General features: G+C 42.6%; 7 protein-coding genes, 1 long non-coding RNA gene, 2 other non-coding genes and 3 pseudogenes across 18 annotated transcripts; 10 read left to right on the forward strand and 3 right to left on the reverse strand.

Moving 5' to 3' along the window:
- The first annotated feature begins 507 nt into the window (after nucleotides 1-507).
- Nucleotides 508-191,912, forward strand: SVEP1 (sushi, von Willebrand factor type A, EGF and pentraxin domain containing 1). The gene is made up of 48 exons (XM_061163442.1): nucleotides 508-1,059; nucleotides 34,055-34,310; nucleotides 37,928-38,104; nucleotides 66,170-66,328; nucleotides 67,281-67,460; nucleotides 73,254-73,433; nucleotides 80,768-80,965; nucleotides 84,425-84,543; nucleotides 85,199-85,328; nucleotides 93,458-93,565; nucleotides 94,532-94,663; nucleotides 95,304-95,498; nucleotides 96,682-96,803; nucleotides 99,489-99,597; nucleotides 102,380-102,544; nucleotides 103,384-103,617; nucleotides 105,468-105,629; nucleotides 106,943-107,104; nucleotides 115,951-116,112; nucleotides 116,857-116,948; nucleotides 118,036-118,132; nucleotides 119,842-119,955; nucleotides 120,795-120,908; nucleotides 121,715-121,916; nucleotides 125,031-125,188; nucleotides 127,393-127,594; nucleotides 129,451-129,626; nucleotides 132,798-132,922; nucleotides 134,104-134,227; nucleotides 135,022-135,192; nucleotides 138,321-138,494; nucleotides 138,921-139,040; nucleotides 140,923-141,099; nucleotides 141,518-141,602; nucleotides 142,657-142,848; nucleotides 143,853-144,020; nucleotides 153,097-153,769; nucleotides 155,543-158,334; nucleotides 160,223-160,448; nucleotides 163,154-163,309; nucleotides 168,797-168,860; nucleotides 170,396-170,569; nucleotides 171,731-171,907; nucleotides 176,804-176,974; nucleotides 178,174-178,269; nucleotides 180,036-180,131; nucleotides 186,006-186,099; nucleotides 190,522-191,912. Exons 1-48 carry the CDS (start codon nucleotides 523-525, stop codon nucleotides 190,541-190,543), a joined length of 10,719 nt encoding a protein of 3,572 aa, XP_061019425.1. The 5' UTR covers nucleotides 508-522; the 3' UTR covers nucleotides 190,544-191,912.
- Nucleotides 191,913-216,294: 24,382 nt separating this feature from the next.
- Nucleotides 216,295-248,995, forward strand: TXNDC8 (thioredoxin domain containing 8). The gene is made up of 6 exons (XM_061163983.1): nucleotides 216,295-216,467; nucleotides 219,390-219,494; nucleotides 226,313-226,372; nucleotides 230,236-230,301; nucleotides 247,807-247,872; nucleotides 248,730-248,995. The coding sequence occupies exons 1-6, from the start codon at nucleotides 216,444-216,446 to the stop codon at nucleotides 248,790-248,792; spliced, it is 384 nt and encodes a 127-aa protein (XP_061019966.1). The 5' UTR covers nucleotides 216,295-216,443; the 3' UTR covers nucleotides 248,793-248,995.
- Nucleotides 248,996-270,148: 21,153 nt separating this feature from the next.
- Nucleotides 270,149-282,226, forward strand: TXN (thioredoxin). Its single transcript, XM_061163444.1, has 5 exons — nucleotides 270,149-270,289; nucleotides 274,451-274,555; nucleotides 274,933-274,992; nucleotides 281,426-281,491; nucleotides 281,959-282,226. The coding sequence occupies exons 1-5, from the start codon at nucleotides 270,266-270,268 to the stop codon at nucleotides 282,019-282,021; spliced, it is 318 nt and encodes a 105-aa protein (XP_061019427.1). The 5' UTR covers nucleotides 270,149-270,265; the 3' UTR covers nucleotides 282,022-282,226.
- Nucleotides 282,227-327,461: 45,235 nt separating this feature from the next.
- C16H9orf152 (chromosome 16 C9orf152 homolog) lies at nucleotides 327,462-334,018 on the forward strand. The gene is made up of 2 exons (XM_061163985.1): nucleotides 327,462-327,654; nucleotides 332,310-334,018. Exons 1-2 carry the CDS (start codon nucleotides 327,462-327,464, stop codon nucleotides 332,819-332,821), a joined length of 705 nt encoding a protein of 234 aa, XP_061019968.1. The 3' UTR covers nucleotides 332,822-334,018.
- Nucleotides 334,019-354,459: 20,441 nt separating this feature from the next.
- PALM2AKAP2 (PALM2 and AKAP2 fusion) lies at nucleotides 354,460-851,605 on the reverse strand. 5 transcript variants are annotated; one of them, XM_061163445.1, is made up of 12 exons: nucleotides 851,547-851,605; nucleotides 718,439-718,484; nucleotides 639,929-640,009; nucleotides 633,927-634,057; nucleotides 582,765-582,879; nucleotides 581,677-581,698; nucleotides 575,907-576,008; nucleotides 564,949-565,647; nucleotides 500,703-500,788; nucleotides 386,615-389,015; nucleotides 369,192-369,370; nucleotides 354,460-358,449 (listed from the first exon to the last, which is right to left on the reverse strand). In XM_061163445.1, exons 1-12 carry the CDS (start codon nucleotides 851,549-851,551, stop codon nucleotides 358,351-358,353), a joined length of 3,966 nt encoding a protein of 1,321 aa, XP_061019428.1. In that variant the 5' UTR covers nucleotides 851,552-851,605; the 3' UTR covers nucleotides 354,460-358,350. The 5 variants fall into 5 exon arrangements, with proteins under 5 accessions (XP_061019428.1, XP_061019430.1, XP_061019431.1 ...); XM_061163447.1 differs by lacking the exon at nucleotides 369,192-369,370; XM_061163448.1 differs by lacking the exon at nucleotides 564,949-565,647 and having other exon boundaries at nucleotides 851,547-851,601.
- On the forward strand, nucleotides 445,182-445,284 carry LOC133071524 (U6 spliceosomal RNA). Its single transcript, XR_009696466.1, has one exon. It is a non-coding gene; the product is annotated as a U6 spliceosomal RNA (small nuclear RNA).
- On the forward strand, nucleotides 672,463-672,569 carry LOC133071503 (U6 spliceosomal RNA). The gene has a single exon (XR_009696447.1). It is a non-coding gene; the product is annotated as a U6 spliceosomal RNA (small nuclear RNA).
- Nucleotides 688,767-689,408, forward strand: LOC133071385 (ATP synthase subunit d, mitochondrial-like; annotated as a pseudogene).
- LOC133071386 (signal peptidase complex catalytic subunit SEC11A-like) lies at nucleotides 758,030-759,014 on the reverse strand. Its single transcript, XM_061163986.1, has one exon. It carries the CDS (start codon nucleotides 758,988-758,990, stop codon nucleotides 758,490-758,492), a length of 501 nt encoding a protein of 166 aa, XP_061019969.1. The 5' UTR covers nucleotides 758,991-759,014; the 3' UTR covers nucleotides 758,030-758,489.
- A 31,167-nt stretch (nucleotides 851,606-882,772) lies between the features above and the next one.
- On the forward strand, nucleotides 882,773-883,960 carry LOC133071014 (surfeit locus protein 6-like; annotated as a pseudogene).
- Nucleotides 883,961-954,977: 71,017 nt separating this feature from the next.
- Nucleotides 954,978-968,448, reverse strand: LOC133071117 (uncharacterized). The gene is made up of 3 exons (XR_009696355.1): nucleotides 968,218-968,448; nucleotides 959,224-959,424; nucleotides 954,978-955,197 (listed from the first exon to the last, which is right to left on the reverse strand). It is a non-coding gene; the product is annotated as an uncharacterized LOC133071117 (long non-coding RNA).
- Nucleotides 968,449-995,713: 27,265 nt separating this feature from the next.
- Nucleotides 995,714-1,111,236, forward strand: PTPN3 (protein tyrosine phosphatase non-receptor type 3). 5 transcript variants are annotated; one of them, XM_061163451.1, is made up of 27 exons: nucleotides 995,714-995,796; nucleotides 1,031,042-1,031,196; nucleotides 1,036,742-1,036,849; nucleotides 1,036,926-1,036,968; nucleotides 1,039,309-1,039,387; nucleotides 1,044,113-1,044,157; nucleotides 1,047,601-1,047,653; nucleotides 1,052,222-1,052,342; nucleotides 1,053,437-1,053,524; nucleotides 1,060,354-1,060,442; nucleotides 1,061,605-1,061,668; nucleotides 1,063,057-1,063,229; nucleotides 1,066,257-1,066,391; nucleotides 1,068,716-1,068,892; nucleotides 1,074,970-1,075,065; nucleotides 1,077,562-1,077,748; nucleotides 1,077,914-1,077,988; nucleotides 1,079,265-1,079,321; nucleotides 1,080,380-1,080,536; nucleotides 1,083,015-1,083,175; nucleotides 1,093,709-1,093,799; nucleotides 1,094,073-1,094,134; nucleotides 1,096,073-1,096,219; nucleotides 1,103,637-1,103,765; nucleotides 1,104,790-1,104,935; nucleotides 1,105,394-1,105,529; nucleotides 1,107,655-1,111,236. In XM_061163451.1, exons 1-27 carry the CDS (start codon nucleotides 995,727-995,729, stop codon nucleotides 1,107,730-1,107,732), a joined length of 2,922 nt encoding a protein of 973 aa, XP_061019434.1. In that variant the 5' UTR covers nucleotides 995,714-995,726; the 3' UTR covers nucleotides 1,107,733-1,111,236. The 5 variants fall into 5 exon arrangements, with proteins under 5 accessions (XP_061019434.1, XP_061019437.1, XP_061019435.1 ...); XM_061163452.1 differs by lacking the exon at nucleotides 995,714-995,796 and adding an exon at nucleotides 995,939-996,083; XM_061163453.1 differs by lacking the exon at nucleotides 995,714-995,796 and adding an exon at nucleotides 996,505-996,605.
- LOC133071494 (U2 spliceosomal RNA) lies at nucleotides 1,045,468-1,045,563 on the forward strand (annotated as a pseudogene).
- Nucleotides 1,111,237-1,153,433: the final 42,197 nt, after the last annotated feature.

Here is a 1,153,433-nt window from a genome sequence, read left to right on the forward strand (position 1 = left end):
GGATCAATCAGGGCTTCGGCGCTGGTGCGCTTGCTGCGGGAATGTTGACAGGCTGACAGACGCGGGGTTCTGGTGTCATGGAATCTCAGAGAGTCTTTGGCTTGAACCTGGGAGGAGAAGGAGAAGGGGGAGGAGAGAGATAGAGGCAGAGATAGAGGAAGGCGAGGGGAGAGGGAGAGACAGAGGAGGGAGAGAAGGAGGGAAGCGGGAGATTCTTCTTGACTGCCCCCTTGCCTTCAAACATTTTATAGGCTTCAGGGAGAGCGAGGAGGAGGAGGAGGAGTGAGGGGAGAGAAGAGACGGGAGCGAGAGGGGTAGCGAGCGCGCGCCTTCCTTCCCTAACCCTCGGGCTGCCGGAGGAGTCTGGGCTGTGTCCCCAGTGTCAGATGAGAGAGCGCTGAGGCTCGCGGCCGCTGTCCCACGCCCCGCGCCGCGCACGCCCCTCGGCGACCCCGGCGCCCGAGCATCTCTCCGCGCCCGGCAGACGCCTGCGCTCAGGTCGGCCGCTCCGTCTCCAGCGCAATGTGGGCGCGCCTGGCCTTTTGTTGCTGGGGTCTGGCGCTGGTTTCAGGCTGGGCGACCTTTCAGCAGCTGTCCCCGTCGCGCAATTTCAGCTTCCGCCTCTTCCCCGAGGCGGCGCCCGGAGCCCCCGGGCGGTTGCCCGCGCCGCCCGCGCCCAGCGAGGACGCGGCGGCCGCGGAGAGCAAAGTGGAGCGGCTGGGCCAGGCGTTCCGGCGACGCGTGCGGCGGCTGCGGGAGCTCAGCGAGCGCCTGGAGCTCGTCTTCCTGGTGGACGAGTCGTCCAGCGTGGGCCAGGCCAACTTCCTCAGCGAGCTCAAGTTCGTCCGCAAGCTGCTGTCCGACTTCCCCGTGGTGCCCACGGCCACGCGCGTGGCCATCGTGACCTTCTCGTCCAAGAACAACGTGGTGCCGCGCGTCGATTACATCTCCTCCCGCCGCGCGCACCAACACAAGTGCGCGCTGCTCAGCCGCGAGATCCCGGCCATCACCTACCGAGGCGGTGGCACCTACACCAAAGGCGCCTTCCAGCAAGCCGCGGTAAGGTGCCCTTCCCACCCACCACCGCCTGCCCGGCCTTAAGCCGGGCTCAGCCTTGGGCCAGCAGTAGCACCCCAAGTCAAGCGTCCCCATCTCCAGAGTCAGAATCATACCTATCCTGTTGTGGGAGGGAGGGGGTTCCCTTGGAAGGATGAATTCTAAAGGCTTAAAGAGATGTCAGGCTCATTAAGTGGTCTTTGAGAACTCTATTAGGAAGGAGTCCTTGAGATGCTGTTCACATTCACTGCCGTAGGAACAAACTGTGGGCAAACTGTAACAGGTGAGTATGTTTTAGGAAGTGTCGCTAAAGGTAAGAGGTGGAGTGACCTGAACATTTCATTGGGATGTGATTTTATACTTTCAATATGCACTTCGTTGCTCTGAGTCCTTTACCAGACTTTTAAAGGAAGGAAGTCAGTTTCAGATGCTGGATTTTTTACTTTGCCAAAATTTAACTTTTTCTGATTACAGTGTAATGCATGTTCATTTGAAGAAAATTTAGAGCATATAGAGATGCTGGGCACACGATCGCAAGCCAGTGTGTGTGGAATGAATGAAACCAGAGGAGGAAAAGGGGGGGAGACCCTCTAATCTCATCACCCTTAAAAAGCCACTGTTTAGATGTGATTGAATATTTGCCCAGTATGCACATCTGCTCATACTTTAAAACAAACTAGTGTCTTGCAGTTTTGTAGCCTACATTTTTCACTTGTTATATCATGAAATCATCTATATCATTGTATATCTAATATAATGTAGTTATTATGTGCCTACCTTACTTGCTAGTTTATTATAGTCTCTAATCTATTTGACCTGTCACCTCTTGTTGAACACAGGTTTTTGTAAACACAAATATTTATAGACCCCTTTGATTACTTCCTTAGGAAGAATTTCTGTAAAATTGCTAAATTAAGAGATGTGAACATCTGTGAATTACTTGATACATTTTGTCCAGGTCTGCCTTGAGTTGTATAGATTTGCATTCCCATCAGCAGAGTTTCCCTCCCCCGCACCCCCACCCCATAGCTCAGTTTGTAAAGAATCTGCCTGCGTGCAGGAGACCCGGATTGTATTCCTGGGTCTGGAAGATCCCCTAGAGAAGGGATATGCTACCCACCCCAGTATTTTTGGGCTTCCCTTGTGGCTCAGCTGGTAAAGAATCCGCCCGCAATGCGGGAGACCTGGGTTCGATCCCTGGGTTGGGAAGATTCCCCTGGAGCTGGGAAAGGCTACCCACTCCAGTATTCTGGCCTGGAGAATTCCATGGACTGTATAGTCCATAGGGTCCCAAAGGATTGGACACAACTGAATGACTTTCACTTCACTTCAGCAGAGTACCACAGCAGTAATTTTGCCACAGGGTCACCAGTAACATGTGCCAATATATTTAATGTCTTTGCCTATTTGGTAGGTGAGCCGAGGTATCATTTTAGCAAATTCAATTGTTTTCATTTTTATTATGGAATGAGTATTTTCTAATACATTTACTGGACATTTGTATTTTTCCTTTGATGATTACCTGGTCTTTGTTTTTGACCATTTTGCAACTATGTTTGTTGGTTTGATCATTTGTAAATGCTCTTCATGTTAGTAAGACTGGTAGCTATTTGTGTACATGCTGCAAATGTTTTTCCAGTTCACTGCCTTTTGCTTTTGTTTATCACAGTGTGGTTAAATGGATGGTTTAAATTTGTATATAGTCAAATCTATCAAACTTTGTCTTTAAGATCCTACATTTGCTTATATTCTTAGCATGGCTTTCTCATTTCCCATATCAGAGAAGTATTTTCCCATCTCACAGTTTAATCTATCAGGAGCTTATTTTAGTGTATGGTATGACAAAGATATCTAATTTTATTTTTTAATAGTTAACCAGTTTCGCCAGCATCATGTGTTTACTAGCCATTCATCCTTTTCCAATTTAATTGAATGCCTCTTTTGTCATACACTAAAAGTTTATGGGTATTTGAGCTTCTCCCGGCTTTCTATGAATTTTTTATTATCCTGGAGATAGGATAGTTCATCCTGCTATCTATTAATTTTAAGCTTTGCAAAAGTGATTTAATTATTATAAGTTTACAATCTACTTAAATACCATATCGTGAGAAGTCTCCATTTTCTTATTTTTTTCTCTTTAAGTCAGTTCTTATATATTTATTACTTAATATGAAGTCTTAATTCATTTTCATATATTCCAAATGAAACCAACCAAGATTTTGATTTCAATATATAAAATATAGAATTAACTTGGGCATTATTTACATTTTATAATTATAGTCCTTCCAGGTCAAGACTATAGTATGTCCATTTTTAACCAGTTCTTTTCATACCCTTCAATAAAGTTGTAGATTTCTAGTAATTAAATCCTGCATATATTTTTCAAATTTAGACTTAAATTTATTCTATTCAATATTGCTATCATGAATAGCATCTTTTCAAATTAAATGTTAAACAATTATTTTTTAAAATTAAAATTTATTGAAGTATAGTTGATTTACAATGTTGTGTTAATTTCTGATATACAGCAAAGTGACTCAGTTATACATATATTTTCATATTCTTTTCCATTATGGTTTATCACAGGATATTGAATGTAGTTCCCCATGCTATGTAGTAGGACCTCATTATTATTCCATCCTATATATGCTAGTTTACATTTGCTAATCCCAAACTCCCAGTCCTTCCCTCCCTGACTTCCCTTCCGCATGGCAAACACAGTCTTTCCTTTTATATCTGTGAGTCTGTTTCTGTTTCACAGACATGTTCATTTGTGTTGTATTTTATATTCCATGTATAAGTGATATCATATGGTAGTTGTCTTTCTCTTTCTGACTGACTTCACTCAGTATGATAGTCTCCAGGTCCATTTATGTTGCTGCAAATGGCATTATTGCATCCCTTTTTGTGGCTGAGTAATATTCCATTGTATACACGTACCACATCTTCTTTATCCATCGATCTGTTGATGTTTAGGTTGTTTCTGTGTCTTGGTTATTGTAAATAGTGCTGCTACTAACATAGAGGTGCATGTATTTTTTCAAATTATAGTTTTGCCTGGGTATATGCCCAGGAGTGGGATTTCTGGATCTTACGGCAACTCAGTGTTTAGTTTAAGGAGCCTCCATTCTGTTCTCCATAGCACCTGCCCTGACTTAGATTCCCGCCAGTGGTGAGGGAGGGCTCCCTTTTCTCCACGCCCTCTCCAGCACTTGTTGTGCTGTGCTAAGCCACTTCAGTCATGTCTGACTCTTTGAGACCCCATGGACTGTAGCCCACCAGGCTCCTCTGTCCGTGGGATTCTCCAGGCAAGAATACTGGAGTGGGTTGCCATGTCATCCTCAAGGGGATTGTTCCCAACCCAGGGATCCAACCCACATCTCTTATGTCTCTTATGTCATGACAGATGTGCAACCCACATCTCTTACCACTAGTGCCACCTATTTGTGGATTTTTTGATGATGGCCATTCTTATTGGAGTGAGGTGTTACCTCATTGTAATTTTGATTTGCATTTCTCTAACAATTAGTGATGATGAGTGTCTTATTGTGTGCCTATTGGCCGTCTATATGTCTTTGGAGAAATACCTATTTAGGTCTATGGCACACTTTTCAATTGGATTGGATTTTGTTTTGTTACTGAGTTATATGAGCAGGTAAATAATTATTCTTGATGTAAAGAAACTATTGATTTTTTAAACATGACTTCTATATCTAGATGCTTGTTTTTCTCTTTGATTCATTTTTTAAAAACACATTTTGTTTTACTTATAATCAGTGTTTATCTTAGAAGATAAAATAATCAGAAAATTTTCTGAAAATACACTGTAATATTTTGGCACATATCTATCTTGATCTTTTTGCAGTTGTCTAGGTAATAGGTCAGACATGACTGAGCGACTTCACTTTCACTTTTTACTTTCATGTGTTGGAGAAGGAAATGGCAACCCACTCCAGTATTCTTGCCTGGAGAATCCCAGGGACAGAGGAACCTGTTGGGCTGCCATCTATGGGTTCGCACAGAGTCGGACACGACTGAAGTGACTTAGCAGCAGTAGCAGCAGCAGGTAATAGGTATATATTCATACATATACATATATCATGTATAAATAATGTTTACCAAAAAAAGCATCATATTGTATATTCTCTTTTTTAACTTAACTTTTCCATCATATTTTGCAGTCTTCTTTCCACAATAAGAAATACGTTTCTACTTTATCATTTTTCATGGCCACACAGTATTCCATTACAGGATGTGCATTTATTTGTATCATGTAATTACCTATTATCATGTATTTAGGCTGTTATAGGCTTCCCTGGTGGCTCAGATGGTAAAGATTCCACCTGTTGCAAGAGATCCTAGTTCGATCTTTGGGTTAGGAAGACCCCCTGTAGGAGGAAATGGCTACCCACTCCAGTATTCTTGCTTGGAGAATTCCATGGACAGAGAAGCCTGGCAGGCTACAGTCCTTGGATTCACTGAGTCAGACACCCACTGAGCGATTAACATACACACAGGCTGTTAAGAGCAACATGGTGAGACCAAATCTTTGCTCGTATCTCTAATAATTTACTGAATACAAATTTCTGAACTGGTGGGTATTATTCCTTCAGAGAAGATGCCTGTTTTTGAGGCCTTTGATATCTGTGCCAAGTGGCTCTGCAGAAAATGTGTACCAGATTATACTCCTACATGCAGTGCCTAGGTCCATATCTAGGATGCAGCCAACACAGGTTAGTATCATTTGAACATGACCCTCTAATTTATATGTGAAAAATAGAATCTCATTTTTATATTGCCCTTTCTTATTAGTGAGGTTGAACACTTTTTTCATATACTTTTTTAATACACTGGCCATATATAGCTTTTTTGAAAAATTCCTATTAAAGTACTTGGGGATTAGTAACCATTTTTTATTTGAAAGTGGTTCTTTTTCTTAGTGATTTGTAAATACTCTTTTAAATTTTAATAATATTAACCTTTCTGTCCCCAAGTCTGCGGCAAGTATTTTTTCTCTGTGCTTCACTTGCCTTTGAATTTTGTTTATGATGACAGCATCTACCATTTTATCAGTGTATTGAATCTACTTTTCATTTGTCTTTTTTTTCCCCTGTCTTGCGACGATTGAAAGGCCTTTATGAGAGAAAAGAGCTCACTAAAGATGCCCTCTGTGTATTGAACTATTAATAGTTGCCCCAGACAGGGTTCAGTTTTATAGGCTTAGTTTTCTGCTGGCCTCTACTCCTAGTGGAGAAGAACCTCGAAGCATCAGGAAGAATTTGCCATAGACCAGCTCCTCTGTTTGGCTTGGCCAGGTCTGCCCAGGGCCTCTCAGTATTGTTGATCCAAAACAGTTAAATGCATAATGAGCTGAGTACGAACTGCTCTCCTCAAAACCTACTCTGTCTTCAGCCTTCTCCTTCCAAATACTACATCCTGTCTTGGAAAGTAAAATTGCCAAAGGGGTCCCAGTGCCTTTCTTCAATCTGGATCCATTTGTAATCCAACAAGCAGGGATTTCTCAAACGTTTGTGTTAACTGAACTTTCCCTTGACTTTATTTTCCTTTTCTCATTTTGGTTGGGTTATGAGAAGGTGCAGGAGAGGGTCAGCTGGACTCAGTTCCTGTCTGACCTGGCAACCTACATGTCATTATTGTAACTTTGCCAGGCCTCTGATGAGCATGCTTAGGTTTAATTAAATGAGATATTCATGAAGAAATTTGATAGAAGATGATCAGTGTTTAGAAATGGCATTAGAAGAAGTTTTAATGGGAATTTTGGCAAAGGAATCAAAGTCTGTTTTATCACAAGATTAGTTTGAAAATGATAAGCTGTGCAGTTTGATTTGGGAATTGAGACATTTCTTTCATGGAGATGAGACAGTTTTTTAGGTTCCCCTGTGTGCATAGAATGGTGATATTGGAACTGATTGTGATTTAGCCTTGATGTGAAACTGGAAACCACAGGTACATTTTTGAGGTTTTTCAAACCTTAAAACCCCAGGAAAATTAGCTTTTCAGACCTTTTCCGTTTGAAAGTGAATGACCACACAGCTATCCACAGCCACAAACACAGGCAGACAAATATGCAAACACATAAACATACACATACTGACACGCTTGCAAGTACATGACTACCCTCCCAATTCAGACATCTTATTCCTCTTATATAAAATCTCGAGATGGAGAATTTTCTTTACCAACTTGAAATTTACTGTTATCTGTCAGTACATATGATTGACAAAACAAAAAAGATAACAGTGTTGCTTCATTTTTTATAGGGTGTCAGAGTTGTACCACTTAATGAGAGAATATATGCTTGGACGCACTTTATTTGAATGGATGAACTGCAGTGTAGATATTTTTTTCTTGGGGACCACACCCAACACTTATCAAAGAGTACAGGACAAAAGCAGTGAATTTGGCAGTTAGTACAGATCTTTCCAGACACACAATCAATAGAATAGGGGAAAGATTTAGCACCTTGAACTTAATTACATGAAAGTCTTTTAAAAAATAAACGAAATGCTCTTCAGCTTTTCCTTTCCAAGGGATGACTATTTCAGAACAACCTTTCTTCTTGGTTTTTCTCTCCATCATGCATTTATAAATTGCCTTTCCTCAAGTGTGTATTTTTTGGGTTGACCCCTTTCTGCATGCAAAACTCTTCATCATCTGAGCATTTCACATTATAATAAAATCAGAGCCCCTCCTTCCACTTCACTTTGGCTATCTGTTATACAAACATAGTATGGAGCTTCCTTTGAAAAAAAGTTCTTTTTTTGCTCCAGAGTTCCAGAAATATGATCCTCTGGTGGGGAATAGCCTGCCTCTCCAAAAATCTGTGCTTTAGAGGGACAGAAGACTGGGAATAGATAGGCAGAGACTCCTTCTAGCTTCAAGGAAAGGAGATCATCATTATATGTCCACACTGGTGTATGTTCGCGTCTTTACCTGGGGAGTATTCCACTCTCAGCCTCGTAGGAAAAAAGTATCTGCTTTTATGTTTCTGATAAAACCTGGAGTTGTGTGAGAGGCTAGTAGATGAAAACTCTGATGAATAAAATTAGAACTATTTTATTTTCATGCAATGAACCAATAATAGTCTGTGCAGCAGTCTTTCTGATGACCTGAATGCTGAAGGAATAAGGAAGGTGTAGGTTCTCCTTCCCTGTTGGAAAGGGTGGGAGGGAGTCATTCAGTTTACAGTGGATTCAGCTGCTCCAGAATCAGAGACCCTTGCTTTAAATGTCATGAATTTCTCACTGTTGAGGGAGCTAAGTTCTTTTCTGATGCTGGAAAGATGATCTTTCTAAATGGGCCTCTGAAAATGGTCTCTCTTTTGTGCTTCTTAAACTTTTAAACAGTTTTCATATTGCCTTGGCCTTCTATAGGAACTTCTTTTGTAATCCCGTCAGTACGTTAGACATGTGAATGAATGCATGAATGGAGCCTCAGTGCTTAAACTGACCCAGACCTCTTATATATTTCCCAGGTAAAGATGGTGCTGAAAATCATGAGAGGGGGAGGGACACGTGCACAAATAATGATCAAATATGAATTCCAGTTTCTTCTTAGTCTAGTATCTGCATATTTTATTAGTTTTCTTATTCCCAGCATACAGGGCACTGTGAAATGTATTCAGAAGGTGTATCTGTGTTACTGTTAAAGACACATCACTATTGGCTACCAGTATTCTATGACGTTTGGTTGAAATGCATCATGAAGATACTTGGTCAATGACTTAATAGTTAAACACAGAGGAAGGGTAGGCTGCTTTTTCTACTTCGCTTCTGTGGTCAAAAGATAGGAAAGCCTCCCCCGGTGTCCTCGTGGTAAAAATGTGCTAGAGAGGATTTCTTGTAACAATGACCATGAAGGAGAATTGTTAAATGTATTCATTCTTTTTTTTTTTTTTTTTTCCAGTGGGTTTTGTCATACATTGATATGAATCAGCCATGGATTTACATGTATTCCCAATCCCGATCCCCCCTCCCACCTCCCTCTCCACCCGATTCCTCTGGGTCTTCCCAGTGCACCAGGCCGGAGCACTTGTCTCGTGCATCCCACCTGGGCTGGTGATCTGTTTCACCATAGATAGTATACATGCTGTTCTTTTGAAATATCCCACCCTCACATTCTCCCACAAAGTTCAAAAGTCTGTTCTGTATTTCTGTGTCTCTTTTTCTGTTCTGCATATAGGGTTATCGTTATCACCTTTCTAAATTCCATATACATGTGTCAGTATGCTGTAATGTTCTTTATCTTTCTGGCTTACTTCACTCTGTATAATGGGCTCCAGCTTCATCCATCTCATTAGGACTGATTCAAATGAATTCTTTTTAACGGCTGAGTAATACTCCATGGTGTATATGTACCACAGCTTCCTTATCCATTCATCTGCCATTCTTGACCAGATATACCTTTAATTTGTAAAGCAAACTGTAATTTACAAAGCACTTTTATGTTAGGATTTAACAGAATTAGTTTTACAGAAAAGACATGGATACGAGGAGAGGTTAGGTAGCTAAATGCTACTTACAAGGCTATGTAAATGCCAAAGGCAGAGTCAGTTGAGACATCTGATTTGTCATCTGGTCTTTCTCTTCCCCTCCCCCCACCCCCCACCCACATCTTACTATATTACCTTCATGTGTTGAGTTGCATCAAAAGCCAGGGGGAAGCAGGGAATTCCATCTCCAGAGCTTTGAAAGTGTTACAGAAGATATAATGCCAGTCTAACCCAGAAGACAAACACTGTGGCTTTAAAGCTATATTCATTCCATGGGTGCTTTTCAATTGGCCTTCAATATGTGTGAGATATATATATATATATGGCCTGTGTGTGTGTGTGTATGTATTTGTGTGTTTTAAAATATACATGCATATTTAATATATGTTTTAATTTTGGCAGGCATTTTAAAATCAGGAGCTAGCATTTTTTAAAACTCTGAGTTTGGAGCCTTACTCTTGACAGACTGGAATGTGTAACGACTCTGGGTGTGATTTCTCACAACTAATCAGCACCGGACACTTGGGTTTCCCTGGTGGCTCATTTGGTAAAGAATCTGCCTCCAACGCAGGAAATCACCTGCAATACAAGAGACAGACCTGGGTTTGATCCCTCGGTCGGGAAGATCCCCTGGAGAAGGAATTGACAACCCACTCCAGTATTCTTGCTTGGGAAATCTCATGGACAGAGCCTGGCAGGCTATAGTCCATGGGGTCACAAGAGTCAGACATGACTTGGAGACTAACCACCCCCACCTGATACTTAGAATTTCATTTTGTGATCCTTGATTGTGTTCCACACTGTAACACGGACAAATCATTGGCAGACCCTGAGATGGCTTAATCCCTTCTAGTTTGTCTTCTGAGCTTGCTTTTTAACCAGTAAATTAGCTAAGATTAAATTTAGCTGGATGTAGTAGAAAAATCTAAAGTACCACTGGCTTAAACATGATAAACAGTTGGTTCTCTCTCAAATTAAGTCTTGAGTAGAAAAGTCAGAGGAAATATGGCAACTCTCTGTCTTCAGGGATCCAGAATTCTTGCTCTCAGCCCTCTGCTCTATCATCTTCTGCTTACCTCATGGTCCAAGGTGGCTGTTGGAGCTCCTACCATCAGGGGCTCATTCCACACCCCAGAAGGAAGAAAGGACAAAGATAGTCACATTGCTCTTTAAGAAGACTGTAGCAATCCACACAATACTTCCATGGAGATCTCATTAGGGGGAACCTGGTCTCAATCCCATCCTTAGCTTTATGGAGTTTTATTACTGAAGAGGAAGAAGAATGTGGATAGTCAGGAAGTGATGAGGGGTTTTCACCAAACCGGTGTGTCAGGAAGAGTGTGTGTGTGTGACCAAAGAAATGTCTGGAAATCCCTCTTTGTGTCTTCCTCAAATGGCCTAACCCAGCTCAAGATGGCAGAGCCAGGCCTTGCCTAACTGCAAAATACCTTTGTCCTTGTGCTAGATCATACTTTTTTTCCTTTAGAAAAAAAGCTATCAAAGTTCCTGAGCAATCCATTTAAATTTTGGCAACAGAAACTTCTTATCTTAGTTTCCCAGAAGCCTCTAAATAATACGGCATTCACCCCCAAATAAAAGATTATACTGAGCATCACGGGGAAACAAATGCATCCCACAAAATATAATCAATATTTTGTCGTCAGTTTAGTAAACCCAAATGAACCTTTCGGGAAAATGTGGTTCTCCTTTGACTTTTCAGAGGAAGCTGTCAGGTTAAGAGACTTCTACATTAAAAGGAATTTCCTGTTCTGTATTATCTCAGTCTTTCCCATAGATTTTTAAGACTGTTCTCTAAATCTTCCCCAGCCGTATGAAGAATGTATTTCTGGCATAGGATCTGCTTACATACAGTAACCTGCTTTAGCTTGGGGGCTAATTGTGGATAGGAAACATTCTCTGAGATGTTGTTGTAGCCCATGAATGTTGTTTCAGTGCTTCACTTGAAATGAATGATAGTGGGAAGAAAATGAAGTCTGCAGTCCATTAGGAGGTGCATTTTCTTAATCTATTTTGATGAAAAGATTTTTAAAATATTCATCTTCCTTGCTATCTGTCTTTGTCATGAGGTCATTTAAGCAGTTGCCATTTTCTTTGTGTAAAGGGTCAAGCAATAACAATTTTTCAAATTCAGAGCATACTTTCTTCTTAGCTTCAGTGAATGTGAAAGCTGTAACCTTGAGGAGAGGGTCTGATAACTAAATATGTTGACAGCTACCTTGTTTTGTAGCTTGATTTGCAAATAGATGTCATTCAAAATTAAGGACAAAACTTCCTATGAGATTAATAGAGAAAAAAACATTTGAAAGAAAGTTCTTAGCAGGGCTTATTGTAAGACTGAATCGTTTATGGAGTAAAGTTTATAGAGTAAATGTACTTAGTCATTGTGTGTGTGTGCACGCATGTGTATCTATCTGTGTGCATGTGCCTGTTCTCAAATCACTTGGTCACGTCCAACTCTATGACTCTGTGGACTGTAGCCCTCCAGGCTCCTCTGTCCATGGGATTTTCCAGGCAAGAATACTGGAGTGAGTTGCTATTTCCTCTTTCAGGGGATCTTCCCAACCCAGGGATCAAACCCATGTTTCCTGCATCTCCTGCATTGGCAGGCGGATTCTTTACCACTGAGCCACCTGGGAAGCCCACTTAGTCGTTTAATAAGTAAAATTCAAGTTGGGTATTTTTCCAGTTCAAGAGTGGGTATAGAAAATATATTTTGAGGTACATGAGTTTGCTGCACTATTAGTTCCCTCTGAAATGGTCCTGGAAGTTTTCGTTATTTAATGTCCATCCTGCTCTACTGGTTATAGGATATCCTGGTTGCTAATGTAAAACACAATTTTATAAAATTTCCAGTGATATTTAAAATGTATGTAATGTGTATACAGTTAGTACACATACTTCTAATTTTCTCAGATATGAAGTCTCAAATTTCTAGTAGTTCCATCTCTAAACCTAAGAGCCTCCATATTTAATCATACTTCCTTACCTTTATTAGAGTAAGGGTCTCCTCCCTCAGTCAAGGAAGATTTTCTGCAGAATATTTCTTTCTTCTGTCTTCAAGATCTTTCTCTTAATAGCTGCATTTCTCTTCATGTAGAACATTCACAATACATCTGTGTATTTAAACATTGGCAGTATGTTTCCAGAGCAATATGGGAAACTGTCAGTATGTTTGCAGTCTTAAAAGTATAAACAGTAAAACTAAGTTATTACCCATCAAAGAGGTAGCTTCTCATAAGAAATCATTCAGTAAACATACCGAGATTCCTGTAAAAGGATGTTCATCCCAGCATTGTTTGGAATAGGAATTTAGAAACCGTTTGACTTTGATTTGGGAGGGTTTAATAAATGACTCACCTTTATTGAATTCTAAATAAGTTAAATTATAATAACAACAGTTCTAAATCAGTTGAATTATAGTACAATTTGGCTATGATTTGGAAGAGTTTAATAAATGACACCTTTTCCCACCTCTCCTGAGTTCTAAATCAGTTGAATTATAATACAACAGTTCTAAATCAGTTGAATTATAATACAGTCTGGCTGTGATTTGGAAGGGTTTAATAAATGACACCTTTCCACCTCTGAGTTCTGAATCAGTTGAATACAGCAGAAGGCAGGTGGAGAATCAAGAATGCCTTCATCGAGTTAATACAGAATGTGGCTCAGGTGCCACTCCCTAATAGTGAATCTTTGAATTGGATTGACTTGCATCCCCAGAAGCAGGCAGTGCTCGACACATGGAGCCTATCTTTATAAAACGCAGACAGGCTGCCAGAGGCCAAAGAAAAGGGGAGAGGGGGAGGCTGAGGGAGCCCCCTTCCCAGGGGAAGGAAGGGTGAGAGTGGGGGGGTAGGGGGATGGAGGGTAACTCTGATGGCTGACGCTACATCCAGAAACTAGAGGCAGAAAAAAACAAGTTCCAAGTTTAACAAAATAAAAACATATTCACGGTGAAATATATTCAATAACATCCTATCTTTAAAGGCTATTTAATGGCCTTGTAAATTGGCCAAATATTAAATGAGCCAAAACTTTCTATGTGTTTATATGTAAAAGTCTAGTTTCATAAAATAAATGCACTCAATAAAACAACTGGGAAGAAAAATGTCAAAATATGCACCATAGTTATCAATACGTAATATACTTATTTATATAAGTCCATTTCTTCTGCCTTTGAAAAACTAGTTATAATGAGCATGTGTTACTTACTGGGAAGTGACATATCATTGCTCATCTGGACACATGATTGAAGACATGCCTTTGGGGCATCTAGAGGTGTAGCCTGAAGCGATTGGTCTCAAGTATAAAAATCCTTTTAAATCTCAGCTTTTACTAAATTGCCGTGAGAACTTTATATTCCATCCCACATTACAGCTCATATTTAAGAAATAAAAATGATACTTTAGCGGATCACCAGGAAATTGAAGTGAAACAGTTCCAATCTTTTTTTTTTTTTTTGTCAAGCACCAAATGCTGTTGCGCTGAACCCATCCGAACAGGAGAATTGTCCTGGGCTGAAAGCACAGACCCTACAGATTCTGTTATGCCCCCCAGCTGTCCCCTTTCTCCTTCCTCATGTGGCATTGTGTCTTGAGGATCGAAACTCACATAAAAATCTGCACACAGATGACAGCGATTGTTTCGCCGTTTGCTCAGAGGAGTTCGGATGGCTGGCCACGATGTGACATAGAGCAGAGTGCTGAGGGTGCAGATGGTGGAAACTGACTCCATCACGTGCTGAGAGGTTAGGGGAACATGGCCTTCCTTTTGGCTTGTCACACAACGGAGAGGGATGCTGACCCACTACCCCATCCATCCCTCTTACTTTCACTCATCAAAGACAGTCTTGGCAGTAACTGAGGCGCTAGCCTACTGTGCTCCCCCTTTGCCTGGCAAAGAAATAAAGCCACTCTTTCCTTCTCCTTCATTTAAAAAAAAAAAAAGACATTCTCAGTGCAGAAAGATGTTCTCTAATCCGTTAATTTCCTTGGAGAAGGAAATGGCAACCCACTCCAGTATTCTTGCCTGGAGAATTCCATGGATGGAGGAGCCTGGTGGGCTACAGTCCTTGAGGTTGCAGAGAGTCAGACACGACTGAGCGACTAACACACACAATCCATTAATATCATCACATGCAAATAAATGCCTCAAAGGACCCATTTTCCATAATCCATTCTTCCCTAGCTCTCAAAGTTCATTTTTTTTAATCATAATTTTTGTCCTATGCAGAAACAGGCAGCCTGTTTGCTTGCTGTTGTTGGTAAAGGGTGTTTAGCCGCATTCAGCTGTGTTATTTGATAGACTGTTTTGATAATGGCATCTCTTTCAATTTGGCTCACTCATTTTGACCTACACCAATCAAGTCATGTCTGCAAATACAGCCTCGTCTTAATTCTGTTTTGTTGGTTTTACCTTTCCAAATGAATCTGTCATTGACTTTGAAAGAAATTAGGCAATTTTTACTTGCTTATTTGTGTTTTTCTCAGTACTTTTTCTAGCCAAGTTTTCTCTTTAGTCACAATTTCCTTCAAAATATGCATGCTTGGCTTTTAAATGTTGCTCCCAAAATGGTGATTCCAGCCAGTTATTGTTGGAAGTTTCTAGCAATAAAGATACCAAAGTTTAGGCTGTTTGTATCTAGTGAGTAGTAAAAGTCTACATTTTAAGTACTCATCGGCAACAGGATGTGATGTAGGACTTTCTCTGTGGTCTCAGATTTGGCCCTGGGACCCATGGTTTAAAGTAACAAGCACTGAATAGTCCACATTTTAAGGAGAGCCACCCACCAGCTGTGAGTGATACAGTCCTCGGAGTTCATGGATGCTCTGCAGTCCTCCAGGCTTCCCAGGTGGTGCTGGTGGTAGAGAACCCACCTGCCAATGCTGGAGATGGAAGAGACGAAGGTTCAATCCCTGGGTTGGGGAGATCCTCAGGAGGAGGGCATGGCAACTCACTCCAGTCTTCTTGCCTGGAGAATCCCCTGGACAGAGGAGCCAGGTGGGCTATAGTCCTTAGGGTCACACACAGTAGGACACGACTAAAGCGACTTAGCACGCACGCATGTGCAGCCCTGCACAATCTCCTTCAGCCCCTGCCTAGCACCCTCCTCTAGTTTATACCATCAGAGAGCTGAGAATCAAGTGAAAACCTGAGACCCGGAAACGGGGCAGGCATTGGAACCTTTGCCTTTGGGAAGAGGACAGTTCCTACTGAAATGCTGATCTCTCCTGGTCCATTTTTTTAGTCCTAGATTCTTCTACACCGTGTCTCAAAATGTCATAATGTGTAAACTTCAGTCTATAAATTTATTTGCCAAGCCTCAGTATAAAACTTGGTCTTCCAACTAAATTAATTTATCCTGATCTGGGATACTCAGTGTTCCCCTGCATAATTACATTCCTTTTTTTTTAAATATGCCGTTCCAGCTCACAAAAGAAAAACAATCACCCGTAAGACTATTTTAGTAGTTTCTTCAGATAAGAAAACCTCACTTTAGCAATCGGCTCCATGATCGTCAATGCTTAGACAAATCTTTCTTCAAGTACCTTAGGTAATGAACTGGATTCATTTATGTATTCAGTGCATATTTAAGGAACATTGTCAGTGTTCTAAGCATGTATTTATATGAATTGTTTAGTTCACTAGAGACTATACTATAGTGATTTTAAAAGTCAACACCTTTGAATGATGATGGATGTAAATATGACTACAGTCTTTGATTAATCACTTAAATATATACATATGATAAGTCTTCTATGCAAACTCAGCTGTAAACCATTTGGGGCCTAATTACAGTTTTTTCTAAGATATGAAACACTTACATGATAACAAGTGGGAGGCTGCATAGCACAGGGAACTCTGCTCAGTGCTCTGTGATGACCTAGAGGGGTGGGGGGGAGGTGGGAGGGAGGCTGAGGAGGGAGGGGATAAATGTATACATACAGGTGATTAATTTGGTTGTATAGCAGAAACTGTACAGCATTATAAAGCAGTTTTACTCCAATGATTAAAAAAAAAGATTTGCAAAAACAAAAAAATGAAACACTGTAATGGCAATTAATGTAGCTCTTCATACAAATTGAAATGCAAAGCAAAACAAAAATATTAAAAAAAAAAACCAAAAGACGAAATAAACTTCCAAATGTCATTTATTTAGAATGCTAATAAATGTTACAATTAAATGTGTTTTTTTTTTTAATAAATTTAGGCTAATTATACCAAATACAATACACAGTAAGTTCATGAACTGAAAATCTCCTCTCAACCTCCAACCTCTTGGAATCTCCCATGCATCAGCGCAGTTCATGTAAAATACATCTGGCTTTTTGAAAAGTTGGGTTGTTCCTGAAGCCCAGATATTTACAATAGAATGGTTAGAGTCTCTGTGTTTTTAATATATTCTGAACTCCTGCTCAGGGCTTCCCAGGTAGCTCTAGTGGTAAAGAACCTGCCTGCCAATGCAGGAGATGCAAGAGATGCAGGTTCAATCCCAGGGTTAGGAAGATCCCCTGGAGGAGGGCATGGCAACCCACTCTAGTTTTCTTGCCTGGGGAACCCCATGGACAAAGGAGCCTGGCAAGCTACAGCCCATAGAGTTGCAAAGAGTCGGACAGAACTAAAGTGACTTAGTACGCACACATGTACAAGCTCCTGCTGAACTTTCCTTCATAGTTACTATTGAAATGCCTGGTAAAAAGACATCTTCTTTCCTGACAGCTTTGGATCATAAATAACTTGTTTCTACTTTCTCAGTTACGTGTTTACACTTGAATTCTCTACACCATGTCTCCTAGCATTTGGTGTTTTTTTGGAAGGACAGTTTGACCTGATAAATTTCCAAAGCAGTTTTTCTGCTGGACAGGTCCAGGCACAGCGTTGAATTCTTCCTTTCCCTTGTAGCTCATTTCTTCCGTAGTCCATGTCAACATCCATTTTCCCCCGAGACTCACACCCGTCTTCCTCCTCAATCCTTTGTCCTCCTGTGGAGTTGCCCCATTCTGGATAGATTGTGGGTGGCAAGCCAGCGTTTCAGATGGATCATTTGTAATCTTTCTCCTGGGAATTTGGACTCAGGCCCAAAGAACTCTGAGAGAGTAGAACTTTTTTCCCAGTAGGTAGGAAACAGAGGTAAGACTATGCAGAGAGAACCAGAGGAATCCTGTCTGTGTGACAGGAGCTGAAACGTGATGCAGCATGGCCCCAGAAGGAAAGAGATGGAAGGTTGAAGACAGCATTGATCATTCCTGGTTCTAGTTCTTAAAGCCCATTTCTTCTCCTTGCTCTTAGGTTTGGAGAGAGATTTTTATATACTTCCAATAACCCCCCTGCTTTTCTTAAGCTAACTCAGTGGGTATCAAATCTTTATTGACCACCAGGCATGGTTAAAACACCCTTCATCAATTTTTATCTTGAAATAGTCCATATACCTTTAATTCAAAGATAACCATTCAGAGATTTTACTGACTTCCATTTGCAAGTGCTTCTCTACAAATAATTTTTGCATCTTTTCCTTATTATGTAAATAATAGATCAATTAATAGTTTTAGGTGAAACAAAAATATAACTATTATAGTTTTTATCTTTTACTCTTTTTTATATGTATATAAGTACATATATAATTATGTAGTGAAAGAATGTTTTTTAAGTTTTATTTTTAAAGCTGCATATTGAAAATTTCCCCATACAGTAAAATTCTCCAAAAATTGCCTTCCTATTTTATCACAACTGAATTTTTAGGTATTACCAGTCAGTTGTCATTACAGAACTTTGTAATTAAAATAGTCATCCCATGCATGACTCTTTCTCAACATTTCTCAGTATTTCCTCACAATTTAATTCTCTTTCATCTGAAAAAATATAAATTTTTTTAATTACACATTTCCATTTCTTGCCTCATTATATTAGCTAGACTTTCCACATAGAAGTAATGAGACAGTCTAGCCTTGTTATTAAATTTAATGAGAATGCTTCAAGCATGTTTTTGCCCATTGGTTTATTCTTTCTGTTATATTAAGTCAGTACCCTTGTATTCTTTGCCTCAGTCATTTGTGAAACCATAAACTGATACCCAGGTATCATTCGAGGTTGCTTTCTCCTTTGACCACTTGATGTGAGCAAAAGAATAGACTCCCTAATATCTCTGACTTTACGGGCTAACAGCTACTCAGTTATATTGTATGGACATTTAGCATGTCAGCTGAAATATTTTATATTGATTGATAACAATGTTAATCATCAATTTGAATTTTTACCTTATTATTTTGTAGTAAATTAGCAGTTTGAGTGACATGTCATTTAGCCCTCTTTCACTGTCATTTGGATTCTCATAACTGCACTTTTTGCTATCCACATTTTCTTTATTCCTGGAATATTTTTAGGATGGATGGTGGAATTTGGCATTACTGCAAGATTGTTTGGTCTTTTGCGTGTTTCTTCTGTTGATTTTTTTTACAGTCTGGATTAAGTCTACTACTCATCAACTCCCGTGCACACCATTTCTCAATTTGATGTACTGTCCCAGTGGGTCCACTTTAGAATGTTTTGTGTCCGTGTTTAATAACTAAAGCATGTATGTGGGTGGAAAAACTCTGTGACCATAAATCTGAGATCAAGTTCTTCTTTGACCCTTGGGGTCTTTTCTGATTTGGCTGCTGCTGCTGTTGCTTATAAGTCACTTCAGTCGTGTCCAACTCTGTGTGACCCCATAGAGGGCAGCCCACCAGGCTCCCCCGTCCCTGGGGTTCTCCAGGCAAGAACACTGGAGTGGGTTGCCATTTCCTTCTCCAATGCATGAAAGTGAAAAGTGAAAGTGAAGTCGCTCAGTAGTGTCCGACTCTTAGCGACCCCATGGACTGCAGCCTACCAGGCTCCTCCATCCATGGGATTTTCCAGGCAGGAATACTGGAGTGGGTTGTCATTGCCTTCTCCACTGATTTGGCTAGACTTTTAAAAAAATAGCCTAAATCTTACTCAAGCCAACATTTTTGTTCAGTCTAGAAAGGCTGAGTAAATAAGACTTACTATATATAATTGATTTTATATTACAATATGGATAGGAAAGCTTAGTTACTGCAGAATACTCTTTCTACTTGTGCTTTTGTCATTGCTTTACTTTTGGCTTGTGTGTTTTTAGTGAGTGGTTCTGTTGTATCATCAAATAGAATGATTAAAAGTCTGTAGCACAGTGCTTGGTTTATAGTAGAGACTCAATGTAGGTTTGGTGGATTAAGTTTAAACTATAACATTCATAAGATTTTTTCATTTCACAATTGCATAGCAAAATTACTGTACCAAAAAATTTGGCCTATAATTTATTAGCTTATTTTTCATGTTGGACATATAGCTAGTGAAAATAAAGGCATCTGCTTGTTTATTGTTTAATCCACATATTTCATAGTTATTTTTTGATCTTCAGTAGAGTAAAAATATGAGTCAGCCTTGCAGTAGAGTATCTTGCTAGCTTGGGATATGACCAGATGTATGTGACTCATTAGAAAAGACCCTGGTGCTGGGAAGGATTGAAGGCAGGAGAAGAAGGGGATGGCAGTAAAAGATGGTTGGATGGCATCACTGACTCAGTAGACATGAGTTTGAGCAAGCCCCAGGAGATGGTGAAGGACAAGGAAGCCTGGCGTGCGGCAGTCCATGGGATCACTAAGTGTCAGACATGACTGAGTGACTGATCAACAAATGTGTTAACTGTAATTATGATGGGATTGGTGTAATGGAAGGTAGTGGGGGACACTGAGGTGGGTTTAATGTTTGGGAAAGTTTCACTGAGGAGATGAACTTTGATCTGGCTTCCAAAGAGCTGGTACAAGTGGAGATATTCATAGTGGGAGATAAGAAAGAGTTGTTAATTTCCAGACAGAACAAACAGAAGGAAAGCATGATATGTCTTAAAACTTCCTAATAGAATGGTGTAGCAAGAGTATGGTGTAAAAGGTAGGTTGGGGAAGTAGAAGATAGGGATGAGGTAAGGAATGTGACTAGGAATGTTATTTAAAACTAGGTGATAAAAAGATTTGTAAAGAAATTTTGACTTTATTTTGTAGATGGAGGGAAAAATCATGGAATTTTTAAACATGATTAGTTCGTATTTCAGACCGAGAAGTTGGGCGGCAGGTCAGACAATGGATTTGAAAGAAGAGCAGCTTCAGCTCGAGATGCTGAAAAAATTGGTGTTTTTTAATAATCCAAACAAAACCAATATCTGGTACCTACACCTAGCTGGGGACACTAGGATCGTGAGGCAGGTAGATGATACAGAGATAAATAGGTCTGGATAGGTTACAATAGGCGATGGATCACAAAGAGGGCATCACAGATTACTCCAAGGTTGCAGATTTATAAAATGGGATAGATTATGTTGCCATATTTGAAAAGCAGGATGAGGGAACCATTCTTTGTTCATGGAGAGGATATATTGAGTTTGAGCGACATATGCCATCTTCAGGTAGAGGTGTCCACTGGGCCACTCAAACTTCACATTAGGAATATGAGTTTATTTGAATAGATTTAGGAGTCCTTAGTCTATAGATGAGACTCAAAATTCTGAGTTCACATGACATTCCCTAGGGAAAGAATAGAGAAAAGAGAAAGAGAAATTTTGGGAATGATACAAAAGTAAAAAATAGAGGTAAGTGAAACCCCGTAAATATACTACCAAGAGAGAGTTAACATTTTGATGTACACGCTGGTAGTCATTCTCATAGATTCTCTAAGGGCCATTAAGCACTTAGACATGTGTGTGTAGTCGTGTGTAGTACCTTTACACACACATGCACACTAATGTAATAAAACCATTATTTTTGGTTAGCTACTTTTTACATTTAATATTATTCAACAATATTATTATAAGGATATTTCATGATTGCCCTGTAATTTATAAACCAGTAATCTTTTGTTGAAATTTCATGTTGTTTGTATGTTCTGTTTTTCAAGTTATTCTAGGATATTCATCCTGTTGATCACTTTTTATGAGTTTCCATGGTTATTTCCTTAAGCTATTCTTAGTTGTAGAATTGTAGTTCAAATCACATGGCATTTTTGCAGCTATGGTCACTTTGTCACACTGTACTCCCAAATACTACCAGTTCAGGTGGCATTCTCAATAGAAGTACTGTTTCCCACATATTTTACAACTTAAATTCTTTGACCATTTGAGAAGTGAAAAAATAGTGTTTCTATTATTGAACTTTATTTTGGTTGTTAGTAAAGTTAAATGTTTTTCACATTTTCTGACAAATATAATTCATTTTTGGGGTCCTTATTTTGTTTAAAAAAAAAACCCTTTGTTTCTGTTATTTTCCAAAATCTTTTTGTTTAGCGATATAGAGAAGTTTTCTCTTATATTTGAAAGGCCTTAATACTCTATCTGATAAGCTTGATTTGATGAATATATTGTCTAGTCTGTCCCTTGCTTTCTAATTTTGATTTTTTTTTATACAGAACAGAAACTTTAAGAAATGCAATATTAATTATGGTTTTGTCTTATTGCTTTGGCTAGAAATTTCAAAAAGATTTTAAATAAGAGTGAAAATGCTTAGAATTACTGATTTGCTCCTTATCTAATTGGGAAATATGCTGGGCTTTCACAGCTGAGCATGACTTACAGTGTTTCTTTGAGATCAATACTCTACATATTACTGAGTTATCTTTTTATTTCTAATTTTTATTCATAAAAAAGCAGAAAATGTTATTGAATGCCTTTTTAGTGCCTTAGATTATTATTTTCTTCTAATTGGCACAATTATTGTGTTGCATAATAGCAAAAGACTTAATTTTAGTCTACTTTTGCATTTGAGAAATGAGCCTTATTGAATAAAGGACAAAGATCTTTTGAATCTTATTTTTTATATAGATTAACTTTATTTTTATTGAATTATATTTGATTTACAATGTTTCAAATATACAGCAAAGTGATTCATTTATGTTGTTGCTGTTAAGTCACTAAGTCATGTCCGACTCTTTGTGACCCTATGGACTGCAGCACTCCAATCCTCCCTGTCCATCACTGTCTCCCAGAGTTTGCTCAAACCCATGTCCATTGAGTCAGTGATGCCATCCAACCATCTCATCCTCTGTCATCCCCTTCTCCTCCTGTCTTCAATCTTTCCCAACATCAGGTCTTTTCCAATGAGTCAGTTCTTCGCATCATGTGCCCAAAGTATTGGAGTTTCAGCTTCAGCATCAGTCCTTCCAGTGAATATTCAGGATTGATTTCCTTAAGGATTGACTGGTTGGATCTCCTTGCAGTCCAAGGGGCTCTCAAGAGTCTTCTCCAGCACCACAATTCAAAAGGATCAATGCTTCAGCGCTCAGTCTTCTTTATGGTCCAACTCTCTCATCCATACATGACAACCAGAAAAACCATAGCTTTGACTATACAGACCTTTGTTGGTAAAGTGATATCTTTGCTTTTTAATATGCTGTCTAGCTTTGTTATAGCTTTTCTTCCAAGGAGCAAGTGTCTTTTAATTTCATGGCTGCAGTCTCCATCCGCAGTGATTTTGGAGCCCAAGAAAATAAATCTGTCACTGTTTCCACTTTTTTCCCACCTATTTGCCATGAAGTGATGGGTAGGATGCCATGAACTTAATTTTTTGAATGTTGAGTTTTATGCCAGTTTTTTAACTCTCCTGTTTCACCTTCATCAAGAGGCTCTTTAGTTCCTCTTTACTTTCTGCCATTAAAGTGGTATCATCTGTGTATCTGAGGTTATTGATATTTCTCTCAGCAATCTTAATTCCAGCTTGTGATTCATTCAGCCTGACATTTCACATGATGTACTCTCTATATAAGTTAAATAAACAGGGTGACAATATATAGCCTTGTCATACTCCTTTACCAATTTTGAACCAGTCAGTCACTTTGTATAAGGTTCTAAGTGTTGCTTCTTGACCCACATACAGGTTTCTCAGGAGACAGGTAAGGTGGCCTGGTACTCCCATCTCTTGAATTTTCCACAAGTTGTTGTGATCCACATAATCAGAGTCAGTTATACATGTATATTTTTTCTTTTTCAGATTCCTTTTAATCATAGTTGATTGCAAGATATTAAATATATTCCCCTGTGCTATACAGTAGGACCTTGTTGTTTATCTGTTTTATATGTAGTAGTTTGTATCTGCTAGCCCCAAACTCCTAATTTATTCCTCTCCCCCTTTCCCCTTCGGTAACCATAAGTTTGTTTTTTCTGTCTGTGAGTCTATTTCTGTTTCATACATAGATTCACTTGTGTCATATTTTAGACTCTATATATAAGTGATATCATATGGTATTTGTCTTTCTCTGTTTTGAATATCATTTGTATTCAGTTTGGAAGTATTTATTTGGAATTGAGCGTCTGTGTTCTTAGGTGAGACTAATGAGCAGGTTTTTACTCTAAAGTTTGTACTAAACTTTATTAGTTTGGGTTTTTGACATTTTATCTCACTACCACCAAGGTAGATTTCTAAGTTTTTCATTGCCTTTTTGGTTTCCTGGCTTTCCCTCTTCTCCTGCATATTTCTGTTTTCCTCTTAGCCTGCTCCCTTTCTGTGACTTTCAGTTCCTGTTTTCAGGATGCTAAGGCTTTCTAATTCCTACAGGTGCAAGTGCTGTTCTATCATGTTACTTTCCTCTTTTATTTTTTTTTACTTTCTTCTTATTTCAGTATTAAATTTTGTATGCACCTGAATCTTCAAGTTGATTTTGCAGTTCTTGAGTTGACAGAATATTTTTATGGGCCTACTTAGACTTTCTGTGTTTTTTTCCTTCAGGGGTGAGTCTGTATCTAGGCTTGACCTACATGGTCCGGCATTGCGGACACGAGCTAGATGTGGCTATTTAAATTTATACTAATTAAGATTAAACATATGAATCATAAAATTCATAAGATTCATAAAATTATGAATCTGGTTCCTTAGTTGCAGTTGCTTCCTTTCAAGTGTTCCGTAGCCATATGTGCCTAGAGGCTACTTTATTGAACAGCAAAGGCAACATGTCAGTTATCACAGAAAGTTCTATTGGACAGTGCTGATCTAGACCCTCTGTTTCTAGGTACAGTATGTGGTTTATTTTTAACCCTTAATGGCAACCCACTCCAGTATTCTTCCCTGAAAGAATCCTGTGGACGGAGGAGCCTGGTGGGCTACATACAGTCCATGGTGTCACAAAGAGTCAGACACGACTGAACAACTAACACTTTCTTCTTTCTTTCTTCACTAATCACTTCAATTTGTTTTATCAGTAATAATAATAGCAAATATTGTAGCCATGTATTCCAACACGAATTTTACCCATTTGATCATTTGCTGCAAGCACTTTGACTGGATATACCTCTTCACTCATGGATGAGGAAAATGACAAAAAATTCCTATCTGGTTTCTTTGAAATTTTTTGCTAAGTAAAATAAAGATAAAGTGTAAGATACAGATAAAGTTCAGGAATTCACTATGAAAAACAGAACTAAATCCTAGAAAGCATTTGTTATGTGTACTTACTATATGTAAATAAAACACTGAAATAGTGATGAGAAATGAGATAAACAAAGGGCAGAAAAGAAAGCAAAACTGCCTGAGAAGCTAAAAGGAATTAAGAGAAAACTATGTGGAACAAAGAAATATTGTAACAAGAAAAATAAATGCAATGCTAGGATTCTTTTTTTAAAGTGCCAGTTTTTAGGTGATTTTTAAGGAGTTTTTTTTTTTTTTTTTGAAGTACAATTAATTTACAAGGTTGTATTAGTTTCTGGTATACAGAAAAGTGATTCCATTGTATGTATCTGATTTTTCAGATTACTTCCCATTATAGGTTATTACAAGTTATTGAATATAGTTCCCTGTGCTATACAGTAGGTCCTGTTGTTTATTTTATATACAGTAGTGTATATATTTCAATCCCAAACTCCTAATTTATTCACCCCCTCCCCTTTGGTAGCCATAAGTTTATTTTCTATGTTTGCAAATCTATTTCTATTTTGTAAGCAAGTTCATTTGCATCATGTTTTTAGATTCCACATATAAGTGATGTCATGATGTTTGTCTTTATCTCCTTACTTCACTTAGTGTGATATCTGTTGATCCAGGATTAATTCTTAATTGGAAGTAGAAGAGAAGCAACACTGCATAAAACCGGTGATATGGAAGAAAAGCTTGAGACTTTTCCACCAAATTCAGAAGGAAGTAGGATGAGATAAAAATAAAAGAATAGAATGTGTCCAGAAACATGATGAACCAACAGATGAATAACTTCTTTTCCCAGATATACTATTCATCAATGTAAAGCAATAAATATTCCTTGAACTGAAGAATATTTGAGTATTCAAATTAAAAATGTTAACTAAATAACAGATGAACCTTGGTGAAATTTTGCAATTTGAAGGATAAGGAAAGTAGTATAAATAGATTATGGTATTTTTAAAAAATTGAAGTATAGTTGATTTACAATGTGTTAATTTCTTCTGTACCCCAAAGAGATTCAGTTATACATAAATGTATGTATATGTGTGTGCATTCTTTTAAAAATTCTTTTTCATTTTAGTTTATCACAGGATATTGAATATAATTCTCTGTGCTATATAGCAGGACTTTGTTGTTTATCCATTCTATATTTATTTCTGGTTTGCATCTGCTAACCCCAAACTCCCAATCCATCTCTCCCTCACCCCCAACCCCTTGGCATCCACAGGCTTGTTCTCTATGTCTGTGAGTCTGTTTTTGTTTCATAGATAGGTTTACTTGTGTCATATTTTAGAGTCTACATATAAGTGATATCATATGGTGTTTGTCTTTATCTTTCTGACTTACCTCACTTAGAATGGTAACCTCCAAATACATTCATATTGCTGCAAGTGACATTATTTTGTTCTTTTTATGACTGAGTAGTATTCCTCTGTGTGTGTGGGGGTGTGTGTGTGTACACACCACATCTTCCTTATCCACTCATCTGATGAACACATAGGGTATTTCCATGTTTTGGCTATGGTGAATAGTGCTGCTATGAAAACAGGGGTGCACATATCTTTTTGAATTACAGTTTTGTCTGGGTACGTGCCCAGTAGGACTCCTGAATCACATGGCAACTCAAATTTACTTTTTTGAGGAACCTCTTTGCTGTTTTCCATAGTGGCTGTACCAATTTACAATCCCTAGGGCGTCTTGTTTGTACTTAATGTTTCCTAACATGGAAGAGAAACGTACATGGAAAACAAGTTGAAACACTGGCATAATTTACTAATTTTCTGCTCCCTGGAGGAAAGTGCCTTTGATAGAATCATAATACGTATTGATTCACAGAATCAAATTTTTATTAAAAGATGACTTATGAGTTTCCCCAGTTGCTGTCTTCAGTCAAGGTTGGCCACAGTGAGTAATTGCAGCTCAGGTTGTGCTGAGGTTGGTGTTATATCTACGTGTAGTTTAATTAATGGAGCCCAAGGGCATATATCGTACCCACGTCTGCATTGTTGTAACCTCTCTTTTTCTTTCAAGATCATTTTTCAAAGCAGTTCTCTTGTGGTCTAACTTGGAGGGTAGGGGGAGAGGGGATTGCAATCTTGTGTAATGGTGATGGATCTCGGGTGTTAGAACAGCGTTACACAACCCTGCATTTTTATCATTCTAGTGACTCTTACTGGACAAGGGAAGCTTACTTCCCTGCCAGATATTTATACAAACTAATCAGAGCTTGATACAATACAGATGGTGATAACCTTTCGCTATACAAAGTTCACATTGAGTTTTTTGTTGGCCACAAAGGGTTTGCCTCATTCAGTATTCTGGACAAAAAATTCCATTTCTTAAATGCTTTTCAAAGGATTGCAGATGATATAAACTATTTCAGGAACACTAAGAGGAGAATCCAGAGTTGGTCCTCTACCACATTCCACCAACATTACCACAGATCTATTTACTTCTTAAATCTGTGGGATGAAAAAATGTTTCTATTGAATTATGTCCTTATTCAAGTATGATGAAGCCCAGAGATTGGGGGAGGGGTAAATTATTTTCAGTAAATCATCCACTCCCCCACCTCGACTGTTAAAGTGCATTCCAAACCCAGATCTTGTGTAATTCTTTGCTTGGACTTCTAGTCCTGCTATTCTTCTTACTATTTTAAGCTTAATATATTGTCTTGCCAACAGATATAATGGTTCCCGTAACAGCAGTTCTGTGCAAGACAAGAAAAAATAGAATCACAGCTTAAAGGGTTTTCTATGTAGTAAGTAGTACAGCCAGAACTCTCTGCAAATCCTAACCTGGATATTAAGGAATGTTATTGACAGGAGTTGAGATTAATATTGCAAGGTGGTATTTGTGTCAGAAGGATGATAACAGCACACAAAGAAAGCTTTATCTTTTTTGTGCAAAACAGTACAACATGTAGCACACACACACACACACACACACACACATGCTGTATATTCCCACTGCTCATTTAAGACCAACCTACTCAAGTAACTCTCTCCAGCAAATCCTCAAGTTTATCTGCTTCACTTATTCATTCATTCATTCATTGAATAAATATTTATGAGCATATACTCTGTGCCAGGCACTGTCAAGAATATCATACCAAAAAAAAAAGTTTACATTTTTTCCTCTTCTCCTCTCCATCACAATTGTCACTCTTTCAGTGTCTTGCTTACCATTAACTGCCACGGCCTTATAGAAGGGAGAAAGAAGATGAGCAAAAGCTTTTAGGGGATATCCATAGAGTTTAGGTTATAACTTCCAAGTCGAACAACTCAGAAAAACTTTATCACTTTAAGTAAAGGGCAAGGGTGGTGTAAGCACAACTTGCCCACATCTTGACGTACTAGAACTAGGGGTTACCCTTTGAAACATGTGTATAACTTTAAAGACACATAAAATAATGTCTCACTTCTTGCCATCCATAACAGATAATTGGATTTTTCCTCAGAGGTAACACTGAACTAAAAAATGTGTGTGTGTGTTTCAGTTTATTTCAGTTATTATTTATATTGAGAGGATTTTTGCTTGAGTTGTGTGCTAAGTGAAAATGTAAGTACACATATTCACACACACATATATGTATCATAATTGATAACTCCAGTTATTACTTTTACTGATATACTTCTTTGGCCAGAAAGATAGAAGGAATCGTTCTTCAGACTGGCTTCTGATTCACTTTGTTGTGTCTTTATAGCATTTAAGAGCTTCTTTGCTTTCTGTCATAACAGGATATTCCAAGCTCATGTTGTATATTTCCTGACCTGAATCAATCATTTGTTTAAGAATTCTTGGTTCCTCTCAGTGGTAAATGGTATTTGGAGATAGTGGTCAGGGTTCTAAGGATGGTCATTTCTCATGAGGCTTGATTCTGGTCCTTGATTCTGTCTTTTTTCTTTTTGGCCTCTGTGTATTTGAAGAATTTGATAAACTGACTCTCAAGCTGTATTGGAGAAGAGAGTTTTCAAGGTTAACCGCAAGCTTTTTAAAAGTGAAAATAAAAGGATGTTAGACTTTCCTCACCAGATATGAAAAAAACACTATGAAGGTATGGTAACCAAAACTATGTGATATTGACCAAGAGTAGGCAAATAAATCAATAAAACAGGGGAAAAAAACAGGTCAGTTAATAAATGATTTGAGGAAAATGGCTTCTGAATTTGGATAAAAATAAAGGAAATATCTTACTTCACATCAAAGAAAAGTATATGGATTTAATAATTTTTTTAAAGAAAAAAGAAATATTAGAGAAAAAAATATGAGAATATTTTAACAGACTTCGGGAGGGGAAGCTTTCTAAAGCAAGAAGAGACAACAGGTAAGGTTACACCAAGGATTTTGGACCAAGCGCTGGCTGCACCATGGGTTTCTGTTTATTGACTGCTATTCACTGAGTGTGTACCATTTGCCAAACAACATGCAAGACATTGGGAATTAAAGAATTGAAAAAATAGACAAAAGTACCTGCCTTCAAGGAAGTTACATCTGGGGACCAGACTAGGCTTTTGTCTGAAGTTGTCCTTGACTTTGTCACCTCTGAATACATTTGAGCTGGGCTGTAAGGAGGTTGGATCAAGTGACCTCCTTCTCTCCCTCCCCCTGCCCTCCATCGTCAATCTTTGTCTCTCTCTCTAAATAAGGTGTGGAGGATAGAGTTCCAAAGAGTTTTTTTCTGCCTGTTTTCTAAGATATCACAAGGTTCCATCAGGAAGAGAAACTGTTTATTAAAAAAGAAAATATTTCCCTATCCACCAATGAAGATCTTTTTCCAGTCTTTTTTTTCTTTTCTAATACCAACTGTCATTTCTATTTGGAGACTCCACCCGATGACATAAAACTTCAAGCAAACTCAAAATGAGACATTTCTCAAGCGCTGCACTGTTGGAAACTGAGCCACATTCAGGAAGGTTTTCCTCTTCCCTTTCACGTTCTAGTTGAATCTGCGCTTTGGAAAGCTTCTGCAACGCTGCAGCGTGGGAGGAGTTGTCCACCTCTCAGCCCTGACATGCTCTGCATGTTCATCCTCTGGAACTGTCTCAGTTCTCTCCTCAGTGGTCATGATGATCATCGTTGGTCATCTGCATATGGGTTTGTCATCTCTGTCACCCTTGGTACAGCCGTATCCTAGGGCTTCCAGGATTTCTTCCAGGATTTCTCCTCTCAGGCAGTCTGAGAGAGGCATGGCTTCCGTGGTCCATGCTGTTAGCCACTCAGTTCAGTTCAGTTGCTCAGTCATGTCTGACTCTTTGCGACCCATGGACTGCAGCATGCCAGGCCTCCCTGTCCATCACCAGCTCCTGGAGTTTACTCAAACTCATGTCCATTGAGTCAGTGATGCCATCCAGCCATCTCATCCTCTGTCGTCCTCTTCTCCTCCTGCCTTCAATCCTTCCAAGCATCAGGGTCTTTTCAAATGAGTCAGTTCTTCGTATCAGGTGGCCAAAGTATTGGAGTTTCAGCTTCAGCATTAGTCCTTCCAGTGAACATTCAGGACTGATTTCCTTTAGGATGGACTGGTTTGATCTCCTTGCAGTCCAAGGAACTCTGAAGAGTCTTCTCCAACACATCCTCAATATTGCAGGGCTGCTCCAGAAGTCTTCATATTGTCCCGAATCTCTCTTCTAAGTCTCTCCAGGAATATACAAGACTCTTCAGATCCTCTTCCCTTGAACATCCCACATAGTTACGTTCTATTGCCTCATATCACTGTGACTAGTGGCACTTCTGTGGGACTTAGCACTATCCCAAATAAGCACATGGAATGAGGACTCATATATCCCTATGAGTGAAGTCGCTCAGTCGTGTCCAACTCTTTGCAACCCCATAGACTGTAGCCTACGAGGCTCCTCCATCCATGGGATTTTCCAGGCAAGAGTACTGGAGTGGGTTGCCATTTCCTTCTCCAGAGGATCTTCCCAACCCAGGGATCGAACCCAGGTCTCCTGCATTGTAGGCAGACGCTTTACTGTCTGAACCACTAGGGAAGCCATGCGTCTCTATGCCCATCCCCATAAAGGGATGGCAGTCATGCTCCTCCTGTGACTGAGCTGGCGGATGTGGAGAGTTTGGTGTAGAGCAGAGAACCTCACAGCAATATCTAAAATCTCTTGTTCTCCTAGAACTCTCTTTCTCTCCTTGGAGTTCTTTTCTTTATTATTTTTTTACTTGTTACACAATTTTTAAAGGTTACATTCCATTTACAGTTACTATAAAATATTGGTTGTGTCCCTATGTTGTATAATAAATACATCCTTATAGCCTAGCTTACACCCAGTAGTCTGGACTTCCCACTCCACTAACCTTATATTGTCCCTCCCTTTGTCTCCTCACTGGTAACCACTAGTTTGGTTTTTAAACTAGTGGTTTTAACCACTCCTCTATATCTGGAAGTCTGCTTTTTTTTTTTTTTTTGTTATATTCACTAGTTTATTATACATTTTAGGTTCCACATAACACCATATAGTATTTGTCTTTCTTGTCTGACTTATTTTACTTAGCCTAGTGCCCTCCAAATCTATCTGTGTTTTGGCAAGCATCAAATTTTCTTTCTTTTTTATGGATATGTAGTATTGCATTGTGTGTAGGTATACCACTTCTTTTTTATCCATTCATCTGTTAACACTTAGATTGGTTCCTGATCTTGGCATTTGTGAATAATGCTGCTGTGAACTTTGAGGTGCATGTATCTTTTCTATTTTTTTTTCTTTTATTCTTTTTTTCTTTTTTTTTTTTTGCTTTCTTCAGATAAAGACCCAGGAGTAGGGTTGCTGGAACATATGGCAGTTCTGATTTTTTAGATTTTTGCACAACCTCCATATTGTCTTCCACATTGGTTGCACCAATTTACATCCCCACCAGCAGTGTACATGTGTTCCCTTTTCGCCCCGTTCTCACCAACATTAGTTACTTCTGTTTGTCTTGAGGAGAGTCATTCAGAGGTTCTTTTCTTCTCTGGAGTGAGGAATTAGCTCTCATGTACTGAGTATTCATTCCAAATCTTTTGTCACTCATCAAGAGGGTAGATTTTTAAGCTTTAAGAGCCAAGAACTTTGATGTAGACAGTAAACAGATCTTATTATGATTAGCTTATGCCAATAAATTTGAAGCTAAATGGGGGGAAAAACACACTGAGAATTTTGAGACTGTCGATTGAGCCCCTTGATGTGTGTACTTGGTAAATGTCTCCATCAGTATCCCACGTTATCCTGCATCACACACCTGTCCTCAGGTCCTGCTTCAGTATGGTCCCTCAACACTATTTGTTTTTCTTTATTTCACGTTTTTTTTTTAGTTGAAGTATATAGTTGATTTACAATGTTGTGCCAATCTCTGCTGTACCACAAAGTGACTCAGTTGTACCCGTGTATGCATTCTTTTTTCATATTCTTTTCCGTTGTGGTTTATCACAGGATATTGAGTATAGTTCCCTGTGCTGTACATTAGGACTTTGTTTATACTTCGCTTGGTTTTTGCAAAGGAGTGGATTGAAGTGTTTGAATACCTTTTCTCAAAATGCTGGCTTTCCAGATGTTTTCCAGAGTAATTTTTAGTTTGTTTATAAATTCAGATTTAACAGCATTATCTTTTGCTCACAGACTCTAAAACAAATTGGCAGCAATGACTGAATTAGAATAAATACTTCTTGATTATGAACCAATGAAATATGTTTTCTGTAGACATGAATCTTAAAATCTGAGAATCTAGAGCTTATAGTTGAGTCTGTCCCCTAAAATAAATTGAGGCAAAGTTATTTTTAAAATCATAATATCTCCTTTTAACATTAATAGAACCCTAGGTTGCAATGTTGCTGTTCTTGAATCACTGTCTAAAAACATGGAATTCTGTCTAAGAACTTGCCAGAAAATGTCCCCTGGTGCTTCGTTACCTTTCTGACCCATTTCTAGTGAATAGCAACAACAACCAGTTTAATTGTAAACCAGGTTCACCATTGGATCTTCTGTGCCTCTACAGTATGATATTACAAAACATCAATGGCAATAAAATATACACCTTTTTTAAGAGGTTTCATTTTTTTCTTTTTATCTATGAGAAGAAATAGCATATAACACTATAAAGCGTAACTCACTCATCCTAAAACATTAAAGCCCTACTGACAAATTGAGTGAAGCGGTAGTATTTTCTCATGAAGATAGGACATCACCGAAAAAACAGCTGATTTTTGTGCTAATACTGGGTGGTCCAAAAAAGATGAAGTGTTGAATCAATTCTCCAATTTTGGAAGAGCAGTGGAAAAACAAATAGAGGAAGCAAGCGAGCCATTGTTAACTCTGGAAAAGAGGTATTCTGCTAAATTTTCTTCTGGTCCAGCTTTTAGTGTTTGCTCATGAGGTGGTTCAGCTAGGTAGGTAAGTGAGTAACTAGCTAGATATGCTAGGAAGTAGATAAATAGGACTCAGATTTGGTCCAAATTTTGAGCCTGAAAAGCAATTTAAAAATAGTTTAACCACAATTGATAATATTAATACAAATTCATTCCATAAACATTTGTTGCTCTTTATTAGCAAGCTCTATGCTAAGTAATTTTTATGGACTTCCACAGTGGCTCAAACAGTAAAGAATCTGCCCTCAATGAGGGAGACCTGGGTTCGATCCTTGGTTTGGGAAGCTCCCCTGAAGGAGGGCATGATAATCCACTCCAGCATTCTTGTCAAGCGAATCCCCATGGACAGAGGAGCCTGGCGGGCTACAGTCCGTGGGGTCGCACAGAGTCGGACATGACTGAAGCAGCTTAGCATGCATGGCAATAATCATCATGATGATGAGGACGCTGATGATGATACAAAATGCTTTTGAGTTTTATTATGGTTCTGTGAGAAGACCGTTGTAGGTGCTTATCTGTGCCTGTTTGTTTTACCCTCACTGATGGGTGTTCCATTCCCCACGCTTGTAGAATGTCAATGGTAACACAAGCACTCCATTGCCTAAAAAGGGAGGCACAGAGTAGGACACACAATACAGACTCATGCTAATTTTCTCTATTTTATTACAGCAAATTCTTCGTCATTCTAGAGAAAACTCAACAAAAGTTATATTTCTCATTACGGATGGATATTCCAACGGGGGAGATCCAAGACCTGTTGCGGCATTGCTGCGAGATTTTGGGGTGGAAATCTTTACGTTTGGCATATGGCAAGGAAACATTCGAGAGCTGAATGACATGGCTTCCATCCCAAAGGAGGAACATTGCTATCTGCTCCACAGTTTTGAAGAATTTGAGGCTTTAGCTCGCCGGGCATTGCATGAAGGTAATGGAAGCTTAATGGCACACCACAGTGTCTTTATATGGGGGTTTCCTTCTTGCTTACTGCCTGAAACCCACCCCGTGGGGAAGACAATACCAAGCCCTATGGGGTCTTTGCTGAGCATGATAGCCATGTGTCTCTTGTGTATTACGAGATGTGTTGAACTTCATAAGTAGAGATGACCCTCTGACCTTGCGACAGGAGTATTTGTTTTGTTTTTTAACAGCTGTGATATATTTTCACTAAAATATCCATATGCTTCCACCTAGGACCATTAGAATAAGTGGAATGAATGGAGGTGTGTTTTAAGGCCACACACGGAGTCAGACACCTTGACTTAGATTTCATCTACAGTTATCTGGAAGGATGAAGTAAACATTGAGAGACAGACTTCGTGAATCTCACCATAGTGTTTCCAGAAATATTCATGAAGATTAGAGAGATAGTAAATACTTAACACGTATTTATTGACCTGACAGTTTGAAGACTGATATGATATGCTTATGGTAAACTGAAGAGCAGTGAGAGCAACAGAGGATGGCGTCAGTAAATCCATTCATTAAGTTCTTTGGACACTGTTCATAGTGATGTTTAGTTGAATGACTTAAGTCAGATGATGAACTTCCAGGTGTAGTATGGGCATGTATGTTGCTGTGATCCAGAAGAGAAAGTGTAGATTGGGAGTAGGGGGTCAAGGATATAGCCTCAGACCAAAGCCATGGAGCAAATTAGGCTTGATCTTTCAGATATCCACGTGAAAGATTCAGTTTGATGGGTAAATCATGGCAACACAAGATTTCCTCACAATTAGTGATAAGCTTCCCTTGTGGCTCAGATGGTAAAGCCTCTGTTGCAATGTAGGACACCCAGTTCAATCCCTGGGTCGGGAAGATCCCCTGGAGAAGGGAATGGCTACCCACTCCAGTATTCTTGCCTGGAGAATTCCCTGGACAGAGGAGCCTGAGGGGCTATAGTCCATGGGATCACAAAGAGTTGGACACGACTGAGTGACTAATATACACACAAAAGAAGTGAGTCAGCCCTACTGTAATTCCAGCAGAAGAGTTTGGAGCAGCATCTCAGGCTACCTATGGACATAGCAAAAAAAGTCCCAGCCAGTCAACTAGTAACTGAGCGGCTTTGACAGATTATTTGACTTTTGTACTCCTTAGATTTCTTGTTGATGAAATAGGATACAAGATGAGTACCTACTTCATAGGTTTGTTCCAAGGATTACATGGATTAACACATGAAAACTTACTGAGGGTTTATAATACTAAGCTGTCAGTAACTGTCCCTTATTGCTGTTACTTTAGGCAATTTATCTAACATCTATGACCTTCAGTTTCATCTGCTTTTAAAATGGAGCTATTATAACATGTGCCATATAGTTTTGTCAAGAGGACAAAATAAAATATTTAAATTTCACCAATGTAATATTTGGCACTTGGCAGAAGTTCACTACCTGGGAGTTTTTTCTGTTTGTCCTATTCTCTGGGAAAAGTGATATGTTGAGTGGGAAGACAGAATGGCTGTTGCACTAGATGGGATTATGAAATTATGAGTGTTATTAGCTGTGTCGTCGAGGACTTTTTTCCAGTCCTACCAGCCTTCTGTCTTATAGGACAGGGCCCTTCTGCCCTGATGTGAGCCAGAAACTGGATGGGACAAAATCCTTCAAGGAAAGGATTTTGGTTACCATATTGCAACAGGGTTTTGAAAGGCATAACTTTTATTACTGTAAACTGGTATCTAAAAATGTGTACTACTCTGATGGAGTTTCCAGATTCCATCAGAAGAGATCTTATTTTTTTCTGAAAAACATTATCAAAGCAAAAGAAATTAACCTCATTTCCCCTGTCTTGATGTTCTCTGAAGTTGGATTCTTTTTTTTTTTTTTAATAGTTTTTTATTTTCATACAATTGTTAAAGGTTACTTTCCATTTACAGTTATTGCAACATGCTGGCTGTATCCCCCATGTTGTACTATACATCCTTGTGGCTTAATTCATATCCAGTAGTTTGTGCCTCTTGGTCCATCACCCCTCTATTGCCCATCCTCCTATTGGTAACCACTAGTTCGCTGTATTTTTGGGTCTGCTGAAACTACTTTCAATTTGGATGGATCCACTTTTTAGATTCCGAGGGTGGCTCCAGTGGTAAAGAACCCACCTGCCAGCACAAGAGACTTAAGAGACACAAGTTCAATCCCTGAGTCAGAAAGATCCCCTGGAGAAGGAAATGGCGACCCACTCCAGTATTCTTGCCTGGAGAATCCCATGGACAGAGGAGCCTGGCGGGCTACAGTCCACAGGGTCGCAAATAATTGGATATGACTGAAACAACTTAGTGCACTTTTGGCCTCAAGACTGTCCGTGTTTGTGGCTATTCTCAGAGGACGTAAGTTCCAGAATAATAGCTTTCCCGATATGCAACTTATTCATTTATCTCTCCCAGACCTAAATGCCAGTGCACCAGTCTTATAGCTACATTTTCCTGCTCCCTAGACTGCCAGATCAACCTGTGTCCCAGAGCTAATTCCTAGGTGCCGGTGTTGCAGACCTTGTACCCATACCACAATCTATTGCATGAGCTTTAATAGGGTATTTGGTTGCACTAGTCTCTTTCCCTTAGTGCTGGAATCTTCCCTTTACTTAGTCCCTATTATTGTTCAGGTCTTAATGTGTTGAGAGAGATGTTCCATAACTGAGGCCATCACCTGTCTCTTTTCTGGGTATTCATTAGCAGTTCATGTATGTTGCTGAAACTCACCCATCTGAGTTCCTTCTGTGATCCCATCACTGTATCTGGGCCTAGCACCATGGACCTAGTACTAAAATTTAGGCTGAGACTTTTGAACCTCTTCCACAGGGTACATAGAACTTACTGTGTGCCTTATTCTAGGCCATCGATTCTTGGTAAGTCGCAATCAACTTTACCCTGCCCTGTTAAGTCACTTTCAGAACAGGACAGCTCTGCCTGAGTTGTTGAATTCCCAGCATGGCTCACTTTAGAGCATGGCTTGAGTAAGATTAGTAATGGTCACCTTTTACATGTGAAAATTTATTTAAAATTGAGAGACAAAGCAGATCCTAGTTCTATGATTCAACTTGTGTGGTGCCATTGTTTCAGTCTTTAATCAAATAATTATAGAAGTAAAGATAAGTGTTTTAAGTCAGTTGCCCGCAATCAACACCCTTAGGCAGCAGTCAGGGCTGCAGCTTTTTGTTTATTTGAGCAGGGACTCTAGAAATCTGGTTTCTGCTGCCTGACCTCATGCTGGTGGGGAGGCCAGGAGACTGACCTGGAGAACCGACTGCAGAACTTCCTGCTGCATCTGGAGATTGCTCGCTGAAACGACTCAATTTCTGCCTGACCCTGCCTGGCCTGGAGAACTGAGGACGAGGTCCCAGACTGAAAGAGCTGAACCGGCTGCCCCAAATCCCCAGCCTGTACTTGTGCAAATCACACACTTTCCTATTCGGATGGGAGTGGGGAGCGATTGGGAATTTGACGGAAATGAAAAGATATTTCCTCGTAACAAGAGAATGTAACATTCCACTGCTCATTCCTTCTTTTTTTTTTTTTTTTTATGACCTCCCTGTCATATGTGCTTGTAGATCTGCCTTCTGGGAGTTTTATTCAAGAGGATATGTCCCATTGCTCCTATCTATGTGAAGCCGGCAAAGACTGCTGTGACCATATGGCAAGCTGCAAATGTGGGACTCACACGGGTCAGTTTGAGTGCGTCTGTGAGAAGGGGTATTACGGGAAAGGTCTCCAGTACGAATGCACAGGTGAGTGTCTGGTCTGTGGCAACTATATTGGTTGCCTTGTTGCTCTGTAGGAATGGAGCCCCATGCTCAATGGCTTAACCACTAAGAATTTATAGTTGTTTTTTTTTTTTTTTTTTAGATTTCTTTTTTTAATGTGGACCACTTTTAAAGTCTTAATTGAATTTGTCACAATATTGCTTCTGTTTTATACTTTGTTTTTTTGGCGAGGCATGTGGGATCTTAGTTCCCCGACCAGGGATGGAACCTGCACCCCCTGCATTGGAAAGCAAAGTCTTAACCACTGGACCACCCAGGAAGTCCCGAGAGTATTTGATATTGCTCATGAATCAGTGAATCAGTTTGGGCAGCACTTTTGGTCCTCAGCTATGGTGACTGATTACATTTGTCATTGACCGTGAGGAGGGTTGGCTGCCCTGCCGATCTTACCTGAGTTCTCTCACGTGTTTGGGCATGAGCTGGCTGGAGGCTAGTCTAAAATGGCTTGCCCAGGATCTCTAGGGTGTTGTTCACGTGGCCTGTCAGACTCCATGAGGCCAGCCCAGTCTTGCTCACGTGGTGGGCACAGAGTTCCAAGAGGATGTAGAAGGCTTCTAGGACCTCTTGAAGCCTAGAGCCAGATCTGGGAAGGGGGAAGGTTTGGAGCTTTTTATTTGTAATCAGTCAATAGCCAAATCATCAAACTATGCTTCAGCCTCTGTAAGAAACTGAAACAAGTGGGATTCTGGTCCTCAGGGCACCTGGAGCTTGTGGGATTGTCACAAAAAAATGTAAAATTCACTTTATGGTCTTTTAGCGCCTCATAAGTCTCCACGAAAGAACATCAAAAAGCTCTTAAAAAAAAAAAAAGCTTTAAAAGTGACGTCACTTCAAAATGGAATTCACTTCTTTGACATCTGTAGTTTTACCTCCTATAGGTTTCCTTACCACAATATCTTTGTCATTTTAATACTTTGTTAGAAAAACAACTTAGGATTCTTGTGTTTTAAATTATATTTTAGGAAATATCAAATATTTAGAAGTAGTGTGTGGTTTTTCTGTGACAGCATTTTATTTGTTCTGTTTTACTTAAAAAGCAGCATGGTTTTTAGAGGTTTTATTGTTTTTTTTTAAAACAACTCTTCCATGGTTTGCTGCTTGGGAAAAATGTATTCCCATGGAAGTTAACACCCACCAGGAGAATTTCCGGGCAGTAGGTTTGCTTTATACTGTCCGGTGTGGTCTTTCACTGTTGTTTCATGTGAACATTGTTTCATTTTGACATTTGGAAGGTAGGTAGGTCTGCTCTGTAACACAGAAACGTGGTTCTTCCAGGGTTGAACTTCCCAGCTTTGACCTGATCTGTTTTTCTCTTTTCTTCTCCTTGTGGAGCATTTCTTTTTGCTTTTTCTACTTGCTGTTACTTCTTTTTTAAAAATTGAAGTGTAGCTGATCTACAATGTTGTTAGCTTCTGCTGTCCAGCAAAGTGATTCAGTCATACATATGTACATTCTCTTTTTTAATCCCCTTTTCCATCGTGGTTTATCACAGGGCACTGAATATAGTTTCTTGTGCAGTACAGTAGAACCTTGTTGATCCTTTCAATATATAAGTGGTGGCATCTGCTAGTCCCAGTCTCTGACACTGACTTTCATTCTCATTGCCCCTCATCTCCCTTCCCCCAGTTTCTTCTCCTCCTCCCCTACCCCCCTCCCACTGGCGCTGATCCCATCTGGCGAACACCCTTCCTGGGTGCGAGCATCCACGCTTGCCCAGCAGAATCACTCCTTTCTTGGCCCCGCTCCCATTCCACCCAGCAGGATTTCTCATTTAAGCGGGGGAAAAAAGTGGGGGGTGTAGAGAGTCTGCCCAACTGCCTCTGAGTTGGCAAAACGCCTCCCCTTGAGTCTTCCCACACTTCCATGAACAGCGCAGCTTGGCAGCCTCCCCGACGCCCCCTCCTTCCCTCCGCCCGCCCGAGCCCACCAAACACAGTCAGAAGCTCTGGGTTTCTTTGCTGCATGCTGTAGTCAGCATGTCTGTTTCCGTGTGGTCCGAGACTGAGCTGCTCCCTGCCAATAAACCACTGCCGAGTGGCTGCCCAGCAGCTTCGGCCACGCTGCGCCCAGCCCCTGCCGCTCCTGGGCACTGTATATCTTGCATCCCAGGGGACAGGCTGCACGAAGAGAGGGAGGCAGATCACAAACCCACTGCCCCCAGTTACCCAAGTCGCTGTGGCTGCCACCAGTTGTGCATTCCAGGCTGAAAGGCACAGCTGTCTTTAAGATGTATGCAGTGGGTGGGCTCATCAGTGGAGACTCAGCAGAGGGGACAGAAACACTTTGGCTGCTGGTTCCAGCCAAGAACACCAGGCACAAAAGGATTCATTTATCCATCCCTTTGCTTCAGTTAGTAAGCCTTCCTTATGTGCAAGGTTTCAGCTAGATCCAGTTCATTGATATAAAAGTTGCTGTTATCATCTTCGATATTTGTTTCTTAGGGATGGGAGAAAGTGGTATTGGAACTCCGAGTTGTGCTTTGCACACTTGTGGTAGGCTCTGCTCATCACTGACTTCTCCTGAATGCTATGAACTAAGAAAATAAATTATAACCTTCCCATGACCTGAAAGACTCATTACTAGACTCTTACCGCTTGGAAAGGTAGAAAGAAATATTAGCTCTCCATCACCCAGTACTGAAAACCTGGAAGCCGTGAGCCCCTTTTAAAATACATTTAGTTGAGAGATGTTCCTGAGCAGTTTCTCTGTGCCAGGCAGGGGTTCAGTGGTGGACCGATAGACATGTTCCCTACCTGCTAGGAACTTACAATTTAGCTACACAAAGCAATTTGTAATCGCAGACTGTGCTGTGTTGATACAATATGAAGAAGGGATCCCAGGGAAGGTTAGACTAATATCCTAGTCTCTAAACCAAGATCTGAAGGATGGCTCAAAGATAGTTATTTAATTGCTTCAGGAGAGAATGTTACCTTTCGTTCAGAATAGTTGGAATTCTGAGCATTTATCCTCATGTAGAAACAATGCCTTTCCAAAGCAAATCATTTCTCTTTAGAGCCGAAAGAAACCTTAGAGATTATCTGCTCTAAACTCTTCTTTCTACAAGAGGAAATTGAGGTCTCAGGGAAAGATGAGTATTTTGCTCAAGAGGGCATATCCCACCTGCAATCAGCAGGACCCAGGAAGGGACCCAGGACATTTTTCTCTAAATCCTGTTTCCAAGATATCAAACTGCTTATTTTGCATTTTTTTTTTCTGAAAAACTTCTTGGATTCATTGCTTTTCAGAAACCATAAACACTGAATTGTACTCAAAGTATTTAGAAATCCAGAAAGACTGGCTCACATTCAGCCTCCGACACAAACTATGTCACTTTGAATGATTAATTCCTTCTAATTCTCTGTTTCTTCTGTAAAATGGGCTTCATAATGGTATAGTTTTATGCGTGTGTGTATATATGTGTGTGTGTATGTGTGTGTGTGTATTCTTTATCATCTGAGCCACTGGGTGTATGTATATATACATATGATAAAAAAATGTGTATGTATATATACACATGATAAAAAATCTCCCTGGGTCAGGAAGATCCCAGTGGAGAAAGGAATGGCTACCTACTCCAGTACTCTTGCTTGGAGAATTCCATGGACAGAGAAGCCTGATGGGCTACAGTCCATGGGGTCACAAAAGAGTCAGACATGACTGAGCAACTAACACTTTTAGTTTCACGTGTGTGTGTGTGTGTGTGTGTGTGTGTGTGTATATATGTATATATGTATATGTACATAGTGGGTTAGCCAAAACATTCATTCAGATTGTTCTATAACATTGTATAAAAAAACCCAAACAAACTTTTTGACCAACCCAATATTTATGTATATTTAGGTATATCTGTAGATATGTGTGTGTATACATATTGATATATATCTGTAGATAGACAGATGGTTGGGTAATTGAGACAATACACCTAGAGTGCCTAGGACAGTATCTGACTTGTCAGTTCTTAATCAGTGATAGTCATTGTTATGATATAATATTGTGAGAAAACTAATGAATGAACACTAAAATGCTAATCTCAAGAACGAGATACTGGAAGATAAAGGACAGCATCTCTTTTGTAAATCCTACTCTTCTGGGTGAGACTAGTGGCCTTAACCTGAGAAATTGGGCTGTCAGGAGGATATGGAGAATCCCTGCATGCAGGTGAGTACCATCAAGAAGCATTGCAGCTACTAAAGGTGGACAGCCTATATTGACCTAATGAGTATCCAGTGAAAAGCAAGAATCCTGGGTGAGAAAAGGCAGTAGGATAATGTGCCATTGTATACTGAAGAAGAGATTGTTGGCTTGACTGGGGAAAAGTTATATGCTGAGGCAAACTGTATTTGTTAACTAACTTCATGGAAAAGCAGAATACTAGAGCTAGCTATAAGGGTCTTTCTCAACATTCACTTGGGAGATGAGGAAAGTGCATCCCACGAAGGAAGTTTTTATTTTTCTTTTTTTTAGTTGTAAATCAGTGCTTTATGAAAGGCTGTTTATATTTTGTCTTTTTAAATAAACTGACATAACTCATTTTCATTTACTGCAGGTATTTTGTATAATTCAGAAATTCAGGTATGGAATTTTAATACTACATGAGCAGGTTTAAAAGGTTAGGGAAATATCCTTCTAGGATTAGTTATTGAACTTAAGCTAGGGGAAGAAGATTGAAAACCTATGGAATCTAACAAAAAGAAGGTGCTTCCAATTTCTAGCTCTAGGTTTACTTTCTCATTCTTCACAGTTAACAAAGGCATTTGAAACTGATGAAGAGGCCAATGCTGATGATAGCAGTAAAAACTGATGATGATGATAATAATAATAATAGCTAATATCAATATTTTAGTGGCACTTACTATATCTCGGGCTTTCCTGGTGGCTTAGCTGGTAAAGAATCTGACTGCAATGCAGGAGACCTCGGTGTGATCCCTGGGTTGGGAAGATCCCCTGGAGAAGGGAACCGCTACCCATTCCGGGATTCTGGCCTGGAGAATCCCAGGGACTATACATCCATGGGGTTGCAAAGAGTTGGACATGACTGAGTGAGTGACTTTCACTTTACTATATCTCAAATATTTCAAGCATTGATATATATTAATTCTTTGATGTTCAAATAACTCTCAGGAATAGTGTTCTACTTTAGAGACAAGGAAACTAGAAGTCTGAGAGGTTAAGTAACTTATCCAGAGTCACACAGCTAATAAGAGCTGACTTATGAACCAAAATCGTCTGGCTGTGGAGTCTACCATCTAGCCACAGAAATAGACATTTAACAGATAAACACAATTAAAAATATAATTGCAAAATGCTGTTAAGTATTAATTTGACCCTCTTGAGATCATCAATATTTGTTTACTTTCAACCTACGAGGTGGCAGCTTCATGCAGTTCAATCTAATACAAGGCAGGAAAAGAAGAGAATGAATGACAGAAAGGACTAACCCGATCTTGCCACTGCTTACAGTTTTTTTAATTATTACTCATTTATGGAGTGAGCTGGGCTTCCCTGGTGGCTCAGCTGGTAAAGAACCTGCCTGCAATGTGGGAGACCTGGGTTTGATCCCTGGGTTGGGAAGATCCCCTGGAAAAGGGAATGGCTACCCACTCCAGTAGTCCAGCCTGGAGAATTCTGTGGACTGTATAGTCCATGGGGTCGCTAAGAGTCTGAGATGACTGAGCGACTTTCACTTCATGGAATAAGCTACAAGTTCCTTAGCAGAGCACAAAGGTTATATGATTTGACCTTTCTTTACCCTTTGAGCTAAAAGCTGGAACTAGTTATAGTTTCCCCAAAATACCACATGATTTCATTGCTCAGACCTTTTTTCCTGCTTCTTCGAGTCCCCTTTCCCACCACAACCAACCATTTGCCTTGTTCCTACTTCATCAGACTAGTGATTTAACGGGCAGTGATTTTCTAGTTCACTGTGCATCTCCATTGCCTGCTTTAACAGTGCCCATCAAGAAAACAGATGTAAGTATGAGGCCAAGTTTAATACCAGAACCTTAAGCGAACAAAGAACTCATTATATAAATCAGAGGCAATTGCCTGGTGTCCACGTCCGCCTTGGGCACCATGGGATCCTTAGCATAAGACTTTTTAAGAATGTACTCCGTTTACTTGAATGCAAAATATTGACATTTGGTTAACTTTTGTCAACAATTAATCAAATACAGTGCATGGTAATGGTTAATTCCCTAGATGAGTCATTTTAAAAGGCTAGTTGTGCATAGCCAATGAACTCCTGCTGTAAATCCAAGCAGTTGCAGCTGTTGTGAATTTCCCCTCAAGGGATTCGAGAGACAGAGTATGGAGACAACAGGCATCTTGAGGACACTGCTTTGCAGGCATCAGCTCCGTTTCAGTGAATTTGGAATGGTGAGCAGGTTGAAAATTATACCTGGATGGGGGCCAAGGCTGAGGACCAGATAATGAGCCAAAGCCCCAGTTATATTATTTTTCATAAAAGGAGGATACACAATAGAAATGGAAACAGTGACATATTTATGTGGCAATATCTTATTACACATGTAAATATATGCACACAAATCCCCACCTTCACCCTGCACACACACTCATTTTCTTGCCTAACTACTGTATCATTTCTTTGGAAAGAGAAAGGACAGAGAACTGTAGACATTCTTGAACAGAAACCAGAACATTTGGAAACCTTGTTCTCTGAGCAGAGCAGAGCTATTTTTTTTTCTCCCAGAAAACTTCCCTGGCTGTGCCTAATATTGGATTTGTAAGGTGTAAGGAATTTGTACAATGTATTCCTACTCAATTTTTTATGAGGGAATGTTGCTGGCATGTTGACAGTGGTTCTCATCAGCTTAAGGAGGATGGGTCATTGCTGCCTGGACTGGGCTAGTTAGTTTGGTTTGCCACTGAACGAGGTAGGGATTCAGTCCTGATGGTGTGTTTTCCAGCCCATCATAATTTTTATAACAGGACAACATGTATCATTAGACTGTCAGTGTGAAACACTACCCAACTTCAAAGTCAGAATACTGTATTTCAGTTCAGTTATTATCTTCTTCAGCTCTGTGGCTTCTATTTGGTACTTTCCTATAGTTTCTATTTCTTGTTGAAGTTCTGTGTTCCCTCAGTTTTCTTCCAGTTTGGTGAGCATCTTTATGACTATGACTTTGAACTCTTTATCAGGCAAATTACTTATCTTTATTTAAGGTGTTTTTTTTTCCCCCTGAAGTTTTGTCTTATTCCTTTGAATAGAATATATTTCTCTGTTTCTTCATTTTCCTTGACTCTCTACATTGCTTTCTATGAGTTAGATATAACAGCTCAGTCTCGAAGAAGTGGCCCCATGTAGGAGATGACCTGTATCTTTCAACCCTCCCCAGCTCTTGGTTGTCTCTTAAACTTTTGTGATTGTCCAGGCAGCTTATTTTGTTGTACTTTATTATTTAAAAAAAAATTTATTGGAGTCGAGTTGCTTTACGATATTGTGTTAGTTTCTACTCTGCAGTAAAGTGAATCAGCTGTACCTCTACATATATCCCCTCTTTTTTGGATTTCTTTCCCATTTAGATCACCATAGAGCATTATTGTGGAGAAGGAAATGGCAACCCACTGCAGTATTCTTGCCTGGAGAATCCCAGGGACAGAGGAGCCTGGTGGGCTGCCATCCGTGGGGTCGCCAGTCGGACACGACCGAAGCCACTTAGCAGCAGAGCGTTATTGGGTCGAGTTCCCTGTGCTATATAGGACAGCCTTTTTAAAAATTTTTAATGGCTCCCATTAGCTGAGGGTGTGCCAAAACCTGCAGGTGTTCCAATGGGGAGGACCTCAGTCAGCGCTTAGATGCAGGCTGTTTGGAATTCATACCTTCAGGCAGCGGCTTTTAAAGTATGCAAATACATACAGTCTACAAGTGGAAGACTCACTGGCTGCCAGAGCCGGGCCATCTGGAGGTGTCCCCAGGGTGGTAGTCACAAAAATTGGGGCTCCAGATGAGCGTCTAAACTCCTCTCCAGGAAGTATCAGCAAGGTGTGGAGAGGAGGAGAGAGCAAGTAAAGATGGCATCCAACTGCCTGGGTTCCCCGAGAGCACCTCTCTAGGCCTCTGTGCGCTTGGCAAACCTAAGGCCACCCCTCAGGCTCCAGAAGAAGCAAACAGGCCTCTTTGATAGGAAGTCAGAGCAGTGTTTCATTCTATAATCTGTGCAGTGCCCTGGGGGTGCTAGCCTGCCAAGAACAGTCTCTCTGATTGTTACAAGGCCCAAAGGACTCCAAAGCACCCCCACCACCATCTCCAGAGCCAGGCAATCCAGGAGCATCTTCTGGGTAAAACCTGGCCACCAGAAACGTGTGAAGCCTCCCTCTGGGAGACACTGGCATTTTGGTTTGTCCAAGGAGAGCATGAAGTTAGCACCTCCCCTTGGAGAGCTCTGGAAAGGATTGTAATTAGCACTTACACGTGGGTTTAATTAGAAACCTGCCCCTGGGGCTGCAGCTAGAGCGGTTAATTAACATAGAAAGTCTGTGTTCCCAGGGGCTATTGCCTCTTCCTGTCTCTTGGGGGCCGAGGTGGTTTAAGAACTTTTTCTCCAGTGGTTGCTCTTTCTCCCTTGGGGAAGCATAAGCCCCACCCACTTCCAGAGCCCAGCGATCTATGGGTAGTGGCTGCTGAGCAGCCGCGAGAACTGGGGCACCGGCCTCGTTTGAAAGCTCCCCTTTTGGAGGTGATGTGGCCCTAGAGCATAGCAGAGGGAGAGAATATAGATGGTGCCTGTTGGGAGAAAGAAGGAAATAAGAAAAAAAGATGGTATCCACTGTCCAGCGTGAGGAAGAGAAAGAGGGTAAAAGATGGTGTCCGCCAGCCAGCAGGCCCCTGTGTGTGTCTAAACTCAGACGCTTTAAGATGAGCAAATGAACTTGAGTCGTATCAAATTTGGATGCCTCCTGACCCTCTGCCTCTGCGTTGAGCCCTGGGGCAGGTGAGTCATGAAAGACCCCATTAAGAGGCTTTTCTCAGTTCCTTATAATCTGTGGGTTTCTTGGACTTGAGCCCTGCTGGATTTCAAAGCTAAATGTTTTGGGATCTTGTCTCTCAGATGCAGGTGTTACAAGTTGGGAGCCTACTGTGGGGTTCAACTCCTCCCTCCTCAGGGAGCAGCTCCAGGTTTTGAGTTCTCTCTGATTTGTGGGCGGCCATGCAGGGATGGGGTTCATGATGAGGTTTTGTCCCAACTCCTCCTGTCTGCTTCTATGGGGGCTTTGTCTCTTTGGCCCAATGTTTGTGTCTGCATGCCCGGTGGTGTCCGACTCTTTGCGACCCCATGGACTGCAGCACGCCAGGCCTCCCTGTCCATCACCAACTCCCAGAGCCCACCCAAACTCATGTCCATTGAGTCGGTGATGCCTTCCAACCATCTCATCCTCTGTCGTCCCCTTCTCCTCCTGCCTTCAATCTTTCCCAGCATCAGGGCTTTTTCATATGAGTCAGGTCTTTGCATCAGGTGGCCAAAGTATTGGAGTTTCAGCTTCAAAATCAGTCCTTCCAATGAACACCCAGGACTGATCTCCTTTAGGATGGACTGGCTGGATCTCCTTGCAGTCCAAGGGACTCTCAAGAGTCTTCTCCAACACCACAGTTCAAATGCATCAATTCTTCAGTGCTCAGCTTTCCTTATAGTCCAACTCTCACATCCATACATGACTACTGGAGAAACCATAGCCTTGACTAGACGGACCTTCCTTCTCTGGGGAATCTTCACAAACTAGGGATGGCGCCCGCATTGGCAGGCAGATTCTTTACCACTGTGCCACCTGGGAAGCCTTGCCCAATGTGTTGTAGTTGCTTAGACGGCCTTTAGGTTTTTTTCAGAGGAAGTTGTACCATATATATTATAGCTGCAGATACATTGCGTGTTGTGGGAGGAGGTGACCCGGGAATCCTCCTCCATCACCGTCTTGAACGGAGACCTCCCAAAGTCAGTGTGTTGTTTTCTTTAGAAATATTCATAAAAATATACTCAGTATTCTGAAATTGTCAAAGAAAAAAAGATTATGAACAATTCCTGCTTCTCATTGTAGAATATTCCTCGTTTCCTTCTCCTTTCCCCTAGTCACACTATAAGTAACTCTTTCCTATAGCAGTGAAAGGGAGACAGGGAAAACAGTTAACACCTGCTAAATAAGTAATCTTCAAATATTTTTGCTCATGTAAACACCGAAGAAAGATTGAAAATGTATGTGCCCCTCATTGCTTTTTAAGAGGCCATCCAAACTTTTCAACAGGGTTTTTAAAGATGGCATTTCCATAGTACTGTATTGATGTTTAAAAACCATTGTGCAACTATACTCCAATAAAACCGTTAAAAAGAATTCATTTGAATCTGTTCTAATGAGATGGATGAAACTGGAGCCCATTATACAGAGTGAAGTAAGCCAGAAAGATAAAGAACATTACAGCATACTAACACATATATATGGAATTTAGAAAGATGGTAACGATAACCCTATATGCAAAACAGAAAAAGACACACAGAAGTACAGAACAGACTTTTGAACTCTGTGGGAGAAGGTGAGGGTGGGATGTTTCGAAAGAACAGCATGTATGTTATCTATGGTGAAACAGATCACCAGCCCAGGTGGGATGCATGAGACAAGTGCTCGGGCCTGGTGCACTGGGAAGACCCAGAGGAATCGGGTGGAGAGGGAGGTGGGAGGGGAGATCGGGATGGGGAATGCGTGTAACTCTATGGCTGATTCATGTCAATGTATGACAAAACCCACTGAAATGTTGTGAAGTAATTAGCCTCCAACTAATAAAACAAACAAACAAACAAACAAAAAAAAACAAATGCAAACAAACAAAAAGAAAGAAAAGTACATGGTGCTTTTGAAAAGTGAACTAAGGGCAATTGTGTCAAGGTGCAATAGATGCTTTCTCTGGCACATCAGTTTAGGTAAGAGTACATAAGGATGCTGAAGTCCTGGAAATTGGCTAAGATAATTCATGCCATACCCACATGTCTCTCTTTTTTTTCCCCCATTTATTTTTTTATTAGTTGGAGGCTAATTACAATATTGTAGTGGTTTTTGTCATACATTGACATGAATCAGCCATGGATTTACATGTATTCCCCATCCCGATCCCCCCTCCCACCTCCCTCTCTACCCTCTTGCAAAGTCTTCGCCTTCTTATGTTCCTCATTTGCAGAACAGGAGGCAGTGTGAAAGAATGTTAAATTTTCCTAATGTCATTCATTTCTGAAGATGTTAGTGTGCAGACCCAACTCTCTGGGAGCCCAGAACCCAACACACTCTCTGCTCCATTTTATTGCCAACAGTCATTCCATAGCACTCATTGCACTGTCCTTATCTGTCAAAGAAATGATTCAGAAATATTTTGCTGCTCTTTCCAGACTACATTTAAATAAACAGTTGCTTCTCAGTTGTAGCTTAGCATCTCCCGTGTTTTGTTCCCCGGGCTCTGCATGGAGTTGGTACTCACTAAATATGAGATGATGAGCCATGTTTGGATGGTAGCCAAAGTTAGCAATTTGAAAATGATAGCCCAATCTAGACAAAAGGACTGATGCTGAAGCTGAAACTCCAATATTTTGGCCACCTGATGTGAAGAACTGACTCATTGGAAAAGACCCTGATGCTGGGAGGGATTGAAGGCAGGAGGAGAAGGGGACGACAGAGGATGAGATGGTTGGAGGGCATCACCAACTCAATGGACATGACTTTGAATAACTCTGGGAGTTGGTGATGGACAGGCAGGCTGGGCGTGCTGCAATCCATGGGGTTGCAAAGAGTCAGAAACGACTGAGCGACTGAACTGAACCTAGACAAAAGTCACGCTCAGAGAAATAATGGACCCGGTGAGCTTGCTAAATGCTGGCAATGCTGAGATATGTGATTGAGTCGTGTGCGTGTGTGCTAGGTCACTTCAGTCGTGTCCAACACTCTGAGACCCCATGGGCTGTAGCCTGCCAGGCTTCTGTGTCCATGAGATTCTCCGGGCAAGAATACTGGAGTGGGTTGCCATGCCCTCCTCCAGAGGATCTTCCCGATGCAGGGATTGAACCTGTGTCTCTTATGTCTCCTGCGTTGGCAGGCAGGTTCTTTACCACTAGTGCCACTTGAGAAACCCTTATACAACCTTGTAAATCCATAAATCTATAAATAAATTGTTACAGATTGCAGTTAGTGGCATGAATGCTAGGGATGAATCCTAGTTCTGTCACTTCCTTGCTGGGTTTTTCTGGGCAAGTTTGTTGACCTCTGTGAACCTTAGTTTCTTAGTCTATGAAGTGGGGTTAATAAAGTAGGATTGTTACAAAAATTCAAGGAGATAGTATGTGTAAAAAGCATATTACAGTGCTTGGCGTATAGTAAGTCCTTGATTAATTTAAATCATGATGCTTTACCAGTGGTGGTTCTGAACAGAGAGAGGTTTTGCTCTTTGGGGACAGTTGGCTTTGTCTGAAGACATTCTTGATTGTCCCAGCTGGAAGGAACTACTGCTATCTAGTGACTAACAGCCAGGGACACTGCTAAATAGCCTATAGTACACCAAACAGCTGTGACAAGTTCCAAATGTCCCCCTCTACTGAGGTTGAGACATCTGCTCTGTATTGACAAAGTGAATTAATGGTTTCATGAAAGACTGAGAAAACATTATCTCTTTTGAAAGTTTGATAAAAAAAAAATTAAAGCCATGCGATTCTATCAGGCTTAAATAATATCTTGGGTATGAACATTACAGTATTTTATGCTCCAGCCTTCCTAGGCTTAAAGCCCTTTCATGGCTCCAAATTTATCCTCCTTTGCTTAGAATAGTCCATGTCTGTTCAGTTTTTACCAAGTCCATCAGGATTCTCAACAAACTCACATTTCTGATGAAACTTCCCCTTCCATTCCTTGTTGTCCTGGCACACTTTGATCTAGATTTTTTTGGTTCTCATAAATATCTTTTTTCTGTTAACACTTACCACACAGTATCACCATTTTTGGTATGATTTTTTCCTTTGATATTCTCTGAATCTCTTTAGGGGAGGATTATGTCTATGTCTCTCCCCACCCCCCCCACTTTATTGCCTCTGCTACATGGCCATGAACTTGGAGTAAGCATTAATAAATTTTGAGTGAATGAATGAATGAGTAAATAAAGTAATTTGCATGTTAAGATACTAGAACACAGCATATGGAAACTCTGCTTGGTTCCCAACTTCCTGGGAATTTTCCATTCCTTTTTTAGAGAAATGAAGGTGAACAAGTCTACTGACCCTTAGAAGCACTGGCTAAGAATCAAAGTCAGCCATCTGGAAGCTCAAGTGCAACAGTAGGAAGTGGCTAATCACACATTTATGCCTTTCATGTTGTTTAGTTACACCAAGGTTACTTTACAAATTTAGTTCTAAAACCGTGGTATTGTGTATCTATGTCTGTTTGTATGTGTAAAGCTATTTGCATGTATTGATAATTGATAGTTTGGGTAGTATTTTAATTCATAGCACAGTCAAGAGAACATTCCAGGATATTGTGAAGTTTTACCACTTAAGCATTAGTTAGCAAATACAAAGCAAACCATTATTGCTGAATGTAACATATGTTATTGGTGGTTGAATCCCTAAGGTGTATGTGACTCTTTGTGACCCTGTGGACTGTAGCCCTCCAGGCTCCTGTGTCCATGGGACTTCCCAGGCAAGGATACTGGGGTGGGTTGCCATTTCCGTCTCTAGGGGATCTTCCCAATCCAAGGATCAAACCCAGGTCTCTTGCATTGCAGGCAGGTTCTTTACCAACTGAGCCACCAAGGAAACATATGTTCATGTTTGGGAAATTTTTCATAAAACCTTGACATTTATAGATTTTGTCAAAATACAGAAGCAGTGTAGGAAAATAAATCATGAACTATAGAATAAGTATGAAAAAGGTAATGAAATACACATTATATGTGAAATGTGGAACATGTAAAGGCATAGCCATAAAGGTTAATAAGGCACGGTTACTCCTTTTCACCATCAATATTTAAAACAAAAAAGAGTTGTTTTACTATTTGCATATGATGTTATTGCTAACCTAGAAAATCCAAAGAAATCCATGGAAAACCACTAGAATTAATAGAACAGACTCATAAGGTGGCAGGATAAAGACCTCATATCAATGAAACATTAAATTTAAAAAATGTCATGAAATCCAATTTATAGTAATAAAAAAAAAAGTGTTTCCTAAGAATAGTTTCAAAGAGAAATGTGTGACCCTCATGGGCAACTGTAAAATTTTATAGAAGCTGATAGATGCATAAGAGGTCAAATTGTAAATTTCTATAGGCCGAATACCTCTTTCCAGTCATTCTAATACTCGTGCACAATCTTCTTCATATTCTGTTCCATGTATAAAGCAGTATCCCTTGCCTGCAACCAGGCATACCTCTGTAGTGACCCAGATACTGCAGGCTCCAAGGCAAAGTTTCTGTGTCTTGGGTATTTCTGAATGCACCCTGAAATTTTTGCTTCTCTGCCTTTCACTTTTAAAATTTTTATTACACCTTTTGAGATACTATTGTCACATACAGATTTAAGAACTAATACAGAGAAGTCCCCTATTACCATTTTCCTAGTTTTTCCCGATGGTATCATCTTGCAAAACTGTAATATAATATCACAACCAGGATATTGACATTGATACAGTCAAGTTATAGAACAGCATCACCACCATGAGAATCCATAACACGTCGTTTTAGAACCACAATCACTTCCCTCCTACCCCTGATTGCCCCTGCTTTAACCTCTTGAAACCACTAGTCTGTTCTCCGAGTCTTTGATTTTGTCATTTTGTGAGTGTTATATAAACAGTCCTCCAGCAGAGGGAAGAGGGAGGAGCACCAGCAGGTAAATATAGAAACCCAGGTTCCTCATTTGCCCTGTTGATTGACACTGACATGTATGTGTGTGAGGGGATCCTCATTCCTGCTGGATGGGGATGGAAGTCCATGCTCTTTGCTAGCCTCCACTGGTTCCCCTGGGATGGAAGGGGTCTGGATGCCTGCTGATTGCTCTCCATGTGCCCTCCATTGACACTGCGAGGAGGGAACCTCTTCACTGCTTGGGTGTCGTGCAAGTTCTCATATACCAGAGAGTACTCTGAGACCCACTCCAGTGGAGCAGGGAAGGACTCTCTGTTACTTCTGGGTGAGTATGGAAGCGAGACACCATCCTCACCCCTATGGTCTCCATTGATCTGAAAGACCCATCTCTGTTCTTGGCCTTCTCTCATACCAACCCTGGCAGACATGTGGAGGTGCCTTTCTGGATCTTTGCAGGAGTGGAAATTAGGCTGTTTACTTGGCCTCTGCCTGGTAAGGCTCAGCTTGGGCCACAGGTTTTTCTGTGGTGTTTGGCTAGAATAGGGTTGATTGATTATTGTCCGGAAGTGATCTGTTTTGCTAGGCTGCCCTTTTCTTCATCCTTTGGCTGAGAGAAGTGTATTTTGTTGTTTGGGGGCTTTTATGTTCACCCTTGTTGGTGTTTTGAGGTTTCCAGCTTCTTCAGCTCTAAGTCGGGGATATGTGAGGGAAAAGTAAACCCAGGGAACTTACCAGCATGTTGTTCTTTGAATCTTGAGGTCCCTGGCAGGTCTGCCTTATCAGTGTCATTTCATGTCTATTTTATATATAACATCTACAGGTTTTAGCTGTACTTTAGCAGAAGGACTAAGGAAAAAATACATCTACTCCATCCTCCCGGAAACAGATGCCTCTCCTTTTCATGTGCATCATCTCTTTCTTCTCTGTTGACACTTTTTTCCATGATGGCTGTATCAATCCAGTGGTATTGTTCTTTACATGTTATGTCTTTAGAATGGGTGATGTCAGTTTTCTCATATTTTATGCCCAGTGATGACTTATATTTCTAGAAAACTAGAAGTAGCCAAAAGGGAAATGGGAGTCATGGAGAAAAACAGTAAGTCAGTTAAGCAAAAATTAAAAAAAAGTTAACTGTAATTAAGTTCTTAAATTATCCTTATGTATAGAGATATATGGGAGTGAGTAAGTCTTTCCATGTTTGATGTTTGAGGATGAATATTATTGTCTTTCAAAATCATTCTCCAGAAGGCATCCAAGGTGATCTTGTCACAAGTCCTAACTTATTGTCATTTTTCTCATTGTTTTAAGAATAAATTCCTAGCTTTTGAAAATGACCTATTCAGCCCAGTGGTTCTTGCACTCACCTTTCTAACCTCACCCCTCTTTCTTCCAGCCAGAGACAACTCTTAATATTTTCAAGCTTGTCCTCTCTTGCCTTTGAGTCTGCACATGTTGATCCCTCTGTCTGAAATGCCATCACCCTGTTTCTGTATCCCCTCACTTTTATGCATGGTTCTGGTCTCACCTCTGAAATCTCTTTGACCAACAAAGCTTACCTGACCACCCACCCCTGCCTCAAGTCTGGGTAACATCTCCCTTATGTTTTATTACATAACATGGTACTTTGCCCCTTTATAATCATCTGCTGAAGACGTCAGGCAAAGCTCTATCTTACTCTTCTATCTTAGGAATTCCATTACCTGTCATATCCTTTTCACCCCTAGAGAGGCTCATAGCATTTTAGTTTTACAATCACTTGGCTGTAAACTTGATCACCCATGTGTCACGATGGAAAAAAACAGTTCTCCAATTGATTACATAACACAGAGAAGGTCAGACAGTGTCATAGCCAGTAGTAATTAGCAGAATTCTCATCCAAGATTCTGCCTTGTGGCTTTTGCACCACACCCTCCTTTAAGGGATGATAAGGGAGAAAGGTGATGACATGGTGAAATTTAACATGTTGAAAGCATTGTAATTGCCAAAGTAAAATACTTTCAATTTTCTTTACACGCAGATTAAAATTCAGAAAATAATACAAACATTTAAATATGGGAATCTGGAAGGGAAACAGTGACTAGATGAGTGGAGTATTTCAAGGTGCAGTGGATAAGACCACACAGATCAGAAAGAATGCCAGGCAGAACGGGTCATTCTGAATCAGGTTTTATGGAAATTACAGAAGGAAATCTTTTCCACCTGTCCATTGACTCCCTTAACTATTTATTGAATATCTTTTAGGTATTTCAGAAGGTTTGATTATTGCATAGTACTTGCCTTAAGGGAACTTAATATGAATTAGGCCTATAATTATTACAAAGAAGTAAGAATGTGTGCTATGAACCAAAAGTTACATTTAATCCAGTTCTAAGCAATTGAGATCGAATAAAAATAAAATGTGATGCATAAAATATACATATGTGATATATAAAATGCTATGGCTGTTCAAAAAATATTTACTGTTAGTTGTGAAGATGAACTGGGTTTGAAAAATAGGATTAGCACCATTAGAAAGCAGATACTATTGTGGACAATGAAAAGTGCAGACTTGTGATGGGACTGAAGTTAGCTTGTACGGATGGGAAAGTAGGTTAAATCAATAGAACAAGTGGGATTTAGGTCAAGAACAGTAAGGAGGCACTAAATTTTCTGGGACTTGAATTCCAGGCTATAGAGATAGCCTTTGGTCAACTGGCAAGTTTAAGCTATGAAGATTTTTGAGCAGGAATATGGCATGGTGAGGGGCATGTTATAAGAATATTAATTTGGTATCTGTGGCAGAAATCACTGACTCTGTGTATCCTAGAATAAGAAATATGTATATAGAGGTTGTAGCTAAATGAAGTCCTAAAATAATAAGGTCCAAAATTAGCACAGCAACAGGGGGCATAGCACCTGATATTTATCTGTACTTCCAAACCCCCGAAGTCCTACTGAATTGAGGTAGAGGAGATGAGGAAAGGAAAACAGGAAAGGCAGCTATGGCCTGTGACTTTACTCATACCTCATCACTCTTTATTTGACCCAAAGGGAAACATATTCAACAACACCAAACTATACTCAGAATCTTTCTTCCTTTCTGACTACTAAGACAAGTGTTACTAGGTCCAAATGTGTATCATTTATCTTGTTCCTTAGGACGAGCTAATTCATCACATGTGCATCAGTGCAGTTATAAAAGTTGTCAAAATGTTGAAGTACACACATATTCGTTGGTAAAAATAGTGTTGCCACCAAGTCCCTAAATGCCCTTTTACTGATCTGACCCCTTTCCCTAGGCTCATTTATCTCTCCCACAATCCAGCACCTAGAGAGGTCTCATCTAGCATATTAGGGGTGTGTGTGTGTGTGTGTGTGTGCGCGTGCACACATGCACGCACTAAGTCGCTTTAGTCATGTCCAACTCTTTGCCACCTTATGGACTGTAGCCCTCCAGGCTCCTCTGTCCATGGGATTCTCCAGGCAAGAATACTGGAGTGGGTTGCCATCCCCTCCTCCAGGGGATCTTCCCAAGCTGGGGATCAAACATGCATCTCTTACGTCTCTTGCATTGGCAGGCAAGTTCTTTACCACTAGTGCTGCCTGGGAAGCCCAGCAGATGAGTGGGCATGCCAGAACTCTGCTTAATGCTATAGCTTATGTATGCTCTTGTTGATCAATGATCATGCCATTTTGGTAACATTTTAAATATTACCCTTACCACAGATAAAGTTTCCACCCAGAAGGTTCTCAACTTTTGTAAGCAAATAGATGTCTGTTGGGCCTCTACATGTCTGAATCTCAGAGAGAGAGGCGCCCTAAATTTAAGTTGAAAGTCTGTTGCATTAAAATTCATGGGACTTCACATTTTTTTAAACTTTAAAAAATTGTATGTGTTTGTTATTTATTTTTGACTGTGTCGGGTCTTTGTTGCAGTTTGTGGGCTTTCTCTAGCTGTGGTGCACAGGCTTCTCAGTGCAGTGTCTTCTCTTGTTGCAGAGCACAGGCTATAGGGCATACGGGCTTCAGTGGTTGTGGTACATGGGTTTAGTTGCCCTGCAGCATGTTGCCCTTAGCTGCCCTTCTTGGACCAAATCTGGGTGCCCTGCATTGGCAGGTGGGTTCTTAATGGCTGGACCACCAGGGAAGTCTGGGACTTCACATTTAAATAATGATTAATTGGTAATTTAAAAAACTGTTAATACCCAGTGGTAATGAGATGACAATAAAAGATGTATTTTTATTCTTGATGATGGGAATATACAATAATTTGACAATGCTGCTGCTGGGCTTAGTTGCCCAGTCGTGTGTGACACTTTGCAACCCCATGGACAGTAGGCTAATGAAATACTTCGTAGTATAGTATGAATTTACTATCTGAAGATCAGTGATTTTCTAGATAATCATGAAATTGTAGCTTAAAGAGAATTGTCCCTATGTTGTAGTCTGAGATATAAATGCTAAGGCTTTCGGGTTTTTTGGTAGCATTATGTTGAACACCAGGCCAGTTGACTTGTTTCTCGGGTCCGATATCACAGGTTGCTCTGTGGTCAAGAATCACCTGCAATGCAGGAGACTTGGTTCAATCCCTGGATTGGGAGGATCCCCTGGAGAAGGAAACCTACTCCAGTATTCTTGCCTGGAAAATCCCATGGACTGAGGAGCCTAGTGGGCCAAGGTCCATGGGGTTGCAAAGAGTTGGACATGACTTAGTGCCTAAACAGCAACAGGCTAATGAAAAGTTAATATTATTTTGCTAAGAAAAAAATATAGTGGATGAAAATTATAAAGAACAAGGTGATTGTAGGAAAGTTGTTTTTAATTGTAAACACTTTGAATCCAATTAAATATGAAACACTTAAAGCATAGTTAAACCAGAGTAGTATAGCTTATGGTAAATCTTATTTTCTTCTTTATACAAGTCTGAGTTATTAACTCAGGAGGAATTTTAGGAGGAATAAATAAAATTAAAGATAATTCTAAAATCTCCAGCTGATTCATGTCAACGTATGACAAAACCCACTACAATATTGTAAAGTAATTAGCCTCCAACTAATAAAAATAAATGAAAAAAAAATTAAAAAAAATAAAAATAAAATCTCCAGAGGTTTTTCCTCAAAGTGATTAGACACGAGTTTTTGTTATAAAACTCAGAATGATCTCACATTTCTCACGCAGACAGTTCATACCTTAAAACAATTAAGAAGACAGAGTTTTCAACTAAAAAGACTTTGCATAAGTGTTATGTACTCATCCAGGTTATATTTGTGTGTGATATATGTGTTTATGTGTGGTATGTATATATTATGTCTATATGTGTATGTATGTGTGTACAGATATATTCATAACATGACGCTTACTTCACTGTCTTCTTTTGGACACGGTTTTGAACATTTTGCTTTTTGTTTTTGTATAGACTTGTTCTAATCCTTCACTAATCTCCTTTCTAGTCAGAGCAGGTGTTTACATTGGCAGCATGGCCTCCTGCAGCTAGGGTGCCATTTGCTGCCATGGCACCACGCAGTTGCCCATAATTTTGTCCAGATAACCTGTGTTCCAGCCAAATGAGTTAACCAATCACAGGGAGGTTGGCAGGATGCGAATTCATTTTACACAGATTCAGATGTGCAGAATCCAGGGCAGTCAGTAGTCTCCTCGTCTAATCCTTGATGAAAATGGGAAGGATCTTGACTGTTTAATAAGAAAGTCCCTCGTATGTATGCCTAGGTCCTTGTCTGGTACTTGTGACAAGGATTGACTTAGCATGGGGAAAGCTGGTTCTTTTCTAGTGCAGTGGGTCCCTGTGTTCAAAACCCTGGTACACTATTTATAGAGACACTTGCTTATTCAGAATGAATCCATAAAGTTGAGAAGAAGCATGATATTGTAGTAATAAAGAACTTTCTTCCAAGGGCCCCCTACTTAGATATAGCTGAAATGAAAGCTTTTGGTTTCCACAATTCCTGGGTATATTTTCATCTTCATGAAAGGTCACTCTTGGAGGTGTGTACTTCACAGCCTGAAGGCAGCTGATGCAACTGCCCTAAAACTATATTCTTTAAAGAAATTCATTAAGCTTTAAAGGTGAATTGTGCAAAGAACAGAGGCTCTTAATATTTATGGAGAGTTTTAAAATTAATCTTAGGTTATTAATGAGAAGGAATTTTATAAAGTATAAGTTACTGTATAATAAATATTATTAACTGAAATAGTCATCTAAAGAATTGATAATTAAAGGATGGAGACGTCTTTAGATTTTATGAATTGCAAACTGGTTGATATTTTCATTTACTTCAGTCAAAAATTGTGTTGGCAGAAGGAAAATCTAATCTTAGCACATGATATCTTCAAGAAGCACAGTTCCAGTAATCGTAGCTGATAACGGCTAAGATGTTTCTGAAAGGAGAAATTTTATTTTGACAACAAAAAGAACAATTTAAAAAAATATTTGGTACATTTCCAGAAAGGAATCATTTCATATGACAAAGAAAAAGACTGTACCCTAGTCTTTACCATCACTTGTGGAACTTTTTCAAACCACAGTTAATTTCGTCTTTTCAACTTTTGCTTGGTTTTAGATGAGGAATTTTCTCCTTTGGGAATCAAAGAAGTTGATTACACCTCTCCCACTAGAATTGTGCAATGCCTTTAAATAGTTCTTCTTAAGTCTGTTTCTGATTATCATTATGAATTTCACAATACACTTCCAAATGTACTTTTGGATATTTTTATCCAAAACATTGTTCTCCAATGTTGTAAATTCTTTATTTCTTAAAAGGTTTTGAGGAGTAACAGTGTAAGATTAACTCATTTTTGTGTAATACCATTTTCAAATAAATTATAAAATCTGTAGATAAAATCTGACTGCTCATGTGACAGGTTTCTTTAACTTACTTTTTAGTGTTAGTCTATTTATATAATTATTAGCATCAGAATTAGCATCAGTATTAGCATCAGTATTAGCATCAGAAAGGTCACAGCCATCATTACATGTAACTTCTGTATTTTGTAGGAAAAGGAAAAAAAACAAACAAACAATTGGCAGCGACCCTGTAGCTTGTTAGTGGAGCTGCCAAGATAGCAACTCAATTGTCTTGACTCAGAGTCTGACGTCCTTTCACTTTGCCCTGGTAGTTAGTCCCTCTGACTTCGGTCCTTCCTTCACACTAACCCATCCTCCACCTTCTGTCCTCCTTTGTCTGAGTGACTGCTGGCTCAGGGAATGGGATGAGCAAAGGCTGAGTCAGATGACCAGAAGACTCCCTAAACTTACAGGAGTGTGTTCCCCATGGCGGGACAGAGACAAGTGTGTGTGTTACATACAGTGTGATAGGTGCCAGGGGAGGTGAGAGTAACATTCTCCGGGACCCAGAAATGAAGGTGACAAAATCCATCTCAAAGAGTTGGGGAAGCTTTGAAGAACGAGTCATTGAGGGATGCAGGAGGTTCACTCAGAGAAAGGACAGCATATGCCAAGGCAGAAGCTAAGTGGAAGATAGGAGAGGGGAGAGAGGGAGATAATATTTACCAAGTACCAGAGCATCTACTGGGCACAACAAGCCTATAAAAGAAGTATAATTATCGCTTTCATGGTTAAGAAGATTAAAAGTTGGGGGCATCATTATCACATTTACTGAATGCCAGCTACATGCCTGGCATATTTCTTACATTATTTTGATTAATCCTAGCAACAAATTTATGAGGGAATTGCACACTAGAAACTAAATCTCAGAAAAATTAAGTAAATTGGTCCAACTGCCAAGTCCAGTAAACTGAGGTGGGGGAGGTGTGGTGCAAACTAATCTCTGCTTGAGACTTCCCTGGCGGTCCAGTGGTTAGGACTTTGCCTTCCAACGCAGGGGCGTGGGTTCGATCCCTGGTCTGGGATCTAATATCTCACTTGCCTCATGGCCAAAAAAATGAAACATCAGACAAAACAGTATTGTAACAGTATTGTAACATCAGACAAAACAGTATTGTAACATCAGACAAAACAATATTGTAACATGTCCAATAAAGGCTTTTAAAATAAATAAATTAAGAAAACAAAAACAACTAGTCTCTGCTCAGTTCTGAAGCAGCTTCTGATCAGGATATGGAATTCACCCGTTCATTGTAGCAGACTGACAGGATGGGTACAGATGGATCAAAGATGTCTTTATAGATCTAAGTAAAGAGAGAAGACTTCATCCTGTTGGTGCAGTTTTTGGTAGAAAGTGATTTGCTCAAATTTATATTTTAGAAAAATGTTCAGGCAGCAACATCTAAGATGGTTTAAAGAGTAGAGATGAAGGCCGAGGGACCAGTGATATGATTTTGTGAAAACCTGAAAGAGAGGTGATGAGTTCAGATCTAAGATAGGAGAAATGCAGGTGGAGAGATAGGCAAAATTTGGAGGGTTTTTATGGAGTAAAATCCAAACAACATGGTTTTCATTTCAATATTGAAAGAGATGGAAGGAGAAGGAGGAATCGAAGTGATCTCTGAGGTCAGAGAAGTAGTAACTGTGAAATGAAACATATGTGTTTGAGATAATGACTTTCTCTTAATACATAATTTTCATTTACTTTTAATGTTTTGGCACAGTACCCATTCAGTGTAACAAAACAAGAAAATGTAGATCAACAAAAATAAACAACCTTGGAAACCTTGTAATTCTACCATGAATAGATACCATGTGTGTTAGTTGCTCAGTCGTGTCCGACTCTTTGTGACCCCGTGGACCACCAGTCTACTCTGTCCATGGGATTCTTCAGGCAAGAATACTGGAGTGGGTTGCATTTCCTGATCGAGGGATCAAACCTGAGTCTCCTGCAATGCAGGCAGATTCTTTACTATCTGAGCCACCAGAGAAACAAACCATGTGTACATAACCTTGTAGATTTCTATGCATTTATTAGCCAAAAGATCATACAACATATATGGTGTTTGAGACATGCTTTTACTTACACTTGACCACACGATTTTATTGACTTTCCGTGTCAACAGTTGTATTTTTATGGCTAATATGCCACTGGATGGATGTGTCATAAGAATTTAACAGACCCTTCATGTCTTGACATTTGTGTTATCTCCAATGCTGTGTAATGACAAATAATAACTATACATACTTATGTATATAATTAACAGTTATTCATACTTATATGTGTAGGTAAAAAATGTTGACTTTCACTTGGACAGATTCTTAGAAATTAATTGCTGTATCAAAAGAAGGGCTCCATTTGAGGGTTTTAGTGTCTACCCTCAGGTTTCCCTACAAAGTGGGAGAAAGCCTGTTTGCCCACATGCCTGCCAACAATGGGAATGGGTATTAATATCCTTTAATTTTTTTTCAAATTAAAAAGTAGTCATCAGTTTGCATTTCTTCATTATAGTGAGGTTAGACTATGTATGCAACAATTACTCGTCATTGTCATTTCTTTAATCTCCAGCTTTTGTTCTTTGTTAACTTTTCTGTTGAAGTTATCCTATTTTTCATATATTAGAAAAAGCCCTTTATGTGTTAAACTTTTATTTCTCTTTAAGGTAGTAACTTGTTTGCTTCTTGAAGATTTTTTGAAATATTTAACATGTCTTGGTAGATCCAGTTATTTTTAACCTATTTCTCTGGCTTGTTTTAAGTTTATATCTTATCAACAGGGTTAAATTAACCCTTTACTCTTATTGATGGTCAATGATATGTTTGGTTTTACTTCCATTACCTTAGTTTATGATATTTTGTTATTTATTCTCTCTGCTATTTTCTTGTCCTGTGTTTTTATATCTTTTGTTATTTGTGTTTTTTCCTCCCCCACTGATTTGATGGTTGTACATTCTTTTTCTATTTATAGTTTTGTGTATTCTTTGTGTCCAAATTTAAACCTGTTTTTCTTTCAGTTTTATCATATTGGAGTATATGAAATGAGAACTTCACCTTTTCCTCTTCCCAACCATCTCCCGTTTCTCTCAGATTTTAAATCTTTTTTTTTTTTTTGTAATATGTAAAGATTTTTTTTTTTTTCTCGGATGATATATCTTTTTAAGAAGGGGCTTTATCTGACACTTGTTTTCATTTTTGCAATTATTTTAGTAATATACTACATGTTCCACTGGTTTCTTAATCTCAAACAATTTTTTCAATACATTTTTCTCAAGTATGAGTTCTTTATTTTGACTTCTTTTCAGTCAATGGAATACATATTGATTTCCAGAAGCCATGCACATTCTCAGATGTCTTTCTCTTTCCTCATATCTGCCAATAGTTTGCGCAAATACAGAATTTGGAGCTCAAAATATTTTTTCCACATAGTTATATATCTTATTCTTTTTCCTGACATTTGTTTTTGCACAGGAGAAATGAAATGTCAGTTTGATTTTCGTTTCCTTCTTTTTTTTTTCTTTCTTAGTTGCTTGTAATACTTTTCCTTTATTCTAGATGTGAAACACTATTAATTTTGCTTGGAACTTGATGAGTTTTATGGCACTAAAACGTCAAGTAAAGGGTATTTTCTGACATTAATATCACAACTTATCCAAGGTCTACTCAATTCTGTTAATTTGGAATTTTATGGCTACTTTTTACTGCCTCCAATGACAACTTTAATTTTGCTGTTACAGTTTATGTTTTCTTTTCCATCTTTGTATTTCTCTTAATCATTTTCTCCTACAGCTGCTGACTCTGTTTAAGGGAGACAGTGTTGTCTTGCATCTTTGTGAAGATCTGTGCAAATATTTACTGAACTTTTTATAGAAACGAATATTAAGAAATATGAATAATTCAATATTTAATGTTATGATGCTTTGAAGTCATGTTCCCCTTTTTCCTGATGAAGTACTTTTCATAAGTCACACATCATTATAACTATTTATAAAATAGTTATAAATTTATAAAAACATTTATAAAATGTTTCTTTCATTCTTAAATAGCTACAGATTTATCAAGTTCTGGAATTTTCTACTATATACATGGGAAAATGTTCTCTTTCATTTTTAAATATAATCAAGAATGTTAGAAGCATGAGTACTTTTTCTAAAAATAACATTATGAGTCTTCTATCTCAACATTGATTGTTTCTGGTTTTAGCATTATAGTTGTTGAAACAAGGACTTTTGCATCCAGGATACTGGGGTGTGAGACATAGAACATGTGGTGATAAAGAATGTGGCATCTGGATCCAAATTCTCCTAGTTCAAATCTCAGCTTTGTCATTTACTATATAATTTTGGCTAGTTATTTAACTTCTTAGTGCTTTAGTTTTCTCATCTGTAGTATGAGATAAATGATACTTCATAGTATCATTTCTATGATACTTCTTAAAGAGATTAAGAAGATAATTTACAAAATATGTGGAACAGTCCCTGGGACATAGTGAATGCTATATAAACATTTGCTGTAAAATTCTAGTACAGATTTTCATCTCAATTTTGTTGTAAACCTTAAAAAAAAAAAATCTTTAAAAAAATAAGCCAGAGCTTATCTACCTAGAAACAGGCCTTAAACAAATGATAACAGGAAGAGGAAAAGTTTATATGTATTTAATTTAAAAATATTTTGCTTGCCAATTACAACCAAGATAAATGTGATTTTGAATGTTCAATATAAAAATATAATAAGCCAATGTTAAGTACTAAAAAAAAAATAAATAAACTCATAGCTCTATCACCTTTTAACTGAGTAACTTTAGCCTAATCATCAGGTTACTCTAAGCCTCCATTTTCTCTTTAAAATGGACACAGCACTAATAAAAATAATGTACTTATTAATACAAATATTTGCAATTATTAATACTAATTAGTACTGTGAGTATTAAATGAGATCATTTGTATCAAATAGCATCACACATAAGTGCACATTCCTTGGTTGTTACTTTTTAAAAATGATCTAATGCTTACTTGACTATGCTACATTTATTTGGCTTCACTAGGCACTACAAGTTCTATTTCCACAATTTCTTCTATTATTGAATTCTTAATTTTCAGTTATTTTACAGAAGTGTAACTCTAGAGAGAGTAAATACAGGTTCAAAGCCACATTGTTGGTACAAAGGGAAGATATGAAGCAAGGTCAGTTAGATCCTGCTTTCATCTCCGCCCGCCCCCGCCCACCCCCACTCCGGGCCTGGGGAAAGCAGAGTCTGTGATTCTCTTTGCTTCAAAGGGCCTATTTCTCATCAGTAGGATCATTTCCCTCAAGCCCTTTACTTTCTCCTCATCCTTTGTCAAGTACTTTGAACCAAACCAAAGGACACAGTAACTTTTGCATGTCTACAGTCATTCTTCTCCATTGAGAGTGAGTGTTAGGAGCGCAGTGCAGGAGATTCAGCTGCAGAGGTTGGGGTGGGGGTTGTTAAAATATGGGTGTACAGTCTTTAGAAGATTTTTTTTTTTTGATAGTGAGAAGTGATTTATTAGAATAGGACATTTGTGAGGTTTACAAGTTGGACAGGTGAAAGGATGCCACATCCCAAGAACTTATTGGGCTATAGTTGTGTAATCAAAGGAAAAGTGGGGAAGGGAGATGTCACGCTTCCATCATCAACCCCTCCTCCAGGTTGGGCAAGAGAGTTTCCTTGTCCCTACATGGTCAAGCTAGGTCCACAAATTTATTGTTTTTTATGTTTATAGAGAGCATGTTCTAGGGATCATTAACTTACTGAGCTCACTGAACAGGATATGGGTCATACCATCATTGTTTTATTGTTTTGGGGCATGTCTCATGCTTCTGTTGCATGGTTTTGTTGCTAAGCAAGCCTGCTTAGTTTTGTGGTTAAGCAAACCTGTTTTCTTTTTCTTTTTATTTTTTTGCAATCATCTTTTATTTTTTATTTTTTTCCCCTTTATTTATTTATTTATTTTTTCAGTGGGTTTTGTCATACATTGATAAGCAAACCTGTTTTCTTGAGTAATCATGCTGAGCATCATCGATTCCTTTTAGTCCCCTCAAGTACACTGTTTTGAGTTTTCCCACAAATCAGCCCAGCCATATCATGCTGCAGTGTGTTGTGATTGTAACTAATTGTGGGACATTAAGAGGCTACTTCATAACCTGAAAACTACAAACTACATCACTCTAAAAAAAAAAATCTTGATTTCTCTCCTTGCTTGAATTGTATGATTATTTCTGTGGAAAGCTATTGTTTGGGATTCTTTTTGCCCCAATCAGTTTCCAGAATGTTGTTCACTATCCATTGACATATCACATAAAATGGACTTCCCTGGCTTACCCACAGCTTGCCCATCTGGGACATACAAACCAGAAGGTTCACCGGGAGGAATCAGCACTTGCCTTCCATGTCCCGATGAAAATCACACGTCTCCACCTGGAAGTACGTCCCCTGAAGACTGTGTCTGCAAGGAGGGGTACCAGGCCTCCGGCCAGACCTGCAAAGGTAAGGATCCCACCACTGGCAGATAGGAAATGTAAAAGCTGATCTCTTTTAGGGAGGTAAGGCCAGTGCTTTCATCCAGTTCGCTGGGCATGATCCTCTAATCTTATTTGGGGAAAATTCTTTATTTTTATTATCTAGCATTTCTTATCACTGAACATAGCCATATCTTGTTTCAGAGAAAGGAAGTCTAAGACTCCAGAAGTATCGTTAACTATGAAAACAGACTTGTAAAAGATTTAAAATGAATGTTAAGAGAGGAGTCATAAGGTTTTTTTCAGATAAATATTTTTGGTGGGGCCATAGGATGTGGCATGAGGGATCTTAACTCCCCGACCAGGGATCAAACCTGTGCCCCCTGTGTTGAGAATGAGGAATTCTCAAACCAGTGGACCACCAGGGAAGTCCTGAGAAGTCTCAAATTTAATGCAAATTTGAATAATAAATGAGCTATTTTGGACCCTGGTGATGGTTAAATCCATTTAAAGAAAATATTTTTATAAGTAATGTGCCTTGAAATTATTCATACCAAAAATTAAAAATATTTACTTAGCCAGTAATTTGTACAAGAAGCTGTGGGTCCTGGGATTGTGACAGACATGTTTTGCTGGCCTTACTCATTCTTTATTTTATGCTGCTTTAATTGAGAAGGAAAATAGCTAATGACACATGAAGGTCAAGAACTAGAAAATTTCATATTCACATAGATAAAAAGATTTTTCAGGCTTAAATGTTTAGTCTGTCTTTAAATTTAATTAGAAACAAATACCTACTAAGCATGAGATGTAAGTGTTCTTCCAAATATGCACTTACAAATTCACATGCAATAAATGGGAATGCTGGAGGTAGTTTAGCTCTGTGTATAAAATGTCCTCTTAAACAGGAAAAGTGGGAGGAGGATGCTTTATAGACAAAGGCTAGCTTTGCTTTTTAATTTTGTTTCTGTAAATGTTAGTTGTCCACTGCCCTGCCCTGAAGCCTCCTGAAAACGGTTACTTTATCCGAAACACTTGCAACAACCACTTCAATGCAGCCTGTGGGGTCCGATGTCACCCTGGGTTTGACCTCGTGGGAAGCAGCGTCTTCTTGTGTCTCCCCAATGGTTTGTGGTCCGGTTCCGAAAGCTCCTGCAGAGGTATGCAGACTGCCAGTTCACATTGTTTATTGATTGTCTTGCTCGATGTCCTTGATTTAAACTCTAATGGACCAGTAAATTCTTTGTTGCTTTTGAGTTCATGGACCACGGAAAGAGAAAAAATTATAGGAAGTTTAGTCAGAACTACTAAGTTCAATTGACCACATCGTCATAAACTGTGCCTCCTGTGTTTCTTTTATGAACAAGCAGGGGAAAGGCCTGCCTGGGAAGGAAATGGACAGGTTACCTTAAACCTCAGATTTCAAGCAGCCAAGACAGGGTCCAGGGAGAGTTAGAGGATGGTCAGCATGGGGCTTTGATGTCTGTTTTGATGGCAGGATTTGGGGAACCATGCCCGTATCCTGTGCCAAGAGTAGTTAGCCAACATGTACATCCCCCGCCTTGACTTTGAATAGACAGCATGCCGTAAAAGTTTTGCTGAGGCCTTGACTGCTCCAAGACCCCCATATCACCTTGCTTACTGCAGTAAAGTGAGAAGTTCTGTCTTCTTGGCTTCTCTCAGCTCCCACACCCATAAGGGAAGCCAACCTACTCACAACTTCAGGGTCACTTGTGAACCCCAGGAGACAGTCATCTTTGTATTTGTCAGCTACCAATACTGAACTCATCTACAGATTTGCTTAAATCCAGGTCCTAATTCAGACTCTTACCTATATTTACAAAAAGAACAGATTGAACAAAGGAGAACTGAAAGTAAAGGTGGGGGGTAATGGAATCACTGAGATTCAAAGGCAGTTACAACTGCATTGGTAAAGTAAGATTAGGATTCCAAGAAATGGGATAAACCTGAGATCGTAGTCAAAAGCCAAATTAATAAGTTAGAAAATCAACTCCAGAAATCCTTCTGAAAGTAGAGCAACATTTGAAAGATTAGAAAAAGGTAAAAGAATAAAATGACATGAGAACAGTCACAGGAAATAGACTCTTCGCAGACTAGGAATCCAGAGGGAAAATGGAGCCGAGGAGAAGCACTCCTAGAAGATCAAAGAATGTATCTGCAAGCTGAAATCTTGAAGATACACATGACTGAAATCTTTGATACTGAACTTAAAGTCACTTACTGAGTGCCAGAAAACAAATTATTGCAAACAGATCCATGTCTGGAAATAATCTTGCTGAAACTTCTGAAAGCCTTGGAAAAATTAGAAAATTGTGCCTGTTTCACAGTTAGAAATGTTTAATAACATTACCTATGAAGGAAGGGGAATCAGACTCGCCTTGAGCCCGTTACCAGCCACTCTAAATTTTAGAAGATCAGTGAATATTTCCAAAATTCTGGAAGAAAAGAATTAGACCCTAGATTTCTAAACTTTGACAGGCGATCGTTTATGTGGGAAAGGCAAGACCTTCTCAGTCACATAGTTTCAAATGGTAAAAAGCCTGTTCCTGAAAAAGTTAATTGTAAGAACCTCTTAAATATATTCCTGTATAGTTATTAAGGTCTATGTATAATCTCTACCCCTTCTCCTAAACACCTCATGGCAAAAGGTGGAAAGCCTGACATTTTAACTTTCCCCTTACTGGCCTTCCAAAGGAGAGTGAGAAAATCAGGCAGACAATCCCTTTAAGATAAGATCTAGCCCCTGCCTCTTTGACTCTCTACAATCTCCATCCTGAACCTTGAATCCTGTGCTAAAGCCTTAATAAGTGACCACACCTGTCAGGAAGCCATCCCTTTGTAAGTTGTTGGAACAGCCTTGATCCTCTGATCTACAGGGACCTGTAGCCCCTGTAGATAAGCCCACCCCATCACCGACCTCCCGCTGGGATGTGATGACCTCTAACCTCCACATGTGCGTACACAGACCTCTTGTGCCCTCATTCTAGCCCTTATGCTCCATGTGTCAGGATTAGTCAGGAAAACCCAGGAAATACCCCATCTGTGTTATGGGACAAGGAACTTATTTTAAGAATCAGACCTTATACAATTTTAGAAGGAGCTGGAAAGTAGAAGTTTCAGAAAGAGAAACTGGAGCCTGAGAAGAGATACTACAAGCCCAAGAATCCAAGCCCAGGCAGCTGCTGTAGTGGAATCGCAAGAGAAGTGTGTTGGGAAGCCTAGGAGAAGCTTCATTTCTGTGTGACCCCGCCCTGATGTTCTATACCCAAGAACCTAGCAGTGAGCTTGGGCCACCTTGGGTCAACAGGGTTAGCAGTTGAGATGTAGGGTGGAGACAAGTAAAGAAACATGAATTGGAACCTATTGTACGTCTACATTTGTCCATCAATGAGTCTGCCTGCAATGACTACTGCTTCTTTTCCATCTTCCACAATCAAGTGCAGGTTCTTTGATCAACCCTAAACTGGCCCACTGTAAGGAGATTCTGACAGCATTTGCCAGCTTAACCAGCTTGTTACAATACACACCACCGTATTTTTATTAATTAGCTCGTCTGTCATCTCTGCTAGTCTGTGAACTCATTATGAGCATAGAATGTATCTTCTCCTACCCCAACCAATCCTTGGTTATACCTCTGCTGAATGACTGAAAGTCTGAATTTAACAAATACACGTGTTGGTAAGTATTACACTGACAAATACATTGACAAATTACATTGGTGGTCTTCTGTGTCACTTCCCATCATGCAGTTTCATTTTTACAAAGCAGGGTTATTGCCTTTTATGCAATTTGCATAATATAAATAAAATAAATTTAGTCAAAGTAAAAGCAATGCTCAAGAAAGTGAATTTTCCTAAAATTCTTTCCATTTCACCTCTAATGCTGCTTCCTAACTTATCAGTGAACAAGGTTGTCCTGAAGGAAGGTACTAGTTCAGGCTCTTCCTCTTGCTCCTCATTAATAGATTTTTATAGGCATACTTCATTTTACTGCACTTTGATTTATTTTGCTTTGCTGATATTACATTTTTTTACAAATCAAAAACCCCATATTGTCAGGTTATGGTGAACATTTTTAGAAATAAAATTATTTTTATTTATAGTATGGAGAAAGTAGCATTTTAAAGATCTAATTTAAAGCTGATTTTAAAGACAGAGGATAATTTTAACTGTTTTTTTTGTTTTCTTAAAAGTCTTTCTCAAAGTGAGACAGAAATGAAAGACCAGTATAAAATGTAAAACTTTTTACAAATTTCATGTCACATCCTAATGTTTTGTAGTGTTAGATAGTAACTAATAGGCTTGATTCTTGTTTCTCTAATACATTCTTCATTAAGGCTGTCACAATTGGGAGATGGACAGAAACTGTGAGTCTGAGAAAAAATATAGCAATTCTTTCAAATGAGAACCAGAACATGTTGTTAAATTGCCTGCTACCAAGTAAATCGTTCTCTTAAAATATTAAATTGCTGTTTTTGAAAGGCTTAATAAATATTTAAGGATTGTTTTAATATGAATGTCAAACACTTATTGCAGAATTTTCCAGCTTATTGAAATAAAAATGTTTTTGAAGTTGAAACTCATATATAAGCATGTTCCTATCCAAAATGATGAAAATGATCATTCTTGGTTGAAAAGGAACATAAAATATTTAAGAACTAAATAGGATTTATTACATATGCTTTTGTTTTCCCAGAGGAGCAATGAAAGTTTATTAAAACTAACACTTTTGAGAAGCAGTATAATTTGCATGTGTATGAAACACCAGTTCTCATTTACTATCATTTCTCTTGAGACATGTTGCAAGTTCGTTTTGTCCCTAATTGGAAACCTGGAATCATTTCAGCAGTTTATTGAATCGAAAAGCAGTTGTTTAATGTGGTTTTCTAGATTTTATATATCTTGATCATAGTAATTTATCTTATTCACTTTTAATCCTACCTGGCATTTGGCGTTGTGCTACCCCTGATGATTACCTCAAGAAAAGCCAAAATATGGAAGGCAAAATATTTTCTATGCACTTGATGGACACACTTAATAAAAATTCTACTTACATGATGGACACACTCAATAAAAATCAAAACATAGGAGGCAACATAATTATACTCATTTGTCATTAATAATTGACTTCGTTTCAAACTAATTGAAAATCTAGGGCTTATGGTTTAACTTCTAATTCTTGAGTTTTCTCTAAGGAGTAATCAATCTTAAATATATCTTTCATGAAATTGGAATTTATATTCTGTCAACTCACATAATTTGAATGGGTTTCTTTGAGTAGATTCTGTCAAACCATGACTTCAGTTGAATATGCACTGAATATTTTACCCCACCTTCCTCTCCTATTATTTTAAAATTAAACTTTCATCAAAAGCAACTACTTGCTTGGTAAGAAAAATTGACAAATTCATAAAAGAAGGAAAGACATTTTACCCAGAGTCCCAACAAAGTTCTTGATTACTACGTGGTCTTCTGGCCTTTAGTGTTGCAGGTGTGTTACGTGAGAGCAAACCGAAATTTGTTCTTTTGCAGGGGTGGGTTTTGTGCTTTGTACAGTCCCTGATGCTTTTAGGATAAAATCTGTAAGCTATTAATATGAGTGTATGTGCCCATCTGCTGGCACATTCAACAGTAATCCACCTTGTTGTCCTGTATGTATCTCTGGGGTACATAGATGGGATGTACGTACATTTAAGACTGGGATGTACATGCCATCTAACTGGAAGGGTCACAGCCATGGGTGTGCAGGTCTCCCCTTCTCCTTCTCCCTTCCCCATACTGTCGTTTCCAGTCTTGTTCCATGTCTCCCCTCCCCTCCTCTTCTTCTCTATCGCCTGCCTTTCCTCCCCCTTCTCTTCTCTTCCTTCTCACCTCTCCTTATTCTCCCCCTTTCCTTCATCCTCCTCCTGATTTGAAATGCTATTGTAGTGAATCTAAATTAGAACTGGAGACAAAGAAGCATGAAAAGAGTTTAAACTCTTTAGAGATGGTTTTATCTGAATAAGAACATGTAATGGATCAGAGGCTGCAACAGGGTGTAGAGTTTGCTGGAGTTGAAGCTCTTGCGGGAGTAATCTGGGAAGACAGGTTGTTAGAGAGTGGGGTGCTTGGTCATGGTCAGGTCTGGAGGATTTAAGGCTTGGAGGGGGTGCTGAAATAAGGGAAAGGATGTGCTTATTGGAGAGGAAGTGAGGAATATGACTCTAGGGTACTGGAATGATCATCTATATAGATAATGAAATCACCATCGTGTGTGTGCATATGTATGTGAAAGAGAGAGGGGAAGAAAGAAAGGGGAGAAAGAGAGAAATATAAAATCATCAAAGAATGAGAAACGGCCTAGAAGCCAGCAGACAGTTAGGGGAAAGGGATGTTGGGTATATGATATGATACTTGAGAGGAGCTGGAGAAGGGAGAAGAGAAATGAAGGGAGAGAGAATGACCTGGGAAAGCAATAAGGAAAAAAAATGACCACTCTGTTACCTTCAGCTCTGTCTGTAAAAGATGACAAGATTTTTTTTTTTTTTTTAACCAGGATAGGAAAGTAAGGAAAAGTTCATAAGAGGTCTGAAAACTGAATTGAACCTGAACTCTGCCCCAGAAAAGACCCTTTCCTTTTGTTAGAACGTAGTCTGGAGAATCACAGCAAAGGCCCATTAAGAGCTGAATGTCCCTCCCTTAGTCAGCCATCAGTCTTCAGCCATCCAGGGCCAAACTCCTTCAACAGCTTAAGTTTCCTACCTGTAGGCAGAGGCAGACAACAGGAATATTATTTAGGCAGTGCATTTGATAAAATACATACCTGTAATTATCCCATTCTAATTAAAAAAAAATAGTGTGTTATTTACTGCTTGCAATGTGTAGGCATTATTAAATTTATAATTTTTTCTTTGTCTTTATTGAGTGAAATATTATCTAATCGTTTTCATGTAGTGAGAACATGCCCTCGTCTCCGCCAGCCCAAACATGGCCGCCTCAGCTGTTCAACTGGAGAAATGTCCTACAGGACCGTGTGTTTGGTCACCTGTGATGAAGGGTACAGACTAGAAGGAAGTGCTAGGCTTACCTGCCAAGTAAACGCCCAGTGGGATGGCCCAGAACCCCGGTGTGTGGGTAAGTTCTTAGGGCATGGTGCCTTGGATGGGTCATTTCTGTAGCTCTCTGGTTTCTCCTATTTTCTGTGAAGACCTGGAACTAAAAACTAGCCCATGATGAGTATAAATACACATCCATCCTGAATACCTCCAGCTCCCTCGAGTATCAAATATGTATATAGATAGATATACATTTATACTCATGAGTGTAAATACACATGCATATGTACATAGATATACGAGTATAAATACAATGCATATGTATACAGATATATGAGTATAAATACACATCCGTATGTACATAGATGTACAAGTATAAACTCACATGCATATATATACAGATACGAGTGTAAGTACACATCTATATGTATATAGATATACGAGTATAAATATACGTCCATGTGTATATAGATACACGCGTATAAATACACATCCATATGTATACAGGCATATGTGTATAAATACACATCCATGTGTATATAGATATATGACGTGTACATACATGAACAAGTATGTGGTTTTACTCCTTCCCACTGGTAAAAAGACTTCTACACCAGAATCCAATCTTCCAACTCCCTAAAGTGTACAGCTTCTAATAATAATGAATTTTGTTATGCTTGGGGCACATTTGGAACAGATTTGTTTTAAAAGCAAATGCCGTGTAATTCCCTCACTTTTGAAAACAGTTTACTTTTACCTTGTTATTGAAATGATGAAATTATGAACCAGTGAATCTTGGCTGTCGAATTCTGTTTCATCAGAAGATTTTTCTTCATTGTCCGTCACTAAGAGCTGTGACATCTCACTCCTGTAGCTGGGTCCAGGATGAATGCAGCTTTTCCACTTTGCTGCTGCTTATACACCACAGACACTTCAGCAGTGGTAACAACAATGATCATGATGAAATCATAACCGCCATTTAGTGAACCCTTAAAAGGTGGAAGATACAGTAAACCTGGGAGCACTAACAGCTATTTCATTAAATAACCAACTTCCAAAATAAAGAGGAGAACTTTATGTAGGGAATAAGTTACAGTATGCCAGGATCCTAGATGGGAAGACTTTTTAAATTGGTTTCTAGGTTTATTCTAGTATGATCTAGTGATCTAGTAAGATCCAAGGCTAAGAGAGGGTGTCTCCAGGAAGGATGTTGGGCTTTACTGAGGGATTCAAAAACAGTTGTAGCATTGACCCTCATTGTGCAGGCTCAGAAAGCTTATAGGGGCGTATAAAATATTAAAAATAATAAAGTTTATTAGCAATGAGATAGCTGTTATGGCCTACTGAAAGATGTAGGCCTGACAGGCATTGTATTTCCCAGGAGGCAGAAGCTACAATAGACAGACTTAGCTGTAGTTCAGTTCAGTCACTCAGTCGTGTCTGACTCTTTGCGACCCCATGGACTGCAGCACGCCAGGCCTCCCTGTCTATCGCCAGCTCCCGCAGTTTACTCAAACTCAAGTCCATTGAGTCGGTGATGCCATCCAACTATCTCATCCTCTGTTGTCCCCTTCTTCTCCTGCCCTCAGTCTTTCCCAGTGTCAGGATCTTCACCAGTGAGTCATTTCTTCGCATCACATGCCCAAAGTATTGGAGTTTCAGCTTCAGCATCAGTCCTTCCAATGAATATTCAGGACTGATCTCCTTTAGGATGGACTGGTTGGATCTCCTTGCAGTCCAAAGGACTCTCAAGAGTCTTCAACACCACAGTTCAAAAGCATCAATTCTTTGGCGCTCAGCTTTCTTTATAGTCCAACTCTCACATCCCTACATGACTACTGGGAAAACTATAGCTTTGATTAGATGGACTTTTGTTGGCAATGTAATGTCTCTGCTTTTTAATATGCTGTCTAGATTGGTCAAAAGTTTTCACCCAAGGAGCAAGCGTCTTTTAATTTCATGGCTGCAGTCACCATCTACAGTGACTTTGGAGCCCAAAAAAGTAAATTCTGTCACTGTTTTCACTGTTTCCCCTTCTATTTGCCATGAAGTGATGGGACCAGGTGCCATGATCTTAGTTCTCTGAATGTTGAATTTTAAGCCAACATTTTCACTCTCCTCTTTCACTCTCATCTACAGATTCTTTAGTTCTTCTTTGCTTTCTGCCATCAGGGTGGTGTCATCTGCATACCTGAGGTTACTGATAACCTTAGACTTAATTGGCATAAAACTAAAACAAAGGGAGTTAGCTTCTCCAGATATTTCACAGAATTAAATGAAAATGATGGATCTGTCCACCATAAAAAGGATGGGTTAGCATTGGAACATTAAATTTTAATAAATCCCTTTTGTTGGAAAGTTGTCTCCCTGCTTTAGAATTTGTATCTAGATATTAATGTTTACTCCCAGGAGTCATCTATGGTTCCATAGCTGAGCAGCTTTTCTTATGAGGGACCCAGTCTTGAATTAAAAGTGGTAATATATTTAATAAGGTTGCTCTGGAGTTATTCTTTAAAACTTTAATTCTTAAGTTTAACTTAAATTTTTAAAATTCTTTAAGCTTTAAGAATTCTCTTTAAAATTTTTGTACCCATCCTTGTAATGATTTAAAGCGGATGTCAGTCTTGGTCGACTTGAAGTATAACCATCCTTATTTAATACAATTTATTGGGTAACAACTCACTGTAGCCCCCAAATTCTGACAGTAACCATAGTTACTATGAAATTCTCCACTTAAACATTGATGGACATGAATAGAAAGTGTATTAGGGACTTCCCTGGTCATCCAGTGGTTAAGAATCTGCCTTCCAATGCAGGGGACTCACATTCAACCCTTGTCTGGGAACTAAGATCCCGCATACCTCAGGGCAACAGAGCATGCAGGCTCAATAGTTGTGACAGACTCTGGGGTCCACAAGCCACAACTAGAAAGAAGCCTGTGCACTGCAATGAAAGATCCCTCATGCCACGACTAAGACCTGATGCAGCCAAGAATAAATAAAATAAAATAATTAATTTTTAAAAAGTGTTGAGTAGACAGTTGCAAAATAAGAAAATTCTGAACATGAAGTACGATGAGAGAAATCTTATTCTTACCATCGTAAGGCCAATTATGAACACACAGTAATTAATACGGTAGATTTATGGTACAAGGATGCACAGAACAATGGAAGTAAGCATGCCTCAGAAACAAACATTAGTTTGTAGAAAAACATAGTATTCAATAAGGGAAATTTTAGATATCAGTAGGGGAAAAGCTTATCTAAAAATTAGTTTGGACTCTTGCTTCATTTAAAAAATTAAGTTCAGTTAATTTTATTAATTAAATTTAGGCAAATTAAGGAGTGAAATGTAGGAAAATGGGCAAACTATGGATTTTAACAGAGCATAACTTCCTAAAAAGAAAAGGACAATAGATCTGAATATATAAAGCTTTAAATTTCAGTACTGCAGACATATATTTTCTATATTTAAAATGCAAACAAGAAAAAGGAAAAGTTATTTGAAACACATATAAAAAAGTCAAGGTCCTTAACATTTTCTGACATATGAAACTAGACCAAAACACAAAAATATGAAGACTCAAAGAGGGATAAAAGAAATGAATTAAATGGGCAAAGGAGACATTTTAAAAATACAATTAAAAAAATAACAAAATTGAGAAAATTCTGAAGCCATAGTTATGAGACCTAAGTTAAATTATATACTGATGTAATTTCACAGATATAAATATTTTCGTTAAACAGAAAGAATGAAAATAACTAAACATTAAATTAAATACTAGGAAAAGAGTGATTGTAAGAGAAGTTGAAAGAAACGCATAATAATGTAAAGATGAATTATAAAAGGAGATGGGATGCAGTAGAGTGGTTGAAAGGAAAATCTTTGAATAAAGTCATAGATTGTAGAAAGAAGAAAGAAAAATGCAAAAGTGGAATTCTTCTAAGAAGCTATACCAAAGGACTATATAGAGGTCTGAGGTTTTTAAAGTAATGAAACACCATTTATGATGCATGATTTTCTAAGAAAATGAAAACTATTAAATGAACCAAGAAAAAAAGTAGAAAAGCAAATAAATACTTAGCTATGAGTGATTTACAAAGTAATGGAAATATCAGAGTTTGCTTAGTTGTTGCTCTTGCTGTTTAGTTGATAAGTCGTGTCCGACCCCATGGACTACAGCAAACCAGGCTTCTATGTCCTTCATTATCTCCCAGAGTTTGCTCAGATTCATGTCCATTGAGTCAGTGATGCTATCTAACTATCTCATCTTCTGTCACCCCCTTCTCCTCCTGCCCTCAATCTTTCCAAGCATTTGAAAATGACTGAGGAAAAAATGAAACTCTTTCAAACTTTTAAGATGAAACAATTATCATACCATCTAATTTGGCCCAAATAGTGGAAAATTAATCAGTTCATACTATTGAGCTATTGTTATTCTGTTGCCAATCTGACAACATTTACCAAGAGGAGAAAATAGAACTATGACAGCAAATATACTAGCAATCCATACTCAAAAGATTGGTCTGCCAGGATGTGTAAAGGTTTATCCTAAGAATGCAAGAAGGGTTTAAAATTAGATATTCTATTAATATAATAAATTACTTCATAACAAATAGGAAAAATTCATATGGTTGCTCAATATAAGATAAAAATGTATTCATTATCATTTAAAACACATTTTTGATAAAATTCTTAGAAACTCATTGATAACTGACATTAAAAAAAGTTCATCTTACATCTGTATCTACTTAAAGAAAAAATGTGGACAGTCTTATTAAATCTGGAAAACGAAAAGGATGCTAGAATCATCCATGTTATTTGGTAAGATTGTCTAAGATTTAGCTCTTGTAATAAATCATAATGTTAGAGCTTAGAGGATTCAAAATCATCATTTGTAAACTATGTGTTTACCTCTAAAATAAAATGAAACTACTAAAAGACTGAAAGTTCATTAAAGTCTTAAGAATACCAAATAAACAACTCCTCTGTATAAATGATAAACAGAATATATAATGAAAACCACAGTCAGAGATCTATATAAAATATAAAATATGTAAGAATAACCTCAAACAAAAATATATGGAACCTATATTACACAAACTACAAAATATTGCTTAGATAGAAAGAACATTTTAATATATTTATAAAATTTTGTCAAAAGGCAAAGTTCTTTCCAAATATATGTATAGGTAAAATGCAACCTATTCAGTAGCCCAAAAGAGATTTTCTTTTTCCCCCTTCTTGGAACTGGGGGGTGATTCCAGGATTCATCTGGAAGAATGTGCAGGCAAAACTCACTAAAATAAGATTGAAAGGGAAGTGTAATAAAGAATAGTAAAAAGGAAGTAATTCTGCTGGGTTTTAAAATATATACTAAATTACAAAAATGAAAAGTATGTAAGAATTGCCATCAGATCAGTGGGACTTGATAGATTCCCAAACTTATGAGTTTCATATATTACTAAGGAAGCATCATAGCTCAGTTGAGAAGATAAGATTTATTCAACTGATAATATAGGAAAATTGGCTCGCTCCTTGGGAAAAAACAAAATGAATCAAAATGAAGTTTTCATATGTCTTTAATACACACCAGACACCAATGTAAATACTTTATAGTTTTAAAATATACATTAAAAATAAAGCCATTAAAAGCTAGAAGAGAGTATAGTTAATATACATAAAGTAAGTATTATTCCATTTCAGAATGTATTAAACATAAAAGCAATGGGAAAAGATTCTCCATTACATTAGAATAGATTAAACTGCCAGTGCAGGAGATGTGGTTCGATCCCTGGGTCAGGAAGGTCCCCTGGAGAAGGAAATGACAACCCACTACAGTATTCTTGCCTGGGAAATCCCTTGGACAGAGGAGCCTGGTGGGCTCCAGCCATGGGGTCACAGAGAGACAGACATGAGTTAGCAACTAAACAACAATATAAAAATTCAAACAATAAGAAACAAACAAACAATAAGAAAGAGAATATTAGTAGGGAATAAAATCTTGATACGAGAGCTAAAAGGATAATTTTCCTAATTTATAAACAACTGTCCTGAAATAAAGGATTTGAAGTCCCATATGTTGTTTATATTTGAACCACAGATTTGTCTCTGACAGTCCTCTTGATCAAAGCAGAACAGGAAATCTGGACTGTCATCTGGTACGTTTGTTCTTTTTTGTTCAGTCGCTAAGTCATGTCCAGCACTTTGCAACCCCATGGACTATAGCACACCAGGCTTCTCTGTGCAAAAATAAAGAAACATAGCAATTGTCAGGAAAAATTACTTCTGTTGACAGAGAGGTTTGAAAGCAGTCATTTCAGGGAGGAGGCTTGATTGTAGAATATTTGGGGGGCACACGGGTTCTGCCATTTACCTGTTGGTAACTTCAGGAAAGTTAACTACAAGAATTACTATTATGTTCCAGCGCTCTTGTTTGTAAGTGAAAATAATAACACTAGTCCTTCCTGCATTGGATTAAATGAGTCTATCCATGTAAAGCACTTAGAATAATGCCTGGCACGTAGTGAACACTGGATAAATTAGTGATTATCACATGGGAAATACAGACTAAAGATGCTGGCTACCACTAGAATCACTACTACAATAAACAAATGTGTATGTGGGTTCATGTGCGTACACACACATAATCTTGTATTAAGTCTTCATCTGATTTTCCTTTCTTTCTCCTTTCTACTTGATTCACCTGCTGTTCTTCATCAGTGCTGAAAATAACATCAGTAAGAGTCTGGGCCCTAACATGACACAGTGATTCTAGGGAGAGTATAAAAACTTTTCTCAAAATATGCTTGCTTAAAGATGCCACCATAAGCTCATAAAAATGGAAACTGGTTGTTGAATCATCACTTACCCCATGAAAGATAGAATCTAATTCACTATTTTACACTTCGGAGCCATAACGTAATATTCTGCAAACTGAAGGTTCTCTAAGCAAATGATAAAAGTCACAATCAGCATTGATTTAAATACTAGTTAGAAATCTTTTAAAGTTTTGATACATTGGCAGAAAACATGAGGTAACTAAAGAGATGTGTATGCGCTTAGTCGCTTCAGTCATGTCTGACTCTTTGTAACTCTGTTGGCTCCAGTGTGGCCAGGGTCCTCTGTCCATGGATTCTCCAGGCAAGAATACCAGAGTGGGTAACTATTCCCTTCTCCAGGGGATCTCCCTGATGCAGGGATTGAACCCATGTCACGTCTGCCTGCATTGGCAGGCAGGTTCTTCACGACTAGCACTACCTGGTTGAGCATAATTAACAATACAATATTTGTTCCGTGTCATATGCAGACATCTGCATGCAGACCAATTGTATTTTTCTTGAGTAAAGTGAATCTGTGGCATTTTGTAATTTGTGAGAATGCAAATAATATTTGCTTGCTCTCCTGCAATAGAACGCTACTGTGCCACCTTTCAGAAGCCCAAAGGTGTTACCGTATCACCTCCCAACTGTGGCAGGCATCCAGCCAAACCTGGGACGATCTGTCAGCTTAGTTGCCGCCAAGGATTCATTTTATCGGGGGGCAGAGAAGAAGTGAGGTGTACCACCTCTGGAAAATGGAGTGCCAAAGTTCAGACAGCTGCTTGTAAAGGTAGGTCCCCACGTCGGTCAAAATGAAAACCAAGTTCTATATAATGGTGTGTTGGTGTAGTGTTGGACTGTCCTTCTTTGCATCTTTTGCTGCATACCTATGGTAAAAGGGTAGATGTCACCCCAATACATGCTATGAGGATTTTGGCTTTGGGGTGGTGAATTTACAAAAATCCAGTACCACATGCCAGGCAATGATAGAAAAGATAGAAAACTAAGGATGATATTAGGGCCAGAAATCAGGTTAAGTTTTCCATTGGGAATTGAAAATCTTAGAAGAATTTCTGACTCCTATTAAGCAAGTGAGATTAAATTAATTTTTTTCTTATAAAAGCAAGTCATCAGCGCTTTGGAACCTGCATCTCAGTACATTCACAAGAGAACACTGCCAGCTTCCTTACAGCAAGAGCAGACTGCTATGAAAAAAAGAGGTCTGGAGAGCAAGAAAAAGTTCTTAGAAGTAAAAATCTCTCTCTCTAAGAAAAGGGCAAAACAGTGGAGTGGAAGTTGTTGAAAACAGGATTAACGATTTGAAGAAGCAAATTGAAATTCCTTCAGAAGGGAGAACTTCTAAACAAGGAACTTGAATATCCCAGTGGATCAAGTTCAAAAAGATAGAAGTTAAGAGAGATACCCAGGAGAAATCGAGAAACACCAGTGCCCTTTAATAAGGAGCATAGAGAGAAAAAGGGATGGAGGAGAAGAATTTTCCTACCAGTAGAAGAACGTTTCCCTGAGCTACAGAAAGGCTTGAACTTTTAGATCGAAAATAACCTCTGACCTTGTTGGTTATCTATTTTATATAAAGTAGTTATATCTGTTAATCTCAAGCTTCTAATTTGTCCCTCCCCCACCCCCAACAATACGGTCCTACTGTATAGCTCAGGGAACTATATCCAATATTTTATAATAACCCATAATGGAAAAGAATCTGAAAAAGAATGTGTGTATGAATCACTTTGCTGTATACCTGAAACTAGCACATTATAAATCAACTCTGCCTCAATAAAAATAAGAAGTTCCATTATCAGAGGAAAAGAGTTCGTTGGTCCATATGCACATAAACACTGAATAATGTGAGTCGAAAAGCCTCTGAGTGTTGGACAGGTATACTTTCACTACTCTGTGAAATCTTTAAGACCCAAAGGTAAGGAGAAAATCTGGTTTCCAGAGAGAAAAGAGGAACTTCACAAAGGAAACAAGATTCAGACTCACATTACACTATGCTTTTCGTTTGCAACTCGAAATGCCAGAAGGAAATGGAGCAGCGTGCTAAGAATACAGAGGAAGGTACCATTTCACGCCAGTCAGAATGGCTGCTATCCAAAAGTCTACAAGCAATAAATGCTGGAGAGGGTGTGGAGAAAAGGGAACCCTCTTACACTGTTGGTGGGAATGCAAACTAGTACAGCCACTATGGAGAACAGTGTGGAGATTCCTTAAAAAACGAACTAGAACTGCCATATGACCCAGCAATCCCACTGCTGGGCATATACACCGAGAAAACCAGATCTGAAAGAGACACGTGCACCCTAATGTTCATCGCAGCACTGTTTGTAATAGCCAGGACATGGAAGCAACCTAGATGCCCATCAGCAGATGAATGGATAAGGAAGCTGTGGTACATATACACCATGGAATATTACTCAGTCATTAAAAGGAATACATTTGAATCAGTTCTAATGAGGTGGATGAAACTGGAGCCTATTATACAGAGTATTATACAGAGTGAAGTAAGCCAGAAAGATAAAGACCAATACAGTATACTAACGCATATATATGGAATTTAGAAAGATGGTAACGATAACCCTGGATATGAGACGGCAAAAGAGACACAGATGTATAGAACAGTCTTTTGGACTTTGTGGGAGGGGGCGAGGGTGGGATGACTTAGGGGAATGGCATTGAAACATGTGTATTATCACATGTGAAACAGATCGCCAGTCCAGGTTGGATGCATGAGACAAGTGCTCAGGGCTGGTGCACTGGGATGACCCAGAGGGATGGGATGGGGAGGGAGGTGGGAGGGGGGTTCAGGATGGGGAACACATGTACACCCATGGCAGATTCAAATCAATGTATGGCAAAACCAATACAATGTTGTAAAGTAAAATAAATAAATTAATTAATTTAAAAAAAAAGAATCTAAAAGAATACAGAGGGAGAGTCCATATAAACCTGAAATTCCAAGTTCATTCAAGCTATTATTCAAGTATAAAGGAAAAATGAAATGCTTGTTTAGATTTTAAGGGTCGATAGGCTCATGCACCTTTGTGGGCGGAAAATTGTCTACATATTAGCCCCTCTGAGAAAGGGAAAATAAAAATTGAATAAAACTTTTAAGAAAGAAGAAAGTGAGACACAGATTAATCCGGATATATTCAGCTGCAAGTTGCAGAAGACTTAATATAACTGAAGAGGATTTATTATATAATAAGAACTTAGCTCTACAGTGACTGTTGCAGCTATGTGGAATGTTACCACATCTAATGCAGTATCTGTACCGCAAAGTTTCACACTGCAAAAAATATCTTTGGCTTTAATTTGTTGTTTGCTTTGACAGTACATTTTAGCATACTAATTAATTCTACTTGACAGTCTGTTTTCAAGTACAGTCCCTTCCTACCACACTCAGCATTCATTTTTTCCTATTTATTTCATTCCATAAGTATTAATCAAGTTCATATTATATTCCAGGCACTATATAATACAATGAAATAAGAAATCATGGCATTCAAAGAACTTCAATTTTTTGGGGGGAGGAAATTCAATTTAAAAATGGCAAGGTGCATTATGGCTGGGAAGGACAGAGGGCAATCAGAACTTGTGCAGTGAGCACCTAAAATGGACCAGTGGGTCAGAGAAGCTTCCTGAGGAGCTTGTGTCTAAGCTGAGAATTACAGGACAAGTAGAGTTTACCTGCCTCAAGGAAGAAGAGAGCATTGATTCAGGCAAATAAAAGAGCATGAACAAAGGCCCAGGTATAAGAAGGATCATGGTGCTCTTGTGGGACATCTGATGTGGAGACTGGGTTCTGACTGGGGATCTGTAAGTGATGAGGCTAAGAGAGAAGCAGGTACCAGTTCAGGAAGAACTTTGGAAGCCATGCTGAAGTACATTAGAAATCCTCTATGATTAGATTAGGATTAAAAATATTTCTTACCTGTCTCTTGTGGCCTTCCTTGATTGCTCAGATGGTAAAGAATCTGCCTGTCAATGCAGGAACGTGGGTCGATCCCTGGATAAGAAAGATCTCCTGGAGAAGGAAATGTCAGTCCACTCCAGTATTCATGCCTGGGAAATCCCATGGAGAGAGGAGCCTGCCAGGCTACAGTCCATGGGGTCACAAAAGAGTCAAACACGACTTAGCTGCTGAGCATGCATGCCCCAGTCTCTTAAATGACTTAGAATTATATCACTGCATCAATATGTTAACTGCTATGTGAATTTTCTGAATTAGACGTGGAAGCTCCTCAGATCAACTGTCCTGCGGACATAGAGGCTGAGACTCAGGAACAACAAGACTCTGCTAATATCACCTGGCAAATCCCAACAGCTAAAGACAACTCTGGGGAAAAGGTAAGGTTTGAGCAAATATTTGTATCCTTTTTCAAATGGACTCTAAATTCACTGTAAATATGTGTGCTATTGAAAACTTTCCAGTACTCTAATGATTGCACTGTCTCTAGCTGTACTCTACTCATAAATGCAAATGCCCCATCTGATAACAGAATGATCAGCCTTGAATTTTTCATTAGAAATCTCAGATGAAAATCTCTAAAAACAGAAACTTTTCATTCCGTGGATTTTTTTGTGTTGCGTATCCTCTAACATTACTTGGCTAAAAATTCTTGGCCCTTTACTATGCTCTGAAGATCTTTTAAGAAAAAGAAAGATGAGGAATCAATCTTAGTTCCTATTTATAAACATATCTTTTAAAATATGATCCTGAAATGGTAGTCTAAAGAAGATAACAGTGTTTCTTACTCTACTTTCAAAAACCAGCATTATTATATTATCTATCCAAACTCTATAAACTGCCTAGGTAGAATAGCCTAGAAAGGAATACACCAAAGGCTATGCCTGATTTTTTTTTTTCCTTTTTACTATACATAAAATATTGTATCATTTTTAACTTCACTTTGCTAATAATATATTATAAACCAAAAAGTAATAAAAGTACCATTAATGTTAACTTTAACTTCCCAAATATTTGGAAATTTCTTTCCAAAAGGTATCAATCCACGTTCATCCAGCTTTTACCCCACCTTATCTTTTCCCAATTGGAGATGTTGCTGTCACATACACGGCAACTGACCCATCCAGCAACCAAGCCAGCTGCACCTTCCATATCAAGGTTATTGGTAAGTCTTCAGATTACTTTGGTAAGTTTGTGAAAATAATCCAGAACCCCCAAAAGCTTTGCCTCTCCTTTATCTTCAGCAACTCCTTTTTCACTGATTCTTCCTTCTGTCATCGAAGCTGCTTCCTCTTTGAAACCTATGTACCCTTTAACTATCACTATATCTCTTTGATTCCTTTCTATCTGAGCCTTTTGAAAATTCCCCAGTGGTTGCCATATCTTTTGGCTTAACTGCCATTTATTCTCAAAGTCGCTCAATTCTGGCTTCTGTCTCCTCTACTCATAGAAATCAAGGTCACCAGTAATCTCTAGAGTTAACCCTACTGCACACTTTTTAGTCCTTATTTTATATAATGTTTCCATGGATTTTACATTATTAACAATGTTCTCTTTATCAAAACTGCCTCCTTCCCTGTCTTCTCGGACACCAGTCTTTCTTGTTTCTTTCCCCCATTTTTCTCATTTTTTCCACCTTGATTGCTTTTTTAGGTTTCTCTTCCTTAGACCAACTCTCAAATATGGATCATCCCCAGGATTCCAGTCTTGACCCTCTTTCTTTCTCTCTAGTTTTCCTGGTAATTTTGCTAACTGACAGCTCCTGGATTTCTGTCTCCAGCTCAGATTTCTCTTCTTAAATTCAAATTTATATATAAAACTGCATACTAAACTTTCCCATGTGAATGCCCCATAGGCATTTCAAATTCGCTCAAACTTAAGATATTTCTTAGCTCAGAAAACAGAGTGAAGACCTAGCTACCAGGCAAGAAATCTGGAAGTCATTCTTGACTCCTCTCCCTCTGTCACCAACATTCAATAAGTTATCAGGTTCTACTGGTTTCACCTACTTAATATCTCTGAAATCTGTCCCCATCTCTCCATCCTCACATCCCACTGCTATAGATCAGTCCTTCTTTTTAATTTCATTTTGTTGACCTGGTTTACTCCATCATCTCCTAACTGGTGTTTGTACTTTCAGTCAATTCAGTAGATATTCAGTAGATACCAGATGCTACTTGGAAATAGCAACCCACTCCAGTACTCTTGCCTGGAAAATCCCATGGATGGAGGAGCCTGGTAGGCTACAGTCTGTGGGGTCACAAAGAGTCGGACACGACTGAACGACTTCACTTTCACTCTCCAGGCAAGAATACTGAAGTGGGTAGCCATTCCATTCCCCAGAGGATCTTTCTGACCCAGGGATCATACTCAAGTCTCTTGCATTGAAGGCAGATTCTTTACCACCTGAATCACCAGGGAAGCCCAGATAGATAGCCACCAATAAGACTTAATATGTGGGGAATATATGAATGAGGTGGTCTGTAGTGCTCAAAAGTACAGACTGTGAGCTGAATTCTACCAAAAATTTAGAGAAGAACTAACACCTATCTTACTCAAACTCTTCCAGAAAATTGCAGATGAAGGTAAACTTCCAAACTCATTCTATGAGGCCACCATCACCCTAATTCCAAAACCAGACAAAGATGCCACAAAAAAAGAAAACTACAGGCCAATATCACTGATGAACATAGATGCAAAAATCCTTAACAAAATTCTAGCAAACAGAATCCAACAACATATTAAAAAAACCATACACCATGACCAAATGGGCTTTATCCCAGGAATGCAAGGATTCTTTAATATCCGCAAATCAATCATTGTAATACACCACATTAACAAATTGAAAGATAAAAACCATATGATTATCTCAATAGATGCAGAGAAAGCCTTTGACAAAATTCAACACCCATTTATGATTAAAACTCTCCAGAAAGCAGGAATAGAAGGAACATACCTCAACATAATAAAAGCTATATATGACAAACTCACAGCAAGCATCACCCTCAATGGTGAAAAATTGAAAGCATTTCCCCTGAAATCAGGAACAAGACAAGGGTGCCCACTCTCGCCACTACTATTCAACATAGTGTTGGAAGTTTTGGCCACAGCAATCAGAGCAGAAAAAGAAGTAAAAGGAATCCAGATAGGAAAAGAAGAAGTGAAACTCCCTCTGTTTGCAGATGACATGATCCTCTACATAGAAAACCCTAAAGACTCTTCCAGAAAATTACTAGAGCTAATCAATGAATATAGTAAAGTTGCAGGATATAAAATTAACACACAGAAATCCCTTGCATTCCTATATACTAACAATGAAAAAACAGAAAGAGAAATTAAGGAAACAGTACCATTCACCATTGCAACAAAAAGAATAAGATACTTAGGAGTATATCTACCTAAAGAAACAAAAGACCTATACATAGAAAACTATAAAACACTGATGAAAGAAATCAAAGAGGACACAAACAGATGGAGAAACATACCGTGTTCATGGATTGGAAGAATCAATATTGTCAAAATGGCTATTCTACCCAAAGCAATCTATAGATTCAATGCAATCCCTATCAAGCTACCAGCGGTATTTTTCACAGAACTAGACCAAAGAATTTCACAATTTGTATGGAAATACAAAAAACCTGGAATAGCCAAAGTAATCTTGAGAAAGAAGAATGGAACTGGAGGAATCAACCTGCCTGACTTCAGACTATACTACAAAGCCACAGTCATCAAGACAGTATGGTACTGGCACAAAGACAGAAATATAGATCAATGGAACAAAATAGAAAGCCCAGAGATAAATCCATGAACCCATGGACACCTTATCTTTGACAAAGGAGGCAAGGATATACAATGGAAAAAAGACAACCTCTTTAACAAGTGGTGCTGGGAAAACTGGTCAACCACTTGTAAAAGAATGAAACTAGAACACTTTCTAACACCATACACAAAAATAAACTCAAAATGGATTAAAGATCTAAATGTAAGACCAGAAACTATAAAACTCCTAGAGGAGAACATAGGCAAAACACTCTCCGACATAAATCACAGCAGGATCCTCTATGACCCACCTCCCAGAATATTGGAAATAAAAGCAAAAATAAACAAATGGGACCTAATGAAACTTAAAAGCTTTTGCACTACAAAGGAAACTATAAGTAAGGTGAAAAGACAGCCCTCAGATTGGGAGAAAATAATAGCAAATGAAGAAACTGACAAATAATTAATCTCAAAAATATACAAGCAACTCCTGAAGCTCAATTCCAGAAAAATAAATGACCCAATCAAAAAATGGGCCAAAGAACTCAACAGACACTTCTCCAAAGAAGACATACAGATGGCTAACGAACACATGAAAAGATGCTCAACATCACTCATTATCAGAGAAATGCAAATCAAAACCACAATGAGGTACCATTACACACCAGTCAGGATGGCTGCTATCCAAAAGTCTACAAGCAATAAATGCTGGAGAGGGTGTGGAGAAAAGGGAACCCTCTTACACTGTTGGTGGGAGTGCAAACTAGTACAGCCACTATGGAAAACAGTGTGGAGATTTCTTAAAAAAACTGGAAATAGAACTGCCATATGACCTAGCAATCCCACTTCTGGGCATGCACACTGAGGAAACCAGATCTGAAAGAGACACGTGCACCCCAATGTTCATCACAGCACTGTTTATTATAGCCAGGACATGGAAGTAACCTAGATGCCCATCAGCAGATGAGTGGATAAGGAAGCTGTGGTACATATATACCATGGAATATTACTCAGCCGTTAAAAAGAATTCATTTAAATCAGTCCTAATGAGATGGATGAAACTGGAGCCCATTATACAGAGTGAAGTAAGCCAGAAAGATAAAGAACATTACAGCATACTAACACATATATATGGAATTTAGAAAGATGGTAACGATAACCCTATATGCAAAACAGAAAAAGAGACACAGAAGTACAGAACAGATTTTTGAACTCTGTGGGAGAAAGTGAGGGTGGGATGTTTCAAAAGAACAGCATGTATATTATCTATGGTGAAACAGATCACCAGCCCAGGTGGGATGCATGAGACAAGTGCTTGGGGCTGGTGCACTGGGAAGACCCAGAGGAATCGGGTGGAGAGGGAGGAGGGAGGGGGGATCGGGATGGGGAATACGTGTAAATCTATGGCTGATTCATATCAATGTATGACAAAACCCACTGAAAAAAATAAATAAATAAACAAAGGAGAAATTGAACGAAAAAAAAAAAGGAAAAGGAAAAAAAAAAAGGAACAATAAAAAAAGTACAGACTGTGAACACAAGCTGCTTGACTCCAGAGCCATCTCTCCTACTTAAAACAGTGTGACTGGCCACTGCTCTGAGTGTGTTTCTTCATCCAGAAATAGAATTAATAAATATATTACCTTATAGGGTTTTTGTGAGGTTTTTAATTAGTTAAGATATACAAACTACTTGAAGTAGTGTCTGACACATTCAGTTCAGTTCAGTCATGTCCAACCCTTTGCGACCCCATAAACTGCAGCACACCAGGCTTCCTTGTCCATCATCAACTCCCAGAGTCTACCCAAAATCAATGTCCATTGAGTCAGTCATGCCATCCAACTGTCTCATCCTCTGTCGTCCCCTTCTCCTCCTGCCCTCGATCTTTCCCAGCAGCAGGGTCGTTTCAAATGAGTCAGCTCTTCACATCAGGTAGCCAAAGTATTGTAGTTCCAGCTTCAACATAAGTCCTTCCAATGAACACCTAGGACTGATCTCCTTTGGGATGGACTGGTTGGATCTCCTTGCAGTCCAGGGGACTCTCAAGAGTCTTCTCCAACACCACAGTTCAAAAGCATCAATTCTTCAGTGTTCAGCTTTCTTTATAGTCCAACTCTCACATCCATACATGAATACTGGCAAAACCAAATCCTTGATTAGATGGACCTTTGTTGACAAAGTGATGTCTCTGCTTTTTAATATGCTGTCTAGGTTGGTCATAATTTTCCTTCTAAGAAGTAAGCGTCTTTTAATTTCATGGCTGCAATCACCATCTGCAGTGATTTTGGAGCCCCCCAAAATAAAGTCAGCCACTGTTTCCACTGCTTGCCCATCTATTTGCCATGAAGTAATGGGACCAGAAGCCATGACTTTAGTTTTCTGAATGTTGAGCTTTAAGCCAACTTTTTCATTCTCCTCTTTCACTTTCATCAAGAGACTGTTTAGTTCTTCTTTGCTTTCTGCCATAAGGGAGGTCATCTGCATATTTGAGATTATTGATATTTCTCCCGGCAATCTTGATTCCAGCTTGTGCTTCATCAAGGCCAGCGTTTCTCATGATGTACTCTGCATATAAGTTAAATAAGCAGGGTGACAATATACAGCCCTGATGTACTCGTTTTCCTAACTGGAACCAGTCTGTTGTTCCATGTCCAGTTCTAACTGTTGCTTCCTGACCTGCATTAAGCTCTATGTAAATATACTAACATTTTGCTCTTTTGGTTTCATATATATTTTTAATGTTTATTTTAAAATTCAGTACATTGAATTCATTTTAAGAATTTCACATAACCTCTTGAATAACTAATATGTATCAAACTGGCTTCTTACCCTAGAAATGATAGGTTTTGGTGAAAGTAAATAAACTGACTTATATAAAAACCTATGTTTATGTCCTAGCGCTTAGTGTCTTTAATTGCTTTTTGAATGTTTTAAATATGAACATCACCAGTCACATGAAAAATATGCTGGGTTTATTTTTATGGTGGTGTGATTTTAAACATGGACATATGAGTCAAGAGTTTGCCACATTTTCATTTTTCATGATGAAGAGTCAGCATGGTGAAATATAAAAAGTATACTCGAGTGTCTAGCTAGATACTAGCTGAATTTTCAAATTCTGAAAGAGAGCAAGGAAATGGGAGGGAGCAGGGAACGGAAGAAGGGGAGGTAACGAGACCGGGAAGGCAGGGGGAGAGGGAGACCGAAAATATTCCAAAGCCTACATTTTCTTGTTTTCCTCAGATGACAGAGTGTTGGTGTCTTAATGATAAATGAGAGGGAGTAGGAATGCTTTTGCTTAACATTCCACAGAATGCTGTCTCATGTGCTTTGAAATGGACTTTCTTTTTCTGGAGATGCTGCATCTGCTGGGACCTCCAGTTATTTGACAGTCATTGGCCTCTGCAGACTGCTCTCTCTCATCCCCAAACTGCAGTTTTTAAATGTTTGGCTAAAATCAGATAACTTTAGAAAATCTTGGAACTATTTCATTTGTACTTTCTTTGGGGAACACAGTGAATACTGTTAGATTTATAAATTTAACTATGTGTTGGCTTGATTCCGAATTCTCAAAGTGCACTGGCCTCCTACGAGCATTCCTTCATTCTTTTCTTCATGCAGCAACTTTTTCTGAGCATCTGTTATGGCCCAGGTGCTGTGCTAGGCCGTGGAGACCTGTTAGCCAAAGAGGCTCCATTGCTGGTTGACAGAGTTCACAGCCTAAGAAAGCAGTAAATCAAAGATCCTACACTGAGGAAATGCAAATACTAGGAAAAGAGAAAAACTGAATATTTGTTCACAAGATTTAGCTTCAAGCAGAAATCTGTATATTCTTATAGGTACAGCTTGTTTCATTTCAGGATATGTGTTTCCATATACATAGACAGTATATCATCCTAGTCTTGATGCCTATGACTGTAATTTACCAGCTTACTGACCTCGGGCAAGTCTCATAAATTTGCCTGGTTTGAGATTTCTTACCTATATAATAAGAAAAATATTATTTGTCCAGTCTCCCTCAAAGACATGTTACTACAGATAGAAGGACATTTCATATATGTAAAAATCAATAGTTATGTGAAAATATCCTCCTTAACTACTTCTTGGTTGTACTTTTCTGACCTCCTCAAATTCCACCGCATTCCATCAGAGTTTGAAACCTGGCTCACCCGCACCCCCCTCAAACCCTTCCTTCAATGTAGATTACAGTGCCCAGCAACAGACTCACAGTTCTTTCATTTCTACTGTGGCTTTTACCCCCTCTCCATTGCAGCCCCCTATTCCCATGTCCACATGCTGTTCTTTGTCTTTAACTGGAATTTATCAACCTAGGCATCTTAGACCCCATAGTCCCACCTATGGACATAATCTCCTGGCCTTTCAGCAATATCACATCCTCACTTTTTGCTGACAAAGGCTCGCATAGTCAAAACTATGGTTTTTCCAGTAGTCATATGCAGATGTGAGAGTTGGACCATAAAAAGGCTGAGTGCCGAAGAATTGATGCTTTCGAACTATGGTGCTGGAGAAGACTCTTGAGAGTCCCTGGACAGCAAGGAGATCTAACCAGTCCATCCTAAAGGAAATCAGCCCTGAATATTCATTGGAAGGATTGATGCTGAAGCTGAAGCTCCAATACTTTGGCCACCTGATACAAAGAGCTGACTCATGGAAAAAGAGCCTGATGCTGGAAAGATTGAAAGCAGGAGGGTAACAGAGGATAAGATGGTTGGATAGCACCACCGACTCAAAGGACATGAGTTTGAGCAAACTTTGGGAGATAGTGAATACCAGGGAAGCCTGATACACTGTAGTCCATGGGGTCGCAAAGAGTTGAACATAACGAGAAACTTAACGACAGTGACCCTTAAATGCCTTATATATTCTGCAGCACGACTCAGATCTCTGCCCATTGGTCTTCCATGTAGCATCTGTCAACCCTTCAGTTAAGAGGAGGATGATTCAAGAGATCCCTGTGAAATGACTGCTTTGGTCATTTCACGCCTTTTGATCATCTGGGAATGTTTTCTTCATTTCTGGGTGAATCAGCTCAACTACCACTGGCAAAACTCACAAATTAAATGCTCACCACATCCCGAGTTTACCGTTTATACTGCTGTGCTCATGGTGATTTTAGCAATCCAGTATTTCTTCAACAAGTAGAGTGAAGCACAGCAAGAATCAGCTTTTTCTTGTGATGTTGAGATCAGGGATGAAACATGCATGTGTGCTCAAGGACTATAGCCCACCAGGCTCCTCTGTCCATGGGATTATCCTGGCAAGAAGATTGGAGTTGGTTGCCATTTCCTCCTCCAAGCATCCTCTTGACCTAGGGATTGAACCCACATCTTGTACAGTTCCTGCATTGGCAGGTGGTTTCTTTACCACGTCATCATCAAAGGGATCCCAGGGCCAGCCTTGTGTCAAGGTCAAGGTTCTCCACCAGCACAAGTAGACTTTGATTCTCTCTTGCAACCCTCCTCATCAGTGTTGAACATCAGTTGTGACTTCATCCTCTGATTTAATGTATTTTAGATGTAGAACCACCTAGCATAGACTGGTGCAGATCCCCGCCTCCAGTCCAGGTCTCTGAGAAGGAGCATGCTGCAACCTGGGACGAGCCTCAGTTTTCAGACAACTCAGGTGAGAATGCGGGTATCTTGTTGTCAACATGTTACCACCAAATAAAAAGCTTTTAAAAAGATAAAAAAGGCATGAGACAAGTGCTTGGAGCTGGTGCACTGGGATGGCCCAGAGGGATGGGATGGGGAGGAAGGTGGGAGGAGGGTTCAGGATGGGGAACACATGTAAATCCATGGCTGATTCACGTCAATGTATGGCAAAAACCACTACAATATTGTAAAGTAATTAGCTTCCAACTAATAAAAATAAATGAGAATTTTTAAAAATTAAAAAAATACCAAAAAAAGATAAATAAAAAGCAAATTACATCTAAATATAGTAGCATGGAGAATTACCTAAGATGTTTTAATGCTAGGATAATTCTGTGTATTTTAACATTGTTATTCTTTCCTGTCCATGGCTTTTCATTCATTATTCAGTGGGGATTTATTAAACTTGTACAGTGTATTTTATTTGAAAGTGTTCTAGTAAATTCTTTGAGCCTCTAAGCTTCCTTTATCCTAGAGACATAAGCTATGCATCCTATTGGCAAATCTAATGCAGTTCTATGTATTCATACTCAGTTCTCAAACATTTGCCAAAAATGTTACAAAAGCTCATGGGAAAACAGACAAAAGTGAGCAAGTATAGCTGAAGTTCACTTTAAAGTTTTCACAAACACCCTGAAAACAAGAATGCAAATGAAATAGGCTTCTAATTCAATTTCCAATATTCACAGAGACTGACCTAGTAAAGGAAAATAATCTATTTAGCAAGAATGCCTTCATTTAATGAGGCTTCTGAGTCAACGATTTCTATAGTTTAGTGTAAGATTTTATAGTTTATTTTCTGTTAGCAGCCCAGTTAGTACCAAAAGAATGTTCAGCTGGTTTGTATAAAGAGTAAATGAAAATTCAAATCAAATAAAATGACTGCACACAATAAACCCCACATTGGATTCCTTCTTTCCCCTTCTCTACTTTGTAGGGGCCGTGTTGACCATCACCAGAAGCCATACACCAGGAGACCTTTTCCCTCATGGGGAGACGATAGTGCGGTATACAGCCACTGACCCCTCAGGCAATAATAGATCGTGTGACATCCACATTGTCGTAAAAGGTATACTCTGCGTAAGCCTCCAAAATCTAGCTGACACTTGAGATATGTAATCACTATGGCACTCTCCTTTGTGAAAGAAAATAGACTATGAACATAGCTGTTTAAAGTTAGAATACTGACAAATTGTATTGAGGTTTCCAATTATTATTACTTCACTTCATGGTAAATACACATGCTTTCTTCTGAGCTAGTCTGTAACCACTTATTAATATTTTCTTCAAAGCTACAAAGTATTGTCATAATCCTATTTTAAATGCTTGAGGAGACAGATTCCGAAAATGTATTTGTTATGTAACATTATTTGGTTTTCCTTTTTATTAAAAGAATGCCGAAAATATCAGTTGCACATCAGAAGTACTTTTAGCTTTTCATAAATTATGCACACTTATGCATAGATCATTAATTACACATTGGTACAGCTTTTTGGCATACCCACCTAGGAATCAAAAAGCAGAAATTGCAGTAACCTCACACTATGGATTTATTCTGAGAGTTTTTCTGGGAGTAGTGGTGGACAGGAGGAATCCTTTTCAAAATTCAGCTTAGACACCTAGATTTTAGTTGATATTTTTATGCCGTTGTATATGAATAATTCAATTTTTTTACACAGGTTCCTGAATAATTCAATTTTTTTACACAGGTTCCCCCTGTGAAGTTCCATTTACACCTGTAAATGGGGATTTTGTATGTACTCAAGATAGTACTGGTGTTAACTGCACATTAAGTTGCTTAGAGGGCTATGATTTCACAGAAGGATCTACTGACAAGTATTATTGTGCTTATGAAGATGGTATCTGGAAACCACCATATTCCACTGAATGGCCAGACTGCGCTAGTAAGTTCTAAATTTTTCTGGGCTTCTTTAGTATGTGTAAATATGTGTTCGACTACCTATATGTGTAAATTTCTTAACATTAAAGAATAAAATTGCCTCAATACAGGGTTTAGATTTGGTGAGTAGAAAATGGTGCCATGAATTTGAAGTGTTTATAGATAGGAGAAATGTCCATCCTTCAATTTAAAATATTAGCCCAGAATCTTATTGCTGATTGGATTGCTATAGGACAAGATTCAGTTTATGGGAAAAACATCTTGGCCCCCTCATTATTATTTACCAGAATTGTCAGAAGAGTCAAGATGTCATTCTTGAGCTGTAAACTTGAACTAACGTATAGTCTGATGTCTGGAGAAGAACTTATATTTAAAGTAAGAGCCTGTATACATGATGCAGTCAGATCAGTCATACACTTTTTAGAAGTGATTTAGATCTATTCTGTAATCTTGTGTATTATTCTAAAAATAATCCAATGTCTTTATCTTGTGTAAATGATCATCTCTGGAGTGGATATTTGATCCACTACTATAGATAAAGTTTAAATGCCAGTGTCTTAGAAAGTAAAACCCACTTACTTGAGCTGTATTGTTCCTAAATTTGGGAAATACAAGTGATATTACTCACCTCTATCAAAGATTTAGACCGTAGGATTTTAATGTTGATATTGTTAGGAGACTGTGAATATCTCAAGACATCTTGCTGAGTCTTAACTTCTAAACTTCTGATCCAAGGAAAAGTTTATCTCTGTGAAATTATACTTTTAAGAAATATAACTTCACGTACCATTCAGAAATCATTTAGTGTCTGTTGGTTGAAAATATAATATAAACATATACATTATAAACTTATATAATATCTTTGCAACCAGAATTTTTCAAAGATTCCCAGGAATATAATGAAAAAAATGTTTATATCTCTTTTTCCCTTAAATGTTCACTTTGTCACATGATTGGAAAGTAAAGAATAATATAGAAAGCAAATATATCACCAGGTAACTGGGTACACGGCTGCTTGGCTGGTGGTTTATTATGATCGATTAATGCCTGGAAACATTCCTTAACTGCCAACTTTTGTTTTTATAACAATCCCACAAACCATGTCGGGATGAAAATACCAATTTAATTCCACAGAAATTAAATTTGTGTTTTGAAAACACTAACCAACTGAAACTAATTTTTTCCAGTAAAACGTTTTGCAAATCATGGGTACAAGTCCTTTGAGATGCTGTACAAAGCAACTCGCTGTGATGACACAGATCTGTTGAAGAAATTTTCTGAAGCATTTGAGACCACCCTGGGGAAAATGGTATGTCAGTAGCATTCCTTGGTTGTGCGCCATATTTTAAAGGATGCTGTTGAGTTTTCTGTAGTTTCTCTGAATCACCTGCAACAGAAATTCTTTGTCTTGATGATTTCCTTTTTCTTTGTGACCCAAACTTGCTCCTCATATTTAGCATTATTCATAGGTTTTGGTCTCCTGGAGTGAATTATAAGTAAATCTGTGTTAAAGCACTTTGAATTTTTTAAAACACTCAGAAAAACTTAGAGTCCCTTTGCTTTGAGAATGTCTGCTTTGTTATTTAAAGCATGACAAAAATGCCCTTGTAGTCTGTTTTTTTTTTTTTTCTCCATTTATTTTTATAAGTTGGAGGCTAATTACTTTACAATATTGTAGTGGTTTTTGCCATACATTGACATGAATCAGCCATGGATTTAAATGTATTCCCCATCCCGATACCCCCTCCCACCTCCCTCCCCATCCCATCCCTCTGGGTCACCCCAGTGCACCAGCCCCAAGCACTTGTCTCATGCATCCAACCTGGGCTGGCGATCTATTTCACCCTTGATAATATACATGTTTCAATGCCATTCTCTCAGATCATCCCACCCTCGCCTTTTCCCACAGAGTCCAAAAGTCTGTTCTGTACATCTGTGTCTCTTTTTCTGTCTTGCATATAAGATTATCGTTACCATCTTTCTAAATTCTGTATGTATGCATTAGTATACTGTATTGGTGTTTATCTTTCTGGCTTACTTCACTCTGTATAATGGGCTCCAGTTTCATCCATCTCATTAGAACTGATTCAAATGTATTCTTTTTAATGGCTGAGTATATGTATGTATATGTATATGTATATGTATATGTATATGTATATGTACCACAGCTTTCTTAGTCTGTTCTTCTTTTATGATCACTGAACATTTAAAAGGTTTTCTTTTTCATGCAAGTTTAGGACTCTTTTGGGATTCCAGGAGAGCAAAGCAATGTATTTAAATGTATTGAGCATCTTGAAAGCAGGAAATGTTCTATATGCATGTGGGTATATAAATGTTTTATATATGTTTTTTATATATTTATATTATATATATGTGTGTATGTACGTATAACTTCTGTGAAATCATAGTCCTCTAAGCAACTTAATGTGTAGTTAACTCCAGAGCTATCTTGAGTACATACAAAATATATATATATATATTTGTATCCCTAACAGAGCTGAGTGGCTTAGATTTTGGATAGATTCTGAAAGTAGATGCAATAGTAGTAGATTTGATATAGAGCGTGAGAAAGAGAGGTGTCACGAAGGGGTGGCGTACATGAGCACAGGTACAGGAGTTAGTCCACATGTGATACGTTGTGAAAGAAGGATCTTTTGTGACTATCTGATCTGTGAAAAAAGATGCAGAATGATCAGTCTGGAGTAAGGTTGGGGAGGAGTTGTTGGAGGTTTGAGAAAAGAGAATGTGGTACAAAATGATTTTCTAGGAGAGCATAAATGAATATACTAGAGAAATGTAGGCTTGGCCGTAAGCAGGGATGTGTTTTCTCCCAGACTATAGTTGAACATGTGGGCACAGATGTGGAGAAAGCAGAGCAATAAATTTAACTGGGGTTAAAGTTCTCCAGACAAATTGAGGAGCGTGCATGCAAGGGAGTATTTCATGGTGATAGACCAAGGAGGGTGCGTGCAAGGGAGTAGGTAATTTATGGTGATGGATCAAGATGGGATCCAAGATGGGTAAATAAGGAAGTGAGACATCAGGGGCTGAGGGACAGTGAAGAGGGGACAGTGTCAGTGAATTACAGGTTCTGATGAAGTCAAAGAGTTGTTGGATTCCTGGGTCTAAGAGAGGGTGCAGTGACTGGTAATGATAAGGTCTGAGGGTATGACTGTGAGAGTAAGTGATAAAGTAAAGCTGGAAGATGGAAGAAGTGAGAATTCAAGGTGATGGAAGGATCAGCTGGGTGAATATACAAATCACCAAGGGCTATGCCAGAGGCACTTACTAAGATTCTTGGAATGAGGGAGTGACTCGGAATAGAGGAGGGCTGTAGGTGAAGGGCACAAGGAGATCAGCTTATTGCAGGAGCTTCAGAACTCTGAGGCTTCAAGGAGGGTCATGGGAGTATGATCTAGAAACAGCACTAAGGAGTAAGGCGGACACTTCCTCACCTCCATGACCACCACCTAAAAAAACAAGGAAGTCAGGTTTCATTGAGAGCAAAAATGAAGAGAACATAGAGAGACGAGGTAAATACTAATAAGGGTTTGACTGGTAATTGACTCTGAACTTCAGAGGGCACCAAAGAAAGTTTTGAGGACTTTACTTGGAAGAGGATGGGAGATGGGCTCAGAGAAAAGGGGTCTAAAGAGTCATTAATATAGAATTGTAAATCAGCTATACTTCAATTAAAAAAAAAACTCAATTGGGGTGAAAATTCAGAGATAGATATCCCAGGTGTCCTGAGTTTCTTGCGATAAGTGATGTAAACAGAGAGAAAAGGCTTGAGACTGATCTTGGTGGTCCACTGTGCTGAGAGGAGGTAGGGGAGGGCAGGGAGGAGGATCAGGAGCCTTATTAAGGACAGGGGGCACTCTGGGGTCCTTTCTTCCTTCCTACTGATGGAGACATGAAGAACAGGAGCATAGAGCTTATCCAAGGCACACCCAGATGTGAAGCAGAGTTTGTCCTCTTCATTTTTTATTTGCAGGTCCCATCATTTTGTAGTGATGCTGATGACATTGACTGCAGACTGGAGGATCTGACCAAAAAATACTGCCTCGAATATAATTATGACTATGAAAATGGCTTTGCAATCGGTAATGAAATTATTTAGTGTGGGTATTTGGGAAAACTGTTGTGCAAACTAAGAAAACCATTACAGAAGAGTGGGGCAAATTAGAAAAAAAATGACCTTTCACTTATTTATTCATCAAGAATTCTAGGATGACTAGATAACCTGATCCTATACATAATGATCTTTATGGATATGTAATTCTTTCAAAATGTTAGCCAGAATGCTTCAGGATGATAAATACTAAGAAAACCAAGTCACATTGTGATTGTAAAATTCAAATCTTTGTATGATATCTTAGAATAGTAATAGTTATAAAGTACTAACAGCAATTTTTATATGGCATTTAACTTAAATTGCAAGTAAGTCATTTGTTCAAAATAGTAAATATTTCTATTTATGAATGTAAAATATTCACATGCCTCACTTATAATATGTTAAGACTCAATCTATTCAAGTCTGATATACCTTCAAGTAGAATTTGGATGTTTTCTTCATGTAGATGCTGAACTTTTTTTCTTCTGTTTTTTTAAGATATAATTGACATACAACTTTTATTAAGTGTACTCCAAAGTGTGTTATGGGATTTCTTTGTCCTTTTCCGTAATTATACTTGTTTTTATTTCATTCTTATAAAACTGTCTCTACAGAACTTGCAGAGTAATGTTTTAGAACACAGTGGTGATACCGTCCCGTTTAAATACATGAACTCCACAACCAACTAGTAAATGTCTGAATCCTGGCTTACCCACCTACTAGGAGGCAGGGGAAGAACTTAAGTTCTCAAATCACTCTGTTCCTCAATTTTCTCATCTTTAAATTGGGCATATAAGAGTGCTGAACTCATGGGGCTCTTGTAAGGATTAAATGAGGAAGTACAAGAATAATAAAGTGCTTAGAAGATTATTTGAAGCAGTGTTAATTCACATAACAGTGGACAGTGGACATTCTTTTTGTTTCTGACACTAATCATATTTCTCTTAGCACTAATCATATTTCTCTTTAGCATTAAGAGTGATATTGACTATTGCTTTAGAGTTTTTAAATTGAAAAATATTATTTCTGCATATGTTTTTTGCAAATATTTGAAAAATAAAGAATGAAAAAGAATTAAAGAATTAAAATTAAAAATTAAAAAAAAGAATGAAATTAAGATAACCTGCAGTTCCAGAAATAATTGTTACTATATTAACAGTATATTACTGTACTGCATTTGTGTGTAGACCCATACTATTTCATAAACATGAATTTCTAGTTAATATTTTATTGAGGATACTTTTATGTCATAAATATTATACTTCAATGCAATTTTTTGAATTTTTTATTTTCTATTGGGGTGTAGCTGGTTAACGATGTTGTGATAGTTTCACATGAACAGTGAAGGGACTCAGCCATCAATATACATTATCCATTCTCCCCCAAACCCCCGCTGCCATCAAGGCTGCCACAGAACATTGAATAGAGTTCCCTGTGCTGTATGTGGATCTTCGTTGGTTATCCGTTTTAAATACACCAGTGTTGAAGTTCAGTGCAGTTTTAGTGGCTACATATGTTATCAATTTGCCATAATTTATATAAACAGTTTCCTATTGGTAGACTTTAAGTTGCTTTCCAATTTTAACAATTATGTACAACTTCTCAGTGAACATAATGGAAGTTAAAGTTTTAGACAGAAGAACACAAAGTGGCTTTGGCGGGGGAGCTGGCAGTGGCATGTCTAGAAGAAGAATGCCTAGTGGCACATCTAGAATATCAGTGCCTCTTCTGTCACACGTGACCCAGGTCCCCACTGCCCCCGGATTGTTGAGGTAGGTTGCAAGGGTCCAGGGCTCCACAGAGCGAGTCAGCTATCATCATGAGACTTTGTGATGGGTGCTGTTTGTCATCCTCTAAGAATCTGAATGCCGTATGGTGCAAGTGATACAAGTGATCCTAAGAGGCAAACCTCTTCCTCAAGTGTCTTTACACCACTCACAAAAATCAGTAATATTTATAACACCTTGGCATGTCATAATGTTTGGAAAATAAAGGGCCAATAAACATACCAAAATGGCTAGATCTTATACTAATCATGTAATTCAAATTAAAACTAAAATGAGATGCCATTTTTGATCTGTGAGATTAACAAATTTGAGTAAAAATCTCAATACCCAGAGTTGGCAAGGGGGTCATGAGATAAAAATCATACTCACATATTGTGTGTAGAGAAGAAATTGAAGGGCATTTGGCAATATGTAACTAAAGGGTTAAAAATGCTCAGACCCATCTGAGGATATTTCTCAAGATAGAAGTCATACTAATGTACAAACATGTATCATATTTTATAAATTCTAAGATGTACATTTTTCATTTGGGTATTTATGGAGTTGGGTAATGTCTTCTCACTGATGGTGTCTTATATTTTGTGACATAGTGTATGCACAAGGATGTTCTAAAATTTTGAAATAACCTCAAAGTCTGAAAATAGAAACTTGGTTAGTTTGTACTATAGCTATAGAAAAAGATATTAAACCATTTGATGCAGAAATATTATATTGTTGAGAAAATTTGAAAAGTAATTAGCAAATAATATATACATATAGTATGATCTTATTTTGTTAAAAGTACAGTATGTGTATATTTATTCTAGCTGTATATATATATATATATATATATATATATAAAGAAAGCAAGTGAAGTCACTCAGTCATGTTCAACTCTTTGTGACCCCATGGACTGTTGCCTGTCATGCTCCTCTGTCCATGAGATTGTCCAGATGACCAAGATGCAGCTCTACAATCTTTTATTTCTCTATTCCAACTTTTCAGGACCGGGTGGCTGGGGTGCAGCCAATAGGCTGGATTACTCTTACGGTGACTTCCAGGACACAGTGCGAGAAACACCCACGGGTGCTGGCAAAGCCAGATCTTCACGGGTTGAAAGAAGTGCCCCATTAACTGACCACAAAATTAGGTTAATTTTTAACATCACAGGTAAGAATAGACTGTCTGTTTGAAAAGGTTAATATAATAGGAAATTCTTAGTTGGAGATCTATTTTCAAACTTTCTATGTGTTGTCATTATTAGGAAATTACCCTGGAACTGTATATTAGGGCAAGCACAATCACCTGTTCTGTTATTTTTCATAATATCACAGATATATTTTATGATTCTCATAGCAACAGGCCCTCAGCTTCATACTCGTCTCGACATGATGAACTAAGGCCTGTTTTTAAAAAATGAGAGTTAGCAGGAACTAAATATGTAATCATTAAGAACTCTACAAAACAGTGATATAGATCCAGCATAGGAGAGAAGGATTAAAACAAAACATGTTGTTCTTAATATTCTCCATGTACTAGTTACTCAGTAAATAATATTTAAATTTGTGTGTATCTTTCCTAGAATGTTTTTTTTAATTGTGATTGAAAAGTCACATAATATAAAACATACTATTTTAACCATATTTAACTGTACAATTCAGTGGCATTAAGTACATGCATCATCTCCCACCATCATCTATCTCCTGGATTTTTCACTTTCCTAAACTGAAACTCTGTCACCATTAAACAGTAAGTCCCCATTCCCGCTCCCCACCCCAGACCTGACCCCAGGACCTACTACTACTGTCCTTTCTGACTTTGAATTTGACTCTTCTAGGTCCCTCGTATAAGTGGAATCAAACACTATTTGCCTGCACCTACTGTATATTGGAATGCGTTTTTAAAGTTAATGCATGTCATTTTTTTAGGGTAGAAACTCACTCCAAATGGTTTGCTGCAACACAGCCTGTGTGTGTGTTATGTCTTCTTTTGTTTTGTTTTTATCTCAGCTAGTGTGCCATTACCCGATGAAAGAAACGATACCCTTGAATTGGAAAATCAGCAGCGGCTCATTAAGACATTGGAAACTATCACAAATCGACTGAAAAGGACCCTTACTAAGGAGCCCATGTATTCCTTTCAGCTTGCCTCTGAAATGCTTGTAGCTGACAGCAATTCCTTAGAAACAGAAAAGGCTTTCCTCTTCTGCAGACCAGGCTCCGTGCTGAGAGGCCGAATGTGTGGTAAGATTTCTCTCTGTCACCAAAAATATTTGGTGCCTATTAGGTCAAATGACACAGCTAGAGTATTCCTATAGCTGTAAAGGGGTATTATCATGAAACCAACATTTTGTTATTGTTACATGCCTTTTGTCTCAAAAGTCTAGATAACCACTGTTGGTCAGGATAAGATTGCTTTAGGTAAAGGACTAAAATCTTAGTTTTATTTATAGATCTTTAGACCTGACAGCTTTCAGCAGCAACACCAGTAACAAAAACTAAAACTTTTCTGACCACCTCTGTGTGCTGACTGAGACCCTGTCTTGTTTAATCCTGTTTAGCTACTGTATGAGGTACCATTATTATTAAGTACATTTTATGCATGAGAAAACCCAAGCTAAGAGGCTAAGAACTTAGTCTTTTAAGACAATAAGTGATTTAGCTGATATACCCACCTAGGCAGCCAACACAAAATTCACATAGCATAAAATGAACTGTTTTGAAGTATGCAGTTTGCGGTATTTAGTATAGTCACAGTGACATTCACCCATCACCTCTATCACAGTTCCAAAACATTTTCATCACCCCAAAGGAAACCCCAGACCCATTAAAGTGCCGGTCCCCATTCTCCCTCCCCACCCAGTCCCTTAGCTTTTACTCTGACTTTAGACTGTCACATCTGAGTCAATTCCGGTCTCTTTCCTAAGTGAGTCATCATTTATAGACAGCAGAGTCTCCTCCAAACAAAATCTGTGTGCTCAAACAGAACCAAATGACATGAGGCTTCTGTTAATCTCTCTATAGTGTGGGATATTGTGTCCTGGTCAGAAAACCTTCATCAGCAGTTCTCATTGCTGTTCCCAGAGCTCAGCTAGATTTTTCACACTGAAATAAACCCAGCTCATCAAAAGCACATTAATATTGTCATTCTGAGCCTCCTCTCATTTCTTTCTCAACTTGTGAGTAAAAATCAGGAATTGCCTTGGCCAGCGTTTTGCAGTTCTTAGTGTGGCCTTCAGACTACCTGTGTTAGCATCCCCTGAAGTGCTTGTCAAATCGCAGCTTGATTCAGGTCCCAATCCACAAGGGATGGCTCTGACCCTTTGGGGTCAGGTCCTTGGAATCTGAAATTTTAGTAAGTTGCCTGATAATTCTTTCACACATTAACACTTCAGAATCACCCAACTGATTCTTTCAGGTGTTCTCTCTGTAAGAATACTAACTTTGATAGCAACCTCTCAGGGAATTTAATATCCCACTTTGATTTCAGAAATTCTTCACTCCAAGCCTGCCAAAATAGTAGACCAAATCTCCAGGGGAGGAAGGTTTTGAAACTGGCCAGTTTCCACGGGGTGTTTGGGTCTAAGGATGCCTCAGACTTGCACTTGGCTTCAGTGCAAGCAGTCTGAGCAGGAAGAGGGGTCGACTTAACTCATTTGTTTTAAGCTCACCACCCTTGTCTGTTTTTATTTCTAGAAGTGATGCTATAATGGACAGTTTCAAAAGGGAAACCATTCAGAACAGCGAAGAAACCATTTTTTAATATCTCAAAGGCCCAAATTAACTGCTTTATTCTTTTCTTCCATTAGCTGTGTGTTTCCAGAATGATCTGTTGTATGCTTTAACCCACACTTCAAAGCCCCCATCCTATAAGCTGTAAGCTTGGTCGGTTAAGAACTTGCATTTTCTCAAAAAAAAAAAAAATCTGCTTGTGTAGAGGACTGCATTTATGGAAGGTTTATCTTGTGAATAAACCTCTGACAGTAAAATTTAAATCATAAACAATAGTAGCTGGAAGCAGGCTTTATTAGTCTCATACCTAGGGGAAAAAAGTATGTTCCATACAGTATTCAGTGTTTCCTGCTTATTTTCAGTCAACTGCCCTTTGGGAACGTACTATTCCTTGGAGCATTCTGTCTGTGAGAGTTGCTTGATGGGCTCCTATCAAGATGAAGAAGGGCAGCTTGAGTGCAAACCCTGTCCGACTGGAACTTACACGGAATATCTCCATTCAAGGAGCAGCTCGGAATGCAAAGGTAGAGGCTTAGACCAGAAGCCTGAATTTTATTTCCACTTAGGAAATCTCGCTAGCAAATAGGATTTCCACTTAGGAAATCTCACTAGCAAATAGGATTAAATTAATTAAAGCAATTTTGTTAACTGATTTTTTTTCTTTCTTTCAATTATAAGCTATTACTTGAATGTTTCCCTCACTTAGAGAAGTCCATTTATCTTCCTTTTGGAACAGCCCATTGCTGTCTAAATCAGACTCCACTGTCAAGAACTTTAACCTGTTTTCATCAATTAATTCCATGTGTTTTAGTGAATCTCACATTAACTGGTGGAATGGACTTTCATGACTCTTAGCAAGCATTGGGCTGCTTTTTGTTTGAATAATATTTGATATGACGAGATTAACTCCATTTGCTTGGAAATGAATAACCACAGACCCATATGCACATATTCTTGCTACTAAATTATCCAGTCTTTCCAAAATACTGTTACTGTTATTCTCAATGACCATTCCAAATGGAAACATTCTCTTTCACATTATGGTTAAGATGCACCTAAAAGAAGGAATTGCAGAGTGGTTCCTCCTTGCCTGTCGCTGCCAGCGCAGGTGTGGGTGCTTTGTGACACACGTAAGCTTGAGAGCAGTGCTGGGTGACTGCAAATGCCCTGAAAATGTTGGCAGTGCTGAAAGTGAGGTTAATCTGGAGGAAAAGGGCAGAAGAAGAGGACAGTGCACTGGGAGTGGAGGAATCTGGCCCGAGGCCCACTCTACTACAAAACCATTGCTGTGCGTTTTGGAAGGTTGCTTAATTCACCTCTCTGGGCCTGATGCCAAGACTGCTCTTACTTCCTCCTCTGCCAACCCTCAAATGAAATGGTGTCTGTAAGCACGAGGAGGTAAGAGGGCCAGTTCTTATTTAGTGTGAAAATGGTACCAACATGGTTACGAAACAAAAGGCCAATTGTGGGTTTTGTTTCTGTCACTCAAGAGAACAGCGTACAAGCTGGGAACTTGTACAAGAGCAAGTTTCCCTGTAACAGCTTGACCTTGTCAGATGCAGATTTCTAACTTCACCCCAAAACTATCGACATTTTCTGTGTGTCCAACACCATGCTAGGTCATAATAGAAGGAACTGGAAATGAGCCTATAACTTATTAGTATACAGAAGTATGAAGAATCTAACGTGTGTCACACATTATCGTGTCTGCTTGGAGTTCTTTATGACCCTCATTTTATCCTAAATAAATCAAAATATGGAAAACCCTATTGTACACAGTGTTACTTTTGTACAGTTGATGTCATTATTATTAACCATATTACATTTTTCATTGTAGCTCAGTGTAAACAAGGCACCTACTCATCAAATGGGCTTGAAACATGTGAATCGTGTCCACTGGGCAGCTATCAGCCAGCATTTGGTTCCCGGGGGTGCCTCTTATGTCCAGAAAACACTTCAACTGTGAAGAGAGGAGCCGTGGATATTTCTGCTTGTGGAGGTTAAGTGTTACACATTGCTTTTTTTTTTCCCCCAAGTCTGTGCAAGCCTGTGCATGGAAGAGTGGAATCTTGTTAGGAGAGCCATATGTCTGCTATATGCAAAGAATGTAAATAACTGTCTCTTCATAGAGCGTTTCCTTATATTCAGCCAGTCGGTACTTAAGTGTAAACACCCGTAATATAAACACCACCCTGGTACTGTTAGGGACACACAAGAAGCACATGACTTGGTCCCAGCCCTCAACACCAGTAAGCATGTGACCACATGGTATGAGAGAAATACTTGTCAACCAGGAACTTAGATTTTTCATGTATAAAATGAAGTCTTATCTTATGTTCCTTGAAACTCGAAAAATACATCTTTTGGATTGTGACCTTTGTTCCTTACAGTCTGAAGATTTTCAGCAGTGGTTATCCACTCTGGCTGCCTACTAGAATCATTGCACATTCATATCAGTATTGTAGCCACTTATTGACTAGAGACATGTTAGTACATCTTTTGTTACCTGAACATTGTTGACCAGAATGTTTCAGTATTCACTTACATAACAGATCACTGGGCCACAGGTGTTAATTTCTGCAAAAAATGCCCCAGTCAGTAACATGTTAAAATTCTGAAGCCCAATCTCCACCCCCCAGATAATTCTGGTGTAAGTTTACTGGTTTTCTTCTGAAGATCCCCCTGTCTCCCATGTTGTTGTTTAGTTGCTAAGTTATGTCTGACTCTTCTGTGACCCCATGGACTGTAGCCCACCAGCGTCCTCTGTCCTTGGAATTCTCCAGGCAAGAATACTGGAGTGGGTAGCCATTTCCTTCTCCTGGGGATATTCCCGACTGAGGGATCAAACCTGTGTCTTCCTCATTGCAGGCAGATTCTTTACCACTGAGCCACAAGGGAAATCCAAAGTTCCCCCAGGTGATTCTAAAATATGACTAATTTTTGGTTCTCAACAGTCACCATGGAGGGTTTGTTGAAACATGGGTGCCTAGGGCCACCCCAGAGTTTTTACTTCAACAGGTCTGGTAAAGGCCTTGAGAATTTGCATTTCTAACTAGTTCTCAGGCTTCCCTGATAGCACAGTTGGGAAAGAATCCGTCTGCAGTGCAGGAGACCCTGGTTCAATTCCTGGGTTGGGAAAATCCATTAGAGAAAGGATAGGCTACCCACTCCAGTATTCTTGGTCTTCCCTTGTGGCTCAGCTGGTAAAGAATCTGCCTGCAATGTGGGAGACCTGAGTTCAGTCCCTGGGTTGGGAAGATCCCCTAGAGAAGGGAAAGGCTGCCCACTCCAGTATCCTGGCCTGGAGAATTCCATGGACTGTATAGTCCATGGGGTCACAAAGTGTTGGATTTTCTCAGGTGGTGCTGATTCTGCTTGGTCCACGGACCACACACTGAGAGCCACTGGTTAGATAGAAATATGAAGATTAGAGTTTCAAATAGTTCTACCATCCTTACCAGGTACAGCTTTCCAGCAGTGTAAAAACTGGAAGACAGAAACAAAAGTAAAAGATGAAAACTTAGAATGATGGTGGGACTCCATCTGACAAATCAATGTCAGCCTATTGCCAGAAACTCAAAAAAAAAAAAAAAAAAAAATCCTGCAGTGATGTTGCAAATTCAGTGTAATTTTTTTTAAATAAATTTATTTATTTTACTTGGAGGCTAATTACAATATTGTAGTGGTTTTGCCATACATTGACATAAATCCACCACGGGTGTATATGTGTTCCCCATCCTGAACCCCCCTCCCACCTCCCTCCTCATCCCATCCCTCTGGGTCATCCCAGTGCACCAGCCCCGAGCACCCTGTCTCATGCATTGAACCTGGACTGGTGATCTGTTTCACATATGATAATATACATGTTTCAGTACCATTCTCCCAAATCATCCCACCCTTGCCCTCTCTCACAGAGTCCAAAAGGCTGTTCTATACATCTGTGTCTCTCTTGCTGTCTTACGTATAGGGTTATTGTTACCATCTTTCTAAATTCCATATATATGCATTCGTATACCATATTGGTGTTTTTCTTTCTGGCTTATTTCACTCTGTATAATAGGCTCCAGTTTCACCCATCTCATTAGAACTGATTCAAATGCATTCTTTTTAATGGCTGAGTAATACTGCATTGTGTATATGTACCACAGCTTTCTTATCCATTCGTCTGCTGATGGACATCTAGGTTGCTTCCATGTCCTGGCTATTATATTATAAACAGTTCTGCGATGAACATTGGGGTATATATGTCTCTTTCAATTCTCATTTCCTCATTGTGCAAGCCCAGCAGTGGGATTGCTGGGTCATATGGCAGTTCTATCTCCAGTTTTTTAAGGAATCTCCACAGTGTTCTCCATAATTGCTGTACTAGTTTTCTTTCCCACCAACAGTGTCAGAGGGTTTCCTTTTTTCCACACCCTCTCCAGCATTTATTGTTTGTAGACTTTTGGATAGCAGCCATTCTGATTGGTGTGAAATGGTACCTCACTGTGGTTTTGATTTGCATTTCCCTGATAATGAGTGATGTTGAGCATCTTTTCATGTGTTTGTTAGCCATCTGTATATCTTCTTCGGAGAAATATCTGTTTAGTTCTTTGGCCCATTTTTTGATTGGGTCGTTTATTTTTCTGGAATTGAGCTTCAGGAGTTGCTTGTATATTTTTGAGATTAATTATTTGTCAGTTTCTTCATTTGCTATTATTTTCTCCTATTCTTAAGGCTGTCTTTTCACCTTGCTTATAGTTTCTTTCATTGTGCAAAAGCTTTTAAGTTTAATTAGGTCCCACTTGTTTGTTTTTGCTTTTATTTTCATTAATCTGGGAGGTGGGTCATAGAGGATCCTGCTGTGATTTATGTTGGAGAGTGTTTTGCCTATGTTTTCCTTTAGGAGTTTTATATTTTCTGGTCTTACATTTAGATCTTTAATCCATTTTGAGTTAGGGTTAGGTGTTAGAAAGTGTTCTAGTTTCATTCTTTTACAAGTGGTTGACCAGTTTTCGCAGCACCACTTGTTAAAGAGATTGTCTTTTCTCCATTGTATATCCTTGCCTCCTTTGTCGAAGATAAGGTGTCCATAGGTGCGTGGATTTATCTCTGGGCTTTCTATTCTGTTCCATTGATCTATATTTCTGTCTTTGTGCCAGTACCATACTGTCTTGATGACTTTGTAGTAGCTTTGTAGTATAGCCTGAAGTCAGGCAGGTTGATTCCTCCAGTTCCATTCTTCTTTCTCAAGATTGCTTTGGGTATTTGAGGTTTTTTGTATTTCCATACAAATTGTGAAATTATTTGTTCTAGTTATGTGAAAAATACCGTTGGTCGCGTGATAGGGATTGCATTGAATCTATAGATTGCTTTGCGTATTATATTCATTTTTACTATATTGATTCTTCCAATCCATGAACATGATATATTTCTCCATTTATTTGTGTCCTCTTTGATTTCTTTCATCAGTGTTTAATAGTTTTCTATGTATAGGTCTTTCATTTCTTTAGGTAGATATTTTCCTAAGTATTTTATTCTTTCCGTTGCAATAATGAATGGAATTGTTTCCTTAATTTCTCTTTCTGTTTTCTCATTGTTAGTGTATAGGAATGCAAGGGGAACTTTGCAAAAAATAAAAAGTTGTTGACCTCCATCTGTTATACCACTGGGAACAGAACAAGCATGCCTGGCAAAAGATGACTTTTTAAAAAATTGTATGTCCTACCCATTCTGTATATCCTTATTGAAAAACCCAAGACCTGTGGCAATCTGGACTTCCCAGGTGGCACTAGTGGTAAAGAACCCACCTGCCAATGCAGGTAGACTTAAGAGACATTAATTTGATCCCTGGGTGGGGAATATCCCCTGGAGAAAAGAATGGCAACCCACTCCAGTGTTCTTGCATGGAGAATCCCATGGACAGAGAAGCCTGGCAGGCTGCAGTTCATGGGGTCACACAGAGTCGGACACAACTGAAATGACTTAGCAAGTATGCATGACAATCTGAAAGTGTAAAAACTTCCCTTATTGAATGAGTGATGTTTTTAATCATCATTGGCTTATTAGCCAGTCTGGTGGTTCCTGATTTCCCCAAGCTACACACACATATATACATCTGTATCCAGTTAGAGACTGAGCTTCCTAGAAAATAAATACTTAGGATGTTTTGAGTGTAGATGTGGTCAGGGGGCAGGGGATGTCCAGCATTGTGTTCTGGGAGTTGTAGTCCCCGTAAGTTAAGTGCTACCCTAAATATATGTTTTATATGCTGCATCTGTTTGAATCTCAGAACCAGAATCACAGAATCTTAGACATGAGGAACTGGGCACAGAATCTTAGACATGAGGAACTGGGCAAGAAGTGTTCATCAACCTAATGCTTCACTGAAGAAATGAGAAGAAAGATTAGCTAGGAACCACTTGAAACTCATAAACCATGTGTGTTGTGTAATACCAGCTGTGGATTTTTTTTTTTAATTGAAAGTCAGACAAAACCTCACATTATGGTTAAAAGAGATCTACTAAAGACTCTCTTATTTTGTCAGTATACAGTCTAACTTTGGAACAAAGTCTGCAGGAAAAATAAGTGTTCTCTCTTTCCCTTCCTCCCTCCCTCCAACTGCAGAAGCCAACTGGGATTTTCACAGTGAAATAAGTTCATATTTGACAATTTTTTCCTTTAAGTTTCCGAATAAGCCTTGAGGTTTTCTCATACCAAATTGCTACAATTAAGAAATTGTAATTCCCAGAAAATCTTTAAACTTCTGGTAACTTCTCTATTTCTAATATTCCTAGCATATGTTTAACCATATTCTACTTGTCGTGAGTGGAATATAAGTAGTAATTGGTAATGACACTTTGCCCTGTGGTGCTGGATAAGCACCATTTTGTTTTTACTTTAAGTGTGTGTGAGTTCTAGAATAGTCCCTCATATATATTTCTGTAGTTTTCAATCAGCCCCCTTTCTGTCCCCACCCCTTCTTTATCTCCTTTTCCTTTTTTTTTTTTCTGTACTGGTTTATTTTTATGGGCATGTTGTGCAGTTTACCTTATTTTTTGCTGACATATCACTTTATGCATTATTTAGCCTTTGAACTTAAAACATCATTAATAAATATAATGATTATATTTAAGTATATTACTATGTTGGGCTACCTAAGTGGCTCAGTAGTCAAGAATCTGCCTGTGGTGCAGGAGACCTAGCTTCAATCCCTGGGTCAGGAAGATTCCCTGGAGAATGAAATGGCAACCCACTCCAGTATTCTTGCCTGGGAGAATCCCATAGCCAGAGAAGCTTAGGAGGCTACAGCCCATGGGGTCACAAAAAGAGTCAGACACAACTTAGCAACTAAACAAGTACAAATATAACTGTTAGTATAACGTAATATTCTTTATACATTTCACCTGTCATCATGTATTAGGATATTAAACAGTTTTGAGTCCTTGGTTAACAGTCTTGAGTTTTGGTTACAAGAGTCTGAAATTTTTCAGTTTTTAGAAAGATTTTTACCAAAACAATAAGTTCCACAAATGGGTTTTTGGTGATGGTGTGGTTTACATATGGTCCCAATAGAAGGAAAGATTATTTGTGGAACAAGATAACATCACGTCTTACCTTGACCCTCTAGGATGAAATTAAAAGGAGGCTCAAAATGAGAGGCTTTGACTTCTGGCTTTGTCATCAGAAACTAGTGTCTCTAAGACTATATTTTTCCCTTTATACCATCAGGGGACAGGCGTGTGGAGTTACATTTTTTCCTGTTCATTTCAGTGCTCTATTTTTAATTCTATTTTTATATCACTTTTGGCATCTTTAAATATTTTCTCTCCTTCTCTGCCATAGAAGAGGTGAAAAGGATTTTGTTTCATTTTTCTCGACTTAGAAACCATAGTTTCTTTGTCCAAGATTCAAAACGAAAGCTTTCTCCCCTCTTTCCTTATGATGTTAATCCATTGGGAACTGTGGCATGCATGTGTCGTCTGTATATTTAATACGGTAGTAGATAGTGCTATTATTATGTATATGTGTATGTTTATACATTCATATGTTGTATGAGTGTGTGCTAAGTCACTTTAGTCGTGTCTGACTCTCTGCAACCCTGTGCACCGTAGCCTGCCGGTTCCTCGGTCCATGGGATTCTCCAGGCAAGAATACTGGAGTGGGCAGCCACATCCTCCTCCAGGCGATCTTCCCTACCCAGGGGTGGAACCCGCGTCTCTTACATCTCCTGCATTGGCAGGCGGGTCCTTTACCACTAGCACCGCATGTGTGCATGTGTATGTACTAACTACATACATAAAGTATTTATTAAATGCTGATTATCCACTCTTAGAAAGTACATTTGTGATGACACCTGTTTGCCCTTGGAATGTAATTTAAACTAATTTCCACATGAAAGTTTATTTTGCACTTTCTGGATCAAAAAGCATAGAATATACAACACAGTACCATGTTTGCTGTTTTGAGATGCCAACTGGCTTACTGAGTTTTAATCTTAAGATTTTATTATTATGTTTCAGTATAATTTTTGAATGTTATAGTATAATTATATACTACAGCTGACAGTATAATTCTGTCAGGTTTTAGGGCACAGTCTTATTTTCTTTTTAAGAGTGAGGTTGTACTGAAAAAATTATATGAAAAAAATAGTTTAATTCATTATAGCATCTTGAGTTTTACAGGCAGCATTTATGTTTCTAGCACATGATACACATTCACAGATATCTTTTCAAACAGAAAATTTATGCTTTTTCCAGTGGAAGATTTATGCTTTCAGTTAACTATTAATAATTAGTTTTTTGGCAAGTATTAATACCTCTTCTAAATAGGCAATCATTTTTGGAAGTTTGAGAATCAGGAATTCTTTATAAACTCCTGTTAAGTTTATGTTTTGTGCAAAGCCTCTGTTACCTCTAGTAACAGAGAAGATTATTTTATTCCTGGTGAAACAAAGATAATTTAGCGTTTAAAACTCTTCTTGAATGTGGCAAATGTATCCACCAGAATTTTTTTTTCTAAATATGCATTAATATCTATGTTATCTTCTGCCATCTCTTGATTCAACTCCTGAGTTTTTGTTAGTTGGGTATGTAAAAGAGATCTTTTGCAAAAGATTTGGCTGGCTGTTTTTGCTTAAGAAATTTGATCTAAGCATCTTGAGATTATGACAGATGTGTTGTCATTTATTTAATGTTTATTGTCCTACCGATAAAGAGATGCCACCACTTGGAGTATCCTGCTCCCTTGAGCCTCAAGTGTGTCTCTAAATCTTTCAACCTTGTTGGTAATTATTTCTGCTAAACTGATTTTTGTTATCAAGAATCCAAGACCTAAAGGGTAAGTATGCTGATAACACTGAGTAGCTGTTTCCCTGTGTTCTATCTTCCATGCCTAATTTTATACAGATAGGTCTTAATAGTTACAGTGGTTTTCTCAGCTTGTAATGACTTTCATGCTCACCCAAATGACTCCAGTTCACACACTCCACCTGTATTTGTCTTTGGATCATTGTCTAAAACCCCAACCCACAGATTTAGTCATGGATAATCTACCTCACTGCCCCTCCGCCAAATGTAACCAAAATTTATTGAAGAAAATCCATGTTAGGTTTTGAGCCCTTTTCTTTTTAATTTTATTTATTTATCTAATTATTTTTTGGCTGTGCTGGGTCTTTGCTGCTTCACTGGGCTTTTCTCTAGTTGCAGTGAGCAGGGGCTGTTCTCTAATTGTGATGCTTGGGCTTCTTATTGCGGTATCTTCTCTTGAGCACAGCCTCTAGGGTGTGTGGGCTTCAGTAGCTGTGGCTCCTAGGCTCTAGAGCACTGTCTTAATAGATGTGATGCATGGGTTTAGTTGCTCTGCGGCTTGTGAGATATTCCCAAACCAGGGATCAAACTCCTGTCTCCTACATTGGTAGGCATGTTCTTTACCACTGAGCCACCAGGGAAGCCTGGGGATCTTTTCTCATATTCCACCAAAGGTTGGCAAGAGAATTTCATACTTGGTTAAATGACAACATTCAACTGCATGTAGTATATGAAAAGCATTTAAAACACAAAATAACATTAAAAGGTTTAAAAATAAAAGACCCCCCCAGTACATAATAGACAACTATACAGGAGCAATAACCATTTCAGATAAACATAAAAATACAACTTCATGTATCACGAAAATACAAATTAACAGAGCAGTTCCATTTTTACCTTCAAATAGAAAAAAGGTATCATTTTCAATGCTGATGAGCATGCAATGAGAAAGGTAATTTCATACACTGCTGATGGGGCTGTAAATTACATTTCTTTAATGATTCAAGCGTGGTATATTTATGGCTTTAGATTTTCATATCTTTAGCTTTAACTAAAGCCAAGTGTTATCCCAATGAAATAATCAGTTATATAAAAAATTTATATAGAAAATTTCATGTCAGCATTATTTATAATATTAGAAATTATTAGAAACAAATAGAACTAGTAGAAACAACTGTAATTATTCAATAGTAGGGGAAATACAAGATAATTATGGTCTGCCAGTGAGATATAATATATATTTCATTTATTAAACATCATGTTATTTAATGATTTGGGGAATGATTTACTTGTTATAAAGTGGAAAAATTGGAGTACAATATTATATGACCAATTCTGATTTTTATTAAGTTAATGTGTGTTGTTAAAGATGGGAAGGAAACAACAAAATATTTACTTAAGTGGTCTGAGTATTATTTAATGACCTAGGTATTAAATACGTGCAAGAGAAAATATCAGCAATGTGATAGCTTTCTTACAACCAAAGGTTAATGCACTTCTCTTAGAAGGTAGGGTATATTACTTTATAAGCGCAAATGATTTTTTCCTTCTTTTGCAGTGCCTTGTCCAGTGGGAGAATTCTCTCGTTCTGGGTTAATGCCCTGTTATCCATGTCCTCAAGACTACTACCAGCCCAATCCAGGGAAGTCCTTCTGTTTATCTTGTCCCTTTTATGGAACTACAACCATTACGGGTGCCAGATCCATCACAGATTGTTCCAGTAAGATGATAATATTTCATTTCTCATCTTATCCTGTATTGGAGAGTTTTGTTTATCTCTGTGGTAACTTTGATTGCGAATATTATTTATTTTCAGTGCCTTTGGGTGTCTGGATGTGTTTAGCTGTCCTTTTGAAGGTGTTTTTGATGACAATGACTCGATGCTTCACTCTGGGAATGTCGAACTTGATAACCTCCAAATTTCTAAGAGTCTAGAATTTAATGACATATCACATCTGTCTCTTATGTTCTGTCTTTTTACATGACTAAAGGAAAATATATGTGGCTTTACTGACTCTGAGAATCAAAATCTTGACCGTGGCATTTAAATAGAGTCTATTCATAGAGAACAGACTTGTGGTTGCCAAGCGGGAGGAGGTTGAGGGGGGAATGGAGTGGGAGGTTGGGATTAGCAGATATAAGCTATTATATATAGAATGGATAAACAGCAAGGTCCTATTGTATAGCACATGGGACTATATATTCAGTATCCTATGATAAACGATAATGGAAAAGAATAAGAATCAAATATATAAAAATATATATTATTATATATTCATTATATATATATATATATATATATTTAAAACTGAACCACTTTGCTACCCAGCAGAAATTAACACAATATTCAAAGACAACTGTACTTCAATTAAAAAAGAAAAAGGAAAAAAATAGAATGTACTTAATTGGCAATATCTAATACACCAAATACTTTTCTCAGATATTTTCCCTTTAACTTTATTAGGCTTTAGTTCAACTTTCTCCGCAGCAGAGGAAAGTACAGTACTTCTTGCTTCTTCTGGCCATGTCAAAAAGAAGTATGAAGTCAGCAGTCAGGCAAGTCTACTTTGTACTTATAAAATTTTCTCTAATGGAGTGCTTGGAAAACAATTTGTCATTATACATGTCACACAGAGGAAAACTACCAGACTTGAAACTTCAACTAATCAAGGCTCATGAATATTATCAATGAATAATTATATTTGCGTATGACTTATAATAGGAACTTTCCAAGAATGTGCCATTAGAAGTCCTAAGTACCAGAAATTGGAATTTTTCCCTGTGATGTCTGGTGTAGAGAATTGTGGATGTGGAGAGTCTTTTGATTTGCTAATTATTAACATGTACCATGAGCATAACCCATCATTTGAGTAAGCATGTTGGGATTAGCCAAAGACTTTTTCTGATTAGCAGGACAAGTTACTCAACTTCCATGAAAGATACTTAGATTTTTTGCCAGCGGGAATGGGGGAAATCATTTATTGGAGAAAACTTGTGACTTTTCTAAAAATTAAGAAACATAACTCATAATTGTTCTCCATTTATTTTTTAAAGACTAGTAAAGACCAATTATTTTGAGTGATTCAGTCATTAGTCTGAATGCACCTTGCCCAATGTCATAATAAATTCCAAGGCTTGAAGTATTTTTAAGGAGGATAATGAAGTTATATTTCTTATTTTAACTTCCTGCTTCCAAACATTCTCACTTGTAAGGGCTTCATAAGTGAAGCTTTGAAACTGAGCCCAATGGACATAGAACCTCTAAAGACATGGCTGTCACCTCTGGAGACATATTAGAATCCACTGGCTAACTTTTTAAAATAATGATGCACAGATGTAACTTCCAGAGATTCCTGATTTAACTGGTCTGAGTTGGGACCCGTCCTTAGCAAACTTTTTAAATGCCTTTAATGAAGTCTGACACGCAGCCAGCGTTGAGTGACACTGCCTGGGTTTAGCAGAGCATCACTCAGGAATAGTATACAGCATTTGTGCCCGCATGTGGCGGGTACCAATGTTACGCTGGCAGCAGTCCTGCTGGGCTCACTTGGAAACAGGAACCAGCTAACGCTGTGAATCTTCTAACTCCCTACTCAGAGTTGCTCTGAAATGGACTCGTCTCTGATGAATTTTCTTTTCACAGGTTTTCCATGAATGCTTCTTAAACCCCTGCCACAATGGTGGAACCTGCCAACAACTGGGCCGTGGTTATGTGTGTCTCTGTCTGCCTGGATATACAGGTAACAGAGGAATGCAAATTTCCATGTATCTTTCCTACTGCATCATTGTAACTTGAAGTATCAAACTTTGAAACTTTAAAGATGAATGCCATAAGATACATCAGACTGGGGACTTCCCTGGCAATCTAGTGATTAAGATTTAAACTTCAAAAAGACAGGGGGTTACAAGTATGATCCCTGTTTGGGGAGCTAAACATCTCACATAACTTGTAGCCAAAAAACCAAAACACAGAAGCACTATTGTAACAAATTTAATAAAGACTTTAAAAATGGTCTACATAAAAAAAAAAACTTAAAAAGATAATGATGCACAAAAATTTGGTTGAACAAGACAAACCAATATATGAAAAAACTATACAGATCTTACAAATGACAATTTTCTTTGTATATTTTGGAGGAAGAATAAAGAATCATCTTCTCTGTGAAAAAATCACATCGTAACTTATAATTTAAATTTGAATACGGTTCCAGAGGTCATGTCCAAGGTTGCATTCTGACACAAATTAAATGCATGACACTCAACCTAGAACAGATTGTCTAGCATAAACATTTTTAAACAAACTCCAGTTTCTCTCATTTGTTTCACACAAATGGAAGTTCTTATGGCCATGATGTGTTGTTTATTTCTGTCTTTCTGCAAGCTGTGCTTAGGAAAACAGTATGGCTTTGAACTTGATTATGTAGGAATTATGTAAGAATTGTGTTTTCTTGCAGCTTGATTCAAATTCCAGTTCAGTACAGAAAGATAATGTTTTTTTTGAGGAGAAATGAACTATATATTAAATGTTGCAGCTCATTTAAAATAATTTCCTGTTTTCTTCTAGAAATGCAGTTTTTCCTTTTTGAGTTTTGTGTCACCAGCATGAAGTATTTTAATGCGAAAAGTGGTATTTAGATGAAAGAATTCACCACAAAAGAGAAGTTGGAAGACAAAATACAGAATACTGTCATTCCACTTATTTCAGCATGTGCACACATGTATGTGTGTGTATGTTTCAATTTTTATAGGAATTTTTGTCCCAACATTCCATAAGAAATAATAATCTTGTCCTAGAATTTTATAAATGGGAATTTGTTGAGAAAAGCATAGTATATGACAGTGATTCTCAAATTTTGATGCGCATCAGAATCATCTGGAGGATTTCCTAAAACACAGACTGTGGCATTTCTGTCACATTCCCAGGGGATTACTGATGCTATTGATCCAGAGACCATTCTTTGAGATCTCCTCATGTAGAAGAACATGGGTTTCAGCAGAATTAGTCCATAGAAAGACTGTGTGTACCCTATGAGAAGTTAAACCCTATTCTAGGACACATGGCATATGAGTTGAGATCTGGCAGGATCTAGCACCACCCCCATTCCTCATCCAAGTGGCCTTGGTAACAAGTACATATGACTTTTTACTTTTCACTTTGAAATCAAACTAATTCCTGGCTCCATTTTATGCTTCCAGATTTCCCTCTTTCCCCCCTACTTCTGACTTGGGATCTTTTGCTGTCTTTTATGTATCCTTGTAAGGAGAGCTTAAATCTATTTAGAAAGAGGTAATACCTTCATGAAATACTTAAATAGATGGTAATTCCTAAGATAGTGCCTTTTTCTTTGTCACTGCCACTCCTTATAAATTCAGGTTATTGGGGTAATTACCTTTAAAGGACAGTTCTGTTCATCCTTTCTTTGACTGACCTTCAGTGTTTGCATTTTAGGCTTAAAATGTGAGATAGACATTGATGAATGCAGCTCACTGCCCTGCCACAACAATGGAATTTGTAAAGACCGAGTTGGAGAATTCATTTGTGAATGCCCATCTGGTTACACAGGTAAGGAAAGAGTGTCTCATTCTTACAGTATAAACCTTTGAAACCTTAAAATAATGAGTTACCATCTCACACCTGTTAGATTGGCTATCATCAAAAGGTAAGAGATAACAGTGCTAGTGAGGACATGGAGTAAAGGGGACTATTGTACACTCTTGGTGGGAATGTAAATTGCTTCAGCCATGGTGGAAAACAGTATGGAGCTTCCTCAAAAAATTGGAAATAGAATTACCATACAATCCAGCAATCCCTCTTCTGGGTATCCATTCAAAGAAATGAAATCACTATCTCAAAGAGATATCTGTACTTCCATGTTCATTGCAGCATTATTCACAATAGCCAATGGCCAAGATATGGAAACAAGCTAAGTATATATCAAGAGATGAATGGATAAAGAAAATGTGAGGTAGGTAGGTAGGTAGATATCCTTCAATGCTATGTCGCTTCAGTTGTGTCTTAACTCTTTGTGACCCTGTAGACTGTAGCCCACCAGGCTTCTCTGTCCATGGGATTCTGCAGGCAAGAATATTGGACTGGCTTGCCATGCCCTTCTCCAGGGGATCTTCCTGGAGGGAAGGGATCGAACCCACATCTCATTATGTCTTCTGCATTGGCAGGCAGGTTCTTTACCACTAGCACCACCTGGGAACCCCTATGTATAACATTTATTGGAATATTATTCAGCAAATAATTATATTTGGCAAAGTGCATATTTTTTCCACAAGCATATTAGCCTTGATTTCCAATTTCTCTGCTCTTACACTTGAACAACTTGCTTGAAACTATTAGTCTTAAACTCCTTTCAGTTTTGTCAAGTGCAAATATTCTGTGATTCTTTACAGGTCAGCTATGTGAAGAAAATGTAAATGAGTGCAGCTCCAGTCCTTGTTTAAATAAAGGAACTTGTGTTGATGGCCTGGATGGTTATCACTGCATGTGTGTGAAAGGATACATGGGTAAGATGTTTTCATTCTTCCTAGTTGTCTTTTAAATAGTTCTATAAAGCCTCATAAATCATTATATTTACTGGGTATATATGTGACATTATAAAAGTTAATGTTAATTTTCTGATTTTATAACTGTGCCATGATTTTATAAGTGAAAGTCCTTATTTTTGAGGAAATTCACTCTGAAGTATTTAGAGGTAAGAGAGCATTGGGCCCCAAAATTGACTAAAGCAATTCAGAAAAATAATATGTTCTTGTACATGTCTGTGTATATATGTATATATAGAGACAGAAAGAGAAGACTTGAGTTTATATGCTAAGACAAACACTCAAGAAGTAACTGGAGATGAATTATATAAAATGTTATTGTAAGTGAATGCTAAATAATAGAATGTATATGTGTATGTATATATATATACACACACATATATAACTGGTAAAGAATAAGTCCAAAACAGAAAATGATCAGTGATAGAAAGAGGCAAGATCAAAGATACAGATGAACATTTTGAACTATATGTGGTAGTTTCATTTTTATTTAAACAGTATCTCAGTTAGATGTTCATTGCTAATGTTAGTTCCAGAAAAAGGTAAGATTAAAAGAGCAGATTATCAAAAATACAGTCCTAAAATGATTTAGAAAAGCCAGAACTTATTTAGGGATAGGTCTCAAACCTGTTTGGTCAGCCAGTGGCTCTGCAGCCTCCCTTTCATCCTTTCGAAGCAGCATCCTCCAAGGAGTAAGTCCTCACCTTGATTCCAGTTTTCCAAAGGGGTTAACCTTTGGGCTGTCTCTCATCCTCATCCATCCCCAGGCCTACACTGTGAAACAGAAGTCAATGAATGCCAATCAAGCCCATGTTTAAATAATGCAGTCTGTGAAGATCAGCTTGGGGGGTTCTTGTGCAAATGCCCACCTGGATTTTTGGGCACCCGGTGTGACATAAATATGGATGAGTGTCTCAGCCAACCATGCAAAAATGGAGCTACCTGCAAGGATGGTGCCAATAGCTTCAGGTAATAATAGACTAAGCCTGACTCTTTTTGCTGTTTTTCTTATCTTAACTGTTCAGTCATTCTGCCGTCTTACAGAGTATTACTTTGAATCCCAGGCCAGCCCTTCCCAAATCCTAGCCCAAGGATAAGCTATGGTAGAATCTGACTACCACCTGATGTTCTGATTTCCTACCTCTTGGATAAAGTCTGGAATTTTATAATAGACAATCTGTATGTTTTAAGTTCTCCTGTGTTTCTGAAGCACAGCCAGACTTTGAAACCATTATTCTATATTTGGGAAGTCATAAAAGATAAAAGGAAGGACATTTATTCAAAAGCAAATGCAGAATCACTATTCAAAACCCAGTTTTAAATGTTTTATATTTTAGCTGGAGTTTTCCCACCAACTAAAATCAGAAGGAATAGTGCAATTCTACTGTCACAGTGCCGTTCTATGACCATGGTTTTCAAGCTTTTTTTTTTTAGTTTAGTGTCCCTTGTTTCCAGGGAAATCAGAGTGTAAACAAATAAAAAAAATTAAAGCTAAGCTTTTGTGGTTGAAAATAGTGGTGTTTTTGGGGAGAAAGACTGGCTTCCTGAGGCAGGTCTTAGGATATCAGTAGAAAGCAGTTTGAAAACCAACACTTTTTTTTTTTAATCACTATCAAGTCTGCTCTGTTCCATTCACGTCCCCTTGCAGGATCTGTGGCTCCTGCAGTACAAAAAGACAGGCTGGCTTTGCTTGCAGAATTTTAGGGAACTTTACTATCCTCAGCAAGCAACTGGTTCTGCAAGTTTTCAAAAGTTAAAAAAAAAAAAAATTTCTACCTCAGTTGCAACATTTCCTAGCCCCCTTCCATTACCATTCCCCAAGAGAGCTAGAACACTATCTGGAAGAAATAGGGAGCCAGTTCTGTCAGTGAGACTTTCACTCTTAACATGAAAATGAGATCTTAGTGTAGCATAAACTTTTCATAGGTTTTTTTGGTATCTTCAAGCATATAGCAATGAGACATTTCCAGATGAACAGCAAGAGTTCCAAACTCTCCCCAGGGTCCAAAACAATTGATAAATACCAAATTTGTCTAAATCCTAACTAGAGGAAAGGTGAAGAAGGCAAACTCTCCTCCTTCAAAAGGAATACTAGTTGCCACCGACGTGAATCTATTTCACAGAGATACTGAACTACTATAATGATATCAAACATGGACAGATATACATCAGAAATTAAAACAACATTGTAAATCAACTATACATCTATAAAATTTAAAAAAACAAATATTTTTAAAGTATTGCAAAAAAAAAAAAAAAAAGCACGGACAGATAAAGATGAGTAAAATTCTAGCCAAAATAGGTTTACCGTCAAATACACAGAACTCCGTAAAGATGCCCGCCAATTCCAACTGAAATTTTCTTTTAAACCTCCAAATACCATTTATTTATATTATTACCAATATCAAAGAGGTCCCCATATAAAGATGCTAGTAGTAATATTAACTATATTTATTGGACAGATCCTTTTTAATTAAAGATATTTCAGATATACTAAAAATTACAAAGAATAATAAAAGTCATACACTCACCACAGTAGTGATCAATCCTTAGTCTTTTGCTGTATTTGGTTTATATCTTTCATTTTTACAAAAATAAAATCTAAAGATAGATTTGGAGTCCCTCCAATAAGTGTGCACATACACACACATTCCTCTTCTTCACTAGTAGTAACCACTGTCTTGAAGTCGGTTTATAGCTTTCTCATTCAGACTTTGCTTTACTACATATATGACTTCATAAACAATAAATAGTATAGTTTTACATATTAATATAAGTAGTATCATTATATATATGTATATAATCCTTTTGTATTTTATTTTTCCTTTCAACACTGTGTATTATCAATGTTGGTATATTTGCCTCTAGTTTACTCATTTCAACTGCCAATTAGTATTCCATTGGATAATTATATCATAGTTTATTTTCCCATTCACTTCTTCATGAACATGTAGAATGATGCTGTTGTGAACATTTGTTATACGTGTCCTTGCACACCTGGACGGTCATCTCCTAGAATTCGTAGTAGAAGTGGACATACAGGGCTCTGAAAGTGCAAACCCGCCACTTTCTTTGACTTTGCCACATGGTTCATGCCACTCTGTCAGTATTTGACATCATCCAATGTATTTTCCATTTGGAGGAGTTTAAATGGCTTCTTGCATTCCCCCAGAGACTGTATGGCATCCTGATTGTGATCAAAGTCCCCCCGCCAACTTAGTATCAAGAGGACTTGGGCAACTTAACCTTTCTGAGCCACAATTTACTCATTATAAACTGGGAATGATAATATTCTTCATCGTTATAAGGATTGAATTAATGTATGTGGGGATTCCAGGTGGTGCTAGTGGTAAAGACCCCACCTGCCAATGCAGGAAGACCATAAGAGACACAAGTTCAGTCCCTAGGTCAAGAAGATCCCTTGGTGGAGGGCATGGCAACCCACTCCAGTATTCTTGCCTGAAGAATCCCATGGGCAGAGGAGTCTGGCGGGCTACAGTCCATGGAGTCACAGAGAGTCAGACACAGCTAAAGCAACTTGGCATGGCATATATAAGTGTTTAGAAGAGTGTGTGAACTTTTTATATTTTTTCCTAGCACTTCGTGGTGAGAGAAATTGCCAACGTGCCAATACTTCACCTTGACCTGAACTAATTTCTACTCTATTTTTTACCACTGTAACATTTCAAGTATATGTTGTCTTAAATAGGTTTATTTGAATGAACTTTAAAAAGTAATAGTTAAAGCACCGTTTTAATGTGGAAAATGTGTTTCAGCATGTCAGGATTTTTTAAAAATTCAGGTAAACTGAAAAAAAAGAAAAAACAAAACAATTCACCCATTTTTCCCACCCCATGCCTCTGGCAACCACCAGTCTATTTTGTAGGCTGTGGGTGTGTGTGCAGGTGTGTGTGTGGGTGGCTGTGTATACACATATGTATATTTAGATTCCACATACAAGAGAGCTCATATTAGCACTAAACTTTCCAGAGTCTTTTGAGACAGTGCTGTCATTAATGGGAGGCTGCTTCTAATGCCTTTCTGCAGCTATGCTAATTGTTACAACATTTTGTATTCTTTCAGGTGCCACTGTGCGGCAGGCTTCACAGGGACTCACTGTGAGTTGAACATCAACGAATGTCAGTCTAACCCCTGTAAAAACCAGGCCACCTGTGTGGATGAATTAAATTCATACAGCTGTAAATGTCAGCCAGGATTTTCAGGCAGCAGGTGTGAAACAGGTATATGTGAGCTTAATGTTGTTAAGAACGATACCAAGTATAGGGATACAATAACGACATCAATCTTTACCTGCGCTAAGCACAGTCTGTATACCAAAAACTATGTGAAGCATTTTGTACTTATTTAGTCTTCACAGCCATCCAGTAAACTGGCTCATGTTATCTCCAGGAGCACAGAGGAGGAGGTTGAGCTTAGAGATGCAAGGGTGAAATGGAGAAAATCGAATTTAACAGAACTCTTCACATTCTACGTGTTTAGAAAGGACACTTGGATAAGTCACTTGATTTAGATTGTTCAGAGTCCATGGATATGTTTAGAGAATTAATGCTCAACTGCTTTCTCAGAGCATAGGAGTCTTCTAGCTATAGGACTTTTGTTCTGTTGAGTGGGATATGCAGGATTGGGGCTCCTGAAATGGGGAAGAGCCAGGGCCCTCAGCAGGAATGGACTGTTGCCCTCGCAGTGGACACCCCCTTCTCTCCTGCAGTGTCAGTTACTTAAGTTATTCCCATTGAGTTACCCCACTCCCTTGAGTTATTCCCATCAGCCCACAGGTGCTTAGTCTCTCATCTTGAATGACTCCCCAGCCCCACCTCTCCTTCCAGCTATTCTGTTTCAAAGCTTCCTTGCACTGCTGAGTGCTTCTCCTGTCTTGGATATGCACTGTTGGTTTTATTTCAAACAATTTGTTGAACAAAAAGGAAACAGACTCACAGATACAGAGAACAAATTAGTGGTTACTAGTGGAAGGGGGAAGATGGGAGGGTAGGGTGGGTGTAGGCGTAGAAGAGGTACACATTACTATGAATAAAATAAATAGGCTGCGGGGATGAGCATAGGAAAGGCAGTCCGTATTTTATAATAACTATAAATGGAATGTAACCTTTAAAATTGTGAGTCACTGTGTTGTACACCTGAAACTTATTTAATATTGTAAATCAGTTATATCTCAATAAAAATAATAATAATAAAAGAAGTACAAAATACAAAAGAAGGAATATGTTATTTATTTTGTAAGCAATATGTGTTTATTTTGAAATTGCTTCTCAGATAATCACATTTACTGAAATGAGCTTCTTTGGCGATAGTATTGTGTACTTGCTACTATCTTAGACAATTGAAAAATGCTTCACAACTGCCATGATATTTTCTTTTTATTAAAGTGTAGTTGATTTACAATGTTTTGTTAGTTCCTGGTATAACCAGAGTGATTCAGTTATATATGTTTATATATACATGTATATATATTCTTTTTCATATTCTTTTCCCTAGACTATATTACAAGATATTGAATACAGCTCCCTTTGCTAAACTTGTTCATTTTATGTACAGTAGTTTATATCTTCTAGTCCCAAACTCCAAATTTATCCTGTTACCCAATTTAGTAACTATTAGCCTGTTTTTTACGTCTGTAAGTCTGTTTCATAAATAAGTTCATCTGCATCGTTTTTTTTAGATTCCGCAGATAAGTGATACCATGATATTTGTCTTTCTCCATATGATTTACTTCATTTAGTATGATAATCTCTAGGTCCATCCATGTTTCTGCAAATGGCATTAGTTCATTCATTACCAGGCTTCCCCGGTAGCTCAGAGGGTAAAGCGTCTGCCTGCAATGCAGGAGACACAGGTTTGATCCCTGGGTTGGGAAGATCCCCTGGAGAAGGAAATGGCAACCCACTCCAGTATTCTTGCCTGGAGAGTCCCATGGACGGAGGAGCCTGGTAGGCTACAGTCCATGGAGTCGCAAAGAGTCAGACACAACTGAGTGACTTCACTCCACTTCATTCTTTTTATGTCTGAGTAGTACTCCATTTGTGTGTATATGTGTGTGTGCCGCTATGAACATTGAAGTACATGTATCTTTTAGAATTAGACTTTTCTTCAGATATATGCCCAGGATTGCAATTGCTGGGTTATATGGTGGTTCTGTTTTCTGGTTTTTGAGGAAACCTCCATCCTGTTTTCTACTGTAGCTGCACCAGTTTGCCTTCCCAACAGTAGAGGAGGATTCCCTTTTCTCCACACCCTCTGCAGCATTTATTATTTGTAGACATTTTAGTGATGACTCTCCTGACCATGTGAGGTGATACCTCATGGTAGTTTTGATTTACATTTCTCTAATAATTAGTGGTGTTGAGCATCTTTTCATGTGTCTCTTGGCCATCTGTGTGTCCTCTCATACTTCTCTTATTTGTTGCAGAACAGTCTGCAGGCTTTAACCTGGATTTTGAAGTTTCTGCCATTTATGGTTATGTCATGCTGGATGGTGTGCTTCCGTCCCTCCATGCTATAACCTGCACATTCTGGATGAAATCGTCTGACGACACTAATTACGGGACGCCGATCTCCTATGCCCTGGAGAATGGCAGTGACAATACCTTCCTCCTAACCGATTATAACGGGTAAGCAGAGACATCAGGAAGGCCATGTTAGGACTTATCCTGGCACCAGGTTAGAACTGACATGGGTGGGGATGGAGCGGTAGGAGGCTCAAGTGTTCCAACAGGACAACAGGGTGACGAGTCAAACAGAGCATCGGGACAGGTCCTATATGAAGACAGCGTTTCAGTGGCAGTACCTTATACGTGTATTGTGTTTTGCTATTTGCTAAATATTACCATCTGAACCACCAAGTAAGCCTGGGTATTTTCATGTGTATTATTTCATTTGAGCTTCACAAGGACTTGAAGAACTGATGCCCCTTAACAGGTGAAATGAATGAGAAGCTAAATGCTTTACCCTCCCAAATCTCACACCATGGAAGTGGCAGAATTGTCAAACTGACTGTTCAGACCAGTGCTCCTTTATTTGCATATCAGAGTGGCCAAAGGTCAAAGGATTTCCGTGGCACTGTTGGTCCTTGGAAGACCCTTGTATTGAATAAGAATCCATTTGAAATCTCCAGTGCGCAAGGTGACATTTTTTGGTGTCTTTTTAGATCAATTAGTTCCAGTTCGGGGCCCCATCCCTCTGGGCTGATAGGAAAGTCAACTTCAGCTGTTTCTCTGATTTCTTTCACTAGTGACTGCTTCTCCTGTCTTAGATACTCATGGATCATCTAAAACCCACAGAGTCTTGCTAAAGAGCCACCAGCTAGGCAGGACTTCCATCACTGGTTGTCTGTCCACCCTGCCGAACACTGAGCTGTCCACTACCCCCGCCTCTGTGGTCCTTTCAGAACCTCTGCTGTTTGCCACGTGTGGAGTCCTTGGCAAGGCTGCGAGTTTATGCCTTTTGATTAAGAGAGATGCTGTGGCACGCCACATGGCCTTTTCCTCCCAGGTCTACCCAACCGTGTGGCCTTTTGCTCCGGTTGCAGGCCTCAAGGACAACACATTGAGCTCTCCTTCCTTGCCTCAGTCCGTGAGATTCTCACTATTCTGGTGAAAATCTTCGCGTCCTCAAACCCTATCCTTCTTAGTGGACTTGAACATTCAGAAACAAAATGTAAGAAATTTCAAAATCCTCCCCCAAGACAGATTGCATAGGAAGAGAAAACCTGTTGCCTGCTTGAGTTTGGGGAGGAAAAACAGTGGGGAAACAATTTGTGTTTTAGAAATATCTTTTCATAATCATCTTTGAATAGGGGTTTAGGAGCTGCTGATACAGTTACTTAATGACTTCTTCTCTATCAGTTTCCCCCTAATCTTTTCTTTTTCTCCATTTGCTTTTGAAGATACTCCACTTTCCACTGCTTCTTAACTTGAACATTTCTCGAAGTGACATGGTTGTTGGAACCCTTTTGTGGCTGGTCACCTAGTTTAGTGCTAATGATTCTTTCTCTTGCATCAATGTACTTCATCTGCCAAGTGACTGTTCTGGCAACAGAGAGATAGGACTGACTTCCTAGGACATCTCTGAAGTCTGTTCCAAGTTGTAGGAACATACATCCTAGAGAAAAGAAACCAGACTGACATTTGCGAAACTCTCATTCCTTCCATTCTTGACTCATTCTCTCTAGAATAGACAGTTGGTGAATTATCTCAAATTGGGCCAGTTTGTTTCAGCTTGTCCTAAGGCATTTTCCCTACCCCTCAGTGTTTAGGAAACACAAACCAGTTTTCAATGAGCTACAGAACAATCAAAGGTAATTAGTAATCAACTCTGCTTCTATGAAACATGGCTCAAATGGAGAAAAAGAGGTAATGGTTGGACCCAAAGTCCTTTACCCACAAAAAAGGAAGAAAGATCATAACATGCCCCACATATGGGATTACAACATATGACTGATGATTGTATCCCTTGAATCTTTGTGCAGCTGGGTTCTTTATGTAAATGGCAAGGAAAAAATAACAGACTGTCCCGCTGTGAATGACGGCAATTGGCATCACATTGCCATCACTTGGACGAGTACTGGTGGAGCCTGGAAAGTCTACATCGATGGGAAGTTATCCGACGGTGGCATGGGCCTCTCTGTTGGATCACCCATCCCTGGTATGTCTTAGCAAACAGAATATAATTCCATCTGATGCTAGAGGCGGTGGTGCTTTGATGAACATCAAGTTTGCTGAGTCATCACTCCCATTTACCACCTCCTAATTATCCAGACTGTGAATTATTAGAAGCTTTTCCTAGGTGAACTGTATGACTTTGTATAAGAAATGCCTTTGGGATCGAAAATAAGACTACCAAGATGCATGCTGAACTGACTGTACATGACTACTAAATTATCTTTCAAGAAGGAGATTAATTGCTGGTGTTTTATTTGTTGGTTTTGTCTGTTATTTTTTTTTTAGGTGTGGTTTGTGATCAGTATACACACTAGACAAGTAGATTCAGAATATAAGCTGGAGCACTGCTAATAGTTATCTATCTTTTATGCCCCTTTTCTCATAGAACTCAGACTCTCTTCTAAAAATACTTTTAAACAAATATTTAGAGAGTTGAGTTTTGAAGGAATGCAGAAGTATTAAGTGTTCCAGGGTTCTCAGCATTGTACCTGGCAATAAGCCTGCTCTATCTAGGTTCTTCTGTGACGTATGTCATGTGAGCAGGAACAGCTGGAGGCTCCCTGTAGTAAATAAGGAAACATTAAAAGTGTTTCTGCAGGAAGTGGTGTTATCCTCTGAAGGGAAGTGCTGGCTTCTTTTTGTGTTGTTGTTTTTAACTCGCCCTTCTCTGGGTGGTGAGATTTTAGGTGGCTTTTATATTTCTTCTTGGTCCTTTTCTGATATTTTTATAATAAGCATTTATTTCATTTATGGTAAAAAAAAAAAAAAGTTTCTATCTTAAAAGAATTGGAACTATAATAGTAGCTACCCATGGGGACAGTTCTCTGACCACAGTAATAAGAATGAATTATAGTCCATAACTATTGCAGAACTCCATTTGACCGACCCTAGTGAATGACTGACTGTGGTTTGGTTGACCAGATTTATTGAAGACTGTATTAGGTGAAATAGAAATTCTTGAGAAAGGACCATTATTAGAGCAAGAATTAGGGATAGAGGAAGATTCTGTGTTTGGTTTTAGACATATTGAGTATGAATTTTAATCCCACGAATGTAAACATAATTTGATACCATTTTATATCAAAATTACAGAATTGTCTTTTAGTGATAGGTTGTTTGTCAAGAATTCAGCATGGTGAATGCTCTTATAGAGTCCTGGGGGGTGTGAAAATTGATCCAGACTTTCTGGGAAGCTATTTAGAAACATTCATCAACAGCCTTAGAGAAACTCTTTACATGGAACCAACAGTTCTCTACCAGGAATTAATCAAAAAGAAAGAATCAGTGATCTGAACAAATATCTATGTTATCTATATATTTAGCTCAGCATTACCTTGGTACCAAGCCTGGAAACAACTCCAGTATCCATTAAGAAATACTTGTTAACTCAGTTAATTAAGAAAATTATGTATTGTTGTGCATTCACATAATAAAGTAACTATTAAAACTCATGAAATGAAAATATGTTCAAGAAAAGCAAGCTTCCAACATCATGTGTAGTAGGATCCTATGCTGTGTGTTTTAAAATCTCTCTCATACACACATACTAAAAAAAATAATTTTAAAAACATATAATCTAGAAAGAAACACACAGAACTGTTAAATGATTTTTCCTGAGTAGGAAGAATTCCTTATACTTAATTTTTAAAAATGTTCTTCCATGTGTATGTATTCATTTTTAATTGTTAATTTTATAAAAGAAAGATATAGATTGGGAAATCATGAATGAGGGTTCTACAGACATGGAGTGGCAGGCATGGGAGAATAACTGAAAGAAGAAGAGAGGAAGCCAAGGGTAGAATCCTGGGTTCATCAGAATCTAAGAGGCAGGTGGAGAAGGGAGAGTGAGGATGAGCAGAAAGGTTCAAGGAGAATCAGGGGAGGATGCTATCATGGAAACCAACTGCAATCAGGAGGGCTCCTGGCAGGAAACAAGTGACACACGCAAGAAGGATAACTGAAGAATTTCATGAAAGGACTGTTTTCAAAGATGTGGGCTTCCCAGGTAGTAGTAAAGAACCCTCCTGCCAATGCAGGTAAACATAAGAGGCGCAGGTTTGATCCCTAGGTTGGGAAGATCCCTTGGAGTAGGAAACGGCAACCCACTCCAGTATTCTTGCCTGGAGAATCCCATGGACAGAGGAGCCTGGCAGGCAGTGGTCCATAGGGTCACAAAGAGTCAGACACAATTGAAATGACTTAGCATGCTGTCCTGGGCAAGGTTAAGAGAACCAAAATGTAGTAAAATACCCCATGACTAGTAGCGATGGAAAGTCACAAGAGATGCACATGAAGTGACAGAGGGTGGGAGTTGTCACCAGAATGTAGGCAAACCTGTAGTGATGGTTTGCCTACAAACCATCATGCCTACAAACCAGTGATGCAAGAGAGAGGAAAGCAGCCCCTTCCATCTGTTGCCTGGGCGGAAGTTATCCAAGAAGTTAAACTTGTCTCTCATCCCACTGAGAGACAAGGGCTGGTCTCTTCATTGGTCAGACAAACAGAGGCCAGAGGACTGAAGAAACCAGGAGGTATAGTCCATGGGTGTCGACCGTGTGGCCACAAAGCAGAGTGGAAAAAGGGGGAGGGTGGCTCTCGAGGGGTACAGACCTTCTAGAGTGCCAGGAAGGGCAGGTTAGTAGAAGGAAATGCTTCCAAGAAACAAGTGATACAGAGAGGTCACCAGAGGTGAATATTGAAGAGTTTCCTTTGGATCAGGTCATTAGGTGGCTACTGGAAGGAATGTTCCTTGGAATTGGTAATAGAACTTTAAGCATTATAGGCTAAAGAATAAGATAATGAAGAGCAGCTACTGGTAATCTGTCACAGAGGATAATTTCCTAGAGCAAAAGAGGCAAAAAAGGACTTAGCTACTTTGTTGACATAAAATATTATATGCATATATATATGTAGTTTTATAGGTAAATATTTATAAATCCAATCTTGTGTTCCAAATCGTCTTTGACTGATTTTTCAGTTGCTGTATAAAATGTCGAACTCATCTTACTGATAAATCATGCAGTGAATGTAGATAATTTAACTTCTCTATAATTTCCCCTGATACATTTGTATAGGCTGTGCCCTCATTAAGTTAGCATTTTAGAAATAACAGCCAGGCCACTCTTCTTCCTTTTTTCTTTCCGTTTCTCTTTAGGTGGTGGTTCATTGGTTCTTGGGCAAGAACAGGACACAAAAGGAGAGGGATTCAACCCAGCTGAGTCTTTTGTGGGCTCCATAAGCCAGCTCAACCTCTGGGACTATGTCCTGTCTCCACAGCAGGTCAATTCCATTTTCAGTGTATGACAGTAATGACATGCAAAGGTACAAACCTAGTACAAATGTGCACAGCCTAATGCTACCGTATCTATGCCACCGCTGAGTTTTCAGAAGTTACCGGCAGTATCATTTGATGCTATGGTAGTAGACTAAGCTAGGCAGAGGTTATTTACAGTGTCTTGGTGATGTTTTATAATTTTATTGGACATGACTGTTTCATAAAATCTTGTGATTTCAGAACTAGAAAGAATCATAGAGAAGAATATTTCCAATCCCTCTGACTCAAGAAGCAGAAATTTAGGGCTGGCACAAGATCACACATACAGAGTAACAGATGGGCTAGTGGTTAAAGCCAGCCTACAGTCCAATGGCCTGGGTTCAAGTTCCAGTTTCACCATGAACTCACTCTGAAGATTTTGAACATGTTACCCCATCTCTCTATGCTTCAGTTTTCAAATCTATTAAAGATAAACAAATAGAACTGCATAGTGGAGTTTTGGCAGAATGGAACCAAGTCCTGCATATAACATTGAGGTATCGTTTGGCACATAGTAAGGGCTTGACAGGCTTCCCCGGTAGCTCAGTGGTAAAGAACCCACCTGCCAATGCAGGAGACGTGGGTTCAATCCCTGAGTCAGAAAGATCCCCAAGAGAAGGAAATGGCAACCCACTCCAGTATTCTTGCCTGGGAAATCCCATAGACAGAGGAGCCTGGCAGGCCGCAGTCCATGGGGTTGCAAAGAGTTGGATACAACTTAGTGACTAAAGAACAGCAAAAGTGCTTGATAGATGTTTACTCTTACTATTATTGTGGCAGAACTTGCCTGAACCTCAGCTTTCTCACCTCCAGGTCAGACATAGGAGGCCAGAGAAGAAGCGCCCCTACAACACCTTGACAAACTGCAGAATTTTAGATGAGAAATTCTATATGTAGAATTTCAGAATTTCCAGTGACTATGAAATATTTGGTGAAGGGAATGGTGTGGGGGGAGAGGGGAGAGAGAGAAAAGGAAGAGAACTTTCCTTTGCCCCTGAAATCACACCCTACATCCAAAACTCTGCTTCCCGCCCCCTGCCCCTCACAAGTATGTGAATGTTCTCAGCAGGACCAGATTAAGATATGATAACTCTGTCTTCCAGAAGCAAGTGAGGTTTGTCTAAAAGATGGATTTGTAAATTTTCAGGTGAAATCGCTGGCCACCTCATGCCCAGAGGAACTCAGTAAAGGAAACGTGCTAGCCTGGCCTGATTTCCTGTCGGGAATTGTGGGGAGAGTGAAGATCAATCCGAAGAGCATATTCTGTTCAGGTTAGCTTCCTTCTTCTTTAGACTCTGCTGTCTCTTGATTACTCTGGGATTTTCTAGCAAAAGGAGACATTTGATTCTCTACTGGTCAAATAGTGTGTGCTTGTCAGTTTACCTAATAATTCATGTTTAGCCTACCTTATCTAAAGGGTCTGTTATTTTTTAATACTTAAATACACAATACTGCACAAAATACTGTACAAAATAATTGTGCAGGAAACCTGAACAAAGGTAAAATAAGGAAAATAGGATGAGCAGAGCGATATGGTTAATTTTTCTTAAATGCCTATTGAAGTCCTGTCCCCCAGTTTGACATGGGGTACTCTCTTGGCTCTGTAATTCCTAGCCGTCATCCACGTGCAGGTAGCAGAGAGGGAAAAGAAATAGATATAATAATATACATACTGAGTGGTCAAACTCTGCCCTCTGGTCCCAGCTCCCTTCTAAAATTCAATATATAATATTTAAAGAAGTTCTGAAGATATCCTAGAATTCATGGCTTTTGTTAACTCATAAGGACATTTTATTAATTCTGAAATACTATTTGTAATTCAAAAATACCATTTTCCTTAAAAATATTCAGCAGACTTCGGCTGAAAGAGGAAAAGTTGTTTGTTGAATCCAGTAGTTTTTTTCTAGAATTTTTGCATGCCAGAGATCTGGTTACATGTTATCTTGTTTTAGTATCAATAGAGTGGCTCTCAAATGCTGGTACAATATATGATTTGAAACCCTTAACCTGGTGATGTTGCCTGTGTGTTTCTGACAAGTTCTGAACCAGTGTTCTTTGCCCTCAGATTGCCCATCTTTAGAAGGATCGGTACCTCATCTGCGAACTGCATCAAGAGACGTAAAGCCAGGCTCCAAAATCAGTCTGTACTGTGATCCAGGCTTCCAGATGATCGGAAACTCTGTGCAGTATTGCCTGAATCAAGGACAGTGGACACAACCACTGCCTCACTGTGAACGTGAGCAGCCTTTGTTGAAGGCATTTCAGTAGCTCTTGAAAATTACTGGAACCCTAAGAACACTTTTTGAGGAATGCTAGATAAAAGTGGAGTACTTCTTAACAGCCAATATAGCAGATACTCATTACTTTCTTTGTGTAATGAAGTGTGCTGGGCACCGTGAGGGAGGTGGGAGATGAGGATACAGAGAGCCCACACCTGTGAAGGCACCCAAGTGGCCCAAGGAAATTAATGGAGGGAAAGACAGGTGTGAAGCCTGGAGCCCAGAGGGAGATGGGTCGTTGCTGGGTGGGAAAACAGGACTATATCTCTTTAAGTTGGATGCACCCATTCATTTATTTATTCAGCAATTTTGAAAGTACCCAGTATGTGCTAGTGGAGAAGGCAATGGCACCCCACTCCGGTACTCTTGCCCGGAAAATCCCATGGACGGAGGAGCCTGGTAGGCTACAGTCCATGGGGTCGCGAAGAGTCAGACACGACTGAGTGACTTCACTTTCACTTTTCACTTTTCATGCGTTGGAGAAGGAAATGGCAACCCACTGCAGTGTTCTTGCCTGGGGAATCCCAGGGACGGGGGAGCCTGGTGGGCTGCCGTCTGTGGGGTCGCACAGAATCGGACACGACTGAAGCGACTTAGCAGCAGCAGTATGTGCTAGACACCGAACTAAGTTCTGGAGATACGGCAGTTGGGGGAAGTCTCTCTTCTTGTGGAGTTTACGTTGTGGGTAGGAAAGGCAAGAAGTAACAGGTAACATTATTTATTTACAGTAAGTAAGAACAGCAAAGGCCAGAATAAAGGCTTTGAAGAAAACTAAAGCAGGGTGGTGGTGGTGGTGGTTTAGTCGCTCAGTTATGTCTAACTCTTGGGACCCGTGGACTGTAGCCCTCCAGACTCCTCTGTCCATGGGGTTTCCCAGGCAAGAATACTGGAATGGGTTGCCATTTCCTTCTCCAGGGGATCTTCCCAACCCAGGGATCAAACCTGTGTCTCCTGCATTGGAGGCAGGTTCTTTAGTGACTGAGCCACCAGGGGAAAAGCAGGATAGGGAGATATAAAGTGAGAGGGTTGGTTTCACTTCTTCTTTTCCTATCTGGATTCCTTTTACTTCTTTTTCTGCTCTGATTGCTGTGGCCAAAACTTCCAACACTATGTTGAATAGTAGTGGTGAGACCTATGGACACCTTATCTTTGACAAAGGAGGCAAGGATATACAATGGAAAAAAGACAACCTCTTTAACAAGTGGTGCTGGGAAAACTGGTCAACCACTTGTAAAAGAATGAAACTAGAACACTTTCTAACACCATATACAAAAATAAACTCAAAATGGATTAAAGATCTAAATGTAAGACCAGAAACTATAAAACTCCTAGAGGAGAACATAGGCAAAACACTCTCCGACATAAATCACAGCAAGATCCTCTATGACCCACCTCCCAGAATATTGGAAATAAAAGCAAAAATAAACAAATGGGACCTAATGAAACTTAAAAGCTTTTGCACTACAAAGGAAACTATAAGTAAGGTGAAAAGACAGCCCTCAGATTGGGAGAAAATAATAGCAAATGAAGAAACAGACAAAGGATTAATCTCAAAAATATACAAGCAACTCCTGCAGCTCAATTCCAGAAAAATAAATGACCCAATCAAAAAATGGGCCAAAGAACTAAACAGACATTTCTCCAAAGAAGACATACAGATGGCTAACAAACACATGAAAAGATGCTCAACATCACTCATTATTAGAGAAATGCAAATCAAAACCACAATGAGGTACCATTACACGCCAGTCAGGATGGCTGCTATCCAAAAGTCTACAAGCAATAAATGCTGGAGAGGGTGTGGAGAAAAGGGAACCCTCTTACACTGTTGGTGGGAATGCAAACTAGTACAGCTGCTATGGAAAACAGTGTGGAGATTTCTTAAAAAACTGGAAATAGAACTGCCATATGACCTAGCAATCCCACTTCTGGGCATACACACTGAGGAAACCAGATCTGAAAGAGACACGTGCACCCCAATGTTCATCGCAGCACTGTTTATAATAGCCAGGACATGGAAGCAACCTAGATGCCCATCAGCAGATGAGTGGATAAGGAAGCTGTGGTACATATACACCATGGAATATTACTCAGCCATTAAAAAGAATTCATTTGAACCAGTCCTAATGAGATGGATGAAACTGGAGCCCATTATACAGAGTGAAGTAAGCCAGAAAGATAAAGAACATTACAGCATACTAACACATATATATGGAATTTAGAAAGATGGTAACGATAACCCTATATGCAAAACAGAAAAAGAGACACAGAAATACAGAACAGACTTTTGAACTCTCTGGGAGAAGGCGAGGGTGGGATCTTTCAAGAGGAATCGGGTGGAGAGGGAGGTGGGAGCGGGGATTGGGATGGGGAAGACGTGTAAATCCATGGCTGATTCATATCAATGTATGACAAAACCCACTGAAATGTTGTGAAGTAATTAGCCTCCAACTAATAAAAAAATTAAAAAAAAAAAAAAAAGTGAGAGGGTTGGGTGGGAGCAGGACTGCTATTGTAGACAGGGTGATTGGGGAAGTTCCTCCATAACATCTCTTTCCACCTGGTGCTTATTTATCTGTTTCATGTATCTCATCTCTGACTAGACAGTATACTTTGTAAGGCAGGGATTTTGTCTGCTTGGTTCAACCTAAGCACCCAGACAACGTCTGGCAGGTAGCGGGGTCGCCATAATTATTTTTTTTTTTTTAGTATTTATTTATTTGACTGTGTTGGGTCTTAGTTGTGACACTTTAGATCTTTACTTGCAGCATGTGGGATCTAGTTCCTTGACCAGGGATGGAACCCAGGCCCCCTGCTTTGGAACCGTGAAGTCTTAGCTATTGGATGACCAGGGAAGTCCCTCCATGATTATCTTTTAAATGAATGAATTGCATGCCCATTGTGAGCCAGACACTGGGCTTGATGCTCTGGGCACAAGAGTGGCTGCAGCCTGCCACCACTCCTATAGTATTCTCAGTGTAATGTTTGTGTGCATTGAAGAGTTCATGTTTAACTCAACTACAGGTTTAATATAAATAAGATGTCCGTTGAGTATTTTGCTCCTAACATAACTGTCACATTCCAGGCATTAGCTGTGGGGTGCCACCCCCTTTGGAGAACGGCTTCTATTCAGCCGAGGACTTCCATGCTGGCAGCACAGTGACCTACCAGTGCAACAATGGCTACTATTTGTTGGGCGATTCAAGGATGTTCTGTACGGATAATGGGAGCTGGAATGGCATTTCACCATCGTGTCTTGGTGAGATGGATCTTGGCAATTACTGCATGCCTTTATTCTGACTCTGTGGGAGATAATTATCCCAAATTCCTGAGGCTCTTGCGGCGTGCCTTTGTTAATTTCATCTTGTCCTAGTCAGCTCTGGGCAAGCCATAGTGACAAAGCAGCTGTCCATGGACATGCCAAACATGTTTTAAATTTTTACCAGGCCCAACATAAGAATAGCTTTTTCTTTCTTTCTTTCTTCTACTTATCCACCTATAAACTGTGGAAATAGCTTTTGTTGTAGATCTGCAATGTGATTATGACTACTAAATCTAAACTTCATGAAAAATATATATAATGTGATGCATTAAGTGATACATAATGATTTAAAAGTAAAAACAAATGTTTGCTCCATAAGACAAATCCATCAGCCTTATGGCCTGTAAATGATCTCTATTTTAGATGTTGATGAATGTGCAGTTGGGTCAGATTGTAGTGAGCACGCCTCCTGCCTGAATACAAATGGATCCTACGTCTGCTCATGTATCCCACCCTACACAGGAGATGGTAAAAACTGTGCAGGTAACTAGTCTATGTGTAATTGAGAAGTCTCTTTCAATTTTTTAATTCAAGTATATAGTTTAAATGTATGTCATATAAAAATAAGACAGTATTTTCAACTTCAAAGGGGATATGGAGAAGAAAAATCATCTTTAAAAAGATACTTAAACAGAGAAAGACAAATACATGATATCTCTTACATGTGAAATCTAAAAAAAATGACACACATTACCTTATTTAGAAAACAGCAGCAGACTCACAGACATACAAAACACACTTATGGTTATCAAAGGGGAACGTGGAGGGAGGGGTAAATTAGGAGTTTGGGATTAACATATACACACTATAAATGCTATATGTAAAATAGATAATCAAAGGACCTACTGTATAACACAGGGAGCTATATTCAATATCATATAATTATGTGTAATGGAAAAGAATCTGAAAAAGAATAGATATATTTATATATGTATAAGTGAATCATTTTGCTGTTCATCTGAAGCTAACACAACTTTGTAAATCAACTTATACTTCAGTAAGAAGTGTTTAAAGATACACAAGCAACAGTTGGAGGTGCTTTAAACTAGCACTGTGCTTTTCCTAACTTTACCAATTCTCGCATCCAAGTACTAACCAGGCCTGATCCTGCTCAGCTTCTGAGACCAGACGAGATCTGGCGCGGTCAGGGTGGTATGGCCATAGATCCCAATTTCTGAAAAACAAAACTGAGAGCCGACTTTATCACATGACTGTTGAAGAAATGTCTCCATAATAGAAGAATAATAGAGTGAATCTAGAAATATAAGCGGTGGCCTCTGCTGCCTTCAGGCAGAGCAAAGAGGTTACTTCATCACCTCTTCTCTTTCAGAATTTTTCCTCTGCCTTAGCCACACAGAATCATTGGGAAAAAATAGACATCTTGCCTTACCACTTGCTTTACCTGTATTTTGTGGTAAGGTCGATAATACTTAACCCATCAATGTCTTTCTATACTAATTGTGAGAAAGCAGCTACTAGAAAAATTAGAACTTAATGAGGAATTCTCAAAATCAGTCTTATAATTGCATTTACTTTTTGTGAGGGTTCCATGTAAAGTCCAAGAGATCTTCAGAAAGACTGAATCAGTATATCTCCCTTTTTTGAGAATTTCAGTGTTCATTTGGTCCCATTGTTCAACTCTAGCCCTAAATCTCCCTTTCTATAATCCCCCTTCCTAGAAGGGGTGACTGACCCTGGATTTGCACACAGCAGCCTTATGATCTGGGGGCTGTTTGAAAGGGGAGGCGGGGAACTTCCCCCCAGTGTGCTTTGCGGCTGCCTCTGTATCATCTTGAGAGAAAGTCAGTTGCACTGAAAAAGTGGTCTTTTCATTGGAAAAGACCCTGATGCTGGGAAAGGTTGAAGGCAGGAGGAGAAGGGGACAGCAAAGGACAAGATGGTTGGATGGCATCACTGACTCAGTGGACATGAGTTTGAGCAAGCTCCAGGGGATGGTGAAGGACAGGGAAGCCTGGCGTGCTGCAGTCCATGGGATCACAAAGAGCTGGACACGACTGAGCGTCTGACCAACAACAGATGAGGTTGGGAGGAGCAGGGGCTGAAGCCCTTCTGAGCCATGCCCTGGCACCACCACCAATTCCTCCCTAAACAGCTTCCTTTGGGGACAGAGACATTTTGTTTCTTTTTCTTATTCATTTGCTGTTTCAAAATACTGTTTTTCAAATGCCTATTAAATGATCTGGTCTGTCCTTGGAATTCATGCCTTTCCCTTCAGAAGTTTTTCCTCCCCCCCTTCAAGATTTAATTGGTACCTTAACTGCAGTGGAATTCTTTTGCTATGAGACCTCATGCGGTTAAGTGAAAGACCCTGTTGACCCACAAAAACTGTTTTCTCTCTTTCAAGAACCTATAAAATGTAAGACTCCCGGAAATCCAGAAAATGGCCACTCTTCCGGGGAGACTTATACCGTGGGTGCCGAGGTCACATTTTCATGTGAAGAAGGATACCAGCTGGTGGGGGCGGCCAGGATCACATGTTTGGAGTCTGGAGAATGGAGTCATCTGATACCATATTGTGAAGGTATGTTGAGTAAGTTCCCCCGTGTGTGTGGTGTACAGCAGTGCTAGAAATTCAGGGTGGAGAAATGCCAAGTGTGGTCCCAATATTTTTTATATTTAAAGCCCAATATTGGACTGAATATTTTTTTAAGATTTTTTTTGATGTGGACCATTTTTAAAGTCTTTACTGAATTTGTTCCAGTTTTCTTTCTATTGTTCATGTTCTGGTTTTTTGGCCACAAGGCATGTACATCATAGCTCCCTGACCAGGGATCAAACCCACACCCCCTGCATTGGAAGGCAGAATCTGAACCGCCAGACCACCAGGGAAGTCCCTGGGCTCATATTTAAACATGACCAGAATCTTGGAGCTGCCCTTAAAGAGATTTTTATGCATACTGGCTATGAATAGCAATGCCTGTTGGTTTTCCTTCTTTAAGCTGTTTCCTGTGCTGCACCAGCTAGCCCAGAAAATGGTGGCATTGATGGATCTGCATTTACCTATGGCAATAAAGTAATATATAGGTGAGTGTCTAAGATTAACACTGCATGTAGATGTTGTTGATAACATGCTGGCAGTGAAAGAATACTCATGAAAAAAAAAAAAGAGTAATCCCAGAGGATGTTTTCAGATTAATATGGAATTAATTGAATTCTATATTTGGGCTTGGATCCAAAGCTCCAGTTTATAACCAAAAATATTCATTAGCTTGTAGGGCCTTCAAGCATCTTAAGGCCTTATTTTAGATAGGACCATTATCAAACCAGGAATTTTCTGTTTACCAGGAACAGACTCACAGACATGGAGAACAGGTGTGTAGTTATTCAAGGGGGAGGGGAGGAGAAGAAGGAAGGATTGAGAATTTGGGATTAGCCAGATGCAAACTACTATACATAGAATGGATAAACAAGCTCTTCCTGTATAGCATAGGGAACTATATTCAATATCCTATGATAAACTTTAATGGAAAAGAATGTATGAAAGTGAAAAGTGAAAGTGAAGTCGCTTCACTTGTGTCTGACTCTTTGTGACCCCATAGACTGTAGCCTGCCAGGCTCCCCTATCCATGGGATTTTCTGGGCAAGGATACTGGAGTTGGGTGCCATTTCCTTCTCCAGGGGATCTCCCCAACCCAGGGATTGAATGCGGGTCTCCCACACTGCAGGCAGACTCTTTACCATCTGAGCCACATATATATACGAATATACATGTGTATAACTGAATGTGTACATGCATATAACTGAATCACTGTGCTGCGCAGCAGAATTGGCATGACATTATAAATCAACTGTACTTCAATTAAATTTTAAAGAGTGAACTTTCTGTTGGCAGATGCTCACCCATGACACAAACTGGAGGCAAGCCGAATGCTTAAATCCATCCTTCTCTTTATTACCCAGCAGGGTCCCTGTGGGCAAGATGCATAGTATTCAATGTTGAAAAAAAATTTTTCAAAGCATTATTTCAGTAGGAAATATTCTAGTAATATGTATAAATTTTTAGTCTTTTGGAGGTTTTGGTACAGATGAAATTATGCAAAGTGAATTCCATTCTGTCATTTTCTTTTATCTGCTTTAGGTGTAATAAAGGATATACTCTGGAGGGTGAGAAAGAATCATCGTGTCTTGCTAGTGGTTCTTGGAGTCATTCTCCTCCTGTGTGTGAACTGGTCAAGTGTTCTAGCCCCGAAGACATAAATCATGGGACCTATATTTTGAGTGGGCTTACCTATCTTTCTACTGCATCGTATTCATGTGAGAATGGATACAGGTACAGTCGTAGACAGCATCCCAGCTTCCTGTAGTACCCTGTTATTCATTATTTACTCAGTGGCTTTCACTTCCATGTGATTGGCTGGCTGTAAATACAAGTTTCTAAGTGTAAAAGATATTCTTAAACATGTTGCTTCTTAAAGCTCAGCCTATAGTAAATGCTCAGGGAGATATTCCATCTAACTTTGAGAGCTCCAGTTCAATACTATAAACATTTAGACACTAAACATGAAAGCAAAAAATGTTTATGAAGCATAACGTAACACCTAATAAAATGCTTTGATGATTTTCTTTTGGTAAACAAAACATTGTGTAGAATTTTGTTATCATGTCAAGGGCTGGGTCTTTAATACTGTTAAGAGGTATTAATTGATTAATTGATTAATGTTGTGTGTGTGTGTGTGTGTTCAAAAAGAAGTGAAAGAGTCAGGCTGTGATCAAAAACTTGGCTAACAGATCAACTGAATGGAAAATGGAGTGAGTTGTACAATCAAAATCTGGTTAGCAAGTGAGGCTGGGTAAACCATGCCGTAGAGCTCCTAGGTTTTTAAATTCAAAGGCAGCCCAGAGGTCAGAGTGATGAGCAACACTGTTCAGATGCCCAGGCTCATGGCAAGGATGGTGCCCTTTGATTTGAATTACTCTGACTTCTGGGTGTCTGTCTCCCTTGTCACTGGACCCTAACCAGCCTAATACTGCTTCTCATCCAAGTAATCTGCTAATCACAGGATTTGGAGCACCTGACAAGATCACCAATGAGCACATTAAACCATTGTATTTTATACCCCAGTTGTTGCTATGTTGTTTTAGCCTACTCATAGTTTCAAATGAATCTACAGCCAAACTCGGATCTCCTTTGTTTTTATATAAAACAGTAAAATAGAAAGAAAGCTCATGTGTTAAAATTCCCAAGTGGCCCCTGTTCTCTAAGTCCTTCCTAGTTCACTTCTAGAGCAGTAAGTCAGCAGCCAGTGAAAGAAGCGGCACCTTTCTTTCCTGCAGTTTGCAGGGCCCCTCAGTCATCGAGTGCTCGGCCTCGGGCAGCTGGGATAGAGCGCCACCTACCTGCCGTCTGGTCTCCTGTGACGAGCCGCCGGCCATCAAGGACGCTGTCACCACCGGGAGTAACTTCACCTTCGGGAACACTGTCACTTACGCTTGCAGAGAAGGGTGAGTAAACCCGAGGAAGGAAAGGATTATTGGGAGAGGGTGGTCCCAACTGCAGATGGACTCCATTGAACACTAAATTAAATTTCCTGGCAGCCAAAGCCAGAGAGAGCTTGATGTTCTTTTCTTGTACGAAAGGGAGCATATTCTCCTGTAAAAATAGTGTTTTCCTGGAATTAAAGTAATTTATCCAATTGGGCCTTGAATAATGGACATTGGGCAGTACAGTGGAAAGCATTTTGATATTTTAGTTACAGATGCAAAAAGCACATTTAAATAATCATTTGTGTCTTGTCCCCTGCAAAACCAAAGGTAAGACTTTAGGTCACAGCACAAAGATGCCACGTCTGCATGAAAAAAAAAAAAAAGATAATAGAGTTCAGATTTTTACATTTTTACTGGTCTCATTTCATTTAGAGATGTAAGCAAATAGGAAGCAGTTTACAAAGTGCCTTCCTACTCCTTGTCTCATTTTATCCCCACAGAAACCATGTAGGACACAGAGAAAGGAAAGGTTCCCTCTGGGACAGTGATCTGCCTAAGGTCTCAGGCAAGGAGTAAAGAACTGAAGGGTGATTAAATCCCAGATCATCTGGCATTTAATTGCTCGTTTTTTCCCGTGCTTCCTCAGTAAATGTTTTAGCAGTGACAGTTGATAGCGTTCACACTCCAGATTTACAGTTGCTTTTCACACAGTTGTAACGAGGAACAGCAGAGGGGTTGCCGTTTTCTGGTGTGTGTCTCAGTTCGGTCGTTTGCTTACTGTGTAGCCTGGGGAAAGTGGTATAACCTCTTTGTGTTTTTTCTACAAGTTCATTAAAGGGTCGTACTCCTTATGGCCATTGTGAGGATTAAAACTATATAAGGCATGGACTAGCCAGAAGACAATATCTCAGCAAACTCTGCCATTATTATGACGTCAGAAGAGAGGACACAGTTTCTAGAACATGATTGTTGAAGTTCATTTCACTTAGTTAAAAAGACCATCCCACAAGAGTTCACACGCCACAACTAAAGATCCCACATGCCACAACTAAGACCCCGGGCAGCCAAATAAATAAATAAATATTCAAAAGAGAAAAGAAAAAAAAGACCATCCCACTAATACGGGCCGCCAGAAGGTGGCGACAACATTTTCTTGCAAAAAGCTCTTGAGTGTCAAATACTCAAATAGTTGACAGAAATCCCAGATCTTAACATCACTTAACGCTTGTTAAGTGGTCTTAACACTTAACAAGTGAAAAAAAAGAAATCTTGAATGTTAAAATGTCAGTGTAGGAATTAGCTTTTCAAAACTTATTTTATTAAAGTATAGTTGATTTACAATGTTGTGTTAATTTGTAGAAGTTAACTTTTGATGGCCTCATCTCTCCCCTGTGGATTGACTCATTTAAAAACTGCTTCCTGATGAACTGCATAGTACTATATAAGATTAGTTATTTAAATGTTTGTGAAATCTTTTCAAATATAAATGTTTCAAGTAATAACTAGATATTGACTTACTTCTGGGTTTTTTTCTGATTACAAAACTAATCTATTGCCACTATGTAAAACTAGAAAATAAAAATATATTTTTTAAATTGCCCAAAGATAAACACTGGTAATATTTTACTATATCTCCTGCTAGAACTTTGTCTTTGCATATAGTTTTAAAGTTCATCTCTTATAAAAATTTCTATATTTTCTTTTTTTCTTGTATAAATCATTCATTTGTATCATAAGAAGAGTTCTGTACCCGCCTAATGTTAAATCCGTATATTATGAAAAAAAGATTTATTAAAAAACGAACTAAAAATAACATTGAAAATGATGATAAATCCCAGCCTCTGTAGACGGTTTTGCATTCTTCAGAGGACTTTGCTGTGAATTATCTCAGGTGTTCCCTTCCACAAAGAGGGGGTTTTGGCCAAAGAAATATTATTCCCATTTTATAGTTAAAACAGAAGGTGTTGGGGCCATATAGTCATACAGACTCCTTCAGCTCTAAGCAAATAGACACTCTGTGGGAGCTTTCTTCTCATTGGAAAGATGGAAACCAAGTCTGCCCACCTAAATGATAAGTTGTTAAAGGGCATGAAGCCGTTTTTATTAAAGTGCTTTATATATGCAAGAAGTGCTGTGGCTTTATCAGTTTTTCTGTATCGTTGTTGGGCATCCCTGGTGGCTCAGTGGTAAAGAATCTCCCTGCAATGCAACATTTTTGAAGATGTTATTCCATTGTTCCATGACTTCTAGTGTTTCTGTTGAAGATTCCATCAGTCTAATTTAGTGGTCCTTAATCAGGTACAGTATTGCTCTTCAGGAGCATTAGACAAGATATGGAGATGTTTTTGATGTCCCAGTTGAGGGAAAGATGCTATTAGCAGTGAGCGGATATACTCTGGGGATGCTACTAAAACATACTGCAATGCATAAGACAGACCCCCACAAAATAGATTTGTCTGGTCCAAAATGTCGGCAGTGCTGAGGTTGAAAGAATGGTTGAATTGTTCCTTTATACACAATGTGTTTTCCCTTTGATTTTTTTTTTTTTTTTTGTCTTTGTTGTTTTGGTGGTTCTCTGTGTTATGACTAAAGCTGCGTTGATTGTCATTCATCTTGCTCAGGGCTCACTGTACTTCTTACATCTGAGGATTTGTATCCTTCACCAGTTTTAGAATAAACTCTCTTTTACTTCACTCTTTTTCACTTTCACTTTTCTCTATTTCTAGATATATATTCTATTCATTTTATTGGATATATACTAGAGCTTTTATTTCTGTTTTACATGTTCATTTATCTGTCACATTTTCCATATCTTTAAACACTTGGGTTGCATTTGGGTAACTTCTTAATTTATATCTTCCAGTTCACTCGTTTTTCTGTCTTCTGTCTATAATCTGCTTTTGAACTGTGTCCATTTTTTAAAAGTTTTATTTTCTATATTTTTATTTTTAAAATTACTCTTTGTTTATTTTTCAAGTGTCCTTTTACATAGTCTCTTCTTTTTAAATTGAATTTTGAGGCTTTTGTCTTTAATTATTTGAATATATTTATTTCATATTATTTTTTAGATTCTAGACCACTTTTTTCTATTATCTCAATTTATTGGTGCCCTCATCTTGCTGTTTGTTCTGTCTACTGACCCATTCATGATGAAAAATATACATGTGTTTTACAATTTATATTGTATCCTTACAGTATTGGGGCTTGTTTTATCTATGACAGTTCTTTAGTGGTCTGAGTATATGGGCTATTTTTTCTACTGCGTACCCCGGGAATATCACCAACCAAAACCCAGTTTTACATTTATTTATCAGTTTGAAGGCTTTCCACATGAAATGATTGGTATAAAGTTGCTCAATCGTGTCCGACTCTTTGTGACCCCATGGACTATACAGTCCATGGAGTTCTCTAGGCCAGAATACTGGAATGATAGCCTTTCCCTTCTCCAGGGGATCTTCCCAACCCAGGGATCGAATCCAGGTCCCCCACATTGCAGGCGGATTCTTTACCATCTGAGTTACAAGGGAAGCCCAAGAATACTGGAGTGGGTAGCCTAACCCTTCTTCAGCGGATCTTCCCAACCCAGGAATCAAACTGGAGTCTCCTGCTTTGCAGGCCCATTCTTTACCAACTGAACTATCAGGGAAGCCCGATTGGTATAAATCCTACCCTCAAATCCACATGAGATGCAGCCTGGGTTCTGCTACCTTAGCTGCAACTTTTTTTTCTAACCAGATTCCCAGCAAGTGCAGGGATCTCACTTGTCATACCACTGGGCCTCAAGGTGCAAATTTTCTAGTGAATATCCTTTCATTGAATGTCCTTCCAGGACATAGAATCATACCAGAGGCTCAACTTTTACCCTCTACTTCAACTCCAAGGTTATATTTACTGCCCTTACTTCTTTCCTTTCCTGGCCAACCCAAGGGCAACCATGGCATTCATTCACAGACTTTTCTGTTTTTAATTTCCTCTTCAATTCTGGCACATTTGTTGTCAGCTTAGCTATGCATTTAAAATAATTTTTGTTGTATTTCATCAAGTGTTACAGAGAGACGGTTTTCAGATTATATTCTAGCCAGAAGAAGAAGTCAGTGCTTGTCCTTATCACTTCACTTCTTTTCCATCTCTTCCCTCACAAGGGAGAGTGCATAGAACATGCCCTGTGTCTGTTCTATGCCAGGATAGAATCACTGTGCTCATAGCTTTTGTGTAATGTGTGTCATAGCTTTTGTGTAATGGCTTTTGTGTGCTGTCATCTCCTGTTTCCTAAAGTGCTGTTGGCCTGATAAGAACCTGTTCCCTCTCTAACCCTCTCAGCTTTCTCTTCTCCCCTGGGCTGCCTGACACGGGTCACTGCCCTGCACAGGGTGTGAGCTACCCACTCCTGCTTATTGGGAGCACATACACACTTCTTGCTTTGGTCTCAGTGCTTTTGTCTCCTTATACCGGTATTGTGCTTTGCATGGGCCTTTCCTTGGATTAAGAAGGGACTATATACTCTCTCAAGATAAGGATGGAAGAGCAGAGACTTTAGGAGCCTAGAGCAGTAAGATGAATGGCAGAAAAAGAATGTCTCATTTCTGTCTCCTGCCCTGAAATTGGCCTTCCAAATCCATCTTTTATCAAAACATTACCCTGGGGGTTTTTAGCTTTCTGCCCCAACTTATAGAATGATCGCTTATTTCCCATTTTCCTTTTCATCCTTATGTAGTCTCTCTTGGTAAGAAATTCAATAGGAAGGAAGGATTATTGACAGCCTTACATTCTGATAGAATGTTTCCCTTTTGAATCTTCTCAAATAAAGACTTTTAAAATGCAATTACTCTATATACTATGATAACATTTTTATAATCTTTTTCAATTGAAAACAATTACTTGCTGATACAGATTTATACTTTCTGTTGATCTAATTAAATTACAGCTCTTTAAATATCTAGTATGCTGCTCTTTTAAGACTTCTTAAGAGAAGAGCTAATAACCCACTCATAAACCCACTCATAAAGTCTTCTCATAAAGCTGCCCCCCCCCCAAAAAAAAGCTGCCCAGGCCCATTAGTAAGTGTTCATGCCATGAATCAAACCACTGAAAATTGCATCTGGAGATTACTCTGCCCATTTTCAAAGGATTTTTTTAATCATTCTAAAAGTATGATAATGCATTACAGCCAGCTCATCCTAAAATGTTCCTTCTATGGCATCACTGTAATATCAGTGGGACAGTTTTCTTTGGAATTACAGAAATTTTTCCTTGTTTTAAAATATATATGGCCTGGTTTTAAATAACAGACTTCAAGGGTGTCCGCATTGTTTTTTGAATGAGACTAGAAAATGTCACACAGAATAAAATTAAATATTTCAACGTTTCAGATTTTTACCAATTCCAGTTTTTCCTGTTTTGGTAGCCAACATTTATAGGCCGCATCTTATCATCAGTATAAAACTTCATCATTTTTAAATGATTCTTTTACATAAGCAGGTTAACTGTATCCTCCAGAAAGCTTAGCACTCATTTAGATTCCTAACATAATGGAATGATGTGGCAGTTTGATCAAAGACTGGTTATAATTCTATCTAGGCAGTAACTACAAATTAATTCCTCTTTTTGCCGTTCAGCGAACATATGCTTCTTTAGCATCTTAAAAGACTAACTGATGTATCTTAGAAGGCAGTTATTTTTAATAAGCTCCTGTCCTCATCTTCATTGAATATTTTATCTAGTCTAAAGCACTGGCTTTATTTCCACCTTTTGAAGTGATTCAGTATAAATTTCTCTGCTTCTCTGAAATGCCAGCTATTCAAGTTTTGATGGCTTGGTCCCAAGGTTCTCCTGCAAGTGGATCATTGGAGCTAATTGATAGGTTTCAGAAAGGGATCACAGCCTTTCATACATTCCCATGACTGAAAAACAAAAAAAGATCCTACACTCTGGTTAAGATGTCAAGCTCGCAGCGTTGGAAGTGAAGGTATCGGGAGACAGACATTTCAGCCAGCTCAGCCTCAAATCTGCCTCTCTGTTTCTCATAGATGGAAGTGATTCCAAGTCTGTTCAGTCTCAGAGTCACTGTCCTCTGAGCCTATTCCAACAGGCCTATAGCCATTTTTGAACTGTGATACCCAGAGCTGAATGTACACTGACACATGCAAGTTAGAACATAACTGCAACAAAAACCACACTAAATTTAGGGACTGGTGCATGGTACTTAAAACATAACTGTTTATTTCATCTCTCTTCTCTTTCTGAGTAAATGAGTTTCTAGAGATACAGTAACCCTTTTAAGGATGTCACCATTGACTCACTCAATTCGTTTGATGAAACTAAAGTCTTTGGCACTGGTTGCCTCTAAGCCGGCTTTCCCTCCGCGTGGTTGTTCTTTGTCATCTATATACAGGACCTCCATTTTATCTTTGTTAAGTATTCCCTTGTAAGATTAGAAACATTGAACTGGACTATAAAAACCCTCATCCTTCACCCTGCAGTTATGTGTTGCTTACAAACCAGTGGGCTAAGGACAGAGTTTTGTGGCATTCACAAGATAGGAAATGCCCAGCTAGCTTACTTCTGTTAACCAGTACTCTTTGGGTCATCCAGTTAATAAACCACTTAAATATCTTTCTGTTCTAGCAACATTTTGTCAGCTAAAATCTTATGAGACGCCTTGTCAGAGCAACTGTCAAATACAGTTTCCAGTTCATTTGTGCCTGCCACACTTTCACTCATTAGCCATCAGAACCTGTCAAAAACACACTAGATCCTAGAGACCGCTGCTTCCTTTTCCAGTTGTTCACACGCCATTCCTGTTTGTAAGTCCGCAGAAGGCCCTGGCTGTACCACACTCCCATTTCTTTGCTCCTGTTACTTTTCATCCTTTCCTACTTTTTTCATGACTCCTCTCAAAAGCTATTTCATCTGAGACACAGATGTGTAAACAAGTATAGGCACTGGTATCGCCTTGTGCACGAGGGGAAGGGACTCTAGCACGCAGCATCGCCTCATTGTCCAGTGAAGGACTAAATGTTGATTGAGAGTGATAAAGAAAAGTCAAGACAAAGGGATGGTGTCCATTCTAGGAAAGTATGGATAGTATCAAAAATGCATTCTTTAAATTCATTTTGTTCAAAATACAAGTATTTAGTGGTAATCTCCTACTACATTACAGAAGTGTTTTTTCGCTGTGATTTTCCCATTAGGAAAGAGTAGTTAGTGGGAGTAGTTAGGGGAGATTTTCCAGCAGATCAGAGGTCAGAGGCCTAACAAGATGCTGCCAGATTACAAAGCACCATTTTTGTGTCCCTGAGAGGCCTTCAGGAATAAGGAAGGTTTTGGAGGCAGAGGTTTCTGCCTCAAAGCAGCTAGTCTCATGACATAAAGGAAACAGTTTATAGATGGCACAAAGGATCCTCGTAAATCAGGGATGTCTCAGGTGATGTCTGTAAACTTCAGCCAATGAAATATAGTAGCAGCATTAAAGGACCTTGTGAAAATGATGATGCATGGTTCCAAGGATGTAAATTGTGTCATGAAAATAGAAAACATTGAGAATATCTACAAATGGAGCACATTCTACATAGTAATAGCTGAAGCTAGGCACTCAGACCTTGGACAATGGATTTTTAATAATAAAATTAAAGTTTTAATATACTGCCTTTGTATATCTTCCCTGACCCTTTAAGGTGGAAGCCACCTAACAGTTTATTAAGTTCAGATTCTTATACAAAGAACTGAGCTAATTCACAACCTTGAGCTCCAGCAGACCCCAACTGGAGACTCCTTAGCTATTGAGTACAGCTATGAGTGTTTGCTTTGAGATCATTTCTACCCACAGCATAAAAATATAATATGATTATTATAGATAGGGAGGTTAGAAACATCTCTGATGTTGCTCGATCATTTTTTACCTGATCTCTGTTTTCTATAGATTTCATAAATCTTACCAACAAAGATAAAGGAATTCCAACCTCTCTATCATAATTGAAATTGGAGGTGTTTACTAGCTGATGATTTGAGAATCTGCTGAAGAGTTGGTCAGATAATTTGTACTAACAACACTGACATACAGTTTCCACAGGATACCCACCATCTGTGATGTAACTGACCTCATTTTAAGGAGAGAAGGAGAGAGAGAAGACAAAAGTTAGAATTCAGTAAACCAAAATCACATCCTAACTCTGCTGCTTGCATCTGTGTGATTCTCAGCAGATTATGTAGCCTTCTGAACCATCACTGTAAAATGAAGAAATTAATATTTCTAAGCAGAGTTCAGTTGCTACCAAATTATTTCAGTCCCCTTACCCATCATTAGTATCAGAACGACGGACCGATTGGATGTTAGGCATTCCTTTCAGTCTCCCCATCCTCTTTATCTTCAGTAAGAAAGTGAAAGTGAAAGTCACAGTGTAATTGTTGTAATACTGCATATCCTAATATTGTGTTCTACTTCATTGAGAGAGTACTCGAGAATAATTTAAGATTTTTATAAGTCATCAGTCTGTCATCATATGGTGAAAAGCCTTGTGCGTAAAAAAGACAGTTATTAAGCAAAATGTATTTGTGCTGGTCAAATAGCCATATTCAGACACAGCTTTTAATGCTAACAGTGTGGTTATGGCCTTAGGAAACATTGGAGACTGAAATTATAATCTCTCCTTTAAAGTTCATTAATTATAAGTAAGAGAATAACTAAGAGTTACATAGAGGCTACCTATGGTTCATCAGAGCTTTTAGGACTAATGATCAAGTCAAGCAACTGAAACCTCTGTAGATAGATGAAGTTCCAACTAAGTTTAGTCAAACAGAATCATAACTTATTCCTCATTTTTATTTGTAAGACAATGTGTAACATTTTTAGAGTTTCTTAAATAGCAAAAATCCATTTCCCTTCTGAACAAGCCCTAGTATTATTACCAAGATGTGTATCTTAAATGAAGCTGATTTGGTCAATAAGCTCAAATTCAAGCAGTAAATATTGTTTTAAAAAAGGATAAAAGTAAAGTCATTGTTGGAAAGATCAAAAATAAAGACAGAATAAGAAGATGCAAACAGCTTTTCTCAAATAATATACTTGGTTACTGTTTCTTTCTCCCCAATCTAACAGCTACACCCTTGCTGGTCCTGATACTGTTGAGTGCCTGGCCAGTGGCCAGTGGAGCAGAAGTGACCAGCAATGTCTGGCCGTCTCCTGTGACGAGCCGCCCAGCGTGGAACACGCCTCCCCAGAGACTGCCCATCGGCTATTTGGAGACATCGCGTTCTACTATTGCTCAGACGGCTACAGCCTGGCAGACAACTCCCAGCTCCTCTGCAATGCCCAGGGCAAGTGGGTTCCCCCGGAAGGTCAGGCCATGCCCCGTTGTATTGCTCATTTCTGTGAAAAACCCCCTGCTGTTTCCTACAGCATCTTGGAATCTGTGAGCAAAGCAAAATTTGCAGCAGGCTCAGTTGTGAGCTTCAAATGCATGGAGGGTTTCGTCCTGAACACCTCAGCGAAGATTGAGTGTCTGCGAGGTGGGCAGTGGAAGCCTTCCCCCATGTCCATCCGGTGCATCCCTCTGCGCTGTGGGGAGCCACCCAGCATCCTGAATGGCTATGCAATTGGGTCAAACTACAGTTTTGGAGCCATGGTGGCTTATAGCTGCAACAGGGGCTTCTACATCAAAGGGGAGAAGAAGAGTGCCTGCGAAGCCACAGGGCAGTGGGGCGGCCCCCTGCCCACCTGCCACCCTGTGTCTTGCAGTGAGCCCCCGAAGGTCGAGAACGGCTTCCTGGAGGTAAGAGACTGGTTCACAAGTGTCCCTGGCTTTCATCGCTGACAGGGCCAGCCCACTGTGTGGCTTACTCAGAAGCAGGGGTGTGGAGGGAAAGCCACAGAAGAGGGGATGTACTTATACATGTGACTAATCGACCTTGCTGTACACAGCAGAAATTAGCACAACGCTGTAAAGCAACTCTACTCCAATTTTTTTTAAATGCTGTTGAAAAATAGAGAAGCAGGGGCGTACAACTGAATAACAAGAGACTAAATCTGTAGGCAGTAAATATTGGAGAGAATTTGATAGAGGTTATAAATCCTTTTAATCTATAGCTTTCTACCTTCTGCTAGCATACAGATACTTGAAATACTTTTTAGCAATATCTTAGCCCTAACCATGAAGTTACAATAAAACCGTTTTAAGAAAATATCATTTTGCTTTATAAAAGTTGTTGCAAGATGAATGTATTATTTATTTTTATAGAAGTCAAGGTCGAAAAGGAGCCTAGAGAAATCTGTTATCATCTCTAATTTTTAGACACAACGGAGGGCGGTAAACCATCCATTCACTGTAGGACAGCTTTTGTGATTTTCTTTTAGGGCACCTAAAGGTAATTTTATCAGGGCAAAGCATTATGTCATATCCACAAATGTCCTCCTTTCTCATTAATATGTGTCTGCTCATTAAATCTATCAAAAAATCTCTTCCCCCAAATCAAGGGCCATTTTAAAGAGATTATATTCTAATTAAATACTTTTTAAAAATTCACACATGCATATAGCACCGTTTCTCCTTTATATTTTAAAACAGTGAAAGCCTTTGTCTGAGACCTTTGCTCAGATGTATTAACTTTCCATTGAAATGAGAGTGTCTAGTATATGTAAGAAGGCTTTCTTCATTTATTCATTTAACAAATATTTCTGGAGCTCCTGCTAGGTATCAGGTAAGCAATCGAGATCTAGTATTTAATAATTTGGAATAGATCTGTGATTAGGTCCATAATGGTATTTATGTGTATGTGGGGTACCCAAGAAATAAGTAGGTAAACAAAGTAAATAATTATGTCCAAATACTGGGAAGATTACTGCAGCACAGAAGCTACACTTTACCGTGATCACTAAAGAAAGAACCATTGTAATGTTTTTAAAGTTTTCATAACTCATTCATCTTAGTATTGCCCAAAATGATTATTAATATATTTATGTATCTGAATGTTGAGATCATGAATATTGTATTTTTTGTTTAAAAGAGAAAATACTACTTTTTATTTTCCACCCTTATGACAGCAATTTTTTTAAAGTGCATTGAAAATGGATGCAAAACTCTGACAATAGGTCCATACCCATTAAAAAAAGTTTTTTTTAAACAACACAAACAGATGTATCTTTGTGTTGTGTATGTTTTCTTTTCTGTGAGTAAAACAACAAACTGCAGCATTGTGAGATTTTTTTAATTTACCAAGCAGTTTATAATTTTTGGTATTGCTCCATCTTCTCATCAATCAATTTAGAGACTTGATTTTTTCCTTATTATGGTCTTACCACTGTGACTAGTATTTCTGCTGTAGGGACTGATTACTTAATTTGACCTTCTACCATCTTTTTCATTTATTTAAATTGAAAAAATAGAGTGGACCTATTGGAAAAATATAAGTCCTCGTTTGCTTATGTTTTAATTGATTTATTTTAACACAGACATTTTAGTTTAGTTCTTTCCTATGATTCATTGTATTTTGTCAGTTATATTATCTGTTATACAAACTGTGTTTAATTGTTTCTCCCTGTTACCCAGCATACAACTGGCAGGACCTTTGAGAGTGAAGTGAGGTACCAGTGTAACCCAGGCTATAAGTCAGTCGGAAGTCCTGTGTTTGTCTGCCAAGCCAATCGCCACTGGCACAGTGAATCCCCTCTGTCGTGCATCCCTCTCAACTGTGGGAAACCTCCCCCAATCCAGAATGGCTACACAAAAGGAGAAAATTTTGAAGTAGGGGCCAAGGTTCACTTTTTCTGTAATGAGGGTTATGAGCTTATCGGTGATCATTCTTGGACATGCCTGAAATCTGGCAAATGGAATAAGAAGCCAAACCAAAAGTGTGTGCCTGCCAAGTGCCCAGAGCCACCCCTCTTGGAGAACCAGCTCGTGTTGAAGGAGTTGACCACGGAGGCGGGAGTGGTGACGTTTTCCTGTAAGGAAGGGCACGTCCTCCAGGGCCGCTCTGTCCTGAGATGCTTGCCATCCCAGCAGTGGAATGATTCTTTTCCTGTTTGTAAGATGGTTCTGTGCCTCCCACCTCCCCTCATTTCCTTCGGTGTCCCTGCTCCTTCTTCTGCTCTTCATTTTGGAAGTACTGTCAAGTATTCTTGTGTGGATGGGTTTTTCTTAAAAGGAGATCCTACCACCTCCTGCCAAGCTGATGGTACCTGGAGCTCTCCACTGCCAGAATGCGTGCCAGTAGAATGCCCGCAACCTGAGGAAATCCTCAACGGCATCGTTGATGTGCAAGGTCTTGCCTACCTAAGCACAGCTTTGTACACCTGCAAGCCAGGCTTTGAGTTGGTGGGCAATACAACCACTCTTTGTGGAGAAAATGGTCACTGGCTTGGGAAAAAACCAACCTGTAAACCCATTGAGTGCCCAAAGCCCAAGGAGATTTTGAATGGCAAATTCTCTTACACAAAGCTCCATTATGGGCAAACTATTACATACTCTTGCGACCGAGGCTTCAGGCTCGAAGGTCCCAAAGCCTTGACTTGTTTAGAGACAGGTGATTGGGATGTGGACGTCCCGTCTTGCAGTGCCATCCACTGTGATCCCCCACAACCCATTGAAAACGGGTTTGTAGAAGGTGCAGACTACAGCCACGGCGCCGTGATCATCTACAGCTGTTTCCCTGGGTTCCAGGTAGCTGGTCATGCCATGCAGACCTGTGAAGAGTCTGGATGGTCAAGCTCCATCCCAACATGTGTACCCATCGACTGTGGTCTCCCCCCTCACATTGATTTTGGAGACTCTACTGTGGTCAGAGATGGTCAGGGATATTTTAACCAAGAAGATGATATGATGGAAGTTCCGCATGTGACTCCTCACCCCCCTCATCATCTGGGAACAGTGGCTAAAGCCTTGGGAAACACGAAGGGGTCTCCTGCTATGCATTTGGCAAAATTTCGGTACAACACCCTGATTTCATACAGCTGCAATCCGGGCTATGAACTCCTGGGGAACGCTGTGCTGATCTGCCAGGAAGATGGAACTTGGAATGGCAGTGCACCGTCATGCATTTCAATTGAATGTGACCTGCCCATTGCTCCTGAAAATGGCCTTCTGCAAGTTACAGAGACGACCACGGGCAGTGCCGTGCGGTATAGCTGCAAACCTGGGCACACTCTGGTGGGCTCCGACATCAGACTTTGTCTAAGGAACAGGGAATGGAGCGGTGCTTCCCCACGCTGTGAGCCCATCTCATGCCCCAAACCAAATCCAGTTACGGATGGCTCCATCCAAGGAAGCAACTACTCGTACCTGAGCGTGTTGTACTATGAGTGTAATTCTGGGTATGTGCTGAATGGCACCAGCAGGAGAACGTGCCAGGAAGATAAAACGTGGGATGGGGACGAGCCAGTTTGTATTCCCGTGGACTGTGGTTCACCTCCAAGCTCAGCCAACGGCCAGGTAACGGGAGAGGAATACACATTCCAGAAAGAGGTTGAGTACACTTGCAACACGGGCTTCTTACTGGAGGGGGCCAGCAGTCGTGTTTGTCTTGCTGATGGAAGTTGGAGTGGAAACACTCCCACCTGTGTGCCCGTCCAATGTGCTCCCCCATCACAGGTGGCAAATGGGGTGATGGATGGCCTGGACTATGGCTTCGGGAAGGAAGTGGTGTTCCGCTGTCAGGATGGGTATGCATTACATGGGGCCCCCAAACTCACCTGTCAGTCAGATGGTAACTGGGATGCCCAGGTTCCTGTGTGTAGACCAGTCAACTGCAGCCCTCCTGAAGATCTTGACCGCGGCTTCACTAATGGTTTTTCCTTTTATCGCGGGGGACAGATAGAGTATCAGTGCCTTCCCGGTTACAAGCTCCATGGAAGTCCTTTAAGAAAGTGTCTCTCTAATAGCTCCTGGAGCGGCAGCCCACCTTCCTGCTTGCCTTGCAAGTGCTCCCCACCAACCATTCAGAGTGGAGCTGTTAATGGGACAGATTTCAGTTGTGGAAAGGCAGCTCAGATTCGGTGCTTCAAAGGCTTCCAGATCCTGGGACCCTCCGAGATCACCTGTGAAGCCGATGGCCAATGGAGCTCTGACTTCCCACGCTGTGAACACCCTTCTTGTGGTTCTCCTCCAACGATACCAAATGCGTTCATCATTGAGAGGGGTTCATTGGAGGAAAATGTGATCACTTACACCTGCAAGCCTGGCTATGTCATCCGAGGCAGTTCAGATCTGATTTGTACAGAGAAAGGGACGTGGACCCAGCCTTCCCCAGCCTGTGAGCCCCTGTCCTGTGGACCTCCACCATCTGTCTCCAATGCAGTGGCAACTGGAGAAGCATATACCTATGAAAGTCAAGTGAAGCTCAGGTAAGACCGTGGCTCTAGAGTCTCCACGGGGCAGGGGCGCAGACAGGAGGGTTGTAAAATGAAAGGTGATAAATCAGAAATTAAGCTAGTTGGGAAGAAAACATCTTCTCTGGGCTATTCTCTGAAAACTGAAGCTTTTAACACTTGGCCTTATTCTGCCCATAATTATCCATACATTGGCTTGTAAAAGTAAATTTCCACATTTTCAGATTATAGTTTCTAATACAGTTATCATAATTAATGTGTTCTGTTGAGCTTCTTGGACCAGCAAGATCCTCTAACCAGCTTTAATACCTATTAAATCATAGGCTCTTTTTTGAATGATACACTGATAAATTTCTTTGGTATCACCTTAGAATTATATTCATCTATGTAAATGTTGGGGAAATAGGGCAAAAACTGAAGAATTCAGGTCAAAAGTCACATACTTTCAATGGGCAACATAAATAAGGAGATAGTCTTAAGAGGATGTCTAAACTATGCTATCTGAGCAAACTAAGCATTTAATGCACAAATGGTGATGTTTTGCTGAAAAATTCTCTATTTAAAATGTACTATTAAAAAAAGATGAGAAAATATGGAATGAATTTATAATTTAGATTTTTATTGGAATGAATGCCTGTAATGTGCAAATATATCTCAGCCCTCTAAATCAATTTAGATTTTATTGGTATCTCTGAAGGAATTAGGGATTATTCTTCCCGTATTGGCTTCTTAAGTTTTATGAATAATAACTCTTCTTCAGCCTGTCTGTTGTAGACATTTTAGCCCTTCATTTTCTCTTACTTGCAGTAAGAAACAGACCCAAGGGAAGATTGTTAGTGAAATGAAAGCTAAGGAATAGTGGTTTATGCACCAAGAGGAAAAACAAAAACTATTCCTTACTTTTGAAGTGCATTTGCAGTTTTCTGTGTGGATGTCCATGTGTCAGACAGCTGGAGAAATCTTCCTAAGACTCTCCTGTTTGTTGTCCCTTGTGTGTTGACTGTCTTCAGATCTTCACTTGTTAGTAAACCAATCATTCCAAGTTTGCAAACCTGTGACTGTTACCTAGCCTGGTGGTTTGTGAAATTTTGAAAATATACCCACCCAATAAATGTTAATTAAATGGTTTCAGTATAGTGGTAAAAGCAGGGCCTCTAGAGCCAGATTCCCTAGGCAGAAATCTCAGCTCTGCTGCTTCCTGGGGAAGTTATTTCATCTCTCTGGTGTGTTTCTTCACCTGTAAAATGGGAATAAAAATAATCACACCTATTCAGAGAGTTGACATGAAACTGATTTAGTATCTGTAGAGCAATTAGAACAGTGAGTGGAATTTAATAAATATTCTTTAAACATTTGTTGAATGAAAAAAATGCAAAATTTTCAAAATTATTGAGAGTTTAGCGTCAGATTGACTTGAGTTTAAACACCAATACTACTGTTACATGATAGCTACTAAACAAGATTAAAAGACACACTCTATGTAGAGGACTTAGAACAATGCTTGGAACAAAATAGATTCCCAGTAAATACTAATTGTGCTGTATTCTTACTCGTATCTGAGTTTATTTTGAACCTTGTCTAGAATTTCTTGAACTGTTAGGTATTTTCAGAATAAAAATGAGTTCAATAATGGTATTATCCAGAGCAAAGGTAAATCATGTCAACAAAACTTAATGCAAGTTTAGACGTGGCTCCTCTTTAATGTGAATAACTGAGGATTGATCTGATTATCATTGTTATCCTGGTGTTTTTGCATGGCAACACCATCTCCCTGACATTTGAGTCAGTTTTAATATGTCATATAAAATACCTGCTGAGCTTTGTAGCAACTTCTTGAACCCAAGAATAAGTCACCAAATACATTGCACTCCATTTAAGGCACTCACTTTCTTTTCCATTGCAGGTGTCTAGAAGGTTATGTGATGGATACAGACATAGACACATTCACCTGTCAGAAGGACGGTCATTGGTTCCCTGAGATAATTTCTTGCAGTCCTAAAAAATGTCCTCTGCCAACAAATGTAACACATATACTTTTTCATGGAGATGATTTCAGTGTGAATAAGCAAGTGTCTGTGTCATGTGCAGAAGGGTATACCTATGAGGGAGTTAATATATCAACATGTCAGGTGAGATTTTCTTTATTGGAACATGTACGGTATAACTCATCTATATATATATTATACTATATGTGTGTGTGTCTGTGGATATATATGTAAGTGTGTATTATGCTGTGTGTGTGTGCATATGGATATATGTGTAAGTGTATAAGTAACTGTGTGTATAAGTGTGTGGATATAGATATAGCCACACAGGCAGTATCTTGCTATCCTGAAAAGAGAAAATGCCTCAAGTTTCCAATCCTGTCAAAGACTTTGAGAAGTTTTTTTCATAGAAATATAAAAGCATATATTTCTTTCCAATATTCTCATTTCTAAAAATAAAGTGCCAAGGGTAGGTGAAAAGTATCAAAGATAGATAAAATGTTAAAATATCTATAACAAAAGATTCCATGACAGATTAACCATGTGAATGCTTTACACACAGACACTCTGTGTGTAGAAATGAGCCCTGATTGTTACCACATATGTTTCTGGTTTTAGTAGAAGAGCAGAGGCAGAAGAAAGAAATTGGAGTCAAATTCTGCCTCTGCTTATGTCACTTTATAAAGTTACTTAGAATTGCTTAGCTTCTGTCAGCATAGCATTCCTAATCCAGTGTAATTAGGAATTTTCAGATGACTGCAGCCATGAAATTAAAAGACACTTGCTCCTTGGAAGAAAAGCTATGACCAACCTAGTTGGCATATTCAAAAACAGAGACATTTTGCTGACAAAGGTCCATATAGTCAGAGCTACCGTTTTTCCAGTAGTCATGTATGGATGTGAGAGTTGGACCATAAAGAAGGTTGAGCACCAAAGAAGTGATGCTTTTGAATTGTGGTGCTGGAGAAGACTCTTGAGAGTCCCTTGAACTGCAAGGAGATCAAACCAGTCAATCCTTAAGGAAATCATCCCTGAATATTCATTGGGAGAACTGATGCTGAAGCTGACACTCCAATACTTTGGCCACCTGATGCAAAGAGCCAACTCACTGGAAAAGACCCTGATGCTGAGAAAGATTGAGGGCAGGAGGAAAAAGGAACGACAGAGGGTGAGATGGTTGGATGGCATCACCGAGTCAATGGACATGAGTTTGAGCAAACTCCAGGAGATAGTGAAGGACAGAGACATCTGGCATGCTGTAGTCCATGGGGTTGCAAAGAGTCAGACACGACTTAGTGACTGAACAACAACGTATCAGCATGGCATTAGTGTGAAGTTTTTTGGAAGGAGAAATGAATGAAATGGAAGAAATTGTCAAAAGCAGATCCAAATAAAGGAATCATGGCAATTTTTCCCACTAGGGGAAAAGTTAATACATGCTAAAATAAACTCCATATACATCAAAAGAAAATAATACTGTGTAGCTTTTAAAAGTTAATAGTAATACCTAGGATAATCTGTGCAAGACATATATTTATTGAAGCATAATTTACAGCATTGAAAAATTAGATATAATGTATATTTCCAACATTAAGGGAATGGTTAATTATGTGACAGGTGTATATTAATATATATAAAATTACTTTTGGCTCATGTGTAGAATAAAATGTTTAGTCTCAAGTTCTGTTTCGAATGCTATTCAACTCATATGCTATTTCCTCAAAGAAGACAATATAATGTTAGCAGAGAATAACTGTCTTCAAGGGAAACATCTGTATGCACCTCTTTGTACACCCCAAAAGAAGACTGGAAAATGTTAATACTAATTGTGGTGGTGGGGGAATAAAGTAAATGTGTGTGTGTGTTTGGTTGTTCAGTCGCTTAGTCACGTCCAACTTTTTACAACTCCATGGACTACAGCACACCAGGCTTCCCTGTCCTTCACTATCTCCCAGAGTTTGCTCAAACTCATGTCCATTGAGCCAATGATGCCATCCAACCATCTCATCCTCTATCACCCCCTTCTTCTCCTGCCCTCAGTTTTTCCCAGCATCAGGATCTTTTCCAGTGATTGGCTCTTTGCATCAGGTGGCCAAAGTATTGGAGCTTCAGCATCAGTCCTTCCAATGAATATTCAGGGTTGATATCCTTTAGGATTGACTGGTTTGATCTCCTTCCAGTCCAAGGGACTCTCCAACACCGCAGTTTCAAAGCGTCAGTTCTTCGGTGCTCAGCCTTCTTTATGGTCCAGCTATTGCATCCATGCCTGACTACTGGCAAAACCATAGCTTTGACTCCACAGACCTTTGTTGGCAAAGTAATGTCTCTGTGTGTGGTGGTGGTTTTTTTTTTTTTCAACTTTGTGACTTGCTCACAATATGTCATAGAATGTTTTCAAGTATTCATGTTGACATGGAGAAAAGGAAGCCATCTTTTTAAACTTTAGGTGATATGCCTAAACGTGACTATTTCTTATCAGCTTTAGATTAAAATGTAGAATTATGTAAAATATAAGGGTGTATTAAGTCATGGAATATTTGTATCTACCATACAGTTCTCATCATAATGAAGACGTACTTCTTGGTGTTCTTGATTTTTTTTAAAAGGATTTTATTAGGAAGAAAATGCTTGTTTTATGAGTTTTAGAAATGTCTAAAATTGTTTACTGATGACCATCTGATAATTAACGTGTGTTTCTTAAGGTCAAAGATAATAAGTAGCAGAAGTAGTAGCAAGTTCTAGATCCTTTGACTATCATTTGAGGATTATTCTGTTATATGAGCAGTATTTGCAGACGTCTTCATTCATGTGCACTAATTCCTAAGTGTAACTTATAATTTGTTATTTAGCTTGACGGCACCTGGGAGCCCCCATTTTCTGATGAATCCTGCAGTCCAATTTCTTGTGGGAAACCTGAAAGTCCAGAACATGGATTTGTGTTTGGCAGTGAATACAGCTTTGAAAGCACGATTACTTATCACTGTGAAACTGGCTATGAATTAGAGGTAAGCAAACAAATTGTTTAACTAGAATTAATTTGTTTTTCCAATATACTTAGGAATATTTTTAGTATTATACCATTTTACCTCATTGATTTGGGTCCTAAAAGAATTTTTTACACTTTTTTATACATTGTTGCCTTATAGCTTAATCTTTTCTTAGAAATATTTAAAGTGACTTATAATTTTAAAAAGCAGAATAAGTTTCAAATTAAAAAAACAAAGCCATGAAAAAAACGGAGTTTACATACCCACCCCAAAACTGCTATTGTTACTTTAGTTGGTCACTTAAACCTATGTTTTGGCCTCCTGTTAACCATATGGGGCAGTGTCTACAGGGATTTAAGTATGCACAGCTAGAATTTCCTCAAGCCATGGGCTCAAATACCTTGGAGGGTTTTTTATTGAGATGCCAGGTTCCCTTAAGGTAGGTATAGCCTGAAAAAAACTTCTCAGAGCTGTTTTAACCAAATGATGGGTCTCAAGATCACACTTGCCTAGTTTGTAATATTAAAATCCTATTAGCAGGACCAATTTACTCTGGTGGGAATGCTGCCATCAAAACATGATCACATCATCAAACTTGAAATGTAAGAGGCCTTTTTTATATTATATAATGTTGCCCTTTGGTTTTTCAGGAAAGTTTCTTCCCTGTTTTTGTTGTTATAATGGTATTAAATGTAGGTTTTTCAGAAGTGTTCATTGCCAGAGATTTGTTAAATGTGAATGGTGTGTTCCATTATTTTCCTGCTGACCATAGAATCAGAGAATTTTCATAAGCAAGGTCCATGAGAGATGAAACTAGGCTTATGTGGATCTTGTTTTATTTCCTCAAAAGATTCTTTTTTAGGGGAGAAAAGGATGATAATGTAATGGTTGATGGCAATTGGAGAGCTTTTCTGTTTTTGAAACTCAGTTGTTCTTCATGTGAGAGTACTAACCTTGCATTTTGTTAAGAAGAAAAGTGGTATAAAATCTAGAGAAAACTGATGGGTCATTAAACTTGAGGAAGTGGATAATTTACCTTAAAATTTTTAGGAATATCCCAGTGGTAACCACAAAATCGAAAGAGATGTTATAGCATTGTTATTATTCCAAGCTACATGCTTGAAGCACCTAAGAGGCTATCTCTAAATATTTATGTCCTGTTATTTACAGAAGTAATCAAATCTAGGTCTAGAACGTGGTATGTAAAAGATTAGCCTAGAAAATCTTTATCATATGAGATAGGAGGAATCTATCAAGGACAATATATTAAAAAAAAAAAAAAAAGAAAACTCAGGAGACGGACTTCCCTGGTGGCTCAGTGGTAAAGAATCCACCTGCCAACGCAGGAGGCATGGGTTCAATCCCAGGGACAGGATGATCCCACACGCTGCTGCCAAGTCGCTTCAGTCGTGTCCGACTCTCTGCAACCCCATAGACGGCAGCCCACCAGGCTCCCCCGTCCCTGGGATTCTCCAGGCAAGAACACTGGAGTGGGTTGCCATTTCCTTCTCCAATGCAGGAAAGTGAAAAGTGAAAGTGAAGTCGCTCAGTCGTGTCCGACTCCTAGCCACCCCATGGACTGCAGCCTACCAGGCTCCTCCGTCCATGGGATTTTCCAGGCAAGAGGACTGGAGTGGGCTGCCATTGCCTTCTCCGGATCCAACATGCCGGGATAGCAACTAAGCCTGTGCGCCACACCTACTGAACCTTTGCTCTAGAAACCTTTGCTCTAGAACCCAGGAACTGCATCTGCTGAAACTCTCACTCCAGAGGCCATGCTCTGCAACAAGTGAAGCCACTGCAATGAGAAGCCTGTGCACCACAAGTAGAGAGTAACCCCTGCTCACCGCAGCTAGAGAAAAGTCCATGCAGCAACAAAGATCCAACAAAACCAGAAATAGTAAATAAAGTTTTAAAAAAAGACCTCAGGAGCCAATTGGATGAGGTTCCAAGATGGCCAAAATGAAACCTTTTTAGCGTAGTTAAGGGTAATAACTTTAACGGACACATCAAATACGTCATGAATGACAGACTCATAATGATACTAAAAGATTATTTGGTGACTTTTCGGGGATTTCCATGAGCAAATTCATTATTTTGAAAGTACAACAAAAGGAGGAAAAGTATCTTTTCAAGGCTAACTCAATGACTCTTTGAGACCCCATGAACTATACAGTCTCTGGAATTCTCCAGGCCGGAATACTAGAGTAGGTAGCCGTTCCCTTCTCCAGGGGATCTTCCCAACCCAGGGATCAAACCCAAGTCTCCTGCATTGCAGGCAGATTCTTTACCAGCTGAGCCACCAGAGAACCCCAACTAAATGACTAGATAACCAAATAGTTAATGAGCTCCAGTCAATAATGATAGAATTCAAATCTCAGAATTTGCAACTCTTATGAATTAATGGATTTAGGTTTTCATCAGCACGGCTACTGATGTCAAAAATAATAATAATAATAGAGCCAGACATTATGCCTCTCAATGGAAAAACAAACCATTAGGGGAAAAGTCTTACCATAAAAAGAACTTTTGAATTTTTGCATTTTTTAACAAGTTCCCCCAGTGCCAAAGGTCAGTGGCTGGGAAGGAATAGGGACTCAGTCCCAGCAGAACTCTGTTGCAGGCTGTCTGCTTTTGCTGGATGTAAAGATGCTGGGGAACTGACTGAACCTCTCCAAGCCTCTGTTTCATCCTGTCTGCAGTATGTAATAACCATCTTTGCAAAGTTACTACAAGGATTAGAGATAAAAGAAAGTGGCAAGCACTGCACTTTATACAATGTCTGAGCTCAATAGAGGGTAGTAATTGTCATTACTCCTAGTATTCATATGATTACCAAAGTCAGACAAAGCAATTAAAACAACTAATGTAAATCATGGTCAGTTTTTCTACTCTGTAAATGTTATCATTTTTATATAAGGATTGCCAACCTTTTTGAGACATCTAAATCCCCCAAATGTCACTACACATGTGATCGTCTCAAAATATAAATCCCTACAGGCAACTGAGGAATAAATCAAAATAAAGAACACAAAAATGGGATAATCATGCTCTAAAATTGCTGTTAATGAGCAGTAAAGTGGTTTCTATGATTCTAAAAATTAATATAGCTATCTAACTTAATTGCTGATTAAGCAGATATATTATGTCAAAAATAGTAACTTGATGCTAATCTGGATTTAAAACTCCAGCTTAATCATCAAAAACAAGATATGTAAAGGAATAGGGAGAGAAAAAGAGAGGAAAGTAAATAATAAATCATAAAATAATAAATAGTAAAATTTGCAATTTGCTAAGAGGGTAGGCAACAGAGAGTGTTTGATTTTCTTTTTACAGCAATAGCTACAGAAAATAGAATTTTATTGGAACAAAAATTGACATGATTGAAACAGAATATTTATTATGCAAAATATTAAAGAATGAAAAAAATTAATGAGAAAAATTCTGTTGGCTTAAATTAACTACTTGAGTGTAGTCCACTCTGGAATACCCAAATAGGGAGCTGACTTCAAGAGCTTGTCATATACTTCCTCAAAATTAATAAATAGTTTAACAAACTAGAATGTTTATTTTCCTTTGCATATGTAAGTATATAAGCACAGGAAAAGTACAGCAAATATTAACAGGGTTTATCTCTAGATAAAGAATTCTAGAAAACTTTTTAATTCTCTTTCATATTTTCTAAGCCTTCTGTAATCAACACATATTACTTTTTCAATAAGAAGAAAATAATATATATTTTTTAAAACATTTATTTTTTTTGGTTCAGTTATTTTTTGGAAGATTAGGTGAGTATCCTTCCATAGACATCAGTGGAATTTTTGTAGGTGAAGCTTTGTCAGTAATTAAACTCAAAGAAAATACTTTTGAGTAGTAGAAGATTAAGGATAAAAGACAACAGTTGAGCAGATAAAAATCAAAGTAGAGGCGATAGCTCCTTTTCAGACATATTGCTAATTTAGAACCAGCTCTGAGAATGTGTATCCAAAGAGCTCTGAGGATTGAAAAACTGTGAGACAAAAGCATATACTTAAAGCCAAGTCCCTTAACACACTACCATAATGTTACAGAATTTTATTTATCTTATTAATTGTTCCACAGCAAATTAGGAATTTAAAACATAGGAAAAGGTTATCATTAGAAACAGTTGTGATTACAAGAAACGATAAACCACAAAAAAAGAGGACACATAAAAATTGTATCCAGAAATAAAAACCCAGTAATCTTAGCCTAGCTCAGCATATAGTAACTCTGAGGGGCAAACAGCTGATATCCTCCCCCTACCCCCTACCCCACCCCCACTCCACACCAAAGGGCTGTGGGATATAGGAAAATATATCAAAAGTCCATCGAGGATAACAACTATAAATGATTTTTCAAATAAATTTATATTATTTTTACTCTATTTCAGAAGGCAGGGAAATAAATTTTTATTACTCAGCCATTAAAAAGAATACATTTGAATCAGTTCTAATGAGATGGATGAAATTGGAGCCCATTATACAGAGTGAAGTAAGCCAGAAAGATAAACACCAATACAGTATACTAATGCATGTATATGGAATTTAAAAAGATGGTAACGATAACCCTATATGCAAAACAGAAAAAGAGACACAGATGTATAGAACAGACTTTTGGACTCTTGGGAGAAGGTGAGGGTGGGATGTTCTGAGAGAATAGCATTGAAACAAGTATACTACCAAATGTGAAACAGATCACCAGCCCAGATTGGATGCATGAGACAAGTGCTCAGAGCTGGTGCACTGGGAAGACCCAGAGGGATGGGATGGGGAGGGAGGTGGGAGGGGGGATCAGGATGGGGAGCACATGTAAATCCTTGGCTGATTCATGTCAATGTATGGCAAAAACCACTACAATACTGTAAAGTAATTAGCCTCCAACTAATAAAAATAAATGGAAAAAAAAGAAAAAGAAAGTTTGGAAACCTAAATAAATAAATAAATTTTTAGAAAGATTTTTGCTCAAAATATTTAAAATTTTACTTGCTTGGGCCCTTAATAGAGTAAGTTTATATATAATGGATAAGTTACATTGTCAAAAAATTCAATCCTGATATCAATAAGATATCTTGACCTAGTTCATGTCCAAGGGTATATATAAACAAATTCACTTCTTTGCTGTACCTCTCAGATACTGACAAATGAACTCAATTCAAAATAGTTTTTAAAATCCTAAGCAAATATACCTCTCAGACATTTCAGACACATTCTGCTACTGGTTATAATTAGTTGTCATTTAAGCAGAAAGTCAAACAAAGTTTGTACCTGAATTACCCTGGTCAGCCAGAATATGAATTTTGAGGTAATTTGATGAAAACATTTTTGAAAGTCTAAACCTACTTCTTAAACTGTATTTATTTAATGAACTCATTTAGCATCCCAATGCCAAGAATTTCAAGTTCACAGCTTAGTTGGCTTTGCATTCTCGTATTTTTTCATTATAGAGGAATCGTCTTGTCAGTAACCTGTTTTTATTGATTCTCAGGGGAACAGAGAACGGGTATGTCAGGAGAACGGACAGTGGAGTGGAGGGGTGGCAACATGCAAAAGTAAGTCAAATGACTTTTAGTCCCAAAATGATACTAAGGACACAATAAAAATGTGGCCTCATTTTCTTTGCAAGTTGTTTCCGTAATTAAAAACAAATTTTGACTCCATGAACTATAAGAAAGTCTTTTATGGGCTTTTGCTCACAGGCACCAAACCAATAAAACAGTGGAAAAACTGGTAGAGATTAATGATTAGATTGGAACAGAGCAGAAGATTGCTGACTCTGGAATGGCAAACATTTTGTTTTGAAACTAGTTAATTATTGAGTTTACTTGCCTTCTTTTTGTGGGTTTCCCCCCAAATGATGATAATTTAGAAGACTTAGAACTGTTGCCTTGGTAACAATAGTGGGCAAAACTGACATCTTCTTAAAGTAATGCTGACACATCTGTCCAACAAATGAATATTCACATTTTTGGTGGAATTTTGCATTAATTCATCATATGAGAACAGCCAAGTTTATTTAGCAAGATGTGGGTGAATTCAAGTGACTCAGTTCCTAGGATATGGCTCATATGACTCCTCTGCCAAAAAGCAATGTATTTAAATGCAGTAGTTACAAACCAGTCAAATGGCAAGTTTAAAATTTGTTTTCTCAGTAATTCTGGAGGAGTCATCAAATTTTCAAACCAGAAGAGACCTCTAGGATAATCTAGCTCTACCCGCTTCAGTTAACCAATGAGGAAGAATGAACTGGGAGAGGGGATGTGACCTGCCCAGTATCAGAAATGAAGTTAGTGGCAAGCTAACACTAGGACTTGGGGTACCTGAGTTTTGTTCACTTTGTTTCTAATGTAGATTAATGAGCTGATTTTGTATGCAATAGGAATCTTAAGTCTTTTAAGCAATATTATATGGCTAAAATTCAATGGAGAGTATGACTTTGTAGCTCTGAAAGGGAACTCTGTGTGTGTGTATACAGAAAGACATAAACATTGAGTAACATCTCAATATTCACATCAATGGGCATTCCAGATAATAGCAATTTTTTTTTTTTTTTTGGTGCATGATCAAAAGTGAATGTATGTACAGAGGAGGGAAGAGGGGACCAAAAAGGAAACATGTCTGAAGTAGGAAACTGCTATGGTGGGGGCTTCCCTGGTGGCCCAGAGGGTAAAGCATCTGCCTGCAATGCGGGAGACCTGGGCTCAACCCCTGGGTCGGGAAGATCCCCTGGAGAAGGAAATGGCAACCTACTCCAGTACTCTTGTCTGGACAATCCCATGGACTGTAACCTACCAGGCTTCTCGCAAAGAGTCTGACATAACTGAGCTACTTCTCTTTCTTTCTTTCTTTATGGAGTTGGTGAGGGGATTGTTTCCATTTTGCAGTAGGTTTAATTCAAACTACAGTGAGAATGGTTTGTATAGCTTCTATCTCTGGAATGCAAGATAGTAATAGAACACTCTATGTGAATCCTATTATTCTCTGTGGGTTTTTCTTTCTAAATTATCAAATAGGTGATATAAAATCCTTGTATAAAGAAGAGGGTTGGGAGAATCATTTAAGATGAGGCTTTGCTTTTTCTTCTTAGAGATCATGTGTGAAGCTCCACTTGAGTTTCTGAATGGGAAAGCTGAAGTTGAAAACAGTACCGCTGGGCCCAACGTGATATATTCCTGCAACAGAGGCTACAGCCTTGAAGGGGCGCCCGAGGCTTCCTGCACAGAAAATGGGACTTGGAGCCACCCTGTTCCTCTCTGCAAACGTGTGTGTTGACCGTAGGAGGGGTTTAAATCAGATTCAGTTTCCCTGGATGTCTAGAACATAGTAGAAACTCTATTGACAAGTGAGATTGGCCCAGAGAAAGAAATCTGTGCATATCCAAGCCGAATACTATGGGGTGTTTTAAAAATCAACTGTATTATATAAAATAACCTGTCTGAGAATCAGCTTTCATAAGATTCCTTGGATGAGTACAAGTCTAAAACACTCACAGAAAATGCAACTTAATTTTAAAAATTGACATAAATGTATAATGAATTACATGGTAGGAGTGATAAAAGAAAATATATTTAATGTTCAACATTAATATAATAAAGTAAACATAAATATAGAGTATGAGGATAATTAGCTATAGCCACTGGAATGAAAACAGTATTCCCAAGCAAGGTATAAATTGAGAAGACTCTAGCTATTGTTTTAAGTATTACAACACATTAATCAAACCTTTAGAATTCAGCTGACACCCTTCTTACTCACAAAGTCTTCATTTGTGCCCATTGAAAATTAGAAAAACTGAAATTGCGTGAAATTGGTGTTGATATGTGCATCACACTCTTACACTAAAAGCAGCACTTCCTGTATTTCCTTCAAACCCATAGAAAAATGAGTTCATTTTTACCAAAAAGCCTGAGAAACTCTATAATTTAAGCGCTGATGCTCTGATAGAGTAGTTTGGGTCTAAAGTTATATTCAGCTCTCTGAGAAATGTCTGACTTTTCTCTGGCCCATCCTTCTGAAGGATGTTCAGTAAAAGAAAGTACAGGGACAATAGGTAGCATTCATCCCACGTTCCTAATAGGCTTCAAATATGAAGGGGATGTTTGATATACTCCTTGGTTTCTAGCACAGCTTTGGTTTCCCTGGGGAAGGGCTGCAGTTGTGAAGCATTTAATTTGCCATCTTAGAATTTTAGGACCATGCATTAGTGTTTGAAGAGCTTGATGTTTTCAGATCTTACCTATTTTATCCTGACAAATAATTGCATGGGGATGCAAAATAAGTCTATTTAATGTTTGAAGTTCTATGTTTTGAAGCCTCATATGTCATCACTGGGAACTCTGGCAGAGTTCATGCTCTGCCTTCAAAGAAACAAACTAAAAAAGGAGAGAAAATATCAGTAAGAATTTTCCTTTCTTTTTAACAGCAAATCCATGCCCTGTCCCATTTGTGATCCCTGAGAATGCTGTGCTTTCTGAAAAGGAGTTCTATGTTGATCAAAACGTGTCTATCAAGTGTAGGGAAGGCTTCCTGCTCCGGGGCCAGAGCACTATCACCTGCAACCCTGACGAGACGTGGACGCAGACAAGTGCCAAATGTGAAAGTAAGTGGACACGTGGGAGCCAGTGAGTTTACTTAGTGGGGAATGAAATTTTCTCATCTTCCTGAGATTATTTTCAATCAAGTAACTTACATGTATTTCAATCAAGTAACTTACAAATATTTAGATCTCTGTCTTATCAGGGTCATCAACTTCTGTGTTGCTATTTAAAAAAAATTTTTTTTATTTAATTTAAACTCCAAACATAAAGAGAAACTTACCAGAACTAGACTAAAACCTGCCTGACCAGGATTCAATGAATAGATTTTCAAATCACACTTTTCTAGGAATGGGCAGGATGTTAAATCTAAAATACAAATTTTTCTCTGCATTGTTGAGTCTCTAAACTATCCATTAATGGGCTTTGGAATACAAAATTTATTTCATAGTAGTTCTCCAACTTGAGCAGATAGCAGAACCACCTAGCAGGCATGGTACAAACAGGGCCCACCCTAGAGTATCTGACTCAGTAGGTCTGGAGTGAGCCCTGAGAATTTGCATTTAACAGTTTCCCGGGTGTTGCTGATGGCAATACTGCTGGTCCTAAAAACACAACTGGAGAACCTGTGGGCTAGCACTGTGTTGATACATAACAGTCTGGCAGCATCTCTTGCAGCCTTGTGACAACTCTTGACATATCTTTGTGGGTTTTTTTTTTTTAGTATTTTAATATATATAAGCATTTGCTGTTTTCTTTTTTCTTTTTCTTTTACTTATACATATCTGTATATAATCTTTTAAAAATTCTTTTCCATTATAAGTTATTACAAAATATTGAATGCAGCTCCCTATGCTATTATATATATATATATATATTTCTGTGTGTCTGTTAATCCCAAACTCCTAATTTATCCCTCCCGCTCCTTTCCCTTGATGACTTGGATAACCTTGATTAACCCTGCCTTGACCTGGATAACCACAGTGCTATGGTCATTCACCTAGAGCCAGACATCCTGGAGTGTGAAGTCAAGTGGGCCTTAGGAAGCATTACTATGAACAAAGCTAGTGGAGATGATGAAATTCCAGGTGAGCTGTTTAAAATTCTAAAAGACAATGCCGTTAAAGTGCTGCACTCAATATGTCAGCCGATTTGAAAAACTCAACAGTGGCCACAGGACTGGAAAAGGTCAGTTTTCATTCCAATCCCAGTCTTCTTGGGCAATGCCAAAGAATGTTCGAACTACTACACAATTGCACTCATCTCACATGCTAGCAAGGTAATTCTCAAAATCCTTTAAGCTAGGCTTCAGCAGTATGTGAACTGAGAACTTCCAGATGTACAAACTGGATTTAGAAAAGGCAGAGGAACCAGAGATCAAATTGCCAACATCCACTGGATCATAGAAAAAGCAAGAGAATTCCAGAAAAACATCTGCTTCATTGACTACACTAAAGCCTTTGACTGTGTGGATCACAACAAACTGTGGGAAATTATTAAAGAGATTATTAATGAGAATTATTAAAGACCACCTTACTTACCTCCTGAGAAACCTTGTGTGCAGGTCAAGAAGCAACTGGACATGGAACACAAACTAGTTCAAAACTGGAAAAGAAGTTTGTCAGTGCTATATACTGTCACCCTGCTTATTTATATGCAGAGTACATCATGTGAAATGTTGGGAATGAATGAATCATAAGCTGGAATCATATGCCAGAACTATCAACAACCTCAGATATGCAGATGATACCACTCTAATAGCAGAAGGTGAGCAATTACAGAGCTTCTTGGTGATGGTGAAAGAGGAGATTGAAAAAGCTGACTTAAAACTCAGCGTTCAAAAAACTAAGATCATGGCATCTGCTCCCATCACTTCATTGCAAATGGAGAAAAAATGAAAACAGTGGCAGATTTTATCTTCTTGGGCTCCAGAATCACTGAGGACAGTGACTGCAGCCATGAAATTAAAAGACACTTGCTCCTTGGAAGAAAAGCTAGGACATGCCTAGATAGCATATGAAAAACCAGAGACATCACTTTGTCAACAAAGATCCATATAGTCAAAGCTATGGCTTTTCCAGTAGTCATGTATGGATGTTAGAGTTGGACTATAAAGAAAGCTGAGTGCCAAAGAACTGATGCTTTCAAAGTGTGGTGCTGAAAAGACTCTTGAGATTCCCTTGGACAGTAAGGAGAGCAAACCAATCAATCCAAAGGAAACCAGTCCTGAATATTCATTGGAAGTACAGATGCTGAAGCTCAGTACTTTGGCCACTTGATGCGAAGAGCCAACTCATTGGAAAAGACACTGATGCTGGGAAAGATTGAAGGCAGGAAGAGAAGGGGATGATAGAGGATAAGATGATTGGATGGCATCACCAATCAGTGGACATGAGTTTGAGCAAATTCCAGGAGACAGTAAAGGACAGGGAAGCTAGGTGTGCTACAGTCTATGGGATTGCAAAGAGTCAGACACAACTAGCAACTGAATAACAATTCCTTTCCCTTTAGTGACTGTAAAATTGTTTTCTGTGTCTGTGAGTCTGTTTCTGTTTTGTAAATAAGTTCATTTACACCCTTTTTTTAGATTCCACATATAAGCAATATCATATGATATTTGTCTTTGTCTGGCTTCACTTAGTATGATAATCGCAGGTTGATGCAAATGGCATTATTTCATTCATGGCATTATTCCATTATTAATAATAATGGCATTATTTCGTTCATTTTTTTTTAGAACTCTTGATACTTCTTAACACATGTAATGCATCTTTCCTGTCCAATATCCTACCCTCCTGGGTTTGAATTCTATCCTCAAAATGTCCTAATCCTCAACTTAGGCTGGTGCCCTAACTTCTTTAATTTTGGAGTTCTCATCTGCAAATAGCACCAGAAATTCATATCTTACAGGTTTGTTTTAAAAAAATAAATTAATTGATATATATTTATGATATTGCTATCTCCTGATAGAAAGCATAAAATAATCCCGAAACCCTGAATTTCCCACTAGCAGCCTACTGCAGCATTAGAATTTTGATTTTACTTCAGCAAAGTGTTTATCATACTTTTAGCTGGAGTTTTGGGTCCCAAATCCTTATGAAATCTATCCCCAGTTAAGTGAAAAGAACTAAGTATGTATAAGCCAGACTGTCTAGGCTACTTTAAAGCCATTAGCCTAAACTAAAGTGAGCCAAGTGGCCTGATTCTACCCGCATATCCTCACGTTGGTCTTGGCTCCCAGAGACTTACTACTCAGAGCACCGGAAGCAGCAGCAAGAAGGGACATGCCTTTATTACAAATGTCCTTTCAGTGCATGCTTAATTACTCCTCAATATTCTTGAGAAGATCAGGGGTTGCCTAGGAGAGGAGACAGTTTCCACAGTTGTTTGTTATCCTCAGTCCCTCTTTTGCATTTTCTATTAGACAGGAGGTCTGTGGCTTAGAACAAATATCCTTCCTGAGACCGAATTAGCCACCTTCCTCATCCTTTTCACCTCATCCTGCTATTTGTCACTACAAATCAGTGATTAAAATTCAGTGGGCATGACACTCTCCTGGGGAGAGTATGTAAGATACAGACTCAAAAGCCAGAAAGCCCAGAAGTTTGCATTTTTAATAAGAATCCAAGCTGATTCCCATATAGGTGGCCTGAACCTCTGCTTTGATAACCACTTCTATAAACCATCCCGCAGCTCACTGTTACCTCTGTACCTACTGTTCCTCTAACCTGGGAGCCATAGTCCTCTGATTCACTCAAGCTTTACAGTCTAGTCCAAAGACCATTGTCACTGACAACCGCCTAAGCATAATTAGTTACACTGACCTCAATTTTCTGCAGTATGGTAACCAGGCCTCTGATACAGCTGTTTTTAAATTATATGACTATATTTCTTTGTCCATCTTCACCCGTTTGTTTGAGCAAAGGTATAGCATTTTCTTGGTTTATTTCTTTCTAGTTTCTTGTACACAGTAGGCATGAATACATGTTTATTTGATATGTGACTGATTGAATTAATGTTTTTAACTACCTTAGAAGGAAAAGAAAATTTAGAAGAATCAGAAAAATTGATCATGGCCTCTGGCAAGTTTTTAAATAGTATTATGTCCAGAAAGTGGCCTTTTAAAAGCCAGTTTATGAAAACTCATCTAAAAGTTAGCCTTGTACAAACTGAAAATGGATGAGAATCCTGGCTCCAATCCAGCCCTTGTTGTGTGAGGCAGTACAGAACAACTCTGGTTATCTAGTTTATCCCCATAAAATTCTCAAAGCAAAATTAGTTATAAACATTTTTATTTAAATATTCAAAGCATACACTTTTAAAAGAGAGGATTATCCTTCAGTCCTACATATTCCAAAAGAAGAGGGTCACTGCTTATAGTCTTGAAAAGAGGGAAACTAATGTGGAAGCTTGAATTTCATAAACCCCGTCAAGCTGTGTAAATGGAGTTATCTTTAGGTTAGAGACAATATTCATTCCTTTACTCATTTTTCAAATATTTATTGAGAGCCCATTGCACCAGGCACTGTTCTAGGCACTGATAAAACAGCCATGATGGTATCTGTAGTCTTGATATTCGTGATCTTTAAAGTGATAAGCTGTAAATAATCCGCATGCTACGACTCTTCTTATTTGATAAGCTAAGCATGCTGCATTGAAATTCTTATTTCTCTATGGTGAGGTATAAGAAGACAAGACTTCCTGCCTTGAGTATAAAATACCTCAGCTTCAACATATGAATCAGAAGGCAAAACCTTTGATCTTGTACATCAGATTTTTCTAGAGAGCAGCAGGTGATGCTTTTAGTCTCTGGTGTCTTTTAGATTTAATGTAGTTAAAAAGGTTACCTTTGTGTATTTTATCTTTCTTCTTTAAGTCTTAGAGGTGAGACTATGCTCTCTCCTCTCCACTGGCTGGGTTAGTATCGCAAGCTTATTTTTTGTTTGTTTATTTTCCTATAGAAATCTCCTGTGGTCCACCAACTCACGTAGAAAATGCAATTGCCCGAGGCGTACATTATCAGTATGGGGACATGATCACCTACTCGTGTTACAGTGGATACATGTTGGAGGGTTCCCTGAGGAGTGTTTGCCTAGAGAATGGAACCTGGACATCACCTCCTGTCTGCAGAGGTAAGGAGATATTTGAATGGTTAGTTATTAGTGAAGCTGTAGGAAAATGTATATGGAAGTCTGATGTGGCCAACAACTAGTAAGCATGCTATTTTATCTTTCCTTGGCTTTCAGTTTTCTCTTATCATATGTGTTATTTTCCTTAACTTTACCAGTTGGAGTTTTGAAAGCTTGCACATAGACCTTTGGCCCAGTACCTGGCCCCTTCCTGAGTCAATCATGGCTCCTTAAGCAAGTCTCCTCTCCAGATCTTGGGAGTGTTCTCCAGTCCCTAGGCAGAGCTGTGTCGTGACTGAGTCATGAGGTCAACCTCCTGGACACTCAGGTGTTTCAATACAGATACCAGTTCTAACCAACCATCCTTAGCGGACCCCTGTGCCCCACAGGGAATGAGGCCCCATATGGGATCCTATCGTGACTAATATAGTACATTTTAAAATCTTTTAAGGAGCTTCCACATTGTTCTCTATTGTGGCTGTGGCTGTTTACATTTCTACCAGCAAGGTAGAAGGGTTTCCTTTTCTCCACACCCTCTCCAGCATTTATTATTTTAGACTTTTTGATGATGGTCATTCTGACCAATGTGATACCTCATTATAGTTTTGATTTGCATTTTTCTAATAACTAGGAATATTGAGCATCTTTTCATGTGCCTGTTAGCTCAAAGGTTGTAAGAAAATATGCAAACTCCTCTTGAGAAGGGTGCTGAGGAGCTACCTCCTTAAGAAATAGCTCGTATCACTTAAAGTCAGAAGTCAAATGAGAGTTGTGTGTCTGTTTACCTGTTTGTTTCTTCACTTCTTTAAGATAATGTGGAACACTGGCAGCACCAGAGAGCTATTAGCTATCAAAGGCTTCCTTTAAGAGAATTTTCAAATCTCCTAGAAAGGCATTTCCCCTGTCCAGATAAACGGAGACAATCTTTTATATAAACCACTTTGTTCTCTTTTGCCCTGAATCCCCAAACTACTAAAATGTTTGATAGTTATAATCTCAGAACTACCCAAACTTGTTTATGTCCCTCCTGAGCCCCTCATGTTCATCCCCAACCAAATCTTGAAACTGGGTTTTGTTTCTCTTCCTTAAGACTTGATTCAAGGAAATAACTCTGAAATGTAAATGATCAATCCTATTTTCTGACAACCAGCCTTGCCTTTCCTAATTCCCTAGATGTATGACCCATCCTGCTTGTTTTCCAGCTGTCTGTCGATTCCCATGTCAGAATGGAGGCATCTGCCAACGCCCAAATGCTTGTTCCTGTCCAGACGGCTGGATGGGTCGCCTCTGTGAAGAGCGTGAGTCTGTCCTCATATCTTACAAGTTGTGCCCTAAGATTTTACTTTGAGTTCCGATGGTTTGCCTGGAAGCTGCCAACTTAGGGGCATTACTAGGAACTGGCTTCACCAGTGGCAGGAATTCTCTTGCTTAAATCCCGTGACAGACCAGACAAAGGTCTGAGAGCTGATTTATAGATGTCATTTAGTTGCAGAAGATCTAGAATATTACAGACCTTGAAAATAACAGTTATCAAGCTCCATCTAAGGCCATCTCAACCTGCCTACTGGCACAGATTTCCAAGAACTTTCTTGGGAAGGAGCTTATAATAAAGGGTTGGTTTCCCAACCTTGGTCTCCCTTTATCTCAAGTCCATTTATGTTCTGTGCTGCTTCTTGCTAGATTAGTATAAATTCATGGCGTTGCATAAAATTGTACTTTGCAGGTAAGATAGGGAGCCCATCATTCATTAAGGGTAGCTCTTTCCAATTAAAAAAAATAAATTGGTACTCCAGTAGCTATACAATGCTTGATACTTTAATACAGAATTTCAGTCCTCAGGAAAAAATACATTTAAATTTGAGTTTCCAGGAGAATGTGAAAAAGTGGTTTTAATTTTTTTAATGTCTAAACTATACTTTGTTTCAAAATCTCTAAAAATACATACACATGGATAAGATTATTGGGAGTATATTAATCACATTGAGTCATTGATATGATGGCCATTGGTCTATATCAGTTTTTCCTAAGGCCAAGCATTTTATTAGAAATTCTGAAACTTTTTAAAGTGTAAGTATTTCAACTAATGTAGAAAGGAAAATATACAATGGAAATCAGTTTAGGCTGCTAATAGCTCACCAAAACAAGTGTTCTCACAGTCATTCAGAAAGAAGAGAATTTTTCCTTCTACTTCTCCCCAGTCTTACCTTCCTACTTAGGGCTTCCACATGTGACCTGCTAGAACACCAAGGATCACGACAGGCCTGGCTTAGTTCGCTGAACATGTGCCTGTAGTGCATTAGATCAGGGCTTCCCAGGCTTTCCTGTGCTTACAGACCCCCTGGGAGAGGGTCAGTACAGCTTCTGATTTGGTAGATCCAAGACAGGACCTGAGATTCTGCATTTCCAACTAAGTCCTATGTAATGCCAGTGCTTTGGTTTTGAGAACCATGCTTTGAATACCAAGTCAGTAGACAGTCTCACTTCTTTTAAACAGATAATGCCTCTTTACGGGAGCTCAGTGATTTCTAGTAGGAGAAATGATTGCCATGGAGAATGTCAGGGAGGCCAGATTCAGTCACCATTAGGCCTCGGCTCCAAGGAAATAAAGGGTGGCAGCTACTAACGTGTTACCCACACCAGCCCACGGAAGAGCTTATCTGACTGCATTTTCACGTTTAATTACAGCCAAGAAGAGAACCTCAAGGCAGCCAAACCCTCTTAGATCATTTTATGTAATTTGTAATGGAAATTTGAAACAATAATAAATGAAAAACATTCTGCTTATTTTGTGAAGAGAAAGCAAAGCACTTAGCAGGCATCGATTTTGGTGTGTCCTCTCGGAAGAGTGCATTTGGCATTGGAGTCATTACACGAGGCTGAGGGTCCAGATTGACTTTCTGGATTGTGTTTTCCCAATAATACTGATTAATAAACACAGCATATACGGGAAAGTTATCTAGTGGGTCATCTAAGGTTTTACTCCTCCTGGAAAATATCTTTTGAAAACTCTGATCATATCTGAGTGTGTGGGTTTTTATCCAGTCCGTTTTGATCTCCTTTCTAGCGATCTGCATTCTTCCCTGTCTGAACGGTGGTCGCTGTGTAGCCCCTTATCAATGTGACTGCTCGCCTGGCTGGACAGGGTCCCGCTGTCATACAGGTAGGCATCCTGTCAGAGTTGGTTTTCTTGGTGACTGGACTCCATGAAACCCTAGAGAACACCAGTGAGTGTGACTCAGATTCAGAGGTGGCAGTAAGTCCAAAGGGTATCGGGGTTTCTCACGAATTCCTCAAGACGGTCCCTTGAATGGTGGTCTCAATGCTCAACCTATGTCTGCCTCAGAGACACCTCTCAGGATTGTATGACAAATAAGCGCATCAGAGGTGACTCTTTTGTCAGCCTTCTTCATGTCATTTGCTCTGTTTTGCAGAATTAGAGAAAAAATAATGCAGAAGTTCAGAAGAATATTTATTTACATCTCTATGAAGCTAAATCACTAAATTGGTAGTAACTATTTAGAATGAACAGGCTCTAAAAAAGTACAATTGAAGTTAAAGTGAAATAACTCAACAAGAGATGGTTCCTTATCATGGAAGACAGTAACACACTGTTGTTGATTTAATTGGTGATAAACCTGTCCTCATAGCAACCCATGCTCAAATACCTGCCTATCCACTATACTTTGCTATCTGTTTAATTGCTTAATTTTGATCTTTCCCTGCCCTCACTAGATTATATGCCACTGGTGGGCAGGGATATTTGTGATCTTTATATTCTCAGAAGCTAGCATAGTGCCCACATAGGACAGGTTTTTCAGTAATTGTCTAAATAATCCAGCAGTCTAAAATGATAGATTTTTTTACCTTTTTAATGTCCTAATTGTCAGGCAACTGTTAAAAGCATAGAACTCACTGTATTTATTTTATGTTAACTCTAACCCTTATTGTTCCTATTGTAAATAATATTTATACCACTTCCTAGTGAGGTTAATTGTAAAACAGAGCAGGCCAACTGACACCAGAGCTTGTCACGAACTCTAAGGCTCAAATGACTATATAATTTAGCCTCCAAACTGGGAGATTTTGGAGGATGAAAGGGGCACTATTAAGAAGCAAGTCAGGGAAATGGGAGTCAAAGTTGTAAAAATGCCAAAGCAGATGTGCAGCCACCCCACATAAAGCTGAAAGTGAGCCATCCATGAGTATAGGGAAGGAAAAATGTAATACTGGAGGCTAAATTTGAAGCTTTTATTTGAAACTCTTTTTTTTTTTTTTTTGCATTTCTCCATTTTTATTTTCATCAGAGAAAAGGCAGACTTCAAATGAAATGGTACAGTGGTTGACTCCTGATAGTATTATCACTAGTGCTCTATTGTAAACCTTGTTGATTTTAGAGTACCATAGGTGAGCTTTGGGTGGTGTAGGAACCCGTGACATTTCACTCTTGTATTAAAAGTTTAATATGTTATGTATCTTGCTGTATAAGTGGGCTCATAACTTTCACTAAAGTCTCAAGCCAGTAACACCCCTTAAAATCTGATATCACCATCCCATGTCCTCACTCATTATTTAAACTTTTTATGGAAAACACAGACAACTTTTAGATTCTTTTAATGCCTTACATTGGTTATGACTGTTGTATATAGAGGAAAGGAATCAATCTGAAATACCTCAAGAAAAATTGGGAAAAACAAAATGAAATAAAAATAAAAGAAAAAGTAGGGCTAGGGCAAGGGGTATTTGACAGTCTTAAAGTAATGTTTGGTATTTCTTTATCACAAATCAACCTTGATTTTTTTTTAACTTTTTATTTGTTTGTTTATTATTTTGCTACGCTGGGTCTTGGTCACTGTGCGGGCTTTCCTTTAGTTGCCGCAAGCGGGGGCTACTCTCTAGTTGCAGTGCTCCGGCTTCTCATTGAAGTGGCTTCTCTTCTTGCGGACCACAGGCTCTAGTGGTCTACTTGGGCTTCCGTAGTTGCAGCTCCCAGGCTCTGAAGCATGGCCCAGTAATTGTGGTGCACAGGCTTAGTTGCCCCTAGGCAACTTCCCAGATCAGGGGTGGAACCCATGACTCCTGCATTGGCAGGTGGATTCTTTATCACTGAGCCATCAGGGAAGCCCCAGCATTGATATTTATCTATATTTCTCATGCATACAAAATTGAACCTATCTGCAAACCAGCTTTGCCCTTTCCCAGGCATCTTATCTCTGTAGGTGTTGGCAGCATGCTTCCAGACGGAGACACTCTCAATTCTCCCTCCCCCTTCATCTACCAGTATCAGCACTCCTTTCTGTTCCTTCCCACTCCATATCTCTTGCATCCTACTCTATCTCCACTATCACCAGCTAGTAGAAGACCTTTCCTTTGGATCACTACCAGAGTCTACTACTTAACCTTCCCATTTCTATTTCCAAAATAACACCATTACACATAGCTCTGGGCATATCTTTGCCCTGTTTAAGAACCTGAGATGGTTGCTTGTTGGCTCCACATCCAGCCCAGATTCTTCTGCCTCCTGAGGTGCTGCGTGGACTGGCACCAGCATACCTGATACACTTACTTCCCTTCCTGCCAGTCACATCTTGTCCCCTGCAGACATGGCTATTGCCTATTCAGACTCACCTCCGAAGCCCTGCCTAAGTTTCCTGTTATCCCTAAACTTGCTCTCTACCATGAAAATCTGTTTTCTAACATTCCATCTCTATAGATATTACACGGTTAGCTAGAACCATGCCATTTAAGGATCTTTCTCAGTCACTCAACAGTAAAGAATCCACCTGCAGTGCAGGAGATGCAGGTTTGATCCCTGAATCAGGAAGATCCACTGGAGGAGGAAATGGCAACCTACTCCAATATTCTTGCCTGGAAAATCCCATGGACAGAGTCCAGCGGGCTAAAGTCTAGAGGGTCACACAGAGTCAGACACGACTCAGGGACTAAACACACACAGTTGCCATTTAAAGCTCAATCTGGCTGATTTGTATTTCTTTTAGTTCCTTAGCTCCCTGACATTAAGCACCTTACTGACATGAGCCCTACAGTCTTTTATGTTTTTCAATTTTGCTGCAGCTACCTCAGCAAAGATCCCATTTATATGCATTAGGTATTAAACCTACAAAAGGGTATAAAACAGATCTTGCTGTCCAGAATCCAGCCTAGAAAAGAAGAAGGGATGTAGTAGGCCTATAGCAGAATGGCCTATAAGTATGGAGGTATACTATATAATGATTGGAGTCATTAAGTATAATAAGTGTAAGTATATACTTATATAAGTATATACTAGTATATACTTATAAGTATATACTCCAGTCATAAGTATAATGACTGGAGGCTAATTGAACTCTCTACATGATCAAGGGTAAAATGAGTAAACCACCCAAATGTAAAGTGAGGTTGCTCAGTCGTCGACCCAGGGATCGAACCTGGGTCTCCCGCATTGCAAGCAGGCACTTTATGGTCTGAGCCACCAGGGAAGACCCAGTAGATGTTCAAAAAAGGCTCCACAAGCGTAGAATCAAAGGAAGACCTAGAGGAGTCCCCAGGTGTAGCTCATTCCAGACAAAGGCATAGAAGTGTAACACAAACTTGATCAGCTAACTAGAGCCAGAGCTGAAGCCATAGAGGCAGTGGAGGGGTGTGGCCGGAAGTGGAGTATAAAGCTAGGCAGAGCCAGATGACGAAGTGCAGTGCGTACTTAATTATGGCTTCTGAGCCACAGAGGGCTGCATCTCCTGCATTGCAGGTGGATTCTTTACTGTTGAGTGACTGAGAAAGATCCTTAAATGGCATGGTTCTAGCTAACCGTGTAATATCTATAGAGATGGAATGTTAGAAAACAGATTTTCATGGTAGAGAGCAAGTTTAGGGATAACAGGAAACTTAAAGGGACTTAAGCAGGAAAATCATATGATTAGATATTCTTTTAGAAAAATTATTTTGGGAACAGTACAGAAAAAGGCAGAAAGCAAGACTTAAAAATAGACTTGTTAGAGACTTATCCCAGCCTGAATTGGCAAGAGGTAAAGAATCTGCCTGCAGTGCAGGAAACCTGGGTTCGATCCCTGGATTGGGAAGATCCTCTAAAGAAGGGAGGGGCAGCCCACTCCAGTCTTCTTGCCTGGAGAATCCCATAGACAGGAGCCTGAAGGGCTACAATCCACAGGGTCCTAAAGAGTGGGACATGACTGAGTGGCTAACACTTTCACATTCAATGAAGTCTAGAGAAATGGTGACCGAAAAGGATAGATTTGAGAGAAGATAGATGAATCAGCACTACCTGGTTATAGATTTATTGTGGAAATAAAGGTCTAAGGAGAGTCATGGTTGATATTTCCAGTTTAGGCTTCTGAGTGGAAGATGGTGCCATTTGCTGAGACAAAGAACCCAAAAGGAAGAGCTTTGAAGGTACAGATAAGGAGTTAAGTAAGGACAGGCTGAGTTTGAAGATACAGATAAAGAGTTAAGTAAGGACAGGCTGAGGTTGAAGGTACAGATAAGGAGTTAAGAAAATACATGCTGTGGAAGAGGAACTGGCGACCCATTCCATTATTCTTAGGTGAAAGTACCTTACTGTCCATGAGGTCGCAAAGAGTTGGACATGACTGAGCACGCATGCATGCATGCACAAAAACACACTGAGTTGGAACACACAAGGGAGAGGTCTGACAGGCAATTGGATGATGTATCTTCCCAGAAGATACACTACATTGAAGATAGATATCAGTCATCACTGGAAAACTTTCGTGGAGGGAAAAAAAGAAGTCTGTGCAGAAGGTGGCATGAGAAGGTGACCAGAATGGAACGTTGGGGTCACCCATGTTATAGGGAAGGAGGAAGGTGTTAGGCTTTTACATGGAGAAGTGAAAAATAGTAATGTAAAAAATTGTTAGTACAGTCAATTACTGCTAAATCATCATGCTCTTGAAAAGGAGTGATTTTTTAATATTAGCAAGCAGCTATGGAGAATTAGTTGTAGACTATTGAGTTTTATTTTTGCTATTCTTGACCCTGCTTCATTTCATAATTTCCTTCTTGTTATATTGCAAATATGTGCATTTTGTTGGCTTGCTTGTCAAGAAAGCTCACCAAGAGCAAAGACTGGTGTGTTTTCATTCTTATCCTCTCTCAATGCTTATCAAGTGCCTGGATTGCTGATGTTTTCCCTATATTTTATGAATGAGTGATAAAGAAGTGATATTTCTTTCTCTCTCACCAAAGATGAGTTTTTCATCTGGGAAAGCCTGCATTTCCAAGTTATAATGAGACTGAAATGTTTCTCATTTCCAGCTTTCTCCCAACAGGCATCTTATTTTTTTCTTTGGCTGGTCTTCATCTGATTTTAGTGTCCATAGGATTTTTTTAACAAGTAGATTCATGGAGAAGAGTTTGACCCTGAGACTATGGACCTGTGAGAAAGATGACTGTACAGTAAATCTCCCAGTTTTCACTCAGGGTTACATCAGTGGCTCATTTTTAACTCTACCCCAGGCTCTGTAATTCCAATTCAAGTTGGTAAAATCCATGAAATAAATTTCCTAGCAAGCACAAAGGGCTTTTGAATCATTTGTTATGTTAGCCAGTCTGTGTGCCTGATCTAGTGTCATAAGAATTAACATCTGATATAATGACTTCATCAGTCTTAGAGCTCATTGCTGGCTCTCTCAAGAGCTTGACAGTCTCAATGAGCATATGAATAATTTTCAGTTCAAAACAGTGTCAAATTAGTTACCTAAATAAGGATTAAAGAAGAGAAAAATTAGTGGACTCGGAGTTATCAGCAAAGGTTTCAGTATGCAGATAGAACTTAAGCTGGGATTTAAATATAAAGATCAATTCTTGCTTGGAAGGACAGAGGGAGGTGGTACCACATAATAATATAATATGAGATCGAACAAACTGGCAGGATGCAGTCCATGAGGAATGGTGGCAGCTGGAGCAGAAGGCAGAGTCAAATCTTATTCTGCGTGTCTTCATGAGCATCTTCATGATTGCTAAGTATTCATTAAGTAAATGCATGAATTTTTCATCCCAGCTGTCTGCCAGTCTCCCTGCTTAAATGGTGGAAAATGTGTAAGACCAAACCGATGCCATTGTCTCTCAGCATGGACAGGACATGACTGTTCCAGGTAAGACAACCAAAAACTACTGTTTATCTACAACATGAGAAGACTGAAGTTCAAGTTAAGTTGTCCCAATAGCCAGAAGATATCTCAGGTTTGAAGGTAAGCATTTTGTATCCAGAAATATCCATTTTGAGATTTGAACCAAAGCCAAATGAAGAAGTATTAGTTAATATTTGACAGATAAAACAATGATTTCTCAAAAACATTTATTACAGCACAAATAATAAAATTGAAACAACATAATTTTAGAGGATTAGCATAGCCTCTGCATGAGGAGGACGTGCAAATTTGTGAAGTTTTTTGACAAAGCAAAGAGCTTAATTAAACAAGTTAACGACTTCTTGAATGGTAGATTGAACGCTTCATAAGAAAGAATGCAAATGATAAACTCAGTATGTTTTACTGATATTCATTTGCATTCCTATTTATAATAAAAATAGTACTGAAATTGATGATAAGGAACATTTATTTTTAAAGTCAATTATTTTTGCATATTTTTACAGTATATACAGTCAGTATTTAATGGACTACAAGAAAATTTATGTAAAAATGTGTTCTAGGAATTGATTTCTCATTTGTAACCAGATAAATATCATAGTTGAGAAAAGATTATCCCAAAAATAAATCAAAGGAAAAAGTTCGAAAGTTTAAATATCATAAACTTTTTATTGAAGTGTAATGGACATACAACATTATATTAGTTTAACATAGTGATTCAATATTTCTATATGTACATATTGTGCAGTGATCACTACAGTATAGTTAACTATGTAAGTCCACATATGTAGTTATAAAAATTTTTTTCTTGAAATGAGACCTTTTAAGATCTACTGCTCTTGGCAACTTTCAAATGTGCAGTACAGTATTATTAATTATAATTGCCATGTTATATAGTCTATTCCCATAACTTATTTATTCTGTAACTGGAAATTTGTGCCTTTTGACTCCTTTCACCCAGTTAGCCCAATCCCGCACCCACCTCTGCCTCTGGCAACCATCAACCTGTTCTCTGTATCTGTAAGTTTGGTTCTGGTTTTTGTTTTAGATTCTACATATAAGCAAAATCACACGGTATCTGTCTTTCTCTTTCAGACTCATTTCACTTAGCCTAATAACCTCAAAGTCCATCCATTTGTCACAGTTGACAAGATTTCATTCTTTTTATGGCTTAATAATATTCCATTGTGAGGTGTGTGTGTGTTTATAAAGAAAATTTTCTTTATCTGTTCATTCATCGATGGGCATAGGCTGTTTCCATGTCTTGGCTACTGTAAATAATGCCAAAATGAACATGGAAGTGCAGACATCTTTTCCAACTAATGTTTTCATTTTCTTCAGGTAAATAACCAGAGAGTTGCTGGATCACATGGTAGTTATATTTTAAATGTTTTGAAGAAACTCCATAATATTTTCTACAGTGGCTGCACCAATTTATACTCCCATCAGTAGTGTACAAGATTTCCTTATCTGTACATCTTCAACAATGCTTATTATTTCTTGCCTTTCAGATAATAGCAATTCTAACAAGTTTGAGATGACATCTCATTGTAGTTTTAATTTGTATTTCCTAATGCTGAATGTCTTTTCATATACATCTGTAATTTCTTTATGTAGTTTGAACATTAATCCTTATATATGGTTTGCAAATACTTTCTTCTATTCAGTAGATTGTCTTTTCATTTTGCTGATGCTTTTCTTTGTGGTGCAGAAGCTTTGGGGTTTGATGTGGTCCCACTTCTTTATTTTTACTTTTGTTGCCTTTGCTTTGATGGCAAATCCAAAAAAAAAAAAAAAACCATACCAAGGCTGATGTCAAGGAGCCTACGACCTATGTTTTCTTCTAGGAGAAAGAAGTAGTTATGGTAACTTCTTTTACCATAAGTTAATTGACCATATATATGTGGATTTATTTCTGGGTTCTGTATTCTGTTTCATTGATCTGTGGTCTGTTTTTTATGCCAATACTGTATCATTTTGATTACATACTGCATCATACCATTGATAAAATATTTTCAATATTACACCATTGTCCTCATAAATATTGCAGTGTTGGAATATTACCATCTCTATTTTTAAAATTTTAATATACATCATTATATTACATCACTTAGATTTGCATTATGTACATTTACTTCTATATTATAGGAATCATTGGTAAAAATGGGTATTTCCATATTCATTTTTTAAAGTGAAAAATTCAGTTAACTGAGAAGAATATTTCTTTTTTTCATGTCCTTTTACTTAATTTTGATTGGACAATTAAAGTCAACTTGCCAAGACAAAAATCTATTTACATATAAACTTAATTGATGAAAATATCTGTCTCATGCCAATGAATTTCTTCATATCATCTCAAGTATATGCATCTCTGCAGAGAGAAAAAAAATTGAACCCTAAAGGACAAATTTGGATTGTACAAGTAGATTTAGAAGTTTCTAACATAAAAATGATAGTTTTACCTGAGAGCAGAGTTGCAAGAACTTAAGAAAATGAGAATCAGACTGGAGAGGATTTCTGGGGAAATAAAGAGAGCAAAGAAAAGAAAAAACAAAATAGAAACAATAAGGACAGTGACTCAAAAAGGAACAGGAAGTATTTGTAACATTATTTAAAGCTTTATGTTTCAACTACTTCATCTTACAGATAAATAAAGGAAGCGCAGAGTTTGTGTGGTTCCCTAATATCAAAATACAATTGACCCTTGAACAAAATGAGTTTGAACAGCATGAGTCCACCTATATATAGATTTTTTTCCAATAGATCCATAATACAGATCTACACAGTCTTTAGTTGGCTGAATCTGTGGATGTGGAACCACAGATACAGAGGACCAACTGATTGTAAAATCATCCACCAATTTTTGACCACTCAGAGTGTCCACTCCCCTGACCCCCACATTATTCAAGAGTCAACTACCCCTATAGGAATTTTGTCTTGACCAGAGGATGTCAAGAAAGAACTTACTTTATAAACAATAAAATGCTATTAATAAAGGTAATAAAATCTAGATTTTTTTTAAATTCAAAAGCTTGATAAAGGAATCCAAAAATAATAATAATAATAATGGCCAATTCGAGGAAAGGTCAACCCAGAAGACCCAGCAGCCCCCCTCTCCTTATACTGTGATGGATTTTTCTAGGAGACCTGTATTAGCTAGGACTCTCTTATTGCAATTCCAAGTGACTTAAGCAAAGAAAGCAATCTGTTATCACAATAATGGGACCTCACATAGAACCCCATACATGGGTTGGCTGAGCATGAGGGCAAACAGACTGAGGACTTGAAAGACATCTGAAGCCTCTCCCCTCCCATCTCACGTCCTGTCTCCAATATCTTCTCCATCCTTCCGCTGCAGAATGGTTTCCTTTGCTATTCATTTCACATGGAAGGACCCCACTGCCCACAGAAATAGTGTGCTGACCCATTTTAAAACTGCAGGAGAAGAACTCGTTAGCCCAGATTGATTCAAGGGCCCATGATGGATCAATCAGTGGTGACCCTAGGTTGGGTTATTCTCATGTGAAAGTTCATTTTGCTAAAACTTTTACCATGCCTTTGGGTAAAGAGTGGAAGAGACTGGCAATTCATTGATGAAAAGAGATGGAGAGAAAGCTTTTCTGAGAAATCAAAACAATAAATGTTTACACATACTTTCTTTCTCTTCCACAAGATTGAGTGCCTTAAAGATTGTCTCCCTCATACTTAGTAAAGACAGAAAAATTGATGCTCATGGTAAAGAACCCACTGCCAGTGCAGGAGACGTAAGAGATACGGGTTTGATCCCTGGGCTGGAAAGATCCCCTGGAGGAGGGCATGGCAACCCACTCCGATGTTCTTGCCGGGGGAATCCCGTGGACAGAGGAGGCTGGCAGACTGCTGTCCGTAGCGTCTCACAGAGTCAGAGACGACTGAAGCAACTTAGCACACACAGCGGGTTGACCGAGCACTTTTCAGGCATCGTGACAGCTGGTGGAGAAATGCCCTGTGGCATTCCATTAAGTCCCTCGATCTGTAGCCTTCTCTCCTGATGAATCATTCCCAAATTGTTCAGTCCTCAAGGAAGATACTGTGTTTCCTCTGACTATGCACAGAAAATGGATCCTAAACAAATACCATAAATAAAAACCATAGACAGTTCATGCTGTAGGAGACCTTTAGGTTCACGAAGTCCAAAGCCCTCATTCTGCAGATGAGCAGGTTGTCAGACAGAAAACTAGTGACAGAGCCAGGACTCAAACTCCAGTGTGCCGTGTACATTAGTACTTTTTCTCCGTGTCCCTTCGTTTTCTCAAGGAATGACCCCCATCCATCCAAACCACATCACAGATGATGCCCAGGTATCTGAGACTTTCAGTTGTGTTTTAATCAGCCCCCATACAGCTGTTCCCCCTTTCTTTACTGTTGAATCTTTGTTTTTTGTTCTAGGAAAAGGAGGACTGGGTTTTAACCACCGCACAACCAACCAGCTCTCCTAAAATGCAGGATCATCTCTTCCTGGCAGTCCTGGACATCGCACAACTTACGTGAAGACTTTCCAACACGGTGCTGGGTCTTGTCTCGTTTCAGTCAACTTGTTACTTTGGGTTGACCTTTTTATTTTGTGTTATAGTTTGTTATTTCTTGTGACATACCTTCTTACATGTTTCCATTTTTAAATATGCCTGTATTTTCTATATAAAAATATATTAAATAGATGCTGCTCCACTCTGACAAAATGTACATACTCTGCTGTCTATTGGAAGGTTCCTGGTATACATTTTTATTCAGTTACTTAAAATGATTTTTCAATTAAAATATATTTTGCTACTAAATAATGTTTTGCCAGTAGTGCCATTTTGTGAGGGAAAAGAGGATTCATGATTGGTGCCGCTAGCATGTTATGAGATTACATGCAATGTACAGTAATTACAGTACAGAAATTACAGTAAAGGAGACACCTTCATGGTAGATCCATCATGTCTACAATATACATAACAGTAGAAGTTTCCTTTTATTCAATCAGAAAGTAACTACTGGACCTACTGTCCTCCATGCAAAGCACTATTCTGGTGCTGAGGGCAGCCTGACTAATTCCTTCTCCAGCATTTGGAAAGCTGTGGGCATCAACCTAGTGGATGGGGGAAAAAAAAATAATGACCATGGTTCACAAAATAAAGTGCTTCACTTCCTTCTCTAAGCTGGAATAAGAAATACAAGAACTGGGAGATTAACAGAGAGCCCATTTCTGGGTCATAAACCCACCACTCACTCCTTTGGGAGAAAGGAGATTGGAATAACACAGCAGAAAAGGGGAAAGGAAAAGGCAAATGGGGAAAATTGCCACAATTGTGCTCCTGGCTCCACCTGCAAAAAAAAAAAAAAAAAAGAACTCAGTTTGCCTAAGGCAGAGCTGAGCTACCCCTCAATTCCCACTGCTTCCCCCTAAGTCCATCACCATCCTTCTACCAGGATAAAGATTTTCTCAGACTTTGGGGGGGGTGGGAAGCCACAACACTGGATTTTGTTTAAAATAGGAAAATCGCAGTCAGCTCATCTCATCCTTTGGAGAACTGCTTCCACACAAGGCATAGCCCACAGTGTAACACTTCGTATGGTAAAGATCTTGACTGTCCGAGTGGTTCTCTTCACCGTCTTCTCTTCTGTCAGCCACTGACTCCTCTTCTTTCTTCCGACAGTCATCCTCTGGACCAGTCTTCCATGCTTATGAGTATTCCTTTTATTTAATTGATGCCCCCATCAACTTCCAAACTATGTTGATTTTTGTCATTTATAATCATAAAACTATCAAATAAAATCCAAAATCTAAATAATAAAAAGCAAGGTGGTACCAGAAATTTTAAGCTAGGGAAAGCTACTACACTTGAAAGCAAAACTCAGTTCTGAAAATGAACCTACCATGTAAAATTTGTATTGGGTTAGTTTGAATAGATTAAAAGATCTATACTTGACATTAAGTTATATTAGTTGCTTTATGCAGACAGGACAAGGAAGTAAAGCACCATATGAGTGAGGTTTGCAAATGATATGAGGCTCTACATAACTAAAAATGTGATTCACAGGGAAATTTAAAAGCAGTTAAAAAAATCTTTTTAAATTTATTGTGATATAGTTGATTTATAATGTGTTAATTTCTGCTGCGTAGCAAAGTGATTCAGTTACGTGTATGTGTGCGCGTGCATGTGTGGGCACGTGTGTATGCATGCTCAGCCATGTCCAACTCTTTGCGATCCCGTGGATTGTACCCACCTGGCTCCTCTGTCCAAGGAGTTCTCCAGGCAAGAATACTGAAGTGAGTTGTCATTTCCTACTCCGGGAGATCCTCCTGACCCAGGGATTGAACCTGTGTCTCTTGCGTCTCCTGCATTGGCAGGCAGATTCTTTAGCACTGCACCACCTGGGAAGCCAATATATATTTATGTAGTATATGTTTACATGTTGTATATATATGTATATACTATATATATATATATACATATATATATAGTGTATGTATCTTTCATACTCTTCTCCATCCTGGTTTATTACAGTATAGTGAATATAGTTACCTTTGGTATACAGTAAGACCTTGTTGTTTATCCATTCTGTACGTGATAGTTTGCATCTGCTAGTCCCAAACTCCCTGGTCATCCCTACCCCACTCTGCCTCACCTTGGCGACCATAAGTCTGTTCTCTCGTCTGTCTGTGAGTCTGTTCATTTGTGTCATGTTTTAGATTTTACATATATGTGATATCATAAATTTTTCTTTTTCTGACTTCACTTAGTATGATAATCTCTAGGTCCATCTGTGTTGCTGCAGTGGCATATTTCATTCTTTTTTATGGCTGAGTAGTAGTCTGTTTTATATATACCACATTTCTTTATCCATTCATCTGTCGATGGACATCTAGGCTGTTTCCCTGTTTTGGATTTTGTAAATAGGCTGCTGTGAATGTAGGCGTGTGTGTATCTTTTTGAATTATAGTTTTTCCTGGGTATATGCCCAGGAATGGGATTGCTGGGTGATATGACAACTTTATTTTTAGTTTTTTGAGGAACCTCCATACTATTTTCCAAAGTGGCTGTACCAATTTACAGAACAATGTTATTTTTTAAACCTTTAGTACTAAGTATATTCACTGTGAATTCTTCAATTTCTAAAAAAAAATGAAGTAAGGGTGTTTGTCCAGTATTAAAATCTGTAGGAATTAAAATGGTACATTCTGGATTGAGAAACATGAAAACAGCAGTGTGAAAGTGTATACCTACAAGTTTGAATATTCTACTTAAAAACTCAGAAGTCATCAAGAAAGCATCAACAACCAGTGAAATTTTTGTTGTCTTAGAAAGTTAAGTTACTGGCATTAGATAGTTGGTAAAAATTTGAAAATCTTTTAATTTGTATTCTCACCACATAAAAATAAATTCAAGGTGGATTGGGGGTTAAATATTGATAATCTAAAAAAATTTAAAGACTTAAAATAATCTTCTGGTTTAGAAGTTACAGAGAAATTATGGTCGGAATAATAGATTTGATAGCATAAATAAATAGGAAGTTTGGGCTGTCATTCAAAAATCATAACCAACATGGAAAGATAGAGAATTGATTGGTGGTCCAGAGGTTAGGATTCTGCTTTTTTTAATATATTTTGGCTGCACTGGGTCTTTGTTTCTACCTGGTTTTTCGCTAGTTGCGGTGTATGAGAGCTACTCTCTAGTTGTGGTGCTCAGGCCTCTCATTGAGGTGGCTTCTCTTATTGTGGAGCACAGGCTTAGTTGCTCTGAGGCATGTGGGATCTTCCTGGACTAGGGATCGAACCCATGTCTCCTACATTGGCAGGCGGATTCTTTACCACTGAGCCACCAGGGAAGCCCATGGACTCTGCATTTTTTACTACCAAGAGTTTGGATTTGATCCCTGACCAGGAAACAAAGATCCCGCAAGCCAAGCAGTCTGGCCCAAAAAAGAGGGAAAAAAGTACATAAAATGGAAAGATATATTTTTATGACAGACCAAATAGTAATCTTTATTATAATGGTTTTATTATATAAGTTGAAAAAAATTTATGGAACTGCAGAACTCAAACAACTCACCAAAGAAATGCCGTATATTCACATGTGTGTGAGAAAAAGTTTAATGTCACAAATACAGAGAAAACATTTTTTATATCAGATTAGCAGTGACTTATTTTTAGTGTTAATAAACAGTGCTGGCAAGCATGGGATAAAACAGGACATTTTATATATTGTCAGTGAGAGTGTAAATCAATATAATAATTTTAGAAAGCCCTATGATCTGTATCTCGAAAAGTATTTTTATATGCTTTGAGCTAATAAAACATAAGTGTTAAACATAATAAAGCTCATCACAGAATTATTACTGGTGAAATGTGGACATAGATGAAAGGCCCAATAAAAAACTCTATGCTACCTCAAGCACAATTCTCAATCATATATTATACCAGCCTTCAAAAAGAATGCAATAACATGGAAAATGTATGTAGTGTAAAAATAAGTGAGGAAAAGAGGAAGATATAAGATTTTCTATATTCACCTGGTCAAAAATCTACAAAAATAATGCAAAATGAGGATGAACAGGAAAATGTCCGAGGTCACAAAATTTTACGTATTGTAATTTGAATTAAATCTCAGATATGCTGGCCTTAAATACCTGTGTTTTATCACTGTATTCAAAGACTGCTTCTTAACTTTGGAACATCCATATGGCAAACATAAAACAGTTAATGATAACAGATAAAAACAAATTCAACAGTCCATGATAGTCAAATGGGATATGGTTTTTTGTAGCAAGAATGAACAATTTGTCCAACTATAGTAAAATTGCTCCTACTGTATATCATAGGAACATCAATTACTAAAAGCTATATGATCATTTCAATAGATGTAGGAAAACCTTTCAGAAAAATTTAATATCGTTTTTTTAAAATATTTATTTATTTATTTGGCTGAGCCGGGGTGTGCAGGATCTTCAGTCTTTGTTGTGACATGTGGGATCTTGAGTTTTGGCCTGTGAACTCTTAATTGCACCACGCTGGGTGTAGTTCCCTGACCAGGGATCAAACCCGGGCCCCCCTACGTTGGGAGCATGGCGTCTTAGCCACTGGACCACCAGGGAAGTCCCTCTATTTTTAACAATCTCTAAAACTCAGAATAGAAAGATGATGTAAGAAGCAGTAGAAGCCGAATAGTAAATTAACCAAAGTCAGTGGATTAAGGTATACTATGAACAGATAGATTTTAAGTTCCTGTAGTTTCTCAAAAAAGACAAAGTATGTAGCAAAACCAAATGTGGTCAAAAGGAGACAAAAAAGAAAGGCTAACCTTGGGAACCTTGAAGATATTATGCTAAGTCAAAGAAGCCAGACACAAAAAGCCCTGTAGTATCAGATTCTTTTTATATGAAATGCCCAGACAGACAAATCTATAGAGAAGATGAGGGAGGAGAGAATGAAGAGTAATTGCTAATAGATACAGGACTGATGAAATTCTCTGCCATTAGGTAGTGGTGATAGCTACACAACTTTATGAATAGTATGCTAAAAACCTCGGAAGTATATACTTGAAATTTTTTTAAGTAAAATTTTAAAGGACCCACACAATAAATATGTTTCACTGCAAAAATGTGGAAGCTTCTCTCATAAGTTGAAATTTAACACAAACTGCATTGTAAAACCAAGCAGAAATATGGATGACAAAATAATAATGCTCTAAAATATTGGTCCCACCACTTCATGGGAAATAGATGGGGAAACAGTGGAAACAATGTCAGGCTTTATTTTTGGGGGCTCCAAAATCACTGCAGATGGTGATTGCAGCCATGAAATTAAAAGACGCTTACTCCTTGGAAGGAAAGTTATGACCAACCTGGATAGCATATTTAAAAGCAGAGACATTACTTTGCCAACAAAGGTCCATCTAGTCAAGGCTATGGTTTTTCCAGTGGTCATGTATGGATGTAGGAGTTGGACGGTGAAGAAAGCTGAGCGCTGAAGAATTGATGTTTTTGAACTGTGGTGTTGGAGAAGACTCTTGAGAGTCCCTTGGACTGCAAGGAGATCCAACCAGTCCATCCTAAAGGAGATGAGTCCTGGGTGTTCATTGGAAGGGCTGATGTTGAAGCTGAAGCTCCAATACTTTGGCCACCTCATGCGAAGAGTTGACTCATTGGAAAAGACCCTAATGCCGGGAGGGATTTGGGGCAGGGGGAGAAGGGGACGACAGAGGATGAGATGGCTGGATGGCATCACCGACTCAATGGACATGGGTTTGGGTAAACTCCGGGAGTTGGTGATGGACAGGGAGGCCTGGCGTGCTGCGATTCACGGGGTCGCAAAGAGTTGGACACAACTGAGCTACTGAACTGAACAGATAACTATAAGAAAACTATGTTTTGGGCAGAGAGATAAGCAAGCAGCTCACTAGAGGAGAAATACAGGTAGAAAATGAGCAACTTCATTAATTATAAAAGAAATGAGATGAATTTTCACCTACCCCCTTGGCAAAGATTGTGGTGGTGGCAGTGTTTGTTTAATGACTGTATGCAGTTGGCTGTTAGATAAAATCATTTTCTTGAACATTTGTAGGGAATATAAACGGGAACAACCTTCCTTCCAAACGATTGGCAACTTGTATCAAAAATTTTTTAAATGCATGACATTTACTACAGTAATTCCTTGCCTAAAACAGTCTCATTTAAAAAAAAAATTCCAACCGAAAGGCAAACATTTATGCACAAGCTAATTATCACAGCATTTTTTAATGTTTTATCTATTTATTTATTTTTGGCTGTACTAGGTCTTCAGTGCTATGCCTGGTCTTTCTCGAATTGCGGTGAGCAGGGTCTTCTCCATAGTTGCAGTACACAGGTTTCTCATTACAGTGGCTTCTCTTGTTGCGGAGCACAGGCTCTAAGGCACTCAGGCTTCGGTGGTTGTGGCTTGCAGTTTCCAGAGCACAGGCTCAGTCAGTTTGTGGCGCAAGGGCTTAGTTGCCCTGTGGCAGGTGGAATCTTCCCAGACCAGGGATCGAACCTGTTGCCCCTTGCATCGTCAGACAGATTCTTTACCCCTGGACTACCTGGGAAGTCCAGCATTTTTAATATTAAAAATCAGCAACCATTTATATGACTAAAATTCCTGGAGTTGGTTATGGAATTCATGGTACTGGTTATGGAATTCATAAAATTAAATATTATTAAGCCATTAAGTATTACATTTACAAAGAGTTTTAATAACAGGAAAAATCATCATGGCATAGTGCTCAGTGGAAAAGTGGAAAACAGTATATAAAATGTGTTTATAATGTGCTTTCAATTGCCTAGAATATGCATATGCAATATTCATAGAAATTTACTAACTTTGTTAATAATGGTTTTCCCTAAGATAGAAAAATGGTGATTTTTATCTCATCCATCCAATTTTCCCTTTATTTCTATTTTCAATGAAAATGTATTACTTTTATATTCTTAAATATACTTTAATATTCATACAAAATAAACTTAAATTCATGAAAATGAATTGAAGTAAAAGTATAATATCAATCTTTCTGTTTTCTCTAATTAATCTGGTATATGCATTGGCGTGTATTGTATAAGTTTAAAAACCATGCCTCCGTATAATTTAAACTCTCCTTAGAATGAAACTTCAGAGAAAAGTTCAGAGCAAGATGGTTAGTAGGTTAACATAAAAATGGAAACTGTTACCAAGAGGAAATATCAGTCAATTGTGAGCTGTTTATATATACACCAAAGGGAAATATTTGCTGATGATCAAATTAAGGAACTTAAATCAGTTACTACAACTCTCAGTGTGTTTATAGAGTATATGCTTGTGCTTTATGCTCCAGGGAACATAAGAGACAGACACTTACAATACCTGAAATTTACCAGCCAAGTTACATCAGAATCATACTTCCTTAACAACCAACATAGCAACAGCATTGCTTTTTTGTTAGGAGGAATTATACTTAATTGCTCATGATTCTGTCCTAACTCTGACCTTAAAACAGTGACAGTAACTTCAGACTTTCACTCCCCCCACCACCCACCCCACCTCCCCCTCGCTAATTATCTTATCAATCAGCTCTTCAAGGTCACCTGGGTCAAAGTGTGGCATTGCATAGCGCCTGAAAGAAATGCACTGTTTTGAAAATAGTAAAAAAGCTGCAAACATATTGTAAGGGCCACATGTCTTCAGCTGGTACTGCAGCTACCTCTTCCAGCCACAGTAATCAGCAGGCAAAGTCACTTAAAATATATGATCCTCAGTGGAATATTTCTGGGCGGTTAAATTTTGTGCACACAGCCAAACTGCTTAAAAGAGACACACATAGACTGAGGTGGTTGGGATGTCTGTAAATATCACAGTACAGACCGCTGTTTCCTTCTCTTCGGAGAAAATTCTGATCACACCCACTCCTCACAGAAACCACTCTGAAGTGTGTTTGCTCCACCCACATGAGTCCTGACCTGTCTAATTACACACCTGATCCTCGCCCTTCTGAATCATTAAAGTTCTTGCTTTCATTACATCCACTGTATCTTTTACTTTCCCAGCAGTGTTCAAGCTCGTTTATGCTCCTCTAAGTTAAAGTGTGTTCGGTCAGCAAGGGTAATAAACACTAACCAACAAACTAGAAAAACCTGAAAGAACGGAGTAAGATTAGGATCACAAAGAAGTGGCAAAAACCACTTGTGTGCATTTCTAAGTTATGCCACTTTCTTCAAAGAAAGCTGAATCCTTTATTGAGAGTCTATGAAATGTATAGTCAAAAGGGAGATGTTTCCAAACTTTTTTTTGCACACCTTAGAGTTTGTATTCTGCTTTGTAATCTCAACTGTATTTTCTTCTTCATTGTCTCATAAAGTTGTGAGAACGGCAAGTCACATGGGTGCCTGGCATTTAGCAGTGGCTGGATACATAACTGCATCCCTCATGCTTTTTAGGCCATCCCCACCGCATTTCAGCTAATTCTGCAAAGCTCCCTCCTTACATTTAAGAAAACTGAGGCAGTGAAGCAATGTCTACAAGATCTAGAAATTATTGCCTGACACCTGAAGACTAAGGTTCAGAGTTACCAGTCACAGCACATTCTAAACCTTCAGGAACCTTTATAACTATGGTACTTTATTATTACAGCCTGTGTTTCTGAGGTTTATGAAAGAAAATGCTCCTAATCACAAAGCAACCTTGGTTTTCGTAGGAGTCCCACCAAATAACTCCAGGCTATGTTTAAAGGACAGCTCAAAATGTTCCATAAGTCATGGCTGCATCATTGAAAAGCTATCATGACGAATGACTTTTGGTCCTCTGAATATCCATGGGCTCATCTTGAAGCCTTTACACAGACATTTCCTTTATCTGTGTCACTTTTCTTTACTCCCAGTTCTCCCCCAACCCCAGTATCAGCAACAGCATTTGTTTTTGAGCCTTCAGGTACTGTTCTAAACCCTTCTGCCTCCATCCCATTCTCACTTTTCGTCAACATTGCCAGTTAGCAGAACAGACAAACCAACATTGTTATTCAAGCATAGAATGAATATACTCTGGGTGTTTGTGGGTATGCGTGTGAAAGATGTAAGATTCAGGGGGAGAAACAATAGATCAGGTATATCTGGAAGTGATATTACACACAAGTGCATGCATACCACAAACCATTTTATTCCTATCAAAGTAGTTCACAATCTTGGTCCTAAGACTCTGGCTAACTTGCTACACTTGAACCTTGAGTCTACCCCAAAATATAGAGATGGCCCCCAGAAGCCTGTAAGCATGGTGTGAATATGCCTATACTTGAACAGAGTAGACTCTTGGGTGCTAAAGGTGTCTTCTATCAAAGTGAAAGAACAGGCACTGAGCTCCAGTTGATTCCTCATTGCCCAGGTTGTCAAGATGATCAAACTCTGATAACTCCAACAAGTGGATCAAAGGAGTCCACGGAAAGGTCCACCCACTCATGTGTATTATTATATGAGTATTTGACTAATCCTCCAGTAGGTTGAAGGAAAACAGATCTACCTAAGTCACAGTAACCATCATCCTGCTCCCTAAGAAGCAGAATCAGTCATTGTGTTTTCTCCTCATTTCACCTTCTGATACATAAAACACTTTAATTTGTCAATTCAACTCTTTTTCTGTCTACTTCTAAACTTGATACGTTTTCTCTCTCTCATAGAGGAGATTACCCTTCTTATTTTTCTCCTGACCAATAGTTGCCCTCTCCAATCTGTGGTTCTGAGGCTAGGCCATGGCACATAGTATCATTTGCCAGCCTGCCTCCCTCCATGAAGGCAGAAATTATGTCTTATTTATCGATTTATCCTTGGTGATATTTGCCATAGAATAGATGCTAAGGAAAGAATGAAATAGTAAAGACCACTGGGGAAGAAAAGCTTTCATACAATATAACAAAAAAGTATTTAGGGGGAGCCTGGGATATAGTATCATAAAAATATAACATGATATTTTAGACAATATGTGTGTGTGTATAATTTTTCCTCAGAGGCAAACAACCCAGTTTCTCAATCCTTTTTCATAATTTGCCTTTCCAAAGTCAAAGAAGAAATCTGAAAGGTGAAAATGGTGATAGCTGGATTGATTCAGAGGATGCTGAGAAAGGTCCAACATCCTGAACAGTTGGTGCCCTGAAGAGGTTTGGAGAGACATTTGATAGTGACAAAAGTCCTTCTGATAAAAGCATGTTTATTAATCAGGAAAAATTAGACATCGACTGGGTATTAGATGAATATTTGGAATTATTGTCCAAATTTGACCAATTTCACTGGTTGGCATAATGGCATTTTGATTATTTTTTAAGCCTTGGTAGTTTAGACAGTCACACCAAAGTATTTACTAATAAATTATGTGCTTGCTTAGATTTGCTTTCAAATGCTCCAGAAAAAACAGGTGGGGGGAAGGTGGGAGAGGAAAGATAGGTATAGTTAAAGCAAGAACAGCAGAGTGTTGATAATAGTTGAAGTTGAGTTAGAGATACTTGAAGTTCATTATTCTCTCTTCTCTACTTTTGTGAGTGTTTGAAATTTTCCACAATCAAGAAAAACATGTTTACATCGCATTTATTGGCTAGTATCCGATGAATCTCAGGTTTAATATTCAGGAGTCTGGGAGTAAAAGCATTGTGATTTGAGCCACAAACAAACAGATGCATGGTACTTGGAAACCCATAAGCTGAAATTATGAAACAATAAGATGTATTCCAGGAGAAGGCAATGGCAACCCGCTCCAGTACTCTTGCCTGGAAAATCCCATGGACTGAGGAGCCTGGTAGGCTGCAGTCCATGGGGTTGCTAAGGGTTGGACATGACTGAAGCAACTTAGCAGCAGCAGCAAGATGTGTTCCTTCTTTTATTCTTTAAAAATATTTATTTATTTTTGGATGTGCTCGGTCTTTGTTGCTGCATGCAGGCTTTCTCTAGTTGTGGTGAGAGGGGGCTACTCTCTAGTTGCAGTGCAAGGGCTTCTCATTGCTGTGGCTCGTCTTGTTGCAAAGCATGGACTCGAAGGTGCTCAGACTTCAGTAGTTGCAGCTTGCAGGCTCACTAGTTGTGTGTTCCTTCTTTAAAAAAAAAAAAAGATAGGTAACTCTTTCTCATGCTTAGTTTTCATATTAATATATAAGATACATAAACTTAGTTGCTTCATTCCCTGGGCTTCATAGCATTCCATACATATGTCGATTAAAGCACTTTTGTCATTCTATCATGGCTGGTTTATGTCTGAATCTCCTTAATGGCTAGATTGAGTTCTTATTTATGGGTGAAGTGAAGTGAAAGGTCACTCAGTCGTGTCCGACTCTTTGCGACCCCATGAACTATACAGTCCATGGAATTCTCCAGGCCAGAGTATTGGAATGGGTAGCCATTCCCTTCTCCAGGGGATCTTTCCAACCCAGGAATCTAACCTGGGTCTCCTGCATTGCAGGCAGATTCTTTACCAGCTGATCTACCAGGTGCAGTTGATTAAAAGCACAAGCTCTGGAATTTAATCAACCACATTCAAGTGCTAGCCTCTTCTGTTATAAGCCGTGTGGATTGAACAACGTGCCTGTCTGTCCTCATCTGCATAATGAAAGACCTGCTCCAATTGTTGTGAATTGTTGTGAAGATCAAGTCTCACAAATAAGTAGATACTCACAGAATTTACTGAGTCAGTCCATCTTTGTCAATCAAGTACATTTCTTTGTGAGTTTCACTACTATGCTAACAGTCAGTGGGTCGGTAATCTAGGTTCTTTTGTCCCCTAACCTCATATTCAGTCTGAGCAGCTGGGCTAGACTATAGGAAACCTGGACACAATACTGAAAGCCAAGCCCTTCAGTGGAAATTGCAGGCAAATTAGTCCCAATGCACCATTGCTGATGCTCTAGATGAGTAAATAAGACATTTTGTGGATCTTACAGATTTGATGCCTGGATGACTGCAAACCTCTTCCACTAAAGAAGGGACAGTATTTGTGTGTGTGTGTGTGTAACTCAGTCATTTTGCTGGACAGCAGAAATTAAATTGTAAACCAACTATACTTTAATGAAATACTTTTTTTAAAAAAAAAGAAAGGACAATATTGAGATAAGGGCACTGTCAGCATTGGGAAGTAGAGTTGAAAAGCACTCTTATCCTTGGTCTGTCATGCCATGCTATCAGTTTGCCAAGGCAATCAGTTTTCCTGTTACTATCCAGCACCCCTGCTACCAACACACTACCATGACCCTCCCCACTTAGTTCTCCTGGCTTGATGTATAGAATTCTGACCCAGGTATCACAATAAGGTCCTGAGAATTAATAAACTCTCGGCCAGAGTTGCCTCACCATATCCCTAGAGAGTATAACAGTGCTAGGGTAGCAGTTAAAGTTAAATAGAAATCACAGTATTCAACAGGATATTAAATATGCTTCATTCATCCTAAATGCATGTTTTTTTAACATCTTGGAACTAGGAATACCTCTTAAAATGGCATTGTGTGGTTGGCAATTTAAGAGTATACTTTGTCATCATTGTAGCTTAGACTCTATAAGAAGTGATCAAATGACATCTTCAGTTCCTGGCATTGTATCAATATAACATTTGACATATGGAAACTTACAAGCTTAGAGCTCTAGAGATATTTCCTGGGTCTGTGCAAAGCCATACTGAATCTGTGTTCTCTAAACCCTGCTATTTTTAACTAAAAAAAAAAAGTAAGCATCAAGATAGGAGAAAAACATGTAAGTTCTTTGAAACCCTGAACTTAATTTGAGAAAGGCTTTTTCCTAAGCATCATTGTTAGTATGAGTCATTGTGGAAGATCTCTCTAGACCCTGACCCGAATCTACCCTGGCCCTCAATTCTGTCAGTTTTTCTTACAGCTAAGTGGAAGCTATGGGAAAAAGGAGTTGGCTAAATCCACCTTCTTTCCACTTAAGATGCCACTTACAATAGTCATTGCCTTTCACGTACTTGAAGTACCTTCTCCGCCCAGTATCTTCCTTGTCATCAAGTTCCTGGGTGATTCACATTAACATGCACTGGAGGGCTTGTCCGTTTGGCAACAGTATCTGGACTACACCCTTCCACCCTGAAGAGGAACAGTTAGTCTTCCTTTTTTTTTCTTTTTGGTTGCACTGGGTCTTCCTTGCTTCCTTACATGGGATTTGTCTAGTTGCAGGGGCTACTCTTTGTTGAGGTGCATGGGCTTCTCGTTGCAGAGCACAGGCTCTAGGTGTGCAGGCTTCCGTGGTTGCAGCGCACAGGCTTAGCTGCTCCGCGACATGGATCAGGGATCTAACCCATGTCGCCTGCACTTGCAGGCGGATTCCTATCCACTGTGCCACCAGGGAAGTCCTGGTCTTCCTATTGCTGATATGGTCATTTTTCCCTTTTCTCTTGGTGTGCTGACCTTGAGCTTTATATTCTTCCTTCCTGCTTCTGCAGTCACAATCACAACCAATCAGTCCTGCTAACAGCTCACCTCTCTGTAATGTTATTGTTACTGGAAGGATACAGACTTTAGTGGAGTTCTTAAGGTCCTTGAGAGTCATGGACTCTCTTTACTTTTAGATTTTTAAACATGAAGCTCAGGGCTGAGGAACTTATACAGAGTGACATCATCACTGTCAACAGAGTAAGTAATAGAACCTTGGCGACCACCGCTAGGGAATAGGTACCTCTTCCCTGTGTTTAGATGCTCTCCAACTGCAGTTTAAGAAGATCAGATAGATTGCAGTTTTGAATAGCTGTCATCCTCTTTGTAGACATTCTGGATCATAAAAGGGTTTTTTTTTTTTCTCATAAAAGGGTATGTGAATGCCCTGGACATCACTGTTATCACCCAGAATGTGGTGACTTTATAGATGCGGCAGTATGGTTGGGAAATGGAGCTTGATTTGCATAGGATTCCATTGAAGATCAAGGAAGAATCAGTTGTCCACATCAAAGAGTAGAAGGTGTATGGAAAGGGTTAAAGCACATCCCAGACTGTATTCTTGGCACCCTCACCTCAGTCAGGCAATAGGTCCCTAATCTTTGACCCCTTAAATGCCTTCACCACTTGAGGATCTTCCCTGGTTGGATCCATTCATGATCATTCTTTCTTTACAGTAAAATTATTTAACATGGACTTGGGGATGTATTCTTCTCCCCATGCTATTAAAGATCTTGAAAGCCTACATTCCTTCTCGAACAAAAATACACAGGAACAGACACAAAATTCAAAGAAGATTCATTTCTTTTGTCTCAAATAAAGCTCCGACCAAGCTAGACAGCATATTAAAAAGCAGAGACATTATTTAACCGACAAAGGTCCACATAGTCAAAGCTATGGTTTTTCCAGTAGTCATGTATGGATGTGAGAGTTGGACCGTAAAGAAATCTGAGTACTGAGGAATTGATGCTTTTGAGCTGTGGTGTTGGAGAAGACTCTTGAGAGTCCCTTGGACTGCAAGGAGATCCAACCAGTCAATCCTAAAGGAAATCAGTCCTGAATATTCATTGGAATGACTGATGCTGAAACTGAAGCGCCAATACTTTGGCCACCTGATACAAATAACCAACTCATTAGAAAAGACCCTGATGCTGGGAAAGATTGGAGCCAGGAGGGGAGAATGAGGTGGTTGGATGGCATCACTGTCTCGATGGACATGAGTTTGAGCGTGCTCTGGGAGTTGGTGAAGGACAGGGAGGCCTGGCATGCTGCAGTTCATGGGGTCGCAGAGTCGGGCATGACTGAGTGACTGAATTGAAAGGAGATAAAAATCCCTTCCCCGATGGCTCAGATGATAAAGAATCTGCTCACAATGTGGGCAGTGCCATTGTTGCAATAATCTAGCATAATGATTGCCAAAGGGCACTGCCCGCATTTCCAACATATTATGAAATTTATGTAAGAGGTCCAGTTGTTTTGTGACAAAATTCCCCAGGGTCAGCCAGAAGACCATTCTCTGAGACTCTGCTCCCCAAATCCTCCTGAATGTTTGGACCATGAACAGGGCTGGAGCCTCTGGGTTCCTACTAGTTTTGTGATGGTCAAACAGAGAACCAAAATCAGCCCAAAATTCAAGACTGAAGACTGAAGTAAGGTCAGTAGTCATCACCTTATATTCTGATGAGATGGGCTAGATCACCCTGGAGGGCTTGTCTCCAAAACCTAGAAGAAAGATGAGAGCAGTTTGACCCTTTTCCTCCTCCTGCATAAACTGATGATAGGGACCTCGCAGGTGGAAAACCCCCATTACAGTTTGTCCTGCATGGGACCTGGGGAGAGGGGAGGGAAGCGAAGATCACCTGTAAGTCAGAGCACATGACCAGTAATCACAACTGGATTCTCCATCCACGGATTGATGGACAAAAAACAAAACAGAAATGTTTGGGTTCTCCTTGGGAATTATTGTAGAGAAAAATAATGAGGACAGAGTCTTTTGGGGATTAGTTATGATGAGTTGAGTGAAAAAGGCGTATTCCTGTAGCCTACACAGTAGGAGAAAATGTTCCCATTTTGATCAGTGGTATTACTAGTATAAGGCTTGTAATAGTGGCATTCTCTCTTTCTTGTCCCTTATAGACCTAGACTATATAGAAACAGTAAATATCTGTTGAGCCAGTGCCGTCATTTCTATTTTACATATGGATGCTACATTGCCTTCTGCTCCATTGCACTCTTAAAAAATTTCTAATTCTACTATAGATGAATTTCTATAATTCCCAACATGCTTCTCTGAATCAGTGTCTCTGCCTCTACCTTTGTATAGGACACATGCTCAGTCACTTCCAACTCTTTCTGACCCTGCGGACTGTGGCCCGCCATGGCGGGGTGGGGGGGGGGGGGGTGGGCGATGGGATTTTTCAGGCAAAAATACTGGAATGGGTTGCCATTTCCTCCACCAGGGGATTTTCCTGACCCAGAGATTGAACCCCTGTCTCCTGCACTGGAAGGTGGTTCTTTATCACTGAAGCCACATAACATTAGTATAAAAATCCTTCCTAAAGCATGCCTTTCCGCCCTCGCTGTTTCTTCTCAAGAACCTGTAATGTTTCTTCTTAGCTGCTTATTAACATCAGACTCTTCTCTGTAAATTCCCTTTGTAATCTGACCACAGTCTACCTATCCAATAAGTTTTCTTACAACTCATCTCCAAATTGCTCTACATAGAGGGATATAGTGTTCAAACATTCAACCTTTATACAACTCACATTTCCACGTCATGTATTAACACTCTATTGTCCTTCATGTGCGAAAGCTGTTTTGTTGCTTTCTTTTTATTTAATGGAATATAGCTGATTACAATGTTGTATTAGTTTCAGGTAACAGCAGAATAATTCAGTTATACATATTTTTTGAAGATTCTTTTCTATTATACATTATTACAAGACATTGAATGTAGTTCCCTTTGTTCAACAGTAGGTCCTGGTTGGTTATTTATTTTATATGCAGTAGCACGTTTATGTTAATCTCAAACTCCTAATTTATCCCTCCCCCACCTCTTTCCCCTTTGATAAATGTAAGTTTGTTCTGTTTGTGGGTCTGTTTCTGTTTTGTATATAAGTTCATTTGTATCATTTTTCTTTAGATTGCACATATAAGGGATAATATGTGATATTTGTCTTTGACTTATTTCACTTAGTATGATAATGTCTAGGTCCATTGGTGTTGCTGCAGATAACATTATTTCATTCTTTTTATGGCTGAATCTTAGTCCTTGTATAAATATGCCATGTCTTTTTTATTCTTCTTTATCCACTTTCTGTTGATGGACATTTAAGTTACTTCCATGTTTTGGCTATTGTAAATAGTGCTGCAGAGAACATTGATGTGGATGTATTTCTTCATTATAGTTTCCTCTATATGTATTCCCAGGAGTAGGATTGCTGGATCATATGGTAGCTCTATGTCTAGTTTTTTAAGGAGCTATTTTTTAATATAACTTAACAGCACAGATTTTTTTCCAGACATGTTGTTTTCTTTTTCTTTCTCTTATTGATTTACAATAGTTGATTTACAATATTGTGTTAGCTTCAAGTGAACAACAAAGTGATTCATTGATTTTTATATATACACACACACACACACACACATATATTCTTTTTCAGATTCTTTGTCATTGTAGGTTATTATAAGATATTTAATATGGTTCCCTGTTCTGTACACTGGGGTCCTTGTTGTGTATCTGTTTCATATGTAGCAGTGTGTATCTGTTAATCCCAAATTCCTAATCTCTCCCTACCCCCCCTTTTATTCATATCTAAGAAAAGTTTGCAGTGGAAAAGTAATATGAGTTTTTATATTTTAATTAAATGTGTGATGAACACATATAGGTCTGGTACAAGAATAAATACGTAAAGCAGTGGTAGGAAAATAGAAAAAATAACAAAAAAATAGAAACAAAAAAAATAACAAAAACAAACAAAAAAGAAACAAACAAACAACAACAACAACAAAAAAATAGACATGCCCTGTCACATGAAAGATTGACATTCCCTAAATCGGATCAAGGAAAATGTAACTATATCCTCATCTGTTCCTCAACAACAAAAGAAATGGTGAAAGTATTAAAAAGTAAAGTGTGCATGGGCACAATGGGGGAGGAGTATATGTGATATTCTGTTTTTTGAAGGATGGGGACATCCTTAGTCCTTTGTGTATTATGATTGTCCTAGGTTTTTATAATAAGTGTTTTAATCATTACCAAAAAACAGTTTAAAAACTAAAATTACTTTGTTATCAGGAAAATTATGAGTATTCACTAATAACCACAAAAGGAAGGTATCTTTCCTAGTATATAGTCAGTGGAGAAATGGCAAGATACATAATCAACAGATTTGACTAAAAATTTAACTTCTGTGCCTAAAAAAAGTATTAATTACCAAAAAACCTAAAACATAAAGAGACACTCACAAATTAAAAATCAGACATCCTAATAAAAAATTAAATACTGAATGATTTCATATAAAAAATAGAAATATGTTCAACCACATTAGTAATCAAGGAAATACAACTTTAAACTATAATGATATAACATCTTACCTATCAGTTTACCAAAAAAGTAAAGTCATAAAAATCAATACTAATAATTAAAAAGTGGTGAGATGAGCAAATTCATGGACATGGTGGTGTAAGTAAATTGGCACAAGCACTCAAGAAGGAAGTTTTGCATAATACATCAAGATTCCTTAAAATAGTACCTTCCTAGGAAATTACTCTCAGAAAATAAGAGTTTCCACAATTATTGGAAAGACACTCATCACAGTTTTATGTGATGCTTTGTGACTGTGAATTTGTAAAAAACGTAAGAAAAAGTCAATGAAGATACAACAGAAACTAGCACAACATTGTAAAGCAAGTATACTCCAAAGTAAATTTAAAAAAAAACAAACAAACCAAAAAACCCACAATGCACCCAAATGATAGAATGGTATGCAACAATTGCAAATTATGCAGTCTGAGTTCATTCGATAATCAGGAAATGTCCCTAGCATAACATTAAGGGAGAGAGCAGAATGCAAAAGTACAAAGTAATAAAATGGTGATTTGATTAAACTAAACTGTGTGTGTGTGACACATCAAAATATAAACAATGGTGGTAATACAATCTTGGAAATGAAACCTCCGTTAATTATTTTTCTAGTTTCCTGTTCTCCGTATTTTGAAATTTTTTTTTTTTAATAAGAAAGCAATCAGAAACACATGAGTAACTATAGATTTTACAAGAAGCTTTGGGAACCGTGGGAGGACTGTAAGCCACCTGTGGACAGGAGAGACGTGAATGAAGACCCCAGTGTTCTCTGAAATAAGGAAAACAAGGGCATCTTCCAGTAGGAAAGAGGCTATGGCAAGGTTTTAGTCAGTTCTTTTCCTTGGCGATCCCCTATGCCTCAGTTTATCTAAGGGCACACTGACTTTTCTTTTTTTTACAGAACGTTTGCTGATTCAAGCAGATGGTTTTCTAAACTGACTCCCATGTAACTTCTCCCTCACTGCAAGTAACAGGCATTTCCTTGACCTCAGCTTGTGTTCCAGCTCTTTCCATGCCCAAAGGAAAATCCAAGGACTTTTAGGATCCAAATCTAGGAAGCTTGGGGGTAATGATGTACATGTTTCTCCTTACCATTACCGCAGTGTTCCATCATCTCACAGCCACGTACTGCAGCCACAGCCCACAGAAGTCAGAGGCACACGTTTGCCCCGAGCTGGCAGAAATTGCCCTATGATGGTTATGTTAATAATTACCCTAATGCTAAACAACTCACCTTTGTGAACACTTTGCCTTTGGCGCAGTGTTTGATACCTACAATTTCTTTCACTTCCCTGAAGGCTTGTTGTGGGGCTGGTTGGGAGATGCTTGAAAATTTTCTGTCTTGGTGTTTCCGTGAGTCCTTGGCCTCTTGCCTTTCTTTTCCTCCCCACTCTCTGAGCTCTGTACTATTCGTACGACCCGCCACTGTGGCTCTGGCCCCATAACCTTGAGCCAGGGCCAAGCGCCTCTCAAGTAGCACAGCTCCTTCCTGCTCTGTCCCATAGACTAGCCATCAGCCTAGGGACCTAGCCGAGTTTTGCTTCCTTCTGGGAAAGGGATCAGGCTCCCCTGGTGGCTCAGACGGTAAAGAATCTGCCTGCCATGCGGGAGACCTGGATTGGGAAGATCCCCTGGAGGAGGGCATGGCAACCCCCTCCAGTATTCTTGCCTGGAGAATCTCCATGGACAGAGGAGCCGGGCGGGCTACAGTCCATGGGGTCACGAAGAGTTGGACACGACTGAGCCCCTAAACACAGCACAGTTAAGGGATCCCTGAAGGTTTTATTCCCATCTCAATGTGAAAACTCCAAGCAAATATTTTTCTTGGTAAATAACAACTTGTGAATGTTACCGTTGCCCTGAATGTCTGGAAAGAGCAGTTGTTGCATTTTTCATCAATATCAGGAGGCTGATCCTTAGTTGATAGGTGCGGGAATAGCTAGCTGAACCAGTTGTTAAACTATTGGAATGTGTAGGCTAATAAGCAGCCTCGGTGCTCCTGTCCCACCTCATTGAGGCTGCCCCAGTCCCTCCCCTGGGACACCCTGGATCTCCCTACAGTCCAGCAACTGAAGGGGTTAACACCTGGCCAGCCACCAGCTAAGCTGATACAAATTTGGATTGATCAGTGGCCAAGGCACTCTGGGTGTAAGTTTCGTTTGTTTCCGTTCTTGTCGTTTGTTTTGTTTTGCTGCCTCTGGCAGCTTAGGACCCTGATAGAAGTCCTAACCACTGGATAGGCAGGGAATTCTCAGGGTGTGATTTTGACTCCTGCTACTTCATCATCGGGCTTCTCTGGTGGCTCAAACTGTGATACATCAGGTGCTTGGTTAGTCACTTGGGTGTGTCCGACTCTTTGTGAGCCCAGGGACTGTATCCCTCCAGGCTCCTCTGTCCATGGGATTCTCCAGGCAAGAATACTGCAGTGGGTGGCCATTCCTATCTCCAGAGGATCCTGGATCCTGACCCAGGGATCGAATCCGCATTTCCTGCATTGCAGGCAAATTCTTTACCAGCTGAGCCACCGGGAAAGCCCAATACACCAGATGAATGTATAAATCAATCCCTTTGTTACAAAGAACTTCTAGCCTTGTGGTTCCCCAACTTGACCACCCAGCAGAATCACCTGGAGGGCTAGTTAAACCACACATCTGGGCCCCACCCTCAGAGATGCTGATTCGTTAGGTCCAGGGTGGGGCATGAGAACTGGGATTTGTCACAATTCCCAGGCAGCCCTGAGGCTGATGCTCCTGGTCCTCTGTTCCACAGACAGCTCCCTGATCGAAAAGGAAATCTAGAGCAGCTTCTCAAATACCACTGTGCATAAGAATCACCGGGGGCATCTTGTAATCCAGATTCTTACTCAGAACATCAGGGGTGGAGCCTGAAGTTCTGCTTTTCCTTTAAGCATCCCAGGTGATGATGCCACTGTCTGTATGACCTTGAAGAGCAAGGTCTTCTAAAGAGAATTCATGCTTTTCATCCACATAATGAAAGTCCTCCCTTACAAATCCTTTATCCTCTCTGTACACAATTCCCTTCCCATCTTTCTTTTATTTATTACTCTTTGTTATTGTAGTTCCTGTAGCTTCTTTCATTCTTTTTTTCTTTAATGACAAATTCACAGGTGATGCTAATACTGTTAGTCTGCGAGCATCCTGGGTAGTAAGACCCTAAAATGGCTTTAATTCTAGGCCTTGGTTGCAGAGTGCTTCAGAACAACCCCTTCTTCCTCTCATTTTGTTGTTTAGTTGCTAAATTGTGTCTGACTTTTCTGTAACCTCATGTACTGTAGCCCACCATGCTCCTCTGTCCATGAGATTTGCCAGGCAAGAATACTGAAGCAGGTTGCCATTTCCTCCTCCACGGGATCTTCCCGACCCAGGGATTGAACCCAGGCAAAAAAAAGAAGTCACTCTTTCTCGCAAATATATCCTTGAACTTCTGCTTCTCAATACTCAACTAAAGCGTAAGTCAACTCAAAGAAGATGTCACCCACTGGAGTATTTGGTAAGAAGAATCTGATCTTTTTTTCCTTAGGGTAAAACTAATCATGATCTGAATCTTATATTAGTACTAAACAGTCCTTCACATGTTGGTATGTCTCTGTAAGTTCTAAGGTGGATTGCAAGTCATATATGTCAATGATTTATCTCTTTATTCTTGTTTTTTATTCTTTTAAAAATTGTTTTCTCTTGGCCCTCTTTTGCTTTTCCTCACTCCCTTTTCCTCTCATTGACTTTCTTTTCTTCCTTTCTCTCTTTACTTTTCTTCCCACTCTGGTTTTTGTTGTTGTCGTTAATATTTTTAAGATTTTAAATTCTCAACCCACGCTTAGGATTCCATCCCTGGATAATTTTTTTTTTTAATGCAACCCCAAGTACTCAAAAAGAGACTCCACCCAAACTGTTTTGGAGCTTCATGATTCCAACAATGAGGTCAGAAATGGATCTAGGAAAATACATGTGAGTGCATGTTGGGGAAACAAAGAACACAGTCAAGTACAAAAGGAAAAGCTAGAGCACCCTTTTCTAGAAAATACTTGACTGAGAGCTTTTATCCAGGACTAGAAACTTGTACTTCTTACCAACTAAGCACTTTTTCTGCAAAACATAAAAAAGATAGGTTTTTATGAACTTGGTCATTTGTTTCCTGGACCTCATAGTAGTGCTTAATTCCAGTTGGATATAAACAGACTTCTGAGATCCGTCATCTACTCTCCCTGCCCTTGGGCTGGGCAAGCTGCTTTGCAGCAAATTATGTGGAAAAATCTGCAAGCCTAGTACCTAAAGGCAGATGTCCTGGCCCAATCTTGCTCCACTTCTGGGAACCCAGGGACATGGCAGAAGTTTGTTGGTTTAGTAGCTATGCCTAAGAGTTAAATCTGTACCATCTCCTTTCCAAGTGCAGTGGAAGGAAGTTCAAGAAGAGCTAGTTCCATAAGCAAAAGGATAGTGGAGATAGTAGATACCTTATTGTTGTGGGGGGGAAAAAAAAGGAATTCACTGCATTCAGTTCATCCAGTGCTAACTAACTCACTAAGAGACCTGAAGATTTGTCAGCTGACCTGTCTGACAGGTGACCAGACTCAAATTCAAAATTAATTCTGGCTAGGATAACTTATCTAAACTTGCTGCTGCACCTTGATCATCTCATCTGTAGAGTGGACACAGTCACCTTAACTAGGAGAGTATTTGTAAAATAACAAAGTGATGCCAAGAACAGAGTCCATACTTTGAAACTGCATTTCTCAACAGGGGGCTTAGAAGATGTTCAATATGTACCAACATCTATCTTTCCTTCTTGAATGAAAAAGGAAAAAAAAGAAGGAGAGGTGAGGGCAGGATCTTCAGTGGATAACCATGAATAAAATTCCTGGCTGTGATGCTAAAAGCATCAAAGTCAGCAGGCTCAAACTCAAATGCCAATAGAAGCCAGGCAAGTAATATTAATAAGCACACCACCCGCATGAACAAAAAAAAAAAAGAATACAATAGATACTGGACAGAGACATTAGAAATGCTTCAAGTACCTATTTTCATGGTAGAAGACAAATAGCTGCACACCCTCAACAAAAATAGCATCTTTTTACTCCACCTTGGGTTCTTAGAGCAATGGAAGATGATGAGGACAGGACCCAGCTGGAAAGAGCATGCTCCTTCCAGCAGGGCAACCACTAGGCTCCATTTGACAGGCATCATGCAACACAGAAGGAGAGGCCCAGGGTTGCCAGATCTTAGGACTCCTTGCAAGATGAATAAGAGGCTTTGTTTATTCCTAAAATATTCCAGTTCGTAAATGTTAGTGGGCCATCAGGGGCTTGTGGACATTAGTTTACAACCTATGTTGCTTCTCCTTTTCAGAGATCTGTCAGCTCAGAAGGGAGCATGTTGACTTGCAGTTTGCCTTTTGTCCACTAAGAGGTAAGAAAACCCTTTCTGAAGTAGAAACTTGGAAAGTCAGAGTGATACATGCCTTTGCTGACTTGAGCTAGAAGCTCTTTTTCATATCTGTTTATATCTGTTCATTATCTTTTATCATTATGAAAGTATATATAATTATAACTGATATAAAGAAATAATAATTTTAAATATACTTCTTTATATCTGTTAATTATCATCATATCCCTAGGAGATGTACACTAACTCCATTTTACAGATAAAGAAATAGAAGCTTAGATAAGCCATCATTTGCTCAAGAGCTCACAGTAGCAGCACTCAGGTTTGAAACCAAGTTGTTTCATCCAAGTCTGGTGACCCTCATGTATCACAAAGTGGAAAAATAACATTTGTCTGAGTCTAAAGCTTGTTTTCCTTCCACCTTCTCCCTTGATAAATATTAAGCAGTTAGGGAAGCCCAGAAAGAAACTTAGATGACTGGAATGCCAGTTGGTAAATAGTTATTTCAGAGTAGTAATGAATATTTTGAGTCTGGACGTATTGCAGGACAGAAATTAGATTTCTCGGTCCTAAAGTTAGATTTTGCTCTACTGTTGTGTATCTTGAATGAGAGATTTTTTAAACAGCAGTGGCAATGTTGAGTCATAGTTCTTGCAGTTGTACCCAAATGGAGAAATTTCTATAATACTGTATCTGAGTGGTTACCAGGTAATTATTAGAAACTCCAACTTAATTTGGTTTAAACTATAAAGGGATTTGCTATCTGTGGAAACAAAAATTCCAGGCTTTGATTGAACTTCTGGCAATATTTCATCCTGTGGACCAAGAAACCAAAAATCCAGGTTTCCTCTCTGCTTTCTGAAACAGTAGTATTAGTGTTGGTCACTCAGTCATGCCCAACTCTTTGTGACTCCATGGACTGTAGACCTCCAGGCTCCTCTGTACATGGGATTCTCCAAGCCAGAATACTGGAACGGTTAGCCATTCCTTTCTCCAGAGGATCTTCCTGACCTAGGGATCGAACCCAGGCCTCATGCACTGCAAGCAGATTCTTTACCATCTAAGCTACAGGGAAGATCTGGAACATTGGTATTCTACAAAGACTGGGTTCCTGCATGTTTTATAGTAGCTGCCAATCAGCACCTTATTTATAGCCAAATAAAGAGGAAATTTCAGTAACTGTCACAAACGCTAGGCATTGCTTTCTCTTGCTTTCTTATCCTCTTTTGGGTAACCCTTGGTCTAAATATAGGATTGTTGTTTGGATTAAGATCATTAGGTCAAGGGAGTTCCCCGGTTTCCCAGTGGTTAGAGATCCATGCTTCCATTGCAGGGGCATGAGTTTGATCCATGGCCAGGGAACTAAGATCTCCTAGCCCCGTGGTGTGGCCAAAAAAATAAAAAATCATCAGGGCTGAACCTTGGATTTAGGGTTAGAGTAAGCCCATACAAACTGGATAGCTGCAATAAAATGGGGGAGGAATAAATTTGCCCACAGAAAATCAGGGTATTTTTGGTAGAAAGAGGAAGAAATGGGTACTGGAAAGCAATGGACAAATATCCGCTACAAAAAACGATTTGGCTGAAGCTATACAAGAGATATTCATAGTTTTTCATCTAGCACACACACACAAAAGAAAGGCAGATAATTTATTCCTGAGAGGTCTGAATGGAGGAATGGAAAAGCTAGAAAGAATAATTTTGCTGGGAATTCAGCTGGTAGTGGTGGTTGCTGTTGCTCTGAAGAAGGTTTGAGGAGTTGCTGCTGTTTTTATAAAGCCCAGCAGTTAAAAATGTTTACATTTTAAAAGATTGTGAAAACAAAGAATATGAACCAACATGTTGTCCATAAAGCCCCCAATATTATCTGGTTCTTGACAGGAAAAGCCTGCCAACCCCTGGTCCAGTCAGTCCGTAAGAGTGAAATTTTACTACCTCCTAAATAATCAAGGCAGAATAACAAAGTTTAGGGAATCTGGGACCCAAAAAACCAAATTTACAAGAAGCATTATTTTAAAATTAAGGCTTTAGTATCTTTCTCAACTGCAAAATAATTCCTTCAAAATCCTAAGTGAAAATAACTTTCATCTATTTAATAGATGAATGCCTTGCTTATTTCTCATGTGGTGGTTGCCAGGACTGGGGGAGGGAGGGAGGTGCGTGGAAATAGGTAGTAGGAGATTAAAAAGAGACAGACACATTATTGATTCTGCACACAAGGCCAGCAGTTATCTGTTCTTACTGACCACATACTGACCAAGTAGTCATGGCATAAAAATGAAGTTAGCTCCATGTCTTCCAAAGTTCCAGGTTCTAAGATGTCATGTTCAGTGATGTCATAGAGAAGGTACCCTTATACTCCAGCTAGGATCCTATAATTGGTAAGAGACAGCTACAGTCTGCCAACTGAACCAACAGAAGAGTTTTGTCAGCAATTCCCAGGTGTAAATCATGGTGCAGAATATTAGAGACATGGCAAGTATTTATTTGGTTTCAAGGAGTATTTCAAAAGAGACCGTCTTGAGAGCAGATTTGATTAGCTTTAAGAAATATTTCCTCCATCCAGTACTCCTTTGTAGCTCCAAGCCAAGAAGAGTTTGTTTTCTTAATGCTTTTTCTTTATGCTGTTTCTTGAAGGATGGCATTCTCTGGAGAATAGCCAAGAGCAAAGCTGATCAAAAAGAGTTCTATCCCTTCCTTCTTCTCTTGTCTTGATTTTACTCTAGCTGGATCCAGACCAGCTTGTAACAGATCCCATCCTGTATCTGATCCCACCGATTTTACCTTGCTTGTAGCTGGAAATTTTTCTGGAAGTAAAATAGTCCACATTTTTCTCTTATCCTAGGAAAGGGAACCCCTAGACATGCCTGTAGGATGGAATGGGGGCATTAATAATTGTTGAGGTGATATTTCATAAAGCCACTTTCCATCCATTGTCCAGTGATACTGCTGCAACAGATCTCAATAGATGTAAAGGCCAGGGATAATTATTTATAAAGAAGAAAATTGCCTTTAAAAGAGTAGAGAGGTGAAGCAGGCATTAGCATCCAGACATTCTGATACCCACTCATTTCAGGGGTACCAGGAGCTAGAGGGAAGGGGGACGTGTAGGGCCTGGGTCTTCCCTCCACTAGCACCTTCAGACTTAGACTTTTGATACTTTCCCAAACATGCTTGTGTTTAAGATCACAAATAGGAGACCAACCAGATTGAAAGAAGGTATGGCCATTTAACTTGGGCTTAAGAAAATGTTTTAAAAATAGCATACACTTGCTAATGATTTTACTAATTCTTTTCTTTTTTTTGGTTTCCTGGGAATCTCATAGAGAAGCCCTCTCCATCTCCTTCTTAGGTACCTACTCTGAGGACCTATTGTTTCCTTTATGCCTTTATTCGTATATTACATAGAGGTGGTCCTTGGCCACCCAGACTGTAATTGTAATCCCAACTCTCATCCTTCCTTCTTATTTTATTCTTCTCCTTTTTTTCTTTGGGCTTCTCTGGTAGCTCAGCTGGTAAAGAATCTGCCTGCAATGTGGGAGACCTGGGTTTGATCCCTGGGTTGGGAAAGATCCCCTGGAGAAGGGAACGGCTACCCACTCCAGTATTCTGGCCTGGAGAATTCCGCTGTATAGTCCATGGGGTCGCAAAGAGTTGGACACAACTGAGCTACTTTCACTTTTTTTCTTTACTAGCAGTGATTACAAATTTACTATATATTTCACTTATCTTACCATTGACTTTCCCCTAAATGCAGACTTCATGAAGGGAGGGGGTGTAATGTTTTGTCTTTTTGTCCATGCTGTATCCTAGCAGTGTGTCCAGTACCCAGCACAGAGTAGGCCTTAATTGGTACATGTGGGATCACTCTGTACCATGGGAGTATTACCTACAGAGAACTTAGCCAAGTCAAATTCATGGGACCGACTAGGTCAGTTTATACCCTAACAACTACTGGGAAGTGAAGAATTGAGGGGTTCTGAGGATGACATCTAACTTACAACTTCAGAAGCAAGTGAGAAGTGGAGGTGTCGTGGCTCTCTGAAAAGTCAATCGCCCCTCTCTTGGAGGCATATTATTAAAGGGAGAATGTGTCTTGAGTCATCAGTTTCACCTCCTGAAAGTAAATCAAATGACAGTGTAATTGTCAGGATCCCCCTGTTATACAGTGTATTCCATCTGGATGGAATAAATCCCATCCCTATTTCCAGTGATCGGCCCCAACTGATTTAACTCAATTACTGATCCCATCCCTCCATCTTAATTAGTGGTCCAGGGATGAATGAATGATGGCATTTGGGCTAGAGAGAGAGAGAGCGAGCTCCGTTACCATAAAGAACTCAGGAGGCAATTTTCTATAGTAGTTAAGGAAATGGACCTTGGAGTCAAACTAGTAAGGTTAGTAATCCCAACTATGACATTCACCAGCTGGTTGACCATGAGAAAGTTTAAAAATGTTATTTTATGCATCTGTGAAATGGGGATAATAATAATAATACTGCATAGGGTGGTTGTAAAGATTAAGAACGAGAATACCAGCCACCGAGTAAATTAGATACTATTATTGCAATTCCAGTGAGAAAAGGAAAAATAAATCCTGAACAGACACCACATATTAGCGGATTATTCATTTAGTCAACTAAATGCTCCCTGAGTTTACTATGTGCTAGTTAGGGGCCATGAAGGCACTGAAGTGAATCAGGATTGGGTTCTGTAGGGGACTTGTTGGAAAGACAAGTTGTGAATGAAATAATTAGTGTAGGATATTGTTCACAAAGCAATCAAGCATAGATACCATGACATGAGGTCCCAGAAGGAAAATCTTACTTTATTTAGATGATACAGATAGCTGATAGAAAATTCACTTAAGACATTCAGCAAGAAGCATGTCTAATCCTTAAATGTATGGTTTTAACTATAGCTTTAATAATGATCAGCGCCCCCCCCAAAAAAAGAAGAAATGATTAAAGGTGCTAAATTAGCTCTCTGTTTTGATTTCTCTGTTAATGCATGTCTAGGTCCTTGTTTTAAAAAATTAGATGTAGATGTCCACCTTGAACATCCATTCATCAGTCTGTTGCCAGAAGTATCCAGCCATTATCAACTATCATTACCAACCCATCTGGTAAATAGAATCCTAAAGTTTTTGTGGGGTGGCAAAGAGTTGGACACGACTGAGTGACTGAACTGAACTGAAAGTTTTTGTGTGGGTTTATCATCATTTATGTATACTTAGGAAGATAAATATATATATGCCCTCAGGGACATTTAGGAAAGATCAGGTCCCCTGGAGAACAGTGGGATGGGGCACCATAACTATGCTGTCATTTTATGCCTTGCATGACTAGATGAGATTCAGTGACTGTACACATTTCCTAATTTATGTTCTCGTCTCAGGATGAATTTAAAGCGTTTTTGAAAGCTGCTGGAAACAAACTTGTGGTAATTGAATTCTCAGCAAAATGGTGTGGTCCTTGCAAAAGGATTTATCCGGTTTTTCATGTAAGTATCATCAGTGTCAATTTCACAGTTTTTTAGAAGGAATTTAAAGTCCTCGAACAGTTTTCCCAATAAATATTAAAAGTTTGGTAGTTATGAGCCATTATGGGTTGATAGTTTTTCCCCCACTTAGTGCCTAATTCTTTATTACTATTGTTATTTTAATTTTTAAAATTTTATTGATGTATAGTTGATTTACAATGTTGTGTTAGTTTCAAGCATATAGTACAGTGATTCAGTTAGATAGATAGATGGAGAGATAGATAGGGAGATGGAGATAGAGATAGTTTTTTCAGATTCTTTTTGCTTGTAAGTTATTATAAAATATTGAATTTAGTTCCCTGGTCCTTGTTGGTTATCTGTTTTATGTATATCAGTGTGTATGTGTTAATCCCAATAAATGATCCCAACACAAACTTTCTAATTTATCCCTCCCCCTCCTTTCTCTGTTAGTAAGCATAAGTTTGTTTTAAAATACTTGTGGTACCCAAGACAATCTACAAATTCAATGCAGTCCTCATCAAATTGCCAATGGCTTTCTTCACAGAGCTAGAATAAAATTTTTTTTAATTTGCATAGAAACAAAAAAAGCATATAGGAATCTTGAGAAAGAAAATTGGAGTTGGAGGAATCAGGCTCCCTGACTTCAGACTATCCTACAAAGCTACAGTAATCAAAACAGTATGGTACTGTCACAAAAGCAAACATGTAGATCAATGGGACAGGATAGAAAGCCCAGAAATAAACCCACATACCTATGATCAATTTATCAAGATCAGTTTCAAGAGGCAAGACTATACAATGGAGAAGAGACTGTACAGTCTCTTCAGTAAGTGGTGCTCAGAAAACTGGACAGCTAGATGTAAAAGAGTGAAATTATAGCATTCACTAGCACCATATAAAATCAAAATGGATTAAAGATCTAAATGTTAAACCAGATACCATAAAGGAAAATATAGGCAGAACACTCTTTCATGTAAATTTCAGCAATATCTTTTGGGATCCATCTTCTAAAGTAATGGAAATAAAAACAAAAATAAAAAACGGAACCTAATTACACTTAAAATCTTCTGCATGGAATCATAGTTTTTCTGGAAGCATCATGCTTGACCTGCAGATAATTTAGAGATCTAATTAGATCATTAGTACACACACCAGATTCATACTGTTTGTTTGCGGATAATTCTACAGGGATCATCAAAATGTGCAAAAGAGTACAGCTGTATAAAGGAATGGATTATTCATAATAATGACATTTTACCGAAGTTCTAGAGTTCAGAACTTCCAGATATTGGAATAGATTACAGATGAACATGGTACTTTTTTAAACTATAATAAAAAAAGAATAAACTACCCCCAATCCTTCAACCCTATTATCAGAAGAAATCCTATGTCTTACTTATTCCTTTCATATCTGAGCTCCTTTATAAAATTTCTTTGTAAAATATTCCACTTAATTGTAATCATATATTTATATTCAGGTCTTTTTCCATATACACATTGGTTTATGTTTTTATCAACTCTCCAGATTATAATTTTCATGTCTATACAGTGTTTCATCTAGTTAATTTTCCTATTACCCCATTTAAGTGTTTACACCATTTGGTGGGGGGAGTGTACAACATGCTGCAGAAAGAAACTCAGGACATTTTCTTTTCATTTCTCCTTACTGCACAGAGTTTCACATTTACAGTCCATTTTGTGCAATCTCCTACTTCAGTTATAAAGTTCAGATTTCTCTACACAGCTGAAAATATATTATTATTCAGCAGGGTTTCTAACATTTCAATTTTTGACTTAAACTCTTAAATCTACTTGAATTCATTCTAACCAGTCATAAACTTTGATATTTAAAAGAAACATATTCAAATAAAGAAATTGGCTACATGACATCAGTTCAGTTCAGTCACTCAGTCGTATCTGACTCTTTGTGACCCCACGGACTGCAGCACACCAGGTCTCCCTGTCCATCACCAAATCCTGGAGCTTACTCAGACTCATGTCCATCAAGTCAGTGATGCCATCCTACCATCTCATCCTCTGTCGTCCCCTTCTCCCTCCACCTTCAATCTTTCCAGCATCAGGGTCTTTTCCAATGAATCAGTTTTTCACATCAGGTGGCCAAATTATTGGAGTTTCAGCTTCAACATCAGCCCTTCCAATGAATATTCAGGACTGATTTCCTTTAGGATGGGCTGATTGGATCTCCTTGCAGTCCAAGGGACTCTTAAGAGTCTTCTCCAACACCTCAGTTCAAAAGCATCAGTTCTTCAGCACTCAGCTCTCTTTATAGTCCAACTTTCACATCCATACATGACTACTGGAAAAACCATAGCTTTGACTAGATGGACCTTTGTTGACAAAAATGTCTCTGCTTTTTAATATGCTGTCTAGGTTGGTCATAACTTTTCTTCCAGGTAGCAAGTGTCTTTTAATTTCATGGCTGCAGTCACCATCTGCAGTGATTTTAGAGCCCAAGAAAATAAAGTCAGCCACTGTTTCCCCTTCTATTTGCTGAAGTGATGGGACCAGATGCCATGGTCTTAGTTTTCTGAATGTTGAGCTTTAAGCCAACTTTTTCACTCTCCTCTTTCACTTTCATCAAGAGGCTCTTTAGTTCTTTCACTTTCTGCCATAAGGGTAGTGTCATCTGCATATCTGAGGTTATTGATATTTCTCCCAGCAATCTTGATTCCAGCTTGTGCTTCGTCCAGCCCAGCATTTCTCATGCTGTACTCTGCATATAAGTTAAATAAGCAGAGTGACAATATACAGCCTTGATGTACTCCTTTCCCAATTTGGAACCAGTCTGTTGTTCCATGTCTGGTTTTAACTGTTGCTTCTTGACCTGCATACAGGTTTCTTGGGAGGCAAGTCAGGTGGTCTGGTATTCCCATCTCTAAGATTTTCCACAGTTTGTTATGATCCACACAGTCAAAGGCTTTGGCATAGTCAATAAAGCAGAAGTAGATGTTTTTTGGAACTCTCTTTGCTCTTTTGATGATCCAGTGAATGTTGGCAGTTTGATCTCTGGTTCCTCTGCCTTTTCTAAATCAAGCTTGAACATCTGGAAGTTCACAGTTCACATATCAGCATCTATTCTGTGCCTAAAATTATTGGAATATCCACAGCGAATATTTTAATATCTGGCAGGCCTCTCTATTCAGACACTTAAAGTTAAGTGTCTTCAATGTTTAGCTTTAGGCGTGTAAATATCCTCACCCGCCACAAAGTCAAAGCTGATCAAATTTCATTGGCCAACAAGGCATTTTAGGCTCAGGCTTAGTAACCCCTTCTTCCCTTCATACCTTCAGGCCCCAAGGATGATAAAGTCTCTGCCACTGTTGTGTCCAGGTTCTCACAGCTCCTCCACACCCATCCTTAACTTTACAGTTATTTTTAGTTAGCCTGTTGGTGATAAATCTCCCTAAATTATCCTAACTTGAATGTGCTGTTTTCTGTTGGAATCCAGACTAATGCACACACAGTTTGTTGTTGTTTTTTTTTTAATTTGGGTGTATCCACACTCTGAAATACTATTCAGATGTTAAAAACAGTCAAGTAGACCCATACATAATGATGGAATTCTCTCCAAGACAGCATAGAATTAAGTAAAAAGAGGACAATATAGGAAAATTTATGGACGATAGTACCATTTATGTAAAGCAGAGATAAATATACATATATATATACACCAGGGTTTCCCAGGTGGCTCAGACAGTAAAGAATTCGCCTGTAATATGGAAGACCTGGGTTCGATCCCTGGGTTGGGAAGATCCCGTGGAGGAGGGCACAGCAAACCACTCCAGTATTCTTGCCTGGAGAATCCCCATGGACAGAGAAGCCTGGCAAGCTATAGTCCATGGGGTCATGAATGAGTGACTAAGCATGCAGCACATATCTGTGTATGTATATATCAGTATATATCTATCTATCTATATATATATATGTAGACAAAGAGGAGCAGAAGGTGCATAGCAAATGATTTTTTTTTTCTGTGAAAGGGAGTGAAAATTGGAGTAGGATTGAGAATAGGGAAATTTCATATTTTGCTTTATTTTTCTTGTGATGTTTGAACTTTTACAAGAGAATGTATTTATGTATTCTCTGTCATTTTTTTAAAACCCACAGTATATAATGGATTTGGAGAAAAGGCTATTATTACTCTAGGGCACTTTATCAGTCAGAGTCAAAAACAGGAAACAGGGACCAAATTAGACAGAAAGAAAACTTTAATACAAGGAATTAAATGCTCATAAAATCATCAGAAGGCTGGATGAATGGGCTCCAGACTGGAACCCCAAGAATGACTCAAGAGCACCACAGACCCATTTGAGGGGATCCTAAATTTGCCATAATGAGATATGAGAAGAGATGAGAGGCCACTACTGGGAGAAAAAAAAAAAAAAACAGCAACAACAGAGAAATAGCAGTTGGAGAGTCAGAACCAGAATCTGGAAGCTGATGCTGGGGCACTGGATCCCTTAGTATACCTGCTGCTACCTCCAGCACAGAAACACTCATGATCTTGCTTTCCAGTAGGAACATCCAAAGACAAAAAGAAAGTAGCTCTGTTTCACTTCTGCCTTCCCAGTCTTACCTGTATGCATCTCATTGGTGAAACCAATTTGCATCCAGAACTCTAGCTGCAAGGGAATCCGAGGAATCTTTCCCTTTTCCAGGCTCTGCAGGAAGGTGGAATGGAAGTGAGCTGACTACACCGTTACTCTAGGTGGGGAAGAATCCAAGATATTTTCAAATACACAAAAACAGAAAGTTGACCACCCCGAGTCTCTACTAAAGGATGTCTGGTAATAAGAAAAAAGTAAATCACAAGCAAAAGTGGTTTTTAAGAAGTGATTTAAAGCTTTTAAGTGAGTTCCACGGTCCCATTTGATCTGGGCCTTGATGACTGAAAGCAAGGGCCAGCAACCTTTTCTGTAGAGATTAAAGATAGTCAATATTTTCAGGTTTATAGGCTATGTGGTCTATATTATATACACTCAGCTTTGATGTTGTAGCACAAAAGCAGGCAATGGCAATATGCAAATGAATGGGCAAACATGTTCCACTAAAATTTTATTTCTGAGACCATGTGGAGTCCTGGATTTGGAGTATAGAGTGAAGATTGTTGACTCTGGGCTAAGAGAATCACCAGGCATAGATTCCCAAAAAGAGCATTTTTGAGAAAAGGGGGATTATAAATTTGTTGAGAAATTGCATGGTGTGATCATGAGAAGGCAAGTAATCTGTGAGGCTAGCTTTCAGTTTATACAGTGGAAGTGGCAACCCGTGAGCCTTCAAAAGGAAGCTGAGCCCAGAGGGAAAAGACCCTTGTGTTATAGCTTAATGAGTTGCTGTATTTTGGCAGTTTGTCTAAGAATGGGTTGAAAAGCCTGAGGCAGGTTTAACAACAATGTCAGTGCTGGGTTTACCAGAACTAGGGTGGTGGTTTGGGGAGAAAAAGGAAAGATCAAATTCAGGAGACAATTTAGAGTTGAGATCAGGAGAATAGGTGACTAGATGGTAACAGGTTGTATGGGAGGAAGAATAGAGCAGAAGGAGGAGTGTTTGTTGAGGACAGAGGATGGTCCTTTGTGGATGGTATGGAATAGAGAGGGAAGGAAGTGTTCATAAGGGACACCTGTCAGCCTAGCAAGGAACCCACAACTGGGCCAGATCTTCTGGCTACTCCTCAATACAAAAATAACAACTTCTATAACCCTATCCATTTCCTGTCAGACTTGGGAGACTCTGAAAACTTCATGAATAGAACCTGACTCTGGAATCAGATGTCCATATCTGTCAAATCCATTTCCCTGCCTGACTGCTACCAGGGAACATCCATATATCTTAAACTTGAAAAGTACAAGTCAGTTTCCCCAGAGTTCCTGGGCAGCCCCATCTTCCTGCCAGGCGTGGAGATGCTGCCAGTCAAAATCAACATCTTTTTTTTAATCTGAAAAGTACTCTAAAATACCAAAGGCCTTCATGTTTATTTTCCAAGAGTTTTCCCCCAATTTCCCCATCTTGATGAACCACTGAAGAAAGAACTCCCACTTAGGGCACATTCCATGGACATACAAGTGGAGAGAATCCCTTCAACAGAGCTCCGCCCCTGCTGTCCACCTAATCAGTTCATGTCATGCTGCTTCCTGCCTGTCCATGGGAGCAGTCCCCACGGACAGCTCCATTTGTTGTTGCCTCCACTTGGCCATGCTCCGGACACTTCACACCACCGGGGAAGAGAGGTTTCATCTGAAACAGGTTGGTTTGGAATGCTTGAGATAAGATGTTAATGCAAACAAATCAATATGCCATTAACTACCTTTAAAGAATAAGCACAGCTGTCTGGAAAAAAAGAATATCCCAGGAGCTGACATTTACAGGCTGCTTCTGCATCCATAACCGTACACCCATTATACCACCACCATTATCTCCACCACTGTCAAAGATTCTTCCAGAATGTCTGGAACAGAAGCAGAGAAGAGTTGTTTTTCCCTATTCCCATTTTCCATTTTCCTGCAAATGCTTCCCATTGGCAGAACCTAACAGGAAGACAACTGGCAGAGTATTCTGGGAAATCTAGTTTTGATACATAACACAGACTTTAGACTCTGGTTCTGCCATTGATCTTTACTTGACTTTGACAACACCCAGCCCTTGACTTCTGTCCTTAAGATTCTAGGCAGTAGTGCCAGGATGATGCTTAGCTCTCTTTCTCAGCTCTTTTGTTTGGTTCTTGCTTTTGCTAAAAGACACTGCTAGTGTGTGATTTAATCTTAACATTAAGCTAATGGGAAATTTTTATTCTTTTGAAGGCAATGTCTGTGCAATACCGAAGCGTCATGTTTGCTACTGTGGATGTGGACAATGCTCGGGTAAGAATCTTAAATCCCTCCTTGTAGATTCACAAAATCCAGTGTGATGTTGAGATGCTGTCTCAGTGATTATACAAACAATTTAAAGTGTAATGAATGGTAGTTAACACCCTCATAAGGTTCTTATATGTTTTGCATTCTTTTAAAGGAAATAAATATGTGGCTCTCCTGCTATGTGCCCCCCTCCCATACTATGGTAGAATTCACTGATGAGTCCAGTGTTGTTCATCAATGGCTCTTGACTCTGCCCCACAATCCTGCCCAACAGAGTTGCTCTAGACAGACAATACCAGTTGGTTAGAGTTGGGCTCAAAGTGAGAAGTTATTTTCACCCCTGTTGTTGTTGTTCTTCTTCAGTTGCTAAGCGGTGTCTGACTCTTTGTGACCCCATGGACTGCAGCACACCAGACTCCTCTATCCCTCACTGTCTCCTGGAGTTTGCTCAAATTCATGTCCATTGAGTTGGTGAGGCTATCTAATCATCTCATGCTCTGCTGCCCTCTTCTCCTTTTGCCTTCAATCTTTCTGAGCATCAGGGTATTTTCCAATGAATCTGCTCTTTGCATTAGGTGGCCAAAGTATTAGAGCTTCAGCATCAGCCTTTCTGATGAATATTGGAAGGGTTGATTTCCTTTAGGATTGACTGGTTTGATCTCCCTGCTATACAAGAGACTCTCAAGAGTCTTCTCCAGCACCACAATTTGAAAGCATCCATTTTTCATTTTTCAGTGTTCAGCCTTCTTTATGGAAACCATGTGTGGTTAGTTGCTCAGTCATGTCTGACTCTTTGCGGCTCCACGGACTGTAGCCTACTAGGCTCCTCTGTCCATGGAGATTCTCTAGGCAAGAATGCTGGAGTGGGTTGCCACACCCTCCTCCAGGCAATCTTTCCAAGCCAGGGATTGAACCCAGGTGTCCTGCACTGCAGGCAGATTCTCTACCATCTGATCCACCAGGGAAGCCCAAGAATACTGGAGTGGGTAGCCTATCACTTCTCTAGGGGAAACTTCCCGACCCAGGAATCGAACCACAGTCTCCTGCATTGCAGGAGGATTCTTCACAAGCTGAGCTACCCGGGAAGCCCAGGCCTTTGTCAGTAAAGTGATGCTTCTCTATTTAATATGCTGTCTAGGTTTGTCATAGCTTTCCTTCCAAGGAGGAAGCATCTTTTAATTTCACCCCTGTGATAGATTATTAATAAATTTCTAAAATCCAATTCTGTGCATTACAGAAATTTTTATGTACCTTTCTTTCCCCTTTCTATAGCTTATGCTTTTTGTGGAGTTGTGTGTGTGTGTGTGTGTGTGTGTGTGTGTGTGTGTGTGTGTGTATGTGTGTGGAGTTTTTTAAGAATCACAGGGAATCCCAGGAAACCTTTCCCTTTTTTCTCTAGAGTCTTTCTTCCTCACCCCAACACCCACCCCAAATAATCAGCCTCATGTTTTCAATCAACATGTGCTTATTAATACATACAATGTGTCTAAAAATTTATTCTTCCTAGTACTTGTTCTTTTAAAAGTTCAAGGGAAAAGAGCAGTAATAAGTGGCCTGTGCATACATTGGATTGAATTTGAGCTTTATAATTAAAAAATCAATTATTTACCCATTCTGCCCTCTGCCCAGTTTTGTGACTGCTTATCTGTTAACCTGTATAAATGTCAATTCCTTTATATGTAAAACAAAGTAATAATATTTAACAGAATATGAAAAAATAAAAGACACAAAATATATGGCATTATACCCAGAATGTAATAAAAGTTTCATTTTTCTATTTCCCTCAAAGTTGACAGTGTTTAATTGTCCTTTAAGCTGAATCATGTACCATGCATTCAGAATAAACAGCTAGGATTATTACCTGTCAGATATTCAAAGATTTGTGCCGCTATCAGTACAATCAATTTTCGAAGGTATTTACAACTCCAAAAAGAAATACTGTCCCCTAGTAGTCATCCCCCCTAGTTCCCTCTATCCACCACCTCAACCCTAGATAACTGCTAGCCTAGCTTGTCTGTAGACTTGCTTATTCTGGCCATTTCACATAAATGGAATTATAGAAAACATGGTCTTTTGTGACTGGCTTCTCTCACTTAACATAAGTTTGCAAGATTCATCCGTGATGTAGCATGTATCAGTCCCCCATTCCCTTTTATTGCTGAATAATTTACTACCCCTTTTTTTATCCATTCATTCTTTGATGGACATTTGGTTTGTTTCCAACTTCTGGGTATTATGACTAATACTGAAATAAACATTTAAGCATATATTTTCATTTCTCTTGGCTATATATCTAGGAGGGGGGTTATTGGGTCAGATGATAACTCTATATCTAACTTACTGAGGAACCTACAAATTATCATACAAAGTGCTGCACCACTTTGCATTCCCACCAGCAATGTAAGAGGTTTCTTATTTCTCCATATCCTCAGCAGCATTAGTTACTGTTTTACTCTTTGATTTTTATAGCTCTTTGTCTCTTAAGGTGAAACAAAATGCACAGTTTTCTTTTCTAGTAATGTATTTATTGTTGTCATTACTGTGGTCATGAAAATTATAATTTAGTGTGTGTTGGGAGTAGGGGTGGGCAGCAGGGGAAAGATTTGTTTTGATCCTGTGGGCAACCATGAAATTAAAAGATGCTTGTTCCTTGGAAGAAAATTAATGACCAACCTAGACAGCATATTAAAAAGCAGAGACATTACTTTGCTAACAAAGGTCCATCTAGTCAAAGCCATGGTTTTTCCAGTAGTCATTTATAGATGTGAAAGTTGGACTATAAAGAAAGCTGCTGCTACTGCTGCTAAGTCACTTCAGTTGTGTCCGATTCTGTGCGACCCCATAGACGGCAGCCCACCAAGCTCCTCTGTCCCTGGGATCCTCCTGGCAAGAATACTGGAGTGGGTAAAGAAAGCTGAGTGCCAAAGAATTGATGCTTTTTAACTTTTGAACTGTGGTGTTGGAGAAGACTCTTGAGAGTCCCTTGGACTGCAGACAGATCCAACCAGTCCATCCTTAAGGAAATCAGTCCTGAATATATAGTCATTGGAAGGACTGATGCTGAAACTGAAACTCCAATACTTTGGCTACCTTATGCGAAGAACTGACTCATTGGAAAAGACCCTGATGCTGGGAAAGATTGAAGGCAGGAGGAAAAGGGGACGACAGAGGATGAGATGGTTGGATGGCATCACCGACTCAATGGACATGAGTTTGAGTAAACTCCGGGAGTTGGCAATGGACAGGGAGACCTGGTGTGCTGCAGTCCATGGGGTCGCAAAGAGTTGGACATGACTGAGCGACTGAACTGAACTGTGGGTGGCTAATTTTCACTTGACTCTTAAACGAGATAAACAAAAAAGTGATACTTGAAATCAGATTGTAATGGATTAGAACAGTTGGGATTCTGATATATTGTCTTATCTCATGGCTACAAAATCTTTTACAGAAATGGGCAGTGAAAAGGTATAAGGCATATAAGAAAGAAACACATAAGCCTTACTTAAAATGCATGATATACCACTCCATGTCTAAGTGTGAGTTGTAAAGAGACCTTTATTCATTCTTATTTTTTTTGCAGTATGCTCTTTCCATATTGGGTTCTGCTGGGGCCTTCTGCAGTCTTTCACAAGCTCTTTTAAATAGAGCTCATTTCGTCCTTCAGTCCATGCTGAAAACAGTCACTTTATGTTTTAACATTCCTGGAGGCTTTGAGGATATGTTAGCAAAGTTCTTGGCAAGAGAATCTGTAAAGTATCAGCTATCCCTGGGCTCTCAGACATGCCTCCTGAGACATCACCAAGTACCATTCTTGGTCCAAAAAGAGGATACAAAAATAATGACTTCATTCCACTTCTTTTCTTTTCTAGGAGTTGGCCCAAACTTACCATATCAAAGCAGTACCCACATTTCAGATGTTCAAGCAAACCAAGAAGGTATGTTTCTATTGTAACTGGCAGGTTGAAATAGATTATAAAGCCATCAGAGTCTACAAAAGGCCTGAGGTATCCTGGATGGATAAAACAACTGTACTTATTTTTATATCAATACAGTTCTTAGTTTCTGAACTTACATATTGGCAAGGAGTTAAAAAAAAAAAGGGGGTGAACTGTGAGAAATCTCCCATTCAGACCATTTGAAGTATCCAAATCTATACGAAATACCCCACTCTTATTTCTCTCTGGGGACATGACCATTAAAAAATAATCTTACAAGAAAAGACATGATGAAATTCTTGCACAAATGTGTACGCATTTTTAAGAACACTTGAATGAATGTCAGTCAAAAGCAGTCACATGGCCTACTGGTAGACCAGGCAGGGCCTGGATTCAGATTTCTGTGGTTCAAAAGCCAGTTCTTCCATTTCCTAGCAGTTTACTTAATATGCTCTTGGTATCTTAGTTTCCTTATCTGTAAAAACATCAATCATAACAAGTTTCCCCTTCCCTTGTAGGATTGTTTTGAAAATGAAATCGATTAACACAACTAAACTTTTAGACCCATCCTGACACACAAATATGTTATGTTAGTTGTTATCTTGAAGATATTAATGGAATGAAGTGTCTCAAATACTTTGTGTGATGAAACTAGTAATAATGTATATGACTGGGAGCACAGACACCTGTGTGAACCTTATGAAAGGTGATTTTGCAACATACTTAAGAGGAATAAACTGTTCATTCCCTTTCATACAATACCCAGTTTTGGGGAACTTTTGCTGATGAAAATACCTCATGGGAAAATAAACATCTAAGTGCCTGGTAATTGTAGCATTATTTCTAACAAAATATGGAAACAGTGTAAATCACCTTTTTTTAGTAAAGTGGCTAAGTGACTTATGATACATCTTGTCTATGTGTGTGCTAAGTTGCTTCAGTCATGTCTGATTCTTTGCGACCCCATGGATGGTAGCCCACCAGGCTCCTCCGTCCATGGGATTCTCCAGGCAAGAAACTGGAGTGGGTTGCCATGCCCTTCTCCAGGGGATCTTCCTGACCCAGGGATCAAACACGCATCTCTAACGTCTCCTGCATTGGCAGGCGGGTTCTTCACCACCACCACCACCTGGGAAGCCCATCTAGTCTATGAAAGAATATACAACTAAAAAGAGTTATAAACAGAAAAGAAGAGACTCACAGATATAGAAAACAAATTAGTGGTTACGGGTAGGAGTGCAATATAGGGGTAGAGGAGTGGGAGGTACAAACTATTGGGTGTGACAGGCTCAAGAATGTATTGTACAACATGGGGAATATGGCCAATTTTTTGTAATTACTATAAATGGAAAGTAACCTTTCAAAATTATAAAAATGTTTTAGAATTTTTTAAATGAGTTAAAAAGATTCAATAAAATAAGAAGAGTCATGAGGAATATACGTAAAGTAAAAAAAAATTCATACTTTACTTTTTTAAAGATTATGTCTGCCGTATAAAGAATCAGAGCATTTGAGATGCTAGCTGTAGAATTTTATTTTCAATTTCTGCTTATTCATATGTGCTTGCTGTAACATAATTGAGGCAATAGATTTAAGTAATTCTTCCCCCAAAAGATAACACTACCTGTTTCTTCTCTTGAGTTTTTACTTGAAAACTGAAATAGTTTAACACATGCCTTCTCAACTCCGCGTACCTACATTATCAAATTGTTTGTGTGTCATCTTTTATTATCTTCTCTTCTCTTCCATCTCAGAAATGAAGATGCTTCCTCCTTTGAAGTCAGTTCCATCTGTCTCTTGACCGCACCCCTCCCATCTTTGTTACCCTATTTCAAACCTGGTCATTGTACTCTTACTGTTTTTTGTTACCCAGCTACCATTCTCCATTCCCTTTTAGCAGTTCTCTGATTTTCCTCCAGGAAACCAAGCCCTTTCTAGTCCTTAGTCCATGTACTTCCTTAGGGGTTCATCTCTAGGTGTAGACCAATCAGTGAACTCCATCACCTTCACTCCAGTCAAGCCAATCCAAACCCAACCAGAGCTAATTCCAGGATTTTGCTTAAGCAGCTCGGTAAAAGTCTGTTACTTTGATTGCACTGACTTTGAACTTGGAAAGATATAGTGCTAAAGCTCTTTTAGCTGGCTTGCCACTACAGGGAACCTAAAAATGAAGCTACCATACAGAGGAAAGCAGAATCAGGCCAAGAAGTGCCCATGGCATTGATGGAACCCTGAATCTATGTATGTCTGAAGCCTGAACTACCCCCATAAATTCTTCAGTTATATAAACTTTGGGTTGCTTTTACTGTCATTTGCAACTAAAACATTTCTAATGAATATATCTGTTCTCTCAGACTATTCTCTTTTATTCATAATCTAACTCTTAAAAGAATTAGATGTATTCACTGCTTCCAATTCTCATTTTCCACTCATTCTCTCATCTATGATCTTCTTGCACCTAATTTAGATTCCCATTTCTCAATCCTAGTATCCCTTGCTTACACCAAAGTGCATTAACTGGTCAGCTTCTATACCCTGGAAGCTTCCTCCTCTTTTGGCTTTGACCCCTGATTCCTCCCCAGGTTTTCCTCTGGCTTCTTTATCTCCAGCTGTTCTCACATGTAAGTGTTTTTCCAAGGCTCTATCTTTTTTCCATTCTACCTCTCTCCATTAATAATTTCATCCCCCAATTCTAGTTCTAGCTATAAATACCTCTAACTTAAACAATAGCCTCAGGTTCATACCAAAGCTCTTGTTTTCTTTTCCAAATAATTCCTTGCTCCATGTATGCCATCCTCTTATTTAAATTTTTATACCCCTCCTCTGCCGTTACCTATAGAATCAAGACTAGATCCTTGTATTCCAGTCTGACTCGAATTTCTCCATGATTTTAACCCGGTCTATGTTCCAAACCCTTTTTTGTGTGTGACTCAGGTCTTAACTTTGTATATTATTCTCATTCTCTTCCAAGTACTTGGAGTTGTTCATGTCTGATTTGAAACCCCAGTGCCTAGGGGCATCTCCCCTCAATAAAAAACACACACTTTGTGTTTGATGGTGACTCAGTTGGTAAAGAATCCACCTGCAATGCAGGAGACCCAGGTTTGATCCCTGGGTTGGGAAGATCCCCTGGAGAAGGAAATGGTAACTCACTCCAGTATTCTTGCCTGGGAAATCCCATGGAAAGAAGAGCCTAGTGAGCTACAGTCCATAAGGTCACAAGAGTCAGACACTACTTTGTAACTAAACCATCACCAATGAGTGAACAAATGAATGAATGGGTGAACAAGTGAATCTTGCTGTCTTTCCCCTGCATCCCCCCACCAGCTTTGCCTCCCTTCCTGATTTTATCCTTGTATTAATCAGACTCAGAGAAAGTTTCTCGCCAGCTCAGAACAGCTTTCTGGTTTCCTTCTTTTTACAGATTATATTGCTTGGTGGCTGCTGATACTCAACAGTTTGTTCTCTGCTTTACAAAAGTAAAACTTTGGATTCTCAGTTGATTCTGTATCTAGGCTCTGGAGCAAATCCATAACCATGCTTTTGAGGAAAGACTTGGTCCTGTTTGGTCTTGGTTCTATCTGGAGGTAGAAGAGCCCTGCCCTAGGGGTGGAGCAACCTCTTATCATCAAGTATTTAACTGGTGTCTGTAGGGTACGGATCCCTTTTGAATTAATGGAGCAAGATACCTGTATTCTGGGGATCACTAAGGAACTTAGATTTGAATTTTATGCTGATTAGCTAATGGAAAATAAAGTCAACTGAACTGATGACCCTGTCCATTAAGCTGATCTGCCTCCCTGTATTCTAACTGCAGAGTCATCCAGCAAGCCTTTGATTATCACATGGATATCTATCTCCCAAGAAATTTTCTTGAGACTAGAATTTCTTGTTGAATAGCACTAAATTAGCATGCTGGTTATGGAGTTATTTTTTAAAACTTGGCATGTTTATGTCATGATATCAAATGTTCAGATGCTAAGTCATCTTTGCAACCTCATAAATTGCAGCATGCCGGGCTTCCCTGTCCTTCTCTGTCTCCCGTAGTTTGCTCAAACTCTTGTCCATTGAGTTGATGATGCCATCCAACCATCTCATCCTCTTTTGGCCCCCTTCTTCTCCTGCCCTTGATCTTTTCCATCATCAGGATCTTTTCCAATGATCCAATGATCAGCTCCTCGCCTCAGGTGGCCAAAGTATTAGAGCTTCAGCTTCAGCATCAATCCTTCCAATGAATATTCATGACTGATTTCCTTTAGGATTGGCTGGATTGATCTCCTTGCTGTCCAAGGGACTCTCAAGAGTCTTCTCCAACACCACAGTTCAAAAGCATCAATTCTTCAGCGCTCAGCCTTCTTCATGGTCCACCTCTCAGATCATACCTGACTACTGGAAAAGCCACAGCTTTGACTATATAGACTTTTATTGGCAAAATGATGTCTCTGCTTTGTAGTATGCTATCTAGGTTTGTCACAGCTTTTCTTCCAAGGAGCAAGTGTCTTTTAATTTCATGGCTGCAGTCACTATCCACAGTGATTTTGGAGCCCAAGGAAATAAAATCTGCCACTATATCCATTTTATTCCCCATCTATTTGCCATGAAATGATGGGACCAGATGCCATGATCTTAGTTTTTTGAATGTTGAGTTTTCAACCAGCTTTTTCACTCTCCTCTTTAACCTTTATCAAGAGGCTCTTTAGTTCCTATTCACTTTCTGCCATAAGGGTGATGTCATCTGCATATCTGAGGTTGTTAATATTTCTCCCAGCAATCTTGATTCTAGCTTGTGAGTCATCCAGCCCAGCATTTCACATGCTGTACTCTGCATATAAGTTAAATAAGCAGGGTGACAATATACAGCCTTGACGTACTCCTTTCCCAATTTTGAACCAGTCCGTTGTTCCATGTCCAGTTCTGTTACTTCTTGACCTGCATACAGATTTCTCAGGAGACAGGTAGGGTAGTTTGGCATTCCCATCTCTAAGAATTTTCCACAGTTTGTTGTGATCCATACAGTCAAAGGCTTTAGCATAGTCAGTGAAGCAGAAGTAGATGTTTTTCTGGAATTCTCTTGCTTTTCCTGTGATCCAGTGGCTGTTGGCAACTTGATCCCTGGTTCTTCTGCCTTTTCTAAATCCAGCTTGTACCTCTGGAAGTTCTCGGGTCATGGACTGTTGAAGCCTGGCTTGGAGAATTTTGAGCATTACCTTTCTAGCATGTGAAATGAATGCAGTTGTACAGTAGTTTGAACATAGAACATTGCCCTTCTTTTGGATTGGAATGAAAACTGATCTTTTCCAGTCCTGTGGCCACTGCCAAGTTTTCCAAATTTTTTTGTGTATATGTAATCATATCTCCAGAAGGATTCATATCTGTAGCAATTGAGATATCATTTGAAAACCTGTGGAAAAGATTTGTGATGCTGGTTCTGACTGACAGAAAATATCAATCTTCCATGAAAAAGACAAAGCCACCAAAAAAAAAAAAAAAAAAAGGGGGGGGGTAGGAGAAATATATAGACACAGTATTATAAATCTTTTGGGCTTCCCCAGTGATCCAGCTGGTAAAGAATCCACTTGCCAATGCAGGAGATGCAAGAGACTCAGGTTCGATCCCTGAGTTGGAAAGATCCCCTAGAGAAGGAAATGGCTACTTGTTCCAGTGTTCTTGCCTTTCTTGCATGGAAAATTCTATAGACTGAGCCTGGATGGCTACAGTCCGTGGGATTGCGGAGTTGGACGTGACTGAGCATGCCCGCACACAAGTTATGACTCTTTTACCTCTTTTGGCTCCACCCCCAGCACTGGGTAACTGAGCAACCCTGCAGGGTTTCTATAAGGCTCTCATTCCTAACCATCACATCCAGAGATGTGGGCAAACCATGAGACCTCTGAAATTCTCCCCAGGCTCTACCTGGTAGTGATCTGCACAAGAAAATCACTGGAACCAGAGGAAGTTTGGAGTGGCCAGGCAAAAAAAAAAGTCCCTGTGAATAGGTCTTCTGTCCTAGCTCAGTCGGTAAAGAATCCGCCTGCAATACAGGAGACCTGGGTTTGATTCCTGGGTCCAGAAGATCCCCTGGAGAAGGAAATGGCAACCTACTCCAGTATTCATGCCTGGAAAATTCTATGGGCAGAGGAGCCTGGTGGGCCACAGTTGATGGGGTCGCAAGAGTCGGACACGACTTAGCGACTAAACCACAACCACCACCACCAGTGAATTTGCCCCCACCTGTCAATAGGAAGGCTACTGTAACATTCACCATTTTCCTGGGATAGCGAAAAATTAAGTTCATTTCTCTGAGACCACTTCCATAAATTTTCTCCTCTTTCTTCTGGGACAGCACAATTGAAAATTGACTTATTGAAGCAGTTAACTGCTACTTATCTAGTATTTTTAAAACCCCTAGAGTTGAGCTTCTATGAAGAAATGTTTTGAGAAATGTCTTTACGTTTCTGGTAAAACATTTGGCAAAGAGCCACTGTCCATTAATGCCTTTTAAAATGTACACTGTATAAAAAACCTTATGATAATTCCTCATAGGACTGAGAGTTAGGGGAATGTTCGCCTCCCTTGAAAATATGATCAGCTTCCTCTCATTAGACCAGAAGACTTAGGGAATCCCTTGGGTTTCTCTCTTTTCACTGCTGCCAAAAATCTCAGGATTACCTCTTCTACTCAAATACAATAGTCTCCCTTACCTTCAGTTTCCTGGTGTTTCCTAACTGCCAACTCCACCCTGGATCATCCTTTAATGTTATATATTTTTTAATACTTTTATTTATTTTTGGCTGTGCTGAGTCTTTGTTGCTGTGCAGGTTTTTTTCTCTAGTTGTGGCAAGCGGGGGCCACTCTCTAATTGCTGTGTGTGGGCTTCTCGTTGCAGTGGCTTCCCTTGTTCTGGAGCATAGACTCTAGGGCAGGCAGCCTTTGGTAGTTGAGGCATGTGGGCTCAGTAGTTGCAGCTCCCAGGCTCTAGAGCACAGGCTCGATAGTTTTGGCACACAGGCTTAGTCCCTCTGCTACATATAGGATCTTTCCAGATCCGAGATCGAACCTGTCTCTCCTGCATTGGCAGGCGGATTATTTACCACTGAGCCACCAGGAAAGTCCCTGGTTTTATTATTTTAGCCCCTTGAGTCTTGCTCATTTAAAATATTCGCAAAGCGCATAGACTATACACAAAATAAAACTTTAAAAATCTAAATCAAATGAAGCTACATAACCATGACCTAGGGTTATGGTGGATAATGGACCTTCCCTGCTGCTGGAAGTTTTCATGCAGAGGTTGGATGAACATATGGCTAGGATGCGCTGTAAACAACAGCTCTAATTATTTCACAGTTTTAGGCCAAAGGCCAGCCAAAGCAAATTCGAGGTAATAAATACGGTGGGATTGTTCTTTCCTTCTCTGTCCCCGAGTGTTTCCATCTAGGCCATCATAGTGTGATCCAGTAAGATTCACTGTGGTTAAAAAAAGAAAGAAAGCCTGGAAACATATACACTACAGTGTAAAATAGATAGCCGGTGGGAATTTGCTTCATGACTCAGGGAACTCAAACTGGGGCTCTGTAACAGCCTAGAGGGATAGGGTAGGAGGGGGGAGGGAGGTTCAAAAAGAAGGGGACATAGGTGTACCTATGGCTGATTCATGTTGATGTGTGGCAGAAACCAACACAATATTGTAAAACAATTATCCTTCAATTAAAAATAATAATTTTTTTAAAAAACTAAAAAGAAAAAGAAAACAAAAAATAAAAATGCATTCCTCTGGTGTCTTTCAGATGGGACACCCAAAATCTTGGCTGATTTTTGTGACCACAATATTATACTATATTCTGTTAAGAGTAGTTCATAAACTTGGTTTATAGACCCTCTTAAAATCCAATAGAGGCTATAAACTCTTTCCAGAAGAATATATGTATGCACCTAAATCAAAATGTGCATATATTGCTAGGCTATTCAGTGAGCCTCTGAAGCCAATCACTAGATCCCCTATGTTCATAACATTGGTTTCAGATTAAAATTAGTAGAAGTCTATGGAGTAGAGAGAAGGAAGAGTAACAGAGATTTGCCAGGTCTTAGTCAACTGCTTAAATATGGGCCAACTCTCAGAAATTGGCTCCATCTTTTCATCTTTTGGGCTTCCCTGATAGCTCAGTTGGTAAAGAATCTGCCTACAATGTGGGAGACCCTGGTTCAATTCCTGGGTCAGGAAGATCCCCTGGAGAAGGGATAGGCTACCTGCTCTGGTGTTCTTGGGTTTCCCTTCTGGGTCAGCTGGTAAAGAATCCGCTTGCAATGTGGGAGACCGGGGTTCAATCCCTGGGTTGGGAAGATCCCCTGGAGAATGGAAAGGCTATGCACTTGAGTATTCTGGCCTGGAGAATTCCATGGACAGTCCATGGGGTCACAAAGAGTTGGACACAACTGAGCGACTTTCACTTTTTCATCTTTTGATATGAGAGTAAGATGGTTTCCCAAAGCACTTAGGAAAGATAAGAGCGACTGGATGTAAATACATAGATGCCAATAAACGAGTTATTCACGAATGAATAATTCAGAAGAACTGAGCTCTCATTTTAAGTGAGAGGAAGCTCTTGCCCTTATGGGCGTGAATTGTGGGCTCCAGCTGAGGACAGGGACATCATTTCCAGCAAGTGCCCTCCTTGAAGGAGGCACAGAGATGAAAAGAATCCCAAGTGGGCGGCACTGTTGGGTGCTGGAAAGAAGATAGGATTGGAAGCAGCGGTCACATACTCAGCATCTTCAAGGGCCAGGCAGGGACAATAGATGAGATAGTAGGAAGTGAGGAGAATGGTGGTCCCTGGAGAATCACCCTCCCAAATGGTCTTTGCTCATGTTCATAAAAAACAGCATTTGACCCACCACTCCAAAAAAGTGTCTGTGGCTGACTTGCCATCTCTGGAGTCAAATGATCGTAAGTTGAATTCCAGGTCTGCTGCTTATTAGTGAGGATCTTGGGAATGTACCTTGACCACCTTTAGACTCAGTTTCATCCTTCATAGCAACAACATCATGTGTCTTTGAACCTTGATCATGAAAATTTGTGACAATGTAAATAAAGTGCCTCACACTAGACTTGGTGTATATTATGAAATGTAGCTATTATTCGAGCCCCAGGACCTAGCTGTGTACCTATCTCCATGAAAATTTATAGGTAAATAGAAATAGAGAAATAAAGGTTATCAGAGACCTCTAAAGCTCTTTAAGTAACTACAGTATGCATTTAAGCTAAGTCATCTTAGCATTCTGGAGTTACCTACCCAGTGGTTTTCAGTCTTAATAGATTGTGGCTTCCCAGGTGGCCAGAGTGGTGAAGAACCCACCTGCCAATGTAGGAGACATAAAAGATGCAAGTTAGATCCCTGCGTCAGGGAGATCCCCTGGAGGGGGGCATGGAAATCCACTCCAGTATTCTTGCTTGGAAATCCCATGGACAGAGGAACCTGGTGGGCTCCTGTCCATAGGGTTGCAAAGAGTTGGACACAACTGAAGAAACTTTTATTCCGCACAGTTACAGAGGCATTCTGTGTGAGCAGAAAAAGAAAAGAGCTTTCACGTGGTCTTCATGGCTCTAAGAGGTATCAATACCTAGAAGGGGTTACATATCAGCTCCATGAGCATCTAATGTGTTGGCAGAGAGATTAATTGACTGGAGGAGGCAAGGACTAAGTGAACATGAAGGGAAAGTCAGAGAAGTACAGCAACTATTTACCACCATTTAGCAACCTTGCTAAAGATTGCTAAAGATACAGCTCTCAGCTTTAGCAACTTAAAGGCAGTAATTACTTGTGTATGTCTTTTCTCCAGGGCAGGGTTTCGGGTGAGGCAAGATACTGCACTTGCTGGGTGGAAGCGTGTCTTCATTTGAATTTTTGATGTTTTGTTTATCATGGTTTTTTTGCACTAAATTTTAATACTTTTTTAAAAAGTATTTTTTAATACTTTTTAATAAATTTTAATACTTTTTTTAAAGTATTTTTTTAAAGTACTAAGATATTATTTATCTTCATTACTAAAATTTTTTGGCATCCCTTAAATTTTCCACCCTAGTCCCAGCCCTGTTCTTCTCTGAATTTTAAACTGTTGAAATTATAGGAGTGTTTCATTCAGTGATTCACAAAAGGATTAACAAAACTTGATAGCATGTTATATTCATAGCTAAGATTTATTACAGCAATAAACATAGAGTTAAAGCAACAGGGGTGGGGTGGGGGGGGATAGGCGTTCTTGCAGTCTAGAAAGGTCCAGCACAAATTTCTGATGTTCTTCCTTGTCCAGGGCTATTTAGCAGTACCTAAGTTTCTAAGTTCTCCTGGACAAGCACTCCTTAGCTGGAACTTCAAGGATATGTGTGGAATGTCTCTGCCTAGGGATGCCTTTTTGAGTCTCTGGGTCTGAGTTTTTTTACATGGCAACTGATCACATAGACATACCTTGCTAAGCAACCATTGCTTCACAACCAGCCATAATGATGGAAACTCAACAGTAAAACTAGGTGCACATCACCATTATTGATGTTTATGCAAAGCAGCTTAATAAGCCAGCAATGGCATAGTCCATTGCTCCAGAGATATATACAACAAAATCATCCATCGCTAACACAAGGAACACTTGGAGGACCACAGTCCCTCCAGTCACTTGGAGGACTTAGTGAAGTCATGGTTCTCTTGGAGACACACCAGGAATAAGCAACCAGACCTGTTATGTTAACCTTTTCTCTCACGTGGATTCATGTGGAAAATTGATGTGTCACCTTTATTAAAAGCAGCAATAGTGCTAAATTGCGGTAGTTGAAGAACATGGCTTAGATCCATGTCAAAAGATTTTCCACTAGATTTTGGAACCTAGACCTTGAGATGAGCCATCTATGGGAGAATCTGGGACTGCAGAGGACACACTTACCCACCCAGGTGGAGGAGATACTACTGTTTTTGTAACGGTGAAAAAAAAAAAGTGTTAGTCACTCAGTTGTGACTGACTCTTTAAGACCCTATGGACTGTAGCCTGCCAGGCTTCTCTGTCCATGGAATTCTCTCGCCAAGAGTACTGTCATGGATAGCCATTCCATCCTCCAAAGGAAACTTCCCGACCCAGATTAAACCTGGGTATCCTGCCTTGCAGGCAGATTCTTTATCACCTGAGCCAAAGGGAAGCTGCTTTTTCTAACTATTTAACCCCCAAAGGGAGGGTGATGGCTTTCCAGAGTTATCTTTAAAAGGCAGATATTAGGCTTACTTCCAATATGCTTTCCAGAAGGAGACAGACCTATCCCTTGAGCAGACACTCCTAAAAGGAAGAGGAGGACAGGCATGAGCTCATTCCTTTGTCTAGGCTCAGCTGATAAGCTTACCTTTGAACTTAGGGAGGAGAAAGTGAAGGGATATAGCGAACAGGTATATTTTCCCAATACTGGACAGTTGAGCAGATTGCTTAATGGAAACATAAAAACAATAGTATATGCCATTGAAAGGAATGGGTCCAAATTATTTTTATCTCCGAGAACGAAATTCCCTCCCACTCTTCCAGTAATGGGCAGGATAACATTTTCTCTGGCCAGAGTCCAAAATCACTTGTCGTACTCTCAATGCAGCTGACATAAGTTCCTACAACACTAGATTCATGCCTCTTTTTTCCCTCCAACAGAAAGCCCCTTGTCCTGAGTGACTGACTTTCAGGCAGCTTCAGTTGATGGCCATACTTATTCATAGTTGGCGAACTATGGCCCCAGGGACAAATCTGACCCTCAGTTTTACTGGGACACAGCCATGCCCATCTGTTTAAATGTTATCTACAGCTACCTTTGCACTACAATAGCTGTTTCTGTTGCAGGAAGGGGGACCCCTTCCAGGGCCTGAGAGTGGCCTCTTGTCTAACACTCGGAAATGAATTGTCTGAGGAGATGCACGTGTTGAAAAGCAAAAGATTTGATTGGGAAGGGGTGCCTGAGCAGAGAGCAGGAAGGTAAGGGAACCCAGGAGAACTGCTCTTTCATGTGACTCTCTGTCTCAGGTTTTATGGTAATGGAGTCAGTTTCTGGGTTGTCCCTGGCCAATCATTATGACTCAGGGTTCTTCCTGGTGGTACACGTATCAGCCAGCCAAGATGGATTCCAGTGAGAAGGATTCTGGGAGGTTGGTAGGACATATGAGCTGGCATCTCCTCTCCTTTAGACCTTTCCCAAATTTTTCTGGTTGATGTAGCTTGTTAGTTCCACATTCCTTACCGGGACCTCCTATCATAAGATAACTCACCCAAGTGGTCACTATCATGCCTAGCCAGCTTGGGTCGTTTTAGTCAGTGGTTCTCCTAATAACTTGAGTAGATTTTTCTTTAGTAAAAGGAAGTTTATTACTGCATTATCATTATAAAAAGTATACTGTATTTTCAATACTGTATAACTTTATAGATTTTTTTCTTTTTTTTTTCCATTTATTTTTATTCGTTGGAGGCTAATTACTTTATAGATTTAAAGAGAAAAAATTTAGATTTACGTAAAAGTTGCAGATAGTACAGAGAGTTGATTTGAGTAGTTTCGACAGAGACCATATGGCCTGTAAAACCTAAGATGGGTATTACCAGGTCCCTTACCAAAAAAGTATTTATGCCACCAGAACACTGAGAAACAGGTGTCTAGGCAGTTTCTAACTCTACTACAGGAAAATGAAAGTGAATTAGTAGGTTATCGAAATCTCACTACTGGAACAAGTTGAGAAAAGGGCCAGTATAGATTAAGGAAAGATTAGCTAACAGATTGCTCTATATGCTCTTTTCTTGAATTCAGGTGCAAGTAAATTCAAGTTGTTTGAAACAGACTACTTCAAAGAGGCCGTGTCTTCTTGGTTAGATTTTGCTCAGCTCCAAAAACCTTAATTTCCCTGCTTGCATCTGCAGAGTCTGCCCTGGGTGTTGTGAAAGTGAAAGAGGAAGTGTGCAAATACCTGCAATATGATGCAGATGGTTCTGAGGAAAGAATGAGTGTGGCTGGAGGCAGAGAGTCAGAGAAAAAAGCCAAGATAGGAACCAACTGTAATTAACACTGTCCACCTCTCAGTAGAAGGTTGAGGTACTTTTAAATGTTCCCTTGTTGGATATACACCGTTCATCTTATTAATCACATATAATGTCTTAGAAGAAAAAGAATATCATACTATTTCAATTATAAACTTGTATTGTTCATACAAGTATTTCCATAGCCCATCCCCCAAGAAGTATCTTCGGTGGGTTAGTTTGGTTGGGCTTTTTGGTTTATGATGGTTGCTGCTGTTGCTTTGAGAATTTTATTGCTGCTCTTGTTGTTTCTAACTGCAGATGTCTGAAAATTGTTGAACTTTCACACAAGTGGTCCAAATGTAACTTCAGTATTCACTCAGTTGTATCAACTGACCAAAGCATTTTATACTTATTCTATAAGGACATCATTAGTCAGACTCCTGGATGTATAGTCTTAGAAGTCACTGTCTCACCAGCACCCTTGCATTTTCCCAGTGGCAGGAATAAACTCTTTATTTATTTATTTATTCGTTTATTTATTTATTTATTTTTAGGAATAAACTCGTTATAGGTGATTGCATGTCTTTGGCATAAAAAACTGCCTCTGGTTGCACCTGGGTGGTGGGTAAATGGGGGGATGGTGTTCATGTTATTATTCTCTATTTTTGTGTATGTTTGAAAATGTCCATAATGAAAGTTTGGGTTTTCTACTTATTTATTTATTTGGCTGTGCTGGGTCTTAGTTGCGGCACGCAGGATCTTTAGCTGTGGCAGGCAAACTTTTATTTATTTTTTTTTTATTATGTTGTTTCATTACACTTTTTTTTTTTTTTTTTAATTTTTATTATTATTATTTTTTTTTCCAGTGGGTTTTGTCATACATTGATATGAATCAGCCATGGATTTACATGTATTCCCAATCCCGATCCCCCCTCCCACCTCCCTCTCCACCCGATTCCTCTGGGTCTTCCCAGTGCACCAGGCCCGAGCACTTGTCTCATGCATCCCACCTGGGCTGGTGATCTGTTTCACCATAGATAGTATACATGCTGTTCTTCTGAAATATCCCACCCTCACATTCTCCCACAAAGTTCAAAAGTCTGTTCTGTATTTCTGTGTCTCTTTTTCTGTTCTGCATATAGGGTTATCGTTATCACCTTTCTAAATTCCATATACATGTGTCAGTATGCTGTAATGTTCTTTATCTTTCTGGCTTACTTCACTCTGTATAATGGGCTCCAGCTTCATCCATGGCAGGCAAACTTTTAGTTGTGACATATAGAATCTACTTCCCTAACCAAGGATGGAACCTGGGCCCTCTGCATTGGGAGGATAGAGTCTTAGCCACAGGACCACCAGGAAAGTCCCTGGGGTTTTTCTTTTCACTGATTGTTGGACGTGGTTCATGGTTCTCTAATGCATAAACAACCACCACATAATCCACTGGTCTTTGCAAACTGGAGCTTGAAATTTTCATTAGCAGTCATTACTAGGATGGCAGCTGTCCAAGAAAAATGAAGACATTGAGAAGAGCGAGGTTAACACTACTCCTTCATGCTTCAGAGTGGAGCATGCTTTGAGAGGTACAACTAAACATTCAGGTTAAAGTGAAAAAATATTTGGGGCAGAAATTAGATATTGCAAATATATCCCTTCAAAAGAAAGCTACCTGTGAAATGAGCCCTTATCAGTAAACTGCTCCTCATTTGTTACCTACATTCATTAAACTCCTGTATGCAAAGACCTGTGCTAGACAGGAGACATAAATATAATGTTTGCCCTTGTCAAACTGGACAAAGAAAGAATAAGATAGATAACACCTAATCCCCAAAACTTAGCACTGAGTCTTGGACCCGTCCCTCAATGACCAGGATTCAACTTAGCTCAATTCACTTCAGGGTTAATACCATTCTAATAGAGCACCTACTCTGGGTAAGGTTCTGAGCTAGATACTAAAACTGTGGAGGGAAAAAATATAGTCCCCATCCTTGGTCTAATAGGGAAGATGGGTAATAAAATCAACTCTTAGATTATGGAATTGCACTGGGTACCATGAGATGACAGAAAAAGACTTTAGGGAAGTCTTCATGAGTTAAATCTTAAAGGCTTATTAAGATTAGCAAGTGATTAAGGTGAGCAGAAGCAGAGAGTTTATAAAGTGTCTGTGGTATGAGAGGTTAGGAATTATTTGGTAATCATACACCAAGAGTATTTAATTATCACTAGAATGTGAGCTCTGTGGTGGGATTTTGTCTTGTTTTGTTCACTGTATATCTGGATCATGTAGGCACTCATTAAGTATTTATTAAATGAACAAACAAATCCAGCTATAAATTGTTGCTTGAGTCCAGAGTTTATGGTAGAGAGCCACAGTGGAGGTTGAATCAAGGAATCCTGTAAGAAGCTTAAATTTTATGATGATGGAAAAACACTCAAGAATTTCACAAAGAAAAATAGCATGACAGGATTTGTGTTTTTGAGCTTTGAGGGGCAGAAGTCTCAGGGGCATAAGACTGGAGAAAGAATGTGTAAGCTGTTGCTAAAATCCAGGGGGAAAGTTGATTGGGTAAAAGCCATGGAATTCAGACACAAATTTAATGTCATCTAAAGCCACCAAATGGTTAGCATGAAGAAAACTGGCAGTACCAAGTGCTGTCAAGCGTGTGGAACAAGCAGAACACTTATCCCCGCTGGTGGAGTTTACACTGATGCAATCTCTTTGAAAAGCTGTTGGGTAACTCCTTCAAAAGCTGAACTCAGTAGTCCCCCTTTCAGGTAAACTGTGCAACAAGAACCCAACAAGAATGGGTGTTCATATGCCCCCAAAGATGTCTGCACAAAGGATGTTCCTAGCCGCACTCTTGGTCATAGCCCAAATGGATAAACTGTGTTACAGTCATGCAATAGAATACTAAAAAAAAAAAAAAGCTGAAAATGAATGTATGGCCATTACACAGATAAATCTCAGAAACATCATGTTGAGTAAGAAGCCAGATGGAGAAGAATACACACAACATACTATAGGATTCCATTTATAAAAGTTTAAAGACAGACCAAACCCATTTGTGGTGAAAAATCCGGAATAGACTTTGGCTTTGAGCACAGGGTAATGACTGGGAGCGAGGAGCTAAGCTATATCTACATCCTGATCTGGACATGCTTATATGAGGAGCCTCTCTTTTGTAATAACTCGCCAAGCTGTATGCTGCCATCTGTGCAATGTTCTGAATATATATGAATATTTTAAGTGGCCTCAGTTTCCTGGCTCAGGTACCTGGGTGGGTGATGGTGGCCCTGTATTAGATTCAATGTACCTAGAAGAAAGAGGAGTCAGATTCCACGGTTGCCAAGGCTCTTAGTGCATTTGTGGCTTCTGGCTGCCCAAGTCACAGCATGGGCATACCACAGCCCCTATGGTCATGGAAATCACCCCTCCCTGGAAATCTCCCTTCGAGGTGAGCCCTCCTGTTTCTCACACCCTTAGAGATTGTGCCACCCCTCCATTCAGGGAAGTCTCATCCAAGAAGAGAAGCCCATTTTTTAGGGGCCCCCAAACTCTGGCTCCATGCTGCTTTTTGGCAGTGGGGGAGATCCTAAGATAAGGAGTCAGAATCAGATCCACTAGAATCATTGCCATAAGAATGATCAAACAGCATCTTCTAGACCACTGGGGGTGCGGGGGACTGTCTAGAATTACGTGCAGTGGTCATGGGGAACAGACACACCTTGGGAACTTCTCATCCCTTCTTTGCCAGTGCCTTTCTTCTGCTCAGCTATTACGTGCCTTCAATGGAGTCAAGCCACTCCTGAAGCAGAGGAGTAGAGGATAGAGACTCAGGAGGAACCTTGGACAGAAGCCACAAGGAAGGATAAGTGGGAGCCACTGCAAACATAGTCAAAAACAGGGGGAAAGACAGACTGAGACTGGAGTGAACCCCAAGCCTCTCCCACCCTGCTTTCCACCCCAGCCGGTTAGAGACCAGGGACAAAGTTCCTTTCTGACCAGATTGAGCTGTCTAGGAAGTCCTAATATCCCCAAGTGAAGAGAGTAAAAAAAAGCATGCCCAAGCTCCCAGCTCCCAGCCCCCAGCTTCATGGAGCATGCCAAGCAGGCAAAGGCTTGCTTCCTTTGCCTCATCTTGATCAGGAGTTTCCTGGCAATGGGTTCAGCACTTTGGTCAGTTGGCTAAGCTTACCATTCTTTTGCTACCCCTGGCCAAGCCTGGTCATTCAGGTGACCAAGTCCTACCTATGTTACTGCCAAGACTTCTTGGCTTGGTACCTCCCCTAGCCTGAGAGGAGCATGAGACTCCCATCATGCCCTAGAGGCTCCATCCAGCTGCCAGTGACTCTTAAGAAAGAGCCTTTTGCAGATCCTTTCTGACACCTTCCTCCCCTGGTGGCCAAGGCCAAGAGAACTAGTTATAGAGGAGATGGCTGCAAACCAGACAACCCAGATAAAACATGAAATTCTGCACCCACACTTAGGTAACCCTATTCTCGAGAATCAAAAGAGCAATTTGCTGTTATAGAAGTGGATCCCTGAGCGAGCCGGTAAGTGAAATGGGATCAAGACAGAGGCACAAGAGTGGGGTTGACTTTCAAGAAATAGAACGAACCATGATGCTCACAGGCGCCATGCTGCTACCTGGGGAGGCAGAATCATTAGTTGTGGGCGTAGTGTCTTCCCTGTTGTACACTGAGCACTGAAGGTAGTTCTAGATCCTTCTAACCCCTCCCCCCAAAGTCCTAACACCATTTCTGGCTGCTGAAACCTCCCTCACTAGAAACTCAGGTCTTCACCAAGTCTCAGCTTCAGTTTACCCACACTCTTCCTTTTCTCCAACCCACCTCATACAGTTGGTACTAAACTGATCGTGAAGAGTAAGGGTCTTTAACTTCCATATTTCATCAGATAAAAGATGTTCATTGATAGATGCACCATCCTAATTCAGAGATGTGAAAAATTGAAAAGAAAATGTGCTTCTTAGAATCATTACTATTACCTGAACTAAAGTCAGGGCATGGGAAATCACAAGCCATTTGATTTTAGGGGATCATGTATATGAATTAGCAAGCCCTCAAGATCAGTGTATAAATGCCCTGAGAAGTTTCGATGATTGGGTTTCCTCATTTCCAACAACATGATATGTTTTAGATCTTAGTTTAGAGGAATATCATGGAAAATTACATAAATCTGTTAAAATATTAGCATAAGCAATTTTGAAAAGGTGCCAAATAATTAAAACATCAGAAATTTAGTGTGTTAATGTGTATTTATATTTGAAGTATCTTGCAGACGATGGAAATGAGTAGTGGATACATTTATAAACAGGAACAAAATTCCACAAAGCTTCATCTTTGCCATATTTGAACCAATAAATATTTCACCTTTGTGTATTTGTGAACAGATTTTTGAACTTTGTGGAGCTGATGCTAAAAAACTGGAAGAAAAGATTCGAGAATTCATGTAAGCTGATCTCCAAGACAAAATACACTTGCAATGTTTTAAAAGGCCACAGTGAATGTGTTGTGTTTTTATTTCCAGCAAACATTGTGGTGTCCTATTGATCTCTCTCCTGATGCTTTACAGGTTGCATTCCATATTGCAATCTCACTGCAAAAACTGTCGAAACTCTTGTTCTGTCAGAGATTGTGTCATTTCCATTTCTTAGCCTTGCGCAGCTAAGTAATACCAGTTCAGTGAGAAGGTCTTCCAGAGATTGCAGAAGATGGGATCTATCATAGCAATCAAGAAACATATAGAAGTCTTATTGGCTTGGTGCAGTCCAAATATATAGCAAACTCTTCCTAATTGAGCCATTGTTTGTGGTACAAAATTCTTCTCCAGTGCATCACCTTGTAGTGGAACCATATCATTGGATAAAAGAAAGCATGGTGTATATAGCTATGGTTACATGTATAAATAACTTACTATGTGCTAGGCAATATGCCAAGCCTGTAGCTGAGATTTGGCCTCTGTACACCAATACGAAATGGAACCTTAGAGACAGAGTTTTGGGTGAAGTAGAAAAAAGAAACTGCTTTATTGCTTTACCTGGCAAAGGAGGTCATGCCCTCAAAACTGTGTGTCCTGACCTGGAGAGGGTAGTGAGGAATTTTATAGTCATTGTTCAAAGAGGAGGGTGTGATTAGCTCATGGACATTCTTCTGATTGGTTGGTGGTGAGGTAACTGGGAGTCAGCATCATCAGCCTTCTAGTTGCAACTGACCTGGGGTCTTTGTGCTTGTAGGCAGCATACAGTTAACTTTTCCCACCTGGTGGGGTTTCAGTATCTGTAAAACAGCTCAAAGATATTGCTGTGTATACCACTTGAGGGGGAACCAGGACCCTGCCCCAAGACTGCACTGTCGTTTCTTGGCTGCTCCTCCCTTGTCTCTTTCCATTATTAGCAACTATTTGAACCTGCCGTTTGGAACTCAGGACAGGGCATGGAGGGTGAATGAAGCCTATTTCCTACAAACAAGAAACAGGGGACACAGAAATGTTTTTGTGCCCAGGAGCCCCATGGGATCCTGCTCAGTTTCAAGTCCTTTGCATCCATCGCTTCATTTAACATTTGCAACAATCCTGTAAGTAGACATGTATGGGTAAAATGTATAATGGGCTCTCTGGGTGGAAAGAGTTTGTAGTGATCGCCAATTTCTGTGGTGTAAATACTTGGTAGATTTCAAGCTACCAACATGATGTTGAAACGGTTTAACTATGTTTGGGACTTGAACCCACAGTCCTTTAACTGGGATACGGACTTAATGAATCAGGTTCTTGGTGTTTCATCACAGAAGGAATTCAGTAAGAGACAAAGTGATAGGTAAGAAGTGGTTTTATTTAGAGAGAAACACTTCACAGACAGAGTGTGAGCCATCTCTGAAGGTGAAAGCAGCATCAGGGTATAAGGCTGTCAGTTTTTATAGGGCTGGGTAACTTCACAGGCTAATGAGTGGTAGGAGTATTCCAGCTACTTTGGAGAAGGGGTGGGGATGTCCAGGAATTGGGTCACTACCCACTTTTTGATGTTTATAGTTGACCTTGGATCTGTCATGGTGCCTGTGGGTGTGTCATTCAGCTTGCTGGTGTGTTACAATGAGCATATGCTGAGGCTTACGGTCTGATGGAAGCTATTTACCATGTTTTACCTATTTGGTTCTAATCAGTTTATGTCATGTCCTTGGGCTATGTCATTCTTAAGCCCTGCTTCCTTCCCTCCTGTTTCACCCTCATGGGTCCCAAATGTGCATCCTCCTGCTGTGTGTTCAGGTCATTCTGCATCTATCATAACTTTTCACTTCAATGCTGACAGTGTATTCTTTTAAAAGACATTTTAAACTGCAATTAAAAACTTCTAGGGCATCAACAGTGCTTCTAAATCGATTCAGGTGACCACACATGAACAGCTCCGGCCAAGTCTGTGCACATATGGGGACAACCAAGTCAGGGCTGCCATCTGGTCCACTGAGATTATGAGAGCCCACTTCTTGTCAGAGGCATCTCAATTTCAAAGATGTTAAAATGTGAGATAATGTACACCTGGAGTATTTGGCCTCCTTGATCTCCCAATTAAATGTTAGCTCAAGAGCAAAAGGTTAAAAGCAGTCATAAAAAGGTGGTTGTACTTCTTCTGAAAGATAAGTTGATCTCAGTCCCTTGAAATGCAAGTACCGACCTGAAGCAAAGCTTCACTAAGGAAAGGACAAACAGGAGACGCACAGCAGCAGGGAGCGGTGAGGGGTACCAGCTCTCTTGATCTCTGTTGAGCCTTGAGTTGCTTTTCTTGACCCTTACAGTGTTTAGGCTGAAACATACCCATAGGGTGGGAGCGTGTTATCTTTCTCATCTCTAATTCTCTGGCATCCAGCCCAGAGCACAGACCAAAGGAGACCCACACAATACGAAGCTAAATGCAGCATGGTACCCTGAATGGGAGCCTAGGGCAGAAAAGGGGCATAAGTGGGAAAAATGATGAAGTGTAAGTAAAATCTGGTGCTTAGTCCACAGTAACATACCTGTGTTGGTTTCTCAGTTTTAACATCAGTTCAGTCGCTCAGTTGTGTCCGACTCTCTGCAAACACCTGGACTGCAGCATGCCAGACTTCCCTGTCCATCACCAATTCATGGAGCTTGTTCAAACTCATGTCCATTGAGTCAGTGATGCCAGCCAACCATCTCATCCTCTGTCGTCCCCTTCTCCTCCTGCCTTCAATCTCTCCCAGCATCAGTGTCTTTTCAAATGAGTCAGTTCTTTGCCTCAGGTGGCCAAAGTATTGGAGTTTCAGCTTCAGCATCAGTCCTTCCAATGAATATTCAGGACTGATTTCCTTTAGGATGAACTGACTGGATCTCCTTGCAGTCCAAGGGACTCTCAAGAGTCTTCTCCAACACTGGACAGATACCATACTAGAACATGAAAGCAACCTAGATGTCCATTGACAATGGATAAGGAAGTTGTGGTACATATACACCATGGAATATTACTCAGCCATAAAAAGGAATGTATTTGAGTCAGTCCTAATGAACCTAGAACCTATTATACAGAGTGAAGTAAGTCAGAAAGAGAAAGATAAATATTGTATTCTAATGCACATATATGGAATCTATAAAAATGGTACTGAAGAATTTATTTACAGGGAAGCAATTGGAGAAACAGACATAGAGAATAGACTTATGGACATGGGAAGAGGGGAGGAGGGGGTGAGATGTCTGGAAAGAGTAACATGGAAACTTACATTACCATATGTAAAAATAGATGGCCAATGGGAATTTGCTATATGGCTCAGCAAACTCAAACAGGCCCTGTATCAACTTAGAGGGGTGGGATGGTGAGGGAGATGGGAGGGAGATTCAAAAGGGAGGGGATATGTATACCTATGGCTGATTCATGTTGAGGCTTGACAGAAAACAACAAAATTTTGTAAAGCAATTATCCTTCAATAAAAAAATAAAATAAAAACCTATATTTTTAAAATTACTATTATTTTTTTACTGCACTGGGACTTCATTGCTGTGTGGGCTTTCTGTAGTTATGGCAAGCAGGGGCTACTCTTTGGGGTGCAGGGGCTTCTCTTGTTTTGGAGCACAGGCTCCAGGAATGCAGGCTTCAATAGTTGTAGCACTCGGGCTCAATTATGGGCTCATGGGCTTAGTTGCTCCACAGCATGTGAAATCTCCCGGGACCAGGAATTGAACTCATGTCCCCTGCATTGGCAGGCAGCTTCCTAGCCATTGTGCCACAAGGACATACTGCCTATTAATTTTTCAGTTCAGTTCAGTTCAGCCGCTCAGTTGTGTCCAACTCTTTGTGACCCCATGAATCACAGCACGCCAGGCCTCCCTGTCCATCACCAACTCCCAGAGTTTACTCAAACTCATGTCCATCTACACATAAAAATAAAATTAAGGGGTTTAAACTGAACAGCAAAAAAAAAATAGCATTCTCCCTGTGTCAAAGCTCTTTAATACCACATTCCCCATACTACCCCAAATCATCAGAAATTACTACTGGAAATTCTCTCTCATGGTCACATGGGTCTGTGGCTTACATTTTGTGAAAATGTAACCAAACTCTGATTATATGAAAGAAAGAAAAAAAAACAAGTAGAAGTGGAATGGTTTCCCGTTGACGGCAGAATGAAATTGTGAATCATTCTTCTTTCTGCCAGAGCCTTTCATGATCTGGCCCTCATGTTCATGTTTGCCCTCCTCCCATTGTCCATGGACTCCAGGCATTATCATTATGTCAAGCTCTGTAGTCTTCCCTGCATTTGAAATTGCCTCCTCGCATCTCTGCCTGCCAAACATTCTTCAGCATCACTAGCAAACACACCATTCCTTCCAGTGAGTCTGCACAGTCAGGCGAAGCCTCCCTCCGCGGTCCCAGACAGGGAAGAGCATTCCTTCTCTTGAGTGTCTATGGAGCTTTGTACGCACAACCATTAGGGTGTGGTAGATTTTTTTTGTCTGCCTAGGTTGCCAGATAATATACCTGGTGCCTAGTAAAATTTGAATTTCAGATTTTTTAGTGTAAGTATGTCCCATGTAGTAGTTAACTGAGTGCCCTGTATTTTTTATTTGCTAAACCTGGCAACCCCTTGTCTGTCTCCAGTGAGACTTAGCTTCCTAAGACAAAGGTAGTGGCCCTCCATCCCTGTATGTGCAGCGCAGCTAAGACCAGGAATACATTTTTATTCCTGCCTAGAAATGCAGGTTTGGAAGAGGGAAAGATAACATGCTCAAATCTAATACGTTCATAATATACAGACTAGACCCACTGTTGACACTACTCTCTAGCTTGTCTTTAACACACGTAATAACAAGTTACAGACTGCATGCCTTCTACTGACGTTTCTAGTCTATAGGTGTCTCCCACACAGATCACATTGTGAGGGTGAGAACTTGGTCTACTGAATCCAAAGACAGGCATGATAAATAGCAGCTGCAGCCAAGGACAAATCTCCTCCATGTTGGGGCCAGTTCTGTCCCTATTAATCAGGTAGGCAATGAATCACAGTGTTTTGCTTTCAGGCATTCCTGTGAGGGCAGTGTGCAATGATAGAAGAAACCACAGGCTCTAAAGTCAAATAAACTTGCATTTGCAGGTCTGACTCAGCCACTGCCCGGCCAGAGGCTTCTCTGGAGCTGTTTTCTCATCTGTAAACAGGGCCATCATGGATACCTCCAAAAGGTCAATGTGAGTATTAAATATAATAATATACATGAAGCATCTCTATGGCACCTCTCCACAGCATGTGTTCATGATGGGATAAGGATGATGATGTTTTATGTCTACTATTCCAGCCAGAATATAATCTCTTTGAACATATGAACTGACTTATTTATAAACTTCTTTTGTATTGTCCAACAGCCTCTAGTACCATAAGCAGTATTTTTTCCTCCAGTAGACATCCAAAGAGACCAGAGTGTTTCAGATGTTCAGTGTTTTAGTACCTTTCAGAAAACTGACAGTATTTAACCACAGTACGGTGGAGTAGGGTCAAAAATTAACCCAGGTGACTCGTGGACTACACACCATCTTTTATAAATCCTTGATAGACCAAGTTTGGGCAAATTAGTACTAGAGACATGGAAGAAGTAGGCATTTCTTTCTTAAAATAGTAAAGAACAGTTTTGGCATAAAAACTGCCATTCCCATATTTCCTGCCAAGATGTTCTATTGGACATGTACCCTAATCCCAGACACTCACCATCAGGAACACACTTCCATGAGGTCACCGCCTCACCAGCTGTCCTTCTCACCGGCTGCTCAAGAAAATGAGTTCAGAATGATTCATAATCTACTCTCAGCAAACGTATATTCACCATTTAGAAGGCCTTCTCCCATCTTAATTTTTATGTGTTCCTAGCTTCATTTAACTATGCTGCTGCTGCTGCTAAGTCGCTTCAGTGGTGTCTGACTCTGTGCGACCCCATAGACGGCAGCCCACCAGGCTCCCCCGTCCCTGGGATTCTCCAGGCAAGAACACTGGAGTGGGTTGCCATTTCCTCCTCCAATGCATGAAAGTTAAAAGTGAAAGTGAAGTCACTCAGTCGTGTCCGACTCTTCGAGACCCCATGGACTGCAGCCCACCAGGCTCCTCTGCCCATGGGATTTTCCAGGCAAGAGTACTGGAGTGGGTTGCCATTGCCTTCTCTAGCTATCATTAAACTTGTATTCCATATTAAGACACCTTGAGTTAAACCTAGCAAAGTCCTCATTGGCACCTGCCTTTATAACCATGTCTGTCTCTCTCTGTTACACATAAATACATACATATACATACATATATACCATCATCTTCTTGGAACTCTGTGGCTTTGAACAGTTTACCTGGGATGGAAATTTTCTCACCTGTACAATGAGAAAGTCGGAATTGTGTGATCTCTAAGCTCCCTTTCGGCTCTGTATCCTTAGGATTTGATCCTGTTTTGTCACTGCTTCTCCTTTAGCTGATCCAGAGTCCAACCCCTCCCCCTCCTCACCTTTGGGGAGCGAGGATTTCAATATATGGAGGCAACTGCCCAGAATTCTCTGCTGGTGTTGCAGAGGGTAAGGAAAGCCCAGAAGCAGCTGTTGTTTGGGAGCTTGAGAAAGAAACTGGCTATAGAGGTGATAGAATATTTCTCAGTCATAGAAAAGAATGGAATAAGGCCATTGGCAGCAACGTGGATGGACCTAGAGATGATCATACTAAGTGACTTAAATCAGAAAAAGACAAATATCATATGGTATCACTTACCTGTGCAATCTAAAAAATAATACAAATGAACTTATTTACAAAACAGAAACAGACTCATACACATAAAAAACAAACTTATGACTACCAGAGGGGAAACACTGGGGCTGGGGAATGGATAAACTAGATGTTTGGAATTAGCATATACACACGATTACATATAAAACAGATACTCAACAAGGACCTACTGTATAGTACAGGGAACTCTACTCAATATTCTGTAATAACCTATATGGGAAAAGAATCTGAACAAGAATGGATGTGTGTATTATGGAATCACTTAGCTGTGTACCTGAAACTAATGTAACATTGTAAATCAGCTGTACTCCAATAGAAAATAAAAACTTTAAAAAATACCACAGGCTAGGTAGCTTGTAAACCACACAAATTTCTTTCTCACAATTCTGGAGGGTGGAGGTCCAAGATGAGGGTGCAGATATGGTCGGGTGAGAAACTTCCCTGTGGTTGCAGACTTCTTGTATCCTCCCCTGGCAGAGAGCTCTGTGGGATCTTTTTTATTAGAGCACTAAGCCCTTTCATGAGGGCCCCACCATCAGGGCATAATCACCCCCCAAAGGCCCCGCCCACTGGTGGTTCAGAACTGCTTCACCAGGACTACGCACTTAACGATGACGAGTTCTTTACAGCTCAAGGAAAACAGCCACAGTCCTTTCCTGGTTGTCTGCTTCCCAGTCTCCCAAGTTCCTGTTTTACCAGTAGGATCCATGTAAGTTTTTTCAAACTTGATCCATTTTCCTTCTGAAATTAACTCCTCTGAAATAACTGACTTGTATTTTGGGAAGAATCTGTTTGTTCTTGGTTTTCCATTTTCAAATGAGTTGATCTTCATAGTCTTTAGACAGGAAGTTCACATCTAAGATGTGGAATGAAGGGAGGGGTTCACCTTTGGGAAGAGGGCGAAAAGTAGAGAAGATGAACCCAAGGCAGCAGTTTCAGGAGATGCGACACTACTGCTTTTAGAGCTTAGGTGGTTGTGAGAATTATACTTGAGAATACAGAGTGCATGGTTCATTCATCTGAAATCCTGGACAGACAATAATGGATCATCATCATCTCCCAGCAGATACGATCACCTCTCCCAGGCAGCCTTTAGCCTCAGTGTCCTTCTTTGGCCACCTCTGGAAGCACCAGGCCAACTGATAATTGCACAGCCTCACACAGCCCTCAGATGAACTCATCTTTCATTCATTACAGTAACAGAAACAGGAGCTGGGAGAAAGGCCTTTTCAACTGTACAGCTGGGGAATTACACCTACCAGCACCATGAAGGCAAGGATTTTCATCTGCTTTTCACCACCGTCATCCCAGGGCCAGACAGTGCTGAGCACCTAGCAGGTATTCAACACTTAGTTGAATGAGTGTGTAAATAACTTCATAGATATTTACAAGAGTTAATAATAGTGAGATGAGAGAACTCACCTCATGGAGGAGATGACTCACAGCTGAGTCCAATGTGAAAAAGGCTTTAGTCTTTTCTCTAAAGTCTTTTCTTTAGAGTCTTTTCTCTAGTCTCCGCTTTTCACTAACCACCTTTAAAATACTCCAGTTTTATGGGGCATTTTACTGGAGATAAACTTAATAAGTTAAAGTTACATAATTAGTTATACTCAGCTTCCATTATAATTACTTATTGATCCAAGGCTGCTCATGGAGCACCTGGCAACAGTGAAAGAAAAACAGTAGCAGGTGTTTGGACTTAGTTCGTGCTTGCTAACTAATTAGATGAGGATTTTTTTTTTCCCCTGGAAACCCTAAGTGATCTTCATTTTGGCTCCAAAATTGAGAGTCCAAACCCAGAGGCTTCAGCCAACTCTGTTTCTCTCTCTCGCTTCTGGACTGGAAGACATTCTAGTATTAAGATGCTTTTGCATAAAACTAATGTTGTTCATTAGAAGTTGATTTTATAGTTTAAGTCTCAGCATTCTGATGATGCCAGATTTTACACAATGGGTGGACTGGAGTCAGAGTGTAAAGGTTTGAATCACAGCTCTCCCATTTACTGTGTGTCCTTGGCCATACTTAACTTTTCATTGCTCCAGCTTCAAAACCTATAAAATGGGAAGAACGATGATATTTACATCACTAGATTATAATGACAAATAAACAATGCCTTGGACACAACAGATGCTATATATGTGTTCCTTCAGTCATAAAACTACTTAAATTTCTAATGCTTTAGTTCCCAGTAAAGTTTTTGTTAATAATTGATCATCTGATCATTTAGGCACATGATCAAAGTTGTTAATAAACAGGTTTATAGCTGACTTATATTCATATATGGCTAATAAAAATTAAAAGTGTAACTCCTCAGTGAAGGGTTGGTTGTATTCAAGGGTTGTTTAGGCAGAGAATGTCAGCTAAGGTTTTTGACAACCTGTAAGAGAAAACTCAGGCTGACTGCTTTAAGTAAAGCTACTGGGGAGGCCCCCAGTATTAAGCCTCAGGAAGGACAGGAATTGGGCATTTCCAGGCATCTCAGGAACATAAATTCATGGAGAAGCCCTCTAAGAGTGACTCCTATTGATTTTTCCCTCTTGCATTACTCCTTGAGTAATCATTAGCCTTGAGAGCTAAGCTCTTCTGAGAGAGTTTGATTAGCCTGAAGTCAGCTGCCCATGCTTGGGCCTAGTGGTAGGGGCAGGTGTGGTATTCCCTGTTGGTATTCCCCAACAGAATTACAGGGAATGGAGGGGAGAGAGTTATCCAAAGGAAAAGATGGGTGTCATTACCCAAAGCAATGGGGAGGGTTGTTAGACAGGCCAAAGCAACAGCTGTCCCCTGGATGAAGAAAGAAGAGGAAGGGAGAACAGTGTTTTCTAAAATAGTAGTTACGTTTGTTTTAGAGGCCTTTCCAGGAATTTAAATGCATCTCTCTCCCTCAGAGGTTGGCTCATCCTCTCGGGGCATTCATGCAAAAAAAGCAAGAATCTGGCAATAATCATTCATGCAAAAAAAGCAAGAATCTGGCAATAATCATAAACTATTTCTTTCCCTGGCCTAATGAAGCAGATCTTTAATTGTTTGTGTTGCATTCATTTAAATACTAATCTTTGCCTCACAGTTTCATAAGAGCAACAGTTCCTAGTTCAATCAAAACACACAATGCTGAACTTTCAGAATTCAACAGATGATAAGTTTATGAAAATGGTTTACATATTCATGAATCCTTTTCTCAGTCAAGTTTTTTTTGGGCTGTAAGTGCCAGAACACCCAACTTGAAGTTGCTTAAGTCAGACAGAAATGTATGTTAACACAGAACTGAATGTCCAGATACAGGAGAGGCATCAGGTGGTGGAGGGGGTGGACGGGTTTCATCCAGTGGTTCCATCCTCTGCAATTACCATGATGTTTTCTGCCATGGTTTCTCTCCATGTTCTTCATCTCAGGGTGGAAGTAAGATGGCTCAGAATTTCCCAGCCTTACAACTACAGAAAACAGTATCTGGAGGGGAAATGAGATCATTTCTCAATGCAGATCTCAGGAATAAGGTAACTTTCCCCAGAATCTTCTAGCCAGCTTTCCTCTCATCTCCATGGTCCAGATTGTTTCACATACCCCATCCTAAAACAACCCCTGGTGGTCAAGGAGAGACCTAGATTCTTGAACCAGTCAAAATGGCAAAGAAAATGATAGCATCATGCCTGGTTCCCAACTCACCAGACAAGAAAAGGAAAGATTGTATGTTAAAGAGAAAACAGAGTAGGCATTTCTCTTTTTTCTCCCCAAATATCTGAACCTCCCTGCTGCCCCACCTGTATGTCTGAGAAATTTAAGATTTAGTGGAAGACAGAGGCCACTTTGAGGTATCAAAGTATCATTTATTTAAAATTCAGCTTTAGGCATCCTACATTTACCCTAGACCTAATTCAGTGGAATCCAGTTTCCAGGGGCAACCAAGTGTTCAGGGGCAATGGCAGAGGGGCCTCACCCGACTGGGTTTGTGACTTGGTTGGGGTTGCAGTCCAGCCTTCTGTCTCCCTCCCTGACTCCTGCTCAGTTTCCAAGCCTAGTTCTTCATGATCAGAAATTCTGTGCAAATAAATCATACTAGGTAAGCTTTGGTTGCTTGCCACTCTAAATTCTGATCATCCAAACCTCAACATCAACTACCAAAATGTGAACCAGTCCTTTAGCATTGATGTCAGTATGAAACACAAAAGGGGGAAGGACATTTTTAAAGCAGAAGTAGCATGGTATTGCCTTCTGAAGTCTGGGTCTTAGAATAGTAAGCTTCTGCTTAGTCAGTGCCTTAAGGAATTTCCCAACAACACCTCCTGTGTCAACTAACCTAAGGGTAAAATGGAAACAATTCTGGAATATTCAGTGACTTAGAAGTTAAGGCTAACAAAATTCTGGCATAAACAGGCTAAAGTCCCTTACTAGGACTTTTCCTTTCCTTTTGAAAGTGAAGTGAACGTGAAAGTCGCTCAGTTGTGTCCAACTCTTTGTGACCCCATGTGTCCGAGTCTTTGCGACCCCATGGACTATACAGTCCATGGAATTCTCCAGGGCAGAATACTGGAGTGGGTGAGATCGAACCCAGGTCTCCCGCATTGCAGGTGGATTCTTTACCAAATTAGCCACAAGGGAAGACCAAGAATACTTGGGCTTGGGAGTCAGTAGCCTATCCCCTATCCAGCGGGTCTTCCCGACCCAGGAATTGAACCAGGGTGTCCTGCATTGCAGGCAGATTCTTTATCAACTAAGCTATCAGGGAAGCCCTCCTTTAGCCTATCCTGACTAATAAAATGAAACTATTTTCATATATCATAATCTAACTTCTACTACATTTAGCAATATGAAGATAACAAAAACCTGTAGCATGAAAAACATAATACTTTAAAAAATTATTTTCCAGTGGAAAAAAAAGAAAAACATAACACTTTTTGGCTCCTGAATTAAACTGTATTCTTATTAACCTTGTTACATTCTCAGAATAGGACTTATTTATGATCTGAATTCTGTTTGGATTGAGGGCTGATGCTAATTTATCCACTGTCATTGGGTAGTATAATAGAGCAATTTAATTACACTATTAGTTATAGACTGGAAACACTGCCCTCCTTTCTTCTCTAGACTGTGAAAGAAGCATCTTGGTTCTGGTTGGTGACATTTGCTACCCCACACACATCCCAGGGGACAATGGGGTGCTTGGGCTGCTGACTCATTAAATGATGATAACCTTTTGCTGAGGTTGAACATGGTGCTCATAAGCTAGGCACAGCCTCTCCAGCCTTTTTCAGCTTCACTCCCTCACAGTTGGCATAGTTCTGGAAGCCAAATATGAAGCAGAGGTTCTCTTGACAATTCCAAACATGAACAAGCTCCTAAAACACAGGGATGGTGGTTTTTTTGTTGTTTTTTTTTAACCCCTATTCAGCAACCATTTCTTTTTTCTGACATCCCCTGATTCCTCCATAGAAAAGTATTGCTCCCATACAATGTGAAATCTAAGAGACGCAGTGAAACCAAAGTCTGCCATTTTACTGAAGAAGCTGAGGGGGTTTCTTCTACAGGATTCTACCTCTTATAGTCCTAGCCTAGCCAAAGGGGTAGAGAATGTAACCTCGGCCTGGCCCAATATGTGGCCACGTTGACTGGTCCACTCAATCTGAACTAACAGGACATAATAAAACCTGAATATTGACTCCTGAGGGGGGGATTTTCTTTTCTTTTCTTTTTTTTTTTTTTTTTTTGTCTTTTGCACTGGATTTGAAGGCCTAGGAGGTTACGTTTGAAACTATAGCAACCAAACTGCTACCAAAGGGAAGAGGCTTGTCTAGAAACAGGGCTAATCAGAGGCTGAAGAATCAAAAGATCAAAGAGAAAGTAGGTCCTGGTGACATCACTTGACCTTCTTCAGCAAGTCTTAACTGAAGCCAGACCTACTACCCCTGGAATTACCAAGTTCCCTTTTTTAAGGTCCATGTGGTTCCTGTCCTGGGGACAGAGTTGAAGTGATCCAGTTGGTTTTCCCTCTGGCAGGTGTAAGATTGTCCAGCGTGAAGAATAGTCACGGCCAGGCTTCAGACCAAGGCCTTGGACCTCTAGGCAGAGTCTCATCCAGGGTCTCCTGCTGTTAACTTCAGGCAGATCACCTTGCCTGTCTGTGTCTCTTCCCTATCAAAGGAATGTTCCTACCTGCCCTAGAGATTCATGTGGCCATGGCAGGGAAAGCAATAAGGAAACAACGAATATGGAAAGGCTACAGTATTATTTTGCTATAATATTATAGTATTTGCTTTCCAAGAAATCTGAGAAACTTTACCAAAAGAAGCAACTCCGGAACCACACTTCTTCGTGTCTTTATTTTTCCTGTAGGGCTTAATTTCTTCCAAAATCAGAGAGTTTACAAGATCAACTGCCTTTTATTTTTTTATTTGTGTTTTTTGAGGCTGTGCCATGCAGCATGTAGAATCTTAATTCTCCGACCAGGGATTGAACCTGTGCCCCTGAAGTGGAAGCTTGAAGGCCTAACCACTGGACCACCAGGGATGTCCCTCGACTGCCTTTTAATTCAGTTAATTCAGTCACCTTGCAGTTCATTTTTTGCTTCGTATTAAAGTGTTGTGGTGGTCAGACCACATTTCCGCTAAGAGTTCATAGCTTGCTTTCAGGAGAGAATGGCTAAAAGTTCAGTATAATTGTATGTGTTTGAGGTCTATGAGTACTTGTGATAAAATGTTCAGAAAGTGAAAACGCTGCCCTCCACTCAAGATTAAATGGAGTTGACACAGCTGGTTTGTTTGATTTGGGAGTGGGCAAATGGGGCTGTGCTAGATTGTATATTTCAGGTATCAGATTTCTGTAGAAAAACGAATGGATTTCTAAGTGAGTTTCCTGAGAAAATGACTAAGTGTGAGTAACACTAAAATAAGATTCTTGTACATTGTGAAACGAAAATTGAAGGGAAGAAAAGGCTCAGCGTGTCATAGTAGTTTGGAAATTGTTTTAGCGTGGAAATGGGTACCATATACCATGCCATTTTGTTATTTGACAAAGTAATTACTGGTTTCTGCCATCAAGAAAAAGACAAAAAGGGATCTAAAGTAAGTAGAGCTAAAATGCCTATTCCCCAGTCCTTGTATTTTTATGAGGAAATACTGGCTCCTGACAAGGTCTGATCAGAGCTGCAAAGCAATCTGTTTTCCCATTTTGTAACCGTGGGTGGTATAAAGGGTTTCAAGCAGAGGAAGGACTTGCTCAGATGTACATACTGTTGTGTAAGGAATGGGTCATAGGGGAGCAAACGTGGCCAGAGTGGGATGAGTCCCGAGTGTATGGCTGTGGTCCAGGTAGGAGATGAAGTGGTCTGGAGGGCAGTGGCCATGAAGTAGAAATGAAGAAAGTGCTTTACTGGAGTAAAGATATCCTTTATGAGCAAAGCAAAGATGACCTCACACCAGTAAATGTTACTTACAATGATTTATTTTTAAATATTGTGATCTCTTTAGTTACCTTTGCTGATAAACGTTCTAATTAAAGACTAACCCTGTTTTTTTAGGAGGAGGATCATGAAAGAACACGGGCCTCACAAACGTGTGCCAAGAGACAATGATAAAAGGTAAAGGCCAATGTAACAGAAAAATCCAACTTTTCAGTTGTTTACATCTTTGTAAAAACACACAGATGTTTGTATAAAAACACAAAGATGTGTCTACATCTTTACTTGTGATACCTTGACTTGTACCCTCAAAGCTACCAATATCAGGAATAATTCTACATGCATTTGTTGGACCATTAAATTACTTATTTTTAGTCAAGTGATTACTGAAGAGTTCTAGAATTAGACAGCCTAGACAATCATGTGTTTCAAATGAAATCTTATTTCTTTTATGTCTTGAGCCTTCAACCAAGTAAAAGTCCTTTATGCCTTCAGTTTTCTTTCTTTAAAGGTTACCTGCTGGTAAGGATGCTTGTGCATATTGTCGTTGTTGTTCAGTTGCTAAGTCGTGTCTGACTCTTTGCGACCCCCATGGAATGCAGCACACCAGGCTTCCCTGTCCATCACCAACTCCCAGAGCTTACTCAAACTCATGTCCATTGAGTCAGTGATGCCATCCAACCATCTCATCCTCTGTTGTCCCCTTCTCCTCCTGCCTTCAATCTTTCCCAGCATCAGTGTCTTTTCAAATGAGTCAATTCTTTGCATCAGGTGGCCAAAGTATGGAGTTTCAGTTTCAGCATCAGTCCTTCCAATGAATATTCAGGACTGATTTCCTTTAGGATTGACTGATTGGATCTCCTTGCAGTCCAAGGGACTCTCAAGAGTCTTCTCCAACACCACAATTCAAAAGCATCAATTCTTCAGTGCTCAGCCTTCTTTTTATGGTCCAACTTGCACATCCACACATGATGACTGGAAAAACCATAGCTTTGATTATACGGACATTTGTTGGCAAAGTGACATCTGCTTTTTAATCTGCTTTCTAGTTTTGTCATAGTTTTTCTTGCAATGAGCAAGTGTCTTTTAATTTCGTGGCTTCAGTCACCATCTGCAGTGATTTTGGATCCCAAGAAAAAGAAAATCTGTCATTGCTTCTACTTTTTCCTGATCTATTTGCCATGCCAAGATCTTCGTTTTTTGAATGTTGAGTTTTAAGCCAACTTTTTCATTCTCCTCTTTTACCCTCATCAAGAGGCTCTTTGGTTCCTCTTCACTTTCTGCCATTGGAGTGCTATCATCTGCATGTCTGAGGTTCCTTGTAACATAGTTGGATTGTTAATAGAGTGCCAATGAACAGAGTGGCACACAGCATTCATGTAGATAAGGGATAAATAATCAAAAATATGCACTTCTGGTTGTTTGGTGCTTATAGATAAGCAAGCTGTCCTCCACACAAGAGTCAGGATCACTTTTAGCTCTGGACCAGTTGTTAATGGCACTGGGCAAAGATAATATACCTATATTTTCTCTCTCTGCCTTTTGAAGATATAAAATTTCCAAAGTAAGGAACTGGATTCAGCTGGTTTCTATAGGAAGGGTTGTTATTTCTTTTTCTTCTTTTATAATCCACAAATTTATTTTTATTAAATGATTTGGTGAAGCCATAATGAATATCTTTATCCCATTTTTGTAGTATTTGTTATTTAGTCACACTCTTTGCGACCCCATGGACTACAGCATGCCAGGCTTCCCTGTCCTTCATCAGTATATTCACACCAGCACTGAAAATGTGGAGTGTATTTATATGTTCATTAGTTTTAAACATTTAAACAGTTAATAGTTGAAGTACCTAATCAGGAGTCCACTCCTGGTGTGTCTAAATCAGCACCTGAAAATCCCCAAGTATGATGTTCTAGAGGGTGCCTCTGCAAACTATTCAAATATCATTAGAGTTTATAAATTAGCATAAGAAATGTTAGATATTTTTCACTGGTGACATGAAGGATATTCGAGATACATAGATGGGCTGTGCTGGCACTTCCTTTCTTTCATGAACAGAGTATAAGAATTGGTACACATTTGTTGTGACCAGATTGATTCACAAAGTTGTGTAATTATCACCATTCCAGAACATTTTCAAGATTTCAAAAAGGGACTCCACACCCATTAGTAATCACTCCCCACCCCCTACTTCCTCCCACCCCTGGGAACCACTAGTGGACTCTGGATTTGCCTGTTCTGGTCATTTCAGATATACTAATGGCCTTTTTTGTCTGACTTCTTTCACTTTGCTTGTTTTCAAAGTTCATCTATATTGTGGCACGTATCATATCATTCCATTTTGGGTTTAGTTTGAGGCTATTTTGAATAAAGTTGCTATAAATATTCATATTCAAGTCTTTGTGTGGATTTGTGTTTTAATTTCTTTGGGGTAAATATCTAGAAGTGGAATCACTAGATCATATGTTAAATATATGTTTAACTTTAAAAAAAAAGAAAAAGGGAAAACAAAACAAACTTACCAAACTGTTTTCTAAAGTACTTTGTATAGTTTTACACTCCTGTCAGCAACATATCAAAATCATTTCCAGTTAATCTACAATCTCACCTCCATTTGGTGTTACCAGTCTAGTGGGTGCAAGATTGTCTCATTGTGGTTGTGAATTTCCCTAATGACTAATGATGGTGAGCATTTTTCTGTTTGTGTACTTTCGATCACTTAGATTTCTTCTTTGGAGAAGTGTGGTTTCCAGTCAGTGCCATGTTTTCTACCAGTTGTTTAACACTGCTTTTCAAAGAGCAGAGGTTTCCCATTTTAATGAAGTCAAATTTATTAGGTTTTTCTTTTTTAGTTAGGAATTTCTGTGTCCTGCCTAAGAAATATCTGCAGGTTGCAAAATTTATTTCCAACATCTTCTTCTAGAAGTTGTATAGTAAATTTTGAGTTATTTTGTTGTATGGTGTAAGGTAAAGGTCAAGTTTCTTACTTCTTTTTTTTTTTTTTTTTTAATAGAGATATCCACTGGCTTCTAGAAAAACAGAGAGTCTGAAAGGAGAAAGGAGAAGTGTTTGCTTGACCTCCTGGGCTCCTATGTACATGGAGCCCACACTTGAAAAGAGCAGTAGTCTCAGGTAAGACAAAAGAAACATCTGAGAAGAGGTTAACAGTATATTGGAGCTGCTGAATCCAGCTAGTTCCAGCAAGGTGCACAGTGAAAAGGGACACAGGGAGGGGGACAATTGCACCAGATTAAGGAATGTAAAGAGGGTAGGCTACTCACAGGGGTTATTATACCATTTGAAATTTACATGAAAATACTTAGCATTGAAAACGTGGGATGTAGTTATATGTTTGTTAGTTTTAAAAATATAAACAGTTAATAGTTGAAGTACCTAATCAGGAGTCTACTCCTGGGGTGTTTAAATCAGCATCTGAAAATCCCTAAGTAGGAACTGATGTTCTAGAGGGGATTCCTGCAAACTATTCAAATATCCGTATAGAGTGTGTAAATTAGCATAATGAATATTAGATATTTTTCACTGGTGACATGAAGGATATTTCAAGATCTGTAGATGGGCTGGCTTGAAAACTGTGTTGGCATTTCCTCTCCTTCATGAACAGAGTATAAGAATTGGTGCACGTGTGTTGTAACCAGATGACCTTGGATCTTGATTTTCTTCTCTGTAAAATGGGAAGAATTAAATCTATCTCCTAGGGCATGTTGAGAAGAATGATGTGATATACCCAGCTCCAGGTCTGGTACTGAATGACCGTTCCACACTTGTATTTGTTTCTTTTCCTTTAACCATCTTCTTTATCATTATATTTTGAACTCTCAATTTTAGATCACTTTTGTGTCCTTATCTCAACTCTCTTGCTAGACTCAGTCTTTACACATCACTAATTGCTGGCCTCTCTTTGGAGATCCCAGGGCAAGTTTGATATTATTGTACCTAATCACCTGGAATGCTGCTTTAAAATGCAGAGTCCAGAGATCTACCTCAGAAGATCGTGGTTCTATAAAATCTGTCCGGGTGTGATCCGGAAATCTGCAGGATCATCAAGTACCTTGAGCTGTACTGAATGATGCAGTCAAGGGCCACACTTAGGGAAACCTGTGATCTGAGAAAAGCTTGCTCAGAAGCCCCAGATCTGCATTTTCTTCAAATTCGAACTTAGACAAAGAAAGCAAACCTAGTTTTCCAGTCCCCCAGGAAAACTCAGACTGAGCTGACCCAGAAACCTGAAGCAAGCTACTCATTTCTGCTCTTCTTGACAATGAAGAAATACCATTTTAGCCTGTCCGAGGCACATTTCTCCTTTCTCTGGCAACCCCTCGAATTTTCCTCACTCCTACTAGTCGAAACAAATGGTCCAAGCAAGGCTGATGCCCTCCTCCCCCCTCCAACTAAAGTCAGATAAGGTCAGCCTCCAGGGCACTAACTAGAACGAGGGAGAGGAGTGTCCTTTCTTCTGGGATACTAAATCAGTAGGGACCTAAGCCCGGAGGGGCGAGTCTTACATTAGGTGGAGAACCCACGGAGAATTAAACAACTGTGGTGCTCTTGTGACATCTTTAGGCCCCTGGAGTGGAATGAGTTACTAATTCTTTTTACTTTGAACTGGAATTTCTCCTTACACCTGAGAGTTCTGACTAATACACAGAACCAACCCCCGCTCCCCCAAGTGAAGGCCTTCATGACACCCTTTCTGTCTTCTCACTCCTGCCTTTCTGCACAAACAGATCCTCCCTTACTGGACTGTCCCAACAATTCCCCAGCACCTCCCTCTCCCCACAGAATGTTACCACCTTGTCCCAACTGAAATACTGAGGACTTGAGTGTCCCATGAGCTTGTAAGCAGACCTTCCTCTTTGGGTAGAGACATGTCTAACCTATATTCTTTCACCCTCTGAGGGGAGAAAATCCTTTTCCTTTGAGATTCATGTTATAGAGCTTAGTCTTCATTACGAATTTCCTGACAACTTAATTCACTTAAGACTTTGACACCTGTTTTACAGTCTTGCCTGCCACCTCGGCCATCATTCCACAGGGATGTCACCATTCCATTAATAGCCTGTAATCATAGTTTATATAGAACTTACTCTGTACCAGTGGAGAAGGAAATGGCAACCCACTCCAGTATTCTCGCCTGGAAAATCCCATGGACAGAGGAGCCTGGTGGGCCACAGTCCATGGAGTCGCAGAGTTGGACATGACTTAGCAACTATACCACCACCACCACTGTGTACCAGGCATGGTTCTAAGCACTTTTCATGTATTTTAGCTCACTTGACCCTTCTAATAGCATGGGGGTATTATTGTATCCATTTTATAGATAAGGAAACTGAAGCAGAGACTGTTTAAACTTGTCTAGAGTTACCCAGCCACTAAATGGTAGAGTGGGGATGAGAACAGGGAATCTAATTGCAAAGTCCAGGCTTTTAATGCACATGCTAGACTCCCAGTTATCTGCTCCCTTGTAGCATCCCCCGTATCCCCATCTATATTGGTCCTGGACATTGGAAAGGTCCTTGAAGAGGTGTCAGGTGGGAGAGGTTTGGATAGTCAATGGATATCTGTACCTCTGTTTCCTACAGCTCAGTTATTTATTGTCATCTCCTAAGTAAATGTACCAACTAATAGGCCCCAAAGCTGAGATATATGTTGGGTTGAAGATACAGCAGCAGCAAAGCAGATTATGTAATGTGCTCTTGCTACTCCTTAAGGCCGCTTCTCTGCCCCACTGGCCCTTATTCTCTACAGCAAGTTTGCTGCATTCAGACCAGCCTATCCTCTCTCTGTTAGGGCTGTCCTTAGAATTTGTCCCTTGTCTATATCCTTACCCATGGCCCTGTGTAACTCAACCTTCTAGAAACTTTGCACAAGAGAATCAAAACCTCTGGTTTCCTTCCCTCCTCTCTGAAAGATCAGATAGAAGGATGCCAGGGGGCTGTTTCACCATCCCAGCCGATCACACCTAGACATAGCCGCGTCCAGAATGCTCCATCTGAAAAAATCATGCTCCGCTCTCCTGCTCCAACATCATTCCACTCCTGTCCAGTCTCCCCACTTCCATTCCCCTCTCCAGCTTAACAGCTTGCCCACTTCCAGCTGCCCTCCTGGCTTCACATGCTCACCTTCCACAATGCCCAATCCTGCCAACCCCAGCCTGCCACAGGCAACAGCCTACTTCTCTGTTCCAGGCTTTATCACTGGTAGTAAATACACACACGTGTATTATTATATTATTATAAACTCTTCAAGCGTGCCCACCCCCATGACACCAAGCAGGACTAATGACTGCTCCCATCTTGAATTAATTGTAACTGTTTTTTGAGTGCCTACCGTGTGTCAAGCACTCTCCTAATCACCTCTCAGGAATTTTGTTTAATCCTCAAAACACCACCGCCAGGGGTCAGGGACCATCCTGATTCTCATCTTACAGTAAGGAAATCGGAGGCACCGGGAGGGAGGTCAGCACCTGCTCAGGGTCACAAGTGTGTCACTGCCGCAGGACTTAACACCAGCATCAACTCCACCCGGCGGGAGCCCGCTCAGTTCACAATGGCACCAAACTGCTGCGTCATGATGGAGCAGCAGGTTACTGGGTGAAAGTGAAAGGACAGGAGGAAGGGACGAGGATTACCGTCGCGGTACATTCCGGAAAGGAGGCGGCGAGGGGAGTGGGGGGGCACACCAAGAGACACTTCCTGGTTACCGTTACTCAGCATTTTGTGGGGGTTCGCGGGGCTGTGGGGCGGTGGTACGGCGGGCCTTTCCGAGAAACCGTAAATGGCCTCGTCTCTGGGCGCGTCCGATTAAGGCCTGCCTGGCCTCTTCCGAGGTGACCCTCTAGATCAGGGTGTGGCCGCCGCGCCCCCGCCCGCCTTGCACAGTGCGCGCGCCCTTTAGATCACCTAATAGCCCTTCCGCCTTCCCACTCGCAGGTGGGATACAGGTGGGCGGCGCCGAAGGTTTCGAGCCCAGACGACGCCCAGGAGCTCCGCCCCGCGTCCGCCCCTCCCCTCCGGCCCCGCCCCTGCCGGCGGTCCCGCCCCCACCCGGCGGCTCCGGGAGGCGGGGCCTAGCCTGGACGCCGGCGCGGGCGCGGGAGGCCCGAGCGGGCGCGCCCCCGCCGCACGCACGCCGCGCGCGCCCGCCCGCCCCGCCCCCCCCGTTACTATAAAGGGAAAGCGGGCTGCGAGCTGGCCAAGCTCCGTCCGACGCCTTGGATCCGTTTCCATCGGTTGCGCCGTCAGGTCGTTCATCAGATCCCCAGCTGCCAAGATGGTGAAGCAGATTGAGAGCAAGGTACGCGTTCCGGGGCATGCCAGGGCGCGGCACGAAGCCGCGGGCAGCTGGGGTAGGCGGTGGGCCGAAGGTGGGCACTCCACCCCTCCGCATCCCTCGGGGAACAGGACGCGGCGGCTCGGCCTGGGACTGCGGGAAGCCCGGGCCTGGGCGCGCCTGGGGCCGTGGAACTTTCCCTGGAGGAAGGGAGGAGACGGACAGGTTTCCCTGGAGAGTAAGGTCCGGGTGACCCAGAGTGTCTGGAGGATGCACGCGCGCGCAGAGCGCCCGGGAGTCCTCCACTGCGCCCCCGCCACCCCTCTTGCCGGGAATCCGCGATTGGGTAGAGGATGGAGGGAGTCTGCCTTAGGCCCCCATCTTTACCCGGACACGGGCCTGGGCAAGGAGGTGGAGGGCTTCTTGAATAAAGCCCGGGCTTGCTGGCCGCCACTCCTTCCTCGTGGAGCCGCGTGATCCACCCACGCTTTTGGGTGCAGTGAGCTCCCTGGGGAGCGGGTCTAGGCCGGAGACACCCCCTCCCCGGCTGCCGGGCCGTAGAGGTGACGCGTGCTGCAGCCGCGTGAAAGGGGCGGTTCCGGGCTGGAGACACCCCCACCCCCAACCCCGACGAGTCCGGCGTTAGTAGCCCAGGTGGCGGCAAGGAAGTGAAGTCCGGGCCGCGCCCTCGGGACTCCTCCTCCGGCGACGCAGGGCGTGTTTCCGGCAGCGCTGGCTTTGGAGTGACTCAGTCCACAAGACTGGGCCCGGGGGCCTCCACTGCCCTACCCATCTGGGATTCTTTCTCAGTCTGTGGGGTTCGCTGGAGCCCGGAGTCCCCTGGGTGCGGCCGCGCCCGGCTGTGTGCTTGACCGCGGTTGTGTCCTTTTAGGAACGCCCAAGGCAAAAAGTGTTGGGTATATCGAGAGTTATTGCAAACTTAATACTCTCGTGCTCAGAGAATTCAGAACCTAAGAGTGTCCGGTGTACTGTGACCCCTCAAGAAATGGATGCTAATCCAGAGTCAGAAAAGTCCGTGGGAGAAAATTGATGTTGCTCAAACAGCGGGACGGAACCGTTTACCCTCCTATACTCCCCACCCCAGGAAAGCTGGGAAAGGCGAGTGGAGCGCCCGTACTTGGTTCAGATCTGGGGTTGGCTTTGAGGAATGGAGGTTTCAATGTTAATGGTTCCTTGTCTTTTTTTCCTTTTATGATCAAGAAACATAAAGATCATTGTAGGAAATCTGGGAAGAGAGATCTGTTTCCTAGAAGCAACCACAGATAATTGACATTTTTATTTCTGAGGTGTGTGTTTGTGGTCTCGTTTAGCCTGAACTCTTTCTGTGTAATTAGAAGATTTTGGAATCATTTCAATAACTGAAGACATTGCTGGATACTTTAGGCAGTTTTCCGTGCTTCAATGAATGTTTCTGTTACTGACGCTTTATACAGCGTTGAGGCTGTTTCCTCAGGTTAGGGTCAACATCGGTTGTGTGTTTAGTCGTGAAGTCGTGTCGACTCTTGTGACCCCATGGACTGTAGCTCGCTAGGCTTTTCTGTCCATGAGATTTCCTGGGCAAGAATACTGGAGTCGGTTGCCATTTGCTTCTCCAGGGGATCTTCCCAACCCAGGGATCAAACCCACATTTCCTGCATCTCCTGTGTTGGCAGGCGGGTTCTTAACCATGAGCCCCAGGAAAGCCTGAGGTCAGTATCTACTGTATTCAGCCTGTAACAGTATCTACTGTTATTAGGTGACTAATAACAGTCTAGGGGGGGAGTAGGGGGTGATCCTCTGTGGAGGCTGGCGACTTCATCAGTAGAATCTCTGAAAACCCATGAAAGGAGTGAAAAATCTTTGGTCTAGCTGAAGTGTCTCAGAATCCATACAACTATGAACCAAAAATTGATGGATGCCTGGAGCACAGTCTTTTCAAAATTCAGCCTTTTCCTCTTTTAGTTGTCGTATTTAGTTTTCTATTTAGTTGTGGCACTTTCCTCCCCTCATTAATGACAAGATGTAGAAGGGTGACAGGAAGTCTATTACTCAGAAAAAGCACTGATCTGGGGTTGTAATCAGTGGGTCTTCAAAGCTGTGATCCAGAGTCAAACAAAAGGTAAGCTGATTTGAATGTTTCTTGTAAATATTGAGTACACTTTCGATTTCCATCCTGATGGACTACAGTTGGTGCCATTTGGTCATCCAAGACAACTGAGGTTTTGGTAGTTCAGAGCCACTGGGGTCTATTTCAGATCCAAGTGGGATACCTAGACTGTAGAAGTGAGGTAGAAGAAATCAACAGTTTGTTTTAAGAATGGCCACTGCCATTTCTTGGACTCCTAATTTGAACACACGGGCACTTTAACTGAATGCTTTACAAACCACTCTTAGGCTTGTTGATTGCCTTTGGAATGGGTGTGTTTAGGAAAAGAGATGCTGGAAGCTACTCTTACTTATCTGCCCCAAATATGAATGCATTGTTTTGTTTTCAGAACCTTTGTGTCAGTGATGGGGACCTTTATCAATCCTCACTGGTAGTTTCTAGAAGCTAGAGATTATGGTTTGCTTCTTAGTAAGAGGATATTGACTCATTTTCAAACTGATGTCTGTTTTAGGCAAACTTAAGTGGCCAGAGAATAGAATTTGTCATGAAGTCTTACCTGGCTCTGTGACTCATGTTCAGTGAAGCCAAAATTTATTGCCGAAAGATATTCTAGATTGACAGTAACCTCCCCAGTATTTACTGAAAGCCAACCATGTTCACAAAACCATGCATTCATCTGAGCAGACACACTGTCATTCCTTATTTTCTTGTTTTACCTGGATCTTGCAGTAAAGAATGGCTGGTTTGACCTAAAAAAATCACAGGGAAGGCTTTGAAGGAAATTCATCTGGAAAATATAGGTGATGGTTTGGAAAAATAATTTCTATACTTTTTACCCTGTGTGCCCCTCCGCTAAACACCACTACTTTGTCATACCCAAAGGTGTGGTGTGTTTTATTTGCATGCAGGTTTGTACCTGCATAACTGCAAACAGAAATCATGATCTACCATCCCAGGGAAACACCATTTGTGAATTGTTTCCCTAAAACATGAGGTAGAAATTAGAAATCTAGAGTAATAACTTCAGAGAAATTCACTTAAAAAATTTTTTTAATGGTGTTTTATTTACTTTCCTTCTTTAGTGGACCAGATCTGACCTGATTCTTGGCTTTCAAAGCAAGGGGGTGGTGGTGGTGGTGGTTTTATTAAACCAATGTGACTGGCATCTTTTCCCTTGAAGGAAACTGAGACTTCAGATATAGATGTTTGTGTTTTGATTGCTCTTCATGGCCGTGGCTTTGGTCAGCACCAGCTGACTAATTGTGGTTAAAAATGAGTCCCTTGTTAACTAGAATGTTACGTTGCTAGGGTTACAGTATCAAGACCATTGGTAAATAATTCAGGGAGGTTGGTGGTAAGGAATTTCTTGATCATTTCTGATGGTGGAATTCTATTCAACAAGCATTGCTTATGAAAAATAACAAAATTCCCTTCATGAAGAACTAAAAACTTTTTTAGTTGGTCAACGATGAAAGCAGAAATTAATGATAAATCAAGAGTATGATATCAATTCTGGAAACTGCATTAAAAAGAGTATAAGGATATATGCTTAAAAGTCAACAGTAATTGAGTGTAAGGGTGTGGAGAAGTTACTTTCTTTTTCTTTTTTGGTTGAGCTTTTGAATGTTATAGGTAAAATTAGCTTAATCAAGAAGTTTTAGTTTTGAAAGCAACTTGTTTTAGTTGCAAAATTTTTTGCGTTTGTGACATTCAGTTGAAGAGTGACTCCTTGCATCAATCAATAAGCATTTAATGAATGTCTACTATATACCTAGATTTGATGTGGAAGTACTTTTAATATAAATGTGTTTATTTTCATTTACCTAGTTTGGATGTGGATTAACCAAATATTTTGATTTGTGAAGACATGAATATTGATACACTGTATACATCATATTTGTTTCATTCTCAGGAAGTAACACTATACACCACAGTAGGATTTCTTCAGTTTATTTGCTTGGTTTTCATTTTTTTTTTTAATTTGAAAACAGGACCTCCAAATTGTGCTTTGTGTCACATTTTATCAAGGCTTTTGGAAATAAATAATTTAACATCAGCTTTCCTCTTTCCCTTCTTAGTACGCTTTTCAGGAAGCCTTGAACAGTGCAGGAGAGAAACTCGTAGTAGTCGACTTCTCAGCCACATGGTGTGGGCCTTGCAAAATGATCAAGCCTTTCTTTCATGTAAGTATTAGCCAGCTTATGCTTTTGTAAGCTGTTTGTTTGGGGTTGGTGGTCCCAGCACTAGGAAAGAGGGTTTTGTTGTTGGATCTTTCATCTAAAGTCATAGCATAACAACTTAATTTAGAACGTAAGTTTTATCCATACAGCCCATGGAAGACAACTTTCAAGTTGAAACATGGGCCCTACTTGAAGTTCAGGAATCAAAATCAGTGTTCTAAATTAAATTTGATTCAGAGAAAGTGTCCTTTATGCTTACCTGTCCCTGAATATCTGGATCTTTAGTCCCTACTTTTAAGTTTCCATTTAAGAAGCTTAAGTGTGTTGACTGCCACTAGCCAGTGATAAATCTTTGTGTCTTTTTTTTTTTAATTCTCCAGTCTCTCTCTGAAAAGTATTCCAACGTGGTGTTCCTTGAAGTAGATGTGGATGACTGTCAGGTATGTGGCTAGAAATCTGGAATAATGCTGAACTTTTTGCCTTGCCCTTTTTCTCTGAATTGCACATTGCTTGTTCTCATAAATAAGAAAAACACTAGAACTACCACCCTAGCTAAAAAGTTACTTCAGAAGAACAGGTACTTGTGCTAATTTAATTCTAGCTGTCAGGAGCTATGTATATCACATCCTAAAACAAAATCACTGAGGCATTTATTACCTGACTTTACTAGTCTTCTTTCTAAAAGCCTTCATAGTCTACCTAACAAGCCAAGATGCTCAACAAATAGAAGTTGAAAAGACCAAACACCAGGGTACCTTGATAGAGAGCTGAGAAAAGAAATACACTTAACACTTTAGGTCAGGCAGACTGTTCTGTGTGCATTGTTGTTCGGTCGCTCAGCCGTGTCGGACTCACCACGAGCCCGTGGACGGCAGTGCTCCAGGCCTCCCTGGCCTTCACCACTGCTCAGAGCATAACAAGTATGAATTCATTTAATCCTTGGTCCAGTCATAGTGCCCATTTTACACATGGGAAAACAAACGGGTTGGCTGTAGAGTTACAGTAAGTAGCAGAGCTGGGATTGAAGGTGTGTGGGCAGGTTCCCCTGACCTCAGAGGGACAAGAGTGGGTTAGGTACAGAGCAGCAACAAGGGTGCTAGACCTGGGTTCAGTCCCGGCCCAGTGACCTCTGCTTTAGGCTCATCCTTGTCTCTGTTGAGCTTTGGTTCCGTTGTCCATGACCAGATCTTAATACCTGCCCTACAAGGTTGCTTACTCACTGAGCAAACATGGAAATTCTAAAGGTCCAGAAGGGTCTATAAAAAGGGGGATGTGGCAGTACTGCCTAAGCCAGTGGGCTCCAGCCTGTACCACACTGCTTATTCCCAGCACATTTCTCACCTCTTGCTGGACAAACTCCTGGGTGTAAACTTCACATCCTCTCCAGGAATTCTCCAGTTTCTGCCTTCTATGCCCAGACCGGGTTAGTTCCCTCCTCTGTGTTCCCCTGGTGTGTTCTGCCCTTCTTTTTCTTGGATTGATTGTTGTGGGACGGGAGGGTCATGTCCCTTGTTAGCTGTGTGGGCTTGGTAAAGCTGTGTTCTGTGCCTTGGGCTGAGCCTCTGTAAAAATCACAAAGTCGATGCAGCTTCGTAAGGCAGTTGTCAGTATCTTAGAAGACCTTTGGGTGTTCAGAGTCGTCCCTGGTACATGATACGCTCTTAGTGAGCTTAGCTGTTACTACACTGATCTTTGTGTCTGTCCTTCACTATGGTCTGTCAGTCTTTTTGAATCAGAGACCTTGTCTTAACTTTGTTTTCCCCTTAACACAGCACACCTGTCGGGCTATAGTAGGTACAAATTGAAATGAATTTATATGGTTTTCAAGTACAGTTATTCCGATGTGTCCTGGGTTTTTTAAGAGCAGACAGTATGTGTTTATGAAAAAATCTTGCTTCCTGTTTTAACCTAATTCTTTTTCTCTTAAGCTGGTCACTTTAGCCAGGTACAAATGGCACCTGGAAAGGGCTAGAGAAACTGGTTCTAATCCTATCAGACATCAAGTGAATACATTTTTATTTGAAAGTACTAACATATACTAGATGCTGCACTAAGCCCTCTACCTGTATTATGTCATTTCATCCAGATAGTGACCATGAGAAGTGTTTTTTATGAGCACCCCAGAAGGAAGAAAGGTCAGAGGCAGAGCCTGGGGATCTGGCCCCTGCAGTACTGTGCCAGGCCCAGGGCAGATGCCCTCTGCCTCAGTCCAGAACCTCTGGGAAGTAGGTGTGCGGAGCAGGCCAAGATGTCCGTATGACAGTCCCTCCTTTAGGCCTGGTAGGCATCCTCATCGTCACCATGAAAGTGTCTAGACCTTAAAATGACCCTCTCATAAGTTGACCTTTTGCTTTGAGCAACACGTAGTTGTGTTTTTTTTCACACTCTTAGTGACTGCTACTCTACCATTTAAATAGCCTTATCAATCTTCTGCAGCATTAAAAACTGAATTCCAGAGCTCTTAGGTTGTCCTATACACACAGTAACAGTCTGTCTGTTCCTACACACCTTGGTCAGTCAGCGGAATTAGCAAGGGAGGTAATGCAAACAAAAAGCAATTCATTGTCAGTCCACGAATTATTCCCCATGGAATTTACAGATTCCAGGAGTGGATCCTCTGCTTGCTTTGGAACACTGTAGATAAAACCATCTCCTTATTTTGGCTCTAAAAGAACGCAGATGAAGGATAATGGGGACATCATCATTTTGAACATTAGATTATATCGTAGATGGAATGTTTTAGGAATGAATTTTTGTTTTACATTTTTTATGCAGGTAATTGCTGTCCATGAACTCCAAACCCAGGGCACTTAACGTTTATAGTATTTGGGGGGCAAACAGCACCTAGTTTTAATAGAAGAATCTCTAAACACTTGAGGTGGAAGAGATTATCTTTCAGGTGTGATAAATTCAAATGGACAGTCAGAAGGCATGGACATGTAATGTGGTATACAGACAAAACAATTCTGTATGCATAGTGAAGTACGAATACTACTTTTGTAAATGATAGACTGATCTTATTTCCTTAAGAGCAGACTCTACTCCCAGCTCTACAGAGTATGATACTGGTAAGTTAAAAGAAAGTAACTTAGATTGCCGTGTGTCTCCATTTTGATTAGAATAGCCAGGAGTGAGTGAAAAAAAGGTGACAAGAGCAGGTTTAAAGGTATTTTGGTCCTCTGTGCTCAGTTACTTAGTAGTGTCCAACTCTTTGTGACCCCATGGACTGTAGACCACCAGGCTCCACTGTCTTGGGATTTTTCCAGGCAAGAATACTGGAGTAGGTTTTTATTTCCTTCTCCAGGGGATTTCCCTGACCAAAGGGTTGAACCCACCTCTCTTGTCTCCTGCATGGGGCAGACAGATTCTTTACCACTACACCATGTGGGACAAAAGGCTAAGCTAGAAACCACCAAAAAGAATTTTAATAAGGTAAAATGTGGCCTTATTACACTTGGTACATGTGTGCTCAGCCATGTCCAGCTCTTTTGTAACCCTGTGGACTGTATCCTGCCAGACTTCTCTGTCCATGGGGTTCTCTAGGCAAGAATACTAGAGGGGGTTGCCATTTTTCCTCCAGGGGATCTACCCACCCTAGGGATTGAACCTGCAACTCCTGCATTGGCAGGCAGATTCTTTACCATTGAACCACCTGGGAAGCCCTGTTATACTTAACTAGTAAAAACTAATAAAAAGCTGAGATTGGGTAAACCTATGGTGATGGAGAACAGATCAGGGGTGGGTTGGGGTGGGACAGGGTTTGACCATAAAGGATCCACTGAGGAGGTTTTAGGGGAATGAGGGAAGAGTTGTGTATCCTGATTATGCTGTGACTACATAAATTCCAGATTGTTGTGTTTTTTTTTTTTTAATGGCAGGAAGTTGGGGTGCCATTAGGGATTGGCTAGCTTTCTGTTTTTAAATGAGGGAACTGATCAACTCAGGATAAAGGATATTTTTAAAACCTCAACAGTAACTCCTTAAAGTGTAAATGTCTTTTCAAATCCCCACAGGAATGGGCAAATTAGTGCATAGAACAAATAATAGAAAACAAAAAAAAAGTGAAACATTCACAGAGGTAATAGAGATCAAATATTATTAGTTACAGACTGACTAACCTTTTGGGGCTTCTCTGGTGGCTCAGTGGTAAAGAATCTGCCTGCCAGTGCAGGAGATGCAACTTTGATTCCTGGGTTAGGAAGATCTCCTGGAAAAGAAATGGCAACCCACTCCAATATTCTTGCCTGGAGAAAGCCATGAACAGAGGGGCCTGGTGGGATACAGTCCATGGGGTTGCAAAGAGTCAGACACAACTTAGCAAGTAAACAACAACTAATCTTTACTGAGGTCATTAAAAATCCAGTAAAGCCCATGCTTTCAATGATTGGAGTAGGGAAGGGCTGATGGATCTGATTACATGAAAAGTCAAACTGGATGTCAAAAATCATGATACATACTGATAAATTGATACATTCGAATTAGTTTAACCATGTGTATCTAGGGGCTTTAAAATGAATATTCTCATTCCCTTAGCAGTGCTTACTTTCAGGGATGGGGATTGAAGAACAGTGTCATATCACTTTCATACCCAGTGAGAGAATTCTTTATGCTTTAACTAAAAATTTGTCATGTAAAGACTTAGACTGCAATTTTAAGACATAAAACGTATGAACATGATTAAAACACTTGGAAGTTTTCTCAAAAGCATTACTGTTTTCATGACTTAAAATAAGCCAAGTTAGGCAGTTGTACCAATGCAGGAGTGCCAGGCTCTGCCTGGGTGAGGTATAAAGCACCCAGTATCTCAGAATAGGAATGAGACTATCATTTCCATTGATTGGGACGCTGTATTTTCTGCTCGTAAAGCTTTGGGAGTCGCCTTCTCACCTGAAACTTGTGGTCATTGTCTTTGGATGTAGAATACCTTTTTCGGTAGGTTCCAGTCTTTCTTGATGGCTGTGTTAGCTGTGATTCTGATGTGCTCAGGAGAGGAGGTCCTTCTGCTCCATCTCCCTTACCTCCAAGTCCTGTCGTCTTGCTGCTCCTTCTCTCGTAGGGATGAAGGTCACTTGTACCACCTGTACGTCTCTCTGATTAGAAGTCCAGGAGAGGGTGGCTCATCATTTCGACCCCGTTGCCCTTCTAACACCCACCTCTTCTGAGGCTTCTGCCAACTGCTTGCATGAAAGATGATATCCACCTGGCGACTTAAAAGTAAGAGTGAGGGAACTGCAGTAAACAGCTGCTTTCACAATGCTGGGAGGAGCCAGCCAATGTTCCCAAATATTCAAGCAATTCAGAGTTTGTTTTGTTTTTTTTTAAAGCACTTACATAAACCAAGCAACCTATCTGGACCAGATTGATCCCACAGACAACCATTTTTTAATCTTTTAGCTAAATCAGTCCCCCTACCCTTCTAACTAGTCATCTTCGGGTCTCCTGGTTGTTTATGCATGCTAAGTCGCTCAGTCGTGCCCAACTCTCTGCAACCCTATGAGCTGTAGCCCACCAGGCTCCTCTGTCCATGGGATTCTCTAGGCAAGAATACTGGAGTGGGTTACCAGGTCCTCCTCCAGCAGACCTTCCGAATGCAGGGCACAAACCCACGTCTCTTGTGTCTGCCGCAGGGGCAGGTGGGTTCTTCACCACTAGCACCATCTGGGAAGCCTGGTCTCCTGATTACTCACCTCAAGGTCCCGAACCTTGACATGTGCAGCTCACTATCTTCCTGTCAACTCTCCACCCCATTTTTCATACTGAAGTACTGGAATTGGTACAATTAAAATGTTAGGATCTTCATTTTGGTTTTAAACAAATGTTCTTGCTAATTTCCTTATAACTCTTGCTTTCAGTAAGTATTTGGTGCCTGGAATGTACAAGGCATTCAGTACATTCCTAGCCATTTTATTGCAGCCATCACTGCCCTGTACTGCTTGGTGTGCAGTGTTTGAAGAAAAAGTAAAGGTTATCAGGAAAAGAGCAGCAGTTGTCTGCCACCCTTCCTGCCCAAACTAGCAACAGTGCACGTGCAATTTCATAAAGATGTAAAACCACACTTTTCTTCCAGTCTCAGAGGGAGAGATGAAGTTAGGCTGCTTCCGTTGCCTGGTGGCTCAATCTCGGGGCCGCTCCATTTTTTAATTCCCGTGTTCCTCATTGCCAAGTCCCTGACTAGAAGACACCACGGTGTTTGTACCAACCTTGCTTTCCTGTAAAATTCTTTGGTTTCTGTGATCTGCTTCTCAGGGTTCTTTCTGCCTCCTTGGTTGCTGTTCTTCACAGCTTTTGCTAACCACGCAGTTTCAGACGGCACGGTTCCTTCTGCATCTCTCTCCCTACCCTGAGTGCTGAGCTGATGTTTTCAATCCCTGATGGATCTGTTCACTTGAAACTCTCGTCCAAAACATTTTCATGGAATCTGCCCCCCCAAACCTGGTGTGAATAAGGTGTGGAGAGTGAGGGGTGGTAAAAGCAGAAAAGTCTGTGGAGCTGTCCTGTAGGTTACCATGACTTTTCTTCTTGAACAAGTCCTTTGTAAACAAGTTGGTCTCTCTCGCAAACTCTGAACTTTAGCCTATGATCATCATCTACGTACGTCACTTCAAGAAAACAGAATAATTCTGTTAAACGGTTTGAGTCACTGTATAGTAGCTGAGGCTAGTATCTCTCAAAGATGAGAGTGCATATTAAAATTTTAATTAAGACTATAACCGATTTGGCTTTTGTGCCACTGTATCATTGTTGAGGCATATAAACATTGGCAGAGCCCTGATGTTGAGTTCTGAGCATGGTAAGAGGAAAAATAATCACAGGTGTCAGCACTCAATACTCAGTCTTGTTTTCATCTTCTTCCTGTACCTCTCTTCCCCTCAGGATGTTGCTGCAGAGTGTGAAGTCAAATGCATGCCAACCTTCCAGTTTTTTAAAAAGGGACAGAAGGTAGGTACACCTGACCTTGAAAACCAGCTGGGTAACAGGCCAGCGTGGCATATAAAGAAACAAGCGACTTACCTTTCACACTGGGAAGCACATCCCATTTTTTCCTTTTAAGAATATTTAAATGTGTCATTCTTCATTAAGTACATAATGAGACATCTCATTGTTAATTAATCTCTGTTAAGTCACAGGGATTTGCTGATTAATCCCTGTGATTGGTACTTCATATTTATATCACAATGCATTTATCTTTGTTCAGAGGTATTTGTGTAGAAAAACTGAGCCTTGACTTTTGAGGGTGGGTTTTTTGTTGTTGTTGTTTTTAAACTTAACTGAGTATTATCCATGGGTATAAATTTTAAATAAGTATATACTTCCTGTCTTCCCCGGACCCATTCTGTTTTCATATCTGATACACAAAATAGGGATGCAATGCTACATCTAATGGCAATTCAATATTCTTTCAACAGGTGGGTGAATTTTCTGGAGCTAATAAGGAAAAACTTGAAGCCACCATTAATGAATTAATCTAATCATGTTTTCTGAAGACATGGCCAGCCATTGGCTGTTTAAACTTGTAATTTTTTTTATTTACACAAAGGAAAGATCAAGTATGAAGATTATATACCTTACTGCCATCTGATAAGTGACAATAAAATATTAACTCTACACTTTTTAAAACTGTCTCATGTCTTTACCTAGTTTTCAAAATAAATGAAAACTGGCCATTTGATGGAATTTAATGTCCTAGTTATTTTCATATGTTCTTGATTCTTTTTTGGTGACCTTGTAGGCCACTGTTTTAAGGTTTTTGGTGTTTTTTGTTTTTTTTTTTTTTTTTTTCGTAATTCTAGAAAAATCTTATTGGGGGCAATGCAGATAACAGTAGTATGTTAAAAAAAATTTTTTTTTAAACTTACGCACAGAGAAAGTATTTTATATCCTGTGTTCTCTGAATGATCCTTATGACCAAAATTGATGTCTGCCCAGGAAGGAATTTCCTGTCTCAGGTTACAATGAGTTGCCAACTTTGGTAACAGAGTCCTATTACCAGTTAGGAATTTCTCATAGGTGGTTCACAAGGGAGCTCCTTGTGAGTAAACTTTACAGTGGGAATTTTGATTCTAAGTAAGAAACTGGTTTTATAGGCCAGATAGAAGTTCCAACCTAAGTGGCAAAGAGTGTAGAAGTTACTGTTTATTTCATTCAAAGAACACTTGTTTCTTTGTTCTAGACACAGCAAAGGGCCGAGAATGCTTGCAGAAACAGTTTTCAAATTTGTGCAGTAAAAAGTAATCATAGAATTAAATCATATGCCTCTTACCATCCTTATAATTTAATCTTTGCAACAATCCTATGAAGTAGGCAGTATAATCCCCATTTCCCGGTGAGGAAACCAGCAAAGAGATAGAACAGGAGCACCACACTCGTCCGTGGATGATCAGAGACTGAAACCAAACAAGTCTAGGGTACAAATGCTCAACTATCACCCTGCCACTCTGTACATTCTGGAAGGCAAACTAATGACCAGTTTGTACTATGTGTGCGTGCTAAGTCACTTCAGTTGTGTCTCTTTGCGTCCCTGTGGACTGAAACCTGCCAGGCTCCTCTGTCCATGGAATTCTGCAGACAAGAATACTGGAATGGGTTGCCATGTCCTCCAGGGGATCTTCCTGACCCCGGGATCAAACCTGCGTCTCCTGCATTGGCAGGTGGGTTCTTGATCACTAGCACCACCTGGGAAACCTCATACTATAAGGTCAAAACAAATGGGCACAGATGGTGGGGAGGTGAGAGACAAAAGTGACTCAACATTTAGGAAAGACAATCCAAGGACTCCTACAAGCAGGATTCCAGGGTAAAGTACCAGGTGTTTGAGTTGAACAAATGGGTGGTTGGGGTGCCAGGTAATGAGTAAGGTGGGGATTGGAGGAGGCAGGACAGGTTCTCTTGGGACATGTTAAGACATGCTTTTGTGGTGTACATTTAAGATGAATGATTTCATGCAGACTGCTAGGTACTAGTCTGGACTAGAATAGGAATTTGAAAGACATCATAATGTAGATGGCTAAGAACAGATGTATGGGAACATGCAGGATAGAGCATCCAGAAAAGTCTCAAAACATCTTGAGCTCTCAACATTTAGAGACCAAGTAGAGTGGGAACCAACAAAAGAGACATAAGCCAGAGGGAAAGGAGGAAACACAAGAGGGCTATTTTGTTGGTGTTGTTTTTTTCTTTAACCCCTAAAGCAAAAAGAACATTTCAAAAAGGAAGGCGTGTTAACTATCAAGTGCTGCTGTGAGCCTAAGATGATTGGAAAACAAAATGCAGAGTGATGGTGACAATTCTTACAGGAGAACAGGGATGGGAGCCAGGGTGGTGAGACCTGGAAAGTGAGTGAGCGGAAGTGACTTTTAACAGCCATCCTGAGCAAAGTAAGGAAAATGCCCAAGGATGATTGTTGCAGCAGCGTCATTTACAGCAGCATGAGATTGGATCCCCATCAGTACAGAAATTGTTAAGTCCAATATGATAAACCCTTCCTAGGTAATAGAGGATGTGAAATAAAGTCCATATTTATGGCAAGGAGAATTTTAAACATAACAATTCCCGGACCTTTGGCCTCCCCTCCCCTCTGCATCACGCATTGGCCAAACCTCCCCCATCAGTAGAGATACCTGCTCAACTGTAAACAGCAACATTCAGCATCAATTAGACAACTCCTAAAAGATAACATTCCTTCTTATCTTGTAAAGAGTCACATGACCCAACACTTATGGGTCATGTGGTACTTAAATCTGAATTATATAAACTATCAATAATCATTTAATACAGCCTCTTCAATAAGTGGAACTAGGAAAACAACTGCTACATGTAAAAGCATATTAGGACACTTCCTAAAACACCACATAAAAAATAAACTCAAAATGGATTAAAGGCCTAAGTGTAAAGCCAGAAGCTATAAAAACTCTTAAAGGAAAACATAGGCAAACACTGACATAAATCACAGCAATATTCTCTTTGACCCACCTCCTAGAGTAGTGGAAGTAAAGAGGAAAAAAACAAGCAGGACCCAACTAAAAAAACTTGCACAGCAAAGGAGACTAAACAAGATGAAAAGAATGGGAGAAAACAATTGCAAATGAAACAACTGACAAAGGATAATCTCCAAAATATACAAGCAGCTCACGCAGCTCAATACCAGAAAAACAACCCAGTCAAAAAAGGCAGAAGACCTAAATAGACGGTTCTCCAAAGAAGACATACAGATGGCCAACAAACACAAAAATACGCTCAACACCACTAATTATTAGAGAAATGAAAAAACTACAATGAAGTATCTCCTTACACTGGTCAGAATGGCCATTATTAAAAAAAATCTACAAACAATAAATGCTGGAGAGGGTGTGGAGAAAAGGGAACACTCCTGCACTGTTGGTGGGAATGTAAATTTATACAGTCACTATGGAGTGATTGACACAGTTCGGAGATTCCTTTAAAAACTAGGAATAAAACTACCTTCTGGCCCAGCAATCCCACTACTGGGTACAGGCACTTCAATGTTCATACAGCACAATTTACAACAGCTCAGACACAGAAGCAACCTAGATGTCCACTGACAGATGAGTGGATAAAGAAGTTATCCATATATAAAATGGAATGTTACTCAGCCATAAAAAGTCAGTTCTAGTGAGGTAAATGAACCTAGAGCCTGTTACACAGAGTGAAATAAGTCAGGAAGAAAACATTTTGGATGTTAACACAGCTTCCCTGGTGGCTCAGACGGTAAAGAATCCGCCTGCAATGCGGGAGACCTAGGTTGGGAAGATCCGCTGGAGAAGGGGATGGCATCCCACTCCGGTATTCTGGCCTGGAGAGTTCCATGGACACACGAGCCTGGCGGGTGACAGTCCATGGCAGTGCAGAGTGCACGTGGCTGAGTGCACTCACTTGACTTCACTTCATGGAATCTAGAAAAAATGGTATTAATAAACCCATTTGCAGGGCAAGAATAGAGACATAGACATAGAGAACAGACTGGACACAGAGAAGGAGAGGATGGGACAAATGGAGAGAATAGCACCGACATGTGTACACGAGCACATGTGAAAGTGAGACATAATGGGAAGCTGCTATGTAACAGGGAGCGCAACTCGGGGCTCTGACAACGGGGGCGGGGTGGGCATATGTGTGCCTGTGGCTGGTTCCAGTTGTATGGCAGAAGCCAATGCAATATTATGAAGCAGTTATCCTCCAATTAAAATAAAATTTAAAAAATATGTCATTTAACGTACAACCTTCTGTCTCAAAAACCTTACAAACTATGTCAACTTCTAACTGGTAGAACAGTCTTTGGCACTTTCTCAGCTGCTCTTTCTGGGTTGTAAGTCTCAAATTTGGCTCAAAAAGTTTTCCAGTTGTTTCTTAGATTAACTGATTGATTAATCAATTCACTGATTTTTTACCAGCAAAAATGAAATATTAATATGAAATAGGAAGATTTCAGAGTCAGTGGGTGGGAAAAAAGTTACAGAATATGAACAATACAGAACAGTACAATTTTATTTGTGTAAATAATAAGACATGCTAGATATCTCTAGGTCAATCTAAATGTAAATTAACATGAGATCTTGAAGGAAACATTTCTAACTAATCACAGCAGTCAGTTCTGGAGAGAATAGGTAGAGATCGATGGATTTTAGTTTTATCTGTAAACGTCTTTTTCATAGTAAGAACATACTCATACATTACTTACAAGTTAAAATAATTTAATAGATTGTAAAGATGAGGAAGCAAGGTCTTGTAGAACTCATGCAAAAATTTCTCTAAAGGCAAGCGGAGAGACACAGTTAATGCGTTATTGACCAGAGATGTTTCAAAATTCACGTACCTAACAAATTGCTGGCCACATGTGTTAGTTTCTGCAAAAATCCTCTAGTCAATAGTGTGTTAATAGACATTTTGCGTATAAGACAGTGGGTTGCTAGTATGCAAATGGAAATAATACCAAAGTAGAGATCAATTTTATGGGGAAAAGGATAACTGAGAAAGGGAATTCCTTGTGTAGTCAAGAAAGAACTGGGGAAGGTAGGGAGCTTTCAGAAGACAAGATGGGAAGGTTGGATGACCCTGAGTTCACTTCCTTCCTCTCATGGGTACACCAAAATCACAGCTAACTGCTGAACAACTATTGATTAAAAAGATTGAAATCTACCTAAAAAAGATATTCTACCTCCAAAGACATAAAGAAGAAACCATGAGACAGTAGTAGGGGTGCACCTGCAATATAATCGAATCCCATACTATCCAAGTGGGTGACCCACGGTCTGGGGAATTACTATAAAACAGAACTTCTCCCACAGAAGTGAGAGCAGCACTTCGCTGGTGGTGCAGTGGGTAAGAGTCTGCCTGCCGGTGCAGGGGACACAGGTTCGATCCCTGGTCTGGGAAGATTCCACATGCTGCAGAGCAACTAAGCCCGTGCACCTTAGAGTTTGTGCCCCACAATAAAAGAAGCCACTGCAAGGAGAAGCCCACTCACAGCAACTAGAAAAAGCTCTCATGCAGCAAGACCAAGTACAGCCATAAACAAATAATGTTTTAAAAAAATAAGTGAGAGCTCTGAGTCCCACACCAGGCTCCCCAGCCTAGAAGTCTGGCATCAGGAGAAGGAGTCCCCAGAACCTTTGGATTTGAAGGCCAGCAGGACTTGGAGGAGCTGCACAGGACTGGAAAAAACGGAGACTCCTCTCTTGGAGGACACACACACAGTCTCATACACCAGGTTCTAGGACAAAGGCAGCAACTCCATAGGAGCCAGGCCAAGCCTACCTGCTTGTCTGGGAGAATCTCCTGTGGAGGTAGGGGGGCCTCTGTGGCTCTCCCTGGGGTCAAAGTCTGGTGGAGGACACAGCAGGCACCTACATGAACTCTAGCTGGAGGCAGACGTTTTGGGCAAAGAGACCTGGCCCCATCTAACAGCCTGTATGACTCTACACATGGGCATCACCAGATGGTCAACACCAAAATCAGATTGATTATATTCTTTCCAGCCAAAGATGGAGAAGCTCTATACAGTCAGCAAAAATGACCGGTAGCTGACCATGGCTCAGTTCATGAGCTCCTTATTGCAAAATTCAGACTTAAACTGAAGTAAGTAGGGAAAACTACAAGGCATTCAGGTATGACCTGAATCAAATCCCTTATGATTGTACACTGGAAGTGACAAATAGATTCAAGGGATTAGAGCTGATAGACAGAGTACCCAAAGAACTACGGATGGAGGTTTATAACCTTGTGCAGGGAACAGTGGCCAAAACCATCCCCAAGAAAAAGAAATGCAACAAGGCAAAATGGTTATCTGAGGAGGTCTTACAAATAGCTGAGAAAAGAAGAGAAGTGAAAAGAAAAGGAGAAAAGGAAAGATATATCCATCTGAATGCAGAGTTCCAAAGAATAGCAAGGAGAGATGAAAAAGCCTTCTTAAGTGAACAATGCAAAGAAATAGAGGAAAACAATAGAAGGGGAAAGACCAGAGATTTCTTCAAGAAAATTAGAGCTATAGATGGAACACTTCATGCAAAGATAGGCACAATAAAGGACAGAAACAGTATGGACCTAAAGAAGCAGAAGATATTAAGAAGAGGTGGCAAGAATACACAGAAGAACTATACAAAGAAGGTCTTAATGACCCAGATAACCATGATGGTGTGGTCACTCACCTAGAGCCAGACATCCTGGAGTGTGAAGTCAAGTGGGCCCTAGGAAGCATTACTATGAACAAAGCTAGTGAAGGTGATGGGATTCCAGCTGTGCTATTTCAAATCCTAAAAGATGCTGCTGGTCAAGTGCTGCACTCAATATGCCAGCAAATTTGGAAAACTCAGCAGTGGCCACAGGACTGGAAAAGGTCAGTTTTCATTCTAATCCCCCCAAAAAAGGCAATGCCAAATAATGTTCAAACTACTGCACAATTGTTCTCATTTATGTAAGAGCAAGGTAATGCTCAAAATCCTTCAATTTACACTTCAACAATATGTGAACTGAGAATTTTCAGATGTACAAGCTGAATTTAGAAAAGGCAGAGGAACCAGAGATCAAATTGCCAACATCCATTGGATCATAGAGGGAGAGAATTCCAGAAAAACATCTGCTTCATTGACAACACTAAAAACTTTGACTGTATGAATAACAACAAACTGTGAAAAATTCTTAAGAGATGGGAATATCAGACTACCCTACCTGCCTCCTGATATACCTGTATGCAGGTTAAGAAGCAACAGTTACAACTAGACATGGAACAACAGACTGGTTCCAAATTGGGAAAAGAGTATATGAAGGCTGTATATTGTCACCCTGCTTACTTAACTTCTATGCAGAGTACATCATGCAAAATGCTGGGCTGGATGAAGCAAAGCTGGCATCAAGATTATGGGAGAAATATCAATAACCTCAAATATGCAGATGACACCACCCTTATGGCAGAAAGTGAAGAGGAACTAGAGACTCTTGATGAAGGTGAAAAGGAGAATGAAAAAGCTGGCTTGAAACTCAACATTCAAAAAACTAAGATCATGGCATCTGGTACCATTACTTCATGGCAAATAGAAGGGGAAAACATGGAAGCAGTGATGTTTTATTTTCTTGGGCTCCAAAATCACTGCAGATGGTGACTGTAGCCATGAAATTAAAAGATGCTTGCTCCTTGGAAGAAAAGCTATGACAAATCTAGATAACATATTAAAAGCAGAGACGTCACTTTACCCACAAAGGTCTGTCTAGTCAAAGCTTTGGTTTTTCCAGCAGTCATGTACAGATGGAAGAGTTGGACCATAAAGAAGGCTGAGTGCCAAAGAATTGATGCTTTCAAACTCTGGTGCTGGAGAAAACTCTTGAGAGTCCCTTGGACAGCAAGGAGATCAAACCAGTCAATCCTAAAGGAAATCAACCCTAAATATTCACTGGAAGGACTGATGCAGAAGCTGAAGCTCCAATACTTTGGCCACCTGATGCAAAAAGCTAACTCACTGGCAAAGACCCTGATGGCTGGGAAAGATTGAGGGCAAGAGGATGAGATGGTTGGATGGCATCATCAACTCAATGGGCATGAGTATGAGCAAACTCCAGGAGATAGTGAAGGACATTGGAAGCCTGGCGTGCTGTAGTCCATGGGATTGCAAAGAGTCAGACATGACTGAGCAACTCTACAATAACAACAGCCTGCAAACTCTGCCGCTGGGAAGCCTCAGACCAAACAACCAACAGAGCAGGAACATAGCCCCACTCATCAGCAGACGGGCTGCTTAAAGATTTATTGAGCCTACAGCCACCTCTTAGATATGCCTCTGCCCATCAGGGCCAAAACCCATATCTACCTACCAATCGGCAGGCACCAAAAGCAAAGAAACTATGATCCACAAGCCTGCAGAACTGAGTCTACAAACCCAGATCACTATCTACCCTGGGACCAGCTGGTTCCTGGCCCTTGCGTGACAGAATGGGAGTGTACTGCTGAAAACAGGACATTCCCTATGGAGGGCCACTTCTCCAAGGTTGAGAAATGTAACTAAGCTACCACATACATAAAAATACAAACAGAAATTTAAACAAGATGAGATGGCAAAGGAATACATTCTAGATGAAAGAACAAGATAAAAACCCAGAAGAGCAACTTAGTAAAATGGAGAGAGACTATCTTCCTGAGAAAGAGTTCAGAGTAATGCTCAAGAAAATGATCCAAAAACGGGCAAAGAACGGATGCACAGTGTAAGAAGTAACAAGTTTTTAATAAAGAGTTAGAAAATGTAGAGAACCACCAGAAAGAGTTGCAAATACAATAACTGAAATAAAAAACACACTAGAAGGAGTCAATAGCCGAAATAAATGAGGCAGAAGAACAAATCAGTGAGCTACAGTGTGATGGAAATCACTGCCACATGACAGAATAAAGAAAAAAGAATGAAGAGAGATGAGAACAGTTTAAGAGGCCCCTAGCACAATGTCAAAAGCACCAATATTTGCATTATAGGGGTCCCAAAGAGAGAAGAGGGAGAGAAAGGGCCTGAGCAAATACTGAAAAGATAATAGCTGAAAACTGCCCTAACATGGGAAAGAAAACAGTCATCTAAGTCCAGGAAGTGCAGAGAGTCCCACACAAGATAAACCCAAGAAGGAACATACCAAGACTCATATTAATCAAATGGACAAAAATTAAAGACAAAGGAAATATTAAAAGCAACAAAGGAAAAGTAACAAATAACATACAAGGGAACTCCCATAAGGCTAGCAGTTGATTTCTCAGCAGAAACTCTGTAGGCCAGAAGGGAGTGCCACAATATGTTTCAAGTGATGAAGGAGAAAGATCTGCAACCAAAAATACTCTACCCAGAAAGGCTCTTATTCAGATCTGATGAATCCCAAAGCTATGAGATTTAGAAATCAACTAGAAGAAAAAACTGCAAGAACAAAAACATATGAAGGCTAAACAATATGTTATGAAACCACCACTGGATCACTGAAGAAATCAAAAGAGGAAATGATTTTGATAGAGACAAATGAAAATGAAAACATAATAATCCAAAATGTATGAGACACAGCAAAAGCAGTTCTAAGAGGGAAGTTTCTAGTATAAGCTTATCTCAGGAAAGAAGAAAAATCTCAAATAAACAAACTAACCTTACAACTAAAGCAACTAGAGAAAGAAGAACAAAGAAAATGTAAAGTTAGTACAAGGAGAGAAATCACAACCGTCAGAGCGAAAGTAGAGACAAAAGAAACAACGGAAAATCAAAGAAACTAAAAGTCGGTCCTTTGAAAAGATAAGCAAAACTGATAAACTTTAGCCAGACTCACCAAGGAAACAAGTGAGAGGGCTCAAACCAATAAAACTAGAAATGAAAAAGGTGAAGTTACAACAGACACCACAGAAATACAATAAGAGGACCCTAAGGGACTATAAGCAACTATATGCCAGTAAAATGGACAATCTAGAAGAAAAGGACAAATTCTTAGAAAAGTGTGATCTTCAAAGACTGAGCCAGGAAGAAATAGAAAATATGAACAGACCAATTAAAACTTCTGAAATTAACACTGTGATTCAAAAACTCCCAAGAAACCAAAGTCCGAGGTCAGAGGACGTCACAGGCAAATTTTATTGATCACTTAGAGATGTGTAAATGCCTATCCCTCTGAAACTACACCAAAAACTGCAGAGGAAGGAATATTTACGAACTCATTCTATGAGGCCATCATCACCCTTATTCCCAAACCAAACAAAGATACCACACACACAAAAAAGTATAGGCCAATATCACTGATGAACAAAGACACATCTGCAGTCAATTAATCTACAATAAAGAAGGCAAGAATATAAAATGGAGAAAAGACAGTCTCTTCAATAAGTAGTATTGGGGAAACTGTATGGTGACATGTTTTAAAAAAAAATGAAATTAGAGCATTCTCTAACAATATGCACAAAATAAACTCAAAATGAATCCAAGACCTAAATGTAAGGCTGGACACTATAAAACTCAGAGGAAAATACAGGCAGAACACTCTTTGATATAAATCAAAGTAATATTTCTTATGATCCACCTACTAGAGTAATGAAAATAAAAGAAAAAATAAACAAATGAGACCTAATTAAATTTAAAACCTTTTGGACAACAAAGGAAACCATAAACAGAATGAAAGGACAACCCACACGATGGGAGAAAATACTTGCAAACAAAGCAGCTGACAATGGATTAATCTCCAAGATATACAAATAGCTCATGCAGTTGTATTTCCAAAAAATCAAACAACTCAATAAAAAAAAATAAATAAATGGGCAGCAGATCTAAACAGACATTTCTTCCTCTAAAAGACATACAGATGGCCAAAAGGCACATGAAAAGATGCTCAACATCACAAATTATCAGAGAAATGCAAATCAAAACTACAATGCTGGTTAGAATATGACCATCAAAAACTCTACAAACAATAAGTGCTGGAGAAGGTGTGGAGAAAACCAAACCTTCCTATAATTTTGGATCCAGCAATCCCACTCCTGGGCATATATCCAGAGAAAACCATAATTTGCCAAAATACATGCACCCCAATGTTCATTGTAGCACTATTAACAATAGCCATGACATGGAAGAAACCTAAATATCCACTGACAGAAGAACAGTTAAAGATGTGGTACATACGTGCCATGGAATATGACTCAGCCACAGAAAAGAATGAAACGCCATTTGCAACAACATGGATGGACCTAGAGATTTTCATACTAATTGAAGCAAGTCAGAAAGAGAAACACAAACACCACATGATATCCCTTATATGGGGAATCTAATTTTAAAAAATCATATAAGGGAACTTATTTTAAAAACAGAAACAGACTCAGATTTTTAAAACGAAGTTATGGTTACCAAAGGGGAAATGCTGGGGGAGGGATAAATTAAGAGCTTGGGATTAACATACACACAATACTATATATAAAGTAGACAAGGGACAAGGACCTACTGTCTGGCACAAGGAACTCAATTCAATGTTCTGTAATAACTTATATGGCAGAAAACCTGAATCACTTCTCTGTATATCTGAAACTAATATAATATTGTAAATCAACTCTACTCCAATAAATTTTTTTTAATTCATGAGGACCTAAATATATAAAGCAAATATATATTTTGGAGAAATAGATAGCAATGCAATAATAGTAGGGGACTTTAATACTCTGAGTATGTCAGTGAGTAGAATAGACAAAAAAATAAGGAAACATTGGCCTTTACTGGCATATTAGACCAGACAGACCTGACATATAGTAACATTCCATCCATAACAGAATACATGTTCGTAAAGGGCACTTAAAACAGTCCCCAGGGTAGATAACATGCGAGGCCACAAACCAAAGCTTTTTAAATTTAAGGAGACTGAAATTTATCAAGTATCTTTTCTGACTATAATGGTATGACTTTAGAAATCAATTACAAGAAGGAAATCAGAATATTCACAAATACACAGAGCTCAAACAACATGCTACTGAACAACAATGAAACAAAGAAATAAAAAATTACCTTGTGATAAATGAAAATGGAAATACAACACACCAAAACTTACACGATGCAGCACAAGCAGTTTTAAGACAAAAGTCCGTAGTAATAACACCTACTTCAAGAAACAAGAAAAATCTCAAATAACTGTACACCTCAAACAAAGAATAAGCAAAGCCCAGTGTTAGTAGAGAGAAGGAAATAAAGAGCAGAAATAAATGAAATAGAGACTAAAAAGACAATAGAAAAAAAGAAAAGGAAACCAATAGATAGTTATTTGAAAAGATAAATTGACAAAACTTTAGCTAGACACAACAAGGAAAAAGAAAACTCAAAATCAATAATGAAAGAAGAGACATAACAATTGATGCCACAGAATATAAGGTGATATAGCCACTATGGAAGACAGTATGGAGATTTCCTTTAAAAAAACTAGGAATAAAACCACCGTACAACCCAGCAATACCACTTTCTAGGCATATAACCTGAGGAAACTAAAACTGAAAAGGACACATGTACCCCAATATTCCTTGCAGCACTATTTACAATAGCTTGGACATGGAAGCAACCTAGATGTCCATCAAAAGATGAATGGATAAAGAAGTTGTGTTACATATATACAAAGGAATATTACTCAGCCGTAAAAAGGAATGCATTTGAGTCAGTTCTAACGAGGCAGATGAACCTAGAGCCTATTATACAGAGTGAAGTAAGTCAGAAAGAGAAACAAATATCATATATTATGGAATATATGGAACATATATACGGAATCTAGAAAGATGGTACTGATGAACCTATTCGCAGGGCAACAATGGAGAAGCAGACATAGAGAACAAATTTATGGACAAGGGTGGGGGAGTAGGAAAGGGTGAGATGAATGTAGAGAGAAGCATGGACGCATATACACTAACATATGCAAAACACCCCTTCAAAGATCACAGCCTTGTCATGGCGAAAGGGTTTGGGTAACTCAATGAAGCCATGAGCCGTGCCGTGCACCCTAGATGGACGAGTCAGAACAGAGAGTTCTGACAAAACGTGGAGGGAATGGCAAACCACCGCAGTATACTTGCCATGAGAACCTCATGTACTGTATAAAAGACCGAAAAGATATGACACTAAAAGATGAGTCCCCCAGGTCTGAAGGTGACCAACATGCTAGTGGGAAGAGTGGAAGAGAATTACCAGTAACTCCAGAATGAAGGAAGCGGCTGGGCCAAAGCAGATACGATGCTCAGTTGTGGATGTGTCTGGTGATGAAAGTAAAATCCAATGCTGCAAAGAACAGTACTGCATAGGAACCTGGAATGTTAGGTCCATGAGTCAAGGAAAATTGGATGTGGTCAAGTAGGAGATGGTAAGAATAAACATTGACATCCTAGGAATCAGCGAACTAAAATGGATGGGAATGGCCAAAATTAATTCAGAAGACAATTTTATATATATATATATATATATAATTCAGAAGACATTATATCTACTACTGTGAGCAAGAATGCCATAGAAGAAATGGAATAGCCCTTATAGTCCTTATAGTCAATATAGCCCTTATAGTCAATAAAAGAGTCTGAAAAGTCTTGGGTGCAACCTCAAAAATGACAGAAAAATATTTGTTTCCAAGGCAAGCCATTCAACATCACAATAATTCAAGTCTATGCCCCTACCACCAATGCCGTTGAAGTTGACCAGTTCTATGAAGACCTAGAAGACCTCCTAGAACTAACACATAAAAACGATGTTCAATTCATCATTGGGGATTGGAATGCAAAAATAGAAAGTCAAGGTATTCCTGTAACAGGCAAATTTGGCCTTGGAGAACAAAATGAAGCAGGGCAAAGACTGACTGAATTCTGCCAAGAGGATGCACTAGTCATAGAAAATACCCTTTTTCAACAACACAATAGACGACTTTACACATGGACATCACCAAATGGTCAATACTGAAATCAAATTGATTACATTCTTTGCAGCCGAAGGTAGAGAAGCTGTACACAGTCAGTAAAACAAGACCTGGAGCTGACTGTGGCTCAGATCATCAGCTTCTCATATCAAAATTCAGGCTTAAACTAAAGAAAATCAGGAAAAACACTAGGCCAGCCAGGTATGACTTAATCCCATATGAATTTGAAGTAGAGGTAACGAATAGATTCAAAGGACTAGATCTAGTTAACAGCGTGTCTGAAGAGTTATGGACAGAGGTCCAAAATATTGCATAGGAGGCAGTGAACAAAACTACCCCAAAGAAAAGCAAGAAGGCCAAGTGGTTATCTGAGGAGGCTTTCCAAATAGCGGAAGTGAGAGAGTCAATTCCTAGGCAGGTTGATAAGAAGACCAGGGTCAGAAGAATGGAGAGAAGTGTAAAACAAGGGAGAGAGGGAAAGATACATTCAATTAAAGGTAGAGTTCCAAAGAATAGCTAGAAGAGACAAGAAATCCTTCTTCAATGAACAGTGCTTAATAACAGGAAAAAAAAGGGGGCGGGGGGAGAAAGACTAGAGATCTCTTCAGGAAAATTGGATATATCAAGGGAGCATTCTGCCCAAAGATGGGCACAATAAAGGATAAAAATGGTAGAGACCTAGTAGATGCTGAAGAGATCAAGATGAGATGGAAAGAATATAGGGAAGAACTGTATCAAAAAGATCTTAATGAACCAGATTACTATGATGGTATTGTTAGACATCCAGAATCAGACACTCTGGAATGCAAAGTCAAGTGGGTTTTAAGAAGCATTGCTGTTAATAAAGCTAGCAGATGTGATGAAATTCTGGCAGAACTATTCAGATCCCTAAAGGATGAAGCCATCAAGGTTTTGCATTCACTATGTCAGCAAATCTAGAAGACCCAGCAGTGGCCAGAGGAATGGAAAAGGTCAATCCTCATCCCAATTTCCAAGAAGGGTAGTACCAAAGAATGTGCTAACCATCAGACAATCGCACTCATCTCCCATGCTAGTAAAGTGAAAGTGAAAATTCCTCAGTCGTGTCCAACTCTTTGTGACCTCATGGACTTTACAGTCCATGGACTTCTCCAAGCCAGAACACTGGAGTGGGTGGCCTTTCCCTTCTCCAGGGGATCATCCCAACCCCAGGATAGAACCCAGGTCTCCCACATTGCAGGTGGATTCTTCACCAGCTGAGCCACAAGGGAAGCCCAAAAATAGTGGAGTGGGTAGCCTATCCCTTCTCCAGGGGATCTTCTCAACCCAGGAATAGAACCGGGGTCTCCTGCATTGCAGGTGGATTCTTTACGAACTGAGCTATGAGGGAAGTAAGGTCAAACTTAAAATACTGCATTCTAGGCTTCAGCATTATGCAAACCAAGAACTTCCAAACGTCCAAGCTGGGTTTAGAAAAGACAGAGGAACTAGAGATCAAATTGCCAACATTCACTGGATTATAGAGAAAGCAAGGGAACTTCAGGAAAACAACTATCTCTGTTTTACCGACTATGCTAAAGCTTCTGACTGTGTGGACCATGACAAACTGTGGAAAGCTCTTAAAGAGATGGGGACACCAGACCATCTTACCCGTCTCCTGAGAAATCTGTATGCAGGTCAAGAAGCAGCAGTTAGAACCCTATATGGAATAACTAACTGATTCAAGACCGAGAAAGGAGTATGACAGGGATGTCTGCTGTCACCCTGTTTGTTTAATCTATACACTGAGCACATCCTGAGAAACGCCAGGGTGGATGAATTACAAGCTGGAATCAAGATAGGCGGGAGAAACATCAACAACCTCAGATATGTGGATGACACCACTCTAATGGCAGAAATCGAAGAGGAACTAAAAAGCCTCTTGATGAGGGAGGAAGAGGAGAGTGAAAGAGCCAGATTAAGACTATATGTTAAAAAAGCTAAGATTATGGCATCCGCCCACATTGCTACATAGCAAATAGAAGGGGAAAAGGTGGAAGTAGTGACAGATTTCTTCTTCTTGGGCTTCAAAATAACTTCAGTTGGTGACTGCAGCCATGAAATAAAAGACAATTTTTTCTTGGCAGGAAAGTTATGATAAACCTAGACAGTGTGTTGAAAAGCAGAGACATTCTTCTGCTGACAAAGGTCAGCATAGTCAAGGCTATGATCTTCCCAGTGGTCATGGACGGTTGCGAGAGCTGGACTGTAAAGAAGGCAGAACACCAAAGAATTGATGCCTTTGAACTGTAGTGTTGGAGAAGATTCCTGAGAATCCTTTGGACAGCAGGAAGATCAAACCAGTCAATCTTAAGGGAGATCAATCCTGAATATTCTCTGGAAGGACTGACGCTGAAGCTGAAGCTCCAGTATTTTGGTCATCTGATGCAAACATGACTCGTTGGAAAAGTCCCTAATGCTAGGAAAGATTGAGAGCAGGAGGAGAAAATGGTGTCAGAGGATGAGATGGCTGGACAACATCACTGGTGCAATGAACATGAACTTGGGCAAACTCTGGGATATGGTGAGGAACAGGGAAGCCTGGCATGCTGCAGTCCATGGGGTTGCAAAGTCAGACACAACTGGGTGACTGAACGACAACAACGTGCAAAATAGACAGCCAGTGGAAATCTGCTGCATGACTCAGCTAACTCAAACTGGGGCTCTGTAACAACCCAGAGGGGTGGGAACTGGTGGGAGCGAAGTTCAAAAGGGAGGGGATATATGAACACCTGTAGCTAACTTATGTTGATGTATGATAGAAATCAAACCTGTATTGTAAAACAATCATCAATCAATGAAAAATAAATCTAAAAAAGAAAAAAAATTGATTTTTTTTTGCCACAGAAATATAGAAGATCATAAGAGACTACTATGAACAATTATACATAAATGGGACAACCTAAAAGAAACGAATAAATTCTCAGACAGGAAACAAGGAACTGAATCATGAAGAAATGCAAAATATGAACAGACTGATGACTAATAAGGAGATTGAATGTGTAATCAAAAGCCTCCTAATAAGAGTCCACGACCAGATAGCTTCCTTGGTGAAATCCATGAAACATTCAAAGAAGAATTAATAGCAGTCCTTCTCAAACTCTCCAAAAAAAGTAGAAGCGAACTAATTTTACAAGGCCAGCATTACCCTGGTACCAAAACCAGAAGAAGACACTGCAAGAACATTACAGGCCAACATTCCTGATGAATACAGATGCAAATATTCTTAACAAAATATTGGCAAACCAAATTCAACAGTGCACAAAAGGATTATAAACCATGATTAAGTGGTATTTATTCCAGGGACACAGGACTAGCTCAACATCTGTAAAAATCAATGTGATACACCATAATAACAAAATGAAGGATAAAAATATATGATCACCAATAGAAACAGAAAAAGCATTTGACAATATTCAAGATCCACTTATGATTTAAAAAAAAAACCTTCCAAAAAGTGGGTGCAGAGGGAATATACCTCAATATAATCAAGGCCATAAATGACAAGCCCACAGCAAACATTATACACAATGGTGAAAAGCTGATCAGGAAATAGACAAGGATGCCCACTGCCAACAGTGGAGTATTGGAAGGGTAGAGTATTAGAAGACCTAGCCTGAGCAACTAGAGGTGGGGCGGGGGGGACCAAGGGCATACAAAAAGGGAGAAGAAAAACCGTCACTATTTGCAGGTGATATTTTTTATATACAGAAATCCCTAAAGACTCCACCAAAAAAAAAATCTGTTGGAATGAATGAATTTAGAAAATTTATAGGATACCAAAACATAGAAGTCTGTTGCATTTCTATACACTAATAAACTAGAAGAGAAATTAACAATCCCATTTACAATTACATCAAATAGAATGGAATACCTAGAAACAAATTTAACCAAGGAAGTAAAAGACCTGTACACTGAGAACCATAAGACACTGATGTAAAAACGGAAGGCACAAATAAATAAAGATATTCTGTGCTCGTGGATTGGAAGAATACTATTAAAATGTCCATTTTAACACCACCCAAAGCAACCTACAGATTCAATGCAATCCCTACTAAATTTAAATGGCATTTTTCACAGAAATAGAACAGACAGTTCTAAAATTGATATGGAAGTACATAAGACTCCAAAGAGCCAAAATAATCTTGAGATAGAAGAACAAGGCTGGAGGCATCACACTCCCTGATTTCAAACTATATTAGAAAATTATATTAATCAAAACAGTATGATATTGGTATAAAAACAGACACATAGTTCAACAGACCATAACAGAAAACCTAGAAGTAAACCCATGCATAAAGATGCATGCAAATTTAAACAGGATTGTGGGTTTGGTAATAGGAAGATAGAATTTTCATCTAATAGCTTCTATTTTTTAAGATGGAAATTTGAGGAGAGTAAGAAGGCAATTGTAAGGGAAAAGTATGAAATAGTTTTCAAAATGAGGAAGCAGAGCACCGTTTCTGGGCAGGGTTGAGTGAAGGATAGAAGTTAGTTCGCACTTCAAAGCCCTGTTCCGTGCCTCTCCAGTCACATTCAGCCGCTTCCATGCAGCCAATCAAAGGTGGCGAGTCAGAGTGCAAACAGGAATGTGTCCTAGGTGATTCCAATAGAGGGAGAAAGCAAAGGAGTTGGTAGCATTTTCAAGAGATTGACTATACAGATACAGTATAGAATCAAACTTAGATGAGTAGAGAGGAAAAACCAGAAGGAAGCTGGTGGAGATGGAAAAACAGTGATGGGTCTGGGGAATCAGAGATCTCAACAAATCAAAGAAATGTGGCAGTGGGAGTGATGAGCAAGCAAACTAAAAAGACAGAAGATGGTGGGCAGAGGGGGATTTAAAAAACAGATTTTAGAGATAATGCGTTTTCTAATGAAGACAAGGATTAAGGTGACCATCAGAGGGTGGTGAGGTGAGGGTAGGGAAAAATGGTCAGAACTCAGTCAGTCAAGGATCCGAGACCAGGAGACTGGATTGGTTGCTGAGAATATGGGAAAAGCGACAGAAAGCATCTTTGAGGTAAGCTGTCTTCAATGAATGAGGAGGGTGATACTCAGCAGATGGCACCAATAAGGATGGTAAGAATGGCATGAATGAGTCTCAAAGGAGTAGGAGATTTCACAAGAAAAAGTGGTTTGTGTGGGGTATTGGGGACAAGCAAAACCCCAGTCACCTCCTGATCTGAAGTACATGGGGTAAAAAAGTCTGGGGAGGGAGAATCTTTGGGTGATTCCTGTTAAGGAGGAGGTGATGGATTCCAAGAACACTCTGAAGATATGGAGAGAGGTCCTGATCTGGATTCCAGGAGATACCATCAAAGGGACTGGCAGGAAGGAGAAAGCATGGGGCAGGCTTTGGTAGATAGGGCTGTGGCTCTCAATCTTGGCAGTACATTGAAATCAACTAGAGAGCTTTAAAGAAAATAAGTAGGGTTCAACCCCCAGAGATTTTAACCTGGGTCTTGGGTGTTACCTGGGCACCAGGTGATCAGATATGCAGCCAAGGCTGAGAATCAACAGTTGAGGAGATGTACAATACAGCCAGGGGATGAAGGGGGACTGCCTGAAGCTCAGACTTCTGACCATGATTGTGGTCAGTGGGTTTCATTCTGATAGTCTCTTAGAGTGAGATGGGTAAACAGGCAAAATGTCACAGAAGATCATTAACAGATAACCCTTTAGCTTCAGAAGCATTTCAGGAGATAAGCATATCAGGGTCTTTTTTCCCCCTCTTCGTAGAGTTTTATAGATCTTTTCTGCCAGCCTCCAAACAAACTTTCATAGTTGCGAAGCTTGGTTGCTTTACCACGGACCAAGTGGGTATATGCTTCATAACTGGAAGTAAACATTGTCAGCTATTTAAAATATTAAAGATGTTAGAGTTCACTAAAGACTCTATAAAAATCTCAGTAACTGGACAGCATAATTGTCACATAAGATGTTTCCCTGATGTGGATAACTAATAAATCTAGAGATAATAGCAAGCATTTTGCACTTGTTACCAAACTCATGTAATAATGAAGGTGAATATATGATTTGCAGTTCCATAGGATATAGAATAACTAATGTCATGAAAAGAAGGCAAATGCAGTATTCCATTATATGTATATACTGTAATTTAAGTATAGGACACTGCTCTAGAGTTGTTCATGATCTGGCAGAGGAAAAAGGTCAGAACAACACACCATCTGATTTAGTTGGTCATCAAAGGGGTCTGGATGGAGTAGGAGATGACAACCCACTCCAGTATTCTTGCCTGGGAATCTCCATGAACAAAGGAGCCTGGCTGGCTACAGTCCACTGGGTTGCAAAGAGTTGGACACGACTGAGCCCACGCGTGTGTGCGTGCTCACACTCACACATACACAAACATGAAGGGTCTGGAAAAGAATGAGTTACACTGTCTTGGAATAGAGAAAACCCTTTCCAAAGGAGGTTGTATTTGACTAAAGCCTAAGGGAAAGAAAGAAGGGCATCCCTTGGGACGGCTTAGTAGCATGGTGGTAGCATAGGCTTAATGGCAGGGTGGTGGCTTTGAAGAAGGGCAAGGAGTCCAACTGGAATGTGGAGCAAAGCAACAAATGAAGCCATGAGGAAAGGCTGGAACCTGGAAGGCCTTTGAAATAATTTGGCTTCGAGGTCTCTGCATTGCAATGTGTTTTATGTCACGGTACACACATAAACAATAATTGAATAGCCCACTGGGTTAAAGTACGTAAGGTCTGGGGACACCTCCATGTGTGATTGCTCAGTGGGTAGAGATGGCTCAGTGGGTAGTGAATCCTCCTGCAACGCAGGAGACACAGGCTCCACCCCTGGGTCAGGAAGAGGCCCTGCAGGAGGAAACGGCAACCCACTCCAATATTCCTGCCTGGAAATCTCCATGGACAGAGGAGCCTGGTGGGCTACATTCCACTGGGCTGCAAAGAGCTGGATTCAACTGAGCACACATTCCATGTATCTTAGTGAAATACTAATATTTTACTTGGTTTAATACAAAAATCAAATACAAACTATTAGGAAGGATATTAAATATTGAATTCATATAAAAATTCCACAAATCATCTTCGTTTAATGTGAAACTTGGAGCTTATTTTCATGGAGCCTTTTCAAGATTCACTTGTAAAATAAGACACGTGTGCAAATATAAATGGAATTATTCTAAATGTATTATTCTGAGATCTGCTCCTTGCACTCAGCCTAATGCTTGTGAGTGTCACCCATGTTAATATGCCAAACTGTTGATCTTTGGTTTTCCTGACTATATAGTATTCCATTATATGGCTATACCATTATTTGTTTGTTTCATTCTGCCATGAAAGAAGTTCTTTAAGGCAGAGTTCCCCAACCTCTGGGATCTAATGCCTGAGGATCTGAAGTAGAGCTGATGTAATAATAAAAGAAATAAAGTACAAAATAAATGTAATGTGCTTGAATCATCCTGAAACCACCCTCCACACCAGTACGTGAAAAAACTGTCTTCCACAAATGCTGTCTGGTGCCAAAGGGCTTGGGAACTGCTGCTTTAAGGTATACGTGTGAAGGGGAATCCGTAGATCATGAAGCAGTGCTTCTCAAACATAAGCATGCACATGAAATCAGCAGGAGATCTTAAGATGCTAGTAGGTCTGAGACAGAGTCTGCAGATTCTGCAGTTCTAACAAGCTCTCAGGGGATGCCAATGCTGCTGACCACACACCCTGAGCATGAATTTGCTCAATTTTATTAGGTAATGCCAGTTTTACCAGGTACTTATAGAAATAAGAACTCTTGTTACTTCACATACTCACCAATACAGTATTCTCAGATTTTAAAATTTAAATGAGAATAAATCCAATTCACTGGCTGTGTAATCATATTTTCTGGTTTTCCTTTGTATTTCTGTGATTTCTAATAATGTTGGGTGTTTTTAATATGTTTAATGACTGCACAAAAGATGTTCTCTTTTGTGAAGCACTTGTTCAAGTCTTTTCCCCTCTTTTTCTACTGTTCATTCTTTTTATTGATTTTTCAGTGTCCCTTTTCCATTCTAGACACCAGCTCTTCATTGACTTTATGTTGCAAATACATTCCCAGCTTGTGAATTTTCACCTACTTGTGTTGCAAATGTGTTCCAAGCTTGTGAATTTTCACCTACTTCATAGAGTTTTTTGAGTAAGCTGTAATATTTTTGTAATATTACAGCAAACTGTAATTTTTTTAAAAGTTTTGAGTAAAACTGTAATATTGTTGAAAACTTGAGGTCTGGTAGATAATTGCCTTTACTATTTAGGAACATTTTTTTGCTAGGTGTGCTACACATAACAATTCTTAATCACACTTTTCTAAGTTATCCCTTATTACAGCTAGTAACCATCAACCAAAAACAAAAAAAAAACATTTTAATCGCATAAGCAGGTGCTAAAACTTTAAACAATGGAACAACCAACATCTGAAATACTGTTTAAAAGAAACACTTTTTCCTCTTTCATTGCACAACAGTGTTCAAATTGACTGAGATAAGGCCAAGAAATTTCAAACTCATTTTCAAGCCCTCAAACCAAATCTTTCAAAATAGCAATGCAACTTATTTCTCTAACACACATGCACAGTTGGAGTAGTGACCCTGTAACCATGCAGACAGCACATCAACAACCAACCAGGCCAAAGAACAGAATACATGTAAAGACAAACATCTGGGGGCTGCCACCGGCAGCTGGGCCTTCCACCCACCCCACGCCCTTCCCTAACCAGCCATACCTTGGGGTTGAGCTTCCTTGGCACCCGGGCCATGTTCCCTTTCCGCATCTTGATGGGTACCTCTCTGCCACAGGCAGTGGTGAATACAGAGTGAGGAGAGGAAGACAAACGCAACTGAGCTCGCCCTACTATCCAAGGAGCCACAGGAAACACTGCTCGTACGGCGGCCCACAGGACCCTGAGCAGCCTGCTTACTGGTCCATCAGTGTCCTAAAGAGCCACACCTGTAGCCTGTCTGCCTTCTCTTCGATACAGGCTGGGAAGCTCTGCTGGAGGAAAGAAGAACTCTTAGAATACTTTTGTTTGTTGTGTAGTGGCTAAGTCATGTCTGACTCTTTTGCGACCCAAGGACTGTAGCCCACCAGGCTCCTCTATCCTTGGGATTTCCCAGGTAAGAATACTGGGGTGGATTGCCATTTTCTTCTCTAGGGCATCTTCCTGACCCAGAGATTGCACGTCTCTTGCCTCGGCAGGTGGATTCTTTACCACTGGGCCACCAGGAAAGTTAGAATACTTTAAGGCAGGGTAAAGAGACCATGGGAAGCAGTGGATGGATTGGAATAGTCCTTCTCAACTCTGACTGCAGAGTCAAATCTACTGGGTTTGCTTTGTAATTACTGAGGAACCTGAGGCCCTACTCCCAGAGAATATAACTTAATTGCTGTGGCTGAGGCACAGGCATCAGTAAATTTTTTAAAGTTCTCCAGGTGATTTAAATGTGTAGCTGGTAGTGAGGATCACAATATCAGCATGGCTCAGGGCAGGGATATTAGTGGGGAACCTATGCAGGGGGAAGCTGGAGGACCTGAAATGTTCCTGTGCATGAAATTGGAGAGGTGCTGGTGTAGACCAGTAGTTTCTTAGAGTGTGGTCCCAGGAATGCCTCACAAATGCAGATTCCTGGGCTTCATCTACAGAATTAGAATTCCTGGAGGTCAGACCCAGTGATTCTGCATTTTAAATAAGCTCTTTCTAGGTGACTCTCAGAAGGCTAAAGTTTGAGAAATGATAGATGTTATGGATGTAGAACCAATAGGACTCTATCATTACCTACAGGTATGAATATAAAAAAGATGAAAAAACTGACTTTAAGAATTCACCAATGTTAAACTCCCCCAAATATGTGCTTATATTCACCAAAATGCATGCATTGGAATGACCCTCAGTGTAACCAGTGAAGAATATACCTGGCCAGCTTCTGAGAATTAATATACCACTGTTCTTGTAAGCCTCCATTTGTTTGATTTCAGGCATAGTCATGTGGGATCTTAGTTCCTCAACCAGGGATCGAACCTGAGCCCGCTGCACAGGAAGCTCAGAGTCTTAACCACCGGACCACCAGGGAAGTCCCCAAGCCTCAATTCTGAGTTTGTTTGCTTTGTCATAATCTGAGCAGAGCTGTGACATATTTGGGTTGCTGCTCATGCAGGAGATGGTTCACTTTAGAACACAGGGAGGAATTGGGTGAAAGAAGCAATAGGAAAGAGAAAAGAATGATGTATATTGGCTCTTCTTCTAATTGAACTATCGTTGATTTACAATGATATGTTAGTTTCAGTTACATTATTTTTCAGATTCTTTTCCCTTATAGGCTATTACAAGATATTGAGTATAGTTCCCTGTACTATAAGGTAGGCCTGGCTGTTTATATATAGTAGCATGTATCTGTTATTAACTCAACTCTTCTCAGTCTTGAGGTGGTTGGTTCTTCCATTGTAACGTATCACTTACCCATAAAGCTAGAGATTTCTTCTTCTTGCTCCCCTTTATGATTTAATTCTCACTACCTGAGGACCTAGATAGCATATTAAAAAGCAGAGACATTACTTTGCCCACAAAGGTCCGTCTGGTCAAGGCTATGGTTTTTCCAGTGGCCATGTATGGATATGAGAGTTGGACTGTGAAGAAAGCTGAGCACCGAAGAATTGACACTTTTGAACTGTGGTGTTGGAGAAGACTCTTGAGAGTCCCTTGGACTGCAAGGAGATCCAACCAGTCCATCCTAAAGGAGATCAGTCCTGGGTGTTCATTAGGACTGATGCTGAAGCTGAAACTCCAGTACTTTGGCCACCTCATGCGAAGAGCTGACTCATTGGAAAAGACCCTGACGCTGGGAGGGGTTGGGGGCAGGAGGAGAAGGGGACGACAGAGGGTGAGATGGCTGGATGGCATCACCAACTCAATGGGCATGAGTTTGAGTCAACTCTGGGAGCTGGTGACGGACAGGGAAGCCTGGCGTGCCGCGATTCATGGGGTCGCAAAGAGTCAGACACGACTGAGCAACTGAACTGAACTGAACTGAACCTGAGGTTCTCACAAAAGAATGTAATGTTTGCACCAGTTGCACATGGCACCCCAGGAACATTCTGCAATATCACAGAATTCATATTGCTCTTGAATTTATATAAATATATGGGCCTACATGTAACATATGAGTGCATATTCAGTCGCTCAGGCATCTCTGACTCTTTGTAACCCCATGGACTGTAGCCCACCAGGCTCCTCTGTCCATAGAATTATCCAGGCAAGAATACTGGAGTGGGTTGCCATTTCCTACTCCAGGGCATCTTCCTGACCCAGGGATAGAACCCTAGTCTCCTGCACTGGCAGGCAGATTCTTTACCACTGAGCCGCCCTGGGTAACATATGAACTGTGACATTAATGATAATTCTTTACAAGTAGATAGATATTGACTAAGAGGATTGAGCAGTGTTGTTTTTGACAAGGGCTTCCCTGATGGCTCAGTGGTAAAGAATCCGCCTGTCAGTGCAGGAGACATGAGTTCGATCCCTGATCTGGGAAGATCCCACATGCTGCGGAGCACCAACTAAGTCCAGGTGCCACAACTATTGAGCCCCTGCCCGGCAACAAGACAAGCCACCGCGATAAGATGCCTGCTCCCTGCAACTAGAGAGGAGCCCCCACTCACTTCAACCAGAGAAAAGCCTCACAGCAATGAAGACCCAGCACAGCCAAAACTAAATAAATAAAATTAAATCGACCATACTCCAACTTAAAAAAAATATATTTGACAAGATTTAATTTCACAAATAAGTAAAAATTTTGCCTTTGATAATTCCTATATTTTTGTCCCTCACTTTTGGAGGCAACTGTGACTATTTAGAGAGAAAAATAACTTTTGAAAATATGAGGCTATTCTAATTTTTTTATTTTCTTACTCTTAATTTATACTTTTAGATGAACATATATTCAAATTTTGAATATTTGATAACAATTACACATCATTTTTAAAATCCTTTAGATCACTGAAATCAATACAAGTCAAGATCACACTAGAAATAGATAATACAAAAGAAAAATACTAAAAGGGACAAATAGAAAATTTCTAAAGAAGGCTGCTTACATTTTAAAAACTGGCAACAAACAGAAAAAGAGACACAGAAATACAGAACAGACTTTTGAACTCTGTGGGAGAAGGCGAGGGTGGGATGTTTCAAGAGGAATCGGGTGGAGAGGGAGGTGGGAGCGGGGATTGGGATGGGGAAGACGTGTAAATCCATGGCTGATTCATATCAATGTATGACAAAACCCACTGAAAAAAAAAAAAAAACCATTAAACAAAACTTGACTCCAAAAAAAAAATAAATAAATAAAAACTGGCAACAAAAAGATTAGAAAATTTTATTAAGCATAATCATGTAAAATCCAGAGATAAGGCATTATAAATTATTTATTAACCAATACTTAACTACCCATGAAAATGAATAGAACAGTTATTCTTATCAAATTCACACCTTGAACTTCAAGTCAGATTAAATCCTTGCAATTTCATATTATTTTCTAAATGATTCTTTGGCTACAAATTAAAACATTGAGATGGAAAACAGAATTATTCAGGTCAAATGCATAATTCAGAAATCACAAATGTAACCCTGGGTTGTTCCTTGCAAGATAAAGAAAATATATCCATGAAACCAGCAAAATCAGTGAGGACAAAACCTCTGGAATGTTACTATGTTTGCTGGATGATGATATTGGAAAGTAACTCCAACCCTTTTGATAGCATAAAATTATTTCTAGCAAAACACAAATATGCTTCAGATTAATGCTAATAATTTCCAACTGGATAAACGTAGTAGAAAATACAGTATTTCATTAACACAAAGTCTTCCAAACAGAGTGTATTAAGCATGTCTTTTTATTCTGACGTTTTAACATCTGAGGGCTTATTGACCCTGGAGGGACTGCCCCTTCCAAGGCCAGACAATTTCTAGAGCTAGGACAGGCCTCATCTCCAGCCTGCAGGACTCACCAGAGCCCACACAACCCACAGCCTCCTCTACCAGGCTCTCACACGCAGAGCCACTACCAACCTGCCCTAGCTACCCCAGAGCCAAAAAGAAAAACAAATACCGTATTAAAAAGCCAGGGACTTCCCTGGTGGTCCAGTGGTTGGGAGTCAGCCTGGTGATGCAGGGGGCTCAGGCTCCATCCCGGGGTCCAGGAAGATCCCACATGTTGCAAGGCAATTAAACCCATGCACCAGAATGACTAAGCCTGAGGGCCTAGAGCCCATGCTCTGCAAGAGAAGCCCCCACAATGAGAAGCCCCCGCTCGTTTCAACTAGAGAAAGCCTGCATGCAGTAACGAAGATCCAATACGATCAATAAATAAGTAAATAATTTTTTTAAAAAATCCATAGTGTGACTTCTTACCATGTGTCACAAGCACAGAGGACTAAGGTTTCCCCACAGCTTCCCCAGCTGTGTCTTCCACCAGTATGATATCTGTTCCCCTGGCTGAGAACTGAATCCATGGGATCCCACTACCCAGCCGAGCTGAGCCCAGAGCGAGGATTCTGAAAATCCAGATCCAAGGCTTGCCATCACCAGGCTGTGATGCCAGGTACTGGGCAACCAGGGATGGTCCCTTTGCCTCTGAACCCACTAAAATCACTCAAACCAGCCTTCCCGAAGCCTGTTTACCCTGCCTCTCCTCTTCCTTCCTGCGGAAACCCCACTAACAGCTCTGGTCCACATTTCTTCTCGCTCTTTCTGCCTCCTGACCCTGGTGCTTCCCTGTGTGGTCCGTGCGGGACATGGTGTGCCCCGCTCCTTGGGAACTGTGACTAATAAGCTACCTTTTCAATGAGAGATATCTCATCTGCTGGCCTCACCACATCTTACTGTAGAAATTATAAAACTTAGATTTAAAAACTGTAGAAACTGGCTGCTACGATCAAAGTTCAAGGGAAAATATTTTATGACTCCTGTTAATGTGTTTTACAACCAGTCTTCAGGAGTATGTCTGGCCAATGTTGGTATTTATGACTGTAAACTGGATTGTACATTAAAGGGAATGAAACATCATTTGTGCACAAAAAGAAGCACATACGCAATTATTAGAACTGATGAAAAAGATGAGTAAACAATTGATGATACTGAACAAAGACAAGTCCATGCTGACATGGAATATTGGCTCAAAGTTCTTAAAAGACAAACCAATGTTAACCAAGAACTCTGCGTCCTGTTTAAGAAATCTTTGCTTAACTGATTGCACAATATCTATAGAAAATAATGGAAAGTAGTATGAATGATTTTAAAATTTGGTGCTAGAATGACCAAGTAAAACACAGGAAGACAAATGATTATTATCCCAGATAGAGAATTCAAACCGGAATTTGTATCAATAGATAGAAGAGGTGATCATAGTTTGAAACAAAAAATTTATATTCAGCTCAGTTAGATTATGGCAGGGACAAATTTCATTTCAACTAAGAGTTATTATATGTATTGTTGAACTACCAGACAAAAACAACAAAGTTGAGGTGACTATTTCATTCATCTTACACCTATTATAAAAAGCACAGCTACTGGACTTCCCTAGTGGCACAGTGGATAGAAATCCACCTGCCAACGCAGGGCACATAGGTTCAATCCCTGGTCTGGGAAGATCCCAGATATCACTTGGCAACGAAGCCTGTGCATCACAACGATGGAGCCTGTGCTCCAGAAGGGGGAGCCACAACTACTGAGTCTGCAACTACTGAAGCCACAAGCCCCAGAGCCACCGCCAAGAGAAGCCCGTGCACTGCAGTGGAGCGGAGCCCTTGCTCACCGAAGCTAGAGAAAGCAGAAGGCGAACCTAAGTTAGAGAGATATCAAGTCATCTTTACCTATATCAAAACAAAATTCCCTTGAGATACAACAGCTTAAAATGTTTATAACAAAGGTAGCACTGCAGAGTGGTGGGGGTGGAAGAGATGATCTTTTTAATGAACAGTGTTCAGTCAAATGAATATCCAGGTCCAAATATAAAAAACAAATCTTCTGGAAGAAATCAAAGCAAAGAAGACCCAGTGCAACAAAAAATAAAATAGCATATACAGCCAAAATTAGAAAATAAAATCACAGCTACTGACTTCAGTGATGTTCAGTGACTAAACATTTTCTATAAGCTTATTGGCCTCTTTTTTTTTTTAAGTACCTGTTTAAGTCTTTTGATTATTTCTGTATTGGATCTCTTTTTATTTTTTTAATTTTTATTTTTTGATTTATAGTTCTTTATATTTTCTAGGTATGTATTTTACTGGCTGATGTTTGTATATCCACTGTGTGACTTGCATTTTTACTTTTAATGGCATCTCCAATAAGAAATCAAGAATTTCTTAATTTTAATGTAGTCCATTTTACCAATAATATCCTTTATTAGTAGTCATTTTTATTTTTTTCTGTCCTGTTTAAACATTCTTTGCCTTCCCCAAGTAAATAAATATTACTCTATGATTTCTTCCAGAAGATTCGTTTTTTATATTTGGACCTACAATTCATCTAGTATTGAGTTTGGGGTATAATTTAAGACAGAGGTCAAGATTACTTTTTTCCCATGGGATATTCATTTGACTGAACACTGTTCATTAAAAAGATCATCTCTTCCACCCCCACCACTCTGCAGTGCTACCTCTGTTATAAACATTTTAAGCTGTTTTATTTCAAGGGAGTTTTGTTTTGACATAGTTAAAGATGACTTGATATCTCTTTAACTCAGGTTCGCCTTCTGCTTGGACCCCCTAAGTGAATTCAGCACAGGAACTTTCCAGGGGGAATATGACTATTATCAGTAAACAGAGGGTGTCTTCAGGTAGTATGTCAATTAATTAGCCTTCGAGCAAAGTACAAATTCCAGTTTCTGGATGGACCAAAACTTTTCTCCAACCTCTTACCCCATGCCTCCTTGCTTCTACAGATGGCAAGTAGGGAGAAGTCAGAGCTATAAACACCTGGTGATCTCTCCCTCCATATTCACAAGCTTTCTAAAGGCCCAAATGATCTACATTTTAAGTCAGAGACTGTTTCACTGCTTTTCTCCTTCTCCTTTGACCAGTGAATGAAATGCCCCCTCTCCCAGGAGAGCAGGGCTAAATTTAGGGGCACAGAAGCTAATTAGAGACTCAGAAAAGGCTTATTCCTTCATGATTCACCAGTGAAGAAGTAGGAAGGCTGCTGGGTCTATCTCCACGCAGAGCTTCTGGGGAGAAAGAAACAAGCAGCCTGGGACAAATGGAAAAATAACTTCCAGAACGTTAAAGCTTCAGCCAGTGTTTAAAACCTGACTCCAATCCTCAAACGCCCTTATGTTCTTGGGCTCATTCCATCTCCAAATCCACATAATACACAAAAATAGCCCATCGGTATATCCAAAAGTCAAGTTAAATTTTAAAACATCAACAGGAAAATTATGCCAAATTGAGCAACTCTCAAGTTGGGTGATTTCTATAAGCCCACAGGGGCTGTTAACAATACCTCCTGGGATTCAAAAGACAGAGATGCAGTTGAAATCTTGGTAAAAACAGACTCAGAGAATGACAGGATTTTCCATGCACTTCCCTGGTGTTTGTGCATACATCTGGATCTGTGCACAAATGAACATGCTATTCAGCCATCTATCATGCATGCAGAGCGGAGCCTGCGACTTGGATAACACATCTGAGCAGAAACTCATTGTCAGGGTAACAAGACAAGGCAACATTTACAGGTCAAACAGCTGTGGGTAAAGTCCAGACTATCAGTCTGTGAAATGAGATTTGCTGTTTTCCCCTGAATGTGTAAGAGGAAAGTGCGGGCAGCAGTGCGGAGGGCCTGGGCCACACCTGTGTTAAGATGAAGCCGACAGCTCAGGCCCACAGCGCATCCCTTCTTTCATGCCACCCTCCCTGCCCCATCCCTTCATAAAAAATGCATCTTGGCAAACAGATTATGGGGCAACAGGTCAAACTGTTCCTAGATGTCAGCATATTTTTAAAGCTTGTACAAAAATATTATCTGATGACCTGATTGAAGCTGTTTAACCTAGTTATTTTTAAAAAAGAGCTTTGCTAAAATCAAACATGGGAGAACATGTAATCTTATGTTTCCATTTAAGTCCAGTTTCAACACGGTGGAATATGGGTTATGGAGTAGTTGGAATCAACATGAACTTTGATAGCAAGGTGTGAATTCTGTGCTGCTAGTTCTTAGCTGTGAGACCCTGGGTAAGTAACTCAACCTTTCTGAGCTTCTAAGACAGCGATGATAATACCTGCTTCTCAGGAGGTTGCAATGAAGAAATGGGTTGGATATTTAAAGCGTCTCTGTTGGGTTCTTTAACACTGGAACTACCTGGGTTAACTCAGTGACAGTAAAAATGTTCTGGGAAGGTAGGAAAAAGGCAATAGTCTTAACTCCACCTGGACTTGCCTGGGGGTGAATGCAATATCTTTGAGATGGGAGGCAGCCCTGGCTGGTTAATAGCAGGCATTCTTTGCTCTGACACTTTGCCATCCTCATGGTTCAAATACTTTCCATCTCTTTTCTCTGACTGGATTAACTGGCTCTGTCTTTATATGTTTTGAAGGCTGATTAGCCAGGCCTATCACCCTCCTGTAAAGAAAGCCCTATTCAGTAGAGCTTTTATCCCATGCCACTTCATAGGCCACTGACTAGCTGTAGATGGTTCCCCTGGAGGATGGTGAGGTCACATGGCACCTGGCATGCATGAGGAGGCCCTCTGGAGGAAGTAATGTGCATGTGGGTCCCTGTGGCTGCCAAGAGTCTTGCATGGTTTATCCAGTACCGCACTGGGCATCTCAACCAGCAGAAGAAGCTCATTAAACAGCTGCTGAAACATCAAAAACACTCAACTTGAGATCCTCAGCTGCTTGTGTGGCTATGACTCAAAGTCCCCACTAGAGGGCAGGAAACTTTAAGACGATGGATTTTTTTTTAAACAGGTGAATACACTGGTAAAATGATAATAATTATTGGAATAATAAATAATCATAGATAACCTCTATGTATGTATTCAAATGATCAGAAACTCCTAAACACTATACATGCATTATTCATTCCTAATATTCTCTTCACCTAGTTCTTCTGAGAAACTGTAATTACACAATTGTTAACTTGTTTTTCATTTCTATCTCTACCACTAGATTAGAAATTCCATGAGGATAATGTCTCCTTAGTTTACTCTTTGGTACTGAATAGTGAGTCTTGAACATGGTAGTTGCTGACTAAGTACTTTGAATAAACAGTGAATGAATTGAATCATGACGTCAAAACCAAAGGTGCGGGTTGTTATTATTATAGTACCTGGTGTTTTGTCATTAGTAAATACTTTTTTTAAATTTTGTAATATCTTTTTAGGTACTTTAAGTCAGTTATTAGGTGACTGTTCCATAATGTTTCTTCAATAACATTTGTATGTTATATTTTGGGGGAATAATGTTTTTTTATAGGGAATGGTGAAAGTGAAAGTGTTAGTCGCTCAGTCGTGTCTGATTCTTTGCGACTCCATGGACTGTAGCCGCCAGTCTCCTCTGTCCATGGAATTCTCTAGGTAAGAGTACTAGAGTGGGTTGCCAGTTCCTTCTCCAGCGGGATCTTCCAGACCCTGGGACCGAACCTGAATCTCCTGCATTGTGGGCGGATTCTTAACCATCTGGCACTGTTAAAATTAAAATCCGTAAGATCACCTAAAAAACCCAGAAATAAACCCATGCACCTATGATTAATTAATCTATGACAAACGAGGCAAGACTACACAATGTTGGAAAGAGAGTCTCTTCAACAAACGGTGCTGGACAACTACACGTAAAAATATGATTTTAGATCATTCCTTAGCACCATACACAAAAATAAGTTCAAAATGGATTAAAGACCTAAATGTGAGACTGGACACTATAAAACTTCTAGAGAAAAACAGAGGCAGAACACTCTGGCAAAAATTGCTGCAATATTTTTTCATGATCTGTCTTCCAGAATAATGTAAATAAAAACAAAAATTAAAAAAAAAATGGGACCTACTTAAACTCAAAAAGTTTTTGCATAGCAAAAGAAACAATAAACAAAATGAAAAGACAACCCACAGACTGGGAAAAAAATATTTGCAAATGACGCGACTGACAAGCAATTAGTCTCCAAAATTTACCAACAGCTCGTGACACTTAGCAGCGTCAAAACAAACAACCCAGTCACCAAATGGGCAAAGACCTGAACAGACATTTCTCCAAAGAAGATGCACAGATGGCCAAGAAGCATGTGAAAAGACATTCAACATCGCTCATTATTAACAGAAATGCAAATCAAAACAACAATGAGATATCACTTCACACCAGCCAGAATGGCTATCATCAAAAAATCCACAAACAACAAATGCTGGAGAGGGTGTAGGGAGAAGGGAATCTTCCTACACTGGTGGTGGAAATGTTAATGGGTACAGCCACTATGGAGAACATTATGGAAGTTCCTTAAAAAACTAAAAATAGAACTACCATATGACCCTACAATCCCATTGCTGGGTATATATCCAGAGAAAAACATGGCCCCAAAAGAGACATACACCCCAATGTTAATTGCAGCACTGTTTACAATAGCCAAGATAATGGAAGCAACCTAAATACCTAAATGTCCATAGACATAAACACATACACACACATACAATGGAATAACACTCAGCTGTTAAAAAGAATGAAATAAGGCCATTTGCAGCAACACGGATGGACGTAGGAAGTGTCACACTGAGAGAAGTTAAGTCAGGCAGAGGAGAAATATCATATGACATTCCTTATATGTGGAATCTAAAAAGAAATGATACAAATGAACTTACAAAACAGACTCAAGAGACTTGGAGAATGAACTCATGGTTGCCAGTGGGATAGTTAAGGACTTTGGGAAGGTCAGGTAAACATTGCTATATTTAAAATGGATAACCAACAAAAAACTATTGTATAGCACTTGGAACTCTGCTCACTGTTATGTGCCTGCCTGGAGGGTGTGAGGATTTGGAGGAGAATAGATACAAGTATATATATGGCTGAGTCCCTTCACCATTCACCTGAAACTATCATGACATTGTTAATTGGCTACAGCCCAATACAAAATTTAAGATTTTAAATTAAAAAATCCACAAGATCGTCCTTTAAGAGAAGCTGCACTATTATCTTATTATATAAAAGTACTGTAATTATCTGGACCAATTTGTGAATGTGCATTCAACAAGTTTTTTCAATGCAGACCTCAGGCCGGGTACTGCTCTAAGGACTTCACATCCTTACAAAGGCGCTATTATTAACCCCATTTTACAGATGGGGAAACTGGAGCACAGAGAGATAAAGAAACAAGATTTAAAATTATTAAGCAAATAAATACATAAATAAAATTATTAAACAGTAGAGTTAGGATTCAAACCCAGGTATTCCGACTGAGGACTTCAGGCACATAATCACCACACTGCCGTACAATTCACTTAATGATTTGATACAATCATTACATAAAACAGTAATTGCATAGGTAGGTGGGCCACCTCAAAATATGCTGCAGTGGCATATCGATTATTTTGCATAGGGCTTCCCTGATAGCTCAGCTGTTAAAGAAGCTGCCTGCAATGCAGGAGACCCTGGTTCGATTACTGGGTTGGGAAGATCCCCTGGAGAAAGGATAGGCTACCCACTCCAGTATTCTGGCCTAGAGAATTCCATGGTCAGAGGAGACTGGCAGGCTACCGTCTATGGGGTCACAAAGAGTCGGACATGACTGAGCGACCTTCACTTCTCTGTGAGCCTCCTGTCTCCCCGAAAGCCGGAAATAGACCTCTCCTGTGAAGGGTGTACTCTCTGTATCTGGAGGTAGAAAGACTCCTTTATCACAGAGAGAGGAATTCAGGCTGAGGAGCTTCTTGTTACTTCTTTACATTATTACTCCAAGCCCAAACTCTGTTTAGATTCTTCACTAATGAGCACCCAAAAAAAACCCAAGTTCCTTTGTCCTCTCAATTCCTCACAAATTTATTGTTTCTTTGTCTAAAAAGTAGAAAGGTTGCCTGCTTTGCTACTTCTTGGATACCATTTCTATGAGACCTCTGTCTACAATAATTTCTTTTTCTCCTGCTAATTTATTTCCTGTCAATTTTATGACGAGTTCAGCCACAAGGACTCAAGAGGTGTAGAGGGAGAAATGCAATCCTGCTCCCAACAGTAATAATTCTGACAGGCCACAGCAGAATAAATTTGGGAAAACTTCTGTGCATTTTTCACAATGAAATTTTAATCTATTCAAAATAACATTGTTGGGGAAAGAAGGACAAAGAGGTCAGAAAATGTCCTTGCCTCCCAAAATCTTGTTTCTAGACAGGGAGTTATTTTGTCACTGCATGATGAAAAATTAGAGTCTCTTTTAGGAAAAAAAAAATAAAAGCCAAACGCACAAACCAACTAACAGGCAAAGATCAGCCTGCTACAGCACAGAGCTCTTGACATAGCAACAGGAAAGCCAAAGCCTACAATGCAAAAAAAAAAAAAAAAAACCCTTTTAATCTCATCAAAAGGCAAGACATTTTTAGGCAAGGAAGTTTTGCAATGAAAACAACATGCTACAACCATATGACTCAGCAATTCTACTCCTAGGTGAAGGACCCAAAGGAACTGAAAAGAAGTATTCAAACAAAAACCTCCACGCTGATATTCATAGCACTATTCAAAATAGTGCCATTCACAACAGCCAAAATGCCCATCAACAGATGAATGGATAAACAAAAGGTGATGTTTTCATACAATGGAATATTGTTCAATCATAAAAGGAATGAAGTGCTGATAACAGGCTATAACAAAGATGAACCTTGAAAATATTATGCAGAGTGAAAGAACCAAGTGAAAGTTGGTTACTTTCACCAGAGTGAAAGTAACCCAGGGTTACTTATTGTATGGTTCCATTTTCATGAAATATCCAGAAGAGGAGAATCCATAGAGATAGAAAGCAGTTAGTGATTGGGAGGAACTAGGGATACAGGGGAAGGGAGAGTAACTCCCTGGGTATGGAGTTTTTGTTTGGGGTGATGAAATGGTCTGTAACTAGATGCAGAAGGAAACAGCAACCCACTCTAGTATTCTTGCTCGGGAAATCCCATGAACAGAGGAGCCTGGTAGACTACAGTCCATGAGGTTGCAAGAGTCAGACACGACTGAGCAACTAAACGACAACAAATTACAACACTGTAAATGTACTGCTGCTGCTAAACCCCTAAATTGTTCACTTTTAAAAAGTTAAAAATGTGAGCTTTATGTTATATGAGTTTTACCTCCATAAAAAGTACACGTTGAAAATAAATTTTAATTTGCCCTAAATGGGAAGGAAATCCAAGGAAGAGGGGATATATGCATATGTGTGACTAATTCACTTTGCTGTAGAGCAGAAACGAATTCAACATTGTAAAGCAACAAGACTCCAATAAATAAATAAATTTTCTCTGTTGTTTCAAGACTGTAAAATATTCAATTCTGTCTGTACCATGCACCCTACCAAGACATCTACATTCTTTTGGTTAAAATACAACCAAGCATCAAAGCTCTATCATTTGTTTCAACTGCTTTTTGTATTTGCTAAAAACATAGCAAAGATCATAAAACTCCCAGAAGAATATAAATACTCAGATACTGATAAGATTTCTTTGAACACTGTAATAATTTAGTGTGATGAACTAACTGTGCCCCAGTGGGCTATGGGGTAATGAACGCAAAAGATGTTTTGGTTGAAAAGACAGCTTGAATTATGCAGCATACATTTAAAAAGCATTCTTTTTCATTTCTTGAGTCTTGAAAAAGTCATTGAGAAATTAGGATGGGTGGCTCATACTGTGGATTGCTTTTCTCAACATCCAGTTCAGTCCTCCGTTAGGTTAACAAACCCTGGGAAGCTTTAAAACAACTATATTTCCCAGGCTTCCTTGCAGCTAGGATGCTCTTCACCTAGTACAGATGCTTTGGGTTCCACCAATCAGATGCACTTTCAAGAATTTTTATTGGCACAGAGGCAGAATGCATGTGTCCATTTGGAAGTGTAGTTCATGGAAGAGATGGTGTGACCTGAAGTCTAGAAGTTGTCCTGGCAGCTTCCTAATTTAGCAGGTGGTTTCCCAATTCAGTAGTTTGAGCAGCAATAACAACATATTCAGAGTCAGGATTGTTTGGGTTATCTATTGCTGTGTAATGAACCATCTACAGACTTACTGAATTAAAACAACTGCTTATTATTATTTCTCATGGATTTATTGGACTCAGGTAAGCAATTCTCCCTTGAGGTCTCTTATGAAATTACATTTAGATGGTGGCTGGGATGCAGGTATCTGAAGGCTCAACTGGGCTGGATGTCCAGGGGGCTCACTCACATGGTTGACAGTTGATACTGGCTATGGGCTGGTAGTTCACCCGGCAATGTTGACTGAAGCACCTCCATGATGCTTTTGCGGCTTTTCCACGTCACTCAGGCTGCTCACAGCATAGCCTTTGGGCTCAGAGAAGGAGCAGCCCAGGAGCAACATTTCAAAAAAGCAGGAAGCCAAAGTTACCAGAAACTAAGGACGAGGACAACAACAGGCACAGCATTACTTCCACTACTCTCTGTTGGTCAAATGATGTCACACAACCAACGCACCTTCACAAGGATGAAGATGCAGTCTCCATCTCTTTGTGAGGGAGTGGCAAGCAAATGAGCATGTAGGATGGGAGCTATTCTTTATGCCTTCCTTGTAAAATACAATCTGTTATAAGGATAGAGTGATTTGGTGGGCTAAAATGGCTCTTTCTGCTTTTCTAAGCACCTACGTCCCTATGTGAAATCTCCTTCTGCTTAACTTAGCCAGAGTGGGGTCTGTTGACTACAATATGATCCTGACCAATACTGGAGGGTAAGGCTTCACTGTCCCCAGGCAAACAACATTCCAATAAATTACTCTGTACATAACTGAAATAGGACAATGATGCTTTGGGCTTTGAGCATCTGCAATTCGAAAGTCTTGATCTTAGCTAAGCCATGTATCAGGAAGTTGCTTATCCTCACCAAGCCTCAAGTTTCCCATCTGGAACATGGAAATACAGATGATAATAATATGGCACCTAACTGCATATAATTACTGTGCAGATTAAATGAACCCAGATGGAATATCACCACAAAGCCTAGCTCATAAGAGGTAACGCTAGGTAAAGTTTGTTTTGGTTGTTTACTTAGCTCATACTGCCTCCCTCTCTTTGGGAACTGCTCTATCTGTAAACACAAAGAAGAAGCTGGCCGCAAGGCATCCTGCTAAGAGTTGGGAAGACAAGCTACAAATCCACATAGTGGCTCCATAGTCTATGCTCCTAACTCTGAAGCTGAAAACTGAAGCTGATTGTAAGTCAGCTAGGAAAGAAGCGAGCACTGCAAAGGGTGGGGATGCCATGACATGGGGCTGGAGATGAGGGTAAATAGATGAATATTTTAGAAGACAGAGAGAATGGTGCACAGCAAAGCTCCAAGGAGGAAAAGACATCAGCGGCATTCAAGAAAATGAGAGAGGGATAGCATGGCAGAACTTTCTCCCCTTGTTCACACTGTGGCCCACCTAGAAAATGTTACTTTTTGAATGGGCCATGGGATTAGATGGATGAGCTGCTGGTGACTGGAAGCACTTTCCCTGGGGTCTGTAGGTCTCCATCTCAGGCAAGTCTGTATAATATATTTGTAGGAAATATGGTCTAGAATGTAGAAAGCAAGAGGAAAGTCAACCAAGAGATGTGTGGTAAGACAGACCCAGGATATGCATGACCTCACAGGCCGTGAGAGAGACTTGAATGTGAGTCTGAGGCTGCTGGGAAACTATGGATCAATTTTAACTAGGGGGAAGACATAAGGCAATTTGCCTTGTGACTTCAAGAGGACACACTGATTGCTGAGAAGAGAATGGATGTGAGAGCATGGTATATAGAAGCAGGGAACCAGTTACAAGGCTGTTGAGTGGTCCTGGAGAAAGAAATGAGGAAAAGTGAGACCAAGATCGTGGCTGTGGAGGTCCAGGCAAGTGTACAGGTTTGGGATATATTTCAGGGAAGACTACCTGGGCTGGAGATGAATTAAATATAAAAGGTGAAGGAGAAAGGCTGGTGATGTTGTATCTCACAGCGTTCTCAAGAGGGATTAAGTCTGATTCCAAACACATTCCTCAAAAAGTTAAACAAAGATTTACCATATGATCTAGCAATTCTGCTCCAAGATACATATCCAAAAGAACTGGAAGAAAGGATTCAAATACTTGTGTACCCATTTTCACGGAAGTATTATTCACAATAGAAAAAATATGCAAATAAGCCAAATGTCTATCAAAGGACAAATGGATAAACAAAATGTACTATATTCATAAAACAGAATATCATTCAGCCATAAAAGGAATGAAGTACTGATACAGACTCCAATATAGAAGAACCTTAAAAACACCATGCTAAAAGAAACAATCCAGACACAAAGGGAAAAAATAATATATGCTTCCTCTTCTATGAAGTACCTAAAGTAGGCACATTCATAGAGACAAAGCAGGATAGAGGTTGCCAGGGACAGGGGATAAGGGTGGGGGGAAAGGAATGAAGGGTTATTGCTTAATGGGTACAGAGTTTCTGTTTGATGAAGACTCCTGAAAACGGATAATCGTGATGGCTATACAACTTTGTGAACCTCCTTAATGCTACTGAATTGTATCCTTAAAATGGTTCAAATGGTGAATTTCAAGTTATGTATATTTTACCATAAGAAAAAACTGATTATGTAAATGGAGTGATTAGCACATATCTGGCCCACAGTCGTCTGGACTCAATGAATTAAGCCACTGTTTTCATTGGTCTGATACACACTCTCCTTTTTCAGAGAGGAATGTCTCTCATTCCATAAAGCTGAGAACCTCGAACTTAAGAGTCTGTCTGCCCTGGAGACGGCTTCCCTGGCAGCTCAGTCAGTAAAGAAACCACCTCCAATGCAGGAGAGTCAGGTTCTATCCTGAGCCAGGAAAATCCCCTGGAGGTGGGCATGCCAACCCACTCCAGTATTCTTGCCTGGAGAATCCCATGGACAGAGGAGCCTGGTGGGCTACAGTCCCTGCAGTTGCAGAGTCAGACATGGCTTAGCGACTAAACGACCACCAGCTGCCCTGGAGCACTCTTTGACATCCTGATTCCTTTCCCATCTCACCAGGTTTCCCGCCTGTCCACATGGAACCCCAAGTCACAGTCCACTAGATAGGTTTGAGAGAGTCAATTTCTAGGTAGGTTGATAAGAAGTCCAGGGTCCCCGAGGAGAGAGGGGTCTGGGGCTCTCAAGGAGGGGACAGGAAGTCTGGAGTTCTCATGGAGGAGAAAAGGACTTTTTTTTTTTTTTACATTCCTTAGTCTTAGTCACATAAAACATTTTTTTCTTTAAGCCGGGAGCTGATGATTACACAACAAAACAACTCAGCTTAAACTCTGTACTAAAGATTATATAACAACAATGTATCCTGCTTGAGGACTTATTTCTCTTTCTTGAGAACCTTCTGACTAATCCTGTTACCTTAAAATGTATAATATGGGAGTGGGCTTCCCTTGTGGCTCAGCGGGTGAAGATTCCGCCTGCATTGCAGGAGACCTGGGTTCAATCCCCGGGTTGGGAAGATCCCCTGGAAAAGGGAAAGGCTACCCACTCCAGTGTTCTGGCCTGGAGAATTCCATGCACAGTCCATGGGGTCAAAAAGAGTCAGACAGGGAGTGGATCTGGTAAGATCTTTCTATTGTTAGTTCTAATCCTGTCATCTTAAGTGTAAATTGTGGGAGTCCGTCTAGTAAGACCTTTACAACCTTAAGACAGTCTGTTGATTTACTGTAATAACCAATTTAAAAAGTATATAGCTCCCTTGCTAAGACTAGTGAGACGGTACTCTCTGTCTCCCTTCTGATATCTGTGTCAGCAGCTTTCCCTGTCCCTTTTAATACTTTAATAAAATTCTGCTACACAAAAGCTCTTGAGGGATCAAGTCTGGTCCTGGTCCCGAAGCTAAAGCTGCTTCTTTGGAGATCATGAATCCATCGTTCACCATAAGCTATCAGGCTGAGCCTCCTTCTCACTGGAGCCAGCAAGAAGACACCCAGGGAAGATCCCATCCATCACCATCTTGTTCTTTTGGTCTAAGGCTACATCACCAAGCTGTGGGGTGGGATAATTTTAGAGTGAAATTAGTACAGAGAAGAGGAAAAACTAAAGATCAGGGTATCATAAGCTTTTCGTAGAGTCTCTAGCAGAAAGGACTCGAAACAAGTCCTGCACCAAGATGGAATCCACTCCTGTTGACTACCCACCCCTACACATACCTGGCTCTCCTGGCCTTTGGCTCACAAACCACAGTCTCTGAATCTCCACCCACCCTTGGCTGACCTTTATAGTGCCTCTGGAATAGTATTCTAGTGATAAGTGACACCTTTGTCACCCATGTCTTATAGAAGAACTGGGCCCTTTGAACTGGAGTGGACTTGGATCCTCTAGGTCTCATTTCCTTTACTATAAGCTTTCCTGAGAGCTCCAGGGAAAGCAGTTCCTTTCATCAGTGACCCTGTTAGATTACAAACATGCTTATCTCTCAACATGGACTTTCATTTTCAGCTTCAGTACAGTTTAAACCATATGGAAAAAAGAAAATATTTTTTTCAAACAACAGGGCATCTCATCCCTCTCTGGTGTCTTGAACCCTAACCAAGCTTTTTTCTTGCTCCACTGGTGAGTCCACCCAAATAATAAATCATGTCCTTCTAGTGGTAGCTGTCATCATTTTTCAAGAAGGGCTACAGCTCAATCATGTTTTTTATTTATTTCAGAGGACTCTCTGGGATGGGATACCATTGCCAATTTTTTTCTCTTACACTATTATTACTGTTATTGCAAATCATAGGGAAAGGGAAGCTTATTCAATAAGTGGTACTCTGCAACAGGGCAATTATCTGGAGGAAAAAATAGCTAGATTCATGCTTTATCTAAAACTCTAATACTAAAATCAATTCCAAATAGATGAAAGATTTGGGTATTAAAAGAGAGAGAGGAATCATATGAATTAAAGAAAGAATTTAGGCTTCTAACAGGCAAGCAGCCAGCAGCTGGTAGCCTCTCCTAATTCCCATTGGAATACCTACAAAGATTCAACCAAAGAAAAGGATAACAATTACTATTAAAAGATGAAGACTGACAGATGTCAAATGTAGTAGAAATTGAGTCCAATTTTACGGGAGATGCAACTGGACTAGAATGGAGGGGCCTGTATGATCTTCAGCTGCGAGTAGAGAAAGGGAAAGTACTGGTTGCTCAGTCATGTCTGACTCTGCGACTCTATGGATTGTAACGCACCAGGCTCCTCTGTCCATGGAATTCTCCAGGCAAGAATCCTGAAGTGGATTCCATTTCTTGAGAAGGAAAAGTGCCATTTCCTTCTCCAGGGGATCTTCCTGACCCAGGGATCGAACCCGAGTCTCTTGCGTCTCCTCCATTGTGGGCAGATTCTTTACTATCTGAGCCGCCAGGGAAGCCGCTGCTAGAGAGGCTCCCTGATAAAAAAAGGAATGAAGAAGCTTGGGCTATTTCCCACCACTGTCTCTCAACCAGTAACCCAGAGACTCAAGAATCTGGGCAGTTAACTCTCCAGAGCAGTGGAGAATTTTAGACACACACCAATATCCAGACACCACCCCAGACTAGGTGAATCAGAATATTTAGGGGAGGCGCTCCAGCATGGGTGTTTTTTTAAAAACTCCCAGGGTTGGGGACTTCCCTGGTAGTCCAGTGGTTAAGAATCCTCTTTGCAATGCTGAGGATTTGGGTTCAATCCCTGGTTGGGGAACTAAGGTCTCACATTCCATACAGAAACTAGGCCTGCACACTGTAACTACCAAGCCTGTGCACTCTGGAGGCTGCATGCCTCAACTATAGAGTCTGTGTGCCACAATGAAAGACCCAATGCCGCCAAATAAATAAATGAATACTGAAAAAGCAAAAAAACACTCCCAAGGCGGTTTTGGGACTTCCCTGGTGGTCCAGTGGCTAAGACTCCATACTCCCAAAGCAGTGGGCCGGGGGTTCAACCCCTGATCTGGGAACTAGATCCCACATGCCAAAAGAAAGATTGAGGATCCCTCATGTCACAACTAAGAAACAAATAAATAAGCACAGCTAAACAAATAAATATTTAAAAAAACCAAAAACCTTCCAAGGTGATTTTATTGTGTAACCAGACTGAGAACCAGTCTTCTGCATATATCTCTCAGATGCTATTCTATAGGGCAGGAAGGGAGATCAGGAGATTCTGTCTCCCCAGTTTTGGCCAACCTGGCTCTTTGGTGACATTTCTTTCCCTCCTGACAGTCTGGGATGTCCCTCTTCACTGCTTTTTCTCCTATTGTTTTGATTTTACTTTTTATGTTTTTCAACATTACCTTCTTACTTCTACCTGTCCCTTAAATACTGGTCTTCCCAGAGCTTGGTATCTTGAAATAGCCTCCTAAATTGGATATTTCATTCAATTCTAAGACTTCAGCTGCCAGATATGCGCTGAAGACTTCCATTCTTAGGAGGCAGGGTGAACATTTTCACCTTCATAACCCTCCTCCTGGAGTATATACTCTCCTACTGGGAGAGGAGCCCTCCCCAACCCAAGCCAGGATAATTGTGGAGGTCTTGAGGAGGTGGGGGAAAGACAGTGAGACCATTTAAACAAAACAGTAGCACAGAAATTATGTTAAGAAGTAATCTTGTAGAAGCTCCACTAGCCTAGACCGTTCATCCCCCTCTCTCAATAGCTAGAACATAACGACAGAACAGAAGCCAAGAGAAAGAAGTTAGACACTGGGACAAGAAGGCAGAAGCGCACAGGAGAGACCTCTCTTCTACCATCAAACATGAACTTGAACAAGCTAACGGGGACTGAAAAGGGACAAGAGAGCAACTTTGGACCATCTCTCAATTCCCTGTATGCATGACTGTCTAATGATAAAACTTTTCTGATAATGAACTGTGTCTTTTTCACAAATGATGACATCTGCACCTCCCTACCAAGCTTCCAGCTCCCACCTGACAACGCAATGACTTCAAACATCACATCTAAAACAAGTCCCTCCTCCTCTCCATCACTCCAATCTGCTCTTCTCCTGTGCCATCTCTATGACAGGTCTACCACTTCTCTACCCAGTAGCAGTTAAAGTGTGTCCCCCCCAAATCCAAATGTTGAAGTCCTAACTCTAGTACCTCAGAATGTGACCTTATTTGGAAACTGGATCATGGCAGATAGAAACATTGACTTAAGATGAGGTCATTAGCATGGGGTCCTAATCCAATAGGACTCATGTCCTTATACAAAGGGTGAGTTGGACTCAGAGACACACATACAAGAACATCATGTGAATACAAAGGCAAAGATCAAGTGATGCTTTTACAAGCCAGGAAATGCCCACGGTTGCCAGCACACCACCAGAAGCAAAATGAGAGGCCTGGAACAGATTCTCTCTTAGATCCCCGAAGGAACCAACCTTGCTGACACCTTGATCTTGGACTTGTGGCCTTCAGACCTGTGGGACAATGAATGATTGCTGTTGAAGCCAACCCATGTGTGGTACCTTGTTAAAGCAGCACATACTACCCAACAAAGCCTATGTGCATATGGTATATGTGTGCTGTGTGCGTACCCTCAGTCATGTCCGACTCGTTGCAACCCCATGGACTGTAGCCCGCCAGGCTTCTCTGTCCATGGAATTCTCCAGGCAAGAATACTGGAGTGGGCTGCCATTCCCTTCTCAAGGGGATCTTCCCAACTCAGGGCTTGAATCTGCATCTCTTATGTCTCCTGCACTGGCAGGCGGGTTCTTTACCACTAGCACCATCTGGGAAGCCCATATGGCATATACCACTTAACAAAGATTTACGTTCCATCTCTTGTCCAATGTCCTATGGCTAAATACCATCCCACTGCTTTCCAAAATGTCTCTAAATTCAGCTGTGACTGTTTCCACTGCCTCTGCAGATACTTTGGGTAACTATGTTAGGAGAATATAGAAAGCTAATCAGCCAAATGGAGCCCAGGGTAGATCGAAGCTGATGTGTGTGTGAGAGAGAGACAGAGTTTAGGATTCAAACCGGATGTAGGCATGGCGGGGCTGCCAAGCAGAGGGGGAGGGTGCACCCAGTTGTGGGTAAAACAAACACCAACCTGGCTGGTTGGGAAATGCTGAGACCACAGAGGCTACACTGAATGTCAAAGGGGTGGGGCTGGCTGGAGGCCACGGCTCGCTGGGGCTGGGCTTTCTCCTGAGTTGCATACCGTGGGGGTGAGTGGAGGTCTCAGGGTACCTTTGCTGGTGGGTCGGTCTCCCTCTGCCCAACGTCAGTGCATATCCCCTGGGCACCAGCTCCTTCACCAACTACCAACCAAACTGGCAGGTCTGCTGACAAGCATCCGCAGTCCAGTCCGAGAAGCGTGAGCCAAGTTGGGCACTTGGCCTCCACAGCACTAGCTCCAGCTCTGCCAGGAAACAGGAGGCGTCACGGTAGCTCCTGGATTCTGCACTTTAGGATCAAGCAGTGAAAGACCTGGAGTAGGACATCCCTTGGACCCTAAAAGGATCTGAGCAGCTGGGCTTGTCTTTTGCTCTTTCCCCAGCTCCTCAGTTCCTCACTTTTATTCACTCCCTGCCCTCCAGTCCTCACGCTTCTCCCCCATCCATCTGCTGTCACCTTCTTCCTCCATTCTGTATCCCCTCTTTGGACCCCCTCCTTCCCTCTCCCTCAATTTCCCTCTTGGAGCCCCACCCCAGACTTTTCCCTTCTCCTTACCACCCCTTTCTAGCGCATCTCCCCTCCTCCATTTCTCTCTCCCCTACCTGGTTCTCCACGGGATCTGGCTACCTTCCTCCTCACTTCCGAGCCCTACCACCCCCTGGGCCCCGCCCATCCGTGTTTGCTGTCCTCCCGGATCCGGATGAAGGGGTGGCCCTGCCCGTGCCCCGCCCTGCCCCACTTCTGGCAGCTGGGGTCTTGCTACATGGCCGAGGGCTCCGGGCCTCGGGCCCCCCCGAAAGGGCCCCTGCTTAACATCCAGCTCCTTCGAGCCCAGTATGAAGGCCTGAGACGGAAGCAGAGGACCCAGGCCCACGTCGTGGTGCTCCCGAAAGGTAGGGCTGGGCAGCTGCTGGGGGCAGAGGCAGGGAGGACCTGGCTGTGGGCAGAACGGGTGGCAAAGCTGTGGGCAGCGCAGGGCCAGGCCTCTGCAGGCCCTCCCGGTGGACAAAAGCAGGGAGGCAGGGTCAGACAGAGGGGCTGGTGTGGGTGCCAGCTGAGCCAGGGGGCTCCCGCAGGGGGCTGGCAGGCAGCATGCCACCGTTCCTGGCCTCTGCTCTTAGATTCTGATCTTGCTGAACTGGTCTGCCTGGTGAGCCGGGCTTGGCCCTCCCGCTAGGCCACGTGGAGAGATGGGAGCTGTGCTTCCTAGCTGGGTCTCACTCGGGCACCTCCTGCAAACCAGGGAAATGGGCTCTGGAGACAGAACACGTGATATTTCCAACAGCTTGGGCACCGGCCAGAGGAAAGACGGCTCAGGGACCCAGGAGGCACCCAGGCTCACCCACCAGCCGGAGAAGCCTTGAGATATAGAAGCCCCTCCTTCAGGGGAGAAGCCTCCCTTCCATTAGGAACTCAACTTTATTCCAGGAGGAAGTTAGGAGCACAAGACTCAAATCTCAGCCCCTCATCCTCTAAACCCAGAGGAACAAGTCAAGAAAAGTAGGAAGACCCTCTGAAAAGTATAGTCTGTGCCCAGGGAATTTCTGTGGTTGTTTTCATCGTTCACACTCCCTGGGAACACACCCCAGGCTGGGCTGGGAGGGAATCAGGGGCCAGAGGGACCTCACTGCCTGGGAAGTGACAGGAAGTGTGTTGCCACAGGCTAAAAGCGCCCCTCTCGCGCGACTTGGGCCAACCAGTGGGATCTGTCTGCGCTGACCTGGCACAGCCAAACAGCACCCCCATCTCTGCAGGGCAGAGCTGATAGTTCCCTAAAGCTTTCCCATCCTCAAGGGTGTTTATTCATTCAGCCACTCAACATTCATTCATTTAACCCATATCAAGTGAAAGCAGGTTTAACACACCTGTGATTCAGACTCACAAAACTATGTGATGCGCATGTCCCAAAGACATCACAAACTCAGCACAGCGCATAGGTTTACCACCCCTGCCCCAACCTTCCCTGCTGGCCCTTTCTCCTGCATCCTGTAACTCAGAGCTCCTGCCTCCATCATCACCATGTGATGAGTTACATGTCACGAGTTACGACGGCTTAAGGCAAGGGGTAGTGCTCGGTCACTGCTTCCCCAGGGACGGTTTCTGACCCGCAGGCTCGGTCAGGACCTTTCGGGGTTCGTCTTTCACAGCGGTCTGCGAGTTCACATTCCCGCTCTAACTGAGAAACAGTGAGCTGTCTGATGGGACGCCCCCGTACTTGGTCTCTGGAGGACAGCCTGAGCCTCAGCTTTGCCGCTGACTTGCTCTGTGCGGCTTTGAACAAATCCTATAAATTCCTCTGTGACTCAGTTTCCTCATCTGTCAACCAGGAATAACTATAGTCCCCAGAGTATAAGATCATGGTGGGAACGAAATAAATGACTATGGATAAAGCTCCTTGGGACTTTCTGTGCTGATCGGCTAAGGACCAGGTCATAGGTCACACGAGACTGAGTTGGAAGGATACTTGAAGAACTTGGACTGGGTGTGAGGAGTGGAGTAAGGTGTTCCCCAGGGAGAAACCAGAGTCCGATTACAAACTGTGAACGTGTGAGCTCCACAGTCGTGTCCGACTCTGCAATTCCATGGACTGCAGCCTGCCAGGCTCCTCTGCCCATGGAATTCTTCAGTCAACAGTCCTGGAGTGGGCTGCCATTCCCTTCTCCAGGGGGTCTTCTGACCCAGGGATTGAAACCGAGTCCCCCGCATCGCAGGCAGATTCCCTGGGGGCTCAAACAGTAGAGAGTCTGAGCAACTAACATGTTCACTTTCAGATTACAAAAATGAAATGAAAAAATGATGGTAGGGGCAAGAAAACAATTCTGCCTGTACATTAGCAATAAGGTGGATGGTGATACCACCCAGTGAGATAGGGAATATAGGAGAAAAATATTTCTGATAGGGAGAGATAAATTTGTGAATATGCTACATTTGAGGACTTCCCTGGTGGTCCAGTGGCTATGCCTCCCAACACCAGAAGCCTGGGTTCAATCCCTCATCAGGGAAATACAGCCTATATGCCATAACTAAAAATCCTGCATGCTACAGCTAAAGATTCCATGTGCCACAACAAGGACCCAGCACGACCCAAATAACATTTTTTAAACACACTGCATTTGAGGGAACTATCTGTAAAACTTCCAACCAGCCTGCATCTCAGGAGAGTAATTTGGGCTGGAGATATAGGTTTGGGGTCATCAACAAATTGTTGAAGTCACAGGCGTGGATAAAATTGTGGGGGAACCAATGCATAAACTGTTAAGAGGCTGGGAGGACAATTAGAGGTACAGAACGCTAAAGTATTGAAGGCACAAGCAGAAGAAGAAAAGTCAGAGAAGACAGCAGTCAAAATGTTAGCAGATGAACAACAGCCTGAAAAAGCAAGGAAATTCACACATGCGGGATCTTGGATGAACCCAGATGAATCTTGAGGACATTACGCTAAGCAAAATAAGCCAGTCATAAAAAGTCAGTAGATCATGAGTAATCATCTATTCAAATGAGGTACATGGAGTGGTCAAACTCAGAGACAGTAAGTAGAAGGTTGCCAGGGTGGGGGTGGAAGAGATGAAGAATTGTTGTTTAATGGGTATAGTGTCAGTCTGGAAAGATGAAAAAGTTCTTGAGATCAGTTGTATAACCACGTGACTGGACTTAACACTATTGAACTGTACACTTCAAAATGGCTAAAGGTGGTAAATTTTATGTTGCATGGGCCTTGCCACAATTCATTTTTCTTAAATGGAGGAGAAAACCAGGAGATGTTAATGCCATGAAGCCAAGCAAGTAGAGGGAATTTAGAAGACAGGGATCTTCTGTGTCCAGCACATCTGAGACCCAGGAGGACAGAGTGGTGGTTAAGACTGGCTCCCTCTAAAACTAGATTTCAGCACCTCAAGATACAGAGTTGTATCCGGAGGGGCAGGTATTCTGGGCGCTTATTAATGGAAGGAAGGCTCTGGAATTAGCTTTCCTTTTAACATTATGGAATGTACGCAGGTTCTAGAAATGGCAGGTGTTTTGGATTCCTAGCACTGGAGTTCAAGGGCTCCTCCCAGCTTTACTCCTTCAACACCATCTCTCTACTCCCACTGTGGACGTTGTTACCTACAGGACCTTCCGCAGTGACAGATATCAGAATGCTCAAGGGAGCTCTGCCAACATTTCAGAGGCAATTCCAGGCTTGTCACAGGCCTCCTTTCTGTAGGAAAATGACATTCAGTCATCCCTCCAACCCTCACCGCCACCAAGAGTTGACCAGAAACTACCATGTTCCACAAGATGGTAAAAAGATGCCCCTGAGAAGGAACAGAGGCATCAGCCCACCTACTCATCCCTGAAGCCAGGGCAGGAAAGCAGACGGTGCTACAAACGTGTTTCCAAGACAGTGGCCATGAGATAAAAGATAAAGACCAGTCCTCCGAAAGGAGGTGCTTCAAACACAGCCCCTCCTCCTCTGCCTTGGATGCTAAACCCATCATTAGCATCCCATAACACAAAAGAATAACCCCTTTCCAATGGCCAGAGTACATGAATCACACCTGTGGGTGGACATGTGTGTGCCCTTGCTCCTGGTTCTTCTCTCAGCCTCAAATGTGAGTTTCCCAGCTCTCCCTAGGACTCACTCCCTCACTGCAAAGACTGAAGTCTATTATTAAACTCTTTCATTCTTGAATTTTTTTCCACAGCACTGCTTACCATTGGAATTGTTATTACCATGTTTGTTTGCTTATTCCTTTTCTATTCCATTGTTTATTCCAGGACTTGGGAATACAGTAATGAACACTGAGACAAAAACTACCCTGTTATGATGTGGTCTGCTGCTGCTAAGTCACTTCAGTCGTGTCCGACTCTTTGTGACCCCATAGACAGCAGCCCACCAGGCTCCCCCGTCCCTGGGATTCTCCAGGCAAGAACACTGGAGTGGGTTGCCATTTCCTTCTCCAATGCATGAAAGTGAAAAGTGAAAGTGAAGTCGCTCAGTCGTGTCTGACTCTTAGAGACCCCATGGACTGCAGCCCACCAGGCTCCTCCGTCCATGGGACTTTCCAAGCAAGAGTACTGGAGTGGGGTGCCATTGCCTTCTCCGTATGATGTGGTCTAGTGGAGTAGAAAGTGAAAGGGTTCGATCCCTGGGTTGGGAAGATCCCCTGGAGAAGGGAATGGCAACCCACTTCAGTATTTTTGCCTGGGAAATCCCAACACAGAGGAGCCTGGTGGGCTACGGTCCATGGGGTCACAAAGAGTCAGACACGACTCTGCAACTAACACTTTCACTTTCTACTTCACTAGACCATATCATGAAGGGGTATATTTTGTCTCAAGACCTCAAATAAATAATGCCTGGCACGCTATAAGCACTTAATAATGGAATGAATGAATACTGTTCGTGAATGGGTGTGTGTTAAGAGAGAGTGCAGGGCACTGGGTATCTGGCCTCCTTGATGTACTGGGCATGGCCTTTCTCAGCTTCAAAGCTCTGAGAACCCCCCAAACAAGGGCTGCCCCTGCCCCTTCCAGCGGTGACCCTGTTGGTGCCTTGCTTTCTCAGGAGGGAACCTGCCCACCCCAGCCGAGTCCATGGTCAGTGCTGTTTGGATTAACATGGAGAGAAGGCATTCCTTGACCCCAGAAGAGGCGGCTCCTGAGGCAGAGGAGACGCCGGAGGAGGATGACAGGGGCTGTCTCCAGACCCCCGAGTCTCCCTGGCACACGCACCTAGAGAGGCACCGCCTGGTCCAAACCTTCCACCCGGGAACCAGTCTTCACGTAAAGCACAAGGACAAGTTCACGGGGTCTGGGCAAAGGCTCCCAGGCTTGTTTGAAGACACGCAGATGACTCAGCAAGAAACCACCAGCCCAGGACCAGCCCAGCCTGAGTGCCAAGCAGACAAGTCACAGACAAAGGCAGTGGGATCTGGCTTCCACGTGGGCACTCAGGGCCCTCCTGCCATAAAAAGGTCACACCGGGCTGGAAAACCAGTTCACTATCCATTTCCCCAGAGGAAAACTCCCAGGATCTCCCAGGCCGCCCGGAACCTGGGCTTATATGGTCCAGCCTGAAGCTCTCTACTCAGAGGTCTCAACTTTGAGGCCATGTATGGCCTCATAAAGGAACCTGGGAGGCAAAGGCACAACTAAGGCCTGGAGCTGTGAGCAGAGCTGAATGACATCATTGTAGGTCAGACTGTGGGAAACGAACTTCACAGCGGGCACAGGGTCTTGTGCCTCAAAAACAAAAAGAAAGACTGCCCAGACCAGACTGCTCACAGCTCAGGAGGAACGAGTGCTGTTCCATCAACACAGCCCCATTCTGCTCACATAAGACGACAGTGCTGTGGACATCGGCTCGGTCCCTGGATCTAGAGAATTCTGAAACAGAGACCCTAGTGGATGGAAGCCTCAGCAGTGCCCTGGAGTCAACAGCATGGGCAACCATGTTTTCAGTAACTTCTGGGACTTTCTCACATGTTCTGGAGAAGAGGAGCTCTGAGAACTGCCTCCTTCTGGTTGCTATGCCTGGAGGCCAGCACACTAAGTCACTCCCTTCATTCATAGTGACCACAGCATTTCCGCCCCCGCCTCGCAGAGTATAGTCACCCTAGGTAAAAAGGGTCAAAACGATGCTACCTACTGTTCTGTGTGTTGAAGGGTCTTTAGGAAGAGTTGGTCATCTCTCCCCTCTCACTGAGACTGTACATTCCAGCCTCATTATAGATTTATTTCCTTTTACCCTTCTCCTTCCATCCTTCCCTTCCTTCCTTCTTTCCTCTTTGACTTCTCTCTCCTTCCCTTCCTCAATCTCTCTCTCTCCAAATTAAACATTGCCCACCACTGAAGATATATACTAACAGAAGCCTCAGAGAAGAAAACAAAGAAATGTTCCTGCTTGGAAAGTATATGTTCCTCAAAAACGGCTCCCTTTTCAGCCACATTTGAATCATTGAGATACTTCCTGGTATATTTTAAACCAAAGTGAAATAATACTGTTACTTGGTTATTGGGGAAGAAAGTATCTTACCTGGTTAACTTTAATCAACACACTTAAACACACCTAGGGTGACTTTTCCTCATGCTAGATTCTCTCTCTGTAAAGTTTTACCCACATCTTCCTTTTTTCCCAATGGTGATTCAGTCTTGCCCACCCACATGGAGAGTTGTTAGCTAGGAGTGTCATTTTCTCTCAAAAACACGTATGTGCCTTCTCCTTGAACCACCCAGAAACTCCCTCCAACTTGGGGATTCATTTTGATTCTTTTTGTGAATAATTAATGAGTCAGTTGTTAATTTTTTACAGTCTAATAAAAAACAAGACATTTTGCTGAAAACGAAACTTTATCCTTTGCTTTTATTTTAAAGAGGCTTCCCACGAGTCAGTCCTCTTTCTACCATAGTAATCAGGATAGGATATGTTTTGCTGAGTTACAAACAAGCTCCAAATCTCACCATAGAAGCTTATTTTTGTTCACTCACAGACATCTCACTGTGGATTTGGGCGAACTTCCAGCCCAGCTCTCCTACAAGTACTACTAATAATTCAAGCTTCTTCAATCTTATGGCACCACCCTATTAACACTGGTTTCCCTAATTACTGTAGCAGGAGAAGAAAGTGCATTAAGAGTCACAAAGCAACTCTCAAACCACTTTGCTTATGTTTCATTGTCCAAAACAAGTAACACAGACATATTTCCACTTCATGGGTATAAGGAAGTGCAGTTATTCCATGTGCCCACAAGGAGAGAAAGAATGGAAATATGGATGAGTAAAAGGAAATATGGATGAACAAAAGTAATGACTAACACTGGTAGAGAGGGGCTAGGTCACAATATTGCTGCTGCTGCTGCTGCTAAATCACTTCAGTTGTGTCTGACTCTGTGCGACCCCATAGACGGCAGCCCACCAGGCTCCCCCATCCATGGGATTTTCCGGGCAAGAGTACTGGAGTGGGGTGCCAATGCCTTCTCCAAGGTCACAATATTAGGTTCAATCAATTATTTTGAGTATAGTAAGTAGCTGTTAAAGGATTTACAAATGAGACTAAAATGATTTGACCTGCAGTTTAACCAGATGACTCTGGTTGTTCGTGGAGAATGAACTGATGGTCATGCTAAAGAGCAATGCCAGGGGTAAAAATGACCAGGGCAAGTTCAGTGGGAAAGACACTGTTAGGTAAAGCACGAGTGGGAACAGAGAAAGGAAAGAAAAGCAGACACATTTGACATAAATATATTTTGGAGATAGAATCAACAGGATTTACTGAAGTTACTAATTATAAGTTAAAATTGAAGGATACTGAGTTTGAGATGCTCAGAGACACACAAATGAAAATATCAAATAGGCAAGTATTTAAATGGGACTAGAGTTCTGGGCTAGACGTAAGAACTGAAGTGTCATGAGTATGTAGAGGTACTTACAATGAGAAAGGTACACCTATGCAGAGTGTAGAGAGAGAAGACAGGGTCCAGAATGAGGTCCAGAATGAAAACTCCCAATTCACTTAGTTGAAAAATCTCTAAGGGTTTTTCCAATCCTTACTCAGAAGAAGTGGGGTAGAGGAGGAGACAGTGAAGAGAAGTGACCAGGAGAGAAGGGGGCTCCCGGATGTGGAGTCTCAGACCTCAGAGGCAAGAGATAGAACAAGATTTTGCACGGGTCACTCCCCTAACTGCAAACCTCCAAATGCCCACTTTCTAGAGTCCACACTCTTTCTCTGTCTGCTTTAAGAGGCCAGAGTCCAAGAAGCATCACTGGATGTTAGCAAGTTCAAGCCAGAGCCAACTGATGTCCACCAAGGCTGACAGCATCTTTGCCCCAGACGCATGGCCTTCTCCTGGGATGGGGTCATTCTTGTGCCCGGGGAGGAGTTGAGGATTAAGTGTTCCCCGTGGTAGAGCTTGAAGGGAGAGGGGCAAGAGGAAGGCTGGCTTTGAATCCTTCCACTCTTTCCCACAAGGCTGCTTCTGCCAGGAGCATTAGACCAGAACAATCTTTGTTGCTCAATTATAGGCACACCACTTCTCCTAACCCACAGGCGGTCAAACCCGTGTGGCAAAGGGCTCCAATGACCTGTGGGCTGTGGCCACCCACTCTGATTTTGTCTCCCCTGACAGTCAGGGCTGGAGCTAACCTTCTTTTTCCACGTTCTCCCCAGGATTGGCAGAAGGTTTTCCTAAACTAGAGACTAAATCCTGCCTCCAGTCACTTAGCTTAGGGCTGCTGAGTCTTCCAGCCCACGTGCTTGCCATCTTCAAGGGCTTGGAGGGAGGTGCATCCGGGCTCCAGTATCAGCACTACCATTGGCAGGCCTGACCTGAGCTCAGTTATTCTCCGAGCCGCAAATTGCCCAGTTGTAAAATAAAATAAGGTGATAAAAGGCCCTGGAGTGTGGGAGGTGGGGAAGGAAGTTATGTGTCACATTAGCAGTCAACTCTAAGCTATCCCCGCTAGGGGGCAGGCTCCCCTCAAACCCGCCCAGCCTGATTCCCTAACTTATCCCGTGGTGGTTGTTCAGTTGTTCAGTCCTGTCTGACCCTTCGCGACCTCACAGACTGCAGCACGCCCTGTCATTAAAGCTCTTTCATCCCAGCCCTTAAGACTTGAAACGATTCGAATGTAAAAGTCTACCGCCATCCAGCTCAGATCCCACCAACCTCCCCACCTCCAGCACAGCCCTGATTTACACCTTTAAGATTAGAGGGAGGGGCGTGGTCATCTTGCTCACACACCCCTCCCACCTTTTTGGCTTTAGGGTAGAACACCGGCCACAGAGGGCCCTTTGTGTGACTGGCTGAGGTGCCGTTTGGGTCTCTTTTGCCTTGACCTTTACACTAACCTAACTCGGGGTCTGCAGGTTGGTGTGGACAGCTAGTGGCCGCCAGAGGCTCCTGCAGAGGAGAAACTCCACTGCAAGCCGCCCCTGTAATTGCATCAGAGGTCCACATCTCTTTGTCCCTCCATGGCCAGGGTCTCATCTGCCCTCTGCTGGCCCACTTAGGCTCGTAGACACAGAAGAGGTATTCTCTGCACCTAGATGCTGTAACCATCCTTACACCTTATCCCCTGGAGGTTCATACTGACTTTTTCCCTCTGAGGTTTCTCCCCTTCTCTTGGGGCAAGCCTACTTGCTGAGCAATCATCCAATTGAGGAATAATGTGTCACCCCGCCCCCTTTCTTGCAAATACTAACCTAAAAAGAAAAAAAACCTCTCTGAACTTCCAGCCTCTCTCTCTCTCTTGTGCTCACTTCCAGGGATAGGGAAGAGGGAATGGCCTTTATACAAGGAAATGTAAACCCACTCCAGTATTCTTGCCTGGAGAATCCCACAGATGGAGGAGCCTGGTGGGCTACAGTCCATGGGGTCGCAAAGAGTCCGACAGGACTGAGCAACTTCACTTTCACTTTCAAATACTGAATGTCCTGAAAAGGTCGACACAGCAGGACACTAGTTAAAAATGCTAAGCACAGATTTTCATCACTAGTACACTATTGCAATAAGGGACTGAAAGCTTCCATTTGTACACCAAAGACTGAGTGTTTTAAGGGGGAGAATGAGGAAGTAGGGAGGTGGGTAAGTAGGGATCCAGTGGTCAGGAAAATGAAAAAACTACAGAAAGGAGAAGTGTAGGATTGGTCCATATAAAACCCATCTGGGTCTGCTAACTGGCACCTACCAAAATTAGGTTGCTATGGGCTTCCCAGGTGGCACAGTAGTAAAGAACCCGCTTGCCAATGCAGTGAGACATAAGAAACTTGGGTTCGAGCCCTGGATGGGGAAGATCCCCCTGGAGGAGGGCATGGCAACTCACTCCAGTATTCTTGCCTGGAGAATCCCATGGACAGAGAAGCCTGACCTGCTACGGTCCATGGGGTCGCAAAGAGTTGGACACAACTGTGGTGACTTAGCAGGCAGGCACCCACCCTCCCACAGAGATCAGGAGACAAGGACCCTGTTTTCCTCCAGGTGTTGGCTGTAACAAAATAGTAAAATAAATTCTTTTGGCGTCATTGTAATTTCTCAGGCAGGCATTTTAAGGGGGGCTTGGGTCCCTGAGGATGCTGCCTTAGAGAACATGTTCACATTGGCTCAAGTCTTCAAAGGCCAAAGCTGAGGGCCAGTCAGACAGAAAGGACTCAGAGGAGCCTAGCTAGGGTTTGGTCAAGGAAAGAATCTTTGTCAGTCCTCAAGGACAGCCTCCTGCAGTCTCAGATCCCTGAAGAAAAAGGGTCATGCCCAGTCCATCAAAATATTAAGAGCATCTGTCACCCAGGGCTGGGCTTCTCAAATGCGGGCAGGCATCAGAATCACCTGGACGGCTTGTTCAACCACTGATGGCTGATCCCCACCCCATCACTTTCTTAAGCAGCAGCTGTGAACGGGCGGGGCAAGAATCTGCATTTCTAACAAGGTCTCTGTTGATGCTCATACTGGGAAACACATTTTGGAAACCACTGCTCCTGGGACTACGGCTGACCTACAGACCTGGCAATCCTTAACACGCGGGGGTTCTGTGTGCCTTTTGTTTTCAGCTGTGGATTACAGACACCACTGGGCGGGGGAAAAAGGACGATTCCATGGGCACCACGACTCTCCTATTGCAGCAGCTGTTCAACAGGGCAGCCCCTGCCCCCACCCCACCTCCTGGCTGTATCAGACTGAGGGGGGCTGTGAGCAGATGTGGGACGCTGTTGCCACCCTCTGTGTCTCGACTGAGATGACTGTTTATTCCTAGTAGGAAATTATTCCTGCAGTAGACCCCTAGGCAGCTATGCACACACAGAACCCTAGGTGGAATGGAGAATTTACCTCCAGAAGCTGAGTTGTTGATTGGGCACACACACACAAAAAATACCCAAATCCCCAGCCATTTCCTAAGTCCAGAACTTCCCGGGCATCTGAATTCCAGGCAAACTCACAAGAAGTACAGCATCCTGTCCACGGCCCCCTCCCTATGCACTCAGGCTCCCCCGGGAGGTGCCTCCAGCACTCTTGCTGCCTTGGCTCACACCAATTTAAGAAAAAGGCTTTCTTCCACAGCCCTGCTCCCTCATAAACTAGGGCTTTGTTATATTACTACTGACCAGGAGAGTTTTGTAGAAACTAATGCCTGTAGCTGGCGATTTTTATTTTGGCCAGTCAAAAATTATTCTGTTATTTCACAAACATTTTGCGGGTTATTACATTCAATTGTTGCTTTTGAACTGTGGTGTTGGAGAAGACTCTTGAGAGTCCCTTGGACTGCAAGGCGATCCAACCAGTCCATCCTAAAGGAGCTCAGTCCTGGGTGTTCATTGGAAGGACTGATGCTGAAGCTGAAACTCCAATACTTTGGCCACCTGATGCGAAGATCTGAGTCATTTGAAAAGACCCTGATGTTGGGAAAGATTGAAGGCAGGAGGAGAAGGGGATGACAGAGGATGAGATGGTTGGATGGCATCACCGACTCAATGGACATGAGTTTGGGTAGACTCTGGGGGTTGGTGATGGACTAGGAGGCCTGGCGTGCTGCAGTCCATGGGGTCACAAAGAGTCAGACATGATTGAGCAACTGAACTGAACCAACTGAGCTGAACATTCAGTTGTTACACCTGACACATCTATAAATTCTTCTCCAGCACTGGGAGTTTCATCTTCACTTTCTATATCAAATCAGTCACTAAGGCTTTCTGTCTTCTTATTGATCTAATATCCACACTGTCTGAATCAGAACTATCTTCTGAAGAACTCTCATCTTCTGAGACACTAAGCCTCTATGTCAATCAGAGAAAGTCTCTGCTTAAAATTCACTAAAAATTCTTCACTCACAATCTCACGATGCATCACTTTTGAAAATTTTACGGTAATAAAGTTGCATTGAAAATATACACGCGGCTGGAACAAAAACCTAACGGTGCAAGGTGTGAATGATAACGACAATCCTAAATTGTATAAGTGAACCCTTGATCAAGCTTAAGCTCTAACGACTTCACACGGTGGTGGTAATTATATTGCTCTCTAGAAACGTATTAATACAACTCTGGTCAATAATGTGTTAGCACCTCTGTGTGTGTATATGGTGAAGGGGTTCCCCCACCGTGGCTGATGGAGGAGGCTGGTGGGGATGATGGAAGGAAGGGCACTGAGAGTCCAGTTCCTCCCGTCCTTGGGAGCTAGAGTCAAATGCTCCCTCTGAATGTCACACCCTCCACCATGTGTCCCACTGTCTGTGCGAGAAACAGTGCCCCAGAGAGGCAGCGCATGACCAGTACCTCATACTTCGTGCCTGGTCTCTTTTTTTGACCTTATATATTATTTTGGGGGTGGGGAAATGGTTTTAAACTTGATTTTCTTGGGTTTTGAGAGAGGCATTCGAACAATTCTTTTGGCTTTCTGGAATTATTAGAAATATTCTATGGTGCTACCTCTAGGATCAGGTCCTTCCTGAGGGAATCTTTCTTCTTTGGGGTGACTATCCTGTTTAAGATCTCTGCATCCCAGAAAAACCATATATTAAACACATATATGTGGAATCTATATATGTGAGAAATGTACAGATGAACCCATTTCGAGTGCAGGAATAGAGATGCAGATGTATAGAGGGAACATGTGGACGCAGGGCAGGGGAAGGGGAGGGTGGGGCGAACTGGGAGCAGTACTGACATGCGTGCACGACCGTGTGTAAAAGAGAAAAGCGAGTGGGAAGCTGCTACCAGCAAGGGAAGCTCAGCTTGGTGCTCTGTAATGATCTAGAGGGGTGGGATGGGGGTGGTGGTGGGAGGTCTAAGAGGGAGGGCATATCTATACATATAGCTGAATCACTCTCTTGTACAGCAGAAACTAATGTAACATCGCAAAGCAATGATACCGCACTAAAAGAAAAAAAATAAAGACCTCTGCATCCCAACTTGTGAGTGGGGTACCCTAGATTTAAGGCCAACAGTTCTAACACGGTTATAGAACTTGCTCAAGGGGGTACAGTTAGCAAACTGCAGAATGAGAAGCAACCTCAGGCAGCCACATTCCAATATGTTATGTACATTGTTGTGCGCAGTCCTGTCTGACTCTTTGTGACTCCATGGACTGCAGTCTGCCAGGCTCCTCTGTCCATGGAAATTCCCAAGCAAGAATACTGGAGTGGGTTGCATGCCCTCCTCCAGGGGATCTTCTCGACTGAGGGACTGAACATCTCTTGTATCTCCTGTACTGGCAGGTGGGTTCTTTACCACTAGCACCATCTGGGAAGCCCTAAAACTACCATACAATCTAGCAATCCCACTCCTGGGCATACATCCAGATAAAACTATAATTTGAAAAGATACATGCACACTCAATGTTCATAGAAGCACTATTTACAATAGCCAAGAAATGGAAACAATCTAAATGCCCGACAGATAAATGGATAAAGAAGATGTGGTAGCTATATACAATGGAATAGTTCAGTTCAGGTAGGTTTAGTCGTTCAGTTGTGTCTGGCTCTTTGAGACTCCATGGACTGGGAACATGGAAACATGAACATGGAAATTTCATGTTCAGTTCAGTTACTCAGTCGAGTCAGATTCTTTGTGACCCCCATGAACAGCAGCACACCAGGCCTCCCAGTCCATCACCAACTCCCGAAGTCCACTCAAACTCATGTCCATTGAGTTGGTGATGCCATCCAGCCATCTCATCCTGTCGTCCCCTTCTCCTCCTGCCCTCCATCTTTCCCAGCATCAGGGTCTTTTCAAATAAGTCAGCTCTTCACATCAGGTGGCCAAAGTATTGGAGATTCAGCTTCAACATCAGTCCTTCCAATGAACACCCAGGACTGATCCCCTTTAGGATGGACTGGTTGGATCTCCTTGCAGTCCAAGGGACTCTCAAGAATCTTCTCCAACACCACAGTTCAAAAGCATCAATTCTTCTGCGCTCAGCTTTCTTTATAGTCTAACTCTCACATCCATACATGACCACTGGAAAAACCATAGCCTTGACTAGACGGACCTTTGTTGACAAAGTAACGTCTCTGCTTTTTAATACAGCAGATACTAAAACACTGTAAATGAACTCTACGTCAACTAATTACCAGTTGTCTGGTAAGAATTGTGATCAACTCTGACAAAAGTCAGAAAATATTTGTCCTTAAGGAATCACAAGTTCCTTTTGGGTAGGGGTTCTATAAATAGACCGACAGGAGTTATTTCAGACTAAGGGTCTGATATGTACTCTGAGTTTCTGGCAGGTGTTTGTATGATCAGGTCAAAAGGTCAGATGCCGCACAGCTGAGCCCCGTACCAGTCATACTCCCTTCACGGCCTCCCAGGCCCACTTCAGAGGGCTCTTGTAGCCATATGAACTGCCATTTTGATTTTCTTTTCCCATGAGAGACCCCGACCTCACTCCTGCCCCAGCCTTGGGTTCCTGTCCCTGCCTCCGGCTCCACCTACCAGATCCCCCAGGAGCCTTGCAGTCCTCTTACGATGCTGCCCTCAATATGTGAGGCTAAACTCACAACCTGAGGCAAACTGCCCCCTCAACACCAGGCTTGTCTCTGCTGACCACCCACCACAGGCTGGCAAGATCCACGCAAGGACCCCAGACCAGTCAACCATCACCACCAGGCCCCAAAGTGTGTGCGCGTCAAGGAAACTGAAGCGCGCAAACCCCAGTGGGTTGGACCTTCCATTGACTGTGCGGTCCCTGTGACTCGTCTTCCCTCTAGCCTGAGGTTCACACCAACGTTAGTCCTGGCCTCCAAGACAGTGCTTCTCAACCCTGACTGCACAAGAGAATCATCAGGAAACTTGGAGAGCATTCCATTAAATGACAATCTCTGGAGTAGGGCCTGAGCATTGATCATCGATATTTTGCATATTGATCAGGCATAAAATATGAAAAGTATGGGAAGTGAATTAATCTTATATTTAGTTTAAGGGTCCCCTTTCATGTATATATACACTTATTGTCACAGCTACAAATATATATACACACTTGTGTGATGTAGATCAAAAAATACCATTTCCAGCATTCTAGAAAGTTCCCTCTAGCCGCTTCCCACTAATTAGTCACAATTTACTTTTTCGTTGCTCTCTTTTTTTTTTTTGCCATTGTGAATAAAGCCAGTATTATTTTTTACAGGTCCTTGGGTAGACATTTGTTTTCATTGGTTCATTTCCTGCTCCCCTCTTCTTTTCACATTTGCCTGTCTAGGTGGGCTGGTCTTGAGGATGACCTTGAAAGGGTCCCCTGGATCTGCGCGGGCAGCAGTCAGACCCACTGCCTCAGGACCACACAAGATTGAAAACTAAGCTGCTCAAGGGGCAGAGGTTTCTGGGGGCTGAGCGCCAGCTGCGCTCATCAGAATTTTCATGGATGATATTCATAAGGAGGCCTGTCGCTTTTTTAAACCTTCAGAGAAACGGAAAGCGCTCCTTCTCTAAAGTCACAAACACGGAATACATCCTGTCTGGTGTAATTTACAAAACAAACAAACATGCCTGGCTTCCTTAAAGGTAACATGTCTTTCTCCGCAGGCCTGGGGTTGGATGTCCACAGTGGGAGCGGGTAGGAAGCTAAGCGAACTGCTCTCCCACTGCGGCTCTAGCCCCCGTCCCCTAAATTCCTAAGAGAGTGTCCTCTCTGGGTTTGGGAGTGGGTAGAGGCTGGGAGGGAGGGAGGAAGGAAGGTGAAGTACGACCTCACTTGATTAATATTGTCATGAGATGAGCGGAGACGAATTCAACGCGGACACTCTGTCTTTCTGGTTTTGGAGACTCACCTCAGTGTGGGGATCTTCGCTGACCTGGAAGACGCAGGTCACCACCAATGTCTGCTCCAATGTCTGCTCACCACCCATCTGCAGCTCATCACTCACGCACGGCACGCACACACGCAAGGCACGCACGCACGGGTACATTTCCACCTCCTTTCTGCCGCTTTCCCCTCCCGGCTGCAGGCAGCCCTCGGGTACGTGATGCACGCAGACCTCACTGGCCATCCCTCTTGCACGGGACGCCCAGCTCTGCTCCTGGGGAAAGGGGCACCGTCTCTTGTGCTCACAGCTCAGGAGCGGGAGACAAACTCACAGCAACCTCTCTTTGCTGTGATGGTTGGGAAGCTGCCTGCTCCAATGTGGAGCCCTTCCAAATCCTCAGGTGTGCTGCGTCCTCCTCGTTTCCCTTGCTCTCCAGGGAATATTTAACAAGCTGTTTGAGGATTCTTTTAAATCCCCTTTCCCTCAGCTTGAGGAAAAGCACGCTCCTCCTACCCTCCTCTCTGGTTGGGGGTGGGCCTCTGAGCTCTTTTAATCACTGACTCGGGATTTTAAAAGTTAGGTATGAATACAATGGAATATTACTCAGCCATAAAAAAGAATGAAATAATGCCATTTGCAGCAACATGGATGGGTCTAGAGATGATCACATTAAGTGAAGACAGACAGAAAAAGACAAAGATCATATGATATTGTTTATATGTGGAATCATAAAAAATGATAAAAATGAACTTATTTACCCAACAGAAATAGACCCATAGACATAGAAACCAAACTTATGGTTACCAAAGGGTAAAGAGATGGGGAAGAATAAATTAGGAGTTTGGGGTTAACATATACACACTACAGTGTGTGTATACAATAGGTGACCAAAAGTGAAGTGAAAGTCGCTCAGTCGTGTCCGACTCTTTGCAACCCCATGGACTGTACAGTCCATGGAATTCTTCAGGCCAGAATACTGGAGTGGGTAGCCTTTCCCATCTCCAGGGGATCTTCCCAATTCAGGGATTGAACCCAGATCTCCTGCCTTGCAGGAGGATTCTTTACCAGCTGAGCCACAAGGGAAGCCCAGATGACCGAAAAGGACCTACTATATAGCACAGGAAACTATACTCAGTACTTTGTAATATCCTATAAGGGAAAAAAAAAAAATCTGAAAAAATTATATATATACACACATATATCTAAATCACTTTGCCATACACCTGGAACAAACAACCATATTATAAATCAACTAGGTTTTGATTTTTAAAAAGGGGAAAAAAGTATGAAAGTAAACATAGAATTACCATATGATCCTGCAATTCCACTCCTAGGTATGTGTCCAAAGTAATTAGAAACAAACTCAAACAAGTACCTGTACATGCATGTTCAGAACAGCACTAGTCGCAAAAGTCAGATGCTGAAACAGTTCACACAGTGAATGGATGGATAAACTAAATGTGATCAATCCATACAATGCACTATTATTCAGCCTCAAAAAGGAAAGAAGTGCTCATTTATGCTATGGCATGGATGAACTTTGAAAACATTCTGCTCAGTGAGAGAAGCCAGTCATGAAAGGTCACCTATTGTGTGATTCCATTTATATGAAATGTCCAAAACAAGAAAATCCATAGATCAGTGGTTGCTAGGGGCTTGGAGAAAGTAGAGAGAGAGAGTTTGATTCTGGGGATGATGATTCTGTTTATGATGAGGAAAATGTTTTGGAACTAGCTAGAGGCAGTGGTTGTATAGCACTGTGAATGTCCTAAGTGTGCTGACTTGTTCAGTTTAAAATGGTTAATTTTATATTATGTGATTTTCATCTCAATACGTTATAACGTTTTAACTTAGGTATTGCTTGTCCAGCTAACCATCTGGTTCCTCTTTGACCTCTCAGACTGATCCTCTCTCATCCACATGGCTCTGCCCTGGGCACTTGGCCCTTTTCAGAGCTGCCTTCCTCCTCAGAGAGCTGGCCCAGCCCACACATCCCTCCTTACTTCTGTACAAGTGCTTCAGTCCCTGTGGGCGATCTAGCCGTACTCACCTGAAGCCCAGGATTCGTTCTAAATGGGCTTCTGGGATGGTATATTTTATTCTGAAATTTTATAATTTAGTCTGAGAGTAAAATCCGAGATGCTCTTGCTCCTCAAACTTATTTTTTCCTCCACTTTCAAAATAGGTTCAGGGGACCCGGCAAAGTCTCTGAGGGATGGGACTTGAAAAGAGAAGTTCTGACATTAGATAACTGGTACTTGCCTCCACCTGCCCAGTCCTCAATTTCCTCTGTCTGCCTCGAGAGGGCTTTATGCCGTTACTTCTCACTTGCAAGTAAAGATCACCTGAATTCTTTTTGGTAACATTTAGGAAACCCAGAGAGTTACTGTTGAGAACCCTCCTCATTCCCCTTACTGTGAACCTTCACCTTTCCGAGTCCCTGGACTGATCGCTAAGGACCAAGTGCACCCGGCAAGCATGGTTTACGTGACATTAGGATTAGGAGCAGGGGCTTACCTGGGGGCTCAGTGGTGGAGAGCCTGCCTGCCAACGCAGGAGACATGAGTTCAATCCCTGATCCAGGAGGATCCCACATGCTACAGGGCAACTAAGCCTATGTGGCCACAACTACCGCGCCTGTGCTCTAGAGCCCGGGACCCACAACTACTGAAGCCCATGCATCCTAGAGCCAGCGCTCAGCAACAAGAGAAGTCACTGTAATGAGAAGTCCACACACTGCAATTAGAGAGTAGCCTCTGCTCACCACAAGTACCATGCAGCAACAAAGACCCAACACAGCCAAAAATAAATTATTTTTTAAAAAAAGATTAGGAGCATGAAGCTATATCAAGAAGATATGTGTAAATTACACATTAATTACCTTAAATGTTCTGCTGCTGAAAGGACTCATAGTTCAGTTTATACTCAGACCACCTTGTTACAGGTCAAGGGTGCAATACAGGAGAAAGCCTCGTCAGAGGGGTCTGGCACTCCCAGGCCCAGGCTTCTTTTTCCTCTCAGCACAGAGTGGTACAGGTCTCACATCACCACCATCAATGCACCTGCAAAGCACCTGAGAACCAGAAGCCTCAGGTCTACTAGTGGCAGGGGTGTCTTATCATGAGCTACCTGGTCCTCTAAGCACATTCCAGTTACCCGACCAGCTCCTCAGTCCAAAGCCCCGGATTCCGTCAACACCAGATGCATATCATAAACCCAAGTATTATTATTGCAGAGCACCGCCGGCCAGCTGGTCCACCCTCCCTGGAACAACTCCTGAACCCATGGGAAAAGAACACCACTTATCTTGAGTTAGTGCAGCTAACGGTTGCCGCCACACTCCAGCAGCTCCGGAGATAAGCATGAGGTCATTCCAGGTCAGCTGAGGTTAACCCAGACTAAACAACATGGCAGCCACCAGAAAGTTCTCCAGGTCAATTAGTATTTGCAACCAAAGTCAGAGAAACCAGCACAAGTACAAGCAGCGGCATGACCTGGGAGGCTCGGGAAAGCCCTCCCCAGCTGCCCTTGAGTGAGATGCAGGTCACGTGACTGACAGACATCTGAACACTGTTGACTTATTTCTATCTGTGTGTGTCCTTGTGGCTTCATAGCCTAGGCTAAACACCCCTTTAGTCCCCTTAAGCATGCCAGTTCTGCCCCCATCATATGCAGGGCTTGTGGAATGTGGGTATTCAGTGTGATATTTGGGAAGCATAAGGAGACGTCCATTAGCCTTTGTGCTAAGATAGAGGGGCCATCTCAAGCCATTCAGAGGACTTTTCAGGACTAAAGGGTAGTTCTATGTTAACCTGACCTCGTAAGTATTCTTCCTGTGGTTTGTGCAACTATAATTATGGGAAGAGATAAACTAGATGTGGACTGTGTCATGAAGGAAGATGTGCAAACTTAAGCAAGTTTTAGCAACTTATTTAGTCCTTATTCCTTTGGACTTCATTTGAGCTGTGGTTGCAGTGGAAATCCTAGAATTAATCAATCTTTAGAAGCTGGTGTGCTGTCTTAATAGATGCAGGGAAGCCATGCCTACAGCGGATCCAGGGAACAGGCACACCTGGGTTTTCAGTAAATGGCTTTACTGCATCTTACCAGTTCCAAAGGCTGGACCACAGCGTCCACGACAATAGGTCCTGAGGATGATGAAGAATCAGATGGAAAGTGTTTGACTCTAAAAGACGGCTTAAAACAAAGAGTACTTGGACCTCAAATGCTCCCCTTGGATTGTACTGTGAGAGAGAAATAACCTGCTATCTTCTTTCAGCCACTGAATTAATTATTGGTTCACTTTGTTGACCGTCTACCTGTACCCTACCTGAAAGGGAAACAGACACTTAGAACTTGGGGGGGGGAAGGGAATAAAAAAAAAGAACTGGGGGGATCCCATAAAATATGTGACCACTAGTAGGAGCCAAGGAAAACAGATGCTTCAGGCTGGAGAGCTGGAGATTGTTACTGTGACACTCCGAAATATTTACATAACTCAGTAGGTATTTGTGATAACTCGGAGGGCAGACCACTCACCTAGTGCTCAGAGAAGAAACTGGGAAGGGCCACATTTTTGTTGTGTGTTGGCTTTTAGTGACAGCGGCTGCTTTTAACAGAGACTGTCCGTGTCTCACTCATATCCCCACACTTCTGCCACTTCCATGTACAAGCCCAATTTTCAGCTGTCATCGTTCCATCTGCCTCTTGATGCAGATCTGTGCTGAAGACAGGCTCTACTACGAGAAGGCAGAGCCAGCTCAGGACCACGACTGGAGGTCTGTTTGCTATTGAATCAAGTCGGTGAGAAGGAAAGTTGGGGAGGTCAGTCAGACTCAGGCTTTGGTGCAGACTGCCTGGGTTTGAATTCTCCTCTCACCTTGATCATATCCTCCAGAGCAAGTTATTCAACTACTCATTTGTAAAATGGAGCTAATATTAATAGGTGTCTCAAGGAAGTGTTTTTTTAAAAAAACAAAACTTCAGGAAATAATCCACATAAAGTGCTCAGCACGTTGCCCTGTGCAGAGCTCGCCCTTAAGAACCACCGGCCCTACGCCCATGACTGATTCACGTTAACGTATGGCAAAAGTCACTACAATATTGTAAAGTAATTAGCCTCCAATTTAAAACAAACAAAAAAAGAACTACCGGCTCTGAGTGGAGGAAGCATGCCGGAGTCTGCTGCCATCTGGTGGCAACCATCAATTTTCCACTGAAGTGTGAATGTAAATGAAAGGCCACATTTGACCTCCACGTATTGTGCAAGTGGTGTCTTCATTGCAGTGCTTTTGGAGTAGCTGTATGTAAATCTCAGCAGATTTCTGTCTTGTGTGACAGGAGGAAAGCGCCTCCTGACCCCCTAGGAAGGTTCTTGGCTATGGAATCTGGTTTTAGAGACCATTGCCACCTAGTGACCACCTTGCACACTTGCAGCCAAAGGTGAGCATCTTGAATTGAATGGAAAACATTGAGAATACTGAGAGGAATTCCACCAACCCCGCAATCTGGTTCTGCAACTTTCATGTTCATCTTGGGAAGTTCCTTCCTAAATCTCTCCTTGTAAGCTCCCAGAACCCTCTGACTCTCCACTGATGACTCCTGGGACCTTTGTGGGTTTACAAAACATCTTAATCACTTGGATAGTTCTCTCTTGTCCAGAATAGAAGAATATGGGTTCCTCCCCATGTGAGAAGGAAAATTAAAAGCATCTGAGGCACTATAGGTGGCCATGGGGTGGCCTTATTAAGTAGGCAGGTGTGGAAACATTGCTTGACCTTGGAAAGAACTATAGCATCAGCCAGTGACGTTCAAAGCTTGCTCTGTGTTACAGTCCCCTGGGATGCTTTTAATTTCTACTGATGCCTGGGCTCCAGCCCACACCATTTGTGCAAGCATGCCAAGTTGCTTCATTTGTGTCCGACTCTGTGCAACCCCATGGACTGTAGCCCACCAGGCTCCTCTGTCCATGGGATTCTCCAGGCAAGAATACTGGAGTGGGTTGCCATTTCCTTCTCCAGGGGCGCGTCCCGACCCAGGGATCAAAACTGTGTCCCTTATGTCTCCTGCAGTTATTTTTCAGTTTTAATTTGGACTTCCCTGTAGCTCAAATGGCAAAGAATCTGCCAGCAATTCAGGAGACCCGCGTTTGATCCTGGGTCGGGAAGATCCTCTGGAGAAGGGAATGGCAATCCACTCCAGTATTCTTGCCTGGAGAATCGCATAGGAGGGCTCGAGTTCATGGGTCATAGAGAGGTGGACATGACTGAGCGAGTTACAGACACACACACAGAGGCAGGCACGTTCTTTACCACTAGCGCCCCCTGGGAAGCCCCTACACACACGCACACACACACACACACACTCCGGCAGGCAGGCAAGCCCCTACACACACACAAACACACACACACACAGCAGGCAAGCCCCTACACACACACACAGCAGGCAAGCCCCTACACACACACACACACACAGCAGGCAAGCGCCTACACACACACACACACAGCAGGCAAGCGCCTACACACACACAGCAGGCAAGCGCCTACACACACACACACACAGCAGGCAAGCGCCTACACACACACAGCAGGCAAGCGCCTACACACACACACACACAGCAGGCAAGCGCCTACACACACACAGCAGGCAAGCGCCTACACACACACACACACAGCAGGCAAGCGCCTACACACACACAGCAGGCAAGCGCCTACACACACACACACACACACACACACACACACACACACACACACACACACACACACACACACACACACAGCAGGCAAGCGCCTACACACACACAGCAGGCAAGCGCCTACACACACACACACACACACACACACACACACACACACACACACACACACACACACACACACACACACACACACACACACACACACACACACACACACACAGAGCAGGCAAGTTCTTTACCACTAGCGCCACCTGGGAAGCCCCTACCAATTGAATCCAAACACTAAAGCTCTCCAGGTGAGGCAGATGGAGTCAGAATTGAGAGGAGCTGTAGGAGATCAAGCCATCCTGACCCCTCATCTTGCGTCTCATCTTAAATTACGCAACCATGTTATTCAAACAAATTCATGTCACCGAGTCCTGATGTTGTTATCACTCTACAAAGTAAGACCTTCTTCCAAAGCTCTAATGAATCCCTCGATCTCACCCTGAAATTAAAGTCAGAACATATGAGAACAGAACTGTTCTCAGCCCAGTTAGAAGGTTCTCACTCAAACAGTCTAAGTGAAACTCAGATCCTGCTTCACCAAGACCCACAAAGTGGTAGGTGGCTATGTTGGGCAAACAGTGGCCCCAAGAATATTCAAAACCATCCCCAAACCACATGTATCTGCAGCTTATAAATCCTTCATCAATTCCCCAGTTTTCAAACATAAATTGTTTGCCCAGACCCTATTCATTACTTACACTCCAGACCAGTGATTTTCAAAGTGAGGCCCTTTGGACAAGCAGCAGCATTCCAGAAAAACTAATGAGAAAATTCTTGGGCTGCATACCCAGCCCTTCAGAATCAGAAACTCTGGGTACAAGTCCAGATCTCTGGTTAACAAGCCCTCCAAGTGTTGCAGAGGTCCACTCAAAATTTTGACAAACAGCACTCCTCCTCAGAGGTGAATCACAGGTACCAGCTGAAGGCCACGGCAGAGGCAGCTCTAAATGGGAAGGCAGGGGAAAACCAAAGAAGGGGAAGAAAGGTTTTTGACTTTACTTCTCTAGGGGACCAGTGGATCCACTCCACTTCTTCAGAGCCCACCACCTGTGGATTTGGAGCAAAGCATCTGGTTAGTCCTCCTGTAAGGTTAATTGACACTGACAGCACTCTCTTGGTGGAGTCAATTTTTAAAAGTCTCTATCGGGCAAACATTTCATCTCTGAGAGAAAGTGTCTGAAATGCTTGGGTGATATTTAGGAATTGCTGGTGTGGACCCTGGAATTTCCCAAGGTCCCTTCTTTGTCTTAATGTCATCGGGCACACTTCAAACTTTTTGAATTCCTCCCTTTAATTCCCGACTTGTTCTCTGTTCCCCTAGGAGCCCAATTCTGAGTTCTAAGTGGGTTGTGTGCAGGGAGGGCTATAGTCACCACCCTCTTGTGGCTGAAGGAGCTCATAATTAAAAGGGGCAGTGCTCCAAAGGAACCTCATTATTCGTTTCTTTGCACCAATAAAACCAGGGGAGCTGATGCGGAATGTAAAAAACAAATGGTACTGATGAACCCATAGACAAAACAGAAATAGACCCACAGGCAAAGAAAACATGGCTTTGGTTACCAAAGGGGAAAGCATGGGTGTGGTGGGGGTGGTTAAACTAGGAGTGTGGGATTAACATATACACACAACTATATCTAAACTAATCAACAAGAATCTACTGTATAGCACATGGAACTATACTATTTTGTAATAAGCCATAAGGGAAGAGAATCTGAAAAAGATAGAAATGTATGTACAACTGAAGCACTTTGTTGTACACCTAAAACTAACACAACATTGTACATCAACTGTACTTCAATTTTTTAAAAAAAGAAAAAAAATAGAGGCGTTGAGCCCAGGGTGGTGGCCATAGGTCCCCTCCAGCTTCCCACTGATGCCCTAACTAGAGTAAAAGGCCGGCACACCTGCCCTCTGCTCGTGAGAGGATAACCCCTCACATCAGTGGGTTTTCAGGAAGAGCCTCGTCAGTAAAAATCACCCCAAATTCCTTTCACTCTGACTGTATCAGGCTCCAAGTTCCACCCACTCCCTGGCGCTACGCAGCCTGAGTGCCCAGCAGCCCTGCCCACCGGATCTCAGTTGTGTTTACCTGAACTCACCTGGCGCTGCCTGCTGCCCTCAGGTGTTAGGTGATGGATGGAAAGAGGACCAGGATGCTGAATCCATGGATGACGACAATTCTTCTGCTCCTGGTTCCTGGGGGGTACCTCAAGGACAGCAAGCTTTCTTCCTCATTAGCTGGTGGCTGAATGTTGGCCTGAAGGACTCCTCTTTTCAACCTCAGGCTGTGTGACCTCCTTGGATCTTTTGCCTGAACTTTTCTTCCAGTTCCTTGAGTCCCCCATCCTTTTTTTTTTAATGTGGCTTTCACTGTGGTATAACTTACATACCATTAGATGTACTCGTTTCCAAGTGTACGATTCAATGAGTTTTAATAAATGTGCAACTATCATAATTCAATTTTAGCACCTTTTGATCACCCATTTGCAGTCACTTCTGGTTCCTTTTTGGCAATGGGAAGCCTGGGTCATCTTCTCCCACTATCTCCTGGGAGAGCTGACCCCAAAGGAAAGAGCCTAGAGGGAGTTCATTCAAATAAAGAAACTTTATCTGAATGAAGTGGGCTGCCACCAAAACTCTGCTCTCCCCCAAGACTCCAGCTCCTATCACAGCTTTGGCCTTGGTTCACAAGAGCCCACAGCAGGAAGAGGTGTGGTAAGGTCACCCAGACCCACACACAGCATCAGATCTACTGGATCTTGCATGTGAAGTTGCCAACGTGCGTTTTTATGGGAAGAGTAGGTAAGAGCAACACTTGAATCAGACTGCCCAGGTTAAAATTCAAGCGCTACTATTTATGAGCTCTGTGGCATCTGTTTTCTAACGTGTCAAATGGATATCAAAATAGTTCAACCCCAGGGAATTTCCCAGGCATCTAGTAGTTAGGACTTCCCACTCTCAATGCCAGGGGCCTGGGTTTGATACCTGGTCGGGGAACTAAGATCCTGCAAGCTGCGTGGCTCAGCCAAAAAAAAAAAAAAAATGCCCCAAAAGACAGACAAACAGAAACCAAAACAGAATACCCTATGGAATTGTTGTAAGAAATAGATTACATTTGTGGAAATTGTAGAAAACGCCTGTCACTTTCTCAGTGCTTCATAAATGCTACCTATTCATCTACCATGTGTGAAATGGATCTCAGCCTGGTGCTCTGTAATGAATGACCTGGGAGTTGGGGATGAGGGGTGGAAAGGTGGTTCAAGACGGAGGGGATACATGTGTACTCATAGCTGATTCATGTCGTTGTAAGGCAGAAACCAACACACTGTCAAGCAATTATCCTCCAATTAAAAACACATTTTAAAAGATGTTAATACGTTCCTGTTTATTATAGAGTTTGATCAAATTTTCAAAGGGGCCTGATTCTGCCCCCTTCCCCTCAAAATTGAGAACTCCCATCACACAGAGACTGGACATGATGCCGTAGGGAAGAGCAGGAGAATATGACTGCAATCCTGGGTGGGGTGGGGTGGGGGTGGGGGAAGACCGAAAGAAGTTACATAAATGGGGAGATGAAGAAAGCAGCAGCTGAAAGGAGACCCCAGAAAGAGAGAGAGGTGCTCAGGAAGAACAGGCAACTGGAGGTCTGGGTGCAGGTTAGTTCCAGGGTCTAAGATGGAAGACAGCCCAGCGTGGCTACAGATGAGGGCTGGGGGTGATGAAGTGGAGGGAGGGCAGGAGGGAATCAGGGCAGGAAGCTTTCTGGTTCACCTGTGGTCTCAGACACTCGGTAGTCTGAAATTCTCTATGCCTCAGAGCAGAGCCCATAGCATTGAAAAGAGTCGAACACAACTGAAGCGACTTAGCACCCAATCAGAGCCAAATGTGGGTGCGGGGAATGGAACAGATGATAACAATGAGGACCTACGTGCAAAGTGGGAGCGTCACTGTTCATCCTGCCCTTCGCCCCATCATCTCTGACCTTGGAATCTGCCTACCTCCTCTAGAGGCACCCGTGTCATTTCTGTCGGTCCCATCGGAGTTTCCAGTCTAGCCAGGGCAGCTGGGGCATCGCCAACAGCCTGTCAAAGGTCTGCCCCACCAGCTCGTGTTGCTTTCTTGGTTCCAAACATGCAAGCAGCAGATGTTCCCCCCATGGAATTAGAGGCAAGGGCACTGGCATGCCACCCTCGCACAGCACGGTCCTCCAACACCCCCACCCCAGTCAAACAAGTGGCCATCATTTATAAAAACACCACACACACTGGGTTTTAATGAGAAAATAACTGTATACTTGCATTGAATGCCTCACAATCACTATAAAACCAAAGCAGGATAATAACATTGAAGTGGTTAACATACACAGGAGAGCCAGAGGATCATATTCAAACACAGTATTGCTGCTTTTTGCCCCCTCCTCCAAAAAAGGGGGGAAAAAAAAAGTCATTTGGGTAAAGAGCAACACAAAATCAAAATTGGCAGCTCACTCACTGAATGCTTAAAATTCAGGAAATTGGTTCTGTCACTAAAACTGGATATAGTCACCATCTCTAAACACGTAGGTTATTTTTTTTTTCAATACATAGTTTAATGACATCCATTCTTCAGTTGGAAAAAATGTTAAAATTATTTGTCTTCAGAGACAAGAGTCAACACTGTTTTTAGTGTTCCTTGTTATGCTGTGTGTGTGTTGTGTATATATGTGGACACTGAGCTATATACGGCTTATACATCACTGTCTACGGTGGGCAGCATGCACAGGTGTAAAAAGGCAAGGAAACTGCATGTGTCCTTTGCGTTGGACACAGCCCAGCCTCCTGCCACTGACAGACCCTGTTTCCATAATTTCTGGATGAGAAAGCCAAGGAATGTCAGTAGGTAATCAGTTCCGGAGGAAAGTGGACATCTATAAACACTGTGGGATGGAATACTTTCAGGAAAGCTTTTAACATCTACGGAATCTAAACACTTGTTCTAGCTGAGATTAACAAGCTTGCGTGCTATTTGGGGGCAGGGACGAGCATCAGAGGCCAGCCAATGTGTGGACAAGCCTCTTCCTCTCAATGGATGAGGCAGGAGTGATTTTCCTCCAGGTCTGCTGCATCTTCACACAGTTTTAAGGGGTTAATTTGGAATCCCAGAGCCTAGCATAGTGATATGTACAAAGCCATGGCCCAATGTTTCTTAAATGAATAAAAAAACTCAAGAGCACAGAGAAAACCTGGCTCTTCCAAGGGAACTGTAATGTACATTTTAACAGGGTTGTAACTGAGCAGTCATCAGAAGGCAGCAGACGGGAACAAGCAAAGGCTGGAGATGTGGAGGCCACAGTTAAACGGCTTTGAGACTGTGAGGGGGTCACGGAAACGCTGGATTTGTTGCCTACTCAAAGCATGGACCAAAGGATCCCAACTCTGTGACTCTACGCAATAAGTGTGTCTGATTCAATCAACTGTAGTCAAAGACCGATTTATCTGCCTCCACAGCAACTGCAGTAATTGCGTGGCCTTCTAAGCTTTCTTTTCAGCTGCCCATTCTCTTCTCAAATGGAGGATTAAAGTGGGTACACAGTTTCCTTCAAAACAGAACCAAACACTTCAGGCAAGTCCTGAGGACTCTTTCAAAAGATGGGGAGTCCATCTGTATCTAGTCTGCAGTCATGACCAGATCCAGAGTTAGTCCAGAAATCATGAAGCATAGAACGCTCTGCTCTCCAGGCATCCAAGCAGCCCGTGTCCCTGGGCCACACAATGCTACTGTCCCATCAGTGGTCACTCCTGTGCCTGTCTTGGGAACAATGCTAGAAATCCTCAGGGTACTCCCATGTCACCGGTCAGGACTCCTCATCTCATTTTCCTGGGAACATCTGTCTCTGTGCCAGCCTCTCCCACTTGAAAAAAGAATTCCTAACAACAGGGATCTTATTTGTCGCGTATCTCCAGTGGCTAGCACATTTTGTTGACTCTTCGTTTGGAATGTTCAGGGGCATGAACCATTTGAAGATGGCGCTAATTACCCATCTGCAGAATTTGGCTTCAAACTGCAGGTTCCCTTGGCAGTTTCAAAGTTGTAAGTTATCCGACAGTTCCATTTCTACTTTGTGTCCACCACTTATTTATGAATAAACTTTCCCCTAAAGTCGACATTAGTCTAATAACAGAAGCAAAGATAGTGTGCATGACATCTACATACAAATTTTGTGGAACTGCTACTTGTCAGAATAACCTATTAGCGCTTATGACAGAACAATATAAAAACAAAAAGGAATTTTAGTGAGGTCTAACTTACTTATTGCTTTTTTTAAAAAAAAAAACACACAGCTGTAAAACAAAGGGCACAATATTGTAAAGTAATTATCCTCTAATTTAAAAAAAAAAAAAAAAGAATGCTGGTCAGTTTTTTTCTCATGGCCAGAGTTAAAAAATTTCTCATCCAGAAATTGAGGGCATTCCATGATTGAATACCCTTATCATATTGCTTTAAAAGACAGAGTAAAGCTGGCATCCTTTAGCCTATACTAAGCATGAATACAAAGCGTGAGAATAAATATGAAACTTTCCTAAATGTCAAATTACAAAACTGCTCAAAACTTTGCCATTGTGACTCATGCAAACACCATGTTAGGTCAACTTGATATTACAAATACTGTATCAGCTCGGAGCCTCTATATCCTTTTCATAAAAAAGAAATTCTCGCTCACTCCTGACGCTGGCAAACAGCTTTGGAGGAAATAAGTGAACACCTTTGTCCCATGACCATTCTGGAATTTTAATTCTCACACACACACATACACACACACCCTTACTCATGAGCACTCATGCGCTTTGTGAAAATACACAAAGGCATGTGTGGGCACACAGGCGCACACGCACGCACGCACGCACGCACGCACACACACACACACACACACACACACACACTTTAGGATTTGTAGCTGATCCTAAGCCTGTACTTAAATTTCTATATTTTTCTCTGTATCATCCTGAAAAATACTGGTTGCTCAGCAAAAATAATCTCTCTTACTTCCTCATTTTCCCACTCTTTCTCCCTCCCTTATTCTCTACCTTTCATGAGCTTTCTTTAACTGTTTCCTTTCCTTCCTGACTGATCCAAAATAATCTATCATCTTCCTACTCCCTTGAAGGTTCACTTTATATATAAAATATAGTTATAAACACCTCTTTATTTCTCATCTACCTCTCCAAGGCAGAGTTCGCCCTTTTTTCAATTATTGCCACTCTAAAAATACCCCTCCCCTCTTGAACCATGCTGTTCAATGTCTACAGGTTTTATACATGGATAGATTCCCCCACCCCATCATAAAAATAGTTGTTGCCCCCTAAATATAGTCTTCATATAAAGAAACAGAATTGTGAAAATGTGTTCTCATAAACTGTAGCTCAGTCAGTATCATAAGCAGACAAGATCCTAAAGCTAAAATAATCTATTTGGTTTGGCTTTCTGCCCCCACTTCCTCAACCTCCTAATGTAGAACAGATTGTGTTTGCAACAGGAAGAAATCTTGTCTTCAAAATACGGATTGTGATCATTCACTGCTCCTAATTAAAAACAATTAAATGAAAGAGATATGGGACAATAGTTGCCTCTTCTGGGCGAATAGAGAGAAAAACCTTATTTTATGGCTGCTGGAGTGGATGGAGTTGGTCCGACACCCGCGATGTGGCCGTGGGTGGGAAACCAGTGCAGGCACAGGGAAATACCCTCTGCCAGGGGGACAGCCCCAGCTTCTCAGATTCTCCAAATGGCCACATCTCCACTGTTTTCCTCATCACCCAGGCAGCCTGGTCTCGGTTCTGCCTGGAGCAACCATGTTGGTTTGCTCATAATTTCTTTGTCCTTTGGGATCAACTGTGGTCCAAACCCAGGCGATCCTTTGAGTCTCACACACACACAAAATCCTTTTTCTTTTGACTCCCAGGAGTTCGAGTTTGATGGGTGGACTGCTTTTTCACTTTATTTTTTCATCACTGTAAATTAACTTCTGGCCTGCATAAGGATTGCTGAGTTCGTTTGCACTTTAATAAATATTCTATTAAAATGCTTTGATGAGTTGATTTCTTGGTTTCTTGGGAACCCAAGCACCAAAGAAGCTTCCTGGGTGGAAGGAAGTTGATTATTCATTGTCTTCTTCCTCTTGGTTGGCATAGATCCCCGCCTCCCAGCGCAAAGCCAATGCGCTCTTTCTTCGATTAACCCGCGTGGCCTCAAGGACCTAAGAGAGAAGGAAAAAAATTACTCAGAGTTCATGGATATCAATCATGTACACAAACTGAGTTTTCTGTTTCTTTCGTCCTTTCCCTCCCTCAACAGTATCTAATGAATGAGGAGAGCGGGAAAGTGTCTGAACCAGCTGGAAGACCGGAGAGAATGAAAGAAAAGGTGGGCGGTGGGAGGTCCTGGGGGATGCCTTCATCTCACAGCCAAAGTTCACTTGCCATCTGACCCATCATTCTCAGTGCAGAGAGATTTAATTTTCCTGAAATGTTCTGCACGTTTCGTTGAACTAGACTTGACCCTGCATCAAGCTTCTTGATGACAAAGTGGATCGCTACACGCTCTAGATGAGTGCAGTCTGTTGGCAATGTTCTGCATCTGCACTACCCAATATGGCAGCCACCAGCCACATGCAGCTACTGAGTGCTTAGAACATGGCTTGTGTGGCTGAGAAACTAAACACTTGATTTCAGTAGCCTCCTGGAACTAGTGACTACCACATTAGCACAGCTATGAATGGTCTTAGTCTCCAGAAAAGAATTTCAAACCACTGAACCAGTGTGGATTCATTCCATCAAGCTTTATGGACCTATGCAAGCTGTGATCTTATTTATATCACAAAAATCTACTTTGGTATAATTAAGCTTGCAAGAGGAATTAAGTGGAAAGAAAATGAGCTTCTGGAGCCAATAATAAAGGAATCTGAGCATACTGATGTAGCACCAGGGCCATAGGTACTCATAAAGGAAATGGAAGGTGACAACATCGAGGACAAATTGGCTCATCACCACCAGGGTGAGACCACCCTCCCTCTGGTTCCCTAGAAGAGCCTTGGACTCCAGGGGAAACCTTCAGCCAGTCAGCTCCTGCTTGAGTTTGATCCAGATGACATCCGCATGAATGACGTAACACAGGAGAAACGGTTCAATTTCACAATACTACACCAAAAGCAAGCCCATGCACACCAATCAAGTCAATTATTGTGGTGCTGGCTTAGGATGCGCAGTTTCTGAATTTAAAGAAAAGTCCAGTAGAGCCAACACTGGTTGGTTATCCAACCAATATGGAATGAAGCTTTTGTGTATGTAAAGAACAATCATTTTGGCAAGCAACAGAGATGCTGGCAACTCCAGAGAAGCAAGGAGATGCACGTTTACAGGCAGTGCTGGGAGCCCAGACATAAGCAGACTCTGGACAGATTAAGGTCTGGGCAGGGCATGGGAGAGCAGGGGGAGGCATCTCAGTTTGCTTCTCTGCACCTCTGATAAATTGATGGACTTCCCAGAGCTGCAGTGCACTTTTCTATGGGAAGGCTTCCCTAGTCCTCCTAGCAGGGACGGCTGGACAGGACACATGGGACACAACTCAGTCAGGTCTCCTGAAGGGATGTTCATCGTGAAGAACATAAACCCTAAAGTGTTCGTGTATAAGCATATCATGGTCACTTAGTCAATACCTAAGAGTAAGACATCAGTAGAAGGATGCGTCCAAGTCTGGCAGAGTTAAATGGCAGCCTTCAGGTCAATGCATGGTAGCATGGTACGGGGAGGCAGTGCGGGACGGGAATGGCAAGTGCTGAGCTTTACTTCTAGCGCTCTACCTGGAACGTGCTGCTGCTGTTCATGGCATCTTGTGTCTCTTACACTTTATGTATAAAGAAAGTTTACCTATAAACACAACACCTGCCCTATTTCACAGGCTCTTTCAGGAAGAAGGGTGGACTCTGGAGTCCAGGCAGATCTAAGGTTAAATAAATCCTAGTAACTACATGACCTTGGGAAGGTTTATTATTTCTGTGCCTCAGTTTCCTTATATGTAAAATGGGGATAATAAAAACTATAGTACCAAGTTGGTCTGAGGAATAAATGAGGCAAAGCATTTAAAGCATTTAGCATAGTTTCCAGGGCATAGTAAGTTCTCAAACAGTAGTTATGCATTTCTCTCATCATGTGAAAGGGCTTTATAAGCAATCAAGTGGTATTCTAACATAAGGCATTTTGACAAGGAGCTCTCATTGTATAAAACAGTCATATGTTTGCCTTGCAGACTGCAGATACAAACCGAATGGTTTACCTAAGAGCTAAAAAATCAATCTAAGGTTCTGAAAAAAAGTGTCCCCATCCATTTCAGATGGCCTTAGGCCCCGTTTTAATTCTCAATCATGTTAAATAGATTTACTTTACTCTGTTCTTTGGGAACCCATATCAATCCAACTACCCAACCATTTAACAGATATTTCTTGGGTTTCTACGAAGTGTCAGGCATAGAACTTCATGTTTAGGACAGAAGAGTCTCTTCCTCCTGGAGCTTAGTCACCAAAAAGTGCAATGGGCAGAGAAATGATACTTATAATTATGGTAACATTCAGTACAGCTTGGGTTTGCACATCTACTTGTGGCAACCCAAATAATTCAACTGTACCAATAATGGGCCCTCTTTTCTTCTTTCATTCCCCTAATTTATATGCTACTTATCATGAGCCTGGATTTCTAATGAAATCTATAAAGTCTCGAGTAAAGGCACAGATCAGATAAGCAGCAGAGCATAACTAAAAGAGCCAGTGCCCTTGCTATAAAATTGTCTTCAGGTCCATGAGGCTTATGATCTAGGAATGGCTCAGGAGTGAAGCCATCCTACAACTGGCCTTTTGAAGATTCAAAAGCCAAGCCATTGGGGAAGGTATGTAAATGAGCCTCTGCTGCCCGATTAATACAGAGTACTATGTGTGTATATGTGTGTGTGTGTGAATAAAGCTTTAGCAAATCTAGAACCCTTGTTCTAGATTTTTGCATATTAACTTTATTTCCTAAAGTGTGTTCCTTTCCGTTCTAGTTTAAGAAAAGCACTTGCCTCCAGGGCTCTGATAATAATAAACACATACATCACGGGTACCATGAACCAGCTGAGGTTTTAATCCTTGCTACTGTTCTATGGGATTCATACTATTACTACTTGCATTTCACATATGAAAAAACTGAACCAAAAGGAGGTTTAAATAATCAGACTAGTAGAAGGAAAAGTTAACATTTGACCCCAGAACTCTGGGTGTGGAGTCAATGGTCTGGAATACCATGTTCTACTTCTGTTCAGTTGCTGGGAGGAATTTGAAGGAAGAAGAATCAGAAAGGACAATATACATTCTCCATAGAAATAGAAAGAAAAAAACATTAAAAAAATAGAAAGACCTGATTTAAGGTTTTACCTTCCACAAATTAATTCAGATTTAGGTCTGGTGGGAGAAAGAAAAAAAAATCAATTCTCTCTGAACAATCTTCTAATATTAATTTTTCTCTCCAATGCTTAGAGAATTCAAGTGAATCACTTCACTTTGAGTAGCAATCAGCCTAGACAATTTTATTTTGGGGATGTGAAACAAAAGACAGATGTGTTAAGTAATGTTTGTATTAATATTTTATCCCCCATCTCTTCCACTGAAGGTAGACAGGACCCAGTTTTATCTTCCTTGGATGGATGAGACCAGATTTTCATCAATCTTATGTTGACTCAAAGGGAATGTGGGCTTAGGGTCTAATTCTTAAACTACCTTCCCCCCACTGAGAACCACAGTTAGACAATGAAGAAGGTCCATGTAATGATATTTGCAGTATTCATTTTATACTTTCTGGAAAAAAAAAAAAAAACCACTGATAATCATCAATTCATATCTATAGTTAACTACATTTATTTTGCTAAACATGGAGATATAAAATATATTGTGTTGGCCAAAAAAATTATTCAGGTTTTCTGTAAGATGGTATAGAAAACCCAAACATTTTGGGTCAACCCAATATATTGTGCTATAGGTTAGCATAGCCAATTTGAAGAATAATTTGCAATAGGTAGTGAATATGAGCCTGTATAAGCCCCAGAACAAGTACTTTTACTTCTAGATATATTTGTAGACCTTCTTCCATGGGTCACACAAAGAGCTATGTACAATAACATATTCATTGATTCATTGTTTGTAATGGCAGAGAAAAGATACAACCTACATTTCCGTCACTAGAAGGATGAATCAATACATATGTACTCATTCAATGGAACACTATACACGGTAGCTATGATGAGTAAAATAGAGCTGTAAGCATCAACACGGACACATTAAGAAATGATGCAGACAGAATAAAGCTTATTGGACGCTAAAATATGATATATTTATGGAAAGTTCTAAAACATGCAAAACCATTAGATATAATTTATGTATACAGACATATATAGTATATAGTATAAGGATAAAAACATGCATGGAAACAATCAATGCCAAATTCCAGAGAAGTTATCTCTCAAGAGAGAAAGAAATTAGAGCTGGGAGAAGTAACAAGAGGGCTTGGATGGTATTGGTAATATTAATTTCTTTATAAAATATTAAGCAAATATTACAAAATGACAAGAATGGACAAAGCTGGCTTCATTATTTAACTCTGTCATATACTTGGCACACAGGCACATTCTTGGCTCCATGGGATCATGGGCATTGTTCAGGTGACTTCTATCTTCTCAGAACCTATAAAGTGCCTGATGTGTAATAGGTCCTGGATAAATTGTTAACCAGGTGAATGAATAAATGATTCTCTACAATTCTGTACATCTGCAATAATTCTTTTAAAATGAAAATGCTATAGAAATAAAAAATATAAAAACAAATATGCTTTCTCATAGCATATAAATAAGTCAATATAAATGTGGAAAAAATGGAAAACACTTTAAAATGTGCTTTTTCACAGTACAAGTTTGAGAAATTTGTGTAGAAGGAAGTTGTAGGGTCAAGGAGGAGGCTTTGGGGGAAATTTAATGCTTGCAGGAACGTCCAAAACAAAAACACAGGTTTAAAGATGGCAGGGAAGGGGAACTGGATTGGTTCACAGTTGGAGTAAGTTATCCTAAAGCGATGGCGTGGAGCTCTCTGGGTTTGAGCCAAACCAAGGACTGATCCAACCCAACAGGCCCCGTTCTCTTGAGCTACATGATTTTCTAAACAGACCAGAGGAGATTTGTTATCAGCTTCTAAAAAAAAAAAACAAACAAAAATCCAAATAGCTATTTCCCTGTTGTTTGCCCTCTAGTCCAAACATCTTCCAGATCCACGAGCAAGGCAAGGCCTTGTCCAGCCCAGCACACAGCACAGCAAAGCACAGTCCCGTACACCACTGCTGCATACACGCCAACATCTCAAGGCAGTCATCCCATTCACAAAAGGTAGGGAGGAAAAAAAACCCATCAGGAAATGGCAAACAACGACAGCATGCACTTGGCTCAGGCATGCAGGAAGACCAAGACAAAACAAGCGGAAAAGTACCTCGGAAGTCACCTTGCAAGACAGTAACTTAGAGGTGTACTGGCAGAGAGGGAAAAACCAGGGTTAGTAAATGGCAGAGACACAGGGGACACCCCTCAGCTGGGGACCAGCACCACGTGGGGGGAAGGGGTGGGGTGTGGGGGGGACAGGAGGGAAGTGGCGTTGGGAGACCAGGACACACCCACACCAAGACTTGCTTCATCTGATATCAGTTTATTTAAAAGTGTATCTTTTGCAGCAAGCAGATACCCTATTATTCCTCCATAAAAATATCAGATAAGCCAGACTTTGTTAATTCAAGATTTGTCACTTCCATTTGCTATGATCTGAATTAACAAGATTCTTTCCCCTGTTGTTTATGCAACCAGCTGCCCCCCAGCAAGATCCTTAGGGTCCAAGGGTCACGTTGGACTCTTGAGAATCCGTAGTCATCTGTAGACAAATAGCCCTTTCCTCTTCCTGTAGGCCTCTCTGAGCCTGAAGCAGTCTCGTCATCTGCTGTCCCATGAAAAGAAGACCCTAACCATAGACAAAGAATGGTTTGAACGCAAGGTTTGTGGAGGCAGAGTCTCTGAACCTGATCTGAGGATGGCGTTGCCAAGAGACAGCAAGCAGCCTGCTTCATCTCTACCTTGGCGGGGCCAAGATAGGTTCCTGAGAATGGGTGATTATGTAGGAACTAGAACGATCCTTTAGTTCCTCTAGGAAACTAAAGGTCGCTGTAAAGAAAGCTCAGCGAAAATATGTCCTGGCTGTGGGTGATGAGTTAGAAGGACTGACTTTTGACAGCTCCCTCCAGACTTGTGGTCATGACCTTGCATTTACACTGCATGGGACCTTGAAGGCACTGACTAGTTGCTGGCAGGGTGACCATAGGCTGGATGGGGGATAATATGACTGTGATCACCGACTGCTTCTTAGGCATTGCACTTGAAAAACCATGTTGCATCATGATCAGACTAATGACCAGGGGCTGATGGATGCGGAGTGCTCCCCTCCTCTGCACGCTCCTAGGGTGTGTGTGAGAACCTGAGAGAGCTGGGGGCACGGAGCATCACTGAGGGTGATTGAGCCTTCAGCCTGCAGCGTGGGGGCATTGGAGGCAGACAAGCTTCCTCCGCCCCCTGAGCAAGAGTTCAGCTAGAATTCCCCAAAGGTGTCATGGTCTGGAAGGAAGAGTGTGTCAGGAACTCTTGGAAAAGTAGTGACTTCTAGCCCAGGAATTAACCCAGGAATCAAAGAGACCTTGGTTTAACCCGGGAATCAAAGAGGCCTGCTCTTATTCCAAGACAGGCAGGAAAGGCTGGAAGCCCTCTCAGTAACTACCTTGGGGGCAAAAGAGAAAGAAAGAGAACAGAGGAAAAGCCACCAAGGGCAGATTCTGTGCGAGGCATGAAGATGGGGCTGAAAGCCCAGGAGGCTGTACTTTAGACTCAGCACAGTATCCCTTCCACGAGAAAGGGAAAGCAAGTCTACCAAACAAGTTCAAGAGCACTCCTGACTCAAGAACTCATTGCCTTCCAAGACTCAGGTCAGGTTGGAGGAAAAACTGGCCAGAAAAACAGTGTTGCCTCAATATCCTTCCTTTGCAAGGTACCAAGAAACCCTACAGAAAATGATGATTCATTAGGACCTTATGAGTTGCATGACTGACCAGAGACAGCATCAGGCCCAGATAAAGGGACATTTACATGTAAGATAACATTTCCGGATAGGAGAAACCTATACTATGAGCAGGATGGCTGCTCTGCACAAAAACACCAGGTGGGGGGATGGGTGAGGTTGAACTCAGTCCCCCAGTCTCCTCCCCAGCTGTGTAGCCAACTCACAACTATATCCTCACAGAGTTTTGGAAAAGGGTGCCTTTTCCTAATTCTCACAAGACACCTGTATAGGCTGGTAAACAGCCCAGGGTAAGTGAGTGGGGTTGGGGTTAGCTATCCTCCTACCCCTAAATTAGCCAAGGGGTCCACCAAGAGGTGGAGCCTGGTTGTACCTCAAGCATGGTGACACTCATCAGTGACCATGCCAAGCAGGAGGCCCCAGCCCAGGAGGATGAAGACCATTGCTATTGAAGGATTATCCTGCTCCAGGTCTGAGATGGGGAACAAGGATGGCCATGCGGGGGGTCACTTTCTCAGAAAAGGGTTTTTTTCTGGTTCCTTGTCACTGACTTCATCCCCAACTGCAAAATGAAGCAAAACATCCACAGATGACTTTCACATCACCGAAACAGTGACTCCTGGGCAGATGTTCCCAGAGAGAGAGAGAGATTCATGATTTCATATTTCATCTTCTGTCATTCTCTGAGCCCTCACTTTGGTTCTAGCAGGAGAGAGGCTAGCTGAAGAATATGAAAAAGAGCACCACATACTGCACAGCTGCCTCGGTGCCACTGCCTGCCAGGGATTCCTTGAGCCAGAGGCTTCCCTCCTAGCCCACATGTGATATTTTATCAAGCGGGGAAATGGAAGGTCCTGAACCAGGGACAGGTCTCCAGGCGCCAGCGCTACTCTGGGGTGAAGGGACGCTATACCTGTTTTGATGGTAAGGATCAATTTTTTCCCCCAGGTAGGTTGGCAAAAACTACTCATGGAAACTGTAGGCACAGCTCCATTTGTCTTCTCTTTCTTCTCTCCTCCCACCCTCATTAACATCATTGTACCCAGCGCATCACTAGGCACACGTGCCAATTTTGTTTTTAAGCCTGCCTTCTCCTTGGGAAGTAGAGTATGTGAGAATTCTCTTCATTCGGTTCAGAAAGAGCTTGCTACTTCGAAGGGTGGACACTTGGTTGGGTCCTGATCACGTGTGAGGGACTCACAGCTGCCGAATGGCTTTGGGGAAGAAATGGAGGCAGGCCCAAGTGGTGAGTCACAATGGACCCAGATGAGTTAGGATGATAGCAGCTGGAGGAGCTAAGAAGCCACATCTTGCCCCGAGGATCGTGTATGTGGATGGAGCAAGGAGAAAAGAATTACCAGCTTCTGGGACAGGGAAGCCAGTGACAAAATTCAGGCTTCAAGCCATCCATCTGATCCCTATGGTTAATATTTTGGTATGAGAGACAATTAAAGAAGGGCCACAGATCAGCTAGGAAAAGAGATGAAGGCTTGTTTAGTCCTACAGTTAAACTTCAACGTATTCTGCAGTGATTGATGGTAACACAATAGAAAGATTCCCTGAATCAAAAGGACTAAGACAGGTTAACAGGTGGCTCTGAGATGAAGTCTCACTGATGATCATTCATTTGCTTTAGAAGCAACTGTAGTATACTGTTCTTTTGTTTCTTCCAGACTTGGGTTTCTTAAAAGAGATAAGGGTAGGTTGGATAGATTTTTTTTTCTATCCCTAAGAACTTCCAACAGCGAAAAGCTTGGTTCTCTTGCAGTGTCAATGACAGTGCAGAACACTTGGCCTTGCCTTTAAGATCTGGGAATATGAACAGTTTGCTTAGTAGGTTTCTTCCTTATCTAAAACGTTGATATACTTGGGGGAAAAAATAACAAACAGAGATAGGAGTGTGTAAGTGAAGGGCAATCAGTGTTAAAAGGCTGATTCCAAGCCACTTCCTTCATGCAAAGGGGGAAATCCAACCTGAGTGGTATATGTCAGGTGGCTGCCTAAGTGTCAGTCTGTTCGCTTCTGCCTATGACCTGAGTACGAGCAAGCTCTTTACTTCTAGGTATGGCGTTTTCCCCTGACACCTGCCCTTCAACACAAAAGGCATGCAAAAGAGATACAGAGAGGGTGCATCAAAATCACTCGTCTGGGTCACATGCAAAGTGATCCATCAGTCCCTCCGTATCCCCACATCCCAGCCAACTCCCACCAAGGTTGCCGATATATGGTGTGAAATCGTACGTACAGCCCTAAGCTTCAAGACGGTCACAGGCTCCAGAAAATACCTAAAGGTTAACTCTGTAATTTTAAAAAGGGCTCAAAGAAGGGCAGAAAGGGTCTTACAGGCTCAGAGAAGGAGCCCCAGGGGTGGAAACCTCAGCAGCAGCCATCAAGGGCCAGGCCCATCCCACTGTACAATACAAGAAACAGTCCAGAAATATTCCAGCCCAACAGCGGAGCTGGGTTAACTTTCCAAGCAATTGAGGTACAAGCCCAGGGAAGAGGAGGCTGAGAGACACCAAGTGGGTCATTCGGCTGCCACAGGCACTTTCGCTTTCTTTCTTTACCACTAAAATGTTCAGTATCTGGCTTCAACCCCAGAAATCCTTTAACTCAGCCAACTAGAATATGAAAGGCAGTTAATCAGCATGGAATTCCTACTGTGAGCCCGATCGTGTTCAAGTTTAAGGTGAGCAAAGAATTTATCATCCAAACTGGGGCACTTTTAAGAAGGAAAGGGGATGCTATTAATAATTACAGGAGGATAAGAGGCAGAAACCAGGACTGTCCTGGGTCAACTGAGGCATATCCTCAACCGACCTGAGCTATTTCAGGGGAGGAGGTGGTTACCTCAATAAATGCTAAGAGACAGAAGCCAGCAGACTCCGAGGAAGTTGACACGGACCCCTGAGGCTGATCCCCAGGCTTTTGGGTGTGCAGGCTGTTGGGAACAAGGGCTCTTAAGTCTGTTACTAGAGAAAGAAACCACAGAGCAGATGACTTCCTTCGCGGTTGATGGGAACGTCACATGCAAAGTTTTCAGAGTTGAGGGTTGCAAGGTAGTTCTGTGGTTTTTAACTGTCATTCTAAAAGGCTCTTTCCTGCCAAACTGTACACACGGGCTTGGTAACAGCCCAAAACATACTGAGTCTTCCGAGCACTGTGTACCTTTTATAGGGATTGCCCAGGACAGACACTGAAGGATCAGCCTTGTCATAGTTCTCTGCAGCGATCCCTGACTTTTTTGGCACCAGGGGCCAGCTTCACAGAAGACAATTTTTCCATGGACCAGGGTTGGGACAGGGGGATGGTTTCAGGATGATTCCAGGGCATTACATTTATTGTGCACTTTATTTCTATTATTATTACATCAACTCCATCTCAGATCATCAGTCATTAGATCCCAGAAGTTGGGGACTCCTGCCTAGAGGAATAACATCTATACAGAGCAGGTGAGCAATGGTTGTGGTCAGCTCCCTGGTGTCTGTGGGTGATTTCGGGGAGCTTACGTCCTTCTTTCTGTGTTCCCCCTGCATGGTATCTTTCTACACATCCCATATCTCATGCACAAGCCGTGCCAATAGATTCAGACCAGAACTTGGCAGCAAAAGGACCCACTCTTTGCATGATCAATGTTTTTGAGAAGCAAGACAAACCCCAACCCAACTCCAGGCATGTTAAACCACACATGTGAAAATTGGTGCTGGTACCATGATGCTGGCCAGACAACCGCACACACATCAGAGCCTGATCCACGGTACCATACACCAGGCCGATGTTCACCCTTGGATGCAGGAAAGAGGAAAGGAAGAGAAACTTACACTACTATCATCCATTCTCTCGCGCCTTTTAGATTTGTATGTCTCATAGTCTTCCATGAGGGTCTGCATCAGATTCTTGGGCCGCTGCAATCCGGCAGCCTCTTCGGGGGCTAAGTCAGGCTGCAAGCTGGGACCTTCAGGTGTGGGGGATGGAGGAGGTTTGACTTTCTCTATTTTCCCTGAAACAAACAACACGAAGAGAACACCCTTTCTAATAAGCTTGTCTGCTCATGACGGCTTTTGGAAAGAAGAGAACACTGGCAAAAAAGCAACCTGTGACATAGAGCGTGGGTACCAGAATGATGGTTAAGTGCAGGTCATTTTATTACAAGGATCCAAGTGCTTAAGGATTAATGTCACAAACGCATCCAACAAAGACCTCAAGGAAACTGGTTCTAAAGTCAGTTAGACCAAAGAGACCTGTCAAGCATTTCGCAAATATATGTCAGACAGATAGACAGATAAGACAGACAGACAGACAGACTTTGGCTCTGGCTGTTTTGGGGACATGTATTCTATTCGAATCTTAAAGACCCATTTCTTACAGATGAGGAAAACTGAGGCTCTGCAAAGAGAAGGCTGAGTCACCAGGAGGCTGGCGATGGTATCCAGGTCTCCTGGTTTCCTTCCCAGGCTCTTTCTCTTCTATCAGAGGTCACCGATGGTCAGATGACCAGCCCGAGATTTTTGTATAAACAGCATGTGTTGTAAAACCCCTGAATGAGAACTAAGCCTGTTCTTCCCGGTTTTACACTTATCAGCCAGCTTCACTTTTTACCTTACCTGCCATGGTCCTGAAAGCATTTAGGTTTGAGTTCCCAGATCTTAAGGAATGAATGCCAACAACCGCAGGTTCAATGTTGTAGGAAAGGGGTGTGCCAGACTTGAGAAAGGTGAGGTTTCACCTTTTGAGATACCAAACAGGAACTCTCAGGATGAGATCAGGTCCACAGTCACAGTGGTGTGGTGATGTCAGGCACTGCCGCTAAGACTGCCTGCATCCCACCGTCTTGGGAAATGCCTGGCCCTGACTTCTGGCCCAGGTGGGAGTGGGTTTTATTGCCAGAGCCCCAAACGTACCTCTGAGAAGTACCTTTAGGTGCAACAGTCATGATGTTTCCAACTATGCCCCTTGTGGGAGACACAGGGACTATAAATAAGGAATGCAGAGAAAACACACAAAATATACGGGGCCATTCAAGCACAGAAGTTTGGAAGCTACCAGGGGAGGTTCAAGACCCACTTGACCCCCTGCTGCAGACCCAGGAGAGAGGTAGCTCATCTTTCTCTGCCTTACTCCCCAGACTGCCTGATGCAGCCAGCCAGAATCACAAGTGAAGCCTGGGGACTGTGTCTCCACATGGGTGGCTCTAAGACTTTACCAGGCAGAGCTCCTTTGATGGGAGGTGGGAAGCCCCTCAGAGTTCAGGCAGCTTGGGTTTTAATTTCTGCTCTCTCATGAACCAGCCATGAGGTTGGCTGAAGACAACCATGTTATGTTCCCACTTTAATCTTGGGTTGATCACTTAGGTTCTCCAAGTTTCAACTTCCCTAGCAAGGAAATGAGAAAACGGGGAGATGCTGTCTTGGAAGTCCACTCTAACTCAAACATTTTGCTATTCTATCAAGCATATTTGGCAAGAAGATCAACCTTCACCGGTTAAGAAAAAAAAGTATATGACCAAAAAAAAAAAAAAAAAGTATATGACCAGCCCGTTTGGCAATTATGTAGGAAATGATTTTTAATACATGGGCACCATTACATTAGTAACTTAATGAAACTCATTGCTTTGATCTCAATTACTCAGATCACTGGTAAAAAGTCTTTTGATATTAACAATAAGGGTACAAATATTTGAAGGTCTTGAAATCCTCTGGAAATGATTTCTATTTTTTATTATGAAAATTAGGGAATGCTATCATGATGCCAATGGACTTATCAACTATATTAACATTTATGAAGATCTATCCTACCTGCCTGCCTTCTTCCCACCCCTCTGTATGAAAATATTTGAAGCAATCTCAGGCCTCAGGCAATATAATTCTGTAATACTTGGTATGTATTTCTAAAAATTTTTATTAACTTTTATAATGAAGCTTTGAGAAATAACACAGCCCAGTGGCCAGCACACATTCCTAGAGCCAGTCTGCTTGGTTTGAGTTCATTACTTAGCAGCAAAATACCCTTGGGCAAGTTACTTTTTTTTTTTTAAGTTTTTCTATCTCCATTTCCAAATCTATAAAACTGGCATGTTGATAGAGGTACTTACCTCATACGGTTGATACAAGAAACAAATTAATATTTATAAAAAAAGTTAATCTTTAGAACAGTAAGCATCCAGTGAGTCTAGTTATTATTTACTTGGAATCTCAAAGAATAATTATGTCTATGGAGTAACAATGAGCAATTTCCTGGGAAATTCTGCATAAAAATCTTGCAACTCTTTTAAATCTAGAAACAGATACCAAAAGATCAGGTTGGTCACTTTCCAACTGATCTCTCAAGAGGTCCCAGTCATCTCCTACTAGCCATTCCCCCAGTACTAAACTCCTAGAAAGACAGTCTGTATTCACTGCCTCAAACTTCACCCCTTCACACATACCACAACAGGACCCCTGACTCAGAACACTTTGTTTATACTTCTGTGAAAGCCTTTTTCACACATTGACTTGTGTCACATCTGGTTGTTTAAATTTTTCTTCTCAGTTAAGCTATAAAGTCACCTGAAGATAAGAACCATTTCAATCGGAGGCTAAGAATCCCCCTAACTCATCTGAATATACACTCAACTAGAGCAGGACCCTATCTGCCCTGGTCACTGCCGGATCCCAGCACCAATCGTGGTATTTGGCAGAAGGCAGGAGCTTCGTGGTTGTTGAATTCACAGTAAGTCCATTGTGAAATACACATAGCAGTCACTAATTAAATAACTTGTGGATTGGGACAGAATTCCCAATACAGAATCTGAGGAAAGAGTTTAAATGTCTTTCCCAAAGCACATGAAATAAAACAACTGTGGTCTACAGAACCACAGACACGAAGAGCTTTGGGGTAACAACAAACACATTTATACAGCATTTCAATGATAGGTTTCTTCATGTCATTTGATCCTTAAAACAACCCTGGGATGTAGTAATCAGGGTGGATGTCATGACATCTCTGAACAGTTTAGACCCTGGAGCCTCAGATGCTTAACATCAGTCCAAATTATATTAGCTAGCAACAATCAGGGTTAGGTCTGGAACCCAAATTGTGTCGATTGTCACTAAATTATATAATTGGGTGTGTGCTGAAATGGTTCCTATCTTCAGGTGACTTTATAGCTTAACTGAGAATCACAGAAGGTGAAAAGTTACTACAGAGAAGTGGTCGGCTACTAAACATTAAAGCCATTTCCTGTTTCTTTCTTAGTATTCCAGCAAATCCATCCCTGAAGCCAGTTTTACCGGTTACAACCACTAGAGGTCACATGGGTAACAGGGACCAAAGACTGCCTTAGCAGGTCTGCAGTGACGGCTTCCAGAGAAGGTGGCTGGGACATCTGGGAGAGAACAGGTTTCAGATAACCAAGCTCATGTCTGAGCCTCAGGAGAAGCAGTCACAGGTCCCCAGAGAAAGGAGACACTGCACCCCACCCCCAGACCTCTGGTCTGGTTGATACTGGGGGCAGTCAGCGTGGTGGGGCTTCTCTGCTGTGATCTCCAACCACCCTGCCTCCAGTACGGTTCCAACTAAGCCTGGAATTCTCACACCAGCTGAGGAATCACACAGGTCATCAAAAACCTAGTTTGCAGCCCAATCAACTTTTCCCCTTGATTTGTTGTTATTGTTCAGTTGCTAAGTCAACTCTTTGGGACCCCATGGATTATAATAAACCAGGCTCCTCTGTTCATGGGGTTCTCCAGGCAACAATACTACAATGGGTTTGCCATTTCCTTAAGGGGATCTTCCCGGACCAGGGATCGAACCCATGTCTCCTGCACTGGCAGGGAGATTCTTTACCACTGAGCCACCAGGGAAGTCCCTTTCCCCTTGGTCAGGATGGTGAAAAATGTCTCATGCTCATCCCCCAGTAGTAGACGCTGCAGACACCACCATTTGGGCCTCATGACACAAACAAGGAAACAAGTGATGCAAGTAATTTGTGGTCAAGGCCTGAGGAGCCTCTCTCATCCTTGTCTACAGTCCTGGAGAGCCTCTTGAAATTCCTTGGCCCTTAGGACACTACCCATCAGAATCTTCAAACAGTGATGGTTATCTCTGGTGTTTGCTGGCATGTACCCAGATTCCACTGCCCTCCAGTTCCATCTCCACTTGTCTCAACAAAACTTGTTCTCAAGTCTGTTCAACTGGAGAAGGACTGACTAGCTGACAGTAGCTGAAAGTGGCCTCTATTTCAATGATAAACATCCTGTTATCTAGTTTCCTACCTGGGAAGAATACTCTACAAAACATTTCTCTTAAAGAAGCCCAGTTGGTGTCATGTAGACCTCAGGACAGACCTGTGTTGGTCTTGGCCAAGAGCTGGTACCTGACATTTACAGAGCAGGGCTAATGTGAGTTTTACGGCTGACATAGGAACCAAAAGAACAAAGCTAGACTGCATAATAAAAATAAATGGATAAAAAAAAAAAAGGTAGATTGCAATTCGGAGTGGAGGGTAGAAAATGTTCTCAAGTTTACATCATACACATGATTTTGTCCAAACTATTCCATCTACAGTAATTTTCGATTTAAGCATTTAAAGGTGTTTGAGGATAAGCAGCTTCACTTGGCAGGATGATGCCAAAGCTGTGTTTCTAAAATCATGACCTATTACCTCAGCTTTGTAAGATAGTACTCATGCTGCAAACAGTCAAAAAGTCATTGGTCAAATAAATTTGAGGCATACTCAACTAAAGAAAGTTTTAAAGATAAAACAAGATAGATTTTTCTTTACCAGAGGACTTCTCTGAAGTTTTAGTGCTAATATGATTGTGAATCCCTAGTTTTAAGGATGGGTGTACAGGACTTCTCAAATTTATTTAATTAGAGAACCTCATTTCATAGAATCCCTATTAACATCTCAAGGAAAACAGTTTTGGAAATTACTATTCTATACTAGTTAACCATTAACCACCAATTGTAGGCACAAGTTCAGCTAATAATTAAATATGGGCACAAAGCTTATGTATAAGAACTTTTATTACTGTTTGTTTCTTTGTTTATAATTACATATGTGGAACAACAAAAGCATCTGACTATGGCACAAGGGTTAAATTAGTTATGGCTTATTCAGATGTTGGAGTATTATTTAGCCATATATAAATCATGTTTTAGTCTCTCAAATTTAAAGGAATAGTTACAGTCATGGGAAGATACTCAAAATACATTAAGAGAAAAAGCGGATTACAAAAGCAGAAATATTGCAGGGGTTTAAGTGTGCAGGCTCTACAGCCGGACTGCCTGGTTTAAATCCTAGTTCATTACTTATTGGCTGTGTAAAAGTTAAAAAAAAAAGTGCATACATGACAAATAGTAAAAACTAAATCAGGGTAAGATGAACAGTCTATGGTGGGCAGAATAAAGATTTCCTCAAGCATATCCAAGCCCTAATTTCCCAAACTTGTGAATATATTACTTTACATGGCAAAAGGATTTTGAAGGTGTGATTAAGTTAAGGACTTTGAGATGGGAAGACTATTCTAGATTATTCAGTTTGGTGAGATGTAATCACAAGGGTCCTCATAAAAGAGATGGAGGAGGATCAGAGAGTGAGATTTGAAGATGCTATGTGGCTGGCTTTGAAGATGAAGGAAGAGGTCACAAGCCAAGGAATGCAGGCAACCTGCAGAACTGGAACAGGGAGGAAAATGGTTCTCCCTAAGAGCCTCTAGAAAGAACACAGCCCCACCAACATCTTGACTGCACCCCAGAATGACTATATTTTAATCTGTTTGAAATGCTAAAACATAATACCACAGATTTTGTGCCTTTAACAGCAGAAATGATTCTCTTATCCTTCTGGAGGCTGGAAGTGTGAGATCAGCACGGGTACCAGCATGCTCAGGTTCTAGTAACAGTATCCCTCCTATCGTGCAGATGGCTAACCTTCCTGCTGTGACCACACATCACAGAGAGAGAAGGGGCTCTCTGGTCTTTCTGTATAAGGGCACTAATACCATCATGAGGGGCCTCACCCTCAGGACCTCATCTAACTCTAATTACTCACAAGGGCTCTGTCTCCAGCTACCATCACATCAGGGTTCAGGCCCTCAACAACTTGAGGGGGGCAAAATTCAGTCCACAGCTAACACATTTCAGATTTCTGACCTCGAGAACTATAAGATAATAAATGTGTCTTAAGTAACTATGTGCTGTGCTGTGTTCAGTCTTGTCTGACTCTGTGGCCCCATGGATAGTAGCCTGCCAAACTCCTCTGTCCATGGAATTTTCCAGGCAAGAATACTGCAGCACATTGCTATTTCCTACTCCAGGGCATCTTCCAGACCCAGGGATTGAAAACCAACTCTTGCATCTCCAGCATTGGCAGGTGGATTCTTTACCACTAGTGCTATCCAGGAAGCCCTGTTAAGTCACTATATTTGTGATTTGCTACAGCAATCGTAGACTAATACACATATAGACCTAGTGTTATCTTCCATGCACCTAAGTGCATGAGAATAATTAGACAGGTAGTGGTTAGGATTACAAATCAGTTTTACCTTTATTCCTTGTTCTCCAAGCTTTTTCTGCAATAAGCATGAATTAATTTTAAATTATACAACATGCCAGAATTTTTCTCCTTTAGGTATTACTACCCATGCTAACAAGAGTAGATAAAGTTGAGGCTTTAACCTTCATGGATTAGGCATATCCAGACATTCTTGTGTCTCACCAGGCAGCACAGGCCTAGGGGAACCCCTGGGCTAACCCCTCCTGGGGGCCTCAGAGAAGCACTGGTCTTGTCTGCGTGACATGGGAGACAGACTGAGGAGCAGAGCGAGGAGCAGAATTTCACTCCCAATTCATAAATGCTGTCTCCCATGATGAGTGGAAGAAAAAACCAGGAACCATGAATTTGTGTTTCCTGTTTATTATAAACAGTTAAGACACTTTCTGGTCCAGAGAGAGCGAGCCACACTTTGACTCACTTCTGGCTTTTGCAAACAGATGGATTTCCCTGTGCTGATGGGGGAAGAGAGAAAACCCCACAATTCCTCCCACTCAAGGGAACCAGAGTGGAGGCTGCATGTCCTGGGTACACAGTTGCTGCCTTTCCTGATGGCCCACACCCTCCCTATTCAGGAAGAGGACTAACTTCTATGAAGCCAAGAGGGTGGATTCCTAAAGTTTAGAAAATTATTTCGGTCAAACATTAGCATCCTGGTGAGTATTATATTCTATATACATGGCATCTGACATCTTAAAAATCAAAGATCCTTTGTTTCTACATTTCTCAAAAGAAAAGAGAAAGCCATCACCCACTCTTATTTAAAAACCAAACCGAACAAAGACGCCCACCAAATAACATGCCTCCTTCAATGATCTCCTTTCTTCACGGGGCCTTGGGTTGCGCTTGCAAACATCTAAATGACTCGCACATCGCCAGAAAAGAAAGGAGTCCGGACTTAACATTTTGCAATTCCATTTCCTCCCATTACAAGGGAATATCCTGCCTGTTGAATCCCATGGGCTTGTATGGTTCCAGCTGTGACCCACACACCCTTGCTCCTTTCATCTCTTCCTTTGAAGGCCCTAGGAGTGGGAGAATGCGATGATATGAATCTTCAGACTATAAGTCTAGCTCAGAAATGAGAAATATCCCAACCTGCTGACACAAGTCTCAGAAACTTCCAAATATTACTACTTCAAGGTAAGGAGGGATGAGTTGTCATTTCTCTGAACAGAGCTCAAAAATGAAAACTGGAGAAGAAAAGAGTTTTGCATCTCCAGGGCAAATATAGTTTAAGACCAAAAAAAAGCAAAAAATTTAACTAAACTAGTAAGAATGAAAATCATGGTAAGTAGCAATTCCTGGACCAAGATCTTCTGGTTAAACACATTTCTACCAAAATGGTAAGCCTGGCTCTATGAAGAAGATCACCCCCACCCTCTAAAAGAAAATATTTTCACAGTGATTTGTAATTTCATTCTCAACCAACACCCTTAATAATGGCCTTTGTTTTTTGAAATCACAGGTGACTATCGAAAGCTAATTGTGAACTCAGATGTTATGAGAGAAACTAATTCTAAGGAAGTAACAGTGAATACTTCTCAGGACTAGAAAGCAACTTTATAAAGCATGCTGTGCCATTTATGTCAGGCTTCCTTTCCAATAGCTACTGAATAACTCTTAAGTAACTCTGCTAAAAGTTTCCTAAGTCTTTTCCTAAAACATAACAAAAACTGCAATAACAACAAAAATAATAATAACCCTAATGGGAAGCCTTTTGTGCACTGACTATATTAACTTGTTGATGAGGCTGATGCTATTTTATTCCCATTTTACTGGTGAAGAAACTGAGATGGTGAAGTAGAGAGGTGAAGTAAGTAAGTTACACAGCTAACAAGAAGCGGAATCAGGATTTAAACTTTAGAGATGAATCCAGAGAAATGACTGTCACATTTAAGCACATAATTCTCCTTGCCCATCTTTAGTATGAATTTATATTTGAGTAATGAGAAATAAAAGATGGACTGAGAACAATGTGATGTCAGATGCATACAACTTTTGGGGAAACTTGATGTTTACCAAGGCCATGAGAAATAAAATACCATTACAGGTGATAAGGATGTATTCCCCAGGGCTCTAATGGCCTGTCCTGCATACACTTCCCATGACTGCCCCTGGTCCTCCACCCTGTAAGAAGTAAGTAGTTTATTCATAAACATGAATTGGATCGGAAATACCAGTCTCCCTATGGAAGCACATGGCAAGTCGCCACGGTTAGTACAAGACTGTCATACCCTGCCCTAAATGCCAACAATCATGATGGCTATCTTGCTCCCAGGCCTGGCTTAGATGAAATTTAGCTCACATTTCTTATGAGGCATTACAGCAGGAATTTTACAAGAATTAGGTCCTTTGATTCATCTCTTCATTCTCAGCTCATGACTGCATATTGATTTGCATGTGATTGAGTCTGAATTTTTGGAAGCAGCTCTCCTAACTTGGAGCACAGAGTAGCCAGACTCAGGAGAAGGACCACCACGTGGTATCCCCAGCAAGGCAGGGGACAACCCACACAACCCTGGGTATTCCAGAAGACCCAGCACAATCAGCGGTGACAAGCAGAATCTGTTGCAGAAGGGAGTGGTGGGAAGTGTTGTTCTTTTCCAAAGTTCTACGATCCAGAAGCCATGACCACAGGCTTGTCACAGAAGAAAGACCAGAATCTGTATCTTCTCAGAAGTGAGGCTGATGGATTTAACCGTGGCAGTGGCCTTTTTAAACCACTGAAGGCAATGTCCAAAAAGAACTTTGAATTCTGTAACTTGAGAAGTCCTGATTTCATCGCATACCTTCATCCCTTGCCAAACACTATTTTGATCTAAACTTTCTTACCAATTCCTTACAAATAGCATGCATTTTTTTTTTTAAATGAACCTATTTGCTGAGTTCAGATACATAAAATACAAAGAATTTCTGGTTCAAGGCAAAAGGAACAATCTTACCTTAAAGAGCAAAAGGGAACAACAGCAGAGAGCAGACATGGTGTTCAATGAACACTAGTAAATGAATTTGGTCAGCTCTGGCCCCACTCTGCCAGAAGTGTTCAGGCAATGGCGTGAACACTTATTCCCACTCATCCTCAGATTAAGAAATAGATTCCTTGCTTGAGTTCCCATTCCTTTCAGGCAATGAGCCTCTCTCTGGAGTGAATGACTGAGTTTCCTCCTGGGCATAAACGTTCAGGAAGAACTCATAAGAGCAGCCAGGTTAGATGGCTGACGTGGACGGTTAGTCCCTCGGCCTTCTGCTTAGATCTTGGGACAGTACCAGCAGTTTTCCCTACTGTAACTTGAAGCACTGGAATTAAGTTCTGAAAGCACAAAGGAACCATCCTACATCACTAGGGTAGCACTGTCTCATGGCCTCTGCAAGAAAATTCATCCACCTAGACCACTGGGAGCAGAGGACTCCAGAGCAATTGTGGTTCTAAAAAGCAGGAGGAGGAGGACCCAAGAGAAAGCAGGGGCTAGCCCTGAGGCTGGGAGAGGGTAGAGGGAGACTTGAGTGGAGAGAGGGGCTGTTATCATGCACCTCATAGACCTCAGAGGCAGACGAGCAGGTCCAGCAGAGGGCGAGAAATGGTGTACAAAGACTATGGCCTTTGAAGTCAAATAAGCCTGAGCTTGAACCTGGCTTTTCCACTTGCCAGCTGGGTGACCTCAGGCAAGTGGCCTAATCTCTCTGGGCTTTGTTACTGAAAAGGGAATAATACTACAGGTTCATGATCTCTTAAGGGACAATTCCAACCTCCTCCCCGCCCCCACCCCACCAAAGAGCTCTAAAAACAAAATTTTATCATAACTTCTTTGGCAACAAAACCTGATGTGAACCAGTATGAGCTTCTTCTTGGTCTTTACTGATTCCACTTAATAGAACTAACTCTTCCTAAATTTCACAACAGAAATCAAATTTGAAGACAGCTGTTGCCCTGGACCTTATTGGGTATGTTAAATACTATTTATATTCATTGAACTGCTTTTCTAAGTAATAGTATGTACACTTTCCAGCCTTTCTAAAATAAGAAAACTGTGGACTATATCTGGAAAAATATGGAATATACTCTCAAGAGTTTGGATAATTTGGATTCTATCTTAGAGGGCTGTTGGGAGGATTAAATGTGGAAATGAAAAGGAGTAAACTGTGTATGAAGAAATTAGAATAGTACTCAATGTTAAGGTCTTGGTGAGTTGTAGCTACCATGATTAGGCTTGTGTCACCTGCAAATGTTCAGGGAACATGTTGGTAGATATACCTGTCTGTAGGACACCACATTCAGCTTTAGAACCTTTACACAAGGACTTCCCTGAAAGTCCAGAGGTTAAGGCACTTCCACTGCAGGGGACATGGGTTTGATCCCTAGTTGGGGAGTTAAGATCCCACATGCCTGGTGACATGGTCAAATAAACAAATAAAATTGTAAAAGAAAACAAAAAAAGAACCTTTACACAGTCAGCTGGGCCCCTGCAAGTGGCACAATCTGTACCTGCCAGCAGGCCAGGGAAACGCTAGGCATTCCTGAAGGACAGCCCTCTTGGCTGGACCTGGGAGGGAATACCTCCATCAGTCACCCACACCAGGTCTTCCACTCTGTGGAGGACTGGGGGCATCTCAAGTGAGAGTCATACAAGGAGATCAAATGAGTCAATCCTAAAGGAAATCAACCCTGAATGGTCAGTGGAAAGACTGATGCTGAAGCTCCAATACTCTGGCCACCTGATGTGTAGAGTCAATTCATTGGAAAAGACTCTGGTGCTGGGAAAGATTGAGAGCAGGAGGAGAAGAGAGGGCGGCAGAGGATGAGATGGTTAGATAGCATCACCAACCCAATGGACATGAATTTGAGCAACTCCAGGAGACAGTGATGGACAGGGGAGCCGGGAGCACTGTACTCTATGGGGTTGCAAAGAGACATGACTTCACAACTGAACAACAACTGAGACTCAACCTAATCCAGCTCTATTTATCGTGGAACAAGGCCACCAAGCTCTGCTGCGTGAATACTGTGCTGATGTAAATATTTTTTTCTACCTCAGACTTTTTCTTTGTGACAGTGGAAGATAATGAAGGGAAAAGAAAAACACCCAGTCCAAAAACTTAATATAGTGATAATCACACATGCAATCTTAATTCAAACTGACCACAGAAGTCAAAAACCCTTGGAGATCTTATTTTTGTAAGATGTATAACTATTACATCTTTCTACATATTAAAAGACCTCAACAGACAAGTTATGGGACTCAATATTCAGATCTTTGCCTTGACCGCTATCCAGAATGTCCCACTGGGCAAACTGTCTGACTTAGTAAATCAATTCAACACCTGGCATGAAAATGCAAACTAGTTCAAAAAACTATGCTAATCATCACCTAACTAACTGGGTTTCTCTGGCCTGCCAAGAACTGGGAAGTGAAACCAGGATATCTAATAATAGACACAGCCCTAAAGAGAAAACTGTCTGTTGACACCCTTCCTATGAAAAGACACTTTGAAAAGGTCTTGATTGTAATTTGAGTAAAATGTTTGGGTTTCCCTCCCAAACTCATTCCTCAAGGGTGTTTTACAGCAGTGTGGGGGTTACACCTTCAAATCAGGCTCCAGTACCTGCTGAAGAGCTTCCTTTATTCTCTAAGTACCGTCCCACATCTTGGAAGCATGGCTTCTCTCATAACCCAGGGCACTCGTCAAAAAGGCGGCAGGCCTTTAGACCTACGTAGAAAAGAAGCCAGTGGGACAGACTCAGGAAAGCTGAATGATTTTTAAAATCCATCAATTCCCGGATGAAGGCAGGATAGCTTTAGTGATGTGGAGATAATCACCCCTTTGAAAAATCCTCCCTGGCTTCCCACTGACCACAAGATAAAGTGTAAAATCTAAAACCTTTAACATGATTCACATAGCTCTTCACTGTCTGGCTCCAAATCAACTTTCTTTTGTTTTGTTTTATATCTCTTCCTTTAACCCACCCTAACTTTATTTAAGCACCTCAAACGTGCTCTTCCTTTGGGGCCTCTCTAAAGGCCCTAACTTGTGACTGGAACATCCTCTCCAATTCCCCGAACCCAACTTCTACGCCTTCAGTTCAAAGCTTAGATGATAGTTTCTAGAGAAAAGCAGACTTTTGTTACCCTCCCCCTAAGGTGGTCTTCCTTGCCCCACGCTAACACAGGTCTCCACGCTTCTCTGTGATCAAACACCTATCTTTGTTGGATGCTTCTATTACTGAACTAAGTTCCCTGAGGGTGGAGACTTTACCTGCCTTTTTCATTTCTGTATGAATAAATGCCACACAAACCCTGTTTAAACTCTTCTTCCCTTAAAAATCCCACAAGAGGGACCTTCCTAGTAGTCCAGTGGTTAAGACTTTGACTTCCACTGCAGGGGGTGGGAGCTCCATCCCCAGTTTGGGGAGCTAGATTCTATAGGCCTCATGGCCAACCCCCCCCCCACCCGCAACACAGAAACAATACTGCAACAAATTCAAAAGACTTGAAAATGGTCCACATTAAAAAAAAAAAAAAAAAGCTTTAAACAAAAAAATCACATAAGAACCAGTGAGACTAAATTTCCGTAAAATTTCTCCTAATAATTCGTCTTTGAAGATCATTACCTACTTTTGAAAACAGAATCCCATCATCTTCCAGTCTCAAAAGGCAAGAGAACCAAATGCAATAACAAGTATCTTTTCAACACCCGGGAAATATTTGGAAAGCACTTTTCTTTCCTTATCACATTTTGGCTCTCAGTGAATTTTACTTGCCTTAAGATTTTAGGATTCCAACATGTCACCAGCATAGGAGATGTTAAAAAGTGTATTTTTCATCACTTTATATCAAATTGTCACTATGAGTCATGCAATGAACTGGCTGAATCACCTCTAATGGCATGAAACACGGAGTAGTAGAGTAGGGACTCAGCAACATCTCCATTCACAAAACCAAACTGGAGCCAACAGTTCTGATCCTGACCATGAATGGTCCAGTTTGGTGGCTCAGAGTGACGTGTCAGCCTCCTTCCTGATCACGAATTAAGAAGCTGGCTGGCCAAACAATCATCTAAACATTTCGAGGCATGGATAGAAAAAAAATCGCCTTTTGCATTCAGTTTCTTTCAATCCGTGTTGTAATTCTGGGAAGTCCTGCCACCTACTTTCAATGTTCTAGAGATAAACATGAAGAAATGAGCTGCAAAACAGGTCATTATCATGACTGTGCTCAGTGTGACAATCAGACCCAAGCAGGCTTGCAGGGATGAATTACCATCTTACTAAAGGAGCAGGAATCAACCCTGCAGGGATGGAATATGGGGGGAGGAGATTAACATTAGCATGGGGGGGGGGGGGAGGAGATTAACATTAGCATAGGGGGAAGTACAAGAAAATCAATATGGGGCTGCCCAGGGCATACATTAGGATTCTGTCTTGTTTAAAGTCTGGCGAGAAGCCTGACAAACCACAGCAGGTCAGGAAAGTATTGAAATGTCTTAATTTTTGTGTGCTAGAAAAATATGGAAGCAATAGGGTAAGGGGTTCCGTTAAGAGGTGGAGAGGGGAAAACTGAAAATATCACTGAGCATATGCAATGCAGAGAAGGTTCTAGGTAAGTGGAACAGCTGTAACTGATCAGAGAGCCATGGAATCTGCCTGCCCTGTGAGCAGAAGTTGCTGAGATAACTGCAAAGACTTCCTCCATTAGTGAGACTGCAGACTCTTATGGAGGTCCTTTACAATCACACCCTTGTGAGGGTAGGCTCCCCAGATTGGGCTGAATTCAACTGGTACCAAAGCTTTTTCCAGGATACCATACAGAATGCCTAACTACCATCTCTGTGCCAAGCCAGCCCACAAGAATTTGAAGTGAACTTGACAAGTAAGGACCTTTGGGGAAAGCCAGCAAGTCACCAGTAAGCAGAGACCAAAAAAAACCTCCCCTGAAAGTCTTCTTTGCCTCACTCACTCACTCAGTTGCCTATTACCCTGTAACCTGAAGGAATTAAAAAACATATCAGGAGAGAGTCACCATGTATCCCTCTTCCTGCTCCCTCCCCTTTCCTTCCTGAACAATTTAGTTCAAAAGCCATTAGGTGGGGCTGACAGAGACAGGTTTCTGCAAGGAGTGGGGGAGGAGCCACAGTGGCCCAGCGTGGGGTGCGGGAGCCAGAGCAAGGTGGGCAGGGAGACGGGTGACCCAGTATAGGGTGCTGGAATCCAAGATGGGTGAGGAACGTGCAGGGGACAGCAGTGGCTACCTAAAAAGTGACGTTGGAGTCGATGTTTGGTGAGGAAAACAGTAGATTGGTTCCATAGGGGGAAACTGATTAAATAATAAATATATGAAGGCTAATAGGAACCAGGTATCTTGTTGTCAAGGAGAAGATTACAAATCTGCGAAGAAAGAAAATGGTATTAGATTAAAATTAAAGGTATCAGGGTGAGGTCATGGTTTTCAGTAGGTAGATAGATAGGTAAGATAGATAGGTAGGTAGATTGATTAATTGATAGATCAACAGATAGAATTCTGACCATTCAGAGTGCCTGGGAGCAGTGCCTATCCAATAGCAGTGAGCACACCAAGCACTCAGATCTTGGTTTCTAAATACCACTAAAAATACCACATTCTAAATACCACCATTCTCCACTAACAAGAACTAGTGCTCTCTATTGAAAGGGCTGATTTCAGGGTTAGGAAAGTTTAAGATGAGACTGGAACATTTTGCAGCACCAGATAGTAAAGATATGCCCAAAGAATAATGGAGACATGTCAAAAGGACACTGAAGTTAGCTTGAAAGGGCCCCTGTGAACTATATTTGAACAATCAAGGATAAAAATAATAACAGAAATGAATTACAACCTACTAAATATAACAGGAGTCCACAAGACCATCTATTATGGAGAGGGATGAAGATTACATACACAGCACCAAAGTATTTCCCCATAGAATACTTGTTAATCACAAAAAGAAAAAGTAACTTTACTGTGTAGAAGCCTGGCAAACACTCCCTCAAATCAAGCCATCAAAATTAGTATTAAGCGAAAAAAGTTAACATCTGTCCCTATAATGGGACAAACTTGACACAACGTACTACCTGATTGAATTCTGTGAGAAGAATAAGCATCAGCTCTGTGGTATTCCTACCAAAGATGCATAACCTGAAATTAATCATGAGAAAATATCTGACAAACCCAAACTGAGGGACATTCTATAAAAACGGGGGTGATCGAGCATCATGTTGGCAACTTACTCGTAAATATTTCTGAATAAAAACGATATTGGTACTTCACTAGGGGACTTTCCTTTAGCTTTGAGATTGTTTCAAAATTTAAAGCTTAACATGGAAAGAGTTAACTTGTGTCATTATAGATTTGATCTTGATTAAGGAATCAAGATGGGATTAAGGTGTGGAAGAAGAAGAAGAAAAGGAGAAAGATAGCGCTAAGTTGTGTACGACTCTTACGACCCTATGGACTGTAGCCTGCCAGCCTCCTATGTCCTTGGGATTTTCCAAGCAAGAACACTGGAGTGGGTTGCCATTTCCTTCTCCAGGGGATTTTCCCAACCCAGAAATCAAACCCAGGTCTCAAGCAGTGCAGGCAGATTCTTTACCGACTGAGCTACGCAGGAAGCCCAAGGTCTGGATAGACCAAGCTAAATACAGTAATTATACAGTAAGGCAGCACTTCTGAAATTCTCTCCAGTGAAGGAATAGTTTTTCTGCCCAATCCACTATGGATCAATACTTTTTAAAAAATACAAAATCCTGCACTTGGATTTGAAGATAATATCAAATTGCTCCAAGAGTTTTCAAACTCTTTACCAATGTCTGGACTGATCTTATCATGGACCAAGAATAGTCATAAATGAGCTCAGACCACACTTTGAGCAGCCCTTCTCTGTGGCAGGATGTGCAGTTCCCCAAGTAACATCATATCCAAATGGGAAATAAAAATTACTGGTCACACTGTTATCTATAACGGTAGTAACAATAGCTATCAGTGAAATTAACATCAACCATCTATACAAAATATTCAAGATAGGGAACTGTCCAAGCAATGGGAGGAGATTAGAGGCTTGTCTTTTACATGGAGAACTCAACTTCTCCAAAAGGGTCACAGAACACAAATAGATGTGATGACCTTGATTCCTAAGTAATTGCTTTACGGTGATTTAAAGAAAAACAAATCCCATTATACAGAAGATGGACAGAAACATCTTCTATGGGTCAATCTGCAATACCAACCCATAACTGTCATTGCTGGGAAGAGACTCAGCATCCAGAGGGGGCTAGGAGAAGACATTCCCAGACCAGATAGGCTTGATTTAACTGCAGGTACCGAGGGTCAAGTTACTGATATCAACACAGTCCACACAACAGCCGACTCTAGGTCAGCACCACACATAGCCTAGCTCAACCAAGAGAGAACAATAAACAGAGAACAATTCTCCATATTACATGAAGACCAGAGCAGAAGGACAAGAAAGGAGCCATTACACCCTCTGGAAAATGGCGAACACCATCCAGGCTCAAGATTCTTCCAGAAGACGCTCTGACATCCCCATTGTGTGTCTCTGAACACTGGAATCCCCGAACCAGTGTCTCCCTGACACTGAGCTAGCCACGCATAGAGGTGGCTCCACATAGATATCTGTTAGCTGGAACCAACAACACCGATTTCTGCAGCATCTGTCTCTGGTCTGCGACATTTCACTTACCTGGAGCTGTTTTGTAGCACGACGTTCGGGAGGGCAGTGATGGGGCGTTCTTTGCCTTGGGGCTCTGGGTAATCTGCAAGACTTGTCTCTGCCGCTTCAGCTCCTCTTCCCTTTCCTGGGCTGCTCGGATTTCTTCTTCAATCATGGACAAAGTCCGCTGCTTCCTGGACCTCAGCTTGAAGGGCCCAACCATTACATCAGACTCTTGAGTGGCCAGGAGCGAGGCTGTGCTTCTTAACTCAGCCGCTTCCGAGTACTTGCTGAAGTAGCTCCCTTCCGGTCTGGTCTCCTCCATGTTTATTGGGCCACTGGGCTGTACCGCCGGCAGTGGCTGGGAGGGCCCCCTTTCCCTGAGTGCCCTGTCTTCAGTAGACAGAATCTTTGGCAATACATCCCTTTTCTCTTGAACAGGGGAGGACACCTGAGGTGGTTCAAACATGCTCTGAGGCTTCTCTGAGCTTGGAGCCCCAGGGCCAGCTTTCTCTTGACTTGCTTGAGGTCCCTGTTGTTCTGCTCCGCCCTTGGTGGTTTCAGACCCAGCTCTGTCCACTTGCTCGGCGATGGCTTGTTGAATGGCATTCTGCACCAGGAGACCAGCCTGATATTCCAAGGGGTCATCAACCGACGGAGAGTCTCCCAGTGTGGACAAAGGGGAATAGAAACCCTGATCACTGAATGACTTGGAGACCCCTTCTCCTCGGCCCTCTGAGGGGTTGTCAGTCTGGGGAGTCTGGGGCAGAGAAAAATCGGCCAGTGAATTCTCCTGCAGGGCATTGGTTGTCTCATTGGAGGCCCCACTGTCACTGATGTTGTCCATGCTGAAGTCATTGGACAGGGTCTCCAGGACGGTGGTATCCTGGGATCTCACCGACAGCTCGTCCAAACCAGAGTCCAGTTCCTCTTGAGTCAAAGAGACATTGACTGACCTTGAAAACTGATCCAAGATTCCAGGGTCGTCGTCCTTGACCACGGTGAGGACGGCCCGAGCACTTGTGAACTCACCATCCTCTGCCCACAGTTTGGATAAGGGCCCGCGTTTGGAGGGCTCACTGTACGGCCCTTCCTTTCCCTGGAGAGCTGTGCTGCCCTGGCCCCCTCCTCCAGAAGACTGACTCTCTGGGGCACAGTGGGCTTTCTGCCCCTTGGCTGCTGAGGAGTCTTCCGGAGGTGCCCCGACAGAAGCTGGTCTGGAGATGGTCAGTGTCTTATCTGAGTTGATGGACCCCAGAGGTTTGTAGAAGGGCTTGATGGAGAAGAGCCTGGGTGTACTCTGGCCCCTGGCCGCGGTCTGCCTGGAATTCTCCATCTGCTGGAACTGTTTGCGCGCCGCGGAGAAGTCTATCTGCTCCGTGACGATGTCCTCCTTCGGGTGGTCGGTCACACCGGGCCGGTCCCGTGAGGAGGCGGGGGCCATGCAAAGCTGCGGCGGGGGCGGCTGCTGCTGCTGCTGCATCAGCAGTTGCTCCTGCTGCGCCCTCCTCTCCTTGCGCTCCTTGTACTTTTTGTGCGACTCCAGATGTTCCTCATCCAGTTGCTCCTCGATGGTCTTCTCCTGAGGAGGGTTCCACCATTTTGCGGCAATGCCGGGGTTCTTCTTCACGGCCTGACTCCGGATGAGTTCCCGCCTCTCCTTTTCCAGCTCCAGCATCTCCTCCGAAGGCCTCACTTTCCTGACACGGTACTGTTCTTTCTCACTCTCGTCGTCCTCGAAGAGCTTGGAGGGCTTCTTGTCCTCATGGAAGGCACGCAGCTCGAACTTGGCTTCCTTCTTGAGCGTGGTGAGCGTCATCTCCCCGTCCCGGGAGGAGCACCGCGAGCTGGTGGAGGAGCTGGGGCTCACGGGCACCTGCAGGCTGTCCCCCAGTACGTCTCGGGGCTGCTCAGGGGGGTGGCCGTTGGCTCTTCTGCCCTCAGCCATGGTGTCAGAGTCGCTTTGATGGAGCTCAAGGTGAGGAGGAGCCTGTCTGCCGGCTGCCCTCTCGGTGGCTTCCGGCTGGACAGCCGCGGGGGCGGGCGGGCTTGCGCTTCCCGCCAAGATGGCTGCTCCAGGCTCCGGGGAGGATGTGCCGTTGTAGGTTCCGTCCACAACAGAATCACAGCAGTTGGCCTCCAGCACCTCGTCTAGATACCGGATCTCTCTGGCCACGTCATTATCCAGAGATTCGTGGTGATCAGCAAGGAGGCCATTGTGAGGGGTTGAGTAGAAAGGGGAGGGGTGGTCTATGGAATGTGGAGTCGAGGTGATTCCGGGAACACTCTTACATTCTGCAACAGAGACCTCAATTTCCATGTTTTTGTGATCTGGGGGAAGAGAGCTGGTGATAGACTCCAGGGATTTGGCACTACAGTTGTCTCTCTCGTGTTTTAGCCGGGTATCATCCTCAGAAAGCTCGGGAGGCTTCTGGAATAAAGAGAAAACAGAAATCAGGGTTAGCGACCTCATTGCTTATGGATGTGAACCTGAGACATGAGCTGATAATAAACTGGAAGGAAAACGTAACAACAATGGCAGAATCTTTTGAATAGAGGTTTCTCTTCTAAAAAGACCTTCATATATTCATTTTGTTACAGTAACAAGTACCTAAACTTTCTTAATTTTACAGATTCCATTTTGCTTACCTGGTGTCCAGAAATTTTTCATTAAATGCTAGTTCCATTTTTACATTTAAAAGTAAATTGGGATTTGGATCACCTGATGACATTGCTCAAATAATTTCTGAAGTGGAAGAGATTACGTATCAATCATATGAGAACTTTTCAAAATATTTCATGGCAGATTTCTGCAGAAATGTTAATAGAACTATTTGTAACGTCCCCAAATATAAAAAAGAAGGCCCTTTTGCAGGAACCAATCTTGAAAACATGATTCTCTGCCAGATGTAATGCAATTTTTCTGTAGACAGGAAACTTTGAGGAAAATTTTTCCAAAATAAAATACTGGAAAACAGTAAATCTCTTCAATGGCCCCTTGAGAGCTACAGTATCCCACTGCATGGCTGTAATTGACCATGTGCATTATAAACATAGGACCAAAGCCACTGATTCACACAGTTCTGTTCCCTGGAACAACATCAAAACAATGCTCCTTAGTTAAGGAGTGAATGTTGCTTTGAAAAGCTAGACAACAGCACCTCCCATCTAGTTCCTAAAATGCCTTACATGTGACAGCTCCAATTTTGTGGTTAAATAAGAAAACTGTATCTTTTTAAATGTTTTTAAATGCATCATATTTTTCATTAGTTATCTATTGCATGTCAGTTTATTTGGCATTAGTTAAGATTAATTTTCAAACTCTAGGATGATTTTTTTTTCATACCAAAGGTCTCTGGTTTATCTCAGAAAATTCAGTGGTAAGTTGTGAGCTTAATTTGAGTTCCCCTCAAGTATTTCACTAACACTTTTGTCAGCTCTGTTTCACGTCTTAGGTCTACAGGGTACCTAGTATTATTGATATAATACAGTGCAAATTGCAATGTTGTATAATTTTCCTTTATTTAAACATTATTAAAGACTTAGAACATACTATTAAAACACCACCTAGGATAATCCTCAGGGGATTAATTTCAAAATTCTTTCAAGAAAAGTCAATGATTATGGATCTGTCCATAATATCTAGAAAAACATGGAAGTTCATTCTGTGTGCTCTGCCTTGCTGTCAGAAAATTGAGAAACTCTCATGGTCAATTATGAACTGGAAGGTTATCCATGAACTGAGGAGGGCCTCCTTCACTGTTTCCCACCTTCTTCTTTACACTTAATCAATCAAGTAATATATATTCCTTCATCAGTAATAGACAATAATAATAAATATTCCTTCTTTGTCAAAATCTTCTGGTCTCAAAGGACCTTCCAGTCTTGATCTGGTCTTTGTCAAAGTCTGATACTTAAGATTTATAATCTCTACTATCTTTAATTTTATTTGGGACCACCATTAACTAGTGGCTCTTTTATCTTAGCCTGTGTGCTCACTCACTCAGTCCTATCTGACTCTTTGTGACCCCATGGACTGTAGCCCTTCAGGTTCCTCTGTCCATGGGATTCTCCAAGACAAGAATACTGGAGGGGGTTAGATCTTCCCGACCCAGGGATCAAACCTGTATCTCCTGTGTCTCCTGCATTAACAGGCAGATTCTTTATAACTGAGCCACCCTTTAGAATGAACTAAAAAGATATGACAAAGACAACTGCTGCTGTCCTTTAAAGAACATTAATTAAACATTCTTCTGTTAAAGTGATTATCAGTAACTTCTACGTCATTTAAGAATTACAGGAAATTTGAATCCGTGAAACTTATTGGCTGCCATTCAAATGTCAAGAAAACCTAGGTCAAAATTAGCCTACTCCAAGGAAGCTGAGCAACAAAAAGAGACACAGTACTGCTATGGTGAAAATCAGAATGCCCATGATGCTCCCACCTATGGCTTCATCTGGCCAATGATTCACTGCTAATATTTTCATGGGAGTAAGTAGAGCTTTCCTTCTATCCCTTTGGCTTTGGGGAGGGAAAATAGGTAGGAAAATAGTAGGAAGCTGCTGGGACTGAAATATGGTGAAAAATATTGCTCTACTAAAACAGAAAACACTTTCCAATAGTTGACATGACAAGAAAAAGGACACTGTGATATTGAAAGAAGCAGAAAGGCATATAATTAATTCTGTAGTTCAGTCAGTCATGGATTCATTCATTTAAAATGCAGGAGGCTTATTTTGTAGGGCCATGATGAAATTAGCAGCAACAATAAGTTCCAGGAGACAACACCCTTTTCTTAACAAAAACTGGATTTCCCATACTTCCTAGGAAGTCATAAACCTATTTTGGGGTTTACTTAGTCTGGTCAGGTGAAGTGAAACACTTGCCTATATTAACCTCTTGTTGCTGATCACAGAGATTGGAGTGACTGGGCCTGTCTCCACAGCATCCCCAGGAACACTTTGTCAGCATCATCCCCTTCTCCTGGATGCCTCATGGTTTTCATGTTGGATAATGAAGGAGCAGATGCCCTACAGCTTTTGTTTTTTTTTTTTTTAAGAACTTTAAAAACTCTATCCTTTTTCCAAGGATATATTCTGAACTAGCAACAACTGTCCCAATTCAAAAGTTTAAATATCTTGAGAACATCGTTTGACAGTACATTTTTGCAATATCAAAAACAAAACAAAACAATTTTAGCCTTGAGTTGTAAATAACGAGTCTCACCAATTATGTCTGAGATGTGTCAGACATTTTTAAAATGCTAATTACAGGCAAATTTGGAGTCTCAGTGTAATCTGAGGTGATGGCTTTCCAATACTGTCCACAAAAATCTAGACACTGTGGAGTATAAACAGGAAAGAGGCTCTCCTTCCTCTTAGTCACACGAGGCCTCAGCCCCTTTCCACAAATTCAGAAAATTCTTCCTGAGACTTGATTCTGTCTACCTCAGGGAGCAGAGTTCTAAACCCTAATCAGGGCAGAAGTCCTTAAAGAGATAAACAACTCTGCATTGCTGGCTTACAATTCTGCCTCAGAGTTCCTGAGTTTTTATAAAGTTAGGGAACAATTATAACCAAAGAGCAAATTCCTGAGTTCTGTCTCAGCAGGCAGAATTTACCTTTGTGTTGGATGGCCTGATGTGATCAAAGCCACCACGTAATTATATCAGGTGAGTGGCAGTGGCCTAGGAACCCCTCTGTGCAAGGATCTGGCAGGAGTCTGGGTTTGACGTCATTAAATGATGTCATGTTTAAACCAATAAATACTCACTGCTCCTTTTGAAGATAAGTGAGACCAGAATTTTCTCCATGCTTCAGATAAGGTGAGCCTGACTCCAAATTCAGATAAAATGAACATTCATTAAATGGACTGTTAAGTCTTTTCTGAAATAGACTGTGCATGTGTATGTGTGTGCTCAGTCACTCAGTTCTAACTCTTTTCGACCCCCATGGACTGTAGCTTGCCAGGCTCCTCTGTCCATGGGACTCCTCAGGCAAGAATACTGGAGTGGGTTGCCATTGCTCCTGCAGGGGATCTTCCAGACCCAAGGATCGAATTGCCGCAGGTGGAGGGGGACCACCACCTCTAGGTGGAGACCTAACAATCTGGCATGTAATATCTGCCTGCCCTGCTGGCCTCCTGGTTTCCCAGAATAGCTAACAGCTGGTCAGGATGTCTACAATTTACTTTAAAATACTCAGGCAGACACAATATAAAATAGCTGTGTGTGTGTGTCTGAAGTTAGCTTAAATTACATTCCAGGAGCAGACACCCTAATCTGGAGCACATATGCCAACAACGGTCAGCCAGGATCTAATCAGAAATCCCACGTTCCATAGGCACCTGCTCTCCTCCAGGAGTTTAGCTCTCTTTAACTCCCAAGGGCCCCTGAGGCTTGTGCTAATTGGCATAATTAAGGGGAGAATAAAAGGTTTAGATCAAGTGTACTATATATCCTTTTACTTCTCTGTATATTCATCCTATTAATTTTTCAGAGTTTGATATTGAAACTCCCAACTAATTCCCAGGTGGTGCTAGTGGTAAAGAACCCATCTGCCAATGCAGGAGACAAAAGAGATGGAGGTTCCAGGATCCCCTGGAGGAGGGCGTGGCGACCCACTCCAGTACTCTTGCCTGGAGGATCCCATGGACAGAGAAGCCTGGCGGGCTACAGTCCATGGGGTCGCACACGACTCTAGAGACTGCACACACACACATACTGGACTATATGTAACCTTGTTCTGCTTTCTCTAAGTCTCATGTAAATGTGTTATCATACTTTCACAATTTAAAAAAGTAAAAATTAAAAAAAAAAAAGAGGTCTAGAGAGATTGTCCCAGGATCCCCTGGCTAATAAATGGCACAGCCAGGACCTGAAGGAAGGTCAGTCCTTCTGAATTCTATCCCAGTACCTCAAAAAGGTATTCTCCATGACTGGAAGCTTCCAAAATGACAAGGGAAGTCGTATGAAGGTGTATGGATCTGAAGATCATTTGCATGACTCTCGGGCTGATGGTTTGCACACCTGAATCTCTAGAAGTCATAGTATACAACTTGGCTTCACAAGTCGAGGACCCCTTTCAAAACCAACCAGATGCCCTTGAGACCGAGTTTCAGCTCCTATCTTCTGCTCTACCTGCAGGACCCTCTGGCTAGAGTTGGGTATGCAGACCTCCTGCTCAGCCTGGGGATCTGGCCTCTGAGGCGGGTCCTCTGCTTCCTCTGATGACGTCCAGAGGCAGAATTTGAAATCCCACATCCCAGTCACGGCAGTGGACAAGGCTGCGACTTCTCCCCAGCACCAGAGTTAGCAGCACAGGTGAGATGCTAGGAAAACACATCAGCGCCCCGAGGCCTGCTCAGCTTAGGTCACGGATGACTCTCTGCTCTTTCTTCCCGGACACCTGGGCCTGTGGCCGGGGGCATCAGGCACAGAAAGAACTTGTGAAGGAAATGCATTTTCCTTAGCAGATCTGGCTGGGCCCAGGAGGACGCCAGAAAGGTGTCCTTTGCTACAAGGTCAAGTGAGAAGCAGATGCTTCTACTCACTTCCCAAGTCTACCCTACTCTCGGGCTTCCCTGGTGGCTCAGACGGTAAAGAACCCACCTGCAATGCAGAAGACCTGGGTTCAATCCCTGGGTTGGGAAGATCCCCTGGAGAAGGGAGCAGCAACCCTCTCCAGTATTCTTGCCTAGACAATCCCATGGACAGAGGAGCCTGGCAGGCTACAGTCCGCGGGGTCGCAAAGAGTTGAACACAACTGAGCGACTGATACAACACCCTACTCTTAACGATGTCTGTCACCAGCTTCCCAGGCGCCTAGCCTAAATGCACGATGTGACCCAAATTCACTCAAACATCAGGCGCCTGCTGCACAAGCAGGTGTCTCTGCTCTGAATAACCCAGATTACTTCCTACTGAAGCCACGATATTTAAATTAGAAACATGTTTCCCCAGGTAGTAAGTGACCTGATCCTTTAATCTAGTTATTTTTAAGTTCCACCAAAAATATGAACTCGTTCTTGGCCTAGGAAGAGGGGCACAGTACGAAGAAAAACTTCATCATAGCTGTGAAACCAGAGGGCATCTCTGTTTCCTTTTCTTGTCCTCCCTCTCTTTCCTAAGTCGAGTTTTTAAGACACAGGGCACATCTGCTGTGTTCCATAGGCCATGAGCGGCTGACTTCAATGGTTTATTCAGGGCTCTTTATTTTCTGGTCAAAGTTTCCATCAGGACGGCAAATGGGAGGAGAGGATGAGATCTGGCAGAGGGATGATGCCCAGACACTGGTAAGATGTCCGCCCAGGTCTGCTGAAGTTGTTCAGCCTTGGAGGCATGGGGTGGAGCCACAGTCGGGAGGTCTGGGGGAGACAGACCGAAGACCAAGGGAACCGAAGGAGCATGGAAGGGGACCACAGAGGCTGAATAGGTAACAGTGGATCCCTGCGGCGTGTCCTGAGAACCTAAAGAGTGACAAGCCCTGTGCCGGGGCCCTGGGAGGACCCTCAGGCTCTGGGGTGCTCCCCACGCTGCAGCAGGGAGCTTACAGCCTTGGAGAGAGAGAGAGAGGACAGATTCACATACAGATAGCAGAGAGAAGTGGAGAGAGTGCTCCAACAGTAACTAGAAAGAAACTGCCTGGTCTGTTCAAGGTGGCAGATGGGGCAGGCTGAGAAGAATGGATGAAGGAAGCTGGGAGCACCAGGGTTCCTCAGGAGCTGGCCTGCACCTCCCCTCCCACCCCCACCCCCACCAGGGAAGCCGCTGGGACTCTGAGTGGCCCCTTCCACCCACTCTGTGAAGGTACAGAGAGTGGGAATGTCCGAGGATGGCTTGCTTCCTGGTTGGGCTCCAGGCTTCTGGGCCAGGAAGTGGAGGGGAGTGACCCCGGAGTTAACCTGGACCACATTCCAGTCCCAGGCAGAACTTCCTCTCCCCCCACCCCACCCCAGCAGAGCCTCTTCCGGCCTGTAACACCAAAGGCTGGTGTTGACCGTGGGAAGCCAGGAGGCGGGCCACTCCCCAGGGAGGCCAGAGACCCAGCTCCTGGCTGACAAGAGGCAGATTTAGGACCCCCCAGCATTCCGGGGTACTTACAGCTAAATTTAGACTGGATGGGCCCAGGGATAATGACATGACCCCTAATAGAGGGGGCCAACACTAACAATGCCTCTGGGGTTTCCTGCTGTGCGTCCCCCCCCCCCCCCACCTCCTGCTATGAAGCCGTTATGGCTAAATGTGACTCTGACAGTCCTAAAAAGAGCTTTCTGTTCCTACAGGCTCAGCTTTTCTTTCTGAGAGCTTCTATGGTCTTGGTCAACTTAGCAATCACCCTCCTGCTATTCTCTCTGGCTCAGGTCTCAGGTCTCAGGTCTCAGGTCCAGGCCTGCAGAGTACAGCATGAAAACATTTCTGGACCCCCCCTTCCACTGGAAACAAGCCTGGGCTATGTCTTGACTCGATGGCAATCCTGATAAAGAAGTGGTCCCTTCGTAATGTAAGGGGAGTCTCCCCACCACTGCAGCCTGCCCTATTAATAGCATCCCCTTCACCCTGCTGAAAAGTCAGTGGCTCAGATGTCAGGCTGCACATCTGGAAGATGTTAAGGTGTGGTTTGATGAACACATTTACAGCTTGGGCTCTCTCTGAAAGAAATGAAAGTATGTGTGTGTGATGGGGGTGTGATGGGAGGAGGCGAGGAAAGAAGCTGTTGCCTCTTCTGCAGCTGCTGGTGAAAAGCTTATTTTCTTCAGTCACTTGGAGACCCATTCCCTACCAAAGGGATTGAGAAGCACTGGGAGATTTCCCCTGAATGAGGCGAGATGCCTTATTTCAGCTCTAAGAAAGGCAAGTTTTGCTTCTTCCTTGATGGGATACAGTCCAAGCTTTGTATCAAGGAGTCCTCAGATGCTCTTCCCACCAAAGACCCTTTTCACTGTGAAACTATCTTATAGAACATTCCCCCACCTCCAGAATAAAGCAAGGTCAAGGCCACAGAGTGAACTTGGCTCCTGCAGCCTGAAATTTCTAGGGTAACTGATTCTGCTGAAAGCAAGTCCCTGGCTTCAGTCCTGTATAACTTAGCTGTGTCCTTCTTAGTTTTAAAATAGTTCGGGATCTTGGATTCAGGCCTGGCCAACCAGTAACGGCAGAGAGCAAAAGCTGGGCTCCACCGTGGACCCGGCAAAAAATCCACTGTGTGAACTCAGAGCCAGGAGAAAATGGTGCCAGAGGCTTTCGAGATTAACTCTTCGTCCACAGCTGAGTCCTGTACTTAGGAAGAGAGCTGCTGCAGTTTTCTTTACATAGCCCTGGGTCTCACAGCAGACGGGCATACGTGTTCCCCCACAAAGCCTCAAGTCACTCTATGAATGTGGCACATCTACAACGTGGGCTTGTAGGTTAAATAAGAGAAGCAGTCACCAGGGCTCGTGGGCCACTTGGTTCTGATGTGGAAAAGGGGATACACACACACACACACACACACACACACACACACACACTCAAGCATGCACATGCGCACACTCAAGCACCATCTTCAAAGCATTACCTGGCAAGGAGGAGATGTGCACCTATGCCTGCTCTGTATGTGTACTGCGGAGCTCTTGCTCTGCGGATCAGCATGAAAGCTGGGAGTCTGACAAGATGAGTCAGAAAAGAAGCAAGTCTCCTGTCCAAGCCCGGCTGCCCACTCTCTCTCCAGCAGGAAAGGCGTCCACAGCACAGCGCCACAGTCCCCACCCTGAGTCCCTCCTCCATAAAGACTCTGGCCTCACGAGGGAAGCCTCTCCTTGGAGATCAGAAAGCAAAGGACAGTACGTTAGGTCAGCAGACTCGGCTTACCCTGCCCAGAGTGCCCGCTTCACACGTTCCCCGCTCAGAACTGCCTCTTTTTCCAGGCAGTTTCCTGCGCCCTGGCTCAAGCTGGACAAATTCCTTCTGAGTCTCCTGACAGAAGACTGTGAGGTCACGGCTGGCCCTCCCTCCGCTCCCTCAAAGGCCATTCACACAAAGAAGGACTTTAACCCCCTTCAAAGAGGCCTGGCCCGCCCCTAGCTGGCCCGAGCCTAGAGGGCAGCAGCCAGTCAGCCAGAGGCCACGCTCGTCCACTCCCTGCGTCCAGGGCTGAGTGGGAAGGTGGGAGGCTAGTGATGCTGAAAGGAACCAGTTAGGGCTGTCTTCTTGGAAAGTCAGAGATGGGCCTTGGGCAGGCAAGGAATGAATATCTCAGTGACGTTAAAGGCAGCAAAAAAAAACAAAAATAAAAACAAAACCTCCCAGATCCTGAAGATCCAGGTAAAGAGACTGCATCCAGTTAAAGGAACTTTTTAGGACAGTTTATATATGTGTGTTTGAGAAGGAAATGGCAACCCACTCCAGCATTCTTGCCTGGGAAATTCCATGGCTGGAGGAACCTCGTAGGCTACAGTCCATGGGGTCACAAAGAGTCGAATGACTGAGCGACTTCACTTTAGGGTTTATATATGCATGTATAAAATAATAAATGCTCACTGTAGGAAATTTGGAAAATAAAAGTCATTCATCTTCACTCCACTCAGAGGAAGGGAGCTAATGATTTATTGCAATCATGCAGTCTCCTTTTTAGAAATAGGTATTTCATAGAGTTGAGACCACGCTATAGGCAATCTTGTGGCCAAATTTTTTTTCACTTCACATTATCTCACAAGCAGTTTTTATGTCCTTTAAGGGTCAGGGTCTGATATATTTTCAGTGGTTACATTATATCCCATGTTGAAATGGGACAGAATTTGAAGACAGGAATGAGTGCTAAATTCATGGGATGTCTGGGGGGAGTGGTTTCCCCTTTCTCAGGGCTAACTAGTATCTTCCGCCACGAAGGAAAAAAAAAGAAAAGATCCACTGGTGCCTTGGGGAGACACAACTGCCACAGATAGGTCCCTCATTCTTTCACCAGAGAATCAGACCCTTACCACCACACACTAAGGCTCATGCTTTGTTAATGACTGGTTCCCAGCACTGCCTCAGGGTGGACAAATTTCCACTCACCTGGTCGCCCAGAATCCTGGGTTAACCTGGACAGTTTGGGGCATAATTTAGGGTTTTGGCTGACTGGAAAGCCAATCAGAATTCCAGGGCCATGCAGAACTCCTTTTCTTCTGTAAGATTTTAGAAGAGATGAAGAGAACAGAGATTCACAGTGAACTAAATAGAAAGAGGAAGACAGATACCAAGCATGGTCCTGTGGGGCCATCTATTTGAGGTCAGTTTTGGAGCAGTCATCCTGGTGAAGCAGCGAACGGTGCTTCCAAAGACGGTGGCAGGTCAGCGTCGCAGACCCCCTGCGACTCTCCCGGGAACACAAGTCTGGGAAGGAATCACCAGCGTGGATGGAGCCCAGGCAGTCTCTTCTGACAAGGAGGCTAAATGTATAGTGTACTTTACAACTGTTTACAACATCCAAATGACATTTTTAATGAGCTGAACTTTATTAAGAAATATCCGGGAGTTTCTCGATGACTGACTGGGTGATGCCCAAGTCTCCAGGGAGCACTATGCTATGGAAACTCTGAAGTTAGGCTGCCCTGCCCTTTGGAATAACTGGAATGTTCTACTGTAGGGCCAAATGCATTTTAAGATGCTACTTACAGTCTAAAGTAAAATGTGGAGGAGACATCCCACACCCAGGGTGCCACTGCTCTGCTCAGGAATGAAAGAGCAAGGCACGGCCCTCCAAGAAGAGGTGATTTCGAGCCAAGAGGCAGGAGTGGTACCCAGGACCAACTACATACTCACACCTGCCCCAATGTACCCACGAGGAGGTATGTAAAAAATTGTTTTAAATCTGCCCTGTTGGGGAAAGAGGAAATCATATGTGCTCTTGCAGCCTCAAGAGCAAGTGGGCTTCAGCAGTGGTGAGGTGCGGGCCTGGCTGCTCCATGGCATGTGGCATCTTCCTGGACCAGGGATTAAACCCATATCCCCTGCACTGTATGTGCTCTTACAGTGCTATTACCTAAGTAATAGATACATTTTTGACTGGAGTCTGAGATGTCATAGTTTATTACATAAACACACAGACACGCCTGTGCGCATGTGCGCACACACACACATACATGCACACTGTTATGAGCTGAATTAGGTTCCCTCAAACCCAACTTCGTAAGTTAAAGTCTTAACATGCAGGACCTCAAACTGTGACCTTATTTAAAGACAAGGTTTTTACAGAGGTAATCAAGTCAAGTGATGTCATTCAGGTGGGCCCTAATCCAATGTGACTAGTGTCCTTATAAAAAGAGGAGCTTTCGACACAGAGGCGTGCCTAGAAAGAATGTGAAGAGGCCAGGAGAGAAGACAGGGGTCCGTCAACCAAGAAGAAGGGTTTGAACAAGCCTCCCCTATAGCCCTCAAAGAAGCCAACTCCACCGACACCTTGGTTTGACATGTCTTATCTCCAAACTGTGCAACAATAAATTTCTGTTGCTTCAACTGCCCACTTTGTGGTATGCTGCCACAACAGGCCCAGCAAAGCAATACCCATGCTCACACATATGCACACCTGTGCACACACACACATGTACACGCATCACTCAATATTTGTACACACCACACCCCTCCCTCTGGCTGCAAAAATATGGTGCAATTAGGAAACATGGTCTATAGCAAGATGCTCCAGAAAAATGCTTTGTTCTCAGAGGCAGAGGGAGAATTGAAGTCGGCAAGCTAGATGGAGACCACAAAAGTACAAACCCAGTCACCTGAGTTGTTGACAGGGGATGATTCAAGAGGCAGCAAGGTGGGTGGGTGGGAGTGTGTGTCTCCCGACAGGAAGGAACAGAGCAGAATCCAGCAGTATCTACACTTCGAGGCCATGTGTCCATCCTCCACCCTCTCATCACAGACTCCAAGTTTGGGGGTGGTTTTCTGACTTTATGAAAACAAACTATGTACTGCCAGTTTAATTCTCCACCTGCTGTAGCCTGATCTGTTTTAGTCTCTGAGGTGCCTTGCACTGGGAGCAAGGAATCGCTTTGGAAACTTGGTCCTAGTTGGCTGGGAAGCAAAGGACAATTTGTGAGGACCCAGCAGCTGGGGTGGGAAGGTCATCAATGCTCCTGTGATCTCCACTCAGCAAAGGTCTACTGCCCGCGTCCTGGGGACAGCCCTGGGTCACACACCCTCACATAACCTCTCTCTACCCTCCTTTGACCAGCTGCAAGGTGGGGATCCTCACCCATTCCACCAAGGGGCAGGCCTCAGCCTCAGGAGCCACACCCTCCCCAGGGTCACACAGCTGGTTGGAATCCACAAATCCCACCCATGAGGCAGGGCTCTGTCCCCTGGAAGGCACCCATGGCAGTTCAGGATGGAGCAGACCCAGGAATTATGCTAAGAATCAAAGGGGGAGTTAAAAAGTGAATTCCAGGCAGCAAAAGACTGCTTGTGAAACCACGTGCCTGCTTCTCCATGACCCTAGGAAGTCCAGGCTTTTCTTCTGGGTCTGTTTTCTGCTCTGTAAAATAAAAGAGCCAAGCTAGATGAACCCCTCCAATTGCATCTCCTTTCTGCCCCTAACTTCTGTTTTCTCTGATATTGGCATGGCCCCTGGACAGAGGTGAAGCCCAGGATTGTTGTGAGCCTGGTGACCATGCAGGCAGAGTCAAGAGAAAGCCAGATAGCAGATGGGGGCAGCTGCTTTCTTTGAAACTGCTCGAAACCTTTGCCAAGAGATTTCAAGAATTCCAGGAAGGAACTCCGCTCTGTCTCTGACATTCCCCTGGTCAGAACTTTATCTCTTTAGGTGATGGAGTTTATTCTGCTAAATAGAGCCATCCCATTTATGTACCTTCAGTGTGATAGAATGTTCCAAACAGACTTGCTGAGATGTAGCAGACAATGGAGGGAGAGGCTGGCTTCAAATGGTCCTACCCAGCCTGCTGCCTGGAACTGTAAAATAGGGAGGGGTGAGGTCAGCATGGGGAAGGCCCCCTCTTCATGGTGCAGGGAAGATGGAAGTTGGCAGCTTTTCAAATTGCTCCAAGACCTAATTCAAGCAGCACGCTGAAGGAAGCTTGGGCCTCAGCTTCCTCAGATGTCAGCTGGGACATCTCCACGTGTCCTTTCTAAATGGCCATGGCCACCTCCTCCTTTCCAGGCTGCTGCCCTCCTCCCCTTCCTGTGGGTGCCTCCTTCCAGTCCCACCTCCAAAAGGTGCCACATCTCAGCATGGAGCCAAGCGGTTTAAAGGAATTTGCATGTAGATGTAAATTTGATGGGAATATTTACAATTTAAAATAGGAGCTTGTTTACCCAGGAAAATCTCTAATTGGCTTGAAGTGTGGGGAACTAAGGGGCTTCCCAGGAGGCTCAGTGCTAAAAGAATCCACCTGCCAATGCAGGAGATGCAGGTTCTAGCCCTGGCCCTGGGTTGGGAAGATTCCCCTGGAGGAGGAAGTGGCAATCCACTCCCGTATTCTTGTCTGGGAAATCCCATGGACAGAGGAGCTGGTGGACTACAGTTGATGGGGGTCGCAGAGTCAGAGATGAACTTAGCGATTAAAAAACAACATCAAATGCAGGTTCATTCCTGGGTTGGGAAGATCCCCTGGAGGAGGAAATGGCAATCCACTCCACTATTCTTGCCAGGATAATCCCACGGACAGAAGAGAGCCTGGCTGGTTACAGTTCACAGGGTCGCAGAGCACGGGCATGCAGGAAACTAACATAACCAGACCTTAAATTTATTGAGGGAAAAGGGATGAGATGGGAACAGAAGAGTAACTTCCCTTAAAAGGCTGCAGGAAATCTAGACTCAGCGGCACCTCCTCAGTGTTCAGGACCCTGAAAGCCACAGAGCAGGGGGTATGAACACACGAGGATGTACAGACCACCCAGCTATGTTATGTACCATGATCACATTTATTCCTGGAAGAAATATTATTCTACAGAAAAAGAAATCGCTCACCAACTTCCATCCCCTTCGCCTCCCCACTGCGCCCTCTAACCTGCCTCCAGTGCAGATCAAAAAGAAGGCTTTAGAATGGAGGAGAATCTGGAATTGTACTACATGGTATGCTTCATTCCACAACCAGAGGAAGCTAGTGGTGACCATGTATGGGAAAGGGGCCGAAAAGTCTAGAAGGCCAATACAGTACCGCTAAGCTGTGAACCTCATTTCTGCCCTGAGTCTGTTTTGGGTCCCTCCATCAAGGATCGTAGATTCCAAAGGTCCCTCTGTTAGCTACTTCAGACACTGTCCCCTATCTCCTGCAGGAATATTGGTGCCATTATGGTGCATCTTGGAGAACAAAGCTTTGGGAGAAATGCATCGATTGCAATTTTGTCTAGAAAAGTAAAAACCTGCCATCAGTGAAAATGTGTAATCATTAAAATCAGTACCTGAAAACTGCAATTTGCTGAACTGATGGAATCCTAGTCAAACTTTAGAAAGGATAGTTCCAAAAGTGCCTGGCAACCTGGAATGATGCTATATTAATATATTGTGCATAGAGGGGTACAGAGTTCTGGTTAAGAATGGGCTTTGGTATCCAACACACCTGGGCCTCTCTCTGTAAAAAGGATACAAAAACTACTGCTACTTTAGGGAGCTGACATGAAGTACAATGACCACTAGGGGGTTTGTCCTACAATAAAAGGACTCAGTAAATAAACTGAGAAAATAGTTACAACATATCACAAAAGTTTAATATTCATGATATAGAAGGAATTTGTACAAACCCTACATAAAAGACTAACAACCCAAACACAAAAAATGGACAAAAGACATGGAAAATAGCTGACACACAAAACATATATACATTATTCTTAGAAAAAGATTCCTAATCCCAGTCACATAAGAGAAAAGCTAAATTATGAGATAAATTTTTCACCAAGAAAATTAGTTATCAGTATGGGAGGAAAAAGGTACCCTCGTCCAATCCCATGAAGTTGTACGGCAATTTGGCATATGTATCCAGCTTTAAAATATGAATGTTCTTGACTCAGTAATTCTACTTTAAAGAATTCATACCCAGGTATAATGGCACGTGTATAAAATGATCTCTATGCAAAGATCTTCAATGCCACACTTCTTGCAATAATAAAAAACTACAAATAACCTAAGTTAGAGGCCTGGACTATTCATAAAATGAAATATTATATGCAACCTTTAAGAGTGAGTACAGCTCCCAGCTCTCTGAGAATTGGTATAGAACAATCTCAGCGATCTACTGTTAAGTGACAGCTGGTACAGGACAGTGTATATGCTATGCTACTTTAGTTGTTAACAAAAAATGAAGGTGAATATATAGTCGTATATATATTTGTATTAGTTTCTAGGTGTATGTAATGTATATGTAATAGATGTGTGTATGTGTGTTAGTCACTCAGCAGTGTCCAACTCTTTGCAATCCCATGGGCTGTAGCCCACCAGGCTCCTCTATCCATGGAATTCTCTAGGCAAGAATACTGGAGTGGGTTGCTATTCCCTTCTCCAGGGCTACTGCTGCTGCTGCTAAGTCACTTCAGTCATGTCCGACTCTGTGCAACCCCATAGACGGCAGCCCACCAGGCTCCCCCATCCCTAGGATTCTCCAGGCAGGAACACTGGAGCGGGTTGCCATTTCCTTCTCCAAGGCATGAAAGTGAAAAGTGAAAGTGAAGTCACTCAGTCGTGTCCGAACCCTAGCGACTCCATGGACTGCAGCCTACCAGGCTCCTCCCGTCCATGGGATTTTCCAGGCAAGAGGACTGGAGTGGGGTGCCATTGCCTTCTCCCTTCTCCAGGGCACCTTCCTAGAAAGCATAACTGTGAAAGAGACAATGGTAACTGTGAAACAGACAACAATGGTTTTCTCTGGAACGGGGTGGACTGGACATATGAGGTAGCTGTTAACAAAAAAATGAATGTGAATAGAATCGGACACGGCTTAAGTGACTTAGCAGGCACACATGCACATATTTGTATAAGTTTCCAGGTATGTATAATGTATAAGTACTTTTTTCACTGTGTTCCCTTCCACACCTTTTGAATTTTCAACCACGTGCATATATTAACTTGTAAAAAAATTAAGTACTTTAAAACATAGTGATATGGGCAAGAAGCTAAAAGGAAATATGGGACCATGAGGGAAGATTATACACCTGAAGATTAATCACTGTCTCCAAGCCAAGGATACCATTTATACACATATCTGAAAGAATCACATCAATATATTAACTGGTTAACCCTGGAGAATGGGGGGAACTCAATGCTGAGGGCAGAGTGATAAGCTGAAGTGAAACCTATAACTTTTATAAAGGTTTGTATTATTGAGCATGTATTAATTTTATAATTAGAAAAGTAATCACTTAAAGTAATCATATATCAATAAATGTTACAAATTTGACCTTTAAATACACACAGACTTAAAAAAGACCATCTTGTCTACTTGTTAGATATTGCAACACCTCTCAATCTCCAATTTCCATCTCCATGGTGAGAAGGGAAGCCTTTACTCAGCCATGATGGACAACTGTGCTTCCCAAGTGACCCTCCCTGGAGGAAGTTATGCTTTTGTGCTATAATATATCATATGCTCACACTACACAATTGTGTGACACTATAATCTGTTATAGATGGACATTTTCCTTCCATGAGCTGTCTATTCCCAGAAAAGTTGTGAAACACTCTATGAGTAACCAAATTCCTCTCTGGGAGTCAAATGTCATAGAGTTTCATGAACTGTGTCACAGACAGGATATGTCATAGGAAAACCCCATTAAAAAGTTTTCCAAGCTCTGATTAGCAAGCAGAGAACAAGAATTGGAGGCTGACCTGATTTGTTATTCTAAACTCTCTTATAACTCTGTTATTCTCTCTCTCTCTCATTTTTTTTTTAGCTCTGCACTCAATTTAATTGTGCAGTGGAGTCAATCAAGTAGCTTCCCACCCACCTTCAGACAGACAGGTGGACAGATACACAAATAGGGACTCAGTGAATTTGAATCAATTTTTTCCGTTCTTGTAAAGTAGTTCAAAGCTTTTAGTCGAGTTTTAAAATAATATTTTGGGTTTGCTAAGTCTAGTCTTCTGTAAGAAAAACACCACATCTCACTAATGTTTAAAGTACATGCTGCTGGGACTTTCCTGGTGATACAGTGGTTTAAGACTCTGCTTCCAATGCAAGGGGCGAGGGTTCGATCCCTGGTCAGGGAATCAAAATCCCACATGCCATGGAGCATGGCCAAAAAAAACCCATTTTTAAAAAGTAAATAAATACAGGAGTGTTGGGAAGGTGGGATGCATGATAATTCTGCAAGGCAATCCTGAACCCTGGACTCAGGTGCCATTTCTGCCTTGGGATCCCCTCCCTCTGTCACCCAGTTCCAGCCCTCAGGCCAGGCCTGAGCATCTGAGGTCAGCAAGGGGACTCAGCATGGAGCCAGGTCCTCTTTACAGGCTCACCCACCAAGTTCTTCTCCGCTCAAAGGCAAGAGATGTCCCACAGGAAGGCTTTACTTCCCCCCAAGACAACACTCACAACACTGGAGAAGAATGAAAAGCCCAACAATCAAAGGTACCCCTTCCATGAAATACCTGGTGAGCTTGAAAAACACTCAGCAAAAGGATCTACCACTTACCAACAGAAAAGAGGTCTGATCATATTGAGTCAGGACCTGTGGATTGCAAGGGAACCAGTGGAAGGCTCTAGAAGGTTTAGACTCTCATCCACACAATAGGCCTCATCATCATGCTTATCAGTGTCACTACGAACTGCCAGTCTGAAAACTCACAAACGGTACCTTCCTAGGCTTCTTCAAAAGCACAAAGTCAGGCTACACAGCAAACAGACCTCCGATCCAGTTCACTCTGACTTGCTTGAGCAGGAAGAGAGGACCCCAGGACAGTCCAGATGATCAATTTTGAGTGTACTGCCCTGGATTGGCCCATGCGCTGGGGACACTGGCCTGATGAAGAGCAGGGTGTAAGCAGGTAGCCAAGGAGCACTTTGAAAAGCTCAAGCCAGGCCCACAAAATCTTCTGACTCCACCTCCTGCAGTGAACCAATGCCATTGATTCCATGGGATACTGAGCCCAAACCAAGAGAAACTTGCCCTTGATTCTGAGGACCTACCCTGGTTCTGACTCTGCTCTAGGCCAATGCTTTAGCCAGAAACAGGGAACACCTGTGATATGACCCCCCCCCCCCACCAACCACCACCACCACCTTGCCCACAGCTCTGTGCTTCCCCAGTCTTGCCGGGGGCCAGCTATGCTGGACCACATACTGGGAAAGCTTTGGGCAGCCTGACCTGGCTCTGTGGGCAGCTGAGGGCCAGTCACCTGCTTCTGTGGCTCTGATTGCCAGGAAGGAACCTCTCCAAGAGAAGGAGAGTGTGGAATTTCTCCATCCACCAAGGGGATGCATGATAAACATTGGCTAGCAGTTAGTCGGGGCAAGGTGGCGTCACAGAAGGTATCTGGCTTTGCACAAAGAAATGTGCACCCTTCCTTGGCTTACTGTCACCACTTCAGGTCCCATTTCTGAGGATTCTCTCCGCAGGGCTGCGGAATCCCAGGAGCAAGCACTGCACTTGAGAGCCAACAAGTTATACTGACTATGGAAACAGGGTAAAGTCTGAGAACCAGAAACAAAAAAGGGGGGAGGGGTCTCCAATCACTTGCACAGTCTCTGTTCTTCCTGTTTACCCTGCCGAGCCCCCCTTTGATCCAGTGGCCAACTGCTGCTCACCAGTTTGCTGCCTTAGTTTTTTTTTATCTCCTTATTTTATTTTCTACTTACTTGTGAGTGGCAAGATGATCCAATGGGGAGAACTCAAGTCTAGAGAAAAGAAGGTCACAGTTTGAATCCTCTGGTATCACACAAATTGTGTGATGCTATGTAAGGGATTTTCTCCTCTCTGAAACTCAGGTTACTCATTTATTAACAGTGTATAATGGGCTTCCCAGGTGGCTGAGTGGTAAGGGACTCACCTGCCAATGCAGGAGACGCAGGAGATATGGGTTAGATCCCTGGGTTGGGAAGATCCCCTGGAGGAGGAAATGGCCCCCCACTTCAGTATTCTTGCAGGAATAATCACATCAACAAAGGAGCCTGGGAGGCTATACAGTTCATGGGGTTGCAAAGAGTCAGACATGACTGGGCAGCCGGACAGGAAAGGAGTATACTAATTACTGCAGTGGCTTAAAGAGTCTCTCCCCCAGAATTCACATTCGCTGGGATCCTCAAAATATGACCTTATCTAGGAATCAAGTCTTTGCAGATGTAACTGATTAAGATGACATCATATCGGATTAGGGTGAGGCCCCAGTCGAGTGACAGGTGCAGTGTTCTGATAAGAGGAAAGAACATACAAAGACATACACAAAGGAAAGCTCCATGTGAAGACAGAGACGGAAATTGGAGCGATTCATCTACAAGCCAGAAAGTGCCAAGGATTGTTGGCAACACCCGGAGCTAGGAGGAGACATGAAACAGATTGTCCTTATGTGCCACCAGAAGGAATCAAGACTGATTAAATTTATGGTAATTCATGACGGCAGCAAAGGGAAACACATCTCCCTTCTAAGGCTGTAACACAGATTCCCTAAGAGATAGCATGTGAAAGCAGCTTGTCACCTGCCCAGGGCAGGGGAGGCCCTGGACACAAGGCAGGCAGGTCACTCTTGCTCTGTCCTCTGGCAGCAGGCCAATAATAGGATTTTTCAAGTTTTGCCAGAGAGGGGTGGCCACAGGGTATTTGCACTTTTGAAAATTCTTGGACAAACTGGGGAGAGCAAAGAGATACTTGTGGAATCAGGGCATTCTCAGGTAGCATGCCTGCAGGCAGAAGCGCTCAGGAATGCTGGTGACCAGTGAAGACTGAAGCTGCAGTCCTGGAGCTGGCAACGCGCATGCACCTGTCAAACCAGGGGGCCCAGAGACCTCAGGGGTCGGCATTTATGATATACCAGGCATCGGACTAAGCAATCTGAATGCAGAATCACGTTTATTCCTCAAAACCCACCCTAGCAGGCCAAGCCTCTTCCTAGCGCTATTGTACAGCTCAGGAAACTGAGACTCAGGGACTTTTAAGTGACTTGTCCCCAGACATACAGCAGTAAGTGGTGAAGCTGCTCATCTCAGGAATTTTATCTACCATCTCGCCTCTTGAAGAAGCTGGAACAGTAGGACTTATCACACGAGAAAGATGAGCCCCAAGATTCTTTGTCTACCTCATCACGTACCCTAAATGAATCCTAGAACACTTCCCATGAGCTCACTGCCTCAGCTGTGTGCCAGTTTCCTTTACAGGAAACAGAACTGATATGAATGACAATGGTCACAACTATTAATTGAACATTACAATGTCTAGGCATTTCACTATGCCTTTTATATACATTATCTCAAGAGATCCACACAGCAATACCCTGAAGTAGGGTATAATCTGTTCTGCGGAGAAAGATATTGAGGCTCAGAGCTTCAACAACTTGCCCAAGGACACAAAGCAACTAAGTGACAGGGTTGAGCTTTAAGCCCTGGCTTGCCCACCTCTTTTTTAAGTTCACTATAAAGAAGCAAATGTTGACATCCTTTTTGCTGTCCCAAGACACAGGATGTTCCGTGGCTCACTGAATCTAAGAATTCACTCTGAGTTCTTTGGCATGTCTCAGATGTAGTCTTAATGAGCTGTGTCTGCCACCTGCCCCCACTTCAGATGCTTGGACTTCTCTTCTAAAGGCTCAAGGTGAATGACTTTCTCTTCAGTGGAGTGGTTGGAATTCTCTAGATAATGTCTGGCCACTCCCAAGAATGTCTCTTTGTCTAGTACACAGTTTGGACCACAAGAGCAAGGATCTGAGAGCAGCCAGTCCATTCCGGATGCGGACCCCTCCCCAAGCGAGCAGGGGCTCCCAGTCAGGAAATAACACGGACTAGGTTTGGGGTGGAAGGAGCATTCAATGCCTTGGGAACACAACCAACAAACATCTCAAGCTGTGAGATGCTAGAAGGCTGATGGAACAGAGAGATTGCCTTGAGCCAAGATGTTGCTTTGCTGTATCCTAAAACATTCAGTCTCCCGTATTTTTCCCCTAAGTTTTTCTGAGCACATCTTATGCAAACTGAGCAAATATAACATCAAGCCATGCTCCCTCTGTTTGTGATTTCAGGGTGAACCTTAGAATTGGTACAGACACTTAAAACTCCTGTATCTCCAAATGAACTTACTTACAAAACAGAAACAGACTTACAGACATAGAAAACAAACTTATGATTGCCAAACGGGGAAGGGCGGGGGGGATAAACTAGGAATTTGGGAGTAACATGTGTACACGACTATATATAAAACAGATAAACAAAAAGAACTTACCATATAGCATAGGGAACTCTACTCAGTATTTTGTAATAAGCAGTATAGAAAAAGAATCTGAAAAAGAATTCACTTATTTATTTATAAAGCTAAATTGCTTTGCTATACACCTGAAACTAATATAACACTGTAAATCAATATTTCAATTTTTAAAAAAATTTTTTAAGAGTTAACACCTGCAAAAAAAAAAAGCAATTCCTGTATCTCATCTTGGCAGGGCATAGTGGACGTTAAGAGGATGGGGAAGGGAGAGAGAGCAAGGCTTTACCTGCAAGAAACTGCAGTGGCACCAAGAGGCTTGTCACCTCCTCACCAAGTCAGCCCCCCTCCGTATCAGCATGCAATGCTGACATGCTTCCTTTCAGTAATGTGGCTGAGCTTGTTTTAAGAAGTACTCTTTAAAATCACTGCTTGATTTCACTCTTATTCATGTCTAACAAATCAGGTAGTAGGCCAGTTAATTTCAGAGACTGGGATAGGAACACAAAGGAAGCACTTGAGAGAGTATGAGCTATTTAAAACATGGAGCCCAGTTAGGTTCACACCACTAGCTTGCCTTCCTCTTTGTAAGCCTGGATCCTTCTATGCAGCACCTAAGAATTCAGGAGCATAAATGTACCGTAACAACCACTTCTGGGACTGGAGGCTCCCAGGGGCAAAGGAAGTCAGGTGTGTGGTCCAGAAAGGCACCCCGAGTCAGGGATCTGAACCCCACCCAGTGGGTGCTGGAGCTCAGGAGTGCCACTGTGGTTTGTGTCTGGATCCTCCTTCCCCCACCACAGCTTGGCCCAGCTAGGGCTGTGATCAGTGTCTCTTGGACTATTTTCTAATAGAAACCTTTGAGTCTGGAATTAAGGGCCCGCCACCCTTCCCAAACCTGATCTGCTTTCCTTACTCATTTATTTTTTGGGGCAACGTTGCTTGGTACGTGGGATCTCAGCTCCCTGACCAAGCACTGAAGCTGTGCCCCCCCAGGCTGGAAGCGCAGACCACTGGGCCACCAGGGAAGTCCCCACCTTCCTAAGTCCATCCCTGGCTGGCCCCTCAGACCTGGCCCTTCCCTCCCTCACGTCCAACCTGCTCCCCGATCCATCCCAAGTCTCTGGATGTGAGAAACAGCCTTGTAAATGAATGGCTCTGTGCATCTCCACTTCCTTCTAGAGGACTTGCTGGGTCACTGTTGGGGCTCCCTGAGGCTAGGGTTCTCCCCACCTGAGCCTGTGAACCTCACTATCAGTCATTGTCAATCAAGGACTGTCGGCACTGTCCTCAGAGGCCTCTGTCCCTGGGAGGGTTTTAATGACCTCGACCTGAAACACCACCTCTCAGCCTCCAAGGTTTCTGATGTTATAATAACATGCCATCCCACCGCTGAAACTTTCCCTCCAAATGACAGGTTTATCGCAAATCCTAAGCAGTATCGAAAAGTTGAACTTTTTGACTTCTGTGAAAAATACACTCCACACTAAAATTTCCTTCCAGCCCATTGCAAACTCTGAAATCTGTCAATGTCAGAAAAAAAAGAAAAAGAAAAATCAATCTGGAGGCATATCTTCAAATCTTTCATATACCTTTTTTTATTGTGATAAAATATTTATAAGTTGCCATTTTTACTATTTTAAGGATACAGGCCATTGGCATTCACAATGTTGTACAACCATCACCACAGATTTTTTCATCACCCCAAAGAGAAACTCTGTACCCACTAAGCAGTTAGGGAGTGTAATTTTTAAAACATTCTGTGAAGCTAACCACATTGGAAGCAGAATCTAGGTAGACAGATTATATCTTTGTAGCAAACATAGGGGGAAAAAGACTAGAAGAAAATAAAATAACTATTAATTGCATTAATATTAGGTTAGTGGAGTGACCACTCTAGTTTACTTTCTAAATATCTGCAATTAATTTTTATAGCCCCTTGTTGGTCTCATAAACATGTTAGAAAACTAAAGGCACAATGAAAAAAATAACAGTGATAAAGCTTAACTTATTTAAATGATATTTTCCTGAAAAGTTGTAAATCAACACCAGTTTGTCAGCATTTGAAAGCATCTGGGGGAAGGAGAAAAAAAGCCTTGTTCTGACTTGCAAATCCCAAGCACACAATTATAGGTTTGCTGCATCTGCACAATGCTTAAATTCACAATATTGCTAATAGAATTCTAAAAATAGATGGTTCTGTTACATTTTGTTTTTAAAAAAATAACACCCTAGTAACTTAACAGTATTAGGACCAATTCTTGAAGGAATTAAAATGCTAACTTCTTTGGGAAAGACTATGGTCACCTCTACCCCAGCCTCAAGCGATCGAAGATCCAATTTCTACAGGGACTTTAAAAACAAACCAAATAACTAGAATACTTTTGCACCTTTGTTATATAGGTGGAGATTTAAGCCTTGGCATAAGAATATATCCCAGACAGATAACTTCAATCAGTAGTTAACAACTCAGAGATAATCCCTTCTTTGAAAAGTCTGTTTTCAGTTGAACCTTCCAGTTGGGTTAATTGATGACTTATCTTCCACTAGGAGCACCCTACACATCAAAGCATTGTTTAGGGACACAGCAAAGCAGACAGGAAAGAGAGGGGGCTGTTTAACCCTCAGGGCTAACGGCTGGAATTGAATATTTCCTAATGGAGATAGCAGTTTGTGGCTTAATAAACTCACCATTTGTTTGAAAGCTGAATGGCAACCAATTTCTGGGCTGTTGATGGATGTCTAGGAGCACACGTGCTTGTGCTCACACACAAAGCAAGAACCTCGGGGCACCTGCGCTGGGGCTGAACAAGCGCTGAGCACCCATCGCCTCTGTCTTCCCAGTAACTTCCCTTTAGCACACACCCAAAGCGAGGCTTCCCTTCTCCCCTAAGAGAGGTTGCAGGCTTACATGTCCACCGGAGGTGATGCTGGGAGGAGCCTTGAGGTGGTCAAACATAGGGTCCCTCCCCTTTAAACCTTACTTCACACTCCCAGAAGCTGCCTTTCTGGGTTAGAATCTTCTTCCTGCCAGCCACCTCTGGATCTGGCTCTCAGGACTTCTGGTTTCCTTTGTAGTCAACTCTCTCAGACCTTAGCCACAAGGTCTCATCATCTGGGGGTCAGAGTTGTGAGCCTGCTGTGACCCAGAGGATTCCACCAGCATCTCTACCACAGAGAAAACCAGCCTGATGGACCCGAGGTTTACCTCTTCAAAACAATCTAAACCATGCTTGCCAAAGAAACACAGTTGTCAATGCAAAAATATGCAATGTAGCCACTTGATAATTTCTCAAATCACTAAGGCCCTTGGTGACTTGTAATAATTTGTGTGTTTATATTGTACATAAGAGGGGTGAGGGAGTTTGAAAGAATCTGGAGAGGTAAAAAAGAGCATTAGACTAGAGAGGGAAATATATAAATAAAAAACAACTGGACCACACTGCTTCATCAAGCAGAGCCTTCTTACAGCATTATGCAAGAAGCTTTGGAATAAAAACCAAACAGATGATTGCACAAAATTAATTAACTAGCTGAGGGAATTTGCAAGTCTAAAAGGATCCTCGTAATAAAGTTAGTTCCTCATGGATTTGCCTGCTGATAAATTTTATGTCTACCTACATTAAAAAAAAAAAAAAGACCAACTCCCTAGAGTAATGAGCTGTGAAACATAGCAGTCTTTAGGCATTTCATTAGCCTTGCTGTTCACCACCAATCAAGGGCAGGAAATGAATAGGGGTCAAATAACAGGGGTTTTAAAACATATTAATTTGTAGCTACCAAATGGACATTATTAAAAATTAACTCCTAATTATTTTTTTTTAACGACTGAGTCCTTTAAAACAACTACCACCTGTTAATGACAAAGAGAGAAAGAAAGATAGTGCTAAGTCGTGTCTGATTCTTGCAACCTGCGGACTGTAGCCTGCCAGGCTCCACTGTCCATGGGATTTTCCAAGCAATAATACTGGAGTGGGTTGCCATTAATGACAAAACCTCCCCAAAACTAGAGAAAAAGCAGAAACTTTGGTCAAGTGCACTGAAGTTGATTCAACTCCCATGCAGGAGTTACAAAGCAACCAAATTTTAAGTTGCAATAATATCAACACTTAGATGCTATAAGGGAACCACAAGCATAGATTATTGCTATTGCATGGGAACTACAATGCAAGCATTTACATCACATATTCAGGCTATGTGCCCTTTCCTGGTATAAGTAACCCAAGAGGTTTACTGCAAGCCAGTCTCAAAAGAGCCACAGAATACATGTGTATTCAAGCTTCTGACTTATTATCTTTCGAGGTGAAACTCCAGAAAACTAACCATTAAGCGTTATATAGACCCTTGCCTGAATTTACAGTGTAGAAGGAAGGGATTCTAGCCTTGCTCCTTCCGCCGTCTTTATTTCTCCTGTAAAATGGGGATGCTGGGTACATCACTTAAGAGACAGTATCACTAACTTGAGCAAGTTGATCCATCTGTCAACTAAGATTTCAATAGAGAGAAAGGGCCCAGATAGTCTCAGAATACCATTTCATACTTCTGAAGCACCAGGAAGATACAATCAACATTTTGAAGATCTCAACAGCAGCCTTATGAGATAGCTTGGAACTATGTTATGTTTCACAGGTAAATCCACAAAGAAGCGTTATTCCAAGGTTCAAAACATTCCAACCAGGTGCAAAAAATCTCAAGGGAGTCCAAGTGTTAAATATTACGACTAAGCAGAAGAGTCAGGTTTAGAAACTGGCTTGATTTCACACCTGGGAGGCTTGGCTGCTCTCTATCTTGATTCTGCCTTCTTGGAATTCCTAAGCTGAGCACACTCTGCTCATCCCAAATATTCAGGTCTAAGGCATTTCCAGACCATTGGAGCTGATAAATCCAGCCCTTGTATCAACTATGAAAACCAGCCTTCAGACCTTGATAAAAAAGAGGCTTCAGAAGTGCTGATGCTTAGTTTTCAAGTCACTAGAACACAAGCGGATTAATTGTTAACTGTTTCTACCGTGAGTGTTTACTGGGAACACAGAGATGGAAGATTCAAGAACTGCACTTAGGAGAGCTTCAAGTGAGGGACCATTTGTGCTCTGGGAGGAATCTCAAACATTAGCAGATCTGGACCTGTTTCAATATAAATCTCAGTTTGTTTGGGGCTAAACATCTGAAACCCAAACAAGAAGTCTGGACAGAATCCAGTTTGAGACTGAACTGAACTCAAGATATGACACCTTACTCTTTAAAAAAAATAAAAAAGTTGAACTCTTGTAAATTTCCTAGGTGGCATTCAGATTACAAGCAAGGAGAAAAAAAGGAGAACTGTGTCCAAGTGACAAACATACAGAAACATGGAGCTTCCAGGGTGCAATTCAAGAGTTTCTACTGATTCAGGATGGAGACCCTTGAGAAATTATACAAGATGGCACCCCTTTAGATGTTCAAGGGATCATGACACAGCCATAAAGGAGAGGGGGACAATGGATCCAAGTTCATAAAGCCAAAAGAGAAGGCTGAGCAAGAAAGAAATAAAAATTTTAAATGGATCTTTTGCCAAAAAAAGTGAATAATTTCTCTCCATTCAAAGGGGCTCAGTTCTGACTATAGAGGTCTTGGTTCCAGTGCCTCTATATATAGCAGATCAAATTTCAAACAAAAATAAACCTGTTAGGGCAACTTATATACACAACATGGATTCATGAGAGACATTTCAAGATAAAAATTCAAGACAAAGTAGAAAAAACAGCCAGAGGGAAAACTGCAAAGAAGAATCTCCGCAACAGCCATACTCTTAGGTTCTACCTCCTTTCTAAGCAGAATTTGCATGAGGTGAAAGATCAAGGCTTTATCAAAAGCTGCATCTTTGGAATTCCCTCCTCCCCTAGAGGAGCTATTTAAGCCGAGGTCTAGAAGTCTGGAAATTTGAAGTGAGACATGGCTAGCTCTCCTTTTATATTCTTTTCCATTATGGCTTATTACAGGATATTAAACATAGTTCCTTGTGCTATATATATATACTAAGACCTTGTTGTTTATTTTATACCTAATAGCTGTATCTGCTAATCCCCAACTCCTAATTTGTTCCTCCCCCACTTGCCTCTCCCCTTTGGAAACCATAAATTTGTTTTTTGTCTGTGAGTCTGTTTCGTAAATAAGTTCATTTGTATCATTTTTTTTTTTAGATCTCACATGTAAATGGCATCATTCTTACTATGATAATTTCTTTCTTACTAGGATAATCTCTAGGTCCATCCATGTTGCTACAAATGGCATGATTACATTCTTTTTTATGGTTGAAGCTCTGTTTCTAAATTTAACACCACTATTAAGACATGTGAGCTGTTCGCTTACTTACTGTCTCCCTGGCTGCAACTTTATCATGGACTCCATAGTCTCCATGAGCAGGAGAGCTGGATACGGGGGTGGGGAGGGCCCGGTGTGTGTAGGGGGTGCTTAGCTGCACCCATTCACTTGCTCTGGCAAGCGGGTACCTTCTGTGTCTCAGGTGCTGGGCTGGGCACTGGGACACATGGGGAGAACCAGGCATGGAGCTGCCCTCTGGAAATTGATGGGAGTGGGAGAGCAAGATGTTTTTCCTTCACAAATACATGTGAAGCTGCATCTGTTACAGATACTTGGGGAAAAGGCACTGGGTTCTTTGACCCTCTCTAACAAGGTAATTGACCTGGTCAGGGGGGCTAGGGGAGGCTTTGGTGAGGAAGTGACAACTGAGCTGCCATCTGAGAGATGACGAGTTGACTAAGCCACGGTGAAAACCGAAGCTTGTTCCAGGAAGATGTGAAAGGCCCTGGGGTGGGGGCAAGAGAAGCAAGGACAAGAAACGGCAGGAAACATCGGCAGCTGATAAATGGTATCAGGATTGCCACCCCAAAGTATGGTCCTTTGGCATAAGCTTAGTTTGAACTGAATGCAACTGTGAAAAAGCAGATGTTTAAAAAAAAAAAAACCTCTCTCTGCTTTTCCCTTATTTGTCCAGAAGCAGGACATCAAGGGTTTCCCAGGTGGCACTAATGGTAAAGAATCCTCCTGCTAACACAGGAGATGCAAGACTCAGGTTCTATCCCTGAGTCAGGAGGATCCCCTGGAAGAGGATAAGTCAGACATGACTGAACACCTATCAACAGCAGCAGCAGGACATCATTTGTAAAGGTGTCCCCCTTCTTCTCTCTACCAGGAGCGACAGAAGTTAATTACCAGAAGCAACCCTAGACCCTCATCAGCTCAGAGATGGCCCTTAACAATTCTTAGCCCTGATCTATCATTGTGTGTGTGCTCACTCAGTTGTGTCTGACTCTGTGCGACCCTATGGACCATAACCCACCAGGCTCCTCTGTCCATGGGATTCTCCAGGCAAGAATACTGGAGTAGGTTGCCATGCCCTCCTCCAGGGGATCTTCCCGACGCCCCTGACCCAGGGATCGAACCCATGTCTCTTGTGTTTCCTGTGTTGGCAAGTGGGTTCTTTACCACTAGCACCACCTGGGAAGCCCGATCTGTCACTAGTCTCCCCATGTAGTTGCCATCTCACAATCTGCTAACCCTCGAAGCTCAAAGTCCTTTTCTTTTGTCTTGTCACTTCTCTACAAAAGAACTGTTCTTTGCTAAGACAATACAGAAATTCAAGGTCTAACCACCCCTTTGAGTTACTCATCACTGAGTACTTCCATGTGTATTGCACGGAATGCATGCATTAAAAAATATGTTTGCTTTTCTCTTGTCTTTTCTCAGTCTAATTTGCAAGACTGCAGTCAAGGAACCTAAGTTGGATAGAGGAAAAGCCCCCCTTTCCCCCCTTCCCTGCCTTGGGATGGAGTAGGGGTTTTATGTTGGAAAAGATGTCTAGAGAGGTGGATTGGCCAGACCATACAGGCTTTGGGTCTTAAGTTCAGGTGCCATTGAAAAGACAAATGCATGGAGCGCAGGAGTGGTTTATGATGTACCATTTGCTTAAACAGCCTTGATTTTCTGTCCTGATAAGAGGCCTGCTTTCTGGCTAACCCCCAACAAAGCCAGGAGTCTGGTGAGGGAATGGAATCCCAGCTGCGGCCATGCTGTCCTGGGCCTCCTAGAGGCAGGGGTCCAAGGACTTCAGGATTTCAATTCCATGGTCCCATAAAACCAATAAATTTGAACCCAGGCATGAAGTAACACATTTACTGTTAAATGTCTGATCTTGTTTTCTTAACTTAATCTTTCTGATCCAGACCTGAAGATAATACAAACAAAAAATATGTGATGCCAGTAACACTGGACGGCAAATTTACTCTCATTTGATAAAATTTATACTCTAATACAGAATAATAATCTCTGTATTATTTCCAAACACGTTGCATTTTTCTATCAGTTCAGTAAACACTGTCTTGATTACAGAAGTAAGCCTTTAGGCACTATTCTGTTAATAAGAATGTTCCTGCCCTCAGATGGTGCCAGATGAGCAGTTGAGGCTATAAGTGCTAATACAAAGCAAACTGAACTTCAGAGGTAGAGAGTATGAAGTGTTAATCGCTGAGTCATATCTGACTCTGAGACCCCATGGACTGCAGCTCACCAGGCTCCTCTGTCCATGGGATTCTCCAGGCAAGAATACTGGAGTGGGGTAGCCATTCCCTTCTCCAGGGGATCTTCCCGACCTAGGGATTGAGCCTGGGTCTCCTGTATCACAGGCAGAGTCTTTACCGTCTGAGCCACCAGGGAAGCCCTAGAAAGAGCATGGGGTTCAGCAATAAACAAAAAGTTTTTGATCCTGGTTCTGTACCTGCTTGCTGAAGGAGAAGCCACTGGACCTCACTGAGCCTTGGTTTCCTTATCTGAAAATGGGATTTGGTCCTTAGAGAGATGTTGTATCCAAGGAGATCCCACACATAACATGCACGGGGCGGGGGTTCGGCTTGCAGGACTGTCATGGTGGCAGGAAGGCTGCTGCCAGTAGAATAATCTGGAGAAGACAGCCACAGCTCCCTGCGGGCCAGCAACCCACCCAGCTGCCTAGTAAGTAGCTTATATATTATATGCCAAGGGAAACGGAACCATGAAAAGGAAAACATTTCATACAGAGGGTTTCCCAGCTTAACCTCTGCTGAAATGCCTTTATTCTCATCTTGAAAGCATGCAAGCAGCTGCAGATGATTTCAGGCAGGCCTGCAGAAGTCAGCCGTGTTCTCTCTCTGGGGAGGCCAGTGGGAATGATAAGAGCAGCTGCCAGGGGGTTTCACATGGAGAGCCGCTCACATCCAAAAGTGGCCAAGGGCAAGTGGGGCTGCCTCCGCTGGCCCCGCCCTGGCCCGTAACCTTGCAAGGCACTGAGAGATCTTCCTACCCTCGATCTCTCTTTCAAACAGATCCAGAAAGTGGCCATGAAAGATGATTCCCTCCGGCCAATGTTCAGGATACAGTGGGGGGGGGGGGGGGGGGGGGACGGGCTCCACTTCCGGACCTACAGCCTTGGCCCTTGGGGCACTTAGGGACTGTGTGCAGGACTGTGACTCCCAGGGGCAACCCTATACCCTGCCTGCCTGGTTTTTGTTTTGCTTCACATATTTATTTCCTTATTTTATTTATTTGGCTGTGTCGGATCATAGTCACATCATGTGGGATCTCTCGTTGGGCCTCACCAGCTCTCTAGCTGTGTTCCCCCCGCTCAGCAGCTCCGAGGATGTGAAATCTTAGTTTCCCGACCAATGACTGAACCCATATCCCCTGCATTACAAGGCGAATTCTTAACCACTGGGCCACCAGGGAAGCCCTGCCTGGTTTTAAGATCTTTATTTTAGCAAGGTTTGATCTCTAATTTGACAGAAAAGCCTGAAAAGTCACCCAGTCACATTAGGGACCTTCAGTTGCTTGATGAAGGTTTGTTGGCTCTCAAAAGCTTCAACTTCTGTAAGATGTTCTTCATAACCTCCATTCCCATTTCTTCCATTCTAGATTTCCAGAAAAGGTCTACTGGAACATCATTTTGACGTCAGGAGGCAGCATGACTTGGTTTCCGGGCACAGCCACCCTTGGCTCACTCGGCAGAGTGCTTCTGCCTCATGGAAAGTCCTCAGGCTAGCGCCTTCAAGTCATCTGTGAAAATACACTCCTTTTCTAGGCTGAGATGGGTCTGCACCAGCCTCACGTCTTTTTATCATGTGTCCAAGATAAGAACATCATAGGAATCTTTGGAATTATTCAGTCTCTCTAAAAATATTCCTTGAGATAAATTCTAAAAGCCATCCCTCCTTCTGTAAGAGTGCCTGGGTGGCGTTCAAGGGGCTGGGGAGCAATATGGGGTGTCCACATATCAGAAGCTAGGTGACATGGTCTTCTGCCAATTTGGGGTAAAAGGAGCTTCTGTGTGGGACACAGTAAAAGAATAAAAATTAAGCCATCCATTTCCAGGCCTTTCTCAGGCTCCCCACTCCTGCCCGTGTAATCTTGAAGGGAATCACCCTATTCTCTGAACCAAAACCTCAGCCCATTTCTTATAAAATGATTCTGCAGAATCCTATGATAAACTGCCTCAGTTTCCTCCATGTGATTGAGAAGAGATTAGATCCAGAGACAAACAGAGAAGCAAGTAGACAATTATCAGCTTCTTCTACATGGGTGGAGGGCTGCTGCGTGACCTTGTTCATCACTAGCTCATCTTTCTAAAACAGCAGCAAGGCAACGTCTGCCTCCCTCTGGGCCCAAAGATATCAAGCCTGCTCTTTCAAACCTCAGTTTAAGTCAAGGTCAATGTCTAACCCTTGGAAAAGAAAGGAAGTGTTGGTCTTTGTGACCTCATGGACTGTAGCCCACCAGGCTCCTCTGTCCATGGGATTCTCTAGGCAAGAATACTCGAGTGGGTAACCATTCCCTTCTCCAGGGGATCTTCTCGACCCAGAGATCAAACCCAGGTCTCCTGTATTGCAGGCAGATTCTTTACTGTCTGAGTTGCCAGGTAAGCCCAACCCTTGGAAAGTCAGATTTATAAAAGGCCTGAGATTGCTAGCTGAAGGTAAACCCAGTTCTCTGTACCCTTCTTGATAAAATAGCTTAAGTTAAAAAAGAAAAAAAGGGTGCTGTGTGTTGTTGTTTGGATGATTCTCTGCTATCATCCTCATTCCCACCCCCTTCACTCTTTTCCTCCAGCTCTCAGCTTTCAGGACTAAATTATATGCCTCAGAGGCTACAGTCCTAGAAAAAAAAAAAGAGAGAGAGAGAGAGAGAGAGAAAAGGGAGATGGGGAAGGGGAAAGGTATTTATAATCGGTTTTGCTCCTCCCCATAAGAAATGGAATTCAATTAAAAGGCCTCTCCATCACAAAAATGCAAAATTACTCTGCCCATCGCCTGCCAAGTCAGAGCAACCTCAGAGCAAACCTGATTTAGCTGGGTAGCCCCAAATGACAGGCCTATTTTACCATTTTTCGTCTTTCAGATTTGGTTTTCTCAGAACTCCTGAATTGATTCATGCAAAGCAAATGAGATTTCATAATAAGACTCTGGGACAATTCCACCCCCTGGGGGCAAATCTATTCACAAACCGTGGGGTGAGGTAATGCGGCCCATCTGCTCTCAGGAAAGCCGGTGCCCTCCGAGCCACTAAAGGAAGAAGGGCTTCAAGCCCATCCTGGGGAAATGGGGGCGCTGAAGGCTTGTACCTTCTCAGGTTTCCTTCCTCAAGACAGCTTCTCGGGACACTCAGAAAAACATCTCATTCATAACTGCCTGGAAACTTGAGCCATTTTTTTTCCTGATAGTCATTTCACTAGTTTGGAGGAAGTGACTTTCCCTTATCCTGCAAACCAGATGTCAGGAGGAGGAAGAGATCTCAGAACAAAGCAGATGGCAGAAAAAGCAGGAGACTGATGCAAGCCGAGGGCTGCGGGGAGGCTCCGGATCTACGACGGTTTCTATTTACTTTATAAATGGACTCTGCAGGAAAAAACAAAACCATCTTTTTTCTTTTCAATTTATTTTTTAATTGGAGGAAAATTGCTTTACAATGGTGTGATAGTTTCTGCCATATAACAAGTCAAAATCAGCCATAATTATACACATATCACCTGCCTAAGCCTCCCTCCTCTCCCCCAATCCCAGCCCTCTAGGTCATCACAGAGCACCCAGCTGGGCTCCCTGTGTTATATAGGAACTTTTCACCAGCTATCTATCTTACACATGGTGATGTATATATGTCTATGAAAACTATCTTATTTCTACAACACTCCTCTCTTCTTAAACTTCTTAAACTGTCTGGATCTTTAGACTTAGCTTGGAAATCTCAAAAATGAATAAAGCTTTCTTCACCATGGGGACACATTTGTTATTAGTTTTTGTTAGTGGTGGTAAGTGGGGGTAATTTTTAAATGCTGTCCTTGTCCTGCAATGAGACAAGCAAGGCAGGGACAGCATTCCTTCCTGCCTGCCTGCCTTCCTTTCCTTCTTTCCTCTTTTTTCTTTTCTCTTTCTTTCTCTCCTCCTCCTATCCTTCTTTCCTTTCCTTCTTTCTTTTTTTTTTAAGAGGAAGATCTAATTGTTAAATGTCAAAAAGTGGTTATGAAAGCAATAGTTCATTGAAAAACCTAACTGAAAAGTCTCCATTCTATATATCCAGAGCTGAGGTGGGGCGAATGTTGGAATCTTTTCCATAGTGTATATAGGTATTTAAACCTGGCTGAAATCTTGGAAAGCAGAGAGGTGTGTGCAGCAGGTAAGGGGAACTGCTGCAAAGATCTGGTGACCGTAGATGGTCTAAGGTCATACTACTTTCTTTTTTCTTTTAAACTGAAGTACAGTTGATTTACAATGTTATGTTAATTTCTGCTGTAGAGCAGTGATTTATTTTTTAAAATATGTATTTTTTAAAATATTCTTTTCTTCTTTCTTAACTGAAGGTCTGATTTTGCAAAAGGACAGAAATTCAGCTTCTAATCTGAATTGTGATCTTCGTGCCATTCCTGACAATAGTTTGAAAAAAGCTTGGCTTGTGTGCCAGGAACCTGAGCTCTAGAACCGTCTCTGTCACTCACCTTCAGCAGGTCACTGACCTGCTCAGTTTTAAAAGGCAATGCAGGAGACGTGGGTTCTATTCCTGGGTTGGAAAGATCCCCTGGAGAAGGAAATGGCAACCCACTCTAGTATTCTTGCCTGGGAAATTCCATGGACAGAGGAATCTGGCAGGCTATAGTCCATGGGTCACAAAGGGTCAGACACAACTTACCATGAGGCTGCGTATAGTAGGTACTCAATTTATTTTATTTTTATAACAGCATCATTGAGATGCAATTCACACAGCATAAAATTCACTCTTTTAAAGTCTACAGTTCAGGGAGTTTCAGTATATTCACAGACTTGGGCAACCATCACCACTACTCATTTTTTGATGGATGCATAAATCAGAGATTTAAAGGTAAAATGGCTTTAAGTGCCAGGCTGTATTCTGAGCACATTTTGTAAAATAATTATGTGATCTCCCCAACAAATCTATGAATCTGGTCCTATGACGACCCCCACTTTATAGTAAAGTCAACTGAGGCGCGTGCCCAGGCAGTCCAGCTGAACAGCCAGCATTCTGAACCAGTCTGAAAATCCTACGATCCTATTAAAAGAGTCTGACATAGTGAAGTTCCTTATTTATTACATTATTGCGTGAGTGTTCAGTCACTTCAGCTGTGTCTGACTCTTTGCAACCCCATGGACTGTAGCCCGCCAGGCTCCTCTTTCCGTGGGATTCTCCAGGATACTGGAGTGGGTTGCCATGCCGTCCCCCAGGGGATCTTCCTGATTCAGGGATCAAACCCTAGTCTCTTATGTTTCCTGCATTGGCAGGTGGGTTCTTTACCACTAACGCCACCTGGGAAGCTCATTACGTCATGAACACTATAAATAAAAATAACAGCCTTCCTTTTTCATGTTTATGACAAATTTGCTGTCCTGAACCAAAAGATATCTCTTTCCCACGAAACAGCAGGAGCGTGGCTACACCCTGCTGTGGCACATCTGACTGATTTTGGGTCTCTACATTTGGAACTTAATGAAATCTCAATAAATTACTGACAGGTTAAGAACTGTGCCTGCCATGCATTATACATGGACCACCTAGAAGTTTCCATTTAAGCTAGTCAGAAGGAAGAGTCAGGTGCCTATGGCAGGCTTAATATCCAAACCCAAATCACATTAGCCATCACCAACTGGTGCCCAGAGGCCCTGGGACCTCAAATTGGCATTAATGCTGCAGAGTTTTGTTTTTTTTTTTTTTTTTTGGAGCAGTAAGAATGAATCAACTCTGCATAAACCAAGGAGAAACATATCACCCTTCACACACAGGAAGAGTAGCATGAAACTGCCTGGTTCTCTCCAATCGAATTGAAAATCAGATTTGAGCGTTTGATTTCAGACATCACAGGTTCACTGATGCGAGAGGCTTGTTTGAATAATGTTCTATCAATATATTTAAGCTGGCTGGGAGGAGGGGAAGACTCAGAGATGGGCTAGTTGGATGCCATGCCCAGCCCTACTCCAGGATCTCAATTCTCCTTCCTTCTAAGACTGCAACAGCCACCACTTTGCCGCTGCTACGGCTGACCGCTGTGATTCAGCCCTAGGAAAAGAGCAAATGCCCTGGTGTCAGTAAAGAGCACAACACGGGCAGGGGGTGATGGAAGGGAAGAATCACAGTAATGCATTTTCATGCTTAAAAAAAGGTTTTCTTCCCGCTCTCCCACTCGCTTTGTGAAACTTCTCACGAACAAAAGGCTTTTCTTGTGCGTGACGGCTGGCCATATGTGATCTGCTTTCAGAGCTCCGGGTCCATGTGAAATCCCAGGGTGAAAAGGAAACTCAGCCGGAAAGCCTGGGGTGGCTGAAGGGAGAGCTGGCTCCTTTCTGCTTCTAAGGCACGCCACCAACCCAAACACAAGCAGCTGGAGTTCAAAGCGGGCCTCCTCGTGGGATTCTCCCCTGACAGAACTCAGAGCTGGCAAGTCTGTGCAAAGAAAGACTGCCAGAGTCCTCTAGGTCTGCAGGATTTAATAACTAGGTTTCTATCCTGCATCATCTATTCGGGATGACCCACTTAGACAATGTCCTCCGTTTACAATGGCCCTCAGAGAGGTCTCTGGGAAGATGTCATGAGGCTTCCTGACATCTCGTTGCCCCTCGGTACAAGTTCCAGGGAAAAGCAGAGCTGCTACCTTACAATGATGTTTACAAACAGCCAGCAGTCAGAACACTAAAGATTCACTATTTCTGTTCTCAGAACTGTTGCTTCCTGATTTCTCTGCTTTCCTATTGAAGTTCATCAATTCAGATCCCCACACGTATGGAAGGAAAAAGTGTAATTGTCAGAAGTAAACATCAGCAGAAATCTTTGGCCAGAAGTAGCTAAAGGATGTGGTCAGGCAAGATATAAAACTGGACAGTAATCCAGGTTACCCAGAAGAATTGAAAGGGAACCCAAACTGATATTTGTACATTAATGTTCATAGCAGCGCTATTCACAATAGCCAAAAGGTAGAAACATCCCAAGTGTCCATCAAAAGGTGATTGGATAAACAAAATGTGGTACACACACGAGTATTATTCAATCACAAAAAGTCATGAAGCTCAAATGCATGTGTGCTCAGCTGTGTCTGACTCTTTTCGTCCCCATAGCCTGCCAGGCTCCTCTGTCCATCGAATTTAATTCCAAAACATGCTACAATATGGCAAATTTGAAAACATTTTGCTATATAGAAGGAGCCAGACAGAAAAGGACAATTACTGTTTGATTTTGTTTGGGATGATCGAAAAGGTTTGGAAAGATGGTGGTGATGGCTCCATAATATTGTGAATGTACTTAACACTACTGAGTTTTGCAGTAACAGGTGGTTTAAATGATGAAATTTTATGTTATGTATATTTTACCACAATTTTTTTTTTTTAATTAGATGGTAAGACTCTCAGAAGCTGAGATTCTGTCTTAGACATCTTTGTACCTCTAGCATCTAGTATATTCCAGCTCAGAGGGGCTGGAATCACGGACATCTGCCCAACAGACCACATTTGCAATAGAATGGTTTTAAAGTTAATGCCATAGCAGTTTATGATGCACGCCTACCCAGGTCTCTCACATCTCAGGGTCCAAACCACATCAGAGCTATCATTCCAAGAATTCACAAAATGGTCTCATTTGCAGAAATAAAAATTCATCCAGCTATATTTCTCCGAAAGCTTTATGTCCATAGAGATTTCTATACCCATTCACAGAGATTTTCCTTCTCATCCCACAGAGGTGAACATTGGCATTATATTCCAGGTCCTTAACAGTAACATTGAAATGGCCCGAGACCCACATCTACTTGGCATGAGACAGAGGCAGCTCTTGATAAGATCTGAAAGTCATCTGTGCAAAAATGCAGTGATTTGGAAGGGGTCTACTGAGTAATTTTCCCCACAATCCTCAACTAAAGCACAAGGACTGCATTTATTCAACACATATTTATTGAACACCTAATCTATGCTGTGCATGCACATGTGGTTAGTTACTCAGTCGCGTCCGACTCTTGCGACCCCATAGACTGTAGCCTGGCAAGCTCCTCTGTCCATGGGATTCTCCAGGCAAGAACACTGGAGTGGGTTGCCATTTCCTTCTCCAGGGCATCCTCCCAACTCAGGAAACGAACCCAGGTCTCCTGCATTGCAGGCAGACTCTTTACTGACTGAGATGCTAGGTGCCCACCATTCAAGGATATGGTGTTTAGTGGATTTTCTCAGATTCTCAATCTGTGACAATCAATCTAAACAGTTAGCTCATTTCTAAATCATTCCTAGCCAGAGGACATATTACTTAAAAAAAAAATGTTCTGCTCACCAATTCCAATGTGTGTGTGTTTGAGTGGGGAGCAGAGGGCCCTTCCACCACCACCCTCCTCCACCAACAAGCAATTCTAGGACACCAGCTAGACATCCTGCAATTCAGTTCTGACATTAACTACCTGGAGATAGCATCAGATGCCACATGTTAAGGGCTCGGTCCTACAAGATAGTCCCTGCTCCATTTCAAATGTCACATTTGAAAAACACAAATGTGTTTTTCCATTTCAAAAACACACTTATCTGTGTTTTTCACCAACCAGCTATGGATCTGAGATTCCATGACCCCCCACCCTTGCGCTCAATTAGATTGCTAAGGCAGCTTAAAGAACCCAGGAAATCTACTCCCTAGATTACTGATTTGTTATAAAAGGATCTAACTTGGGAACAGGCGGATGGCACAGATGCACAGGAAAGGGCAAGGTGCTTCCATGCCGTTTCCAAGTGACTATTCCTCTGAATCTCCATGCATTCACCAACCCAGAAACTCTGAGAACCTTGTCTTTGTGGTTTTTTAAGGAAGTTTCATTACATACATGTGTTATCTTGATTTGTCTGCCGTGTGTGTGTGTGTATGTGTGTGTGTGTGTATGTGTGTGTGTGTGTGTGTGTGTGTTCATGCACTCAGTTGCTTAGTCATATCTGACTCTTGGTGACCCCATGGACTGGAGCCTGCCAGGCTCCTCTGTCCATGGGATTGTCCCAGCAAGAATACTGGAGTGGGTTGCCACTTCCTCCTCCAGGGGATCTTCCAGACCCAGGGACTGAACCAGCATCTCCAGCATCTCCTGCATTGGCAGGAGCCACCTGGGAAGCCCTTGTCTGCCTCATGATTCCCCTTAAAGAAACACACCTCTGCCACTACCTTCTTCTGCCCTTTGGTCCAGAGGAGTTGACATCCCTTCGGCTCCAAGAGTGTGTGTGACCCAAGCCTGGCCAATCAGAACACTCTGTCTTCCCCCCACATCCTCCCTCTGGAGCCATGAGGGGTTAAGAGAACCAATCAGAGCCAGAGAGACTCCATCCTGAAACTGGTTGGGACTGAAAGGAATTGAGAAAAGGGGATAAAAGCCTGGAGTTGCTGTCATCTTGACACCACAAGGAAAAGGGCCTGCCAGGAATAGAGTCAACACAGAGGAGAACACAGCTGAATGGGGATGGCAGGACACTGATGATGTCATCTGAAACCCTGGATTCTGCCCTGCCTGAAACCCATCCTTGAACTTTTCAGTGATCTGAGCTTTTGATCCCCTTCATAAGCCAGTTTGAGTTATGAAGTCCTTGACTTCTAGCAGCATTTCACTTCCCTTAAAAACACACACACACACACACACACACAGAACTCAATTTACATTAAAAAAAAACCTAAACTGCAAAAAACATGAACTTTTTTCATTTTTACTATATTACTTTTACTAATTACCATACTTATTATAAATTTCAGTTATTTTTAATATATTGTACCATTCATTATGACATTCTAATCCATTCATTATAACAGGACAAAGCAAGTCATTAGATAGTGCAATTTTCCTATTTATAACTCTTTGAGGAAAGAATCAGGAAATGAGACCTTGCTTCTAATATCTCACCCAACCTTAAGCCGGGAAAGTGTCAGATACAGCTGTGTTATTTACTACAAAATGGTTTGGCTCCATCTTCAGAAGTAAGAGTAAACTCAATACCAAAACACGCCAACAGAAATTCAAAACAAAATACAGAGAAAACTGTTCTGTACCTTGTCTGCAACTGTATGCATTTGTCCAAACTCAACGATACAGCAAAAACAGAGAGTTTTTACTGTGTGTAAATAAAAAGTGAATGAATCTTAAACAATATATATGTATATATATACACACATAAGTATATATTTATATATCAACAACACAAAACTGTCCAGGATCAGAGAAACCACAAGGATCACACACATTGCTTTATAATCAGCACACATGAATTTGAAAGAGTTCTGAAAATGAAGTCATCTCTCTAGAGTTAAGAGGATATTTTTAAATCTGTATTAATCACGGACAATATCTGATCTTTGTGAACTTGTGTGCAAATCCATGCTTCCTCTCTTTACTTCACTCTCACTAGAGGCGATATACAGATATTTCCCTTCACTTTTTGACTTGGACTGGGAGCAGCAAACAAATAAGAAAACTGTACCCCCAAGCCCTGGAGGGGACAGGATGCCTCGCCAGAAGTGGTTCTGAAAAGAAGCTCCTCTAATAGTTTTCAAACCCTCAGTTTTCAAATCCTAAAGTGTATTCTTGCCCTTGACCCCTATGTTGACCTACCTAGCCAACAGGTTCAAGATCAGTGGCAAATAATTTGATCAGATTTGAAAGCTGGGCCTGTATAGCTTTCACGTATCCAAAGCTCATGAGCTGCATACTTAGCTTTCTGGCAATGCGTCCGCAATCATTACTAACTAGTTTAGAACTAATTATAGCATTAAATCATCAGGTTAAAAGCCCAGAGAACGTTCCCACTTAAGCATGCCTTCCTGAGAAGAAAAGTGCTATATAAATGGAAAGTCCTAAGGTATTACAGTAATTATGAGAGAAAGAGAAATAATTCACAGAAAGAGAATTATTTCACAGCAAAATTGGAACCTGACACCAAATAGCATTTTTGCAGCTGTTCTGATTTGGTTTGCTTAAAGTCGCCCAGAGAAACACACCTTCAGCTATTTAGAACTTTCCAGTGTCTGAAACGTCAGAGATGTGCCTTTTTCTTTCTGGATGACTCCAGTGCCTGGAGTTCAGAAAGGCAATTTTCCTAAAGAATAACAGGAAATGTGCCTTTGTGAGTTTGAGGCCCTAAAGGTGTTAAGTTCCCTGAGCGGGCACCCAGCAGAATTCCACAGTGAAAGCAAGCAACCCAGGAGACCTACCGTAAAGAGAGAAAAGAACATCCAGGTGGCAATCATGACCCCGACTCTCTCTCAGTTACGACCTGATCTTGGGAACCAGCTGCTTCTAAAGCTTCACCCCGGTTTCCCTGTCCTCAGTCGGACGTCCGACTTAAGGACACAGCCCTCTGCAAGGTCACAGCATTTCAGGTGAAGCGGCACGGAGCTGGCAACCTGTGTGTACACGTACCTGGTAGACACCGCCCCAGAAGAAGCATACACACTGCAATGTGAACCGGCCCGACTTCTCCGGTTCAAAGGTACCATTTGGAACCGTGTTAGAGCCTTCAAGGGCAAATGAAACAGGAGTGTATTTATTTGTACACAGCTACTAATTATCGGATTACACTTTATCAGATCAATTATGATTCAACAAATTCGAGCTATGAGTTGCATTCAAAGGCAATGGGATAACAGAGCCCTAGAGAGGCAAGGGATAGTTCCACTGTTTTGTTTTGGTTTTTTAAGTTCTGATGACTTACTTTATAATACAGACACCAGAAAGTGACCTTTAAGACGGTTTCCGTCCTGCAAAGCCACTGGCTCTGCACAATAAGAAGAGTCACTGGACACTTGTTTACAGTAAAGACAAGTAACTCTTATTAATTCAAACAAAGGAACCTTCACAAAGAGAGGAAGAAAACCCGTTTAGCAAAGTGGCAGGCACAAAAAGGGACGAGCCCTTCATGAAAAGTGAGACAAAATGAAGTCAAGACACAGATGCTCCTGTTAATGGGACAGGAATATTATTCTTGCCAACTGAGACACAAGAGTAAAAAATCCTACGTTTTAATCAGCTATACCCCAATACAAAATGCTTTTGGTATTAAAAATAATACAATAAAAATTTTAAAAAACCTACTTTTACTGAGAACTACTATTAAGAGGATTAAAAATAAACAACAAACAAAAAAACACCGTCATCCTGTTTTTAAGAGATTTGGGAGAACGACACGGGAAGTTACATTCTAGGCCTCAGTTAGAATGGCTAACTCCCTGCTTCTAAGGCCAACGGGCTGCCCCTCACCCACAGGCCACCAGAGTCAACCAGTATTTCCCAGAGTCAGGGCTTGCTATATTCTTGCCCAATTTTTTTTTAATTGGAGGATACTTTCTTTACCGTGTTGTGCTGGTTTCTGCCATACAACAGTGTGAATCAGCCATAAGGATACATATGTCCCCTCCCTCTTGAACCTCCTCCCCAGCCCCTCTAGGTTGACACAGAGCACTGGGTTATGCTCCCCGTGTTAAACACCAATTTCCCACTAGCTATCTAGTCTACATATGGTAAAATATCTGTTTCAGTACTACTTTCTCAATTTACCCCACCCGCTCCTTCCTGAGTGTGTCCACAAGTCTGTTCTCTATGCCCGAGTCTCTATACCTGCCCAGCAAATAGGTCCATCAGTATCATCTTTCCAGATTCCATATATATGTGTTAATATACAATATCTGTTTTTCTGACTTACTTCACTTTGTATAAGAAGCTCTAGTTTCACCCACCTTAACACACTGACTCAAATTTGTTCCTTTTTATGCCTGAGTAATATTCCACTGTATACATGTACCATAACTTCTGTATCTATTCACCTGTCAATACCGTGCCCTATTCTTCAATAAGTCTTTTCTCACGCAGTTTTACCTGCTTTATAACATCTCTAAGATCATTTTCATTCTCCTTTAAAAATTCTATCAGACAAATCCTGTCTTGACTTCAGCTCCAATTTCAACAAGTGAAATTAAAAGAGGCACTTCTTTGAAACAGATACACACGCTCTTCTGCCACTAATCTCTTTTCCCTTTCTCCTCAGACATCACAGGTTCACTGATTTGAGGGGCTTGTTTGAATAATGTTCCATAAACACATTTAAGCTGGCTGGGGGGAGGAGAAGGCTCAGATGGGCTAGTTCGATGCCACGCCCAGCCCATGGTGGTCCTACTCCAGGATCTCAATTCTTCTTCCTTCTAAGACTCTAACAGTCCCTCTCCCCTGAATGTTCTTGCTCTAGCTCAGCTCTGTCCAATAAAATGTTTCTGCAATGATGGAAAAGTTCTATATCCGCTCTGTCCAATATGGTAGCCACTTGCCATATTCTGGCTATTGACTACTGAAATGTGGCCAGTGTGACTGAGGAACTGACCTTTTAATGTCATTTAATTTAAATGCAAATTTGAATAGCTATGTGTGGTCAGTGGCAACCAGATAAGACTTCGCAGCTACAGCTCTTCACTTGAGCAAATTCTTTTCATGATTCAGACTTCAGCTCAAAGGCTGGGAGGGCCTCCCCTGATCACCCCCACACTCCCTTTTCTTCTCTTCTCAGCACTCATTAACACCTGAAATGACTCTGCCTGTTTGCTTTTTATTGTTTGCATCCCCCCTTAGAATACAAGGTCCCTGAGGGCAGAAACCTTGCCTCTCTGATTCTCTGCTGCCTCTCCAGAACTACCCAGAACAGTGCGTGGCATACAGCAGACCCTTTGTAAATATGTGCCGAGTCAATTAATGAATGAATCAATGCACTGCCCCAGGTGCTTCCTTCCTTGAAGGAATGGAAAAAGAAGGAAGTCCACCTACCTTGGTGAGTGAACTGTGAACTGCTTTATCAGAACTTTGACCTATGGAACCATGTTACACAGATCATCCAGAGCAGCCAGCTGTGCATTCAAATGATAAAGAGGTAAAGGAGCCTCCAACCAGGATCACAAGGTTGGAGACCTGGGAGGCCACAGCCTTGCGATCCTTCAAGGACAGACAGGAAGCTCCTCCCAATCGCTTCTCGGCCTTTTGGCTAAGATCAAGTGTAGGAAGCTCCTCCCATGGAGAAGAGCCACCTCTGACGAAATGGCTGCAACCCTGAAGATCCACACCATTAGTGCCAGTCCTTGTGGGAATGAGCTGTGTCAGCTACTGAGCAGAGGGTACTGATCAAGACAGACAGGGTCCCCCTCCCGTGGGCGCTCACCTCCTCTGGAAGAGGACACATGAGTAATACTAAGATGGTGCATTACCTCTGAGACTCCATGAGGAGGGCTTGGATGAAAGCACACAAGGAAAGGAGATACTTCACTCGGTCTGGGGTAGTCAGGGAAGGCTTCCTGGAAGAAGATTTGATTAATCTAAATCTTGAAGGGGGATAGAGTTAGGGGTGCCATCGTGGTATGGGTTAGGGGTTAGATGTAACAGGTTACTGGGGAATGGCTATTCTAGGCCGGAAGAACAGCAAGAGCCAAGATACTTAGGTGTGCAATGGCAAACTATTCATACAGAACTGTAAACACTCTGGTTTTACTGGTGTGTAAAGGGTAACAAGAAATAAGACTAGAGAAATGGGTGGAGGGTGACATCACAGGTCATACAGGCCTTGATGTCAAGGACTGGGTTTTATTCTTAGGGCAATGGGCAAGAGACTTTGAGGAGAAGGATGAAATGACTATCCGCTCTTTAATGATCTTCATGATCCTAGAGATGTATTGGTAGCGAAGGAGTTGGAAAGGAGTGTGACACTTGAGACATATACTATGTAGAACAGGGTATGGAAAATACTGCCAGTGTGTCCAGAAGCCTGATACTGTCAAGCGGGCCAAAAGACAGGCTGCCAAGATAGGCTGATGCAGTCACAGCCTTTGGACTGATTTTACAGCCTAACGCATGTGCATGCAAACACACACGTATATGACCATGGTACGGACACTGATAATCCGCCCAGCAAGAAGCACCCTCTTGTCGGGTCAAGAAATGGCCAAGTTACTCTCTGCAGCTTTGCAAGGGACTGTCTCTAAGTGGGACTGGTTGCTTCAGATTCAAATTCATCTACTTAGATAAATAAATCTTCTTATTGAGAGCTGACTGTGTGCTAGGTACTCTTCCAAACACAATCTCCTTCAACAGTCACAATAATAAATGCATCTCTTAACAAGACTAAGATCCTTTATACTGCCCACACAGCTACACAATGATTGTTTTCCTTTTTGCTATTTTTAAATATTTTTAATCTTCATTAGATAAAAAGGCACAGAACAGGAACAGGGTCTTTAAAAATCAAATGGCAATAGAAGGGTTAGACTGTTCAAAAAGTTGTTTCACTGCCTCCCATCCCTTAGTCTTGTATGATTGTCAACTCTTGAGAGTTATTTCTTATGTTATTTGCCAAATTTTCTATATGTTTATCTTATGTTGCTGTTTTATATTTAAATTTATTTTCAACTGGAGGATAACTGCTTGACAATATTGTGTTGGTCTCTGATATACATTACCATGCAACAGCCATAGATATACATATGCCTCCTCCCTCTTGAACTTCCCTCCCATCTCCCATCCCTCAGGTTGCTTATTTATCAGTTTGAAGCATTATCCATTGACTTCCCTCGTGCTTGTTCTCCCGATATTTTTATTTACTTTACAAGTTTTGGTTAATTCTTCCTCAGTCTTCACATTAGTACTAGCGTCATGTGAAATGTGAAACTCTTCCCACAATTCCAGAAGTTCTGTAAAGCCTCCCAATAGCATTTGCTAAATAGCTGAGTGGATCAGAAAATGTACCCACTTCACCGTTTTCCACAGCCCTTCAACCTCCTGCCCCTCTCTTGCCTGGCTGATGGCTAGACTTCCCTTTGCAGGATCCCTTGTTTTCTGTACGCTGCCCGCTTTTTAAATTTGCTCCCTTGTTTTACTGGAGCATATCCTCCAGTACCTTTCTCCATACTCACTATAATTTTAGTCACTATTTTATTACAGTTATATAAGCACATAATTTAAGGTGCCTAACAGTTCTATGGATTTTACTCAATGCCTTAACTCCATCCCTCCACTTCCCTCTAATTCTTCCTCCCAAGAAGTAAATGTTTTAATTTCTTCTAGATAATTTTCAGTAACAATTTTAGATTGCTTCTTTGCAGTTTCTCAGTTGCTGGCACTATTTATTGACTTCTGAATACGGAAAATAAGGATCTATGTCCTCACTACACAAGTGTACCTTTCCCATGTCCCTATTTGCCCATTATGTGCTCAGTTGATCAGTCGTGTCTGACTCTTTGTGACCTCACAGACTGCAGCCTGCCAGGCTCCTCTGTCTATGAGATTTTACAGGTCAGAATACAGGAGTGGGTTGCCATTCCCTTCTCCATGGGATCTTCCCGAGACCCAGGGATTGAACCCACATCTCCTGCGTCTCCTGCATTGGCAGGTGGATTCTTTACCATCTAAGCCATCAGGAAAGCCCATCCTTCCAAGATAATTACACTGAAAATTTTAAAGATCAGTATTATTATGATTACATAACACTACTTTCAGGTGAACCATGTGGTAAAGTATAACGACTTTTCTGAATATCTTACTGCTTTCTCCAAAACTGATAACAATCCTTTGCCCCCTTTATTTAGTATTTTATATATTTCTCAGTAGTTAAAGCCCCAAATTTTAACCATATCTTTATCAGATATTCTATTAATTCCACCTTGGGAAAGAAATCACTTCCTGAGTCTGCTGACACATTTTGGGAGCAGAGCTGCGATTTCCCACAGACAGCTTCTAGAAACTTCCTTTGCTTCTTTCATGCCGGATCTCCTATTTCCTGCTTCACTTGTAGTTTTCTCTCCTGGCTTACTCTTTTTATTTCAGTGAACCATCTCCCTCCAGCTGGTTCCTGAAAAACTTGTATATCTGACAATGTCATTATTCTACCCTCACACCTGATTAAGAGTTTGGCTGGATAGAAAGTTCTAGCTTTTATTTTCCTCCAGACTATTGAAGGCAGTGCTCCCTAGCCGCCTAACTGCCAGCATCGCTGCTAAGATGTGAAGACCCATCCCTAATCATGTGATCAACTTTTTCTTTTTCACCCCCGGAAGACTATAGGATCTTCTCTTTGCCATCAACGAATTCTTAAAACTTTGCAGGACAGAAAGCAGACACGTAAGTAATAAAAAAACAAAAACACAAAACGTTGCAGACCTGACAGGATCCTAAGCTGTCATTGGGGAAGGCTGAGAGCCAAACAATTCATATGAAAGACTGCAATAGATTCAGGAATGTTTAGACCTTCTCAAAACAGACCAGTCCTCCTATTTTAACTATACATCTCCTTCAACTTGGTACCAAAAACTGTATTCCTACCGTCTCCTTTCCTGTTGTCCTCATGCTTGTGGATTTATGCCTTCACAAAAATTGCCTTAAGTGAAAGAAGCCAGCCACAAAAGGACAAATACCAGTGATTCCACTTACACGAGAGACTTGGAGGAGTCAAACTCACAGGAGACAGAAAGAAGCTGATGGTTGCCAGGGTCTGGAGGGAGAGAGGGATGGGGAATCTGAATATAATGGATACAGAGCTTCAGTTGGAAAAGATAAGAAAGTTCTAGAAAAGGACAGTAGCGATGCTTGTCTAACAATGAGAATGTACTTAGTGCTAAACTGTACACTTCAAAATGGTTAAAATGGGAAACTTGATGTTACACATGTTTTACCACAATAAAGTAAAAATACAATAAAACCTCCCTTTGAAATGTTTTGTTTGGTTGGGAGCAAAGGGAGATGCATGAGTTCAACCCCCCTCATTATGCAGAAGTCTTTTGCAGATAATTTTTTTTTTTTTTTTTAACAATTCCATTCTTTAGGGCAGATCAGTAGTTCCAAACCTTAGGATAATAAGAATTTTTGTAAGGGCTACAGACACAAAACCTTGTGTTTCTTCTATAGATTGTACTTCATGGGTGATTCCAGGGGTGACCTTGATTTACCACACAGCACTTCTCCCTTTAGAGTCTGACCCTCCCATGGTAAGATATCACCTTCGGCTGTATTAACAAAAGTGTAAAACTAAGAGCCAGAAAAGTGATGTTCTGGAGTAGGACACAGGTTCCCTTCTCGATTCCATGTATTAAGAAGGTTCAGGTTGGTGGCAAAGGGCTTTAGCTACCAAATGAAATACAGATGGAAGAAGTGGGCCATGATGGAGAAGGCTGGGTGGGCTGGAGGTAGTGCGGGCATGAAAACGTTCCTTCAGATCTCTAGTATCTGAACTGCACAGACTCGGTGAAACTCCCAGCATTGATGAAGCACAAGAAGAGAAGGCAATGTGAGGTTCCAGTTCATACAGGGGAGGATTTTCTGTCACCTGGGCACCGGCCAAATAAAGCCTGGATGACCACTGGAAAATCAGGCTCTAGTTGCTGGCAGAAAGACTGCTTGGGAAGGGGAAGCTGGGACTGGACTAGTTGACCTTTAAGAGCCCTTTCAGCCCTGGGATTGTCTGTGAAAAGGTTCATGTCCACAGACCATAAGCCCAAACTGTAAACAAACGCTGTGCCCCACCAAGCCAGGTAGTAAATGTGGTGTGCCCTATTTTAAGAACATAAGCCACTAAGAAAGACAGGTTCCTAAGAAAAGAGATATATGATTACAGGCAATATACAAGCCACAATTCGAGTCCACCCTTGCCTTTCCAAAATTTCTCTTTTTAACAATGTGAACCTCCAAATGCAAATGACAGTAATTCTCGAAATGCTCTCACGCAAGTAGTCAACATTTCCCCCTGAGAAAAATATCACTGGCTTCATTACTTCCCATCAAGAGGGAAACCTTCAACCTAAGCTAGTATGGTTGATTTTCCAAAACAGATATCTTCTAGAAGGCTTTGGAAAAGTAAGCAAACAGAGTGTCACAAGAATCACCTTTTCTTGCTTATGAGAAGGTACACAGCCTTTCTCCAACACTCCCAAAGCACTTTCTGCATGTTACCAGGTTGAAGCAGTATTTCCTTCTACTTACTGCATTCACTTTATTTTTCAGTTATTTTTAAAATTTTAGTCCCTTTTAAAAACTGAAGTATAATTGAGTTACAGTGTTTATTAGAAGAATTCCCTGGCGGTTCAGTGGTTAGGTCTCTGCACTTTTACTGCAAAGGCCTGTTAGTTTCAGGTGCACGGCACAGTGATTCAGGTATATATATAAATATAAAAGTTTTCAGATTCTTTTCCCTTATAAGTTATTATAAAATATTGAGTATAATTCCTTGTGCTATACAGAAGGTTGCATTCACTTCTTTTTGTAATGGACCTTCCATTTTATCTCTAGCAAGATACAAAATAACACCACCACAGACTCTTGAACTTTCTGTTTACTGGTTTCCTGAGCTCAAAATACTTTCAACATTCAGCCTATGCGATTCTTTCTAAGTTACCAGTGGGTACAGCTTTTGCAAACAGAGGGATCAGAAAAATGACTGGGGAAGACAGTGCTCTAAACACACGCCTCCCACATCCAATCATAACCACAACGTGTGCTAAGTAGACAGGCTATACTGTGCTCCCATCTTTTACCCTAGCTGACATCACATCTCTGTGATTTTGATTATCTAAAACTATCAATCTTCTTGGCAACTTCTATAGAATCTTTTCCTAATGGTATAAAATGTAAAAATGAAAACTGATGGATTACATGACTTCCCCACCCCCCCAATTTTTTTTTTTTTTTCTTTTCAAAAAACAAGTCACTGAAGACCTTGCCTGCCAGTATGCCAGTGACTCACACTGGTCTCTCTACTGGGAGGAAGCAGGTTAACACTAGTGATGAATTACGTGTTTATATCCCCAGGGCTGCCTAGCACAGTGCCTTGCATGTGGTAGCTGTCAAAATGTTAGGTTCATGAAACTGAATGATGAAGAGAGAGAGAAGAAAGGTACTTTTTGAGATAGGGAACCTCAGCCTCCTAATCCAAATCGTCATCTATCTCTCCCCGTAGGCAATAAGTACAGAGGGACACGCACAGTGAGGTGCTGTGCATCCCCCTAAAATGCAGCAGGATGATGCTGTCCATTCAACGGCCGGATCAATGATTCTGTCCAAGTCTTTTCCATACGATTCCTCATGAGAAAACCAAAAGAAACTGGCAATTAACCTAACATCTCAGTTTGAAGATTAAAATAAGCTACGTAGAGGAATTCCCTGGCAGTCCAGTGGTTTAGGACTTTAAGCTTCCACTGCAGGTGGCACAGGTTTAATCCCCGGTCAGGGAACTAACATCCCACAAGGCGCATGGCCAAAAATAAAATTTTAAAAAGCTACATGTTTTCACTCCCTGCTGTACAACAGAAAGGTATTATTTGCTGCCTTTCAGATGAAATGTTGACTGCAGCCAGGAGATTCTGTGAGACTTCATCAAATTCTACAAATGGGAAATAATAATTCTTGGCAGGTTGATACAGAATAATCACTGAAGGCAACAAAGGAGTGATTTTGAAAGCAAACCTCTTTATTCAGCCATGGTTGGACTGCCCAGGGAAATATTTCAAATTAAGTATGCAAATTTCCTAAAACTAGTTGTCATATGGGGTTGCTTTCATGGATCAAATAAAAATAAATGCACTGGCTGGAGGGTCAAGAGGCTGCCACTACCATTTTCCACATCACAAATAATATTCTTGGAGCAAACCCCATGTGTATCCGCAGGCTGGTTCTTATCTCAGTTACAGAGTAGTTGTTTACTTTTGAAAGAACAAATGTGTCCTCAGCCCTTACTTTTTAAATTATTTGAGTCAACAATAATGTAAGAGTGCAAATGAGACAGGCTTCTAATTAAAACAAAAGCAGTCTAAATCCCCAAGGAAAGTTTTTATTAAAAATCACCGTCACTGCAAGAGAATGAAAATCAAATAGCCAACTGATGCCTAATACTATGAATATCTAAAAAAATTTTGCATGAATTTGCAGCTAAGAATTCTTTTCCCAATCTACTTTTTATGTCATTTCAGAATGACATGGTACAAAACCAAAATTAAAAATTCACAGATGCTAAATATACCATGATCTTTTTTAAAGTATAGGAATATATAACTTTAGAAAAATTCTCCATAGGAAAATATGGACTGATAGAAGAAATTCTCATTGTATTTGCCAAGCAGTGGTGGCCCTAGTGGTAAAGATCTCACCTGCCAATGGAGGAGACATAAGAGACTCGGGTTCTATCCCTGGCCCCTGGAGGAGGGCATGACAACCCACTCCAGTATTCTTGCCTGGAGAATCCCATGGACAGAGGAGCCTGGTGGGCTACAGTCCATGCGGTCTCTGAAGAGTCAGACAGAACTGAAGCAACTTAGCACGTATGCATGCATGCACGACCATACCTACTAAGTGCCAGGCCTAACCCACTGGTGCCTTTCTCAAGATATCTGAGGATTCAAAAATAGATTCTTGTGTGGCCAACATAAGGAAATCCCCTTCCACCACCACCATCTCCAGAAGTATACTGACTGTCTAAATCAGAGGTTGATTAAGAAAAAACAGCCCATGCAGGAACCAAATCTGACTGCCACGGGTTCTTGTAAATGCCATTTTATTGGAACAAAGCCACACCCTTTTATTTACATATTGTCTGTGGCAGTTTTCAAGTTCTAGAGGCAGAGCAGAGGCCTGTAACTACAACATGGACCACACGGCCAGCAAAGCCTAAAATATTTACTGCCTGCTCTTTACAGAAATGTTTGCTGGTGCCTGGTCTATATCAAGACATATCCTGGGGTTGATTCAACATTTGCCCGAACAGGCTCGGACTTCCGGGTATAGTTATGAAACAGGCAGCGGATCTCAGGAACAAGAGCCCTGACCTGCGAGTCAGAGAACAGAGATGTTCTCCCAGCCTCGCACACACAGCCTGGGCAGCTCAGTTTCTGAGCCTGGGGTTTCCCATCTATCTAAGGGAAGGACTAATACCTGCCTGACCCACCTCACAAGATGTGGAAGTGATTTTGCCACTGCATAGCACAGCCTCAAGGTGAATGTAAGGTCACAATGAACATAAAGGTGAACACTGAATTCAGGCTTAGAACGAGCCCTGCTAGGAGCTTTCTATGTTATTTCATCTAGTCCTCACAACTACCCTATTAGATGGGTACCGCTATGATCCCCCTCTTACAGAGAGGTTAAGGGATTGCCCATTGTCACAAAGTAAGTGGTAAGCTAAGACTCAAATCCAAGAGTCAGACTCCTGAGTTTATGTTGTTAATTACCAAGAGCACTGTTTCTCAAAACTCTGACTGAGGGCTCGCCACCAAATCTATCCACTTCATAGAAAGAACAAAGATCTACTAGCATCGTTTCTGAGACAAGTGCCATCATACCGTCTGTGTGACTGCCTTGAAAGTGCAAGTGAAAGTCGCTCATTCGTGACTCATTGCGACCCCTTGCACTGTACAGTCCATGGAATTCTCCAGGCCAGAAGACTGGAGTGGGTAGCCTTTCCCTTCTCCAGGGGATCTTCCCAACCCAGGGATCAGACCCAGGTCTTCCACACTGCGGGAGGATTCTTCACCTTACTCGTGTGCTAAATGTTAAGAATTGTCCATACAATAAACATTCAAGCTTTATCTATACAGGCAGTGAAAGGGAGCCCCAACAAAGATACAGGTATCTTACCTCAATAGAGGCCAGGATCAATTTCAAATGAACAAGCAATCCAGAACAACTGGCTTGCCTACACACTCAGAAGCAGCTTTGGTGACCCTGCCTTCTCCATACTTCTAACATGTGCGCATAATTTAGGACCCTGCATTTTTACGTAACACAGCCCATCTAACAGAAATATAAGAGAAAAACTTAAAAACCAGTAACAACATAAAATATATTCCATAGGTACCTGTGTGGTTTTTTTATTGCCCTTTTCACTCTTCTGAAAAGCAGTTTGGAAACACGTTGTCATACCCAAGCCAATTTACCCAGCATTTTCTTTTCTTTTTTTTAAAAAAGAAACCAAGCAGTTTTTTGTTTTGTTTTGTTTCTATTAGAGGGTAATCTACCCAGCATTTTCACTTCCAGAATTTCATTAGACAAAAATAATCAGGAATGCTTATAAAAGCTTTAAGTGTAAGACTGTTTACTGCAATATTATTTATGAAGGCAAACATCTGGAAGCCACCAAACCATCCAACATAAACCATTATCTAAATAAATTTCAACGGGATGTTTCGTAGCTACCATGACCATGTGTAGGGGACACTGCCTGTACTCTCCACAAATGTCAATGTCAAGAGAAGGGCTGAAAAACTTTTCCTGATGAAAAGAGGCTAAGGCAACACTACATCTAAATGATCCTTAATTGGATCCTGGTTTTGAGGTTAAAAATATTGCTATGAGGGGCATTTTGGAGAAAAATTGGCAATATATGAAAAAGGAGTTTATATATTAGCACTGTATCAGTATCAAATTTCCTGAATTTTCAAACTTTATTTTGATTATATAAAATAACATAAAAGAGCATGAGGTCTGCAACATATTTTTAAATGGTTCAGAAAAAGGAGTATTAAAAATAACATCTAAATATGTATAAAAAAAATAGTCACTCAGTCATGTCTGACTCTTTGCAACCCCATGGACTATAGCCACCAGGCTCATATGTCCATGGAATTCTCTAGGCAAGGATACTGGAGTGGATTGCCATTTCCTTCTCCAAGGGATCTTCCCGACCCAGGGATCGAACCTGGATATCCCCCATAGAGGGGCAGATTCTTTACCGTCTGAGCCACAAACTTCCAAATATGTATAACAATACATGTATATAAATTCATATATACATGAATATGAAGAGAAAGCAACTATGAGAAATGTTAACCATTGGTGAAAGCAGCATGAAAATTCTTTATACTAGTCTTGCAACTCTTTTCTAAGCTAAAAATTATGTTAAAATGAAAAACTTAAAAAATGTCTGACAAACCTTTGAGGTTTGACAGAAAACAACAAAATTCTGTAAAGCAATTTATCCTTCAATTAAAAAATAAATTTTAAAAATATCTGAAATTTTATTAATGAGAAATTGCTTATGCTAAAATGAATAAAAACAGAAAACTAATGTTTGTTTATATTTAATATTTTTGAATTTGTAGTAAAAACTATATATTCAGGAGGACATCTCAAGAATGGGTACAGTTTAAAAATATATATATTAGAAATCAATAAGCCTAAGTATTACCAGTGGCCTATGGTTTCTGAGTGGTGATATTCTATTTGAACTTTATTTTCTTCTTCTTGTTTTATACTTCTTGTGTATCTACAGTTTTTATAGTAGTTATTTTCATAATCAGGAGAACCAGTATTATAGATAAATTATAAGCTTATATGAATCACATACACATCTAATTTAGTCTTCAAACACTTCTATGTACAGGCTTAATACTTCATGTCGGAGGAATTTGAAGATAAGACCTCTAAGCCCTAAACAGATTAAATACTGTTTACAGCAGCAATTTCACATTAGTAAATTTCACAACATATTTGAAATTACTTTCCACTCAAATCTCAGAAAAGCGGGGGCAGACTACAGGATCGGTGCATGAAACACTGGCATTCCGAGCCTCAGCTAGAACTTTCTCAAGCTTGTGAAACTGACCACAGAAATCACTGTCCCCGTATGAAAGAGCATATCCTTCTAGTTCATCTTCTACAATAATGTCTTTTACCTTAAGACATTATTGGAATGCATGTGCATATATATTTTTTTCTAAACCGCTGGAGCCAATTGTAAACCTAAGACTCATTATTCCTAATACTTCAGCGTACATTTCCTAAAAATAAGGACTTTTTTTTTTTTTAACCTACCTAGCCACAGTACAGTTTCCAAATCAGAGAATTAACATTGATAGAATCTCACCATCTAAACTTTAACAGGTATCTCAGTGATATTGTTACCAACGAAATGGTTCAATCTAGGGTCCCATGTGGCATTAATTCTCATGTTTCTTTAGTCCCCTTCAATTGGGGGCACTTTCTTGGTTTTCAAGATTATCAAGCATAATCTTGATGCTTAAAAAAAAAATTACAAGCCAGTTATCTTGTTGAATGCTCTTTAATTTGGCACTATCTGATATTTTCTCATGGTTAGATCCAAATTATTGGTTTTTGCAGGAATATCACAGAAGTGATGCTGTGTTTTTCCCTTGCTCATTTCATTGGATGGTGATCAATGTTAGCTTGCCTAATTACTGATGGTGTTAATTTTTAATTTGTGACTAGGATGGTGTCTGCCAGGTTCCTCTACTTTGTATTTACTCTGTTCCCTCTGTAATTAGTAAGTATTTTGTGGAGAGATACATCAAGCTATATAAACATCCTGATGGGACAATAGGACAGTTAAAAGTTTATGCTAAGTACCAATCAATTTACTATTCAGAAAAAAGTTAATACATCTGTATAATATATTTGCTACTTACATTTAAGAAATATAGTACTCCCCAAATTGTTTTCAGAACCTACATAGAGAAAAGACTCTTAAGGGAAATTTTTTATACAGAAGTAATGATGTCTGGTTGTGAACCTGAGTCTCTGGAGAAACTGTGAAAACTTAATATTACTTGCCCTTTAGTTCTATCCTTGGAGCTGGCATCTAAAATACATTCTTTTAAAAAAAATAATTTTATTGAAATATAGTTGATTTACGATGCTGTGTTAATTTCTGCTGCTGCTGTACGGCAAAGTGACTCAGTTAGACACATTCTTTTTCATATTCTTTTCCATTACAGTTTATCACAGAATATTGAATATAATTCCCTGGGCTATACATTAGGACCTTGTTTATCCTTCCTATATATAATAGTTTGCATCTGCTAATCCCAGACAGAGGATGAGATGGTTGGATGGCATCACCGACTCAATGGACATGAGTTTGGGTAGACTTCGGGAGTTGGTGATGGACAGGGAGGCCTGGCGTGCTGCGGTTCATGGGGTCGCAAAGAGTCGGACACGACTAAGCGACTGAACTGAACTGAACTGAATGCCAAACTCCCAATTATTCCCTCCTCCATTTCCATCCCCAGTGGCAAGCACAAATCTGTTCTCTACATTGGGGAGTCTATTTCTGTTTCATAGATAGGTTCAATTTGCGTTGTATTTTTTATTTTACATATAAGTGATATCATATGGCATTTGTTTTTCTCCTCTGACTTACTTCATTTAGTACGATAATCTCTAGGTCCATCCATGCAGCATGCAAATGGCATTATCCCATTCTTTTTAATGTGTTAGTAGCTCATCGTGTCCAGCTTTTTGTGACCCCATGGACTATAGCCTGCCAGGCTCCTCTGTTCATGGAATTCTCCGTGCAGAAATATTGGAGTGGTTAGCCAGTCCCTTCTCCAGGAGATCTTCCCATCCCAGGGATCAAACCTGGGTCTCCTGCATTGCAGATAGATTCTTTACCGTCTGAGCCACCAGGGAAGCCCTCTTTTTAATGACTGAGAAATATTCCACTCCAGTTAAAGTCAGACATGGAAGAACAGACTGGTTCCACGTTGGGAAAGGAGCACATCAAGGCTGTATATTGTCACCCTGCTTATTTAACTTCTATGCAGAGTACATCATGAGAAACGTCAGACTGAATGAAGCACAAGCTGGAATCAAGATTGCCGGGAGAAATATCAATAACCTCGGATATGCAGATGATACCACTCTTATAGCAGAAAGTGAAGAGGAACTAAAGAGTCTCTTGATGAAAGTGAAAGAGAAGACTGAAAATGCTGGGTTAAAACTCAACATTCAAAAAATGAAGACCATGCTCACTTTGGCAACACATATACTAAATTGGAACACAGAGAAGATCAGTATGGCCCCTGCACAGGGATGACATGCAAATTTGTAAAGCGTTCCACATTTTTAGGTTTGACAGAAAACAACAAAATTCTGTAAAGCCATTATCTTTCAATTAAAAAATAAATAAATAAAAACGAAGATCATGGCATCCAGTCCCATCACTTCATGGCAAATAGATGGGGAAACAATGGAAACAGTGACAGACTTTATTTTCTTGGGCTCAAAATGACTGCAGATATAGACTGCAGCCATGAAATTAATAAACGCTTGCTCCTTGGAAGAAAAGCTATGACCAACCTACACAGCATATTAAAAAGCAGAGACATTATTTTACTGACAAAGGTCCATATAGTCAAAGCAATGGTTTTTCCAGTTGTCATGTATGGATGTGAGAGTTGAACCATAAAAAAAGCTGAGCACTGAAGAATTGATGCTTTTGAACTGTGGTGTTGGAGAAGACTCTTGAGAGTCCCTTGGACTGCAAGGAGATCCAACCAGTCCATCCTAAAGGAAATCAGTCCTGAGTATTCACTGGAAGGACTGATGCTGAAGCTCCAATACTTTGGCCACCTGATGCGAAGAACTGAGTCACTGGAAAAGACCCTGATGCTGGGAAAGACTGAAGGTGGGAGGAAAAGGGTACAACAGAGGATGAGATGGTTGGATGACATCACTCACTCGATGGATTGGACATGAGTCTGAGCAAGCTCTGGGAGTTGGTGATGGACAGGAAGACCTGGCATGCTGCAGTCCATGGGGTCGCAAAGAGTCAGACCTGACTGAGTGATTGATCATGACTGAGTGATTGAACTCAACTGAACTGAATATTCCACTATATATATATGTACCACATCTTCTTCATTAAAATACATTCTAGACTCATGTAAACTTCCTTGTTTGTTCTTTCAACAAAAGTCTTTTAACTGAGATAAAGCAAGCTAGGCTAACCGTCACCCAAGTCTGTGGATCACAAATAGGTCTTTGTAGAACACACTATACATGTGTCAGCCATGGCAATGCTTAGGCCAGGTCATGAGACTTGTTTCAAATGTTTCAGTTGAGAGAGGCTTCAGGAACTCCCATGGGAGATCAACCCTTAGTCTTTTTACTTAAGCATTTTCCCCCCAAAGCTTTGTGTTTTATCTGAAAACATAAGACCAGCAATGACGCATTCTTGCTCAGAACAGGGACTCTGTCATTAAGATGGGCTTGCAGATAGAAGCTTCAGGGTTTCACACAAAGGCTCATTCTGTGCTTGAAAATTTATGATGAGGTTATTCTGAAAGCAATACAGAATCAATTGTAATTTTCCTTTCTTGTACCTGGCAAGCACAGTGGTAGAAATCTTTCCTAAGGCAATACTTAACAGTTTGCATTGGTCGCTTGTGTGAATTCTTGGACCTAAGGATAAACAGGGATGTATTCCTACTCGTCCTGATGTCTCAGATTTCCATTTTCTAATGAAATGTTCTCTTTAGAGTCTCACATTGAAGTCGACATGCTAAGTTAAGCAAGGAATGAAAGAGGGAAGCCAGCTGGGTGAGCATAAGAAAGAGGGTCATTTGTGGTATCGACCAAGGTGAAGTTGGGGCCAAACTCTAGAGGGGAAATGAATTAAGTAGCCCACAAGATGAGAGCAAGATTTAAGGAAGAGTCAATGAATCAAAGTGGTCTAAGAGCTGGCTGCTCTCTGAGGAGGGCTACCTGGGCAGGCATCAACATGGATAGACTGTGCCTCCTGGTGGTCCATATACCTCTAGAGCATTTACATCATATAAACACTGCTTCCCCAAACAACACAGGGCTCCTGCACATAAGGAGGACTGTTTCCTAATTCTGTCAACCAACGTCCTCCCCATCCTCCTCCCTTCCTTCAAACCCTTGGTGCCATTCTCAGACCATGGAGACAGGTCATATCTCCTGGACATGTCATGACCATGGACAGGTCATGTCTCTCAGGTCCACCTCTGGTTTTTTTTTTTTCCCCCCCACAAATGACACCACAGGCAAATTCTGTCAGCGGCATGATTCTAGAACAGTCCAAACTTAGCAGCAGACAGTTTTGGGAGACCTCTCATCAATCAGGGACTGTCCCACTCTGCTTGGTGACCTGCCGGGCAAGATGTGGAGCTGGTCCAGAGTGAGTCCATCACTCCAAACCATCCCAGCATGGCTGCAGGGTGTATGGAGAGGCTCCTTTTGCCCTCGTGGTCTAAGCTCAGCTCTGCTCCGTCCTTCACACACAGGCAGAGAGCCCAGGGCTGCAATGAGCCCTGCTTCAGAGCTAACAGCCTGGTCCTGGACATCCCGGCCTGGTCCTAGACATCTCAGACTGTTTCTCTTATGTGCCACCCTGGCTGATGGGCATGGGTTACTATTTACGAGAAACAAGAATTCACTGGGTAAATTCCCAGAGCATAAGCTAAGGGCATATCTTGAAAGGCTGCCATGGAATCCTGCCCTCACTCACAGCAGAGAAAAAGACAAAAGGAGGAAGGGTGGGAAGGGAGCCAACGAGGGGTCACGTGAAAGGTCAGGGAAGAACAGATGTGTCTCTTCCTTGTGGCCCCCCCTCTGCCACTGCCCTCAGAAGTCCTCACCGGCCCTGGACCACCGGCAAGCACCCCCAAATCCATTCTCTAGTGGCCACCTGGGAAATGTAACTAAATGATAAAACTTCTTTAAAAAATTTGAATGTTACTACCTTAGATCTGGTTTCTTAATAGGGCATCTAAATGCATGCACGTATGGATGACTGTTTCCTAATTCTCTCTCAACCAACGCTGCTCTCCATCAACCAGATCCTTTCATATTTCAGTATTACTGACAGTCACTGCTGCACTGGAGGTGGTGGAATTTATTCTTCCAATTTTCCCATTTCTTCTATTTCCTGTTTTTACCTAGATTATAAGACTACTAAGCTGCCTAATAATAAAACTACATAGACAAGTAAAACAGATGACATATGTCTGCAGTTTTAATGAAACAAGATAAATCCTGAAAATGTGTGCAGAATGACGTGTATCACCACCAGGCATCCGAAGTTGTTGACTGAGTTAAATTTTACACAAATGTCAGCTTCCTTTTTCTTAATCATTCAAAGGCAACAAACAAAAAGGCATAGCCTGTCACTTTAGGGAGTAGAAAATTGGGCTGAAGTCTATGGGAAATGATGAAGATTAAGATTTTCTCATTTTTCTCTTCTATTTCTCCACCTCACCTCTGCCCATGTCAATGGTTTGTTTTATAATGAAACATGGTTAAAAGTTCTTTTATCAACCACCTTAAGCGATACACTTCCCTGAATGTAGTATTATATTGGTTCAAAGAAAATTTATGACAATAAAAAACTGGAATACAATACAATTAAATGATAATATGAACTAATAATAACTCACCCCTCAGTGTTTCCCTCCGCTCACTCTCTGCACTATCTATGTATATTGCCAAGAAAAAATCATAAGTATTTTTTCTTACTTATAATGATCTTATAGATCTTGTATATTATTAAATGAATCATATAGAGTCCAAGGCAAAATAGTTAATATCACAGTGATATCCAGAACACAGGTATCCCAAAAGTCATCCACAGGTTCGTAGAACTCAATAATATTACTGCAGTCTAAGTGAATTTTATAGAGTTTTAGCCAAAATTTACCCAACAAGAAATGATAACAGTACTAAAAACCATGAAGGTATACTCATTTTCTATGCATCAGTGAGGCAGGGCAGCTGTTGTGCAGAAAAGTTTCTAACCTAAAAATAATTGATCATCAATGAAAGAAAACCAGAAGGAGGAATTATACAGGACCTGACCCCACGAGCAACAGAAGAAAGTCAACTGAGCCATGAACTGCCAAAGACATCAAAAGATGAAACACATCCTGTGGGGGGGGTGCTCAAGTAAGAAGGCTTTCCAAAGTCAGTGAGCACTTGTAAAATTTAACAAAATGCAGAGCCATTTTCATCTTTATAGTTTCCTTGAGAAAAGAAAACATTTGGGACCACTCCATAATATCCATAAAAATTCTATTTTATCCTGTATTACAAGTTGAACAGTTACTATTTGAGTATCTATTAGACTCTTTATATTTTCTTGCTGTATTTCAGTCTCTAAGTCATGTCCAACTCTTTTGTGACCCCATGGATTGTAGCCTCCCAGGCTCCTCTGTCCATTGGATTTTCCAGGCAAGAATACTGCGGTGGGTTGCCATTTCCTTCACCAGGGGATCTTCCCGATCCAGGGGTTGAACCCCAGTTTCCTGCATTGGCAGGCAGGTTCTTCACCACTGAGCCATCAGCAAAGCCCCCTTTATATTTTAGGTTAAACTATATGAAATTTCTAATACCTGCCCATCTTAATCTATAAAAATGGTAATTTCCAATGGATTCTACTAATTCACTGCATCTAATGTCTAATTCAAGCTTTGCAAGGTGGGAATTAAAATTCCCATTTGCAGATGAAGAAAAAGAAGGAAGAAGGGCCATTGTCCCAAGGTCAGGAAGGTACCAAGAAGCACCAAGTTCCCACCTGGGTCTCACAGACCCCAAAGCCAAAGGTCAGGAGCCGTTCTGTCAGCAGTACAGCCAGAGTCATCTGGGCTAGTCCAGGCAGTTAAACATGCATTTAGTAGAATATAGAGCTTAAATAATCACACTTAGTCTACTAAGTTTTTGAAATATACTTTGTACCACATGTCAGTTTATGTATCACTTTGACCAAATTACTTAACAACACAAGTCTTCTGATCTGTAAAAATGAGAGGACTGAACTAATAAAGGCACATAAAGGATAGAAATGGCATGGACCTAACAGAAGCAGAAGATATCAAGAAGAGGTGGCAACCAGAAGAACTATACAAAAAAGATCCTCATGACCCAGAGAACCATGATGGTGTGATCACTCACCTAGAGCCAGACATCCTGGAATGCGAAGTCAAGCGGGCCTTAAGAAGCATCCCTAAGAACAAAGCTAGTGGAAGTGATGGAATTCCAGTTGAGCTATTTCAAATGCTAAAAGGTGATGCTGTGAAAGTGCTGCACTCAATATGTCAGCAAATTTAAAAAACTCAGCAGTGGCCACAGGACTGGAAAAAGTCAGTTTTCATTCCAATCACAAAGAAAGGCAATGCCAAAGAATACACAAACCTACCACACAATTGCACTCATCTCACACGCTAGCAAAGTAATGCTCAAAATTCTACAAGCCAGGCTTCAACAGAACGTGAACCGTGAACTCCCAGATGTTCAAGCTGGATTTAGAAAAGGCAGAGAAACCAGAGATCAAATTGCCAACATCCGTTAGATCACTGAAAAAGCAAGAGAGTTCCAGAAAAACATTTATTTCTGCTTTATTGAATACACCAAAGCCTTTGACTGTGGAAAATTGTTAAAGAAATGGGAATACCACACCACCTTACCTGTCTCCTGAGAAATGTGTACGCAGGTCACGAAGCAACAGTTAGAACCAGACACGGAAAACAGACGGGCTCCAAATTGGGAAAGGACGACGTCAAGGCTGTATATTGTCACCCTGCTTATTTAACTTATATGCAGAGTACATCATGCAAAATGCGAGGCTGGATGAAGCAAAAACTGGAATCAAGATTGCCAGGAGAAATATCAATAACCTTAGATATGCAGATGACACCACCTATGTGGCAAAATGCGAAGAGGAACTAAAGAGCTTCTTGATGAAAGTGAAAGAGAGTGAAAAGGTTGGCTTAACACTCAACATTCAGAAAACAAAGATCGTGGCATTCGGTCCTATCACTTCACAGCAAATAGATGGGGAAACAATGGAAACAGTGACAGACTATCTTTTTGGGCTCCAAAATCACTGCAGATGGTGACTGCAGCCATGAAATTAAAAGACGCTTGTTCCTTGGAAGAAAAGCTATGACCAACCTAGATAGCATACTCAAAAGCAGAGACATCATTACTTTGCCAACAAAGGTCCAAATAGTCAAAGCTATGGTTTTTCCAGTAGTCATATATGGATGTGAGAGTTGGACTACAAAGAAAGCTGAGAGCTGAAGAATTGATGCTTTTGAACTGTGGTGTTGGAGAAGACTCTTGAGAGTCCCTTGGACTGCAAGGAGATCCAACCAGTCCATCCTAAAGGAGATCAGTCCTGGGTGTTCACTGGAAGGACTGATGCTGAAGCTGAAACTCCAACACTTTGGCCACCTGACGTGAAGAACTGACTCATTTGAAAAGACCCTGATGCTGGGAAAGATTGAAGGCGGGAGGAGAAGGGGACGACAGGGATGAAACGGCTGGATGGCATCACCAACTTGATGGACATGAGTTTGAGTATGCTCTGGGAGTTCATGATGGACAGGGAAGCCTGGCATGCTACAGTCCATGGGGTTGCAGAGAGTCAGACATGACTGAGCAACTGAACTGAACTGAACTGAAGGATTGATTAGGTCTTTTTTCATTTCCTTAAAGTTGAATAACAAAGATAAATATAACACATTTTTAGTTTTTAAAACAATTATCATAACTCTTTGGAAGCTATTCAGCCAATAGAAAAAAGTTTAAAGTAGAAAGAGAACGTCTTTCTAAATTTTCCTTTCTCCTTTATCTTTGGTGCTCTGCATCCATCTGAAATATCATCAGATCTAAGTGTGGGATGCTAAGCCATTCCCTTAGTGTCTCTGAGACTCAGTTTCTTCTTGTGCAAAATGGGATGGGGTGATGTCAGCTCAGCCTCCTCTCAGGGGAAGATGAGTGTATTAAAGCAGGTGTATTAACACAGGTGTTTCCACAACGGGTCATCTGCAAGGTTTTAGTAAGGCTTCATTGGAAGTCGTGTCACATGCTCCCCTCCCTGGAATTTGCCAGGATACCCATCAGGTGGGAATGCCTGCCAACCCTCTTCCTCCCCAGGGTCTCCCCATTCATGAGCAAGCAGCTTCCCTCAGTGAGTCAGGACAATAAAGTCTGGCTCCCTTGAGCTCATCAGATAACATTAGAAAAATGGAAAAAGCCACCAGATATGATTCAGCCACAAGAAAAATTCTCATAAAACCATTTCTGAATCATGTTCACATCATTCCTGATGTGGAAACCAGTGAGTGGGAGGGGACCACTGGAGTCACTTCATTATGGCTCTAGGTCTGCCTCCCTTGTCTTCCCAGAGACACAGGTTCTGTGAGGCCAACAGGCTGTTTAGAAGCTGTCATGTCATCACTGCCTCCCAGTCATCCTACAGCTTTAGAGTGAAGTCAGAAAGAACACACACACATCATTTAGCTTGGAGCCAATAGAGACCCACTCACATGATTACCTCATAATGATAATCTAAGAACCTAACTTGATTAAAAGAGCTGAAGGTTCTGTGCCATCGAGAACATGGAAGGGTTGAAACTACCCACATTAATAAGCCACAAGAAAGACAGGCAGTGAATTTAACATACTGAAAATGGACCTGTCTCATGATCAAAGGATATTTTTCTCTATTCCTGGGACAAACAAATGTTTAAGTCAACTAAGAGTCAAATAATAATTAACATCTATAGTTTCCAAAACACTTCTACATGGCAACTTACTTGATCCTGAATGGTTGAGGGAGGGAGAGAAATTTACATTTATTAAAAACATATTATTGAAAATACGCCAGCTACTCTGGATTGGTTCCTGCACAGAAACCACCAATCATTAGCCCCATTTTGCAGTTTGCAAAACCAAGGCTTTGGGAGGTAGAGTAACTTGATCAAGTTGTTCTGAACGCCTCAGTTCTACAGGATTCTTTCCCTACAACCTAGCCCTTTGACTAGGATTACTAGTGGATTACTCATCTGTGGATTATTCTATGGCTTTAGAGAACATAACAGTTTGCAAATTAAGTCGAGCTGTCACTGAAAATTGCCAACTTCCTTCCTACACTCTATTCTCGTTTCTGTACTCGAAGGCCCCTCCATGGTGGGCCGTTCTACACCCTGTTAACCAAGGGCAAATATTTCTGGTACCCAGGAGTAAGACAGTCAAGAGAGGAGTATCTCTCCACCACCGGAGAACACCCCAGATCCACAACTGGAGCAGCTCAACTATATCGCTTTAGTATCACTATCAGATAATATCAACCCCAAAAAACCTCTCAGTAACTGCACCACCACTCAAAATCTTTACTTTGACCCTATTCAGCTGCCCACTTCAAGGGGGTGTTGGAGAGAAGTCTGATCAGGAAAGAGGGAAAAGAACAAAATTAGCCAAGTGAAACCTGCTGGAGACTTCATCCTATTTAGACAACCCGTCATGAAAGTTTATTTGAGTGAAATATACAACCCCAGAGGATTACACATTCCATGAAATATGATCCGCCCCCAGTTCTGCTGATACTCAAAATTATGGCATTACAGGAGAAAAAAGTTTGGAACATAAACAAATATGAATCTAAATCCAACCTGGGAAACGCACTTGCTAAATCCTCCCTTGGTAAAAGCCACAGAAGCATTTCAACCACTGCGGCCTTATTCTTCTCCAGAGGTTCTGGCAAAAAGAAAAGTCTCCAAATTTAAATAAAGAAAAGAAATCTCCAAGTTTGATTTTCACTTGTAATAGCAAATAGATGAGTACATTTAAAGGTAGCACAATATTCCTTACCCACCCCAGCACACTGAATAAATCAGTAAGTAAATAAATAAGCAGACTGAATAAATAAATAAATTCTTGATCCGAAAAGCTGATTGAAAGACACCAAGGAGTAAATAGAACTCCAGGAAGGGTGGAAGAAGCCTGGGAACCTTTAGCTAATTGAAGCAAAGCTCCCTAGTCTGGAACCTAAGGACAAACCGGTCAGCTTTAACCAGCATATGATGGAGGGAAACCTTCATTAACACTAATAAACAAAAATACAAAGTGGTATGGCAAGGAAAGTTGAGACCTTGACTGTTTTTCTCTCTCACAATATTAGCTTACAGCTTAGCAACAGCGAGGGTGGAGGAGGAAATTCCTATGTTCGCACCCACTCCTCTCAAATGCCTTTTTTTTTTTTTTTTTAAAGAGAAATCTATTGTTGGGACAAGGGAGACTCAGATGTTTTTTTTCTCATGGGTAATAATGGATTCAATTGCCTTGAAGTCAGTGGACCTCTGGGTAGGAAATCCTAAGCAGACAAACAGGAACAGAGTAATGCACCAGCCAGATGATGTGTCCTAGACCTATATTCTAGAATACCTTAGGGCACCCTTGTATAGAAAAATATTTAATTTAGCAAAATTATCAATTTAATTTTTTAAAGTTTTCTTGTGCTCAGTTGTGTCCGACTCTTTGCTACCCCATGGACTGCAGCCCGCCAGGACCATCTGTCCAGAGAGATTTCCTAGGGAAGAATACCAGAGTGAGTTGCCATTTGCTTCTCCAGAGGGTCTTCTTGACCCAGGGATCTTGAACCTGCATCTCTTGCATCTCCTGCATTGGCAGGAGGCTTCTTTACCACTAGTGCCACCTGGGAAGCCCCCAAATTTTAAGCATTACTAGAAAAAATAAGAGTATTTCAATTCAAGATTAAAATAATCTAAACTTGAATTTTTCAATTGCAAGAATCACCACAATAGCATTATCTACATGGACAATGTTATCTATCAGACCTACATTACCAAGAGATGGAACCTAGCCTCCCCTTCTAACAGGTCCAGAGCTAGAGAAAGCCAACTTCCTCACCAGTTGGATGAAGGTTATCTACTAACGGTCATTCCTTTCCTCATTCTATATCCTCCTGTGGATAAGAAAGCCAGGCCACATCCACTTTTATTATCAGTTATCTGGTAAAAACAGTTTATTCTTACTCAATAATCTGAGAATCTCTAAAATCAATTGCCATGCAAACTATCATAATCTTAAAGGGAAGTGAAGAGGAAAGACAGAATAGGAAACACAAATACTTGCAAAATTGTGGCAAATGCAGATACCACTATTTAGTTATATTAAGAGAACAAGAACAATATATTAAAAAAAAAACTGACTGGCTATTACTGGGTAATATGTATGTTAGTTTTGAATGCTAACCACATGTCAGGCTCTCTGTTAAAACTCTTTTTCAATGTTTTCCCATATAATCCTCTCAATAATTCTATGGGGAATGTACTATTATCCCTGTTTCATAAGAAACAGAAGCTTAGAGATTCAATAATTCACCCAAAGCAACATGGATACTAGCGACAAAGCCAGGATCGGGGCTCAGGCTATCTACCTCTGGAATCCACACTATAGCATATACTCCCTCTAAGCCATCTGTTGTGCAAATCCACACCCACTCATGACACATCCTGGTCGGATGGCTCACGTTATATGCCTTTTGCTCTGTGATTTCCTTTTTCCTGTAGCTGTACTTCAGTACTTGCTAGAGAAGTGAACTCCTTGAAAGTAGGGACTAGGGAATTCTTTTGATCTCTAGAGGACTTCACAGATAGACAATGCCTCTTAAAACAACAAGAGTGAGAGAAAAGGGGAAAGTAGGTCCCCAGGTGTCCATCAACAGATGATGGATAAACAAAATGTGGTATAGACATATTCTGGAATATAATTCACTGATATTAAAAAGGATGGAAATCCTAATCCCTGCTACAACATGGGGGAACCTTGAGGACGTTGTTGTTGTTCAGTTGCTAAGTTGTGCCCAACTCTTTGCAACCCCAGGAACTGCAGCACGCCGAGATTCCCTGTCCTTCACTATCTCCCGGAGTTTGCTCAAACTCATGTCCATTAAGGACATTATGCTAAGTGAAACTGCCAGTCACAAAGGAGAAATACTGTGTTATTTCACTTAGATGGGTTACCTAGAGCAGTCAATCTAAGAGGGACAGAAAGTCGACAGTGGTTGCCAGAGGCTGGAAGGTAGAGGGGAAAGGGAAGTTGGTGTTTAATGGGTTAAAGCCTTTTAGTTTTACAAGATGAAAAAGTTCTGTGGATGGATGGGTAAAGATGGCATCACAACAATGTGAATACACTTACTGCCACTGAAAATGGTCAAAATGATCAATTTTTTTTTAATCTTTTTACTTTAGTGTTTTTTGGTTTTTTTTTTAAGGTTTCAAGAAATTTATTTACTTGCTTATGCTGGGTCTTAGTTGCAGCATGTGAGGTCTTAGTTGCAGCATGCGAACTCCTAATTGTGGCACTTGGGACCTAGCTCCCTGACCAGGGTTCAAACCGGGCCCCCTGCCCTGGGAGCATGGAGTCTTAGCCACCGGATCACCAGGGAAATCCTAAGATGGTCAATTTTATGTTCTGTGTATTTTACTACCATGAAAATGAAAAACAAGCAAAACAAGAGGAAGAGCTAGGCGTGTCCATCACAGAAATGCCCCCAGCACACTTCTCAGGCCCGGCAGGCAGAAGGGACCCGCTGTTGTGAGAATCGGGGAGCTGGCCCTCCGCCTGGAAGTCCCCTGCTGGGGTGACGGTGAAGCCCACTGACAGGGAGGAGCCATCCAGGGCTGCCCCCAGCGTTTCCACAGCCTCGCAGCCCCCGGGTCACTCTTGGAACATGCCCCTCTGACAGCCTGGGGAGCGTGAGGAAACAGCAACTCTAAGAACAAGTGTCTCTGAGACCTTGACAGGTACCTCTTCCTGTTTCAGGGACTGCGCAGACCCAGACATGCGGTGCCCTGGATATGCCGGAAGACAAGTCCAGGCATCCATCATTTCCCTCCTCATGGAGCCAGGGTGGGAAAAATAAAGCGGGGAGACATAGTTTTCACCTTGGCAATGTGACAAGCCAGGAATGAACTGCAAAGAAAACAATACTGAAAAATGTGACGACTCGGGATTCCTTGGATGACAGAGGGATGGTAATTATGGAGCTGCCCTCATCCCAGGGCCAAAGAGCAATGTAGACAGTAGGACAACACAGCCCTGCTCAAGTCCTCCTCTTCAAATCTGTCCTGCGGCCTCCGATGAGGGCACCATGAACCACAGGTCCATCCCAGAGTGTTCATCAAGGAAACGCTTGGACCCTCAAACCACTTGGAGCCTCAAACCTTCCCTGAGTCAACTCACTGGATGTTTAGGTCCCACTGTCTTCAAGACCAAGGTTCTCCTTCGGCTTTCAAAAGATAGATTCTCATCATCTTTTTGTTGGTGGTGGTGGTGACATTTATCTTCTATTTCTGCCATATGGATTTATTTTTTGACTATTTTTTTTTAAGTTAAAGTTAATACAAATGAAACAAAATTTCTCTGTGGATGCCTGATTTACTGTGGTAAAATACACAAACTTAAAATTGACCATTTTAACCATTTTTAGGTGTACAGTCAGAGACACTAAGTATGCTCACATTGTTATGCTACCATCACCACCATCCATCCAGAGAACACTTTTCAATTTTGCAAAAATGAAATTGTACCCATTTAACACTAACTCTCCATTCCTCCCTCCTTCCAGCTTCCAGCTCCTGGCAACCACCACTCTAGTCATATTTCTAAGATCTTAATAAATAGCTTCTCCTTTTACTTTCTCTCCACCTTCCTTCCCCTTAGGCAGGCAGGCTGCCAGAAGGATGCTTTGCTTTGGGGATCTGGTGTCAAGGAGTCAAGGTTCTTCCTGGCTTTTGTAAAAAAAGCTGTAACAAACTCAGCATATTAAAAACAGAGACATCACATGGCCGACTAAGGTCCATCTAGTCAAAGCTATGGTTTTTCCAATAGTCATGTATGGATGTGACAGTTAGACCATAAAGAAGGCTGAGTGCCAAAGAACTGATGCTTTTGAACTGTGGTGTTGGAGAAGACTCTTGGGAGTCCCTTGGACTGCAAGGAGATCAAACCAGTCAATCCTTAAGGAAATCAGTCCTGAATATTCACTGGAAGGACTGATGCTGAAGCTGAAGCTCCAATATTTTGGCCACTTGGTGCAAAGAGCCAACTCACTGGAAAAGACCCTGATGCTGGCAAAGATTGAGGGCAGAAGGAGAAAGGAGCGACAGAGGCTGAGATGGTTGGATGGCATCACTGACTCAATGGACATGAGTTTGAGCAGACTCTGGGGGACAGTGAAGGACAGGGAAGCCTGGCATGCTGCAGTTCATGAGGTTGCAAAGAGTTAGATGGGAATTAGTGACTGAACAATAACAACAAGCTACTGACAAGATTAAATATTCATTATCATCATCTCAGAGTAGCTGCTCTTATGGAAGATTCAACTCACTAAAGAAATATGAAGATTTGAGCTTTTTAAAGTTATACTCTTTGGAAAGAAGCTTCATTACAATTTGTGGATGAAAATGGGTCCACGTTAAAGGCTCAAGGTTTTCTTCAATTGTACATGAATTATTTCTTCTTCTGTTCTTACAAACTCTGCCCTTGGTTTGGAGGTATTCTTCATAAAGTGCCAGTAATTGTTACTTTGAATGGGTCCAAGGATTTGCAGTAGTCAATTCTGTGATGATTTTTACCAGCAGTTTCCAGACCAATTTTTGAAAGGCATAAATTGCAGCCCCAAGAATTTGGTGGATCTTGCAAAAGATGGCATATATTATCAAACCCAAGAGGGCCCTGGAGGCATTCATGAGATGTGACAACACACGTAGAGGGTGTGTGCCTGAGTCAGGAGGGGCACCTCAGGGGACAAGGGCCTCTAAGGTTTTCTTCCTCTCATTTATATACCTTTAAGACTGATCTTAAAGACAAGTTTGTTTCTAATACTGATTTCCCGGTTATTTCCTCAAAACAATTACTAAGAATCAATTACCAGGTGTCAAATCTCCCCTTTTTGTGACATAAGTGATAATCCTCCACAGTAAACTGATCTCCTGTGCTCTCATTTCCAGTATTCCCTGTAATTCCACATTTCCCAATTTAAAGCCCTCTGGAGCAGATCAGGTGGTCTGCTGGAAAAAACACAGGCTTCCCAGTACTGGGAAGATGCATTCCCCTCTGGTTGGAAGCCCAGCTTCATCTGCCCTGGCCTCTGGGTCCAAATGCTGGAGCTGGACATTCTGTGTAGCCCACTAGTCACTCCCCAAGGCCCTCCCCCTTTTCATTTGCAAAGGATCACAAGAGTCATGAAAGGAAAGTACACAGAAGTTGCAAAGACATTTTCTTCTCCTTGGAATGCCTTGGTGATAACTCCAGTTTGGTTCCAAAAGTTGTAGAGAACAATCTACCTCATGGATTATGTTTATTAAAAAGGACAGGAGAATGACTGTTATAATACCAACAGTGAAAGAAAACTGGAAAACACACCCAAGCCCATAAAGAACTCTGTTTTCCAATTCCAGAGCTCGAAAAAAAACAGCAAGTTTAATCAGCATAAAACAAGAAAGTAGGTAGAGGTGTTCATAGCCATTCTGAAGGAGATGAATGATAGGGATTCGTTATTGGATAGAATTTCAATTCAAAACTTATTTCCCTCTTATTACCCATTGGACATGCTAATTTCACTTCCCCAGTCATGGTTCAGGTTGATTTTCAGCTGACAAATGGAGAACAGAGAGAAAAGAAGGGAGGGAGGCAAAGGGGATGGAGGGAGAGAGTTCCAGATGTTCTGGACCAAGAATCTAGAGAGGGAGAGAGAGAGAGAAAGGGGAGGGGAGAGGAAAGTTTGTCAGCGGAGGTGCTGGAATTACAGTGAGTGCGAGTATGAGAAATGAGTCGTTTCAGTTGTGTCTAAGTCTTTTCGACCCTATGGACTGTAGCCCGCCAGGCTCCTTTGCCCAAGAGATTCTCCAGGCAAGAATATTGGAATGGGTTGCTATTGTCATCCTTCAGGAGATCTCCCCAACCAAAGGACAGAACCCAGGAAAGGGGGAGGTGAGTAAATCTCAGTAGGCTGGGAGGCAAGGTGATGGGCAAGAGGCTTTGCCTCCCTGCACCAATCTTGCTGTTTATTCCCTTTCCTCCCCTAGCCTCCAGGTGGCACAGCAGAACAAACACGGCAAGCCTGGGGGCTGTGAGCTAGCTAGAACAGAGGCCTGAGCAGGTTTAGGGAGTAAAACAAAGAAGCAAAACGCACTGCTGCCAGGCAGGACTGGGGAGTGGGGGTGTGACCCCCAGTACGGCATACTCAGCACCTGCTCAGAAATATTTCCACTGCATCCTGGGTACCACTGCCAGGCACTGTCAAAACCCTAATGGAAATCTATCATGCTGCAATTGCAGCATGAAATTTACTCTGCAAATGCCAGTGAAGAGAATCACATCTGCAAAGCAAAATGCAATCAGTATCATCTCATTTAAGTTAGGCTTGCTAGAGAGCTCCACTGTGCCTCTGAGGCTATGGAAACATATCTACAGGATGTGAATTCCAGATCTGGACAACTAGATCTGAGTTTCTCAGCATCAGCACTACGGACGGGTGGGGCAGGATAATTCTTCAGTTGAGAGGGGAGGCGGAACATCCTGTGCATTTTAGGATGTTGAGCTGCATCCTGCTAGATTCTAGTTGCACCCATTCCCCCTCCAGAGACCAAGCCCTCAAGTCAGCCTCCGGATTGCCGTCCTGAGGCTTGGCTAGTTTTCACAATGGTATCCGCCAGACCTTCCTCCTCCAGGTCCGGGGTAGCAGAGCGTCATACACTGTAATGTGCACACAAATCCCTGGGGGTTTTTGTTACAAATGCAGATATCAAACTGGCAGGTCTGGGATGGAGCTGAGGATGCTCTAGTTTCAACACAGACCCTGGATGATGCCGATGCCTCAGGTCCTCAAACCACACTCGAGCACCAACGCCCCTTAGCACCGGTTTAGTAACAGGAGGAGGGAGCAGCATAGGAAAACTGGCTGACATCCCATAACTTGGCTGGTTACCGGGTAACCTCTCAGTGCCTCAGCACCCTCACTTGAAAACCCAGGGTGATTGCAAGCATTAAGTAACAGGGTCGAGACAAAGCAACTGGTTTGGCATCTGGCACTCGGAAAATGTTAATTCCCTCCCCCTTTCTCTGAGCTCCTCCCAGCACCGGTGCCTAGAAACCTCAAGGTCAAGGCATCCCCGGGGATTACAGGGAATCCCCTAGAAGAAAAAACTCAGTTTGATTCTGAGTGCTGGTTGGCGAGGGAGGGATTTCTTCCCTTTTCTTTCTTCCAGCTTACACACTCTCTGTTGGTTACACCATAACATCTGTCACTCTACGGAGGCTGTAAATTGTTGAATTGTTTTCATAATGAAGCATACGATGAAAAGAATATTTAAAAACAATGTACACATTGTGATTTCATGCAAAAGCAATCTCTCCCACTCTCTGGGCCCATCTCCGAGCTGCATTTAACACTGATTTAAACTCTTCTCAAAAGGAAAAATTGATCTCAAATAGGGATGCACTTTGGATCAGATCAAAATTTCCAAAACCATTTGTGCATATTCCTCCCCAAATGCATGAAGTCTTTTCATCTGGAATTGTGTTCAGGGAGAATCCTTGCTATCCTTTGCAAGGATAAAATGTTCTGATGCAAAAATACTACTCTGCCAGGCTAAATATAGCCTTTTGGGTTCACAGAGCACATGGTACATGGACCTTGATTTTAACACACATACAGAGAGAGCTTTTGAATTCAGAGTTGTGCAGATTTTTCTAGAATATTAACTAAGATGAATTCCTTTGGGAAAATCATTCCCTCAACCGCCCCCCTGCCCCCCACACATATGAAAAGGTCTCAACAATGGTGTCTTTCTCTATTTGTAGGCTGTATAAAAAAAAAGTATGTGAGGCATCACTCCAAACAAAGTAAGTTTCTGCATTATTCCACTATGCAAATGACATCATGTGAATAGAAGCCGAGAAAGTCAGCTGCCCTGGTAGTTAACTGCCTACAGGAAAGTGTGGTTTGGCCTTCCTCACACTTACACCCAGGTGCAGGGCTCAGTCAGCCCTGCATAGCTCTGCATTCGAGCCCGGTCAGGCTGGGTGGGAAGAAAGGCAAGCAGGCGTCCTTCCCTCTCTCCTATCTGGGGGTTGGGGCTTCCCCCAGAGTCTGCAGGGCTGGTCTCTGCTAAAGGAAACCCCAGCTTCCGTCCTGGACCCACAGGATCAGCACACACACCTTGGGGAAATCACAGGGATGGACAGACGGTCACCTAAAGAACTCCTCTCTCTTCACAGAACTTGGAATGGTACGGGTAACCGGGTCCACACACATGCGCTCCTTCTAACCAAGAAAAATTAAAAACCCTGGAAGGCCTGGCAAAATTCTCTAAACCTCAGTAACCCAGGGCATTCTAAGACCTGTGGGGTAACGTTCAACCCAGTCCCCTTTGACAACCCAGGAAAAACTGCTCTAGCATCTCTGTTTATCCTTGCTCAGCACAGTAATCATCCTTTCCAAGACTTCCTCACTAAATCATATATAGAGCTCATGAAAAAAACATCTGAGCAGAGAGCTTAATAGTTCCAGGCTGGCACTGGTATACACTGATTTGATTGCTCACCAAACCTATCTAGGAGATATGGAGTTTGGGGCACTCAACAGAATAGAATGCTCACCTAGAATCCTGTTGATGGAGCCCCAGGATTGCCATCATCACCTGCTCTTGGCATCACCAGCGGAACTGGTTCAAAAGGCAGCATCCAGGCTCCTCCCACAGGGATGAGGCTGACAGTCTGTATCACATAGACACTGTCGGCCCCTTCCGTAGTCACCTGGCTAAAGAATCACATGTCCAGATATATTGCTCAAGTGAACAGGCAAATTCCCTAGGAAACTGGGTCTTCATGTGGGGCTGAGGCCCCTAGACTGAGGACAGACACTGGAGAGTCACTGGCCTGAGGTGAAGAGTCCCCACCTCCAGAGACGTTTTGAGGGGGAACTTCCCTCCAGCAGACAGTGATGAAAAAGAAAACTTCACAGGGGCATTGTAAACTGGGTTAGGTGCTACAATGTTCTGCTTTTTTAACCATGTTTTTTGTGAATCCCCAATTGCTTTTTTCTAACTGAGTCACTTCCTTAAATACGTACAGGCTTATTCCAGTCCAGACCCCCAACGCTGGCTGGCACCCTGAATTTGGTGGAAAGGTCTGGACCAAGGGTGAAGGTCACCTCTTATTTATTTTACAATTTTTACTGGAGTCTAGTTGACTTACAATGTTGTGTTAGTTTGGCGTGTACCGCAAAGTTAATCAGCTATACATACACATATATCCACTCTTTTTTTAATCATTCTTTTCCCATGTAGGTCATTATAGAGTGCTGAATAGAATTCCCTGTACTATATAGTAGGTCCTTATTAGTTATCTATTTTGTTTATATTAGTGTATATATGTCAATCCCCAATTTTCCAATTTATTCCTCCCTACTCTTTCCCTCCTGGTAACCACAAGATTGTTTGCTACATCTGTGACTCTATTCTGTTTAGTAAATAAGTTCATTTGTACTGTTTTTTTTTTATTTTTTTAAGATTCCAAATATTAACAGTATATTTGTCTTTCTCTGCCTGCGTTACTTCACTCGGTATGACAAAATCTAGGTTCATCTATGTTGTAGTAGATGGCATTATTTCATTCTTTTTTATGACTGAGTAGTATTCCATTTGAATGCAGAGTTCCAAAGAATAGCAAGGAGAGATAAGAAAGCCTTCCTCAGCGATCAATGCAAAGAAATAGAGGAAAATGACAGAATGGGAAAGACTAGAGATCTCTTCAAGAAAATTAGAGATACCAAGGGAACATTTCATGCAAAGATGGGCTCAATAAAGGACAGAAATGGTATGGACCTGACAGAAGCTGAAGATATTAAGAAGAGGTGGCAAGAATACACAGAAGAACTGTGCAAAAAGGATCTTCACAACCCAGTTAATCACAATGGTGTGATCATTCACCTAGAGCCAGACATCCTGGAATGTGAAGGCAAGTGTGACTTAGGAAGCATCACTATGAACAAAGCTAGTGAAGGTGATGGAATACCAGTTGAGCTATTTCAAATCCTAAAGATGATGCTGTGAAAGTGCTGCACTCAATATGTCAGTGAATTTGGAAAACTCAGCCCTGGCCACAGGACTGGAAAAGGTCAGTTTTCATTCCAATCTCAAAGAAAGGAAATGTCAAAGAATGCTCAAACTACCGCACAATTGCACTCATCTCACACGCTAGTAAAGTAATGCTCAAAATTCTCCAAGCCAGGCTTCAGCAATATGTGAACCATGAACTCCCAGATGTTCAAGCTAGTTTTAGAAAAGGCAGAGGAACCAGAGATCAAATTGCCGACATCTGCTGGATCATTGAAAAAACAAGAGAGTTCCAGAAAAACATCTATTTCTGCTTTACTGACTATGTCAAAGCCTTTGACTGTGTGGATCACAATAAACTGTGGAAAATTCTGAAAGAGATGGGAATTCCAGACCACCTGACCTGCCTCTTGAGAAACCTGTATGCAGGTCAGGAAGCAACAGTTAGAACTGGACATGGAACAACACACTGGTTCCAAATAGGAAAAGGGGTACATCAAGGCTGTATACTGTCACCCTGCTTATTTAACTTATATGCAGAGTAAGTACATCATGAGAAATGCTGGGCTGGATGAAGTACAAGCTGGAATCAAGATTGCCGGGAGAAATATCAATAACCTCAGATATGCAGATGACACCACCCTTATGGCAGCAAGCGAAGAAGAACTAAAGAGCCTCTTGATGAAAGTGAAAGAGAGTGAAAAAGTGAGCTTAAAGCTCAACATTCAGAAAACTAAGATCATGGCATCTGGTTCCATCACTTCATGGCAAATAGATAGGGAAACAGTGGCTGACTTTATTTTTTTGAGTTCCAAAATCACTGCAGATGGTGACGGCAGCCGTGAAATTAAAAGACACTTACTCCTTGGAAGGAAAGTTATGACCAACCTAGATAGCATATTAAAAAGCAGAGACATTACTTTGTCAACAAAGGTCCATCTAGTCAAAGCTATGGTTTTTCCTGTAGTCACGTATGGACGTGAGAGTTGGACTATAAAGAAAGCTGAGCACCGAAGAATTGATGCTTTTGAACTGTGGTGCTGGAGAAGACTCTTGAGAGCCCCTTGGACTGCAAGGAGATCCAACCAGTCCATCCTAAAGGAGATCAGTCCTGGGTGTTCATTGGAAGGGCTGATGTTGAAGCTGAAACTCTAATACTTTGGCCACCTGATGCGAAGAACTCACTCATTTGAAAAGACCCTGATGCTGGGAAAGATTGAGGGCAGGAGGAGAAGGGGACGACAGAGGATGAGATGGTTCGGTGGCATCACCGATTCAATGGACATGAATTTGGGTAGGCTCTGGGACTTGATGATGGACAGGGAGGCCTGGCGTGCTGTAGTTCATGGGGTCGCAAAGAGTTGGACACAACTGAGCGACTGAACTGAACTGAGTATTCCATTTTGCATACACATCTTCTTTATCCATTTATCTGTCAATGGATATTTCGGTTGCTTCCATGTCCTGGATATTCAACACTGCCGCTATGAATATTGGGGTGCATGGATGTTTTGGAATAATGATTTTCTCCAGAAATATACCTAGAAGTGGGATTGCTAGATCATATGACAGCTCTATTTTTAGTTTTTAAGGAATCTCCATGCTGTTCTCCATAGTGGCTGTACCAATTTACATTCCCACCAACAATACAGGAAGGTTCCCTTTTCTCCACACCCTCTCTAGCATTTACTGTTTGTAGATCTTTTGATGATGGCCATTTTGACTCGTGTGAAGTGATAGCTCATTGTAGTTTTGATATGCATTTCTCTAATAATTAGTGATGCTGAGCATCTCTTCATGTGCTTTTTTGACCATCTGCGTTTTTTTGTTTTTTTTGAGAATTATCTATTTAGAGCTGCCCATTTTTTGATTGGGGCTTCAAAGGTGGTGCTAGTTGTAAAGAACCCGCCTGCCAATGCATGAGGTGTAAGTGATGTGGGTTCGATCCCTGGGTTGGGAAGATTTCCTGGAGGAGGAAATGGCAACCCACTCCAGTATTCTTGCCTGGAGAACCCCACAGACAGAGCAGCCTGGTGGACAGTCCATGGGGCTGCAAAGAGTCAGGCACAACTGAGCAGCTTAGCACACAGCACATATACACATTTTTTAATTGGGTTGTTTGTTTTTTTGTTATTGAGCCACATGAGCTGTTTGTACACTTTGCAGATGAATTATTTGTCAGTTCCTTCATCTGCAAATACTTTCTCCCATTCTGTGGGTTGTCTTCTCATTTTGTTTATGGTTTCCTTTGCCCTGGGAGGTTACCTTTTATGTGGGTTTGTTTCAAAGAAAGATTTGCAGCACTTAAGAATAAACTTATAAAAAAAAAAAAAGAATAAACTCAAAATTATGTCCCTGGTATGTCTCCCTCATCCGGGTGCTAGATAATCTCTACTGCCAATCCATGAGAAGTTCAATGGTAAGACAAAAAGGACTGAATTTACCAGGCTTTCCAGGCACTTCTAAAAACCTTTTTTATTTTACCTCTCATGGCAAATCTTTACTTAATACATTCATCCACATTCCTCCTTATGACAGAGTAAGCTTATCAGAGCTGACAAAAAGTCTTGCAGGAGTTGGTAAAAGGGGATCTCAGTGACCTGCATCCCACTGCCAGTCACCGGTTAAGCTGAAAGCCTAGGATTCTGGTCCTAAAAATTTGGGTCCATTTTCCGATTGAGAAACAACTTCTGATCTACTCAAAGTATCACAAGGGAGCAAGCAAAGATGACTGGAAGAAGTCTCAATACAACAGCACAAGTGCTTTGTGGGGAAGGGAGGGAGAGGGATGTCAGTGAGATTCTCCAAGTCAAAAGGAGGGGCTGTGGGTGGCATGGAGGTCGGGCCTGGAGAACCTCCAGGAGCAAACATTCTTTATCTGATCAGTGTAAAGGATGAACAATTGATCTGCTACACAATTGCTGGAAGTTTTAAAGTTAACTTTAAAAACTGTTTACTTATTTGTATCTGCCACAAAAATGAAAGAAGACTCTGGTTAATTTAAGAAAACAACCAACTTGGGGAGAAATACATGTGCAAGGTGCTTCCATTTCTATCTCATTTAACACAAGTTTTGAAGCAGGTAGGTTTTGGTACCCTCGTATTTTACAGATGAGGGAACTAAGACTGTTCCTGTGATATGCTCTAGACCTCACAGAGAATTTGGCCAACACACTAATGAATCCCTGGTGACTCAGTGGTAAAGAATCCTCTGGCAATGCAAGAAACGAAGGTTCAATCTCTGGGTGGGGAGATCCGCTGCAGAAGGAAATGGCAACCCACTCCAGTATTCTTGCCTGAAAAATCCCATGGACAGAGAGGAGCCTGGGGGGCTACAGTCCATGGGGTTGCAAGAGTCAGATGCGACTTAGCGATTACACCACCACCACCCAATGAGTGTGAGCCCTGCCAGGACTCTGGATAACTGGGGTGGTATAGTATGTGCATATTTGGCTCTGCTCACCCCATCTGCTACAGTCAAACATCAAACCAACCATGAAATCCCTAAAAGGGGGAGCTCAAAGGACTGTGACATCCCCACCAAGTTCTACAGCTGTGTCCCCTTCCCTGGCATTCATGCCATGACCCCCTCAACTCAGACATGGATCCTCCAAGGCAAAGAAACCACCTAAGGGAAGCTCCATCATTTCATCCCTACCCGATCCTCTGCCTGAATAAGGAAAGCCTCATCATTCTACCTCCAAAGGGTACCTTTTCCAATTGCAAGGACCATGGGGTCTTTCTGAGATTCCAACCAAGAAGGGAACAAATGCCACTTACATGTCCTTTGATCCTACTCAAACGTGACCCCCCCACACACATCCTGGTAACACTCCTTGCTCTTAGGTTTGAAAGATAAGTTCCAAAGAGAAAGAGGTCAGTGGGCCCAAGGATGCTCTCAGTCCCTCTGCCTATGATGTCTGTCCTCTTCTGCACCTCCTCAGTCTCAGAATTCACTTCAAAAGGCAAAAAGAACCTCTGGCTGAACCCTGGGAAAAGCACATCCTGCTTTACTGTAGGAAGAAGGCAAGATCTTGATTAAGTCATTTTTCTGGTGCTCAACTTTCATACACTGGGGCAAAGAACAGGAATTACATTTGTATTGGGATTTCTGTTTTTTCAAAAGCCAGCCTCTAGAGCCTGTCCTGGACTAGGTTTGGCAATTATACTTCCGCCCTCCTATAAATTATAATTCATCTATGCTAACAACACACTAAGACTATAAAATCCTGAACAGTCAAAAGGAGGACAACAGTATATACACCAAGGTAAACTCATTAAGGCAGAAAGTGGTCAAAGTGGGGTAGTCATTTAATACACCTTACAAACATATTCATCAACAACAGTTGGAAAAAATTTTTAAGATTTGGTTTTAAACTTTAGTTACTGTATAGAGCACGCCATTTCTTAAGTATTCTTATTAATCAAGTTCTATTTAAATCACATAAACATACTCTATAACTTTCTTTTTGAGCAAAATATAGGTTTGCCCCAATATCCGAAAGTAGACCATTCCTATGAAACTTTTGGTAAGCTGAAATGGCATAAAGTAAAGAGAATCCCTGACTTCATGTTACAGCAGGCATTTCACTTTTATGAAAGACCCATGTTATAATTTGATAATAGCTTTTTTCATAAAAATGAAAATCTTTGGATTTCTTTCAGTGAGTGAGATGCAGATCTTGGGTAAAAGCTAAGTGGCAATAATTCCAACTTTCAGAAAGTGGGAAAAACCTGTAGTTGTTTTTCCTGTTAGAAAAGAGATGCTTTCCACTTTCTATGATACATTTCTGGAAAATGTGTTTGAAGGACATATGTCCAAAACTCAACAACAGTCATAAATTCTTAGGAGGTGATTCTCTAACAAAGATATTTCTGTCTCTCCCTCTCCTTCTCCATCTGTTTCCCATGATGGTTCAAGGAGACACTGCATCTGTCAGGCCCAAGCCACCCAAAGTGCTCCTGGATGAGGCTGGTGCTAGTGCACGGCCCTGAAGCTTAAACTCTTTTAGCATCACAGAAAATCTGCCTCTAGGTGTCAACTTTAAGCAGTACCACAAAAAAAAAAAAAAAAAGCAATCTTTTAGCAAAACTTACTAAAATTGTTGAAACTGTTAAGGGTATTCATCAATTCCTTGAAATTTCCAATAGCTTGCACAGGCTGTCTGACCAATAATCTAAGCAAATGGTGCCTCCCACTCAAGATCCAAAGGACAGCCATTCCAGAGGCTAATTCATGAGAGATCATACCAGAGTTGATAAATGGATAAAATTAAAAACTAGAACTGGTCTTCAGAAGTCAATTTTCAACATGCTTCTGTTTTCATCATTAAAATCCCTCAACACAACTCCCATCCAAGTTCAATTTCATCTTTATCTGAAACATTCCTCATTGTCCAGATAAGTAGAGACTTGTGATGACAACCTTGATAGAAATCTAGGACATGGGTGCTTTAAGAGTCCACCAAATCTATAGACAGTAGAATCTAGACAATAATTATAATAAGTAATTAGAAAGTCTGGGGTATTAGCATTTTTACAAAAATAACATTTAATAGTGTAATTTCTATGTTAAGATATTGAAAGGTTTAGAAATAAAACAACCAGTGGGTCACTTCCCCCTCACTTGATAACTAAATTAAGACAATCTGTTCCATTTTATTAGCCAGAGATCCCGAGGCTAGTGAGTCAGAAGGAGCCACTTATGAAAGTGAAATAAATTCTGACAACACTACCCTAAACTCTGCAGGCAGGAAGCCGTTTCAACTGCCATGCCAGAACTATGAGATAATGGGTATTTCAAAATGTTTGTCCCATCTCAAAGCCCAGTCTCACACTAGCATCTTGGCATCCCAGAAAGAAGTTGAAAATGAACTCCACTGCGAGAGAAACATCTCAACACTTAATTGCCCAGTCTGTTAGTAAGGAATCTAGAGACTCAAGTCCTATTACTTTCGTTTCTCCTGGCTCATGACTAATTTTACTGGTGCAGCTTAAAATAACTGCTGGGCCCTCAAGACCCATGGTGTGCCCACTCAAAGGAGAAGATGCCCTTTAAGCAAAGAACCTATGTCAAAACTGGGGAGGGGCGGTTGGCAGCAGATAGTCATTAAGATGCTTTAAGGCAGTTTCAATTCTTATAAGACTTTATGTTTAAAGAAGCAGTGGCCTCCTTACTAAATATGCCTCATTTACTAAATATGCCTCATTTCTAGACCTGTTACTCTTGACATTTTATTGATCAAATCTGAGGAGGCTGCCAGAAGTTTAATCAAATTGGGAACATTTCCAGGAAGAAAAATGTGATGCTTAAATGAACTCTCCTCAGTTAGAGCAAATCAAGGAAACAAATCCCCCGAGATGACACCAGTGAGTGATGGGTTTGTACTGATTCAGCCACCAGGTGCCAGCGACCGGGGGTTAAGATGGAAAGGCGCTCCCTAGGAGTTGTTAGCTGACTCGTGTATACCATACAAACGTGTGTATCTGTGAGTGCGGGCGGTCTTTTCGAAGGTACATACTTTGCCCGGGAAGTGGGGGTGGGGATGGGAGGGGGGGCGGGGTCCGCAAGTTTGCCCAAATTAACGGCGCTGCACTTAAAACTGCTCCAGGGAAGGGTACAGATTTGCCAATGTCTCACCACAAAGCCTATCAGAACCAAACTATTATTGCCCCACGCGGAAACTGGCTTTACTGGGTCTGGTGAAATAATCCACCATCGCTCCAAACGAGTCACTTCGCTCCCAGATGCTCCACTTTTGCGGATTGGGGAGAGATTCCCTAAGGCTGCTCATCTGGCACCCGGGCAGGGGAAGCTCAGAAACCCCCTTGCGAGGTCCGCTCCCGCTGGTCCACCCGCCACCTGGTTCCCCACCACCCGCAGCCGCCGCTTCGCCTTCCGCCCTCATCCACCACAAGTGCCGACGCTCCCCGCCCGCCCCGCCTCCCGCCGCGGGCTCTCCCGGACTTCCATTCAGTCCCAAGTTCTCCGCTACTTTTCTCTAGAATTTCTCAGGGCCGCCAGTATCTCCTAGCTCCTATCCCGGCAGGCGCGCCTTCTCTTCTCCACCGCGATAACAGAACACTTTGTCCAGCGCTCGCCACCACGACCCAACCCTACGACTCTCCCACAGTGTCCCCACGAGGGGGGCAAAGACATAGTCTCCAGCTTTATCCGGCATAAAACACCAGATCCTAATGGCTGGGCTCCCGGCCTCAGACCAAACTTCCAGGCTCAGCTCGGACTCGGATTCCCCTCCTTCCGAGCGCCGACAGCTGCTCCCTCCTCCGGCAGCGTCTTCCCAGACCGCGTGCCCCAAAAGCTCTGGCTGGTTGGAGACCCGGCCGTTTTCGGCCTCCGTCTCGCTACAAAACTCCTGACTTCCGAAAACGCCCCCAGCGCTGCCAGCTAAGGAGTCAGGACCCGCACCTTCCTCTTGAGCTGGAACCAGCGGCTCCATCCACCGCTGCTCCCAGGTTTGGAGAGGCGGCTAGGGCCCTTTGATTTTTCTCTGCCTCTCCTTTACAGCCCGGCTCTGCTCGTGTTTGGCGGAGGGAGTGGGAGGAGGGATTCCTAACCTTATTTTTTTTTTTAACATATATAAGTGAGTAAGTATTGAATAAAGCAGCCAAACGCTGGCCCTCCCCCAAACCTAGGAATTCAAAGCCACATGGTCACAGCCCGTTCCAGGCAGGCCCCCTCTGCGCACACGCTCCACTAGGCAAGGACCATAAAAGCCCTTTAAAGTCCGCGGTGCAGCCAGGGGCCTCCCAGATCACCAGTCCCTCCCGAGCCACCCTATCCCCGCGCCAGAGGCCCCAACACCAGAAGGGCGCCCCGGGGACTAGGTGTCTGAGGCCGCCGCGCCCCAGCTTGGACACCCACCTTTGGGCGCCGGATCCCGGGGGCGCTGTCCTCGGGCTGCGCTCTGGCGCGGCCCCTGCCTCCTCCTCGGGACGTCCGGGAGATTCCGCGGAAAGGCGTTCGGCTGCCCCTGACTGGGGCGAGCGCATCTGCCGAGAGCCGCGGCCGCCCGGCGCGCTGGAGTGCGAGGAGCGCCGCCCGCCGCCTCCCGGAGCCCGCCCCGTCCCCGCCCCCTTCTCCGCGCCCTGGACCTCGGCCCGCCCCTCCGCTTCCACACCCGCTCCCCAACCGCCCACACCTTCTGTCTGTGGTTTTGGCGGAATCGTTACACAAACTGAGAAACCAAGAAATGAGGGGATGGGTAGATTGGAGGGACGGAGGGACGGAGGCATGGGGCAAGTGAGACCGAGTATATCCTAACCCGGGAGAGGGCTGTGTCTGGGTACGTGGACCTGTGTTCGCGCAGGGGTGGGCGTGTCGGCGTGTGTGCATGTGGACGTGTGTGTTGGTGTATACATACATGCATATGTGTGTATATGGGTGTGTGTGTGTCCTTACAACGCCGAAACTGCTGAGTTCCATACGAGGGGTCGAGTTCCTCGAGACTGTGTCTGGTAAGGAAGCCAGCTGGGAGCGGTTGGGAGGCGCATCTTTGTGATGCTGCTGGCGGCTCCAAGTGTTTTGGGCTTCTGTGGTCCAGAGACTGAGATGCGGACCAGGATGTTGCCGGTCACTGGCCTGCCAGAGCCTTCACGCTGCCCTCCTGTCGTGGCAGCTGGTGGCCTGTTACCAGAGAGCGTGTGTTAATAAAGCCAGCGGTGGGGAAAGGAAGCAGCTGATATACCGCGTGGGGCTCGATCAGATCCGGAGAGAGGCCAGCCATCCCCCACTCCCGAACTGGCTGAAATTTCAGCATGTCATACCCTCCCCCACTATGAATATTTAAATAATGTTAATGACCCTTTGAAAGTGGACCGGTCTAGAAATCCCAAGAGGACTCAGAAACACCTCACACACACACAGCAGTATTTTTAAAAGCAAGGCGTTCTCCGCAGGAGAAATGTAATATGAACATAATATATAATCAGATTTCTTGAATTCAGCTTTCCACTAGGCATGGTCAAGTTTTTCATTTTCCCAGTGATCTTCTCTCTCCAGCTCTGCAGGTCAGAGACCCTTACTCTCCTAGCTTTCATCCTCTGTTGGCCTGCTTTTTTTCTGAACCGCTGGTCAAAATACTGGGGTCCTCTTTTGAGAGTCAGTTCTGCCTGCCAGGGTCCTTGATTTCCTATGGGGTTTCCCTGCAACTCAGATGCTGCCTGCAATGCAGGAGACCCAGGTTCTAACCTTGCCTCAGGAAGATCCCCTGGAGAAGGGAATGGCAACCCACTCCAGTATGCTTGCCTGCGAAATCCCATGCATAGAGGAGCTGGTGGTCCACAGTCCATGGAGCTGCAAAGAGCCAGACACAACTGGGCAACTAACACTTTCTTTGATTTCCTATACAAGAAATGATAACATGGGGACCTGTCCAGAAAGTCTGTCCAGCTAAAGACACATTAAAAAATAGCATCCAACCAGAAAGGTTTACCATTTGGAGGTTTATTCACACCTTCCCTAAAGGGGAGGTGGGGGGTGGGGGTAAAGACTACAATGCAGACCTCAGCTGTTCTCCTCAGGGTTCCTGAAAGTCTATAGGCTTCTTTTTGTTGGCATTTAAGAATTGTTTCACCAAAAAGGCATGTTTGTCTCTTTGACTATTGAATTTCAATAGAATTTACTGACCAGTGGCCGAGATTACAAAGCTTCAACCTCAATAAATCCCTTTCCTCCCCTCCTTTCTTCTTTTCTTTTTTCCTTTCTTTCTCTCTTTCTCTACTTGTTTCTTTCAGCTCTTCATGTCACTGACTTGAGTTAAATATTTGGGTGCCCTACATCATGATCTATTTTTCATTTTTTTTAATCTCTTTTTAACATTTTTATTTTTTATATGTATTTTTAAAGTCTTTATTGAATTTGTTACAATAGTCCTTGTGTTTTATGTTTTGGCTTAAATTCGTAACCCCTGCATGGAAGGCAAAGTCTTAATCACTGGACAACCAGGGAAGTTTCTTCACATGTTAATATCATGTGAAAACTCACATTGAAATGAACATGTTTGGGGACAGTTATTTATTTATATGGACCATAGATTCTTCAAGGAAAGATTCTAACAATACAGAGGTGAGATTTTTATAAACAGTATTAGGAGCAAGTGCATCGTCACTCTTTCTTCCTATATTCTTAATTTAGAATGTATCATTTACAAATCAAATTTGTTTCATAATTAGAAACAGTACAGCAGTTTATGGGCTTCCCTGATAGCTCAGTTGGTAAAGAGTCAGCCTTGCAATGCAGGAGACCCCAGTTCGATTCCTGGGTTGGGAAGATCCACTGGAGAAGAGAAAGGCTACCCAACTCCAGTATTCTGGCCTAGGGAATTCCATGGAATTTGTTCACGGGGACACAAAGAGTCAGACACAGCAATTTACACCAGCTTTATTCTGAACTCTTTCCTAAAGCAATGTCAGTGTTGATATTACTGTAATATTATGTGTAAATATGAATTAATGTTAATTTTCTGTTAATATTAATTTTAAACTTCTTGCATATCCTATAGAAGCCTACGGGGAATATTAATTTATGAGAAATACATATTCAATAGATATTAATTTACAAGAACATTTCCTTTTCTTTCATCTTATAAGATATTAAAGAGGAAGCCATGATTAAATTACCCTCTTTTAAAATATAAAGGCATGGTACATACCAGGACCCAAAAATATTTGTTTAATTTGTTCTATGAAATCAATACAAAGGTATGACCATCTGCCTATGAAAGTAAAAACTGTTTTAAATTAAGATTTTTCCCCCTAGGTCGGTGGTTCTCAATCAAGGGTAATATGACATCCCAACCCCCACACCCACCCCTGGACCATTTTGGCAATGTCTGAAGACATTTTTTGATTGTCATAAGGGGTGTGGGGTGCTACTGATAGAGGCCAGGGATGTTGCTAAATATCCTGAAAGGTACTGACTGCACTGTCACCCAGCAACAAAAGGGTTATTGCATCCAAAACGTCAGGAGCGCCAAGGCTGAGCTATCTTGCCCTGGACTCAAAGCCAGGACTAAGGGGGCTTATCTGGTGGTGCAGCGGGAAGGAAGCTGCCTGCCAGTGCAGGGGACACAGATTCGATCCCTGGGCAGGGAAGATTCCGCATTCCACAGAGCAGCTAAGCCTGTGCACCACAACTACTGAAGCCCATCTGCCTAGCCTGCGAGCCACAAGAGAAGCCGCCACAACAAGCCCATGCACCGCACCTAGAGAGTAGCCCCCACTGACTGCAACTAGAGAAAGTCCCCTTGCAGCAATAAAGACCCAGTGTAACCAGAAATAAATACATGAATAAAATGTTTTTTAAAAAGCCAGGACTCAGGACCACAGGTTTCAGGACCATGTCTGTGTTTATTAAAAAGGCGAACTCCTGGGCTCCACCTTTACCTACTAAATCAGAATCTCTGGGGGCAGGACCAGGGAAACTGTGTTAACAGCTCCTAGGGATTCTTTTTTTTTTTTTCCCTAGGGATTCTTAAGAACAGGAAAGTGAGAAACACTGGAGATAAGAAAGTGAAGTGGAGTGAAGTTGCTCAGTTGTGTCCGACTCTTTGTGACCCCATGGACTGTAGCCTACCAGGCTCCTCAGTCCATGGAATTTTCCAGGCAAGAGTACTGGAGTGGGTTGCCATTTCCCCAGTGCATGCTTATGGGCTCATCACATCATATGTGTCTTAACATGATGATAGTTATTAGAGCTGAGAATGTTTTATGAAATATATAGGCTCTTCAATCCATGTTAAGAAGCACTTAGGAAGCAAATAAAGGGCTATTGATTCTGTGAAAAAAAAACAAACATAGCTGGGATATGAAAATATTAAATGCTCCCTACATCATTAGGGCGCAAAACCGCCTATGGAACTGTTGCTTGGCAAGAGAGGAGGTTCAGGACATTTTTTCCCTATGACCTAAGTGTACATTTTTGCTTATGTACCATGCCATATCACCTGCCCATTTTAAATGGCGCTCCTGAGCAAGAGTGGCCTCCAGGGGACCCCAGAAATAGAATGTACTTAGTAGAGAAACACCAAAAGTAAAGTTTGGGTGTCTGGCAAGGGAGTAAGTCTAGACACAGATTGACAGAGCCTCTTCTTTCTCCCCAAGCTTAGAGAAGAGTAGAAGCTGGGGGGGAAAAAAAAAAAAAAAGACCCATGAGTGGCTCAGAGAGCTGAGCTAAAAACCCAAAGAAGGGGCCAAGACTGGTCAATCATAAAAAAGAATTTGCCATTTCCTACTTCCAGCAAGGAGAAAGACATCAATAAGCATCAGTTGGGTATAATCCTCAAGCCCAAAATGTGTCTCATAGAAAACAAAGGCTTGCTAGAAAAAGAGTAAGAATAAGATGGAAAAGCAAACAAAACTGTCACCAAAAAGGTTGGCCCCTATCAAACCAAAAGCCCTAGATCTGTGGGACTTTCCCACCAAGTACCGATAAAGTCATTGGAATGTTAGGAACAATCCCAATCCCAAGGGCATCCCTATGAGACCAGATGTACCACTGTAAATCTAAGACAAGAAACAAACAGGGAAATATTAGCAACATACATAACAATGTTAACATGCAATCTAATATGCAAAGAGTTCTTACAAATCAATATGAAAGTTGAAGAAAATTACCAACTCTCTAATGGAAAAAAACAAACCAGTCATTTACAGACAAATAAGTATAACTGGCCATTAAACTTAGGAAAAGATGCCCAAACTCTTCCTCATCTAAAAAAAATGCAAGTGAAAATACTAGAATAATATATTTTGCCTCTGATATCAGAAAATAGATTAAATACAAATATTATCTATTATTGGTGAGAAACTGATGAAAATTAACTGTACATTGTTGAAGGAAATATAAACTAATATTAATAGATTGATAAATTGGTTAGACAATTTGGTGATAGCTCTTAAAATTAAAAAAATGTTTATACCATTGAACTTGCAATTCACTCTTGGAATTCAGACACTTATAAAATCTGTGAGTCAGGAGACTGAGGTGGTAGGGAGGAGTCAGTGAATGAGAAATTTCTGATCACAGAAAGGGCCAAAATAAAGAAATTACTTAATATAAACTTTTAAAGTTGCTTGCTGTGTAATGTTGTAAGTACTTCAGATATCCCCTCAACCTCTAATAACAGCATTTATTTGGAGAGCCAAAGGCAAGGGGCTTATATATGACTTGGTGCAGATTGGATATCAGGCTAAAAGGATGTGAGATTAAGAATTCAGACAAAAGAGGGCTTCCTTGGTGGCTCAGTGGTAAAGAATCCACCTGCCAATGCAGGAGACATGGGTCTGATCCCTGGTCTGGGAAGATCCCACATGCCTTGGGGCAACTAACCCCAAGTGCCACAACTACTAAGCCCACATGCGGCAACTACTGATGCTCACACATCCTAGACCCCGTGTTCCACAGCACGAGAAGCCCCACAATGAGAAACCGGCGCACCACAATTAGAGGAGCCCCGCACTGCAATGAGGACGCAGCACAGCCAAAAATAAATAAATAAGGTTGTTTTAAAAAGGAAGAAGAATTCAGACAAAAGAGGAAATCAGAACAAGAAGTGACCAGTAAAACCAACTCAATCCCACTCGAGGTAACTGCCTGAGTGAAAAATCCATAAAAACAGCGGGGGTAGGCACTGGACCACCTCTAACATTTTGTGGGTAAGGTCCAAGTAATTTTAGTTTAAATATAGAAGGAATAATTTTCCCTTGCAGGCTGTGGGACTTGCCAGCCAACAAACTCCTAGGATGCACTCCTTTGGCTTATTTTCTAATTCTGATGGTGGTAAAACTAGATGACTAGGATGTTTGTTTCATTAAGGGAATTTCCCACTTAAGATATTTCTCCACTGATTTCTGACTCTTATAAAACGGCAAAAATGTCTTCCCTAGGTAATGTAAGAAATGAAGTCATCCTTGCCTTTTCCATAGAAGAGATATTCCATCCATATAATGTTTGAACCATCAGCTTTATGAATGAATGCACAGCATATAAGACAGGCTATGGACTGTTTGTTTTGACTTGTAGTTGTTTTACCAAATGGAAAACACTCTCCTCAAAACCATCTCTTCTCTAGGGTCATGTCTGGTTGCTGAGTGATGGTCAGCTCTTAAGACTTTGCATCCTCTGAGGACTTTTCTGGCGGTCCAGTGGCTAAGACTCTGTCCTCCCAGCGCAGGGCACCTGGGTTCAGTCCCTGGTTGGGGAACAAGATCCCACATGCTGCAACGAAGATCTGGTGCAGCCGAATAAATAAAAAAGAAAGAAAGAAAAGGAAAAAGGAAAGACGTTGCATATCAGTGTTTCCCAACCTAGCCCATGTTGAGTGTAGCTGGAAAATGGGGGGGTAGGGGGCGGGGGGGGAATCAAAAAACAAAAAACCTGAATTAATTTCCCTAGAAGATCTGGAGTTCAGGAATCTCTGTTTAAGTTTCTCACGTGATTCTATGACACAGCCTGGTCTGGGACCCACTTGGAGTGGACACAGTTATCCGTGGGCAGGGGGAGGAGAGAGCAAGTGAACACAGGGACGAGGATGGCTGTCACACAAGAACACTTGGCTCTTGGACCATGTTTACCCCCGATCTTGGCCTAGTTTGTGGCGGGCTGCCTTTCCTTCATTTCCTCTCCAGGGTCTCTGGCTTCCTGTGCCCGAGGAAGTTCCTTCCCAGCCTGTTCCACATTTATTTCCTTCCCCTGCATCCTCACACTTGGCCTCTCCTCTGCCAAACCCTCTAACACAAGGAAATGGTGACCTGATGACATTCACCCCAATGCTTGCGACTCCTTTTTTCCCCAAAGACTTTTATAAACATTCCAGAGAAACATTCCAGAACCCAAGCAACTTCTGCCCATCTAACTGCTTTCATTTTGTCCCACATGGTGTAGCTGGACTTCTGCCTTCTCTACGTTGACAAAGTGACAACCGTGCACCCAGACTGCCCCTGATAACAAACATTTATTTAAATGGTATCATTATAAAGTGTAGGTCTCTAGTATTCCAAACGAAAAGCATCAGTGAAATGCAGCAACGTGGGAGGTGCCTGGCTGGAAAGGATGGAGGAAAAATGCTATTTGTGCAGAGGAAAGGCAGGGTGGGAAAGGCAGAGAGAATGCTGAGGAAAGGGTCCCCCTCTGAGGGAGGTAGGAAGGCACAGATGGCATTCAGGGAACCGCTGTGGGGCCCACATCTTCAGAGCCCTCAAAGCTTTGTGTTAATGACAAGAATGCACTCATCTATTCCTACGGTAATTGACAACAAAGCCCAGAGGCTTAAGTTCTTTGTTTCTTGACTGAGAACTTTATCTCATTTAACAACCGAAGCATTTAAAAAAATCTAGTAAACACTTGGGAGTTCATGCCCTAATGGAGACAGAGCATAAAACAAGGTACTTTTTAAGCATGGCACTACAAACACAAAATCTGCCAAATATACTTGGAATGTACCGGAAGGTACAGAGTGTGTTCACAGACGGGACAATGGGAGCAGCACGCCCAGCGCGGAGGCCGGTTTCTGCTGAGTAAATCCCGGTGAGTTTGCTTCTCATTAGCGATCTGTTTTGTTTTATTTATTCCCTTTTTTGAACTGCTCTGCATGGTTTGTTGGATCTTAGTTCCCTGACCATGATGAACCCGGGTCAGCAGTGAAAGCGCAGAGTCCTAACCACTGGACCCCCAGGGATTTCCCAGAGCTCTGTGTTTTAAATACGAAACTACCTTTCTTTCTGGCAGTGCTTAATTCCTTTTCAATTGAGGTGAGAATGATTTTTTAGTTTTTTAAAAAATGAGACTGTAACATTTTCCCAGTCATGCTCAAGTGTTTTCCTCAGAACTTTTAAGTACAGGCTGTTAATTTATGCAAAAGAACCATAAGGTTTTTCAGTCTTATTAGGGGGAAAAATACTAAACTTGACATTTTAAATTTTAATAATTCTGATTATCGCAGAGGGGTGGTCTGTGCAGTAAGTAGTCTCTCACTTATTTGTCAAGTGTCTTAATATTGAGAACAACCCAATGAGAAAATAGACTTTTCCTTCTACACTTTTGAACATATTAAATTACTCATCCTGGTGTGAAGGTACGTTCACCGAAGACGATGGGGGAATACTATGAAGGCGGTTTAAGTTCATCTACACAGAGTGAGTTAATTACTTACCTAAATAACCACGAAGATTATGAAATATTAAGACCATTTAGATATGGAGAATAATAATAGCTTCTTCTACAGAATATTAAAAGCCTTCGTTGGGAGGGGGCCACGATCCATGTAAAATCACTTTAGAAACCATAATAGCTTCTGATCAAGTCAACTAAAGCATAAAATCCCAGGTAATCCCTGAAGCGCCTCCAACTCCTCAAGTAAGGGCCTTTGCCTTCTGCTTCCTTTTCTCCCTCTTGTCCTTTCTCTCTCCTTTAGAAAAAAAAAATTTTATTGGGGTATAGTTGGTTTGCAATGTTGTGTTAGCTACTGCTGTAATAGCAAAGTGAATCAGTCATATATATACATATACCCACGCTCTTCCAGACTCCATTTCGATATAGGTCATTACAGAGCACCGGATAGAGTTCCCTGTGCTATACAGTAGGATCTTATTAGTTATCTTTTATATATGAAAGTGTTAGTCACTGAGTCGTGTCCAGCTCTTTGCAACCCCATGGACTGTAGCCCACCAGGCTCTTCTGTCCATGAGATTTCCCAGGCAAGGATACTGGAGTGGGTTGTCATTCCCTCTCCAGGGTACCTTCCTGAACCCAGATATTGAACCCATGTCTCCCACATTGCAGGCAGATTCTTTACCCATTGAGCCACCAGGGAAACCCATCTTTTATATATAGTAGTGTATATATGTCAATTCCAATCTCCCTCCTTTCTCTATCTTCTTTTCTCCTCCCTTGCTTCCTTCCCTCCCTCCCTCCTTCCTTTCCTTCCCTCCTTCCCTCTCTACCTTTCTTCCTCCCTTCCTTATTCCTTTTCTTTTTAGACCACAGCCTAGTTGATTTTAGGAGCAGGCCCTGCAAACCCAAATACCTTTCAAAGCCAGACAGATAACATAAATGAGTAAAGCTACCAGGTATCAGAAATAGTTTGTGACTCCTGTGAAGGACTGCTAAGTAATTTATAGACTGGCTGAGATAAGATAGGCCAGCATGGGGAGAGAACAGTGTGTTTAGATAGATCGCTGCCACTGCTTCTGTGTTATATCAGGCATTTTCTTAACTTGCTTGAAATGGATGAGGGCATAACAAAATGTCAGAGACAGAGAATTAGAGCTAGGAGGAACATTACGTCACCCCAGCCATGTACCTCATTTTACAATGTAGCAAAGTGTCAGTGAATCCAGGGTGTCTGGAGCCCAAGACCAAGGCTTGAACCCTGGTCTGTCATTTATTAGCTGTGTGACCTTGGGAAAGTTGCTCAGCCTCTCCATCCCTCTGAATTCCCACCTTTAAAAGGCAGATCATGAGAACCTTTACCTACAAATGGCACATCTACAACATAACTGTTGTGAGTGTAAAATGAGACCATCCATGTAAAGCTGTAAGCCCAGGGCCAGCTACAAGATTAGCTGTTATCAGTGAAGGCAACTGAATCCTGGGAGGGGGGTGGGACTCACACAGAGCCTTTGGGCAAAACTGGGTCAAGGTCAGGACTCAAGCTCAGGCCTGCTCTCTCCTAGGTCAGGGCTAATTTCTTTGCTGTACGTTTGCTTTCTTTGGTATTTTTATTGTTTCTAAAGAAAACAGCACACAACAACAATTACCTGGCATGGTATGAGGAAGTTCTGGTTAATTGTTTTAAGGCCAGAGTGATATCTATGGCCTGTCTCTGGCGGCCTTGGCCATGAGGCCAGACTAGTGCAAACGCAGTGGTTACCATCAGTCTAGGCAGTCCAGGAGCCCGGGATAGCTGTGGTGTCAGCGTGGTTACCCATCCACCATCTCGATCACAATATCCTAAAAATGTTTCCCTCTCAGCCTTTTGTCCTAGAGTTTTCAGTTCTGTTAAAGCCTCCAGCCTGTTCTCAATATTCTGGAACATTCTGCAGATACGGGATGCTGCCATGTTCCTGAACATCAGAGAGGGGAAGTGAAGGCTTTAGGCTGATACTCTTGTGTGCTGTGATTTGTGACCACTCTATCCAGACGGCTTGGTTCCCACAAGATGGGGGCCCCATCTCATCCCAGGGCAGGGCCCTGCTGGGGAGAAATGAGCCCCCACTGCCTGGCCCCTGCTCCCCTCTCCTTCCAACCTTGGCTCTACCTTTTGCTTTCATTTTCTCTGGGTCGGGATCATTCAGTCAGCCCTGGATCCACCAGTTCTTTAACCCCTCTGCTCTTTACCTAGAAAATCCTTCTCACCAGGCAAGGTCTATCCAACTCCTTCCCTCAAGCCTGCCCCCAAGGCTGCTGTTTCCAGGGCTCCATCCCCAATCTCTTTCCCCCACCCTTATTATCCTGACCCTCCCTTTGACAGAGACACTATCTGGGGTAGCCTAGAGTCTTACCTGGGTCTCAGTATCTTCTCTGGAATAGCCGTCAGACACACAGGCTCCAGCCCAACTCCTTCCTAGCAAGCCCCCTGCACTCATCTGCCCTGTATTTCCTGACTCAGGGGTCCCACAGTCCCCAGGTCACTGGCCGTCTTCCTCACTGTGGTCCCCTCTTCCTCTCCCCACTGCCTCTTCACAGGTGATTCCTTCCTCCGTCCCCACCCGGCCCATTCAGCGGCCTCTCAGCAGATCTCTCTGAACTTCGCCTCTCCCCATTCCTGCCCACCTTTCACAGTGTACCTGAATTAGCTTCCTAAACAACCTCTTGCCCAAACAGAAACTGCTTATCACTCAGTCACTCAGCAGATATTTATTAAGACTTTCCCATTTGTGAGGCCCCATTGTAGGTGCGGGGGATGCGGCAGCGAACAAAGTCAAGTGCTTTCTCTCTGATCCTCACACCACTGGCCCTGGAGGTGGAATGGGTGCTCTCCTTGTTCTTCACTGCTTCCTCCAGACTCCTGTCCCCCTTTCTCAATAAAATCCCCTTTCCCCATTACCTGAAGACTTTAGCATCTGTCACTCTCTCTGACAATACTCCAGCCAGGGACCTCCCAGGTGGTCCAGTGTTAAGAATCCACGTTGCAATGCAAGGGACTTGGGTTCCATCCCTCGTGGGAGAACTGAGATCCCACATGCCGTGGAACAGCTGATAAGCCCATGTGCCACAACTAGAGAGTCAATGCACCACAGCAAAAGGTCCCCTGTGCTGCAACTAAGACCCCACACAGCCAGATAAATTAAAAAACAGAACAAAAATCCAGCAACATTCTAAGTCTTAATGATTATAACACCCGTGTGGATAAGTCCTAAATACCCCACCGCTTAGATTTTAATTTTATAAAAAATACTACTGTCTTCCTACTTCAGTCTTCCAGTCTCGTGGTCCTAGTCTAGACTTTGTTATTACCAACAACTGTGCAGCCTTTGTAATCTTGGTTCCAAACATCCTATTCTCTAACCATCACTCTTTCTACTACTATGCCAACTCCAATAATTCTCCAACCCATGACCAAGGCTAATGCAACGATTCTATTGCGCATCATTGTTCCTCATCCCTCCCGGTCTCCCTCTTTCTGCAGCTTGGAGTCCACGGTCTACCCTTTGTGTACCCTCTCAACTCTTTTATCTCGCCCTCCCTTTGCCATATTCACCCTGTAGTCAGTAATGCTGGATCAATCCAACTCTGTCCATTCCACACATCCGCACTCACACGCTGGCATGCTCAGAGAAAAACATAACAACTGTCTGGCTAGTCTCACTTAAAATGGATCACTCACCTTAAGCAGTGCCTGGTACTTTAAGCAGTACATTTCCCCAGTTCATTCATTACCCCATTCTTGGAATGACTAGGTATACCTTCTCCTTTCCCCTTATATGCTTCTTGCTCCACGTCACTCTCATCTGACGACCTGACCTCCCATCTCACTGAGTAAGTAGAAGCAATGAGAAGATGGCCTTCCCTCTTCTTACCTCTTCCAGGACATTGCTCCCTCGATTGTATCCTCTCCTGCCACATAAATTTTCTCTTGTCTCATCAGATCTGCTATGATCTCTTCTACTTAAAAAAAAAAAAAATTCTCTTGACCCTACAGCCTTCTGCAGCTACCACCTCAATTCTCTGCTCCCCCTTAGATCAGACATACGTAAAAAGAGCTATTTCTACTTACTGTCTCCATTTCCTACCCCTACATCCCCATTCTTTCTTTTGTCCCCATCACCCACCCCCCAACAGAGTGTTGGTCACAGTCATCATGACCTCTCTTTGGACTGCCAAACCCAGTGATCATTTCTCAGAACTCATCTTACCTGACCTTTCAGCGGGATCTGACACAGATGGTCTGTTACTTCTTTTTGAACTGCTTCCTTTGTTTGGTTTCCCAAATACTCCTCTCTCGGTTCTACTCAGACGTAACAAGCCATTCTTTCTTGGTCTCCTTTTCTTCCTCATCTTCTGAACATTTAATATAGACTGATCCAGGTCTAGTACCTCTACCCCTTCTTTCCCTCTGTGATCTCAGCCCATCTTGTGGCATGTACAAATGAATCCCAGAGTTCTATCTCGACCTGCCCTAGCCCTCGAAATCCAGACTCACACCTGACCTCTCCACTTGGATCGCTAGATGACATCTTAAACTTAACAAGTACTCAGCAAATTTCTAATTTCCTCCCCAAATCTGCTCCTTTCATAATCCTGTCCATTTTATTAAAGACAGACCTCAGTCTTCTAAGCCATAACTGTTGTCACTCCCATCCGACAACATTCTGATTTTTCTCCAAAGCACTTTATCCACTGTCTTTAATATAATATACTTGCTTGGTTCTTTGTTTCTTATCTATCTTCCCTTACTAAAAAAGTAATCTACATGCATACAGGTATATAGTCTCTTTCATTAATTTCTAGATGCCTGTAGCTTGGCATAGAGTAGGCACTAATTAAAATTTGTTGAATAGGACTTCACTGGTGGTCCAGTGGTTAAGAAACTGCTTGCCAATGCAGGGGACACAGATTCGATACCTGGTTCAGGAAGATTCCACATGCCATGGGACAACTAAACCTGAGTACCACAACTACTGAGGCCAAGTGCCTAGAGCCCATGCTCGGCAACAAGAGAAGCCACTGCAATGAAAAACCCATACACCACAACTAAAGAGAGCCCGTATGTAGCAACGAATACTCAGGCCAGACAAAAATAAATACATAATTTTAAAAATTTGTTGAATAAATAAAAAAATACGTTCATGGAACATACATTCTAATACAATGTGAAGAATGGAGAAAGATTAAAAACAAAACAGAAACAGGGAGAATAATGTCAAATAATATGAAATAAAATAATAGGAAAGAAAATTAAAGGTCAATTGAATTAACTCATGTAGCTATTAGAGCTATACTAGTGTCAGGAGGTGGTAATTGTTATAAAGAAAATTAAGGCAGGGGAAAAGGACAGATATTGATGGCAGGAGTGAAGTGAAAGTCGCTCAGTCATGTCTGATTCAGTCCATGGGATTCTCTAGACCAGAATACTGGAGTGGGTAGCCTTTCCCTTCTCCAGGGGATCTTCCCAACCCAGGGATCGAACCCAGGTCTCCTGTATTGCAGGCAAATTCTTTACCAACTGAACCACAAGGGAAACCTAAGAATACTAGAATGAGTAGCCTATCCCTTCTCCAGTGGATCTTCCCCCACCCAGGAATCAAACCCGGATCTCCTGAATTGCAGGTGGATTCTTTACTAACTGAGCTATCAGGGAAGCCCAACGGCAGAGTGGAGTAGGTATTATTGTACGTAGTATGGTCTAGAAAAGAGAGAATTGGAAAAAGAGGAGTGAGCCATATAACATTGAAGGGAAAAACATTCCTGCATAGGGAACAGCCCTTGTGGAGACTCAGACCCACCATGCATGGAATGCCAGAAGGTCTTCACAGTCAGGAGGAGATGAGAAGAGGTGGCAGCGAGTGAACTCAGAAAGGAAGAAGGCCAGGTCAGACCATGAGGAGCCCACAAGCCTTGATAAGTACTTTGGATTATTTTTTCCCTGAATAGGATGCAAAGCCACTCATTTATTTTAAATAGATCAATGACTTAAGATTTTTAAAGATCACTATGGTTTGCTTCTGTATGAGGTCTGTGCTACAGGGGAGAAAAGGAGTGGCCAGGAGACCACTCAGAAGCTACTATAGTAATCTGGGCAAGAGGTGACAGTGGCTTAAACTAGGATGGTCATGGGTAGTGGTGATAGTGATGGTGGAATCAGAGTTCAGACATAACTGGAAGAAGTGGATGCACCAGGCACATGGCATAGAGCATCACACTTAGAAGACACTTAATACCTATTTATCAGACGCGTGCCTGTGTACTTCTTATTCTCATGACGATAAAATGTTTTTATTATTCAAAAAATCCCCATTTGGTTATTTTTCTAAGAAATTTCCTTTTTTTTTTTTAATTTTTTAATTTTTTGGCTGCACTGCACAGCATGTGGGATCTTAGCTCTGACCACAGACTGAACCCAGCCCCTCTGCATTGGAAGCACGAAGTCTTAACCACTGGACTACCAGGGAAATCCCTCTAAATTTCCTTTCAATGAAATACCAACTCACCAAAACAGGCTTTTAAAGTACATTAGGCAAAGTAGTTCTTGAACTTTAGGTAAAAAAATAATTGCACTTTTGAAACACTACAATAAATTAGATTCTCTCATAAGATGATTTCCAAGAAGAATTTAGTATGTCATGTGAAAGGATCACATTGACCCTTAAATTTTTAACATTTATCATGGGTGAGTTCAACTGACCTTTCTTCTTTTTCCTCTTATTATCTGTGGCATTCTCCCCTTAACTCCTTCATTACAGAAACAGCTCTTTTCAGACATGTCACTTGCACAAAGAATGTCTGGCTTGACAGTTACTGATTCCTCCCCTGGGGAAAGCAGATTCCCTTGCCTTTTCTTCGCTCTGGATCTGAACTGCAAGTGAACGGTTGGTTGGGAAGTTAACTGGCTCAGCATCTCCTGAGAAAATGAGGAGCACATGTGGATCTCAGGCCAGAGGTGATCTGATGTCACAGGCAGGAGGACTTGCTCTGGGCGCCAAACCTTCCTTCCTGCACTGATTATGGGTGGGATCTTCCACAGGTGACTTTCCCTCCCTGTGCCTCAGTTTCCTAGTCTTTAAAATGCAGACAATTATATAGCATCTATATCATGGGCTTGTGGTGAGCACTGGTTGAGTTAATGCTCATAGAGGTCAAAGAGCCTACCGTGCAGATTCTCAGTAGATAGTAACTATTTGTGATTATTCATCTGTGCTAGTCTGCTGCTCTGCAAGTTCCCTGTGGGCCAGTCCAAAGAACCAGAGCAGTCTCAGATGAGAAAGGCTGTTGACTAATGCCTTCTCTTGGGGGATTATAGCTATTTTCCTATCAATAACTTTTTTATTGAATTATAGTTGCTATGCAGTGATTCAGGTATACAGCAAAGTGATTCTGTTATATATACATATTTTTCAGATTCTTTCTCATTATTACAAGATATTAAATATAGTTCCCTGTGCTATACAGTAGGTCCCTGTCGTTTATCTATTTTATATACAGCAGTGTGTATCTGTTAATCTCAAATTCCCAATTTACCCCTCCCCCTTCCCTCTTTGGTAACCATTAAGTTTGTTCTCTATGTCTGTGAGTTTATTTCTGTTTTGTAAGAAAGTTCATTTGTATTATTTTTTTTATGGTTTCACATATAAGCAATATCATGTAATATTTGTCTTTGTCAGTTATGTCATTAAATTTTAATTAAAATAACTTCCTATTTATTGAAGAGATACCCATTATATGGAAAGCAGTAAACTGCGGGCTCTGGAATATTACAGACCTAGGACTGAATCCTGGCTCCGTTCTTACAGATTTTGTGCCCTTGGGAAAGTCACTTTTTCAGAGCATGGAACTCTTGAAATAAACAAAATAAGGGTCCCTGTTTCATGGTGCAGTTGTGAGTCTGACATGAAATAACATAGCGTCTGACCCTTAGTAAATGCTGCGGAAAAGAAAGGGAGTGAGTGAGAAGGGAAGGAATGAGGAAGAAAACACGGAAGGAAGGAAAGGAGGAAGAAAAAAGAGACCAAGACAGGGAAGACCAAAGGAACAAGGGTGAGAGACGAGAAAAAATAGGAAGGGTGGGTCAAAGACTATTATAGGATAAGAAAGTTTGACAAAATCCATATGGAGGAAAAAGATTTATTTTAGTAAACAATCAAATACTAGGAAAAATGCTTAGAAACAGGATGCATATTTTTATTTGAAAAAGAAAGATTCTTTTCCTCTTTTGCAATGCCTTTTCTCTTAAGAGGGATTTTCCTATGTCACTCATGGGATAAATTTAATATAAACTTGGAAATTTTTTTCATATTTGGGTTTTGTTTATATTTTCTTTGTAGGAACCAACATATTTAAAATAATAATTCTTGCTGCATGAATGTTTGTCTATTTCTCAACTTAAATAAGGTTTATCTTTTCAAAATTTCCAAAGGATTTATTGCCATTAGTTTGAAAAATCACCCTCAGAATTTGAATATGTTTAAATACAGTACACCACGTATATGAGCAGGCACCATAACATTCAGTAAGTTTTTTTTAACCTAAAAATTAAGAAATGCTGTATAACACAGAAATACAGATATCTTAGGAAAAACTGAAAGAAGAAACTGCTCCAAGCTCAGGCATGGTGGGTATAGAAGTGAAAGAAAGAAAGTGAAGTCGCTCAGTCATGTCCAACTCTTCGCGACCACATGGACTGTAGCCCACCAGGCTCCCCTGTCCATGGGATTTTCCAGGCAGAATGCTGGAGTGGGTTGCCATTTTCTTCTCCAGGGGATCTTCCCAACCCAGGGATCGAACCCGGGTCTCTCGCATTGTGAGCAGACACTTTACTGTCTGAGCTACCAGGGAAGCAAGTCCCATGGTGGGTATAGTGGTCTCCTAATAAATATTACAGGACATCTGTAGGCTGAATCTCTCCAGATTCAAAGCAAAGTCTATTTATTCGCTGTCAGCCCCGCTTCCCTTATTTATTGAAGAGCCAGTTCTGTTTTTATCATATTCATGAATCACTGCAGTTGAATGATAATGAAAATGTAATCAGAATGTTGATAGGATGAAAACCCAAGGGCAAGTCTGAAAAACAACCAAAGCTCTGGGATGAAAATCAAATCTAATTCCACCAGGTAAACTGCAGTTTTGCATTTGAAGAACAAATGCAAACAGAACTACATAAAAGTTCCTTTATTGATCAGGGGCTGTGAGACCTACTTTATCTGTTTGCATAGGAGCATCACCATTTTGCTCTACCGGGGAAGTAGTAGCTGTTAAGGACAAGGGCTGTCTGGTTAGATCTGGGCTCTGCGACTGGGCTGTGCATCCTTGGACAAGTTACTCAGTGTCTCTGAAACTTTCTTCCTTTGTAAATTGTAGATATCCATGGTACCTGTCTCACACAGTTGTGGTTAAGTATTGAGCATAATACCCTAAGCAATTGGTGGATGCTCGATACATGGAAAGCTCTCAATAAATGTCAGCTATTATTCTCATTCATTTCTGTAAACTGAAATTCACTAGAAAATTCATCAAAATGCACTATCTCTGAGCACATAGAGAATATGATGACTCATCCATCACCTTACCTTCTACAGAACCCTTTGGGAGAGGGAATGGGGATTGTGGCTACTGACATTTTTTTTCTTTTCAGAAATATACATGATAATACTGAACTGAAATAAATGTCACATCTCCACTGGCTCATTTCTGAAGAAGGAACAATTGCTGCAACAATAGTAAGCTCAAGTGACATCAAAACAGCCCAACTTCTGGTGTATAAATCACCTTGCATCCTGTTCTAGCCAATGCAGCAATCACCTTGTCTGAGCACATTTTCTGTTTTTTTATACAACTTACACGTGTATCAGATTTTCTTCATGTTAACTACTAGTTTTCACTACAACAGAAAATAGCAAGGAGGAAGGTCATCAGGATGGGTAGAAAAAAGACACAGAAAAGGAAGGCATTGATAATTTACCAAGAGGGACGCTAGATGCTCGCCTAAACTATCTGAAGTGCTTATATAATGAAGCAAGATCTCTCTACCAATGAATCCAACAGATATTTCCTGAGAATTATAATTACCCTAAAGATTTATGAGACCTCTGTGAGACTAGACTTGTTTCAGAAGGACAAAGCCTATTGGAAATGACCATATGAATAATTTGTTTTTCAGGAATAACTTGTGACCATTCCAAACCTTCTCAGACACTAACGATAATATATTCATAAATTAACTGGATAGGCAAATTCTCGCCTATTGGGAACCAGTTGGCAACCTTCCTAGAGCACCAAAGACCGATGGTTCCTGACAGTGGTTCTGTGTTTTGGTTACTGCAAATGAATCCTGCTTCAAAGCTAAATAGACTGGGGCAGATCACTCATAGGAAGACAGGTCTATCTGCAAAGAGGCTCTGACGTGCAGGACAGAGACTGTTCTAGAGCTTTGTGATCATTAGTCGCTCCCACCCATGGAACGCTAGAAATGTGCATTGGAGGAAATGCACTGATGTACTCAGGAAATATTTGTGAACATGTTAGTACTTTTGCTAGGACTTTGCAGGCCAGTGTCATCTATTTCAGGAGGTGACCACCCAGAGAGAAGGGAATTTTACCAAGCAATAAAGTTGCTAAAAGTACAAGAATATTTCATCATTTTAAAACTTGGGATGAAGCTCTCTATAGAAAATGAAGTCACTGATAGCCCAGCTAAAGTGAGAATCCTAGAACAGACTTCAGAAAAATCATAACACGCCCAGATTGAGGAAAAGTAGTTTTGTTTTGTTTTTTAAGTAAAGAGAAACAAACCGGGAACAGCATTTCCCATGGTTTCACTTCATAGAGAAACCAATGACGTACTGATCTTGGCATGGGTCAGGTTTGGAAGTTTTATTTCTCAGGGAAAAAAAGTTAATCAGGAGAGATCTGTTGATCACTTATCAGTTTACTGTACAGACTGAACCTGTATATCTGTCTGATTTAAAGCTTAATATAATGAACTTAATACATTATCATCCTGAAATGAATAAAGTCACACTAATTGAAGAAATATAAAACCGCAGATAATCTCAAACCACAGTAATCAAGTGGATTAGCCTGTTTCTTTACCTCTTTTGCAATACCCCTCCTGCCTAGGGCTGCCAGACTAAGCAAATTAAAACATAAGACAGCCAGTTACATTTAAATTTTGGTAACCAATAATCAATCTCTGAGTATGTCCCATGCAATATTTGGGACATACAAATACTAAAAAACTACTTGTTGCTTATCTAAAATTTGAATCTAACTGGTTGTCTGTCCAGTGTATTATCCGGCATAACTACTCTTGCCCCATGGTTGGAGCTACTCTGCTTTAGCTGATGGTAAAACTAATTTGCATTCATCAACACTCAAATAGAGAGGTGATAAGGTGACTTTTCACCTGAGTTCTAATGCTCATTTTGAAATCTTAGATGATTCATTTAACTTTACTGGGCTCTAGTCACCACATCTGTAAAATGGGATGAATAAGAGTTCCTCCTTTGTGGGGCCATTTCAAGGACTATATGAGATGGTACATGTAAGGGCCTAACACACTACTCAGTTCATAGCAAATGCTCAATCAATATTAGTTATTATTATCAGCAGGAGAACATGATGAAAAAATAAAATGACAGAGAAGAAGGTGCCTGAGATCTTTCATTTGTTGTAATATTCTTTATCTATACATATAATACAAGGAGAGCTATGAATTGTGACTTCACTTCTTTGACCTTCACTTTATTTGACACATAGGGAGCAACACACAGGACTGATAGTAACCAATATTGTTACACCATAGGACACTGTGCACCAGGGCCTTTTTGCACTATTCTTTGTAATAATGCAAAATGTATATTTAAAAAAAAAAGTGATTCTCCTAGAGGGGGTATGGTAAACATTGAGCCAATAGTTAGTCCTGGAATGCCTCCCATCCCCCACCCTCACTGCCAACCCTCTTTGAGTTCCAGCACTTTGAAAGTTTCAAGGACGACAAAAATCTGCCATAAAAAGAGTTTCTTTGGCAAGGGAGCAAATTTAGAACCATCTTTATGTATGTACCCAATGCAGAAAGAACTGCTGGTCTCAAATGTATTTTTTTGTACAGAGCCTCTGCACAAACCATCCTCTATGTCATCATCAGCGAATACAAAGGACAACCAGTTAGCACTGCTGGCAACAGAAGGTCCTCAGTAGAATGGCTTTTTAAAAGCAACTTCCAAAGAAAGCTGTAACCTGTGGCCTCTATTCACCACCGGAAGAGCCTAAATGCTTTTCCCCTTTTGTAACAGAGAACATCTGTCAGTCCAAGGGAACAGTCACCCTCCCGGCAGTAAGTTTTACATACAGAGACGACATCCTCTTTTTATCTGGTTCTGCCATGTCCTTGATTAGGAAATGCACCCCTTTCAAACAGTTTGAGAGCCCCAACTTGCCTAACTGATAGCCATCCTGTTTCTTGCCTAAGCACAACTGAAAAATATTGTCTATGTCGTTAAATGAATTAAACAAGGAAGCCAAGAGACAGAGGTGGCTCTACTGCCATGGAGAATTCCAGCAGCAAACCAAATTTAAGCCTGTAAATGCCTAATGGTTACGAAATCGAAACCCCAAACAATACAAATGGCCAGTGACGCTTTAAGTTACAGCCAATTGATTAATTTCCTTTCATTGCTCCCATCTTTCCTCTATAGAAGTCTTTCCTCCACTCCTGTGGGCAGGGCACCACTAACCACTTGCAGTTTGATGCTGCCCAACTCACATGTGATTTTGCTCAAACGAAGTCTTAAAATTCTTACTATGGCTCAGTTTATCTTTTAGCAATGTGAATAAGTACAAGACTTCTTTCTGAGAAAAAAATCTGAAGTGTGTACCAGAATGTTCTGTGCTCTTTTTTGCAAATAGTTTTTAGTCTCTGTATATAAAAGAAGATCATCAAACCAGTCAAGCCTAAGGGAAATCAACCCTGAATATTCAGTGGAAGGACTGATGCTGAAGCTGAAGATGAAGCTCCAATACTTTGGCCACCTGATGTGAAGAGCCAACTTATTGGAAAAGACCCTGATGCTGGGAAAGATTGAAGGCAAAAGAAGAGGGCAACAGAGGATGAGATGGTTAGATAGCATCACTGACTCAATGGACCTGAATCGGAGCAAACTCTAGAAGATAGTGATAGACAGGGAAGGCTGGCGTGTTGCAGTCCACAGGGTCACAAAGAGTCAGGCACAACTTAGTGACTGAACAACAACAACAAATATAAGAGCAAAGTGAAGACGGCCTTTGGGACTTAGCTGGTCTATTTCAAATGGCAGTCAAATCATTTTATATCAAGCCAAGGGATACTTCTTTTAACATGCACTGATGTAGTTTTGTACAATCATCAAATAAACACAATTCGAGAAAACAAAGCAGATCCAGACAGGTGCTATCGGTGGCTGTAGCAATGAACCAGCTGAACAAAGGCAAGACACTTCCAGGATGTCAGCGCTGGGCAGTTTACTCCTCAAAAGAACAGAAGCTCTGTAACCAGCAAATTCCTTTAAAAGCTGGCATGCGGCCACTTCCCAGTAACTTTATTTGGAACGTTGTTTTTGTGTGCATGTACAATGACTGCCTTTCTAGCTTGCCTTGTCCAGAGGATGTTAAAATGTTATGTTGAGGTTTAGCCATCTTTTTTGCTTTTTACTCTTAGCAGGATGTATTTAAAATCCCTTTGAGAAGACAGCTAGATATCATTACATATAAATTGCAACACTGAAGCGGTTGCTGGGAGCTGGAGGGAGGAGGGAGTGGAGAATTAGTATTTAATGGGTGCAGAGTTTCAGTTTGGGATAATGAAAAAGTCCTGGAGATAGATGGTGGTAATGGCTGCAGAACAGTACAAATGACATAATGCTACATAAAAATGGTTAAAAGTGTAAAATTCTGTTACGTGTATTTTACCACAATAAAAAATATAACATTGACAGGCTTAAAATGATATTAAAAAAGCTGAGATGTAAGAGGAAAATAACCAGAAGAGAGAGAGAGAGAAAGAAAAGAAAGGGAAAGAAATGGAAAGAAAAAGAGATTGATGAGACACTCCCACTCCTTCCCAGGGCACTGCTGGGAGAGATGTCAGTGATCCTAAAGGGAAAATGTGAACTGAACCCCCTCCCCCCGTCATTAAGAAGAGGGTCCCTTACTCGGAAAACACTGACTACACACCTATAATAAGAGAATAACAGAATGTACCCTCTCGTACATAAAGGAAACCAAGCCATTGAAAAATCAACTGCATACAAATGGTGAATAAGCAGATGAAAATATATTCCGCATCCCTAGCCTACAGGGAAATGTACATCCAAAGCACAATAAGATGCTGCTTGACGCTTGCTAGGACGGTTACAACCAAAACGTAGACACTAGCAAGCGCTGGTAAGAGGTGGAAAAATCAGAACCAGCGTCCACTGCTGGTGAGAGTGTAATATGGTGCAGCCACTTTGGAGAACAGACAGTTCTTCCAAAAGTTAAACACAGATTTACCACGTGACCCAGCAATTCCACACCTAGGTTCATGTCCACAACACATGAAAATATGCATCCACATAAAGACTTGTTTGCAAATATTTATAAGGGAATTATTCATAATAGCCAAAAAGTGGGAACAACCTAAAAGTCCATTGACTTGTGAATGAACTAGAGAACAAACCAAAACTCTGGTACATCCCTGAAATGAAATACTACTCAGCATTCAAAGAAACACTGGTAGAGACTGCAACAGGGATGAACCTCAAAAACACCACAGTAAGGAAAAGAAGCCAAACACACAAAAATTCCATTTTCATGAAATGTTCAGAACAGGCAAGTCTACAGAGACAGAAATCAGGTTAGTGTTTGACAGAAATCAGGTTAGTGTTTGTTTGGGATTGGAGGTGAAATGGAGACAAACTGATAGGACAGAAGAGGGATCTTACTGGAGTGATGAAAATATTATTAAACTGGATTATGGTAATCATTGGTAAATTTACTAGAAATTATTGTATACTTAAATATGTGAAATTTATGGTATGTAAATTATGACTCAATTATGTTTTTAAAAAAGGAACTGTGAAAAAACAGGACTGTGATTTAGAGGCTCTAAGAAGTGAAAAACAAGCAAAATATGAAGGAAAGTAGCATACGAATAGATAACCGACAAGGACCTACTGTATAGCACAAGGAACTATACTCAATATTTTGTAACAACCTAGATGGAAAAGAATCTGAAAAAGAACATAGATACACACACACGTACACACACACACACACGAATCTGAATCACTTTGCTGTAGACCTGAAACTAACATATCATTATAAATCAACTACATTAAAAAAAAAAAACTAGCATAAGAGAGAGAAGCAGGGAGGTAGAAGAGACAGACTATCAGGTGAGAACAGGGAATAAGTAGGCTTGAGGAAGGCCAGTGGTCCCCCCTTAACTGCAGTCTAGAGAGATGTGTCTTCACTTGCTAATTCATATATTTGCTCATGCAACAACTATTGATGACTGCACATACGATCATATGGATTGGCAGAATGATTTCAAAGATCATACTGGCTACAAATAGGCTGGGTGCAGAGGGCAAGGATGGGTCCAGAGACAGACATAGTGGAAGATGGGACTAGAAATGAAATTGCAGTTCTGAGCCTTAGTCAGTCTTAGCCAATTGTCTTAGCCAGCTGGACAACTAGAAAGCCAAGGGCAATGGAGGGATCACACGACCACACCCCTATACTGCTTTAGTGAAATGCAAAACAACATTTTCCCAAGCTGACCCCCAAAATCACCAAGCGCTTGTTAAAAATGCTAATTCTCACACTCTGTTCTTCTGGATCTGAATTTTGAAAGGAGAAGCCTGGGAAGTTATTTATGTATATATTTAATACTGCTGCAGACAATTCTCACAGTCAGGCAAGTTTCAGAAAATATTGATCCATACTTTTTTTTTAAAAAGCGATGTCTAGACAAGCAGCAAAACAGATGAAAACATAATATAGACGTCATCCCAAAATATGATGACCCTTTTCTTCTAGTGAATTGTGATTCAGGCTGAAAAAGGTTAAAGGCTCTTTCAAACAAGAGCAGGTAAAAACAACTTGTAAAGGCTGCTGCTGTTGTTTTAGTCACTAAGTCATGTCTGACTCTTTTATGTCCCCATGGACTGCAGCTCTCCAGGCTCCTCTATCCATGGGATTTCCCAGGCAAGAGTACTGGAGTGGTGATTATTTCCTTCTCCAGGGTATTTTCCTGACCCAGGGATGGAACCTGCATCTCCAGCACTGCAGGCAGATTCTTTACTACTTAGCCACTTGGGAAGCCCTGTAAAGAGTGAGCATAGTATAATAAGAAAATGGTGATGGACATGTATGATACTGGTTTTTGGCCTCTATGGTATGACACTCTAGAAGAGTAGGTATAATTCTGGGTTAGATCTGAGCATAGTGGCTTCCTAGGGCTGCTGTAACAAATGACCACAAACTCAGTGGTCTACATCAACAGAAACTTAATCTCTCATAATTCAAGAGGCCAGAATTCCAAAATCAAGGTATTGGTAGGGCCCTGCTCCCTCTGAAGGTGTTAGGGGAGAATCCTTCCTAGTCTCTTCCAGTTTCTTGTGGCTCTAGGTCTTCTTTGCCTTGGGCTGCATGGACTCCAACCTTTGCCTCTGTTTCTTCTTATGGCCTTTGTGTCTCCTCTTCTGTCATAAGAACATGTGTCATTGGACTTAGGTGTACCTGGTTAACCCAGGATGATCTCACCTCAAAATTCTTTTCTTATTTACAGCTGCAAAGACTCCTTTTCCGAATATGGTCACAGTCACAGGTACCAGGATTTAGGACTTGGACACACGGTTTCGAGGGGAAGGAAGGGATTCACCATTCAACCTACTAATAGTGATTTAAAATTGTTGAGCAAGCCTACATGATGCTTCTACATCATGTGTCAGTGTTTTTAATATACAGGGTGTTTTTAATATAAATGCTGTTAGTTCAACATTGGGCTTCCCCAGGATTGGGGAATCCACACTATACAATATACTCCCTCCAAGCCATCCATTTTGCAAATCTGCACCCCTGAAGGCTCAGTGGTAAAGAATCTGCCAGCAATGGAGGAAACACAGGAGACACGGGTTTGATCCCTGGGTTGGGAAGATCCTCTGGAGAAGGAAATGGCAACCCGTTCCAGTATTCTTGCCTGGGAAATCCCATGGAAAGAGGAACCTGGTGGGCTACAGTCCATGGGGTCACAAGGAATTGGACACAACTGAGCATGCCCACACAGTTCAACATTGTTCAGACTGACAGGTTTGTTTATAAGTGAATTCACTCATTTGAGCCATGCGTATTTTTAGAAGCATGACTTTGCCATTTCAGAATAAGACATGGTATTAAAAGGCAAAAATATAGTAGACAAAACCACATTCAGACTACTGACATCACAAAAAATGCTGTGCTTTTTTCAGAAAGAAAACTTCAACACATGAAGAAAGGTACATCTATTGCAAGAAGAGTAATAGGGAGGAAACCAAAGAATTTTAGTGGTTTCTGCTGATATTCCCCTTGGGAAATGTGAATGTGTCAACTTTTACTGTAATAAATATTTTAACAGAATATTCTGTTTTCCCAGGGCAAAAAGCAGAGATAGGTGATATTACAAGGATATATGAAATAGCTAGTAGAAGCAGGAATAGCTGTAGACATATGAATGCTTGCTAAGTTGTTTCAGTTGTGTCTCTTTGTGACCCTATGGACTGTAGCCCACCAGGCTTCTCTTTCCACGGAATTCTCCAGGCAAGAATACTAGAGTGGGTTGCCATGCCCTTATCTAGGGGATCTTCCCAACCCGGGCGGGGATCAAACCTGTGTCTCTTACAACTCCTGCATTGACAAGTGGGTTCCTTACCACTAGCACCACCTGGGAAGCCTGTAGTGACATGAATATATGATGAAAAATCCGTAGTTAACAAAGATCAGGTACTTATAGACACAGAAAAAAATAATAGTTTAAGATAGACACAAGGGGGGACTTCCCTGGCAGTCCAGTAGTTAGAACTCTGCTTCCAATGCAGAGGGTGTGGGTTCAATTCCTGGTTGGGAAACTAAGATCCCATATACCACACAGCACAGCCAAAAAGTAAAAATTAAAAGAAAAAAAGACACAAGAGCAGGATGGATACATAAAGCAGTGTGGGGTAGGAAAAAGCATAGTACCGAACGAAAAAAATTGGTAATTTTTATAATTGGGAAATCTAATGGAGAAGAATCTAAAAAGAAGTATTTCCCTAAATTACACTCATCTAGAAGTTTTAAGAATCCTTTATTGAGAAGAAACTGGCATTAATAAAGGAACTTAATATTTATAGGAATTTATTGGAGTATTAAATATATTTGTATCTTGCTTAACTTTTTAAAAGTATATGGTGTTCTTTCTTCTAAGTAGATTCAGTTCTTGTGAACTAAAAATCCTCTATTCTTATAAAATATTCCCAGGTATTCAGTAAAAGAGGATTCCTAAGTGGCTCAGTGGTAAAGAATCCACCTGCCAAGAGACTTGGGAGATGCAAGTTCGATCCTTTGGTCGGGAAGATCCCTTGGGAAGGAAATGGCGACCCACTTCAATATTCTTGCCAGGGAATTCCCATGGACAGAGGAGCCTGGCAGGGTACAGCCCATGGGGTCACAATGAGTCAGACATGACTGAGCATGAATACACGCATGCACACACGCATGCACATTCAATAAAAAAAAGACAGAAAGAGAGGTTGAGGATGACATGGAAGTTGAATAGACCCAAATACAACTTTAGTCAAGATCTTCATACCAGGAGCATGCTGATTATGCAGTAGCCTTATAAAATGGGACTTGGGCAAAACTTGTTTGTATCCAAATACACCGTTTGTTTTTATAAAACAAACTCTGCATGTAGACTAGCAACACATCTCAGAAACTAATTCTTAAAATCACAACAAATTTCACAATAGCACATCTAAATCCATCAAATTCTACTATCAGCATCCACCTCTCTCAATTCAATACGGCCAAAGATTTCTCAGCTTCTCAGACTTTGCACCAATAGCTAGGAAAATACCAACACATCATTGCAATATATATTTTTATAAGTTCAACTAAACATAAAGACAAGCAAACAAACTTTTAGCACTGGATAATTATTATCTAGATTAGTTGACTCATTTAACCAACAGGCTATTTTTCCATCTTATAATATATTTCATGATTGTATTTTTCTTTGCTTTCTCTAACATTTTTAGCAGATAACACAAATTCAGCCATCACATTACAAAGAAAAGCTTGAATAAATTCATCCTGTATATTCTTTTGTACAACTTCTACTAAAAAATCCAGAGTGAAATCTCTAGTGATAGCTCAATATTAAAAAAGGACATTATGTTTTCATTTTCCATGAAAACTTTCTAAGTGGCATTTATTTAAATTCTATTCATTCAAGCAAAAATGTTAGAAAGCCCTCCTATTCCCAGTCTTTGTTCAGTTTAGTCGCTCAGTCGTGTCCGACTCTTTGCGACCCCATGGACTGCAGCACGCCAGGCTTCCCTGCATAAACAGAATTCCAAGAGAGGAAGACTGTTCCTTTGTGTCTATTCCAGTAATAGAAGGGAAGTAATTGTGTCTGATATATTTTGCTACAGACTCCTTAATCTAGGCAATGATTACAAATTCATGCACTTAATTTGAACAGTGATAATTAGGTTGATTTGCAGATGACTCATTTTGTAAACCTTTGGCCATTAGCGCCTTCCATCTGGAGTGGGCCATGTGCTGCCTTCCCGCTGACATCAGTGGAAATCTTGAGTCAAGATCAAAGCTACTTTATGCCTTCTGACCTTTCTTCACAATGCACAGTGGGGCCCGAGTTTCTCAGCTCAGAATTTTCAGATTTGCTTTGCTGTCCCCATGGGGTGACACTTGCAGACAGTCAACATGTAGACGTTCACTGAAGACCCTACAACCAGTCCACTGGAAATCACAAGTCTTGGATTCTAGCTTTCAGGTGATTTCCTAATGCAGGCCCCAAATTTCAGCAAATCTTATTCTAGTTGACCCACTGAGGTCAGTGAATACAGAACCCCAGCAGGGTAAGGAGCAGTATTCATTTTACCCCCAGATATCTGCCACAGGCTCACTTTCCTCTAGAGCAGTGGTCCCCCACATTTTTGGCACCAGGGACCAATTTTGTGGAAGACAATTTTCCATGGACCAGGAGTGGGGGGCGGATGGTTTCAGGATGATTCAAGTGTGTTACATTTACTTTATTTCTATCTAATGCCAATGCTAATCTGATAGGAGGTTACTGGTAGCTCAGGAGTTGGGGACCCCTGCTGTAGAGATGCACTTAGAGAATCACACTAGAGAAAGCATGCCTTACCTTGACAGTCATGTCTGCGCTGGATGATGCTATGGCCTCTGAGGTTATCTCATCTCGTGTTAGCAGCACACTCTCCCATCCAACTCCTGGAAAAAAAAAAAAAAAAGAGTGCCATTTGAGCCAAGTGCATTCAGTTGGCATGGATGGAAACTATTTTGCAGCTTTCAAGTCCATGTGATGTGTAAAGGAAATCAGTGATTATCCATAGTTCACCTACCTGGCAGTTAACAGGAAAGCTTCCTTTCAGAAATGTGGTCAGTCAGCACCTCTTGTTTTCACCTAATCTCCAAGTTTGGAGCCATCGTCTAAATCTTGTATGTTATGGTTTAATCGCTAAGTGATTTCCACTTAATCGCTAAGTGTCCAACTCTTGACAACCCATGGACTAGAGCCCTCCAGGCTCCCCTGTCCATAGGATTTTCCAGGCAAGAATACTGCAGTGGGTTGCCATTTCATTCTCCTGGGGATCTTTCTGACCCAGGGATCGAAGCCATGTCTCCTACATTGCAGGCAGATTCTTTACCAACTGAGCTACCACGGAAGCCCCAACCCCAGGGATATATATATACATATATAAATCTTGTATGTTATAGACAGTGCTATTCCTAGTCCAGAGTGGAGAAGAGGTTAAAATGAACTCCTCTAGAATCCAGGCTTCATACTTAGGTCTTATGTGGGGCTTAAAACGACTCCCATTATACAAAAATCTGTCCATCTGAATCTAACTCAATACCCAATAGAAATGACTTGATTATTTACTGTCCTAGATTCTACACACCTGCTGAAAAGAACTGAGAGTTTATACTCGCGTTTAAAATCTATATATGTTTCTCCCCAAGTCTTAATACATGTTAGCTCCTTTTTTCTTAAGCTGTCAGGCTCTGAGAGTGGACATCTGGCAAGAGACAAGGTTTTGCTCTCTCCAACCTCAAAAAAGATATCAGGGGCTGCTGTTTGAAAATATCCACATCACAATATAGTAAAACTACAGTAATTTAAATGCAGTTATGTGTGTGCATGGAGGTGGAATTGTCTGTAATAGTGAAAAGTCTGAAGTAATGACAGGTATATTTTTTAAAACAATATTGCAAGTCAAGTCATCTTCCTAAAAGCTAAGAAGGTAACACTTATTAGTAGAGTTTCTCAGGGTCCACTTCAATAAGCAGATACAAATTTTATAACTTTTGCCTACTGGGTATATATATTGCCTATATATATATATAACAATTGCCTACTGGGATATGAGTGTTCATAGCCTAAAGTATTAAAAATATTATTTTTTAAAACAGACTAAAACTATATAATATTAATTTACATTATTGATTTCCTTGTATAATTTTCCCTAAGGAAAACTCAAGGGCAATATTCATGCCAGCTCTGTGTGAATCACCCAAATTCCACATTTCAACTGTTGAGCACTATATTAAATGAGAACTGGCATATTTTTCTGTTTGCTACATAGTAAATATTCTAGGTTCTACGGTCTGACCACTTCTGTTGCAGCTTCTCAAGCTGCCATTATTGAGAGAAAGCAGCCAGAGATAACATATAAGCAAATGGACATGACTGGGTTCCAAAAAAACTTTATTTACAGAAACAGGCACTGACCAGATTTATCTCATGAGGCATGCATTACCAGCCTCAGTGCTAAGTCAAGAAACCAGAGATGTGTCTAGGAAAGATTGTTATACTTTGGCATTTTTCTAAGGATCAACTGGACAAATCAGGGGGTGAAACTATAGCAGTAGTTTGCAATTACATGACATGTTAAATAAACTAATATGAGATTAATTCAATTTTAATATATTAGCACTGGTTGCATTGCCTTATTTTATATTCTGAATCCTTGAGAGTCTCATTTCACAGGAAATGTGCACCATGGATTACTCAAGATCCATGGGCTATAATTTATTGCAGAGTGTAAATAGTTGTCTCTCACTGGGTTGTAGAAGTTGGGCCAGAGAAGTTTGATGACTTGCCCTACAATTTCCTCTCAGGAAAGTTGTGGGCTTTGTCTTAAATGCACATTTCTGGGAAAGAAATCTTGTTTCCACATGAACAGATGATTTCCCAGACACATCTTGCATTTAACTAAAACCCTTTCTGGTTTAAGACACTGTTGGTACCTACTGGAAATGGCCAGCAGAGAGACACAGATATTGGGCATGGACAAATATATGATTTTTAATTATAGAATAATTTGGGTTTTTTTTTTTTTTGGCTGCACTGTGTGGCATATGGGATCTTAGTTCCCCATCTAGAAATAGAACCTGTGCCCCCTGCTCTAGAAGCACAAAGTCCTGGCCATTGGATCTCCAGGGAAGTCCCTAATGTGAATTATTGTTCAGCAAATATTTGGCGCCCTTCTCTCCCACCGTGGGAGAAATTTTCTTTCCTGTCCTACTGATGTTTGCCTTGGCAAATGGGATGTTAGTGGATATCAAGCAAGCAAAGGTTTGAAATGGGCTTGTGTGGTGACATTCGCCCTCTTGCTCTTCTGAGCTAGCATGAGAAGGACATGCCCCAGTTGATCTGCAAGGAAACAAGAGTCATGGGGAACCCATGTCTTGACTTGAACCCAGTCTGCACCTTGGAGCTAAGCCAAGTCTAGACCAGTCAATCCCCAGCTCAACTGCATATGCATGATAATAAAAGTGATTCCGTCTTGGGATGATTTGTCAAGCGGCATTATTCTAACAGTAGCTGAAAGATATAATCTATCACCAAAATTATACATGAAAATCATTTAAATAAAGCACTTTTATCTTTAACTATGCAAATATAATCCCCTTTGTTGCATATAATTCATTTACAAGTATTAATTTCCATCTCTATATATTATATCCCACTTTGGGAACAATCTTTCCTCTGCTACAATCATTCCTTTCGTAAGCAATACTATCTTTATTACAGGATATATGGCCATAAGAAAGAGACATGAGACATCAATACATATGTATTCTCAATATATAATTTGATACATAATATAGAATATATGTAATTCTCATAGTATAGTTTTACTTACTGTACTTTCAAATAACCACTTTTCTCTAATAGCCTCCCTTCTTCCTTTGCTCAAACTTACTTACAATTTTTTTGAAAAACCATATTTTATATTATTCATACAATCCCTAGCAATACTACTATTATTTTTATTCCATTTTTAAAAGGCTGGAACAAACCTTCAGGAAAAAATAACCTTTCTCTCCCAGAAGAGAATAATTTTGCATTTCTCTGTAGTGGAAAAACTGAGACCCATCTACTTGTAGCTAAGGGATTCTTATAAATACTCCATCAGGGAGAGTTTTATAAAGATCTTGCAGCAATAAATCAAATCTGCCATGAATTTGTTGTTTTTGCTTTTTATATACCTCCTTATTTAGCTTCACAGTCAGATAAATACATCTCTTTGCCCAAGCTTCCAGTTCCCTGGCACCCACATCCCTGGGTCTCTATTCCCAGAGTGCATTCTGCTGGTTGTCTTGGCCCCTCTCTGCTGATTTCTGTCGGGAATAATACGTGTATTGTTGACAGGATAGTGCAAGCAAAAGGAAGGAGGCTTGGTGAGGAAGCAACTGATGGCATCCAGGGAACATGGGCTGACTTCCTTAATTCTGATCCTGGCTAGTACTAAAAATAAATACACATGAAGGGTCCAAGGCCCAGAGGGAAAGGGGAGCACTGCACGGAAGGGTGCTGGTTATGCCCAGACCCCCTGGAATCACCATGTGTCACGAGGTGAAAGCAGATTAAGAAAGAGAGAAAGGAGAGAAAGACAAGTCAGCACAGACTCTTATACGCAAGAGAGTGGACCCTTGCTCTAGCCCGTCTGACTACACAGGTTTTAGATAGATCCCTGGACAAAGCAGGTGGCTGAGGGGGTCACTAGCACTCTTCACCAAATGCTCCCCCTTATTCCTTCCTCTCGTGGACACATAACAGGATTTCACTTCCTAGCCTCCTTAGAGTTGGTGAGGTCATGTGACTAGTTCTGGCTGATGGGTATGCGTGCAGCGGCATTGATCACTTCCAGGCTGGAACATTTAATTGCTGGTGAGAGATCCTCCAGTGCACCCTTTCCCTCCACCATGGTGAAAGGCAATGTTCCAGATGGTGACAACTTTATTAGCGTAAGGCCCAACTAAGAGAGTAACACAAAGCATAGATACGGCCAACCCATTAGGGCCACCATGTCTGATGCATGAGAACTAAAGTTTTATTATTTTAAGCCATAGGATTGGGGCTGTTTATGACACTAGAATAACATAGCCTAGTCTTAGGAAAGGATGGAGCCCTTCCAGACCTGCCATCCCCACCCACCTCCGGTTCCTATTACAGCAAGGTCTTTAGATAAATCTGTGTTCTGTCCTCTAAACAAATTCTTTCCTTTAAATATTGTCTCCTAAGCAGGTTTTAATGGCCCATACTTTCCTTGGGGGCCACTCCCTGATTCCACTGTGTTCAGTGCTTATTGCACAGGTCTGCTGCATCTCATGAAGGATTTTGGTTCTAAAGACAAAAGGCACAAAGCTGCATGATCAAAACTGCCCTTGAAAATCCCTTAAATCTCCCATACAGTCCAGTTAACACCATACTTCAGAAAACTCAACAGAACCACTCTGTTCCTGCTTTAGAACAGACCATTTCTCCTTTTAAGTATGAGATGTTGCTGTTGGCTTATACTAAGGATCATGTTGTACAAAAAAATACAGATTTTGAAACTCTAGGTAATTTCTCCACGTTTGGAGATGCCCAAACTGAGAGAGATAGAAGGAGCTAAGACCACTAGCAGGAACAACAGATTAACACCTTCCTTGTCATCCTCCCATTGGGGTGTATGATATAGAGTGCTTTGGGGCTTCCCTGGTAGCTCAGACAGTATAAAGAATCTGCCTGCAATGCGGGAGACCCAGCTTCCATCCCTGGGGCGGGAAGATCCCCTGGAGAAGGGAATGGCTACCTACTTCAGTATTCTTGCCTGGAAAATTTGTGGACAAAGGAGCCTGGAGGGCTACAGTCCATGGGGTTGCAAAGAGTTGGACCCGAATGAGCAATTTTCCCATTCTATTGTTTTCTTCTATTTCTTTCCATTGATCACTGAGGAAGGCTTTCTTATCTCTCTTTACTATTCTTTGGAACTCTTCATTCAAATGGGTATGTCGTTCCTTTTCTCCTTTGCCTTTAGCTTCTTGCTGTAAAAGTGCTGCACTCAATATGCCAGCAAATTTGGAAAACTCAGCCCTGGCCACAGGACTGGAAAAGGTCAGTTTTCATTACAATACCAAAGAAAGGCAATGTCAAAGAATGCTCAAACTACCGCACAATTGCACTCATCTCACACGCTAGCAAAGTAATGCTCAAAATTCTCCAAGTCAGGCTTCAACAGGACATGAACCATGAACTTCCAGATGTTCAAGCTGGATTTAGAAAAGGCAGAGGAACCAGAGATCAAATTGCCAACATCCGTCGGATCATCAAAAAAGCAAGAGAGTCCCAGAAAAACATCTACTTTTGCTTTTTTGACTACACGAAAGCCTTTGACTGTGTGGATCACAACAAATTGTGAAAAATTCTTAAAGAGATGGGAATACCAGATGACCTGACCTACCTCCTGAGAAATCTGTATTCAGGTCAGGAGGCAACAGTTAGAACTGGACGTGGAACAACAGACTGGTTCCAAATCGGGAAAGGAATATGTCACGACTGTCTATTATCACCCTGTTTATTTAACTTATATGCAGAGTATATCATGCAAAATGCCAGGCTGGATGAAGCACAAACTGGAATCAAGATTGCCAGGAGAAATATCAATAACCTCAGTTATGCAGCTGATACCACCCTTATGGCAGAAAGGGAAGAAGAATTAAAGAGCCTCTAGAGTGACATTTCCACCTCCTCCCTCTGCTGTGAACTCACATCCCTGATCATTAGCCCTGCTTTTTGGGCTTGAGCAGGAAAAACCCTTAAGCTGTCTGTCTGATAGAATTGGCTCCTTTATGCTGCCTTAGAAGGCCCTTAGTAACCAGCCCATAAGGACCTGTGGACAGGGAATGGACCTGATGCCCAGTTAGTCTCCGCCAGTGTCTGTTAAATGAGCAATGGTAGTTTGGGGGCAGCCAGGTTAGAGGGCAAGCTTCAGAGTGGGGCCTAGCTAAAAACAGAGTTTGCTCAAAGGAGAAAAGAGAAACACAAAGGAATAATGAGAGGGGCTGGGACCAGGATCCATTACCGGAGTTCTTGCACCTGGACAAATCCTCAAGCAACAGAAACAAAGAAACAATAAGGAACTAAAAATAACTGCAGGCTTGCACATTTGGGGCAATTATGAACAATAAGATACAAAAAGGCCACACACTGCCATTTCTGAGATACCAAGAGCAAAGGCAGGGTGCCGAGCATGATCCCCCGCACAGGGTACCACCAAGGGGATGGGCTCGCCACCTTAGCTACGCCTCCTGTCCAACCCATGGACCCACCTCTGTTGTTACCCCATTTAAGGACCCAAGCAGCTGCTCTCAGGGAGCCAGCAACCGCACCTGTTCCTTGTTATCACCCTGTCCTGCAGCAGGAGTCCCAGTAAAGCCTTTCCTACAATTCTCATCTGGCCTCTAATCAATTTCTATTGAAGGAAGAGTCCAAGGATCCAAGTCGGTAACAGTTAACAGTCCCACTTTTGAGCTGATTCACATTAGATGCTGAAGAAACAGGCTGTGATTGGTCCTTTCTCCCAGAGTCAGGCAAGTCCTAGTGGCTCTAGATACTTGCCATCAAACCCCTGGAGGTGCAGTCACCAGATATAAAACATCTGGGTGGTGAGACCCTGTGTGCCTTGAAGACAGGGCTGACCCTTCACCAGCCCCACCGCCATGCCCGCCTCACCCACTGGGGTTGCAAAGAGTTGGACATGACTTAGCGGCTGAACAGCAACAGCCATCTTACAGACAAAACATGGACCCATTGTGATAATTTCATTGGTCCTGGGTCCCCCTGTGTCTAACGTCTTCCTTGTCCAAGTCTTGGAATTGAGAATAGGCTAGATGTTTCTCCTTTTAATCGCCACTGGCTCCCTTTGGGTTCGAAAAAAAAATCTCACTTTGTTCTTGGAGGAGTTCTCAGCATGGTGGTCATTGAAACTTAGCGGAACTTCAGAACAATGATTTGCCTCTAAACACTTAGCTTTGGGAAACCCCACCCAAGGATTAGCTGATGGGACTTGCTTCCTCTGGATGGGAAGCCCCACCCAAGGGCTTGAAGGAGCAGACAGGATGTGATCCCACCCCAGCTCGCCCCCCTCCAGGTGGTGGCTCATCCTTGCTCTGAGCTCCAGCTTTCTCTTTCTTGGGGCAGATGGAAGGACCAGGCCCTAGGGTCTCTAGAAGCAATTGTAGCAGGGGCATTCCCCTCCTCTCTTGGCTGCTCTCATTGAGGAGTTGTTGTTCAGTCACTAAATCATGTCTGACTCTTTGCAACCCCATGGACTGCAACACGCCAGGCTACCCTGTCCTTCAGCATCTCCCAGAGTTTGCTCAAACTCATGTCCATTGAGTCGGTGATGCCATCCAACCACCTCATCTTCTGTCACCCCCTTTTCCTCCTGCCCTCAATCTTTCCCAGCATCAGGGTCTTTTCCAATGAGTTGGCTCTTCGCATCAGGTGGCCAAAGAACAGGAGCTTCAGCTTCAGCATCAGTCCTTCCAGTGCCTATTCAGGGTTGATTTCCTTTAGGATTCACTGGTTTGATCTCCTCTTTGAGGAGAGTTCACTGGAAAAGAGAAAGTTTACCATTTGAACTATGAGTTATTTTCCTCAAACTCACTGAGGCCACTGGACTTGCCTTCCCCCTTCCAACTCCTATACCTTCTCGAATAAGGAAAGTTTGTCTGGGTGCCTCTCAGGGGTAGATGTTCAGGGAGCTCAAAAATAAGACCTCAATGTCTTGTTGAGTGTTCTGCATGCCTTCTCCCCTCACCAGCATGGCCACAATAATATCAATCATGACGGCTAAACTGATGAGTCGAGCACTAGGTCTTCATAGGTGTCACCTCCTTCAATCTTCACACAATACAGGGACACGAGGCAAGTATAATATTATCCCCACTTTACAGAGGAGAAAATTGAGACTTAGAAAACATAAAAGTAATCTAGCAAGTGATGCAACCAAGCACTCTAACCTCAGAGGTTCTCTGACTAACCAGTTACCTTACCACCACCCCCAAAGGTCTCTTGTTTTCAGGGATTAGTGAACAGGAAACTTGAGGACATATTGGAAAAAAACACGATTCACAGAGGGGAAATTTTTTACCTGGAGGTTCCCATTCAAGATGGTTTCTGAGATCACACTCAGCAGATCAAATAAGGGCTTTGTGGTGGGGTTCCTGGAGACACGTAAAGCTGAGGCTGCCACTGAATCCAGCCGAGGGCAGTTCAGCAAACGTTCATGAGGGGTTTATAGGGCCTCTCTGGGTCAGCTAGGATGGGGCGGTTCTCCTTTCAGACAGGGAAAGCTCCGGGCACAGTCCTGTGGGATCCAGTGACAACCTAGTTCTGCAGAGGGTGCCCTGCGCAGCAGGACCTCTGAAAGATGGACAAGGATTAAGACTCTGAAAGAACTGAGTGCCTCTGAGCTCCACCTTGGGTTCAGACACTCCACCAAAAAACCCTGGGACAAAAACCCTGGGTGATCTCAGAGGCAATCATGCAATAGAGAAGAAGTGGAAACTCACAGCACCCTGGGCTGGAAAAAAAAAACCATAGCTTGCTCTCTTCCTGGAAGCATGTGGTAGGAAGGAGTAACAACAACAACAATAATAGCAGGTTATCGTTTCCTGGGAGCTAATTATGCGCTCTTAGTTGTGCTTTATTTAACATATATTACCTAACAATCAGAAACCCTACATAAAGTAGGCACTATATTTTTAAATTTATTTATTTTTAATTGGAGGACAACTGCTTTACAGTATTGTGTTGGTTTCTGCCATACATCAACATGAATCAGCCATGGGTATACATATGTCCCTTCCTATTTTTAATCTTTATTTTTTGGATAGCAAAAGTGAAGCTTAGAGAAGTAAATAATTTGCCCGAGAACACATAATAGTAAGGAGCACAGTTGGGATGTGAATAAAGCTCACACTATACGAGGCTGTTACTAATCACTTCTGCTCACTAAGATGTCCACGGTAAGAAGGGCAAGAATCCTCTTGAGACTGGGACAGCATGTGGACACACATACCTGCCTGTCACATGCGTATACTTTTATGTACACACATGTACACACACACAAGCACACATAAACACCTGTGCTTATGTGCACAACTGCAGACCCACGTATATACATATGCATAACCCATTAAGTGTGAAGCTGCAACAACTTTTCAGCTATGATCTGCTATATGCTCTGGAGTCTTAGACCTCCTTTTAAGAAGAAAAAAGCCTTTCTCAGTGACAGTATCTGAGGGTAAATGGGAAACTAGGTGTTTCACCTCTTGCTCAATTCTCAAAGGTGAATTTTATATTAAGTAGGAGGCAGATTCTAAATGCACAAAAATGAGAGCAAAAAGGATCATGCTTGTGTTGAAAATGAGTTTTACAAGACCCTGGAGGCCTGAGGCAATTTTGAAAATGGTTTGTTAGGGCTTGCCCGAACCAGTCCTCAGAAATTAAAGTCTTTTTAGGCAACCCTGTTCCTTGTAGCAAACTCAAGGACTGTTCACAAACAGGGTCCCCACTGAGAGGTTGGGCTTCCCAGGTGGCATTAGTGGTAAAGAACCTGCCTGCCAATGCAGGAGACTTAAGAGATGTGGGTTCAATCCCTGGGTCAGGAAGATCCTCTGGAGAAGGAAATGGCAACCGATTCCAGTATTCTTGCTTGGAGAATCCCTTGGACAGAGGAGCCTGGTGGGCTACAGTCCACGGGGTTGCAAAGAGTCAAACATGACGGAGCGACTTAGCATGCACTCAGAGGTTAGAGATTTCACAGCTTAAAGCCTGGTTTACCCTCAAGTTAATTTGCAGATATTATTACTCAAGGGGGCTCCCCTGATAAATCCAATAAGGATTCTGTTATGGTCTCCACAATATCCTAATTATTAGCTTTGCCAGCCTGATTTTTTAAATATTTATTAATATTTTGTTTGGCTGCCGCAGTCTGAGCTGTGGCATATGGGATTTAGTTCCCTGACAGCCATAGAACCCAGGCCCCTTGCATTGGGAGCAGAGAGTCCCAGCAACGGGACTACCAGGAAAGTCCCTGCCAGCCTGGTTTATAGGTTGGAAAGATATTTCATATTTAGCCCCCAAACATGTCATATAAAATCAAATAATTAAACAAACTGTAAATCAACTATACTTCAATAAAATATAAAAAATAAAATAAAACTGGCAAAGAGTGAAAAAAAATATGTACAAACCCAAACCACCATCTTGGATCCAGTTCTTGTGCAAAGGAGATGCACTGACCTACTACTAATAATGAAGACACAGCATAGTGACATGGACTTATTTAGAGTCCTTGGGCTCTTTGTCTGGCTTCCCTGATAGCTCAGTTGGTAAAGAATCTGCCTGCAATGCAGGAGACCTCGTTCAATTCCTGGGTTGAGAAGATCCACTGGAGAAGGGATAGGCTACCCACCCCAAGATTCTTGGGTTTCCCTTGTGGCTCAGCTAGTAAAGGATCCACCTGCAATGCGGGAGACCTGGGTTCGATCCCCGGGTTGGGAAGATCCCCTGGAGAAGGGAAAGGTTACCCACTCCAGTATTCTGGCCTGGAAAATTCCATGGACAGTCCATGGGGTCACAAAGAGTCAGACACAACTGAGTGACTTTCACTCACTTGGGCTCTTTAGAGGGTCAGTCACCCAGTTGGTACCCTTTCCCTCTCTTGGTTGTGAAAAGAGTGCCATGGACGGAAGGCACAGTGGTGAGCATGGCCCTTGGAAACATGAAGAAGCTGGGCTCCGCCATGCTTCTTCCCACCTGCTGCCTCCTCTCCAGCCCCACTTTCGCTGCGCCAGTTCAGGCTTCCGGAGGTCTCCCAAATCAGATCAGTCTTCCATATCACCACCACCATTACTTTGCAGAAATGTAACTGTGTTCACATCCCTCCTGACCTCATTGCAGTTTTTCTCTGCATCTGGCACAGTGTTTGGGCTGGGGAGAATCAGGTGGGAAGACCTGGTCCAGGCCCTCAGGAAGGTGGTGGTCTGGGAGGAGGTTTTCTCTGGGCCATTTGCTTTCCAGCATCATTCCACTCCCTTGCTGTGTGGGGCCTCCCTTGGCTGGGTGGCCAGGATGTCACATTTCCGCCCTGAGTTCTGGGCGTCCTGCCAATGCCTTCTCTGCTTCCGTGGGGTGGTGGGGCACTGTGGTGGTATCAGGTAATCCCTGGGAACTCACTCAGCCATTCAGAAAACCCACCTGAATCAAGTAAAAGTATATGGGAGGGGGGGATATTTTTAGAAGAACCTTCTGGAAAATTCAGAAAGGTTCTTAGGATTATCATTGGTCCAGAAACTACAAATGGTGGCCCTTCTAGCTTGCAGGTGTGCTTTGTTGAGTCTGCAAGGCTCTGTGGTTGCTTTAAGTGATTTAGTTGCTAAGATTCAAAATTCTTGAGAATTGACACAAACATCTAGTATCTCTTGGGAAAAACGAGAAGATCTGGCAATACGAGGCGGCCCAGCAGCCACGGCTCTCCCTGGCAGCAACTGCCAAGAGCTGTGTAACTACCTTTACCCATGAGATCTGCCTGCTCTGAGGCCTCAGTTTCCACCACCCTCTCGTTTTATTCCTGGGTTGATGTCACTCGCTAATGTTAACTGTCTGGCCTTTAACGGCATCTGAATTTGCCATCCCAATCTGGTTTAATTGCCACAGTATCCCTCATGAGGAGACTGAGAAAAGTTGTGAATTAATCCCATTTCAAACTTTTTTCAAAAAAATTGATGTCTAGTTGATCTATACAGTTGTGTTAGTTTCAGGTATATGGCAAGTGATACACACACACACACACACAGGAACAAAAGATGCCCTGGAGAAGGGAATGGGCACCCATTCTAGTATTCTTGCCTGGAGAATTGCATGGACAGAGGAGCCTGGAGGGCTACAGTCCACGGGGTTGCAAAGAGTTGCATGTGACTGAGCGATTTCACTTTCACTTTCATATATACATATGTTTTCAGATTCTTTTCCGTTATAGGTTATTACAAGATATTGAATATAGTTCCCTGTGATATACAGTAGTTCCTTCCACTTTTTTAAAGAAGATTTTTTGAAGTAGTTTGAATTTACACCATCAATTGAAAAAATTGGATTTGACAAAAGTTGCTGACAAAGTTCAATAACTTATTACTGAACTGGCAGGAGAACCACATGACCATGGCAAGTTATGTCTCTACTCCAAGCCTTAGTTCTCTTTACCTGTAAGATGACGATGGCAATGGGAACCTCTTAGGGTTTTGCTGTGGACAGATAACTCCTCAGCTCAGTGCCAGCAACAGAGCAAACACTCAATATATGTTAGTTGTTATTATTTTTTATTCTGTGATGCCATACTGACTTCCCTGTGAAATAAATGGCTTCTAGGAATATACAGTGAGGCAGATTGTGGCTAAGAAAAATGCAGGCAAGAGAAACAGCAGATCCCTGGATCTAAATCAAAGTTGTCAATGTCTTTACATGGCGGGGGTCATAATTAGTGCCTCTGCTAACTTGCTCAGTTAACTATTTTTTCTACAAACACCAGTGATGATTTGGTCCCTTCCTTGCCCCCCCCACCCCCACCGCCAGATTACTGTAGTTCTTAAATAGAAACTATTTTAGCTCCATGGGAATTTCTGCAGAAATTACTTTAGCTACATGGGAAATCTGCTAAAATGAGATTTTAGCAGATTTGTGGGCCTGTAGGTAGCGAGGCAGCTAGTCTGGTGCTATGGGCTGAACTGTGCTCCCTCAAACTATGAGTCAACTATGTTGAGGCCCTAACTTCTAGTTTCTTAGAATGTGAATATATTTGAAGGTGGAGCCTTTAAGGAGGAGATTAGGTGAAAATGAGTCTGTCCAAGTGGGACCTAATCCAATCTGACTGGTGTTCTTTTAAGGAGAGGGTGTTTGGACACAGAGAGTGCCACCAGGGGTGCACAGAGAGTGTGGACCACGCGAAGGCACACGGAGATGGTCTCTGCAAGCTGAGCAGAGGTCTCAGGAGAAACCTGGCCTGCGGACACCTTGAGCTTTGACTTCGAGAGCTTCCAGAACTGTGAGAAAAGACATTTCTGCTATTTAGGCAGCCCTGGCAAAAGAATCTACTTGGGTAACAGAGAGTCAGGGCACCAGAAGAGCCTCTGACTTGTAGCTGACAGACGCAGAGCCGCGGACAACCCCCGGAACGGGATCCACAGCGGGGCTTTGGCATCAGAGCCTCCCCTCGGGGTCAGAGAGTGAGGAGAAGCGAGACTCATGATGAAGGATGGGGAAGCAGGAGGCGGTCCGGATGGATTCCAGAGACAGGGCCAAAGCTCTTGGCTGGGACATTAAATGCTCTTAGCAGGCTGTTTGTGCATGTGGGCCGGGGGTAAGGGAGGCGGCCAGCGGGTAGTTATTTACAGAGTTTGAGTCTGAACCACCACAAGGGCTGAATGTGTTGAAGGCAGAAGGCAGAGATATTAATTAATTTTTATATTGTTTTATGAGCCTGTGTTGTTTTCAATTCAAGAGTGCTTATGTGGTTGGAAGCAAACAAGCCTGATGTTTCTCAAGTTTAAAAACCCATTTGGGAGTTTGGCTTGATCCACTAAAGAAGTCTGGAAGCTGAAACACATACTGTTTTGACTTTTGGGAGGCATCCATAATGCTGCATCAGAATATTTATACCCTGAAGTCTCCTTTCACCATCATGGGCAAATTTATCTATTGCTTTTCTGGACACAGATGCAAATTTTTAAAGCACCCATAACTCAAAATGACACAAGCTCACTCTGGTGATTTGATATATGATGGGGACGAAATTATTAGTGTGACTTTCTCCCTTATTCCCTCCCCTCAGCTGTTATAAGGAATTGAGTCTTGGTTGGCTCCATTTCTTATACTTTCTTTCCCTTAAAGGAGAGATCAGTATTTGCCAGCTCAGTAGCTAGGCATCTATAATCCAGAATTGGGGAAATAAGTAGGAAGAGAAAGGCTGGAGAGGCAGGAGGAATAGGGGAGGGCAAACCACAAGAGAGATGTTAAACTGCCTAGATTTTAGCTAGATAGAGGATGGATAGATAGATAAATGGATGGATGATGAATGAATGGATAGATAGATGGACAGACGGATAGGCAAGTAAAACCCAGGCAGCTTAGCATGCCTTTTGGTTTTCCCTTCCCTTTTTTTCTTGTCTCTCCAGCTTGTCTCTTCCTATTTGTTTTCCCAGTGTCTATCTATCTATCTGTCTATCTATTTACAGAAAGAAACCAGTGGCTTGAAGGAAGGAATGAAAGAATCATAGTGGACACTGTTGCTGTCCTCCCCAACACTGATTCCCTCTTCTTATGTTAATAGCACCCCAATCTCCCTTTGGGGATGCTATCATTCTCTATTCCTAGTCTGTGTGATTCACATAGGGTTACCTTCATTTCTCAATTTCCTTCTTCAGGAAGTGAACAGAGTCTTGATGATGAGTTTAGGATGAGCAGGTGACAAATGCAAGGGGACAGGGCTGGCTCAATGAGATCAGCCCTGGCTCTCATTGAGCCAGCCCTGAGACTCTGCTTAGGATGCTGGAAAGGGAGACCTTTCCCAATGAGTTTGCTAAACTGCTAAGATTCAGCCTAAGGGTACTGGTGGTCATTTATGGAAAAAGCTTTCCAGAAAATGAAGCCAGTAGAGAGGAAAGAGGAGCTGAGAAATGGAGTTTAAGTCAAAAGAACAACTCCTGGACTTCATGATTTTTGAGAAAACAGAATATTTTATTTCAAAACTACTTTGAATTAGGATTCTGTCATGTATGACTCAAAGAGTGCTGACTGAAACAGAGATTCCAAGAGAAGCAGCTGCAGGGAACGGAAGAAAGGCCCGCCACTGATGTGCTTCAAGAATGAAAAATAAAGATCCGAATGCCTTTGAATGATATTTGGAAGTTGGACTGTAATACCGTGCATGTGACATCTCACCAAGACCAGACTAAGGGTGGTCCCTGGACTTAGTAGAGCCCTTTAGAACAGGATTAGGAGGATTAGGAAATGCCATGCTTGAAAGAAGATCCTAGAAGTCAACCAGTCCTGTTTCCTAAATGCTTAGATCTCTTTAAGCATCTTGAAAAGGAACTCACTCTGATTCTATTTACACACCTCCAGGGATAAAGAACTTATTTCCATATAGGCAGCTCGTCATGGGTTGAATTGTGTTCCCCCCAAAATATGTTGAAATCTTACCCACCAGCATATCCCCATATGACCTTATACATAAAATAGGGTCTTTGAAGATATAACAAAGTTAGGATGAGGTCATTAGGCTGGGTCCTAATCCAATGTGACTCATGTCCTTACAAGAAGAGAGACATATATACAGAGAAGAAGGCCACATGAAGATGGAGACAGAGGCTAGCGTGATGCAGCTACAAACCAAGAAAGACCTGGGGTACCAGAAGCCGGGAGAGGCCAGGAAGGATCTACCCCCAAAGACATCAGAGAGGGAGCAGAGCATTGACAACACCTTGATTTTGGACTTCTAGTCTCTAACACCATGAGAGAATTCATTTCAGCCCAGGAAAAAAAAAAAAGTTGTTTTAAGTCACCCAGTTTCTGGCGTTCTATTATATTAACCTTAGGAAACAAACAAACAGTTCCTTTCATTTTTAGCAAGTTTCATATCAGAATGCACTTCTTGATATTGAGCTAAAATTTAACTCTATGCAACTACTGGCCCCAGCTCAGTCTTCTGAAGTCAGATTTATTTTTCCCTCTACAAAACAATCTTCAAGTATTCCAGGTTGTGATTATGTCCTAATTGAGACATCTCTTTCTTTACATTTCTAGGCTGTTCACATCTTCATGCCTCTCACAGCCTGGAATGGGTAAACCATCCTTCAGTGGCCACCACATACATGATTCAAGGAATTCTCGGTGTCTTCTTCAAGTTATGAGCTAACAAGGCTTGGGTTGGACTATAACCCACTACTAGGGTAGCAGGTACTACTTCTGAGAATCCTACAAAGTGATACCTTTTCATTCACAGTTTTAGAGAAATATGGTGATGGTTAACACTATGATGAAAAGCTATTAGAGGAAAGAGCAAAACTATGAGACATAGAAGCTTGTCAAAGACAGCATTTTAAAAATACCTTGACTTATTTTAAAAAAAGAATTAAATAATGCCATTTGCAGCAACATAGATAGACCTTGAGATTATCATACTAAGTACATCAGACAGAGAAGACAAATACCATATATCACTTAGATGTGGAATCTTAAAAAAAATTGATACAAATAAACTTATTTTCAAAATAGAAGTAATCTCACAAACATAGAAAACAAACTTATGATTACCAAAAGGGAAAGATGGAGAGAAAGATAAACTAGAAGCTTGCGATTAATATACACATACTACTATACATAAAATGGGGCTTCCCAGATGGTGCAGTGGTAGAGAATTCATCTACCAATCCAGGAGACACAGGAGATGTGGGTTTGAACCCTGGGTCGGGAAGATCCCCTGGAAGAGGAAATGGAAACCCCCTCCAGTACTCTTGCCTGGAAAATCCCATGGACAGGGGAGCCTGGAGGGCTGCAGCTCACAGGGTTGCAAAGAGTCAGACACAACTTAGCAACTGAGCACACCCGCATGCACACACGTATCTAAAATAAGTAAAGAACAAAGGACTACTGTATAGCAGAGGGGACTATACTCAATATCTTGTAATAACCTATCAATAGAAAGGAAAGTGAAAGTGAAGTCGCTCAGTCGTGTCCGTCTCTTTGTCACACCATGGACTGTAGCCTGCCAGGCTCCTCCGTCCATGGGACTTTCCGGTAAAATACTGAGGTTGAAGAAAAAAAAAATGCTGAGGTTGGTTGCCATTTTCTTCTCTAGGGGATCTTCCTGACCCAGGCATTGAACTCCAGTCTCCCCCATTGCAGGCATACTCTTTACCCTCTGAGCCACTGAGAGACCAGGGAATCCCTAATAGAAAGGAAAAGAACTTGAAAAGGTATATATATATATATATATATATATATATATATATACACACACACACACACACATATATATACATATATATATACACACACACACATACACACACACACACACACATATATATTGGCATCTAGTGCCATCTATAGTGGCATATATATATAACTGAATCACTTTGCTGTACACTTAAAACTAATAGGATATTGTAAATTAATATATTTCAATAAAAAATATTTTTAACCTTAGCTTTTTTCCCAACCAGGGACCCTGGGATCTTTCTTGTGGAGCCAGGTCCTCCCCTATCTGCCACCTTGGAGAACCTTGGAGAAAGAGGAATTGCCTCAGAGAACCCATACCCCCTTAATTTTGAGGAAGTCCCCACTAATCAAGATAGAGTCAGTCCTACATTCATGGAAAACAAAGTTCCTTGACCCTGAGAGGAAATTTAGAAAATAGAAAGCCTCTTAACATCATCGTATTTTTTCTCCAAGAGTCAAAATATTACAGTGGAACTCCAGGATTCTAGGCACATGCTGATGGCACAGCAAAGGACAAGGCAAGGTGTTCTGACAAGTGAGCCAGTTTCTGGTGATGCCACTGACTTGGGTTTGCACCCCCACCCTCGGATGACTTGTAGCCTTGCTGATGCCTCCTGGGGTAAAGGGAAGCTGCCTTTGTCCTAATTCACCAGCTTTCTTTACTGTCGCTTTGATGGAGGGTTCAACTGGGGGAGCGGGCATTTAAAAGGTCGCTCTTGCAGCTTGGATGACTAAGGATCTGAAAAGCTGGTTCTGGACTTTCTCAGGGGCCCATCTTTAGCCTGGGGTCGGCTTGGGGTCACTTACGGAAAGTGCTTTGACAACACCACACGGAAATAAATTCATGCACCATGCCATCCACTGGTGTGGACACAGGGAGGGGCAGCCCGTTGCAACTTTGAGTGGACTTCTTTCAACCAAACCACAAGGAAATGAATTAAGCAGTGATGAGCATCAGGAGTTTGTTTTTCCTCAAATTCTTTTCATCCTGGTATAAGAAGAATTTAGGAAGTAATCACATTTTCCCTTCTTGGTGGATGTTTAGGAAACAATGGAAGTGGCAGGTTAGCATTTAGATTAGGGTGGGGGTCATTGGAGACAGATTAAAATATGATCTATGCGCCCACATGGCCTGTGGTGAAGGAGGAAACCACCTCCAGCAACTTACAACTTAGACAGAAATAGAAGGGATGGACTGGGGACTTCCCTGGTCGCCCAGTGGTTAAGAATCTGCAACAACTGAGCCCACACGCCACGACTGGAGAGTCTGTGTTGCAGTGAGACCCCTCAGGATGAAATGCAGATCCCGAGTGCTGCAACTAAGACCTGACACAGCCAAATAAATAAATAAATGTTTTTAAAGTACTCTTAAAAAAGAGAGAAAGGATGGACCTAGTCTGGTGCTGGGAGAAGCTTGCAAGCTTCCTCTGGGCTGACACCCAATCAGCAGTTGAGACTGGGGCAGGACAGAGCTCTCTGTCACTTCGCCTGTGTCATCCCCGACTGGAGAGAGCTCCTCTGTGCAAGGTCTCTTACTGGAAGAATGTATTGAAAATAACCTATTCCGAATGGTAAACGTCAGAGAAAAAGCTACGATTGCAAAGAGGGTAATGACATGAAACAAGACTTACCTTCCTACCAGCCTGCCCACAAGGGAGAGGCACTTCTGAGTAGTACCGAGTCCAACCAGAGGGGAGAAGTGAGACATGCCTGCAACAGCCCTCTGGGGTTGCAGGAGATTTATGACAACTGGCAGCAGATGGTCCCCACTGCCCGCCTTTCCATCACTGTGGGGCAGGATGACAGGATGGCACAATTTGATGTTTACATAAAGGGAGGGGGAAGCCACATGGCACTTTGCCAAAGGGGTGGGTGTCCTTTTTGCTCCAGACTCATCTGTCCTTGGGCTGCTGTCTATGGGGTCGCACAGAGTCGGACACGACTGAAGCAAATTAGCAGCAGCAGCAGCCGTCCTTAAGTCCCAAAGTACCCAGAATTCTTTGGCAGTGAAGACCTCCCAGCACACTTCTTCGTTCTTTCATTTTCCCCATTTTTCTCTTTTTCCTGTTTTTAAACTTTAGTACCTTCTAAGGACGATTTCCAGCAATGTAGGGTTACTTAGTAGACATGGACTCTGACTCAAAAATCATCTAGGGATCGTGAGTGCTAGCAAATGCCCTTGTACAATCACTATATAAAATTGGTTGGGTTGGGGTTTTCAAATTCAATAAGCATGAAACACTAAAGGAAATGAAAACAGGCTCACTCATCCTAGACACTGCATATCCCTTATCATTCAAGAAACATACCTTAAAACTGCATTTATTATGAAACTACCTTTCAGATTTATAAGTAAAAGTGATAGAAACTTAGCTTAGTCCAAGAATGAGCACACTCTCAGACTTGCAGGTTGCTGCTGGAAAGTGGTATTCTAATCTAGAGTACATGTAAGGAAGTGTAAGCAGAAACCCTTCTTCCCCTGTAGAACAGAGCACATCCGGTCCAGGTGAGCTGCTGTCCTCCACATGGCCCTGTGTTTCACTAACTCAACCATAGAAATCCTATGCTCCTTGCCAGTGACGGGTATAGGAAGGGTACTTGCCAATAAAACATTGAATGAACAATGAAACAGAAGCCTGATAGGGATCTTCGGGAAATATTTCCTTGCTCTTTAAAAGAGACACGGTTGAAAGAAACTTCCCTCTCATCTTCCAGTGAACACTGTCAGATGTATGAGGACTGGTGATGCCTAGACTGCGGCAGTCATTTTGTGACCATGAGAACATAAGGAACATGACAGAGGTGATCCCCTAAGGATGGCGGGACGGAGACATGGAAGTAAACTGAGCCCTTGAGGATGTCACCGTGTTGTGAAATTAAACCACTCTGGGCAGCCCCACCACAGGAGTCCTTCTTATGGGAAATTATATCGTTTCCTTATTATTTAAGCCAATTGAAATAAAACTTTCTGTCACTTGTAGCAAAAGCACTCCAGGAAGCTATTAGATTGTATTCTTTGATATAATAATTCATTTTAGAGAAGATATGTATTTTGGAGGTGTTCTGATCAAAAGATTAAACATTGTTTATCAAAAGCTAGAAAATACAGAGACATATGTACATGTAAAATCACATTATGAGGAAGAAAAGCAGAATATAAAAGGATAGGGACACAAATCCTAACAACGTCAACATGCACACAGCTTCTACCAAAGATCTGAAGAAAATCCAACTCTGCAGTGATAGCCGATGGATAAATGTTCACTAGATTCTGTTTCTATCAACTATTACTCCAACTGAAACCTTTATTTTAAAGGTTTGAAAGTCTACTGTGAAAAAGTAGACTACATCAGATCTTAAATAGGAACTTCTGCACAAAATGAATGGCAGAGAAAGGTCTGTGCAGGAGAGTGGCATGTGTTTTAGGAAATGCTTCTAGAACAAGTCATTCCATGTCAGTGATCTGGAGCTTTCTCCCTTGATGTAATTACCTACTACGATAGCACAAATGTATGAAATATCTTTTCAAAAACTGTCAAATACACAGGCTTCATAGAAGAGAAAGGGCAGGATTGTAAAACAATGAGGACAGAAGACAAAGGTAAAACAGTATGGGAGACGGTCACTGTCTCTTACACAATGAATTTCTGAAAATATGTCATAAGCATAGCCTGAGGTGTGCTTTAACTGGCAGAAATACAGGGGGAAGAGCAAATCTAAGTCAGAGAAGCTGTTGCAGTAAGAAAACTGTCTGCATCTGCCTGAACAACAGAAAAGATAACGAGCAGGGAAAAGCCAGACAAAAAGAAAATCCGTCAAGTTCATATCAGATGGAAAGGCTATAGGAATATTTTTGCCATAGGCAGTTATAGAGCTGTATTTTCGGAATTCCACTCTCAAGAGTCACCACTGAAACCGAGTTCTGTTACTCATAGTATTGACAGCTAAAATTAAGACAGATCAGAAAAACCAAGGCCAAGCAAATTACTGTCATATTGGGAAGCTTGCCTTGAACAGCAGCAAAAACATCAAGAAAACACATTTAATTATATTTCATCGAATGCACTCCCACCTCCCTAAGCTTTCAGCCAATTCTCTGTCATTCAATCTCTCAAACGTTGACTCAAGGAACACATTATATCAAGGCCTTATTAAACGTTAGCTTTCTTTTTATTTTGAACTGCTGCTTAAGATTGCTTTCAGAACTGGATTTTGGTGTGGGAATCAGATTTCTTTTGAATTTGATGAAGTATTACCAGCTGAAGCCAATTTAATGAGGCAAAAGAAATGTCAGGTTGTGCAGTTAGAATAATAGTTTTCTTAAAAAGTCAGAGAATTTAACAAGCAATTAAGCATATTTCATAAGGAGGAGAAAAAGCCCCTATATTTTACCTCATTATAGATAGAAATGTTTAGTGTAGGAACAGTCGACAGTAGTGCCCTGTTTTCTAAAAAGTTAAATATACTAAATATCCAAAGTTGCAAAGCATGCATTTTTTTAAATTCCAAAAGGAGCAATCTTGTGTTTTCTTTAAAAGGTCAGTTTTCTGCAGATTTGCCATTATTACACATATAAGGAGACTTCCAGGAATATACTCATTAAAGACTCAATTAAGATACTGACATACTTCACATTTATTTTAGCCACCCCAAATAGTATGATTAAAAATAGGGAGGATTAAAGATCTCACAGTGAACAGAGAATTTAACTCCAAAAAAAAAAATGGTCAAGACTGATAAGAAGGATGAAGTCATGCATGTGTTAGATGAATTTTTAGTATTCCCATCAGAACTATTTCTTCTTAAACGATTCTTCTCCTCAAAATTGGAAAAAGACACAAATTAGACTGGTTTACGCAATAAATTCATATCTCAATACTCATTTTCTGAATAAACTCAAATACCTTGGGGACGGTCCATCTAGAGAGCCTGGCCTCAGGCAAACCGTGAGTTTCCTAGTTACAAGGATTTGCCCTGGTCTCGAGTCACTGACCGTCAAACCACAGGGTTCTGAAGAGCCTCCTCTAAGGCACAGGCAAGCTCCAGAAGAAGATGAGAGCCCACAGCATGCTCTCAGAGAAATGGACAGAGCCAGAACTTGGAATACAGGCGTCCATACAATGGAATATTATGCAGTGTGTGTGTGTAAGTTCACATGCACTGACACGAAAAACTCTCCAGAATATGTTAAGTGAAAGAAAAAAGGAACAAAATATTGTATTAGTATCACACTTTTGGTGTAAAAATGGGAGAGGAATGGAATGTAGCTTTGAGTTTTATTATATTTTCATACAGGAACACACTGATAAAAACATCTACTGAAAGTGGTTCCCTTCGGGGAGTGACAGAGGAAGGAATAGGAAACATGCATTCAAAATAAGACAATGGGTATCTCTGTATAATATTTAGATTTTGAATCATGTGAACATATGAGGTAGTAAAAAACAATAGGAATTGTTTTTGTCAATAAGAAACAAAGTCAGCAATGCTCTTCCCATATTGCAGTCTGGGGTGATAAATCATTAAAATACCCCAAACCTGATTTTCCTAGTTTGTAAGCTATTTCAAATGCTGTTTTGTACATGGGCTAATTTGAGGGCCACTGACTTAGGTTCAAGAATGTTCTCAGAATCAAAATGGCTATTCCCTACTCCGGCTGGCCTTGGGCACTTTAACAGCCACTTCCTTACCTGCCTGTTCTAACAGAATTAACTCTTAGTAGGCAATCAATGCCAACATCCGCTGGATCATCGAAAAAGCAAGAGCGTTCCAGAAAAACATCTATTTCTGCTTTATTGACTGTGCCAAAGCCTTTGACTGTGTGGATCACAACAAACTATGGAAAATTGTTCAAGAGATGGGAATACCAGACCACCTGACCTGCCTCTTGAGAAACCTGTATGCAGGTCAGGAAGCAACAGTTAGAACTGGACATGGACCAACAGACTGGTTCCAAATAGGAAAAGGAGTCCGTCAAGGCTGTATATTGTCACCCTGCTTATTTAACTTATATGCAGAGTACATCATGAGAAACTGGGCTGGAAGAAGCACAAGCTGGAATCAAGGTTGCCGGGAGAAATATCAATAACCTCAGATATGCAGATGACACCACCCTTGTGGCAGAAAGTGAAGAGGAACTAAAGAGCCTCTTGATGAGAGTGAAAAAGGAGAGTGAAAAAGTTGGCTTAAAGCTCAACATTCGGAAATCTAAGATCATGGCATCTGGTCCCATCACTTCATGGGAAATAGATGGGGAAACAGTGGAAGCAGTGTCAGACTTTATTTTTTTGGGCTCCAAAATCACTGCAGATGGTGATTCCAGCCATGAAATTAAAAGACGCTTACTCCTTGGAAGGAAAGTTACGACCAACATAGACAGCATATTAAAAAACAGAAACATTACTTTGCCAACAAAGGTCCGTCTTGTCAAGGCTATGGATTTTCCAATGGTCATGTATGGACGTGAGAGTCGGACTGTGAAGAAAGCTGAGCACTGAAAAATTGATGCTTTTGAACTGTGGTGTTGGAGAAGACTCTTGAGAGTCCCTTGGACTGTAAGGAGATCCAACCAGTCCATCCTGAAGGAGATCAGTCCTGGGTGTTCATTGGAAGGACTGATGCTGAAGCTGAAACTCCAATACTTTGGCCACCTCATGCGAAGAGTTGACTCACTGGAAAAGACCCTGATGCTGGGAGGGATTGGGGGCAGGAGGAGAAGGGGACGACAGAGGATGAGATGGCTGGATGGCATCATCGACTTGATGGATATGAGTTTGAGTAAACTCCGGGAGTTGGTGATGGACAGGGAGGCCTGGTGTGCTGCAGTTCATGGGGTCGCAAAGAGTCAGACACGACTGACCGACTGAAATGAACTGAGGCAATCAATTGGAGAAGGCAATGGCACCCCACTCCAGTACTCTTGCCTGGAAAATCCCATGGACGGAGGAGCCTGGTAGGCTGCATTCCATGGGGTTGCTAAGAGTCGAACACGACTGAACGATTTCACTTTCACTTTTCACTTTTATACATTGGAGAAGGAAATGGCAACCCACTCCAGTGTTCTTGCCTGGAGAATCTCAGGGACTGGGGAGCCTGGTGGGCTGCTGTCTCTGGGGTCGCACAGAGTCGGACACGACTGAAGCGACTTAGCAGCAGCAGCAGGCAATCAATTAAGGCAAAAGCACCTCACTGAAGCACAGCAAGACAGCTCTGAATATCTGCCACTGAGCGTAAAAAATCCAGGCATCTAAACTGCATCTACATCACTGGGATCTTATTTTTGCGATCTTACTTATATTCTTCAATGCTGGTTTCCATTTCTGCAGGTCACCCAAAACTATTTATCGAATATGAGCATTAGGAAAATAAGAACTGACAGATGAAGCCAAGGGGAAGGGAGAGAAGGAAGGAGGGAGAAAAAGAAAACATGAAGAGTGATAACAGTGAAAGATGAGGAGAGATGGCACAGAAAAAGTAGAGGAGAAACTGAGAAGGAACCGGCTTCTCTTTTGTATTATGTATCAACAAAAGCCAGCTCATTCACTGGGTGTTCAGAACCACGGACACACTTTCTCAAAGGAACACATTTGGGTTTCCAGGCTAGCCCACAAAAGCCAGCAGAAATTGAACATGGTTAGCCTAAGAGCAGGGGTTTGGTAGAAGGGTGCCCACTCTCACCCATAGAAGAAGACCCTTTTCTTATGCATTCCTGCAGGCTTGAAGAGTTTTAGGGAAACTTTTGAAATAGACAAGGCCATTTCTAGTTCTGAGCCTTTCTTCCATATCTTGTCTTCCCCTCCTTAGGATGAATGGGGCCTGGTTTCATGAGGCTTGAAGACCCTCAGGGAGCTGAAAGCTCTACCCCCTTTAAAACCAAATCAAACCAGAAGGAAATAAAACAAAAATCCTCCCCTCCACTCATCTTCTTTGTCTTAGTTCGATGTTACAGAGAATTTTGCTAAGTTACATTCATGTATTAATGATTAATTAACCTGTTCGGCAGCATTTCTCTGATCAGAACATCTTTATGAAAGTTTTATGGCTGGTGGGGCCAGGTGGGCAGCCCAGCCAGGCCTCGGCGGGTCCCATCTCCCTGGTGCCATCTGCCCAGACCAGCTCCTGCCATTCAAGGCTTCTCTTCATCCACCACCCCCGTCTTCTCCACTCTTCCAGCTCATCCCCACAGCTTAGACGCAGGTTCAGTTGTGATTAATAACACCCACTGGCATCCTCCCAGGACATCCTGTACACACCAGTAAACATTCAATAAATACTTGCTGGTTTGACTGGGTTCCAGGCCCTTTTACTGCTTTATATTCAAAGTGACCTTGAAAAGTAAGCAAAGATTAAGTTCCTGAAAGTCTGGAAGTGAAGCCAGAAAACCTGCGTTAGGGCTGTATTCTGGCCATTTACTGTGAGATCCTGGACAAGCCTACCTCTGGTTTCATTGTTTGCAAATAAATAAAAATTTACTAAGCACCTACTCCACGTCAGGCACTCTTCTGTGTACTTTCTATATATTGAAGTCTTTACTCTTGGTAACAACACTGCAGGGTGGGATATGATGTTTATGTTCCTTCTAGTTCCAGAGCTAGGTTTTTAATGGCTATAAGCTCCTACCTGTCAAGTAAATAAGACTGAGAAAGTGCCTTATATATTATAGAAATGGGTACAGATGCTACTAAAATGGCAGAGATGAAAAATAACAGAGATGGGAGTCAGGAGAAGGTGTGATGGGGACATGAGCATGCGTGGTACAGCCTTTCCACTCTTTTAGGAGCATCCCAAGGACACCTATCTCTCGCCTCTGTCTTTCAAAAAACAGTCTACTCCTTGGGGAGGCTTTCCGTTATCCAGACCTCTCCGAGACTGGGTAGGAGAGCTGAATTCAGGTAAGGCATGTGTTCAGCCCATAGATCTAAACCATATTCCCTAATCAGCCTCACCACCATAAGCTCACTGTGTCTTATTTTTCAATCAATTCTGAATTTAAAGCAAATGTAAGAGGTGTTCTTAATTATCATTCCTCAAACACAGCAATATCATAGGAAAGTGGCAAAACAAACGTTCCTACTGCACCTCTTTCCTCTACATGAGGAGGTGAGCCGGTTTGCCCGTTAGTTCCATTTGAGGGGTGGTTCATTTACTGCACCCCTGCTGTGTGCAAGCATATGCTGGAAATCAAGGAAACACAGAAAACGAAAGCAGTGACCAAAAGAAAGCTCCTGGGAAGACGGACACATAGGAGAGGTACTGCCAGTGTGGAAAGCACAAAGATGGCTTCAGATAACTTGAAACCTGGCTGACTATATTTTTACAAAAGTTGGCGGGGGTGGAGTGGGGCTGGTGCTTTGGCATTCCCACTGGAAGAAGAGATGGGTGATGTGGATCCCACCCACACTGCCACACCAAGTCCCTGAAGCCACCGTGCCTCTCAGATTCTGCCTCCACCTTCATGGCTAGTCTCTTAGGATCGGAGGCCTGGAGCAGACAGCACATGGAAAAGACAGAAGGCGGAACAAGGAGGCCAACGACACCTCCCCCCTGTGCTCAGAGTCACCAGCCAACCAGCTCAGCCCTCAGAGAAATGGGGTCAAGCGTGTTCACGACAACACAGTCAAATGGCTCGGGGAGATGGGCAATGACTGAGTTCTTTAGAAAACTCTGGAAGCCACAGTTTAGGATAGCAAGGAGACCCGGGGAGAATGCCAAGGAAGTCAAAAGAAAGTATGTGAAGGGATGGAAAAAAATCTCCACTCCTGTATCCGAAGTGCATTTGCTCACACTGAAGGCCACAGGGCGGACTAACAGTCCTCTGTGACTTGGACCATGAAAGCCTGCGTTGTTAGAGAAAGAAGATGTGACACCAGAAGGAGGCTGGGGACAGTCACTAGCCAAGATGTAGATGCTCCTCAGGGAGCTTTACAAACAGCTTTGTGAGTGGCTGGCTGATGGAGGACAAGGGTGACACCACCTTAAAACATTCCGGTAAGTTCATTTAATATAGCCATGTTGTACTGAATATAACTCATGGTGGATGCTCAACAGTTGGCTGGTGAGTAAAGACATAAGTTCGGCCAGGAGAACCTAGGTTTTCTCAACCCATCTGTGACAGCTGAGCTTCCTGCTGTAACCCGCAGAAATTCCCACCCAGCTTCACTGACAACCACCACATGTCTTAGCTTGCTTTCCAGACTCTGACCTCCAGCAAAGCTGGGTCTTTCCTGCCATACCTCTCTCCACCTGCTACAGCTGCCGACGCAGTGTCTGAAGCTGAGAAGGCGTGCATCCTCCCATTCACCCACTCACTGACCTGTGGGGTTTTATTTTTTCACCTGGTATCTCTACCTCTGACTTCTGGGAAATGCTCCTTCGCTCATTACAACATTATGGGTTGTTGTTGTTGTTGTTCAGTTGCTAAGTCGTGTCTAACTCTTTGCCATATGCAGCACACCAGCTTTCTTTGTCCTTCACTTTCTCCCGGAGTTCGTGCAAACTCATGTCCACTGAGTCAGTGATGCCATCCAACTATCTCATCCTCTATTATCCCCCCTTCTCTCCTGCTCTCAATCTTTCCCAGCATCAGGGTCTTTTCTAATGAGTTGGCTCTTCGCATCAGGTAGTCAGAGTATTAAAACTTCAGCATCAGTCCTTCCAATGAATATTCAGCATTGATTTCCTTTAGGATTGGCTGGTTTGATCTCCTTGCTGTCCAAGAGACTCTCAAGAGTCTTCTTAGGGATTTGAGGGGCAGTCTAACATCCTCTAAAATGCCTATCCCACCTCAAACTAGATTTGGCATGGGTGGACATCCGAAATGATCCAGGGATGAACCACTATCCAAGCTGGGCCACTCGGAGCCCTGCCCAGAAGGCAGGAACCATGTCTCCATGTTCTCATTTGGAGATGGGACTGAAAACAGAGGGCTGGAGAGTGAGTGGCAGCCAGCTGAGCAGAGAGAGCCTGCCTGCAAGGCTGCTGCTGACACTCAGAAAGGAGCAGGATCAGGGGGTGAAGAGTCAGCGGCATGTGGAGTCCTGGGTGGGCATGCCTGTGGTCTAGCTGCACCCTCACCCTTCCTGTGACCAGGCTCTGTAAGTCAGTAAGTGCCCAATTTTCCCAGACCATCTGTTCAAATTGGGTTTTTGCCACTTGTAGCCCAAAGACTCCTGACTAGCACATGGAAGGAATTACTATTTGGTATAATTACGCCCCTGGAGAGCCTTGAGAACCACCGGAAAACATGTGATCACCGAGCTCCTCCCTTCACTGATGGCCGGAATCTGCGTCAATCCAGGAAACAGCCGACTTGGAACAGAGGTGGTGGGACGTCGGGCTGCCTAATTCTGCGGAGGCACCAGCATGTGGGCAGAGCATGAAAGTTCACAGGAACAGAGAGCAATACTAAGAGCCTGGATAATTAAACAAGCATCACGGAAAAGAAGTGAAAGTCACTCAGTCATGTCCAACTCTTTGCAACCCCATGGACTGTATAGTCCATGGAATTCTCCAGGCCAGAATACTGGAGTGGGTAGCCTTTCCCTTCTCCAGGGGATCTTCCAAACCCAGGGATTGAACCCAGCTCTCCCGCATTGCGGGTGGATTCTTTACCAACTGAGCCACAAGGGAAGCCCAAGAATACTGGAATAGGCAGCTTTTCCCTTCTCCAGAGGATCTTCCTGACCCAAGAATTGAACCAGGGTCTCTTGCATTGCAGGCAGATTCTTTACCAACTGAGCTATCAGGGAAGCCCAGAGAAAAGCAAGGCAACCGGGAAGAAGAGAGGTTGAAAGCTCATCAGTGGGTTGTTTCTGATCTATGTACCAAGAAGGAAGAAACATTCCTCCAATTTCCTAAGTGTTTGTGTTTCCCAGTGTAGCCGAGGATAGCAGTGCAATTTTACTGTTGCTAAAAGTCAGTGCAGTACAGAGGTTCTCAATGTTTGGTTCCAGGACCAGAAAAGAAGCAGCATCACCAGAACTTGTTAGAAATGCAAGCGGCCGGCTTTACCCCAGGCCTGGCAAACTACACTCTCTGGGGGTGGAGCCCAGCTGTTTGTTTTATCAAGCCCTCTAAGGTGACTAGCTTCCCTGTGGCTCAGATGGCAAAGCAGCTGCCTGCAACGTGGGAGACCCAGGTTCAATCCCTGGGTCGGGAAGATCCCCTGGAGAAGGAAATGGCAACCCACTCCAGTATTCTTGCCTGGAAAATTCCATGGACAGAGGAGCCTGGTAAGTTACAGTCCATGGGGTTGCAAAGAGTCGGACACGACTGAGCGACTTCACTTGCCAAGGTGACCATGATGCATGATGAAACTGGAAGAAACTGGGCATAGTGTTTTGGCAGCTCTGGTGCCAGGTCCTTGGGTTTTGCACGGACCACCATCTGAACAGGGCCCGGGAGGTGTGTACAGTGGTGTCCCCTCAGTTTACATTCTTGCCTAGCCACTTACTATCTGAGCAGCCTCGAGTAAATTACTTAACCTCTTTGAGTCCCAGACTCTACATCTGTAAAACAAAAATGAGAGGAGTAGCCATTAAAGAGTTTTGAGGATTTCATAATATGCATAAAGTACTTAGTTCAGTACCTAGCATCTAGAATAAGCTCTCCATAAATGTTGGTTGTTTGTATTATTTTGTTGCTGTTCAGATTGCAGGGCAGGGTCTGGGCCCAGGAAAACCAGAGAGGACCTGTCCAGAGGGTCTGTTCTTCTAAAACCACTATCACAGCCTGTATTTATTTTTTCTACCTAGCAAAATCCTAGTTATTGTTCAACACCCTGTTCAAGGTCACCTCCTCTGCGATGGCTTCCCAGAGCTCATACTTCCTTCCTCAGGACATCCTTCCTCACATCCCTCAGACTGCTTGGAGATGACCCGTGGCTCTGTCCCTTCCTAGTTGACTGATCTTGGCAAAGCTTCTTTGCCTTTTTATGCCTCAGTTTCCTCATCTGAGAAATGGGATGAATAACTGTATTTACCTATAGGATTGTTGGGAGGGATTGAATGAGGCAATACGTGCAAAGGTACAATAGTACCAGGCATAGTGTAAATGTTCAATAACTGTCAGCTGTCTGTCTAGTGCCTGTCCCTCTGCAGGTGTGGGATGGATGAGGGAATGATGAGTGAGTGGATATGGGGCAGGACCAGGTCTAGGGTGAGGTGAGGGAGGGCTTGCCTCATGTATAAAACTTCATGGGACACAATAAACTCAGTCCCAATAAGAGGTGAAATCATTTCAATTAAAAAAAAAAAGGCTTCAATAAAACTTTATTTACAAACACAGGCAGATGGTCCACAGCCATAGTTTGCTAATTTTATTTTTTTTTTCAAACATTGTATTAAAATATGATTTGTCTCGAGTACTGAGGCATAGAGTATGGGAAACCAGGATTGGCTCTGCTTTTTCTCCCCTGGCAGACTCTGAAAACACAAGCCCTGCTGGAGAATCACACCCAGCACCCAGCACCGTGAAGTTCTTCGTGCTTCTGCATCAGTCTCAAGGTCAGATCTTCACGACACAGATAACCATGATGGTGTGATCACTCACCTAGAGCCGGACATCCTGGAATGTGAAGTCAAGTGGGCCTTAGGAAGCATCACTATGAACAAAGCTAGTGGAGGTGATGGAATTCCAGTTGAGCTATTTCACATCCTAAGAGATGATGCTGTGAAAGTGCTACACTCAATATGCCAGCAAATTTGGAAAACTCAGCAGTGGCCACAGGACTGGAAAAGGTCAGTTTTCATTCCAATCCCAAAGAAAGGCAATCCCAAAGAGTGCTCAGACTACCATACAATTGCACTCATCTCACACGGTAGTAAAGTAATGCTCAAAATTCTCCAAGCTAGGCTTTAACAATACGTGAACCGTGAAATTCCAGATGTTCAAGCTGGTTTTAGAAAAGGCAGAGGAACCAGAGATCAAATCGCCAACATCTGTTAGATCATCAAAAAAGCAAGAGAGTTCCAGAAAAACATCTATTTCTGCTTTATTGACTACGCCAAAGCCTTTGACTGTGTGGATCACAACAAACTGTGGAAAATTCTGAAAGAGAAGGAAGACCAGACTGCCCAATCTGCGTCTTGAGAAATCTGTGTGCAGGTCAGGAAGCAACAGTTTGAACTGGACATAGAACAACAGATTGGTTCCAAATTGGAAAAGGAGTACGTCAAGGCTGTATATTATAATCCTGCTTATTTAACTTACATGCAGAGTACATCATGCAAAATGCCAACTGGATGAAGCACAAGCTGGAATCAAGATTGCCGGGAGAAATATCAATAACCTCAGACATGCAGATGACACCACCCTTATGGCAGAAAGCGAAGAAGAACTAAAGAGACTCCTGATGAAAGTGAAAGAGGAGAGTCAAAAAGTTGGCTTAAAGCTCAACATTCAGAAAACTAAGACCATGGCATCCAGTCCCTCCACTTCATGGCAAATAGATGGGGAAACAGTGGAAACAGTGGCAGACTTTATTTTGGGGGGCTCCAAAATCACTGCAGATGGTGACTATAGCCATGAAATTGAAAGACACTTATTCCTTGGAAGAAAAGTTATGACCAACCTAGACACCATATTAAAAAGCAGAGACATTACTTTGCCAGCAAAGGTCCGTCTAGTTAAGGCTTTGGTTTTTCTAGCAGTCATGTATGGATGTGAGTGTTGGACTGTAAAGAAAGCTGAGTGCCAAAGAATTGATGCTTTTGAACTGTGGTGTTAGAGAAGACTCTTGAGAGTCCCTTGGACCACAAGGAGATCCAATCAGTCCATCCTAAAGGAAATCAGTCCTGAATATTCATTGGAAGGACTGATGTTGAAGCTGAAACTTCAATACTTTGGCCACCTGATGCGAAGAACTGATTCTTTGGAAAAGACCCTGATGCTGGGAAAGACTGAAGGCAGAAGGAGAAGTGGACAACAGAGGATGAGATGGTTGGATGGCATCCCCGACTCAATGGACATGTGTTTGAGTAAGCTCTGGGAGTTGGCAATGTACAGGGAGGCCTGGCAAGCTGCAGTCCATGGGGTCACAAGGAGTTGGATACAACTGAGCGACTGAACTGCACTGCCTTTTCTACTCCATGCCTATGTCCTGGGCCTGAGTCAGTCTGCTTAGAATGGGCTCCTATCTAAACCCCAAGACAGTTTCTAAAGGGAATATAAACTCAAAACAAACCAGTTTCCATCTGTAGCTTTCAGATCAGATTAGAAGAGTATTTATACATATTCACATATATGTGCTTAGTCACTCAGTCATGTCCAACTCTTTGCAACCCCATGGACTGTAGTCCTCCAGGCTCCTCTGTCCATGAGGATTCTCCAGGCAAGAATACTGAAGTGGGTTGCCATGTCCTTCTCCAGGGTATCTTCCCAACCCAAGGATCGAACCCAGGTCTCCTGCATTGCAGGCAGGTTCTTTACCATCTGAGCCACCAGGGAAGCCCTTCATATACATAAATATCCATATGTCTGTTTAGATTTGGCTTTGGTATGGTCTAAAATTTTGAAGGATGTACATATCCTTAGAAAACTGATAACAGAGTCACCTCTTTCTAAAGCATAAGTTCTCCCGTTTCTGATCCCTTTCTCATCCCGAGAGGGACAGGCTGAGTCTGTGGCAACTTTTTAGTGGGGGCTTAGTCTCTTTAAGGAACAACCTGTCTCAGAGCACACACACCATCTTTGTCAGAGGGGCAACTGGTTACCACTTGATTGCTTGGGTTGACAGAGGCAGGCCTCATTCTGGGGCCTGCGTTTCCACAAAGAGGAAGTTGTGAGAAGAAAGGGGTTTTTCTTACAATGATAGGGTACACTTTGCAAACCATGGCAGGGGATTTCTTTCTTTCTCCTTTTTATTACCTTGCCTGGAAAATGGAAGCCATTTAGGGAAGTGAAAGCCGTGTGCTTTGTTGCTTGGGGCATGTAAACATGTGTCATGGTGCTAATTCCAAATCAGACCAAATCTGGGTTTCCCTTTCCCTCTCAGACTTTGAAGTCTCCAGGTCTTTGTTCTTTGTGGCAAGCATGGCTCAGCCCCAGGAGAGGCCAACAGGGTTTGGATCACACACGATCGCAGCATCCTGCCATACAGCCACTGCCTTGGCAAGACCCATTAGCCACACGCTGGGCACGTGCTCATCTGTGCTGAGCTCCTGGGCATGCCCTTTAGAGTTCTGAACCCAAAACTGGCCGTGGCACTCCCCTTGCCAGGCAGGGCCTTGGTGAGAGTCATGTCCCACAGTCCTTCAGCTCTCAGCTTCCGAGCTGTTATCAGAGACCTGCCCCCACCCTGGGCTCTCATCCTGCCCTGATCTCTCCTCTGGATGCATGCTAATGCCTAACATCCTTCTTGCTTGCCTCTTTCCACCACTGGACTCTAGACACGAGGGGTAGAAATAGCCTCTGCCATGCAAGTCACACTGTTTCCAGTATCTGGTACAGTGCCAGGCACACAGCAGGTGCTTAATAAATATTTATTGAATGACAACATCTATATGAAAATGAGTCATCAAGGAGCTCGCCCAGGTCAAGGTTAGTTATACACCATCACAGCCAGCTTCAAACCAGGCACCATGTACATTGCTGGCTTCGTCCTGGGCTAATTAGTTAGCCATATGTGTGTGCATGCTAGGTCTCTTTAGTGTCTTAGCGTGTCCAACTCTTTCCAACCCCATGGACTGTAGCCCACCAGGCTCCTCTGTCCATGGGATTCTCTAGGCAAGAATACTGCAGTGGGTTGCCATGCCCTCCTCCAGAGGATCTTCCCGACCCAGGGATCGAATCTGCATCTCCTGAAACTCATGTATTGCAGGTGAATTCCTCACCACTGAGCCACCAGGGAAGCCCCTTAGATAGCCATACCAAGACCTAATTTTCCACACTGTAAAATGGGGATAATAACTACCTCATAGGATTACTGTGAGATAAAAATTAGATACGCAGACCATATCTTATTTTGGCAGTTATTTTCTGCCTTCCTGGTAAGAGGATTATATGTCTTCATCCATGACCAAGAGGGCAGACAGACTGAAAACCACAATCACAGAAAACTAACCAATCTGATCACATGGACCACAGCCTTGTCTATGAAACTATGAGCCATGCCATGTAGGGCCACCCAAGACGGGCAGGTCATGGTGGAGAGTTCTGACAAAACATGGTCCTCTGGAGAAGGGAATTGCAAACCATTTCAGTATTCTTACCTTGAGAACCCCATGAACAGTATAAAAAGGCAAAAAGATAGGACACTGAAAGAGGAACTCCCCAGGTTGGTAGGTGCCCAATATGCTACTGGAGATCAGTGGAGAAATAACTCCAGAAAGAATGAAGAGATGGAGCCAAAGCAAAAACAACACCCAGTTGTGGATGTGACTGGTGATGGAAGCAAGGTCCAATGCTGTAAAGAGCAATATTGCATAGGAACCTAGAATGTTAGGTCCATGAATCAAGGCAAATTGGAAGTGGTCAAAAAGGAGATGACAAGGGTGAATGATGACATTTTAGGAATCAGGAACTAAAATGGACTGCAATGGGTGAATTTAACCCAGATGACTGTTATATCTACTACTGTGGGGAAGAATCCCTTAGAAGAAATGGACTAGCCATCACAGTCAACAAAAGAGTCCAAAATGCAGTATTTGGATGCAATCTCAAAAATGACAGAATGATCTCTGATCGTTTCCAAGGCAAACCATTCAATATCACAGTAATCCAAGTCTATGCCCCGACCTACAAGACCCTCTAGAACTAACACCCCAAAAAGATATCCTTTTCATTACAGGGGAGTGGAATGCAAAAGTAGGAAGTCAAGAAACACCTGGAATAACAGGCAAATTTGGCCTTGGAGTACAGAATGAAGCAGGGCAACGGTTAATAGAGTTTTGCCAAGAGAACGCACTGGTCATAGCAAACAACCTCTTCCAACAACACAAGACTCTACACATGGACATCACCAGATGGTCAACACCAAAATCAGATTGATTATATTCTTTGCAGCCAAAGATGGAGAAGCTTTATACAGTCAGCAAAAACAAAACTGGGAGCTGACTGTGTATCATCAGATCATGACTCCTTATTGTCAAATTCAGATTTAAGTTGAAGAAAGTAGGGAAAACTACTAGACCATTCACGTATGACCTAAATCAAATCCTTTACGATTATACAGTAGAAGTGAGAAATAGATTTAAGGGACTGATCTGATAGACAGAGTACCTGATGGACTATGGTCGGAGGTTCATGACATTGTACAGGAGACAGGGATCAAGACCAGCCCCCAAAAAAAGAAATGCAAAAAAGCAAAATGACTGTCTGAGGAGGCCTTACAAATAGCTGTGAAAAGAAGGAAAGTTAAAAGCAAAGGAGAAAAGGAGAGATATTCCCATTTGAATGCAGAGTTCCAAAGAATAGCAAGGAGAGATAAGAAAGCTTTCCTCCATGATCAATGCAAAGACATAGAGGAAAACAATAGAATGGGAAAACTAGAGATCTCTTCAAGAAAATTAGAGATACCAAGGGAACATTTCATGCAAAGATGGGCTCAATAAGGGTCAGAAATGGTATGGAACTGAGAGAAGCTGAAGATATTAAGAAGAGGTGGCAAGAATACACAGAAAAACTGTACATAAAAGATCTTCATGACCCAGATAATCATGATGGTGTGATCACTCACCTAGAGCCGGACATCCTGGAATGTGAAGTCAAATGGGCCTTAGGAAGCATCACTATGAACAAAGCTAGTGGAGGTGATGGAAAACCAGTTGAGCTATTTCAAATCCTAAAAGATGATGCTGTGAAAGTGCTGCACTCTATATGTCAGTGAATTTGGAAAACTCAGCAGTGGCCATAGGACTGGAAAAGGTCAGTTTTCATTCCAATCTCAAAGAAAGGCAATGACAAAGAATGCTCAAACTACCGCACAATTACATTCATCTCACACACTAGCAAAGTAATGCTTAGAATTCTCCAAGCTAGGCTTCAACAATAGGTGAAATGTGAACTTCCAGATGTTCAAGGTGGTTTCAGAAAAGGCAGAGGAACCAGAGATCAAATTGCCAACATCTGCTGGATCATTGAAAAAGCAAGAGAGTTCCAGAAAAAATCTATATCTGCTTTATTGACTATGCCAAAGCCTTTGACTGTGTGGATCACAACAAACTCTGGAAAATTCTGAAAGAGATGGGAATACCAGACCACCTGACCTGCCTCTTGAGAAATCTGTATGCAGGTCAGGAAGCAACAGTTAGAACTGGACATAGAACAACAGACGGGTTCCAAATAGAGAAAGGAGTATGTCAAGGCTATATACTGTCACCCTGCTTATTTAACTTATATGCAGAGTATATCATGAGAAACGCTGGGCTGGATGAAGCACAAACTGGAATCAAGATTGCCAGGTGAAATATCAATAACATCAGATGTGCACATGACACCATCCCTATGGCAGAAAGCGAAGAAGAACTAAAGAGCCTCTTGATGAAAGTGAAAGAGAAGAGTGAAAAAGTTGGTTTAAAGCTCAACATTCAGAAAACTAAGATCATGGCATCTGGTCCCATCACTTCATAGCAAATAGATGGGGAAACAGTGGAAACAGTAGCAGACTTTATTTTGGGGGGCTCCAAAATCACTGCAGATAGTGACTGCAGCTGTGAAATTAAAAGACGCTTACTGCTTGGATGGAACGTTATGACCAACCTAGACAGCATATTAAAAAGCAGAGACAATACTTTGCCAACAAAGGTCCATCTAGTCAAGGCTATGGTTTTTCCAGTAGTCTTGTATGGATGTGTGAGTTGGACTATAAAGAAAGCTGAATGCTGAAGAATTGATGCTTTTGAACTGTGGTGTTGGAGAAGACTCTTGAGAGTCCCTTGGACCACAACGAGATCCAATCAGTCCATCCTAAAGTAAATCAGTCCTAAGTATTCTTTGGAAGGATGGATGTTGAAGCTGAAACTTCAATACTTTGGCCACCTGATGTGAAGAACTGACTCATTGGAAAAGACCCTGATGCTGGGAAAGATTGAAGGTGGGAGGAGAAGGGATGACAGAGGATGAGATGGTTGGATGGCATCACCGACTCAATGGACATGGGTTTGAGTAGGCTCCAGGAGTTGGTGATGGACAGGGAGGACTGGCGTGTTGCAGTCCATGGGGTCACAAAGAGTTGGACCCGATTGAGCGACTGAACTGAACTGATGACCAAGAGAATTAACCGTGCAGCCTTACAGGAGGAAAATACTTCCCTACCCCATAATGCAAAGCTGGGCCACATGATTTGCCTTGGTCAATGGGATACAAGCTATACATGCCACATCCAAGCATGCACTTTAAGAGCCATTGATGGTTCTGTTATTCCTTTTTCCCTCAGTCATGAAAATAGCTTGTGCTTTATAGAGGCTGCTCCTTCTCCCTGGGTCCTGGAATGATGACACTTGGAGCAGAGCTGCAGCCACCCCACATCTAATATAATGCATAAGTGAGAAAGAAACCTTTGATGGGGCTGCTTGTTACAGCAGCATGATACAAAGAGAAATCTGACTGATACACAATGCCTGGCACAAAGCATGAGTTTAGTAAAATTCTGTGGGGTGAACAAACACATTCCAGATCAACTGCTCCAGCACTTTGGGTTTGTTTGGGTATGACATTTAATCATTAGAATAAATTCAAGGTGGCATATTCTGGCATAGAAAGAAAGTAGATTTTTTTTTTTTTATGGGATGCAAAGCTGACCCTTTCTATTAGGGCACAGCAATGCCTGCAGTCTAGAAACCTTATCCAGGGTCTCCTTCACACTATTCATTCCAACTAATAGTAGTTTCTATTTACTGAGTCTTTTAGCTGATGTTTATCAAGTCATTCTTGGACAGCAATGTTCCAAGTCTGGTTTTACACCCTGTATATATGTTACCTTGTTTAATCCTCACCATTCTGTTGTGAGATATGGAGATATAGGAAGAGCACATGGTACCTGGGTGAGGTAATGTCTGTGAGCCTCCTCTCCCCACAATACCATGCCAGAATTTGCAGTGATTAGCATCTCTGTGGCACTCCTAGACCGGCAGTTGGTTATATGTACCCCTCTTGGCTTCCTCTTCACTATGCCCCGAGCAGGGGAGGTACTAACATTACCCACATTATACAGATGAGGAAACTGAGGCTTTGAAAAGTGAAAAGCATGCCAAAGGTCATTCAGCCATGCAGCCACAGCGCTGGAAAATCAGATGCACCTGACTTCAGAGCACTAAGCCCTGTGCCAGGCTGTCCTCTCTGTTTACCCACAAACCATGGTCCCGTCTGCCTCCAGTCCCAGTCTGAGGAAGCTCCACCCTAAGCTGTCACCGCCCTTCAGATGGGAGCCACTGTTGCTCCTACACCATCGGATTGCTCAGAAAATACCCATGACTAAGAAGGAGAGAGAAATAAGGTGTTGGGACAGTTGGCACAGGGTTTTCATTTCCTCTTCTGGTCTACACCTACATTTGGCTAAAGTGAAGCCTTCTGACCTTACATTTGCAGGTGGGAACCCACCATTGACTTTAACCCTGTGAACATTTATTTATATGCTGGGCTCTGCATAAAGCACTGATGCTATTCAGAGGTGTTCCAGATGTGGCCCCTTGTCCTTAAAAAAGCAACAGACATGCAAACAGTTTGCCAGCTCACAAGGCCTTCTGAAGAAGAAGTACAGAGGAATCATCAGATCCAGAGGAGAGAGATGAACTCTGGCTGAATATTGGGTGCATGGACGCCTGGCTTGGTAGAATGAGTGATCTCTAAACAGGCAGGCTGAGAAGGGCCTCTGGGAGGACCACCAGGCTCAGGGCGGGGCCGTACGGCTGGGCAGGAAAGCACACGGTGGATGCTTTACCTAGAAACCCAGGTTGGAACCAGACTTGGGGGTCTAGATCTCAGCCCAAGAAGATCTGGTCTTCCATTTGGTAAAGATTTATCTTGAGTCCCAGTCTTAAATACCTTGCCCTGCAAGGCCTCATACCTGAGAGGCAATTCAAGTGTTTCTTGAATGTGTGGGGCTTTAAGACAAAAGCCTCGAAAGGCCTGAGGCCTGAAAAACACTAAGCCCACAGATCAGCACAGAGGACTAACAGATGGTCCCTCCCCATCCCAACACTTTCTGTAATGAAAAGTTAAGAATGGATTCATGTGGCTGTCAGAAGCTCAGCATGGAGCAGAAGATTCATTCATTCACTGCATAAATATTCACTGATCACCTACTATGCCCCAGGCAAGGTTCAAGGCGTTGGGGAAATGTCAGGGAACAAAAATCCCTGCCCTTCTGCAGCTTCATTTTGAGAGAAGCCCTTAAAAAATTATTTATTGAAGTTCAGTTGATTTACAATGATTTACAATGTGTTAATTTCAAGTATACAGCAAAGTGAGTCAGTTATATATGTATATGTATACATATACATGAGATGAGATGGTTGGATGGCATCACTGACTCAACGGACATGAACTTGGGCAAACTCCAGGAGATGATGAGGGAGGCCTGGCGTGCTGCAGTCCATGCGGTCGCAAAGAGTTGGACACAACTTAGCGACTGAACAACACCACACACACTCTTTTTCAGATTCTTTCCCATTATAGGTTATTATAAGGTATTAAACATACTTCCCTGTGAAATACAGTAGGTCCTTATCGTTTATGGAGGAAACGTCTTAAAAACAGTACGCAGGCATTACTATTTTCCAGGCATAAGTCTATATGATCACCCACTTACTAACCCATCCAGTACTTACAACCACCCTATGAGATTGTATTGTTATCTGAATTGCACAGACGGGCAACTGAGGCTCAGAGCTGTGACCTGACCCCAGGTCAAAGTTGTCAGCATGATCCGGAGATGGCTCCAGACCCCTAACCTGCCTGCGTGTCCGCAGTAGAAGCAGTTGTAAAGGAGGCTGAATTTTAGTTTCTTGGCTCACTGGTGAATGGCTGGACCTGCTTCCAGCTCTACTTGCACCCCTTACAGAGGCTACACTTGACAGAGCTCCACATTTTTTGGGCTGACGAGACCCCACCCCTGCTCCTAATCCCTCTAAGACAGTGATCCTCAAAGTGTGTGATCCACTAATTTCTGCTCCTCCATGGGTGGTTATCCCTCTGTGATGAGGTCAGTCGAGAAATGCAGAGAAATGCTTAGAAATTTTCACAGCAATTTGTTTAATCTAATTAGAAAAAGTTGGTACCTATATTCTCCTGACTTTTTATTTCATTTCTTTTTTTTAAATAAAAAAAAATTTACGAAAGTATTGTTCTGAGATGAATTGGAAATTGAAAGAGAAGAAAATACAATCTGATCCGTTGCCACAGCTGGTTAGAGAAGCATTGTTCTCCGGGAGTTCAAGTTCCCCGGGGCTGGGTGGATTGCATCTCTGAGAACAGAGAGATCCTATTGGCAGGTCCAGGAAACATCTGGGTGGGTCTTTCCTATGTGTCACTCTCGTTTCCAGTTGTAGCAGGTGGGTGAGTTTTGTGTTCTATTCCTGGGGGCAGAGGAGGGATTGTGGGAGAAGCTGCTTTTGGTCAGTGGTCCTTCGGGGCTTTTGCAAAAGCTGAAATTCATGAAGGAAATGACACTAGGCCTGGGCGGTGGTGGTGGGGTGTACTTTCCTCCCGGAGCTGGAGCTGGAGGAGAGGTCAGTTTGGCCACACTGGGGAGGGAGGAGAGAGATCACAGGACGCCGATGCTGTGTGTACACAGGGAAACTGGATGCTCAGCCCCAGGGCTCCCAGCCTCTGCCTAGTTCTTGTCCCCAGGCATGGCTCAGGAGCCATGCAGACTTTAGCCCCAAAGGGACTGTAAGGGCCAGAACCCCAGACAGAAGTGAGGACCAGGGATGGTGGGCCTATACCCTGGTGAGCAGGGCACCTTGGCAGCAATCTGAAAATGGACTCCCAAGAATGCCTGGGATGGGATGTCTGCCAGGCCAGTAGCACTGGGACTCAGAGTCCCCCATCATTTGATTAGAATAAGCGTTATTTCTTGCACAGGAGTTTGTGGACCAGTATTGCTACCTGCTACCCTTTGGGGAATGAATTTAGGAGTGACAGTGGATGGGAAGATGCTGGCAGGTTAGAACAGGGGTGGGGGAGGGGATATTAAATGAGATCAGCCTCAGAGGCCCAGATGTGGGGAAGCAGAGGGTGTGGAGGGAGCCACAAGCTGTCCTCTCTGACCCAGACCTCAGCAGTGGAACTGCCTGGCCTTTGCGACCAGCGTTCCCTTCCGCCTGGAATATTCTCCGTGTGGTTGCTCTTCTAGTTTTTCACGTGTCAGCTGAGAAGGTCTCCTTTTTCTGGGAGGGGTGTATGTGTGTGTGGGTGTGTGTGTATGATGAGGGGAGTGGGGTACAGGGAAGAAGCGTCAGATCACAGGGCCTTGTAATTTGCAATCCTATCACTGTTCAATTGCTTTGCTGTCACCGTTTTCTCTTAGCCCCTAATTCCCTGAGTGTCCTTCTGGCTGTGTCAAGCTCCAGAGTTTTGTGGCCAGGGTAGGAACCGGGTTGAGGGACACTCTCTGAAAACCCGGGGATCTTGTTCTGTCACTGGAGGAAATCCTGAGATTCCTCTTTTGAAGACAGATGGCCGGCCACAAACAACCTTTCCTCCCAGGTGTTTGAAAGTGAAATGCAGCTGCCCACGCCGCCCAGCTGGAGAACCACACCTGCAGACCCTGCGGCGGCCCCCTCCAGGGTCCTTGCGCCGACAGACTTCACGTGCAGTCCCCAGGATTCAGGTGGCGGGGATCTGGGTAAGAGGGGTGGATGCTGAAGGCCAGACACAGAGCTGTAGGCTCCTCTTTCACAAACCCGCATTGCCCACCCCAGCGAGGACACCATCACACCTGCCAGGTTGGCTGAAAGACAAACATCTGTCTTGGCAGAGTCCTGACGGTTTCCTGTTGCTGATCTGCCTAGAAATCCCCAGAGGAAACCTTCGCCTCAGAGGTTTGGTCCCTTTGACTCTTCTGAGGCTATAAACAGGAAGTGGAGAGAGCAGTTTAGGAGCGAGATAGCCTGAGGATCAAAATAGCCGCTGATCTTCATTGTCTCCTGCAATTCCAGTTTCAGTTTCTATTTAGTGGAAGAGTGAGGTTTCCCAGCAAATCCAGGTCTCCCACGGCCCCCTGCCCCCTGACCAACAGCACAGACTGCACCCCAGGGCCACAAGGGTCTCTGAGTGGACACAGGAGTCTCTCCCTCCTTGGGATCGCTGCCCCTAAGGCCTAGCCTGGGAAAGGCTGCCAGAATCCCAGACCCCACAGCCGAGGTGCTAACCCTCTTCCCATTCACTCATTCATTCATTCATCCAATAAATATGTACTGGGTCCTCTCTGGGTGCCAAGTGCTGTGCTGGACCACGGCACTGGGACTATTGCAGAGAAAAGAGCCAAGTCTGTGATTTCAGGAAGCTAATAGTCTAGTGATGGAGACGGATATACACATGTCCACACACCCCCCTGACTACTGCAGGAAGAGCCTCGTTTGGCCCACCCGGCACTTCAAACTCATGGATTTAAACACAACCATGTCAGCTTTCCCGAGGACACTCATCCTCAGCTCTCTGTTCCTGCCAGAACTTCCTTAAGCAAGGAAGCAAAACCCCCGAGGGGTTTTAAGACAGAGCTCCAAATCCTTTCATATTTCTCCCTTCAAGACATGGAGCCCCGCCCCCCCCCACCCCCGTGTATGGGCTAGCTTTCATGACTCACTTTTTAAAAAAATCCTTGAATATATCATATTTTAATGTTTAGGCATCCAGTCATTTGGCCTAATCACTCAGGACCATTACTAGTCGCCTGCACTCTTGTTTTGGATCAGTGATGACTCCTCTGTCTGATGTGAAATGTGCCCACCCCTTCTCTGGATTTCTTACTCAACAACAAATTACCAACAATCATTTGAGTCACAGGCACTTTGCTGGGCTCATCCACATACCTTTCAGATCTCCAAAGAAGAAAAACCTTTCACAAGATGTAGAAATGGAGGCCAAAGTACAATGCTATGCATGGGAGTTCCCTGCCCAGTAAAGGGGAGAGTTGGGATTTCAGTCCTGGCATTTTAAATTTAGGACCAGTGCAACCCTCATGGACACAGCTTCTTTTCATTTCAAAATACATATCGGGTCACCTTTTCTTTCATTTCTATTTTGTGAGAACATTTAAGATCTAGTCTCTTAGCAACTATCAGGTATATAACTATTCTTCGATTATATACTCTTTCTACATATATAATGGCTTCCCAGGTGGATCAGGGGTGAAGAATACACCTGCCAATACAGGAGACTCAGGAGATGCAAGTTCGATCCCTGGGTTGGGAAGATCCCCTGGAGGAGGGCATAAAACTCACTCCAATATTCTTGCCAGAAGAACCCCATGGACAGAGGAGCCTGGCAGGCTACAGTCCATGGGGTCACAAAGAGTTGGACATAGCTGAGCACACACACACTTGCGTATACATATAATAATTATCATTTCCTATAATCACCAGGCTGTGTGTTAGAGCCCAACTTGCTTCTAAAGACTAGAAAGTGGCAGAAGTGACACTGAGCGACTTTGGAGCCTAGGTTAGAAAAGGTGACACAGCTTCAGCCTGGCTCTCTCTCTGGGGACACCTGTTTTTGGAACCCAGCTGCTGGACCATGAAGAGCCTCGTGCCACTTGCAGAGGTCACAGGTAAAGTGCTGGCTGACAGCCGCAGTTGAGGTCCCAGGGCACGGCCAAGCATGAGGGAGCTTCGAGATGAGCAAGCCCCAGCTACCATGAGATCCTGAGCAAGAACTGCACAGCTGAACTGAGCAAGACAATAGTAACAACAACAAAGACAATAATGGCGGTAATATTAACAAATACTTGTTTTAGTTTTAAGCTACTAGCTTTGGGTGATTTGTACGGCAGCAATGGATAACCAAAACGGTCCTGTCCTGGAAACATCAATGGACCTCGATTCCTTTACAACCTTGCTGCTCAGAGTGGCCGGTGGGTCAGTGACACTGGACCACCTGGGAACCTATTAGAAATGCAGAATCTTGGACCCTGCCCCAGGCTTCCCAGGTGGCGCGAGTGGTAAAGAACCCACCTGAAATGCGGGAAACCTGGGTTCGATCCCTGGGTTGGGAAGATCCCCTGGAGGAGGGCTTGGCAATCCACGCCAGTATTCTTGCCTGGAGAATCCCATGGACGGAGGAGCCTGGCGGGCCACAGTCCATAGGGTTGCAAAGAGTAGGACACAACTGAAGCTAACTTAGCATGCACGCAAGGACCCTGTCCCCTACCTCCTGAACCCCAAACTGCCTTTTCACAAGATTACCAAATGTTTCATAGGCATGCGGGAGTTTAAGAAGTCTGGTTCTGCAATATCTCTTTTTGAAGAACATTATTTTAAAGCAATACTGAAAAAATGAAAATACAAAAAATAACATAACCCACTCTAGCATACCTACAACCTAGAGCTGACAGATAATAATAGTAAGCATATATTCTGTACTGAACACTATGATAATTACAAATATTAACTCATCCAACCTTCATGACAGCCTCGTGAGAGAGATGCTGCTGGATCACTCATCCCTATGTTATAGACGAGGAAACCAAGGACAGAATGATTAGGGAATGTACTCAAAGGTCATACTACTTGTAAGCAACAGAGCTGGTGTCTGAATGCCCTGGCTTCAGGGCTAAGCTATTCTCTTTTAGACATGGAACACTCTGCCGCCTCCCTCCCTGTCCCCCTGTATGTTAAGTCTATCAGGTCTCCCTTGATTAAGAGCCTCTAATCCATCCCTTCCTTTTTTGCATGACAGCCATCCTACTTTATCTAGCAGTAGCCCTTAACTGGCCTTCCTGTCTCATTCTCTGTCCCTAGGTGTTCATTTGGCAAACTGTGGCTGTGATCAGAAATCTTCAACCCTTCCCCCCAGGAATTATTCAGAGCAAGGGCCACAAACTCCAATAAGAACCAGATAGGCCAGGTCAATGAGGGACACAGCTGTAGTGTAAGACATTGGGGAAGGACACAGCTGTAGTGTGAGATGTTGGGGATTCTGCAGCCAGGCTCACCCTGGATGTTTTCGAGCCAGGGAGTAAGCACACAAATAAAGGCCCACATTCAAACTGTCTCAGCACTTAAAAGTTGGAAATCAAGCTCAAAATGAGTAAAGAAACTGCATTCTCTCCTCCTGAGTTAGCAAATGCACTTCATACTGACTCTGAAGGTCAAGTTCATGCGTTCTCGGATTCCTAGGAGTCCCCTGTTGAGACTTAGAGGTGCCCAGAGAGATCCTCTGGCCTGTTACCCATGTCCCTTTTCTCCTTACTCCCACCTTTGTTCTGCAACTCCAGCATTGCAGCCAGGGCTGGACACCCCAGCCTGAACATCAAAGTTCTATCCACACACACTGTACCCCCAACACAATCTGCTTTCCCTTGGTACACCCCTCAGCCATAGGGAAGAGGCCCATGGAAGTGAACTTGGCCCTTTTGGCAGAGAATTCTGAGTCCTGGCATCTGAAGCACAGGGTAGTGACGAGGGGTGGTACAGGCAAGTCCCCTTGGCCCCAAAATGTCTCACCTCATGGGAAAGGGTTTAACCAGAGCAAGACCTTATTAAAACCCAGGGTGCAGACAAGGACTCCCCTCGATTGGGTCTAAGGTGGTACCAATCATGCCTCATGTCCAAAGGAGGTAGTTGGCCTCATCTCCAGCTGATTCTTGCCTCCTGGGAACGTCCAGGATGGCTAGATCTTCTGCTTTTTCAAGAGAAGAAGAAGAAATTGTGGAATTTCTTGGTTGTAAATTCAAATTAAAATCAAAGCAAACAAAATATCTTTGTATGAATCAACAGAATAAAGGTCAAACACATTACAGCCACAGGCCTGCCTGTGAACTCTCACTTGCAACTTCTTCCTTGAGGAACACCCCGTCCCCCCACACACTGGCCTCAAGCCACTTCTTCCGCTGCACATCCTCCCACTCCTTGGGTGCCTTTGTTCTACCAAAACAGAAGAGCAGACAGCCTCCACTTCCCACCGTGGGCTCTTTGATCAACAAGTTCCTTCTGCCTTGAATGCCCTCCCAGGGTCTCATCCTTGCATACTGACAACCACACTCATTCTTTAAGGGCAAATGCAAACCCAACTCCTTCAAGATGTCTGCCTTGATGACTCATGGAATTCTGGATCAGGACACCAGAGAATGAACTCTGGCTCTGAGTTTTAGACAAGTCACCAGTGCTCTGAACCTCCTATGTAAAATAGGGGCATATTTCTACTGATCTCAAAGAGCTACTTCTTACAGAAGTTAATAAGTTATATTAAAAAGTGTAATACAGTTCAGGGTATTTCATCAGCGTCCAGCAAATGCTAGGAGAATAGGAAAGTGACTTTGAGTAACTTCAAACATTTTTTGTAAAGTATTAGGCAATATTGGGGGCTTCTTGGTGGCACAGTGGTAAAGAATCCGTCTGCCAATGCAGGAGACACAAGAGATGTGGGTTCAATCCCTGGGTCAGGAAAATTCCCAGGAGTGGGAGTAGCACATGGGCGTATTCTTGCCTGGAAAACTCCTTAGACAGAGGAGCCTGTTGGGCTACAGACCATGGGGTCTCAAAGAGTTAGACAAAACTGAGCACAAGCATGGGGTAGGAGACAATTTTTTAAGTTTCAATGGGCCATATGGCTTCCTTCCCTAGACAATATACATATACATGAACAGAGATGAATTCTAATAAAACTTTATTTACAAAAATGGACTGAGGGCCGGATTTGCCCCCAGGGGTAATGGTTCCTGATCCCTGCTTCTTATGATTCCTAGGGTTTGCTCTAATTCTCAAGGCTGTGGTTACTACTCCTACCAATAGCTAATAGTTTTACTCTGTCTGTGATTTCCAGGCAGTGTCCAAAACACTTTATAAGAGATTCAATGCTCATCACCACTTTATGCATAAAGGAACAGAGGCACAAAGAAGTGGCAGCTGGACTCGAGAATCAGAACTCTGCAGCCCCGTGCACCATGGGTTCAGGCCCTGGGCAGCACCTGCACTGTCTTGTATGAGTTTCTTGATGGCTGTTGGATGAACATGCATCTGCAAAGGCCTTTAAGTCACCCTCCTCTCTTTCATGTGCTGTCTATGGTAACTGTAACTACTGAACACACCCAATGATGAATCTTCTCTAGCGACAACTGTGAGCAGCAGGCAAATGGCACAAGCCAAGAGCCAATATCCTCTGTTGAGTCTCTAGCTGGCTAAGAAGTACCAGGTCTGAGAATGTTCTGCTTTCTGTCTTTAATCCTTCCTCTTTACCGAGTGCCCATAGTAACATGGAACTGATTATAAATGGCAAAGGAAAAAGGAAATGATTTGATGTGATGGTGGGCTGTCCCACAGCCCTCTGACTCGTATCCGTCTCTCTGGAGAAAGGGCTCTCGCTGTACCTGGAGTGTTGTGTCTACAACACTGTGTCCATATCACAGGAACTGCCAAGGGATCAATGGAAGCAAAGGCCAGTGTTGGGTGTAGGGATGCTGCCCAAGCAGAGAGGCTCATCTGCATCTTGGAGGTAGTGTGACCATACACTGGACCATCCCAGCTGGAACGCTACTGAGAATGAGGCTGGGAAAACACATCCAAAGTGGGACATATGGTCACTCGGGTCAAAGAAAGACTTCTAAGTGGCCGCTGGTGAATGTTTTGTGCCTAAGCAATACCTGTGTCCTAGAAGAAAGAACAACTGGCCCTACTTCTCATTCTGGTCCATGTTCTCAGTGATGACACCATGACCCATTCATTCATACCCTGTGTTTATTACTGTGCCAAACTAGAGGAAAATCAAGGAAAAACAGGCCTGGTTCCTAGGATTATGTCTTGGTTACTGGTTCTAAAGAGTTAGTCTGTAGTCCTTAGAGTTAAAATTTGCTCTTATCACCTGACACACTACAGCAAGTTTGCTATGGGTTTAATGCTTTGTTTGTAATGTAAGTTTCTGGGTGATTTTCACCTATGTGTTTTAAAGAGTTTACATACTACTTAAGCATGTCTCTGCCTAAACACACACAGTGGGCACATCGTGCAATGCACAACTCAAAGAGCACCATTCACACCATCCTTTATGTCAGTGGAGCCCTCTAGGATTATGCAGTGAGCAACCTGAATGACCATACACAGTAGCCCTGCTGGGAAACTCTAGTCCCATTTCCCATCAGCCCGAACTGGTGTACTTCAGCAGCTAATCCTTACAGCACTGGACACCCTCCAGATGATGTGACTGTCTCCTTGCCTAGCCATTGCTAAAAAGCACTAAGCCCTCACTCACCTACACACCCTTGTCTTGTGAGGCACAAGAAAACTGTTTTGTCTGTGCTCTGCTTTAAACTTCTCTGAAAACTGATTTAAGTTCAGTCCCTCCTCTTGCCTGATAAGAGAAGACCCACGGCTCTCAGCACAATACCAAGCCTCTTTCTTACTGACCAGGAGAGAAAAACTAAAACAAAAATTCTCCCCATTTTTTTTTTTTTAACAAAGACTCCTGCCCCATGCTTCCCACTGAGACTTGGGAGCCAATAATTAGTTGGCATTAAATCTTCATTGTGTTTTCAACCCACAGTCAGTAAGTCTGTGTCTCAGGATGAAATCAACAAATTTCAAGAGAAGAAATGCTAATACTGATCCATTTCTAGAGCTAGAAAATGAGTCTTTGGCTATGTGAATACAGAAGTTCCAAGTAAACGCACAGCCACACAGAAGGACACAAGAGTTCAGAGGAAGGCTGGCAATGAGGGGTCAGAGGCAAGTGCAGGGGGCAGAATGAGATGAAGGCATTCCAGCTGGGCTGAGTTCGGAAGACTTCCCAAAATGTGGGGAGGAAAGGGCCTATGCTAGGTGTGTCTAAAACAGCATAAGTAAAGCTGGGTGAGAATGTGGCCAGTGGAGGGTGGTGGAGGACTCCTTAGGTAAAAATGCACATTTATGTTAGTAAGCAGGGGGACCTGAAGTTTGATGGAGAAAAGAGATGGAGGAGAAGATGTCACATTTTAGCAAATTTTGAATTTCAGAGAGAAGAATTCTAGAAGGAAAGGATAAAGGAGGAATTCTCTGTTTTATAAAGCTGGGAGCTAGGTGCCTTGGTGATGATAAGTGTTTCTACACATGCAATGAAGGATTTCTTTACCCAGCCATGGCTTCAGGAAATAATCTGAGAGTTCTCACTTCTCCTTTCGGCGTCCAGAAAGGGGAATTATCTCCTGGGACATGAAAAGACTTGAAACCAAACTGTCCTCAGCCAAGCTTCAGCCAACGAACCTCGTTCAACTGGAACTTCCTTGACTGGCTTTTAATCTACTGCTTCTGAAGCTCTTTGCATCAACACCACTCCGCCTGTGCTTAGTAAACAGTCTTTGGCATGCGGCAGAACACAGAGGCTAAGAGCCTGTGCCCTAAGAGACAGAGCTATCAAGGAGCAGAACTCATTTATTGATTTCAAATCCTATGACACTGGACACGCAGCTTGGGAGCACAAGAGAAGGAGTTCCTAATTCACGCAGAGCGAAGCATTGTCATTCTGTTGCTCCAATCCTTAAGGTTCCTATGAAGAAACCATCTAGAAGAGATAGGCAGTGGTATGTATCTGTTGCACTCAACTCCCTGGAGATTCTAGGCGTGTCTTTACCAACACTCCAGGGTTTTCTAGATCAGGAGAGAGAGAGGGGCACATGGATGTCAGGCCCCTGATAAGGCCAGTCTGTTTATGTTTTTTAAATGGAATCCAAATTCTTGTTTTCAACCATGATGAACCATAAGTCCTCGTAAATCAGGTGTCTGCCCACTGAATTTCACACACAGGAAAATGGCTACTGGTTTTCCATGGGGCTTGGAAAGAACCTGGAGCAAGGCAGTGATGGGGGATTTGCCCAGGGACTCCTAGGGCCAGGCCAGGGCTAAGGAGGATTGTCTATGTGCTGGCTTTTAAAGGCCAGGGAGTTTAGCATCTTTTAGAAAAAACACTCCTCAGTTTGATGGGTTTTTTGTTTTTTTTTTTTCCTTTTCTTTAACTATAGAGAAATACCTTTGATGTTGACATCCACCTAGAATGTTACTCACAATCCTCTTAATGGTCATCTGGTAAAATTACTCATTTTTTAGATGAAAAAGTTGGGGCCAAGAGAGGAAAAAGGACTTCTAAGTCACATAGTAAATGATATATCTAGAAGAGAGCCCAGACCCGCGTCCCCTCACACTCCAAATGCCAATTCTATCATCTCATGTTTTTATTGTTTTAAAAACAGATCCAAGAACTTAGAATTCAGTGGTTTGGTTGATAATTATTAGCAGTATTGTGTTGTACATTTTACAAGCTGAACAGCTCAAACAAATGGGAGAAAGAGAAATAAACATTCAGAAATCTACGCTAGATTGAGACCTCTAGTTTCATTTCATTTTTCTCTTAACTTAATTTCTCTATTTTTCTCAGCTGCCTTTTTGCCTACAACCCTCCTCACTTTTCTTTTGTAATGGGAGAGAAAGGAGAAAGGAAAAGCAGAAAGAAAAGACTTTAAAACATTCCCAGTAGGAGTCCTACAGTGTAGGTATTATTCTCATTTCACAAAACAAGGACACCAAGACTTATTGAATTGAAGTAAATTGCCCCCAAATCACCAAGCTGACCAGTGACAGACTTGGGACTTGATTTTGATTCAGATGCCAAAGCATACATTTTATTTATTTATTTATTTATTTTTGCTTGGTTTGCAGAGTTGAGACAAGGATTCCAGCCTGGACCACTCCTGCCTGCTCTGGGATCTTCTGTGCTATGGTTTCCAACCCTAACTGCCCATGAGAATCACTTGGAGCCCTTTAGTAAATGCCCCAGGCCTCATCCAAACAAATTAGATCAGAATCTCTGAGGTGGGGCCCTAGTATAATTATATTTTTAAGAAAATGTTCCAGATTCTAATATGCAGCAAGCAAGAAATGAGGACCAGAGAACATGGTGCTTTCTGAGAGGATTAATGAACGTTTTGAGGTCAATTCATCCTTCAGCTGGGAGTGCACCTTATGTCAAAAGCAGACTCATTCAATAGAGAAGAAAAGAGAAGAAAGAAGGGAAGAGGGAAAAGGGCAGGGCAGGGAAGGGATGGCAAAGGAAGGGAAAAGAAGAAAAAAGATGTCCTTGAGTGATTCTTTCTCCATTAAGTTATGCTCATTCTCTAGTGCTCAGTTTTGCAGCCTCCATGACTACATCCCTGACTCAACAAGAGTTAATCAAGAGGTCTGCTGAGCAGGAGTGAGCTTTACTAGAGCTCAGGAGAGGTGCTGAAGCTGAAGGCCAGAGTGCCTTACAGTGGAGGCAGCCACTGGGCTCATGTGCTTGTCTATTGCATCACTTCCCTGCTCTATCTGGAAATTCACATCTGATTGTGCAACTTCGTTCAAGTAAGGCAGAAGGAGCCCAATTAGATCTGATCCCTATCAGTGCAAAACTGCTTATGCCAGAGACAGCTCTAACTGGAACAGATGTTACTTTTGTTTTTTTAAATGACGGAGAGCTTTCCTGGAGAGTTTTAAGTTTGCTGCTGATGTATTCAATTCATTCCTTATAAAAGGAAGGGCATGATGGGCACCTGGTAAAACAGAAAGAATCTGAAGTCATCCCAACTTGGGCTTGAATTCCAGCTCTGTGTCTCTGCTCTTATTTCCTGTTGCTCTGAGCAAGTCACTTTGTATTTCTCATCCCAATCTTCAAAATGAGGAACTGGGATTCTTTTAAGGGAATGCAATGAAGTAAGGCAGTGCTTCCAAAATTTTAGAGGTATGTGTGCCGCATCACTTCAGTCATGTAGGACTCTTTGCAACCCTATGGACTGTAGCCAACCAGGCTCCTCTGTCCCTGGGATTGTCCAGGCAAGAATACCAGAGTGGGATGCCATGCTCTCCAAAGGGGTATATGAGATGGCATTAATCAACATTGAACCACACAGTGAGACAATGATTATGGTTTTCATGATCTTTCATGCCATACGATTATATCAAACAGATGGGGGTCTAGTCTCTAATCTGGCTATTCCGCTCTTTAACAATGAAAGAGTTGGTCTCAGGTAACTGTATATGTTCTTAGGCAACTGTGTGCAGCTGAAACTTAATAATGCTGATTTACACTTATTTCAACAGCTGCTTTTATGGCATGTGCTACCTACTTGGAAGTGAAAGCATTAGTTGCTCAGACGAGTCCAACTCTTTGCAGCCTCATGGACTGCAGCCCGCAAGGCTCCTCTCTCCATGGGATTCTCCAGGCAAGAATACTGGAGTTGGTTCCCATGCCCTTCTTCAGGGGATCTTCCTGACCCAGGGATCGAACCCAGGTCTCCTGCATTGTAGGCAGATTCTTTACCGTCTGAACCCCAGCTACTTACTTATGGTAGGGTGACAAAGTTACCTTTTAAGTGAAAAAAAAAAAGTGGTTAAAAGAGTAAATGATGGTCCACAGGTGGTACACACAGAGGACAAAAATAATTAAGGTGATACCAAAAGTCCAAATTTAGGAAAAATTGAGCTAAAGTATGAGGCAGCATCTCATATCATGCCTTTGAATAGAGTGAATATTTGGTCAGTCTTCCAGAGAAAGAAGAAATGACTGAATTGCTCCTTGCACTCTGGTTTGAAATAAGCTCTTTAAGAGAAAGAATATGAGTCTGCATATTCTGATGGATGAACAATTCACACTGACTACAGGATTTATGTCACCTCTGGGTTGTCCTTGGGTTGACCTAAAAATCCTGGCCTTAAAAGGGTAAGTCTGCTGCTCAGATTTTCTATACTTGGTGACTCAGAAGTGGGAAAAAAAAAAGTTGGAAAATGTCATTTATCATCTAATATTCAAAAGAAAATACTAGATCACATTGATTTTTGATGACAAGCTATGAGAGAAAAGATCCATATTTCATCAGGTCTTTGAAATGTCAAATTTTCTACTGATTATTACTCTTAGTAAGATAAGAAAGTGAAAGTGAAAGACTATTACTATTCTGTGACCACATGACCTCAGGAGCACAATAAGAGACTAAGGATTAGGAGGGAAAAGAAAATCACATTTAAATTTAAACACGTATGGCCTTTGCATCTTCTTACTTTTTCCTAGCAAGGGATACAAAACCCCAGAAATAGTCAATGGTTGTTGACTACAACAATTTTTTGTTTATTTTTCATGAATGCCACTTTCAACCATAACACATGATGTCACAAAGTTCTTAAAACATGACATGATTCATTTAACCAAAGAAACAGAGAGTAAAATAATCTATATACTAGAAGTTGTCATAGGAAATGAATTTTTTTTCCTCTTGAGTGGTAAATGAGTTCACCAGCCTTGGGATAATCTATTATTATAAAGTCACGTGGGTCCTTCTGGTAAAAGTACAAGCATCAAATTCTGATATTGGCTTTCTGCTTGTGGGCTGTTCAAAATTTTTAAATGTTTCCATCAAATTCAAATCCAAACCTGGTGCAAAACTTATTTTTCCAAAGGAGTTCAGAAGTTCATCTCTGATTCTGGCTCTGCCATCTCCCTTTAGGTAAGTCTCATCTGGGAGCCAGCCATAAAATGAGTAGGTTATGGTAGATTCCCTAATCTACCATACATCAACAAGTGCCAGGCAGGTAATATAAACAAAGGAAACTGGCCAAGAGTAAGGTAATAGGAAGGAGGGGCGGGGATGGTGAGCAAGAGAGTGTGACTGCAGCCACCATCAGCTCCAGATACCTGTCAGCCAGGAAAAGAGGCCCATGGTTGACAGAGCCTCTGAAATGTCAAGAGAAGCTGGAAATCCATCTCTGAAATGACACTCCTCTTAATTTATTATTATTGGCAGTGAATTAAAAATGGTTTTAAAACATGATGCAGGCAAAACCAACATAACCACAGGTTATAACCAACACAGCCTCAGATTCAGCCAGTGGCTAACCATTTAATGACTTCTGCATTAGATGATCAATCTGAGCTCCCATAGCCTTGAGTTCTAAATAGCAAAGTCAGGCTTCTGTGTGATGCCTGTATAGTGGAGGATTTGACACTGTTTGAGAAAAATGGGAGAGGATCTGGGTTGTTAGGGAGACAGTGTGTCCTATTGGTGGTTGCAGAAGGCTGATGTATCAGCCTTCTGATACAAGAGGTATTTGCCCAGTGCCATAGAACACTGTTCCTCTAAGCTCTTATAACAGGGGCAAAATAATAACAATATTAACAACAACAACACCTCCTTTGCTTATTTGAAAATGGATATGCCACTCCTAGATTTTAAATTTTGTTAATTCTTTTTATGAATGGGGAAGGAAAAATGTCAAGCAGAACAACAGGACTCCAAACAATCAGGTAGAAGAACAGATAAAGCATGACTGCTTTTCTTTTGGGAAGGAAGTGCTGCATAGACACCTCCCATCCTCCAGAGGGCAGTGTTATTACTTAGCCTTTGCTTGAGTAGATAAAGGTACAAAATAAGGACTGGTGCCATTTTTGTCTTTTTCTGGGGGGGCATAGATGGCTCTGTTACCCAAATCTTTCTGTATCCAGTTTCAGCTGTATCCCCACACCACTCTCATAACAAGAGCCTTCTATGTGGAAGAGAGCTGAGCCTGAAACTTGTTCCCCAATTTCCATTCTAATTTTTAGCTCTGCTATATTGAGCAACAAACTGTCTCCTTGACTCAGTTTCCTCATGTATTACAGAGAATATTAGCAATGTCTACCTCAAAAGGTCAACATTAGATTAAAGGAAATCCTACCTATCCAGGGGAAATGCCTAGTTTTAAGTACAGAACAACATTCCCTTCCAAAGTTCTTTCCTCATCTAAACTCCTCCTGCTATAATTAGAGTTTATTTGCTAATCTTTTGCCCTCCATGATGGGAAATGATCTCTGAATCTAAAAGAATTATTAGATTGAATTATATGGAACTGTCACTATTCCACATTATTGACTTATTAAATGGCGACTTCATATGGTTCAATATAATATGTCACAAACCCAATGGAGGAAAAGCAGCTTCCTTTCCACACTGGTTCTGAAACACATCTGACCAGTTTATTATGTTTACATTTGAGAAAAGACCTTTAGTAGAGGAACAGACACTTTCTCATCACAAGTAAACTTCATTCGTTATCCACTTCCAGCTGACAGAGTGCTTTGTGTAAATATCCCTTCCCTTAAGTCACAGCAACACTGGGAAATGGATGTCAGCACGCAGCTTTTCACACCCTACTCAGCGTGTCACTGTGGATATGCCCTAGAGTTGGGGGGGAATAATGGTCTACTGTGGCTCCAGCCTTTTGTTTAACAAGTATTTCAATTAACAAAAAGAATAATGTCAAGAAACCCTTGCCATTCACTGTGGAGGACAGACTAGATAAGATGTGGTTCCACAAACACTAAGATCAAATGCACAGATGCCCAGGGACCACCTAGATCTCAAACGCCCGGTGCACTTTCGACAAGGACAAGAGGTCCTTGCATTTCTTTAACTTTCTATTGGCTGAAACTTGTTAATTTCAGCGTGGTAGTCGGAGGCACCATTCCAGTTTCGATCCTGAGGTAGTTTCCAGGCATAAAGACACACACACAAAAAAGAAAAATCTACCACAAAACCCAACAGATGAGAACTCCCCAACAAATTTATTTCATAGCCTCAAAGAAAACAATTGTGACAGTTCTGCAGGTGTCATCATACCTGTCCTTTGTTCATTCTTTCATGCAATAACTTTTTAACTTTTCAGTGAGTACCTACTATGTGCCAGGCTCTGTCTGAGACCAGGGTCAGCAAACTACCTGCCTGAGGGCCAAATCTGGTCCCCAGTCTGTTTTGGTAGATAAAGTTTATGCAACATAGCTACACTCATTCACTTACACGTTGTGTATGGCTGTTTCCTGGTAGAGCTGAGTAGTTGTGACGAAAGTCAAGTGACCCACAAAGCCAAAAGTATTTACTCTCTTGCCATTGACATGAAAAGTTTGCTGATTCTATTCTAGAGAAAGAGGATACAGCACTAAAGAAGAGAAACAAAGTCCACAGGTGTCTTAAGAGGCTCCTGTTTAGAAGACTGCACTGGATGAACACTTCCTACTTAAACTAAGAGGGAGACCGAGTTTGACCCATGGGATCAAAGTCAGTGCCATTGCTGAGGGCTTATAAGAAACAAGACCAGGGGAGACAGGTGTGGAGACAGATGTGCAAAAAGGGGTTAGAGAGAGGATTAGTTAATGTGGAAACCAGCTGGAACAGGCAGGCCACGGAGAGGTCCCCAAACACACGGCTGGGTTAGATGGAGTATGTATCAGAATCGCCTGGAGACATCACTAAACAGGTAGAATACTGGGCCCCACTCCAGAATCTGAATTTGAGTCCCTGAGGTGTGGCTGAGCTTCCACATTCTTAGCAGATGCCACCGGGTGATGCTGAAGCAGGTTTAGGTTTGAAAAGCACTGGATTAGCGTGGAGTTTTAGTGAACGGTCGGAGGTGCTCCCCACGAGTACTGGCCTGAAGTCCGCTCGTGGCAGGTGAGAAGGGGGAAAGAATGTGGGCACAGACACAGAGGTAGATGCAGTGAAAAGGCAGTTTATTGTCTATTAACACTGTACAGAGGAACAGAGAGAAGCTACAAGTACAGCATCGGCTGTCGCTGGCAGTGTTATTTCTGAAGTCAGCTTTTGTTTTGTTTTTCATCTGAAGGAGACAGAACAGTCAAAGTACACTTCAGGTTACAAAGTACAGCAGCTAGTCCAGAAAGTCTAGTTCAGAGTATGCACGACAGTCTCCCGCCCCACCCATCCCACCCCCAACCAACCACAAAATGGATATATTTACAGAGATGTCACTCACCACGAGTGAGCCGCTAAAGCTGAACATTCCAATCAACAACCTACATTCATTGAAAAGCTGCCGCAGACACAACATTTTCTCGAACCCCTGTGTGATGGGATTAAGTCAGGAGCTTAAGAGGAGGAATGAATGTTCCAGGACTCCACCAAGGAGAGAACTCTTTCCAATGACCAGAATGGGATGTCACAGAATTGGAGTTGGAGCTGCACACAGAATAGCTGAGATCAGGCCTTGCCCGGTGGCCTCTTTGTACATAAAGACATGTTGCACAACCAAGTGACTGAATGTCTCCCTGACCACCTCATCTTGAAACTGAGAGGTTCCCATAGTAACAAGAGGCTAAGGGCACACTGGCTCTCCCTACCACCCTCAGGCAGTTACATAGCTCTTTCGTTTTTGGAGTTGTTGTCATGACAGTATGGCTCACAGCTGGACTTGAGTTGGGCCTGTTGGAGGGATTCTGATGATGAAGAAACTAAAATGATTCGTCTGGGAACCAGAGAGGCTATTTTTCTTGAAAAGGAGAGTGTTTAGGACTCTGCCTTACTGGGGAAAAAAGGATCTTGGTCTTTTAGGGTAGCAGAAAATGACCCCATCCTAGGAAAAGATGCTTCCTGGGAGAAGAGTCTAAGAGGAGAAGGGAGCAGATGCTGAGGCTTGACCTCTGACCTCTGGTGTGAGTCAGTGGAACAGGTGTGGGTGAAGATACTCATGAGCTTGAGTATGACTGTGACGGGAACTCAAGAACTTGGTAGAAAATTAAGGAAAAAATCTAAGAACTCTAAAAATTCAGTATCTCCTTTGTGGATGGATAAGGATAATCCTTTCCAGTCTCTACTTAACTCTGGAAATAAGATGCAGCCCTGTTGATATTTACAAGGCCAATAACATTTGGTAAGTTTCATATTGTTGGTTTATACATTCATGTATATTGTGTACAATATGCAGATGGCCAGATGCCTCTGACTCACCATTTCATATAAATAACTCAAATGTACCATAATATTATAAGTGGTCCCTTAACCTCACAAGTTGCAATTACTCCTTAAATATGTGAGTTAGACTTTGATAACTGCTGGGCTTGGCTTTCATTTAAAACAGCTATCTCCTTCCAAAAGATCATTCTACATTATTAAAGGTGTGGCCCAGAGAGCCATCAAGCTATATAACAGGTTATCTAATGACAGGTATAGAAAGTTTGATCGTACAACCTAGATCTGCTGGTGTAGGGGCAGGTCACAAGACCTCTGCTCATGCCTCCCAAGGTCTGGGCGAGTGTTAACAGAACTCAGCAGAAAGTTACCTTAATGGAACAGAGAAATATAACTCAGTCAATCAAGGGTGTTTTCAAAGTCAAGCTTCATAACTCTTCTAGATTTCATTATAAAAATATTTTTCCTTAAAAAAATAAATAAACATAAACTATTCCATTTCTATAACCACTCCCTATTCCCCTCTATACCACGCCACTCATCTTAGACTACAATGAATGGCACACCCCTCAGGGAAGGCTCAATCACAGCATGTAAGCCCGTCTCATTCAATTTGCTTTTTGAAGCTATGCCGATTGTGCTTAGAAACATGCGCCCAGATCTAGGTACGGGGTCCACAAGTTCACCTCCCTTAAGGCGGGAAGGACTGCAGGAGGTCACACCTTGCATGAGGCCCACCCCAGGAATGTCAGAGTGGGAGAGTGCAGGCTCAGATGGGAACACAAGGAAGTCTTTGACTAGTAGACGGGCAGAAGCAACGCCCAAGCTCCGCCTACTTTATTCCCCCTGGGTCAGAACTGCAAGGTTCTGCCTCAGGCTCCTGGGAGGAAATTCACAGCTCTAAAGAAGGGCTGGGTAGGGGTGGGGAAGAGAATGTTGTGCTCAAACAGCTTTGGAATACAACCTGTGATTTTGAAAGGACAGAAAAGAACATAAACAGCGATGCTAAGGCAAACTTTCAAATGGCACATCAGAACTCATTTTTTTTTTTTTTGTCATTCATTTTGTTAACATCACAAGGCAGATACATTCTGTAAACATATATACCATACAGTACATTAACCATAGGAACACAAAAGCCACCCTGTCATTCATTTCTTTCTGTGTTTCTGTTCTTTTACTCCAGAAGGACTGCCTGAAGTCTAGAGGGAATTTTGTGGTTCATGAGATGTACTTTTCTTTTGATAAAAATGCAATGACTTGCAAAAAATAGCCCCAGGTGACTAGTAAGAGGCAATATGGGGAAAAGATGAACCTGTAGAAACTTAGAAAATAGTCACAAAATATAAAAAAGTCATTAATTTCAGGAAACATTTTGTTTCCCTGCTTAGTAAAAGAGAGCATTGAAAATTCTTTTATAAAAGTTAAGGCTGCCCAGATCTTTGATGCAGAAAGTCTGTGGTCCCCTCAAAATACATATGGTATTTTCACACTGACAGCAAGTTTTTTGTGCTACAGTTCAGACCTTTTAGACTGAAGTGGAGAGGGGACAGAGAGGCCTATTTAAGTCATACAAAAATTAAGGGGTGGTAGGACGAGGCTGATTCAAGGATTCCCCAGGGAAATTACCCCTGGAAACTTTCAGGATGTAATTTTTATTCTAGCCTTTCTACATTCAAATAATAAGTATTTTGGTTTCTATTAAAATGGGGATTATATTATGGAGTTTGCTGAAGCTATGAAAATACAGATATATATCAGCATCATGCTCCTCATAAAAGATGGACTTTTCTTTTTCCCAAGAAAATGCAGGGAAGTTTTCCTGATAAGACCAGAAGAGGTCTTCACAATGAAGATGAACTGGTCCCAGGAATCCAAGATCTCATCCTGCTCATTACTTGGAATTGTTTTGTGATATATACCATCATTCTATGTATGCGCTGGGTCATAATAATATTATCCAGTAGCACAAGAGACGCTTTCCGGTTCTGTCCTCATCAGCAGAGCTACACATACCTTGATTAATAAATTGAGGAGCTTCTAAAAGATTATGTATCTACAGAGTTTCGGAAACTTATCTTTTAACCATGCTGAGAATTCTTGGTTTCAATGATGAATGTGCACACTGCCAAAGTACAACGTAAAACTGTTCTTGCCTTGGAATGGTTTTTGTTGTAAACAAAGTAACATTGCAGGAGATCAGAATATTCCCACAAGGTATGGGCCCTTTGGTGGGCTGAACACCACAAGTGGGCCTGTTAACAAACAGAGATGGCTGAGCTTCTAGATTTTAAGTGAGAACAAAAGTAAGTCCTCCATGCGTATTTTGCCTGTGTTCATCTGTGTTTTACACTGACAGAGTTACTATTTTTTTTAAAGGAACAACTGGTTTAGTGATTCAGTTTTTGCCTCTATCACCGTATTCCCGCCACCTCTTTTGCTACCCACTGGTTCACTGGCATTAGATAAATGGTCATCATCAAGGGTGTTCTATGGTCCCTTGAAATGAAATTCTGAACGAAGTGAAAAGAAATAAGCTGTTTTCAGACTTGGCCTCAACGTTTTGCTCCAGAGATGATACTGTATCTCTAGGAAATTACATAGAGATATTTTCCCCCTTTTATAAAAACATACCCCTAACCAAATAAAGGTTTCCTTGCATTTAGGAAAAACACATTTATTGCCAGAAAAAGTAAAATGGACTAGATGGGAATCAGAAGCTGATACGCGTCATTAACATTTCAGAGTCAAATCAAATCAACTATAGAATTTGTTTGTGTTTTCTGAAAGCCTTTGGATAGTTTTAGGAAACCATGATTGGGGTTTGGCCAGAAAGGAATTCCTAGTGTCTTGTCCTCTTTACTCCCAATATTAAGTGACATTACTGGACACTGTCAAATCACTTTTAGAGGCAACTAATTTTGCTTATATAAGGAAAATAATATAATTGTAAGTAAATAAAGCACAGAGTGAAAAAAGAAAATCCCCTTCCTTTTGTCCTATTGCACATCAAAGGGAAAAAACAAGTCAAAGGTATACAAGTCACCACGATTTTTCAGGATATGCAAGATTTATGTTTACCATTTTAACTCTAAAAGAATCTTTTTAATTTCATGCCATTGAGAATCTATTTATAAATAAATGAAATGTCCCTCCTTTCCCTCTTCCCATTTAAAAGGGTTCTGAGTCTATGATTTGGAAAGAAAGTCCAACTATGACCTCAAAAATGACCATGGTTTTGTATTGATAGCTTTCTTACTGATTCTCTAATTAGTCTGGTGATGTAGGTCAACACCCTGAATTTTTGAAGGGCATGATGCCATACATCATGAAGTTTTTACAGAGACAATGCCAGCACCAGCAGGAAAGGTAGAATGTTCACAGTCACAATTCTGTTTATATCTTCACTATGAAAGATAGTTCCTTTTTGCTGTAGATGCGATTACAGGTTTCATCCCATTAAAGAACTGGCTGACTCTGAATCCCCCACTGTGACAGGAAAACGAGGCAAGCTATATAAATATATATGCCATATCCAAACACATCTTCATTTTTTGTGGCCACACATCATTTTTCATAAAGGTAACACATCTTACTTGAAAAACCATTTAAATCGTAAGTTTCCCTAGTAAATGCAGAGAATGAGCTTTAATTCATATAATCTGCTAACCCCTACGCTAATTATCAATAAATGAGAGCACAGAATATCACTGGTCTGTTAGATCTCATGTGTGGTGTTGTAGTGAGAGGTACAGAAAATTTTCTTCATGAAAAACTAACTCACTGATGGAAGCTTAGGTCAGATCAGGGAATCAGCTGTCCTGAGAGACTCTGGTTCTGTTTATGAAACAACACACCCAAGGCTAAATTCTATCATTCCACTCACTAACTGTGCTTTTAAAAACTCATACGGAATAGTTCTCATCCTCAAGTGAGGAAAAAAAAAAATATGAGAAACTTATATTATTTCTTTCTAAATAAATTATTAAAATCAGAGATTGTCCAAAACATTGAAGCTGCTTTCTTTTTCTAATAGGTTTCTCTGGCTTGTCTTCTTCTAACTTTTAAAATGATGCTTAAACAAGCATTTACTGAGGAGCATGAAGCTGAAAGTAGTGAGGTTTATAGGCAGCAAAACCAGATATTATTTCTAGATAATAGAGCAGTTTTATTCAAAAACAGCTGCTTTGCTGAACCTGAGATTTAGAGAGAATTCCCTCAGCTGTTCAAAATCAAGCCATGGATGGAATCACCTTAGAAAGTAGAACTTAGCTCATTAATTTTTCCCTTTTTAAACTTTTTTTGGTTTACATATTGGTGATCAAATGACTTATTTTGTGCTCATTAAGTGTAATTGTTTGAAAACTAGAAAACATTGCTTTTCCCCCTTCTAACTGGAATAAGTACAATTTCAAGCCAATATATTAAAAATAATAAATTTAGCACTAAGAAAGCTACTTAGGACAAATTGAGTTGGTTCTGTAATAAAATTCTCTCCAGGTCACTTTGCTTTTGCCTCCTCTTAATACTCTTCACGGAAGTTGAACTTGATCTAGTGCATCTTATCATATATTTTTAAAATTTAGGTTCTATGGAACATGGATAAATTTGTGAATTATCTGCAACAATACTAAGAACATTTGGCAAAAAACTTAAAAGATATATTTGTTTTAAAATCAATTCAAATGCTACAGCTTTATTTCATTGCTCTATTATTATTTTATTATATTGCTTCCCTTTGGTTCTTTTATACCTGTGGCTATTTGCTTTGGGAGAAATGCTAAGAATTTAAAGAACTGTTCATTGTGTTCTAGATAAAAACCACCCTTGATGTTCTGGAATCTTTATAAGTTGAGAAAACAATATTGAAGAAGCTCAGTTATGTGCCACTCACTCCATCAGTATTTGCGGAATGAATTCAAAGTACTTAAAGTGATAAGAGAGGTCTTTCCTCATCTTTGAAACCTTTTCTCCCCCCCTACATTTTAAAGTTTAATTTTGCGGGGTGGATAAACCTACACGGTGAAGGTACAGGTAACATTTTCTTTTTTGTAGGGACATAAAGAAAAGAGTCCAGATGAAAAGCTCTGGAATCAACAGGGCAGGTGAATGAAGAGTTAATTCAGGAACAGCACCGTCCACAATGGATGGACCGGAAGCATGCCAGCAACCACTGCAGGTCAGAAGGCCTGTTTTAGAAATATGGTCACTACAGAGAAACTTCTCAAAATGACCACTTCATTGAAAACAGATTAACTGATCGGAATATATCCATGAAAAAGAAAACAATACAAAAATTTACACTTTTTTTTTTTTTAGAGAATAAAAGCAAGGTTCAGGGATTTGCCTAAGTTTGGAGATCACTACTGATGCTCAAAACAATGCTTGTTTCATGTCCTTAGAAAGTTAAAAATGGTGCTTCTTATATAAAGGGTCCATCAGTTAAGTCATAAGAAAGAGAGACAGCTGCTGATGGGCGGGTTATGGAATTAGTCCCTATAATTCAGCTGTAATAAGCACTGGGTTCTTTTTCTTTTACATCAACTTAATTTCAGTTTTAACAGAAGGAAAGCCAGAGATGCACAATACTGTAACCTGGAAGCTTATGTAAGGCAGCAAAAAGCATCACCCTAGATCGAACAAACTAAGTAAGGTCCACTTTTGGCTACACCAGTGTCTGGCTAGACCCCACAGCATTTTGCCACATAAGATACAAAAGCAAAGATCCACAGTAAGGGAGGCAAGTGAGAAATCAGCGACCTGGCGATGTGTGACTACATGATAGGAACACGACAAAATGATTCCCCTGGTGCCCACGGGTTCAATTCCAGTCAAATGAATTAAGGCTACGAGATCACTGGCTGATATGAAGAGTCCATTCCAATCGAGCAGTAAGGAACCGATTCCCTCTTGAAGACACAAGGAAAAGTTTAGAGGAAAAGCAAGTTCTTGGAAAGAGTGAAGCACACACATGCATGTTGTCTCTGAGCTGAGGAAACTGGAGAAAAAAAATGAAAGGGGAAAAAAATAAGAGGGATCAAAGCAATCCAACTGCAAGGCAAGGCAGGTGTTTGCTTCCAGTTCACAGTATCGCAGTTAGTGGTACAGTGAGGTCTACGTAAGTGGTGGAGAGCACAGAGGCTGCCCGGAAGAAAGGGGAAGAAAGAAGTGGTCACATGACAACACAGCATTGACAGCGCTTTTTCTTTTGGGTACCTGGGGCTGGCTCCGTGGCCAAGCTCTCTTCCTTCCCTTCAGGGGATGAGGGTGTCTCAGTGGTGTCTGAGATGGGTCTCCCGGACACCAGCTCGGCTGCATTCCCATCAATGGTGGACACGTCTGTCACCGTCTTCTCCCTCAATGACTTCTCATCATCTTCGTCAATGAGGACCAACTCAGCCTTGATGGTTTCATCATAGCCTAGCACCTTCTTCGTCTCCTCTTCATCCTCGATATTTTGGTAGCCCATGAAAATCATGGTGACTGGCTGATCCAAGTTTGCCTCCGGCCCTTCAGTGCTGGGGGCTGGAGCCTGCTGCCCTGGGTTCCCAGAAGAATGATCTTTCCTAGACTTATGGACCATTTCTAACTTGGCTTCTTTGCAGAGCATGTGTTCCTTAGGGTGGCTGAGGCTCCCATCTGCAATCCCAGTCCTTTCTGACACGTGCCCTCCTCTTAAGCTTGATTGTCCAGCTTTCTGAATAAGCTCTTCTACATCCTTTGAGCTTAATGTGTGCACTCCGTTTTCTACTATGGTGCCGCCTGAGTGCACCTCATACACTACTTTGGTACCATCATCAAAGACTTTGACTCCTCTCTGATGGACCCCCTCTGGGCCAATGGTGGATGTAGAGAGAGTCTTGGTCTCTCCCGTTTGTTTGTCTTTCTCCACATTAATTTCCATGGCGTACACAGCTTGAACGAAAACAAGAGAAAGGAAGTGCATGTTACAACAAAAAAAGCCAGTGAATGGTTAATTGCCAAACAGACAAAAAAACGGTGTTGTGCCCTTTCTAGTCTAACCGCCAAGCATCTTGAGTGTTAGAGTGAGTGCACTGTGGACAGAGGTGATTATATGTGTGTTTTAATACAGCAGCTAAATGCACTGGGAAGATGTGTGTACAGAGTTACCATTTCTCAATGGCACTCAAACTTCCAAGGAAGAGGAGCTAAATAAGGTCACGAGCAACTGTTGAGATCCACTGTGACACGTTGCAGGGAAACTGATGACATGCAAGTTCACCTTGATTGGCAGCGTACCCTAGACTTAGACAATTTTAAAGTCCTTGGTTAGGATGTAACCTAGTTCCAAAATCTTAAATCTTTTTAAAGAACTCTTTTACTGAGTGTTCTTTTTTTTTTTGACATTTCGCTTTTCTGTGAATGGAGATTATGCGAAGGGTTTTGCAAGATGGCACATGGCCATCCTTCACTGTATTCTAAAAGGGGACATTTGCAAAAATGGAAAGCTATGAAAGGAGTCAGATTATATGCTCTGTGGGCTTCAGTCACTTAGCTAGGTTTCTAAGACAAGACCTAGAAGAAGAAAGACTAGAGGGGGCGTTATCCCAAGACACAGGAATTCGAGGACAGCGCTCACAGAAGGCCTCTTTCTCCCCCCGTGCACACACTGCCAAGTCCTCAAGGTTCTGCCCCATGCTGTGACCCCCAGCTGCTGCCTTCTCTCGGTCCCACTGTCATCACTCAATCTGAGATACGACTCCCTCTTTCTTAGATGATGATCACAAGAGCTCCCTACCTGGTCTTCCCAGGTACCACTCTCAGCCTCTCCAACATCCCAAATCCTGGGGCCAGTCTGAGCTTCCTCAGGACCAGCTCTTTCCTGTCCTGTAGACTCTCACGACACTCCATACTTTCCGACCTATTGCCTCAGAGGCTCCCCGTGAGGTGCATGTTCTGGATGGGAGGAAACTTGGCCTCAGACCCACGGAGCCAACTGTCCCCAGACACCCTTTCCCTGAATGACCCACAGATACATCGACCTCTGCAGCTTCAAAACTGAATCCATCTTCTTTCAAAACTCCCTGCAGTTTTGATAAGAGCAAAGTCTTGGTGAGAAGTTAATACCTAGTCTCTCAAGCAAGAAGCCTCAGAATCATACTTGATTTTCCCTTTCCTTCCTAATTCCCCATCGTCAAGCAACTGCTGAAACTAATTCTGCTTCAGACCCATCCCCATGCATCTCCTCACCATTATCTCTATCACCACCGCCTTAGACCAGACCTTCTTCACAATAGCCTGTGTCCGATTTCTATCTGCTACTTCTGTCATTTCACTTCTAGAGGGCCAAAGGAGAGGAGGATGGTTTTTACAATTTTAAAAAAAGCATTCATGTTGATGTACAGAAGACATCAAGCCAATATTGTAAAGCAATTATCCTTCAATTAAAAATAATTTTTTTAAAAAAAGAATTGTTATGAAAAAGAAGAAAGGAAAGAAAGAACTTATGAATAAAGGCAAGAAAGAATTTAAGAAAGAGAAAAGGAAAGAACAAGAATACCCAGCAGAGATGATACATGGTTCACAAAGTCTAAAATATTTATGATCTGGCCCTGTATAGTAAAAGCCAGCCGACCTCTGTTAGCCTAGGCTCCACCCTGCCCACAGAGTTATCTTACAAACTCTCCATCAGCTGTTGTGTCTGCAGAGGGTAAACACCAAACTCCTTAGCTTGGCATATAATTCCCCTGGCATTTGTCTGCAACCTTCCTTTCTTGTCTTGTCTTGCCTTGCAGCCTCTCTCATTCCACATGCACTCAGGCCATAACAGAGATCTCACTGTTCCCAGGACATCTTTCCATGACCATTCAAATCTATGCTGTCCTTCTGCCTAGACTGTTTTGTCCCTTCTCCACTGACAGACTCTAGAGTCTGGTGTCACATCTCTGCTTGTCATCGCCGTTGAGTCCCTATCTCTTTCTGAACTATAAGTTCCCCACTGTGTTAAAAAGATCCAAACTATCTTTCCAATCAACATTTTGTTGTTTCCTTTCCCTGGACAGCAGCTAAAAAATACCATCTCACATCTAACATTCCCTGCTTTTAAGATTCCTTTCTCTTGAAATGTCCTACTTTTGAGTTTCTTTATATCCAAATATGAGCATCATCCACTGATGCTTAGGTCAACTGCACCCTCTTCCATGAACTTTCTTTGATCACCCCATTTCTAAGTTATTCCTCTCTTCGCAAGATTCTCTGAACACTTTTTCTAAACTCTAAGGGCACTTAACACTTCCCAGTCAGTAATTTAATTATTTGTGGGAATGTTTCATTAGCTCCTCACATTTTTAGGATCCTGGAAGGCTAGCTTTTTGCCTGGCATCTTTCAGTGATTCTCCCTGCCCCAAACACCTACCTTAGAGCCTTTTGGATAGAAGGTACCTGCTAAACATACCTGTGAAACAAATGCTACTAATTGAAAAGTCTAATTGGTTATTTTAATCTAGTGACAAATAGTTTATATGACACCGATGAAAAGGTACACACAGTGATTAATGTTTGTACTGGGTGAAAAATAACAATGGTATTTTGTCTGCTTATAAGATATAATCTTATCATGGTTAACACTTAAGAAGACTTTGAAACAAATTCCAATGCTTTATTTTCATTGTGTCCGTTTTGAAAGTTTCACTTGCTTAGCACAAAGATCTTGAGTTTCTTTAAGTGACACAGTGGGAAGCCAACCAATATTTGTCAAAAAGGTACATCGACTCATACAATGACGGTAATATCAAGAGAACTATGTCTGTTATTTCCTGATTTTCCACAAAATGTGTTATCAAATAGAATAGGCATTTAAAATCTTGCATGGGCTCCAAAAACCTGTTCTTTAAATATTACATTTATATTAAAAGGCACAGTTTGGGGATGAAATATTGCATCCTATCACTATTAACACACTCATGAGACATGTTTATAAATAAGGAATGTAATAATGACGGACAGAGGAGCCTGGCGGACCACAGGTCCATGGGACTGCAGAGTCAGACATGACTTTGCGACTGAATTGCAACAGCAATGACAATGATTGTCAGTTAATCGATATAAAACCCCAAACATCCAGTAATATGTGAATCAAATGATACACTGAGCTGCAATCAATACAGAGTATGGAATAAAACATCCCTACTTTTATATCCATATTTGATAGGATACAAATTATTAACATAGGAATCTTTAGGGATATCCCTCCCTCTCTCTGCCCACCAATGAGAATGCTATCATTTGTGGTCCAATTTTCCCTTCTCCACCATCCTAATACCCAACCTCAGCTGATCCTTGCCTGTTCCTAGTATCAGAGACTGGACTGAAAGGAGGGATAATGGGGAGAAGGTCTTTGCTAGAATGGTTAATCAGATCCATATAATAAAGAGCTGAGAAAGGAGGAGTTTAATGGAAGAGACAGTAAAAGCTGTGTGAAAGATGGCTAGGGAGGGGATAGTCTGTGGCAGTGGATGATGCTTTGGAGAGTTACTTGTGGAGGAAAGAAAAGGGAATATGAGAAGTCCTTCTGGGTGGAGATATGAATTGGATCCCTTTCAACATCCTTCAGGAAAAATAGGTAAAAAGAGAACAGAGTTTCTTTTCAGTGGGTTTTCTTTTTTGCCTGCGATTTTATGCTACATTTTGTGAAGTATGAGATAACTCTGGGTGTGAACCGCAAGTGACATGGATTCATTAGGGTTACAGATTAATATTTATATGATACACACTGTTCTTTCAATATTTCTAGAATTTGAGAGTAGAATACTTTAAGACATTTTTATAATAAAAGAAGCTTAGATAGATTATGCCATAAAAGACAACATTCATATGTATTTTTTTCCTGAGGTAAGACCTAGGTCTTTAAATAAACCACAGATTTTTAGTAGATTTCTTCAGGTTTGGTCTCACATTCCTTCTCTGCTTTCACTCTCTTCTCTTTAGTAAGGCATTTCAGGCAAACACTTTGAGAAGCTCTAGCTTACACAAAGGCAATGTTTTTGTTTATTTTTTGCTTTTTTTGAGATATTATTGACATATAATATATGTTAGCTTAAGATGTATGATGTGATGATTTGATATACATATATACTACAAAATGATTACCAAAATAAGGCTAGCTGGCCCCTTCACCCCCTTACATAATTGCCAGTTTTAGGGGTGATAACTTTAAAGATCTACTCTCTTAAGACAATATTTAGACTTCATGGATACACATATGAGAATGTTACTAGACATTCAGAAAATCACAAAGGAAGTGTGAGCATTTTTCTTAAATGTGTTGTTTGTGACTAAGTATTTCTATTTTGCTTCAGCTCTCAGCCAATAATATCCCAAATATGAACGAGGGTGGATATGAACCAGCAGGGAGATAAGATTTATGTTTTGTTTAGGAGGCATGCACACAATCTTTAAAATTCTGCTTTTTACTGCTGCCAAAGACCTCTCCCTCACATCATGCCCTCATCCCTAACCACAATGAACGCTCTCTAATCTTCCCTTTTCTTCCCACAAGTTTCCCCATGCCACAGGTACACAATGATGAGGATCGTAAGGGCTTGGTATCTGCGTTCATCTTATTGAAAAAAAAAAAATGAGGAGGAGGGTACTGCGCAGGGAAGGAAAGTTTCTGGAGAGCCCTTGAAAAAGATTTCTAAAGAGCTGCATGGATATAAAGAAAAGTATTTGAGGAAGGACCAGGAAACGGAGAAAAAAAGGAAAGAGTCCAGTAGATGTTCCAATGATGGGTTGATTGGAGTCTGGTAGTATGTTTTTATAAAAGGATATAAGTATTGATTTCCAAGTATTACACACTGATGGCCGTGAGACTGGAGGATACAAGCATGTCTGTTCTGCCTTCCGACAGCCCAGTGAGAGAGCAAGGAGCATCTCCATTTTGCTAATGAAGAATAAGAACCAAAGGGGCCAGTTTCTGCAAAGGGATACAAATGGATGACATCACTGGTACCGTGACTTTGAGCTCTGTGTTTGGTTTCCTTGGTTTTTCTCCCCCACAGCTCTTTCATCCATAGAAGGGCCACCTTGGAGAAGCAGAGATACCCTAACGGGGTTGATGAGCCTAGCTTCTAGGTTCTGAAGTATGAGCAAGTGTGGAAGGCCTCCAGGAAAGATACCTGGATACCACAGGGCCCAGGAAGAGGGTGTGAAGAGAACAGAAGGCTTGATTCCAGGCCAAACCTGCTGCTCTGCTCTTTGCACCCTCTTGTTCCCTGTCACCTTCAGCCTGGACAAACACAGCGGCTGCAAGGGCTAAGGGGTCCAGGGAAAAGTACCCTGGCACAGGTAAGCAGAGAGTGATACAAACTGGTGAGATTCCATTTCAGAACCCAGCCAAGAGCACACCAGACAGAACTCTGCTCCATGAAGACAACTTCTGATCATTGTTAAATTCCTTGACCCAGGCAACTCCCAGCTCACTTTCCTTGACTCACTGTGATCAGCGGGTAGAAGAATAAAGTTGAGGGTCCATGTGTAAAGTGTAAAAAGACATGTCCCATTGTCATCAGTCATCATATAGGAGGTGTCACGGGAAGAGAGAAGGACAGTGAGTCTGAATTCCTATCCAGGTCACATCTCAATTTGGGGCCTCATTTTCCCCATTTGTACATAGGTACATTTGAAGGGTATGTAGCTTTTTTTTTTTTTTAATTAAAGTATAGCTGATTTACAATGTTGTGTTAGTTTCAGGTAAACAGTGAAGTGATTCAGTTATACAAATATTAATGCACATATATACATATATATGTGTGTGTATATGGTATCCAGCTTTGATATTCCAAGGTGCCATGAACAGCCCATGTAGCTTGTGAGTCAGTGATGTATCAAATCCAAGAGGAGGGAGGGCAATGGACAATCAGACCAGGACCATCACCCAGCAGTGAGATCTTTGCTGTGTAATGCACATCAAGTGGCTGGCAATGTACCATGTGGAAGAAAAACAATACATATGCTAGGCTTATTGAATGAATATACATATGTGCATCTCTTTGAACATAAAACTATATATATGCATTTATGTTTACTCCTCTTGACGTGGGAAATTTAAAATTAGCATTGTGATGTCAAAAATGATGAAAATGAGGATACTCATTTGGAGTGAATCCTTCCCTCATCCCAGAGAGCAATCTCTAACTTCAAAACCCAGTAATCAAACATTTCTTCAAATCAAAGGTTTGCCCAAGACACTGTGGTTTTAACAAAAATAAGTAAGCAAGGGCATAATGTTGAAGGACAGCAAAGTTCAGTTGCTCAGTCGTGTCCAACTCTTTGTGACCACATGGACTGCAGCACACCAGGCATCCCTGTCCATCACCAACTTCTAGAGCTTACTCAAACTCATGTCCATCGAGTTGGTGATGCCATCTAGCAAAAGCCAAAGCCGATTTCTCATATTAACTTTGCTTCAGTCTTTTTGGTCAAGAAGGGCATTTAAAAAAAAAAAAAAAAAGGGCATTTTACAGCTTGAGAAGTGTCGGAAAGAATACTGCTAAGAGATAACTGAAACCCAGGACTGCTAAGAGGTAACTGAAACCCAGGTGAGTAGAGAAGATTGGAAGATAGTAAAACTTCCAGGGATACAAATGCTCACAGTGCTTTGGGCCCTGCGCTCCAATTCCCACATCAGTGAATTTGTCCCAAGGATTTTACATATCAGGAAAGGCACTGGAGGCAGAAACGCCAAGTTCTAATTTTCAAAACTGAGAAGGAAGGAATTCCATAAACTATATATAAACAGTTGGACATCATGGCTGGCTAAATTCTAGAGTCAATTTTGAAAGAGCAGAAGCTGGGCACATTAATCTCAATTTTTTTTCCTTCAAGGTCTCTAGACAGATTAGGCAAATGACAGAGGTAAAGCATATTGGGTCATCATAAAGTCCCTACTGTCCTTACGTGGACAAGACAGAAACAGGTGCCATGAGTGTTAGGACAACAGCCAGAACTTGTCACTGGTTGAAGGGCCATGCCCCATAGTTACCGGGTGAGAATTCCCCAGGGCCAGAGGATCCCTAACGGTGAGCCGTAGGCTTCTGACTTTGTATCAAACTGTACAACAATTTTATCAGTAAAATGATGACAAATCATGCCAGTTTGCTTTTCAGATCTGAGATGATACTACACCGAGAGGAAAAGTGAGGGAGTTTAGAGCCACAACCTGACAACATAGAGAGTTTTCTCCTTTCAAAATGGTTAAACCCTTTATTCAAACAAAACCTGATGCAGAAATATGATATGGAAGCACAAGGCCGGGAAAGCTGCTGTGCTTGAAACGGGACAGAACACCAAGTCCCCTCACCTCAGCTCCCTCCCCACCTTCCGGAGACTTCTCGGCGACCCCAGGGACCCCTGACACTCCTGAGGGACACTTTAACAGGAAGAAACTTAACAGTCATGTGGTATCTACCAAGGGCCGAGAGGCGCATAGCTCATCCTTATTTTTGCCTCCTAAGGTTAGAAGGAAAGGAATTTGTAGGTTCTTCTGCATGTGAGAAGGCGAAGCAGTACGTGCACAGTTGTGGGGAGCAGACTTCTCGCTGCCGCTGAAATAACTGTGGAGCAGTGACTCCACCAGACAGAGGGAAGGAGGCCCGGGGGCGGCGCGTGTCGCTCACTTCGGAGGCTGAACCTGAGCCTGAAGCCGAAAGTCCGTGCGGGCCGCGGAGGCAGTCACAGGGCCGTGGCCTCTGTGGGGGGACCGTGCGGCCTGGAGCGCGCTGGGCAGCCCTGAGTCTTGCCCTTCAGAGACCAAGCGGGGCCTGTTCCCAGCCAGGCACGGCTAAGGGGGTCCAAGAAACCTACCATCTCAGGACCAGATGAACCAACCGGGGCTGTGGGCATTAAGGGGATGGAAAGTGAAGGCCTGGGAAAGACAGGATGTGGTAGCCGTTTTCAAATATTTAAATGGAAATCAGAACTTAGGTTTGTTCTGAAGGGCTCCAGAGAGCAGGATAAGGATACATAAAAATAAGTAAAAGATGAAAGCAGCAGACTAATGAGAGCTCCATCTGAGGATGAACCTCCCAGCTGTCAGAGCCAATTACAGACAGAATGGCCATCTCTGGGGAGACCCAGGTCATGGTGTGTGCCTGCGGTCTGATTGGCAGGGCTCTGTCCCCAGGCTTCCATGTTTGAATAAGGAATTGGAACAGAAGCCTCCTGATTCTGCAAAGCAAAGGTTCTAAATAAATTCCCATTTATACAGAACCCCAAACCTCCCAAACTCCAGACAACCAGAATATTTGTCATAATACTGAGTAACGACCAGTGACATTTATTAAAATAGCCCTAAGATTGTGCAAATTTTCAAAAGGACACTCCTAAAGCAAGATGGATGATATCTAAAAGAAAGAATTCCAGGGCCGACTGCCATTCATTTGTATGCTATCCATGCTCTGTGTAGTCACTGTTAGCCATAACTGATCATTAATCTGGATGCTCTATTTCAAAAACAGCCTGGACAAAGCAGTTAACCACATCAAATGCAATTCCTTTCAAGCCTCTGCATCTGTGTATTTCCACAGTAGATACATTTATGCATATTGGTTCTTAACTGATAAAAGTACATGTAAACTTATTTTTTAGAAGACTGAGCACATAATACTTTTTCAAAAAGGCATTTGCTATTGGATTCATTATGTTTTCACAGTGTCTTCCAAGAGGAAGGATGATAGCTTGGGATAGTACGTGTATTTCTATGCACACAGAACGGCAATCCCAGAAACATATCATTCTTGAAGTTTACATTCCTTGACTGCCAATGCTGCTCAAATCCTTTTCATCTCTCTCAGTCCCCACCCACTGGCCCTACCACCTTCATGAACTGATCCATGAGTTAGGTCATATTGCACATCCTGTGAGTCGCAGAAATGTGGAGAGGAGCTAGAAAGCTGTTTACCCACCACTACTGGGCATTACCAACACTCTAATAACAAGCAGGGAGGTGTGAGCCTTTTGAAGAGTTGTTATCCCGAGTTGATCTCAGAAGTGCATCTTGGAACATTTAAAAGAATCTGCAGCTTAAGTCACTGCCAAATGGTCCCTTCGTAGTACGACTGTAGCTATAAGTTTTTTAACTATCCTCGGAGCCTAGCTTGAGTTTGACCAGATACCATTTATAGTACCCCCCCAACTCTAGAACCCTGTGAATCTGTTTGCAAAATAATATACTAAGATATTTATAGAGTCCCCAGGAGATACTTATATTTTGCCAATGTGCATGACAATTATGTCAATACTTGAGGAATTATTTTACTTTTATGTTAAAAGGAAGGCTTATTTGCTTCATACAATACTGTATAAAGAATTTCCTCTGACTTATTAGCCCATGATTGTTTTATAAAGGTATCCTTCCATGACTTCTTTTAAACATAAATTTACCTGGATTACATAAAGCGTAAATCTGATGCTCAAATTCCAGTTCATCTACATTTTCACAAACTTTACAGCATTGGTGGCTCATTTTTCCATCCAACCCCTGCCCTCATGCAACTGTGCACAGAGCAGAAAGGATTGGTATAGTGATTTATTAAGCACGGCGTCCAGTTCTGATTTCTGGGACACATTCACATTGAACAGAGCAAAGCAGAGCTCTCCATATGCTTTACACTCACAAATGTACTACTTGCTACAATCCACAAGTGTGAGGAATATTAGCAAGAAGCATACATTCATTAAATTGCTCCTTTTATTTTCCAAATATACCACGGTAAGTAAGAAATAACTCCAGAAATGAGGAGACTTGAGAATCTATATGTTCACAGTGTACAAACAGCTCAGTTCCCAAAGGATTACAGCAATGTTCTCACACACTTTGAAAATAGTTTCCCCCCAGCTTCCCGGCATAGCTCATTTGATCTTGTAGAATGAGGACTGATATAAAGACCACAAACACGAGACAGACTCCTCCGAAGCAGGAGGAAAAGTGCTCTATGATTTTCTCAATACTCCCTCCCCTTGGCCCTCAGAAACCCCTTAGGGACCAGTGCCTGCCCTGCATGGCCACTGTAAATTCTACATCTGAAGCTGCGCTAAGGAGGGGGTCCCCCGCTCCATGTAAGAATATCTGGACACCCCTCCTTAATAAAGCTCAGAGGAATGCAAGCCCCATGGTCAGTCCTGGCATCAAAAGCAAACAGTTCCCCAGGACTTACCAGCTGCTCTGCTGGTTCTGTCCTGCTCAGGTGATGGTTCTGCTGTTCGTGAACAGACGATTGGCAGGTCAGGGAGCTGGGAGGAAACGTGATTTACCGCATCTGGTAGCAGAGAACAGGGAATACAATTAGGCACAGTGTTGAGAGGCCCAATGGACTCATTGCCGAGACAGCAGCTTGTCTGCCCTACATAATGGAGCACAGAGGTGGCCACTGCAAGAGAGGATCAGGGTGAACAAAGCCCAGCATTTGCCCAGTGACTGGTATTCAGTAGAGTAGCTGAGGCAGGAGAGATCCCAGCCAGAGAGCTCAAGCCCCAGAACAGCTCTATGTATGAAAAGATTCAACAGAAAGCTCTAGATTCTAAGAGCACAATGTGTTCAGGGGACAGAAAAAAAAGAGGGAGCGAGATGGACTAGTGAGAGCCATTATCAACTTGATGTGGGTGCGTTCTCAGTCGCTCTGCCATGTACAGCTCTTTGCAATCTCGTGGACTGCAGCCTGCCAGGCTCCTCTGTCCGTGGGATCTCCCAGGGAAGAATACTGGAGTGGGTTGCCATTTCCCTCTCCACGGGATCTACCCGACCCAGGAATCAAACCCAGGACTCTCACACTGGTCTGAGCCACCAAAGAATGGGATTGGGCCAGGTATGGGACTTCAAACTAGAAACATGGAAGACATGTCTTAAACAGAATTGGAAAACGGATTTGGGAGTCTTTCCTTAAACTGGAAATATCACTTTATGTGTCTGATTCATTCCAAAGATTAACAGGCATTAAAAAAAATTTCAGAATTTATCCCATAATTTTAGTCCTTCTGTCTGGTGTTTCAGCTAGAAAATCCTGAGATTCCAAACAGCAGCACCAGTGAAACACCATGAGCTCAGCTGCAAGAAATGTGGCCGTCTGGAAAAGAGAGACTGGCTCTGCTTGGGAAAATATCTTGAAAGTTCATTTGGGGAGATGGAGGCCACGGAAGTCAATAGGTGTGCCGAAGTATTGGAGGAGAGGGGGAAACCACTGGGGTGAAACAAGGGAAGAATCTGTGAACGCCCCAGAGAGCAGGGGAAAAATGAAGGAACATTCTAGAAAGCTGGGCTCTAGGTGATGCGATTCCTTCCGTGTACCACGGACACACCCCAGAATCCTGGAATGTCGATCACTGGTCAATGATCACGTCTAACTGCTTACCGCATATTTCATTCAATAGCCCTCAAATCATCTCAAGCTCAACATGTCCAAAAGGGAACTCTCATCTCCACTCATCTGCTGCTTCTCCCTACAGCGTATCTCAGCTCACTGGCACCACAATTCACCCAGGATCCTGGGCGGTGCCCCTGCCTCCCTCTCCTGGTATCCAGTCAGTCCCCCAGCCTTCCACATCCATCCCGTCCTCTGAATCCCCACTGATGCTGACTTAATTCCAGCAGGTTTCTGTTTTCTTTTTTTAAAATTTCATGTAGGAAAGGGCTGTGAACAGACACCAAATTAGGATGAGTTGAGTTCTGTACCGACGAGGCCACTGCGGACTCACATGCAGGCGAACAACCAAGGATGTAGTGACTCTGGACCACCGTGTTCTCAGGGCAAAGGGAACGGATGGGGTGGAGCTTCTCTAAGAGAATGGTTTTGTCTGTATCAACTCTTTGGGGAGACAGAACCGGAAGTCAGGAGTTGGCAGGCAGGCCCTGGGTTGGAGCGAGGCTCAGGTTACTGTTTCTCCCTGGGGCCTCATGTGTGCTGGAGCTGGGCACTGGGTCAGGCAGACATAGCTGAAGGCCCTTCGCTGCAGGGGAGGAAGGTGGGCCTTTGAGATGATGCTGGGCTGGAAGATAGCCAGGAAGCAGCCTATAGAGACCCTCTGAAATGACCTGAATTGGAGCCAGGGCCTCAGAGTATGGTCACATGTCTGAAGTTGCCCTTTATTCTCCATGTTGAACTGCTCTGCCAGTGTTCCTTAAGTTAGCTTGCAGAATCTGCTGTCACTCTGGAGAGTTGTGGGAAGGGTCAGGACCCAAAGCCACAGAAGGCAGGACCAAAGAGAGCAATAGTTGAGGTAAAGCAGGGCCTGAGCAGGAGACAGTGGTCCAGGGGAAGGAAGAGCAGCACCGTTTAGGAGATAAGAGAAGACCAGAGCAGATGTGCACAACTTCTGAGTTTCCCTGAGGATTTCCAGAAATCTGTGGAAGGGCAATTTCTGTAAGTCTGACTGCCTGCGTTCAAATGAGATGCATTTGAATCTCTCAAGCAATTAAGACCAGGTAAGACTTTGCAGACTGGTCAGACGTGTCTGGTGCCTTCTATGCTATACATAGAATTTATAGGACATTTCTACATACTGAAAGTTTTAGCAGCTAGAAGTAAAAGCCACCTGCAGGCAGGGAATTCTGCACATGACTCCTACTGCTTACATTTCAGCTTCCCCCAGGAGGCAGCTCCCTGACAGAAGGGAGCAGGTGATGGAGGTACCTTTGCCCAATGGTCGCTGGCTACAGGTTCATGGACTACAGCTCTTATGGAGCTGGGGCTCCATGGTTTCTGTGCCTGATAAGAGGTGGCAGGGCATGGGGTCCAAGGAAGAGGATAGGGCAGCTCCTCAATATATCATTAAGTAGTAATTCCTGAGGCTCTGCAGCCCTGAGGGGTCTGATAGACCAACACAAAGAATAAGAAACAGGGTGCCCAAAGCTTCCTGGGGGCGAATTCCTTCACGTGGCCTCAGTCAGTAAACTGCCCTCTTCCTGACAAAGTCTGGGTGGTCTATTGTGCTTCTTCCTCCAACAGTCAGTTACAGAACAGAGAAGAAAGGTGAGCCCTTCCCATTACCCAGCACTGCTAAAATCATCACCATATGAAGAACATAAATAGCCAAAGTTAGAAAGAAACAAAACTGATGAAAACTCTCCTAAAATCATGACTTCTGGGCAAGTGAAGACACACTATGTCCCAACAACTGGTATGAGGGTTTTGATGAGGGAAAGGTTCCAGGCTGCCCCAGACTGGGATGGGGCGGAAATCTACAAAGTCTCAAACAGCAAGGACGAGACAGGCCCAGGACAGATGTTTTCATTTGCCAGTTCTGGCCAAGGGTTTCACACTAGCTCCCCAACAGGTAAAGAACAGAGGTAGTTCTAGGTATATACTATGTGAAATATATACTTACGCAAAACACTGTGCCTATTTAGGGCAGTAAAAACAAACCACCCAATCAATTTTGACTCCACCATATAACAAGGATGTATGTGGGGTAGGGAGGAAGTGGGGGCGGGGGGGGATCATGAAGTACGTGGCCAAGAAATTCTACTCAGAATTAAAATACATTGCTCTTGATTGCCAAGGCTACCACGTAATCAAAAACCATTGGTGATCCAGCAGTCTAATATCTTTATTTCCTCTGAAAAGCACAGGGGGACATGTACAGGATACCTGAAGAGGGGTCATCATACAAGCACACACTAGCAGCCAACTCCTTGGCCACTCATCACACTGGCGATGCTTCTGCTGACCTCTGCAGTGTCTTGTACAGTTTTATAATTTCAGCTGGACCTGGATTCTGTAATCATCGTGTTTCAAAAGTTGGGTATCTGTCCTAAGGCATTATTATTCTACAATCATTTTTTGTTAGGTCTTAGTACCTATTGGTTGAGTCTAAGAGGGTCTTGGTAACTTTGAAATCAAAGGAAGAGGAAACAATCAGACAGCTCAAAGTTCCTAAACTGGATGTGCTTCATGATGGGTTTTTACCCACAGAGTGACCTATAAACACTGACCACATTCTTGGAAGGATGTGTCCCCTCCTTCAAACTGCTTTCTTTGCTAACAGATGTAGTGTAATGGAAAGGTCTCCCCAGGGTCAGTTATAATCAGACATGGAAATATCACCATCCAGGGCAATAAGGAAGATCATGGAAACTTTTCCCTGGCCATTTCTTGGGACCCTTGAGACTTTTGCATCCTCTTAAGCCTGAGTTTCACTCATCCTGTAAAAAAGCAATGGAGGATAAAATCACAAGGGCTGTTTTTCTCTGCAGGCTCTTTTCTAAGTCTTGACTGGATTTCTTACCACCTCTATGAACAACTTAGGTGAACAGATGAAAATAGTGGGAAGTACATGGAGCAGGAGGACATGAGAGTTCAGGGTGAAAACAAAAAAGAGAGAGTGCTGAGAGTTTATGACATGGCTTTGTGGATGCTTGTTAACGAGTCACATACTACATGGGTCTCCCCGGCCCACACAGCCTTCCCTGGGACACAGTGTGCAGGTTCCATCCCTTCCCTAATTAGAGAGAGAAGCTTAGGAAAGGTCCTGGTTTGAGAAGGGAAGAGAAAAAAAGAAGTGAAAGAATAAGAGGTTGATGTGCACGCCTCCGGTATGTGGGTGTCTGTGGGTCCATGTCTGATACTTACTGTGTTACTGCTAATCATATGCATGACCTCAGGGGAGCCCCAGCATGAGGGAACTCCACTATCTTTCCCATGCTGCCACCCTCAACTCCCCAAAACAGCCAAGGCCACCTCCTCAGTCTATACTCCACCCCCAAAGCACAGAACAAGTGTCCTGACTTGTCTATACCCTAGAGAAAGTTGTAGAACTATCATAGGTCCTCTTCCTGGAGTTGCTGTGGGCTTGACTTGGACTTGTCTCTGAGCACATGCACTGGGATCATGAATTTAATACCTTCCCAAAGATCACCCAAGGGGCCAAAATTCATATCCCCTGCCTTTCATTTGTTGGGTAGTGGGAACCCGGACAAACCACCAGTTTTTCTTGTTTGTTTGTTTTCTGAAGTTAGAATTATCCCTACTGCAAGGATCTTTGCTAGACATTATAAGAAAAATGCCTTATCCATCTCTGCATTTTAAAATCTTTAACCATACATTTCCAAAAGACATTGGGAAAACACTGATGCCATTGCTTATTCTACCTCCTACATCATCTTCCTGGTTTAGAGGCTGTAAGAGAGCAGACAATATCTGTTCCTTCTGACAAGATCTGGCATTTTAGGACAGGTTGAGCTAAGGGTCAGACTGAAAAGTGGAAATCAAGTGGTTTTCATGAGTTTGTAGCTAAAGTTGGAGGAGCAAGGTGAAAGCTGAGAGGCACACAACCTCAAATTCATCCCAAGGCCCCAGCGAAGGAGAGCAGGGAAGCAGGGGGCAAAGAAGGGGAGAGAGAGCAGAGGAAGGCCCATCTTGCCAGGATGGGGTTAGGAAGCCAGGGACCTGCTCCTAACCTTCATGTGCCCCCGGCCAACCATGCCCCACAGGGAGAGAAGTTCTGTGAGGCCCTGGTTCCCAGGGAGGCTGAAGAAACTGCGGTTTTCTGATTCAAAGTAAAACCAGAGGCCTTAGGAAGGTTTCTTAAACATCAGATGATGGGCTTCTTATGTGTATTGTTACCTGGAGACCTAACCACCAGTTCCAGTGGGCTCAACCCTGCCAGGGAACTGGTCCTGATGCTGGTGCTCTGGGCTGAGTGTATTTCAAGAGAGATCCAAGCAGTGAACCTTGGAGACCAAACGGGAAGGAGAAGAGCTGGGCCAGCAGTCTAAGACGAGGAAGAGTTGGTCGAGAAGTAGTCCTTGAAGAGGAGAGACAGAGGAGATGGAGGCATGGCCCTCCTGAGCATTCGCAAACAGTGCTCCCCTTCTTTCTGATGCCCTTCCAAACCAAAGCAGCATATCTCCCAGGGAGCCTGTGTTAATGAGACCCACTAAGCTGACAGACGAGGACATTCAGATACAGATAAGGAGAGAGCGCTCACACTTACCTCCATCCGCGCTGGAGAAGCTCTGTGGAGACAAAAGCAGGGCAGGGAGTCACTATACACGTGGGGAGATGACCCGTCACTCATTCAGCCCGTCTTTCTCCCGCAGAACTTGACTGTGGTGGGCAAACCCCATGCTCTCTTTCCTTCTGGGAGATTTGTTTGGGATCCCGAAATTTAAGGGAAAGGTTTACCCTTTGCACCTTATTTACCCTAAATTTCTCCCAGTAGACATTTATTTCAGTTATCCAGCAAATACTCTTGGTTGTGCTGGAGAAGCGATAACAGAAAATCCCATCCTGTAATGAATGTGTTTAGACTGCTTTCCTATCACTGCTGGGTACCTGAGGAAACAGGAGTTGTAAAATAGAGGGGAGGGCGGTCCTGAGTTATTCAGAACCTGCTGCATTATGGATTCTCTCTTTGCTACACAGAACCGTGTGTTTTCATAGACAGGCATACCTCATTTCATTGTGCCTCAATATTGCTTTTTATTGTTTTTAAACAAATGGAAGGTGTCTGACAACCCCCAGTTAGGCCAATCTGTCAGCACCATTGTTCCAACAGTATTATTTTTAATTAAGGTATGTACATTGTTTTTTAGACATAAGGCTATTGCATACTTAATGGACTAACAATATAGTATAAACATAACTTTTATATGCAGTGGGAAACCAAAAAATTCATGTGACTCACTCCATTGCAATATTCACTTAATCTCAGCGGTTTGGAACCAAACCCGCCATATCTCTGAGGCATGCCTGTGTGGTAAAATTTCATGTTTCACTGACACTTTCTTTTTTGGGATTCATGCCCATTTGATACGGTTTTGCTCCTGGCCTTTTTATAAAAGAAAGGCTTAAAGCCACGGGGAGTCTGTTTAATCTGCTTCATAAGAATTGGTTTTTAGACCAATCCGCCACTTGCAGCTTCAGAGATGGCTCTGGTCCTCACGCATCTAGCCCTCACTGCAGAGTGTGTGGTCAGGGCTTCTCACCCACACCAACTGGCCTTTTCTCCAATTGGCACTGTCATGGTGTGCCTGCTTCCCCAGGGGTATAACTGAGAGAAATGACGTTAGTTTCCTTCACCTTCTGAAAGTCCTTGAAGGATTTTTCTGTCTCCTTTAGCTTCTCTAGGATGATTTGCTCTTTGGCAGATATTTGGGACTCTTCACTTTCCAGGGCTTGTATTTCCTGCTCCAGCCTGGAAAACACACAAACGGAAGACAGGTTACTTTATCTTCTGGCCAGAGAGCAGCTTCTTCCTGTCGGGTGCCTCCCTGGTGGTCTCCGTTTGACATGATGGCGTGGTACCCGGCCAGGCTTTGCCTTACAGAGCAGCCCATGTTGCCGCCTTTACCACTGAGCAGACACTGGTCAAAGGGAAACCACCCAGTTGGGGCCACCCAGTCACTGCTACCGCTTTCCGGTACGCTTTGCTGCCTTCTTTTCAACTCTCTTCTCCTGTGCATTCTTAATTTGGAGGTAGATATTTTTCATAGCATGGCTTCCCAGGTGGCTCAGTGGTAAAGCATCTGCCTGCCAATGCAGGAGACTTGGATTCATTCCCTGGTTGGGGAAGATTCCCTGGAGAAGGAAACAGCAACCCACTCCAGTATTCTGGACTGGAAAACCACATGGACAGAGGAGCCTGGTGGGCTACAGTCCATGGGGTTGCAAAAGAGTTGGACATGACTCAGCAACTAAACAACAGCCACCATTTTTCATAGGTTAGGACATACTATCTGAAGGAAAACAGCTTCATGTTCTGCTATCTCGTACTAACTGCTCTTCTGTCAGGCAGGCCAAAGGGTGAAGAGCTGGTCTTGCTCAAAGGAAATATGTTGCCACGACATGGCTGGTGGCTAGTGAACCTGCTGTCGCCTTCCTCGGTGGCCTGACTTCTCCTGCCAAGAAGAGAGGAGATGGAAGGGACTTGATACAACTGCCCCTGCTCTTCTGGAAATTTCCTCAGTTTTTACAAAACCTATATATTTTCTGAAAAGGAAACTTTAGCACAGCCTGGAGACTCTGGGAATATTCCAGAAAAGCAGCTACACTGAAGTTGTGAGGGAGGCCTTGTCAGCTCTATTCTTTCAATGAAATGACTGTAATAACCACTGAGCTTTTCTTGAGTACAAAATCTGTGCCAAGAGCTAAGCCAAGAATTCACGTGGATTGTTGTAGTTAAACTTCCTTATGACCCTATGAGCAGGGAATTCCCATTTTACAGATGAACTCATTAAGGCAAGGCAGGGCTAAGGAACTAGTTTACTGGTACAGAGCACTGAAGCTAGGCTTTAAGCCAGGAAGTATAACTCTAGACCCTGCTCCTCACCGTTGTGCCAAACTCCGGTCACGTGGTACGTCACTAGAGTACTTCACATACGCCCGGCCTTTTTACACACTGGGTATGTTGACTTAAATAGGGCGGTACTGTAATGTACCGATGCTTTGGGGTTATGAAGGGATGGGTGTTCCCCTACCTATAGGACTCCATACTATGATGCTTCCAAATCATTTAGTCTGAATTTATTCATTCATTCATTCAACTCTGCTTTTGCTCTCTTCCTCCTCTGTCATGTTGGAAGCTTTGCTGCAGAACGTGCCTGCCTATGTTTGTCCTTTTCCTCCCCCTTTCCTCTTCTATCTTCTAATCTGCTGCTGGGAATCAGCTAACCAGGTCTGTTAAATTGAGACCTAACCTAAAGCGTTCAGAGTGAGATCTTCTGAAGAGTAAGGTAAAGAATCTGCCTGCAATGCAGGAGACACGGTTCGATCCCTGGGTTGGGAAGATCCCCTGGAGAAGGAAATGGCAACCCATTCCAGTATTCTTGCTGGGAAATCCCATGGACAGAGGAGCCTGGTGGGCTACAGTCCAGGGGGTGGCAAAGAGTCAGACACGACTGAGCGGCTGAACATGAAGACAAATGCTATAACTGTACTCCCTCCAGATGAACACAGCTTCAGATATACTGACCACTTCCCTCACAGTACAGTGGCAGTTCTTTTTATGACTAAGATGGCCCTACAGTATCTAGCCTCCTAGTGCCTATAAGAGCCTCTGCCCTTAACAATGTGCCCATTTCACTTTATGCTTTGGTTAAACAGAGCTACTTCTTATGTGCCCATCTGTGACCACTGATTTGCCCTTCTCCAGAAAATCCATCTCCAAACGCTAGCCACTATTGAAATCTTAGCTCAGATACCACCCACCTCATGAGGCTTTCATACATTCACCATCAGGAAATAACAATATCAGTGGTCTTATCAAGTCCACTATATGTTAGAGCATTGGTTTTCAACCAAGGTGCTTCTGCTCTTAGGGTATAGTTGGAGATGTCTGGAGATATTATGGTTGTCCGTTACTCAAGCAGAGCAGAGTTGGTCCTACTGGCATTTAGGGGGTAGCAGTTTATAAACACACTACCAAGTACAGAACACCCCCCACAATAAAGAATGATTTGCCCCCCTAAAACCAACAGGGCCAAGGTTTAGTAACTCTAAACCCTGCATCAGAGTATACATAAATTATTAGTTTCCATTAATAGAGTATAAATTCACCATGGGAAAGGCACGAACAGTCAATATAAATATGTTGAATGAATGATAAAAGATGAATCAAGTTGCAAAAAGTCATATAGCTCAGCCAAGAGATCTTCAGATTTCTGAGAACAGGGTGAATTCTTCAGCAAGCTTTGACTTGAGAGGCTGTGTGTGGGCTGAGAGGCAAACAACCTAGAGGAGAGGGCCAAGCAGCATTGCTAGATAAACAGAGATATAAAGCTTTGCTGTTCCAAATGTTTATTACATTTTTTATTGATACATACATCTGTGTCAATTACTTTGGGAGGAATCAAGAAAAGGAATAGGAGCATGGAATAGGGACAACTCAAGTGACCTAAAATGGAACCAATTCAGTGGGTAGGGGGGCTCCGGGCTAGAGGTTTCGTAGAGATTGGCCAGGTGAGTTTTGAGCAGATTTCATTTGAATCTCAAAAAAACTGAATACCTCATCAGATATCTAGAATGTGGGTTGACTCCATTATTCTCAAATTCCCTCCCTTCCCCCTGCACCTTCATGGGAAAAACATATATGGCCTCAACCACTGATATTGTTCTTGGCCACATGATTTGCTTTGTCCTCACGGGAAGTGGGATATGCTTCCCTCCTCTTGACTTTGGGTGCGGCCATGTGACCTGCATCAAGCCAATGGGATGTTAGCAGACATGATACAAGCAGAGGCTTGGGACATATCCACCCAATTGGGCTCGTCCTCTTGAGCCTCTTCTGGCACCAAAAGAATAGCTTCTCTGGGCAGTTGCTGTTCCTTCAGCCTGAGCCCCGGAAGGAACACGTGGGGAGTAGACAGGAGCTCAACGCAGAGTCAGAAGCCACGGCCAGTCATATCTGCAGCTTCCATTAGAGCCACTCAGCTAAGCCCAGCCCAGATCAGCAAACACCCAGTCTTCTCCTCACAGAAGAGTGAGAACATATGATTTTTGTTTTGAAGCACTGAGTTTGAGAGTAGTTTGTCACAGAGCACTATTTTGGCCAATAGCTAACTGACACAGCTCAAATATGTATATGTTTTATATATACATATTATATATCTTACTATACCTCCTAATGATATATATTCCAATAGTATGTATTCCATCCACATATAAATATGTGTGGGCTTCCCAGGTGGCACTAGTGGTAAAGAACCTGCTTGCCAATGCAGGTAGATGTAAGAGATAAGGGTTCAATCCCTGGATGGGGAAGATCCCCTGGAGAAGGGCATGGCAAACCCACTCCAGTATTTTTGCCTGAAGAATCCCACTGACAGAGGAGCCTGGTGGGCTACAGTCCATAGCGTCACAGAAAGTCAGACACAACTGAAGTGACATAGCATGCACACATGCACGCAAATATATGTGTATGTGTGTGTGCGTATATCCTAATAATACCTGAAGCTAAAAGATTAGAAAAACTATAAACTACCCTCTCCCCATTTCCCCCAATCCTCAGAGAAATCAAGAAGAGTACAGGGCACCCATTCACAAATTTTAACATTGAGAAAATAGGAAAATATCAGTGGTGGTTATTTTTGGGTAATGAGACACTTTGTGTTTTTAATTTTCTTCTTTTTAATTTTCAACATTTTTAATATAATTTAAAAAATCAGATATTCTGTATCTAGGCAAAATAAAAACAATAAATCACATTTTAAAAATGCCACCTCTGGCCTAGCACTGAGAAGGCTGCCCTTCATGGGCTGTGGCACCAAAAAGGAGCTGAGGTCCAGTGGGGTGTTAAAATGAATACAACATCAACTGACACTTAGTTCTACCAACACTGATGGAGCTTATCTGGCTGGACTCAGAGTCAGGCACTACAAGGGATTCTGTCATAAAATTAGGTTAAAAATTTCTGACTTAAAACAAAAAGGTTGACTCTAAGTAACTCACTACTCCCAATGAAGCAGCCTGAAGTGATTAAGAATTCTCTGTGATGTGATGCCCAATGGCTGGCCTGATCATCTCCACTGCTCAGGCCCTATTGGTTTCAAGGCACTTGGCTATACAGCTCAAGTGCTAAAGATTTGGGTCGTGATACTGCGTAACTGAGAAGGAACATGGGGCGGGAGGAGGGGGGATGGAAAAAAGCAACAAAACTAGGCTTTGAAGATAAGGACAATTGAGTTTAATCCAAAGGGAATGAACTCAGGAAATCTACAGTTTGTATATGTCTAAATGAGTCAGATACAAATAGCAGATTTCTCTACAAATGCACATGCGGGCACTGGAAAGCCCAGACTGCCATCTTTCCATGGAAAGCCTGAGTCACAAGCCTGAGGAGCTTCCCAAGAAACCAAGATTCATGGGGTTAATAAAAGTCATCCCAGTTGGCTTAGAAATGCCAGTGTTTTCCAGCTTCATTGACAGAAATCTAATGCAGACTTCCCAGGAGGAACCAAGGAGATACTGCCCAGCTAAAAATAAAGAACAGGCAGGAAGTGTAATTTACACTCAAGGCTAACTGAGGCTCTTTAGGCTGAGACAGGTGTACATAACAGCCTTTGACCAGCTTGCTTGGTTTCTCTGGAGGAAGAAGCAGACTGTAATAGACAGTAAAGATCGGTGATACACTGCAGCTGTGCACGTTCAATTTACCGGAGATGAGGTTGTGATCCTGGCCAAACGGTCTCATAAAATCCAACCTAACCCCAATAGACCTTTGTCATGAGACAATACAAAGAACCTATGGTGCTATGAAGTGCATCGATCATTCTCTCATTCAAAGTCTATTTATACATCCATCTGTCCAACTTAATGCAAGCACCTACCTTCTAGCAGGCACTGCGCTGAACATCAGGGACAGAAAGCTTAATCAGCCATGGTGTCTGGTCGGGGGACCTCTTAGTAAAGTAATGAGAACAGTCAAGTAAACGCATAAATTGCAAAAGAGCCCACAAAGAGCTGAAGGAAAGAATAGCAATTTGGAAAATTGTCAGTTCTGCTGGGGAATGTGGAGGGACTCCAAGTTGCCTGTCCCAGATCTAGTCTCCCCTTCTCCCATGCTAACTGAATCCTTATTTTATGGGGGATGGGTGGCAATGTACCCAGCTGAAAATTTACACATCCCAGCTTTCTTTGCATAGAAAGGCGGCCATAGGACAGTTTTGGCCAGTGAGCTGTACGTAGACATTTTGGGCAAGACTTCTGGGAAAGCTCCTTAAAAGGGGGAGAGTTGATTTAAGTGGCACTTGTCCTTTCCCTTCTTTCTGCCTAGTACAGGGACCCGGTGCTAGAGGGACGTACTAGCTTCCAGTTGCTGCTGTAACAAATGACACAGACTTAGTAGCTTACAAAATATCAACTTACTATATTACATTTCTGCAGGTCAGAAGTTTGACAAGGATGTCACCAGGCTACAGTCACGGGGTGACAGAGTTATGCTCCTTTCTGGATGCTCTGGGGAAGAGGTGCTTCCTTGCTTTTGCCAGCTCCCTGAGGCCACCCACAGTCCTTACCGCATGGCCCCTTCCTCCACTGTCAAAGTCAACAAGGCTGTTGTTCAGTCATCGAGTCCTGTCTAACTCTTTTGCGACCCCATGGACTGTAGCCCTCCAGGCTCCTCTATCCATGAGATTCTCCAGGTAAGAATGCTGGAGCAGTTTCCATTTCCTTCTCCAGGGAATCTTCCTGACCCAGGGATGGAACCCACGGCTCCTGCATTGGCAGGCGGATTCTTTACCACTGAGCCACCAGGGAAGCCCTCAGCAATGCTGTAGCTCTCTGACTATTCTTCCCCAGTCACATCTCCCTCTGACTCTCTTCTGCCTCCTCTTCCACTTTCAGAATCCTTATGGTTAGATTGGGCCAACTCAGATAATCCAGGGGAATCTCTCTATGTTAAAGTCAAATGTTTGGAGACCTTAATTCCATCTGTAACCTTAACTCCCCTTTGCCATGTAATCTAACATAATTACAGATTCTAGGGGTTAGGATGTAGATATCTTTGGGGGTCCATTACTCTGCCTACCATAAGGAATATGATGCTATAGGCAGAGTTGTCACCTTGTGTCCATAGGAACAAGAGTCTGCTAAGGGTGCCTGAGTGTACAGAAAGAGAGAAATTGCCTGGGTTCTAGTTAGTATCCTGAAGTGACTACACCAGCTCTGGACAGTTCACTCCAGATTTTCTGCTATGAGTTTAAGCCACCGTTGTGATCACAGCTAAATGCAATTTCCTACAGATACAAAGTGGTGAGGAAAACTTGACTGAGTAAGTGTTATGTTAGCTGGGCCTTGAAGGATGCCTTCATCAGGTGGAAAAGAGAAGAAAACGGGCCAGGCAGAGGCGATAACACAGGCTGAGGCCCAGAATATCATATGTCCCTCCCTCACCCAGGAGCATGTGGCCTTGCATGGCCTTTTCAGGGACTGCACACTCTACCCTCCAGAGGACATGGTTCACCAAGATGCCTCAGAGAGGTTCTCAGCATCCAGGTCCCTCATCCACACTGCTCACTTTGTGCTCTCATTCTGCTGGGCCTTGGATGGCCCAGAAATACTTGGCCTTCCAGGCCCTGCAGGGACCCTCCCTTCCTTCCTTCCTTCCTTCCTTCCTTCATCTTCAGTAGGAGAAAAAGAGGCTCAAACAGAGAGATGAGAACAAAAGAGGGGGCCTGGGCCACTGATTCTCTAGCCCCTGCTTGCCACGATTCTCTGCGGTATCTCTGCCTGTTTAACTCACAGGAGCCAATCAGTGTTTCCTTTGCATGGGCATCTCTCAGTTGAATGCAAAAGGTGCAAACTAATACAGACTGGGTTTCCAACAGTCTAACCATTTGGGGAAGGCTTTGCCAATAAACTCAGGTGTATTCCATCTTTTCTTTCTGCTGCTAAGTCGCTTCAGTCGTGTCCGACTCTGTGCGACCCCATAGACGGCAGCCCACCCGGCTCCTCCGTCCCTGGGATTCTCGAGGCAAGAACACTGGAGTGGGTTGCCATTTCCTTCTCCAATGCATGAAAGTGAAAAGTGAAAGTGAAGTCGCTCAGTCGTGTCCGACTCTTAGCGACCCCATGAACTGCAGCCCACCAAGCTCCTAAGTCCATGGGATTTTCCAGGCAAGAGTACTGGAGTGGGGTGCCATTGCCTTCTCCAGATAGTGAGAATAATTGTTACAAAACTAAGAATTCTAACACTGCTTTTGTTATGTATATATTGTTTGTATGTAACAACAATAATAATGAGGAGCACTGTCAAGAGCTTACTATGTGTTAAGCACTGTTCTACCTGTTTCACATGCATTATGATACTTTATCTTTATATTCCATCAAACAAGAATTCTTTCTCTTTCTTTACACAGATGAAGGACTGAGATACAGAATACTACTGACTGGTTCAGGGTCACAATCATAATGAGGCCAGGATTTGGACCCTGGTACTGGAGAACTAGTCCTAGAGAATCAGGACTCTTTGCCGTTGCTTTCGGCTACCTCTCTAGGATCACTTTCTTCTTTTTCCTCACTTCCTCAAGAACTCACAGTGCAACACAATGGATTTTTCATGCTCATAGAACCACAGAAGATCACGCTGGAGGTAGAAGCCATTTAACCTAACTGATTTCCAGAAACACAAAGCTCCTAAATTGTTCTCCACCCAGGATTTCTACTTGAAATCCTCTGCACACAAAGAACTCACCACCTCTCAAGGCAGCCCTTCCTTCTTTGGACAGTGCTGACCATCAGCAGTGGTCAGTGAAAGTTGACCAGCTTCCACTCATGGTCTGAGTTCCAACCCTTGGAAGTGCAGAGGTCAAGTTTAGCAAACACCATGACTTGTAGGGGCTCCACTTGGGAAATGGGAAAACCAAAGGCAAATGGAACTTACTATTCAGTGGGGAGCATGGATGATATGAATTGGGGCCCAGCCTCCTGGGTGACTCAGATGGTAAAGAATCTGTCTGCAGTGCAGGAGACCTGGGTTCAATCCCAGGGTTGGGAAGATCCCCTGGAGAAGAGAATGGCAATCCACTCCAGTATTCTTGCCTGAAGAATTCCAGGGACAAAGGAGCCTGGTGGGCTACAGTCCATGGGGTTGCAAAGAGTCAGACACAACTGACCAACCAACAGTTTCACTTTTTAGCGGGGTGGGGGCTGGTGGGAAGAGTAGAAGGGGAAAGGGTGGAGTGACCAAGGGGAAGGAGGACTTCTGGGCTTCCTCATAGAACCAACTCAGCACCAGCTAAAAGCTGAAGTGAGAGGAGCAGTAAACAAACGTTTCAGGGACTTCCCCGGTGGTCCAGTGGCTAAGATTCCACTCTCCCAGTGCAGGGAGCCCAGGTTCAATCCCTGGTCAGGGGGCTAGATGCCACATGCCAGACTTTAGAGCTCACGTGCCACAACTAAGACCCAGGGCAGGCAAATAAACAAATAATTAAAAATATATATAAAAAGAAACATTTTCACAAAATCCTGGGGACTCTAACTACATTTCTGAACAAGGTCTGAGCAAGACCAGCCTCTGCTTGACAATGGACCCTTTATAATTTTCCTGTCAAGGGACCTGGGCCTGGGTCACAGACATAGGCTGTGAAGAGGTCAACCATTGCTGCTCAGGTGACGTGTATTAGAGATGCGGTAAATTCTCCCAGAATAAAAAGGAGATGCTGACAGACTGGTCCACGGTCCTGAATTTAGACTGGTTCTTTCCCCTAGAATTGCAATTTCATAGTTGAGCAGTCAAGTGGGGGTACCTGTCTGACCAACCTGCCAAAATAAGCACCTCAGGGAGAAAGTTTGCTCCTCAGAGGAGAGGAGAGCTGCCTGTTTATGCATCCAGCATGAAGCAAAATGTAAAAGAGGCTGCGAATTGTTCACCAAGACCCACCCTCCCCTTCTCTCACTGCAACATAATCCCTAAAATTAAGCTGGGCACAAGCCACAGAGAAAAATGTCCACACTCCTTAGCATCTTTTGTGACCACGGGCAGCATGTTCTGGCCAAAGGGATGTAAGTCAAAGTGTGGCAAGCAGTTTCTAGAACCTTCTGTACCCCTTTCCTCTTTCATCCCTTCCTTCATCCTTCTGCCTGAAATGCAGAGATATGCAGGTGAAGCTCTCACTGCCATCCTGGACTCTAAGAACAGACAGGAGAGGGAAAAGCTAGAAGAAGGCTTGGTCCCTAAGGGCTTCCCAGCTCACGGCCACCAGAGAGTGCTTGACAGCCTACCTATGGATTTTTCCTGGAGTGAGAAATAAACATAGTAAGCCACTATGACTGTGGGTCTTTGTTACTTGCATCGACATTTAATCCTAGGTGATGCAGTTTACCACATATTGTTGAATTTTGAATGAATTGCTTATAGAAGTATGCTGAGGATGTGGAGCCATAGCTAATCACAGCCCAGAGCTTCATAATGTCTCAGCAGCAAAAGAGGGGGAAAAAATGAACAATCGCAAGGTTTGCAATCCATTCCTGCTAATCAACTCTTATAAGGTAGGGCTTGCTTAGGGCTGTGCTTCATCCTGCCCCATCCAAAGCCTCAGCGGGGAAGTTACCACTCTTTGCACAACGACAATCATCCAAGTCTTAGCATCTCTGGTATGCTGGGACTGCGATGTTTGTGTCAGCCTGATGCTCACAGCTTCTGCCAGCTGGATCGTACCAGAAATAGCCAGGACTGGGCTGTCCACACATTTGAAAGACCGACCCAGAAGAAAGCCTTGCAGCAGAGTAAGCTAATCACCCCTACACAGGAGACTCAACAACACAGAGCTTGCCTACGACCCTGGAGTTCTGGTTACAGAGTGGGATCAGAAGACATATTATATAGGTGGTCCAGAAGTGAGGGAGGTGACAGATGCCAAGGTGGTGGGCATTACTAATTTCACCTGCCCAGGATCCCTGCCCCTTTCCTTTGGGGAAGAGCATGCAGCTCCTCCACTGGGAAACAGTTTTTCTGGATTACCTTATGGATTTGGTGAAACTATTAATCAAAGGGTCCCACATCCCTGGCCAAGGAGTAGGTCAACTGGACTCCTGTTAGAAATCTTCATCTTGGGAGGAGTAACCCAAGAATGGGTAATAATGGTAGGGGCGTGGATAATCATTCCTATAGCAGGATTCTGAAGACTGCCCTGTTAGTTTTTGCTGCCTGGATCCTCAATTCTACCTGGGACCTGATTATGTAACCCCTCCATTCTAAGAATATTTAGTTCTATCTATCTAACCATCCATCCATCTATTTATTTATCTATCTATCATCCATCCATCTATCTGTCTGTCCATCCATCCTTCCCCCTATCTATCTATCTTAAGAGCTTTCTGTTTCCGTATTCCAGGTAGGACACTGGGCAGAATACTGTCTCCTTTCACACAACTAGATGCTATAAAATTCATTTTCCACATTTCAGGAAAACAGTGTACTTGTTTCTATGGCACTCCCCAAATATTTTTCATTTGTGACTCAATTTGCAAGGAGACAGTTTCCTTTTATTTAGATGAGTATATCTGGAATCACCACAGATCATTTGGTATTTTACTGTGAAAAAGGTTAATGGCCTTTAAATAAACAGAGGATTTCCACTTCTCCTTGTGAAAGAACAGGACCTTCCTTGACTGCAAGGTGTCAGTGGAAACTCAAGCTCGTTTCATTTTTTTCCCCCTTCGTCATCACGGAGACAGAAATATGGCCGAGAAGAGAATGGTGCCTTTAAGAATTCCTAAAGTGTAGCTCATATCCTTTCCCCTGTTGAAAAGTTTCAGGTTCCCCACCATCTCCTTCCCAAATCTGATGGACCTTCTTAGGATGGAAGGTCACACCCTCTATGGTCTGCTCTCACCCCTTCCCAGCCTTACACGTTCCCGTGTCCCAGCCAAAACAGAGAGCACGCTGCTCTGTGAAAAAGCCTGGACTTCTCTCTCTCAACTCTGTCTCCTGGAAACACACCTGATAATCCAAGCCCGAACTGTTGCCTTAGTAATGTTTTTCTTCAACCCACTCATCCTAACGTGTTCACTCCTTCCCAATCCCCATCATGGCATCCTTAGAGAGCTAAGAGCATCCTTAGCCCTCTAAGATACCTGGGATACCTCACCTGGTATTGGGGCATTAAAAATGTGTCCATCCTCCCCAACCCGACCTGTGCTACCCTCTCTGAGTACAGGCTTACTGAGAAATAGGACAATATTTCATGATTTTATTACTGTACAATATATTCTTTTTTCCCTTATATTCTTTTCTGTATACAGAGAGGCCCGATAAATGGTTTTTGAGTGAATGAAAAGCAAAGCAAAGCAAGAATACATTTTTAAGGGATTCTACAGTGAAACTAACTTGGAGATGGTGCTATTCAATTTAATCTTTAAACTCTCAGCTTGGTTTTGCTACTTTCACCACTCCCTTAAATGTATTAAAATTTGTATATTCATTGGAAAAAATCAATACTGGATTGCTTTCTATTTTTATCTGAGTGAACTGCGGGGACATATTAGCACTTTTCATTACTGATGTTGGTACAATCAAATTTAATCCCAAGTAAATATGAATGAAAATCTGTCAGTTTTTCTTAGCCTCTGGAAACCAACCGATTCTCTTCCTGTATATTTAGCTCATCTGAAATCACATGGCTCATACTGTCAGAATCTATGCAAGTTGATTTCTGCTTCAGAAAATCATTTCCAAGCAGGCGCCGAGCCTTGATGTCTTGGGTGTGATTCTTGTGTGAGTCTGTTTCATCAGAAATAAAGAGTTTTGATTACACGAAAATGAGATGATCTCCTTCCAAAGCAATACATTTCTCAGTAACTCAAACCCTATCTTTCCAAGAAATATCTTTCTCTGCAGGAAGAGAAAAAAATATCTCATCCAGCCTTTCACCTCCAGCCTCTGAATCAGGGACCCTCCCGGTGAAGGTCAATGACTCCATCTGTGGACTTGACCTTGTGCAAATGCCTCTGGGATGGCACTTTATCAAAGACCCCTTCTCTGCTGTAGCTTCAACTTATCTCCAGGATGCCTCCTTCCCGTTAGTCCCTTTAGAATAAATTCTCTCACACCAAAAATAGGTGAACTTCTCTTGACCCTGAGTCGTGTTCCTATTACTGCTGAATCTCTTTTCCAGATTTCCCCAATAGCACTTGCCTGCCTCTGGCTGTCTCAGCTTCCTCACACCCAGTCACCCCTCAACCCACTCCACTGCTCCTGGGCACCTGCCATGCCGTTGAATCTGGTCCTGTTAAAGTCCATGACATCCTAACTGCCACATCTAACAGACACCCTTCAGTGTGAATCGACTGACTTCTTCCTTTTATAAAACTCTGAGGACCACTCCTCCTCCCCTTCAGAAGCTGAGATACCACATCCTCAATACAGGTGCCTTTTCTACTTCTTCACCAAATGTCCGCTTGGCTGGATACTTTATCCTTGGCTAATCACATCCACCCTCAAGTTTTAATTTCCACCTAAACACGGACTTTTATCTACCCAACCAATACCTTCAGCCTCTCTCCTAACTCCAGCCTCTACATAACAACTGCATTTTCAGTGTCTCCACCTGGATGGCCCATAAGTATCTCAAATCCAACATATGTGAGACCAAACTTATCCTCTTCATAGAGCTGTTCCTCCATCTGGCCTTCTTTAGTTCTGCTGCTGGTACCACCATGAATCCGTCCTACTTAAGATGGAAACCTGGATGTTATCTTGTGTTTTTGTCTAATTTTTCAAAAAATTTTTATTGACGTGTAGTTGATTTACAATGTTGTACTAATTTCTGCTGTATAGCAGAGTGACTCAGTTATACATATATATATATATATTTTTTTTTCATATTCTTTACATTATGGCTCATCACAGGATACTGAATATAGTTCCTTGTGTCCCTGTGCTAGTCAATAGGACCATGTTGCTTATCTATCTCAAATACAGTAGCTTGCATCTGCTAACCCCAAACTCCCAATCCATCTACTCCTCTACCTTCCCTCCCCCTTGGCAACACAAGTCTTTCCTCTATGTCTGAGTCTCTGGATGTTACCATGACCTCTGACTTGCCCCTCTTTGGTAAACACCACACACATATATGAGCCACTAAGTTCTGTCAGTTTGTTCCCTGGGTTATCACCACTTATTAATCTGCTTAGGTATTTCCTCTTTCTGGAAGTCCTCCCTGATGCCTTTCCCATGCTTGCTTGCTGCCATATCTTATAGACATATTTCCATCACCAATCGTACGCCATTGTATTTTAATCACTTTCTTATGGATCTGGAGTTCCATCCCCACCTCCCATTTGCAAAACTCTTGAGGATAACAACCACCTCTCCTGTATCTTTCTTTGAATATGGCTTCTAGCATCAGGCTAGCTTGGGTCTAACAAGAAACCTGGCTTAATGAAAGTTCTCAAGAAATCTCTATAAATGAATGCATGAATTGTTCCTCACTTGGAGGCAGCTTCAAGACAGACCCTTTTGCTCAACTCCTTCAGTCAAAAATGATTCTTAAAAAGATTAAAAATAATGGCAACTATGGATTTGGTACAAAGAACTGATTAAAAAAAAAAAAACTTGTCTTATTCGTTTTCTTTGATATGACACAGAAGGTAGCTGCTGTGATTTCTAGACTTTTCACTCTTCCCCAAATATCTCAAATAAACAATTTCACCTGACTCCATGTATATGTGTGTGTGTGTGTCTGAGTGTAACATACTGTTCTTATTTACTCTGGGGCTCACCTAAATAAAACCTCCTGTGGAGGAGAAACAGATGTGCAGAAATTGGGCCAGAAAGAGGGACCATCCCTGTACTTACTTCATTTCCGCCTGTGATTCTCTTTGAATTCACTCCTTCAAGCAGGAAGCACATGGGCTTTCATCTCTGACTATGAAAATTGTTTATGTGGCGCATTCCTCTCTTCCAAATCCCCATTTATGCATTGTTTGTGCCTAAATCCAGCACTCTGATAGTTTTCCTGCTGAGTGAGAGTTTCTCATCAGCCTCTGTATGTGTGTCTGCACATCCACATGGCTTCAGCCACAGCTTTTATAAATGCCCACTCTCGGGGGTAATCAACACATTTCTGCCTGTTGTCCTATATAGGAGGTTACTCTGGGGAGGCTGAGAGCACTTTCAAGATACTTGAGTTAGTATATTAATGAGTCATCCATGGAAAAACACTACTTAATGTCCAAGAGGGGTAGTAGTTAAATAGCTAACATTAGGTGAGCATTTACCGTGGGCCAGACAACGAGCTACATGGTTTGCAAGCATTGTTCATTTCTCTGCAGTTTGCATAGTAACTACTACTATAATCCCCACTTGACAGGTGACAGACCAGAGGTTGAGAAGGGATCAGTAACTTGTGATCAGCCACCAATAGAAGGTAGAGCTGGAGTCCAAACCCAGGTCTGCCCCCTGCTGGAGCCTAGGACTTTTATCTTTTTTCTTTAAATTGAAGCATAATTGATTTTACCATACTGTGTTAGTTTCAAGTGAATTAACAAAGCAGTTCAAATACACGTGTCTGTGTGTGTGCGCATACTCAGTCAGTTTTGTCTGACTCTGCGGCTCCATGGATTGTAGCCCGCCAGGATCCTCTGCCCAGGGGATTTTCCAGGCAAGAATACTGGAGCAGGTTGCCACTTCCTACTCCAGGGGATCTTCCCAACCCAGGGGTCGAACCTGTGTCTGTTGTGTCTCCTGCTTTGGCAGGCAGATTCTTTACCACTAGCGCCACCTGGGAAGCCCTATATATTAATATATGTATATATGCTCTTTTCTTTTTTTCCAATTTTTTTCCATTATGGTTATTATACTGTGGAGCCTAGTATACTAACTGTTGTCCTGTGCTTCCTCCTTCCAAAAGCAAATGAAACCACCCTTACCCCCAAAGATTTTCGGTTTCCTCTTTTTGCTAGAATTTTCTTTTCCAACAACTTGATCTGGGAGAGCTGTCCTGGTTGAGGCGTGAGCTGACAGGGAGCCCCCCCACCTCCTCTCACCCCATCCTCGCCTGGCGTGGCCTTTCCATTGAGCAGAATGCGGTTCGGCAGTCACTGCGCTGTGAGTGGAGACAGCAGCTGGTGTCTCGCTACACCCCCTCGCGGGGCCTGCAATGCTCTGTACACAGCCGGCGCTCAATCACTGTCTCCCGCAGGAATGTGGTTCTGAGAGGGGGCATCACCGCCTGCGGCCCCTGACAGCTTGAGCTTCCATGAGCCGCAGACAGGGCACCCAAGGGCAACGGCGCCTCTGGCCTTTGAGCCCTGGAGGGAGAACAGTCTCCATCTGGAAGGCACAGGTGTCCGCGCAACTGCGCCCAGAGAGGAGACTCCAAAGGAGACTGCCCTGGGATGTTGTGGTAGGCGCTGGAAGGTGGGGCGGGGCGGGGGGTGGGGGGGCGTCTGCTAAACCCAAACAGATCTTCCTAAAGGGATCTTTCTCTTAGGCTTTGTTTTTCCAATCATGTTTTCCATGCTTGACGTTACCAGGTGACAGCTCCTCCTCTGTGGAGAAATTTGCCATCCCACTGGGATAATTCCAAAGTTATTCTAAGAGTTCCTGTTCAGAACAAATCAAGCCAATCAGGAAGCGCCTCCACTTGGGCTGTGCCTGGCTGATTGTTTGCCACTTGGACACTTCCTGCCATTGTTCGCTGGCCTGTTCTCAGAGGCGCAACCACGGGGCCCTGCCCCTTCCTCTCCGGAGCCCAGGGCCACACTGGTGGCTTTGGGTCGAGGTATATATGAGGCTCAGAGATCAGGTACTTGGCTGGGAGGAAGATGCCTAAAAAGAAAAGAGGCGCAGTTTCTGGCCCAGGTGGTAGTAAGAGTGTCTGGGTTTCTCTGGCTTACCAAGAGAGGCTAAACTAGACTGGGTCTTTCATCAACTGCTTCAAGCATGTGTTGAGCTAGTATAGCGGTAGCTTCCCAGTCTCTATCTTTGATAAGTTTATCATCTGATGGAGAAGGCAGGTGTATAAACATTTACCAAATAGCTCTCGGTGGAGCTCTAAGGGGGCCTGGTCAGGGCTTGTTGGGGATGCAAAGAAGAGAGCTTGACTAACCCTGCTTAAGGAGCAGGTGGGGCAGGATTCCAGGAGTTTGGGACATTTCAGTAGGATCTAGAAGGATGAGGAAAAAATGATCAAGGCAGAGAGGTCTTTAGAGGGAATGATGGGCAAAGGCGACAGCATGGACACAGATGCTCTGAGGCAGAAATGGGCAAGGAGGTGTAAGCATCTCTGTAGGACCAGGCTCTTCCGAATGTGTTCATGACGGGGAGCCAGTGATGTGGAGAGGAGGGTTCAGATGCGATGGCTCTCAAATGCCAGACTCAGGAGTTTAGATTCGGTCCTAAAGGCAACAGGAAACCATTTTCTTATTGGTCTGTTTCAAGGGAGTAATCCTATCAGCCATGTTCCAGAAAGACCATATTGGCAGCTGTGTGAAGAACAGAAGTGGGTAGAGGGCAGAGGGACAGAATGAAAACAGAAAGATCAACTACGATTTATCCAGGCAAGAGATGAGAAGGCTGTGCTTGGCGTGGACTGTTACGGGAAGCCAAAAAGAGTTCCATTGACTGATACTGATGCTATGATGACACTAAGGACGCTTTAAGTCAACCTTTCTGCATGAGTGTGGCCCCACAGGCTGGGCTGAAAAAAAAAAGAGCAACATTCAATTGTGAGACTATCAGCCAAAGTGGCTGAGGGAGCCTAGGCCCTAGAGTCTACGAGGGGTTAGCAAGACCTGGGCTTTCCCTTCCTGCCCACCTCTCTCCTCGGCACTTTCCTGCAGCTGCCTGACTGTCAGAGGTACCAGTGAAAGTGAAAGTCGCTCAGTCGTGTCCGACTCTGCGACCCCATGGACTATACAGCCCATGGAATTCTCTAGGCCAGAATACTGCAGTGAGTAGCCTTTCCCTTCTCCAGGGGATCTTCCCAACCCAGGCATTGAACCCAGGTCTCCCGCACTGCAGGCGGATTCTTTACCAGCTGAACGACAGGGGAAGCAAGGGAGGGACATCTTCTTGGGATAATGGAGGCAACACAGCGGCAGCCGTCTGTACCCCCTCTGATGGTCCATGGTAAAGTGACAGCCAAGGCATGAGTTTGAACCCCATGTCTTGAGGCCCTAATTAAAAGTGTTCCAAGGACTGAAATGGTCTCAAATCAACGAGTTCTACAAGGAAAACCAGCCCTGGGCCTGATGAGCTGCGTACTGCCCTCCCACCCACTGCTCAGCAGCCAGAAAGGACTTGGAGTTACAGACTAATAATCATCATGGCTTCTGGGCAAATGCTGAGGCTCCCCTCTCCCCTACAGCGGAGAGGCCGAGTCAACACCAACCACCGGGTCCTCCTGGAGTGTCCTGTGGGGGCTGTCAGCACAGCGTGGCCCTGCACTATTGGTGCTTCCTTGGCACGTTCACAGAGTCCTTCTAGCATATCCCTGTTATTTTTCCATCTTACACCAACAATAGAAACATTTTTGTCTTTATACATGTATATCTATGGGCTTCTCGGGTAGCTCAGCTGGTAAACAATCCACCTGCAATGCGGGAGACTTGAGTTTGATCCCTGGGTTGGGAAGATCCCCTGGAGAAGGGCATGTCAGCCCACTGCAGTATGCTTGCCTGGAGAATCCCCATGGACAGAGGAGCCTGGTGGGCCACAGTCCATGGGGTCACAAAGAGTCAGACACGACTGAGTGACTAAGCACAGCATGTATACCTATGGCTGATTCATGTTGATGTATGGCAGAAACCATCACAATATTGTAATTATCCTCCAGTTAAAAACAAAATTAAATTAAAAAAAAAATCCAGTGAGAAGGCCTGGTGGGGCCCCTTTCCAGTGGTACATCTGGTTTTGAGAAGCAGCTACATCCCCTGTAGTCCTGGCTCACAGTGACCCCTGGTGGCTTGGAGGCTGGGCAGATAGATAATGGCCTTGGATAAACTCAGCCGGCCTGAGCTCTAGGAAACCCTGCTTAAGGCAGCTGAGTGGACCCATGTCCCACACAGGCACTGCAGAAGGTAAAGAAAGTCACATACACCACATTTATTACAGGGTTCGGGGACAAAAACGTTCAGAACTAAAATAAATATTTGTGAAAAATTTGTAAATATTGTCTCTGATGAACTTTATTCCAATAGACCTATCAGCCCTGATTCTGTTTTACAACAGCTAGTATCTTGAGACGTCAAAGGAGAAGGATGTGTATTTCTGAGCTTTCAAATCCCCAAGGTGAACAGGATCTTTCTTATACCAAGAGTCTGCCAATGAGAACTTCCAGATACAAAATGAATCACATGCAGGGATCAGAGTCCAGGTCACAAAGCATTATGTAAGCCAAAATAGCAAAGCTCTTAGAAGCAAGACTTGCATCAGGTCCAAAGAAGAGTGCTCTTTAAAGCTGATGTGGAGACTTGGGTTTTAACTGAAGCCTTCTGTCAAAGGGACGATCTGATCTGCCATTTGAAATGGAAACTCAGAAACAGTACTTTATGCTCCAAAATAATAATTTTAAAAAACCCTGCCTCATCTTGGTGGTTTGGCTTGTATAGAACTGGCACAGGCCATCTCTCTATTCAGGCTGGGGTCCCACCCCTGGAGTTGTCCTGCCACAGTCTGTTATTTCTGGATCCTGAGGCTAAGCCAGAATCACCTGCTAAAAGCACAGGAAATCTCACTCAACGTTCAGCTGAAGAGAGAGCGCAGGGTAGACCAGATTCAGTGATGAAACAGTGCAGGCATCTCAGTGTGGGAGCTCTCACACAGCGGCAAGGAATGTTTTCTGTGTGAATGAGGGAAGGACCACAGGCTTCACATATGAGAGTTCTCGTGTTCCCACAAAACCCCAAACTGTCCCCACAAGTGATAATCGCAGACATATGTGTAAGGTTTTACAGGTTACAAAGTCCTCTCACAGGAGTTAGGGACTGTTCTGTTCCTATGATACAAATAAGAAAGTTGAGACGAAGGAAAAATAGAGAAATCAGAATTCAAATACCTCTCATGCCACCACCTGATTTCTGTGAAGCCTCTCCTGATTGTCTGGACCAGTGGGACACAGGAGAATGTACCATGCGGTCACTCAGCTGTGTCTAACTCTTTGTGATCCCATGGACTGTAGCCTGCCAGGCTCCTCTGTCCATGGAATTCTCTAGGCAAGAATACTGGAGTGGGTTGCCATGCCCTTCTCCAGGATTTTTCCAACCCAGGGACTGAACCCAGGTCTCCCACACTGCAGGCAGATTCTTTACCATCTGAGTCTCCAAGGGAGCCCAGAAAATACCATAAAAGAGTCCAGATCAGAAGGAGTTGGATTAGTCTGCCATTTACTGGCTAAAACAATGGGGAATCTCCTACTTTTCTTAGTCTCCATTTCCTCGTCTATCAGACGATCATAATGATGTATAGTCGAAAGTGTGAAAGTTGCTCAATTGTGTCCGACTCTTTGCGACCCATGGAATTCTCGAGGCCAGAATACTGGAGTGGGTAGCCAGCTGTTTCCTTCTCCAGGGGATCTTTCCAACCCAGGGACTGAACTCAGGTCTCCTACATTGCAGGTGGATTCTTTACCAGCTGAGCCACAAAGGAAGCCCATAATGATGTATATGGAAGAGCTATTTCTAAGCTCTGAAGATTAAATAAGTTAATATTTAAAACATCTTAGAACATGGCCTGCCATCGAGTAAGCATTATTTAATTTGTGTTCTCATTTTCTCCTCTGGTGTCTTAAAAAAAACTGAATTTAAAAACTATTTTGTTAAAGACCACATGCACTACTTTACAAGACAGACCAAAACATACTATTTAACTGAATAAATTCAGTGCAGCCTCTGAATCATGACTTGTAGCCCACAGTATTCAAGAATACCCATAGATTCTTTACATTAAACCAAATTTACAGAGAATGTGAATAAATCCATCATTTGAATGTTAAAAGGAAAATTAAAGAATTGATGATTGTGTTAGGATTTGTGTGTGTGTGTGTGTGTGTGTGTACATGTTTTTAAAAATCCGGAAAATCTAACTCAAGTTCTCAATGTAGGAGAGGCTTATAAGCACATGCGGCGCCGCCTAGTGGCGGGTAAAGTCATATTCCACCAACTGAGGTAGTGTGTTTGGGAATTTACGTTAGCTGTTACTCAATCGCTAAGTCCTGTCCGACTCTCTGCGACCCCCTGGACTGCAGCACACCAGCTTTCCCTGTCCTCCACTGTCTCCCGGAGCTTGCTCAGACTCATGTCCATTGAGCCAGTGATGCCACCTAACAATCTCATCCACTGCTGCCCTCATCTCCTTTTGCCGTCAAACCTTCCCAGCATCAGGGTCTTTTCCAATGAGTCGGCTCTTTGCATCACAACGAACTCCAGGTCTTAATGGAGGAGAGGCTTATACGCGCACGGGGCGCCATCTAGTGGCGGGTAGAGTCATATCCCACCAACTGAGTAGAGTGTTTGAGAATTTCTGTCTGGGAGGAAACTGCTGCCGTGTACCTGAGAACAGAAAGCCCAGCGTGTCAACATTAAAATGCCCATTGCTCTCAATGCCTTGTTCCTCTGCTCTCCAAGGAACAGTGTGCTCGCTCCTAGTGGTGTATGCAGAGGTCTCCAGCCAAACCCTGTGAACCTAACTTGTTAGCTACTCTATAACAGGGAGAAACACTTGCAAAGAAGATCCTGAGGTTCCAACCTTCAGGAGGCAGTTGCTGGGAGTCCCTGAATCATCTCATTTTTATAGGAGTCACATCATGTAAGACGTCATCAGTGGGCTTCGGTAGGTATGCCCAAAGGCCAGTGACGAACAACCTAAACAGTGACCCTGTGGTCCAATACAGCCAGCCCTTCCCAAAACCCATGTCCTCCCTACCCCGAAGGCCAGTCACTGCGTTGACATGGACCCCGAGGCCCTGGCTCTTCCCACTTCTGGAAAGCAGCAGCAAGGCCCTGCACGGTGCTCTCCCACAGTCCCCACCCTGAGGCTGAGGCTGGCTCAGCGCACTCTCCAGCACGGAGGGGTCCTTAGCCCTTTGCTTAAGGAGCAGCTCTCATCTGTACATCTGATAACTCAGCACCCAGAGCCAGGAGCGACACCTGGCTCATGAGGTCAAGCACAAGAAGAGGTTCATGAAGCCTATGAAATTCCAAGTGCAAAAGTCAGTCCACTGTCATTTTAGGAACCCCTTCACTCATCCTAAGGGCTTGTACAAAGGAGCTCCTGGGTACCCGTGGCATTGAATGCAGGCTTGCACCCCCGTGCACACTTTCTCCCCCACGTTCTCTCATCTGGACCAGGGTAAGGGTTTAGCTGGGATCCCCCTGGACAGGGAGTTCCTCCCAGAATGAATTGGTCACGTGCACCCTTGGATCTCTAAGTCAGGAAAGCCAGCGGCACAGTGCATGTATGGGGAGAGACCAGCAGGATCTATGATGAGGCAGTAAAGGTAAAATGGGGAGATGGCCCAATTGACTTTACAATGAAAGAATGCTACTGTTCCACTCACATCCCTCCCATTAAGGTTCTGCTACTGGCTAGGGGGAAACAAGATCCACAGAAGGACAAGCTCTTTACTGTAAGAGGAGAAAGACAAAAGGACACTAACAGGAGCTGGGACCCGTGATGCGCTAGGCATAGACCAGACACTTCATGTACATTAACTAAGTGAAGCCTCACAAAAGCCAAAGGAGATACCTATGATCACTGCTTTACAGATGGGTTAAGCAGTTTGCCCAAAAGTCTCATGCCATCAATGAAGTGCAGAGCTGAGGCTCAGACCAAGGTCAGTCAATGCCCAGGAACATACTCTTCTCACTGCATCTTGCAATAAGTCCCTGCTCATTCATTCACACGGGAAGAGGAACCCCTGATTTATGGGAGAACTCTAGGCTCAAGATACTGTTGAGATCAACAGTAATAATAATAATAATTAAGAAGACGAGGGGGTGGGGAAGGGGGAGGGAGACAGGGATAGGGAGAATGAGGAGGAAGACGATGACAGTGACTATGAAGATACTACTGAGCAGGTCTAGAATTGGCTCCAAGGTTGCGAGTGGTCCTTCGTGGTGCACTAGTGCCTCTCCAGAGCCTTGGGCCACCTCTGCTTGATGCTCAAGCATGAGGATCTTGAGATTACTGGGTGAGCTGTTTTATTTGCCTTCTGGTACCCTGCTCCACCCTCTGTTGGTAGGTTGTCTTCCTCGATCTTGATCTTACCAATTCAACATAAACTAGTAGCCTGCCCAGTGGTTTCCAGTCTACCCTTGACTTCTGTCTCCCTCTTCCTCTAACTGCAGTAGTGAACCAGTGTCCCAGTTTCACTCTGGGTTTATTACAACTCCCCTGCTCTGAAACAGTTAATCACCCTCCATGGGCTCAAGGATAAATTCCAAAGGGTCAGTATTCAAAGCCCTCTAGGATCTGGTTCCAACCTGTTATTCTAGTCTTTTCTCCAGAACTGCTTCTATAGTAAGGCCTGTGGTTCTCTTGTCTTCAAAGAGATGGCAGATCCCGTGCAGAAGAAAGACCTCATGCTGGCCACGCCTGGACCCCCGCTCCTGATAAAGAGGGTGACTCCATGAGAACAGAAATGGGCTGGTTCCTGTCCTCGCTGTGTCCACGCTCCCCTCCACACTCCAGGCACAGACAACATGCTAGAGATAGTAACAACCTACTAGGGCAGCCAGGCCCCCTCAGCTGTTTACAAAGGTGGCTGGGCTGTGACAAGCCAAGTGAGCTCGGTCAGTACGGAGCGTCCATGACAACCAGCTGATATTGCCAGGGAAGCTCCGTTCCAACACCCACATGGCCGGTGTCCTTGTGATTGCATCATCCAGTAAATCAAGTCCAGCTCCAGATCTGGGATCCAACGTGAGGCTGGAAGGGGCCAAGGCCTCACTGAGGTCAAAGAAGGGCCCCCACTTCCCTGTCTGGCTACACGTGATGCTATCCATGTGTATTTGCTCCCTCTGAGTGACAGCCATTGAGCTCATGTCCCAACACAGCCTTCGTAGTTCATTTCCTGCAAGGCTGGAATTTCCTTCCAATGACTTGAGGCATATTAAACGTGCTTATTTTTTATTTTTTTAGAAGTGGAACCAGCACTTATTTAAAAGATTCAGGTATTGAAAGTTCTGAGTTGGGACCATATTGTGCTGTCTGAGGTCAAGGTTAACTCTCTTGGAGGTAAGAAGTACTTCTTGGAAGGGGACCTCCTAAGATCAAATGATGGGACTCATGAGCAACAGAAACAAAAGTGCAGAAGGTTCAGGAGATCTCTGAAAACTCACAGTTAAAGAACCTTGAAGTGTGGTCTTCCACTATAATTGAGTGGACTATAGGTCTCTTGAGGGAGCAACTGTACCATTTTTCTATCTCTAACCTAGCTGCTTGGCCTCTATCATAAGCATTTTGATAAATCTTTATTGAATTAATGAACCCATTTTAGAAAGATTGATCTTACCCACCAGGGTAAAAAGCCCCAGCTGTAAGGCCCCCAATGATGATTCCTTTCTCTGAACTTGTACTAGCTAGATAACAAGTATGACATCTCCCAGCACCTGTCATATGTATATTCCACCCATGGGATGACTCAAGTGTTAGATCCTAAGAGCAGGGGAGAAGACTGTGGCCTGTTTTGTATAATTCCAACATCCTGCCCACTTTTGTGTATGACTCTCAGTGAATATCTATTTGATAATATAGTTCCAAATGAATATTATGCCAACCCTTCAGAGCAATGAGTAGTAAGCATGGCCACTTGCTCATGACAGTACTTGTACACACTTCTAGATAAATAAAAGCCAGGCCAAGAAAACAATCTCCTTCCTTTACTTCATGTCATGATGAAATGTCAACCAAAGTAATGGAGACAAAAGCACAAAACTCAATAGAAAATGCTCATCAGAGAGAAATTTCACAAACATTGACACTTAGGGCAACCACGGGTGTGTCACCTGTCTTCTTTCATTCTGCTCTTCCTCCTTCCAGTAAATGTATATGAAAGCCCTTTGTGCCAAGCAGTATGCTAGGATCTGGCAATACACAAAAGTGAACAGGAAGCTGTTCACTGTTCAAATCCAGGAACCTTCTGGACTTCTGTATCTGTTGCTCATGAGTCTCATCATTTGATCTTAGGAGGTCCCCTTCCAAGAAATACTTCTTACCACCAAGAGAGTTAACCTTGGCTTCAGACAGCACAGTATGGGCCCAACTCAGAATTTTCATTACCTGAATCTTTTAAATAAGTGCTGGTTCCACTTCTAAAAAAATAAAAAATAAGCACGTTTAATATGCCTCAAGTCATTGGAAGGAAATTCCTGCAGGAAGCTGAGGCTGGAGGAAGGGAGAGAGAGACAATGGCTTCACATGTGCTATAATACAGTAAGTCCTAGGCTAACAATGCTTTTGGTGGACATCAAACCAGTGTTCAGGGCTTAGTGAAAGTAAATATCTTAACTCAGGCCTGAAGAACCTGTAGGAATTAGCCCAGTGAAGAGTAGCTGAAGTGTTCCTGGAAGAACATGAAGAACATAGCATGGAGAAAGAACCTAACCCAGAGAGATGGTCTCTACAGGAAATTGCAGAAAGTGACTGGAGGGGATGGCCAGTGATTGGAGAAGAAGGAAGCAATGATGACACAAGGCTGGAGAAGTAAGCAGAGGTCATATCACAAATATGAAGAAGTTTGGACTTAATCTTCCAGTCCAAAGGGAACGGGGGAAGGTTTATAAGCTGGAGAGTGACATCACCAGAAATTATGAAAGCTACTTTTGGTGGCTGGATAGTTTGGGTTAGAAGGCTACAGTACTAGCGAGAGGGAGATTGGGTAAGAGGCTGTTGAAGCAATCCACAGGATTGCTAATGTGGATTGCTAATTACCACAGGAAAGGTAATGACGGTCTGGACTAGTGTCATGGCAGTGGGGATGGAAAAGAGTGGAAGGACTCTAGAAATGACTGCAGTATAAAATTAATGACTAGACATGGGGTTGAGAAGAGGAGAGAAATTGAGGATGATGGCTGAGCCTTAGGCATCTGGGTACACAGTGGTGCTGTGCAATGAAATTAAGAACCAAAGACAGGAGGCAAATTAGAGAAAGTAATCAGCTCAATTTCTGACATGTTGAGGTTCAGGTGTCTAGGTGAAATCCAAATGGAGATGTCTAGGAGAAGGTTGGCCAAGTGCACAACTCTGGAGAAAAAATTGGGATAAAAGAATATTTGTATATCAGAAGTCATGCGAACAGATGATACTGCTTATAGAGAATAAGACAAGATGAGCACCCAGATAAGAACCTCAAAGAACCAACATCTGAAGGATGGACAGAGGAAGAGGATACAGGAAATCAAAGATATTGTCATACCTAGTAAGCCAAGGAGGGAGGATGGTTCAAGAAATAGGGAGCATTCAGGAGTCTCATCTGACATTTATCAGTCAACTAAGGTGAAGATTAAACACTCTCCCTCGCACTGAGCACTGCAGATGTGGCAAGTGCAGGGTCAGAGGACACACAGGAGAGCAAATGGGAGATGAGGAAGTGGAGATGCTGAGCATGGTCGATGCTCCAAGAAGCATGGGGCTGAAGGGGAGGAGAGAGAGGATAGTTAGTGAAGGTGGGGTATGGAGTCAGTGGAGTCTGTCTGAGGATGGGGAGATGGTTTTACAGTGAATGGCTGTTCCAAAGTCAGCTATGCATTCCTAGAATCTTCACGAGTAGTATCTTGTTTTTAATCAAGATTCCTAATTTTCACTTTCTAGATTGACTTTTAAAAGGTGCAATCACTCAACAAGCAATGTTGAGCATGTTCTAATAAAGGGAACACCTGCCAGCGCTTATGAATGTGAACACAAACTCATCCAGGCAACAGACATTTCTAACAAATATAAAAACAGAACCATAAACTCCACACTCTGCACAATGGCTTCCAATGGCTGAGAAAGACACTGAGGTCGGCTTCCTCACCCACAAAACATTATGGCGAGAACTTTCTGGAGAGTGGGAGAGTGTGTGCACGTGTATGTGCAGAGGTGAAGTACATTATACTTGACATTACCGGGAGCTTGACCTTGATGTTGCTATGACCTGGGGCAAGTGTGAACTGTATGACTGTTGCAAATGAAGTAGGGCTTGTGCCCTTTTGTTCTAATTATTATTTTTTTAAAGGTATATCCAGTATTAATTCTCTTCAGAGAAGGGAGACAACCACTAATAGATTTCAAGGGGCACTTCAGTAAATTATTTTTTGCCCTACTAAATAATAAACCTTTCTGGTTTGCTAATGTGATTAACAATTTATTTTAATGCAAATCCCCATACTCTAATGACTAAAGAACATGGCAACTAAACAGCAAGTGGGCGTACTGTCTTACTGAATGAGCTGGTAGCAAACACCATGGAATTTCAGGGAGAGGAGGTGAGCAGCACGAGGAACACAGGGCATTTCTGAAACAGTGATGTGGAGTCATTCCCAATGCCTTTCCCGAAGGAAAACCAACAACTTTGTATCTATACGTACTAATACTGAACAGAGTGAATATGATTTGGAACAGAATTCAGGACTAAATTAGACTCCCTTCTAATAAATGGACAGTGAAGAAACTTGGTCTGAGAATCATTCCGTTCACTTGAAGCAAACCTTAGACTTTGGGTCATGATGAAAAGAACAGCAGCTATCATCCTTGTCAGACACTATTTTGAGCACTTAACTGCACGTGTTAACTCATACCATACTCTGAACAATGCTCAGAGTCTATATACTCTGAGTATTTCCATTTTGCAGATGAGAAAACTGAAAGCAAAACAAGATAAGCAGTCCAAGGCCATGAGAAGTCGTGAGGTGAGGATTCAAGCTGAGTGAGAATGCTGACTCTTAACTTTAAACCTTGCATAGAGGATGAAGGGTTGGCCCTAGAAATCTCTGCTAAAAAGTCAAGAGGTGAATATTTAAAATTGTGGAAAATCCACATTTCCAGTTACTGGAATTCTCTGTGTAGCCTGGGATTCACATCCAAGGATGCAAAATGAACTTGGGATTAATTGCTAAATGAAGCAAAAGATGGCTGGAGAAAATTCCAGGTAGGACATGTGAAAGCCAGTGAGATTACATCATCTAAAGAGAAGCCCAAGGAGCATCTTAATATTCTTTATCAGAGCTGCATCGGACTCCACTAGACACAGGACACACTTGGAACCTAAGTGCTGCCATCCTCAAGACATGGGATGCCCCCTTCTGACTCTCCCCCAGGAGGACCATGGCCTGAGGATGGCTTCCTCCCTGCCTGGCTCCATCAACACTGTCAAGGCCATGATAGTGCTGGCCAAAGGAACAGTCACTCAACTGTAGAATCTCCCTTCCTTCTTTAAAAACAGGAGACATGGGCATGACTCTGAAATGGCGTACGTGTAGTCCTACCTGAAGGCAGGGGCTGAACACGCCAGCTGCCAAGAGTCTCTTCCAGATGATTCCAGACAGTCTTACCGATGAGTTCCCAGGCCAATGATGATCTCTCTGGGCCTCCTCTTGAAGCCCAACCAAAATTCTTAAGATGTCCTCAGGGAAAGCAAATTTTATTTTTATTCCTATTTACAGATTCACCCAGGACATTAACTGATTTTCTCAAGATGACAAACACCAAGACATTTGGCTAATGTTCAAATGTCAGTGTCTTACAGTCCGCCCTCTGCTTCCCAGAGCAGACCCCAGCAGCAGCACATTACCCTAGATGGAAGGTCTGAGATGCCCCCAAGTCCTATTCATAAAACAGCTGCTCCCAAGAAAACCACATCATCACTCTGGGGCATTAATCTGGAATTTGGGATTCCTTGTCCGGGGCTGCTCTTTTCTTTAGCATTCGCTGCGGGCAAGGATGGTAGCTCTGAAAGAGCACTGGGAACCTGGGTTTAGATGCAGGAGGATCACTGGCTGGCTGGGGCATCCTGAGAGTCCCCGGGTCTGTCCTGGCTTCAGGCGTGGAGAGGTGCTCAGTCTAAAGACTCTGCAAGGTTTTTTCTAGATCTAAAGATAAATTGGTGTATCCTATGGGGAAGGGAGAGTTAGGGAGTTTGGGATGGACAGGTACACACTGCTACATTTAAAATGGATAACCAACAAGGACCCACTGCATGGCACATGGAATGCTGCTCAATGTTATATAGCAGCCTGGATGGGAGGGGAGAGTGGGGGAGAAGAGATACATGTATGTGTATGGCTGAGTTCCTTTGCTGCCCACCTGAAACTATCACAGCATTGTTAATTGGCTAAACCCCAATATAAAATCAAAAGTTAAAAAAAAAACAAATTGGTGCAAAGAGATGGCAATGACAATATTTAAACACTTAGTCAAAAACTGTGATCTTGGGGCATATATATATATTTTTTTTTCTTTTTTTTTATCTTTTATTCTGAAAAATGCTTCATTGAATTGAAAACCATTTGCAACAAAAATGGCAAAACAAAACTTATGAAAGTTCTTAAAAATTGATTGGAAAAATATCAACACTCCAGAAGAAGAACAAAGTATACAAACAGGTGGACTTTCCTGGTGGCTCAGTGGTAAAGAATCTGCCTGCCAATGCAGGAAACTCAGGTTCAATTCCTGGTTCAGGAAGATCCCCGGAGGAGGAAATGGCAACCCACTCCAGTATTTTTGCCTGGGAAATCCCATGGACAGTAGGGCCTGGAGGGCTACAGTCCATGGGGCTGCAAGAGAGTCAGACAAGACCTCGCAACTAAACAATAACAACACGTACTAACAGGTAGTTCATAAAAAGAATAAATACAAACACCTGTTAAACATATCAGAAGGACCTTGACCTCTTTATATTCATCGACATGCAGATTAAAGTCATGACATACTTTTCACAAGTCCAACTGGGGATATATGTTCTCTTCTCTGATGTTTGCTTTGTAGGCCTAGGGCTTTATCCCAATCCATCACAGACCAATACAACACCAAGCTCATGACACATGCAGCTAGCCAAGGAATGCAACAGCCCACAGACTGGTCTATGCAGTGAAACGAGCCACCGAGCACCGACTTGGCTGTCAGGACAATGCCAAGTTGTCATAAGGCTTCCAGACATCTTTCTGGCAACTGCTGTCCTAATCTTGTCATAGACTGATATTACTAGTAAGAAACAGTTGCCTGACCAGAAGTGGTCCCTGGACATACTTTTTTTTTTTTCATTTATTTTTATTAGTTGGAGGCTTATTACTTTACAACATTGTAGTAGTTTTTGCCATACATTCACATGAATCAGCCATGGATTTACATGTGTTCCCCATCCCGATCCCCCCTCCCACCTCCCTCCCCATCCCATCCCTCTGGGTCTTCCCAGTGCACCAGCCCTGAGCACTTGTCTCATGCATCCAACCTGGGCTGGTGATCTGTTTCACACTTGATAGTATACTTGTTTCAATGCTGTTCTCTCAGAACATCCCACCCTCGCCTTCTCCCACAGAGTCCCAAAGTCTGTTCTGTACATCTGTGTCTCTTTTTCTGTTTTGCATATTGGGTTATTGTTACCATCTTTCTAAATTCCATATATATGCATTAGTATACTGTACTGGTCTTTATATTTCTGGCTTACTTCACTCTGTATAATGGGCTCCAGTTTCATCCATCTCATTAGAACTGATTCAAATGAATTCTTTTTAATGGCTGAGTAATATTCCATTGTGTATATGTACCATAGCTTCCTGATCCATTCGTCTGCTGATGGGCCTCTAGGTTGCTTCCATGTCCTGGCAATTATAAACAGTGCTGCGATGAACTGGGGGTGCATGTGTCTCTTTCAGATCTAGTTTCTTCAGTGTGTATGCCCAGGAGTGGTATTGCTGGGTCATATGGCAGTTCTATTTCCAGTTTTTTAAGGAATCTCCACACTATTCTCCACAGTGGCTGTACTAGTTTGCATTCCCACCAACAGTGTAAGAGGGTTCCCTTTTCTCCACACCCTCTCTAGCATTTATTGCTTGTAGACTTTTGGATAGCAGCCATCCTGACTGGCGTGTAATGGTACCTTGTTGTGGTTTTGATTTACATTTCTCTGATAATGAGTGATGTTGAGCATCTTTTCATGTGTTTGTTAGCCATCTGTATGTCTTCTTTGGAGAAATGTCTGTTTAGTTCTTTGGCCCATTTTTTGATTGGGTCATTTATTTTTCTGGAATTGAGCTTCAGGAGTTGCTTGTATATTTTTGAGATTAATCCTTTGTTGCTTCGTTTGCTATTATTTTCTCCCATTCTGAGGGGTGTCTTTTCACCTTGCTTATAGTTTCCTTTGTTGTGCAAAAGCTTTTAAGTTTAATTAGGTCCCATTTGTGTATTTTTGCTTTTATTTCCAATATTCTGGGAGGTGGGTCATAGAGGATCCTGCTGTGATTTATGTCAGAGAGTGTTTTGCCTATGTTCTCCTCTAGGAATTTTATAGTCTCTGGTCTTACATTTAGATCTTTAATCCATTTTGAGTTTATTTTTGTGTATGGTGTTAGAAGGTGTTCTAGTTTCATTCTTTTACAAGTGGTTGACCAGTTTTCCCAGCACCACTTGTTAAAGAGGTTGTCTTTTTTCCATTGTATATCCTTGCCTCCTTTGTCGAAGATAAGGTGTCCATAGGTTCATGGATTTATCTCTGGGCTTTCTATTCTGTTCCATTGATCTATATTTCTGTCTTTGTGCCAGTACCACACTGTCTTGATGACTGTGGCTTTGTAGTAGAGCCTGAAGTCAGGCAGGTTGATTCCTCCAGTTCCATTCTTCTTTCTCAAGATTGCTTTGGCTATTCGAGGTTTTTTGTATTTCCATACAAATTGTGAAATTCTTTGGTCTAGTTCTGTGAAAAATACCGTTGGTAACTTGATAGGGATTGCATTGAATCTATAGATTGCTTTGGGTAGAATAGCCATTTTGACAACATTGATTCTTCCAATCCATGAACACGGTATGTTTCTCCATCTGTTTGTGTCCTCTTTGATTTCTTTCATCAGTGTTTTATAGTTTTCTATGTATAGGTCTTTTGTTTCTTTAGGTAGATATACTCCTAAGTATTTTATTCTTTTTGTTGCAATGGTGAATGGTATTGTTTCTTTAATTTCTCTTTCTGTTTTTTCATTGTTAGTATATAGGAATGCAAGGGATTTCTGTGTGTTAATTTTATATCCTGCAACTTTACTATATTCATTGATTAGCTCTAGTAATTTTCTGGTAGAGTCTTTAGGGTTTTCTATGTAGAGGATCATGTCATCTGCAAACAGTGAGAGTTTCACTTCTTTTCCTATCTGGATTCCTTTTACTTCTTTTTCTGCTCTGATTGCTGTGGCCAGAACTTCCAACACTATGTTGAATAGTAGTGGTGAGAGTGGGCACCCTTGTCTTGTTCCTGATTTCAGGGGAAATGCTTTCAATTTTTCACCATTGAGGGTGATGCTTGCTGTGGGTTTGTCATATATAGCTTTTATCATGTTGAGGTATGTTCCTTCTATTCCTGCTTTTTGGAGAGTTTTAATCATAAATGAGTGTTGAATTTTGTCAAAGGCTTTCTCTGCATCTATTGAGAGCTTTCAATTTGTTAATGTGGTGTATTACATTGATTGATTTGTGGATATTAAAGAATCCTTGCATTCCTGGGATAAAGCCCACTTGGTCATGGTGTATGATTTTTTTAATATGTTGTTGGATTCTGTTTGCTAGAATTTTGTTAAGGATTTTTGCATCTATGTTCATCAGTGATATTGGCCTGTAGTTTTCTTTTTTTGTGGCATCTTTGTCTGGTTTTGGAATTAGGGTGATGGTGGCCTCATAGAATGAGTTTGGAAGCTTACCTTCCTCTGCAATTTTCTGGAAGAGTTTGAGTAAGATAGGTGTTAGCTCTTCTCTAAATTTTTGGTAGAATTCAGCTGTGAAGCTATCTGGTCCTGGGCTTTTGTTTGCTGGAAGATTTTTGATTACAGTTTCGATTTCCTTGCTTGTGATGGGTCTGTTAAGATCTTCTATTTCTTCCTGGTTCAGTTTTGGAAAGTTATACTTTTCTAAGAATTTGTCCATTTCATCCAAGTTGTCCATTTTATTGGCATAGAGCTGCTGGTAGTAGTCTCTTATGATCCTTTGTATTTCAGTGTTGTCTGTTGTGATCTCTCCATTTTCATTTCTAATTTTGTTAATTTGGTTTTTCTCTCTTTGTTTCTTAATGAGTCTTGCTAATGGCTTGTCAATTTTGTTTATTTTTTAAAAAAACCAGCTTTTAGCTTTGTTGATTTTTGCTATGGTCTCTTTAGTTTCTTTTGCATTTATTTCTGCCCTGATTTTTAAGATTTCTTTCCTTCTGCTGACCCTGGGGTTCTTCATTTCTTCCTTCTCTAGTTGCTTTAGGTGTAGAGTTAGGTTATTTATTTGGTTTTTTTCTTGTTTCTTGATGTAAGCCTGTAATGCTATGAACCTTCCCCTTAGCACTGCTTTTACAGTGTCCCATAGGTTTTGGGTTGTTGTGTTTTCATTTTCATTCATTTCTATACATATTTTGATTTCTTTTTTGATTTCTTCTATGATTTGTTGGTTATTCAGAAGCGTGTTATTTAGCCTCCATATGTTTGAATTTTTAACAATTTTCTTCCTGTAATTGAGATCTAATCTTACTGCACTGTGGTCAGAAAAGATGACTGGAATGATTTCAATTTTTTTGAATTTTCCAAGACCAGATTTATGGCCCAGGATGTGATCTATTCTGGAGAAGGTTCCGTGTGCACTTGAGAAAAAGGTGAAGTTGATTGTTTTGGGGTGAAATGTCCTATAGATATCAATTAGGTCTAGCTGGTCCATTGTGTCATTGAAGGTTTGTGTTTCCTTGTTAATTTTCTGTTTAGTTGATCTATCCATAGTTGTGAGTGGGGTATTAAAGTCTCCCACTATTATTGTGTTACTATTAATTTCCTCTTTCATACTCGTTAGTGTTTGCCGCACATGTTGCGGTGCTCCTATGTTGGGTGCATATATATTTATAATTGTTATATCTTCTTCTTGGATTGATCCTTTGATCATTATATAGTGTCCTTCTTTGTCTCTTTTCACTTCCTTTATTTGAAAGTCTATTTTATCTGATATGAGTATTGCGACTCCTGCTTTCTTTTGGTCTCCATTTGCGTGAAATATTTTTTTCCAGCCCTTCACTTTTAGTCTGTATGTGTCTCTTGCTTTGAGGTGGGTCTCTTGTAGACAGCATATATAGGGGTCTTGTTTTTGTATCCATTCAGCCAATCTTTGTCTTTTGGTTGGGGTATTCAACCCATTTACATTTAGGGTAATTATTGATAGGTGTGGTCCCGTTGCCATTTACTTTGTTGTTTTGGGTTCACATTTATAAAACCTTTCTGCATTTCCTGTCTAGAGAAGATCCTTTAGCATTTGTTGAAGAGCTGGTTTGGTGGTGCTGAATTCTCTCAGCTTTTGCTTATCTGTAAAGCTTTTGAATTCTCCTTCATATCTGAATGAGATCCTTGCTGGATACAGTAATCTAGGTTGTAGGTTATTCTCTTTCATTACTTTCAGTACGTCCTGCCATTCCCTTCTGGCCTGGAGGGTTTCTATTGATAGATCAGCTGTTATCCTTATGGGGATCCCTTTGTGTGTTATTTGTTGTTTCTCCCTTGTTGCTTTTAATATTTGTTCTTTGTGTTTGATCTTTGTTAATTTGATTAATATGTGTCTTGGGGTGTTTCGCCTTGGGTTTATCCTGTTTGGGACTCTCTGGGCTTCTTGGACTTGGGTGGCTATTTCCTCCCCCATTTTAGGGAAGTTTTCAGCTATTATCTCCTCGAGTATTTTCTCATGGCCTTTCTTTTTGTCTTCTTCTTCTGGAATTCCTATGATTCGAATGTTGGGGCGTTTCACATTGTCCCAGAGGTCCCTGAGGTTGTCCTCATTTCTTTTGATCCTTTTTCCTTTTTTCCTCTCTGCTTCATTTATTTCCACCATTTTATCTTCTATCTCACTTATCCTATCTTCTGCTTCCGTTAGTCTACTCTTGGTTCCCTCCAAAGTGTTTTTGATCTCATTCATTGCATTATTCATTTTTAATTGACTCTTTTATTTCTTCTAGGTCTTTATTAAACATTTCTTGTATCTTTTCAATCTTTGTCTCCAGGCTATTTATCTGTAACTCCATTTTGTTTTCAAGATTTTGGATCATTTTTATTATCATTATTCTAAATTCTTTTTCAGGTAGATTCCCTATCTCCTCCTCTTTTGTTTGACTTGGTGGGCATTTTTCATGTTCCTTTACCTGTTGGGTATTTCTTTGCCTCTTCATCTTGTTTAGATTGCTGTATCTGGAGTGGGCTTTCTGTATTCTGGAGGTCTGTGGTTCCTTTTTATTGTGGAGGATTTACCCCATGGGTGGGGTTAGACGATTGGCTTGTCAAGGTTTCCTGGTTAGGGAAGCTTGCGTCAGTGTTCTGGTGCGTGGAATTTGATTTCTTCTCTTTGGAGAGCAATGGAGTGCCCAGTAATGAGTTTTGAGATGGGTCTATGTGTTAGGTGTGTCCTTGGGCAGCCTGTATGTTGACGTTCACGGCTATGTTCCTGCGTTGCTGGAGAATTTGCGTGGTATGTCTTGCTCTAAAACTTATTGGCTCTTGGGTGGTGGTTGGTTTCAGTGTAGGTATGGAGGCTTTTGGACAGTCACTTATTACTTAAAGTTTCATGTAGTCAGGAGTTTTCTGGTGTTCTCAGGTTTTGGGCTTAAGTCTCCTGCCTCTGGATTTCAGTTTTATTCTTCCTGTAGTCTCAGGACTTCTCCAACTATACAGCCGTGATAAGAAAACTTCTAGGTTAATGGCGAAAAGATTCTCCCCCGTTAGGGACACCTAGAGAGGTTCACAGAGTTACATGAAGAAGAGGAGAGGGAGGAGGGAGATAGAGATGAGCAGGAGGAGAAAAAGGGGGACTCAAGAGGAGAGAGACAGATCTACACAGCTGTCTGTTCCCAGAGTGTTCTCCGTAGCCCAGTCACCTACAAAGATTCACAGAATTGGATTGGGAAGAGAAGGGGAAAGGAGGAAATAGAGGTGTTCTGAGGTAGAAAACAGAGAGTCAAGATTGGGAGAGGATAATCTTTGGTTTAAAAATAGGGCTTCTCTTCTTTTTTTTTTTTGTAAGGTTATAGTGTATTGAAAATGAAAATTAAGGAGTAGTAGAGGAGTACTAGAGGACTTTAAAAGAAATAAGAGAAAAAGAAAAATAGAAGATAGAAGAGAAAAAGGAAAGAAAAAAAAGAGAAAAAAAAAAGAAAAAGAAAAGAAGAAAAAAAAAAAAAGAAAGAAAGAAAAATTTTTTTTTCCCTAATTAAAAAAATCATAAAAATCTATGGAAATGAAAGTTAAGGAGTAATGGGGGAGTAATAGGGGATTTTAAAGGAAAATAAAAGAGAAAAAATAAAAAAGAAAAAATAAAAAAAAAAAAAAAAGGAGAAAAAAGTAAAATTATATCTAGGAGTTTCTCTGGAGCTGTTGTGGTCAGTGTGGGTTCGGCTCAGTTTCAGATAGCTCCTCGTTCCAGAACTTACACTTCTCGATATCTACAGGCCCCTTCCGGTGTAGTCGGTGTTTTCTAGAGGGATTTTAATCTGTTGCACCGGTCCCTTCTGAGGCGGTTCCCTTTGTTTATTTGGCTTCTGTTTGCCAGTCTCTTCAGAGTCTCATTTCCGCCCTGACACAGGCGGGCAGAGGTGGACTCTTATTCAGGTAGCTAGTTCCGTCGCTCTGCGGGGAGGGGCTGGCGCTGCCGGGCGGGGCTGACGCTGCTCTCTCCGTCTGCGCTGCTCAGGCTCCCGGCTGCTCTATGTGGAGCGCGCTGCACGAGGTTCCAGCCCTCGGGTGTTCCACAAAAGCGCGGAAGGAAAAGCTGCGCCTGCTCTCTGTGCCTTCCCCGTCAGAGCGGTCCAGGCAGCGAGGGGCTTGGTGGGCGCACTCTCCCCAGGTGTGGCGTGCCCCCTCCCTTCCGCGGACCCAGTCTCAGTTTCCGCCGGCGCCAGTCGGGTGCGCGCGCCTTCTGCCCTCCGCGTCCCCAGCCCCAGTCCCCGCCCGCGCTGGTCAGGTCCCTGCGCCCTGTGTCTCGCTGCGACCTTCCCCTCCCCCCTGCCTCCTGCCTCCGGCGGGGCTGGGCCGGTCCGCAGCCTGCGAGCTCTTCTCTGGATTTTCTCGGTCTCTTTGTTCTGCAAACGGCCGGCAGTGTGTTCAGGCCGGTTAATTTACTCTCTCTCTTTTGGTCTCCCACAGTTCAAGTTGGCAACTCACAGAAGCTCCCTCCGATTGTCCTCAGGGCACTCAGGCCCGGACCCTACTCCAAGCAATGCCGCCTAAGATTCCCTTCCCGGGACGGATCTCCGTCCTTAGCTCTTTTGTCTCACTTTCAATCCTTCATATTTTGTCCTACCTCCTTCCGAAGACAATGGGCTGCTTTTCTGGGCACCCGACGACCTCAGCTAGTGATCGGAAGTTGTTTTGCGAAGTTTGCTCTGCGTTCAGTTATTCTTTGGATGAATTTGTAGGAGAGAAAGTCTGTGTGGACATACTTTAAATAGCAGTAGGCTTAGCTGTTTTTCTCTAACAAAGCAAAGTCTCCTAAAGACCTGAGCAGGGTATCACTCTAACATGGAGATGATTTTTTTTTTTTTTTTTTAGTAAGCAACTGGAAAGCACAAGGTTACATTAAAAAAAAAAATAACCTGATGAGATAACTCTAACTTCTCACCTTATTCAACTGGGTCTGCCCCACAATTAGTCTGGGTTCTTCTTAAATCTCTCTCTCGTATTGTCCTACTTCTTTTGCCCTTGGAGTTGTTCTTTTTCATCCTCTGCTTTAGCTGACAGGTTCTGGAAAGCCCTGGAATTCCTGCTGAGGGCCTCAGGGTGACAGACAGGAGTTGATCACAAGGCAAGAGGGAACCAGAGAGGCGAGCCACTGCCCTGGAGACAGAGGCTGCTGCTTGTCCTCAAGGCCGCAGCTTTCAGCCCTGTGCTCTCAGCCTCCTTTCCTCCTCTGCCTGGGACCTCCCAGAGGTGCGGGCTGGTCCTTCCAAGTCATCCCTGGATTTGTATGTCCAGCTGCAGTTGACTTCTAAACAGTGTGCTAAGCCTAGAGCAGGAGCGTCCCTCTCACCTGTTTGAGAATGGAGAGGGAGTCTGGGAAAATCAAATAATTTGGGGCTGTTTATATACTATGTATTGTCACATCAGTCTTTTGTTTTTACAATAAAAGCTAAAACCTATTGGGCACCAAGTCCTAGGTTGTTCTAAGTAATAAGCATTCCGTATATGTTAGCTTGTCACCACTACCCAATAAAGTCTGTCTCATTATTACTTTATTATCTTTTCTTTGTAGTAGAGGCAAGAGAAGTAGAGAGAATCTAATGGAACTAGGATCACACACACAGCAAGTGGAGACCCTGGATTTGAACCAGCAAGTGGGATGCTGATGCTCTTAGCCATAACTACAACCCCATGCTGTCTCTAGACATAAAGGTTGGTTTTGAACCTCATCACAATCCTTTAGATGACCTAAATCTTATACAGATCAATTAAATTAAAAGGTATTTGCTGCATCATTAGACCATGACGTTTTTGCACCTTGTTTAATGTCCCTGGACATGTTTCAGTGTCTCCTAGTTCACAGTCTATGGGAACTTGAATAGCATTTGTATCCTACTCTTGTGAAAATTATATAAATCTTAATTACGTTGATAAAAAATATTTACTGAGAGCAGTCTAGCAGACACCAGGCAGTATCCGAGGCACTCGGGACACGTGCACACACAGCGAGTGTAGTGAGGTGAATGCATGCGTGCGTGCTCAGTCGCTTCAGTCACATCCGACTCTTTGCGACCCTGTGGACTGCCATCTGCCAGGCTCCTCTGTCCATGGGATTCTCCAGGCAAGAATACTGGAGTGGGTTGCCATGCCCTTCTCCTGGGGATCTTCCTGACTCAGGGATTGAACCCACATCACCTGTATCTCCAGCATTGCAGGGAGATTCTTTACCCACTGAGCCACCTAGGGAGCCCAGTGGGTTGAATGGTGGTCCCCCAGAGATATGACCACATTCTAACCCTGGAATTTGTAAGTATGACCTTATTTGCTGGGGGGGGGGTGTCTTTGTAGATGTAATTAAAGGATTTTGAGATGTGATCATCTGGGGTTATCTGGAAGGGCTCTGACTCCAACGCCAAGTGTCCTTCTAGGAGACAGAAGAAGAGAAGACACTGGGAGAGAAGGCACATGGAGATGGAGGCAGAGATGAGAGTGATGCAGTCACAGGCCAAGGAATGCCGGGAGTCATCGGAGGCTGGAAGAGGCAAGGAAGGATCCTCCCCTAGAGCCTCTGGAGAAAGCACAGCCCTGCTGACACCCTGATCTTAGATTTTTGGCCTTTAGAAGTGTGACAGAATACATTTCTGTGGTGTGAAGCCACCAAGTTTGCTGTAATTTGTTACAGCACCCTTAGGAAACTTATAAAGTGAGCAACCTGTGAAGTCCTTGGGCTCCTGGAATTTACATCCTAATCAAGAAGGAACATAATGTAACACAATGTAATGTAATAAAAGGTAATACGGTGTAACGTAAAGTAAAAAGATAAAACCATTTGCTGAAAATCAACAGCAGATAAAATCAAGAGCTAAACTCATTCTCCTCACACTTCATGCTAGGATGTCTTACCTGCACTCCCTGATCTGAGTGTTAATCACCCCTCCCCTCTACAGACTCCCACAGACCCTTTTTGAACCTTCATGATAGAAGCTATCCCACCAGCCTGTAATGGATGGCTTGGTTGTTTGTGTTCCCCAGTGGCCTGTAAAAAGTTTCCTCTCCATCCCCTCTGGCCTTTACCTGAGACTAAGAAGGGGAGGAAACTGAGACACCTTAAGGACCAGTAAGAAGGAAGCCAGCAGAGACCAAGAAGTGAGCAGGACCAGTGCAAGGGCTTGGACAGCTTATCTCTGTCTGAGGACAGGAGCCAAGACAGCAGAGGCCGGAGGCCGGCCCAGTGGTCTTTCCAAGTGGTGGCCTCGTGTGGAGCTGCGTTTGCTAATTTGCACGGAAGAGTCATGTGATCCATCAATGGCCACGAATGCCACTGGTGATCAGAGACGTCCAGTCCTTCCAGCCAGACCTGGCTATGGTGGCAACCCTCATGCCACATATCATGGCGGTGTGTAAAACCCTTCCTCTGGGCACCCTGACTGAGGTGCCAGTCTGTGCTGGCAGCGGTGTCCCTAACCTCACAGATTTCCTCTGTGCACTGGCAATGTTCAAGCATCATTCACGTTTTTCCTTTGCCTTTTCACATGGGAGGAAAAAACACGAGACTCCCAGATCCCCGGAGTTTGTATTATTCCAACAGAGATTCTGCTTCAAAAGAGATCAAAAACCTCAGCAGTGAGGAGAGGAGGGTGCTTTAAGTCAGCAGGGAGCACAGTGGTCTTGTCACTTTACATGAGGTTTTAGGTAAGTCACTCGGGGGCCTCTATTCCTTTATTTTTTAACTGCATTAAAGAAGATTTTGATATTCATAAAAATAAAGAGGAATACAGCATAATAATAAACGGAACACTCAAACAAATACATAATAATAAAGACTAGGCTTCAAATGCACACCAAACAATATAGGCTCTGAGGCAGACCATATTTCCTGAACAGTCCATAAAAATCTCTTCCATCTCACATGCTCTTCAGCAATGTGACCTTGCCACTCCCACCGAGAGGTGGATTCTTATTTCCCCTGCCTTGAATCTGAGTTGGCTTTGGTGGTGGAGGTAGTCACTAAGTCGTGTCTGACTCTTGAGACCCTGTGGACTACAGCCTGCCAGGCTCTTTTGTCCATGGGATTTCCCAGGCAAGTATACGGGAGTAAGTTCCTATTTCCTTCTCCAGGGGATCTTCCCAACCTAGAGAACAAACCTATCTCCTGCATTGCAGGTGGATTCTTTACCGACTGAGCCACCAGGGGAAAAGCTCTAGTGTTTAAAGTTTTAGAGTTGGCTTTAGTGGTTCAGTTGAAACCAGTAAGATGCAGTAGAAATGATGAGACCAGAGTTCTGAGGGGCCAGGATGGAAGAAGTCTTACAACTTCCTCCCGGCTCCCTTGGAAGAATATCTCCTCTCTAAACTAACCCCTTGGGGTGCTGCTTCTCAGAACCCAGCTGCCACGCAGGGAGAAGGCTAGCCCTGTGGAAGGGCCACATGGAAGTACATGGATGTTAGTACCACCCAGCCTTTGTGGCATCCTAGTTCAGGCCCTAGACATGCGATGAAGGTGATTCCAGCACCCAGCCCCTTGAGTCATCCCCAGCCAGGTGTGTCCTCCCTGCTGAGGTCCCACACTGTGAAGCACAGACAAGCTGTTACTGCTGTTCTCTGCTCAAACTCCTGACTCAGAATCTGTGAGTACAATGAATCTTAATTCATCACATTGCAAGTATAATTGCACATGTGCTCCAAATGGTCTCAAAGATAACAATAGTTTCTCCAAGAAGGCTTGGGAACAAGGATGTTGGCAAATCCCTCCTAATAAACATGGCCTAAAACCTAACTCATCTATTGCTGCATACCCTTTTTCTCTCACCTGGCCTGAAATTCCCATTCTCAAGGCTCACACCTTGGGTGAGAAATCTAAAGAACCCTTGGTGGCAGAAGTTGCTTTGGTTGGGGATCGGGGGAGTAAGAAGAGAGGCATTTCTTCTAGCGTTCTCACATGTCTGCTGGGGAACTGGAACCCTAGACCAGGAGAGGGTTTGTGCAGTTTATCTCTCTTTGTTGCCTTGGAAGGTTCAAGGCTTGGACCTGATCGGGGGAGAAACTAGAAAGGCCAGGAGACGCAGCCTTGCGTCTCAAGCAGCCTGGAGTCCCACTACACTCTTCATTGGGCCTGGGCAGTGAAAAGAGAGCATATCAAGTGGCCTTGTGCCAAAGACATTGACAAGGCTGCAGACTGTGATGACGGAGGTGTCAGGTCAGCCTCCCTGCAGGCCTGCTTGCTCCCCATCAAAGCCTGCCTGGGTCCCCATGACCACATGACTCCTGAACCTCAGCCATTGACTGCAACCTCAGACTTGACTGTAAGGCCCCCATGTTCTAATACCATAGACTGTTCTTGCTGGGGAGGACCTGGGAAGAGACCATCCATTGCCTTCAGAATGCACAACTGGTAAACTGGTAAAGATCATAGAAAAAACTATCAACAGGACTACTGATGCTTCTGTTCCATTAAGAATTTAAAGGGGTTAGAAGTGACCACATGATAAGCTATTGGGGCAGAAAAATACCACTTTCTTTCTTTCTTTTTTTTTAAATACCATTTTCAAAGCATTTGTAGACAGGGAACTTAAAGCATGGCAATCATAGGGCAAAAAAACTGGGACCAGCTGCCAAGAAAGTTGACTCTGTATAATTCCTTCGACTAAAGCAATTGTTCTAAGAGCTGGAAAATGGAAGCGATTCCCAAATGTGACTTTTACATGGCCTCAGGGTATGGATGGAATTCTCCCACTATTTTCATCATTCTGGGCACTTTAAACTCAATCTACCTAATCAATGAGGCAACTATAATGAAGCCTACAAAACCTGAGTAAGGCAAGATGCTTGGGAACATCTGGCAGTAGGCTTTTCCACTACTGGCCACTAGGAAACTCACACGCAATGCAGATGTGCGTGAATGCAATCTCAGAGTGCTCCCTCCCTCGCCTGCTCAGCTTCCTAAACTGACCACAACCCAGAAGCGTCCAGATTTTAGAATCTATAAAGAGGGACTTTCCCGGGGGCAGGGTAGAAACCTTAGAGCAGGGGGAAATTGCAAAGAATATAACTTTCATCCCAAGGGAGGATTCTTTGTGATAATGAGCAGTTGTTCCAGCGTGGACTTCAGTGTTACTTTGTGAGGAAGTGAGTTCCCTGTCACTTTCAGCCTCTGGGAGAAACTGTCTACTGACTCTCACTCACTGGGTTCATTGCAAATTGTGAAGTATCAGATAAAAGCTGATCCAGGTAACAACACATCAGTTATGCATACTCTAAGATTCTGCAATTGCATGAGCTGTCATAAAATCACTGCCTTTGCAAAATCAGCACAGCACTGGATGCCAAAAACCAAACCAAAACAAAACAGAAACCAACTATTTCTTTCTAACACAGAGCTGACTTTCATGGCTCAGCATTTGACAAGATTTCTATTTTCAATCAACTGAAAGCCTTTATGTCATTCTGCACCGAGAATCATTAATGTTATCTTCATAAATCTTTTTAGGATTCTGTATTCTGAGGATGTTTGACAGGGTGATTTTTATTTCAGTATCAACACCTATAACTCCAGGTTTTAGAACAGTGGTTCTCAATTAGGGGCTATTTTGGAGGCACTTAGCCATGCCTGAAGACACTTCTGATTGTCGTGACTGGGGGTGCGGGGGTAGTGCTACTGGCATCTACTGGGTAGACATCAGGGATGCTGCTAACTATTCTGGAAGTCACAGGACAGTCCCCCAAAAAAACAAAGAATTGTCTGGCCCCAAATGTCAATAGTGTTACTGTTGGAAACCCTCTCTAGAAGGATAGAGAAAATAATAACAATAGCACTATGCTTACTTCGGGCTTCCCTTGTGGCTCAGCTGGTAAAAAATCCACCTGCAGTGTGGGACACCTGAATTTGATCTCTGGGTTGGGAAGATCCCCTGGAAAAGGGAAAAGCTACCCACTCCAGCATTCTGGCCTGGAGAATTCCATGCACTGTATAGAATTCCATGGGGTCACAAAGAGTCGGACACGACTGAGCCACTTTCACTTTACGCTTACTTCCTGACAGTCTACTGCACTGTCACTTCACACACGAACATGATCTCTACACATGACAACAACTCTTCAGGCGGGCATCGTTATCTTCAGTGTATGGGTGGGAAAATTCAAGTCCAGAGAAGCTACAGGGCTTGTCCAAGATCGAACAACTTGTAAATGCAGAACTAGGGCTCAAACCAAACACAATCAAATTCCAAGGTCCAGATTCCTAATCACTACACTCTGCTGGGGGACCTTTGCATCACCACACATGGTTTCCAGCAGAGATTAGGTTGTATACAACCAAGAAAGTGTCCTTGGGAGCCAAGGGCTTGCAAAGGCTACAATGGAACCTGTACTTCTTGAAAGAATCTGAATGGGCCAGCCTGCCCAGTCATGAGGCTCACTCACAATGGATCCAAGCCCAGACTCTTCCAGGCCCTTGAGGCGGGAAAAGGAGCATGTCTATCTGTCCATCCACCTACACCATGAGATAAACTTTGGTGTAATCTCACTGAATATCACAGGTCTCAAAGACTTTTAGTTTAAAATAACCATTTCTGTTGAAAATTTTGGATTTAGCCAGAGCTGAATTTAAACAATGCCTCTTTCACTTCTTAATGGGGCCATTCTGGGCAGCAAGTTACTTTATCTCTCCTAAGACTCAGTTCATCCAACTGTATAGGGGGTATCATTATCATCACAACTATTTCATGAGCGTGTTCTGGGGATGAAATGAGAATATTAATGAATTCATGGAGGCCCCAAAGTTATGTCAGTACCCAGGACAGAGGACAAGACCAATGCATATTAGACAGTACAGTTCATTATATCATCATATGTTTTACAGTCTATATGGATATATTTTGAAAAGAATGGGAATCAGACCAGGGCTAGATGGCTGAATACTGCCGGGAGTACACAGATGTGGAATGCCAATGTGGCATGCCCCATGCCATGCTGAGAAAGAACAGTGCATCATGGACTTAAAAATAGCAAGCAGAAAGAACATACTGAATCTTGAGCAAGTGTCCTTTGTGATTCTAACGAACATTTCTGCGGTTGCCTTTTCTAGTACTGCTATTTGTGGGTGACTGTCATCTCCTTTGGTTGCCAAAATCCCATAATATAACACACACATGCTTATGCCTGATGTCGCCAGTCTTCTGCTTTGAGTGCTTTAAGAATGTGGAAAATTAAGTGAATTCTGGTATCCATCAGAGACTAACGGAGGCACTCGAAGAAGCTCGAGTCAGAAGTAGAAATGAACCAGGCCACTTGCACCTTGAATTTTCTTTCTAAAAAGCTGTATGGCCCTCTATAGGTTAGCAATTGAGACCTGAATCTTTTATTCAGTGAATATTTTCATGTCACATATTTTAGAACTGATGGCTGTTGAAATGAAATTAGTCACCTCTGGGATGAGTCAGTTACACCTGGAGCTTTTGTTTCCTGAGAATTTAGCCTCTTTCCCCAATACTGGCCTGTCTCCAAAACTACTTCCTTCTACAATAGTGATGTTAATATTTCACTGCACAGGTATATTTGTTTAGGAGGGATTTTTGGCCAACCTCCCAAATTAAAGGATCTCAGAATACCATAGCTGAAGGATCCTGAGAGACCTCCCACTGAAAAGATGAGGTAACTGAGACCAGAGAGGAGGAGAGATTTATCGAAAGCAACACGGCAAATTAGCAGCAGAGCTAGAATCAGCATCTTGGCTTTGGCACAGTTTGTTACTTTTTCATTTACCACTGCATGAGGTTTCTCATCTTCTTCGGGGGTAATTCTAAGGTGAGTGGACAAATTTTCCCTATATGTCTCACTAATGAAAGAAAGTTAACACTATATTTCAAACACTTAAATAAAACTTGGTTAAATAAAGAACCTTAGGTGGAAAACCACAAGGCAAGTGACAAGACTTGTTGATTGGAGCAGATGTGAAATAGACAGAGCTGGTGTGGCTCTACCTAAAATCTCCAACAGCATCAATGGGAAACCCACTTGTGGCCCCCAGGGACCCATCATGTCCAGTGATGGCATGGACAATGGTGGGTGATGGGCCCAAGGCAGAAACAATCCTTTGGGCTTTCTCAATATGGCACTTCAATGGAAAAGCAGACAGAAGATGTGATATTCAATTTTTTTAAAAAGAGTACAGCTTTTTCTTTCAATGATTGCAACTTTTTTGTTTTTAAAAAAACCCGTTTTTGCTCCTGGTTTCTAGTGAGCTGAGAATACAATTGACAGACTGACTGGGCCATCCCAACACTACATCATGAAAAGTTGTGCAAGAGAATTTAACAATCAATATATCCATTATACTGATCAGTTCTCATCTTCTTTCCCTGTCACCTTGACGTCATCACTTCAAGGCTATTGTGCTCTTAATTTCAGACAGAAACCTTTGAAAATTGGTAGAATTTTCTGGCCTACGTGAAAGTAGCTGTCTTTCCTGATCTGTATCAATTTGTGTTTGGTAAACCAAGGCTTCCCTGGTGGTTCAGATGGCAAAGAATCTGCCTGCCATGCAGGAGACCTGGGTTCAATCCCTGGGTTGGGAAGATCCCCTGGAGAAGGGAATGGCAACTTACTCCAGTATTCTGCCTGGAGAACTCCATGAACAGAGGAGCCTGGAGGGCTACAGTCCATGGGGTCACAAAGAGTCAGGCACAACTGATGACAAACACTTTCACTTTCAAACCACGGCTGTTTCTAATCAAGTTCAAATGAGAGCTTGGCTTCATCATGGGGCCTATGGGGGACAGACCTCAGCCCAATGCCAGAGAGACAGCTTTATTCCTACCTATTCCCAGGTGGTGCTAGTGGTAAAGAAACTGCCTGCCAATGCAGGTAGACGTGACAGATGAGGCTTCGATCCCTGGGTGGCAAAGATCCCCTTGAGGAGGGCACGGTAACCCACTCCAGTATTCTTGCCTGGAGACTCCCATGGACAGAGGGGCCTGGCAGGCTACAGTCCACAGGGTCACACAGAATAGGACACAACTAAAGCAAGCAACTCAGCATGCACGCACGCATAGAAGTCCCAGAGCAGGGTTCAAATTTCCCCGAGTCAAAGCCTTCAAATCAGTCTGAAACCAAGGGCCAGGGTTGTCCTTTATGGGTTTGGATGAAATCAATTTTCTTACAAACACTGTTTACTTCTCACTTCCCTTAGGGGTTTATAGGAATTAAAATTCCTATAATTATAAATAAAAATTATAGGGATTTCACTTATGATCTATGCTTTTTACCATTTTAGAAATTGTTCTTGAACCTGACCATGCAAAAGAATTACCGGGAGCAGTTTGAAAAACATAAATTACAAGACTCCTCACCTTGGTTCCCTTGTGGCTCAGCTGGTAAAGAATCTGCCCGCGATGCGGGAGACCTGGGTTTGACCCCTGGGTTGGGAAGATCCCCTGGAGAAGGAAAAGGTACCCACTACAGTATTCTGGCCTGGAGAATTCCATGGACTGTATGATCTATGGGGTCACAAAGAGTCGGACACGACTGAGCAACTTTCACTTTCACCTTGGTCACTGAATCCAAACTTCCTGGAATGAGACCTGGGCATTTATATTTTTCAAAAGCTTCCCAGGTGATTCTAACACCTAGATTTAATAATTTAGTTACATTTTCCCCTCCCTCCCTCTCTCCTCCCCTCTGTTTTTCCTGTCCTCTTTGTGGGCTGCCCTCAAGACCCAAGCACCACATATTATAGTTTTAAAAGACAGACATCTCAGTTCCAAGCCACCACCAATTTACAAATAACATTTTGGAAGAAAACGTGTCTGTTAATCTGGAACTGCCTGTATAGTTACTGGAGCTATAAAGGGTTTTCAAATCAGAATTAGAAAGGTGGTTATGTTCTTTCTTCTTGAAGATATATCTAGTGAAACAGACATATGTCTAAGTGCAAATTCTCATGTTTTATTTTAAGTCTTCATCATATTCAGAACGGCCCAGACATAAGAATTCAGATGTGACCTAAATTCTACATACACATCAAGTTCTGAGTTAGGTTGCGACCATTATCTTCTCTTGTTCTAAACTAAGCGAGCCTGATTTCCCTTCATCTTTCCTTGTAGGCTCCATCAGGTTCTTCAAGCTACTCTGAATTCACCAAGAGGAACTAACACACCTTCAGAGCACAAATGTACTAATATACTTTATTATATTCATATTATATATTAATACAGTTTGAAAAGAATTCATATATCTCTTTAGGAAAATCTAATTTTTGCTAGGGGTGAACTTAGACGAGTGGACCCAAATGTTAAGATCTACAAATTAATGTTCTGTTTCAAACAAAGAAACTTTCCTTTAGAATTCCCTTATTTGGTGGTTCTGCAGAGAGTTTCCAGGATTCCTATTATGTAAAGATAAGATCTGACTTCAAAGCCACTCATATTTTCCTTTATTCTCTTCCTTTTCCTCTGAATTCCTGAGTTATTTTAGTTCATCCCCTTTCACATTCATTTGCTTTTCTGTACTTTTCCTCCTGCTGACCAGTTTTCCCTCATGTTTGCAGTTTTCAATGAAATAATAATGCTTCTGGAAGATTGAAGGATGAGTCCCCATTTTCACTCCTTCCTATATCTGTACTCTTTGCCCCATAATTCTGAGTTCCTTCTACTAAAGGCTGACTGTCCATCTCCTCCCCTGGGTTTGGGGATGAACCATCCACCCACCTTGGCTAATGGCTCATGGGCGGTTCTGAGCCTATGCGTTGTTGCCTGTTCAGCCCCTCTGCACCTCTGCCATCGCCATAAAAGGAAATTGTCATGATTAGTTCATTTGTGCAGGGAAAGTATGAGCAGACTCATCCAACCTACAGCTTAGCGTCACTTAGCCAAGGTCAGCTAAAATGAGCAAAGCCAGGCTAACCAATCCACACAGACTCTGTACAACTGGAGGATGCTTCTGTTTACAGTGAGCCTTTAAAGCAGTTCAAGGGATTAAGAATGTGAGAGAGAACGAGTGTTTGACTTCAGGGAAGTGTCAGGTGACTGAATATCCTTTAAGGGAGGAGCAGGGGGAAAGTGCTTTTCTTTCTTCCCTTGGGACTGGAGCTTAGAGATGCTAAACCCCATAGAAGACAGAAGATGTAAGGAAGATGAAGGGAAGCAGAAACTAACATCTAGGGTAGGGGGAAGCTCCTCCCACAAGAGGCCCTAAGGAGGAAATGATGCCATTGGCAGCCCTGCTCCTACAGAAAAGCAGCTCCAGGGGCCACAGCTCATCCCCCAGCAAATGGCCAATGTCCAGCTGGCCGAGGTCCAGCAAAGCCATGATTATGGCAGAAAGAAATAGCCCCTGAATCCAGGCCTAAGCACCCCACTCCTAGCCCCTTAGTCTGTTAGGATTTCTTTCCTTCTGGCTTGGGAATCTCTCTCTCAAATGGCCTTCCAGGAGATTGCATGCATTGAATGAGTTCTTTCCTTACTCAAAAGATGAAAAGAGATTTTTTTTTTTTTTTTTTTTTTGGAGTATGGTCATGCTCACCTGAACAACAAACCAGCACTTCACTCTTATATCTCACTCCAATGATTAATTTAGCCAAAACTGAGCCTTGATTTAAGACTCTACTTCCACATGCAATGGCTCATCTGACAGGTGAGAGTTACTACCTACTGGGCCAGAACCATAATATATTTGCATTCAAGTCAAAGTGAAACTGCCAGTGTGGCTGAAGACCACGTTTTCTGATGCCAATTAAGAAAAGTAGAAAAGGTCATGGAACTAGTTTTATCCTACTTTCCAAATCCTGTCTGCCTTCCATCTGCAATAACACCTACTACATGAAATGAATGTACATGACAGGCTCAGTGAGAAAAGACATCCAGGTTTTAAAAAATGATTTTTAAATCAGATTTTCTGCCCATCTGTGTGTACCCTGTCTCCCTCCACTTCAGAGGGGGCCTGCAATTTTCATCTTTGTTTCTTCATCCTGCCTGGAACTCCTCAGGCGTATAATGCTGTCCCGTGTGAGCCCGAACCACAGTTCTTGCTGTGACTAGACTGTACCTAAGTCACTGGTTCCCAGGGTTTTGCCAGCTTGGACTGGAGAGTAACTTCCCAGGCTCCCTCTGCCAGGCAGGTCCCCTGATGTGGTGCACCCAGCCCCAATCCTTTCATTCAGCAAACAACTATGGGGCATCTACTTGGTGCCAGACCCATCTGTCCTGATTACGTGAAACCAGCAAGAAAGAGACAGGAAATGGACTACAGCTTTTAACAAGAGTAAAGACAAAGAGATGCTATATGGTCTCAACTGTCATTGCAGCTGAAAGCACCATGGACTTGCCACATTGAGACTTAAAAACAAACCTCCTATAAAACCATTTCTCAAAAGAAAGAAGAAAAAAAAACATTTCTCAGAGCTGTCTTTTCCTCTCCAACTTACTGTCGCTGTTTCCCATTATTCATGGCTCCCTCATCTTGTCTAAGATGCAGCAAGCTGAGCCACTTTTGAGGAGAGGCAATCCCCAAAGCTCAGGACACTGGGCCACTCATTCTGCCCCTTCCCCTTCCTATCTTCCGGGCTTCTAACATAAAGAAGTCCCTTTTTTTCTCCTGGGATCCTGGAGGTACTTGTCTTCACAAGCTTGACGTCAGCATTCACATAATTAAAATTTCTTCTTCTTCATATATACATATATATATATATATATATATATATATATATATTTAAATAATTGGGTTGGTCAGAAAGTTCATTTGGGTTTTTCTGTAACATCTTATGGCAAAACCCAAATGAATTTTTCAGCCAATCCTACACATACACACAGAGACATATATATGTTAATACATAATTTAGCCTTTCCAATATTACATATATATATGTACATATAATACTTAGCTTATATCTTTATATTTTAAGAAAAATGTGCTTGTGTATGTATATGTATGTACACACACACACATCTCATATAAACTTTTTCTTAGCAGGTTTCCCCCACAAGCAAAGCTTGGCCAAGCTGCTCCAAGAACTCTCTAAGGGGCATTGGGGCTCCAGGAAAGCAGGGGGAAGGCCTAGGGGCCTTACAGTCAGTCTGCTTTTCCCTTTGGTGAAGCTGTTGATTCTCAGCAGCTTCATTCACTCTTGGGTACAAATGACTGGAAGCAAATTAGCTATTACTCTTTGTATTTTAAAAGAGTTCAAAAACCCCAGGAGAAAGAGATGACACTCTCCAGGATGAGATTGCCGGCAGAATTTGGGGGATGAGGTGGAGATGGAGATTTTGTTCCAAGGCACCTCCACTCACCATCTTCCGCACCATCTCATATCTCTGGCTGGGTGACCTGGGACCTGCTGTGGCTACAGTTCCCAAATGGAAACATATATTTGTTTTGCTTCTGTATGAGTCTGGCTAGGCACCGGACATATAGGAAGGTCACTTATCTCCTAGACTGAAATGTTCAGAACCTGCTTGAGGACCACAGAGCACCCTCTACAGCACTGAAACCAGAGAATACTTAGTGAATCTTTCAGAGCATAGGCACACAGCCTTCAGAGGGACCCTCAGTGTCAATTCCAAGACCCTTGGCTATAGATGTCCCACTTCAAGATCAAATGTAGTAAATGTGGCAACAGACTAACAGCTAACAGCCTGAGCTCAAGAAGGAAAAAGGCAAGAGCTGCCAGAAGAACTCAAAAGGGGGACATTTAGTGAAGGGGCAAGCTGCTCATCACACCTAGTTGGTCCATGAAGACATCACTAAACTACGTGACAGCGCAATAGGATACTTGGTCGTCAGAGTGAAAATTCTGGATCCTCTGGGAAAGTTTCAGCAGCGACAGTGCACATACTCTGTTTAGGAAGATAATTCGAAAGCTCTGGGAAAAGGCGATGGCGTTCAGCACCGCCTCCTAGAGGAGAAGGGCAGTTACTGCACCGTAAAGCCACAGCGTGTGGCCCTGGACCGGAAACCACCTACCTCTGAATGTTATCTTCAAGCTGCTTGACTCTGAACTCATCCTCCTCAGACTGCCGCCTCCTGGCTTCCTCTTCTTCCGCGGTTCCAGCAGGTATGCCCTGCAGCAGCCATTTTTCTCGAAGTACTTTAGACTGTGGGAATGAGAAAGAGAACGGACTGACGATGCCTTTCAGTTCACACCGTCCTCTCCCTCTGTCTCAGCGTCACCCCTCAGCAGTGGGCCCCTATGTCCTGAGAGCCACCAGAAGGATTGATTCCCACGTTTTCTATGATTAACAAGTTTGAAAACATACAGAAGAAACTAGACGATGCATTCCTGTGTAATTTCATGTGCATTTCACAATTATAAACATTCTGTCATATTTCCCCGTATATTCTTCCCACAGAAGCATTTCAAAGTAAATAACCAATATCAGGACATGGGATTCCACGGCTCCTCTGTCCAGGAAATTCTCCAGGCAAGAATACTGGAGTAGGTTACCATTTCCTCCTCCAGGGGATCTTCCCAACTCCGGGATTGAGCCCGGGTCTCCTGCATTGCAGGTGGATTCTTCACCATCTGAGCCAGCAGGGAAGCCCTTCCCACTGAAGCCTCTTAAATAACCAACATTAGGACATTTCACCCATAAATATTTCAGTATGAGTCTCTAAAAATTAAGGACATTTCCTATGCAACTACAGATTGATTATAAAATCTCCCAAGAACACTTAACATCCAGTCCATCTTAATGCGTTCTTTTTAAAAGATTAAAAAGTACTCCGTAAAAAAGTACTTAAAATTTATGGGGCATTGTTTAATAATATAAAATCAGGTGTGAAAGCTTGTGGTGCAGTTTGTATATGCTGGTGGCTGTCTTGCCGGCTGAGTTGTATCCCCCTAGGGGACAGGAAGAGGGGATCTAACAGAACAAGACCATGGGCCGGTCTCAGGGAATTCGGTTTTCCAGAGGTGTTCTGACATTACAAGTTCCTTTACACCATGTACCCTGCCTGCCTGGTCAATATTTTCAAATTTGAACTTGGCTTTTCATAGACTAAAAACCAAGAAAAGTCTAAAATTAGTTTGAATGGTTCACAATTGTGAGAGACACAATCGTAATGTCTTTGCAGGCAAGGCTCCTGATACCTTCAGGCTTCTCAGCAAATGACCTTGGAGTGTTGATAATAAACATCTCACAGGGTCTCAAGTCTGTCTTTGTTTTTTCATTCAGTCTTCTGGAGAGAAAAGGCTGTGGTTTTTTAAACATAAAAAATATGGTTTTTCATAGCTTGGATTTAGAAGAAAACTCTAGTCAGTGTTCCTGCTCATGAATAAATAATTCAAAGGCAGCTTACATACTGAAGATGTGGTTATGAGCAATTGGATGCTGACCCTGCCAATGTGCCATACAAACCTTTATAAATGGGACAGTCCCAAAAGGATTCACGTGGCAATCCGTACTGAGGGCTTGCTGTGGCTGGAACCTTGACATGCCCAGTGAAATAGACAAATCTCAGGCAATTCAACCAAGGGGCAAAAGGAATATTAAATTCAGTCTGTCTGGTACAATCCAATAGTTGATTTACTGTTTTAAACTCACATGATCACAAGTTACATAATAAAAACAATAAAAATAAGTAATTGTGTCCATGGAGTTAAAAGCCAAGACAATTTTTCAAAAGAAGAATAGTGATGGCTCTTGCTGCATGAAATATTATCACATATTAAATGGCTAGAGGGATTAAAGAGAATGAAATTAACACAGGAATGGCAGATTAATGGAATAAAAAGAATTCAGAAATGGCGGATTTGAGTGTAAGTGAGAAATATGTATATGACAAAGAAGACATTTAAATCTGTGGGGAAAAATTTATCAATAAATCATGTTGAGGCCACCGCCTCACCATCACTGAAAAGTAAAGTTATTCCTACCTTGTTCCTTATAGGAAAATACATTCTAGATTTTAATCGACAAACTACTGAAGTAGAAGAAACATCATAGGTTAAGTGTTCAAGATGGAGATGTTCTTTCCAAGGTCAACATCAAGGTCAGAAGTTGTAAAGTGAATGTTAGATGTGAGTTCACACAAATTATAAACTTTTGTAGGAGAACTTCAAAGAGCCCATATATAAAAATCAAAACAGAGATCAAAGCTAATGTATTTTGGATACTAATGTTAATGTAATTTCATTTTACTCTCAGGCTGATGAGGCCTATAGTAAGAGTTCCATAACTTATTCTATAAAAATATATTGGGTCATATCTGGGTGGTAAGCAGATAATTGATAAGTTTTTGCTTTATATTTTCCTGTACTTTTAAATTTCACTCTTGAAATGATTACACACTTCTTCTTTTATAATCAGGAAAAAGAATACATCTATTAAAATTGCTTGCTGGTCCCATACATGAGCATTTTTTAGAAATTCTTAACCACAAATATTAGATACTCAATAAATCTAAGGATCTTATAAAAAGAAATCTGAGTTTAATTTGGCCAGGACCTCAAGGTACCCAGAGGTTTCCTAATCAGTGGGTTGTAGCAGCTAATATTTCAACACGTCCTTCATTGCCTTATAGAATTTGCTTGTCACTCATATAGAAAGTAATGATATTTCATATTGTGGAGTTACTATATAACCCTAACTATTGCAATTAACAAGCATATTAATCAAATATACAAGTATCAACATGATTGCCTTGCATTCTATTTATTTGCTTTGACAAGAGACCAGTGAATGTCTAAATAATTCTATTTCATGGCATAAGAATAAGCATCCAAAGACTTTGATAATGAGAATTATATATTAATAAAAATGAAATCAAATTCTAATGTTTTTCCATTTAAATTTGCACTGAGATTATTTTTTTCCTAAGAGCATATCTGGGATTTTGAAAAATGGTAAAATAAATAGTAATTACTGACCTATTTTCTACTTCAAGAAACTACCAATCATCACTGCAGCATATCTCCACATGGTCCAAACTTACCAGAGCCCATGAAAATATATTTAGAGTAAAAGAGACACTGAGGACCACAATTGATGTCTCTCCAGACAAATTATTTCATTTGAAGAAAACAGTCTCCTGGGGAAAGCATGATTATGGAGACAGTCCTGGGGTTCAACTGAGCTCCCCCACTGAGAGTTTCTATGTTCTTGGGCAAGCTACTTGATCTCACCAGTTTGTTTTCTCACATAACCCAGGGGGAGTAGTATCTACTTTGGTGTCATTATTGAGGGGATGTATTTAAAGTATCACACACACATTAGGCATTGAAAAAAAATGATGACTATTATTTTTAAAAAAATTTATTGAATTTGTTACAATATTGCTTCTGTTTTATGCTGGTTTTTTTTTTTTTTTTTGGCCTTGAGGCATGTGGGATCCCAGGAATCAAACCTGCACCCCTGCCTTAGAAGGTAAAGTCTTAAAGACTGGACTACCAGGGAAGTCCCAGTGATGACTATTCTTGAGTAGTCACCATTGATGATGGACAAAGGGATGACATGCTGCTGCGTTGCCAGCAGGATGCTGGCTGGGTCTCCACCAAGAGCCCAGGGGGAACTATAACCTCAATGAATGTACTACCATCCAGGGGTGAGGCTGCCAAGCTCCAAAATGAGCGATCACAGGGAAGGTGACTCATGCTATTTAAGGTCAGTGCACAGTTAACTGATTTAAAGTAGAAGCTATTCCTTTCTGGTGCCTGCAGTGATCATATCTCTCAGTCAAGCACCACCTTCCTCATAGTAAAATAACTCCATTATTTTGGGGAGGGTGGACCAGGAACAAAGAGAGGCAGTCATGAAGCAGGTTCCACCTGTGTTGCAGCGAGGCTAGTGACTGTCCTCACCCAATCTCACCAGGGCATAGAAACTCGAGACCTTCCAGAGCTGGCATCTCTCTCCAGCGTAACACCTGATAAACCACATTGGAGATCTCTGAGCTTTCTTTTTTTGTTGTTCAAGGCTAGTGGTCCACTCCCACTCTGTCTATAGAGGTTTTCCCCAGTAAGAGAAAAGTATAGTGCATTGGTCTCTCCATCATTAAATTTCTATCATTTCCAATCCTTTCTCCCCAGATATGGGCAAGGTAACCTTGGTTAAAGTGCCATGTATTTCCTCAAATAGTCAATCTCATCAACTGTGTGATAATTTTACCAGGATAACCACAGAGAACTATCTTATTCCCTTGTCTCCAAGTCTTTGCAGGAATCTCACTGCTTTCATATGCAATACTAAATCATTTGTACTGTTATTTTTATTGATTGGATGAATGGGTGGATGGATAATGGACAGATGAAATATGAAATAAACACTGCAACATTGGACTGGATCAGCAATGAATGAATCCTTGGTATCTTATTTGACACCCAGAAAGATGAGAGGTGAGACAAAAGAAACTTGATCTTCTGACATATGTTTATTGCCTGACTTTTGATTCAAGGAATGCAGATGCAAAGAACTTCACTGAGCTGAAAGAGGAGAGAAATCTGTCTAGTCAAAAACATCCTCTCTTTCTTTCAGTATTCTTATTCAAAAGTTCACCTTTGAAGCAAGAATTCACTGAGGTTTAGTAAATTTTGGTCTCTTATCAGGAGTGAGTTGACTGCACTCTGAGCCAGAGACCCAGCTCTGTCCAGATTGACCTTGAACAATTCACTTGGTTCTATGAAGTAAGCTCAAGCCACACCTCTCTGTAAAAAGAAGATGCTAACTTTGGCCCACAGCCCTCCCTGAGGAACATGGTAAGGAAAAAAAAGTGGCATACAGCACAGATGCAAAGCTTCCTACAAGGAAAAGTCCATAAATGGATTCACATGATAAGCAGTAAGAGAGAAAAAGGCAATGTTCACTATCGTGCTTTTTTTCCTTTTAAACCCTTTTCTCTAGTTCAAGTTAACGGTGAACTGATAAATATGGGAAGCAGATTTAGGTCATGTTGCTATTTAAAATCATGTTGCTGATGATTTCATTCTGAGGATTCATTTAGCACAACCTTGTCTTCTAGAAAAGAATGGGAAATGCAACTGTAAAGGTTCCTCTTGCTAAAAAAAAAAAAAGAAAATCCTAATAATCCACATCTAGCATCACCCAGAGAGTCAGCCCCACCTTCCCAACTAGCCCTCTGAGCGATCCAATTTCTCTATGTGCAATGTCACAGCAACTTGGGGTGAGCAGGAGAAGCCTTTTCTCAAAAAGCCAGGGGCAGTGAAAAGCCAGCAGCACCACCCCGCTGGCCACTGGTCACACTATTCTCTGAGCCTGCAGAAAGCAACGTTCTGCAGCCGGTGGAGTCCCTGTGACGGTGATAGAGCTTTCTCCTGGGCTGCCATCAATTATAATGCTTAAGTGCATTATGTTTTAAAGAAAAATAAATAAATAAGCATCTCTCTCTTCCCCGTGGTGCAATGAAAAGCAACCAAGTCAAATCATTTCAATGCTATCTTTTGACAGTACTCTAACAGGACACTTTGAAAACTATTAAAGTAGAAATAAAACACATACATAATCCGGCATGCACAGCATTGCTCTTTTACCAGACCACACTGCTCTGATCTCCCTCTCCTCCATATCAAGAAAGAAAAGATTGATATTTTGAATTTAATAAAGAGCACTATGTTAGATGTATCTTTGAGAACCTCTGCATGCATGCACACACACACATACAGCACCTATGGATTAGAGATATAGCCCCGGAACTCTGCCTCACCCACCATGTGGAAATTCTCCTCCAATTTCTATACATAACCACCACAGTTCAGAGGCACACCCCACCTCCCTAAACCCATCCACAGGCACCCTATCATCTCATCAGGCTTGCAGAAATCGGAACGCTGTGTAACAATGCCCTGAATTTGAGAAATTCACAAGAACAGCCCAGGGATGGTTTCCTGACTGAATGAAAAAGGGCTGGGGCAGCCCTCGGCAGCGCCTTCACCCGGGGCAGGCTCTGCCCGGCTCTCTGGCGTGTGATCTGCATGTCTAATAACAGACAGGTTCGAGGGATCAGCTGCTTACCTTGGAATGCTGCAGCAGAAGTATCTGCTCGTCCAGCTCTTGGCGCTTGCCTTCTATCTCCGTCTGCCTCTTTCTTTTTTCCTTGAAAATAAAAGAGAGAGAGAGGCTGTAAGAGTGGGTGGGTGTTGGCTCCGGGAATCTGACGGCAGGAAGCAGCAGCGGCGGTACACATCTGCAGAGACCCTTCCAGAGATGCTGGGCGCACACCCTTGTCACCTGCCCCTCCGGGTCTGGGTGTGTTGTAAGCAGCAGCCTTCTCCTAACATGTCTGCTGTGGGCTCAGTGAGTGGGAGAATTCTCCTCACTCAGCCAAGCTGCAACAATTTAATCCAGAAGAAAGCAGCTTCTACACACACACACACACACACACACACACACACACACACACACACACACACACACACACACAGTCATGTTCTGTGCGGTGTTAATTTAGAGACAAAGAATAAAAATGTCTCAACTGTGAAGATTAGAGGTTGTTCTCAACTGCAAAGATGAGAGAATAAAACCATGGGAAATTCTGGGCTTAGATTCCTGTTACCGAAACCCTACATATAAATAATGCCATGCAATTTCAAATTTTGTAGGACAAATCATCCAGCTGGACCGACCAAACAATGCAAATTAGATGGGTGGTCTTTGTTTAAGCTCCTCTTGGAGGGAGCATTTCATGTGGGCAAAGGCTCACTCAGGTTATGGTCAATGTGAAGTCTGGACTTGGGCTGCCTGGGTCCAATTCCCAGCTTTCCTATTTGTTACCTGTGTGACCTCGGACAAGTTCTTTTACCTCCCTAGGTCTAAGTCTTCTCTGGAATAAAGAGAAGATAAGAACCGTACCTAAACCATATAGCTGGGGCACTGATAATGATACATGTAAAGGACATAGAACAGTGACCGGGCACATAGTAAATGCTCAATAAATATTATTTGCCATTACACTTACTGTCACATATTTACTTCTAGACAATACCTAGAGATGGCTTTTTAAAAGAATGTATTTCCCTTGTATTCAGAGCATAACTGTTTCACTGGAGTGTACACTTTGTATTTTTCTTCTCTATACATATCAAATAGAAACAATAAACATCACATAAAGGTGATTAATTTCTATTCTTATAGAAAGGCCTGCCCTTATGATAGCTTACATGGTTAATAGTTTGTCTCCAAAGTGCATAAGGGTGTGGTTTACTGACACATTTACTGCACTAGACTATTTCCTTTTATTCACATAAGCAGGGGGAAACTTGTTAGACAAGATATAATTGCGTTTCACACAACAGCCACATCCTGAAGAAGACAAAAATGTAGAGCCTGGTTGTCCTGCTCTGTGTGAAGGGAACCTTTAATTTCATGCAATTGCGATGTTTCTGTGGATGTGATTGTACCACTGCTGTTCAAATCAACACAGCAATAATTTGTTATAACCAAGCTCTTCTGTGTAATGCACAGACTTTGAAGAAATAGTAGTTTATAATTTCAAGCCACTGGGACATAATATCCAAGTCAGGGACATAATCTCCTGTGAGACCTGAGAACATTCTAGGAACTTATTATTTACCAAAGAGCTCCAATCCATGGTGCATCATCGATGCGGCTTAATCCCAGAGGACGTCCAAGAATACACAATATGTGGAGGTAGACGGGAAAAGAAAGACCAATGATAAGAACCCACCTGTCCAGCATCTCAAAGGTACTACATGATCAAGCAAAGACGTCTAGAACCACTATCTCTATATTCTAGGATTTCTCAAGAGTAAGTTTACTGGACTTTATCTTCTATTCCCATGGGCTATCAAGGTATATTTGCATACATGCACGCTCAGTCACTCAGTTGTGGCCAACGCTTGGCAACCCCATGGACTGTAGCCCACCAGGCTCCTCTGTCCATGGGATTATCACGGCAAGAATCCTGAAGTGGGCTGCCATCCGAAGTTGCCATTAATAAGCCCATGTGCCAAAACTACTGAAGCTCACGAGTCCTAGAGCCCATGTTCCACAACAAGAGAAGCCACTGCAATGAGAAGCCTACACTCCTGCAACTAGAGAAAAGCCCCACAGCAATGAAGACCCAAAAATAAAATAATAATAATAAATACATGTTAACTGAGTGCTGTGTATGTTACAGACTGAATGTTTGCATTCTCCCCCAAAATTCCTATATTGAAACTTAACCCCCAAGGTGATGATGGTATTAGGAGGTGGGACCTTCAGTAGGTGATTAGGTCATAAAGGTGGGGCTTGTGAATGGGGTCAGTGCTCTTACAAAGAGAACCCAGAGAGCTCTTTCATTCCTTCCACTATGCAAAAACACACTGAGATAAGGGCTTCCTGTGAATCATGGAGTAGACCCCTACTAGAGACCAAATCAATGGGTGCCTTGATCTTAGACTTCTAATATTTCTTAGGGCTGTGAGTAAAAAAAATCTGTTGTTTATAAGCCACCCATTCTATGGCATTTCATTAGAGGAAACTGAATGGACAAGGGCTTCCCTGGTGGCTTAGATGGTAAAGAATCTGCCTACAATGCAGGAGACCCAATCCCTGGGTTGGAAAGATCCCCTGAAGAGGGGAATGGCTACCCACACCAGTATTCTTGCCTGGAGAATTCCATGGACAGAGGAGCCTGGTGGTGTTCTAATTACAGATCTGGTCATTTGCAAATCTTCCCTAGGCTTTCCCACCTCTGAGTCTTTGTTCATGTAAAGTTCTCACTGCAAGTTGCCATCCATCATATTGATGAACGATGTTTGAACAGAAGAAATATCACCAGATGGTACAGGCAGTGAACCTTAATATAGGTAGACTCACTAGTGGTCACTGTGAACAGATATGATCGTGAAAGATGCATGACTTTAAGTTAGTTCTTTAATGAATAAACCAAGGTAGGAATTAGGTAGGTATAGTGAATCAGCAGTACATTCCAGGGAATGTGTGAGCAGGGGTGAAACACACTGCATATTCCAGAGATATGGAAATAGAAAGGAAATAAAACTGAGGTGCAGGGCTTGCCTTTAGTAGAGACCTCTGAGACCTTGGATGCCAGGCCAAGAAGTTTGGATTTTATTATATGAACAATGTAACATCATTGTGGGTTCTAATCCAGAGAGTAATATGGTGAAACGTCATTTTAGGAACACCATCTTGCACTAGTGTAAAGGATGGATTAATAGGGGTTAGAACACATTTCCTGTAAATGGCAACATAGCAAACATTTTAGCTTTTGTGGAATATACAGTCCTTGTTGTAGCTACACAATGCAGCCATTGCAGTGCAAAAATAGCTGTAGACAACCTATAAATAAATGCACATGTCTGTTCTAATGAGCCTTCATTGACAAACACAGGTGGTGGACCAGACTTAGCCCATGGTCGGAGTTTCCCGACCTCTGGATGAGAAGATCACTAAATGTCTTAGGAAGATGTCTTACACTGTAAGTGGGAATGTACACTGGTGCAGCCACTATGGAAAATAGTCTGGAAGTTTCTCAAAAAACTAAAAATAGAGTTACCTTATGATCCAGTAATCCCGCTCCTGGGCATATATCCAGACAAAACTATAAGTTAAAAAGATACATGCCACCCCAGTGTTCATAGCAGCACTGTTTACAGTAGTTAAGGCATGGAAACAATCTAAATGTCCACTGACAGATGAATGGATAAAGAAGATGTGTGTGTGTGTGTGTGTGTATACAACTGATGTGACTTAGCAGCAGCAGCATATATATATATATACATATATATATATATATATATACACACATACACACAACAGAATACTTGTTTAGTTGCTAAGTTGTGTCCAACTCTTTGCAAACCATGGACTGTAGCCCACCAGGCTCCACTGTCCATGGGATTTCCCTTCTCCAGGGAATCTTCCCAACCCAATCTGCTGGCAGGCAGATTCTTTACCACTGAGCCACTTGGGAAGCCCCACAATGGAATACTACTCAGCCATGAAAAGGGATAAAACATGGGTAAGCCCAGAGAGTATCATACTAAGTGAAATAAGTCAGAACGAGAAAGAAAAATACCATATGATATCATTTATATGTGAGATGTTAAATATGACAAATGAATTTATTCACAAAACGGAGTCCAGACATAGACAGTAGACTTGTGCTTGCCTAGGGGGCCTGGGGAGGGGAAGGGATGGATTGCCAGGGTATGGGAGTTTGGGATTAGCAGATGCAAACTATTACATATAGAATGGATAAACAAGGCTCTACTGTTTAGCACAGGGAACTATATTCAACATCCTGAGATAAACCATAATAGACAAGAAGATGAAAAAGAATATATATATATATAACCAAATAATTTTTCTATACACCAGAAATTAATACAACACTGGAAATAAACTATATTTCAGCTAAAAAATACAATTAAAAAACATTTTAGGAGGATGCTACGTTCACCCTGGGGTACAGTGGAGATGGATAAACTAACAGGCCCATCCTAGCTCAAAGCTGTTCCAATCAGGTTGAAAAGTAAAGGACCAACGCAGAGAGAACTGATGAGGCTCAGGACTAATCGGGGCTGAGGCAGTGTGGTGTCTTGGCTTTGAGCCACACAGACGGTGTTGATGCAGGAACAGGTAACAGAGGGAAGGGGCTGCTTTCCCATCTATTCCGTATTCATATCTTCCCTTTGGAAATTAAGTATTGGGCTGAAGCCAGAAACCCAAGAGTTGTTAACATATACAACTGGACATCAGCCTCTTCTCACCTGTGTTCTATCTGATGAAGACTCTGGGCTTGGTCCCAGCACAAGAACACTTTTGCGTCCATGACTATTGTGGGGAGTCTTTGATGACCCCTTCCACAGAGATGGAGTTAGGTCTTAAAGTCACTCCCAACCGGACAAGAGGTAAGATGTGCAATCCGCACGTGTACAGATCAGACATGAGTCACAGCACAGCACGCTCAAGGAGGTCACTGCTGACTTCCTATTGCACGTTTACTTGGGCCAGGCCATGCATCGCACCTGGCTAGCCCACTGCTTCCCAGACTTCTCCTTCCCTTAATCAAGGCAAAACCACTAGCTCTTGGGCCCTCTTCTCACTTCTTCTCAAATGTCTAAATGTAGACATTTCGTCTACATGATTTCCTTTACTCTCAACAGCTACACAACCTATATAATATCAGTATAGATAACTATCAGATCTATATTTTCAGCCTAGATTTCTCCTCTGAGTTCCAAATTTCCATATCCAACTGCCAACTGTTCATATCCAGCCCCTCAAACCAAACCCCTGAGTCATCCTGTTGGCCAGCCCTCCTGCCCTGCTCTCACATCTGCTCCTTCTGTATTCTTCATCTCAGAAAATTACATCATCCCAATCGGAAATCTGGTTTATTCTAGACACTCACCAAGTCCTGATGCTTCTGCTTGTCACTTTGCACACCTTCCCCTTCCCCACTGTAACATTACAACCTTAATCCTCCCTCGTTTACCTCCGCACCCCCACATGCAGACTCCTCTACGTCAGCACTCCACAGTGCTGAACTGTTTATATCCTCTGGCCATCTGGATTACCGCAGTGATTTCCTCACTAGTCTTCCTGTCCCTGAGTCTTGGCTCTGAGCAAGGCACCCTCTGTTTTGCTGCCACAGTAATATTTTAAAATAGAAATCTGACTACTTCCATCCCTGGCCTAAAATCCCAGGATGTCTCCCACTGCCTACAGTGCAAATAGTTAAGTTCCTTCCAGTGGCCAAGAAGCCCCTCTTTATCTCAGTTTCATCTCAAGCCATGCCTGCCCGCCACCTGCCAACCATATGCTCCAACCTCAACACATGATCTTAAGTTTCCTGATTTGCCAGGTGGGTTCAAGCCTTCCTGATTTTGCTCTTACTGCTCCCTCTAACAGTAATGGATTTCACTCACTCCTTCATCTGACAAAAGCCTTTTCTCCATGACAACCAGCTTAAATATCCATGAAGCTAGAGTGACCACCTGACCAGTCTTCCTTTCTTTGGAGAACCCACCTACCCTCACTGTAAATGGCATTGATGGAAATGCCAGACACAGTCAGTCACATATAGCCCGACTCATCCCTGCCACAAGAACTTGTGTGTGACATAGGTTAGGACAATTGAACTACCTTATCCTGTTCCAATAGGGACTGGTCCAAGGAGCAACTAAATGACTGAAGCAGAACCCAGAAGAGACATTTCTAGGGATAGACACGTGAATCCCAGGAGAGAAAAGCTCCCTTTTCACTAAGGTCAAGCCAGGACGATGTCTGAGTGGCAGTTTTCCCAAGCCACATGGAAGAAATACATCCATGCTGGAGAAAGATTAATCTGTAGAGACAGAGAGGCAGAGCTCGAAGACAGAAAAAGGTGGATCCGAGTGACACTGTCTAAGTCCCAGATCTAGTTGCACATGAAGCTAGAACCATTCGTGGGCTTCCTAAATTACATACACTCATAAATCTCCCTTCTGCTTATGCTAGTTTGAGTGGTGTTTCTGTCACTTGCAACTCAATGAGTTCTGAAAATTACAGAAACCTTTTCTGCTCCATCCAAATAGAATTCATCACCCTTTCCTTCTTTCTTCCTTTCATGAACTATAGATCTTTCCACTTTAGTACCCTGAGCATTTTAGGACTTTATGTACTTAACTGTTTACACATCTTCTCTTCCTACCAAACTATGGGCTCCTAGAGGACAAGGATCTTGGCCCACGCATCTCCAAAGTCTAGAGTGAGACATGTAACAGACACTCAGTAAGGATCTCTGAATGAGACACTGTTCTCCCATCATGTTTCTGTTTGTCCAGATCCCTTAGTCAAAAACATCATAAACCTGCACTCATGATTTCAATGGCAGTAAAACTGAAACACTGAAAACACATGAGCCTTAAGTCCACAAAACCGGAAGTGTCCCTTTCAGATCTGGTTTCCTCAGTGTGTATGCCCAGAAGTGGGATTGCTGGGTCATATGGCAGTTCTATTTCCAGTTTTTTAAGGAATCTCCACACTGTTTTCCATAGCGGCTGTACTAGTTTGCATTCCCACCAACAGTGTAAGAGGGTTCCCTTTTCTCCTCACCCTCTCCAGCATTTATTGCTTGTAGACTTTTGGATAGCAGCCATCCTGACTGGCGTGTAATGGTACCTCATTGTGGTTTTGATTTGCATTTCTCTGATAATGAGTGATGTTGAGCATCTTTTCATGTGTTTGTTAGCCATCTGTATGTCTTCTTTGGAGAAATGTCTGTTTAGTTCTTTGGCCCATTTTTTGATTGGGTCATTTATTTTTCTGGAATTGAGCTGCAGGAGTTGCTTGTATATTTTTGAGATTAATCCTTTGTCTGTTTCTTCATTTGCTATTATTTTCTCCCAATCTGAGGGCTGTCTTTTCACCTTACTTATAGTTTCCTTTGTAGTGCAAAAGCTTTTAAGTTTCATTAGGTCCCATTTGTTTAGTTTTGCTTTTATTTCCAATATTCCAAGATCCATAGAGGATCTTGCTGTGATTTATGTCGGAGAGTGTTTTGCCTATGTTCTCCTCTAGGAGTTTTATAGTTTCTGGTCTTACATTTAGATCTTTAATCCATTTTGATCTGAAAGAGACACGTGCACCCCAATGTTCATCGCAGCACTGTTTATAATAGCCAGGACATGGAAGCAACCTAGATGCCCATCAGCAGATGAATGGATAAGGAAGCTGTGGTACATATACACCATGGAATATTACTCAGCTATTAAAAAGAATTCATTTGAATCAGCCCTAATGAGATGGATGAAACTGGAGCCCCTTATACAGAGTGAAGTAAGCCAGAAAGATAAAGAACATTACAACATACTAACACATATATATGGAATTTAGAAAGATGGTAACGATAACCCTATATGCAAAACAGAAAAAGAGACACAGAAATACAGAACAGACTTTTGAACTCTGTGGGAGAAGGTGAGGGTGGGATGTTTCAAAAGAACAGCATGTATATTATCTATGGTGAAACAGATCACCAGCCCAGCTGGGATGCATGAGACAAGTGCTCGGGCCTGGTGCACTGGGAAGACCCAGAGGAATCGGGTGGAGAGGGAGGTGGGAGGGGGGATCGGGATGGGGAATACGTGTAAATCTATGGCTGATTCATGTCAATGTATGACAAAACCCACTGAAATGTTGTGAAGTAATTAGCCTCCAACTAATAAAAAAAGATAAATAAATAAATAGGAAAAAAAAAAAAAAAGACCAAATAATACTCAAAAAAAAAAAAAAAAAAAACCGGAAGTGTCTTTCTGTTAGCCCGCATGGAATAGACCCTTATTGCTCTGCATAAAGGAAAAGTTTTAAAAAGCTCATTCTGAGAAAAAAATCACGGAAAGCTCATTTTGGGGAGAAAGGCTGAGAGAAATAGAAATTCCAGGGAAAGCATAATGAGCTGACAGTAGCAAACTATTCAGGGGGAATGTGCCTCAAGAGACATTTGGAATGAAGTGATCTCAATCCATTAGGAGGATTTCCAGATCTTTCCACGATCTGGGAGGCCTAGCAAACCACTTTCATCATCTTTCTGCAAATTATGTATTTTCCTGGCAAGTGTTTCCTGGAAGTATTGCAACACGATGAAACTACAAACTCTTAGTGTAGTAAGGCACTCCTGTATAGAACACAGGACAATCTGTTCAAAGGTGGTTAATAAATATGATGGGAAGACCAGCATTAGAAGGAGTTAGAAAGCCTGTGTCCACCCTGTTGCAGCTTCAGGAAGACTCCCTTTTCTCTCTTGGGCTGCAACCCAGGTTTCGGGGAATGCTAGGGGGTGGCTGGGGGAGGGGTCCACACTGAGTCTCTGAGAAATAGTGAGAGAGGGAAGAAGCTGAGCAGGAAGGCTGTGAGAGGCAGAGCGACAGTGCTTCCTTTCCTCTGCTGGGGGCCATTCTGGCTTGGGCTGATACCTCAAGCTCCAGGGCAAAGCAGTGGGCAGGAACCAGAAGTCCTCCTCAAGGTACTATTGCCACTAAGATATCCCAGAATTTTGATGAGGGGAAAACAGGAAATATGTTATGGATGGACCAAGAGTTTATCACACTGAAGCGAAGTAAGTCAGAAAGAGAAAGACAAATACCATATGATATCACTGATCTGAGGAATCTAAAATGTGACAAAATGAACTTATTTACGAAACAGGAACAGAATCAGGGACAGAGGGAACAGACCTGTGGTTGCCAGGTGGGAGGGGGAATGGGGAAAGGACAGATTGGGAACTTGGGGTTAGCAGACGCAAACTAGTGTATATGGAATGGATAAATAACCCAGTCCTACTGTATTGCACAAGGAACTATATTCAATATCCTAATAAACCGTAATGGAAAAGAATATGAAAAAATACATATGTATAACCGAGTCACTTTACTGTAGAGCAGAAATTAACATAACACTGTAAACCAACTGTACTTCAATAAAATTTTTAAAAAGAAAATAAGCTCAAATTGAAATGTTGCAACCTCTTCTCCTTATACTGCTAGAGAAAGCAAATTCTGTGTTGACCCCTCCCACTGTGAGCTTAAGGCAACTCTGTTCTCCCCTCCATCACACAGGCCTGTAAGTGACTGTGGGCTAGCTGGTTCCTAGGCTTTGGTGATGCAACATCCAAGGAGAAAGTAGAGTGCCAAAAAAATGTACGAACCAGACGGTATTAAGTAGTTTGCACTTGGATAGAGAAGAGGGAATATACTAGATAGAGGGGGGAATTGAAGACAGAAAAAAGGAGAGAAGGGATGACAGAAGAAGAACCGAAAGGAGTGGGGACAGTTTTTTTTTGGGGGGGGGGTACAGTTTTAAAATTCAAGAATTTATAAATAAGAAAGCTGAGATATTAAGGCCAAAATACAAGGGAGAGAGAATCTTCAGATATATTGTTGTGGCTTATGAAGTGAATCACCTTTAACATTCTCCAAAAGATGCCCATAAGGATACAGGAGTTTTGTCTACTAGACTGTGTTTCTTTGAACATGCTCCATGCTGAAATTAAATTACTGTCAGGCTTTACACAGGTTATGCTAAGAAGGTGACTTTTTTTTTTAAATTGAAGTACAGGTGATTTAAAATGTCATGTTATAATATTTTCAAAGTATACAGCACATTGATTCAGCTACATAATATATGAGAGACAGTGAACTCGCTCAGTTGTGTCCGACTCTTTGTGACCCCATGGACTGTAGCCTACCAGGCTCCTCTGTTCATGGGATATTCCAGGCAAGAGTACTGGAGTGGGTTGCCATTTCCTTCTCCAGGGGATCTTCCTGACCCAGGGATCGAACCCGGGTCTCCCGCATTGCAGGCAGACACTTTACCATCTGAGCTATCAGGAAAGCCCCATTATATATATATATATATATATATAAAATATTCATTTTGAGATTTTTTTCTCTTATATGTTATTACAAAATATTGTGCCATATAGTAGGCCCTTGTTGATTATCTATTTTATATCTAGGAACGCATTTATGTTCATCTCAAACTCCTATTTATCCCCTTTCTCCTTTGGTAACCATAAGTTAGTTTTCTAAGTCTGTTAGTCTACTTCCATTTTATAAATAAATTCATTTGTATCCTTTCTTTTCTTAGATTGCACATATGTGTGTGTGTGTGTGTGTGTATGTTAGTTGCTCAGTTGGGTTCAACTCTTTGCAACCCCATGGACTGTGATATAGAGGAGCCTGCCAAGCTCCTCTGTCCATGGGATTCTCCAGGCAAGAATACTGGAGTGGGTAGCCATTCCCTTCTCCAGGGGATCTTCCTGAACCAGGGATCAAACCTGAGTCTCCCACATGGCAGGCAGATCCTTTATCATCTGAACCACCATATAGGTGGTATTATATGATATTTGTCTTTCTCTCTGTGGCTTACTTTGCTTAGTATGATAATCTCTAGGTCAATCCATTCTTCTGCAAATGACATTATTCATCATTTCATTATTCTTTATGGCTGATACATATATATACACACATATATATAAAATGTATATTAGAATATTACTATCCTATAAAAAAGAGTATAAGGTGACATTCTGAGAATTAAACTACAGAATGCCATCTCACTCATGGTTGGATTATAATTCCCTATTTAATTCTGCTGCAGAATCATTCTACTGCATAACCAATGTCATTTATATGTCTCAGGAAGAAAGGAAGGTGGTCAGTCTGGAAACTGAGAACCTGAGTGATAAGGGATAAAACAATCAAAGAGGTGCCCACTCAGCCCAGTACAGCTGTCTGCCCAGCTAACTTGAATGATGAATTTGCTCAGCAAGACACATCTCCATTAGAAATCAGTGATCTGATCTCAATTCCATTAGATATTAAGAGACCCTCTCTCCTGGCTCTGACTTTAAGGTCACCCAATAGGATTTTGACTATATTCAGGCTTTGAAAGTAGTTACCTAAATGGAGAGATAACCCTTGTTAAGCTCCCTGTAATGTCCACCCACTGTAAAGTAAATAAACTGGCTCTTGGGTTCATAGTTGTGTATACTGAAAACTAACTTGGTATGTAAGATCAGAAAACTAAGTAACAGAATCTAGAGTCAGTTTAAAAGGCTTGGTCAAAAGGCCAATTCAGATTTCCTGTAATCACACTGTCCTGCCTCGTCATGCACTCATCCAACCTTCAACATCACCATATGGAGTAGTGAATCCTACAGCTCTATTCATTCCTCATCGCTTAGTTTTGATTAGCACTTCCACTTACATAACTTCTTTACTTACCTGATTACTTGGCCTTGGGCTTACCATCTACTGGTAAGAAAGGGAAGTGCTTGTTTAGTATCGTTTTTTAACAGATATTATAAAGAAAGAATTTTAAATAGGAGAAGAAGACATAGATTAATTCAAATTTCATGACTTTTTTAAAAAAAAAATAATACTTTATTTTTGGCTGCAGTGGGTCTTCACTGCTTCACGAGTTTGCAGCACACAGGCTCAGCAGTTGTGTCACATGCGCTCAGCTGCCCCGAGGCACGTGGAATCTCCCTGGACTAGGGATCACATTGCAAGGTGGACTCTTAACCACTGGACCACCAGAGAAGTCCTCACCACTGGCTTTTGAAAGAATAAAATAATATTTAAAACTGTAAGAAACATCTTACAGAATTTGGATGTAAAACTGTTATTACTTATACCAAGTAATTGCTATTGCTAGCCTGTTAGTGGCAAGTCAAATGCACAACACACGCGAGTTTCAGTTTAAAGTCTTTAGTAGATACTCTACTAGCCACATGAATTATACCTTAAGCCTATTTTTAGGGTCTGCCCATAGCATTACTCTTTAAATAACTGTTTAAACATATAGCTACCTTTTTGCTTTAATGGTCATAATATAACCTACAAAAAATTTGATACTAAGTGAAATAAGTTAGAGAAAGACAAATATCATATGATATCACTCATGTGCGGAATCTAAAACAATTTATACAAATGACCTTGTTTACAAAACAGAAACAGACTCACAGACATAGAAAGCAAACTTATAGTTACCAAAGAGGATGTGGGGGCAGGGGGGATAAATTAGGAGTTTGGGATTAACATACACACACTACTAAATACAAAGTAAGTGAACAACAAGGACTTGCTGTATCGCACAAGGAACTACACTCAATATGTTATAACAACTTATCATTGAAAAGTAAAGAGTCTGAAGTATATATGTATGTGTATAATTGAACCACTTTGCCGTACACTTGAAACTAACACAACACTGTAATGTAACTACACACACAAAAAAACGGTTCTTTGTGCTATGAGTGCTTCCCTTTAGCATCCTTCTCTAGCTACCAAGAAGGAAAGGAGTCTGATACAGCTCTGGTGAGGAACAAACCTGCATCTTGATATGGTAGTGATAAGCCCACTGTGGTGGAAAAAAACTGAGTACTTTCTGTACAAAGAGACTAGAAGACAACTCTGAGCAAGTCCCAAATGCCAGAAATAACATAATTAGATTCACATGCAGAAGACAGTCTTCCTATCACCTCTCTCAACCAATTGTGTTATTCCCACCATGAAGCCACTTGAGTACTGAACTTGGAGTCGGGACGGCTGGCTTCAGGTAGAAGATCTGCCACTCACCCATGGGTGACTTAGACAAACCCCTTATTGTTTTTGGATCTTAGATTCCATGTGTCATATGAGCAAGTTGGACCAGCTTTGCTCTATGGCTCCTCCCATTCTAGGATTCTATGATGCTAAGGAGACGGTGATTGCAGCCATGAAATGAAAAGGCGCTTACTCCTTGGAAGGAAAGTTATGACCAACCTAGATAACATGTTAAAAAGCAGAGACATTACTTTGCCAACAAAGGTCCGTCTGGTCAGGGCTATGGTTTTTCCAGTGGTCATGTATGGATGTGAGAGTTGGACTGTGAAGAAAGCTGAGCACCGAAAAATTGATGCTTTTGAACTCTGGTGTTGGAGAAGATTCTTGAGAGTCCCTTAGACTGCAAGGAGATCCAAGCAGTCCATCCTAAAGGAGATCAGTCCTGGGTGTTCATTGGAAGGACTGATGCTGAAGCTGAAACTCCAATACTTTGGCCACTTCACGCGGAGAGCTGACTCAATGGAAAAGACCCTGATGCTGGGAGGGACTGGGGGCAGGAGGAGAAGGGGACGACAGAGGATGAGATGGCTGGATGGCATCACCGACTCGATGGACATGAGTTTGAGTAAACTCTGGGAGTTGGTGATGGACAGGGAGGCCTGGCGTGCTGTGATTCATGGGGTTGCACAGAGTCGGACACGACTGAGTGACTGAACTGAACTGAACTGAAGGAGACCAACTTCATGTGCTAGACAGCCTATGAAATGCAAGAAGATATTTGCAAATGATGTGCCTGACAAGGGGTTAATACCCCAAATATATGAACAATTCATACAAATGAATATCAAAAAGACAAACAATCCAATCAAAAAATGGGCAGAAGACCTAAATAGACATTTCTGTAAAGAAGCTATACAGATGGCCAACAGGCACTACTTACTATGAGCCAGGCATCCTTCTAAGGAACATGTCCCTTCAGTTTTTCATTTAACCCTCAGAGCACTTTGAGGTAGGTACCTTCAATATCCTTGATTTTGTGAAAGAGAATAGTCAAGGCTTGGCAAGTGTAAGTAAACTTACTGAAGATCATGAGCCAAGAAGTAGCCAAGCAGGGGTTGAACCTGAGACGATCCGACTCAGGGCACTTTATCATGAACACAGATGTGTGTTGGCAGCTAAGACTTGTTTAGCTCCACACAGGAAACATGAAACACATTCTCTCACCATCTTAATGCTTGTGTGCCCAAAGCTTCCAGAATAAATGAGATGTTGAAAATGCAAAACACTCTGCTGTCAAATCCTTCCATTCCTAAGACAGGAAGCCTCTTACAAAATCTGGGAGCATCTGTCAATTCCAAACAAATAGGTCCAGGCTGGACTGGACCCTTCGGAAACGCCTGGTGAACCAATATAGTCTTCTACTTTAATCCCTTTGGGAGACATTTCTGGGGGACTAAATGATAAGGCGAGAAAATGCAGACTATTTCTCCTCCCTTTTCACTGCAGAGGGACTACTTGCAATGAGGCAGCAGCCGGGAAAGCGCTCAATTCACCACATTGGGATCATGAAAACTCTCTAAACCCGGGCTTCTCGGTATCTGAATATATCTCCCTAAAATTAGATGACAGGAAGAGAAAGGAGCAAAGACGCCCATTAAGTTGACGGTCCAATCCTAGGAAGGCGCTGCGAGGCCTGGAGGAAAGATCCCGCCACAGGAAGTAGGCGGGACTACTGTCTGGACCTCGCTATAAGCAACTTTCCCATTGGCTCCTTGCAGGCCTCTGAGCAGCCGCCCACAGGGACCGCAGAGGGGCTGGGCCAAAACTGAATCCAGCTATGGTGATGGCAAATGTGAAATGAAGTAGGATGCAGAGAAACAGACAACGTGATGTGCAGGATTCTGGTAACAACCAAGGACTGCGAACTCCAGAAGATTAGCATAGTTTTAGAGAGGTACACACCTTTTATGACTTTGGCCAATTGTGTTTTTGTTTTCTTTAGATACCGACCTCAGGAGAATATCTGTATCTCCCAGATAAATATAGCATTTAAAAATATAATATAAATCAAACTAATGTGTTTGTAGGAAAATTTAGACAGTATACAAAGAAATAAAATGAACAGCTGAATTTCCCTTCACTCCATCTCCATCAATTTCTTTCCCTTTAGACTTTGTATGTATCCGACTTGGGGAAAAAATACGAGTCTATCAACCTATTATCCATATGGAGCTTTTATTCTTTACATAAAAGCAATCATACCATAGGTGTCCTATTTTCAGCTTACCTTTTCTATGCCATTTTCCCCAATTGGGTCCCCACCACCACTTTTGTAACTGCCACATGGTATTTCACAAATGTCCCTTAACTTATTTTACCAGTCTTTTGTTGACAGATTTTAGGTGGTTCCCAGTGTTTTATTTGCTATTATAAACTGGGCTGCAATGAATCTTCTACATATATGTACTTTTTGACAATATCCATAGGGTACATTTCCAGCAGTACAACTGCTGTGTCAAAGAATTTGAGCATTTAAAACTTTAACAGGTCCAAACTACCCTCTTCAAAACACGTTCTCTGTATTTTAAACAATATAAATCTGACTTAAAAACAGGACTCAAGCAACTAATAAGAGTTTTGATGGCTTTCCCCCCTTATGAGTCCTATCCTTAGTGACCCAGGGGCATTTTAAATGAAAGCAAATATCTGTCATCTTATTAATAACTGTAAGCCGTTCTTAAAACACACTTGGGTTATCTGTCCTTATCATAGACCACTACTCTATGTTTTCAGGTTTACAAAATGATTTTTTACCTCATAAACAGAAGTCTGTTATGACTCCATCAGTTTTCTAGAAGGAACCAAATTTGTACATCTTTTCCTTGCACTGTTAATATTAGCGTTATCTCATAGCAAAGTTGTGCCCACTTATCCATAATGAAAGAGGGTCTACTCCTTCTGCTGTTGTTGCTATTCTTCATGATTTAAAAATACAAAATTTTCCATCTACCAAAATCATCTCTAGATGGACTAAAGCAATGTAAAAACTGGAAACATGAGAAAACAGAGTGACTATCTGATTTTAGGGTAGAAAAGGCCTTTAAAAGCAAAGCACAGGAAGAAGTCTGGTGGCCCAGTGGTTAAGACTTTGCCTTCCAATGCAGGGGGCACAGGTTTGATCCCTGGTCAAGGACCTAAGAGCCCACATGCCACGCAGTGCTGAACAACAAATGGCATTAGAAAACTTGAGTATCTCTATGCAAAAAAGAAAAAACCAACAACAACAACCAATCATATCTTACACCATATACAAAGAATGACAGAATGGAACACAGACCTAAAATGTAAAAACATTTAATAAAGAATAAAAAAGAAGGAAACCACAAAGAACAAAACTGATACACTTCATTACATAAAAATTAAAGCTTTGCTTTTTATGGTGCCGACCACAGATAGCAACTCAAAGGCAAGTGCCACTCTGGAAAAAAAATATCTGCAACATATATATGTCAAAAGATTAAGACCTGTAGTAAATAAAGGGTTCTTACAAATCAATATGATTTATAAAGAAAGATATAAACAGTTCAATACAGGAAAAAGAACAAAATATAGGGGGAATCTTCAACATTTTTAATAAACAAAGAAATACAAATTAAGGATTGAGGTGTCACTTTCCACCTATGAAATGCATTCTCTCCACCCCACCAAAGTATATTTTAAAGTATCATGTGTTCTGTGTTGGGGAGGGTGTGAAACAAAAGACCCTTTCTGTAATCTGTCAGAATTATAATGAATAGTTATAAAAGTATAATTCTGTTGGAATTATAAATTGTCTTTCCAGAAGGCTATTTCAAAAGTTTCGATCCACTTTATCAGAGTTTACTAGAGGAAATGCTCTTCAATATGTTTGAAGATTTTTGTAAAGAACATTCAATACAGAGCTATATGCAAGAGCAAAAAAAAAATCAAAACAGCAAATAATTGGTTAAATAAGATGACATCTTACAAACCACCCAATGACTCCCCTTTTCACTTGAAATAAAATCAAAGCAGGCCCATTCATGGTCCATTGCCTGCCTTTCTCGTGCCCCTCACCTTGTCCCTTTCTCCTCCTCCCTTCCCACTCTAGCCACATTGGCCTTACCCGCGATCTGCCATGAAAGAGGCATGGAGGGCAGGCAGGCAGGCTGGGATCCCCCTAAGTCTGGCTCAGGATCAAGGGGAACTTTGCTCTCCCTTTGCCATTATCCCCGATGCGCCTATCTCCCTGGGGAACCCTCCAGAGTTCTGGCTGCAATCTGGGGCAAGATGCAAGATCTCTGGCTGTTAATACCGCCTAAGTGGTGCCCTGACCCCATTATTAACATCTGAATTCCAGTCTCATCAAGTTCTCAACACGCATGAGCAGCTGGATGCCACCACACTTTACCTTAATTCTTCCCCCAGTGCAAAACCCTAGAGGACCATTAAGATCACCCAAGAGGAACATTGAAAAGTACCAAGCCCAGGCCCCACCTCCAGAGACTTTGATTTTATCATTCTGGGCATTGGAGGAAGCTGTAAATGCTCCCAGGAAGTTTTAACGTCAGCCGAGGTGGAAAATCATTGCTGGGCATGTGGTAATCTCATGGTCCAGGCTGATAAGCAGTTCCTATGGCTTAAGCTGGTTTGAGCTATTTCTTCATCAGTTTGAAATAAGCTATTTGGTTAAATTTTAGAAGATAGCACTGGGTCGGTCATTTTTCTATTTTAGCAATTATGTCCTTGCTTCCTTTGCTCTTCGGAGTCTGGGTTTCAGCCACAGGTTGATGGGGGTTTTGACATAGGCCTTGGAGAGCTTGTTCTGATCACGTGGCTTTCAAGAGTCAACATTGCTTTATTATTGTAGGATTTATCGTCCTTATCAGCTGGTATCTCCTGTCTCTCTCCCTCCCCTCATGCCCGTTCTCAGGATTAGTTTAGCTGACCGTTTCTACCCTACGTCATGAATGATTAACCAGGTCAGAAGGGATGAGGTGGAAGGTTGGATACCGAATCACAGAAAACACCTCAGATGAAGATCAAATGGAATCTGGCTTTGATTTCAGGTAAACACATTGTGTACTTTAAAATGCTACACTAAATATCAAAATTCAGAAAGACAACAGTTAAGAAAAAGATTATCCCTGAGAACAGGTTTGTTCTATGCAGGCTCCACTTACAACAATTGCAAGGGCTGAGAAAGAGCAATAAATATGGCCTGAGTAGGTCTTCAACTAGCTTTGAATTATAGGTGATAGATCCCACATGTACCTCCAAAGGCTCACAGGGTCCCTCTTTGGTCTCCTTTGGTGACTGATGACAGCTGGAGACAGGGAGAGGGAATCAGCTCTAGTGAGGGCCTGGGAGGCCCATGGGTCTCTCTGAACTGACTCAGCCTCCCTGGGATACCCTACATATAGTGAACAAGTGGACCATCCTATCCTTCTCCTCTGTTCCCACACTTTCCAGCGTCTTAACGGCATTTGTTTCAGGCAAGTTCCTGATCAAAAAACATTTAATAACTTTTAACAATTATAACTTTGAATGTCTTAAAAAAAAAAAGACTGAAGAACGCACGCCGATAATGATCTAATTTAATGAGTCGGGGAGGAGGGGAACAGTGCAAGAATGGGACATCACAAACTTGGCAAATGGCACCCCTCTTATTACATAGTCCTACTTCTCATTTGCTTTTTTGACATGTGAAAGCCAACCGACTTGGAAAAGAAAATTGCTATCCAAGAAACAAGATTATATTAAGTGATGCCAAATAGTCATTTCTTGATCTATTTTAATGGGGAAGGTGTCTATGTGCAATCTCCAGCTGGTGCCTTATGTGTAGGCTCATGTTGAGATGCCTGCCTCCCTAAAGAGTTATTAACAAGTGCCAGCTGGGAGTCCCGAGGCTCTGGCCCCTGCCTTTGACCCCTGGAAGATTCCCGCCTTCAAGCAGAGGACTAAAGGTACCAATAGGGCATTGGTACCAAGAGAGCGAAAGTTCGATAGGGCACTGCATTTGTTAGGGAAGAAAGGGCTTTGCGAAAACTCTGAGATCTCTCTCCCACCCTCCCCTTCCCCATCTCCCTTCCACTCCTTCTCTCTTTTACGAGGAGTCCATGTTCTAGCCTACATCCCTCTATCCTCTAGTTTGAGAGTTGGTTAACTTGCTCTGTAAAGAGCCACAGACTAAATATTTTTGGCTTCACCGTCTCTGTCACTGCTTGAGAAAACCCACAGGACCCTGCATGGCCTTCCTGAGAACACACCCTACCGTGTCCCCCACCTCTCATTGGTAGAAAAGCTTTAGGTTTCTAGTCCATCCTCAAGTTCCAAGAAGAAAAATTTAATCAGAGAAGTAAAAAAAACAAAACAAAACAGAAACAAAAGAAAACAGTCAAGGAAGACAAAATAATAATGGTTTAACCATAAACAAAGTCAAGGACCTTTAATCCCTCCTCAAGGGCTATAGATAATACCCTGAGTCATGTCCTTGGGTTGTTCTGCAGATACTAAAACCTCACCAGGTGGAAGAAGTTAAGGGCATGCTGACCACCAGCACGTAGGCCTGAACTGGTTGGAACCAGAAGGTTAATGATTGAAGAGTCCTGAAACTCTTCACCCTGTTCCCTCCCCACCAACTAGTCAGAAGGAGGGGTTCCCTGAAAGTCATCAGGGAGTTTAGGTTTTTGGAGCATGAGTTGCCCATTCTTGCATGGCCCTGAGATAAATGCTACACTTTTCTTCGCCACAACCCAGTATCAGTAGATGGCTTTAATAGTCATCGGATAAGTAGACCCCATCTATGGCTTGGTAACACTCAGCTCTGCCCTTGTAGCAAAAAAGCAGCTACACACAATACAGGAATAAATGGGCATGGCTGTTCTCCATCTGGCCAACGGCTGTAGTTTGCAGACCCCTGGCTCCAAGTATCAACACTCAATCATGCCAGGCATCTCTGGTGGCTCAGTGGTAAAATATATGCCTGCCAATGCAGGAGACACAGGTTCGATACCTGGGTGTGGAAGATCCCACATATCAGAGAGCAACTGAGCCCATGTGCCAAAACTATTGAGCCTGTGCTCCAGAGCCTGAAAACCACAACTACTGAAGCCTGCACACCACAACTAGAGAGCAGCCCCTACTTGCTGCAACTAGCAAAAAGCCCACACAGCAACGAAGACCCAGCACAGCCTAAATAAATATATAAGCAAAAATTTATGTATATAAGAACCAGTCATTCCTGAGTTCTGCTATTGAGCTCTAGGAGACTGAAGTCTGATCAATAAGTTGTGTGTGCATTTGAGGTGGTTGGTGGTGCTAGGCAGGCTTAGCTTATGTAGGTAAGCCACAGGGAAAGGAAACAGAAATACAAGGTCTCACGAGTCTTGGATTGGTGCACTCCTTATACCTAGAGGAAAGGAGATCAGGAAGGACTTAGGGAGAGGATTCCCACTGAGTGATAAGTGCACCTGGAACTATCAGGTGTTTTTCAAGTCTTGCAGCACAGAAGAAGGTTGCATGGTCCCTACTTTGCAGAGGAAGAAGCTAAGGCTCAGATGAGTGAAAGCCTGGAGCACATGGGGAAGAAGTGACGGTGCAGGTATTTGCACCCAGCTCTGTCTCTGAGCCTTCGCTGGGTTTTCCCCAAACCCAAGACTTTGGTGATAAGGGTAGCTGGGTGTGGAGCCTTCTCCATTCTAACATCAGCATCCTCCCTTTGGTGCAGGCCAGCCAACAGAGGTAGACTCAGGCAAGAAAGAACCACAATGGTCAGAGACTTCTCGTATGATGCTGGATGCTCACCAAGGAGGCAGCCCCACTGGAAACCTTTTTTCTTTGGTCTCTGCGGCAGCCAGGAGGGACACCAACCTGCTGCTCACTTCGCTTCCTCTAGAGGCAGGTCCCTATTATCGTAGGTACTCGCCTGGGTGCCATGAGCTTCCCTCCCAGCCCAGACCCCTCCTTTCTTGCACTAATGTTCTTTCTCCACTCCAGAATTCAATCTCGGATCCACACTGCACCTAGTGCCTTTCTATCCAATGACTGAGGATGGCATTCCCCTTCAGTACTTACACGATGGGCTTTGAAAGAGGAGGAAATGGCTCCTGGGCCAGTGAGATGCTGGCTTTCTCATTTCCCTTTTCTGTTTACTTTCCTTGAGTGAAATTACTTCTCTAGGCCTCAGTTTGCTGGTGTGTAAAACAGAGCTAGTAAAAGAACTGATTTCACGGGATTGTTGTGAAAATTAAATAATTCTGGAATGGTGCTTAGCTGAAGGCTGGGCATACGATGCACCCAGTAAATGTTAGCTACTGAGATTCGCTCTTAACAGTGACAGGAGTGACTGAATCCCATGTTCAGATTCACCCACACATGAACAGTCAGGAGTCAGTTGGAGGAGCAGACCCAAAATCTGAAAAATGTAGTTTCTGTGTACAAGTCACAAAAGCACGGGGTGTGGTTGTTGGGATCCAGAACTGCAGCTTTGAATCTTCGCTGCAGCTTCTTGGCTGTGTCTGGTGGGTGGAAGCCAGGGCCGTGACAGCCGTGCAGTGGTGACAGAAGAAAGCCATTCACAGGCAGCCAGCTGGTCTCATCCTGGCTCCTACAAATGTTTGGAGCTCCACATGTCTGTCTGGGGTGGGGACAGGCCCTAGGGTAGCATAAGCTTTAGATGCAAAAATCAAACCAACAACTCCTCTTTCATCAGCAAGGTTCACTTAAGTACTATGGACTCCATTCCAGGGAGGAAGAGGAGGAAAATCAACACTGATGGCCCTCATGTGATGTGTACCAGAAGTGAAAGTTGCTCAGTCGTGTCTGACTCTTTGCAACTATGGACTATACAGTCCATGGCATTCTCCAGGCCAGAATACCGGAGTGAGTAGCTTTTCCCTTCCCCAGGGGATCTTCCCAACCCGCCCTGTACATTTATTATACATCAGAGTGGTCTTCAATTTTTTTTTACACTCCTTTTTCTGTAAAATATTTTTAGTATGTACCACCTGAATACATACAAACAATAGATTAGCACAGTCTACATGCAAACCAGTCAATCCTAAAGAAAATCAACCCTGAATATTTATTGGAAGCACTGATGCTGAAGCTGAAGCTCCAATACTTCATCCACCTGATGCAAAGAACTGACTCATCAGAAAAGACCCTGATGCTGGGAAAGATCGAGGGCAGGAGGAAAAGGGGGGCAAAAGAGGATATGGTTGGAAGGCATCACCGACTCAATGGACATGAGTTTGAGCAAACTCCGGGAGATGGTGAAGGACAGGGAAGCCTGGCGTGCTGCAGGCCATGGGATTGCAAAGAGTCAGACACAACTGAATAACAATGAAAAACAATATGCACCACTGAACTAACATGTACATTAAGGAATATGAATAAAATGGGTGTTTAAAATGAATAACTTGTAGATGAAGTAAGCAACATGTCAAATCAGTTCAAAACTCATGGGACACTCCATATGAGTACAGGTAAGTGTTGAGTTCAAAAAGACTTCCATTCTGCTGGGGATCCTCAGCCGGACTGGGAGATCTATATCAGCACACGCCATGCTGAATTCATCTTTATAAACTCCAGGCCCATCATGGCATCTACCACACAGCAGGTGCTCAAAAAGCTGATTTTAAAAGGTGAGTCACTTTGCCTTTAGTGGAGCGTGCTGGCTGGGTAACAACCCTGGCCTGAAGACCAGAGGGCACCTGCCCCAAGGACAGCAGGTTTTGCAGGTCTGGAAGGAACCCAAAGGCCTAGAGGAGAATATCTCAAAAAGTCGTCTACTCATGTCCAGCATCACAATGAATATCTCCACAACGCCTGTCTAGGGAGGGGGTTCAGGAATAGCAATTTTGAACAAGCTCTTATCATGTGAGAAACACATCAGAACTGTGTCATGTAATCTCTGACTGAGAAATGGTTTCACTGGGATCAAGGAAATGTGGGGCTTGTAAAAGCTTTATCACTAGTGCTGGGGAAGTTTCTGGATCAGAAATATGTATTTGTGAAAGTCTTTTCTGTCTGGGTCGTTCCATGAAGGCATGGAAATTAAATGAGAAATTCAGTTTCTAGGTATAATTTTCTTAACTTTAACATTCCTTTCAAACATGGAAATTGGCTTTGGATTATTGTTAGGCAGGAAACAGGGACTTGTGTAAGCCTGAGACTAAGTAAGAAAGTTCCAGAGAGCTACTAACCTTCGGTTGAGTGCCTTGTATGAGTCCAACCCTGTGCCGCATGCCGACATGGATCTAACCCTCATAACACAACATCCTTAGGAAGTGAGCATGGTTACCGTCATCCCTATTTCACAGATACTGAAACTGAGGCTTGTGGACACTAAGTAACTTGGCCCCCTTTATACTCCAGCAGGTGAATGAACCAGGATTCAAACTTAGGCGGTGAGACTTGCAAATCTCAAGCCTGAACCATCTCCAGCACCTTCCATGCAGCCCAAACAGCCCAAATGCCAGATCCCATGAGAAGACCAGAGTCTTGCTTCTGCATGCACCAAATCTTTACACTTGTCCAGCGCTGCCAATTAGGGAGGCTTCCCTATGTTTCATGCCAGTGAATGGAGGTGGGGGACTGGAGTTAGAATGACGTAGAAAGAATCTGTCAGTATTCCCCCCAAAGGAAATATTTATACCCTGGGTGGTTGGTTGGCTTCCAGTCTGTGGCTTTCAAATTTGTAAGGCTCTAGTGCTTAAAAATAATTAGCCTTTTAAATTTAACTGACAGCTCCAGTCACCCTAAATGAGGTTGTTTTCAATTATTTTCTCTACCAAGACAAAAAATAACTAATTTGGCAATTTAAAAGTTAGTGTTCTATACTGCCTAAGACAGTTGGCTCATCAGAGAAATGGACTGATGACATTAAGCACTATAAAGCTCAATGTTTTCCAGTAATTACCAAGAAATGCTGGGCATATCAATTATAAACAACTAAAAGGGCTTGCATAATTTTAGGCATCTTTATTCTGTTCTTCTAACTGCGTCTGTCACTAATTTTGTGCTAAGTCCGGAAAGCAGCCCATTATCTCAAGGCCTGCAGAAAACTCCCAGAAGATCGAAAGCATGTCAGCCTCCTTCAGGGAACTGGCTTTGCTGGGACTGTTTTTATTGTGATTTTTTTGAAAGTTACCCAGCTTCATTTGACAGGTATCCATATAGCTGGACAGACAGTAGCATAAGGGTGTCAAGTGATGGTTTATTTAACTTGTCAAAAGTTACCCCAAATCATCAGGTCAGGAGCCGTGGGGGAGGGGAGGCTTAAAAATGAAGGAGGTGCACTCTCTGGACCCTGGGGGAAGAGTTCTTACCTGTGAACACCCTAATACAGGACGAGGTTCAGCCTCAGAGAGGCACCCATGGCTATGGGCTGGAGATGGGGCAAGGAAGGAAGAACGGGCAAAAATACATGCCCTGTATGTGAGTGTGTGTATGTTGACATATATGTGAACACTCCTGTACATGAACATGTGTGTGAACACTCCTGTACACGTACGTGTTGTCGGGAGAGAGTATAGTCACCCGTGGGAAAGAAATGACGTCACTGGAAACCCTACTCTGAACACCTCCCCTCCAACTGAACAGCTCCTAATTCCATCAGCAGGTTTTCTTTCCAAGGTTCTGGGAACCCAAAGACTCACAATCCACTCCTTTTCCTGACATATAACCCCTAAACCCGATGTTCCACCCAAATCTGGGGTAGTGCCCAGGAGTCTCCATCAGCCTTCATCTTGTGCCAGTTTTAAGAGCTGCAATGAGAGGAAGTATAGACTTTGGGTTGAGACAGACCTGGGTTCCAGTCCAGACTTTGTCAATACTGACTGTGTGACCTTCAGGGGTTCCTGAACTCCAGTCACAACGCTGGCCCAATGGAGAGAGCTGTCCCCTCCACTAAGGACTGTCATGTAATTAAACACAGCACACAATGTCCAGCAGGCACTAAAAACCAAGCATTCTATCCTCTCTCCTTTTCCCTCAAGGCCATTCTGTTATTCCAACCCAGGTTTGGAAATATTGGCCAAGATTTTTCCATTCAAATTAAATAAACAAACTCCATTCCTTTATTAAATGGAACTGCTGCTTAGCTGAAACCATTGCATATTCTTCCCTTTTCCTTAACAGTTTTCTCTGACCACTACAGGAAAGGAAGGCATGAAAAGTCTTTGCTCAACCTCAGCCAGCAGTTGGACCAAGATCAGAATCCTAGGCCTAGAGATGTTTTGGTGATCAAACATGAGCACCAGCCCCTGATCTGGTCAACAGACCTGACCTCCCTTCAGCCCTACACACACATACATACACCCACACACACAGAGTGTTCAAAAAACCTGCCAACCCTAAAGTCTATCCAGACAACAAATTTTGTGTCTCCAAGAATGTCATCGTCTGTTTCTAGTCTGTGTATAAGGTGAAATTCATTAAAATTATCCTTCAGAATCCATTAATTATCCATAAGGCATCTAGCAGCAGTGTCTCACATGGAATTCAATGCAATCGCCTCTTCCTCCTACTATGAGCCAAGCCATCGCCTTTTTGTTTGACCATCAGATAAAGAAGCTGGCTTGTTGTTTAGGAGCTGAGAAGAATGAAAAAGATACTTGCATCTTTAAACACTAAAATCATAAACAGAGACTAGGAGAGATTTCAGCAAATGTATCCATCTTCTACCTCATACTGACCAGGCAGGACACAAGCTCACAAAGAATCATTCACACTATTCAAATAGATCATTATTTTTCCTTCTCTCAGTCTCACCTTTCTTTCAGTTTTTTATTTGTTTGTTTAACTGAACTCACTTAATGTTAAATGTCTGCATGCTCAAATTCTAAATCAAGGTTTATTTTGTACTGCCTCTTTTCATAAAAATTAATGTTTGATCGAAGGATAGATTTTTATAAGTGAACAGGGTTACCAAGCAAAACTGGTTATCTCAGTCCTGAGACCTTAATCAAGGACACTGAAAAACTGCTTGAGCACACTCTAAATGATGCTCTGGCCGGGATACAAGATGTATAGCTTGGATTTTTTTAAAAAGAGGGAGAGAAAGGAGCAGGACAGATTTTAAAACTGTGAAATGAATGACTTCTGTGTGTGCACCAGAAAAACCTTCATACATTTTGACCCCAGAATGCTGGGGCAAGTGGAAAACTTTTAACCTCAGCTTCTATTCCCTCTCCACAGTGAGCAGGGCAGTCCCAAGATTCCTTGAATTAAATTTGGCATAGACACCTACAATGTGGCACGCTCTTTGCTGCAGGGTGCTGGGGAAATTAAGACAAACAGGTCACTCTCCTAGTCCTCAAGGTGCTCACTATCTAGTTGAGAAAAGCAGGTTAAGGAGATAACAAACACACTAAATGTTATGGATACAAGACACATTTGGATGGAATATCAAAGATGGAATTGTGAAAGAGGATGGCCATAGGGCCTTATAGGGGAGGTGATACAACAGGGTCTGTGCTCTCCAGGCCAGTGGAGAAATGAGGTGGACATCTCAGGGAGAGCAGAGCCTATACAAATAAGTAAGTTTAATCACAGGGAATTTTTGTATCTTAAAAAATTCTTTAAATAAGCAAGCAATATTTCTTCTGTGTGTTAGTGGCTATGAACAAGAGCTGAAGCAGAAAATAAACTTCTATGAAATCGATAACTAAAGCATTACAAAATGAATCATATTTCTTGCACCTAACTCAATAATTTGGGGGAAAAAAGAGTACATTGACAGAAAAAGCTCTACATTCCATCACTATATCATCACCTTTTGGAAAGACTCTTTCAAGATCCATTTTCAAATCACCATAAATTGAGCTTATTTTAGGTCTATTTCTGAAGAGTTACTCTGTTCCCTTTCCATTATTGATTCACATACAGATATTATTCTTTCCATAAGATCAGACAACATGAGCCCATGAGATCAATGTCACAAGAATCACCATCTCTTAAGAAAACCCAAAGTGCAGTTTCTCTGTATGAACTCATCTTCTTTATGAAATGAATTCCCATTTTGTGAAATCATGGTGAAAGTCAAACAAAAAACTCTGGTTAACAGTATAGCTGCACCAGTAGATAGAGTTATTGCACACCTATCATTCTTACATTACAGAGCAGGCTTGAAATGATTTAGAAACAGTGCAGAGAAACTCACATGAACAGATTACTTCTTTGGCCTGTCAATAAATCATTGACTGACATTTGATGAGCAGAACTAGACTTTACAATATTGTTCTGATTCAAGAAGCTTCATGCACAGGTTCATCCTGAGGAAATAAACATGGCCACTCCATATCTGTCCTATAAATTCAAAGTACAGGTATAGAAGGCATTTTGGTCATGTCACATGGAAAGCTGGGATGAGGGTAAGATATCTCCTTATTAATTAGAAGACAACCTGGTAGATTGCCATGACAAAACAAAATTAACAAATCAACCAATCTAGATTCCAAAAAAAAAAAAAAAAAAACCCACAAATTCTAGTTTACCATATTCTAGATAAGGAATACAATTCAAATGCCCTGAAATTTCTGAATTTACAGTTTTTTAATCTGTAAAAGGTCATGGACACGACTGAGCTCATAAGATTGAAGTGAGGATTAAAAAAGATGACAATGTGAAGTACTCCACATTTGGTTAGGTAGGTACTTAATAAAGGTTGGTTCTACTCCTCTTGCCCTGTATGAATTAGTTATCCTGTTATTTTCTACAATGTTTGGGCTTTTTAAGGGAATAGTATATGGTCTTTGAAGGCAGAGACCTTTTTCTTTCTTCTTGTTATTTTTAAAGTGAATTTTTTACACTCCATGGTACACCGCGCAATGCTGAAACCACAGTGCATTTCCTAGGAGAGCAAGGAAATGCTCCAGGGGATGAATCTTCACAACCCTGTCTCCTTTGCCAGCAGCTTCTCTGGAGTAGACATGTGGCTAGGTTTTAGCCAATGAGATGAAGGCAAAGTCTCCTGGGGCGAGGGTAATCTCTACTGAGTACACCATCATGGAATCCAGCAACTCATAATTTTTAAATGCACTACAGGCAATTCCACAGCCTTGTGGAAAGGACCACAGTCTTGTCTAACTCAGTGAAACTATGAGCCATGCCGTGTAGGGCCATCCAAGATGGACGGGTCATGGTGGAGAGTTCTGACAAAATGTGGTCCACTGGAGAAGGGAATGGCAAGCCACTTCAGTATTCTTGCCTTGAGAACCCCATGAACAGTATGAATAGGCAAAAAGATAGGATACTGAAAGAGGAACTCCCCAGGTTGGTAGGTGCCCAATATGCTACTGGAGATCAGTGGAGAAACAACTCCAGAAAGAATGAAGGGATAGAGCCAAAGCAAAAACAACATCCAATTGTGGATGTGACTGGTGATGGAAGTAAAGTCCAATGCTGAAAAGAGCAATATTGCATAGGAACCTGGAATGTTAGGTCCATGAATCAAGGCAAACTGGAAGTGGTCAAACAGGAGATGGCAAGAGTGAACGTTGACATTTTAGGAATCAGAGAACTAAAATGGACTGGAATGGGTGACTTTAACTCAGATGACCATTATAGCTACACTGTGGGCAAGAATCCCTTAGAAGAAATGGAATAGCCATCACAGTCAACAAAAGGTCCAAAATGCAGTACTTGGACGCAATCTCAAAAACAACAGAATGATCACAGTTCATTTCCAAGGCAAACCATTCAATATCACAGTAATCCAAGTCTATGTCCTGACCAGTAATGCTGAAGAAGCTGAAGTTGAACGGTTCTGTGAAGACCTACAAGACCTTCTAGAACTAACACCCCCAAAAGATGTCCTTTTCATTATAGGGGAATGGAATGCAAACGTAGGAAGTCCAGAAATACCTGGAGTAACAGGCAAATTTGGCCTTGGAGTACAGAATGAAGCAGGGCAAAGGCTAATAGAGTTTTTCCAAGAGAACACACTGGTCATAGCAAACACCCTCTTCCAACAACACAAGAGAAGACTCTACACATGGACATCACCAGATGGTCAGTACCAAAATCAGATAGATTATATTCTTTGCAGCTGAAGATGGAGAAGCTCTATACAGTCAGCAAAAACAAGACCAGGAGCTGACTGTGGCTCAGATCATTAACTCCTTATTGCCAAATTCAGACTGAAATTGAACAAAGTAGGGAAAACCACTATACCATTCAGGTATGACCTAAATCAAATCCCTTATGATTATACAGTGGAAGTGAGAAATAGATTCAAGTGATTAGATCTGATAGACAGAGTCCTGAAGAACTGTAGATGGAGGTTCATGACATTGCACAAGAGACAGGGATCAAGACCATCCCCCCAAAAAAGAAATGCAAAAAGGCAATGGTTGTCTGAGGAGACTTTACAAATACCTGAGAAAAGAAGAGAAGTGAAAGGCAAAGGAGAAAAGGAAAGATATACCCATTTGAATGCAGAGTTCCAAAGAATAACAAGGAGAGATAAGTAAGCCTTCCTCAGTGATCAATGCAAAGAAATAGAGGAAAATAATAGAATGGGAAAGACTAGAGATCTCTTCAAGAAAATTAGAGATACCAAGGGAGCATTTCATGCAAAGATGGGCACAATAAAGGACAGAAATGGTAAGGACCTAACAGAAGCAGAAGATATTAAAAAGTGGCAAGAATACACAGAAGAACTATGCAAAAAAGATCTTCACGACCCAGATAGTCACGATGGTATGATCACTCACCTAGAGCCAGGCATCCTGGAATGCAAAGTCAGGGGGCCTTAGGAAGCATTACTATGAAAAAAGCTAGTGGAGGTGATGGAATTCCAGTTGAGCTATTTCAAATCCTAAAAGATGATGCTGTGAACATGCTGCACTCAATATGTCAGCAAATTTGGAAAACTCAGCAGTGGTCACAGGACCAGAAAAGGTCACTTTTCATTCCAATTCCAAAGAAAGGCAATGCCAAAGAATGCTCAAACTACCACACAATTGCACTCATCTCACATGCTAGTAAAGTAATGCTCATAATTCTCCAAGCCAGGCTTCATCAATACATGAACCATGAACTTCCAGATGTTCAAGCTGGTTTTAGAAAAGCCAGAGGAACCAGAGATCAAATTGCAAACATCCATTGGATCATTGAAAAAGCAAGAGAGTTCCAGAAAAACATCTATATCTGTTTTATTGACTATGCCAAAGCCTTTGACTGTGTGGATCACAACAAACTGTGGAAAATTCTTCAAGAGATGGGAATACCAGACCACCTTACCTGCCTCCTGAGAAATCTATATGCAGGTCAAGAAAAAACAGTTAGAACTGGACATGGAACAACAGACTGGTTCCAAATCGGGAAAGGAGTGTGTCAAGGGTGTATGTTGTCACCCTGCTTATTTGACTTATATGCAGAGTACATCATGAGAAACGTTGGGCTGGAGGAAGCACAAGCTGGAATCAAGATTGCTGGGAGAAATATCAATAACCTCAGATATGCAGATGATACCACCCTTATGGCAGAAAGCAAAGAAGAACTAAAGAGCCTCTTGATGAAAGTGAAAGAGGAGGGTAAAAAAGTTGGCTTAAAACTCAACATTCAGAAAACGAAGATCATGGCATCTGGTCCCATCACTTCATGGCAAGTAGATGGGGAAACAGTGGAAACAGTGACAGACTTATTTTGGGGGGCTCCAAAATCACTGTAGATGGTGACTGAAGCCATGAAATTAAAAGATAGTTGCTCCTTGGAAGAAAAGTTATGACCAACCTAGATAGCATATTAAAAAGCAGAGACTTTACTTTTCTGACAAAGATCTATCTAATCTAAGCTATGGTTTTTCCAGTAGTCAAGTATGGATATGAGAGCTGGAATATAAAGAAAACTGAACACCGAAGAATTAATGCCTTTGAACTGTGACTGAAGTACAGACAATTCTGATGTCCAGCCAGGACTGAGAATAACTTGTCTTCTTCTTTAAATTTAAAGTTATTTATTTATTCATTCATTTGTAATTCTGAGAATTTATTTTTCTAATCCAAACCATTTTTAAGGAAAATGTATTTTGAATATTTTTTTAAATTGAAGAGTTCAGTTCAGTCACTCAATCGTGTCAAACTCTTTGCGACCCATGGACGGTAGCACCCCAGGCTTCCCCGTCCATCACCAACTCTCAGAGCTTGCTCAGACTCATGTCCATCAAGTCAGTGATGCCATTCAACCATCTCATCCTCTGTTGTCCCCTTCTCCTCCTGCCTTCAATCTTTCCCAGCATCGGGTCTTTTCAAATGAGTCAGTTCTTCGTATCTCATGCCCAAAGTATTGGAGTTTCAGCTTCAACATCAGTCCTTCCAATGATTATTCAGGACCGATTTCCTTTAGGATGGACTGGTTGGATCTCCTTGCAGTCCAAGGTACTCTCAAGAGTCTTCTCCAACACCATATTTCAAAAGCGTCAATTCTTCGGTGTAGTAAATAAAGCAAAAGTAGATGTTTTTCTGGAACTCTCTTGCTTTTTCAATGATCCAGTGAATATCGGCAATTTGATCTCTGGTTCCTCTGCCTTTTCTAAATTCAGCTTGAACATCTGGAATTTCTCGGTTCATGTACTGTTGAAGTCTGGCTTGGAGAATTTTGAGTATTTGTTAGCGTGTGAGATGAGTGCCATTGTGCAGTAGTTCAAACATTCTTTGGCATTGCCTTTCTTTCAGATTGGAACTGAAGTATAGTTGACTTACAATGTTTCAAGTGTAGAGCAAAGTGATTTGACTCATATGTATATATGTATACATATATTCTTTTTCAGATTCTTTTCTATTATAGGATACTACAGGGTATTGAATATAGTTCCCTGTGATATACAGTAGAACCTTGTGTTTATCTATTTTATATACAATAGTATGTATCTGTTAATCCCAAATTTCTAGTTTATCCCCCTCTCCTTTTCCCTTTGGTGATCATAAGTTTATTTTCTATATTTGTGAGTCTATTTCTTTTTTGTAAATAAGTTCATTTGTACCATTATTTTAGGTTCTACACAAAAGTGACATCATAATATATTTGTCTTTCTCTGAGTTATTTTACTTAGTATAATAATCTATAGGTCCATTCATGTTGCTGCAAATGGCAGTATTTCATTCTTTTTATGGCTGAGTAATAGAGAAGAACTTTTCTAAACCAATGACTGTCAAACTTCTTTGATCACTGCCCACTTTGCTCAGTCTGTGCCCTACCTACACATTTCTCTTTTGGTAATTCCAACTATCTACACAAATGCTGCGTTATAGGTGCTTTGTTACTGAATAGCAGCTAGATTTTTTAGTAGAACTGAAGAGTCCTTGACTATTTAAAGTCTGTGTTAATATGACAATTTGAGTTCAGAAACACCTTTGAAAGCTTACTTAGTAGTTTATTCTAGAAACCCTCGGTCATACGTAAAAGCTGGCATTTGACAGGATTGTTCATTTTTCATCAAAGCAAGAACTTGTATTTTTATCTGTGCTCGCTTCGGCAGCACATATACTAAAATTGGAACGATACAGAGAAGATTAGCATGGCCCCTGCGCAAGGATGACACGCAAATTCGTGAAGCGTTCCATATTTTTTTCAGACTCTACTACAAAGCCACAGTCATCAAGACAGTATGGTACTGGCACAAAGACAGAAATATAGATCAATGGAACAGAATAGAAAGCCCAGAGATAAATCCACGAACCTATGGACACCTTATCTTTGACAAAGGAGGCAAGGATATACAATGGAAAAAAGACAACCTCTTTAACAAGTGGTGCTGGGAAAACTGGTCAACCACTTGTAAAAGAATGAAACTAGAACACTTTCTAACACCATACACAAAAATAAACTCAAAATGGATTAAAGATCTAAATGTAAGACCAGAAACTATAAAACTCCTAGAGGAGAACATAGGCAAAACACTCTCCAACATAAATCACAGCAAGATCCTCTATGACCCACCTCCCAGAATACTGGAAATAAAAGCAAAACTAAACAAATGGGACCTAATGAAACTTAAAAGCTTTTGCACTACAAAGGAAACTATAAGTAAGGTGAAAAGACAGCCCTCAGATTGGGAGAAAATAATCGCAAATGAAGAAACAGACAAAGGATTAATCTCAAAAATATACAAGCAACTCCTGCAGCTCAATTCCAGAAAAATAAATGACCCAATCAAAAAATGGGCCAAAGAACTAAACAGACATTTCTCCAAAGAAGACATACAGATGGCTAACAAACACATGAAAAGATGCTCAACATCACTCATTATTAGAGAAATGCAAATCAAAACCACAATGAGGTACCATTACACGCCAGTCAGGATGGCTGCTATCCAAAAGTCTACACGCAATAAATGCTGGAGAGGGTGTGGAGAAAAGGGAACCCTGCATCTCTTATAACAACGCACCGCTTTCTCCTTGAGCTAGCTCGATCTGGTCTCTATTGCATAGAACCCCAGGCTTCTAACTAATATATTTCTCATGTAACATGCTGAGTCTGGTATTAGTTTACCCTTCAAATCTCTTAGCTGCCCAGGCAGAGGATGAATAAGAGAAGGGCACCCAGGTCCAGAAGGAAAAACATTAGCTTAGGAAAAACTATTTTTTCTTTAAAAAAATGGAATGCCTTTGGTCCCAAACTTTCATTCTAAGCAGTGGAATATGAGGCATTTTACTTTTTTACACAAGCAGATGAGTTTACCAAAGTGCCTAAGAGAACGGGTTCCCCGTTCAATAGAGCCATGTCAGGGAGGAGATGAAGACAGTCGAGGTGTTAAACAGGTGCCAACAGTCCTTTACTGATCAGTGAACTCAGGGAAAGCATCACAATTAATCTGTGGGGACATACAACACCCCAGACGTATCCCAGAGTCTCTTTTCTGTTAGATTGTGAAGTCCTTGATGGTGGGGACCATGCCATTTCTACCACCATATCCCATAAGCACAGTATCTGGTACTTAATCAACACCTTTTGTTCTATGAACAGATGGATGCACAATGGCCTCAGAGAGATTCCTACATGAGGTGGATCCCAGGAGCTCAGTTACAAAGGCTCTGTTGTAGGGGAGAAGACTCACTCAAGTTTCCATATTAAACAAATGTTGCTTCATTCAGCCATTTGAGGAATAATATTTGGCACCTACTCTACAGATGGAGACATCAGGTGGCTCCAGATCTGGGTACTCCCTGGTCCCACCGGGCAGCTCATAAGGCAGCCACCTCCACTGGCAGTTACTGGAGTTGGAAACGGTATCTGTGCCTCGTGCAGGAATGGGGCAGCACTTTGAAAATGACCTGAAACTGAGGAGGCTGAAATAGACTGACTTATTAGATAGAAATCAGGATGCTATGCTATAGCTAAGAGTTCCTGGGGGTAGTTGAGAGCTCAGCTGGGACAAGCTTGGAACAGCAAACAGAAGTAAACGAATGCAGCATAATGCACTAATTGAAAAGTCCAGGCAGCACCCATAGCTGCCCCCAGACAGAATGTGTCAGTAATGAACACCAAGTCTATGAGCCATTAGTACACATTATGCAAACTGCTGTTCAAAGGAAGAGCCTGAATCCACTTTCCCTAGTCACTCCAAGGACTCCTCCAAAGATGACAGCTGAAAAAGACCTGTGGTTTCCTCTGATTGGGGCATAAGATCTGCTTAGTAGCCAGAATTCAAATGACAAATGAGCAGCTAGCATTGCCAGCATGTTTAATGAGTCCCTTCCATTGACTGTCTGGAGCTGGTGGTATCTTGCATAAGAAATTTTGGAATAAGACAGTATCTGCTTTTGAGTTCCCAGGAAATTCCAAGATTGGCTGGCATCTGATGATTTCATCTTCTTGCCCCACAAGGGCCTTGAGCTAACAGTGGGCACAGAGGGATTGATACTGAGCCCTAAACCATTGCAATCAACCAACACATTGGACTGAGATGATTAGCATGCCACCTGGAGAGCACCCCAGACAGACACACAGGGGTCTGATTTCCTCCTTAAATCCTCGTTTGAAAAAATTTAGATTAAAATGTCCAACAAGACCAAGAATTTAGGTTACCGTCAAAGCTTCAACCATAGGTAAGTTTACCCCAACATAAAATAAAATAACTCTGAAAAAGTAGATTCCAAAAAAGTTTTAAATTTAGCTAATTTGATTTTTTAAAGTTACACGAGTAATATATGAACACAATTTTGATATTTAAAAAACTTTAATGATACAGACTCTGATGCTGGGAAAGATTGAGGGCAAGAGGAGAAGGGGGCGGCAGAGGATGAGATGGTTAGATAACATCACTGACTCAACGGATATGAGTTTGAGCAAACTCTGGGAGATAGTGAAGGACAGGGAAGCCTGGCATGCTGCACTCCATGGGGTCACAAAGAGTCGGATATGACTTAGCGACTGGACAACAAATGATACAAAAAAGATCAAGTCCCTGTTTCCCACCCTCTCTAAAATCACCAGCCCCTTATTTACATAAGGCATGTACATAAATTTATGCACATAAATTTTTTCATGTCTGAACATATATATCTACTTTATTATTTAAACATAGATTATGAACATACCATATTTAGCCACTTTCCTTTTTTCCGATAGAACTGTCCCCAATTTTTAAATTGCCAACAATGCTAAAGAACAACAACAATAACAAAACCCCATCCTTCCTAATTTACGTTTCTCCGGGCACACACTCTCACTTCTATTTTAATGTTTCTTCGAAAACTTAGTTTTGGATTCACAACACCCAAAACTGTCTCATAACACCAAACAAATAAGGACAGTTTATTCCAAGTCAAAGTGGTTGATCTCCATATACACAGTGCTAGAGGATGGGAAAAAAAGAGTACACACCTAAACACCCAGATTAATATATATAACATGCATGCTCAGTCACTTCAGTTATGTCCAACTCTGTATGACCCAATGGACCGTAGCCTGCCAGACTCCTCTGTCCATGGGATTCTCCAGGGCAAGAATACTGGAGTGGGTTGCCATGCCCTTCTCCAAGGGGTCTTCCTGACCCAGGTATTGAACCCATGGCATCTCCTGCGTCACAGGCAAATTCTTTACTGTTGAAAGTGAAAGTGAAAGTCACTCAGTCTATGTCCAACTCTTTGCGACGCCATAGACTATACAGTCCATGGAATCCTCCAGGCCAGAACACTAGAGTGGGTAGACTTTCCCTTCTCCAGGGGATCTTCCCAACCCAGGGATTGAACCCAGGTCTCCTGCAGTGCAGGTGGATTCTTTACCAGTTGGGCCTCAAGGGAAGCTGTCTTAACTGCTGAGCCACCAGGAAAGCCCAAGATATACAACACACACACACACAGTTATAATTTAGTCTTCACTTAAGAGTGTGTGTGTGTGTGTGTGTGTATTCCAGCCACTGTGAGGTTGGCAGAGTTCCAGGATGAGTGCAAAAGAATTGACCCTGGAATGTGTGCTATCACCACATCCTGTTCATCCTAGAGGCTAGATCTGTCTGGGATAAGGTAGAAAACATGAAGAGAGATACAAGATGAGTTCAACTAGATCAAAATCTCCCTTCCTAACCTGAGAACCTAGAAAAGAGTCCTTGCTCTTCCCAAGGCTCCCTCCCCCACAAACAGCCGAAGAGACATTATGGAAACTTGGCAAGCACTTCTGGAATTGATTTGGGTCTTTCAACTTCCTTGCTTTTTTCTCATTTCTCATCTGGATAATAAAAATGTGAAATCCTTTGTGAGATTTCCTTTAAGGGGAAATTTAAAATGCATTGTGTCTTGAAGAAATTTTGTTACAACTTAATAACTTAGAGTTAAACTATGTTGGATTTGCTATTATAATCCAATGTTGATTTGCTCTCACTTATATCACTCCTAAATAATTTCTCCTGTAAAATGGAGTTTTCACCTTTGGAAGAAGCAGTCAAATATGTCAGCATTACTAATGCCTCTGTTCACCACACTTCTAAAAGAAATGTAATTTTTTAAAAGTTGGGACTCTGCAAAGGATTTTTCTAACGGATGGATGCCTTCCTAAGTAATTCTTCATTTCTCTCTCTGACTGGTCACAAAAACGAACTTGTAGCCTAAATGGTCATTTCCATGGCAACTGGCTGTTTCAAGTGCATTACTGATTTGGGGCTTCTCTGAAGAGCTAGGAATGGGGAATTCTGTGCCACAGAACATGAAAGCTCATATTCAAATACACAATAGGACAAAAATACACAGTCCACTATAAAAGCATGATACATCTACTGAGGTAAAGAACTTAGGCTTGAATGATGCTACAGGCATGTCAATGCAGATATTATCAGTCCTTAAAACTTATTTTGAAAGTATGATGAAATAAAGTGTCAAAACCATACAAGCTTTAGCATTTATGGAATTTCTCTGAAAAGGGCTATAAATTTAGGAGGTGGTGTGTTTGGTTAAAAGTTTCCATAGTTTGACCTTCCAATTAAATAACAGATACAAAAAACACTATAAAATCAATGTTTACTTAATGAGCTCTTTTTGAGCTCATTACCTCATTACCCTTGTAATCATCACCCATTCAAAATAAATAGAGTCCGCCAGTCACTTTCAGAAGCCTCTCCATGTGTCCCATCCCATCTGCAACCCCTCTCCTTTCACTCAAAAGTAACCACAATTCTAGTTCCCATGTTATTAATCCTCATAACCTTGTAAGTTATAAGATGCTGTGGTTCAAAGTCATTTTTTCACCATTAAAATTTACTGTGTAGTAAATTAAATTTGTGAAAGGCTTATTTACACCTTTCAGTTTTACTGCTACCCACTTTTAATAGATACATTCATTCCTGTATTTGTTACAGAATAAGGGTGAATGCATGCCAAGAAACTGAAGAAGGAAATGGCACCCCACTCCAGTATCCTTGCCTGGAAAATCCCATGGACAGAGGAGCCTGGCAGGCTGCAGTCCATGGGGTCGCAAAGAGTCGGACACGACTGAGCGACTTCACTTCACTTCATGCCAAGAAACTGCGTCCACTAGGCGGCGCTACATCCCTTTATGTTCCCAGATAGCTGGGAAGGCCATCCTCGGCATATGGCTCAAGAATCAGCGCGTTTCTATGAATGAAGTCACAAATGCATGGGTAGGAAATCCACCGACTTCTTTACCCTGCCACATATCACAAACAAGATTCTCTGTCTTAAATTCAATACTAGAGGGTCCCCAGAAGTCCTGGTGAGGGGCAGTCTCAGCAAGACTGAACCTCTATTTCAACAACTACTTTTCCATCAACAACCTAAGTCTGTGAAATTAAGGGAGTGGGAAAGAGTGTCAGGAACAGATAAAAGAACCCTGTTTCCAAGTATAGATGAATCACAGCTGGTTTACAGCTGTGCTACCTTCCTCACTGTAAGTCAAGTCACAAAGCAGAATGAAACTTTCAGTGGTCGCCACCATGATGTTAAGGAATTCTGAGGATCCCTAGGAGAATTCCATGGACAGAAGAGCCCGGTGGGCTACAGTCCATGGGGTCACAAAGACCCAGCAACTATCTAACACTGACACAGGAGCTCGGAGGCAACCGACTATTTGCTTTCTGGATTCCATTTTTCAACCCACAGGCATGGCACAGCTCATCACAGAGGCAAATTTCCACTGCAAACGTACACAGCCGATTTCATCTACTTTCACCTGGAGGTTTGCTTTGTGATTTTGTTTTTCAGATTAAAAAATCTGAGTAACAGAGCTATGGAATCTTGAATCATAGAAGTTTGAGGGGTTGGTTAAATTTGCTGCCTTTGTGACTCACAGCAATTCTCTGGTCTAATAGTTCTCACTGTAACAGATAGGTTCAGATGCCAAGCATGTGTTACAAATAGCAGGACATCATGCATACACAAGGGGTATTCCTAGTTCAATGCCTGCCTCGGGTCAGGCCAAAAGGCCAGCAACTGTGCCCAAGCCATAAAAGTGTCAACTGGAATGTTTTCACATGTTAAGTGTCCACTGCAGTCTAAATTTTAAACAGAGATTTATAAGATTAGCTTGATTGATTTAAGGAGTTTTGTGATACAGGTCATTCTATTTCCATCATGATTTGTCTGTAAGATTTAGCCTTTGAAATATGGGCTTGCTGATTTGGAAAATTCAGTAGAAGTGAACAGAGTTGGTTGAATAAAGCTGAGAATAGATTACTTCCTGTAACTTTTTTTTTTTTTTAGAAAGATATAGGAAAACTGAAAGTTATCCTTCAGATTGAGTGAACAATACAGAATAGTTTTAAGAATATGGGCTTTTAAACCAGATAGTATCAGGATCAGAAGCAGGTCCAAAGATTTTTTTCTTTTTTTCTTTTTTTTTTGCTCCTTAGTGTTGCTTCCAGACCACAGCTGTCCTCCTGGGAAGTCTGGCTTGTTCCCTTGTTCTAATCATCCTCATCTCTGTCACCAAGTGACTTTTCTGGTCACTTCCTCACATCCACCGATGACTTCACTCCTTGGCTCACAGTACACCTATCAAATCCCACCATCATCCTGGTGACCTCAGTGTTTGTGCGCGTGACTCATCCAGCCGTTATTCCCACAGCTCCTTGACAATCTCATCTCAGATAACCTTGATCTCCCCTCATCAAACACCCCTCCTGAGGGCTGACATCTGGCCTCATCACTAAGTACGAAATGTTAGCAACAAAGGCCCAGGTTCCAGCCACAGCCTCCCATCCTCCCCTCTCCCCCCTTGCTTGTCCTCACCACATGTGCTTTAGGAGCTTTTCAAGCCCCCTCATCTATGGCTTTATTTTCTCCCCACTCATCATAGCTCTGCTGTCTTCTTCCCTTTCATCTCTTTTTGGCTAGAATCAAGTGAATAATCATTTCCAACCACTGTCTTCCTGTATTCTCAACCACCTCACCTCCTCATCCTTTGGCTATACCCATCTAGCAGAATTCCAAGTCAGGGTTCAATGCCCATCCTGATTTCCCAAGATTAAACATCCATGTAGGGTGCCACATCTATGTAGGGTACCATAACACTGCAGGAGATATAGCCACTAAGAATCGTGGTCTTCAACCTTAGGGGGGCTCTTGACACTGTCCAGGAATCCTTGTGCCTGCCCTTTGTCAGTCTGTAGCTTCACTAGAAGATACTCCCTTCCCAGCACAAGCCTATATTTAAATAAGCCTATTTTTAAAATAAGTATTTTTTTGTTTGTATATAAAAGGCTCATCACCAGTGCCCTGAATTCCATCATCCCTCAGAGACCCAATGCCATCATTAATCCTTCCATTCACCTGTAGTTTCCACCTTCTTATTTTCAATTAGCTCGTTCACCTAAGAATTTAGACTTCTTAATGAGAACCTACTATATAGCACCGGGAACTCTATTCGGTACTCTATGGTGACTTAAATGGGAAGGAAATCCACAGAAGAGGGGATATATGTAAACATAGAGCTGATTCCTTCTGCTGTGTGGCAGAAACGAACACAACTCTGTAAAGCAACTAGACTCCAGTACAAATTAAAAATAATTTAGACTTTAAAAAAAAATCCATCTTAATCATATATATCTGTATCTATCTATTTATATTGGAGAAGGCAATGGCACCCCACTCCAGTACTCTTGCCTGGAAAATCCCATGGACGGAGGAGCCTGGTAGGCTGCGGTCCATGGGGTTGCTGGGAGTTGGACACGAATGAGCGACTTCACTTTCACTTCTCACCTTCATGCATTGGAGAAGGAAATGGCAACCCACTCCAGTGTTCTTGCCTGAAGAATCCCAGGGACGGGGGAGCCTGGTGGGCTGCCATCTATTGGGTCGCACAGTGTCAGACACGACTGAAGTGACTTAGCAGTAGCAGCAGCATGTATCTACCTGTCTATCTACCTATCTACCTATCTATCTATCTATCTATCTATCTATCTATCTATAGAGAGAGAGAGAGAGTATGCTCAGTTGTATCTGACTCTTTGTGACCCCATGGACCATGTAGCCCAGCAGGCCCCTCCGTCCATGGAGTTCTCCAGCCAAGAATACTGGAGAGGGTTGCCATTTCCTTCTCCAGGGGATTTTCCCATCCCAGGGATGGAACCCGGATCTCCCACATTGCAGGCAAGCTGTTTACCATCTGAGCCAGCAGGGAAGCCATGTAAATCCTATGCCCTCTCTAACTAAAGTTCATTCCTTTTCTTTTTCCACAACCACACCACATGGGGAGCCAGAGTCTTCATTTAGTGTCTCCATGTGCTCTCAGCTCAACTCCACGCCTCACCACTCTGTTTGACCAGCATTCCCATTCTGTCTGGGCCACCAGTGACTTCCCAGTTGGCATGTTTAGGGGACACTTTCCAGAAGCCCTGTTATTGTCTGTCAGCAGCATTCAATATCATGCATCACTCCCTCCTCCGTGAGAAGTTCTTTCATCTTCACCTACCACCCTCCTTGCCACCCTGACTGTCCTCCCACACCTCTGGCCACCCTCATCCCTAAAAACGTGAGTCATCGGGTTGACTTTACCTGCTGCATTCTCTCCCTGGAGAGCTTCAGTCACTCCCATGGTTGAAGTTACTATTAAATGCAGATTTTAAGTCCCCACACTGGATCACCATCCTGCGATCTAGATGCCTACCAGGCATCTCACACGTGTGTCCCAAAGGCATCATGAGCTCATCATATCCAAACTAAACTTACCACCTTCCCCTCAAATATATTCCTCTTCCTATGTTCCCTTGGAGAAGGAAAAGGCAACCCACTCCAGGACTCTTGCCTGGAAAATCCCATGGACAGAGCAGCCTGGAGTCCATGGGGTTGCAAAGAGTCGGACACGACTGAGCAACTAACACTTCTTATGTTTCCCATCCTGATGAATAACACCATCAACCCATCCACTTAGCTAAGGTAGACACCTGGCTCTCTCCTTTATTTCTCCATACCTTTCATATCACATTTCAATCAATTTCAAGATCTGTCAATTAACATCACCTTGAAAATCATAACTCAAAACTACTGCATCCATGCCTTCTCCAGCATCTCCATAGCTACCCTCCTTTTTTGTTCTATTTGGATTTTAATTTTTATTGGAGTATAGTTGTTCTACAATGTTGTGTTCATTTCTACTGCACAGCTAAATGAATCAGCCGCACATACACATATCTCCCCTCCCTTTTGGATCTTCCTTCCCAATCAAGTCACCACAGTGCATTAAATAAGAGTTCTCTTGTGCTATACAGTAGGTTCTTATTATATTATCTATCTTATACATAGTATCACTAAGCATATGTGTGGCAATTCCAACCTCCCAGTTCCTCCCACCCACCTCCTTCCTCTCATACTTTCGGCTATTGCTACTTCATTATGGGATCAATGAAACCACCTCTGAGTGGTCCCTCTCTCTCCCAACTGAAACTACTTTATACTATAGTAGAAAGCTCTCTCAAAAATGCATGTGCCATTGGATCACTCCCTCAGAGCCTCCCATCGCCTACAGGACAAAATCCAAACCCCTTACCTAACGAAAGCTTGGTCCACCTTCCCACCATTGTTTCTCACCGTTCCTCTCTCCACCCTCCCATCCAGTTACAGGGAAATGCTTGTGAAGTACTACAGGTTAGGGACTGATAGGTGAGTTTTGGTGTCAGACAGACATGTGTTCGAAGTCTAGCCCTGTCACTTACTGGTCTGTGACCATGGACAAGGTACCTATCCTGAGAACACCACAGGCTTCTCTCTTTCAGAACACTCACTGCCAGCATCAGCTAGTAAATCCTCGTAACTAATCCATCTATCCTGCTTGCTGGGCTGTCCTAGAATCCCTAGCACACAGTGAAAGTGAAGTTGCTCAGTCATGTGCGACTCTTTGTGACCCTATGGACTGTAATCCGCCAGGTTCCTCCACCCATGGGATTTTCCAGGCAAGACTACTGGCCTGGGTTGTCATTTTCTCCTCCAGGGGAATCTTCCAGACCCAGGGATCAAACCCAGGTCTCCCGCATTGCAGGTAGACTCTTTACCCTTTGAACCACCAGGGAATCCCAACACAGTAGGCCATCAATACTTATTCTGCATATGAATAAATGAAAAGGATGAATCAACTGTTTCAGTGACTGAACACTCACTTCTCAATACCACTCTTGGCATCTGATTGTTACAAAGTTCTACAAAGAGGGCAGCCAGGGCCTTACAATTCTACCACAGTCATGTTCAGACCCACACAGGGTTTCTAGGCCTGTACTTGGATGCTTCTTAGATTTTTCTTCTCATGAAAACTCCATCACTGACACCTATACATTTAGGTATGTACACATTTATACTTCCACGTGCACATGGGTGAAAGAGGCCAGCAGTGCGATGGAGCGAAGGTGATGGTACAAGTGTGCACTGTATCTCTATCCTTATCTGAACTATGCTCACCCACCACGTTCTAACATGCAACTGGGTGCTTTCCGGCATCATCACCAAAGCCACTCCAAACTCCTCCGACATCGCACGTACCAAGTCAGGGAGTGTCGATCGGCCCCGTCATGGTAATGACACAAACCCAAAGGGGAAAAGGTGGAGTCAAAGCCAGCTTCAGGGCCAGGGGTTCAGAATGTAGGAGAGAGGAAGGCTGATACAACAGCAGTGAGGAGGATCCTGGGGACTATCACAAACCAGCCTGTGGCGACCGTGCCTGAGTTTGATCAGTGGGGGTGCAAGGCGTGGTATATTACATGCTTTGCAGACCTGACATAGGGCTTCCCTGGGGGCTCAGATGGGAAAGAAACCGCCTGCAATGCAGGAGACCTGGGTTCGATCCCTGGGTTGGGGAGATCCCCTGGAGGAGGACATGGCAACCCACTCCAGTATTCTTGCCTGGAGAATCCCCATGGACAGAGGAGCCTGGTGGGCTACAGTCCAAAGGGTCACAAAGAGTCGGGCACGACCGAGTGACTAAGCACAGCACAGCACAGATTTGACATAAGATGAGAAGAGTTTGGCTCTTGGGTCTTCCCAGGATGCTCTGGAATAGCTCCCACATCCCTGGGTCCCTCGGATTGGCTCCATACTCTCTGATGCAGAGAGAGAAAAGCCAGCCAGTTCTTGGTTTCAGGACTAGCTCTCTGGGTCTTCCAGGTCAGGGCCCACAACTAGCTCCCTCTTTATGCCATTTCTCATTCCTACTTCCTTAAAGGGAGGCAGAAAGTGAGGAAAATACTGACCTTACAGCCTGAGGCATTAAAAAGTAGCAGTTTCAGCAACAAGCCAAACATTTAGTAGCTAAGGGAAGGACGATGCAACCAGAGGCTGTTATGGATCGCGGGCAACTGGGGCTGAAATCTGGCCATTTTATTCTATAGATGTGATTTACACATCTCACTGGCTTTGAATTCAATGAGCCCCAATTCATGAGGGCAAGCTGAGAGATAGGCAATCTTTTAATGCCATGTAGACCTCGTGTAGCTCCTGACAAATCAAGCCCTGGCAGCCATGGGGTGGTTTTTCTTTCACTTCCTGTGGGAAAACTTCTGGGAAAAATCTAGGTCAGTGATAGCCTACCGCCTGATTTACAGCAACAACCAATTTCTAACTTGGCTTTATCTGATCTGTCCTGGACAATGTTTTCAGCTGCTCCGGGCAGTCCTGTTAAATTGTGCCGACCTGCAATCATTTTTAGAAATCACTCAACCATCAAAGATTTGATTTGGTCTGCTTAATCTGTGCTGACCTCACTTCATTTTGCAAGGTTAGGGCTTCTGTATCCCCACCTACTGCAGAAGCCTTCCAACTGCGTCTACATCACGCTTTTCAAAGCACTTCCGTATCTCTTATCTGCTGCTACTGAGAGACCAGGTAATGCTAACTCCTTATCGAGGATGAGAAGACTCAAACATGGGAGGATCTCATGACAAGACCATGACACTGCTGGATTAGAATCAAGACTCATGCCAGGAAGAGTCATCCCATTTCATGATACTTAACACATACATACCTGCCCTAGGCAAGAATAAGCTCAGTGAGGCCAAGAAAACGACCCATGGTTTCCCTTTACCCTGTCTTACCATGCATGCTAAGTCGCTTGAGTCATGTCCGACTCGTTGAGGTCCTAGCAGTAGGACCACCAGGCTTCTCTGTCTATGGGATTCTCCAGGCAAGAATACTGGGGTGGATTGCCATGTTCCTCCAAGGTGTCTTCCCAACCCAGAGATCTAACCCTCATCTCCTGCATTGGCACACGGGTTCTTTGTCACTAGCAACACCTGGGAAGCCCCTTACCTGGCCCTGACTTCTGTTAAATATGGACAATGGGGCCACAGATGAAGTAAACACGCATTTTGCCATGGATGATATAAATGGTGTGCTGGTACAGAAACCTCCCATCTGCTCTGAGGGAAGAGAACAGCTGTTCCTCGTCAACCCCTCCTCGCTTCCTCCACCCCTGCTTTTCCCAGGTTCTGCAGCTAGATCATCGGTGCCCCCATCCTCAGGCTCAGTCCTACCCAGTGTCTCGGCCAGCACAGACCACGGTGGGAAGGATGTTCAAAGCTAAGAATCACCCCCCCCAACCCCCACCACCAGGTTCCTCCCTTCCTTCTGAGCTACCTCTGTGGTCTCGTTATTCCACCAACAACCCTCACCTCCAAATCCAGGCTTGGTAACTCAGGAGGAATGGCTGGGATTCCCCGCTGCCCCTCCTTGGCGGTTCTATTACACTGCCTTCCACCCTGCTCCCTTTTCAGATGGGCGTTCCCATCACCCGCCGTCCTCAGCTCTCAGCAGCTCCTCAGATCCTGGCTCCAGGTAGTCAGCTGCCTGGAGTCAGCTCCCTGTGAGTAGTCTCTGCGCCTCTGACCAGACCCATCATTGATCCCTAGCTCTGTTATGGGACCAAGACGGCCGCTCGTTGGCCAGTGGGGCACCAGCTGCATGTTCACATGTAGCCTGGGGGCTGGGCCAGTGACCCCTATGTCACACATGGCTTCCGCTTAGAGCTCCCAGAAAGCTTTATATCTAGTTTCTTCCAGATATACCGCCACTTGCTTTAAGAAAACACAATATACTCCAAGGTGGCTGTGTCAGTTTATATTCCCACCAACAGTGCAGGAGGGTTCCCTTTTCTCCATACCCTCTCCAGCATTTATTGTTTGTAGATTTTTTGATGATGGTCATTTGGACTGGTGCGAGGTGATATCTCATTGTAGTTCTGATCTGCATTTCTCTAATAACTAGTGATGCTGAGCATCTTTGTAAAGCAACTATACCCCGATTAAAAAAAACAAACAAAAAAAAGTAACACACACATACACACACAAAAAAACCAAAATGTAAACAGAAATACCAGCAGATAATTATTCCTAATCATATAGGATGTTTCACATATGAAAACTTACTTTTCATAATATGGCTAACTTTCCATCATGCATTGGAAATATGATTTAATTTATAAAAGACAATCCAATTCATAAAATACAATACTACTCTTTTTATGTTGTTTTGATCCTATCACCCTTTCCCCACCTCATGCCCTCACTTCCCTCTTTGGGAAGCTTTTAGATTCCACCATCAATAACTATGACCACAGTCTTTCAAAAACCCAACTCAGATGAAATCCAATACTTTGCCTGTCTGTATCTGCACATATTCAGCTGAAAATGCTGGAGGAAAACATAGGACCATGTTGTCTGGTTTTGCTTTTGATTCATGAATTTAAATTGTAGGGAGGCCTCAGGGGTATCCAGAAATCTGTGTTTCCCTAGTTTAATTACCCTTGAACTGTCTCAGAGGATGATATTACACCTTCTATCTTCTCAAACTTCCAATGCCTCTTCCCCCTTCCTCACTGCCGGTGGCTGACCTTGCTTCCCGTTTCACTGAGAAACCAGAAGCAGTCAGAAAGCCTCCTCCACACCCTCCCTCACGGGCTCCAGCCTCCTCGCTGGTCCCACAGGCTCTGCCATCACTCTCAGAAGACTCTTCTCCATCTGTGCCGTCGATGACATCCTCACTCCCCAACTCGAGGATGCCCTTCCAGCAATTGTCTCTTTTCCTGCCTCAGCAACTTTCCCCAGCCTCCAGATCATTCTCAACAGCACCCAAACATGCTCTAACATGTCTAAAAGCCCAAATTCCTCTTCATCTACCTCTCCCTTTCTCTTTTGCCCTTTACGGCAAAACTTCTTGAAAGTACCCATTGATCACCCACTTACTCATTTTGTCCACCTCCCAACTCCCTTCCCCGTTGGTAACTAATCTGATCTTTACATCTAGTCTTAGCACCACAGCTAAAGTGATCCTTAAAAAAAAAAAAAAAATAGGTCAGATGATGCTCAAATCCTCCAATGGATCCTCATTTCACCTAAAGTGAAAGCCATCCTGGACTTCCCTAGTGATCCAGTGGTTAAGAATCTACCTGCCAATGCAGGAGACAGGGGTTCGATCCCTGGTCTGGGAAGATCCCACATGCCCTGGAGCAACCAAGCCTGTGCACCACAACTGGTGAAGCCCACGGACCTAGAGCCCATGCTCTGCAACACGAGAAGCCCCTGCAATGAGAAGCCCAGGCAGCACAATGAAGCCTAGTCCCTGGCTTGCTCCAACTAGAGAAAGCCCACATGTAGCAACAAAGACCCAGCGCAGCCAGAAATAAAATAAAATGAAGAATTCTGTTATGTAAAAAAAAAACAAACCCATGCTGCCTGAGTTACATAAGCTTAGACTCACTAGTTTATCGATCACACTTCCTTTATAGCTTTAAGCTCACAGAAAATGAGTTTAATGAATGAAACTTTCCATTTTAGCAAGTCCATTTTACACATAAATCAAAGGGTCAATGGTTTTCACGATTCTCCTTGTTTTACAACTGAGTTATGTCAGAGTCCACACCATCCTTCCCATGAGGAACATGCATCTTTTGTTGGCACAAAAGGGGAAATTCACAGCCTCTGGAAAAATAATAGTGTCGTGTTAATAGGCAGTGAGGAAAAAGACATGTGTAACTTTGGATGGGGCTGCTTTATAAGCCCGGCAATGGCTTGGAAGCCTAAGACAGGGCTTTCCTACGGCACTGGAGCCTGGAGCGTGAATCCACCGTGTCTGGCAATCACTCTACCAGCTACATTTCAGGTAACTAACAAGCAACGTGGGAACAAGGCTCTACCACACAGCCAATACCCTAGGTGCTTGGGGAAGTACTTTAGCAAATATACCCTAATTTTTAAAACATGGAGATGTATATCGATGGTAGAGGTCACCTGGTCCACTTCACCGGATCCATAAGGTGCCTCTTCTACCTACATACCAAGTTATCTGTCCAGTCTCTGCATCCTGGGGCAGATTGCTCATTATCCCATAGAGGAGTTAATTTCAAACAGGGCCAGCTCTAAACGCTGAGGAATTTTTCTTTATCTTGTATTGACAGCTGCCTCCCTGAAACTGATATCCACTGGTTTTGATGCAACTTTCACGACTGCTTGGTTGTACATCTGTGTTTCCAGCACCAAGTCAGGAGGTCATAAATGGAGCACAGCCCTTTAAATCCTGCCACTTGCCAGGCAGCAATCAAACTGGAATTTGGAAAAAAGAAATCCATGGTCCTTTGACATGGTAATTGGAATTCTGACCACTTCATTCTAAGACACCTGCCTATTTTCACCAGAGAGGCTGGAAAGGTATCAACTTGCCTTCCCAGACTTTTTTGAGTGAGGGTGATCATGTGACTCAAGTCTCCCCAAACCATAGCTTCCTTCTCTCTGGGAAGGCTCAGGCCTGGTACATGGCAGCCTTCCCTAAGGATAGCAGAGCATCAGGATCTCCTCCTGAGCTGCTGTGGACTGTGGGCCGCCGGGGTCAGTGAAGGATCTCAAGATGTCTGGATGGAAACTTGCTCTAAAAGCCATTGACTGGGTAGCTTCTGGGGAGACCATCCACTGAAACCAGAAGGCCTTTGCTAACTCCCTGAAATCCTGGAACGAGTCCCTCAACTCTAGGTTGGTTACTCTGCCTGAGAAGCTACCTGCCATCAACTGGGTTTCCTACATGGTCAGCGTGGCAAAGCCTGGCTTGGTGGGTGACTCTGAGAAGAAGTTTAATGCCCTGAAAGTTCCTATGCTGGAGGATAAATTATACTGCCAAGGCGGATCCTGAAGAAAAAGAAGATAGGAAAAATTATGCTGAGTTTTTGTCTCTCTCAAAGACCAGGATTTAGGAATATGCGAAAGAGCTGGAGAAGATGAGGAACATAATTCCACATGATCAGATAACCATTGAGGACTTGAATGAAGTCTTCCCAGAAACCAAATTAGACAGGAAGAAGTATCTGTACTGGCCTCATAAGCCATTTGAGAATTTATAAATTTGGGTATGGGAGAAAGTTCTGGTCCTCAGATTATAAACTCTAGACATTAAAAATAATTACATAGTGCAACAAAGACAGAAATATAGATCAATGGAATAGAATAGAAAGCCCAGAGATAAATTCACGAACCTATGGACACCTTATCTTTGACAAAGGAGGCAAGGATATACAATGGAAAAAAGACAACCTCTTTAACAAGTGGTGCTGGGAAAACTGGTCAACCACTTGTAAAAGAATGAAACCAGAACACTTTCTAACACCATACACAAAAATAAACTCAAAATGGATTAAAGATCTAAATGTAAGACCAGAAACTATAAAACTCCTAGAGGAGAACATAGGCAAAACACTCTCCTACATAAATCACAGCAAGATCCTCTATGACCCACCTCCCAGAATATTGGAAATAAAAGCAAAACTAAACAAATGGGACCTAATGAAACTTAAAAGCTTTTGCACTACAAAGGAAACTATAAGTAAGGTGAAAAGACAGCCCTCAGATTGGGAGAAAATAATCGCAAATGAAGAAACAGACAAAGGATTAATCTCAAAAATATACAAGCAACTCCTGCAGCTCAATTCCAGAAAAATAAATGACCCAATCAAAAAATGGGCCAAAGAACTAAACAGACATTTCTCCAAAGAAGACATACAGATGGCTAACAAACACATGAAAAGATGCTCAACATCACTCATTATTAGAGAAATGCAAATCAAAACCACAATGAGGTACCATTACACGCCAGTCAGGATGGCTGCTATCCAAAAGTCTACAAGCAATAAATGCTGGAGAGGGTGTGGAGAAAAGGGAACCCTCTTACACTGTTGGTGGGAATGCAAACTAGTACAGCCGCTATGGAAAACAGTGTGGAGATTTCTTAAAAAACTGGAAATAGAACTGCCATATGACCCAGCAATCCCACTTCTGGGCATACACACTGAGGAAACCAGATCTGAAAGAGACACGTGCACCCCAATGTTCATCGCAGCACGGTTTATAATAGCCAGGACATGGAAGCAACCTAGATGCCCATCAGCAGATGAATGGATAAGGAAGCTGTGGTACATATACACCATGGAATATTACTCAGCCATTAAAAAGAATTCATTTGAACCAGTCCTAATGAGATGGATGAAGCTGGAGCCCATTATACAGAGTGAAGTGAGCCAGAAAGATAAAGAACATTACAGCATACTAACACATATATATGGAATTTAGAAAGATGGTAACGACAACCCTTTATGCAAAACAGAAAAAGAGACACAGAAATACAGAACAGACTTTTGAACTCTGTGGGAGAATGCGAGGGTGGGATATTTCAAAAGAACAGCATGTATACTATCTATGGTGAAACAGATCACCAGCCCCGGTGGGATGCATGAGACAAGTGCTCCGGCCTGGTGCACTGGGAAGACCCAGAGGAATCGGGTGGAGAGGCAGGTGGGAGGGGGGATCGGGATTGGGAATACATGTAAATCCATGGCTGATTCATATCAATGTATGACAAAACCCACTGGAAAAAATAAATAAATAAATAAATAATAATTAAAAAAATAATAATTACATAGTGCAAAAAAAGAAAAGCTCCTTCTGCCTTCAATGAGCAGTCTCCTTACCCCAAGAGCATCCTCAGTTGTCCCAATTTTCTCTTTGAAGCTAAGAAAACTTAAGCTATTGTTTCTCAGGCTCTCTGATACAGCCAAATGTACTCCTTACTAATGATTATGTAACCAACTAAAATTCTATTTATGAAAATCTCATAACAGCATAAGAAAACGTTCATGTAAATGTTAAATGAGGAAAAACTTGAAGTAAAATACATATGGAGTCTGATCACACCTACATAAAATCGATGCCAAGAAAATCCCCCAAATTTCTTTGGTGTTGAAATCAAGGGCATTGTTTTTCCTTTTAGAATGTTAAAATATTTATTTAGTGTCAGGCCCCAGGCCAGGCACTTTTAAATGATTTCATTCTTTTCACTTTTTTGCACATTGCACATTTTGTTTAGAATGAAAAGATGTTACTAAATATAAGAATTCCTTTGTCCTGGAAAACTCAAAGGAAAAAAGATCAACCAGTTATGATTTGGGAAAAGATCCACAGAAGTAAACTTTGCCAGTCCACTCGGCGATACCATCATTAGATTTGTCAACTAACCAGGAAAATGTGTGCTGGAGGTATTGGAAGACTGGCAGGAAATTGACAAATTAACCTCAACTACAAAAAAGTCATACTAACTGCTTGATTTCATTAGTATTGCATAAATAATAATGGTTGTTGAAAACGAGGAGAAAACAACCAAGTTTTATGATTTTAGCCCTAGAATGACAGGCTGCTCTGGGGCTTCTTAATATTATTCTGAAGGAATAAGCTATTGAAATGCCGATCCATTCAAATCTGACTGAGATTACAGCTTGGAGTTAATTAACTGAGTTCCTATTGTGTGTAAACTGAATTTTAAAATATAATCAAAATATGTAGATGATACTATTTCTGACCTGCTGTGATGCCATGCTGACTATCTTATTTCCTTGATGCCATGCTCCATTTCATGAAAGAAATTGCAGGAGGTTGTAATGCATTTTCTCCAATGATGAGGTGACATGGACATAACACCAACTAGCCAGGTGAAGATTTTTCTGCTTAGCTCAGGGCAAACCAGGAAACTTGATTGCATCCTTAAGCCCCCCGGGGGAACCATCCAAGCAGTTTTGGCAGCAGCAATGCCACAACTCAGCCATCTAATTCAGCTGTCGGAGCTGGGCTGGGAGTTGGCCTTTTCTGGAGCCACCTAGAAAAAAGTGTGGCTTCGAAGGTGGCCAGACAGTTAAATTATATGACAGTCTTTGATTTTCTTTGGACTCTATGAGTCTGGTCTGGGACACAGCCATAGGGCTCCCAAGCTCTAAGGAGTGTATGTTTGGCGAGTGTCTTCATTTAGACATGCATTAATCTCATCTACTTTTTAATTCTCAAGGTGCACATACCAATCAAACGCAGACACTATTTCCAAGCCGCTGTCTCCATCTCCTCTCTGCACTGTGTCTGTTACGGGAGGAAGCAGGAAGGTGAGGGGTGGGGGATTAAAGCCTCTGTGCCTTCTCCTCCTGTTGATACTAAATTGCTTTTGTCCCTTCTGCATCCTTCCCATGCAGCTGATACACACACCTGCATCACGCTGTTGGGCTGATGAGGACTGGATGGGCTGTGTCTGTCATAAAGCTTGGTGAAAGCTTCCAGGTCTCTGATCTCTGCTTGGCAACTCACCAGCATCTCAGGAGATGAAATAATAAATTCGTCTCCAAGGTAACCCTCTTTCTGGCTTGGATCCAAATAATCTGAAGGGTCCCCCAAGCTTGCATAACATACACACCCAGAAAATAAGGCTCAACAGGATGAAATCAGCAGGGAGAGAGCACTGTCTGCCAGGACCAATCAGTCTGGGCAGCAGCATTTTGATTCCACCTCTGCCCGACCTCTCGCCTCAGTTCTGACAACCAGATTTCAGATGTATCTCATCACGCCCTTAGCTATTTCATTCCTAGGGCCTGGAATCCCGGCCCTAAAGCCCAGGCCTATGTCTGAAATCCTGCACACCGACTGACGACAGGCTCTAGAGGCTGCTGACCTGAGCTGGATTTGTCTTTTCTTTTTTGAAAAGGTAAAGCAAAAAGGTTCTAATTTTATTGAATGTACTCTGCATTGATGATCCCCTATGTGCTACCTTTCATCCATTTCAACTGTTCAACTCCACTGCAGTTCAATTATCTGGAATCTTGAAGAAATCATGGCAGCCTCCGTGTTTCTAAGCAATGCATCTCTATTCCTCCTCTATGTTCTGGTTTTTTTATCTTGACCAAGAACTTTGTTCTGAACTGCTGTGTCACACAGGGAGCTCAACCGGGTGTTCAGTGATGACCCAGAGGAGTGGGAGGGAGGTGGGGGGAGGAGGGGGATGGGGGGTGAAGAGGGAAGCTCCAGGGAGAGGACATATGTAGGCTTATAGCTGATTCATATTGTTGCAAGCAGAAACTAACACAACATTGCAAAGGAGTTAAAAAAAAAAAAAAAGAAATTCCTTCTGGACGGATTGCTATCTCATTCTATGGCTGGGTACTAGGTTCCCCCTTTGCCACCATCCTGGGAATCCTCTCCCCCCTTCTCTTGTCTGAGCTTGCTTTTAAGGACTTCCTCTGGAGAAGGGAATGGCAATCCACTCCAGGATTCTTGCCTGGAGAATTCCACGGACAGAGGAGCCTGGCGGGCTACACAGTCCATGGGGTCGCAAAGAGTTGGACACGACTGGGCAACTTCCACTTTACTTTCAGATTTTCTCTCCATTGGGACCTCAAGCTCCCATGAGTGGTCAACTCTGAGGACAACAGGTTTGCCAGCTGAGGTGACGTTTCTCAGAACAACTAAAGAGCAGCAAGTTTCCCCAGAGCTGGTCCCACCATCTTGCTGTCTCAGGCTGCCTACCACATCTGCCCATCCCACCTCACCTCCCTGCTGCAATTAATCAGACTGGGCTATTTAAAAGGTTTACTGCTATAAATGGCCTAAGTTCTTAAGGCTCATTCTCCATCTCCCAGGCACCACTGCAGACACCCACACATAAGCCAATTGTCTAATCAAGGCTTGGGGTCCTCAAATGTCATTCTTCCCTCCAAGGCAGTCAGAAACCCCTATGAAAGAATACAGAGTCTCCACTGACTGTAAAAGGAAACTGTAGTGAATGCTCTATTGCTTCCAAGTGTTTAGAAAATAAAAGGCTATAAATAGAGCTGCAGAAATCAACAATAACAGATTCTCCAGACTTAAAGTCTCCATTTTGAACTAAAGCAAAGATAAAATTAAGATGACAGATGGGCTTTATCTTAAGTACTAAGCTGCTAGGTTGATCGCAGTAACTCTACTGAGAGTACTGTGTTGAGAAGGATTCTGAGGCCAAATCTGAGCTGAACTGGCAATAATCCCATGATCAGTTAGTCAGTCACTCAGTTGTGTCCGATTCTTTGCAACCCCATGGATTGAAGCCCACCATGCTCCTCTGTCCAGGCAAGAATACTGGAGTGGGTAGCCATTCCTTTCTCTAGGGGATCTTCCCGACCCTGGGATCGAACCCACAAGACCAAAGAGAGGCAGTTATTTGCCAGACCTGGAGTGATCCTTTGCATGGGCTTTGGAGCCAGATCTGAGGTCAAATTCAAACTCAGTCACCTTTGCCTAGAATAATATTTAACCTCCTTGAGTTAACATTTCCATGCCTATTAACAGCACTATACCTTTAACAGAGTATCAAAGTTCCCTTTAAATGTTTGCAAAGCAAAATATGTTGTATTAATACATATTAAATGCCCAATAAACAGAAGCACTTATGATATTAATTCTTTAGCTCCAAAGTCAGTTCTCAAAAGTAAATGCCCTAAAATAGGCTCCTCTGACTCAAAGGTTTGTTTACGTTGATTCCCATCTTGTTTTCAAATCAATAAACCACATGCTGGCGTGTAGGAGGCACTGGGTAACAGTTGATGATAAATACAGCATTTCTGCTCAGCATCCTCTCCACCAATAGCACCTCTGCACTGTCAGGCAAGGAGGACTCTGAGTGGCTCTAGACTGAATTCTCAGCTTTTCCTAAAAATAAGCTCACAGACTGAGTCACCCCTTTATTCCCAGGCTCCTCTGAAAGTTGAACAGGATGTCACAGTGTCCAGAAATAGCCTCCAACTCTAAATTGGCTTCCATGGACAATCAGGCTTTCAGCTGAAGTTGGTTCAGATGCTTCTTCTGGGTTTCCGTCTATAGAGAATGACATGAGCGATAATAAGAACTAAAGGTGACCCCTGCACAAAACAGACAGGCCACTTCAGAAGGCTTCAGCAACTTACCAGCTCCAACAGCAATGGGACACTGGGCAAGCAGGCAAGCACCTTGCCTCCATTCTGCCACCAGAGCAATCTCTGATAAACCCTGGGTCTTCATGGCCCCACCAACCACGCCAGGCCTGGCGTACCTGGCCTTCTGTGACCCAGCACCCACTGCCCTTGTGGCCTCACTTCCTGGCACGCTCCAGCCACACCCACCTCCTGGTCATTTCCTCCTGCTGCTCTGCTCCATCACCAGCCTTGAGCCTTTGTCCACGCTGCCCGTTTGGCCTAGAACTTGGAACAAAGACCGTTCTCATCTTGGCCACCCTCACCAGGACTAGGCTACTTTTTGGCCTTTTAGGGAGGATAGGAGGGGCCGGATGGAGCCCTGGGGCAGAGCAAGGGAATGAGCGAACCTATGGGACACAGGCCACATGGACCACACCATGGGGACCCAGAGGAGAGGTGGAGGGGGCCACGGGGTAGGTGTGCTGGAGGCAGAGAGACGTGCAGGACACAGCCCTGGATGAGCCTGGACAAGTTACAGAGCCGAGTTGGTTTTCTCTGGAACGAAACGTCGAAAATGACACCTGTCCTGTCCTTTGACGCACAAAAAGATCAGGAAAGTGAGGGAATTCTGCAAACGCCAAAAGACCTAAGAATCCACCAGGAATGTTTCAGTCACTCTTGGTGACGAGGAAGGGGACAATCCAGGGCCTTGAATGAAACAGCCCTGACAGTTCTTGAGCTGATCTTCTGAGTTCTGGGATGTGGTCTGAAGCTCTACCCTCTGTTCTTAACTGGCTTTTGCGGAGGGAATATTTAAGCTTTCTTCATCACATCTTAGTGTGAAATGCTGTTCTTGGCCTTGACTAGAGGCTTCGATCATAAACGGCCTCCACTGGAGACAGAGGGTTAGGGGACCCTGGGGGTCCTGGGTGCTAGGAGGAAGTCAGGAGTGTGACAAAATGCAGAGGCTTGAGTCACTCATGGTGAATGGCATCCCACTACTCTTGAGTCCCTGGGCCACTTCCCCTGGGACACGGTTTCCACTGCCACAGCCAGAAGCAGACTAGGATGTGAGTGGCCATCACTGTGAAATGCAAGTTCCACCTGACAATAAGCAGAGACCCTAGTGTGGGTTGAATTACATCCCTCCACTACAGACACAGTGAAGCCCTCAGCCCTAGCACCTCAGAATGCGACCTTATTTATAAATAGGGTCTTTACAGAGGTGTCGGGCTTCCCAGGTGCCGCTGGTGGTAAAGAACCCACCTGCCAACGCAGGAGACATAAGAGACACAGGTTTGATCCCTGGGACCCAGGAGGAGTTGGGCATGGCAACCCACTCCAGGACTCTTGCCTGGAGAGTTCCATGGACAGTGGAGCCTGGCAGGCTATAGTCCTTGGGGTCGCAGAGTCAGACATGACCGAAGCGACTTAGCACACACACACACATACAGAGGTCATGAAAATTGTGTCATTATGGCAGGGCCTAATCCGGCATGATTGGTATCCTTATGAAAAGGGGAAATGTGGACATTCGCACATGTAGAAGAGCTTGTGAAGGGATAAGACAGGGACAGGGTCAAAACAAGGAGAAAGGTCTGGAGCTGACCCTGCCTTCACAGCCCTCAGATGAAACCTAGCCTGCAGATACTTGATCTTGCATTCCAGCCTCCGAAACTGGGAGACCAGACACTTCTGTCATTTAAACCAACCCAGTCTGTGGCACTTGGTTATGACAGCCCTAAGAAACTAACAGGGACTGTTTATAACAATCTAGGGGAAAAAAGAACTTCAGAAGCCACAGTAGTCCAAATTGTTAGAATGTCCACGGGTTCACTGGGTGAAAAACACAGGCACCAACCCCACACAGGACATTCTGGAACCTGCTGACCTTAATGTCAGAGGAAACGAACAAGTAGTGGCTCACTTTTATTTATGTATTTTGAAATTCCCTTGTGGCCATCCTGAATACCCAGGCTCCTGGTTCATGGGCCGACTCCTGCCATGATGGTCCACAGCAAGGTATGCCATGGGGATGGGGATGCCTGGTTCCCAGCTGCTTGGGGTACCTGCATGCAGTGGGATCACTGTTGGTCAAAGATGCTGCTCACTATTGCTTTCAAGGTCACAGTGGGTGTCCAGCCCTCTCTTTTCTCAAGGGGAGATCAGCAGACCTCCAGGAATTGGATGAACCAGACCGAAAGCTGCTCTCTGTGGGGAAGGCAGGCATTAAGAGGGGACTGAGCTCAAATATTATTGTGGATCGAAAAAACGTCGCCTGCCATTCCAGTAAGCAAGGCTTCTGTCCACCATCAAGCCATCAGCAACTGCAGACACCTCAGATGTGCACCCTGAGAGGAATTCAAGAAGGAGAATAAAAAGGATACTGGCCCTAGATAGTTAAGATGCATATCAAAAGAAATTTCAATGAGCCAGACTCTTGCGTCTTCTCATACATAGAAAAGCACTAAAATCCTTAACTTGAGATGTCTGGATTTTTTTGTGTATGTGTGAATAGCCATCTTTTGTTGTTGCACTACATGCTTGTTTCATCAGCAAAAGCTCCTGTGTACCCTGCCTCTTCCCTCACCTCTTTGGAACAGTCCCCCAGGGCTGTCTGACAGGCTGCCATTCCCAGCTACAGCGCTCAGTGAGGTCACTGAAGAAAACATAATTCTCAGCTTTTAAGTTGTGCAATTTTGGTGAGGGCAACACAGCCCAAGCATCCTGTTGTGCCCCAGATTAAAGGGGGGAAGCTGGTAAAGCGACCGTTTCATCTGAACAAGCACTTACTGAGTATCTAGGATGTGATGGCTTCTCTCTCTTAAACTTGGGAACCCCAAGTGAGGGCTGGATGCTTCCTTGTCTTTTGAACTTAGATAGAAGACGAGACACAACCCAGCTAGGAGAGTTTAGATGGAATGTTGTGCAGAAGGAGGAACCTGGAGAAACTTGCTAGGGAAGAGCCTCAAGCAGGTGGCTGGGGTAGCATCAGGTGAGGGAACAGTGTGTGTGTATGCTCAAGTGTGTCCAACTCTGTGACTCCATGGATGGCAGCCCTCTGTCCATGAAATTTTCCAGGCAAGAATACTGGAGTGGGTTGCCTTTTTTCTACCCCAGGGCAGAGAGGGAGCTTTAAAGCACACACTTGGCGAAGAAAAAATTCATGGGGAATTCTCTGACTGTCCAGCAGTTAAGACTCCGTACTTCCACTGCAGGGGGCAAGGGTTCAATCTCTGATTTGGGAACTAGTTAATAAAATCGTGCATGCCATGTGGCGCCACCAAAATAAATAAATAAATAAATAAATAAAATAAAAATAAGCAGTCATACCTTATTTAAAAAATAAAAAGAATTCAAGGAGTCCGGGGATGAGCCAGAACTCACAACAGCCATTTAAAGGCTATTATAGCTGAAATATTGCATCACCTTCAGTTACAAACAGAAGGACAAGCCTCAGAAATATTTTCAGTACCTATGACTTTGTCATAAGTAGCAATTGGAGGTATTCTCATATCACATTATAGTTGTGGGAGATGAATATCACTTATGTTCATCAATAATTAGAAATCAGAGTATGTATTATTCAGTTCAGTTGCTCAGTCATGTCCAACTCTTTGAGACCCCGTGGACTGCAGCATGCCAGGCCTCCCTGTTTATCACCAACTCCTGGAGTTTACCCAAACTCATGTCCATTGAGTCGGTGATGCCATCCAACCATCTCATGCTCTGTCATCCCCTTCTCCTCCTGCCTTCAATCTTTCCCAGCATCAGGGTCTTTTCAAATGAGTCAGTTCTTTGCATCAGATGACCAAAGTATTGGAGTTTCAGCTTCAACATCAGTCTCTCCAATGAATATTCAGGACTGATTTCCTTTAGGATGGACTGGTTGGATCTCCTTGCACTCCACAGGACTCTCAAGAGTCTTCTCTAACACCACAATTCAAAAGCATCAATTCTTCAGTGATCAGCTTTCTTTATAGTCCAATTCTCACATCCATACATGACTACTGGAATTGCCACTAGATTTTATTTAATACAATAATATAGAAGCATGTGTTGTGTGGTCAGTCATGTCTGACTCTGTGTGACTTCAAAGACTGTAACCGGCTAGGCTCCTCCATCCATGGAATTTTCCAGGGAAGCATAGTGGAATGGGTTGCCTTTCCCTTCTCCAAATATAGAAGCATAGATGTTACCTATCACAATTTTCTAATATTGACCTGCCTGTATTTCAATATAATTGGTCATCTTTTTAATCCTATGTATTTTATCTTGTGCACTGAAGCATTATTCTGAGTCCACAAGCCTGGGAAGGAATCTGAAACATAAAACAACTTAAGAATCCTGCTTTAAGGTTACTAAAATATCAATAACCTCAGATATGCAGATGATACCACCCTTATGGCAGAAAGCAAAGAAGAACTAAAAAGTCTCTCGATGAAAGTGAAAGAGGAGAGTGAAAAAGTTGGCTTAAAGCTCAGAGTTCAGAAAACTAAGATCATGGCATCTGGTCCCATCGCTTCATGGCAAATAGATGAGGAAACAATGGAAGCAGTGACAGACTTTATTTTGGGGGGCTCCAAAATCACTGCAGATGGTGACTGCAGCCATGAAATTAAAAGACGCTTACTCCTTGGAAGAAAAGTTATGACCAACCTAGACAGCTTATTAAAAAGCAGAGACATTACTTTGTCAGCAAAGGTCTGTCTAGTCAAAGCTATGGTTTTTCCAGTAGTCATGTATGGATGTGAGAGTTGTACTATAAAGAAAGCTGAGCACTGAAGAACTGATGCTTTTGAACTTTGGTGTTAGAGAAGACTCTTGGGAGTCCCTTGGACTGCAAAGAGATCCAACCAGTCCATCCTAAAGGAGATCACTCCTCGGTGTTCACTGGAAGGACTGATGTTGAAGCTGAAACTCCAATACTTTGCCCACCTGATGCAAAGAGTTGACTCATTTGGAAAGACCCTGATGCTGGGAAAGATTGAAGGCAGGAGGAGAAGGGGATGATAGAGGATGAGATGGTTGGATGGCATCACCGACTCAATGGACATGAGTTTGAGTAAACTCTGGGAGTTGGTGATGGACAGGGAGGCCTGGCATGCTGCAGTCCACGGGGTCTCAAAGAGTTGGACACGACTGAGCAACTGAACTGAACTGAAAGTGGCTTTGGTGCTATGTAAAATGTATCATGAAGGCAGCAACGTACTGTGATGACACTGACATTGTCCTTGTCCTCCAGGAGCTTACAATGAAATGAAAGGAAAGAGATGGGAATTACCCTCTTTCCCCTCCTCCTTATGCTTCCTGCTGCTTATTCCCATCAAGCCAATTACAGCACCTCTGCCAGTCCATACAGCAGCTCTGCGGGATCTAGAAGTGATACCTCTTCCTTTCTGGCACCTACTAGAAAACTGCCCTAACAAACACGAAGCCACAGCGAGCATGTGTGAATGGTGCCCCTGGGAGCAGTGACCACCCCATTAGAGGGTCTGACTGATACATCTCTGCAGAGACACCAGATAAGAAGGCTTCTTATGCGCAAAGGGTAGGCAAGGATGTCCTTATCCTCTGGACATTAAGTACATCAAAGACAACTCTCGTCTATAATGTTGTTCTTTCCCCAAGCCCACCTGCAGCCTCAGGCATCTTCCCAAGACAACCAGAGTTGACATGGGATGAAAACCATTTGCCCTCTCAGGCTCAGGGCTTTACCCTTTGTGAGAAGCTTGCATTTTCATGGGTGATTATGGAAACTATAAAAGCCTCCAAGGCTTCAAGGAATGAATCCCGCAGGGTGAGAGGGAAGACTTAAAGCAATGAATCTCTAATGCTGAAAGTATGGGAACTACATTTGGTCAGATAACCCTTACATTATACTACATCGGTGGTTCTCAAAGGGCTTATTTTGTCCTCCAGGGAACATGTAGCAATGTCTGGGGATACTTTTGATTGTCATGCTGGGGCATGGGCAATGCTACTGGAATTTACTGGCTAGAGAGCAGGGAGACCGCTAGACATCATACAATGTACAGGACAGCCCCTGGTCCCACAGTAAAGAATTATCTGGACCAAGCTGTCTATAGTGCCACAGTCAAGGAAACCTTACACTAGCCCCATGCTTGGCTTCCTATTCTCCCAGCAGCTGCTCAGAAGTTATCCAGAAAGAGAATTTCAGGGTCTGGCATATGTCTGACCAGAAAAGCAAAAGCTACCCGCTGGTCGAAGAAGGACCCACAAGTGTCCACACCACGGCCTGCTCCGCCCCCATCCCCCCAACGCTCACACGGCCGGTCCAAGTATGGCAGTGATCCCTTTCTAAATCTGATTTCACAATTGTGGCTCTGCTCTCTCCAAACCTTGGGCAATTTGAAAATATTTACTAAGTCACCAAAGTCCCTTTGGAAATTTCCAGGCAGACAAGACTCAAAATTGCAGCTGGCCCTTTTGGAGAAAAAAGGGAAGGGGGGCAGAAAGGAAACAGTCGACGGTTCAGGGAGGTCAAAGTGGAGTCTGCTGCCACAGGCCAAAGGCAGCTTTGACCCCCACTGGTCACTTTATTTGCAAATGAAGCCATTTGCCCTATGGCTTCCATAAGGTAACTGACCCTCAGCCAAGGGCTAATGAACGACAGGGCAGTGGGTCAGAAGCCACTTTCCACTGGCTTCCTGCTCTGACTCAGGGAATGTGGTGAGCATGTTCTCTGCCTCCCATTCTGACACTGCACCCTTATAATCCCCTGGGGAGCACAGCACGAGGCTCCTGGCAATTTCTGGCGAGAAATAAAAATGACATGAAGAATCACCAGGGCTTTTCCGCTACCCTCTTAACTCCTGTCAATGGAAAAAAATGGCTTTAAATGTAATCATTTATTTTTAGACGGGCCAAACTGATACCTCTAAGAGATCAGGTTTCCTGGTTTTTGAAAGAAAACACATAGTTGGCTAGAGAGTGAGGATATAACAAGGAAACTCTAGACAAGCAAAACTCATCATGTGAGCATTTCACTAACTATAAGCCTCTCATCATAGTAGCCCAGAAGAGAGTGAAAAGGGTATCTATGTTCTACTGCTTTTCATTCTCATTCACTCTGCCTTCTTTGTTTAAAAAAATTTTATTGAAATTGATTTATTTGAAATTTTATTGAAATTGATTTTATTGAAATTGATTTACAATGCTGTTAGTTTCAAGTCTGGTGCATAGCGAGATCTATCTATCTATCTATCTATATATATATATCTAAAATGTTTAACTTCAGTATATATTCTTTTTCCTTATAGGTTATCACAAGATATTGAATATAGTTCCTTATACTATACAGTAGGCCTTTGTTGTTTATCCATTTTATATATTACAGTGTTTATATGTTAAACTGAAGGAAATGGCAACCCACTCCAGTATTCTTGCCTGGAGAATCCCATGGAGAGAGGAGCCTGGTGGGCTACAATACACGGGGTCGCAAAAAGTCGGGCACGACTGAGCGACTTCACTTTCACTTCTAAATCTAATTTATCCTTCCCTTCAACCCCACTCTCTCCTTTGGTAACTGTGTTTGTTTTCTATGTCTGTGAGTCTATTTTGCTTTTGTAAATAAGTTCATTTGTGTCATATTTTTTAGATTCCATACATTAGTGATATTTGTCTTGCTGAATTTACTTCAATTTTTTTAAATATAATAATCTCTAGTTCCATCCATATTGTTACAAATGGCATTATTTTATTCTTTTTTATGCTATTCTGTGCTAAGTTACTTTAATCATGTCCAACTCATGGAGACCCCATAGACTGTAGCCCGCCAGGCTCCTCTGTCCATGGGATTCTCCAGGCAAGAATACTGGAGTGGGTTGCCATGCCCTCCTCCAGGGGATCTTCCCGACCCAGGGATCGAACCTGCATCTCTTATGTCTCCTGCACAGGCAGGTGGGTTCTTTACCACTGGTACCACCTGGGAAGCCCATGTCTTGGCCACTAAATAGTGCTGCTATGAACACTGAGGTGTGTATATCTTTTCGAATTAGAGTTTTCTCCAGATATATGTCTAGGAGCTTTACTGTTCTGAACCGTCAGCAACCAGATAATAGTCACATCTTCAGCCAAAAGATTCCTAGAACCTTCATAGGCAGAACTCTCTGACATAAGTCACAACAACATCTTTTTTAATCCATCTCCCAGAATAATGGAAATAAAAACAGAAGCAAACAAATGGGATCTACTTAAACTCAAAAGCTTTTGCACAGCAAAGGAAACAATAAACAAAACAAAAAGACAATCCACAGGTTGGGAGAAAATATTTGCAACTGATGTGACAGATAAGGGATTAATCTCCAAAATTTACAAATGTCTTATGACACCTATCAACATCAAAACAAACAACCCAATCAACAAATGGGCAGAAGACCTAAATAGACATTTCTCCAAAGAGGACATATAGATGGCTGAGAGGCACACAAAAAGATGTTCAATATCACTAGTTATTAGAGAAATGCAAATCAAAACTACAATGATCCATCACCTCACACCAGTCAAAATGTCTATCATCAAAAAATCCACAAACAACAAATGCTGGAGAGGGGGTGGGGAGAAGGGAATCCTCCTACCATGTTGGTAGGAATGTAAATTGGTACAGCCACTGTGAAGAACAGTATGGAGGTTCCTTAAAAGGCTAAAAATAGAGCCACGATATGACCCTGCAATCCCACTCCTGGGCACATATCTGGAGAAAAATGATCCGGAAGGATACATGCACCCCTATGTGCATTGCAGCACTGTTTACAACAGCCAAGACATGGAAGCAACCTAAATGCCCATTAACAGAGGAGTGGCTACAGACGATGTGGTGCACCTATACAATGGAATATCACTCTGCCACTAAAAAGAATGAAATGATGCCATGTACCACAGCATGGGTGGACCTAGACGGTGTCGTATTGAGTGAAGTCAGTCAGGCAGAGAAGGAGAAATATTGTATGACATCCCTTATATGTGAAATCGAAAAAGATACAAATGAACTTACAGAACAGGAAGAGACTCACAGACTTACAAAATGAACTTACGGCTGCCAGGGGGAAGGGATAGTTAGAGAGTTTGAGAAGGTCATGTAAACACTGCCCTATTCCAAATGGATAACCAACAAGGATCTACCGTACAGTGCATGGAACTCTACTCAATGTTATGTGCCAGCCTGGACGAGAGCGGAGTTTGGGGGAGAATGGATGCATATATATGTATGGCTGAGCCCCTTTGCTGTTCGCCTAAACTACTACAACATTGTTAATCGGCTATACTCTAAGACAAAATAAAAAAGTTTAAAGTTTGGGAAAAAAATAGAAAAAAAGATTCCTAGGACCTTAAAGGCAAACACAACCACAGAAGATATGGAGTTTAGAGCAGGAGTCAGCCCAAGTTTTCCCATGAAGGTCAGAAAGTAAATATTTTAGGCTTTGCAGGCCATATGGTCTCTGTTGGAATTACTCACTTCTGCTGTTGTAGTCTGAAATTAGCCATAGACCATGTGCAAATGAATGGTAAGGAGTATGTTCTGATCAAACTTTATGTGTGGATATGGAAATCTAAACTTCATATGATTTTCATGTCATGAAATATTTTTTTAAAAAAATTTCCATTTACACATGTAATAACCACATATTGCTCACAGGCCTTATGAAGAGAGACTGCGGGCCAGATCTGACCCACAGACTGCTGTTTATTGACACCTTGGTCTAGACAGAAAATGGGAATTTACATTCATTCTTCATTCTGAAGGTACTCTATAAAATTGATTTTCCTTCTTGTCTCACTGTGATCCTGAAATCACACTAGTAAAATTGATAAATGAAAAAGCAAACAAACAAGAGAGACCAATCAACCATCACAGCATTCTCAACGAAAACACCCAGGCTGGGAACGAGCTGATTGTGAGCACTGCATGACTCACAGAAGACACACACAAGGCCACATCTTGCTCAACGCAGTGTAAGACGTACCGGCTGCTGAAGGCTGGCATTCCAGTGATTATTTTCAAAATCACCCAGTGTGAACAATCTCTTTGTTTAGTCTTCACAGTTTTATGTTATTCAAAGGTTGGGCTAGGGGAGGGGGTTGGAAGAAGGCTGGGAAATGTCCTAATTTCTGAAATCCAGTTGTCCTCTGTCCTCCAACACACACTAATCCCTTTCTGATTCTCCAGAAAGGACATGTCTAGTGGGTTCAAAACACATGAATGTATTGACGAGATCCCCTTAACCTTCTAATACATGCCCTATCTTCTCATAAAGAGAGATTTTTATGTACTACTACATAAAATCAATGAGTATCGATAGATTGGGAGTTTGGGATTGACATACACACATTGCTATATTTAGATAATCAACAAGCATCTACTGTATAGCACAGGAAACTCTCAATATTCTGTAATAACACAAATGGGAAAAGAATTTGAAAATCAGATGCATGTACGTGTATAACTGAATCATTTTGCTATACACCTGAAACTAACACAATTGTTAGTCAACTTTACTCCAATAAAAATTTTTAAAAAATGAAAGAAGGAAGAGAAACAAATAAAACCACTGAGTATTTTAATGAGTATTTTCACTGAGTATTCACATGGAAGAGAGAACCCACTCTTCAGTGGGTTCTGAACTCAGTTGTGAATGCAGCCTATATGTGAAGGGGATGAGCTTGCCAGATAACATACAGGATGCCCAGTTAAATCTGAATTCAAACAAATCATTTTTTTAGTATAAAAGTGTGTCCCATGCAATAATTGGGCATCCTATAATTTTAGTTGCTAAATGTGATAACTCTAGTAGAGACTAGAGCAGAAAAAACAAACTAGGCTGGAGCAGAAGGTATTTATTGGGGAAAAGCAAGAACTTGTTCTGGTTAACCCTCTAACCTCTAAGTGATTTTCAGAAGCCTTAAAGTCAGGGAACAAGGTGGAGACAAGGAGAACTACTTACATTCCAACAATGTGTACAGAGTTTTAAAAACAGTGCTTCCTGGGGGAGTCCTGAGGGCTGATGGACTGTTCTGCATCCTGAGTGTGCTGGCAGTTACATAAATCTACATCTTACAAAATTCGGAGAAGTGTACATCAAAAAGGTAACTTTCGCTCTAAGTTAATTTCATTTTTAAGGAGTGTTTTCAGTTGTTATTTCTTAGAACTGGGAGGTTTACCCAGCATGCTGGATAAGGAACAGATCTAAGTAGCAATACTCTAAGTAGCAATACTGACTCTAAGTAGCAATACTGATTCTAACCTGAGACAACATTTTTCATATGGTCCTCGATGGGCTTCTGGCAGGCTGCCCGTTTATTTGCCCAACAGGACTAAACATACCTACATTTGACTTAGTTTCAAGCTGTAATACTATCACCCTGTCATCTCCACATATTACCAGCTTTACGATTAAATACAATCTTCTTGTGAAAGGCGAAGTGGGAAACTGGGGGCCTGGGGTGGGGATTGGGAAGGGGTCAGGGGTGAGGAATGAATCCAGCCCACACTGGATTAAAACCTGTGTTTGGTTTGCCCACACAGTGCTTCAATGGTTATGATATAAATATCAACAGACTTCCTTCAAAAACTGGATTTCCAGATGCCCTTGAAGAATACAAGATCCTTGAGTTGTATTTCCACAAAGTGCCCATCAGCTGGAGCTGAGTACTTCATGGGGAGCCTGCTCTCTCCAATCACCAGAGTCCCACAAGCTCGGCCACCACATCAACCTGCCACCCGTGCTCAACTGAGGTTTTAATGCCCAACAGAAGGCATTCAGCCAGCTGTCCGGCCCAGGGGAAACTCTCAGGAACTGGGAGACCCCTCCTCCCACTGAAAGAAAGCTACAGGATCAAGTTGCAATTTTTGACTTGCTTTCTGAGCCCTGGGGAGCCCAGGGGAGCCCTGAGCACCCCTCCTGTCCTCCTCACTGATAAGCCATTCTGCCTCAAGATTTTCTCTCTGGACCTGAGCTCAGGGCAGATGAGAACAGGAATCCTCTAGAGGCCGGGACATGTCAGGACAGAAAGCAAGGATGGCAGGAAGGGAAGAGAACAGTGACTGAGGGACTGACATTACTTTCACCTTAGCCGCCGCCTCTGTGTTGTCAAGGCCAGCACTTCCTCTTCATCATGGCCATCAGACCCAATGCTGATCAGACATTCATCATTCTCACTCCCGTGTGAATAAGGACGGGGAGTGATCCGGCTGCCAGAGTCTTATTTCTAGTCGCTGGTAGAGTTAGAGAGTATATTCTTCTTTAAATTAATTTTTATTGCTCACAATGCTGTGTTAGTTTCTACTGTAAAGTGAAACAGCTATATATATACATATATCCCCTTTTTTGGATTTCCTTCCCATTTAAGTCACCACAGGGCATTGAGTAGACTTCCCTGAGCTATACAGTAGGTTCTTATTGTCTATTTTATGTGTGCGTGCTAAGTTACTTCAGCTGTGTCTGCTCTTTATGACCCTAAGGACCATAGCCCACCAGGCTCCTCTGTCCATGGGACTCTCCAGACAAGAATACTGGAGTGGGTAGCCATAACCTTCTCCAGGGGAATCTTCCTGACCCAGGGATCGAACCCGTGTCTCTTGGTCTCCTGCATTTACAGGCAGGGGGTTTTTTTGTTTTGTTTTGTTTTTTAACCACTAGCGCCATCTGGGAAGCCCTCAACAGACTATCAATAGTGTATATATGTTAATCCCAATCTTCCATTTCATCCCACTCCCCCCTCCCCCTTCAGGATCCATAAGTTTGTTCTGTACATCTATATTTCTGCTTTGCCATTTTTCTAGATTCCACATATATGCATGAATACACAGTATTTGTTTTCTCTTTTTTTTACTTACTTCACTTTGTATGACAACCTAGAGAGTATATCAACAGCCAGCCTCCCAGGACCTGCCCTGCCTTCTGACCCATCCCCACAGACCTATCTCAGTTATTGTTAAATATCTTTTGGGTTTTGCTGCAGCTTTTATTTGATGACCAGCACTAAATTCTGAATACATATGCTCAGATTTCACTGTTCATGAGCACGGCTGCCTACATACCAGCTGGAAAAGAAAAATGAGCACTCAGATGATGGCCTTATCACTACCTATAGTGTGTGTGTTTCCTGGATAAGCATTGTTTCCTTTCAAGGCCACTCATACTAGCTTCAAGCTTTCCAGGTCATTTTTTTTTTTTAATGGATCATTTTCCCCCAGCTTTAAGGTATGATTGAAAAAAAATTGTGTATATTTACAGTGTACAACATATTTTTGATATACATTGGGAAATAAAGATCATAATTAAGCTAATTCATATATCCATCACCTCACACAGCTACCATTTTCGTGTGTTTAATGATAACACATGAGATCTACTCTCTTGGCAGATTTCATGTATATACTAACATGGTTTTTAACCATAGTCACCATGCTATACATTGGGCCTCTAGAATTTTTTCAACTTATAACTGAAAGTTATACCTTTTAACATCTCCCCTTTCCCCCACTTCCTACCCTCGAGTATCTACCACTCTCCTCTCTTACTATAAATTCAATATTTTTTTAGATGCCACATATAAGTGAGATTACAGGTATTTATCTTTCTCTGTCTGGCTTTTTTCACTTAGCAGAATGCCCTCCAGGGTCCATCCATGTTAGTCACAGATGGCAGAATGTCTTTCTTTATAAAGGCTGAATAATACTCCACTCTAGATATTTTCTTCATTCAATTATCTGTCAATGGACACTTAGGTTGTTTTAATCTCTTGGCTACTGGGAACAATGCTGCAATGAACATGGGAGTGTAGATGTCCTTCCAAGATAGTAATCTTGTTTCCTTGTAATATATACACAGAAGTGAAATTGCTGGATCACATGGCAGTTCTATTTTTAACTTCTTGATGAACCTCTACACTCTTTTCCACTTTTCAAATCTACATGTCTCACAGTCCCACTGTGGCAAATTTTTGAACCATTTCCTGACCCATTAGAAGCAGCAAGTATCATCAACCCAAGCTGACAAGTCAAATCCATCATCGGGAAACTAAGATCCCATATGCTACACAGAATGGCCAAATAAAAAGGTAAAATAATATATCACTAACAATAAAGATGATCCTCAACCATACTGTTTTTTGTGGGGGTTTGTTTTTGTTTTTTTTTTAAGATGAACCAGAAGCCCAGAGGGGAGCTGCTGAATTGACCCCATGCCTCCGGCTTCTCTCTCCATCACATAAGGACATACATGCATCACAGGTCCCAAGCCTGAAAGCCCCATGTGATATTTACTGGTCTCAAAAATTGTTGGCATCAATGCTCAAACTCCAAGAAAGAGGATCCCCTAGCTCCCACCAAGGGGTTAAGTTTTCAAGCCTATGTTTTTCTGTTAAGAATAACATTTTTTATAACCCTCAAAGTTTTAAGTTTCAGCCCTGACTTTAAAAATAAAGTGAATCCTCAGATGACTGGTTATAATTTAGAAGAAGGGGGGAAAAATCCCACCCACCTAGAAGAGTAAGTAAATCAGTATCATGCAGAGAAAAACTAAGGGCAGGTTTTACAAATGCCTTGAAGACATCTTGCTAGTGCACAGACTGTCAAGAGCCTGGAAGCCCGCAGGGTAATGAAATAGGCTGCCAGAGGGGAAACGAAGAGCAGGAAGATGTGTTCTGAGGTCTGGCTCATAGCCTTTGCTAGGGCTTTTATCTTGGGAGCGCATGTGGCTTTTCTTTCCCCCTCCCATTTTATGCAAGGCAAAGGGACCAGGTTCCCTCTTTCCTTCTTCTAGCTAAGCTCAGAGGATGCTATAGAAACATGGATACTAGAGTCAAAGACTGGCCCCAAAGTATTTTTAATACACGTTCAAGCATTATGTAAATAGACTAAAGGCTTGTCTCTGTCCGTCTGTGTATTTAATAATCTCCTTTTGTGGATTCTAATTCAACATGAGGCTAATGGAAAAGGCTGTCATACCCATTAACCAAGGGCATATGCAGCTCCAACACGCACCCCCACCCCCACAAACCTCTGCTTCTGCCGGCATTTCCTGCCAGAAATAGGTCTCAGCTGTGTGGTATTCGCCCAAACCCACAGTGCTCATGTGCAAACTTTCCTCCACAAAGCTCCTCGTGTTGGGCGGCCATCACCCGGCAGCCCGTTCATCTTCTTTTAGGTCTCATCCGGCAACATGTGGCCTCTGTGCTTTGTGTTTTAAGACAAATAAGAGTCTGGGTGAGGCTGAAATCATCTGAATAAGAAGCCTTGGTCTGCACAATGGCTGCTACCATTAGGATGAGGGAAGACTGGAGGACATCTTGGCGAGAATAAACACCTCTTTGACACGCCAATGACAAGCCAGGCTTGTGCGCCCAGACTGACTTAGGAGAATCACTAACCATCATTTAGTAAGTGAACCTCAGTTGCCCTGGCCTCCTATTAGAGTTGCCCACAAGAGAAGCAGCTGCATTGAGAATCAGGCCTGCAGGCTGGAGAGGCTGCTACAAGACTTGACTGGCTGATCTGCTCCGGGACTTCTCCATCTAGAGCATCATACACGTATCATCTGGGCTTTCCAGGTGGTTCAGTGGTAAAGAACCCTCCTGCCAATGCAGAAGACGCCAGAGACACGAGTTTGATCCCTGGCTTGGGAAGATTCCCAGAACAGGAAACGGCAACCCGCTCCAGTATTCTTGCTGGGAAATCCCATGTGCAGAGGAGCCTGGAGGACTATAATAGTTCATGGGGTTGCAAAGAGTCAGACGTGACTGAAGCAACTTAGCACACACGCACGCAAATAGATTAAAACAAGTACCCAAGACAAACAAGATCTCTTGAGCAGCCAATTGATGTAAGAGGGACACAGCTACATCACTTTCAAACTGAGCTAGGTTTGTTGTTGTCATTGTTTAGTCACTAGTCACGCCCAACTCTTTTGTGATCTCAGGGACTATAGCCCGCTTGAATTTGGTGTCTTATTCATCTCATCTCTTTAAGATATCCATAGTTCACAAACTCCTGGGCATGTCACAGTGAGTGTGTGATACTTACGAAGACCCAGGCCATCATCTCCCTTGGTCTTCTATCACTTCACCAGTGGTACTCAACGTGTATTCCCTAGAACAGCAGCTGCAGCTAGGAACTGCAAACCCTGGGAATTTGTTAGCAATGCAAATTCCCAGGCCCTACCCCAGATCTACTGAATCAAACTCTCTAGGAGGAGGACCCAGCAATCTGTGTTCTAAGGAGTCCTCCAGGTGATCCTAATGTACTGCAGTTTGAGAATCATGGTTCTATACCACTGCTGGCCAAAAGTCTTTGTCCTGTAGCAGTCACTGCTATTATTAGAAGTCCTGAGCCCAGCTGGATCACCCTACATTGTCTGTTATTCAAGGTTGATATATTAAAATCGTCTCAAACACCTGATAACATGTGACAGCTCAAATTTGCCTAACCTTTTTTTTTTTTTTAATTTTTTATGTAGACCATGTTCAAAGTCTTTATCCAGTTTGTTAAAATACTGCTTCTGTTTTTTATGTTTTGGTTTTTCTACCATGAAGCATATGGGATCTTAGCTGTACCCCCTGCATTGGAAGGCAAGGGTTTAACCACTGGATGGCCAGGGAAGTCCTGACTATCTTGTTAAAGATGCTTCTATGATAGTGGAATTTCCCACATCAAGGTGCTGTATTTTAAGCTTTACTGTCAATTTTGAGAAAGCCATCATCTACCTAGACATGAATTTTGAGTTATAATAATGTCAGTGGTTAAAAAGAGCTAATTTAATATCAACAGATATAGCAAATATGCACTTTTCCCAGTGATCCAAACATTTGGACACCAAACTCACAAAGCCCTGCTGAAAAGGCACCCTGCTTTTGTAACATCATGAAAGCTCTAATGGGGACTGGTAGTACTACTTCATAGCATCCTTGTGAAACCCAAATAAGTCCATGCATAAAGAAAGCACAGTGTAAAGTTCAAAGCTCTACCTATATCTGGAGGTCATGAGAGGTCAACCTGTGGACCAAAAGAAATTTTGTTTCACCCACAAATTTTTAAAAACTTTTTTAAGCCAGTTGATTTTGAAATGGGAGTTCTCCTATTTTAAAAAGGAAGATTTCTGGCTTCTCTTGAGAATCAGTGGATGTGACAACATAGGACCCACGTTCACACCTGGTATAAATTAACTGTACCTTTACTGAGAAGTGGTATCTTCTCTTCAGGTCCTCACAATTTCCCATTCAATCTGTGTCACTCATTTATGTTACATGCTGACTCCCAGGTCCTTCTGGGTTTGCAAATCCTGTTCACTGTAAACAGTCCTTTTCATTGTTATTATTAGTATCCTCCTGCACTGCAAAGGTGTCACTATATTCATGAAATTTCCCAGTGTGGCAATTCACCAGTTGAGGTGAAAAGAATTCATCTTTCACCCTTTGCATCCATTTTCTCCTCAAAAATGTATGAGTTATGATATGTTGATTCACATACTATAAAAAGAAAACTTTTGTTGAGTGATTTCTGTAAGCCTGCACTGAGTATTTCCCATGAAACCTGTCAAATAACCTTCAAAACAATTCTATGAGACTGGTATTGTCATTATCCCCACCTTATAGATGAGGAAATGGAGGGAAAGCAAGGTCACACAGATACTAATAGAAAGGCTGCCGGGATATGAGCCAAGGCTTTCGGAGGCCAGAATCCATGCTTGTTACTTGCCAGACTGCAAGGCACTCACAGCCTTGGGGACCACTGTGTCTGTGCATCAATGCCATTTGTTGTCTCAGTCAATATTTCAACATGAGGACCAACTCTTACTGCCGAGGAAGTTGATCAACATCCTCAAGAAGGATCAGTGATGAAATGTGGGTAGTTCAAAGGATCAACAGTGGGGGTCCCCAAAGCACTGGAAAACCCCAGAGAAATGTAGAAGGGCTATTACTGAGCCCTGGATTTCTTCTAAATATTGACAAATCGTAACCCACAAGCCCCCCTGCTTGGCTTTTTAAATGATGACTGGTCTATTTCACAGGGCACTTGCCAGAGCAACTGCTCTTTGTCCCAAGAAGCTAAAGCCTGAAATACTCAGAGGTACAAATAACTGGTCAGAGAGGTGTATGACCTTTGGGCATATTTGTGTAAGGCCTACCTTGGCACTCTCAGACCTGGCAACGACCCTGAACATGCCCTAAGTGGCACCTATCCACTGGGCAGTCCTGCAAACCCTTCCTCAGCACCACTGCCCTGAGCAAACCATATTTTAAACTTCAGCTTGAACTTTTAGAAGCAGGGTACCATTTGTGTGGAAGAAGATGAAGAAATGAATGGCTGGCATCTTCAATTCTCCCATCCTTTTAGCAGCTGCCTGCCAATGACAGAGGTTCACAGGGGACATGTACAGGGATGGTCTCGCCAAGAACCACAGTTTGTGTTACTATAAGTCTTGGATTTGAGTCTCTGGAACCTCTGAGGGACCCCTGACCTGAGAAGCTAGGCTGGACTGGATTACATGCGAACGGCAGCCAGGATTTCTACCCGAGCCAGGTAGGCCAACCCAAGTGGCCTGGATCAGAGCAGGCTGACTGACTTTCTGAGCCTTTGGTCCACATTCCAACTGCTCAGAGGCTCAGGCAAGAACGACATTGAGAGATGAAGCCAAGGAAATGCCTTGTCTCTTTGCAAGTACAGGGCAGAGCCAGACTAAGCCACCCACCTACATCCAGGCCTTCTCAGGACAGAACATGGGAGCAGGTGGAGGCCACAGGCCACTAACTGTATCCCCTGGGGGAGAGTTTTAAGAGGGAGAGGGGCCCAAAGTGAAATCCCCAAAGGGCAGATTCCACAGAGGCACATCCAGACCCACATACCCCAAAGCTCACCCCCTCTCCTCTGCCCCCCGCCCCCATTTGAAGGATCCTAGAGGCACCTCTCACCCATAGCAGAGCACCCCCCTGCCCAAAGCTAGACATGCCACCAATACTAGGAATCAGGAGTCAGGAGAGAGATACCACCCTTCCACTTGTCACTGTGAGCCCAGACACCTCTGAATACTCTACTGTAAAGTGCAGACAATGAGCCCTGCCTAGCACAGCTCAGAATTAAGGTAACACATGCAGGTTTTTGTAAATTGTAAAGTGCTACCCAAATGCCAAAGACTGTTTTTATTATTCCAGAGTTCGAGTTCTTAATAAGCGACCAAATACCCTAAAAAGACAGTGTAGGTTGGATTGGCATCTCGTGAGTGTGCCAAGTCGCTTCAGTCATGTCTGACTGTTTGTGACCCTATGGACTGTAGCTCGCCATATTCCTCTGTCCATGAGATTCTCCAGGCAAGGATACTGGAGTGGCTTGCCATGCCCTCCTCCAGGGCATCTTCCCGAACCCAGGATTGAACCTGAATCTCTTACGTCTCCTGCATTAGCAGGTGGGTTCTTGACCACTAGCGCCACCTCAGCACATATGGTCTGAGACCTCTCTGAGGGTTTTTGCTCAAGACAATCTCTGAAACATTCAGTTATCTTCACCTGAACCCAAGGAAGAGCCTCTTCTGGTGACGTGCAGACATAACAACATCCTCCCCGGAAAACTGGTTTGTACTGAGTTGCTGTGGGTTCTTCCCTGAGGGAACGGGTTACTCACTTGGTTAGAGCTTCCACCGGGTATTTCCATGCGCTGGAAGACTCTCAAAAGGATGTGGCCTCCTGGTTTGTCTCAGCCTTTCCCGATGCTACTGAATCAGTCTGCTTCTCCCTCATCCGCTCGCACAGGGGCTGCTGAAACCACCCACACAGTGAGCTCGTGGGAGGAGCTCAAGATGCTGCCACCATCTTGGGGGGTGCATTTCTGGGCAGTGGTCAATAAACAGGCTCCAGGGCCCTGCAATTTGGGTTCTGATCCTGGCTTCGACATTCTCTGTGTTGGGCTCTTTAAAACATGGATAATCTAGATGTTCCTCCCCCATCAGCTCATCAGGATTAAATGACATCATCTGTGTTAAAAATGCACTTGAGTCTCATTACTGAGTTAGTGCCTTTGGCTACTGACTTAACTTCACGTGGTTGGCTTTCCCTTTCTTCTACTAACTGTTCCAAATAAATGATAAACTAACAACAAACAAGTAAATAAATTCCTTCTGTTCATGGGGAAGTATTTGTGTTATTTTATATTTTATTATACCAAATCTCCAAGACCCGCTCAAACATCTCCCCGGGTAAGTTTTCTACAGCTCCTTGGTTTACCTGCTCCACCTGTGTGCTTATTTGCATAGGTACTCCTTCCCCTGGCTAGTAATTGTTTATGCTAAACCATTAACTTGAGGTTAAGGAAAGAACCATGACACACAGGGCCTTGCTGAATAGAAGATGGTCAATAAATGGCAATTGTATTATTATTCCCTGGAATGACAAGCCACATTCATCCTGCCTCAGAATTATTTTGCTTTCTCCTAAAATTACAGCTTTGGGAACATCCCTACTGATGGAATGAGAGCCTGGGAGTGGAGACACTTGTCAAGATTTGCTCCTCTTTTGGCAGGAAATAGGATGAGATTCATCATTTCTCATTGATTATTCTCTGGACTCAACTGGAAGATTCAATTAAAGCACTATAGTTTCTGAGTGTTTCATCCCCTGGAGGCAGCAGGGGGAATCCTGTCAATGATCATGTGACATAGGTCACAGGACATCGGTCCTTTTCAGAACTTGAGTGTGCAAAGAGTAAAGTCTTCCCTCTGATGGCTGAAACTTAGGGACACTGACTTTTTGACGTTGCCACTTTCTTCCGAAAGGCGACCCTTTATAAATAACCTGCTGGATGGCTGGATCCTCCAGTCATATCACTGCACCTGGGTCTGAGCAGCTGGTGGAACTGATGCTGGGCCAAGCCCTGGCCTTCAGTTGAGTAAAGGAGAGGATACAGAAGGCCGTTCAGACTCTTTCTGTTTCAGAGATGTTGCCTCTCACCCTCACAGGACGAGGCAGCAGGGTAGACAGGAATGGGGGGCTCTGGCTGAAGATCATCGGCTGGCCCCTGCATGCCAGGCCCTTCACCTGCACCATATCTAAACCTTACAGCCAGCCCCTGGAGCAGAACTCATGAGCCCTCTTTACAGATGAAGGGACCAAGGTGTAGATTGAAGAGTGTCTAAGAACCTACAGATGAGAATCTCCTCTTGGAGAGGAGCCAAGTTGGTGAAGAGATAGAGAGTCATGCTTTTCCTCCTTCACATCTCCAGAGAGACTCCAGGAGGACTAGGCTCTGGGAGCAGGCTTATGAGCTCCTTAGGGTCCCCTGAGAACCCTAGGAAGGTGGCAGACAGACTCAGGGTTTGCAAAATTTGGAGAGTATGCATTAGGTCAAAGCAGGGTACAGAATAGCCTCCACCCCCTCTCTCAATTCCACCCCCCCCCCACACACACACAGAGTTAATTTGCTGTTAGAAAATCTGCAGTAAGACACGTTCATTGAGGCAGAATCATTCATGAGAATCATTAACAGTTTCCCAAGTACAGGACAAACTCAATTCCACAACTGCATGGGCGTAAGAATCCCAGAAGACTGGCTAGATCCTTCTCAAAAATCCATTTAGCCTCTGCTGGGAATGACCCAGCCTCACGTGGAAAAGGGTGGCCCAAGTGTGAGCTGCTACTGGCTCCCTGTTCGGAAAGCGAGCCCTTTCATGAGGCCCAGCTGTTCCTCAGGCATCCAGACAAGCTGGTCATGCAAAGGCAGAAAATGTGACAACTGTTGGAAACCTTCAGCGGCCACTGATGGGAGCAATGGAATGCTCTCTGGAGCAGCCACTACACGGACAGTTAAAGCAGCCTATTATTCAGTTTATATAAAACATCCACCAGCTACATGGCACCGAGAACTGAATATCTCCATTCTTACCCAGTTCATGACATACTGGCCACACTGCCTGGCCACAAACTCTAGAAAACAACTTCACTAACCATCAAAATACACACGCTCAGAGGGAAAGGAAAAAAAGATGGGGCGGGAGGGGGGGAAGCGTTCCTGAGTTCTGATCACCAAGTTCAAAGATTGCCCAACAGACAAAAAAAGCCATAGCAGTCAACAATGCCAACAAACATCTTTCTCGCTTCAGCTGTGAAGTCTCCAAGACATTTAAGATTAGAAGACTTTGATAAAGAGGGTCTCAGAGCCACAGAGACCACATCAAATGCATCTTTAAAAAGAAAAAGAAGAGCCTGTGTGCATTTCCCAGTGAAGAATCCGTCCAAAGGATTTTGAAAACATTTTAATATACTTTGCTTCCAAAACATTACATGCTGTTTCTCCAACAAATTCATGTGTGTTTCCAGGGAACTCCTGGACCAAAAAAAAAAATTTTTTTTTTTTACTTAGGTAGAAGAATGTCTGGAGATTCTTTTATGCCAATGTGTCAACAGAACTTCTCTTTTAATTGCTATTATTTCATAGAGCAGCAGTAGTCATTCCTTGATCTACTAAAGAAATATATAATCCAGCTGTGGTGGCTCTAGTAAAAATACCACATCTGTGGATCATTGGCAACACTGGGGCAGGACCACTCAAATTTAGGCAGCCTTGGAGAGCTCTCTTTTAAACTCAAGATGCACATGGGTACACTTTTCTGAGAGTGCGCAGAAACTTTGCTCAAACTGGTTGTTCCTTTGTATGCTGAAAATAGGTTGAGGAACCACACATAAGAAGGCGGCTCTCTCAGAATATTATTCCAAGGACCCAGTTGTTCCAAGAAGTCCCCAGACCTTCCTCTCACCCAAGGTGGTGGCTTTGTGCCAGTGCCCTTGTCAATTTCAAACAGAACAGGGAAAATGAATACTCTCGGTTTCAGGGAGGAGGTTCTACCGCGTGGCTGGCAGCGGAGTGGACTGCTGGTTTTTCACTTAGCAGACCAACAGCTTCCGCAAAAAGCGTGGAAGTCACGGTTTTTGGTGACCGTTCCCGCCTTCTCCAGCATCTGAAGTCAAAGTATTAGTGAGCACTGGGTGGTAACATTCTAGGAATTGTCCCCCCTCCCACCCCATGTTTCTCTTTGGTCTTTCCCCAAAGCCCAGTAGCAAGCATCTTATTTCTAAGCCAATCTTCCACATTCAAATCCCCAGCCCAAAGCGCGCCCTGGGGCTTTCCATCTACAGACTATAAAATAAAACGCAGTAGCTGAGCCTTGACAGACTTTTATCCCCCAAAACACATGTCCCGTGGCTACTGTGCTGGAATGTCGACGGCCCCGCAGGACGGGGGGTCCCTTCCCATCCCGGACAATAGAGCAAGAAAATAAAATGAAAGTGGACTTACTGCTATGGCTTGCAGCCTTTCCTTGTGCAATTCCGCCTCTGCCATCCTGGAGAAGGGCACACAGCGAGGGAAAGAAGAAAGAAAAACAAAACACACGCTGTAGTCACCCCAGGAAATTGATGGGCACCCTGGGGTGGGGAGCTTTGCTAGAACCCCAGGGAAAGCCTACGGGCGGCCGGGGATCTGCTCCGGGGGTGGCGGGCAGAGCTGTGCGCGCCGCTGGCTCGCCCCGCTCAGCGTCTGGCCCCCGCCCGGCCCGCCGCCTGGCTGCGCCCCAGCGCTGCCGCTCCCTGCATCTCCCGGCCGCCGGCCGCGCCAGTCGGGGACGTGGGCCGCGGGCTGCCGCCGGGAGGGCGCGCTCGTCCCGCGCTGGTTCTCCGCCCTGACGTCTCCGCGCCTCGCTCCGCCCCTGGGGTGTGGGGGGCCCTCGGCCACGGCCCCCGGGCGGCTCTAGGCGGGCGGGAGCCACCGGGCTGTAGCCGCAGGGAGTGGGGGCTCCCCCGGGAGCGGCCAGGCACCGCGCGTGCGGGTGGGCACCCGGGGCGCAGGGGAGCCGCTAGGGCGCAGGGTTGGTGCGCCCAGGTGGACACGTGCTCACTGGGGACCTGCAGACGCCAGCCCCAAAGCCTCAGGTAGAAAGCCGGGCCCTAGCACGTCCTGCCTTCTGGCTTGTGCCAAGAGCCTGAACTCGACAAGGGGGACATTTCCCACTGGGAAGGGCTGCCTCGCCCACATGCCTCAGATGGCAGGATCCTCAGCGGTCAAGTTGGCCAAGGACAGCGTACAGCTGAACACAGGCCATCCCTCTGTGGGGTCAGACGTGGGTTGGAAAGACAACCACGAGTTTGTACGTGCAGATTTTGTAGTTACAGGTGCTCCACTGGCCAGGTTTGACCATTTAATAGCTGTAAAGCCTTGGGCAAGTCACTTAACCACTCTGAACCTCAGTTTCCTCATCTGAAAAGGGAAGTGCTAAATGAGATAAAGTATATAAAGGTGCTTTGTAAAGGGCAATCTGTTCTTAATATTATCCTGCAATGTTCTGGGCTGAAACACCGAGAATTGTTACTTCTATACTCAGTCTCTGAAAGGAAAAGTAGGATCTGGTCACTACAATATTTTACCTCTTCTTTACTAAAACGGGAGACCTGGGTTAGACCCCTGGATTGGGAAGATCTCCTGGAGAAGGGAATGGCTACCCACTCCAGTATTCTGGCCTGGAGAATTCCGTGGACAGTATAGTCTACTGGGTCCCAAAGACTCGGACATAGCTGAGTCACTTTCATTTTCAGTTTACTAAAACAGGAGACAGTACTAAAGTGCATCCTTTATGCCAGGTCCTGGGCTGGATACAAGAGATGGAGAAGATCCAGTCTAAACAGAAATAAAAGGTAAAAACAAACAAAATACCTCTTACCATCCAGGAGGAGGCCGCTAGAATTTCCAACATTCATAAGCAAACTCTCTTCCATAAAATGAAATAAACATGAGGGGGGAAGGATGGGGGAGAAACCAATGTGACCTACTCAGGTGCTGGATCCGATAATGCAAGACTTAAGGCATTTTTAAAGGTATGCACATCAAATTTCTCTAAATTACCTCTATCCTGGGAAAATTCTTACAATTTCTACTAAATCAACTTTTCAACGTTCAGGGAGGTTTCACCTGTCACTTGAAGAGCAATTACTACTCTGCCCAAAGACTGAAACAGTTTAACTGATTGATTGATTTCCCTTTCTTTTCAAAACAGGCATCGGTGGAGCTGTTTGGGTCATAAATCCAAGCCAACACCAGATTTGACATCCCTCTCCAGTATATCCAGAACTTCTTTCTGGCTAAGACCCATCACTTTCTTCAAACGCTGCATTTTCTCTTTACTTCCAGCGCCAGCCCCGGAGGACAAGTCTTTTGAGGATGTTTTCTCACAGATAAACAAAGCTGTTATTACTTCAGCAGAGTGACTGTGTACCCAGCTAGGGCAGAGAATAACAAGATGAGCGAAGTGAGACCAGAGAGGGAGAAGGACTCAGTCAGAGTCATGGAGCTGGGATTTCAGCTCAGATCAGGCCCTCCAGAGACCGCATTCATAACCACCAGGCACCAGGCTCAGCCAGTCATATGAAGCGAAGGCAAGCCTCAGTGGTGAATAAGTGGTCCCTTCCCCTCCGGTGATACAGATATTAAAAAGGAATTAGAAGAACACAATGATGTGATGGACCTAATGTCACTGAACCGTGCTCTTAAATGATCAGTTTTATGTTATGTATATTTTACTATGATACATTTTTAAAAGGCATGATGGAAGGTGAGATGCCTAAGCAAAGGGCTTAGGCACCTTTGGAAGTGACCAGTTTGAAAGCTTTGCATCTCAAGATAGAAGAATCAGGATTGGGAACATACATCTGGCTATCATCTACGTTGTGGTTCTAGCTAAAGAAATGTGAATGGCCAGAGTGAGAAAACAGAACAAACAACAAGAAGAGAAAGCCCAGCAAAGGAGGCTGAGGAAGTGTCATCTGAGGATGAGAAGGAAAAAAATCAAGATGGATGTTTCTATGAAAAATCACAATGGGAAAAAAAGGCTTTTCAACAGGGTCAGATGGTTTGGGGAGGTTTTAAAAAAAAAAAATCATGCAGACTAAGAAGAGCCTTGGGCAGCCAGGAAGCCATGGGTGACATGGAAAGAGCTGTGTGTGTACAGGGTGAGCCTGTAAGCAGTGACAGAGAGCTGAGAATGAATGAGAGGTGGGAAAGGCACATCCTTGAGTACAAAATACTCCTTTGAGGTCTTTGGATATGGAAGATGACGGTGTTGGGGAGAACTGGAGGCGGTCTATGGGAAGCAAAGGCAAGTTAGAGGGTTGTTAGATGAGGTGAGACTTGAATGTTTCAGAGTCAAAGGGAATTAGGTATCAGGGAAGTGAGACCAAAGACACAGTCAAAAGGGAAGATAAGTGTTAGGTCTCAGATTAAAGCAGAGGGCATTCAGACAAGCCCTGGTGGCCAGGTTAGCCTTGGAAAGAAGGGAAAATGAAAGCGGACAAAAGATGGAATGAGTAAAGGTGAAGACATTTTAGTTGAAGGAGAGAGAAGTTGAGTGAGCATATATCAGAAGCCTAGTTTTCTCAGCTGATGAAATGCCTTTGGTTGAGATAGATGGGACTGTGGGACTTCAGAAAAATAGAAATGGTTTGTAAAGATACTGTGGGATATGGGGAAAACTAAGACATGATTCTTAATCAGAAATATGCATCAGAATCTCCTGGGTCACATTTCTCTGGATACATGCATAGAATTAAATATCTATGGGGTGAGGTAGGGGTTAGGGATGAACCATTGTACTAACTGGGTTTACTAGGAATAGATAGAAGACTCTTTGATCAATTGTGTTTACTTCCTCCATGGCTTTCAACTGCCTGGGACGATGATATGCAGTGGTCGTGTTCACTAAGCGTTGAGGACTGTCAAAGCAGCTATGGCAAAAAGTCAAAGGAGAGAAGAAATTCAAAATGTCCAACCCTGGGGATATGTCCAGGTGGAAATGTAGCAGACTCTTGCATATTTTTTGGCTGCCCAATTTGTGAAGCCCTTTTCATCTTTGGGGGAATTCCCATATCATAAGCCATAGACAGAGTCAGAGCCAATTCCCAGCATAGAAGCTGGGAAATGCCAGGCTCTTGCTTCCCAGGTCCCTGGAAGTTACGACACGGCATGCAATCCAGGCTGTGAGATACGTTCACTGGCCAAGGACCTTGAAGACACAGCATTAGAGAATTCTCTCAGGCTTTTGCTCATCTTTGGTTCTGCCCATTGCTCAAGCCTCTTCTCATCCTCCCAGCTATTCTTCGAACTACGTGATAAATACACTTTCAATTCATGCCTTCTCTGCTCCTAGCAACGCAAATCAGTTTCTGTTGCTTGTGACTAAGAGCCCTAAGTGAAACAGGAAGGCATGTGAAGAGTATAGGGAAAACATTTTCTCCTCTCCCAACACTCCTCCCTTCAAATCTCTAAATTTTAGCATTTTTAAATCATCAAAACCATTACCAACACAGACATTTATAACCCAAGTTGTACCATTTCTTTCATAAACTTTTATTGTGTAGTCATTCTATACTAGACATGAGGCAATGGCTTGGTATTACAAAGAATTCCTCGTCTAGTGCTAATATGGGTGACTTTTTGCCCTCCACACATTTGAAATCTCAAAAGATCTATTACAATGGGTGCCTAATGTGTGTAACAAATCACTAGTTCTTGCTGGGACATTAAACCACATTGCATAAGCACTGCCTGTATTGTTTAATGGTTTTTCTGATAGATGCTGTATTGCAAAGCATTGTATGGAGAGAATACAGAATGCTCGATTTGCAAAATAGATGCTTTGGTAATAAAAATTGCAGAATCTATTTTAGGGCATGAGTCCTTTGGGAACCACAGATGATCACAGCCTATTCTCTGTGGGGAAAACAGGAGTTCTGAAAACCAAGAGGGAAATGACTCGCCAAGACCCACTGAGTAAGTTAAAGTTTTGCTGAACAGAAGCTAAGAGTGTGAAATTTCAGAGTAGCCTGAAGCTTTCCTTTGACAAAAGTAATTTTCAAAGGAATGCCAGGTGGTCCAAAATGCTTGTATTTGTATCAGCTCTCCTTTGCCTAAGATCTGTTCCAATACATGGTCATTCAAAACATATGGCTACACAGAATCAAAAGGAGGGGAATGGTGCTGAGAGCCCTTTTGGCTCCTGTGGTTGTGAACAATTTGGGGAAGTTGATGGGATTTTACGTATGTGATGTTTTTCTCAATGGGATTCAAATGACAGATCCATAGAGAGAGTCCCCATGGTGCAAGAAAGAGAAAGAAGTTAGAAAACAGAGTGTCAGTGTGGGAAATAGACTAGGCTGGATGTCACTTAAAGTATAGACTGTCGAAGTTCTCTACATAGAAGAATCAAAATGAGCAACTGGAAATCCATCTAGAAACGAACAGTAGAACTTCCATTTGATGGCTTTCTTTTCTCTTGGCTAGCCTTGGCAACTGTTGTTGTTCAGTCGCTAAGTCATGTCCAGCTCTTTGTGACCCCATGAACAGCAGCATGAGCCTTGGCAATGTCAGCTGATCAACGCTGTGAATTTCTGGAAGAAACCAGGGGATATAAGGAGAGCACAGAGGAACAAGATCTGGATGGTTAGGGGTCATCCCACCTTCACCTTGCTGGGACATTCAGATGTTGATAGACATTTTGAAAAGTGGGATTAGGAGGTGGGTATGACAGAGAAAAGGCATGAGCTGTAAAGACAAGTTAGAATACTGGTACTTGGACTGACCAGTGGCACAAATTGAATTCCCTTAGCTCAATATCCTCATCTCTAGTGGAGGTTAGAAGATAACTCTAACCTCATAGGGACATTGCAGGGAATCAAGATAGATTGAAAATTCACGAGACTGACCGCAGTTGGCGCTCCAGTGATGGCAGGTCCTAATTATTCAACCCAATTGCCACTTCATTAACGCTGTCACAGACCAAATCAAGTAAGTGACTTGGTTGTATCTACCCTTTTATGTTAGCTTGGTTTGTTTTTGTTTTTACAATGTAGGCTTTTCTTTTAAGAAAAAGGGTGAACTCTCAATAGTCTCTAAGTCCCCCACATGAATAAGTACTTCTCTTTCATCTTTTAAGAGGAAGGATTCTGCTCTGTGTCATTTATTGCCTAGAAATTTCATTACCACACTCTCCCTTTAACGATTCATAGACACCTACAGCCTTATCTTTTGGAGTGAGTCAACTTAATAATTATAAATAAGAAGGAATGACAAAGGAATACTTAAGAGGACATGGATTAAGTCCAAGGAAAAGATGGAAAGAAAAGCTTAAGTGTTTAGGAAGTGGAGTGTTTAGGAAGAGAGCTACATGCCCACATATTAAAGGTGCTCCTTGGTGGAAGTAACTCAAGGTTTGGGAGTAAATTAGCTACAAAGTGGAAAACTCTTTGGGAAGGCCCATCTGGCTGTCTGATGCCAGTGGACACAATCAGGTCATAGGCTTCTCAGACAGCTTAGGGGCCAGTCTAGATTGCCTTAGAACAATGACCACGAAGTGCCCTGTCAGCTTTGAATCCTGTTTTGCAGTGTGGCCATCGACGCTTTCATTGTTAACCGTGATGTGATCACACCATACGCATCCTGCAAGTCAGCACTGCTGACAAGAGAGAGATTTTCTAGGGGGCTGTCTGTGCAGAGACAGCGACCTATCAGGTCAATCTTGTGTGCCCTCCTGTCTGGGGAATGAATAATGAAATTGGGAAAGCCTAGCTCCAGCTCCGATCATCTATGTATGCTGAGCCCCTCTGATGCCCTTTGGAATGTCCAGCGATTCAATCCTGCATGCCCCTCTGTGCCCCACCCTCCATACACTAGCAAAATGGATCCAACTTGGGTTTGGCCCCTTAGAGCTGTTCTCATCGAGAGGTAATAGCCAGAAAGTCTCAAAAATTGCCTCTTACTGAGGGTATGGAGAAAGGGAACTCTCCTACACTGTAAGTGGGAATGTAAATTTGTATAGACACTATGGAAAATAGTATGGAGGTTCCTTAAAAAAAAAACTAAAATTAGAGTTACTATTCGATCCAGTAATCCCACTCCTGGACAGATATCTGGAGAAACTGCTAATTTGAAAAGACACATGCCCTCCTCAATGTTCACAGCAGCATTATTCACAATAGCCAAGACATGGAAACAACCTAAAATATACATTGACAGATGAATGGATAAAGATGTGACGTGTATACACACACACAGATACACACAGACACATACATATGCATACAGCAGAATATTGTTGTTGTTGTTTAGTTGCTAAGTCATGTCTGACTCTTTTGTGACCCCATGGACTGTAGCCCACCAGGTGCCTCTGTCCATGGGATTTCCCAGGCAAGATTACTGGAGTGGGTTGCCATTTCCTTCTCCAGGAGATCATCCCAATCCAGAGATTGAACCCACATCTCCTGCATTGGAAGGCAGATTCTTTGCCCCTGAGCCACCTGGGAAGCCCACGATAGAATATTACTCAGCCATAAAAAAGAATGAAATAATGTCATTTGCAGCAACATAGACGGACCTAGAGATTATCATACTAAGTGAAGTAAGTCAGACAGAGGAAGAAAAATATCAAATATCATATGATATCACTAATATGTGGAATCAAAAAAATGATAGAAATGAATATATTTATGAAACAGAAACAGACTCACATAGAAAAAATTTATAATTACCAAAGGGGAAAAGAGGGGGGATACATTAGGAGTTTGGGATTAGCAGATACAAACTACTATATATAAAGTAGATTAAAAACAAAGTCCTACTGTGTAGGACCTTATACAGGAAACTATAAGATATTCAGTATCATTCAATAACCTGTAATATAAAATAATATGAAAAAGTATATATATATATACATACATATACACATGCATACATATAACTGAATCACTCCAGAAATTAACACAACGTTGTAAATCAACTATACTTCAACAACAACAAAAATTGCTCCTTACCCAATGTAACCCTTCCAGCTGGGGCATCATGGACAGACAGCCTTTCCTCAAAACAGCTCAAGATAGAATGGGAAGAGCACCAGACAAAATCTCAACACTAGGTCCTAATCCTAACTCTGCCATTTACTGTGTGACCTCAGAAAAGTCACTTAACTGCTCTGAGCTGAAGTTTTCTATCTGTACACTGGGGAAGAGACAGCTAACTACCACACAAGGTTCTTGTAGGGATGAAAGGAACTCATGAGTGAGAACATGCCTTAAGGACTATAAATGCTCTCAGGGAGGCAAAGACAACAGTGAAAGAGATGCCTTAGAAGTCAGGAACTCAGAGAGGTAAGGACTGGTCAGTGGGGTGGCAGCAGGGGTTGGTGGGGTGAGGTGATGTCTTTAAGACTGCAATATTCTCTAGCAGCCACAGGCTTGGCCCAACCAGAGAAAAGACTCAGCTAATACATAAGACAAAAGAAGCTTCCAGGTGTCTGATGAGTTTCTAAGACCATCAAATCAGTAAATGAAAATGTCCAGTGCAACCCAAGGCTCTCTTTGACTCCTTAATGTCCCTCAATCACTCAAGTGATTTCTGCTTTATCCAGTCAAATGGTTCACATCCTGATCTACATATTTAATTAGCTTTGCAAAATGCAGAGAATACGATGCAGGGTCTGAGCATGTGATGGAAGCAGCAGAAAGAAGGAACCAGAAATCCTTGAATCTTTTCTGCCATCTGTGTGTGTCAAACTTAGATTGGAAAGGTACCTGGTCCGTGTTTACATGACTGTGCCCTCCTTTCTCATTCATTCAGAGCTAAATTTATCCCACGAGAGGGAACGGCATACTTGGGGAGGTGGGGGTGGAAAAAGAGTTGACGCAGAGGCGTCTGCTTGACTGGGAGCCAGGCGCTCTGGGGGTGGGGGGAGCCCCTGAGGGAGGCTCCGAGGAAGGAGCCTGTGCTGACTCGACAAAGGAACGTGTGTTATGTTCTGCTGAGGAGGGAGTGAGCACGAACAAGACTACAGGTCCTGCGTTAGAGAAAGCAGTTCCCTGAGCTGCCCTGAGCCCTTGGGTCTGGCTCAGTCCTTCGGGAAATGGACACTCAGCCACTCTCCAGGCTTCTCCCCAGTGAGAGCAGTGTCTGTCCCCTGGGGAAAAGCAGCTGGCAGAGCCACGTCTAAGGCACAGCTGAGCCTGCCTTCTCTGCTGATGTCACTCCCGTTGTTTTGTCTCCGGGGACAGCTTTCTTGGGCTGGGCGTGGAGGACAGAGGGGTTGCTGCCTTCTAGGGTCTGAGCTGGATTCAGTGCTCTGCACCCACATTTGGATGTCAGACTGCGGATGCCCGTGCTACGACCCCGGTGTCTCCTGTCGGTCCTTAATGATTTCGCCCCTTCCCACTCAGTTCCTCTCTTTCCTCCTCTAGTTCCTCACTTTCACGCTTCCCTAAGTCAAGCCCTAGTGACTCCATCTTTTGCCAGTGGACAAGCCACGGAGATTGAGATGGCATTTCCCGTGGCTGGAGAGCTCTCTGCTAGAATGGAAGATCTCCCTCTGTAGATTGGCAGTCGTTTCCAGCCGGAGCCCGGTCCCCTTTTGGCATGGAACTCCTCTTTGCTGGGATGGGGCAGGGGAGGCTCCTAGGGTTCGGGATGGTTCTCCTTTGTTTCCGGCTCAGAAGTCACCGTCCATCTTTGTCAGAGCTTTATGCTGTTTTTAGCCTCCAGTCCCCCTACTCCTCCCCAGAGAACTTGACACCTTCTTCATCTGTTTGTCCCATTCCAAATTTGGTGCTTTCTCATACCATGAGCTATGCCTGGAATGCAGACTCCCCCTCCCTTTTCTAACTTCCCAAGTCCCCTCTTGTTAACTCGACTGTGTTCCAGAAATCCCACCCCCTCAGGGTACGCATGGTGGTCCCTCTGGGAAGGAAAAGTGGTTATCCCTCCCAATTCCTAACATACTGTGTGACTAACAAATTATTTACTTGACTTGTCCCTCTCTCGGTTAACTCTAAAAATGATAAAATCAGAGTCCTGAAGGAGATCTTGGATTCATCAGCATCGTACAAGCTACTATGATGGTTGGTGGCATGTAACAAAACTACTAGGTTGGCAGGAAGCATGGATCGGACCAACTGGACCTTACATCTCAATTCTACCACTTCATGACCTTGAGAAATGGATTTGACTTCTCTGAGCTTAAGTTACTCTTACTCTGTCTGTAAAATGGGAAAGATATTAGTATCCATCTTACAAGATTATCATAAAATCAAGTGATTATAATCCAGTGATATCACGTGAACACATGCTAAGTTGCTTCAGTCATGTCCGACTCTTTGTGACCCCATGGACTATATAGCCCACCAGGCTCCTCTGTCCATGGGATTCTCCTGGCAAGAATACTGGAGTGGGTAGCCATGCCCTCCTCCTGGGCATCTTCCTGACCCAGGGATCAAACCTGCATCTCCTGCAGCTCCTGCATTGCAAGTAGATAATCTTACCGCTGAGCCACCTGGAAAGCCCACGTGATGTTATGTATTCATCATGTAATGTACCTCCTGACATATTGAAGGTGGTCATGAATACTGTTTCAAAATCATGAACCTAATCTTATTTATTCATCCATCTGTGTCACTCTGGATGTGTTTTTACCTAGATATGCTTGTATTCAACCAAAGATTCCGAGTCATTTGTTCAGCCCATCACCGGGTGCTATGAACTGCATGTTCATGCCCAAGCTCCCAAATTCAAATGTTGGAACCCACATCTCCAATGTGATGGAGACGCAGCCTTTGGGAGATAATTAGGTCATGAGAATGGAGCCCTCATGATGGGATTAAAGAAGAGAGAGTAGAGAGCTTGCTTTTCTCTCTCGTCCCACCATGTGAGGACACAGCAAGCAGATGGCCATCTGCAAATCAGGAAGAGGGCCCTCACTAGGAACCAAATATCTCAGTACCCTGATCTTGGACTTTTCAGCCTCCAGAACTGGAAGAAATAACATTTGTTGTTTAAGCCACCAATCTGTATAATTTTTCACAGCCGCTGAAGCTAATACCCCAGGTACGGCCGATTCAGCCCTCAGTCTAGACCAGCACCGACTCATGAAAGCTCAGGACCCTTGCTTCCTGCCTCTAGAGTTGGCTCTCCAAGGTCTTCTGATGCTGTTCCAAACAAAATGTTTTGGAACATTTTGGCTTTGCCAGATTCTGCACCTATCATGAGGGATTGAAGGAGACAAAAGTGCAATGTGTCCTAGGGGGTGATTTATGCTACCATCTGCAACAGTGATTCTAAGCTTCTCAGGAGGGCAGATCAGAGAGTCCTTTTGAGGATCTGGTGTGAACTATGGACTTAAAGGCAATGAACATGCCTACAACATTTTTTATATAATCTCTGAGCTTTCAGGAACCACCTTAAATTCTTCCATGGACACTCTTAGAAGATCCATGGACCTCTGGTTTAAAAAAAAAAAAAAGAATCATCTCTGGAACCTAGAATATTGGAGGGAGGCAAGAAAGAGATGAGAGAGAGTGGCTTTATGAGGCAGGAAGCTCAACCTGGTTATTAATGCAAGAGACTTGAAGTCGGGGTCCCTCCTGCTCAGCCCGGGCACCACCACCTCTCCCCTCCCCCAATCTCCCCAGCGGCTGTGCAGACTGCCCGTTCTCCACACTGAGAGCTGCCCTGCCTTAATTCCCCGCCACAGTTTCTGGCAGAAAAGGCACAGGCACCAATGAGGCCCCTCCGTGGGCATGAGCTACCTCTACAATGTTTCTCCCACCCCAAGGCTTCCTCTGACCAATACATAGCCAGCCTTCAGTCCTTCTAAAGTGGTCACATAATATGAGGAGCCAAGTCATTGGAAAAAACCCTGATGCTGGGAAAGACTGAAGGCAAGAGGAGAAGGGGGCAACAGAGGACGAGATGGTTGGATGGCATCAACAACTCAATGGACATGAGTTTGAGCAAACCCCGGGAGATAGTGAAGGACAGGGAAGCCTGGCATGCTGCAGTCCATGGGGTCACAAAGAGTCAGACACAACTGAGCAACTGAACAACAAGAGTGACCCTCACAGGTCTCCCCCAGAAGGGGCTTGTCTTGCATCTGTGTACGGTAAGCATCTTACCAATCCCTTCTGGCCTCCGACAATCATGTTGAAACTGCTTTCTATTCTAGGTGGAAACAATTAAAAAAAAAAAAACAGGGATCAGTTTGAACAGAATAATAAAATGATTTGTCTGCCATCACCTTCAAATGGTTAGGCTCTATCCTGTCAGGCATCTTATGAACAGCCTCCAGGATTCAAAATCCACTTTCCAAAGGCCTGCCCCACTTTCCTGCTTCCACCACTGCTGGCTGAAGTCATCTGACTTCCATTTTGGAACTTCCCACAAGAATTCAAGCTCAGTCCAAAACCTCTCCAGCCTCCAAGGAAAACAGACCATTGCTGAATTAAAGACACTGTTAGGTCGATTGGAGCCAAAATAAATGGAGCCAGCTTTTCCTTAATAAGGGGGAAGCAGCCTTTCCAGGGTGGTGACCTAATGAGGCACAGGACAAATGGGTGTCAGGTTTCAAACCCCAGCCCCTTGGAAAGCCAGGCAAAAGATATTTTCTTTCAGGAGGAGCTTCAACAGGCTTGGAGGCAGCCTGGAGGTTTCACACTTGCCCTCTGAGCAAGTGAAGTCCTAAATTCGATAATCCTATTATTTAAAAAACATTGTAACAGCCCTTGTCCGTAGAGGAAACATTTATTTGGTAAGAATATGACCACTGATGGAAAAAAATGGGCAATTTAAGATACTCTTTTGCCGTTTTACTTTAATAGGGGTACAAACTACTATTTTCCCAAGTTATAATAAAGCAGGAACAAATTGAGTTAAGCAAAAAGTTGAAAGTTTCCAAGTTTATTTCTAAATTAAATGAAGGTCTAAGGAGTATTGGAGAGAGCAGTTTGAATTTGAATATAAAAGGTGGTTTTGTTTGTTTGTTTTTCGTTGGTTTTTTATCTTTAATAAGCACTGATGTGATACTTTGTCCCTGGATCCCTTCTATTAGTAAGTGCTTTGGAAACATTAGCAAGTGTAAGCCTCACAATGACTCAAACAGTGAAGATTCCGCCTGCCAATGCAGGAGAGCCAAGAGATGCGGGTTTGATCCCTGGGTTGGGAAGATCCCCTGGAGAAGGAAATGGCTATCCACTAGAAGATCCTGGTGAGCTACAGCCCATGGGGTCGCAAAGAGTCAGATACGACTGAGCAACTAAACACACAGTCCTCAGCACAGCCCTATGAAGGCAGCACTATTATTACACCCATTTTACAGATGAGACACTGAGACACAGAGAGCTTCTGGTCACACAGCTCAAAGGAGCAGATGCAATAATATCAGGTGATCTGCTCATGCTGCTGGAAGAGAGTATCTGTGTGGGACTATTTAAATGTTGGGAGAATTTATGTGTATAAATAATATGCATTTAAAAGAGGTGAAATGATACCTTTTGAGGTACTTAGAATATTATCTTCTCTGAGGGTTAAGACCTCAGATAACGACAAAAGGGGGAGAGTGCTAACTCAACTTCTTCCATCTTTCTCCTTCCTTTCTTTATAGAAAGGGCACACATATTGGGCACATACTCCATACCCAAGCATCATCCCAAGTGCTGGGGTTCAGCAGGGAATGGGACAAAGAAGCTGCCTTTCTGAACTTCCAGGGAAGGGAGAGAGACAGAGAGACGTTAAATATAGAAAAATCTATAATCTAAGTCCATCCTAAAGGAGATCAGTCCTGGGTGTTCATTGGGGGGACTGACGTTGAAGCTGAAGCTCCAATACTTTGGCCACCTGATGTGAAGACCTGACTCATTTGAAAAGACCCTGATGCTGGGAAAGATTGAGGGCAGGAGGAGGAGGGGATGACAGAGGATGAGATGGTTGGATGGCATCACCAACTCAATGGACATGAGTTTGGGTAAACTCTGGGAGTTGGTGATGGACAGGGAGACCTGGTGTGCTGTGGTTCATGGGGTCAGACATGAACTGAACTGAACTTCAGAAATATTCCAAAGAAAAGCACATTGAAGGGAGAGTGGTATGCAGATGAAGGAGTGGTACTCCACCAGAGATCTGAGTGCAGTGAGTGACAGAGCCACGAGAATACTGAGGGAAGAGCATTCAGAGCCGAGGGAACAGCACACGGGAAGGCTCTGTTCCATGAGTGTGCTCAGATCCACTGGAGGACCACTGAGGAGACCAGTGTGACGGGGGCCGGAGAGGTGAGGAGTCGAGGTGTGACAGAGGAGGCCAGAGAGTGATCCAATCAGATCATGGCCTTGGGAGGGTTTAGACACGCTGTGACGGGATGTATTTACACCTTAAAAAATCAGTGACTGCCAGCGACGAGGGAGAGAAGATGTGAGCAGATCGGATGGAGGACAATGCAGGATTCCTGCAACAGAACAATGGAATGGCAGGATAGTAGTAGACAGAATAATGACCTCAAAGATGTCCGTGCCTTGGTCCCTGCAGCCTGTGACTGTGTCACCTTACATGGAAAAAGGGACTTTGGTGGCATGAACATAGGTGGGCTCTGATGGAATTAGTGCCGAGACAGACCCAGGAAATCTTCACTCCAGGGCTGGAGGAGAGGCAGGGGACAAGGATCCAATGTCAGCTAAGGGGAGGGGATGCAGACCCCATGGGTTCAACTCCCCAGTTTACAAAATAAGAGTATAAACATGGGAAAATTGCATGATTTCTCTAAGATCAGGCTCCTTTGATCAGAAAAGGAAATTAATAGTGACTAGATGGTGATTGCAGCCATGAAATTAAAAGACGCTTACTCCTTGGAAGGAAAGTTATAACCAACCTAGATAGCATATTAAAAAGCAGAGACATTACTTTGCCAACAAAGGTCCGTCTGGTCAAGGCTGTGGTTTTTCCAGTGGTCATGTATGGATGTGAGAGGTGGACTGTGAAGAAAGCTGAGTGCCGAAGAACTGATGCTTTTGAACTATGGTGTTGGAGAAGACTCTTGAGAGTCCCTTGGATGGCAAGGAGGTCCAACCAGTCCATCCTAAAGGAGATCAGTCCTGGGTGTTCATTGGAAGGACTGATGCTGAAGCTGAAACTCCAATACTTTGGCCACCTTATGCGAAGAGTTGACTCATTAGAAAAGACCCTGATGCTGGGAGGGATTGGGGGCAGGAGGAGAAGGGGACAACAGAGGATGAGATAGCTGGATGGCGTCACCAACTCGATGCACATGAGTTTGAGTAAACTCTGGAAATTGGTGATGGACAGGGAGGCCTGGCGTGCTGCAATTCATGGGGTTGCAAAGAGTTGGACATGACTGAGCGACTGAACTGAACCGGTAAGGGTATTCTGAGGACAAAAGGACACAATCCATGTCAAGCCCTGTGCCTGGCAGGTACTAAGTGCTCTCATAAACATTGAGTGGCAACATTCCTGTTAAGAGCATTGGTCCCAGGATGTTCTGGGGTCAAAATCAACTCTATATTTACTAAATGGGGGACCCTGGGTGAGATACTTAAGTTTCCTCAATTTAATCCCAGGTAAACTCAGGTTAATATTATGTACCTTAAAGGGTGCATGGGGAGGCCTGTGTTGGCTTTTGTTACTCTGGTGATGAAGATGATAAATAATGCATGCCTTCTAAAATTGTAATTAATGTTGATTCCAGATCTTAGGAATCATAAAATATGAAGGCATCCTATCCTATCCTATCCTAAAGGATAGGTTTGTTATGTAAAAAATAAGTCTTTGTAAAAGGATATTTGGGATCCCCAGGTGGCTCAGAGGTAAAGCATCTACCTGCCATTGCAGGAGATGTGGGTTCGATTCCTGGGTTGGGAAGATCCCCTGGAAAAGGAAATGGTAACCCACTCTAGTATTCTTGCCTGGAAAATCCCATGGACAGAGGAGCCTGGTGGGCTACAGTCCATGGGGTCACAGAGTCAGACACGGCTGAGCAACTACACAACAGATATTTAAGTGACTCACAAGTTTGCCTCATCAATATGCAGTGAAAGGACAATGTAACATGAACTACATGCACAGTGAGTGAAGATGCTCTCAGCTCTGCCTTCATCAGCGTGAATTCACAATGCTTGTGAAGCCATCTTGTTCACCCGGGCAGCGAGGGCCTCTGCTTACAACTTAAACCTTGCAGTGGACTACTTGGAGAAAATCTCAATGACCTTTCAAAAAGATGCAGATGCCATCTTGGAGACTTAAGAACTAACTCCTACACCTGTTAGCTGGCTCAGATTTTAAACCCCCACCCCCTCCCCAACCTGGTCTGACTATAGGTCTCCAAGCCATTCCACCTGGGCTGCATCAAGAGCCAGGGACTTCGGCACTTACCGATGACTGGAAAACCCTCAAGTCGTCTGTGCCAAAAACAGAGGCAACAAAACGATGATCCCCGCTCAGCAGTGTAATTGACTCAGCAGTTCAGACACAAACAAATGGCCCTTTTGTGGGCAAGATGATGACCCAGAACTCTGAAATCTGAAGAGCTAAGTGCTAAATGTGCAGTATTTCCTTAAATGCTTCTGAAAGGACTCCTGGGACTGTAATGAATGTTCATTTGACGTATCTTAGCTAGGAAGTCAGAGAAAGCCTGCCTGCCTCTCCTCCCAGGGTCTGGCTGAGTTTGTGAGGGATAGGGGAGCTTCCGGGAACTAGGATGTGATGGCCCTGGGTGTAACCAGCAACCACATGGCCTCTGTCACAATCAGTCCTGGTGCTGACATCAACCCCCCGACCAAGCTACAGGTCTCATCTTCTTGGGCTCAGGGGTTTACTCCAAAGTCTCACTACTCCTTGTGTGGTCTGTGGACAGCAACAACCATGTCAATGTTGACATGCAGCTTCTCACTGGCCTGAAACGTACTGAATCAAAATCTGCATGTTTATAAGATTCCCTGGTGATCTTTGGGCAGATTCAAATTTGAGAAGCTGCAATCTAGGGCCAACACAAAGGTCCATATAGTCAAAGCTATGGTTTTTCCAGTAGTTATGTCTCATAGATGTGAGAGCTGGACCATAAAGAAGACTGAGCACTGAAGAACTGATGCTTTTGAACTGTGATGTTGGAGAAAAGTCTTGAGAGTTCCCTGGACAGCAAGGAGATCAAACCAGTCAATCCTAAAGGAAATCAACCCTGAATATTTATTGGAAGGGCCGGTGCTGAAACTGAATTTCCAATACTTTGGCCACCTGAGGTGAATAGCTGACTCATTAGAAAAGACCTGGATGCTAGGAAAGATTGAGGGCAGGAGAAGGGAGTGACAGAGGATGAGATGGTTGGATGGCATCACCGATTCAATGAACATGAGTTTGAGCAAACTCCAGGAGATGGGGAAGGACAGGGAAGCCTGGTGTGCTGCAGTCCATGGGGTCACAGAGTCAGACAAGACTGAACAACTGAACAAGAACAATCTAGGGCTGACTGGGTCTTCACTGTGACAGTGTAGTAGACCTGGGCTGCTTTAAAGTAACACCCATCCCTGGGGCCCCACTCCAGACCAACTGTAGTAGCATCTATTTTCAAATTTTATTATGCAGCTTGGATTAAGAGCCATTGATCTAGAATTTCACTGATAATGATGATGATAGCAAAGATGGCAGGTAACCTTATCAAGAACCTACACATGTCAAACTCTTGTTATCACTATATTAACTCATCCCAGTCCTACGAAGAGGTACTATTATTTTCTCCACGTCAGAGATGAAGAATTAAGAAACCATCTAAGGTTACAGAAGGTGGATGTGGCAGAGTGAAATCTGTGCTTTTAACCTCTCCACAAATCACTGAGCCTGCCACAGATTGACTTTATCAGAATCTCTGGGGGTGAGGCCTAGGGAGTCACAGTCTAAACTTCTGCAATAACTGAATATTTTTCATACTAGAGTGTAATATATGAGAACCACAATTTATCTACTCCCTAAGGGGCTTCTTTAATTTAGGACTTTGGAAATTGAGACGAATCAGAATACTCTAGGGAGCTGTGATGAATTTTCTCAGTAGTTATTTTGGATATTATGTACTGGAATGTTTTAACACATACCTGTTGGTAGTTTATACTACTCAGATACAAGCCTTGAGTAGTCACATTCAGTCCTCTAAAAACTGGTCAGATCTTTTAACCACAAATAGTCCCAGATTTAATCCAGGTTTCACCTTGTGGTTCCACATGATCCCTGACTCAACAGTTTTCCTTTACCCAGCTGTTATTCATTCATCCATCCATTCACCCCTCCATCCACATCTATCCATCCATCCCCCCAATGTCATCCACCCATCCATTCATCTACATAGACATCCAACCATTTACCCATTCATCCATCTACTTATATATCCACCTGCCCATCCATCCTTCCATCCAACCAACCAACCAGTATTCAACACTTTACTGCCTGGCGTTGAGGTATACAGTTGAGTAAGGCACAATCCTCAAGAAGCAATGGAAACATTAAACATGCCTTTACAAAACAATGAATGAAGTTTGATGACAGGGATAAGTTCAAGAGGCACTAGGGGTAAAGAGGAGGAAGCCAGTTCCTGGTATCTGGGAGTGCTGCTGGGGAGGGTCCAGGAAGACTCCCCAGAGGGTGGAAAATGAGAATAGAATATCAAAGGATGCACAGGCTCCCAGTAGGGAGGAGGATGGTCCATAGGGAGGGGACAGGCTGTGCAAGAGCCAGGAAGCATGAGAGAGTACCGTTGTGTTTGGGACGCTAGAAGCTATCCTGTTTTGAAAAGGGATGTGCAAGATGGAAGAAGGTGGGAGATGGCACTGCTGAGATGAGGCAGGACCAGGTCACAGCCCCACTCAGCACATCACATGTCCTCCTGCGGGTGATGGGGAGCCACCAAAGGGGGAAAACAGGGGAGTCAGTTTGGAAAGGTCACTGGGGCTACTTATTAAGAACAGATGTTTGGGCAAAGCCTAGAGGCAGGGGGACTATTTTCAGAGTCAGAAATGAGAAGTTCCTGAATTGAAAATAATAGCTATGACAACTGTATTGGATTGAATAATCCCTGGAAGATATGTTCAAGTTCTAGTCCTCAGTACTTGTTAACATGACCTTATCGGGAAACGAAGACTTTGCAGATGCAGTTAAGGATCTTGCTCTGAGGGCATCCTGTGTTGAGGGTGGATCCTAACCCCAAAGACTGGTGTCTTTATAAGAGAAAGGAGAAGGAGATTTGAAACACACGGACCCAGAGGGGAAGGCCAAATGAAGACAGAGCCAGAGACTGGAGTTAGGCAGCCAATCAACCAAGGGTCGTCGAGGATTCTGGTGATAGCCACCAGCTCCTAGGAGGGGGACATGGGACAAATTCTCCCTCAGAACCTCCAGAAGGAATCAACCCTGTTGACTCCTTGACTTCAGACTTCTGACTTCCAGAGCTCTGAGAGAATACACTTCCGTTGTTTTAAGCCTACTCCTCCCTCTGTCTGTGGTAATTTGTTGCATTTGCCCTAGGAAATTAACACAGCAACTAAAATCAACTACTGACTCTATGCCAGGCACCTGGTGAATGCTGCAGGGGGTGCTGGTTCATGTAGCACCCTCAGCATGCCATAAGGTAAGTCCTAGCAGCAGCATTCCCATCTATCAGGTGAGATCACTGAGGCAGAGGGAGGCTTGGTCATTCACTCAGGGTTCTAAACCAGTAGGTGGTTGAGCAGCTTTCTCATGCAGGCAGTCTAGGAGCAGAGCCTGAGCTTTCAGCTCCCTGGTCCCATGTCAGACAGATGGAGAGGAAGGAGTAGACTTGAGGAGGTGGGAAGAATGACTAGGACATGTCAATTCACCGGGCATCTGGAGGGCAGGCCGGAGGAATCGAGCCTCCCAGATTTCAGGTGCTGGGGGGCCCCCATTCTCTAGTCTCCATCAGCCTCTGTCTTCCCAGCCACACCGCCCCCCAAGATGTCCTCACCTGCCGACTTTCACCCTGCTCTTTGCACTCACTTCTCAAGAAGTCCTCCTTGGCTCTCCCCAGATACATCCTCAAAATGGTCCTACTCTTGATTACCTGGAAAGTGGTCTCACTGCCCACTCTTCTCCGTGTCAGCTCTGGCTTTTCTTACATCTTTGAGCTCTCTCCCAGCACAGAAACTTCTTCTGATCCCAGATTCTCGTGTTTATTCTGGTCTCTGCTCTCAGCATGGGACGGGGGAGCCTGGTGGGCTGCCGTCTATGGGGTCGCACAGAGTCAGACACGACTGAAGCGATTTAGCAGCAGCAGCAGCTCTCAGCATCCCTGCCTCTCTCCTCCCACCATCTCCGTCTCCCTGTAAAATGAGGAGGCGAGGCATCCAGGTCATGGGCTGCCATGTCTTCCAAGGGAAAAGGTCACAGCTTCCTCAGTGCTGTTTTCTTCCTCTTTCCCTTTAAAACATTTCCCATTCTCTCAGCTCAAGGCTGGGACCAAAAAAAAAAAAAAGCATGCAAAAATACTTTTTGCTCCTTTATAATGACTTAGGTTTTTATCTTTTTTCCTGGACCGCAGTGAGTGAGTTACATGAGCCTGGGTTACAATGATAAAGCACAGAATCTACAGTGTTATTGCCATATAGAGGTTACATTGCTATTTCAGGGGCTTCTCCAGTGGTTCATCAGTAAAGAATCTGCCTGCAGTGCAGGAGATGCAAGAGACACAGGTTTGATCCCTGTAAGGAAGACCCCCTAGAGAAGGGCATGGCAACCCATTCCAGTATCCTTACCCGGAGAATCCCATGGACAGAGGAGTCTGGCAGGCTATAGTTAATGGGGTTGCAAAGAGTCAGACATGACCTAAGTGACAAGCACAGCACACATTGCTATTTCAAGAAATAGCCAGCTCCTACAATTTCCTCTGTGGGTCTGCGATGGCAGATGTGCCAGTCAGCATAACTGATCAATTCATTTAAAGGTGGATTTTAGCATGATTCTACACATCTAGTATTAAAACGGACTTTTATTAAATACTCTGAGATGAAATTTCATTGGAAGGTCCAGGATATTAAAAAGATAAATATTTTAAATTAAAAAAATGGACACAGACCTACAACCCAGGTGCCACCACACTTCCACTGAACCAAGTTCATTGCCAAAAATGGAACCATTTCAGAGACATAATTATGTAAAAGAATAATGAGAAATCAAAGGCTCAAAAACTTCCCAGAGTTCCCTGAAATACTGTAAAGCTCCCTTTAGGAAGCACACAGGTTTATATGATATAATACAATGTTTTACATTGTTTATCCTTGTTCTCAGACATCATTTCACTACATTTTACCAAGTGGAATTTTCATCATTCCTGACATTTTCATCTGTTTTCAAACATTCAGATTGTTTTTAGAAAAGCAGTCATCTTATTTGGGAAGAAATTTGCCATGTACCCAAAGGGTTTGCCAGCCACTTAAGATACTGTAAGATTAGATTTTCCTTTCATTTCTAGACTACTTTACATATAGCCTATTTTGTATTCATATATATCTAAGACACTAAATATTTACTAAAATCATTCCTAGGTATTCATATTAAGTCCATTTTACTTAAGGGTGACTTTTACTCCTCATGATCTAGCTATAGAACATAGTAAGGAATGATTAATTGACTCATGCTTCTGGAGTGGTCTTTAATGAACCCAGACCTTCACTCAAATGACAGACAATCTAAAAGAGAATAGCTGGAACTCACTTACACTCACTCAATCTGTGTGCTAGGATGACACCAAATCATAGGATTGAGAGATAATTTGCATTTTCCTTTGAGTAAAAAACTGATACATTAAAATAAAAATGTAACCACTGGAAAACTCCCAGTGAGCCAGAGGGGAGGAATACTCAGGGTATTTGCATTGGGAAGATCAGAAAGATAGATTCCTCTTCTATTGGTTCATTTAACAATATTTAATGAGCACCTGCTATATGGTGGTCCAGGGCTAGCTTTTGGGTTTCTAGCAAATGAGTTTCTATGTGAATGCGGAGAGAAACTCTTCCCTGGGGAGCTGATGGGTCTTCCTGTCAACTCTTCCCCCACTAGACTCTGTGGGGAAAGGAGCCTGGAAAAAGCAACAAAACAAAGTCTTTCAAATCAGAGGTCAGTTCATTGTCGGTATTCCACTTACTAGGTAGGGTTCTGCTTGGGGACAAGTCACTTATAGAATCTGAACCTCAGTGTCCTCATCTGCAGAATGGGACTGATAACAAGCTATGAGATTGTCATGCAGATTACACAAAACAATGGGCACACTGGAAGTGCTCCTTGCAAAGTAACATTTTCAAAGTAGTAAAGAATATTACAAGAAGTATTAAACTGCCTGGAGTTTCTGTCTCTCCCTCCTTCCTTTTCACCCCTGCCTTGTGGCCATTGCCTAACCACTGGTATGATTTTGGTGAGTTTTGGTATGATTTTGCTTTGTGGAATTTACTTAGGCTAAATCCCACAAAGCAATGAGGAAATTGTTTTCTCTGTGTTTAATTGCAAAGTACTGTGGCTGAAAGTGAAAATAGCCACACACAAAAAGTTACAGAATGAATGATTCCTGTTATGTGACATTCTGGATAAGGCAAAACTATAGGGTCAAAAATCAGATCAGTGATTGATAGAAGCTGAGAAGAATGGAGAGAGGGAATTGATGACAAAGGGGCCAAGAGAACAAACAATTTGTGAGAATAGAAATGTTCTGTATCTTGATTTTTCAGGTGATAACACACCTGTTTGCCAGCATTCACTGAACTGTATACTTGAAAAGGGTGACTTTTACTGTATGGAATTTATATCTCAATAAACCTGACTTTAGAGTCAAAGAAGACTGTGGCTTGGGACCATCAAGATTTCCTTTAAGAAAAAAATCTATGATCAGTACAGGAAATGAGCAATGCTCCTGGGAATACTCTTCTAAGAGACTGACTAATAAAGACAGACATCGATACTCCTCCTAAACAAGTTCTCCGGGAATTCAGAGGTCAGAGAAACATTCATCCAGGACACCAAGACATATATCATGGAAGAGATTGCATTTAAACTGGTCTGAAGAGTGCAATTAATCACTAAGTTTTTTTTTTTTCTCTACCAACTACGATCAATAACTTAGACTCCAGCCTCTATAAATTGCTCATAAATTTTACTGTAACTTTGATTATTCTTCTATTCTAAAAGTTTACACATTATAATGCATTTACCAGAGATTAAATGATTCACATTATCTTGCCCCTTAAAAAACCATCACAGTTTTGAGGCAACGTTTCCTGAGTTTGCAGTCCATAGGAAATTGTTTTTACATGTCCACTTATAAATGTTCTTCCATTCAATGAAATGAAGAAAAGTAGAATGTCACTAGAGGAGACAACGTGTCCTAGTGTTAAGAGGTTGGAAAGGGGTCTGAAAACTTAGATTCTGTGACTCACAAGTGACTCTACAAATCAACAAGAAAAAGATCAATAATCCAAAAGAAAAACGGTGGGGGGAGGGTGGTGGTGAAGGAAACTATGTAAATAGACAGTTCAGGAGAGAAAATACAGTGGCTCTTAATCATATAAAAAGATGTTCAACCTCAGCATAATTAGTCAAGTGGTTACTTCTCTTAATATGCACTCCTATGAATTGGTGAGACACGATCAACAGTCCCAGAAAAAAAAAAAAATTGGGCAAAGTAAATGAATACAGTTCATAGAAGAGAAAGTACAAATAGCCTTGAAACATATGAAAAGATGCTTAAACTCATCCAGGCTAAATGAAAGGCAGATTAAAGCTGCACTATTTTGTACTCATAGGGCAGGTTAAAAAAAAAAAAAAAGGTTTACTAAGTTTGTTAACACAGTACAGGAAACACCCTCATTAGAGAGTTTAGGAAAAATCAGCTACTCCTGGGACAACCTTTATGCAGAAGCATTCAGGGATGTCTATTAACATTACAAATCACTATGATTTGACCCAGCAATTCCTCTTCCACGAATCGTATCCTACAGCTCATCCATGTGCAGAATGATCTGCACCATGTTATTCACTGCTGTTCCTCCTTGGGTTAAATGAGTTTTTATACATCATCCCAGAAAACACTACCCAACTGTCAGAATGAGAAAGCTCTTTATCGGCTGATGAGAGGCAATCATCCAGATATATTAGAAATCCAGACTCTGAGGCTCCCCTCCAGAACTCTGGAATCAGAATCCTCAGGATAACAAAACCCCCAGATGATTCCTATGCACCCGAATGTGTATGAAGCCCTGATCCTTCCGCTTCCTACTCATGGTCACTCCAGACTTGACCTCCTTCCGGAATTCTTCTCTTACTCTATCTTCCTTCTTCCCTAATCTACACTGAAGGCCTTTCCTGGTTGACTATTATCCTATGTGTTTCTCTCCATGTCATTTGCCACATTTTAATTTTCTGGCCTATTCTCTCACCCCCACCAGGAGATATTCACTGCTCACAGTACCTAGCATAAAGCCTGGTAATAAGTAATAGATGCTAAGTAAATATCTTTTTGAATAGACAAATGGATGAACCAGGCCAAATAAAAGTAGGAGTGGAAAAGTCTGCTGAGTGATCTTCCTGCCATTTACTTTTTCTTAGATTCTTCTTCATTCTGGAGAAGCTGCCAACCAACCAAGGAAGAACAGGGAACCCTTGAGAAAAGTTCCTCTCCCGTTACTGCCCCAGGCCAATAGCTGCAGGCATTTGAACAAATAAGTCTTCCAGCTCTTTGCTTGGCTATGGATTCAGCTCAGGTTAGAAGTAAAAGCTTTGGGTTCAGATGACATCTTCGAAGGGCCAAAAATTCCCTAGAAATCCTAGCTTCGCCTTGCTAGGCGATGGGTTTCTCTGAGTTGACTCAACTTTATTCGGGAGCATTGGCTAATGGCTGCTCAAACTGCTGCAAAATTCCAACCACACAGGGGTAAAGGGCCCTAGGAAAAGCCCGAGCACGTGGTGCATCAGAAAGGATTTACACGTGCATGTGACTTTCAGGAGTGAAATGAAAGGGTTGCTGGCCAAGTCACAGCACGCTGGAGTTCCCTCCAGAGGCTGGCGGCACTGATGGGGAAGGAAAGCAAACAAAAGAAACATTCTTTCTACTTGTGAGTGAAACAAAGATCCCACTGAGAAAACTGAAGTGAGCAGGAGAGCTGTTAAATCAACAGAAATGGGGGGCTGTCTGTGGAGGAGGCATCTGGTTTCAATGTAAACATCCTTAAAATGTTTCAAGAATGAATGTCCATTTGAATAATTTATTATTTAACCTTTTTTTTTCTTATCATGGCTATTTAGGGCAGATTTAGCTTTGAAGATATCCTTCTATATGCTCAACTCAACTGGAGTTCCCACCCAGTTTAGACATTTTCTGAGCGGAATATTGAGAGGGGAACTAAACAGAGTTGCCTGGACAAATCTAGGATTGCCTGGATGGATGGAGGTATATTTTGAAAGAGTCACGTGAACATAGCACACTAAAGTAGACTGTACACTCTGCACAGGAAACCTGAAGGCCGGTGGCGGTGGGGCAGAGGTATAAGACTCTGCCTGCTCTGGTTTCTGTCTGGAGTTTCTTCATTGGGAAAGAAATTTGTCTCAACTTGACACTTACTCCTTCCCATCATGAACTGAATATAAAAAGTTCTGAAGGATGTTCTAGAAAAGAGGTTGCAAATTAGTGACCAAGACTTGCTTTGTTGGGACCAGATTATGTCTTTTTAAAAAATGTCTTAAATTGGTTGCCAACATTTTACAAATTTCTGCATGGCAACAATTGGCTGGAGTCAAGTAAAATCCATCTGCTAAAGACCTTTAGAAAAGACACACAACCCAGTTTGCCCCAAGCCAACCATTCCCTTTCTCTAGTCCAAGTTCACACATCCAGGCTAGCTGCCTGGTATACATATACACACGTATACACACACACACACACACACACACGTGTGTACACACACATACAGCCCTCAGGATAAAAGGGAAATGAGATTTGTCTCTACTAGTTGGCTACCTTTGGGCATTCTAATTTAGGTACCTTACTTGGTTACTTGGTACTACATGATTTTTTTCATATGACACAGAACATTTTGTTTTCTCTGTTTCTTTCTCTTTTTTGCTATTTTCTTAACATTATACTCATGTCATGTCATCTAGCTGCTTAGTCATGTCCAACTCTTTGTGACCGCATGGTCTGCCATGGAATTCTCCAGGCAAGAATACTGCACTGGATTGCCAGTTCTTTGTCCAGGGGATCTTCCCAACCCAGGAATCAAACCTGGGTCTCCCACATTGCATGCAGATTCTTTTCCACCTGAGTCACCAGGGAAGACCCTACATTATACTACTTCTGCATAACTATAAGAATGTTAATTTTTTATATATTTTTCTTTATTTTCCTTCTTTAACCAGGAACCAGCATGCTAATGTCAGGGGCATCTTTGTAAGTCATCTTTATCTTAAAGGTAAGGGAACTAATAGACCGTTCTGTGGCATTCTCTTATTTCATGTGGCTCCTTTGGTTTCTTGTCTTTCTGTGCTTAAATATAATCATGTAGGGGTTTATTTACAATCTAGACTTCTGGGTTTTTCTTGGTCACTCAGGAGATCTGTCAATATTGGCCCCACAAATCACTGTTCTGCACTCAGGCAAATTGAAGGAGCAATCTTCTCTCGTGGGAGCAATAAAGCCGTGTCAGTGATGTTTACCAGCCTGGAGCTGTCTAGGCTCTAAATGCCAAAGGGCAGCCAGGAATTAAAGCCGTGGGCTCCAAAGTAGGAACCTTTGACATTAGCCAAGGTGTCTGAATACACAGAGACAGAAACAGGTTGACTAGGGTTCTTAGGAACAGAAGACCAAGACTTATTTGCCTCTGAATGACTGCATCCTAATTGCAGTGCTCAGCCCTGGCACCTTGTATAGAATTAGTGCTCAGAAAATATGTGTCAGATTTGCAAGCTGGAGATCACAGGTTGAATTCTAGACAACAGCAAAATGGTCCTGACTCATTCTATAAGATTACCTAATACTTTAACTTTTATCATGAAAATATGCTGTAAAATTGAAATTTCTTAAACACTAGATTCCTAGGAAATAATTTTTTTCTCCAACTGTGAAAGCACATTTGCACTTTCTAGAGCAATTCACATATAGCTGGTCTTAGAAATCATAAAGCTCATGATATCCTAGATAAGGAAATCAGCTCCAGGTAAGGAAAAGACCTGCCCAAGAGCAGACCAGTGGCAATCTGGACAAGAACAATCTCTTAATTTCAAGGATTGTTTCCCAGCCCTAGGGCTTTGCCCAAGCCCAAGAAAGTGGTTCTAAGGCAGGGTATGTGACCAATTAAAATAGTCTGCTGAAGAAACGTGGAGGTGGCCCAGTACGTATTGTGAAAGGCCTGGGTTCTTCTGAAGGGCAGCCTGACCTGTTAGGCCAACTCCTGCAAAGGCTAATGGGCAGCCCGGAGGTTGCCATAGAGATGGCAATACAAAAGCTGTGCTGTGGCCTCACTCTTAAAGCAGATGGCCCCATTGTCCTGGGGGCCCTAAGAGGAAACACATCCCATCCCAACATCAAACTGCAGTTCCCCAACCCAGAGCATAAACCTGTCACTGCCAGTCAAAATAAGACACACCACAGGACAACACATGGAGTCAGCCATTTAACTTATGAAACATCAGGACTCTATTTCTAATTTTTTTTTTCAAGTCACTCAGTCATGTCCGACTGTTTGCGACCCTATGGACTATACAGTCCATGGAATTCACCAGGCCAGAATACTGGAGAACCTTTCCCTTTTCCAGGGGATCTTGCCAACCCAGGGATTGAACCCAGATCTCCTGCCCCCGCATTGCAGGCGGGTTCTTTACCAGCTGAGCCACAAGATATTGATACAAAGAATACAAAAAGCAAAGGTTTGCCAAAGGGATGGCCATCTTGCAGACCTCCCCTGCCCCTGGTCCATTTCTCTTGTTCCTCTTATAGGACCTGATTGCTTACAGGCTCTAGTGCCCTATTGGGAACAAGGACCTGGGCAGTCTACATGCTCCTGGTGCAGAACAGAAGCTCAGTTCACCAAGCGCAAAATTAAAAATGCAGAGGGGCTGGGCGTGTCTGCCTGGGCTCATAGCCCCTCTTCCCCCACATCTACCTGGTAAATATTTTGATAAAACTGGTCAAAATAATACCTTTGGTGGAGCCATTTTGTGGTCTTGAAAATTACAGTGTTATAGTCTTTTAGAAATCAGAGGAATCTTACTTCCTAACTCAATATTTACTGGACCCTCCCCACAGGGGCAACATTTAGGGACATCATGTATGATTTTGTCTTTTACTTAGAAATGTTTCTCTGTGACTGGCAAGAAAAACTCCTTCATTCTTCAGCTCTTCTTATGATTTTGCATGATTGTGGATGGTTTTATATCAAAGTCTGCTTAAACCCAAAACACTGTTACCCAGGCAAATTTGTAAGGGATTACTCAGAAATGGACTCAAGTAGAATTTGAATACCGTTTCTGGAGTACAGCATCTATGTAGGAAGGCATTTTTAATGACAGACCCAATACCAGAGATTTTTTTAAGTTGAAAATCAGTGTGGCAGCTTGACATCAACCACTTGTAGGTCAAGGGTAAAAAAGTGAGGCTGGTGAATTTGACCATTTTAGGTACACGGCAAAATAGACCTAGACTATTACATATTTAGTTCAGATGTCATAAACAATTTTTTAAAGCTAGAAGATAATGGTTTGTATAGTAGTGGCAATCATAATAATTATGGAGCATTCACCTCAGCATTCAAGGCCCTCCACGATATACTGGTACCTTATGTTTCTGGCGTGATTTCCCACTACCCACTTACACATGCTTTATTCCAACCAGACACATGCCTGTTCCCTCTTCCATGCTTTTGCTCTTGTTCCCTCTGCCATCTCTGCCATGCCCACTGAGCCTCACCCCTATGTCTGTTAAAACCCTCATGGAGCTAGATGGCCTGGGTTTAAACTCTAGGCTCCTGTGAACCAGCTGTGTGACTTTAGACAAGCTTCTTAACCTCTCTGTACCCTGCTGTCTTCAGCTGCAAAATGAGGAAAGAATGCTACTACCTCATCGAGTTGCCGAGATGATTAAACAAGATACTAGCTCTAAGACACTTACAACAGTGCCTGAGCCAGATTTATGCCATCCTTCCTTCAACCTCCGGGGAATATAGTTAGTGCTTTTTGCTATTGGGCTAGAACCCGAGACTCTGCATGTGAGGACACTTCCCTATGGTTCTTTTGTTGTTGTTCAGTCGCTCAGTAGTGTCCAACTCTTTGCGACCCGATGGACTGAAGCACACCAGGCTTGCCTGTCCTTCACCATCTCCCAGAGCTTGCTCAAACTCATGGTCCATTGAGTCAGTGATGCCATCCAATCATCTCATCCTCTGTTGCCCCCTTCTCCTCCTGACCTCAATCTTTCCCAGCAAAACTATCAATATGGTTTTAATAATCATTAATTAACAAGGGTTAATAATTAATAAGCAAATTTATTTCTGCTAACGCTGACCTAAAGATTGAATTAAATTAAATGATTAAATATAAGCATATTAAACAACAAGGTCCTACTGTATAGCACAGGGAACTATATTCAATATCCTGTAATATACCATAATGGAAAAGAATATGAAAAAGAATATATTTACGTACAGCTGAATCACATTGCTGTACATCAGAAATTAACCTCATTGTAAGTGAACTATACTTCAATAAGATAAACTTTTGAAAACATTAGCATATGAGGTCAAGCACCTACACTGTACCCTGTATTTTACTCTTATTTCTTCCATATATTTGGGGCTTCTTGTGCCCTGTGCTTATTAACTAACTTACCAGGGTGAGGGGAAGACATTCTTCTGTGCTCTCTAAAAGAGAATTATCAGGCGAGCGTTTCTAAGTGACTCGTATTTCCCTCCAAACCTACTGGCATTCCCAAGTTCGTTATCAGACAGCGGGCTCAGAGACCAACAGTTGGAGGTAGATAGGACACCCTGGGACTGAGAGCAGAGTGGATTTTTTGCTGTCAACTGTTCTTCCCTGGCTGACACTCTAAGTGGTTGTCATTCCCATGTGCCGAAGAAAAATACCATAAAAGGCAAGGCTCGGGCAGGCCGTTAAGCAGCTTGAAGTGTTCCTCAGGGCTGTGAACTCTCTTGGGAAAGAGCTGCAGACCCCTGGCAAAGATTACAGCACACTTCGCAGCAAACTTGTGCAGTAACAAAGCACATATTGTTACCTCCGGACGCCAAGCTCCGCGGGCTAGTAAAAATACGTAGTACGCCTTTTTAATGGGGTGAGGGGAGTTGGCTTCCCTGGAACATTTTGGATGGAGTCATAACACAAATAAACTGTATTCTGGGGTCTGAATTGAGGAAGCCCAGCGCCAAGCTGCGTGGTCACAAATGGGGCAACCAGACCATTTGTAAATCAAGTGCACAGGCCGGGGCGGCTTGGCTGCTCCACCTCTGCACGTTCTTTGGGGGAAAAGATGCCTTTGAAACACTTGCCAGCGGCCTCTACTATCAGCCACTTTTTTCCCTAAACGTATTTATTGTTTATAGCACAGATGATGTCTGCCCATTGCTATTGTTGCTAAAAATCTGGCAATGGAGTGACTTTTTAGACAACCTGGAGTGGGAATCTAGCAAGACAGGAGAGGGTGTGCCTATTCTGACTGGTGCAGTTCATGTCTGTTCCTTCTTGGAGCTAAGTCTGTACATGTCTGCAAATACACACACACACACACACACACACACACACACACATGCATACGGCCACTAGAATTGACTCCAGAGATCAAGGAAAAGGAGAAAGAAGGGAGACAGCATTCATTTTAGGCAACAAAAGTTACAAGGGAAGTGAAAACTTTGAACAATGAGCTCCTTTTCAAACAGAGCCCATGGCTATCTCTGGTAAACGGTGGTGGTGGTGGTGGTTTTGTCGCTCAGTCTTGTCCAACTCTTTGCAACCCTATGGACTGTAGCCTGCGAGATTTCACTGTCCCTGGAATTTTCCAGGGTTGTGGGTGAAAAGTGAAAGTGAAAGTCTCTTAGTTGTGGCCAGCTTTTTGCAACCCCATGGACTTATACAGCCCATGGAATTCTCCAGGCCAGAATAATGCAGTGGGTAGCCTTTCCCCTCTCCAGGGGATCTTCCCAAACGAGGTATCAAACCCAGGCCTCCTGCATTGCAGGTGGATTCTTTACCAGCTGAGCCATAAGGGAAGCCCAAGAATACTGGAGTGGGTAGCCTATCCCTTCTCCAGCGGATCTTCTCAACCCAGGAATTGAATCGGGGTTTAATCGGGGTTTCCTGCATTGCAGGCAGGATTCTTTACCAACTGAGCTACCAGGGAAGTCTGATAGCAATCAGGGTTGGTGGGGGTGGGGGGGTGGGCAGCACTAAATGATTTGGATCTGCCATCCAGCCATTTTATGTAAAGTACTTGGTAAAAGCTAACTCTTTACATTTTAAATGTAAAGCTAACTCTTTACATTTAAAGTACATGAAGTACTTTACATTTTCAGTTCAGTTCAGCCGCTCAGTCATGTCCCACTCTTTGCGACCCCATGGACTGCAGCATGGACTCCAGGCCTCCCTGTCCATCACGAACTCCCAGAGTTTACCCAAACTCATGTCCATTGAGTCAGTGATGCAATCCAACCATCTCATCCTTTGTCATCCCTTCTCCTCCCGCCTTCAATCTTTCCCAGTATCAGGGTCTTTTCAAATGAGTCAGCTCTTCGCATCAGGTGGCCAAAATATTGGAGTTTCAGCTTCAGCATCAGTCCTTCCAATGAATACCCAGGACTGATTTCCTTTAGGATGGACTGGTTGGATCTCCTTACAGTCCAAGGGACTCTCAAGAGTCTTCTCCAACATCACAGTAGGGCTCTGAAAATGGGCATTGTTGAAACCTGTGTTCACTGATGAGATTTTATTGAAGCCTTGAGTAAGCTCTCAGAAAAGGTGCTTGATGCCTAAGCTGAAAGGAGGGGCTGAGGGAGCCAAAAATTATTGCAGGGTTTAAAGGAACTTTTAAAGGGACACACACACTTCATAGGAGTTCAAGGAGAAGAGGTCTTGTGCCCTAACTCTTCTGTGAGAGAGGAACAGAGCAAGAAGAGGACGCTGCTGGAGCCGTGAGGTCCTGCTGCTATTAGGAGAACATCTGGGGAGCTTATAACATTCCTGGAATCCCAGTTAACACCCTGGAGCAGATGATGTTAAAGGGGAAATACAGCCTTGGTTGGAGCGACTTAAACCAAACTCAACTGCTTCCTCTTTCTCAAGTGTGACGTTAAAATAATCATTATTTTAGGCACTCTAGTCCTCAAAACATTTATGAAATTGTAAGATAATCAAGTCTAAGCAGGGACCTAGTAACTTCCTACTAACCGTTTCAACATAAAGAAACTGAGGCTCAGAAAATTGTTCCACGCCATGAAGCTAGACAATGTCCACAGAGATTTTCAAGATAATCTGCTTTATCGGTGTGATCCAGAAATATGGTCATTCATTTTGCCTGCTGTGTGACAACCATATTCTTAATTTCAGTACAGAAAATTGTTTCTTCAGAGTCTTTACAAGGATTTCTGTTCTGGTTATTATTACCAACTCAAAAATACATACAGTTTTTAGGTTGGAAATCCATTTCTTGCCTGCAATATCCAACAATATCTCTCCTGCCATTTGCATATCTTTCCCCTATTCTCTGCATTTCGAGAGAGATTTCTAATTTATCTTCTCCAATAATGGTTCACTTCTGAACTGGTTCAGTTCAGTTATTTACTGCTTCTAATAAGGGTTTTAATACTGCTCTTGAGATTTTCGCTTTCAGGCATATTTTATCCATTTCTCATTTCCATTTTCATCTCATTCCTCCACATTCCAATGACCTTGTGGTTTTTCTATTTTTAAAGGCCATAGGGAACATAGACAAATGAGTACATTCACATACTAAACAAGAAAAAAGAGCCCATTTGTCATTTGCTGGAATTCATTCATTCATTCAGAATCTATGACATAACAAGCACCACGCTAGGTTCTAAAGCAAGATATGCCCCCTAAAGCAAGATATGCCCCCATATCAAAATGTATCAGGAAATAAACACTATAAACAACTATAATGCAAGGTAGAAAGTGTTACCAATCTTAAGAAAGGTTTAAATCTCAAAAGATATTATGAATACCACACATTTTGGGGGGACATTTCTGGTTCCTGCATTAGACAATTTTTAGAGGTCTTATTTTTCTCTAAACTTTTAAGATCAACAGTCCCTTTCTTGAGATCTGTGGCAATTTTTTCCACTGGCTCCAAGTCATCTTTTAGACTATTTATTTTTTCTGGATGATCACTTAAATAATACGAGCCCTCTCTTGACTTAGAGACAGCAGTCATACATGGTATGGACTTAGCCTCATCTACACCCTCCCCCTTCACTTGTATGATGATCTCATGCCTACAGCTGGACCACAGGTGGATGTGCAGTGTCTATCCAAACTCCAGACTCTAACACAGCTCTGCTGTCCTGGGGGAGCATCTCCTCCTGCCTCCATTGTCTGTTTCTTTGAGATTCTGACTCAATGTACATGAAAAACTCCAACTCCAGCTTATAGAGTACTTCTGGGATAAATCTTTACTTCTTGAGCTTATGTAAGTCTGAATTTTTGGAACTATACTTCCTAAGATGCAATTAAACATGCTTCAAGAGAGGGAAAAAATATCCCTCCCTTTTTTCCATCCTGTTGAGGTTGGGTGGATAGAGAAAGAAGGAAGGGTAAACGGGGAAATAGCTTTGTGGCCACTGAAAAAAGCAGGAGCCCCTCAGAAGTAGGAGAGAGGTACTGAGTTTTCTGGCTGAAATAAACCAAGGGTTTCTGTAAGAGGAAGACTCTGATAGGTGTCAAAAGCTTTTTTCCCCTCCCTCCACCTCTGCTGGATCTTGGCGATAGGCTGTCTGACAATCATCCTTTTCAGGGCTGTGGTGAGCATTATTTCTTGTTTCTGAGTTTTTCTGGGCACTTTAGGAGACTTGGGAGAGCTGCAACCAGGCTGCAATCCAGATGCCAGTTCTCTGTTCCACATATGCTTTTTAATCTTCTTTACCCAAATAGGACAAGTAGAGATGGGAACAAAAATAGAAGCTAAGTTAACCATGCAAGGGGCCAGTATATGTTTATGTGGCATGGGTCAAAGAAATACATATAATCCTGCACACACATTAGAAATGCCCTATAAATATGGGACTAACAAAGCTAGGGGAAATGATCATAGTTTGGGTGGGAGCCATATGGAACACAGACAAATGAGTATACCCATGCGCTACACAGTGCAGGGGCCAGGATCGGGGGCGGGGAGGCTAATTTGTCATTTGTTGGACTCCATCCATTCATTCACCGATTACTATGACATGCCAAGCACGGGGCTAGATGTGAGGCTGAGGGTAAAAACCCAAGCAAGATACAGTCCCAGTTTTCAACGTCTGTGTGGATGTGTTTTAAGGCAGGCACATAAGCAACTAGTATACAAGGTGAAAAGTATTAATTGCCTTCAGGGAGCACTTCAAACCCTCCAGCAGCTTTCTTCTCACTTAGGGTGAAAACAAACTTCTGTAGAGACAATTCAATGGAAAAATCCAAGTTTAACCAACAGTGCTGAAACTATCTGCAGCTTATCCCCCCTTACTGTATTCACAAAAATTAATTCAAGGTGGATCTCAGAACTAAATCCTAAAGCAAAAGCCATAATCTTTCTAAACACTTCCATGACCTTGGAGTAGACCAAAATTTCTTACACAGGACACAAAAAGTACTAATCATAAAAGAAAAATGATTAAAAAATTTCACACCTATTACAAATCCTACCTAGCCAAAGATGCCATTAAGGAAGTAAATCTGCAACCTGCAGGCTTTAATTAAAAAAAATAGAGGCAGATACATACATAGATAGGTGAGAGAGAGAGAAAGATCTGTGAAAGGAGTCTTACCAAAATCTACCTTTAAAACTGCTTCAAATAACAATGAAATACAATCACCTGATTTTAAAAGACTGAGCAAGACATACGAACATACACTTCATCTAAAAAGGATATGCTTCAATCATTTCTGACTCTTTGCAACCCCAAGGACTGTAGCCCACCAGGCTTCTCTGTCCATGGTATTCTCCAGGCAAGAGTACTGGAGTGGGTTGCCATGCTCCCCCTCAGGAGATCTTCCCAAGCCAGGGATCGAACCCATGTCTCTTATGTCTCCTGGATTGGCAGGCAGGTTCTTTACTGCTAGCAACATCTGGGAAGCCCAAAAAGGATAGGCAGATGACCAAAAGCTCATGAAAGTGTGCTCAATATCCGTAGTCAGCAGATAAATGCAAATTAAAACCACAGTGAAGTGTATTTCAAACTGTGTTCAAACAATTAGAACAGAAACAAACAAACCCACCTGACAATACCAAATGTAAGTGAGTATGTGGCACAACTGAAATTCTTAAACACTGCTGGTGGAAGTGTAAAGTGGCACATCACTTGGGAAAACGCTTTGGCTGTTTTATATAAAAGTTAAACATGTTATCATGGGCTTCCCTGGTGGCTCAGACGGTAAAGATATCTGCCTGCAATGCAGGAGACCTGGGTCTGATCCCTGGGTTGGGAAGATCCCCTGGAGGAGGGCATGGCAACCCACTCCAGTATTTTTGCCTGGAGAATCCCCATTATCAGCCTATGACCCAGCAGCTCCACTCCTATGTATGGGCCCAAGAAAAATGAAAACACATAACCACAAAAAGACCCATTCAAGTATATTCACGGCCTAACTCATAGAAACATAGGACAGCTTGGTGGTTGCTGAAGGCAGGGGATGGGGGATGGGGAAATGGGTGAAGGTGGTCAAAAGGTACCAGAAAAAAAATATTCATGGCAGTTTTATTCAAAAATATTTACTAAATAATCATCAAAACTATGGATAAGCTAACTGTGATGTATTTATTCAATGGTATATCACTCAGCAATGCATGCATGCTAAGTCACTTCATTTGAGTCTGACTCTGCAATGCTATGGATTGTAGCCTACCAGCCTCCTTGGTTCATGAGATTTTCCAGGCAAGAATACTGAGGTGGATTGCCATTTCCTATTCCAGGAGATCTTCCCAAATGAGGGCTCAAACCTGCATCTTTTACATCTCCTGCGTTGGCAGGTGGGTTCTTTACCACTAGCACCACCTGGGAAGCAATGAACTACCAATAAAGACAACTACATGGATGAGTCTCTGGAACAATATACTGAATAAAAGAAATCAGACTCAAAAGCATACATACTACATAATTCCATTTTTTTTTTGAAGTTCAAGAACAGTGATAAAAATCAGAACCCTGTTTACCTCTGGGCTGAAGGGAGAACTGACTAGAACATTGGCTGGTTCATGAGAACTTTCTGATATGATGAAATGTCCTACATTTGGCTTTGTGGTGGTTACAGGACATATATAATCACCAAAGCCCTTCAAAACAAATACTTGAGATCTCACATTTTATTATTATATATAAATTATATCTCAAGTTTTATAACTTAACTTAAAAAAGGTGAAAGTCCCATTGTTTTTAAACTTTTTTTTAAAACTGGAAGATAATTGCTTTACAATACTATGCCAATTTCTGCCATACATCAACACGAAGCAGCCAGGCAGACACAGGTCTCCTCCCTCTTGACCCTCCCTCCCATCTCCTACCCCATCTCACCCCTCTAGGTTGTCACAGAACACCAGGTTGAGCTCCCGGTGTCAGCCAGCAAATTCCCACTTGCTATCTGGTTTATATATGATGATGTATACGTTTCCATGCTGCTCTCTCCATGTGCCCCACCCTCTCTCCAACACTGTGTTCACAAGTCTGTTCTCTATGTCTACATCTCCACTGCTGCCCAGCAAACAGGTCCATCAGTACCTTCTTTCTGGATTCCATACACCTGCATTAATATACAATATTCGTCTTTCTCTCTCTGACTTACTTAGCTCTGTTTAATAGGCTCTAGGTTCATCCACTTCATCCATCAACTCAAACGCATTCTTTTTTAAAGCTGAGTAACATCCTAGGCCTTACATGACCTGGTCTTGCTACCTTGCTGATCTCAGCTCCTCTGACTCTTCACCTCACTCCCCCCACTCCAGCCATGCAGGACTTCTTGCCATTTCCTGAACATACAATGCTGGGAAAGATCGAAGGCAGGAAGGGAAGGGGTTGACAGAGGATGAGATGGTTGGATGGCATCACCAACTCGATGGACATGAGTTTGAGCCAGCTGCGGGAGTTGGTGATGGACAGGGAGGCCTGGCGTGCTGCAGTCCGTGGGGTCGCAAAGAGTCAGACACGACTGAGTGACTGCACTGAACTGAACATACCAAGCAATCTCCTAACTCAGGGACCATGCCTTACTGTTACCTCTGTCTGGAAAGTTCTTCACCCAGATAGTCACGTGGCTTGTTTCTCCACTTCCACCAGGTCTCTGCACAAATGCCACATTAGCAGAATAGCCTTACGTAAGCATCCTATATAAATTACATCATAATCACCACCACCACCCACACCACACTCCCTGCCCTCCCTTCCCATGCTTCTTTGCCACAGCACTCATCAACATCTGATACAAATTAATTAGCAAAAAATGAATTACACCTTTGTTTATTGTCTATTTCCCCTGGAATGAAAGCCTCTCGATAGCAAGGACTTTGTTTTGTTCACTTCTATTTCCCAAGTAGTTACTATAGTTTCTAGCATGTAGTAAACACCTATTAAGTAGCTGATGAAAGAATGAATCAATAGGAGGTTATGCTAGTGTGGTAGTGTAGTGAAGTCGCTCAGTTGTGTCCAACTCTTTGCAACCCCGTGGACTGTAGCCTACCAGGCTCCTCTGTCCATGAGATTTTCCAGGCAAGAGTACTGGAGTGGGTTGCCATTTCCTTCTCCAGGAGGTTAGGTAGATCTGATGGGAAAAATCACATTGAATTGATATACTTAATTTTGATTAGACTTCTCTTTCAAATTGCTGGCTAAAAAACTTGCATTTCAAAACACAAATAAGATGAATAGCAGATGTTTCAGGAAAAATAAACAACCTACTTCAAAGAACTCTGCAGTATTTTTAAGGACCTATGTGGCCAACTTTGACAAGTCCTTTAAGATGAGAAGTCATAGAGCAAGATGACCTATGAGACTGTCCTCTGTGCTCACAGTGGGAACTCCAAGGGATGACACGGCCCTGGGAGTGACCCACATTCTGCAGTACCCTCTCGTGGCCCCGCAGTGGGTCTGGTATGGAGTTTCTAAGCTGCTTTCATTTGTATTCCAAAATCATAACTATTCAGAAACCAGAGACCTGAAAGTTAGTATTAAAACAAATACAAACTAGAAACTATTGTATATAGGACGGATAAACAACAAGGTCCTATTGTTTAGTACAGGGAAAATATATTCAATATCCTATAAAAAACCATAATGGAAAATAATATTAAAAAAGAATACATATGTATAGCTGAATCATTCTGTTGTACACCAGAAACTAATACAACATTATAAGTCAACTATACTACAGTAAAAACATTTTTAGTACAAACTAAAAACAGGGAAATACTCCCAAGTGTGGGGTATAAGACCACAGAAGTAGACTGGCGTCTGGCTGTGGTCTCTTAAGACCAGTTCTGTCACTAATTGGTGGTGTGACCATAAGGAATCAGCTACAGTCTTGGAGCTTCTGCTCCCTCCACTAGGAAAGAGGAGGTTCAGCCAGAAGGACTCTATAATCACTTTGCAACTCTGAAATGTTTTGAGTTTGTGATCTCTATAACTGAGGAGTTCAACTTCTTGCAAGTTGAACTTGCAAGTTCTTTCAGTCATAACATCTCCAATTTAAAAAAAGATAGGCTTATTACAAATGAGTTCGAATTTCTTTCTACAACAGATGGCATTCTCTCAAACATGAGGCCTACCTTCCCTGTCTTCATCCTCATCAGAACACGGATGCAGGTAAATGGATGTAACAGCTTGCATTTCCTTAAATATACTCCAGGGCTCAGATGTTGTCTAAGTCAACAACTCAACTGCTTGAATGAATAAAATCAGTCTGTTGGCCAACCCTGGTGCTCTTTGCAGACTGATGTTTTTGCAGCAAGTTTCTGTTCCATTTCTAATCCTGCTATGTATAAGCAACATGACATTGGTCAAGGCAAAACTACTAGGTATAAAATAAATAAGTTACAAGAATATAATATACAACACAGGAAATACAGTCAATATTTTATGATAACTGTATGGAGTATAGTCAATAAAATTATCTATTACTATGCTGTACACTGAAACTAATATAATGTTGTAAGTCAACTGTTCTGATGCGAAGAGCTGACTCATTGGAAAAGACCCTGATGCTGGGAAAGACGGACGGCAGTAGAAGGGGATGCCAGAGGATGAGACGGTTGGATGGCATCACCTATTCAACGGACATGCATTTGAGCAAGCTCTGGTAGATGGTGAAGGACAGGGAAACCTGGCGTGCTGCAGTCCATGGGGTGCAAAGAGTCAGACACAACTGAGCAAGTGAACAACAACAAAGTCAACTGTACTTCAATTAAAAAAAAAATTTGAGCCAATCTACATATCAATCTATAAAACAAGATCATTTGAGCCTTTCCTTATCAACAAGTCATTGTGAGGATCCAGTGAGGTAATACATAGTATAGCTTAGTAATACTATTATGTGAATATGAGATAGTATTATAATAATATTGGACTTTGAAAGCTAATCTAAAACCAAATGGAACTGCTGAGAGATCAGGAAGAATCTTTGAACCTTCAAGTATTTGAATAGTGTGTATATCAGATCTCTCTCCATTCACAGTACACATTCAGGGATGTTGTGGTGGGAAAAAAAGAGAGTTTTGAGTCGTAGGCCAGAATTTCAGATCCCAGCTTTTGGGTTTATGAGTGGTGAGGTTTCAGGAAAGTTCATCACTTTGGGCCTGTGTAAAAGTTTGTTTGAGGAGTCTCAACTCTTTGGAGGTAAAATGCAGAACACTTTTATTTTCTTACCACCTGTTCTGTGTGGACTCCTCTTTTCTGCTGGATTGCAGATTCCCTCAAGGATAAATCCTCCAGATTCTACTGCTTTCCAGGAATTCTATTTGTATAAAAGCGACATTTTTTTTTGGCTCAACCTTTTAATATAAAAAATTCACTGATGTACAAAAATGCGAAGTGTGACAGTGACAACATAAGAAAATCTGTGATTGAAAGTCCCCTCGAGTGCGCGTGGTGGTGCACACACCCGCCCACACGTACTCTGGCGTGGAAACATAAACTAATGCAAACCAGTCCTACCAAGAAGCGCCGACATATGGTCTCCATTCCACCAACCACAGATCGACATCTACTCCAAACATTCAGTAACAAAAAGTACAGCATCTTCCAGGAACAGCAAGGCAGACTTCTTACTCACGATGGACCAGCACAAGTAAACCCAGCAAAAAGAGCACAACGTACTTAAATTTAGGATAGTCATTCATGAGGATCGTCACAATCCCAATATAAGGAACAAATCCCCTTGCTCTCCCCACAACATCTTTTTTCTCTAACCAATGTTGTCCTTGTTTATAGAGGCCTTGGTCATCAACTGCATTATTATCTCCTTTGGTTAAAAACTTGATATGTCCATTTTGCTTTTCATGAATCTTCAAGACTCGGTGAACTATAGGAATCTCTCTTCCTTCTATCCTAAAAACAACAATTTCTCCCACTCGTATGGGATCTTCAACTCGATTTGTTAGAAAGAGATCTCCTCTATGAAATGCAGGTTCCATGCTGCCACTGAGCACCACTACAATTGGACTTTCACTTCCAGTTATGACCATTAACCCCTTCCAGATCATTAGTGCCGAGGAGACAATCATTCCAAAATTTAGGACTTGATAATAGAGCTGCCACTTGTTCATCTGCCACACATCATCCAAAAAATCTAGAGACCAAAAGCGACATTTTAAAATCTCATTTCCAACTGTTCAATGCCAGTACACAGACATATAGTGGTTGTTTGTATAACAACCTTTCGTCCTTGCTGCTGCTAAGTCGCTTCAGTCGTGTCCAACTCTGTGCGACCCTATAGACGGCAGCCCACCAGGCCCGTCCACCCCTGGGATTCTCCAGGCAAGAACACTGGAGTGGGTTGCCATTTCCTTCTCCAATGTGTGAAAGTGAAAAGTGAAAGTGAAGTCTCTTAGTCGTGTCCAACTCTTAGCGACCCCATGGACTGCAGCCTACTAGGCTCCTCTGTCCATGGGATTTTCTAGGCAAGAGTACTGGAGTGGGGTGCCATTGCTTTCATCCATAGACCCTGCTAAATTCATAGGTTGAGCAACTTTTTGAAGACTTCTTAATTTTCTCTAGAAATAATCATTATTCTATGAGAAAAGACAGGTTTTTCCCCCTAGCTTTTTTCTTCTATTCTTCTTCTGTTTTCCTAGTATGCCTTTAAAAATTATTAATTAATTTTTATTTTGGCCATGCCTAGGATGCCTTTTATTTCATTCTTCAAAAGTGATGCACCCATCAGAAAGCCCTTAGAGGCAGCTGTTGTTTCTCTAAAGTAGACACTCTGAGCAGCAGGCTCTAGGGGCAGCTCTGAGAAAATGGGGAGGAAGATTCCACTTGACCCCTTACACACAGTGTCCTTAACTTTTTTACATTATTTTTTATTGAAGGGTAGTTTAAAATTTACAACGTTACCATGCTGTGTTCATTTCTACTTTACAGCAAAGGAAATCAGCTATGTGTGAAGTCGCTCAATCGTGTCCGACTCATTGCGACCCCATGGACTGTAGCCCACCAGGCTCCTCCATCCATGGAATTTTCTAGGCAAGAGTACTGGAGTGGGTTGCCATTATATACATCTATCTTCTCCCTTTTGGACTTCTTTCCCATTCAGGCCACCGCAGTGCATTAAGTAGAGTTCCCTGTGCTATATAGAATGTTCTCATTAATCACCAATTTTATACATAGTATCAATGATGTATAGTGTCAATCCTAATCTCCCAATTCAACTCACTCCCCCCTCCCCCTTGGTTTCCATATGTTTGTTCTCTATATCTATGTCTCTATTTCTGCTTTGCAAATAAGATCATATTTTTCTAGACCATTTTTCTAGATTCTACACAGATGTATTAATATACAATATCCTCTTCTTTAGATTGGGAATAGTAATTCACCCTTCCAGGTATGCTATGAGAGAAACACAAGGTCATGTTAAAAAATGATGTGTGGCAAATGCAATACACTGCACACAGTTGGTGTTCAGGAAATGAGTACTAATTTTTGGTAATACTGGAGTCAGGAAGATTCTCAGTTTAGAAGCCAACTATATAATGATTATCTGTGCCTCTTGCCACCTGGAAGACACAATTGAGATTTTCCATGCTTAGACACCAAGACCATGTTAGGTAAGTTGGCGGTCCTCTATCTGGTCTCAGACTTTTTAGATCCAATACCTAAACGTTGTAATCATTTTGAAAAAACATAATAAGAACAAAACCTTAAAACTAGAAAGAGACCATCCATTTTACAAGTAGTAATAATGTTTGAACAAGTTTCTTTAATTTGGTTCTTTGAAAGCACAAGCTTTGGAACCCAATGAGTGAACTGCTTATAGATTTGCTAAACAATGCAGGGTCAAAATTTACTAATTACAGTGTGTGTCAACTAGTTATTTTCTTGTTGGATTGTCACTTGCTCTTACCATGAGAGCAGTGAATGCATCTAGCTAAAATTAGCAACGTTCCAGTTTTATTCTTGGTCTTGTTTTCCTTTGACTTTTCATGCTTGTGCGCCTGGCTTACTTCTTTTTGTCTGCGGTGAGGCCTCTGGCATGCTTCAGTTCAGTATACAGTGGCTGCTGCTGTCGCCTCTAACATTTCATTTGCTTCTGCCTCTTTTCAGACACACACTTGGCAGAGGAAGTGACACTTCTCCACATTATCATGCCAGACGCCACCCTTGGCCACATGGTCAGGGAGTCAATGAGTTTATTAGGCACTTCCCCAGGTTTTAAAGGACACATTCCAAATCTGTTGTCACAGGACACGTGGATCCACTGGTCACTTCCTTCCAGCTTTGACTGACCATTCAGGCTACTGGGGATGTTGGTCTGTGTGTTGATTAGACTAACCACTGGTCCTTAAGTCTTTTCTACCACATCTCTGTAAGCTACTCTGATCATGTGGTTCCCAGGGTCCCTCTGATGTCTTTTGATCCAGAACAGTGATCCCCTAACCGTTTTTTTGTTTCTCTTAGGATTTAGAATGAGAAGGAATGCTTCCGGACAAAATCCTTCCCAAGTGATATCTCCCTAGAGATTAAAGAATCTTTTGCTATGTTGTCTTATCCTAATCAATTTCAAATGCTTTCTGGTTCTCCCACAATGATGTCAAAGATCAGAATGACTAAGCTTAATGTGTAAAAGATATGGCTTAACTGGGCAACTATTCACGCTCATAAGCATTCAGTTCATTAAAGCTATTTAACTCTTTTCTGTCAATTATTCTTGGGTTGCACATTCATACCAATATTTTAGCTGTGGTCAAGGGAAAAGAGGCTTTTTCTAGCCTTCATAAAGGGGCCATTAAATCTTTTCAGTTATGCAGTAAAGGTTAGCATGTGTCACTGCCTTCTACTAAAACTTAAGAAAGGATCACCCATCTTACTAGGACCATTGTTTGGCCATGGCAACTGTAACTTAAGAGTCTTATGACACCTAGACCACTTTTTGAACATGTCTTGTAATATATTGACTCATTCAACTTCAATTTACATGATCAATTGCTCTCATGTTCATAGTCACGATGGAGTAAAAGAGATTGCTTTCACAGTGTGTGGTTATCCACCCACTCACAAATGTATGTGGGTTTGAAACCATTCTCTCTTTTTTTTTTTTGCACAGCACTAGACCTGTGAGACCTGTTTTCCATATAGATAACTAAGGGCAAGACAAGACACAGGGCATTTTAACCCTGCTTATGCCTTGAAGAAGTCTGATCCCATATGTTGGGATGGTTAGTGATTTTCCAGACTCCAGAAATCAGTGTGAATTTGGCCCATAGCCCATGCGCAGACAACTTTCTCGCACTAGGAAATGACCTCAGCATAGACTAAAGATAACCACCGTGGGAGAAACGCCCACTTGAATTTTTTCTTTACATTTGGCCCCATTCCTTAACATCTGAGAGCCAGAGAGATGGCCTGTCTTCCAAAGCCTGTTGCACATAAACAGAAGACAAACCCAAGTCACGGACTAAAAGGCTGGGGGAAGAAATGAATCTTTGTCCTGCTTCTCTTCTTCCCATCATCAGCATGATGATGAGATGCAGAAGGTCCAACTTGCCATTGATGCTTTGAACAAAACTCACCAACATTCCACGGAAAATCTATTAAGTGATAATTAGCATCTACACCATCTGTCCCTTTCCACTAGGCTCACACAGCATCTTTGGAGAGTAGAACAGAGTGAAGGGAACAAAGTTCTTAACCACGTAACAGGAATTTCAGTTTTTAAAAAAAGTGATTTCTTGACTCCATGATTAACTTGCTGCGTGACTACAGGCATTCATCAGGTTTTTCTATGCTTAATTCCACAGCTTTAAAAATGGAACTCACTGGACTAAGGCCTTGGCTCCCTGTAGTATATAATTCGAGCAGGGATTTTGCTCTAGGAAGTTGGCTTTAATTGAGGCTCACCAGATGCAGGAAGTCTTAGAACCACAGTTTCCAACAGTTCTCAGAGAGCATGCACATGTGCATATGCACACAGTTCTTCCCTGCATCACTAGGAGACCATAAAGAATGGTGGATCCAAGCTCTACTTGAGGCTGAGTTGCTGGGGAAACGATCAGCATCAGCCACAAAGGAGCTTCAGGAAAAGGCCTGTGGATTTAGTGTCCAGGGCAATAGCCAGGCCCTAAGGACAACTTTTGTCTGAGTGGCAAGAGTAGCACAGAGAGCTGGAGAACCCTCCAACTATGCTTAGAGAACAAGCTTAAGTTCTCATCAATCTCTTGACCAAGGTAGTATTTGAGAAGGGAGTTGCTAGTATTTCTGTATGCCCTTGGACAAACAGCTTGGCCCCCAAGAGAATTGCATCCTTGGGAAGGTGTTTTGTTTCCCACATTGACTGAGGAAATGTAAATGTGTTTGTCAAGATGGAAGTGAAGAGGCTTTGATTTATTTCTCCAGGGATGGGAATGGCTGAGTTCATTGCTCTAGGGCCTTGTGATTACTCAGTAAATGGGCCCTCTTTCCACCTGCTGCATTGCTTTTGACCACTTTACAAAATATCCTAACATCTTGGGAATATAAACATTTCGGAAATTATAGAAAAGTTAGCTTCACTTTTCTTCTTCTGGGGTAATTAGTTGGTTCCAACATACAGATCCATTGCTGAAGACGTCAGTGGCTAAAGGGTGTGAAGTTAAAATGTCATGGAAACCATTTGACAAGAATTTCTTACCTCTTTATACATTCTAAGGAGCTCTTCTTTTAATTCCAAGTATTAAAACTCCTAAAGCAGGCTGTTCACTAATCACCTGAAGTGAGGGAAATATTCGATATCTATGCTTTCAGTATCACAGACACTAGTCACGTGTGGCTACTGAGCACTTGAAATGTGTCTAGTGTGATTGAAGAACTGATTCTTAATATTATTTCATTGTAATTAACTTAAATTTAAATAGACATATATGCCTAACAGCTATATATTAGCTTTATTAAATAAGGTTAAGCATTCAATTTATAATTTATTCTCTTGGTACCAGCTACAAATGCTAGTTATGATGCATTATTTGTGGTCATCTAGATTGATTCCCCAGGACAAGGCTAAAAGGGAAAATGACTGTAAGATTCTTAAAACACTTAACATTATCTAAAAAGGAAGTAATTGAGCTTATCAACAGATGAATGGATAAAGAGGATGTGGCAAATATATACAATGGAATGCTACTCAGCCATAACAAAGAACGAAATAATGCCACTTGCAGCAATGTGGATGCAACTAGAGATTTAGGTGAAGTAAGTCAGAAAGAGACAAATACCATATGCTATCACTTTTATGTGGAATCTAATATATGGCACAAATGAACTTCTCTACAAAACAGAAAGACTCATAGACATAGAGAACAGACTTGTGGTTGCCAAGGGGAATTGAGGTGGGCATGGAAGGACTGGGAATTCGGGGTTAGTGGATGCAAAGTATTACATATTGAATGGATAACCAACAAGGCCCTACTGTAAAACATATAGAACTATATTCAATATCCTGGGATAAACCGTAATGGAAAAGAATACAAAAATGTATAACTTAGTCACTTTGCTGTACAGCAGAAATTAACACAACATTGTAAACCAACTATACTTCAATTTTAAAAAGTCAATTAAAATAAAAATAAAAAGGAGATAATTGAGTAGAGGAAATACAGTAAGTGAAGTGAAAACCAAATGAACTCTAGACTCTGCCAAGAAAAAGAGAAGTCAGTTATAATTACAGTCTCTCCCTTGTGCTTACAATAAGTCAAGGTTAAATCATCTAGAATCTGTTTGAGTTGTTCTTTAATCAAACTGCTCAAACATGGCTGCATCACTTCTATGCAATGATGTATTAACCACTGAATTTCAACTACCCAGACCATCTTCTAGTTTCTTACAAGCCTTCTTTTGTGGTGCAAAAGCAATTATGATTTTAAGTGGCTGACGGCAACAACTTTCCATTTCCTGCAACATCAAAAGCAAAATTCTTTCCTGCACTGGGCTGCACAATTGCTATATGTGGTAACAGTAGAAAGAAAAAAATTCCCTGATGATTTCCAGATTGATCCCCAAGTGATTATGCTAAATGCCATGATTAAAACTGAGGGCAAATTTGCATAGAGTAGGTTGCCTTCTCTGGGAGATGAAAAGCCATTGGTTATAAACGGTCAACCTTGGAAGGGATTCAGCCTGGTTCAGTGTCATTCAACAAATGAGGAATTGGCCTTGGATGCTAGTTGAAAGCAAAGCCAGGATGAGATATAAGGGGTGGGAAAAAGGGCACACTTAATGGGTTTATGTTCGGTGCCCACTAGGGTATTTATCCACGTATCACAGCTTCTATGCTTACCCTGCTTAGCCATTACATCAAACAGAGTACTTCTTCACATTCCCCATTTGGGATGTACTCCCCTAAAGTATTGTTGACCAGTGCAGAACTTTCTGAAGGTTCTCTAGCAAAGGAGAGGTGTGAGCTTCCATCACACACCACACTCTGAACAAACAAACAGACATTCCTTGTCTGTTTCTCTCCCACCCAGGCTCCCCCTTGAGTGAAGCCAATGGGAAGACAGAGTGGAAGACGTGTTTCTCCACAACTCTTTCCCAAGAAGCATCCTGTCTCTTGTCTTTAAGCTCCCTCATCCTCTCTTCCAAGCTTCTAAACGCCTCTCGCCTTTCTTAAACCCAGCATCAACCAGCACATTCTTTTAAAAACCCTTTAGTGGCTTTCCAACCCACTTGGGATAAAATTCAAACTCCTTGCCCAAGCCTCTCTACATGATCTTCCCTGCCCACCTCTCAAACCTATCACCTACCATGCATCCCTCACTCTACTCACCCCGGTCAGTTGATCTCCTTGGGGAATTCCATCAAACACTGCAAGCTCGTTCCAGCTGCAGGGTCCTTGTACTTCAGAGACTTCTGCCTAGAACTCCCTTCCACCCTGGGTTGTGTATTTCTTTCTCCATTGGCTCAGAGAGAAGCCGTCTCTGAGTATCTTTTCTACTCCAGGCATTCTCAAATTCGTGCCCTGGCTTTATTTTTCCTCTCTAGCACTCATCATGAGGCACATATTATTCATCTTTTGGACTATTTCCTTATTATCTGCCTCCCTCAACTAGAAGGTAAATTTCAGATGATCAGGGTCTTTGTCTGCCTTGTCACCCATATCCCAAATGTCCATGTATTGAATAAATGCATTTAAGCAATGTAGCTCTGTTCTAACACTTCCAAGCTTATACATTCACCACCCATCCATCTGATAACCAAATAAAAAATCCTCCAACTACTATCATCTACCTACCTTAGATGATAGCAATAAATTATAAATAAAATAAAAATTCTCCCCAAGGGGTATCTCATTAATCATCATAGAAACTTGTCAAGGAGATGTTATTACAGGCATTGAATATATGAGGACCTGATGAGGATACGGTGGGGCTGAGCTGCTCACACCTTTTTGCCTCCAAAGCTGGTACTATTTTCATCACACCCTACCCTCCCAGTCTTCTGAAGCAATGTACCTGAGAACTTTTGGGAAAACCCAAAAGCAGGAACACATGGAAGGATCATTATTCTTATGTGTAACGTCTTTCACCAGCATTGGTCTTGTGCATCAGTCCTGGCATGCTTTCCAAGCCCACAACGAAGCAGGTGTCTCGAACGTGTTTGGAGGAAGACTGGTCTCATAGGGATTTTCCTGTCTCATCGTCCTTTGTGCCATAGTCTTTTGTGTCCTGCTAAAGGCACTAAGATGCGGGGCTTCCCAAATCACTGACCTGGCTGTATACCCACCCAGAATGTAATTTATGGCACCATCTACCACCCCCATTCAGCCCTGGAGCTGGAACAAGAATTAAAGCCCAGGTGCTCTCACTTGGCACCTAGGGCCAAACAAAGTAGAGATATTCTCTTCCTCCTCTCTGCGGATGCACATACATATATGAGTACAATCCTGCATCAGGATAGTGCCAACTTCCAACCAGAAAGCTGCCAACTCCAACTTTACTGTCCTCAGAACACATATAGGAGTACAATAAGATCAAACCCTAGATCATAAAACTCACACTTAAGGTCCATCAAGATAAAGGATAATCAGGCAGTCAGATAACGTGAAGATAAAAATACCCTAATTTACAACTTCACTTTCATGTACAATTCAGTTCACTATTCTTTCTACTGAATACAAAAAGGTGATTGTATTGGGGACACAAGTAAATTTTTTCATTATTTTCAGAAAGGATAGAAGATGGGACAAACAGGTTAAGGTTAGATTTGCTGAAACTAACCTACTTCAAGATATTTGAGTACTACTCCCATCATTTGACATGGAAAAGAAAGGAAACATGACCAATATAAGTCAATTCATTCATACAGCCTTAGTGATTCCTTGATTCATTGGCAGGAGGGCAGATAAGGGACCATTAGGAAAAAATCAGGAATTAAGACAATTTTCTCTGTAATTATTTATGAATAGTTCAGTGTGTTTCAGTAGGTATATGCATATATGAATTAACTTTAATATACACTCCGGGTGTGGTTAATAACATCTGCAGTATATAATAAGAAATTCATATTTCAGGATGATTGTTTAGCTTTTGATCGGACCTTACTGGAAGTTGGGCTTCCCTTGTAGCTCAGTTGGTAAAGAATCTACCTGCAGTGCAGGAGACCCGGGTTCAATCCCTAGGTTGGGAAGATCCCCTGGAGAAGGAAATGGCAGCCCACTCCAGTATCCTTGCCTGGAAAATCTCATGGACAGAGGAACCTGGTGGGCTGCAGTCCATGGGGTCGCAAAGAGTCGGGCATGACTGAGCGACTAACACTTACACTACTGGAAGTCATAGGCAAGCACTTAAAGAATAACCAGCTAAATCGACACCAGATGGTTTGTTAATTAGCACAAGGGAAGCTACACCTTGTTTTCCACTGGCAAATGAGTACTACTCAAGATACGCAGTTGGTTAGAAAGACTGCGGACACCCCTGTCTTTGCGTAAGTAGGGTATGTGATCTAATGAACCCAGCAGACTGACCTTTGGAAATGACTATGTCTCCATTCTCTCTTTTTTAACCTTTTTATTTTGTACTGGAGGATAGCCAATTAACAATACCTTCATAGTTTCAGGTGGACAGCAAAGGGACTCAGCCATACATACACATGCATTGTTCCCTGTTCTGTTTTGTGAAGCATCCTGGGGTAAAGGGTGATTATTACTCCTTAAGGACTCTTTGTATGCATATACCTACTCTCTGAAAAGGCAATAGCTGTTTTTTAAGAAACAGTGATTTCTAAAATTGTCTTAGATTTCTTAAGCCAAATTCAAAGTCTCAGAAGCACCCTATTGGCAAAAACACGGCAGTTAGCCAAAGACCAACTGTAGACGAATTTACTCCTGGTAGGGCAGTCCCAGGCAACATTCTAGAATAAGTCAACATTATGCAACAGCCTTATTAAAAACTGGCAGGGAGGAACCTGCCAACTTCTAGAAATGGTTCATCACCTCACAAAGATAATTGGCCTAATACAATGCTTACGTTGTGGCTAAAGTCCAACTTCTGGCCAATGTCCACAGCAGGACATTTATGAATTGGGGTTTTATTTGCACTTTGATTGTGAAGGTTTGTCATTTATTACCTTATGCAAGATTTTATTCACGAATTCCTGCTGCAAATTATTAGACGGCTGAAATTCATGTCTCCATTCCTTTGCTCACACTGTTTTCTTTGACTATAATCCCTTTTCCTCCATTCCCTCCTTCCTTCTTTGACCAAGACCTCCTACTCAATCTTTGATACCCATTTCCAGAACTCTCCTCTGGAGATTGTCTGGTTTCTGTCTCCTCAAGGCATTTGCTTACCACTATAGTGCATTTATTCATCCAAGATAATTATTGAATGTCTGCTGTATGCAGTCACTGTGCTAAACTCTAGGAACTCAGCAGTGAGCAAGACAGAGTCCATGCTCTTTTATTAATTTGGAAGAAAATCAACCTTAATATAATTTAAGACCAAATCATAGCATTCTCACTCACAAACTTTCACAATACAAGTTCCTTTCTTTTAGGAAACAAATGGTCCTCTGGGGGCAAAAATACATTTCCTGGTAGCCTAATTGCACAGAAAGGATAACAGGTCCTCCAAGAATGCCAAACTCTAGCCAAGGGACTACCTTGCATTCTGGGAGAATTTGCTTTCTTGTGTTTTTGGCAGAACAGCCACAAGGCAGGTGCTTCTAATTAATCCCCAGCTTAAGCTGAGGTCTGTCATACTGCACTGACAGCAGAATTACACTCAGTCTCCTCTGCTAAAGGGCTGACATGGTCATAATTATCCCCTCAATCAAAAACCGCCTGTGGAAGAGATCCGGTCTTCAAGATATCTTTGGCTATACGGGTCTGTTTGTGCCTGTCATGACCTGTGCTGATATTTTCAAAGAATTAAGCAGCAGTTTGAAATGTTGGGAAAGTATGTTCCCCTTCTAAGTAGCCAGCACCCCATTTGGGACACATTAATTTGGAGGTGTTTGGTGGAGGTCCAGGTGGCTGCCGTGGGTCAGTAGGAGCGCACCTAGAGTATTAATGCAGCCACTCTTTGGAAGGTTTATTACCTGGCTGCGTGTCACCTTTGATGAAGGGACAATCAAACAGCATGAAATATGGTGCAGTAGAAAAACCTTGTGTCCTCATAGAGTCTAAAAAAATCCCAATAGGATTTGAAAAAGAGTAGCTGCCAACAGATAACAAAACAAACCTCTTCAAGGCTATCTCAGTTCAACATGTTGTTAAAATATCCCAAGACCTTTCTCAGCACATATATTATTCAAAGGTCAAAAAATTCCCTGTGCAAATACCTAAAATATCTACAGGATGTTTCAGCGAAATGCCACATTAAATTATTTCTCCAGTACCGTTCAAGGCTTTGGTTGCAGAATGGGTGGGAGGGGGCAGGGTGAGTCTGACATCCAGCCAGCTCTTGGAGGCCATCTTGGGGGTGAGGTGGTTTTCACTGGCCTTACCCAGGGGAAAAACGTATTTTCCTACATATTCCTGTATTAAAATTTTTGCACAAGGTTATGTATATTTGTGTTGGTAACGTTAATTAAAACAAGTGTAGGAGTGGTGAAGATGACAGAAAAGAAAGACTTCATCTCCTCCCACAGGTGGGATTCCCTGGTGATTCAGACGGTAAAGAATCCACCTGCAAGGCAGGAGACCCAGGTTTGATTCCTGGGTCCGGGAGATCCCCTGGAGAAGGAAATGGCAACCCACTCCAGCATTCTTGCCTGCTGAATCCTATGGACAGAGGAGTCTGGCAGACTGCAATCCATGGGGTCACAAAGAGCCGGACATGACTGATTGACTAACACTTTCACTTCCTCCCACAGGCACACCAAAACTACAAATATTTACAAAACAACTATTCACAAGAATAATCTGGAGACTAGCAGAAAAGATTTTCCACAACTGAAAATATAAAGAACTGCACCGAGACAGGTAGGAGGGGTGGAAATGCAGTATAGTCAAGACCCTCATCCCTGGCTGCGTACATGCTGGCTAAGTCACTTCAGTTGTGTTCAACTCTTTGTCAGGACAGCCCTCCTCTGTCCACAGGATTCTCAAGGCAAGGATATTGGAGTGGGTTGCCATTTCCTCCTCCAGGGGATCTTCTCAACTCTGGGATTGAACCTGTGTCTCCTGCATCGCCTGCATTAGCTGGCAGGTTCTTTACCACTAGAGCCACCTAGGAAGTCCCTCATCCCTGGGTAGGCAATCTATAAGTAGGAGGATATCACAATTGTAGAGGTTTTCCCCAAAGAATGAAGGGTCTGAGCCCCAAATATGGACTCCCCAACCTGGGGTCCTGTGTCATGACAATGAGTGCCAAGAACATCTGGTTTTGAAGGCCAGAAGGGCTTATTCACAGGGCTTCCCCAGTGGCTTGGTGGTGAATGAATCCACCTGCCAATGTGGGAGACCCTGGGTCAGGAAGATCCCCTGGGGGAGGAAATGGTAACCCACGCCAGTATTCTTGACTGAGAAATCCCAAGGACATAGGAGCCTGGCAGACTATTAGACTATGGGGGTCACAAGAGTCAGACGTGATTTAACAGCTAAACCACCACCACCACAGGGCTTATTCACAGGAGACCCAGAAAGCAGTAGGGATCGGAGAGTCCACTCTGAAAGGGCTCATTCAAAACTGACATACAGTGAGACCCAGGGCAGAGGCAGTAATGTTAAAGAAGCCTGGGTTAGACCCACGTGCAGATGTTGGAGAGCCTTCTGGAGAGACAACTAGGACTCCTCCTGGGGACACAGATGGAGGCAGCAGCCATATTCCAGAGCTCATTCTACCATGAGGTCACTAGCGCGGGTAAGTGCCATTTTGGAGTTCGCCCTCTAGCATTTTAGTGTTAGGGGTTTGGGCACCAGATCTGGGACCACCCCCTGCCTCTACTGGCCATGCAGCCAGCTGCAAGCAGACCCAGCCCCACTAATAGGATGGTACCTACTCCAAGTCACCTGGGCTCCATAATGTTAGTCATTCAGTCGTGTCTGACTCTTTGCGACCCCATGGACTGTAGCCCACCAGGCTCCTCTGTCTATGGAATTCTCCAGGCAAGAATACTGGAGTGGGTTGCCATTCCCTTCTCCAGGGAATCCTTTCCCACCCAGGGATCAAACCTGGGTCTCCTGCATTACAGGCAGATTCTTTACCATCTGAGCCATTAAAGAATGAAATCTTGCCATTTGCAACAACATGGGTGGACCTACAGGGTATGATGCTAAGTGAAATAAATCAGACAAAGACAGATATCATATGATTGCACTTAAATGTGGAACGTAAGAAATGAACAAGCATAACAGAACAGAAACATTCTCATAGATAAAGAGAATAAATCAGTGGTTGCCAGAGGAAAATACGTTGGGGGATGAATGAAATAGGTGAGGGAGATGAAGAGATACACACTTCTACTTACAAAACAAAGGAGACATGGGATGAAATGTACAGCATGGGGAACACGATCAATAACACTGCAATAACTTTATATAGTGATAGATGGCTACCAGACTTATGGTGATAATCATTTTGTAATGCACAGAAATATAAAATGTTTCTATGTTGTATACCTGGAACTCACAAAGCTGTAGCTCAATTGTACTTCAAAAAATAATAGTAGTAATAAAATTTTCAAATATTTTAATTAAAAAACCAAATCTATATCAAATAGGATTCTTGAGGCTGCAAGTGAAGGAAAAATTGACCCCTAAAAGCTTTGACTGAGCACTCAAAACTTGAAAGTAGAGGGCTAGAACTGACTTGGGCTCAATCAATTTTAGAGCTCAATTGCTGTCAGCAGGACAAGATTTTTCTCAGCTTCCTTTACCTCTTCCTTCTGTGTGCTGCAATCATTTTCCATCTGCATGTGGTAGCAAGATGGCTGTGCCAACTCTAAGTTTCAAATCCTCTCAACTTTATGCCCTTGATCAACCAGAGCTATAAGGCAAGGCAATTTGCTGAGACTCTCTGTGCCTCTGTTTCCACATCTGTAAAATGGGAATGTCAATAAGGTGTTAAACACATAGAAAATGCTTAAGGAATTTTAATGACAATTAAGTCAGCTTCCCAGGTGGCTCAGCAGTAAAGAATCCTCCTGCCACTACAGGAGATGTGGGCTCCATCCTTGGGTCAGGAAGATCCTGTGGAAGAGGAAATGGCAAATCACTCCTGTACTCTTGTCTGGAGAATCCCATGGACAGAGGAGCCTGGTGGGGCTACAATCCATGGGGTCTCAAAGAGTTGGACATGACTGAGCACTCACACAAGCCAATGACATTAATACTGTTGCTATTGTAACACAATTGAGGAACATTCATTTTCCTACCAGAAACTTCTAGAAATGAATTAAGCTACTAACTCTGCAAGGTTTAATACTCTCTCACCAAGAGTGACCTTGCTTCTCAAAAAGCTTTGGCCTAACATTTGGTGACAGAAGCTGTGGGAACAGTAGGTTCAACAGAGATAGGCTGACACTGTGTGTTTGAATTCCTGACTAGAAAGCCATTTGCTCAACATTACTTCACTGAGATGTACCACGTGGCTAACCTCAAGGGGCAGCTTTGAAATATGTGTTTGAATTTTTTTTAAAGAACACAGTAATTTGGAATAACAATTTAATCACTTTTGGGTAGACTGTGTTCCCATAGCAAGGAATGAATTGCCAAGCATGAAACTGGGCCAATCAAAGAGAAAGTGTAGACTTAAAACTTCACTTATTTACAGGTTGCTTCCGAACATTTAAACATTAACTACAGTGCAAGAAAAATATGACCATCAGGTAGTTTGATAAAGAGATTGTAGCTTCTCAATTTGCTTTTCACATCCTGTGCTTTGCCACCAGTAAAGTGGGCTGCTGCCGCTGCTGCTGCTAACTCGCTTCAGTCGTGTCTGACTCTGTGCGACCCCATAGGCGGCAGCCCACCAGGATCCCCCATCCCTGGGATTCTCCAGGCAAGAACACTAGAGTGGGTTGCCATTTCCTTCTCCAATGCATGAAAATGAAAAGTGAAAGTGAACTCACTCAGTCGTGTCTGACTCTTCGTGACTCCATGGACTGCAGCCTACCAGGCTCCTCCGTCCATGGGATTTTCCAGGCAAGAGTACTGGAGTGGGGTGCCATTGCCTTCTCTGGTAAAGTGGGCTACCACACATCAAATCTTGAATAAAGACTCACTGTATATTATTCTCATCTCACCTCCCTGACCATTTCCCACTAGCATCAGAACTCTAGTCTCAGCTCCCTTGAAGAGATAATAAACAAAGTCTTTGGGATTCCATACGGAATAGAATTTTTGAATGTTGATAATGGACAAGAACTTGGCAGTGCTATCATTCTACTTCTTCAATTGACTGGTGAAGAAACTGGAATCTAAAAAGATGGACTAATTTCTCAAAGTCAACTGGCTAGCATCATAAAATCATCTCATCTCAGGGTTCATTACAGACCATTGACATCAACCTTCCACCACCTTTACATGAAATGACTAGCTCACAGCAACCCTGTGGAGTTGGCAGGGCAAATACTATTACCAAAGACTTAGAGCATATGCCCAAGTAACTTGAATGAATTCACCAACACTAGGGTGTGGCAAAGAAAGGGAGAGGGGGAAAAAGAGAGGTCAGAAAGCAGACAGCAAGCAAGTAAGAACAATTTAAATGGTGCAGATATAATACACCCTAGTCTAGGTATCAAGACTACCTACCTGTTAACATAAAATATTGGTGATATGGTCAGATATTGCACTGAATCTATTCCAGAGTGCTCTGATTCTCGTAAGATCTTAAGATCTTAAGATTGTGCAGCTCACTAGACCTTCTTGGTGATCATGGAAATGTTCTAGATCTCACTGTCCAATATAGTACCCACTAGCCATATTTGGCAACTGAACACTTAACATGTAGTTAGTGATACTGAGAAACTAAGTTTTAATTTTATTTACTTTTAATTGATTCAAATTTAAACAGCCACAGGAGCCTGGCAGCTACCATATCAGACTATGAACCTTTAGATGAATTAAAGCTGCCCCAAAATGTAACAACTTGACTTGACCTATCAGCTTGTTTTTCTCTGATGGACCTAAAGGGGTAAAATAATGAACATTGACATCAGATCTCTCCATAAAATCTATATATGGCAGCACCCAAAGTAAATGCACATGAAGCAGTATTCTTTGTTGCAAACAATGGAAAATAAACTTAGCTAATTTAAGCAGAATAAGGGATTTATGATAGTACATTAGGTCAATCACAGAGTTTCTGGGAAGCCAGAAAACCAGGATTGGAGGGGTAAAGTGGCCTGCCCTCTTAACCCCGGGCTGTGGGATACTGAGTCCCAGCACAAGGATCCCTGCCAGAGCTGCATCCAGACCCTGGATAGATCTGCTGTTGCCACAGCTAGATTGGGTTCCATATGGCACCTGATGCTTTGAGTTGCTGGTTTCAGATTCCCAGTCTGGGGCTGGGGCAGTTGATTGAGCCAAGGCCACATGCCTGTGCTCTAGCTGCAAGGGAGGCTAGAACAGCAAGAATCTGGCTTCTGTGAGGGGGACAGACTCATGAGCTTAGGAGTTCCCTTAACCAAAGGGAAGTACACCTGCCTCCTAGGCAAGGTGGCTAATGTGTTAGAGGTTCTAGGCTTCCTGGGAGATAAGTGGAGCTACAGAATTAAAGGCGTGGGGGCTGGGGTGGGGGTTGGCATATGAGGCACTGTCCACTGTCACTTGGAAAACAGAATATGTCAGAGAACTAGGAGGGAGGGGTGATTTGGCAAAAAAGAGAGTTTTAAGAGAGACAGTCAAGAGTTTTAGAGTAACTGCCATAATGAGTGAGATTTTGTGAAATGTAATATTTCCTTTGGCTAGTTTTTCATGTCACTTCAGAAAAAATTTACATTACTCTTTAAGACTTTTTTGGAGTTGTGTGTATGTGTTGCCTAATTGAGATTATTGTATATATACAGTTCTATACATTCATGCTTTTTAATTTACTCTTTAATACAATATATGCCTTTAAATATACATACATCTATGTCATTCTTTTTAGTGCCTGTATAGTATTCCACTGCACAAATGTACCATACTTTAATCAATCTCCTACTGATGGTCAGTTCAATTTTTCAATTTTTTTCTTCTATATTGTATGTGCTACAATGAGAATACCATACATATATCATTGGGTACTTGTTCAGTCATACTTTTAGGTAAAATTCCAAGAAACAGAATTGCTAATTGGTGGTTAAGCAGGCCTAACATGTTGATTTTGCAAATCATTCTCAAAGGTAGTAATAATTTCTTTTTCCATCCAGGGCTTAGACTAGGATGAGATACATAAGGCACTTTGCCTTGGACAAAAAATTTAAAGAGGCATTAAAAAAACTCAGTAATCAAGACAAATAATATTTTAATGCAATATTTTAAAAATCAATATAAATGCAAATATTGATAAATCCATGATGAACAAATATCAAAATTTTAAATACAGGCAGAATCAATATTACTGATACTTAAGAATAAATATGATCAAGGAGGTGAAAGACTTTTATGCTGAGAACTATAAAACATTTATACAGGAAATTGAAGATAATTCACTGAAGATGATTCAAAGAAATGGAAAGATATTCTATGCTTTTGGAAGAATTAATATCATCAATATGGCTCTATTGCCTAAAGCAATCTATAGATTTAATGCAACCCTTATCAAATTACTCATGTCATTTTTCAAAGAACTAGAACAAATAATCCTAAAACTTATATGGAACCACAAAAGGCCCAGAATTGCCAAAGCGATCCTGAGGAAAAAGAACTGGAGGTGCAACTCTCCCAGACTTGAGACAATATTATAAAGCTACAGTAATCAAAACAGCATGATACTTGTATAAAAACAAGATGTGGATTAATAGGACACAACAGGGAGCCCAGAAGTAAACCCACACACCTTCATTCAGTCAATATTCAACAAAAGAGGCAAGAATATACAATGGCGTAAAGACAGTCTCTTCAATAAGTGGTGCTCAGAAACCTGGACAGCTACATATAAAAAAGTGAAATCAGTACATTCTCTGACATCATATGCAAAAATAAACTCAAAATTAAAGTAATTTTATTTTACTTAAATAATTAAGTAAAGACCTAAATGTAAGACCAGATACTATAAAATTCCTAGAAGAAAATATAGACAGAACACTCTTTGACATAAACCACAGCAATATTTTTTTGCATTCACCTCCTAGAATAGTAGAAATAAAAGCAAAAGTAAACAAATGGGGCCTAATTAAATTTAAAAACTTTTGCTGTGCAAAAGAAACCAAAACAAAATGAAAAGACAACCTACAGATTGGGAGAAAATATTTGCAAACAATGCAACCAACAAGGGCTTAATTTCCAAAATACACAAACAACTCATGCAACTCAATATTTTAAAAAAGCAATCCAAATCAAAAAATGGATAGACAACCTAAATAGACATTTTTCTAAAGGAGACATACAGATGGCCAGCAGACACATGAAAAGATGCTCAGTATCACTAGTTATTAGAGAAATGCAAATCAAAACCACAAAGAAGTATCACCTCCCACTGGTGAGAAGGCTCATCATTAAAAAGTACAAATAATAAATACTGGAAAGGGTGTGGAGAAAAGGGAACCCTCTTACATTGTTGCTGGAATTGTAAATTGATGCATCCACTATGCAGAACAGTATGGAGGTTCTTTAAAAAACTAAAAATAGAGTTTCTCTGTGATCCAGCAGTCTCCTTCCTGGGCATATTTTCAGAGGAATCTCTAATTTGAAAAGACACATGTGTCCCAATGTTCATAACAGCACTATTCACAATAGCCAAGACACGGAAACAACTTAAGCATCCATGGACAAATGAATGGATAAATAATGAATGGAATATTATTCAATCATAAAAAATGAAATAATGCCATTTGCAGCAACACAGATGGACCTAGAGATTATCATACCAAGTGAAGTAAATCAGACATAGAAAGATAAATATCATATGATATCACTTATACATGGAATCTAAAAATAGTGATACAAATGAACTTATTTATAAAACAGATACAGACTCAGACACAGAATATAAATTTATAATTACCAAAGAGGAAATGGGTGGGGGGGAGGGATAAATTAAGAGTTTGGGATTAACAGGCATACACTACTTTACATAAAATAGATAAACAACAAGGACCTACTCTATAGCACAGGGAACTATACCCAATATCTTATTAATATAATAACTTACAATGGAAAAGAATCTGAAAAAGTATATAACTGAATTACTTTGCTGTGTACCAGAAACTAACACAATATCATAAATCTACTGTACTTCAATAAAACAAAAACCCACTGTGAGATATCCCTACACATACACCATAAGAGTTAAAACAAACAAAGAAACAAAAATACCTGACAATACAAAGTGTCGGTGAAGATGTGGAGCAACTGGAATTCTCACACACAGCTGTTTGAGCATAAACTGTTCATTCAACTTTGAAAACTCCTTGGCAGTATCTCCAAAGGATGGACATACACATACTCTATGGCCCAACAATTCCACTGTTAGAATTATACCCAACACAGATATGTACATGTATATGGACAAGAATGTTCAGAGCAGTGTTCTTTGGAAAATCATCAAGTTGGAAACAACCCAATCAATGTTCACCAGTAGGGGAATGTAAAAATAAAATGGGTTATATTTTTCTAATGGAATACTATACAGAAATAAATTCAACTATAGCCACACAAAATAAAATAAAATGAAGGCTTTGAGTCATAAAGCCTGGATACCACTCACTGGCTGGCATGTGCTTTGCTGTATGTAAAATGGGAACACGAATAGGACCCGCTCACACAGAGTTTTGAGAATCAAATGAGTAATACAAAATGCATAGAACAGTGCCAAGCACATAGTAAGTGCTCAATAAATATTGGCTATCATCATATGCTAAGTATATACACACACATGATTTTGTTTCCGGATATCCTATTCTGTTCCATTTTTCTGTGTGTTCTTGCTCCAGTATCATACTGTTTTAATTATCACAGATTTATATAGTGACTTTTGATCTGGTTAAGCAAGCTCCCTTCTCATTTTTTTGGTTTTTTCAAGTTTTTCTTGGCTGTCCTCATTCATTTATACATACAAATGAATTTTTAAAGCTATTTGTCAAGTACCACAAAAACCTACTGGGATTTTAACTGAAACTGTGCTAACTTTATATATTATTTTAGGGAAGCATGACATCTTTACAATATTGAGTCGTCCTGTCCAGAACGTGGTGTTTCTCTTTATTTAGTCAAGTCTTTTTTTACCCTTGTATCAAGCTTTATCATTTTCTTAATGTACATCTTGCACATTCTTGTTTTACTCAGTATTCTACATTTTTCTGTTATTTATTTTATTACTGGCAAGTACATGTATGTATAAATGGGCAACGTTTGCATGTTTATTTTGTATCCAGCCTTCATTTTGAGCCCTTTTATTCATTTTCAGTAACTGTCTGTGTGCTTATCCAAAAATGAATTTCTAATCACAATATTTATCACCCTAAACTTCTTAAATAACCCTTCAAGACAAAGTCCAAATTTCTGGACCTGAAATACTTTATTTCTTTTTAATATACAACAAAAACATGCTGTGAAGCCTCCTTCGTGCCAGCACTATGGCACACCAGGGATATATCAATAAATATACAAACTCCCTGCCATTAAGAAGCTTACATTCAAGAGGAATTGGTACTGTGTTTTAGCTCTTGCCTATGGATCCATCCTCATCTCCTTTGTTTCTTTATAAGTACTGTGTACCTTAGCTAAACTGAATTAGTTGTAATTCTTCTGAAACATTTTCCTGTTTGGATATTTCTTTCCCTGGTTCTTTTTCCATGTCATGTGAAAACTTGTCATGAAGAAAAACTCCTTTCATATCCTCATGACTTGTGTCAAATTCAGTCTCCTCCTAGCAGCTTCTCCTGATGCCCCATGCAGAGTTAGGTGGTCTCTCTTTCATGTCTCATTCATCTCAGTGATGGCATCCTCATTTAAATATAATTGTTACTTTAATGGCCCATGAGTTCCAAGGGGGCAGGAATAGTGTCTTGATCATGGTTTTGCCACCTGGTGACATGGTATCAAGGTGGTATTCAATAAATACTTATTGAAAGCAATAGACACATTGAGTTGATTGGGGGGCATAGCACCATCATGCGTGTCAAGGCAAGTGGCCACATAAGCACTGCTGTGGGCAGTCACAATAGGACTACAAGAATTCAAGGGAGAACATCACCAAGGATGAGTGTGTAGACATGGTTGCCTGGGGGGAAGTAGAACTCTGGGTAAATATTGAAGGAGCTTGAGACTTCTGTCAACTCTTTCCACCCCACCCCATCTTCTCCTCTCCATTAAAGGGTCTGTGATCAAGGATAATACCCACCACCCACACTTCAGAAAGGGAGTACAATGGATAGGTCCAGTCTGAAGTTACTGACTGGGTCATGCGATGAAACCCTAGTACAAGGGGCATCTTCAAACCTACATGGAAGAACCACAGTCCTGCTCTCACCGGGATGAACACTAGGGTTTGGGTCAAGGGTCCTACTGGTAATAAAGGGTCCACCCCGCCAGCCTCACTTCAGAGAGGCACTCCAGCATAATGATCAAATGCCTGGCCTCAGGATCCAGACTGTCTGGCTCCAAATCTGAGTTTTGCCATTTACAAGCTGGGTGAGACCCTGGACATTAAGTTAAGTTGAAAGTCAGTGGTTCAAAAAAGGGGAATCTTTTATGGAGATCAAAAACTCATTCCAAGAAGATCACTGTATTGGTAACAGCCTGCAAGGCACTTGGCAGAGTATGCTCAGTGTTTACGGGCTTGGGAAGCAGATTGCGGTGGGTGGTAGGTTGCTGCAGTCATGTCTGACTCTGTGTGACCCTATAGCCCGTCAGGCTCCTCTGTCCACTCTCTCTAGTCAAGAATACTGGAATTTGTTGCCATGCCTTCCTCCAGGGGATCTTCCCAATCCACACATTGAACCAGTGTGTCTTAGGTCTCCTGCGCTGACAGGCGGGTTCTTTACCATTAGCACCACCTGGGAAGCCTAACTGGGTTCAAATTCCAGCTTCTCCACTTTACAGCTATGTGTCATTGGGCAAGAAATTGACTTCTGTGGGTCTCGGGTTCAGTTGCTGTATCTGTAAAATAGGCACACTAATAGCACTGACCACACAGAGTTACTGTGAGGATTAAATGAGTTAGTGCATGTGGAGTGCTTGGACCAGCGCCTGGCACAGAGTGAACACCTAAATGTTTGCTAGCTATCATTTCATTATTATTATTCCAACATCATAGTGTACCTATTACTGTTCTGGTAAACCAAGAGAGCATGCAAATATTGTGCCACTGAAGGGCCAAAGTCCCACTTTGTTGTTGTTAAGTCACTCAGTCATGTCCAACTCTTTGCAACCCCATGGACTGCAGCACACCAGGCTTCCCTGTCCTTAACCATCTTCCGGAGCATGTTTAAAACCCATGTCCATCAAGTTGGTGATGCCATCCAACCATCTCATCCTTTGTCATCCCCTATTCCTCCTGCCATCAATCGTTCCCAGCATCAGGGTCTTTTCTAATGACTTGGTTCTTCGCATCAGGTGGCCAAAGGATTGGAGTTTCAGCATCAGCATCAGTCCTTCCAATGAATATTCAGGATTGATTTCCCTTAGGATTGACTGGTTTGATCTTCTTACTGTCCAAGGGACTCTCAAGAGTCTTAGAGTCTTCTTCAACAACACAGTTCAAAAACATCAATTCTTTGGCACTCAGCTATCTTTATGGTCCAACTCTCATATCCACACATTACTACTGGAAAAACCACAGCTTTGACTAGGTGGACCTTTGCTGGCAAAGTGATGTCTCTGCTTTTTAATACTCTGTCTAGGTTTGTCATAGCTTTTCTTCCAAGGAGCAAGTGTCTTTTAATTTCATGGCTGCAGTTACCATCTGCAGTGATTTTGGGGCCTAAGAAAATAAAGTCTGTCACTGTTTCCATTGTTTCCCCATCTATTTGCCATGAAGTGATGTGACCAGATGCCATGATCTTAGTTTTTTGAATGTTGAGTTTTAAGACAGCTTTCCCACTCTCCTCTCTCACCTTCATCAAGAGGTTCTTTAGTTCCTCTTTGCTTTCTGCCATAAGGGTGGTATCATCTGAATATCTGAAGTTATTGATATTTCTCTGTATTAAAAAGCAGAGACATTACCTTGCTGACAAATGTCCATCTAGTCAAAGCTATGGTTTTTCCAGTAGTGCTGTATGGATGTGAGAGTTGGACCATAAAGAAAGCTGAGCACCGAAGAATTGATGCTTTTGAACTGTGGTGTTGGAAGACTCTTGAGAGTCCCTTGGACTGCAAGGAGATCCAACCAGTCAATCCTAAAGGAGAGCAGTCCTGAATATTCAATGGAAGGACTGATGCTGAAGCTGAAGCTCCAATAGTTTGACCACCTGATTCAAAGAACTGACTCATTGGAAAAGTCCCCAATGCTGGGAAAGTTTGAAGGCAGAAGAAAAAGAGAATGACAGAGGATGAGATGGTTGGATGGCATCACCAACTTGATGGACATGAGTTTGAGCAAGCTCCAGGAGTTGGTGATGGACAGGGGAACCTGGCGTGCTGCAGTCCATGGGATCACAAAGAGTTGGACACGACTGAATGACTGAGCTGACTGACTACATACATACATGAATACATACCCATTTTCACAAATGTTAACTTTTTCCATTTGACAGTAGAGTTTAGAGATCATTGCCATCAGTATATAAAGAATCTCCTGTTTCATACCTGCATAGTAATCTACTGTATGAATGAATGATAATTTATTAGTCCTGAATTAATGGGCATAGTTATTTCCTGTCTTTTGCCATTATATATAATGCTATGATAATTTTTGCAAAGAGGTGTTTTTGCATCAGTATGACTATATTTGCAAGATAAGTTCCTAAAAGTATTCATCACTGGGTCAAACAGTTGACTAATGTACTGGATTCTAATTTGTAATAGGGATTTGTTGAAAGTTACTGGATGAAGGATGTATGTGCAAACAGTTTTTAAAGAAACTGATTTCATATATAACTAATTAGATATGACAGATGACGGAAGAGGAAATAGTCAAGGGTTGCTTCAAGTTCATTAACAAAAAGGACAGGACAGCCAACACTTTGGTCAACTCAAACTATTGACTATAAAGTCTATCTCCTTCCCATCTCCAATATCATTCAGGCTTTCAACTAGGTCTCTACCAGACAATGGAGAAAAGGCAGAGAAGAAAAAAAGTTTCCTGGATGGGATATTAAAGAACCAGAGAGATTAGAGACACCATGGATAGCATCATTAATAGAAATAGCACATTTTGGATATGGAGTTGGCTTAACAGCTAAAGGGGACCCAAAACATACTAGCCTAGAAGTGGAAAAGATCTTGCATTCCATGGCATGCGTGTTTAGTCATGTCTGACTTTTTGTGACCCCCATGGACTGTAGCATGCCTTGCTCCTCTGTCCATGTAATTTTCCAGACAAGAATACTAAAATGGGTTGCCATTCCTACTCCAGGGGATCTTCCCAACCCAGGGTTCAAACCTACATCTCCTCTGTCTCCTGAATTGGCAGGCAGATTCTTTACCACTGTGCCATCTGGGAAGCCTGATCTAATTATCAGAGAAAATTTTAACCAAAAGAAAAAAATCTGGAGGCAATGATAAGGTGGAAAGAGAAAAGGTAGATTTGCTTTCACTTTGTCTGGAGTTGGAAGACCTGGAGTTGGAATATTCTGACATTGAATTAAAATGAAAGAGTTTCCAACAGACAGTGATCCCTGCAGGCTTTGTCCTCAGAACCTGCCAGCTCAGATTTGAACCATGACCTCCGCTGCTCCCCTGTCATCCAGCAATGATGGTATGAAGGCTGATCAAGGTCTTGCTGATGCCTCTTTAGTATGAGCTCAGACTGCAGATGCCCAGCTCCTTACTAATGTAAGACAGATGCCAAACCAGCTCAGCTTACTGATGAGCTGGGAACTCCTTTATGGGAAGCATACTTTGGCTAGAATCCTGTAATTCAACCATCCAGTTAACCTTTTAAGTGAATAAAAGACAAATACAACAATGGGGCCAAAGCAATATGTTGGTGGTGATGACAAGCAATCCTTTGAGGATAAAGAATCCTGGCCCAGTAAAAAATACAGACTGGTCTACATTCTACTCTACCTTGTGGGGAGCAGGCTTTATTTAGTGAGGTGTGTATGTATGTGTGGGTATGTGTGATGTGGTGTGTCACACATAACTCCACTCAGGAAGAGACTTGACTTGTTTTGTTCATTGTTGTATCTCAATGGTTAGAATAATTCCAAGCACATACTAGGTGCTCAGTAAACATTCACTGAAAGGATGAATGCATTTACTGTGAATGAACGAATGAACAAATTCACCCTATGTGTGTGCCCTTGCTTCTATCTATGTACATCATTACAAAACACAGATCATATCTACACTTGGATAGCAATTTGCCTTATGTTTTTCACTTATGAAAAGACATTAAACCACATTGTAAAATGCCCCAGATGAGCCTGATCTATTTTGTTAGCTCCTTCTCTTTGTCAACCCCTGAGTTCCTGTTGCCCTGAGCCCATGCTTGGCTTATTCTCTCAGAGAAATCTTGTCCATTGCTTCAAAGCTCATCTCTACAAGCTAATGACCTCCAACACTCTAACCTCAACTTCCTTCCAGACCTGGGCATCCATCTGGCATCTCCATGTGTGTGTGCAGTCACATTGGTGGGTGCATTCTTAACCACTGGGCCACCTGGGAAGCCTCTCAATATCTCAACTCAAATGTCTCAAAGGCCTCAGAACTGGTGTGTCACCAACTGAATTGATTGTCTCATCCCCTTCAATTATGCCCCTCCTCCTTCATTCTGGATTTTGTTTTAATAAGAAGAAAAGAAAATTAAAAGGAGTATTCTTTTTAGTAGCTATCATGTTTATCGTGTAAACCATCACTCTCCATTCCACAGTACATTCTGCTTTCTAGTCTAGAACATCCTGAATGACTGTGTTATAGGTTGATGTCCAAGTGATTAATCTTCTTGGCCCTCGACGCGTCTGGGAAGAACCTTGGGCAGCTGAGCGTTAAGGCCAGGTGACGTAGGCTTGAGCATCCTCCTCTGTTTACCTCCGTTTTTTGTGTGCACCTCCTCACTGGAGGATTCAGATGCACTGATCTTGCCTTCAATCCTCAAAATCTCCGCTCATTCTCGCCTCTGTATTTCATCAGCACCACAGCTAACATTCATATCGGGGCCCTTATCTACAGCAAGAACCTAAATGCCATCAGACGTGCTGTGTGTGTGCTAAATCGCTTTAGTCATGTCCAACTCTGCGACCCCATGGTCTGGAGCCCGCCAGGCTCCTCTGTCCATGGATTTCCCAGGCAAAAATACTGGAGTGAGTTGCCATTTCCTCCTCCAGGGTATCTTCTTGACCCAGGGATCAAACTTGTGTTTCTTACATCTCCTGCATTGGCAGGCAGGTTTTTTTTTTTGTTTTTTTTTTTAACCACTAGCACTACCTGGAAAGCCTGAATCATCAGATACTACTACTTAAATGCCTTAGTGTTTAGGGAATTTGATATGTGTGTGTGTGTGTGTGTGTGTGTGTGTGTAAAAAGAGAATTAGGGGCAAAACTTTGCTCCCTCTCTGTCTTACTCCATTTAGGATGCTATAACAAAAATGCCTAGACTGGGTAGCTTTATAAACAGCAGAATTTCATCTCACAGTTCTAGAATCTGGGAAGTCCTAGATCAAAGCTTTGGCAGATTCAGCGTCTGGTAAAATCCTGCTTCCTCATAGAGAGCTGCCATCTCTCTATAACCTCACATGGCAGAGGAGCAAGGGAGCTTTCTCTGGGGACTTTTATAATCCCATTCAACTGGCTCTGCCTTCATGACCTAATCACCTTCCAAAGTCCTACCACCTCCTATTACCATCACTATGGGATTAGGTTTAAACCTACGGATTTTGTGGGGACACAGACATTCAGGCCATAGCGCCGACTCTATCTCTCATTTACCGGTGAAAACATCAGACCTGAGGGTAAGTGACTTGTCTTAGACGACCCAAATCAGCCTTAAAAGCTGGAAGTAGATGCCTGCTCCTGGGTTCTCATGCTTTTAGGACTATACCTTGCTGACCTTGCAGAGCCTTCTTTGAAACTGAAGTTTTCTGCAAACCCCCAATGATGGACTATTTAACCTAAATACTTGAACAAAACACGCTCTGCCCTTTTCATGCCAACTAACAGAGCTTTATTGTCTTTGTTCCTTGATATCTAATTTCCAGACTGAATCAGTGATGAATTAAGTCATTTTCAATGGCTTATTTTTATGAGATGATGAAATTCCAGACTTCAGCCTTAAATTTGGAAAATGAATGTTTTTATTTTCTCCCCAGTAGTATATTTTTCCTTGCCAAAACAATGCATGTCTGCCTCAGTTTCAATGTTAGCTGTGTGAAAAATCATTGAGAGAGTTTATTTTACATGGAAGAATGTAAATAGAGATGTGGTCCATACAAAAAGCAAGTGAGAGGAAAACACCACTTAAACAGGGACCACACATTGATACCAAGGACTAGGATGCTAAAGTTCAGGTTTAAAGGGCAAGGGAAAACGAGGATCTGAGGGGAGCATCTCTCTATTGCCTAAGACCTGCGTACTTAGAAGTACATTTATAAATTACTCTAAGAAGCATTTAGGGACATTTTCCTGAGATAATATAAATCAATTTAGTAGAAAGCAACACCAGTAAGGAACATCTTATAGAAGTTGGTAATCACATTGCAAGGGGCTTCCCAGGTGGCTCAGTGGTAAAGAATTCACCTGACAATGCAGAAGACATGGGTTTGATTCCTGGGTCAGGAAGATCCCCTGGAGGAGGAAATGGGAACCCATTCCAGTATTTTTGCCTGGGAAATCCCATGGACAGTGTAGCCTGGTGGGCTACAGTCCATGGGGTTACAGAGTTGGACACAACTGAGTGACTGAGCACACAATCACAGTGCAAACATTTTGAGGGCAAAATATAACTTAAATACAAAAATATAAGCTAAGAACGTCTAGCAAAGGCTCGTCTTCAGAATGTTCAATCATAGCATACAAATCAGTGTAACAAAAGGTGAAAAATGGTCCTGTGTTTGTGTGGTCTCTTTCTCTCTTTCCCTATCTCTCCTTTTATCTCCGTTCCTTTCTCTCTTTTAATCTCTCATTCATTTCCCCCAAACTCTCTTCTTTGTTAGCTTTGAGGCACCAAATGTACTTGGATATAGTCCTATGACTTTGTACAAGGCATTAAATGCAATTAATCAATTGAGACCTTGGACCGAAAGGAATCACGGACCTTTCTGCTGAGAACTTGGGCTGCTCCACCTACGAGCTCTCCTCAGTGAAAGCCTTTTTAGGACAGGTTCCTGCTGAGCCCAGCCATAGATCACACACAGCCTACAAAGCCTTTTCCCATCTTTTGAGAATTGTTTCTGTGTTTCAAAGGAAAAAGACCTTTATGGCTTCTAGCACTATCTTTACACGATGACTCACCTGCCTTTCTGGCCTGTACTTTCCTGTTTCAGCCAGCCCTGCATCTCCAACTGTTTCTGCTGCTTTCTTTAAATGCTATCTGGTACACAGCCTGTTCTCTGCCCCGCACCCCTCCCTGTCACAAGCAAAGACAATCCTGTGGCTCTTCCCCGAGGATCCCCTGAGCTATTCAGACTGTGGCTCTTGCATCGTTTTCCTGGACTGGGCACCTCCTGGACCTGGGCCAGCAGGACCACTGACAGGACATGAGCTGCCTCAGGTCACTCCTGAGATAGACCCAGGATCACACAGGCGGCCCTGATAGGGCCCTTCAGTGTTGGGAGAAGCCCAAAAGACTCAAGACGTCTTCATGAACATCCCTTCTCTAGTCACCAGCTTCTTTCTCCATTGCCCTCCATACTTTCCACATCCCCACTGGGACATGAGTCCTGACTCTTATCCAAACTCTTGCCAACCTCTCTCTTAAGGAACCAGGCCTGTCTCTCATGACTGGCCTGCCATATTGGATCGCATTGAATTTTACTGCTGGCTCAAACCAAGGGCAAGTTGGCCATGTCACTTTGAAGACTGAATATGAGACAACTAGACATCCCACCAGGAGCCATTCCTCAGTCAAGCCAGTTCTGCCATACTGATTCCTGTAACCTCCTCCTTCTTCCTTCCCAGGCCTAGGATGCCAGCATCACCAGGGACTGAACCTGTCCACGTCAGCCAACTGATTTTCTAGAAGCATACATGTGGGGCCATGGGGCTCATTCTCCACCTTCCACAGACCATTGTTTATGCCCACCTTCCCAAATTGTTTCTGTTTTTCAAATGGAGAACACATTTTGATTGGATATTACTTTGACCTTCTTCACTACCACTAAAAACATGCTCTTGACTTGTGGTTGCCAAGGAGAAGGGAGAATCAGGGAGAAATGGAATGCGATGGGAATTTGGGATTAGCATGTGCAAACTATTACACATAGAATGGAGAAACAATGCCCGACTATGTAGCAAAGGGAACCATAGTCAATATCCTATGAAAAACTATAACAAAAAAGAATATGAATAAGGATAAATATATATTTATATACATATATGTATAACTGAATCACTTTGCTATACAGCAGAAATTAACACAACTTGGGCTTCCCTGGTGGCTCAGTGGTAAAGGATTCGCCTGCCAATGCAGGAGACATGGGTTCGATCCCTGATCTGGGAATATCCCACATGCCATGGAGCAACCAAGCCCATGGGCCACAACTATTGAGCTTCTGCTCTAGAGCCTGAGAATTGCAACTACTGTACCCATGTGCCTCAACTACTGAAGCCTGCTTGCCCACAGTCCATGCTCCACACAAAGAGAAGACACCACAATGAGAAGTCCACACACCACAACTAGAGAGTAGCCCCTGCTTCACCACAACTAGAGAAAAGCCCTCACGGTAGTGAAGACCCAGCACAGTCAAAAATAAATAAATAAACACACACAAGTCAAATTAAAAAATAAAAGAAAGAAATTAACACAGCATTGTAAATCAGCTAGACTTCCATAAAAAAAATAATAAAAAGGAGATAATGGAGTAGAGAGGTATCTTAAATGAAATGAATTCTACTTTAATAAAATAAATAGTTTAAAAATGCTCTTTCTTCCCTGCTCTGACCAAAACTTCCCTCCATGACCCAGTTTTCTCCTTGGAGGAAGGAAGGGTCTTCCCAGGTTTTTGCAAGCCTACAGTTGCCAAATTTAGCAAATAATAATGCAGACTGCCCATGAATATCTGAATTTCAGATAAACAAATAACTTTTTAGTATAAACACGTGACATACTTTTAGTTAAAATAAAAATTGCTGTTTATCTGAAATTCAAATGTAAGTGGGCATACTGATTTTACCTGGCAACCTTTATGCCATCTTAAGTGGTATTCAGACAATAAATCTTGATGTGGAATTCATGAGTCCAGTGAGGATTAAATGGGAATCACGCACAGTCGAGCTCTGCTTCATGTGTTTTTAATCCTCAATAATATTATAAACATAGGAGAATATATTAAGACTTTCTGGGCAATGATGTGACATACAAGGGAGAGAATTTTGACAGTTATCACAATAAAAAAACCTTTACTTTTTCGCATTTTTACACAATTCTCACTCCTAGAATTACATCATGGAACAGTTCAGGCTTATTTAAAATCTTAGTTCTGCCTTGGCTGACATAAGAATCACTCACATAGGAAAGTATTCAGACAGTTCAGTGATTCCCCAGCTGCAGATGATAAAATGTTCTAACCATTCCAGTCAACCTGGCAGAAAAGTCCAGAGCCAGCAGCATCCGAAAAATATGTAGAAATCACATGGGCACCATAGATGTGGTAATAAACAGAGAAGAGAACATCTGCTCCATAAAGTTGGTCAAAATTAGCATTCTGGGGTCTGATATTCCAAGGAGCACTGATGCTACATAAAAGCAACACACAATGATGTCAAGTTTGAGGTACTTCTGATCTTCAGAGCAAAAGCAGAGGAGAAGTGGAGCAAGAGGTGAGCTACCCTCCAGGGGCTTACATCCTAGTGGACTAAGTAGAATCCACTTCTGCTCAAGAGATGGATGGGAGGGCACCATTTGTCACATGTTCATAGAAGAGAGAGGCCAGCCCCTATCTCCCCAAGACATAGTATTGAAGGAACATTCCAGATTCCCTTCTACCCCCATTGCCCTGGCTTCCCTGCCTGCTTGGTGAGATTAAATTGGTCTGGTCTCTTCCTTCCTTTCAGACCTGGCCAGAACTCACAGAACTCACACAGGGCCTGGGCTTTTGTTCCCTTCCTACCCCCTGTCTAAACCTGCATCAGGCACCAGAGTCAGATTTGGGGAAATGGGTAGGAAACCAGAGCTCTTTCTTCTAAGTCAGTATCCCCAGGTCTGAATTTTAGCATAATAGACTTAGTACTATATTTAGCTTCTTGTGTCTTTTCATGATTAATTCAGGATACAAGTGAGATTAGAGCCCGACACCAACCAAATCTTTAACTCATTGAAAAGAGCTTCCAAACTCTAAAGGCAACCTCCTACAAGATATGATTGATGACAGAATGATAGCCACACTGAGGGTTTAAGTACTTAAGGGGGTGAATACTTTTTCTTGGGGTAGCATTAGAAGGAGGTATATTCTGGGATTTCCCTGGTGGTCCAGTGGCTAAGATTCTGAGCTCTCAACGCAGGGGGCCCAGGTCCAATCTCTGGTCAGGGAACTAGATCCCACGTGCTGTAACTCAGAGTTCGCATGCCACAACTAAAGATCCCACGTGACACAACTAAGACCCGGCACAGCCAAATGAAGAAACTTAAAAGACGAATGGATAAGGAAGCTATGGTACATATACACCATGGAATATTACTCAGCAATTAAAAAGAATACATTTGAATCAGTTCTAATGAGATGGATGAAACTGGAGCCCATTATACAGAGTGAAGTAAGCCAGAAAGATAAAGACCAATACAGTATACTAACGCATATATATGGAATTTAAAAAGATGGTAACAATAACACAATATGCAAAACAGAAAAAGAGACACAGATGTACAGAACAGACTTTGGGACTCTGTGGGAGAAGGCGAGGGTGGGATGTTCTGAGAGAATAGCACTGAAACAAGTATACTATCAAGGGTGAAACAGACCACCAGCCCAGGTTGGATGCATGACACAAGTGCTCGGGGCTGGTGCACTGGGATGACCCAGAGGGATGGGATGGGGAGGGAGGTGGGAGGGGGGATCGGGATGGGGAACACATGTAAATCCATGGCTGATTCATGTGAATGTATGGCAAAAACCACTACAATATTGTAAAGTAATTAGCCTCCAACTAATAAAAATAAATGGAAAAATAAAATTAAAAAAAAGAAAGGAGACATATTTTTAAACTAACTGAAATGGATATAATGGCATGGGCTGATGAATGGGCATTTCTGAAGAAGAAACAAGACACAGACAAAAGGCAGGTACAGACGCAAGGCAGGTGCTGAGCTGAGTTGCCCTGAGTGAAAGGGATGGAAAGCAGAGAAGCTGGGCTGGGATGGACGGCTCCTCTGTGGAAAGAGAGTGAGTGATGCTGGGGCCTTGGGAGTTGAGACAGCCATGAGGCTGTTGTGGGGGATGACGACCCAGCCCTCCTGGCCCCACTCAGCCCCTATCCCCTCGTACCACGTGTGTCTCTGGGCCGGAGGGGGTAAGTAAGAACTCAGCACTGAGCCATACATGTTCTAAGCTATCATTTTGCCTCCCTGCTACCACTTACAGGACTTCCCTAAGTCCAAACACCTTTGTGACTGGACCACTTCTACACATTCCCAACTTGGTTTTAATTCTTAGTATTCTTATCTAGAAAGCAGCCCTATGTCACAGTGTGGATGTAAAGTAGAACTTATATAAACAAAATAACTTAATACAGCTCCTGGAACCTAGAAGGTACTCAAAAATATCAATTGTTCTCCCCCACACCCACCTGTTTTGGAAAGATTTGTGTGTGTCAGGGGAACAGCACAGACTTAAAAGGCTAATTGACCTTAGATGCTGTCATTGACATGGTTCCCCATGAAGCAGATGCCAAGATGGAGACTTGTGTGCATGAAGTTTATTGGATGTTTCACAGGGAAGCAAGAGCTGTGGGGAAGTGGAGGAGAACTCAACTGTGATGCAGTAACAACACAGGCAGCCAGTGCCATGGGGCAATCGGCTCTGGGGCCTGGATGGCTCTTCTGAAATGTCCTGCTTCAAGGCTAAGAGGTAGGGCCCACATAACTCCATTTACACCAGTCACTAGGTGTGGCCTAGCCCTGACAGGTGGCTGTCTTCAGGTGACAGCAATTTTTAGAGAGGGCCCCATCTGAGAGCTGCCAGCCACCAACATTTCCAGCAGTGGGCAGAGGGGGATGAGGGACAGCCTGGGCACCAGCACACACCTTTGTGTCCTTGAGAGTTGGACTATGAAGAAAGCTGCGCACAGAAGAATGGATGCTTCTGAACTGCGGTGTTGGAGAAGACTCTTGAGAGTCCCTTGGACTGCAAGGAGATCCAACCAGTCCATCCTAAAGGAGATCAGTCCTGGGTGTTCATTGGAAAGACTGATGCTGAAGCTGAAACTCCAATATTTTGGCCACCTGATGCGAAAAGCTGACTCATTTGAAAAGACCCTGATACTGGGAAAGATTGAAGGCAGGAGGAGAAGGGGATGACAGAGGATGAGATGGTTGGATGGCATCACTGACTCAATGGACATGAGTTTGGGTAAACTCGGAGTTGGTGATGGACAGGGAGGCCTGGAGCGCTGCGATTCATGGGGTCGCAAAGAGTCGGACACGACTGAGTGACTGAACTAACAGTGATCTTTGTTGGATCAGCCAGTGGCTGATGTGTGTCGAGGTCCCTGTCCTGACCTGGTGAGCACATGAAATATCCACGTCTTTAATCACAACATCCATTTGGATGGCTGGGGACAGAGATTTGTAAATTCTCAAGCAGAGGAATAATGGGATGAAATTGACATTAGCACATTATTTTAACAGATAATCTTAGAATGAAGAAGTTATAGATAAGAAGACCATCCAAGAGACATTATTAGCACATTATTTTAACAGATAATCTAGAATGGAGAAGTTATAGATAAGAAGACCACCCAGGAGACTGTCAGAGTTGTGCAGGCTTGGGGTGATGAGAGTTCCTAGTCCATGGCAGCAGTTGTGAAAATCCAACAGGCCTGAGATTCCAGAGAGAGGAAGAGGAGGAGGTGGAGTGGGGTGGGGAGGAACAGGAAGAGTTAATAATAAACTGAATGTAGTAAATTGAGGAGGAATAAGAACTCAAAATCCTCTAAGATGAGTCTGAGGACCTCAGAGGTTGGCAGTTGGTGGTAACTGGGTTTTGGTTTTTGTTTTGTTTAGTCACTAAGTTGAATCTGACTCTTTTGTGACCCCATGGACTCTGTCCATGAGATTCCCCAGGCAAAAACACTGGAGTGGGCTGCCATTTCCTTACCCTGGAATCTTCTCCACCCAGAGATCAAACTTGTGTCTCCTACATTGGCAGGCACCTTCTTTACCATTGAGCCACCAGGGAATTATGGGGGTGGGGGTGGAGGATGTGATTAATTTGGATTTGACATGAAATATTCCCCCAACAAATGGAGATATGGTAATAAATAAACAGATTGGTGATCTACCTAGATAATGAGATTTTTCTTTTAATTAAAAGACTTTTTGGAGCAGTTTTAGGTTCACAGAAAAATCGAGCATAAAGCAGTTTTCATATGTGAACATAAGCAGTTTCCCCTTTATTTACCCACCCCCAGTTTCCCTTATGATTAGCATCTTGCATTAATGTGGAACATTTGTTATAAGAGATGAGCCAATATTGATACATTATTATTAACTAATGTCCACAGTCTACACAAGGGTTCACTCTTTGCACTGTACCTTCTATGGGCTTTGACAACTGTATAATGACATAGCTACCATTATGGTGTTACCCAGAATAGTTTCACTGCCCTAAAAAATCCCCCGTGCTCCATCTATTCATCCCTCCCTCCTCCTGAACCTGAATCCCTGGCAACCACTGATCTTTTTACTGCCTCCACAGTTTTACCTTTTCCAGAATGTCATATAATTGGAATCATAGACGATCTAGTCTTTTCCAACTGGCCTGCTAATGAGATTTTGAGTCAGATTTTGATTTGTTTTAAAATTCATTTAATTTTAAACAAGGCAATAATAAGAGCTCTGGGGAGAGGGTATTTGAATCACCTTTACTCTGAAAGTTATTTTTAAAGCAAACTTTATATCACTATCAGACCAGGAAAAATAGATTCACCTGCTCTGTAATTAAAGACAACTATGAGATATATCATTTAAATAGATAAATTTAAATTGTAAAATGATCATCCAAGTGCTATCTAAAAATAATCCTTCTCAATGCCAACACCTTACTAAACACTGATTTAGCTATTTCCAGCCCCCTTCCCCTCTCCAGTCCCTACTTTCAATTCTATCCTTTTGATCTGGAGTTTAACAGCTGGGAAAAGAGGAGACCAAAGGGAAACAGACATGCTGCCTTGAAGTGTCAGAAGAGCTGCCAAGGAGGAGGCAGGCCAGGAACTTTCACTAAATGCTCATGATATGCCAGGCACCGGGATGGGTGTTTAAAATACATTATGTGGTCCAAAACCTACAAACAGCCCAGGTGATTGGAATTCTGATCTTCATCTAAGAAATCAGGAAGCCAAGGTTCTGAGAAATACTAAATTGGCCAGTTGGTCAAGTGATGGAGCAGGGTCAAACCCAGTATCTCTACCCGTCTGTCTAGCCCACAGTCCATCCTGGGAATGAGATTTATTTTTTGTTGCTTCAGGAAGCAGAACTAGGACCAAATGTCACATAGGCACTTTCCTTGTGCATAGGAGAACTTTCCTTGTTCTCTTGTGGCCTCGCAGTAGAAACAGACTGCCTTGCAAATTGGTGAGCATCCCTTTCTTGTGTGCAGAGACTATTGAGAGGGAAAGTCATAGAAGACACGGCTCAGCAATAGGAGGTGGATGTAGAAGCTCTAAGTCCCTCTGGGGCAAGCACTTCATCACCCCAAGCTTCTGTGGCTCCTCGCGTTAATGCATGAACTTCCAAAGAGAAAGGTGCTGACTTGTCTGAATGTCAACAGGGCATTAAATGCTACCTTGGGACGCCTCAATCTTTCTGCGAACAATATTCATTCTGTAGGGGTCACGTGAAAGATATAAAGTATCAAAACAACCATTTCCAGATGGACCTGACTAGCTGAATTATTTGCAAAGACATGTCAGTGGAGGGCTGACAAGCTTCTGGAGAACAAGAAAACGTATTCCATAAGTCTATCAATACCACCTTGGAGAGAGTTAAAACAGCCTCCCTGCAAACAAGTATGTTGAGATGTGACTGGGGCGTTAGCCTGCAGTTTAGGGAAAGGTTCAGAGATTAATCTTCTATTTTGTCAGTAGGTATTGGCACTAACTTTGGCATAACACATGGTTAATATTTAATTCATCCTTTAGCATCTTTCTTTAACTACCTTTTAAGCAATGAACTGCCTGAGAGTTCCTCAGAATGCTGAAATGGGTCATAAAAACAGAAGATTCTTATATTACCCTGGCTTTATTGGGTAGACAAGTTCAAAGTTCTAAAATATATACATCTGTTGGGTCAGAAGGCAAAACTAATCCTTTAAGCTGACTTGTTACGTAACTTGTTCGTATATATGTACACACACTCAAGCATAAACATGCATAATGACAGGCACATCCATAGTGATAGCTCATTTGGAATAAGCCTTCATTGATAAGTATGTACATAAATATAAGAAAAGCCAGGATTTTCTTATCCCCTGCTCTGAAAGAACCACAAGACCCTAGCCGTTGAACAGTCTAATGCCATCTCATGAAAAGCCATGGTGAAGTCAATAGAAATATGTTCAGATTTCTCTAGGGATTGATGTGGGAGGTGGGGCAGAGGGCAGGGGATGAATAGGGAGTGTAGGGATGTACAATGTACAATTAGCCCTCTCCTCTGTGCCCCACTTTGCTCCATCGCTGGTGGAAATAAGCTTTAGTAATGCAGATTGCAAAGGGACACAAGTGCAACCATCTCTTTCTCCTAATTGTCATCCCTGAACTCAGAAGACTGCAATGTCGGGCACCTGAGCACCTCTATAACCAGGGCACATAGGACCAACATTGGGACTCACAAATTCCCCAACTCAGACTCACAAACCACCCTCCAATGTCACACTGCAATTATTATCTCCATCTAAAATTAAAGACTTTGATTTCCTTTATTTATCAAATAGTCAGAACACAACACTGAAAACATAATCAAATGAAAACTATACAAGTGGCATACATCTCATTACTTGATCTATGGAGACTCTTCAGTATCTCTCTCTCAAACATGAGTCACAAGAGTTTTATAAATCATCAAAATCCTCTTAATAGTGCATACTAATATTTCAACAATGTCATCTGTTCAGATTCAGAATATTCCTATGCTTCAGAATCACCAGAGAGACTCTACTTGGTGGGGAAGCAAATCCATTCTCTTCTAAATCAGGACTAACTCCACCATCTTTCCTTTTTAAAATGAAAACAAAGACATTCCCCCTGACTGGCAAAGGACACAATATCCAAATAAGGGCATACTGGAATTGAAAAGAAAAAAAAAAAAAAACTTTCCCACTTGAATTCCTATTGAGAACCAAATGTGGTTAAAACACTTGTGTTCATCATGGAGAATGTCTTAAATCAGTTGTGCATGTACAGAGTATTACATCTGAAATAAATATGCAGAGTAGATTTCAAATTATGACCATGTTGGGAAACAGAATTTATAAACTGCACTTCTTGCTTTATTCATTCTCTCCCCTCAGGAAAGCACTTTCATCTCATTCTCCCTGCAAGGTCCAAAAAGCCAAGGCCAGATACTACTGACTGCCGTTTAAGAGGTGCCAAACTTTCCTGAGCTGAAGTAATGCTCAGGCATAGATATAAGCAGCCTTCTTGCTCTTGCAATACTGATGCTATGCTTAGTTGCTCGGTCACGTCCAGCACTTTGTGATGCATGGAGCCTGTAGCCCTCCAGGCTCCTCTGTCCATGGGGATTCTCCAGGCAAGAATACTGGAGTGGGTTGCCATGCCCTCCTCCAGGAGATCTTCCCAACCCAGGGATCGAACCCAGGTCTCCCACATTGCAGGCAGATTCTTTACCCTCTGAGCCACCAGGGAAGCCCATACCTGTTACCTAAGATGGGAAGAGGAAAAGTAATAAGCATCTCTTGAGGAAGGATTAGGCTTCCCCAATGATTCAGTTGCAAAGAATCCACCTGCTATGCAGGAGCCATAGGAGATGCAGTTTTGATTCCTGGGTTGGGAAGATCCCCTGGAGGAGGGCATAGCAACTCACTCAAGTATTCTTGCCTGGAGAATCCCATGGGCAGAGGAGCCTGGCAGGCTACAGTCTATAGGGTTGCAAAGAGTCAGATATGACTGAAGCGACTTAGCACAAGGAAGGATGGGGCTCCATGCCCTGTACATTTTTGTCCAAAGCTGACAGCCATCCAGTGAAGTCAGAGGAATAAAAATTCCTAGAAAGTGGTCAATAACTGTCCTTTCCCTTCTCATCCCCAACTTGTGGATAAGAAATGATACTCAAAGTCCTATTAACTTGTGACAGTGTCAGAATCCCAGACTTCTGTCTGCCTCCAGAATTCATTCTTTTCCTACTGCCATACACTGAAACTCTTTAATTTTTTTTATAGATTTGGGCTCTGGTTCCTCAGTCTCCATCACAGCCTTGGGGAGAGGCTGTGCAGTGTATACCTGTTCAAAGAAACTAGGCTGGACAAACCCACAGTCAATATAATACTCAAAGGTGAAAAGCTAAAAGCCTTCCTGCTAAAATCTGAACAAGACAAGGATGCCCACTCTCACCACTTCTCTTCAACATGGTCTAGAAAGTCCTAACCGCAGAAATCAGACAAGTAAAAGAAATAAAAGTTATCCAAACTGGGATAGTTATCCAAAGGGAAGAGGTAAAATTGTCACTATATGCAAATGATGTGATACTATATAGAAAAACTCTTACAGCTGATAAATGTTTTCAGCAAAGTAGCAGGATACAAGATTAACATTCAGAAATCAGCTGCATTCCTTTATCCTACAATGAATATGTATATGAAATACATATACTATAATGAAATATGTATGATTTTTCCAGTAGTCACATATGGATGTGAGAGGTGGACCATAAAGAAAGCTTAGCACTGAAGAATTGATGCTTTTGAACTGTGGTGTTAAAGAAGACTCTTGAGAGTCCCTTGGACTGCAAGGAGATCTAACCAGTCAACCCTAAAGGAGTTAGCCCTGAATATTCATTGGAAAGACTGATGCTGAAGCTGAAACTCCAAAACTTTGGCCACCTGATGAGAACTCCTCACTGGAAAAGACCCTGATGCTGGGAAATACTGAAGACAGGAGGAGGAGGGGACGACAGAAGATGAGATGGTTGGATGGCATCACCAGCTTGATGGACATGAGTTTGAGGAAGCTCCGGGAGTTGGTGACGGGACAGGGAAGCCAGGCATGATGCAGTCCGTGGGGTCGCAAAGAGTCAGACACAACTGAGTGACTGAACTGAACTGAACAATGAAATATTGGAAAGGGAATGCCAAAAAAAAAAAAAAAAGCCTTTAAAGGAACTTCTGAGGGGCAGGAAGGGGTTTAAAGCAGCCTGCATTCTGCCCAGGAAGCCATAACCACTTCCTAGAGTATAACTTAGGACTGCTGCAACAAATTACCATAAACTGGGTGACTTAAAACACTGGAGATTTGTTCTCTCATTGCTCTGGAGGCTAAAAGTCTGAAATAGAGATATCAGCAAGGTTGGCTCCTGCTGGAAACTCTGAGGGTGAATCCCTCCATGCCAGTCTCCTAGCTTCTGGTAGCTCCCAGTGATCCTTGGCCTTCCTCGCTTGTAACTGTGTAATTCCAATCTCCCCCTCCATCACCATAGAGCATTCTCTCTGTGTCACCTCCATGATTCTCCTCTTATAAAGATACCTGTCATTGGACTTGGTGCCCACCCTGTTAATTCAGGATGATTTCATTTCAAGATTCTTAATTATATTACAAAGACCCTTGTTCAGGATAAGGTCACATCTACATGTATCAGGGGTTAGGACTTGGATGTATCTTTTCAAGGACCACCATCAACCCACTTCAAAAGTAAAAATGGCTTCCCTGGTGCCTCAGATGGTAAAGAATCTGCCTTCAATGCAGCAGACCCAGCTTCTATCCCTGGGTCAGGAATATCCCCTAGAGAAGGGAATGGCAACCCACCCCAGTACTCCTTCCTGGGAAATCTCATGGATAGAGGAACCTAGCGGGCTGTAGTCCATGGGGTTGCAAATAGCCAGATGCGACTGAGTGACTGACACTTTTACTTTTCACTTTTATCTACCCACTTCAGGTTCTATTCATCTGGAGAAAGTGTAGCTTTTTCTAACTGTTCCACCCAGAAGCGATGTGGTTTTCCATTTCACACAAAGACACCTATGGGCTAACGGATGCCCTGGTCTCAGTGTGTTCTGACTCCTACTGGCCACCCAGCTGGGATTTTGACCCATTCTCTCTAGTCACGGTTAACAGTCTTTAACCCATGACAGCATCCGCAGCTCCTGCTAGCTCTCTGAGTAGAGCCTGGTAGAGTCAACACATGGTCAGGGTCTGAAGTTAGGTCTGCCTGCAGGATCTTATGGTGGGAAGACAGGTCGTTAACAGAACAGGCTCTACCTGGCAGGAGGTTGTGAAGGACAGTACTGATGAAAAGCCATGGCCTTGACAACAGACCCTGGCCCAGTGGAGCAAGCAGCAGCCAAGATCACTGGTCTGAAGGCTTATGGTAGCAAGAATGGAGTGATACTCATCTTGGGAAATCACACGGAAGGGAGCATAAGGAGAGAAGGGGCAGGTGTCAATCACTCACATGGGCCTAACATGAGAATTTGACCAGACACTCTCACTGTATCACATTCAGGGCCCAAAGTTAGGGCCAGACCCAGCAATAGAAAGGCCAAGTTGTAATGCCTCAGAATATGGGCTGTAGACCCTTCAATCCCTCCTGCTAAAGGTCAGGATCTGTTTGGACCCCCAGTGGCCTCACTGGAGGAAGAGGAGTCACACAAGTCTCATTTGACCGGCTCAAGCCCCCTCCCCCTTCCCCTGGCTTTCCAGTCTACCTTTGGCAAGGGTAGTCCAGTCCTCTGCATTCTCCTGCTCAGAATTCTGGACTGGTTTTGGTTCACGCTATCTGTGATGTTGTGATTTATAATAAAACCATATATATTTGGTCTTTGTCCAGTTTCTGGCACAGAGATCCGAAAACTGAAATTCCTGAGAATTTCCTGTGATAAAAGAGGAAAGGTGTCTTTCATTATGTTAATGACTTTTGGAAAGCCCTCAGGTCACCTAAGGAGGGGGTTGATTGCCAGGAAACTCAACTGTGAGATCAGAGGGTTAGAACTTTCAGTTCCTGACCTGTACATCCAGAAAGGGGGAGGAGGGTTGGAGACTGAGTTCAATCGCCAGGGGCCAACGACTTATTTGATCAGGCCTATGTAATGAAGCCTCCATAAAAACCAAAAAGGAGGGGTTCAGAAAGTTCTGGGTTGGAGATTTGGGGAGAGTTGTGTGATAAGAGAGGGCATAAAGCTCCAAACCATTTCCCCATATGCTGCCCTATGCATCTCTTCCAGTTGCCTGTTCCTGAGTTATATCCTACTGTAACAAACTGGTAATCTAGTAAGTAAAATGTTCCTCTGAGTTCTGTGAGCTTCTCTAGCAAATTAATCGAACCCAGGGAGAGGGTTATAGGAACCTCAGATTTATAGCCAGTTGGGTAGAATTATGGTCTTTCCAGTAGTCATATACGGATGTGAGAAATGGACAATAAAGAAAGCAGAGCATCTGAAGAATTGACACTTTCAAACTGTGGTGCTGGAGAAGACTCTTGAGAGTCCCCTGGAAAGCTAGGAAATTAAACCAGTCAATCTTAAAGGAAATCAACCCTGAACACTCTTTGGAGGGGCTGATGCTGAAGCTGAAGCTCCAATACTTTGGCCACCTGATGCAAACAGCTGACTCACTGGAAAAGACCCTGATGATGCTGGGACAGACTGAAGGCAGAAGGAGAAGAGGGTGTCAGAGGATGAGATAGCTAGATGGTATCGCTGATTCAGTGGACATGAACTTGGGCACACTCTGGGAGATGGTAAGGGACAGGGAAGTCTGGCGTGCTGCAGTCCATGGGGTTGTGAAGAATTGGACATGACTTGGCAACTGAACAATAGGTAACAACCTGGACTTGTGACATGTGTCTGAAGTGCAAAGAGTGGTTCATAAATCCTCCCATCTATAGACTGTGGGTCAGAAGCACAGGTGGTAACTTGGGCTGTCAACCAGCACCTGAAGGGGGTGGGGAGCAGAGGCACAGTCTTATAGGACTTAACCTGTAGAATTTGACGCTATTACCAGATAAATAATGTCAGAATTGAGTTGAATCCTCAGACATCCTGTTGGGGAACAAGAACTGCTTGCTGGTGTGGAGGAAACAATTGTGCCCACATTGGAATCGGGGGCAGAACCACAAATACCATCCTAGACCTAGCTTTCAACTACCTAATGACAATGGGAAAGGCAAAGGAGAATTTACGAAGTCCCTGAGTTTCCTGGGAAGATTTCCAGCGCAACTAAAGCAGGAAGCAGGCAGAACCTCATGATGATTTTATTTGGGGACATTTTGCCACCAATATAAGTAAGAATAGACATTCAAAGACTTTCTAAGAATGCTCGTGTGTAGAAAGGCTTGCTTGGATTGATTTCAGAAAGCCAACCTAAATTCCATTCCAAGAATTGTATAGCCTTGCAAGTTCTGCAGCTTCTAAATAAAAATTTCTGGGAATCTAATAATAAAGTCTTGGTGGTACACATGTCTTTGCAGTGTTTATATTTAGCAAACATTTTCCACTCTGAAGTGATTTCCTGCCAAGAATATCACATTCCAATAGACTTTGTCATATGATGCTTGATGCTTATTTTATTGTTCCCCACATCATCACTGCCATAGAATCTGGGGTTTACAATGGAGGAGTGAATTCAATATTTTGTCTTTAGTCTGTCTCCAGACTAAAGAGATTTATTGAGGGCCTACTGTCTGCAGTAAATTGAGCCAGACTAAATGAAAACAGGGTTTGACCTTTTGGCATGAGATGGGCTTGTTGAGAGTTAGTGAGAGATGTGGCCAGAGAATAAGAAAGCATGGGATGTGAGCATAAATGCCTTTCTGAGGCCTGAGAATCTAGAGAATAGGGAGTAAGTATAGGATCATTTTTTTTGTTTATTTCCTCATTTTTTTAAAGTTAGGTATAATTGACAAAAATATTATGTTTCAGATGTACAACATAATCATCCTATAATTGATTCCATTTATATGAATAGAACTATACAATATACAGGCTTTTGTGACTGGCTTCTTTCACAATGTTTTTGGGGTTCATCCCTATGGTAGCATGTATCAGTATGTCATTCTCTTCATGGCTGAATAATACTCCATTATAGGGATATCACGTTTTGTTTATACATTCATCAACTGATGGACACTGAGGTTTTTACTTTTTGGCTATTATGAATAATATTGCTATGAATATTTACAGACAAGCTTTGTGTGGACAGATGTTTTCATTTCTTTCGGGTAGATATCCAGGAATAGAGCTGCTGGGTCATGAGATAACTCTATGTTTAGCTTTTTTGAGAAACTGCCAAACTGTTCTCCAAAGTGGCTGCACCATTTCACATTCCCACCAGCAATGTACGAGTATTACAGCTTCTTCATATCCTCATCCATACTTGTTGTCTGTGTTTCTAAATATAGCCACCCCAGTGAGCATAAAGTAATAAGCAAATTTTCAAGCTTAATTGCTTGCTATGGATATCCAAGCAAACCTATTCTGATGCAGTTAGCCATCATCATCATCATTACTGAGAAATCAAGCTGATAAAGTTTTTAAAAAGTGATCCTTTTTCTCCAAAATTACAATAAGCCTTTTAAAAATATTCTTAATTTCATCTTGGACAGGTTTCATAGCTTTCCAGATATTTTCTGAGAAGTTACTAAAAGCCCAAGTCTCTCAATCATTTCTATCTCAAATGTGATTTAAATTTCATCTCCTCCCTACCCTATTCTCCTGGACACCTCTGACTCTTAGCTGGGGAGATCTGAAGTGAGGAGAGAAACGTGGTTTATTCCTTCACTCTGTCACTCCCCACTACTCCCCTCCTGGGACTTGGGGCAAGGCAGAAAGATTAGTGAATTACAAAGATGCTGTTGTTCTTGATAATGGATTCATTTAATCCACTTGCCCTACAGGGTAGGTACTATTATTATCCGTATGTTACAGATGAGAAACCAGAGGCACAGAGAGGTTAAATTACTAGGATAAATAACTCAACTAGAGGCATACAGCATGTCAGTGGCAGTCAGGAGTCAAACCCAGGTGGTCTGGATCCAAAAATTTGTGCTTTTAACCATTTTCTTGGATGTGGAAAAGGACAAACATCACTTATTTACGTAAGCAGTTTTGTCTCATCATGGTAAGTCATGGGGAGGTATCCAGCTCCAACTTACACTGGCTATTCTCTGTGGAGCACTTAACGATGATTTGTCCCACTCAACATCCTGTGAAAGCTCCTGGAGTGAACTAGTACAAACACAAAAGCCAAAGTGTTAAGACATGACCCAGAAGTGGAAAAGACAGTGACACACAGTTGTGGATGGTGCAAGATAATTCGAGGGAGGGCAGTGTTTCAAGAAGTGTTTCCAAGAGCATCAGCGCTTGCCTGGAGGCCAAGGGAGGTGGCAGAGAAGATCACTGTGGGAAAAGGAACCTGCCCACTAACAACGACATCCAAGAACACAGGTTTGCAGGTACATTTTAGAAAAGGTGATTAAACAGACGTAAAGAGTGATATGTGGAAATTATAATCAAGTAGCTGAAGGGGAATATGTAGAGGGTGCTTAATTTTCCAAGTAAAAGGAGGAATGAGATTGTTCACTCGTTTGGAGGGAGGTTATCCACAATCACAGATGACAGTAACAGCTTCTGGTCCTCATGCATTAAGTACTTTCCAGATATTCTCTTTGTAGATTCACAAATGCTCAGAGACTAAGTTATGTTTATTATCATCTTTGTTTTCCAGGTGCAGTTTAGAAACTTGGCAAAGGTCCAGAGAAAACTATAACTCAAAAAAAATGTATGCACCCCGACATTCACTGCAGCACTATTCACATTCACCAGAACATGGAAGTATCCTAAATGTCCATTGACAGATGAATGGATAAAGATGTGGTACATATATACAATGAAATATTACTCAGCCATTAAAAAGAATTAAATAAGGCCATTTGCAGCAACATGGATGGACCTAGAGATTATCATACTAAGAATTAAGTCAGAGAAAGACAAATATAAATATGGTATCACTTACACGTGGAATCTAAAAAAAAAATGGTATAGATGAACTTATTTACAAAACAGAAACAGACTCACAGACATAGAAAACAAACTTGTGGTTACCAAATGAGAAAGGTTGTGAGGAGGGATAAATTAGAAATTTGGGAGTAACATATACATACTACTATATATAAAACAGATAAAAGGACAAGGACCCTCTGTATAGCACAGAGAACTCTACTCAATATTTTGTAATAACTTATATGGGAAAAGAATCTGAAAAAGAATATATATATGAAATATATATATATATATATATATATATGAATCATTTTACTATACTCCTGAAACTAACACAACATTGTAAATTATACTTCAGTTTTAAAAAACAGAAAGTTGACGAAGGTTCTATGACTGGTAGGACAAGCTATTGATGTCCCCATCCACATTCTCACACATTTTACTATCTTAACTCTCAGTAGGAAGGTCTGTGGGGGCTAAGAAGAGAGGAACAGTTTAAAATCGCCATTTTGAAGACCTGCCAAGGAGAAATGGAGAGAAGGCTTGTCAAGCACTGGTGAGAGCAAAGTTGAAGTGAACAGCAGCTCATGGGGGCTGAGTCTTTATGGTTACATGAGTCTTAGGTCCTTTGGGGCAGGCGGGGGCAGGAATGGGGAAAGCAGAAGGCAGCAGAGGTGGGTTTGGATATTGTTACAGGTGTGAAAGGAGACCAGTGGGTGAGATGCCCAGGATGAGAGAAAAGGCAGCCCTGAAACAGTGACCAGTGGCCACCTACTGGATTCCCACTAAGCTCCCTATGGTCTAGGTGGCCGCTGTAATGACTGACTGTGCGTCCATGCATTTATATCCTGTGAAGGCATATGCTTTTCCCATCAGAATCCCCACTCTATATACTATCAAGTCTGAAAATTTCTCTCCCTGCAATGAGTTACCAAGGACTACACTTTGCCACTTTTTCCCATTTGATCGAACCATGTCAATAACTGATACATTTGTATGAGTGACTCAAAGCCATGGCTCTGGTTTCAATCACTTACACACTGTGCAAAGGGTGGTCATTCAGAGCCAGGGGCTGGTTTAGCTCTGACTTTTTGGGCTAAAAGGCTGAGAAACTTGGAAATGAATCTGAGGGCTTCACAGTCATGGTCTAGAACCTGCCACATCTGAGCACCAGCCCTCCTATCTTAACTGGTAATTCCCTCTCTAAGGCTCCTCTCCTAAAAAGGACATCTTCCATTCTTCCTTTCAGCCCCTGGGCCCTTGCTTTTTCCTGCCCTAAGCTCCATCTCAGGCTCCCAGAGCCAGGAAGCCATCTATCTGTTCTCTCAGAGATGTCCCCTCAGCACTGTCCCAAGGCTGGAAGGCTCCCAGGGTGAGGGATCAAGACACAAGGAGAGACACAAGGAGATTTTCAGAAGTGGTCAATGTGGACGAAAATGAGCACATCCTTTCCCAGTGGTCTGGACCACTGAAGACTCCTGTACCTTTTTTTTTTTTTCTTAAAAACCCTAGTCAGAAGGAGTGGAGAGGGCCCACAAAACACGTTGAAACAGAATTTCCCCAGACATGGGTATAGAGGCTCAGAGAAGGTGAATAAAATTCTAGGAAATAAAAATATGAGTTTTCTGGTGTCTGAGTTGTGTAGTCAAATTAATGTCCTTCATAGATTAACTCAAATATATTCAAGTTATCTTCCAGGTTAAGAATACTTTTATTTAACTTCGTCAACTGCTACGAAAGATCTTCATTGTCTATTACTCTGAACACTTATGAATATTCAGTTCATAAATCTAAGGTTTCTTTTCCATGAAATACAACCACACTGCATAGCCTTTCTCACCAGCACACACTATCCTCCTTTCTTTCACATGATGTTTTCTTACTTGAATAAGTATGAAAATTATTTCCAGGAATTAGCCATAAATTTCAAAAGAGATTTTGTCTAATTCCCATTTTTCTGATATAAAACAAATGTGTTATTTTGAAAAAAGTACAGATCTATGAACATTCCCTCAAATTTTGCCATTACAAAATCCCAGTTGAAGACATTTTCAGGACATAATGGAATTATTAGAACAACATATTGGCTACAACATACTGAGTATGCAGTAAGTGTTTTGAATGAGAGAAACTATTCTATGATCTCATATAGTGAAAACTTATGTAATAAGAAAAATCCTTCTTTTTAGTCATAACACAAACACACACCTGTTCCCAAAACTGTTTCTGCCAGATGAAGCCTGAAAAATATTTTGTGATGAGTTACATAATGCTCAATAATTTTCACCAGGAATAATGACCTGAATACCCACAACATTGCAAAATGTATGTACATATAAAGGTATGTACATTTGAATTCCTAAATTCAGCCAAATGAGACGTGTTCTTAAGATGGTTTTTTTAAGTTCCATTATCCTGCTGAAGGATTTATTTTGTAGCCATAAAATGTTGTAGATTGTTCAGTTGTCTCCAACTATAATGTTTATATCCCAATCTTATATTATCTCATAAAATTTAATACTGAATGAAAAAATCTTCTTTTAAGAATTCCCTTTTTCTCAGCTATAAAAACTTGCATTTCAGCCTAAATGTCCATGTCTACCATATGTGATTTTCCAGACTCTGTCCTTGTTACAATTCCAGTCACATTATTGCCTTACTGTATTTTTGCCAACCATGTTCATGTTTTGATTTTCCAATGAAAGGATAATTTTATCTGCTGTTCAACTGCACAGATGGAAAACATAAGGTGGCAGAGGTGGACAAAAAGGAAATAGGGAATTATGCATCTGGACTAAAATAACGCATCTTTCCTGGACCTTCTCACCCCTCCACCTTTAATGAACCCCAGGTGTCATTGGGACATCTAACAACAACTTTAAAATATATACGTGAGGAGGATAAGAACTTTTCAGTTCAGTTTTCATTCCAATCCCAAAGAAGAGCAATGCCAAAGAATGTTCAAACTACCACACAATTGCACTCATTTCACACGCTAGCAACATAATGCTCAAAATCCTTCAAGCTATACTTCAACAGTATATGAACCAAGAACTTCCAGATGTTCAAGCTGGATTTAGAAAAGGCATAGGAACCAGAGATCAAATTGTCAATATCTGCTGGATCATAGAAAAAGCAAGAGAATTCCAGAAAAACATCTACTTCTGCTTCCTTGACTACACTAAAGCCTTTGAGGGTGTGGATCACAACAAACTGTGGAAAATTCTTAAAGAAATGGGAATACCAGACCATCTTACCTGCCTCCTGAGGCAGGAAGGTCAAGAGGAAACATTAGAACCGGACATGGAACAATGGACTGGTTCCAAATTGGGAAAAGAGTATGTTAAGGCTGTATATTGTCATCTGCTTATTTAACTTATATGCAGAGCATATCACGTGAAATGCTGTGTTGGATGAAGTGCAAGCTGGAATCCAGACTGTCATGAGAAAGATCAATAACCTCAGATAGGCAGATGAAAGTGAAAGAGGAATTTGCTCAGTTGTGTCCAACTCTGCAACCCCATGAACTATACAGTCCATGGAACTCTCCAGGCCAGAATATTGGAGTAGGTAGCCTTTCCCTTCTCCAGGGGATCTTTCCAACCCAGGGATCAAACCCAGGTCTCCCCCTAATGGGAGAAAGTTAAGAGGAACTAAAGAGCCTCTTGATGAAGGTGAAAGAGGAGAATGAAAAAGCTGACTTAAAACTCAACATTCAAAAAACAAAGATCATGGCATCCAGTCCCATTACTTCATGGCAAATAGAGAGGGAAACAGTGGAAACAGTGACAGACTTTATTTTCTTGGGCTCCAAAATCACTGCAGAGAGTGACTACAACCATGAAATTCAAAGATTCCTGTTCCTTAGAAGAAAAGCTATGACAAACCTAGACAGTGTATTAAAAAGCAGAGACGTCACTTTGCCAACAAAGGTCCATAGAGTCAAAGCTATGGTTTTTCCAGTAGTCCTCTACGGATGAGAGAGTTAGACCATGAGGAAGACTGAGCTTCTTTATGAAAACTGAGCTCTGAAGAACTGATACTTTCAAACTGTGGGGTTGGAGAGGACTCTTAGAGTCCCTTGGACTCCAATGAGATTGAACCAGTCAGTCCTAAAGAAAGCAACCCTGAATGTTCATTGGGAGGACTGATGCTGAAGCTGAAGCTCCAATACTTTGGCCACCCGATGGGAAGAGCTAATTCACTGGAAAAGACCTTGATGCTGGGAAAGATTGAGGGCAGAAGGAAAAGGGGGTGATAGAGGATGAGATGGTTGGATGACCTCACTGACTCAGTGGACATGAGTTTGAGGCAGCTCCAGGAGATAGTGAAGGACAGGGAAGGCTGGTGTGCTGTAGTCGATGGGGTCACAGAGAATTGGACACAAGTGAGTGACTGAACAACAAACAACAAAGAATTTTTCAAGTAATTGTTTAGAAATAGCCCAAACTTTCCAAGGAGACATTGGAGGTGTAATTGTGAGCAACAAGTTACAACCTAGAGGAAATCTGAGATGTTGTGAGACAGTTGTATTCAAAAAACTTTAAAGAGTTTGAATAAACAATAATTTTAAACACCATTCATATGTAAATATATAGATTGGGTGCAGAATGAATTGGGTGGTATTTACTACATCTCTACCTTACCATTTGATGTAATCTTTTAATGTATTGGGTTGGCCAAAAAGTTCATAATATTGTATGGAAATAGCTGAACAAACTTTTTGGTCAACCCAATATTATCAAAGTTATTCTTGTTCACAGTTGAGATGGGAAAATATAGGTTAAAAAAACAAAATGGAAACAAAAATCACTCCTTATTCCATCACCTAGCAGTAATCACTCACTGCTTTGACTTCTTCCTTTCTTTTTAAAAAAATTTATTTATTTTAATTGGAGGCTGATTACTTTATAATATTGTAGTGGTTTTTGCCATACATTGACATGACTTATTCCTTTCTATGTGCATATCACTCACTTTTGTTCTTACCTGCTTTCCTCATTTAATAATATACCTTCAGTATTTTCTCACATACTTATTCTTTGAAGATATGATTTTGAATGGTAGAATAATATTCTACCCTATAACTTCTATAATAGATTTAAACATCTAAATTTGAAATAGGATGTTTGCTATTTTTCATGATTATAAATAGTGTTACAATAAACATCTTTGTACAAGACTCTTTATTTACATCTGATTACTTCTTCAAAACGGAATCCTGAAGAGTCAAGTGGCATAAACTGATTTCAGACATTTGATTTATACAGTCTAATTGTCCATCAGACAATTTATACCACTACTGGCTGTATGTGTGGGCCTTTCCAACCTCATTCTTGCATCATGAGGTCCTACAGTTAAAACATTTTACCAGTTTAATGGATACAAACGGTATCTCATCATTTGCTCATTCTTTTTTTTTTTTTTAATTTTTTTATTAGTTGGAGGCTAATTACTTCACAACATTTCAGTGGGTTTTGTCATACATTGATATGAATCACATTTGCTCATTCTTTTAAGAACTGTTTGTTTTCTGCCCATTTTTCTTTCGAGCTGTTTCTTCCTGTTATTAATTTTTAAGAGCAATCTTTTTCTCTTTTTCTAAAAATTTTTAAGAGCAAACCTTTTCGTGTCATACCTGCTACAATCAACCTGTCATCTTTAGCCTGTCCATTTTTCTTACACTATTTCTAGTGCATAGTTTTGAAACTTCATGTAGTCCAATAATCTAAACATAGGTATATATAATGGCTTCCCTGCTGGCTCAGATGGTAAAGAATCTGCCTACAATGTAGGAGACCCGGGTTCAATCCCTGGGTCAGGAAGGAGAAGGGAATGGCAGCCTCTCCAGTATTCTTGCCTGGAGAATTCCATGGACAGAGGAGCCTGGTAGGCTACAGTCTATGAAGTCACAAAGAGTCAGACACAACTGAGCAACTCACCCATGCAGAGGCATATATAATATATATGTATAATTACATTTTACACACACGTGCCCACATCTACCTTGTTTCTCCCTCTCCTTTTTTGTACCTAAAAAGGACATTTGCTTACTATCTCTCATTAGTTGACTGTCTTGCCTAAGATGAAGTCTAAACTCCATGCGGCTATGCATTATACCCACCACCATGCACCCTGATGTTTAGCCCTAGGCCTAGCACATCTTAAGGATTCATTAATGTTGACTGAATGAATGGAAGAATACAGTCCAGCTGGCCAAGATGCATTCACACCGGTCTTTCCACCCTGTGTTTTGTGAATGGATATCACTAAGGTGGCAGGAGTGAGAGGTGGGGAGGGGACCTGGAAGAGTGAAGCACTAGGAGAGAGCACTTCACCTGCCTCCAAAAACAGTATCCATGTCGTTGAAGGGTAAAAGCCAGTTTTCTGGTCTCTGGGCTGAACAGAGAGAGGCGTGCATATCTCCTATTATGTTTTAGCTGCAAAAAGATTTTTGTTTTTGTTTTTTGCATAGCCATGACCTCTTTTATAAGAAAGATGATATGCGGTCTCAAGTCTCCGGACTATGCATTGTCATTACTTTCTGTGTTTAAGCCCTAAGTTCAGCATATTTGATCTTTAATATAATGTACAATTCACAACAAATACATGTGTATAATTTGTAACCAAAAGCCAAATATAAACTAATAATGGTGTGGTATCTATTTGGTCATAGGCATGAAGGAGGCAGGATATCCGTCATAATTAATGCAGTAAAATGAATAGTCATTAAGCTCAATTTCAGAAAAAGCACATTCATTTATATGAAGGTTGTTGGCAATTTGATAATTTGGAACAGGCAAGTTGGAAGTTACCATGGCATTACCTGTAAGAAGTGTTTACTAAATCAATTAACAAATTGCAGAGAGAATCCTTAAGATACAGATTATTAATTTTTAAGCTTTCTCCAAAGACTTAAAAAACATTTAGGGTACTGACATGCTAATTTTTTAAAATGTAATCTATCCCTGAGGGCAAAAGAATTCTGAGAAGTAACATTCTCCTAAACCTAAGTGACTCGGTAGCACAAATGCTTTTTGCTTTAATATTGTTGATATAAAATAATAGGTAATTCATTTCCATGGAAGCACATTTAAAAGATAGAAAATAGTATATAATATACAATGAACTCTGTCTTCTTCCCTCCCATCTCACAGACCCCAATTGGGCTCCCCTTGGCATCAAGCAAAGACTATTATCTGGCTGTGCTTACAGAGATATTCTGTGCATATTCAAACATATTTGTCAATTGCATACATTAACATAAATTGTAGTGTATTACACATAGTTATTTGCAACTTGCTTTTTACACTCTGTTTTGGAGATCATCCCATTCAAAGAGCTTTTGCTTCTTTTCTTCACATCTAGGAAGTATACCATTATGCAGAATACTATAATTCAGCTGGTCTCTGTGAATGGATTTCTTAGCCTGAATTCTCCAGAAGTGGAGCCCAAGATGGGGGTTCATGTGCAAGTGATTCCTTGAAAAGTATTTTCAAAAGAAACCTATATAGAAGCCAGAGAGAGATATGGCTGGGGAAGAAGCTAAGGTATGATGTTAGTCATGTCTAACCTCAGCCTGATCCCCCGGGGAGCTGAGGAGTGTACACGGCACCAGCAAAAAGCATTGAGCTTTTGTCCCACCACATATATATGTCAAACACTGACTTTGGGCTCCATCCAGGCATAGCCTTCCAGCCATTTCCAGGTAAGAAGGGTCCTGGTCAGTTAAGAATAATTCTCTGGAAAGGGGTGTGACTATATACCATTAATGGCCAATACTTAGAGCAACTGAAGATGGATATTCTAGCTCAGAAAAGGTGATCTAGCTGGGGCACCACAATGACATTATGTCCCTTCCAATTTTACAAGTACAAGCAATCCTGATATCCTCGTAGACACAGCCTTGGTATATGTGTCGGTACCACTGAAGTGATTAATGCCTAGAAGTGGAATAATTGAATTAAAAGCAATAAACACTTAAAAATTGTGGTAGACAGTCCCAAATTACTCTCCAACTTACCCTCCTACCCAAAATACGTGAAAGTTTCCATCTTCTCCCACCCTTTCTGAAAATATATTACTAAATATTTAATCTTTGTTAATCTGACAGAAAATGGCATCTTGTTGCAATTTCTCTTACTAAGTGAAGCTTTGAACATATTTTCAGTTCAGCTCAGTTCAGTTTCTCAGTCATGTCTGACTCTTTGCAACCCCACGAATCACAACATGCCAGGCCTCCCTGTCCATCACCAACTCCAGGAGTCTACTCAAACTCATGTCCATCGAGTCAGTGGATATGTCCACCCAGCCATCTCATCCTCTGTCGTCCCCTTCTCCTCCTGCCCCCAATCCCTCCCAGCATCAGGGTCTTTTCCAATGAGTCAGCTGTTTGCATGAAGTGGCCAAAGTATTGGAGTTTGAGCTTCAGCATCAGTCCTTCCAATGAACACCCAGGACTGATCTCCTTTAAGATGGGCTGGTTGGATCGCCTTGCAGTCTAAGGGACTCTCAAGAGTCTTCTCCAACACCACAGTTCAAAAGCATCAATTCTTCCGTGCTCAGCTTTCTTTATAGTCCAACTCTCACACCCATACATGACCACTGGAAAAACCATAGCCTTGACCAGACGGACCTTTGTTGGCAAAGTAATGTCTCTGCTTTATAATATGCTATCTAGGTTGGTCATAACTTTCCTTCCAAGGAGTAAGCATCTTTTAATTTCATGGCTGCAATCACCATCTGCAGTGATTTTGGAACCCCCCAAAATAAAAGCCTAACACTGTTTCCACTGTTTCCCCATCTATTTGCCATTAAGTGGTGGTACCGGATGCCATGATCTAGTTTTATTTTTTTTTCTGTGAACTGCCTGCTTATGTCCTCTGCCCATGTTTCTATTTAGCTGTTGGTCTCTCTTTTTTTTTTAAACTGATTCCTGAGTGCTCTTTATATTAATGGCATTAGCCCTTGCTTGTGGAAAAAAAAAAAAAAAAATATATATATATATATATATAGTTGACTTTTTAGTTTGCTCAGGGTATTTTATAAGAAAATGTAAAAAAAAAAAAGAAAATGTAAAATATTTTAATAATTAATGTATCATTCTTTTTAACACCATCTCAGTTTTATGTCACACTTCTAAAGGCTCCACAATTATAAAAAATCCTTCAGTGTTTTTTTAAAATTGACATTTGTGGTTGCATTTTTTACATTTAAACCTTTGATTCAGCTGGGATTTATGATGATGTAAGGAGTAAAGGAAGATTCCAACCTGAAAAACATTTTTTTCCAGATGGCATCACATTTGTCCTAACACCACGCAGTAATTAATTAATCATTTCCTCACTAAAATGAAATGGTACCTTTATGGAGTAAGTTTCTCTGTTTGTTTGGGTGTATTACCAGACTCTTCTTTTTCAATGATGCCTCAATAATATACAGTTTAAATTAAGATTGTTTTATAATATATATATATATTTTTGATATTTCACTGCCTTTTTAAAAAAATTTTTTTATTATTTTTTTTTCTAACTTTATTTTTTTTTCCATTTATTTTTATTAGTTGGAGGCTAATTACTTAACAATATTGTAGTGTTTTTTGTCATACATTGACATGAGTCAGCCATGGATTTACATGTATTCCCCATCCCGATCCCCCCTCCCACCTCCCTCTCCACCCGATTCCTCTATATACTTTAATCTGTGGCAAGTGAGTCAATTATTGGTCTTCTTTTAGAATGTTCACTACACTGGCAGATTTATCTTTCGTTTTATGCTTGAGGAACCTTTAGTGTTTCTTTACCATTATTTTAATTTTATAGATTAATATTGAAAGAATGGGTACCTGATAATATTAAGTACCCTTTTCCAAGAGGCATTTATTCAGTTTAGCTTTTGCATCCTTTAGTCATGTTGACTATTTCCTCATATAGATCTTAAATATTTTTGTTAAGTTTATTACTAGATATTTTATTTTTCATGTTGCTGTTGCAAATGAGATTTTTTCCATCATATCCTCTACCTTGTTGTTGTCTGTGTTTTTCCTTTCCAATTCTATAAAAAAATTTCTATAAGTGAGGTGGATTGGCATTTTCCAGAATTCTGAATTAAGGAGCAATTGTGTATAACACATAAGAAAATCATCTGGACTTAATTTAAGAAGCAACTGTGTATGATACATAAAAATTATTTTTCTTAGACACTGGTTTTTTTCTTTAGAGACATACTTAGAGAAATATATACATGACAAATTTTCACATTTTTTTATTCTAACCAAAGAGAAGTTTTAAAGCATTCATCTGAGCACCATGGTGTAACCTGTACATAACTTCTAGCATACAAGTTCTCTTAGTGTTTTGAGGAAAGTTACATAAATTCATTTATGTGTTTATTTAATCATTCATGCAGGCAATACTTGAATACCTACTAGCTGTTAGGATCTGGGAATACTTGGAACAAGACAGTCAAACTCTTGCTGTCACAGAACACACATTTTAGTTGTGGAGAAAGGATGGAGGGAAAAGAAGAAATAGAAATTAAGCAAGGTAAAGAAATTCATTTACAATAAAATACCATATAGTGGTAGGTAATATGCAACAAATAAAACAAGTTGTTGTGATAAGGAGTGGAGGGAAATGGATGGGAGGGGAGATATTTTAGATGATAAGGTGAAGGAAGACTCTTTGAAGAAGGGATATTTGAACTGAAGCTTGAGTATTATGAAGGTGTCAAATGCACAAGGCCTAGGCCATGAGAAAGACTGGGTATCTGAGGAGAGAAAGGCCACTGCAGCTGGGGTTGGTGCAGGAGAGAAGGGTGGAGTGACACATACTGGGGTCAGAGACACAGGGGGCCAGATCACCAAGACCCTTATATATCATGCATAGTGCACACTGTTAGCTTCATACCCAACATCCGGCCCTCCTCCCTCCATTCTGAAAGAACTTCAGGTGTCTACACCAGTTCCTGTTCCACATGGTGCCATCCATTAGTCCCAGATGCTCACATGTCTTATAATACAGTGACAGGTTTTCTCTCTCCTCCTTACTGAGGACAGAAGCATGTAGCCCAGTGAGTGGTTGACAGCCATTTCTTGATAAGGAAATAAATCAACTTTAAAATAAGACCAACCCTTCCTCAGGGTTTCTGGGCTCTGAGACAGAAAGAAGCTGGATCTTAGAAGACACTCTTGGACTGTCACGGACCTCCAGATTTATAGCACAATACATTTTCTTATCACTTAAAGCTACATTAGTCAACTTCTTATTTACTTGCGGCCAAATGCATCCAAACATGTATACAATGGTAAGGAACTGGGTTTTTACCTATCTACAATGGAAAATCATGAGATCATTTTAAGGATAAAGTCATGCTCTTACCTATATCTTTTTTAAAAAATCACTCTAGCTGCTGTGTAGAGATGGATTATAGCCGGACAAGAGTGGAAGAAGGTGCTAGTTATACAGATGGGCATTTGGGTGAACTAGTGTGGTAGCTGGAGAGACTAGGAGAAGTAAACAGAATCAGGATATATATTTTTGTCATGTTTCATCAAAGGACAACACTAGTGTTTGTTAAAGCAGTGTATGATACCAAGCAAGGGATTCAGGTCAAGTCATGTAAGCCTCAATTTCCTCATTCATGAGAGACGATGCCCTATATACCACACTGTTCAAAAATCTTACATACTAAAGGAATAATAAGCCTATACCAAACATTACCTAAAGTATCCAAGAGGGTTAAAGATTAGTGACCTTCAGTACAGAATTATACAGTCCTTTGTCACACTTTGACATAAACTGAAGGTCCACCTGGCATTTAATGTACATCTGTTTCTTTGTTCAACAACTTAAAATTTTTTTAGACTCACTTGGACCCAATACAATGTACTATTTAAAAGATTGCAATATACCTTACTTTTATTAGTATAATAAAAACCAGCCAGTACTGTTTTTCCCTGGGCACTTTTTTCCTATTTTTACTTTTAAAGCATTTGTCTTACAAATAGAGAATATTTCAGTGATACATGTCTCTAGAAATATTGGCTCAGTCTCCCAATTTGAAAAAAAAAAATGGGCATATTGTTTATACCATTCACTGCAAGTAAAAACTCTTCCTTATGCTGTTTCACATTACTTTATCCCTGCCTGAGGATTAAAGTTCACAGAAAACTGGTTTGCAAAGACGTGATCTATCTTTACAAGCTGAGTAACAAGGTGGAAAGATGACACAAATATACCCAAAAGTTGGATCCAATTCTACCTTGACTGCAATAAAACTATGAGGATCAAAGACTTAGAGGGAGTAAGGGAATGATAATGAAGCGAAATAATTTAATTTGGGTTGAAATGACTAGTCACTCCCCACAGTTACCATGATACCTCAGTTTTCAAAATTTGCAAATTACTGCAAAACAGATCCTTGTATTTGGTTGTAACCAAAAGAACTTTATGGGTTTCATTTCAGGAGTATTATTCCAGAAGTCCAGTCTACTTGCTCCTGGGTAAAGATAGAAATGGTACTGAGAAAAAAAGAATACTCAGGAAAAAAAGTTTAATCACAGTTGAGAAGTTATAGTATAGATATGTTTCTTGAGAATTAAAAATTACTTGAGACAAGTATGTGTGGCTAAAACTGAACTTGTAAATTTTTAGATTAATGAAACAGGGGTGGAGGTTACTCAAAAAATAGCACATTTTCATAGGATGAAGGGGACAGCAGCTAAGCTGAATTGGGATAAAGAAGATCAGGGAAGTTTGATGTGACGATAAAATTATTAAAGTTTAAAGACCGAAGAATGATTTTGCTTCCATTAAAGATGGAGCGACAGAGACCAGATTTGCCCTTCTTTCTTGAACAACCAGAAAATCAAGTTTTCATACACTGGATAATAGGCAGTATGGGGCTGTATTCTCTTGGAGAAGGATAACAGAGAAGGTAAGTCCTACTATTGCAGCAGCTAACTGGCTGTAGGCAGAATCCAAGCAGAGCCTGGAGGTCTCCCTGAGTACAGGGCCCTAGGAGACCCAGAAGGTATAGAGAACCTGCTGAACAGAGTGCCACAGAGAAGGCAGCCACACATACATTGAGCACCAAAGATCTGCAGTCACCTTGACTCTGGCTGAGTGCAGACCTGGCATTCCCAACAGAAAACAACCCTAAGCCAAGAAAAGAGCCACCAGAAAGAAACAGGAAGACTAATTCCTGGGGATCACACAGAGCTACTGAATAGTTTTTTCCCACCAGGCAGAGTAGAAAGGCCTTGTGATATGTAGGCCTCAGGTAGAATACTCAGAAAGGTATTGCCTTAGGTGGGGGGCCAAATTAGCTCTAGACAAGATGTTGTTCTAGATAACACCCTTAAAACTCTTAAAATCAAGCCTCCAGATGAGGCTTGGAATAGAATACCAACTGATTGCACATAATTTAAGTGGCAATACTATTTAAAAGAATATAAAAAATCCAGGAAGCAACAATAAAAAGTTTTCATGTCTGGCATCCAGTAAAAAATTACTAGGTATACAATGCAGGATACATAGCCCATAGTCAGGAGAAAAATAAACCAATGACTCCATCTAGAAATGGCAGAAATTATTCATTTAGCAGACAAGAAAGTTAAAACAGCTATCATAAATGTTTCATTATTTTTCAATAAAGTGGAGAAAAGCTTAATCATGAGGAAGAGAAAAAAATGGATAATATAAAAAGGGCCCAAATGGAATTTCTAGAGATAAAAAAATAAAATGTTTAAAATGAAAAAATTTCATTGGATGGGTTGAACATTAGACTAGACACTAGAAAAAAAAATGAACAGTGAGTTGCAACCTATAACAATAAAAACTATCCAAAATAATGCACAGAATGAAAAAGACTGGGAAAAAAATTAATCTACCCTCAGCAATATGTAAAATAACATACATGTTAACCGAAAATCATAAAGAAGGAGAATAAATGAAAAGAAAAAAAATAAAGACCAAATTTTTATCAAATTTGATGAAAACTCTAACCCAACAGATGCACAAAGCTCAATGAACAAGAAGTAGAATAAACATTTTAAAAAATGAAAACAGAACAGGGCCATCATAATCAAGTTGCTAAAAACAGGTAGGACTTTTAAGAGAAAATCTTAAAAGCTGCCACAGAAGAAAGACATATTACATACAGAGGAGCAAAGATATGAAAAGAGAAAATCTTAAAAGCAGTCACAGAAAGAAGACATATTACATACAGAGAGTCAAAGATATGGCTGACATTTCATTAGGAATTATGAGGAAAGAAGACAATGAAATTCAATCTTTAAAGTACAGAGTGAGAAAAAGGTCAATCTGGAATTCTTTATTGTTGGACATAGCTTTCAAAAATGAAGTTGAAGTACTTTTTAGACAAATGAAAGCAAATTGAATTCATTGTCAGATCTGCTCTACAAGAAATATTTAGGGTGGAAAGGAAATACATTAGAAGGATATCTGAATCTATAGACAGCAATAAAAAAACAACAGAAATGGGAAATGTGGATATATATAAAAATCTTTTCATTTTAATGATCTCTTAAAATAATTGACTATTTAGAGAAAAATAATAACGTATTATGGAATTCACATCATATTTAGGAGAAAATTAAAGACAACAAATAGTGTAAAGATTGGGAGATGAAAATGGTAGTATAGTGTTCTGAAATATTATATTTGTGAACTGACATAATATTGCTTGAAAGTAGAATATGATAAGTCTATATGTTACAAACAGTAGATAACCTCACATACAAAAAAATTAAAGCAAACTATATAGCCAACACAGAAGATGAAATAGATTAATGAAAGTACCAGTTAATCCAAAAGATGGCATGAAAAAAGGAAAAATAAAAACATATGGATCGAATAGAAAATAAATATAAAAGAGTAGATTTATACCAAACCATACTAATACTTGAGTCTGGTGGGCTACAGTCCATGGGGTCTCAAAGAGCAGATGCAACTGAGCAACTGAACAGTTAACACTGATAATTAACACTAACAACCCAAATACCTCAATTAAGAAGCAGAGATTGTCTCATTATTTAAAAAAAAAAGTAGGAACCAATTTTGCACAGTTTAAAAAAAGAACTAGGTTAAATATAAAAATAGAGGTTAAAAGTAAAATAATGGAGAAGATGTAATCCAAAACCACGAGCCTAAAGAAAACTGGAATGACTATATTAACAGCAGACAAAATAAATTTTACAATGAGGACTATTATCAGGGAGGAAAAAAGGGATATTTTACAAGGATAAAGGGGTGAATTCAACATAAGAACATAATATGAAATGTGTATACAGTAAATAATAAACCTTCAAAATACAGGAATTCAAAACTTACAGAAATAAAAGGAGAACAGACAAATCTACAGTTAGATTGATGATTTCAATGCTTCCCTCTCAAAAATTGATAGACTAGCTAAATAAGAGCAGTAATGATATAGAATACCTGAACATACTACGCATCACCTTGACTTAAAATGATATTTGTAGAATGTACTTCCCATTAGTAGCTGCTGCAGATTGGATGTCCGTGTTTTCCACAAAGTCATATGTTAAAATCCTAACCACCAAAGTGATGGTATTAGGAGGTGGGTCCGTGAGAGGTGATTAGGTCATGAGAGCAGGGACCTCAGGAATGTAATCAGTGACCGTGTAAAAGAAGCCTGAGAAATCTCTCTCGTCTCTTCCATCATGAGACCACACAACAAGAAGTAGGATGCATGCAACCTGGAAGAGAGACTTCACCAGCACCCCACCAAGTCAGCACCCTGATCTTGGACTCCCAGTCCCCTAAACTGTGAGAAATAAATTTCTCTTGTTTATAAGCCACTCCATCTGTGATGCTGTTTCAAATAAAACTGAACTAATTTGAAATACACATTCTTTGCAAATACACAAGAAACACTTACCAAAGATGTTATGTGCATGTGTGCTAACTTGCTTTAGTCATGTCCAACTCTTTGAGACCCCATGGACTGTAGCCTGGCAGGCTCCTCTGTCCATGGGATTCTCCAAGCAAGAATACTGGAGTGGGTTGCCACGCCCTCCTCCAGGGGATCTTCCCAACCCAGGGACTGAACCCGAGTCTCTTAACCTCTCCTGCATTGGCGGGTGGGTTCTTTACCACTAGTGCCACCTGGGAAGCCCCAAATATGCTATACTTTGGTCCACAAAAGATATTTTAATAAATTTATTTGACCATAATGAAGTTAAATTAGAAATCATTATTAGAATATATTTAAAAGTCCCCAAATACTTGGAAATTAAGCAACACATTTCTAAATAACCCATGAGTCAAAAAAGTAATCACAAAGAAAATTAGAAAATATTTAAAACTGAATGCAGCAAAATTAGTGAGAGGCAACTAAAGCAGAGCTTAGAGGGAATTGCTAGCACAAAATTAGAGAAGATGAGTTTAAAATCAACGTTCTAAACTTAAGGGACTAGAAAAAAATTAATTGACCCTAAAGTAAGCAAAGATAGGAAAAATAAGCATCAGATCAGAAATCAGTGAAACAAAAAACAGGAAAACAATGAAGCAAATCAATGATATTAACAGTTCTTTGAAAAGGTCAGTAAAATTAATAAACACTTGCCAGACTAATAAGAAAAAAATAGCAGACACAAATTACCAGTATTATTAATGAAAAGTGGGAAATTTCTCAGAGATTCAATAGACATTAAAATAATATGGTAATATCTAAGAATGTTTATGGCAATAAATTTGATTATATTAAATGGACAAATTATTTTAAAGACACAAAGTACCAAAGCTCACTCAAGAAAAAAAATGACTAACCTGTATAGCTCAATAGCTTTAAATAATTTGAGTTCATAATTGAAAACATTCCCACAAAGAAAATACCAGGCCCAGATGGCTTCTCTGGGTAACTTCTAGTAAACATTTAAGGGAATATAAAGCCAATTCAACATAAATCTTCCAGAAAATTATAAAAAAAAAAAAAGAGGGAACACTTTCAAGCTCATTTTATGAGACCGGCATTATTCTGTTAACAGAATGATCCTAAGACTTTGTTTTAAAAAGGAAATCACAGACCAATATCCGTTGTGCACAGAGATGCAAAACTCCTTTTAGCAAATTAACTAATATAGGAAAAGGGGGTTGACCAAATGGGATTCATTTCATTGGATTCAAATGGGGAGAAAGGCAAGGTTTAACATTTTTAAAATAGCTTGACTACACTATGATAGATAAAATCACTTGACTAAATTCAATACTCATTCATTAAACCAATTATCAATAAACTGAAAGTTGAAGGACATTCTGCAGTTTAATAAAGGCATCTACCTGTAGCTATATCATACCTAATAGTTAAATGCTTTCTCCTAAGATCAAGAACAAGGCAAGAATATCTGCTCTCATCACTGTTATTCACCAGTTTACTAGAAGTTTAGTAATGATGCAAAATAGAGATAAAAAAATAGAACTAGAGAAAGAATTAAAACTGTTTTTCAAAAATGCCATGAGTGTTTATGTAGAAAAAACTATGAAATCTGAAAAAAAAAATACCAAATCCATGAAATAAGTACAAATTTAGCAATATATGTAAAATCTGTCCACTGAAAAAATTTTAAGTATTGTTGAGAGAAGTTAAAGGATACAGAGATAGAGCGATATATATTAATACCATCTTTACAGATTGGAAAACTCAATATTGTTAAGATCAGATCTCCCCTCAAAATGCCATTTGTTGAACTGTGCAAGACTTGGATATAAGTTGGACAAAAAAGACTTGTTGCAACGTGAGAAGTTTCTTCCAACATTTTAAAAAGTTTTTACGAGAGTGGGGCAGGGAAACTAATTTATTTCCTTTAGTTCTAAAAGACTGAATAAAAGCAAAGGGTAAATATTACAGGGAGAGGAAAGTCAACTACTTGTATCTACATTAGATACAAGGTTTTCTAATTGTTAACATGGTCTGCAAAGAGCACAGTTATCCTATGACTTCAGAACTCTGCATCCTTCAGTTCAGTTCAGTTCAGTTCAGTCGCTCAGTCGTATCCGACTCTTTGTGACCCCATGAATCGCAGCACGCCAGGCTTCCCTGTCCATCACCAACTCCCGGAGTTTACTCAAACTCATGTCCATTGAGTTGGTGATGCCATCTAGCCATCTCATCCTCTGCATTGTTAGGCCCTTTCAAATAGAAATAGGAAGACCAGAATTTGGAATGGTAGGGTGAAAACTCCTAAATTTGGTGGGAGATGATACCAGTTCCTTTCCAGATGTTTTCCCCTCTCCTAGGATCCATGAGGCTACAGTGGCTCAGATGATAAAGAATCTGCCTAAAATGCTGGAGACACAGGTTCGATCCTTGGGTTGGGAAAATTCCCCTGGAGAAGGAAATGGCAACCTACTCGAATATTATTGCCTGGGAAATCCCCGTGAACGGAGGAGACTGACAAGCTACAATTCATGGGGTCACAAAGAGTCAGATGTGACTAAGTGACTAACACGTTCACTTTCATGTTATAAATAAATAGAGTTAAATTATTAAAGAAAGAAAGAAAATCAAAGGAGAGGAAGAGAAATGTTTCTACTCTGCTCTTTAATCAGCTACTGGATTCAATCTCATTTTCTCTCACTAACACAGCTTTTGCCCTGACAGTTTAGGGCTACCTATAGAACATATGAAACAGTGTGTGTGTGTGTGTAAATTTTGATTCAAATAATACAACATTCATGCATCACAGAGATCTAAGTGCTCTGGAGGAGAACATTAATATACTGTATATTATGGTTATATTTGAACCTCCTCTGATAGTATGCCAACAGCCAATTCTCCCAACTACCCCTTCAACTTTCCCCCTTTCAAGATTTTTCCAGGTCCCTCCCAAGGGCACCTAAAAGCCATTTGTATAGCTTTTGTTCTGAAACATACCCATTCATTCTTCATTCTGAGAAGTGGCCAGTGTTCTCATGCTGAAATCAGGAGAAATATCTCAGACAGGCAGAATGTCTGTTGCAGAAAGTATAACATATAAAACTAAGATCTTGTTACTATACAGCAGAGAGGACTATACCCAGTAGTTTAAAGGAAAAGGATCTGAAAAAGTATATATGTATATACATACATGGTGTGCATACATGCTCAGTTGTTTAATGATCCTGCAACCCCATGGACTATATATAGCCTGCTAGGCTCCTCTGTCCATGAGATTTCCCAGGCAAGAATATTGGAATAGGTTGCCATTTCCTATTCCAGGGGACCTTCCCTACCCAGGGGTTGAACCCATGTCTCTTGTGTCCCCTGCACTGGCAGGAGGATTCTTTACCACTGGCGCAACCTGGAAAGTGATTCAATTACGTATCTTTGAATCACTTGGCTATGCACACGAAACTAACACAGCATTTTGAATCAACTATACTTCAATATTGATATTTCTCCCAGCAAACTTGATCCCAGCTTGTGCTTCCTCCAGCACAAGCCTTAGATAAGCCTGCATATAAGTTAAATAAGCAGAGTGACAACATTCAGCCTTGACGTACTCCTTGCCCAGTTTGGAACCAGTCCATTGTTCCATGTCTGGTGCTAACTGTTGCTTCTTGACCTGCATACAGATTTCTCAGGAGGCAGGTAAGGTGCTCTGGTATTCCCATCTCTTTAAGAATTTTCCACAGTTTGTTGTGATCCACACACTCAAAGGCTTTGGCATAGTCAATAAAGCAGAAGTAGATGTTTTTCTGCAATTCTCTGGCTTTTTTATGATCTAACAGATGTTGGCAGTTTGATCTCTGGTTCCTCTGCCTTTTCTAAATCCAGATTGAACATCTGGAAGTTCTCAGTTTACATACTGTAGAAGCCTGGCTTGGAGAACTTCGAGCATTTCCTTGCTAGCATGTGAAATGAGTGTGATTGTGCAGTAGTTTGACTATTCTTTGGCATTGCCTTTCTTTGGGATTGGAATGAAAACTGACCTTTTTCAGTCCTGTGGCCACTGCTGAGTTTTCCCTATTTGCTGTCACACTGAGTGCAGCACTTTAACAGCATAATCTTTTAGGATGTGAAATAGCTTAGCTGGAATTCCATCACCTCCACTAGCTTTGTTCATAGTGATGCTTCCTAAGGCCCACTTGACTTCACATTCCAGGATGTTCGGCTCTAGGTGAGTGATCACACCATCATGGTTATCTGGGTCATGAAGATCTTTTTTTGCATAGTTCTTCTGTGTATTCTTGCCACCTCTTCCTAATATCTTCTGCTTCTGTTACATCCATACCATTTCTGTCCTTTATTGTGCCCATCTTTGCATGAAATGTTCCCTTGGTAGCTCTAATTTTCTTAAAGAGATCTCTAGTCTTTCCCATTCTATTGTTTTCCTCTATTTCTTTGCATTGATCACTGAGGAAGGCTTTCTTATCTCTCCTTGGTATTCTTTGGAACTCTGCATTCGAATGGGTATATCTTTCCTTTTCTCCTTTGCCTTTCACTTCTCCTTTCCTCAGCCACTTGTAAGGCCTCCTCAGACAGTCATTTTGCCTTTTTGCATTTCTTTTTCTTGGGGATGGTCTTGATAACTGCCTCCTATAGTGTCACAAACCTCCATCCATAGTTCTTCAAGCACTCTGTCTATCAGATCTAATCCCTTGAATCTATTTGTCACTTCCACTGTATAATCATAAGGGGTTTGATTTAGGTCATACCTTAATGTCCTAGTGGTTTTCCCTACTTCCTTCAATTTAAGATTGAATCACTGCAGATGGTGACAGCAGTCAAAAAATTAAAATATGCTTGCTCCTTGGAAGAAAAGCTATGACAAACCTAGACAGTGTATTAGAAAGCAGAGACATTACTTTGCCAACAAAGGTCCATGTAGTCAAAGCTACGGTTTTTCCAGTAGTCATGTATGGACGTGAGAGTTGGAACATAAAGAAGGCTGAACACCAAAGAACTGATACATTTGAACTGTGGTGTTGGAGAAGACTCTTGAGAGTCCCTTGCACTGCAAGGAGATCAAACCAGTCAATCATAAAGCAAACCAACCCTGAATATTCATTAGAAGGACTGATGTTCAAGCTGAAGCTCCAATACTTTGGCCACCTGATGCGAAGAACTGACTCATTAGAAAAAAATCCTGATGTTGGGTAAGATTGAAGGCAGAAGGAGAAGGGGATGATGACAGAGGACGAGATGGTTGGATGGCATCTCTGACTCAATGGACATGAGTTTGAGCAAGCTCTGGGAGATAGTGAAGGATAGGGAGGCCTGGCATGCTGCAGTCCATGGGGTCGCAGAGTCAAACATGATTGAGCGACTGGACAACAGCAAAAAATATTTCAATAAGACATTTTTTTTAATAAAAAATTTTTTTAAACTAAAATCTTTTATCTCACAATTGTGTAAAACGAGGTCCTAACTTTGTAACCAGATCCAATGTGTGTTCACAAAAGAAGAGGGTCTTTATAATTTACACATTTGTAAGTTATATTTGTTAAGTACAAATGTGTACTAGCTATTTAGAACATTTAATCCTGGGTCTCCATGTACCCTACTTAATTTTATCTTTGAATTCAGTTTGGCAGAGAAAAACCCTAAATTTATATATGAGAACAAAGGCAATGACATATCTATTACAAGCTGTGAACACAATGTATTCTTCCCAATTATACAGTATTTAACTACAATGACGAAAGGAAAATTGAAGACCATTTCAAAATTATGAGGAGTTTTAAAGCCAGCTGGATTCTTTGAGCTTGAGAGACATAAATTTAGAGCAGAGATTAGATGGGCCTTTGGAGGAGTATGTGTGACAGAGAAAAGGAGAGCTTCAATCTCCTTTTTAAGCCAGCATCCAGAAGAAAAGATTTATTCTTCTAACTTCATAATTACCAAGATATAATTTACCTATAGTTGATTTCTTTCAAGATCTTTTGCCAAATACCACAGATTTTTAAAGAACATGTTTCTCGTTTGTGAACTAAAGATATTGTGACACAAGGAAGACAGGATGAAGTGTTGGCTAGCAGTAAGCTGGTACGGACAACCGTCTTGTCACGATAAGAACAGGACTGACCTGATAACCAAGGGGAAGGCTATTCCATGGCTGAGCACAGGCTCAGCCCTAGTGGATTAACAAAACAGAAATATACTCCAAATGTTTCTATTCATGTGAAAGAAGCTCTATTTCCATGACACTCACAACCTCTGTCCACCTCTCGCTCACTCTTGCCCAAGGAGGCCCTCGGTTGAGTAGTGAATTGGGAGGCAGGACTTTGACATGCATTATCCTGCCTCTTTACCGCAGAAGCGGGCCGGGCCACTGGAAACCTGTGGCTTGCTGGGCCCCTCCAGAGACCCTCCCAAAGGCTGGGTCCAGTGTAACCTGAGGCAGGAAGGTTAAGTGTGTCCCATGCAGGGATGCAGCTGCCTCATGGACATCTTCTACTAAACTGTGGCCTCCACCTTGCCTTTACCAGTATCACAAAGGTGATAGTTCTGTCTTCTGTCTATTGATTATTTTCGTCTTATTTCTCAGTTTGTTCAGAACTCTAGCAAGTCATAGAGGTGCTATGTATTATACCCTGTTAAAGAGGTGCTATGTATTATATCATGGGGATCTCATGGTGAGACCTCGAAAAGACGCTGAGGAAGGTATAATTTTTACTCATCTTACAGATGAAAATTGGAAGATCCCAAGGATTAAGGGACCTAGAGTCAACCACTGCTTACTTGTTCAGTGAGTTTTATCAGTTAGTCCTCTGATGGGAATGTGATTCTTCAGTGGGTGAATGTGAACTGAGGTCTTTCAGAGTGATGATAGCGACTAGAGTCCCAGAACCCGTGATTACAGAAGGATACGTTAGGCTTCACAAAGGTTATCATGGTATCTGCCTCTCCTTAAGCATTTCAGTCTTCTCTGTATTTATCTTCTCTGCAGTGCCTAACTTCTTGGCAGCCTGATGAGCTGGACCACCATGCACTTTTTAGAAGCAAACATTTATCGGCCTTTCATTCAATCCGTAAGTATGGATTAGCATCTGCTTTGGTTCCTTTTGGAGGTCCAGATGGAGAATCTGTTCCATGCCTCTCTCCTGGTTTCTGGTGGCTGCCAGCAATCTTTGGCATTTTCCCTTGGCCCTTGTAGCTTCATAACTCCAAGCTCTGCCTCGTTCTTAACATGACCTTCTCCCCTGTGTCTCTGAGTATCAAGTCTCCCTCTGCCTTTCTCCTCTAAGGACATCCAACATTGAATCTGGGACCTGCCCTAAGTTCAGGATGATCTCATCTTGAGATCCTTACCTTAGTAACATCTGCAAAGACCCCTTTTCAAAATAAGGTAATGTTCACAGGATCTAGGGGTTAAGATATGGGTGTATCTTTTGGGAGGGCTGCCATTCAGCCTATCATAAGAAGGAAGTTCAGAAGTAAAGGCAAGAAATCAGAGAAGGAAGGATATTTCATCAAGGCCGGAACTTCTCCATTTAGTGCAAAATACACAAGGCTACTTGGTCAGAAGTCCCCAGGATCCTGGCAGAGAAACATGTTCTCTTGCAGCATAAGGTACTCCAAACAAATAAAAGATCAAGTGCTAATTGCCACTGACAGCAGCGGAAACTGAAAATCCACAGAAGTTTTATTTAAACAATCTTGAAGGTTCTCTTGATTTAATAATGTAACAGTTCTTTTGCTCTGCTGTGACATTTTTTGACATCGATAATAGGAACATCAAAAAGAAATGCAGTATGTGAGAAGTGTTTTAAACCAACTTCAGAAAGTGTGAATAAATACATATTCATTAAAAAAAAAAAGATCAAGCGAGCTAAAAACCCACACATGGGGTCAACCTTGAGTGGGGCAAAGGCATTGGCCTGGGTCTTATCCAAGGTCCACTCTTATGGAATTAAATGACCTTAGGCAAATCTTTTTTTCCTCTCTGGATCTCAAAGTCTCCTTTTTTAAAGTAAGGCAATTGCCCTAGGACACTTTCAAGTCCCATCTACACAAATATTTCATTATTCTATATATTTAAAAGCCACAGATGTACTTAGACAATTATATGAAAAGCATATTTTTGGTCAAACATGTAACTGCTTCATTATCTAGTGAACCATGTACAAAGTAATATTTTTCCTAGAGCAAGCAAAGCAACCTGATCCAGAAACATCAGAACAGCACATATTCTGAGAAATGGTTCCATTTATACCATTCGGGTCACTAGCACATTGGTCATTAGAGTTTACAAATTACATTTTGAGCTACATTAAACTGCCAGACTTCACTATAAATCAAGGCACTCCTCATTAAAACACACAGAGGCCTGGCATGGATGAAGGCTCCCTAATGGTCTTGGCTAGTCTAAGAGAATAAAGTTGTATCAAATCACTGTGTGTTATCAATCCTGTTAAATTTTTCATTTCAGAAAATTACCCTGAACCACTACGATGATGCTTTACCAGAGTGAGGGCAAAGCATGCTTCAGATTAGCATTGTCAGCTTGGTCACATATGGCCCTTAGATGCCTCTGTTCCCATCAGAAATTCGGAGTCACCTGAATTCTTTGAACAAGACTTCCACTGGGGATGAGGAAAGCAGTGTTCATTAAACTTAATCTGAAAAACTCAAGAATCATTATAGTGTTCAGTGAAAGTGAAATTCACTCAGTCATGCCCGACTCTTTGCGACCCCATGGACTATACAGTCCATGGAATTCTCCAGGCCAGAATACTGGAGTGGGTAGCATTTCCCTTCTCCAGGGGACCTTTCCAACCCAGGGATCAAACCCAGGTCTCCCGCATTGCAGGCAGATTCTACCAACTGAGCCACAAGGTGTTCAGAGTGGCCCCAAAATCATGATCCATCTGCTATACAGTGACTAGAAGGAGGCATACCATTGAGGACATATACTGTTTTGAGGACAGCAATGGTGTTTTTGAACTATGCATGTAAGAAGTCTAAAATACTTGGCACTGAAATTAAAATCTCAACCTTTTCAGCCTTTTCTTCTTCCTTCTTCCTTCTCAAGCTTTCGTTCCTTTCAAAAATCCACCATTTCCAGAAAAAAACCTCCATGTGCCCCAGTGCTCTTTGTCATGCTGACCTTTAGTCTGTCTTGTTCAACCTGTCTCACGATTAGGTCTATATGTATCTTCCCCCCTACTGGATCATAAGCTATCTGCAGGCAGGAATCATTGTCTGTTTCATCTCTATATTCCCCAGTGTACCCCTGCTCCTAGGGCAATGCCCGCCATGGCTTATAAACACTAATGATATTTGAGTTGTATTGCTGAATGTGGGTAATGCATACTCGCAAGCTTATTGTATTAAATGACAATTATATCCTTGACAGGCAATAAATAATAAATGGCATCTATCAGATAGAATTCTGCTAGAAATTAGTGAGGACTCTCTCTTTCTTATCTGATAGGATATTACAAAGCTAAGCAGATGATATTTTGAAGACATTCTGACTTATTCCAGACTTTATATCATATGTCTATTTTAATTTGAATTTACTGGGCTCCTGTATCATGAGGAAGTCTGCATGTCCTCAAAGAGTCCATGGGAGGAAGAAAAGATAGTAAATACATGAAAGCAAAGTAATGCTTTTGTTAGTTTCTTCAAACCAACAGATATTTACTGGAGACAACATATGAAAAAAGCTGTGCACCAAACTAAATCACATTTGTTGTTCATTGTTTGAAATGTACCTAATATTCATGTAACTGTACATTGAAAAGGTAAGTTTTCTATTTTTCCCATACTTATCTTTTCTTTTGCTTTCATTATTGACCAAATCTAGGGTCCCTCACCTGGGATAGAATTCAGGGAATTCATAAACTCGTATAGGGGAAAAAAATGACATTTATTTTCACTAATTTCTAACTGAAATTTTGTAATTCTTCCAGTTATGAATGTAAGTCACAAACCACAGTAGGATAAGCAGTACCTCTGGCTTGGTCACTAATAGAAATCACAGATATTTTCACTGTTGCAGATATATAGAAATAATTGATATACTCATCACTTAACTGTAGTTATTTCATCTGCTGTTAGGCTTGGCATTTAATGCATGAATAAAAAGTACATGACTTACTATACCATATTTTAAAAAATGTTTTAATGGCTATATTTCAGTGTAAATGTTTCTAAATTTTGTAATCCTACACATTCTATGGGATTTTTTAAGGAATCCATAGGCTTCATCAAACTGCCAGAAAAATCTGTGGTACCAGAAAAAAAAAAATAAAAGCTAACTTCCAAAGGCAGTTCTGAGCTTTGGGCAGAGTTGTACGTGGACTGTTCTCCTGCTGTGGACCAGTGATGGGAGCAGATGTGAGAACATGGTCTCTTCCTGCTCCCCTCCCCACCCTGCCCGTGTGTGACTGTCCCGCACTGCTCACCCAGGAGAGAAAGTGGGCCTGGGAGTGTGCAAGTGTCCCTCTGCAAGGGAGTCCGGGCCTGTCTGTGTGTGACTTGGCTTCAATAACAGAGAATGGAGTTTAAACATAAGCTGCACCATTTGAATCAAAACCAGACCACACACATCGCAGGAAGATGCGGCTCAGCAGACCCAGGTGTAGCCAGAACCACCTGGGAATCTCGGTGGACTGTAAGGCAAACGTGAGTCATCGATGAAAATTGGTTACTTCCCAGAAATAATGTCAGTAAACTATAAAGTAACATCAGTACATAAGAGCTTAAAACATTCTTTCTTCTTGCCTGAATCTAGAGAGAGGATCACTACTCCATTTTACAGATGAACAATTCAGAATGAACAGGGGGACTTTACCAAGTCAGACAGATAGTAAATGAAGCAGCCTGCCCAACATAATTACAGGAGGGACTTCCACCTCCAGCAACAATACTTCTCATTGCCAAGAGCATCTTCTTGCCTAAAAGTAATGAAACATTCTTATCATCAGCCAGAGGAGTTTCTTAACCTTGGGAGGGGGTGCATTTTTAAAACGTGGTTCAGATTGTAATGGAGACTGCTTACCTCTGAGTTCACACACCCATAAGCCTGATGACTGTTGAGCTTTAGAATTCTACACTTTGGGGTTGCTCTAGCTCTTCCAGCAGAGCATGAAAAAGTCAAGTATAATTAGTCTAAATCCTATTATAGTGGCTTCTGAAGCCTGGAAGTTCAGTTACTTTCCAAACATCACAGAGTATAAGTCAAGAGTTGCCAAAGACAAAACTCAGTGGCAGGTATACATGGGTTCCTTTCCAAGAGCGAAGTGATAGTTTACTTCCACTGATGAAGATCAAGGTCAGCAACCATGAGACAGCAGAGAACAAGGGCATCTGGCTGGTGAAGGAACCAGCTCTTCACATGACTTCTTGTTCCACACACTGACTGTTCCCATTCTCATACCACTGGTCTCTTGGTGTGTCTTTGCTCTTGTCACTTCTGAAACAGCTTCCCTCCAACCTGCTACATCTATAGGATGAAAGCATTTTCATTTAAATTAGTGCTGTCAGAAGGATGCCCTCCACAGCCGCAGCTTGGCAATGTGCAACCTGGAACACTCCCAGGAAGAAGCCTCAATAGAAAGCTGATGGAGTTCCAGACACCTGGAGGCCTGGCCTCACATAACACAGACACAGTACCAGGAGGGTTTGGGGGTGTCTGGAGATTTCTAAAATGATGCTCCAGAGGTGAGGCGGGACGATCGAAATCCTAGACAGGAATCTGCCTTTGCCATACTGCCTTTATCAGCCTTTATCAGACTCAAAAAACTTTACACACTGAATCTTACACTTAGATCAAAGATTTCAAAGCAAACATGTTATTACTTGCTGAAAAAATTATATTGATTCCCGGCCACCTCTGAATTAGCATCTGTTAAACTCATCAAGCCCGACCATCAGCAGTATAATTAAATTTTGGTTTACTTCTAGCTGGGGGCAGAGGGTGGGGGGGGGGGGGGGGGGGCTACTATAACATTTGGGCCAACAGTGATTTCCTCTTCCCAGAACTTTAATTTCCTCTGTCTTTACCTTGTCTCTGCTGGACACTAGGAAGGCCCCAAGATTATCTCTGCTAGGCAAGTATGTGCCCTGAGAAATGGCACCTATTTGAAAACCGCAATGATTGTAAATGAAACCCACCATTATCAGCTCCCAGTACCAAATGCTTTGCTTCTCTTAGATTGAGTGTAAAGCACAGTCAACAATGAGAAAGGGAACTGAAACAGAGATCCTTTCTTCAAAATGAAATGCAGATCATGTTTATTTCAGGGGTTTTAAAAGATGTGAAAATTAAGGGTGAAACACTGGACAAAGATTGTGTAAGGAACTTTTGTGGGGTAAGTAATAGGACCTATGAAAGTAGTTGGAACTTTTTAAGTATTTAGTACCCATTAATTCCCCCCAACTGATACTTCATTCTATAAAAGGCAATGCATACTGTTGTTCTGTCATCCACTTTCAGCAAGGGGCATTGCAAGGAAATTCTTGTGAATTTATTGTGGGAACATGGAGCATCCATGAGAGAAATTTCTCTCAAGTCTTGGGCCTAAGAAAAACCGTTCTCCCCTTAATAACTAGTTTATTTCTTTCCTTTAGGCATTTTTAACCTTGCATTCAGTTGCTGCTCCTCTTCGTTCTAGCCACTAGCAAGACTAGAGTCAAATGTGCAGCCCATCTCTGCAACAATGAATGGAACAATGTGACACGCGTTTGCCATGTCCTCATCTTGCTCAGCCTTAATCTATATTCTCAAACCTAATTTTCCTTTTGTCTTGATCCTATCACCCATTTCTTTTTATTCAATTCTATTGTTAAAATAAATATCTATTAAATCACCTCAAAGCCTGTTTAGAATGAAACTGTTTTTACCAGGTTGGTCTGTTAATATTACTAATGTTATGGTTGTCTGTGGCAGTTAGGGGGTTTGAGGTAGAAGAGACCTCTGTCTTAATAAGATTGAAGCACTATTTCAATAGCCAGGACATGGAAGCAACCTAAATGTCCATCAACAGAGGAATGGAGAAAGAAGATGTGGTACATCTATACAATGGGATATCACTCAGCCATGAAAAGGGATGAAACTGGGTCATGTGCAGAAACATGGAGGAACCTAGAGGCTATCATGCAGAGTAAGTCAGAAAGAGAAAAACAGGTATCATATATAATGCATATGTGTGGGATCTAGAAAAATGGTATAGATGGACTTATTCACAAAGCAGAAATAGAGACACAGATGTGGAGAACAAATGTATGGACACCAAAGGGGGAAGGGAGGGTGGGATGGATGGGGATATTGGGATTGACATATATGTGCTACTATGACGGACAGGGAGGCCTGGTGTGCTGCGATTCATGGGGTTGCAAAGAGTCGGACACAACTGAGCGAATGAACTGAACTGAACTGATGTATAAAATAGATAACTAATGAGAACAGAACAGCAGAAACTAACACAACACTGTAAAGCAACTAGCGTCCAATCAAAATAAAAGGAAGGACAAAGCCAACATTATCCTTAGTCTAGCAAGAATTCTCTGGCCAAGTCAGACCTTATGTTAAAGCCGTCTATGATCCCTACATAGATCCCTACAGTACCATAATTTCACTTAAGAACTAAGGGATCACAGTGCGGTACTGGCACAAAGAGAGAAACATAGATCAGTGGAACAAAATAGAAAGCCCAGAGATAAATCCACGAACCTATGGACACCTTATCTTTGGCAAAGAAGGCAAGAGTATACAATGGAGAAAAGACAATCTCTTTAACAAGTGATGCTGGGAAAACTGATCAACCACTTGTAAAAGAATGAAACTAGAACACTTTTTAACACCATACACAAAAATAAACTCAAAATGGATTAAAGATCTAAACATAAGACCAGAAACTATAAAACTCCTAGAGGAAAACATAGGCAGAACACTCTCCAACATAAATCACAGCAGGATCCTCTATGACCCACCTCCCAGAGTAATGGAAATAAATGCAAAAATAAACAAATGGGACCTAATGAATCTTAAAAGCTTTTGCACAATGAAGGAAACTACAAGCAAGGTGAAAAGATAGCCTTCAGAATGGGAGAAAATAATAGCAAACGAAGCAACTGACAAAGAATTAATCTCAAAAATGTATAAGCAGCTCCTCCAGCTCAATTCCAGAAAAATAAATGACCCAATCAAAAAATGGGCCAAAGAACTAAACAGACATTTCTCCAAAGAAGACATACAGATGGCTAACAAACACATGAAAAGATGCTCAACATCACTCATTATCAGAGAAATGCAAATCAAAACCACAATGAGGTACCATCTCATGCCAATCAGAATGGCCACTATCAAAAAGTCTAAAAACAATAAATGCTGGAGATGGTGTGGAAAAAGGAAACCCTCTTACACTGTTGGTGGGAATGCAAATTAGTACAGCCACTATGGAGAACAGTGTGGAGATTCCTTAAAAAACTGGAAATAGAATTGCCATACGACCCAGCAATCCCACTGTTGGGCATACACACCAAGGAAACCAGAATTGAAAGAGACACGTGCACCCCAATGTTCATCGCAGCACTGTTTATAATAGCCAGGACATGGAAGCAACCTAGATGTCCAACAGCAGACAAATGGATAAAAAGCTGTGGTACATATACACCATGGAATATTACTCAGCCATTAAAAAGAATACACTTGAATCAGTTCTAATGAGGTGGATCAAACTGGAGCCCATTATACAGAGTGAAGTAAACCAGAAAGAAAAACAGCAATACAGTATACTAATGTATATATATGGGATTTAGAAAGATAGTAACGATAACCCTATATGCGAGACGGCAAAAGAGACACAGATGTACAGAACAGTCTTTTGGACTCTGTGGGAGAGGGTGAGGGTGGGATGATTTGGGAGAACAGCATTGAAACATGTATATTATCATATGTGAAATGGATCGCCAGTCCAGGTTCGATGCACGATACAGGATGCTCACGGCTGGGGCACTGGGGTGACCCAGAGGGATGGGATGGGGAGGGAGGTGGGAGGGGGGATCAGGATGGGGAACACAAGTACACCCATGGCTGATTCATGCCAATGTATGGCAAAACCACTACAATATTGTAAAGTAATTAGCCTCCAATTAAAATGAATAAATTTATTTTTTCAAAAAAAGAACTAAGGAATCAAAAAAAAAAATCTCTTATTTGCATCCTGGAGCCACATAGTAAGTGATTTGCCAATAAATTTACCTGTTCCTCTCTAGGTCCACCTCTATAAATCATTCTCTCTTCAATATTGATCTCACTTGCTTCTTTCTCTTGAGAATATAAATGTATTCAAGTCTTCCTCATGAAGAACAGAATTCTCTTATGATTCTACATAACCTTCTAGCTGAGGCTTCCCTAGTGGTTCAGATGGTAAAGAGTCTACCTGCAACGCAGAAGACCCAGATTTGTTCCCCGGGTTGGAAAGATCCCTTGCAGAAGGGAATGGCTATCCACTCCAGTACTCTGGCCTGGAGAGTTCCATGGACAGAGGAGCCCGGCAGGCTACAGTCCATGGCATCGCACAGAGTCAGACACGACTGAGCTACTAACACACACATAGACACACACTACCTTCTAGCTACCATCTGTTAGCTTTACTTTCAAAGTCAAATTTCTAGAAAGACTTTTGTGACCCTTACTTTGCCCCTCTCATTCATTCAACCAATGGGAATCTCATTTCTACCCCCATCATTCCTCTGAAATTTCTTTGCCAAAACTAATCAGTGTATAACGAGTACTCAATTCCATCAATCAAGTCTCGGCACTCATCTTACTTAATCTTACTTAATACATACGTTCAGTTTACATACTTATGACTTATATAATATGAAACATTTGACATTGTCAACTATGTCCTCTTTCTTGAAGCACTTTACTTCCTTGGACTCTGAGATACCACTTTTTGCATGACATTTTCCCTTCACTCCTCTGGGTCTCCTGGGCGTGTTCCTTGTCCTTTGTCTGAACTTAAAATGTTGGTGCCCCGTGGGGGTTTGTCCAGGGCCCTTTGCTCTTCTTTCATCCATATCCTTGACTTCAACTACTACATGCTTTCCAGGCCCATATCACTTCTGACTTAAAGTCCAATCACATGGCCAAGTTTATTCTGGTTATTCCCTTGGATCTATTTGAAAAGTCTTAATGATTATAATTAAATCTAAAAGTGCCTCACATCTTAATGATCTTAATAAAACATCACAGGAGCCTCAAACTCAGCAAGTGCAAAACTGAACTCATCATCTGTCACCTAAGTCTACTCTTGTCTCCTATAGTCCCTATTTTAACAAAGCTACCAACGTTCAACCAATTATCACTTCTTTGTCTTGCAGTACTTTTCTCATTAGCTACTATCCAAGATTACAGTGGACAAACAATAATTCCTCTGTTTTCTTCCCTGTTTTCTGGGCATAGCAGTCATTTAATATATGTCTTAAAATGAAAAAAAGTTGCCTGATTTTCTGGCTGTATGGTCAACTGAGCAGAGAGTAAGGGATGGGGAGAACTCTCTTGACCTTGCTCTTGGGATGTGAGGCTACTCCCTTTTCCAGAGGCGAAGGGTAGGACACTGAATTCTGTCCTCTTCCCAATTCTGTTGACTTCATAATTCATGGAAATTCCTTCCAGAGGGTGACAAAAGGTCATTTGTCTCAACCTGGGGTGTTGAAATTTTCTTTTTATCTTTTTAGTATCTTCTGGATACTTTAGTAAGACATTTTGCAGAACAGATGCTAGGCAGATACCACTTAACATGGGAGTCCCCCATCATCATTTCAAAAACGTCTACAGGCACAATGAGAGTGAAGACTATGTGACCCAGTCACAAAGGAAGAAAACAGTCAACTGAAACAGGTCCACAGAAGACCCAGATACTGGAATTAGAAGATAGGGAGTTTAAAATAACTATGTAAATAAGTCAGAGGATCTACAGGAAAATGTGGATATAACTGGTGAAAAGATAAGAAAATTCACAGAGATATGGAGATTAACAAAGCACCAAAAAGAAATCCTGGAACTAAAAAACAAAATACTTAAATTAAAAAATTCATTGGATGTGATTAACAGCAAATTGGACAATGCAAGGAAAAAAAAACTGAATGTGAAAATGGATCAAGAGAAATTATCAAAATAGAAGCATGATACAAGGAAAAAGATTTAGAAAACCATTGCCTCAATGACTTGTGGGACAATACCAAGCACTCTAAAATATGAATAATTGTGGTCCTAAAAGGAAAGGATAAAGAATGAATGGGAAAAGTACATATGCTGAAAGTTCAAAACCCTATAGGAGAAACATCAAGAAAATGACATTTAGGTACATCACAGTCAACCTAAAAAAGATTCCTATGACAAAAACAGAAAAAATTGAACAAAATAATAATGTAGCATTGGATAATAGTAACCTAAAATATAAAATAAATATCCATGAGCCTGTGCTGATATGTATAAATGATTGAATAAGCAAATAAATGGTGCGGAAACAATAAATCTCCCTATAGAAGAATTCCAAATAAATTATCCAGTTACCCTCCCTCAAGGAGGTGGGACACACCCTGGAAAAGGTGGGAAAGTAACTTTACCAAGAAGAAACTTGGCAAACACTACCCCGGCCACATGACCAAGGTTAACATCATCAACGTGATGAGTCACATGGATTGTTCATACCCCTGAGATGATGTGATGAGATTGGCACTTCCCCTCTGTGGTCCTCCTCCAAAAAGCCATAGCCCGATTCCAACCATGAGGAAAACATGGGACAAACCCAGATGGAGGACAATTCTATAAAATACCTGACCAGTACTCCTTGAAACTGTCGTAGTAATAAAAAAACAGAAAAAGTCTGAGAAACTGTCACAGACTGGAGGAGGGTAGAGAAAAAAAATAACATCCTGAATTTGATAAAGGGAACCTATGAAGTACCACATATGAAATATTTAATGGTGGAAGAGACTTCAAATGTAAATCTATTCATAAGCTTAATACCTAAGTATAGGTGAGTTTTCTTTATCAACTGCAAGCCCAAACTTCCACTCCAATATAGGCAAACTTCAGGCAATGACACTACCTCTGACCTCTGGTTTATGCTAATCCACCCTACGGATCTTCTATTCTGTGAATCAAAAGCAGTGACAACCTGAGCTTTGAGAGTATCAAGATAGGCCCCTAGCTATCTTGATAGCTACATGGTACCTGCATCTTAGAATGTCAGGGTCTAGGGATACAGCTTTAGACATGATAGGAGACTGTTGCGTACTTTGGAAATGGATCAGAGCTAAATTAGGTTCCAGGGTGACATCACCAAGATGATGACATGGAAGACCTGAGCCTCTGTCTCCCAAAAAGATCAGCAATTAGACAACTATCCATGAACAAAAATAGCTCTGGGTGAGCTCAAGGGTCTACTTAAGAAACTTCAATAACACAGTGAAAGAAAAATAACCAAACAAAAGGGAAGACAATTCATTTTGTCTGCATTGACTTATTCCCCAGGCTGGCATAGCTCAGTGTCAAGGGAACTTCCCAGTTAGACAGAGTCCCCCTCACTGGGAGAGATCAGGATGAACCAACAGCTTCCCCACCGTTTCAGGGCACTACATGAAGGACCCATTTGATTTTCATCCCATCGAGAGACAAGCAAAGCTGAGATGCACAGAGACAGAGAGAAACAAGAAAGAAAATCAGAGGTTATCAATATCAGCCAGGCAGTGGGAGTGACCAGTTTCCAGTGGCCTCCTCCGCAGACTACCCAAACAGCTTTCCTTACTGAAAAAACCAACAAGCACCAAGGATCCCATGTATTTCACCCTGTGTTTCTGCATCACAATGTCTGAGTCCCTCTCCACGTCCTCTCCCACCCTTTCTCCTTAACCTCCCTACCTCGGCCAGAGCCCAGCGTGTACACAGGCAGCCAGCCCTACTCTCCTGGCTGAGGCACGCCAGATGCCAGCCTATAACCCCAAGGAGGACCAATCCCCTGAAGCAGGCAAATTTGGACAGTGGGAGACAAGGGCCAAAGCTTTTCCATCAGCCTCAGGATTTTGGCCTTAGGAATCCTTTTATCATTCCCAAGGTAATGCATGGGGTAATGGGAAAGTATCAAAATAAGACACAGATACACCTTTTAGAAGGAGGCCTTAAAAAGAGAGTTTTACACACACACGCGCGCGCCCTCCAAATCTTTGTTTCTGCAGGGCATGACACTCCTACTCTTCTTGCACTCATGCCATACGCACATCACCATAATATAATATAAAGCTTCTAATTTCAAGACCTGGAGTGACGCTAACAGGAAGGCACATGGCATAGCTGACACAGGCTGGTGGAAGACAAATCGAGAGCCGTTAAGAAATGTGTTCCATTCACTCAAATGTAATTAGGTTTGGAGAGCCATCATTTTATTAAGCAATCAAAAATCCATAACTAAACTTTATTCTGTACAGTTTAATTCTCAAACATGTATTGTTCCCAGAGTATTTAACTCCCATAACAAGGAAGGAATTTGCGGGATAATTCTCATCTCACATAAATAGTCAACATAATAACATGTTTAAATTATTCTTTACGAAATCAATCACTCTTCCCTGGCTTTCAACAGTAAGGATCCCTAAGTTTGTCGATCTTGTTCAAAAAATATAATACCACAAGCTTCTTGCCCTGAACATTTCGTATTCATAGGAACATGACTATTATATTTATAGAATCATAACTTGACATTTACACCAAGATTTTACCGATCTACAAATACTTAGAGGTAATTAGATTCATTAGTTATTTTTTAAATATTAAGGAACTGGCCAAAGAAAATTTTTTTAGATTTTAAATTATTTATGACCCCCACAGTTTTTTAATTCATATTATAAAAAATAGATAAAATTCATGTTTACCCCCTAAACACTTTTTTTCCCACAACCCCCATCCTGCCCTAACTTTCTAGAAAATAAAGGCTTTATCCACATGGAACTGCCAAGTTATGCCAACTAAAATGAAGAGCCTAGTTTCTGCTCTGTAGACTGCTGAACTCCGTTCATGGCAGCAATCCTCTACCAGGAGGGTTGTTGGTGGGGAGGATGTGTAAAAGGATGAGATGCTCACTTCTTGCATTATATAGAGCCCCGCGCTGTGTCTTTGTGTTGTAGGCATTGCCATTCACAGTATTGTCTCCAGAGCAGCAGCATCATTATCATCTCCTAGGAAGCTTGTTGGGAATGTAGACTCTCCAATCCCACCCCAGATCCACAGAATCAGGAACTGCCCTTTAACACTATTCCCAGGAGATTCATTGAAACTTACAGTGTGAGTCTCTGAGGAAATAAACTTTTATCGTTGGTGTCATCAGCTTTAAATGCTGGATACCTCTGTCTTGGAAAATAAGGTAAGGAAAGCATTGGAAAGTTGGAGAACTTTTCAATTGTTTCTAAACCAACTTCTTTAGTTCTTCCCTGGAAGACTCATAGCTACAGTGTAGCAAATCTTAATGCTCTTCAAAAGTGAGAGGCTTTGGACATGATTTCAACAAAGACAGCTAAAAGAAGTAAAGTATCCAAAAAGGTTTAGCAGTACCCAGCAAATACATCTTCATGTGTTTTTGTCTGTTTGTTCTGTTTTCTTTGCTTTCTGTTCTTTGTTTTGCTTTACTTCCTTAGTGAACCCTATTGGCACTATTATCTGAAAAAAATTGAGTTTCTGATTCCTCCAGGGGGCAGACGTTTACCACTATACTGTAGTGTGGAGGGGGCCTCAGCCATAGGCTCCTTAGTGAGAACAAATGCTTTATATTTGAAGACTATCAATTATTTAATCTAGCTTTAATACTGCAATTAGCTTGGCTAATTTTTTTAGAAAAATGACTTAAGCAGTTGTAAGATGACTAGTTCAGACATTAAAAAAGGTTGTTTTTTTTTTTGTTTTGTTTTGTTTTGTTTTTAATGCTAACTTAATGTAAGGGGCTAAGAATCAGGCTCAGATTTTGGCCCCATGTAGGATCTCTGAATGCCTAAGATTCATTTAGACTCCTGTCCCCTTGTTACGTGCTTCAGACAATATTTCTTGAAACTTTCCCCTAGTACAACACTTAGCACACTTTATTAAAATTATGTAGCCAGTTATACTTGTTCCTCATAGAGTGTGGCCTCCGTGAAGGCAGGAACTACATCAAATTCATATTTATATCACAGGGACCTAGAACAATACTTAGCACCAAGTAGATATTTAACAATTATGAGTTGAACGAATGAATAAATGAACATAATTGACAGAGAAAGTGGTACTCAAAGCAAGATGATAAGCAGTCTAAAAAACATACTTTCTAAGTATGAAATACTTATAAAACTAGATGGCAAAAAAAGAAAAAAAAAAACTAGATGGCATATAATATCTTTAATTTAGAGCCCATTCATTCAGAGCTTGTAAAATATATCAGATGCAGATGATACCACTCTAATGGCAGAAAGTGAAAAGGAACTAAAGAGCCTCTTGATGAGGGTGAAAGAGGAGAGTGAAAAAGCTGGCTTAAAACAACATTCAAAAAACTAAAATCATGGCATCCAGTCCCATCACTTCAGGGCAAATAGATGGGGAAAAAGTGAAAGCAGTGACAGATTTTATTTTCTTGGGCTCCAAAATCACTGTAGACAGTGACTGAAGCCATGACGCTTGCTCCTTGGAAGGAAAGCTATGACAAACCCAGGCAGCATGTTAAAAAAAAAAAAAAAAAAAGACATTACTTCATCAACAAAGGTCTGTATAGTCAAGGCTATGGTTTTCCAGTAGTCATGTATGGATGTGAGAGCTGTGCAATAAAAAAGGCTGAACACCAAAGAACTGATGCTTTCAAACTGTGGTGTTGGAGAAGATTCTTGGGAGTCCCTTGGACAGCAAGGAGATCAAACCAGTCAATCCTAAAGGAAATCAACCCTGAAAATTCATTGAAAGGACTGAAGTTAAAGCTGAAGCTCCAATACTTTGGCCACTGATGCAAAGAGCTGACTCACTGGAAAAGATGCTGATGCTGGGAAAGATTGAGGGCAGGAGGCGATAGTGAAGGACAGGGAAACCTGGCCTGCTGCAGTCCATGGGGTCGCAAAGAATCTGAAACAACTGAGCAACTAAACAACAACATTTAGAACTTGTAAGATATACATTCTGATTAGATATATTCTATGCTCTTGAGATAACTCTCTGTGAAGAAGAGCAAACAAGATGGCACAGATTTTATTGATTTGGCAGCAGTTTAGGAAGCATTCACTTACATATTATTGATTAGTTAAATTATCACTTGTTTTAAACAGTGGGTGAAATACAATGAAGTTCTGTGCACACACACACACAAAAAAACAGAATTTTGACTAGTAAGGTTCCCTCCTCTAATGAAAAGAAAATTTCACTTCTTTAAAAATAGAATAAAATTCTAATCCAACCTCTCCATAACTGAGATTAATCTTCCTCTGAGGAGTCAAATTAGGGGAATTTTTATGATACGTAATAAGAAAAATGACATTTTTCAATGTGAAGCAAACACACACTTTGGTACCTTGTGGAACTGAAGCTCCTCCTTAGTAAGTTCGTGGTAAACTCATAATAACTGTCAACACTTGTGCCATATTTTGGGGCCTCGCGCGCCAATGACCAGAATGTGTGGACAAAAAAAAACTGTCAAGGTCTGTCCTGGAAATGTGAAGTATGTTTTTGTAAGACTTTAAATACTTTTATCCTTTGAGAGTTAGAATCCCAGCTGAAAATAGATGGCACACTCAAACTGAACAACTGAAATGAGCTTAATAAAGAGACTGCTTTACCGCGACATGGTCAGAGTGAAGAAAAACCAAGGGATGGTGAAGCACCAAAGGCTAAGAAAGCAAGGAAGTCAGGGAGGGGGCGGGGTGTCAGAACCGGAAGAGAACTAGAGCTGCAGATGTAGGATAGGCTGCAGGCAGGGGCTGTGGCCTTCAGAAAGGAAAAGCAGCTACTGCCAACCCACTTCCTTACAAGAAAGGAGATGATGCAATAAATGCTCTGACCTCACTCTCCTTCTACCCTGCTCATGTCTCCCCTTGATCCAACCCAATAGGAAACCAAAGGGCAGGAGAGCCTAACTGATGCAAACCACAGAGGCCAGCCTCCAAGGGCACAAATCAGTGTGGGAAGAGGGGAGAGTAGATGTGATGGGTGAGATGAAGAATATCCACCATGTATACCCTTTCCAAAGCTCTTCCACTGCAAAGTATCTATAATATCATTCACGAACCTACTATGACATAGACATTCCTAAGAATTCATTGGAAAAAGATATGTATGATTTTCTAATATCAATGACATTTGGTAGTTTCCAATATTATTTTCATAGGAACACAAGATTCATTGATTCATTCAATGATATGGTAAAGGCAAATTTTCTATCTGCAGGAAACCTGCTGAAAGGACCTAAAAGAATGAAAAATCATAAATAAAAATTGATCTACTATGAAGCTAGCAAAGAGCTAGGATTCTCAAATCACAGATTATAAGAATTATCTGCCAAAAAGAGACAATTTTTAAAAGTTCTTTATTTTTTATTGGCATATAGCAGATTAACAATGTTGTAATAGCTTCAGGTGAACAACGAAGGGACTCAGCCAAACATGTACATGTATCCATTCTCTCCCAAATCTTTCTTCCATCTAGGCCACCACATAAGTGGTGGAGTTGAATGGAGTTCCATATTCTATACAACAGGTTTTTGTTGGTTATTTTATTTTATTTTTTATTTTTTTAGGTTATCTATTTTAAATATAGCCATGTGTCCCTAACTATCTCTTCCCCCTGGCAACTGTAAGTTCATTTTCTGAGTCTCAAAAAGAGGATAATTTTTATTAAATCAACGGACTGCCCTAAAAGGTGATCTCTACCTCTGTACATCTCAGAAGGTTTTCAAATTTCTCTATAAGTAAGGAGACAGTCCAGAAAGGCCCAGTGTTGGAATGGTGGGGGGTGATGTGGACAGGTCACGGTGACATGGGGAACATCTATGTGGAGGGACTGGTTCCATACCGGAGTGGTGCAGGAAGTGACACTGAGCCCTCTATCTTCATTATCTGTGAAAGCTTGAAAACTTTAAACACGGAGAACTAGTCTGGAGCCAAGAGATGTAAGAAAGAAAATAACAATTACCTTTGAAGATGACTTGCCCCCTCCCCTTTGTTTGGGATGCTAAACAGAGTCAATTACGCAAGGATAAATAAGCACCACGTAGCTGTCTGTCTCCCCACCCCAACCCACACGCACACACAAAGTAAGCTGAGATGTGTGACCCGTGTGAGTGATCTGCTCACTCACTGCAAGGTATTTTTAGAGCAGAAAACATTGTAGAGTTGTAAGAGATGTTTATGAGACAAAACATCTCATCTAAAGTCATTGTGTTCCCCCAAACACTGCCCTTATCCTTGTCACTTATTCTTGGACAAATAGCAGTTTTGGCTAGAATTACCTGCATTTGGCAATGAGTAATAAATAAAAATTTATCAATGTGCATAGATTCTATATACTTAACTATTATTTTTTTTAAAAAAGGAAAGGAAAGATTTACAAGTAAAAGGCAGGCAAATTTATTTCAGAAAATTACACAAGAAATAGATGGAATTTTCAGATAAACTCTTCTCCACACATTCAAAGAAATTAAGTCAAGTATAAACGCTTTAAAAAAAAAAGTGCAAAATGAACTGGCAGTGCCAGAAAATGAAGAGAACAACAAAACCATTAAAGAAGGGAAAGCTACACTAGAATGAGTAAGGACTAAACAAATACTGCTAAAAACCAGTTACCTAGGGGATAGATTTTAAAATGTCACAAGAACTCATGGGAAAGTCAGGGGGATAAAAATGAAAGCAATTCAAAATAGTTATGATGGCAGGGAGTGAGTAATAGATGCACCCTGTCGCAGATAACAGAATAAATTTTTTAATTGAAGGCTAGGAAGAAAATCCCTCTACAAAAAATAAAGGAAAATATGGATCTTCAGATCAAAGGAACATACCATTTTCCAAGAAAAACTGACACAGTGACTTATAGTGAGAAATATCACCAAAAAAGTTGCTAAACTTTGATGTTTAAAAATATTTCTATCAGCATCAAGGCAATAAATATGAAATTGCCAGAGGAATTAAACAGACTAGCCTCAGGCTTCAGAGTAACAGCCAAGGCCAGAATACAATGGAAAAATCGTATAGAATTATGGGGGGTGGGGGGAGGAATGTGATTGCATAATTTTATGCATTCAATTGGTTTGTTCATAAAAGCCACAGAAAGACTTTCAGAATATAACACCCTTGGGCCCTCCTAGAAAATAAAACCTTCCCACTGAACACTTAATCAACACAAAATGCTCAGGAAAGAGGAGGCCATTGGTGAAAGGGCTGATGGTGATCTGGACTCCGTTTAGATCCAAGATGAAAACGAAGCCCACAAAGCATGGTTCTGCCTCAGGACCTTTGCAACTTCTCTCCTTCTACTATGGGTCAACCTCTCACTTTGTTCAAGTCTCTATTCAAACTCACCAACTCAGAAACCTGTTTCCTTACTCCTCTGTCAAAAGTAACCCTCCCTTGGGGGTGGGAAGGAACGGATTGGGAGTTTGGGATTAGCAGATGCAAGCTATTATATATAGAATGGATAAACAACAAGGTCCTACTGTATAGCACAGGGAACAATATTCAATATCCTGTGATAAATCATAATGGGAAAGAATATAAAAAAGAAGGTATATATATATAATATATATATATATATATATATATGTATAACTGAGTCATTTTGCTATACAGCAGAAATTAATTCAACAGTGTAAATCAACTATACTTCAATTAAAAAAAAAAGTAACCTGCTCTAATCAGCCTCCAATCTCCTACTGGGTTTTACTTTTAGTCTTAACATTCATCACTTCCTGACATTAACATTTATATACATGTTCTCCACGATTAAATAGAAGCTCCGTGAGGAGATGATCTGGTTCAGCTTTGTTCACTGTTGTAATCTCAGCGCTTAGAACAGAGATTCATACATAAAGAAAACTCAATTAAATGAACTGTGAGAATTATATTTACAGTTCCAAAACTGCAAATGTTCAAAACTGTGAAAAGGTAAAACTCACAATATAACTGCAACAAATGGTAAATAATAGGTGATGGTGTCTCACTTCCTCAGCTGCTGAGTAAAGAACCTATCAAGTCTAAACTGGACATACTCTAGCAATATAAAGAGTTTCTGTGCTCCGTTCTCTTTGCCTTTTGGCTCCCAGACTGTTCTAGAGAAGTGTCTGGCACAACCTTTAGGTGTGGAATCAAATTAGTAACTGCATGTACTATACTTCATGCCCACAAATACCCTTATCTTTCAGCTGACCGAACAAGGAGGGCAGCCAACTACAATTACCTAGCCAACTACAATCATCTAGGACCCTCTCGGCTTCTGATGGAGATTTTTTTTCCCCTCATTTTAACTAGGATGCTCTTGTTTTATTAAAACCAATCATCTCATGAATAAATGATTTTGCTTTTATTTTAACTCAGTGTCATTTTAAATAGTGACCTTGGCTTATTCAAAATGATCAGCTATGGGCACAAAACAGTCTGGCTTTTATATGACCCAGCAATCCCACTTCTGGGCATACACACCGAGGAAACTAGATCTGAAAGAGACACATGCACCCCAATGTTCATCGCAGCACTGTTTATAATTGCCAGGACATGGAAGCAACCTAGATGCCCATCAGCAGACAAATGGATAAGGAAGCTGTGGTACATATACACCATGGAATATTACTCAGCCATTAAAAAGAATTCATTTGAATCAATTCTAATGAGATGGATAAAACCGGAGCCTATTATACAGAGTGAAGTAAGCCAGAAAGAAAAACAGCAATACAGTATACTAATGCATATATATGGAATTTAAAAAGATGGTAACGATAACCCTATACGCAAAACAGAAAAAGAGACACAGATGTACAGAACAGACTTTGGGACTCTGTGGGAGAAGGCGAGGGTGGGATGATCTGAGAGAACAGCATTGAAACATGTATATTATCAAGGGTGAAACAGATCACCAGCCCAGGTTGGATGCATGAGACAAGTGCGCAGGGTTGGTGCACTGAGAAGACCCAGAGGGATGGGATGGGAAGGGAGGTGGGAGGGGGGATCGGGATGGGGAACACATGTAAATCCATGGCTGATTCATGTCAATGTATGGCAAAAACCCCTACAATATTGTAAAATAATTAGCCTCCAACTAATAAAAATAAATAGAAAAAAAAAAGCAAGTCACAGAGAAAATAAGTGCAAATAATATATCTTATAAAGGATTTGTGTCTATAATATACAAAGAACTTTCAATAATAATAAGACAAACCAATTAAAAATAGATGAAAGATTTAAGCAGACATCTCACTGAATAAGATGTGCAAATGAGTAATAAGCACATGAAAAGATGCTCAACATCATTGGTCATTAGGAAATGCAAATTAAAACCACAATGAAGTATTATTACACACCTTTTAGAGTGGCTAAAATGAAAAAGATTGACCACACCAAGTGTTGGTGATGTGAGGGACCTGCAACTCTCACATGCTGCTGGTGGGAAGTAAAATGCTACAACGTTTTGGAAAAGAGCTTGATGGTTTCTTATAAAGTTAAGTGGACACTTACTATGTGGTCCAGTCAGTCCACAGCTAGCTATAGAAAAGAAAGCATGTGTCCACACAAAGACTTGTATACAATTGCTTAGAGCAGTTTTGTTTGTAATAGTCGCTGTCTGAAAACAACCCAATATCTTTTAGCAGATGAACGGGTGTATCATGATGGGTGTATCCATACAATGGAATGCTACTCAGTAATAAAGGGGATGAACTATTTAAAAAAAAACAAAAACAGTCTGGCTTATAAAACTGATGATCTCTTCTCCAGTTGCAGACATTTAAAGCATTCTCATACTTGGCTATGACACATTCATTTTTTAAACTTTTTATTGTATATTGGAATAGAACTGGATTAACAATGTTGTGATAGTTTCAGGTGGACCGCAAAAGGAACTCAGCCATACATACACATGTATCCATTCTCCCCCAAGTCCCCTCTCATCCAGGATGCCACATAACACTGAATAGAGCTCCCTGTGCTATACAGTAGGTCCTTGTTGGTCATCTTCAGAAGGAAAGGTGCCGAAAGTTCTTTGGTGGCTCCACGCACATAACCATCTCTGAACCATCATCCCCTCACTGCAAAACTCCAGCCATAGGATCCTTCCTCCAGTTCTTCCAACTTGCTGAGGTCTCTCCTGTCTCAGGGCCTTAGCACATGCTGTTTTCTCAGCCCAGAGTGCTTCTCCCATCTATTCTTTAACCAGCCAATTCCTACATTAGATTCTCCTTTAGATGTCACATTACATTTCAGTTCCTCAGCGGGGCTTTGCTGACCCCCTATTCTAACCTATATCCCCTTCCTGTCATTTTCTCTGTGTTTTTTCCTCCATGGCATTTATTGTACTTTACCAGTCAATCCTAAAGGAAATCAACCCTGAAAATTCATTGGAAGGACTGATGCTGAAGCTCCAATACTTTGGCCACCTGATGTGAAGAGCTGACTCATTAGAAAACACCCTGATGCTGGTAAAGATTGAAGGCAGGAGGACAGCAGATTGAAAGAATGAAGGGGACAGCAGAGGATGAGATGGTTGGATGGCATCACCGACTCGATGGACATGAGTCTGAGCAGGCTCCGGGAGTTTGTGATGGACAGAGAAGCCTGGAGTGCTACAGTTCATAGGGTTGCAAAGAACCAGACCCCAGTGACTGAACAACAACATAGATTCATTTGTGTTTACTGGTTTAACATCTATCCCTTCATTAGACAATGAACTCCAGGTGATAAGAATCATGACTATTTCATTGACCAGTGCTAACCTCCACAAATACTTGTTGGTTAAATGAAAAAATAAAAGAAGTGAATTTCATTCCCTCTTTTATTATATTTTTTCCATAAACCTGAGTTGGATATAGTAAGTAAGGAGAATTGAGTCCCTATCTCACCCACATTTAAGGCAAACTGTCCTATCTAGGATGAGCTTTGGAGATGGTTTAGATTGAGGGGAAGGATAGGAAGTGCAGGTGGGAGATTTCAAGGTAGGACAAAAAAAAAACACGTGGTATTCTGAAAGGGGAAGTAAAGAGTTAAAAAGCAAATCATACTAATGACGCAGAGGGAGTGAGGCAAAGAACAGATAAACAGTTGGAAATGCTCGAGGTTAACTGGGAGGTGAGGAGGGCTTTGGAACGTCACAGGGGAAGGGGAACTCCAGGGCCAGGCCCATGGGGAGAAGGGGGCTGGATGAGGCCCCAGTTGGGATCCCACGAAGGGAGCAGAAGGGTATAATGAGAAAACCCTTTGTTTTCAAGGAGTTCCAGGTGGGAAACAGGCACACCTGGAACAAAGCTTAGCGGGGGATGGAGAGGAAATAGAGCGAAGGTCTGAGGAGGTAAGTGGACAAATCCTATACAGTTACTAAACTCTCACCCTCTAAGCCTGGCAGATAATGTTATATACATTAGAGCGTTAATGTGAAATCACAAAGATGAAAATTACTCCCCTAGCAAATAACTAGACCTACATTCAGTCTCTTAAAACAGACAACCTCTGGGTCAGAAAACAGCAATGAGGATGGGAATGGAGAGGGGCCACAGGCAAGGTGGCCAGTTTCTGCTCCGTATCCCCAAGCCTGCTGTGTCTTCTGGTTGTCTGCATCTACAGTGGTATCTTAAAACTGTGCCACTCTCAGTTGCCCTTGGGACACTGTGTTTCTTTAGCAATTGTCTGAAAAAAAAGCTAGATGCCAACCTGAGACTCCATCAAGTGTCAGTGGAAAATACTGGAGACCATAGTAGTAATAATAACATTGGTAATTGATGCTATTTATTGAGTTTAGTTTGTGCTAGGTTCTATTCTAAGAAAAACTTGGTATGCATCAACTGGCTTAATCCTCACAAAAATCACTAGAAGTGTTGCTATTATTACCATTTGTTTCCAGAAATGAGGCTCAGAGAGACTAATGTCATGGCAGCAAAGTGTAAAAGGACTCAAACCCTGCAAACTGATTCCAGAGCCTTGATCAATAGCTCCTTAAATCTGCATATACCTTACAATTGACAGAGCACTTTAGAAGAGAAAGAAACATTATCTGATCCTCTCAATACTTCAAAATGAGTAAGGAACATCTTTACCTCTGTTGTATAAATAGGGAAACTGAGGCTCAGAGATATCAAATTACTGGTGTAGGAAATCACCAGCACAAGGACCAGCCAAGGCAGAGGCTGAAATCCACAACTCCTCATTGCTAAAATGCCACACCATCCCTCACTTCTGCTTTAGCAGCCTTGTTGGTGAGGATTAAATTGCATCTACACAATCAGATATGAAGGGGGTGGGGGCAGGGAACACACAAGCTGCATCTAGGGTTTAGTCCTAGTACCTGAAAACAGGACATTATCTCCGAGCTGAAATATGATTTCATACAGCGTCAATGTCAGGGAGTATCCGTGGGAAGAAAAGGGGAGGAGGACTTGATCGGTATCTAATAGCTGGCTCCCAAAACGACTCTTTCTTGGAGCCTGTCGCCTGTCAGAGTGGCTCTGCTGCGGCAGCAGCCTGGAAGAGTGACCAAAAAGCAACGCAGGGATGCCAAGCGAGAGGAGAGAGGAATCCCAGTCCGCACCTCCACCCAAGACCTTCATTGTGTCTTTGCTGGTTAACGCCCCTCTTGCCTTCATGCCCTCTTCCCCATGCCTCCCATGCGGTGCCCACGGTGCCAAACGTTGTAATTCAACCCTCAGCTGCTGGTCCTACGGTTCTGTCTCCTTTCTCAATTACTCCAGGAACAAATCAATTATTTGGGGGTCCTCATGGTTTCCAGTAGCCGGGGCACTGCAGCCCTGGCTCATATTCCCCACTAACTCATCATGCTTCCATTACACGCTTCATATCAAACTACATTTGCTTCTGATCCGCAGTGACCCCCCCCCGCCCCCACACACACACACACACTCCTTTTTTTTTTAACTGCAGTCCAATAATGCTGACAAGGTTAAGAATCGGAAGTAATGGCTATTGCGGCCAACTCCCTGAGTGGCGGAAGCTTGGGGCAGGGACTGGAAAACCTAGAACGTGCCTCCCTCTTCAGCAACATCGTCCCCTCCCGAGGCCCTGCTGGCCAAGGGGCAGCGGCCAAAACCACGCATCCCAGGTCTCTCATCCCTTGGCTCCTGCCTCCCCGGCTGCTGCTATAGAAACGCCAGGCGTACACACGGGGCTGAAATTAAACACCCATCCTGGACCGGGACCCAAGCCGGGATCAGCCGGCTGCCTCGGTCGCCATAGCAACATGCGGAGGGGAAAGCAGCTAAAGGCGCGCGCGGCGCGGGGATACTCACTCCATCGCGGGGCTCCGGGCTGCTGCGGGGTTCTCCGGCGCTGCTCTCCTCTGCCGGAGCCGGGCGCTCTGGTCGCGCCGCGCGCGCGAGGTGGAGCCGGGAGCGTCCCCCCTCCCCACCCGCAATCCCTCCTCCCCTTGAGGGTTGAAAGTGAACGCTCAGGCTCTCTCAGCTCCCAGCCTGCGAATAAAACGGGAAGCAATTGGATAATGTTGTTCGCTGGGCGCTAGACAAGCCACTCCACTTAAGTGTTTGGGGAGGGAGCGCGCCAGCAGCTGGGCGCCGGGCGGTGTGGCCACCAGCGCGCAGGGCCCGGGCGCCCGAGGCGCCAGGTGCGCCAGCGGCTCCCCTGGGACGGGCGGCCCTGCCCGGAGACGCCGGGAACCGGTGGGAGGCGGGAGATGTGCGGCTGCGGCGGGTGGCACAGCCCAGAGGGTGCAGGGAAACGATTGAGTCATTGGCAAGGTTGCAGCTCTTGCGGCTTGGAAGTTGCAAGAGAACGAAGCGCCTGGCCTCCGCAACTAGCAAGTACTGCCCCCAACAGACTGGGCACAGGTTCGGAAACGCCATTGTGCCAGCTCAGCGGCCATCCAGTCTTGAGTTTCCCAAGGAAAACTCCAGTTGCGCTGCGGCGCGTTAATGCGGTGTTCCATCACACTGGCGACCCCACGCCCTTCTTACCACTCCACGTTCTGCGTATTCTCGCCTGCCAGAAAGATATTTCCCAGAGTTACTTTCCCTAGTTGGTCCTTTGCAAACAATAGATAGACTGAACACGGTTTCCCAAATTACCACGGCCCCACCCCAGAGTCATAAGCCTCCCCGGGGCATATATTCCCTCCCTACAATCCCACTGAGAATTCTCTACTCCTAATGGTTTCCCGAGTGGGAACCTGGCTCCCATCCAGGGGCCTTGCACCTGCTGCAGTGAAGAGTGGATGAGACAAGCTTCAAGCGCTCATTGCATCTTACTTCCGGGTCCCTCCGCGAGCAGAGGTGCTGGGGATGCAGCCCTAAGCTTAGCCATCTCAGTCCCTGCCTCGGTGAAGCTCAGACTAATGTAGAAGGACAAAGTACAGAGACAGAAAAATGAATAAATAAACAAACATCATCATAGGCTGAAGATATTGCTCTAAAAATTAAGCAGTAAAATGTTGTGATGAATGTCTTAAAATTAATTTATGGGGCTTCTCTGGTGGCTCAGTGTTAAAGAAGTCGCCTGCCAACGCAGAAGACATGAGTTTGATCCCTGGTCTGGGAAGATTCCACATGCTGCGGAGCAACAAAGCCTCAGAGCCACAACTATTGAGCTTGTGCTCTGGAGCCCCGGAACCCAACCGCAATTACTGAGCCACCTGCTGCAACTACTGAAGCCTGCTGTGCCCTAGAACTGGTGCTCTGCAAGGAGAAGCCACTGCAATGGGAAGGCCACACACAGCCCCCACTTGCCACAACTAGAGAAAAGCCCACACAGCAAGGAAGACGCAGCACAGCCAAACAATTTAAAAATAATTATAAAAAACAGGGACTTCCCTGGTGGTCCAGTGGCTAAGGCTCCATGCTCCCAATGCAGGGGGCCTGGGGTTTGATCCCTGGTCGGGAAAGTAGATCCCACATGCTGCAACTAAGACCCAACACAGTCAAATAAATAAATAAAAACAAATATTATTTTTTAAAATAATTATAAAAAATAATAAAATGAACTTATGATGATACAGAGCTCTTGGATTTACTAAAAAGCATTGAACTGTATGTACATTTTGGATGAATTTTATGGTATATAAACTATATCTTATTATAGCAGTTTAAAAAAAATATTCTGATGGAGACTCAAAGGGAAGTACCCCCCCCCCCAAACCCACCTTTTAAAGGGCTGGCCTGAGAAGGGGAAGGTTGGGAAATGCAAACCACAGTGGGAAGGGCATTCTAAGCAGCCACCAACTTGTTTGGTGGCTCTAGACAGGATGGGGAAGAGCTCTACACACTCAAGAGACTGAAAAGAAAGCCGCACAAAGTGTTCTGGGTAGATTCACTCCCTTCTTCTCCCTCTAAAAAGAGAGCCCCGCAGTCAACCCAGTGATGATTCACAGGACATTTTGTGGAAAGAGATCCTAGATCTTCTCCAGGTTTCCATTCAGAGGATCCAGGGTGAATCTGGAGATCAGAAAACCCTTCCTCAGCCCATGCCCCTCTGCAGCTACCATCCTATGTTTACTCTTCTGCTTCGTAGTCAAGCCTCTTGAAAGGGTTGCCCATACTCACCATCTCTACATCCTTTCCTTGTATTTACTCCCTGCAGCCTATAGAATTAAGTTCATCTGTGAGGAATCAAGAGGCTTAATCAGGAAACAGATTTGTTCTTCTGCCTCCTAAGTTCAGAGACTTGGATCAGTTTAGCAGTTCTCAAAGAGCTGAGACCCAGCCTCCCCCAAAATGTTGTTCTTTTTACTTGTGGTGTCCCTTCCTAAAGTGATTTCATGATCCAAGATACTTTGCTGCTTAGACTCCAGCCATCGTGTCTGCATTCCATTTTCAAGCACAAACAGTAGAAAAGGCAAAGGAAGCATGTCAACTTCCTTTTAAGGAAGGCTCTCAGAAACTGCCTCAGGACACTTTCACTCACATCTCTTTGGCCAGAATTCATTCACACGACCTTATTCAGTTTCCAGGGAGCCTGGGTGGAGCAGTCTTCGGTCTGTATAGTCACGAATATTGCTGAAAGTCAGAGAATCCATTTCCATGAAAGAAGAGGGAAATGGGTACTGGGGGACAACCAGCCATCTTTGCCAAACTCCTCTGTCCTTAGCTTCTGCCTCATCACAGACACTGCTCCCCCTACAGTCACCAAGGCTGACTGCAGTGCACATCTCTGTCCTCTTCCTATGTGACTTAGGACCGGGGTTTGACATTTTGACCACTCCTTTTTGTATTGTTTTTTTGTTTTTTTTTTAACTTTAAGTTGGGTTTATCGAGGCATAAGTTACACTCATCTTTTTCAGGTGTCCAGGTCTGTGAGTTCAGATACATTACACAGTCATGAAGTCACCACCATAGTCACAATATGGAACATTACCATCACCCCAGGCAGTTCCTCTCACTGCCCTGATAGCAAGCCCCTCCTCGCACCTCCCTGGCAACACTGAGTTGATTTTCATCCCCATGGTTTCGCTTTTTCCAGAATGTCCTGTAAGTGGAATCAATCAATATGCATAGCCTTTTGTGTTTGGCTTCTCTCACTTAGCAAATGCTTTTGAGAGTCCTCCGTGTTGTTGTGAGTATAGGTAATTCCTTATCCTTGCTAAATTGTAATACATTCTACAGATGCACCACAATTTATCTTCACCAGTTGATGGCTATTTAGATTGTGTAAAATACTAATAAAACCGCTATACCCATTTGTGTACAGGTCTCTAAAGAAATGGCAACCCTCTCCAGTACTCTTGCCTGGAAAATCCCATGGATGGAGGGGCCTGGTGGGGTCCATGGGATCACAAAGAGTCAGACACAACTGAGTGACTTCACTTTCTTTCTCTATGTGAACATGTTTTCATTTCCTTGGGGTCAATACAAGGGTCACCCCTTCTGCTTTGAAACACTCTCTTCTATGAAGTCACACTGCTTCAACTCTAGCTATGCCTTACCTGTTACTTGTCTCTTAAATGTTGGGGCTCTGCTGGGTCTATCTTCAATTTTATTAATTCTTACTGTGTATGCCCTCTCTGTGCCATTTCATTTACTTCTGTGGCTTTATTTACCCACTGACATGGTGCTCTCATTCCAAATGAAATCTCCAACCCACATCACTCTCCTAAATTTTAAAACTGAATACTCAAAGGCCATTGTAACATCTTCACAGACACCTGACACCTAATATGTCCAAAATTCACTCATCATTTTCACCTGTAAATCTCCTCCTAATATAAGAAGAGGTGGAAAGAATACACAGAAGAACTGTACAAAAAAGATCTTCCTGACCCAGATAATCACAATGGTGTGATCACTCACCTAGAGCCAGACATCCTGGAATGTGAAGGCAAGTGGGCCTTAGGAAGTATCACTACGAACAAAGTCAGTGGAGGTGATGGAATTCCAGTTGATCTATTTCAAATCCTAAAAGATGATGCTGTGAAAGTGCTGCACTCAATATGTCAGCAAATTTGGAAAACTCAGCAGTAGCCACAGGACTGGAAAAGGTCAGTTTTCATTCTAATCCCAAAGAAAGACAATGCCAAAGAATGCTCAGACTACCACGAAATTGCACTTGCTTCACACGCTAGTAAAATAATGCTCAAAATTCTCCAAGCTAGGTTTCAGCAATACGTGAACCAAGAACTTCCAGATGTTCAAGCTGATTTTAGAAATGGCAGAGGAACCAGAGATCAAATTGCCAACATCAGCTGGATCATTGAAAAAGCAAGAGAGTTCCAGAAAAACATCTAGTTCTGCTTTATTGACTATGGCAGTCTTTGACTCTGCGAATCACAATAAAACTGTGGAAAATTCTTCAAGAGATGGGAATACCAGACCACCTGACCTGCCTCTTGAGAAACTTGTATGCAGGTAAGGAAGTAACAGTTAGAACTGGACATGGAACAACAGACTGGTTCCAAATAGGAAAAGGAGTACGTCAAGGCTGTATATTGTCACCCTGCTTATTTTACATATACCAAGCACATAATCATGAGAAACACTGGGCTGGAGGAAGAACAAGTTGGAATCAAGATTGCCAGGAGAAATATCAATAACCTCAGATATGCAGATGATACCACCCTTATGGCGGAAAGTGAAGAAGAAGTAAAGAACCTCTTAATGAAAGTGAAAGAGGAATGTTGGCTTAAAGCTCAACATTCAGAAAACTAAGATCATGGCATCTGGTCCCGTCACTTCATGGCAAATAGATGGGGAAACAGTGGAAACAGTGGCAGACTTTATTTTTGGGGGCTCCAAAATCACTGCAGATGGTGATTGCAGCCATGAAATCAAAAGAAAGTTAAGACCAACCTAGATAGCATATTAAAAAGCAGAAACATTACTTTGTCAGCAAAGGTCCATCTAGTCAAGGCTATGGTTTTTCCAGTAGTCATGTATGGATGTGAGAGTTGGACTATAAAGAAAGCTGAGCACAGAAGAATTGATGCTTTTGAACTGTGGTGTTGGAGAAGATTCTTGAGAGTCCCGTAGACATCAAGGAGATCCAACCAGTCCATCCTAAAGGTTATCAGTCCTGAGCATTCATTGGAAGGACTGATGTTGAAGCTGAAACTCCAGTACTTTGGCCACCTGATGCAAAGAGCTGACTCATTTGAAAAGACCCTGATGCTGGGAAAGATTGAAGGCAAGAGGAAAAGGGGATGACAAAGGATGAGATGGTTGGATGGCATCACCGACTCAATGGACATGAGTTTGAGTAAGCTCCAGGAGTTGGTGATGGACAGGGAGGCCTGGCGTGCTGCAGTCCATGGGGTCACAAAGAGTGGGACATGACTAAATGACTGAATTGAACTGAATACCCTGCCTGTGTGTATGTGGTTAGTGCTCAGTCAGTCGTATCTGACTCTGCAACTCCATGGACCCACCAGACTCCTCTGTTCATGGAATTTTCCTATGCTAACAACACAGATGGAAGGGTTCTTGCAGAAACCTGGGCTTTATCTTTGATGCCTAACATCCTGACTTGCTGTATGCAGTCAGTCAGCGAGATCAATCTGGGCTACCTCCTGAAAAGTCACAAAGCCATTCTCTTATCCTTATGCTTATGCTGTTGATAAAATAAGCTTCCTCTTGGCCTCCTCGCCTCCAATCACATCTAGTTCCAATCCATTCAATTGAACAGCCAGAACAACCTTTCAAAAGCACAAATCTAATCATATAGTCATCTTGCCTAAAATCTTTCAATGTGCTTAATCACTCAGTCGTGTTAGATTCCTTGCAACTCCATGGACTATAGCCCACCAGGCTCCTCTGTCTAAGGGGATTCTCCAGGCAAGAATACTAGAGTGGGTTGCCATGCCCTCCCCCAGGGGATCCTCCCAACCCAGGGATTGAACCCAGGTCTCCCACATTGCAGACAAATTCTTCACTGTCTGAACCACAAGAGAAGCCCAAAATGTTTCAATGGGCATCTCTTAACTTTAAGATAAAGGTTAAATTGAATTGTAGGTGCATCCTAAGTTCTTGGAAGTTCAATTCAGTTCAGTTCAGTCTCTCAGTCATATGTGACTCTCCAAAATCCCATGGACTGCATGCAGCACACCAGGCTTTCCTGTCCATCACCAACTCCCGGAGCTTACTCAAACTCATGTCCATCAAGTCGATGATGCCATCCGACCATCTCATCCTCCGCCATCCCCTTCTCCTCCCTCCCTCAATCTTTCCCAGCATCAGGATCTTTTCAAATGAGTCAGTTCTTCGAATCAGGTGGCCAACATATTGGAGTTTCAGCTTCACCATTAGTTCTTCCTATGAATATTCAGGACTGATTTCCTTTAGGATGGACTGGTTGGATCTCCTTGCTGTTCAAGGGACTCTCCAACACCACAGTTCAAAAGCATCAATTCTTCTGTGCTCAGCTTTCTTTATAGTCCAGCTCTCACATCCATATATGACTACTGGAAAAACCATAGCTTTGACTAGATGGACCTTTGTTGGCAAAGTAATGTCTGCTTTTTTAAATTTATTTTTTATTTATTTATTTTTTAATATGCTGTCTAGGTGGCGCACAGCTTTTCTTCCATGGAGCAAGCGTCTTTTAATTTCATGGTTGCAGTCACCATCTGCAGTGATTTTGGAGCCCCCAAAAATAAAGTCTCTCACTGTTTCCATTGTTTCCCCATCTATTGCCATGAAGTTATGGGACCAGATGCCATGATCTTAGTTTTCTGAATGTTGAGTTTTAAGCCAACTTTTTCACTCTCCTCTTTCACTTTCATCAAGAGGCTCTTTGGTTCTTCATTTTCTGCCATAAGGTAGCTAATGAATTGGAAGCTTTCTTGGAAGTTAGTGGATTGATTATTACAATTTTAAAAAGCAATGGAAAAATGAGACCTTCATTTTACAGGACTGGCTTAGACTTTGTTAAGAGCTATAAATACATTTTTGCTATATTTAGCTTTAGGGGGAAAAAATAACAAGACATTAGAGTCAAACAGACTTTGGTTAAAACTCCAGCTTGGTCATTGACTAGCTTTGTGATTTTGGACCTATTATGTCTCAGGTTTCTTTCCCTATAAAATGAGAACAATAAAACTTATCTTTAAAGGTTAGATTGAAAATTAGACACAATATGCATAAATTGCCTAGCACTGTGCCTGGTACTTAGTAGACAATGAACAATAGCTATGCAGTAATAAGCTATCATCATCATTATCATTATTGCACTGTAACTTGCCTTTAAAATCTCAGTTTAACAGCCATCAATATGTATCTTCATAGTATTGAAGAGAGGAAATCAATACAGATAAAGGTAATAGATGATCAGTTCGTTTATTCTCATTGATTAAGTGAGGATGTTACACACACACACACACAAAGACATATATATAGCAGAGCTACACAGTAGCAGGTTATGGCTGTGTGGAACCATTAATACACATACTCTAATAGTTTATTCATTTAAGCTAGACTCACCAAGTACTGTTAATACACCAAATACATATTTATGACTTAAAAGTCAATTACATAACTAATTATCTGAAATCTAGTCTAGAACCAGGAAACAGATAAAACAATAATATCATAAAGTCCAGCCCATAAATAATTATTCTTAACCTTTCTTAGGGTCATAACCTTCTGAAGTATCTGATGAAAACTGTGGTCTCTCAGTCCATGAAAAACACACAAACCCACATTTTGCTTTTAATATCAGGTAGTCTGTGGACCTATGAAGTCCATCCATTGTCTATGAACCTCAGGCCAAGTTCTAGTTGTCTGGAGTTTCCAATTTGCTTGCGTATACATTGTTTTATATTTATCCCTCAGTCTTGCTTTGAGAGAGTATTATCACCACTTTACAGACTAAGAAACTGAAGCTTAGAGTAGTTAAACAACTGAGGTTATTTGTTAACAAGAGTCAAATTCATCAACAGAACCAAAACCTTCAGCATCTTGGTCTAAAAACAGAATGACCAGCTCTGAGAGAATACCTAACAGGATTTTTATATAGGTATAATGAATAAGCTTTAGAAACAGGAATTTTTTCAACTGGGGACCATGGCAGACTTCAGCAATCTGCCTGAGATTATAGGCAGAATTATGGGTTTGGGGGTGGGTGTGAGGGGTTCATGCCTTAGTGTTTCAAAATTCTAACCAAACAAAACTCCTAATAGAACTACTTCAGATATAATTCTGAGCCTGTCTGGTGAAAGGTTTTTCTGGTTTACTAGAAATAGAAACACACAATTAGCAGAGGTTAGAGAGAAACAGGAAAAGCATTACTTCAGGTAGTTGCAGTTAAAAGTGAGGAAGACAGGTGTGAAAATGGGCAGAGGACAACAAAACAAAACATCATTTTGGAGTCCTTCAGTTTAGGAACACACAACCCTACACATTACAGTAATTCCTGACACCAGCATAGGATAATCACGGCCAGCGTGTTGTGTTAAAGACTACATGGGGGACTTCCCTGGTGGTCCAGTGGTAAAGGTTTGGCTCTCCAATGGAGGCCAGGGAACTGGGCCTAGCTCCCTGGCCAGGGAACTAGGATCCCACATGCTTTGCAGCCAAAAATCCAAAACATAATACAGAAACAATATTGTAATGAATTCAATAAAGACTTTAAAAATGGTCCACATTAAAAAAAAAAACCTTTTAAAAAAAGTAAAAACAAAACAAAATGACTAAATGGGGCTTTCAAATTTTTCCATATATATTAGGTCGTTAATGTTTATACCTTGCCTAGACTGAAATTTAGTTTCTTGGAAAGTATATTCAGAGTTCATCTTCACTTTCCTTCCTTGTCACTGATGGACAAAGATAGTACTATCATTTTAAGTCTACCTGGGAAGGAAAAATATAAGAACAATTGCTTTGTCAAGCTCCAGGAACCATCCAAATATATCCACAAACCCAAAGCAAACCGTTAGGTTAATAATTAAAATAAAAAAACAGCAGTCTTCTAATTTGCTTGGCATTACTGGATTTCAACTATACTCCTAGAAGTATTATGTCCTGTGGAGCTTTATGTACTTTTCATATTTTATAACAAGGATCATTCTACCCTTTTACTTTCATGCCAATAATGTTACCATTAGAGACATTAGTATGTAGGAAAGAAATATACCTCTAATAGAAATTGGGTATTTGTTCATCTAGAGCTGCACATGTGTGTGTATGTGAGGTGGGGGTGTAATTACATAATTTATCGAGTTGCATTCATCTTCAGAGCAGCCTCCCACCAACTTGGTTTACAGAGCTGGAATTAATATCATGGAGTCACTATTATCCTTCATGTCTCACTCTTCTTTCACCATTAATTAGTTCTCTCTGAAAATATGTCACCCCAAATAGCTTCCTGTGAATCTACTGATGCTAGAATTGTGACAAGAGGGATGTCAGCAAAATGCAAAGAGCTCTTTTCTTTGGTTAAACATGGGCAAACGTTATCCCTCTTTTTCACAGTCTTCTATTGACCTCCCTCTATATATGAATCTGTCCAGACAAGACACTGATAGCACTGACTTCTGATTCATGGATGATTCTTGCAATCACAGTCTGTTGATGACTGGAGGGATTCTGGGGGTTACCTACCTAGTCCAACAGCCAACACAAACTTCTATGACTGACCTGGGATCATCCTCTGTGTTGAAATACACTTATTGTTTTCTTTTAGCTCAAAAAGCTGAAAAGGCCTATTTGTTTTTTGTTTTAAATCCTCTCACCCACCCACAAGATGACGTATGTGTTCAGAACAGCCCATGATTATGCGTGTACAGATGTAGCAAGAACACTTATTTCACCACTGCCAAGTCTGACCTACGATGGAAGATGAACAATGACCTCTCAGAGATAACCCAATGACACCATGGACTCATCAAGGGGACTTTGCCAAGGAAAAGCTGCCCCTTAACCACACATAGGAGAGAAACCAGTCCAGTGTCACCCAAGCACACTGCACATTGGTTAAGCCAAGAGCCAGGAGAGCTAGATGATGTTCAATTGCTATTAAGGTTATGGATGCTTAATCTAGCATAATCTTTTCAGCTCTCCTATGCTGAATAAAACTGGAGAAGTTATTTGGTTACTTGGTGGTATCTCTAAGGTAGGCTTATGTAACTCTTCATTAAATACTTTCGTCTCCTGATACAAATATTAAATTATTAAATGTCAACATCAAAAGTAATACTACCTAAAATCACCCACAAGATTTTTTTTTTTTTGAAGATGCTTTAAGGAGGATCATTGTCAAGTTGGAAACCATTTGTCTCTTCTGAAATTGGAAACTTTGATTTATCCTTGAAGGGAGACTGTTCTTTTGCTCTCAGAAAAATGTGAGGAGAATACTTACTGATGCAAATGCAATTAAGTACTCATTAGAATGTAAGCCCTATGGGGGTGAGGATTTATTTTTCTATTTTGTTCACTTACGTGTACCCTAGAACAGTTCCCAGCATATAGTAGGCTCTTAATAAATATTTGTTGAATAAAATAATGTAAAAATTCCCCTTGAGCAAGATCCCAAGAAATTGTACTTTCTTGGACATATCTTTTTTCAGATCCAAGTCTTTACAGTTGATGGTCTCCATAGATATGTATTATGGCTTCCTCTCAGTAGCTTAGTGGTAAAGAATCCTCCTGCAATCCAGAAGATGCACAGGAGATGTGGGTCAGAAAGATCCCCTGGAGGAGGAAATGGCAATCCACTCCAGTACTCTCGCCTGAAAAATTCCATGGACAGAGGAGTCAGGCAGGCTACAGTCCATGGAGATCACAAAGAGTCAGAAGCAACTGACTCTTTGTATTTCAAAACTGAAATACAATGTTATAAGCTGGTTACAAAGGTAAGGCTGAATAGAGAAATGGGAAAATCTTGCTGGAGAAGTTGATTCTCAGGCTATGTCTTTAAGGATAAATAACACTTAACCAGAAGTGTGCATGTGTGCACATGTCTGTGTGTATCTCTGTGTGTCCGTGTGTCCAAGGAGGTGAGGAAAAGTAGTGAGAAGATGTTCTAGAAAGAAGGACCAACAAAATTAAAGTCAAAGAAACAGTAATCAGCAGGGTGATGTCTACTTATTTCTGGCCTTTGCTGGAATGTGAGGCAAATAAAAGGACTACAGTATCACTCCACACCAGAACCCCCTTTTACATACAATACAGTATAATGCTGCCCCCAAAGTTGTGCAATGCCATGGTCCTGAAGAAGGTGCTTAAGGATGAGGCTGGAGAAGGTCAGTAAAGGACCTTGACTGCAGAGGCTTCGCTAAGGGACAGGATGATGTTGGCAAACACAACACCCCTTCTTACTTCAAATCACAAGGCGAGAACTGTAACTGGAGACACTCAGGGTCTCTCTTAGTTTAGGATGGACACCTACTTAGAAGCCTGCTGCCATAGTTTAGACAAGAGATGATAAATAGGGCAGCTATATTTAGCATGGGAAGGAAAGAGAATTAAGAAATATGCCAGGACACAGGAAGTGTGGGTAAGAGAAAGGCATCAAGCCCGATTCTCAGGGCTTGAATGACTGACTGAAAGATGATAAGACCAACTGAGACACAGCATTCAAGAGCAGCCTTGAGGTGCCACCAGGGGAGTCAGACCTCAACAAACGAGAAGCTGATCCTCATTTCCCTCTGGACTGGGACCACCTTGTAATCTGTTGTGTGACCAATGAAACACATGTTCCCAGGAGAGCTAAGCTGAGAGGTCAGGAGAAAAGTAATATCTGAGGAACCAATGGAACTTAATTTTCTACCGATCTGGATTGCTGTGAAAGTCTAGTGTCAGAGGACTTAGGGGAAAGTGAGTGATTCAACAGATTACTCAAACACTGTGTTTTTGATTATATGTTAAATAAGGTAAAATACTCCCAATAAGAAATCATTTGATTTTAGGGCAGCAAACGTGCCATCATTGGAAGGATCCATAATTTACACACCCTCCTGGCTCCCAGCTGCCATTTCTCCTCCATTAAATTTCCATAAATATCCTCCTTTGAATCAGGTGAAGCATACCAACCTTTCCATCCCATCACCTTTGTCAGTTACACTGAAGAACACTCCTTGACCCCCTCTCTTGGTTGGTGTCATCCTCATATCACATGAATGCCTTATGTAAACTCTTTCATCATCATTTCCTGACTCCTCAAAATCCAACAAATTTACTTCCATTCCACTCAAGGCAGCTACACTTGTCAGATTTCATGCTGCAACACCAAACATGAACACAGCCTATTTTTAAAGAAAAGGTAAGTTAATAGTCTTGTTTTACTTTCTCAGATTTCCAGAATCCATGTTCTTCCATAACCACTCCCCTACCCCACCTCTGTCATCCCTACAAACTTACTGTGCAATGAAGCAGCAGGGGTATTCCTGGGTTGAGATCGAAACCTCATGAAAGAGATGGTGCTGTGGCATCTCCTCCCTCTTCTGGCTGTGTCTCTCCCAGCCATGCTGGATGTGTGAGCCATTCCTGGGGGCACAGATTTGGGGAACAGAAGCTAAGGAAAAGTATGGGATGAGATCAGTCTATCTTCTTGCTCCCCAGACCTACTGTTCTTGGTCCTGGAAGTCTCAGATTGTTTAGGAAAAACAGAAGTACACCCTGGTCTCTTTCCAAATGAGTGAAAGAGAATATTTCCATGTATATCTCCAATGTCGGCTCAGTGAGTATGATACAAATGCCTACCTGGGCAGAGAACTTGAGTCACTGAGAAGGTCCAAGTCTGGGTCAGGCTAAGATTTGTGGCCTGCATGGTGTGCATCAGTTAAACATTGTGAAATGGGGTAATATTGTTTGTACAGTCTTTCCCACTCCTTTTCTAACCTCTGTGCAATTCTCTCAAAGATGCAGGCCCAGGATAGTTCTAGGTGAGTTTTGTAACTCAGCACACAAACACCAGGCATGTATTTAGTTATTTACTTTTTTTATTATTATCTTTTAAAAATTTAAAACTGTTTCCTCTTTTATTTTAATTAATTTATTTATTTTAATTGGAGGCTAATTACTTTACAATATTGTAATGGTTTTTGCCATACATTGACATGAATAAGCCATGGGTATACATGTGTTCCCCATCCTGAACCCCCTCCCACCTCCCTCCCCTTCCCATCCCTCAGTGTCATCCCAGTGCACCAGCCCTGAGCACCCTGCCTCATGCATCAAACCTGGACTGGCGATCTATTTCACACATGATAATACACATGTTTCAATGCTATTCTCTCAAATCATCCCACCCTCAACTTCTTCCACAGAGTCCAAAAGACTGTTCTTTACATCTGTGTCTCTTTTGCTGTCTTGCATATAGGGTCATCATTACCATCTTTTTAAATTCCATATATATGCATTAGTATACTGTATTGGTGTTTTTCTTTCTGACTTACTTCACTCTGTATAATAGGCTCCCGTTTCATCCACCTCGTTAGAACTGATTCAAATGCATTCTTTTTAATGGCTGAATAATATTCCATTGTGTATATGTACCACAGCTTTCTTATCCATTCATCTGCCAATGGACGGCTAGGTTGCTTCCAAGTCCTGGTTATTGTAAACAGTGCTGCAATGAACATTGGAGTACAAGTGTCTCTTTCAATTCTGGTTTCCTCGGTGCATATGCCCAGCAGTGGGATTGCTGGGTCATATGGCAGTTCTATTTCCAGTTTTTTAAGGCATTTCCACACTGTTCTCCATAGTGGCTGTACTAGTTTGCATTCCCACCAACAGTGTAAGAGGGTCCCTTTTCTCCACACCCTCTCCAGCATTTAATGTTTGTAGACTTTTTGATAGCAGCCATTCTGATCAGCGTGAGATGGTAACTCATTGTGGTTTTGATTTGCATTTCTCTGATACTGAGTGATGTTGAGCATCTTTTCATGTGTTTGTTAGCCATCTGTATGTCTTCTTTGGAGAAATGTCTGTTTAGTTCTTTGGCCCATTTTTTGATTGGGTCATTTATTTTTCTGGAGTTGAGCTGCAGGAGTTGCTTGTATGTTTTTGAGATTAATTCTTTGTCAGTTGCTTCGTTTGCTATTATTTTCTCCAAAAGAGAAGAAGAAGGCTGTCTTTTCACCTTGTTTATAGTTTCCTTCATTGTGCAAAAGCTTTTAAGATTCATTAGGTCCCATTTGTTTATTTTTGCTTCTATTTGCATTAGTCTGGGAGGTGGGTCAAAGAGGATCCTGCTGTGATTTATGTCAGAGAGTGTTTTGCCTATGTTTTCCTCTAGGAGTTTTATAGTTTCTGGTCTTACATTTAGATCTTTAATCCATTTTGAGTTTATTTTCGTGTATGGTGTTAAAAAGTGTTCTAGTTTCTTTCTTTTACAAGTGGTTGACCAGTTTTCCCAGCACCGCTTGTTAAAGAGATTGTCTTTTCTCCATTGTATATTCTTGCCTCCTTTGTCAAAGATAAGGTGTCCATAGGTGCATGGATTTATCTCTGGGCTTTCTATTTTATTCCATTGATCTATATTTCTGTCTTTGTGCCAGTACAATACTCTCTTGATGACTGTAGCTTTGTAGTATAGTCTGAAGTCGGGTAGGTTGATTCTTCCAATTCCACTCTTTTTTTTTTCAAGATTGCTTTGGCTATTCGAGGTTTTTTTGTATTTCCATACAAATTGTGAAATTATTTGTTCTAGTTCTCTGAAAAATACCATTGGTAGCTTGATAGGGATTGCATTGAATCTATAGATTACTTTGGGTAGTATATTCATTTTCACTATATTGATTCTTCCAATCAATGAACATGATATATTTCTCCATCTATTTGTGTCATCTTTGATTTCTTTCATCAGTGTTTTATAGTTTACTATATGTAGGTCTTTTGTTCCTTTAGGTAGATTTATTCCTAAGTATTTTCTTCTTTTCATTGCAATGGTGAATGGAATTGTTTCTTCAATTTCTCTTTCTGTTTTCTCATTGTTAGTGTATAGGAATGCAAGGGATTTCTGTGTGTTACTTTTATACCCTGCAACTTTACTATATTCATTGATTAGCACTAGTAATTTTCTGGTGGAGTCTTTAGGGTTTTCTATGTAGAGGACCATGTCATCTGCAAACAGTGAGAGCTTTACCAATCTGGATTCCTTTTATTTCTTTTTCTTCTCTGATTGCTGTGGCTAATACTTCCAAAACTATGTTGAATAGTAGTGGTGAGACTGGACACCCTTGTCTTATTCCTGACTTTAGGGGAAATGCTTACAATTTTTCACCATTGAGGATAATGTTTGCTGTGGGTTTATCATCTATGGCTTTTATTATGTTGAGGTATGTTCCTTCTATTCCTGATTTCTGGAGGGTTTTTATCATAAATGGATGTTGAATTTTATCAAAAGCTTTCTCTGCATCTATTGAGATAATCATATGGCTTTTATCTTTCAGTTTTTTAATGTGGTGTATCACATTGATTGATTTGCAAATGTTGAAGAATCCTTGCCCACTTGGTCATGATGTATGATCTTTTTAATATGTTGTTGGCTTCTGTTTGTTAGAATTTTGTTAAGATTTTTGCATGTATGTTCATCAGTGATATTGCCAGGCATGTATTTTAAGTGAGCAAAGAGGGCCTAGTAGAGGGACAATAGAAAATCATAGGTACTATGACCAACCATGGGGACCATACACCATCTAGAAGTCGTACTCTCAACTCAACCCCAGCCAACTACCACCATGGAGGAATATAGATCTGGTGTGCCTATACCTTCTGAGTTTTCTAAAGGAAAACAAGAAAACACCTTTACTTTTGCATAAAATCTCCCCGAAGAAAATGGTTAGTGACTACTAAAAATTTTTAAATAATCCCATGGATCAGAGGCCACATTTGCCCTTTATAATCTCTGTTTCAAGGGATCAGCTGTGATGGGTTCGAATGTTCACAAGCCACAAATGTGGATGTTTCATAGCTTTCCTGCAGAGTCACACAACTGGCTACATGGCTACCTAGGAATGAATGGGCAGTGAGGGGAAGCCTCTGGGCCTCTTTAAAAGATGCTGGTTGTTATAAAGGAGGAGAAGTCAGGGCATACGCAAGTTTTCTTGAGGGAGGTATGGGTTTCAGGACAAGTCAGCATAAGCCATTTAACGCACCTCTAAGCAAATGAGTGACAGGAAGGGAGTAAGGACCCTTCTTATAAAACTCAGAGGTGGCAGCAGTTCTTGAAGCTTCCACCCACCCCATTCCACCCAGATGACTGGTTCAAAGCCCATTCTCTTGACTGTATGTAGGTGTGACATACAAGATGGTAGCCAGAAGCCCATATGTCCCAACTGTGAGACCCTCTGCCTAGGGTGGCATTTCTGCCTCCCAAGCTGTCCTTGAGGCCTCTCTGAACTACATCCACATTCTCCAGCCCCCTAGGCTTAAACTCATGGTTCTAATTAACATTACAGATGACTTTTCCCCTGGGCATTCTCTTTAACTTGAGCTACAGCCCTCTGCGCCAGCATCTTAAGTAACTTACAAAGATGAACTAAGTGTGTTTGTCTCCAACAACACATCACCTCCTCCCTTTTCATTTTCCATATTCATAAGCATCATATCCACAGCACTCTAACACCAAAACATTAGAAACTGTGTAATTCCAAACAAAACTAGTGAGCAGGAGAGAAGCTGGATCTGAAAAGTGAAATCAATCTCAAGGACCTCTGAACCTCTCCCAGCCTCACAATCCTCCCATGGAGATTCCTATTTCCACAAAGGGCACTTAAGGACCCAAAATATTTTAGAGGTTCCTTTCTTCATCAAATGAATCTCTGATGCTCAGATTTCAGACACTGTGACTAGCCTTGGGGAAAATATTTGGGTACAGGGTAGTCTTTCAAATAATATCAATTTTTGAATGACTATTAAAGTTCAACATAAAGGAACAGATGGATCAGATCAAATATGGCACTGTGCAAATCATAGAATTCTCCCATCCAAATTGCTAACAATCAATGCTTTTCAGAATACTTCTGGACTTGAACTTACTGTGCTGCAAAGCAAATATGTTCTAGAATATATCTTGCTTCTGTGCCATGTACCTTTCGATTTCCTTGTGAAAACGAAAGAGGCCCATGCCCCCATCTGCACTGCAGGAGTCAGGTCAAGCACCAAAGTAAGTACAGACTGCCAATTTTAAGAGGGGTGAGGGGAGGACACAGACTTGGGGACAATCTGGGGTCAGAACCAGCAAACTTGAGGAGGGGCGAGATGAGGACACCAAGAAACCCAAGAAAAATGTTTGACCTCATGAGTGGATGAATACTAGTACAAGGAAGTGGAGAATGTTAGATGGGGAAACAAGCAAGTCTAAGGGGTCTTCCTGTAAGCATTCCACATGGTGGGAGCACAGGAGTTTTCAGGTGTGGTTTGTGTTGCTAATATCAGAGTTAGTGTAAAGAGTAAGCACTTCTGAAAATTTGGATAGTTTTGATTTTAACACACTCGTAGCCCATTCTGCCTTGCCAGAATTCTGGAGCCCATACAGACAATGGTTACTTGTTGGCAGATCAGATACTGGGAGCATTTTCTTTAGTTTTGGCTTTAATTTTAACAACCATTTTGTTTCAGCTATTGAAGTGTCTCTAATAAGTCATTATCTTTTTTTCTTTTATTTTTATACCATATCAAAATCTCAACCAATAAAGAATATGTGGTGTGTACATATAATGAAATATTACTCAGCCATAAAAAAGAATAAAATCTTTCCATTTGCAGCAATATGGATGGAGCTAGGGAATATCATTCCAAGGGAAGCAAGTCAGAGAAAGACAAAAATCATATGAAAGCACTTATATTTGGACTCTAAAAAGTAATATCAATGAATCTATTTGCAAGACAGAAAGAGACTCACAGACATAGAAAAACAAACTTATTACCAAAGGGGAAAGAGACAGGGATAAATTAGTAATATGGGATTAACATATACACACCACTGTATATAAACTAGAGAAGCAACGGGGATTTACCATATAACATAGGGACCAATATTCAACTTCTTATAATAACCTATAATGGAAAATAATCTAAAAAATTACATGTGTGTATATACATACATAAAGCTGAATTACTTTTATGTATACTTGACACTAACACAATAATGTACCTCAACTATATTTCAAGAAAATCTTAATCTGAAGACATACCCATTATTAGCAAAAATACTAATGCTTGAGTCTCCAGCAGATGGCTATCTGAATAGAATGAGGTATAGGTAACTATATATATAGTAAAATATATATTTTTTAATTTTTATTATTATTATTTTTTTTTCCAGTGGGTTTTGTCATACATTGATATGAATCAGCCATGGATTTACATGTATTCCCAATCCCGATCCCCCCTCCCACCTCCCTCTCCACCCGATTCCTCTGGGTCTTCCCAGTGCACCAGGCCGGAGCACTTGTCTCGTGCATCCCACCTGGGCTGGTGATCTGTTTCACCATAGATAGTATACATGCTGTTCTTTTGAAATATCCCACCCTCACATTCTCCCACAAAGTTCAAAAGTCTGTTCTGTATTTCTGTGTCTCTTTTTCTGTTCTGCATATAGGGTTATCGTTATCACCTTTCTAAATTCCATATACATGTGTCAGTATGCTGTAATGTTCTTTATCTTTCTGGCTTACTTCACACTGTATAATGGGCTCCAGCTTCATCCATCTCATTAGGACTGGTTCAAATGAATTCTTTTTCATGGCTGAGTAATATTCCATGGTGTATATGTACCACAGCTTCCTTATCCATTCATCTGCTGATGGGCATCTAGGTTGCTTCCATGTCCTGGCTATTATAAACAGTGCTGCGATGAACATTGGGGTGCACGTGTCTCTTTCAGATCTGGTTTCCTCAGTGTGTATGCCCAGAAGTGGGATTGCTGGGTCATATGGCAGTTCTATTTCCAGTTTTTTAAGAAATCTCCACACTGTTTTCCATAGCGGCTGTACTAGTTTGCATTCCCACCAACAGTGTAAGAGGGTTCCCTTTTCTCCACACCCTCTCCAGCATTTATTGCTTGTAGACTTTTGGATAGCAGCCATCCTGACTGGCGTGTAATGGTACCTCATTGTGGTTTTGATTTGCATTTCTCTAATAATGAGTGATGTTGAGCATCTTTTCATGTGTTTGTTAGCCATCTGTATGTCTTCTTTGGAGAAATGTCTGTTTAGTTCTTTGGCCCATTTTTTGATTGGGTCATTTATTTTTCTGGAATTGAGCTGCAGGAGTTGCTTGTATATTTTTGAGATTAATCCTTTGTCTGTTTCTTCATTTGCTATTATTTTCTCCCAATCTGAGGGCTGTCTTTTCACCTTACTTATAGTTTCCTTTGTAGTGCAAAAGCTTTTAAGTTTCATTAGGTCCCATTTGTTTAGTTTTGCTTTTATTTCCAATATTCTGGGAGGTGGGTCATAGAGGATCTTGCTGTGATTTATGTCGGAGAGTGTTTTGCCTATGTTCTCCTCTAGGAGTTTTATAGTTTCTGGTCTTACATTTAGATCTTTAATCCATTTTGAGTTTATTTTTGTGTATGGTGTTAGAAAGTGTTCTAGTTTCATTCTTTTACAAGTGGTTGACCAGTTTTCCCAGCACCACTTGTTAAAGAGGTTGTCTTTTTTCCATTGTATATCCTTGCCTCCTTTGTCAAAGATAAGGTGTCCATAGGTTCGTGGATTTATCTCTGGGCTTTCTATTCTGTTCCATTGATCTATATTTCTGTCTTTGTGCCAGTACCATACTGTCTTGATGACTGTGGCTTTGTAGTAGAGCCTGAAGTCAGGCAGGTTGATTCCTCCAGTTCCATTCTTCTTTCTCAAGATTACTTTGGCTATTCGAGGTTTTTTGTATTTCCATACAAATTGTGAAATTCTTTGGTCTAGTTCTGTGAAAAATACCGTTGGTAGCTTGATAGGGATTGCATTGAATCTATAGACTGCTTTGGGTAGAATAGCCATTTTGACAATATTAATTCTTCCAATCCACGAACACGGTATGTTTCTCCATCTGTTTGTGTCCTAGTTACAGTACATCAGAACTAGGTACACCTTAGTTGTTTTTAATATATGAGACATTGTCAAATAACACCATACTAGATTGAGCTTCCCTGGTGGCTCAGGTGGTAAAGAATCTGCCTGCAATGCAGAATACCAGGGTTCGATCCCTGGGTCAGGAAGATCCCCTGGAGAAGGAAATGGCTACCCACTCCAGTATTCTTGCCTGGAGAATTCCTTGAACAGAGGAGCCTGGTGGGCTACAGTCCAGAGGGTCACAGAGTCAGACACGACTGAGCAACTAACACACACACACACACACACACACACACGTACACACCATCAGGGTTGAATCCTAGGCAGGTTAAAAGTGAAGATGATGGCACAGATTTGAAAATGGTCACTTATGGAAGACTGAACAAATAGATATATGTGGATAATATGAGTCTGGTTTCTCAACGTCAGAAAATGAAGTAATAAATGTCAAAAGAAAAACAATTAAATCTATGGTGTTGGACTGAAATAAGAGGTTTGGTGTTAACTCACAGTTCTCAATTTATATATAGATATATAGAGAGATAAATAAAGATACAAATATGTGCATATGTAGGGCTTCCCTGGTGGCTCAGTCAGTAAAGAATTCACCTGCAATGCAGGAGACCTGGGTTCGATCCTTGGGTTGGGAAGATCCACTAGAGAAGGAAATGGCACCCCACTCTAGTATTCTTGCCTGGAAAATTCCATAGACATAGGAGCCTGGCAGTATATGTAACACATACACACAAACACATATTCCCTATTTCCACCCACAAAGAGAGGGCCTGGGAGCAGTGATAGCTTAATAAAAATCAGGACATCTAGTCCCCAGGTCTGGGTTTCTAGACATCATTCTCCACTAAAAGGAACCAGTGCTTCTTGGAGAAATGTCTTTTTCTAGAACTGGGACTGGAAAAGTACAAGATAAGCCTGAAACAATTTATGAAGTACTCAAAGAATGATGGAACATATTGGAAGGACAGATACCAATCTGAACTGATTTGGTTTCAGGAGCCAAGTTGAGGGCAACAGAAATGATGATAGAAGCAGATTATAACCCATTGAATAAAACAGAAATCTATGAGTCAGTAATAGTGGAAAGGAAAGAAGGGGGAAAAGAGAGAGAAAGAAACTTAGCTGAATGACAAATGGGCTATTGAGAAGAAAACTTTATAGAGGAAAAACCTGAAAGACACCACCTTAAGCAAGTGATCAAAGTGAACATCACCAGTAATGGGACCAAATGACACCCTTCTCCACCTGATGGGACACTGTGAGAAAAACAAGTATCACTTCTGTGTTATTCCAGCCAAAGACGCATAACCTGTGTTAGTCATGAGGAAACACCAGGCCAATCAGATTGAGGGATACTCTGCAAAATAACTGACCGGTAATCTTCAAAGGTGTCAAGGTCATGAAAATCAAGGCAAGTGTGAGGAACTTTCCCAGGCAAAAGAGAGATGACAACCAAGTGCAACTCACGACTCTGAACTGGGTTTTTTTCCTATGAGAAAGTGTGAACATGTTAGTCGTTCAGTTTTGTCCAACTCTTGGTGACCCGTGGATTGTAGCCCACCAGGCTCCTCTGCCCATGGAATTCTCCAGGCAAGAAAACAGGAGTGGGTTGCCATTCCCTTCTCCAGGGGATTTTCCCAACCCAGGGATGGAACCCAGGCCTCCTGCATTACAGGCAGATTCTTTACTATTTGAGCCACCAGGAAAGCTCTTTCCTATACAGGATATTATTAGAAAGCTTGAATGTGGTCTGAGGATTGTATAGTAATACAATAACATATAGTAATAGTAATAATGCATCTAAGTTAGTTTCCCAATTTTGATAGTTGTATTGTGGTTTTATGGAAGAATGGCCTTGTAGGAAATATTGTACACATGAGACAGAGTGACAAGACATAAGGTTGGCAAATTACTCTCAAACAGTTCAGGAAATGAGAGGCCTTGGCAGTATTTCCAACTATTTTGTGAGCTTATGATTGTTTCATCTGTTAAACATATGACTGAGAGACTAACACACGTGCATAAAATGGGTTTCCCTGATGGCTCAGATGATAAGGAATTTGTCTGCAGTGCAGGAGACCCAGGTTCAATCCCTGGGTCAGGAAGATCCCCTGGAGAAGGGAATGGCAACCCACTCCTGTATTCTTGCCTGGAGAATTCCATGGGCAGAGGAGCCTGGTGGGCTATAATCCATGGGGTCACCAAGAGTTGGACAAAACTGAGCAACTAACACTTTCACACTTTCTCATAGGAAAAAACCCAGTTCAGAGTCGTGAGTTGCACTTGGTTGTCATGTCTCTTTTGCCTGGAACAGGTACCAATATTTATTAAGTATATTGATCACTTGAAGAATAAAGACATGTAATTAATCACTATTTGTTCCTCTTGGGAAACACAGTGTTGAAAATTTTGTGTAATTTTCTGATTTTTCTCTCTGAATTTATGAGTCTTTCTCTTTTTTCTAGTGTCCATACTTTTTTCTTTTCCTTTTTTTAAAAAAGCAATAGTGATAATCTCCTCTCTTCAGCCTTAATTTATAAATCCTGAACAAAGTAATTTGGGCATTATTCAACTGTTAAGAAGAACCAAAATAGATGGTTGAATACTAGGGCTTTAGCTTCCTTTTAATTTTTGGTGCAGGAATTTTAAATTAGCAGATATTGGCCTGATTAGGACCATAATAAATGTACATGAAAAATTATCAGAATTCTGAAAGAAGAAAAAAGGCTCTGAGCATGAGGGTCAGAGGAAGCCAAATTGACACAAATCAGAACACATAAACAGAGAGAATGTTATCAGTAGGAAGAAAAACAGCAAAAACTTTTCAACTTTGCACTCAAGTGCCAGGAACAATCAGAATCCTCAGGCATACAACCAAAGAAGGGTCATGGACATCAGATTACGGATTCTTATCAACTGCCACTGACAGAAATCACTTAACAGTTAGGTCATAGAATTGAAACTCAGATGCCGCCATTGTTGCCACCAGGGTAAATTCAACTCATTCTGTTCAACCAGAAGCAGAAACGGGTGAGACCAGGAATCAGTTTAGCGTGTGAGAGCCAGAGAGCCCAGTCTCCACACTCCACACTAGCCTTATCACAGGAGCCAAGAGAAGATGAGTCGAGGACCCAAGGGGTCCCGGTCCAGACAAGATCCAGGTGCGCTTTAATCTACACATTTCTGTAGTGGGCGTTATCACAGTGGAGCCTTCAGAATAAGAGTCAAAGAATAATTCGAAGGACATACAGTAAAGTTATTAGCATACCATTTAATTATGCATGAGGGAAAACAATAATAAATTAATTTCCTCTAACAACAAAATAACACAAAATAAATGACTTAAATATGAGAGAGAATGAGAGGAGACAAAAATAAACACAAAAACAAACAAACAAAAAACTGAGCTACTTTTGATTTCATGCTTTGGGTAAAATGCTGATCAGCTGGCAGCCAGCCAGAAGGTTGTCTGGGGATTTTTGCCCTTGGGCAGCCAAATGGGTCATCAAAGGAAGCAATTTCAGTTATCTGTTTATTCTCCCTAAGACCTGGGGGCTAACTTGGACATAGACAAAACAGGCAGTCTCTGCATTAAGTCCCACAGTGTATCCTTTACCAGTACCTTCAAGCCTAGGACTGCACCATTTCCTTATCTGAATTGCTCACTGATAATCACACAGGTAAATTAATAAGAAGTCAAGAAAATTCAGATTTCAAATGAAATTTAAAAATAAAATGCATCTCCACCATTGTAGATGCAGGAAGTCTTGACTGGACTTACCTCCCCACATTGAGACTCTGCCTCACCACTCACTGCCCTTCCTTGTTCTCCATGGCTAACAATCTTACCATCCTGTCTTTGTTCTCCAAGGTGTGCCTTTGCTGGCTACCCTTAAAATGACCAATTTCCTCTGGGTTTCATGGGATTCCCAATTTAGCAATGAAAAGTCTGACATCTGGAGAAGTCCCTCAGTTCCAGGCACAGTGGGACACCTGGTCACCCCAATATTTTCCCCTTGAACTGTAATAATCAGGTCCATACTGCAAGGGTAATAAGATCCAAGAATGCTGTACTTTGAAGACATTTCTGGAAGCATCCTGCATTTTCCATCAAGCTCTGTCGGGTAATTTCTATTTCTGCTTTATTGACTATGCCAAAGCCTTTGACTGTGTGGATCACAATAAACTGTGGAAAATTCTGAAAGAGATGGGAATACCAGACCACCTGACCTGCCTCTTGAGAAACCTGTATGCAGGTCAGGAAGCAACAGTTAGAACTGGACATGGAACAATAGACTGGTTCCAAATAGGAAAAGGAGTACGTCAAGGCTGTATATTGTCACCCTGCTTATTTAGCTTATATGCAGAATACATCATGAGAAACGCTGGGCTGGAGGAAGCACAAGCTGAAATCAAAATTGCCAGGAGAAATATCAATAACCTCAGATATGCAGACAATACCACCCTTATGGCAGAAAGCAAAAAGAACTAAAGAGCCTCTTGATGAAAGTGAAAGAGGAGAGTGAAAAAGTTGACTTAAAGCTCAACATTCAGAAAACTAAGATCATGGCATCTGGCCCCATCACTTCATGGGAAATAGATGGGGAAACAGTGGAAACAGAGGCAGACTTTATTTTGGGGGGCTCCAAAATCACCACAGATGGTGACTGCAGCCATGAAATTAAAAGATGCTTTTCCTTGGAAGGAAAGTTATGACCAACCTAGACAGCATATTAAAAAACAGAGACATTACTTTGTTAACAAAGGTCCATCTAATCAAGGCTATTGTTTTTCCAGTAGTCATGTGTGGATGTGAGAATTGGATTATAAAGAAAGCTGAGCGCCAGAGAATTGATGCTTTTGAACTGTGGTGTTGGAGAACACTCTTGAGAGTCCCTTGGACTGCAAGGAGATCCAACCAGCCCATCCTAAAGGAGATCAGTCCTGGGTGTTCATTGGAAGGACTGATGTTGAAGCTGAAACTCCAATACTTTGGCCACCTGATGCTAAGAACTGACTCATTTGAAAAGACTCTGATGCTGGGAAAGATTGAAGGTGGGAGGAGAAGGGGACGACAGAGGATGAGATGGTTGGATGGCATCACCAACTCAATGGACATGAGTTTGACTAAACTCCGGGAGTTGGTGATGGACAGGGAGGCCTGGCATGCTGCAGTCCATGGGGTCACAAAGAATCAAACACAACTGAGCAACTGAACTGAAGTGAACTCTTTTTTAAATTGTGGTAAAACATACATAAAATTTACCACATTAACCATTCTCAAGCGTACAGTTTTGTGACCATTAGGTACATTCACACTGTTGTGCAACCATCCATCTCCAGAACTTTTTTATCCTCCCCAACTGAAACTCTACTCATTAAACATGAACTGCCCCATCTTCTCCCCCAGTACTTGGCAGCCAGCATCCTATTTTCTGTCTCTATGAATTTGACTCCTCTAGGTACCCCATATAAATGTAATCACATTATATTTGTCCTTTTGCATTTTTAGTGATTTCTTAAATTATAAATTGAATTCTACTGATTTTCAATTATAATAGCTAAAATAACCAGCTGTTGACCAAGAGCTACTAGCAGATGGAATCCATATGCAATGCTTTTTTTTTTTTTTACCCTCTACTCACCTTTAAAATTTTATTTAGTGAATGAATGAATGGTTTCCCTACCTCTGCCTCAAAACCTGGGAAGGCCCCAGGACTTTGCTGGTTACTCTTAAGGGATAAGCAGTCAGTTACTTTAAGTAACAAACAAAAATCTTAATTCCAAAATCAGGACATATTTGATGTCGTTAGAAATCCTGCCATCTTCCTACTAATCTGGGGGGTGCTTTGTCCATATGGTGATCTCCACTTGACCTCTTGATCATAGTGAAACCCCATGTAGCATACATACATTGAGAAAAGAAGAAAGTAGATGGTCTATCAACTCAAATAATTAGCAAATCTAATCTAAAAGACATTGACAAAGACATTTGATGGGAGACCAATTGGAGTCCATCTACCTCCATATCTAGGTTCTTCCTTTAATTTTAAAATACCCAAGACTTGAGACCTGAGAGCTGGAATTTCCTTGCATTTATTACATACTACAATATTCTTTAAGTTTTATACCAAAAAAAATGGTATGGTTCACTGTTATAGTATTCTACTCATAGTATTCTATAACTACTTGTTATAGTATTCTACTACAAAGGTATAAAAAATTAAGTTAATAATTTCCCATACTAATCTCATCTCCAATTCCCCAAAGTGGGGAAACATACCCAATATTAAGGGTAGAGTCTATCTTCACCTTTTTTTTCTCATAAAAATATTATATCACAGTATTCAATAAAAATCATTAAAATTTTGCATCATAAAAATATCACATATATATGCACATTAGATGGACATCATATTCACATATCTTGCTCTTTTTTCCTTGGTATATCATAGACTTCCCACTCTGGTCTTTGTAATTCCAAACTTCAGTTTGTTTTTCCCAAGAGAGAAAAGTGGTGGCTACTCACAGTGTGATTTAGAGGCATAAATATAGAGGAGACATTGTCTGGTTGTCCCAAGCTGGCTTTATTTGTCTAGCTGTGAAAGGCTGCTGACTTTCATTCATAAAGCCTAGGTATGTTCCTGAATCACAGAAGAGAAAGGAAATGAATGAATGCTCCTTCGATGGAGTAGATGAATGAACGAATTAAGTAGCCAGTTGGTTTAATTACAGCTTTCAGTTTTCCCTCATCTAACAAGCACTGCAACCATTCCACCTCTGGTTGAAAACAAGTATCTGCTACTATGTGATTATATATCTGAAATCAATGAAGGGAAAAACAAATAGTAAATTCATTCCCTGAATTTTTCCTCTTATGGTTTACATGTGGTCTACCTATTTCTCTAAAGTCACACCATTTCTAAACAGTGCTTTTTAGACCATCCGCATCTAAAATGTGAGGAATGTTAAGTGCAAATGCAGATTCCTGGGCTGTGTTTTGCCCTCCTTGGACTAAAATATCTGCAAATGGAATTCATATTAAAAATTTTTCCACAGGTGATTCTGCCATAACCAAGTTGTTTGAAAATGACCACAGGTTCAGCCTCACCACAGGTTCAGAGATTTGCTGATCTCATCTTCTGAAAGACTCTAGTCATCTTCTCTAGACTTCAGAATCCTGGCATTCCCCCATCTCCTTCCCTTTTCTGTCCATCACCCTCAAGCAGGTAAAAGGAAGCTTGCATCCTCTTAGGTCTGTCTCAAGGCAAAGTAGGCTCTGGATCACACCTGGATCTGCAGAAGAACATGAAAAAAGGTGCTGCTGATTTGGGCCTAAGAACTGTCCTTGACTCTTTGGGTTCAGACCTAGGAAATAGTAGTTCTGAGTCTTCTGGGACCCAAACAAGCATTAGAGATAAAACACTTCCTACCTCTAGGAGAGGCTAAAGCAACATGCAAACACATTTGTGGATGCGAAGAGAAGGAAATGGCAACCCACTCCAGTATTCTCACCTGAGAAATCCCATGGACAGAGAAGCCTGGTGGATTAACACTCCATGGGGTTACAAAGAGTCAAACACAGCTGAGCAACTGAGCACATACTTTCTACCTCTACGAGAGGCTAAAGCAGCAGGCAAACACATTGTGGATGTTAAGAAGACAGTCAGGAAGGGAAAGAAGAGCGATGATTAATAAAGGCAGTGACTTTGCTGGCACTCTCAATCGCAACTGCCAATGACTGTTCCTGAATGAGTAAAGGTCAGCGTGTGAATGAACCATTAGATAAATGTTTCATACTTTCTGGTGACTGAAAACAAAAGCAGCAACAACAAACAATTTCCTAATCCCTAAGATTATTGTCCACTGCGGGGGGCGGGGGGCGGGGGCACACATGGGTGCTTTATATTAGTCTCAGTCAGAATGTTATCTGTAAATTTTAGTAAGGAACACTGGGCTTCCCAGGTGGCTCAGTGGTAAAGAATCTCCCTGCCGATGCAGAAAACACGGGTTCGATCCCTGGGTTGGGAAGATCCCCTGGAGAAGGAAATGACAATCCACTCCAGTCTTCTTACCTGGGACATCCCATGGATAAAGGAACCTGGTGGGTGTCAGGTCATGGGGTCTCAAAAGAGTCAGAAACGACTTAGTGACTAAACAACAACAAAGAACACTGGTAGAAACTAACTCAGTAGGTTTTAAAACTCTGGAAGGTCAAGCATGGAATTCTATAGAAATGCTCTGTCATGAAGACACTGCTAGGAAACAACTCTGAAGCTGTGTGGTGTCTACTTCAGGGCCTCACAAATATAAAAGAGAAATAGTAAAACTGAGAAAAGCTAAAAGTCAGAAAGCTGCCCTGAGCAGACACATTACTGCCCTCCCTGTTAAGTTCTAGGCTATTCACCCCAACCTCAAGGACTCTGAGCTCTTCCTAGCTTCTAACTTGACCAGACATTTTTTTGGTTATAATGAAAGGAGGAAGAAAATAGATTCTTTGGAGAAGATGGAAAATAACATGAGAAAAATGAGAAAATCAGCTGGACTAAAGACATATTTGCCACCAAAGCATCATCATTTCTTCAAGGATATAATCTGCCTGCTGAGCCTATCCACAAATATTTTTGAAACTCAGAAACATACAGCACATTCTTTATAAAAGGATATTACTGTTACTTCTTCAACCAAGGATCGTGTCCTGGTGGTGGGCTGACTCTAAGATAGTACCTAATGTTCTCCATCTCCTAGTATTCATACCCTGTGTAATCCCCTCCCCTTGAGAGTGGGAAGGCCAACAGAATACAGCATAAGTGATGGGATTCACCTGCATGATTATGTTCAAAATCTCTGTCTTGGTAGATTTTCCATATTGCTTTCTCCACTTGCATACTTTGATGAAAAAAGTGGCCACGGTGGAGAGGTCCACAGAACAAAGAACTAAAGCAATCTCCAGCTAAGAGCTGGGAAGGATCTGTAACCTTTAGCCAAACAGTCCTCTGGGTACTGAATTCTGCCAATAACCTGAAGGAGCTTAGAAATAGATCCTTCACCACTGAGCTCTCAAATGAGACCACAGCCTCAGCTAGCAAGTTTATTTCAGTCTTGTAAGAAACCCTGAAACAAAGGAATCAGCTAAACTATGCCCAACCCCTGACCACAGAAACTGTGAGTATTAATAACTGTGTATCATTTTAAGCCATTAAATTTGGGGTAACTTGCTATACAGCAATAGATAACCAATGCAATACTGATCTAAGCTGAGCTATCAAGGAACGAATGTCTGTTCTTCACAGTTTTGAACAATTAGTCTTGCTAACCATGCTAGAGTCTGTAAAATAAGACACACTCTTCCAAGCTGCCTATATCCAGCACATATACGGCAACCTCTTTAGCCACCAGGAGGTGGGGGTGGGGGGGCGGCGGAAGGGTTTTGAGAGGTGCCAAATGGGAAAGTCATTTAGTCCATGAAGAGATACTTACTGATTTGTTAAAATAGAAATTGTTATTGGCTTGTGTTCTAAAGAACTTTTAAATCTCAGAGGATGATAAATCGAGTGTTACCTCCACATTTTCAGTCAGAGGCTTTAGTTATAAGTAATTCCACATGCTGTAACTATCAGCAGTATGCAAGGAGGCTGCCATAGGAAATGAACCTTCATGTGCCTGAAGCCAGGGTTTATATTTTCTTTATGATGAGATTCACATCAATACACACACACACAAACTGTTATTGTGAGAGGATGGATTAATTGAACTTACTTTTCAATTGCATCAGCTTCTTTTTTAATGTAATGACGAATGGATTCAATTAGACAGAAACCATATTTGTGGCTGACATATTGAGGGTGTTATTTCTTCCCACAGATTTCATTATGCACAATGACTAAAGGCATTTCCTTTCTTTGCTGTCTCTCCAGGTTACACTTGTAGGCAGCTCTCTGACCAGAAGACAGTAGATTCTTCTTAATGAGACCCTGGCAAAAAGGAAAAGAGAAATCCTCTAAGACACTGGTCAAGAGACAACAAGGTACTTTCTCCTCTTTTCACTCCTCAGCTTCTTGGCATTGCCCTGGCTGCATGCCTCCTCTATCTTCTCATGCAGGTGTTGCCAGCAGAACATCCACGGTGAATAAAGAGCCAGGCTCTTGGGCTGGGCCATCTGCAGGGACTGTGATGGAGCTGGACACAGTTGACGAATGGAGTTAAGACCTGAGTCATCCAGTGCTTCTCTTTGTTAAATTCATACATACCCTCATTGAAATGTTCGGGTGTCTACAAGACCATCTTTACCTCTGTCACCAATCTCAAGTTAGAGGGTTCCCGTGATCACTCTATGGTTTGACAATTCGCTGGAAGGACTCAGAAAGCTCACCAAAAGTGGCTATACTCACAGTTATGGTTTAAGACAGAAGAGGGACAGAAATTAAAAGCAGCTAGGGGAAAAGGGACATGGAGAAGGGTCCAGGAGAGCCCAAAGCATGGGACCTCTAGTTGTCTTCTCCCTGTGGAGTTATGCACACTTGATTTCTCAACAGCTGCAATGTGTGAGACGATACACACGAGTCAGTACCAACCAGATAAGCTCACCCAAGCCTTGGTATCTAGAGTTTTTACTGGGGCTCAGTCACATAACCATGGCTGACTGGTCATGCCGTCAACCTTAGTCTCAAGAGGTCAGATACATACTACATGACCCAAGGACCCTTCCTATAAATCACACTGCTAGCACAGGCTATCTGGCTTGGCCAAAGGTCCCCAGGTTAAACAAATCAAGGCAAGATTTTCCGAGGTCTTAGAGGTTACCTCCCAGTAGCCAAGGGCAAAGGCCAAACCTCTTTGGGGGAAAGATTAACCCTTTATTGTCCATCCAGACCTTCTCGTTCCGCTTGACAGAATTTCTCTGCAACATCCCTCCAAACTTGCACCTCTCCTAATCTCTTTTATCCTCAAGAACAGCACCGACAATCATCCAGGTGATCAAGCCACTTCTGCCCTAATTCAAGCCACCATCAATTCTCACGTGGGGGGTTTCTGGCAAGTGCAGCTGGGTAGATGAAGGTAGTGCAGACCGAGGGTTTGGGGGGCCCTGCGTGTGTTGCAGACTGCTAGGACCGGCCCAGGACGCTGCACCCCGGCCCTCCTTCCCCCAGTAGGACCCCGAGCCTCCAGCCAGGGCTTACTTGGAAGCCTAGCTGCAGAGCCTGGACAAGAAGATCTGCTCCCTGCCCAGTCCCGAGTCCCAGACGCACAACTCGGCGGGCAAAACTCAAGTTTCAGAAACTGCTGGACCCCCAAAACAGAAGGGGAAGAAAGCGCATTAGAAATCCCAGGAGCGGGTCCCTGTGGAGAAGCCTCAGGGCAGGATGTCAGTGGCAGTGAAAGAGGAGGCGGCGGCCTTCAGCTCCATTGCGGCCCCTGCGGATGGCCTGGCCCCAGCGACTGACTCTTCATTTGCCGTGAACGTCCTGCGACAGCGCCTGCAGAACATAGGGAAGGCACGCAGCCAGGGCAACGCCAGGAAGCTGTCTCCCACCTCTTTGGAGAAAAGATGCTGGAGGAAGCTGAGGAAGAAGGAGTGGGACCGGAAGTAGCGGATCCGGAGGGAGCCGGGGATGAAGGAGAAAGCCGCCAAGGTCTCCAAGGGGCCCCCTGAGGTTCCAGGCCAGCCGGGCGGCTCTTCACTAAGGTAGAGGGGAGTCAATAAGAGGAGCAGGCCTGCAAGGCGCAGCGCAGGAAGGAGAGGAGGCAGAAGGTGAAGGGGCTGATGGGCTGGAGCAGCGGCCGGACGGGGACGCGGCCCAGGGCCGGGAGCTTCAGGCCAAGATGCAGGGACGAACCTGCTGTCCAAGGCCAAAGGCGTGAAGACCCTCGACAGCCAGCGCCTGCAGCCGGAGGCCCTGGAGTGCCAGGAGAAGCGGCGGGGGCAGCGCGGGCGCACGTGGGAGAAGCGCAGGGCCCGCGGCCCACGGGGTGGGGAAGATGCTGCTGCCCGACCGATGGCGGCAGACCCTGCGCAAGAAGCAGGCGGCCAAGGCCGAGGGGCGCCTGGAGGAGGGCCGCACCCTGCACCCTGGTTCTGGAGACCGGCCTGGCCTGAGGGTCCCGATGCTCTACCCAAGGCAGGCTCTGGCTCTGGGTGGAGAGCGGACGCTGTCACACTCCGCTCACCGACTTGTCCAGGGCTCAGGCCGCGTGGGCAGAAGAGCCTTCCGATCTGGGGAAGGGCTGATCCACACCTAGACTCCAGGCTCCTCTCTTGAGGCCTGAACGCTCCCTGAAAGTTGCAGGGTGGAGGACGAGGGAGCGGTGAGGAGGGGTGGGCGCCAGGTAGGGAGGGGCGGGCTTCACTGACCCCCTCCTTATCTCCCGAGTTCACAGGAGCAGGAAGGGAATGGCCTTTGGGGCTGCTGTGTCAGCCCCAAACTCACTTGAAAAGGACAAAAAACAGCGCCTGAAGCCAGAACCGAAGGTGGAATTGCTGGTCTCCGGTAACTGGGAGAAGGCGGGGCCATCCTCAGGTTGCCTGGAATTGAATTATTCTAAGTTTATTTGCAAGATGAGTAAAGATTAGAATTTAAGATAAGCATGCACATTTAAAATCCTAAAATAACAACAGAAGATAGAAACAGTCAAACTAGGAGGAAGAAATATGAAGTGGGATGGACAGTGTCAATCTAGAAGGAGGTGGGAGAGAAAAACCTCCGACTCAGTCAGGTGAATGGAGGATACACAGAGGCAGAGTTAAGTCCCAGCTCACAGGCAGCCAGGTGAATTTTATGGTATGTAAATTATTTTTTTAAACCTGTTAATAAAATTCTTTTGACTAAATTCCAGTTAAGAAACAGATGGTAACCAAAAGGAAGCTGGTGTTGGCTGTATTAGAAGATGAAGTCAATTTTAAAATAAAAGGCACTGCTAAAGAGAAGGAATATCACCACGTGATGAAAAGGGGTTCAAATCACCTGGAAGGTGGAAATCTGTGCACCAGGTCTGTCTAGCAGAAACTGACACAATTACAAGGAGAAATCAAGTCACAAACCAAAGTGGGAGATTTTTAACATCTCTTTTAGGAATCGGTACACAAACAGATAAAAATCGGATGGCTATGGAAGGTTAGGATGAAAGCAGTTATAAGCTTGATCTGATGGACACACAGGACAGCATCCGAAAATAGTATGTACTTCAAGTACACGTGGAACAGTGGGGGAAACTCTCAAAGTTTGTAAAACAAGTCATATTTCAAAGTGTCAATGTCATACAAAGTTTATTACCTGGTCACAGCACAATTTAAAAACTTAAGCGGTAATTGTTAAAGTTTCCTGTTCGGAAGTTTAGACACATGCTTCTAAATTACCTGTGGGTCAAAGAATAATCCCTAATGGATGTCAGAGTATTTGGGACCAAAAGATAATGAAGATGTTATGCATTAAAATGTGTCGGACACAGCAAAGACACTGCAAAAAAAGCACTATATAGGTAGGCTTTAAAAAAAAAACAAAAAACTTCTCACCTGGGCTATTGCCACCTCATATCACCTTATCTCCAGCTTTGCCACCTCACAGGTCAGTATCCACAAAGTAAAGAATTCAAGTCATTCCTCCTCTGTTTAAACCCAACCTTCCCATCCCCCAAAGGCATCCCTTCACATTTAGAATAAAAACTGGCTCACCTCCTCTCATTCATCTCATATTTCTCTCTATGCACATTTTGCTCTGCCCACTCTGGTCTTTTTTTTCTCTTCCTCCAAGCTCATGCTACCGTAGGGCCTTTGCACTGCCTATTTTCTCTACTTTAAACCTCTGCCTTTAACCTTCCGCCAAGATCATCTTTCTTATTCAGACAGTGCTCATCTTTGTACCTTCCACAGCACTGAGCTCAGTCTTGGGAGTTCATTAACGAGTGAAAGGACAAAAGAGAATTCTGCTAAAATGATATTGGAAACTCAGAGGGAGGAAAGAGTTCTTAAATGAAAGGATCCAAGAAGACTTCACATGGGATTTGTGATGATCGAAGCAGGAGGAAAAGCCCACTAAGTAATGGGATCGATACAACAAATAAGGCATGGAGATAGGAGAGGATACCTCTGGACAAGAGTTAAGTCGTTCTATTTGGGAAAAGTATAGGTAAATAAGGGTTTCCCAAGTGGCTCAGTGGGTTAAGAATCCACCTGCAATGCAGGAGATGCAGTTTCAGTCCCTGGATTGGGAAGATCCTCTGGAGGAAGGCATGGCAACCCATTCCAGTATTCTTGCCTGGAGAATCCCGTGAACAGAGGAGCCTGGTGGGCTATAGTCCATGGGGTCACAAATGACTGAAGCGACTGACAACGCATGCAAGCACACACACACACAGGGCATATAAAGAGGAATTCTAGGAAAGAAAGTGGGAAGAGCTGACTGGGATCAGAATTTATTTAAGTCTCTATAATCACAACTCTAGACAATGTGAAGTCCCTGAAAGTTTTTGAAAAAGGACTTATTGTGACTGACACTGTGCCTTAGAAGACTGAATTCAGGCAAGATTGGCTTTACATGTGTGCAAACTCTGCTGGCACCTTGGACCCCAATCACAGAGGGGTCCTGTGCTTGTTGAGTGATTTTGAATAAGGGACCCTGCATTTTTCTTCCTTTTTTTTTTTAGGTGTGGACCATTTTTTAAGCCATTATTGGATTTGTTACAATATTACTTCTGTGTTATGTTTCAGTTTTTTTGGCTATGAGGTATGTGAATTTTTAGCTCCCCAACCAAGGATCAAATCCACACCCCATGCGTTAGAAGGTGAAGTCTTCACCACTGGACCTCCAGGGAAGTCCCTGGGGACCTGCATTTTCATTTTGCACTGGAACCTTCAAATTATGTGGCTGGTCCTGAGCTCAGGAGAGGGTGATCATGAATGATTAAAATGAGGGAGAATCAGGAGGCAAGGAGAACAGATAAGAAACTATAATAACAGTCCGAGGAAAAGCTAATGAGGACATGAAGTGGTGAAGCCTTCCTAATCTTAGCAGATACTCTAAGTTTTTAGGGCTAATAAAGAAAACCTAGGTCATAGACCCAAGGATAGTCTTTGAATCCCTCAGCTCCAAGCTACACAGAATAATTTTTAATTAAATACTTGAGTCAGGAGGAAGCTGAAATTTTATAGGAAGGCTTTGGGAGTTTTTAAGCAGGGATATTACATAAGATTTATTTAGCAAATATCTATTGAACACCTGGTATCTACTAGGCTTAGTGGTACCATTATTAATAGAAACATATTGCAAGCCAGAGATTAATGTTACGTGGTGAAAGCTCACTGCCCATGGTGCAGGGAAGCCAGTACTCTGGCACTGGTTTTTGAGAAAAGAAAGAACTTTATTGCCAGGTCGACCCTCAAGCCCACAGGAGTCAGGGCTCAAATCTGCCTCCCAGATCCAGGGTTCAGGGTGAAACTGAAGAGTGAAATGGAAGCTGATGGGTTAGTCTTGAATCAGTAGATAGATGATAAGTTACTTTTGCAGCTGGAAGCTGGATTTGCTTTACTGAAGGACTTCTCACTTCATAACGAGCTCTGGTGGCAACATTTCTACACCTTGAATTCGGGAGACTGAAGATACTGGGTTCCAGGCTCACCCTGGACACACAGGTTTCCATGTTGCACATGCACAGTGATGTTGCTGTAAAATGACCAGGTTTCACTCATCAACAGCCTGTTTTTTAAAAGCAAGATAAGTTGAAACTGGTCCATGTCCTACCTGTTGTTTCATTAGCGGTCCCTGCCATAAACACTGTCATCAGTTCAGTTCAATCGCTCAGTCCTGCCCGACTCTTTGAGATCCCATAGACCACAACATGCCAGGCCTCCCTGTCCAACACCAACTCCCGGAGTTTACCCAAACTCATGTCCATCGAGTCGGTGATGCCATCCAACCATCTCATCTTCTGTTGTCCTCTTCTCCTCCTGCCCTCAATCTTTCCCAGCATCAGGGTCTTTTCAAATGAGTCAGTTCTTCGCATAAGCTGGCCAAAGTATTGGAGTTTCAACTTCATCATCAGTCCTTCTAATAAACACCCAGGACTGATATCCCTTAGGATCGACTGGTTGGATCTCCTTGCAGTCCAAGGGACTCTCAAGAGTCTTCTCCAACACCACAGTTCAAAAGCATCAATTCTTCGGTGCTCAGCTTTCTTTATAATCCAATTCTCACATCCATACATGACTACTGGAAAAACCATAGCCTTGACTAGACAGACCTTTGTTGGCAAAGTAATATCTCTGTTTTTTAATATGCTGTCTAGGTTGGTCATAACTTTTCTTCCAGGGAGTATGCGTCTTTTAATTTCATGGCTGCAGTCACCATCTGCAGTGATTTTGGAGCCCCCCCCCCCCCAAATAAAGTCTGCCACTGTTTCCACTGTTTCCCCTTCTGTTTCCCATGAAGTTATGGGACTGCATGCCATGATCTTAGTTTTCTGAATGTTGAGCTTTAAGCCAGCTTTTTCACTCTCCTCTTTCACTTTCATCAAGAGGCTCTTTAGTTCTTCTTCACTTTCTGCCATAAGGGTGGTGTCATCTGTATATCTGAGGTTATTGATATTTCTCCTGGCAATCTTGATTCCAGCTTGTGCTTCCTCCAGCCCAGCGTTTCTCATGATGTACTCTGCATATAAGTTAAATAAGCAGGGTGACAATATACAGCTTGGATGTACTCCTTTTCCTATTTGGAACCAGTCTGTTGTTCCATGTCCAGTTCTAACTGTTGCTTCCTGACCTGCATACAGGTTTCTCAAGAGGCAGGTCAGGTGGTCTGGGATTCCCATCTCTTTCAGAATTTTCCACAGTTTATTGTGATCCACACAGTCGAAGGCTTTGGCATAGTCAATAAAGCAGAAATAGGTGTTTTTCTGGAGCTCTCTTGCTTTTTCAATGATCCAGTGGATGTTGGCAATTTGATCTCTGGTTCCTCTGCCTTTTCTAAAACCAGCTTGAACATCTGGAAGTTCACAGTTCACGTATTGCTAAAGCCTGGCTTAGAGAATTTTGAGCATTACTTTACTAGTGTGTGAGATGAGTGCAATTGTGTGGTAGTTCAAGCATTCTTTGGCATTGCCTTTCTTTGGGATTGGAATGAAAACTGACCTTTTCCAGTCCTATGGACTGGTATACAAAAATGGTCACTACATAATTTGATCACTGTATAAAGTGGTAAACTGAAAGAAAATGCAATGATTTGGGGGAGGGAGGATTGGGAGAGCATTTCTCTGTTCTTAGGAAGGCTTTGAGGACATTTCAGAAAGAACTTGGAGTGTTAGGTTCTTTCTTGGCTACCAAAGTGAACTTAAACCTTGTGTCAAGCAATGTGCTGTTTCAAAAGGCAGCACTAGCTTCTGGGATTTTAAAATCAGATCCAAAAATCTCTAAGAACAAAGTAATCTTTACATTATGAATCAGTTGCATTTTTTTTTCATTTTCTATAGGTACAACTGACAGAAAAAGCTGGAACCAGGCTGGAAATACAGAGGATGACTTTGGATCATTGCAATCTATTAAGACTATTAGGACTAAAGTCATGCTAAAGGTTGGAACCCTTGCCCAGGTGATGGTGCTGTGGCCTTTCTCTGCATTACAAAGACCAACTGTGATTTTTCTAAGAACAAATGCCTCACTAATACATTCTAACTGGCTTTTCCTTTGGTTTATTCTGCTTACCCCAAGTCAGCATTCAAGGTGGTTGGTTTATATAACCTGAGAAAAGTCTAACAGAAATCAGTAAGTTGTTATCAAGGGAGAATTGGCTAAGAAGTCTTGAACCTGTTTCATCTTCTCAAAGGGCAGGGCTTATTTTTCTTACCATGAAAATGGGAGACTGGGGAGAAGGCAGAGAACAATGCAAACACAAACATGGCTTCTCTCTGAGATTTTTCCTTTCCTCAGAAAGCAAAGTGAACACACATGGTATTCCGTTCAGCTCACCTGCTTTGTTCCTTCCCCTTACGGGAAGAAAGTTTGAAAAACAAAACAAAACATAATCGTGCATTAAAATTAAGGCTTTCAGGGTAATGGGTATTAGCAAGAGAGAAGTGGATCAGTGTGGTAGGTGTCTTGTTCTGAGGAATACAAAGATCCACTGTTAATCTTCCTGAGATGCAGTGACCTCAGACCAAATGGGTACAGAGCATCCTGGGCTTGGCCAACCATGGTAGCAGCTAGTTGGAACAAGGACCTTGGAGGTGGAATGGGAGGCTGGGTAGAAGGCAGAGGAGCAGAGAAGGAAGAAGTGGGGGAAACTTGGAAGGGCTCTCTGGGCTCCAACCTGACAAGTGATGTACATACATCACACCTTTGGTTAACCCCCTGGGATGATAGGAACCGGTTCTGAGGGAGAACTGGGCCTCACTGGCACAGAGCAGGTCTTACATGCCCTTTTGGCTCTGCAGGGAATCATGACCCTCAGTGGAGTCTTGGAGGGCCCTAGTAGTCATACATTCCATAGTGCTCTGTGAAATTTGAGATAAATGGAAACTGTCTTGCTGAACCTGAGGAGAGTGTACATGGTTAATTCTCCTCTCCTCTCTAGGGAGCCCCAAGCAAGGAAGATCATTAGGAGCTGCCATGAAAAATGGGAATGATGTCAAATGAGTTCAATCAGACTGCCCAGAAAATCTTATCATCCATTCACAATCTACAGTATTAGAGTTCTGTGTGCTCTTTTCTAAAGATCAATCTTCTACCTGTCAACTTAGAAAGGGCCAGCAAAATGAGAGGCGATCTTTCTTGTTCTGATTGATGGTATTCCCACAAGAGTCTAAAGATAAAATGAGCCATGAGTCCAGATATCCCTAAGATTATCCCTAAGATAATGCACAATATATACACACATGAAGAGCAAACTAGAACCACCTCCCAAGGTGGAGGCAGTGACATGTGGTGATTCAAAAATGATGAATGAAGGGACTTCCCTGGTGGTCCAGTGGCTAAGACTCTGAGCTCTCAGTGCAGGGGGCTGGGGTTTGATCCCTGGTCAGGGAACTAGACCTCACATGCCACAACTAAGAACCTGCACAGATAAATAAATAAATATATATATAAAAAATACTATATGCCGCATCTGATGGAACACTGAATGACTGGCACTTGGACCTGCCTATTTTTCAACCAGCATTCATGTGGCCCCCGTACAGAAGATGCTGTCTCCTCATGCAAAACTTGGAAGCATGAAAGCAGAAACATGTTTGGCATATCTCTGTCTGCTTTTAAATCACAGAGAATAAAAATAGCAATGACACTATATGAAATGTTATTCACATTCTGGGTAAAATGACATCAGAGGGAAAGGGAATACACTCAGAATGAGAAGGCACGCCTACCACGAGTGGAGAGGGGACAAGTGGGGGTAGTATCGGGTCACGGAAAGGGCAAATAAGGATTTGAAATCAGAAAACCAGGAAGCCATTCATACCTTTCTCATTTAGCAGCTAAGTTACCTTGGCCAAGATTCTTGTTAAAGCTCAGGTTCTTGATCAATGAAGATAATAGTTCCTACCACTGAGCTCTGCTATGAAGGTAAAACAAGGTCATATGCAGGCAGAAGTGCTTTGTAAATTATGAAGTTCTGGTACAAGGGGTAATTGTTTATCTCTGGGTGCGACTGAGTGTTATAAAGTCCTTTCTTAAACAGAAACTGACTCCTCTGTCTCTCTAAGTCTCCTAGTTCAGTTCCTGATAGTTGATATATTAATATGTTAAATATTTGAGTAGCAAGAAAGAAGGAAGGATGGAAGGAGGGAGGGGAGAGGGAGATAAGGAAAAAAGGAGGGGAGAGGAGGATGGAAAGAAGGGGAGGAGGGAGAGGAGGAAGATAAGGGGGACAGGGAAAGTAGAAAAAAAAGAAAGAATCCTCATTTTGCCCATTGGGATCATGCAGAATTAGTTTAATTCTCCTCCCAAATAAATGTTTATTTACTCAAAAATATCTTTCCTACTTTATTCCAAAAAGGATATAAGGAATCTTACAAGGAGAACTAAAATACAATAAAAGAGCACAAATTGTAAATGGTGCAGAAGAAAAAAAACTACAAGGAAAGGGATGGGAATGAGTTTGGTGGAGGGGATCTTCAAGCTGGCTATACTGAACCACCTATTGGCTGGAAGCTTTGCAGCCTCCAACACAAGAAAAGAAACATGATCCTACATCCAGTTCCCAACATCCATGAGGCAAAAAGCATTCAAGAAAAATTCAAGAAAAAAATTTGTTAAAGGAGAGGGAAGTACCGATCTTCTTAGTTGTTGCTGTTGTTTAGTTGCTAAGTGGTGGCCAAATCTTTTGCAACCCCATGGACTGTAGCCCGCCAGGCTCCTCTATCCATGGGATTTCCCAGGCAAGAATGCTGGAGTGGGTTGCCATGTTCTTCTCCAGGGGATCTTCCCAACCCAGGGATCGAACCTGCATCTCCTGCAGCTCCTACATTGCAGGTGGATTCTTTACCACTGAGCCAGTAGGGAAGCCGATCTTAGTAGTAAAGACAATAGCATTTTCTTAACAGGACACCATGGAAGGAAAGCATGACATCCTCAGCCTTGCTCTTCAACTGACAGAACAAGAAGCTTCTTAGGGATGGGTCCATGCGGACCCCTATAAATGCTGACGGCCTCAAACTAAGAAGCACCTAAGCAAAACTAACTTTGCACGCAGTCAGGACAGTGCAGTCCAACTTCTGGGGTCTCTGTGGTCTAGTTTTTTTTTAATTCTTTTTAAAATTATTTTTTTCATTCTTATTCTATTTATTTTTTGGCCATGTTGCTCAGCGTGTGGGATCTTAGTTCCTCAACCAGGACTGAACCCATACCCTGTGCACTGGAAGTGCAGAGTCAACCACTGGACCACAAGGGAGGTCCCCTCCGTGATCTAGTTTGACTCAAGGATATATGACCGATTAACTAGAAGAGGGGGTAATCAGCATGTCCTTTGAGCAATGACCCCCAATATCATTCAAGTCCCCACAAATGCTTGGTTCTGACAATGGGTATGTAAAACAAATAGTGTTTAAATGATCATAAGCACAATCCTGAGGCTTCCCAGGTGGCGCTAGTGGTAAAGAATCTGCCTGCCAATGCAGGACACACAGGTTAGATCCCTGGGTGGGGAAAATCCCCAGGAAAAGGAAATGGCAACCCACTCCAGTATTCTTGCCTGGGAAATCCCATGGCGTGGACAGAGGAGCCTGGAGGGCTACAGTCCATGTGGCCACCAAGAGTCATAGATAACTGAGCGACTGAGTACACACACACACACACACACACACAATCCTATGTTACCCAGAACTTGTGCAATGTGGAGAGAAAAGATGGAATTGTAATGACAAATCTCAACTTGCTTGTCAGAGATAAAATCAAAACCAAAGAATTGCTTCCTGTCATGTGAGTGGGAGCATTTGATCAGAGTCCCTCTCAGGCTGACAGAGTCAAGGTCACCCATTCCGCCTTTATTTCTGCCACAGAATTTTAGCCTGAGGATAAAGACAAAGATTAAAAAGCCTGAAGTCAGAAGTATGCCAAGATGAATGCCCTGAAATGCAAATTATTCACAAGCATATGATATACTATTTTCCCCGAGAAGACACTGCATAGTTTCCTTAATTTTCTAGAAGAGAAGTCACACAGAAGCCCCTCTGCCCCCACCCCTGGAGAGTGCCAGAGCTGACCAATGCACCCACTTTTTTCCTGACATAGTTGCTTCACCACATTGATGGCTGGCCTTTCCCTGTGCATGGTTCACCAACATATATCAAGGCAAGCTTTGTGAGCCCGAAAGGAATTTTCATGATTTCCTGGTGAAAAGCAAAGCCAAAGCTTATAAAAGATCAGATGGGCTGTGATTAAATGGGAATCATGGTGCATGCGTGCATGCTAAGTCACTTCGGTCGTGTCTGACTCTGTGAGTCTGTGGACTATAGCCCACCAGGTTCCTCTGTCCATGGGATTCTCTAGGCAAGAATACTGGAATGGGTGGCCATTCCCTTGTCCAGGGGATCTTACCCACCTAGGGATCGAACTTGCATCTCTTACATCTCCTGCATTGGCAGGCGGGTTCTTTACCACTAGCGCCACCTGGAAAGTCTAGGAATTATGGTTCAGTTCAGTTCAGTTGCTCAGTCATGTCCGACTCTTTGCGACCCCATGAATCGCAGCACGCCAGGCCTCCCTGTCCATCACCAACTCCCAGAGTTTACTCAAACTCATGCCCATCGAGTTAAAAAGAAGTCTCAAAACTCACTGTGCGAGAGAGAAACTAGCAAGAGAACATCATATCTCAGGGAAGACATCCTCAGGGAAAAAGAATGATAATAAAAACAACTACTAGGACTTCCTTGCTGATCAAGTGGCTAGACTCCAAGCTCCCAACGCAGGGGGCCCAGGTCCAATTGACAGTCAGGGAACTAGATCCCACATGCTGCAAAGCTAGATCCCACATGATTGCAAAGAGTTTGCAAGCCTCAACTAAAAAAAAAAAGAGAGAGAAAGAGAGAACCTACTAATCATTGATTGATTTTCTGTGGCAGACACTGAGCAAACCCTTCCTTGTGCATGACCTCAGTTAAAGCCAAAATTAACTCCAGGAAGTAAATGATGCAGCGGAGGATGAGAGAAGTTAAAAACCCTTTCAGCAGGTGGGCTGGGGGTGTGGGAAGGCAGATGGACTGACAGTGCTGTGACTTTCCTCCGGGGACCACAACATCTCTTAGCAGAGACCTATTAATACAGAAGTCACCAACAGAGCACTTGTCAGGGGATCTCTTCAGAGAGTTGACAACATTCATTTCTCCAAATAAGCTGGATGTCAATTCTGGAGTGCTTTGAATACCATTTATTTTCTAGGCTATGGTACTCTCAATAAGGATGATATCATCTTCAAGGACACAAAAATTGGTTCTTGGGATCTGAGTGGATTGAACAGCAACTCCCCAAATCTATCTCCACCTAGAACCTCAGAATATGTCCTTATCAGAAATAGGGTATTTGAAGATATAATTAAGGTAAGGCATGAGAGGAGGTCATTTTGGATGAGGGCAGACTCTAATCCAATGAGAGTGTTCTTGCAGAAAACAGAAGAGGTCAGAGACAGAGAGAAGAAAGCCATGTGAAGCCTGCCACAGAGATTGAAGTTATGCAGCTGCAAGCCAAGGGATCCATAAAAGAATAAACCTGTGTTGTCACCAAATTTATGGTATTGAGTGGGCCAAAAAGTTCATTCAGATTTTTCTATACCATCTTACAGAAAAACCCAAATGAACTCTTTCGCCAACCCAATACTTTGTTATGGCAGCCCTAAGAAGTTAATATAGGTAAAAAAAATTTTTTTGCTCCTTTTATTTATCACACACACACATAGATACAGGTATGCAGATAAAGATGGTGAGTGTATAAACATACTTTAATGTTTACATAAACAAAAATTATGCTTATGGTATTAAATTTTCATGGGAGGAGATGAGGAAAAATGTCTGAAAAAGCTCCTTATTGGGTTATAATGAATAAAAGGTTAAGAGACAGTGCTCTAGGCTGTGAAGATTTCAAGGGATGCTGGGCAAACAAGAAGAAAGTTTCAGTCAGAGGCTAGCTTTTACTTCTATTAAAATTGTTCTTCAAGCTTATGGTTGCTAAGGACAAGGATGCGGGAAAGGGATAATTAGGGAGTTTGGGATGGACATGTACACACTGCTATATTTAAAACTGATAACCAACAAGGACCTACTGTATAGCACATGGAACTCTGCTCAATGTTATGTGGCAGCCGGGATGGGAGGGGACTTTGGAAGAGAATGGATACATGTATAGGCATGGCTGAGTCCCTCTGCTGTTCACCTGAAATGATCACAACATTGTTTGTTAATCAAGTATACCCCAATACAAAATAAAATGTTTAAAAATAAATAAAAAATTTTAAAGTTGTTCTTGTTCTTGGCATGAAAACTAAATAGTCCCAATAGTTTCTTTCTTCCAGTCTGGCCCAGATGCAATTATTACAACTTCCAGAAAATTTTTTTTCTGCTATTTTTAATAGGAATTGTCCCCAAATGAGGCAGAACAATCACCAGTAATTTTCAGTCCTGTGTCTCCTGTAACACAGACTCGCTGACACAGGGGTTGTAAGGCAGTGTTGATATTTCTGTACTCTCTCCAGAATTTCCATCTTTGTCTCACAACTTTGATGTCTACAGGAAGATTAAAGATAGCTAGTAATTTCTCCATTAGATTTGCTTTTTTTTCCTGATGTTTCTAGTATAGCTGAAAGGAAACTGCAAACAGTTGCTCATTATACTGACCTTCAATGAAAGCCATAGAATTAGACTGTAGTCCAGTGAAGACTATTCAGTGAACTGCCTGTTCCATCCTGATATGAGGCTGAGAGAGAGAGAGAATCTGGAGAGGGTTGGTGTAGCTCCAACTTTGCCTGGAGTATGGGTATAAACCAGTTGGCAGTCAACGCAACATGGAGGTCTCCAGGGACTTCCCCAAAGCTAAGTAATCCTGAATAGTTAATACACTTGTGGTCTCTAAATTTTTCAGGCTGAATTGCAGTGAACATGATGATGTTGGCCTGGTAGATTTTTTGAGCAGGCATGATCTGCTTGCTTCTATTGCAGTGAGATCTTAATTATCATGACTCCTCTGTGATATTTAATTTTAAACAGGACTGCCTCTGGGAGAGTGTAGTTAGAGCTTGTTGCTCTTGTTGTTTAGTTGCAAAGTCATGTCTGACTCTTCTACGACTGTAAAAAGGGACTATAGCCCATCAGGCTCCTCTGTCCCTGGAATTTCCCAGGTGAGAATACTGGAATGTGTTGTCATTTCCTTCTCCAGGGCTTCTTCCCAGACCAGGGATTGAACCCACATCTCCTGCACTGGCAAGTGGATTCTTTATCACTGAGCGACCAGGGAAGCTGTAGCTAGAGCTACAAGCTGTTAAATATGCCTTTCCCTCTCCTGGCTGCTGAGTACAATGGGACAAGACCACCTGGGTAGGATGAGCTTAGACGTAAGAGGCGGGCTGTGCAGTCCTTCACTCCCCACACTGGGGCAGGCTTAAGGATTTGTCACAAAGATTTGGAAGTGGGGAGTTTTTTAAGAAAAAGACTTGGTGTGGCATTTCTCTTCCCTTCCCGCTGGTAAAGGGGAAGGAAGTAGGAAGTTGAAGCCACGGAAGTATGGGTTTCAAGTCTTAGAGTTTGATAGACTCTGGTGATTGGAAGACAGACTCCAGAGCTGACCTATACCTGAAATTGTCAAAATGTGAGAGTCTTGCTGGCCAGAGAGGCCCTTGGTGGTACAGTTAAGTGGGATGTGTTGTGGAATTAGAGCTGCCATATGACCCAGGAATCCCACTTCTGGGCATACACACCGAGGAAACCAGATCTGAAAGAGACACGTGCACCCCAGTGTTCATCGCAGCACTGTTTATAATAGCCAGGACATGGAAGCAACCTAGATGCCCATCAGCAGACGAATGGATAAGGAAGCTGTGGTACATATACACCATGGAATATTACTCAGCCATTAAAAAGAATTCATTTGAATCAGTTCTGAGATGGATGAAACTGGAGCCCATTATACAGAGTGAAGTAAGCCAGAAAGATAAAGACCAATACAGCATACTAATGCATATATATGGAATTTAGAAAGATGGTAACGATAACCCTATATGCAAAACAGAAAAAGAGACACAGACGTACAGAACAGAATTTTGGACTCTGTGGGAGAAGGCAAGGGTGGGATGTTTCGAGAGAACAGCATTGAACCTGTATATTATCAAGGGTGAAACAGATCACCAGCCCAGGCTGGATGCATGAGACAAGTGCTCGGGCCTGGTGCACTGGGAAGACCCAGAGGAATCGGGTGGAGAGGGAGATGGGAGGGGGGATCGGGATGGGGAACACATGTAAATCCATGGCTGATTCATGTCAATGTATGACAAAAACCACTACAATATTGTAAAGTAATTAGCCTCCAACTAATAAAAATAAATGAAAAAAAAAAAAAAGAGGGATGTGTTGCAACTGACCAGCACTGGAAGAGGGTGGAGGGGCAAAGATGCATATATGCATCCCAAGTGTTAAATAGGGATCCCTCAGAAGGGAGGAAGGCTCGAATCCACTGGAGGGACAAGGTGATCCCATCAGAAGGGGTGTGGAGGGAGCCACTGAGAGTCAGAGATTGCACTGAAAAGTCCATATTAAGGAACCAACATGGGTGGTGGTGATCTAGTCGCTCAGTCGTGTCCGACTCTTGCGACCTCATGGACTATAGCCTGCCAGGCTCCTCTGTCCATGGGATTCTCCAGGCAAGAACACTGGAGTGGGTTGCCATTTCCTTCTCCAGGGGATCTTCCTGACCCAGGGATTGAACCCAGGTCTCCTGCATTGCAGGCAGATTCTTTACCGACTGAGCTAAACATAGGAGGGCCCCAGGAAAGATAACTCTGGGGAATCTAAGAGAAAGCCCTTTGGAGATGCAGACATAAAGAACACACTTGTGGACACAGTGGGGGAATGAGAGGGTGGGACAAATTGAAAGAGTAGAATTGAGAGAGTATGCATTACCATATGTAAAATAGATAGCCAGTGGGAATTTGCTCCATGAGCTGGGAACTCAAATCCTATGCTCTGTGACAGCTTAGAGGGGGTGGGATGGGGTGGGAGGTGGGAGGAAGGTTCAAGAGGGAGTGGGCATGTGAGAAAGCCCTATTGAGAAAGAATTGGCCTTTACCCACTGGCCTCACCCAGAGAACACCAATGACCATTACAACTACCTTGTAATCTACATTTTAAGACAAGCCAAGCATCTTCTGCCTCTTCCTCTCCCTCTTTTTCCAGCCCTAACCCTGGAGAAGCCAAAGCCACAGAGTCAAGGAGAATGAGTAGAAGAGGGAGGAACAGTGAAGAATCCAACCATGTCTCCTTTCTCACTGCTACTATCTACCTGACAAGGGTCCACACTGTGGACAGGAGAGACTTTAAATTGGACAGAAGATTAAAATTTCCTATGCAACTGGACTGGACTTACTAATGCTTGGAAAATTAGATTATGTATTAACCTGAGAACTATTGGAAAAGCTATGGGAACTGCCCAGATAGTCATCAAGGGGCAGGGAAAGACAAGTTGACAGAGAAGTTTAGAGAAAAAGTAAAGTCCTGCTTAACTTCCCTGATAGCTCAGTTGGTAAAGAATCTGCCTGCAATGCAGGAGACCCGGCTCGATTCCAGGGTCAGGAAGATCTGTTGGAGAAGGGAGAGGCTACCCACTCCAGTATTCTTGGACTTCCCTTGTGGCTCAGCTGGCAAAGAATCCACCTGCAATGTGGGAGACCTGGGTTTGATCCCTGGGTTGGGAGGATCCCCTGGAGAAGGGAAAGGCTACCCACTCCAGTATTCTGGCCTAGAGAATTCCATGGACTGTATAGTCCATGGGGTCACAAAGAGTCAGACACAGCTGAGCGACTTTCACTTTCAAAGTCCTACTTGCTCAATAAGCTGGTCTCCTGATGTCTTTTGGGAGAGAACTGTATCTGAAAGGTTTATAGGGTTAACCTAGCCCATAAAATATATCATCAAATACTAAATGAATTAACTTCATTTTGCTATATAGACTATAATATTATCCAGCTGCCTTAATAGTTTTAAACAGTGGAATTTTAGAATTTAAATAAATAGAAATATTATTTATATTTGACTTCCTGGTGGCTCAGACTGTAAAGAATCTGCCTGCAGTGCAGGAGACTGGTTCGATCCCTGGGTCGGCCAAGATCCCCTGAAGAAGGGAATGGCTATCCACTCAAGTATTCTTTCCTGGAGAATCTCATGAACAGAGGAGTCTGGTGAACTACAGTCCATATGGTCTCAAAGAGTTGAACACGATAGAACTGAACTGAAGCAAGTACAGTGTGCAAATATATTCAATGTGCCCACAACTACTGATGCCTTATTTCCTAATCTCAGGAGTCACTAAGGCCTTGAGTGATTTACATCTATGTGCTGTCTCCTGGAGATATCCAAGGGGGCTACCATTTCCCTTTCACTCCTGAAGTTATTTTCAGAACCATTTCCTCCTCCTCTGACCTGGGAGGCTCCTGTCCACATTTTGGGGCTCTGATCTGTTCTCTACCAGGAACATCCTGGTCTCAAGACCAGGTGAGTGCCAGAAACCCTACGAAGGCACAGGGCACAATGTTCATTTCATACTGAAATGTTCATTCTGCTGCACACTCTTTAGCTATTTCGTTTTCAACTGGCCAAAGAGCATTTTATCGTGATTCCATCCTCAAGTAGCTCTTTGTAATTCATCGTATTCCAACACGTGCCTTGGAATACAAGTTCTCTATGTTGCAAATGGACTTATACTACTCGGGTCACCCAAGACTCTTAGGCTCTTGTCTTGGCCAAACTCAAAAGTAGCTCACCTCCACAACCTTGCTACCAGGTTTTATGAAAGCAGGTCTCAGACCAAATTCTGCCACATGTACAGATATCAACTAAACAAACTTTAATAGTGAGTAAGCAAGCCAGGTTATATAAGCTCTTTTGGTTTTCAGATGCTCTGATTCTATCTTACGTGGAACATTAACCAGAGGCAGATGCTGCAGTGACAGGATTCTGTCACCCTTATTGTCCACAGACAGCAACCAGAATCATTCCACTCTGCAACTTGACATAGAACTACTTAAGGACCAAACCTTAGGGGCCATCCCCAAGAGAACAGGTTGTAAGACTGGCAAGGTTGGCAACTGTCTCTAAAGTATTCTAGACAATTCACATATTGGGAGACTCTTTAATTTCCACTAAGAAGTGCCTGTTTCTAACATCTGTTACGTAGATTAACAAGACATACATTTCATCCATGAAAACTCATTTCTGACATTCATTATGCTAATTAATGAAGGCTCTGATGGTAATTGAGATATAGACAGCTTAAATGCTATAGCAGCTGCCTTTAGGGTCTGGCCTTTCTGATCAAGTAATAGCTGATCAACCCTGGGGTGTAAATTGTTGATTAGGGCAACTGACAGCCCCTCGAGAGCCGCTTAGAGTAACACATACACACGCACACATATACACACTCATATCTATGCTGAAGTAATTTAAAGCAAGTTATAGACAGCATAACAATATACATATAGGAAAGAACATAGGCCCCAAAGTAACTCTTCTGGCATTCCTTTAATTGCCGTTCATGACATTAAGTAGAAAACTGATTTAAACAATATAGAAATAATGAAATGTATTGATTTTATTCTTACAAAACTCCACCTTTTCATTTTCTAATTTGGGAAGCATACAGAGCATGAGGTAAGTCAAAATCAACCACAATCCCACATAGAACTTAAGTTAAAGGAAAATAATCGTTTTTCTACATACACACATAGATACACACTTTATTTTACAAAACTGGATAATCCTGACTATTACACCATGAATATATTTGTCATTAAATATTTTTTCAAACACTCAAATTCAGATGGCTACATATTATTATGTCACAGCACAATTTGATAAACTAACCCCCTACAAGTTGTGATTATTTTAGGTTGTTGCTGATCTTTTAGTAACGTAAAACACTTTGTACCTATCACTCAGCAGGACAGTTTGTACCCTTACATGGGGAAATTTAAGCCAAGCTTAATAAAAAGAGCTATTACAAAGTCAAGGGGAGGATTTCGGAAAAGCAACCAATGAAGGGTACACTACCTGGTACCTTGAAATGCCAGGCAGCTGGTACCTGATGGAGAATCAGCACATGCCAGGAAGTCAGGAGAACACAGGAAGAGGACTTCCAGAGGGAGCTGCAGCCCACGATAGAGGATGGAACCACAGTGAGCTGGCAGGGAGGGAGCTGCTGGAATGAACCATCCCCTCACTCCAAGTCCTCTGTCTGTGCTCCCAGTGGTACAACCCAACCAGAAGCCAGAGGGCAAGGAAGCCCATGGATGTAGTCAGACTACTGACATGGGGCAGAGTAAAGGATGGAGAGTGAATCCAGAGCCGCAAGTGTGCCATGACCATGAGAAATATTGACCATTTTCACACGAAAGTCCACAAAAGATGCATATGTGGAACAAAAGCTAAGTATAGGATAAATAGTGTCAGCATTAAGAAACAGTATTGGTAAGCACAGGTAAGCGAGAGGAAGTGAGTTCTCTCCAGGACAGGCTTCAAGGACCCAGCTGCCTGATCTTCTGATGAATCAAGCTACCATTGAATCATAATGTAGGACTGAGCAGGTTGAATCCCCGCAGGTCCAGCAGGGAGGAGGTATTTGTTTGGCAGGGATTCTCATTTGTCTGGGTGGGTTGATGAGATGAAAGTCTGCTACAAGAATCTTCTCATAATAATAGTTCCCATAGTTCTAACCCTTACTACCTGTTTAGAGCCTTAAACACTTTATCTCATTTAACACTCTTAGTAAGACCAGAATTGCTTTATGAAGAAATAGTGGAAATCTGGTGAATGAAGAATGAACCATCCCAGGGAAAGTCTGTCAAGAATTAAAGGAAGAAGGAAACCATCTAAGACTACTGCCTGGGTTATACTATCATTTAAAATAATAACAAGCATTAGTCACTTTTAGAGATTGCTGGGATATCAATTCACTATTCTAAAAATTGACAAAAGGCAAGAATTGAGAATTTATCTTGAGTTTCCTCTGTGAACTATATTTCATCAACCAAATGGTTGAAGAGTAAGTGGTTCTTTTTTTTTTAAATAAGTTGTTCTTGATAGAAGAATTCCAGATAACATGTGTAGAAGTAATAATAAAATTTAAAAGACCACTTTGCAACCCGTAATTAAAGAGTGTATCTACACAACAATCACTGATGGGTGTTAAGTAGTTGAGTTGATGGGAAATTTTTTAAATTTTATTTTACTTTTAATTGGAGGATGATTACAATATTGTGATGGTTTCTGCCATACATCAATGTGAATCAGCCATAGGTATACATATGTCCCCTCCCTCTGAAACCTCCCTGCCGCCTCCCTCCCCATGCCACCCCTCTAGATTGTCACAGAGCACCGGCTTTGGGTTCCCTGTGTCATTCAACAAATTGATGGGAAATTTTTTAATGAATGGATCAGACGGACAGCTCTTAAGCCTGTTGATCATCTTAGCATCACACAAAAACTGGGGGAAATGGAGCATTGTGTGCATCAATGTGAAGCATAGGCAAAACTGAACCTGAATCTAATCGAGTGTCTAGACCTAGCTATAGGTCTAGAGAAATTACAGAATCTAGAAGGATAGAAAAACAAGCTCAACTACACAAGAAGCAACTAGCCAAGTCCAGAATGGAGGAAAGTCTGCAGGAGAAATGACCATCTGTCTTCCACAAATGAATGGTTTGACAAAGTGGGAAGAGGGGATTCAAAGAGATTTAAGAAAGTGACTGCTACTAATTTTTTCAGCTTACACACTTCTGTATCTGTTACCTTCCCTATGAAAATTCTCTTTCCCAAGGTGACCTAGCCAACCTTGAAGCAGGACTCCACACTTCATCTCAGCCTGCAACAACAACTACCTTCCACAACTCAGAGTGAGCAATGTAAACTTTACCCAAGATTTTATTGATGTGTGGGAGAGAGGCTTTCACAACCCACTGATCCCCATCCTACACATGCTGCCTCCCTGAAATCTTTCCACTTGGCTGCCCTCTGTTCAGTCTCGAATCCCAGAATGCCCAGGGTTATTATTCCAAGAAAGACTGTGCTTTCAGCAAACAAAAGAATGTTTAAGCACAACTACTCAACAGGAAAGTTATAAATTATGAGTAATTTTTCCTATCACACAAGCTAATGCCACCCATTCCTTAGACGGCTACACAAACAATGTATTTTCCATTTTTCTCACTTTCCTAGACAAACACTTGAATTTCTTCCAGTTTAGGTGTATCTGTCTTCATGTGTGGAACCAGAACCAAATGTAAAATCATGGTCTGAGCTGAAAAAACATTGAAAGGGGTTCTAATCTCTGTGTTTCTAATATTACTGCTGTAGGACTTCTCTGGTGGTTCAGTGGTTAAGAATGCAGGAGATGTGGGTTCGATCCCCGGTCGGGGAAGATACCACATGCCTTGGAGCAACGAAGCCCTCACGCCACGACTACTGAGCCCACTTGCCCTAGAGCCTCTGCTCTGCAACAAAAAAGAAGCCACAGTGAGAAGCCTGCACACTGCAACTAGAGAAAAGCCTCTGCAGCAACAAAGACCCAGCACGGCCACAAATCAATTAATTAATAAGTTTACTGATGTAGCGTAGGATCCCAAAATTCTCTACAGGCATCACTTTTCACCAGCTGTTTTTGTTGAGATTCCTGGCAACGGGAATTCTTCTGATGCATACTTCTGCTAAACCACGTCTTTCCCTGATTTTACACTTGTGGCTCTGCTTTCAGACTCAAGGGTTGAAATCTACAAGTTTTCCCTATTAAATATAATTTTAACAGACTAGTATATCAAGTTACCTTCTCTCCATCAATCAACATTCTGAATGAGTGCTACTGATCACTTTATTTTCTAAGTGTTCCCAAGTAGGCTAGTTGACTGTCCTTCAGTTTTTCCAAGGATCACATCATACTCCTATTCTATAATTTCCTATAACCTACCATTTTTCTCTCCTAAAATCACAGACTCTGTGTAAGGACTACAGGCAATCCATTACTGAAGTGTGTCACTTATAAGGAGGGATGACATACATGGTAAATACTGTAGATTTGAGCGTTGAATATTATAAAAATTGTTCCAGGAGAAGGCTGTAAAATGTCCTATTCTTTAGAAATGATATTATGATAATTTTCCAATAGATGGAAGCAAAATATCTTGAGGAAGAGGTGTCTTTAGCTAAATCACACAAAAGCTCCCTATAGGCCAGTGGTGGCTCTGCTGAAAACTGTGTTAACGTGTGCTATAGACTGAATTTTCACGTTCCCCCCCAAAATTCTATGTTGAAACCTAACCTCCAATGTGAGCATATTTGGAGTCAAGGCCTTCGGGAGGTGATCAGGTCATGAGAGTAGACCCCCACGAATGGGATTCTTACCCTTAAAAAGAGACCCCCACAGTTCTTTGTCCCCTTCTGCCATGTGATTACACAATAGAGATAGCCATCTATGAGCTAGGAATAAGGTATTCACTAGACCCTGAATCTGCTGGCACCTTGACCTTGGATTCCCAGCCTCTAGAATGTGACAAATAATTTTTTTGCTGTTTATTAACTAACCAGTCTTTGGTATTTTGTTATAGAATCCCCAGTGGACTAAGACAATCTACTTGACAATACTAATTTTCTACAATTTCTCATAAATTATTGACAACAGCTTCATATAGTCCTAACTCTTTGAATCTTTGGAATATAGTTCATTTGGGCCTGGTTCTCCCTATTTCCTTAGCAATACATGGTTGCGATTCCCTTTCACACACTCTTTGTTCTACCTTGCCGGTTTGAAAACAGTGTCCTTGAGAGAGAGGATGGAAGGACAGATTGGAATCATTCTGCCTCCTTTGTCAATATCCTCTGAGCCAAGCTTGTGACCCTATCATTCTCCTCATTTACCCCCTCCTCCCCAGCTTCCTGTCCCCACTCTCCTCCAAGTGTGGTCCAATATGGTCTGCCCGTTGTCCAGGGCTTCCTCTCTGACCCCATGTCACTGATCACTGCCATTGATGTAGATTCAGTTCTCACACCTGCCTCGATGCTACTTATTCTCGTCAACTTAATGTGATTCTCAAGGTCTTCTCCCTTTTTTGAATCAAACCCTCTCTTACAGGGTCCACTTTCCTTTCCCTGTAACACCGAAGTATAAATAAATCCTTTCTGAGTCAGTTTCCTGTTCTGAAAGACCCACTGTTCAGTTTATGAGGACTGCACCCCAGTTGGCCTGTGACTTGTCCCTGGAAGCCCCTTCATCGTGAGGCTATAAAAGCTTCCCCTGAGACAAAGCCGTTGCTACACCTGTACACAGCATGCTCTGACAAACCCATGATTCCTCTCTTTTCACTCGAAAATTCTCATTGATTTTTCTCCGCAGAGACAATAAAGCCTTTCTACCATAAGGTCAACAATGCTTTTCCTTTTATTTTTCAAAGTCACCTTCAACTTGTCACTTCCTTGAATAAATGTTTTCCTTCAAGCATTCTCTTTCTAGTTTTGCTTTTCACATTTCCCGAGTGTCCGTCTCTGTCAGGAAAGCCATTGTTTATTGTTAACTTCATTTGGAGCTGCTGGTCACTGTCACAGCACCTCCTCGGGTCAGCAGAGCTGTCAAATTATTGAGGATGGAAGACCCCAATTATAAGATTTTTGTCCTAGCAAACTGACACCCATTCACTCATTCATGTGTGCATTTGCTCTATAGTTATGGATTGAGGATCTACTATATGGCCAGCACTGAGATGGATAAACTCACAATCTCCATCATTAGAAACCTGAAATCATATTTCAAATGTAACTGGAGCCCTGCAAGACTGCATTTAGTGCATGCAGTTGTAATAAAATAGACCATAGTTTGATAATCAAAAGTAATTTGAAACAATTCACATTGCTATCCGGGGCGGGTAAAAGACGACAGTCCTAGTCTCTGGCCAAACATCCTTTTTTTTTTTAATTAGTGTATAATTACTTTACAATGTTGTGTTAGTTTCTGCTAGACAACAACATAAATCAGCTGTGTATGCTGGGTGCTTAGTCGCTCAGTCTCTCCGACTCTTTGAGACCCCCATGGACTGCAGCCCACCAGGCTCCTCTGTCCATGGGAATTCTCTCTGAATCAGCTATAAGTATACATATATCCCCTCCCTCTTGAGCTTCCCTTCCTCCTCCCCATTTCCCACCCATCTGGGTCATCACAGAGTACCCAGTTGAGCTCCCTGTGTTATATAGCAGCTTCGCATGAGCCATCCATTCTACACCCAGCAGTGTGTACACATCATTGCCACTCTCTCAGTTCATCCCCCCCACCCCCGCCCCAGCCAAACATCTTAACATTTCCTTTGCACATCTCTCTCCTGGGTACTTTGATCACTGTAACAAACTCACCTGTCATGGAATGGCCTCCCCACCTCAGCTACACGCATGTATAAATCCAGGATAAAATATACAACCCCCTCCCCATAAGGAGCTTTATTACATACCTAGAGGAGTTGGAAAGCAAGAAAGAAAAGCTAAAGACATGATGAAGGAGAGATATGCACAGCTCAACTCAGAGGCAAAAACTAAAGCCAAGCGGTTCATAGAAGGATGAGAGCTGAACTTGGCTTTGAGTGGTCGGGAGGTTTAGGGACAAAGCAAAGTCTCATGTTCTCCCAAAAAGAGAATACAGACTGGAGCCCCACATGACATGTGGGAGCTGTGAAAATCTACCTAGGGCATCCGATGGAGGCTGGAAATGCCACACACTAACTTGGCAAAAGGGAAGGAGATGTCTGCACTGTGATACTGGTCTGTTTTGAATCCCATTCATCTTCTTCTGCCCCTTTATCTGGACCCACACACATACCTAGAGCATCAAAGGGCACCCCCGAGGGCTCCAGTCATATCCAGCTTCCTTTTCTGGGAAACCCCCACCCTCCACCCACCAGGGCCAGACTCTGGGCCATGAATATTGCCGGTAGTGTTTAAAAGAAAAAATAAAAGAGCAGGTGGTTTCTGTCTCCTAATGGGACCTTGACCACTACGCATTAGCAACGACATTACAAACAATGGTTCACTTAATGATTTTTCAACCTTAGGAGGATACCAAACAATTCACTTTCAATAGACACTTGACTTGGGAAGTTTGGATTTTAAATTCTCCCGGGCTAGAGTTATGTGATATATCCTCTCTCTTGACGCTAGGTAGCAGTAGTGAGCGTCAGTTCCCCATCGACCACACGGTCACAAGGGTAAATATGTGATACACTTACAACTGTTCACTATTCATACAACCATTCTGTTTTTCACTTTCAGGGCACTCTCAAGAAATTATGTGAGATATTCAGCACTGTATTATAAAATAGGCTTCGTGTTAGGTGATTTTGCCCAACTGTGGGCTACTGCAAGTGTTCTGAGCATGTTTAAGTTTGGCCAGGCTCAGCTATGATGTTCTGTAGGTTAGGGGTATTAAATGCATTTTTGACTTATGACATTTTCAACTTATGATGGGTTTGTTGGGATGTAACCCCATGGTAAGTCAAGGAAGATCCGCATGAGCCTTGAGCACTCCCTTTGAGTGAGCTCCTCTGGATGGTTTGAGGACGTGGCAAGGTGAATGAAAACCACGTCTTACATTCCAGGCAGGCTGGCTTTCTTCACAGACTGAAATCTACAGGTCTGGATGACCTCCACATTCTTGGGTAACCTTCACTTGTAACTGAAACATAAGGATTTGCTAAGTCAAGGATCAGGAATGATTTTTAACACAGGAGAAATCTCATTCAGAGTAGCTCTCCAACTCCCCCCAAAACACATGAGTTCCTGTCATGTGGCTTCTTGAATTGTGATTTTAGCTTTCCAGTCTAACCAACTGCTTCTGCTTGATTCACTTAGATAGGCTTGTCTATTCTGGAAGCTTCTTCTTACTTAATAGGAGAAATGCCACGGAAGTTTCTTCTCTGAGAATACAATTGCCTAGACAAATTTGGCCTTGCAAGTTTCTGGATAAACATTTACAAGCAGACACAAAGCAACTGGCACCATTGAGTCTGCAGTGTCATAAGGGCTCAAGGAATTGTGGTTGGTGCCAGGGAAAGCAAGCACCTTGATTATTATCTATTTTGTAAAGAGCAGCTGCATGATGGAGACAGGTCCATAACAGAGCCGGGGCTGTCTGTCGTTTCAGCTCATCTCATCCCTGCAGTCACAGGGATAAGTCACAGCCAACTCCTCTAGGTGTCCCCGGGTGTGTCTTGTGTGAGTTCTTTCACTGAGCCTTTAATCACTTCTAACCTCCTGCCCATGGACTTCTCTCTTGCCTTCAGAGGAGTCTCCTGGAGCCTTGCAACTTTATAAAGTGGTTCCTCACTCCTGCTACAGCGGTGAATGCCTGTAGTGATGTCCACAGGCTCCTCTGTCCATGGAATTTTCCAGTCAAGAACACTGGAGTGGGTTGCCATGTCCACCTCCAGGGTATCTTCCCAACCCAGGAACTGAACCCCTGTCTCCTACGTCTCCTGCATTGCAGGTGGATTCGTTACCCACTGAGTCACCTGGGAAGCCCTTATTTCAGTATATGCTGCAGGAAAAGCCAAGATTTCATCAGAGTCCCAACCACCCCTGCCTGCCAGGAGAGCGTGCAAGAGGGCAGGAAAGGCAGCCCTGCTTGGAAACCTTTGTAATTACCATGGGAACCTACTGGATACCAAGAGGCTGGGGAGATGGCTTAATTAAGTGTGACCGATGACAGTTCTGGTTGGGAAATTGAGGACCCAGTAGCCAGGTGCCATTCAGGCAACAGTCTGCTCCTTTTGTTCAGACACAGGGAGGGTATCTGCTTTTGACTAAAACAAACAGGAGAGCTGTAATTACACAATGTCAAACTGCAGCTGGGCATACTATTTTGGATTTTATGTTTTCCCGGAGAAGTTTTACAACCAAAAAGATGGCATGCCTCCCCTCTTGAATGGTGGCTGTATTTAGGGTACTTGAAGCCCTGTAACACTCTGCAGTCCTAATGCCACTTCTCGTGGTAAAAAGAGGGTTAGCCAGCCAAAATCCAATGGTTGACATTGCCTGCAGCTGTAGAAGACTGGCATGTCCATTTCCTAGGGCTGCCATAACAAGTATCACAAGCTGGGTGGCTTACACAACAGAAATGTATTGTCTCAGAGTTCTGGAGGCTAGAAGTCCAAGATCTAGGTGATGGCTGGGTTGGTTCCTCTGAGGGCTATGAGAGATAACCTTTTCCGTTCCTCTCACCCAGGTCCTGGTGGTTTGCTGGAATGTCTGACCTTCCTTGGCTAATGGATGCATCAACCTAATCTCTGCCTTCTTCACAAGCTGTGTTCCCCACCCCACCCCCACCCCGTGTGTGCCCATCTCTGGGTTTAAATTTTCCCTTTCTATAAGGACACAGTCGTATCAGATTACAGCTTGCCCTAGTGACCTCATGGACTTCCCTATAGCTCAGATGGCAAATAATCTGCCTGCAATGCAGGAGATCTGGGTTTGATCCCTGGGTCAGGAAGATCCCCTGGAGAAGGAAATGGCAATCCACTCCAGTATTCTTGCCTGGAGAATCCCATGGACAGAGGAGCCTGGCAGGCTACAGTCCATGGGGTCACAAAGAGTCAGATATGACTAAGTGATTAACACACACTAGTGACCTCATCTCAAACTGACCATCTGCAAAGACATTATTTCCAAATAAGGTCACATTCCTGGGGACTGGGTATTAGGACAATATCTTTGGAGGGAGGAGATGTTATGTCAACCCGTAACATCTTGGTTCCAATGAAATCTTACATGGATGCTCCCTGTGGGAATAAAAGACAAAAGTAGACTAAAGTCAAGCTTCTCTGATTGACATGAGGGTCCAGAGTCTCCACCAGTCCTCTCAACCCCCTTCCTGTGGGCCCTAAAAGGTCTTCACAGGATTTGTGCATGCATTGAAACAGTATGGGCGCCTTGCGATTCCCACAATAAAGATGAACTATTTTCATATACAAAATAAGGTCCCCACAGACTGCAGCTTAACTTTCTCTGGTCTTAGGGCAACTCGACTGAGAGAAAAGGAATCTGGATTTATTTTTCCTTTTTTTTTTTTTTAATGAGCATGTGTCAAAGATTTATTTAACTCATTAATAAGAGAACCAGTAAAGTGTTACAACCAGATCAAAGGAGCATTCAAAGAGTATACCTATCAAGGCAAGCTGGAATGCTGAAAGGAGTTTATAAATATATGCAAAAACTAGTCAGTATCCACTGTGCAATAGCCAACAGCATCCCACTGGACAAAATTCATTTGCATTTCTATGGGTAAGAATCATTTGCATTACTATCAGTTTTCCACCAATGACAGAATCACAAAACAACTCAAAGGCAATGAAAGGGGCAGATAATCAAAAACGGTACCTTAGAAAAGGCACCCAGTAGTCTTTTGGGCCCTTTTCAAAATCTTTCACAATTTTTCCTGGTAGAATATATGCCTCCCAGGTGTTAGGACCACCTGCTCACATGTCACCTGTCATCTAAGGCATTTACATCCCAAGGGTGGGGGAGGGGGGCAAGGGTCTGCTGGTTGGGGAGGAGGTGTACCCCTTCAGTCCTCAGAACTATTAGAGTGGTCCCTTCTCTCCACCTCACTCACTGCCGCCCCTTGCCACTCCCACCCCAGGCCCCCGACAGCAGGGAAACAGGAATTCAGTGTTTACGAGACTTCCTTAGCTCTTCCTGGGAGTCCAGGCTTTCTGGAATCCAGCACCAAGCTTTCTCCTCCCATCCTTTCCTCCTGTTGCCCGGTCTCTCCCCTCCTCTGCCCCTGACCCCACCAACTTTTCTGTCCACATACTTCAGGGGTCAACTCAGCCCTGGCCAGTCAACCCACTCAGGCCACTTCCTGCACTGGAAGTCCCCCAGTCTCAAGATCAACCTGGTCTGTCCTCTGTAGTGACTTCCAGCCACTTTGAGCCTCCAAGCTAAAAGTCTGAAACCAGAGACCTACATTTTTCTAATTCACTTAGTGGCGACGTGACCTCAATGACATCTTTTTTCCTAAACTTCAGTTTCCATTATCTTAAACCTCAGTGCTATTGTGCCTATAAACAAGTATAGCAATTGCTGTGGTCTTCCATCCAATTCCCCTCTGGGACCCAGGACTGGGACACTCATTCCCCCAGCTCATGACACAGTCGCTCCCTGGAAACTGCCCTCTGTTGAAGGGACCTGCTTCATCTGGGCTTACAGCCCCTCCTTGGGAGCAGCCAACATATGATGACTGGTCCAGGTCAGAGTACACACTTTCAGTCCTCTTGCCTCCATTTGGAACATCTCTGAAGGGCCACCTCAGTCTCACCACTCCCCTAGAGATCAACTGGGGCCTCTGCCGCAAGAAAATCACAGTTCAAGTCCACCTGCCCAGTCCTGCCTCTGTCACGCCCATAGCCATGGCCTCCCAAGGGCACCAACCAATAAATTTCTTGTAACAAAACCTTAGGGTCGTAGAGTCTGTTCCCTTGGGAACACAACCCTACAGCAATGAAGTGATGCTGAGCATCTAGTAGGAGCCCAAATACACCACCAGCAAGTTATATACTGTTGTTGTTCAGTCGCCCAATCTCGTCCAACTCCTTACGACCCCATGGGCTGCAGCATGCCAGGCCTCCCTGTCCTTCACCATCACCTCGATTTGGCCCAAGTTCACATTCATTGCATCGGTGAAGTTATATGAATGACCTCAAATTTTAAAAGTTATAGGATCTTTATCAAGTCACTTTCTAACTGGTCTCAGTTAGAAAACCAAGAAATCCATAAATGGGAATATCAGCCCAAATAGTTGCTCTCTTTGAGCACCTACGTTCTAACAGTTAGTTCCTGAATTCACAGTTGTAGTGCAATGGATGAGTGCCTTGGAGACAGACAGAAGCCCGCCACTGCCTGGCCTTCTCCAATAGGCACTTCCATACTGATGCAGTTATGAGGGAAAGGGTCAGCCAGCTTGGGTAAGTCAGCTAAGAAGAGGAGGGTAGGACTTCCCTGGTGGTCCAGTGGTAAAGGATCCACCTGCCACTGCAGGGGACACAGGTGGCATTCCCTGGCCTCGGAAGATTCCACATGCCTCGGGGCAAATAAGACCGTGCTCCACATCACTGGGCTGCAGAGTCCGTGATCTGCAAAAAGAGATGCCACCGTGCTGAGAAGCCTGCTCACCACAACTAGAGAGGAGCCCCCACTCACCACAACTAGAGAAAGCCCTTGAGCAGCAAGGAAGACCCCGTGCAGTTAAAACTGTAAATTAATTAATTAATTAAATTTTTAAAAGACACGGAGTGGTGGGCAAGAGTGGCTTGTCTTCTGCCTGCTCCAGTGGACATTCCAAGTGATAGGGAAGAAGGGAGGGAGACCGCCCTGCACAAGGTAAACTGGCTTGAGATTGCTTTTCCTCCACCTCCTGCCAGCCTCCTGAAACTGATACCCCTGGGAAAGCTGACCTTGAACAGAGTTGCATTCTCCCGAAGGTTGGAGTCATCTTCGTCATGGCCAGGCCCTCTGCAGCCCAGATAAGGGCTGGGATCTTGTCAGTCAGCCACCCAGCAGCAGCCACGATGGGGGCAGAGGCTCAGTCCCTTTGGGGGTCACTGATCCTTGCTCAGCAGCACTTAGGAGCAGAAGTACATGGTGGAGCCCTCAGTACCTTGACCAGGGAAGAGGATGGTCCTGAAAGTCACATTTTTCTTTCCTGTTTGAGATCAAGAGGGATCTTAGGAACCATCAGCCCAAAACACTGATAGAACTGTATCCCACAACACACACACACACACACACACACACACACACACACTTCCCACTGCTAACTAACTGAGATCCTCACTACTTCATTCCCAAGGAAATAGACACACATAATTCAAGCTTGCATGGATCAGCTCATTAGGTGTGAGACTGTGGACCAAGAAAATGTTTCAAAGCTTGGTTCTTTCACCTGTGAAATGGGGGTGACTATCAGTGTGAGGACCACAAGCTGCTATAAGTAAACTCCAAAAATCTCATTGGCTTAACACAGTACACGTTTATTTTTGCTCCCTTGAAGTCCAAAATGGGTGTTACTGAGCAGTGGCTTCCTCTGAGATGTGATTCAAAAGCCAGATTCCTTCCAGTTTATAACCCCAGCATCACTGTACGTGTCTTCACAAGATACAGGAAGAGAAAAGAACACGGAGAGTCAGAGATGTCGGGGGAGAGTGCAGGCAGGCCTGGAAGTAACACACAATACTTTGGCTAGCAAGGCTTTGGCAAAAACGTAGTCCTATCACCAGGCTTAACTGCCAAGGAGTTTGGGAAATAGAGTTTAACTGTGTGTCCACACAATCAATCCCTGACACAGGATGATAACCTCAGAGCACTGTTGCAGAATTCAATAAAATGAGTAGTGCTCAGCCATATAGTGCATGTTCAATAGACAACGACTGAGGCAGATGTTAACAGCACGAAAGCATCGCAAGAGGTCCCTGAGAGGTGGCTGGAAATACCGTTTCGGACATGGGTCCTGCCTGGGAGGTTGACTTTGCCACGAGGAAAGGGGATGGGCTTTAGCTCTGAGTTAGGAGGAGGCACGAAACTGTGGGCACTTCAATTTACACCTGCCATGCTGTGATCGGCTTCCCTGGTGGCTCAGATGGTAAAGAATCCGCGTGCAGTGCTGGAGACCTGGGTTCGATCCCTGGATTGGGAAGATTCCCTGGAGGAGGACATGGAGAATCCCCATGGGCAGCGGAGCCTGGCGGGCCACAGTCCACAGGGTCGCAAAGAGTCAGACACAGCTGAGTGACTAAGCACACAGCACATGCTGTGATCAGTTTCTCCCTAAAATATCAGAAGCCTCACATGCACACACATGAGCAACATCAACAACTCTTGGCTACATTTGTCATTTTGACTTGTGAATATAGGGGGAAAAGAGGGAATGGGAAAGCAGAAAAGTAGGGGAAAAGGAAGATGAAGCATAACATAATTGGGAGAGAAAGGTAAGTACAAATTCTTTGGGGCTATAAGTTATATGTGTTGTGAACTGTTGCCCCACCCCTAAATAACTTTAGTTCTAGTAATCTAGATTTATTTTAAGATAAACACCTTAGAGCAAATAGTTTTTTTAGAGTTGAAAATGCAGGAAAAAAGAATAAAATGATTTTGTAACAAAATGCATTTGTCTTTCAGAAATACTGGTTCACTAGCTGAGGCAGATCTTCCAAATGTTGGCTTGTTTTAATTATACAATATCAAACAGTCCTGCTTGTTCCATAACTCAAAAGATACATGCACCCTGATGTTCACTGCAGTACTGTTTACAATAGCCAAGACAAGGAAGCAGCCTAGATGTCCATTGACAGAGGAATGAATAAAGAAGATATGTTACATATACAAAAGAATATTACTCAGTCATGAAAAGGAATGAAATAATGCCATTTGCAGGAACATGGATGGACCTAGAAATTATCATACAAGTGAAGTAAGTCAGAAAGAGAAAGACAAATATCATATTATATCATTTATGTGTAGAATATAAAAAAATGATACAAATGAACTTATTTGCAAAATAGAAACAGATTCACAGACACAGAAAACAAACATACGGTTACCAAAAGGGATTGGTGGGCAGGGTGGGGTGAAGGATAAATTAGGAGTTTGAGATCAACATATACACATTGCTATATATAAAATAAATAATCAACAAAAACTTGTGGTATAGCATAGTAACATCTACTCAATATTCTATAATAACCTACATGGGAAAAGAATCTGAGAAAGAATAGATATATGTATATGCATAACTGAATCATCATTTTTCTGTACACCATAAACTAGCACAACATTGAAAACCAACCATACCCCAATAGAAAATGAAAAAATAAGTTTAGTCCTGTTTGTTAATATGACTATCAGTCTCATCAGCAAACATTTTAAGGGTTGAGAAGCTGTCAAACTCATGGTGGCAGAAATAAGTTTTCCAAAATTCTAATTTTTGCTTGAAAACTTGTACTTTTATCATGGGAAACAAATACTATCAGTTGTTTTCCTCGAAGTAACAGGCTTGTTTTGTTCATTTTCAAAAAAATATCTGCCGAATACCCTAACCTGAAAAACCACAGTTTGTCTGTCAGTCATCCTTGCAGATAAAAATGCTGTTCTGTGAAAAACAAGCAATTAATTGAGCTCTCAACTCAAATACACAAGTGCTTTTACTTAAGACAACCATCATATCAAGTGCAGCAAAGGTATTTCATATACACTTCAGCACTTAGAATGTTTTTAAGAATGAACACAGAGGACAAGATTTAATAAAATCAACAATTTTTACCACTTCCTCAGGTCATTCTTGAGTGAAACCAGCAGGTTTATTTTTTCACTTCAAATGAGTGGCAGCCCAGGGTATAACGATGACTCCCTGATTCCTACAAAGGACCCTGTAGTTCTGCACATCACTGGTTTTGCACCGCTAGTACAAATGTCAACACCATGAAACAGGCAAATAACACCTTTGTGCAACTATGAAGATGGCTTTGACTCCAAATAACTCCTGAAGGGGTCATGGGGACTTTTATGGGTCCTTGGACCATCTCTGAGCAGCTGTTACAGATCAAGCTGAAGTCCTCTTCATGATCCACTAATACCAATTTCTTTAGCACACCCATCATCTCCCAGCCACTGAAGTAATCACAACTGGTGGTATAATGTCCTTAATATATAAATTTATATAGGTCTATATCCATTGAAAATCCATTTTTTATTATTTTTGTTGTTGTCGTTCAGTTGCTCACTCAAGTCCGACTCTTTGCAACCCCATCAATTGCAGCACACCAGGCTTCCCTGTCCTTCACCATCTCCTGGAGGTTGCTCAGACTTATGTTCATTGAGTTGGTGATGCCATCCAACCATCTCATCCTCTGTCGCCCCCTTCTCCTCCTGCCTTCAATCTTTCCCAGCATCAGGGTCTTTTCCAGTGAGTCAGCTCTTTGCATCAGGTGGCCAAAGTATTGGAACTTCAGCTTTAACATCAGTATTTCCAATGAACATTCAGGGTTGATTTTCTTTAGGACTGACTGGTTTGACCTTGCAGTCCAGGGAGTTCTCAACAGTCTTTCCAACCCTACAGTTTGAAAACATCAGTTCTTCAGTGCTCAGGCTTCTTTATAGTCCAACTCTCACATCCATACATGGCTACTGGAAAAACCATAGCTTTGAATATACAGACCTTTGTCAGCAAAGTAATGTCTCTGCTTTTTAATATTTTTATATGTAGATAAGTATCACACTACGCATGTCATTTTGCAATGTTTTACTTTCACATAATCATGTATTTTTGAGCTTCGCCCAAGCTGATTCAAATGGGCCTCACCCATTCTTTGAATTATCTAGTATTCCATGAAATGTCTTACCCCATTTTGTTTATTCGTTCCTCTATTCAAAGATGTTTTTTCTTTTTCTTTTGAAAATGTTAGTCTTACTTTTGTTTATATTTTTAAGCGGTGCCTTTGGAATTATATCATGAAATGCTTGATACATAGAAAGGACCGTAAAGAACGTGCATGTGCTATGAAGAATAACATATGAATGGAGCCCCAGCATAAGGGTTCACTCACACCCCTGAAAGAGCCTCAGAGTTGGCGGGAACTGGTGTGGACAGGCCAGGGTGAGCAGGTCTGGTTTCTCACTCATGAGGTTGGCAGGGCTTCAGGTATCCCATGAAGGCATGAAAAGACATCATTCTTGAAAGTTAAAGGAAAACTTGCTATTTTACTCACAGACAAGGCCCCTGTTTTCTGGGATTGAAAGATATACAAAGTTTCCTTGTTTCCCCTAAAGCAGGCTCAGGTAGGAAAGACAGGTCATTTTCCACTGTTCCCTCTCACACAAGAAAGCACAGTGATTTTTTTTTTTTTTTTTTTAATGCTTTTCACATTTCTGAGGTATGCCAGTGGTACCGTGACGAACAAGTGACTGCCTCCTTTGGCAGTTCTGAGAACCTTCTGCATTTTATTTTAAAAAGTAGTGACTATGCAGTAGGAGGGTTTGAATTGCTTTTTTGGACAGTTAAAAAAAAAAGAGGAGAGTATAGTTGATTTACAATGTTGTGTTAACTTCAGATGTATAGCAAAGTGATTTAGTGATACACATACATACATATATTCTCTTTCAGATTCTTTTCCCATACAGGTTATTACAGATATTGAGTAGAGTCCCTGCTGCTATAGAGTAGGTCCTTGTTGGTTATCTATTTTATACATACTGTGTATATGTTGGGCTTCCCAGGTGGCTCAGTGGTAAAGAATGCCTGCAATGCAGGAGACAAAGGTTCGATGACTGGGTGGGGAAGATCCCCTGGAGGAGGAATTGGCAACCCACTTCAGTATTCCTATCTGGAGAATCCCATGAACAGAGGAGTCACAAAGAGTTGGACAGGACTGAACACACACACATACGTTAAGCCTACCCTTCTAATTTATCCATTCCTCTATCAAATAAAAATATAAAATTAAATAAAATAAGCTACAAAAAAATAAAGATTCAAAAGAAAATTTTTTTAAAAGAGGAGAAGTTTTGAGGTGGCATTGAGGTTCAGAGGAACAAATGTGGACTTTGGGGTGGATCAGAGATGGAGGTAACTGGTGGTTCTGGGATGGTGTAGCTGTGTGTGTGTGTGTGTGACATAGTGTGACCCCGATTAGGTCAGGTGGATCCTCTGGACTTCAGTTTCTGCATTTGTCAAGGGATGCCTTTCTCTCCCCCTGCCTGGGATTATCACACCAGACACTGTGGCCAGAGTGCACCACATGATAATTAGCACACGATAAACAACAACTGCAGATGCTCACTTGTCAGCCATGAGAATTACACCAGAACTTTCTAAGGGATTCTTTCAATTATCACAGTTATGGATTTGACTCAAATCTATGAGTCTGAGAAAAGTTATAAATACAACTTAACTCTTCTTTCCTCCTGAGCTACCATTCAAACTAAACTTTCTGCAATCGCCTTCTACCCCACCACTCCTTGGAAACTTTCTTCCAAAAGAAAACATGTCGTTCATGGGGATCCCAATGGCACGTCTATGCCCTTATTTTATCCAACTGCTCCAGAGCACTGATGCCAAGGATAGCTCACTGCTTCCTAAGACGCTGCCCTCCCTGTCTGCTGTGACTCTTCTCCCAGCTTTCCCAAGCTCCAGGGCAACAGCATCCCTCATGGACGCTTACCTGGCAGCATCCCTCTGGGCTTGGTCTTTAGCACTGATCTCATCTCACTTTTCACTTCTCTCCCTGAGTGATTTCATCTGCTCACACATCCAGGTAAGACCCATATTTCTATCTCCAGACCCAGCCTCCCCTTGAACTTCAGATTCTGCTTTCTGATGCTATTGGTCCCCTCTACATTGCCATCCCCCAAACATATTTAAAGTTGATGTGTTCAAAATTCACCATCCCATACGCCTTCTTCCCAAACCTGTGCTTCCTTCCATTGGCCCCACACTGGTGAATTCCCTGTCATTACTTGCTCGGTCCTCTTATATTAATGAAACATTAATAAAAGCCTAGAAGCACCTTAGTCACCAGTGTATAAATGCTGCCTCCTTTACAAAAAAAGAAAAAAAAAAAAAATACACCTCTGTTCTGGAACTGTCCAGTCTGTCCTCAGCTGCCTGGTCCAGGTCCCTCCTAAGTGACCCTCTGTCTCTAGCATAGTGTCCTTGAAATCCAGGCTCCAACATGCATTAAGTATGATCTTTCTAAAACCCACACACACATACCCATAGAGCTGACAAGCTAAGTGCCGACTTGATATGACCATACAACTTATCAGCCAAACAGAGACACTTCTGATTGTGAAAAGGTGTGCTATGAACAATTACACTAAAAACAGTAGAAAGCAAGGAACTAAAGAGCCTTTTGAAAAAAAAAAAAAAAAAGAGCCTTTTGATAAGGGTGAAAGAGGAGAGTGAAAAAAGCTAGCTTAAAATTCAACATTCAAAAAACTAAGATCATGGCATCTCGTCCCATCACTTCATGGCAAATAGATGGAGCAAAAATGGAAACAGTGACAGACTTTATTTTGGGGGGCTCCAAAATCACTGCAAATGGTGACTGCAACCACAAAATTAAAAGATGCTTACTCCTTGGAAGAAAAGCTATGACAAACCTAGACAGCATATTAAAAAGCAGAGACATCACTTTGCTGACCAAGACTGTATAGTCAAAGCTATGGTTTTTTCAGTAGTCATATACAGATGTGAGAGTTGGACCATAAAGATAGCTGAGCACTGAAGAATTGATGCTTTTGAACTGTGGTGTTGGAGAAGACTCTCAAGGGTCCCTTGGAATGCAAGGAGATCAAACCAGACATTCCTAAAGGAAATAAACTCTGAATATTCATTGGAAGGACCGATGCTGAAGCTGAAGCCCCAATATTTTGATCACCTGATGAGAAGAGTCGACTCATTTGAAAAGACCCTGATGCTGGGAAAGATTGAGGGCAGGAGGAGAAGGGGGCCACAGAGGGTGAAATGGTTGTATGGCATCACCAACTCAGTGGACATGAGTTTGAGCCAGCTCCAGGAGATAATGAAAGACAGGAAATCCTGGCATGCTGCAGTCCATGGGGTTACAAAGAGTCGGACACTATTTAGTGACTGAACGACAACAGTGCCAGACACTGTGCTAAGTGCTTTATACACCAGTATACTTTTTGGGTGGTTGCCATTATTATTTTTACTTTTATCATCACTTATAGATGAGGACAGGCTTCCCTGGTAGCTCAGACGCTCAGGTAAAGCATCTGCCCGCAATACAGGAGACCTGGGTTTGATCCCTGGGTCGGGAAGTTCCCCTGGAGAAGGAAATGGCAACCCACTACAGTACTCTTGCCTGGAAAACTCCAAGGATGGAGGAGCCTGGTAGGCTACAGTCCACGGGGCCGCAGAATCAGACACGACTGAGCGACTTCACTGGTTCACTGGATAGCTGAGGACATGGGGCTTACAGAGGTTAAAAGACCAGCCCATGAGCACATAGCTAGAATCCCACAGCTAGTGTTAAGTAGGATTCGAATTCAGTGTCATCTGACCCTGGAGTTCATACTCCTATTTTAAATCATCATCCTTTCATTTTTAAAGATGTGTTAGGCCTGCGTTTTATTTCACAGCAAAGCTTTCACCATCTGACATAACCCTCGCTTCCTCTCTGACTTCCCCTCCGTAGGAAGCCTTCCCTGCCCTGCCGCTGGCTGCTGCTCACCTTAGCGCCCTTGCTCTGCGCTTCTCCCAGATAGCTCCCTCGGCTTCCTTACACTTCATCAGCCATGTGAGTGCACGTGTGGTCTCTCCACGTGAGCTGCAGCTCTGCTGGGCTCACTCCGCATTCTGTGGGTGCGTAAGTCAGAACCCCACGACTAGAGTTTGCTCAACTGTCTTCTTCAAATTACTGTAGTTGAATGTTTTGTTTATTTTCCTTTGAATGGTCCTGCTTCCTGATGAACTTGCTTAAAGCTGTAATTTTCCCCTCTAAATACTACTTGGTGCCTCATGAATTTTATATGATGATCCCTTTAACCCAGGGGATTTCTGCTTTTGATTTGTTTTCGTTGTTTGCTGTTTTCCAGAAAAAGGAAAGTTTTAAAACTCTTTTATTGTTATTGATTTCTAACTTTATTGCATTATCATTACAAAACATAGCCTGTCTAAGATTGACTCTTAGGAATAAACTGACATTTTCCCGTGGCCTACAACATAGCCAATTTTAATAAACACACAATGTATGATCAAAACATACATATTATCAAAAAGGCAAGATATAACAAATGTTAGGATACAGAGAAAAGGGAACCCTTATACACTGTTGGTGGGCATGTAAATTGGTGCAGTCACTATGCAAAACAGTAAAAAGGTGTCTCAAAAAAATTAAAACAACTACTATATTATCCAGCTACTTCACTTCTAGATATTTATCTAAAGAATACAAAAACAGTAATTCAGAAAGATGCATAAGTCCTTATGCTCATTGCAGCTTTATTTACAATAGTCAAAGTATGAAAATAACCTAAGTGCCCATCGATGTACAAAGAAGTGTGCCACACACACACACACACACACACAGTGGAAACTACTCAGTCATGAAATAAAGATGAAATCTTGCCATTTGCAACAACATGGATGGACGTTATGGGTATTACACTTAGTGAAATAAGTCAGCCGCCAGAAGACAAATACCATACGATTTCACTCATATGTGGAATATAAAAAAGTTTTTAAATAAGTTAACAAAAACAAACACAGATACAGAACAAAGAGTAGCGGTTGCCAGAGGAAGTAAAGTGGGGCTGGGGGAATAGGTCAGTGGGGTCAACTGTATGGTGATGGGTAGAAATTACACTCTTGGTGGTGATTACCCTCCTGGGTATACAGAAGTCAAAATTTAATATGCACGTGGAAAGAACGTACACATTCGATTTGTTGGCTGTAAGGGATATGTATCTATTTTTTCAGGCTTACAAGGTAATTCTTTTGTATTTTCGCTGATTTTAAATCTGCTCTGTCAGTTGATGTCCCAAGAAAGCTACATTAAATTTTCTGATCCTTGCCGGGGTGAAGGATGAGAGAGAGGGATAGTTAGGGAGCTTGTGATGGATATGGGCTTACTGCTATATTTAAAATGAAAAGCCAACAAGGACCTACTGTGTAGCAGAGGGAAATCTGCTCAGTGCTAGGTGGCAGCCTGGATGGCAGGGAGAGTAGATACATGTATATTATATGTGTGTATAATGCTGTATGTATATGTATGACCTTTCAGTGTTCACCTGAAACTATTACAACATTGTTGATTGGCTATACCCCAATACAAAAGAAAAAGTCTAAAATAATTGCTTTCCAACCTTTATTTAAAAATTGTATTCCCAGCACTTAGTATGGATACTGGATGCAACACAGTTTATCACTAAATGACGAAGATGCCACACGACTTTGATACCTAGGATTTACTTTGTTAGAAACAAGTCCCTTAGAGCCCAGCTGACTTACCTTTAGCTGTGACCCAACATGCCCTTGGCCACTCCAGTGCCTGCCCTCTAAAGGAGGGGGGTTACAGAGCGGCCAGAGATCTTGGAAAAAGTTCACACAAGAGAGAGGTGCTGGTGCTTTAACTGCACTAACTTTGGCAACTCTGTCATTTGTGAAAGTATTTCCTCTTGCCTTAGCTATTTGGTTTTAACTTCATGCCAGGACCACCAGGGAAGCCAGGCAGGTTTTATTATCCCAGAACTACAGTTGAGAGCCTGAAGGACTAGCTCATAATACGGGGTCACAGAGTTAATGACAGAAAATGATAGCTAATGATGAAGACACCCAGTTCAACGTTCTTTTCACCGCAGTAGGCAGAAACCCACTTTGATCACTTAAAAAAAATTAAAGGACATCTCATTTTGAAACATTTGAGAATTGGATTATCTCCCCTTCAATTAACTCATGATCACAAGAGTATGGTAAATCAACAAGGATTGACAAGTATATGGAAAAAACTGTTGGTGAAAAGTATATGAAAAAAACTGAATGTAAAGTGGTGCAGCTACTGTGGAAAACAGCCTGAAAGTCCCTCAAAAAGCAAAACATAGATTTAACATATAATCCATCAGTGCCACTCCCTGTTATTTACCCAGGAAGAATGAAAACTTACGTTTGCCCAAAAATGTACACCTAAATGTTCGCAGCTGCATTATTCAAAATTGATAAAAAGTAGAAACAACCCAAATGTCTATTCACTGGTAAATGAATAAATGAAACGTGGTGTATCCATACTGTGGAATATTGTTCAGACATAAAAAGGAAGGAAGGACTGATATATGTTACAGCATGGATGAACTTTAAAAACATTATACTCTCTGAAAAAGTAAGCCAGGCACAAAGGCCACATGTCGCATGATTCCATTTATATGAAATGTGTGAAATAAACAAATTCATATGGACAGAAGGAAAATTAGTGATTTTCAGGGGCTGTGGGAGGGGAAAATGAAGAAAGGTTGTTAAAGGGTATGCATTTCTCTTTGGGGGTGACAAAAATATTCTGCAATTAATACTGACAATAGTTTACCATCTTGCATTTATTATACTATAAACCAGTGACCTGTGTTCTTTAGAAGGATGAATTTTATGGCATATGAGTCATATTTTAATTTATAAGAAGAGTAAGGCAAATTGTGAATCATAAATCACTGTTTTAAACCCCAAAAGAAAAATCTCTCCCCCCAAAAAAAGAGAAAAGAAGGAAAAATTCCTAAGATGCAATATAGCACACAAGGGTGAATTTTGGGAAAGAGCACGTTCAAATGCTACCCTTCCAATTATGACTTCCTGAACTTGGGCATTTTATTTAATTTTTCTAAGCATCAATTTTCATACCTGTAAAAATGGGGGCAGTCCTACCTATTTTGTGGGACGGTTGTGAGAATTAAATGAAATCATTTCCGTAAGACAGCTAGTACAATACTACACATTTAATAGGTATCAATAAATGACAGATACTACCATTATTACTTTTATTATTACTATTATTATTATTTTCACATCTTTCAGATCTTTCCTAAGAAATTTGTAATGCTATTCTTATTTGACACTTCTGATAACAGATACGCAGTGTTTCCAGTTTCCATGGGCATACTCTTGGCTAATTCTTCAAAAGACACGGCTTAAAGGAAAGCCCATTTTTAGTATACTGAGATATCCATTGTGCCTGTTCCTTGAAATAAATAGTAATTAGCAAAAGAGCTGTTGAGAAGCATGTCACTGAATTCATTCACTACAGTGTTACAACAGAAATAGCCGTAGAAATGTTTGCCCATTGCGCCCCCTTGTGAGAATTCAGGAGAACTACCTTTACTCTAGAGACGAGGTCCTTTGGAGGTTGCTGCTGCTGCAGCCATTCAAAAAGAGTTGAAGAAGAAAATGGCAATCAATTCCAATATTCCTGCTTGGAGAATCCCATGGACAGAGGAGCGTGGCAGGCTTCAGTCCATGGGGTCGCAAACAGTCGGACACAACTGAGAGACTTTCACTTCACTCACTATTCAAAGAGTGGTCCTCAGATTAGCAGCTGGGACATCATGAAAAAGCTTGTTAGAAATGTAGATCTCAGATTCCACTTCCAGATAAGAATCTGCATTTTAACACTCTCCCAAAGAATAGCAAGGAGAAATAAGGAAGCCCTCCTCAGCAATCAATGCAAAGAAATAGAGGAAAACAATAGAATGGGAAAGACTAGAGATCTCTTCAAGAAAATTAGAGATACCAAGGGAACATTTCATGCAAAGATGGGCACAATAAAGGATGGAAATGGTAGGGACCTAACAGAAGAAGAAGATATTAAGAAGAGGTGGCAAGAATACACAGAAGAATTGTACAAAAAAGATCTTCATGACCCAGATAATCACGATGGTGTGATCACTCACCTAGAGCCAGACATCCTGGAATGTGAAGTCAAGTGGGCCTTAGGAAGCATCACTACGAACAAAGTCAGTGGAGGTGATGGAATTCCAGTTGAGCTATTTCAAATCCCGAAAGATGATGCTGTGAAAGTGCTGCACTCAATATGTCAGCAAATTTAGAAAACTCAGCAGTGGCCACAGGACTGGAAAAGGTCAGTTTTCACTCCAATTCCAAAGAAAGACAATGCCAAAGAAAGCTCAAACTACCACACAATTGCACTCATCTCACACACTAGTAAAGTAATGCTCAAAATTCTCTAAGCCAGGCTTTAGCAATATGTGAACTGTGAACTTCCAGATGTTCAAGCTGATTTTAGAACAGGCAGAGGAACCAGAGATCAAATTGCCAACATCCACTGGATCATTGAAAAAGCAAGAGAGCTCCAGAAAAACATCTATTTCTGCTTTATTGACTATGCCAAAGCCTTTGACTATGTGGATCACAATAAACTGTGGAAAATTCTGAAAGAGATGGGAATACCAGACCACCTGACCTGCCTCTTGAGAAACCTGTATGCAGGTCAGGAAGCAACAGTTAGAACTGGACATGGAACAACAGACTGGTTCCAAATAGGAAAAGGAGTACATCCAAGCTGTATATTGTCACCCTGCTTATTTAACTTATATGCAGAGGACATCATGAGAAATGCTGGGCTGGAGGAAGCACAAGCTGGAATCAAGACTGCCGGGAGAAATATCAATAACCTCAGATATGCAGATGACACCACCCTTATGGCAGAAAGTGAAGAAGAACTAAAGAGCCTCTTGATGAAAGTGAAGGAGGAGAGTGAAAAAGTTGGCTTAAAGCTCAACATTCAGAAAACTAAGATCATGGCATCCGGTCCCATCACTTCATGGGAAACAGAAGGGGAAACAGTGGAAACAGTGGCTGACTTTATTTTTCTGGGCTCCAAAATCACTGTAGATGGTGATTGCAGCCATGAAATTAAAAGACACTTACTCCTTGGAAGGAAAGTTATGACCAACCTAGACAGCATATTAAAAAGCAGAGACATTAGTTTGCTAACAAAGGTTCGTCTAGTCAAGGCTATGGTTTTTTCAGTGGTCATGTATGGATGTGAGAGTTGGACTATAAAGAAAGCTGAGCACTGAAGAATTGATGCTTTTGAAATGTGGTGTTGGAGAACACTCTTGAGAGTCCCTTGGACTGCAAGGAGATCCAACAGGTCCACCCTAAAGAAGATCAGTCCTGGGTATTCATTGCAAGGACTGATGATGAAGTTGAAACTCCAATACTTTGGCCACCTGATGCAAAAAGCTGACTCATTTGAAATGACCCTGATGCTGGGAAAGATTGAAGTCAGGAGAAGGGGACGACAGACGATGAGATGGTTGGATGGCATCACCGACTCGATGGACATGGGTTTGGGTGGACTCCGGGAGTTGGTGATGGACAGGGAGGCCTGGTGTGCTGTGGCTCATGGGGTCACAAAGAGTCGGACACGACTGAGCGACTGAGCTGAACTGAACTGAACTGAGTGATTTGTATGCTCTGAATTTGAGAAATACCAGCATAGAGCATATAGTAAACACTGATTTTCTTTATTCAGGAAACATTCATTGCCATTTTATTGAACGTCATGTACTGTACCAGGAACTGAAATATTAAGATATATATAATTCTTTCCAAAAGGAAATTTGGGCTTAAAATCTTGTAATAATTGTGCACCTTAAAACAGTGGATTTTATTATAGTATGTGAATTCAACCTCCAAGAACAGCCTAGTAAGTCAAAAATCATAGAAAGCTGCTCTAAAATCCAACAAAAAATTCCAGGGAAGCAGCGCAGGACACAAAAGTGTAGACTTCGGAGCAAATGGACCATCTTCAAATTCTACCCTTTCAATGAACACTATGCATAGCATAGTCATGTTACAGAGTCGGGTGGTACAGAGAAGAGGGCGAACTCTGATGGAGGAACAGAAGGAAGCTTCAAGGAGGAAATGGTATTTGAAATGGATCTTAATACCTATGAATCCAGCAAGTGGAGACTGTTGGGCAGAGAGTATTCCTTTCTGAAGGAACGCCAAGACCAAAGGCACACACGTTCAAAGGCATGTGGTAGATTAGAAGGATGTCAAGTCCTTTGGTATGTCTTAAGTGATCAGCATATTGGCAAAAAGGCAGTTACCTCGGGGAGATGGGTTATGAGAAATTCTCACTTTCTAAGGTATACATTTCTACACATTTAAAAAAAATGAGACAAAAACAAAAAATATCTAAGATTAGTTGTCTAAACCTCCACCAAAATAAACAAAAATTAGGGCAGAAATAAATGAAATAGAATATAGTCAAACAAAAAGATTTACACCAAAAGCTCATTCCCTGAAAAATAGCAACAGATTTGACAAACCCTTAGCCACACTGATCAAGTTAAAAAGAAAAAAAAAAAAAAACAACAACAATTACCAATAGCAGAAATGAAGAAAGTGGCATCCCTACTCAGTTTAAAGTCATTAAAGGGACAGTAAGACTACGAAAAGATTTTTCCCAATAAAATTAGCAACTTAGATGAAACAGGTAAGTCTCTTGAAAGATACAAAGGAGCAAAAGTGATTTAAGAAGAAATCTGAGCAACCCAGTCTCTGTTAAAGAAAATTAATTTGTAATTTAAAAACTTCTGACAAAGAAACCTTCAGACCCAGATATCTTTACTGATAAATTCTACCAAGCATTTAGGGAAGAAATGACACCAATTCTACACAAACTCTTCCAGAGAATAGAGGAAGAGAGAACGTTCCCCAGTTCATTTTATGAGACCAATATTACTGTGATACTTAAACCAGGCAAACACACTCCAAAGAAATAAAAAACTGAGCCCAACAGCCTTCATAGTATGAATGTGAAAATCTGTAACAGAAGTTTAACAAACCAAATCAGGCAATGTAAAAAAAAAAATTTTTTTAAGTTAATATCTCTTAGACCAAGTGTTTGAATATTTAACATTTTAAATTCAATATTTTGCCATATTAACAGGTCAAGGGAGAAAGTCCATATGATTTGCTCAATAGATGCAAAAAGAGTATTGGACAAAACTCAACACCAATTTCTTATAAAATTAAGCGCCTCTGTACCACAGATTCAGCAGTTCCACTTCTGGTTGCTATCCAAGAGAAATTAAAACACATGGTTTTGCAAAGACCAATATGTAGATATTATAGCAACTTTATTCATAGTAATAAAAAGTAGAAACCATGCAACTGTCCATTAATAGGAAAAGAGATAAACAAATTGAAGTATATCCATATAATTGAAAACTACTCAGCAACAATAAAAATGACCTGTAACAGCATGGATGGACTCGGACAGTATTCTGCTAAGTGAAACGTCAGAGAAAGACAAATAGTGTATCACTTATATGTGGAATCTAAAAGATATAACAAACTAGTGAACATAACAAAAAAGAAACAGTCTTACAGATATAGAGAACTAGTGGCTACCAGTGGAAAGGGGTAAGGGGGGAGGGGCAAGACATAGGTAGGAGATTAAGAGGTATAAAATACTGTGTATAAAAGAAATAAGCTAAAAGGACATACTGTGCAATACAGGGAACATAGCCAATATTTTATAATAACTATAAATGGAGTATAACCTTTAAAAATTAGGAATCACTATTGTACACTTGTAACTTACATGATACTGCACATCAGCTATACCTCAATTAAAAAAGAATTGACCTATGATACATGCAATTGCATGGATGTATCTCAACACTCTTATGCTGAGTGAAAGAGGCATGACATAAAAGATTTCAAAACTATAAAAAAGACAAACCTATCAACAGAAAGCAGATCGCTGGTTATCTAGGACCAGGGATGGAAAACTGACTGAGAAAGGGAACAGGGAACATTTTAGGATGATGTAAATGTTTTTTATATTGATCATGATAAAGACTATACAGGTATATGAATATGTCACCAAATGGATAGGTAAAAGAGATGTGTTTTAATAGGTAAATTAAACCTTAGTAAAACTGAGTTTTTAAAACAAATGCACATCTCTGGGGGTTTTACTGGGAAGTAGAAACTGTCTTGGAGGATCTTACAGTTGCTGGGTATGAGTTTGAGCTGGAATGTTCTGGCATCATGCATGAGGTCAGAGAATCTATCTGCTGGGGTTCTGGTGACAGTTTGAACCCCAACAGTCATACTGGTGCCGTTGGCGCAGACAGAGCTGCTGCTGTTGCTGGTTCAGTGAAAATGTGAAAGTCTCAAAGGGCCAGGGGGCTTTGATTTGCACTTTTGTACTTGGGTCATTCACAGTGGTTCCCAGAGAAGCAAGGTCTGCCTGGTGACATGGAAAAAGGGATCAAATCTCCAGCCGCTTTTCCAGGAGAGCTCCCCTCCATCGTCCCTAGTGCTGATGCTATGCCTGTGGTGAAGAGGGATGAGAGGGGAAGCATCCAGAGGTAAGAAGAATATAGTTCTGAGCGCTGAGAGTCCAGCCTGGTGGCCCAAAGCTAGCTGGAGAAAGGGCAGAAAGGCATGAGAAAGGATAGCATCTTTAATGTCCTTCCCAGGGGATCCAAATGCCCTGAAGAAGACAGACTCGATGTGTCTCAACCCCTACCTTCTCAGAGTTTCCCTCCCAGAGCTGCCTGTGCCCTCTACCAGCCCCTGGCACACACATCTCTTGCCTGGATCACCCTTTTCAGACACAGAACTGCTGTTTCACCTAACTGGGTTCTTTCCTACACTTTCCCATTTCCAATGTTTGATGGCCACCTGTAGTCAGTAGGGTTAGAACCAGTTTCTCCCACCCCCATTTTACTGAGAAGAAAAATGAAGCCCTGGGAGGTGACATCTCCCAGTGATGAAATGGAAAACTTTAGATCCAGTCAGATCCAAGTTCAGGTTTCACTCTCCCACTTACTAGCTCTATCCAAGCGGACACATCTCTTAAGGTCTTTGAGCCTTCTTTGCCTTAACTGCAAAAGAGGAACAATGACCCCTCCACTCTGGGGTTGTCCCGAGGATTACACAAGACTGTGCAGGCAGCCCCTGCAGGGCATCTACCGCATAGTCAGCCACCAAAAATGGTCCTTAGGATCATACGGGGTATCTTGCTGGAAAGGTGGCTGCTCTGGACACCTCTCTGCCTTCTCTGGCCTTTGCTTCTGAATAAATGGACTTCAGTGTTCATTCTGGTCTCTTATGGCCCATTAGCAGCATCTTTTCTCTTTCCTGCTGAAATCCAAGCAGAGGATTCTGAGTACTCGATGTACTTCTGACCCAACCAATATCTTTTCCAGCTGTGTAACTGACAGTGGTGATGCTGGGGATGGCAATAACAACAACAGCCCAGGAATAATACCTTTCTCGCCTACATAGGCAGGATTTGCCCCCTTTTAGAGGGAGTAAAAGGCAGAATCTACAACAGGGCAGTGGATGCCCACAGTTATGGCCACCTAAAACCATTCATAGAAGCCACAGGGCGGTCAGTGACTGCCACCATCTCCCAATGCTGAGCGTTCTTCCCACTCCGACAGGTCTCACCATGCCTGCAGGCCTGTGCAAGAAGCTTTCGAACTCCAGATCCGAGATGTCCCTGATCGAAGGCTCACACTCTGCCCACACGTATCAGTAACTCACCCCTGACCACCCTTTCCAACGCCTCCCCACTCCTTCCTCCAGGGGGCGCTCATGAGCCACAGCTGCTCAACCCTGGTCATTTTTTTACTTCATTGGTGTAAGTTTTTCCTTGTCGTGACGCTTCTCTGATAGCTCAGTTGGTAAAGAAGCCGACCGCAATGAGGGTAGATCTGGATTCGATCCCTGGGTTGGGAAGATCCCCTGGAGAAGGAAAAGGCTACCCACTCCAGTATTCTGGCCTGGAGAAATCCATGGACTATACGGTCGGTGGAGTTGCAAAGAGTCGGACACGACTGAGCGACTTTCACTTTCCACTTGCATCACCATGATGCCATTAGTATCAAGAAGCACTTCAAAACTCAGGCAACCAGAGAGACACTCAGATCTTCGGTCGGTAGTTAAGACCCCCAAGGTCACGTTTCACTAGGGTCCTTGGCTCACTTCACTTCTGCAATCACAACAAAACCAAAACTTCACCTTTCTACCCAAGTACTTTCCATGTACTTATTACTAAAGTCTAAATAATATCTATATTCTGATATGATAGGACTCTTCACATAATGTCAATAATGGCTAACACTTCTGATCACTTCCATTGTCCCAGGAATGGTGCTAAGTGCCTGAAATGCGTGATTTCATTGATCCCCTCAACACTGTAGGAAATAGTAACCACCATCATCCCCATTGCACAGATAAGGAAAGTGAGGCTCTTAGACTTTTAGTCTAATAGCAGAGGGATTGAACCCAAGTCTGTTGTTCTAATTATTATTCCCACCACCACCTTGCATCATTGATTATAAATCAGAGAGGAACATTTTCTCATAGCCCCTATGAGGTGGGCACAATATTTTGACATTTAAAACACACACTGTCCTTTAATGGGGCTTCCCTGGCGGCTCAGTGGTAAAAATCCAGCTGCCAATGCAGGAGACGAGAGTTCAATCCCTGAAGAAGGAAATGGCAACCAACTCCAGTATTGCCTGGGAAATCCCACAGACAGAGAGAGGGGCCTGCCAGGCTACATTCAGTCCATGGGGTTTTAGCAACTAAACTAGGTAACTAAAACAACATGACTTAGTGATGCAACTTAGCAACTAAAACCAGCACAACAACTGTCCTTTAATACACAGACAATGTGATCCCACCCTTCAGGCCCCAGAGGGTCTCAAGAAGCAGCTTCACCTGGTAGTAAGTTGCTGCCAACGGAGAAGGCAATGGCACCCCACTCCAGTACTCTTGCCTGGAAAATCCCATGGACGGAGGAGCCTGGTGGGCTGCAGTCCATGCGGTCGCGAAGAGTCAGACACGACTGAGTGACTTCACTTTCACTTTTCACTTTCATGCACTAGAGAAGGAAATGGCAACCCACTCCAGTGTTCTTGCCTGGAGAATCCCAGGGACGGGGGAGCCTGGTGGGCTGCCGTTTACAGCGTTGCACAGAGTCGGACATGACTGAAGCGACTTAGCAGCAGCAGTAAGTTGCTGCCAAAGAGAAGAGGAGACTAGTCATTCAGTTGGAACATTTTGCCATTTTCCATCCATCTTTGGTGTCCTGATGTGTGACGGCAGTGAGACTGTGTGCCAGGCGCTGTGATGGGCTGGGGTTTGGTCCAGATGGCATCACCTGGACCCAGTGCCCTAGGGGGTCCTGCCAAGGATCTAGCAAGGCAGGCGGGGGCTCTCAGAGCCTCTAGCCTCAGCTCTCTGACTGTGCTCTGATGCCCCGGTCCCCCACTCCTTGCCCCCATGTAAACCTTTGGGACCTCCGGGGGTGCTGGTATGAGCACGTGGGGGAAAAAATCTTAAGTTCTTTCCTGAGAAGAGGCTGTGCCCATTGTGCAAGCTCCCAGCACTCTTCCATGGGGCTGGATTTGGCGGGAGCAGGAAGTACATAGTGGAGGAGCAGGATTTTATGACAGCAAGACAAATGATGTGCTCCCTTATTCAGAACCAAATATCCTACTGATTGGTGTAGGATTGAGATGTAAGTGCTGAGAAAGTCCGGGAAACAGAGCCGGGTGGAAGGAGCCAGAACAGTAGAAAAGGTTTTAAAAACAGAGAGCCTTAAGCCAAGGGGCAGGATTTGGATAAGAAGGACATTCCTGGCAGAGAGCAGAGGAAAGACTGTTCTGAAGAAGGACCAGAGGGGAGAGGCTGGAGATATGAGATGTAGCTGAGGACCCCACGGGAGCCTGAGCAGGAGAGCAGAATGGGCATGGGGGTGGGGGGAGTCAGAGGGGTGGTCAGGAACAGTGCTGTGCCAGGAGCAAAGTGGCTTCCCGGGAAGACCAAACTCACAACATGTGCTGGACAGAGAGGTGATGGAGAGGCTTGGGAGCGGGAGTCCAGGAAGGAGGTCCAAATCTGTCACTTATCTCCAACATGTGGGTTTTCCCCCTACATCAAGCAACTCTCTAGCAGCAGTCAGATGTCAGTCTGACACTATTAACCCAGAGATGGCATCACATCCCACAGGTTAAGGATTCAGTCTCATAAGGCTAAATCTCTCCCCGTCCCTCCAACACTTCCTCACTTGCAGACACTCAGCCCAAGTCGAGATTGTCACCTGTGCTCTTGATTGACCAGCTATAGATGAGAACTTCTCACAACCCCGCCTTGGGTTTGATTCATTTGCCAGAGTGGCTCACAGAATTCAGAGGAACACTTTACTTACTCGACAACTGGTTTATTAATAAAAGGCGATACCTCAGGAATAAGCAGATGGAAGAGATGCCTAGCGCAAGGAGGGGGAAGGGCTCAGAGCTCCATGCCCTCTGGAATGCACCACCAGGAGAATCTCCAACCCAGAAGCCTTCTGAACCCCATCCTTTGGGGGTTTTCCGGAGGCTTCATTACACAGGCATGGTTGATTACATCATTGGCCATTGGCAAGGGAGGCTGGAGTAGGGGGTGAGGTGACTGAAAGTTCCAGCCCTCTAATCACACAGGCTTGGCCACCAGTTCCCCACCCACAGAAGCTTTCCAAAAGTCACCTCATTAACATAACAAGAGACACCTTTATTGTTCTCATCCGGTAGGAAATTCCAAGGGTTTGGGGAACTCTGTGGCCCTGACGGCTGGGATGAGGAAGAAGACCAAGTGTGTAATACTTATTATAAATCACATTACAGGAGGCAAGTGACATCATCTTGTCACGCAGTCACCAGGTCCTAAACAGGATCCGACACAGCTTCCTCTCCTTGGGGACACTCTACAGGTCACCTGCAGGCAAGGGGGTGGGGTTGACTTGTGGAATTTAAGAAAACACTCAGCTGTGAAATCCTATCCTCACCCTGAGACTTGCCTTGATAAGCCAGGCTGGAGGCTTGCTTCTGGGTTCACAGCAAGAGACGAAACCTGAGCCTGGACCTTGCCATCTTCCCTGGCTTTAGGCGTGTGTGTACCTACCCTCTTCCTAGACTAGTACCATCACTGACGCCTCAGGGTATCTTTGGTGTGTGTGTGCTAAGTCGCGTTAGTCGTGTCTGACTCTTTGTGACCCTGTGGACTGTAGCCTGCCAGGCTCCTCTGTCCATGGGATTCTCCAGGCAAGAATACTGGACTGGGTTGCCATGCCCTCCTTCAGGGGATCTTCCCAACCCAGGGGTCTAACCCACATCTCTAACATCTCCTGCATTGGCAGGCTAGGTTCTTCACCACTAGCAAAACCTAGGAAGCCCAAGGGTGCCTTCAGACCAAAGACAAATCACCAGGACTGACTTTTCCTTCCAGTTCTGCGGATGACACCATAAGCTTGGGAGGAAGTGACCTTCTCCCTAGCCTCTGGTGTTCTCTCTCCTTTCTCTGAACAAGATTCTCTGGACATAGATTCCAACCCCACTCCACTTCTGCTGCCCCTGGGGTCTCCTTAGAATCTGTCCAAGTCTTGAGCAGCTCAGGACTTGGCCCTGGAGACAACTCTCAGAAACAAATCCCACCCAGAGAGGAGCATCCTGTTTGTTTCCTCCCGGGAAAGCCCTCTGGGGCACACTTCACCACCCAGGAACCCTCAGGCATCAGAGATACAGAAGCCCATGAACTGAGCTCTTTCCAAGCCCCTTTCTCAGAAAGCATCACCTCCCTTCCTGCCTCCAGCACCAAGGACTTCCTACATTACCTGTAAGTTCCCAGCAGCTCCACCTTGACGGACAGGTGTGGATTCTCAGCACTGTGACAATTATTTGTAATGTGTTTGGTTAGTCTTTCCCTCGGTGAATAGGCAACAGCCCCAAGCAAGGCTGAGAGGTTGGCACCATGAGCCCCAGCTTAGATAAAAGGAAACAGAAGTACAGATAGGTTAAGTGGATCCTCCAAGTTCACAGGGCTTGGAAGGGAGGGTAACAGGATTCTTTGGCCCAAGAGCCCAAACTCCTGACTCTGATGCTCTGGTGCTGGACTGTCCAATAGGATAACCACTAGCCACTATGGGAGCTACTTATGTTAAACTTTTAATGAATGAAAATCAAGTAAAATTTAAAATCCACAAAAATAGAGATGTAGAAAGTAGACCTAGGGTTACCAGGGGGTAAGGGTGGGGTGGGATAAATTGGAAAATTGGAACGGACATATGCAAACTACTGTATATAAAATAGATAACTAATAAGGATATTGCATGGCCCAGGGAACTCAATCCTCTGTAAGAACCTATATGGGAAAGGAATCTGAATTATATATAAGCTTGCATGTATAACTGATTCACTTTACTAGACATCTGAAACTCACACAACATTATAAGCCAACTAGACTCCAATAAAAATCCACTTTCTTGCTCGTAGAGTTGTCACATACTCCCAAGTGCTCACCAGCCACTTGCCTGGTGGTTACCACATCAGAGAGTGTTAAGTTCTTCCACCCCCATGGCAAGTTCTGCCAGGCAATCTGATGCTTCTCACTTACACATCTGGGCAAGAAGTCGGGCTTCTGTGGTGGCACTGGCAGGTAAAGAATCTGCCTGTAATGCAGAAGACACAAGAGGCTTGGGTTCGATCCCTGGGTCAGGAAGAAGGAAATGGCAACCCACTCCAGGATCCTTGCCTGGAAAACCCACGGACAGAGGCGCCTAGCAGGCTACAGTCCATGGGGGTGGCAAAGAGTCAGATAGGACTGAGTGACTGATCACACACGCACACAGGGGGCAAAGTCACTACCAGCCCACCACCCTCATAGCTACCCCCATCGCTTCGCTAAAATAGCCCCAAATGCCTCGGTAGGGCAGCACGACCCTGACTTGTCTTTCTCTTCTTGCTGCCAGCTTGGCCCAGCCTCCAGGAGGGTGGCAGGAACCCTCAGTACCCAGACATGAGGAAAGAAGGTGATTTGAGGGCTGAGACTGCGTGACCGGCCCTCCCGCACGTGCAGCGGCAGACCCCCAGGAGAACGGCCGTGAGTCAGTCTCCAGCCGTGGCCAGACCAAGGGGCAGACGCCCTCAGCCTCACTCTGGACGCAGCTGACCTTTTCTCGGGAATCGGCGTGTCCTTCTGGCCCCCAAGCTGTGTTATGGCCAACTGTCTCCAGCCTCTACAAGCTTCTGGAGGTTTTAAGGCCAAAGAAATCCAACTCCCCCCCCCTTTTTTTTTTTTTCATAAAGCCCTGGATTTCTCTTGGCTTCTCTACACTCAGAGCTTGCATCTGGAAAAGAAAACCAGCTTCCACGTGGTTTCTTTTTAGAAAGAAACTTGACTGAAGGAATGAGCCCAGCAGGCTGCCCATTGGCCCCAGGCGGCAGCTGGGCTGGGTCTCCTCTACTGTTTGAATCCCCCTCCCCAAGGACACTCTGGTCCTTCTCCTCATCTATTTCCTACTCGCAGCATCCAGCATGAAGATGGGGGTCCAGCTTCCCCGGTCTCTGCCTCAGCAACCTCAGGTCCATTTCGCATCCTGTTCATTTCTGGCCCAAACACAGACTCCGAATACCAAATTCTCTTTCTAGCTATGGGGCCAGCCTAATTTGCTCTTTTTGGCACCTATCTCCACCCTCTGACTCCAGGGGAGTGAGGAGAGGAGAGAGACTCTGCATCCTGATGGCACGCCAGTTGATAAAGTGGAAGTCAGGATGCTGAAGTTCTTCCTAAGCCAGGGTGGAGTGTGTATCCCAGGCCACGGGCTGCAGGGACCAGCCGGTGGAGGCATATCCCCATCAGCATCTTCTCTGTCTTTTTCTCTAGGCTTGCACCTCCCCATCAGACTCAGACAGGAGGTTTACAAGGAACATATTCTCCCTACAGTAAGCCCTCTTCCTACTGGACAGCCCACAGAAAGCAAACAAATCTTGTAGGAAGAACAGCAGGATGAGGACAGGTATCATGCCAAAAGGTTGACCGGAAGAAAGGTACTTGCAAGACATTTGTTGAAGAGCCACCCTCATTCTATATTCATAGCTATGTTGTGACTAGGAAAATAGCTCATAGAGACTAAGACAATTTTCAAAGAAAACTTTGGAAAAACGGGCAGAACGTATGAAAAGGCAGTTCTCAAGCAGAGACACAGATGCACATGCAAGGGGGCTGAAATGTCTTAAATGGAATATGTTCAATTTCGATTTCACTAGCCTTAGATGCCTTGCTCCTGTTCAGTCTCTTAATCTAACTGCTTTTTAAAGAGATTATTTAAATGTAGGCATTTAAATTAAAAAAAAAAAAAAAAGACTGTGAGAAGACAGTTTTCACCCGTTAGACTGGCAAAAATGAAAAAGAATGATCATACCCAGTGTGGGCAGGGTGCTCTGTCAAAACCTGTGAAGAGTCTGGAATGTTTTTCCACATGTACGGTTTTTGTATTTCATATGCATGGGTACTGCTGAAGTATGGACCCTTGGCTCTGGGAAAAGAGTTCTTTATTGATGCAACCAGTTCGAGTCAATTGCACTGTCAGTCCCTGACACCTAGACCCACGGGTAATGCTGGTAAAAATTCTCTTATGAGTGGCAGATTTCATCCCATACACAAAGGATGGCAAGAAAAGAAAGATTTCCTCCATTTGTATACAGGGGCAAGGCAGCCATCTCTCTCCTCTCTAGATTGGCAAGAGAAAACTCTTTGACCCTTGGAGAAGGAATGGGAAGAATCCTGGATTCTCACGCTAACCTTTTGGAATATAAAAACATCTCTCCAAAGGCCAGCTAAGCCCAGTAGCTGCCTCAGGCTTTTACAATCAAGAAATGGTTCCAAGGTTCCAGCTCTCATCCCTTTTGAAATTTAAACACTAAAGAGAGAGTGGTCCAGTATTCCTGACGCTTAGGAAGCTGAACCTAGGGATCTTAGTCCAGGTCATAATCATTTGTCCCACTTGGGGAGATAAGAGAAATTTTGTTATCCTTTTGGATTAGAGGCATTAACAAATGGCTGCAGACCTGACGTGCTGCAGTCCATGGGGTCGCAGAGTCAGACACGACTGAGCGAAGAGCTGACCCAGTGGAAAAGACCCTGATGCTGGGAAAGATTGAAGGCAGGAGGAGAAGGGGACAACAGAGGATGAGATGGTTGGATGGCATCACTGATTCGATGGACATGGTTTTTGGGTGGACTCTGGGACCTGGTGATGGACAGGGAGGCCTGGCGTGCCGCGGTTCATGGGGTCACAAAGAGTCGGACACAACTGAGCGACCGAACTGAACTGAGCGACTGAACTGAACTGAACTGCAGACCTAATTCTCAGAGTGTATGGAAAGTAAAATGTGTCAATCAAAAGTGAGGGCAAACATTGTCTGTCTTCATACCAGGTACATTTCTCTGTCTCAGGAAAAATGCTAGGGCATTTTACAGGAGCACTGAGAAATACACAGAAGGTTTTTCCCCCCCATAAGACTGCAGAGAGAAAAGGACATTCATTTGACCTTTGCTGATAGACACATGTATTACTATAGCTCTTTGGGGATGAAATCTAGCCAATCTGTTCTGACCCTACATCTTAATACTCCAGGAATCCCACTTTATAAAATGCAACAAATGAAATGCAACCTCAAAAGAATATATCTGTAAGAATGCAAATTGCAGGATTGCTAGAATGGCAACAAATGGAAAACAATCAAAATGCCTGCCCAGAAGAAATGTACAAAAGCTGAAACAGTTATACCATTAAGTATGTTGTGGGAGTTTTTTCATGTTTATTCTATACCTTCACTTACATGAAGATACATGAAGTGTAAGTAGCCTAAGTAAATATTTACAAAGGTGGGAAAGGCAGAACGGAAGAGATATATAATACACCCATTTTGTAAAACAATGAAAAACTTCCACATACATGTCATATAGGTAAATAATTATATGGAGAAAAGATAGGGTAGGACAGACTTTTGATATTAGCTGATTTTGGGAAAGCGAAGGTAGGAAAGAAAGGGAAAGTGAAGGCTTAAATGCAGCCAAAAAAGAAAAATATGCCTAGCTCAATATCAGTAGAAAATTTAGGATATAAAATTCTCTCTGTGATATTACTCTAGGTTTATACAAATTTGCATCTACTCCTTGACAAGGACGGGACCCTGGAGGTCGACAAACAAAAATATTCTATCTGGGGGACTCAGAATTTATTTATTCACTCAACAAATAGATTGAATGTCTACTCTGTACCAGGCACTGCTCTCATCCTTGGAAGGATGGCGCTGGACAGAATCCTTGAACTCACAGTTAATTCTCCTGTCGGGGAGACAGACCCTTCAGACAAGAATAAATGTGGTAATAAGTGCTATGACAAAAAATTAAACAGGAGAAGAACCAGGGTGATGGGGTTGCCATTCTAAACAGGGTGACCAGGAGCGGCCTCTCTCTCTCATCTGAGCAGGGACCTAAAGAAACTGGGAAAGCAGTCACGTGTGTTTTCCTCCCCAGGTCAAGCCTCCACAGGCTCTTAGCTTCAACCTACATGGTCTATTTCTGAACCCTCCAGTAAAGCCCCAAACCAAACACAGCCCTCTTCCACAAGGTTTGGCTAGCAAAGGGTGAAGGCGATGAGTACATACCTAGCTTTCTCCCCTGGGGACGTACGCCATGTTGTACATAGAATAAAATTCTTCTGGAGGCAGTATGATATCAGTGAAAAGTGTACATAATCTAGAGGCAAGTGTTCTAGATTCAATGCCTCCTGGGGGGCGTTGCATGACCTTGAGCAAGTAAATTTTTTTCCTCTCTGGGATCTTGAGCAAGTTATTAGCTGCTACTTACTAGCTGCATGGCCTTGAGCAAGTTATTTATTCTGTGACCTTCTCAATAAAATGAGGGTGGGGGTTAATAATCCTATCTACTTCATAGAAACCGTTAATTTTAAAGACTTACTGGATGCCTGGTACATAAAAAGAGCTAAAAAGACATAGCTCTTACTGTTACTATTGCATAGCTCTTAACAGTTGCTAATGTTACTACTGCTACTGCGAATTTTTTTTTTTTTTTTTTTTTACTGGGAATATTTTAAGGGTTGACTCTCCTGCAGTGTGGATTCACACTGAACTGGTAGAGTTTTGAGGGCCTGATTGAAACTTATAAATGGTCTCCCCTCTTTTGTTAGAACTTACCTCCTATTGTGAAGGGAGGAAGGGAGGAAGAGGAGCAGACAGGGATGCGGTCTACTGCTCAGAATCAGGCAGCCCCAGCAGGCCTCTCTGAGGAGGCAATAATCAAGCTGAACAAAGTAGGCAGGCAAGACATTTTCATTGTCAAGGAAAGGAGTGTGCATGAAGGAATACGTACCCAACTCAAAGATGCTCTGGAACTCTATAAACAACTACCAATGCAACCTGAAATGTTTTTTTACACCTGGAATGTTTGTCATATAATGAATAAAAAAGTAATTTGTATTAGTGTTCTCTTTTAACCTTTTATCAAAAATATCAATCATTTTCGTATGTTGTTGAAATACGTAGCCTCACCATGCATAGGTTCATGATTCACAAAATGGTTCATATTTGATATGTCAGGTTTTTTAAACAGGACATCTCTGAAATTTTGGCATAACCTTATCACAGAAAAAAAAAGGATTCATTGTTTATTATTTGGGTACCTCATTATCATTTTAAAACAAGTAAAGTTATGAAAAAATATTTTTGAGATTATTTTTATAGAGGAAAAACACGACTTGGAGAATTCCAAAAAGCTCCTCCCCCCTCTTTTTTTCCCTGAAATCCCTAAAGTAAATATTTACCAGGAATTTGGAAACATCACTTTCTAATGGGAGGGGGGGCCCATGAAAACATATGGGAAAAACTAATACATAAAACATTAGGCAATGTTAATTACCTACAAAAAGCAGGATAAGGGTCTAGAGCAGTGGTACCCAACCTTTTTTTTTTTTTGGTACCAGGGACTAGTTTCATAGAAGACAAGGCTTCTTTGGACGGGTGTGGGGGGAGGGGAGTGGTTTCAGGATGATTCAAGCACATTGCATTTAGTATGCACTTTATTTCTATTATTATTATTACATTGAGATATATAATGAAATAATTATACAGGTCACCACAATGCAGAATCAGTGGGAGCCCTGAGCTTGTTTTTCAGAGCTCAGGCGGTAATGCCAGCAACAACGGGGAGCAGCTATAAATACAGGTGAAGTTTTGCTCACTCACCCACCACTCACCTCCTGCTGAATGTTGGGTTGGGAACCCCTGATCTAGAGGGAGATGAGGGCTGCTGTTTTAAATAGGGTGGTCAGTGATGAAGACACGGATAAAGACAAAACATGAGAAATCTGAGGAAGGCTTCCAGCACTCACAAAGGAGCCCAGAACCTTTGGTCGGGGGGGGGGGGGGGGGGGGGGCGGTCCTTGTGAGTTTCAACTCATTGTTTGGGAATTTTCACAAAAGGAGAAGAGGAAAGTTCTTTCCAAGCACCTGAAACTAACATGTGGAGGGAGGCAAACTGAACTGGCCAGAAATGACACAGATCTGGGTGTGGCCCTAGCACAGAGAGTGGTAGATGGATACAGGAAGGGGAGGTAGAACTGGGGCAGCTGAGAAATGCCTTGCATACCACGCTTGGGAGTTTAGCTTACAGGAAACCAAGATGAGATCCTGGATCTGATCTGGTTAATTTCATGGAAGATGCCTCTGGCAACCTGACTGATGGACTGAAGTCTTCCTCTCCAAAATCCCCACCAGGATTGTAGCCCGGACCACAGGAGGGCATGCTCTAACTTTCCTGCCTTTGCCTTCACACTTTGGAATCAGTTCTTCCTTCCTGGCACCCTTGATAGAAATCCTGGTTGCCCATCTCAGGATCCATTTCCTGTTCTATTACATAGTGATGGAGCCCTTGGCTTTAGAAGAGCACAGAGCTGCTTGGAATAAAAGCCTTATTTCCCAGGCTTGCTCATAGCTAGAGCAAAGTTCCAACAATGAAATGTAAATGGAAGTGTTGTGGGAGCTTTCTGGAAATCTTAAGAGACTCCTGAAACATACCTTCACTCTCTTGCTTCCTCTATCCCCTCCGACTTTGTTAGAATGGCGGTGGAATGACGGGAACCTGGGACCAATAAGATGGGAGAGAAACAGGAGCAAACTAGGTCCCCAGGAACTGCATCCAGCTGCCATTCCAGCCTTGACCCCTGACCTTTGCACTTGGTTTAAATAATTATCTTGCTGGGACTTCCCTGGTGGTCCGGTGGCTAAGACTCCATATCCCCAATATGGGGGTGGGGGGAGGTGCCTGGATTCAATTCCTGGTCAGGGAACTATATCCCACATGCTGCAATTAAGACCCAGCATAGCCAAATAAAAAAAATTTTTTAATAAATATTTTTTTAAATGATTGTCTTTTATATTTAGGTCACTGTCATTTTGAGTTTTCTGTTCTTGAAGCCAAAGTCCTGGGCAAGAAAAGGACGCTGACATCTGGGGTTTTGTTTTTATTTTGTAAATATCTTCCTGTGTTGCTTGCCTTTGGGAGAAGCAGTTCATTCCTGTGGACTGAAAGTTTAGAGGAGGACAGAGCCCTCCCACCAAGCAGAGGTGCCAGGCGCACCTGGCAACGTGTCCCACCCATAACCTGCCACATTCCCAGTGCAACTGGTTGTTTCTCTTTTACTGTATTTTATTGATTGCAAAACAGCTGCCTTATTTGCCTTTGGGAGAAATGCTTAGGCAGGATGGCTTGAGAATCACAGTTATCTTTTTATGCATTCATTATTTCTGGAGTACCCACCATATGCCTGGAACTGGGACACTCATGTTCAGAACAAGGACCCCAAGGAGTCTGCTGTGTCCTGTGCAGATCAGATCACTTGAGGAACAGTGCACTTCTCAAGATTTCACTGGGGGTAGAGGGTCACAGTGTGAATGGGATATTGACAAACTCGAGCATATCCGGGGGAACAGAGGATGGTCAATATCTGGGCCACACTCAAATCATTAAGTTCAAAATCTTAAGGCATCAAGGTAAGGGGAATTCAGGGTGTGGCAGATGTCCTATTCAGGTTTAACCAGAATCCTTTGCCTCCATATTCTGGTAACGACTTCCCTTGCTTCGTAGAGGACCTGCTTTTCCTCTATTCTTTGTGATTCTAGGAGGGGATTTTACCTGCAGTACTCTGACCTCTAGCCACAGGGACAGACATGTGACCTGAACCAGACCAATCAAAGCCCTACCCTAGGGTTTTTATCTTTTCCCCCTTGGAAAGAAGTTAAAGTGTGTGTTTGCAGAGATGGTGGTACTCAGATCCCCAGCCACCTGGAAGAAGTTGAAATGGTGGAGCAAAACACAAATAGAAGACAAGGGGAGAAATGGCGAGGTGGAGTCAACCGTGGAGATAGCTCTATCCTTGCCATCCTGCAGTTGGTTTATAGGAGGCAATAACTGTCCTTTTTTATTTACCTGGTTTAAGCTGAGTTTTCTGTCACAAAACAGTCTTAAAGGTTCTAATAATGCAGTCCCTGATCTCATATGTTGAAGTCTACCCTGTGAAAGAGGGATTAATCAGTTCTCTTGGATCAAAAAGCCAAAACTGGACCCAAGTGCAAAAGTTTCATGGAGGCAGACTTGTGTTCAGTATAAAGGGGTTTTTTTTTCTACCTGGAAAGTTATTAATATAATCTAAGAATAAAATGATTGGCAAGTTGACTGGTCTGAAGGGAGGGGGCTGAAAGAGGTGACTTTGTATTTCCTCTACAGCTCAATGACTATACTAAGGAGGAAAGAGGTTAGTCCTATAGTCTATATTATACAGAAAATATTTAATTACTTTGCTACTGGAGAAAATAGAGAAGACCTGGATTTGAAGGGGCAACTTGAAGTTCACTATTGCGTGCATGTACGCATCCATCCATCCAACCATCCAGCTGTCCATCCGTCCTTCTAACTATCCATTCAGTAGACAGCCATTCAAACATCCGCAATTTTTGACTCTGTGTTGAACTTGTGCTAAGTGCTGTGTCTATAAACACAGGAGGACTTGGGACTCATTGGTAACCTGGAGGAATATAGAGGTCTTCAGAGGCAGGCAGATAGATAATCTAAGCAACATCACAAACAGAGGTATTGGAACAAAAGGGTATAACTCATTCCATAACACTAAGAAGAAGGTAGTAGGGTGAGTGAGGGTGGTGGGGAGGTTTAATAGGAGTCCAGAGCAGAGGGGATACCTGAGCTAGACAGGAAGGAGGTACTGGCCAGGCAAAAGGCAGATGTGCTAGAGGTGGGAAATTAGGTCAAAGAGCACCAAGGCATGGACCATCACTGCCCTTTAGAGCAAGGCAAATGGTAGAGATTGCTAAAACATAGGGTGAGACTGAGGTCAGGACTCAAGAGAACCCCATGTAACTGGATGAGGGACCAGGGTCCACCGCAGGATTGTAATAGGAAAGAAATCTGGCCTGAATTAAAGTTTTTTGTTAAATTAAGCTAACAGTTAATTAGCTTAATTGACTAAGCTAGGATGCCAGGATGCCCTCCCTCTCCAATTGCATCTGGTTCCAGTTGCAATTGGAACTGGAACTGGAATTGGAACAATCATATTGGTTTTTCATCGGCTGTATCTCATGTTTTAATGTCATGTTGAACTCCAAAGAGTTCAAAGCTCTGAAGTCAAAGGATGTCATCCAAGGTCCAGGCTCTCTCACTCCCTGGCTATGAAATCTCAAGCAGTTCATTTAACTACTCAGAGGCTCAGTTTCCTTATCTGTAAAATGGGGATAATAACCCACTGTACAAGGTTGTTGTGAGGATTTAATGAAATAAATTGTCTGAAAGCACCTTGTAAATCTCACATAACCACACGAATGCACAGATTTGCTGTTGCTGCTTTATAAAGAATGTTTTTGTCATGGTATTATTATCAAATAAAATTTATGGTAATTTTTAATGTGTAGGAAGTATAATATAGAACTTGAAGATAACGGGGGTTATTTTGAGGTGAGAAGATGGACTAGAAGGAGAAGGTTGGGTCTTGCAGTTCAAGTAGACCTAGATGACAGGAGATCATTGGTGTATTGGAAAGGATAAGGCAAAGAAGGCTAAACCAGAAGATCAGTAGAAGTGAGCAGGCAGAGGCAGGAAGTAAGCACCACAGGCCAAAGTCCAAACTAAGTACAAGGTCCGGGGGGGCCCATCAAGGAAGCAGAAAGAGGTGATAAGCAGAGATCCAGGTGGAAACCACTTGGATCTGAGCCACTGGAGTAGGTGGTTCAAGAAGACTTTGATAACAGGTAATAAAGAGGCCCTTCTACAAAAACTCAGTTTTGTTCATTCAACAAACATATATGTAGTGCCAGTTACATTTCAGGGGTTTGGAATGCAAAGTTAAATAAGGTAAGGAGCTTACAACCCAGTGAGGAAGACAGGCATATGAAAGGTATATAATACATCTGATAAGAGAAACAAGAGAGGAAAATATGGCGTATTCCTGGAACAACAGGAGGAGCAGCTAACGCAGGCTGAGTTGCGTCAGGGACAATTCTGGAGGAGGTGATGACTGAGTGGAGCCATAAAGAGTGAACTGGAGTTAGCCAGAGGAACCAGATGCAATTGGAGGGGGAGGGCATCCTGGCAGCACCAACAGCATAGCCACAGAAGAGAAACACAAAGCAGGAAATCCAAGCAGTTTAAGTCGCTGCCACAAATGAAGGCCGAGAGTCAGGGAGGGGTGACTGGAGGTGATGGGAGGAGACGCTGCAATAGTTGGTAAGAAAGCTCCCTGGGCCAGCCTAGGAAGGCTGGGGTTTCTTCCTGAAGGCCATGGAGGCCATGGAAACCTTAAGCCAGTGAGTGATAGATAGATCAGAGAGAGCATTACTGAGAACCGACTTGCTTTGAATGAGGGACAAAGCAAGGGACTTGGGCACAGAGGGAGGTGGTGGACCAGAAAGACACAGAGAAACAAGGGAGGAAAATGCATTAGGCAAGGCTCTCCAGAGAAACACACTAAATATGTGTGTGTGTGTGTGTATACATATATAGTGTTAGTATTAGTCACTCAGTCATGTCTGACTCTTTGCGACCCCATGGACTGTAGCACACCAGGCTCCTCTGTCCATGGAAGTCTCCAGGCAAGAATACTGGAGTGGGTTGCCATGCCCTTCTCCAGGGAATCTTCCCAACCTGGATCGAACACAGGTCTCCTGAACTGCAGATAGATTCTTTACTGTCTGGGCCACTAGGGGAGCGCATGCACATGTGCGCGCGCGCGCGCGCGTGTGTGTGTGTGTGTGTGTGTGTGTGTATAGTGTATATCAATATATATGCAGTATATAAAATATATTAAATATATATTTAAATATATATAAACACATATAGTTAAAAGCACACATACATACATATATTAGGAGAGTTACTATAACGAACCAGTTCATACAATTGTGGAGACTAAGAAGCCCCAAGATCTGTAGCTGACAAGTTCTGGACCCAGGAGAGCCAATGGTATGGTTCTAATCTAAGTCTGAAGGCCTGAGAACCAGGAAAACCAGTGTTGTAAGTTTCAGTTTGAATATGAGTCCAAAGGCAGGAGAAAACAGATGTCCCAGTTCAAAGACAGTCAGGCAGAGAGAGCAAATTTCCCCTTACTCCACATTTTTATTCCATTCAGGCCTTCAACAGATTAGATAATGCCCACCACTTTGGGAAGGGCTATGTGCTTTATTCAGTTTACTAATTCAAATGTTAATCTCATTCAAAAACATCTTCGTAGACATACCCAGGATAATGTTTAACCAAATATCTTGGCACCCCGTGGTTCAATGATGTGTGCTGTGTACTCAGTTGTGTCCAACTCTTTACAGCCCTATGGACTGGGGCCCACCAGGCTCCTCTGCCCATGGAATTTTCCAGGTAAGAATACTGGAAGGGGGTGCCATTTCCTACTCAAGGAGATCTCCCCGACCCAGGGATCAAACCTGCTCCTTTTGTGTCTCCTGCATTGGCAGGAGGATTCTTTACCACTAGCTCCACCTGGCATGTTGACACCTAAAATTAACCATCACAGAGACCTTACCAGAATCAAGGTCTCACAATAAAGTAGCTCCAGGCATCTGATGGGCTTTGGTGCTGCACCCTTGAGCTGATACTTGCAGTGAAACCAAATGGGAAGAGGACCACAGCCTGGAGGAGTGAGAGGGAGGCCGGAACGAGCAACAGTACTATTAGAAATTATGATTAAGGTATAAATCTATATTTACTGACAGAGACAAATGTCCACTTAATATTGAAAAGGTGTTAAAACGTAATATTCCACATGTATGAAGTGGTTTCATTTAAAAATGTGTTGTGTGTATGAGCAAATGTACACACGTCTAGAAGAAAGTCTCAAAATAGAAATATGAAAATGTTAATTGCAGGGTTTTTCTGGGTATTATAATTCTAGGTGACTTTTACTTTCTTCCTTACACCTTTCTAAATTATCTTTTTTTATTCTCATAATAGGCACGAATTACCTTTGTCATCAGAAAAAAATCAATAAAGCTAACTTCATTTTAAAGAAATAATGTTAAAACCAAATGAGAATCCAACCAAGTCTCCCTATGCTTCCACTCTTGGCTGGTTCCTCATTGATCCAGCTCCTTGACATAGCCCATGGAGTCTTCTGTGACAGGCCTTGTACTCTTAAGGACAAGGGGGGAATATTGGCTACTGACCACCATTCTAACCAAATAACCTCCTCACCTCAAACTGTCCCCTCCAGCAACACTCAGAAGTAGCATATTCCTAGACATGTACGGCTGTGAGTCTTTAGCTCTCTTTCTTTTCCTGCTAATTCTTCTCCCCTCTTCATGACAAATGATACTCTCCACAAAACTCGGTCCAGGCAACTCTCCTCCCAGAAGCCACTTCTTGGTCTTGCCAGGCTGTGTTTCATGCCCCTACTTCAGCTTTCCACTTATCCCAATACCACAGCACCTCCATACTGAACTGTGGTTGCCTGTAGGATCCATGCGAATGTGTCTTTCTCCACTACTGGATGATGTATCTCTTCCCTCTGACTCTCTCCAGGAGTCTGGTCCAGAGCCAAACTCGAAAACTTCTGGTTGACTAAATGGATATTTCTTAGTGATGTGTAAGAACTAGGATCCAGATTGTATTTTATCATGGTGAGTAACAGTGGGCCAGTGAAAACTTAGAAAGGGAAGATGTTAATACTCTAACTCAGATAGTAGCCCTCCTCCCCTCTCTTTCTTCTCCTGCTTTGTCCCTGTTTTTCTTTCCTCTTCCCTCTAAGATCCCTATACCACCTTCTTCCTTTTCTTTCTGGAGAAGTGTTTCTCAAATTTTGGTGCACAAAAGAATTGCCTGGGGAGGCTGCTACATGCACATTCCCAGGCCCTGCCCATAGTTCTAATTTCTTAGGTCAGGGGCCCAAGAATCTGGATGTTAATAGGAACAGGTGGACCAGATGATTATAACAATTTTGAAAAACACTACCCTAGAAAATGTAGGATTCTTTTTTCCTTCTCTACTAACATTAGGCGAGGGAGCTATGAATGTGTTACCTATGACATTCTCCATTTCCCAGTCATGTTTCCTGATCCTACAAGCTCAAATCATGTCATTCATACAGACCTCACACGCATCCTGGGACAAAGAGTCGCTTTCTGTGTGACTGACATATGTACTGTGACTAAGTAACATCCCACTTAAGCCTTCAATGCACCTGACTCACAAGTGTGATGACTGTGTCTTGTTATTTATATAACAACAATAATTACCACCATCACCATACTCACAACAACTGCCATTTATTAAGTTCCTACTAAGTGTCAGGCCCTGTGCAAAATATCTTACTAGCTTTATCTCATTTAATAGTCACAGCAACTCCATAAAGCAGATATTGTTCACTATCCCTACTAGAGTGGTAAGGAAGCTGAGATTAGGGAGGTTATGTCCAAGGTCACAAACTTGTCAGTGATGGAGTCATTTGAACGCAAGCTGATGCAACTGCTAATCCCATGGTCTTCCCACTATGGGATTTATTTTGACTTATTCTCTTACCTGACTTATTCTCCTAACAAAGGTTTCCTCGGATAACAACAACAACAGCAATAGTATATACTACATAACTCTTTACACCAAAATTAATTCCAGAAGGAGCACAGATTTAAAAGTAAAAAGATGAAACTTTAAAAGGATTATAAGAACATCTGGTGTCAGACAAAAAATAGATAAAGCCCACAAGCCTTGTAGTTGTTCAGTTGTTCAGTCATGTCTGACTCTTTTTGACCCCATGGACTGCATCACGCCAGGCTTCTCTGTCCTTCACCATCTCCTAGCGTTTGCTCAAACTCACGTCCACTGAGTCAATGATGCCCTCCAACCATCCTCGGTCACCCCCTTCTCCTCCTGACCTCAATCTTTCCCAGCATCAGGGTCTTTTCCAATGAGTCAGCTCTTCGCATCAGGTGCCAAAATATTGAGCTTCAGCTTCAGCATCAGTCCTTTCGATGAACATTCAGGGTTGAGTTCCTTTAGGATTGACTGGTTTGATCTCCTTACTGCCCAAAGGACTCTCAAGAGTCTTCTTCAGCACCACAGTTCAAAAGCGTAACTCTCTAATCTTTATTTACAACTAAAAACTATGTGCAAGATTAAAAAAAGAAACTACCTGAGGACTCTGAATTGTAAAAAGAAGAGACAGAGAAAGGAAGTGGAAAAACTGCATCAGCAACCTGTGCAGTGATGAGCTCCCCAGGTTTGACCTGAAGACAAGCCCCAGCCATGGAATTGTGTGCGGCAGTGCATGAAGCTGAAACTCTAATAGGAACTCCGATTCTTTGACCAAGATAATTTGGGAAAGAGGCCTCCGCAGTCTCCAAAGTATGTGAGGAATCCTTGTTCTCGTCTCTTTTTTTCTCTTGTTTCTTTGCCCTGAGGATGGGTCCCAGTCATGGAGGGGTGCTATCACCTATAAGGATGCAGACAGATAAAACCCTAAGTAAAACCCCATCTTTGTGAGCAGAGGATCAGGAAAGACTCCTCTATCATCTGGATCACAAAGAAGAATGCTGGAGTTATAGGAAAGACCCAGAAAACGGAATTTTCTAATTCTGTGTATAAACCTACACAAGGCTCAGACTTAACTCTGAAGTATGAATGCACCAGACAGATACAAAGCATCATGGGAAAATCTTTGAGAACTGACTTATAATTTAAACCACCACTCAAGTCTCAGATTAACCCCAGGATAGCCTGAACATGGGACAGACCCCAAACGCCATAGCAACAGTTTGAAAACTAACATTGGAAAAGTCATCCACAGAAGGGGGTACAGATCTTGCAATATGAACACAATAAGGTCTACTGAAATATAAATATCAACATTTGCCAGAGGATTTTAATAGCATACAGAGTCTCATGACATAATGTTTAGAATACAACCCCAAATTACCCAGCAAACACAAAAGAAGAAAACTTCAAGGGAAAAGACAAAAGATGCCAATTCCTAGATGATACAGATATTTGAAATGATCAGGCAAAGGTATCAAAGCAGTTTTCATAATGATGGTCCATAAGATAGAGAATAGTCTTGAAATAAATGAATAGATAAATATTCTCAGCAGAAAAATAAAATCTATTTTTAAAAGGAAATTTTAAAACTGAAAAATATATAATCTGAAATAAAAGATTTACTAGATGGACTCAATAGCAGCATGGAGACGATAGAGATAAGAGTTAGTGAACTTGAAAACAGATGAATAGGAATTATCCAATCTGAATGATAGAGGGACTAGAGACTGAAAAATAATAAGCATAGCCACAGAGATCTGTGGGACAATATCATAATGTTTAGCTTTCATGTCCTTGGAGTCCCAGAAGAATAGATATTGGTACATTAAAACATTTGAAGAAACAATGGCCAAAATTTCCCAAATCTGGTGAAAAAGTCAGTTTACAGATCTAAGAAATTCAATAAATGGCAACCAAGATAAAGTCAAAGAAATCATGCCCAGACACATCATAATAAAACTACTAAATACCAAGAAAAAGTATTTAAAAACTTTGAAAGAGACTAAAGAAAAACAGCACTGTGTTTTTAGAAGAAAGGTAGTTCAAATGATTACTGATTTCTCATCATAAACCATGAGTCCAGAAGACAGTTAAACATCTTTAAAGTGCTGAAAGAAAACAAGTGGGGTATATCCGGTGAAAATATTTTGCAGGAATCATGGGTAAAATAAAGGCAATTTCAAATAAAGTAAATCGAAGAGAATTTGTAACCAGTCAACGGGTTTTTAAAAAATGCTAATGGAAACTTTTTAGTACAAAGGAAACTGATATCAGGAGGAAATTTGGAAATTTAGGAATGAAAGAAAAACAAACAAAAATGGTAAAAATCTGGATAAATGGATACTAATTTTTATCTCTTAAACTCCTTAAAATATTTAAAACTAAAGCAGTAATTATAGAATTATATAGGGTTTTCAATGTATGTAGATTGTAGATACAATAAACAGGATACCTATAACATAAAGGGATCCAGGTAAAGGAAACTATATGATTGCAGGGTTTCTGCAATTCATCTGAAGTAGTGAAATAGTAACACTAAGTGGACTATAAAAGTTTAGACATGTTTGCTATAATCCCTAGAGCAAATTATCTATTTACTTAAATGCAAACAGATATAGCTAAACATCAACTGATATGTTAAAATGGAATACTGAAAGTGAAAGTGAAGTCAATCAGTGGTGACTGACTCTTTGGGACCCCATGGACTGTAGCCTACCTGGCCCCTCCATCCATGGGATTTTCCAGGCAAGAGTATTGGAGTGGGTTGCCATACTAAGTATAACTAAATAATCTGAAAGGATGCAGAAAGCGGGGACAAAGGAACAAAAATACTAGAAGGAACAACAGAAAATCAATATTAACTGGTAGGCCTATATCAATAATTAAATTAAATATTAGGTCTGAATACACCTAAAAAACAGAGGTTGTCAGATTAGATTTTTTTTTAAAGACCCAACTATGTACTGCCTACACAAAATGCAAAATACAGAGACAGAGATAGATTAAAGGTAAAAGAGTGAGAAATGATATACCATGAAAACACCAATCAAAAGAAAGTTAATGAGGCTCTATTAATATCAGACAGGATAGACATTACAAGGTGTGAAAAGGAATGTTAAATAACAATGAAATGGTCACTTGACCACTTCACAAAGAAGATATCATAATCTTAAAAGTGTATGCACTTAAAACAGATCCTTAAATACATGAAGCAAAAAACTGTTAGGACAGAAGGGAGAAATATTAATAGATAAACCCACAGTCACACTTAGAGAGTTCAACATTTCCCATTCAATAAGTGATGAAATGAGTACACAGAATACTTGTAAGAGTATAAGAAACCTGAACAACACTCTCAACCAACTTAATGTAATTGACATTTATGGATCATGCTACCCAACAACAGCAGAATATACCTTTCTTTTCAGGTCCCATGAAACATTCACCAAGATGGATGACATTCTGGGCCATACAATAAACCTTAACAAATATTTAAACTTTGAAATCATACAGACTGTGAGTGGTACTCTGCTATTTTACCACCATATTAGTATTTGTATAGAAAAAATATGTAAATTTTTCTTATGATTTTCACACTTGTGTGGGTTGGGGTCTTACATGGGCTGCTCACTTAATGCTACATATTTTAATTTTTTGCAAGGTCCATGTACAATACAGTAATCAGGAAATAGTACCAGGTTTTTCTGTTTTCACTGCTTAACATGCTTTTCTTCTGTAGTAACCCAGATCCCTCGGGTTTCCCTGTGGCTGATACTTACAACATGAACTTTGGAACCCATGTGACTCCAATCCTGTCAATTCACAAGCTCCCTCTATCTCACCGCCTCTCCTGGCTCTTGCTTTACTTCCTGCAGTGTGGCCATTAGTATCTCCACATCAAGGAGCCAACAAATCACAGTTCTTGTGTTAGACCTGGCATCTTTTTTCCATTAACTGACTTCTCCATTACTATTTTTGAGAGGTAGAGAGAGAATCTTTGCTATTTGAATTTTCCTCTAATTTGAATTATAGAGAAACTGGGAATTTACCCCATTTGTGAGTAGGAAGAAAACTTGATGTCAAAGATCCATATTTAAATCACACCTCTGTCACTTACCAGCTATGCGACCTTGAGCAGTTTATTTTATTCTTCAGGTCTCAGTTTCTCCATCTGTAAAATGGTTTGACAGGGTTAAAAAAGAATAGACTTGCAAATAATATTATACTTAGAACTGGACATGGAACAACAGACTGGTTCCAAATCGGGAAAGGAGTCCGTCAAGGCTGTATATTGTCACCCTGCTTATTTAACTTATATGTAGAGTACATCATGAGAAACGCTGGGCTGGAGGAAGCACAAGCTGGAATCAAGATTGCTGGGAGAAATATCAATAACCTCAGATATGCAGATGACACCACCCTTATGGCATAAAGTGAAGAAGAACTAAAGAGTCTCTTGATGAAAGTGAAAGAGGAGAGTGAAAAAGCTGGCTTAAAAGTCAACATTCAGAAAACTAAGATCAAGGCATCTGGCCCCATCACTTCATGGCAAATAGATGGGGAAACAGTGGTTGACTTTATTTTGGGGGGCTCCAAAATCACTGCAGATAGGGACTGCAGCCATGAAATTAAAAGATGCTTACTCCTTGGAAGAAAAGTTATGACCAACCTAGACAGCATATTAAAAAGCAGAGACATTACTTTGTCAACAAAGGTCCATCTAGTCAAAGCTATGGTTTGTACAACAGTCATGTAGAGATGTTAGAGTTGGACCAGAAAGAAAGCTGAGTGCCAAAGAATTGATGCTTTTGAACTGTGGTGTTTGAGAAGACTCTTGAGAGTCCCTTGGACTGCAAGAAGATCCAACCTGTCAATCCTAAAGGAAATCAGTCCTGAATATGCATTGGAAGGACTGATGCTGAAGCTGAAACTCCAATACTTTGGGCACCTGATGCGAAGAACCGACTCATTTGCAAAGACCCTAATGATGGAAAAGATTGAAGGTGGGAGGAGAAGGGGACAACAGAGGATGAGATGGTTTGATGGCATCACCGACTCAACAGACATGAGTTTGAGTAAACTCCAGGATTTGGTGATGGACAGGGAAGCCTGGCGTGCTGCAGTCCATGGGGTTGCAAAGAGTCAGACACGACTGAGAGACTGAACTTTACCTTCTCCATCAACTAAAGAAAATTCTGTCTTTGCTTCCTTGGGCTCTGCCTCTCCCATCAACCCACCACCTCCACCCCCAGCACATTAAGGATGGTTCTGTCTTCTCCAGATTTTTTTCCAGATCTATATTATGTAGATAAAATAATATTTAGATTTGTACTTAAAAGGGTAGGTCATCACTGGACTGGAAGAAGGAGAGGAAAAAGAAAAGGATAAAGAGAAAAAGACGAAAGTAAAATAGAAAATGGTTGAAAATGTTTTTGTTTTTTTTTTTTTTCCCCCAAAAGACTATGTCAGCTCAGTTTGAGAGATTTGGGTGGAAGTTTGGACTAGGAAAGCACAAAGTTGACTGTGAGACAGATGAATGAATGTTAGATGATGGATGGATGGATGGATGGATGGATGGACAGATAGGACAAACAGGAAGGCAAGAGGAAGAAAAGAGAAGATGGAAGAGGTGGAGGGAATTTGCTTCATGTAATAAATAGACTCTCTTTCAGGGCTTTTTTGAGAAACAGAAGTAAAAGTTCAAATTATTTCATGATGCCAGATTAATATTTCTCAGCTTGTTTCTCATCTAGAAGATGCTATTACTAAGTAACCTTGGCCTTGTATAGGCTGCATGGAAATAACCCTATAAGCTCTCACTGAGATAGAGAAAGTCCCATGAGATCATAAAATACAAAATTATAATTGTTTTATTAAGTTTCCTTTTGCTTTCCACTTGCATCTTAGTTCAGATCAGATACCAGAAGTGGTGAGCCCCAAATAGCTTGGATAACAGGGAAACTGTAGAACTGTAGTCTTTGTTTGAGTCTTCAGGGAAAGGGTACAGTTCAGTTCAATTACTCAGTCATGTCCAACTCTTTGTGACCCCATGGACTGCAGCATGGCAGGCTTCCCTGTCCATCACCAATTCCCAGAGCTTGCTCAAACTCATGTCCATCAAGTCAGTGATGCCATCCAACCATCTCATCCTCTGTCGTCCCCTTCTCCTCCAGCCTTCAATCTCTCCCAGCATCAGGGTCTTTTCCAATGAGTCAGTTCTTCGCATCAGGTGGCCAAAGTATTGGGGAAAGGGCATAAGTGGCACCTTATACATTCTTCAAATCAGCCAGCACCACTTAAAAAAAAAAAAAATGAAATCATTCAGTCGTGTCCAATTCTTTGCGATCCCATGGACAGTAAGACTACCAGGCTCCTCTATCCATGGGATTTTCCAGGCAAGAGTACTGGAGTGGATTGCCATTTCCTTCTCCGGGGAATCTTCCCTACCCAGGGATCATACCCAGGTTTCCCGCATTGCAGGCAGGCACTTTACCGTCTGAGCCGCCAAGGAAGCCCCAGCACCACTATACTGGTTTAAATAGTGCACACTGCATCTTACTTCAGAGTCAACCCCCATGTCCCTGCCTTTCTCACTAGGCTGTGAACATCCTGAGCAAGGGATATAGCCTGTTCATCATCTCTATATTCCCTGACAGAGAATCTGAAATATAACAGACAAAATGATTAAGCTCAGGATAATATTATGAAACATTAGCAGATTACCCAACACACACACACTCAGGCTTCCCAGGTGGCGCTAGTGGTAAAGAACCCGCCTGCCAATGCAGTCGATATAAGAGATGAGGGTTTGATCCCTGAGTCAGAAAGATCCTCTGGAGGAGAACATGGCAACCCACTCCAGTATTCTTGCCTGGAGAATCCCGTGGACCGAGGAGCCTGTGGGGCTACAGTCCACAGAGTGGCAAAGAGTGAGACATGAATGGAGCAACTTAGCACGCCCCCTCACACACACATGCAAACACACGTAAGCCATGGCTCTCCTCCAAACCTAGACAGACAAGATATTCCACCTTTACTGCTTCAAGAAAGAAAGAACAAACATAGTTATTAATAATTCATAGCTTTTGACCTTCAAACGTGAGCTCCTGGCAGAAATAATCGATTTGGATAAGTACTTGCTGGGCTAATTCTTCCTCCTCACCCCATCTCATCCCCCTAACCCAGAGGAAGTAAAATTTACCTGCTCTAGAGGACAGTGTTGGAGAAGAGAACAGACACTTAGATGAGGAAGACTGTCGCTGTTTATGTCCCTCACCCACCCTCTCTCCTTCCCTCGAGTGAGGGGACATGCGTGTGGTCAGGGAAATGAGATGTACTCCAGGTTCCAAGGAGGAGAGGAGACTTGTGCCTTATACCAGGTGACACCTGAGGAGGTAAGGAGTAGTCTCCTCTCCCCACCCCCACATGGAGTAGGGAGGGAGAGAGAAGCTTCAGATAAAAATGACCTATGACAAAGCTAGACCAAGAGGCCTGAGACAGTCCTATGAAACTCCCCCAAATCCTCAGAGTAGCTCAGGAGATCAGCCAAGTGTCTTTCTTACTTACAAGGAGGACACAGATGCTAGATGAAGGAAAGCAAGCCAACAGTTCTACAGATGCCTCAAAAGCTGGATTTTTAAAAAATCACATAGCAATAAATGCTAGCATTTACCAAATATTAGAAAGCCAGATGGGCCACACACTCCAAACTCTCCAACAGCAGTCAGAATGAGAAGAGCCCAGAAGGCCATATGCTTCTACCGTCTCCATCACACACACACACACACCCCTTCTGATGGCCTGAACTTATATACAGCTACAGGGAAGAAAAAAAAAAAAAAAATGGTGGGGAGGAGGAAGAGGAAATCCCTGATCTGGCAGGGAAAACCTAAAATTGACAAGTTTCTGCCAGTGGGGGAATGAGGACCCAAGAGAGAATTTAATTGAAGTTACATAAAAACAAATCTATCATTTGCAGATCTGAATTTTGAGGCCCCAAATTCATACTCACTACAATTGTTTGTTGATTGAATGAATAACTGAATTGTGTTGAGGGGTGGGGGGTTGGGCAGAAATTCCACTGCAGTAAGTTCTAGGTAGAGCAGTCTTGGCTACTTTACTCCAAAGTGAAAGTGAAAGTTACTCAGTCATGTCCAACTCTTTGCCACCCCAAGGACTATACAGTCCATGGAATTCTCCAGGCCAGAATACTGGAGTGGGTAGCCTTTCCCTTCTCCAGGGGATCTTCCTAACCCAGGAATTGAACCCAGGTCTCCCGCAGTGCAGATGGATTATCAGCTGAGACACAAGGGAAGCCCACTTTAGACCAAGGAAGAGGGTAATTACTAAAAAAAGTAAGTGCTTTCTAGTCCTCGCTTGGTGCTTATTATCCGTGGTTCCTTGAGTAAGTTGCAAGACTATTTGGGACTCAGTTTTCTTATCTGTAAAATGGGCATAATAATACCTGCCTGCCCTCTTGGCAATGTTATCAAGATGACAAAATGAGATAGCATGTGTGAGATAATTTACATGGGTTGTGATAAGGGCATGTGGATCACCCCTGTCTTGTGATCCTAGAAACAAGAGAAAAGTAAATGAACTCCAGGAACAGAGTTCTGTGGCAGCCCTGTTCTCAACCAAAATGCTTTTCGAGAACTGGCAAGGAACAGAGAGTAAGCTTTCCCTGGAATGGCATCCATGCTAATTGGAGACCATCAAGGGTTGCACTCTCAGTAGTTAGCAGAGCACACTTCATCAGGAAGAAACTCACAGGGCACAAAACAGATCTGTTTCCCAATGAAATTAAATCTGTTTTAATTTAATTTCATTGGGAAACAGTCTTGTCTGCCTCATGACAACAAATTAAGCTCTGGGTGACTATTCCCATAAAACACGTCCTGTGCTTAGTAAGGCTATTATGGGGTGCAGAGACACGGTAAAGAAATCAATTAAACCTCTGACACATCCAAAGGCGCTCAAAGACCTGTTACACAGGTTTCCCCAGAGGAAAATAATCACGTTGCATTAAACTTTGGAAGCTGATCGAGGCAAGATTGCAGAGACAAGTTTTGGGGTTTGCAAGACAGACTTTAGCTTTTCTACATCATTTTTGAGGTGCCAGTTAAAGGATTACGGCAGCCAGTCGTCCCTTTAGTCCCACGGCAACCATGGTGGAGCAAGAGGGATTAACAGCATGTGGGCACCCTCCAGAAAACTGTAAGTTCTCTTTTTTTAGAAGCGTTTAAAGAAATGGTAAAAAGATTGCAGTGTGTACCTTTTGGAATGACCATTTTGGAATGAAAGCAACTGCTAAGCAAGTAGAATCAGAGGGATATTGAAACTGAATTTCTTCCTATTTTTATAATAGGACTCTGTCAGCAAAAAAGCAGTCATTGTCCAGCAAATCTGTTTTAAAAGAAGTTGTAGAATTTCCAGAAGAGCTTTGCAAAAAAAAAAAAAAAATGAACAAGAGGGTTAATAGTGGAAAGTGAATAATGTTTGTGGTTATACCGCTTGAACTGTTTCTATGACGGCAAGTAGAGATACCTACAATAAGAATTATGTGGTTTGGGGGTTAATTCAGACACCCGGGTAAATCAACTTTAATCGCAGTTCCTGAATGACTTCTGTGCCTGAGTTTGAATATACCAGAAGAGATTTTGAGGTTCAGGCAGTACGTTTTCCGAAGTGTTCCCTCCAAATGAGCTTCTACGGAAATAAAAAGCTGAACGAGAGCAAGGCAAGCCAAGCATCACCAACAATCCCTGTGGAGAGACAGGTTATGACTTGTCAACGCCATAGGCGGGCCAGGAAGTGGTCTGGGGGGGTCTCAGCTAACCCTCCCCATGTTGAAGGCTAGTCCAAAAGCAAAGAACTAGAGAGAAAAGATAACATGAGGGTGGAGTGTAAATGTTCTGTTTTCAAAACATTTTGCCAGGAGAGAGAGAGAGTAAAGAAAAGGAAACCCAGAAAGTAAGGACGAGACCAGGCCTGCCCAGGGACCCGTTCAGCTGTGGTTCCAGGCAGGACATTTGCAGAGGAAATGCTCTCATGTTGCAGGAATCCGTTCACTTAGGAGAGTACAAATGTTTGACAATTCCGTTCATGAAGTCAACCTGCAGCACCTTTTTTTTTTTTTTTAAAGTATGAGGAGGTGAGAAGGGAAGTATGAGGAAGGATCCCCTTTTTAACCAGAAGGATTACTCGATGCAATATTTCATCAAAATCTTTTGTTCTTTTCTTGTTGAAGTTGCTATCTCATTCCTTAAGCTCCCCTCTATTGCTTGGGAAAAAATACTTTTTTTTGTAGAATAATATTTACCTGTGTGCACCAAGGCTTCCTTGGTCTTTCCAGAACAGAGGTCTCCCAGAGCTACTGAATGTGCTGGGACCTTGGGTCGCAGGGTCCTGTCAGTCGTGGGGCTGCAGGGATCAGGGCTGCCCTGCCTTGTGGTCTGTGCCTTGCTCCGCACTCTGCCCTCCCCCGACAAAGGCATAGCGGTGATTTCCAAGCAGTGATTTCCTATGAAAAAACAAGTTCCCATTGCTTAAAACAAACCCAAAGATGGAATAGCACTCAAATATTCCACCTTTTCATTTGGTAAAGAGGAGAACTGAACACCCCAGAAAATTAAAATGAATTAGTTAAAGGCAAACACTAGTGGTAAAGAACCCATTTGCCAAAGCAGGAGATGTGGGCTTGATCCCTGGGTCGAGAAGATCCCATGGAGAAGGAAATGGCAACCTGCTCCAGTATTCTTGCTTGGGAAATCCCATGGACAGAGAAGCCTGGAGAGCTACAGTCCATGGGATTGCAGAGTTGGACACGACTAAATCGACTTATAGGAGGAGGAAACCAGCCATAGAAGCCAGGTCCTTTTGGATAACCAGTTCTGCCACACTGGTCTTCTTTTCCCTTTGTCCAAGGCTCTGGTTTTTCCAGTAGTCATGTATGGATATGAGAGTTGGACTATAAAGAAAGCTGAGTGCCGAAGAATTGATGCTTTTGAACTGTGGTGTTGGAGAAGACTCTTGAGAGTCCCTTGGACTGCAAGGAGATCCAACCAGTCCATCCTAAAGGAGATCAGTCCTGGGTGTTCATTGGAAGGACTGATGTTGAAGCTGAAACTCCAGTACTTTGGCCACCTGATGGGAAGAATTGACTCATTTGAAAAGACCCTGATGCTGGGAAAGATTGAGGGCAAGAGAAAAGGGGACAACAGAAGGTGAGATGGTCGGATGGCATCACCAACTCAATGGACATGGGTTTGGGTGGACTCTGGGAGTTGGTGATGGACAGGGAGGCCTGGTGTGCTGCAGTTCATGGGGTCGCAAAGAGCTGGACGCAACTGAACTGAACTGAACTGAAAGGAATTGGCAGGGTCTTCTTCACCTCACCTACCCCCATCTCCATTTAGCCCATCACTCATATTCTTAACCATCTGAGCCACCAGGGAAGCCCCCACTTTTTTAACATTTTTTTTCACCTTACCCACCCCCAATCTCCACTTAGCCCATCACTCATATTCACAGCTTACCACACATACTACCTCTTCCTCAAGGATAAAAACTTCATATAATCCCTCTACAGTCAATCCAATTCTACACACATTTATTGAGCACCTACTCTGTGCAGCCCTGTAAGAGGTCCTGGAGATTCACGGATAAACAAGACCCAATCCCTGCCTTCAGATACATAGACAGCCTGTTATCACAAAATGTCTAATTGAACTACAACAGATTTTTCTCTTGAATACATTGTACTACAGAAATACAGGAGAAAAGGGGACTTCCCTGGTGGTGCAGTGGGTGGGAGTCCGACTGCCAATCCAGGGGTCAGTGGGTTTGATCCCTGGTCCAGAAAGATTCCACATTGCTCAGGGCAACTAAGACCGTGAACTGCAACTACTGAGGCTGAGCTCTAGGGCCCAGGAGCCATAGCTACTGACCCTGCATGTTGAAGCTACGGGAGCCTGTGCTCCGCTAACAGGAGAAACCACACCGATGAGAAGCCCACGCACCGCCGCAAGGAGTAGCCCCCACTCGCCACAGCTGGGGAAAGCCCAAGCGCAGCAGAGAAGACCCAGCCCAGCCAAAAAGGAAAATAGATAAATAAAAATTTTTAAAGGGAAGAAAATAGTTTGAAAACTCTTCAAAACATTAAACAGAAATATAATATGGCCCAGCAGTTCCACTCCTTGGTATGTACCCAAAAGAATTGATAACAGGTACCCATGCAGATATAAGTACATGCACATAGCAGTCACAACAGCCCCAAAGTGGAAACCATCCAAATGGCCATCATCAGATGGATGCATAAACAAATTGTGTATATCCTTACAATAGAATATTATTCAGACACAGAAAGGCATGAATTTTTTTGTGTGTGTGTGCTATTTTTATTTATTTATATACTTATGGGCTTCCCTGATAGCTCAGTTGGTAAATAATCGGCCTGCAATGCAGGAGACTCTGGTTCGATTCCTGGGTCAGGAAGATCCACTGGAGAAGGGAAAGGCTACCCACCCAGTATTCTGGCCTGGAGAATTCCATGGACTGTATAGTCCATGGGGTCCCAAAGAGTAGGACACGACTGAGCAACTTTCACTTTCACGGCCACATTGGGTCTTTGCTGCTTGCACACAGGCTTTCTCTAGTTGCAGCGAGTGGAGGCTACTCTTTTCTGGGGTGTGTGGGCTTCTCATTGCGGTGGCTTCTCTTGCTGCGGAGCGCAGGCTCAGTAGTTGCGACACACAGGCTTAGTTGCTCCGTGGCAGGTGGAAGCTTCCTGGACCAGGGATTGAACCCATGCTCCCTGCATTGGCAGGTGGATTCTTATCCACTGTACCACCAGAAAAGTCTGGTACGAACTTCTAACACAGTACTGTCACCACACAAACGAACCTCGAAAATATCACATTATATAAAAGAAACTAAACTCAAAGGTCACATATTACATGATTCCATACGATATTCTAGACATATGAAATAGCAAAAACAGATAAATCCAGGACACAAAAAGTAGGTTGGTGATTTCCAGGGGCTGCAGGGAGGGACCACAGGGAGTGACCGCTTAAGGTGTTTCATTTTGGGTTTCATTTTGGGGTGATGAAAATATTCTGAAACTACATCATAGTGATGGTTGCATTTGTACATGTATTAAATGCCACTGATTTGTTTAGTCTGAAATGGCTAATTTTTTGTTATATGTGTTAAGTGGAGAGTTCTGAAAAGGCTGTGAAAGACCCAGGGATCAAGCTTACAGGCTCAACAGAGGGTCAGCTCACAGAAGCCTGGGATATCTTTGGACTGTATCCTGGAAGAAGTGGGATATCTAGTGAGGATTTTTAGGCATTAGGAGGACTTGCTCAGATCTGTGTTTAAAATGGATGTTGTCAGTGGTAGGCTGATAACACTAGGGAGGGTCTGGACCCATGGAAACTAGAGTCTGCCCAGTGAGGGAGCTTAAAGAATGTGCCAGGATATAAAATACTTGCCTGATCATGTTTCTGTTAAGTAAACATAATCATCTTCCACTCAATTTGAGCTCAGAGATAGCCACTGGGGGTGAACAATATTAGCCACGATTCTTTTAAAATCCACTTTTGAAACAGTTCAAGCCTGTATTTTTGCACATCCTACCAGCTTTGGCACCCAACAGCCTTTTCAAAGTAAAATTAACCTGCTTCTCCTTTCTCTGATGATTACTCATAAGGACTTGTCTTTGAACAAATACTTCACCAAGGAAGAAAATGTGATGTTGATGACAGCAAATTGCCATCCAAAAATAGCTTACAAAAGGAACTATGATCCAAAATTAATACATGTATTTCCTTAGTCTCAGTGTTGGCCACTTTAGCATGTCAAGAAATACTTCACGCTGTAACTTTTTTTAAAGTTGCTAATGACATTATTTTGTACAGAGAATAAAAATTTGAATGGAATCAGAAGAAAAAATCTGATCTGCTCCATACTCACCTAAGCACCAAATTCAATGTAACCTAACAGAACTGTACAGAATCTATCAAGTCAAACTTGGCTAAAATTGGGAATTCAAAAAGATTTCTATCTTGTAGTCAGTGTGCCTGCCCATCAGCTTCCCCTTCTCTTTCATTCTAAAGGAAACCCCAGTACTGAGAGTTTTCCCAGATGCGGGACTCAGCAATAAAACCATTCAGGCACCTGGCTTTCATGTCCAATGAAACTTCTTCCAAAATTCGCTCTGGGTGCAGGATCAGTTTCATTCGGAAAGTAAACAAATAACAGCAGCAGTGAAGAGGAGAGAGGAAAAGTTGGGCATCGTTGGCATCATATGTGGAAAGAAATACATTCCAAGAGCAAGAATGCTTTCCATATGAATCCTCAGACTCACTACTTCACACTTATGTGCCAAGACAAGGATGTGGCTTTCAGGCTGGCTTCAGTGGAATGTTTTTTCACCTTCCACATCATTCAGTCAACAAACGCCTACAGAGATCCTACCATTGGCCAGGCTTGGGACCAAGTGTTAGGATCCAGAGATGAAGATGTGCTAACTGGATCCTGGAGGTGCTCATAGGCTAGAGGTCAAGGAGGGGAGTTATACTGGGTGACAACCAGGTCTAACACAGCATCATTATTAATTAGGACTCCCAGCTTCCAAGAGCCAGAGATGTCATTCTCTGCCATTATCTGTCACTCTCACAACTACACCTCATGTAGGTATTATTATCCCCATTTTAAAGATAAGATATAGGACTTGCCTGGCGATCCAGTGGTTAAGAATCTGCCTGCCAATGCAGGGGACACAGGTTCAACCCCTGGCCCAGGACGATCCCACATGCTACAAAGCCCCTGTACCACAACTACTGAGCCCTTGTGCTGCAACTACCGAAGCCTGCATACCTAGAGCCCATGCTCCGCAACAAAGAAGCCACGGCAGTGAGAAGCCCTGCACCACAATGAAGAGTCGCCCCCCACTCACCACACTAGAAAAAGTCCACGGGCTGCAATCCAGACCCAGAGCAGCCAAAAACTGGAATAAAAAATTTTAAAACAACAAAAAAGATAAAATAAAAACTGAAGCTCAAAGAGGCAAAACTTGCCCCCAACCACCCAGCTGGCAGTGGTAGACACAGGCAGATTTGGGTGAGTCCTTTTGATTCCAAAAACCCTGCCTAGTCTCGTCTTCCCAGGTCCTTTTCACTGTGATCAGGGTTAAGATCAAGGTCATTCAGAACTTACTCCAGCTTGTCTTAGCCTTTCATCAAACAGTGGTGGTATCTACATTGTGGATTGATGGCAAAATTGCCGGGTTTTAAACATTAATGTTAATGACAAGGGCAGGGTGGGGGAAAGTTAGATATTTATGCTTAACTAGAAGACAAATAGTGGAGAAGGCAATGGCACCCCACTCCAGTACTCTTGCCTGGAAAATCCCATGGACAAAGGAGCCTGGTGGGCTGCCGTCTATGGGGTCGCAGAGAGTCAGACACGACTGAAGTGACTTAGCAGCAGCAGCAGAAGACAAAGAGAAACTGCTATGAGAGGCTAGATCAAGATGGCATAGAGAGAAGAAAACACTGGGCTTCATGACACTGGATTTGACACCAATTTTCTTGGATAAAACAGCAAAGGCACAAGTAATGAAAAAAAAACAGACAAATTGGACTTCATCAAAATGAAAACCTTTTTGTGCATTAAAGGACACTATTAATAGAGTGAAAATGCAACCAAAAGAATGGGAAAAAATATTTGCAAATTACATATCCTATAAGGCATTAATATATAAAGTATATAAAAAATTACTGAAACTCAGGGACAAAAAAAACCAACTTGATTAAAAAATAGACAAAATACTAGAATAGATATTTCTCCAGAGAAGATATACAAATGGCCAATAAGCACATGAAAAGATATTCAATATCACTAATCATTAGGGAAATGAAAATGAAAACTGCAATGGGATACCACTTCACATCCATTAGGATGGCTATCATAAAAAAAAAGAAAAAAGAAAAGAAGTGTTGGCAAGGATGTGGAGATACTGGAACCCTTGTGCACTGTTGGTAGGAATGTAAAATGGAGCAGATGCTAGGGAAAACAGAATGGCAGTTCCTCCAAAAATTAAAGTTAGAATTACCGTATGAACCAGCAATTTTACTTCTGGCTACCTGCTTCAATGAAGGGAAACCAGGGACATGAAAGAAATTTGCACACCCATGTTCATAGCAGGATTATTACAACAGCCCCAAAGTGGAAGCAACCCAAGTGTTCCTTGATGAGTAAATGGATAAACAAAACATGGTGAATGTACACAAGAGAATATTATTTAGCCTTAAAAAGGAAGGAAATTCTAACACATGCTACAATGTGGTTGAAATTTGACAGTATTCTAAGTGAAATAAGCCAGTCACAAAGGGACAAATACTATATAATTCCATTGATATGAGATACTTAGTCAATTTTATAGAGACAGAAAATAGACAGTGGTTGCCAGGGGCTGGCAAGGGAGGAATGGGGAATTAATGTTTAACAGGCAGAGTTTCAGTTTGGGAAGATGAAAAAGTCCTGGAGATGGATAGTGGTGATCTTGCACAACAATATGAATGAATTTAATACCACTGAGCTGCATATCTAAAAATGGTTCAGAGGGACTTCCTTGGTGGTCCAGTGGTTAAGACTCTGTGCTTCCACTGCAGGGGGAGCAGGTCCCATCCCTGGTGAGGGAACTAAGATCCCACATGCCACAGCCAAAAAAAAGTTAAGCTAATAAATTTTATGTTAGGTATATTTAACCACAATTTAAAAAAAAAAAAAAAAGATGGCATACAGAGCACTTGAAATGACCTCAATACCACCCAAGATTCCTTTTATTTATTTATTTTTTCCAAGATTCCTTTTAATGACAGAAAAAAAATATGCTTTTTAAAATTCCATTCGATGGGGAGTTGTTTAAGGATAAGAGTTTCAACTTTGCAAGATGAAAGTTATTGAGGTAGATAATGATGAGCATTGCACAACAATGTGAATGCACTTAACACTACCAAACTACACACCTAAAAACAGTTCAGATGGTAAATTTTAGGTTATTTGCATTGTGGTGGCATGTTTAGCCACTTAGTCATGTCCGACTCTTTGTGATCCCACGGACTGTAGCCCACCAGGCTCCTGTGTCCATGGGATTTCCCAGGCAAGAATACTGGAGTAGATTGCCATTTCCTTCTCCAAGTGAAAGTCACTCAGTTGTGTCCGACTCTTTATGGCCCCATGGACTATAGAGTCCATGGAATTCTCCATGCCAGAATACTGGAGTGGGTAGCCTTTCCCTTCTCCAGGGGATCTTCCCAACCCAGGGGTCAAACCCAGGTCTCCTACACCGCAGACAGCCTGCTTGCAGGCGGATTCTTCACCGACTGAGCCACTACCACAATTAAAAATAAAGATCCATTAGAACACTAGAAAGCAAGAATAGCTGCTACCAGTGATACCAACCTACCAGAAAATGTGGGGAATTTCTGAATGATAGAAAGCAGTTCAGTTGAAATTGGACTAAGAGAAGAAACCTCAGCTTGAAATACTTGCAAGAATGCTTGCTGTGAAAGGGGGTCAAGGAAAAGAGTGATTGTCCAGGAAATTAACTGGGGTACTCTGCAAGAACACTGGAAGGGCAAGCTGAAGTATAGATTGATCCCCACCCCAGAGTTTCTGATTTAGTTCATCTGGGACAGGGCCTGAGAAATTTCATTTCTAATAAGTTCCCAGGTGGTGTTGCTGCTGCTGGTTTAAAGATCATAATTGAGAACCACTTTGAGAAGTAGCTAGACCTGATAGGGCTTCCCCCTCCTTCTCCTATAACAAGAAACAGATGATAGCATCTCTCCCAGGTGGAAACACTGAGTGTGATCCTGAGATCCCAGCTTCCTAGAAAATGCAAGGGGTAGAGGAGAATGAACCCCCATACTGGAGGACTAGCCTCAGTATATTCCACCACCACCACCCCCATAATGATGAGAGAGACCTGGACCGTATCTACAATCACTGTAAGCTTACCAGACATTCCTAAAGTCAAAGGAGAGAAGGCAGCCAAGAACTGCCAAATCTTTAAGCAACATCAGACTAAAGAAGAACATTGGTATTGTCAAGAAAGAGAACTCATTCACAAGTGAAATTAACCAAACAATATGGTGTTAATTTCTGTGAATAAATAGCAACATAGTTCTTCCTTTCGAATATTCATACCTTTTTAAACAGTGGCTTAATGAAGTATAATTTACATCTAATAAAGTTCACCAAATTTAAGTCTACAGTTCAATACATTTTGGCAAATGCATACAGTTATCTAACCACCACGACAACAAAGAGAGAATATTTCCATCACTCAAAGATTTTTCTTGGTGCCCATTTTCAAAAAGCACTGGGCGGGGGGGGGGGTGGGGGGGGTGGGGGAGGGAGTCATATTGTTAGCTTTTTCCTGGGCACAGAGGGGAAAAATCTGAGTTAATTAGCATGGAGTCACAGAAGACGGGGCAGCTAGATTCTCTGGAAAGAAAATAAGAGGTGAAGCTTCTCCATGAAACTGTTTCTCAATCTTAGTTGCACACAAAATCAATGGGAAGATTTTCGTAAAATACCACTGCCTGGACTCAACCCCCAGAGTTTCTGATTTGCATCATCTCTGGTGGATCCTGGCTTCCCTGGTGGCTCAGACGGTAAAAAATCTGCCTCCTGCAATGCAGGAGAGCTGGGTTCCATCACTGGGTCAGGAAGATCCGCTGGAGAAGGGAATGGCAACCCACTCCAGTATTCCTGCCTGGAGAACGCCATGGACAGAGAAGCCTGGCAGGCTACAGTCCATGGGGTCACAAAGGGTTGGACATTAGTGAGACACACACACACACACACACACACAAGCCCAAGATAGTGGGTTAAAGGCAGTTATTTCTGAAAATAGAGAGTAGCTTTTTAAAAATCATAAAATCTATATAACAACTGTCACTAAAACAAATTACTTAAAAGGAAAATTTATACTCAATCCTGCCGCCCTTGCACAGTAACCATTCTTGACGCTCTGTCTGCACACAGCCATATTTTGGCACCACTTGATGCACTGTGATGAAGCTGCAATTTTCCTTTTAAGTTCCCATTTATCATAAACATCTTGCTTATGTCCCTATCTAAGGAGACAGTTTAGGGTAGCATTTCTGAGTGTGGGCTTTGAAGTCAAAGCTGGGTTAAAACCTCCGATTTTTCACCTACAAACTGAATCTCCAGCAAACACCAACACATGCTTGAACTTCAGAGGCTCCAGCGGTATGACAGGAATAATGGTACCTACCTCTTGGGTACCGACCTCATGATTTCATTCTGAAGGCTGATGTTTGTAAAGACACAGCAGCAAAACACCTGGCAGGCACACTTCTGGCTTTCAGGTAATGGTAGCTGTTAATATCATCGAAACAAGTAAGATAATCCACTGGAAAGAATGCCATTCGAGGGCAGTAAATGTAAACAGACCTAGGGGTTGGGAGGAGGAGGAAGGGACCCCGTGCAGTCTCCCAGCGAGGACTCAGACAGGCTGGGGGAGTGGCTTACAGAAGGCAGCACGTGTGAGTGCACGTGTGTGTGTGTTCTAGAGGCCGGTACAGGGTGGAGTTAGCCACAGTCAGGGAAAATGCTGAGGGAGGAAGAAGAATTCAAGACAGCCCCTGGATCGCCTGTTTCAATAGCAACACCATGAGAGCAACAAGAGCCACAAAGAATGGAATGGACAGGCCAACTGAGCTCATTCTCTTGTTTTCTCTCCATGAGGCTAGAAAACCAGGCTGATTCCAAGCAGGACTGAGGAAACATCCCTGGGGGTCTCGGACGATCCCAGGAGGTCAGGCCTGGAGGGTGGAGGAAAAGCAGTCCTGTATCAGGAGGAATGAGAGGATCAGGCCATTTAATTTGACCCTTAAAAATAATGAGCGTTAGTCATTCAGTTGTGTCCGACTCTTTGTGACCTTATGGGCTGTAGCTGCCAGGCTCCTCTGTCCATAGCATTCTCTAGGCAAGAATACTGGAGTGGGTAGCCTTTCCCTTCTCCAGGGGGTCTCCCTGACCCAGGGATTGAACCCAGGTCTCCTGCATTGCAGGCAGATTCTTTACTGCCCGAGCTACCAGGGAAGCCCCTAAAAATAATAGTAATATGAAGGTATAGAAAGGTGCTATTCTGGACCCTTTAATTAAATCATTCTGTCCTTACAGCAATCCTATGAATTAAGTATTGTTATTATCCTCATTTTACAGATGAGGAAACGGAGACATAGGCAGTTAAATAAACTTGCCCAAGATCATGCAATAAAGGGCAGAGTTAGAATCAGAAACCCAGAGACCATGCTCTTCACTACCACTGTGCAGATAAAGTGAGACACAGCAGCTATTTTATAATTAAATTTAAATGGTCATGATACCATATCATAATGTGCTCCCTCATCCCCTTTTTATTCAGTATTTTTCCACTGTCCGCTGTAGCAAACATCTGCATAATAGCTTTTCACTTCTGTTGAATTACCTCCTTAGGATTATTTCCCGTGAATGGCGTTACTTGGGCCAGGGAGGTCAACAACGTCATAGTTGTTGCTACATGTTGTTGTTGTGTTTACCCAACAGGCTGCACCAGTTGACACCGTCACTGGCAGCGTAGGAGTATACCATTTTCACCACCACCTCAAGCAGCAGGGGGAGAATTATTGTTTTGCAAATGTTTATTTATAAACTTTTTTTTTAGATTTTATTGCTGTGAAAGTTGGATATTTGCAGCATCAGGCTTGCTGGTCACCTGGGCTTCTGGGATTTTCCTTAAATGCAAGGCTCCTTCCTTCACCTCCCCTGAAGTTGAACCATTACCCCCACCCTCCCGCCCCCTCCGCACTGCAGGCCAGGTCCTCGACTCCCAAACTATCTGGAACTCTGGGAGGTGAGTGGCCCATATGTTTGGCCTTTTGCCTACAGCACGCATAGAATGTCGCCACATTTTGGCTGGGTTTTCTCTCCCTCTGTACCAGCTGGCTTTCCTGTATGAATTGGAACGGCCTTTAAGACAGGCTAGCTGTCCTCCTGGTTATAGAAACCAGTGTTTCTCAGACCTAATCGTATCTACAAAGCACCTGAAGACCTTGTTAAAATGATTCTGATTCAGTAGGTCTAAGGCAGGGGTTGATTCAGCCAACTCCCAGGTGATGCTAATCTTGCAGGTGCTAAGAACCTAAATTAAATTATTTAAATTCCTCAGACCAGACAACAAATAAAGCCCAGGCAGTCCCATCAGAACCTTCTAATTCCAGCTCTGTCTCTGACAGCCTCTGGGGCCTTGGTCTTTTCAAGCTCTCTGAGCCTCAGTTTCCCCAACAGTACGATGAAAGGATGAAACCAGACATTCTCTGAGTTCCTTCTATGGTTTTTGTTTCCATATTGGACTTCTTTAGCCCATTCATATTATTTTCCCATAGTATTTATTTAACAAATGATTTTTGAACTCAGAGAATGAACATAAGCTACCTTTTTAAACACTAGGAATATAAAGGGATGAACAATTTAGACATAGTCCCTGCATTCGTGACAGCTCAAGTTGAGTGGGAAAGACAAGCAAATTAGAGTGAGAAAACAGCTTGATATGTGTTTGGGTAGAAAAAGCTCAGGGTGCAGGGGGAGCAAATAGAAATTGGATTTCACCCAGACCGACCAATGGGAATCAGGAGAGATTTCCCAAAGAAAACCATTCCTAAGGTGACCCCTGAAGGATGAGAGGTGGGATTCATGTGCAGTTGGGCAAGGAAAGTGAACTCTGGTCGATGCAATGGGGAAGGCCTGGCCAAGGCCCAGGGCAAGAAAGAGCATGGGGCTCTCCTGAAGCTGAAGAGGTGCATGTAGACAGAGGGTGGAGGAGAAGGGGCGAGAGAGGAGCGGGGGAGATGGCAGGGTCCAGAGGATCGAGGTTAGGATTAAGGATACCATGGATGTGGACATTTTCTAGGTAATGGCAAGCCCTTAGAACACCTGAAGAAGGGATGAAACTGACCTGGATTTTAGCAAGATCACTTTGCCAGCAGTGGGGTGATTGAACTAAAGGGGATGTGACCAAATGTGAGGAAAGCAATAAAAAGACCTGCAAGAGATAAGAAAAGGCTGGACTAGAGCACAGCGGTGGGGAATGGTAGCATCTAGACAGAGGCAGGAGGCAGAACTGACAGGTCTTGGTTGAACGTGGGGAGGGTGGGGTTGGAAAAATACAGACATCTTACTGGCTTACAATAACAAACATTTATTTCTTTGCACATGGGCCTGTGGGTCAGCTGGGCTCAACCTAACTCAGCTGGGCTCAGCTCCAGGCTCTAGCTCAAGCTCAGGTTTATCTCACGTGTCTGCTATTCGGGCACCCAGGCTCTCCTCGTGACAGATGGCAGGAGCCCCAGGGGAAGCAGAAACACGGGTGACTCCCAGCACAGTGTCACAAGAGCCTCTGTTAGGAATGGCCATGCAGTCATCCGTTTGTTCAAAGCAAGACCCATGGACAAGCCCAAAGTCAATGAAGTGCACAAGTACACTCTGCTTCAAAATGGAAAGGAAGGGAGAATGAGGATTTGCTGAACAATAATAGAGTCTACCATGGGGATTAAACCCAGCCCCCAAATAGACAACGGAACCATTCACGGAAATAAGGAACACGTAAGGAGGACCATCTGAGCTATAGGGCTTCCCTGGCAGCTCACATGGTTTTCCTTATGTGTTCCTTATTTCCACGGATGGCTCCACTCTCATGGGGGCTTCCCTGGTGTCTCAGATGGTAAAGAATCCGCCTGCAATGCAAGAGACCTCGGTTCAATCCCTAGGTCAGGAAGATCCCCTGGAGAAGGGAATGGCAACCCACTCCAGTATTCTTGGACTTCCCTGCTGGCTCAGATGGTAAAGAATCCACCTGCAATGTGGGAGACCTGACTTCGATCCTTGGATTGGGAAGATCCCCTGGAGAAGGGCATGGCAACCCACTCCAGTAGTTTCACCTGGAGAAGCCCCATGGACAGAGGAGCCTGGTGGGCTACAGCCCACGAGGTGTCAGAGTCAGACAGAGCTGGGCGACTTTCACTTTCAAGGAGGACTATGGTTTTGGATAGAGGTGCAGAGAGAAATGGACTCCATTCACGTAGCGTGGAGTTCCTGGTGGGATGTTCTAGCAGAGATGTCAGAGAAGCAGTTGGATAAGTTGCCCACAGCTCAGGAGAGGGAGATGGGCTGGAGATATAAATTTGTAAGTCATCAGCACAGGGTTGGCCAGGAGAGGGGATGAGATCATCCAGGGAGAATTTGCAGAGTTAAAAACAGGGCAGGCCTAGCACAGAACCCTTGGGAACATCAAGGAATGTTCTTGGAAGAGAGGCCAGCAAAGGGGATGGAGCTGTAGCCAACATAGAGCAAAAAAAATGGAGTCCTGGAAGCCCAGGGACAGACATGTTTCAAGAAAGAAGGAGTGGGCCAGAGTGTCCAACACCGATAAAGTCCAACGGGTCTGACCACAGGGCATCAGTTTCCCCAAAACAAGGTGCTCTGAAGCTAGACGTTCAAACACATGGAGAGAGCTCTCTGAAAGAAACTCAGTGGCCTGTCTGTACATTTGGAATGAGGCACAAGCAGACACATCCACTCCTCCCTGAAATTATTTACAAAAGTTTTTTTTTTTTTTATCAAAGTGCAACATACATACTGAAAGATGCACAAACTTTGAGTGCGTGTAAGTGCATGTAAGCTCAATGCATTTTCCCAAGACGAGCACACCTTGCATCCAGCACCCCAGCGGCACCCTGAAAGCCATCCATTGGTCCTCTTCACGAAACCACTTCCACACTGATTTTCACAAGATGCCAGTGCACTGTGAGATCAGCAGGGAACCCTGATGAACCCGAGGCTCACTAGTTCCTATCTCAGAGCTTCCTGTGCTCCCTGCTCCTCCCACCCCAACCTCTTCCCACAGGGCTCCCTCTCTCTCTTTCTCCTCGATTCATTCCTTCTCTCTGTTCATCATCCATGCAGTAAACTTGATTAGAGGGCCCGTGTGTTATATACTCTCCCAGGGGGCAGAGAGAGACTATAAAGGTGAGGAACCCCAGGTCTCGTGCTTTAAAAGACAAATGTGCCAATAGGCAATGTGGAAACATCACAATGCGATGCTGTGGAAACAGAGTTGGTACTGTGTGTGGGTATAGAGTGAACGTGCACTTGGGAAAAAGTGTATCAGAAACAGTTGAATTTGTGCGGGAAGGATGAACAGGACTTCTAAGCCTTTGATGGAGTGGAGCAGGACCAGCTTTTGCTTTATGCCGTGGACTTCTCCTGTGGCTGCCCTTCACTGCTCACCACTGTTTCAAGCACAGACTGATTTTTCTTCCCACTGAACAACCCACACCACTGACAATGCTGTACCTGGACAGTGGTGGTGGTGTTCAGTTGCTCAGTTGTGTCCGACTCTTTGTGACCCCATGGACTGCAGCATGCCAGGCTTCCCTGTCCTTCACCGTCTCCCAGAGTTTGCTCAAATTCATGATCATTGAGTTGGTGGTGCTATCCAACCATCTCATCCTCTGTCGTCCCCTTCCCCTCTGGCCCTCAATCTTTCCCAGCATTAGAGTCTTTTCCAGTGAGTTGGCTCTTCACATTAGGCGGCCAACGTATCGTAGCTTCAGCTTCAGCATCAGTTCTTCCAATGAATATTCCGGGTTGATTTCCTTTAGGATTGACTGGTTTGATCTCCTTTCTGTCCAAGGGACTCTCAAGAGTCATCTCCAGAACCACAGTTAGAAAGCATCAATTCTTCAGCACTCAGTCTTCTTTATGGTCCAACTCTCACATCCACACATGACTACTGGAAAAACCGAAGATTTGACCATCCCGACTTTGGTCAGCCAAGTGATGCCTCTGCTTTTTAATATGCTAGACAGCAGAGGGCGCTAAAAGATTGTGCTTGATTCAAACTGCCATGGACTTTGCAATCCAAGAGGAAATCCTTTCAGCAAGGCTCTGGAAGAAGTGAAAACAGATAAGACGTGCCCAGGATGGCATGGCTGCTCAATAGCAGAACAAGCCGATTCCACCAGACCCATGCAATTTACTCGGTGATCCAAAACTCACAATTAGTATAATTTAAGGATGCTTCTAGAAGCATTATCAGGGCTTCCCAGGCGGCTCAGTGGTAAAGAATACGCCTGCCAATGCAGGAGAAGCAAGAGGTTCAATCCCTGGGTTGGGAAGATATCCTGGAGGAGCAAATGGCTACCCACTCCAGTACTCTTGCTTGGATAATCCCACGGACAGAGGAGCCTGGTGGGCTACAGTCCTTGGGGCCACAAATGGTTGGACATGACTGAGTGACTGAGCCCTAGAAACATTATCCTTGTTCTTTTTTGCCATGCTATAGAGGCATATTTCAGCTAACAAACCTATTACAAATATATCTAGACGTTTTCTCTTTCTTCCTAAAGCTGAAGCTAGTGTCATGTTCCCTGGAAAAGTACAATGGTTCAGAGCAAACACAGGCTCTGGAATAAGTCTGGGTTTGACTGTAAGATCTGCCTTCTTCTTAGTATGACTCTGGATGCATTTCTTAACCACCTCCAGTCTCTGGATCCTAATCTATCAAAGCAGGCCATGATCACACACATACCATATGAAGGTGTTGTCGGGGTTAAGTGAGTTGATGCAAACGAAGTTCCTGGCGAGGAATGATTGCTCCGTCAACACAAGCTCTTATTCTCAGTCTCCTGGCTGGGCAGCACTGGACAACCACTCCTGCCGTGTCTATGTGTGTGAGGAGCCCAGCCGTGTATTCTCAAGCCCTTGGAATCAACAGGCTTGTTTGGTTTTGAGTCCCTGTCCTGCCCTGTTTATGGGCTGTGTGATCATGAGTAAGTCCCTCCTTTGCCCTGAGCTAGTTTCCTCATTCCTTAAAGGGCTGATAATATCATTATTAATATTACTCCTCCTGGTGCAGCAAGAATTCCTTTTAGGTCAATTCAGAAAGTATTTTCTGATACCCTACTATGCCCTAGGCCCAGTGTGTGTGTGTGTGTGTGTGTGTGTGTGTGTGTGTGTGGAAGTGGGGGGGGGGCGTCCTAGAAAGAAAGACAAATCAGTCTAAGCCATGTACTTGAGGATCTAGTAGTCAAGTGGGCTAAATATGCTGGTGATCCTACAAATTACCAAAGACTATGATGAATACAAGAGAAGGAGAACTAGTTAGAGGGTTCCAGGAAGTCTTCCTGGAGGAGGTGAAATCTCAGTTGGCTTTTGAAGAATGACTAGGCGTTTGCCAGATTCATTTTCCTTTAAAAGTCAATGGAGATAGTTTGTGGAATCAGGGAGGTCTGTTGTACATGTGTGTACATGTGTGTGTTAGTCACTCATTCGTGTCCAACTCTCTGTGACCCCATGGACGGTAGTCTGCCCAGCTCCTCTGGAGTTCATAGACTTCTCCAGGCAAGAAAACTGGAGTGGGTAGCCATTCTCTTCTCCAGGGGATCTTCCCAACCCAGGGATTGAACCCAGATCTCCTGCCAGAATCTCAGGCAGATTCTTTACTGTCTGAGCCACCAGGGAAGCTCCCGCAGTACATGCCAGCTAGAGCTTTTCTTTTGTCCAAACCTCATGGACCCCAGGCCCAATACACCATCTCATTTCTCTCCTTTTTCCTAGATACCCCTCCGAAGGAGGCAGGTGAGCCTTGGTTCAGTTCAGTTCAGTTCAGTCGCTCAGTCATGTCCGACTCTTTGTGACCCCATGAATTGCAGCGCGCCAGGCCTCCCTGTCCATCACCAACTCCCGGAGTTTACTCAAACTCATGCCCATCGAGTCGGTGATGCCATCCTCTGTCGTCCCCTTCTCCTCCTGCCCCCAATCCCTCCCAGCATCAGGGTCTTTTCAAATGAGTCAACTCCTCGCATGAGGTAGTCAAAGAACTGGAGTTTCAGCTTCAGCATCAGTCCTTCCAATGAACACCCAGGACTGATCTCCTTTAGGATGGACTGGTTGGATCTCCTTGCAGTCCAAGGGACTCTCAAGAGTCTTCTCCAACACCATAGTCCAAAAGCATCAATTTTTCGGTGCTCAGCTTTCTTCACAGTCCAACTCTCACATTCATACATGACCACTGGAAAAACCATAGCCTTGACCAGGCGGACCTTTGTTGGCAAAGTAATGTCTCTGCTTTTTAATATGCTATCTAGGTTGGTCATAACTTTCCTTCCAAGGAGTAAGCGTCTTTTAGATACCCCTCTGAAGGAGGCAGGTGAGCCTTGGTAGGCTGGTGAATTAAACCTGCTTTAAGAGGAAACAGGGCTTCCCCCTAGTGGCTCAGAGGGTAAAGACTCTGCCTGCAATGCAGGAGACCCATGTTCAATCCCTGGGGTGGGAAGATTCCCTGGAGAAGGGAATGGCAATCCACTCCACTATTCAGGCCTGGAGAATCCCATGGAGAGAGGAACCTGGCAGGCTACAGTCCATGGGGTTGCAAAGAGTCAGACACGATTGAGCAAGTAACACAGAGGAAACGAGTCCAGGGATATCTCCCTGGTGGTCCACTGGTTAAGACTCCATGCTTCCAATGCAGGGGGCATGAGTTTGATCCCTGGTTGGGGAACTAAGAACCACTTGCTGCATGGCAAGACCAAAATAAATAAATAATAGAGTCCAGCATGATATGATTTAAAAAATAAAAAAAGGAAAGGAGCCCGAATCATGGCAGTTGGGAAGGGAGCCTTCCCCCGCGCCCCCCAGCCCACACAGATCACCTGGAGGTGGGGCATCCCGCCTGGCATCTGTCCCAGGGGAGCAGTCCCCATCTCAAGACTGAGGCATTCCTCTGCCTTCCAGCGGAGTGGGCACAAAGACCCCACCTCTATTCCTCTTGCAGGCAGCCGTCCCAGACATTGCTATTCACATCTTCACGACTCTGTCTCTGCCTGAATCATTCTTCTTCATCCCTTTCCTGCCCTCCCAAAGTCCTCATGTCACCTCCTCCGGGAAGCTGCTGTTGCCTACCACTCCTGGCACAGCGGTCCCCCCTGCACTTCCGGTGTTACCCCAAGTTCCATCATCATCACCCTGCATTCTGAGGTTCTGCCTCCCCTTAAGCAGGGAGCTCTCTGCAGGCAGGAACTGTGTCTGAGTGAGCTGTGTGTCCTCAGTCCCTGGCACAGAGCCCACTTCAGAGGACCTCGCTTGGTAAATGTTTGCTGAATTGAACTGAACTGAGCTGAACTGGGCCCAGAATTCCCCCCTCTTTCCAGCCAATGTTTTTGTTTTCCTATCTTGGCAGGAAGCACAGGGCACACTCAAAGAGGTGACTGAAGAGTATGTAATGAACAAATTATTTAGAGGTCTGGTTAGGTGAAAAGAAATCAACATGGTGCACTCTGGGTGCTGGGGAAGTACCACCCGCGAGGCCGGAAGGGGTAACGAAAGGCAGCTGGAGTGAGATTTGGCAAGAGCTGCAGCCAGCAGAGAGGGGCTGCCCAGCAGGAACGGAAGAGGCAGCCACTGCCAAACCACAGCCTGGAGTGGAGGGCGAGTCAGCGCCCACCATGGCTCCTCCCACCCGCTTCCTGCTCTTGCTCCCCATTGGTCGAACCCAAATAGTAGTCAGAGACCAAACAAGCCCAGGTACAGGCCCCAGACGGCAGCTTCCCTGGGCACAGAACAGAGCGAATGAAGCAGAGAGCAGACCTGGATGGGGAAGTGGCGAAGACCCAGCACAAGTGCTTTTTCCCAAAATATCATCCATATTGCATCAGCCTCAGACGACTTCAGGATCTTGTTTCGCAGGTTCCTAGGCTCCAGCCTCTGATGGTGCGCTTCCCTGGTAGCTCAGAGGGTAAAGAATTCACCTGCAATGCGGGAGACCTGGGTTCGATCCCTGGGTCGGAAAGATCCCCTGGGGGAGGGCATGGCAACCCACTCCAGTATTCTTGCCTGGAGGAGCCCCACGGACAGAGGATATTGTAGCCCCTGGTGGGCTACAGTCCATGGGCTCACAAAGCGTCGGACACCACTGACCGTAGGCTCCAGCCCAGACCTTCTAAATCAAAATAGCTGTCTATGGGGCCTGGGAATCTGCATTCTCAGGAATTTCCCCCAGGTGATTCTAGAAATCACCTGAGGACCGCTGGAAAGTATGGAATTGTGGGAAATCTGAACTTGGTTAATTCAGAATTTAAACCCACAGAATCATCCCAGGGGTGGAGCCTAATGATGTTGATTCTTCATGTGTGACTTCCAAGGGTCAGGGGAACCTCATTCATCCATTTGTTTACCCAGCACTCCTGACAGGTGCTAACCTCTGGGGCCTGGGGAGGCTTCTCCCAGCACAAAGGTGTTCCCCACCTGAACATCCTAGGATAACGTCTTACATGCCACCTGGGGATCCTTCTGGGGCTTCAGAAACCTGCCTACCATGTGGAGAGACTCCTCAGTGCTTCTGCCAGCACCAGCTCAAGCACCAGGCCCAAGAGCAAGCTAACTCATAATTTATTTCAACCACCTTCACACACAAGAAACCCAAATACATCTCTCTCCTGAGTTCGGATGTATAACTGCCTGTGAACCTTGGAGGTCCCACAGTACCCCCGATCCACATGGTGAGTCCATCTTCTATCCCCAGCCCCCACCCCAAGGCTCCCAGCAGAAATCTGGGAGTCACCTATGACACCTCCCTCCCCCTACTCCTGCCCCCAGACACCAGGTCCATCCATCAGCCTCCTAACCCTACCGCCCCTCCCCTTCTCTAGGTTTCTGCCTACCCTTCAGGGCATCTACATCTCCCTGCCTTATCACTGCAATGACCTAACAAGCTCCCTTGTCCCTTCCCAAGGCACTGTTGCCCGAGGGATCTTTTAAATATGCAAAATCCAAACAGGTCACACCCCTACTCAACTTTTTCACTGCTCCCCTGTGCCCTCAGGACCTAGTCCAGACTCCTTAGGTAGAATACAAGGCTCTTGCATCTGGCCAGGCCTGACTTTCTACCTCATTCCCACCACTTCGCCCCCCTCCTCACCCCACATACCCTCACACTCTCATCATAGATTTTAAGCTCATTCACTTTCATATCTTCTCCCCAGAATCTCCCCGATTCTTACCTGTTAATTTCCCCCTTGCCTATCAAAGTCATCTCAAATGTTGTCTTATTCTTGAAGTCTTCTCTGAGCCACGAGACTATACTACCTCAGAATCTTGCTCTCCTTTCTGAAAGATTTTTATCTCACCCCTGGGAATAGTCCGTTTGTTTCTCCTATGAGTCTGTGATCTCTGTAAGGACAAGGATCAGTTATGCCTAATTTGCCTTTATTTCCCAGAGCTGACAGAATGCCTTCCAGCCCCCACAAGTGGGTGGATGGCAAGGCAGACTGAGAAACTGAATGGATCATAGTCTCTTGCACAAAGATCTTCCAAGAGGAGATCTAGGGAGGACTGCTTCATTAAATCCACTAATTTTGACAGGAGTTCCATCTGATTCTACAACTAGTGGAATGTACCACACACTACACCAGGTTCTGTGCCAGCAGCGGGGCCATCAAGAACAATCTCTCCTCTCCAGGACCTCATGATAGTAGAGGAGACATTGTCTTGGGCATTTTCAGACTGCAAGGAAAGGACACACTCAGGCTTCTTAGATACTGATGAAAGGGCTAGATGAAGACACTTCCTGCATAGAAGCTTTTCTTGTGTGGAAGTAAGGAAGTTTGAGAACCCCTCTAGCAGCCGCCCAGTCCCTCTGAGGCAAGGATGTCAAGTAGATCTCATGGAGGTTAGAATTAAAGTTCCTTGGGTCAGCCAGCTTTTGTCCCAGTAACGCTGTATAGTAAGTCATCTCCCCAAAACTCAGTGTCTTAAAACAACAGTTTATTTGCAATTTGGTTATAGTGTGTGTGTGTGTGTGTGTGTGTGTGCTAAGTCACTTCAGTTGTGTCCACCAGTCACGATGGGATTCTATCCATGGGATTCTATCCATAGGATTCTCCAGGTGAGAATACTGGAGTGGGTTGCCATGCCCTCCTCTAGGGGATCTGCCCGACCCAGGGATGAAATCCAGATCTCTTAGTCTCCTGCATTGGCAGGCAGGTTCTTTACCACTAGCGCCACCTGGAAAGACCTTGGTTGTAGTACTTTGCATTTTTCTCATTCTTCTGGGACCGGCAGTCTACTTGGGGCAGTCTTTTTACGGCAGGAGCAGAAGTTCAAGAGGGACCAGCTTGACCACACAAACTGCTGCAAGCCTCTGATTGCATCCCATTGGTCAAAGCAAGTCACATGGCTCAGCCCAACGTTCAGTAGGGACAAGTCCAGCTACTTCTAGTGGAAGGAACTTCCCAGTCATGTGGCAAAAAGCTTGGATGCAGGGAAAAGGGAAGAATTGGGGGCCAAGGCAATCTATACAATCTATCAAACTCCTCATTTTTCAAGATAGAGGTCATCTTAAAAACAGATATTAATGACTTTGTTTTTTGTCTTTACAAATATAAGTTCCATAAAATCAAGGACTTCACTCTTTCCCCAGAACCTAAAACAGACATGGCAGATGGTTGGTGCTAATCTATATTTGTTGAATGAACAATGCCTCTTGCTTACCCTACTCACATTGTCCCTTCCCAAGAGATGGCATCTGATTAGACAGGTTTGTTACCATCCACGATGGTGCAGGTGCCAACTAACGAGTTTGAACTTCATTCAGTGAATAGGCCACGGGAAACCATTGGAAGTTTACCAGCAGAGGAATGACTTGTTCAAACACGTGCTTTAGCAAAATTAACCTGTTACCAGATTTCAAGAAAAAAAATAACTGAGAGAAAGTTGGAGACCAATTAGACAGCTATTTAAAGGAGCTCTGGTGAGAGATAAGGAGGTCCTGGGGTGGAAGGTGGAGTCTGGAAAGGAAGTGAGAACTATTGTGGGGGTAGAATGGAGAGAGAGCATGTCATTTTCTGAGCTGACAAGACAGGGAGGCGTTGAGGCTGGGAGGCCAGGCAGTGGGCAGGCAGTCAATGGATAAGGAGAAGAACTTATGGGATGGAGTTGATCCTACTACTTTGGGAATTGTTGAGTTTGAAGTGCTTTAAATGGCAACCCACTCCAGTATTCTTGCCTGGAGAACCCTATGGACAGAGGAGCATGGCAGGCTACAGTCCATAGGGTCACAAAGAGTTGGATACGACTGAAGCGACTTAGCATGGACATGGGGATATCCAGCTGGAGGTATCTAGTGGACACCAAAAATTCAGAACTGGTCTTCAGCAGAGATTTCCCATGAATACCTTAATCTATTCATGGGGCTTTCCTGGTGGCTCAGACACTAAAGAATCTGCCTGTAATGCAGGAGATCTGCGTTCAATCCCTGAGTCGGGAAGATCCTCTAGAGAAGGGAATGGCAATCCATTTCAGGATTTTTGCCTGGAGAATCCCATGGACAGAGGAGCCTGACAGGCTACAGTCCATGGGGTCAGGAAGCGTTGGCAATAACTGAGCGACTAACACTTTCACTTTCATATTGAGTATTATATTTATATTTATATATGATACCCACGAACCCAAACTCTTCCAAACCTGCTGGATACCTTTGCCAGTTAAAGATCAGGCCAAGCAGCTTGTGGTGAGTTGTCTGGTTTTCATAAGCCTCCACATGGAGGAGAAAAGGATAAAGGACAACAGCAGGAGATGGGAGTCAGAGAGAGACACGTGACCAGTACAGGGCACAAACGCCTTTCTCTCGAACTTTAAACCCCGCCAAAGACAGCCGTTGACTTTCACACAGTCAACAGATATTTGTATTAATCCTGTCTCTGTGCCAGGGACTGTGCTCAGGGGATTCCCAGAGACAAGGGGATGAATATGGAAAAGTCACTGCTCTTGGGATGGGGGAAGGGCGGAGACTTCCGGGCTTAGGTAAACCCTACCAAGTAATTTAGGAGTTTGGATAAATATACGGTGGGCATTAAAAACAGGGGCTGGTGGATTCCGTCTATCTAGAGGGTGGAAGATAGTAATAGACACCAAAGGTCCAGCAAAGGTCCAGATTGATGGGGATCGATAAAGATAAAGAACATTCTAAATAAGGAGCATAACTTGAGTTGGGGCTAGTGATAGAGGTGAACAGCAGACTGCATTCATATTTTGGAAGGGCTGACACTTGAGGTCAGGAAGATGGGAAGGAGAGAGGGGTGGGGAAAGGAGAGTGCAAGGAGATGCTGCCTGGCTTTGACCCCTAGGTGAAGGAATTAGAAATGCAGCCAGGGTTTCCAGTCCCTAAAACATTTTACATAGGGGTTCCAAACTTTGGTTTTCCTTTTCCCGTGGAACAAACTGCATGCGTGCTAAGTCGCTTCAGTCGTCTCTGACTCTTTTCAACCCCATGGACTGTAGCCCACCAGGCTCCTGTGTCCATTGGATTCTCCAGGCAAGATACTAAAGTGGATTGCCATGCCCTCCTCCAGGGAATCTTCCTGACCCCAGGGATCAAACCCAAGGCTCTTACATCTCCTGCATTGGTAGGTGGGTTCCTTCCTACTAGCGCCATCTGGGAAGCCCTACAGAATCATAATAAATTCTGATTGATTGATTATCTAAAAATAGGTAAAATATTTGAATCCCCTACAAGACATATTTACAGTCAAAAGCTTACTAATCACATACATGGTGTTTTCAAAAATGCTATCAAGCTTCTTACCTCATCCAGCCCTCCTGGTATTTGAGACACAAGTGTTCCCAACATCTGATTGACATGTGAGACCATTAGACTTAGCAGGAGTCCCAAACAAATACTTCTCACAGTGCTCATGAACACCTTTCTTCAAAAAGCCTTAAAGATGAGCATGAGAATATCTAACTAAGAAAGTGGGTATTCTTTGCTCTGGCAAATGAGAATTGTGTTCAGGCTGCCAAATGACTTTCCCAGAACTGTGTTGGCTGTGGTTTCCAATTCCTCTTCAGACTGCGGACCAAGTTGCATCAGATTCACCCAAAAGTTTTCACTCCCCAGGTGATTCTGATTTAGAGTCAGCTAGACGAGTGGTCATTTGGCCTCTTGCAGTTGCAAGAATAACTTGAGGGCTTGATGGTAAAGTGTGCTTCATTGGCCTCCAGCCTTGGCATCACTACTCAGGTGCTTAATAACCATGCACTTTCCTGGATCCCAGATCCACCAAGTCAGAATCTCCAGAGGTGGGGCCCTGCAATTTATATTTTGAACATGCTCCCTAGATCTGCATGTTCATTTACTTGTGGATATGTCTTACTATGGACTTCTCTGGTGGCCCAATGGTAAAGAATCCACCTGTAACGCAGGAGATGAAGGTTTGATCACTAGGTCAGGAAGATCCTCTGGGAAAGGAAATGGCAACACATTCCAGTATTTTTTGCCTGGGAAATCCCATGGACAGAGAAGCCTGGCCAGCTACAGAGCATGGGATGGCAAAAGAGTCACACATGACTTAGCGACTAAACAATAACACAACGGATCTCTTACTATGTGATGACAGCCTTCCAGGATGGAGGTGTCATGGCAGGCAAGACCCACCACATCCCTCGCTTAAAGATACATTTTGACTCAGCTCTTTGAAGGCTGGGGTTTGACCACTCCTGCCTTATAATGTATGGCAGATAGGGAAGATGGAAATCTCAGAGTATCCCAGAACAGACACCCAGCTAGGCCTGGGTGAGCCAGAGAGAGAAGCAGTTTGGGAAAGAAAGGACTCAAGGTGGGGGCCCCAGCAGCAGGAGGTCCCACTTTGGCTGCCTCAGATAGCTCTTGCTGATAACAAACCACTCTCAAGATTTAGTGGCTGAAAATTACGATTTTTTTTTTTTAACTTTCTCATGATTCAGTGTGTTGAGAGGGTAGTTCTTCTACTGATCTTCTCTGGGCTCAACTGAGACAAACCCGGCTTAACTGGGTCTCTCTCGATGGAGCCCTTTATCCTGGGTTTCTTAATGGCATGGTGGTCCAGGGTTCCATGAGGGCCAACCCTAGGGGCAAGTGCCTATTAAATATCTACTTGTGACCTGTTCATGATGTCCCATTAGCCAAATCAAGTCACTGTGGCTCAGCCTCAGTGTGGGAGGGCACTATAGGATACCAGGAAGTCACTTCTTTGGAGGTCATTAGTATAACATTTGACCGCAACTCCCCTGGCTGTCTCTTGATCCTGGGATCTCTTTGTGTGCCTTCTCACTTCTTTCCTTGCGTTCTCCAGTTTAAACATCTACATGAAGGAATTCAACTGATCTTTCTAAGCACTTGCATGGCTCATGGGCTTCCCAACACATGGGGATTCAGGAAGCCAGCGGGGTTGGGGTAAAAGAGATGAGAAAGAAATGATGGGTATCTTGGGTTTCAGAGTTAAACCTCCCGTAGAGGACTCACGAAATTCCTGCGGTCAGCGCTGTAGGTACCCTGATAAAAAAAATATCCTCCTATACAATTACCTAGGAGCAAAGTCGAAGCTTTGTGTTTCCTATTGGTTACCTAGATTTAAAAACAAATTTCCTTCATATTTCAGAGTGCTGTATATGTATGTTATAGAAGCTTTGAAAAATATGAAGAAGAAAATGAAAGTCACCATTGCTCTAGACTGAATATTTGTATCCTCCCCACCCTAAAATGTATATATTGAAACCTAATCCCCCATTGTGAAGGTATTTGGAGGTGAGCCTTGGGGAAGTGATTAGGTCATGAGGGTAAAGCCTCATGAGTGGAATTAATGCCCTTAATAAGAGATTCCAGAGAGCTCCCTCACCCCTTCCTCCACGTGAGGCTGTCTATAACCTGAAAACACATCTTTACCTGACATCCAGTCTGCCAGCACACCTTGACCTTGGACTTCCCAGCCTCCAGAACTGCAAGAAATAAATGTTTGTTGTTTACAGATACCTGTTGTTATTGCTGTTTAGTTACTCAGTCTTGTCCAACTCTTTGTGACCCCATGGACTACAGCCCAACAGGCTCCTCTGTCCGTGAGATTTCCCAGGCAAGAATACTGGAATGGGTTGCCATCTCTTTCTCCAGGGGATCTTCCCAACCCAGGGATCGAACCCATGTCTCTGGAGTCCCCTTCACTGGCAGGTGGATTCCTTACCACTGTGCTACCTGGGAAGCGGGTATGAACAACTAAACCCATTGTTGTTGTTGTTTAGTTACTCAGTTATGTCTGACACTTTTGTGACCCAGTGACTGTAATCGTGCCAGGCTCCTCTGTCCATGGGATTCTCCAGTCAAGAATACTGGAGTGGGTTGCCATTTCCTTCTCCAGGGGATCTTCCCAAACCAGGGGTCAAACCCACATCTCCTGCATTGCAGGGGGATTCCTTACCACTGAGCCACCTGGGAAGCCCTTATAGCCACCTAGTCTATTTCTATTAAAATTTTAAAATCTATTTCTAGATAATTTCTTTTCAGTGAACTCTCAGGCTTTTTTTATGTGCATATATGTTTTTATTTATGATGTTATGCTATGAATAAACCTTTATGCTTTCACCTAAACTGTATCACTCCCATTTTCTCATGTGAAATAATTTTGAGTTCTATAATAATCAATGGGCCACACTATTATATATTCATTCAGTCCCTTATTTCATGTTTTTAGCAGCAGTGCTAAAATAACCTATTTCTATTCATCAGTCTTTATCTGCATTTTGGATTTTTTTCTCTGAATAGATTAGGTTCATTTTTTTTTTTCCTTATAAAGGAACAGCTTTCAAGATTACTTCAGTTTGCTTAATAAGTAGCCAAAGAGATGTTTTTTCTCCTGAATGGAAAGGATACTCTCCTTTGCTCCATACAGCAAGGCTGGCTTTGCAGAATGGGTCCATTTCCTCCCTCTGGACGATCCTTGTCTATTCCCATTTCCGGGTAGGCACAGGACAGCCAGGCTGGGTTGGGTTTTCAGTGACTCCACCAAAGCTGGAGACAGAGCAGGACATGTTCCCACGGTCACCTCTTTATCCAAAGCGTGGAAAACTGATTTCATAACTGGCACAGGCTGTGTTTGGGTCAGGAACCCAATATTAACTACAAAGACTGACCTCAACCCAGGGAACTCGAGAAGAAGCTAGATAACACTGTTGGGAAATTGTTCCCTCCTGTGAGCTGTCATTTGAAACATGTACTAGCATTAGGCACATTTTTTTATGCCACTGAACGAAATGTAATGGAAAATAATACACTGGCTTTAGGAAGTCAAGGGACTTGGGTTGACTTGAGTATATCAATAAGACACTCCAATCTCCACTGGTTTTTCTCTCACATCACACTGTTGGTAGGTTCCTGCTTCTCTCTAGGCTCAAGGAATAAGGAGAAACGATGTGAGAGTTCCCAGCTAGGGTGGTAGATTTGCTCGATTATCTATAATGTGTTCAGTGTGAATCTAGAGGAATCTCAGTGCAGAAAGGGGCCTCCTTGAGTCTGCCTATGTAGTCAGAGAAAGCCAGTTATCCAGACTGAACAAGACTGAGAGATGAAAGCCACCCTCAATGCATCCACCCTAAACTGGGAGGATGAAATATCGTCACGAGTTGCTGGCAAAATTGGCCAGCTTCCCATACTGGAGACTGCTTATGATTCTAGATCACAATGAAATTGAAACCAGGAGACACTAAGTGGGGTTTAGCTCCCTCTATTCCCTGGTCATTTCTGTGTTGCATTTTATTCGCTCTTTTATTCCTGGTCCTGATGTCTCAAGATGGAGCTCATGGAATTAACTGCTTAGCAACCCAGGTAAAAAACAAAGGGGTGGGGCTTGACCTGCAGACCTTCTGCTAGCATGACTAGGTGACTTGCAGGTATGAAGAGGCAGGATGATGTCCTCACTCTGTGAATTGTTCCACACAGAAATTGACAGTCATAGTGATAGCCAAGTGGAGCTTAGTTATACCTTCCCTTGGACACCACTGATTCCATTGCTCCCTTATCTACCTATCTACATCTATCTGTGTCTCTCTTCTATCTCTCTGTTAGTCAATTAATTATCAAATTCACAAGCAAAGTCCTGGAAGGAATTCTGGAAAGACTTTAGATACAATATAACTTGTCTCACTCACTGCAGAAAGGCAAGTGATTTTTCAGAAGGGACTCATAGCCCTTTGCATCTTGCTCAGAAATTAGAGTCACAGACACATCAGGAATGCCTCTGGCCCCATTCAGGGGATTTTTCAAGAGCCTTCCAAAGGGACATGCACATTTATAACTAAACACAAGTCAAAATGAGCTGACTCCTGGGGTACAGGAGTTAGGGAGCTCATAACCAGTTGAGCTCATCCAGGAAGCGGTAGCTGGTGTGATGGACCATAGAGGATGAGTAGGATTTCAAAACAGGTAGAGGTGGGGAAACGAGTCATTTCAGGAGATTGAAATGGGTGGCCTTCATTCTTCAAGGGGAACCAAGAAAAAGGTTTGCGCTTGGGCTTGAGCGAAGATGATCCAGGCTAGACAAGGTGGTGACATCAAAGACAAAACTGAGAGAAGCCTACAGAAGTGATGAAACGGAGAGAGAGTGATGTTTTCTCGTCCAGAAGCTGGAGAACTTCACCCTGGTCCAGACGTTTAGGATCGAGAAGAGCAGTATCTGTGTCGGCTCTTGTGGCTGCCACAGGAAGTCAATCCCTGAGAGCTACTCAGGCACCTTGGCAGGAAATCATAGGACTCTCATCCACCCGTACCTCGTACGTGAAGATGATATGCCTCAGGAGCTCTGCTGTCGCTGAACCGAACACAGATCTCCTTAACTTCACATGTGACTCATGTTTACAGAGGCATCTCTGGACAGTCTGTTTGGACTGTGATGCAGTGGCTGTGTGCACCATGGAAAAAATGAGAAAGACTCCCCAGCAGGACGCCAGGGCGCAGTTGAGGAAATCCTGTGATGTGTCATCCATGCAACGCTAGAAGGTCACCAGAGCACAGGGCAGGCTGAACAGCATCCTCCATTCTTGAAATGTCACCAGGGGGTGGGAGCACAGTTCTCTCTCGAGCCTAGATCAAGTTTCCAGCGTCTCAGGGATGAAATGGTCAGCCAAGTTAGGACAGGTTTCAGATGACCGTCTTCCCGTGAATGCCATTCTCAGTTGAGGCCTGGGTCATTGAAGTGCCCCATCTTCTTTCTCTAGCCATTTTGTTAACCAGTTTTGGCAGGAAAGCATCACTCTTGATCTTGAAAAAGTTACTGAAATGACTTTTTCCTGCATGTTTCTCATCCAAAGCTCTTCTTTTCTGTTGCATTCCCCTAGCCACAAGCATATCCAATGGGATTGAGAGTTCTTGACCCATGGCTGTTTCTTTTGAGCACACTATATACTGTCATGCCCTGGGCATAGTTGCAGCCTTGACTGTCAAGCAACCCAGGCTCTGTGCTTCATTAACAAAATTTAAAGGGAGTCAAGTGTGTAAACCAAGTTTTTAAAAAGTAAAAATGTACACACATCACTATTTTTGTCCAGAAAGAAATGGTTTATTTTGAAATACGTTATATGTCCCACAGAAGATAATTCTGAAGATACACAAATGTTTATAGAAAAAAAGTAAACACCCATCGCTCCCCTGCCCCACTTGTCCAATTCCTCTTCAGGAGGTACTGACCTTCCTTGTTTCACTTTTATGTGTACCCTACATACTTCAATGTGTTTATTTTAAGGTCTGCTCCTCCTAGCAAACATGACCACCACCATGACTGCCAACCATTACCATCTCCTCTCCAATCACGTGGGTTTCACCAATGGCTCAGAGGTAAAGACTCTGCCTGCAAAGCAGGAGGCGTGAGTTTGATCCCTTGAGTTGGAAAGATCCCCTGGAGGAGGAAATGGCAACCCACTCCAGTATTCTCATCTGGAAAATCCCATGGACAGAGGCGCCTGGCGGGCTACCATCCACAGGGTAGCAAAGAGCTGGACACAGCTGAGCACATCACAGCAGCAGCTCTGATCATGTGGTTAGCTTGTTAGCATAGCATAGCAGCAGCTCTAACCATGTTTCTGACCCCAGGAGAGCATGGTCAGATGGATGGAGTCAGAGATCCAAGGTCAAGAGCAGGGGCTGAGAGCTCTCTATTCAGTTCAGTTCAGGTCAGTCACTCAGTCGTGTCTGACTCTTTGCAACCCCATGAATTGCAGCACGCCAGGCCTCCCTGTCCATCACCAACTCCCGGAGTTTACTCAAACTCATGTCCATCGAGTAGGTGATGCCATCCAGCCATCTCATCCTCTGTCATCCCCTTCTCCTCCTGCCCCCAATCCCTGAGCTCTCTATTAGAGGTCCCTATTTACCTGTGGGGACCTCTCTCTACATCTTCACTTTCCCTCCCCTTCTGCCCATATAGATATGCACCTCCTTTAAGAGACTGACGCTTTGGTCCTTGGTCCCATTCATCAAAGCATCAGTGATACAAAATCTCTCTTGGTAAAATTTCCCATCCTCTTCATTTATTACTCAGACTACTTCCTGGTGTGCACACAGCGGAGGCTATAGGATAGCAGTTATAGAGCTTCAGTGTACATAAGCTTCTTATAGTGAATTATAAAATGCAGGTCCCTGGCTCCCACAATCAGAGATTCAGAAAGTCTGACCTGAGACCAGGAGTCTGCTTTTTCACAATGATTCCTTCTCCCAACGTGAACTTGCTATGTGGTTCCTGATCAAACTTATAAAATGCTGCCTGCAGTATTGTTCCTCAGTCTTTACCCTAGAATCTTTTATTAAGGAAATCCTCAGTGTTTCCTTTATCACTGCTGATTTTTTTAAAGCCATGACCTTTGTGTGGACTGCACTGCCTCGTGCTTTTCTCTCTCTCCTTATGTTCTCGGGCGTATGAATCTTCAAGATGTGGTTGGGAGACTTGACAAACCCATTCTCCCTGGGTTTTGTTAGAGGACACCACTCTTTCAAGGAAGGCCATTGCTTGAATACCATCAGCCACAGTTCAGAATGCCAGCTTTCGTTCTCTGCATTTCTCTTCACTTCAGAGTCAGATCTCAAAGTCCCTAGACTAACATTTCCATTTTACAAGTAGCAGCAAATCTATGTGGTGGCTCATGGGGCCATTATGGTCCCTTTGGTCTTCCGGCATATCTATAGCCCGTGCACCAGAGGAGTGTTTTTAAAACCCAGGTCTGTGTATCCCTGAGGGTTCACTTGTATGTTCTTGAAGGTCTGAAAACCCTCTGGGATAACTGGTAAATATTATCTTTCCATTTATACTAATGGAATGCTGATACTATTAAAAATGGATGCATAATCTGGATCCCATGGCTGATTCCCTTACAATGGAGGGCTGCTACCTGAATTCAGTTTCCATATTCAAAGGGCCAATTTAAAGGGACCGCATTGAACATCTGACGTGTTGGCAAGCACATCTGACTTCCATCTGGCTCCGACTGAAAGGCTGAGTCCTTCCTGGGGGTGACAAGTGGAGGGCCGTCAGCTTCCGGCCCCTGGAACCTCTCTGACTTCATCTCCTGCAGCTTTCCATTGGCCCCACTGGCCTCCTTACTCTAGATATGCTCTCTTTAGGGCCTTTCCACCGTCTATTCCCTCTGCCCAGAAGGTTCTCCCCCCAGATATCTGCATGAATCATCCCCTCATCTCCTTCAGGTCTTTGCTTAAGTGGATTAAATTTCTCAGTCTTGTTTCAAATTACAACTTGCCACTCGCTTCCCCTCCATCCATCTCCCTATCACCCTTACCCCTGGTCTCTCCACACACAACAGAACTCACTCACTCAGAGTGTGTCCTGGTCACTCTCTGGCTGGCCCCGTTAGCCTGCACACCCACAAGAACAGAAATTGTTGTTTGTTTTGCTCACTAATGTCTCCCAAGCACTTAGAGCAGTGCCCGACACACAGTAGGTGTTGAATAAATATTTGATGAAGGAATGAATGAATCATCAACAACTTCCTCATCTCTGGTCTTGTACTCATGCTCAAGTTGTTCATCAGCTTTTCAGACCAAACTCCTCTCTTGGCAGTAAGGATTTGCAAATGGAAAGGCTTTTGGCAACGGCTGAAATTCTATACTTAAAAACGTGTGTTTTCCCCCAGCTCTGGTCACCTGAGAGCCCCAAAGCATATCCTAACACTAAAAGTGTACTAATTCTTCTCCCCTTTCCATTTCCCTGGTAGTTCAGTTGGTAAAGAATCCACCTGCAGTGCAGGAGACCCCAGTTCCATCCCTGAGTCAGGAAGATTGGCTGGAGAAGGGATAGGCTACCCACTCCAGTATTCTTGGGCTTCTCTTGTGGTTCAGCTAATAAAGAATCTGCCTGCAATGCAGGAGACCTGGGTCAATCCCTGGGTTGAAGAGGTCCCCTGGAGAAGGGAAAGGCTACCCACTCCAGTGTTCTGGCCTGGAGAATTCCGTGGACTGTATAGTTCATGGGATCGCAAAGAGTCGGACGCGACTAAGTGACTTTCACCTCCCTTCTCTTCCTTCCCCTTTTCATTAGGCTTCTTTTTTATTATTATTAATACAAGTTGTTCTAAATTTGTTACTTTTTCTTTCTTTAGGCTGAGTATTCTCTATAGCTTTCTTCCCTCACACATTTATTTCAACCCCTTTAACTTTAAAAATGATTGTGTGGGTGTGTGTGTTAGTCGCTCAGTCGTGTCTGACTCTTTGGGACCCCATGGACTATAGCCCGCCAGGCTCCTCTGTCTACAGAATTCTCCAGGCAAGAATACTAGAGTGGGTTGCCATTTTCTTCTCCAGGGGATCTTCCCAACCCAGCAATGGAACCTGGGTCTCCCACATTGCAGGCAACTTTTTTTTACTGTCTGAGCTACTAGGGAAGCCCCTTAAAAATGATTAGGTATGATTAATATTGTTTTAAAATAGAAAATATGTATTTTTTGTATGATAATCAATTGCAGTTATAGTTTTTTGCTTTTAAAAATGAAAATAAACATTTGTGTTTCTTAAAGTGAGATCCACATGGTTCAAGAATTCCAAAAACACAAGCTGAGGGGGTGAGGGGTCCCAAGTCAGGCTAACACATCTCTACAGGCTCCTGACTTGACCACTGACCACTTCCTCTCCCTCCCTCCTGGGCCAAGGGCAGTCATCCTGTCACCATCTGCCACCACTGGACAAGCACAGACAGGCCTCTCTGAAAGGAACCTCTCACTTTTCCATACAGTTGCATTTTCCCTCTTTGTCTCACTTTCTTTGGCTTGCCAGCTTTCAAGTTTGTTTCATTTTTCCTAATAATAAATGAAACACACTTACCATAAAGCAAGATTTAGGGAGCTCTAAACACATTCAAAGAAATTAGAGGCCCAAGACTTGAAACTCCCCAATTTAAAAGATACCTTCTGTATCTTGTTTCTTTACTTATAAATGCAATACTCAGACACAACCACAATTAATCTTTTGGTGCATTTGTCTGTATTAAGTCAAACTACAGAAGTTACTGATGCTCAACCATTGTTTACCTACAAGATGGCGATTTTATATGGGATACCCTAGTCACTCACACAGTTGAAGCCACACTACCCATATAATTTTACATCCTATCCTTTTCACATGTCATTACAACAGCACCACTTGCCCATGTATTTGTGAGCTTACATTAACAGCACAAATAATTGATGAGTGATAGCATCACAGCTGGGAGTCCTCCCTTGTAAATCACTGAAAATGGTCCATGTGGTACCCGGGCTTCCTGAATCTTCATATGAATGACAATCCTCAGTGACTCTTCCCAGAAACCCTTTCTGTAATGCCCCCAGCCAATTGCCTGTGTGCAGTCCTTGGCACCAGATTTCCAGCCCAAATGGCAGCTTCTGGGAATGCTGCTAATGACTGTGTCCAGTTGTTCATCTGGTTCCTCTTAACTTGTATGAATTTGGTCCTTACCTTGGGTTTGCGGTACATCTTCCTCTCCAATGAAATGACTCTCTTTGGCTTTTTGTGTTTACTGCTGTTTGTCTAGTGATTTCTGGGCCAGGTTCAGTCTACCAGCACGATTTAAAGAGAGAGCTGTCTTTTTTTTTTTTTTCTTCTTTTTTAGCTCATCAGCAGTAGGAAGGCTGTTTTTAGGGCCCTGGCTTTCTCTCTGCAAGCATCAGCAGACTATCAGGTCTGTACTTTTTCAACACAGAGGAGTCCTGAGGAGTCCATGGACCATGTGGTTTCTTTATGCTGTGATTCTGCCTACAAAATGGTTGCCTAGGGACAGTAATTTATGTGGGCCCTTATTATGCGAGACTTAGGATAGCCCTATTCTTCACTGGGCCACTATGTGCTCCAGATCTGGCTGGGTTCAACCACACAGGCTAAGATTGTGTGTCCACCCCAAAGCCCCATTCGCATAAAGTTTGGGAGTTTATGATATAAAATCAACTGTTATCACTGATAATAACATCATGTTACTCCAGGTGCAATAACTTAAAGGATGGACTTTAACATTTTGGGCCCAAGAATAAAACAGTAATGGGAGACCAGAACATTTAAAGGTAATCTACAGCCTATAACCCATCAAAGTGGTATAGAAAATACGGCAAGAAGACACAAATGAAACATGCCGTCTGTCTTATGGGCAATACCCACCGAGTAGAAAGGCAGTATTATAAGACCTTAAACCCTAGTTTTGAGGTCAGTTCAACTTGCATTCAAATTCTGATCCTGATTGGTGGTCCAGTGGCTAAGACCCCCAGTGCAGGGGGTCTGGGTTTGATCCCTAGTCAGGGAACTAGAGCCCACATGCCAAAACTAAGAGTTCACATGCCTCAAGAAAACAGAAGATCCTGCATGCTGCAACGAAGACCCAACACAGCCAAAAAACACCAAATCCTGACCCTGTCTCTTCCTAGTTGTGAAAGGCTCCTAGATTGCTTCCTTTTCTGTAAAACTGACCTGAAAACACCCACTGTGCAGAGTGACTGTACAGAGTAAAGACAGAGCACATGTAAAATGTTGACCACATGTGAGCATGACAACAGTAGTTATTACTGATTAGACATAAAACTTCAAGAATTTTTGATTTGATATTTTTAATGTTTATCATTGCAAACATGACATTGTGACAGTAACAAACTTAAAAAGAAGAACCAACCTCCCTATCAACCCAAATCAAACTATTTATATTTTCCCATATTTTCATTATACAGGATATTTGTATATTCAGATTTTCTTCACTTAAGAAAGTGAAGAAAATTATTGTATTGTAAGTTTCTTCCTGTCATAACGTGGTCTAGTTTAGTGTAAAATAGTTATTTCAACAACTATACCAAAATCTAATTAATCACTCCTCTATTTGTGAACATTTACTTGTTTGGGGAATATTCTTTCCTTTGTTTTTGCTATGGTGAATTTAAATGCACAATTTAAAAAATATTTATGTCTTTTTCCTTAGATGTATATATATATATATATTTTTAGCTCGAGTTTGAGAACATTGTATAAGTTAACGGCTGCTCACTGTGGACAAAGTAGCTTCAGACTGGTTTCTAGTGGAAGGCAAACTGGGAAAACCCCAAGAATTCTCAGGTTTGTTAACCTCGGTTTCCTCATCTCCACACTTGACAAACTGGTATAAGGATGACCGAAAATTGAGGTAGGCAGTCCAGAGATAGATCTTTAACGTGGACTAAACAAGCTCACGTTCTTGATTTCATTCATTCCCTACACATCGTTCAAATCTAAGCGATAGGTATTCGTATTATTTAAGGCACAGAGAGGGTAAGCTGCTTATCCCAGGTCACACAGCAGCTGAGAAAGGACAGAGAATATTTCTCGCAGTTTCTCAATTCCCAGCTCTCCCACTGAGCTTTGAAAAAAACAAACAAAAAGAATGCCCCCAGACCCCACCCTAATTGGGGGCGGGAACCGAATGGGCTGAAGGTCTGGCTGAACTCTGCAGGACGCCTCGCCCACCCGCCAGGAGGCTCCTCCTCCGGGCGCTGGGGCCCTGCCGGGCTCCGAGCATGCCCGGCGCGCTCCCGGCCGTCCCAGTGGTGCCGCAGCTCCAGGTTTTGCTGGAGACCGGGGCGCGGGGCGGGGCACGGGGCGCGGGGCGGGGCGTAGGGCGGGGCGTTGGGCGGGTCCTGTTCCTGGGACTCCCTACCTCTGCTGAAATTCCCCGGACGCGCTGCTCCGGGGGCGCCCTCTGCAGGGGCGCTACCCGGGGCTTGCGACTCGGGGATAAGGACCGAAGTGAAGCACCCAGGTTTTGCCAGCTGCCGCGAAAGGCCCTAGGCCGACAGAGCCCCTGACCTTGGGCATTGGTCGGGACAGGATGATTCCAGCCTTCACTCCCTCTATTCACATATTCATTCAACAAATCGTTTTTGAGCATCCCCTGTGTGCCACGTGCTGTTGTAGGGGCTGGGACAATGTGGTGAAGACAGGCAGGACTACAGTCCCAGAGCTGAAATTCCAGAGGTGAATACACAATAGTGTTGGTCGCTCAGTCGTGTCCGACTCTTTGCGACCCCATGGACTGTAGCCCGCCAGGCTCCTCTGTCCATGGGATTCTCCAGGCAAGAATACTGGAGTGGGTTCCCATTTCCTTCTCCAGGGGAATACACAATAAGAAGTAAGCAAATCGGGAAAAGACAGTGACCGACCTCATCTCCTGCTACTTTCCCCGGCTTGCTATTTCCTAAGCAGTCCTGCGTCTTAATGTCTGCACTGGCTGATCCCTCTGTCAGGAATGCTTTTCCCAATTTATCTGCGTGGCTGAAAGGTCTTACCACCTCATCGAAATTGCACTCCCTCCACCCCTTCTCTTTACCCTGTTTTTTTCCCCTCGTAAAACGTTATTACCTTCCACTCTGAGTTCGCTTATTTGCATGTTTATTGCCTGCCGAACTCCAGCAGGGAACAGGATTTTTGTCTCTTCATCACACGTAAACAATCAAAGTAAGTGATCAAAAATTATCTGTTGAATGTACTAATGGATAATGATAAATGTGAGGAAAATAGAGTGAGGAGACGGAAAGTCCTATGATCAGGGGACTAATTTAATAAAGTGATCAGGGAAGGCCTTTCGGAGAAGGAGGAAGTAAGGACACTGAGAATGTTCCAGTCAAGGGTCAAGGTGGGCAAAGACGTCCCACACAGAGGCGAAAATGTTCTGAGGTTGGACAAGTTCTGAGTGTTTGATGGACAGAAAGGTGCTCCTGGAGGTGAAGGAATGCAGGAGCCAGGTCAGGTAAAGGGCCCATAAGTCTTCGGAAGAAAGTTTAAGCTGGGAAGTTTTCAGTGGACTGGGATGGGCACTGCACGGGAGTCAGCAGGACCCTGGCTGGGCAAGATTTTTCCTCATTTCAAATATTTGTTTAGCGCTGGGTGCTTGACATTCCTAGGCATAAAATCACTGAGGGCTGGGCACACAGTAGGTGCCCAATAAATGGTTATGGCACGGACGCCTGCGTGCATGCGCGAGGGGACACCGGGCTGCACGGACCTCGGCGGGAGAGCCTGGGTAACCCTGGGAGACGAGTCCGAGCGCACCGGCCCCGGACGGGGTCGGGGGCGTCCCGCAGGGCGTTCCGGGCGCCCGCCCCCAGCCCGGCGCGCGGGCCCGTCGCGGCCAGCCGGGCCGGCGGGAGCCGCCCGCGGGCGGCACTGGGCATGCTCAGACGGCGGCCAGGTCGCGCCGCGAGCGAGCTTCCGCGCCGCCCGCACGCGCGACCTACCTGGGCGCCCCGCGCCCCCGGATGCTGCAGGTACGGATCGGCGCGACCCCAGCGGGCTCGGGGCGGGGCGCGGAGCCGCCGGTGGCCGGGGTCGCGCTGGGCGCCGCCCCACCCCCACCCGTCCCCGGGCGCGCGGCGAACGCGCGGGCGGACTGGCGGACGCCGCGGCCCCGGAGTCCCGGCGTCTCGTCGGGGCGGGGAGGGGGCGCCCTGGCCGCGCTCACCTGGTGGGGCGCGGGCGGGAGGGAGCAGGCCGGGCCGGGTGGGGCTGGGTCCCGGGCGGGACGCGGCGGCGGCGGCGAGGCGTGGGCGTGCGCTCCGACCCGGGCATGGGCGGACGCGACCGGTAGAGCCGGAGCGGCTGGCAATCCGGGAGGCCCCAGCGCCGCCGCGACCCCCCGCCCCCGACGCCGAGGGGGCGCACAGCCCGCGCGGGGAGCCAGCCAAGCGCGGCGGCCAGACCTTCTCGGCTCCCGGGGCGAATCCGCCTCTCGGCTTTCAAAGATGGCATTTCCTGGGCCTGGCACGAACTCCAGCCCCAATAAATCCTCCCCGTTCCGCGGGTGATATGGAATGATTTATCAGGTACCTGCGGTGAGACAGCTGCAGTGGGGGACTGTATGTGAGAGCGCCCGGTGCCCCGGAAATTCCCATTTTCAGCAACCTGAACTTACTGAGAAGTTGCGGTTGCCTTAAAAAATTTATGGGAAGTTGAGACGACTTGACACCTGGGTTTTCCGAGGTGGTGGAGAGAGCTTGTGACTGGGAAACTGGAGACCTCGGTTCAGGTTAGGCCCCCACCTTAAGCCAGATGATGACCTTGGACGAGTTGTCTAACCTCGCTGATCGTCAGTTTCCTCCCTTGCAAACAGCCGGTAATAATGCCCACCTCACTGGGTTGTTGGGTGGATTAAGTGGGATAAATGATGTGGAGGTGTTTGGCACGGTGCCCAGCACAAAGCAAGCGAGCAGTTGGCGTGATGTGAATTTAATTCGTTTAGAGACCCTCTTGGCTCCCATTTCACCAGGAAATTAGAATTACGAAGGCATCTTCAGGGCCTAGTGGCAGAGTGACAGACCCTGCCTTGTGCCCAGGAGAACTTCTCCTGAAATCTTTGGAAAAACAGTTTAGCTGAATTGTAATCGGAGAGCATCTTCTTTAAAAGCAGTTTTATACATTTAGAAACTCCAAGAGTTGGCAGTTCAGCTTTACTTACAAAAGAGCTGTCTGGCAATCCATTTTGCCAGTGTTTAGGCAGCTCATGCTTGAAAGTAAAGCCTGGTTAGGAAGATTTCTGCTCTAAAAAGCTCCCAAACTCAGTGATTATTTAGATTAGGGTTTTTTCACTCTGGCACTGTTAACATTTGGGGTTCAATAATTCTTTGTGGCTCTTTTTCTCTGCATTGTGGGATGTTAAGCAGTGTCTTTGATCTCTGCCCAGTAGATCCCAATAGCAGTCCCTCTCCCTCAATTGTCTTCCCAACCTCCTTCCCTCTGGGCGAGGGGCACATTTTCCTTTCTCCCCTTTTAGAACCACTGATTTAGATCCACCCTGCTTTTTATCATTAGCCTATCTGAGTTGTTTGAGAAATTCATCTTCTGTTTTCACTATAATAACCAACTTTTTATAGCCTTGTAGAACTGCACGGAGTACATCCACATGCATCAGCTCATTTGATTTTTACAGCTCCCACCAGTAAGGCTGGTGTTATTCCCATTTTACAGATGAGGAAATTGAGGCTTTGAGCAGCCAACTACACAGTATTTGCTGTAGCCCGGATACAACTCATGTCATCTGGTTCCACAGGCAGGACTTTTTTCTTCTGCATCAGGCTCCCCTTTATTGTTTTCTCAAATAGATGGCTTTCCTGATTAAATCAAGATGGAAAGTAGATTGTAAGCTGGAAACCTTTCTGGCTAGTTGAAAATTAACAGCAGTAAGCTATTATCTGACAGCGAGTAGGTCATTCTAGTTAAATATTCTAGTTCATAGTGAGCTCCCGTAAATTCTACGTACAGTTAATGGAATACCAATTTGCAGAGAATTAGAGTAGGATACAACGTGCCTAATACCCTGTATTGATCCTGCCTTGTCTCTGGTGATTTGCTGGCTCCTCAAAACAACTCCTCTATGCAAATTAGACATTAGCGGAATGTAAAAGGTCAGGTTCCTGAAGGCATCTCAGAGTGGCTGGAGGGTCCTAGACATTCCATTCAGCATTTATTGAGCTGCTGCTGCATGGCAGGTGCAGTGCTGGGTGGGGATGCAGTGTGGACCAGACTCCAGTAAAGAACTCCAGGAGTCCCTGGGGAACTCCTCAAGGAGAGGGCAGGTCCCGGCCAGGCCAGACACATGGGAGGCCAAAGTCAGGGACAGCTTGGGGCAGAGGAAAGAACCTCAGTTAGCACAGAGTCAAATTCAGGATCCCACACTGCTTCACCATCCTTTCTCTGAGCCCTCCTTTCCACATTTTATCATAGAGAGGGTATTCTTTAAGCTTTTTAACATTCCCATTCAAGTGTCAGGAACCTAGTCAGAGACAATCTTATCCCTGAAAGAAGTTGAGGTTCCCAGCTGGTCATTGGTCTCAGATGAGTGGGACCAACTCCTCAATTGTTGAGTGTGAACTAGAAGGTCCCACGTGTGGTGTTTAATTTCAGTGTGGTCCCTCTGCCCTCTTACAGATGCGGTAACTCAGCTAGCAAAGGTGGTGTGGGACCAGGAGCTAGAGGGATGAACTGGGACTGTCTGACCCTCAGGTCCGGGCACATGAGGGATTCCATTTTCTAGGATGGCTATAACCTACCAGAGGGGCTTAGGGAATGGTAGGAAACAGGAAGACATGGCACCTCGCCTTCCCCGCAATCCTCAGGGTTTGTGGCCTGTTGGTGGAGGGGGAACCTGCGATTTGTGGTCCTTCCTTCTCTCCTCAGAGAAGTGCCCATTAACCCTAATTCCCTGTGCTCACCTTCCTTCCACCAGACAATGGGCCTGGAAAGCGGGGCCACCCTCTTCATTTCTCAGCAGGGTCTGGAATGCTGAGGGCAATCCCCTGGCGTTGACAGGCTGGGTGGGCGGGGCAGAGTGGCTAGGGTAGCTTTCCAAGCCCGAGCTCTTCTTTCTGACTCTGAGAGACAAGACCAGAGCAGGTCAGTGTCCACTCTGCCCAAGTCTGGGTCCTGGCCACTGCAGACCCCGCTCTCCTAAGTGTGTCCTTTCATCTGCCTGAGGGAGAATTAAAAGGCAGTGTTAGGTAGGTCCCTGTCTGAAATCTGATCAGATCGTGCATTCCAAGACTCAGAGATCCTGCATCTCTGTAGCTTCTCCTGATGCGTACACGTGTAAGGGACTTCCGCCTCCAGAGGAAGACTGGCTGTGAGCACAGACATGACAACAAATTCAGACCTTTATTGAGCCACTTCTGTGTGTCACAGAGATGGAAGGTGAGCCTGTCTTGGAAGGATTCATGGGGGAGTTAGCAAGGCTGTGACATCGTGACGTTTCTGTGTGTGTATGTGTGTACTCGCATGTGGGCATGTGTGTGCTGTGTCTCATCTGTCTGATTACTGCTTTAAAAGAGGATAAAGCTAGATAGATGCAAGAGATCCCCGTGGAGACAGCCTTTTGTTCTGACGGGCATCAGGGACCCCTCATCGGGAGTCGCTGGCATTCGAATTCAGCCTTGGAGGTGGGAAAAGATGGTTTTCAATAGGCAGAGAGAACAGCAGATGGGACAACTTAGAGGCATGAAGAAACCTCTCATATTTCAGAAGTGGTGACTCTTCCCAGATCCAGCCTTCTGATCTTGGCTAATGCAGGACCCACGTTCTGTAGTTAGGGTAACCCCCCAACCCCCTGTCTCTGTATAGTGGCCTGGCCTCACTCAGTCCAGGGGTAAAGCCTTGTTTTCCCTGCATAGGAGCGATGCCTCTGGGCCGTGTCTAAGGCATGAGCACCTTCTGCCAGAGATACCTCTGGTTTTAGTTATTGAACACTGATATGGCACTTACTGGCTGCCAGACAGTGTTCTGAGTACTTTCCAAATATTAATCAGTCCTTTTAATCTTCGTAGCAACTCTCTGGCTGTGTTGCTTTCCTGAGTACAGGCCACTGGGTCGGTAGATAGGGGCAGAGCTCATGTCCCTAGTCTGTCTCCCTCTGTGGGTGATGCTCTCTTCATGATACAGCTTCTCCTGGCCTCCAGTTCACATCCATGTGCCAGGAAGCAGCAGAGTCTGAGAGTCCTGATGGAGTGCTGACTGCCCCAGATTTCTCTCCCTGACCCTGTTTCCTTCAGGGGGCCAGCAGGGCTCCACTGACTGCATTTTCGGAACCAAAGATTGGGATCTGTAGTCTGAAAAAGAATGTTTGTGCTGCGTCTTTGTGCAAGAGGAGGTCTGGGAGGTGTTGTTTGGATACTGAGAGAGTGGAATTTTTGAGACATTTCAATGGTTTATGTGGAAAGTTAGGACAGAGGATTTGAAATTGGGATAGTCCTGGAAAATTCAGGTCCCATGATTTACTGTCAGGATACACAAGCTCTTTGTAAATATTTAAGCAATGTGTAGTTTGAATTTTCTGTCCTCAGCCTCTTGGCGCCTCAGAAGGGAATAAATAGTACCTTCTAGCCCCAGAACGTTGCTAATACTTAGCAGCCCCAGTTTACAGAATGGGATGAGAAAACTGAGGCTCAGAGCAGTGAAGTGACTCTTGGAAGGGCACACTGCTCTACAAGGACAGCCAGGATTGGAACTCAAGTCTGTCCCTAGACACATCTTGACTGTAAAACGAGGATAATGATAGAACCTGTTGCCGTTAAATCGACCATTTTAAAGGAGCCAATGAACTGAAAACCCACTCGGGCAGAACTTGGCACAGAAAAGGGTCTCCTCCCTTTGTGGTTGGGCCCCTGACTCACAGACAAGCGTCCTGTTTAGCGTTTGATGCTGAGAGCGGCTGTGGTGAGTGATGGCCGGCTCCCAGGGCTGTGCTGAGGGCCCAATTCCCAGGGCTAGAGGCTTGTTCCAAGGGGCAGGATCCAGGACCAGAAAAGGGTGGTGGCCAGCTGCATGCTGTGTTGACGAAAGGCACTGGTCTGACTTAGAGAGGAGGATGTGAAGACCTGGTCCCTGCCCCTGGCTTCCCTCAGGTGAGTCAGCCTCAGTGTAGACCCCAGGGTCCTGGTGGGAGAAGCAGCAACCGGCTTTGTCAACCACCCCTTGACCCAACCCACTGGTGGGCCTGGAAGGGGTGTGACGACAGCCTGAGCTCATGTCTTGCCCACTTTGCCTCCCTCTCTACCCTCAACACCCTCCCCCCTCTCAGCTCCTCCCTTGGTCTGGTTACCAAAGTCATACATGGTGGTTGTAGAAAATAAAGGTGTCAGGGAGCAGAGGAAAAATCATGCGTGGGGGTCTTCCTGGAGGCGGCTCACCACCACCACCATGGTGGACTCCACATGCCTGCCACGTGCCAGCCCATTCTCTGCCACCCGCCAGAGGGTCTTTTAAAACCACTTCCTTTTGCTCCTGGAGTAAAAGACAAAACTAACGCTGGCATCTCTTGCAGGCTCCAGTGTACTTGCTTTGGTCCCCATGCTTTCTCTTCTCATGGGGCCAGCCAGAGCTTGGAACCTTCGTCCCCCTGCCACCCCCCATTAACTCATGCTTCGGACCTTGTCTCCATGATTGCTGATGTCTTCCCCTGCCTTTCTGCTGTGGGTAAAACCGCCCGCTGTAAACACTCCCATCACACCACTAGGTCTCTCTCCTTTTACAGCACTTTTCACAGTTGCAATTTTGTGCTTAATTAGTGCCATTATTTGTATTAGTACCTGTCTCCCCAGCTACACTGTGAGTTCTGTGAAATCGGAGTCTGTCTTCTTTTAAACACACACACACACCCCCACACACATACACGGTGTCCCTGAGATTTATTTTTTCCTTTAACTTTTCATTTTGACCTAATTCAGACTTAGAGAAAAGTTCTAAGAATAGAACAGAGAACTCCCATATACCCTTCACCCAGATTCCTCAAATATTACCATCTTATTCTTCTGTATATACATTTTTTTTTCTGAACCATTTGAGGATCATTTATAGACTCTTCCTACCCCTCCAGATACTTAAGTTTATTTCCTAAAACCAGTGACATCCTCCTATATAACTATGGTACACTTTTTAAAAGCAGGAAGTCAGTCCTGATAAAATACTGTTATCTCATCTACAGGACCTGTGGGCTTTGCCAGTTGTCTCGAGAGTGGCCTTTGTAGCAAAGAAAACCCCAGATCAGGTGTTGCATGTGGTTGTCGTGTCTCTTTAGTCTTCTTTAGATTAAAGCAGTTCCTCAGGCTTTCTTTGTCCCTTATGATCTTGACATTTTTGGAGAACACAGGCCAGTTCTTTGATAGGACGCGCCTCCGTTTGAGTCTGCTTTGGCCCGCCCTTGTATCTTCACTGCCACTGAAACATCACATGCACTCAGTTAACATTTGGTGAATGAAGATGGAAGGAAGTGGGAGGAAAGAAGTCAGCAGGTTGTCTAGTTTGCCCCACTCCCACGCCTTTCCTTGCTGAAGGATGTTATTTAGTTGCTGTCATGCTGTGTATAGATTTGAATCTCGCTACTCTTATTTTCATGCATTTATTTTTTAATTGAAGTGTAGCTGACATACAATATTATGTCAGTTTCAGGTGAGCAACATAGTGATTTGACATGTGCCTGCATTATAAAATGATCACCAGGATAAGTCTAGAAACCATCTGTCCTCCTGCAGAGTCATTACAGTAGGATGGTCTTTATGCCTTAAACTGTATCTTACATTCCCCATGGCTTATTTATTTTATAGCTAGAAGTTTGTACTTCTTAATCTCCTTCACTTACTTTGCACGACGCCCTCACCCTCGCCCCTCCTGCCACCACCTCTTCGTCCTCTCCATCTAGGAGTCTGTTTTGCTCTTTTGTGTTTTTAGGTTTCACACGTAAGTGAAGTCATATGGTGTTTGTCTCTCTCTGTTTTGCCTACCTCACTTAGCATAATAGCCTCTAGATCCATCCACGTTGCGCACATAGCAAGATTTTATTTCTTATGGCTGAGTAATATTCCATTGTGTATACATGCCACATCATCTTTGTTCATTCATCTATCCTGTTTTTGTTTTAATAACACAACTTTCTCCCAAAATGAGAGAGGCTTCCTCTGGGGATTATGAGCCTGCCGTCTCTGCAGGAATACAAGCAGATGCCAGGTGATGGCTTGGCGGGGATGCTAGAGAGATCAGAATATTTGATGAGGGGCAGGACTCAGCCTGACCGTCCCTCCAGACACTTACGTGCCTTCGCCAGCTGCAGCTCTGACTTCATAGGCCTAGGGGCTCAAGAATAAGGCAGCTAGAATTTCGATCCAAACCAGAACATTTTGAGAATAAACGGGGGGCTGTTAATTGCATCTAAGCAAGTAGCCCCAGCTAGGACTGTCCTGCACAAATCAGGCTGTGTGGTCACTCTGCCCACGTACGACTTTGGATGGGAGATCAGTGCCAGGGGGTCAGCCTAGGAAACTCTCTAGCACTAAGAATTTTCTGCCCGGACAAAGCAAAGCTCATTGCCCTGGCATCGCCTGCCGAGCCCCATGATCATGGCTTTGGTCGCCTCTGTGGTCTCACCTCCCTTGGCATGCACCTCCCAGCCTGCCTCCTGCTACATGAACCTTGTGGGAACCCTCCCCTCGCCTGCCGCTTCCTGCCACGGGGACTGTGAGAGAGTGGGAGCAACACTTCCAAAGCCAGGAGGAGGGGGACAGGGTCCATGATGGGGGCACAGGGGGGAGGGCAAGCCAGCTCTGCTTCCTCCTGACCTGGTCCTCATGGGTTTGAAGAGCCAAGGGGTGTAAGTGAAGTGGGGCTGGAGACCAGAGTTGCCCCGGACCTTTTCTCCGCGCCCCCCAGCACCCACAGGGCTCACACTTTCCCTGTCTTTCCTGTGCAGGCAGGCACCCAGCTTCCTCTCCCAGCCCTAGTTCTGAGATTAGAACCGAGTTGCTGGTCTTTGGCAGAGGCACAGAAGCAGCTGGCGTTGGGGACCCAGGCACAAGAGGATGGGCGTTGAATGACGAGAAGGTGCAGACAAGGACTTGGATGCAGAGAGGCCAGGCAGGAAACCAGCATCGAGGGATTCTGGTAACAAGGCCATTACGGGGCCGTTTATCAGGAAGCCTAGACCTGCAGTGTTGAGTGCCCAGACACTCATCACAGGGGGCAGGCTCTGGGGTCTGATGAGTCCAGTTCCTTAACTCATTTTCTGCCTGGCGACAAACACAAACCCTGTCTGCCTGGATTAAAAAGTGTAGGCATGCCTCATTGTATTGTGCTTTGCAGACATTGCATTTTTTTTTTTTTTTTTTTTTTGATTACAGGTTGAAGGTTTATGGCACCCTTGCATCACACAAGTCTTTTGGTCCTGTTTTTCCAATAACATTTGCTCACTTTGGGTCTCTCTGTCACTTTTGGTGGCTCTGGCAATATTTCAGACCCTCCACCAGCAAAAGATTGTGAGTCACTGAAGGCCCAAATGATGGTTAGCATATTTTAGCAAAGTATTTTTTAATCAAGGTACATATATTGTTTTTTTTAGATATAATGCTCTTATACATAATAGACTACAGTGTAGTGTAAACATAACTTTTATATGCACTGGGAAACCAAAAAATGTGTGTGATTTGCTTAATTGCGGTATTCACTTTTTTTATGGTGTTCTAGAATGGAACCCACAGTATCTCTGAAGTATACCTGTATTATAGGGTGAAAATGTGAAGGTGTAGGGAGATTTCCTGGGGCATCCTGGTCTTGTGGACTTCAAGAACGTGGTGCGGTATGGTATTGTGATTTTACAACTGAAAGTGTTGGTGGCTTTAATGGAAAAGCCAGTTATTGAAAGAGTTTCTAGTTATTGGAATGCAAGATACTAGCACCAGTATCTTGGAAAATTTTCTAGTTAACTGTGATACTATGTTTACTGGTTAAAAATGTCTCCCTCACCCCCTGCGAGGCTGTGTAAAAGTGCTGAGTTTGAGGTCACCTTTTATAAGACAAAGGGTCATACAGTGTCTGAACTGGAAGGGACCTCAGAACCTTTTTCAGCTCCCTCTCTTTACAGATGGGGAGACTGAGGCATGTCCGAGGCACACAGTCAAAGAAGCAGGGACTGGTACCACATCATACAGGGTCCAGCCCCCAGACTCTGGGTGTGTTTTCTAGGTCTTATCTAAGGAAGTCTGTGAAGTAGATTGTGTATTTCTATCATTTTATTAAACTCCTGTGGCATTTCTCTAACTGTAGAAATAAGCTGTGTTGGCATCAAAGCAGTTACTCATTTCTTGCTCTTTATATGTAGAAGTTGCTAGGCTGATCTTTTTTTTTTTTTTTTCGTTTTTATGTAAAGATGATATAAACCCTTCACTGAATTCCTGTATTCTGCACTACTGTTCCTCAGACTTGACATCACAATCATCTTTTAAAACCCAGGCTGCTGGACTCCACCCTCAGAGATTCTGAATCAGTGGGTCTGAATCAGACTCACAGGAGGCCTCAGAATTTGCATCTCTTAACAAGCTCCTCTGTGATGCTACTGGTGGGTCCAGAGACCAGGGACTGTCCTTTGAGGACCGCTGGCCCAGGCTTAGTGATGGTTGCAGATGGTGTGCTCTGGGCTTGACAGCCAGCGGGGCCCTCCCTGCTGCCCAGCCAGGCCTCCGCCCTCCCTGTTGCTCCCAGGGCAGCCAGCCTGACCTTTCCACTCTCTCCAGCTCTCCTCCCAGTTGCCCTTCCCTCTCCAGGGACCCCACCACCTGTGGCGCTGGGATGGTCAAGGCCATCTGGAGGGAGCCTCCTCAGGTTCCCCGCTCCCTCTTTCTTTCTTTTTCTCTCTCTCTCTTAGAAAATGAGTGTCTCTGGCTCAGGCTCCCCTCTCCACTTCCAGATGAAGACTGTCATCCTTTTACCTGAGGGGAAAAAAGCCTTCTCCCAACCCGGCCTCACCGTTCGATCTCCGCCCCATCACTCATTTCCTTTCACCGGGAAACCTCCTGGAGGAATAGTCTACAGTCACTGAAAAAGATTCGCTCTCACCTCTCTTGACACAGACACACTATTCAGTTCCAGGAATTCAGGTTTTCTATACCTGTGCTGAAAGGAAGACACATTTTTTTTAAGTGTTCCTACAGTTCAGAGGCATCAAGTACAATTTTGTGTTACCTTCACACCATGTAGCCAAGGAACTCTCATCATCTTGCACAACTGAAACTCTGTATCCGTTAAGTACTAACTCCCCATTCTCCCCACCACCAGCCCTGGCAGCCAGCCTTCTACTTTCTATCTCTATGATTTTGTCTACTCTAGGTACCTCATATAATTGGAATCATGTTATCATGCCAGTACTTGCCCTTTTGTTATTGGCTTATTTCACTTAGCAAAATGTCCTCCAGGTTTATTCATGTCACGTGTCAAAATTTGCTTCCTTTTTAAGGCTGACTAATACTTCAGTGAATGTACGTACCACATTTTGTTATTCATCTGTCAATGGCCACCTGGGGTTGCTTCCATCATTTTTGGCTATTGCAAATAATGCTGCTATGAACACGGGTGCACCAGAGGACACAGTCTTGATGAAAGGGGGCTTGCAACCCCAGGTGAGATGTTTAGACATTTATTTATCTAGCAGTCTCAGCTGTATCTGCTGCCTGCAACTGCCAGACCAGTGTCCGCAGGCCTCCCCACCTGACCCTTGAGTAAGACTACGCTTGCCGTGGTGGCCCAGGATCACTCACTCGTCAAGATCAGTGGCATTTGGTCATTCAGTCCATTTGGTCTCTGTGCTGACACCCTCATGCTGGGGCTTCTGTGATGCAGCCCCCGCTCCTGCCTCCCTGCCCATCCTGGCTCATCCTCAGCTTATCTGTTTTCCCTCTGCTCCTAACCGTCCTGCATGCCTTCCTGGGTTGCGTCATCAGGGTCTGCTCCAGCCTGGTCATCTCTGTGTGTATCACATCTGAGCATTCCCCCCACTCACCCCCCAAGCCCCGAGTGTCCCCAAATCCTGCCCGTCAGCCCACCTCAGCCCCTCCTCCAGCCTGCCCCTCCCCGCTGCAAGGCCTCCCCACCTCCCCACCCCCCGCCCAGCAAAACTGGGTGGGTTCACACGCTTCTCCCATTTGCCCTCCACTTTGCCTCTCTCGCCAGTGGCCTCTCACATCTATACCTGCTTCACATTGCTTCCAGACAGTGTTCCCTGCAGAAACACCAAGATCACTTCTTCTCGGGGGATACCCTATCACCTGGCTCCATAGGCCTTGCTTTCCCTAAGCCCTGCAGACCATGTGCTCTCAGCCAGGGCATCCCAAGCTTGAGTGCTGACGTGCTGGTTCTGATTCGAGGGGTCACGGGTGGGCCCTGCCTGCTGCATTGCTAACAGGCCCCCCAGGTGGTGTTGAGACTGTGGTCTGGAGACCACACGGGGAGCAGCTGGACTCCAGAGGAGATCTGTGTTTCACAATTTCCAGCCTATAAATGGTGGCGGAATTTAAAACCTCTTGTGTTGTAATTTTAAGGTTTTCTGTTTTATACAAAGTTAATCTTAAATTGTTTCGGTTGTAAGGCAGTTTCCTTGTTACAGTGATTACCTGCTGCTAAAAGACATTTGCAAAGACTTAAGATTTCAGTCTCTTGAGAGTTCGCAGTGGATCCAGGTGCCTGAGTGTATGGGCAAATGAGATTGTTCCCCCACTGAAGGGGCTGCACACTCAGGGTCAGGCTCCCCCTTGTCAGCCTCCCCAGGGCAGAGAGGGTCTCTTTTTTTCAGTTCCATTCCCAGGGCCGAGCTGGTGTCCTCAGGCTGTGGGCCGCAGGAGGAGGAGGCAAGTCTCCGGCCGCCCTCTTGGAGACGATGGTGGAAACTGGTGATTCGATGTGGGAAGACTGGGTTTGGAAGGGAGCCCCATCCTAGGAGGGGAGGGAAAGGGTTCCTGGCAGCTGGGCCTTGTTGAGGGGCACGTAGGCCTCCTGGAGAGGGGAGGGCAGGGCGGGCAATGGAGCAGAGCAAACCCGGGGGAGTTGACTGCATTGGTCACTTCTGGAGGGTTGGAAAAGCCTGAGAGGGGAGGGATCAGCTTCGTGAAGGAGGGAACGGAGTGAGTGTCAGGGAAGGTGCAGCCGTTTAGGTCCAGCCAGCTCCAGAAGCATCACTGCCCCTGAGCCCCGAAAGCTGCAGCAGTTGAGTCTGTCTTGAAGGCTCCGTGGTCTGGCCCCTGCCTGTCTCTCTCGCTTGTTCGGTGACTCCGCCCCTGGTTTCTAGGTCCAGCCAAGTAACTGTTCCCAGTTAAAATGCAGGCGTATACCTCCTCCCCAGTCTTCTGCGAGGCTGCGGTGCGCACTCGTATCTCTTAGTGCAGAGCGTGAACTGGGGCTGTCTCTGGGACCCCGTCTCACTAACTCCAGGACCCCAGCAAGCCTCCCAAAGTCTCAGTTTCCTGATTGCCATGGTGGGAATGACAGGTGTCCCAGGCAATGACAGGGCTGAGTGAAGATCCCACGATGACCAGGCTCCTCCCAGTGGGAAGTGCTGCTGCGGAGTCCCTGCCTGCCGTCCGTCCCTCTCGGCGAGCTCGTCAGGAGGACCGCAGGGTGACAGTTGACCCTGGGTGGGGCCGGGTGTGGGATGGAGGGGGCTGTGGTCCCTGCGCGCTCCCCGGGCAGGATGGGGCTGGGGCGGTGCCGCTGGGGGGTGGACGCGCTGCAGCTGGGGTGTCAGCTCTCCCTGTGGATCCCGGAGGCACCAACAGGTGGCACCTGGCCACGGAGTGGAGAGGAGGAAGCCGGAGACCCGGGGGTGTAGGCCTGGGGCGGAGATCAGGGCTTCTCAGGCTCTAATGTGCATGTGATCTCGGCCCGTGGTCGGCTGTGAGATTGTGTCTTCCTGATGGCACGTGGTCATGTATGGATGTGAGAGTTGGACTGTAAAGAAAGCTGAGCGCCGAAGAATTGATGCTTTTGAACTGTGGTGTTGGAGAGGACTCTTGAGAGTCCCTTAGATTGCAAGGAGATCCAGCCAGTCTATCCTGAAGGAGATCAGTCCTGAGTGTTCATTGGAAGGACTGATGCTGAAGCTGAAACTCCAATACTTTGGCCACCTGATGGGAAGAGCTGACTCATTTGAAGAGACCCTGATGCTTGGAAAGATTGAGGGCAGGAGGAGAAGGGGATGACAGAGGGTGAGATGGCTGGATGGCATCAGCGACTCAATGGACATGGGTTTGGGTGGACTCCAGGAGTTGGTGATGGACAGGAAGGCCTGGCGTGCTGCCGTCCATGGGGCCGCAAAGAGTCAGACACGCCTGAGCGACTGAACAGAACTGAACGGCACGTGGGTAACACTGATGTCGCCAGTCCAGACATCATGCTGTGAGTGGCCCTGCTTAGGAGTGTGGTGCGAGGTGGCCTGGTGAGGACAGGAAGATGTGGAAGACGCAGGACAAGCGCAGCTGTGTGGCTTTCTATCCAACCTCGTGGAGCAAGTGCGCCCAGGTGTCTGGGGTCTGGAGGATGAGACGGGAATCAGGTTGTGAGTGCTGGACAGCAGGCAGCGGGGGTCCCTGCAGACTTTGAGGGAAGTGTTGAGTGATTTGATTTTGCTATTTGATGCTCCATCCTTCAAGGTCTAGTTTTGCCATTAGAACCCCCCTAAAAGCTCTTTGCTTTGGTCCCAAGCTGAACCGTGGTCATGCCCTAGACAAGGCTCACCGGCCCCCACCCCCGCAGCCAGTGGTTCACAGCTGTCTTCACAGATGTACTTCCCACCCTGGAAGGAGATTATTGGATTATTCACGCATCTCTCTCTCTGACTAGCCTATGAGTTCCCGGAGAGCAGGGCCCTGAGACAGCCTCTTCCTCGTCTCTGAGCCCCGGCACCTGCCGTGGAGCCAGGCTGCAGGCGGGCCTCATTAAATGCCTGTGAGGTCATCAGGGGCCGAACGCAGAGTGGTCAGGTGGGAAGAACAAAGCCCCGTGACCCAAAGAACAGGAGAGCCAAGCCCTGTGCTGGGGGGCCCGGGAGATCAAGCGTTGGTGTGGATGGGAGAAGGTGGCATCAGGAGCCAGCAGGACCTCAACTGAAAATGCGGGGACCGCTTCGGCAGCTAAGACAGGGACATGGGAAGGATGAGCGCGGGGGGCATCGGTTTGGCATCAGCTGTGAGAGTTGGACTCTTGAGTTTTCTGGAGCGATGGGAATTTCAGCCAAGAAACAGCTGTTTGGTCCGGGATCCCAGAGCAGACCTGCTTTTCTGCTTCCTGCAGGGAAGGGCAAGATTTCTGCAGATTAAGAATTGAGAAATTTCTCCCCGACCACCGGTGTGCCATAAGCAGTGCTTCTCTAGGCTGAGTGAAGCCGGCAGGTGGAAGCCCATCCCGTGGTAGGGGGCTAGAGACGCACCGCCGTTAGCCTGTTGAACCTCTAGCCAGGGAAGAAAGGGCCTCCTGAGGGGGGGGGGGGACGTCTAACGCCCTGAACCTCAGATGCCCTATGAGTTGGGGTTCACCTCATTTTCCTGCGGAGGAATTGGAGTCTCAGAGAGGTTCAACAACTTGCCCACAGTCACACAGCTGGGAGGCCGAGGAGTTAGGCTCTGACCTGGGTCCGGGGGCCGGGGGAGTGTCGGGCAGGGGCAGCCCCGCCTGGGGGAGGAGAGGAGGGGGTGAAGGAGGGTCAGAGCTGTGGTGGGCTAGGGAGGGCTGCCGGTGCCAGCGGCTGGGGGCCGGCGGGAACACCAGGGAGAAGCAGGGCCAGGTGAAGGCAGGAAGAGGCGAGGAGGTGGCCAAGTGTCACAGGCTGGAGGTGTAAGCAGTTACACACCCTGCGCACCAATGAGGCCTCGGTGATAGCATTTAAGTGAACTTAAAACGTGTCCGACTCTTTGCGACCCCATGGACTGCAGCACGCCAGGCCTCCCTGTCCATCACCAACTCCCGGAGTTTACCCAAGCTCGTGTCCATTGAGTTGGTGATGCCATCCAACCATCTCATCCTCTGCCGTCCCCTTCTCCTCCTGCCTTCAATCTTTCCCAGCATCAGGGTCTTTTCAAATGAGTCAGCTCAATAACGTTTTAAGTGCTATCAATTTGATTTTTGAACTCATTATTACTCATAGAAGCCTTAGGCAATACAGAAAGGTTGAAAGAATGGACAGGCTAACAATTTTCATGTCCTATGAGTTCCTGTATGCTTTATACAATGACTGTTAACAGTTGTGCTCACACGGTAGGTACAGTTTTATAACCAGTGTTATTTATTTTTTTTTTTACTTCTCATATTTTCCATGTCATTATGACGCCTTTCATGGACATCCCGTGGCTGTTTTGATTTACTTAACTGGCCCTCTGAGCTTGGAAACTGGCTTTTTGTTTGTCATTTTCAATGTTATGTCTCTGCGAGGAAGATCTTTGCAAATAAAACTTGCATGTCTTGACATATCCTGACAGTAGGGCCCTCGAAATGGACTTAACGCGTCCAAGCACCTCCCAGCGTCGTTGGAACGATGTGCTGCCAGGAGTGCTGACACGAGCCTGCTAGGAGGGCAGGTGTCAGCCTTGTGCACACTCGCCATTCACTGGTGTGTGTGTGTGTGTTTCACAAGCATTTGTTAAGTGCCTGTGGGAAGAGACTCCATTCTCCGTGGCCAGGTGAGCACAGCAGCAGCTGCTGGCGCCCTGGGCTTGGCTGGGACAGGTGGGAAGTTTGATGGTACATGCTGTCCCTGCCCTGCCTGTGCCATCACAGGCCCAGGAGCGCGGCACGGCCCGAGGGCCCCTGGCCGCAGGGTCCAGGCAGTGCCCACCTGTGAGTCTGGAGCCGTCTGCCTTCCCCGCCGTAACACTCAGGACCCGGAAGTAGCTCCGGGGGCGTGTGATGGGGAGTGCGATGCTCCCCATTTGTCCTTTTGTCCATGTCATCCACAGGTGCATTACAGGGCACCTCAGGCTTGCTAGGAACGGCTCCAGGTGCCAAGGGCACAGCCGGTAACAGTAAAGCCCCTGCCTCTAAGGAACTGCCATTCTAGTGGGAGGCATGGACACTGGTATTGGGAGGAAGCAAGCTGTGAATGTATTTAATATGTCTAGGGCTGAGCAAGGAAGAAGGGAGATTGGGAAGGCCTCACTGCTCAGACACTTCAAGTGAGGGACGGAGCCAGGTGGAGGATGTCGGCGGGAGAAGAGTTCCGAGCAGGTGGAACAACAACTGCAAACACCTGCGGTGGGAACAGGCTTGGAACACTGGGGTACAGGGGAGGGGGCAGTGCAGCTGGAGCAGCGAGCGGGGGAGGCGGACAGGGAGCACCCCCCCCACCCCCACCCCGTGCAGCAGAATGAGGTCCAGGACCCAGGGCTCACTCTTCCTTTGGCAGGTTTTGGAGTCGGAGGACCACTCCCACCGTCTGAAGCAGTGGAGGCTCGCCTGGTGCCTCGCTGTTTCCCCGGTGGGTGATCGATCGCTCAGGCCTGTGTTTGGTGGGGAAGCCGTGGGAGTGAAAGCCCAGACTCTGGGAAGTCACTGGCTCCATCGGCCCTTCAGTCTCCTCCTCTGTGCGATGAAGGACTTGAACTAGAAGCCTGCTAAGGACATGTTGAGCTTTCCAGGGCTGGGACCCTCTGCCCTGTCCTTAGTTAAATGTGCTGGTTAGATCTTGGAGTGTTTTAGTTGAACTACTATTGTTGTTGTTTAGTTGCTAAGTCCTGTCCGACTCTTTAGCAACCCCGTGGACTGCGGCCTGGCAGGCTCCTCTGTCCATGGGATTTCCCAGGCAAGAATAATGGAGCGGGTTGGCGTTTCCTTCTCCAGGGGATCTTCCTGATCCAAGGATCAAACCTGCATCTCTTGCATTGCAGGCGGATTCTTTACCACTGAGCACCCGGGAAGCCAGTTGAAGTAATAGGAATGTATAAAGTGCAGTGGTCGATACATATTTAGTTCTTTATATGGTTAGCCTATCAGGTATACTTTATTACAGACCAGAGGCTTTCAGCCAGCTGTGGGTGAATTTTAGTAGTGATGAGAAGCAGGTGGGAGATAGGGGACACCCCGCCCCATGGTTTATCCACTCAACTGTCCGTTTATCCTACAGTTAAATCTTGAGCACCTGCTGGGTACCAGGTGCTGGAGCATGTTTTTAAAAGACCCTGCTTTCATGAAGTTCACAGTCTAGCGTAGCAGTCTCCTGCCAGAGGATTGTGGTAGGGAGAAGATCCTGGTGAGAAAGACCAGGGTGCCTCCTACCTCGTGCCATATACAAAAATTGACTCAAAATGGATTAATGCCCTAAACATAAGAGCTAAAGACTTGGAACTCTTAGGGGAAAAATAGGGATAAACCTTCATTACCTTGTAGTTAAACTTGAATATGACACCAAAAACACAAGCAACAGAAGAAAAGTAAATTGGACTTCATTGAAATTACTTTTGTGCTCAAAAGACATAATCAAAAAAGTGAAAAGACATGCTACAGAATGGGAGAAAATATTTGCAAATCATATCTGATAAAGGCTTAATGTAAGAATATCTAAAGAACTCCTATATCTAATCCAAATTAAGATAATCCAATTTAAAAATAGGCAGAGGACTCAAATAGACATTTCTCTGAAGATTGGCAGATAGCCAGTAAGCACAATGAAAAGGTGCTTACCATCATTAGTCATTAGGGAAATGTAAATTAAAACCACAGTGAAATATCACTTGACATATACTAGGACGGCTGTTATCAAAAGTATTGGTGAGGATGTGAAGAAATTGGAACCCTCTTATATTGCCAGTAGGAATGTTAAATGGTGCGACCTCTGTAGAAAACACTTCAGTGGCCCTTCAAAAGGCCAAGCATAGAATTCCTGCATCACCCAGCAAGTCATGACCTGCTCCTATGTGTACACCCCAAAGTAGATACTGCTATAGAGATGTCATTGCAGCACTATTTACAATATGATAGCCACATGGTGGAACCAGCCCAAGTGTCAACAAATGAATGGATAAACAAAATGTGGTCTCTCCATACCATGGAATATTATTCAGCCTTGAACAGGAATGGACTTCTTATACATGCCACAGCATGGATGGACTTTACACATTAGGCTAAGTGAAATAAGCCAGTCACAAAGGGACAAATATTATATAATTCCACTTTTATGAAATATCTAGAATAGGCAAATTCATAGAAATTAGCTGGTTGCCAGAGGTGGTGGGAGGGAGCAGGGAGTTATTGCTTCATGGGTACAGAGTTTCTGTTTGGAGGGATGGAAAAGTTTGGGAAATAGATCATGGAGTTGGTTGCACAATGCTGTGAATGTAATTAATGTCTCTGAATTGTGCATTTAAAAATGGTTGACATGGCACATGTTCTGTTTAAACACACCCCAGAGCAGGTGGTGTGATGTCTGGGGGGAGTGTGACTTCATCAGGAGCCACTGGGTCTGGGTTCCACTCTCTGCCAGGTGACCTCAGGCATGGTCCTCACTGTCTTCAACCTGGATCCTGCTTCTGATATGGGAGCTGGATGAGATGAGAGGTGTATTCTCTGGTGGGTCATGGGAGGTGGTCAGGAGATGCCTTCCCATCCCCCTTCAATTCCGTTCTACCTGGTGAACAGCAGAACATTTGGTGGTTTTGTTCCAATTAGCATTAATTACCTGCTCATCTGTTTTTTTGCCCTTTTTTTTGGGTCAGGTGGTGGCCTAGCCCTTTCCCGTCACCCTGTGGCCATGCGTCTTTGTGGTTAGATTGTTTCTTCCCCCCAAAGCAGGGCTCACCTGGGCACCAATTCATGATGTTTGGTCATCTGCTTCTTCTTCTCCACCTGGTTTATTGTGGTTTCCTTTGGAAGTCTGCTCTTTCGTGCTGGGTTTAGTCACCGTTGTGTCCAACTCTTTGCGACCCCATGGACTGCAGCCCGCCAGGCTCCTCTGTCCATGGGGACTCTCCAGGCAAGAACACTGGAGTGGGTTGCCATGCCCTGCTCCAGGGGATCTTCCCAACCCAGGGATCCAGCCCAGGTCTCCCGCATTGCAGGTGGATTCTTCACTGTCTGAGCCACCCGGGAAGCCCTGGGAAGTCTGAGCCCTCCTAGTTAGAAGTCATCTGAGCAGCCGTGGTTATGGTTCCACTCGGTGGGATACTATAAAACCATAACAAAACTGCCAGTAAAGTGTTTGAAATAACCTGGGCAAATGTTTCATCCTGCGATGATGGGAAAGAGTAGGCTGTGTGGTTATATAGACGTGAAAGTACAACTTTAAAAAAAACGCTCCGCAAACTGACAGCGCTGTTGGTGGTGTTTGACAGGAGTGCGTGGGAGCCGCAGTTTCCTCCTTCCGGTGGTCAGAGTCAATTTGGTTTTTTTCCATAGGCGTGGAGGTAGGTAGGTTCTGTGCTGCCCAAGTACCTCCAGTAGGTAGCCAGATGAAAAAACTTCAAGGTTTGGGTGCTGCGAGGCTGTCCTGGATCCTCCTGGAGACCCAGGCCCCTGCCACACTCAGGCTCCACTCTCCCACCCCCACCCCCACACCTGGTGGCTGACCTCGTGAGATCCCGTGGCTTGAAGCCAGCACGTGTGCCCCAGAGGTGAGCTGGCAGGGATCTGGTTGAGCCCAAGGTCACTGAGAAACCCCAGGCTCCTAGGGGCTGCAGTGTACCCAGGCCTGAGTCTTCCCAGTTCCGAGGTCCTCGGAGGCAGGTGCCGTGGAAAGGGACTGGCCAGACGCACTCTCAGGATCTCCCTGGAAGGAGAGCTGTTAGTCACGGGGTAGGAGAGGCCCAGGCCAAACCGAGGGCCTGGCCTCAGGAAATGAGGTGGCCCACCCTGCCCTCCTGCTGTTAATAATTAGCTCAGGGTGGCTGCCTGTGGAGCTGGAAGGGCCTTTAGACGTTCTGGGCACTCGCTCCAGCCCACGCCTTTTGTAAAAGTGAGGCTAAGTCCCTTGCTACATCTCCACAATTCTGAAAGATTCCTGTTCCACACTTTTCTCTAAAATCACAATCCTCACAATCAGAGGGTACTTTGGATGTACTGTCTCTTTAAAAGAACTCTTCTGAAAGACCTGTTGTCACTTTAGAACAGAGGGACGATGGTAATAAATACCCAGGCGTTACTCAGGTTTCTGATGTTGCAGAATTAATTAGAGGGAAAAGGGGTTTTTCTGGATCATTTCCTCCCTAAGAGGAAGTTTACCAACCCGCGAGCTGGGGGAGTGCCGATAAAGACGATCTCAAAGGGTGAGAACATACCTGTAGTCGGTCAGTTGCCGAAACAGTCATGATGGGGTGGGGCCTTTTCCCTGCAGCAAAGCACCTGTAATTCACCTTCGTCTGATGCACAGGCCAGGGAACTCAGAGGGGGGGTGTGCGGTGCCCTGCATCGAGCTGGGGCCCTCACGCCGTTTGGCGGCTGACTGTGACTTGGGCAGAGTTCTCCCAGTGTCTCATCTACCATCTGTAAAATGCGGACAACTGGGCCCCATCAGATAGAGGGGAGTCAGGAGGAACGTGCACGTATTTGGAGAACCCCGAAGCCCTGTAGAGCCCTTGGTTGCTCCTCAGGTAGCAATCCTGGCAGTGGGAACGGCCCGGGGACTAAGAAGGAGGAGGCAGAGAGGGCCGTCGTGAAGGCTCAGTCCTCAGGGTAGCTGGGGCTAACTGTCTGCACAGGGTTAGATGCGAGATCGCTGCTCCTCCGCATTACTTAGAGGTGCGGAAACAGACTTTTGACAGTGAATTCGTCCAAGGTTCCATCAGCCTGGGCGTGGCAGAACAGAGATTGGAACTCTAGTCTGGTGCATTCCGTCAAACCTCCAGTTGGCCCTGGCCACCGGGGGGGCCCCAGACAGCGGTGTCCCTGGTCAAGTGGCTTGAGGACTCCTGGAAATCAGATCATATGTCTGTATTCCCAGCTCCCAGCGCGTGGAAGGTCTCAGTACAATACATAAATGCAGCTACAGCAGCAACAAGATGTGTTATTTTCATTTCATTATTCCTGAATACTATTCTGATGAGCATTTTGGCACTCCTTTATAAGTCTTTTTTTTTTTTTTTTAAAGAGTTTCATTTGTGGTTTCTTTTAATTAGTTTTCTGCTGGCCCCCTCATCTCACCAAGTCAAAGCCCTGAAAATCGAAATAGGCTATGTGAAGATAGATTTTTATCTTGGTTTCTAGACCTGCTGGCAGCCGGCAGAGTTACTGTAGCTAATATAACCAGAGATGGCTCCTCCGATGAAAACGTTACAGGCAGAGGATTTTAAAGCTGAGAGGGGCCTTAGAAGGCTTGGAATTGGAAAACCGAGCTGAAAAGAAATGAAGCAGTAACTTTCCAGGTCACTTGGCTGATAAGTGACAAAGAGGGTGGTGCTTTGGTTAAGAATCTGCCTGCGATGCAGGAGACCTGGGTTCGATCCCTGTGTCGGGAAGGTCCCCTGGAGAAGCAAACGGCAACCCACTCCAGTGTTTTTGCCTGGAGAATTCCATGGACAGAGGAACCTGGCGGGCTATGGTCCATGGGGTCGCAAAGAGTCGGACACGACTGAGCAACTAACGCTTTGGTGGCGGGAGGGAAGCCGGTATTTTTTCTGTGTTTCCTTGAGATAAAAGGATTGCACGGGCTGCTTGTGGCAAGGACTGCGTTTCTCTGGGCAGGCTGCTGCTGGCCTAAGACTCCTTGGCAAGAAGAGAGCTGGCGGGATGGTCCAGTTGTGAGATTCTAGTTTCTTGGCTGGGATGCACCGCGATTAGCACATCTCAAACCTTTCAAAGTGACTTGAGCTGTTTTCTTTTCTGAAGGTTTCTGCTGCTTCTGGCTGAAAAGGGGTGGGGGCTGGAGCCTAAGATAGAAATATCATGGACTGACACCCAAATGGGCGTGTCTGTGCCCCAAGGGCAAATATTAGCACAGTATTTTTGTAAAGTTTATGCAACTTGATTCATGTCCCTGTAGAGTAAATTTATTCCATCCTGTTTTCCAGCCTGTTTGGGGCCCAGTGGAACTATTCAGAGGGAGAATGAAGAGAGACGGGTAGCTTTATTTTAGGTAGAAACTGCTCAGTATAAGGTCGATTTCATCATCTATATTTCTAGCTTTACATACTGCTTTTTGTCTGTTCATACTAGTTTGTCCTCTGTTTCATAGTTTGACGGGCCATTTAGTTTTTTTCCACCCAAGACTGAGGTATCCATTTAGAATGATTTCCCATGAGAAATCCAGCTTTGACCAGTGCTACTTTGAGTGGGTTTTGGCACTGTTGAAACGGAAGTCATAGAATATTGGTCCTGGAAGCTGGAGGAGGTTCACCTCTCCTACCCCTTCCAGTGCTGGCCTGCTCTCTGCAGCTTACCAAGGGCCTTGTCCACCTTCTCTGCTTGATCACCTCTAGCAGTGGGGAAGTCACTCCCTTCCAGGGCTGTCCCTGCCATATTTGTGCAGCCCTGAGTGTTCCAAAGCTCTTCCATTTTTTTTGTTTTCATCTTCTAACTGTTGAACCCTTGGGGTCTGAAACAATCAGTCTCATGATGTAGTAGTAATAAGTACCATTCATCAGGCCCTGGTCGTGGCAGTTAGTTTGCATCCATATACCTTCAGTGCTTAAAACAACCTAGGAAAACAGAATTTTCCCCTTTCTGAAGATAGGGAATCTGAATCTTGGGGAGGGTGATCTCTTTATGTTCACATAGCTGGTAAGTGATTAAATAGGGTTTCCAGTCCACATCTCTGCCTGATTCCACTGATGCTGACCTTCTCACAACCTTTAATTGTGTCCTAATTCCTCTTCTATGTGACACCCTGGATTTTTGAAGAACCTACTCTCCTCTCTCAGATTTCTCCAGGATTTCAGTTATTCCTCAGACACTCCTACTAATAAATCTGTTTTTGTGGGGTTAAAATGCGCATGTGCTTCCCCTCCTGGCCTTTGCACACATGGTGTGCAGTTTCCAGACTGCCGCTGCTTCCACCTGGCCAATTCCCCTGTATCCTGCAGACTTTCCCTTGGAGCCTCTGCGAGCCGGTCGTGCCACCTACCCCAGCTTCCCTGGCTCGGATCGGGAGCCTCCCTGCTGTTCCTGTAGCACCCTGAGCTTTCATGCCTCTTAGAACGTGAAACTCCAGGCATCTCTGCCTTCACCCACCCCACTCCCTTGGCCTGGCACCAAGCAGGTGCCCAGCTAGTAAATACTGAGTAAGTAAAAGGTCCAGAACTGCTGCCAAAGTAATAACAAAGGCTGGAAGCAATCATAATCGAGATGGATTGGCCTGGGAAACTCCAATCCCGGTCCTACGCAGGGGTCTGGCTTGGAGGCTGTGTTGACAGCTTGTCTGGTAGCAGGTCCCATGGGTCATCTCCCCCAGCCTGGTTTGCTTCCGCCCCACCACAGCTGGCAAGTGTCTCTTTTTTTTTTTCCCTGCCAGAAGGCGGGTTTGCTGGCCTCTGAAGTTTCTGGGTTCACTGCGGTGGCACCCTCAAAGCTTCCACGTGCAGAGAGAAATGGTTCTAGGACATCCGGATCCCATGAAATGTGTGGCTTAGTACCACACCATGATAACCTGTCCCTAAACATTGTTTTTAAACTTCAAAACCTCTCATTTTAAACAATCTGTGAAAGTGATGTTAAAATTTGGGAGAAGGTTCGCTGGGCTAGGGGGTGGGGGGCATCATGTTTGGAAGGAGCAGGAGGAGACTCGCCCCAGCCTCCTTGACAGCGGAACACGTGCACTTGGGATTTGTGTTTTTTTTCCTCGGTGGTCCTTCAAGATAGAGGAGAAAAAGAAGGTGATGGGTTCACCGAACATCCTCGCAGGTTGAACGTGTTTTCTGGTCACCGAGGAGCAAGCTGTGTGTTTCAGGTGCTCGCTGGCTTCTCATCACAGCCCTGGACGCCCGGCTCATGGGACGTCAGGAGTTGGTTTCTCTTTATAGCAACATTACCTCTGTCCCTGAAACTGCCTGCAGCTCCCACAGCATTCTTTGTCTTGCCCTTCAGGCAGCTTAAAACTACTTCTTGTTACCCTCCCGGTATCAAGTATAACTTTTATTTGGTTAGTTTGTGAGTGTCATGGTGTCGGGCCTATAAATAAACCGGCCTCCATAATAAGAAAACTATTTGACATTTTGAAGTTGTAGGAGAACAAGGCTGCTAATTACGGGTCTCCATTGGAATACCACTGATCCTACATATGACCCCCACCCTGCTTCCCAGGGGCGCCTGGTTGGAGCTCCACTCCGTGAAAAAGTTACAGATCCTATGGAGTAAAGGAGTTGATTGCAAGATGGTACTTCTGGAGTATTGGGATTAATAATTGCAGAGATGGGGAGGGCTAAATTAGGTTGGGATTAACATATACCCACTGCTGTATGAAAAACTAGAAAATCAACAAAGACCTATTTTGTAATAGGTCTTTGTATATTTTGTAATAACCTATACAAGAAAAGAACCTGAAAAAGAATATATACATCTGTGTAATTGAATCACTGTTCTATACACCTGAAACGAACACAACATTTTAAATCAACTGCACTCCAATTAAAACATAAAATTTAAAAAAAATTTAAAAAAGAACTAATAATTGCAAGATAATTTGGGTACTGAGTTTAAGGCAGCTTGTGTGAGCATTTTCTCCATATGGTGAATAATGTGAAGTCAGAGTTAAAAATTCATATATGCATTCATGGAAGCATTTTTCTAAATAAAATTTATTAAGTACTTTTATATATGCATACTCAAATTAAAAATAAGTCTTGTGCACCAATACTTCCATTGTCAGCTGTGATTATTGCATTCATTAGCAGACTTAAAGCTTTAAAGATGTTATTTAAAATTTTTTTGGTATGTAGGCCCAGTACAAAATAGTTTATTGGCCTTATCATTGAATTAGCATCATGAAAATGCCTCTCTTAGTGAATGGATTTTTGTAATTTAGTAAGTTTTCAGTAGTAATTATGTTTACATTCTAAGCTATTTTTTAAAAAATAAGTATATTTCTCTTTCTGTTGTTATGCAGTGTTGTACTTTGGAAATTAAAGCCAAGTAAATGAGGGGGGATGGCAGAAGGTAGTGTTGATAAATTTATGAAAATTATAGTCATGAGAATATTAAACTGCATTGTACCAGTTGTATGGTAATGTGGTTATCAGCTTCACATAATCTAAAATAAAGTGAAACAGTTGTTTCTAAGATATGGGCATGTCACAAATGAACTAAAATCACTGGTTTTTAATTAGTTGGAGCGAGTTCATTAACATTTGTGAAGCCTAATGAATCATACCATGACAGTCAACCTCTCATTGTCTTAAGAAAAGAGATGCATGTAGGATCATTATATGACAGTGGTAGTTGAGTGAGTGTCCCCCATTTCTGAGAGAGTGAATAATACAAGGCACCGTGGTCTGTTTTATATATATAACTTGGACATTATGAATTGCTAAGAATTGCTGTCTGTGAAAGATGTGAACTAATTTGAATAAGTCAAGAGGACAGACTATGACGTGACAGCAGCCCTCTGGACTGAGTTGATGTCATGTTGCTCTCTCCCTCTGCTGTGACCACAGCACTGGACCAGGACCAACGTGAGGACTGGAGAGTCGGTTACTTCAGCACCGCCTTAGGAAGTGCCTCCCCAGACTGAGTGGGGGGGCAGCTGAGCTGTAGAAACCCCCTCTGGTTCTGGGAAGCGACTGGCATTACAGACAGGAAAACGGAGACGGAGGGAGTGCTGACCTAACCAAGCCCCTGCCTGTAGGCACAGTCGGTCAGAACCGAAAGGTGATACCTGGTTGAGAGTTTTGCGTGGCCTTGGCACTCAGGCCCCCTGCATCTGTGTCCTCTTGGGACGCTTATTACAAATGCGACTTCTGCCTGACAGCTACAGCAAGGCAAAGTCCTGGTTAGGAGCTTCCCTGGATAAGGAGGAAAGAAAGAAAGGGGTATCACCAGAACAATTTGCAAAATTTTAGTATGGACTATAAATACTTTATTGAGTTAAATTTCCTCAATATGATTACTGTGGTTATGAAGTACCCTTGTCCTTGGAAGATACTAAACTATAGAGGTAAAGAGGCATGATATCTATAGCTCCTAAGCGTTCAGTATTAATAAGGAGAATGAGGGGCGTGTGTATGTGCAGGGGAGAGTGTGAAAGAGTACCTGGTAAAATGTTGCTTTTATAATTCAAGCAGGCGAGGTTTATTAAGCAGGCAGCAGATAGTACACCTTTGAGATGTGAGAGCTGGCCATCTCCCATAGAAGTGGCTTATACAATGTTTTTTTTTTTCTTTTAATTGAAGGATATTTTCTTTACAGAATTTTGTTGTTTTCTGTCCAACTAATGTTAAGTTTTTGAAAGACACTAATTTGGCTGTGTCAGGGGCACTCAGCATCTTTGTTGCATCACGCGGGGTCTTTCGCTGCGGTGCCCAAACTTTAGCTGTGCACGGTCTTAGCTGCTCTGTGGCATAGTGGCATCTTAGTTCCCCAGTCAGGGTTTGAACCCCCAGCCCTTGCATTGCAAGGCAAACTCTTAACCATTGGACCACCAGGGAAGTCCTGCAAAATGTTAAGTTGAATCCAGGCCAGTGGGGAATACAGGAGTTCTGTTTTTCTTACAACTTTTCTATTGTTGTTATTTAGTCACTAAGTCATCTGACTCTTTTGTGACCCCATGGACTCTAACCCACCAGGCTCCTCTGTCCATGGGATTTCCCAGGCAAGAATACTGGAGTGGATTGCCATTTCCTTCTCCAGGGGCTCTTCCCCACCCAGGGATCGAACCCAGGTCTCCTGCATTGGCAGGTGGATTCTTTACCACTGAGCCGCCAGGGAAGGCCCAACTTTTCTGAAAGTTAAAAAAAAAAAAAAAAGTTGCAAGTTTTAAAAAGCAGTTTCTGAAGTCCTTGCAAAACCAGAATTTCTATGGATGGTACCCAGGGGTCTGTTTTTAGCAAGCTCCCCAGATGACTCTTAAGTATACTTAAGTTTTATTTAAGTCTCTGCTTAAAGAGTCTCCTTTTAATCAGTTTTTTTTTTTTTTTAGCAACTTAAGTATACACTCTTGCAGTTTGATCTGAACCTAGTGCTTGATAAATGATAAATCCCCATCCAGATTTTTTAAGTTTTTTCTTTAGGATACCCCACTTACTGCAGAGGAGCGTAAGGGATGCTGAGGCCCAGGCTAAGAACAGATGGGAACTAGAAGCTCCGTTACGGGGTGAACTGGTAATGCAACTCAGCTTGTGTGCTTACAGTGGAAAGGAAGAAGCAGTGTTGGTATTAGCAGCTAAACAAAACATTTATCTTAAATACATTAAATACTGATATTCGAGAAGCACACAATTTGAGTCATCCCTCTAGCATGGCCGATTGTGTATGAATGTTTATTACTTTTCCTTCTAGAGAGGTCCCTCTTCTGCCTATCAGACATCTGTTGAAGCTTGTAAATAATCTGAAAGAAAAAAAAAAAAAAAAGGAAGAGAGCTCCCCTGAGTTCAGGAGGGAAAGGGAGAGACTTGGGTGACAGAGAAGGCCTTGTATATTCTAGGAGACTTTTACAATGAGCTGAGCCATGGATGGTAAACCAGAAAAGGAGCCTAACTGTCCGTGTTTCCCTTGAGGAAGAGGGAGGCGAGTCATGCTCAGAGGTGAAGTGTATTCCTCTGATGGCCACTAGGGGGTGGCATTGGCCTAGGTCAAGCTTGGGGCTGTCAGGCCAATTCTGTAGGGAGCCAGCCGTGGTTAGTCTGTGTGGTTTACTCACAAATTAGGTGTGTACAGATCAGCACTGCTTCCTTTTTTTTCCTAACTGAAACTTTTGCACTCTTTGAGTTAGGGATGTAGTTCTTAAAAACAAGGGTATGAGATACCTTTAACGCTCCTTTTAAAATGATCAAAATGGAGTTGAGTTGCTTTCTAACTTAGTGGAGAAGACTCCTCTCCCTTCTTCCTGTCCGTGATTCCTTGGCTTGTGAAAAGAACAAATGTTCCCCAGATCAGCTTGTAGACCCACAGGAAACAAAGCAGACAGCATCACTTCTGTCTCAGGCTCCAGGGCAGGGATAGAAGCTCTGTTCCCCAACTCTGACCACCATGCTCGGGGCAATGGACTCCTGCTTCCAGGCCCATTGAGTTGGTAGAGCAGCTGAAAGGTGTATCACATCTACAATCTACAAATAGGATATCTGTATTTGAAATAGTGCGTTTGTGTTTGTCCTACAGTCTCTACAGTCAGCATCTGATGGCATTAGAAGCTTAACATTGCTTTTGTTTGTTTGGGGCCAGTTATGCTCAGAAACTGAGATTTAACCTGGGTTTGCTGTGGGAATTTTGATTTATGATATTTCACAAGCCAATAGCATGCAGGATGTCAACTGAAAAAAAAAAAAAAGCACAACCTAAAAGTTGAGAAATGCGTTTTATTTGGCAGACTTTCTGAGGACTTCATGCCTGAGAGGCAACCTCTCGGATAGCTCTGAGGGTCTGAAGAGGTAAGGGAAGGAGCCAGGATATATAGGGTTTTGTTTTGTTTTGTTTTAGCAGTGACTTTGTTTTAGTAGTTGGGACATCAAAAGATTACTGTTCATTAGAGAAAACCAGATGTCTCAAATTAAGGAATTTCACTCATTTCTCTGTGGGAGAGGCTGCTAGAGTCTGAGCTCATTGGAATCATTCCTTTGATATGCACCTTAGCTCTCTAGGGCAGCATCCTGGGCTTTTCCGTCCCCAGCGATGAGGGTGGCTGCAGGGGCCGAGGGCCTGGCAGTGGGCAGGCTGTGTGTTTCCGTCCCGAGTGCCCTCAGGGCTCACCTTCGGAGGAGGCTGTAGCAGCAACGTCCTCTGTTTACTGATATGGCAGGCAGCATTGTTCATTCACCAGGATCATGTCTCTTAATAAGCCAAGAAAGAAATTACATACACCACACCAATGAGAGATTGATTGCATTACTGTTCCAGGCAATGGGGAGATGAAAGAAGTCCAAATTTAGTTGAGATGGACTTTTCTAGGAGGTGGTTCTCATAGAGATCATCTTTTGAACCAAAAGCTGCCAGTTTGGCTCCCTCGCTGCTGGGGCACGTAGCTTATGGGCAGTTGCACCGGCATCACCGGGCTGGGTGAACTGCTCCAAAGGTTATTATTCCAGGAACCATTACTTGCCTGGCACCGCTGCCTACGTACGAGGAGTGGCCTCGCCAAGGCAGGAACAGATGTCCCTTCTTTTTCTGAGACTAGTGCGTGTTTTAACACCTCTGCAACCAAGTGTAGCCTGGGCGTGGCAGGAGCAAGTGTCTGAAGCTCTTTGGAGAGCTGTTTAGATGAGCAAAGAGTAGCCTTGCTCAGGTTGAACACTCTTGAGTTGCTGGTCAGCCTCCTGGTATTTGGTCCATCAGGTGATGGCCACCAAGCCATTACTATGGTGTCAGTGACATGATGGTCCCCGGCACTTCAGGTTTTAAGAGTTGGATTTAAAAAGTCCTAATAACCAACTTCCAAGCCATTTCATCAAAACAGGCTCTTCAAACAAGTTTCAACCACAAACAACTTTTGTCTGACGCCAGCTTTCACAGCATAGATTTGAAATGATAAGTCAGAACAAAACAGATTGTTATTAAAATGCCTGCTATTTAGTGTCTGGTATGTGTTACATTGTGTAGGCACTTAACGCATGGTGATCCCATGGCTCATGGTAGGTATGGAGCCCCCACCATCTCATTGTACTGAGATGTTGCCTCATTCTATAATGTTTTGCAAGTATAATCTTTGTTAAAAACTATAGTCAACAGTAGACCCTGTAGTGTTACTGTGCACGACATTCTTTTTCTTTTCCTTAATGCAAAGAACCAGCTGGGCTTCCATGTTGTAAAATTTATCAGCTGCAGATGTAGTCATCTGAGGCCAGTGTGTTCCTGGTTGGGTTGTCGCTTTGTTTAGAATTAAGAGGCTTATAAAGGAAGCCATAGAAACCCTGAGTTCCCCAATTGCCGCGGTTCAGGAAACAGGGCTGTTAGTCAGCGTCCATTGTCCTGACCGGATTGTTTAAGATATAATTTCAAGACAATCGGAAAACACCACATGGCTCATTTATGTGGTTATCCAACACCAGGCTCGCGGTTGTTAAGGTTTGCTTTGGGGATAATTATGGGGAGAGCGTTTCTGCAACTTTCATGAAATTTCACCAAATTATGATGACGTTGGGCCCCAAGCTGATTATGTAACAGAGATCATGTGAGGAGGAACAAGTCGATCCCTTCTGGGCAGCTGGTCTGCTTGAGTTTGTCCGCAGCTGGCTGCAGGATCTTGCTGGGAGCGCCACTAACCCTGGTTAAGTTAGTAAGTCCCCGGCATACACATGCTGGCCCTGGACATGGAGCCGCCCAGCTGCAAGCGGTGTGAAGAGCAGCCCTGCCGTCGGCACCTCAGCCCGTGGGCCTTTCATTGGGAGGCTCCTGTGGGAAATCACGTTTGGTTTTTTCCTGTCCAGGGTGGTAGCAAGCTTTGCTGTCAGCTGTAGCTGAGCTGAGCATGTCCCCGAGTGTTGCACGTGCACCCTCTGAATGGCCCAGATTTTGTGGAACCTGTACACTTGTCCCTTGGTATCCGCAGGGAATTGGTTTCAGACTGGGATACGAAAACCTGAGGACGCTTAAGTCCCTCATATATAGTGGCGTGGTATTTGCATATAGCCTCTGACATGATTTAGTGTACTTTAAATCATCTCTTGATTACTTAGAACAGGGGTCCCCAAGCCCCAGGTGAAAGCTGTCTTCCATGAAACTGGTCTCTGGTGGCAAAAAGGTCGGGGACCACTGACTTGCAATACCTAATGCAGTGTAAATGCGTTAATAGTCACAAATATGACATAAATGTTGTGTAAGTAGGTGTGATCTCGTGCATGACAAATTCAAGCTTTGCTTTTCCCAACTTTTGGAATTTTTTGTTTTCCTGAAGATTTTTAATCAGTGGTTGGTTGGATCTGAAGCCAAGGAACCTCGGGTCTGGAGGGTTGACTGTATTCTAAATCTGACCGTCTGAAACACACTCTGAGGTTCCCCCCAAAACTCACTCTTCTAGCCCAGGCGGGCCTGACCCTCTGAGGGCTTCCCGGGAGGAATGTCATTCCGTGCCACACCCCGGGATGCTGAGTCACCATCTGTGGGGCAGGGACGGCATATTTTCTGAAAGCTCCCCAGGTAGTTCTGATGTGCACCTCCCACTAAGAGCAATACTGGAAATGGTTCTATTGTATCTTTTTTTTTTTTTTTTTTTAGTTGGAGGCTAATTACTTCACAACATTTCAGTGGGTTTTGTCATACATTGATATGAATCAGCCATAGATTTACACGTATTCCCCATCCCGATCCCCCCTCCCACCTCCCTCTCCACCCGATTCCTCTGGGTCTTCCCAGTGCACCAGGCCCGAGCACTTGTCTCATGCATCCAACCTGGGCTGGTGATCTGTTTCACCATAGATAATATACATGCTGTTCTTTCAAAACATCCCACCCTCACCTTCTCCCACAGAGTTCAAAAGTCTGTTCTGTATTTCTGTGTCTCTTTTTCTGTTTTGCATATAGGGTTATCGTTACCATCTTTCTGTCTATTGTATCTTTAAAAAAAAAAAAAATTTTTTTTATAACCCACCTGAAATTCTTCAACAAGGACGAAATAATAAATTTGACATTTGAAATTCAAGGCAGTTAAGGCATTATGGAACACGTTTGTTGTCTTTTGATAACTTTTGGTATTACTCAGAAAACGCACCCCTTCTTCTGATGACATTTTCCTTGGAAAGGGCACAGTGGAGGTGGTGGGGTGGGTGGAATTTCGTAAGTGACAACAAGTTCCCATCTATTGTCAGTCCCAGGAATCATTTTTGATGAATTTTTGAGACTTCCTGTCCCCATCTACAAAAGAATGGAGGTTTTCCTGGAGCTTCTGAAGTAGGATTAGCTTCTGAAATACCCAAGGACACCCTTCTGTCCTGGGTGTATCTTCTGCACAGCTTTCATCTCTCCTGTGTCTTTGCTGCCTGCAGCTAAGCTGTGCTTCTGTGATTCCCGAAGCTGGACTCCTCAGGTCCCTCGTCAGCTTTGTCCTCATTCCTTCCTTGCTTCCGACTGCCAAATCTTTGCTCTCTGGCCCTGCCCTGATGCATGTGTACGGTATTCTGAGTGTGTGTGACTGCCCTTCACAGTGTGGGCCCTGAACCAGTAGCTCCGGCATCACCCAGCAGTCTGAGAAATGCAGGTCCTCAGGCCCCGCCCAGACCTGCTTAAATCCTTGTCTGCATCTTAATAAGATCCCCAGGCGATGTGTGTGCACGTGGCAGTGTGAGGACCCCGGTCAACAGAACCCCAGTTCAGAGTGGACCTGGGGGTCCACCCTGCGTTCTAATCGAAGCCTCCACTCTCACCCCATCCTCTTCTCCTGCCTGTTCCCACCATCCCATGTTTGTCTATTAGGTTGTACTATTTTTTTTTTTTCCAGGCTATAATCTTGGCTTCAGTTTTCATTTTGTTCATTGATTCACTCAGATATTTATCAACTGCTCCCAGAGCTAGGTGTTGGGAGATGCAGTGAGCGAAACCAGACTTGGTTCCTGCCCTCATGAAGCTCAGCTTCTAGTGGCAGAAGCAGATATTAAATTCATCATCATTTATAAATGTGAAGTTATGATGAGCAGTGTAGAGAGCCTATAACAAATATATGAGTCACTAGGAACGCCAGCGAAGGCTTCCCTGAGGAGGTGATCCTCATGCCGAGCACTGAGGCTCAAGCAGGAGTTAATAAGGTGAAGAGGAGCAGAAAGCGCTTCCCAGGCAGAAGCAGTAGCACATGCAGAGGCCTGGCTCATCAGAGAAAGCCTGCAGAAACTTAATTTTTAAACGGACGTTAAATTGCTTTTAAGTCCTTCATCTTTATCTGCTTTTCCACCCAGTCTTGTCAGATTTACATCTCTGTTCTTAAGCCGAGGAGCTGGCCTGGGTGCACGTGCCGCCTGCCTGCACAAAGTGACCGTGTCTTAGGTTGCATACGACTTTAGCCTTGTTAGTCTAACATTCACGATTGCATTCACTGGTAAAGCCACTTTCCTTACTGTTCCCTGAGTATACCGTGCTCAGCTTGCAAACTGCTCTCTAATTCGCTCCATTCATGTTTTTAAAAGGTAAACTCTGTTGAAATATACATTAAAAAAAGCACAAATCATAATGATGTTTGATGCATTTTCACAGAGTACATCAATGTTATTAGCACCCCAATCAGGAAGTAGACTATACACACCCCAGAAGACCCCTGTCCACCCCCTCAGTCACTGCACCCAGAGGTAACTGCTGTCCTGTCTTCTATTGATTAGTTTTGCCTGGAGCTGAACTTTGGGTAAATTGAATCATGCTAGGTCATCTATTGAGTTTGGCTGCTTTTGCTCAACACAGCACTGGAAGAAATCCTATCGTGTATCACAGTAGTTCATTTATTTTCTTTGCTGTGTAGTCTCTGCATAGTGTGACTCTACTACAGTTTATTCATTCTAGTAGGTCTTTTCCAGTTTGCAGCTATTATGAAGTCTTATGTGTGTCTTTTAGCAGATAAATGTATCCTTTTCTTTTGGAAATATGCCTAGGAGTGGAATTATTTCACAGAATATGGGTATGTTCAGCTCCAGTAGATACTGCCAGTTTTCAAGATTAGCTGCACTAATTTCCATCCTCACTCGTAGGGCCCAAGAGTTCCAGGTGCTCCTCACTGGGGCCAACCCTTGGTTTTGTCAGATTTCCTGGTAGCTGTTTTGGTGGGTGTGTGGTACTGTTGCTTTGAGGTTTCACTTTGCATTTCTTTGACAACGGATGTTCCCATTTTTTACCTACTTTTTTTTTCTCTTTTTGATTTATAGGAGCTCTTTGTATATCCTTTGTAGTTATTTATTACAGTTATCTTTGTGGGTTGCCTTTTCTTTTAAATAGCCTCTTAATGAATAGACGTTCTTAATGTAGTCTAATTGATCAATAAATGTCTTCATATTTTAAATAATTTCTGCACCACATTTAGTTCTGTGGTGCAAAAAAAATCTTAGGGGTAGAATACACAAATATATAAAGTAGTAAAACATAAAAATTTACATGCATGGAAAATATGAATTAGAAGATTTAGACTAGAGAAATAATAAGACACAAATAAGCCATGTAATTCTCTGAGTGTGTTATAGTTGATCGATAAATATTGTCTAAAGCAGCTTAGAAGTCAAAACTCAAAGGGAACGTCGTTTGTCATCTAACTCACATTTATCTGAGGTCTTCAGACGATTTTGTGAGGATCCAGGCAGACAGGTGAGGGATGGATAGACCGAGAGATACATTCAGATGGAAATGGTAATTTGCATATTAGAGCTAACAGACGTGTCTTCTGTTACAGGTTATTCAGCGATAGTTATGACCTCCCGGTTACGTGCGTTGGGTGGAAGAATTAATAACATACGCACCTCAGAATTACCCAAAGAGAAAACGCGATCAGAAGTCATCTGTAGCGTCCGCTTTTTAGATGGCTTGGTACAGACCTTTAAAGTTAACGTAAGTTCTCCAGATTTAATTTTTTTCTGAATAAATGCCCCAGAGAAATATTTTTCCATCTCTTGGATTATAAAATGAAGAGAATTATTTTAAAATAAAAGCTTGATGTCTCCGATCTTGCATGTTGAGCTTGACCTAGAAATACCTATGAAAACTTTGCCCACATTCTTGTCTCTACCTGACATGTCTTTCCCTCTCTTATTTGTAAACTGTGAGAGTCTTAGATGTTACTGCTTCTGTGACATCTTTGACTTCCTGAGCTGACTCTGCAGTAATGGTGCCCATGTCACATCGCATGGATAGTAGTTACAACTATCAGGTCATACGTCACGCTTCAAGCTTTCGAGCTCTGTAGAATAGTAATAGCGTCATTTTCACTGTGCCTGCCACACAGCAGGTGCTCATTAGATGTGCAGACGGTGAATAGAGGGTCCTCTCTGGAGGGTCGTGAGGTGGTTAGCTACCCAGATGGCAGGGCTTGGGGACGGCCTGGCTTCTCCCACCTCAAGCCTGTGGCAGAAGCAGGGCTAGAAATGAGGTCTCCAGTCCTACGTCAGCGGTGTGATGCCTAACCAGTAGCCGCCCCTGCTGCCTCACCCCACCCCACTCACCACCTGGGTTTTTGTGACCTTTGCCTGTCTCTCTCCTCCTCTGGCCAGTCCTAAAGGGGTCATCTCCAATTCCAGACTGGCTGCCGGCAACTGCCCTAGCCTGGAAAATTCAGTGTACAAGGGAAGGCATCAGAAAGAAAAAAGAGGGTATGGGAGAACCACTGGGGGATGATAGGAGGCCACAAGAATTTAAAGGGTAACAAAAACTGGTCCCTTCCGGAATGTCCCCCACCCCACGAGTCTGCTTCCTGCTGACCCCAGGTCACTGTGGACCTGAGCAGGCAAGAGAAGAGGGTGGTGTATATGAAGTCACCACATGGTGGGTGCTCTCTAAAGGCCCCACAGGTATCTTCCGGTTGCTATAAACTGACAGGTCAGTTTCAACCTGGCCCTTCTGTTAAAATTTACATTGCCCTGGACCTGTTCCTTAGCTCTTCATTCTTTCATTCTTCATGAATGTTTATTCAGCACATGTTTACTGAGCACCTGCTATGTGCCAGGCCCTGTTCTGGGTACAGAGAATACAGCAGTGAACAGAACAACACCTGGGTCCTTTTAAAGCTTACCTCCCAGAGGGAGGAGACGGACCGAGCAAATGTGTGTTATGTCAGGTGATACTATGTACTTAGAAGAAAAATCTGGATAACAAGGGTGGAGAGTTCAGGGCAGGGCAAAGGGTGGAGTGGTCATTTAGGGATTAGGGAAGACCTCACTTGTAAGATGGCATTTCAGAGAGGACCTAAAGGAAGTAAAGGGAAGCACCGAGTGCTTCTCTGGAGGAAGCACATCCCAGGTAGAAGCAGCAGCAGAGCACAGACCCTGGGGCGGGGTTCCCTTAGTGTGCTTACAGAACGGGCTGGACGCCAGTGAGCGAGGAGGAGGGGAGCCAGAGGTGAGGCCAGAAATAACAGGTGACAGGCTGTTTAGTTTTTCTTCCAATGCATGCGTGCTCAGTTGTGTCTGGCTCTTTGCGACCCCATGGACTGTAGCTTGCCAGGCTCCTCTGTCCGTGGGATTCTCCAGGCAAGAATACTGGAGTGGGTTGCTATTCCCTTCTCCAGGAGATCTTCCCAACCCAGGGATCGAACCCATATCTCCTGCATCTCCTGCATTGGCAGGCGGGCGATTCTGTACCACTGCGCCACTTTGGAAGCCCTAACAGCCATTTCAAAAGATTTTTTTCTTTAATATCATAAAATGTTTTATGAACAAATGAGCTGGCAAACACACATACACCAGTGTGCCTTTTGACAAAATGTCCCCTACTCCCACACCAAGGTGGACACAGGATCGGAGGAATGAACACAGCAGATGGTACAGATAGAAGAAAAAAAAAATCAGTAAGGATGGAATATAACATTGTGCTTGATTATTTTCCTGTGTCACAACAAAACACTTGGGTGCAGATAGTTAATTTTTCCTCTTTCCCACTTAAGTCTGGAGAAGAAAAAACCAACTTTTTCTGTAATAAAATAGGTAGGGTTTTGGTGTTCTGTTTTGTTTTTCATTTTTAACATAACTTTTTTCCTCTTGAGGGGACAGGGGGACAGTGAAGAGCCTAGTAGGTCATGCTGAGCACTGGCTGTGTTCTGAATAAGGCAAAGAGTGTTGAAGGGTTAGGGCAGAGACCTGATGTGATCTGACTCAGGTCTTACTCAGGATGCTCTATTGACTGGAGGTGGGGGTGGGACAAGGGCTGAGACTCTCAGCCTGTGGCAGAGACCATGATCATTAGACGAGGTCGTCATTCCGCCAAGAGTAAACCAAGCCTGGAAGTAACTTAGAACATGGAACCAGTGGGATCTGGGATGTGAAAGAAGCCTCAAGGTGATCCCCAAGGTTTTTGGCCTGAGCAGTAGGCAAGATGGAGTTGCAATTTATAGAAATGGGAAAGGCAGAGAGAGAAACAGGTTTGGGGGGCAGAAATAACTGGTTCTGTTTTAGACGTGGTCAGTTTGAGATACTCGTTACTTGTCTTTGTAGACATGGCATTATGTACACAAATGAGTTGAAGGGAGAGTCTAGGCTCGGATACACGTGTGGATGTAGAGATGTTATTTCAGGATCACTTGAGAATAGAGGAGACAACTGATGTTTGGTGTTTAAAGGCTGGGGAGATAAGAAGCCAGCAGGAAACTGTCTGGGGAGATGAGGGGAGGCTGAGAGGGAATGGGAATCCCAGGTGAGAACATGTTTTAAGGAGGAAGAGTGATGAGGACGGCATCCACCGAGAGGTTATGTGGAGCCTCAGAGCAGAGCCTGGTGTTCAGCGGGCGCCCGGTCATCATCAGTGAGGGACATCATCATGACTCACTGCTGCCTGGGCTGCTCCCCTGGCTTCCAGTAGCCTGGTCAAGTCTGACCTGTGAATACGAGGGCTGGGTCCCAGCTTAGAATCTCCATCGCTTTGTATGTTTTTGCTCCCAGGGGTCACATTCAGCTTCCTCAGCCCAGACCGTCTCATGACCAGGAGCAGGCATCCCCAGGGAAGCTGGCCTGGACGTCAGCTGTTCTCAGCTCAGCCCAGAGAGCAAGGCTGTCTCGGACAGTGACCTGATGGGCCAGGGTGACCTCTGGTGGGGTGCTGGGCCCGGAGGCCTCTTCTCATCAAAAATGTGCCTTATTTCGGGTCCTTTTGAGAACTAGGTGAGTTGTGCAGATACTGGAATGATGGATGATGCATTCCAGAGGGGAGAGAGGAGGTGCAGAGGGCACATGCAGGCTCTGGCATCAGACCCAACCTGAGTCAGGGCGTCAGACCACCCGTCAGCTGACGGCTCAAGGCACGGAGCCCTTGAGACCTCCGTTTGCTTCTCTACACAGGGAGCGTGGTGATGGCTGTGTGACGTTGCTGCGCAGATTGGAGATCCTGTATAAAATGTGCAGAGGTCTGAGGCTGACTCCTTGTAGGTGCCCCATAGATTACAGTGATTGATTTTGTTGTCATTCAGTTGCTCAGTCGTAGCCGACTCTTTGCAACCCTGTGACCTGCAGCACGCCAGGCTTCCCTGTCCTTCACAAGCTCCCAGAGTTTGCTCAGACTCATGTCCATTGAGTCGATGATGTGATCCAACCATCTCATCCTCTGCTGCCCCCTTCTCCTGCCCTCAGTCTTTCCCATCATCAGGGCCTACTCCAACAAGTCAGCTCTTCGCATCAGGTGACCAAAGTACTGGAGCTTCATCTTCAGCGTCAGTCCTTCCAATGAATATTCAGGACTGATTTCTCTTAGGTTTGACTGGTTTGATCTCCTCGCTGTCCAAGGGACTCTCAAGAGTCTTCTCCGGCACCACAGTTCACGTTAAACGTAATATAAAATTGTACAACTAATAACTTGAGCAGGGGGAACAGATAGCTCTTGGCATCGTGAGTATCTTGTAATTTGGGGAGAGGCTATGTCATGATTTGGAGTGTGTGGACTAGGTCATCTTTTCCAAACCATCCTGACTCCCCTGGGATGGGAGGTGACCTGGGAAGCGGAGGCAGCAGCAGGAGCCAGGGCCCGGGGCAGGAAGGGGACGTGTTCAGGGCAGGGGTGTGTCTTCATGTTCCCACGCTGTGGGCCAGATAATGTGAGACTGTCCTGGAGAAGCCGCCGCGGGAGGGGGTGAGTTATCTAACTCTCCCCATCCTGGTCGTGGTGACCTGTTTTCAGGTCCATCGTGTGTTCTCAGGCGCCCAAAAAAGCTGCCTTTGCTGGTCCTCTACGTGGTCTATTTCTGACTCACATTGCCCTTAAGTTAAAGGGTTGGGTTCAAAGGATTCCGGAGAAGTCTGCCTGTTCAAGTAGAATCTGCAATTCCCACCCCTGTGCCTTTGCGCTGGGCCATCCGCTCGCTGCCTTTGCGGAGTGCCTGCACCCGGAGGGAGGGTGTGGCGCTCAGCCCCGTCACCCTTGCAGACCACGGTCAGGGGCTGCCTTGCCCTGCCCCGCTGTGTTCACTGTGCCCCGAGTGTTCCATGACATTTACACACCCAGTCACGCCCACTGCTTGCACAGCTGGCCTCCCCGGGAGGGCAGGAAGAGGACGGTGTTGTGGCTCTGACCCCGTTCCCCAGCCCCACGCCCGCTCCCTGAGCGCCAAGTGGAGAAGGTGGCTGAGCCCTGCTCTGGACGTGAAGTGGGTTGAATGTCTCCACTGGCTTCTCACTTCAGATGGCGCAGAGTAGGGAGGCAGATAATCCTCAGCGTCCCCTGCCAGATCCCTTTAAGAGTACTTCCAATGGCATTTGAGTATTCTTAGCTGTCTTCCTTCATGCCGTTCAAGTTTTCCTCCCTGCATACACTTGCCTGGCTTCTGAGGAGCCAACACGGACCGACGTGGATTAGCGTTTTGCTGTGGATAATCCATGAGCAGGTCACGCAGAGTTTACTGTCATCAGGATGTCTTAGTTTTCCGATTCAGACATTATCACTTGGGAATCTCGGCTAAGAGGAAGGAAGAAATCTTAGAAAATTAAATTAATCTCATTCTTCTAAGTCATATTTACCTTAGCCTTATTTTCCATATGTTCAGTGGTGCTTCTTGACTTGGAATTTATTAAAGCATTTCTTAGTGTAGGGTAGCGCTTCCCAGGTGGTGCGGTGGTAAAGAATCTGCCTGCCAATGCAAGAGACTTAAGAGACATGGGTTCGATCCCTGGGTGGGGAAGATACCGTGGAGGAGGAAATGGCAACCCACTTCAGTATTCTTGCCAGGAGAATCCCATGGACAGAGGAGCCTGGTGGGCTGCAATCCATAGGTCACAGAGAATTGGACATGATTGAGCATGTGCACGCACATGCACACACACACATATACACATATTGTAGGGTGTGTGTGTGCATGAAATCTCGCCACATGTTTTAATACCTTCTTATCTGCAATAAAGACTCTAGAGACCAGCTCTTAATTTGTTTTAAAATTTCGTCCACTGGACGTTTTCTTTCCTAGAAACAAGATACTGGTCAAGTTCTCCTGGACATGGCTTACAGCTACCTGGGTGTGACTGAGAAGGAGTATTTCGGTTTACAGCACGGTGATGACTCGCTGGATTCTCCCGTGAGTATCCTCCCGTGAGAACATACTGGGCTCCTGCAGGGCTTGGTTTTATATCTTATGTTTTCTCACCCAACAGAGATGGCTTGAAGCAAGCAAACCCATCAGGAAGCAGTTAAAAGGTGGGTGTGAGCTTCCCATTTCCCTTGAACACTAGGTGTTAGCGTATCATGGCCTGTTTCTCTCCTCCAGTTCTCAGCATACGTGAAACATCTGGAACCTGGATTCCAGGTGGCCCAGGAGACGTGAGTAAGCTGGCTTCCTCCTGCCTGACTTCTGAGCTAGCAGAGAAACTTCCAGATCAGCCCCCAAGGCTCCTGGGCAGCTGTGGGCAAGAGAGGGAAAGGTAAAAGAAGACAGCTAAGAGGAACCCACACTTCTTTTTATAGGAAAGAAAGGGAAAGGACGATGACCTTTTTCAGCCCAGTGTGAGAGCCAGGATGGGAAAGACACACATACACACACCCACACACACACACGCTCACACACACACACACACACACACACACACACACACACGCACCCGCCCGCCCACCCCAGTCCATTTCAGCAGCACAGTTTTTCAGCCCAGCGTGAGAGCCAGGATGGGAAAAAAATGATACACACATATCACACTCTCCCCCCCACCCCCCCACCTCCAGTCCTTTTCAGGAGCACAGTTCCATTCCCTGGAAGCAGAGGCATGGATAGATAGTGTCCCAGATAAACACACATGAGTATATCCTGTTGCTGTAGGTCACCTTCCAGTTAGGCGGGCTGTCCAGCTACACCTCACCCCACTCCCTGCCTGGGTTTCCAGTCACGCCCTCTGTTCCTCTATATGCACTTTTTGCCCCAAACCAAACTGACATGCAGGGCTACATACCTACCCCTGTGCCTTCCCTGGGTCTGTTCCCCCTATCGGGAATGCTCTTCCCTCCCACTTCCCTATATCCCAGTCTTGCCGTTTCCCTTCAGTGCCTCTGAGATTCCATTTCCTCTAGCAGAAGCCCTGCCGCCCTCTCCCCTCCCTTACATCCATCCCTGCCTGCCTGGTGTCTCAGAATACCCCCTCCTTCACTCTGAGTTACTGGCCTTTATCGTCTTTGCAAAACGGCTTTATCGTCTTTGGCCAGCTCTGAGCTCTGGGAGTGAGAGTTGGACCTTGCCTGCAGGGAGCTTACAGCCAAGTGTAGGGATGGAGACAAGGGTAGTGACAGCTCTGGGGCAGCCCTGATGAGCTCGTGATAGGATGCCCTGGGTGCACAGAAGAGGATGAGAAAGGCAAGGAGGCATGCTTGGAACACAGAAATGAGAAGTTACAGAGCGGGCAGGCAGGGAGGGGAGTCAGCAGGGCATTCAGACCATTGGGAGGACTTATCCATCCCCTGCTGTATAGGTCGACAGCCTGCACCCAGAGCTACAGAACCACCCCCTGGACCCGGGTCCCTGCACAGAGATACATTCACAGGTACACACACACCATTAGAGACTTTGATACAAACCAGAGATAAAGACAGATGTTCTACTGAGATGGGAGGGTGGAGCCCAGAATGAACTACTGTAGAGGAGCTCAGTGGAGGAGAGCAGGGTAGAAAAGGCTTGGGTTTCAGAGAGCAAGAAAGTTCTGGAAAGGATCAGTGACTATATACTGAGTAATGGAGAAGAGAGAAATGGACATGAAGAACGTGGGATCTTTGAGACAGAATCTGATCGTCTGTTACCACATCCAGCAAAAGAAATGGACAAAGTCTATCCTTACAAGCAAATTGGACTCTTGGCCCTAATGCATAAAATATCTGAGTATGTTAGCTGTGTAATATTTGCTGGTATATGAATCATTTTTAGAATTCACTTTGCATTAAAAGCGTGAAATATTTTCCAGGATCAAAATTAATTTTAAAATGTGGCCACGCAGAATCAAAAGACTCAATACAATTAACTGTGGTGCTGTCCTCGGCTGTGTGACCTAAGACAAAACTCTGAGTGGCTGAGTGCAAGCCTGGTGGTTAAATTGTTGCATGTGGCAATCGACAGCACCCTAGCCTATTCATAGTCGTGGCGGTGTTTGCATTCAAGAATGTGTCTGAAAATATTTGAAAAGTACGGAGTCATTATATCTGTGAGAGATTTTCTTTGTGAGTTCTGTTTAATCTGCTAAATTAAGGATTTTTAAAATTCCTAATACCGATGACGGAGTGCAGTGTTTGAACACCTCCCTAAGTTAAACATGTTATGGAAAACAGATTATCTCTCATTTTATGCTGATGTTGCAAAAATATTTTACTCCTTATAGGCTTGGAGATTTCTGAACAATTGACTAACTCATGCACTCTTTTTGTGAAGCTCGTCCTTTTATTGATGGAAAAAGCTGTGGTCTAGTAAAAAAAAAAAAAAAATGTGTGACTTACGGGAGAGTAGCTGCTTACATACGTTGCCTTTTTTAAAGGGAAAATTTAATTTGTTTTTGAAAAATGTTGTAGGAGGTTTCCCCTGTACCCTGCATTTTCGAGTAAGATTTTTTATACCTGATCCCAACACACTACAGCAAGAACAAACCAGGTAATAACCTTTTTTCTTAAGTTTTCTATTTAGTGTATAAAAATTGAGTAACCACTAAAAAATGTACTCTTCAATTTCTCAGTGTGATCAGATCCTTCATTTGGGTATCACTGCAGCAACAGTCACTTAAGATCCCAGTAAAAACTGGGGGACGTGTATTGAAATTTTAATCAGCAAATTAGTTTTCATCTTGAGCCTCTTTCTGTCACTTTCTGATTTGGTGCGGTTCCCAGCATGCTCCTACCACCACCTCCCACCCTCCCCTTCCATCCAGGCTCCTCTTCAACTGAGCACCTTTGGTCTGAGAACGTGGGTATTTTCTGCTCCTGCAGGCAGGGAGTTTGTCAAAGTCCTCTACTGATCAAACAGCGCAGTGTCTCTGAAGGGCTAGGAGTGAGCTCTTTAGGAGAACCCGAGGTCTCTTAACTGAGGACTTTCTATCCGATCCCCAGTTGGTAGGAGAGAAGGCCGGCCAGCATCTTCCTCTGCCTTCACGAATCTGTGAACCAGATAAGAGAGAGAGGGCTGCAAGAGTTGTTTACCCCTCCAGGCTGGGCTCAGGTCCTGGCCCTCCTGTTGTGGGTTTTCTGGGTGGGGACCAAAGGGGGGCACAGGAGAGTTGTTGCTGTTTAGACACAGGCTCTGGAGTCTGACCTGGCCTTTCCTTCCCCTCCCCCAGGGCATCAGCCAGCCCTTTGGTTATTGAAACATTTGTGTTTCTTAGGGAGGGGAACTCTTCCACCCGACAAAAGCAGTGAATATTCAGGATTCTTAAATTCCGTCTTGTGCCAATGGTGGCCATGAGACCATCACCAAGGAGGCAGCATTAGCCTGGGCGGAAAGTGCTGTTTCATTTTTTTCCTTTTTTTAAATTACTAATCACACGATCACATTTTAACTTGTAATGTGTGTAAAGGCCAAATATTATTCTATTACCAGTTTGTCTTCTTTGTACACCCCGTCCTTCTACAATAGAAGGCATTGATAATTTGACTTGTGTTTACTATCAAGTTAAATTTTAAGCAGATATAAGGTGTCCCACATGACTCATTGAGTAACCACGGGACATACACGTGGTACCTTGAGTTTTCCCCATAATAGCTCTTCACACAGGTGGACTAAGGGGAGGTGTAGGATGCTCAGCCCAGCAGATTAGTTCCTGCTGGCGGATGCAAAGGGGTGACATGACCTATGAGATTTCCCCAGGCTACCACCAAATACCAAGTTTTTTTCAAGTTTTGTTTTAAAATGTCATGATGGATTATGTGTGTGTGTGTGTGTTTTTAACCAGTGGGATTTTTTTCTTTTTTTTTTGATCACAACCCCACATATATATTTTGCTTTGTAATATATTACACAGATACGTGTAAATTACTGAAGCAGACATTTCTTGAAACAATAGTAAGTGCAAAGCACCCTTAGGTTTTCCCTTTCCTTCGCTTAAAATGCCAACTGTGGCTCATTAAATTGATTTTACTACCCACTGAAGAGTTCCCACCCCAAGTGTGAGCTGCGCTTCCTCCACTAGCGGGTTGTCCCCCATAACCCCTTGTCCTCTCTGACATGCTGGTGCCCCAGAGTTGCCCAGGGTACCTGAGTGAAGGGATCACTCCCGCCAGCTTAGCCCAGGAGCCCCTCTCCAGGGCCCCTCTCAGGCGTCGGACTCCACACGCATACCCACCAGGAGAGCCTCTGCCTGCTGAGCCCCCCTGGCGTTTGAGGGACACCTGAGGAGGTGTAGGGAGTTGAGGATGGAGAGAAGACTCAGAAATGAAGGCTGCCTTCAGATCTTCAAAAGGCCGTCATGGGAAAGGGGGAATTAAATGTGCTTGGTGGTAGAATTATAGTCAGTGAGTGGAAGCTACAGAAAGGCAGATTTTGGCTCAAGACAAATAATAGACTGAATTTTGTTCTTAACCTAAGTCCCAGGTAAAATTCGCTTGGTCCGTGTCCCTCCTGAAAGTCACCGGTCCCAGACTGACGCCCAGCCCCACCGCCCCACCTCCCCAGCGTGGAGAAGATCACAGCTGTCAGCTCCTGGGACGTGGGCACTGCTTCCCCTAACACGGCAGGAGCCATGCTAGCCGTGTGCCTCCTGAGAGCTGGGCAAACAGCCAGCACTGCCAGTTCTTCTTCTTAGTCTGGGCCAGGTTTCCACCATTAATTTTTTTAAAAATGGTCTTTTGTCTTGTTTTTACTTGAAGAATTTTTCCTGTGTTCCTGACCCATACTATCTTTTTTTTTAATTGAGGTATAATTGATGTACATATTATACACAGTATCTTTTTTTAAGCCCCAGCTCTATAGCTTATCCAAAAGGAAGTTCCCCTTTAAAGAAAATTTAGTCTCAAGGGTCAAAGAAGGAATACAGAGGTGGTGTGTGTTGTCTCCTGTTTGTTTACCAAGGATCTAGGCAGAGAGGCCTTCCTTGCTTTTTTCTGAAATTGAGGTCATGGATGGGGCAGACTCCAGCAATGAGCCTTTACATTTCTGAAGTCAGACACACGGAGCATCTCTTCTAAATGACTTCCTTTCTCCTAATCACTGTCTCTTTGATTGTGAGCCTCCACAACGGCTGTTCCTGATAAATTTAGACCATTCTATATAGACTTTCATGTACTGGTAGTCTCAGAATCAGGCTCCTTTAAGATTCCTAGGGAGATCCAAGATTCCTAGGGGCTTGGGCATCGTTCCACTATTCCTGTCTCTTTGTGTGATATCCTAGGGTTGACTCGGAGACATTGCTGAATATACAAAAAAGTAGCATTTGGTGAATGGGGGTCTCCAGGTTCCTGTTCTCCTTTATGTCCCAAGGAAGATCTACTGCCTAGCAGGACTCGTCAGTGAAAGTCCAGATTTACCACTGGATTATCTGTGATTCTCTCCCTCCTCTTTTTTCTCTCAGTAGCATTATAGGAGGAGAGAACACTTAATTCCCTTGAATATCAGCTTGAATAAACATCGGAACAAAGTATAAAGGACCCAATGTGTTCCGCTAGGTGGCAGAGATAGAGATTGCGACACGGAATAAGCATGAATCAGCCTGTGTATGTCACACCGTCCCTCAGTGTTCTGGCGCTGAATGCATTAAGAGTAATTGACAGTTCTTATAATCAAAGTAATGTCAGTTAGGAGATTGATCCTAAGGTTTTTAGTCATTAGACACATAAGAGATTTGTAATATAGTCAGTTTTTTTTTTTCATAACATGAGTGTCCAGGTTAAAATAAGACAGACATCACTGACCCCACGTCACCCATCTGAACAACCATGTCCTCATCAGTAAAAAATGGAGGTAGTGGTACCCTCTTCAGAGTCATTCAGTTCAGTTGCTCAGTCTTGTCCAACTCTGCAACCCCATGGACTGCAGCACGCCAGGCCTCCCTGTCCATTACCAACTCCTGGAATTTACCCGAATTCATGTCCATTGAGTCGGCCATGCCATTCAACCATCTCATCCTCTGTCGTCCCCTTCTTCTCCCGCCTTCAATCTTTCCCAGCGTTGGGGTCTTTTCAAATGAATCAGCTCTTTGCATCAGGTGGCCAAAGTATTGGAGTTTCAGCTTCAACCTCAGTCCTTCCAATGAACAGTCAGGACTGATCTCCTTTAGGATGGACTGGTTGGATCTCCTTGCAGTCCAAAGAGGTTGAAATGAATCAGTAAGTTGTGAAATACCACACACAGCCCAGAACTGTGCAAATACAGGGTTGTAACACCATGTGAAACATTCACATCTCAAAACACTGGCACCTTGACCTTTAAACATCGAAATTAGAAGGACTATTGAGACCGATTTGTTTAAACTGCCAAAATTCTCTCTCTCTCCTGCCTCCTGAACACTCCTGCCTCTGTATTAGATTTCAAGAAGTTTCCCTTTTCTCACCTTGGCCAGACACTGGAATCTGTATCCCATGTGAATCCGGGCTTTAAAAAAGAGTGGGAACAGCGGCCAAGTGTCACATGTGTGCCGCGTCCCTAAATATAACGCGCTCCAGCGCTCTTCCTGGCCCTCACGGCACTGTCGATGCCCTCCGCTCCCTGCATAGAGGCGCCTGTGACTTACCAAGAGCTTACCAGGTTCTGTCCACAGATCAAGTCCCAGGTTTCAAAGCAGCAGTGCTGGGAGCTCACAGACATGCGCACAATTCAGCCTGGAGACGGTTGATGTCTGTGCTTTGGCTCAGGCACCCACAGTTCCTGGGACCCAGGAAAAAGCCCAGCTGGGTGTTTGCACCCCAGCCAAGGAGGTGTCTTCGTAGACCCTCCTTCTCTCAGTAACTTCACACAGCGGGAACGTGGGTGTGCAAATACTGTGTGCACAACAACAGCCCCTTGGCGTGCGGGGGTGGCCTGTGGGTCCTGGCTCTCTCAGATACCCCAAGTTTGACTGGGAAGGTCCAGGGCGGGGGCGCCCACTGGCGGCTGCACCAGCCAGTCGTTGGTGGGCTCCTCACTCTGTCCAGCCCTAAGACAGCGTGTGCATGTGGGGCTGGCTGGAAATCACCACCCTGGCCCATTGAAACTGAGGCAGCCACAGGAACCACTGTGACAGAACAGGGGCAGCTTTGCAATGTACGGGAACAGCACCTGATACTTGAGACAAAAATATGTTTTGTATGTTTTGTTTTTCAAATGTGTAGGTCTTATCCTTGACTCATCTTTTATTATTATTTTTGCATGTTTTCCTTTGTGTATTATGAATTAATGAGATCAATTATTTCATAGGCATTTGTATTTTTTACAACTGAAGATGGATATTTGTGAAGGAAGGTAATGAGAATTTTGCATCTTCTTTTCCCGTCAGTTGCCCCAGGCTACTGCAATTCCTGGTTTTAATCTAATGAGTGTGCGTTTCTGGTAACAAGATTAAATGTAAACAGCGATCGGATGTTGAAAGCAGCATCCTGCTTGAGACGTCTGTTTCTGGCTGGGTCTGGACTTAGGAAGCCTCGTTTCATGATATTTCAGTTTTATTCCAGAAGGCAGTTATCTTTCTGGTCAAGACCTGAGAGGCTGTAGAGAGAGGGAGGGAGAGACACTGAACATGAAATGAGCTTCATCCAGGAAGGCACAGGCCCAATTTAGGTCCCCTCCGAGCCCCTGAGTACCCAGAAGTGACTCGTTCTCTCTCTGGGGAACTTTGCTGGAAGATTGGAGCTTCAGCCCTGCTTCAGCATTTCTTGTGCCTGAGGACCATCTCCCTGGCTGCAGAGTATCTGAGAGGCTCGGCGGGGGGGGGGGGGCGGAGACTCCAAGTCAGTGGTCCCTGAACCAGCCACCTTCTCCAACATTCAGTTTTTCTTGACTTACTGGAGACACTGCAGCAGGTGAACAAGTGGGAACAGCCGTGTTTGGCTCCTGTCCTTCCCACTTCCTCTTTCCTTCTACTGAGGAGGGTCTTCGGAAGCCCCCACTGTGCTTCCACGTGGGAGCTTGAGGTCTCATTGGAGAAATGAGACAGGAGCCCATGAAGCAACTGGGACCAGTATGCAGAGTGGAGAGCGCAGCCACAATAGGCATTAGGAGAAGGCGATGCCAGTGTGAGCTTTGTGAAGAGTGTGGACCACTGTGATGAGCTGGTGGTTGGGGGCTGGTGGAGACGTGAAGAGTCAGATCTCCTTGGGCAGAGAGGACAGCACCCCACGTCCCACAGTCCCAGCTGGAGACCACATGCTGGGGGCTTAAGAGAGAAGAGCGAGGGAGGGAGGGAGAGCTCTTCCTGTCACACGCAGACATGCGTCTTGGATCCAGCAGGCAGAGCAGCGCTGTCAGGGGTGTTTAAGCAAGAGGGATCTGGCAGGAGCAGCGTCTACAGGGAAGGCTGGAAGAGGCTGAGGAGCTTCCGTCTAGGTGGGAGGGAAGGCACAGCCCTTGAGGGAGCTGTTAACCAGGCCAGACAATCGGGGGCAAGGAGTGTGGGGCAGGAGGGACAGTTAGAAACAAGAGACCCCTCGAAGAAAGGATCGCCAGAACTTGATGGCCTAGTGGCCCTAGACCGTTTCTGTAATTTGGCTCATCTTCCCATTTGAGGGTGGAACAAGTCCCTTCTGTAGCACAATAAGCAGGACATGAGGAGATAAATCACTTCTTGGCCTCTTGGCTAAGATCAAGCGTAGTGTCTGTTCTTACCAGTTTAATGAATCTCACTGGGCAGTGAGGACACCCCCCTACCCCCACAGTCCCAGTTGGAGACCCCCTGCCAGGGGCTTCTGAGAGAACCCAGGGAGAGAGAGAGGACCCCTCCCGAAATCCGGTGCCCACCCTTTCCTGAGGCAGCCTTGTATTTCAGGGGAACTCTCAGCTGAGATGGTCACCCCTGCCCTGGGTCCAGGCAGCCCTCTGTGGCAGCAGAAACGGTTGTGTCTCTCTTTTCTGCACACACCGTGTTTTCCCCACACGTTTTGTGAGCACCTGTTACAAGACGGGCACTGACGGTGCTGGTCAGATGAGGCTGGGCCCCCACCCCCACCCTCGGGAGCTTCCAGTCTGGCTCTTCAAGTGTTGGAAATTGGTCATCTTCGTTTTCAACAGGAGAAGCCTATTGAGGCTCAGATCCCTGGCACCTTATGAGGCCTTCAGGCGGCCCTCATCTCGGGGGCGAGGGGTGTGGGGTCAGGGTGGCATCTGGCTCTTACAAACCGTGGATCTCTTGACAGAGCCGGTGGATCTGGTTAGTGTTTCTCCTGGGCTAGGAAGGGCTTGTTCATCCTCTCCTTCCTGCTGAGATAGGCGATCTTGTCTGACAGGTGGAGACCCTGAAACTTACTGAGAAAGAGAGGAATCTGTCGAATAACACGGTGTTCTTTAGTTTGTTATTTACGCCATTCTTTGGGAATGTTCTTTTCTGACTTACTCATAAGGGTTGTTCCTTTCATCTAGACCGAACCCCATTAGCCACTCTCCTAAGCTGTTCCCCAAATCCCATTCACAGGCTCTTCCTGTAGCAAGGACGCCAGCTTTGACTTCACTGAAGCCCATCTTGGTGGGAGAGTGAATGCTGACCTTTGCTCTCCCCATGGGCTGTCTCCAGATGATTGGATAGATAGCAAGTATCCCTAGATGTATCTGCATTTAGAAGTTCTAGCGGGAACACAGAGTTACTTGAAAGATGGGGGACCCCTCTGGGCTATCTCCATATTCATATTCAGCTTCAGGACCAGCGCACAGCACAGCAGACCAGGAGGGGAGCCCTGGTGAGCCAGCCAGATTAGTCAGGGAGGTGGGGGTGACTCATATCTTGGGAACTTCATGGGCTGCCATGGAAACTGCATGTTTTCTCCACTTCCCACGGGGTTGCTGGGCGGAATGCTTTTAAACTCTGTGTCCCCCCACCACCCACCCAGCCCTCCAAGCCCTCACCCTTGCTGCCATTCATGTGTTCCTCTACCTGGCAGTGATCCCTGGCCCAGATCTGCTGAATGAGCTCCTAGGCAGACTGTGAAATCCGAGGTTGAATGGAGAGAAGGGAGCCACCAGATGGTTTGGAATATGACAGAGACAGAGATAGAGTCTTTGACCCAGACAGGGTGTTTGGGAGGGCGCTGAGCTCAGGAGGAAAGAAGGAAGACACGTCCAACTTGGGTTCGTGGATTTCTGATGGACACAGGAAGACTGAGAGGTGTGGCTGAACATTGCCTCTAGGTGGGAAGTTTCAGGAAGGTGAATAGATTTAGGAGTCTTACATCATTGTAACTAATCAAATAATTGAGAACTCACAGGAGTTTTAAAATTCAGAATACTTTTCTGTTTTTCCCTTCTAAAAGGAGGTGACTCTTTTGGAAAGCAGGTAATCAAGAATCAGAGTTAACAGAACTCAGGAATTCAGTTAGTCTTAGGAGAGGTCTCACGTCTTTACCAGAAAGAGACAAAGACTGCCTGCCCATTGACCTAAGAGTACACTTTTCCTCTTAGTGATATGAGCCTGACCTTTCTTGACCAGCCAAAGCCTGGCCAACATCAGACCTTTAGCCTCATGGTATTTGTATTAATAATGTTTTATTTTAAAAAATGGGAAAATTCTCTCTTAATTTCAAAAGCTCTTCAATGTATTACATTTATCTTTACTGTTTTGAGTATCCTAAAATTCTTTGTTATCATTGGGGATGTTTTTAAATGATTATTCCAAGAAAAAGGCACGTGCTACCCATGATCAATTGCTGTCTTGGGCTGTGGTGGGTTCTGGTAACTTTCCTAATGTGTTTTTCTCCTGACAGGTTAACCTGCCCTCTTAACTCAGCGGTGGTTCTAGCATCCTATGCAGTACAATGTAAGTCACAAATGAGTGTTTCGTGGATGGACAGCTTGCTCTGACCAGTATATTAAGAAACTCGCTGGCCTCTCCTGTTTGACCGAGTCCCTTCCTCCCTTCCCCAGGAATCCTGTTGGGCAACATCTCTGGCTGTCTGGATGGTCCCACTTTTCATCCTAACTTACATTCTCTTGAGGCTCAGGGATGTTCGATTAGGGAAAATGAGGTTTTCTCCCAGGGGAGCCCAGAAGACAGAAGAATCCTGTCACACATTACATTTTCCAATGCCTTCAGTCAGTTTCCAATGCCTTCAGTCATAATCAGATTTGACTCTGTAACAAATCCCAGTGGGGCAAATGCTTCTACCAACCAAGACCCAGATTGGTTCAGAAATTTGCTGGAGGTCACTCCCAGTACTTGCTGGGTGCTGCTCGGAGACACTGCTGGGATCTTAGGAATTTATTTTTAGTTTCAGTAGAGTGATGGGTTATAGGCCTGGAGCAGCACAGTAGAATAGAAATATAATGGGAGCTGCACATGTAGTTTTAAGCTTTCCGGTAGCCATATTAAAGCAAAATGAAATGGATCGTATTAATGTACTTACCTCAGTAGATTCAGAATATTATTTTAATATGTAATCCATGTAAAAACAGTTAAGGTATTTAACCTTTTTTTTCACGGTAGGTCTTTGAAACCAGTCCAGGTTTTACACTCCCGGCACATCTCAGTTTGGAACAGCCACATGTCAAGTGCTTGATAGCCACATGTGGTTAGCGGCTGCCATGTGGGATGGAAAGTCCAGAGGGAATTTTCCATCAAGGCCTGTTTAAGCTGAAGGAAGAATCCTCTTATTCAGTCATCTCCCCACATTGCCCGCATCCCCTTCTCCCCAGCGGGAGACATGGAAGAGGTGGCCCGGGGTGAGCCTGGGTGGATGAAAGGTCCCCGCTCCCTTCAGTACAGCTGACACAGACCTGGCTTTGTCCCATCATGTGGGAAATGACACCAGCCAGCCTGTGTTCTTAGTGGTCACTAGACCCAGTGGACCCCATCTCTGCCAGGCTGGTCCGCTGAGGAGAGGTTTCCCGTATCTCAGAGTGAGTTTGGTACCCACCGCTAGAGCTTCAGCTGGGAAGGACAGGAACACTAGGAAGGACTTGGCTTTGTATGCAAACTCCAGTTAAACCTGGCCCTCCATCTGCTTCTAATGTAGTGTTACCTCTCTGAGTCTCACCTGTAAGATGGAGGTGATGATGGTGATTGGGACAGCTTGGAATACGACTGCTCAGTTCATGTATCACCTGGGAAGGTGATAACTGGAAAACTCTTTAGAGTTGGACCATCGCTATTAACTGAGTCAGTGAAGGCACAGGCTGAAGCCACACTACCTGGGCCTCAGGTATTCCACTTATACCTACCAGACTTTGAGCCTCAACTTTATCTGTTGGGTAGGGATGATGACAGTATCTAATCATAGGGTCATAGCAAAAATGAAATAGACGTAAAACTCTTAAAATAGTGCCTGGCTGATGGCAGATATTACAATGTTTAACTCGTACTGTATTTTTTTTTTCTGCCCAGCAGAAAGCTGTCTAAAGAACAGCCTATTGGGGACTTCCCTGGTAGTCCTTTGGTTAAGACTTTTGCCTTAAAAAAAAAAAAAAAAAAAGACTTTTGCCTTCCCATGGAGAGGGTGTGGGTTTGATCCCTGGTCAAGAGGCTAAGATCCCACATGCCCCATGGCCAAAAACCTAGAACATAACAGAAGCAATATTATAACAAATTCAATAAAGACTTTAAAAAATAGTCCACATCAAAAAAAAAAAAGTCTTAAAAGGGAACAGTCTGTTGTAAACAAACTATTTGTTGTTGTTGTTGTTGTTCAGTTGCTAAGTCATGTCTGACTGCGACCTCATGGACTGTAGCATGCCAAGCTCCTCTGTCCTTCACTATCTCCTAGAGTTTGCTCAAACTCATGTCCATTGAATTGGTGATGCTGTCCAACCATCTCATACTCTTGTCACCCCCTTCTCTTTCTGCCTTCAATCTTTGCCAGTGTCAGGGTCTTTTCCCAGTGAGTCAGCTCTTTGAATCAGGTGGCCAAATTTAGAATCCCAAATAAAATTCCTAAGTTTCAGCAGTCAGGTTTCCCTCTCCAAAGAACCAATAGAATAGGGACTAAAGAAAGTTATGAGCATTTAAAAAGTCAACTAGCTGCAATGCAAATTTGAGCTTAGTTGTCATGCTAATAATATCATAAGTTGTCAGATGAGCAGTTTTAAGTAGAGGTTTCTTATTCCTCCACCCTCAAGTATATATACCTACATACATTTTCTTACACTTCTGTGCATATATATCTGTAAGATTAATTCTTGGATGTGAAATTGCTTGATCAAAGAGCAAGCCTAAATTTTATCTGATACATTTTGCCCGATTGTCCCAAAGAGACATCTGACATGAAGACAAGCCTACCAGTGGTCAGCGAAGCCAACCAAAAGCACGTGTTCTGACATAGATAAAAAGTGATCTGTGGATAAAGAATCTGAAAGGACTTGAGGGTGAAAAATTGCTGGTGGCCTACCAAGGATCAGTGAGGGTCAGAGAACGAAGTTTTTGAAAATAACCTAGATTTGTTCTATAATGGTCTCTGAGCCTCTGCACCATCCCCAAGCTGCACAGAGAGCATGACTGCTCTCTGCAAGGGGTCTGCAGCCTGGTGGGGGACAGAGATAGACCGGCTGATGCTGGCAGTGAGGATGGACACGGGGGAGGCACCGCTGGGTTCTCCTTGGCGGGGGGGATAGGAGGTACAGGGGGACATAGTGTGGGAAAGCTTCCTAGTGATGACCCCTAAGAAGAGCCTCCAAGATCAAGTGGATGAATAGCAAGTCAAGGGCTTTCCCAGCAGGAAAGCTTGACACACCATGCATTTGAGTACCTGAGACACTCTGTCCTACAGAATACAAAATATCAGCCAGAAGAATGCATGGGACTTAAAAGACAAGGTATTTCCCACATAAGCATTTATTTCCTTTTCTTTTTGCTATAATTAGTTTTCTCATGTGTTGCTTCCCAACAAATAGAAAAGTGTGTTGCTCTGGAGTTCAGGGCGTGTGGTACAGTAAGTAGATAAAGAGGATGGACTGTGGTCAGAGTCTAGGCTCCAAGTTACCAGCCTGGGCAGCCGTGGGCGGGTTCCTTCCTTGAGTCTCAGTTCCTTTATCTGTTTAATGGGGATAAAAGCAATGCCTGTCACTAGGTTATCAAGAGCATCTAGTGACGTGATGTCATTGGTCATTAAATTCAATGTGGAGACTGCCCTGTGCTTTGCAGATGGCTTCCAAAGACTGCTTAGCTTTGTCTCCCCCTAGTGGTTAGCACAGGGCATTGCAGAGTAGCAGACTAAGTTCAAGGGTCTGTGAGGATCAAAGAATGAAGGTTTTGAAAATACGTGTTTTTATATAATGCCCTTTGACCCTTACAGAACCCCTTAGAGGGAGTTCTTTGGTCTTATATTAAGCACAGATATTTGTTAATGACATGACTAAAGAGAGAAACTTGTTCTGTGTTTGCAGAAAGGCACAGGGGTTGGGACTATTCGTTAACATGATGGATGACCAAATCAAGGTCTAAGATCTTCATGAACTGATGTAACATGCAGCATTCAATTTAATAGGACTCTGCCTTGAGTTGTTTGACCTCAGGAAAGCCATTTACAGGGTTTGGTTTCCCTTTGGGGACGAGACCACTGTCTGCAAATGGCCAGCAGCAACTCGTAGGCCTGGCAGGCAGGCTGGTGGAATGATGGGAGCTCTAGCTGGGTCTGGCCTTGACTGCTGAAAAATGGCTCTGTGATAGGGGTATGTCCTTTCTCATCTCTGGACCTCAGGTTTCTTTTCCTTCAAGACTCAGAATTTGGGAGAGCTGATTCTAAGGCTTCCTCAAGCTTTCTTCATTGGGGACCCTGCCTAAGGGCATCTAAGTTGCTTCCTGTAAATGCAGAGTCATGCACTTCACCATGAGAAGACTCACCTGTAAGCCACACTTGTGCTTACACAGTACAGCCTTGACACTCCTGTCCACAGCTTAGCCACATTTGGCTGGCCTTCCTGGCCTGCGGTCCACCCATGACCAAGTCTGCCCTTTTCCCCTCGCAAAGCTGAACTTCGCAGTAGCCTCTTTACAGCTCAGTTCCAAGCACCCAAGTACCTACTGAGTGCCATGGCTTGGTGCATGGCTCAAGAGATGGATGTGAGCTACTCCCAGCCCTCAAGGAACAGTGAAAGGAGAACACAGATCCCTTCATCACAGCCCAGGTCTCAAAGAGCAGTCCTTCTGTGTGATGGCAGTCAAGGGTGAGCCAGACCACGTAAATGTAAAGGAAAAAACCCTTGTATCTGACTTTGAAGATTGGGGATGAAATTCACTTAAGCAATCACCTCACTCATCTCCTTTCCTTCTGGGGTGGGAGACATTGATATTAATAGGGAGTATTTCCGATGAATTTTTCTTCTTGTGATGTTGTAGATGCTTATAAATACAGACCACGTTGAAAAGGTGCTCTTCCCCTCATTCTGTCTTGACAGCTCATTTTGGAGACTACGATTCTTCCGTTCATGCTCCGGGCTATCTCTCTGACAGTCAGTTCATACCAGATCAGAATGAGGACTTCTTAGCGAAGGTGGAGTCGCTACATGAGCAGCACAGGTGAGCAGGGGCGGGTGGCCTACTTTGGAAACTCAGGTTGGTGCTTCCAGACCTCGCATCCCCTTGGGTTTGATGTCGTCTTCTCTGGCTTTTGCCCATGAACGCTCTTTCAAGAGGTGGGAGGTTTGTGAATCTTGAGCTCTTATGGTGACAGATATATTTGGCATAACGAGCATTTCTGTAAAGTGTGGAATCCTATGAAAATTTGGGATGACTTGCTATGTTCTTTTTCAGGATGTCATTGAAATCCATTAATTCCTGAAGGAAATTTTGCTTCCCCACACATTGACTCTACCAAACAAACCTTTGAACGGTTTCCTACGTTTAATGAAATGGGCCGTTTCCTTAAGTGGTATTGAATAGACAGACAGGCAGACGGACCTAAGCGCCGTCAGGCTGGGTAAACCCCAGCCCTCACTGGTTCAGTTCCTTCCAGCCTTCTATAGCTGCCTCTGGCCAAGTCTCCATTCTAGCAAATTCACCCAAATCTGACTCTTGCCTCCTTTCTCTTCAAGCTGCAGTGGCTCCATCCAGGCCGGGTCAAATAAGGGCCACCCTGACCCAGAAGGCCCAGTCTCAAGGGACCTCACATTCTCAAGAAGGCTGTAAGAAACAAAGGCCTAAGCAACCAGTGTCCCTTCAAAGAGGCACTGCCAATCCTCTCCCAGAATTGCTCCCCATGCAGGAGCCAGCATCCTAAATAGTACAGTGACGTTTGGAAGTTTGAGGCTGCTGCTGAAAGGATAGATGAAGGCCGAAAGGCCTAAAGAGCATGTGCTCATTTAGCAACTTGGAAAAAGTGGAGTGGGGATGGCAGAAGGTGACAGTCTTTGTCTCTGGATGTTGAGAACCCACTAAATGAGAGGTGTTATTTAATATAGGAACATGAGGGCTAAATGAAGTCATATTCAGTGGACAAGAAAAAAACCTGGTTTAGTAGCTTTGGGGGTTCAGTTGTTTAAGATGAACAGTGTAAGGCATTTAATCACCTTATAGTAACGATACCAATTTTTTAAGATTTTCATTAGCTTTAAAATTGGGGGTTAATGTTCTGTTTGTTGGATAAACACTGTGTATTCCCTCTGCCTCTGTAGTGGGCTAAAGCAATCAGAAGCGGAATCTTGCTTTATCAACATAGCTCGGACCCTCGACTTCTATGGAGTGGAACTGCACAGCGGTAGGGTAGGTATCTTCGGCATGTTGTAATTCAAAAGTTTTTCAATTTTAATTTCTGAACATCTGAAAGCTGCTTTGAAACTTTTCCAGTTTCAAATAAAAAAAGATCTTTTCTTTTTTTAAGGTATCTGAAAAGTTTTGAAAGTAATATTAAGTTTTTCTGGTTATTTATCCTCTGTCCACTTGGTTTTTTCATGTTTTCCTTTGTACTCGAAGACTTTTTACTGTTGGAGGGTGATACGGGCTAGAAACAAGTAATTTTTATAAGACCATCTCATGATTAAAGAGGTGAAAAATATATAGATTTCCATTTTCCAAGTGGCTCTTTTACTGTTTAATCTTCGTGCTGCTCAACTTAGAGCCTATTATGTACTCAAATATGATGATTTTCATTATGATGATCAGTTCAATTCAGTCGTGTCTAACTCTATGCGACTGCATGGAGTGCAGCATGCCAGGCCTCCCTGTCCATCACCAACTCTTGGAGTTTAGTCAAACTCATGTCCATTGAGTCAGTGATGCCATCCAACCATCTCATCCTCTGTCGTCCCCTTCTCCTCCTGCCCTCAATCTTTCCCAGCATCAGGGTCTTTTCAAATGACTCAGTTCTTTGCATCAGGTGGCCAAAGTATTGGAGTTTCAGCTTCAGCATCAGTCCTTCCAATGAATATTTAAGACTGATTTCCTTTAGGATGGACTGGTTGGATCTCCTTGCTGTCCAAGGGACTTTAAAGAGTCTTCTCTAACACCACAGTTCAAAAGCATCAATTCTTTGGCATTCAGTTCTTTATAGTCCAACTCTCACATCCAAACATGACATTGGAAAAACCATAGCTTTGACTAGACGGACCTTTGTTGGCAAAATAATGTCTCTGCTTTTTAATATGCTGTGTAGGTTGGTCATAGCTTTTCTTCCAAGGAGCAAGCGTCTTAATTTCTTGGCTGCAGTCACCATCTGCAGTGATTTTGGAGTCCAAGAAAATAAAGTCTGTCACTGTTTCCATCATTTCTCCATCTATTTGCCATGAAGTGATGGGACCGGATGCCATGATCTTAGTTTTCTAAATGTTGAAAAGCTAGCTTTTTCACGGTCCTCTTTCACTTTCATCAGGAGACTCTTTAATTCTTCTTCACTTTCTGCCATAAGTGTGGTATCATCTGCATATCTGAGGTTATTGATATTTCTTGACAGTCTTGATTCCAGTTGTGCTTCATCCAGCCCAGCCTTTTGCATGATATACTCTGCATATAATAAGTTAAATAAGCCAGGTGACAATATACAGCCTTGACATACTCCTTTTCCTATTTGGAACCAGTCTGTTGTTCCATGTTCAGTTCTAACTGTTGGTTCTTAACCTGCATACAGATTTCTCAGGAGGCAGGTAAGGTGGTCTGGTATTCCCGTCTCTTTCAGAATTTTCCAGTTTGTCGTGATCTACAGTCAGAGGCTTTGGCATAATCAATAAAGCAGAAGTAGATGTTTTTCTGGAGCTCTGTTGCTTTTTCTATGATCCAACGGATGTTGGAACTTGATCTCTGATTCCTCTGCCTTCTCTAAATCCAGTTTGAACATCTGGAAGTTCATGGTTCACATACTATTGAAGCCTGGCTTGGAGAATTTTGAGCATTACTTTGCTAGCGTGTGAGATGAGTGCAATCATTCAGTAGTTTCAACATTCTTTGATATTGCCCTTCTTTGGAATTGGAATGAAAACTGACCTTTTCCAGTCCTATGGCCACTGCTGAGTTTTCCAAATTTGCTGGCATTATTGAGTGCAGCATTTTAACAGCATCATCTTTTAGGATTTGAAATAGCTCAACTGGAATTCCCTCACCTCCACTAGCTTTGTTCATAGTGATGAACAAAGGCCCACTTGACTTGTCATTCCAGGACGTCTGGCTCTAGGTGAGTGATCGCACCATCATGGTTATCTGGGTCATGAAGATATTTTTTGTATTGTTCTTCTGTGTATTCTTGCCACCTCTTCTTTAGTATCTTCTGTTTCTGTTAGGTTCATACCATTTCTGTCCTTAATTGTACCCATCTTTGCATGAAATGCTCCCTTGGCATCTCTAATTTTCTTGAAGAGATCTCTGGTCTTTCCCATTCTATTGTTTTCCTCTGTTTCTTTGCATTGATCACTGAGGAAGACTTTCTTATCCATCCTTGCTGTTCTTTGGAACTCTGCATGCAAATGGGAATATCTTTCCTTTTCTCCTTTGCCTTTAGCTTCTCTTCTTTTCTCAGCTATTTGTTAGGCCTCCTCAGACAACCATTTTGCCGTTTTGCATTTCTTTTTTGGGGGAATGGTCTTGATCCTTGCCTCCTGTACAATGTCACAAACCTCCATCTACAGTTCTTCAGGCACTCTGTCTATCAGATCTAATCCCTTGAATCTATTTCTCGCTTCCACTGTATAATCGTAAGGGATTTGATTTAGGTCATACCTGAATGGTCTAGTGGTTTTCCCTACTTTCTTCAATTTAAGTCTGAATTTGGCAATAAGGAGTTCATGATCTGAGCCACAGTCAGCTCCTGGTCTTGTTTTTGCTGACTGTATAGAGCTTCTCCATCTTCAGCTGCAAAGAATAGAAACAATCTGATTTTGGTGTTGACCACCTGGTGATGTCCGTGTGTAGAGTTGTCTCTTGTGTTGTTGGAAGAGGGTGTTTGCTGTGACCAGTGTGTTCTCTTGGCAGAACTCTATTAGCCTTTGCCCTGCTTCATTTTGAACTCCAAGGCCAAATTTGCCTGTTACTCCAGCTATCTCTTGACTTCCTACTTCTGCATTCCATTCCCCTATAATGAAAAGGACATCTTTTTTGGATGTTAGTTCTAGAAGGTCTTGTAGGTCTTCATAGAACTGTTCAATTTCAGCTTCTTCAGCATTACTGGTTGGGGCATAGGCTTGGATTACTGTGATAATGAATGGTTTGCCTTGGAAATGAACAGAAATCATTCTTTCATTTTTGAGATTGCACAAAAGTACTACATTTCGACTCTTTGGTTGACTATGAGGGCTACTCAATTTCTTCTTAGGTGTTCTTGCCTACAGTAATAGATATAATGTTCATCTGAGTTAAATTCACCCATTCCAGTCCATTTTAGTTCACTGATTCCTAAAATGTCGATGTTCACTCTTGCCATCTCCTGTTTGACCACTTCCAATTTGCCTTGATTCATGGACCTAACATTTCCGGTTCCTTTGCAATATTGCTGTTTACAGCATCGGACTTTATTTCCATCACCAGTCACATCCACAACTGGGCGTTGTTTTCGCTTTGGCTCTGCCTCTTCATTCTTTCTAGAGATATTTCTCCACTCTTCTCCAGTAGCATATTAGGCATCTACCGACCTGGGGAGTTCATCTTTCAGTCTAATTGGCAGCTGACCTTTACATTTTCTACCTGTAATTGGGCTACATCATATCCAAAAAAACCAAATAGTAACTAAATACCTAGTCCATAGTAGCCATTGTTCCAGATGCTTTATATGTGACCATAGATCTCATATAAAGAGACCTCGCATTTATAACAAACTTGGGAGATCAATGTTCTAATCATCCCATTTTACAGGTGAGAAAGCTGAGGCCCAGGGAAGTTAGGTAAATGACCAGACTTTACATTTATGTAATATTTTTGCAATTCATGGAGGTATTTTCATTTGTCTTGCTTCAGTCCCTTAACTGTGAAGTGGACAATATCAGTTCAGTTCAGTCGCTCAGTCATGTCTGACTCTTTGCGACCCAATGAACCGCAGCAGGCCAGGCCTCCCTGTCCATCACCAACTCGCAGGGTCCACCCAAACCCATGTCCATTTAGTCGGAGATGCCATCCAACCATCTCATCCTCTGTTGTCCCCTTCTCCTCCTGCCCTCAATCTTTCCCAGCATCAGGGTCTTTTCCAGTGAGTCAGCTCTTTGCGTCAGGTGGCCAAAGTACTGGAGTTTCAGCTTCAGCATCAGTCCTTCCAATGAATATTTAAGACTGATTTCCTTTAGGATGGACTGGTTGGATCTCCTTGCAGTCCAAGGGACTCTCAAGAGTCTTCTCCAACACCACAGTTCAAAAGCATCAATTCTTCTGCACTCAGCCTTTTTTATAGTCCAACTCTCACACATCCATACATGACCACTGGAGAAAACATAGCCTTTGACATAGATAATAAAGTAGGAAGAGATCCGGATCTTACAAAACATCAACTTTGGGACTTAACTGTTAAATTTTATTCCATTTGCAAATACTGTTTTGTCTGGTAGAATATTATGAAACCCTTCCTTCAGTGGTGAGGTGGGCTTTGTGTCTTCTCATGAGGGTCCTGAGGCTAGGTGATGACCTGCCTGCCTGACACCCCCGTGGTATCAGAGAGAGTTGGGTTACCCTTGACTAAGCTGCATGAACCGAAACCTCCTGAAAATCAATAACTTGACGCCACAAAGCGTGTTCCTCAGTAGTTAGAGTCTGCATGGGTCCTGGTGACTTCAGGGCAGCCCCCCTCCGAGCAGTGACTAGGCAGCTAGGCTGCTTCCGTCTGGTGGCCTCACTGTCCTCACACATGGCTTCACGCATGTCACAAGGGAAGAGCAAGTTGGAGGGCTGAACACCAGCTCTTAAATGTTGCAGCCCCAAGGGGATGCATCACTTCTGATCATAGCTCATTAGCCAGGACTAGTCACACAGTCCTGCTCCACGAGCTGGGAGGTGTGGAGATGGGCCTAAATTTAGCTGACAGTACCTGTCTTCGCTTCTGTGGGTGTGATGCAGACAGGAGCACCATGCAACCAGGAGATTTGAGACCCATGTCACTGGCCCACCCGAAGCATTCATTTACTGCTTTATTCTGCACTCAATTTTTATTTTGTTTGCTAATTTTCTCTCCCACCTGCCTCATGTTTCCATGTATTCCGATTCCAAGTATCGTGTTTCGATGCCACCCTGGTTTTCAGCTTGCAGTTTGATTTCGCTTTCTGTGTGTGATTTCAGCTGGGTGCCCAGTCGTGGTTACTCTCTGGGTGGTCCACGTGTCAGCGGCATTTGCTTTGGTCAGTTTCTCCAACTCCCCACATGCACGTCACTGTTCATAAGTGATGCATCCCACTATCTCTTGAGAGGTGAAGGAGATGAATGTTTATTATGCCTACCACATGCCAGGCCCTGTTCTACATTCTTATATTCTCTAAGTTCAACCTGATAAAACTCTCAGAGGTGGATTCGATAATCCTTATTGCACAAAAGGAAAAATTTAGGCTCAGGAGCCCAAACCAACATAGCTCGTAAGTGACAGACCTAAGGTTCACACTCACTGGTAACTCTGCCCCTTCTGGAAAATCAAGAGGGACTTCCCTGGTGGTCCAGTGGCCCACCAGTGTAGGGGATACAGGCTCAATCCCTGGTCCAGAAGCTAAGATCTCACACTCCTTGAGGTCAAAGAACCAAACCTTAAAAACAGAAGCGGTATTTTACCAAATTCAATAAAGACTTTTATTAAATGGTCCACGTCAAAAATAAAATTATGAGTATCCGAGTGGGTAAATAGAATATAGATGACTCGGGGAGCGGGGGGGGACTGTTTTCCTTTGGTTTGTATTGTTCTTTGGCCATGACGCACAGCATGCAGGATCTCAGTTCCCCAACCAGGGATCAGACCCGGGTTCCCAGCAGTGGAAGCTGAGTCCTAACCACTGGACCGCCAGGGAATTCCCCATGATGGAACTGTTTTATTTTAAAAGTTTCATTACTTGTCCTTTAACAGATTTAAAACAGCTTTTGTCACTGTATCTTTGTCATCTTAATTATCTACAACAATGCCTAGCACATAGGCTCTTAAAAATGTTGAATGTATTGGATCTAAAAGCCATATTTTATTTCTTCATTGGGTTTATTTTTTTTTTTTTTTTTTTCTTTTTTAATTTTTATTATTATTATTTTTTTTTCCCAGTGGGTTTTGTCATACATTGATATGAATCAGCCATGGATTTACATGTATTCCCAATCCCGATCCCCCCTCCCACCTCCCTCTCCACCCGATTCCTCTGGGTCTTCCCAGTGCACCAGGCCCGAGCACTTGTCTCGTGCATCCCACCTGGGCTGGTGATCTGTTTCACCATAGATAGTATACATGCTGTTCTTTTCAAATATCCCACCCTCACATTCTCCCACAAAGTTCAAAAGTCTGTTCTGTGTTTCTGTGTCTGTTTTTCTGTTCTGCATATAGGGTTATCGTTATCACCTTTCTAAATTCCATATACATGTGTCAGTATGCTGTAATGTTCTTTATCTTTCTGGCTTACTTCACTCTGTATAATGGGCTCCAGCTTCATCCATCTCATTAGGACTGGTTCAAATGAATTCTTTTTAATGGCTGAGTAATATTCCATGGTGTATATGTACCACAGCTTTTCATTGGGTTTAGAATCAGCAGTGCTACACTTCAGCTAAAGCCTTTGCAGTGATGGGAGTTGAGATTTGTTTAAAGCAGTGTGGGGGACGAGGCTTTTCTGTTTTTAATACGGTGTCTGATACTAATTATTGAAAGTGTAAAGGCAGATGTCCATTTCTCTGATTCTGGGGAATGAGTGAGCTTGCCTAATAACTTTGTAAACTGGCAGGACCCAGGTGTTGCTGTCAGGCAATATATTTTCACTTTAGGAGAATTTGGTGCCAAGTACTTAGATCTTAAGTTTATCTGTTAAGAGGAGATTTTTGCCTGTTTTCTGTAATTTTCCTTTTGGAGCTGATACTTAGTGCTATTTATAAAAGCGTGGGTGCTTGAGTTACCAGAGGCCATAAGCATGACCGTAACACGCTGTGATTCTGAAGTCTTCCTATTTTACAGGATTTGCACAATTTAGATCTAATGATTGGAATTGCTTCTGCGGGCATTGCTGTGTACCGAAAATACATTTGCACAAGTTTCTATCCTTGGTAAGTGCAAACCAGTTCTAATTATTCTCTGAATCATGCTTTAAAAATATGCTGAACAAAAGTAACGGTACCTCTAATTTTAAACTTTTATTTCTAAAGAAGGGACAGAGACTTTCTCCCAAGTTTTTACCTCTGCTCTACAATTCATCCAGATTCTGTACTTGGGAAAATTCTTCTGGTTATTACTGGCCATCGCATTCTGCCTTGGTCACCCTATGGTTTGGGATACTCTGTGAAACATGGATAAAAACAGCTCAAGGCAGGTTTTGGTGCTAAGGAATCCTTCCTGGGCGGCATGTGAGCCAGAATTCAGAGAACTTCCTCTGAGCAGGAGTTGTATTTCCTGTGCCGTTCCTGAGTTATTAATTGAAGGTTTGTCAAGTGCCCGATTCTGGTCTAAAACCTGAGGAGACCCAAAAGACTCGAATCATCACAAATCTGAGAAAGGCAGTGCTGTCCCCCTTGTTCCAAAGGCTCTCTGCTGGAGGAATTAAGAGTACATGCCCCGATCCTGGCTTCAAGCATCTCTGGATGAATGATCTTGAGCACTTATGGGATATCTCCCAGCCTTAGTTTCCTCATTTGAAAATTGGTTATAACGATATGTAGTTTTCAGGACTGATGCAAGGCTTAGCAGAGGGGCTGCCATAAAGCTTGAAGTAGAGGACCTGGTGCATAAAAAAGGCTCAGTCCGTGGCTCTGATTGTGTTCCTCTGCAGACAAGAGGCTAGGTGACACCTGGCTGTTAAGTGACTTTTAAGTTGCGAAGCAGCTGGGCAGCGGACCTAGGTCTGTCTGTGCTCCTCCCACCGCTCCACACTGCCCTCAGCTGTCTGGCCCAGGTACACACCAGCTACCGCAGAGCTGCCGCGTCACAGAACAGCTGACAGCAAAAGGAGCGCCTTGCCCGTGGTCCTCGTTATTTAAGAGCTACATCATAATCCAGTGGCCCTGATGTGACACTCGGCTTCGGTCAGCCACTTGGTGCTTGGCCGGGGCCATGGGGCCGCCATCCTTTCTACGCGGAAGCGAAGTCTAGGAAGCCGAGAGCCCTTGGCCGTCACGATCATGGACTAGAGGACACACACCGAGAAGCGTCAGCTGCAACCCGGCTGCTCCCTGATGTGCTTTCTTTGTGTCATGTTTTATTTTTTTTTGGCAGGGTGAACATTCTAAAAATTTCTTTCAAAAGGAAAAAATTCTTTATACACCAGCGACAAAAACAGGTGAGTTAAACCTCTGCTCACTTTGGTCCTTTTGCTTTTAGCCACTTCAGCTCTTAGCCCTTCGGTAGGTGAAGGTGGTTGTCGTACATTTAACAGGGAAGAGAGAGATTAGCAAGCGGTGGGAAGAAAGTGGGCACTGGGATCCTGAGGGCCCCGTGGTTCTCTGTGTAATTCACTCTGCTTATCTGGCTGGGAAAGTCGCTTGCTTTGGAGCCACAGACGTTTGGTTCAGGCCCTAGCTCTTCCACTTGCCCAGCTGGGCAGGTTACATAACCTCCCCTAATCGGAGTTACCTCTTTTGCTGGAACGCAGCAATGCCCACTTCTCAGGGAATCATCTGATTTAGGTAGAAGTGCCCCTTGCCAAAGCCCCTGGCCAAGCCCACCGTAGAGATAGCAGTGAAAGTCAGCAAGGTTAGTTTCTGCCCTTGATGTGTTTAAAATGCATGGTGGCCTTGGGTGTATGCCTCATAGGAGGAATCCACAGCCCTCCAGATAACTCAGCTTGCTTTTCCACTTGGAGAAGAGTGACTTAGAGGTATGAGAATCCACAGCTAGCAAGGTGGAAAAGCTGGAATTTGAACCAGTCGTTATAAATCTGAGCTGCCAGCTCTTACCATGACACCACACCCTGTCTTGTTTGTTAGGCTGCATATTTTTCACTCCCCGTCACTATGCCACTTCCCAATTTTCCAAAGACAATGTGTGCTTAAAATGGCTCCACACCACAGTGAACTCTCAGGAATGAGAACACTAAAGCTCAGAGCAAATAAGGACTAGAATCTGGGTCTCCCGAGCCCCACATGCAAGATGCAGGGTACCGCAAAAATGCACAGGATGGTAATTTAACATGAGAACAGAAAACCTGAATTCAAGTAGGAGGGAAATTGAGCAAATGATCAAAATGATGATTTTGAGTGAGCACTAGATTTAACTTGCTTTGTGGAAAGCGAATAGAGATCCAAAGCATTATAAGATTCCTGTCATTTGACAGGTGAAAGATTATTTCTTCAGAGGAGAGGTTTTTCCCAGAGCTAAATTTTAAAAAGGATTGTATCAGACAGCCCTTATTCTGTTGCTCCAAATATATCCAACCTAGAAAGGTAGACAGATGTGAAATGAAAGCATCCATGAAAGGCCACAGAGGGTGATGGAGAGTTTGATGCTGGTGATCTTTTTTTTTTTTTTTTTTTACCACGTTCATAAAGATGGTTAACAACTCCTGCTGTTGAATATTCTTAGAACCCTGTTTTGTGGCCTAAGGAATTTTAAAGCCAGTTTTCCACTGTCTGTTGTTTCTTCCCGGATTACCACTCATATGGGCATAAAGTGTTCAAGACCCTACTTCTACAACTATGCAGCTGAATTCTCTGTGTTTTTTTCTCCCAGACGGAATCCAGGGAGCATATAGTGGCCTTCAACATGTTAAATTACCGATCTTGCAAAAACTTGTGGAAGTCCTGTGTCGAGCACCATACATTCTTTCAGGCAAAGAAGCTGCTACCTCAGGAAAAGAATGTTCTGTCTCAGTACTGGACTCTGGGCTCTAGGAACCCCAAAAAGTGAGTATTCTCCAGAGGTAGTCTCCACAGTAGCCTGAAATGTAAGCCTGTTCTAGTAACCCCCAGGGAACAGACATCCTCCGGGAAAGAGATGTCTTTCCCCGAGGCCCCACGTCCTGGGGCCAGAGGTGCGGGTGGATCTTAGAACCTCAGATGAAAGTCTCTCCAGGGACAGGCAGCGATGTCTCCTTCCACACACACTCAGGTACTTCTACTCCTGTCGCTTGCTTCTGCCTTCTCAGCTCTGTATTACTCAGAGCTCCGGAGCATCCACAGTTGCAACGACTCCGCCGTGAAGGCACCAGAAAGCACACCGCAGTGACTCATGGCCGTCTTGGTGGCATTAAGACAGCCTCTCCCGCTGAACGTCAACTCCATAAGATGCTCTGTAATAGTGAATGGATGAGCAGAAGTAAAGATTTCCAGAGTCAGGCAACTGATACTCACAGCATACAACAGTCACTTGGTAGGAACAACAGTAATTGCAGCTGACAATTACTGAGTGCTTACTTTGTTCCTCACACATACTTTTGTTTAATTCTTTTTTAAATATGGCAATTCCATGTGTGCTGTTATACATAGGAATGATATTCAAAATACCTAATGATTAGTATAGTAAAATCTATAAATTGAAATTTTTTAGTTTATAGTGTATTGTCTAAACTCACCATGCAGTTTATATTTTTGTATATGTTTTTATCCTGCCTTCTACATAAAAGATGTAGCAAAAATTGCCTGTCAAATTATTCAAATTGTTTGGTTGGAAAATTTATTTTTGTGATTTTTTTTCTTGATGTGGCTGTTACTAAAAATGATACCCCTGTCTGAGCTATTATCTGATATGTGGGACTGTATCAGACCATTTGACCATTTCAGTGACTTTCCTACTATATTGGTAATCAGTAGCATTCTAGATTGAATAAGTAGTAAATGTCTGTTGATATTATTGATGGTATTTATGGTGCTAAATGCTCTCTCTGTTTCTGATGAACCAAGAACAAATGTATTTTTAAAGGTTTTGGCTTAAGAAACCATTCAGTATTTTTATACCTGCAGTAACTCTATTTCTATCTTCTATTTCTATAAACATGATTTGCTGGAATGTAGCATTTACTTTGGTTGGACTTAATCCTCTCGGTGAGCTGAGAAGTGGCATTGAGAGCAACTGAAAGCCTGGACTCTGTTACTAAGAAACCTGGCTTCGAAATCTGATCTACATCAGTTTTAATTTAATTTGCTTCTTCAATTTCTTCTTCTATAAAGTGTGGCCAACACGGAGGATTTTTTTTTTTTTTTTGGTTATCCATTGTGACAGATGAAACCACCCCTATTTTGGTGGCTTAGAGCAGTAATCATTCTGTTATATCTCAAGACCTCGTGGGTCATGTTTTCAGGAAGGGCGTGACTGGATGGTTCTTCCACTGCATGCAGTATGTGGATTGAGGTTTCCTAGTGAGATGTGGCTGGGCTGGGCTGGACTAGGCTGAGGGTCCAGGACCACCTCTCCACACCTGGTGCCTTGACAGAATGATGGAAAGACTGTACTCATCTGGACCGCCATCTTCTCTGTGTTTCTCAGGGCCTCTCCCATAGTAGTTGGACTTCTTACACGGAGGCTCAGGACTGCAAGAGTCTAAGGCAGAAGCAGCTGGTCATCTTAAAGGCTGGGCCCAGACCTGGCACGGTTAATCTTGGTTAAAGCAGTCACAGGCCATTCTAGGTGGAAGAGTCAGAGAACTTATCCTCCGCACCCCCCTTCAATCTGCAGCTGAGGGTCACGGGCTATGAAGGGTAACTCGGTGGCCATAGGTCAGCAGTTCTTGACCACCAATCCCAGCTTCAGCATACTGGCAAATCTCATCCCTCATTATCTCTGTTTCACAGAGAAACTGAGGCTTAGGTTACACGATTTGCCCAACCCCTAGAGATACAATTACACATTCGCATATTGGGCCTCTGAAAGCTTCCACATGAAAGAAGCTTGTTTGGTATTTTCCAAGCTTACGGGACAGTGGAACACTTCTTTTTCCAAAGAGTACCTATTAATAACCTGTGACACATACTTTGGGGAACTGTTACATTCAACCTTTGAATCATCTGGCTTGCTCCCACTGTTGCGATGCTGTGCCCTCAATCAACGATAATTGGGTTTCCGATGTGGATTCTCCTGGTGATGCTGCTGTGAGATTTTGATCAGAGTGACAGCCATATTTCTCATTGAAAATCAGTACATTGATATTCTAGAGGGTGCGCTTCATGTCACCTATTTTCTTCTGAGGTCTTTTGTCATGATTTTTGTTGGCTTGCTGGCTTTAGGCTGCAAGGAAATGTGTCAAATGTTTTAAGGTACTAAAACATTCATTTAAAATTTACAAGTGCCAGGACTGAGTTTTCCGGAAACTAGTTTCCAACTCCATCCTCTCAAATAATTCATACTCTGAGGGGTCTAGAGAGCTGAGATTTAAATTACCTAGGTGTAAATGAAATCCGAAAGTAACCTTTAGGGTGACACATTCAAAGAACGCAGCCCAAAACTCTGCTGTCTAAGCATATTTTCTCAGGTCTTCTCTTAAAGAGTTCTGAGTGATTTACGGTGACAGCCTCTGCCAGCTAGAATGACAGAGAACACCGGGAAGGGTGGTTAATGTTTGTACTCCTGCCCCTGTGAGTAAAAGTGAGAATTCCTTGGAGTTCCTTGAACGGTGTTTCACCGTTAATCCTGAAATTCCTTCTCATCTGGTAAGGCGTGGTTTATATTCTGAAAGCAGTTTTGTTGCTTGCAGTAGTAAGGACAGGAAAATATTTTTTCACCCAGAGAAAAGAAATAACGTCAGGGAAAGCCAGCCCAGAAAGGCATCTCTGACCCAGGTGCCTCCACTCCCGGGAACCTTGGCCGGGGTCACCAAAGCGTTAACTGGCCCTGTGTCAGGGAGGGAGCGTGTGCAGACTGTTTGTCTCATTTATGCTATCACTTCTATCTCGTTGAACATGTCAGTGTAGAAAGTGAACCTGCATCTGGTTTTTCAGGTCTGTAAATAACCAGTATTGCAAAAAGGTGATTGGAGGGATGGTGTGGAACCCAGCCATGCGGAGATCTTTATCGGTGGAACATTTAGAAACCAAGAGTCTACCTTCCCGGTCTCCTCCTATTACTCCCAACTGGTATGTCTTTCTTTTTTTGGTACTATCCACCAGTAAACACTTATTTCTTTGAAAAACTAAGTAAAAATAAAAACCTAACTATAGATGGTCTATAATGAGAGTTTACATTTGCATATTTGACTATTGCACAAGTAACTATTTTTATGAGATGCACAAGTATAGCTAGATGTTTTTTTTAGTGTATGATGTTTTGATGTTCTTTTTTTTATATGTAATTTTTTAAGTCTTTCAAACTTGTTACAATGTTGCTACTATTTTATGTTTTGGGTTTTTTTGGCCATAAGGCATGTGGGATCTTAGTTCCCCAGCCAGGAATCAAACCTGCACCCCACCACCAGACTGCTCGGGAAGTTCCTGGGATGTTCTTTTTTAAAAAGTTACTTGGTCTAAATAAATTTGAGCACCACAGCCTACTGAAGTGCCCCTCTTGAAATTATAGTATGTATTAGCATATTCAAGTTTCGAGAAGTCCTGTGATAAAGAAGCATGTTTAACTTTTATTTAATCTCATGTTTCCCATTAATACCAAACAAAATAAACTTTGAGAAAACATAGTAAAGGTATGTAATAAAACTGACAGAAAGATGTGTGACCCTCAGCAATAGCAGCAATGCTCATTGGAAAGTAGCCTGCCAACTTCTAAGCTGATGGACGTGGCTTAAAAGGAAGGAATTGGCAGTTTGGTGAAGTGGATAAGGGCACTGGGCATGTAGCTAGAAGACCTGGACTCAGATTTTGGCTCTTCTGTCCAGTAACAAATGTGTTTATCTCTCTGGTCTCAGCCTGTCCATTTGTAAAGGGGTTGAATGAACTAACAATGTACACGTGCTTTGTTAGCTATACAAAAAGGATCAGGTAGAATTGTTGTTATCGTTAGTTACTTTTATTGTTATTATCATTGTTAATATAATGTTCCTCAAAGACATCAGGCCATTTTTTAAATGCCTCCAAAACAGCCAGGCATTATAGGGGGAGGGGGGAACCAAGCTGGAAACCTTGGCCCAACTCCGCCCTAAAATAGGATTATGGCTTTCTGTTCATTTCCTGTTAGACAGGGTGTACCTATAAATTCTTAAGGAGTGATCTACCAAGACTAAGAAACATTCTGCCAGGCAGGCAGAAGGGGAGTGGTTGTGCAGGGCTGCTGGGAAAGGACTCTCCGCTGGGGCGAGATGCTCTGGGCAGGAATGGTGATGGTGTTTAGTGTTGGAAAGTTATAACATGACCGAGTAGATTGATTCTTGGTTTCTGAAATGTAGGCACTCATCCTATAGTGATCCATGTGTGCTATAAAGCAGCGGCTTAATTTGTCTGCAAGTCTCTTAGCAGCAGAGGCCAGGACAACATGCAGGAGAACAGTGGGGTTTGGCTCTCGCTGCTATTTATAGGTCCTCTCGGGAGGAGTCACGAGCCTTTCTGCTCAGCTTTGGGCACAGTGTATTGATTCTGCAGGCCCAAAGGGATTGCGAAAGTGGAGGCCCTCGCAGTCCCGAGGAGAAATGGCTAAAAAGGAAGGGGAAGATGAAAAAGCAAGGAAAATGAAATTTAAGAAAGTTCAGCGGCCTAGAGTTGCCTACTGCAGGAGCCGCTAGTGCCGAGGTGCTACCCCAGGTATCACCCCAGGCATCCGAGAACATCGCCTCATTTGGCTCATTGTCAGGAGCCAGATGGGTACAGCTGAGGCTCAGAGAGGTAGAGTGACTTGCCTCATGGCACACAGCTGCTGCTGCTATTGGAAGGACAGGGCGGTGCTAATACAGTCCTTGGGGTTTGCAAAGAGGTGGACACGACGGAGCAGCTGGCACTTGCACTTTCACTACCACCTAGATCTATTTTGAAAAGCGAACGTTTCTTCTTGGATCAAGTGAAATTGACATTAGGGGATATAGTTGAAATAAGGTTCAAATTTTGCCAAAAAAAACCAGTTTAGCTTCTAAACCTTCTATTTATACTGCATAAATGAATCAGAAAAATTGTCTGATGAGCAGCCAATTTGACCTCCTTATGCATTGAGACCTTGAGTGCTCTTGGAAGAATAACACCCCCTAAACCGACACTCAACAGCTTCCCAAAAGGCACAAACTAGTCTCATCTGCCGGTTTATAAAGTTGAGGGGCTGTACCACTGGGCTCAGAGTCTCTGTGACCACGCAGCCCCTGGTGGATTCTGGTGTAGTGAGGGGGTTAACCAGCTCTTAAATTCCAGCAGCATCAGCAAAGCCAGCCTTGGGACGGTCAGGGCACAGAGGTTAGGTCACTGATGTCTGATAGAATCCTTAAGTAGAATCTGCTTTCAGCGCTTCGCTCTGCACCTTTCCCCACCAGGCGAAGTCCTCGGCTCCGGCACGAGATCCGAAAGCCACGGCACTCTTCTGCGGACAACCTTGCCAACGAGATGACATACATCACCGAGACCGAAGATGTGTTCTACACCTACAAGGGCTCCCTGTCCCCTAAAGACAGTGATTCCGAGGTCTCTCAGAACCGAAGCCCGCACCGAGAGTAAGAAACCTGTGCTCCTCTCTTTCCTGGGTCTCCTTGTTGGGGCTGTTGAGGAATTTGCTCATGCCCCACGGCCATTTAAGAGGAGGCAGAGGCTAGAGCTGGCAGCCAGCTCCCTGGGGTGCTCTCTGCCAGGCTGAGAACATCAGTCGCACTCTGGCTTTCCCCCACAAGCTGTGTGCCTGGGGTCATTAGCTCGCCCTGCTTTTTGTTGATGACAGCAACTTACCATCCACACACCCATTAGCTCTCGTGAATGGTGTTCTCTCCAGATGATGAGCAAAACTCAGTTTAAACCATTCCGTACACCAGAGGTTGAGGACATATTGACTAGAGCAGTATGTCTCTAGGTTGTCAGTGTTCATCCGCTGCAAGATTCCCCACCCCAGAAAGTGTGTTCATTTCTCTCTGTCTGCAGAAAACCTTCTCAGATCCACAGTCTGTCCTCAGGGCATTTGTTCGCTTTTGGTTTTTAATGAATATTTAGTATAAAGAAAAAAAAACATGCAGAGAACATCTCTGATTTTCTTTGTTAAATTTTTGTCAAGGACAGTTTGCATCAAATTCTTTTATGTCCCCATAGTCTTTTTTTTTTTTTATTGTGACAAACTCCCTTCACAATACATCTCTCCTAAAATACTGCCTTCAGTCCTTTTATTATTCAGTAAGATAATATCTGATTTACTTGTTCCCTGTTTGCTTGACTAGCAAGCAGCTCAGAGCTGCATGTCAGACTCTGTTGCATTAGCTTCCCAGAGCCCAGATTTATGACATAGTCCTTACTCTTTCTTCTCTGTCCTATTAATGAGTCTTATTTTTCCTCTGGTCTTAATGAATTCACTGTTCTGCCATGTCTGCACATTTTACAGTAAGCTATCTCAAATCATTTTTTTGAAGGGGACAAGACACAGATCATAAATGACAAAATGTGATGGGAATGGATCATTTTTTTTTTTTTTTTTTAGGAAGTCAACCATGGTCATTAGTATCCATTCTGTTTAGTCCCATGCTGTGCCCAAAATGTAGAAACATACGATGCCTCCCCTGACAGCAGAGGATTAACAAGAAGGCACTTCGGTTAATCTGTAAATTTTTACCACTCTAGCACTCTAGCTCCTAGGATTAAAGCCTTAAATGCATCTGACCATTCTCTCGGCATCACAGGTGAATCACGGATCTCACTTCACACTTAAGTGTGAGATTGCTCGCGCTCTCTCTGCTCTCCCTGACCACAGCAAACATGGTTTCCAGCTTATCTGTGTTCTTAACACCTCTAGCTGAATAATCCTCTGGTCATTATTTCCTTGTGACCTGCACTTGGATGATGCTTCTGTTGAAATGATCGCTATCTCTTGCTCCAACTTACAGTGCTGTTGAGGCTACAGTGGAAGGGTGTGAGTTCCTCTGTGGGGCACAGTGGTTTTTGCATGTTCTACAAGGCAGGAGCCCAGGCGAGCATGACTTGAGCCAGTATGAGCCTGTGAGGGGCTATGTCGCTTTGGTGAAGGGAGAAGGAGGGTTTAGGGACTGTCTGAGGGCTCTGAGATGCCCAGTCACACCTTCCTCCGTGTCAGACCCCCCTGTTGTGGTTTGCAGTCCCGTCATGGAGTTGTACTGTCCAGTACAGTAGCCTCTAGTCACGTGTGGTTATTCAGATTGAAATTATTGAATGTAAAATAAAATGTTAAGTTCAGTTCCTCAGTCACACAAGCATCATCTCGAGTGCTCTGGACCACATGTAGATAGAGGCTACCAAACGGGACCATACAGATACAGCACGTTTCCAGGGTGGCAGGTGGACAAGAGATGGATTCTGTTCACAGGTACGTGAATGGCCTCTGCTCGTGTGGGTACGTGGATGTCTTCAAGGGCTCCGCTCATTGCTGAGTCCTGCAGCACACTTTATATACCCTTGGCTGCTCCTTGAGGGAACGTGAAAGTGAAGTAGACAAGTCTTTGCTTTCAGGGACCTCAGGCCACCTGGGCAAAGAGCACATTATCAGCCTTCATCAGCGCCCTGTGGGGCTCGGTCCGTTTGATGGAAGGAGAAGAGAGTTTAGGAAAACGGCAGCTTCTGAGAAACTGATTACAGGTCCTACCTCAGATCTTCCTAAGTGCGGTCTGTGACCCCACCATGGAATTACAGAGCATCCAGACCTATACAGGCCAGGACAGCCACACACACACGTGGCTGTTTGAATTTAAGTTTATTAAAACTCCATTGAAAATTGACTTCCTCAAGTCCTATTTGGTTTGAGTAATTCCTGGCCCTACTCACCCCTGGGCCTTGCCCATCAGTTCTTCCTGAAATGCCTTCATGAGACCTCGGAAGATGTATCATCCTGGGACACTCTTTATTTTGCAGCGAACCATTAAAAGTAGCAAATAATGTTGATTCAGAGGCAGCCTACCTTGCCATGGGTTTGCCAGGTGAGCCTCAGTAGACAGCTCACAGAGTCCAGTTAGCAGCTGTACTTTGCAAGTGGGATGAACAGGTGAAACAAGTTCAGGCTGGGGACTCTGTCCCACTGGCAGGAAGCCACCTTCTTCTGAGCTTTCAGAGGTGGCAGGCCTCCATTGGTCCTCCATTGCCCAAAGCAAGGAGGGAAGGTTGGTCTGTACTTGGTGAAAAAACTGCGGTGGTGTTTTCAGTGAGTACAGTCATCCCAAAGTACCTAAGGGGGATTGATTCTAGGACCCTCAAAGGTACAAAATCCATGGACGCCCAAATCTCTCTTGTAAAATGGTGAAGTACGGTTGGTCCTTTGTGTGTGTGAGTCCCTCAGTCATGTCCTACTGTTTGTGACCCCATGGACTGTAGCCTGCCAGGCTCGTCTGTCCATGGAATTCTCCAGGCAAGAATACTGGAGTCAGTAGCCATTCCCCCTTCCAGGGGATCTTCCCGACCTAGGGATCGGATCCAGGTTTCCTGCATTGCAGGCAAATTCTCTCAGGATTCCCTGAGACACCAGGGAAGCCCTGATCCTTCATAACACTGGATTTAATTTGATTCACAATTAGCTGAATCCACGAACTCCCAGGGTCAGCTACAGTATTTGCAAAGTGTTTAAGAAACATCGGACATGTTTTATATAGCAAATTGGCATGTTAAGAGGCAAGAAGAAATATCCTGTTGGCGATATCAGATGAATACAGACAGCAAGAAGAGTTCCTTTTAGAAAGAAGGATGACATGCAGTGTTCTGTACCCATGTGACCCAGAGGAAAAAGGAGAGAAAGGAAGAAAAGAGTGATTCAACTTTGGCTCTCAACCCAGAGGCATAGCTCCGACTCTCTGAACATTGTCCTCGCGGATGAGTCACCGTGGTTTGTCACGTATTTATAGCAGCGCGGCAGAGTTTATGATTATAGTTACGAGTCCTTGGCAGTTTGCTTTCTGCCCAAGCAGGCGGTCCTCCTGTTAGCCCTCAGCCATTCTGCGTTCCATGCCTTGCTTCAGAGCCAAGGCCAAAATCTGCAGAGAAGGAGGTTTCCACAAACAAAAACAACCTGCCACCCAGGGAAGAAATTAAAAAAAAAAAAAAAAGGAGGGGGAGTGCCCCAAAGGAGAAAATGACTTTGAAGAGCAGAAAGCTGGAGGAAAACAACTTTCAGGGCAGATGAGGGTTGTGTTTGAAGAACTTTTTGTTAGAGGGAGTGGGGCCTGGCGCCACCATGATGTCTTGGCCGTTTGCTCATTTCCTTCTCCAGAGCCTGCCTTGTTCTAGGGACACAGGGCAGCTGTCAGCTTTTATTTCCAAGCTTCTGTACATACAGCCGTGTGAATACATTTCATGCTACTGAGCTATACACTTGAAAATGGTTATGATGGTAAATTTCATGTGTATTTCACCACTGTTTTTTAAAATGTTTTAAAATAGCCTCCATGCATTGGAAGGAACTCTAGGTATATCCCCTTCTTCAGCTGCATCACCAGGGGTAGGAATTCTCTCTGCCCTGTCACCTGGTCACCCAGCCGGTGATGGGCAGCTCTCTTGCCATGGGGCAGCCTGCTGTCTTGGACAGCCTGGTTTCCAAACTGTGTCTCCCCGCAGGAGACCAGCCAGCGACAGGGTTTCACAGGAGTTTTGTGTTCATTTTCCCTGCACCTTGCCTGCCCTTCTCTTGGTCTCGGGCCGCTTGCGTGTGGACATCTGATGACTACTTTAACCCAGCCTGACGCGGCCTCAGCTCATCATCCTCTGTCTAGCCTGCGGCTGCTCCCGTGTCTTGGTGAGTGAGGCCATGTTCAAGAACCACCCTCTTGGCACCTGTTGGGACTTAAGGCCTCCTCGACAACTTCTCTTGCACCTGCGTCATCCAGTTCCCGCTGTTTCTCTCCCGCAAACATCCCTTGACATGGACCTCTCCGCCATCCTCCCCATCACCTTGCCCGTGCATAATTGCCATCATCTCTTAAAGGGATGCCTGCAGCAGTGTTCTGAGTATCCTCCTGTCTTTGGTCTCTCCTCCTCCTTCCAGACCATCCTTAACAAGGGCTCAGTTCAGTTCAGTCACTCAGTCGTGTCTGACTCTTTGCGACCCCATGGACTGCAGCACGCCAGGCCTCCCTGTCCGTCACCAGCTCCTGGAGTTTATCCAAACTCATGTCCATTGAGTCGGTGATGCCATCTAACCATCTCATCCTCTGTTGTCCCCTTCTCCTCTTGCCCTCAATCTTTCCCAGCATCAGGGTCTTTTCAAATGAGTCAGCTCTTCGCATCAGGTGGCCAAAGTATTGGAGTTTCAACAAGGGTAAAAGGCTTCTCTTCCTGAAATTCAATCCCGAGCACATCACTCCCCTACTTAGATGTCTTTTCTGTGCTTTTTCAAAGTTTCATGCCTTTGCAGATGCTGCAGGTTTGTTTTTTTTTTAAATTAGAGTTTTGTCTAAAATACTTTCTTCTTCCCTCCTGACTACCTGTTTAAACTGCTGCTAGTTTATCTTTCAGACTCAAGTGCACCTTCTTCTGTGGAGTCCCTCCTGGCCTCCCACTGTACCCCAGACATCTGAGCATCTCCCTTAGAGCGTGATGATAATGTCTGATTTATTTCTGTACCTTAAAATAGACAGTGAGCTCTCCGAGGGCAGAAACAGTGCCCTATTCACCTCTCCTTCCCCCAAACCTGGCATGAGGCCTGGCACTTAGATATACAGTGACTCTGTGGATAGATGGACAGACAGACAGACACATGGTCACATGAAACAGGATGCAGCCCTTGGGTAATGCCCAGACAAGCTCCCAAGTTTTCATAATGCATGTCTCCTCTGCCACTTCCATGGCAGGTCCCCGTATCACATGACCACACAGCATCTGATCTGCACACCAAGGACTCAGACAGATTTACTGCGACAAGTTTTGGTTAACTGTCCTCTGTCAGCAGTTCCCTGTGGTAGGTGCCGCTGCAGGGTACATATGGGTGAGAAATTCTCAAACAATTCAAGCACAAATTGACCAGAATTTACCCAGTGCCTTCTTGCTATTGAGGTATCACCGCGTCCAACGGAGCAGCCTGGGGATGATGCATGACCTGTGACTCCATTAGTGATGAGACACAGAGCTTAGAAAGCGGCATTTCTGACCTGTGTTCCCTCCGCCACCTCCGCCACTTCTTGCGTGAAGTTTGGATCTCGGGCGCTTGGCGTGTGTTGCAGAAATAAGTGTCCCCTGGACAATGTTTCCACGTCACCAACACCCACACTCCGGAGATACTTTCTGTTAGTCAGTGCTCCTTCCGTCAGGACCCGTGTAGATTACCTGGCTACGTGTTCAGTGCCCTCGGGGAGGAAGAGACAGAGGACCAGGGTCCCTCCCAACCTTGAGTCTCTCATAGACTTGAGAGAGAGATACCATCCGGAGCAGCTCCCATTCTGTCACCCGCCAGAGCTCTCAGGGGCCCCCAGTGAGAACCGTGAAACCCTTGGTGGGAGCACAGCTTTGCTTGGCTGACAGGTTTGGGGGTGGGTTGGGGGGGGTGTCTTTGGAATTTCCTAGAGTGTAGGAAAGAGTGGTATAAAAAATATCAGATGGTAAATCTTGCCATATTAACTTTTTCTTTAACCTTGCTTCTCTTCAGAGAAATGAACTCTGTCCTGGCTTTTGTTTCCGATGCCTACTGCGTTTACAGTTCTGAAGCATCGGCTTCTGAGGGCGAGCACCCGCTTGTCTGCCGGTCAGTCCGTCCGTCTGTCTCTGCCCCTTTCTCCTCCGGGAGCTGGGGGTGGCCAGTCCCTCCCCGACCGCTCTGGTTCCCCAACAGCAGTGGCAGTCCCTCCTCCTGCCTCTGGGGCAAACCACTTGCTTCCAGTTTCTCTCTGCCTGCGTTTCCTTGCCCCTTTCACAGTTACCCCGAAGCCTCAGGGGTTGCCCTGGTCCCTCCCTCAGTCATGCCTCACGTCCTGCCCCGAGCGGGGAGGTCTGGCGTCCTCACTCTCGGCATCGCTGTGCTGTGTCCAGCTGCCACGTTCTCGTTGTGTCTTGCATCATTTGATGTCCTCCTCGCCATCTGTCTGTCCATCTTCCACGCTGAGCCGAACGTTACTGCAGCCTGCAGGGAACGTCTGTACATGGTGGTTCAGCCAAAAAAATATTGTCATGTTTAATAAATTACCGTCTAAAAGTAACCTCTCCGCCCCTACTTAGAAAATAGGATTGGGGACATAATGACTTCGAATAGGTTATTTTCAATACTGTGGGTTGTTTTGGGTAGACCATTCAGTTTGACACTGATCAAAGAAAAATACTTTAAAACCTTCCAAAATGTCATCTAAATTCTATATAACGTATTTCAAAATTCAGAATTTAGAAGTTAGATACAGTGAATACAAAAATATATTACACTTGACTGAGAAGTCTGTTTTCCACTGTTTTGCCTTGCTCTTCTGTTTACATGTCCTCACCCTTTCCATCACTCTCGTCTTCAGATTCTCCCAAATACTTGAAGTTATGAATGCTGTCGGCAGCTCCATGTTAAAGGTTCAGTTCCACCGCTATCTGGAAATAGCATTCCCTAAATACTTCGGGCTTTATCTTGTTTAGCAAGTTCAAGTCTGCCTTTCTGCCACTAGGAGGTGCTCTTAGAAACATCAAGAGAGAAACGTTGCCCTACTTGAGAACTTTTTTTTTTAGTTTCCTGTTAACTAAGGTCATTTATTTCCAGCCTGAAAACATCCCACTAGGACACAGCTTTAAGTCCAAAATCTCCTCGCTCTGAAATGCTTTCCCATCCATGATACCCCTTAACTGGCAATTTGAGCACCTTAAAGTTCAAACTCTTCTCTTGCAAATAGCTCTGTTTCTACACTGTCACCGAAATTTTGTATTCAAATGAATTGAGATTGTGAATCACTTTGTATGAGTAAAACGATACAGATTTTGTATTTAAAGTAAGCTAATTTAAACTTGCTGGGAAACAGAGAGGTACTCCGTTAATGGAAAAATCCCTGGAAAAGGACCTGAAATAAAGGTTTAGTAAGAGGCAGCAGTGACTGTTGTCTGTCTGTCTGTCTCACTGTCTTTGTCTGCTCACCTTTCCCATCAACTAACCCGGAGTGAGGTCAGAATGTGGAGGAGTCTGTGCAGCGTGAGGATAGCCCCATAGTCTGTAGGTGTTTGAAGGCGTCTTTCACTCAACCTGCAGCCCTGGAAGGAGTGTAGTGTGGGTGTACATGATGCAGAGGAGTTGCATGCCCTACACAGTGTTCGTCCTTGCAGCCCTGAGAGGTTGGAGAGGATGGTCTTAGGAGCAGATCCGGTAGCTGGGAGAGGGGAGAGGTGCTCAGGGACTCATGTTCACCAGACTCCTGGTGGGTGAGGAAAAAGCTGTGTGACCTGGGACAAGTCACTCAGTGCCTCTTGACCAGTTTCTTCATCTGTGAAGTGAGAACGGGACAGATGACCCCAGAGGTCTTTGACACTTCTCAACGACAGCGTCATCCAGTAGAACTTCCTGCAATGGTGGAAGTGTTCTGTGACTGATCTTGTCCAGTGCAGGAGCTTCTAGTCACGTGTGGCTGTTGGGCATTTTTGAAATGTGACTGGTACAGCTGAGGAATTTTCTAATCCTCACTTCTTTAAATAGCCACTTGTGACTGGTGGCTGCCATATTGGACTGTGCAGCACCAAGGTACTGAAGGACCTATATTAGAGAAAAAGAAAACCTATGATCTCAGCGGAGGCAGTGAGTGGATGTCGCAGGTGAATGATGTAAACTAGGATTGATATAAGTTGTCCTGAATGTGCAGTGCCAGTCCCGTTTCCTCTGGGTAGCAAACTGTCCTATGAAGCAGAGCTATGAGCGGGAGTGAGATGAGCAGCGATGGAGACCCACACATCTGAGTGAGCTTCAATAATTAAGCACCAGAGTAGCTGGGCACAGCTCCCTATTACCTTTCTAAAGCTGCTGAGTTGTCAGCAGTTCTTGGTACTGCCCTGCCCTCCTTCCCCTTTTCCCCAAAACTAAAAGCTGATGCTATTGAGGCCAGCTGGGGGCATGGGCAGCCAGTGGACTCTGGGTGTGCACAAACCCTGGGCTTGACCTTCAGAGCCCCTCTAAGGTTCTAAGGATCAGTGACAGCCGTGAGATGCCAGGCTCCAACAGTCAGTATTGTGTGCTCTGATAAAATATTAATCCAGTTATTAAAATATCTCCTCCTCCCCCACGATGAAGGAGTATATCCGAGAACAGCCCAGCACAAAGCTGCCTGACCCAGAAGTCATCCAGTTCTGTGTCTCCATCTTCAAATGCTCCAGGCTCCTGCTCCCCAGATGGCGTCGATCAGCAGTTCCTAGAGGACTTCCACAGGGTGACCACAGGGGGCATCGCCGAGGACTCCAGCCAGTACTACTGTGACAAGGTGGGGCGCTCAGGTGCTGTGGCTGAAGCGGGGCCAAGCCAGCCGGGCTTCCCGTGTGGGGCCGCCTCTCGGGCAGTTAAGTGGTTTAGGACTCAAAGGAAATAGGTTATCACCAACCACTGGAGAAAGAAGTTACGTAATTGGCGATTTTCTGACATTTTCCAGAACGATGGTGACGGCTACTTAGTCTTGATCCGCATCACGCCAGATGAAGATGGGAAATTTGGATTTAATCTAAAGGTAATGTTGTGTGTAATTTATAAGGACGTGTGATGCTCTGAAGCACTCTTTAGATGATTTTTAAACTTCCATTACAAATGTGCCACGGACCTTAAGGCTGTGTAGGAAAATTGGCTTGGCCTTCAGAATTGGGAGCTTTTCACCGGGGCCATAGGAGTTGCCTCATACTGAGTGCCTACTCTAGGTACTTGAGGTTATAAAGGGGATTATTCATTTCCCCTTATTGAGTCCTTTTATTAAGTGGTGAAGTTGGTATTTTTAAACATTTTATAGATGCACTCTAAGGGCCTTCCCAGGTGGCTCAGTGGTAAAGAATCCGCCTGCCAATGCAGGAGAGGCAAGAGATGCAGGTTCGATTCCTGGGTCAGGGAGATCCCCTGGAGGAGGACATGGCAACCCACTCCAGTATTCTTGCCTGGAGAATCCCATGGATAGAGGAGCCTGGAGAGCAACAGTCCATGGGGTCGCAAAGAATTGGGATACAACTGACTGAACACAAGGTTCAGAGAGGTGGTAACCCCTCAGCACTGCTAAGAGAGAACGAGAGAACAGGGATTCAGGTGCAGGGCCGTAACCTCCTCTGTTTCCCTCTAGGCCGGCTCTGCAAACTATGACCTACGGGCCCAATCCCATCTGTTCTTACAAATAAAGTTTTATTGGAATGCAGACACCCCATTCATTTACAAATGATTTATGTCTCCTTTGGCATTTCGATGGCAGAGTTGCTAGAGTGCCCTCTGTCCCACAAAGCCACAATAAGTAGTATCTGGCCCTTCACAGAAAAGGTTTACCAGCCTTAGAGCAGAGTGAAGGCAGGTGATCTTCACTGCCCACCCCACAACTGCCATCATACACCCCTTTCTCTTACCCCGGCAGCCCTGCTGACAGCCAGTTCTCAGAGGTCAAAAGCCCTCACAGTCTGGGACCTTTCCACAGCTCCTCTCCTCCACCGTAAACTCCTCTCCCAGCAGCACTTATGGGCTGGGCTTTTAGAGTCTTTTTCCTGAGAATGTTTGCATTTTTTGAAAGGAGCTTGCTTTTTCCAAGTGTATCTTTAGTCCATGGATGGTGGGGATGCTAGTGGGAGGCTTCTGAGTGGCCTTCTGGTTGACCCACTAGACCCATAGCCTCTGGAACCTTATCATTCTGAAAGGTACCAACCCTTGGGAGTAGAATATATTTAAGTGAAAGTTGAGCCCTCCTTTTGTGTCAGAGATATCTGCATGTCTTTGGTGCTGTGAACAACTCAAGTGGTTTTTAATCTACATGTTTACAGGGAGGAGTGGATCAAAAGATGCCTCTCGTGGTGTCAAGGATAAACCCAGAGTCACCTGTAAGTAAACATATTCTGTAATTTCCCAAGTCCATTTTCCCGTAAATGTAACAGATTTCTATTTCTGTGTCCTGTTTCTTTTTTACTGGCAGCATAGAGCGTGTGTCAGTGCATGCGTAGAGATAGGAAGAAAGAATTTTCCAGAACCTTGCTGCTCAGTGTGGTCCCCGAGGCTGCAGCACCAGCATCCCTTGGGAAGCTTACTAGAAATGCAGATTCTCGTACCCCACCCCAGACCATCTGGACCAGAATCTGCATTTTTAACCAGATCCCCAGGTGATTGGGAGGCACGTTTAAGTGTAGAAGTCCAGCTCGAAAGAGGGCAACTGGGGCATAGCGTTTGCTGTTCCACAAGCTCTAAGTGGGCTCGTGGGCCTTCTGCCTCTTCCCCCACCCCCACCCCATCCTCAGCCCTCTGCCTGGGCCTCTAGGCATCTAGGAGATGATTTGCTTTTTATTAAGCATTGAGCACCAAAGAGTCCCTGTACCTCCTAAGAAAGGGACCCGTTTGGGGGTTTTACTCTTAAGTACTCTTTAAGCTTGTCGTTTACTTTTTCTTACTGCTTATGGCCTCTATGAGGTAAGAAGCCTTTCGATCAGTTGCACGGCTTCTTGTCCGTAACGGTTTGTGCCTTGGGGGTTATGCTTGCAAAGGCTTTCTCCATCACAAGATAGCTAGATACTTGCTTTTAGCTGACAAATCATTTTCTAACAACGCACCTGGAAAAACAGAAGGTAGAGGCAGTAGAATCATTCTGACATTACCGTAATAAGTGAAGCTTGGCTGCCATAGAGAAATGGCCTCAGCACTTTTTTTCACTTTGTTCTGAAATGTTTCATTCGTAATATAGGTTTTTGAGCAACACTTCTTTAAATCCCACCACTAGCTACCATGTCAACATAGCAGTGGCTAAAATAAAAATAAAGGCGGTAATGCCGGGGGGAGAAAGGCAGAACCTGGTCATGGTCTCCAGTGTCCAGGCTCAGAAAGCATCAGGTTCTCCCCTTGAGGATTATGTTATGGTAACGAAAAAAACTCGCTCTTGCCCTGCGTGCAGGCAGACACCTGCATTCCTAAGCTGAACGAAGGGGATCAAATCGTGCTAATCAACGGCCGGGACATCTCAGAACACACCCATGACCAAGTGGTAATGTTCATCAAAGCCAGCCGGGAGTCGCACACGCGGGAGCTGGCCCTGGTGATCAGGAGGAAAGGTAACAGCCCCTGAGGGAGAGGAGCCTTAGCGAAGAGGGCCTTCTCGGGCCCGTTCCTTGGTTTCAAGATGTTGTGCTCATAGCCAACATTGGAAAATCAAGAACTTTCCCCTGATGGGGAGCAACCTGATGGCTGACTTCTCACTTGAAAAATGTGGAGATTTGGCCCCACAGGGCCCCGCCCCTCATGGCCAGTCCTCTGCAGGTAGGCAGCACCACCCCCCCCCGCGCCCCCACCTTTAATACAAGACATGACATTCCTCTCCCCTATTCCTTGCAAGTCCATCTCAGCCCCCTTCATGCAGCCCTCTTAGCTGCCTGCCTCTGCCTGCATTTGCATTTTCAACCCTTTCTCAAAGGATCAGGTTATATTTCATTCATGTGCATTTGGTTTCATTGGAGAGAGGCTTTAGCAGAATGGGGCCGGAGCCTGGCTGCCTCAAGGCTGTTCTAAGTCTGCCTCCTCCTGGGTTCCGGGACTTTGAGCAGATTTCTTACCCAGTCTAAGTTTCAGTTTCCTCTAATGTAAAATGAGGATGACATAGTCGCTACCTCGCGGGGTCCCTGAGAAGATAAAACGAGGCTCATACTGGAAAGTGTCGAAGACGCTGCCCAGTTCTTGGTGGGCGTCGGAAGGGCATCCTCTGTTGATACCACTACTGTTAGTGTTGTTGTTGTTACAAAGCAGGAAGCCCAGTCCTCGAATCCTCCTTCCCAGCTTTCAGACACTGAAGGTAAATGAAGCACGTGACTCGGGCCCTGGCCCTGCATCTCCATCTGGACTCACAGTCATCGGCACAGCCCACACCCCCCACACACCCCTCTGTTCCCACTAAAACTCCCAGTGCCAGCGCTCATCCCGCCTTCTCTGTGAGGTCCTCCCGAATCTCTCCAGCCCCCTAACCCAGCTCCTCCCACCACCCATCTCACCAAACCCAGCTCCACCCTGGACACATAGTAGGTTCACTGGTGACAGTGGCAGACCTCTGTGCAGCCCCAGTGAAGTGCCTGCGTGGGGTTAATCGCTTTACATAATTATCCTCTTCCATTCTCACAATGATCTCATAAGGTTGGTATTCTTATCCCCGAATGAGGCTAACAGTCACAGAGAGGTTAAGTAAGTTGCTGTGAGTCTGATAAGGCCATGTGATGGTAGAGAAGGAAGGAGGCCAGCAGCTGGAAGCAAGCCTGTCCATCACGTGATGTGCCAGGTGACGTGCTGGCCGATAAAGGGCAGCGTCTTGGGGGAGGAGGAGGGGAAGTGGCATCAGAGAGCTCTGGCCAGGCCCCGGTGGGCATCCTCCACTGACCCATGGCAAGGGGCTGGCACCTGTTTGAGGTGAGGAACAGAGATGTTTGTAGACTAGTGGAGTTGAAAGATCAGTGCCACTGGTTTTCTATAACTGTCATGATAAGTTCATTTTTAAAATATTTAAAGAAAAGAATTGATTGAAAGAAAAATAATAGTAACAGAGAGAGTAGCACATGCGACAGAACCCATGAAAATCAGTAAAAAATCGGAGCTTCTGTTGATCAGTGAAACGAATGTGCCCGTTAGGGTCAGACATGTAGACTGAATTCCCAGGTCCCACCCTGACAGGCTGGGTCACCTTGGACAACTCTTTGGCCTGTGAGCCTGTAAAATGGGAATAAATAAGTAAATAAGGTGGGAATACTGGTTAGCACCGTGAGGATTCAGTTCAACTGTGTGGGAAAATATAAAAGTTGTTCCTTCTCATTTCCTCTCACCTTGAAGGCAGTAAAGAGTCACTGAAGGCTCTGGGGTAACAGAGTGACTTCTCTTTCTGGGTCAAAAGGGAGCATTCAGAGATGATCCCAAAGTCTGAAGTGATGGTGGACAGAAAGGCACGTGAGGCTGGGGAAGTGGTGTGCGTGATGGGGGGGGAGGAGGTGTTCTGTTGGTTTTCACCCGTATCGAGTCTGACATGAAGGGAGAATTCTGAAGAAGAAGCTCAGAGATGTCTACCCCAGAGCCTCCCAGCTAACAAGAGTCTTAAGTTAGAGGTGAACTGACCAAGCTCTGTGGGGCGGGGGTGTGGACAGCACCAGACCCCATACCAGCTTCCTGGGAAAGTGCCTGTTTGAAGGGAACTAATGCAGGGCACCTGAGAAGGAAAGAATAACAACCAGGTCAGAGGAGGCAAAGGGAGAAGATGTGTTCTCTTCAATGATGTGTGTTCCCTTCCTCTTACCTCTGACAGAAGCCTCTTGAGTCCTAAACACCATCATTTAAGGCTAACCAGAAAGATTAGTATGTCATTTTGTATAATTAGCACATATTGAATCATTCAACGGGAAGTAGTATCTTTGGTGAAAATGATTACCATGTGCTTAATCATTTAATAAGATGTTTTAAACCGTCTGCATTCAGGTGTCACAAATGTAATTTGGGGGAAGGAAACCGATCCCCTGTGCATGGCTGGGCAACCCCGACACCCCCTTTCTCGTCCACTGCAGCCGTCCATTCGTTTGCTGATATCAAATCTGAAGATGAACTGAACCAGCTCTTCCCAGAGGCCATCTTCCCCGTGTGTCCGGAGGGGGGCGACACGCTGGAGGGGTCCATGGAGCAGCTAAAGAAGGGCCTCGAAAGCGGGACGGTGCTGATCCAGTTTGAGGTAAGAGACCCCGGGGCCTTGGTGGGCTGCCCGACGGCTGCAGGGTCCCCCAAGTCGTCACCAGGTGGCTGGACCTCATCGAGGGACCCCTGAGGGGCTCAGGGCCTCCAGGAGAAAGCCAGGGCAGGGCGGCTGGGGGCCATGGCCCATGCCTGAACTCTGCCTCCCCTTCCTGTTCTAGTAACGATCAGTAGTCATGGAGAAATGTGTCAGAAACCGAGGAGGTGGGACTCTGAGCATGTTTAGCTGCCAACACAAAAGCTCAGAACACTGGCAGTCGAAGGTGGTGGAGAGGCCGCGTGGGCGAGCGCAGAGGGCTGGAGGAGGAGCCGGGCCCTGACCCCACCAGGCACGCTGTAATTTGGAGCGCTTGGTACCATCCCGTGAGGGCGCAGGGGCTGGGCTTCTCAAGTCCCCCGGAACCACGGGGACACGAGGGGAGATCAAAGTCAGACCCAGTCTTCCCTCCCCAGGAGAGACCTCTGCTCGTGGGATTGAGGTTGTTGACCAAAGGTACACGCAGAGACTCTGCAAAATAAAGTAGGACTCGAGGAGACTGGGTTTTCAAGTCAGTTTTACTGACCACTAACAGAATATAAATAAAATGTATTTATCTTCCACATTTTTTAAAAGTGGTAGAAGACAGAGTAGTTCATGCAGTGAAAGATAACAGAAGAGATCAGAGAAAGCATAAAATAGGCTGATGAAAGACAATTGATCATGATTAATGACAACATACACAGTCTGGATTCATGAATTAGCAGAGTCTCAGGTCAGATTCAAAAGCCGAAGTCTGCACTGCATTGTTTATTAGAAAGCCATATAAAGGGAAGAGTCACAGAAGCAAAACTAGGGAATTTGTCAAATGTTTATGATTGCATATTGATTTAGGAAAACCTAAGTAATGTGAATATCAAACAAGAAAGCTGCAAAGCAGAGAGTCTTGAGTGAGAGAGAGGTTTATTTTATAATGGGGTAAGAAATAGAATGTAAATAAAATACATTATTAGAGCAATGTGTATTGAACAGCAGTAGAAAGTAAAACCCACAAGTGAAAGGTGAATTGACCCCACCCAAAAAATCAATAGGGAATTTTGAACTTAACACCCTTGACAGACAATATAGACAAAAAAATAAGTTGAAATCAGGATAAAAGGGCAGGAAGAGTATGATTACTTAGATAGAATTGATGAACATATACTAAATATCTACTAATACAAAGATAACTTTTTTCTAGTGGCCTGCAGGAAGCTAGGTAGGCTTAAGACTTTTAAAAGAAAAAAATTGTAGACTCTTTGCATTGCAGAAACCTCAAAATTGAGACAGACATTTTAAACACTAAAACTCAGGTTTTTGGGCAGGAAGGAGATGTGTCTTGATTTTTTTTTTAACTTTATTTTATATTGAAATTTAGCCTATTAATAGTTGTAATAGTTTCATGTGCATAGCAAAGCGACTCAGCTTTAAACATGTATTAAAACACTTAAAACAAGGAGCACTTAAAAGCCAGAACATACCAGTTTTATTCTGTTGGCAGGGAATTGGAAGGAAACGTCAAAGGGGAATGGCACTTTTTTGGAGTCGTCCATTCATTCATCCAGCGAGTGTGTATTAGGTATTTATCATGTGCCAAATGCTAGATCAGGAACACAGTCAGGGAAGGAGAAGGGGGATTTCTGGCCCCAAGATGCTTACAGTCTTAATTTTGGCATATTGGTGGGGATGTATCATGAGTCCCAGAAGCAGCTAAAGGCCAAGGTTTCATTCCACAGAACGTATGTTCTGTAGGAACTGGAGGTGAGAGGTTTCCAGGAGGCCCTCTAGGATAATAGAGGGTGGATGGGATGAAGTGTGGAGGGGAGGGTATCCCATCCGGTCGCAGACGAAGCTCATGGGGTCAGGTAGGCAAACAGTCCTCCCTGAGGTGAGCAACACTCCCGGAGTCCTGGGCGATGTCTCCAGGTGACGGAAGCTCTTCGCCCAGGCGGAACCGGGCCTCTTTGATCAGACTGTCCACAAGGCGGCGCTGAGGGCTCTCGGTGAGGAAAAAGATGGCGCCTGGTCTTCAACCGTGCTCCGGAAAATCCCCTCCCCTCTCGTGTTTTCCACGTGAGACTCCCCTAGGAGGTTTTCCTTGAGCAATAATGTTCATTGAAATTCATTAGGAAGATGATAAATGCTTTAGCAGGAAGCACCCACCTGTCTCCTTGTGGTTTTGAGCAGTATTTCTCACAGGGTGACACCCTGACCACCCGTGTGGGTCTCCCCGGAGGAGATAGTTAAAACAGCCTCAGCCCACAGCTACTCCATCAGCCGCGCTGGGAGGGCGCCTGGGTACCGCTTCTTAACAAGACCACCATGCGGCTTTGATGAACAAGCTGATCCTAAGGGTGGGAGAGTAAGATCGTACCAGAACCACTGTCCCACCGCTGCCCATCCTAAGTCCTGCCTTTAGAGCCTGTAATCGGACTACAGAAGAAATAAGAAATGGAGAACATGGGATTTTTAGGGTTAAATCCTTGTATGTACACATTTCATTCATTTAATCAAAACACTTCCTAGAAACTAAGTAGGAAAAGCCTCTTTTTAAACAAATTAACTTTTTCAGCGCTCCAAAATGTGGAACAAATAACAGCAGAGCTGCTCTTTGAGGGAGCCAGTGGGATCCATGGAGCCCTGCCTTTCAGTCTCTCCACATTGCCCACTAAGGAATCCTAGACTGTGAAACGCAATTTAACAGCCACTGCTCTAGGTGGGGGAAGATGTCTTACACGACTGCTGAAGGAGGGGAATACCAGAGGAAGCAAAAGGAAACCTTGAATGTGCCTTTACCATATGCCCAGGGCCTTACAGGCATCATCTCCCAGTAGCCCACTGTAGGTGCTGTCATTATCACTGTTGTATAAGTGGTTTAATTTATACAATCTGTATAAATTGAATAATTTGTACAGTTTGTATGAATGAAGGATCAGAGTCTAGGAGAGGTTCTCTCACAGTAAATGGCACAGCCTGATTGGAGCCCAGGCGGGTTAAACTCACAGAACTTGTTCTCTTAACAGCTGTAGAACCTTTATGTAGTTATATGCACGTGTGCTCAATTGCTCAGTCCTGTCTGACTCTGCGACCCCATGGACTATAGCCCTGCCATGCTCCTCTGTCCATGGGATTTCCCAGGCAGGAATACTAGAGTGGGTTGCCATTTCCTCTTCCCGAGAATCTTCCTGACCCAGGGATCAAACCAGTGTTTCTGCATGGGCAGGCAGATTCATGTTACCACTGAGCCACCTGGGAATCCCCTTATATAATTGCTGTCTCCACATGAGAGTTGTTAGAATAGCATGACATCAGAGCTAAGAAAGATCTGAAATGCTGTCTAGCCACATGGAGTTGAGAAGACTTTAAATCCTGACTCTACCACTTGCTTCCTGTGTGACCTCAGGCACATCCCTTAACCTCTGTGGCCTCTACTTCCCCATCTGTTATGTGGCAGCCTGGATGGGAGGGGAGTTTGGGGGAGAATGGAAACATGTATATGTGTGCCTAAGTCCCTTCAGTGTTCACCTGAAACTGTCATGAGCTAGTTGTAAGGGTTAAGATGAGATAAATACTTAATGTGTTGTCTGCCACGTGGTCAGGGCGCAATAAAAAGTAACAGCTATTATCATGTGTAAATAAAGTCTAAAGAACCCGCCCCATCCATACAAGAAGTGGGAACCAGTGCTGTCTGACTCCAGAGCCTTGGCTATTCTGTTTCCCCACCTGCTCCTCTTCCAGTGCTGCCGGCAGGTGGCAGCTTGACTGTTGGATGCTGTGTCTGAGAGCAAGAAGCAGGGCCTGGTTCCTAGCAGGTGCCCTTGCCACCCTCTCCCTGGCATAAAGGACCTGCCCTGGGGGATCTCGGCTGTGGATGGAATCCCTTTTGCAATGATAACAGGCTGGTTTTCAGAACAGCTTGCTTTGAAGCATTTTTCATTAATGGAATTCCCCTGTCCCTCCCTTGGCTTTCAGTAAACAATTACAAATGTGTTCCAGAAAGCGTTTGGTTCCAGCTGTAGTAAAATCACACTTAATAATTAGCGTTTCTATAGCACTTTGGAATCCACCAAGCGTGTCTCACACATGTTGTCCCAGTTGACTCTCTCAGCAGTTCTGTGAGACGGGCATGGGCAGAATTATTGGGATCACTCCTTCTGTAAGTGGAGAGAGCAGGGCTCCGTGGCTGCAGGACTCTCCCAGTGCCACCCTGCTGCTCAGAGACAGAGCTGGGCTTAGCATCTGTGTTGAAAGCCCATTGTCAGGACTCACCAGGGGTGACCCAGTTCTCCACCCAGCCTCCATCGGGAGCTCTTGTCTTCAGGAGCCACGCAGTGTGAGCCATTCCTTGTGACCCATTTGCCAGCATTGATCACCAGCCTCAAACTGCCTCAATTCTGTGTGCGGCCGAGTTACAGCATTCCTCTGTCTCTCACGTAAAGGAGCCCAGACTTGGGGTTCACAAGTCCCAAATCTATTACCACCTCTAGGACGCTTTCCTCCTCTAAGGAACTCATTGACTCAGCCCCAGGGTCATTCCTTCCCGAGTAACTTGTGGCTCATTTCATGCTTTTTCCCCTGAGTTGAGCTTTCTGTGTAGGCAAGGGAGAGGGAATGCATTCAGTATAGTCAACCCTGGATGAGAGCTAAGTGATGATGCGAACTGTCCTTTGAGAACCAACTTCCCAGCACACAAAGGCCCCTCATGCCCATCCTCACGCAGTGGCCTTGCACCCTTTTTGGAGATTTGTGGGATGCAATTAATAGAAAATGAGAAACATCTGTCCTCCCACCTCCCAGGACTGATGAGTTGGAGGAGTGTCTACAGAGCTCCATCAAAGGTCATGCCAGACTTGGGAGACCCCTGCCTCTCCCACATCAGCATCTTCCCTCTTTACCAAAACCAGATGCCATCTTTTTATCTCTTCTGACCACTGTTTTCCCTGAACCTGTTCCTACATCACCCATTAGAAGAAACATCCATTACTGTCAAAACAGGTGACTTACTACTTACTGGTTGCTGTGATCATTGTAAAGTTGATTTGGAAGAACAAAAACAGCTGAAGACTTAACACATGTAGGTATACCTTCAAGATTGAAACTCACACCAAAAAGCTTTTTTTGATTTTCCAGATTTTTGTTCTAAGAAAGGCAAACATTATCAAGTACAACATCTATGGAATACAAGGAACAGACTGTAGGCTTTGGAGTGAACACATGTGTAGCCTTTACCTTTCAAGTGCCAGGGACCCAGTTAAAGGAGTTGCCACCCCAGCTCATTGCCAAGGATTTCCCTGTGAAAGAATAAGAATCTTGTAAGAATGCTTGTGTCTGCCAGCACTGGGACCTGCATTTGGGACTGGGATCTGAAGTTGCACTCTTGAAAGTCCCCAGATGGCCAGCAACAGCGTCAGTTCATTTCACCAAACCTTTACAGGAAGGTAGGGAGAGACTCTTGAGTCCCCCCAAGGCGGTGTCCTGGCCCTCTGACCGGGTCAGGTATGGGAACGATGAAAGTCCCCAGTGTGGGTGAGCTGTTGATGAGCGGAGAAGTGTTCTTATGTCCGCAAAGTGGAGAATCACCTCTCAAGGCCTTCATGAAAAGGGGCCACCCTTAGCCTAGTTACCTGCCGCTAAGCCACCTCTCATCATTTTGTTCAGAGCAGCAGACCCCGTCATTCTGCCACGCTACACATTTTTATTGCGCACGCTGGCCTAGGGCATGGAGACCACAGTTTAGCACTTGGTACAGAAAGCACAGTATGTGACTGTCTGGAAAAGTCATTGCCGTGCATTGGACCCTGGGTCATTGCCAAGGGCATGAAAGGGAGTCTCTTTCCACCGTTTGCTCTCCTTGCCCATTGTCCCTTCAACTCCCTTCTCTTTTTGGTCTTTTCCTGTTTTCTTCCTCCTCCTTGGGTTGTCAGCCTTCAGGAATTCCAGCGGGAATTCCCTCTTGGTCTGGTGTGGTACGTACAGAGTACAGTTGATGGGGCAGTTGCTTCCACTGTGCCCAGCCTTGCCAGCATGTGCTGGTTGGAGCCAAGTGGGGTGTCCAGGGCCTTTATCTGAGGGGTATGAGCAGGTTTCATATCTTTGGTTGGACCAGAAGTCTGAGGAGCTCAGCGTCATATCCTGATGCTCTTTCTCTCTCTGCTTTTAGATGATCTTTTCAAAGGAGAAATGTTTATACTGGAAAACTGATATCTTATCCAGCCCACGCAAACCACGCTGGTCTTCTCTAGCCCCCAGTGTTCAGTTTTCTGTCTTTGAAGGCCAGAGCCAGTGATGCGATACTTTAAATACAGCTGTTCCATAGCAGACCCTCTCGGCTGATCTTACAATTCACCCTCAGTTTCACAACTGCTCAGAACTAGATCCTGGTGGCTCAGATGGTAAAGAATCTGTCTGCAATGCAGGATCCTCAGGCTTGATCCCTGGCTTAGGAAGAGCCCTGGAGAAGGGAATGGCAACCCACCACAGTGTTCTTGCCTGGAGAATTCCATTGACAGAGGAGCCTGGCGGGCTACAGTCCTTGGGGTTGCAAAGAGTCAGACACGACTGAGCAACTAACACATAGAAGTACGCCCTGATAATGATGAGAACAAAGCACTTGAGGACATGAAAATTAAGATTTTAATAAAATAAGTGGTCTTACATAAGGCCTATGACCTTCCTCAGCCACCTGACTGCTCTCATTTTAGGGCAGAATTGAAGGGATCTTAACGACTGGCAGTTCTTGCCTGCTTCGCATACCTTCAGCCCAAGAATGAACAAAACAAACTGTCTGTCCAATGAGTAGTTCTTGAAAGAGCCGTGTCTCAAGTTCTGCCTAATAGTCTTCAGCTCATTTTCTCCCATCCCTGATTCTTCCAGAAAGACATACCTGTGTTTCCAACACATCACTGTCCACTCTGGACCACTCTTCCTCTGGGCAGTGTGTTCACACCCAGCCTGCCACACAGCTTGCAAAGTCTGGAGAAGAGTCAGTGAATTAAAAGAACTGGAAAACCAATTGCTAACTCCTTCAGAAACTGTGTGAATAGGACTGAAGCAATCCAGCGGGAAGAGTGTTCAGTATTAGCCTTGGCAAGGCAGGCATAAAAATGAGTGCATCATGGCTGATTCATGTCAATGTGTGACAAAACCCACTGCAATGTTGCGAAGTAATTAGCCTCCAACTAATAAAAATAATTGAAAAAAAAAAAATGAGTGCATCGTCAATCCTTCTAAAGGCCAAAAAAACCCCAAAAACTTAGCTTTGCTCACCCAATTTTTTGTAAAAAAATTTTTTAGTTTTATATGTAAATTTCTTTTGTTGTAGCTCTTATTTCATTTAAATTTTTAAAAATTCACATTGTAGTGATTCAAGTAATTCAGAAATCTCCTTTAGCTTCTTTCTGTTATAATTAACAAGTAACAATTTGATGTGTATCCTTCCGTACTTGTTCTATTGCTCATGCAAATATATTTTATACACACATGTATGTAAGTGTACATACATACGTTGTACACACATTGTACATATACTGCTATGTATGGAAATGGGATCGTCACTATGTTATTCTGCCACTTCCTTTTTTCACTTAAATAGATGAGTGGATATCCTTTTAAATCTGTACTTTTAGTCCATCTTATTCTATATGCACGTAATTTGTGGTATGACTCTCATAATTTAAGTTGACACTTCTCCCTATTAGGAAATATTCAGGCTGTTTCCAGTTGTCTACTAATAAGAAAATATCCTGATGCAGATAAATTTCTTTGATATGTATCTTTATGCACTTCTGTCAAGTAAAGCCCAGGGTGTGCACATTTAAAGTTTTACAGATAGTTCTATAGTACTTTATTTTTTATTTTGCTTTAATACTCTATGATTTTATCAGCACTTACTTACTGCTGAGATACTTCATAAACTTGTTGCAGTTAAAGCCCTTTGTTAGATCTATGCTTTTCCACTAAACCATCTCAAGTTGATTACATTTACATTTTTGTTATTTGGAAAAGAAAAACTTCCTGCCTCCAGGTTAGTATTACTGATTATATTCACTCAATTAGATTTCACTTCTATGAAGTTAGTTAGAACCAAAATGACATTTAGGGGAATTGACTGACTCAGATATTCTCCTTCTCCCGGAATCAAACCAAAACTTCTAATAAATCACGAATGTACTTCTAGAAGGAGCCTGGAGAGTCCATTAGAGCTCGTAGACATCTAAGAAGTTGCTCAGTGGCTACTTGATTGTTAGGAGCTGAAATTGTAAAGATGATTAATATTTGAGCTTAGGGAAATACCGGAAATTCTGAACATTTGGTAAATGTATCAGACATAATTATCATTACCAAAAATCTCTCTGCTAATTGCCTCTTGTGCAGTTTGTTTGTTTAATAAAAGAACTAAATGGAGTAAAAAAATGAAACAGACCAACAAAGCTGGTTTATAAAATAAAAAATATAAAATATGCAAAAATATACAGGGAAAGACATTATTCTGTGTCTCTATTCAGACTGCAAACACATTTTAATTGATGCTGGCTGCAATTTGGCAAACTAACCAATCTCATATTCCCCTGTAGGACAACTCCACTATATATATACATATGTGTGTGTGTGTATATATATCCTCAAAAATATGCTTTAATTCAGTAATTCTGTTCCTGGGAATATTTGATAGTGAAAAATTAAAAACAGTTTAATCAAGAAGTGGAATAAAAGTTAAACTTTGAAAACGTATAGATTATTGAGCCAGCTGGAATCATGTATATAGAGAATATTTCAAGTATTTAAATGACACAGGAAACTAGACATTATATAATAAGTACGAGAAACAGCCTTCAAAATTATGGTGATAGTTCCCAGAACACTTCTTGTGAGACATGAGATCCTCCATGGCCAAGTTAGCTTGAGAAACGCTCTAATCAGAATTAAATAAGCTTATGCACTGCAGGACTTGCCATGTTAGAGATTCATAGAATATAAGATGACTTATAGTATTACCTAAATTTCCTTGACCTTGAAACTTATTTCAAGCACCACCTAGTATAGTTTTTTCCAGAATAGCTGGGTTCCATAGAACATAATATAGGAAGTGCTAATATATGTTGTCTCATGTTTTGTTTTTAAAAAAGTAATGTATCTGTGTATTATGTGTAGTTACACATATAATTACATACATTTGTATACATGTGTGCATGAAAAACATAAAATAGATGAAAAGGGACCTCTCAGGGTTGTGAAGTTATTGATAATCTTTTTTGTTTATATTAGTCTGAATTTGTCAAATTTTCTGCAAAAAAATCACTTCCAACACTGGGAAAAAAAAAAACTTTTAGAATTCCCACAAAGTTAACTAAAACCACCGGTGAATATTGTTTCACACTCTAGTTTGAAATGGCAGATACAGTTGTATAGAAAAGAGAACTCAAAAGGGCAGGAGGAAACTTTGGGAAGGAATAGATGTGTCTTAGGGCTTCTCTGGTGGCCCAGCTAGTAAAGAGCCCATCTGCTTAAAAAAAAAAAAAAAAAAAAAAGAGCCCATCTGCTAATGCAGGAGACGAGACTCGGGTTCCATCCCTGGATCAGGAAGATCCCCTGGAGAAGGAAATGGAAAGCTCCAGTATTCTTTCCTGGAAAATCCCATGGACAGAGGAGCCTGGCAGGCTACACTCCATAGGGTTGCAAGAGTCAGACACGACTTAGCGCTATCTTTCTTCCTTTTTCAAAGAGAAAAGCTCAAGCATTAGAGTCAGATCTGAGTTCAGCCTCTCATTTGTAATCTTGAGCCAAGCTTTTCATCTGTGCCTCTTGCTTGCAAAGTAAGAATACTATTAATACCTTTCCTAGAGCTGTTGTTAACATGACGTCAGGTACAGTACAAATGTGTCTAATATGTGCTTCTATATACACAGTGAGGGTTTTAACTGAATTTTTGCCAGTGATTGCATGTATAGGGACATACCTCCTTAAAGGAATATTTAATTGAAGTTTACTAGGTATTTAAATAAATGTTTTTGCTGTGGAGGTATACTTCTGAAATGATGAATGAAAGGGCTCTTGTTCTTGGCAAAGAACGTGGTTCACTCCATTAAATTGAAGGTAAATGTTTTTAGACTAATGTAAATGATTTCTATTTAATTTTTAGTCAGAACTCTTTTTTTTTCCCTCTACTTGCTTTTAGCTCTTGTCAAATAATTGTCATGAAGGTGAAGTTTTACTTACTGTGATCCATTATCTGTGACTCACACGCCTTCCTATGACTTTTTTCCCCCAAGAGTCTCATGTTAAAAAAAAAAATCCATATATATTGAAGAATTTAGTCAGTTTCTCTTGGGGTTGTAGAATTTCTTACTGGGAAGATTTTTCTCTTAATATATAAAATCACTATTAAATGTTAAGATTTTGCTGCTGTGAATGGTAAACTTTACTGTTAGAGCATGTTTTCACACTCTTCATAGCTGTGTTTTGCAATTTTTTTTTTTCACTTCCCTGTTTGTCATATAGCAACTCTATAGAAAGAAGCCCGGTTTGGCCATCACGTTTGCAAAGCTGCCTCAAAATCTAGACAAAAACCGATATAAAGATGTACTGCCTTGTGAGTATCTGGCATGAATGCCTCCTCCCCCCACACACACTGAGATAATGTTTCCCTTTTTAAAACAGATTGTCTGGTATTCTGGAAAGACTCGCAGTGTGTCTGTAAACACCACCGTCTTTATTGCAGCCATTTCAAACTCGGAACAGTTGGGGAATAGTGTTTATGCTAATGAGGCGAGGGCTGCAGATGGGCTGGGAACTGAACCCTTGTTTACTTGGGGTGGTAAAAATAACACTCTGAATAATCAGTAAATTTCTTCCTCCTCCACAGATGACACCACCCGGGTATTGTTGCAGGGAAACGAAGATTACATTAATGCGAGTTATGTGAATGTAAGTTAGAATTCCGGATCATGAGAAAAAGCACATTAATCGTTGTAACAAGCATGACAATGACATGCGCGGTGCTTTGCAGTCGGCGAACTGCTTTCCTATTCACTGTCTTGTCTCAGCACCACAGCAGCCGTTGAGGGAAGGCAGGATAGTCTCATTATAGAGGATGACACTAAGGTTCAGAGAAATTAAATCATCTGAAAAGTCATAAAGCTAACAGAAGATGAGACCAAAACTCAGTCTTCTGTCCTCAACTGCTGACCTTTAGGTATTTTGTTTGGCCATTGGTACATTTGTAACTTTCTGTGTTTTTCCCTCCCATCTGATTACTATACATCCTGCCTAAAAATAAAAATAAAACCACCTTTGGGCATATAGCCCAAAAACAAAAGGTAAAAAATGTCAACTTGTTGTGAAATTCATTTCACTCTGAAAATGCATCTTGGGCAACTTGGCCCTTCTGAACCTCAGCCTCTTCATCTAAACCAGGGCTCAGCACACTATTTCTGTAGAGGGCTAGACCATAAATATTTTGGTCTCTGCAAGCCAAGAGACAAAATTGAGGATATTAATTAGGTATTTATATACCATTTCAAATGCAACCATGCAAAAATATCAAAAAACACTGTTAGCTCGCAGTTCAGCATTTAAATTTGGCCCTCAGCTCACTGTTTATCTGATCTAAATAAACAGAGGACTTCTCAAGTTCTCAGATTATAGCATGATGTCAATAACTAACAGCAAGAATGGGTCTGATCAGTGATTCTGCTCATTCCAAAGCATCTGTGAGATTCATTGACCCTCACTTTCAGCATTTCTGGTGTCCTGTGATTAGAGCACTGAAATGGTGGGGGCGGTAAGACCATGCACTCAGGGGTGGGGAGTGGCTAAGACCAGGGCTGAGAAAGCCATTAACCAAGCCACGAATTAGGCACCTCCGTTTACTATCCCCACCTAAGAATGAGTGAATCACTGTGCTGTTCCAAAGCTCAGCCAGTTCTGAGTGTTCTTTTACAGAAAACACTTAAAAGGACTTCACTGCTGGTTTAGTGATTGAGAGTCTGGCTTCCAATACAAGGGACACGGGTTCGACCCCTGGTCAGGAAACCAGGATCCCACATGCCAACTAATAATCCCACACACTCCAGATCCTGCATACCACAACTAAGACCGGACACAGACAAATAAATAATTAAAAATTAAAAAAAAAAAGAAAAGACTTAGTTTAGAAGTAAAAGCAGAGCAGGGTAGGAGAGGGATACTGATAACAGTTGCACTTATTTTAACATTTTAACGTTAATCATCTCCAACAGTAACTATGTGAGGTGGTGATGTGTTCAAGAACTTGACTCTGATCATCATTTCACAGTGTATATGTATATCAAACCATCATGTTGCATACCTTAAATATACACCTTTTTTATTTGTCATTTATACCTCAATGAAGCTGGGGAGAAAAATTCATCAACTGAGTGGCACAAACATTGGCAGCCATGCAGAAAGCCAAGTGTAACAGTAGATGGTGGCATAAGCCTGTGTGGTTTATGCTTCAGAGAAAATATTTTGATAGAAAACCCTGCATACGAACAGTTATGGGCATGAGGATTGGCATGAGTTGCTGAAAATGCAGATTCCCAATTTTGATTATATTTAGGATACAGCAGAGAAGGTCATTTAAACTCTTTTTCATCTTGTAGGTCCACTTCTGATTATCACCTATTGACTAGCACATAGTTTTATCCTGAGTAGCTAGCATTATTGTCAAATACCTCTGAAGCATTTTCTAAAGTAGCTTGTTCTTTGATTATGCTTATTGGCCAAAACTTGGTAGAACTGTTGTGGTGTGCCGACAGTCACCAGCTCGAAGTGGGTGAGCTCCAGTTCCCTGTCCACCTTGCTGCAGTAACAGATTCTAATGCCTGAACCATCTTTTGCCAGATGGAAATTCCTGCTGCTCACCTTGTGAACAAGTACATTGCCGCTCAGGGACCCCTGCCACATACCTGTGCACAGTTTTGGCAAGTGGTCTGGGATCAGAAGTTATCACTCATCGTCATGTTGACGACTCTGACCGAGCGAGGCCGGGTAAGTGGCTTGATTTCCAAACAGGTGCGTGTCACTCTGTGCTCTGCCGGAACATGAACCTGAGAGCTGGAAAAGGCCTTACTGAAGTGTCACCCAGTCCAGCCCCCTTTGCGACCCGTGAATCTGTACAGAGCTCCTGATGGACAGCTCCAGGGATAAGAAACTCAGCCCTCCTCCTTCCCACTTGCTGGCCTTTCTGAGCTAAGCAGTGATCAGGCAGCCCCTTCCATTCCTGCCTTGGATCTACTACAACAGGCTGGAAGGCGCTTCCCCTTGCCTCACCTGCCCCAGAACTCCTGTGTTAGCTGTGATCTCACCCACCCAGGACATGTGCTGGTCCTCAGAAGAGCAGTGTAAGGGCCAGGTTCACAATGGAATACAAAGTAGGAGAAATTACCTCTGTCAGTCTCTGCTTGTGTTACAGCAAAACCTGATGCCAAAAAAAAAAAAAGGCTAAGAAGGGCTTAATTAGGACAGCGATGGCATCATGCTCTGTTCAGCCTGACGTGTGTTTCTGAGGATCGGATCGCTGACCATGTAACTGAAGTCAGTGTGCAAGGAGTACTGTGTAGCATGAGTTCTCTGACTCCTCTCTGCGTCTAGATAGCTTCATGATGAAATGTTCATCCAGAAACACATTCAAAACTCAAATATAAATTAATATTTAAGGGATGTATGTGCCACTTCTTCCCAGGCCTGTCCTCAGTGTGTAGTTCAGAATGCCAGATGGATCTGTGCCAGAAGTAGTCAGTGTACAGAATCGGAATGGATCGTATGTTTGAAGAGATCAGTCTTCCCTCTCACCCCAAAAATCAGGATTCCTGCTAATTCTGGAGAGCCTTGTGGATTTCACCTAGGCTGTCTCAGACACATGGCTCCCCACCTTGGCTAAAACACTTCCAGGGTCCATCCATGGGTTATTCAGCTCTGATTTAAAAAAAAAAAAAAAAATCCCTCTTCATAATGAACTGAAATCCACAGCACTTTGAACCCCACCCCACCAGCTTCTCTTGCCTGGAAGACACAGTAATAAGCGACCCTTCTCTTCCATGCAATGCCCTTTCGGATATCTGAAGATAATCTTGGACCTCCCTTAAGTCGTTGGTCAGCAGAAATTGTCTGGTCTTTGTCTCAGTGTTGCTGCAGAGTCAGTCTCCCCACTTTGTACCCATGCACTTGACTGCTGAGACCTACACTGCGGCATACTGGTGGGGCTCTGGAGCCAGACTCTGTGGGTTCAGAACAGGTTTTCTGGAGCGAGTTACAAATACTTAACCTGTCTGACCCTCAGCTTCCCTGTTCGTAAGCTGCAGTTAGTAGTGCCGTCTCAGAGGGTTTGTGGAGACTGAGACAATATATAGGGAAAGCTTAGAGAGCTGTCTGTGGCAGGTGTCTGGCAAACATTAAGCTGTTGTGTGTGTGTCCATCATTACCATTCCTGGGGGGATTTGCCATCAGATCTGGCTTTTTGTTTCCCCTCACGCTCCTTGGGCTTCCCATCTGTCATTGTTCATGTCAGCCCTCACTCTTGGCTTCTTGCCGCTCATAGTGTTGATCAGAATCACTTCACATAAATCACTGTTTAAAAATATAAAGGCCCTCAAAAGACGATCAGAAGCTCCTTCTGGGACGCTGGGAGTCAGAGGCGTTGCGGACACTCTTTGGGGAGCAGTTGCTGACTCTCCCAGCTCTGCTTCCAGCCCTGGCTGTCTCTGCATCCGGTTTATCTCATTACTGTGAGAATTCTCAGAGGCTTTGCTGAAATCACAAGGCAGCAAGTCTGTGGCATCCCTTAGTCTGGGAGTCTTGTTTTTTGCCTGTTTTTAATCTTTGTTGCTATTCTGTTTCTGTGGGCCTGTGTGTGATTTTCTGGTCTTGTTTTGGAAAGGCAGTGAAGTCACTGGGACCTTTTTTGAACTTCAGGAATGCCAGCTGGCTCACAGTCCCATCCTGTGCTCTCTGTGTTTCTGGAGCACCTGCACCTATCTTGTTCTCTGGTATCCTGAGTAAGAGGGCAGAGGCCAGGGCCACGCTTCCTGAGTTCCTATGCCTCCTCTGTTACTCCCTACCTGTGCGGTTTAGGAAACTGGCAGAACCTCTGCGTGAAATGGAATGCTGATAATACCTGTTGTGGATTTGTGAGGCTTCCCAGGTGGCACTAGTGATAAAGAACCTGCCTGCCAATGCAGGAGATGTAAGAGACACAGGTTCGATCCCTGAGTCAGGAAAATCCCCTGGAGGAGGGCATGGCAACCCACTCCAATATTCTTGCCTGGAGAAGCCCATGGACAGAAGAGTCTGGCGGGCTACAGTCCGTGGGGTTGCAAAGAATCATACAGGACTGAAGCAATTGAGCATGCATGCACACATTGTGCATTTGTGAGGCAATCGAATGAGTTAATACAGTCAGCCTTCTTGGAAAAGTACTTGGCACCCAGTACATATCATACAGATGTTGGTTAGCAGTAACAGTAGTTTGGGTACCACCTTAATTGTTGCCGGGACTACATGTATTTTACTGCAGTATTGTTTATTATTTTTCTTCAAATTGACTCATCTTTCCTTGCTTTAAAAATTTTCTTTGAAAGATACGTATTAACTGGAAGCTCAGTATCATTTGCCATAAAGGGGGGAGGTATGTGTAAAAATGCAAAAGCCACAAGACAATATTATTAAAGTCTAAATAAATATTCTTGGCTTCCAGGCTCTTAACCCAAGGCCTGCTTACCCACACCTTTGCTTGCTCTTTCCTAAAAAGAGAGTTAAAGTACTAAGGAGATAATGTTAAATAATTTGGACCTATCCTAGGTCCAAATTGAGACACTCTTCATGGCACACATGGAAAAAAACAGTTTCCCACCATGTGGGTCTATGCAGTTTAATACTCCTAGTGAAGTGTGAAGTGAAGTTGCTCAGTCATGTCCTACTCTTTGCAACCCCACGGACTGTAGCCCACCAGGTTCCTCCATCCATCGGATTTTCCAGGCGAGAGTACTGGAGTGGGTTGCCATTGCCTTCTCCAGGGGATCTTCCCGATCCAGGGATCGAAGCTGGGTCTCCCGGATTGTAGGCAGATGCTTTACCATCTGAGCCAGCAGGGAACGTTTAATACTCCTGACCTCCTACCAAGCCCACAGTCTGCAGGCCTTGATCTGGGCCGTTCTGGCATTTTATAGATATAAGACATCGTGTTTATGGCCTTGCTGTTGCCAGAATCTCCCCATATGAAACTGTGCCGTGTTTGCTTGTCTGTTCTGTGACTCTGGTGGTGGGGGAGAGGGGGCGCTGCGGAACGCTCCAGGTTTTCTCAGAAACTGCCCGTGGAGGGGCCACTGCCCGAGCTCACGAGGTCTTCAGCAACGCTGCACTTCCTCAGAGCCGACACCTGAACCCACAGGGCAACCGGGAGCTTTCTCCTCACCTGTGTCGGGCCGCTCTTTCCTCTCCTGTTGTCCCGGCCCTTCCCAGCTGCAAGGCCATTGTTCTCCATGGAGTCAAAGGAGTGCCAGCAGGCGAGGCTGGTGACAGATGATCTGCCCTGATGGTAGCCCCTTCTTCCCTTCCTTCTGCCCGCCCCAGCATGGGAGAAAAGGCCCTTTCTTTCATCCAGAAGGCCTCACTTCCTCCAGCTGCTCTCGAGAGTCCTGCCCCTCCTGCTCTGTCCTGATTGGAGTCCGCTCGGAACCTGAGCTCCTCCGAGGTCTCCATGTGACCCTGGGGTGTGGGGCGGGGGGTGGGGGGGGTGGCGGTGTTTGTTTCCCAGCCCTTTCTTCCTAATCGAACCCCTTCCAGCTGGTTCCTTCAGGTTCCTGCGTTAGAGATCTCCATCTCCCGTGAGTCAGAGCATTCCTTTCGCCATCTCTGGCCTCAGGAACTGACTTCTGTTGTTTATGGGTGGCTGGAAGCCTGTTCTTCTCAAATCCAGGCTACTACATGTTTCCTCCCTCTCCTGTTACAGACACTCAGCTGACCTGAGCCTTTTGTCCTAAGGTCCCTTATCTGGTCGCCGCCACCGTCCCTGAGTTCCTCCAGATTAGGAGTCAGTCCTCCCAGGTCAGCAGCGCTGTCCCCTGATTTCCTGAGAGATGAGGTTCTCAGCGTGTCCTGTTTGCTGTCTCCCTGGTTCTGCGTTTAGCAGAGTGGCCTCCCCATGGGCGTGTGGCTGGCGGGATCTTCCTCTCCGCTTGGGACCTTCTCTAACGTCAAGTACACGCAGCCTCCCCCAGAGGCTGGGGGTCTGGGAGGCACTCCCACTGCAGGCTCGCCTTCATTGCCTTCTCTTTTCATTCCCACCCAAAACGTTTTCCATTATGTTCTCCCTTCAGGTCCTTTGTTTCCTCCAAGAGGAAACAGAGCTATAGAGAATGGTCTTGCCATTGAAACAGACATCTACATATGCCCCACTTCCTGTATGGAGGGCAGGACGCAAGCAGATTCAGTCTCTGAGCCTCAGTTTACTCTTACGCAAAACAGAGGCAGTGACATTATCTACCTCGTGGTTGTTTTGAGCCCCAGATAAAATAATGTCCGTAAAAAGCACCATTTAGTGCTTAGCATATACTGATCAAAAGAAAATAGGTATTAGAGACTTCCCTGGCGGACCAGTGGTTAGGAATTCATGCTTCCCACTGCAGAAGGCATGGGTTCAATCCCTGGTCAAGGAACTAAGATCCCACAAGCCTCGAGGCACAGCCAAAAAAAAAAAGTAGTCATTAACATCATCCCTTCCCGTAGCAGCAGCATTCGTGGGGAAACCAGGGGTCAAAAAAGTGAAGTATCTTGGCCAGGATGGCACAGTCAGTTTAGTGGAACTTATTAACCAGGAGGGAAATTCAGAATTTCCACAAATTTCTTGCTCTTTCCGCTACACCCTCAAATGCTTTGAGATCCAAATCAACCTAAAATCTAGATTTGATCAAGGGGTACAGAGAGTCCTGTTCTGGTCAGATTCACTGGGAGTCTCTAGAAATAGAGAGATTTGTAGCTCAGCCCTGAATCAGCTCATCACTTCAGACAGAAGCTTCCCATCAGCTGTTCTGTGGGCAGGACCCCAGGAAGCCTGCAGCAGAGAGCCAAACCCCTTGTGCAGAGGAGGAGGTGGGCGTAGGCCTGGTGGGCATCCAGTCTGCCTCGGGTTCTACAGACAGCCTTCCTTCATGTCTGAGAGGAGTTGGGAAGTGGTCACGAACCAAAACCCCCAGGTTTAACATTTACAAGTAAATTCTTAGCTCCGCCTTCCCGGCAGCATGCTTTAATTCCAAACATTCACTGATGTTTGAAAATAAAAACAGAAAAGCTCTTTCAAGTTTTTGTGCATCTGGGGGTTTATACCCCCTCTTCACTTTTCAGTTCAGTTCAGTTCAGTCACTCAGTCGTGTCCGACTCTGTGCGACCCCATGAACTGCAGCACGCCAGGCCTCCCTGTCCATCACCAACTCCCGGAGTTTACCCAAACTCATATCCATTGAGTCGGTGATGCCATCCAACCATCTCATCCTCTGTTGTCCCCTTCTCTTCCTGCCCTCAATCTTTCCCAGCATCAGGGTCTTTTCAATGAGTCAGCTCTTCGCATGAGGTGGCCGAGGTATTAAAGTTTCAGCTTCAGCATCGGAGTTTCAGCTTCAGCATCAGTCCTTCCAATGAACACCCAGGACTGATTTCCTTTAGGATGGACTGGTTGGTTCTCCTTGCAGTCCAAGGGACTCTCAAGAGTCTTCTCCAACACCACAGTTCAAAAGCATCAATTCTTCGGCACTCAGCTTTCTTTATAGTCCAACTCTCACATCCGTATATGACCACTGGAAAAACCATAACCTTGACTAGACAGACCTTTGTGGACAAAGTAATGTCTCTGCTTTTTAATATGCTGTCTAGGAGACCTTTGTGGACAAAGTAATGTCTCTGCTTTTTAATATGCTGTCTAGGTTGGTCATAACTTTCCTTCCAAGGGGTAAGCGTCTTTTAATTTCATGGCTGCAATCACCATCTGCAGTGATTTTTAAGTAAGCATAATTTTTACCCAAGTCGATGCAAATGTAGGCTTGGAGAGAAAAAAAAAAATTTTTTTCATGAGTCAGAATTTGACTGATGGGATAGACAACTTGACCTTGAACTTTGCTTTGAGGCCAGAGGCAGGAGCAAGACTGCTAGGGAAGAGGGTGCAGGATTTAGAAAGTGAAGTGAAAGTGAAAAATCTCTCAGTTGTGTCCAACTCTTTGCGACCCTATGGGCTATAGCCCACCAGGCTGCACTGTCCATGGAATTGTGGCCAGAATACTGAAGTCCATAGCTGTTCCCTTCTCCAGGGGATCTTCCCAACCTAGGGATTGAACCCAGGTCTCCCACATTGCAGGCAAATTCTTTACTGTCTTAGCCACCAGGGAAGTCTCTAATACCTGGCATGGGTAGCCTATCCCTTCTCCACCGAATCTTCCTGACCCAGGAATCAAACCAGTCTCCTGCATTGCAGGCTGATTGTTTACCAGCCGAGCTACCAGGGAAGCCCTAGGATTTGCAAGGGGGAAGAGGAGACTGGGGAGAGGGGTGGGGGCAGGGGGCAGTCCACCTGTGGGGAGGCACAGCCGCCCTGGACGGGGGCAGCTCACCGAGTCCCACTGAGCCCGGGTTCCTCCTCTGCCGTCTGCCGAGCGTCGGCTCCGTATGCCTCATACGTGAAAGCGCTCATGGAACTGTAGCAACACCAGTGATGACGGCTGCCGCCGGCCTGTCCCCGCCTGCCCCGCCGTGAGCCGGGCACTGCACACCATCCCCTCCAGCCTCTGTCACCATCCGGGAAACAGGTGCCATCCTGTCTTCCAGGTGAAGAATGCGGAAATCGGAGAGGTTAAGTAGTAGCAGGTTTGAGGTCACGGGGCTCACAGAGGACAGAAGGGTCCTAGCGGAGTTCTGTCTGTCTCTCTCTCAAATGTGCACTTTTAGTGGCCATGCCTCGAGGCCTTCCTCCTCAAGGGGGTAAGGGGTGGCCCGTGAAGGAGGGATGAGGTAGAGTGGGGGTGTTGAGAGCAGGAAGGGGCAGAGGCCCTGCAGTGGGCGAGCGTGAGGAGCAGAGGTCGCTCCTGAGTCAAGGCCTCTCACGTCTGTCTGAGGCTCTCCTGTCCCTCCAGCAGTTGGACCCGGTGATGAGGAAAGAGAGTCAGTGCGTTCCTCATGGAGCTCCAGCGGGGGTGAGAGCCGCGGCCTGGCCCCTGGCAGGCTGACTGCCCCGCCCCTCCTGAACAATACAGCACGGACGCAGGGCAGAGCGGCCTTGCCCGCGTTTCCTTCCCTCCCAGCGGCTCTCAGAGCCGCTAGTGCCAGTGAGAGAGTCCTGGCCCAACGTCCGACCCATCTGTCCGGCTAAGCAGTCGAGAGCACCCCCACAGCCCAGCCTAACTCCTGCCCGGCGATTCCCTTGCAGACCAAATGTCACCAGTACTGGCCCGACCCCCCCGACGTCATGGAACACGGCAGCTTTCACATCCGCTGTCAGTCAGAGGACTGCACCATCGCCTACGTGTTCCGGGAAATGCTGGTCACCAACACCGAGGTGAGCGGGGCCCGTGTGGCAGGGGCTGTGGGGGACCCGGGAGGGCACAAGTTAAAGGCTGGTGCTAAATTAGCACCCACCGTGGGCCCAGGGAGGCCTCTACTTCTGGGTCAGTCTGGGTTTTCACCCGGTGAGCATTTCAGTAGATGTGCAAGGTTGCCTGGAAAAGAGCCAGCATCCATGTTCACGGCAGCGTATTCACAACAGCCTACGGGGCAAACAGCCCAGGTGTCCACTGACAGATAAACAGGTAGACAGATTGTGGTATAGTCATACCGTGGAATCCTAGTCCTCTCACAGCGAAGGAGATTCTAACCCATGCTGCAGCGTGGCTGAGCCTGGAAGACATTGTACTGAGCGGAAGAGGCCAGACACAAAAGGGCAACTACCATGTGACTTCGCCTGGAGTAGTCAGTTCACAGAGACGGAAGTGGGATGGTGGTTGCCAGGGCTGCGAGCCTGTGGGATGAAGAGGTAGTGTTTAATGGGCACGGTGTTCCAGTTTGGGAAGCTGAAAAGCTTCTAGAAAGAGTGATGAGGGTTGTACAACTTTGCCAATGTACTTAATGCCACTGAACTATACACTTAATAATGTTTAAAATGGTGGACTTCGGCTGATTCATATCAATGTATGACAAAAACTCACTGAAAAAAAATAAAATAAAATAAAATGGTAGACTTCTTGTTATGTATATTTTGCCCATTAAAAAAAAAAGCCAGTGTGGGTGGCCTTGACAGCAAGTACCATGGGAGCAACCAGGAAAAGATGGCTGTGGGCAGAAGTGGTGGAGAGCCGTCGGGCAGGAGGTGGCCTCTGCAGAGTCCTAGAGGGGGTGGTGGGGGCGGCCTGGGAGCATCGGGGAGGAAGGTGAGTGGGAGTGGGCAGGGCCCATGGCTGGAAGATCCCCAGGGGGCAGAAGAGCGTCCAGAGACAGGAGCTCGCTGGCTGGAGGCTGGGAAGGGGCCGGGGTCCTCCTGCCCACCAGTCCAGATAGATCAGCGAGGCTCCCCTGCCCCTTTGCAGACTGGGGAGGACCACACAGTGACCCATCTCCAGTACGTGGCCTGGCCAGACCATGGCGTCCCCGACGACTCCTCAGACTTTTTGGAATTTGTGAACTACGTGCGATCCCTGAGAGTGGACGGTGAGCCCGTCCTGGTTCACTGCAGGTACTGTGGCTTATTGACCTGGTTTTATCAATGCTGGTACTCCTTGGGCAAGGCCTGGAGACAGTTGGCAGGCATCCAACCCACCTACATCCCACAAGACTCAATATGTGCTTACAAGGCTCTGGTTGCTTTCTGTCTTCACTCTGTCCAAAGATTTGGACAAATTCTGACTGCACCCTAGAACTGGACAGCAGAGTCCCTACCTCGCCTTTCCGTCTGTTCCTGTGGTCGATGTGCAGGAGATGGGGGTGGAGTTTGCACAGAAAGATGGGTTTCTTCCCATTGGTTTCTTAAGCCTCTGGCCTGTTTGGGAGCACGCCCTGAGCGTGTGTTCCGTGTCCTTTGAAGGTCAGGGAGGAAAGCTCTGTCTGAGTAAACGTGGGAACGGGCGGGGAGCTGAGCTGGGCTGTGCAGAAATGCTGTCTGAGCAAATTCCGCCTCTGCTTCTCTTCCCCCAGTGCTGGGATAGGTCGAACCGGTGTGTTGGTCACCATGGAAACAGCCATGTGCCTGATCGAGAGGAACCTGCCTGTTTACCCACTGGATATTGTTCGGAAAATGCGAGACCAGCGCGCCATGATGGTGCAGACATCAGTGAGTAGAAATCTAATAATAAAAATCCTAACAATGGCCAGGCATGTACAAAGGGCTTTGCAAGTCAAGAGACCAAGGCCCCAGGGGACTGAGTCACTTGCCCATGGTCACAGAGCTTGTCAAGGGCTGAGCAGTTCCAACACCCACCCCATCCGGCCTCTGCTGCTTGCTGTCCTCCGCTTCTCCTGCCTCACAGTTTGTTTCCTGCTAGCCGCTTGCTCCCTGCCGACCAGGGAGTAGCCCTGATTGCACTCTGCATTGTCAAGCCACTGACCCATCATCACCTGTCTGTCAGAAGTAAGCAAGGTCACCTGAGGGTTTCACCCCCCCCACCTACATGTTTCACAGGGCCCCACTGTCTCCTACTCTGGGCTGTCTTCCCCTTCATACCCAGAGCTGCTAGTGTCCTCAAGAGGAAGTAATCTGGGAACTTCTCTGGTGGTCCAGTGGTTTACATCTCTGCCTTCCAATGCAGGGGAAGTTCAATCCCTGGACAGGAAATTAAGATCTAGGTGCCTCATGGTGCAGCCCCAAAAAAAGAGGAAATATTCTGGTTTCCCCTAGATCTACAAGAGGGGCAGGGGGCTCTGGGGAAGTGCACGATTCACTCTCCCCCACGTACAGGGCCACCTTTGAAGAGTCCCTTAATCTCTCTCAGCCTCAGTGTCCCCATCTGCAAAATAGGGACCACCCCCTATTCTTTCATTCATCCCTTCAACAGATAGTGCACCAACAGAAGAGGCCTGAGGTTTTATCTGGTAGGACTGGATCAGTTGACTATAAATCTCAGCAGCAGTGGGAGAAGTCCAAGGGGAGTCTGAGAATTCAGGAAGAGTATCTGAAGCTGATTTGGAAAGGCAGGGCTTTCTGGAGGAAAGGCCTCCAGGACACCCCACACACCCCCACCCCTGATGGATGAGGAGGAGTTAGCAGAGAAGACAGCGGGTCTTGCACACAGCTCTGTATCCTCACAGGCTCATGGCCCATGTTCGTAAGATTTCTCTGATGATTGTGAGCTCTTGTTTTTATTTTATTTTTTTATTATTTTTATTTTTAATTGGAAGATAATTGCTTTACAATGTTGTGTGAGTTTCTACTGTACAATAACATGAATCAGCTATAAGTATACAAATATCCCCTCCCTCCCAGCTACCCATCCATCCCCACCCCACTAGGTCATCACAGGAACTCTTGTTTTAAATTCATGTGCACTCCTGGGTGGCCCTAGTGGTGAAGAACCCATCTGCCAATGCAGGAGATGTAAGAGACGCAGGTTCGGTCCCTGGGTTGGGAAGATCCCCTAGAGAAGGGCATGGCCACCCACTCCAGTATTCTTGCCTGGAGAATCCCTTCTACTGAGGAGCCTCTCAGGCTACAGTCCATGGGGTTGTGAGGAGTCGGATACGACTGAAGCAACTTAGCATGCACGCACCCAAGAAATCTGGCTAAGGAAAAAAAAAAGTTGTTAAGACTGTTCTCTGCCCAGTTTTGTGGTATGGAGGACCTCATTGTTAGTTAAAAAAAAGTTTCAAGTGTGTCTTCTGGACACATTTTCCTAGCTGGTGCAGCTCAGTCTGAGGCTTTCCTTCACCCTGAACACATCGCTCAAATAAGTCTCAGGTGTTTGTTAATAAAAAGAACCATATCCTGCAGAGCGACTTCCAGTGGCTGTCATTTCAAAAAGACAAAATCCAGACTCCTGACCCCAGGGCGGGGGTCCTCCACAACGAGGTCCCAGCCCACCTGTGCAGCCTCCCTCCGGTCCCCCCACACCCAGGTGTTCCAGGCTGGGACGGTGATCCCTGACCCTGCTCCTCTGAGTGGGCATCTGCTGGAAGGGCCAGCCTGCAGCATCCTTTGTGTCTCCCGGACTTCCCCAGACTGCTGGTCCCCCCTCGGCCGAGGTGCCCAGCTTTCCCTGGGAGCTACCCCAGCCCTTGTCTCACAGAACAATGAACTCACAGCTGTGTCCACTCCGCTCTGGGCCCCTGGATGTAACCCAGGGCCGGGCCCAACTGGAGCTGGAGCTCAGGGTGTTTATGAATGAGGTGAAAGAATAACTGTCTGGGGTGAGAGGCTGTGTCTGTGGAGCTGCTGGCTTGACGGGCTTTCCTTTCCTCCCCAGAGCCAGTACAAGTTTGTGTGTGAAGCAATTCTTCGCGTTTATGAAGAAGGCTTAGTCCAAATGCTGGATCCCAGTTAAGACTGCTGTGAAGACGTTCATTCCCCTTTCCCCAGGGCATCCTCCTCTCTGGAAGCGGCAAGAGGAACCTGTAGGCTGTGGGAAAGGAGTGAGCACATTTGACCCAGGCACTTTAAATTTCTATTACAAAAAAAAAAAAAGGTATCGTGTACATAAGAACTGTGTAGATAACGCATGCGGTGATAGTATCATGCAGGCCCGCACCTCCTCTGGAGAGAACCAAGCAGAAGGGGAGCTCAGTTTGGGGCCTGTCCTAATGCCTTCCTCCCTCTCCATCTCCATATTCCTGTAAACCATCCTTGGGTAGTTAAGAGAGGACACCAGTCATGCTGTGGACCTCCCAGAAGCGGATGGTGTGGCCGTTCAGAGTTACTTGGATACGTTGTGTGTCTGTGGGTCTAGGACTAAGAGCTGAGCTTTCCGTGGGTCTGGGCGGAGCTGAAACAGTGTTCCCAGCCTCGGTGATGCTCGGGGGACCCCATGGATGTGCTGAGTGGCAGGGGATGGGGTCTCAGGCAGAGGACAAGCCGTGCCTCTGTGCCCTTGTGCCCTCCCTTCCTTTGTCCAATCTCCCTGCCACGTCTGCCGTTTGGCGTTTCTGAGAATCGTGTCCACGTGCCCTGCCTCCTCCCTGCATTAGTGACCCTCCTCAGGTTCCCACCAGTGCCTGAACCGGACGAGCAGTGCAGGTTTCAGGTGAGTTCTCAGCCGAGACTCTGAGAGTGAGGACTCCCGGTGTCGCCCCGCGTGTGAGCTTTCGGAGCAGGTGCCTCTTGTGTCTGCCTCCCTCCTGCTGCACGCCCAGCGCCCAGGACTGGAATCATCCACTACTGAATCTAATACATGGATTGCTGCTACTTCGAGCTATTACACTTGAACCATTACGATTTTCCTGAGGGGAGATGGGATGTCATCTAAACATTCAGAATCTTTGGCCCTTTCGAGGAAAGATCTAGACATTGAACCACAGGAAACCCAGCTTCGAGAGGGTTGCCTGTGGATGTGTATCTGTGTGTTGTGTTGTGTGTGTGCGCCCACGGGTGAGTGTCTGTCAGGATTCCTAACTTGATTCAAATTACAGTTGAGTTTATATAAAGAATGAGTCTCTGTATAGAAGAACAAATGTGTGCATTCACTCTTAGTTACAATGGTCTCCATTTCATTTCAAAGGAGAGGATCAGACTATCTGAATACAAACACAATTTGATGTTAATTTATTCTAAGTACACCAAGATTTTGATTGTCCTAAAGAATTCTGCCTTTGTTAATACTGTGTTAATTTTTTTTTTAATTTGTGACAGGATTGTAGCAAATTATTATTTAAGGAAAATAAATTACGTGAAAATTTGAATGTGGTATTTTGAAATAGTGGTTTTATGTATCCAGAAAAAGCAGCTAACTAAGTATCCAATTTCTTGACAGGATTTATAGAAAAAGGATGGTTCCATGTTACAGTGCACTGATATGAGGCCGTTTTGATGTTTAGCAAACTCCAGACCAATTGAGCAAAAACGTTTCCTGGTCACAAGATGGGTAAAGACCTTTATGTAGGGGCCAGGTTTCTAAAGTTCTTTGTCTCCAGACCTAGCATATTTCCTGCATTCTTTCCATCTTTTCCCCACTGACATTTTACTGTTAAATGACAGGGGTTGGGGGAGCTGTTGTACAGTATCATAACCCACGCTGGGCAACAGGAGATGACGAGGCCCCACCTTGTCAGCATGATGCCAAGCTAGCTGAGTATAGTGGCAAGGCTTGGAGCTAATGGCTGGGGGCTTTAGTTTCTGATTCCTCTCAACAGCTAGCCCTGGGCCTAGTCACCTGAAAGCGTTACCTCCATTTTCTCATCTGTAAAATAGGCGAACTAAATAATACTGAGGACTCTAGGTCAAATATGAGGATTGAATGAGATCACACTATTAAAGTTTTCATCAGCTGGAATCTGACACTGCTCTGGATGCATTACTTGGAAAAATTAATTTTTTAGTGACTAGCCCCTAAACCCATGAAACAGAAGTAGAATCACTGAGGTTTTTGTAAGAGGAAATCGCTTTTATTCTCAAGAGAACCAAGGGCACAAAGGAATATCATGCAAGTACTTCTATTCAATCTGGACTCAGAAAATTCCATCAGCCAGCCACCAAAAAAGAGAGACGGCTGAAGTAAATTGAAATGCCATCAGGATACTGAACAAATCATTGCCATTTGATAAAAGAGGCATCACCGCCCTGTGTATAAAAAGCTTGTGAAGTCTAAATGAGTTTGGAGATTTGTGTTTTGTTTGTTTTTTTTTAAAGAAATGCATTTTTTAATATGGTTGCAGAAATGCTGCCATTATTTTACATCGATTACCCAAAAATTTACCAAAGATTGCCACCAGCCTTTTTCCGCCACTGTGCAGGCCAGTAGTTCAGACTCAGCAGATGTCACCCGGAACAAAATCCATGCAATCCTGGGGAAGAACAAGACAAGAGAATTATCAAAAGGAGTAAAACGTGCAAGTAGATACTATAGATGCTACTGATCATCAAATTGGGAAGTTCAGGATTTCTGCTTCACCACCTTATATACTTATGCAATTGGACCTAAGAAGCCCTTATTAGCTGTAAGTGAAGAACTTCATCAAAATCAGGATAGATAGTTTGCCTGGGAAATTGTAGTATGCATGGAGAAGACATTTACATCCTGCATTCTGGCGCTCTCAGAAGATCTAATTAGACATCAGTGTGCAGACGTAAGATGAGAGGTCTCTCTTGGTGTCACTCCTTAGAACCTGCACTTGATGTTGTTTGACTTTCCAGAAGAAAAGATTCAACTCAGTTCAGTTGGGGCAGGAGGGTTAGAGAAGAAACTTGGGCTGGTCTTCAGTTCCTACCACAGTAATTTCATTTTTCACTTTGCTTTGAGACAAGCACAGAGGCTGTTGCTGCAGTTGCTGGTTGACGTTTTTTTGTTTCTCATACAAGTTATCTTAGAACCAGAGGCATCGAAGAGGCAGCGTCAATGGGGAGAGGCAGTTAGAGGCAGGATGTGGGTCCAGACTAGACTTAGACAAGATATGTCACCCTTGGCCCTCACTTTCCTCATCAGTGAAAGGGAGGTTGCGCTGGACTAGATGAGCCCTCTGGTTCTTTTCAACGTCTACCATTCTGGGAGTCTGTGTTCCAGAGAATTGAGATTAATCCTAAGCCCAAGCCTCCAGTAAGCTACTAGAGAGAGATGTATCATGTTTCTAGAATTTGTCTCCAAAAGCTGGTCCCTCAGTTCTTGGCAAAGACTCTGACCTTAGTCTGAGGAACCAAGCAGGGGTGGGGGGGTCTGATGGTCAGACTGTCCAGCATCTCTTATAACTCACGTTCCACCTGGAACAACCAAGGGATTTGTGTTAAGTCGTGTCGTTTTGAAAAGTATCTTAATTGATCAGCGATATTTTGTCTGTAAATTTGGAATGTTTTTCATTCTGGCCTGTTCTTACAGTGACTCTGCTGAAATACAATTTGATCAATATAAAAACCTTCAAGCTATGCAACACTGTTATTGTGTGTTGATACTTTTATTCTGATGTCTTGATTTTCTGGACTTGTTTTCTCATTTTGTTTGCTTTTTTTTTTTTTTTTTTTAGTAAATGTTAACCCTCTGGGAGGAGAGTGCTCTGGGCCTATCTCTACCTTCCCTCTGGTCAGAAGCCTTGACCTGCGTGGCAGGTTCTAGATTAGAATCAAGTTCAGCTGTCATGACAACAGTAGTTTACACAAAGGAGGAATCTCTTTACCCACTACTGTGTAGGACTGCCAGGTGGGTCCAGTATCCCTAGGGTCCCAGGTTCCTTCTGACTTGTTGCTCAGCCCTCCCCAGTATGCAGCCATCTACACTGAGGTCCATGATGCGGCTCCAGCCACGGTCACATTCCCGCGGACAGAATGGAGGAGAGGGGAGGAGAAAAGCAAGACTTGTTCCTTAGGGTGTGTCGTTTGGATGTTGTACATTTCACTGATCTGAACGTCCAGGGAAATACCTACTGCACAGAAGTCTGGGAAAGGTAGTTTTTTATTCCCAGGTGCTATGTGCCTAATTGAAATTCAGGAGTTCTATTTCTGAGGAACAAGGAAAGGATGGGCTTGAGGGACAATTGGTAGTCTCTGCCATAGCTCAGCCCTTTGGTCTCACCTTTCTTAGCTCATGTGGAGCCCATGCCTCGTCTCCCCTAAGGTGAATAACCTAAACCCCTTCCAGATATGGCATGGACCTAAAATGAAAATCTCATTTGAATGATTTGTGGTCTTCTCCATCAGCTCTGGGTGACTTCTTATGGTCTAATGACCTATAAACTCAAGTTATCTTCTCCCAATGCATCCCATAAACAGGAGTGAAGTAGAAACAGCAAACAGCCATTGAAAACTGAATGAACAGGAAACACTTCTGTGGGTGGTTATCCACTCCCACTGCAGGAATAGTGAAGATGCTTCTGGCAGGCCAGCAAGTCCTTTGGATAGCCACCTGCCATCGCAGTCCCACTCTCCAGGAGGGCTTCCTTGCCCATTGACCTTCGTAGCCATATCCAAGGTGGGAATGTAGAGCTTTTGTAGCCCTGCTTACTCCTGGGGCAGTTTGGAGATGACCAAGGATTATAGTTTCTCTGCCAGTAGAATTCCACCAAGTACCCACAGCCAAAGGTCATGTCTAGCCCAGTGTTCTGTCTTCTTCCTGTGCCTCATCTCAACTTAAAGACAGCGACCTTAGGGCCTCCTGACCAAGAAATTTGAGGGAGGAAGGCAAAACCTTCAGTCTGATCTTTGGAGCTGCTGGTTTGTGTTTTCTGGCAAAGAAGTCTTGACGGTGGCTTGCTGCCGCCAGTCTTGTCTCCTGCCCAGGTTGCCACTTCAAGGCCACTGTTTTTAATAGCTGCAGTTTGGCAAAAGGCAGTTGGCATTTTCTGTGCTTCAAGACTCTAATCAGTTTTGAGCACAGGCTCCAGCCAGTGCCTCCCTTAGTAAAGCAGGATTGTCTTCCATGTCTGCTGCAGTCCTGCTGGCTCTAGCCCTTGTTCATCCCAATTTTATATGACTTTATGAAAAGCAACAAGGAACAGCTTTCACCCTTTGGCATGCTCCCACCATTTCCTCTATGGCCATATCCTCAGTCAGCATGTGGTCCATCCAATTTCATCAAATGTTTAACCATTATATAAAAGATAGTATCTATTCTTGCCATCCACTGCCTCCTAATTCTGCTAAGCTAGTGCTATGTTTTGATGATATTTGCAGCATCCTATCCAAAGTAGCAAAGTTGGAGCAAAGTGCAGGTTTATTTCTCACATAAACATGGGAGTCCAGAGCTGGTACAGGGGCTCCATGGTCATTGGAACCTATGCTCCTCCAATCCTCAACATACACCTTCACCTCATAATCCAAAACGGCTGATCTAGCTCCAGCCATCACATCCATATTCCAGCCAGAAGAGGAAAATAGGGGGAAAAGAATGCCCTTTCCCTTTAAAGATAACTCCTGAAAGTTCCGCAGGCTACTCAGAATAACACACAGTTGGCCAGAACTTCATCATGTGGGTACACTTAGCTGCAAAGGGGTTAAGACATGTAGTCTTTACTGTGGATGGCACTCAGTCTGGCTAAAATTCAGGAGTTTTATTATTGAAGAAGGTGAAATGATTGTTAGGGAAAAAAATATCAGCCTCTCCTGCAGATTCCTTGACGTCAGATCTAGTGAAGGGCTGGCTTATGGGGAGCTAATAGTCCTAAGACCCAGCATACAGCAACAAATGCAATTATGTCATTTAAGCAAAACTGACCCACCATCTTGAAGAACAGTACTGACAGCTCCTAACATGATCAGCACCCATACATTACACACATGAATCATTTGGCTAAGAAGAGACTGATAACAAACTTAACCTCTTTTCTAGAAACCCCAGATCGCCACCCATTCCCAAACCGCAAATTATACAGGTCATTCTTCTTCTATGGCCACCCTGTATCCTTTGCTGGTTAGTCCCAAAGCCTCTGGATTCCTCTCGTGGTTGAGAAAGGCCCCAGAATTCCTCCTTAGGTTGCCCCAGGGCTTCCAACATCATTGTCCAAAACAGGCAGAGCCAGAGAAGAAGACCTGTTGGGATGTGGTGGCAGAGATCCGGGAAGGAGGGATGGTGGCAATGAAGGCAGTAGGTGGTCGTAGTTTAGACATATTTAAGAGGAAGGAGTATGGCTTAATAACGGGTGTACCAAGGGAGGAGTCAAGGAGGGGGCCAGTTTCAAAACTGGGCAACTGGGTGGGTATGGATGCTGCAAACAAGAACTAGGTGTGGAGAAGATAACAGATTGTTCTTTGGGTCTGAGATCTAACATTAGGGACACGTGTAACCAATCTGAGTCTCTCACAGCTATGTCTGAACATGGAAGTTTATTCTTAAAATTGATGTAGACATTTCTGGGTCTTGAGCACTCTATAAACAGCCACAGTAAATGTCTTATGTGCCATTCTTATTTGAATTTTAATCCATTCAAATAATTTCTGTAATAAAATCCAATTATTAAAATAGCCCGTTTTGGGGTGAATGTGCAGTTGTCTTTGCCTCCTTGGACTGAGATAACAAAATACCACTGACCAGGAGGCTTAAAGGGTGGACATTTATTTCTCACGGCTCTGGATCCTGAGAAGTCCAAGATCAAGGTGCCAGCAGAGTCATTAATTGGTAAGAGTTCTCTTCCTGGCTTGCAGACCAGGACCGCCACCTTCCTGCGGTGTCCTCATGTGATGGAGAGCGAGCCCTGGTACCCCTTCTTTTTATAAGGGCACTGTTCCCATCACAGGGGCCCCTCATGACCTCATCTCAGCCTAAATATCTTCTGAAGGCCCCATCTGCGAATACCATCACCTGGGGATTAAGCTTCAGCATAGGAATTTGGAGGAGGACATAAGTCAGTCCATAGCAGTGAATTCTTATTTGATCATGTAATCAGAGGTTCAAGTTCTCTCTGAATTTCTTTCACCACCCCTTCTCTGTCTGCCGGAACACTCAGAGCCCTCACTCCCCTCTAGAGCCCCACAGACAAGACAGATTGAGGGCACAGCACAGTGGGGCTAAGAGAGGTCCCCGACCTTGGTCTGGATGTCAGCCTCTGCAGGGCGGTGTTCTCGGCACAGGTGTTATGCATGATTTTCTTTAGTGGTGGTCACCATTACCCTGACCTGCTCCAGCCCAATGGAACAGACCTTTCTCCTTCCTGGAAGGGTGGGATAATGGAGTGGGGCAGGAAGTGAGGATACCCTCCTTTAACTCCCATCAGTGGTACCCACCCCAATGCATTTCCAGATTCATACAGCCCATCCCTCAGCCAGGTGGCTCCTGGGTAACCACATTTTTGGCATTTCTGTTCCTCCATCAATGACGATATGAATCACGTCCCCAGAGTTGTACCCAATGGCAGTGCCTATCATGCTTTCTCACATCGACCAGGGGAACCATTGGGTCATCTGTCCTGCCCTGGAGCTCCACAAAAAACCCTTCAGTGCTTGATGGATTTCTGGGCTAGGCTGAAATACCCTGCCTCACCCAGAACTCCATCCACTTCTCACTTGTATTTTGGGAAATGAGTCTACCATTTTTGTTGTCTTTCAGAACTGCTCACTGACCACTTGGTGACAAGCCTGAGATTCTGATTGAACATTTTCTGAAAATAAGCCTCATGCCTCAGAGGCTTTAACTTGCAACTCATTATTTAATGCCAAACAGACACTTAAGAATACAGGGAGGAAATATCTCTCCGCTGGCCTTTTCCTGCTACACGCACTCTCATGCAGGAAGGGTGGTGAGTGGTAGTCTAAATAAAGTGGTGTGGCCAGTGTCAACGCAAAGATCAGACCTCAAAATTGGTCCCTGTGGATTTCACTGCCACTGTCCCTAAGTATGGAACATGGCAGGAACTACTGACACCACTGAAGCCCACCCTGCTTTGGACACTGGGTAGAGCGGACCCTGCAGCTGCCCCCCCTCACAAAATGAACCCTCACTGTGTCTGCAGCCTGTCATCTCTGAGTCCTGGGGCAGGCGCTTCTCACTGGCAGTCTAGCTCATGAGCCCAGGCCTAGCTGCAAGGGAGGCTGGAAAGCAAACGTGTGGCATTTTCAGGGTGTGTAATGGGAGATATGGGAGGTGATATCTGCCTCCTATGGTAGAAGGGTTTCCAAATTTAGAATCTGGGTGACCAAAGCTAGATGCCCACTGTAATCCACTCCTTTTGCCACCTAATACCCAAACTCCAAAAACATAACTGCATCTGCCTGACATGAAACAACCATCCCTTATATAACTGAAAACCTGCTAACCCCTCCCACAAAGATGTCAAGCAGAACAGACATCAATTACAACAACAGTGATTCCTTTTCTCCTGGGTCATGATCTATCTCAATTTCCTATACACTGTGGTCTAAATTGTATATGACAGCCATCAGCATATCCTATAAAAGAGTATAAGAAAAAGAAGAAAAATTAGATTAAATATTTTAAAATATAAACAACACATCCGGGGGAGGGGGGAAATACAACAGAACTACCTGGTGACTCATTGGAAAAGATCCTGATGCTGGGAAAGATTAAGGGCAGGAGGAAAAGGGGGGCGACAGAGGATGAGATGGTTGGATGGCATCACCAACTCAATGGACATGAGTTTGAGCAAACTCTGGGAGAGGGTGAAGGACAGGAAAGCCTGGCATGCTGCAGTCCATGGGGTCGCAAAGAGTCAGACATGACTCTGCAACTGAACAACAACAACATCTTGGCGTGAAGATAGCCGCCTGGACTCTATCCAGAGTATGAGGTCAGAGTGACCTTCAAGGCTCCGGCCAGGAACTTAGCTCTTAGATTTCACTGACATCAGGTACACAGTTTTGGTTGCGGTGAGAGACCTACCTGGCAGAGGCAGAGGTGTGTAAATGAGAACAGGCTTGATAGTAATCAAGACCAGTAAGTCAAGTTTCTGAACAAAAGTTATGCATGCTGTTTATAAACCAACCATAAAAACTCAGAAACCTGAAACAAAAACAACTGAGAAATACCTAGAAAAATACGTTCTAAAAACATTTTTAAAAGTTATGGTCCTTCAGCAGTCCTTCGTTTCTTGTATTATATCCAGATAGTCCTCAACAACAAAAAGCTTGTATGAATTCTATTTTTGCCTGTGTAGGCATTGTCCAAAAGCTCGGGAAGAGTTGATCTCTTCCCCAAAGCCGCCACCATGTGCAAACTTCTATATTTCTATTTTTCACTATGTAAGTAAATTGGTGAGCCTTCCCCCACAGATCTTTTTATCATCTTCTTTCTGCCTGCAGAAAAACTCTCCTCTCTCTCTTCTTCATAACATCAAGAACTAAAAAAAGTTCATAACAGAATGCTCCATAAAGGGTGAAAAGTGGAAACCACTCAAATGTCCATCAGCTGTTGGATGGATAAACAATTTGTGGTCGAGACCACCACAATTTGTGGTCTCGCCATACAATGGATATTATTTGGCCATAAAAAAGAAAGAAGCTCTGATACATGCTACAACATGGATGAACCTTGAAAACATGCTCAGTGAATGAAGCACATTCACTAAAAGGTCACATTCATTAAAAGGTCACATACTGGGGACTTCCCTGGTGGTCCAGCAGTTAAGACTCTGTGCTTCCAATGTAGGGGGCCAGTGTTCAGTAGCTACTCAATAGCTACGCATGCCATAGTGAAGATCCCGTGCTCGGTTACAAAGATCCCATGTGCTGCAACTAAGACTCGGTACAGCCAAACAAATAATTCATTTTTTTTAAAGTCACATACTGTATGATTGTATTTATGTATGTTATTCAGGAAAAGCAAATACATAGAGACAGAAAGTAAATCAGAAGTTGCCAGGGGCTGGGAGGAGGTGGAAGGGGCAGTGACTGCTAATGAGTATAGAGTTTCTTTGGGTAGATGATGAAAATGTCCTGAAATTAGAGTGGTGATGGGGCTTCCTAGGTGGCGCTAGTGGTAAAAGAATCTGCCTGCCAATGCAAGGAGATGCAGGAGACACGGGTTTGATCCCTAAGTAAGGAAGATCCCCTGGAGGAGGGCATGGCAACCCACTCCAGTATTCTTGCCTGAAAAATCCCCATGGACTGAGGAGCCCGGCAGTCTACAGTCCATGAGGTCGCAAAGAGTCGAACACAGCAGAAGCACAATGGTTGTACAATGTTGTGAATAAATGAAAAAACATGGAATTGTACACTTTGAAATGGTGAATTTTATCTTTTGTGAATTTAGTCCCATTTCTTTTTTTTTCTTTTTAGTCCCATTTCTTTAACTGTTAAAAAAGAAACCAACTAAACTAAAAAACAGTGTCACAGCTCCCAGGCAGGAGAGTCTAAGCTGTTCTGAGGAGTAGGTGGTTGCAGATGTCAAAACCATAAAACCATCTGCAGACCCACCAACCCAGTAACTTCACTTCTGGGAATCTGACCTAAAGGAATAATTTAAGGGTCTTGTCTTATGCTATCAAGACAGTTTTAAAATATGTTCTTGCATTGAGATATTTTTATAATAGTGAAAATTTGGAAGCAATCTCAATACGCATCAGTCTGAATCTGTTTCAATAGAGTTTGGTGCATCTTTATTACGGGATACTGAGCATCTCTGAAAGTCACAGTAGATAGCGCACACAGAAAGAATCCGGGACATTTTGTTAAGTGACTCAGGATACAGAAGAGTATTACTCTGTGGTTTTAACTTTAGATACAGTCAGTATAGTGTGGTAGCCAAGAATATAGATTTGAGAGCAAAACCACCTAAATTCAAATCCCAATGCCTCACCATTTGCCAGTTTTAAGTCCTTGAGTTAGATAGCTAACCGCTCTGAGCCTGTGTTCTCTGTTTTCTAAGCTTCAGTTTCCTCACCTATTATACTGGAAGTAATAATACCTATGTCAAAGGGTTGTGGTGAAGAGTGAGTTATTATGCAGAAAATTAAACCATTTGTGACACATAATGAATAGATAGATGATAGGTAGATGACAGATCAAAGAGATAGATAAAAGATCAAAGAGGTAGATCAAAGAGATAAAAATAGATCAAAGATAAATAGATACACAGATGATAGTCAAAAGTGATGGAGGGAGCGGGGAATCCCAATGTGCTAAGAGTGACTGTCTCTAGGGATAGGGTAGTAGGTGAATCTCCTTCTCTTTTTGCTTATTGGTATAGCCTAAGTCTCCGTAATGAACATGAAAGTGAAAGTCGCTCAGTCGTGTTCATCTCTTTGCCACCAAATGGACTATACAGTCCATGGAATTTCCCAGACCAGAATACTGGAGTGGGTAGCTGTTCCCTTCGCCAGGGGATCTTCCTGACCCTAGGATCGAACCCAGGTCTCCCACATTGCAGGTGGATTCTTTACCAGCTGAGCCACCAGGGAAGCCCTGTAATGAACATGCATTACTCTAAAAATCACTGTAGAATTTTTTTTAAAGGCTGGAATATTGCTACTGGTGCACATATACTGAAGAAGTGAAAAACATTAAACTTGGCTGTGAAATTAGATGTAAGAGTCAGACTTTTATTCCTCTTTGTGTCAGACAGGATTCTTCTGGTTGCAAGTGGCAGGAACCCAATTCAAGTTAGCTTAAACCAAAAAGGAGTACTCCCAGGCAGGACACTAGGGCAGTATCAGTATGGAAGGAAGACCTCAGGAAGCAGGACAGCTAGTGGAAGGATTGGATTTTCTTGAATCCTTTTGCTTCCGCTTCTCTTGGCCTTCATTATCTTGATGCCTTCAAATGGCTAGGAGGATGCAGATCCTCAGAGCTCCAAAGCCAGAAGGGAAAGCCAGGGTTCTCTCTATGCCCATTCAGCACTGCTCAGGGGGGCATTCTGATTGGTTCAAGTCAGGTTAAGAGTTCATTCCTTGGACCAAGCTCTGTGACCCTGGGGTTGGTCAGGAAGTCACAGCCCCACCCCTATAGAACTCAGCTGGATTCAGGAGTGGGAGATTGAAGCAGCTCTTCAGAAAAGGAAGGAGTTATTCTGAGTAAGCATGAATAACTAACGATTTGGCCACGCCCTGGCCAATTTGAACCGTCACTGGTCAAAGCACTTGACATGCTGGCCTCATTGCATAAACGCCTGGAGAGTGTTCAGAGGCCTCCTCTGAAGTCACAAAAGGCACAAACTCCTGCCTTATCTTATTCCAGTTAAAGCTGTATTATCTCAGCGACTTCCCTGGCAGTCCAGTGTTTGAGACTCTCTGTTTCACTGCCCAGGGCCATCGTTCCATCCCTGGAGGGGGCAACTAGATCCCACAAGACGGCAAAAAAAAAAAAGAAAAAGATTTAATTTAAAAATGAAAAGAAAACTGTATTACCTCAAGGACCTATCTTCAAGAAAGATCTTTCAATGTGTTTCCGCTTTGACTGACATCACCATCAAACAATATTCTACTGGTTAATGTTGCAAGTATGATGTGAATTAAATGGACAAGTCAATTTGGAATTTCAAACCTTCAGAAGAAAACGATCTGTTCTAATACAACTCTTTCTTTGTGAGCGGGAGACAGCCTGTGTTTACCCATTACTTGAAGGAGGAGAGTTTTGTTTTGTTTTTGCCTTGTACCCCTAACAGTGTCTTTTTGCTCCCTTCCTGGCAGGAAAGTGGCACCTTCTACCCTTAGCGATTCCTGCAGCTGCAACTCCTCCTGTCCTTTTATCCGTATGCTGCATACTTTCCCAATCATCCAGGTCTGGCTCAAATACCCTCTCCCCCAGGAAGCCTTCCTTGCTGGCCCCTTCCTGAACTGCAGCTGTGTTTCCTCCTCCAGATGGCTTGGACTACGTTGCCTATCTTGAGTTACTGGTCATGCTCATCTTATCTCCCTACGGGAGAGAGAATCATGCATGATTCATCTCTGTGCCCTTAAGGGGCACATGCAGTGATAAGTGGGCACAAATAATGCCTATTGAATGGATGCAGGCCAGCGCCCTTCACATGGCTGATCGCAGCTAGGACACTGCGCTCCCTAACACTCTTTCTCTTCTATGTTACTTTACACTCTATCACGCTTATCCCTTTGGCAAAATGTTTTTGAAAGGGCTAGGGGAGGTGAAGGTCTTCCCCAGGGGCTGCACGGTAAAGAATCTGCCTGCAATGCAGAAGACCCAGGAGACTTGGGTTCAGTCCCTGAGTCAGGAAGATCCCTCGAAGAAGGGAATGGCAACCCACTCCAGAAGTCTTGCCTGGAGGATCCCCATGGACAGAGGAGCCTGGCGGGCTGCAGGCCACGGGGTTGCAAAGAGCCGGACACAACTGAAGCGACAGAGCACACACACAGAGGGGAGATGAAAGAAAAAGATTTCCAGATCTGATCACAAAAATTCAGAACGTAATAAACACAATAAAAAGGCCACCAAGAAACTGAGAAAAATGTTTGCCACAAATATGACAAATTGAAATAATAAATCCCATTTTTAGCTTCAAATTGGCAAAAATAAAAGTTGTGGTTTTGAAGCATATTTAATGACAATTTCATTGAAAATATTTGAACAGAGAAAGCCTAGAAAGTCAACACCATTTTAACAGTGATTAGACCAAAATTTTGTGATTATGGGTTGTTTTAAGTTTTGCTCTTTTCCTCTTGTTTATAACAATAAATAAGCATTGCATGTATAATCATAAGAACAAAGCAACAGATGTCACTTTTTGCTGAATTCCCTATATTATAGGATAAAACTCCATGTGTTTCAGAAAATGGTGAGATGAAGATATTGGAGCATAAATTGGCACAACTAAGAGGACAGGATATATTAAGTGCATATTAACAGTGTATATTGGCGCTTCCTAGGTGGCGCTAGTGGTAAAGAACCTGCCTGCCAATGCAGGAGGTGTAAGAGACACGGGTTTGATCCCTGGGTGGGGAAGATCCCCTGGAGGAGGGCATGGCAACCCACTCCAGCATTCTTGCCTGGAGAATCCCATGGACAGAGGAGCCTGGTGGGCTACAGTGCATGGGGTCTCAAAGAGTCGAAAAACTTCTGCTTTTAGTTTTTAATTCTAGTGATTAGAATAGAAAGTGATTAGGAAATCAGACAAAGATGGAAGTAATGATTTACATACAGAAATATTCATTGCAGAGCTTTCTAAAATGTGGGGAAAAAATTGGCAATAACTAAGTGTCCAATACCAAGGATACAGGTTAAGTAAATTATGTTCCTACATGGAATAGTAGGCAATCTCAAAAATGTCATTTATAAAGAATATTTAAATAAGATAATAAATTGTTAGGATATGGAAGTTCAGTGTAAAAAGTTCAAATAAAACCCAAGTAAATAGTGTGATCTCCAACATATGTACATGTGTATGTACATACACAAGAAGAAGGGCTCAGAAGATTATACCAATATGTTAACAGTGAATATCTCTGGGTTTATGATTTATGGGTGATTCTAGTTTTTTTCATAATTACCATGTATTTTTTATCATCAGACAATCATTTTTAAAAAGGTCCTCATGATTTGTAACTAGTCACAGATTGCTTTATAGTATGACCTAACTGCGCAAATTTACATTACTTTGACCCAACAGTTCAGCCTTTAGAAACAGAGTTCTTGTGTGTATCCAGTATTCACAATTGCATTGTGAATTGCATTGTGAAATGCATTGTGGCCAAAGATTGGAAGCAACTTGAATATCCAACTTAGAGGTATAGTTAATATAGACCTGTATTATAGAGTCTTCTGCAGTCATAAACAAGAATGAGGAAGCCTTTTGTTATTTTGACATTATATTCTAATATTAATCATAGTAAATATCTTATGATATTATTGTATTATTATTATTCTACACTAATACAGAATGTACTCCAAGACAGGGTGTTAAATGAAAACAGCAAGATAAGAGCAAGGTATAGAGGAAACCTCCAACTGTGTAGAATGAGTATGCATCTATGTAGATAGACTTGCATGTAGCGATATCTATAAACACTTGCTTCTATAATCACAAAATAACTCTTGAAGTTACACAAGAAACTGGGAACACTGGATGCCTCTACTGGGGGACAGAAGTGGGACAGAGATGTTTTAGAGAGATGTTCTAGACCTTTTGGTACATTTTGAGTCAGGAACTCTATTGCCTATTCAAAATTAAATAATGCAAAAAATTAGAATCAAAATGAACAACCACTGTCACTGTTAGAAGCTTGGACAGTGGATTCAATTTGCCTCAGTTTGAATCCCAGCTGCATTACTTGGTGATTGTGTAAACATCAGGGAAATGTCTTAAACGGCTGTAAGCTCAATGTCCTCAGCCACATAAGGGAGGTGATAATAACTCCTGCCTGGAGGGATTGTTGTAAGGATTAATGAGATTGTTAAATGAGAGCTAAATGAGATAATCCATGTAAAGCAATTTATTTTATATGTAACATTTCATTTTTATTCTTTGACTGCCCTGGGGATGGCCCGTCCATGGCCCCATCAGCATACTCTCTGCCTCCCCAGAGTGGGACCAATTTCACGAGCTTGTGCACATTTAATGAGTTAATATATTGTAGTTGAAACCCCTTAAACAGTGTCTAGTTCATAGGGGAAGTTTAACAACGGTTTTTCACAGAAACATCCTTTCAAAGGAGATTCCCATTTCCCCCTCACATCTCTGAATTCATGGACTCCCTTTATTTCAATAGTTTCATTATATCTTTCCTAGAATGTCTATGTAGACATTTTTTAAGCCGGTGTATTCTTTTCTAATGCTATTCTGTTCTGGCTTTAAGGTTTAAAGTAGCTGTTCCTTTCCCTTCCTTCTTTCCTTTCTTTCTTTTTTTAATATTTTCTTGGCTGCACTGAATGGCATGTGGAATCTTAGTTCCCCCATCAGGGATCAAATCCACATCCCTTGCTTTGAAAGCATGGAATCTTAACCACTGGATGCCCAGGGAAGTCTCTCCTTTTGTCTCTTCAAAAATTTTAATACTGATTATTTTAAAGTTTCTTCCAAGCTGTTTTATTATCTTCAGTTCTTGGTGTGCAAAATCTTGTGCTAGTTGCAGCTGCCGACTGCTTGTGGCTTATTTCCTCACATGCATCGTAAAAGCCCATCCTCATGGGGTTTCTGTGAGCAAACTGAACCCCTAATTGTGGAAGTGTCCCTATTCCAGGACTTCATGGAACCTGAGGTCCCCCGAGTTTTACCAGTTCAGGACAAGTTTTCACCTGTCCACTTGGAATCCTCACACCAGACAAGTGACGGGAACACACACCCCAACCCTACATTGGCTCATCAGGCAGCCTTGATGGTGTCTCGCTTTTTTAAAGCAGGTAACTAATTTTCATCTCCCTATGAGCACAGAGCCAGTGGCTGTTCTCTCCTCACAGGCAGGTATGAAATCTCCAGCCCCAGCTACCCAGCTTTAATTTCCTATTAGCCTTGAAAAGTGAAAGTGTTAGTTGCTCAGTCCTGTCTGACTCTTTGCGACCCCAGGGACAGAAGCTCACCAGACTCCTCTGTCCTTAGGATTCTCCCGGCAAGAATACTGAAGTGGGTTGCCATGCCCTTCTCTAGGAGATCATCTTGACCCAGGGATTGAACCCAGGTCTCCCGCATAGTGGGCAGACTCTTTGCCATCTGAGTCACCAGGGAAGCCATCCTATTAGCCTTGGGCTCTATCTTATCTCATCTACTTCTGCTTTACTGACTATGCCACAGCCTTTGACTGTGTGGATCACAACAAACTGGAAAATTCTTAAAGAAATGAGAATATCAGACCACCTGACCTGCTTCCTGAGAAATCTGTAGGCAGGTCAAGAAGCAACAGTTAGAACTGGACGTGGAACAACAGACTGGATCCAAATAGAGAAAGGAGTACGTCAAGCTTGTATATTGTCATCCTGCTTATTTAACTTACATGCAGAATATATCATGCGAAATGCTGGGCTGTATGAAACACAAGCTGGAATCAAGATTGCAAGGAGAAATATTAATAACCTCAGATATGCAGATGATACCACCCTTATGGCAGAAAGTGAAGAAGAACTAAAGAGCCTCTTGATGAAAGTGAAAAAGGAGAGTGAAAAAATTGGCTTAAAACTCAACATTCAGAAGACAAAGATCATGGCATGCTGTCCCATCACTTCATGGTAAATAGATGGGGAAACAATGGAAACAGTGACAGACTTTATTTTTGGGGGCTCCAAAAGCACTGCAAGTGGTGACTCCACTTGCTTGCCATTTGCAAGCCACTTGAAAGCCATTTGCTTGTTCCTTGGAAGAAAAGCTATGACTAACCTAGAACAGCATATTAAAAAGCAGAGACATTACTTTGCCAACAAAGTTCCATCTAGTCAAAGCCACGGTTTTTCCAGTAGTCATATATGGATATGAGAGTTGGATTATAAAGAAAGCTGAGTGCTGGAGAATTGATGCTTTTGAACTGTGATGTTGGAGAAGACTCTTGAGAGTCCCTTGGACTGCAAAGAGATCCAATCAGTCAATCCTAAAGGAAATCGGTCCTGAATATTCATTGGGAGGACTGATGCTGATGCTGATGAAGCTGAAACTCCAATACTTCGGCCATCTGATGCGAAGAACTGACTCATTGAAAAAGACCCTGATGCTGGGGAAGATTGAAGGAGGGAGAAGAAGGGGACAACAGAGGACGAGATGGTTGGATGGCATCACCAACTTGATGGACATGAGTTTGAGCAAGCTTCAGGAGTTGATGATGGACAGGGAAGCCTGGTGTGCTGCAATCCATAGGGTCGCAAAGAGTCGGACATGACTGAGCAACTGAGCTGAAGTATCTTATCACGACTTTCCTGGATGGCTCAGGGGTAGAGTCCACCTGTCAATATTAGAGACACAGGAGACATGAGTTTGATCCTTGGGTTGGGAAGATCCCCTGGAGGAGAAAATGACTATCCACTCCAATATTCTTGCCAGAAGAATCCCATGGACAGAGGAGCCTGGCAGGCTACAGTTCACAGCATCGCGAAGAGGAGTATATGACTGAGCTCTCCCTTATCATGATTGCAGCACGCTTCCTTCATGGAGGGGGAAATATCCATGAATCCAGGATTATGCTGATATCTGAAGAGAGAAATGGGGCCTAAAAGCTTCATGACGAGGCTGAAAGAAAGAACCAGAAAGCTTCTGGCCTAAGTAACTTCTTGGAAAATCAATTTTCAAAAGCAAAAGACAGAACCCTGTGGAAAACCTCAAATACCTCTTTACTGAAAAGAGATTGGGAGGAAACATCCCAAAATGTTAACTGAGCTGGTTTTAGTGTTACAAAAATGCATAAGCGACCGGTCTTTCTACAATCCTGTATGTTCTGTCTTTTCTATTCCTTACCTTGGAGAAAAGAAAGCATCATTTTTTAAGTTTTTTTTTTTTTTTTCACAATGATCATGTTATAAGGTATAGAAATTTTGAATCATTATGCTATCCACCTAGAACTAACACAGTATTGTAGATTAATATAATCCAGTTAAAAAAAAAGAACATGTAATCACAGCTTTCTAATAGGTTCTGCAGTGCACAATGCCTATGTTGTTGTAATGATACAAATATTAATTATTGATATAATTAAAAGTAAGATAAAATTTGAGGGAGAGGATGAGGAAGGAGAGGTAGAGGCATTAAACTTTCATCCACTGTAACATTTATAAATTGAAAGATTGCTTTTTTTTCCTTTTCTTATTGTATCTATAAGAAATGACAGATGTTAATGAAACCTATTGTGGTGATCATTGCACAACATATGTAAATCAAACCATCAAGCTGTATCCTTTAAGTGTATACAGTGATGAATATCAATTGTTTCTCAATAAAACCGGGAAAAAAATGCAGTGATTTTCGAATCAGCTGCAGAAGGTTGCTAAGGTGACAGGGTCAGACCACTTCCTCCTGTCAGAGTGAGTGAGTGCTCAGTCGTGTTTGACTCTTCGGCACCCCATGGACTGTAGCCCACCAGGCTCCTCTGTCCATGGAAATTTCCAGGCAAGAAAACTGGAGTGGGGTGCCGTTTCCTCTTCCAGAGGCTCTTCCCAGGGATCTAACCTACGTCTCCGGTGTCTCCTGCGTTGGCAGGTGGATTCTTTACCACTAAGCCACCTGGGAAGCCCCAGTTGGTGGCAAATCAGAGAGGAGCTGAATGAGACCTGTGCCTGGAGGTGGAGGGACTGGGTCAGAGTCTCAGCTCTGTCACATACCCGATGGACCATCTATGGAAGTAACACTTATCTGAGTCTCCTTTTCTTTGCAAGTGGAGATCTGTTCATCGAGTCATTCATTCCACGACTGCTTATTAAACAGGTGCTTTAGCTTAGCACTGATGCAGGGACCAGGGTGACCATAAAAAACAAGATGGACTTACCTTGGAAGCTCACCTTCTAAGGCAGCACCATCTCATAGAACTTTCTAGAGTGATGGAACTGTTCTCCATCTCTACTGTCCAGGATGGTAGCCACTAGGCTACCACACAAGGCTACTGAACAATGAAATGTAGGCAATGTGACTGAGGGGCAGAATTTTAAATTTTTATTTAAGTGTAACTAAATGTAAGGGGCCACAGGAGGCTAGCAGTTACCAAATTGGACAGCATCATAAAAAGCAGATAATGCCTCTTGTCCTGTCTTCTACAGTTTGGGTGGTGTGTGGGGGTGAGGTCAACACAATGTAAGAATGCAACTGTGGGCATCCCCAGATGTGAGGGTGTATTGCGCCTCCCTGAGACAGAGCAGGAAGAGGCTCAGGTGTTGGGGCTTTTGAGACCCAGATGCTGTTATTCAGGACACAGGAGATGGAAGGAAACACTCAAAGGGCTGGGCACATGGTCTGGGAGAACCTGCCCCACGGGCAAGCTGAGGAGTCCCCACGGAGTACGACATGTACCGAGGGAACAAAAAGTAACTCAACCTGTCCCAGGGACACCTGACTGCTTGCTGCTTCCTTCTCTCTGCTGCTCTTGGCCCCTGCGTCCCTGCTTTCTTCCTGTGGTCCAATATCTGGAATTCAGCTTCCTTTGAAAACAGGCTGGGCTCACACGCGTGACTTCATTCCACACATACCCACTCTCCCCTCTGCCTCCCTCAACCCTTCATTCCAAATCCAGCTGATTATCTCCTTAGCCTAGAACACGAGGCCAGCAGCCCTGCCTCCTTGCTTAACAGAGTGTCTGATTCTTGTGTCCTTTCCTTTCACCCGGGTTTTTAGGGGTTGCATTTGCACTGATATCACCTTTTTATCCTTACTCACAATGCTTACCCATCCCCCCACTAACCCTGCTGAAAGGGAGGCCCTGAGCTTTCCCCACCCCCTATGCCAATGACCACAGCTGATGGACTGGAGGTGGGTCCCTGCCACAAAGTCAGCCAGTCTCTTGGTTTGTTGGCCGCCTCCGAGGTGGCTTGACTTGAAAAGCTGAGCTGGGCCAATCAAATGCTCTCTTGAAGGAACTGATACAGTTCCCAGAGGAAATATCCAGAGAATAAGGGGATTAGCAGTGGGATACAAGTTGAAAAGAAGTTTTGAGATGGCATCAGGACCACCAGAGGTCAGGAAAGCCTGGCTTCTCAGGAAGCTGTCATGCAGAGAAGATGCAGGGAAGGGATGAAAGAGACAAAAACGGCTGTCCTGATGACTCTAGGCCCAGCCCTTGTGACTGAAGATAGCTGAACACTGGATTAAGCAGTAATTTGTCATGTATCATTAACTGGGCTTCCTGGTAATGGGCTCTGAGAAGGAGGGTTGCAAGCAGAAAGGTGACTGGGAGATGCTTTTGAGAGAGACACTGGTAAGAAGGTGAAGGAAGAAGGACTGGATTGGGGAAGAGAGGTGAAATGCAGGTGCAGCTGAGTCTTGACTGATCCTTTGGAGAGTTCTGGAGCCATGATGACCTTCAGAATTGTCCCAGAATTGAGGCAAAGGGGCTGGGCTTTTTACCACGCATTGGCTGCTCACTGGTCATGGACCACCCCCAAGAGGGAGCAGAACCTGGAAGCAGGCACTTCTGTGCAGCTGAAGAAAGTTCTCACTGAGGAGTGTGGCTGGGAGCCATCAATAGCCACGCTTGCCAGTATCTGGGGATACGGGTACCAGGGCAAGAAGAGGGGATCTGGGTGGAGTAGCACAGTTCCTTTGTGACCATTCTCAACACACACACACACACACACACAAACATACATTGTACATTGTCCATTGAGGGCAGAGATGTGTCCTGTGGTGTTTCTTACTTCAAGCCTAGCACCTACCACAAGGTACTATTAGAGTTTGATTCAACGGGTATACGTTGAGCACCTACATTGCGCCAAGCGTCATGCTAGGCATACTATTTGGATTATCTCACAGAACCCTCAAAGTGGTTTGTAAAATATAAATCTTTGTAAAGTACAAATTTTTAGCACCATTTTATAGAAGCAGAAATTGAATCTCAGAAAGCAACTTGCCTATTCAGCCAACAACAAGTAAGGGCAAGACCCATGTCCGGCCAAGATAGCTAATCGCCTACCCAATACCCGTTCTCTTCTATTTCCTTACTGATGGGACTCTGATTTTGGGTGGGGGTGGGGCTGACTTACACACAGCTAAAAGACTACATTTCCCAGCTCTCCTTGTGCTTAATGGGTGGTCAGTGAGACATAAATAGAAATCATTAGATTAGACTTTCAGGAAGTTCTTGGAGAGGAGGCATTAACTCAGCTTGAAGACTCACCTTCTTCCCTTCCATGTTTTCCCTCCTCTCTGGAAGTGGCCATGGTGTCAGAAGTTGCAGCAACCATCTTGGTTTGAAGACGGAAATCCCATTATTGAGTTGGCAGAGCAGAAAGATAAAGGAAACCTGAGACATCACAATTTCCCCATCAATCTTAGAAGGCCCATTTCCATCTGTTTAAGACCCTTGTTAGTTTAGAATCTTTGGTTCCTTACAGATATACTAAATTACAGTTCATTATTCTGCTATCTTGTAGATTAAACCCAATATTGCATTTGGATTCCTTGGCCCAGGAAATCACATGCTGAAAATATACTTTTGCCACAGTTGGAAATTCTAATTGACAAATTAGAAGATTTTTGAAAAAGTACTAGAATGCTTAGTTCCCACACTAACATATGACATACTTCAGATTGAATTAATAATAATAATACCCTACTTTTATTTAGCTCTTGTGGAATGTGCATTATCTAATTTGGTCTTTGTAATTTGGTCTCTGTATGAAACAGACAGGGAAGTGTCTATTTTGCAATTTATTCATTAAAGAAACTAAAATTCAGAGAATCTTCAAGTCTTGGGTCAATAAAGGATCTTAAGTCATCTGATCATGTCAATCTCATGCTCAATGTCTTTCAGTTTTCTTCTTCCCTACAGAATAGAATCCAAACTTCTTAGACATTTAGTGACTTTAAAATGATCCCAGCCTATTTCTTCTACTCTGTTTCCTCCCAACATGAATCAGTGTCAGATAGTATTGCTGCCAGCTAAAGGAGAAGAAAATGGGGTTGACAATCAAAACTTAGCCTGGGTTCCTTCCAAAAATGGAAACTGAGACAAAAACTTGAGTCATATAGTCTATTTGGGAGTTGATCCCAGAAGAGTGAGGTACAAAAGAAAATGAACTAGGGAAAGAAGAAAAGCCAATTTAAAGAGTATGTCATTATGCTGGTCCCCACTGGGGTCATTGGGCCTCAATACTGCCAGGGCTGCCTGAGGAGCACACAGAATTCTTGAAATTGTCTGCTGGAGAAGTATTTCTCTGTTGACTTCCATCTCCCACTACTTGATGGTTGTCCCAGAAGACCTTAACTCCCTCACCCTTCTGGGCTGCACACGTGTGAAAGCCAAGCATCCCACGTGGCAGCATTGGAGAAAGCTTGGGGACACAAAATCAGTGGAATGAAAAAATGGAACAAAATAGAGATTTCAGAAATAGACTCTTTCTAACATAGTCAAAAGATTTTGACAAAGATGCCAAGATATTTAAAATGGGGGAAAGATAGGCTTTATAACAACGGTATTAGAACAACTGGATATCAATATGGAAAAAAAAAATGGAACCTGACCCATATATCAAACCATGCCAAAAAAGTAACTCAAGAGTATTCATAGACCTGGGAATTCATAGACCTGGTTAGGACTCAGCGCTTTCACTGTCATGGCCCAGGTTCAATCCCTGGTTGGGAAACTAAGATTCCACAAGCTGTGTGGCTTGACCACAAAAAAAAAAAAAAAAAAAAATTCAAGAATCTGTTAGCAAGGGAGAAGAACAGAGACTGTGTATTGGGTAGTCACCTTACAGTGTCTGTCACGTCACCCTAAATTCTATCCATAAAAAGGAGTCTTATTTCCCAATTTATTCCACGCTTTTCTATATAGCCAGTTCTTACCTCGTAGCATCTGCAAGATCTGGAGTGATCTGGCACTTTGTCTTTACTTAATTTCTTCTTAGTCTTTAAAACTCAGGACCGTTTTACCACAAATACTATATACATATTTAAAAACTCAGGGCAGATATCATCTCCTTTTGAATGCGAATCCTCCCTTCCTCCCTCTCTTCTTAATGTGGATTAAATGGTCCTCATTAAGAATACCTGAACTCCCCCAAAATATACCTACTGGATTGCCTATGAAACCAAAAACCAAGTCACTTCCTTTTTTTTTTTCTCACAGTGGTACCAAGTCAAGACATGTCTCAGTGCTTTTGCATTTCCTGATTCTAATCCCTGCTGGATGTTTAGTTTTATTTCTGCCATTTGATTCTTGAAGATACCTCAAAATCTTTAAAACTCTTGTAATAAGTTTTCTTTTTTGTTTGTGCTAACTCACACTGGTTTGTTATCTGAACCCAAAGAATCCTAATTAATGCTGGATCCCTTGCTTGATGGTGTCATACCATTTCCTAGGGAGACAGAGACAGTCAGTGCTCACTAAGTACCTCTGAGCTCCCCTATCTTTCCTGGCTTCCATGGAATTCACTTAAGGTGGCCACATGACCCATCCTGACCAATGGCAGAAATGATGTATTTTACTTATGGGCCAAGACAGTTAAGAGCCAAAGTTCCTCCTCCATCTTCTTTACCCCACTGTGACAATGTGTCCCTTATGCTATGATTATAAGAAGGCAGAGGGTCTCCTAACCTACACTGGACTTTGCATGAGCAAAAAACTAAACTTTTTTTCATGATAAGCTACTGAGATGTGGAGAGCAGGGAGGGATGTTATGCAGGAGCTACCATTAGTTACATCATTATATTCACTAAATTATAACTATACTGGTCTCTTTCATTAGACTGTGACCTGTTTGAGATCAATAGCAGGTTTTCATCGTCTAACTCCAGCATCAACCCCTAGAGGGCCTGGGACATAACATTTGCCCATTAAATGTGTGTTGAATGAGTTACTAGTGAATGAATCACTCCACCTGATATTTTAAAGACTCAAATGAATGCTTACTAGTAACCCAAGGAATCTAGAAACTTCCCAAGCAGGAAATTGAGCCTAGAGTCTTCTAACTCCAAGCCATGGGATCACTGTCATCACTGTGGATGGATTATGGGAACTATGAATTAACTCCAATGTATGGCAGTCCAGCACACAGTCTGCCCATGTGTAACTTTCTAGGACAATTATTCTGGAAAGTCATTTCTGGGAAAGGGCCCAAGAATGTACAGCTGAGGAGAAAGACTTCTTTAAACATTGACTGCTTCTGTTGCTCTGGTCATGACACTCTGAAAACAACACAAGTCAGAAGCCTCCTAGGGGACAGAGGAGCATCTGTCCTTGCCAAAATTTGCACATTCCTGTTAAACAATTTCTCTGGAGTTAACAAAGGGCAAAGTGAGCAGGGAAATTCTTAAAATCCCACAATTAGAGTCAAAAAGTCAATGCAAGTACAGGGTAGGAAAACAGATTTTATGACAGGTTGTGTAAGTATCTGAATTAACCACAAACTCAGTAATAATGAAGATAAAATTTGCTTTGCTATTGCCAATGGAATGAGTCTACTGTGTGTCAAGTACTGAACTGGATTGTATACAACATTTTAAAATTTTATTTATTTATAGATGGCTGCGCTGGGTCTTCGTTGCTTTGCACAGGCTTTCTCTGGTTGTGGCGAGTGGGGGCTACTCTCCAGATGCAGTGCATGGGCTTCTCATTGTGGTTGGCTTCCATTGTTGCAGAGCACAAACACTAGAGCATGCAGGTTTCAGGAGTTGCGGCTTGTGGGCCCTAGAGCTCAGGCTCGGTAGTTGGGGCATACCGGCTTCATTGCCTCTCAGTATATGGAATCTTCCCAGACCAAGGATTGAACCCACATCAACCTGAACTGGCAGGCAGATTCTTAACTACTGGACTACCAGGGAAGTCCCCTGAACTGGATTTAGATATACCATCTTTTCTTAGTCCTTACAGTAAAGTGATGAGTTGTCTAAGGTGCTTCCCATGTTATAGGTGAAGAAAATGGGTTTAGAGTAGTTATGAGACTTGCTGAAGGTCACAAAGCTGGTAAAGGGTTAATATAGCGCTCAAACTGAGGCTTTTTGAACTCCAAAGTCCACGGTCTAGACTCTTAGATGTGGTCAATGTGATTCTTTTATTTGACGGTCTCAGAAATCCACTGGGTTAGACAAAGGACTGTTATAGTTCACAGAATCCAAGAAAGATTAATTGACAGTCTACTGGAATGACAGGGCTGGCACATGGAGCTTCCAGATACCTGAAGGCTTCCAGCGCCCCCTCACCCTCCACCCCTCCACCTCTCCACCTCTAGGGCTCCCTTCTTCTCTCGATGTCCTTTTGCCACACATGGCCCATACCTCACATCCCTCAGCTCCTACCAGCAGAGAGAATCTGACTTGCCTCAGTTCCAGTCTGAAAAATTCCAGGGCAGGAATCTAATGGGCCAGCTTGGGTCCAGAACTGATCTGTTCTGGCCATGGAGATGGGTCATCTAAAGAACAGGGCAGCTCCTTGTTTGTTTGGAAGAGGATGAAGTGTCTGAAAAAAAAAAAAAATGGTCAAAGGAAATAGAAAAGCATAGCTTGAAGCACTTTAGGGGGTGGATAGGCTTCCTGTTACCTTTAAACACCTGAAGGATGGTCATGAGGAAAATGGAGGGAGTGATCTGGTCACGATGGGACCAATGGATACAAGTTTATAGGAGACAGACTTTAGGTGCAGATTTAGCATCCACTGATGCTTCCCATGTGCCAGCTAGTATATGGAGTTCCTCACAACAACTCTGTCAGATAAATTTAATTACTTCTGCTTTACATGTGAGAAAACAGACCAAGATCAGTAAAGCAAATTGTCCAAGCAGCAGGGATTTGAATCCCAGTGTTCCGTCTCTGCTGTTTCCACAGCACCATTCTGCTTTTTCACGTATAACTCTGTCCAAAAGGAACTGAGATTTTTCTAGGAGCGAGGGGCTGTCCATGCCCAAAAGTCTCTCTGCAGGCATCTGTCACCAGCCATCTTCCCAGGACTTGATGAAGATGCATTTCAAGATGGGAGATGTGGTTGGACTGGAAACCCCTAAGACCTGACCCAATTTTGAATCAGTCAATTCTTCAAGCTTTTGTAAATCTTTTTTTAAAGGCTCTCCCCCATACGCTGCTCCAGGTTGCTCTGGGCTCTGCTCTGAGCCTCACAATGCTGACCTGAATGCATTACAATGTAGCTCCGGGTCCTCTGGCTTCCAGTGGGTTCTGTCTGGTAGGGAACTCCAGCAGGAGGTCAAGGAGGGGAGTGAGTGGCTCTGTGAGGTCACTCTGGTGGGCTGTTGGCTCAACTAAGCATCACTGTGCCTCTAACTTGGCTTGCTCTGCACAACTCTTACTCCTTCTCGGTTCTGTTAACCCCTTCCTTGTCTCTTCTCTTTGGCCTACAGGCAGTAACAGCTCTGTCTTTTCTATACCCAAGGTCCTACAGCATTTCTTGAGGTTCCCCTGCACCCCTAAGCCTTTGTAAATAATCCCCTTGAACCTTCCTCAAACTGCTTAAAGTGTGCACTCTGCTTCCTATTGAGACAATGACTGATTAAAATAACTTTTTCCAGATTATAGAGTCAATATGATAATTACATTTTTTTAACATGCTCTGTGTGGGCCTTTCAAGTATAGACTAAAGAAGAAAATAAAAATCATTTATAATCCCACTCCTTTCAATTAGCAATAAACCTCATTGGCTACAATACTGCCACTGCTCAAAGCTTATAACCCCACTCCTTAAGAGAGTTAACATTTGGGAGCATTTGTTCCCAGCAGTTTTCTGAGCACATATTATGGGGTTTCTTTTTAAGTTTTTTTTTTAATTGTGGTAAAATATAAACAATATAAAACATAACCATTTTCATCATTTTTAAGTATACAATTCAGTAGCATTTTAAATACATTCACAATATTCTGTAACCATCATCACTATTTCCAGAACTTTTTAAAAAGAGTTTATTTACTTTAGAGCAATTTCAATTTCAGAGAATAATTGAGAGGAAGGTACAGAGATTTCCCGCATACCCTCTGTCCCTACACATGCATAGCCTCCTCCATTATCAACATTCCCCACCAGAGTGGCACCTTTGTTACAACTGAGGAACAAGCGTAGACACATCGTAATCACCCAAAGTCCACAGTTTACATGAGGGTTCACTTTTTTTTTAAATAAATGCTTTTTTGTTTTGTTTTATTTATTTACTTATTTGGCTGCGCTGGGTCTTAGTTGTGGCATGCAGGATCTTCAGTCTTCGTTGTGGCGTGCAAGGTCTTTAGTTGCGGCATGTGGGATCTAGTTCTTGACTGGGGATCAAAAGCATCCCCTCTGCATTGGGAGCATGAAGTCTTAACCACTGGAATGCCAAAGAAGTCCCTAGGTTTCACCCTTGTTATGTAGTATATCCTACAGATTTAGACAAATGTATAATGGCATGTCACCACCTTTATAATAACATACAGAGAAATTTCTCCACCCTACAAGTCTTCTGTGCTCTGCCTATTCATCCTTCCCTGCCCTATATATGTTTCTTAAGCGTGTATCATGAGTATTTCCTTGTGTCATTAAAAGCTACACATATATATTCACATACATCATATTTCCAAGTTGCTATGCTACGATGTAGTGTGACGGGTTTTCCACTTTCCAATTTAGGTTATTTATATTTGCTGATATCATAAATGTCACTGTTAGGATTATCTTAATTCATAAGTCTTAGGCCAAACGTCTAATTATGTCCTTGTTAGTGTTAGTTGCTCAGTCGTGGCCCACTCTCTGCGACCCCATGGACTGCAGCCCGTCAGGCTCCACTGTCCATGAGATTTTCCAGACAAGGATACTGGAGTGGGTTGCCATTTCCTTCTCCAAATTATGTCCTTGGGGCCTTCAAAATGTTGACACTCAAGTAACACCCAATACATTGTACACACTAGAGGGAGCTTGAGAGATCTCAGAAACAATCATTTTTTGTGTGTGCCCTGGTGAAGAATGAAAGTAACCTGCCAAGACTGGCCGAAATATTAAAGGCATTTGAGGGCTTCCCTTGACCACTGGGAAAGCTATGCCTGATCTCATGATGAAACAATGCAGGCATTTTCTTCTCAGGCCTCATCCCATCGTGGGTCAGGAGCAGAGCTCAGTATTTTGATTGATGACAAGTGTGGTCATGAATCTTTAGGTCTGTGGATGACCAGTGGGTGAGTGCAAAGGCTGTGCTGAGTCTGTCAAGAAAGGTGCCGTGAGCAGGCTCCGTGAGGAGGCCCCTCCCAGCCCCAGGGAACAGCAGCACCCAGGGTCCCTGAGTTGCAGGCCAGACCTCACCGTGGAACCCGCCGGACAGGTTCACTGCCGCTGTCGCGGTGGTAACTGCCCTTAAACAGGGCCCAGGATCACCAGCAAATGTGTGGGCAGCAGGCAGTGTGACCAGACCTCCTGGACGGACTCGGAGGAGGTGGGGGCAGGGACCTGGCACTCGAGCCTTTTTGGCTCCTCTACGACCCCCTCCCTCCTTTCTAGATGGTTCTTATAGCAGAAGATTCTGACACAGGGACAGACTGCCAGAGCCCCTGCAGTCAAGAGTAGCTGGGCAAATGCAGCTGAGAAAAGAGGGAAAAGAGACCGGGGGTGTGGGCAACTTCGGCGTCAACCCTACAACTCCCAGGGGCTAAGATGGCAACCTCTGTTGCCCTTGAACCAAGGATCTTGCCTTTTCTCCTCCTCCGCCCCCACCTCCTCCCACCCCCGACCTGACAACCCCCAGCCCCTTTCCCTGCCCCAGCTCCCTCTTCTCGGGGGGGTTAGCCTTAACATACTTGCTCATTTGTGCAGAAGATAAACTAAGACCCTCTTTCCTTGAAACTATAAACACAGGAAGAATTTTGCCTGTACGCCAGAGTGCTCACGAGACCTGGGAAGGAAGGATTTTCATAGTTGGCAGAAGTGGTAAGCTTTGGGGAGGGTGGATCTAGTCAGGTTCAAGGACCTGTGCTTTCAAATGCTAAAAGCAACACAGGTAAAGGTAGAACTTTCTCTTAAAACCTTGGTTCTTCCATCTTCACTGCATAAAATCACCTAAAAAGTTTTACAAAATCGCCACTCCCAGAACAAGCACATCAAAATCTCGGAGGATGGGACCCATCCATCAATGGCTCTGAAGCCACAGGTGACTCCAATGTGTAGCCAAGGTTGAGAAGCAACAGCCTGAAAAGGTTAATGAAAGAAGACCAAGGCTTTAATGACTTGATGAACGTATAAATTTCATGGCCATATTTCCAGTCTATACTTAGGTGTTTTATTTCTTTAAATCTTGCCTTATAATGCATCCTGGCCTTCACTGACAAAGCCAATTAGAGATCTGTAAACAAGTTATAATTTTAATAGATAAACTTAATGAGGAAAAAAAATCTTGTGTCACTCAGCTCAGTGAGTTACCCTCACATGAAGAAAGCTTTGTTCGCTGGCACAACACAGGTCACCTTCTTTCACTGAGCAGGCAGATGGCTTGGGAGAATGGAGGAAAGCTCATCAAAGCAAAAACGCAAAGCTGGCAGGTTGAGAAGCTGGGGGAACATCAGATAAACACCCAAGGGAAGGATTCTGTATTTTAGGTGCAGCAGAAGAGCCTTTTGAGGCCATGGGGTGAGGGCACAGGTCGGGAGCTTACCAGGGTGGCATACCTTCATTCAGGACCCCTTTAGACTAGACTTTGGTTAGCCTGACAGGCAGCAAAGCCAACATTCATCAAATCTTAGAGCCTCAAAATTCAGCCCCCTGTTTTCTGTACCCTCTTCTCTCCTCAACCCTAGCCCCTACTCCTCTTTGGTCTTTCAAGGAATAGCGTAAGATCCAGAAGGAGCAGGATCTTGGGGTCAGAACAACATGAGTTCCCAGCCTAGCTCCATCACTTATTAGCTATGTGTTGTTGTTTAGTCCCTAAATTGTGTCCAACTCTTGCAGCCCTATGGATTGCAGCCTGCCAGACTCCTCTGTCCATGGGATTTCCCAGGCAAGAATACTAGAGTGGGTTGCCATTTCCTTCTCCAGGGGATCTTCCCAACCCAGGAATCGAACTTAAGTCTCCTGCTTAGCAGGCGGATTCTTTACCACTGAGCCACCTGGATCAGTTCTTATTTATTACCAATAAATATTAGTCCTTATTTATTATTGTTTACCAGATACTTTTAATAGAGCCTGGCAGTCCATTCCAAGGAGCACTGTGCTGCATCAGTCGTATCCAACTCTTTTCCATCCCATGGACTGTAGCCCATCGGGCTCCTCTGTCCATGGGATTTCCCAGGCAAGAATCCTGGAGTGGGTTGCCATTTCCTTCTCCAATTAACTACGGGACAGATGTGCGATGTTTAACCTTTCAGGGCTTCAGTTCTCAGACAGGAACTCAGGGGTGGATGTGGGACTGTGGAGTGCTGCTGGGTCAGCCCTGCATTGCCCATGGATTAAGGTGGAATCTTCTATTGCCCTTGGATTAAGGACTTTGCTCTTCCCACCTAGGTTTATCTTCCCAGGGATTGGCCCCTCTGACGAGCTGTATTCTACTTGTTTATTTCTGCAGGAGATAAAGTCAGTGAAATCTTCAGGCTCAGCCAAGAGGGGCCTCTACTCTGGTCCCCACTGTCTAGAGGGCCTGTTCTGGTATTCCTTTGCTGGTACTTCTCCCTGCTGAGTGAGGGATTCATGGGACGAAAGCCCCTTAGAACCTTGCTCCCCATCCAGGCCATGTTACAAGGGCTGGGACCCCTGAAATCCCCTGTCCAGATGGACCTGAATCCACTTCAGGGTCTGTGGGGGCTGCTCTGCAGATCCATTCTCTGGATGTGCTAGACTGTCTGTCTGAGGCCTGGTGGAGACCAAGGACTGCTGCTGGGGAGGGTGTGATGGGGATGGAGGTGGACAGGGCAGAGACTTCTGGTTTCCTCACAGGCATGATCTGTTTATGTCTTAGGACAGACACAGGCCTGAGAAGAGGACACTCTCTCTGCCCTTCCACCTTCTCAGCTCAGAACTCTAATGAGCCTCAGAATTCTAAACTCCACTTTGGCTCCCCAGGTCATTCTGAAGCTATTTGTCAGTTTTGGAGGGTAGCACATACTTTACTTAATCAGCTCTTAGGGAAGCCCAGGTACCTCAGCGGTAAAGAATCTGTCTGCCAATACAGGAGACACAAGAGATGCGGGTTGGATCCCTAGGTCAGAGAGATCCCCCTGGAGTAGGAACTGGCAACCCACTCCAGTATTCTTGCCTGGAAAATTCCATGGACAGCAGAGTCTGGTGGGGCCATGGGGTCTCAAAGAGTTGGACATGACTGAGCACTATTCACACATACAGTTTGACTTTTTATTCTAAAACATTGACACATAGGGTATGCGGTATGTGGACCTCCATTTGTGGTCTTATCCTGCAAACGTTACCTGCAGGCCTCATGGAAAACAATACTATTATCATTCAGATTATGAGGATTCAATGCAAAAAATGACATGAGGGCACAGTAGGTGCTCAGTAAGGATTATTCTCTTGTACCTTTCAGCACATCAATGTTACTGAAAAAAAAAAAAAATGCAGTTTCAGAGGAGACTCCTTCCCTAGGCAGGGCCACCACCTTCCTCTTTTTTGGTTCCAGGGTGCAGCTTCACGCTATGTTGACTTACTGGGGCTAACATGCCCTCAGGCCTTTCCACCGAGAGGCTGATCCACATTTGAGAGCTGAGCTCTAGTCCCTCAATTAACTCTGGTGGAAAAAAAGTGGCTCTTAAGCCAACCAGGAAGGCTGCGGGCCCTTCTAAAGTGGCTCTGGGGTGAGGTGGCCGCAGGGCAGGTGGGGCCTGGGGAGCCAGGCCTTACAGGTCGCCGGTGAGCTAGAGAGACTTGTGGAGAGAAATTCCTGGGTTAGGAAGCAGGGAGGGGACCCTGAGAGTTTGTCTGCAGAGGTACATTGGCCTGAGTTCAGGAATGGTACCTAGAAAACCAACAGAGCTTCCTGAAGGGCCAGGGAAGAGGGGAGGGGGCAATGAGAGCTGACTGACTGGGACTTGGCAGGTCAGGACTCAGGGAAGCCAGACAGGAACCAGTTCTGTTGGAACCAGCCAAACTGGTTCACTTTGCTACGTATCTCAAACTTGCTGTGGTATATCTGCTTTATACTTCAAGTACATTTATTCTTCACATTTTAAACAGCAAATGGTGCTGTGTGTGTGTGTGTGTGTGTGTTTTAATTTATTTTTTATTGAAGGATAATTGCTTTACAGAATTTTGTTGTTTTCTGTCAAACCTCAACGTGAATCAGCCGTAGGTATACATACATCCCCTCCTTCCTGAACCCCCCTCCCATCTCCCACCCTATCCCATCCCTCCAGGTTGACACAGAGCCCCTATTTGAGTTTTCTGAGCCATAGAGCAAATTCCTGTTGTCCATCTATTTTACACATGGTAATGTAAGTTTCCATGTTACTCTTTCCATCCATCTCAGCCTCTCCTCCCCTCTCCCCATGTCTATAAGTCTATTCTCTATGTCAGTTTCTCCATTGCTGCCCTGTGAATAAATTCTTCAGTACCACTTTTCTAGATTCTGTATATATGCATTTGAGTATGATATTTATCTTTCTCTTTCTGACACACTTCACTCTGTATAATCGGTTCTAGGTTCATCCACCTCATTAGAACTGACTCAAAGACTTTCCTTTTTGTGGCTGAATAGTATTCCATTGTGCATATATATGTACCACAACTTCTTTATCCATTCATCTGTCGATGATCATCTAGATTGCTTCCATGTTCTAGCTATTGTAAATAGTGCTGCAATGAACAATGAGATACATGTGTCTTTTTCAATTTTGGTTTCCTCAGGTTATATGCATAGGAGTGGGATTGCTGGGTCATATGGTGGTTTTATTCCTAGTTTTTAAGGAATCTCCATACCGTCTTCCACAGTGGCTCAATCAATTTACATTCCCACCAACAGAGAAAGAGCATTCCCTTGTCTCCACACTCTCTCCAGCATTTATTGTTTATAGATTTTTTGATGACGGCCATTATGACCAGTGTGAAGTGATACATGTAAAAGAATGAAATAAAAATACTTCGTAACACCATACACAAAGATAAACTCAAAATGGATTAAAGACCTAAACGTAAGACCAGAAACTATAAAACTCTTAGAGGCAGAACACGCGACAACATAAATCAAAGCAAGATCCTATATGACCCACTTTCTAGAGTAATGGAAATAAAAACAAAAATAAACAAATGGGACTTTATTAAACTTAAAAGCTTTTGCACAGCAAAGGAAACTATAAGCAAGGTGAGAAGACAACCCTCAGAATGCAAGAAAACAATAGCAAATGAAACAACTGACAAAGGATTAATTTCCGAAATATACAAGCAGCTCAAATGGCTCAATACCAGAAAAACAAACAACCCAACCAAAAAAGTGAAAAAAAAAGACCTAAACAGACATTTCTACAAAGAAATACCCACATCTGTGTGTACAGATGGCTAACAAACACACAAAAAGATGCTCAGCATCACTTATTATTAGAGAAAGGCAAATCAAAACTACAATGAGGTGCTGTGTTTTATTTATTTATTTTTTCATTTATTTTTATTAGTTGGAGGCTAATTACTTTAGAGGTGCTGTGTTTTAAAATCAGAAAATGGCCCTGGGCGAATGAGGACATGCAGGCCGGGGGAACAGAATGTGTCAAGAACTGGAGGCTGACAGGAGGTGCTTTGTCACAGGAGAGTGAAAGATGAAAATCAAAGAATGGTGGAGGATGGAAGCAGGAGAGGCTGCAAAGATGATCTGGTCCTTTTGAACTGGCCCTGAAGCATTCTGATGTGGCTTCATGAATCACAGAGAGAAATGCCCTTCAAGACCCTCTAATATGATTTCCCTCTCATCAAGAAACTCTCATTTCCTACAAACTTTAGAGAATTTTTTCACTTTGGTTATTGCATGTTAAGGAATGTTTAACCTGTGTATTGGTTGGACCTCATGTTGGTTGAATTTTTAATCTATCTCTCATTAGCTATCTGTGTATATTTTAATCTCTCATTAGCTATCTATCTGTATATATTTTTAATCATCAGAAATTGAAATTTCTTTAGAAACAAATAAAATTTATTTTTTAATCACAGGGAAGTTCATCTTGTCCCACTTAGTTCTAGGAAACAGATTCGTGAAAATCACTCCTAAAAAAAATTCCTGTAGCCTCAGATGTCAAAAACAAACTTTATTAGTATTTTCAACATATTCAGATGCTGGGGCTGTAACTCCCAGAAACAAGATCTGTTTGATCATCCAGAATAGTATTACGTTCCCTCAAGGTCAAGAAATGTGAGCTGACATGGAGGCAAAGTATAACAACTCTCAGACCTTCCCTGGTGGTCCAGTGGTCAAGAGTCCGCCTTCCAATGCAAGGGACTCAGGTTCAATTCCTGAGTGGAGAAATAAGATCCCACATGCCACTGGGCAACTAAGCCTTTGTGCCACAACTACCTTGCCCACAGGCCACAATGAAGAGCCAGTGCAATTATCCTTCACTTAAAAAATAAACAAATTTTAAAAAAGGAAACAAGCAAACAAAAAAAGCCAGTGCAGCCAAAAAACAGTAAACAACAACAAATTAATTACTTAAATAAATAAAAACCGTTCAATTTATACTATGCCAAATTGTATCTGAAGGGTCTGGGGGTTAAGGATGCAGAAAGTTCACCTCTGTATCTAGCCTACATCCACCCTCCATGCCTGCTTTCTAATTCTCTATACCACCCCTCATGTTAAACCCAGGTTGGCAACTTTTGATGATAAACACTAGTTCTTTATACCTATTGTTGGTACAAATGCAACATTGTTTATTTGCCAGATCCCCAAGAGGCAAAGATCCTAATTAATCTATTAAGGCTTTTCTTGGAAAAAAGTCAGACCTTTCAGATGGAAAACCTGGGTGGATATCATCAGTGTGTTTTGCAACAGGTCTGGCCAGATTGCTCCAGACAAATCAGCCAGTTTCTGCTCAGCACTTTTGTGTGGTTCAGGTAAGCCAGGAATTAGCCGGCTAAGAATATAGATGAGGGAGCACTCCTGATTGAGACTGTTAAGCAGGGGGCCTGAAGCATCTGCCAGGTCAATGTCCAACGCCCTCTGCAGTGGAACAGCTGTGCCCATGTCTCAAGACCTGGGACTAGAAGAGGGGGGCCTCAGACACCCCCTGGCATGTCCCTGTAATCTTCCAAAGGGTGTACTTGAGGGTGGAGGCTCAGCTCTGCTGATTGAAACTCTCTCCTGAGGCTCTTCCTGATGGGCATGGCCACTCATTGTAAGGAGGTTAACAAGACCCCCCAGAAAGACCTCCCAGGGAAGCATGGTACTGGAGTCAGCCTGGAAGGAGTGGGAAATTTGGTTTATTTTATTTTGGCTGGACCATAAGGCTTGAAGGATTTCAGTTCCCTGATTACGGATTAAACCCAAGCCATGGTACTGAGAGCCTGGAATCCTAAAGACTGGACCATCAGGGAACCCCCAGGTTTAGTTTATTTTTAAGCTCTAGCCTTTCAAGCCCAAGAATACTGGAGTGGGTAGCCTATCCCTTCTCCAGGGCATCTTCCCGACCCAGGAATCGAACCGGGGTCTCCTGCATTGCAGGTGGATCTTTATCAACTGAGCTATCAGGGAAGCCCAGCGTTTCATGTTTTCCCCAAACCTCACTGGCATTGTGGAACCCTGGACTGGTCATCCCTCTCAAGGGTCCTCACCCTTATGGGTGCGTGTGTGCATGCTAGGTCACTTCAGTCGTGTCTGACTCTGCGACCACATGGACTATAGCCTGCCAGGCTCCTCTGTCCATGGGATTCTCCAGGCAAGATAACTATTGGCTGCATTGCTTAAAAAAAAAAAGAAGAAGAAGGAAAAAGAGAACCTAATGAAATCTTAACTCTCTGTAAAATGAGAAAAAACCTTGAAGTTCTCCATCCAAGAACCCTGCGAGTTGTGACTTAGCGGAGTGATGCAACTGTCCTCAGAAGAGTTTTACTACATGGCTTTGGCTCTGTAGATCTCCAGACACAGATGCTAAACCATCAAGAGATTTCCAAACTAATTTTGTGCTGTCTGTCCCCACAGGGCAGTGCAGTGTGACCAACATTTGGCAGGAGGGTAGATGAAGGGAAAGACGGCTTTCTCTATAGTTCTGTCCACCCAAACTTTCTGCCAGAGTGGAAATGACCTAGAGTTGTATGAATTCCACAGCCTCTAGACCTGTGTGGCTGTTGCTCCCTTGAATGTGGCTAGTGCCACTAGGCAACTGAATTTTTTTATTGCATTTCATTGAAATTAACCCAAGGGAATTCTCTGCAGGTCCAGGGGTTAGGGATCCATGCTTTCACTGCCAAGGGCACAGGTTCAATCCCTGGTGGGGGAACTAGAATCCCACAAGTCACATGGTGCAGCCAAAAAAAGAAAGAAAGAAATTAAATTAATGGCTACACATGGTCAGTGGCTCTTGTATTAGACAGCGCAATAAGAAGTTCACTGACCTTGAATTTCTACAGGAGGGAGGGCAGCTTCAATTTCCCTGGGTCTCCTCTTTTGTCTTGCTTCCCTGGACATTCAGCTTCTTCTTTTGGATCCACCTCTGGCAGCTCCATCTCTGAGGCCTCTCCCCAGTTAACCCTATGCCCCGGCCAAACTTCAGCAAGAAGCAACATTACATTATCTGCTTTGAAAACACTGAGTATGGCTTTCTCTGAGCAGGATGAGGTTGGCAAGGATTGCTGAAGCTGAGTGTGACACACCAAACTGCTAATTTGCTAAAATAATTTGGGAAAGTGCTACTTTCAAACCCTGACGTGAGTGAAAGTGGCATTGCTGAAACTGGTGGGAGGCCAGCGTCCATGCTACTGGAGGTTATGTTTGCTAATTGTCTCAGTGGTCGTTTATGAAATGGCTATGGAATATTTATTCCTCTCTGTCAGAGCACTTGGCCCAGAAAGTCAGGCTTGTTCACTGAGATTCTCTACTCTGACCCAAGCCAAAGATTCAGCCTGATTTCTTGTCAACTGGAAATTGGGAATCGCATAATCTACTATTCCCCCCAAGAGATCCATATTTTCATGATTGCCCTTGCAACCCCCGTGACCTGTCCTCTGCAAAAGCCCCGTTGAGGACAGGGAAACAGGTGAGCCTAGGGGACGGTGTTTTGTACTATTCTGCTCAACCATCTACAGCCAGTTGGATCTGGGCTGGGCATTAACCCCAGAGCAGCTGATTGCCAAGGTTGGTCAGTAACCTATGACTTGGCACAAAAGAATGTCCTCCAACCAGAGTTCCTGTCTCTGGACTCTGGAAGCAGAGAGACTGTGACACTGGAAATGGCTGGTAGGGGATATGGAGGCAGGAGGCAGGAGCCTAGTGGCTTAGGCAGAGGCTGGTTTTTACACAAATGGGGCAAAGCTTTGGAATCTGTTTTTAAAATTCCTCAGGCAGTTCAAACACCCTGATAACCATTTTGTTTTCATTCCATATGTACTTAGTCACCTCCAAGAGAACGCTTCTACCTCACCTTACGACCCCACGGGCTGTAGCCCGCCAGGCTCCTCTGTCCATGGGATTTCCCAGGCAAGAATACTGGAGAGGGTTGCCATTTCCTCCTCTAGGGGATCTCCCAACCCAGGGATTGAAGCTGAGTCTCCTGCACTGCAGGCAGATTTTTTTACCCACTGAACCATCAGGGAAGTCCCCTATCTCAGCTTATACCTCCCATTTGCAACTTTAACATAGGATACAGCCAGTATTTTGCTCTTGTTGGTAGCACTTCAGTGTAAGGCTTTCTTTTCAACATTTCCTAAGGAGAGATTGCTAGTAGTGGGATTCCTAGTCTAAGAGACACTTGTCTTTTTGATTCTTGCCACATATTGCCCTCCAAAAGGGCAATGTGAGTTAAACCTCTATTGGAGTGTTGTCTAGCAGTGGTCTGCACACAATGACTGACACATGTGCTTATCAAGGAGCTGTGATCCTCTGATTATGTGGCTACAGTGTTCAGTGGTCATGATTAAGACAACCGGATTAAACAAAATTAGCCAATTCTGGATCTGTGTGCGATACCTTACCAAAATCTATATTTGCTGCCATAGAATTCTTGTATGATGAAGGCTACTGACGAACAGTGTCCTTCAGAGGATACTTCGAGAAACCCTCTCTGACAGAAAGGTTGTGCCCTCACTGTGTGGACAGAAGCTGAAAAAATCCTGGTACCTCTCAATGTACCCACATCAGGTACCCACGTAATTGACAAAATACACACCTCTCTTAAGAAATGGGCTTCCCTGATAGTTCAGCTGGTAAAAAACCCACCTGCAATGCAGGAGACCCTGTTTCAATTCTGGGTCAGGAAGATCCCCTGGAGAAGGGATAGGCTACCCACTCCAGGATTCTTGGGCTGCCTGGTGGCTCAGACAGTAAAGAATCCGCCTGCAATGCAGGAGACCTGGGTTCAGTCCCTGGGTTGGGAAGATCCCCTGGAGAAGGGAATGGCTACCCACTTCAGCATTCTTGCCTGGAGAATTCCAAGGACAGAGGAGCCTGACAGGCTACAGTCGAGAGGGTCACAAAGAGTCAGATACGACTGAGAGACTTTCACTTCACTTCCTCTTAAGAAATACTTTAAGTAATATATTTTAAAAGTAAATAAGGATGTCAGGAAGATATTTTGTGGTGTGAAAAAAAAAAAAAACTTCACCATACCGTGTGGGATAGGATCCCATTTTCTGTTTAGAAGAAAAAGATATATCTTATTGATTACTTTTTGTCTCCTCCAACCCCCACCACCACTAGAATTTGTCTCCAACAACAAGAATGTCCAATCACACATGCCATCCTGAGCTTTTTTTAAATTTTAGGGTTTGGTTATATTGATAGACTATTGTGTTTGTTGACTGTACTTTCCTGTTAAGCTTTATATTTTAAGATGTGTTTATATTATAATTTTTTGTTTTACCAGCAGAATGCCATTTACTTAATAATAAAGTTATTATAACAAATGCTAGACAAGGTGTGGAGGAAAGGGAACCCTCCTACACTGTTGGTGGGAATGTAGGTTGATGCAGCCACTGTGACAATAGTATGGAGATTGCTCAAAAAACTAGAAATAGGGTTTGCCATATGATCCAGCAATCCCACTCCTCACTATATATCCAGACCAAAGTATAATTCAAGAAGATAAACACACCTCTATGTTCATAGAAGCACTATTCACAACATAACACGGGAGCAACCTAAGAGTGAAATTTTGCCATTTGCAGCAACATGGATGGACGTGGAGGTATTATGTTCAGTGAAGTAAGTCAGACAGAGAAAGAGAAATACTTATCATTTATAGGTGGAATCTAAAAAATAAAACAAACAAATAAATGTAACAGAAACAGACTCACAAATATGGAGAACAAACTTGTGGTTACCAGTGGGGAGAGGAAAGGGAGGAGGTGCGATGTAGGCATAGGGGATTAAGAGGTACAACTGTTATGTATAAAACGAATAAGATACACAGATATATTGTACAGCACAGGAAACATAGCCAATATTTTATAAAACTTTACTTGGAGTATAATCTATAAATATATTGAATCACTATGTTGTACAACCGAAACTAACATAATATTGTAAATAAACTATACTTTAAAAAAATAAAATTAATAAATCTTCTTAAAAAGAAAAAAGTCCATTCACAGAAGAATGGATAAAGAAAGATGTGGTACATATATACATAACGGACTACTACTTAGCCTTACAAAAGTATGAAATAATGCCATTTGCAGCGACATGGTTAGACCTAGAGATTGTCATACTAAATGAAGTAAGTCATAAAGAGAAAGACAAATATCGTATGACATCACTTATATGTGGAATCTAAAATATGACACAAATGAACTTATCTGTGAAACAGAAACAGACTCACAAACAAAGAACAGACATGTGGTTGACAAGAGGGAGGAGAGGCAGGCAAGGGATGGATTAGGAGTTCGGGATTAACAGATGCAAACTGGTATTCCTGGGAGGAGGGCATGGCTGCCCACTCCAGTATTCTTGCCTGGAGAATTCCATGGACAGGGGAGCCTGGCAGGCTACGGTCCATAGGGCTGCAAAGAGTCGGACATGACAGAAGTGACTTAGCATGCATGCACTGTATAGCAGGAAATTATATTCAACATCCTGTGATGAACCATAATGGAAACGAATATAAAAAGAATGTATATATATTGAAAACTGAATCACTTTGCTGTACAATGGAAACTAGCACAACTAGTTGAAATTAAATCAGATATACTTCTGAAAAAATAATCAAGGTATTATTAGGTAAATTTCATTGAACTTTTCAAAAATTATTACTGTGACTTCCCTGGTGGGTCCAGTGGTTAAGAATCTGCCTTTCACTGCAGGGGATGAGGGTTCGAACCCTGGTTGGGAAACCAAGAAAGGAGCAATGAAGCTGGGGTGCCACAACTGCTGGGCACATGTGCCCCAAATAGAGTCCATGCGCGGCAACAAAAGATCCTACATGATGCAGTGAAAATTTTGCATGCCACAACTAAGACCCATTGCAGCCAAAAAAAAAAAAAAAGTTATTAGTAAATTAACTTGATTATGAAACTTGCTTCTCTCTATTAGATATTGTCTGAGAAGAACGTTTTCACAATGAGTGTGTGTTCATTTGATAACCAAAGGGAAAAATAAAACGATTTTTATTTGGATGTGGGGGGAGAGGCAACAGGGAAGATAACATCTGAGCATATACTATGCCCCAGGCATAGCAATCATCTGATATCATTTAACCTGTTTGATTATTATTCCACCTGGTGGGCTGCATTCCATTGAGTCACACAGAGTTGGACACGACTGAAGTGATTTAGCATGTAGGACACATCAATAAGGAAACTGAGGCCAAAGCAGTTAACTGACTTGCCTAAGATCAGGGCAGTCTCTTTATATGTGATGGAGCACGGGTTTTTTAAAATAGTGATAAAACATACAAAACATAAAATTTACCATTTTCACCATTTTAATGAAAAAATATCCCTATTCTGGGCTTCCCGGGTGGTGCTAGTGGTAAAGAACCCTCCTGCCAATGAAGGAGACCTAAGAGAGTCTGATTCAATCCCTGGGTCGGGAAAATCCCCTGGAGGAGGGCATGGCAACCCACTCCAGTTTTCTTGCCTGGAGAATCCCATGGACAGAGGAGCTTGGCAGGCTACAGTCCATGGGGTCACAAAGAGTCAGACATGAGTGAAGGGGCTTAGTACACACACATACACCCCTATCCTCTTGTAGGGATATACCACATTTTGTTTACTCACTCATCTGTTGATGAACATTGGGCTTGTTTCCACATTTTAGCTAGTGTGTATAATGTTGCTACAACATTAGTAAACAAGCAGTCATTTGAATCCCTGTTTTCAATTAGTTTGGGTATATAGACCAATTAGTGGAATTGCTGGAACATAAAATAATACTATGCTTAACTATTTTCCATGTCTGCACCATTTTCCATTCCCTACCAGCAACACACAAAGTTTCTAAAGTTTCCATGTCCTCATCAACATTCATTTTCTGTTTTGTCTTGTTTTATAATAGCCATCCTATGGGTGTGTAGTGTTTATCTCATTGTGGCTCTGACTTGTGTTTTCTTAAGACGTTCTAGAACTAACACCCAAAAAAGATGTCCTTTTCATTATAGGGGACTGAAATGCAAAAGTAGGAAGTCAAGGGGTACCTGGAATAACAGGCAAATATGGCCTTGGAGTACAAAACGAAGCAGGTCAAAGGTTGACAGAGTTTTGCCAAGAGAATGTACCGGTCATAGCAAACACTCTCATTCAACAACACAAGAGAAGACTCTACACATGAACATCACCAAATGATCAATACTGAAATCAGATTGATTATTTTCTTTGCAGAATATTCTTTGGAGTTATATTAACACATCTTTGAAGACGCGTTAAAGTGCTGCATTCAATATGCCAACAAATTTGGAAAACTTAGCAGTGGCCACAGTACTGGAAAAGGTCAGTTTTCATTCCAATCCCAAAGAAAGGCAATGCCAAAGAATGTTCACGTGAAAGTGAAAGTTGCTCAGTTGTGTCTGACTCTTTGTGGCCCCATGGACTGTATAGTCCCTGGAATTCTCCAGGCCAGGATACTGGAATGGGTAGCCTTTCCCTTCTCCAGGGAATCTTCCCAACCCAGGGATCGAACCAGGTCTCCTGCATTGCGAGTGGATTCTTTACCAGCTGAGCCACAAAGGAAGCCCAAGAATAATGGAGTGGGTAGCCTACCCCTTCTCCAGGGGATATTCCCAACCCAGGAATCAAACCAGGGTCTCCTGCATTGCAGGCAGATTCTTTACCAACTGAGCTATGAGGGAAGCCAAGGATGTTCAAATTACCGCACAATTGCACTCATCTCACAGGCTAGCAAAGTAATGCTCAAAATTCTCCAAGCCAGGCTTCAGCAGTACATGAACTGTGAAATTCCAGATGTTCAAGCTGGATTTAGAGAAGGCAGAGGAATCAGAGATCAAATTGTCATTGAAAAAGCACGAGAGTTGCAGAAAAACATCTACTTCTGATTTATTGACTACGCCAAATCTTTGACTGTGGGGATCGCAACAAACTGTGGAAAATTCTGAAAGAGATGGGAATACCAGACCACCTGACCTGAGAAATCTTTGTGCAGGTCAAGAAGCAACAGTTAGAACTGGACATGGAACAACAGACTGGTTCCAAATTGGGAAAGGAGTATGTCAAGGCTGTATATTGTCACTCTGCTTATTTAACTTATATGCAGAGTATATCATGCAAAATGCCAGGTTGGATGAAGCACAAGCTGGAATCAAGATTGCCAGAAGAAATATCAATAGCCTCAGATATGCAGATGATACCATCCTTATGGCAGAAAGGGAAAGAGAACTAAAGAGCCTCTTGATAAAAGTGAAAGAGGAGAGTGAAAAGGTTGGCTGAAAACTCAACATTCAGAACACTAAGATCATGGCATCTGGTCCCATCATTTCATGGCAAATAGATGGGGAGACAATGGAAACAGTGAGAGACTTTATTTTGGGGGGGCTTCAAAATCATTGCAGATGGTGACTACAGCCATGATTTTAAAAGACACTTGCTCCTTGGAAGAAAAGCTGTGACTAACCTAGATGGCATATTAAAAAGCAGAGACATTGCTTTGCCAACAAAGGTCCATCTACTCAAAGCTATGGTTTTTCCAGTAGTCATGTATGGATGTGAGAGTTGGACTATAAAGAAAGCTGAGTGCCAAAGAATTGATGCTTTTGAACTGTGGTATTGGAGAAGACTATTGAGAGTCCCTTGGACTGCACGGAGATCCAACCAGTCCATCCTAAAGGAAATCAGTCCTGAATATTCATTGGGAGGACTGATGCTAAAGCTGAAACTCCATTACTTTGGCCACCAGATGCAAAGAGCCAACTCATTTGAAAAGACCCTGATTCTGGGAAAGATTGAAGGCGGGAAGAGAAGGGGATGACAGAGGATGAGATGGTTGGATGGCATCACTGACTCAATGGACATGAGTTTGAGTAAGCTCCGGGAGTTGGTAATGAACTAGAAAGCCTAGCATGCTACAATCCATGGGGTTGCAAAGAGTCGGACACGACTGAGTGACTGAACTGAACTGAACTGACTGAATGATAAATGATGTTGAGCATCTTGCCATGTGTTTATTTGGCCATGTGTTACATGCTTTCTTCTAGAAATGTCTTTTCAAGTCCTTTGCCTATTTTTGAATTGGGTTGTTTTTATTGAATTTTAGTTGCCCTCTATATATTCTGGATATTACTTTGTTATCAGGCACAAAGTTTGTAAATATTTTCTCCCATTCTGTGGGTTGTCTCTTTGCTCTTTCTTTTAAAAAAAATGTTTATTTTATTTATTTATTCATTTGGCTGCACCGGGTCTTTTCTTTTCCCCCACTTATTTCTTTATTCATTTTTGGCTGCTCTGGGTCTTTATTGCTGCACATGGGCTTTCTCTACTTTTGGTGAGCAGGGGCGACTCTTCATTGTGGTGCTCAATCTTCTCTTGTGTCTTTTCACTTTTTTGATAGTATCTTTTGATCCACCAAAGTGGACTTTCCTGGTGGCTCAGACGGTAAAGTGTCTGCCTACAGTGCAGGAGACCCAGGTTCGATCCCTGGGTTGGGAAGATCCTCTGGAGAAGGCAATGGCAGCCCACTCCAGTACTTTTGCCTGGAAAATCTCATGGACAGGGGAGCATGGTAGGCTACAGTCCATGGGGTTGCAAAGAGTCAGACACGACTGAGCGACTTCACTTTCCTTGATCCACCAAAGTTTTGCATTTTGATGGATGCCAATTTATCTTTTTTTTTTTCCTTTTTGTCTTGTGATATTGGTGTCATAACCAAGAAAGCACTGCTGAAGATTTTTCTCTATGTTTTCTTCTAGAAGATGTCAAATGACAAAAATAATATAATTCAGTAATGAGTTTGCTGTCCTTTATTCAAAGGAAAATAATCAATAGATTGAGGAGTATAGTGCCTACTGCACTGGGGCATCCTTCCTGAGAGATTTTAGGCAAGAGTGAGTTTTATAAAGTGTCAGCAGAGGCAGTGCTAAAACAGGATGTGATTGGCTGAGAGGTCTGGAAGTTTCTTATGAGGCAGCAGGTCTTATTTTCCAGGTAACATAACTAAACAAAGCTGAGCTGGAAGATTTTGATGTGTACATGAGGTTTCCTTAACTGAGAGGTGTTTCCTGTAAGTGCAGGCCGACTTGGGTTTAGATTTGTGACATGAGCCAGGCCCCTGAATCTGTTCGTCACCTCCACTGTATAATCATAAGGGATTTGATTTAGGTCATACCTGAATGGTCTAGTGGTTTTCCCTTTCTTCAATTTAAACCTGAATTTTGCAATAAGGAGCTGAAATCTGAAATCCAATGAATATTCTCTGGAAGGACTGAGGCTGAAGCTGAGCTGCCAATACTTTGGCCACCTGCTGCGAGGAGCTGACTCATTGGAAAAGATTCTGATGCTGGGGAAGATTGAAGGCAAAAAGAGAAGAGGCCAGCAGATGTTGAGATGGTTAGATAGCATTACCAACTCTGGACATGAATCTGAGCAAACTCCAGGCGATGGTGAAGGACAGGGAAGCCTGCAGTCC

This window comes from Dama dama, chromosome 16 (assembly GCF_033118175.1).
Source record: "Dama dama isolate Ldn47 chromosome 16, ASM3311817v1, whole genome shotgun sequence".
NCBI classification, from domain to species: Eukaryota; Metazoa; Chordata; class Mammalia; order Artiodactyla; family Cervidae; genus Dama; species Dama dama.

Coding starts and splice junctions, on each gene's coding strand:
- PALM2AKAP2 (XM_061163445.1), bottom strand. Junction 500,789..564,948: donor GGCCACGGAGCCAGCCCCAG/GTACCCAAAAGA, acceptor TTTTTTTTCCAG/GAGTTGGATGGGAGAGTGTG. Junction 389,016..500,702: donor GCGCAGACATGACTGTCAAG/GTAAGGCATGCT, acceptor TCTTTATTCCAG/AAGCCTCCCGAGCTTTCTGA.
- TXNDC8 (XM_061163983.1), top strand. CDS start 216,444: ATGGTGCAGAATATTAGAGACATG. Junction 230,302..247,806: donor TGTTCAAGCAAACCAAGAAG/GTATGTTTCTAT, acceptor ACCCACACTTAG/GTAACCCTATTCTCGAGAAT. Junction 247,873..248,729: donor GTGGATCCCTGAGCGAGCCG/GTAAGTGAAATG, acceptor ATTTGTGAACAG/ATTTTTGAACTTTGTGGAGC.
- LOC133071386 (XM_061163986.1), bottom strand. CDS start 758,990: ATGAACAAGTGGCAGCTCTATTATCAAGTCCTAAATTTTGGAATGATT.
- C16H9orf152 (XM_061163985.1), top strand. CDS start 327,462: ATGAAGGGGTGGCCCTGCCCGTGCCCCGCCCTGCCCCACTTCTGGCAG. Junction 327,655..332,309: donor CGTCGTGGTGCTCCCGAAAG/GTAGGGCTGGGC, acceptor TTGCTTTCTCAG/GAGGGAACCTGCCCACCCCA.
- SVEP1 (XM_061163442.1), top strand. CDS start 523: ATGTGGGCGCGCCTGGCCTTTTGTTGCTGGGGTCTGGCGCTGGTTTCA. Junction 125,189..127,392: donor AGGCAGCAGGTGTGAAACAG/GTATATGTGAGC, acceptor TATTTGTTGCAG/AACAGTCTGCAGGCTTTAAC. Junction 132,923..134,103: donor ATGTCCTGTCTCCACAGCAG/GTCAATTCCATT, acceptor GTAAATTTTCAG/GTGAAATCGCTGGCCACCTC.
- TXN (XM_061163444.1), top strand. CDS start 270,266: ATGGTGAAGCAGATTGAGAGCAAG. Junction 270,290..274,450: donor TGAAGCAGATTGAGAGCAAG/GTACGCGTTCCG, acceptor TTCCCTTCTTAG/TACGCTTTTCAGGAAGCCTT. Junction 281,492..281,958: donor TTTTTAAAAAGGGACAGAAG/GTAGGTACACCT, acceptor TTCTTTCAACAG/GTGGGTGAATTTTCTGGAGC.
- PTPN3 (XM_061163451.1), top strand. CDS start 995,727: ATGTTTATTGCCTGCCGAACTCCAGCAGGGAACAGGATTTTTGTCTCT. Junction 1,036,850..1,036,925: donor ATGACTCGCTGGATTCTCCC/GTGAGTATCCTC, acceptor CTCACCCAACAG/AGATGGCTTGAAGCAAGCAA. Junction 1,053,525..1,060,353: donor TGGAACTGCACAGCGGTAGG/GTAGGTATCTTC, acceptor CCTATTTTACAG/GATTTGCACAATTTAGATCT.